We start from the raw sequence: 965991 nt of genomic DNA, 5'->3' as shown, positions 1-965991 counted from the left end.
AGGATCCCATGAGGATGCAGATTCAATCCCTGGCCTATGCCACAAGCTGCGGCATAGGTCCTAGGTGTGGCTCAAATTTGGTGTTGCCGTGGCTGTGATGTAGGCCTGCATCTGCAGCTCCGATCCAACCCCTAGCTCGGGAACTTCTGTATGGTGCAGGTGCAGCTCTAGAAAGATAAAAAGGAAAGACCCAACTCCGTCAGATGTAACAAGCACTTCAGAGGTTCTCGAATGGGTTGATAGAGGATTTGGAAATATCAAGAACTCTGTTCTCCTTCCAACCAACCTGTCATTCTCATCAGTTTTTTGTGATCAAAGATGCTTACTGTGATTCCAGCCGTCGTTGTCCAAGCAACGTCCAGTGAAATGAAATAGCCTTTTGTTCCTCATGTGTCTTTACTGAGTGTAGAACTTTTCCCAAAACTCATCAACAGAATTCTGCTCATGTCTCGAACCAGAACTGGGTCAGTTGCCTGTCTCTTAATCATTAGCAAAGGCAATGAGACCACTCTGACTGAGATATATAACCAAGTTACCTGCGTGAGCGTGGACACTGCATCAGAATTGAGACTGCCCGAATACAGAGGCAAATAAGTGCTTGTGAATAGGCCAAACAGAAACTGCAACAAGGTGAAATTAAACATTGAGAACTTAGTTGGTGAGGGGTACTGTAAGGAATTATGAGATGTTTCCTGCCCTCAGAGATTGGTCTAAGATTGTGGTTCCCAACATAGAGACTTAGCAGTCCCTACTTACTATAACATGGGAACAATTATATCTAAAACACCCACTATGCTAAAACAAAATTTATGTGTAACTTACCTATATACACAGTTTGAAAAATGATCAGTCCAATGCCTTTATTATAATAAAAAAGGAGAAATAAACCAATTTGTAATAGGCATTTTTTTTTTTTCTATTTTAGGGCCGCAGCTGAGGCATATGGAGGTTTCCAGGCTAGGGGTCGAATCAGAGCTGTAACTGCTGGCCTACACCCCAGCCACAGCAACATGGGATCAGAGCCACATCTGCAGCCTACCCCGCAGCTAACAGCATCGCTGGATCCTTAACCCAGTGAGAGAGGCCAGGGATCGAATCTGTGTCCTCCTGGTTACTAGCCAGATTCGTTTCCACTGAGCCACGATGAGAACTCGAAAATATGCATGTTAATATGAGAATGCCCAAATACTACTACACTAGAAAACAATGACTTAGTCAGGTGCTTTCTCTTATGTGTAGAAGAAGTAAAACTGTTCAGTAGCATACTGTTAACACTATTTGGTATTTTAAAATAGACACTGAATTCAGGATTCCTGAAGAGCTATATGTTAAAACTTTAAAAACTGTATACTGGTAACAGGTGTGTTTTATTGGTCACTCAAAGGAATTGAATGATGTTACTGTTGGAAATATCATTTTCCAAAATGGTGACCAATTCTTGCAGAAGTTTTGAATAAAAGAATATTACTTCTGTAATATCCCCAGTGAATATTAAAATTATACATACAAATAAGTAAAATAGAAGTTGTAGGCTCGGATGATAAAAGAAGGTGTTATAATTTTTTAATGTAATTGACATTGTGTAAGTTTAAGATGCGCAGTATGTTGATTTGATGCATTTATATATTGCAGTATTACCACCATAGGATTAGCTGACATCTATATCATGTCACATAACTATCCCTTCTTTTTTATGGTGCAAATGATTAAGATCTAGTCTCTTAGCCTAGAAATCACCTACAAGAAAAAAACTGCAAAAAACATGAACATGGAGGCTGAAGAATATGCTACTCAATAACCAGTGGGTCACTGAAAAAATCAAAGAGGAAATTTAAAAAAAGCTGGAGACAAATGAAAATGGAAACACAATGATCCAAAATCTATAGGGGAGTAAAAAAAAAACAAAACAAAAAACTGTAGGATACAGCAAAAGCAGTTCTCAGAAGAAAGCTTATGATGTGATAATAAGCCTACCTCAGGAAACAAGAAATCTCAAATGATCTAACCTTATACCTAGAGAAACTGAAAAAAAGAACAAATAAAACCCAAAGGTAGTAGAAGGAAAACAATAAAGATCAGAGCAGAAATAAATGAAATAGAGGCCAAAAAAAAATCCACAGAAAAATATCAATGAAACTAAAGCCTGTTTCTTTGAGAAGAAAAACAAAATTGATAAATCTTTAGCCAGGTTCATCAAGGAAAAAAAAAGAGGCAAAAAAATTTTAAAAATAAGAACTAACACCACAGAAGTACAGCGGATCATAAGAAATTGCTGTGGACTAAATAGCCTAGAAGAAATGCACAAATTCCTAAAAATGTAAAATCTCCCAAGACTGATTTGGAAGAAATAGAAAATATGAACAGACTTAATTAAATTGAATCAGCAATAAAAACACTCCCCCCCCCCACAAAAAAAGTCCAGGACCAGACAGCTTCAAGGGTGAATCCTGCCAAACATTTGAAGATTTAACACCTACCCTCAAATCATTCCCAAAAATTGAAGCAGAAGGAGTGTTTCTGAACTCATTCTACAAGGCCATCATTCTGATACCAAAACCAGAGACACCACACGCACACATACAAATCACAATCCAATATCACTGATGAACATAGATGTAAAAATTCTTTTTTAAAAAAATTTAATGGCCACACCCACAGCATATGGAAGCTCCTGGGCCAGGGACTGAATCCGATCCACAGCTGTAACCTATGCTGCAGCTGCAGCAACACCAGATCCTTTAACTCACTGCACTGGGCTGGGGATCTAACCCATGCCCCCTAAGCTACCCAAGCCACTGCAATTGGATTTTTAACCCACTGCACCACACAGAAACTCCATTTTTTTTTTTTAATTCTTGGGAGTTGCCGTTGTGGCTCAGGGGTAACAAATCCTACTAGTATCCATGAGGAAGCAGGTCCAATCCCTGGCTTCTTTGCTGTGAGCTTTGATGTAGGTTGCAGACAAGGCTTGGATCTGGCATTGCTATAGCTGTGATGTAGGCCAGCAGCTGCAGCTCCAATTTGACCCCTAGCCTGGGAACTTCCATATGCCATGGGTACAGCCCTAAAAAGATGGGAAAAAAAAATCTTGACAATATAAGCAAACTGATTCAACAATACATTAAAAGAATCATACACCATAATCAAGTGGGGTTTATCCTAGGGATGCAAGAATGTTTCAGTATCTGCACATCATTCACTGTGATACGACATGCTAACAGATTAAAAGCAGAAATTATGATCATCTCAATAGATGCAGAAAGAGCTCTTGACAAAATCCAACATCCATTTATGATTTTAAAAAAAAACCTCTTTACATAGTGGATATAAAGGGAACATACCTCAACATAATAAAGGCCTTATATGACAAAGCTGCACCCAACATCATACCCAGTAGTGCAAAGCTGAAAGAGTTTCCTCTAAGATCAGGAACAAGTCAAGGATGCCCACTCTCACCACATGTATTCAATGTAGTTTGGAAGTCCTAGGCACAACCATCAGACAAAGAGAAAAAAGGAATCCGTATTGGAAAGGAAGAAATGAAACTGTCACTGTTTGCAGCTGACATGATAACATATAGAAAAGCCTAGTAGGGGTACATCTTGATTCCTTAATTTGGCTATGTATTCTTATGATGATACCAATAGCATGAGCACAAAATTTAAAAGTATACAAATCAGACTTCATCAAAATTAAAAACCTGTGCTTCAAGGGACACTATCAAGAATGTGAAATGGCAGCTCATAGATAAGAGAAAATAATTGTGACTCATATATCTTATAAGGGACTTGTATCTACAATATATAAAGAACTCCTATATGTTACCAACAGAAAGATGAATAACCCAATTCAAAAATGGAGAATGTGGAGTCCCATCGTGGCTCAGTGGTTAACGAATCTGACTAGGAACCATGAGGTTGCAGGTTGGATCCCTGGCCTCACTCAGTGGGTTAAGGATCCAGCATTGCTGAGAGCTGTGGTGTAGGTCGCAGATGCAGCTTGGATCCTGTATTGCTGTGGCTCTGGTGTAGGCTGGCAGCTATAGCTCAGATTAGACCCCTAGCCTGGGAACCTCCATATGCTATAGGAGCGGCCCAGAAAAGGCAAAAAGACAAAAAAAAAAAAAAAGAATGTTTTGAATAGATATTTCTCCAAGGAAAATATATAAATGGCCAATAAGCACGTGCAAAAGTGCTCAATATCATTACTGATTTAGGGAAATGCAAATCAAAACCACAATGAAGTACTACTCCACATTGACTCGGATAGCTAGAACCAAAAAGATAATAAGTGCTGAAGAAGATGTTGGATTATAAAATGGAGCTACCATTTTGGAGAACAGTCTGGTGATTATTCAAATGGTTAAACAGAGAAAGTTAGCCTATGACCTAGCAATTCCACTCCAGGGTAAATTTCCAAGAGGAATGAAAGCATGTGGCCACACAAACACTTGTGCATTAATGTTTATAGCAACATTCTTTATAACAGCCAAAAGACGAGAACAACCAAAATGTGCATCAATGGATAGATCAACAAAATATATTCATACAAAGGATTATTATTCACCCATTAAAAGGAATAAAGTATTGACACATAGATGAACCTTAAAAGCATTATACTAAGTGAAAGAAGGAAGTTACAAAAGACACTTTATGATTCCATTTATATGAGTGGGTGATTAGGGATTAGGGACAATAGATAAATAATGCAGGGTATCCCTTTTTCAGTTTTTAAATTTTATTATTGAAGTATGGTTGATTTATTATGTTGTGATCATTTCTGCCATAAAACAAAGTGATTCCGTTTTTAGAGGGGATGGAAATGTTCTAAAAGGTACTGAGGAGATTGTGCACATATCTGTGAGTATACTGAGAAACTTTGAATTGTGTACTTTAAATGGGTGAATTGTATGGTATGTGCATTATGTTTCAATAAAACTATGAAAAAGTAAAAAAAAAAAAAGAAAGAAAGAAAATCCTAAAGATGACACCAAAAAAGTATTAGAATTAATAAATGAATTCAGAAAAGTTGCAGGATATAAAATTAACATAGAAATCTGTTATGTTCCTCTACACTAACAATGAACTACCAGAGAGATTAAGAGAACAGTCCCATTTACAGTTGCATCAAAAAGAATAAAGTATCTGAGAATAAACCTAACCAAAAAGGTAAAAGGCTTGTACTCAAAAAACTGTTAAGACCTTGATGAAATAAATTGAAGATGACACCAACAAATAGATATACTGTGTTCATGGATTGGAAAAATGAATATTTCTACAATGACCCTACTACCCAAGGCAACTACAGATTCAATTCAATCTCTGTCAAAATGCCAATAGTATTTTCACAAAACCGGAACAAATGATTGTAAAATTTGTAGGGAAGCCCCGAAAATGCTAAACAACCCAGACAATCTTGAGAAAGAACAAAGCTGGAGTTGTCATTGCTCCTTCGTTTCAAACTATGCTACAAACCACAGTAATCAGTGTGGTACTGGCACAGAAACAGGCACATACATCAATGGAACAGAATAGCCCAGAAGTGTGGACTTATTAATATGTGACAAAGGAGCCAAGAATATACAATGGCCAAAAGACAGCCTCTCCAATAAATGGTGTTGAGAAAACTGGACGGCTACATGCAAAAGAAACTGGGGAGTTCCTCTTGTGGCTCCGTGGGTTAAGAACCCAACTAGTATCCATGAGGACACAGCTTTGATCCCTGGCCCCGCCCATGGGTTAAAGATCCAGCATTGCTGTGAGCTGCAGTGTAGATTGCAAATGCGTCTCGGATCTGATGTTGCAATAGCCATGGCATAGGCCGGTAGCTGCAGCTCCAATTCAACCCCTAACCTGCGAACTCCCATATGCCACAGGTGTGGCCCTAAAAAGAAAAAAAAAAAAAAATCAAACTGGACTACTTTCTCACACCATATACAAAAGTAAACTCAAAATGGATTAAAGACTTAAATGTAAGACCTGAAACCATGAAACTCTTAGACTAAAGCATAGGCAGTATGCTCTTTGATATGTCTTAGCAATATTTGTGTGGATATGCCTGCTCAGCAAGGGAAACAAAAGCAAAAATAAGCAAACAGAACATCAAACTAAAAAACTTTTGCACAGCAAGGGAAACCATCAACAAAATGAAAAAGCAGCATACTGTTTGGGAGAAGATATTTGCAAATGATATATCCGATAAGGAGTTAATATCCAAAATATACAATGTATTCATACAACTCATTATTAAAAAACCCCAAATAGGGAGTTCCCGTCGTGGCGCAGTGGTTAACGAATCCGACTAGGAACCATGAGGTTTCGGGTTCGGTCCCTGCCCTTGCTCAGTGGGTTAACGATCAGGCGTTGCCATGAGCTGTGGTGTAGGTCACAGACATGGCTCAGATCCCACGTTGCTGTGGCTCTGGCGTAGGCCGGTGACTACAGCTCTGATTTGACCCCTAGCCTGGGAACCTCCATATGCTGCAGGAGTGGCCCTAGAAAAGGCAAAAAGACCAAAAAAATAAAAAAAATTAAAATAAAAAATAAAAAACCCCAAATAACTCAATTAAAAAATGGGCAGAATTTTCAGCAACACTGATGCAACCAGAGATTCTCCTACTAAGTGAAGTAAATCAGAGAAAGAAGAATATCATACAATATCACTTACATGTGGGATCTAAAATATGGCACAAATGAACCTGCATACAAAAACAGAAACAAGCTCTCAAAGAGAACAGACTCGTGGTTGCCAAGGGGAAGGGGGGAGAGAGGAGGATGGACTGGGGAGTTAGGGGTTAGTAGATACAAACTATTAGGTTTAGAATGGATAAGCAATGAGGTCCTACTATACAACACAGGGAACTAAATGCAGTCTAATTGGATAGACCATGACGGAAGATAACATAAGGAAGGGAATGTATGTATACTTATGACTGGATCACTTTGCTCTACAGCAGAAATTGGCACAGCATTGTAAATCGACTATACTTTTAATAAAGGGAAAAAAATAATTGACCATTTTAAAATTGTATAGAGAACCTGAGTAGATATTTTCCAAAAAAGACATACAGATGGCCAACAGACACATGAAAGGATGTTGACGATCACGGTTATTAGGGAAATGCAAATCAAAACCATAATGAGATGTCACCTCACACCTGTCAGAATGGCTATCCTCAAAAAGACAACAAGTAGCAAAAGTTGGCAAAGGTGTGGAGAACAGGGAGCCCTCATGCACTGTAGGTGTGATTGTAAATTGTTGCAGCCAGTGTGGAAAACAGTGTGGAGACCCTAAAAAAAATTAAAAATAGAACTGCCATGTGATCCAGCAGTTTCACTTCTGCATATCACCAGAAGAAAACAAAAACATTAGTTCAAAAAGATATATGCACCCCGATGTTTATTGGAGCATTATTTCCTATGGCCAAGATAGGGAAGCAACCTAAGTGTTTATCAGTAGACAAATGATAAAGAACATGTGTGTGTGTGTGTGTGTGTGTGTGTGCGTGCGTGTACATATGCAATAGAATATTACTCATTTGTCTATTGATAAATAGATAGGTTGCTTCCCTATCTTAGCCATAGGAAATAATTTGGAACAACATGATGGATCTAGAAGGTATTGTGCTAAGTGAAACAAGTCAGAGAAATACAAATACCACGTGTTCTCACTTACATGTGCAATCTAAGAAAAGAAAACAAAACAAAACCAGATGCATAGATTCAGAAAACAAAGGAGTGGTTGCCAGAAGGGAGGAGGTGGGGGAGTGAGTGAAAGGGATCAAGGGGATTAAAAAGTATACACCTCCAGTTGTTAATAAATGTCACATGACATAATATACAGCATAAAGAATATGGCCAGTAATGTTGTAATAACTTTTTGTTATGACATAATAACAAATGGTTCCTAGACTTATTGTAGCACTTGTTTCATAATGTAGGCAAAGGTCAAATCATTAGTATACCTGAAACTAACATTCTATGTCAACTATATTCCAAGTTTAAAAAAGAAAAGAAAAGATCTAGTTTGTCAGCAACTTTGGAGTACTATAGTATTTTTGTCTCTAATCACTATGCGGTACATTAGATCTCCAGGGCTGAATTTATATAGTTTCAAGTTTCTACTTTACAATTTAAAAAAAATTTTAGGGAGTTCCCCTCATGGCTCAGTGGTTAACAAATCCGACTAGGAACCATGAGGTTGTGGGTTTGATCCCTGGCCTTGCTCAGTGGGTGAAGGATCCCGCATTGCCGTGAGCTGTGGTGTAGGCCAGCGGCTACAGCTCTGATTCGACCCCTAGCCTGGGAACCTCCATATGCCGTGGGAAGTGGCCCTAGAAAAGGCAAAAAAGACCAAAAAAAAAAAAATTTTTTTTAAGGTAAGGTTTCTATGTATGGAGATACTGCAAAAATAGTACAGAGCGTTCCCATATACCCCATACCGAATTTCTCATATATTTCAAATCTTATATTAGTATAATACATCTCTCACCACTAATGAACCTATATTAATACATTATTATTAACAAAAGTCTTTGTTTCATTTCAGATTCCTTAGTTTTTACCTCCTTTCCTTTTTCTCTTACGAGATCCTTTTCAGGTCACTACACTGCATTTAGTCTTCATATCTCCTTAGGCTTCTCTAGAATGTGATAGTTTTTCAGACTTTCCTTACATTTGATTGCATTAATGGTTTTAAGGAGTACTCGTCAGGTACTTTGCACAATGTTTCTCAGTTGGGATTTTCAGAATTTTTCCTCATGGTGAAACTGGAGTAATGGGTTTTCAGGAGAAAGAGCACAAAGGTAAAGTACCCATCTCATCCCATCTTCTCAAGGGTCCATCCCATCAACACGACGACGTATCACCGATGCCCCTAAACCTTGTTCACCTGGCTGAGGTGGTGTGTGTCCACTGTAACATTATTCTCCACCCACCCCTTTCCATACTGCGTTCTCTGGGAGGAAGTCAGTATATGAAGCCCACACTTAAGTTGTGGGGAGTTATGCTCCACTCCTTGAGGGGAAAAGCAGGCTTTTTACTCATATGAATTCTCAGACTTTGCAGAGTTGTGGAGGCCTTTACAGGATGTCTCTCATCCCTGTCCCCTCCTCCACTAAATACTAGCAGTGAAACCAAACTGAAAATACCCTACAAGTTTCCAAAACAACCCCTAGAGGTCAGTACCGCCCTGTTGAGAACAATTGGTCTGAAATACCCAATTCTAGTATCTTTAAAGTGGAGAGTGAACTTAAAGCATTTACAAAGGAATCTGAGCTCAGAATCCATAGTTTTCTGTCTTCCTCTTTGTTTGCCTATTTTTTTGCCACGAATTCAGCAACAATTTATTTTAGCTGTTCACTTTTGAGAGTTCTTCAGAGTGTTCAACTTTCATTTTATATAAACTAAATTTATTGTTTCATGTAATATTTCACTAAATCATATATTTATAATTATGAATATAACTGGCGTGAACAGTGGCTGGCACAACTTATTTGATAAGCACACAACTGATCAGAGAAGCAGAAGTGCACAGGTGTTCACGAGAGTAGCCAACTACTTCTAGTTACTTGGCCTGCCAGCACATCAGTTCTTCCTTGAGGACGTGGTGAGTCAGGTTAATCTAATAATTAATGAAGTGGAAATTTGTTAAGAGAACTTTTACTGTAAATTCATTGATTTGAGTCCTCCTATCAATATTAGCAAAGATTCTAAAAGATTTTTTTAATGCCAGTACTTAGGACTGCTATAGTTGTAATGAAATAGGCACTTTCCTAGACTTTACCTAAGCTGTTGACACATCAATTTTGGTTTCAGGGGTCATTAAATATTTTTAAATGCTCAGATCCTTTAAACTGGTAATATTGTGATATTCTGGGAATTCTGTGTCCTAGACAATAGTCAGAGATTTCAGGATTTTTTTCATTTTTTAAAGTTTTATTGAAGTATAGTTGACTTACAATGTTGTGATAATTTCTGCTATACAACAGAGTGATTCAGTTATACATATACACGCATCCATTCTCTTTCATATTCTTTTCCCATGTAGATTATCACAGAATCTTGGGTAGAGTTTTTGTGCTACACAGCATATCTCCATTAGTCAATCATTCCATATACCTCAGTGTGCATATGCCAATACCAAACTCCAAGTCCCTCCCCTTCCTCTGTCCCCTTTGGTAACCATAAGCTTGTTTTCAACGTCTGTGAATCTGTTTCTGTTCAACAAATAAGTTCATTTGTATCCTTTTTTTGGATTCGACATATAAGCAATATATGATGTTTGTCTTTCACTGTCTAACTTCACTTAGTATGATAATCTCTAGGTCCATCCATGTTGCTACAGATGGCATTATGTCATTCTTTTTATGGCTGAGTAATATTCCATTGTATATATGTACCATGTCTTAATCCATTCCTCTGTTGATGGACATTTTGTTTGCCTCTTTGTCTTGGCCATTGTAAACAGTGCTGCAATGAACATTGGGGTGAATGTATCTTTTATTCTCCAGATAGATGCCCAGAAGTAGAATTTCTGGATCATATAGTAGTTCTATTTTCAGTTTTTTGAGGAACCTCCATACTGTTTTCCATAGCAGTTATACCAATTTATGTTATACCAACAGTGTAAGAGGATTTCCTTTTCTCTGCACCCTCTCCAGCATTTATTATTTGTAGACTTTTTGATGATGGCCATTCTGGCTGGTGTAAGGTAGTACCTCATAGTAGTTTTGATTTGCTTTTCTCTAATAATTAGTGACGTTGAGCATCTTTTCATGTGTTTTTTGGCCATCTGTATGTCTTTGGAGAAGTGTCTATTTAGATCTTCTGCCCATTTTTTGATTGGATTGGGTTTTTTGTTTTTGTTTTTGTTAATTTTTTTTTTTTGCTTTTTAGGCCACACCTGTGGCATATGGAGGTTCCCAGGCCAGGAGTCCAATCGGAGCTACAGCTGCTGGCCTATGCCACAGCCATAGCAACGCAGGATCCAAGCCGCATCTGCTTCCTACACTATAGCTCATGGCAACGCCAGATCCTTAACCCACTGAGCAAGGCCAGGGATCAAACCAGAAACCTCATGGTTCCTAGTTGGATTCGTTTCCACTGTGCCACGACAGGAACTCCTGGATTGTTTTTTGATATTGAGCTGCATGTTGCTTTTATATTTTGGAGATTAGTCCCTTATCAGTCACTTCATTTGCAAATATTATGCCTCCCAAGGCAATCTACAGATCCAACGCAATCCCTATCAAATTGTCAATGGCATTTTTCACAGAAATAAATTTTAAAATTATTTTAAAATTTTAAAATTTGATGGGAACACCAAAGACACTAAATAGCCAAAGCAATCCTGAGAAAGAAAAATATAGCAGGAGGAACCAGGCTCCCTGACTTCAGACTATACTACAAAGCTATGTCATCAAAACAGTATGGTACTTACACAAAAACAGACATATAGATCAATAGAACAGAATAGAAAGTGCAGGAATAAACCCATACACCTTTGGTCAACTAACTACGACAAAAGATGCAAGGATATACAGTGGAGAAAAGCTAATCTCTTCAGTAAGTTGTACTCAGAAAACTGGACAGCTACATGTAAAAGAATGAAATGAGAACATTGTCTAACACCATACACAAAAATAAACTCTAAATGTGTTAAGACCTAAGTATAAGACAGAAAACTATAAAACTCTTAGAGGAAAACAGGCCAAACACTCTCTGACACAAACCATAGCAATATCTTCTCAGAATCACCTAGAGTAATGAAAATAAAAACTAAAACAAACAAATGGGACCTAATTAAACTTCAGAGTTTTTGCACAGCCAAGAAAACCATAAACAAAACAAAAAGACAGCCCACAGAGATTTTAGTTTTAATATATATCCAATTTGTTGCTTCCATAATTAGTTGTAATAGCAAAAAATTAGGAACAAATGTCCAAAAGTGGGGAAATGGCTAACTATTATAGCACCTACATATGACAGAATATTATCTAACACCATTAAATTGTGTTTTCAAAGAACATTTAAAGATGTGGAGAAGTGCTCATGAGATATTAATAATATTAACACATGAGGCATTAAGTGAAAAAAGCAGTATGCAGACATGTGCATTGTGTTTTCAGTTTTGTTAAAAAAAAAAGAAATAAGTACACAAAGAAATAACTAGAAGGAAATATACCAAATTGTGGTTTTCCCTGGCTGCTGCTATTACTAATAATTTTATTTCTTTCCTTATATTTTTCTGTATTCCCCAAATACTCTAAAATGAGAAAGTATCATTTTTAATTATCTGAAAAATTGCTTAATTTGCTAACATTTACTTTTTTCACCTTTTGAGTAAAATGAAGTATTTTAAGCAACATGTTTTTGTCTACTATCTAAACTTCTACTCAGAATGATAACTTATATTAAAGATTAGACGATCCTTTTATATTAAGTTATTTAAAACTCTTTACATGGTTAAAAAGACTTAAAATTCTAAATGAGCAAGTTCATTTCAGTGATATTCAAAATTTTTAACGTTTAGGGATAATGTTTAATTGGTTTTTTGAAAGTTGAAACAGGTGATAACCCATGAAGGAAATTAGTTTTTATCCACACTGCCTGCTCTTAGTTGACTGATTCTGAATGAACTTTGTTGCTTATATTCGTTTTGTATTTTAAACTGCAGTCTAAAATTATACCAGAGTCTAAGGTACAGTTCAGGCACAAGCATCACCCTGTGTTTGTTTAAGCACTAGTCAACACGTACTGAAAACAACGTAGTATGTGTACTATTTTACCAGTATTTTGAACAGCCTCACTACTCCAGGGGTGGTCCCTGAACCAGCAGCTGTACAATCACTTGAGAGTTTGCTTAAAATTAAGACTCTCAGACTTCACTGCAGATCTGCAGACTCAGAGCCTTTAGCATTTCCATAGGATCCCTAGGTGATTTCTGTGCACAGTAGTGTTTGAGAAGCACTGTTGTTCAATAGTGTTTTTAACACTGTTGGTTTTTAAGCCATTAAAGCCATCAGAGAAGTATATCTACATAATATACATGATACAAAAGAATATGAATTATTTATCCCACTATTATAAAAATAATAAAATACTCACTATTTGTGGTAATGTATATAAGGAAAATGTATCTAATCTACAAACTCAGGGGTATAAGAAGAGCAATTTTTATTCTAATCGCACATAATTTAAAGCCTGAGTGGGGTGAGTAGAAACTGAATCTCAGTAGGTTCAGGATCTCTCCTGCTGCTTTTTCCTGAGGTGAAGTTCCTCTAATGTCTAGAAAGTTGAAGGAAGGTGAGCATCTGATATTCCATACGTGAGTCATTCTACTGGCATTAGCTAAAACATCGAATATCCTGTTTAGTCTTTTGTTGTCTACACAGCTTGCTGTTAGAGCATCATTCACTCTTGCCGTTGAGACTTCTTCAGGTCTGGCACCTCCCTTGCTACTTCCTTCTATTCCTACACTATGTCAGCCTACAGGGAAATCTCGGGACTAAGACTCTTCCTCCACAACATTTACCCAGGGAGCATTGAATCATTCTGCTTCTCTTGTCACTTGAGACCGTGGGAAACTAACTCTATGAGGTTTCGTCAGGTCCTATCTAGTAGACAGCTGTCACAGCCATTTCTTCTCAGGGATCTTGCTGACTTGCAGGGGTTCTACCTGGGAAGCCAAATCTAGGAATCTTCTCCTTCAGATCTCCAGCATTTCCACAGGGACTCACTAGGTCTCTGCTCTTCCTCCTGATTCCCCTCCTCACAGCTCAAAGCATGAAAATGTAGATTTTTGAAAGTGAAGCCTTTTTTTTTTTTTTTTTTGGTCTTTTCTAGAGCCATACCCAAGATATATGGGGGTTCCCAGGCTAGGGGTCCAATTGGAGCTGTAGCTGCTGGCCTACACTACAGCCACAGCAACGCTGGATCCTTAACACACTGATCGAGGCCAGGGATCAAACCTGAAACCTCAAGGTTCCTAGTTGAATTTGTTAACCATTGAGCCACGACGGAAACGCCCCGGTCAAAGGCTTTTCGCTTTTGTATCTTCACTAGGTTCATATTCTAACTGCCTGGATGGAGAAGGGCCATGGGCTTATATAAATGCAGCAGGGGGAGTTATATTGTAAAACGTCATGCCACATGAGTTATAGGATATAAGAATTTTTTTTTTTTTTTTTTTTTTTGGCTGTGCCCACAACATGTGGAAATTCCCAGGCCAAGGATTGAACTGGCACCACGGCATTGACAATGCCAGATCCTTAACCCACTGAGCCACCGGGGAACTCCTAGGATATAAGAATTTATATTAATTACAATCCTATTATGTGTTCTTATAGAACAAGCATGCTGGAAGTATGAGACAGGGATCCTGTACTGAGAATATTGTAATCTGTGGAAGCAAACTACACAAAACAACTAGAGCAATACTGGCAAAGAAGAATATCAACAAAAGTAAAATAGGTTTATAGGCAATACTAACTACCCTATTTGGGGCTATTAGTGGCGAGTTATAACATCTAAAAAACTAGTTTGAAGAGTCCACCCCTAAAATGGTGGTTCTCAAAATCTGGCATGCATTATAATTACAAGGAGGGTTCATCAAAATATAGGGATCTTGGCCCCACTTCCAGAGTTCTGACTCTGTAGGTCTGAGGTGGGTTCTAGAATTAGCTTCTCCAACAAGTTTCCAAGGGATGCTGATGCTGCTAGTCCACACTGAGAACCACTGCCCTGACTGTCAGCATTGTCCATGGCTTTGGAGATTTAGTTCTACACACTCACTCTAAAATCTATTCAGCAGCCCTTCCTGATATTCCTACTCTTTTCACTGCAGCCTCACACACCATAATCAATATGTGTCCCTTGGCTAGTCCAACCTCCTCTCCCAAAATGACATAAATGAAATCTCTATTCTTGATAGTCCTTTGTCTATGCATTTCTTTCAAGCTCAGAAATATATTTCTTGCTCTGTTTCCCGTCCTATGCTTGTTTGTTCCTCCCAGTGTGCCTCATGCAAACCCTGTTCCATTATAAACATATTCTTCAGCATTTTTAGCATTTTGTTTTCACTTGTTTTCTTTGTTAGGTAAGATTGCCAGAATCTGCTTCCAGAATCTACATGATATGATTGTTGTAAATGGGCTGGAGACCAGAGAGGAATTAGTGAGTGACTTTAGCAAGATTTCTGGGTATAAACTCAATGTACAAAAATCTATTGTATTTCAATAAAATAGTAGTCAACAATTAGAAAATGGAATTTTAAATGATTTTATTTAAAATAGCATCTAGAATATCAAATACCTAGGAATAAATCTAACAAGATATGTAAGATCTCCATAGACCCTAGAACCATAAAACTTAATGACAGAAATTAAATAAGACAGATTAATAGAGAAATGTCCCCCCCGCCTTTTTTTTTTTTTGTCTTTTTAGGGCCGCACCTGCAGCATATGGAGGTGCCCAGGCTAGGGGTCAAATCGGAGCTGCAGCTGCCAGCCTACACCACAGCCTCAGCAATGCAGGATCCAAGCCGCATCTGCAACCTATACCACAGCTCATGGCAACGCCAGATCCTTAACCCACTGGGTGGGGCCAGGGATGGAATTTGCGTCCTCATGGATGATAGTTAGATTCATTTCCGCTGAGCCATGATGGGAACTCCAAATATCCCATTTTTATGAAGTGGAAGAATCAATGGAAGAGATAAATTCTCCCTGAAGTGATCTTTAGACTTGATAAAGTCCCAAACTCAAATTCACAAAAGGGTTATTTATGGAAGTTGACAAACTGATTCTAAGATGTACATGGAAATGCAAAGAGCTGAAATAACAAAAAGTGATCAAGCAAAATTGGATAACTCTACCAAATGGGAAAGCTTATAGAATTCTATAGTAATTATAGTGCAGTGTTATTGGTATAAAAATAGACAAATAGATCAAAGGGAAAGAATAGAAAGTCCAGAAACAGGTGAGTTCCCATTGTGGCTCAGTGGGTTAAGAACCCGACATAGTGTCTGTGAGAAAGTGTGTTTGATCCCTGGCCTTACTGGGTGGGTTAAAGGATCTAGCATTGCTATGGCTGTAGCATAGGCCAGCAGCTGCAGCTCTTATTCAAACCCTAGCCTGGGAACTTCCATACGCCGAGGTGCAGCTCTCAAAAAAAAAAAAAAAAAAAAGTCCAGAAATAGATCCTCAATGTAATGGACACTTGATTTATGACAAAGGTAGCACTGCTGAGCAGTATGTAAAGGACAATATTGTAGGGAGGTTCCCAGGAAACAGACTCAGGAATGGAAATTCATGTACAGATGGTTTATTTGGAAATGCTTTCAGGAGCAAAGCCTGTAAGGGAGTGAAAAGAGCACAACTGGGCAGGAGGAAAGTTTTTTTTTTTTTTTTTGTCTTTTGTTGTTTTTGTTGCTATTTCTTGGGCCCCTCCCGCGGCATATGGAGGTTCCCAGGCTAGGGGTCCAATCGGAGCTTAGCCACCGGCCTACGCCAGAGCCACAGCAACGTGGGATCCGAGCCGCGTCTGCAACCTACACCACAGCTCATGGCAACGCCAGATCGTTAACCCACTGAGCAAGGGCAGGGACCGAACCCGCAACCTCATGGTTCCTAGTCGGATTCGTTAACCACTGCGCCACGACGGGAACTCCTTTTTTTTTTTTTTTTTTTTTGTCTTTTGTTGTTGTTGTTGCTATTTCTGGAAAGTTTTTAACTGTAATGCAGTAGTAAGAGGCCTCGGCCAATTCCATGAGAAGCTCTGCAACAGGATGGTGTTTTAGAGATTAGCAGATTGAGGCAAGTACAGCCCTTCACTAGCCAGTCATAGGGAGGGAAGCTAACCTTGGGTAAGGCATTTCCCTTCTGTCAGGGACGTTTCTTTTTTGTTGTTGTTGTTGTTGTTTCTTCTAGGGCCGCACCTGTGGCGTACGGAGGTTCCCAGGCTAGTGGTCTGATTGGAGCTATAGCCACCGGCCTACGCCAAAGCCACAACAAAGGGAGATCCAAGCCGTGTCTGTGACCTATACCACAGCTCATGGCAACGCCGGATCCCCAACCTACTGAGCTAGGCCAGGGGTAGAACCCACAACTCATAATTCCTAGTCAGATTCGTTGACCACTGGGTCATAACGGGTACTCCAGGGACATTTCTAAAGAGAGACAGTTGTGACCTGTCCAGCAGGTGGAGGAATGAATATCTTGGTCCAGAAACAGGGATTTGGGTAACAAGGGCACATAAAAGAACATGTTTTTATGTTTTATGTGAACATAAAAGCCTGCTTTACTCCAAAGAATTTAAGTTTACAAGAAAAAAAAAAATCCTCCACAGCGGCTGCTGCCCCCGCCTTCTTCCTCTTCTTCCTCTTCTCTCCCTTCCTCCTCCCTCTGCTTCTGAATTTTTACTCCTCTTTCTTTAAATTAAAAGAAAAGAAATTTTTCTTCTCTTTTCTTTTTCTTTTTTAGGCTGTACCCATGGCCTATGGAAAGTTCCCAGGCTAGGGGGCAAATCAGAACTGCAGCTGCAGGCCTACACCACAGCTACAGCAACACCAATTCTGAGCGGCATCTGCGACCTACGCCTACAGCCTGCAGCAATGTCATATCCTTTAACTCACTGAGGGAGGCCAGGGATAGAACCAGCATCTTCAGAGATACTAGTTGGGTTCTTAACCCACTGAGCCACAATGGGAACTTCTATTTTATTATTTTTAGCAAGTCAAATAGAGTATACAGAAAAAAAGTTAATAGTTTCCGTTTCTTTCCCCAATCACATCACCTTAAAAGAAAACTGGAGTTCCCGTCGTGGCGCAGTGGTTAACGAATCCGACTAGGAACCATGAGGTTGCGGGTTAGGTCCCTGCCCTTGCTCAGTGGGTTGACGATCGGGCGTTGCCATGAGCTGTGGTGTAGGTTGCAGACGCGGCTCGGATCCCGCGTTGCTGTGGCTCTGGCGTAGGCCGGTGGCTACAGCTCCGATTCAACCCCTAGCCTGGGAACCTCCATATGCCGCGGGAGCGGCCCAAGAAATAGCAACAACAACAAAAAAAGACAAAAGACAAAAAAAAAAAGAAAAAGAAAACATGTTAAAAATTGGTATGAATCTATCCTTCAACATCATTCTCTAAATTTATAGATTGGTACAGACATGTTGTGGTAGACTGAATAATGGCCCCTCAAACATCCAGGTCCTATTCTCTGAAGTCTATGAATGTTACGTTATTTGAGAAAAGAGTCCTTGTACCTATGATTAAGTTAGGGATCTTGGAGTTCCCTAGTGGCTCAATGGGTTAAGGATCCAGCATTATCACTGCTGTGGTGTGGATTTGATCCCTGGCCACGGAAATTGCTGCACACCTTCAGTGGCCAAAAAAAAGTTGGGGATCTCGAGGTGAGGAGATTATCTTGGATTATCTGGGTGTGCCCTAATTGTAGTCATAAGTGTCCTAAGAAGGAGACAGAGGGAGATTTGATGCAGAAGTGGAAAATTGATATAAGAATGACAGTAGAGGAGTTCCCGTGTGGCTCAGCAGAAGCAAACCAGATCCCTGGCCTTGCTCAGTGGGTTAATGATCCGGTATTGCTGCAAGGTGTGGTGGAGGTTGCAGACTTGGCTTGGATCTGCCATTGCTGTGGCTGCAGGGTAGGCTGGCAGCTGTAGCTCTCATTTGAGCCTGGAAACTTCCAAATGCCACACCTTCAGCCCTAAAAAATGCACACACAAAAAAAAAATGACAGTAGAGATTGGAGTGATGTGGCTATAACCCAAAAAATTCTGGCTGCCACCAGAAGCTGAAAAAGATAAGGAACATTATCATCTAGTAACTCTGAATAGAGTGTGGCCTTACCCATACATTGGTTTCAGCTCAGTTCAGTGACTGATTTTGGACTTCTGGCCTTCAAAAGTCTAGGAAAATAAACCTGTGTTATTTTAAGCCATTAACTTTCTGCTGCTGTAATTTGTTACAGCAGCAATAGAAAACTAATATATGTCAGATTTTTCCCCTTTTTAATTTTTCATGGATATTGTATCGTGCTACTTACAGTGATCTGCAACTAGGCCTTTTAATATCATTACATCTTTAACGGCCAGTATCTGTAGATCCCACTCTTTTATAATTTTTGTTTGTTTTTCTGCCCATTTATAGACATTTCATTTTTTAATTTTTTAAAATGATTTTAATTTTTTCCATTATAGTTGGTTTACAGTATTCTGTCAATTTTCTACTATACAGCAGTGACCCAGTCACACATACATATATATATATTCTTTTTCTCACATTATTGTCCATCATCATCACATGTGACTAGATATAGTTCTCAGTGATATACAGCAGGATCTCATTGCTTATCTACTCCAAATGCAATAGTTTTTGTTTGTTTTTTTTTGTCTTTTTGCCTTTTCTAGGGCCGCTCCCGCAGCATATGGAGGTTCCCAGGCTAGGGGTCAAATTGGAGATGTAGTTTGTATCTATTAACCCCAGAATCCCAGTCCATCCCACTCCCTCCCCTTCCCCCTTGGCAACCACAAGTCTGTGCTCCAAGTCCATGAGTTTCTTTTCTGTGGAAGAGTTTATTTGTGCCATATATTAGATTCCAGATAAAAGTGATATCATTCAGTATTTGTCTTTCTCTAACATACTTCACTTAGTGTGAGAGTCTCTAGTTCCATCCATGTTGCTGCAAATGGCATTATTTTGTTCTTTTTGATGGCTGAGTAGTATTCCATTGTGTATATATACACCACATTCTCTTAATCCATTCATCTAGGACATTTAGGACATTTAGGCTAACATTTAGATGGACATTTAGGTTGTTTCCATGCCTTGGCTATTGTGAATAGTGCCACAGTGAACATATGGGTGCATGTATCTTTTTCAATGAAAGTTTTGTCCAGATATATGCCCAAGAATGGAATTGCTGGGTCATGTGGTAGTTCTATATTTAGTTTTCTGAGGTACCTCCATACTGTTTTCCTTTTTTTTTTTTTTTTTGTCTTTTTGCTATTTCTTTGGGCTGCTCCCACGGCATATGGAGGTTCCCAGGCTAGGGGTCCAATCGGAGCCATAGCCGCCGGCCTACACCAGAGCCACAGCAACGCGGGATCCGAGCCATGTCTGTGACCTACACCACAGCTCATGGCAACGCCTGATCGTTAACCCACTGAGCAAGGGCAGGGACCGAACCCGCAACCTCATGGTTCCTAGTCGGATTCGTTAACCACTGCACCACGACGGGAACTCCATTTTTGTTTTTTTTTTTTTGCATACTGTTTTCCATAGTGGTTGTGGAGCCCATTCTTTTATTTATTTATTTATTTATTTATTTATTTATTTATTTATTTTGCTATTTTAGGGCCACACCCATGGCATATGGAGGTTTCCAGGCTGGGGTCAAATTGGAACTACAGCTGTTGGCCTACACCACAGCTCCCAGCAACACTGGATCCTTAACCCACTGAGTGAGGCCAGGGATTGAACCTGCATCCTCATGGATCCTAGTCAAGTTCATTAACCTCTGAGCCATGAAGGGAACTCCAAGATCCCATTCTTTTAAATAACCAAGTAATATTCCATAGTACAGATAGTGCATAATTCATTTAATCATGCCTCCATGAATGGATATTCTGGTTGTTTCCAATTTCCTACTATAAATAGTGCTGCAGTAAAGGTATGTGTGTGTGTTATATTAGGATTTTTTGAGGGGAGAGGACAGTCGCCTCTTATGAGGATCTATGAGTAAGTATTAAATTTTAATAGATGCCATCAGATTGCTTTCCAGAAAGGTTGTAACAATTTACACTCCCATCTGATTTTAATTTCCCTCAGCACAAGTTGAGAATCTTTTCCTATTTTTTGGCAATTTGTATGTCCTATTTTATGCAATGCTTGTTTAGTTCTTTGCTCATTCCTCCCACCCCCGCCTTTGGATTATTTGCCTTAACTCTTTCTGTCATAGGTTTTAGAAATATTTCTCCAGTCTTTCATTTAGTCTTGATTTTACTCCTTTTCATGATATTGGGACAGAATTATCCTAATATTTGGAGTTCCTAATAGTGGTAGCTCAGTGGTAACAAACCCAACTAGTATCGACGAGGACTTGGGTTCAATCCCTGGCCTCACTAAGTGGGTTAAAGATCCAGCATTACTGTGAGCTGTGATGTAGATCACAGACATGGCTTGGATCCTGAGTTGTTGTGGCTGTGGTGTAGGCTGGCAGCTACAGCTCCAATTCGACTCCTAGCCTGGGAACTTGCATTTGCCTCCGGTGTGGGTGTGGCCCTAAAAAGGCAAAAAAAAAAAAAAAAAAAAAAGGAAAAGAAAGTCAGTTCATCTAATTGTATTTTGGGACAGATATTTCTCCTTTCTCCCATTCTAAATCCATCACTGTCTTCCTGGTAGATTTCTTCGATGGCTTCATCTGCACAGATACTAAAAGAATAAACATAGTGTCAGTTTGTATGGGTGAGGTTATGCTTCAGTAACAAATGATCCCTCAAATCTCAGTGGCTTTACAACAAAAGTTTATTTCTCCTTCACATTACGTGTCCACCAATTGTCTCAGCTACAGCTGATGAGGCAGTCTTTATCTGGAATACTGTTGATCATCTTGGCAGAAGGACAGAGAGCATTAAAAGCTTCAGCTATAACTGGCACATATTAGTTTCACTCACATTTCACTCACCAAAATTAGTCACATGGCCATTCTTGAGTTCACTAGAGCAAGGAAATGAAATCCTTCAACAAGGCGAGCCACTGAATATCTATGAAGAGTTGTCAGTATATGTTAACGCACACTGATATGTGCAGGCAATGGCAAAATCAGAGGCGCACTTCATGGCTTAAAAGAAGTTAACCAAGACCGAAACAGCAACAACAAAAACAGAACAGACAACTCCTGGTGTCCGTGGAATAAATGGCTTCTCCAGAGCTGCCTTAACTGAGGCACACAAGGGGCCCTCAAGGCAGCCATTGGACTGAATAGTCTTCTCCCAGAGTTCACACAGAGGCAGGACTCCCCTAGGGCGCTGGCTTCCTAGTCTTCCTCTGGCACAGTACTGTCAGTGCACAGATGTGTCCCTGGGCCTCTATCATAATGCCCTACATTATCCTCTCAAGAAAGAACTTGAAGCCTCAGATAAGATCCCTTTCAGGATCAAGCCTCTCTAAAAGAGAGAGATAATCAAGGATGTTTGTGCAGAAAACTCAGCATTCTGTTCTTAGTCATCTTATCTTTCTCAAGCCAATAATTTTTCTAAAAGTTCATCCTGGTTCTTTAGGTCTTTGCCATTCACCACCCTACTGTGTATTTCTGGGGGTTTCACCTGTCTTGCAGCTTGATTGCTGTTTCCTTTACCATTACTGGGGTATCACTCCTGCTGCTCGCTGATATCTGATTCTCCTCTACTCTGGAGGATGCATGTCAAGACTCCCCTAAGGTTGGTTCTGTGACTAATGCTGGCATGAGTTGTGAGTAGAAGTGGTGTCTGTCACCTTTGGGCTAAAAAATTTAACTACTAGTGTGAGCCTTCCAGAGTTTTCTCTTTTCCTTCTGCAAAAAGTCGCATATGTTGGAATTATTTTTTGCTGTTGCATAGCCTATCCTATCTTGACTAAACTATAAGATACCTTTTTCAGGCATTTAAAATATACATGGGAAGTTCCTGTTGTGGCTCAGTGAAAACGAATCTGACTGGCATCCATGAAGACACAAGTTCGATCCCTGGCCTCACTTACTGGGTCAAGGATCTGGCATTGCCGTGAGCTGTGGTATAGGTCACAGACATGGCTCAGATCTGGTGTTGCTGTGGCTCTGGCATAGGCTGGTGGCTACAGCTCCGATTAGACCCCTAGCCTGGGAACCTCCATATGCCGTGGGTTTGGCCCTGAAAAAAAAAAGACAAAAAATAAAATGAAATAAATAAAATACGTGAAATAAAATAAAAAACATGATGGAGAATTCCCTGGTGGTCCAGTGGTTAGGATTTGGCACTTTCACCGCTATGGCCTAGGTTCAATCCTTGGTCTGGGAACTGAGATCCTACATCAAACCACTGAGTGCCATAACGAAAAATAAATAAAATAAAGTGCACATGACAAATTGGAGGCACTTATAATAATGTCTTCAGACATGTAATGGGCACAAAATGCTCTATAACTCTTAAGGAACAAAAGTAGTCCCAGCACTCTTGTCTCGAAATCAAACTTACTTTATTTTTTATTTTTGTCTTTTGTCCTTTTAGTGCTGCACCCGAGGCATATGGAGGTTCCCAGGCTAGAGGTCTAATTGGAGCTGTTGCTGCCGGCCTACACCACAGCCACACCAGATCCGAGCCACAACTGCAACCTACACCACAGCTCACGGAAACGCCGGATCCTTAAGCCACTGAGAGAGGCCAGGGATCGAACACACAACCTCATGGTTCCTAGTCAGATTCGTTTCTGCTGCGCCATGAGAGAAACTCCTCAAACTTAAATTTAAATTTGCTCAAGCACCCAGATGCCATTTAGGCAGGAAGTTCAGAATCATTCTATTCAGCTATTCCCACTTACTCTCCATTGGTTTTTCTCAGTGTAGTTTATATACCCTCTTTATCACAATCAGCCAGGGTACTAGTTAAAGACAGACTCCCACAGTACCCCTCAAAGCAGAACCTCTGGTAGGACTCAACATGCCCCCAAGTCATTTTTATGCACACCTCACACAAGATCTTTCTTAGTTTGAAACTACCTTGCTCTACCTTGTCTGATTCCCATATGACTTCTAGAGCCGCATTATCCAATAGAACTTTCTGCACTGAGAAAAACATATTATATATGTACTGTCCAGTACAGTAGCCACTAGCCACTAGTTATTGAGCTCTTGAGATGTGACTAGTGTCACTAGTATCACTGAAGAACTAAATTTTTATTATTTTTAATTTAATTTTTTAATTAAAAAAATTTTGTCCACACCCACAGCATGTGGAGGTTCCCAGGCCAGGGGTCGAACCTGCACAGCAACTGCAACCCTAAATTTTTAATTTAAATAGCCACACGTGGCTTAGGCTACCATATTGGATAGCACGGTTTTAAACTGATAGTCCTCAAGAACAAGAACTGTATTTTCAATCTCTGTATACCCTTTGTGCCTGACAGAGTAACCCAGGAAATAAAAACTGAAATAGGAAATAGGTCTGCACTACTTCTGTTTTTTGAGGTTCCTGGTATATTAAAAAAAAGAATGCCAAAACAGGATTACAAAATATTTCCTGAACAAATCTTTTAAATCCTTACATTTACAAAGCAGCTTTATTGTCCTATTCTCAAGATAAATACAGGATTAAAATATTATATCATGGATGCACTGATGTTTGAGGACAATAGCTAATGGTCATGGGGTACTAAGTTATCTTTCAACCTTTGATATAGCAAATATAAAAAATGAATTATAACAACGATGATTCCTGCTTCGGCTCTTTCCATGTACCTTCAGTTAAAGTGTATATGTGCAAATATATACACCAATGACACAAATAGATCAGTAATACATGAGGTGGAAAAGGATTTATAGCAAAAATTGTGATTTATATTTATTTATTTGCTTATACTGATTTTATTTTATTATTTTATGATTTTTATTTTTTCCATTTTAGTTGATTTACAGCAAAAAATGTGATTTAGATTAGATACAGGAAAGTTAATTCTTCATAGTGTGGCCAACAGGAAGAGTATACTGGCAGAGGCTGTGAGAAAAGCGTTTGATTGGAGAATCCGGGGGTTGAGGCTTCCCACTCATGCTTGCCACGCTTACTTTACCTGTCTGCCTCCCTCGGGAGAAAAACAGCACAGTTAACAGTGACTCTCTAGATGTGCGATAATACTGAAACTTCTTTGAAAATAATTCATTTTTCTGGTTGTTTGGTCGATGTAAAACCCTGAAGACCTTGTAAACAAAATATCCTTAGCAGCATGGAAGGGTCCACAAGTTTTTTCTCTTTGTTCTTGTTTCCATTTTTTTGCCTCCCCAAAGCATATGGAAGTTCCCCGGGCCAGGGATCAGATTAGATCACAGATGCAGCTGCAGCCTATGCCACAGCTGCGGCAATGCCATATCGTTTAATCTACTGTGCCAGGATGGGGATCAAACCTGCATCCTGGCACTGCCCAGACACAGCCAACCCCCTTGTGCCACAGCAGGAACTCCAGGTCCACAAGGCTTAACTCTCGCCTGAAGTGAGGGAAGGGACTATCCCTAAGGTAGTCAACATTAAGCATTATTATCACCCATTCCTTAGCTTTCCCATGATCAACCTGAGGTGGCTAGTGCAGTTACACACATAATGTAGAATATTAGAAGTAAATCTGAGCAAGAGAAAACCCATATGCAAATAGGTTAGGACAGGGAATATATTAGAACGCAGACACACAGGCCTCAGGTTCCTATGTAAGCACTAAAGCTGAGCTGAAAACTGACCCGGAACTTCATGACAGCCAAAGTGAAAAGAGAAACACATCTAGTTATACAATCTACTTGTCTGTAAGGAAGACACATCAGTTACTCAAGTTCAGCCAAGCATTTCATGACATTTGGCCCTGAAAGAAAATTCTCTCATGGGATTTTCCATAAGGGACGTAAAATGACCGAGGGCACAGTAGATCTAGAGGAAATGCACTAGTGGGCTCAATGGAGCTGTCTCTTCTTAAATCCCTTTATGGATGTAGAGGTCACAATAGTCAAAAGACAAGTCAGTAAAACACTCCTGGTAGGAGGTGAGATTTCTGTATGTATGAGCTCCGGACAGTGTGGGCAGGTATGCAGATTTCTGAGGGACCAGCTAATACCCTTGCTCACTAAAAGCAGATACATATTGTTCAGAGCTCAGTAATCAGATCAGCAGATGGTAGGTGGTTTTGTGAAGAGTGAGTCATCCTGTTGGGATTCTCACCTAAATAGGAACATTTCTCTCTGCATGGTGCTGGATAGAGGGAGCACCTGCAGGCAGTCCAAGATTTTCCTTAAAAAAACCAACTCTTCAAAATAAGAAGAATGAAGGGTTCGAGTTTGTAAAGTTCTATCTAATAGAGGGTATGCAAACTCACAGACAAGTCATTTTTTAAAAAAACAAAGTTCACATTACTTACCGATATTTAGAGGTCAATAGATTTCAAATCTGGCAATCCCAGATGCTCACACCACACTTGGTAAAAGTCTGCTGGCTGAGTGTAAAGCATTTGCCCAGGCTTTAGGCATTTGAATGTCCTGCTGGAGAATGATCATTTGGACTGAAAAAAATTTCAAAGTAGAAATTAAGTTGCTCACTCTGGCTGTAGAAAAATCTAAATAATGCCTCCCATGAAATGGATGGCTTTAGGAAAAAATTTTTAATGGTTTTTACTTTTTCTTTTTTTTTTTTTGTCTTTTTGCCATTTCTTTGGGCCGCTTCCGCGGCATGTGGAGGTTCCCAGGCTAGGGGTTGAATCGGAGCTGTAGCCACCGGCCTACACCAGAGCCACAGCAACGCAGGATCCGAGCCGCGTCTGCAACCTACACCACAGCTCACGGCAACGCCGGATCGTCAACCCACTGAGCAAGGGCAGGGACCGAACCCGCAACCTCATGGTTCCTAGTCGGATTCGTTAACCACTACGCCACGGCGGGAACTCCTACTTTTTCCATTATAGTTCGTTTGCAGTGTTCTGTCAGTTTCTACTGAATAGCATAGTGTCCAGTCATACACATATATACATTCTTTTTTTCACATTATCCTCTATCATGTTCAATCATAAGTGACTAGATACAGTTCCCTGTGGTATAGAGCAGGATCTCATTGCTTATGCATTCCAAATGAGATATAGGTTATAAATAAGGAGGGCCACAACTTGCTGGTTTTATGCTACTTGAGATACTTTCTGATCTGTCTGACCACCAATTCCATTGATCTGGACTTTTAGGGTCACAGAACTCCTGGTTTTATAGGAACTAGGATTCTATATTGAACTCATGAAACTTAACCTCAAACAGTTCTTGACCACAGGGTCAAAGAAAAACCATGCAAAACTGCAAATTTTCTTTTTAAAACATGCATGAGAAATCATGCAAAACTGCAACTTTTCTTTTTAAAACATGCATGAGAAATCATGCAAAACTGCAACTTTTCAAAAGTTTACTTTTTCTAATTATAGAATAAATGTACAATGCCAATAATTTAGAAAATAAAGAAGAATTTAGACTATTTTTTCCAGCTTTTTGAAAAATTTCAAACCAACAGAGTATAGATATGCAGGCCAAGGGTCCTTCCAGTTACTAATACCAAGCCATAAATTTCTCAAGAGCTTCCGGGTAGTCAGAATGAAAGGAGAAAACAGCCAGTTATGTAATTCGCATTGCCTATAAGGAGAGAACCTGTCAGTCACTCAGGAATAGCCAAGAGTTTCATGGCAGTTGGTTGAGAGAGAAAATTTCTCTTGTGTTCATTTAATAGGGAATACAAAGGGACATCACACACAACAACCCTGTCATAACTGCACTGGTGAGTTCGGTAAACTCTGTTGTCTAGTCTTTCACTATGAGCAGAGGGTGCATGGTACGAAGGAAGGCAGCAGCCTGGGGGTGGGTTAAGAGCATGGACTCCAGAACCCAACTACCTGGGTTTGAATCCTGGCTCCTCACTGTTGTGTGACCTTGAGTAAACTACTTAACCCTTAAATACCATAGTTACCTGAAGTATAAAGTATTGTGATTACTAACATCACTACCTCAAAGGGCTATTATGAGGCTTAAATGAGTTAATGCCCAGAATGTACCTAAAACAGTACCTGGCACAAAGCATCACCATTATTACAGTAAATTGCTAAAATAAAGGCGTGCACATGATGTAACAGTACAGAGGCAGGGCACTTAGACTACATAGGGGAGAGGATGCCTGATCTACAACTTAACTGCTGTTAGTATGACCTTGGCCCAGTTACTTAAACTTTGTATTCCCACCGGCTAAAACAGAGAGAATGTCAGTTACTGATACAATAAGCTGATGTTTGTGAAATCAAATGAGAAAATACATGAGGATTAGATGAGTAAATGGAACAGAGCATGGCAAGTTTAACAAATGTTTCCAGTTGGATCTGGTGGATAAGTAAATAAATTATTCTTGTATTCAGTTTTTAAATGTGTGCATCTTTTCTGATTTAACAAGTGTACTTGGTTTAGAAATAGTTTTGCATAAATATTCATTCAGATCACAAAGCTACTTAGAAGTGATGTTCAATGATGAGTGGCAAATGAGCACAACTCTCTTGTTTGCTTTTCCGAAATCACCATGGTTATATTCATCTTTTTTTTTTTTTTTTTGGCTACACCTGTGGCATGTGGAAGTTCCCAGGCTAGGGATCAGACCTGTGCCACAGCAATGATAGGAGCTACAGCAGTGACAAGGCTGGATCCTTAACCCACTGTGCCACCAGGGTATTCCCTGGTTGTGTCCATTTTTTGAGGCACATTGTGTCCACCTGAGAAAGTAGATAAACGTAATACCTTGATTTACATTTGGAAACAATGATTGCTCCCTCATCTGTATTATTTTATATATCCCTCATGTCACTTCTACAGAATTCTCTTATAGAATGGAGTATATTGTGTTATAGTCACAGTTCATTCAATTTATTCCTTTCTTTGTTTAAAAAAGAACAATGCCGGAGTTCCCATTGTGGCGCAGAGGAAACAAATCCGACTAGGAACCATGAGGTTGTGGGTTCGATCCCTAGCCTCGCTCAGTGGGTTAAGGATCCGGCATTGCCGTGAGCTGTGGTGCAGGTCGAAGATGCGGCTCGTATCTGGCGTTGCTGTCTGTGGCATAGGCCTGCAGCTATAGCTCTGATTCGACCCCTAGCCTGGGAATCTCCATATGCCATGGATGCGGCCCTAAAAAGACAAAAAGATCAAAAAAAAAAAAAAAACCAAAAAACAAAAAACGACAACAATGGAAATTACATACTTACATATTTAACTTCCTTCCTAAACTGAGTTTTTTGAGCGATTGTGTCATATCCATATCCATAGTGTCTGGACATAAGCTGGAACATAAAACACTGACTCTCACTGTTTGGTGAAATGAATAGGATTTGAAGTGTGCTGTTATAAGCAAATGAGTCTAGTATAAAGTTAAGGGGACTCTAGGAATTTATGTGAAAATCATAGACAGTCTGATCTTCTCCTTTGATAGACGAAAAACCCAAGCCTGGAATAGCCAAGTTGCCAAAGGTTACTTAGCTAGTTAACAGCTAGAACCAAGACTAAAATCCCAAACTCCCACCAACTAGTCCAGATGCCAATCCACTCTAGTGACCTGCTTTTCAGACCCCAGGAATTTGGTGTCTACCTCTACTCACTCACTACAACTGCTATTGATGGTCACCAGCCACATTTGTGTTGCTAAATCCAATCCTTTTCAGCCCTTGATATACTTGCCCTATTTGTGGTCTCTGGCTCAGATGGCTCCATCTCCCCTTTTCAGTTCTTTCCTCCCCTGCCTCCAGAGGCATTACACTCCCCTGGTTCTTTTCTCTCTCTAGCATTGTCCCTCAGACTGTGGGTTTCTGTGCATCTGCCACTGCCTTTTAAACGAAGTGCTTCCCGGGATCCTCTGTACTATTTCTTCTGTGTTCTTTGATTGACCTCATCCAGGCCTAGGACTTAAATGACCAATTGTAAGTTAATGTCCTCTAAATCTCTTTTAACTCAACGTCTCTCCTCATTCAAAGACCTGTGTTAATTCAGCTGCTTATAGGATATTTCCCTCTGGGTACAAAGGTTCCCTCCATCAAGCTACAGTTACATTGCAGTTGTCTTTGAGGGAGCCTAATAAATTGCGTTCTCTCTATCTCTTTTTTTTTCCTCTAGGTAAAAGAGAATGCAGCAAGAGACAAACTATCATCTTTATTATTGAATATATTCCTTTCCTATTGCTGTTGTTAAAAATTACCGCAAACTTAGTGGCTTAAAACAACATAAATTTATTATCTTACAGTTCTGGAGATAAGAGATCCTACAATCAAGGCGTTGGCAGGGCTTGAGGGGAGAATCTGTTTCCCTGCCTTTTCCAGCTTCTAGAGGCCACCAGCATTCCTTGGCTCCATCTGCAAAGCCAGCAGTGCAGATTCTTAAAATCTTTCTCTCTGACCTCTGCTTTCATCATTGAATCTCATTCTCTGACTCCCACTCTTCTGCCTCCAGCCCACCAGACAATCCAAGATAACCCATCTCAAGATCCCTAATTTAACACACCTGCAAAGTCCCTTTTGCCATGTAGGGTGACATTCACAGGTTCTGGAGATTAGGACATGAACCTCTTTCAGGGACCATAATTCTGTATACTATAACTAACAAAGTTGGTATTGGATATTACCTGTGGACGCAGAGCTCCCTAATGCTAAAGTCTAAAATCAAATAGGGGAGTTCCAGTCTTGGCGCAGAGGAAATGAATCCAGACTAGGAACCATGAGATTGTGGGTTTGATCCCTGACCTTGCTCAGTGGGTTAAGGATCTGGCATTGCCGTGAGCTGTGATGTAGGTCGCAGACATGGCTCGGATCTGGCGTTGCTGTGGTTCTGGCGTAGGCTGGCAGCTGTAGCTCTGATTTGACCCCTCCCTCCCCCAGACTGGGAACCTCCATATGCTATGGGTGCAGCCCTAGAAAGACAAAAAAAAAAAAAAAAAAAAAAATAGCTTTACTAACTTGTATTCCTGGACTAGGCACCCTCAATCCCACCCCTAGGCCCTGCTCCTGGTGAATCAGAGAACACAAATTTCCCTAATGGAAGCTTTCTTTTCTTCTTTTCTTTTTTCTTTCTTTTTTTTTTTTTTTTTGGCTACACCCACAGCATGTGATAGCTCCTGGGTCAGGGACTGAACCTGTGCCACAGCAGTGACTGGAGCCACAGCAGTGACAACACTGAATCCTTAACCTGCTGGGCCATGAGGGGACTCCAGAAGCTTTAAGAAGAAAAAATGGTATGGGCTACACATATCCATTTTCTCCTTTTAATTTCATCAGCCAGGAAATCACTGCTCCAGCGAGGAGTGAGCTGGAGGCAGGTGCAGTGAGAAGCCAGGATTATATTATGTACAAATGAATGTTACTTTGTATTGAAGGAAACATGATGAGTGAAGAATAAATGTTTCCCCAACATATCCATTTTTGAACTTATCATCATATCCCACAAATCTGATCATCCTCCTCGGACTGTCACTGTTATTATCTAGTACCTTAGATCAGAAACTTATAGACGTTCCCATCGTGGCACAGTGGTTAACGAATCCTCAGTGGTTAACGGAATCTGACTAGGAACCATGAGGTTTCGGGTTCAGTCCCTGGCCTTGCTCAGTGGGTTATGGATCCAGCATTGCCTTGAGCTGTGGTGTAGGTCGAAGATGTGGCACGGATCCCGCATTGCTGTGGCTCTGGCATAGGCCAGTGGCTACAGTTCCAATTAGACTCCTAGCCTGGGAACCTCCATATGCCGCGGAAGTGGCCCTAGAAAAGGCAAAAAGACAAAAAAAAAAAAAAAGAAAGAAACTTGTAGATAACTTAGACTCATTCTTCTTCACATCTTGTTAAATGTCCCCACCATTTACCCCGGCACCCATACTAGAAACTTGGCCTACTTGTCTTTCCCTCACTCAGTGCTGTCAACTCTACTACCTCAACAGTGCTCACCTCTATCCCTTCCTCTGCCTATTCCCACTGCCAATGCTTTGGTTAAGCCTCTGACCACTTCTTATGTGGAGTACAGCTATGACCTCGTAATGGTCTTCTGCCTCAAGCTTTGCTCTTTCTGTCCATTTTCACTTGCATACCTTTACTCACGAAACTTTGTCTGGAATTAAGCATGCTTTCCAGTTATTGTCTCCAAATCCCCACACCCCGGACCTCCAGTTTGCCCACGGATCAAGCAGAATTGACTGTCCAACAAGCAGGATCAGACTTGAACCTAGGTTTCCCTGACTCCAAAGTCCAGGCTCTTAACTGCTCTTGCCCGACTGTTTTCTCTTACAAAAAAGTTTTAAAGTCCAGTGAGCCTTATACTTTAAAAACACCTTTGCATACATTATTTTCTTTTAGCCGCACAATTCTCCAACGTAGGCAGAATGGGTAGTTATCCTCACTTATAAAATGCGGAAACAGTCTGGGGAATTAGGCCAGGTCCGTCACACGCTGCTGCTAGTGAACGAGTGTCATTCAGCGGTCTTCCACATTAGCCGTGCACTCAGCCCCTTCTGGTCCCAGTCTTTGGAGAGACTTCCTGAACGCTGCAGAACTGGCCGTGGTGTCCTCCCCACTCTGGACAAGGCCGCTGCTCTTTCCACGGGCGCCCCAGCGATTGCAACAGGGACCTTCCCACTTGCAGTGACGCAATCAGTTACGCCAAACAGTGACGTACACTGACATGACTTACCCTGAGCCAGGTGCCGGCAGGACGGCCACACCCTGGGGCCCCCTACTCTAGAGGGCAGCGGGTCTCGCGGGTGGGGTAAGCCGCAAAACCCGCGGGAGGTAACTCCGGGCCCTAAATCCCCGGATCCCGCGGGCCCGCCACCGATCGGTTGCTAAGTGACGCCAGCGCGCAGAGGCGCGTGCGCGGCCACGGCGGTGTGCGTGAGAGCGGACGCGCGCCGCGGCGGCGGCGGTGGCGAGGACGGCGGTGACGGCAGCGGCCGAGGGGGCGGTGGCTACGAGGGGGGTGCGAAGCGGGCGGAAGAGGTGTCTGTGCCCGCGGCGAGGTCGCAGAGGAACATCGTGGGGGTGAGTAGCGGCGGCCTCGCTGGGGAGGTGGGGCCTGGCCGCACCTGCTGCGCGGGCCCGGGGCGCGGGGACGCGCTCCCCTCCACGCCCCGCAGCCGCTTTCTCCGGGGGCGGGGAAGGAGCGGGGACAGAGCGGGGACGGGGGCTGACGAGGGTCAATTCTTGGGCGCGGGCGCTCTGGCAAGCGGCAGCCGGGGATCAGCGAAGCCTCTTTAGTCCTGAAAGGTGTCGTGGGGAGCAGGCGTCGGGGTGGGGCGGTGGTTCGGGGTGGCTCTGCCAAGCTTCGGACCGAGAAGTCGGAATCCCGAGAAGCCCGGGTTCCCGGAGTAGCCTCACCTGCTGCCCCTCGAGACCCGGCCGAGGCGGAACCGGGGACGCTGTGATTGGGGTTCGGAAAGTTTGGCATTGCTGGGGCCTTCAACGCCCCTGCCCTGGCTGGGCCCCGAGGAGGAGAGGGTTGTTATGGAGAGAGTTGTGAATCAGTGCCTGCGTGCGGCATCAGACACACCCACGACCTGGGGAAGGCGATCTGTCAGTGTAGAGGGGGCGGCCAACCTGTTGCCTGGTGTTTCCAACTTCATGGGTGTGTGCACGTGTTTAATGCACGCACAAAACTTTGGCGGCCCTGAGCATTTTTATCACATTGTTGCTGCAGATTTTGAAGCCAAGGGACAGATAGCCATCTATGGTTCTTCTTCCTATACTCAAATCACCTGTTTTATTTCCCTAAACTATGTTGCTCTTCTGTCATTATTAGGGCCAAGGAAGTGTGGAGGCGGTGGTTTTTGTTTTTCTTAAAAGTAGTGGAGGCTTGCTGTTTACTAGGCAGAAAATACAGATTCTGTTCGGCGTGTGGGCTAGAAAATGTAGATGGTCTTACAAGCTTGATTGGAAAGGTGCAGCTAATTATCAGTCCAGTGCTTTCTTCTTGGTGCGCTGGACTCCCTCGTGGGTAGATGTGTGATGGGTGTAGTGACCATGCTTGGGAGAATGGAGTATGGGAGGTAGAAAAGCAGTCAGCCTTTTCTGACTGTTGATGAAGGCAGTGCCTAGAACCGGCAGAAAGAGACTATACTGACATTTAATCATGATTTGTGCAGGAAATTAAAAAAAAAAACTTGTAACTTTCCATTTAGCTTTAAAATTCTGTGATTCAGTTGCATCACTGAGGATCTGTAAAGTATGTTGCTTGAGGTTCTTTCATCTTGGAACCAGTGACAACCTTGCTCCGTTACTTGGAATTCAGTATCTTGCGCGCTGAAATACAATACCTTTTAGGACAGAAATCATGTTTGTTTTCTTCAGGGCCATATCTCTAGTACCTACGAAAGTGCCTGCCACAGGATAGGCACGTAATAAATATTTATTATATATGACACCACGGATAAGTCATGGGTCAGTGTATAGCAAGCATTTAACTCAGTCCTTCAAGTAGTTAATACCTTTGTCCCCTCTGCCCGTTATTATGCTATATGTGGGAAGAGGATTGTGGGATTACAAATGACATAAAAGACCTGTTTTTTTTTTTTCCCCCTTTAAAAGCAAACAGTCTAGCTAGGAAAATAAAACATGTAATATAATTATGAAACCAAATGAGGTGTGTAAACAGGTGTTATGTGAAATGCTATACTTTTGAGTGCAGTAGAAGTTTAGAAGAGATAAGACTTGTGGGCTGAGTGAGTGAATTCTTTGGGAGAGGTAAGATTCGATCTTGTCTTTGTCTTTTTTTTTTTTTGCCTTTTCTAGGGCAGAGAACTAGACTTCTGTCTTCTTTGGGAAGCTGGGTGCCAGTGTTCCTGGATTTTCTTTTTTTTTTTTTTTTTTTTTTTTTTTTGGCTGTCCTGTGGCATATGGAGGTTCCCAGGCTAGGGGTCTAATCGGAGCTGTAGCCACCGGTCTATGCCAGAGCCACAGCAACTCGGGATCCAAGCTGAGTCTGCAACCTACACCACAGCTCATGGCAACGCCGGATCCTTAACCCACTGAGCAAGGCCAGGGACCGAACCCGCAACCTCATGGTTCCTAGTCGGATTTGTTAACGATTTGGAACTCCTGATCTTGTCTTTGAAAGAAGTGTGAAATTTCTCTTAGAGAAGAGATAGTCGTATGTTGAGAAAACTGTGAATTTGGTCATTGGGTGATATATTGAGGCACTTTACATGTCCTATGAGTGGAGCAGAAGTCTCTGATAGGGGAGATTTGGGAAGATAAGGTTTAGCGGGTGGGGAAGGGCAAGTATTAAGACTAAGGCAGGTTTATCACCATTCCACTGATAACAAGATAGAGCCTGCTTGAGAGGGGTGGGAGTTGTGTTACTCAAAGTAGAGTCTTAGACAAGACTAAGTGTTATCTTTACTTAAAATGAAAGGATATTGTAGTTAAACCAGAATCAGATTGAACCAAATACTGTAGTTGAACCAAATCAGAGGTACAATATACCTCTGATTTCAGTTACTAATTAGAATAAATGCCTCACTAATGTGTCTGTATCTTCTGTACTTAGTCAGCAGCGCATGTCCTCATTTCTAAAATCTACCTGATGTGCTTGGGCTGATCCATTGGAAATTTCCTGAAATGATGTACCCAAAGCAATTATCCAGCCACTCTCGGTGACACAGTTTTGCTTAGGATTATCTCCTTTAGTGGCCTATGAAGTTTGTAGTTACTGCTGACCTTGTAAAAATACAAATAATGTTAGCTGGAAAAGGGTCATTTGAAGAAAGGGTGCTCAAAAATATTGACAAAAAGATTTGAGAAAGTTAAAGATGCTGTTGCTAAATATTGAACCCTTAGTCTTCATCTTTTGTTAAGTGAGCATTCTTTTGACTGTTGCATAAACCTGAAGTTGTATTGCCAACCTTTGTAATGTTGCAACACCAAATGTTGCATTATTTAATAACTCAGCAAATATTTATTGGGTGCTGGCTAGGAAGACAAAGAATAAAATGCAGTATACCTGAGTTACCAGGAATTCATGAGAGGAGACAAACACTAATCATAATTTTTATGAGAAGAGTTCATCACTCTTTTTTTTTTTTTGTCTTTTTAGGGTCTGCAGCATATGGAAGTTCCCAGGCTGGGGGTTGAATTGGAGCTGTAGCCGCCAACCTACACCCCTACACTGCAGCTCACAGCAATGCTGGGTCCTTAACCCTCTGATTGGGGCCAAGGATCATACCTGCATCCTCATAGATACTAGACAGATTCAGTACTGCTGAGCCACAAGAGGAACTCCAGGTTCATCACTTTTAAACACAGCATTGTAAATCAGCCACACTTCAATTAAAAAAAAGTGTTACTGGAGTTGGCTCAGCGGGGTAAGAACCTGACTAGTATCCACTAGAACGCGAGTTTGATCACTGGCCTCTCTCACTGCAGCTCCTACTCGACCCCTAGGCTGGCAACTTCCATGTGCTGCAGGTGGGGCCCTAAAAGAAAAAAGTTACCACTTTTGGGATGAATAAAATACTGAAGGAGTAGTCACTTTGGCAGGGGGATGAATTATAGAGTTGGGGAAAACTTTAAATATAAGAGGGTGGAACTTAGCCCTGAAGTTGAACTCGTATTTTGCGATGTAGGAAAGGGAAAGCAGTCATTCCAGGCAGAGAGGAGAGCATAGACAAAGTTGCCAAATGTTGAAATTGAATGAGAGTTTTGGAAAACCTTGGATTGTTTTTTGTAGGCTTCTTGTATGGCAGAAGTGATGATGCTGGCAAGGGATAGTTGGAGCTAAATTATAAGTGGGCCCTCCATTCCAAAAAACCTAGACTCCCTCCTTCTAACTCTACCTCTGTGTTGGTGATGGAGAGCTTTGGAAGATAGAATAATCAAAACATTAACTGGCAGTTTCATATGCAGAATTGCATGACAAAGGAGAGGTTGGGAGACCAGGTAGGATGCAGGTGAGAGAGGCTGGGAGCCTGAAGAGAGACAGAGGGAATGGGTGGCTTGTACAGATATTTTAGATGTTAAAATTTCTAAATGTTTTGAACAGCTGGAGGTGAGACAGAGAAGTCAAAGGTGACATGTCTAGCTTGAGTAAGTGGTGTTTATGAGGACATTAAGTTAGAAAATACAGGAGAAGGAACAGACCAACAGTGGAGGGAAGAAATTATGGCATGTTGGAGCTTAGAGAGGTCCATTAGGTAACTAGAAATTCTATTCCAGAGTTTATGAGATAGTTTTGGGATAATTGTAACTGACAGTCCCCGGGGTTGTGGAAGTGGTACCATTCTAGGAGTTAGTACAGTAGTTAATACTGTGGACATTGGAGTTAGAAAAACCTGAAGTCAAATCTCTGTTATGCCGCTGTTGGTTGGGTTGGGTGACCTTGGGCAAGTTATTTAGCATCTCTAAACAAAGTTTCTTATGAAAAATTGGGTTAATAATACTTTAAAGAATGGTTATGGAGGAGTTCCCATCATGGCTCAGGGGTTAATGAATCCGACTAGGAACCATGAGGTTTCGGGTTCCATCCCTGGCCTTGTTCAGTGGGTTAAGGATCCGGCATTGCCGTGAGCTGTGGTGTAGGTTGCAGATGAGGCTCAGATCCCAAGTTGCTGTGACTGTGGCTGTGGCGTAGGCTGGTGGCTACAGCTCTGATTGGACCCCTAGCCTAGGAACCTCCATATGCTGCGGGTGCAGCCCTAAAAAGACAAAAAAAAAAAAAAAAGAAGAAGAATTGTCATGGAGATTAATATAATATGTGCATAATAGCACAGTGCAGTGCCAAGAGTAAAAACTGGAAAGGGCAAGGAGGGGGAACTTTTGGCAACAACAACTTAGGTCAAATTTAGATGGATTCTCAGACTTGAGCATGCATCAGAAATAACTGGAGGCTTTGGTAAAACACAGATTTCTAAGTCCCACCCCTGAAGTTTCTGATTTAGTAGGTCTGGGTGGGGCTCAAGAATTTGCATTTTGAACAAATTCTCAGGTGATGCAGTTGTATTTCCAGGACCATACTTTGAGAGCCACTGATTAGAGCGTTAACGAAAGAAGGGAAACCAGCATAGAGGCTAACAAAGAGATTGAGGTTAATGGAAAACCTGGAGAGAGTTTAGAGAAGGATAAGGAAATAACATCCTGCAGGCTCTCTAGATGTACCAGTCTGCTTTCCAATTCCATGGACCTCCTCTCATTCTTATTTCTGTCTTCTCCAGAATTTGGTGTGGTGCTCGGCACACAGCATTGTTTGAAGCTTTGAAGTTTATTACTGTCCTTGTGTGTGACTGCACAAACTCACACGCAGATTTCATTCATCCTCTTATTGTTTCTAACTTTACAGCTACACACACACAAACACAATAACTATAGAAAATTTCTTTTGAATAGCTGATGCAAAGCTTGGTGCTTTGACTTTGTGTTAAGACCCCCCCCCACAAATGTCAGAGAGTCCAGTTTATAAAATAATAGTAATAGGTGTTAAGATTACGCCTGTGTTTTGTATTAGGCACTTTGCAGGTTAATAGGGTAAGCAAATAATACACTTCCTGTACTTGGGACCATTATAATAGGATGGGCAAAATGGGCAAAACTTGAAGGAAAGAAACAGGATGAGATATAATCACAGAAATGTGGGTAGAGAAGAGCCAGAATATAAGGACGACTTTCTTGTATGCAGATATACTTTGGATCTTCTATGTTTCATACACTCATATAGCACAAGTGTTAGTTCTCATCTGTTATAGGAAGTTATAAGGGAGTTCAGCTGAATAAGGGACTCAAACTATCCTTGTGCAGAGATAAGAGATATATTGTAAAGAGATTTCAGGAGTTAAATTGTAGCTTAATAGACCAGTTAGCTATTCACCATGTTTCTCGGGCTCTTGTTCTCTCTTATTTTTTCTGCTAACATTCATTAAGTATTTACTATGTGCCCGAAACTGTGCAGAGTGCTGCACATAGAGAAATGAGTAGGCATCAAGGACTTGAAGTTAAAATCATTCAGTCTTATGAATGCAAGAAAAAAATATAGAGGTACACAACAATTTTTTAAAAACAGTCTAAGAATATATGATTTGGTAGAGGAAAAACATCTGCAATACTCATAGAATATGATAAGTCCTATATACATATTGATCACAGACTTGGTCCTGCAATACTTGTTCAACACCTGAGTGTTCAGTTTTGATTTCAACTCATAAGCTCTTACAATGTTTTAGAAATCATAACATATCATAAATCCACATTAATCTCCTGGGCTGCCTTTTGAATCTTTTTGTGACACAAAAAATATTCCATCACTCCGTGTCCTTGTTTTCTTGGTTTGGGAAGTAAAAGTACACATAAGCAAAAAGATCATTAACAACTAGCTATTGTTTATCAAGCGGCTGCATTATGCTAGGCCTTTTCTGTATGTCACTTAATCCTTATAATAACAACCCTGTAAATTGGATATTATCCTCATTTCACTCAAGGCAGCTAAATTTCAGAATGTGAAGAACAATGTGCCTGTGGTGGCCAGTGAGGTGGGACAGGCTTCAGTCCCAGCTTGGTCTCCAGAGCCAATGCTCTTCATGTCAGCTGGGGCAGATTTTGAAGCACTGTGGGAATTGCAAAGAGGTAAAACAGATGGAGAAATCTAATCTTGTTTCGGCTGATTTGGGGAAAGTTGTTAGAGAAGTTAGAATTTTGATAACTGCTTGAATGACTGGAAACAATTTCACAACAATGTTAGAGATGGAGGGAAAGGAGGTAGACAAAGATCACAATGCTGATTTTCCTGTGAAGATGTGCTATATCTGACTCAAAACTTTATTTATTTATTTATTTTTTTAGTGGAATGACAGAGTATTTTACATAAGCATTCATATTCTCTATGTATAGGTGCAGTCTTCTAGAGGAAGAATTGTACTTTTCCAAGCTAATGACATTTAAAGTAAATTCAGAACTGCTTTTTTTATCACTTAGTGAAAAACATCTTGCTGCTCACCCCAGATAATGCATACTTGAGATTCCCAACTAATCCTCTTTCTCTTTACACCACTTACTCCTTTCACTCACCCAAGTGCTTATTTTTTGATCTATTTACAAAGTAAATATTTGCATATTCTACTTCTGGCTTAATGTTCTTATACTGATTTGATTTAGCCCTTTTATTTATTTATTTATTTATTTTTTAATAGTATTTATTGAGGACAAGAATGGTAGTTGTTTTGTTTCTTTTTTGATTTTGTGTGTGTGTGTGTCTTTTTGCCATTTCTTGGGCCACTCCCGCGTCATATGGAGGTTCCCAGGCTAGGGGTTGAATCGGAGCTGTAGCCACCGGCCTACGCCAGAGCCACAGCAACGCAAGATCTGAGCCTTGTCTGCAACCTACACCACAGCTCACAGCAACGCCGCCAGATCGTTAACCCACTGAGCAAAGGCAGGGATTGAACCTGCAACCTCATGGTTCCTAGTCGGATTCGTTAACCACTGCACCACAATGGGAACTCCTATGCATTTATTCTTATATAATTCCACTTATACTTATTTAATGGTTTTCATAATTAATGTTAAGTAGAACCAAACATTTATATAAACGAATTTATCTTTCAAATTTGCAGAGGAAAGTACTTGCCTGAGCAGTGTCAGAAGGCACACACTGCACCTTCCATAGAACATGGACTTTGGGTTACATGATGATGAGTAACACTCGAGTCTGTTAACTTAGAGTCCTTTGGGTACTTTAGAAACTCTTCTTGAATAGGTCCTAAAGTATGTCCATTTAATTCCAAATCTCATTCTTTAGAAGGTGTCTGTATATAGGAGTTAATTGGTTTAGTCAGGAACCTTTTCAGAACACATCAGAAACATACTTTTTGGTTTTTTTTTAGAAACATATTTTTGGTTTATATTTTGGGACTTAATTTCTTTAGATGGTAACCAGATCATGGCTTCACCACTCCAACCCACAAAGGTATCAATTATCTGCTTACTTTTTACTTTTAACTTTTTATTTTAACCTCATTTAAATAGAAAAAATTCTCATATAACCTTTACATTGCCCCAAATGTTAACATTCCTGTATATCTTTTCAGAAATATTCTGTATATTTTGCATATTCTTATGTTTATTCTTTTTTTTGTTTGTTTTTTCCCTTTTAGGGCCGTACCCAAGGCATATGGAGGTTCCCAGGCTAGAGGTCCAATTGGAGCTACAGTTGCCGGCCTGCACCACAGCTCACAGCAATGCCAGATCCTTAACCCACTGAGCAAGGCCAGGGATGGAACCCGAAACCTCATGGTTCCTGTCGGGTTCGTTAACCACTGAGCCATTACGGGAACTCCGTGTTTATTCTTAAATATAAATGTCACCTACCATGTTACTGTATTGCATCTTCCTTTTTTTTTTTTTTTTTTTTCATTGTATCTTGGAGGCTATTTCATATCAGTACATGAAAAGGCTTCCTCATTCTCTTCAGCCAGCTGCGTAGTATTCCATTGTATGGATGTTGTCAGGAAAAATTGTGAAAGACTATGACATGGGCATAAAAGATTACTGACTTCTGTCTTGTGCACTCTTCCAGGTTATCTGTACTTTAAGGTACTTTCACTGTTGTTGAGCTAATTCATAACTCCGCATATTGTGGAAAACTGAGAATAATGCAGATGATTCTTGTCCATACAGACACAAATGAATTTTTTTGAGTGTAATGGAGTTGAATGTTATCCTGGGGATATTGAGCAATTTTGCATCTACTTGTAAAGCAATTTCAGCATTCCAGATAGTGTGTGTGTGTGCTTTGACTTCTCCTTTGATCCCTTTATATTATCTGACTGGCTGCTTCATTAATTAATCCATTAAAAAAATATTTGACATGTTTTATATTTGTTCAATTTACTTTTAAAAAAATAGCCTCTTAACAGACATAACAAGTTCCTTTTTGGTGGACATTCTGTTTATAACGCAGCTCATGCCAGTTTTAGCTTTTAATCTCTAGAAAAATCTGTGCTAGCCTGAAGAAGTACTTTGTGATAGCTTGCCAGGGAGATTAAGGGGTGAGAAAGCTTTGATAATTTTTCCATCAAACACTGTGACCTGGTCCCTGTCCTCAAGGAGGTTACAGCCTAGGAGAAGGAGAAATGTTATCAGATGAAGAGTAGCAAGGACGTTGGGTCATCTCCTACAGGTGAGCTAAGTGTAAGTTCCCCTAAGGGAACTGGCACTGGTTTGCTTTCCCCCCAGTATGTGCTTTTTCTCATAGGCCCCTCATCTGTGCTAGCTGAGGCAAAGAACTAGACTTCTGTCTTCTTTGGGAAGCTGGGTGCCTGGATTTTCTTTTTTTTTTTTTGGCTGTCCTGTGGCATATGGAGTTCCCAGACCAGGGGTCAAATCTGAGCCGCAGTTGTGACGTATACTGCAGCTGTGGCATGGCCGGGTCCTTAACCCACTGTACAGGCTAGGGGTGGAACTTGCATCCCAGTACTCCAGAGAGGCTGCTTGTCCCCTTGTGCCACAGCAGGAACTTCTAGTATTCCTGTTTTTAATACTGGCTGTGGAACTAGTCAAGACTTGGGCACTCAAAAGGAAACCCACAGCCCCACCATGGGTTATTGGTTCTCACAGATAGTGGCATTAGCAAGAGACTAAAGTCAAGATGGTATAAAAATCAAGTACTGTCAAAAATTTTCTTTAGAAGATCCTTTAGTGCCTACAAAGTACCACGTCATGATTTTTTAAGTTTATCCATGCCCCAACATAAGCTAATTTGGAGTATGAGGATTTAATTTTACTAGAAGTTTTATTTGACACCCCTAATTTGGCTGAGCAACACCTCATTTCATGAGTGCTACCATTACTAAGCATTTCCTGGCTTGCCTCAAAAGTTCCACAGTGAAGCTATCTTTGCAGTTATGTAATTGGTGCTTTAGTTAAGTTCTCGCAAATATTTATTTTGCTGTTGTGTAGTAGTAATAATAATCTTTGTGCATTTGCATTGTTTTCAGTGATTTCTTTGTTCTCTCTACATTCTGTCATACCACCTAAAGCTTAAGAAATGTACACTTTGTTAACTACTGAAGTATTTGTGTACCATTTATTTTAGTGGTTAGTAAACTCTTCTGATGTGTGGAAATCACCTATTGAGAGAGGTTTTTTTTGTTTTTTGTCTTTTTAGGACTGCATCTGTGGCATATGGAGGTTATCAGGCTAGGGGTCCAATCAGAGATGTAGCCACTGGCCTACACCACAGTCACAGCCACACAGGATCCAAGCCGCCTCTGTGACCTACACCACAGCTAATGGCAACACCAAATCCTTAACCCGCTGGGTGAGGCCAGGGATCGCACCCACATCCTCATGGATGCTAGTTGGGTTCATTAGCCACTGAGCCACGACGGGAATTTCCTAGTGAGAGTTTTTAAAGGAAGGGTTGATTGTTAATTCTCCTAAAGCAGGATAACTCTATTCCATCACCTCTTCTCCTTTCCGTTATCAGTGTTTCTATATAGCCTTCAGTTAATTCTTCACTGCCTCCATCTATTTGTCAGTGGTTGAGGAACTTCTGAAATCATTTTACCTTCTATTTCAGGCTGGATTATAGCAAAGAGCATATAGTCATGGAGTGAAGAGATGGAGAGCTCTCACTGTTTTTTTCTTTCTTTTTCTCTCTCTTTTTTTTTTTTTAGGGATGCACCAGCGGCATATGGAAGTTCTTAGGCTAGGGGTTGAATTGGAGCTACAGCTGCCAGCCTACACCACAACAACACAATATCCGAGTCGCATCTGCAGCTTACACCACAGCTCACAGCAACACAGGGTTCGTTGCTGCTGAGCCACGAGGGAACTTTGAGCTCTCACTATTTCTGACTCCTTCTAGGTACATAGCTGAATTCACCTGAGTTAACTTTGAATATGTTGTGACTCCTCTGTGGTGAGAATTGACCTAGTTCAGGTAGAGTCGGGGAGGAGACTCCCAGGCAGCTTCCTTTTATCTGTCTGTCTAATACTTCTGAGAAGACACCTAAATAAGCTCCGATGTTCAGAGAAGGCTTCCCTGGTAAAGGTGACACCTCATTAGGCCTAAAGATAAAGACTTTATGCAGGGAGGTGAAAGGAATATATATTTTGGGCAGAGAGATGGCTAAGTGTGTCACGGTAAGTGGTGACTAAGTTTGATATTGCTGAAGCACAAAGTGAGAGGCAGGGCATCCTGAGGGAGGAGACCGGAGGGGTAAGCAGGGGTCAAGTCATGGAGGGCAGTGTATGCTCCGTAGACGTGTATTCCAGCCCAGTGACCATAATCCAAGCGTTATGACTTTATTAATAATAGGATCACTAATAACTAGCCTTTGTTAAGCACTTACTGTATGCCGGGAACTGTATCAAGTGCTTTATAGTTATTATCCCATTTAATCCTCTGGGATGTTCACAGGTAAAAAATATGGAGAAGCTGGAGTTCCCGTCATGGTGTCCAATCCGACTAGGACCCATGAGGTTGCGGGTTCGATCCTGGCCTCCCTCAGTGGGTTAAGGATCCGGTGTTGCCGTGAGCTGTGGTGTAGGTCGCAGACTCGGCTCGGATCTCGTGTTGCTGTGGCTCTGGTGCAAGCTGGCAGCTACAGCTCCGATTCGACCCCTAGCCTGGGAACCTCCATATGCTGAGGGAGCGGCCCTAGAAAAGGCAAAAAGACAAAAAAAAAAAAAAAAAAAAAAGGAGATGCAGAGAAGTAACTTGTTCAAGGTCATGCCTAATGAGTGCAGACAGTAGATTCCGAAGTGAAGAGATCTGACTCTAGAGCCATTTTATTTTATTTTATTTTGCTTTGTAGGGCCATACCCACAGCATACGGAGGTTCCCAGGCTAGGAATCTAATTGGAGCTACAGCTGCTGGCCTGCGCCACAGCCACAGCAATGCAGGATCAGAGCTGCATCTGCAACTTACACCACAGCTCACGGCAACGCCAGATCCTTAAGCCACTGAGCAAGGCCAGGGATCAAACCTGTGTCCTCATGGATGCTAGTCGGGTTCATTTCTGCTGAGCCACAATGGGAACTCCCTCCAGAGCCAGTTAATTGAGAATTTTTTTAAAAGTGTTAAGCCAGAGGTAGCTCCCATCATGGCGCAGCGGAAACGAATCTTACTAGGAACCACGAGGTTGCAGGTTCGATCCCTGGCCTCACTCAGAGGGTTAAGAATCCGGTGTTGCCGTGAGCTGTGGTGTAGGTCACAGACACAACTCGGATCTGGCATTGCTGTGGCTGTGGTGTAGGCCGGTAGCAACAGCTCCGATTAGACCCCTAGCCTGGGAACCTCCATATGTCCCGGGTGCAGCCCTAGAAGGACAAAAGACAAAAGACGAAAGACAAAAAAAAAATAATAATAATAAGTTAAACAGGGAGTACTGTAGTTATATATTTTAGATTGATTATAAGCTGAGTGGAGATGGAATTGAGGGAGATAGAATGGAAGGCAGGGAGATAGTTGGGAAGCTGATTGAAGCCTGGGCTAGAATAGAAGTTATTAGGTAGATGCAGGAGGGATGCATTTGAGGAATGTTTAGGAGGTAAAATTAGGAGATTTACCCAATTGATTAGATATGGTGGATCGGGGAGGAGAAGGAGTCAAGGAAGTTTTACAGGTTTTTAGCATGGACTGCTGTGTGCTGATATCACTTATTAAGGTAAAGGACCGGGGAGGAGGATATACATTAAGAGATTCGTTCGCTGTTGATTTGAGGTGTCAGTAGGGACATGTAGTGGAATCATATTGCTGGTGTATGAAACTGAGATTCAGAGGAGTGGCCTGGGCTAGAGGGAGATATTTGGAAGTTAATAGGTCATGGTTGAAAGCAGGTATATAGGTAAATAAATTCACCAGGAAGTCATAGACCTGGGATACACAGCTCTTACGGGCACAGTAGTGAAAGAAGAGACACTTGGAGGTAAAGGAGAATGGGAGAGGAGGCGGTCACAGAGACTAAGGGAGTGGAGTTTCAAGAAGGGGGTGTTCAAGAGCGTCACAGGCTGCGGAGAGTTCCAGGAAGGTCGGGATAGAACAGTGCATCTTGGGTATTCCAGTTAAGAGATTACTGATGACCTTGGTAAGAGTGGTTTTCGTGGAGCGGTGGGCTGATAGCAAGGCTTCCGTGGATCCCCGAGTGAATTAGAGGTTAGAAAGAGGAGGCCAGAGGTTTAGATAATCTTATGAAAAGTTTGAATAAAAACTGGAAAAGGGATTAGAAAGTATGTGTGAAGCACAAGGTTGAAAAACTGGCCCTAAACTGCATACTGTCAACCTTGGGTAAGGTGATGTGGGCTCAGTCCAACAAATCGAAAGGCTTTGAAAACCTTTGGGGAGGGGTAGACTCAACTCTTGGGAGTTGGAGTCTGCTGCTTGTTAGCCTCCCGGTGAGTCCTTTTGTTCCTGAATGAACTGTATGGTTTGCTCTAATTTGTTGTCAATTCAGTATACATGTCAGCAAGTCATCACTAACGTGCATCATCCTAAATGATATTTGGGTTGAAAAATAAAGTGATGGGGGAAATTGGTGGGGGCAATTGTTGGAGGAAAGGCTGACTAGGAAAATGATAGTTACGGAGTGACCGTTAAGTGTCAGACATGCACAGCGTCCTTCACGTGTTTTATGTTATTTCATTGCATCCTCATAACCACCCTCCTAGGGGTATGGTTATCCCCATTTTCTTTCTTTCCTTCCTTCTTTTTTTTTTTTTTTTTTTTTTTGTCTTTTTGCCATTTCTTGGGCCGCTCTCGCGGCATATGGAGGTTCCCAGGCTAGGGGTCGAATCGGAGCTGTAGCCACCGGCCTACGCCAGAGCCACAGCAACGCGGGATCCGAGCTGCGTCTGCGACCTACACCACAGCTCACGGCAACGCCGGATCTTTAACCCACTGAGCAAGGGCAGGGATCGAACCCGCAACCTCATGGTTCCTAGTCGGATTCGTTAACCACTGCGCCACCACGGGAACTCCTCCTTCCTTCTTTTTAGGAGGGCATATGGAAGTTCCCAGGCTACGGGCTGAATTGGAGCTGCAGCTGCCGGACTACACCACAGCCACAGCAACACCAGATCTGAGCTACATCTGCAACCTGCACCAGAGCTTGTGGCAGCGCTGGATCCTCAACCCACTGAGTGGGGCCAGGGATGGAACCCACATCCTCGTGGATACTAGTCGGGTTCGTTACCACTGAGCCACAGCAGGAGCTCCAGTTTTCCCTGTTTCCTGAATGAGGAGATTGAGAATCCATAGTCTTTTCTCTCCTTATCATATTATCCTAGGTTCTGCCACTGATGGCTGTGAGCCTTGACAAGTTTTTCAGTTTCCTTATTTGTAAAAAACCATGGTTATGATGCTTAAGTCCTTTCCAGGTCTAGGGTTCCAGGAATCTGTAAATAGTTACTAGTAGTGTTGCTATTTGGGCACACACAAAAAAAGCTATTCAGGGAATTTCCCCCTCTTGGGGAATTAATAGCTTAATAGTAACACTGTCAGGTTGTCCAGACTAAATAATTTATTTTCCCATCACACAGTGAGTACCCATTATGTATGTGGCCTTAGAAGGCTACTGTAAAATAAATCAAGTAAATAGGCTTGGTGACATGTTCTCCATCAGTTGTTACTAGCCCTGGGCACATGGGCAAATAGCTACCTGCAAGACCGTGTGATGCTTTTCAAGTGTGGTATAGGTTAAGTGCTAAGTATTTTTATTAATTTAGGAAGTACTTTGGCATGTGGCCTTTAAAAATTACATTATTATGTTATCATAAATCTTGATTAAGGTAACAAAACGTATTTACTATGGCCAGCTTCACAGCTGGGGTGCAATATTTTATAGTGTGTATAATGAGCTGCTAGATGATGGTGATTCTCTGTTCACATCTAAAAAATGAATTGGGAAATTAATTAGAAGCTTTAAAAGTCTCTTTAATTGTGAAAATTAATTTCAAGGAGCACTACCATGTACGCACTGAGTATTTAAATAATTGAGGAGGAGGAGGGAAAAAGGTAATTATCAGGCTTTCAAACCTTAAGTCCATTTGGGAAAAAGATTGGAACAAAAATGTAGTGCTAATGTGATTTTCAAAGACAACCTTTACAGCATGATGCATAAAGAAACAAAATTAGCAAGTAATAATCTTTCTTTTTTAAATGATTTTATTTTTCCCATCACAGCTGGTTTACAGTGTTCTTTCAGTTTTCTACTGTACAGCAAGGTGACCTAGTCACATGTAATAAGCTTTTAAGATTAAATATTCTCTGAGTTTGGAGCCAGTGTGTTCTAGGTATGCTGATCCTGGCCAGCAGAGGTTATGGCTATGGACTTTGCCTTCCAAGTGTTTTCTGAAAATTTATAGGGGCAATGTTGCTTTCTAATTTGGTTGAGATGCAAATTATTTTATTAAAATTATTTTTTAAAGAAAGGAGTTCCTGTTGTGGCTCAGTGGGTTAAGAACCTGACATTATGTCTGTGAGGATGCGGGTTAGATCCCTAGCCTCTCAGGAAGTTAAGGGTCTTTGGCTTGGAAAATTCCACATGCCTCTGGTATGGCATCCCCCGCCCTCCCCCCCCCCAAAAAAAGAGGCCTGGGAAACCATTGGAAGTATTTAAGTGGGGGTGAGGGTCAGGGAGGGAGGGGTTCAGGGAGAGTTCATAATCAGATTTACACTTTGACATTCAGTCTGGCTGCTGGTAGAGGACAGTTTGGAGTGAAAACGGGGAAGGAAATGGGTGAGAATGGTCCAAGTGAGAGACAAGGGTGGTAACATAGAAGCTTGATTTGAGAGCTTGTTTAGGAAATAACATGAAAAGACTTGCAGGTGAATTAGGTATGGAAGGTAAGGTTGAAGCAGGGCATTCTGATTTCCATAATTGGGCTCCCTGAGCTGGGGAACATTGTAGGAGGGCAGGGTTTAGTGGCAGAGAGGGTGTAGAGAGTGTGAAGTGAGTTTGGAAGTACCTTTGTACTTGAGAGGAACCAAATAGAGACACAAAGTAGGCAGTGGGATATGGGGGTCTGGAATTCAGAACAGAGATCTGTTCATATCTATATGGCCCTTTTTGGTTAATTTTGATTTGAATATGCTAGAAACTGTATTAGATTCTGGGAGGGTAAAGATGGTAAGGCATTGATTATTTGTTGAGTGATTTCATGTTATTGCCCTATTGGAAGCTTACTTACCAACAAGACAAGTCAGTAACAGGGTCACAAGACATTGTTAATGGGGGCAGTGATGGCGGAAACAGAAGCTGATCCCAGGGTGTATGAGAGGGGCCCCTGACGTAGATGGGCAACATCAGGGAAGGCTCTTGCTGAAGGGTGTGATGTCTGTTCCGAGCCTTGAAAGAGGAGGCAGATTTAACTAGACATGGGGAATATAAGAGGTTCCAGCAGTAAAAACCTTGGTCATGTGAGAAAACAGTGGCATCTCAGAAGAACCAACGCATCTCTGGCTCTCCCTATCGGGGAAAAGGGCATCCAGGCTAAGGTTCTTGGAACTGTTACAGGAGTGGCCGTATTTCCACATCCTCTGACATACATAATTGGATGGAGTGAGAGTGTCCTGCAAATACCCCCATGCTGCCACTGAGTAGTGCGGCTGTCCGTGTGGGTGTGTCTCTGGAAGAGAAATGGAGAGTTCTCTCTGGACTGTCTGTACCCTCCCTCCATCCTTTTTTTTTTTTTTTTTTGGTCTTTTGTCCTTTTAGGGCCTCACCTGCGGCATATGGAGGTTCCCAGGCTAGGGGTCTAATGGACGCTGTAGCTGCCAGCCTACACCACAGCCACAGCAACGCTGGATCCTTAACCCACTGAGCGAGGCTAGGGATCGAACGTGAAACATCACGGTTCCTAGTTGGATTAGCTTCCTCTGTGCCAAGATGGGAACTCCACTCCATCTTTTTTCTACCAACTCATGTCTCTCTCCTTGTCTTCGTCAGGTACTCATAGTGAATAATGATAGTAGTATAGTAGTAGTAGCAGTGATGGTAGCGGTTAATATTTATTGGGCATTTATTATGTACCAGGCACCATAGTTTACTTTACCCCATTTGATTCTACCATCAGTCCTCTAAGGTAGCATTTTAGTATCACCACACTTTACAAAAGAGAAAAGGGTTAGGTAAGGTGTCTGTATGATCAGGCCACTCAAGATGGCTGTTTTCTTGCTCTGTCTCCATCCCTTGCTCTAGGAGGGCCTGCTTCACTTCACCCTACTCACAAGGCTGACCTTACCACATACTGGCCCCAGACCCCAGTTAGTGATTGTTCTTAAAACAAAGGGGCTGTGAGGGACGTGCCCCTCTCTTGGTTTCTCTGGTAACTAACGAGCCAATCTGAGGTAACTTCCCCTATAACTGGCAAGCTCCTCCTCCCCTCGGGAGGAAAACCTGCAGCCTCGTCTTGCCCGACACCCACCACGCCTGGTGGGGGTGTCTCTCCAGGGCCTTGCATCAGGCATGTAAGATCGCCGGTCCATAAGCCACTGATGTCTCTGTTGCTGACTCCACCTCTGTTCTTCTGTCTTAAAGCTGGGCAGGTGCAGGTCTTAAAGGCCTTCGGGATGCAGCGCAACAGTGTCAAGGGTTATGTAATTGTCTGTGGTGATACCAAGACTTAGTGTGACTTTGAACGCTCTTTGCTGCCTTTCCTAAGACAACCTATGAGCAGTGCTGTACAATAGAAATGTAATGTGAGCTACAAATGCAAGAAGCCATGTTTGCAATTCAGAATTTTTTATTAGCCGTGATAAAAGAAAAACAGGTAAGATTAACCTGGAAATATTTTTATTAAGCCCAATATATCTAAAATATCATTTGGAGTTCCCTGGTGGCCTAGCAGTTAGGAATCCCACATTGTCACTGCTGTGTCTTGGGTGCTAAAGGTGGCACGGGTCTGTTCCCCGGCCAGGGATATTCCGCATGCCATGGGTGTGGCCAAAAAGAAAAAAATTACTGTTTCCACATCTCAATGTGAAAAAATAAATGAGATATTTAGCAAGCCTTTGAAATACAAGGTTTTTTTACAGCACATGTCAATTTGGAGTAGTCATGTTTTAAGAGCTCAGTGGCCACATGTGATGCTTGGCTACCATTGTGGCCAGTGCAGCTCCAAAGGGGCAGGAGAGTGACTGAAGATTCTGACTGTTCTGCTTAGTGAGCCAGAGAGAGAAAAAAACCTGCTGAAAATCTGCAGATGAGGGAAATTGAAGAAGGCAGAGTGGGAATTCCTGGGTCTGATCCAGTGAGCAGGGGCGAGTGGAGAAGAGTTTTCTCTTTGGCCCTGAAGCTGAGGGAGGTGTTTTTTTCTTCCCACACTGAGACTCAGCATTTTGCCTTAATATTACCGATCATGGTTAGTTTCCATAGTGGGCCAGTCTTGAAGCGCTTCCAGGAATAAATAGGCATTTGTGGCTGGCCACCAGATACTGCAATGGTGTTTCTGTGGAAAAGACTGAAGAATGCTAAGGCTTATAAATTACTCGGTGTTGGAATGTCATCTTTTGTTAATTATGGAGGAGGTAAGATTGGAGAGAAAACTGTAGTGATCTAGTGATGGTTTGCTGTGAGATCAGTCACAGCTGTTAACAGCCCAAGGAAAGGATAATTAGCTTTTTAAGTTTCTGTGGGTGGGTAATGCTCATCACCTGCTACTTTCTTCACCCCGTAGTTAAACTCACAGTAAGCCTTCACCCAAATGTTTGTTGAGTTGCTTATTAGCTGAGAAAGCTACCTAGAACTGAGCTGTTTGAATCATTTCTTTCATGAACTTCTATTCTTTTTTTTAGGGCTGCAGGTGCAGCACATGGAAGTTCCCAGGCTAGGGGTTGAATTGGAGGTGTAGCTGCTGGCCTACACCACAGCCACATTTAACACAGGATCTGAGCCGCATATGCGACTCACACCACAGCTCAGGGCAGTGCCAGGTTTTTAACATACTGAGCAGGGTCAGCGATTGAACCTGCATCGTCATGGACACTAATCAGATTCGTTTCCACTGAGCCACAACAGGAACTCCTGAACTTCTATTCTTAAATGCTTTCTTCCCCTGGGTCCTTCCCCTTAGAAAAAGCAGCACAGGCTATCCTAACAAGTTAAAAACATAGGAGTGTAGAGATAATGAACAGCCATATCCTTCCTCTGTTCTGAAAATTAGATCTTTGCATTGTCGAAAAGCACATCAACAGGATGTGCGAATGGAGAAAAAGGATAGCAAGGTATCAAAGATTTTTACCAGAATGTTGACTCTTAGGATTGTACTGTTGTTAACATATGTTTACATTCCTGAAGTATCTGTAGAATTTACAGTTGGAAAAAATAGTAAATCACTAGAGACTTAGCAAGAGTACACCAAGAAAAGTGCTGCATAGTAAAGTGGCTTTATAAGTTGAAAAATATTTGAAGCATATGAGAAACATCATAGAAAGTATGATATAGAAGTATAACCTTGACTACTAAAGTGGAAATTAGGAAACCAAATACGTGTTGAATATTGGGAGGAGGGAGAACTTCCTAATGAAAATATCTGGTTGTAAATAGTTTAGAGACTTTTAAGATGAGCACATTTTATTTATTTATTTTTTTGTGGGGGTGGGGGTGTGCCTGTGGCATGTGGAAGTTCCCAGGCCAGGAAGTTCCCGGGCCAGGGATTGAACCCAGGCAACAGCAGTGGTAAGGACTGATCCTTAACCCACTGGACCACCAGGGAACTCCTGAGCACATGTGTTTTTATAATCAGTTGCTGAGAGTGACATGGAGTCCCACCTTTGTGTCCCCAGCCTATCCTTGGATCATTTTATTTCAATGTAATATTTATTTATTGAATGCTATCCTTTTGGGACACAAGAGAGATCTTGTTGCTCCTCTCCAGGAATTTGTGTTTTGGCTCATTTTTAGATAACTATTAAAAATCTTTTATGTACTAAAAAATCTATTCCCATCAATATTTGCTCATTTCTCAGATTTCTTTTCAGGAAAGTATAGCAAGTCCAAGATCATCTATATCAGTGTTTTCATCCTTTTATTTGGGGAAAAAAAAAAAAAGAGGCTTCTTTTGATAAATATTTCATTAAATATTTCATCACCTTTTAAACTTCTCAAAATTTTTTGAAATATCATTTATATAAAAGATAAATCCTTGTTTTAAAAGCAGAAACTTCAGAAGTACCTTGAGTTTAAACATAAACCTTCCCATTCACTCCTTTATGTCGTCCGCTCACTTCCACCTCCTCCTTGGGGTTACTGCTGTTAACAGTTAGTGTGTGGCCTTGCAGTCTTCTTTTCTAGGTATCTATTTACTTAATTCAGTAGATGTTTAAGTAACGTAAGTATATACACACATTTACATATATTTATATTTACATAATTGAACTGAGGCCTGCTCTCTTCACTTACTGTGTTTTGGAGCTCAGGTCAGAACATTCAGATCTATTCCATTCCTATTAATGCCTGGGTTACATGGATACATTGTAATTTATTTGCCACTTACCATATTGATGGTTTTTTTTTTTTTTTTTTTAGGGCCCTACCCACAGTATATGAAAGTTCCAAGGCTATGGGTGGAATTGGAGCCACAGCTCCTGGCCTACGCCACAGCCACAGCAACGCTGGATCCGAGCCATGTCTGTAACCTACACCACAGCTCAGAGCCATGCTGGATCTTTAACCCACTGAGCCAGGCCAGGGGATGAACCCGAAACCTCATGGTTACTAGTCAGATTCATTTCCACAGCACCACAACAGGAGCTCCTATTGATGGATATTTAGTTGCCCCCCCACCCCCGCCAACTTTTTGTTGTTACAGGCAATACTGAATCAATAGTTCTAGAAGCACAATAGCTGGGTTATAGGAAATGTGTATTTAAAAATTTGACAGATTATGGAGTTAACATTGTGGGAACAAACCCGCTAGCATCCATGAGGATGTGGGTTTGATTCCTGGCCTTGATCAGTGGGTTAAGGATCTGGCATTGTCATGAGGTGTGGTATAGGTCGTAGACACGACTTGGATCTGGTGTGGTGGTGGCTGTGGTGTAGGCTGGCAGCTGCAGCTCTGATTTGACCCCTAGCCTGGGAACTTCCATATGCCGTGTTTGGCCCTAATAAGACAAAAAATTTCCTACATAGATGATTTAGTTGTAGAGCTTTAGAACTTGAAGGGACCACAGGATGGTGGCCCCCTTCTTCCCCTTTTCTTTTTTTCTTTTTTTTTTTTTAAATAATGAATTTTATTGCATTCATAGCCTTCCACCCCTTTTCTAAGGTAGAAAGTGAATCTTAGGGACTTGGAAATGATTTGCCCGGATCTTTCCAACAGAACTATGTGTACTTCCCAGTCTCTGATCTGTTCCCTTGGAGGCGTCTTAGACACATTTTGTAGTGCAAGTTTCTACCATACTGTTTATCTGTTTCTGTCTCTGTTTTTACTCAAAGCAAACTTCCTTTCTAGTTTCGCATTTTCTGATAGTGCCCTGATAGAGACTCCTGCCTTTGCCATCTTGTCTGCATGGAACATCTTTCATTTAATAGTCTTAAAAAGTTCTCTTCTTCCATTATTTAAAACCCTCCTTATCCACAGAGTGTGTGGGTTACTTTAGATTTACCCATAGGTACAGCTCAGCACGGGAAGTATTGTATGAATCTTCCCTATCAGCAGCTCACCCCCTGCTGTTGGCCAAGTAAAACATAAGCTGCTGCGTCTGTAAACTTAGAGAAGGAAATAGACTGCAGGTATTTATCTATTTCATCAATTCTGCTACATTTGATCATTTTATGTTTGTCAATAATGTGATGGCATTTAAACAAAATGAATTTTAACAGGAAATAGTTTATTAGTCACAATTTATTTTTTCTTTTAGAATTAATGTTAAGAAGGTAGTCTGGGAGTTCCCATCCTGGTGCAGTGGTTAACGAATCCGACTAGGAACCATGAGGTTGCGGGTTCGATCCCTTGCTCAGTGGATTAATGATCCGGTGATGCCATGAGCTGTGGTGTAGGTTGCAGATGCGGCTCGGATCCTGCGTTGCTGTGGCTGTGGTGTAGACTGGTGGCTACGACTCTGATTCGACCCCTAGCCTGGGAACCTCTATATGCCGCTGGAGCGGCCCAAGAAATGGCAAAAAGACAATAAATAAATAAATAAATAAATAAATTACACTTAAAAAAAAAAAAAAAGAAGGTAGTCTGCCTGCAAAGTATAAATAGAATCTCCTCCTCTTGTGTCAATATATTTATTCTTAAGGCGTCTGGACTCTAGGCTTGTTTCTCTTATAAAGGCAGGGTCGTGGTATCTTTTCTCGATGGGCTATGAGAATTTGTCAGTGACATCTCAAGGTGGTGTTGTAGCTGAGCTGGTCACATATCACGATTGTGACTTCAGATGAAGAATCAGCTGATGAAACCCTAAGGAACAGAGATCAGCCTTGATGCATATTTTGATCGTGATAAAAGAGATAGAATTCAGTATTAGATGTGAATTAAATTTGGTTCATGGACGTTGTTCAGCACTTGAGGAGAGCAGTCTAATCATAAGCTCATCAATTATTCAGTAGCATCTCGGGGGTGTTAGTGCACAGAATACAGAAAACCCATCCACTACCCTTTAGAGTTTTTGTTCTAAAACAGAAGGAAAAAAAATACATTATTCTCTTTTTAAATGGATTTTATTCTCCCACAGTGTAAGTGAAGTTTATATGTGCACCAAAAGAATGTACATATAGGCAGGCCACATATTTTCTCATTAATGGGAGTTCATGGAGGACTTGAGGGTAAGATTAGTTTGGAATCTGAAAAGATGGCAGTTTTACAGGACAAGTCAATTTTCCCAATCTTAAGAGACATGAACTTAAATTTTTTGCCTAAGTTTTTTGTTCCTGAGATAAAAGTTATTTGCTTGATATGTGCTGTTCATCCCCTTATTACTAAGTACATAGGAAAGAGTTGGATTTAGTTCATAGGTTCTCAATTTGGACAGTAATTGCAAGACTATCTGAGGATAATCATCTCTGAGTCTTACTCTGCTTTTTTTTTTTGTCTTTTTGTCTTTCTAGGGCTGCTCCCTCAGCATATGGAGGTTCCCAGGCTAGGGGTCTAATCAGAGCTACAGCTGCCGGCCTACGCCAGAGCCGCAGGATCCGCGCCCATCTGCGACCTACACCACAGCTCAAGGCAACACTGGATCCTTAACCCGTTGATCAAGGCCGGGGATCCAACCTGCAACCTCATGGTTCCTTGTCGAATTCGTTAACCACTGAGCCACAACAGGAACTCTTGCCTTTTTTTTTTTTTTTTAAACTGCAGTAGAGAGTGGATGTCAAAGGAATGAAGTTAGTGCTCATAAAACCAAAGCGAGGAGTTCCCGTCGTGGCGCAGTGGTTAACGAATCCGACTAGGAACCATGAGGTTGCGGGTTCGGTCCCTGGCCTTGCTCAGTGGGTTAAGGATCCGGCGTTGCCGTGAGCTGTGGTGTAGGTTGCAGACGCAGCTCGGATCCTGTGTTGCTGTGGCTCTGGCGTAGGCCGGTGGCTATGGCTCCGATTCGACCCCTAGCCTGGGAAACCTCCGCATGCCGCAGGGGCGGCCCAAGAAATAGCAAAAAGACAAAAAAAAAAAAAAAAAAAACCAAAGCGAAAGGATTATGTAAGGGGAAAAAAAAGAATGAAAAGACGACTAGTATAATTTGTGAACAAACATTTCCTTTAGATTGTGTTGTAGAATGGCAGTGAATAAATGTATAAATCAAGATTTGGGGTGACTAATTTCTTAGAATTAACCTTTTTTTAAATTTCACAATTTCACAGAAAATAGCCAAGATAGTCGGGTTTAACAAACTGCATCAAAGTATGCACAGTAGAACATTTTTATAACATCTACCAATGAAAAGCCAATTTCCTTCACACAGACAATAATGCAAATGTTCACAGTAGCTTTGCTACAAAGAAATTAAATTGTTGCAATTGATGATTCCACTGCTTTAATGGGAGTTCATGCTATAATAACCTTTATTAATTAGGAAAATATCATATAATTTAAATCTGAGCAAGAATATTACAGGCCATAAGTTGCCACTGAAGAAATTAAAAAGAAATGGCTATCCTGTATTTTCAAATATTATTACAACTAATAACCTCTGCACTCATCATGACTTTTTCATTGTGTTTTGGCTCTTGGTGCCTATATTTTTCTGCTTCCAGCATACAGTTCATATAGTTTTTAAAATTTTTAAAAAGTTTTTATTACTCAATGAATTTATTACATTTATAGCTGTACAATGATCATCACAATCAAATTTTATAGCATTTCCATCCCAAACCCCAGGCACATCCCCCCACCCCCCAAATTGTTTCCTTTGGAAACCATAAGTTTTTCAAAGACTGTGAGTCAGTATCTGTTCTGCAAAGAAGTTCATTGTGTCCTTTTTTCAGATTCCACATGTCAGTGATAGCATTTGATGTTGGTGTCTCATTGTCTGACTGACTTCACTTAGCACGATAATTTCTAGGTCCATTCATGTTGCTAAAAATGCTGGTATTTTGGTCTTTTTGATGGCTGAGTAATATTCCATTGTGTATATGTACCACATCTTCTTGATCCATTCCTCTGTCAATGGACATTTAGGTTGTTTACATGTCTTGGCTATTGAAAAGAGTGCTGCAATGAACATCAGAGAACATGTGTCTTTGTGAGTCATGGTTTTCTCTGGATAGAGGCCCAGGAGTGGGACGGCTGGATCAAATGGTAGTTCTATTTTTAGTTTTCTGAGGAATCTCCATACTGTTTTCCACAGTGGTTGCAGCAATTTACAATCCCACCAAAAGTGTAATAGGGTTCCTTTTTCTCCACACCCCTTCCAGCACTTAAACTGTTTGTAGACTTTTTGATGATAGCCATTCTGGCTATCATAGTGGTTTTGATTTGCATTTCTCTAATGACGAGTGATTGTGAACCTCTTTTCATGTGTTTTTTGGCCATGTGTGTGTCTTCTTTGGAGAATTGTCTGTTTAGATCTTCTGCCCATTTTTTGATGGGGTGGTTTGTTTTTTTGGTATTGGGTGGTAGGAGGTGTTTATAAATTTTGGAGATGAATCCCTTGTTAGGCAATCTCATATATATATATATGAATGGCAAATGTTAAGCAATCTCATATATATGTATGGTTATCAGCCAAGTTGCCAAATATCTTTCATATATATCTTTCATCCATATCTTTCATATATCTTACAAAATCTGACTAGTAGCAGTAGAGTTGTCAAAATGGCCATTTTCTTCTTGTCTGCTTGTGTTGGCAATGTTACATTATCTTCAATCAGTGGTTTCCTTGTAAGAACTTTTTTAAATTCACCTGTCATTTTGTGAGCAATGATTTAATTTAAACTTTATGAGCTTTGGTAAGTTCAAGTAAGCAGGCCCAGGTAAACCTGATATTTCCCTTGAGCAAAGGAGGACACTACCTTCAGCCCAGCCTCTTTGTGGAATTCCCACTCTTCTCTCAAGACACGTATTTACCCTTATGAGACAAGCGACTATTTTTGACGTGCAGATCATGAAGGGGAGGCAGTGTCCAGCCACCTATTAAATACAACTGAAGCTAATTTTTTTCCTCATTTTTCTAGGTTAAAATGCATATCAATAGAAATGTTAAGATTTTCTTTCCAAATTCCTGTGGTTTGTGTTTCATTCCTCTTAGGATGTAAGTATCCCATTTTAGAGAGCAAGTAGCTAATTATTTGAATATTAACTCTTATTCTGTTGCAAGAGTATAGCATAATTTTTTAGTTGTTTTGGTGTGATACTTATGGAAGGTAACTATATGAGTTTCTATAAATCATAAAATCATGACCTGCTGGTTCTAGAATTGACATTCTTTATCATCTAGTTCTACCTTCCTCAGTGGACAGTTCTTCAAAAGTAGCAACTTTATCTTTTATTAATCTTTGTGTTTCTTAGTCACCTAGCACTGGTCTGGTGTCATAGAGAAAGTTCAATAAATCTCCTATTGAATGAATTATATACAGGTTCAGAAACTGGTTTGTCCTTTGGCAAAGAAATAGGGAATCAGTGTGGTAATTGGTAAAGGGAGTTACGCTCTCTGTAAAATAATCTTGTCAGATATTTTTATGATACAGTTCCTTAGCGTTCCAAGTGGAGACTATCTATAACATTATTTACAGACATAAAATCCTAGAATGACCAGAATTTGGAGCTGGGCTGGATGTTAGAAATCATTTAATCTTTTCCAGAGAAAGACAGTTCAGGAATCCTAAGACCAGAAAATGCCCGTGAACTCCAGTTTTGTTTTTCGTTGTAGCTACTTTACTGCCCAGTGATGCTGCTCTTCTGAGAGATTTAGAATTGGATTTGCAGAATATCAGAATCAAGGTTACACCTACCAGTGTGGTCAGTCTACACCTGTTTATTCTAACTTTTGAATGACAAGGATAGAGTATATATCAAAAGGAGTGAGGCGTCCTTCCCATGAGAAAGTGGAATGTGATTTTTTTGTGAGTGTTTAAGATGCAGACAGGACATCATTTATCTCCCCAAGCGATATTAATTTAAAGTTTAAGGAATACAACTTCAAATTACACACCACATGGGTACTAAGAGCAGAAAGAAATTGCCAAACCATATGCTGGTAAATGCCATCTCTTTCCTCAAGAGAAAGATCATTTATATTTTGCAATTAAAGAGCAGAAGGTCTTTCTCCCCATAAAGTTCGTTCAGTCAGGAAATAACGTGGAGTCGAGTGGGTTTCCCAGGGGAGATTTATGCAGTGTTCAAGGACTCGTTGGCATCTCCACCTGGTGGAACTTTGCCCTTTGTCTATTTCCTGATTAAACTCTGGAGAGTAAACTTTAATTCTAAAAAATATATTAAGCCCTTTTGAAAGAAAACTTTGTAAATAGTTCTTCTGGAAGTGAACTTTAGGAAATTTATATTTAGGTCAACTTGGTTTTTGCAAACTCTTTTAGAGGCAATTGTAGCACTCCAACATTGTGAACTACATATGGTGTTCTTTATTGATGGATGTTGTTTACTGTTTTGGTTAGAACAAATGGGTTTGGATTTCTTATTGCATAATAAACAGTCAGTAACCCTGAGAATTTTAGTACTGGGGTTTTAGTCATTTTTTTGATTTCTGGTGCATTTGACCAGGAGAGTTAACCAGTGTCTGTCTGTCTGTCTGTTTCTCTCACACGCACACACTACACGCACACACACAGTGTAGTTTCTATACCACCATCCTTGGTAAATAAATTTATATGAAGTCTCAGAACCCTCAAGAAATGTATGGAGTTCCCGTCGTGGCGGCGCAGTGGTTAACGAATCCGACTAGGAACCATGAGGTTGCGGGTTCGGTCCCTGCCCTTGCTCAGTGGGTTAATGATCCAGCATTGCCGTGAGCTGTGGTGTAGGTTGCAGACGCAGCTCGGATCCCGCGTTGCTGTGGCTCTGGCCTGGGCCGGTGGCTACGGCTCCGATTAGACCCCTAGCCTGGGAACCTCCATATGCTGTGGGAGCAGTCCAAGAAATGGCAAAAAGACAAAAAAAGAAAAGAAATAATTGTATATTGTATCCTGAATTGTACCATCTCCTCTCCTAGAGTGAGTGCCTGCTCCCTCTGCCTTCCTGCACTTCTCTTTCCTCTTACCTTGAAGGAACAGCTAGAGGTAATCTATTCTCTCAATAGATTATTATCCTGTGAACATCAGGAAGTTTAGACTCTGTGATTGTCAACAGGAGCAAATCTCAGAGCACTAAGTTTAGAAAATGTCAAACTGAAAATCTCTTGAGGTGAAGATCTTTAGTTGGGGTGTATCAGATAGAGTATCCTACAAGGCCATGCTACCCAGATATCTGATATTCATTACTTTTTGCCTGTCTTAGTGTAATGAACTCTTTGTCCTTGCTTTCAAGTTGTTAATTCATTTTTACCTGTGGAGATAGTATCTGTAGTCCCTCTGCTTACCAGTCTGTCCTAGTTACTAAGTCAGGTAACACTAGATGTGGTGAATTGAAACACTTGCTGTCTCATACACAAATGAATTTATTTTGTAATTTTAGAGACCAAAGTTTTTAAAATATTTGTATGTAGTTTTATTAGAAATAAAAATGCTTGGGAGTTCCCATTGTGGCCCAGCCGTAACAAACCCATAACAAAGCCAACTTTAACCATGAGAATGTGGGTTTGATCCCTGGCCTTGCTTAGTGGATCAAGGATCCAGTGCTCCCGAGAGCTGTGGTATAGGTCGCAGATGCGGCTTAGATCTAGCATTGCTGTGGCTGTGGTATAAGCCTGCAGCTGCAGCTCTGATTTGACCCCTAGCCTGGGAGCTTCCATATGCCACTCATGCACCCCACCAAAAAAAAAAAAAAAAGTAAAATAAAAATGCTTGTTATAAAAATCTTAAACATTATAGATATATGGGGTCCACTATGTAAAATTTTTCCCACAGCTGTAGTCCATTGGGTTAACCCTTGTTAATAATTTGGTATTTGCATTTTATATACCTAACAAAATAAGATTTTATTATAATATTGTTTTGCAGCTTGCCTTTTTGCATGTAAATACATATATTTAAGACTTTTTCAATGCCTATGAAAGTATTTAACTTTATACTTTTTTTTTTTTTTTTTTTTTTTTTTTTGTCTTTTGTCTTTTTTGTTGTTGTTGTTGTTGCTATTTCTTGGACCGCTCCCGCGGCATATGGAGGTTCCCAGGCTAGGGGTTGAATCAGAGCTGTAGCCACCGGCCTACACCAGAGCCACAGCAACTCGGGATCCGAGCCGCATCTGCAACCTACACCACAGCTCACGGCAACACCGGATCGTTAACCCACTGAGCAAGGGCAGGGACCGAACCCGCAACCTCATGGTTCCTAGTCGGATTCGTTAACCACTGCGCCACGACGGGAACTCCACTTTATACTTTTTTTTATTTGTTTCTCTTTTTAGGGCCGAACCTGCAGGATATGGAGGTTCCCAGGTTAGGGGTCACATCTGAGCTGTAGCTGCTGGCCCACACCACAGTCATAGCAACACCTAGATCCGAGCTGCATCGTAACCTACACCACAGCTCATGACAACGCCAGATCCTTAACCCTTTGAGTGAGACCAGGGGTCAAACCTGCGTCCTCATGGATACTATTCAGATTCGTTTCTGCTGAGCCACAATGGGAACTCCATAACTTTATTCTCTTTAAATCATTGTATAATAGTCCATCTTTAGGCTTACCATTGTTTATCCAATTTCTGTTAAATGGGCATTTACTTTTTAAAATTTTGTTACTGTAACAGAAAGTGCTGAAGTTGACACCCTTACCTATTTAATTTTGTACTCATATGTGACTATCCAGTTTAATTTTTTCAAAATGGCTAGCCAACATTTTTTTGTTGTTGTAATAATCCATATTTTCTCCCACTGAATTGAAATGCTACATTATATTTACTGAACTGAATTCCTGTGTATGGGTTTATTTCTGGATTAAAATGTTTCAATGATCTATCTCTCTAAAATGACATCGTTTAAATTGATCTAATTTATGATTTGCTTTCTCATCCAGTAAATTGGCCTCCTTACTCTTCTTTTTTAGAATATATATAAAATCACATATTTATTCTTTCAGTTGAACTTTTTTTTTTTTTTTGATCTTTTTAGGGTGGTGCCAGCGGCGTATGGAGGTTCCAAGGCTAGGGGTCAAATCAGAGCTGTAGCTACTGGCTTACACCACAACTCACGGCAACGTCAGATTCTTAACCCATGGAATGAGGCCAAGGATCGAACCCGTGTCCTCATGAATGCTAGTCAGGCTTGTTAACTGCTGAGCCACGACGGGAACTCCTGTCAGTTGAACTTCATCACCTCAGTTTACTTTAAAAACTCTGTTGTGATTCTGATCAGGATTACTTATAATTCCTGTGTTAATTAGAACTGTCTCTCAGCTTAAAAAACCTCTTATTAAATATAAAATTCTCATTTTTCATTCTTAGTTTTCTAATATATGTGCCTGTTTGTCAAATTAATTGTTCTTAACTGTGTGTCCCTACCAAGAATGTCTGGTTGAATTTTGCTTTCTGTTGTTAAAACATTGTCCTTGTTCACAATATAAAGTTGCAGATCATTTCCCTCCTATTTTTCAGCCAGCTGTTTTGGGCATGGAAGAATATGCACAGATGAACAGTGCAGAGGTTGGTTTGCCTACCTGCACAGTTAGAAATTCGAATGCAACTTATGGTCGGCCTCCCATGTCCCAGGTTCTTCCATATCTGAAGATCCACAGTTGTGGCTTGTGTAGGACTGTAGCATTTGCTGTTAGAAGAATTGCATATAAGTGGACCCGTGCAGTTCAAACCTTTGTTGTTCAGGGGTCAACTGTAATAATTTTATATGGTCCCCTTAGCAAACTATCCTTATTTTCTCATATATTTTCAGTTGATTCTCATGGATTTTTCCAGGGGACAATGAGAGTATGAGCAAATAGTGATTTTTTTCCCCCATTTGTTTCCTAATCCATTTACCTTTAACTTGATTTTCTTAATTGCATTATCTTTTGTTCCTGAAAAATGTTAATAGTGTTGAGTAGACATCCTTGACTTATTTCTGAACTTTCTAGGTATGTTTCTAGATTTTATTATTAACTGGATGCTTATATCTATTATAGTTAGGCTGTGAATGTGTGTATAAAGTTAAGGAAGTATTTTTTTATTATATAATAAACTTTAAAAATGAACTTAATGATTGCTTAAAAAGGAAGTTTAGCTTTCATTGAGTTATGTGATTTTCTTCTCCTTTAACCTTTTAATTTGATGACTAATATCAAATTAATATTTGATATTATTTTTCTTAATATTCATATGTCCTTCTTGGGATTGGCTTTGTCCTGAATCCTTCTGCTAATTGTGTCTTCCAATATTATACATATGATTTTTTTCATTTATACTGATTTTTGAGTGTGTGGATATTGTTGGATCTTCGCATCAGGGTTATATTGGCTTCATAAGAAGGGGCAGGAAACTTTACTTCTTTTTATGAGCACAGGAATAGTTTAAATAACATTGTAATTATCTGATCCTTGAAGTTTTGAAGAAACCCGATCATGAAACTGTTTGGGTCTGAGATATTGGGAGGTTGGGAGTTAGGAGTACACTGGGCAGGTAGGTAGGCTATTTCCTTAGCATCCCATTCTCCTATCCAAATCTAAGATTCAGTAGGTGTATCAGATAGGTTTTTAGACTCCTAGTTTTCAGCACTTTTGCTAACATTATTAGATATCTTGATGGCTTCTGGAGCTACACGGGAAACATAGCAGGACTGAACCATTGTCTTTAGAAAGGCCTGCTTGCCCGGTTGGCCCTTGTCTGGTGTCTGGGAACTTCCTACCATTAATTGATAAGAATGGTTTACTTAAAGTGTTATACAAATACTGTGGTTTCTGTTGAACACAGCTTTCCTTTGGGACCTTGAATTTGGATACACGCCACTCAGAGGCTACCTAAGTGAGCAGACCTCATTAAACACTCCTGGGCTAACAAACTTGCTGGTTGGCATCGTGCTGTTGCAATTTGCTGGGGGAATTTAGCATATACCATGTAACTCCACTGAGAGAGGAGCCTTGGAAACGTGTGTCTGGTTTCCCCGGACTTTGCCCCATGTGCTTTTTCAAAAGCTTTGCTGATTTTGCTTTGATTCTTTTGCTATAATAAATCAGTCAAGAGTCCAGTTTTTAGGGCTTTCAAAGGCAGGTGCTGCAGAGGGTGAAGGATTTGCTTTGGGAATGAGGGGAGTGTGCTGCAAGCCCTCAGGTGCTCCTAATGTAGGCGCCGGGAGCCTGTTTATTCACCTGCCTAACTCATCCTCTGTGTCCCTCCATGTCACATTTCTTGCTGTTGCACCGTCCATGGGGGTGGTTATGGAGTAGGAGGTAATTGGTGAAACTGGACCTTGAGGATCTTCCACTGCAGTGTCGGGGGATATAAAGACAGTTTTTTCACACACCTCGTTGATAATGGATCTGGATGTGGAAGTTTAAAGATTAGGAGTGGCTGAGCCTTTAATCCTGATACAAGTGGAGATTTCAGGAAGGTGTGGTGGCCTCGTGGAGAGAGCACATCTGGCTTAGTTCCCCTAGTTTCTGGTGCAGCAGAGGGGTATCTGGCTTACACCTCTGAGCTGTCAGCCACATCTTCACTTCAGGTACCTGCATGGTCGTGAGGGCTCTGGTCCTCTAGTTCCCCTGCTGGCTTACTTACACCTGGAAAAGTACTACTTGGAAATACAATAGAGATTTAAACATATAAACGTTTTTAGCTTTCAAAGAAAATAACTCCATGTTCTAACATGTAAAGCTGTTAGGTTTTAAGCCCTTGGATTGTCAGTTACATTTGTACAGAGGCATTGCATACAAAAGCCAGGAAGTACCCGTAGTGAGATTAAATGTAAGGATGTTCTAGTAAACACAGGCTACCTGATTATCAGGGCTACACGTTTGGACTGGAAATTACAGTCTTGATAAAAATATGAGGGTTATTTTTTTTGGGAGGGGTTAGGATGTACACTAGAAACTTCCATTAATAATGTCCAGTTATTTTTGTGACTTTTGAAGATTATATATATGTATATATATTTAGAGCCATACCCGTGGCATATGGAGGTTCCCAGGCTAGGGGTCAAATTGGAGCAACAGCTGCCCACCTATGCCACAGCCACAGTAACTCAGGATTTGAGCCCCATCTGCGACCTACACCACAGCTCACGGCAATGCCGGATCCTTAACCCACTGAGCGAGGCCAGGGATCGAACCTGCATCCTCATGGATGCCAGTCAGATTCACTTCCACTGAGCCATGATGGGAACTTGTGAAGATTATAGTTTTAATAAAACATTTAAGATGGTTTCATACTGAAAGCTCTGAAATTATTTGAAATTCCTTTTGTGATTTGGGTCTAGATCTATGCCCAAATGAGTTTTCTCCTGGGTCTAGTTAGTTACTAATGCATCTGTGCTGAAAGAGGAGCACTTCTGGTTGTTGATTTTCCTTTTCTGACATACTGAGAAATGAGAGACCTGTAGTTTGAATACAGTTTTCTAGATTTGTATGTGTGTGTGCGTGCGTGCGTGCATTTTTAGGGCTGCACCTGTGGCATGTGGAGGTTCCCAGGCTAGGGGTCTAATTGGAGCTGTAGCCGCTGGCCTACACCACAGCAACACAAGATCCGATTCATGTCTGCAGTCTATACCGCAACTACATCGCAACGTCTGATCCTTAACCCACTGAGCAAGGCCGGGGATCAAATCTGCCTTCTCATGGATACTAGTCAGATTCGTTTCTGCTCAACCACAATGGGAACTCCCAGTTTTCTAGACTGTGGTGGCTCCAAGTGCTGTTAGAAGACCACAACTTTCCTGGTGTGGTAAGGCAGTGAGGGTAGTGGAGTTGATAGAGGTAGGTTAATTGCTTCCCAGAATAAATGGGTTAATACAGACACCAATGATGATGAAATCGCTCTCTTCTGTGATTTAAGAATGTGCATTTTTATTTAGCTGTAAAGTTTAACGTGTGTGATTTTTGAAGTATACGCCCCTCCTCTCACTAACTCTCATCCCTTCTTTATGTAACAGATCAAAGAGTATCACCTGTTCTCCAAGATGAGTAACAGCCACCCTCTACGCCCCTTTACTGCAGTGGGAGAGATTGATCATGTGCACATTTTGTCTGAACATATTGGTGCCTTGTTGATCGGGGAAGAATATGGTGACGTCACGTTTGTTGTGGAAAAGAAACGTTTTCCTGCCCACAGGGTGATTTTAGCAGCGAGGTGCCAATATTTTCGGTAAGTGTGTATTCCATTTTGAAGATTCAAGTCACTTGTAGAAAACACTGGTATTTTCCACTCCATGAAAAAATATGTAACAAAACATAACAACAAATTCGAGTGTCATTCACTTCAACATGTCTAAGAATTTCACCTTCGTGGACTTTGCGTTATTCTTTGAAAATCACCTTTTCCTTTCAGGAGCCGTCTTAGCATCATAGGTTTAGAAGACTTCTCAGGCTAGACTGTACCCAGTCAACCGTTTTTCCTGGCCTCAGTGATATTTCTCAGGCAGAGTCTTTGTTGCCCTCACCCTCTCCTCACCGTTGATGGCTGATGGAACTTAAACTCATTTATTGGCAGATAGACCTTGTTGTATAGACGGACTTGACCTCTGGGTTTGCCAGTGCACAGGAATGCCTCTTAGTTTCAGATCCAAGACTGTGGATAATCCAGTAGATCTATCTTGAAGACATGCAGTTTGACAACACCAAAGTAAAGGAAACTTAAATATTTTCTGAGACTAAGTTTCATAGTTATATTAGAACTAAAACTAAATATGTGTCTAATTAATGTAAAAATCATACCCGTACTTATATGTAACTATTTTTTGTTACTTAGACCCCTAATTTCCGGGGTTATAAACATAAAACTGAGGTTGAATTAACTCTGCATTTTACCTAATATTAGTTAAAAGGAAATCATCCCTGAATTGTTGACTGATAATTTATCCTTGATAAATCCATAGAGTCCAGAATCTATAGCCGTAAAGTCATGGATTTGCCTGTGAAACTAGCTATCTAAAAATTGAGATGCTGAAAGCATGGAGAAAATTTCGGTTACCTTCTAATGAAAACCGTAATCTGATTTCTACAACTGCTAATTAACCGAGATAGCAAAACCAACACCTGGAGTCACACATGTTGTAGTAAAGTGTGTTTCTTAGAAATATTTACTATTTAGCTAGAACTCTTAGACTATTTTATAAACATTGTTAGAATGTTCCATCTTATACCTATAATGCCACTGTATATGCAGTCAGGAGCTTAGAAAAGAGAGGAGTTGAGAGTTCTAACTAACATGCTCCAAGGCAGCTGGCCTTGGTTTAGTCATTTGTGAGCAGCCTTTGTCCTCTCCACGCTTTAGTTTTTCTTTCCCTTTTCTCCCATTTAGTCCTTCCTATTACAGTTTCTTGTAAGACTCCACTCTTTATTAAGTTAGAACGTTTCAGCCTTATGTTTACTATTTGTTTCTATTATATATCTTCCCTCTTTCAAAAATAATTGGAGGCAACAGTATGTGGATATCTTTTAGGTGATTATATCCCTAAAAGAAACTCGATTGGAGTTCCCGTCGTGGCGCAGTGGTTAACGAATCCGACTAGGAACCATGAGGTTGCGGGTTCGGTCCCTGCCCTTGCTCAGTGGGTTAACGATCTGGCGTTGCCGTGAGCTGTGGTGTAGGTTGCAGACACGGCTCAGATCCCACGTTGCTGTGGCTCTGGTGTAGGCCAGTGGCTCCAGCTCCGATTCGACCCCTAGCCTAGGAACCTCCACATGCCGCGGGAGCGGCCCAAAGCAATAGCAAAAAGACAAAAAAAAAAAGAAACTCGATTACTTACAGAAATTTGAAGATCATAATGAATGAATGGAATAGTCTCCCCTCACTTTATTGACCTTGTTCTTCATGTCGCTCTGTGGGTATTGAACCCTTAGAATATCTGAGGGCTCGCTAGGCTAAGCTCAGTCATTATCAGCGCTATCTTAAATCAGTTCTCATTGCCGACAGTGTTCACATGCAAAAGAAAGTTAACTTTCAGCCGCCAGGAAAGGCCTTGTAAGTGTTGTCATAGAGCCTATCAATTCCCAGATGCGGGCAAGCTAACTGTACAGGAGAGAACCTTCCATAAGTTGGGGGTTCCTATTTCAGGTTCCCAGGGGTCCTCATCAAAACCACTTTTAAAGCACTGAGAATCCAGGTAAAGTATCAGGGATCACACTATTTTGGGAGTAGGTCTTGGCAAGATCTCCCCAGGAAGGTGTTCTTTAATCTAGAAACTTTAAGGTCGTGATTGGGTGCTCTCTGGATTAGTGGACACCTTCACATGTGTTTTTAGGCAGAGTATAACCCAGGAAAGAGGTATGCTTAGAATAGTCATGAGTCTTTTGCTGGGTAGTTCAAATGATTTCTGGGAGGCAGGCAAGAGTGTCCTGTCCTGGGGGAGGGTGGGAGGAAGTGTAGGCAAGCGCAGAGGGAAACTGTGAAGTGCTAGTCCTGCTCTGAGAATGATGGGAGCAGGAGGACTCTCTTTCTCCCCTTTTTCTCTTATGCTCACTTCTACATGTTTTCTTTCTCACTCATTGTTCTTCCTTTTCTGCAGTACTCCCTTGCTCTCCACTGGCCACCCTTTCTTTCCTGATGTATTGGAATCTTTGATTGGTTCATATTATTTCTCCTAAAGTAACAGAGGTAGAAATTCAAGTTTATTACCTGACTGGATTGTCTGGTTTTCATTATTTAGATGAGAAGATAAGCAGTAATGTGGGGATTTTTTTTTTTTTTTTAGTCTGAAAAATACTGGAAGACAAAATAAAGAAGTCAATTCATCCATAATCCCATCATCAATTTCATTTTAAGTCTATGAACTGACAAATGAAGATCCTTCCCTCCCAATCATTACTCCCATTCTCTAGAGACAACCACTATTAGCAGTTTAATAATGGATTTTCCCTGATTTTTCTCAATATAAATAGATACATCTGTATATTATTGGCATGCACATTTTCCCATGCAACACATATGGATCTGCAACCTCACTTACCAACTATATCCTGGACATCTTTCCGAGACAATGTATATTGATCTCCTTTGGTCTTTTGAATGGCTGCATAGGATGTGTACACATAGTTTTTCAACCTTGTTCCTATTGATGGACATTTAAGATTTTTCCCCTTGTTTTAGTATATCTTCTTACACATTTATTTTTTTGTTTTGTTTGTTTGTTTGTTTGTTTTGTCTTTTTGCCATTTCTTGGGCCACTCCCGCGGCATATGGAGGTTCCCAGGCTAGGGATCCAATCGGAGCCATAGCCACAGGCCTACGCCAGAGCCACAGCAACGCAGGATCCGAGCCGCGTCTGCAACCTACACCACAGCTCACGGCAATGCCGGATCGTTAACCCACTGAGCAAGGGCAGGGATCGAACCCGCAACCTCATGGTTCCTAGTCGGACTCGTTAACCACTGCGCCACGACGGGAACTCCTACACATTTATTTTTATCTTGCTATATTATGGAGTCGTAAAAGTAAGATTATTGAATCGAAGGGTATGTGCATTTTAGATTTCAACAGATGTTACTACTTAAATTACTTTCCAGAAAGGGGTACTCATTTATACTCTCAAAGCTGTGCATGAGAAATCCTGCTTTTCCATTGCTGAACATTAACAGGTTTTTAATTTCTGCCAATCTGACGGGGGAGAATGGCATCTGATTGTGTTTAATTGTTTTCATCTGATTCTGTCTTTTCCTCTAGAGCTTTGCTTTTTAAGCTACCTTCTTGACCTTTAGCAGGTTTATATTAATTTCACTGTTCCGCTCAAAAACAGCACTTCCGTCTTTCTATTTAATGACTATTATATATCTTGAGCTCTCAGGATATTTCATTAGTTCACTTGTCTATTGAATTCAACATTTTTAAAAAATTATTTCTTTTTCTTTAAGGAATTATTTTTAATGATTTCTATGCATTTCTTCACCTGAATCTTTGTGTCACTAAACATTTATCTTGTTTATAATGGTGATAACTGTTATTTCGTAATTTGGTAGCACTTCCCTTTGGGTTTTCCTCACGAGTTTCTCCTCTGATGTGCAGAGCATTGCTCTATGGTGGAATGCGGGAATCTCAGCCTGAAGCCGAAATTCCCCTCCAAGACACCACGGCAGAAGCCTTCACAATGCTCCTTAAATACATCTACACCGGGCGGGCGACGCTGACGGATGAGAAGGAGGAGGTGCTGCTGGACTTTCTGAGCCTGGCTCATAAATATGGATTTCCAGAGCTGGAGGATTCTACCTCTGAGTATCTCTGCACCATACTTAACATTCAGAATGTCTGTATGACGTTTGATGTTGCCAGTCTCTACTCACTTCCCAAGTTGACTTGCATGTGCTGCATGTTTATGGACAGAAATGCTCAGGAGGTGCTCTCAAGCGAAGGCTTCCTTTCCCTTTCTAAGGTGTGCCATTATCTACAAGTAATTTACCGACATGCGTTGTTTTATTCATGTCTGTATGGTAGAAATATAGCATTGGACTAAGAATAAAAATATAAAAACCAGGAGTTCCCGTTGTGGCTCAGTGGAAAACGAGTCTGACTAGCATCTATGAGGATGCAGGTTTGATCCCTGGCCTTGCTCAGTGGGTTAAGGATCTGGCATTGTCGTGAATCCTGGTGGAGGTCGCAGACTCGGCTTGGATCCTGCGCTGCTGTGGCTCTGGCATAGGCCAGCAGCCTCAGCTCCAATTTGACCCCTAGCCTGGGAACCTCAATATGCCGGGGATGCGGCCCTAAAAAGAAAAAAAAAAAGGTAACATAAAAACCATTAGCATGGAAGAGGTTTTCTATCTAGCCACTGCCTCTGGCTACTGAAATGCTAAATCATACTAGAGGGAGGCAGCTTGTTGCCGTTTTCTTTTATGGTTCTTCTGGTAAGTTCTGTGTGCAAAAGAGGCTTCTTGCTGGGTGGTTGCTCTCAGCGTGGTGACCATCAAATAGGCTCCTTTGTGGTATTGCATACTGTTTTTTTGGTTTTGTATTTTTCTGGCAGAGTACAACTAACAATTCCTTATGAAGAGGGGGAAAGTTCATAAAGGAGATCTGATGGGTCACTGGATGTCTTTTAAGTCACTGCCTTTTTTTCTGGCTCAAAATTCACTATTGCACAGTTTTTTATACCATATAATACCTGGAGTGAAACAATTTTTCTGAAATCTTTCTCTGAACCCTAGTGGTTGTCTTTCATTTTCCTTCTGTGTTCCTCCTAGGATCTGAATATTTTTGAATGAGAAAACCTATTTGAAAAGTTCCACATCTTGATTTGAGTGTAAATTATGATTTTTATTATCCTACTTAATTTTTAGAGGCAGAGGTCTTAGAGGGGTGTACAAGTGTTGCTCGAGGCCAATTTAGAAATTGAGAACCAAAAATATGGTAGTGCAATAATGCTGTGGAACGAAAGATTGTGACTATTAAATGCTAGATGTATCTTACTGACTTGTAAATTCTCCTGAAAAACCTGTATGGAATGACAGTCCTCATATTGCCATTTACGTTGTTAAATATGGGTGCAGATGTGTTGGTAAGACTAGATACCAGCTGCCTAAAGCTCTCCACACAGCCATAATGGGCAAGAGAGCATACGGCAAAAAGAATCAGGAAGATGGTCAGGAAGAGTTAATTGCTTAAATATAAGCTGTCCTTGCAGTTCTGTAAGGTTTTACTGATTGAGCATACACATGGTTGAGCTCTGTAATAATTGGAATTTTTTCTTTTTATCCCTTTTAGACAGCACTTTTAAGCATCGTATTAAGAGATTCATTTGCAGCTCCCGAGAAAGATATTTTCCTAGCTTTGCTAAACTGGTGTAAGCACAATTCAAAGGAGAACCATGCTGAAATCATGCAGGCTGTGCGCTTACCTCTGATGAGCCTTACGGAACTTCTGAACGTCGTGAGGCCTTCGGGACTGTTGTCTCCTGACGCCATTCTGGATGCTATTAAAGTCCGATCAGAGAGCCGGGATATGGACCTCAATTACAGAGGCATGCTCAGTAAGTATCTGTTCGTACCAGTCTCTCCAGGAAGCTTTGTGTCTTATGATGGTCTCAGCTGCAAAACTCAAGCATGGTCTATGTGAGTCCAGGAGCAAGGAGCTCTGCTTCCTGGGGAATGCCTTCCCCATCCTTCTGCTGATTCCTCCCGAGAGAGCTTAGCCTTTGTAGACCCCCAAAGAGGTATTTCTTGCCATTCCTGGACAAACTTCTCCAGCTGATCCCTAGAATTTCAGAAATCGGATAATTTCCTGAGAAGTTTCTTCTCACGTTAAGACCTTTCCTCCTTTCCTCCATCAAATCAGTACTGAGTACATGCTATATACTTATTATTTTAGGGACCATGAACAGAGAGATTCTGAACAGTAGTGATCATAGCTCACACTTAATGCAGCATTTCCAGTACTTACATGGTGTTTTTTCTTACTCATAAAAAAGGAACAGCAGGAGTTCCCGTCGTGGCGCAGTGGTTAACGAATCCGACTAGGAACCATGAGGTCGCGGGTTCGGTCCCTGCCCTTGCTCAGTGGGTTAATGATCCGGCGTTGCCGTGAGCTGTGGTGTAGGTTGCAGACGCGGCTCGGATCCCGCGTTGCTGTGGCTCTGGCGTAGGCCAGTGGCTGCAGCTCTGATTAGACCCCTAGCCTGGGAACCTCCATATGCCGCGGGAGCAGCCCAAGAAATAGCAACAACAGCAACAACAAAAGACAAAAAGACAAAAAAAAAAAAAAAAAAAAAAAAAAGGAACAGCAATGAACAGTTATAAAGTGCTTATATGTATCAGTAACAGTCCTACATGATCATTTAATTCTCACAACAACCATTTGAAACAACAATCCATTATTGGTTCCATTTTACAACTGAGGAAAGTGAAGCACGGAGAGGCTAAGTAACTTGTCCAAGGACACACAGAAAGATGTGGAGCCAAGAGTCAGACCTATGTAGTGAGGCTCCAGAGAGTGTATAATTAACTTGTGAACTATGCTGGGTAAATGTAAAATAGTGTCTCTGCCTTCGTTCTTTTTAATTTCACTGTGGAAATAAGACATACTCCCATGAAAACCTAAATACAACATTGTTTAAATCAGGTACGTGCTGTGAATTTGAGAATGTGGCTTAGAATGATTGAGGGAATGGAGCTTGAGGTGAGCCTTGATGGTTGATCTGAGTGACATCAGGGTGGCTTGCATTTCAGACACGGGGACTGGTGAGGTTAGTAAGCAGAGGTTAGATTATGTGAAGGACCATGAGCAGAAGACCTTGACTAGAGGATAATGTTGACTAATTAATAACAAAGAAAGCTTATAAAGGTCAGCTCAGGCAAAATCATGGAAGTCTTTGAAACTAGATCAGGATTTTGCTTATGTGTAGTGGAAGCTGATTTTCAGGAAGGGGAGAGGCATGAGTGTAGTGGTAGTTTTGAGATGCTGATCCATGGTGCTGTACTTTATGACTTGGAATAGGGAAAAACTGGATTTGGGGAGACCAGTGAGGAGAGTATTTAACCTGTGCATAATTGATGCAACCTCAAACTAGAGTGGTAACAGGGAAAATGGAAAATAAGCAATGTGAAGAGGAAATATTATGTTAAAAAATAGGTCTTGGTGATTGAAGGAATTTAAGTTTGAGGATTAAGTTTAGGAGGAAGTTATTTTATCAAATCTAAAAAACTAGAAATTCTGAAGCATCATTGTTTTATGTACGGCATGAGAAACAGTATTGCCAGTTAAATCATGGCACACCATCATGTCTATATCCCAATTTCAGAAATGTTAAAATTTGAAAAAATGTGTGTCATAGAATTAATGAAATACAGTAGTTCTTTGAAGAAGATACTGAACTTGTTTTTAGACTTAGTTCAAGGGTTTCTGGGATATCTAAATTCTAAGTTCTCCCTCATGGTAGTCATTTTCCTGGGCGATTTTTTTCCCTTGACCATGGATTCAGCCACTCTTTATTTTTTAATTTTTTTTTTTTTTTTTTTTTTGTCTTTTTGCCTTTTCTAGGGCTGTTCCTGTGGCATATGGAGGTTCCCAGGCTAAGGGTCCAGTTGGAGCTGTAGCCGCCAGCCTATGCCAGAGCCACCGCAGCTCGGGATCTGAGCCACGTCTGTGACCTACACCACAGCTCACGGCAACGCCGGATCCTTAACCCACTGAGCAAGGCCAGGGATCGAACCTGCAACCTCATGGTTCCTAGTCGGATTCGTTAACCACTGAGCCATGACCGGAACTCCAGACACTCTTTTTAAATGCTGTTAAATGTCCTTAGCCTCGGCTTGTCTCCCGACACATCAGATTTAGATTTCCTTTCATTGGGCGTAGAGGAAAAGGCATAGGTTTTGGAGTCAGATGGATTTGACTTCAAGTCCTGAATTAAATCACTTAACTAGTTGTATGAGCTGTTTTTTAAATTACATAAGGAATTTTACTTTTTTTTTTTCTTTTGGTCTTTTTAGGGCTGCACCCATGGCATGTGGAGGTTCCCAGGCTAGGGGTCGAATTGGAGCTACAGCTGTTGGCCCACCCCACTGCCACAGTAACATTGGATCCAGGCCACATCTGTAATCTGCACCACAGCTCATGACAGCACCAGACTGAGTGAGGCCAGGGATTGAACCTGTGTCCTCGTGGATAGTAGTCAGGTTCGTTACCACTAAGCCACAATGGGAACTCCTACATTTAGTTTTATATCTCTGCATATTGTTAGGAGAATTAATTTAAATAATGTATGCAGTTAGTACATGTAAGCTCAGTACTGTAGGAAACCATTATCACATTTATCACATTAAAAAAATTTTTTTTTCTTCTCTTTTGTCCACCCCTGAGGCATATGGACCTCCCAGGCCAGAAATCAGATCCAAGCTGCCACTGTGACCTGTGCCAGAGCTGTGGCAATGCCAAATCCTTAACTGACTGTGCTGGGCCGGGATTGAATTTCCATCCTGGCTCTCCAGAGATGCCACCGATCCCATTGCACCACAGTGGGAACTCCCCACATTTTGAAACATTTTTGTTTACTTGTTTTTGGTCCCCAAGAGCACACCGATCCTCAACATTTAGTACACATTGGAGTTCCCTTGTGGCCTAGTGGTTAAGGATTCAGTATTGCCACTATAGTGGCTCAGGTTTGATCCTTGGCCTGGGAACTTCCGCATGCTGCGGGCGTGGCCAAAACAAACAAACCCCACACCAAAATATTTTACACACTGAATAGCATGTGGCAGACACGTAGTGAATTCACACAAGGGGAATCGTCTGAAAGCAGTAGAAGCATATTACTGGTGTTTAGGAAGCAGAGCTTGGTGATAAAAAAAAATTGAAACCTGGGCTAAAGAGTAGAGAAAGAAGTGAAAGATGGAAGTCTGAGACTTGGAGAAGACCTATGGCCAGGGGGCTGAAGGTAGAAAAGAATGAATTATAGGTAGGAAGAAAACTGGGACAGGGTGACAGAAGCCAGCAGAAGAGAGAGTGTTTATCTGGAGAGGGTGGTCATGGTATCTGGTGATGTTGGGAGGGCAAGAACAATAAGAATTGGGAGCAAACTTGGGTATAAATTGAGGTGAGTTGTTTAGTATTCTGGACAGAAGCTTGACTGCATAGGGAATTAGGCCATGGTTTTGAAAAGATAATGAAGACTATGTGCTGATTATCTGATGTGTGAGTTGGAGTAAAGGTCGTAGAGAAATACTACATTAGCTGGAGGGGTCAGGTCTGGGAAGAGATTAGAGGTGCTGGAGAATGGGACTAGTTGAGAAGTCAGCCTTAGATAAAGGGTGGGAGAGGGGAAAAGTAACAGGAAGAGTAATAAATCTCAGGTTTCCTTTCTTATATAAGGCTCCCCCCCGCTTGCCACAGTTTTTGATTCAAGATGTTTGACTGAAGGTGATTCAGGCCTGGTTTTGTTAAAGGTATAGGCTTGGGGCATTGATAGAGGTGAGGGATGCTTCGAACATTTTCCATAGATACTTGTAGCCTGGAATTGATGAGCTGGTCAGTATGGGTGTCTGGCCTGGGTTACAAGAGCCCCGTGGAATTTCTGTGAAAGGGAGTAATGAGCCAGTTGAGGAGCACTCAGTTCCAGAGTGATACACTGCTTGTAAGTGTTAAACTCTTCTTTTGGAGTAATTCACTGGGAACTCACAGAGAAGACCACACACATGTTCTGGAGCCTTTTGTCTAACGTCTAAACCTGAGAAATAATTAAGTAGCAGACGGTTTTTCTGACTTTTTGATTATATGAATAGTAAAATTACTAATAGAAATACTAAGAAAGCATATCATTTTCCTCTCAGACCCTCAAAAATAGGTTATTTGCTAAGTAAATGTTATTCAAACAGTCACATTTTTTTTGGGGGGGGCTGCATGCATAGCCTATGGAAGCTCCTGGGCCAGGGTTTGAATCCAAGCCACAGCTTCGACCTATGCTACAGGTGCAGCAATGCCAGATCCTTTAACCCACTGCACTGGGCTGAGGATTGAACCTCTGCCTCCAGAGTGACCCAAGGCTCTGCAGTCAGATTCTTAACCCAGTGCACCCCAGCAGGAACTCCTTACATCATTTTTTTAAAAATCAAATTTCTTCATTGTTAGGGAACAAGGGGTCAAAAATCTCAGAACTGCTCCTGAGCTGATGATCTGAAAAGTTAGATCTGCTCATTTTGAAATTATTGATCAAATTTGTTTGTTCTTAGTTCTTCCCAGATTCTGAGTCTTTGGGGGCTTTTCATGACATGTAGAGATTACATTAGGGAGTAGGGATTAGTATTTAGAGGCACAAATACTAATTCTTTTTCTTTGAGTTCATTAATGTTGGTTACTGGAAGATTTAATTCTTAGAGCTGCATACCTTGAGGCTTTTTACTGAATTATAGCGATTTCCCGCCTTTAGAAAAGAGAATCCAAGGAATGTTCTTTGACTTATGTGGTTCTTTTGAGAATGTGCTTTAGACATAGGTTTGTAGATATATATTGATGAGCATTTGCCTATATGCCTGAGGAAAGGGAATTTTTTTTTTTTTTTGTCTTTTGTCTTTTGTCTTTTTGTTGTTGTTATTGTTGCTATCTCTTGGTTCTTGGGCCGCTCCCGCGGCATATGGAGGTTCCCAGGCTAGGGGTTGAATCGGAGCTGTAGCCACCGGCCTACGCCAGAGCCACAGCAACGCGGGATCCGAGCCGCGTCTGCAACCTACACCACAGCTCACGGCAACGCCGGATCATTAACCCACTGAGCAAGGGCAGGGACCGAACCCGCGACCTCATGGTTCCTAGTCGGATTCGTTAACCACTGCGCCATGACGGGAACTCCGGAAAGGGAATTTTTAATGAAAAATTTTTCCTTAGAATATTTGAACTGCTTACACCATTTCTTACTGTTTAGTTTTGTCCTAGCTGTGAAGATATTTCTGCCTTGAAAGTTAGTGCTTTTTCTGTTCAGACTGAGTTATACTTTGTATTGTGTATCTCAGGTTTTAGACTTTGGGAAAGACAACAGTAATTTCTTGTTTGTTCAGGTTTACAGCAGGTAGCACATCACAACTTCCATCCTCTAGGTTTCTTTATTGGCTAAAAGTCGATCTGTTTCTAGACCTGCTAGGTTAAATTATTGGTTAATGTATCAGTCTGTGTGTGTGTTTAAATCTGTGCTGTAGGCACATGGTACCATGTACCTATTGCCATAGTTTCCAAAAACTAGACAGAGAGGGCTTGCACTGTGGTATTATAATTGTTGCTTTTCTTGCCTAAACTCTTACTAGACTGAGCTTCTGAGTTTCTTAAGAACTGTCTTTTCCCGTGTTTCTCCAGCACTTAGCACAGTGCCTGAATCTCGACCTTTCAAAATAAAGGAGTGATTGAATGAACCTATCTCTTGCTTCTAAACTACAACTTAGAGTTTGTCTCACCTATCATGTAAAGATAGTAATAACAACAGTGAACCTTCAATATTTTTAAAACTCTGTGACTTCTGTTAGTATTCTGTCTTCCCAACTGTAGCATCTTCATCTGTAAACTAGGGGCTTCACGAGTCAGCTCTACAGAGGATTCCTCCATGGAGGTGTTTCATGTGTGATACACACTCTTGTCCCCATTCGACAGTGAGCTTCTAGAGGGCCGGGTCCAGCACAGTAAAGAGCACACCAGGGGCAGCTTAGGAATTTTTTTTTTCTTTAAATAAATAGGATGAAGATCCCTTTTAATTCTTAGATGTTTTCATTTTCTGATCTTTATAAGTAACTTGCCGAGAGTTAGAGGGACATCAGTGCATGAGCTGGAACCAAAGTACTGATCTGACCCGTGAGACCAGTGCTCATCAATCGTCTCCTGCCTGGAATATTTTCTGTTGCTGCTTTTTGGTGTGTTTGAGTACCAATGTTGGTAATGTGGAAGGGAGTTCTGCAGAGAGAGCAGAGAACAGGCTAAGTTAAGCTGGGACAGGAATGGTCAGGAGAGTCATGTGTAAGGCCTCACTTGTTGGCAGGGAGGGTTCATCCATTCTTTAGAGAAGTCAGTTTGGGCAATAGAATAAGATGATGTAGGGGTAAGATTGGGTAAAGAGGTTGCGGAAGGGGGCAGCAAACTCAGTGTGGATCCAAGTGATCCATCAGGGGTTAGCAGACATCTCAGCCTAGCTGTCAGAGGGAGTTCAATAAAGGATGTTAAGAACACAAAGCAGGAGTTCCCGTGTGGCTCAGCAGTAACAAACCTGACTAGTATCCATGAGGTCGTGGGTTCGATCCTTGCTCAGTGGGTTAAGAATCTGCTGTTGCCGTGAGTTGTGGTGTAGGTCACAGATGAGGTTCCGATCTTGCCTTGCTGTGGCTCTGGCGTAGGCTGGCAGCTATAGCTCCGATAAGACCCCTAGCCTGGGAACCTCCATATGCCGAGGGAGTGGCCCTAGAAAAGGCAAAAAGACCAAAAAAAAAAAAAAAATTACAAATGTAAGAAAAACTATTATTGTTGTGTCCTGTCTTGTTTAATGTCTACAACCCTATGTGTTTTGAGAGCTCTTTTATCTCTTGATAGATAAATATAGGTGGCAAGAATATTTATGATTTGAATTATTTTATGACCTGAACTTTTATATGATCATTTTTCTCTTTAAGTTCATCATTTAACTATAAATTTTGCAAAAAAAAAAAAAAAAAAAAAAGTTTTGTGGTTTTTTTTTTTTTGTCTTTTTAGGGCCATACCCACGGCATGTGAAAATTCCCAGGCTAGGGGTCGAATCAGAGCTGCAGCTGCTGGCCTACACCACAGCCGCACCAGATCCCAGCTGACGGCAACACTGGATGCTTAATCCACTGAACGAGGCCAGGGATCAAACCCACATCCTACTGGATACTAGTCCGGTTCATTACCACTGAGCCATGACAGAAACTCCTGGAGTTGTATTTTTATCCTGTAAGATACTCAGATTATAGTTACCATGAGAGAATTTCCACTTGTGTAAATGTTCACCATTTTGAAGTGAAAGATACTCTCAGGGAATCTATATAAAGAAGAGTTAGATACGTCCTCAAATCCTCTTGAAATAAACTTCAAAAGAAGACAGAATGGTGGAAGAAATTTCATTTCAATTTTAGACTTTTCACTACAGCCACTTGAAACTCTTGTGCCTAGTATGTGATTCCTTGCGTGATAAATTTTAGAGGTGAAGAAGCTTATGTTTAGAGAAAATCAAAAGCTAGCACAGTCTCCAGGTCTGAAAGCCTGGTCTCCCTTGGCTTGGTGTTGACTGGTGGTCTCAGAGCTGGAGGAGGTGGCACCAATGGTCGGCAGCAGCAGCTGTGGACTTTGGATTACCCACGTTCTGTACCCAGCAGTAAGGGAGCAAACGTTTGTAACGACACATCACTGATACCTGAAAACGCAAAGTGGAAGCTTTTGTTTGCTTGCTTTTTAAAGTGCCTTGTCTCTAGATCGAGGCATCAGGAAGGCAGGGCCTGTCTCTGTCTAGTCCATGGAGGCATCCCCAGTGCCTCGTATGCTACCTGGTCCTAATGAGCCCTCAGTAAAAGGGTTTTGACTGATTGATGGCTTATATGCTAAAGTACTATATAAGTAAATTATTTGTTGTGTAATGTTTATAATAGCCCTGTGGGCGGGTCGGGTAAAATACTGTTTTTAGATGAGAAAACAGGTTCAGAGAGACTAAGAGGCCTCACTTAGGGATAGAGAATGGTAGAGCCTAAGTTTCAAACTGAGATTTTTCTCTTTTAAGTCTCATTTTCTCCCCCTTTTTTTGCCACACCTATGACATTCGGAAGTTCCCAGGCCAGGGGTTGAACTCTTGCCACAGTAGCAACCTGAGGCACAGCAGTGACAATGCCAGATCCTTAACCATTAGGCCACCAGGGAACTCTCTGAGTGTCACTTTTTAAAACCTATTATCAGACTGTTTCTTTCCTTTGGGTCGTAGGTAACCTTAGAGGGAAGGGGCTGGTGAGAGGGGCAAAGTGTGGTCTTCCCATCAGAAACCCTTCATGAAGGAGGGAGCAGAGCAGGCCTTGGGCGCAGACTGCCTATGTTCTAACAGCGCCTCGGCTCCTTGCTGGCTGTGTGACCTTGGGCAACCAAGTCCATCTAACCTTGGTCTGCCCCACTTCCCTGTCTGTGAAATGGATGTAATAGTCGTCCTATACTCAGAGGTTTATTATAAAGAGTAAGTCAAAGGAATTCATAAAGTTTGTTAAATAAATGAAAAATAAATAGGAGGTATATGTCTGATTTCCGTGAGCTGGTGAACTTAGGAAGTTATAAGCCTGTGGCACTTAAGCTTCCAGTGGTTAAAAAGTTGATCATGAGTAAGTAGTAGGTTTTGATTTGGTTTGGTTTCAGAGTTGCCTTAATTTTTTGCAGGTTAACTAAACTGACCCCAACCCCATTTTTTCGCTGCATTTATTGTCACCATATGGAGCTACTCACTCTCTCTTCATTTGAAAAAAAAAAAGCATTTTCCAAGAAATCTGCCATGATGAATGACTTACTTTTCCCTAAGAGCCTAATTACACCTCACACTTTCTCTTTCCAAATCACACAGCCAAGATGTATATATTCTGTGAGAATTCAGCATTTATTTACAGTCTGTGAACTTGCTTAGCTATCTTGGTGTTATTTAAAAAAAAAATAATGGCAGTTATTTTCTTTAGAGCTTACTATGTGCTTTGAAAACATCATTTCATTTAATCCTTAAAATAAATAAACAGAAACGCCTGGGGGGGATTGAAGGTGCCCTATTGAGAAATGGAAGTTCAGAGAAGGTGACTTCCTCAAATTGATACATCTGGTGGCACCATTGTTTACATTCTGACTTTGAAGCTCAAGCTCTTAACATCCGCTTTATGCCACTTCTTGTCTCTCCATGGAGAGAGTGTCAGTTATAGAATGTTAGTACCCGGAGGACAGGTTCCAGATCTGAGAGGCAAAATTTGTATTTGAGGACTTCAGAGTCCCAGGCACAACTGACTCTTAGTACATCTAGTGTTGGAGAGGGGAGGGGTTTAATTATAACCATAATAGTATTTTGTTTTTCTTTTTCGGGTACACTCGCGGCATATGGAAGTTCCTGGGCCAGGAGTTGAATCCCAGCCAGAGCTATGACCTTCGCTGCTGCCGCAGCAACGCCAGAACCTTAACCCTCTGTGTAGGGCCAGGGATCGAACCAGTGCCTCCACAGACACAAGCTGGATCATTAACCAGCTATGTCACAGTGGGAGTTCCTGTAATGTTAATTTTGAGGTCAGACTGAATTTTTACTTTTAAAATTACTCAAGTGAAGTAAAAATATATCTTCCTTTAAACATATTTTTGTTTTTTAACCAGATTAATTGGTTCAGTACAACCACATATGATGAACAGCTCTGCTGTGTTGGAACCTTCCTATTTCTGTTTTATAAAGAGGTCTGATCCGTCTGCTTTGCTTTTATATTTTGTGCTCTGTTCAGATGGCAGGTGCAGGTCCTTTTACATGTTATTTTTGTCCAATAGATATTTAACTAAAGCTACTAATAGGATGAACTCAGCAGAGGTGATTTGTTTGTCCTCCATGCATGTTTTTTCTGGTATTTACAACTTTTTCTTAGTCCCAGGCACTTTGTGGCTGTGGTGGCATCATTAAATTTCAACTGTAGTGGTATCTTAATCCTCACAGACACTCTGTATCTCCTCTCTCCCGTTAAATTAAATGCGCACGGTGGAGTCAACTAGAATTTTATGTTTTTCCCAAAAATATGGAATATTTAATAAGTAACCATTAACCTTGCTTTTTCTATTTTTTAATTGTAGTACCAGAAGAAAACATTGCAACTATGAAGTATGGAGCCCAGGTGGTAAAAGGGGAGCTGAAGTCTGCCTTATTAGATGGTGACACTCAAAATTATGATCTGGATCATGGATTTTCTCGGCACCCAATTGATGATGACTGCCGTTCTGGCATCGAGATTAAGCTAGGTCAGCCGTCCATTATCAATCATATCCGCATCCTGCTGTGGGACCGAGATAGCCGGTGAGTCATTAGCATGACTTGGAGAAAAACAGACGCATTTGAGGTGGCTTCACTTTGTGCTCATCTGCTTTGGTTTTACAGATTTGATGGTTTATATCTTTGTCATTACTTTGCTATTTCCCTTGAAGGTTAGTGTTGGGGAAGAATTAGAGAGTTTATTCCTTAAAAAAATAACATTTTTGCTTATTTCTGCTTATAAAAGTAACAAATATGTGTTTATTGTGGGAAACACAGAAAATATAGAAAAGCACAAAGAAGAAAATATAGAAAAGCACAAAGAAGAAAATAAAAATTACTAGTAATCTCAGTTCCTGTTATCTTTGTATGTATCTAACCAGTATTTTTTGTTATGCAGACACACACACGCCCACCAGAAGCCTGTTAAACCACACAGTTTTTTATAAAAGTTAAATGTATAAAAAGTAACTTCACTTTTTAATTAATACATTGTGAACATTCTACTCTTTTAAAAATACTCCTGTAAAATGTTACTTGTAATGGTTATCTGGTATTCCACCACATGGGTTACCATTATTTACTTGATTCCTCACTTTTGGATGCTATCATAACTTTAAAACCATCTTTTATACTATAAATAAAGAAAACATTGTCTTTTAGTATAGATGAATATCATTATCAAAACAAAAGAAATACGTGAAAAAAAATTTGGTGGGCTTCAGCCTAGGAACCCACCAGTCTCACAGTGGCTTCAAGATCCTGCCTTCCTTTCTGGCCACTCTGATATTTTCACCCACCGTGGTTGCTGCTTTCAGCCGTGACGGTAGAAGAACCAGAGCAGTCGGGTGGCCAAGAACAATCTCCCTCACTGATGCTTATCATTAACCTAAACCGTACATACCCAGACTCTGGTGTACGGTCTCCTAAGCCCTCTTCATGCTTCTTTGAGTCCAGGCGTGAAGGGCTTAATAGTGGTGAGGAGACCCTGTCGATTTTGCTGGTTAGTTCATTTCTCTCGTTAGCACACTGCCATGACCCTGGCCTTTCAGGCCTTATGAGGGAAGCTTTATGAGTCAGCATTTCCCATGTGCGTGGGTGTTGGAGGTTATCTCTGTTTCTTTTTTATAAAGAATATATTTCTGGGAGTTCCTGCTCTGGTGCAGCGGGATTGGTGGTGCCTTTGCAGCACCAAGATGCAGGTTCAGTCCTCAGCCAGGTGCACTGGGTTAAAGGATGGCATTGCCATGGCTGTGGTGTAGGTCACAACGATCCCTGGCCCGGGAGCTCTGTATGCCGCCAACAAAGCAAAGGAAAAAAAAAGTCTATTTCCTGCTATGTATCTTGTCGGATGTAATATGATGTTTAGTTGGCAAAATGGAGCTAATTCACATATTATTTCCAATAGTCTCTGATTAATAATAGTAGGCACTGTTCTAAAAGCTTTACATATATTCACTCATTTAATTAAGAATGAAATTAGTATAAAAATAATAAAAGGAAAGATTAGTACATTTGAAACCGAAGGTAGTTATCATGTCCAGGATGTTAAACATTTATAGGCCACTTTGTTTTAGTATATGTGTTACATTCATGGGGGACTCCCCGTGTGCCAGTTGTTCTTCTTAACAGAAGTTGTTATCATTCTAAGCAAAGGTGAAAAATTCAGAATCTTAAGCCAAAAAGATTCTGACATGTGTTGTAAAATTATGTCCTGCATTGCTGATAACCCAGAGAGGTTCAATAAAAGGTTATAACCAGTTTGAGACTGAGCGATAAAATGAATGGGAGTGAGGGGACCAGCAGAAAATGAGGGGATGACACAAAATAAGCTGACCTTTTCTGGTCACAACTGTTGGTTGCAGGCTGACATTTATGGTCACCTAAATCTTCTGAGATTGTTCCTGTTGATATTACAGTACAAGTAATAACTGCATCTCAAATTTAAATTCGGCTTATGACAGGGGAATATAGATTTGTTCAGTATGGGACCAGCATGTAATGGTCCAGGGTAGCTGACCAGGGGAGGATGATAGGCTGTTTTCATTACTGCCGGATTATTAGCTGCCAAATGTTAAGTTGTACCCCAAAGAAACATGTATTATCTCTTCACCCATGTCGTTTATTTTTCTGCATGCCGCATCCATGTGTGGGATGGTGGGAGGCTGGGAGGGAGCTGGAGACAAGCTGGCCTCTGAGAGGAACCCTTCTGGGTTGGCTTAACTCCTGAGGGAGCAGGGCTGAGCACCCAGGCCAGTGAAGGTAGAGAGAGAAGGCTCACTTCTGTTTTCTATTCTCTGTCTGTCACGGCTTTATTACTCTGCTGATAGGGTACGTGCAAGGCATTCTGGTCCTGTTATGTCTTATATACCTTATGTGTGCCAAGCATCATGCTAGACCCTGGGTATATGCAGGTGAATATTACACCTTCCCTAGTCTTAAGCAGCGTGAGACCTAGTAAGGTAGACAGACACGCAAGGAGAGAATTTCAATACCCAGGGGGTGAAGGCTCTGTTGGGGGGAGCCATGCAGATTTCATCATCATCAGAATATGGTCGTTAGGCAGAAAAATGTAATTTGTGACTAGTGTATGTTTTATACCTTTTAATGTTTTATTAAAATATAGCTTTGTGGTGTTATTTTAATATGGTACTTTTTCTGTCTTTTTCTTTTTGATTCATAGGTCTTACTCATACTTCATTGAGGTGTCAATGGATGAACTCGATTGGATCAGAGTGATCGATCATTCGCAATATCTGTGTCGTTCTTGGCAAAAGTTATATTTTCCAGCCCGTGTCTGCAGGTTAGTTCTCATGGCTTATAAGTGATTTCGATGTTTGTTTGAAGAGATTTGGATGTTGAGAAACAGACCGCGCTTTTCTGTCTCATAGAAGAAAAGTTTTTCAGGATATCAGCTACCAAATACATCCCAACAGAAGAACTTAGGAAAAGTGTAAAAAATCAAGCATCTTAATATTTAGAGTGTACTGTGGAAATGTTTATCCAGAGTGTTTTGTGCTGTATTTATGTAGCATACTTGTAAATGACTAAGAAGGGACGTGGCACACGGAGAAGTGGAAATGCTATTTTTAAACTCCATGCTGTACCTTGAAAGCAAAGTTATTTTCAGGGGGTGCGCTCTTTCCCCAAAAGCCATGAAAGATGTTTCTTGAGGCTTCTCTGGCAGTCCTCAGGGCCAGGAGGAGATTTTTGGATGCCACAGTGCAGGCTCTGAATTTCTGTGTTCTTTTCTAGGTCAGTGGCTGTCAGTACAGTTTGACAGAGCAGGTGTTTCTAGTGGGGTAGAGTTTGGGGCAAGAGCAGCTGAGGTAGTGGCTCAGGCTCACAGCCTCCTTCAACCAGATCACCTTACCCTCATCGTTGTTGTGTATTTCAGGTCCGTGTAAGTTTGTTTTTAAAAAGGTATTGGAAAAAAAAAGTATTGATAAGCTCTTGTTCTAACATTTCATATTCTTTGGGTACAAGCCATCTCTTAAGCTTTCTTTCTGAAATTCTGCAAAATCAATACTAATAATGAATTTGGGAGTTGGGAGAGGTAGTTAAAGGGCCCTTGAAATTCTGTTGTGTTTTTTCTGTTGAGATTTTTCCCTCAGGAATTGACCTCAGATATTCTTTACCTTGCAGTCAAGAGACCAAAGGCAGAAGGTGGTTGGTTTGTTTACTTGGGTTTGGTGAGAAGAGGAGGGAAGGGATATGGTGGGTGTAAGCCTGGGTGCCTGTGGCGCCAGCCTCTCAGCCACCCGCCTCCACTCCCTTACTGTGACCTGACTGACACCCCAGGTGCCTGAGTTGGAGCAGATGGGGCGGCCCCACAGCACTTAGTCTCTTGGTCAGACGACCCCTTGTACTTATTAAACGCATGATCTGAACTCTTATTTCCACCACAGGAACTCCACAAAACCTTTCAGCCTCTGGTAAAGAATGTTGCCTACCTTTTTTTTTTTTTTATTATGGGGTTGACCAGATGTAACATTGCTACCCAGGGATCCTCTTGTGTGGAAATGAAGAAAATCAATTTCATTTCCCCAAAGAGGGACAAGAGTGTCTCAGGTCTGGCAGTTGCTCTTTTGTCAGAGGAGTTTTGAATGGATTAAAATGAGAGGGACAAGAAATTGAGTGAAGATTCTGTGTCTCAGAACTGCCTGGAGGCTACTTGGGAGAGTGACAGAGGGGCCCAGAGTGGAGGAGGAGATTGAGTCTGCATTGACTCACATTATTACAATTGTACGGGATTAAAAAATCAGTAGCAGTTACAAATATTGTGTCTCATGAGGACTGAAGGACTGGGTGTTTGTGTTTGAGACACTAGGAACCTGGCTCCCAGAACAATTCCTTGTGACAGTAAGACCAGCTATGACAGGGCTGTGTGTTTTTCCCCACCTGAGAACTCCTGTTCTGTGGAGGGAGACGTGTACCCTCAGTCATGAGCCCTGGCTTTTAGGAAATACACTTTTTCTTATGTATTAATGAGCATTATTTATACTCCCCATTCCTTATTTTGTCTCTTCTGTGTGGCTTTGCCTTTGTTGATATTGCTTTCATGTGTTGTAGAGTCTGGCCGTATTCATGATGCTGGTGTTTGTCTCGGTATAGCTAGCTCCCACCTCTGGTGGAGAAAAACCGAGCAAAGGTGTTGTTGGAGTTGGTGACAACAAGAAAACGAAGGAGTCTTGATAGCTATTTTAGTGAGAAAAAAATTTATTACTTATAGCCATTTTAACTGATTATATTACTGCATTCCTTCCTAAACTCTGCCTTTTGTAATAGGTCGGAATTTTGGTTGTATTCTCAAATGAGCTTAAGAGTAAGTCTCTATTGATTGTCTGAGAATGTCTTATGTTTGGTGTTTCTTATCTTCACCGTCATTTATTGGCTACCTAAACAATGTTCTCAATACACTTCTTCTAGGAACTTCACTGAGCACATATAAATGCTTTATTTCCTTAGCACGTAAGCGTTCAGTTTGCATTATGTTAGTTAATTTGCACATTTGTATGTCACTTTTGTTCTTGAGTGTCCTTTGCGTGTTTGTCTTGCCGCTCATACTAAAATTACAAGCTCTTAGAAGCAAGGGGTATGGATTCTAATATTTCAGTATTCTTGCAATGGTACTCAGGCTATGACCTTGTATGCAGTAGGTACTCTGTAAATGTTAGCAAGGTTTGGGGTCATGGTACTGATCAGGTAGTGGAGACAGATTGTTTCAGTGTGAATATGTGTATGGATTCATTGGTGCTTTTTTCCATGAATTTATTGAGATATGTATCTGTGCTGGAAAACTCTGGAGTAGTAAATGGTTCTGTACTATGTGCAAAGGTTCCTTTCTGTTTTTTCTTCAGGAAAACGGAATTTTGAGGTTAATCCTGAAGGATTACATCAAATATATTCATTACATCAAATATATTCACAGAGGAAGAGATACTCAGTAAATTGGGGGTGTGCGAGATTACCCAGCCCTCTCTGAGTCTAGGTTGCACCCCATGTAAATCAGTATCGTGTAGTAGGAAAACCATGGGCTATGGAGTTAGAGCTCTTCTCACATCCTGGCTTCATCTATTACTGGTGTTGTGACCTTAGAAAGGTGCCTCTCTGAGCGCTCATTTCCACACCGGGAAGAACAACACTCTTGCTGGGGTCTGCTGTGGAGGGTTGGATGACAGAGTGTATGTGCAAGCACTGAGCACAGAGCCAGGCCCAGAGTAGAGGCTTCAGTAGTCGTTGTTTTATTATCGTTTTTTACTTTCTGAGACTCTGAACTGGTGGTTGGCCTGCAGAGAAAGAGCCAAACCTGCCATCCGCTTTGGCTGTGGTGACTCTCACTATGAGGAAACTGTCCCTTGCCTCCGGAGGGTGGTCTTTGCAGCCCTTTTCCATATCCCCGGTCCACACAACCACCTTATTTCCATAGTTCTCTCTATCGTAGTAACCTGCCCATTTCTATGTTCCCAGCAGTTTTCATATATTTTGGTTTTGGTAAAGCATTTTTTATTGTGGTAAAATATATGTAATATGAAATTGGCCATTTATGTATCCTGAGGAATGTAATTTAAGTCAGCATTTTCTCTCGCTATGATGTTAGTGGTGATAAGGATGACGTCAGGCTTCAAAGCCATCGATGAGCACAACCACAGCAGCAAATGCAGGGGAATGCTCTGCTCTGCCTTTCCGGGTCCTTGTAAGGACCGCGTTGCTGGTTAAGGTAGTCAAAGGCTTAGACTGGTGACAACTGCCTGCCCTCCAACTGGGGATGGAGAAAAGTGACCCGTCGCCTTTGGTACAGTATTTTATATAATAGTGCTCAGAACAATTTTATGTCTTTTCAGCTTTGTCTTTTTCAGGAAAAGGCAGTTGCTGCTCTACCCACAAATTCCCCAACCTTCAAATAGGCAAGAAGACAGTCTAGTAAGCTCTATTCAAGTCCTTCCATAGCTCTCTTAGATGGTGGAGCCTAGGACTGAACAAAAAACACTAATAAGGATTAGAAATATTGAGTGCCCTGGGGGTGTTTAAATTTTTTTTCTGGTTGTTTCTCAACATGGTGCTGGTAATTTGGCAGCGGTATAGTGTTGCTGAAGCATGAGAAGACTTGAAAACACGAATGTGACTGGGTATAGAGGTAGCCTGTAAGTGGCTGGTAGCTGCAATTACAAACGTGATCTTGGTGTAAAACCTGGGACTTGGGGGGAGGCGGAGCGGGCCTGCAATTAGAGTCCTTAAGGACAAACCTGTTGGGAGGGAAGGAGGAAGTAGGCGGCAGGCTTGTTTACTGCAGGGCTGGTCAAAGAAATGAGAGGGGAGTCAGGAGGAGCACAGTTCACTGAAGACAAGGCCAGAAAGGGTGGTGAGAAGGGGGCAAACATGGCACAGGAGGGATGAACTCATTTAACACAAAACTGAGCTTCTTTATTCCTTTCCTCTTGTTGTTAATTATCAAAATGGAAATGTCTTATGCCTTTTTAATTATAAAATTACGATGTAGTACACATTTTAAATGTTGATAAAGCTTGCCCTCTGACAAGGCTATACCTAGTTTTACCAATAGCAGGTGGAAATGCCCCTTCTCCCAACCCTCACCAATGCAGGCGTCGTCAACATTTGCCAATGTGATTTATGATTTGTAAAAAGTTGTCTTATTTTAATTTGGATTTCCTTTATCGTCATTGATCTCTTTTGTCAGAGTATCTTATAATACTTGCCATTTGTTATCTCTCATTTATAAAAAGCCTGTTTTTGTCTTCTGCATCTTTTTATTCTTTATTATCTTTTGTTTTTGGCTTGTAATAACTTTATATTTGTATATACACCTTGATGTATATATGTGTGTGTGTGTATACACATATGTTTGTGTATATTCATACAGATGTATGTTTGTATATGCATGTGTATATATATACACATATATATGATTATCCTTTTGCCTATCATGTATTGTGCAATTTGTTATTAGTTTTTGGTGTTGTGTTGGTACTTTTTACCATGTAGAATTTTATGTTTAAAAACAACGCAGTCATATCTGTCTTTTTGATAGTTCCTGGTGGTCTGATGCCTTATTTAGAAAGGTGTTCCTCACTCCAATATTAAAGAGTGTTATATTTTTATAAATATTTTTACTACTTGTTATTTTTATCTAAATGTTTAATCTAGTCAGAATATTTTTCATGTATATTTTCAGACAAGGATAGTCAGTTGACTAAGACCATTTATTTAATAATCTTTCTTTACCATGCTGTTATGAACAGCCGTATCTATCCTATGCTGAGTTCTGACATATACTCTACTCTGTTCCTTGATTTCTTTGACTGTTTTGTCTTTGACTGTTAATGAAAGTGATTTAATTACGTGGTTTCCCTTCCCTCCTTTTTCTTCTTTTTGTAGAACAAGAGATTATAATGTGCCAAATGTGTCGTGGGAAAAGGTGTGGTAGAGCACGTGGTGGCCTGTCTTCTGGACTCAGTGGTCACAGTAGAGGCCATAACGATGAAAAACATCTCACTAGAATGGTTCTACTTCCACTTAGAACAGGAAATTTAGGCCTGCTTCACCAGCTAAGAAAATAGATTTTTCCTCACTTATTCATCTGTTTATTCAGCCATTACTCGCTCATTTCACAGATAAGCTCCTACTTTGTGCTATGTATTGTACTCAATACTGAGGCCACAACCCTGAAGAAGACTGCCAGGGTTTCTGTTCTCATAGAATTTGGGAGGAACAGATGTAAACAAACAATAAGATCATGTCAGATAATTATTATTTAAAAAAATTTTTTTTGGCCCAGTCACAGCATGAAGAAGTTCCTGGGCCAGGGATCAAACCCAAGCCACAGTGGTGACAGTGCTGAATCTTCTAACCGCAAGGTGACTCCCACATCAGGTAATTATAAATGTCGTGAAAGTGGTACTGTGGTAGCGACCAGGGTCCAGAGGAGAAGAGGGGTTGTTTAAAAATAGATGATCAGTGGAAGCCCGAAAGGGGACCCGGGTGTTTTAGGCTGAGATGAAGGGGATGGTGTTCTCTAGTCGTTGTTTTAGACATTTAGGCTTTTCTTTGGTGTGCATTGATTGTTAGCCAGGAGTAACTGGTCTGCCTTAGGAGGCTTGTTAGAGTGCTAAAGCTGTACTGTTGATTTTTTTTTTTTTTTTGGCATAAGGCCAAAATCTCTTTAATCTCTTTTATTGCTACCATACATTCCAGGTCCCCTCTCATCCCTGCCATCATTAAACACAGCAGCCTTTTTTTTTTTTTTTTTTTAACCCATTTTCCTTAGATTATAGTACTTAACAGTGCTATAGATCTACAAGACATAAAACAAATGAGGAAATAAACATTGCTATTTATGGAAGCCTTCTTTCCCTACCATGTTAACATTGTACAAAAGCACGTGTGTCTTCCATCTTTTCTCTTCTCCTCCTGACTCCATACCTGGGCATTGATGTATTTATTTACTTTTAAAGGCAGACACATTGGTCAGTGGTTCACTAGGATGCTGTATTATTATAGCTAGATTTATGCCAAGGATTTACCTCCTTTATGTGGTTGGTGTCTTCAGAATTCAAGGAATTCAGATGTGAAAGAAGAAGGAACAGTTTCACATTTAAAAATTAATCATTTTAGTTTGCATTTAGTTTGAATTGAACCTCCACCTACAACTTTGATATCATAATTGAATTAGCACAGAGCAGCCCGCAGACCGAACATTCTCTTCTGAGTGTGCAAAGCAAAATGTAGCCACAGGGTGTCGCTAAATTATAACAGTTCTACTTGGGGCCAAAGAGGTTGAAATTGCTTTTTTTTTCTTTTATAAATAAAACCATATTTAAATATAAATTGTTCTGAAGCCTGTGATTTGTGAAATAACATGTGAAACTATTTGTACTATTTAAGTCTTTCTACTCATGTGGAGCATTAATTATGCCTGAAGTCTGTAGAGGTACATTCAGATGCAAGCCAGCCCTTGACTCGTCATCTGCCAAATATAGCAGATATGTGGGCTTCTGTAGTACAGTTATTCAGTCTCATACAAATAGGTTCTTTTCTTATCTTTCTTTGGAATTTTGAAATAAATAGACTGACTCAAAGGGGATCAATCCATTAAATATTTATAAGGAATCAGAGAGCAGAAGAAAGGAAGAGTGAGGGAAAAAAGAGGGCTACAGGACCTCAGAAAGAGACAGGAAGGAAACAGTCTAACATTTATTGAATATCTGTTATGTGCCAGACACATATTGCTCCCTTATATGATTCTCATAGCTCTAGGAGAGAAATACCACTAACTACTTTAATTTTACAAATGGGGCAACTGAGCCTCAGAGAAGCTAAATGGGCCGGTCTGTCTGACTGCACAGACTGTGAGGTGAGGAAATAGCTCTGTTTAAGAGTAGGTGGGGCATGGAGCCCTGGAAAGGCTCTTGCTGCCTCTTTGGCAGGAGTAGTTTCCAGGAAGGCTGAACCAGGGCCAGTTCTGTCCATGCTGGCCACGGCCTCCTGGATGACAAGGATACTGAGGAGGAGGATGAATAGTTGGTGGTGTTTTTCCTTTTCAAATGCTCCAAAGGGAGTGTAGTAGTCCTTTATTTATGTTTTGTCAGTTTGTCAACATAGCTTTGAATTTACCTGCCCCTTAGTTCCCCATAAAATCATTTTCGAGTCTGTTGTAACAGAGTGAACCTGATGTTCTTAACTCCTGATTTGTTTTGCTCTAGCTGTGTTTAGAAACAAATTTCATATATTATGGAATTCCTCTTTACAAGCTTTTTTTTAAGTTGAGAACTTTATTATTTTCACCTAGAATCCTCTTATTAGGCCCCCCAGATTTTCCACTGTGTTTTATATTCATTCAGCAAGACCTTTGAGACATGGCTGTATGTGCTTAAGTTATTCAGTTGAATCTAGGCTTTCCGTTTTTGTTTTGTTTTATTTTGTTTAAAGGATAATAACATATTAAGCTTCTTTTGTGTGTAGTGGAGGAGTTGAACCATGAGAAAATAGAACAGGGTTGTCCTTTTCCTTTGCATTTTATTTGATAATTTTAGAATATAAATTAGTATCTTTTAATAAATGTGAGATGATGTTAATAACACTAATGACCTGTTATCGCTACCACAAACAGCTGTTGTCTGTTTTTCATTCTGGAACGGCAAGAACTATTTTGGTAATGATAATAGTTGCTTCCCCAAGCAGTCAGGTCCAGGATTAAGTTCAGATAGTACTTCCCGAGTTGATCATCAAACATCCTTTTTCTCCTGCTTTCCCTCTCCTTGATACTATTCTCTTACTTATAGGACTTACTCATTTAGACATTCATTCAACAAACAGGTATTTATTGAATACCTGCTATATTACAGGCAGTTAATTTAGGGGCCAGCATAAAAGGATGAACAAGGCACAGTTGGTGCTGTCAAGAATTTCCTGATATAGGAGTTCCTACTGTGATGCAATGGGACAGTGTCTTGGCAGCATCAGGGATGCAGGTTCGATCCCTGGCCCCACACAGTGTGTTAAAACATCTGGCATTGCTGCAGCTGTGGCTTAGGTTGCAGCTCCAGTTTGGATTCGATCCCTGGCCCAGGACTCCATATGCCACGGGGCAAGCAAAAACGAAAAAAAAAAAAAAATTCCTGATAAAAGAGTAGTGACAGCTTTTTAAAGATGGATAAAGTCAAATACGATCAGTACAGTAATAAAGACATACACAGGGTGTGCCTGAGCATGGTTTGGAAGATCCTTCTGAAGAGAGGATTTGGACAAAGGGACCGGGGAGTTGAGCAGGGAAAATAAAGGGGAAAGGATGCCCTGTGTTCTCTTGCCATGGGCAGAGTCTGCAGTGGACCTTACTAGATCTAAACTCTTCACCCAGAGCTCTCCATTGCTGGGTCCTTCTGCTTCTCTGGCTCCATCCTTGGTTCTTAATAAAAATGCCCTGTTTAGGCTCAGTCAAAATCATCTGTTTACCATCTCCCTGGCCATACCTTCCCACCTATATCTCTAAGCTCAGAGATTGTATGTGACTGATAATTCTCTCTTCACGTGACCCTGTATAACTCTTTCAGGTATCTGAGTATTGATTTTAGTTATTAAAAAAATTCTTTTGACAAGATGAGAAGATTCCCTGTGAAAAACCACAAATTAGGTTAATTTTCACAAATAATATTCAGAGAAGAGTAAAATTCCCCAGAAGTAGAGTGGAAAAAACAAATCCCTCTTTTGGAGCCAGGATTTGCGTCGGTGTGTCTTTTGCTTAGAAAAGTAATACATTTTTTAGGTATTTCATTGTTGAGTACATGGTATAGCAGTTTTTCTGTTTGAGATCTCCTTTTGGAATCTGTTTTGGCACTGCAGCTGTCCAGCATTTATTTATGGAACTAAGAAATCCTGAACCAGGAAGCCAGGTACTGAACTGTTGGGCACAGGACTGTGGGTCTGTCAAGTAGAAAGCAAGGAAAGAATAAACACAAAGCCATCTGAGACTCAAGGATCCTTAATAGGAGCCAGGAGCCTCCAGCAAGGGGAACAGAGGCAAAAGTGAGCTGTGGAACTGAGAGCAGGAACCCCATAATGAATGGAAAGGTGGGGGAGAGAGCTTCCAGGACCTCCATCCCAGCTTCTGCAGTGATTCAGGAATTAGGAGCAGTGGAGCAAAACTTCATTGTATTTGCTTTTTGGAAGGTCAAAAAGAGGGAAGGACTGTTAGATCTTACAGGTTAAAAAAACAAACTTTGACATAGATTTTTCTTTGTGAGTTACGTAGTCATTTTCCAATTCTGTTTACCTTGGAAGTGGTAATCTAAAGAGGATAATAATAATAATTTTAAAAAAAGGAGTTCCTGTCGTGGTGCGGTGGAAACGAATCCGACTAGGAACCATGAGGTTGTGGGTTCGATCCCTGGCCTTGCTCAGTGGGTAAAGCATCCTGTGTTGCTGTGGCTGTGGCGTAGGCCGGCAGCTGTAGGTCCGATTTGACCCCTAGGCTGGGAACTTCCATATGCTGTGGGTGCGGCCCTAAAAAGCAAAAAAGAGAAGATACTGGTTAAGTAGTTAATAATTCTTTCAGTGGAGAGTTAGACCTCTGTATATTCAAATTTTACCCCACACTGCCTAGCATTGATTGCCCTGACCTTTTGCAACATTTATAGCTTGAATCACCCAATTTAGCCGTTAACTACATAATATATCTTGTATACCTTCGTGATTATTTTGTGGTTGCAGGACCTCACTGTATATTCTTTTGATATACATCCCTTGTATGTTCCATTTGATGTCTTGTTGAATCTCTTCAGCTCTCCAACATCCCTGAATATAAGTGCTTGGATAATAATCACTTTTTTTTTTCCTGGAAAAATCCTTTTAATACTGCTGTTTTGTTTTGTTTTGTTCTCCCCCCAGTGTTATAAGGAGATACCAGGGAACAAGAGTGTTTTATTCTTTCCACAGAAAATGTGCTTATAGAGGACTGTATACAAGTCCCATGGTTAATAAAATCATCAGCGGTTTCTCAGTCATCAGTTCCCTAGATCAGGGTGCTTTCTGTGGATACAAGGTTAGCTCAGGGGACAGTGGACCAGAAGTGAAACCAGATTGCTTGTCGGCTGCCAGAATTTCTGGGCAGAGTGCCAGGCTTGGTTCACCTTTAAAAATTCATCTCCCTGTATGAAAATACAGGGCTCGATCCCTGCGAGGAACAGTGGTAGCATGAACACCAGGATTTCCTTTGGCCCAAAGTACTTTGATTGATGCGAGGAAAGGTGGAGGAACTGATTGGTGTGGACCTGCGGCTCTGACCTCATTTAAGAGCCGCAGTATTTTCTCTGGCAGCCTTACTTCATTATGTTTCAAATTATAATTTCGTAAGTTAATAATTGTTCTTCCAAATAATGCGGGTCATATATACACACGAATATGTTCTGCCTGATAGGAAGCTGTAGGTTTAATTTCTAATAGTCATAGAAATTCTATGCACATTATGAAGCTATTAGGATGTAACAGCTGTTTTAGTTCATTTCACTCTGCAAAAGAAATGTGATGCAGGCTAAAATGATCAGTAATTATATATTTTGAAAGCTAAACCTCCAGTTATAGAAAGAGCTAATTTACACATTAGATACTGATAAAGCTACAGTAAGCTATGAGTTTCAAAGTTAGTGTTATCTCCTCCCTAAGACTATGAAAGAGAGTCTGTACCAAAAGACATTTTTTTTCCTCTTCGAAATCGTCTTTTGCATTGCCTATTGTAATTTTGAAGTTGCAAATCAACAGTAATGAAGAACTGCTTGATATCTTTCTAAAGAAAAAAATGAGAGGACTGTTAGAGGGAGTAGGATTTAGGAGGATTTCATTTTATTTCTGTTGATCAGTGCCTACCATCTGCCTTCCATTTAATGTTGTAGAAGCATGCGTGCGTTTCCCAGTTCTGAACAGATGATGTGCATGGTTTGTTGAGATATATGTGTATTCTGGACGTATGTGTGTATATATACCTACAGTGCTTAAAATCACACTTGAAGTGTAAAACTGATAATCAGTCTCCATTTTGGGCTGATTTGCATTTTCAGCTCTTGTACACAAAACGAAAGTCTACAATGACACTGATTTTCTTTTCTGCTTTAGAATCGGCACTAACCAGCTGTCAACACACATTTTGATTAAACACTTTTCTTTATTGGGGAACTTTGGGGGCACATTCTTTGTATAAGCATATTGTTTTCTTTGATTTCAAGGGACATATTTTCAGTATGATTCATGGATGCATCACACCGGTAAGCTGTCATGCACAAAAATATATTTTTCTTTGTAAACTTCCTTTTTACCATTGATTTCTCTAGGGCAACAATATGGTTCAGAACAGAATATTCCAACTCAAGATATTTGCCTGAAATAAAGGTGGTAAATAAATGTATAAGCCTAGTTTAAGTAAATAGGAAAATTTAAGGTATTGATTCATAACCTGGACTTTTCCAAGAAATTTTTAAAGATGATTTAACAGTTCCTTTTATGTATTTAAAATTGGTTTGAACTGCAGAAATTTTGTTAATATTTTGACATATTATCATCTAGTCTTCTATGTGTAACCACACATACGCATGTTATTTATTAAAATGGTACGTAGTATATATTACTTTGAAAGCTTGTATATATGTATATTCATTGTGGCTGTTGTTCTCTGTCAATGTAGAAATACCTGCTTTATCCTTTTTTAAACAATAGCACAGAGTTCTAAAGGTACTGTCATTTACCTAGCTGGTCCCCTGTTGATGGACTTTTAGGATGTTTCTGGTTTTACTATTATAGAATAGTATAGTCTTTGTACACATATCTGATTGTCCCTTCACAAAAGCAGAGTCAAAAGACAGGATCATCTTAAAATGTGAAACATATTGGTAAATGCTGTACAAATCATTTTACCAGTGTATTCCCACGAGCAGTTTTTTAATTGAAGTATGGTTGATTTATGGTATCATATTAGTTTCAGGTGTACAGCACAGTGATTCAGTTATGCTTATATTTTTTCATATTTCTTTCCCTTATAGGTTATTATAAAATACTAAGTGTAATTTTCTGTGGCGAACAATAGGTCCTTATTTGTTGTATATTTTATGCATAGTAGTTATATGTTAATCCCAGTCTCCTAATTTATCCCTCCCCCAATTCTCTTGGTAACCATAAGTTTGTTTTCTGCCTGTGGGTCTGTTTCTGTTTTGTAAATAAGTTTATTTGTTTTTTTGGTTTTTTTTGTTTTTTAAGATTCCAAATGTTAGTGATATCATGTGATATTTGTCTTTCTCTGTCTGACCTACTTTACTTAGCATGATTATCTCTAGGTCCATCCATGTTGCTGCAAATGGCATTATTTCATTCTTTTTTATGGCTGAGTAACATTCCATTGTACATATGTACGGCATCTTCTTTATCCATTCCTCTTTTAATGGACATTTAGGTTGCTTCCATGTCTTGGCTATTGTAAATACTGCTGCTGTGTACATTGGGGTGCATGTATCTCTTTTTTTATTTTATTTTTTTGCCTTTTTAGGGTTGCACCTGCAGCATATGGAAGTTCCCTGGCTGGGGGTCAGATTGGAGCTGCAGCTGCCAGCCTGTGCCACAGCCACAGCAACACAGGATCTGAGCCACGTCTGTGACCCACACCAGAGCTCATGGCAATGCCGAATCCATAACTCACTGAGCGGAGCCAGGGATCAAACCCACATCCTCATGGATACTAGTCAGGTTCGTTACCACTGAGACACAACAGGAACTCTCTGCATGTATCTTTTTGAATTATAATTTTCCTTGGATATAAACCCAAGAGTGGGATTTCAGGATCATATGATAACTCTATTTTTAGTTTTCAAAGGGCCCTCCATACTCTTGTCCATAGTGGTTGTACCAATTTATATTCCCATCAACAGTGTAGGAGGGTTCCTTTTTTGTCTGCTCTCTCTCCAGTATTTGTTATTTGTAGACTTTTTTGATGATGGCCATTCTGACAGAGTTAGGTGATATCTCCTTGTAGTTCTGGCTTGCATTTCTATAATAATTAGTGATTTTTAGCATTTTTTTTCATGTACTTATTGGCCATCTGTATGTCTTCTTTGGAGAAATGTCTGTTTAGGTCTTCTGCCCTTTTTTGATTGGGTTGTTTTTGATGTTGATTTGTGTGAGCTGTTCGTATATTTTGGAAATTAATCCCTTGTCAGTCACATTTTTTACAAATATTTTCTCCCTTTCTGTAAGCTGACTTTTTGTTTATTATTTCCTTTTCTATATAAAAGCTCTTAAGTTTGATTGGGTCCTATTTGTTTATTTTTTTAATTTCCATTGCTCTAGGAGATGGATCTAAAAAGATATTGCTGGTATTTATATCAAAGAGAGTTTTGCCTATGTTTTCCTCTAGGAGTTCTCTTGTATCTTGTCTTACATTTAGATCTTTCATCCATTTTGGGTTTATTTTTGTGTGTGGTGTTAGACAGTATTCTAGTTTCATTCTTTGACATGTAGCTGTCCAGTTTTTCCAGCACCATTTATTGAAAAGGCTGTCTTTTCTTCATTGTATATTCTTGCCTTCCTTGTCCTCAATTAATTGACCATAGGTGTGTGGGTTTATTTCTGGGCTTTCTATCCTGTTCCATTGATCTATATGTCTGTTTTCGTGCAAGTACCATACTGTTTTGATGACTGTAGCTTTGTGATTCCTCCAGCTCCATTTTCCTTTCTCAAGATTGCTTTGGCTATTCAGGGTCTTTTGTGTTTCCATACAAATTTAATATGTTTTAAAATTCCAGTTCTGTGAAAAAGGCCATTGGTAATTCGACAGGGATTGCATTGAATCTCTACCAGCAACTCATGATGGTACCTATTTCCCCACATCCTTGTCACAGTGGGCATTATCATTGTTTTCTAATCTTTTGTCAAACTAATAAGTAAACTATGGCCTCTCATTTGTTTTATTGTGAAGATTTTTGATTATTTGTAAAGTTACGCAATGGTGCCTCTATCTGTAGGTAAGTACATATTTTTATGGAAAAAGATGAAATTTGAGTTGATCTGAAAGGATGGGTCGAGTTTTGATGAGGTAATTTTAGAGGGCTTTTCCTGTGAGGTCGTCTGAGAAAGTGGTTCTCAAGCAGGGGTGATTTCACCCCCCAGGGGACATTTGCCAATGTCTGGAGACATTTTTGGCAGTCTCAGTTAAGAGTGTTGCTGGCGTCTAGTGGGTAGAAGCTAAGGGTGCTGCTAAACATTCTATAATGTGCAGGGTAGCTTCCTGTGACAAAGAGGAAAATGTCAGGAGTGCCAAGGGTGAGAAATACTGATTTAGGAGATGGTTGTAGGAATTCCCTATGTGAAGGGGACTTGAATTAGATAGTCTTTGGTTAAACTGAAGAAAAGGAATAGCCGTGAAGGAATAGCAATCAAACTTGATCACTGAATATGGAGAGGGAAGAAAGAAATTGAGTCCATGAGAGCTTCAAAGCTCAGAATCCAGGTGCCTGGGAAGTGGGATGACATTGGTGGAGACAAGTTATGAGGGAGCCAGTTTGAGCTAGTTGCAGAATTGTTACTTAAGAGATAAATGGTGACACTCTGCTATTTCATCTGCTCTGCTTTTATGTAGCAAGATTTTTATTTTATACTTGGTGCCAGGATTGTTTTGGATTTTGAATTACAAAATCTCTAACTAGTACCAAACATTTGGTTGCAAATAATTTCCTCTTTCTGAAATGTTCTTCTTTCATCTCTACTGCTGAAATCTTGTGCCTTCATTTAAGGTTAAAGTGCCGTTTCCTCCAGGAAATCTTCCTTAATCTCTCCAAATGAAGTAAAAGTATTTTTTCTTTATTTATTCAGCAAATACTTATCAAGTGCCTGCTACGTGACAGACACTGTGCTAGGAACTAGAACTTCAGTGGAGAGCTTTAAACACACATCCTTATGGAGGTTAGAGCTTAGTAGGAGAGTCAGATACTAAGCAAGATAATTACTAGTAAAGGAAGAATCATAGACTATGGTAAGTGAAAAGAAGAATACACGCAGGTAAGCATTAGTACCAATGCTGAAGTATACAGTTTCAACTGGACGAGTCAGGGGAGGTCTTTTAGGGAGGTGAGGTTTAAGTGAAGACCTAAGTGATAATCAGGGATTAATTGGGCAAAGACAGTAGGGGAAGTATTTGGAGCAGAGACAAATGGGAAACCTTGAAGAGGGACCTAAGGTGGTCTGTGTAAGGAAATGCAAAGAAGTGAGTGTGGCTGGAGAGCAGTGGTGAGGTAGAAGGGGAGCTGGGTGATGACCAGGCTGTTTGCGATTGGAGGACCACGTTGAAGAGGTTGTAGTTTATCAAAAGCGCTGTCCCCGTGAGGGTGCTAAGCAGGGATGTGGCATGATATGACCTAAGCTTTTTAAGGACCTTGTTTTCTTTGTTGAGGTGGGTCAGAATAAAAGCATGGAGATCAGTAGGGAGGGCTTTGCTGTAGGCAAAGTTCTCTTTCGGGAGGTAACGAGGTTGCTTGTATAAGGACGGTGGCAGGGAAGTTAGAAATGGTTTGAGATGTGTGCTTTAGCTGGTGAGACTTACAGGGAGTGGTGTTCTATATATAGGGTTGGAGCTGAAAAGAAGGTCTGGGTTGGAAATAGAAACTTAAGAGTTGTTGACTTGGAGGATGGTATTTGAAGCCTGGGGATTGATTGGATTTAAAAGGGGTAGAGTGTCGTGAACCCTGGAAGAAGAAAAGAGGATGTAGAACTGAGCCTGAGGGGCTCTTGAATTTGATTAAGTCGAAGAGGAGAAGTCAGCAAAGTAAATGGGGAAGGAGTAGCCAGCAAGAGAAGGACAGGCAGCAAAGTGTGGTTTCAAGAAGGAGGAGACTGGTCAGTGATGCCAGATGTTACTGCAAGATCAAGTGATGAGGAATGAAAAGCATCCACTGGCCTCAGCCACATAAAGTGCACCGTTCCCCTTGGCAATAGCAGTTTCACTGACACCCTAGAGGTAGAAACCGGATTAGAGTTAAAGAAATAGATGGGTAATCTATAATAAAACTGGGTAAAATGCAGTTACCCACTGTAGCAGTCACCTTCTTGGTAAAATTCATTCAGAGGAAAAAATGTATGTAAGGATGTTTAGTGCAGCATTATTTTAAACTAAAAATACTCTAAAATAATCAAAAGGGGAATTAATTAAAATTAAAAACAATTAATTGTATCCATATGAATTGATCTAGAAGCATTTCCTTAAAAATTGTTAGATGAAAAACACATGATGCAGATAATGCTTCTTTTCTCAACAAACTACCTTCTGTATGTATATAAATGTTCATATGGATTTGTGTGAGTATAGAGAATGGTGTGGAAGGATACACATCAACCTTTAATATTGATATCCAGGAAAATGAAGATGGGTAAGGAAAGTAGAAAGATATGTTTTTATTTATTTTTTGTTATACTTGCTATAGCATCATTTTTTTTTTTTAATTAAAAAGGGGGTTGAACTTTTTTTTTCTTTTTTTTTTTTTTGGCCACTCCGAGGCATATGGCATTCCGAGGCCAGGGATTAGATCCGAGCCACAGTTCTGACCTATGCCTGTATCTTTAACTCACTCTGCCCAGCGGGGTATTGAACCTGTGTCCTGATGCTGCAGAGATGCTGCCGATCCTTTTGCACCACAGCAGGAACTCTTGGGTTGGGGAATGTTGAACTTTTTAAAGAAAGTCTCTAGGAGGTGAAGAAATAGAAAAAAAATGACCAACCTAAACTTTGCTGTGAAGGTCAATAAAAATAGAGGGTTAAAGCCAGAAGTGGATGTGACTTTAAGGATGAGAGGTACTCACGCATGTTTAAATGCTAAATAAAAGGATCCAGAAGAGAGAACTTGAAGAGGGAGGAAAAAAGATAGTCAATGAAAGAAGAGACATCTTGATTTTGTGTGACAGGAGAAAAGAAAGAGAAAACTAATCTGACTTCATACTGGGAGTGCCGGTGTGATGGCTTTTGTTTTCTTGAGGATGAAAGGAACAAAATCATCCACTGAGAGAGAGGGAGAAGTTGGAGGTTGGAGTAGAGTGGAGAAGGGTAGGAAATAAGTTTTTGCAGACAGTAGTAGAATGAACTTTGTAGGGAAACTCTTTATCATAGCAGGCCGGGATGACTGTCTGAGATTGGTCAGCGTGATCTGCCCTTGAACAGTACTCCGTCTACCTCACGGTGTGGTTTTCTCTGGTGCATTTCAGTTTCTTAGATTCAGAGAAGTAAGTGGTTGAGGGTGGGTGGGAGTTTGGCTAGTCCAGGGCATTAGAAGATGGGAGGGGCAGGAACGTGGAGAGTGTTTGCAAAGACCCAAAAGTCTAGAGATACTTGCTTCTGGAACAATAATAATAATTGCCTACATCTAGGTACTGTTTTTGACTTTCTATTTTTGTATTATGTTGACATCACTGCCTCAACCCCCACTGCCATTTTTAAATGCAAGTTAAAACAGCTCTTTTGACATGACTATTAACTATGAACAAGACAAGCTCTTTTCAGGCTTTCTTAGAGCTCTTGAAAACAGATCCTGGGGCTTATCTTTAAATATAAAACTTATATAAACTTATGTGTGTGCCCAGAATCTGGAAAGAAAGCAAACTAAGAAAAAGCAGTAGATTTAATTGAAACTGAGAATGTGGCCCAGATGGTGCTTATTGCCATTGCCCACATCAGACCTAGAAGGATGTTGCAGTGTTTGCAAACTTTTCAATTTCTTGGTCAATTGAGAGATTATTTTGAACATTGTCATTGAACAGTACTCATTATTTGACTGTTATCCCACTAGTTTTATCAGTTTGTTATTTATGTTGTCATCTTAGAGAAGACATGACCATGAGATATGACATCTTAGGAACAGATCCTAGGAATGTGTTTTATTGCTGTCATAACGTATTTTCAAATATACCTTGTAGAATCTGAGTCTGAAGAACTCTGACTCACATACTGATCTTTGGAGGTTTGAGATTTTTTTTTTTCAAATACAAATTGTAAATGTCTTATTTTTACAGTGATATTATCTGAGGACTGTTAGTAATAAGATGGATGCCTTCTGCCTACTAAGTGCTTTTATATAAATTATGTTCTTAAACAATTTAAAGAACAAAATTAACTTCTTAAAACAGCTCTTAGAGGTAGGTTTGATTATTGTTGGGACCTCACTTTTAGAAGCTTTGTTGATAATAGTGCCTTTATCAGGGGATTCTGACAAGTCCACAAAATGATATCCTAACCTTGTTTTTATAGACACTGCCTCATCAGAGACTTCTTGGAGGCTTATATACTGTCATGCCTCCAAATGCCTGGAAGAGGGAAGAAAGTTAATGTTTATTAGCCTACATATGGTTTATAGCACAGATAATACCCACAGTATTCCAGACACTTAAAGTGTTTCATTTGGTCTTACCTGGGAGCTAAGCATTATTGTCCAGCTATTGTATTTCACAAATGAAGAAAGTGAGACTAGGAGAACACAATGAACTTACAATTACACAGCTAGATCGCAACACCCAGGATTGAAGCCCAGGTCTGTTTGACTCTAAAGGGTTTTTTTGTTTTGTTTTGTTTTGTTTTTTTAGCACTTGGTGCTGTCTTTTCCACCTCTGCTTATCATCTTGTGGCATTATCTTTGTTTTTTGTGAGGCTTCAAATAGTTTTTTAAAAATTGTTTTATCCTGGACTTCAGGATTCTGAAGTAATAGCTTTTACTGCAGGGTGGTCAACACACACACACTTTTTAGGATAAAGATAATATCCACATGCTACATGTTTTTTAATCTTCTAAAAGCACTTAATACCCTCAGTAGATCTAGATTCTGGCAGCTGCCAGATATACATTTGGATGCTTAAATTAATAAGTCACTTTAATTTTGCTGCTATGCTTAGTGAGTGGTGCCAGATTAAAATCAATTCCAAAGAGTGAGATGCACACGAGGTATCATTTTATTTAGTCTGTTTATATTATAGGCTATGCAGACAGGCAATATTAAAATGTTAGGATGTGTTTCTGGAATGTGCTTCTAGTCCCCTGAGAAACTTTTCTAGTTCCCAAAGACAGAAGTATTTCTAGGATGACTGTGGCCCTTCATATATGGGTGACCTTGTTGTCTGAATATGTATTATTTCACACCGTATAGTTGTGTAGGGAAACAAAGTTACCATAATATAAGAAAGGTTCACTGATGAACTATCCACGTGTAAAATTAGTTTCTACTCAAACACCCATCCCTGATGAACATTATTTCTGTCCATCCTGTTAGTTATAATGTTTCATTGATTGTTGGAAAGATGTAAAATCATGTACTCAATTGGTAAGTCAAATGGCAGGTTTTGCAAAAATGCAGAAGATAAAAATGGAGTGAAACTAAGGAAAGTGATATTGAAGAACTGCTGCAGACTTGCATGCAGAGCCATTGGCAATAAAATTCTGGCAGTGTTAGGCCAGTGAACAACTGAAAAAGAGGAAATCCACCAGAATAATGACATGTTAGGCATCTCAGTAGAAGGATCCAAGACTTACAAATGAAGGGAAATTTGGTGATGTCCAGGTATTTTCGGAAGAATCTCTCTCACTGTAATTGTGCTAATTATATAAATATTGTATCTAATGTTTACTGTTGCTGCTGCTACTGCTACTTTGATTAGTACATAGTTGCATTTATTATTCAAATTTTGTTAAGTAGAAAATAAAATACACTTGTATTTGATCTCTCAGTTTTTAAACTTCATTAAAACCTTTTTTATCCACATTCACCATGGAATTTTGGTCCCTATTTTAAGTGAATTGACTTTAGAAGTTCTTTTCAGATAACTGTTGACCTTGAATAAAGGGAACCTCCTATAATAGTTATTGAGTTGTCTTTATGTATCTGTATGTTGTTCCTTTCCAGTTAGGCTGTTAATAAGCAGCAGCAGCAGAAACTGTCATAGTGAGTTAGATGGAGGGTTGACTCATCTGAGTAAAACTGTCTTTTACTCAGTAATGCAAGGAAACGGAACCTTGAGGAGCAACAGTTTATTCTAGAAGAATGGCTAACCAGTAGATCACACTTCTGTCTTGGAGAAAGGACTTCAGGTCACTCATTAAATTAAAAGGCATTACGTTAAGTAAAATTTTCCAGTTGGAGGTAGTTGAGGGAAATGCAGTAGTCTTGTTTTTGAAGTCCGTTTCTATTCAGTAACATTGCCCATACCTTCAATATTGCTCAGACTTCATCATGAATATATTTTGGAGGTTCCTAAACTTTTTGTAGCTTTACAAGACTGGATTTGGCCCACTGGTAGACTTGGCAGGCTCAGCTGCAACAGTGCAAGTGGATGCTAAGGTTCCTTGCTGGCTGCTTTTACTGTGCCTTTGGTTCTGGGTGTTCATTGTTTTTGGATATGATGTTCCTTTTTGCATTTTTTTTTAAAATCTTGGAGTCTGTGGAATATTCCCAAGGTAGTGTCAGTGTCAGAGAATTAAGTGTTTTCTGGGTTCTGAAATATATGTAAAAAGTGTGTATCAGTTAAAGTTATAATGCATAGTTGATTTTTTGGTAACTTCCAACAACATGCAGACTCTGTTCTTGGCAAAATCAGAAGTTTTTTTTTTTTTTTTTTTTTTTTTGAGGCCTGCAAAGTAATGTATACCTTAAAGCCATTCTCCAAATAGAACACATTCGTTATGGCTGCCATTTGCATTCATGCCTCCCTTGAACTTAGGCCAGAATATTTATCTGTGCAATTTAAGTAGCAACACGTTAGTTAAGGGGTTGATTTAAAGTAGGTGGCATTTCAATTTATTTTTCTTTTATTGGGAAAGTTCTCCCCTTTGAGAGGGGTTGAATTAGGCATTGTATAGTTTTAGATAAGTTCCTTGATCTAGGGACAAAACATTGCAGGATTTGTGGACTTGTCTATAGTACCTGCGTGAGAGACACGTCATGAATCTCTTAATAGTTGTGAGATTGCTTTTCACTGAAAAGTCTGACATGTGTGACTGGCTCCTTCTCCTCCTTTATATGGAAAATCATGTAGCTCATATATCATGCTAACCATAAATCTTAATTCATATTTGTCCAAGGATTCCACTCTCAGATTCACCTTCTTAGAGCTGAAAAGGTTCAATACCATATGGCTTCTTTTTATTAGTATGATTAAGAATGTATTTTCATCAAACTATACCATCTGTTATAAGAAGAAAACAGGTAGATGCATTGACATATTTTCTTCAGGTTTTTTTTTTTATTTTTAACCTCCATCCAATTAGCTTATAAGTATAAATCTCTTAGATTGTATTGTTTAGAAAATTAAAAAATGTATTGAAGCCCTTGATCCTTCTGGGCAGAATTTTATCATCTTTTTTGCCCCACATATACTTGCATTGTGTCACATACATAGTAAAATTTTACAAAATGTGTTAAAGTTATCTGTAACTACAATGTTTTATGTAATATGATAAAATTACAGAAATATCTGGTTGGAATTACATCGCAGAGTGAATAATTGATGGTTTCCCATTCCTGGTCCAGAGCCTGGCTCAGAGTTGGCATTCAGTGACTGTTTCTTGACTTAGCTCATTAATTAATTGATTGATTCTTGGGATAATTTAGTCTGATGACTAAATGAGATTTATGAACAGTCATGTAACTTTTACTATAATAATGTATTTTAATAATCCTGCAAGAGCAGGATTTGAAAAAGTTTTCTTTGTAGTAAGTTTACAATATTTCTAAGGGTATGAAACATTCTTTAAAACATAATTAATTTTTAAAAATTTACTATTTAAATTTCTGTTGAGGAATTCCCACTGTGGCACAGTGGAATCAATGGTGTCTTAAGAGTGCTGGGACACAGGTTCGATCCCCGGTCTGGCACAGTGGGTTAAGGATCTGGCGTTGCCACAGCTGTGGCTTAGGTTGCAACTGCAGTTCATATCTGATCCCTGGCCTGGCCACTCCATATGTCATGGGGTGGCCAAAAAACAACAAATCACAAAAAAACTTATATTGAGTTTTGCTTTTTAAAAATTATTCTTTCCACTGAAGCTCATAGGCAGTAATCTTCCTTCCTAGATCTCTGTATTTCTAAATGAGCTTTCAAGGGTCCAGTTTATATGTGTATAATCCAGGCGTCATTTGGAATCTTCCAGTTTATGCAGCCTAGATAAGAGTGCTCAAACCCCAACTCCACGGTCTTGGAAAGCCTAAAACTTCTCCTAGGCTGTTTGAGATATCCCAGTCCCAGGACTTAATTCTACCTAGCTCCTCTGCCTCTGATTTCTTTTCTTCTTATATGCTAATTCTGTGTTGTATCATGTTGTCCAGATATGAAATACAAGGCAGCTTCCTGTTCCTGCAGAAGAGTCCACTCCAACAGAAATCTTAGATACTAATGTAGACGTCATGAGGCTTCATGGGAGAGAGGAGGAAAGTTTAACATTACTCATCCTATTATGAATGTCTTTAAAAATCTGTATTTTTCATTTTGCTGGGCACTGGGTAGTCAGAGATGTGTGAAACATAGATAGGTCTCTGTCTTCATGGGACATATGGGTCAGCTGGGGGGACCAGGTCATCAAGCAGGCAAACATATTGATGTAAAATTCTAGCTGTGATAAGTCCTGGAGAACATTTAGTGGAGAGCTTTGACTTTTTTGGAGGATGGGGGTGGTTGGGTGAAGAATCTGACCAAAGAATGTGTGGGGGTGGAGGAATGAGAGGCAAGCTTTTAGAGTCTCTTCCCCACAGTGCTGTTGTCTGTAGTTTCCTCTTGGATATGCCTATCTGCAAGTGCCCAACCTTGTGGGCTGCCTTCTCCTTCAGGATTCCCCTTTAGAACTTTCAAGTTCTTCTCCGTCTGGTAGGCAGAGCATTTCTGCTGATAATCAGGTCCTATTCAAAACTTTTAATTAATATATATATATTAATATATATTATTAGTGTATATATATAATGTTTATATATATATATATATATATATTTTTTTTTTTTTATGGTCGCACCTGCGGCATATGGAAGTTCCCAGGCTAGGGGTTGAATTGGAGCTACAGCTGCCAGCCTACACCACAGCCACAGCAACAAGGAATACCAGATGCTTCTGCAACCTACACCACAGTGCATGGCAATGCTGGATCCTTAACCCACTGAGTGAGGCCAGCGATTGAACCCGAATCCTCATGGATACTAGTTGGGTTTGTTACTGTTGAGCCACAATAGGAACCAAAACTTAATTTTTTAAAACACTCCATGTTCTTGCCAAGATTTCACCCCTAGGTCAAGGGAACTATTCTAAAGTATATATTGGCAACATCATTCATTTTTTTTCATTCGTTCATTCAACAGATACTTACTGGACACTTGTTCTCTGCAAAACAAGAGAACTTCACCCACCTGATTGATGCCTGAGCATTGCCTTCCCTTTGACAATTTCCTGGACTAGTTTGAACAACCTGAGTATTGTAGGCATTAAGGATTCAGCCAAGTGCAGATTGCACAAAAATGCCTGTCTTAATGGAGATTATGTTCTAATAGGGAGAGACAGACAATAAACAAAATAAATAAGTAAAGCAGGGAAGAGGGACTAGGACATTTACAAGGTGGGATTTGCAACTTCAGACAGGTGAGGCCTCATTATAAAGGTGACATCTGAGTACCGACCTGAAGAAGATTACAGTATAAGCCTCTGTGTTCAAAGAGTTCCAGGCTGAGAAGTCACAACTGGCCCCGACAAGGTAACACACCTGGTGTGCTCTGGAGTTAGAGCAGAAGGGAGAGTTGTAAAAGGCCGTGCCTGATGGAGTTCCCATCGTGGCTTAGTGGGTAATGAATCCAACTAGGAACCATGAGGTTGCAGGTTCGATCCTGGCCTCGCTCAGTGGGTCAAGGATCCAGCGTTGCTGTGAGCTGTGGTGTAGGTCACAGATGTGTGTCACATCCCGCATTGCTATAGCCCTGGTGTAGACTGGCAGCTACAGCTCTGATTAGACCCCTAGCCTGGGAACCTCCATGTGCCACGGGTATGGCCCTAGAAAAAGTAAAAAAATAAAATAAAAAAATAAAAGGTGTGTCTGAGAGGAAATGGGTCCTGGTGGTGTGGGGCTTGGTGGAGTGAGGTGGGGAGCTGCTGGAGGGTGCTGGAGGGTGGTACACAGAGGATTCATGTGATCTGATTGAGCTAACTGCTGGGCTGAAGAAGGGCAAGGATAGTAAGAATTAGGAGGAAGGAAATGACATATGCACACTGCTGTATAAAATAGATTATAAGAGCTTACTGTATAGCACAAGAAAATCTACTGACTAGTTTGTAATAACTTACATGGGAAAAATAATGGATATATGTATAACCGATTCACTTTGCTATACACCTGAAGCTAATACAATAAGTCAACTATACTCCAATGATTTTTTTAAAAAGAATAATTTAGGCAAAAAGTGGTGGCAGTGGGATGGATAAGAGTAGAAATGGTGAAGATAGGCAAAAATGCTTGAGATTCTGATATATTTTGAAGGTAGAGAAATATATCAGATTTGCTATGTGATAAGAAAGGAATCAAGGATGACACCAAGGTTTTTGACCTGAACAGCTGAAAGGATGGATTTGCAGTGACTGAGAGAAAGAGGACTGTGAAGAGTAGGTGTGAAAAGTTGCTCAGTTTGAACATTAAACTTTTTCTTTTTTTTCTTTTTAGGGCCATACTTGCAGCACATGGAAGTTCCTAGGCTAAGGGTCAAATCCGAGCTGCATCTGCCAGCCTACACCACAGCCACAGCAACGCGGGATCCAAGCCACATCTGCAACCTACACCACAGCTCATGGCAACGCCAGGAATTGAACCATGTCCTCATGGTTACTAGTCAAATTTCTTGGCCCGCGGAGCCATAACAGGAACTCCAAGTTAGAACATTTTAGATGTGAGCTGCCTTTTAGAAGTCCAGGTGGATATGTTGAAGAGGTAGTTGAATATGGATCTAATGTCTAAGGGAGCAGTCTGGGTCAGATAAATACATTTACTAGCATAAGGTGCTCCTTAAATCTGTGAGACTGGATGAGAGTACGAGTGTTAAGAGGTTGACATTGGAAGAAGGATGAAACACCCAAGACCAAGAAGGAGCTGCTGGTGAAACAGGAGCCAAGTCAGAGGAGGGCAGTGTCCTAGACACCAAGCAACAGAGTGACCCTCTGTCTTGTGCTGCCCAGAGGTCACCTGGGACAAGGCCTAAGGACTGAAGGACTGAAGATCGTGGATGCCCTTGTCAAGGAGTTATAGATGGAGTGGGATGAAAACCTGGTTGGAGTAGGTTCTGAAGAGAAGAACTGGAGACAGGATGTGTAAGGAATGTTCTTGAGAAAGAATTAACTGGGGACGAAGTGGGGCGGTGGTTCCCAACTTTCTGGAGGCTTAGCTACACAGTCACTTCTGGTATCAGCTGTCTGGGAAAAGTTGCTTTTGTAGAAACCTACTTATTACCATTGAGATTTTTTTTTCCCCCTCTCCTGACAGCTGTCATTTTGGGTTGCTTCTCTGCTTTACTCTGACAATGCCTAAGTTAGGACCTACTAAAATCTTGCTTTTTGATCCTCAAAAAGAATGCAAAAATACTGAGCCAGCCTATGTGGGGACAGAGATATTGTCCTCCACAGTAGGTTAACAGGAGGGGGGGTCAGTTTGGAGACACGACGTTTCCTAAGACTTGTGGCAGTACCATGTGCACAGAGAAGGATGGCTCATGTTTATGGCGTGGCTTCCTCTGTGCCAGCACAGTCCGGGTGCTTTACGTCATTGTCCATTTAACTGTAATAGCTACTTGGGATGATGGAACTTCATAAAGAGAATCTTACAGGTAAATAACTAGGATTTGTGACAACCCTCTTAGCATTGTGTTGTATCTTACCAACTTTGATAGCTCATTGGAATATCCAGGGATGTTTTATGAATGACTGTGAAATACCAGGCACATTTATGGAACTAGGCATTAAAAGGCATCATATCGTAGGTTACTTTTAAAAAATATTATGAACTTCTGGTTAAGAAAATAACTTTTTTTTTTTTTTTTTCCTGAGAGGCTCGATTTTGGGAAAAAACAGCCCAATTCAATGCAAATCCTCCAAAAGATCTTAAATCCTTAGAATTTACAGGTCCCTTTTACCCATGGGTTCTGTCGTCCTTTTCTGCAATTATTGATTTTTTCTGGTGCCTTTTCTATAATGTCTGCTTGGCCATATCCTTTCCTTATAGATTTATTGCTCATCTTTTTACCCTGCTCTCTTTAGAGGAATACTATGTCAAACTTTTATCCCTTCCATCAGATTACAGCAATTTAAAGGTAGATTGTACTCCTGGCCTAAACATGTTGACAGTGACCCTTAACAGAATTTGAATTTTGGTGTGTTTTGCAGGTAAACATGTTAATATACTGTTTTCTTTTTAAACATAGGCCTCCTTCTTTACTCATTTACATATCTCTAGGGAAAGATACATGCCTGAATTGGGCAAAAAAGAAATTTTGCTTTGAAATTGCTCTTTTTAAAAAGATGTCATCTAGGAACGCACTATTTAAAATTTTTGAACTTTGTAGGCACATTTTCATTTTAAAGGAAGAAGGAAAATGGCTTTTAAAAAGATGTGTTGGCAAAACCTGAAAAGACAGCTCTAAAAAAAGGACTCTAGCCTGACAAGAGAAAAGGAAGAAATGATTACTGATGATTTCAATTTCCAGTAAATTACAAAGCATACGTAATAGGCTTCGAAGAGAGATGATTCCTATGGCATACTTCATGCTGCCTTCACAGATAAGTGTGTAAATGAAAGGGAAATGAATTGTTTCAGCCTGGCAAATCTATACCATTTTGGTGGAGTGAAAATGAGTGAAATTGAAATAATTCTGTCACTCCTTACTTAAAACATGTTTTTGATGTGTTTCTGGAATACAGTATACTTGTAGATTTGCTGCAAAGAAATGTAATAATCAGACTTAACTAATTATCAAAAATAAGGGTTAATAGTGTTTTATATAATGTACACTGTAAGGTTTGAAATTTTGGAAGATTGCTTTGTGGCTTGGTATGATTTTAAAAAAATTCCTTAGAACTTAGCAAATTTTTCACAATGCGAGAGAAACCTCATTCGAGTATTTACTCAACAAATATTTATTGAAAGCCAACAGTGTGCCAGGTAATATTATTAATAAAACAGAAAACGTCCCTGCCATCAAAGAGCTTGTACTCCAGAGGAGGAGACTGATAATAAGTAATCACATGGATAATTGTATCATTTTATTGTCACATCATAAGGGCAGTGAAGGAAAAGAAGCCTTTCCTGAGGAAATGATGTTTAATTTGAGACCTGAGGAATGACAAAGAGGTAACCAGGAATAGAGGAAAGGAAAAAGATTCAGAGAACTGAGAGAAGCAGAGAGCTGGGCAGTATAGATAGAGCAAGTGAGCAAAGGTATGAAAGTACAGTGGAGCCGGGCACAGGTCTCATAGGGCCTTGTAGGTCATGTTGTGGATTTTGAAGTTCATCTGGAGGGCAAGGAGACACTATTAAAGAATTTTTAGCAGGTTTGCATTTTCAGAAGATGACCCTGGACAAAGGACTTGAACAGATATCTTTCCAAAGAATGTGTACAAATGGCCAATAAAAGATGCTGAACATCCTTAGTCATTAGGGAAATGTGAATCAAAGCCACAGTGAGATAACACTTCATACCCAACAGAATGACTGTTATCAAAAACAAATGGATGAAAAGGAAAACAGCAATTGTTGATAAGAATGTGGAGACATTGGAACATTTGTGCATTCCTGGTGGGAATGTAAAATGGTGCAACTGCCATGGGAAACAATTTGGCAGTTCCTCGAAAAGTTAAATGTAATTAAACATATAAAAGCTTTTATTTAAAAATTTGTTTAAAATATGTATAGGAAGTTAAACATGTGAACAAAACATATAAACAGATAAACTATATGATCCAGCAGTTCTGTGCTAAGTATATACTCAAAGTAATTGAAAGCAAAGACTCAGACAGTGCACGGTACCAATGTTCACAACACCACTGTTCACGGGAGATAAAAGGTGGAGACACCCCAGGTGTTCGTCCGAAGATGAGTGGATAAACAAAATGTGGTCTGTACATACAACGGAATATTATTTAAGTCTTAAAAAATGGAATTCTGAACATATCACAATGTGGATGAACTTTAAATGCAGTTACGTTAAGTGAAATAAGCCAGACACCGAAGGAAAATACTGTAGTATTCCACTTACATGAAGTACCTAGAGTAGCAGATTCATAAAGACAAAAAGTAGAAGAGAGGTTACCAGGCTTCAGGGTGGTGGTGCGTGAGAAGTTATTGTCTAAGGGGTATAGCGTTTCTCTTTGGGACGATAAAAATGTTCTGGGAGTGGACAGTGGTGATGCTGGTACAATGTGGTGAATATACTTAACACCACTGAATTGTATACTTAAAAATGATCAAGGTGGTCAAAACAAAACGCAGTATATTAGCAAAAAGAGTGTATGTCTTAACTGAGTATATCAGTTAAGAATGCATTTTAGTGCAAATCACAGGAAACCCTACTAATCTTAACAAATAATTTGGGTGCTTATTTCTCTTACGTAGTAAATCCGGAGGTCGGCACTCTGGTATACACTTCAGTAGTGCCTTCTGGAGCCAGGCTATTTCTTCCTTTCCTTTTTGTTATCCTTAGGATGTTGACATTGTCCTCATGCTCTTCTCTGTGGGCCACCAAATGCCAGTTCCACTTCCAGGCCTTTGTCAGTGTTGCCAGCAGGAAGGAGGAGGAGGATGGGCAGAGAGGAGCAGCACCCATGTCACATGTATTGGGAAAGCTCATTGGATAGAACCTTTGTGTCACCCAACATTTCTCTTTTTTCTTTTTCTTTCTTTCTTTCTTTCTTTTTCTTTCTTTTTTTTTTAACCACATCTGATCACCAACAAATCCTTTTGGTCCTACCTTCAAAATATATCCAGAATTGGGACCACTTTCCACCTTACCTGCTGCATTTACCCTGATCCAAGCTACCTGAGATTATTGTAGTGGCCTGAGACCTCATCTATCTTGCTTCCATTCTTGAGCTCCTATGGTCTATTCTCAGCCCCCGGAGTGCTTTTTTTTTTTTTTTTTAAAAAGACATAATTCACATAACCTCAAATTCACCCTTTTTAAAAGTGTACAATTCAGTGACTTTTAGTCTATCTATACCACTCTCTACGCTTGGAGAAGTATTCCTTTTTAACCTAACTCCGGAATCTTAAACCTTAAAAACTCAAGCCAAAGTTCTTGAGTGACCCGCAAAGCCCAACGTGATCTGGGTTCCTCCACCTCTCAGACCTCATCTCCTACACCTCTCTCCCCTCGTCACTCTGCCTCACACACATTGGTCTTCTTGCTGTTCCACGCCAGGACCTGTGCACCTGCTGTTCCCTTCTACCCGGCATGTTTCCTTCCTCATCTCCTTCCAGGTTTTCCTCAGATGTGACCCTTTCAGTAGGCCCTTTCCTGACTGTTCTGCTTCCCATTGCAGCGCGTCTCTCTACACACACAGACATGCTCACACCCTCACTGACACACATTCCCCACACTCCTTATATCCCTTTCCCACTATTTTTTTCTTTAGTCTTCATCATCTTCTAATAGTATAATTTACTAACTTACCTTGTTTGTCTGTCTGTCCCCACTAGCTGATGAGTTCTTTGAGGGCAGAGTTTTTTTTTTGTTTGTTTGTTTTTTTTACTGTTTGGTTCCAGCACCTTGAATGCTTTTAGTATGCATTTGTTGAATGACTGAACTGTGTTATATGGCATCCCAAGCTGCAAAAGAGACTAGCTTCTGGATTAGTAGAAATGAGAAATGGGTGTTGACTGAGTCCATTTAAAGCTGCAAGAGCTATTAAAGTAGTATATTATTCTTTGACAGCTATTTACTGCTAATGCTAAGCAGTGAAATTATAATGGCAAATAAGACATTTTTGGTTCCTGCTGTAATGGAGCTTACATTCTAGAAGGGTAACATAGGTGTAATAAATAAATAAGCAAGATAATGTTAAAAAGCAGTGGTTCCTATGAAGAAAATAAGACAAGGTCATAGAAAGTGAACGTGGGTTATGGGGAGATATTGCTTTATATGCTGTGGTCAGAGAAGACCTTTTTAAAAGGTGACATTTGAGCTGAAAGCTGAATAACAAGAAGGAACCAGGAGGAACCAGCCTGGTGGGTAGCTGTGAGAAGAGCCTCCCAACCTTGGGAATAGGAAAGTGAAATATATAGAGGAAGCCTGGTGAGTGAGGGGAGAGACAGGAGATGAAATTGGTTAGATCATCCAAGGCCTTCTAGGTGATGGTAAGCATTTAGATTTTTATTTTAAGTCAGTTGGAAGTCATTAGAAAGTTTAACCAGGGAAGTGATATGATCTGATTCACATTTTAAATGAGAACTTGTCCTGGAACAGGTTCACATACTCATTTGCCTTCGGTGATCATGTAGTGTAAAAGTAGGTAGCAACCCATATAAACAATGATATTGAAACTATGTTGATAGACAGCAGTTTTCCTTTGGCTTAAGTGTTGGGAGACCAGGAAAAAAAAAAAAAAAAACAAAACACAAAAAACCCAGAAAGCAAAGGTGTAGCCTTTCCTGAACCCTACCTAGTGGAATTTTATACCCAGCGTTGCCAGATATTTTAATTTTCCAAGAGAAGCCAGGAATCCAAATTGTTTTGTTAAACTTTTCAATTTACAGATGTTAGCAACTAATCTAAATAGTTTATGAAAATACTGTGGGCCAAACAGACCAGCCTTGCAGGTAGGAAGGGGTCCTGTAAATGACACTGGTAATCTCTAGATTAGGGCGATGGTGGTGGAGATACCTCAAAGCAGAAGATTTCGAGATAGGTTTTGAAGGTGGTAGCTGAAGACATGATAACAGAGTGGATGTGGAAGATGCAGGAGGGGAGGGAGGCCTCATTCTTGGCTCTGGATTTCTGGCATGAACAGCTGGGTGAGTGGTGACCATTTACTGGGGAAGGGAAAGGCAGATTATGTGTAAAGCCATTTAGTATTGAGACTTTTTAGTTTGAGATGCCTGTGAGTTATCCAAATGGAAATTTCCAGAAAGAGTTGGATGTAAAGGACCAGCACATGAAAACATCTTGACTGGAGATAAACTGGGAGTTACTGCCAGACAGTTGAGTTGAAGCTATGGGAGTAGATGAGCTCGACTAGGGTGAAAAAGAGTGGAAAGAGGGCATGTGTCCAGCCTTAGAGTCATAACTATTCTCTTGTTAACCAATTTTGCTCTCCCTCTGTTCTCTTTCTCTTTCAGCGTATGGGTTATACATGTAGTTAAATTTGTATGTTTCTTACTCGAGAGAATAAATACTGCTTTTGTCTTTATAGTGTGACAGTGATCCTAGGAACCTTAGGAATTCTGACTTATAAGGAGTTACTCTTATATAACTAGAAGAAATGGCTGGTTTTATATTAAACTTACTAGAAACAGAAGAAGGAATCAAGGCTTTGACTAATTTTGAGTAGAGATTTTAGGGCAGGGATCAGTCCCAGAATGAAAATTTTATAGTTGGCCTTTATGTCTATGCCTCACTTAGAAAATTCTCCCCTGTTTGAATTCTCCCCACTTTCCTGTTCTTCCTCTAATATTTGAGCACCTATATATGCAAGGGATGTACAAGCTTATGTAATATAATAGTAAAAACAAATGAACAAAAGACCCATGAAACTTATTATCTATTTTTAATAATAATAATGTGTTCAAACATTCTTTTATTCTTACATCCATTTCGTGATTTTTTTTCATGCTTTTTATATGGGAGGGGAATAGTGTGGGAGGTTTGAAAAGAAAAATCAGAATAAATATGGAGTTCCATGTATGGCACAGTGGGTTAAGGATCGGTGTTGTCTCTCTAGCAGCTTGATTTGCTTCTGAGGTGTGGGTTTGATCCCTGCTTGGTGCAGTGGGTTAAGGATTGGGCATTGCCACAACTGCGGCATAGGTCAGAGTTGTGGCTTAGATTTGGTCCCTGGCCTGGGTACTTCCATGTGCTGTGGTGCGGCCAAAAAGAAAAAAAAATCAGAATAAATATGAATAATACACATTTCACTTTAGGAGTATTTCTCCTGAAACTACTAGAAACATTCATGAAGTTTCCATTTACCATTTCACCTTTGTCCAGCATTAAGGCTATTGTGTTTTCCTGACTTGCCATCCTTCCTATCAAGCTGTGAATGTATGTGAAAAAGAAGGACCTGTTCAGAACAGACCATGTGAGGGTGATGCTGTGTGTAGAGCATTGCCCCTCTAGCTTTTAGCATCATAGAACACAGTAGGAGATAGCTCACAGCTCCGCTTTGCTTTTATTAGTGGCTTTTATTTTTTAAAAATTTATACTTAAACCTTTACGTATCTTAACACTTGCTTCCAGTGAGCAGCGCCAGAGCTCTCTTGCCAGTTGGCCTAAGTCTTTGGTGTCCAGAGATAGGAATGTTTTCTTGAGATAGACTTTTTATTTTATAAATCTTTATAAACTTGGCCCTTTGGGTTGACCTTCAGGTATAAGACATACTGCTTTTGTTTAGAGCTTAAAAAAAGAACAAAAGCAAATCTGAACAGAGCCCGGCTTTTCTTTTTGTTAGAGTTTTGTATCTGCCTTTATACCATATGAATGCCTGGAGGCATCTTAAGATGGACATGGTTTTATAAATCTTAAATAAAAAATAAATGCTTTATAGGTTTGGGATTTGTAAGTGTATAACACGCTGTAAGTCAGTGAACCTGTTGTACTACAGTAAGGTTTATTGTGATGGAAACCAATTTATCAAAAATATGGCTCCTGGATTACTAGCCTAATCCATAAAATGGGCCCCACCGTGGAGAATGTCATATTAATTTACTATACCTACACTGCATGTATTCTCACTTAGTACTTACTAAATGCCCAAAATTTCTTAGTCATTGAACAAAATCAGAAGATGGGAGCTGACTCAAGCCCAAAGGTTTTTTGACACTCTGGCACAGAAGCAAGGTGGCGGAGGACAAGCCCTGCTTCTCTGGGTGCCTCCTGTCCTGGTGCCTGCACCTCTGCTGTGCTGTGGGCTCCTGAGGGAGTTCAGACCCATTTTAAAATTTGGAGCACATAGAGCAATGTGCACGGCCCCTGTGTTCTGTTCCTTACAGGTGTTCATAAAGAACCCTGACTCTTAACAGGAAGGAACTAATAACGTCAACATCCCTGCCCTTCAGTCTGTGAGAAACTTTCAAGACTGACAGTCCAGCCACCAAGGGGTTTCTAGAAATATTTCTATCCCTGAGCTTATGAATTCTAATGTAGCACAGAATTTTTCTTCAGTTGCATCTCTATAAGTCTAATTCCATACAGAGCCTAATACAGAATCGTGTTTTTAAATATCTTATTTTTAATACTTACAGTCAAGTCTCATTTATCTCTTATAATTGGTATGCTTTCCATTTCATATGCGGTAAATTTTTATACCCACATTGAACTGGTCCAGCCACCAGTTATGCTCCCATCATTTGGCTTGACCCCAAGGAATGTGCGTCATTTTTCATATTACCCTGAGAAAAAGAGAATCAAATAAATCTCTAAAAATTAATAGATATTTCAAAGCCAATTGGAAGTGATTTGCAGATTGTTTTTGATCATCTGTGCTTCTGACTCCAGTTAACATAAATAATCAAAAGGTGGCTGGGCACAATATAATTCTTGAATGGAACAGTGGTCATCTGGCTGCAAATGCTTTCAAGACCAGCTATCTGTCCTAAAGGAATTCAGGTACCAGAGTCTCGTATTCTTTGCTTCTGCCTGTCTTGGAAATTAGTGTTAACCCTGAGTTCATTTGGTTAGAGGAATAAGTACATTTAAATAAGGCTGATGTTGGCAATATTGAGTTGAATTTAGATACAAACAGTTAAAATTATGTTAGTTGTTGACATTAATAGTTGATATTAGTTAAATGTGCTACAAGTGATTAAAAGAATTGGTAAACAAAAGGCTGTGGACTTAGTAAATATAGATTAAAAAACTGATGTAGATAGTTTAGATATGAGAATTACTCCTGCTTGTGTATAAGAAATGTTAAAAGAATGCTGTGTAGATAACACCTATCACTACTTAAATGCACTTGGATTTCAGAGTTAAAATCACAGTGAATACTTTACCATTTCTCCCACTCCTCCCACTCCCATTTGCTTTTTATTTTTTACTGTTAGCATTGACAATACATGTGCTCCTCAGAAACCCCTTAATTTCCCCAAAGTAACTTGTAATTTTCTTGTCTTTTGGGTTTAATACTGTGGACTCAACTATTGCTTTTTTATCTTAAGAAACTAATGAATTCCTAGCCATCAAGTACGTAGTATGAATAGATTCCTACTGGGTGACTTTCTATGCCAAGTTGGTACCTCAGTACTAGGAATTTACAAGGAGTGGTTATGAAGTCTAATAGGCAGTGCTGATAGTTAATTTTATCCATATCTGTGTCAGTAAGGGTGCAGATTAAGCTACAGCATCAAAGAGATGTAATGACTTTGATAAAAATAGGTTATTTTTCTCCCACTTAACAGTCTAGGGCTAATAGGTGGGCTTTCTCTCAAGCTGGCACAGCGGCTCTGCCAGCCTTTAGATATGACTTCTGTGATTCCTCTTGTAGACTCCATGATAGCAGAGGAGCATATGCCCAATGTCTTAAGAGAAAAGCTTGCTAGCGTAGTTCATCACTTCACTCACATTCTGTTGCTGAGAACTTAGCTACCGGCCACACCTTACTGGCAAGGGAAGCTGGGAAGTGTAGGTTCAGATGGGTAGCCCTGTGCCAGCTGAGGTTGGCTGAAGAGGGGAGAACACATTGTGAAGGTCTGCCACTTCATCTTGTAGCTAGTGTTTTCTTTGTCCATAATGTAAAATTCAGTGTCAATTCAAAGTGAAGCCCTTTTCCCTAACTCTCCCCCATTTTCACCTCTCAAAAAGAATATAAAAATGAAAGAGAGATGCTTGCCCTTGTGTTAAAATGGAAGATTAACTTGATACATTAGATCTGCAAAATCAGCAGAAATTGATAGAATTGCTCTTTGCCCTACAGGAGTCTTAGCTAATCTGTGTGTATTTATATATCTTAAAAAAAAAAAAAAAAGTCAGAAGGCCTGTTGGCTACTTGTGGAAGGATAATAAAAGGAAATTCATTCAGATCAGTCCTGAGTGAGCATATCCAAGCACTTTATAGAGGAGCCTTTGTTTTCTAGTCCCAGGAATAGGGCTCTTGTAGTCTGATGTTGTTGTTCATTTGAATCCTAACTCTCCATTTTGGAGTAGCAACTCATTAAATACCTTCCTGATTTCCAGGTAATTCTCCATAAATAGAGAAGGTGAACCAGTGATGCAGTCTGTACATATTTCTGATTTCTATGAAAGTGATTTCTCATGATTTAAATAAAAGTAGTTGGAGGAGTTCCCGTCATGGCTCAGTGGTTAACGAATCCAACTAGGAACCATGAGGTTGCGGGTTCGATCCCTGGCCTTGCTCAGTGGGTTAAGGATCCGGCATTGCTGTGAGCTGTGGTGTAGGTCACAGACGTGGCTGGGTTCCCATGTTGCTGTGGCTGTGGCGTAGGCCGGTGGCTACAGCTCCGATTGGACCCCTAGCCTGGGAATCTCCATATGCTGTGGTGCGACCCTAAAAAGACAATAAATAAATAAATAAATAAATAAATAAAAGCAGTTGGAAGTCATAGTGACATATTCCCTCTTTCTCTAGGAAATTAGATTCTGATTATGATTTTGACTTTACCGAAGTGGTTTAATTACAAGGATGGAATGTTCTGATCATGTGTGACAAAATATTTTTTTTTATTATGAATTAGTAAATCATTCTAGTAGAGACTACTTCAGTCTTGGGTTAGTTTTACTAAGGGCGAGTCCATGTTTAAGGGCTTGATCAACTGGACACTCACAAGATAGCCAGCTTTAGCTGCACCTGTGGCACATGGACGTTCCCAGGTTAGGGGTCGAATTGGAGCTGCAGCTGCGGGCCTACACCACAGCCACAGCAATGCCAGGTCCAAGCCACGTCTGCAGTCTCTACGCTGCAGCTCTTGGCAACACCAGATCCTTAAGCCACTGAGGGAGGCCAGGGATGGAACCCGCATCCTCATGGATACTAGTTGGGTTCGTAACCTGCTGAGCCACAGTGGGAACTCCCAGCTTTAGCTTGTTTGATGCTTCTACCCTCCCCAGATGGAGGGATAGGACAGGAGGGAGGGAGGAGATGAATTATTCTGATCTCTGCTGACTCATGTCTTCATCATGAGTCTTGAAAATTTTAGCTAGAGGGCAGACACTACCTCTTCGTGGTATTTTATAATATTTATCAAGCAGGAGTGGCTTTAAGAAATAACTGAAAATTTTGCCTAAATACTGTCAAAATGAATATGAGCTATGCCAAACCTAAAACTAGTTTCTGTATGGGTTTTTCTGAATAAACGTCATGTTATTTAGTCAGTGTGTACATTTTTCAGAAGACTCATGATGTTGGACTTACTGAAATGTAGTTCTGCATAAAAATCATGTTCTGCAGGAGACAACTTAGATAGTTTTGTGGTCAAGGTAGCTCATCCATTTATTTAAACATTGATTTAAGTCTTGCTATGTGCTCACTATTGTAATAATTTCTCTACTTTCAGGCAAAACTACTTAATTTTTCCTAGGCATTTTTTATGCTTAGTGATCCTAAAGAGAAGAAATACCTCGGTCTATTTTATAACATTTTATAATCTATAATCATTACAATTTTTTCCTGATAGTCCATATTTATGGTTTTGTTCTATCATATTAGAAATGGAAACTCAGCCAATAATCAACTTTAAAAAAAATAAACCTTCTATACTTAGAAATGATTTGAAGTCACTTCCCAGATTTAAAAATCTTTGCTAGATACTCTTATTTCTGCCACATTAATATATTTTTATGTGATAAATCTATAAATTATTTCTTATTGATAGTGATTAATAGCTGGAGAAATCCAAGTAGTGAAAATTCATCTCTTTATTTTCTAAGTTATTAGTCTAGTTGGGGAGAAGAGACATAAGTATGTCTTGTCACCTCCTAATAATTGAATAGATACCTCAAAACAGCTTTCTGACAAATAAGCAGTGTAGTAAAAACTGTTGAAATCTTCCAGATAGGCAGCAGAACACAGGGCTTCGGGAATACAGACTTTGGAACCACACTGCCTGGATATGAATTGTGGGGCTGCCACTCACAAGCGATAAGCCTAGTCAATCGCTTAGTTTTCCTGTGCCCCAGTATCCCCATATGTTAAATACAGATAATAATGATACCTACTTTAAAAGCATTATTATAAGATTTAAATTAGTTAATGTACATATTAAAGTGCTCAGAACAGTGCCTGGTACATAGTAACCACGATGTAATAAAAATAATATTGATAGGAATGAAAAATGCTGTAAGTCAAAAATGCTGTTAGAAGATTGTGTGGTGGATTAAGCTGAGATTTGAAGGAGAAATGGCATTTGGATCATCTTACAGGAGTGGAGAGACTTGTCCAGGCAAAGCAAGGAGACTGTAAGATGTCTAGAGGCCACTGACGAGAATGGTTGTGAGTTCAGAGTTGTCTGAGACATGAGGATTTAAATGCTGAGCAGAACGGTGGGCTTAGGCCCCACTCTTGGAGACTTTCAACATTACTGTCAGGAGTTTGGATTTAATCTTTTATAGTTTGGGAGTTCCCGTCATGGCGCAGTGGTTAACGAATCCGACTAGGAACCATGAGGTTGCGGGTTCGATCCCTGCTGTTGCTCAGTGGGTTAACGATCTGGCGTTGCCGTGAGCTGTGGTGTAGGTTGCAGACTTGGCTCAGATCCCGCGTTGCTGTGGCTCTGGCATAGGCTGGCGGCTACAGCTCCGATTGGACCCCTATCCTGGGAACCTCCATATGCCGCAGCAGCGGCCCAAGAAATGGCAAAAAGACAAAAAAAAAAAAAAAAAAAAAAAAAGTAATCTTTTATAGGATAAATCCTAAGGTTCCAAGTGTTATTCTCATTTTGATATGAGATAGTTTGCTGGATTGGTGGAGAGATATGATGAGACTGGTAGCAGGTGACATTGTAGCCATGGCACAGACCTGAACTGTGCTGGGTATAGTAAAAATGATGAGAAAGATGTCTAAGAGGCATTGTCATGGAAAATTGAAAAGATTTGCCTGCCTTTATTTTTTGAGAAATGTTCTACTACCTAGTATGTATTCTCCCTTCATTCATTGTCTTGTAACTACAGAGAGAACATCAGAGTAGGAAGCAGTCTGTGGGTGAAATATCAGATTTTTTGGATATGCATAGATTGAAAGGCCAATTGGAAATGGCTGGCCAGCAGTTGAAAGTGAACGACAGTAACTCAGGAGAGAAGTCAAGGCTGAAGTTAGAGATAGGGAGTCATCTCCTTAGAGCTAATATTTAAGGTGTGGAAGTGTCCAGATCTTTGAGAGAGAAAGTAAGAGCAGGGCCTATTCCTTGAGGAACATCTGCTTTAAGGGAGTTTGATGAAGCAGCCAAAGAATTGGGAGAAGACCAAAATGGTGTCAACAGTTTACACTAAAGAAGAGAAGAGAGTTTGCAAACAGACTGCATAGTCAGCAGCATTGGAGGCTGCAAAACAAACAGATTGAGGCCTAAAACCTCTCATTGTATGTGGCAGTAAGAAGGCCATTAGCGACCTTGGTAAGTAAAGTCTCAGTAGACTGTAAGAAACCAGATTTGGGGACTTTGGTTTGAGAAGTTTGAATATGAAAGGAAAGAGAAATATATGGTGGCTCTACCAGGTACAAAGGAAGATTTTTTTTCAGGCAGAGAGAGAATTGGAGAAGGAGAGACTAAATATTTGGGGGAAGGCGGTAGAATGAGCTGTCAAGGAGCTAGAACAGATGGAAAAGAGCAGGTGGGGCCTGTGGGCTTAGCTTCGGGAAGTGGAGGCCTGGAACAGCCCTGGACACCTAGCAAATATTTGGAAACAGTATATAAAGGTGTGAGTTAAAGGAAGAAGACAGTCTAGGTGTGAAAACAGAGAGGTGGTGGAAATGAATGAGTGTGTACTGCCTGATGAGTAAAGTTCTGTTGTGAAGGTAGGAAGCAAGACCGTCAGACAAGGTGCTCGTGGGGGTGACGATGGCTAACATGTGCCTCTGAGGCCAGGCATCATTTTAAGTGTGTTACCTGTGTTATCTCATTTATTTCTCAAATAAACCTTTAACGTAGGTACTATTGCCCCATTTCTTAGATGGAGAAACTAAGATAAGAAAGATTAACTAATTTGCCCCAAAACATACATTTTGTAAGGGCATATTGGAGATTTGAACCAGAATAGTCTGACTTCATCATAGGTCATGATCTTAATTTTTGGCAACCACTTAGTTAATAGTAGTGAACTTTTTTTAAGAAAGTGACTTCTTTTTTTGGTTTTTCTAAAAGTAGTATATGCTTGTTAAAGAAAACTTAGAAAATCAAGTATATATTTGAACATTAATAATCCTAAACCCAGAGATAAGCAATGTTGACCATTTCGTGTATTTTCTTGAATTTTTCCTAAGATTATTTTTTCACAAAATTATATCATAATGTTTGTGTATGTATATACACACATATATACAGTTTTTATATATGCTTTTGTGGGAATTTCATTTAAAATTTTATCAAGTGTTATTTCATGTCATCTAATACACCATAAATCTCACTGTTTCTCTTTATCGATGATCAGGTCATTTCTGTATTTTGTTCTTATGCAGTGGCTATCTTTCTGTGTCTACAGTTCTTATTATCACCTTAGGCTAGTGTATTAGTCAGGACTCCTTGGTTTGTAAGTGATAGGAAACCACCTTGAACTACCTCAGGTGAACAGATAATTTTTTGGCTTAGGTTATTGATCAAACAACAGGGTTGCAGCTGGGCCTGAGCTGGAGCCAGGGACGCCTCAGACCCTGCAAAACCCCTCCACTCCTTGTTCCTGGTTCTTTCTGCATATTTGTTTTCTGAAATGGTTCCCCTTCATACCCTTGGAAGTCTGACCACATAAAGCTCATAGCAGTACCAGAGAGTGGGGCTTCAGCTCTGCCCCCTATTTGTTTTGAAGTTTTTCCAACAAAGGTATGTTACTATATTTATCACATATCTGTTCATCTGTCAGTCCTGCTATCCACCAATGCGTCTTTAAAAAATCCATTTCAAAGTGAATTGCAGACACTAGTACACGTCCTCCAAATACCTCAGCATACAGTCATCAACTTAGAGTTCACTCTTGGTTAACATTTTCCTTTTGATGTAAGATTTGCATCCAAAGAAATATTGACTCTTGTTAAATCCATACACTTGGGACCCTCAACCCTTTTGAGGCTCACTTTGTGATCTAAAGATTTAAAGAAATCCCTGGAATTGCTCTTACTGGCCCACTGTGGGTCTGGCACCCATCCCTCCCACAAAGTGAGGGAGGCAACATTTCCCACATGTAAGAGGATGCTAGGCAGATAGAACTGTAGGTATCTGACAGAGAGCGCTTCCTGGAAGTTGAATTACACTAATTGAATTTAGACAGCATGTCTTTATGCAGCACAAAAAGTACGTATATTGGTATTGCCTCCTTAATAAAGCTGCCTCTAATGTCCCACAGTAATGATTTCTTTGCTCTGTGTACTTATGTGTCATCGTTTTTCTTTGATGTATCGCATATTTTATAATGTCTTTAAAAAACAGATTGTAAACTTTTTAGGGCAAAGATTACTTTTTCCAAATCTAACCTTATGCCTTGTACAATGGCATGTGATGGTAGATACTCAAGTTCTTCTCCAACAAGATCCTTCACAGATCATGCGTCTGTGAAGGTGCCTTTAGCTGCAAGTAATAATAGGAAACCTTGACTCAAAGAGGTGTAAATAATAAGGAAATATACTTCCTTACATAAAAGTACAGAGATTGTTGGCTTCAGGGTTGGTTGATTTGTGGCTTAATGACATTGTCAAGAACCTAGGATTTCTCTGTCTTTAAGCTCTGCCATCATTTCCATGTCAGCTTTGTCCTTAGACTGTATCCTTTTGTGGTCAGAGATGGCTGTTACATGTCCAGGCATCACATTCAGATCCAATAATATCTCTTCCCTTCTGTCCCTCAAAAGAGCTAGGAAACCTTTCCCCAAAGCCCTCTAGCAGACCTCTATATGTTATTGGCTAGAACTAGTTGATATTAACAAACTCAAATCAGTCACTGGTAAAGATGATGGAACCATGGTGACTTCTGATCAAGATTTACCCTGGATAGGTCATCACCCTCCCCTTTCCACGTTGATATAATCAGGACTCTGTTAGAAAGAAGGAAGGTGGGAAGATAGGCTGGTTGGATAGGTGACAGGTAGCACTATTATACAACATTAATTAAAATGCCTCATCTTGTCCTTTGAAGTTGGTGGTGGTTGGGCACTTTGAAAAAATTCTGTATTTGACTCATGTTGTTATCTGAATGCTTTCTCAGTTGGTGCCATTTGATGCTATATTTTGGCCCTAATCTTTTAGGTTTTATGTGCTTAATTTTTTTCTACTTCTCCCTGGAACTTACCAGTCTTTGACTCTTAATGAATTTTGAAAACATGCATTTTAATTGTTTCATCTTAATTTTACCTGGAATTAATTCCTGTAAGCCTAATATCTAAGCCAGGTTCTCCAGCAAAGAGAAGTTGAGGCAAGAATTAAAGTGTTGGTGTTTTCTTTGAAATGTGCAGGTCCACGTCTCTAAGGGTAAGGGCATAAGGAAAGGAAGCAAGGAGTGATGCAGAGAAATTGATTCGATGTATTGTGGAGCTAGCTCTTGCTTCACAACAAGCCATGAAGAGACATAGCAGGTCTTTTAGCCAGCATGATCACTTGCCAGCAGGATTTCTCTGAAAGGGTTGCAGTAGGAATTGTACTTGGAATAGGCCTTGGAAAAGAGAAAGGAAAGGGGAAATTTATTTGCCTGATTTCCTCTCATCTCTTGTTCCTAATTGATGGAGGTTTATCTGCTGGGGAGCTAACTCCTCTGAACTACAAAGCGTCCTCCAGGTGCTCTGCAGCTACTCAGGATGCTAGATCCCTGCCCTGCAGTGGGATATTTCACCTAAATGCACAGTGACGTGGATAAGGCACCACGTGAGAGAGAAGGACACAGACAGATCCACATAGAGGCTGTTGCAGGTATCTGAGAAAGTACAGGTTTGTGTCCCATTACAGCTGAGAAGGTTGAGGTTGAACTTTTTTGCCATGACATTGCTTTGGTATTTCGTTACTTGGAAACATTAATTTCAGAAGATAAGCCAGAGACTGCTTTTGCTATTCAAGGCTATAAACTTTAAGATAGTTATCTTCTGAAATGTTTTCCTTTTTTCTGGTCTGGGCATCTCTTATGGGAATTGTTAGCAGTGCCAGAGCCCGCAAATCATCTTAGTTGTTGTGGTTCTAGGTCAACATTAACTTCTTCATAGTCATCCCGAAATATGACACAGCTGAGTGCAGTGGCTCTGGGCACCTTTAGATTGTCCAATCTCTCCAAGTTTATCAAGATTGCTGGGTTCTTTGGAACTCTATACACTTGGAAATCCTCTGAGTATTGGCTTTGAATTCTAAAAGTTCTCACAAAGCCGGCCTCTTTTTCCAAGAGAGCAATATTTACTTTTTATTCAGAGTGTAAATAGAAAATCCTGTTGAATTGGTGGCAGAAGAGGCATAGTCTGATGGAATGAGGCAAAGAGTGTCTTTTCTGGGTTGGTTTGGTCTCGGCATTCTTCATATGTTTCTTCTATTTTCTTGGGTTAAGATCTCTTTGTTTTTTTCCATTAGTGTACTTTACTCAGATCACTGCGATTGCTTAATTGCTTAATAGGTATTATAGAGTAATGGTAGCTGTTTTGGTGTGGGAGATTACAGAATGAACTTGTCAGAGATAAATGTTAATTGGATGCATCTGATAAGCCTGAGGAGCCTTCCTGTTTTTGTGTCGTCATAGGAACTGAGGCAGGCATTTGGATATTCCTGTCACCAGCTGAGCGCTCTTGACCCATTCTGAATTGCCTCCAGGGGGTGGCACTGGCACGAAACTGGCACTGTGTAGCTTTTTGGGCTGCATTGAAAGCATGAAAGTGTTTTGCCAGTCTTTGGTTTGTGCTGTCCAGATTTTTGAAAGTGTTCTAAAAGGATCTATGTTCTTTCATGAGACTTCACTGTTTTGACTTAACCTAGGGACATAAAGTCACATTAGGTCTATTGGTGTTAAAACACACAGTTCTATATATATCTAGTTAGTTGATGCTTTTCTTCCTATTTTTAAAAATTAATGGAGTGACAGAGTGCTATTTGCTTTATTTTATTTATTTTTTTAAAAGCCTCTTCCCGCTATCCTTTTTTAGTCCAATGAAGGCGATTGCCTTTCTCTTCCATTCACCTTGGGTACTTGTTCCTTGCTATGAGTTGTGAGGCTGCTTGTAAGGCTGATATAAGGTGGGATATTTTCTCCTTTCTGAGGCTCTACTTATGAGCTAGAATCATAAAAATTCAAGAATTGTGCCAAATGTTCTTTTGTTGATGACTGTGATTTAGTCTGTTATGTAACTGTAATGTATAATTTACACATCCTGAAGATCATCAGTCTCTGTACAGAGCGACTATATTTAACCCTCACTTCTTTGAAAAAAGAGAACATTACCAATTATCTTTGAAACTATATTTGTGAGACAATGCACATTGATCCACCCTCTGTCTCCGTTTTTAATTTTTGGTGTGTTAAGTAGTACTTTATGATTTATTCTGTGCTTCTCATGTATAAAGGCTCAGAGGAGAAAGAGAGAGTGTGGTGCTGGTGACTCTGTCTTGAGGCTTCCATTGCTTGTATCTCGAAACCAAGAACAACAGACATAACATCCCTGTCATCTCTCTTGACATGCAGGTTTGGAAAGAAGAAAAGGGTACATTTCTTTCCACGGTCATCATTTAGTTTTAGAAGGGGCGTAGAAAGAGAGGATATTGAACAGTTCTATACTTAGTGGTAAGAAAATAACACTTCCCTTTTCTATATCGTGTTGCCACTTGTGCCTGTGTCATTTGAAGAACTTTTGAGAAAGAACATGGTTAATGTTGGTTTTCTTTTATCTTAACCTTTGTAAGTTAAGTCCAGTTTTAAGCTCAAATTCCGTAACAGTGTCTTTTAAATAAATTCACTTATTTACCATCCAAGGTTTTGCCTCATTGCCCTGCCGCAGGCTCTGTTTCTATGAACTTGTCGACGTAAGAGGAAATGTTGACTGTGTTCACATAGGACTGTATTCCCTTAAGAAAGAAAGCCTTGAGTGAGAAAATGATGTTCTCATTAAATCAGCTCTTTAAGAAAGTAGGTGGGAGGAATTGCTATCGATCTAATGGATTTAATAGTTCATATACAAAGTCTGTGGAATAGAAGTAATATTCTGCAGCTGAGTAACTGTAGATTAATCTATCTTCAGACAGAATTCTGGAAGCATCTGTAAAACTGGAAAATTACTTTTTCTTTCCTTTTTTCAGGCACAACCGGACTAAATGTATTTCCCCAATACTTTAGAATTAAATTATATCCACATAAGTAGGTCTACTGAAAATTATATGAAAAATTGAAATAAATCGTAAAATATAAATGTTAGGTTCTCCTTGGCTCCGTTTACTCCGGTGCCAGTTTGTTGGGAAGGCGTGCTGCAGTGTTGAAGGGTAACCAGAGGTCGCTTGTAGAAATTCTTTCTTTCTTAGGCCGTTCTCTAATAGCTAGTGGTGGTCTATTTTTGTTCAGTTGGGTGAAGTCGCCCTTTTAAGGGGGTGGTGAAGTCGGACATTGAAGCTTCTCTTCAAGCTCTCGCTTTGACCCTTTTAAAACACGTTCCTTTTCTTTAACTCACTGAAAGCACATCACCAGGCCCTCCTTCTTTGTCAGAAAAGGCCAGCCATTCCCTTCCCCATTCCCGCCCTAACCTTTAATGAGCAGTTGGTTCTGTGAAGATACAGGGGTGCTCAGGACATCTGAGGGTTTTGATAGACATGAGTGACACTCTATGGATGGAAATGAGGCGGACCTTGTTCCTGTTTCATTCTCATGTAAACTACATATTCCATGTCTGCTTTACACCTATAAGATACTCCATTTAGGTAGCACATACCGTTTGAAGGTTTTCAAAGGAATAAAAAGTAAAATAATGACAGTAGCAGTAATATTAATAACTACAACTGTTTATTAGCAATGAAAAAATGCAGAAGCAATTGGGACTTTTGGTAAATTTACAACTAAAGGAAGAAACTCATAGTAAGAATAACAGCAGAACCATGCGTTTCCATAGAACATTGCCGCTTAGAAAGCACTCTTCATCTGAATTTAAGTGTGGCCTAAAATGATGGCAGCGGGTGGATTGGTTGGTCTCCCATGGTTTCTTTAGCTTTAAGATCTCTGGATCTAAATCTTCACACCAGCAATTTTAATTGGCATTGTTGCTGCACTGTATTATCAGACTGCTTGAATAGTCAGAGAGTCTGCGATTAGTGGCAGCTGTTCTTCACATTTAATCTTTTCCCTCTTCTGCTTCTTTCATCACTGTCACTTTCCAGTTTGAAGACTAGAGCATATGTAGCCATCTTTATTTACTTTTGTTCTGTGCTAGCATTTGCCTTCTACTAAATGAGGTTGTCCTTTATGAGACAGCTGGCAATTTGTTTCTACAGTCAAGGCTCATATACTGCATTTCAGAAGCTGGGATATGTTAGTAAGGCTTTCAAAAATAAAAATATCATCTGAATAAGCACTGCACTGGTGATGTGAGTTACACACAACACTCGTCTCCCCCCCCCAGAAAGCCAACACCTGAATGCCTAGCTGATGGCATTAGTATTCTCTTGTCTCCCCCATCTCTCTTGATAGTGTTACAATCAGTAGTAGACTGTGAGAATAGCTATAAATTGATACATATGTGTGTATGTCTTCATGTTAATTTTTCTCCAAAGCAGAATCATTCCTTAGGGTCGTTTTTATGAGCAGTAGTCCTAATTTGATTATAACATCAGTCCAAGAAGCATTTTTCCTCTTCCATTTACATCAGGGCTGTGGAAAGCCTCATTGAGCTTTCAAACCAAGATGGTAACATTTCTTAAAAGATGCTTTTAGGGAGTTCCTGTTGTGGCGCAGCGGACCTGACTAGTAACCGTGGGGATGCAGATTCTATCCCTGGCCTCACTCAGTGGGTTAAGGATCTGGCATTGCCATGAGCTGTGGCATATGTTGCAGATGTGGCTTGAATCCTGCGTTGCTGTGGCTGTGATGTAGGCTGGCAGCTTCAGCTCCAATTCAACCCCTAGCTTGGGAACTTCCATATGCCATGGTGCGTCCTTAGAGCAAAAAATAAAAAATAAAAAACTAAAACATGCTTTTATTAATTCAGCCTGTTTAGAAAAATTCTGTAAGCTAGAGAAACTCTGGTGTTCCCTGGGCTGTAAGGGACTCTGTAGTTAGACAGTGAGGTTAGGGGTGGAGTCCTGTGAATTCCTCACAGTTCATACCTAAAGTGTGCAGTCCAACCCAGTCAAGAACCACTGCACTTACTAAGATAGATTTTTGACTGGATCCTTGTTATGTTTTTGTTAATTTGGGGGCTTTTAGACTATACACACTTTAAAATCTTGTTATTTTTACATTATATGTGTCATAATGTTAAACTTCAGTGTTAGGTACTTGGAAATACTTAAAGTCTGAACTAGAAAATTCAATCAACATAGTAGTTAGACATATTTATATAAAGAATAATTTATGATAGGATGGGTTCATTTTTAAAATCCACCATTTCAGAATTAAAAATTTATGTTTTTTTAAATTGCTCAATGAATTTTACTACATTTATAGTTGTACAGCCAATCATCACAACCAAATTTTATAGCATTTCCATCCCAAACCCTCAGTGCATCCCCCTACTCCCAACCCGTCTCATTTGGATATCATAAGTTTTTCAAAGTCTGTGAGTCAGTATCTGTTTTGCAAGCAAGTTCATTGTGTCCTTTTTTTAGATTCCACATGTAAGTGATAGCATTTGATGTTGGTGTCTTATTGTCTGGCTGACTTCAGTTAGCATGATAAACAATTCGCTTCTTAAAGGTAATGAAGATACTGCCACATTTATTAAACTATTGATTATTACCGCTAAAGGGATTATGTTTGTTTTGTTTTTCTGTGTGTGTGTGAAAGGGTCAGGCAAGATAGCTCACCTTTCAGCAACACCTCTACTTTGTTACAGAATCTGGTAAAGATTTTGCAGCAAATATTATACAAAGTTGCTAAAGAAGAGTTCAGGAGTTCCCATCATGACACAGCAGAAAGGAATCCGACTAGAAACCATGAGGTTGCAGGTTTGATCCCTGGCTTTACTCAGTGGGTTAAGGATCCAGCTGTGGTGTAGGTCGCACATGTGGCTTGGATCTAGCATTGCTGTGGCTCTGGTGTAGGCCAGCAGCTGTAGCTCTGATTAGACCCCTAGCCTGGGAACCTCCATATGCCGAGAGTGCACCCCTAAAAAGACAAAAAGACAAAAAAAAAAAAAGAGGAAGAAGAGTTCAGTTCAGTAAGCAATCTCCTGCCTTTTGCGTGGCTCTGGAGAGACAGTAGTGAAGGATCCTGCACCTCTGTTCTTAAACAGCTCACAGTGTGCTGGCAGAGTGGGTTTTACGAGGTTCATCTCATCTGATAGCACCTGAGAGTCACCATATGGTGTCTGGTGTGCACACGCTCCACGGGCCCTCCACAATTAAAGGGTGCTGTGAACCATATCGTCCCTTTCCTTCTGGAAAATTTAGTGGTAGTTTTTCATTGCCCTGCGGATCAAGCACAGACGCTCCATTCTGAACTTTGAAAAGGACCTCAGACTGTTTGCTTTACTTTCCTCTACCTGCTCACATCTAGGTGACATCTTTCCCAGAATTGCACCATAGGCCCTTCCTGTCATCCGTCCAGGTAAATCTTTACTCTTCCACGTGAAAGTTTCCCAGATACGAAAAAGTGAATGGTTTCGCTTCACGCCTTGAATTGTGCCTCATGAATAAGTAGTTAATCATTGTAATTTAAGTGGGTTTCAGATACACCAAGTGATTTACAAAATACTATGGAAGAGGACGACTGGGGAAGAAATGCTCATTTCTGAGGAATTCAGAGAATATTTTCCAAAGAAAGCAGCATGTATCTAGGTCTTCAGGGGTGAGTAGGAGTTTTCCAGGTGGGGAAGGTTATTTGGGGCTGAGGGAGGGATATAACTAAGAAGTTAGGGCGTCATCAAGGAACATGGCTTGACTGTGCAGTATGCTCGTTTGGTTGTGCTCGTGCTTAGCGACAACGCCACCCATAGGACTGGTATGACAGGCTCTGAGATGCAGAGGCCAAGCCCATGTGGTTCTTTTAGAATGCTGGGTGCTAGGACATACCAGCTGGTTTAGGCATTTGGTAAGTATTTTTTTGATGACACAGGCTAAGAGTAGCTGGCTCTTTGATCAGGGGAGGAAAATGTGAGTAATCCTTTAAGAACCATATTCATCCATCATTCATCAGGCATTCATTCAACAATTATATACCGAAGCTGCTGCACTCAGAGCATCAAGGGAGATATAAAGATGTTTCTGCCCTGATTGTGCAATACCTCTCCTCCAAATTCAGGGTTTTATTAGATTTTTCTTTTGAGAAGTGTTAATTCCATGCCATTTTATTATGTTTTATGCATGCCTGCTACTAACGCACTGTGTAGTTATTGCTTTCTCTGAAAGGTTTAGGATCATTTTAACCCACTCCACTGCTTTATTTCAGTTCTCACTCTGCATTTTGAGGAGAGTGCAGGTGCTCAAATGGCTAGCATTTTTCTATGCATTGTGCCTCTCTAGCCGGTATTTATAAGGTCAAGAAGGCGGAGCATGCAGTGTTATAGATGTGAAACCGGATTTGTACTGAACCTTTTAGGCCCAACATATCCGAGCTGTCATTCCTTACTTATAGTTGATGCAAAGAGAATGTAGTTTAACTGTAGCGAAGAAAAACGGAATAACTCTGAAAGCAGAATAGAAGCTTTGTTCTTAAAGATTGCACTCCTGGTAATATATCCTTTACTCGTGTGTGGAAGGTTCTTAGGAATTATTTTAAATTCATCCTTCCTTCTCTCCACTGCCCTGTTCCCTTCTTTGTTGCATCACACATTTGAGCAGCATCTGTGTGTCAGCAACGTGCTGAGTATTGGGTTCCAACAGCAAACATTGTGCTCCTTGTCCTCAGGGAGAGTTATTAACAGTCATTCTTCTCAACCTTAAGGTTTACACGCTGTGCATGTAAACCTTAAAAAAGTACAGGTGCCGAGGCCCCTGCCCTGGAGATTCTGATCAGTGGTTCTGAGGTGAGTAGGTAGTAGGTGACAGGCAGTAGGCAAGTACAATTCTCGGAAGTGGGGCTATAGGATAGTTAGTCCTGGGGAATGTCATCTAGTCCAGTTGGTGACAGGCAGTAGGCAAGTACAATTCTCGGAAGTGGGGCTATAGGATAGTTAGTCCTGGGGAGTGTCATCTAGTCCAGTTGGAAGATCAGGATTGGTGGAGGAGTGAAGGTGTGGGTGCATGGTGGAAGGTGAAAGCCTGTCTTAAGTTTTTGGAATAACATGTATGGACTGTAAGAAGAGAAAGCATGGGAAATGGGTAGTTTGTTGTTGTCAGAGCATGGGCAAGGAGGCAAGGAGGAGCAAAAAGTGAGACTGGAGAGGCAAGAGGGTCCAAATCACTCAGGGCTTTGTCAGCAGTTTAAAAAATCTGCATTTTATCCTGATGAGTTTTATTTATTTATTTATTTGTCTGTCTGTAGGGGCACGCCCGCAGCATATGGAGGTTCCCAGGCTAGGGATCGAATTGGAGCTGTAGCTGCCGCCTACACCACAGCCACATCACTGTCAGATCTGAGCTGCGTCTGCAACCTATACCATAGCTCACGGCAATGCTGGATCCTTAACCCACTGAGTGAGGCCAGGGATCGAACCTGTGTCCTCATGGATATTAGTCGAGTTCATTAACTGTTGAGCCAAGATGAGAACTCCTTTATCCTGATGAGTTTTAAGTTGTAGAGTGATATAAGATTGTATTTTCATACCATCATTCCTGCTGCTCTATAGAAAATGGCTTTGAGGGAGATAAGAATAGAATTTGAAGACTTTTACAGAAGTGTGGGCAAGGAGTGCTGTGGCTTAAATCAAGAGAGTGTCAGTGGAGATTCAGAGAATTGGAAAATTTAAAGAAATACTCAGTTGTTAGAACATACTGACCTTGGTTAAAGTGGATGTGTTGGGGGAGTGGGATGAGAGATGTCAGTGTGTCAGATGCTTATGTTCTTGGCTTAGGGTCACGGGATGACCATTCATTAAGTTGGAAATACAGGAGAAGGGGTGGATATGGCAGGGAAAGCTGATGAGTTTAGTTTAAACTTGGTGAGTTTGAGGTGCCAATTGACCACCCAAGTAGAGGTATCAACTGGGCATTTAGGCATAAATGGTCTGAAGCACAAGAAGAGGGAGAGAGAAGTTGAAACCCTGTGAGTGCACGAGATGGTCCAGTGTGTGTAGGGAGGGGAGAAGGTCTGGGTTAGAACCCTTAGGGATCCAGCATTTTAGGAACAGAAGAGAAAAGAGGGAGCCTTAGAAGAACATTGAAAAGGAGTAGTGAAGGCAAAAGAACTTTTTAAGAAGGAAGGAGTGGTCAACAGGGTTAAGTGTCATAAGAAGTTAGTAATATTTTTATGTGCTTTAACAAGAATGTTCTGTCAGAAGGAAGAGCAGTTTCACGGCCTGGAGAGAAGAGGGTGCAGAGTGTGAGGTAAAAGGATCCTGAGTAATAACAAATCATGTTGTACCCCTTAAACTAATACAGTGTTATATGTTACTTGTATCTCAGTAAAAGTGGAAAAAAATAATCACAAGTTGACACATGTTTCAAGAAGTTTGAGCCAACAGGTAGGATGGATGGGTGGTAACTGGAGGAGGAGTGGTTGGAGGACAATTGTTGAGATAGGAAAAATATAATTATTCTGTTGTTTCCCTCCTAGAGTGATCATTCATTAAAGGCCCTCTGTGAGCCAAGCTCTGTGCTCTGTGCTGAGAATAGATCTTAATTCTAGTGGAATAACTACTTAATAATTGAATAACAAACAAATAAAAATAATGAGAAGCAGTATGAAGGAAATAAGCAGGAAGCTGTGGCTGAGGAGAACAGTGAGACCTACTTAAGATAGTGTGGTCAATAAAGGCCTCTTTGAAGGAGGTACTTGTTTGTTTGTTTATATGGTTTCAAGTCTCTCTCTCTCTCTTTTTTTTTTTTTTTTGCTTTATGGCTGCACCTGCAGCATATGAAAGTTCCCAAGCTAGGGGTGGAATCAGAGCTGCAGCTGCCAGCCTACACCACACATTGCAGCAATGCCTGGATCCTTAACCCACTGAGGGAGGCCAGGGATTGAATCCGCATCCTCATGAATACTAGTCATATTCTTAACCTGCTGAGCTACAACCCAAACTCCTGAGATCTTTTTTTTTTTTTTAAGTTGAAGTATAGTTAATTAACAGTGTTATGTTGGTTTCAAATGTACAGCAAAGCAATTCAGTTACACATACATATATATGTCCTTTTCAGATTCTTTTCCATTATAGGTTATTATAAGATATTGAGTATAGTACATTGTGCTGTACAGTAGGTCCTTGCTGTTTTATCTATTTTATATATAGTAATGTGTATATGTTAATCCTAAATTCCTTATTTATCTTCCCTGTTATCCCTTTTGGGAACTGTAAATTTGTTTTCTGTGTCTATGGGTCTATTTTTATTTTGTAAATAAGTTCATTTGTATCATCTTTTTAAGATTCCACGTATGAGTGATATCATATGATAGTTGTCTTTCTCTTTCTGACTTCACTTAGTATGATAATCTCTAGGTCCATCCATGTTGCTGCAAAATGGCATTATTTCATTCTTTTTTATGGCTAATATTCAGGTTCCTTAAAAAAAAAAACTAGAAATCAAGTTACCATATGATCCTGCTATTCTTCTCCTGGGCATATATCCAGAGAAAAATCTAATTTGAAAAGATACATGCACCCCAGTGTTCATAGCAGCACTGTTTACAACAACCAAGAGGTGAAAGCATCCTCAATGTCTATCGACAAATGGATGAATGGATAAAGAAAATGTGGTACATATATGTGAAGGAGGTGTCATTTTAAATTGAGATCTGAAGGATGAGAAAGAGACGGAGTAAATAGCCTGGGAAAGAGTATCTCATTCAGAGAGGGCATTAAGTGCATAGGTCTGGGGAAGGAAGCAACTTGGTGTATCCCAGAAACCAGCAGGAACAGAAGGTTTTTGTGGTTACAGTGAGGTGAGCCAAGAGAGTATTGTGAGGTGGGTTCAGGTATGCATGGTACTAGTTTGGGTTTTATTCAAGAACAGAGGGAAGCCATTGGAAGATTTTATGTGGAATGACACAATCTGATTTTAAATTTAAAAAATGTCACAATGACTGTTTTGTGGACAGTGGGTTACAAAATGGAGAACAGAAGCAAGGAAGTAGGTTAGAGGTGACTTGGATTAGGATGGAGGTGGAGGGAAGAGGATGGCTAGTGAAATATATTGTGAAGAAGAATGAACATGATCTGACTGATGAGTGTCCAGAAGGTCAAGGCACAGGGAAGAGGGAACCTTTCAGTATCTGGTTAGTGTCAGCATAAATGCTAGCACCATTTACTGAGGGGGGACAAACAGGGCCCCAGATTTCCAGTGTAGAATGAAAAGCTCCCATTTTATACATGTTAAAATTCATTTGCATAAGAGAGATTTTAACTCCACATTGAATGTAGATATGCGGAGGTTAGAGGAAAGGATTGGTCTGTAGATAAGACATTTAAAATTAGTTGGTGTATAGATGTATTTCAAGCTATGAGGATGGACAAAATCGCCAAAGAAGAGAGTGTAGAGCCAAATTCTGAGCAATGCTAGTATTTTGAAGTCAGAAAGAGACAGATCTTACAAAGAATATTGGGAAAGCAGCTAATGAAGTAGGCAACTTGGGAGAAGATGGTATCATGGAAGCCCAGAAGGGTGTTTCAGGAATGAAGGGAAGAAGCAACTCTGTTGAATGGTTTCTAATAAGGTCAGAAAAATGGCTATGGATTTGGCATCATCTAGATTAAAGGTTATCATTGTAAAAGCATGTTCAGTGTTGTGGGGTCAGAAGAAGAGTGAAAGCAGGTGATGAAGTAGAGCTATCACCATTTGCACTAGAGCTATTAGAATCCATCAAATTCATTCTTTCAAGGACTGTATGATGGTCCATGGTTTGGTTCTATCATAATACATCCAACCTTTCACTATTGATGAGAATTTGCTTTGTTTTCATTTTTGCCTTTGAAAATAAGACTATAATGAACATTCCACACTCTCCCACCCCCACTGTGTGTGTGTGTGTATGTGTGTGTGTGTACCATCTTTAAACTGGTATATTTGTGCAGGAGAGATTCTAGGAATGGGCTTACTGGGTTGAAGAATATAGATGTTTTATGTAATTTTAGCTGTTATTGATAATTACTTTCCCCAAAGACTGGAACAATTCACATTTTCACCAGCAGTTTTTGAGATATTGATGATGCAGGGAAATAGGGTCTGACTGAAGATGCAAAGTCCTTAAATGGGTAAGAGGAAATGGGGTCTAAAGTACAAGTGAAAGTACTGGGCTTTGATAAGGAAAGGGACACTTTCTCTATAGAAATGGGAGGAAGAAGAAAATTTTAGATGCCCATAATTTTATAGTTTGGGTAGTAATAACATGAGAACATTCTAGAGTCTCAGTGAAATAGGTTATGAAATCATCAGTTGAAAAGAAGGAACTTGTAAAGCTCAAAGTATGAAATCAATCCTAGAAAGTAAAAAAGTGTATATAGTAGGATTGCTGAGTCATCTTGAATTAAAACATAGTTGGAGTCCGTGGTTTTCTCTAGCTTTATGCTGTTACTTGGGTTTGTACTCAGGTTAAAGTGGATACCTTATCTAAGTGGTTACTAGGACTGGTGGTTCCTAGGACTGGAGTTTACTAAGCAAGTGTAATGGAGGGGAGGGGGACCAGGGAGATAAGAATACTTTGCAAGGGAATGATTATAGATAGACCATAAAATCTAAGCTGAACAAAGAGGGACAAAAAGGGTTGGCAGACTGTGGCAGAATCAGTAGGTTAGAAGGTTCAATGAGCATGAAAAATTTTTAGCAACAGAAATAGTAAAATCCATGAATGGGAAGGATGGGGAGAGGTGTTGGAATGTGGGATGTGTGAATTTAGAACTTTGTCACGGGTAAGGGTTTCTGTTGCCCAAGTCATGGAGTTGAGTTGCCCATGGATTTGAGTCACTGAAATAGAGTGGAAGAAGGGTCCTTGAGAGAGGTTGTCAGGACCTGGGAGGCCAAGGCATTGTGTGCATGGCATACATTCTTGTTGACATAGGATGACAGGAGTGTGAGTGGAAGGGAAGTAAGCCAGGAGTACAGGTTTTCAGGAGGGCGGAATGAGGGCAAGTTAGTAGATAATGGTGACAACGAGGGGATAGGGGCCTGAACTTTCCAAGAACACAGAGATTCAGACAAAATGGGAAGAAGCCTGTTGGGAGTAGTAGTGGGAATAAGCATGGTTGCCTCCCCTACCTCCTGGCCCTGCTATTTATAGGGCATCGAGAGAAAAAAAAAATCACTTCTTGAGAGGGCTGCCGGGGGGAAAAAGGTTTATGTGGTGGTGATAAGGGAATCAGGAGCGAGGGAGAGGTTGGGAAGGGCAAGGTTGGCTAGCAGAGGCTCCTGACAAGGAAAAATAGATAGGCTGTCGAGTCTTGGTGGAGGGATTACCCTTGGCCTCCTCTTGAAGGGAAGGAGGATGGGCAGCAGGCCTGGCTGCAGTTGGGTGGCCAGAGGTTGGTGTTTCTCGCTCTGCTCTGCAGGAGGCAGCAAGAAGAGCTGCTCAGGAGGTGTGAGAGGAGTGGAGGAGGTTTGAAGTGGCAGCTGTGGAGAATGGAAGTGACATGTAGAAGGATCCTCGGGAGATGGTGAGGACAGTGGAGACTGGAGATTATGAGTTAGGCATAAACTTCTCCCTTCCCACCCTTCCAATTACACATGTAGTATCTACTTTCCCCTAGTGCCACCAAACTGAATTAATTACTTTCTAGTCTATGTTTCCACAGTATTAAACACCTACTTTTATATCTCTTTATCCCATGGTGTTACAGTGATTTACCTGGTTTTCCCTTTTGGCTGTGAGTTCTTAGACAGTAGGTTCCATCTCAGCTTTCTCCTCTTCAAGATCACCTGAAATAATGACTAGGACATAACAGGTGCTCAGTTAATGTTCACTGCAGTGAATCAATTACGCAAGTATACTTATTTTCTAAAAGTTCTTTTCCTTCATTGATGTGCCATGATAAATTCTAAGCAACTCACTGGTTTCTGTGGGCACAGAATGTAATTAAGGGTAAGCTATCCTGTTTCCATCTCATATAAGAGCACAACTTGTGCAGAAGGTTAAAATATCCCACTTGTCTCTAGAGGTTTGGCATGAATTTATTTGCCTTTGAAATTTCTGTCAGCAGAACCTTTGTTTGCCTTGTTATCAACCTTACCATTTGGCCATTAAGGACATTCTTTGCAATTATGGTGAATGGCCATATTCTTTTGAGTGAATGGTTCTGTGCTAGGTGATTTGCAAGCTGTGGGAGGCTTGACATGGAGACAGCTTCTCTTACAAAAAGAAGTCAATAAGGAAAATTGAAAAGTCACATCGCTTTCAGAATGTTGGCAATATTGTACTGACATGAAGACTGTACAACCGTGGAAAAATATTAATTTGCCCATTAACGTGCTCATATTGTTTGTGGGTAGGAAAATGAAGGTACATTAACTATTGTTCATGTTCTGTGTCAGTAGCCACAACCTAAGGAGGCTTCCTTAGGTTCCAAGATAGAATTATAGAATCTCATGTTAAAAGACCCTGTAGACAGCACCTGTCACCCAGGACGTTTGAGTCTGTTCTTCAACATCCTCACCAGGTGGGTGTCAAGCATCTGCTTGCGTACGTCTAGGGCTCTGCACTTCTGAGAACAGGAGCCCTTTATACTCTTAGAAATTATTAAGGACTCAAAGAGCTTTTGCTTATGCAGAGTATATCTATCAATGTTTACTTATTTAAAAATGTTATAATAGGAGTTCCCGTCATGGCTCAGTGGTTAACAAATCTGACTTAAGTACCATGAGGTTGCGGGTTCGATCCCTGGCCTCACTCAGTGGGTTAAGGATCCAGCATTGCCATGAGCTGTGTAGGTTGCAGATGCGGCTCGGATCCCGAGTTGCTGTGGTGTAGGCCGGCGGCTACAGCTCCGATTAGACCCCTAGCCTGGGAACCTCCATATGCCGCAGGAACAGCCCAAGAAATGGCAAAAAGACAAAATAAATAAATAAATAAAAATTTAAAAAAAAAAGGAAAACAAACTTTGACTTCATTGACCTCCTGAAGGGTGTCAGGGGCCCCTAGGAGTCCCTGGACCCTACTCTGAGAACTCTGCTGTCTTGTCCCCAAGAGATGGGGTGAATCATTGAAGTAAACTGTTAGTGACTGGAAAGAAAGAAAGAAAGAAAAAAAAAGATGCAAAAGGGGTTAAGAAACATGTCAACAAAAATTGAGTGCCTGCCATGTGCATGAATGTAAAACACTGAAAATAAAATACTAACACTTAGATCAGTTGTTCCTTATATTCTTCAGTATGAAGAAGCTTTTTTTTTTTTTTTTTTTTTTGGCTTTTGCGGCATATGGAAGTTCCCAGGCTAGGGGTCGAATCAGAGCTGCAGGTGCCAGCCACAGCCCCAGCAACACCAGATCTGAGCTGCACCTGAAACCTACACCATGCTCGTGGCAAAGCCAGATTTTTAACCCGCTGAGAGAGGCCAGGGATTGGATCTGTATCCTCATGGACATTGGCTTGGGTTCTTAACCCACTGAGCCGCAACAGCAACTGCCAGTACGAAGATGCTCTTTGATTTCAGAAAATATTTCAGGATTGTAAATTAGCTGTTTTACTTATAGCATCCATTCGTTGAGAAAAATGACAAAGACACTATGGATTTAGTTCTCCTTTCATCATCATCATACCAGTTCCTCTGGGCATTAGAAAACAAATACTGCATCTGTGTTTTTATACCCTGTATACTTGATGTGTAGGTCCATGGGGATTAGCAAAACCCTTGTGGGCAACTCTCACTTGGCCTGTATAGCTGCCCCTCCACATATGATCCATGGGCTGAGGACCATGGTTCTCTGTGTGATCATTTTTCCCCCCTCGGAAGCCATTCCTCCGTTCCTGTCACCAGTTGTAAAGGTGTGGAGTGATAGAGTTGTTCTGAAGCCATTGCGACTTTTGATGCCTTCAATTAAGATTGCTGGGTGTCATAAAGAAAAGCCAAAGACAAATAGATGCGTGTGCTTCTGGGGCTTTCTGTTCTCTTCATCTGCACTTCTCTTGCCAAGAGCAATAGATGTCCAGCTGCAGACGGAGCCGGTCTCCCTGCCCTGTGAGATGGTGCTGGAAGCTAATGGAAGAGAATTGTGTTGAGAGAGTTAATACTGAGTTAGAGAAAAGTGGGAATGTGGCAGTAGTGCAAGGGGAGGAGTGAGAAATTAAATGGTATCTTTTTAGAAGTCTGCCTTACTGCAGTCTACATTGCTCCTTGGGGATTATTCTACTGAGTACAAGAAAATCAGCAAGCACTTCCTGAAAAACCCAGATGAAATTACTGCCATAAATTTTTATTTTTTTTTTCATGGTATAAAACCCTTAATTTAGACGGGGAGGGTTTATTACCAGTGTTTTCTTGGCATGGCTAAGTTTCATTAATTTCAGATGACAAGCTCACCCCCCCCCACCCCCAATATGTAGAAAGTACAATTTGTTATTGGTTTGCCTCTGGCTCTGGAGACCTCATTAAGGGCCCGAGAAAGGGATTCTTTCTCTTTTTCTTTGACACCTTTCTGTTTTCTACAGGATTCAGGCCATTTGCTGTGTCACATGGAAAGTATGTTTGGTGTGTGTGTAAGGAGGTTAGCAGATAAAACTGGCAGTGTTTATACCTTTTAAATATTTATTTGAAATTACTATTGCAAGTTAAGAAATTGTTTCCACAGTGTTCAACTAAGATAGGGACCTCAGCTCAAGATGAGGTTTCTGAAAAGAATGTGGGCACATTTAGACAGGAAAACTGATTTAGTTGTTCTGACAGTTCATATGTAACATACCTGGTTGTTTGAAAGCAAGAACAAGATGTCAACAGAACATTGTATTTACTCACACACATAAGACATAGTGTGCTGCACCTCCAAGTTCTTGTTCCTATCAGAATCCTGTGAGCATATCTTGCAAACAAGGGAAATAATCTATGGTGTTTTGTTTTGTTTTTCTCTGCATGGTAATATGGAATCTATTGTAGTGTGAATAAAAGGAGTCGCAGGAGATTCATTACTGTCTGTGAAGTGTACTGTCTGTGTCTTTCAGCATGTGATTCTTTATTTTACTTACAAAGCAGATATAAAAATTAGCATTGAGGTGATAGAGAATATATATTGCATAAATAAGCAATTCAAACAAAAGTTTCACCATTATAACAAATAAATACCCTGCTTCAGAAGTTGGAGATTAGCATTCCGTTACACTAAATGCTTGACAATTAATTAGCTATTGTCTATAAAGTTCCCAAGATGACAAGTTACTTAAATACTGTTATTAGGAGTAGCTGGATTAGTAATAATACTGTTCAAGTGCCATTGGCAACAATGAGGAGATTTTAAAAATAAAGATAAATGCGTGTGAGCCTAGTCAGAGTGATTTGTGTACTGAATGCAGAGCAGGCCGTGCCTGCTCGGTGTTTCCTGGGACTGCAGTGTGCAGGGTGCAGGACTTGGCACCACGTTGGGAGGAGGATGAGACAGAACTGCTTATTAATTTGTTAATGTTTTTTCTTTGCTTTTTGTGTATTGCTTAACCCCTTGTCAAAATAGTGTTCATTTAGCAAAATTAAAGGGAAAATAAGAAAGCTGACAGAAAATAGGCTTGGCAGAAGGCCAAGTGTAAAAGATGAACCTCTAGCCATTGCTGACAGGCATTGTTTAGATTCCAAATGTGCTAGATCATTCATTAGTATGTGTGTGTATTTTTAAAATATGGTATATAATTGGTATGGAGAAAAATGTGTGGGGACTTCACTTGATTGTACAGATTTTTGTTCTGCGGAATTTATATCCTTAGGGGCCCATCCATTTTGGATGTAATTTTGTAAGAAGATCAACACAGAACCGAGAACTGGCCCTGTGCAGTGATGGGAGGAAGTCACCCGAGGAGGTGATGCGTAGGCACCTTTATTAAGGAGAGTGAAACGTACAAGAAGAATGGGGTAGGGCTTCTTGATATTTAGAGTCAAAGATTTAGAGAATCGGATGATGTGCAGAAACAGTGGTACTGCTTCCCGGGTCCCTTTACATTGCCCGGCCTCTGCTGCCGTCGGGTTTGGGCTCTGTAACTAGTTCAAGCCAATGGCCTGTGCGCAGAAGGGAGGTATGGCCCCTCCCAGCCAGCGCATCCACTCCAGCCCTTTGTGGATTAATTCCTGCTCTGAATTTTTTTGTGTGTCTTTTTTTTTTTTTTTTTAGGGCTGTGCCTGCATCATATGGAAGTTTCCAGGCTAGGGGTGAAATCGGAGCTACAGCTGCCGGCCTACGCCACAGCTCATGGCAACACCAGATCCTTAACTCACTGGGCAAAGGCAGGGATCGAACCCGCATCCTCACGGGTCCTTGTCGGGTTCGTTAACCGCTGAGCCACGAAGGGAACTCCGATGAATTTTTTTTTTTTTAAGGTGCTAGATAATAGGACAAAATAGAGCCATACATATTTTGAAATATATATGCACCTCTAAATAATGGCAGAAATTCAGCTTGTGTTCCGCAGACCTGTTTAGCATAATCTGCTATTTAGAAGTATGTGGGGCATTCTCTTCTCCATGGACATGAGATGTGGATGACAGACTCGTTCTGGGGCTGTGACTGGTCCTTAAACCTCAGATGAGTCCCAGAAAAACCCCATTGTGGGAAAAACTGGGTTAGGGTGAGTTTGGTTTTAGATATTATAGCCTTAAATTGATAGAAACGACCAGCTTTCTTACCTCTCATACTTTGTTGGGAACCACTCCAGTGCTGACCTTACTGAAGATTTTTGTTACTATGAAGGTGACTTTATAGTCAGTGTTTCTGTAAAGCCAACAAAATTTCAAAAAAGCAGTGTTAAGACCGAGAACACCTCAGCCTTAAATCCATTTGTTTTCAGCGTACCTGACGCGTATTATTCTCGTTGACTGCCTCTTTCTATAAACCTGGCCGTTGCCACCTTGCTTGATTGCCTGCAGTTTGATTCTAATGAAGCTCATTTAATTAAGACTTGAAAAAATACCTTCTTTGCTGCTTGGGACTTGAGAATAGCTGGGTCTGAAGCCTTTGCCTGCAGTGATGGTTGTTCAACTCGTTGGTTGCAGTTTTATAGTAACAGGTTTGGAAATCCTCTAGCACATGATGATTTTCGTGTGAGAGAGGTCTGGTTGTAAGAAGTAGTTACTGTATTGATAATAGTTCTTTCCTGCTGAGTACTGTATTCTTTTCTTGCCCCTGCTCTCTCCCGCTTCCTTTTCTCTCTCTCTTCTTTCCACGTAATGATCTGGGAAACTCTCAAAGGAACCCCATGCCGCTGCCATGTGTGGGGTCCAGGAATCCTGATCATTTTGAAGAGCTACCCGGTTCTAACACTATCCTTAGGAAATATCTTACTGAATGTAGCATCTTTTGTGGTGAGTGAAATGTTAAAAGAGGGAATGCAATTTGAAAAAAATAAATAAAAACTTTAGGGACCTACATTAGAGAATATAGATCACAAATCAATATAAAGTTCAGATAATACTTTATCCAGAAATCATATGTGACAGCAACGGGATGTGGGAAAAGTTCCCTCCATGTGTCCATTTTGAGAAATACAGTGTTTTTATTTGGTACAGTTGCATATTCATTTCTAACAGACTGCATCTTAAAAGGATTGGACTTTTATAGATTCTATGAATATTCAGAGAGTCACCAAAACCAATTCTGTCCTTTACCTTAAGCATCTAGACCCATCTGTCATTTGCTTGCTAGTCCTAGCTCTGTATTGTGAGATTTCCCTTTTGATAATAAGATATTCCCCATGTGGATGGGAGGGACATACTGGTACCTTTGCTGCCATGGTTCAAAGTTTCTACCCTCAGAGTGGATCTTGGAGAGAGAGGGAGGGTGTGTGCATGTGTGTGTGTGTGTGTGTGTGTGTGTGTGTGTGTGTATGTTGCCAGGCCCTGCCCACTTTGGGATCTGGCATCAACTGTCTTAAGCTTTTAGGGCATTGTTTAGGACACTGATGCAGAAGGGGGAGGTATAATGGCTGTTGCCACTAGTAAGTCATCAGGGTACTTGGCAAGCTGGCAAAATCTGGAAGCCTTACCCATTTGCATTTTAATTGGTGTGACCATTAGCCTAAAGCCTGAATTTTAAAAGTTGTCCCTTGAGCCCTTTCTCCCTTTTACCCTCTCATTTTCCTGAAGCTGATTTGCATCTTTAAAAAAAAATGTTTCTCAACATTGTAAAACTCATGTCCTTTTTTGGTAAACTCAGAAATGATACACCTCTGTTAATATTATTTAAAATATCCATTAAATATTGTAAGAATTGTAACAAAAGAATCAAGGCAATGGCAGTCTTAGAAGATTGCCTTTTTTTTTTTTTTTTTACTTTAGTCACATGGGATCAGTGTGAAAGTGTGGTCTGTTTGCTAGCCACAAGCGTTTTTCCCATTCTTGCTAGTGACAGAGCACAGCATAGGTCACTTTCACATCAAGCCTGTTCAACTGCTTTGTTTTCATGGTCACAAAGGGCAAGAGCGCCTGCTTTGCAAATGTAGTCTATTTTATTTTGACAATGCTTTGCAAATATAGTCTATATAATTCTGACAATGCATGTTCAGACTACATGTGTGCCCATCTTCCCCAGGAAAGATTTGGTATCACTCCCATACCATTTCCCACCACCTCACTGCTTTAAGTACTTAACTATGAAGAGAGAAAGACATGACAGTAATTAAGATGGGCTAAGTAAGCCATTCTTATTCATGAGCACAGCCTCGTCTCTCAGCCACCATCCCCATCCCTGTGGGGCTCTGATATTGCCCCTCCTCTCTGCTGTCCCAGCCACCTCCAGATCTGCCTGCAAGGTCACACTGGGTTTTGTGGACTCATCCATATGACTCCCTATCTCCTGATCTGGTTCCAGTCCTCCTAGACCTAGGGAGAAGACGGGAGAATAGGTCTTCCGCGTTCTTGCAGGGGTAGGAATGGCGTTCTTGAGGATCTCTAGAGGCAGGCACTGGGCTGAGGATTCTGCTTGCCTAGTTATACTGAATCCTCAGAAGGTTCCCACGAGGTGGGAACAATTATCTCTATTTTGTAGATGAACAAACGAAGGCACAGAGATGTTGTTTGCACCACGGTCTGTGGTGGTGGAGTCAAAATCCAAAGTCATATCTCTTTACATTGAGCTGCTTTTGTTGTTTCCAATGAAATGCACGATCCTTTCAAAAACATGTTCAAACTTTTCTCATCTTTGGGTAGGCAAAAGAAAAAAAAATTAATGAGACGATCATTATTATTTTGAAAATAACTACCTTATTCTGCCTAGCAACTATTTGCTGTAGGGTCTGGGGCAGTACTTTCATACCATGCAGTTGCCACCATAGAAAAACCAAGAGTATTATAATAATTTAATTCTTGTTTTAGGTTATTATAAATAGAATTATAATCTCTTTTCATATAAGAAATACGTATATTTTTAAGAATGGAAGCACTATAGATTGGCCTAAGGGAGCTTTTTAAATAACCTGTAAGGGTAAATTTCTTTTCCAATTTCTTCAGAATAATATTTGGAGCCCTTAAATTTGGATCTATTCTAATAAGAGTTATAATGATGAAAAAGGTATGTAAATACAATGAACCTTCTATAGTTACTTAAAAACAGAGATGTTCACATATATACACAAATGAGTAAAAGGCATCTCTGTAATTTTGAACTTTCCTTATGTACTTATTGTCTTGTATAACAAGCAAAAGAGATGTTTACAATCTCACACTCTAGATAGAGCTTAAATTTTAACATGTAAAAATTAATACCATCTCCCATTATTCTAGGTTTATAGAAAACAGTGTACTCATCATTGAAACTGTGTATGTCAGTGTAAGGATTTGCTTTGATTTTTTTTTTTTTTTTTTTTTTTTTAATCTCCAGAACACTTCTCAGGAACAAATTAGATTTAAATTTGAAGAAAAAAAAAAAAGCTTTGAATTTGGTGAAGGAAATCTGTCAATGGAAAGATGGTCAGGTGTTGAAAATATGTGCTGTGATTAAACAATTGTCTTAAAACAACAATGACTAAGGTGTATTATCACCATTCAAAATGGAACAAAATTGGCTACTGAACTTTGGCCTTTAGAAATTGTATCTTGAGCCTCTGACCACTGGAGGGCGCTATGTTACTGCAAACCACTCACTAAAGTCAGAAGTCGTCAAATCTCTTCATTTGTTCTTACTAAAAAGATAAAGGATTTATATTCTTGTAATGCCAAATCAGTTCATACTTCACATTCAGCCTTTAGCTGTAGAAACTTGTTTGAATGACAGTAATGGCTTCATTTCAAGTTATTTAAATGTTTAATGCTGTGTAATTTACTCAAATGTGTATAATCCTTTATTTAACTTGATGAAAATGATGTACTGTTAACATTGTTTTTAGCATTAATTAATGTGACTAATTGAAGTTTGAAACACTAAAACCAATTTCCCTGTTGTGTTGCGTCATCAGACTGTAGAGAAGTTTCCCTCTGGCCTGGTCTGATCTCTCTTCTGTCCCCCCTCAGCCCTGCTTGGTGCCCCCCTACATGTTTTACCCTCCCTGCTATTTCTGTAGCTAATTTGATTTCAGTATACCCACTGCTACGGTTGGTAGCAAAACTGATGAACTGTAGCTCGTTTCTCCTCTGAAAACTTTGCAATGCATTATGCTAGGAGCTTCCTAGCATTACTTTATTGTTCCAGAAATGAATGTAGTGATGATTAACATCACTAAATCACTATAAGCACTTAAGCAGAGGGAGAAAAATGGAAGTAGGTGTTGACGTCCCTAGTCCTGGCAGTTGGTGAAAACTCATTTTCAGCAGGAAATGGTGGAACCTCAGTATTCTTACCTGAAGACCCCATCAGCACAGCTTTCGTTGCCACTGACTCTCAGTAATAATGAAAAACAAAACCAAAGCCCCTGCTGTTTTCAAAGCTTTAGTCTGGTCTTGGAAATCAGAGGAGTATAAGTCAAAACCAGGTAACACCTTTCTGGCAGCTTGCTTGTACTGCTGTGATGTGTTACAGTAAAACGGCCCATTACAGTTCTCTGTTTGTAGGCATAAATAATTCTTTCTTGTTAAACATTGCTCTTCCAGGGTGCCAGAGGAAGGAGCAATTTTACCCACTGTAATTGTGATACATGTCATGTATTCAAAGTAATTGTTAGGTCACTGCATACTTTGTTGTTATTCTAAACGCTACAGAAGTTTTCTCTATAACCTGGACAGTTTTCAAAGGGTTAAAAGTACAGGAGTATCTCATTCTTTTTAGGTTAAATCTTTGATGTGTATTGTCTTGGGGAAAAAATGTTGTCTTGGTTTTAAAAAACACCTATAAACAGAATTGCTCAACTCCTCCTATTTATGTAATCATGTAATCCTTTATAATAGTGGCACTATTTTATTTTGTATATGAAATCTTAAATTGAAAGCTTAAATTTAATTCCATAATCAAAATGCACATTGGCTCTGGTTTGTTTACTAACCATTTTAACAAGAATTCGTATGGTATTTCTTGACACTGTAATTTTCCTTATAATTTTAAACATTATGTATTTTATAAATATACATATATGTAAATATGTGTTTTAAACATTATGTGCATATTTGCTTATATATACGCACATAATTGTTATCTCAGTTGAGTAAAGCAAAATAATTGAAACGAAAACTATAAATATATGCTATATAGATATAGCAGTTTTAGGATGTGAGCTTATGAAATTAATGACTAATAGATCTGAGTTTTTAAATTATTATCTTAGTTGTGTCATTCTTGTCTTAAATCCATAAATGACAAGACTGCCCAGGGTTTTTTAGGGGGTTTTTTTTGGTCTTTTGTCCTTTTAGGGCCGCTCTTGCGGCATATGGAGGTTCCCAGGCTAGGGGTCTAATCGGAGCTGTAGCCGCCGGCCTACGCTAGAGCCACAGCAACTCGGGATCCGAGCCGCGTCTGCGACCTACACCACAGCTCATGGCAACGCTGGATCCTTAACCTACTGAGCAAGGGCAGGGATCAAACCCACAACCTCATGGTTCCTAGTTGGATTTGTTAACCACTGAGCCATGACGGGAACTCTAAGAATGCCCAGTTTTTTAGAAAGAACCCTTCCTTCCAGATGGTTCCTAGAAAATCATTTAGGGAGTAGATGTAAATATCAGCCCCATTTTACAGTGAAGGAAGCGGCACTGTCAGAACGTGAAGATTACTTTCCCAAGATCACGTACTAGCAGGTGGAAAGCTGGGTGCAGCCCAGGTTCTTGCCCTCCACGGAAGGCTGCTGTGAGGGAGAGACCAGGAGAGGCCTACACTGGATGGCTGGCCCTCGTTTCCCGTGTGTCGGAGACTCGCTCAGGCTGTGCGTGTGTGCCACTTTTCTCATCTTTAAAATGGGACCTAGTTAGTCTTTTTCCAGTTTTGTTCAAGACAGAGTAAACACTAATGGAGCTGCAATTTATTGGGAATTTTGAGCTTGGGGGTAAAAAGCTATTTACAGTGTAGTCTTCACCTTCCGTGTTTTTAGAAGGGGGAAGAGGCTCTTTTCCTTTACGTGAAAGACAACAGACAAGCTTGAAGAGGAAAGTCAACAGACGGATGAGGCATCCTCCATCATTGAAATACAGGGAAATATCTCTTTAATTAGTCTTAATAAATCTCGTTGGGCTCGTGGAGGACTGAGGATTTGTCTCTTCCCTCATTGCCTCCTAGCTTTTCAGTTTCTTCTTTTCTCACTTGAGAATGAGATTCTTTTCTTTTAATGTAGTTGTTGGTATATGATAATAGATAGGCTGATTTCTTTAAGAGATGCAGTGTTATCAGTGTTTGACTGCTAAGATTAAATTAAACCATAAATTAGGACATAACATTTCCTAAAGACATTTTATGTTTTAATCAGTGCTAAGATGAAAAAGATAAATAACTACTAAACCAGCAATAAATTGAAGAAAATGAACCAGTGTTATTACTTAGTATTATGCAAGAAAAAAGTAATTATTTGCTAAGTACATGTAAATAAATACTAGTTAGTTGGTTACCAATTAAAGGTAAGGACTTTAGCTCGTTCATGTGATTTCTTGTGTCTCATGTGACCTGGACGCAGGACTTGTTGGTGGCACCCGCAGCACTGCTACTGTTATTTAACCGACCCTCTGCCTTTCCTGTCAGCAGCATGATTCTTCAGGGCAGGTTTTGTTTTTCACAGTGCTGCATTTGCAGGTACTTCACAGGGACGGGAGACAACACTTTCATCTCCACTACAACCCTGCCGGCCTGTTCTTGAAACCATTTTTTCTTGTGCCTACACTCGAGTTCCACTGTCTCTTGTCCTTGCTCGTCTCTGTGGCCCAATCCATGCCTGTCCTGGAAGAGCTCCCTCTGGACGAGCCTTTAAAGCCTTCTCTCCTTCACCTCTTTCGTATCTGAGGCCCTTTTTGGGTTTTGTCTTTGGGCTTTTATGCCCATATGTAGCATTCTCGGTCCCCAGCTAACTCAGCAGGAACCCCAGTGAGGTGTTGCCTCCTCTGGGTACGATCTGCCCACTAGTGTTGAGCCACTTTTTAGCTTTGGTTCCCTCTGCCTTTGACCCTGCAGATCACGCTGACTTCTTGAAAGAATTCCTATAAGCAACACAACATGCAGAAAGAACCACAGGCCTCCCGTGTCAGATGTTCCCTTTCACATCTTTCACCTTTGACTCTCTTTATCCGCAGGTCTCCCTGGGGTGTGGATCTAACCACCCTCAGGGCCGAAGGCGGAGTTCCCTCTTTACACGTGTCAAGTAAGCATGAGCCCTAGAACCCGCAGCATCTTTGGAGGTTGTAGTGTCCACGCATCTCACCCCGTAGGTGAGGTGTATGCGCTCAGAGAGCCTGGGATCTGTCTCAGACACACAGCAAGTGGGCAGTACCCTCAGGTCTGGCACCCTGGTCTCCTCTTAGTCCATCCCGCAGCGTGTCTACTCCACATTCCTCCCGTGCGGCCCCCCTGGGGCAGAGCCCTGCAGGCTGTGCACAGTTGGGACTTTTTAGGCTAATAGATCATTAGGCAGCTCCAGTGGATCATCCCCTGTATGGCCCCACAGTGACTCTGGGCTGTTACTGATCTTTATCACAACAACAAAAGCAGAGGATTTGACTAGATAGAAATGCAGTTTCTGAAATTAAAAACAAGATTAAAAAGATAAAATTAAAAGGCAAGTGGCAGAGTGGAAAAATACAAAATTTATATTAGAAGAAACGGTTGGAATCTCTGCTGTTTGATTCTTCAAAGAATCAAACGAACACCCAGAAGAGAAGTGGGAAGGGAACACGTGACAGTGGGGATAGAGGACTCACAAGAGAAGGCAAGTGAATAAATGGCTGTGGTCAAAAAAGGCCAACCTTATCATGAAGCAAAAAGAAGCCATTTTGTGCTTATCAAAGGGGAAAATATTTTGAATTATGCTCACGGTCATGTTGAAGAGGGTGAGCTAAAATATTCTGTCATACATGTTGGTTCCAGAAATATTAATTAGTTACAGCAATAAGGATACATACATACAGTGGAATGGTTCAATAGTTAAAACTGTTTTAGGAGAACTTTATATGACACAGAAATGCTCACAAGTTGACTTATAACAAGTTAAGTGGGGAAAAAAAAGGTTCTAAAATAAACAGTATTCTAATTTTTAAGTGACATATGTGTATATGCATTTTTTAAAAAGCTGTAAGGAAATACACCAAATGTTAAAAGTATTTAACACTGAATGGAGGGATTACGAATGATTATTCCCGTTAAATTTTATGCTTTTTCTGTAATTAATGAATACCATTTTTAAAATTTAAAAAAAATTAAGCATTTTTGTAAAAGAGATTGGGACCTCACCTTCAGATCACAAGTTCTTTACAGATCTCCTAGTTCTCTTCTGACCTTTTGAAAAGCCATCTCCCACTCCTGGCTTTGCAAAACGCGTCTCTGTAGTGAAGGCCACGTGGCACAGAGAGAATCTACACGACCTAGTAACCAGGATGCGCCTCTGTGCTGTGTGCACATCTTGGCCTGGAGCAGCCCCTGTCCTGCCCCCTCCCTCAGGGATTCCTCATTTACAGAGAAAAGGTGTGGGTTCCTAGTATGTCCAAGGCCCTGGGTGCAGCTCTAAAATTGGATCATTCTGATTTCTCCCCCAAACTCAACACTCTCCTTTCCTTTTTATGCCCCCTAACATCGTCTCACTGGTCCTAGGTTGAGTCCAGACCCATTTTATTATCTGACTCTGGGGAGTTCTGTTGTCCTTGGTCAAACAAACAAGCCTTCCAAAGATACTTTCTAAAACCTTCAGGGAGTTGCTTTTTCTTAGCAGGTATTTTATTCCCTTTATAGCTGTTTCATACTTTGGTTCTTTAGACCAGGGGCCAGCAAAATTTTTTAATAAAAGACTAGATAGTAAGTATTTTATTTTATGGCTTACAGACTATAAGGAGGCCGTAATCTGCTGTCCTCTGTTCATAACTTTAGAGGAGCAGGAAATTATTTTGTCATATGTGAAAATACTTGCAAACTTTTCTTTTCTCATATTTCTAAGACAGTTTGTCAAGACTATAAATAATCTTTCGGGATGATAGAAGAGAGTTTGTATAATGGGTAACCAGAGCACATTATTTTGTCCAGTTCATCAGATGTCTTTGTGACCAGAAGCTCTAGGATGGAATCTGCTTATAGGACTGTTTTTTTTTTTTATTAAAAATTTTTTAAAATTATAGTTGATTTATAATGTTTTGTCGATGTCTGCTGTATAGCAAAGTGACCCAGTTTATATATATATATAATATATATATTCTTTTTCTCACATGATCCTCCATCATGTTCCATCGCAAGTGATTAGATATAGTTCCCAGTGCTATACAAAAGGATCTCATTGCTTATCCACTCCAAATGTAATAGTTTGCCTTTACTAACCCAAATCTCCCAGTCTGTCCATCCCACTCCTTCTTACTTTCCCTTGGCAACCACAAGTTTGTTTTCCATGGCCATGAGTTTGTTTCTTCTCTGTAGATAGGTTCATTTGCGGCATATATTAGATTCTAGATATAAGTGATATTATAATGGTATTTGTTTTTCTCTTTCTGACTTGACTTAGTACGAGAGTCTCTAGTTCTATCCATGTTGCTGCAAATGGCATTATTTCATTCTTTTTTATGGCTGAGTAGTATTCCATTGTGTATGTGCACCACATCTTTTTTTTTTTTAATTTATTTATTGTTATTTCCTCCAACACTTTTTTCCCCCCACTGTACAACATGGGGACCCAGTTACACATATATGTATATGTAATTTTTTCTCCCATTGTCGTGCTGCATTGTAAGTATCTATACATAGTTCTCAGTGCTACACAGCAAGATCTCATTGTTAATCCATTCCAAGAGCAATAGTTTGCATCCATTAACCCCAAGCTCCCAATCCCTTCCACTCCCTCTCCCTCCCCCTCCCCCGGGCAACCACAAGCCTATTCTCCAAGTCCCTGATTTTCTTTTCTGGGGAAAGGCTCATTTGTGCTGTATATTAGATACCAGTTATGAGTGATATCATATGGTATTTGTCTTTCTGTGTCTGACTTATTTCACTCAGTATGAAAATCTCTAGTTCCATCCATGTTACTGCAAATGGCATTATTTTGTTCCTTTTTATGGCTGAGTAGTAGTCCATTGTGTATGTATATATACCACCTCTTCTTAATGTATTCATCTGTTGATGGACATTTGGGTTGTTTCCATGTCCTGGCTATTGTGAATAGTGCTGCAATGAACATGCGGGTGCATGTGTCTCTTTTAAGTAGAGTTTTGTCTGGATATATGCCCAAGAGTGGGATTGTGGGGTCATATGGAAGTTCTATGTATAGATTTCTAAGGTATCTCCAAACTGTTCTCCATAGTGGCTGTACCAGTTGACATTCCCACCAACAGTGCAGGAGGGTTCCCTTTTCTCCACAACCCCTCTAGCACTTGTTATTTGGGGACTTATTAATGATGGTCATTCTTACTGGTGTGAAGTGGTACCTCATGGTAATTTTGATTTGCATTTCTCTAATAATCCATGATATGGAGCATTTTTTTCATGTGCTTGTTGGCCATCTGTATATCTTCCTTGGAGGAATGTCTGTTCAGGTCTTTTGCCCATGTTTCAATTGGGTTGTTGGCTTTTTTGCTATTGAGTTGTATAAATTGTATATTCTAGAGATTAAGCCCTTGTCAGTTGCATCATTTGAAACTATTTTCTCCCATTCTGTAAGTTGTCTTTTTATTTTCTTTTTGGTTTCTTTTGCTGTGCAAAAGCTTGTCAGTTTTATTAGGACCCATTGGTTTATTTTTGCTTTTATTTCTGTTACTTTGGGAGACTGACCTGAGAAAATATTCATAAGGTTGATGTCAGAGAATGTTTTGCCTATGCTCTTTTCCAGAAGTTTGATGGTGTCTTGTCTTATATTTAAGTCTTTAAGCCATTTTGAGTTTATTTTTGTGCATGGTGTGAGGGTATGTTCTAGTTTCATTGATTTGCATGCAGCTGTCCAAGTTTCCCAGCAATGCCTGCTGAAAAGACTGTCTTTTCCCCATTTTATGTTCTTGCCTCCTTTGTCAAAGATTAATTGACCATAGGTGTCAGGGTTTATTTCTGTGTTCTCTATTCTGTTCCATTGTGTATATGTACCACATCTTAATCCATTCATCTGTCAGTAGACATTTAGGTTGTTTCCATGTCTTGGCTATTGTGAACAGTGCTGCAATGAACATATGTGTGCATGTGTCTTTTTCAAGGAAAGTCTTGTCTGGATATATGCCCAAGCGTGGGATTTCTGGGTCATATGGTAGTTCTATATTTAGTTTTCTGAGGTACCTCCATACTGTTTTCCATAGTGGTTGTACCAATTTGCATTCCCATCAACAGTGTAGGAGGGTTCCCTTTTCTCCACACCCTCTTCAGCATTTGTTTTTTATAGACTTACTAATGATGGCCATTCTGACCAGTGTGAAGTGATGCCTTATTGTAGTTTTGATTTGCATTTCTCTAATAATTAGTGATGTTGAGCATTTTTTTTTTTTTCATTTGCCTGTTAGCCATCTGTATATCTTCTTTGGAGAAATGTCTATTCAGGTCTTCTGCCCATTTTTCAATTGTGTTGTTTGTTTTTATGCTGTTGAGTTGGAGTTGTTCCCATATTTTGGAGATTAAGCCTTCGTCAGTTGCACTATTTTCTTGTAGGTTTTCTTTTTCTTTTTTATTTTTTTTTACGGTTTCCTTTGCTGTGCAAATCTTGCAAGTTTGATTAGGTCCCATAGCTTTATTTTGTTTTTATTTCTGTTGCCTTGGGAGACTGACCTAAGAAAACATTTGTACAGTTGATGTCAGGGAATGTTTTGCCTAAGTTCTCTTCTAGGAGTTTGATGGTGTCTTGTCTTACATTTAAGTGTTTAAGCCATTTTGAGTTTATTTTTGTGCAGCATGTAAGGGTACATTCTAGTTTTGTTTTCTTGTTTGTTTATTTGTTTATTTGTTTTTAGGGCCACACTTGGGGCATATGGAGGTTCCCAGGCTAGAGGTCGAATTAGAACTGTAGCGTTTTGTTCCTCAGAATTGGTTTGGCAATTCCGAGTCTTTTATGGTTCCATGTGAATTTTTGGATTGTTTGTTCTAGTTCTGTGAAAAATGTCATGGGTAATATGGTAGGGATTATATTGACTCTGTAGATGGCTTTGGGTAGTATGGCCATTTTAATGATATTAATTCTTCCAATCCAGGAGCATGGAATATCTTTCGCTTTCTTTGAATCCTCTTTAATTTCCTTGATTAATGTTTTATAGTTCTCAGTATATAAATTTTTCACCTCCTTGGTCAGGTTTATTCCTAGGCATTTAATTTTTTAGATTGTGATTTTAAAAGGTATTTTTATATTCCTTTTCTAATATTTCATTGTTTATATACAGAAATGCAGCCCATTTCTGAATGTTAATTTTGTATCCTGCTACTTTGCTGAATTCGTTGATCAGTTGGAGTAGTTTTTGTGTGGAGTCTTTAGGGTTTTCTATATATAGTATCATGTTATCTCCATAGAGTGACAATTTTACCGCTATCTTCCAATATGGATAAATAGGACTGTTTTAAGCTGTGCTTTATAGTATGTTCTTTATATTATTCCTGAAAATATCTTAAAATTCTAGATTAAAAAAAAAACAAAAAACTGACCCTCATGCATTTAGCAGGGCTAGATCCAGTGTTTTACATGCTCCTTTCCAAACAGTCGTCAAGAGCGCACATTTTACAGTCAAACAGATCTGGGTGTGGTCTCAACCTGGTCATTTATTAACTGTGTTGGTTAGCGCTGCTGAGTCTCAGTCTTCTCATTGCTAAAATAAGGACAGCAGTGTGTATCTCCTCATAGCGCTGCTGCAAGTGTCAGAGGAGGTCAGACTTGTAACATGGTCTTGATGCAACTCCTGGCCTGTAGGAGGCACTCAACTGATACAGGATTATTATTATCCCTTTTTGTTTTAAAACAATATTCAGTGTTGTTCTTCTCAGGAACTAATGATAATATTAAATAAGTCTCAGGAAGTATTTCTATAACTATGTCACATCTCTTTTAAAATTTAAACTCATTCCACTGAGCCTTTATTTTTATTTAATCCTCATCAGACATTAAAAAAAAAAAAAAACTAGTAGTGACCCCCCTAAAGAATGAAAATAAAATATTTCCTCATTATTTCTGGTTCCATTAACCTTTTGCCATAAGTCTGACTTCCTGGTGCACTAGTTATTTTTATGTTTCAACTTTACCCTCCTGTTCCTTTCTGTAGTTGAAGAGCAAAGAGCTGGACACAGTATCCTAGACAAGGGTTTTGTCATCACTTCATTCTTCCATTCAGTAAAATTTTACAGAGTACCTGCTACGTATGAAACGCTGTGCCTGGAGCTGGATGTACAGCATGAACAAGACCAAGTCCCTGCCCTTGTTGAGTTTAGGTTCTAGCAGGAGAGGTAGACAAATGTGATGTGAAGAAATAAATATGACACCTGCTGGTAGTGTTTGAAGAAGCAAAGGGGTGATGAGCTAGCAGGTGACTGACTGGGAAGAGACAGTTGAGCAGGAAGATCAGGGAAGGCCCCTGTGAGCAAGTCAGTTGAGCCTAGACTTCGGTTGTCAGAAGTTGGCCATGCAGAGAGCTAAGAGAAGAGTCTCTAGGCCGACGAACAGCATGGGAAAGGCTGTGAAGTGGGAGCTAGCTTGTGCTTGGGAACAGAAAAAAGGCAACATAGATCTGACGTCTGGTGGTGTATGGTCTGCAGGGTGTTGGGAGAAGGTATGGCTAGAAATGAGGGCAGAGAGGTAGGCAGGAGCCAGAACTATGGGGCTCGGTGGTATGGATTCTAAGAGTGATGGCAAGCCATTGGATGGTTTAAGTTAGGGAATAAAATTACTGGGTTGAAGGACCACTCTAGCTGCTGTGAGAATGGGCTGTGGGGGGACAGGGAGGAGGCCATCAAGGAAAAACAAACTGAGAGAATTGGAAAGGAGCTGCCCTTGGGGCAGGAAGCAAACCAGGAGAGGGTGTTCCTGGAAGCCTAAAGAGGTCTCTCAATATGGGCAGAAGGGAGATGAGAGTGGGCAGTAGATGCCCCATAAGATGGATGAGAACAGAAAAGTGACTAATGGATCTGGCAAGGTGGAGCTTATTGGTGACCTTGCTAAGAGCCAGTTCAGTGGAGTGGTGGGCGGAGAGGATGGGTGGCGAGGTAATAGGGATAGTAATGAACACAAGGTGAAAGGAGAATCGCTGCAAAGGGAAGCAGAGAAATGGCAGAGAGGCTAGAGGAGACAAAGGTGGAGGGAGGGTGATACTAAGGTTTTCTCGTATGCACGTTGGAATGGCTCCACGGGAAGGGAGAGCCAGAGGGGGAATCTCTGCAGGACCATGTCCCTGATGTGAGAGAGGGGCTGGAGCCTGGGGCTCACCTGGAAGGTTGGCTCTCGGTCGAGACGAGGTTACTTCTTCCCTTGCAGAAGAAGGAAGGACAGAGTATGTAGAGTGTCTGCGATGAAGAAGGAATTATTACCTTCATGTTCACAATCCTTGCATTTCACTGGATCTCTGTGGTGTATTTTGCCCTCTAGTTCGTTCCGTGCTGTTGTGCTGGTTTATTTCTGCAATATATGTTTTTCTCCCTCTCCAGGCCATGTATCTCACATACAGATCTGTTTACATGTCTGTCTCTCCCACTAAACTGGCATCTTTTCAACAAGAGTGGTTATCTTTGTATCTCCAGACACAGCTCAGTGTTTGGCAAGAACTTAGTTGAAGGAATGACAGCTACATCAGTACAAAGGACTCATGTAACAGCTCCACAAACATGCGGGAGAAAGGAAAATAATTCAAGAGCATGAATAAAATTAGATGTTTGCATTACTTAGAAGAATTAACATGGTTTCTTTTTTTTTTTTTTTAAGTTGAATGGTTACTGATTACCATAGCTGAGGAATAGCTAAGGGTGAAAAAAAGGACCACGTCACGATCGCTTGGAAGAAGGTGGGATTTTAACAGCCCCTTTGAGGAGGGATGAGTTCGTGTCTGGCATGCTGCGGTGGAAGCACAGTTCCAGGTGCTGGAGAGAGAGAGAGACCTAGACGTGTATGAGAAAAGCAAATCCCAGTACGGGCCAGCTTGCTTGTGGGCATCTCAGCAGCAGGGGAAGTTGTGTGTGTGGAACAACAGTAAACATGCGAGGAGTTCCCATCATGGTTCAGTGGTCAACAACCCTGACTAGTATTCATGAGGACATGGGTTTGATCCCTGGCCTCACTCAGTGGGTTAAGGATCCAGCACTGCCATGAGTTGTGATGTATGTCACAGACGTGGCTTGGATCCTGTGTTGCTGTGGCTATGGTGTAGGCCAGCAGCTGCAGCTCCAATTCGACCCCTAGCCTGGGAATTTACATATGCTATGGGTGTGGTTCTAAAAAGCAAAAAAAAAAATGAAAAGAAAGAAAGTTTCAGTTTAGCATATGTAGTAGCTCTTTCCCAAATGCTTTCTACTTGGATTGGGGAAAAGAAACAACAAAACAAAGTAGTTAACTTTCCCCTTCAGCATTATACAGCACATCCTAAATGAAACATGACTCTGAGTTACAAGCTGCCCCTGGCAAAGAGGCTGGTTGTAAGAGCATAATCTCAATGTGTGCCCTGAAATTAATGTTCCGTGGGTGCTCCAGATTTGTGTGACGCACTGTAAGTTATATCCAGCCCAACTGTTCTTCTAACCGCCTGCATTAAGTATCATGAAATGAGTTGCCCTGAAAGGAACCATCTGAATAAAGCAGCTTTTATGCCAGTATAACTCCTTGCTGCACCATTTCAGGTCACCACTGTTGGTACTGGGAGCTTCTCTCCCACTTTTCACTCTCTTGTCTTTAATGGACGGGCAGCCTCCACATTAGGCTCACCCTCTCTCAGATCCGTGGTGCTGCTATTCCCGTTGTCGGGGAAGGCGGCAGGAACTGGCCTCTCCATCATGTCTCTCCTCTTCCCAGGATGTCAACAGGAGAAAGGTCACAGTCAGTGCTGCCCACCCACAGAGTTCATTTTCTTCAGGTTCCTTAAATGCTGCCTTTATCTTTCCCTTGGATTTTTTTTTTTTTTTTTTTTTACTTTTCAAAATGCTTGCCGTTGTGCGGCCTCATTTTATTTTGCATTAAGCTGACAACCTAACATCTCACCAAGGATCAGCTGGGAGTACAGTTCTGCCCTCACCGTGCTGGGCCATCTTGCCAAGTTCTGTCTTTGTTACTCAGCTTTCATTCAGAAAGGAATTAATTTGAATTATATGATGCTGTGCTTGTCTTCTTAAAGAAAGCTAGATTCCTGCACACCTTGGGAAAGTATTTATCTGTGCATATACTTGAATCTTTCAGATTATGTGCCTCTTCTCTCTTCTTTCCTTTTCACATCATCATGGGGTCCCTTCATGTTAGAATTTCATCTTCCTATTTTGCCTTTGCCTGCTCAGTGGGATTGTACTCAGGGGGCCCTTGGCGTCTGTCTTCATTTCTTTTTACCTGAGAAAATCTGATAAAAGTGGAAAGGCATTTTTGAGTCTGAACATAAGTCTACTGCCGTAAGAGAATTTTTATGCTGCAGGAGATGCTCAGGAGTCAGTTTACTTCGCTGAGAGGATTTTGAACACGCTTGACTTCAGAAATGAGCATTCTTGTTCCGGGGTGTGTCGACTGACCAGTAATGGCAACAGCAGCAGCCTGGTCACACAGATGGGTTCAGAAAAGGAATGCTTCCTTTTACAGCAGCGATTCAAGTCTCAACTTGGCTATTGAAATGTTGGAAAACCTTGAAGAAATGGTTTTTTTTTTTTTTTTGGTCTCAAGATTTTAATAGCTTTGTCATTGGACTGTCAGCTTAATTGCTGACTCAGATTTGTCACGTAACCAATTTATGTTTTTGTTTGTTTGGTTGGTTTTTTTGTTTTTTTTGTTTTTTTTTTTTTTTTTGGTCTTTTTGCCTTTTCTAGGGCCAATCCCATGGCACATGGAGGTTCCCAGGCTAGGGGTCTAAGTGGAGCTGTAGCCTCCGGCCTACGCCAGAGCCACAGCAACTCAGGATCTGAGCCACGTCTGCAACCTACACCACAGCTCATGGCAATGCCAGATCCTTAACCCACTGAGCAAGGCCAGGGATCGAACCCACAACCTCATGGTTCCTAGTTGGATTCATTAACCACTGAGTCATGACGGGAACTTTGAATTTATGTTGTTGCTAACATGTGGGACAATGTTTGTTTTAAGCTTTCTCCTTTCTGTCTTCCCATTTTTTCCGTTACACTGTTAATTATCAGATAAACTTAAATAAGAAGGTCAATGCTAGGTTAATGAGAGTTTGGGTAACCCTGCGTTTGTGAGAAGCTGGGGATGGGGCGGGGGCTGACTGGTTGGGTGTCTGAACTACGATCACACTGTTATGTTCCCCATTGGACCCCTGTCGGCTTCTACTTACTTTTCATCGCATGGTTGCAAACTATCTTTTGCTAGAACAAAGCCCAGGAAAACCTCTATTCTTATAGTTTTGGTCATGTTCTTGTAGTTTCCATCTGATAGCAACATAGTTTAGAGAGAACTTTTGAGCTTTTTGAGAGCCCCTGAGACTTATTTTGTTGTTGCCTGCAGCCAAGATAATTGAAGCGTTGTCAGTCTATTTCAGGGGCTCATCCTCAGGTAGAATGGGATACTATTTGGGATGTTCAGATAGGCCAAAGGGAACACAACTTGTAGCTCTCCCTGGAGCCATAATTCTGGCTCTATATATGATGAAAATGAAATGAAGTTTTAGCCCAAAAGACACACCAAGGCAGCTTAGTCATTACACAGTAGTAGCCTGTTCTGTCATTTCCAAAGTCTCCTCTGATTTTTAGTCTGTTGACTGCTCATTCCCTCCTTCAAGGACATCAGGATCCCTTAGCCTTTCCCTGCAGTTGCTGAAATAGATTCCCATGGAGTTCAAAGGTGAGTGGAGTACGTCAGCGCCAACCCAGAAGCTAAGCCGCCATTCTTCTCTCCTTTAGTCGTCTGCTTTGCCCACCTGTCCACAGTTCCTCTCAGTGAAGAGACTAGAAGGTGGTCCTCTAAGCAGAGAATGGGAAATACAGAGTCAGATTCAGGGATGCAGCAAGGAGAGAAAGTGGTTATAAATGAATGATGAGATCTGGCGCCATCCTCACTGCCAGCTATGTAATTCTCTAAAAGGGGGGGGGGAGGAGAGACAGGATAGAGATAGGCAAATCATACTAATAGACTATTTATCAAGCATCCACATGCCTGGAGATGCCCAAAAGACCCGTAAATGGAGGTGTCAGATGATATATGTGAGTAAATTAATATGATGTTCAAATCAATAAGGTAAATATTTTAAAGATGGTCAGGCTCATGAAAGCATAGTACTCACAAGTATATAACCTTCCTCTGCACACGCACAGGCAGAGACTGGTAGCAAACTTGGAACTTAGGACCCCTACCTGGTAGAAGGCATTTGAGGACGCAGAAGGTAGAAGATACAGCATACTGGAGTTCCCGTCGTGGCGCAGTGGTTAACGAATCTGACGGAGCCATGAGGTTGCAGGTTCGGTCCCTGCCCTTGCTCAGTGGGTTAATGATCTGGCGTTGCTGTGAGCTGTCGTGTAGGTTGCAGACGCGGCTCGGATCCTTCGTTGCTGTGGCTCTGGCGTAGGCCGGTGGCTACAGCTCCGATTGGACCCCTGGCCTGGGAATCTCCACATGCCGCAGGAGCGGCCCAAGAAATAGCAAAAAAAAAAAAAAAAAGAAGATACAGCATACTGACCACATGGTTCTTCCGGTTAGGCCCTTGGACATCCTTTCATTTCATTTAATCACACACAGCTTTCTGGTGCAGCCAGGGGTGTTCTCATTTTTACAGATGAAGAAACTGAGCTCAGAGAGGCCATACTGTCAAAAAACAAAACAAAACAAAACAAAAAGGTGGGGCATACTTCGTACATGGCACCTTGGTGAAATTTGTTTCTTTGACCATAATCAGCATACCTTTACATAATATGAAAACTGTTCTCATGAAAAAGACTCCTTTGCAACAATAATAAATGTTATTTGAGAATGGAAAGAAAATAGATGAGTCAGTCAAAACAGGTCTCCCTGACTCCAGTGTGGATTCTCTTTCCACCAAACCATATTATTGCCTTGCCAGAAAATTACTGACATCTTTACTCCTTGTATTTGTAGCATTTTGCTGGGTTTGACTCAAGTTAGTGATCCTTAAATGACTCAGGATAAGAGGACCTCTTGTCGAGGCTTTACAAAAAGCAAATATCCTCAGTTAGAATTGCTTTCATCCTCAGTTTCTTAACTATAATCAGCATTGATTCTTTCTTATTCCCTGAAAGCATTAAGTTATGATAACATTAGGGTGACAGAAAATAAAATTGCATATATAGAAACTGCTAGTAGATCAGTAAAATGTGAGAATTGGCAACAGTTAAAGTAGGTCTTATCTGAAAAGTATGGACATAAATACGAAGCACAGGCTTTAAAGGCATTTCAGATAAAGATAACTTTGTTTGCTAATAAAGCTTTTTTAGGTGTAGAGGAAAATACAGTCTTGCTTCTGATCATCTTACTATAAGCATGATTCTGCCCTGGCATGTCTAGTCAATTTTATTCAGACCTTCCATATAGCACATAGTAGGTACTAGGTGAAGGTTATGATGTGGACCGAATGTTTGTGTCCTCCTAAAATTCATATGCTGAAGCCATACACCCCCAGGTGATAGTATTTTGGAGTTTCCTGGTGGCCTAGTGGGTGAAGGATCCAGCAACACCGTTATGGCTCTGATCACTGCTCTGGTTTGGGTTCTAATCCCTGGCCCTGGTCTGGGAATTTCTGCATGTGGTGGGGCATGGCCAAAAAACAAAAACGAAAACCCCACCAATGTGATGGTATTTAGAAGTGGGACCTTTGGAGGTAATTAGGTTTAGATGAGGTCATGAGGGTGGAATTGGTGTTCTTAAAAAGAAAGAGATATCAGCATCCCCTACTCCTTGCCCTGCAACTTGAGGGCCAGTGAGAAGATGGCCATCTGCAAGCCAGGAAGAGGGCTCTCCAAGAACCAAATTGATAAGCACCTCGCTCTTGGACTTCCCAGCTTGAGAACTGTGAGAAATAAATATTTTGTTTAAGCCACCCCATCTAGGGTATGTTGTTATTATGGCAGCAGAGCTAAGACAGGCTTGTCGAAATCAGTCAATCTCAGTCTCTATAAAGTATTGCCACCTTTTGATGACTTCATTTTGCTTCTGATCCTTTTACCTCTGAATCTGTGTACTCCCCTCCAATTTGCCTGTCATCTCCAGTGATTGGAGAAAGCAAGCACAGATTAAGATTTCTCCTTTCCTTCCTTCAACTTCTGCCTCAGTGGAGTTCATGCCGTTTCAGGAAAGACATCTGCCTTTGTCACATATCCCCGGTCCTCAGCCCTGATTAATCATCTTCAACCCCTCCCTCCCACCATCCCAGGTGTCACCTCACCTAAGCCTGTATGTCATTGGGAGGACCCTTCATAGGGGTGGTGCTGCACCCCCAATCCTGTACATATTTAAAAAATCAGTTAACAAAAGTTTCTATTTAAAAGCTCCAAGGAAAGATTAGGTAGAGTAATAACATTTTCGTCTGATTATTTGCCATATTGGCATTGAAGCAGAGAAATCTGTTAGAAAAACTGTTTGCTCTTTTCCCGTGTGTCCATGTTGAATAATATGGAGCTGGATATGTTGTCTCTATTCTGAAGCTGTCATGTGCTGTAATAACTGGTTTGACACTTATTATCTTTTTTTAATACAAAGAGGAAATTGTCAGAGTTCACAACAGTAAAATAGACCCTTTGTTATTTGTATTATTTTCATTTGAAAGTATTTTTTACTCTCTTTGCCGTGATAAAACTGAAATTTATGTGGTAAAAGACGATGGCATGACATGAAATGCCAGAATTTGGACAGTATCAGAGCAGAGCAGGAGTCAAATGAATCATTAATTGGTATTTTTTAGAACCAATGTTTATAAGCAAAGCTGTCAACTTAAATCACAGCCTAACCTCATAGGATCTTAGTGCTTTATCAGAGTAATTATTCATCAGTGACTTTAATATTTCTTCCTGGAGTGCTTAAAAGCATCCGTGCCATGCTGGTTCATAAGCACATATCACACACCCTGGCTTCACTCAAGCCTATGTTCATTCATTGTGGGAGGAAAGATGGGCACTGAATTATGCTTTTAATTTTATATCCCTGGGAGGAATTTGTGATCAGATTATTCTGGCCTTTGAGCCATGCTGCCTTGAAAGCAATTCTGAAGTGCCTGATAGTTAAGCTTAACAACTTACTTTCAATGAACCTTTGATATTCTACAGCTGTAGTAAACAGAGTGAAAAACATAATGCAGATGCCAGATTAATTTTCTCAGCCTGTCAAATGGACATTCAGGAAATCAAATGGACATTTCCAAACTTGTTTGCCAGTTTACATTCTTTTTTTTTTTTTTTTTTGGCTTTTTTAGGGCCACACTCACGGCATATAGAAGTTCCCAGGCTATGGACTTGCTCAGTGGGTTAAGGATCCGGTGTTGCCGTGAGCTGTGGTGTAGGTCGCAGATGTGACTTGAATCTGGCATTGCTGTGGCTGTGGTGTATGCCGCGGGTGCAGCCCTCAAAAGACAAAAAAAAAAAAAAAAAAAAGTTCTCAGGCTAGGGGTCGAATTGAAGCTGTAGCTGCTGCCGGCTTATATCACAGCCACAGCAACACCAGATTCAAGCCGCATCTGCAACCTACACCACAGCTCACGGCAACACCGGATCCTGAACCCACTGAGCGAGGCCAGGGACTGAACCCGAATCCTCATGGATACTAGTTGGGTTCTTTACCGCTGAGCCACAATGGGCACTCCCAGTTTACATTCTTTGAAGAATTAGAAGGGTTCCTGATGGTCTGGGGAAGTGACCACTGAATGTGAGCTATTGCATTTCCAGGCCTGGCTCTGCCACTGCCTCTGCCTCTCCCAGGGACCTGCAGAGAATCTCTCTGTACTTGCAGAATTCACCTTTCTCTTTTCCAGTGGTTGAGCTAGACCCTATCTCATGTCTCTTCCTTTCCCTAATCGTCTATGATTCAAAGGGGGGAAGTATGGGAGCAGCTTTTGGCCAAGATGCAGTAGGGACCCAGGAGATCATGGCCATGTTAGCCTCCTGAGAGCCAGGTGATGGCCCCTGTATAGAATAACTTCATTCTGAGCAGTCAGCACATATTAAATGCCTCTGGAGAAGGTACTGTGCAAGGGACAGGGTGAAGAAATGAAAACATAGTCAATTTCAGAGTTCCCTAGTGGTTCAGTGAGTTAAGGATCCAGCGTTGTCACTGCTGTGGCTTGGTTTACAGCTCTGATGCAGGTTCAATCCCTAGCCCAGGAACTTCCACATGCATGAGTGCAGGAAAAAAAAGAAAAAGCACCACAGGTAGTCAATTTGACAGACAAGTGAGAGCTCAAGGCACAGGAAAAAAAAACTGATGAGTCAAGGCAGCATATGTTACGTCAGATGAGCTCTTTGTTTGGGCATTGTTGAGATCAGGAACCGAGAGCCTAGGGGAGGCCCTCTCAGGCTCAGCTGCAGAGCAGGAGGGTGTGCCCTGGGCAGGCAGTGGAGGAGCAGGCCCTCGAGAAAGAGAATTGCAGGCATGGGAGCAAGGACTAGGGGGACATAGGGAGCTAGGCTGGAGTTTCTTCCTTTTAGGTGTAGCCATTACTAGGAGATGTTTCTGAGAATAAACGTGTTTTTATTGTAGAAAGTTTGGAAACTAGAGAAACATATTAAGCAAGTAAAAATCACCCATAACCTCACAATCCATACATGACTACTTTGATCTGTTTCTTTTTGTCATGTGTATGTGTGAGTATTCTTTTAAAAAATGATCTTCAGATCATATATATTTTCATTTAATGTTTTATTGCTTTCCCCCACATTTTAAATATTCCTTGAAAACATTTTTCAGGGCTACATGTTATTTCATTATATGGTGTTCCATAATTTGACTTTTCCTATATTGAAGCACAAATAGATTGTTTTTGTTTTGATATTGTAAATAGTGCTGTGATGAAATTCTTATACATAAAGTTTGCTTAGTCTTATATATAAATTACCTGATTATTTGAGATTTAAAAAATTGTGTTTCAGGAGTTCCCGTCGTGGCGCAGTGGTTTAACGAATCCGACTAGGAACCATGAGGTTGCGGGTTCGGTCCCTGCCCTTGCTCAGTGGGTTAACGATCCGGCATTGCCGTGAGCTGTGGTGTAGGTTGCAGACGCGGCTCGGATCCCAAGTTGCTGTGGCTCTGGCGTAGGCCGGTGGCTACAGCTCCGATTCGACCCCTAGCCTGGGAACCTCCATATGCCGTGGGAGCGGCCCAAGAAATAGCAACAACAACAACAAAAAGACAAAAAAAAAAAAAAATTGTATTTCAGCTTTCTTATAGAATTTTATGTGACACTTGAGTTTGAACTTTAAATCATAGACATTAGATGGGATCTAAATTTATTTTATGATGGTGTTGACTAAAAATTTGACTCTAGAAAATCAGTGTAATTGTACCTCAGAAATAGACTGGAGGATACCTCTACCCTGGGACAGGAAGGAGTATCATGAAAGAAGACCTGTTAAGAAGTGATGCTGAGACGTATTTATTGATTCATTCATCCATGTAAACCAGGAGCTGTGCCCGACCCTGGGAATGAGGATGGCTTGGATTAGCTCAGGTCACTGTTAGCTCTCTGGAACTACTGCCGTGGTCTGAACTAGTTTCCCTATTTATACTCTCGTTCCACTTTATTTCCACCCAGCAACTACAGGGTTCTTTGCAAGACTATACATCAGATCATGCTCATAGACTTCCCATTACACCCAGGATAAAATCCAGTGTCTTAATATAGCAGCTGTACTGCCCATGTATTACCTCCGGCCTTCCTGGCCTTTTTTTTGCATTTTCTCCAATGTGCTGAGTGTCCCCACACGTGGCGTTTCCCTCAGTGCTCTTCCCCGTCTCCCCCGGCCACCTCAGACTTACCCTTCAGTCTTGGCTCAGGATTCACTGGCTGAGAGGATCCTTTCTGATGACCAACACCCCCTATCTTAACTAGACTCACATAGAACCCAGGTCTGTTTTTTAGAGCACTTGTCACAATTTGTAATGAAACCTTTATTTGTGTTATTTAATGTAGGACTTCTCCACTAGACTGTAAGCCCCATAAGGCCAGGAACCATGACTGTCTTGCTCACTTCCCCGCAGTACCTGTCACTGTCCTTGTCATGTGGTAAAGGTGAAAGAATAAATGGAAAGTAATACAGACATAGTCCCAGGCTTCTTAGAGTTTATGGTCTTACTGAGCTTTCCTATTAACTCTAGGGTAAGAGAAGAGGAGGAATCAGAAATGATGAATGAGGGCTTTAATTGAGATGGTCGGTAGGATAAAGATGTCATTGACAGAAATGGTTAGGCTAAGTCACATTTGGAGAGAAATGATGAGTCCAGTTTTAGCCTTCTGGAATTTAAGGATGAAAGTGGGATAAGTGGGATAATTCACTGGAAAAAATCTAGCATGCCAACACCAATCTCTTATCTTCATAAAATAAAGCCTTAGTCCAAACCTATTGTTTATTTTTTATTTTGGGATATTAGTCATGAATCAGAGAACTCTTTAACGAAAAATTGAGGCCCTGGAGCCTTTTTTAAAAATTTAGAATATTTTCTTTACCTTCTAAATTGCAGATGAAGGAATAGAGTAAATACCTTCTAAATTGCAGATGAAGAAATAAAGCCATCATTTTCGTCCTCACTGAAGACATGACATTCTGCTGTCCCACATTTCTGAAGCCCTAACACTTTCCAGTTCTGTTTGGAAGAGAAAAAAAAGAGTTTGGAAATTTACTCCTTGTTCCCTTACCCTAACCACTACCATCAATTCCCACTTCAATTATTTTGGGGAAAAAAATCTGAATTACAAATTTGGGTAGCTTCTAGAGTGTTTTTGTTTTTATTATTATTTTATTTAATTAATTAATTTATTTATTTTTGCTTTTTTAGGGCTGCACCCACGGCATATGGAGGTTCCAAGGCTAGGAGTCAAATTGGAGCTGTAGCTGCTGGCCTATACCACAACCACAGCAATGCAGGATCTGAGCCACGTCTGTGACCTACACCACAGCTCACAGCAATGCTGGATCCTTAAACCACTGAGCGAGGCCAGGGATGGAACCTGCATCCTCATGGATGCTGGTCAGATTCGTTAACCACTGAACCACGTCGGGAACTCCCTCTAGAGTGTTTTTTGGTATTCACTGGGATGCAGTTCTGGTCTCAGGCTCATAGTGTTGTTAGATTTTGAATATGGTGTTTAAAGTCTTGGTATTTTGCAGAATTGCAAGATAAATTTAAGTTTGGGAGCTTCTTTTCCCCAAAAAATAATAGAAATATTCTTTGCTCTGTGAAACGTGAGTAATGCAAGAATAGACTTGATTATGACTTGAGCAGGATTATAGATCTTAGCCAAACCTAGACATAATCTCATTTGGTCACGTTATAGACCTAACATATTTTTAGAAAATGAGTGAAAATATGAACCAAGCCCCATTTCATGTAGATAGATGCCTTTGGCCTTGTATCTATGGAAGTTGTAAAATTTATCCCTGGGCTGGATGGATATTTTTTGTTTCCAAGATTGAGACTTACCCTTGAGAATATTAGTCAGGTATAAGGTCGAGGTCATATGTAATTTTTTTAAAGTTATTTAAAAGGCCACCACATTGTCTTTTACTGCGGGGCCACCTTTCTGTGGCAGTGCCCAGCTTCTTTTCAGTAACTGACTCAGCCTGACATAGTTGTGCTTGCTGCTTAACGCTCTGTAAAATGTTATTTAAATATTTCTGACTTATTGTTTCATGCTGGGTTTTATGGAACATAAATTTCTATTTAGGCCACTAATTTACAGTAGAAGTTTGTTACTAATATCACTGCAGGCTCCATCCATCTAAAAATATTGCTCATAACCTACGCTAAAAATATGTTATATGTTTGCACTGTATGTAAACAGCATTGTGTTTTATTAGTGTGCAGTGCTTTGTCTGTGGAAATGTTGGTATTGCAGCATATATTTAGAAGGGATAGGAACTCAAGTATGGCAGAAAGACTACAAAGAAGTGAAATCCCCACAGGGTGGAATTTATGGAATTTTCAGAGCACTTTGCAGAAAATCTACATACACTACCTACGTTTTCTACAAAGACAAAGTGGAATCTTGCAGAATGCTCTTGGAAGCTCTGTTATTTCATGTGTTGTCCATATTTCTAAGTGGTTTATAGAGGATTGAAACTGTAGATATATTCAGCTCAAGAGAGGCAATCATTATTGCTTTAATGGCATTTTTTTTTTTTTGAAACCTTCAAAAAATATGTCTGAAGTTGGATCTTCTTTCTAGTAGTGGGGAAATGTAATTCCACAGAATGATGTTTCATTTTCTTTCACTAAGTGTCCTTCATGTGAAGGAGATGATTTGGGGATGAGAGGGAAGAGTTTCTTTGGATCATTTTGATGCACCTTTAGTTACTACAAGTCATGCAGACTGGTTACCTGAATATATTCAGTTCTGAGTTCTAATCATTCCTGCCCCTCACTAGTAAAACTGAGGATAGAAAGTACATTCGTTAGGATTAAACCCTAGTTGCATGAGTTACTCTTGCTGCTGACATCCTGATAGGCCCGACTCTCTGGATGCGGCAGTTCGGGCACTGACTTGGTTCATCCTCCTAACCTCTGACGGGAGCAGAGCCACTGTCATCACCTGGCAAACCCAGAGTTGGTGCTTTTTGACCAGTTGAAAAGATGATTGTGTCTCAAAACCAGACTGATATGTCAGTTAAGTCACCCAAGCTGAGTTTGCATGTTGAGATTTGATAGCCAGGTTCATAAATGGAAAATTTTACAGCTTGTTTAAAATACATGTTCAGAAGGCTAAGGCCATTGGTTTTGCCTCTAAAATAGTGATGCTGGGTAGTTAAGCATCTTGTACTTATGTGGTTCCCCAGAGTGCCGAAAGCCATCGTCTGTGATGAAGATTTTTTTTTTTTTTTTTTTTTTTAACAAACAACTCTCAAAGAGTTTTAATGTAGCACATGAATCTTGGAAAACTGCTTTCTTTTTCTAATTTACTACTTTGCTCAATGCATGTTAAAGAAGAAGCAGTGAATCATATAATTAAATGTGATTTTTAAGGTCTCGGAGGTGGCACTTTCTAATTGATACTCACTGGAATTTTGCTTGGCCTGTTGGACTGAGGCAGAGGTCTTGCAAAGCTCGTCTCTTCTGAAGGCAGACTGAGTATATGATGGGTACTTTATGGCAGCAGCTGCTCATCATGCCTTCAAATGGCTCCTGCTATCCTCACTTGGCTCTATGGAGACACAGGCTCCACGAGCTCTTCTCTTGTTAGCTGTGTTTTATTTAGAAAACTAAAAATATTCACATTAAAACAATAAAGCATTTTCAAAAGCTGACTACTAGGTTATTTAATAATGGGATAGGGAGTTCCCTTCGTGGCTCAGTGGAAACGAATCTGACTAGCATCCATGAGGATGCAGGTTGGATACCTGGCCTTGCTCAGTGGGTTAAGGATCTGGGGTTGCCGTGAGCTGTGGTGTAGGTCACAGATGTGGCTCGGATCTGGTGTGGCTGCGTCTGTGGCATGGGCTAGCAGCTACAGCTCCAATTTGACCCCTAGCCTCGGAACCTCCATATGCCACGGGTGCAGCCTTAAAAAGAAGGTTAGATTCTGAATAATAAAGGTTTTCCAGAAAAGGCATTTTTTCCTGGGTTCACAATAAAGTGAGCACTACCTAAGCAGCATTTACAGCCACAGGCAAGGCAATGTCTGCAACTCCATGAGGTATAATCCACCCCATCTTCAACCTATGCTTTCACTTTCAAGACCAAGACATTCTTTGAGTACATGGAGAGTCTGTGGCCAGGACCATGGCTGGCCTCCCACCTAAGCCTGGGCCTGTGCTGGGCAGGATGATAAATGTGAAAATTGGACTGCATTTCATGGCCAGGTTTTTCACTTTGTCATTTTCTTTCTTCTTCTGGTTATTTCTTCTGTTCTTATAGAAAAGAAAACAAAGCCCATTCAACAAAGGCAAAGCACACAATCCACAGAGGCCTTAAAGATTACTGGCAGCAAAACATATTTATGTCTTTAATAAGGAATTGTAATTTATCTCTCACTAGATGAATTTTCCCTCTCTGTTTGTTCTCTCTGGAAATCAGGTATTGGGTGAAGCAGCTTGGTTTACAGGATATCATATTAATGTATTTTGATTTCTGAGGAAATATTTTGTAGTGTTTCCTGCTAGTAATAAAATTTTGAGATAACTCTCAAGTCAGGTGTATGTGGACAGTTTTGAGTTAAAGTTAATCTGTATGACTTCCACGTGTCTGAAGGCTAAAAGAGTACATCACGTGTAAGGAATGCAGGTGGGCGTGAGTGTGTTGAAAGGGCAGAGATGTGCCTATGGAGTACAGCTGATACAGTTGAAGGTGAAAATTGAGTTAACATTTGGTGAATCCAGATTAAAATTACTCAGATGAAATGGTCATGTTGTCTGAGTGACAGTCTTCTAAACAAAGTCTTTCTTAAAAGATGAGGAGGTTGCAGTGCCACAAATCAGGATATTTTAAGAGTGGGCTTTGTGGTACCTCCTGATCCTCAGGATACCTGGTCAAGCAGGTCAGAGACTTTATTTGCAGATGCAAGATCAAGAAATACTGCCGAGGAGGAGTTCCCGTCGTGGCGCAGTGGTTAACGAGTCCGACTAGGAACCATGAGGTCGTGGGTTCGGTCCCTGCGCTTGCTCAGTGGGTTAACGATCCGGTGTTGCCGTGAGCCGTGGTGTAGGTTGCAGAAGCGGCTCGGATCCCGCGTTGCTGTGGCTCTGGCGAAGGCCGGTGGCTACAGCTCCGATTCAACCCCTAGCCTGGGAACCTCCATATGCCGCAGGAGCAGCCCAAGAAATAGCAACAACAACAACAACATCAAAAAAGACAAAAGACAAAAAAAAAAAAAAAAAAAAAAAAAGAAAGAAAAAGAAATACTGCTGAAAGTGAGTGGAATATGGTGAGCTGGGCCATCCATTCTTTTTGCCTCATTCAGAAAATCTGTTTCCTGGCCACTCATCCAACATTTCTGAATAAGCCTTTTTTTGGATTTTTAAAAACCTGCAAATAAGAACAGCAGGACAGAAAAAAAATGATATTTTTATTTCCTTATTAAGGGACAGATTGATTTTTTTTTTCCTTTGGTAATATTCTGAGTCCGAAATTCATCCTAGTGCTTTCCACTACATAGTAAGACATAGTTCAGTATTTTGGATGGTTATTATGGAAGTAAAGCTAGGAGGAGTTTTGCTTATTGAAAGATAGTCGATATCTTTGAGGAGGAGTATAGAAGCTATATATCTACCTATAAATGTTCTTTTATTAAAGTTTTACATAAGAAGCTTGTGCTGTTCATTGGCCATTCTCCAAATGTTTGAATATCTTCTGGGGCTTCCAGTGATAGATTGCATATAGTCAAGGGTTCAATATCTTTGAGTTGAATTTTAAAATACTATCCTAGGGAACCTCAGAGTTACAGAGGAGAATGAAGATGATCTCTTTCTTCAAGGGCCTTACAGTTTGATAGGTGCAAAGTAACTCTAATAAAAGCGGCATGTGTTAAGTGAGATAACAGAAATACAAAATGCTGTTGGAGTGGAGAGGAAGGAAACCAATATTTGGAGGGATAATCAGAACAGGCTTCCTAAAAAATATTTATGCTAGGTCTTTCTGTCTGAAAAATCCTGAGCATCTTTCAAGGCCTACTATAAATTATTTTTAGGAAGCGTTCCCGGATTATCCCTGCAACACACTCATCATTCCCTTAACCATGTCCTTTCCCACCCCCATGAAATGCTCCAAATGGAAGAGGACGGAGAGTAAATATATAGGAGTCAAAGGCAATCAAGTTGTTAAGCTTGGGAAATTTAGGAAGATGGTGGAGCCAGAATAGAGAAGTCTAGAGGAGGGAGAAGAAAGCTTTTTGATGAGCTGATGAATCTCTTGGGCATTTTGAAGATGAAGCGCAAGATAGCAAAATAGCTTTGTCCAACAGGCAGGTGAAAATGTGAAGTGGTATGTCACAGGGTGAATGAGGCTTCGAGGTGACCCTGTACAAGCAGAGGCTGTGGATGTGGATGGAAGAGATTGCCTGTTGAGTTCTTGTAACTCTAATTTCCTGTTACCTAAGTTAAACTTTCCCTAACATTCTTGATTAATATCTAAGTTGCTGTTGTGGACTGATATTCTGTTGGTAGGATAGAGATAATTTCTACAATTTCTACCTCAGATTTATAACAGAGGAATTTGTTTTACAGAGATGCTAAGAGGTGAAGTAACATAAATTTGCAAACAGATAGTTTTATGTTTGTTGTTGTGAAAGCCATAATCATTCTCTTCCCTAGATCTAAAGGGAGAAACTTTGAGGTATAAGAAGGTCCTGGTAGTTTCTGGAAACCAAAGCTAAAAGGGACAAAAGCAGAATAAGATCCTTGTTTTCCAAAGCTTTTGCTATGGTTTTGGGAAACTATCAATAAATTTTTCTGACTCTGTAATCTTTTTTTTTTTTTTCTTAAATTCAAGACCTCACATAGGGAAAGTTGTCATTTACATTTAGGTTTAATCAAATTTCTTATTAGCACATTCTTTTTTTAAAATTTAAATGATTTTTATTTTTTTTCCGTTATGGCTGGTTTACAGTGTTCTGTCAATTTTCTACTGTACACCAAAGTGAACCAGTCACACATACATATATACATTCTTTTTCTTACATTATCATGCTTCATCATAAGTGACTAGATATAGTTCCCAGTGCTATACAGCAGGATCTCATTGCTTAACCTTTCCAAAGGCAATAGTTTGCATCTATTAACCCCAAATTCCCAGTCTATCCCACTCCCTCCCCCTCCTCCTCCCCCTTGGGAACCACAAGTCTGTTCTCCAAGTCCATGAGTTTCTTTTCTGTGGAAAGGTTTATTTGTGCCGTATATTAGATTCCACATATAAGTAATATCATATGGTATTTGTCTTTCTCTTTCTGACTTACTTCACTGAGTATGAGAGTCTTTAGTTCCATCCATGTTGCTGCAAATGGTACTATTTTGTTCCTTTTTATGGCTGAGTAGTAGTCCATTGTGTGTGTGTGTGTGTACCACCTCTTCTTAATCCATTCATCTGCTGATGGACATTTAGGTTGTTTCCATGTCTTGGCTATTGTGAAGAGTGCTGCAATGAACACACGGGTGCATGTGCCTTTTTCAAGGAAAGTTTTGCCTCGAAATATACCCGAGAGTGGGATTGCTGGGTCATGTGGTAGTTCTATTTAGTTTTCTGAGGTACCTGCATACTATTTGCCATAGTGGCTGTACCACTCGTTAGCACATTCTAATATAAGTGTTTCCTGATTTGTTGACTGAAATTTACTGGATTCTGTATGGGTATTTGGTTATGTATAGGTTTTTTACTATTGTTATCAAATTTTGGTGTTTTTATTTATCAATAATACAGCTCATGTGTGTGTTAGGAGTGTTCCAGATTTCAGGGATTTTTCTAGTTTCTTTAAAATGACAAAAGATGAATACACACCAAAAACTACAAAACAATACTGAGAGAAATTAAAGGCCTAAATAAATGTAGAAATATACTGTATTTACAGGTCAGGAGATTCAGTATTGTTAGGATGTCAGTTTTCAGGTAGGTTCAACACAATCCCAATTAAAATCCCAGCAGGCACTTTTGAAGAAATTCTGAAATTGATATGGAAATGTAAAGAAGCTAGGCTCTAATCAAAACAGCTTTGAAAAAGAACAAAATTGGCGACCTGCCCGATTTTAAGACTTATTGTAAATCAAGACAGTATGGTATTGGTATAAAAGTTAGCAGATTAAATCTGTCAGAAGTGAAAGTCTAGAAGTAGACCCATGCAATTATAGACAGCTTATTTTGAACAGAGGTGCAAAAGGAGTTCAATGGAGAAGGGAAAATCTTTTCAACAAATGATCCTGGAACAAGTGCATATGCAAAGAAAAAGAAAAAGCTTGCCAAACTTCACTTCATACCTTGTGTGATAGATAAAAATTAACTTAAAGGATCATTGATCTAAATGTAAAAACTAAAAATAGAAAACTTCCAGAAGAAAACAAACATAACCTTTGTGACCTTGGCTCAGGCAAAGGTTTTTCAGACATAGTACCAAAAGCATGACTCATTTAAAAAATTTTTTAATGAATTCGACTTTGTCAAATATAAAAACTTTGGCTCCTCTGAAGACACTGTTAATGAAAAGATGAGCTACAAACTGGGGAAAATATTTGCAAATCATGTATCTGATAAAGAATTTGGCTTCAGAGTATATAAAGAATGCCTAAGTGTGTGTGTGTGTGTGTGTGTGTGTGTGTGTGTGTATAAAATATAAAACTGAATCACTTTTCTGCACAGCAGAAATTAATGCAATATTTTAAATCAACTATAACTTAATAAAATTTTTAAAAATTAAAAAAGAGTGCCTATATCTCAATAATTAAAGTAAAAGATATCAAGAGCAAAAGGGCAAAAGATTTCAATAGATAATTCACCAAACAGGATATGAATGGCAAATAAACCCATCAAAGTACAGCAATATTAAACCTATTTTAAAAGAAATACTGAAAGAGCTTCTCTAAATAAAAAAGAAGTAAGAAATAGGATGGAGGAAATCACATTTGGCAAGCAATTACTTAAATAAGCCAGTAAACAGATCTAAAGGGGGGAAAAACCTACTGTAAAAGTGACGATAAACACACCAAAAAAAGGCAGAAAAAGGACAGACCTGAAGATGTTAAAAAAAGGACTTCAAAATCACAGAATGTGGGAAAGGAAGGTCAGAAAATCTAGACGCTGTTTCTTAATAATGTGTTTGAGCCTATGTGACTATCAGGCTAAAGCAAGCAGATATAGGAAGGGGTTGACATACTTAAAAAACAGGGCAATCACAGATCAAAACCAAACATTACATTCACAAAAACTGAAAAGAAAAATAGAGAAGCATAAACTAAACGGAAATCATCCAACTAAGAAAAGAAAGAAACAAAGGAGAAACATAGAACCAACTGGAAAACAAGGTTTAAAATGGCAATAAATACATTTTTATCAATAGTTACCTTAAATGTCGATGGACTGAATGCTGCAATCAAAAGAGACAGAGTGGCAGGTTAGATTAAAAAGCAGGAGCCTACAATATGCTGTCTACAGGAGACTTACCTTAGGGTAAAGGACACATATAGATTGAAAGTGAGAGGATGGGAAAAGATATTTCATGCCAATGGACAAGATAGGAAATCAGGAGTTGCAACACTCACATCAGACAAAGTAGACTTTAAAATGAAGGCCCTAAAGAAAGACAGAAGGACCTATTTAATGAAAAAAGGATCCATTCAAGAAGAGGATGTTACAGGAATTCCCGTCATGGCTCAGTGGTTAATGAATCTGACTAGGAACCATGAGGTTGTGGGTTCAGTCCCTGGCCTTGCTCAGTGGGTTGAAGATCTGGCGTTGCCGTGAGCTGGGGTGTATCTTGCAAGATGAGGCTTGGATCCCACCTTGCTGTGTCTCTGGCGTAGGCCAGCTGCTATAGCTCCAACAAGACCCCTAGCCTGGGAACCTCCATATGCCACGGATGCAGCCCTAAAAAGGACAAAAGACCAAAAAAAAAAAAAAAAAAAAAAAAAGGATGTTACAATCATCAATACATATGCCCCTAATATAGGAGCACTCAGACATAAAAGGAGAAATTGATGGGAAGACAATAATAGTAGGAGACTTTAACACCCCACTCACGTCAATGGACAGATCCTCTAGACAGAAAATCAGTGAGACCACAGAGATTCTAAGTGACACAGTAGAAAAGTTAGACTTCTTGACATCTTCAGGACATTACATCTAAAAAAATCAGAACATACCTTCTTTTCAGGTCCACGTGGAACATTCTCAAGGATTGACCACATCCTGGGGCACAAAACTAACCTCAGCAAGTTTAAGAATATAGAAATTATTTCAGCTATCTTTTCTGACCACAGTGGCATGAAACTAGACATCAACCACAGGAAAAGAAATTAGAAAAAACTGACTACACGGAGGCTAAACAACATGCTACTAAAAACCAATGGGTCAATGAGGAAATCAAGAAGGAAATTAAAAAATACCTTAAGACAAATGATAATGAAGACACAACCATCCAAAATCTATTGGAAGCCACAAAAGCAATGTTTAGAGGGAAATTTAGAGCCATACAGGCCTGCCTTAAAAAAGAAGAAAAATCTCACATTGACAATTTAACCCACCACCTAAATGAATTAGAAAAAGAACAACAAACAAAGTCTTAAGTCAGCAGCAGGAAGGAAATCATAAAGATCATAGAGGAAATCAATAAAATAGAGGTTCAAAAAACAATAGAAAAAAGTCAATAAAACCAAGAGCTGGTTCTTTGAAAAGGTAAACAAAACCAACAAACCTCTGGCCAGACTCACCAAGAAGAGGAGAGAAAAAACCCAAATAAAATAAGAAATGAAAATGGAGAAATCACAACAGATACTGCAGAAATACAAAAAAAAAAACCATAAGAGAATATTATGAACAATTGTATGCCAACAAATTTGACAACCTAGAAGAAATGGACAACTTTCTAGAGATTTACAACCTGCCAAAACTGAATCAAGAAGAAATAGATCAGCTGAACAGACTGATCACTAGGAACGAAATTGAATATATAATAAAAACACTCTCTACAAACAAAAGTCCAGGGCCAGATGGCTTCACAGGCCAATTCTCCCAAACATACAAAGAGGAACTCTATACCCATTCTCCTTAAACTTTTCCAAAAGGTTGAAGAAGAAGGAATACTCCCAAAGACATTCTATGAAGACACCGTCACCCTAATACCAAAATCAAAGATACTACCACAAAAAGAAAATTATAGGCCAATATGTTTTTTGAATATAGACGCAAAAATTCTCAACAAAATTTTAGCTAACTGAATCCAACAACATATAAAAAAGATCATACACCAAGTGGGATTCATCCCAGGTTCACAAGGATGGTTCAACATATGCAAATCAATCAACATTAACAAACAAAAAGTCAAAAACCATGTGATCATCTCAGTAGATGCAGAAAAAGCATTTGTCAAAGTCCAATATCCAGTCACGATGAAAACTCTTACCGAAGTGGATATAGAGGGAACATATCTTACCATAATAAAAGCCATTTATGGCAAACCCACAGCAAATAAAATACTCAGTGGAGAAAAGCTGAAAGCCGTCCTGCTAAACGCTGGAACAAGACAAGAATGTCCACTATTAATACTTTTATTCAACATAGTATTGGAAGTCCCAGTCACAGCAATCAGACAAACAAAAGAAATAAAAGGTATCCAAAATGGAAGAGAAGAGCTAAAATTGTTGCTATATGCAGATGACCTGATACTATGTATAGAAAACCCAGAGGACTGCACAGAGAAACTACTTGAACTGATCAACAGATTCAGCAAAGTAGCAGGATACAAGATTAACATTTAAAAATCGGTCACATTTCTGTATACTAACAATGAAATATTAGAAAAGGAATATAAAAATACAATGCCTTTACAAATAGCACCCCCCAAAATTAAATACCTGGGAATACACCTGACCAAGGAGTGAAAGGAGAGGGAATGCTCCCAAACACATTCTGTGGAGCCACCATTACCCTAATGCCAAAGAGACCTGAGAACTACAGTCTCAGTAATCAAGGAAATTAAAGAGGATTCAAAGAAATGAAGAGATATTCCATGCTCCTGGGTTGGAAAAATTAGTATCATAAAAATGGCCATTCTACCTAAGGCAATCTGCAGATTCAATGCAATCCCTATCAAATTACCCATGACATTTTCCACAGAGCTAGAACAAACAGTCCAGAAATTTATATAAAACCATATTGCCAACTCAATCCTGAGGAACTAAAACCAAGCAGGACACATAACTCTCCCAGACTTCAGGCAATATTACAGAGCCACTGTAATCAAGACAGTGTGGTACTGGTACGAAAACAGACATATAGACCAATGGTACAGAATAGAAAACCCAGAAATAAACACAGACATCTACAGTCAATTAATCTTTGACATAGGAGGCATGAATATAAAATGGGAAAAAGTCTTTTCAGCAAGTGTTGTTGGGAAAACTGCACAGCCGCATGTAAATCAATGAAACTGGAACACACATTCACACCATGCATAGAAATAAACTCAAAATGCCTTAAAGACTTAAACGTAAGACAAGACATCATCATACTCCTAGAACATAGGCAAAACATTCTCTGACATCAACCTTCAAATATTTTCTTAGGTCAGTCCCCCAAGGCAACAGAAATAAAAGCAAAAATAAATCCATGGGACCTGATCAAACTGACAAGCTTTTGCACAGCAAAGGAAACCTTAGGAGGAAAAAAAAAGGCAACAACCTAATCTCTAAAATATACAAACAACTCATACAACTCAACAGCAAGGGAACCAACAACCCAATTGAAAATGGGCAAAAGACCCGAATAGACATTTCTCCAAAGAAGACATACAGATGGCCGACAAGCACATGAAAAAAAATGCTCCGCATCACTGGTTATTAGAGAAATGCAAATCAAAACTCCTATGAGATACCACCTCACACCGGTCAGAATGGCCATCATTAATAAGCCCACAAATAACAAATGCTGGAGGGGGTGTGGAGAAAAGGGAGCCCTCCTACACTGTTGATGGGAATGCAAATTGGTACAACCACTATGGAAAACAGTATGGAGGTACATTAGAAAACTAAATATAGAACTACCATATGATCCAGTGATTCCACTCTTGGGCATATTTCCAGACAAAACTTGCCTTGAAAAAGGCACATGTACCTGTGTGTTCATTGCAGCTCTATTCACAATAGCCAAGACATGGAAACAACCTAAATGTCCATCAGCAGATGAATGGATTAAGAAGAGGTGGGGAGTTCCCGTCGTGGCACAGTGGTTAACGCATCCGACTAGGAACCATGAGGTTGCGGGTTCAGTCCCTGCCCTTGCTCAGTGGGTTAACGATCCAGCGTTGCCGTGAGCTGTGGTGTAGGTTGCAGACGCGGCTCGGATCCCGCGTTGCTGTGGCTCTGGTGTAGGCCGGTGGCTGCAGCTCCGATTGGACCCCTAGCCTGGGAACCTCCATATGCCGCGGGAGCAGCCCAAGAAATAGCAATAACAACAACAAAAAAAAAAAGAAGAAGAGGTGGTACACACACACACACACACACACACACATATACACACACACACAATGGACTACTACTCAGCAATAAAGAGGAACAAAATAGTGCCATTTGTAGCAACATGGATGGAACTAGAGACTCTCATACTCAGTGAAGTAAGTCAGAAAGAGAAAGACAAATACCATATGATATTACTTATATGTGGAATCTAATATACGGCACAAATAAACCTTTCCACAGAAAAGAAACTCATGGACTTGGAGAACAGACTTGTGGCTCCCAAGGGGGAGGGGGAGGGGTAGGGAGTGGGATAGACTGGGAATTTGGGGTTAATAGATGCAAACTATTGCCTTTGGAAAGGTTAAGCAATGAGATCCTGCTGTATAGCACTGGGAACTATATCTAGTCATTTATGATGGAGCATGATGGAGGATAAGGTGAGAAAAAGAATATATGTATGTGTGACTGGTTCACTTTGGTGTACAGTAGAAAATTGACAAAACACTATAAACCAACTATAATCAAAAAATAAAAATCATATAAAAGTTAAAAAAATTGCTTACTACCATTAGTCACTAGAGAAGTGCAAATTAAAATGAAAATTAGATTTAAAAGACTGATTATAAAAAGTGTTGGTGAAGATGTGGAGGAACTGTACCACTCACACTCTCCCGTTCTGCTGGTCGGAGTGTAAGTCGGTATAACCATAATGGAAAACATCTTAGCAATTTCTAAGTTGGCAACTTTTAAAAATGTTAAACGTGCACCAGCCGTATTATTCAGACCTCCACAACTAGATATTTATCCAAGAAAAATGAAAGCATATAGCCATACTAAGACTTACAGACAGATACTCAGAGCAGGTTTCTTTGTAATATCAAAAACTGGAAACAACCCTAATATTCATCAAAGATAAATGAAGAAATAGATTTTGTCGCATCCATGCAATAGAATACTATTCAACAATAAAAATGAATGAACTATTAATACATGCAACAATGTGGATAAAACTAAAAATAATTATGTTGAGTGTGTTAAACCGAAGTACAGTAAATTTTTGAAGAATTATTTGAACAAATTCCACTTGAGCAGTGACAAACCAGAAGTGGTTAGGAGTGCTCTGCCAACAGGAGCTATGGGAACATTTTTATGGAGAAGACATGGAAGCAAAGCAAGGAAATTGTTTGATTGGCTACAGTTGAAGCGGCCATGTTTTTGGGGAAAGCCTAGTAGAATCTTTTTTAATTTTTGTTTTTCTTAACTTTGAGATAGGTCACAGATTTGGCTGGAATCCCAAGTTGTTGCTGTGGTGCAGGCCGGCAGCTGTAGCTCCAATTTGACCTGTAGCCTGGGAATTTCCATCTGCCACAAGTGTGGCCCCTAAAAAGCAAAAAAAAAAAAAAAAAAAAAGGAAGAAAGAAAAGAAAAGAAAATTCAAAATAATCTGTAGTGTCAAAAAGCACTACAATTTGGGAACAGAGGTGGGGGAGGGGAGAAATAGAAGGGAAGGATTACAAAGGGGCCCAGCTTTGGGGGACAATATCTTGATTATAGTGATGCCTTCCTATGTCAAATTATCAAATTTTACTCTTTGAATATATACAGTTTGTTTCTGTTAAACCTCAACAAAGCTGTTAAAAACAAAACTATTTTCCTTTAAAAAGGGAATGGGGTTGTGAAGCTCAGAGTTTTTACCACCCTGGAAACAACTAGGTATGTGGCTCTAAAACTTACTGGGTTATTTCCCTCCCTCTAGAAGGTGAACAGAATGAGAGTGAAAGTCCTATTCAGGATTAGGGAGGTGATTTCCTAAAGCACCAAATTTAATTACTTTTATAGTTAGGTGACAACAATGAAAGATGTCATTAATTATTAAGTTATCCAGCTTTAAACAAAAAAGCCTTGACTATGAAATAATTAGTAACAAATTCCAAGGTTTGGCTGAGTGTCTATATGGTATGTGAAGAAACATTTCTTCTTGTGTGTTATAAATTTACTAGCTATTAGTTTAAAGTGCCCCATTGTTCTTATATTACAGTAGTAAATTTTTTTTTCTTTTCTCTTGGAAGGAGAAATAAATACACAACTGCAGTGTGCATAATGATGTTCAGACTAATGTTACCAACCAAAAAACAAATAGCAATGTGTTGTCAGCTCCCTGGGTAGAAATGACATAACGAGCAGGCTGGTTTTATCCTTTCTCGGATCCAGCTGTTTGATGATTGCTGTGATATTGCTGAGTTGGAAAGGAAGAAAGCACAAAACTTAAATACATGGGAAATTCATGTAGAAGTTAGAGCATTTCCATTTTCTTACTATATAAAATTTAATTTAGATTACAGACCCTTGGAAGTTGAGTGTTTTAATGAGAAGTCTCTTAACTATGTGTTAAAAGGTAAGCAAATAGATTATCGCTGCGAAGTAATTGTATTAGCACTGACTCTATTTAGTAGACTATTTTGTAGAACTTTTAGTTGATAACTATACTGTAAGCTAGCTTGAGATGATCCCCTAAAAATGATGAAACAAATGAGACCTCACAAAGTTGTAACTCTGTCTGTGGCATGCTGCAAGCTGCAATACAAAAACTAACTCAGGAGGAAATAAAATGACCCTTAAAAATCAAAGACTACATGCTAATCTCTACTTTTAAAGAATTAGTCTTTGCAAATCACTGTATTTTCAAATTAAATATACTTTTGGAGTGTATGAAGTGGGTTCTTTGACCAAAATTAGTCTCTGAACTTTCCTCCTCCATATTATATTATAAAAATGGTTTTCAACTGTGAAAGTGTGTTAGTAAGGACAGGCTAAGCCATGTTGTAACAAGAACAATATAAAATTCTCAGTAACTCTGCATAACAAATAATCTAGTTTTTGTTGATGTTACACATCTACCCTCAGTCAGATAATGTTTCACATAGTCTATTAGGGACTGAGACTGATGGGAGATCTGCTGTCATGTGACCTCCTGGGTCATTGCAGAAGGGGAGGGGAGAGTTGGAGAGTCACACCCTTTTCCACATAGGCTTTTTCATCATAAAAGTCACATGTTCTGACCCTTACAGCATGTTGGTCAGAATCAGAAATACGGCTTCACTTTGTCCTACGGTAGCTGGAGAATTGAGGGGGAAGCTGTGAATATTCAGTCATAAGTAATGTCTTTGCTACAGAGGATGGCCAGGTTTTTATATAACTTTAGCTCCACTTTGCCTGGCACCTTTGAAATAATACCTTTAATAGAAGGTTTAATGTTAATTAAAGTATTCAACTGGTAAAGATGCTTATAAGATGGCCTTTTTATATCACAGATTTTTTATGTATTCTTGTTAATAAGGAAGGAGGGAGAAGAGCATCAATACATTCTTCAGTTCACCATTATTCATATAAATATTAAACGGCCAGTTTCCAGTTTCTGAATAATCAAAATGATCTTGCTGCTGACCACAGAGTGAGATTGGTGAGTGTGTGTGCGTATGCATAGAAATATGTGACTACAATGAAAACTCAGAACGTACTTTGAAAATAGCTAGTGTGATTTCAGGCATCTTTGGTTTGGAGTTTCTGCTGTTAGAGCTCTCTCAATCCCAGTGTTTGCTGAATTACAATGTTGCTTTTCCCTCTAATGAAGCTAAACCATTGAGGAGGAGAATCTTGTATCATGTTAGAATTATCTTGAGCTTTTATTGAGACTATTTTTTCAAGCCTTTTGAGGGGACAAATCAAATATGGAAGGAATCTAGGGTGGCAGTGGCAGGGACTGCTACAGTCTGTTTGCACTCTTAATGCCAGGGGAGTTCCCGTGGTGGCGCAGTGGTTAACGAATCCAACTAGGAACCATGAGGTTGCGGGTTTGGTCCCTGCCCTTGCTCAGTGGGTTAACGATCCGGCGTTGCTGTGAGCTGTGGTGTAGGTTGCAGACGCGGCTCGGATCCCGCGTTGCTGTGGCTCTGGTGTAGGCTGGTGGCTACAGCTCCGATTCGACCCCTAGCCTGGGAACCTCCATATGCCGCAGGAGCGGCCCAAAGAAATAGCAAAAACAAAAACAAAAAAACAACAACAACAAAAAAGAATGCCAGGGAAATTATGTACATTCAGACCATACAAGGATATTTAGTCTCAATTTAGCCCAGTCATCTGACCTATTAATTTATTAACTCTAATAAAGGGGAAAGAATTTTTATTTTGCATATAGGAAATTAAAGAGAAGTCTCACAAAAGTTCTAGTTTAAAAAGCCAACTTCTTTTACTTGAATATTTTAATATGCTCTTTTGAAGAGCCCCCTTTTGCTTGAGATACTAGTTGTCCATCGCAGACATGGCAAAATCTGACAACTGAAGCTTGCACTCTGGGATTACAGTCTCCTTAGAGATGCTCATCTTTACTCCTCCAGGACACGGACATCCTGCTGTCATCTTTCTTCGCATATCATGAAAGTTCCTTAAGCACGTATTAAGCACTTTAAGTATCAGGCAGCAAGATTTGTTAAATATAGTTATGAAGAAAGACATGATATGTGCACTTAAAGAACTTACAGGTCAGTTAGGGGAGAGAGACATGTAAACTGATATTTACTGTCGCCTTGAAATGTTTAAGGGCTTTACCCAGAGTGCCCTTCTTTTCTCTACCTATACTCTTCTGTCTCATACATGTATATATTTCTAACTCTCAAATTTATCTCTCTGGTCCAGGCCTCTCTCTTGTGCTCCAACTATTGACCTGAAATCTTAGACATCTCAGACTTAACAGGTCCCAAAGAGAACTCTTTATTTTCAGTCCTTCAATCCATTCTTCTCTATCCAAGTAAATGGCACTATTATCCATTTATCATTTTATCTTGGTCCTCAGCCTGGGAGTCATCTTTGATTCTTCTACTTTTCTTTTTTCTTTTTGCTCTTTTTAGGGCTGCATCCCATGGCATGTGGAGGTTCCCAGGCTAGGGGTCAAGTTGGAGCTGCAGCGGCTGTTCTATGCCACAGCAACGCCAGATCTGACCTGTGTCTGTAACTTACACCAAAGCTCACAGCAGTGCTGGATCCTTAACCCACTGAGCGAGGCCGAGGATTGAACCCGTGTCCTCAGGGATCCTAGTTGAGTTTGTTACTGCTGAGCCATGATGGGAACTCCTCACTTTTCTTATTCTTCACATTTCAGCCCATTGGAGAGTCCTGTTGGTTTTAACTCTAACATATATCTTGAATCCATCTACAGCAGTCATTCTCTACTTTCACCACTCCAGTTGATGCCAGCATCATTTCTTGTCTAGACTCTAGTGACCTCTAATTGATCCCCTTGTTAACCCTCCAGTTATTCTTCATGTGGTAGCCATACAAATCTTAAAGTTTAGGAAGACAGAATTGCCTTCTTTGCTTAAAACCTTCCAGTGGTATCTGACCTTTACGCTTCTCTGAGATCTGTAAGACTACATGGTTTGGTCCCTGCCTCTACTTCTTCATCTCATGCCTCATTCTGCTTAGCCATGGTGGCATATCTTTTTTTCCTTGAACTTGTCAAGCTCTTCCTCACCAAAGGTCGTTTGCCTTGCTTTTCTCTCTGTTCTTCTCTTTGACTTCTTAACATTTGGATCTCAGCTCAAATGTCACCTTCTCAGAGAGCCTTTCCTGATAACCCTATCTTTATCATTTCACTTTATTTCCTTCAAAGTGATTATTATAATACCATGTTAAATAATTAGTGAAAGGCTATGACAGACTTAGCCAGGGGAATGATAAATAAAGTGGCTGATATTTGAGAAGACATGTAAAAAATACTACATGCAGGGGGAAGAAAAAATCTGCAAGTCAAATACAAGTCTGGACTTGTATCCAGAATATATATAGAACTCTCAAAACTCAACAATAAGAAAAAATATTCACTCAAAAAGAAAAGCAAAAGATTTAAATAAACACTTAAAGAAGATATCCTGATGACAAATAAGCACATGAAAAGATGCTCAAAATCATTAATCATTAATAAAATGCAAATTAATAGTGGCATATGTACACTACTGTATATGGAGTGGTCAATGGGGACCTGCTTATAGCACAGGGCACTCTACTCAGTATTCTGTGATAGCCTATATGGGAAAAGAATCTGAAAAAGCATGGAAATGTGTATATGTACAACTAAATCACTTTGTTGTTCAGCAGAAATTAGTACAATATTGTAAATCGACTATACTTCAATAAAATTTTAAAAAACGAAAAAAGAAAAAAACCCACAATAAGACATCACTATACACCTATTAAAATGACTTTTAAAAAACAACCAGAAAAACTGATAATACAAAGTCTTGGAAAGGATGAGGAGTGTCTGAAATTGTCATTCATTGCTGGTAGGAATGCAAAATGGTATGGCCATTTTGGAAGCAACTCAGGTAGTTCTTTATAAATATGACCTACATATGACCCAGCGATTCCATACAAAAACCTGAATAAGAATTTTTTAAGTTGAGTACCCATTATGGCTCAGCAGGTTAAGGACCTAAATTTGTCTCTGTGAGGATGTGCGTTTGATCCCTGGCCTCTCGCAGTGAATTAAGGATCCAGCATTGCTGTGAGCTGTGGTATAAACTGAAGATGCAGCTTGGATCTGGTATTGCTGTGGCGTAGGCCTCAGCTGTAGCTCCAATTGGACCCATAGGCTGGGAATTTCCATATGCTGCAGGAGTGGCCATAAAAAAAAAAAATTTATACCAATATTATTAACCATTTAGAAAACTGGGTAAAACCCAAAGTTTCATTTAATTAGTGAATGAATAATCAAATCGTGGTATATCCACATCATGGATTACCATTCGGTAGTAAAAAGGAAGGAGTTACTGATAGACGTAACAGTATAGATAAATCTCATATGTATTATGCTGAGAAGCAAGATTCAAAAGGCTACAGTCTGTATGATTCCATTCATATGTCATTATGTTGAAAGCAAAACTATAGCAATGAAAAATAGACCAGTGTAGCCAGTGTCAGAGACTGGGGCAGGTTTCACTGCGAGAGAAAGCCCAGGGGCTGTTTTGGGGATGACAGCGCTGTTCTATGGTTGTTGTGATGGCAGTTTTTTAAACTCATAGAACTGTATACCAGAAAGAGTGAATTTAACTGTCTATTAATTTAAAAATAAACTTAACAGGAAGATCATAGACCTTACTCCAAGTACTGGGTAAACCTTGATTTTGGTTTTTTGTTTCATCATGCTGATTCTTGTACTCTCAAAACAACAAAATTCAGGTGGTCGGGGGTTAGGCCGAGGAAGGTCAAGGGCTCATGGCCTCCGGCGGGGCAGTACTTGAGATTACCCTTGCCCTTTTCCCCTCGGGCCGCAGTGGGGGTGAGCACCTTGAACACTGTATCCCGAGCGCCGGCTGGGTGGGCCTGGTTATGAGAGGGTTCAACCCGGGTCCACCCGATGCTGCGAGTGAGATGGGAGCCCATATCTGCCCTCGGTGCTGGAGTAGCCCGAGGCTAGGTCTACTCCCAAGCCTGGCAGTCATTCTCCGGGAACGTGTGTTGTGGAGCTCGGGTCATGGCGCTTACACTCTAGTGGGAGGTGGCCATTAATTGCATGCACAGGGTCGCTGGAGCTGTGCCCTCACCCAGACCAGGATGGCTTAACCTAAGGAAGGAAGTGTCAGAGGCCCTTTGTAAGAGTAAACTTCTGGGGCAGTGCCCCTAATTTGATCGTAAAGTAATTAGTAACTGACGATTTGGTGCAAAGTTTCAAGCACTGTATGTACCATGGGGACTATATCTGTGACCAAATTAGAATCTCTGAACCAAACCAGGTGGACTGCCAAGTGCTCTGTCCTACAGGTAGGAGCTCGGTGTCATGTGTGCAGAATTTTGAAAATCTTTTGTCTCATAATGGAGTTAAGGCACATGTAGGAAGCTTTCATACCGTGTATGATAATTTAGAAATTCCATACCTTGGTTATGTGGTGTGCTTTTGGCTCTTTGAAGGCACTTATTTTGTCTAGTTCATGCTGTTATCTACTTGAACACAGATCAGTTAGGGCCTTAGTAGGAAAAAAAAAAAAAAAAACCAACAAAATTCAGTTTGTATCTTCTTTTCAGAAAAGAGGTATCTGATTACAGGAAGTGTTGGTTTCCCTTAGGCAGCCCATGTGTCTATTCTTCTTGCTTTTTATTAGCTTTGGTTACATGAATGAAGTTTTAATTTTCTTATCACGAACTTGAATTATTATTACCAGGATTTAATTTTATAGTAAAGGTGCTTTTTAAAACTACTTGTGGAAAATTTTTTAAACTTATGTTTTCCTGGAGTTCCTGTCGTGGCTCAGCAGTTAACAAACCGACTAGCATCCATGAGAACACAGGTTCGATCTCTGGTCTCACTCAGTAGGTTAAGGATCTGGCATTGCCATGAGCTGTGGTGTAGGCTGCAGGCTCGGCTTGGATCATGCGTTGCTGTGGCTGTGGCGCAGGCCGGCGGCTATGGTTCCCATTCAGCCCTTCCCCTGGGAACCGCCATATGCCACAGCTGCGGCCCTAAAGAGACAAAAAGGCAAAAACAAACAAACAAAAAAAACCCTTACATTTTCCTAAGAGTAGGATGATTTTCAGTGCTTTATGACCCAGCATTCCATATATGAACTTTAAACTCTTATCCTCAAAAGTAATTAGACTAAGAAGGAGCATAATACAGTGTTTTACCCAATTTTTGATACTCTGTACTCATCTCTGTATTAAAACAACTGTGTCCGCTGGAGGACATGAACATTGAGTTAACATTTATCAGACAGTGTTTTGTACACTAACTTCATTATATTTTGTCACAATCCATTGTGTAAATGTTAGGTTAATTACTTGAAACCCAGACCTACTTGCTTCAAAAATTTCCATTTTGAAGTACATCAGAGTCATTATTCACTGCACCTTTTGATCTCCTTTGAAAACTTGCTAGCATTTAGTTTCCTATTATGTCTGTCAACAAAAGGAACCCACTTTTTGTCCTGCTGAAGCGTGACCTGGTGTGTATAGCTCTGTTTCATGAGTCTACAGATACAGGGTTGAATTTGGAATGCATCCTCAACCTTGCTGCACCGTTTGATACTTATCCCATTTTCTGATGTCTTCTCTTTCCAAAAAGCAACTTGATTTATTTATGGAACCGTTATTGCAGTCATCGCATTTTAATTTCCTCTATCATCTTCTCTCTCCATTTGGGATGATATGCAATGTGCAGGGATACATTTGATGTTCCAGTGGGTATCATAAGGGAATGTTGAAGAGCTAAGTAGCGAAGCTTCCTCATACAGAATCCATTCAGTCAGCCTGTCCTCAATCACAGGGTGGCACCGTAGCTACATCCTCATCCACGTCATAGCATTTCTTTTAACACTCGTCTTTAAAAACTATAAAACCAAATATTTAAGAGCACTCTGGATGTTTACTTTGCTGAGCCTTACTAGTGGTTTTGTTGTTTTATGGGATGCTGTAGAGGAATCCATTGTTAATCACGTCCTAACCCTATAAAATATGTAACAAGCTGCTGAACAGAATGATGACAGCAGACAGAGAACAGAGTTTCATTTGAATTCATGCAAATGTAGAGGTTTCCCAGAAAGCCAATTTTAAAGCATGAGCCACATTTTGAAAATAAAACAAAGAATAACGCCTTGGAGTAGAAATCTGTAATGAAACCCATAATAGCTGAAAGAGTACAATAAATTCTGAGGGGAGAGCTTTCCATTTTCTTTTCCTTTTCAAATTCTAATACCAAACTCTATTAGTAGTCAGTATAAAATAATGAGACATGAAGCCCTGCTGGTGTAAAACTATTACTAATCTGTTACTTTGCATAAATTTTCACTCAAACGATTGTCTGTGGTCTCCTTATGAAGGACCTGTTATATGCTTTCCAGCTAAACAGATGAGACCTATTAGCCATCTCCTTTGAATGCATGGTGTTGGAATTTGCAGGCTTTGCACTTTTCACAAGTTGGGAAAAGAAAGAGATTATAAGCAAGAAACACAAGGGCATTTACTCCAATAAGAGATCAATGTTCTTATATGAATATGTGAATTGAAGTCCTTTTCATTAATTTTAGTGCCACATTAGGGAAAAGTAGAAAGACACTTAAAAAAAATTTTTTTAATTGAAGTATAGTTGGTTTACAGTGTTGTGCCAATTTCTGTTGTACAGCAAAGTAACCCAGTCGTACATGTGTATATACTTTTTCTCATAACATCTTCCATCATGTTCTGTCCCAAGAGACTGCATATAGTTTTCCATGCTATAGAGCAGGACCTCATTGCTTATCCATTTTAAATGTTCATAGTTTGCATCTACTAACCCCAAACTCGTAGTCCATCCCACTCCATCCCTCAGATGCTTTTACTCATATTTGAAAAATCTGTGTATTCTAAATTGGTCACCTTCCTGTATCAAGGTCATATCGTTGTTTAGCTTTTAATAATTACAACAAACTTACCATTGCCTCTTCCACAAACTCTGATCTTACCCTTGTGTTTCCTGTTTCAGTTTGTTGTTTCTTGGTCACATGAACCCATAATTTAAGTCAGCTTTGATTCTTTTCCTCTTCATGTATTTAAGCAGTTGCCAAGTTGTGAAATTTCAGTCATCTGTCATAATTTCTCTCATATCTGCCTCTTTTTCCCATTCCCATTGCCACCATCCTAGTGCAGGCCATTATGGACTCATGCCTGAATTATTGCTTTTTTTTTTTTTGCCTTTTGTCTTTTTAGGGCTACACCTGTGGCATATGGAGGTTCCCAGGCTAGGGGTCTAGTCAGAGGTACAGCTGCCAATCTACACCAGAGCCACAGCAACTTAAGATCCGAGCCACGTCTGCGACCTACACCACAGCTCACGGCAACGCATGATCCTTAACCCACTGAGTGAGGCCAGGGATCAAACCCGCAACCTCATAGTTCCTAGTCGGATTCGTTTCTGCTGTGCCATGACGGGAACTCCCCAAATTATTGTTTTTAATTGATTTCCCAGCCTCTAGTTACTTCCCTTCTAATTCATCCTGCATGTTGCCACAAGATTTATCTTACCCGAACATGGCTTTTCTTATACTTACCAATTTGAAAGTTTGGAAGTGTTTGTAAAAATAATTGAAGTCATTAATGTTATTAAGAAATGGCATAGTTTAGTGGTATATTGGCTTTGGAATCAAACAGACATGGGTTGGAATCTCAGATTAATCCCTGAGTAGTGGTATGACCTTAGAGAGTTACTTGACTTTTTTGGGTCTCGAGATCTTCAACTAATAACAGCAGAAATAACATCAGATTATTGTAAGGAGTAACCACTATATGCGAAAAGTCCAGCTCAATTAGTGATAGTTATTACTAATAGTAGTGTTATTGTTACCTTTAGGACAAAATTGAGAAGGAGAACAGAGATTAGAAGATGGGACTAGGAGTGATGCCACCAGTTAGAAAGCATAAAGGGAAAAGAGGCCTTCTTCATTGGCAGATGCTTCTGAAAGAATGGAGATTTTTAAAAATGCATATTTCTGATAATATTTACATTTTTTATATAAAGTTCTCCTCTCCTTAAATAGTCGACAGAATGTAATTCTTCAGATACATGAAGTAAGACTTTGACAAATCCAAGACCAAAGGCCATTAGTTTAGTGATTGAGAGCATAATGCTGACTTCCCAGACCGTGGTTTCATACAGAGCAGTCAGGGGCAGATGTGGGTGAAAAAGAGAGACAGATGTAAGAGAGACTATCAAAGGTGAGTCAGGAGAACTTTGCAGCCAATGTCGGGAGTAAGTTGTGGTAGAAGAGTGTAGACAGTGGTAGGCCTTTTATCCAGTAAGTTTAGGGTAGAAAGGATGAAAGAGGGCACCAGCTGTAGCATCCCTGGCAGCAGGGATAACTGGGCCTTCCCACCACAGGCCAGTGACATAAAGCATTCGGAAGACAGAAAGGAGCCAGTGTCATGGATAAGTGTGGAAGCCAGGACCTCCGTGAGTTGGAAAGACTAATGACACTGTTTTTGCATGACATTTGGGCTGCACTTGGGCACTCTTGTTGTCTTTCTGTGTGCTTGCCATCCTTGTCTCATCAAATGGAGCATGCAGCTTCTGCCCCTCTTCTGCAACTCTTGATCATTGTAACCACTGATCTCACATTGATCGACTGAGACTGAGAAATCTCACATTTTCAAACATTTTTGAGATAAGCATTTAGCAAGTGGAAGTTATAAGAAACAGTGGCAAGCACTAGATGACACAACTTTTTAAAAAAATCCCTTATTACCTAAAACCCAGAAAGAAAATAGTTATTCATCAGTTTGTTTCAAGGTTTATCAGACCTTCCAGTCTATTTAACCACAATGAGTAGAAATGTGCATCTGCATTCACGAAGCTTACCCATAAGTAAGCACGATATAGCCACAATACAAGACATCCATTCTTTCAACAAATATTTGTTAAATTTATAACACAGTGTTTGCCAACTTCTGTGCTAGGTAATGAGGATAAAGCAGGGAATGAGACCTAGACCTTTCCCTCAAAGTATTTACAGGCTGTAGGTATGTATTAGCTCCATTGTGTAAAAAGTTTTGTTGGTATGACACAAAGCAGCAGCAGTTTAGAGTAATCAGGGACCACACCTGTGGTTGGAAAACCAGGAAAGAAATCATTTATCGTTTGTTTAAACTGGATCTTGAACGGGTGGGTAAGCAGGCTTTCAATAGATAAAAAGAAGGGGTTAGTGAAACTTGAATGAGGCATTCATTTGAAAAATGTTCAAAGCAGGGAAACTATTTGCAGAGCCCAAGTGATATTAGAGGGTAGGTGACAGATGAACCTTTATAGGTTAGTTCTTAGTCTTGAGTGTACATCAGTATCTCCTGGAAAGCTTGTTAAAATGCAGATTCCCAGGCACTTCCCCCTTCTGAGTCATGAAGCCCAGAGAGTGGTCCAGGAACTTGCTTTGCTTCCTAAATTTCTGTTATTTTCTGTTTAATAAGCACATCAGGTGGTTCTAATTCTGTGTGTCCTTGAAGTACACTTAGAGAAACACTGACCTGGTCCCAAACATTCATTCAGCCCTTAAACTGCTTTCTAAGCATCTCTGCTAAGTGGTTGTCTACCCTTTGCATGAACTGGGACTCTTCAGAGGCTGCCTCTTGTGCTTTTGAATGGTCATGCTAAGAAAGGTTTTCCTTTTAGTGAACTGAAATTTCTTTCTCTGTTCAAGCTGTTGATTTTAGCTTTCCCCTCCTGAGGCCGCAGAAAGCAGTCATATGCCTTTTCCCAAGTGAGAGCCCTTCAAGTATTAGAAGACCTCTCTTCTGCAGGCTGAGCACATCCAGGTCCTCCCTGGTTTTGGTCCTTTTCTCTGTCCTGGACGCTTGCCTCTGAATGCATTCCAGTTTTTCTGTGACCTTTGTAAAGTGTAGCACCCAGGACTAAACGTTATTACTGCGTGGTCTCTGAGTTGCGAGTGAATAGTACCCAGATGGGCCATGTGGTTTTATCAATTATTTCCTCATATGGTCCTCATAAATATTGTAATGGAAACATGGGGACAAAGGGTTGATTGGAATAACCTTTATTAAGAGCTTATCTACCACCGAGAAAAGCAAGGGACTGGAACTGGCTTTTGTGCTTGGTAGTTGTCAGCTACTAAATTTGGGGATGTAATAGAATGAGGGAGAATACCATTCATGTCCCTTTTATTCCCCTGTGCTTAATTTTGCTCTCCATCTTGGCTTATAAAAATAGGCATCTCTTACCTCCTTCCCTCTTATGTCTTTCTCCCTTTCCCTTCTCTTTTTTTTTTTCCTTTTCTTACGTGTTAAGAATTTTGCATGTGTCAGGTTGGAGAGTTCATCGGAGCTGTCATCTCCTTCCAGACTTTCAGGTAGGGCAAAAGGTGGTACAGCCCTGGAGATTCTGGGTGGGAGAGGAGGGCTTTAGCTGAGGGACAGAGCAAAGTCAGCCATTTCCCTCCCTGGTCTCCTTCCTGTGTGGCCCTTGACACCCTCTGATTGCTACAGAATGTTCTTAGGCTTGGGCTCTGAGCTGCAGCTGAACAAACTGAATTTAAACCGTAAATTACCTTTTGGAGAGTTATGTAAATGTAGGTCTCTAGGTCTGTTTTAAAGCTATTGAACCAGGACCAAAGAATATTCATGTATCTTCCTGCAGGCTTCATTCTCCTATGGCTGCAATTTTAACTTGGTTTTTTGCATCCCACCAACTTCTTTAAATTTATCCCCAGAAGAGCTTAAGCTTTTCAAAATAGGGTGAATTGTTTCAAAATAGGGTGTTTTTCTAATATGGTAAGTTATATCATATAGCCTCCTCCTAATAAAAAGGCCGATGGGTAGGGCAAAGGAGAGGGAGAGATAGTGTTGTTTTCTTTATCCTGAGGAAGGCCGATAATAATTTTTCCTGTGTTGTAATCTTAATTATTCAGAATAGATGTCTGGTAATTAGCTCTTTTGTGTCAAAGTTCAGTGTGACTGGACAAGACCTGAACTCTAATGACCTTGAATTTTTCCACTTTCTTGCCCTTTAGCAACATAGTAAATGTGTTGATGACCATCAGCACTCTTGTTTCCTCTCCTGCTCATATTTTTCTTCTAGAATAAGAGTGCCAGTGGGCCTTACAGGAATCCCATCACAGTTTCCAAATATTACTAGCATTTTAGATTCTTTTTGATTTTGCTGAATTATTTGCAACATCTTAGGTTTGTTGCTTGTTATACCAGGTAATTGAAAAGTCCCTTGCATCTCTTCCTATTTTTCTGATCCCAAAATTGACAGCTGAATTGTAACCAATTGCTATATACACTGACCCAAATTCCTTATCTCTAATTGATGGGTCAAACATACTTCCATTAACAAAGCAGCAGGATTTTTCTGAGTCTTCATTCTGCTGCAGCATTTTGTCTCAGTACTAGTCAACTTTTACACAGCCTGATATATTTTCATTTACTTAAAAAAGAAAAAAAAAAAACTGCAGTTAAGTACTCTTGGCAAAAATCCAAGCAATGACAGTTCTTTTGATGAGTTGTAAAATTGCCATTAATAAAGAAGAAAAATATGAATTACACAGGGAAGAATTATTGTTGATTTTTTTTTTAAACCAAGAATTTTTAAAGGGTCATTCAAGCTTTCTCATTAGCCAGGTGCACAGGAATTTTGCCATTCCTGGCTTAATTTACCTAGATTTGTGTGTAGGATTTGACCTGAGTCTTTTCAGTATGTGTTGGAGAGAAAGCTTCCACCCTGCCTAGCTCTTTAATATAGTCTAGTGACATTTGCTTTGGCATCAAATAGACCTGAGTTCAGATCCAACTGTGTGGCTTTGAGTAAGCTGCTTCTCTAAGCTCAATTTCCTTATCTATAAAATTTGGCTAATATTAGACCCTACCTCATAGAGCCCAGGATTAATTGAAATCATAAAAGTAAAGATGTACTTAGCACCTGACATAGATCTACCACCAATACATGCAGATATGGAGGTGGCGAGAATTGTCCATGAACAGAGTCCACTCCACTGCCTGCTGGGGAGAGAGAGGCACTAAACTAATCCTGTAAGAGCAGTTGTTGAATGTTACCTGAGCAACACAGGCGAAGTACAGGGTGCATTTAAAGAGGCTTCTTTTCTGTGGTCAGTCTCTGGTGATGAGTCACACTGACTGGAATGTGCCATGCCTTCTGTGGGGCAGATGGTACCCAGTGACCTGAGCCATGTGGGTGGAGTCCTCACTGCCCAGGTGTCTTGCTTTTTGTTTTGCTCTAATGTTTAACCCTGGATTCAGTGAGAACTTTCCTGACAGCACCAGCAAGACCTCTATCAGGTGGGAGAGGAATTGCGTTAGTGACCTTTAATACACTCTTTCAGCTACTACCTAGACTATGTGCTTCTAGAACAGAGTTTTCCAATTTTCTCTTCAACAATGCTTGGCATAATGTTCCACATATGTACATATGTATACACATGCATATATATGTACACATATATGCTCTCAATAAATTTTATTAGCCAAGAGATAAGTCCATAGCCTTTTCTCCTCTTGAGATATCCATCTTGCCAGATTATTTAGTAGCCATGTCAATCAAACATCTTCTGAAATTGTAAATTCTATAATTCATTTTAAGATATGATGATATTATTTATTTCAGTATGTATTCAGACAGTTTTCTTTCTGTTCAAATGTCATATTTAAAGAAAAAACTGTGATGATAAGATAACTCAAAAAGAAGATTTTTTTAAAGAATATCTATTTTAAGAAAGCTTTTTTTTTTTTTTTTTTTTTTTTTTTTTTTGTCTTTTTGCTATTTTTTGGGGCCGCTCCCGTGGCATATGGAGGTTCCCAGGCTAGGGGTTGAATCGGAGCTGTAGCCACCGGCCTACGCCAGAGCCACAGCAACGCGGGATCCGAGCCGCGTCTGCAACCTACACCACAGCTCACAGCAATGCCGGATCGTTAACCCACTGAGCAAGGCCAGGGACCGAACCCGCAACCTCATGGTTCCTAGTCGGATTCATTAACCACTGCGCCACGATGGGAACTCCAAGAAAGCTTTTTTTAGTAGATACAGAGAATCTCCAATATTCTTTGAGTGTGTATACTTCAGTGTAATTAAACAATAACCCTAGGAAAAAATGGCTAACAGGAGGCCCTTGCTGGATCACACTGACTCCCTATCAGGCTAACATATCTTACATTAAGTTCATACCTACTGCTTGGTCAGTATCCTTCCTGGAAAACTTTGATTTCCTCCACCCTTTTATTAGACTCTTCAGCTTGACTGCTGGCCACATATGGGGATAATCAAAAGAAAAAGACTTAGGACCAAAGAATCCTATCTAAGTTTTTTTACCTATGGACCATTTAAGAAAGTAATACCCTGCAGGTGGTATTATTGTATCGGTCAGAATAGGAAGGGTTATACTGTAGTAACAAACAACTCCAAAATCTTAGTGGTTTATTTTTCACACATCCAGCAAACTAAATGAGAGTTGGCAGGGGGCTTTGCTCACTGTAGTCATTCAGACCCAGGCCGGCAGAGACTCCCTTTCAGTATATACTTTTCATGACCACAGAGGCAGGGGAGAGTTCCTGAGGGTCTCACTCAAGCAGTTAGGTCTTCCAGTCCAGACATGGCTCATATCACTTCCACTCACAACTCACATGGCCCCACAAGCCACAGAGCAGTGGGAAATTCAGTCTTGCATATGCACAGGAGGGGAGCAGAACTGAATATACACATCAGTGAGTAGAAATAATGGCTATAGAAGGGTCAAAATGGCAGAGGTATAAGATAGCGTGCTCACCTGCACCCACAAACACATAAAAAAAAAAAACGCATCTACATATAGAACCATTCGTACAGAACATCTACTGAACATTGGCAGCAGAAGAACTTAAACCTCCAAAAAGGTCAAGAAACCCTCCACATAACTGGGCAGAACAAAAGAAAAAAAGAAGAGAGAGAGAAAAGGAATCAAGATGGGACTAGCATTCCTGAGAGGGAGCCATGAAAGAGAAAAAGAACCCATACTCTGGGAAGCCACCTAACCAATGGGGAAATCAGCTGAGATGGAGGGACTGCAAAGTTGCTGAGAAAAGCACAGCAGCTGGACTAAGGAGGGCAAAGCAGAGTGAGAGCCACACAAATCATCTGCACCACTGCCCTAGACACCACAGCCTGAGCTGCTTAGGCAGGAGCTGGGCCCTGAGACTCAGGCTCCGGAGGTCAGTTTCAGGGAGAGGACTAGGGTTGGCTGTGTGGAGACAGCCTGAGGGGCTAGGGAGCAGTGTGCCACCAGCTGGGGAGCAGAATGCCACAGCCAAGGGAACCCGGGAAGAGGTCTGGGCCCATAGGAGAAGCAAGGTGCCCTTTCTGGGGATGGCAAGAGGAGGAGGAGTGGACCACCATGGGAATATCCCTGCCCATGTGTGGATTCTCAGAGGGCGGGTCACCTCTGGCACAGGCTGTGGGTGGCAAGAGGCTACTTGCTTGGACTATGGGAGACTGGGTGCTTCTTGCACAGGCTATAGGTGGCCAGGCACCTCTTGTGTGGGCTAAGGGCAGTGGGGGGCTAAGCACCCCTAATAAACATGAGGATGTTAAAGAAGGACTTCAAAATCACAGAATGTGGGAAAGGAAGGTCAGAAAATCTAGACGCTGTTTCTTAATAATGTGTTTGAGCCTATGTGACTATCAGGCTAAAGCAAGCAGATATAGGAAGGGGTTGACATACTTAAAAAACAGGGCAATCACAGATCAAAACCAAACATTACATTCACAAAAACTGAAAAGAAAAATAGAGAAGCATAAACTAAACGGAAATCATCCAACTAAGAAAAGAAAGAAACAAAGGAGAAACATAGAACCAACTGGAAAACAAGGTTTAAAATGGCAATAAATACATTTTTATCAATAGTTACCTTAAATGTCGATGGACTGAATGCTGCAATCAAAAGAGACAGAGTGGCAGGTTAGATTAAAAAGCAGGAGCCTACAATATGCTGTCTACAGGAGACTTACCTTAGGGTAAAGGACACATATAGATTGAAAGTGAGAGGATGGGAAAAGATATTTCATGCCAATGGACAAGATAGGAAATCAGGAGTTGCAACACTCACATCAGACAAAGTAGACTTTAAAATGAAGGCCCTAAAGAAAGACAGAAGGACCTATTTAATGAAAAAAGGATCCATTCAAGAAGAGGATGTTACAGGAATTCCCGTCATGGCTCAGTGGTTAATGAATCTGACTAGGAACCATGAGGTTGTGGGTTCAGTCCCTGGCCTTGCTCAGTGGGTTGAAGATCTGGCGTTGCCGTGAGCTGGGGTGTATCTTGCAAGATGAGGCTTGGACCCCACCTTGCTGTGTCTCTGGCGTAGGCCAGCTGCTGTAGCTCCAATAAGACCCCTAGCCTGGGAACCTCCGTATGCCACGAATGCGGCCCTAAAAAAGACAAAAGACCAAAAAAAAAAAAAAAAAAAAGGATGTTACAATCATCAATACATATGCCCCTAATATAGGAGCACCCAGACATAAAAGGAGAAATTGATGGGAAGACAATAATAGTAGGAGACTTTAACACCCCACTCACATCAATGGACAGATCCTCTAGACAGAAAATCAGTGAGACCACAGAGATCCTAAATGACACAGTAGAAAAGTTAGACTTCTTGACATCTTCAGGACATTACATCCAAAAAAATCAGAACATACCTTCTTTTCAGGTCCACGTGGAACATTCTCAAGGATTGACCACATCCTGGGGCACAAAACTAACCTCAGCAAGTTTAAGAATATAGAAATTATTTCAGCTATCTTCTCTGACCACAGTGGCATGAAACTAGACATCAACCACAGGAAAAGAAATTAGAAAAAACTGACTACACGGAGACTAAACAACATGCTACTAAAAACCAATGGGTCAATGAGGAAATCAAGAAGAAAATTAAAAAATACCTTAAGACAAATGATAATGAAGACACAACCATCCAAAATCTATTGGAAGCCACAAAAGCAATGTTTAGAGGGAAATTTAGAGCCATACAGGCCTTCCTTAAAAAAGAAGAAAAATCTCACATTGACAACTTAACCCACTATCTGAATGAATTAGAATTGCCAAATCAATCCTGAGGAACAAAAATCAAGCAGGAGGCATAACTCTCCCAGACTTCAGGCAATGTTACAAAGCTATAGTGATCAAGATGGTGTGGTACTGGTACCAAAACAGACACAATGGAACAGAATAGAGTATCCAGAAATAAACCCAGACACCTATGGTCCATTAATCTTTGACAAGGGAGGCAAGAATATGAAATGGGAAAAAGACAGTTTTCAGCAAGTGTTGCTGGGAAAACTGGTCAGCCGCATATAAATCAATGAAGCTGAAACACACCCTCAAACCATGCACAAAAATAAACTCAAAATGGCTTGAAGACTTAAATGTAAGACAAGATACCATCAGACTCCTAGAAGAGAACATAGGCAAAACATTCTGACATCAACCTTACAAATATTTTCTTAGGTCACTCTCCCAAGGCAACAGAAATAAAAGCAAAAATAAATCCATGGGACCTGATCAAACTGACAAGCTTTTGTGCAGCAAAGGAAACCATTAAAAAAAAAAAAAAAAAGGACCACCTACAGAATGGGAGAAAATAGTTTCAAATGATGCAACTGACAAGGGCTTAATCTCTAAAATATACAAACAACTCATACAACTCAACAGCAAGAAAACTAACAACCCAATTGAAAATTGGGCAAAAAACCTGAATAGACATTTCTCCAAAGAAGACATACAGATGGCCGACAAGCACATGAAAAAAAATGCTGAACATCACTGGTTATTAGAGAAATGCAAATCAAAACTCCTATGAGATACCACCATTAATAAGTCCACAAATAACAAATGCTGGAGGGGGTGTGGAGAAAAGGGAGCCCTCCTATGCTGTTGGTGAGAATGTAAATTGGTACAACCACTATGGAAAACAGTATGGAGGTACATTAGAAAACTAAATATAGAACTACCATATGATCCAGTGATTCCACTCTTGGGCATATTTCCAGACAAAACTTGCCTTGAAAAAGGCACATTACCTGTGTGTTCATTGCAGCTCTATTCACAATAGCCAAGACATGGAAACAACCCAAATGTCCATCAACACATGAATGGATTAAGAAGAGGTATATGTGTACACACACACACACATACACACACACACACACACACACACACACAATGGACTACTACTCAGCCATAAAAAGGAACAAAATAGTACCATTTACAGCAACATGGCTGGAACTAGAGACTCTTATACTCAGTGAAGTAAGTCAGAAAGAGAAAGACAAATACCATATGATATTACTTATATGTGGAATCTAATATACGGCACAAATAAACCTTTCCACAGAAAAGAAACTCATGGACATGGAGAACAGACTCGTGGTTGCCAAGGGGAGGGAGAGAGAGTGGGATGGGGTTAATAGATGCAAACTATTGCCTTTGGAATGGACAAGCAACTAGATCCTGCATATATAGCACTAGGAACTATATCTAGTCACTTGGGGTAGAGCATGATGGAGTATAACGTGAGAAAAAGAGTGTATATATATGTGTGTGACTGGGTCACTCTGCAGTACAGTACAAAATTGGCAGAACACTGTAAACCAAGTATAGTAGAAAAAATAATCATCATTTAAAAAAGAAATAATGACCACAAACATGAATCAATGACTGAATCTTCTTTTAGTTAGTGAATTTAGGTTTTGACTGTGTTGGGGTTGAGAGGTTAGCCTTTAGCACTGTATTTGACAGGCCAGACTGTTGCCATAAAACCATTTTAACATTTAAATAGTGACATACACGTAATATAAAATCTAGTTGTAATAACAGTAGTTATCACTGCCATAGCACTTATTCTGTATCAGGCCATTTTAAGCGTTTTACATATTTTAGTTCATTTAATCCTCAGAACAACCCTATGATAAAGGTACTTTTTTTTTGCACCTTTTTTTAAATTTTTTTATTACTCAATGAATTTATTACATTTATAGTTGTACAATAATCATCACAATCCATTTTTATAGGATTTCCATCCCACAACCCCAGCTCATCCCCCCCCTTCCCCTGAAGTGTCTCTTTTGGAAACCATAAGTTTTTCAAAGTCTGTGAGTCAGTATCTGTTCTGCAAAGAAGTTCAATCTGTCCTTTTTTCAGATTCCACATGTCAATGAAGCATTTGATGTTGGTGTCTCATTGTATGGCTGACTTCACTTAGCATGATAATTTCTAGGCCCATCCATGTTGCTAAAAATGCCGTTATTTCGTTCCTTTTAATGGCTGAGTAATATTCCATTGTGTCTATGTACCACATCTTCTTGATCCACTCCTCTGTCGACAAACATTGAGGTTGTTTCCATGTCTTGGCTATTGCAAATAGTGCTGCAGTGAACATTGGGGTACATGAGTCTTTGCGAGTCATGGTTTTCTCTGGATAGATGCCCAGGAGTGGGACTGCTGTGTCAAATGGTAGTTCTATTTTTAGTTTTCTGAGGAATCTCCATACTGTTTTCCGCAGTGGTTGCAAAAGGTACTGTTTTAATCCCCTTTTATAGATGTTTAATATGAAGCACAGAGAATTTAAGTAAGAAGCCCAAAGTTACATGACTAGTAAGTAACTAAGCCGAAATTTTAACTTGGGTAATCTGGCTCCCAGAGTCAAAGCTTTTAACCAGCAGGCATTTTGTAAAATTTTCACAGCAGACTGTTTTTCTCAGAAAATCCATTCACTTTGCCGTAGTGGAGACTCCCAAGGTTAAAAGAAGAGAATCAGGCAGGTGCTGGGGCTGAACTAGGTGGCCAAGAAATTTCCTTCTAGCCATAGGTTCTGTTTTGATTCTGGAATGAATTCAAAAAGTATTTATTGAGCATGTTGGGTAGTGCTCTAGGTTCTGGGGATTTACAGCAGTGAGCGACACAGGCAGACACAGTCCCAATTCTCATGGAGTTTTTGTTCTTGAAGCGTAGACAGCCACTGAAGGAAAGCCCAGGAAGTCCAATGGACGTGGATAGCCAGGGAATTGAAGGTCTCCTGAGAGGGTTATTTAGAGAAGGCGCCTTGTCTTTGGGACTGAGGCCTACAGGAGAGGGGAAGGCCACCAGCACTGAGGAGCAGGCAGCCAAGGGAGGGCCCTGGGGGAGTCTGTTGTGCGCCCTCATAGACCAGAGCAGGAGCGGCTGTGGATGCAGGCCTGCTAACAAGCCACTACGCAGGGAACTGACAGGACCACATTTGTATGTTTAAACTCACTCTTGGCAAAGATAAGGACTGGATCAGATGGAAACAGTGGGGGATTGGGGAGGCCAATAAGGAGACAGTAACAGTAATTTTCATGAGATGCTAGTTAGGGGACTAGGGTGGTGGCAGCAGAGGTGAGAGGTGTAAGTAGATCTGAGAGATTTAGAAGGAAACATGCATGGAAAGGCCGAGCTGAGGGAGAGGGGACAGTGGCAGAGTGTGCATGGGGGAATGGATGTGAAGACATGTGCCAGAAACTGAACTGAGCAGCTGGGCGGAGGTGCTTCTCCAGGTACTGAGCAGGGAAGACAGGTTCCCACCCCTTTGGATGCAGGACCAACCTAGACTAATGTAAAGTGTTTTACATATTTGCTTTTCTGTTCATAGAGGACATCTGTCGTAATTATCAGTGTTTCAGTCTCTGTTGATATTCCTCACAAAGGCCCCAGTCTCTCTCTGATTAAGTCAGTGTAGAAGTGTTGTCCAGTTTTGTTTGAGAAATTGTTTTTGTAGCCCTTGTGTCACAAGGTCCTATCACCACAATCCGTTTGCCCACTAAGTAAATATTTGCTTGACATACAAAGCAGAAATCAGATGATTCTGTGTAGCTTGAGGTCCTTAAAATTTTTTTTTAAGAAAGCCTTGCTTCTTCTCTATTCCATATCACAAGTGAGACTGGTTCTCCCTCAACTTTCCTTCATGGGAGAGAGGCATCTGTTGCTGAACAGAGCAGACAACACAAAAATTCTGATGGCACCATGATAGCATGGGTATCTTTGTCCTCTCTAGGTATTCGGTACTTTTGTTTATTTTATACAGACAGCAAGACTCTGTTATTATATGAATTCAAGTCTATAACAGGCTAAATCTTGTCCCCACTGAAAATTAGTTGACTCTATCAAAAAAGCCTGTTTGTTCTCCAATACCAGCATTAAGAAAGTGCCATGATTATAATATGTATTTCTATACATTCTAGTACTGAGAAGCCATTCTTTCTTGCTGTGGTTTTGCCTGGGTCCTTAAAATAGGAACTTTTGCCCTCTCTGAGGAATTTTGTATAAGAAAGAGTGCCTAAGAGAGTGACTCTGGAACCTGGCTGTCTGGGTGGTCTCCTAGCTGTATGGCTTTGGGCCGTGTAACTGTATGACGTTAACTTTTTGTTGGCGCCGTTTGTAAAATTGGGCTGTTGATAACATCTCCCTCATGGGCCGTTGTCAGGAGTAAGGAGCCACTACACGGAAAGCACCCAGAATAGTATCTCGCATATAGTAAAAGCTCAGTAAGTGTTAGCTGTTGTTTCCATCCCTGTGTCCCCTAGGATGGAGGTAATAGGTTTGCCTCTCTGTAACTCTCTACAGTGTCCAAGATAGGGTTCTTTGTTCAGGAACCTCTTGCAAGCTCCTTTTCCCCTTAAAAAAAATTGTGAGAATTGGTAAGAAAATGGCAAGGCTCTGGGTACGTCCAAAGGAACCACTGGCATCCAAGAGAAATGGCCATCAACCTCTAACCTGACCCCTCTAGAGCTGTGGACATGGCCACACACTTTGGGCCTGGGGTCGGGTCACCCAGCATTCCAGGCCCCACCGGAGGTTTCTCTTTTACCTTTGCGTTAGCTCTGAGTTCTTTAGAATAGTGGTTTTTACCCTCAAGGCTATAATTCTCTTTATTGCCTTCATAAGCAGCCACTCAGCTTCTCCATTTCTCCACTGGGTGTTTCTGGAAGTCGTATGACAAAAAGGACTATAGTTTTCTATAGGAAAAATGTGAGTGCAAATTACTTTGCTAACTTAGACCAGGATCAAAAAAATTCTAGATTTGGCCAAAGCTAACTTGGCAAAGCAAGGCACATCAAGCAAAACATCTTTAGGCCCCTTAAAATTGCTGAAAGTCAGAGAATTTTAAGGATGTAGGAGGATTTATGGTCTAGTCTAACCCACTCATTTTACAGTTAATAAAGAAGCCCAGAGATGCTTCTTTTGCAGAATTTATACAGCTAGGTAAAGGAAGAACTGGGACTAGAACCCACATTTCCTGGCTTCCTAATCAGTGTTCTGTTATATCACATTATCCTTTAAAAGTTTTATAAAATGTGCATAAATGTTTGGTATGTGTGGTATGGAAGACCCTATGCACCATGAAGTAGACATTCAACACATTAAAAATGGGTCTGTTATGCCTTCTACATTTGCCATAACGTAGAAGTAATGTTAGCTCTAATTCACAATAAATACTTCATTAACACAAATGTTGCTTGTCTTTTTATAATTTGGAAGGGACTTGATGGGAGGAATTTAGATAACTTGTCCAGGAAAGTTGGACACTTTAGAAAATTCTCCAGAGGTTGTCCTAACCTATCTTAAACCTCTTCCTTCTCTCACACCACAGCCTCAACCTGCCCTTGTCAAGGTCACCGGCGATTTCCCCAATGCTGTGTCCGGCGGTCTGTCCTGAGTCCTTGTCTTCACGTGCCAGCAGCCTTTGATTCAGTTGCTCTTACCCTGCTCACTTCATTTACTTGACTCCAAGGTGCCGCTCTCGCTGGTTTTCCTCCTACCTCACTGGCCGTTCCTGCTTTGTGGGCGTGTGTCGCCGCCTCCTCCCATCTCCCTGCCCTCTAAAATTGAAGTGCCCTGGGCTCTGTCCCTGACCCTCTTTCTTTGCTGTTTATACTCACGCTCACACTCCCGGTGATTTCATTCAGGCTCGAGGGCTTTAAACCATTTCTAAGTTGAAGACGCCCAAATTTATATATCCAGCCCAGCCAGACTTCTCCCTTGAACTCCAGACTCATAAATTCACCTGCTTCCTTGACACCTTTACCTGAATGTCTAATAGACATCTGAAATGCACATAAATAGGGTCCCATCCCTGAGCTAGCTGCGAAAACCCTCCTCCTCCTGCAGCCTTCCGCATGTGGTAGACAGCAACCCCATCCTTTGGCTCAGGCCAGAAACGTGGGCCTCCTGTAGTCTGCCAGTGAGTTGAGTGTCCTCAGCTTGAGTGTGTCAGTTTTACCTTCAGAGTATTTCCAGGACGGATCTTTTCTCACAATTTCAGCAACCCCCACCCCTATTTAAGCCCCACCCACACTCATAACAGCCTACCTGGCCGCACTTGAACCTTGTCTTCACTACTCTTTTCCTTGTCGTCTCCACTGACCTCTTCACTGACCTTGAACACACGAGGCGCGCTCTTGCATCAGGGCCTTTGAATTTGTTCTTCCCTCTCTTGGAAGCTTTTCCTCCAGGTATCTGCATGGCTCATTTCTTCACCCTCTTTAGGTCCTCACTCACATGCCATTGTCTCAGACCTTCGTTGACGACGCTGTTTTGAAAATTGCTAAATGCCTATGTCCTTCACTGTTTTATTTTTCTCCATGACATTCATTACCACATACCATCTATATTTTACTAATTTATTTTGTCTTATTTATTTTTTTATTTTTTTAGGGCCACACCCGCAACATGTGGAAGTTCCCAGGCTAGGGGTTGAATTGGAGCTGCAGCCACAGCCACCTACACCAGAGCCACAGCTACACGGGATCCAAGCCGCGTTTGCGACCTTCACCACAAGGTGTACACCACAGCTCACAGCAACGCCGGATCCTTAACCCACTGAGCGAGGCCAGGGATCGAACCTGCAACCTTATGGATCCTAGTCGGGTTCATTAACTGCTGAGCCATGAAGGGAACGCCCATCTTTTTTTATTTTGATATATCTTTCGCACCAAAATGAAGCTCCTCAAAATCTAGAACTATACATGACACCTAGTATGTGCTCAGTAAAGATACTTGAAAAATTGAAAGAATAAACTCCTACTCTTCCTTTGTAGTTTTTAGAGGAAAGTGTCTGTTCATCTGATTGAAGCCTGAATGACCAAATGGTTTGTTTCCTAAAACTTATTATATTTGACAATGTTATCTTATTGGTAGTATGTGGGTGATGTTTTGAGTAGTGCTTCTCACTTGTTTTCCCTCTAAATTTGGGCCCCATCCATCACTCCCATAGCTCTGCTAGAATTGGAGTTATCTACTTGCCGTCTTAGCTCTGAAAGGCTGTTAGCTGCTGGCCTGTACCTTGAGTGGTGATCATCATCTCCCCACTTCAGCTGTTTCTCTGCTACCCAAGCTTATATTGAGGGTCCAAAGTATGTTTTTTTTTATGTACTAAATTGCCATAGAGCGATAAGAGAGTAGTAGCTTTCTTAAAGCCATGTCTTTCTATAAATGTTTCAGAACATCAGAGTCTGTGCTGTCATGTAGGTGAAAATGCCCTTCCTTCTCTGTCCCCAGAGATCACTGAGCTTTAGAGCTGGTGTGCTTTGTTTAGATTAGAATTCCAGCTCTAACACTCATCCAGCTGAGTGACCTTGAAAAGATTTCCTCAAATCTGAGACTGGGTCTGACAGGTCACCCTTCAACACAAGTTATCTCCCTTTGCCTTTCCTACTTACTTTCCCTTTTTTCTTCCCATCCCCACCCAGAGAAGAGACTCAATTCCTGGATTTTTCAAACCTTAAATATAGAGATCCCTATTTGAGCATTGAACCATGCTTTAAATTTGTGTTCTAGGTTAATCTTGTATATTTCAGTATGATCTTTTCCCTCTAATTGTTATTAATGAAAGTGTCTTCTCTGTGTGAACTCTACTGAACAAAAGCCTAGAATCTTCACTTTACAAGCATTGCAAAGTAAGACAGATATGTCCTGGGTATAAGATTAAAGATGACTGCATCAGAAAACATGTGGAAAGGGTATTACAGCGTTCACAGTCCTTCTCAAGATGTCATTCTTTTTCAAAGAAATAACAATAAACCCAGACAAACACAGATATTATTCTTACACTTCTTTTCAGTGAGTAGAAGTAAAAATTAATAATAATGGGAAAAGAACATGAATCCAAATAAGGTACTTGCATCTTCCTATATTTATTCTTCCTCAAGCTGTTGTGAGCTGACAAATATTGCAGTTGGTAAACCTCAGAGCTTGAAACCTGGGGCAAGATAACTATCTAGGACCCCCTTCTGTCTTATAAGGAGTTAGCAGATGCTGTCACCCTCCCATGGCTACCCTAGGGCAGTGGGACACATCCAAAGGGACTTTGTCATCAATGTCCCTCTTCTTGCTTTTTGTGTTGCCAGGACCTTTCAGTCTCAAAACATACACAGCTTGTCATAGTTGGCTGTGCATATTCCCTCTCCTTAAACCTTGGATTGATTGTAGTTTGTATGAATTAATCCATTAGGATGGTGTATATATATTATCATCGGCTCAGCCCTTTTTGATACCATGTTTGATTCTGCATCTTTAGGAGGAGGGAAGCAACTGGCTTGCTTTATAGGTATCACAAGAAGTCAGGGGAAAAGCTGGATGTTTGAGGAGGATGCACACATCCGTATTCCTATGACTACAACTATCGTTGTTGTAGACTTGTAATTTATAGCACTTCCTGTTTACAGATACTGCGAGAGGCTCACTCTGTGACTTGAATAATGCCAACAGCTGACTCACACAGAAAGAGATTCTGGTTCTTGCTGAGGGAAAAGTGCAGGGCTAGGGAGCAAGGCAACCAAATCTGTCTTGCTCCCTTTTTTAAAATGACAAACTCCACGAATGAAAATGTTGATGTTAACATATATACAAATTATAATTTAGATGACCATTGCTTCATTAGTTTTGTTTACAGAAGATTCTGTAGCCTTTCCTTGCTGTGTTGGTCAATAAAATACAGGCAAGGTGGTGGGGGGTGAGTGGGAGATTGGGTTTAAGATGAAAAATTGGAATTTCTTTATGGATGTTCCTCACTCTACTGCTTTTGTTAGCTATGGCAGGAATCTTTTAACTCTTAGCTTCATTTTTTACCCTTAATAAAATGGTGCCTTTTATTTACCTACCTATCCGTACTAAGAAGAGATTCTGTATAACTTTCAGGTTTAAGATATCTGAAAGATTTATGACATGAAATGATTTTGCTCCATATCGTTAACTTTATATTCAGAATGTTAATATTGACAGTTCCCTTAGATTTGTGCTTATAACAGAATACTCATGCTTCAATGTGTTATTAGAAAGACAGAGATCTTTGGGGTACTTCTGTTCTAAAGGTCAGTTGTTTTTGTTTGTTAGTGTGTTCTATATTTTTTCTTTCTCTAATATCAAATGTAATAGTCTTCTGTGTCATATCTTATGAAAGGCTTAGAGGAAAACTGTGTACATATCTCCTTAGCTGTGAGAAAACAAGTCAAACCTGTATTAAACATTGTAGGTATTATATTCCTAGAACCTAAGGGACTCCGAATGAAAGCATATTTCTTACTCTCTAAAAGTTTCTATGTGGAGACATATAGATATTGCCCCTATATCTTTATCTATATCTTGTTGTCTATATATGTGTCTACACACACACACACACACACACACACACACACACACACGTACAGGAAACAACGAAACCAAAATTCGGTGTGCAGTCACAGACTTTCTAAATGCAGACTGCTGCTGGAGAGAGAGCATAAGAGAAAGTCCTTTGAATTTGGATGCACTCATTCAACAAGTACTAATGAAGTGCCAAGTACTCACTCTTGGGTCATTGAGGCTACACAGCAGTGAACCCAACAGATATGGTCCCTATTGTGGTGGAGCATGTATTTTATGGTGGAGGAAGGAAAGACAGTAAACAAACAAGTAAATGAATACAGCAGTTTCCAATATGAATGCTATAAGAAAATAAAACATGGTAGAGGGATGGGAAACTTTAAGTTGGGTAGTCAGAGAAGATAAAATCTGAGCTGAAGCTTGAATGACAGGAAGGAATCAGTAAATAAAAATCTCAGGGGGAGGCATTTTGGGCAGAAGGAGTGAGTTCTCTTGAAAAGCGACAAGGTTGGGATGAGTTTGGTGTGTTCAGGGACCAGAAGGGAAGCCAAGTGGCGGGGAGGGTGGTAGTAGGTGAAGCTGGAGATGTGGCCAAGTGCCTGTCCACGTAGGACCCTGTGGGCTCTGTCAGGAAGTTTGAGGTGTATTCAAAGTGAGATGAATGTTTAAAAAAAAAAAAAAAAAAGTTTTTCTCTCTTTGTAGTGGAGATAGAGCCAGATAAGAGTGGAAGCAGGAGTTCCCGTCGTGGCGCAGTGGTTAACGAATCCAACTAGGAACCATGAGGTTGCGGGTTCGGTCCCTGCCCTTGCTCAGTGGGTTAACGATCCGGCGTTGCCGTGAGCTGTGGTGTAGGTTGCAGACGTGGCTCGGATTCTGCGTTGCTGTGGCTCTGGCGTAGGCCGGTGGCTACAGCTCCGATTCGACCCCTAGCCTGGGAACCTCCATATGCCGCTGGAGCGGCCCAAGAAATAGCAACAACAACAAAAAAGACAAAAGACAAAAAAGAAAAAAAAAAAAAAAAAAAAAAAAGAGTGGAAGCAGAGAGAGTGTGGCCTGGAGGAGAAGTGATGGCAGCTGGGCCTTGGATGCTAGTCAGGCAAATAGAACGCTATAATTATCTGACTCAGGATATATGCAGAATTTGTTAATGGAGCAGTTACAGGGGTCGGGGGGGGAGAAGTTTTTGGTTTGAGCAAGTGAATGCATGATGGTGGGGAGAAACAGGTTTGAGCGATGGAAATTGAGTTTTGTTTTAGCCAAGTTAATTTTGACATACATGGTTCTGACGCATACTATCTCGACAAACCTTGACTGCAGTTTCATTGTCCTCATCTGTAAAATGGGGATGGTAATCATATCTATGCCATGTGGTTGATGTAAAAATTTAATTAATACCCCTGAAGCACTTAATACATATTAATTTGTCAGTAAATGTTAGCTATTTCTGTTGCCACTGTTGTTAATATTACTATCAATAATAACAGTGATAATACATATCCAAGTGAGATGTTGACGAGGCAGTAGGATATAACAGTCTGGAGCAGAATAGGAGTAAGGGCTGGAGATAAACTTTGATAGTTATCAGCATATTGGTGGATGTTTAAAACCATGGGACTAGACGAGACTACCTGTGGGGCGAGAAGAGGAGATAGAAAAGAGAGCTTGCAAGAACTCAGGAATGGGCCCTCCAGTATTTAGAGGTCAAGAAGAAGCAAAGTCCTTAAGGAGCTGAGAAGGACTTGTTGAAACAGGAGAGAAACCTGAAGAGTATAGCATCATGGAAGCAAAGTATAGAAAACATTAAGGGACAAAAAATTGACCATACCAAACGATGCTGAAAGTAAAGTAAGAGTAAAAAGCAGGACACATCTGATCATTGGCTCTGGCAAGAGGTAAATTGATGGTAACCTTGAGCCATTTCAGCAGAGAGGTGAGAATGAAATCCCTGTTGGAGTGGCTGGAAAGGATGGGGAGGGAAGAAATGGGGCAGTAAGCAGAGAGAAATAGGGATTGGAAGATGTCTTGGGAAGGTTATTTTAATATGAGAGTATTGAAACACATTTGTATGCTAATTGGAATGATTCAGTAGAGAGGGAGAATTTTATGATATAAGAGAGAAAGGGAATAATTATAAGAACAAAGTCCTTGAGTAGTCAAAAAAAGGGTATGATCCAACAGAGATGCTGAAAGGGAGCAGAAATGCGGCCTCCATTATAGCTGGAGCCAGGGCAGTATGGACATAGCCAGAAGTAAGCCGACAGGCAGACAGGGGATGGAGTGATGGTGATTTTGTTTAGTTGCATACCTTTTAAGTTGGAGTATAAGGTGAAGTCCTTAGAGAATAAGAGAAATGGGGGAGGATTTGAAGTATTCACAGTGAGTTGAGGATCTAGACAAATGCTATAGGCAACCAAAATTGATTTTAAAAAACTTCAAAGCTACATTCTGAACCGTAAGGAAAAAATAAGGAAGGGATAGTTCTCACGTAGCAAAGATGGTCTGATATTATTTGCTACCAATGATGAAACAGAATTATTAAACTTCCATTTTCTTCAATAAGGAAAGGAGAAAACAAACATGGTTGAGAAGAATTGAAGCCCAGGGTGGGTAAGAGAGTCAAAGGAAAAGCAAAGATGTATGTGCTGCTCTAAATTAGTTCTAATCTCAGGCTCTTGCTAAATAACATCCCTGGGGACTCATGAACTTTCAGATCTGATTTTGGAATTTTCATTTCCCATGATTTCTAGCTAGAAGGCTAATGCTTCAGGTGATTTTTCTTTTCCTAAAAGGGGAAATTCTGTATACAAATAGCAGTAGGCCTGATTTTTATCCCTAGCAAAATTCTAGAACTAGTGAGTAACCTAATGGTTTATGAGCATTTAGGGGGAAAGTCTATAGTTCCAATAATCAATTTGAGTTGTACAAAAATAAGTCACTCACAAATAAATGGATTTTCTTTTAGAGTTTTATCGGAAAATCAGGGCAGTGCCATAGAAACAGCAAGTCTTGAGTTCATCGAAATTTTTTGTGGAGTTTCCCGTGATATTTTAAACTTCTTCTTTTTTAATTTACTTTTTTAATTTACTTTTTTGGCCACACCCATGGCATGTAGAAGTTCCCTAGCCAGGGATCAAGCCTATACCAGAGCAGCACCCTAAGCCACTGCAGTGACAACTTGGGATCCTTAACCTGGTACATCCCGAGAGAACGCACTCGTGACATTTTCTTTAGGTGAGACAAAGTAAACTGACAGCACTAATGGCCTGAACCTAGCCAGAACCCAGACTGGAACTTGAACCCACATGCTGGTACTCGACCCAGCCTAAACCCCAATTGGGACTTGAACCCATGGTTTTAAATTAGAATCAGTCACCCAGTGTCTGGATTCACTGAAGTTCAGGTTCTTCATGCCTCTGCCAGAAGGAATTCAGTAATAGGCAAGAAATAGATTTATTAAGATAGGATGCTTGCTTGTGAGAGATGCAAGCGGGCACCGAAGCTCTGCCCCGCGGATCCGGTGGACTACAGTTTTATTGTCCAAGGGGAATGGGGATCGGAAAAGCCCACCTCTTCCTTTCTGGGACAGTAGCTCCTTCTTAGTATCCAGTAAGGCCTGTATTCCAATCAGCTGAAGGGTGGTCCTCAAACTCCCTGCCCTTGGTCTGAATCTGAACACAGGCCTCACCCCACCCCCACCCAATGACCTGAGGCAGTTCCCGCACCTCCACCAGTCAAGCCAGCCTTCCTTGTTCTGATGGCTTTTTTGAGCAATTGATTAACTTACAGTGATCTCCCAACATCCCCTAGGTTTCCCTATGATCCTTTATTGGGACTTCTACAATCACCTGTACTGCCTCCATCCTTATCAAAAGGAAGAGCTAACATTTAAGTCCATGTATGTCCAAGGTATTTAATAAGATAGTGTGGTTACAGTCAGAGTGCTGGTTCCTGAATCAGTGACCGCCACTTCACTTGGCCTCTCGTGAAAAGTATATCACAAGATTCTCATCTAGGCCCTGATGGGCTAAGGATCTTCAGAAACCTAGATGAGAACAAAGTGGGCATGTGGAGAGAACTAATGCAGTGGATGACAGGGTCAAACGAGTAAATCATCTCAGTGACTGGATAAGCTGTGTTATTTAAGTCCTTTAGTAACCATTCATTAGTTTATTCATCTTTGGGTAATTATTGAGAGCTTTGTGTCAAATACTCTTCTTGGTATTGGGAATACCTGGGAAAACAAAAAGAGAAAGGAGTCAAGGTCTGGCCTTCAAGGGCCTTAAGTTCGTGCTATAACAATGCATTAATAGAGCAGTTTTTAACATGAGGAGTGTACAGAGGTCCTTGGGGTCTAAGGAGGGGAGAGATCACTTCAGCCAGGGTGCTGTTCCCTGTGGTGCCACTTTTTCTTCCAGGGGCCTAAAGCCTGCAGAAGAGCCATCACTGTAAGTTCCTCTGCCCCCTTTTAAAAAGTCCTCTACAAAGCAGCTCTTGATGTTTAAATATCAGGAGTATATCTCATCAATCTTTGCAGCCCCACCTTTTCTGCCCACCCTCACCCCTACCACCCTCAACAAAGCACCGTTCCCAGAACCTCTAACCTTGAGAGTTGCTGTTCTTTGTTCCTCAAACCTTTGAAGGGACCTGGTTACCTCTTTTTATGCAAATATAGAAAAGTACCTTCACTTATGCAAATATTGAACATTAGCACTTCCTAGTGCCCAGGAGCAATGTTCCCTCAAACGGTTACATCGTTCTGGAGTAACAAACTATGAAGGTTAAATGAACAAGAACAGTTTAATCTTGTAATCAAATAAAACTTACTCTAGTTAACGCAAACCACATAGTAATAACAATAATAATAATATACCTTATCATTACTGTGTTGCATTGTAATTAGTCAAGTAGAGAATGGTTGGCCTAAGAGAATGCAATTAACATTTCTTTTTTGTGCAAAAGTAGATCTTTGTGTATTTTCTCTTCTTTTTGTTAGTTCTCTATTATCTATAATTATCTTTCAGTTGACAGCTTTTCTGGAGACCAGTGTAATAGAATCCTTTTGGGGCACTCATAAACACACACACAAATACTTGGGCACACAGGTTAGAGAAACAAAGCTCGGGACTTACTTGCAACTGTCTAGGATTCCCGCTGCTCCCTTCTGGGGAGATGTCTTTGCGCGGGTAATCCATGCCTAGACGGCTGTTCTTGCTTCCCTAGTGTGCACTTGTCTCAGCTCTCACTGTGCATTGAAACCCGTAGGGAGCTTTTACAATATCCTCATGCCTAGACCCCGCCCCACTAGGAATCTCACTAAATTGCCTCTGTGGCCTGCTATCAGTATTTAAAAAGAAAAGAAAACGACTCTTCAGGTGTTTTTAATATGCACCTATGGCTGACCACTAACCGTACATAAAGGTACAGTGTCCCAGGAGGGGCAGTGTGAGCATTCTGGTGCTGCTGTAGAGAGGTCATGCCAGCCTGGGTTGTAGGTGCTGAGCATAGAGAGACTGCACCTGGCATTCTGGGAACACTGGGAATTGAAGCTTCTGGTCAGATAAATGTCCTTTAAGTAAGAGAGTGATGAGGATTGGATGGTTCTGTATCCAGTCCAGTCACTGGACATTGTACCGTGTCAGAGTTATTCATTATTCCCTGCTACACCCAGGAGTGGGCTTGTACCAGCTCTAGACAGCCTCTCCTCTTCTGGAGGTCCTTTGTGACCCTCCTTTTTATAAAGGCACCACAAATTCTTTCAGTTTAGCTTCTGGAGTGGGTTTGCCATTAAATCCAATGTGAATTCCTTCTCTCATACCCTCATCTTGCACATGCCTTTCACACAGAATCTCAGAGCTTGAAGGACTATAAGTCATCCTTCTCATTTTTTAGCTGAAGCAATGAAACCTGTAGAGACTTAATGCACTGCCTAATGTCACACTAATGTCTAAGTGTTAGAATGAAAATGAAAGCCCACTTCTCTTGGCTGCAAGTTCATTGCTTTTTCTATACATCATACTGTCTTCTAGTATATTCTTCTGAATATTTTCAGTAGAAAATATCTCTATATTTGGAAGATAGATTAACTTTCGGAAACTTTTGTAACTCATTCTGATTCAAGCACAGTAGGGTGGGAAATCTGCCTAATACTTGTGGTCCTTAATTGACAGAAAATTTACAGTGAACTGGAGCTTTGTCACTGAGCCAATTGTAGGGCAATATTACATTTTTTCCTGTATTGCAGAGAATTTCTCAACTGCTTCAGAATTTCTTGCTTATAAACTGAATGGACAGTATGACCTTGTGGGATGAATTTTGAATGGACTATACCATCTGCTTGCTGATGCCTGAAGTTCTTTTAAAGGAGAGAAAGATTTTCATTCCACAATTAGAAGTAAAAGGCTTAAAATGCAAATGCCTTTGAGACATAACCCATTGAAATTCATTTAGTCATTCACAAGTCAATCAGTGAGTATAAAAATAATACTAATGGTCCTCACTTATTTAGTTCCTCTTAGGTACCTAGCTCCTAGTTGCTTTGCATACTCATCTCTAGTAATTTATACAAAAAGTTGAACGTCAATATTATTTCTGTTTTACCCATAAGGAAACAAAGCTTCTGAAAGATCAAGTAACTTGTCCAAGGTCATACAGCCAGTAAATGAAAGTGCTGAACATGGCATGGATCCTGTCATGAACAATTTAAAAATATAATCATTTATTCATCTTGAATGTATAGTCCAGCAGATCTGGATTTTATTTATTTGTTTATTTTGTCTTTTTAGGGCGACACCTGCGGCATATGGAGGTTCCCATACTAGGGGTCCAATCAGAGCTATAGCTGCTGGCCTGCTCCACAGCCATGGCAATGTGGGATCCGTGCTGCATCTGTGACCTACACCACACAGTTCATGGCAATGCCGGATCCTTAACCCACGGAGCGAGGCCAGGGATCAAACCTGTGTCCTGATGGATGCTAGTCGGGTTCATTAACCACTGAGCCAGACGACAGGAACTACCTGGATTAAATTTTTAGGATTCCAAAAACATTCTTTTAACTCACTTTATTATCTGATTTATTAATTTTTTATTATATAACTTCACTACAGAATCCCAATGCTAACTTTATCCATTGACCTCACAGATTTCAAGTTTTGTTAACTGTGTTGGCTTTAAGTGCCAAAATAAACAGGAATTTATTGATATTGACCTATTTGGCATTAGTGTGTCCTTTGATCATCTTTAGATAATTTGTGAAGGAGTTAATGGATTTCGATAAAATCGCATAAACCTCTAAAGGATATCAGGGTACACCTATACCTAGAAAACCCTGTGTATCATAATTAGATGGACAAGTCATGACATCTCAGAAAGGTTTTCAAATGGGGGTGGTCTCAGGGATCACCTTGAGTGAATTTTGGGTTTTGTAGAAGACTTCGTCTTGGATATTAAATCCCCATTCACTAAGGGAGAGGGCCACATTTTTATTTCGTTGAGGACATTGGTTCTTATCCTTAAGAGCAACAACATTCCCTTTTTATAAGAAACATTATGTAATGGCCCTTACCATCCTGAAATAAAATTCGTGGAAAATATAACCTACCCACAAAAATAAATTTTAAAAAAATCAATATAATATAACCCTCTAAAGGATATCACTGTTTTTCTCCCCCCAGTGGAATTTAATAGGCTGATTCTAAAGTTTATAAAGAAGTATAAAGGGTCAAAATTAACCAGGTCACCTATGAAGAAGAACAAAGTGAAAACACTTGCTTTTACTAGCTGTCAGGACTGCCAGGAAGAGGCACCTGAGGAGTTTCTGGGTGCTGGGTAGGAGTTATTTTACAACTGTTTGCTGAGTTGTACCTTTATACTTTATCCATTTTTCTGTATGTTGGTTATATCATAATGAAAAGGAGGTTTGAATAAATCAATATTATGCTCTAGCTGTGGCATAAAGAAGAAATGAAAGGAAAAGATTAGACTGGAAGACAAAAGTGCTCCCACCAATTTCTAGAATGCCTCCTAGAGGGATTCCAACCCCCGTTGAAAACCTCCGATTTAGAAAATTAACTTGATGGGGAGCTTTTACAGCTGCATTTGATGGCACTGGTTTTTTGTTTAGCAGTTGAGCGGTTTCTTAATTAGTTATCCTAAGCCCTTCAGACTGCCTTCTGAACCCATTACCTCCGATCCATAATGGAAACTGAGAGCAACTGATTATTTTCAGAGGCAAACGTATTTTAGGTCAAGCTTTCTGTATTTTAATATTTATACTCCACATTCCTTTTTTGTTTCTTTTGCTTTATGGACATAACTCTGTACTTTCCATAATGAACTTAATTATTTATTCCTTTGATAATTTAACTTTGGTCAGAACCTGTAACATCTAGCTAATGCCTTAATGTTCAGTGCATCTCAAAACTCAGCAGAGTCTACCTCTCATCCGTTAATCTGATCATGGATGGAGATGTTAGATATAGCATTGTTATAATTGGCCGTATTACTGTGTACCACCTAAATCTTTTGCTCTGTGTACCTTTATCCCAAGGCCAGCACACAGAAGCAGGCATCTTTGAGATGAGCAGTCCCATCTATAATGCAGCCTAGGACATGTATATGTACAAAGGCAAGTGTTAAAAGATTAGAATTAAATTTAAAACCAAAACATATGTTCAAGACCAAATGGATAAAATACTATTCCCATCTAAATAATTTTGCCTTCTAAAACTGTGTTTTCTAAAACATTTTTATTATTAAATATACCTTAAGATACAATAAAAAGAAATAAGAATCTTAAAACTTTCGTTCAGACTTAATCACTGTGTTTTACCTTATTTGGCAGTTACAAGATCTTTCTAAAATTTTGTGCTTTTCTTTTGCTTATGCAGCATTTATGGAAACTTTTTCCTGTCGCCGTCACAGGTATCAGTTTTAATCATTGCATGGTACTCCCGTTTTTTGATAAAACCTTACTGTTGACCTCTTGGTGATCTTGGATTTAACAAGCCAGAAGCATTCGCAAGAGTCCATGATCAGGAATTTTACCGAGGCACAAGTTTGGGTCACTGCTCCCTGTTGCTCCACGGGTATCAAATGAGCTTCCTAACTAGGGGGTGAGCAAAGTCCCCTGCCCAGCGTCGTGTTTGAGTGCCGCCTACTGGTTCCTGAGTGCAAGGTCACTCTTAAAGAAACATAACCCTGGCAGAGTCCTAGATGTTGTCACCATAGTAATAGTGTAGAATTGTGTTCATCTTAGTGACAAAATTGGCTGCATTAGTCTTAAAACAGTTGTAGTCTTATAGAATAATTAAAAGCTTAAAAAGATTAAAAAAAATTTCGATCTTATTTGATAGGGAAAATGGGTGTTGTCAGTGACTTCAGAATGCGTAGACTTATGGGTACCTTGACTCTTTCAGGTCTAGTATAATTTATTTATGTTCCCTTGCTGGGCATTTAGTTTGTAGAGAAGGAAGACTGCTTTGAGTATCATAAAAAGTGTTAAAATGTTTTCTCTTAATATTTCTAAGTCAGTTATTTTATTTTTATTTTATTTTATTGATTTTTTGTCTTTTTAGGGCTGCAGCCGTGGCATATGGAGGTTCCCAGGCTAGGGGTCTGATTGGAGCTACAGCTGCCTGCCTGCACCAGAGCCACAGCAACGCCAGATCCGAGTTGTGTCTGCGACCTACACCACAGCTCACGGCAACCCCAGATCCTTAACCCACCGAGCGAGGCCAGGGATCAAACTTGCAACCTTATGGTTCCTTGTCGGATTCTTTGACCACTGAGCCACGACAGGGAACTCTGAAGCCAGTTATTTTAGAATCTTCCAAAATGAGCATTTTTCTCTTCTTTCTGAACTAAATCATACTCTTTATTATTTTAATCGCCATGAATTTGACATGTCAGCCCAAGTAAAAGGGATTAATCAGAGGGTCTCATAAATATGAAACATTTCTGAATTATAAGCACTTTTTTTCATAACAGCTTTATTGAGATATAATTCACATACCATACAGTTTATTCATTTAAAGTATATAATTCAGTGTTTTACATATATTCAGAGTTGTACAACCATCACTATTAATTCTAGAATGTTTTCATTGCCCCCCAAGAACTCTATGCCCTTTGCTATCATCCTCCCTGTTTTCCCCACCCCCTGCCCTGTGTCAGGCAACCAACCACCAATCTTTCAGTCTCTATAAGTGTGCCTGTTCTAAATATTTCATATACATGGAATCATAAAATACGTGATATTTTGTGACTGACTTCTTTCACTTAGCATATTTTCAAGGCACCCCAATGTTGTAGCATGACACACATATGGTAGCTCTTTCCTTTTTATGGTCAAATAATATTCCATCACATAGATATGCCACCTTTTGTTTATACATTCATCATTTGAAAGTAGGGTCCTTCAAGAACTTGAAATTCCCTACCCGGAAACTTTCTTGGTAATAAGTATGGATATAGGAAGATTTGTCCATAATCATCCTCCAAAAAGGATAATCAGTGAAAGGAAAGGGTGTCCTGACCCTTTTCTAAAGCTCTTCTTGGAGCAGAGCGTGCAGGCAAAAATTAAAACAATTCAGAATCAACCCGAAACAGAATCCCCCCTTGGGTCATCAGGATGGTGGGAGGGGGAGAAGAGAACATGGGGCTTTGTCATGTAGGAACTCAACCAGGTATAGTCACCATAGATCTTAAGTAATAGGATCACCACCTAAAAATATTATGACTTACATGAATGACAAAAAAATCAGTATTTTTAAATAAAGCACAGATACATATACAGTGCATAGAGAAATGAATAGTTGTGTTATTAAAATTTCATTGGGGGGTGGAATTAGGGAAATGTCTAAAACTCCTTAGAGGGGACAATAATGGAAAACATGTTAAGAAATACTGCCATAAGGAGTTCCCTGGTGGCTCAGTGGGTTAAGAGTCCAGCATTTTCACTACTGTGGCTTGGGTCACTGCTATGGTGTGGGTTCTATCCTTGGCTTGGGAACTTCTGCATTCCGTGGGTGTAGCCAAAAGAAAAAGAAAGAAAAAAAAAAAAAGAAATACTGACATAAGAAGAAAAATCATTATTCTAGAGGAACCTGGGAAATTTCAGGCTCCATTTGGGGATTTTCCTAAGGAGCTCCAATAGCAGCTAGGAAACTCACTGCCTCATTCACTCACAGTCACACACATGCACTCTCTTCCTCCCCACCTTCTTTACCTCCTGTCTTTTTAGGGTTGAGAGTAATAGAGATGGAGAAGAGAAAAGGACCAGAAAATACGTGGTTAGATAAGTCCAGACTGTCTGATTTGTAAATGGACAGCCTTATATACAATTAGGCCAATTTCTGCATCTGGGCCTTAACACATTTACATGATAGTTGTGCAACCCTAAACATATTTCTCCCTATACTTAGAGTCAGAAAAAGTGATTTTGTGTAATTTATTTCCCTTGGAAGGCTCATCTCATACCAACACTTTTGTTTCATCAAGATCCTTTATATTTTTCCCTTAAATTTTCAATGCAGTTAAATCTGACTCTTTATGGGCCATAAGCAAAGACATAAATGATAATAGGAAAAAACATTCTTCAATTATAGCAGACAAGAGTTCTAGGGTACATTGTTCAGCTGCTTTCTTTTCCCATGGTAGAAAGCTGATAAATGACTTAAAAGGTTTTCCATTTTTTTTCATCTTCCCCTTTGGGGAAAAAAGTAAGTTGTGATGATCAGTTACCCAAAACAAATGTTATTCATATTGTGGGAAAATGAAAAAGTCAACTAAAACTAATATTCGTATACTTATTTGTTTATTCAACCAAACGTCTGAATACCCGTTATTTGTCAACACTTTTATTAGGTTCTGGGGCACAGAGGTGAATAAGACAAAGTCTCACCCTCAAAGAGGTTACATTCTAGGCAGAGGAAATAGATTTAAAAAGTCATTGCTTATGTCTTAGTGGGATATGTGGGACGATAGAGAGTCCTGGGCTGTGTGAGACACAGGCGGGGGGCGGAGGTGGGGGAGCGGCTAACGCAAACTCTACCTGGTGGGAGCTGCCCTTGCAGGCAGAGTAGATGAGGTGCAGCACCTCATGAGTGGTGCATTCAGAGCTACAGGGGATGAGAGAACATAGCTCCTCAGTCTTGGGCAGACCAGTTATTTGATACTCTTTCTAGAAATAAATTTAATAGTACTCTAGAGCTGCCGAGGGCTATAGAAAATAAGGACTTTGCTCTCTGGTGACTGTGCTAGATTGCTGAGCCTCCCCAGCCACCCAGCCATGCTCTGTAGTTAAAGGTATAGACTTCTTTTTTTGGAAACCAGCTCAGTACCTATGCATGCCATCCCAGAATTTTACCTCTCCCCAGCCTTCCCACACCTCAGTGTTTTCTTCCAACTTTATACAGTTCTCGGTACTTTGGAATTCTGTTCAGTGTAGTTTTCCTCCATCTCTTTACATTTCTAGCAATGTTTAGTGCCCAGCAGTGTTATTAGAACACTGTATATGCTCCATATAGCCAATCTCTGTTCTAATAGGGCTTTATAGTTCTGTTAGGGGTGTTTCAACTTGTTTCTGAAGTCGTTGAGGAGTCATTTGAAGAAATATAATCAGGGGAGGGATGCTTTATTTTTTATTTCTGAGGATTCCTCTGGTTGAGTAGCAAATATCAATGGATAGGAATGAAGTTGGATGAAGGTACCAAACTAGAAACAGAAGAACCAGTGGGAAATTGTGACCATAGTCTAGATAAAGTAGGATGAGGTTGTGGGGATGGGGATGAAAAAGATGACAGTTATTTAGGTGATAAATGTAGTGATAATTTAGGGAGTAATTGACTAGAAATGAAGGGTAATTCTCCAGCTCCTGCCTTGGTTGCTGGATTAGTTTCCTGTTGCTGCTATAACAAGTTACCACAAATTTAGGGGCTTAAAAACATCACAGATTGATTGTCTTACAGTTCCAGAAATCAGAAGTCTGAAATGAATCTCACTGAACTAAGATCAAGTCATCAGCAGTGGTGTGTTCCCGCCTGGACCCTCTAGGGAAGAAACTTTTTTGGGGGGTGGGGGTTCTTTTTCCTGATTCTAAAGGCTACTTACATTCTTTGACTCATGGTCCCCTTCAGTTTCAATGCTAGCAAGGCTGGTTGATTCTTTCTCAGTCTGACTCCAGATCTCTGCTTTGCTCTTTCACATTTAAAGACGTTGTCCTACCCTGATAATCTAGAGTAATCTCACCACCTCAAGGTCAGTTGATTAGCAGCCTTAATTCTGCTTTTTCAGGAACCTAGTCTGTTGACAGGTTCTGGGGATTAGGGAAGTGGATGGATGTCTTTCGGAGGGGGCAATGCTCTGCCTGCCATAGTGTCTGCGCAGACAGCAGTGCCATTGCTATGTTAAAATAGGAAAACTGGAGTTCCTGTCATGGTGCGGTGGAAACAAATCTGACTAGTATCCATGAGGACGCAGTTTCGATTCCTGGCCTCGCTCAGTGGGTTAAGGATCACGGTGTTGCTATGAGTTGTGATGTAGGTTGCAGATGTGGCTCAGATCTGGCGTTGTTGTGGCTGGGGCCTAGGCTGGTGGCTATAGCTCCGATTCAGCCCCTAGCCTAGGAACTTCCATATGCCACAGGTGCAGCCCTAAAAAGACAAAAAAAAAAAAAAAAAAAAAAAGGAAAATGTTTGGGGTGGGAGCATTGAGTTGTTAATTTCTGTCTTAAGTATTTGGGGTTTAGAGTGCCTGTGAAACCTTCCAGGGGAAGTGTTCAGTAGGCAGTTGGAAGTGTGGGTGTGGGTCTGAAGCTTCTTAGTGTAAGGTTAGTAGCTGAAGTAATGATTACAAATCCTAGGTTGCCTAGGATGGGTGTATAGAGTAAAAACAAGAGGAGGCCAGGTGGAACTCTTGGAGAACACCTGTGTTTAGGGAACAAAATAAAGGAAAAGGATCATACATCAAAGAGTAAGATACTGACAACAAGCAAAGGAAGAGGCAGGAAGAATAAAAAGAAAGAATGGTGTCACAGAAGAATGCACAGCAGTCAGCTGGACTAAAAAATATCTGAACAGATCCAGTAGCCTGGTGGGGGCGGCAGGCCAGGGGCGGCAGGCCAGTGGCAGCACACTGAGGAATAAATGGGGAGAGGAAAAGTAGAGATTGATGTGAAAGAAAGGAAAGAGAAAGGGCAGTAGCCAGAGGGAGGATATAAGCTTGAGAAAAGGTTTCATAAAAAAAAAAACAATGGTTGGGAAAAATGATGAACTCGAATTAGCAGGGCCTTGTGACTTGCATCCTCTATTATTCAAAGAATTAGTAAAATTTATTGGTAGAGCCACTATTAGCTATTATTTTTGAGATGCCATGGAGCACAAAAGATAGCTGTAAAAAAAAACCTAGAGAGTAGCTTCTGGATGACCCCAGTAATTACAGATGTCTTCCTATTCCAGATAGTGGGGAAGGTATTACAACATATCATCAAACAATCCACTTAAAATGAACACCTAGACAAATACCAGGCACTGAATAGCAATGACTATGTTTCTGCAAATGACAAATTTTGACAGTTGTTGAGTCTCCTTCAGTGATAGGCCACGAATAAAAAGAGGAGTTAATAAATGTAATACCTAAACTTTGATGAAATTTGGAGGTATTCTGTACTGTATGAATGTTAAGTATGCTTATAGCTGGCCTCGTAGCTACCACAGTATTTGTCACTTTGTTAAGTTTATCTGTGAGCCAGGCATTGTGCAGAACACGACAGATACCTGGTTGTTCTATCTTCACAGCCACCCCATCAAGTAAATACTATATTATTATTCCCATTTTATAGATGGGGAGCTTCTTGAAATTCACACAGTGGGACAGAAAGACTGAATCAGGCATCAAGGAGTGGCTTCTACTCTGAACTCTGTTTAATTAAACAAAAGAAAAAAAAAAGTAGCTCTGTGACTGTGGGCAAGTTCCAGCATAGGATGGTGCACTGCTCTTTTTCTATGCTTCTTCTTTTTTTTTTTTCCAAAGAATGAAGCTTCTAGAATGCTTATAAAGGAAAATGACACATAAAACTAACATGTCACACTATCCACTAGTCACATCATATTCTCAGAAAATTATGTTCCTTTTTGATCTCTGTATTTTGACAAGTGATGAGTAATTGCTGGTCTGGAGAACAACCCAGAAGATTAATTCTTTAAAAAATAAGCCCTCTGAAAAATCTAAAATAAAGCTTGCAGACTGGAGGTCTGAACAGTGGCATTTTTGCGTGGCCTGTACATTGTAAAGGCATCGTAATTGAATTTTTGCTCTTAAAAATTGGGGAATTTCCCATAAAAATCCCTATCACCAGCTGCTCTTGACAAACAGGAAGGAAGCCCTGTCCATACCTGATCCACGTTTACCCTTGGCTACAGTGAGTATAAGTGTGTGGTTGTCCGTATGCCCTCTCCTCCACCCAGGCCACCACGTGGTTGGGTAGGAGTCTAACATCGAGAAAGGAAGCTTTTTAAAAGAGGGCTATTGTCCTCCAGCTGTTTAAGAGTTTGGTGGAGTTCCCATCGTGGCTCAGTGGTTGATGAATCTGACTAGCATCCATGAGGACACAGGTTCGATCCCTGGCCTTGCTCAGTGGGTTGGGAATCTGGCATTGCTGTGGCTGTGGTGTAGGCCAGCAGCTGCAGCTCCACTTCAGCCCCTAGCCTGGGAACCTCCATAAGCCACGAATGCGGCCCTAAAAAGCAAAAAAAAAATAAATAAGAGTTTGGTAGCAATAAATGATTTCCCAAGGGCTAGGTGGTTGGTAGCAGGGCCATGCATTGAGCAACCCCAATGGGAGCTACTTTGTGTAGCCCATGGGAAATATACAGCCATGTGCAGTGGCTGGACTGGGAATTTCTAAGGCAATTGACAAAATTTCCAACTGTGAAATTTTTTATGTAACCCAAATGACTGCTTGTCCTGTAATACCTGTCACATGGTAGCAAGATCTCATCCTCTCCATCAATTGTCTCCTCAAAGCAGTGTTTACCTGCAACACATGCGTGGCGTGTTTCCCCAGAACCTTGCCAAGAGCATGCTTTTCAAACTTTTGGAAATCTGGTGGATGAGAGATCTTTATTTTTCTTATTGGGCCACTGGAGAAATTGAACATATCTTCAGGTTCTGGGGAGGCTTGGCAGGTTTTCGTTTTGCAAACTCTGCTCACCTCTCCCAGTTTTTTACATGAGTTTTAGTTCTTTTTTATTTTAGGAGTTCTTTAGATGTTAGGAATATTAACGTCTGTTATAATAGGAGTTGAGGATTTTTTTTTTATTAATTTGTTATTTGTACTTTTGCTTATGGAGTTTTGTTGCCTTTTTTTTTTTCTATGTAGAATTTTATTTTTTATATAGTCAAGTATCCCAGTCTTTTTCCCTTATGCTTCTGGATTTTAGTTACTTAGGAAACATTTCTCCACACCCAAAATGTAGAGGAATTTCCTGCTCTTTTTTCCTGCTGGTTCTTCCTATTTATTTATTTTTAAGATACGGTTACTAGTCGGATTCATATCTGCTGTGCCACAATAGGAACTCTGTTTTTTCCTGTTTCTTATTTTTTTCTCATTTTTTTGAATTTAAATTTGGTTCATTAGGATTTGCACTTGTGTAAGGTGTAGAATGTTAATCCAGTGCCACTTATTAAAAGTGAGGCTTGGAGTTCCTGTCATGCCTCAGTGGTAATGAACCCAACTAGTATACATGACCATTTGAGTTTGATCCCTGGCCTCTCTCAGTGGGTTAAGGATCCAGTGTTGCCTGGAGCTATGGTGTAGGTCGCAGACATGGCTTGGATACTGCATTGCTGTGGCTGTGGTGTAGGCTGGCAGCTGTAGCTCTGATTTGACCCCTAGCCTGGGAACCTCCATGTGCTGCAGGTGCGGCCCTTTAAAAAAAAGAAAGAAAAAAAAAGTGAGTCTTTTTCCAACTCTTGCTCTGAGATTAACTCCATTGTATAATATGCATATATTTTCATACGTAATTTTGTTCTGTATTTTAGATTTTCTACTTTATTCTATCGAGCTTTTTCTTCAGGTGCTCATATCACATTGTTTTGTTTATAGAGCCTTTATAATATAGTTGAATACCTGCTTTTCTATTTCAAGATTTTCCTGATTCTCCTTGCTCAACTGCCCTTCCAAATTAGTCTAATGATCAGCTTGTCTAATTCATAGCAGTAGAGGGGGAGGGGTGTGAGGAGTTGAGGGTAGGATAGATGGTATTTTTGTTGGGATGTTGTTAAGAATTAGAGAGTAGCAATATCCTACGATCTGAGTCTTCCTGTCTAAGAATATAGTGCATCTTAACATTTGTTCAAATCTAATTCTATGCTATGTTCTTTCTTGCACATGCTGCTCCTTGGTTTGGGCCAGGTTGAATTTGAATAGCTTACCTGGCCAACAGAATGTGAGCAGGAGGTCTGGAGAGGGGGAGGTTGGGCTGGAGGAATACGCTAGGAACCATTTTCATTAGTCATATATGACTTCATCATTTGAAATGACCTTTTCATTGTCAAATAGTATTGGATCTTTAAGTTCCTCAGTGAAAATATTTAATTCATAGTAGATAAATGACCAGGTAACATTTTAATATTTTCTTTTCAGTGAAAGAGATGTTTGAGGGCTGCTTTAAAATCCCATGTAGCACAATTTTTTGGTTTCATGGAATAAAATAGTTACATTTTTGAGACTGTTTCATTGACTAAATTTTCATTTTTAACTCTAAGATAAAAAGATAGATGTTTTGGACTTTATCAACTATACAAAAATATTGAAATAAAAATCTTTGGTGTTTTTAATTCATCAGTTTCATAGAGCAAAGAAAATGACAGTGTTTGTTAGTAAAAACTCATTAATGTGCTCTAGCCCAGAAAATGTAATAGTTTGGCTTAAAAACTTGATAATTATGGAATTGGACTCACTATAAGGAGATGACTAGATTAGTTAGTTGGAGTTATGTCTTGCTTTTAGTTTTATACTCAGGAAATCACAGACACATACAGTCACCCCTAATGTCACATGTTCTACAGGTGGCTTTTTTGTTTTTTGTTTTTTGTTTTCTGTCTTTTTAGGGCTGCACTTGTGGCATATGGAGTTTCCAGGCTCAGGGTTGAATCAGAGCTGCAGCCATTGGCCTATACCACAGCCCACAGCAATGCCAGATCCTTAACCCACTGAGCAAGGCCAGAGATTCAACCCGAATCCTCATGGACACTAGTCGGGTTCATTAACCACTGAGCCATGATGGGAACTCCTAGTGGTAGCATTTTAAAGAAATTCTTAATCAGAAAAGTAAACAGAAGTTATGAGTACCTCGTTTTCTGTATTTTAGAAAATATTTTTACAGATTTTTTATAAAAGACTTGCTGACTATCTTATTCTCTTCTTTTTCAAAACTAGTTGACAAATAGTAAACCTTTGTAGACAATCTGAGGAAAGTGATGCCATAGTGTTGCCCATTAAGCTTGCTTAAGGAATTCGGTAATTCACTTTACATTATAGGCCACCAGATTTTTCTCTTTTGTCTGGTTGTCTAGATATCTTTTTTTTTTTTTTTTTTTCTAGCACCAGTACCCTGCAGGAGTACCAAAAGCAATAGAATCTGATATCATTTTCCTTCTTGATACTTGCCTTGGGCTCTGTGTGTGCTGAGAATGAAACAGGGGTAGGGGGTGATAGAAATGCTCCTACCTTTAGCTTTAGTTTCACAGAGAGAGGGCTAAAGACAAAAGTAATTTGGAAGTCCTGTTGTCAGCAAGACTTAGGAAATAAATAAACCCGTTGCCTCTTCTTTGCATATGTCTCTTTTCTCTGTGGAGTCTCTGTAGAATTTTTCTTTGGTTATGTGTTAGATGGTTTTTCAGGAATTTTTCTTGTTAAGTCAGTAGGCAAACATAATGATCCTCATGACTGTATCTCTTGACGCAGGACAAAAGTGTGACTGCAGTTAACTTAGAAGTATTTCAACCCAGGCAGAAGAAAAACAAACAAAGCTTTCTTTTGATCATACGTCTGATCAGAGGAGGCCCATTCAGGTCTTTGTATGAAGGGATTCTTGAATGGACCTGGATGTATAGGCAAGCGGACATGGAATTTGTTAGTCTCCTAATTGAATCCAGTTTTGATAAACATTTGCATAGTATTTTAAAGGTTTCCTATAGATTATCTTTGTACCATGAACATAGGAAAATGTGTGTGTTTGCAAAAATCCTGGGAAAATAAAATATCATTTTGCTTTTTTTGTGAAAACAATCCTTTTACTGATTTATTCCTGCATATTTCTTCACATTTAGCCACCTAACCTGTTTCCCCCTTTGTTTAAATTAGAACTGAAGGGGAGCTATCTTGAGGCACAGCCAGTGAAGGATCTGGTATTGTCACTGAAGCAGCTTAGGTCACTGCCGTGGTGCAGGTTCAATCCCTAGCCCAGGAGCTTCCACATGCCACAAGTGCCCCCCCCAAAAAAAGAACTGAAGTTGAACATATTGAGAAAAAGACTTTAAATTCATGGGCAGAACTCTTCAGAACCCCGTGCAGACGACTCCAGGGAATGCTGCAGATTGCACACAGAAAGAACTGTGGCTTGTCTGCTCCTTGTCCTGATTCACTTATGGCGAGGCTTGTGCATAGGAATGAGAAAGGGTAAACACACCTAATAATTGATCTTGAACATAACATTTCAGAGTCAGAATTCAAAATTGATCCCCTACCAAAAGAGCTTCCTCTCTTATTGCTCAGATCTTTCAATTTGGGCTCTTTCTGAAAGCTATTGGACTGGAAACAAATGTTAGAATTTACGGAAAACAACTCATTGCTTAATCTCCGGCAATTTCGTTTTATTATGTGATCAACAGATGTGTTGCAAGTTGGATTCAAATGAAAATAAAAGTTGAGACAGTTAAAGTATGGCCACTAAATCATTCTCCAGACCTGTAGGAAAGTAAAATGAAAATCTGTTTGAGAAATTCTTAGATGTAATATAGATTTTTATTCTATTCTTTCTTCGTTGATTCTCATCTCTGCCCCCTTGGTTATTTTTACATGTTTATTTATAAAAGCAGTTAGGTAGCAGGAACAAAGAATTTGGACTTTGAAGACTTCATTTCTGGCTCTGGCTCTCCTGGCTCTGCTGCTTACCAGTTGTATGAATCCTTCTCAGATTGGTCACTGAGCTTCCTTGAGCAAGGTGATAGAAGTACCTGTCCTGTCTCCCTCACCAGGCCCACTTTTCAGATGATATAATACATTTGGAAACATTAGTGTCCCCCAGTGTCATTTCTTTTAATGAGGTCACACATCTAGCACTAGCCCTTTAATCGTCTCTTTTTTTTTCTTTTTTCTTTTTTCCCCTTTGGCCACTCCTTGGCATATGGAGTTCACCAGGGATCTGAGCCGCAGTTGAGACTGATGCTGCAGCAATGCCTGCTCCCTAACCCATTGTGCCAGGCCAGGGGTCAAACCTACATCTTGGTGCTGCAGAGACACTGCCGATCCCCTTGTGCCACAGCAGGAACTCCATGCCCTTTAATCTTCTGACACTGTTTCTGAGGGTAAGGGTATCATAAAACTATTTTCCCAATCCTTCTGCTACCACTGAACACTCTAGAATTGGGAGTGCCAAGTCCTTACTGTACGAAAATTTAATTCCCTAATCTAAGAGGACTTGGCAAGGGCCAATTCTGACAAGAAATTTAATGCAATGGTAATGTATGTATATTCCCATACAGTGTGATGTGGGACTTGCTTATACTTGCTGATAGTCAGTAGAATTGGGAGATTTTTAAGAAATCAATTCTGAGTGTAGATCAAAATTTCCAAAGTACTTACAACTTGGCAAAAGATTTTGCCTTTGGCCTGTGTTGATGGTCCTTATGGTTACTCTTTTCTGGAACTCTCAAATGGTAGAGCTGTGTTGGAGCCAAGGATGTATAAGAAGCTGCTAGACGCCGCCCCTCCCCACGTTGCAAAGAATTTCCTTCCCTGTCTTCTCTTGCCCTTAACCTAAGAACCTATGAATGTCTGTTGCATCTAAGCTCAGATTCTAGGTTAAGAGGCCCACAGTTAGTCCACCTGAAGGGTAGCTTACTAATACCCTCTCTACTGGACCCTTTGGCATTCTCACCACTATTATTGAGCTCTGAAACCTACACTTCATCCCTCTCCCCAACATCCTTTCCCCCCCAAAAGACTTTAAAAAATTTAATTTGTAACATGTTGGACATGTGGAATTACTAATTTAGAATTAGTCTAAACACTGAATTGTTTAGCAGCTTTAAAATCACCAAAATATCTGTAATTAAAATGGAAACTCAAGTAGGCTTTATGGCTACTTGTCCTGACTGCACTGACTTCTGTTTAAATGAAGATATTCAGCTTTGGAAATTAAATAGACAAATTTTGATACAATAATTTGAATTTGCAGTCACAGAATGATAGATCATTTGCACTGGGAATGCAACACTAGCTGTATTTTCTTTCTTTTTTTAACAACAGAACCAATAAAATAATTAATATGTGGTTTGGCAGTTTATTTCTCATTATAGCTTCAATATTGGATCAGAGACTAAGCTTCTTACTCTGAATCTGATTTTTCAGGCTTCCAACTTCCTGTAAGTTTTTATGTGCTGATGCAAGGTTGCTGTTTTTAGGTCATGGCGATTTGGCTCTTCTAGAAGCTATTCTTTTTCTCAGTGACTGACAGGAATCATTATTCTCCATGGCAAGAAACCAGAAGTTGGCAGGAGCCCTGCAACGACTGTCCAGTTGGATTTATTTTTTTAACTGTTGTGCCAATTTACAAATTATCTTCAGTTATAGGGCATCTGTTTTCTTAAAAAGGTTCGGAGTGGGTGATACACACGTAGTGACAGCCCTGCCCAGGTCAGTCGTGAGGGGACAGGCCCTTCTTCAGACAGAGATTTTCCATTTAGCACCCTGGACAGAAGCCAGAGATCACGGTACCTTCCTAGGACTGCACACACCAAAGCCACAACCGTTAGGCAATTTCGTATCTGTTCCTGAAACTCTCACATTGTGCACATTGTGAGTTTGATTCCTTCTGATTGTTTGGAGGTATGACTCTGACAAGGATCACTTGGTAACGATTGACAATAAGCACTAAAAGCCTCAGTGGTTATAGCAGTGTTTCCTGAGCCGCTTCCCAGTATGAATTTCAAAACACTGAAAAGAAAAGGGTCAGAGCTTTAATCTGAAGAGATTGCTGAATTTGCCTCTTTTCTGGGAAAACTAATTGAGGTAGAAAGCATCTCAGGTGAGGGCCACTCTGGAGCTGAGCTCTACCTTTTCACCTGGAGTTAAACAGCCCCACCTTTATCCCCTGCTTTGCTGGCCAGGGCCAATTTGATACTAGCAAGCCCAGAATGAAACACATCTATTTATTTTCCCTTATTGGCTAGTAACAACTAGAAATGCTTTTGCTTGTTTGAGCTTTGCCCTCTCCAGAATCTTGGTATTTGTTTTGAATTTGGTTTTTGGCAGAATAAGATCCCGTGCATGCCAGGCAGCCTCAGGGATGTGTGTTTAGTAGTGTGGGGTTTTGTTTCTTTTTTTATTGACTTGCTTTGGGCTAACGCTTTCAGTTTTTAAATATCTGACTCTTCTTCCATTGTCCTAGCTGTGCTGTAAGTAATGAATTCATCCTTTATTTTGGAACTGTGCTGGATAAAATGCAAATTTGTCTTATCCTATTCCTTTATCTAGTGAGTTTACCCAACTGGGCCGACTGCTGTTCTGAAATATTAAAGACTCACAAAAATTGTTCTATTGTAAATGAAGAGTACTTTTTCTTTAAGTTGGCTGAGGGGAGGAAATGTGTGAGTGCTGTGAAGGAATAGGTTAAGATTAGCTACTTTTTTTTTTTGCCACTCTGATACCATGTGAAAGTTCTAGGGCCAGGGAAACCTGTGCCACAGAAGTGGCAATGCCAGATCCTTAACCACAAAAGACCACCAGAGAACTCCTAGCTACCTTTTTAAAAAATTATTTTTCTTTGAGACGTGACTCACGTCATTAAATTCATCGTTTCCAGAAGGTTGCATAACCATCACCACTAACACAACATCTCCATCACTCCCAAAACAAATCCCCCACCACGAACAGTCTCTTACTCCCTCCATACAACTCCTGGCAACCACTAATCTACTTTATATCTCTGTGTATTTTTCTCTTCTGGACATTTCACATAAGTGGAATCATATGGCCCTATATGGCCTTTTGTGTGACTTCTTTTACTTAATACCTTCAAGTACCTATGTATTGTAGCCTGTCATTCCTTTTGTATGGCTCAATAATGTTCTATGGTGTGGATATACAATAGTTTGTTTATCCATTCATCAATCTCTGAATATTTGGATCTTTTGACTACTATAAGTAATGCTGCTATAAGCACTTATGTACAATTTTTTTGTGTGGACATATGTTTTCAATTCTTTTGAGCATATACCCAGGAATGGAACTGCACAGTCATAGGCAAACTCTGTGTTTAACTTTTTGAGGAACTTCCAGACTTTTTCACAGCTGCACTGTTTTGCGTTTCTACCATCAGTGTGTGTGTGTGATGGTTCTGATTTCTCAACCTCCTAACTAATGCTTATTAGCAGACTTTTTGATTATAGACATCCTCGTAGGTATGAAATGGTGTCATACTGTAGTTAGAGTTGCATTTACCTGATTGCTGATGATGGTGAACATCTTTTCAGTGCTTACTGGGGATCTGTCTACCTTCTTTGGAGAAATTTTATACAGATCCTTTGTCTACATCTTAATTGAGTTATTCTTTATTTGTCCATTGTTTGAATTATTCGTTTTTTTATTACTGAGTTTTAGGATTTCTTTATATAGTCTAGATTCTAGACCCGTATCTGATGTATGATTTGGCAATATTTTCTTCCATTCTATAGATTGCCCCTTTACTTTCTTGATAATGTTCTTTGAAACAGAAAAGTTCTTTTTATTTTTCTGAGATCCAGTTTATCTATTTTTTCCTTGGTTGCTTGTGCTTTAGGTTTTATATCTAAGAAACTATTGCCTAATTCCAAGTCACGAAGATACCCAGCTGTTTTCTTCTAAGAATTTTACAGTTATAGCTCTTATGTTTAGGCCTTTGATCCATTTTGAGTTCATTTTTATATATGGCATGAGGTAGCAGTCTACATTTATTCTTCTGGTAATGTAAGCGTTGGACTCTTAGAGTGTCATATAGGAGAAAGACTACCTGCCTTAGTAGAGCAGTGGAGGAAGAGGGCAGATTGAGAAGCTAAGTGTGAAACGAAGAAGCGCTTCAGGCCTGTGTATGAACGTGAGGTTAACACGTGTGATAAGAAAAGGAAGGAGGTGGGCACTGATTGCTCACAAGGTGACCAGGGTGTGTTTGTTTAAGGACCTGGTCTGAGAGGAAGTGGCTAGTGGAGAGAAAGGGGCTAAAGATACCAGGGAGAAGGAATATCTGATAGGAAAGGGGAGGAAGGCATTGGGGAAGGGAGCAGGATAGGTGGGGTCAGGAACACTTAAGTGGAGAGGTGTTCATTAGAAAGGAAGAGCGATAGGAACAGGGAACCACAGTGAAGAGAAGGTGAGTTGGAAGACCCCAGGTCTGACGGCCTCCATTTCCTTCATGAAGTAGGGGATAGGGTTACCTCTGAGCGTGAATCAGCCAAGGGTTGGGTAGAGGAGAAAAGGTTTAGAATGGTCCCCATAAGGGAGCGAAGCCTGTGGGAAAAAGGAATTGCTGAACAACTCTAATGGCCTTGGTGTAACTAAGAGGTATGGTAATATGTTTTCACTGGTACGGCATTAATTCACATGTGTATTACAACTTTATAATTTATACAGGGTTTTTACATATGCCGGCCTATTCTGTCCTCCTGTGACCCTGTGAAACAGATGGATGCCTAGATGCATTGATTAGCACACCTTCATTTGTCTTTTCTTTTCTCCTTTTTCTTACAGAGAATGTAGTCAATCACTGTACAAGTATTTATTACCTACTCTGTGCCAGGCACTATAGACTCAATAGCAAATGACATATACACAGTGCTGCCCTCACCAAAATTAAAGTCTAGTTGGGGAAGCAGGTAAGTAAAAAGCAATTAGAGTACAATGTGTATTAAAAGGAGGGAAATAGAGAGTTTTATGAGACCACATAGGAAGGGTATTGTATCAGCTAGAATTCAGTTGCATGTAACAGAAAACCCGAGATAACAATGGCTTAAGCACATAAGAGTGATATCTTCATGTAAAAGAAGGTTGAATGTATTCGACATTCTAGGACTTATATGGTGATGCCATGAAAATGTGAAAATCAGGTTCCTTTTTTCTGTTCTGCCGTCATGAGTACTAGCTTCTGTTCTCACAGTTGCCTCCTTATCCAAGATGGCTGCTTGGGCATGACAGAATTCCAGAGGGCAGGAAGGAAAAAGGGAAGAAGTGCAAAAGAATGCATTTCTTAGCTGAGTCAGCAAGTTTCCCCCTCCCCTGCACCTGTGGCATGTGGAAGTTCCTGGGCCAGAGATGGAGATGGATTCCAGGCCATAGGTGTGACCTATGCCACACCTGTGGCAATGCCAGATCCTTAGCTGACTGCACTGGTCTGGGGATCAAATGCAAGGCACCACAGATGCAATGTGGGATCCTTAACCCACTGCACCACAGTGGGAACTCTGAGGCAGCAACTTTAAGAAGCCTTCCTGGTTGTTTTGCACAACCTTCCTTTTTACACCTCTTTGGCCAGAACATAGTCAAGTGGTTACTCCTAGTCAGCTGCACGAGAGTTTGGGGATGGTAGGGTTTTTCCTAGGCAGGCAGCTATGTGCTCAGCTTAAAAAATAAAATCAAGGTTGTTTTACTAAGAGGAGGAAAATAGGCTTTGGGGTAGGCAACTCAGTCTCTGCTATAGATAATCAAACCCATCCAGGGTGGTTAGTGAGTGTATATAGGGAGTTAAAATTATTTACTAGCTCACCAGTAACCTCATCTTACTGACAGGTAAACTGACACTCAGGAAGGTTAAGTAGATTCACACTCATGAGTTGGTGGCACAGCAAAACTAATTCTTCATACTCCCCAGTTCAGCATTCTTTCTGTTGCAGTATTGCCTTTCATTTGTAGCCCAGCTAATAGGCAATTTTAAGATTTAGAGCTTTACTTCCAGATATTCTAAATATTCTAAATCGGGGTAGTATTATATAAAGTCTAGAAAGATTAAGAAGTCAGTGGGATTTAGATGTGGTCCACTGAAAAGCTTTTTATAATGGGTTTAATTTAGTTTTTGTTCAGAAACTCATTTGGCTTTGAGACATGGCCATTTCTCAGTGTTTTACAAAGTGTTTGCAGATTTTTCCCACCATAGGTCCTATTATTATAGCATAAGGAACACTGGTGAATATTTGTGGATACCATTTATTTTATTTTATTTTTCATCACTATCGCATTTATTTTTTTCATCTTTTTTAAAAATTATAGTTGATTTACAGTGTTGTGCCAATTTCTGCTGTACAGTAAAGTGACCCAGTCATACATATATATACATTTTTTTCTTATATTATCTTCCATTGTGGTCCATCTCAAGAGATTAGATGTAATTCCCTGTGCTCTACAGTAGGACCTCATTGCTCATCCATTTTGAATGTAATAGTTTGCATCCACTAACCCCAAACTCCCAACCAATCCCATTCCCTCTCCCCTCCCCGCTGGCAGCCACAAATCTGTTCTCTGTGTCTCTGAGTCTTTTTCTGTTTTGTAGATAGGTTCATTTGTGTCATATTTTAGATTCTTACATATAAGTGATATCATATGGTATTTGTCTTTTTCTTTCTGACTTCTCTTAGCATGAGAATCTGTAGTTGCATCCATGTTGCTGCAAATGGCATTATTTCATTCTTTTTTATGACTGACTAGTATATATGTATATTGTATATATGTACCTCATCTTTTTTTATTAAGGATTTTTTTTTCCATTATGGTTGGTTTACAGGGTTCTGTCAATTTCTACTGTGTAGCAAAGTGACCCAGTCACACACATATATATATATGTTCTTTTTCTCACATTATTCTCCATCATGCTCCATCGTAAGTGACTAGATGTAGTTCCCTGTGCTATACAGCAGGATCTCATTGTTTGTCCACTCCAAGTGCAATACTTTGCATCTACTAACCCCAGATTCCCAGTCCATCCCACTCCCTCCCCCTCCCGAGTTCCACATCTTCTTAATCCATTTATCCAACCTTAATCCAACCTTAATTGACATTGAGGTTGTTCCCGTGTCTGGGCTCTTGTGCATAGTGCTGCAATGAACATAGGAATGCATTATATTCCTTTTGAATGATAGTTCTGGACAGCATTTATCTTAAAAACAAGGCTTTTCATCATAAAAACCAATATTTTTCCATCTTAGTGTTGTGAAATGTATTTCCTCTCAGAAAACCACAATGGAATGAAGGCAGTGTGATGATGAAGGCTCTGAACTGAGTTGCAGGGAGTGTGACTCTGGGCAAGTCACTTCTCCTAGATGTAAAATAAATAATTTTTAAAAGGTGGGTATAAGAATAAATTAGGGAAAAATGATAATTTTTTAGACTTGTACAGTTGAAATAAACAGATTGTGTTGAACTCTCTTTTAGCCATTAGCTTAATTTCCTTCTTCATTGTTATAATTAACTTGTTTCAGGATTTCCTTCTTTTCCTGACCTATTTGCCTATGAGGGAAGGGTAAGTGGGCAGTGTAGTCATTAAGAGCTGAAGAGCATGCGGATGGAGGCTGGTGAAAGGGCCTGGGTGAGGCCTTTGCTGGGTAATCAGCCCATGACTTTCAGTCTTCTTTTTAGGTTGTGTTGTTCGTGACAGCCCTCAGGGGGGTGCTCCCTTTTTTCTGGTATCTTGTCTGAATATATGATATGCTACTGCAAAGTGAACGTTGGTTCTTTGATATGGCCTCATATTCCTAATATTCAGGCTTACTATGCATATTATTCCCTAAGAGTGAGTAAATGAGAGGGGAAGATGGAGAAGAAGAGAGAGAAGAGAGACTTGTAAAACTGGCAAAACAATTTTATACTTTTCTCATCAAACCTTTAACCATAGACTGTTTAAATCTTAAAGCCTTGAAAAATCATCCAGTCCATTCGTTTTCACATTGTGCTGCATGGAACCCAGTGATATGTCAGGGTCAAGGGAATGAGGGCTCCTTTCAGTTAAGGACATATACCTTGAAGAATACTATAGAAATCGAAGGTTACTTAAAACTCTTCAGGACTCCTCTTTGCCTATGCAGTGAAGTCCAAGGGCCTTAGCATAAATGCAAAGCTCTTCATGATCTACCTACTCTCTGCCCACACAGTTGCTTCTGTCCCATTCCTCATACTCTATATTCCAATAGTACCAGACTCTGATGATTCCCTGACCTTGTCAGGCCATTTCACAACTTCCTACATTTGCACTTGATATTTCTTCTACATGGGATCCACTTTCTCTCCTGTCCTGCGTTCTTCCCTGCTCTCATCTCTGCTACCCCACATTTAGATAGTCACCCAGCCCTATTGCATCACTCACTGTCCTTTGCTCCTGCTCTTTTTCTGGTGTAACATCAATCGCAAGCTAGAACAATGTTCTTTTTTTTTTAAGCATTTTATTTATTTATTTATTTTTTCTTTTTGCTATTTCTTTGGGCCGCTCCCGCGGCATATGGAGGTTCCCAGGCTAGGGGTCCAGTCGGAGCTGTAGCCACCGGCCTACGCCAGAGGAACAGCAACTCGGGATCCGAGCCGCGTCTGCAACCTACACCACAGCTCACGGCAACGCTGGATCGTTAACCCACTGAGCAAGGGCAGGGACCGAACCCGCAACCTCATGGTTCCTAGTCGGATTCGTTAACCACTGCACCACGACAGGAACTCCAGAACAATGTTCTTAATACATTTGTTTCTTTGCGTTTTCTGCTTTTCTCACTCTGTGTACTCTTCCCCTGGCAGTCTCATGGGCTCCCGTGGCATCCATCAATAAAAGACCTTCATCTTCTGCTTAGACCTTTCTCATACGTTTCCAGCAGGCACACTGGCCTCTGCATAGCTTTCTCAGAGTGATGTGTGGCACCTCATGTCTCAACACAGTACCTCAAGCTGATGAACCCTGCATTCTAACACGGTCTTCTTTCTCTGTCCCCATATCAAGGAAAGACTACCCAGCCCACCCTTCCCGAAAGCTGGGCATCATCTTTCATTCTTCTCTCTTCCACACCCAGTCATTTCAGTTATGGCAACTCTTTCTCATGAAATTTCTTTCCAAATCTATCCTCTTTTCTACATCTCCATTGCGATTACTAGTTGCCCTTTTTGTGCCTAAATTACTTACAGTATTATTCTGGGTCCTCCGGAACAGTGCTGTCAATAGAAATATATGTTATGTAAAATTTTCTAGTAGCTACATTAAAAAGGGTTAAAAAAAAGTAAAATTAATTTTAATACTGTATTGTACTTAAACCATTTAAAATATACAAACATCTTATGCAACTCAACAGCAAAAAAACCAACAACCCAATTGAAAAATGGGCAAAAGACCTGAATAGACATTTCTCCAAAGAAAATATACAGATGGGGAGTTCCCGTCGTGGCGCAGTGGTTAACGAATCCGACTAGGAACCATGAGGTTGCGGGTTCGGTCCCTGCCCTTGCTCAGTGGGTTAATGATCCGGTGTTGCCGTGAGCTGTGGTGTAGGTTGCAGATGCGGCTCGGATCCCGTGTTGCTGTGGCTCTGGTGTAGGCCAAAGGATACAGCTCCGATTTGACCCCTAGCCTGGGAACCTCCATATGCCACGGGAGCGGCCCAAAGAAATAGCAAAAAGACAAAAAATAAATAAATAAATAAATAATTTTTTTAAAAAACCCTGTTATTTAGAAAATATACAGATGGCCAACAAACAAATGAAAAAATGCTCAACATCATTAGAGAAATGCAAATTTAAACTACTATGAGGTACCACCTCATACCTGTCAGAATGGCCATCATTAATAAATCCACAAATAACAAATGCTGGAGAGGGTGTGGAGAAAAGGGAACCCTCCTGCACTCTTGGTGGGAATGTAAATTGGTACAACCACTGTGGAAAACAGTATGGAGGTACCTCAGAAAACTAAATATAGGAGTTCCCGTCATGGCGCAGTGGTTAACGAATCCGACTAGGAACCATGAGGTTGCAGGTTCGGTCCCTGCCCTTGCTCAGTGGGTTAACGATCCAGCGTTGCCGTGAGCTGTGGTGTAGGTTGCAGACGCGGCTCGGATCCTGCGTTGCTGTTCCTCTGGCGTAGGCCGGTGGCTACAGCTCCGATTCAACCCCTAGCCTGGGAACCTCCATATGCCGCGGGAGCGGCCGAAGAAATAGCAACAACAACAACAACAACAACAAAAGACAAAAAGACAAAAGACAAAAGACAAAAAAAAAAAGAAAACTAAATATAGAACTGTCACATGACCCAGCAATCCCTCTTTTGCGCCTATATCCAGACAAAACTTTCCTTGAAAAAGATACGTGCACCCGTATTTTCATTGCAGCACTATTCACAATAGCCAAGACATGGAAACAATATAAATGTCCATCAATAAGAAGATGTGGTACACACACACACACACACACAATGGAATACTACTCAGCCATAAAGAGAACAAAATAATGCCATTTGCAACAACATGGATGGAACTAGAGACTCTCATACTAAGTGAAGTAGGTCGGAAAGAGAAAGACAAATACCATATGATATCCCATATATCTGAAATCTAACATACGACACAAATAAACCTTTCCACAGAAAAGAAACTCATGGATTTGGAGAACAGACTTGTGGTTGCCAGTGGGGAGGGGGAGGGAGTAGGATGCACTGGGAATTTGGGGTTAATAGATGCAAACTATTACATTTGGAGTGGATGGGCAGTGAGGTCCTGCTGTATACCACTGGGAACTGTATTCAGTCACTTGTGATGGAGAATAATATGAGAAAAAGAATGTATGTATATATGTATGAGTGGATCACTTTGCTGTACAGTAGAAATTGATAGAACACTGTAAATGAACTATAAGGGGAAAAATAAAAATCATAGAAAAGATCAAAAGCTTGTCCAAAAACAAATAAATTAATTCAACATATAATCAATATTTGAAACTATTTATTATATTTTTAACCCTCTTTGAGGTTGGACATTCAAAAAGCTATACACAGTTAATACAACCTGATAAGTTTGGAAGTTAAGTTTATATTGTATATGTATCTATGGAGTTCCTGTAATAGCTCAGTGGTCAACGAATCTGACTAGGAACCATGGGGTTGAGGGTTCAATCCCTGGCCTCGCTCAGTGGCTTAAGGATCCGGTGTTGCCATGAGCTGTGGTATAGGTTGCAGATGCAGCTCGGATCTGATATTGGTGTGTCTCTGGCGTAGGCCGGCAGCTACAGCTCTGATTGGATCCCTAGCTTGGGAACCTCCATGTGCCGTGGGTGTGGCCCTAGAAAAGATTTAAAAAAAAAAAAATAGTATATGTATCTATGACATGAAAATCTATGCCGTAAACATATACATCTCCTCCAAAACTTTCCTACTTATTCTCTTTATTTATTATTGTTGTTGTTACTGATATGGTAATGATAATGGTAAGAACACCTAACATAAGATCTACTCTTTCTAGCAAATATTTAAGTATAGCAAATACAGTATTATTAACTATAGGCACTGTGCTATATATATATATATAGTAAATCTCTAGGTTTTATTTGTCTTATAAACCGAAACTTTGTACCCTTGACTATTACTGTCCCATTTCCCCTCCTCCAGCCCCTGGCAACTACTGTTTTACTCTGTATGAGTCGGACTGTTTAGATTCTCCTATAATTTATATGAGGTAGTATTGGTCCTTCTTAGCATAATGTCCTCCAAGTTCATCCATGTTATCACAAATGGCAGGATTCTCTTATATTTTAAGGTGGAGACTAAGATTTCATTGTTTATATATACCACATTTTCCAATTTAAAAATTATTAATTTTTTAAATACTAAGACTTCAAAAATCGGAATTTTATACTTGCATCACATCTCAATTTGGCTTAGCCGCATGTCTCCCAACTTTGGCTAGTGGCTACTGTATTCACCATCATAGCTATAAAATACAGAATCTGAAGCAAGGATTCAAGTGCTGACATTGTCTTTGGTAGGTTCCAGCCTGGAGTGATGAAGGTAAAGGTCAGATAAGGAGAAATGATGCAAGGCATTACCATGCTGGCCCCACCTCACAGCCACTGCAGAGACGCACAGAAGGTCCTTCAGCAGACACAGTTCCCTCCCTCTTCTCTTTCCAATTGATCATGGGACTCCATGGGAAGCCGACTTCTCTGCACTTCCTCTAACCCTTTGACAACTGTTCAGAAAGCAGTGTGACATTTTATCCAAATCCACAAGTGGAAGGGTGACTCAGCATGGCTTAATGAGAAAGTTCGAGCTTGAGAGAATCTTTGAATCAACACCAAGTTTGTATCAATAACTGACTGAGCTTTTTGATATTGGTTTTCTCTCTCTCCAGTCCATTTTCCATACTGTAGCCAAATGTTCTTGCTAAACGCAAACCTACCTCTATCATTTTCCTATTTCAAAACTCCAGTGACTCCCCATTGTTTTCAGGATAAAGTTCAACACCCATTTTGTTTAAAGTTGTACTCGATGTGGCCCCAACTACCTTTCTAGCCTCTGGCCTCAACTACCTCCCTCCCATCTTGAAAACTGTGTGTTCCTTACCTGTTGGGTAACAAACTATCTCAAACATTGTGACTTAACAATAAACATGTATTATCTCACAGTTGTTATAGGTTAGAAATTTGAAAGTAGCTTAACTGGATAGTTCCAACTTGAGGTCTCCTACAGGATTTTAGTCAAGATGTCAGCAGGGCTGTAGTCATTTGAAGGCTTGACTAGGCTTAGGTAATTCACTTCTAAAGTGGCCACTTGCATGGCCAGCAGGTTGACACTGGCTATTAGCAGAGGCCTTCATTTCTCTCCTTATTGGCTTCTCTAGAGAACTGCCGGTGGCTGTCTTCCTGCCGAGAAAGTGGTCCAAGAGAGAGCAAAGTATAAGCCGTAATGTTTTCTTTCTCTTTAGCCTAGCCTCAAAAGTCACATATCCTCATTTCCATGCTACCCTATTGGTATGGGAAGGAACCACACAAGGATGTGAATAGCAGAAGACAACCACTGGGGCCATGTTGGAGGCTGGCTCCACACATCTATAGAATTTCCTTTAGCATGCCCTGACTTGCCCTGACTTACTGCTGGGCATTCTCACATATTATTCTCTCTTACTCGAAAGAGTTTTCTGTTTCTCTTCTCCTTGTTTGCCTTTCTAAATCTGATGCTACTTACTGTGAGAAGCATTCTCTTTGCCCGTATAATCCCTACCCTACCATCACCACCACTACCACCACCACCACCAAGGACACCCTTCTTCCATCCCATCAGAGTACCCTGTCCTGCTGCTACAGCGCCTATACGTTTTTTCGGAGTTGCCTGTTAACTGGCTTATCTCCCCCCTTAGAGTCTGAGTTCGCGAAGACGGAGACCATGTCTTTCTGTTCATTGCCACATCTCCAGTGCTCAGCACAACACTTGGCAACACATTGTAGGTTCACAGTAAATAGTCATTGGTTAGAAAGTTAAAGGAAGGGATGGGTGAATGATGGAGGGATGACCCAACAGACATCTGTCTCTTCTATTGGACTCTGAACTCTTGGAGAAACAGTGCCCTGGTCTTTTCATTTCAATATCCCAGGGCATAACTTAGTGCTGAGGAGATAATAGGCCCTTAGTAAATGTCCCTTTCTCCTTCCTTCTCTTTTCCGCTATTCCTTTTAATGGAATAAAAATTTTGAGAGGATCATTATTTCTCCGGGTCTGTTATTAGTGGTAAATCTGATCATTTATAAAATATTTACCTTTTGATTATTTCTTTATTTCAAGTATTGCTGATATTCCCCTATAAGACAGCATTGTAATAAGATTTCAGATTGCTATTCGTGTTTAATAACTATAGTGGTGTTATTCAAGCTGAATGGATACCTTGAACATGGAAGGTGTTCTGGAAATGGTGAATAAATTCAGTAAATTTATACGTGCTTTTAACTAACTATGGTAAGCTTCAGATTGTACAAGAAGTGAATCGTCTTTCTTCAATCTTGATGCTGTTAACACGAGGAAGTACTTACTGACCTGTAAGTTGAGGTAAATTGTTTCTGTTTCTGGATTTGAAATTTAGAAGAAAATTGACATTGACCATATTTAAAGCCAGTTCTCTTCAGCTACCCTGCTAGCTGTGTAGAAAGGCAGCAAGTGAGAGGAGGGCTTGTCGACAATGCTGACCCTGCTTCCTCCCCTAAGAATGTATAGAACTGGGGTCAGTTGCCAAGAACCACGGGGATGAAATGAATAAATACATGGTTACATGCGTGTTCCTTCCACTCTTTTCGTTTACTTTAAAAATTGTCTTATTTTACATATTTTTTACTTTTATAATTTACAAGTTAATTCTGTATTATTTTGCTTTTTCATTTTCAAATTTTCTGCTAGAGGTTCATTAAAAGGAAATGGGGAAATGGACTTTATAATTGAACAAAACTACATTCACTTCTTAACTGGCTATGTATGTATCATTGGACAAGTTACTTTATATTGCTGAATCCTTTTTTTTTTTTTTTTTTTTTTTTTTGCTTTTTAGGGCCGCACCGCAGCATATGGAAGTTCCCAGGCTAGGGGTTCAGTGGAACTACAGCTGCCGGCCACAGCCACAGCAAGGCAGGATCCAAGCTGCATCTGTGACCTACACCAAAGCTCATGGCAACACCAGATCCCCAACCCACTGAGCAAGGCCAGGGATTGAACCCTCATCCTCATGGATACTAGTCAGATTTGTTTCCTCTGAGCCACGACAGGAACTCCTTGAATCTTACTTTTTTAGTGTGTGAGAGGGGGAGGGAAATGACCCTTCATTATAATTGGCATCAGGCTTATGTGGATAGGATAGCTTATATGAAGTGCCTGGTGTGGTCTTTGACATTGCTCAGTCGAGGCTGGGTAATACCACCCTTCGCCAGGCTGCTTTGTGTGGATTTAAACAGTGCTTAGCAGTATGTCATTTGATCAGAGTTGCATTGTCCCAGAAATAAGAGACTCAGTGATTATGGAAGAGAGCTTAGTTCTTAGAGCATCTGACAAAACTTCTCGTCTGCCTTCTTCCTTAATTTCCTTCCCAACCAACCAAAGTGGTACAATATGAATGCCCTGTGCTTTTCCTGGGTATGTTTTCTTTTCTCTCATTTTTTTGCATTTACTTTCCCTCTTTGACCTTTTTTTTTTTCCCTTTCTCCTTCCCTTTGGTGATGATCGATGTTTTTAGATCCCTGCTTACTCCCACTTGCTGTTGTAAATAAGACTAGTTCCCCCCACCCCAACCCCACCGCCTTTGCCATGTCATAGATTCTAACTCTGGGAGAAGGACCCTCCCCCTGGGAAGCCCGCAGCTACACAAGGTTTTACTTGGTGTCTTGCCAGGCAGTGGTTGTTTGGATGATGTATCCTCCTTTTTCTCCATATGATCTGCAGAAAGATCTCTATGGCAAGAATGTGATGGGCCCCACAAACAAACTGTCTGGGGTGTCCAGATCTTGAGTTGAGTGGCCTGTTAAAACAGGTCTCTGTCAAAAGTGATGAATAGTTTTTGTGGATTTTGAGCAAGTTGCCAATCGATCAGCTACTATTTAATGAGAGAGAGGCACTGTAAGAGGAGCAGAAGCCCAGCTGTTTGTTCGGGAGCCACCTGCCTTTTCTCTTTACTTCATTTTCTTGCTAATGAAGGAACCAATTGGTTTAGAGCGATCAATGCTGACCTATTAGGATCAGACATTGTTTTGGCATTGCCAAGGCAATTAAATTCAGCAGGGTGAGGATTAGAGAGAGAAAGGCTGTAAAAAAAAAAAAGAGAGAGAGAAACAAGAGACTTTTTATTCAGAAACAACCACTGTGGTGTTAGAGGTAGGAAAAGGATTAGCTTTAAAAGAATTAATCATTAGAGCATTTTCTTTCTTGGTAAAATAATCAGAAGATTTATTTACATTAGTTCTTAGATTTAGGGAGATAGAAGAGCCGCTTCACTGGTCTGATTTCAGGTACAAACCTTTATTATTACCTTCTTTCCTACTGAAAGCTCTAACTCATCCAAAAAGCCTTCCTTCTCTAAGAGACTGTCTAATATAGTGGGTATCGTGACCTATATGTGCTAGATTTTCCAAAGCAGCTCCGATTTTTAATTATCTGGCCCCTCACCATTCCATTTAGATGATATGATTCAGAACTTGTTAATCAGTCTAGCACTGAAGACTTGGTGGAAAGCATAGTATATATAAAACCCTTGAGAGTAGGTGCATGAGCTCATCATCTTGGCACACACACTCCTAATTCTTTTAGCCATGCCTGCTGCCTTCCACTTACATCCTCAGTACATATTTGAGTAAACTGACAAACTGACCGACTCACTGAATAAGAAGTGAGGTCTTTAAAAATGGATAGAATTTGAAAACTTGGTGTTCCAGGGTTAGGGAAACAGCAGGAACAAGCATAGGAAAGCAGGAGTGAGTAAAGTCAGGGAGACCATAGGTCCTTTATAGAGTAGGAGGCATCTCCCAAAGCAAGAATCCCCAGACTTTTGGATTTCACAAACCTGTGCAATTTCCACGAGTAATTTTCCCAAGTAAAAATGTTGACTGTCACTGTTGTCCCATAATGACAAAAAATAGAGTGGGCATAATTTTGGCCAAAAAAGGCAATTCTCTAAGTTGTTTATATATTACTGTATTTTAAAAATTTTATGTAGTTCTTTCTGTTTTGTACCAAGGAAAGCTGTTTACTCAGACACAGGCAGTGGCCTCTAATTCTTGCTCCTGGTAAAGTGCTCTCTCAGAGTTGTCTATGAAGGTTGCACATCAAAAGATGATGAACATCATTAGTTATCAAGGCAATACAGATCAAAACTATAGTGAGATACCACTTCACAGCCAGTAGGATGGCTAGGATCAAAAAGTCTGATAACAGCAAGTGTTGGCAAGACTGTAGAGAAATAACCCTCATAAACTGCTGGTGCCAGTGTAAAAATGATACTGCCACTTTGGAAAATAGTCTCACAGTTCCTAAAAACCTTAAATATGGAGTTACCATTATACCCAGCAAATTTCACTTTTAGGTATATACCCAAAAGAAATGAAAACATATGTCCACATGAAAACCTGAACATGAGTGTTCATAGCAGCATTATTCACAGTAGTCAAAAGGTGGAAAAACCCCAAATGTCCATCAGCTGATGAATGGATAAACATAGTGTGGTATAATTATACAATGGAATATTATTCAGACATTAAAAAGAATGAGGTCTGACATATGCTACAACATGGATAAATCTTGAAGACATTATGCTTGATGAAAGAAGCCAGTCACAAAAGATCATATGTTATGTGATTCCATTTTTATGATATGTCCAGAATAGGAAAACCTGTAGAGACAGAAAGTAGATTAGTGGTTGCTTAGGGCTGAAGAGATGGAAAGTTAGGGAGGCTGGTAGCTAAAAGATACAGGCTTGCTTTCTGAGATGATGAGAATGCTCTAAAATTGATTGTGGTGATGGTTATACACCTATGTGAATATACCATAAACCATTGAATTGTATACTTTAAATAGATGAGTCGTATGTGAGTTACATCTTACTGAAGTTGTTTTCAAAAAGATTTCCAGGAGTTCCCGATGTGGCGCCAGTGGAAACAAATCCAGCTAGGAACCATGAGGTTGTGGGTTTGATCCCTGGCCTTACTCAGTGGGTTAAGGAACAGGCATTGCTGTGAGCTGTGGTGTAGGCCGGCAGCTATAGCTCCGATTTGACCCCTAGCCTGAGAACTGCCATATGCCATGGGTGTGGCCCTAAAAAGCAAAAAAAAAAAAAAAAATTTTTCAAATGGGCATCCCTGATATAAATATATTTATTTGTTTCTAAATTATATACATGCATTCCTATGCTACTATGTACCTTATAACACATACAAAAACATAGACATTTTTAAAGTGTTACAATGAAGATATTGGTCACATAAGTTCCAGTTATATTCTTTTGTAACCCATGAGTCACAATCTTACAAGCCCCTGGAGTGCGTACACCCCACTTTGGAAATCACTCTTCTTAACCACATGGTAGAGATTAACATGTGTGAGATGATCCTGTGTAGGAAGGTTAGGTTTCTCAAGTCCAAGGAGCCTGAAATGATTGGATTATGCAAGTATCTGGAAGTCTCTGCCTCTCAGGGAGAATGAAAGCCTCCTGTGCTCTTTTATCCCAGTACCTCAAATATGTGATGGCACCAGCAGAAAGGTGTTTCCAATCAATTCATTGTACCATCAGAAAGAAGGTTGAGTGGCATATGATGACAATCAGTGATGGCCCTCTAAACTCAGATTTCATAAACACCACTAAAATATATTCAGTATGTATGTGGGACCCTACAGAGAGAGAAAGGAAAAAATCCTACTGCCAACTGAATGACATAAAGCTGTATTTTTATTAAGAGCTTTGACTGACATTATAAATCATAAATCACTAACATGAAGCTTGAAGCATCAGAAGGCAGAGAGAAAATATAACCTGTAAAATGTACCATTCTAGTATAGTTTAATATTCATAGTGGCCCGGATTTTAAAGCTTTCATATACTAAATTAAGGCATCTTATTTTTATTCACTTTTTTTTAGGTTGAGTTAGTCTTTTTGACCTTTTGTGCCACGTTTTTATATACCAGCTGAAAGTAATCAATTTGAGTATTTCTGTATTTGAGTGATTGGTTCTTGAAAAAGGTGATGAATAATTACTGTGTATTTTTCATAAAATGTTTGTATACTATAAAGCACAGGCAGTTGTGAATGAATGTGAACACCGAACAGCATCCAACATGGGGCTTTAAGTGTAGTGCAGGTATTTAATACATGTTTATTGGTGATGATATTAATGTTGAAGGTTTGAAGGAGAGTATTTTGAAATTTTCTGGCTCTGTTTGAAAGGTATAAAGAACATGATATTGCATTTGCTTGTTTTTTGGTGCAGTAATGTATCATTAACAATTTATTGTGGTGTATCAAGCCATGAAGCAGACCACGTCTTGAGCATATTTCTCTGGCAGACAAAGGTGCAGATTTTATGTATTGAGCTAAAGGAAATGAAACTTGCCCAGCAAGGGTAAGCAGAAAGAAATTTGGCTGTAGATATAATATATGTCTTTAAAATGTGGTGAAAATAAGTTAAAAAGATTCTTTATTAAATCCTCACCTCTATTAATTAATCTCTATACTATAAATTATCACAGATTTCCTGCCAGTTAAAGACAGTGAAAAGATAAAATGGAGAGTTTGGTACATTACATAGTTCTAAAAATAAATTATTATTGTACTATTGTCATTTTTCCCCCTTTGTTTAAATTTTTTTTTTTTTTTTTTGCTGGCCTCTTATGCAGTGCAGATTCCCTTCTTGAGAAAGTATATGACAATGCATCATAAAATTTATGTAACCCCTTTAAAAATGTAGCTTTTATGATGACATTTTAATATTTCAGAAGTCATAAAGGTTTAATTTTAAGATGCAATTTAAATGATTCTCAGGTTTTTGGTATTAGTATTTATTAGAAACAGTCATTTCAAGGATAAAGATTAGAAACAGAATAGGTGTTTTTATACATATACAAAAAACTACTGGCCAAAGGATTGATGGGGACTGCTGTTTTCAACACACTTCATTTGAAAAGACCTGTATCCAGTCTCTAAACAGGCTAAATTCAGTTGGTATATTCCTTTTCAGTCAATATGAGCTCTAGTAATACAGTGAGGAGATAGGAAAAAGCTAATACACCATGTGCAGAAAATACACAAATAGCTCCCTGTTCCAAAGCATCTTTGTTCCCTTTTCCTCAGTGAAAAACGTAAAGCTATAAAACAAATCATTATAAAAGTCTAAGAAGACTGTAATCCTTACAGCTACTGTAGATACTAAGTTATGCCATCTTCCTTTTTTCTTTTCTTAAAAAGCAAAACAAAACAGCCCCCAGTGTCAGAGAGCTGATGCTGCTATCATTGTGCAAGTCAAACAGGAGAGGGGTCCTAGTTACCAACAGTACGATCTAGCTCCAGCCAATTAAGCTGTGAACCTCAAAGCTGTTCTCTTAAAGCAGACTTGTTGTCAGGGCATTTATACTGGAAGCATTTTCTTGGCACAAAGTGCACATCTGAACATTTAAATCCAAGTATGCTAACAGATGTCTCTTGAGCAAGAGCATCATAAAACCAGATTTCACTTGAGTGAAGAAAATACTTTTCCCATCATTTTATGTTTTTCACTTGGAGGTCGCATTTCATTTTAGATGATGGCCCTGTGGACTCTGATTAGAAAGGATCTCTGAGAAGGTAGAATTGGTACATCCTATCAGTGTGAGGTTGAGCACATGCATTTCAAATCAAAGTGATGCTACCTAGTTCTGAGGGCATGGAATACTAATGAAACGAACCATTATTTTTCTCTTTTGGTTTTCAGGCCTCTTTGCCACAAATGTCTGACACTCTGTGAATTCACTCCTCTCCTTTATGATTCTACATGAATGTACTTGCCATCTGGGCAAGTCCTTTTCCCAGGAAGTTAGTGGAGTAGCTTAACTAGTTGGATTTCTCTTCTGGGAACAGGTGGGACAAAGCGAATGCTCTACTTTTAGGAGATGTCTCCCAAATCCATGTGTTATGTCTTGTAGCCATTACTCATAATCTGTCACACTGACCAGATACCCACTGCTGAATAATGCATGTTAAATTCATGATCCCTTTATATGGCTTTTGTCTTAAAATTCTAGTTTCAGGGAGTTCACTTTGTGGCGCAGCAGAAATAAATCCAACTAAGAATCATGAGGTTGTGGGTTCCATCTCTGGCCTTGCTCAGTGGGTTAAGGATCAGGTGTTGCCGTGAGCTGTGGTGTAGATCACAGATGCGGCTCAGATCTTACATTGATGTGGCTCTGGCGAAGGCCAACAGCTATAGCTCCAATTAGACCCCTAGCCTGGGAACCTCCATATGCTGTGGGTGTGGCCCTAAAAAGCAAAAAAAAAAAAAAAAAAAAATTAATTAAAAAAATAAAATTCAGGAGTTTCCGTCGTGGTGCAGTGGAAACAAATCCAACTAGGGACCATGGGGTTGCAGGTTCAATCCCTGGCCTCACTCAGAGGGTTAGGGATCTGGCGTTGCCATGGGCTGTGGTGTAGGTCACACATGCGGCTCGGATCTGGTGTTGCTGTGGATGTGGCGTAGGCTGGTCGCTGCAGCTCCGATTAGACCCCTAGCCTGGGAAGCTCCATGTACCCTGGGTGCAGCCCTTAAAAAAAAAAAAAAGCAAAATAAAAAAATAATAAATAAATAAAAATTTAAAAATTCTAGTTTCACTAAATTCTCTCCTTACTGCAAACAAATATGTAGATATTTTCATGCAGAAACATAATAGTAGTTGAAATGTGATTTGATTATTTAACTTGAAGTTCCTAGCAAAGTGAATGTTCAAGAGTGAATACTTAAATGCCTCATTGTTCATTCTGTCTTCAAGTATTTTTTCTCATTACGCAATATAGAATGTCACTTTAGAGGCACATCAGATACATAGTTTGACAAAATCATCACCAACATAGAGTGGACTTTTGGCAAATAAGAATAAATCTGAAAATGTATACCTAATATAAATACCATTATAATTTTATTACATGTTTGGTTGTTAGGGTTTTAAAATTTGACTTAATTATGTAGGAACCAGAATTCTCAGCAGTATCACCTCTGAACACTGTACTGCATGATAATAAACACTTTCAGCTGAAGTCCGAGGAAGAGCAAGATGTTTTGGAGCAATTCATTTTTCTCTAATTCTGTATTCTTCCTTCTTTGATATTTATTCCATTTAAGTGGAAGATAATTTATCATGAACGTCATTATGTTTTTTCTGGAGTCTTTCCTCTTACAAAACTTTGAAGTGGTAAAGTTGACATCTACCTTAAATTTATCTTTACATGACATGAAAATTTCTCAAATAGAATTGTTTCTTGAAACTCATATTCTATGTGGAACAAAAATAACTAAGTAGAGGGTTTTGCTTAAGGTTATGAATAATAGTTTACCATATAATATTATAAAGATTACAGTTAGATATTATTTAAATCCAATAGTTGGCCTGGTATTTTAAAAATTTTTATAGATATATCTTGATTCAAAACTTATAATGTTCTTCCTAAAGATATCTAGCAAATCTGCTATTTCTTCAACTTTTATGGATATATATTGATTCAAAAATTTATAATGTTATTCCTAAAGATATCTAGCAAATCTGCTATTTCTTAAATTTTTTTAATTTTTATACAATTCTTTTTTTTTTTTTTTTTTGTCTTTTTGCTATTTTTTTGGGCCACTTCCATGGCATATGGAGGTTCCCAGGCTAGGGGTCTAATCGGAGCTGTAGCCGCTGGCCTATGCCAGAGCCACAGCAACACGGGATCCGAGCCGCGTCTGCAACCTACACCACAGCTCACGGCAACGCCGGATCGTTAACCCACTGAGCAGGGGCAGAGATCGAACCCGCAACCTCATGGTTCCTAGTCGGATTCATTAACCGCTGCGCCACGACGGGAACTCCCTTATTTTTATACAATTCTTAAAACTTACTTTCCAATTAGTTATTACAGAATATTAGCAATATTCCCCATGTTGTACAATATATCCTTGAGCCTATCTTACTTCCAATAGTTTGTACCTCCTACTCCTTTACTTCTATATCCACCCCACCACCCCTCTGGTAACCACTAGTCTGCTCTCTGAATCTGTGAGTCAGTTTCTGTTATGTTATATTCACTAGTATTGTATGTTTTAGATTCTGTCTATAAGCAATATCACACAATATTAATCTTCCTCTGTCTGGTTTATTTCATTCAGCATAATGCCCTCCAAGTCCATCTGTGTTGCTTTATATGGCAAAATTCTGTCCTTTTTAATGACCAAGTAGTATTCCATTGTGTGTATGTACCGCATCTTTATCCATTCATCTGTTGGTGGACACAGGTTGTTTCCATGTCTTGGCTATTGTAAATAATGATGTTATGAACATTGGGTACATGTATCTCTTCAAATTAGTGTATTTGTTTTTTTAGATATATACCCCTGAGTGGAATTGCTGGGTCATATGGTAGGTTTTTTTTGGGTTTGTTTTTTTTTTGTATTTTTAGCCTGCACCCTCAGGCTAGGGGTCGAATCTGAGCTGTAGCCACTAGCCTTTGCCCCAGCCACAGCAACACCATATCTGAGCCATGTCACAGCAACACTAGATCCTTAACCCACTGAGTGAGGCCAGGGATTGAACCTGCATCCTTATGGCTCCTAGTCAGATTTGTTTCTGCTGAGCCACGACGGGAACTCCTATTTTTAGTTTTTTGATAAAGCCCCATACTGTTTTCCACAATGGGCACAACAGTCTACATTCCAACCACAAGTGTGCAAGGGGTCCCTTTTTTCTACAGCATCACCAAGATTTGTTATTTGTGGCCTTTTTTTTTTTTTTTTTTTTTTTTTTGCTTTGCTTTTTAGGGCTGCACCTGAAGCATATGAAAGTTCCCATGCTAGTAGCCGAATTGGAGCTGCAGCTGCCGGCCACAGCCACAGCAATGTGGCATCAGAGCCGCATCTGCCACCTACCCCACAGCTCCTGGCAATGCTAGATCCTTAACCCACTGAGCGAGGCCAGGACTCAAACTTGCATCCACATGGACAGTAGTTGGGTTCGTTTCTGCTGAGCCACAATTTGAACTCCTGTTATTTGTAGACTTTTTGATGACACACATTCTTTTTTTTTTTTTAATATATATTTTTTTTTATTTTCCCACTGTACAGCAAGGGGGTCAGGTTATCCTTACATGTATACATTACAATTACATTTTTCCCCCACCCTTTCTTCTGTTGCAACATGAGTATCTAGACATAGTTCTCAATGCTATTCAGCAGGATCTCCTTGTAAATCTATTCTAGGTTGTGTCTGATAAGCCCAAGCTCCCAATCCCTCCCACTCCCTCCCCCTCCCATCAGGCAGCCACAAGTCTCTTCTCCAAGTCCATGATTTTCTTTTCTGAGGAGATGTTCATTTGTGCTGGATATTAGATTCCAGTTATAAGTGGTATAATATGGTATTTGTCTTTGTCTTTCTGGCTCATTTCACTCAGTATGAGATTCTCTAGTTCCATCCATCTTGCTGCAAATGGCATTATGTCATTCTTTTTTATGGCTGAGTAGTATTCCATTGTGTATATATACCACCTCTTCCGAATCCAATCATCTGTCGATGGACATTTGGGTTGTTTCCATGTCCTGGCTATTGTGAATAGTGCTGCAATGAACATGCGGGTGCATGATGACACACATTCTGATAGATGTGAGGTAATATGTCATTGTGGTTTTGAGTTGGATTTCCCTGATGATTAGTGATGTTGAGCTTTTTTCATTGTGCTTGTTGGCCATCTGCATTTCCTCTTTGGAAAAATGTCTATTCACTTCTTCTGCCCATTTTTTAAATCGGGTTGTTTGTGTTTTTGATGTTTAGGTATGTGAGCTGTTTGTATATGTTGGATATTAATCTGTTACTAGTTATATCATTTGCAAATATTTTCTCCCATTCAGGAGGTTGTCTTTTTGTTTGTTGGTGATTTTCTTTGCTGTGCAAAAGCTTTTAATTAGGTCCCATTTGTGTGTTTTGCTTTTATTTCCTTTACTTTAGGAGAGAGATCCAAAAAATACTATTTCTTAGTATTTGCAGTATTAACCCTTCCCATTTATTTGACCATACTGGTCTTTAAAAATTAAATTTGTATATAAAGTCAATAATTTTCATACAATAATGATTATACTATAGCATTTTACTCTTGCAATTAAAAACACAAATTTTAAACATCAGCTGATTATTATGATTTCAACATCAAAAGTACAGAAGGAGCTTTTCATAGCAAGTTGTATCTAGTATACTCACCTCTATTTGAGAATGAATAATCAGATATTAAGTCCAAATGGCTTACCTTGTTCACATTTCTTTAATGCTTTTTATTAATTTTTCCACATTTTAAAAATTAAAGTAAGTACAGTTGATTTATAATGTTTCTTCAATTTCTGTTGTACAGCAAAGTGACCTAATCACACACACTTCACTGTAGAGTAGGGCTCCATTGCCTATCCATTCAAAATATAACAGTTTACGTCCAAAAACCCTGAACTGCCTGTCCATCCCACTCCCTACCCCTACCTCCCAGGAACCACAAGTCTGCTCTCCTTGGCCATAATCTGTTTCTGTTATGTAGATAGGAGCATCTGTGCCATATTTTAGATTCCACAAATAAGTAATATCTTATGGTATTTGTCTTTTTCTTTCTGGCTTACTTCACTTAATATGACAGTCTCTAGTTATATCCATGTCGCTGCAAATGGCATTAGTTTATCTTTGTTATGGCTGAGTAGCATTCCATTGTATGTATGTAACATTTGTCTTTTGATAGACATTTAGGTTGTTTCCATGTCTTGGCTATTATGAATAGCACTGCGATGAACATCAGGGTGCATGTATCTTTTTCAATGAAAGTTTTGTCCACATATATGCCCAGAAGTGAGATTTCTGGGACCGTATGGTAGTTCCATATTTAATTTTCTTAGATACCTCCATACTGTTCTCCTGGAAATATTGAGTTGATGATACAGTTTTTCTTACTTAACGTTAATGAAATGAATTATATTGTAATAGTTTCTAATGTTAGACATACCTGGCATTCCTGGAATTATTCCAAACCTAATTTGGTCATGATGAAATTCCTTTTCATATATCACTAGATTTGCCAAATTTTGTTTAAGTTTGTATTTATGAGTCAGGTAAATGAGAATTTTCTTGTATTTTCCTTGTCTGATTTTGGTTTCAAATTTTATCAGCCTTATAAAATGTATTATGGAGTATTACCTATTTTTCTTTTCCCTGAAAGAACTGCTGTAATATTTAAATTGTCTCATTTTTGAATATCTGGTAGAACTCACCTGTAAAACCTTCAGGGCCTTGTGGGAAATCTATTAGCTATTAATTAAAGATATTAAATTTTATAGGGCCATTCTGTTTTCTGTTTCTTGTGGAGTCAGTTTTAGTGGTTCACATTTTCTAGAAATTGTTCATTTCAAGTAGGTTTTCAAATTTATTGACTTGAAGTTATTCTTAATTTTTTTATCTCTTTAAATTCTTTAGCATCTGTAATTATGTTCTCATTTTCATGCCTGATATTGTTTGTTTTTCCCCTTTTCTCTGTTATCCTTGATCCAGCTCACTAAATTTTGTCAATTATTACTTTGTCAAAAATCCAGCATTGGTTTTTTTGATTCTCTGAAGTTTGTCCTTGTTTTCCATTTCAGCATTTTCTGCTCTTATTATTTATTTTTTCTAATGCCCAGTACTATTTATTTTTCTGGCAACAATTTTAGTAATTGTTTAATAATAGAACAAATTGAATATCTAATTTAGTAATTTTCAGTCTTTCTCATTTTCTGATTAAAAACATTTTAAACCATAGATTTCTCTATAGCAAAGTCCACATTAGCTGTGTAGCCCACAAGTTTTAATGTGTTAAAAAGTTCAAGCTTCTTCTTGGATAGTTTCTATTAATATCTATTGTTCCTTTGAATGGATCATACTTTCTTATTTCTTTGTATGCCTTGTAATTTTTTCCCTGAAAATCAGACATTCTGAATATTATAATAATGCAGCAAGTCTGAGAATCACATTCTTCCCTCTTCTCAGTATTTGTTGTTTCTACTTTTTATGGATTGGTTATTTGCTCATTAGTGACTTTTAAAAACGATTCTTTTATTTTGTCTTTTTAGGGCCGCACCCATGGCATATGGAGGTTCCCAGGCTAGGGGTCCAATCAGAGCTGTAGCCACTGGCCTACTCCAGAGCCACAGCGATGCAGGATCTGAGCCCCATCTGCAACCTACACCACAGCAATGCCAGACCCTCGGTCAGTTAATCCCCTGTTTTCAGTGAGATACCTGTGTGGTCAACTTCTAGTCCAAAGATTAGTTTATCCTCTCTGAAAGATAAACCACCGAGTTTTCTGCTGCATCAGGAGATGGACTTACTCACTGGAATGAGTGGTAAGGGGTCTAGATACTTAACTGCTTAATATTTAATAGCTTTCTCCCCACCCTGACCTATTCTTCACCCCTAGTTCCTGAGGTATCAAGAGCTGCTAGTTTCTGAGACGTCAGGATTCTGCAGCCTAATAACATAGATTGATCCTTATCTTTCACCACTATTAACCAGGAATCAGCTAAGAACTGGCCTGATAATTCACTTCCCAGGCTCCAAAATTTTATTATCTTTTCTACTTTTCTTCCTGTCCTTGGGCTCTTACTTTTAAAAAATAATTTTATTGAAGTTTTAAGAGATTTAGATGGGATTGAGCTTTTGGTCAGTGCTTACTTTTCCCAGAGCTGTTATTTCACTATCTTCCATTGCTGCTGTTGAAGAGTCAGTCATCAGTCTCATGGTCTGAAGAACCTGTGCATGTAGTGTCTTTTTTTCCTCTGGCTGCTTCCCAGATCTTTGGTGTTCTTCAGTTTCACTGCAGTGTATTTAGGTATGGATTTATCTTTGTTCTGCTTGGGGTTCTTTGGGGTTTATCTGAAGAGTAGTGTCTTTCAGTCCTGTGAAAAATGCTTATCTAGTACTTTGTTGAATATCATCTCTCATTCTTTTTATTTGCTCTTTCTAAAATCTTGATTAGATAGTTGTGTTAGGCTTCCTTTCTCTGATCTTCATATTTTTCAAACTTTTGTATTTTCCTCTTCTTTATGTGTCTATCCAGCATTCTGTGTAATTTCTTTAGCTCTGTCTTCTTTTTTACTAATTCTCTTCAACTGTCTTTGATCTTCTGGTTACTTATTCATTAGTTTTTTTGTGTTTGTTTTTACAGATTACATTTAAAAAATTCTCTAAGTACTGTGTAGTTTTTCTTTTTTTTTTTTTGTCTTTTTGTTGTTGTTGTTGTTGTTATTGTTGCTATTTCTTGGGTAGTTTTTCTTAAATATGCTTTGTCAATTTTGATAGTCTTGTGCTTCCTTGTAATACCTTCAGTCTCTTCTTTCTTTAAATACATTAACTGTATGGAGTTCCTGCTGTGGTGCAATGGCTTAAGAATTTGACTCTTGCAGCTCAGGTCACTGCTAAGGCGCAGATTCAATTCCTGGCCTGGTGCAGTGGGTTAAAGGATCTGGCATTGCCGTAACTGCAGTGTAGGTGCAGCTGTGGCCTGGAGTCAACCCCTGGCCAAGGAACTTCCATGTGCTGCAGGTGCAGCCATAAAATGAAAACACACACACACACATACACACACACATATACACCACATATAGTAGGCATATACATTCATATTTTCTATCTGATAATTCTAGTATCTATAGAATAAGCTTAGTCTGATTAGGCTGTTGTTTATGCAGACTCTGACCCACTGGGGTGTTTTTCCTTACACTGGGGTATTTAGTGATTCTTTTTATTATGGGCTTATATTTCTTGGAATTTTTTTGTGGGAATTATTTGCAAACTGCATGTGAGTATGTTCCTACATAGAGGACTTGGTTAGTTTCTCTCTGTCAGTAAAGGACAATCTACCAACCAAAGATCATCTAAAACTTTATTTTTAATTTTTAATTTTTTAGGCTCCCCTTATGTTATGGATTCTGGCCTAAAACCCAAATGAGAATGAACTTGTGTTTAGGAATTTGTTTTTCTTTCTTTTTCTTTTCTTATATATATATGCATTAAAGAAGGGAGGAAAATGTCTTTCTTTTTTTCTGTTCTACTAAGAATCAAGTTCCAATTAAACAAAGCTACCTCCTTTCACAAACAGGTTTCTTTTTTCTTTTTTCATTTCTTTCTTTCTTTCTTTCTTTCTTTCTCTTTATTAACCTTTTAAAGTGTCACTCTTTGTGGGCTTGGGTGTGTTTTCTTTTCTCATGCATACATGTAACCTGTTAAAATCCAAATTGCTGTCAGGGATCAGCAAATAACCTCAGGGTAAGGTGATCCTATATCTTGGTATGCCTGGAAAAGTATGAGTTTGTTACAACTTAATTATTTATACTCAAAGAAATGTCCTGGTTTGGGCAATAAATTACATGGTCACCCTACCACAAGGCAAGCATCAGCTCTACACCTTGCTCATCCCTGGAAATGGTTCTTTTTAAAAGAGTCTTGCCTCCAGTGGTTTTCTGTACTTTACTGCCAGCTTAACCATACTTGTAAAAGAATTAAAAAATGTTTTATTCATTATATTTAGGTATTTGTCATGAGGAAGAGTTTCGCCAACAGATAGTCAGCTATGTTGCTGGAAAGGGAAGTCATGCCTACACCTTTTAAAAGATCTCTAGGGAAGAACATCATATAGAAGTTCCCAGGCAAGGAGTCAAATTGGAGCTGTAGCCACCAGCCTATGGCATAGCCACAGCAACGCCAGATCTGAGCCATGTCTGTGACCCACTCCACTGCTCAGAGCAACACCAGATCCTCAACCCACTGAGCGAGGCCAGGGATTGAACCCGAATCCTCATGGTTACTAATAGAGTTTGTTATCCCTATGCCACCATGGAAACTCCTATATATTTCTTTTAAAAACTTACTGTATTGCTTCCTTATACCACCCTGTTGATTATATAACATTTCATAGATTAGAAAACCTAGTTAGTAATTCTATTAAAATAAAAAATGTGCTGCATGGAAAATCAGTGTTTTAGATAAACATGATTATGGGGGACAAAAGAGAGGAACATCTTAACAAGCTTCTTGGGTACTGTAGCTGGAAGTTCTCAGAAGAGCCTAGAAGTATTCAAGTGAGTTAGAGATAGTTCTGTGTAAATCTAATAAAAGTATGTGTATATGTACATACGCATGTTCTTAATTTTTATGAATCCAGGAGTGAGATACATAATAATCTGAGAAACAAAAAACCCAAAGTAGAAGTTAAATCTTGTTCCTCATTTGTAGATAATAGATTGCTTTGGCCTCAGCTGCAACAGTGGTGTATTATCACTGGTTTCTGATATTCCTAAAGGGTGCCATAATAAATAATGTCTGTCCCTTCATCCCTAAATAGAGAAGGTTATTTCATTCTGTTATGAGTAATTGTTTCCAGTGGAAATACTAGTACTAGCCCCAGAGTAGCTTCCTTGCTGTGTCTGATATGGTTTCTTCCGAAAAGAATGTGTTAGGCAGCAGTATATAGTGTCATACTAAAATGAATCTTCTACAAAGAAAAAAGAAATCATTATGTAAAGTGTTTACTTTTCATTTATTTACATATCAAAAGACTTATAGCAAGTTGAACCAAAAATGTATGTGCTTGCTATACAGAATAAGATGGTTATAAAAGAAATGCAGTAGATTCAAGTAACTGAACCTGATGAACTATTAGAGACCTCATATATCAGCTCAAGAAATTCATTTAGGAAAGCCTAACTTTGCTCAAGAAACTTGTCTCTCCCTTGGAGAGCAGCCTTTAGTATGAGGCAGGGTGGGAGAGTGGGTATCAATGAGTAGAATAATACACTTAAAGGAATTGATGACACACTGTATTTTCAGATGGCAGTCACTGTAATTCTAATTATCCAGTCCATTCAAGGTACTGGATAGCTTTTTATGATTATAACCACTCCAAGAAGGACAAATACAAGGTAATAAGCATATAGAGCTATTGAGCACCCAGTGCATAGATTAGGTAAAATAAATGATATCAGAATACATCAGCTTGTCTCCAATTTTCTTTGTACACAATTGCAATAAAATTTGATGTGCATTGCAGGGTGTAAGGTTTCTTAGTAGTTAATGATTTACATAATGATTTCCCTTTTATCAGAGAGTTAACACAGCTCTTGTTTCTGGATTTAGAATGATTTTGTTACAGCCTTCATTCTATTTAACTTAAATTTCTATCTGCATACATTCCTTTATCATTTGAGATGAGTGTATTTTATACATTAACTTCCATACGTGGCGTTTATATTATATAGATTGTGGGAAGGTTCTGGTATTGAGGATAAATTTTCCTTCCCTTAATTTCATTCCTAATTCTCGATTCCTTGTTTCCTACCGTATTAACAAATATTACCCTCTTCCCCCAAATTCTTCCTCCTTGGAATACCCTTCAACATTATTTGTAGAGAGCAGGTCCTTGTTGAATCAGCCCCTAGCAAACTGTATGTGCTTAATATTAACTCTTGTAATCTTTCTGCTTGAATCTTTTCCCTCTGGGCTTTTCTTTACATGTATTACTTTCTGTAAAGTTTCTTCATTGTATAACATCTTACTTTTGGTTTTTTTTTTTTTTTTAAGAACTGTTCCTTTGTGGATTCTCTTGCTTATTAAGCAGCAGGGGATAAATTAGAGTTTGGTTTTTGTCTCCAAATCTTGGTTATGCTTTCTGGTTGCATTGAACAAGACATATAAGATTGCAGACTTGGCTGTAATTTCCTGTCATAGTTATTCCTACACAGTTTTTTGTTGTTGTTGTTGGCTCAAGGTTAATTGCTTTGGGAAAATTTTAGCTAGGTCTAAATTTACATTTTTAGTTTAGCAATAATATGATATTCAAAACTTACTACTTCTGTTTTAAAACAATTAGAATTGCTCAGAGAGTGTGTGTATCTGTGTGTCTGTGTCCATCCTTAACAACTCAAGCATGGCTGAATTTTTCAGCGTGCCCTTTCCCACAGACCTTGTCTTCCTTGAAGAAGTCTGTTCAATAATTCAAATGGTTAAATTCCTCTGAGTAAGAAAAGGTCTGATATTGTTGCCAGAGTTCAAATCTGGTAACACTTCATGTTACGGTCGGTAGTGCTAGACAACAGTCTGGAAGACGCTGTTCCCAAGCTCAGCTCTCTGACTTCCCATCCTCTGTAGTTATTGGATGCAGTGATTAGCGTGTGTACTAACTGAACTTGCCTAGAAGATGGTAAGCACTTTCTTACACTACAACATCTTAACGCCAGTAAATATTTGATGCTAATAAAAAGCAGGAAGCAAGCAATACAGTTGTCCAAATAAGCTTTCCACAGTTATTGCTAAACACAATTTGAACCAAACTTATGTTTCATTATTATTATTATGTCAGTGCTTTGCGTTCTGAGAGAGAACTGGTGTGGACAACTCAACAGCGTTTCTTTCATTGACTCTCCTAATACTTATCTAGTCCTGGCACATCTTGCCTCCTGACTTATCCTTCAATCCTGGTGTTATCAAGGGACTTAGGATTCCATAGATAGAAGGAGTATTGAGAAGTGATTCAGTCCATAGTCCTCTTAAAGGCAAGAACATATAAAAGACAGCTGTAAGCCTCTTTTTCCCCCCTCAAATCTCCAGAGTGATGGCTATCACATCTCAGCTGCTCCTGGAGACTGCCTTGTGGTTTTGGACATTGTGTTACAAAGATCACTAAAATGTCGCTGCTAACTCTGAATCCATTTCCTTGTCACCGTAGTCAGGGGAAAAAGCCAATGACACTTTTCTGAGACACAGTAGGTGTATCCATAGGTCTATCAGTGCTTTCAGGGCCACATAAAAGGTATTGATTTCATGCTAATTTCTATGCAGGGTTAGTTCTCTCTGTAGGAGTGTGTGTGTGCACACTCCCGTGGGCATGCACGTGTATGTTGAAGGGGGTGGTATTGTGTGCATGCAATGTAACCTTTTTTTCAAATAACTTGTTTTAAGTTGAAACATTTCATTAATTAGTTTCATTCTGGTGATTATGCTAAAAATGAGAAGTCTCAGGGAGACATCTTTTAATAGGCTACAGTAAGTTTAAATAATTTATTAGATTTTCATATAATGTATTTATAATAATATATACATTTCTAAGTAGCAATAAATCTGCTCTGAAGTTTATAGAATGTAACTTTTCTGTGCTATCTCCTTTTACCCTTATGTAGTTTGTGTTGATTTTTTTTTTTTTTTTTTTTTTTTAGGGCCACATCTGTGGCATATGGAGGTTCCCAGGCTAGGGGTCAAATTGGAACTACAGCTGCCAGCCTACACCACAGCCAAAGCAATGTCAGATCTGAGGTGCATTTGCTACCTATGTTGCAACTTGTGGCAATGCCAGATTCTTAACCCACTGAGTGAAGCCAGGGGTCAAACCCACATCCTCATGGATATATCAAGTTCTTAACCTGCTAAGGCAAGTGAGAAATCCTGTGTTGATATTATAAAAGCTTATTTTTTAGAAAGATGCTAAGCATTGAAGCATAGAAGAAGCAAATGCCACTTACTGTAATATCTGTGTATTTCTTTTACTGTTTTGATTTTTAATTTTTACTTTTAGACTTGAATGTTAAACCAATATTAACAAGTTTGTATGTACTGCCCAACACTAAATATAGTCAAATGCCTTCTTAAAGTGCCTATTTTATGGTCTCATTTAAAACGAAACAATAGGGAGTTCCCATCATGGCTCAGTGTTTAATGAATCTGACTAGGAACCATGAGGTTGCGGGTTTGATCCCTGGCCTTGCTCAGTGGGTTGAGGATCTGGTGTTGCCGTGAGCTGTGGTGTAGGTTGCAGACGCGGCTCAGATCCCACGTTGCTATGATTGTGGTGTAGGCCAGCGGCTACAGCTCTGATTAGACCCCTAGCCTGGGAACCTCCATATGCCGCTGGTACAGCCCTGGAAAAAGACAAAAAGAGAGAGAAAGAAAGAAACAAACGATAGAAGTTGCCATTGTGGCACAGTGGAAACAAATCTGACTAGGAACCTTAAGGTTACAGATTGGATCCCTGGCCTCGCTCAGTGGGTTAGGGATCCAGTGTTGCTGTGAGCTGTGGTGTAGGTCGAAGATGTGGCTTGTATCTGATGTTGCTGTGACTGTGGTGTAGGCCAGCAGCTACAGCTCCGTTTCAGCCCCTAGCCTAGAAACCTCCATATGCTGCAGGTGCTGCCCTAAAAAGCCAAAAAAAAAAAAAAAAGAAAAAGAAAAAGAAACAATAGATTTCCCTGGTGGCTCAGTGGGTTAAGGATCTGACATTGTCACTGCTGTGGCTTGAGTCACTGCTGTGGTGTGGGTTTGATCTCTAGCCTGGGAACTTCTGCATGCTGTGGCTAAAAAAAAAAAGAAAAGCAATCACAGGTTTCCTTCAACACAAGCTGGCTATTTAAGTAATAATGTGGGAAATACAAAGGTGACCTAATCATGATCTCTCTATTCGGTGAACCTAAAAACCTGTTAATGTCCAAAGCTTAATTAGGAATTTTTCTGGTTTCTAGATTATTTTCAGTGGTGTCCAGCGAATTGCTGGAAGCAGCAGAATGAACATTTTACTCTTGCTCTCTTGTGGCTGCGTAGCTTCCTGAGGAGAGTAGCCCGTGATGTGACCAAGACCATGGTCCTTGTTAAATGACGGTCTCTAAGTTGGTGCTGGTCACCACACAGAGAGCCAGCAGCCCTTCAGCTCTGAAGGGTGATTGCAGGACCCAATTCTACCCCTCCCCAGCAGATAAAGAAACTCACACACATGCCCAAGCATGCCAGGCACACAGAGAAACCCAGGGCAGGTGGTGGAGAATAACATGGGGAAAAAAACAGGCAGAGAAGAAAGTCCAGCTTAGAGTTTTCATGGAGTCTGACAGACCTTTGTTGTACTTGTTTTATGGCGAGAGTAGGCTACTTTTGGCTAGAGAGCAAGGAATTTGAATATATCACAGATAGAAAGTGGTAGAAATCATGTCAGGTTTAGGAAAATTGTTGGAAGGATACTGGAAAGAGGCTCCTGTGGCCTAAGTGGAGGATGCAGAGGAAAGAGCCAGAGATTCTGAACAGGGCTTTCTAATACCACGGGGGTGGACCATGGTCTCAATGCTGAGAGTGCCAAGAATGTATCCTCTTACAAAAAAAAAAAAAAAAAGAGAGAGAGAGAGAGAAAGAAAATAAACACAGAAAATGATAAAGTTTGTTTTTCTTAACAATGTGGATGAAAGTGGTTTTATCCTATTTCATACTTTAAAGTGTGTATGTGTTGTTTTGTTTGTTTTTTTTCTTGAAGGCTCTGTAGATTGATGGAGCAGGCTTTTCTTCTGATGCTGTGGCCTGTTTGATTTTTAGAAAATGGGTTATGTCAATACACACCAACCTATTAAAACCCAGCTCTCCACTGCAGAAATAGCCCGAGGAAGTGACAAATTAGTGTCCCTCATCATATTGTGATTAGGCTTAGTGTCTTTTAATAATGAGTGTGACTCCATGTGGGAAGAGAATAAACTGGCAGTTTATACAAAGATAAAACTTCCCAGGGATTTTGGTGATATTTAAATTATAATCACTTTAGATTTGGGGTTATGAGTAAGCTGAAGATACGGCTAAAGATTCTGTCACTCAAGGCCCAGAGATGCTTGTCTCATTGTTGACACATGTGACTGACGGCCCAGGAGATGCTGAATTGTGTGCATCTCGCTTTCCTCTGGATCCTCGGGGGAGGGCATCTAATTGAACCTACTTTTTTCACATTGAGGTTTGTGATTTGTTGTTGTTAGTCTGTGTGGAAAATGGCCTTCTGTGTTATTTGGATCGTTCAAAACTATATACAAATCTCCTCTTTCATAAAAATTAGGAATAGACATCAAGGCCATAAAAGGTACAATAATTTTTATAAATTTTATTAATTTTCCCAATTGTAATCACAGGTTAGATACTAATATAACAGTTTGGAGACACGCAAGAAGATCAGCCCCCAGCATACTTACTGGATTCACTGTGGGAATATGCCTTATTTTGTGAGCTAACCTTGTTTACATTATTTTCAATGTGCTAGTGTACAGATTACAGAAAGATTGGGAAGCTGAGAGATTTATTATTTACAGAAGGTGGACAGTAGAGTCTATTGCTTTAGGAAAACACACAGCTCAGAGCCGCAGCCTGTACGACATTAATGAATCATGGCTAAGGCAGTGACCTTGAGAAGTCATCCATCTCATTTGCCCTGTGCTTCTGCACAGGTCTGCATCTCGCAAACATCCCTGGGCAGAACGAGCCTGTCTGCCATGTGCTGGACAAGACCCCGAGAAGGAGGGTCTCTGGTCTCCCCTGGTCCTCCTGGCCAGTGATCACCCAGTAACCCCCAGTGGCCTTAGCATCTGTCACAATCACACTGGGCTGAATTTATTCATTGTTTCCTGATCACTGGAACATTTTCAGAGTTAAAATTTTTCTGTCCTTCGAAGAGAAAGCCAAAGTTAAACTCTAGCAAAATAAAAGGTCTCATCTGTGTGCAATACGCAGAATGGCAAATTGTCCCAGGCGGGCTGGATCGCCTTTCAGTAAACTAATACTGCTGAGATCCATTAGAGTAGTGGGGGGCTGCCAAGTACTCACATCCTAGACTCATCAACTTGGATTTTGCTGACCACTCAGTCAGTCAGCAAGAGCAGTGCGATAAGTCCTGGATGATAAACATGGTTCTTTCGCAGAGACAAAATGGATCACAGCAGAGAAGAAGAAATGTTTCAGATGAGAAAAATAAATGCCAAGAGCATGGTCCTTTTACATTAGAGCAAGTCCTTTCAGATCCACATTTGAAATGAGAGTCTCATTTTCCATATGGAAACTTGAGCATGGGGACATTTAAAAAATGTCCCACAGCAGGCCCTTAGCCTCAGACACCTGCAAGTCTGCAGAACATCTCAAGGGAAACCCTTGACTCTGTGGGCATGTTAAGGGCAAATTTCAGTACTTGTTTAATAGAGTAGAGACATTTGTTGCAATGAAATGCAGATCTGCTGTTAGTGTGAATTTATTGTGCTGCTATAGCATCTTTATTATTTCCTATAAAATACAATCTGATTTAAAAATAACTGGTCCTATGACACTTACAAGGTTGAATCTGATGGGATGTCCATTGCAGATGAATAGCCCTGTAATAATTTATGTCTTTTGTCACTTGTGTGTGGATTCTCTTAGACCTACAGTAATTAGCAGTAAGTTCTGGAGTAAACTGGTGAGTGAAAGTACCAGAAAGTCATGTAGGTTAGTGAGTTCTATTGATTCTTTAAAATAATTTTATAGTAATAACTATGGGAAAGAAGCCAGTGTTTTTCCAAGCCTGATTAATAGCTGATGTAATTCATAAGCCTTAAAGCCCAAAGCAAAGATTCATTTGTTTTCAGTTCTATTTTATGTGTTTGGGAGCATTGAAGCTTGGATAGTTTATTTAAATGAGGTACATTTATGACTTTTAATATGATCGCCCTCCCATTTACACAGAAGGTAATAGATTCTATGCAAAGAGGCAGGGTGAGTGAGTAGTACTGGCTGTGAAACAAAAGAAGGCAACCTGGGTTCCACACTGGGTGTCACTTCCCTACTGTCACTGACATAATCAAGCCCCTTAGACTACAAGGGAGAGAAATTAACTCAGACTGGCTGAAACCAGCTGAGAACTTAACAATCAGGATATGCAGTAGCTGATGGAACCAAGGAAAGAAATGTGGTCAGGTCTCGTTAGGGATCAAAATAGGGACTGGAAAGGGGTCATAAGCTAGTGTCATTTTTGTTGTCCTTCCAAGGATGTTCAGTCCCCTGTCTCACCACCGCTTCTGTCTATAGACAAACTTTCTCTTCTTCAGTGAGAATATGTTGCCAACCATGGTTGCCATCATTTCAGCTTTACATGACTTCCCAATTCAAGAAATACCAGCCAATGAGCTGTAACACTGATTCTAATTCCAAATTCCTCCAAAGAGACTCTGATTGGCTCAGCTTCACAGGTAGCTAAAGAGGACAGGGTGGTTCACCACCAAAAGGGCACTAGGGTAGGAGTTCCTGTTGTGGCTCAGTGGTTAACGAATCCAACTAGGAACCATGAGGTTGCGGATTCGATCCCTGCCCTTGCTCAGTGGGTTAAGGATCCGGCGTTGCTGTGAGCTGTGGTGTAGGTTGCAGACATGGTTCGGATCCCACGTTGCTGTGGCAACTACAGCTCCAATGAGACCCCTAGCTTGGGAACCTCCATATGCCTCTGGAGCGGCCCAAGAAATGGCAAAAAGACAAAAAAAAAAAAAAAAAAAAAAAAAAAGACAAGGGCACTAGGGTGAAAGCTCCAGTTTTGCCTAAGATATTTCTTGTTATCCCCTTTCTCTTCCCTTCCTCTCTTCTTCTGTGAGTATTACAATACTCACATTTTTAGAGCAATTACTTCTAAAGGTGCAGAAGGAAAGGAAAAATGCTGAAGATGTTCCAGGCAGAGGAAAGGGCAGGAATGAGAAAGTGCACAGTGTGCCAAGTGAAATGCATCCAGTTGGTCCTAGTTGGGCATCATGTTGGGGGTGGGTTGGGTTGGGAATGGCTTGGAAATGAAGTTTGGGGGGCAGGTAATTTGGAGACTCTGATAGGAATCTGGGACTTAATCTTGAAGGCCATGTGTGTATTTGTTTGTCTTTAACCCCTGAGAGAGTTATCATTGAAGGATTCTAAGCAGAAGCTGACGGATTTTGCATTCGAAGAAGCTTACTTGGGCAGTAGTTTGAAGAACGGATTGGATGGAAAAGGGCAAGAATAGAGACTGAGACATCATTGGAGTGTCTCAGGTGGGAGATAAGGGCCTGAACTAGGCCAGAATGGTGAAAAGGAGGGACACATTTGAGAAATATTAAGAAGGTACAGTGGGCAAGACTTGTTGATTGAATGACTGTGAAAGGAGGAGAAAGGAATCAAAGATAGTCCCATTTTCTACCTGGGAAACTGGGAAGATAGGATGGGGCATGAACTGAGTTGGAACCCAGAAGTACATTTGAATAGAAGTTGATGAATTAACAATTGGATGATTAGTTTGAAGTATTTGTGGAGCATCTAAATAGGTATTTCTAGCAGCCCAAGCATCTGAATCTGAAACCTCCAGATCAGTGCTCAATGGATAGATTGGGATTCAAGAACATGCAGATGGTAACTAGAAGGATGAGAATATATGCAGTCACCCAGGAGAGCATGCAGAGAAGGGGTACTTAGGCTAGGGCTTCTTAATAGGTTGCAGAGATCCTAACCAATGCTCTGTGTGTAAAATGTCCATATGTATTGTGGGTGGGGATGAGGAAAGGACCCATAGCTTCCATCAGATTCCCAAAGGGGTCCATGCATCAAAAAATGGTTAAGGAGTTTTGGTGTAGAGCATGCATCTTGGAAGGGGACTGTATTTTTCTCCAAAGGGGCAAAAACTGGTTCTTAGCAGGGGCAAAAAAATCTTACTCTTTTTACATGTGAAGTGCAGATATACATATAATACATAAACACATAGCATGTCTGTGCTCTTAAAATTCACTGGGGCAATAAGAAAGAGACTGTCTTAAAGGGCTCCTTTGGAGGTGAAAGTGGATGAAGGGGTGGAAAACAGTGATGTGAACGGAGAGGAGCAATGGGTTCTCATCTTTCTTACTCTGAAAGCGTCTGTAGTCTTTATTGCTGACAGCACACCTTTCCCTCCTTTCTATTATCACATCACCATTACCACCCCCACGCACATATCCAGTATGTAGCTTCTGAACAGTTATGTTATAGTGAGCGAAGTTTACAGGGAATGAAGGAAGGACACTGCTTTTTTCAAAAAGGGGTCTCTTTTGCCATTTCTGGTGCAGCACTCCTTCAAAATGATGTTCGTAGTAACTGTTGTGATACCTAGTGTTAGGAGCACATTTTAAAGCCAATCTTTTATATTAAGAGATCTGTCTGCTTACCCTATCTGCCGACCGAGAAAGAATGCACCATTTGTGGTCTGGGGTTGCTAGAAGCTTCCAAGAATTATTCTCCCTTGGGCCCATTCTCTGCCTCTCCTCCTATGGCTCATAATTTCCTCCACTGACTGTCTTTTGAGCCCTCACTGTATGCATGACACCAGATCTAAATGTTGAGTAGCTTTGCAGAATTCAGAGAGGACCTAGCACTCTCTCTGAGGAGCTTGTCTTTCCCCCCAAAATATAAAAGCCTTCATTTCAGAGGCCAAGGCACTGCTGTGAGGTAATATCAGAAATCATGTTCTGAGACCTTTTTTAAGAAAACTTGTCACTACAAATTATCGAGAGGCCGCTACTTTACTGTGTAATGTATTATCACATTTCTAATTAATTCTTTTGTGAGTTGCATATGAAGAAAGATGGTCAAGTTAACCAGATTTCACTAATCTTTCCATTCTTTTATTTTTATGTAAATTATTGGCCACCCTTGGGGCCAGCGCTGAGAGCAGCAAGTTTGGGAAGGCAAAAGCAAGATCAGCAGGTTTCTGGCCACTGTGCTTCACGTCAGAAATCACTTAACTGCATTAACTCTTGTTCTAAAGTGTTCACATTTTTAAACATGTGGGTGAAGGTTTTCATAGGGTAAGTGTCTGCTTTGTGCACCTCAAGAAAAACAACTGGGTGCTATGAACCTGTGTTCATCCTGAAGCCTCATGACTGGAAGAGAAGCTTCATCAGGCCTCCAGTCTGGTCGTTGACAGGGAGCCTTGTGTGCTTACCTAACCAAGGACCAAATGCAGCAAAGGCGCGGGAGCATTAGGAAAGGGATACGAGAAGAAACAGAGCATTTATCACTAGATGGAGGGATCATTCCTCTTTCCGTTGCCAGTGAATGGTTATAAAGCTGAAATTCTTTTCTTTTCCGTATTCTTTCAAAATGACCCATAAGATAGATCACCATTACATTTATCATTCTTTTCTACTTTTTGTCATGGAATCAATCACAATTTGTGCTTAAAACTATTCAGGAAACAACTTCTAAAATACTTGATTTTAAACCCATCTTTAGGTTTAAATTCATAAACCAGAAATTCTGTTTTGTTAAGGGAAGGCCAGGGTTCTGTCTCCCATATACTCTGTCGTTCTGCCGTGTGGTGAAATGTACAGCGTACACGTGCTTCTCATGGAGTGCTTTGGGGACTGCTTTCCTTTTCAGACCCTCTTTTTGTGGCAGCTGACTGGCACCTGCAGTGCCGGGGAAATGGAGTGGTTCCTTGGTGACTCCCAGTAGCTGTCAGAATGAATCTGTAGACAGGAAAAGATTTTCCCTGAAAAGAAGCTGGAGGAAACTGCCAAGCAATGTGTGCACATCATTCCAAGGATAAACTTACTGCCATGATGGAGGCAAGGAAGGGGGACACTTATTTTGCATATTTAAATTGTCAGCCTCTTTGCTTGACAAGTGAAAATCAGATTCTTTGGGTTTTTAAAAAATGCAGTACTTGTAAGTTTTTTACATTTTGGTAAATCAAGCCTATCCACTTATGAAGCAGATCCTACTCTTTTAATTCTGAGAACTGAAGCTGGCATTTTTCTCACTCTTAAACACTAGAGAACTGAAAGCAAAGGTGAGAACTGAAGTTCAACCTAACCTCTTCCTTTGAGAGATAGCCAGTTAACGTGGACATAGAAATCTCTGTTTTCTGTTGTTTCCTCTGTACCTTTTTCCTGGAAACCAGCAATTTTTTAGTTTGTGCTTTTTTTTTTTTTTTTTTTTTTTTTGGTCTTTTTAGGGCCATACCCACGGGATATGGAGGTTCTCAGGCTAAGGGTCCAATCGGAGCTGTAGCCGCTGGCCTACACCACAGCCACAGCAATGCAGGATCCAAGCCAAGTCTTTGACGTACACCACAGCTCACGGCAACGCTGGAGCCCTACCTAACCCACTGAGCGAGGCCAGGGATCAAACCCGTGTCCTCATGAATGCTAGTTAGGTTCATTAACCGCTGAGCCACGACGGAAACTCCTTTCCTTCCATTTTTTTAAAGCAGAAATTTTTTTAAAATTATCTACAAATTATTCATTAAGGAACCCACAAAAATGTTACTTATGAGTTGACTTGGCCTTCAGGGTCAGGGCCATCAGTTGTAGCAGTCTGCTGGTATGGGTGGCATGATTACAAGTGTGTCAGGTATTTACTTCCTGTTTTAGTTCACTTCTAATAGCTAAGCATCTTAGCCCACCAGGTCAATGGCCTGCAACTCATAGACCAATACAAGTTAAGTTAAAACAAAAGTAGAGGGGGAGACCCTATGGTTCAATAGCCATGTGCTGGCCAAGCAGCTGTAATGTACTGCAGTGTAGCCCTCATGTCCAGCCTGGCTCAAGACATAGTTGTTCCTTCCCAGCTCATGAGCTTGAGCAAGTTAGTTAAACACGATGATTGTGTCTTGGTTTACTCATCTCTAAAATGGGGATAATGATAGTGCTTAATTTGTATGTCGTGAGGATTTAATGGGTTAAATGCTTCGTATAGTGCCCGGCATAGACTTAATACTCAATAAATGTTAACTGCTTGCCTTTTTTTCCTTGCCATCATTATTACAATGTCAGTATTATGAGCCATTCCACATTAGCCTTGATGTTAGAAGTGTTTCACTTTAGCACAATCCTGAAAACACCTTTGGCGGCTGGGTTGCTCAGTCTACCTCGGCTTCTGTTGTCATAGGATTTCATTTTCCTAGGTTTTGATTCATTGACATAAAACTGATACCTTATGAATGATTTTGAGGAATCTCTGAGAGAGCAGAGAGAATCCATCACTTCTCAAGATCCACAGGCCCGTGTCTTATCCATTAATCTATTTGGTTTAGTTTTTCTCCAGTCTGTGGTATATAAATATTTTCATTTTTATCTTGTTAGGAGAGCTGAACAAAGTAAGGTTAAAGGATTTTTCTAGGTTACCTGGGTTTGGTAGCAGAACTAGGCACAAAACCATTTTGACTGCTATTCGTGGATGTGATTTATTACATAAAATCCTTCCATAGCTAAGGTAACATATGTGCCATGTTACATTAGCTGCCAAGGTCAACCAAGGAATATTACAAAGTTGCTTTTTTTTTATCTTGTGGATTGAATCATGGATTTTAATTGTGGATTTTATCTTGTAGATTGATGTTAAATCTAAATATTTTATCATAAATATTTAAAGCAAATAACCAATTTCCACTCAATCATAAAGCTCAACTCTTATTAGTCTGAAAGCATTTGCATGGAAAATTACACATCACTTTAATGTATTTTCTGTCTGCTTTTGTGTCCATATAAAAATAACAAACCACAGATGCATGATGACATCATCATCACTGAACCAAAGAAGGAAGAATAGGAAGTAATTTTGTGAGCTGAAGCTGTAAACTCTTCCCTGTCAGGTTGTCAGTACATTTCTTAATATTTTTAGGAGGGAGTTCCTATGTATAGAGTCAGCTGCAAGATCAAGGACAGTTGACACTCATTCCTGCAAAATGAGTCCAAAATTTAAACACAGTGTCCTCTAAATAAATGTCCCTTGGCCCCTATGGATGTGATTTTTTTTTAAAAAAAATGCTACATTAGGTACTTGAGTTCATCCCACTCAGCTCCATTGCATTCTCTCTAATGTTGGACCCAGTTTTAAATGATTGAGTGATGAGCTTTCCATCTTTTACCTGCCCAGTGTCGCCCCAGAGTGCCCAGGAGCCACAAGGCCTTATTACCCGTACCCTGTGACAGCCATGCTGTAGCAGAACTCACAAGGTTTTAATTGCTGCCTAATAGGCTATAGCAACCTGAACATTTTATTAAGAGGGCATTTAAAATTAGCATTATTATTCCAGAAGATGCTTTCACACTGCAGTAAAAATCATGCTGAGAGAATGTCTGATGTGCAACCTAATTTTGCCGTTTTCTTAATTTCCTCCCATTACTCTTAGTAATATACCTCTGAAGCCACTTTATATTCTTCTCTTGGTACTTCTCTGATTACATAAATAATTTTATCTTCTCTCTTTCTGTTTTTCCCAGTTACATTTGCCCAGAGTATTCATGGTAAGTGTAATCATAACAATGGAATTGGGGATTATTACAGTTAGAGTAACTTTTTAAAAAATAGATGCTGATGAATCCCATAGAAGCAGGCAGTATACACCTTCTCATAGCAATAAGCAGGATAGTTTTGATTTTTTTAATTTTACCTTCATCTTCTTCTCTTAAATCATTCAGTTCTGTCATTTCCGGGCGACTCTCCTACTGCTGACACTCCCATGAGTGAAAGCCAGATTTCAATATCATCTTCCTAGAGAGGCATTTTTATCTCTCCTCTGTGATGATATTTGAGCAACTCTGCCATTATACCATGGTTATTTAATTCTATTATATTTATAAGCAATTCTCCAACCTGCTGACGGTTGTCACTTAGAAACCTTCCTAGTATTTTTCCTTTATTTTGCTATACTCATCAAATCCTGCCGTCTCATTCCTGCAGCTATGCCCTGTCCCACCAGCATTTGGCTACCTTATAAAAAGAAGTTTTTTAAAAAGAAATACTGTTTAATTGAGATTTATGTATACCAAAACATACGTGTCTAGTTTCATACTCAGTATAACACCCTTGGAAAATTCTTTGTCCTTTGCTCTTTGGGAATAATTTACACTCTTCTAAGAAGTAATTTCACATAAATATTATTTGCTTTGATGAACTTTAGCAGTCTTTTAAAATTCTTATATTCTTAAATGCATGATTACCTTTGGTTTATCCATATTGATTCATTTATTTAGCAATCATTTGGGGATATTCATGCATTCTCCTGGACACTGTACTGGGTGCTTTGAAAAGGAAAATGAGCAAGAAGAAGGTCTCTGTGTTCAGAAAGGTCAGAGTCCAGAAGGGGAGGCTGAAAAGTGAACACTGAGCCATCACACAGTGTGAGACATGGTGTAAGAGAACTTATGTGAGCACTGATGAAGGAGAAATTGCAATTATTGCTCCTTAGGATAAATTGGTACCCACGGGAGACTGCATGAAGCATGTGACATTTGAGCTGGGCTTTACAGGAGACGTTAGGATGTAAGAGGAGAGAGGTAGGCCCAGGAACAGAAACCACATTAGGAGGGCCTAGACACCTGAAGTACATTGAGGAATGACCCTGGAGTCAGATATAGGGCATATGATAAAAGTAGCTAGGTGATGGAGCCAGTGCATAGGAAGTACACGGAAGAAGTGGAACAGCAGCCAGTAATCAAGACCAGCATTAACCCAAAAATCATTAATCTTTGCTTTTGAAATATGTGTTTTTATTCATGTATGACTAGAGGTGTTTACTATGATTTAGACGAACAGCTCCCACCCTTAGCTATGTATGTTAGCATCTCTGTCTCATTCCAGTTAAATTAGAATCTTTGAAGGTGGCATCCATATGCTTTTTAAGCTCCCCAGGCAATTCTGTTGGGCAGCCAGGGTTAGAACCATCAAATCAGACCCCCTCAGCATTTGAACAGGTACCAAGAAGACCCTGGCTCTTTAAAGCCAATGAAGGGGTGCCCTTAAATCAGAAGCCACTCCACCCATAGGCTGGCAGGAATCAGCAACTCTGCTACCTCTCTACTCACAGCTCTTTACCTGGTGGCCTGTCTTAAACTTGCTCAGGTAACTTCTACATACTAATGAATAAAACTGATCCCTCTCTTGACTCTACAGTCTCCCTCTGGCCATCACCCGTTCGTTCTCTTCATAGCCAGGCCCTGTGCTTCCACTTTTATTTCTGCTCCACCTGAGTACACTCTAGATTCAGTTCCACTGCCCCGTCCACAGTCTTCCCAGCCTTCCAGGGTGTTGCATTCCTAGACTTTGCACATGCTACTCTTCTCCCTGGATTTTCCTTCCTTTCCTTTTTCCCTGGCATCACCTACTCATATTTCAGTGGTCAGTGATCTCATCTGGGAGGCCTCCTTTAACCTTCACAGTCTAGATCAGGTGCCATTCTTTTGTGCTCCTATGCTATGTTGTGTAGTATTTGTATAATGACATTTATGGATATATATTGTAATTACCTATGTGCATGAAAACAATGGGCCTTTTAGGAATTGACTTATTCATATTTGTTTCCATATCTACTGTCTAACAGTACTAAAAGTCCTCAGTTTAAAAAAATTGCAAAATTAATGAAGTCATTTAACATTTTTGAGTACGTACTAGTACACTAAAACCAATACACTAGCTACCAATTCCTGAGCACTTGGTATGTGCCTGGTCAAGTACTGACTGACCACTTGACACATGTACCATTTAACCCTCCAAACTTAGGTACTGTTATTTTACCTCTCTCTTAGCTTTGCGAAGTTAAGTTTCAAAACTGAATTCTTCTTCAGAGTTACCTTTCTGGCTCAGTGGTTAACCAACCTGACTAGGATCTTTGAGGATGTGGGTTTAATCCCTGCCTGACCTCCCTAAGTGGTTTAAGGTTCCAGCGTTGCCATGAGCTGTGGTATAGGTCACAAATGTGGCTCGGATCCCACATTGCTGTGGCTGTGGTGTAAGCCAGTGGCTGTAGCTCCAATTTGACCCCTAGCCTGGGAACTTCCATATGCCTCGGGTGTGGCCATAAAAAGCCAAAACAAACAAACAAGACCAAAAAACCCCACAAACAATTGAATTGTTCTTTCTGGTGTCTTTCTTAAATTGGTATTTCACACTTAATCTGAACTGAGAGACTTCTTTTTTTTTTAATATAATGATTTTTATTTTTTCTATTATAGCTGGTTTACAGTGTTATGTCAATTTTCTACTGTACTTTTTAATATAGGCTGTAAATTTTCTAAAGTGTAATATATAATCATCCAATGATATATTAATTTTGTAAATCGGTAGTATTACTGGTTGTCTCTGGTATTGAAGGACTTTTTTTTAAAAAAAATGGGCTCTTATGTGGCTTAACTAGTAATTTTTCTCTTATTTTCTAACATTTATGCTTTTGCTAGCCCTTCAATGAAAATAGGGGACCAACAGTTCGTTCTGTTTGGGAGTGAAGAGAGACCAAGTGGTTAAGATCAGTAGAGAGTGCCACAGCCTCCTCTCCCCACCCAGCAACCTCTGCAGCCAATGGTTTGAACGCCCTCCCTAGGAAAACTGCTCATAAACAGAAAAATCGGCCAGTTTGACTGTCGCCGCCTCCTTTGCTTTCTCCTCCTCCCTGCTAATGAGCAGTGAAATGGCCTAATGACTGGGACCAGAGGGAAGGGAGAGCAGAGAGGAAAGCCTGAGTAATCTGCACACTGAATTAGCAGCCTCTGTGCAATTGAGTTTTCTTCGGCTTCCTTCTTTTTGGAGTTCCACATTTTACAGTTACTGAGGGATGCGCTGTGTCTCTAGGCACTGAGATGAGCCGTGTTTTCAGTCTCTGCCGTGATCATTTTGATCCACCTGTGTGGGCTAGAAGGTTTGTGCTTCCGACAGGGACTCCAGAAAGGAAGCTGGGAGAATTCTGCATGACACAGATCCCTTTTCCACTGCGAGTCAAACAGAGAATGGCCTTTTCATGCCCTTGTCTGTTTGACTGCACGTGCTAGAGGCTGAAGAGCATTTGTGTGGCAGGAGCAGCCTTGGAAGATAAGGAAGGTGCTGAGCAGAATAGGAATGCAGCCCCCTTCATGTGAGCCCCGGAAGGGGAAATCGCTGTTGGTGGCCGAGGGTGAACATCTGTCCTGGTTCGCCTGAGACTGAGCGGCCTCCTGGGCTATGAGACTTTTGCAGTCCTGGGCAGACATGGATGGTTGGTCACCCTGGGTGCTGAACTTAACTTTTCTTAGCTTAACAAAAAGTTCATAGTCGATTGGAAATTATTTCCTTTGTCTTTATCTTTTTTTATTTTATTTTTTTTTTAGTCACACCCAGGGCATGCAGAAGTTCCCGGGCCAGGGATTGAACCTGAGCCACAGCAGTGACATCTCCAGATCCTTACTCTGCTGAGACACCAGGGAACTCCCCTATTGCCTTTAAATCCTGACTCACTGAATGAAAACAAACCAAACACTTGAGAATTTTCTCAGACTCCCTGGCATAAGCAGTAAAATGGAATAGACCCTTGTTGAAAACTTTCTTCCTATTCCACTTGCAGTTGTCTGATTTAGAACCCTTGGCTGCCCTCCTCCCCAAGCCTATGAGGTATTTCTTTGTTCTTCCTTCTCCTCTCCTTTTGCTGCTGCAATAACTCCAAGGATTAAAGAGGATGTACAGTATGTACTTTCTCTTACTTTGGTACTTGCTTCCCATGGCTCTGCTTAGATGCAGCTGGCTGGGCTGGGGCATCAGGAAGCCTCCAGGCGACCCACAGCTGAATCTATCAGGTCCCCTGCAGCTGCTGTTATCTGAACCAACTGGGTCGTGCGACAGCAGCAGAGGAAGGGTGCAGCACGAATGTGCAGGAAGAACACCAGACAAGCCTGTCTCTGCTCCAGAGAGTCTAAATCATGTGGAGCATGGTGATTGTTCTGGAGAGAGTGGGAAGGGGAGGAGATGATGTTTTTCCACAGTTATTAAGATAAACAGAGCAGCCGATGCCGTCTGTGCAGCTGTTTCAGTTGCGGATGAGCTGAATTATTTTATTTTTACTCAGTGGGAATTAACACCCCCCCCCCTTTTAGAGGGAGGGAGACTATGGCTAACAAAATCACAAAGATTTGAATCTTTCTACAGAAAGGTGATAATTTATGGGACTGTCTGGACATATCCCTGTTGGGACATTTAATTAGTGAAAAAATGGCCCAGAAGATAAAATAGCTAAATAATCTGAACAACCATTTGAAGATGTGATAGAAGGAATGGGACAAGAGGGGAATGGAGGAGCAACAATAACGTGAAATTATTATTTCAAGACAAAGAATAAAGAGTTGTAGCCCTCAGGCTGAAGACAGGAGAGAAGATGAGAAATAGTGGTTATCATCTCATGTATTATTGTCCTAAGTACAAGGCAGACTTAGAGGTTTTACCCTTGTGGCCATAGCAGCTCGCAAGACCCCAGGTCTCCGACTCAGTAAGTCCAGCAAAGGTCCTTGATTGAACCTTTGTCCTTATAGAAATAATCACAAGCGTGGATATATTTTTGTGAAAAATAGTTAAGGTTTCAGGTAATGACGGCAGAATGAACACACGCTGATTCTCATATCCTCTAGAACAAGATCCTACTAAAATGACAGTAAAGAAATTCTTTTAAAAGATATTGGTCAACAAGGGTGAAGAAAATGGGAAGGATAAGCTAAAAACATGGAAGAGGAAGCTATAAAGCAGATGAACCGTTGGTGAATGATTTAACAGCCTCAAGAAAACTGAATCCTAAGCCACTGAATCCTCAAAGGCTTAGGAATGAGGGGTACCAGGCACCTTGGAAGCTATAATGAATGAGGTAGGTAGGAAGGGGCTAAAATGAGAAGGGTTAGTTAACTGTGTGCTTATGAGACAGTTAAGAGCTCTAGCTTCTCTCCCCTGGTTCACAGAACTTTGACTTCTCTTCCATTCTGATGGAAAACTGGAAATTTATTATTTTCCCCTCCAGTTTTATTAAGATATAATTGACATATAATACTGTAAGCTAAGCATGATGATATATAATATGGTGATTTTGATACACATATATTGTGAAATGATGACCACAATAGGTTTATTTAATATTTCCATCCCCTCACATAAGTACCTTTTTTTTTTAATGGTGACACATTGAAGTTCTACTCTCTGAGCAACTTTCAAGTATATAATACAGTTTTGTTAACTGTAGTCTCCATGCTGTATATTAGATCCCCAGAACTTATAACTGGGCATTTGTACCCATTGACCAACATCTTCCCATTTCTCTCACTTCCCAGCCCCTGGAAACCACCATTCTACTCTGTTTTATGAGTTAGGCTTTTTTAGACTCCACATACAGATGCAGCCATACAGTATTTGTCTTTCTCTGTCTGACTTTGGAAGTGATTCTTTGATGAAGATAAAACAGAGGTGAAACAGAAGGTCTTTAAACCAGGAAACTGTACAGGTGAGAAAAGTCTTACTATAGGGAGATTAGGTGGTTCAATGCTTAGACTCCACCTCTCTGTAATACCTCCACTGCCCTGATTCACCACTTTGGAAACTCTGGTTGTCAAGCCCATATCTTCCACTCAGAAGATTAGAAACATCTTTCTGGGTAGTCTGATCAGTCCAAGAGAGAAAAGCTAAAGAATCTGAAAGTGATGTTTTCCTGACAGTTGACCCATTCAGGCAACTATATCCTCAGAATTTCTTTTTGTATGTCTAGGTTCCTTTCTGACAACCTTCTTGACAATCAGACACTGGAGAAAACTAATATGAAACATAAAGACCAAAACAAACAGGGAAAAAACTATATAGAAAGATGAAGACATTAAAAAAATGTTATCTTCAGAGAGAATAGAGTGAATATGGCAATCTTAGGGCAAGAAGATGATGCCATAAAAAAAGGAGTGTTTAGAAAATAAGAAATACAGTTGGAAACTTAAAATATTAAAGCAGAAATGAAAAACTCAGTAGAGGGCACAGATAATTAGGTTGAGGAATTCTCAAAGTAGAACAAAATGATGAAAAGATGGCAAATAGAGGAAATACAGAAGTGCAGGTAAAGATAAGAAGGTCCAATATCTGAAACTAAGAGCTTCGTTAAGAGAGATTAGAAAAATCCAGGAGTTCTCTTGTGGCACAGTGATTTAAGAATCCAGCTTTGTCACTGAAGTGGCTTGGGTCACTACTGTGATACGGGTTTGATCCCATGCCATGGGCATGACCAAAAAAAGAAAAGAAAAAGGAAAAATCCAGGGGAAGAAGTCAATAACAGTAATTCGAGAAAATTTACCAAAGCTGAAATATGTGGATTTCCAGGCTGCAAAGGTCTTCTGAGTGCTCAACACAGTGGAAGAAAATAGACACATAGCAGGGCATCATGGAAATTTCATAATACTAGGGATGCAGAAAAAATCTACATGCTTCCAGAGCAGGATGTGAGTTTTTTGTTTGTTTTTTAAAAAGGGAGAAAAAGAGGAATCAGGTCAGGAGTCATAATGATGTCTTGATAATAAAACCAGAAGCTTGGCAGGCAGCAGAAAGTTCTGAAGGAAAACTACCTCCAACTTAAAGTTCTATACCCAACCAAACTGTCAATGAAATACAAAGGCAAAGGTATGTTCAGATAAGCAAAGCCTTAATATTTTTACCTCCCAGATACCATTTCTCAGGAAGCTGTTGGAGATGCTCTTCACCAAAATAAGAGAATAAATCAAGAAAGAAGACAGCATGATACAAGACAGGGGCAATTTAGCACAGGAGAGAGAGAAGGAATCCTTAGAATAATGGTGAAGGCAGATCCCAAGATGATAGCTTGCCGATGTAGAGGGCGACCAGACCTGATTGACACCAGCCAGAAGGCCTGGGAAGACTTTTTTAAGAATAGGGAATTGCTGGAGATACCTGCTGTGTCAGAATGTTTGAGAGGAACTTTGTTCAAGTAAAGGAGAGTTGAGCGAGAAGAGGGGAATTAGTGTTGAGTGCCTAAAAAACTAAGAGAAAAATCAAGGCTATTTTCACTTCTTAGTAGGGAAGAAAAACTGCAGGAAAGGAAAGTACTCCATATATTGTGAATTTTGTTTACATAATCATAAGCTAAACACTGAGTATTGAATCAACCACAGTTACAATACAGGGATGGGAAAAGCTGTGTATGGAGGAAAGAGCTAAAAACTTGTCTTCTATAGTAGTAGATTGGTGGATAAGGCCTAAAACTGGAAAATCAAGAAATAGGATTAAACATATGATAATTATAGATGTAAGATAAATCCTAAAATAATCCACTAAAGAGGTAAAAACAATTGCCTCTGGGGAGAGGAGGAAATGGAGCATGGGTGGTGGGGGTGGGGGGGTATTTTTCATAATCTTAAAGGTTATTTGACTTTTTGAATTATGTACATGTAAAAATTTAAAATCTGAAAGAAAAAGAGATAGTTAAACCAGTTTTGTTTTGTTTTATTTTAATGAGTCCAAACACCACAGCAGTAGCAGTGACCTCTAGTGATGTAATAGAATCTTGTTTATTAAAAAATAAATCCTCTCCTACAAAGTATACATTTTACTTTATGTGCATTTCTCTCCCAAGTGTTTCTTTCCTTGAATTTCTGAAACAAGGGTAAGAATTGACATTTTCTTTCTGATCACTGGCTTAGCACTAAATGCTGTACCAGTAAAGTCTAGGTCTTGAATGGTTGAATTCTCAAGAAGCTTTGGGGAAGGAAAAAAAAAAATCCTTGCCAAACTATGCCACCTCCCAACTTGCTTGCTAATCCAGTAGAAGTACATTTGGGACAGGCTTCCAAACGTCCACAGTGCATAGGACTCCTAACACAAAAGGCGCGAATATGGGAAATGTCTTTTTAAATGATTGGGCAGACTGCTGGGTTTGAAACTGTCCCACGTCTGCTCAGCCCCTGCTGTAAATGGCAGGCTCTGTAGGTCAACAACTGGCACCACTCAGAGCATCTTGCTATTTTCTTTTCTCTTCTGCTTGTGTTAAAGGTCTAACACATTGACAGACTTAAGCAGCAAAATCTCTTACACCAGTAGTGCTGAGATTAGTAATCCTTCTTGCTACTTGGAAACTGAAGTGTACAGGCTTCTACAGTAAAATCAGTTGTGCACTTCTGGCTTTAACAACCCCTGAAATAGAACCCTGTACATATCCTCACTGGAACCCTGTGCATATCCCTACTTATTCGCACTGGAACACTGTGCATATCCTCACCGGAGCACTGTGCATATCCGCACCGGAGCACTGTGCATATCCCTACATATTTGCACCGGAACACTGTGCATATCCACACCGAGCACTGTGCATATCTGCACCAGAACACTGTGTATATCCGCACCGGAACACTGTGCATATCCACACCGAGCACTGTGCATATCTGCACCAGAACACTGTGTATATCCGCACCGGAACACTGTGCATTTCTACACCACAACACTGTGCATATCCGCACCAGTGTTGGCACCCAGGACACAGATAGCCCTCGCTTTATTTTCATCAATTGCATTTTCTGGGCTGATGAAGTGAGTGTTCTTCTCAAGTCTCCTGTAATATTATTTTTGTTTACTTTGACTACTCTGCCTATGGTTGGTTGCTTTGTACATAGTTGTACTGATGCTTGAATTATGTGCTGAGTAAATCTCTGGATCTTTTTTTTTTATCTTCTGATCCATTCTCTAGGTTAAAGGTCCAGACTATCCCAAAGGACAAAGGAGGGTCCCTGAAATTGTCTGTGAGCATTGACACAGTTTGGGGATAGTATGTGGAAAACATAAGGCTTTTCTGGATTGAGCTTGTTTTCCCCAAATACGTTTTAGTTAGTTCTCCCTCTGAGGAGCCTGGAACACAGATTTCTTTACATAGCTTGTAAAGAGTACAGAGGCTTTGAGTGACGTGTTCTGTCTTTTGAGCTTTGAAATCTCCAGCCTGATCATATGAATGTGTAGGGTATGAGAGATAATGCATGCAAGGGCTAGTGCACGGGATGTGTTGAGAAGCTGGTAGCTTTTATTTTAATTCCAGTGCTAGTTTCCGAGGAGTCTGGAGTGAAGATATGTGGTTTCTTTACTCCCCATGCTCTCTTTATTACTCTCTTGACTGGCACTCCCCGTTTTCACTGCTGTTATTCTGACCATCTTAGGCAATTCCTGTCTTATTTCTCAGTGTGTCAAATGTTTACATTCTTAGAAGGATTCTTAGATTTTTCTTCAGGGAGAAGGAAATTCTTTCTCCTTCTGTTTGCTTCTCTTCCTTCTCTATTTAATCTTCTACTCTAAAAGGAAAAAAAGGACAGACTCCGCCAGCCCTTAAAATTTTAAGTTACAATAAGTGGCATATCCCCACCGTCGTCTTAGGTTAGAAAAAAGGAGACGCTTCCCTTATCCACCATGATCCTAAAGCAGGCTTGCCACAGGTCATAGCCACCAAATGAGATCTTACAGATTCATAAGGAAACTAACAAATTTAATTTTCTTCTACGTTTTCTCTAGTGCACAATTCCATTAGACTCATTTGTCTATATCCGTGGAAATGCACAGCCTGTTGGATAAACTGAAAAAAATAATACAGCCATTTTAAAGATAAAACTGGTGAAATTCTCTCTCCCGCTCCCAGCATCTTGGGCTAGCGGGAAAGTTAATGAAAAAATGCAAATGTTGAACTTTTGGTAATTTCATTCTATTTCTTAAAATATACTTTGTGGTGATTTCAAATGTTTTATTGAGTAATAAAATTGGTTAACAGTATTCCCACATGGGGATTTGTTCACATTAGCTCGTAACAGAGACAGAAGAAGGATTGGTTTGTTCCTATTCATGCTCTTTCTCTCCCGCTCCCCGCCTCCCCGGGCTCCTCCCTTTACCCGGCTTCTCTCTTTCTCCTTCCCTCCCTCTCTCCCTTATACATTTTTCATTTTATATCTTCCACTTGCTATTTTGTCTTTCTGTAATCCCTTAAAAATTACAATCTGAAAAGAGAAAAACCAAACCATGAAGTAAATCAGACATTTCTTCCCACATAATTCAAATCAGTTCTTCTTTCCAGATCCTAAGAAACCTACTTAATTAGATTTTGGCCACTATCTTGCGAAACGTCTATAATGGGTGTACTGTATCTACATTGCAGGCTCATCTACAGTATATCTGTATTCCAAGGCAAAGCTAATCATGCCTTCCCATTTGACCCTTCTTTTATTCCTTCAGGGAGAGGTTTTATTTATTTATTTTTTAGTTTATTTTTTAAATTAAAGTGTAGTTGATCTGCAGTGTTGTGCCAGTTTCTGCTGAACAGCAGAGTGACTCAGTTTTATATATTTTTTTTCTTTATTATATTCCTTTCATTGTGGTCTATCCCAGGAGATTGGATATAGATCCTTGCTATAAAGTAGGACATTGTTTAAGGGAGAGGTTTCATAACTGTTTATCCTTCCAGTTTAGCAAGTTTGTCTCTCAAGTTCTATGCAAAATAGATCACCAACCAGTGGCTAATTATTTAGTTTCTTAATTTGTTGTAGATCTCCTGACTTGGAATGTAACTTCCGCAGGGAAGAGACTTTATCTACAGTGTTCAATCCCATATCCTAGCACCCAGCTGCAGTAGCTGGCACGTGGTAAATACTCGGTTGATATTTGTTGGGTAAGTCAGTGGTCATCTGTGTGTATGTGTGGTGGAGAGGGGATCATTTCTCTTTTAGCTGTGTTTTGTTTTCTTTAGGTCTTTGAAGCAAAAGTGGTTCAGAGGGAGGACTTTGAAAGTCCATGTTGCTCAATTTGGTGTTTTAAGGTTAGGCTACCTTGTGTGAATAGGTCAGCAGCTCCTATGTCTTTCTCCTCACCACTACTCACCACTCTTACCAACATGGAGCCTAAGACGGAGAGAAATTAAGGAACTTGCCCCAGTTTTATACCTAATACATTGTGAAGCTCTGACTAGAACCTAGGTCATTCTTTTGACTCAGTTCTGTTCAAAAATCATACTGTTTGCTGGGTTTTAGTCTTGGCTTCTAAATTCCTAGACTTTCTCTGTAACCTTCTCCCAATGAAGGTTTATGTCCTGTCTTTCTGGTCCATTCCTCACAGGGCTCAGCACAATTTCTCATCCCTAGTAAGTGTTTATTAAATCTGGATTATTAGCAGATTTACCCAGTATACCTACAAGGGCTATTGCCTGGTAAATGTGCAAACAGAAAATATAAATGAAGTAAGTAGAGTCACTTGTTATATCATTTTCATATGACATACAAATAAATATCATAATTAAGTTCTTTTGTGATACTAATTTCAAATATGATTTCATAGCTTGAAGGTAAATTATTAAGGCAGGTTTAGGTTCTATATATTTGGAGGGTGGGGAAAAAGCCTACTCTTCAAAATGTACTTTTCCCCCAAATAAAAAACAACACTCAAATATTTATGTCTAATATTGGAATGACTTTCTATTTTGAGTAGCACTGGGTAATGATGTGTTAGTAATTATTTACCGCTCTTATCCCTTCTGTGTACTTGGTTCTATATAGCATCAATTTTCTCTGAAAAACAAGATGACGACTTGTTTTGCTTGCCCTTCAGGTTGAAGAGTGGAGTTGCTGGAACGTGATCGCTCCCTCTGCCGGGCTAATGCTCAGGCAGCATCAGGGCTGTTCCCTGAGACAGTAGCCTCTGCTTAGGCTCACCCTGGGTACAGAGTGTTTAACCTTTCAGTAATTCTTCCTCTCCCCAGTAAGCAAATGATGCCAGGGCCCTTGGCTGAAGTCAGTAGAAGAGAATCTATAGCTCCACCGATCAGCCAGAGGGAAGGGTTTCTAAGAGTAACAAATCTGTTCTGTTGCAACATGCTTTTTCTAGAAGCTCTTTGTCATTCTGGCAGTAAACTGTTTTCCACTTGCTGCCTTAGCAACAAGACCCGAAGTCACTTTCCCCTCCAGTCCGTGGTTTGATTATAAGAGCACTAACACTGTACCCAGAACCAGAAGGAAATAGCATACTGGGGGAACTCGCAGACATTGCCTGCTTCTTGGGTTAAAGAATTGTATATCTACATTCTTCTTATCTCCTTGAAAGCAAGGGTCAAATAGGAAATCGTGGAAATGGTGAATCCCAAATCCACATGGTTCTAAGACCCTAGTAAATGCTGTAGCTCAAGTTCTTGTCAGTCGACCTCCCCTGACCACAGCAAAGAACAGCTTTTCTCTGCAGAGTTCCCCAGGGGCGCCTTTTGGAAGAGCCAAAGTGTTAAGGGTCCCTTCTTGTGCTGTTAAGGGTCCCTGGTCTTAGGTTAACTCTGGTTTTCTCAGGAGTCTTTTTTAACTCGAGAATATTAAGTCCAATTTGAGAATAAAACTTTGTTTACCAAAAAATAAAATTCCGATGGATTCTGTCTTTACGTAATCCCCTGAGAACTCATTTAAATATTTTTTTTTTTTTTGCTGAATTCAATTTTATCTTGTAGTGGAACCTGCTCAGTATAGAAGTTAGGTGATCCCATTACTAGAGGCAAAGGTTAAGGATTAACTGTAACCACAAGCAGGCTAAAGACTAAAGAATACCAAGCCTAGAGAATTCCAAGGGGTTTAAAATGGGGATGTGCAAGCTGCTATTTTTTTGTATTTTCCTCATTCTGTTAAAGATGCATTGTATATGACTGAGAAATGAGATCTGCTAGCGTCCTGACAAGAAAGATGGAAGGGTAGGTTAAGAATAGGAATTTGTAGTACCTTCCCAGAACAGGCAGGGAATACAATGAACTCCCCAAGGCAAACATTTTCTAGGTCACAGTATTAGGATGTCTCCCTGTTAGGAAGTGCTGTTTTTCTTAATAAATTAGATCTCCAAACTTCAAGAGTTTGCACAAAAAAGAAACTCTTCTGTGGGCCAGGGTAGCTGGACCAAATATGGACAAAAGATTCTTCCCTTGTCTCCTTATGCAGAGCTGAGTCAGGTCAAGAACATTTAAATAGACTTCCCTAAAGACTAGGGGCCCAAAGCAGGAAGTAACATAGAGCCAGGTAATCTGCACTGGGAATGTGGCCTCTTTATGTGGCCCATGATGCCTGTCCTTGCAGGGTCCTGAGAGGACAGGCCAGCCCCTGCCTGTGCGCTTGAAGTCCGTCCTGCCACCTGCCCCTGTTCTCCCACAGTTAGAGAAACTCCCAGACAATCAGCAGTCTTGAAGCCCCAAAGAAATTCTGCCTCCAAAGACCTACTCTTTGAATCTCTAGTTAATGATACTCTACTCTGCCAAGCATTGCATTAGACACTTTAAATAATTACCTCGATTAAACAACAGGAATTCCCATCATGGCGCAGTGGTTAACTAATCCAACCAGGAACCATGAGGTTGTGGGTTCGATCCCTGGCCTCACTCAGTGGATTAAGGATCCGGCATTGCAGTGAGCTGTGGTGTAGGTCGCAGATGCGGCTCAGATCCTGAGTTGCTGTGGCTGTGGTGTAGGCCAGAGGTTACGGCTCCGATTAGACCCCTAGCCCGGGAACCTCCATATGCCGCGGGTGCGGCCCTAGAAAAGACAGAAAGACCAAAAATATATGTGTGTGTGTGTGTGTGTGTGTGTATCATATAAGGTTTGTGTTATTGACCTCATAGAGATGGAAACCACGGTTCAAAAAGGTTCAAAATACCTTTTTGTACAGTGGCACAGCGAATTAAGTGATGGGGCTGGGCTCCAAACCTGCTTCTGTTAGACTCTGAAGCAAGTCCTGCAGAACTCCATAGTGCCTTTCAGTTTCAGAGTGCTATCCTTGGAGCGTTTAGGTTTCATTTTATTGAAGAAGACAGAATCTGTTTCCACCCACAATATGACAGCTCTAGAAACTTCTGCAGTGAATCATCCTGTTCTGAGCTGTGTCCAGGACCCCGTCTCTGTCGGCGACTAGAAGACAGCTGACATAGGCAGGGGAGGCGAATATTGGAAACAGAGTGTTAGACCAGAGCTCACGTGGACAGCATTCAGCCTCATCAGAAATGGCCAATCTGTTGCTTATCTGCCTTCCTCAGCACTGTTTAAGTTTTAATTATCTTCCAACTGTCTGAGCTGCTGTTGAGGACCGCAGAGAGAACAAAGGATAGCTGTCATATTTTTCAGCAGTGTTCCTCTCTACACACGGATGAAGTCACTAGCTGCCACTGCCCTTATTATCAGGTTAAATCAGAGTCTGAGTGTGCACTGGAGAGACGATGTTGAAGGAGAAAAAAATTAATCTCAAGTTTTACCTCTCATTCAAAATCTTTTGTGACGGAGAAAACGTGGTATCTACTTCTCCTGTTTGGGTGTTAGGCCCCAGAAGCAGGTTTGGATTGCTTTTAAAAAATAAAAAAGTAAAGAGGGAGGGGACTCTGCCATCTCCATCCCTTGGATTGTCAGTAGCTTACTGGGCAGGGGTAACTTCTCTTCCACCTCTGGGATGCCCCCCCCCCCGCCGCCCCCACTGTGAGCCCCATGAAGGAAATCTGCTTGTGATCAAGGATGGCACCTGGGCTGCCCCCTCCTCCCTCCAGACATTGCTCGTGGAGCAGGGCCTCCTTCGCCTGAGCTGGACAGGGTCCCTGAGGTCTTAATGGAGAGCTCCAGGCTGCCCTGCTGGTCGCTGAAGTGGGGGGATTAGGTAAAGCCTGTTTGCTGTTTCTGGTGGAGATCTCCAATAAAGGACAGAGTCCTATGCTAAGCAGTTGCTTGCTGGAGAAAAGGAGCATGGCTTCTTTCTCGTGACTTTGTTAATGTGGATTTGAGTAAGGACTTTATGTCATTTTTGTAAATTAGGCTATAATTTTATGGAGACTTAGAAAGTATTGTAGAACTGGAATAATTAAACTTGTTATGAGCATTACATATAACAGGCTAATCAAGAAGTGTGATGTACAGTGGTGAATTGCTAATTTGACCTCAGGATTATGCAGCAGAGATAACATTATCTTCATTTATATAGAACTTTTTATCTGGAGGCATCTCTCAGTGCTTTTGCAATCATATATATTATCTTGTTAGTTATCACAAACACTATCATTAAGACTGTAAAATGTATTCCAGTATAATTTTTTATTTTCAGTTTCCTATAATTGGGAGGCGAGGGAAAGGAAGGTTCTATATTTTCTTCCATTCTTGATATTTGCACTAGGGTAAAATTTGGGAAACGACTATTGCCTAAACTTGGAGAGCCTGGTTCCATATGATGTTTTAAAAAGAAAGGGAGGGAGGGAACATTACCGCATCCCCTCAGGTCAGCCCGGACCGTTAACCTTAAGAACTGCCAATGGGGAAAGGCGCGTTCGTCACCTCCCCGCTCCTCTGCCTTGCATAGTGTTAGAAGAGCAATCTCTCCTTTGAGAGACTTGACCTAGGGAACAGGAAGATGATCTGATCAAATTCCACCAAACCACATTCCCCCCGTTCCCTCCAAGGTTGCAGACGGCGCAGTCAGCCTGTCACGACCATGTGCGGTTGAAAATGCTATGCTGGTTGAGTTCCTGTGGGTTTGAGGAAATGGACAAAATTAGATTCAGGCCAAGGTGCCAGGCTTAACACACCCCTTCCGTTCCAGAAAGCCCAGAGAGATTGTTACTGCCAGCAGTAAAGAATAACACAATCTGTTCTACCCAGACCATTTAGAACTTATTTTAAATAAACCCCATACCTACTGAAACCCAGTAAAATTGACCCCTTCTCTCTCCTCGAGGGCTTGAGAAAGCAGGTTAGGGCTGCCCTCCTGCTTACCAGGGGGCTCTGGCGAGCTTGCAGTTACCCTGACTCTCTACCCAGGAAGAGCGCCGTCTGCTTGCAGTGGGTGCGGGCGCGCCGAGCAGCCAGGCCAGGGGAGTGCGTTCACATCGGTCATGAAGATGAGCCATCAGCTTCTGTCAAGGAGCAGATGGCTAAATGAGGTGCACAGGGAATGCAGCGAGATTCAGGCTTGAAGAAACAGGAGGGAAAATAGCCCATGACACAAAACCCCCCAACATAGCCTCTTTAATGGGAATTTTTTTAAATTGGCATTTACATTATACAGTTAACTTGGAGTGATGAGAAATGTAAGGGAATTACCAAATTAGTGAACAGCGATTAACTCAGAAGGAAAACTATATCATCTAAGTCGAAGGTTGTTTTACTCAGTGGAGGGCAGCTCTTACTAAAACCTTGCCCAGTCTGTCATCTCCTAATTGAAATCTGTTTCTTTAATATGCTTCATCCTTCAGAGCACATAGTTCATAATTTGGGAGAGCATTATCAGTTGATCTGGTGATTTCTTTCCCCAGTTCTTCTTTTGAATTCTAGTAAGACTGTGTGTGTGGCACATTACGTTCCTCAGGAATTGTGTGACACTCAGAAGAGTAAGTGTGTCTGTTCATTAACCTGTGAACTGGCAGGTCCCTCTGGAGAGTGAAAGGAGCAAGGCGCTCCAAGGTTAATGCTTGTTTGTCGGAGGCGAAGCCGCTAGGGATTCGCAGAGGGTGAGCAGGCCAAGACGCTGGAGACCTCCCCGTGACACTCTGCCCTGTGTGCAGATGCCAGGTCCTCGTGGCCAGGAGGGAAGCTGCAGAACAGGCAGGGTCCCTTCTGCAGATAGCTTCCTCTGCAGGAGAAGGTTCCCAGCAGTCAAGGGGCAGGGGCTGGCGTAAGTATACAGGGTTGACTTCCTAACAGGGCTTTAGGAGCAATATTAAAACACAAGAAACTGAGTGGTTTTTCAGTAGTTTCTGTGGATTTTTCCTTTAAACAAGAAAGCAACATTGATTTCATGCATTTGTCTCCAATGGATGAAAGCTTTCATTGAGTTGGAAAGTGTTTGTTTTTGTGTGTGTCTGCGCACCTGTGCACAGGCACTGCTGACCACAAGGCAAGGTTTGTTATTCTCCAGTGTAAGTATCTCACGGACATCAAATTGTACTGACATTCAGGTTTGATTTTCTGGGTAAACCAAATCTAGGATCTACTTAATTCTCGGGAAAGTGGCATCTCTATAATGTTGCTGCAGTTCCTCCAGGCTCTGTTGGAGCTACTAGCCCTGAGGAGGAGGTACAGGGTCTGAAGCCAGTTCAGGTCTTCTTGAACCCATGCTCTGGGACATTGTGCCTTTACCCAGGGTATCTTACTCTGTTATCTTTGGGTTGGTGATGATGGGAGCTCATTTTCTTCAACAAATTCTCTTTTCTTTTTACCCCCAGGTATATTCGAATAGTTGGGACTCACAACACAGTGAACAAGATTTTCCACATTGTGGCTTTTGAATGTATGTTTACAAACAAAACCTTCACTCTGGAGAAAGGGCTGATAGGTAAGTGTCAAAATTACATTTTTGTTTATACCCTTAGAATATCTTCAAATATTTTTTTATTCCATTAACTCATCTTAATCTACCTCTTAATCAGCTTTGACTAAGAGCTCTGGTTGACTTGAATGCCTTATGGCTGAGTGATGTAGGGGAGGGCTTATATTTTCAGAAGTTGTCAAAACAATAATTCCAGTCAACTGAACGTAAAAGAATATAAATACTGTTCTAGTAGTTAAGATTTGAAAATGTTTTAGTGTTTCATTCAGATTTGCTACGTAGAGAATGCTGATGTCAGTCGGGCAGAGGCTTTTCTGTATTCAGTGGTAGGTAAGATCAGGGAGGAAGTCAGTATAATATTGATCCAGTGCTCACACTTTACAAGGCTGCGCAGGTCTTTCGGCCTTTGATTTGATATGAATGAGGTGCTCGGCTCTGAGACTGTCTCCTTTTCATGGACGCAGCAGTCCATGTTGGCCCTGTTGAGCCAAACTCACCTCCAGAAAATGCCTGCACGTAATTTAAATAAGACCAGAGTCACTAAATGGTCGTTGTGAAAATTAAGCTATCTTGTGGGAAATATGGCTTGGCTGATCTTTCGAAAGGGTATTTTTAGTTTCGTTTAGTGGTTCGGCTCTTTCCTGTTAGGTTTTATTCTTCCTTCTGTCTTAGGTGATAATAGTCTGGCTCTGTGTGTGTCCACCCCAGGTCTTCACTTTCTGGACATCCTGTGTGACTTTTCCCAGGCAGACTGGTTATTCCTCTTTCACCTGTGCCCATAGTTTTTTGCCCATTGTTTTTTACCCATTTCCTGCAAAGATCGTAGTTGAACCAGATCCTTGAATCTGTGCCTTCACTGCAGCTTTCTCGAAAAAGGGACTCTGTATGTTCAAGCAGGGGGATGAGATGCCCGTACCTTGGTGAACCTAAGGTAGAATTCTTTACCTGTACAAAGGGACCCGTTTCTCCTCTCCTTCACAAATGCTACCCATGCTGGGACATAGAACATACTGACAGTGTCCTAAAGGCATGGTGAAAACTACAGTGGGAAAGAGGAGTGTAAATGCAAATGTGTACTAATTCCTTGAATGATCAAAAATCTACATTTTCCTAACACCTTCTGTTTCCTAAATGTAATCCTTTAGTTAAAGACGTTGGGGAGAGTCATATTAATAAAGTAGCAGGAGTAGAAATTATCCCAATGTAGAGAGAACTTTGAGAGATCAGCTAAAATAAATAACTTGGTTTTAATTTTGCTATGGACGTGGTTTTTCGTATTCAATAAAAGTGTTGATAATCCTTATGACTTTTAAGCCATTTGAAAGTGAGCAGTGCTGAAGCATTGCCTGATGTTATCAAGGCTTTTACTTCTGGGGCGGGGGGCACAGAATGGTGGTGATGGAGGGTTGTGGGGCGGGCGCTCCTCTTCACCTGCTGCCCATGTTGTCTCATAGACCAGGCCTCACTGTGTAATGGGATTGTGTAGTTGGGGGCATCCTTACTGAGACGGCTCTTGGAAACCAAAGCCCCTTCCTGGTCACAGGCTGTAAAGCACCTGGCTGCCCATTTCAGCCCAGTGCACTGCATGTCGAACTTGCTGCATAGAAGGCACCTCCCCCTTCTTATTGGAGGAAGAACAGATTTGTGGACACGGTAATTATCAAAGAAACAGGTCTATCTGGCATGAAAGGCCATTACAGGAATGAAACTCAGGATCAATTGCAGTGAGGGATGCTGTTGTTGGTCTGTATGTTTTGTCCAAACTGAGGTAGTCAGCGTTACCAGAAGCCGTAATTGTCTCCGACGTGTCAGGGGAGGAAAGAAGATTGCAGAGATGTAGGACGTGTTTCTAGAGTCTGGTCAAACACTCGACTCTAAGCCCTCTCCTGTGACGCTCACAAGTTTGACTGCAAAGAGCACCGCTATCATCCGCCTGTCATCGTCCCTCCGCGAGGCAGGAGCAGCGGTGCAGGTGGGCGGCTTGTGCGTGTACTTGTCGGCAGGCAGCCTGCAGTGGGGTCCCCTCTGGCCCCCCTTTGACGGTCTTCTCAGCTCAGAGTTGCCCCCGTGCTGGGCAGACAGGGAGGTGGTGTGAGTCCTGAGGGGGCACGGGGGGGATTTCATTATCCTCTGCCTGACATGGCAGCTCGGCTGAGTTTGACATAGTAATGGCCAGCGCTCCCTGTTGACAATCTCAGGTGCATTTTCGCTGCACACAGGCCTCAGCAGCCACTCCACAGGGACCTCCCAAAAGGAGTGGTTGTCTGGTGGGGCGCAGCGCGTGTCAGGATCACCCGGAGTTAGTTTAAAGTTGTAGCTGCCCTATTGCTTCCTCTTTCCTATGAAATATGTACTCCTCCCTTGAGAACCACTGGTATAAACTCCAGTTTTCATGAGGGGAAAAAAAGTAAAAGTCAAATAATGTCATCATGAATAACTCGTAGGGTATCAAGCTCTACTCTTATGTTTTGAGATTCAGAACTTCTTTCTTTCACTGTTCCTGGTCTTTGTTTCATAGTTCACGCTGCTCTGATGAGAGTAGTACTCTCCTAATAGACCTTAAAATTATTTAAAAATATCCGTGTTGGTTTTTAAAATCAGATTTTAATGTTATGACTTAATCGTATAATGATGCCAGGAAAAAAGTAAATAAAAGTAACTGCACTAGCTTTTTAAGATTTTAGTCTTCATTTTCCACCAAAGAGTTTCTTTCACATTTCTGTTGCCAGCATGTCATTCTCCTGCTGCTTCACTTGTACAGACGCATGCGGAGGCTTTGACCCTATGGGTTCAGACATCCATGGGAATAGCCCCACCTCAACCACACTGGCCAGATCTGGGCCTCAGACACAACCCGTAGCACTTCTGCCCCCACATCTACTGCTGCCACCACAGCCCATTCTCATCTGGTGGCTGCTTCTGGACGGTGCTGGGATGCATGCTTGCCTCGGAGACTCAGCCTGCGATGACTGTCTCCTCCGCAGGAGGCATTTGTAGGAAACTCTGTCTTAGCACTGACATGCGGAAGGAATGTTAGAATAGATACGACTGCTCTTTCAACATTAAACATCCCAAAGAATGTATTTGCTTTGCCTTGTCACTCCACTTTGTGATACCTACGTGGCATTTGCCAAATCCCTCCACTTTTTTGTAATAATTGCCAAAACCTCCTTTTCATTTACTCTTGTGTTTAAATTCACTTCTTTGAATACCTTCATCATTCAGTAACTAGAAAGAGAAAACTTTCCTGAACATTCATTTGGTAATACTGAGATGCAGTTTGCCCAGGAAAAGAAGAATAAATGCTGGATTCTTTCTTCTCATTTTCCTCTCTTCAAATTAAAGTGGTGGTTACGTAGCATCCTCCAAAGGTCACCAATGATGTTTGCTGGGGGTGGGGTGGGGAGGAAAGAGGGTACATATGTATCATTTCAGATTTGGGGATTAAATTAATTGGACATCTTTTAATCACTTACAATTATTTTTATTGGTATTCAAATTGTCCCCATCTTTAGCTTCTTTCTATTGGCTCCTGAGTCTTTCTGACATGCTCTCAGGAGCCCTCAGTAGCTCTGGTGTGACACAATGTAACAGGTTCATCTGGTACATCTCCTGCCCATGATCTGGAATCAGCCATTTCTACAGGAAGCCCTGGTTCCCTTCACTGGAAAGTGACATTTAGAAACCTCAGCCTAAGCACTACCTATTGGGTTGGTCGTTGTTCCCAGGCCTTTTCAGGGGACAGAAGCAGGAAATACATGCACATATATTTATTTATTTTATGTCGTGTATTTAACAGGTAAAATATGTCATGAGTGCCTGCTTTTATCTTTAATATGCTTTTTTCCCATACTGGAAATCTTGATTACTAGTGATAGAGCACAATAATTCATTGCCTTTGTCTTCAGGACATACCAAATAGTCTCAGAATTATATTACTAGTACTACCTTGAATCACATGATTACTGAAAATAGTGTAAGATTTTGCAATTATGTTCTGACCCCTTAGGTATATTCTGCTAGAGATGTACAGTAAAATTATTGTGTTTTAAAGTCACTTATAGTAATCTTCTAGGTGGTTATGCTGTCATTTCAGTGTAAAGATGGATTCGTTTGTTCCACTTTGCTTTCAATATTTAGTGATTGCCTTTAAAATTTTTTTGTTTTATAACTGTAAAATATCTACATAGTTCCAAAAAATCAAATCTACAAAGAGGTTATATTTGGAGAAATCAAGTTTCTGTTCCTCTCTCCTCTAGTCCTGTAGATAATCTCTTTTTCCCCTTTAGTTTTTTAGTTTCCCCTTTAAAAAATGGAAAAGAAGTAAATATATATGTGATTTATATTTTGTATTCTTCCCAGTATTCTTAAATAATTGTTAGCATATTATATGCTGTATGTGCTTTCTTTCTTTACCTTGTTTTTTGTTTTTTTTGGGTTTTTTTGTACTGAACACTTATCCTAGAGCTAGGTATATAGAAAGATATTATTTATTCCTTTTTAATAATTGCATGGTACTCATTAATGTAGATGTTCTGTAGTTTATTCAGCCAGTCCTCTGTTGATGAACCATCAGTCTTCTGCTACTACAAATTGCGTGATTGCCTTTGGGATAGATTCCTAGAAGACAGATTACTTGGTCAAAGGGTAAATGTATAATTTTGTTAGATATTGCCAAGTTCACCTCCACAGGGATTATACCATTTTAAAATTCTCATTGGCGATGTGTGATAACGACTGTTTCCCCATCAGCCTTGCGAATGGAGCATACTGCCAAACTTCTTGATTTTTGACCATTCGATAGATGAGAAATGGTATCCTGGTACAATTTTAACTGCATTTCTCTTATGAGGGAAAGTGAGCATCTTTTCATATTCTTCAGGGCTATTTGTACTTGTTTTTTCCTTTTTCAATAGCTCCTCTCTTCTTACAAATCTTATAGATGAATAGAGACCATGCTTCTAGTAAGACTTGGAGGAGCTGTAAGTTCTTAACACTGATCTGAGAGTGTGGTATTCAGCATTACATGAGTCTGGTTTCCCTCTTAAGTTCTCCTCATTCTTCTGGAGAAAATAGGCTCTCATAAGTCCCTTTCCATCTTTATCCTTGGCTCTACCTCTGCTTAAGAGATAGTAACTAGAGCATAGAGCTATAGGCTCAAATTTCAAGGTTCTTCAACCCTTTAGAGAGTAAGAAAAAGCTTCCATTACCAGCTTTAGTCCATTAAGTATTAACTCTGTGTCTACCAGCCTGGATCAAGGAAGACTGGTGCTTTGCTATTTTATCTCCTTGTTGTTAATTGACGTAGGGCAACGGAAATAAGCCACACCAGCATAGGAACTCTGTGTTGCTGAGGCTCTGGGAATACTCACTGCTGCCATCGGCAGGATCTGTGCTGTCTGAACAGGACACTGGAGCCCATATTCACCTGCTCTGGGCTGCCTGCAGTACCATCAGAAGGAGATTGACAGACATGTTTTCTTCCTTCCTCCCGTCTTCCATTCTCTCACCACTTTCTTCAGTTGATAGAACTTCACCAAAAACCCGGCTGGGGGGATACACACACACACACACACACACACACACACACACACACACACCTGGCAAGCTTGGGAAATGTAGTGTGTGGAGCTTTACACACTGAGATGTGGTAAGATATGGTGTAACAAAGGGGAGTGAGAGGAGCTGGAAGCGGAAAGACAGTGCAGAGACAGAAGTGTAAAGGGGCTCCAGCCATCAGGAAATCACCATCTGACTCGAAGTAACCCAATAAGCGCATCGGCAAGGCGTGGAAGAAGGTGGAGTGGAGAACACCAGACAAGGCACTGCACAGTGTGGAGGAAGGTTAAATCTTTAGTTGGGCTGTGAAGAAACCCAGCATGTTTTCTTGCCTAAAAAGAGAAGATTTCATGAAGAGTGGTATTTTGTGCTGGGTCTTGAAGAATTTGGTAAACAACACAGAACATTACGAATGTGCTAATTTACATAGCAACCAAAATGGCTGATACTCAGTCCCAGCTGGAGGCAGGAAATAGAAATCGGTGGTCTGTAGCTGCTCCTGTCATCTAAAAGTATTTTTGCAGCAGTGTGTTTATAATTCTGTAAAATCCTGGGAAAGTAAACAGAGTTGGAAATCTCTGCCATGAAGGGCTTTTGGCATCCACCGAACTAGGGATATGGCTTCTATGCTTTGCTGCTGTGTTTAAAAAGCATGTCCTCTGGAGCCAAAACAGGGAGCTGGGAGGAGAGTTTTCTAAAATGGCACTGTTGAGTCTGGACTAGTCTAGACCAAGAGGCTTTGCTTTTCCCAACCCATCTCTCTAACCAGATATTAAGGCTGGTTCTAATTGTCAGTGAAGCTTAACTTCTTTATCTACTGTAAATTACTGGGCATTAAGCAGACATTTATTAAGAAGCTGCCAAGTGTATCTAGGCACTGGGATAGGAAGAGACACAGGTGCAGTTTCTGCCTTGGAGGTTTGTGTGAGCTAATGAAGGAAAAAGACACTTAAACAGAAGGTGACAGCACAGTCAAATAAGTCATCTCCTGGGAGGATTCATCAGATGCTGTAGGAACACTGGGGCAGGAGCACCTAACCTGAGTTGGGGGGCACGTCAGGGAAGACCTCCCCATGGAGGTGATGAGGTCCTTAAGTCTTCCTAAGGGAGGAGACGGAGCGTCGCGGGAGGATCACATAAAGTGGTCCGTGTGTGCAAAGGCTTGTTAATCTCTGACCCCCTCGGAGCCAGTGCCCCTTCTGGTGGGCCACCTTGCATCTGGTGGGGGTGGGCGTTGGAGTAAGAGTTTAGAGTTATGTGGAGTCTCTCGCCCTTTCCCTGGAGAAGATTGAACATTATTTTCTCACAAGATCTTAAAGTTTTAGAAAAACGGAAATAAAATAAATACCCTGCAAGAAGGCATAAAGAATGTAATGCAGTTTGTTTGCCTCCCACCTTGGGGAGCCCATGTTCTCAAGCAAGAATGGGCCAGAGTCCTCACAGTGGGGAGAGCGTGGGGGATGATTGTGGAGTGACTTCCTCACAGTCACTTAGGATTCTCAGTTTAGTCTGTGCTCCTTTGTGTACATTTAAGTTTCACTATCTTTTTATGTCTGTTCTTTTGTTGTTTTGTTTGAGAATAAAGACTGCCTGGAAAAGTTTTTATTGCTCTTATTTTATACAATTTACTTGTACATTTTGCAGAAATGAAATTTTTGAATCCTATATTCCCTTGTTACAGCAGGGATATAATAGGGTGTGTGGGAGTTCCTGTCGTGGCTCAGTGGTTAACAAATCCGACTAGGAACCATGAGGTTGCGGGTTCGATCCCTGGCCTTGCTCAGTGGGTTAAGGATCCAGCGTTGCTGTGAGCTGTGGTGTAGGTTGCAGATGCGGCTCAGATCGTGCATTGCTGTGGCCCTGGTGTAGGCTGGCAGCTGTAGGTCCTATTCGACCTCTAGCTTGGGAATTTCTATGTGCTGTAGGTAAGGCCCTAAAAAAAAAAAAAAGTAATACACATTCACATACATCTTTTTTTAACTAACTGTTTTTTGGAGATCTTTCCTTACCAATATGTAAAGAGCTTTCCCATTCTTTTTTTTTTTTTTTTTTTTTTTTTTTACATTTGTGCACTATTCTATTGACTGGAGGTGCTGTTATTTAATTTCTTTAACCAGTCCCCTTTGATAGACATGTAGATGTTTCCAGTCTTTTACTATGAATAACAATTCTGAAATGACCCATTTTATAAATAGTGAGATTTAATCAGAGATAGTCCCAGTAAAGCCTAAAACAAACAAGCAAAATACCCATTATTACCCCCAGGGCAAGCTGTGTAATTTTCAGTGCACTGTGCAGAATGAAAATGTGGAACCCCTTGTTCCAAGGGTAGGGAAAAAAGTGCCCTTAAAAATGTTTTGAAAAGAAAACAGTCTTTCAATCTGGTCATGGTGTTTTTATTCTTTTTTTTTTTTTCTTCCTTTTCCCTGTCTTTTTAGGGCCACACCTGTGGCATATGGAAATTTTGCAGGCTAGGGGTCGAATCAGAGCTGTAGCTGCTGGCCTACATCACAGCCACAGCAATGTGGGATCTGAGCCGTGTCTGTGACCCACACCACAGCTCAAGGCAACATGGATCCTTAACCCACTGAGTGAGGCCAGAAATCCAACCCGCATCCTCATGGATACTAGTCAGGTTCATTACCTCTGACCCACAACAAGAACTTCCTACTTGTTCTTTAATGTCATTCTAAGTAAAGAAAAATGAAACTTTTAAATTATTAGCATGAATTTTATCATCATCTTTATATTATACAGTGGTGGTTTTAACTGCAAATATAAGGGCCTTTATCTTATGAGCAGAATTACCAAAGTTACACAGTTCACATTTGGTAGTTCATACATGTGTGTGTATTTATTTCACACCAGAACAGTGGAAATCCTGCATGGAACTAAACCGTTTTTATTTCATGTCTTAATTCACACACCTTCTACCAAAACTCTCTACCTGTGACTTACATGGTAAGCTTCCTTAGTAAGGAGATACTGGAGGGAAAGGGGCTATGAGCTGCCTGTCTTTCAGCATGTCATTGTTTTCATCTTAAGCATTTGGCTAATACAGGGACGTAGCAGAGTGGACAAGGGTACGATAGAGTTCCTTGGTTGTTGGTGCCGCTTAGGACATTGTCACCTTTTTCCTACATTGGAGGCAGGTTCTGGCTGGAAGGGAAAGGGGCCTCTCAGGGCTGTCGGCAGCCCTGCCTGCTTAGGCGCAGTCATGGCACGTCGACTTCAGCTTTACTTTGAGTCTCACTCAACTCTGCGTGTGGCGGGTCCCCTGGAATGCTGTGATTCTGGGGCGTGGTGAAGACTCTACACAGATAGGCGCAGCAGGAAACTGTGGACACTTGTTTGGTGTGTATTTGCACTCCTCAGAGGCTTGCTCCATTGTCCCGCCAGACTTGATTTTAAAAAAAACATAAGTTCGGCAGTTGCCGCTGTGGCACAATAGGTTAAAGATCCAGGCTTGTTGCTGCAGCAGCTCGGGTCTCTGCTGTGGCAAGAGTTTAGTCCCTGGAACCTGGGAACTTCCATGTGCTGCGGTTGTGGCCATAAAAAAGTAAGTAAGTAAATAAATAACCTAAGTTTAAAGGTAAGACTACTAAGAACTTAAGGATAGGCACAGCAGAGCATTAGACTGAGTGTGGGTCCCTTCGGAGTGCAGGACCTGTCTGAAAGCAGAGGTTGCACACCCATGAAGCTGGTTCTCATTACACCTTCAGTTTAACATTGCTCTGAAATTCAAGAGGTTGTGGTGGGGGGAGGAAAAAGGGGAAGAGGTGAAGAACAAAAAATATGTACGGTAAGTCTTGGGGGAAGGGGACCAAATGTCATTATTTGCAGATGTGATATAAGATACACAAGGAAATGAACAGAAAAATTATTAGACTCTAAGGAATGTAGCCAGATACAATAGGGTTTTTTTTTAAACATTTATTTTTTTAATTGAAGTATAGTTGATTTACAATGTGGTGCCCGTTACTGCTGTACAGGAAAGCTACCCAGTCATACATGTTACTGTCTCATCCTCCACCATGGTCTACCCCAAGAGACTGGATGCAGTTCCCTGGGCTGTACAGTAGGAACATTGCTTATCCATTCTAAATGCAATAGCTTGCATCTACTAACCCCACATTCCCAGTCCATCCCACTCCCTCCCTTCTCCCTCTTGGCAACCACAAGTCTATTCTCCATGCCTGTGAGTCTGTTTCTATTTCATAGATAGGTTCATTTGTGCCATATTTTAGATTCCACATATAAGTGCTATCATATGGTATTTGTCCTTCTCTTTTGTAGTTCACTTAGTATGAGAATCTCTAGTTGCATCCATGTTGCTGCAAATGGCGTTATTTCATTCTTTTTTATGACCGAGTAGTATTCCATTGTGTATATGTACCACATCTTTTTAATCCATTCATCTGTTGATGAATATTTAGGTTGCTTCCATATCTTGGCTATTGTGAATAGTGCTGCTATGAACATAGGGGTTCATGAATCTTTTTGAGTGAAAGTTTTGTCTGGATATATGCTTAGGAGTGGAATTGCTGGGTCATATGATAGTTCCATATTTAGTTTTCTGAGGTAGCTCCATACTGTTTTCCATAGTGATTGTGCCAATTTATTCTCCCCCACTACAGTGTAGAAGGGTGTTCCCTTTTCTCCACACCCTCTCCAGCGATTATTTGTAGACTTATTTATGATGGCTGTTCTGACCAGTGTGAGGTGGTACCTCACTGTAGTTTTTATTTGCATTTCTCTGATAATTAGTAGCCAGATATAATACTATATACAAAAATCAAATTTTCTCAAATACTCTCAATAACCAGTTAGTATATTGGGGAAATTCCATTCATAATAGCAATAAAAACCATGTAATACCTGGTAACAATTCATAAGCCATACTTTTCCTTAATATCTAGTCCATCCCTAGCCATATCACCCAGGATCACTCATCTCTAAACCATCTATGCCATTAGAGCTGGGATAAGGGTCAAGAACAAAGGTGGGAGGCAAAAGGATGATGTGAGCTCATAAATAGTATAGATATGAGGTGAGCACGCAGAGGAGATCTGCTAGAAATTTTTAACTGCCCCTCACCCCAACCCTGCAAACACAAAATACCTACCTAGTAATAAAGCCCATAATTCTACAGGTTCTAATATAAAGAAACTGTAAATCTTTAAAAACACTGAATAATGGAAAGATATATTCCCGGATGGGAAAATTCAGTATAGACATTGGTTCTTCCCCATCTTAATTTAAGATGCAGGACTACTCAGAATCCCAACTGTGCTTTAAAAAGGAAAAAAAGAACTTAAGTTTTTTTAAAAAAATTTTTCAAGAGAATAAATAGAAATCCCTTTCCTATAAAAAAAGGAGAAGAAGAAAATGAGAAATCTAGTACCACCAGGTATTAAAATTAGTACTACATACTAAAGTAGTAGGGCATTAATGCAAGAATAAATTGGTAGATTGGATTAAGGAATTATGCAAACTCTGAATTTGATCACAGTATATATAAGGATATAGCGCAAAGTAAAGATGACATTTCACATCAGTTGAGAATGGAAAGGTAATACAGTAAATGGTGCTGAGACAGTTGACAATTGAAAACACATGAGATTTTCCTCATACCGTAAACAAAAATAGTTTAAAGTTAAGAGGTAGATTTTACATTACTCCAAAAGAACTATAGAGAATTATTAATAAATGTTTATCTGATCTCAAGGTGAGGAACTACTTCTTTAGCATAAATCCAAAGGCAGAAACCATAAACAGAATTCAAATATGTTTGACAAACTGGGAAAAAATAGTTGCAACATATATGACAATGAGTAATTGTCTTTAATATAAATGAAGTACTTTCCAAATAGGTAACCAAAGAAAATATGAACCCAATAAGAAATGTGTACAAACAGCAGTTTATGTAAAAAGAAAGAAAAACACAGTAGTCAATAAAATTAGAAGAGTTTGACTTCACTAATAAGGAAATGCAAATCAAAATAAGATCCTTTTGGCCTGTTTTATTGGCAGATATGTTTAATTTAAAAAATTTTATGTACATAAGGAATTACCGCTGTGGCTCAGTGGTTAACAAGCCCAACTAGTATCTATAAGGTTGCAGGTTTGATCCCTGGCCTCACTTAGTGGGTTGAGGATCCGGCATTGCCATGAGCTGTGGTGTAGGTCGCAGACATGGCTCAGATCCCAAGTGGCTGTGGCTGTGGTGCAGGTCAGCAGCTACAGCTCTGATTCGACCCCTAGCCTGGGAACCTCCATGTGCCACAGGTGTGGCCCTAAAAAGGTAAAAAAAAAAAAAAAAAACTGTTGGCAAAGATGTTTTCAATGAAAATACACAGTGTGGGTGAGACTGTCATGTCATGAAATGAGCAGTGTCATATATTGCTGAGATACGGTATATGGTATAAATTTTCTAAAAGACAATTATGTACTAGCTGTCTTAAAAATACCCTTTGATCTACTACCTTTTTGGTTTTGGCCACACCTACAGCATATGGAAGTTCTCAGGCCAGGGATCAAATCAGAGCCACAGAGATCTTAACCTGCTGTGCCACAGTGGGAACTCCTTGATCTGCTACTTTTACCTTTTGTAATTTATCCCATGGAAATCTTCAGGAAGAGCATGTCTTTTACATGAATGTTAAGCACAGTGTCATTTATGATAAGCAAAAGTGTCCGACCATAGGGGCATAATGAAATAAATTCTGGCGTATTAACATATCAAAATTCCTGTGTAGCCATTTGTAACATAGGGAAATGCCCACACATAATGTAAAATAAAAGTAGGGATACCATCTTTATAGCCAGATCGATGCCAGTATTTTAAAATTAAAGGTAATACACACATTTTAAGATATATATGCCTTAATTTGCCAGGGCTGCCATTAAAAAAAATACCATATCCTGGGTAGCTTAAACAACAGAAATTTATTTTCTCGCAATTCTGAAAGTTGGATGTCTAAGATCAAAGCATCAGCAGGTTTGATTTCTCCTGAGACCTCTCTCCATGGCTTGTAGACAGTGTCTTCTCACTCTGTCCTCACGTGGCTTTTTTTCATGTATTCCCATCCCTGGGGTCTCCTCTTCTTGCCAGGACACCTGCCACACTGGATGAGGGCCCCATCCTTAGGAACTCTTTTAATCTTAATTGCCTCTTTATTTTATTTATTTATTTATTTTGCTTTTCTCCTTTTATTTTTCTATTCTCCTTTTATTTTGCTTTTTAGGGCCACACCCATGGCATATGGAGGTTCCCAGGCCAGGGGTCAAATCAGAGCTATAGCCGGTGGCCTACGCCAGAGGCATAGCAATGCAGGATCCAAGCCATGTCTGCTAGCTACACCACAGCTTATGGCAATGCCGGATCCTTAACCCACTGAGCAAGGCCAGGGATCAAACCCACAGCCGCATGGTTACCAACCAGATTCATTTCCGCTAAGCTACAGTGGGAATTCCTTAATTGCCTCTTTAAAGGCCTGCCTCCAAATACAGTCACACTCTAAAGTTCTGGGGTTACCACCTCAAAATATGAATTTGGGAGAGACACAGTTCAGTTGACACAACAATGCATTACCCAAGAACGTAAGTCCATAGCAGTGCGTTAAAAAAGAACATAGGGAACAATATCAAAATGTTAACAGAGGAGTTCCTGTTGTGGCTCAGTAAGTTGAAGACCCTACATAGTCTTCGTGAGGATGTGGGTTTGATTCCTGGCCTCACTCAGTGGAGTAAGGATCTGGTGTTGCTGGAAGCTGCAGCATAGGTTGCAGTGCAGCTCGGATCTGGTGTTGCTGTGGCATAGGCCAGCAGCTGCAGCTCAAATTTGACCCTTAGCCTAGGAACTTTCTTATGCCGCAGGTGCAGCCCTAAAAAGAAAAAAACGCCGACAGAGGTTTTCTGGATGGTGGGATTCCAAGTAATTTTAATGTTTTTAGTTGTATCATTCTGTGTTACATATTTTCATGTGAATGTGTTACTTTTCTAATCAGAAGAAAATTAATGCTTCTTTTTCTTTTTTTTTTTTTTTTTTTCCTTTTTATGGCCTCACCCATGGTATATGGAAGTTCCCAGGCTAGGGGTTGAATAGGAGCTGCAGCTGCTGGCCTACATCACAAGCATAGCAGTGCAAGATCTGAGCTGAGTCTGTGACATACCCCACAGCTCATGGCAATTCTGGATCCTTAACCTGCTGAGTAAGGCCTGGGATCGAACCCACATCCTCATGGATCCTAGTCAGGTTCTGTTACTGCTGAGGCACAAAGGAACTCCCAGTGATTCTTTTTCAAATAAAGCTATTTCCACATTGTCTGTCTTAAGTTAGAGACAAGGCAGAGTGGGCAGAGCTGGCATCTGTGCCCTCAACATCACTCTTACTCCCAAATACAGCCCACTAGGAGTTCCTATTGTGGCTCAGCAGTAATGAACCCCAACTAGTATCCATGAAGATGTGGGTTCGATCCCTGCCTCGCTCAGTGGGTTAAGGATCCTGTGTTGCTGTGGCTGTGGTGTAGGCTGGCAGCTGCAGGTCCAGTTTGTCCCCTAGCCTGGTTACTTCCATATGCCACAAGTGCGGCCCTAAAAAGCAAAAAACAAGCAAACAAACAAATATAGCCCACTAAATTAAGAAAAGTCCCATTTCTGGGTTAGATAGGGAATTTAGTGATTCACCTGAGGATTTTATTGAGTAAACCAAGAGTCCTTGAGAATCTAGATAAAAGATGCCAAGCAATAAAGAGTGTATATAGGAGTTCCTGTTGTGGCTCAGCGGTAATGAACCTGACTAGTATCCTTGAGGATGAGGGTTGGACTCCTGCCTCCGCTCAGTGGGTTAAGGATCTGGTGTTGCCGTAAGATGTGGTGTAGGTCACAGACCCAAATCAGATCTGACTTGGCTATGGCTGTGGTGTAGGCCGACAGCTGCAGCTCCAATTCAACACCTAGCCTGGGAACTTCTATATGCCACAGGTATAGCCCTGAAAAGAAAAAAATAAATAAGTAAATAAAACCCCTTTAAAGGAAAAAAAAAGTGTATATATGGTATGATTCCACTTACAAACAATTCCAGATCTCAAAAACTAATACATAGTGACAGAAAGCAGATTCACATTTGCCTGGGGCTGGGGGGGAATTACAGTGCTCACGAAGAAACTTCTGAGGGTGATGGAAAGGTTTGTTAACTTGATTTCGATAATAGTTTTGTGGGTGTATACGTATGTCTAACTCATCAAATTGTACATTTCAAATATGTGCAGTTTATTGCATGTCAGTTATATCCCAAGAAAGATGTTTAAAAATGGGAAGAAGAAACTGGAAGGAAAGATTTCAGTAGCCTTTTTGATGTTACTTATTTATTAAAATAGTGATGAGAGGGCTGTGGTTTCCTGAGGCAAAGGAAATCTTCGGAATCTGGAGCTATTGGAGCAGACTGCTCTGCTGCATGAAATGTTTTGGGAGGGGCTTCTAAACCCGATTGCCTTTTCTGCCTCATAACATTGCGACAGGACCTGGGCGTGTCGCTGATGTGAACAAAGTGAAGTGATGTGTGATGTCAGGTGCCTGGTATAGGTGAGCCAGTCGGAGACACAACGATCTTTTTGAATTTATTGGCTCGTTAATATTGTGAAGATGGGTATGTTTCTTTTATAGCTGCATTCGATACTTATCTTTTTAAAGACAGGAATCGGCACAGTGCTACGAGAGAAATGTACTTAAAAATCACAACATTACCTGTGGTAAAATTATCATAAAAACTGTCTGGTACTCAAGCAGGGGATTGCTTCAATTCTGCCCTCATAATGACAGGAAATGGTCGTTGGTAAAGTTGTTTTCCATGAAGCTGTGATGAAATCAACTAAAACGGTAATAAAATAGAATGTAAAAGTGAGGGGCTCAAGTGAGATATAAAAGTGCAGAAGGTGTGAGAATGTTCAAATTAGGATCTTCAGGAAATGATTCTGTAAAATATTAAATATGAATTGATTGAGTTCTCGGTTCAGAACTGTCAGCTGTGCAGCGTTTCTCGTGGCTGTGGGAGGTGGACTTCCCTCCCTCCATGCCCACCCCCTGCCCTGTCGTCCCATTTTCCCCACCCCCAGTCTCCCCTGCCCCGCTCCTCACTGGGTAGCTACCATTTTGCTAATGGCCAGAGAAGCTGGATAACCGAGAAATGGTCTTTGGTGGTAGATGATAGTTGAGGAAAGGGCTTGGAGCCCCATTTCCTTCTTTCTTGCTTAAGACCAAGGAAATTTTCACCCCAGGAGCATTATCATACTTTTTTCAAAGTCATCTTTTGATGAATTAATGTTCAATAGATGCCTGTTATAGAAAATTGGAAGCACAGCTTAGTAAAACCTCAGCAAGCTGTGGAAGTACACTAAAATGCCTATCATCAGGGGTATTTTTATATTATAGACATAACTTTATATTGATACTATATTCCAAATGTCAGATCTGTTCCCTTCTTGCCACCACTGCTGCTAGCACCCTGGAGCAGACCAGCCTGTCTCTCTTGCGCTGTTGTCTGTCACGCCTGCCTACTCAGCCCCGTCCCTGCATCCTCTCTGGTCCTTCCCCTTGTTCAACACACCCCTGTCGGAGCACTCCTTTGCTCGGAATCATTGAGAACCTTACCACCACTCTTAGGATAAAGTTCAGAGTCTTCACCATGGCCCTCAAGGCTGAGCACAATCTGATGCCTGTGGACCTGCTCTGTCCTGTCCAAGTCTCCATCCAGCTTTCTGCCTCCAGGCCACAAGCCTTCCATTCCTCGAAGTCAGGTGCTTTCGCTGACCATGGGGCCTTGAACTTGCTACTCCCTCGGGAATGCTTCTCACCCTCACCTCATCACACCCCACCCCCTTTATCTCCATAACTGCCCATAGACATGTAAGGTAGTTATTGATAAATATGTATTTATTGCCTTTTTAACCCTTGTTTTCCAGTTGATTCTATATTGCTCCTTTGTTCCTTTCTTTTTTTGGTTGGATGATTTCATTTTATGCTTGTGTCTTCTTTTTAGTTTTTGTGGATGTATTGTTTGGTTTTGATTTGTGGTTGCCCTGTTTTTCAAGTACATTAACCCCTTCCTGTATCTGCTTGCTTTAGCCTGAGAGTCATATAGGCTCTCCTTCACATCTCAGCTTAAGTGTTATTTCTTAAGAAAAGTTTTGCCTGACCCTCTACCCCCAGTTCAGGTTAAAGTTTCTTTGTATGATGCTAATGGCTCTGGGGGTTTTTCTTCAAAGTACTTAGTTTCATTTGCAGTGAAACATTTGTTCACATGATTTGATAATAGAAGAGACTGTGTCTGTTCTGTTCCCTGCTATATTCCCAGCATGTGAAACCCCAATAGTCAATAAACGTTTGCTGGATAGGTGGATGGGCAGGTGGACGGATGGAAGGAATGATGTGTTGCCTTCTGAGGACCAGAAGATCGATGCAGATTCTGGTTCCCACTCTGTTGCCGATTTGTTGTGTAATAAATAAGACACAATCCCAATCCCTCTGAGCCTTCAGTTTCTCAGCAATAAAATGAAAAAACTAACTTAACGATCTGTTCTTTTGTTTTAAAACTAGTAACCTTTAGGTGTAGATAACTGTGTTCATCATGTACCTTAGGTCATGACACGTCATCCTCAGTGATCCAAGCAAGGCCTTCTCTTTTATTTGTACTTCCTCATCTCTGTTGAACCTCATCCCTCCTCTTAGGACTGTCTCTGATATGTTTGCTTATGTCCTTAATGTGTACATATATTTGGAAAATCTGTAATGGTGGGGGCAGGAGAGTATATGGGTTTTAATCGTCAAAAGTGTACGAATGCTATAAATCTTACACTTTTTCATGCTTTTCTCACCTAACATTGTTTTTATGACCTATAAATCATTGTTTCTTAAGGTTAGTATTTCATCATCATAATTATAAATATATTGCTAATGAATGTATATAGTTACTATTTGCCAGACACTGTTCTAAGCTCTTTACATAAAATCATGTAACCTTCACACCAGTCTTGTAAAGAAGGTACTGTTATTGACGAACCCATTTCATTCACTCCCGTGGTGACGGAGACCTAGGTTGCCTTCAGCTTCTTGTTCTCAAAACCAGTGCTGTAACCAGTTTCCTTGTGTCAATCTCCTTTGTATCTCTGTGAGACCTGTATTCAAATGTATGATCCCTGGATTTCCTGTTGTGACTTAGTGGATTAAGAACCTGGCTAGCATCCATGAGGAGGCAAGTTTGATCCCTGGCCTCGCTTAGTGGGTTAAGGATCCGGCGTTGCCAAGAGCTATGGTGTAGGTTATAGACGTGGCCCAGATCCAGCATTGATGTGTCTGCATTTCTCTAATTCTTAGTGGTTTATTCAGTCCCTGCTACTGCTACCACCCCAGGGCAAGCCACCACCATCTCTCATCACTGCTTCCCTAGTGCATCTACTCGTGGGTCTCCCTGTATCCTCTCTAGTCCTTTTCTTGTTCTCTACCCTCCAGCCAGAGTCATCTTAACTGGAACCCTGCTTTGCTCACAGTCACTCTTTAATGCACTGAAATGATAGACGACCCATGCTTGCATTCCTAGGATAACTGTTACTTGGACATGATGTATTTTCTAAATAATTAGTGAATTTGTTGGCTAATATTTACTTTCACATTTTTACACCTGTTTTCCTGAAAAAAAAAAAAAAAGGGCCTATAAGTTTCTTTTCTTGTCTCTAAGTCATTTTATAACCAAAGTTATATTGAAATGAGAGGCTTTCCCTCCTTTTCTCTTTTCTGGATCAATCCGTAATAAGATATAAATTATCTATTCCTTGAACTAAGTTGAAAGTTCCTCAACTTTCTTTTCTAACTGTAAACTTGGTGACTTGATAATTAAGCTACCATAGCTGTGAGAGTCTTACTAGTGTTTCATTGATTGTGTAGATTAGTCGAGCAAATTCACAGATACCCAAGACCTCAGTGATATCAGAGGGGTTAACCTACCATGGGCACAAAACAGTATGTTTTCCATCATGTGGCCATGGAAACAGGATGAAATGGGAGTTCCACAGCCACCTGGTATCTGTTTTTATTCATTTGTTTTCTTAAATTTTACCCACAAAAACTTTGATGTATAAGTTGTATCTGATGTATTACAAAGAAGCCCCCCTCAACTCACCCCAACCCCAGCTGGCTTCCTGGACTCTCCTTCATCATAGCACACTGCTTTATTTTACTGCTTCTCTCCTGCTGCACTCCTCTCATTACTGTCTGTCTGATTTTTTTTTTTTTTTTTTTTTTGCTTTTGCTTTTTAGAGCTACACTCGCAACATATGGAGTTCCCAGGCTAGGGGTCGAATCAGGGCTATAGCTGCAGGATCCTTAACCCACTGCACAAGGCTAGGAATCGAACCTGCAACCTCATGGTTCCTAGTCAGATTTGTTTCCCCTGTGCCATGATGTGAACTCCACGTCTGTCTGATTGTTATGGCTCTACGGGAGAATTGGGTTCTTTAAGCCTGAAGACAAAGAGATTGATGAAAGGGTTGGTTTTGGCAAGATTGGAATAGTGGGCTGCTGAGGGAGAGGGTTTCATCTCTGCTAACTTGGCAGGTGACAGGAAAGAAATTCTCATGCTGTGCGTAGTTTCGTGATGGAGAGATTCTGCAGTAGACGCAGGGTGTGGGTGTCAACACGCAGTGGCTTAAAGAACTTGGGGCCATGCACACTCAGTCTTGTCAGTTTAAACCGCTTCCATAAGCTTTGCATCACGATTCTCCGAATCTCACTCTCAGAGCTAGAATGAAACCAGAACACGTGACACTGCTATTCAGACGGCTCCCATTCGTCTTAGTACATATTACTTTGAACCATAGTACTGATTTTCGTATCATTTTATTTTCATTTCTCATTTGGCTGAGGACACAGTGCATGCAGAGGAGCTTATTCGTCAGTGACTACCCGGCACACACAGTCCATGTGATGGCAGTTAAGCTGAGATCCGGCGACTAACAAACAAGCTGTAAAATCTGAAAGGCAGGATTTCTTAGGGTAGATCAGTTATAATAATTTTACATCTCAGTATTTCACAAACCTGACGTTTTGTATAATAAACAATTAACTGCCTGCTTTTGACATTTGAAAGTTAATGTGAAGGGAGTTATAAAACAGACACTGTAAACATCACCTCCCAAAGTGAGGTGGTAAATGGCTATCGGCCTCCGGGAGGCTAAGACCTAATTATTCCTCACAGTGCACTCTGTCCCTTTTTACTACCCGTTTGGGTTTCATTGTCTTTGATAAACAAGATAATTGATATAAATGAATGTGATCCTGTAAAATGGCTCCCCAATTGCAGGTTTTCATGCCAGAGGTGTAATTTTCCTGATGGCGCATCACTGCTAATCTTTAAATGGGTAGGTCGGTGATCTGCCTTTAATGAGACATTAGGTGAATCTCTGCTTACCAGAGCTGATAAAAACATTGGGTGTATCCAGGGCACAGGAAGAAATGACTAGTGGTCACGTTCACGAGCCAGAGCTGGGGGTTTAGAGTTGGGAATGCAAGAGAACGCTCTGGGGCATGGAAAGGAGATGCAGTCCTCCTCAGGAAGAGGGCAAGGGCAGGGTCTGCTGAAAAGGGAGGTCTGGCCGCACGTGGCTTTCCCCTCATTCTCCGGCCCCAGCTCTAAGTGGTCACTTAGAATGGTGATTTTGCCGATCTGGCTGACCCCTGGGCTGAAGATAGCAGTCACAGAAGCCCTAAAGTGCTTTCTCCTCTTATTTGCCAGAAGAGGACTGGGACTTTACAGAACTACCATGTTTGTCCCTTAAATTAATGCTCAGCTGTCTCCGTCCCCTCTTGGAAGGCTCTTTAGGAAATGTCAAGGGCCAAGCAAGCAGAAGAGGGGCTGGGGGAAGGCTGGAACAAGATCACTGGCAACCTGTGGGAAGAATGAATGAAAGAGAAAGGGGGCAAACACTTAGCAGAGAGGGTAAAATGGTATAGCCTAAAAGAATGACTTCTTTCAGGGCGATGATGTGCAACTTAGCACTCCAGAGTCTTGGTGTTTTAAAAGAGTAATCATAATTACTTACTTGTCTGGGGCATCTAATATTTGGCTTTAAAAACTAATTTAAGCTCACGGCAAGGAAAACCAGGGCGAGATGAGATTTCTTCCCGGCAGTTTTCGTTGGCAGTGTTATCACACAGCCTTTCAAAGATCCAGCACACTAAGGGTAGTCTGCTGTCCAGTTGAATGTCATCTCTTCACCGAACGGGTGGGCCTCCTCCCTCCCCTCTCTCTCTCTTGAAAGGTTAGCCTTTCTTCCGAATAGTGCAGGTTTTTCCAGCAACATCTGTCAACTTGGCAACGAGCACACCCTAAGGAAATTACAAACATTTGAAGACCATCTAAATACAGTGGGGAACCTGTCCTCTCCTCCTTCTCTCCTCTCCCCCTCTGCCTTCCCTCAAGAAGCGTAGGGCACCCACATGGCATTTATCACTGTCCATATCACTGATAAACCATAAGCCTATTTGTGTCTTTGATTTTTAAAAATGTGTTTTGATTTGTCCACTCAATTCAATAGCTCATGGAACCTCAAGGCAGTGACTCTCCTGGAAGGCAGGTTGTGGGCAGACCCCTTTGTTTAATGAAGAGAGACCCCTACCTACCCTACTGTTAGCACAGAGAGCCTTCTTTGGTCTAATGACTCTCTCCATGATCTTCATCTGATTCAGTAGGTCAGAACTTGCTGCCCCAGCAAATATCGACCAGGAGGAACTGCTTTCTTGGTTATTCTGAAACTGCCAGCCGTGGATTACACTAGCAGGTGCTAATAGGTTTTTGCTGGTCGGTAGAATTGTTATTGGCTCTTCCTTCCCCTGCGCCCTGTCCTTTTACATTTAGAGAGTGGCTCAGGAGAATGAAAGTCTCTCCTCTTGTGTAATTCCTGGATTTCTGAAATGCTAGTCCCACCTGCCCATTGCATGTGGGGAAAAGCCTGGCTCTTCATGGCCAGGGAAGCACCAAACCTGCATCTTGGACTTCTCTGAAAGTCTCAAGACTCTTTTGTAAGCGTGACAATTTATTCTTTCAACGTTCCTAAGAAGGTAGAAGAAGGGACTCTTTTCTTTACGGGTAAAGAAACTGGGTCATAGGACAGTTAAACAGCCTCCTTGAGGTTGCCTGGGGACATGGTTCACAGAACTGACACGAGCTTTTCAGGTGCCTGCTTGCCGGCCGTGGCCTTGTCCGGTGGGTGCTCAAGCCAAAGGCAGGCAGGGGATAGCAAAGATTTTCCATCTCAAAGTTAAAGTATGTAGACATGATGCAAAGAGAACTAGCACTTGGCAATAAGATAACTTTCCTAACTGACAGGTCCCCAAATTTTCATAATAAAGTTCCATTTAAAAACACACTCATTTTTCATTTCCCAAAGCACTAAGTATAAGCCATGAAAGAATACTTAATTGAAAATAGTTGCAGAGGGAGTACCCATTGTGGCACAGTGTCCATAAGGATACAGGTTCAATCCTTGGCCTCACTCAGTGGGTTAAGGATCTGGCATTGCCGCAAGCTGTGGCATAAGTTGCAGCTGTGGCTCTGATCTGGCATTGCTGTGGCTGCAGCCAGCAGCTGCAGCTCCAGTTCAACACGTAGCTTGGAGACTTCTGTATGCTGCAAGTGCAGACCCTCCCAACCCAAAAAGGAAAAGAGAATAGTAGCAGAAGCCTTTTTTTTTTTTTTTTTGTCTGTGCCCATGACATTCAAAAGTTTCGGAGTTCCCGTCGTGGCGCAGTGGTTAACGAATCCGACTAGGAACCATGAGGTTGCGGGTTCGGTCCCTGCCCTTGCTCAGTGGGTTAACGATCCGGCGTTGCCATGAGCTGTGGTGTAGGTTGCAGACGCGGCTCGGATCCCAAGTTGCTGTGGCTCTGGCGAAGGCCGGTGGCTACAGCTCCGATTCAACCCCTAGCCTGGGAACCTCCATATGCCACTTGAGCGGCCCAAGAAATAGCAACAACAACAACAACAACAACAACAACAACAAAAAAAGTTTCTAGGCCAGGTTTGAACCCATGCTACAGCAGTAACCTGAGCCACAGCAGTGACAACACTGAGTCCTTAACCTCTAGGCCACCAAGGAACTCCCAGAAGACTCTTTTTAAATTGCCTTTTATTGTATTTTAGACAAGACTTTTTCAAATCGTGCACTTTAATTCTACTGGAAAACACATCTGTTCCTTGAATCTAGATTAACTTGGGCCTCCAGAGAGCAGGGTAAATTGTATATGTTGCTGAGTTTGTTTTGTTTTGTTTTTTTCTGATAACAGCTTTACATACGACAATGAGTGAAGTTGTTCCAGGTCACTTGCAAGACTTCGTCAGTCTTTGAAACTAGTAGACAGATTTCCTCAGGGACCCCAAGTTCACCTGCTGGGAAGTAAAACCTCAGTCTCACCTAGGGAATTGCTCAGCCTCCCCAGCCCTGGGCTGGCCCCTCAGGCTAAAACTGGGAGAGCCCAGGGAGGCAGTTTTCCCCTCAGGCGTCCTGTGGGCTTTGATTCCAGAGCCTCAATTCTGAGGGCTCAATATCCAGAAGTGCAGACTCACTTTTAACCATTTGTTTCTTCTAAATTCCAATCTTGCTCCCCTGAGATTCTCAGAGACTCCTTCCTTTTCACACAGCTCAATCCAGGATGGTTTGTGGGAACTAAAACAAGTGAGACTTTGCCGTCTTCTCTTACCTTTCTGTCTCTACCTGCAAAACGTGTGGCAGGAAGTTTCTGCCAGAGCAGAACTGGAGAAGCATAACTGGCCACAGATGTGACTGGGACATTTTTTGTAAAATGTGAAGAACTCCACTTAATTAATGTTTGAATGCCTTACCGCTGGTAACTGTTGTTAGTAAAACCTCAATACTTAGGAGTTCCTGCTGTGGCTCAGTACGTTAAGAATCTGACCTCAGTGGCTCCGGTCGCTACAGAGGCAGGTGTGGGTTCCTTGCCCAACCCAGTGCAATGGGTTAAAGGATCTGGTGTTGCCAGATGCAGCATAGGTCACAGCTTCAGTTGGAACGCAATCTCTTTGGTGGGTATGGCATTTAAAAAAAAAAAAAAAAAAAGACAAACCTCAAATTTTGTAGTTGTTGATACATTGTAAAGGGCCATAATTCAAGATCTTAAGACTAAAGAGTTATCCATTATCTCAGAATCATTCTGACTTCAAATTAAAGTTTGAACCAAATGTCTCCTCCAGCTTAAAATTTAAAGAAAGAAGAAAAAGAGAAAAGCTACTGTGTTGTTAAAGGGAAGTTTTAAAAAAACACACAAAAATTTCCTTGCAGACTGCAGGTTATTTTGTGGACCTTTGAAAAACCTTTTGCACACCTTCGTTCTGTTTTTAACATGAAGGAGAAATATTCCCCCAAGCCATGGTGACATCTCTGATATTGAGTCATAGAATTGTTGTGGCCTGACAAGACCTTTCAACCAATAGTGCAGAACAAAAATAAATGTTGATTTCAACATCTTTTAGGACATAACGAAAAATAAATCCATGTAAAACTCTTATGATACTACTCATAGAAAAAGATACTCTTTCTTTACATTGGAACTTAAAAAAAAATTTTTTTTGAGAAAGAGTGTTCAAAATATGCAAGACCAATTTCAATGACTCTGTATGTTAGGTATTTTTTCCCATATCAGCTTGAATAACATGTCCTGATGTAGGGGGCAGATGTAGCGTTGCTTTTTCTGATAGATTATGTCCAGAGAAAAGAAAAAATCATCCCAATGAGATATTGCCTGTTAGTTCAAACACAGAGTTGGATGTTTGAGCTCTCTTTTTTCTTACATCTGGAAATTCCTTTGTCCTGAATTGAAAAGCCTCGCCTACAGAGTGACTCTGTTTGATACACTGCAGTGGTCACCGCTGCTAAACATCTGATGCTTGATTCTTTAAGGTCTGTTTGAATTGAAGATTTTCACAGCTAGAATCTCTGGCATGAATGCTGGAGTTTGAAAACTGCACCTAAGAGAGCAAACCTCTTAAGCAGTTGGTTCTGGAACACGGTTTCCCTCTGAGGGAAAGAGAGAGTATAAGAGGGGACTCACTGGTCCTGCTGAACTCAGGACACCTGAGATCCACCCACCTCACCTTGGCCCCGGGGGTAACCACCGCTGATTCCTCACCTTTGTCTTCTAGAAAACTGTCATTGTCTCTGAAATACTTGGGGCTGTAGCTTTATAAAATCACAACGTTTGCATGTTTAGGGAGGAGGGAGAGCCATATTTGAAGTTTGGAAGAGTGGTACCTCTTCCTATCACTGGCTAAATTGAGCCCAGCATGATTGTCAGAGTCCTTGTAATCTCAAGATGTGGTGTGATTTGAGCAGCCTCGGAGATGTCAGAGTTGGAGCCATAACAGGAGTGATGAGAACACTGGGATTATGCTACTGAGACAGACAAAAATGAAAATGAAGGGAGGAGAGGCTCAGAGGCATAAGACTCCAGCATGGAGAAGGCATTGTCTGTTCTCTGTCCTGGGCTTCCCTGCAGATATGGAGAGCTGATCATCACCGAATCCCCTGGAGTTGTGTTAGGAAGCAGCCTTTCCACAGAGCTGGGACCCCGGAGATAATGTGGGGAAGGAAAAGTTTGAAAGGTTTTTCTTTATGTTGTGATGTGACATAGGGTTGAAAAGTGATTGTTTTTTAACCTGATACATAAGACTAGGACTTAATGTAATTTAGTGCCAATGTTGCAGAATACATTTTTGTAGCTTTTTGATAGTTTCCAAGGAAGATGGGCTTGTGTGCTCTAATTAGCTATTGTTCTTTTACAGCTGTTCAGACATAACAGCTGTGAGTATTTTTTCCTTTAGAGTAAGGTGACAGGAGGTTAGATTGCAGTTAGGTTGGAAGCTTGCCTGGTCGGCCACGAGGTCCTTGCAGGCCTGGGGACAGGCCTTGAGGAAGAGTCCCCCTTCTAAAAAAGCATGCGCCTGCGGGGGAATCTCTAGGTGTGACCATAAACCAGTAATCCTAGTTGTCTTTTTGAAGGAAATCTTTGGTATCTCTGAAAATCTTGGCAACAGAGAAGACTCTAGTCTGAGGTTATTAAGCACTTGATGGCTGCGTGAGGCACTGTGCTGCTAGGAAACAATTTGTGACGAGAACAGCCAGGGAAAATGTTGAGTGAAGCCCAACACAAGCACTGTTTTTTTTTTTTTTGAAGATGACAATCCTCTGTAAGTACTAAGTGCTATTTCATTTTTAAAAATCTACTTCAAGTGGGTTTTTCCCCCTACCTCTCAAAGGTGATCTCTGGAGACAGTTAAATAACATGTCAGTCTTATCTTTAAATATAGCCAGTACAGGTGGCCCTCAGGTCATGTTCTAGTGAAGTACTACTGCCTTTTAAAAAATTTATTCCTCCTGAATTAAATTTACGGGCAGGCTGTTGGCCACTCCTGGTGCTGCGTAAGAACAGAGGACAGTGAAACTGTTTTCAGATCACTTTTTTGCCAGTTCCCCACAGTCGGAGTCAATATTCACACACTTGCAGAACGTATACACTTTGTTAACATGCACGTTTTGCATTCAGAAGCAGCAAATTTAATTTGTCTGAACAGAATTGCTATGTGCGCGGAGGGGGAAAAGTAATTTCGACCTAGGCACTTCCCTTTTGCCTTTGCTCCTAGCACAGGCTATTGTAATAGGTGTGTAGCCCAAGGACAGCAAAGGAAAACTAGAGACAGACGCGAGATGCTAGATTTTGGCAGTACAATTTTGTAAACAAAGTGACACAAATTGGGGCAGAAATTCCAGTGGGACAAAGAAGGAAACTGGAAGACTGGAAGTACAGCACAAAGCTGAGTCCCATCCAGATGGTGTTTTTAATAAATTTATCAAACGCATATGAAAGATGGTAATGAACATTCAGATGGGGAGTGGCCTGGCCCCTACGGGAAGAACAACAGCATGGCACCTTCTGTGCATTGCAGTCAGTCAGAATCACTCTCTAATTTTCCCCAGGAAAAAAGACCCCAGAACTTATTCGAGCCATTGAGTAATTATTAGGCAGTCCAGCTAAGCAGGCCGAGGTCTGTGTTTCTAGGGAGAAGAATTAATAACAATATTTCCTGCTGAAGTGGAGAAAGTGGACTATATTAGAAAACCCAGTGGTGACATACAGGACAGACGTCTTCTGCGAGAACTCCTGTAGTGTGAGTAAAATAAATGGCAATACTATCAGGCATAAGAGAGCTTTGATAGTCTTTAAAAGCCACATCGTTATATGCATTTCTCCTCTTCCTCATGTTCTCCCCCAAATGGTTTCCCTATCAGAAAAAAAAATTTCCAGGAGTTCCCTTTCATGGCTCAGCAGTGAACAAACCTGACCAGGATCCTTGAGGATGTGGGTTCAATCCCTGGCCTTGCTCAGTGGGTTAAGGATCCGGCCTTGCCGCGAGCTGTGGTGTAGGTTGCAGATGTGGCTTGGATCCTGCCTTGCTCTGGCTGTGACGCAGGCCGGCAGCTGTAGCTCCAATTCGACCCCTAACCTGAGATCTTCCACATGCCACAGCTGCAGCCCTAAAAAGAGAGAGAGAGAAAAAAAAAAATTTCAGTCTTCCATGAGTGACCAGACTTTCTGTATGTGGGATAAGCTTTTAGGAGAAGAGAAGTTGAGAGGGCTAAGGGTGTCTGAGAGATCCAGACTTTGAAAAACAATGAACAGTGCAGTGCTTATAAAGCAGGCTCTTCTGAAGTGGGCAGATTTGTTTTCTTTTTAATGTTAAGGTCAAGACCCAGAAATTGATCATACTTTACTTTTCTAAGAAAACTTTCCATGAGAAAGAAATTTTTTCTGCTTTATTCAGTAACTTTTGGATTTTCTAGCTTTTGGTAAGGAGCTATGTTAAGCAGGGTTAAGTGCCACAACCTACATAGGCATGCTTCTCCAGCTCTGATTCATTCATTCAGCAAATATTTATTTAATACCTACTCTATGCTAGGTACTCCTTCTAGTCAGTTGGAAATACAGCAGTGGAAAAAAGAAACAAAAGTTTCTGCCCTTGTGAAACTCACATTCTAAATCTCTGATTGTCAGGTTGGATCAGACTGAAATACTGATTTGGATGTTAAAAATTGGTACAGGGCTGGAACAATTGTCTTCTTGGTTATTTACAGAAAGTCATTATCCACAGTATCTATGCCTAGATCCCTGTTCTTCTCTTCTTTCCACCTGTTGGCATCATTTGGTCATTATGTTGTTTTTTGTTTATTTGTTTTTTGTTTTTAAGGCCACACCCTCGGCATATGGAGGTTCCTAGGCTAGGGGTCCAATTGGAGCTGTAGTTGCCGCCCTACACCAGAGCCACAGCAATGCGGGATTCATGCTATGTCTGTGATCTACACCACAGCTCACAGTAAAGCTGGATTCTTAACCCACTGAGCAAGGCCCAAGGATCCAACCCACATCCTCATGGATACTAGTTGGGTTCATTAACCTCTGAGCCATGACAGGAACTCTGGTCATTATATTGTTAATATGACTCATTATTTAAAAAACAGGAGAGAGAATTAAGAAAGATGGCACTGTGTATGTATATGTCCATGTTTATCTATGTTGGGCACACTCTGTAGATCCAGACTTTGAAAAACATTAATGAACAGTTATGTCAAGATCAAAATAGAGACTACGGAATACTATTCTCCAGCTCATAGATAAAGGATTTTTTGTTAAGAAGACAAAGTTTTGTTGTTGTTGTCCTTTACAGCTGCACCTGCATATGGAAGTTGCTGGGCCAGGGTTCGAATAGGAGCTGCAGCTGCAGGCCTTTGCCACAGCCACAGCAACACCAGATCCAAGCTGCATCTGTGACCTGTGCTGCAGCTTGCAGCAACACCGGATCTTTAACCCACTGAGCGAGACGAGGGATCCAACTGCATCTTCATGGGTACTAGTTGGGTTCTTAACCTTTGGACCCATGATTGGAACTCCAAGAAGGCAAAGTTCCTTAAATGTAGCATGTTAGACTACCTTAAGATTCCAGAGGGTGATGTTACTAGGACAGTTTTGCTTAGAGAAAATGTTGGAGACTGAAAGAAGCTTCTTTAGTAAACCCATTTATAAATTTGTCTGTAGAAAAGGTATTCTGAGTGCTTGTCCCAACCTCATTTCCCAAAGAGCTGGAAACCATACCAGTAATTATTTTGTGGTTGTCAGTGATGCCACTGCACTAATTGACCACTGGTTAAAATCAGATTATCTAGGGATAAAATCATGAAGCAATAAGGTAGCTTAGGAGAAAATTGACGAACTCAGGGAGAAGCAACAAGGACAACCATTAAGACCACAGAGGATATCAGCATTCTAAAGGATCCTAAAAGGCTTATCCTTCCCAGCCCCCTGGAATTACTTGCCATCTTTTTAGTTTTCATATAAACAATTTTAAAATGTGTGGGATTCCAGTATTCTGGAGTTCCCGTCGTGGCACAGTGGAAACAAATCTGACTAAGAACCATGGGGTTTCGGGTTTGATCCCTGGCCTTGCTCAGTGGGTTAAGGATCTGGCGTTGCCATGAGCTGTGGTGTAGGTCACAGACGAGGCTTGGATCTGGCATTGCTGTGGCTGTGGCGTAAACTGGTGGCTACAGCTCCGATTAGATCCCTAGCCTGGGCCTCCATATGCTGCAGGTGCGGTCCTAAAAGGACAAAAGACAAAAAAATAATAATAAAAAATCCAGTATTCCATTTGTGTAAAAGAACATAAAGGACATATATGTAAAGTTTGGATGCTCACATGCTTCCCATCCAGCTTGAGAAATAGAACCCTATCAAGCCTTTACAGCCTTCTGTGTGTCCCTCCCTCAGTCACACCCTTATTCTCTTCCTGTCCAGAGGTCACTATCCATCTGAATTTGTATTTACTACTCCCTGTTACCACATAGATGAGATTCACTAAGAATCTGTCATTAAACAATGGAAGTGGAATTAGTAGCCCTTGTTTTTTTCCTAACTTGCTCTTACTAACCAACTTTCTGAGATTGATCCTTGTTGATACTCATAGCTCCAGTTCATTTATTTTCAGTAGTTTTTGATCGGTAGTGAAATTTTAAAACTTGGTGGACAGGTTAAACAGCAGATGTAACACACCTGAAGGGAGGTAGTGAACACAAATAGTAGTTTTAAAGAGGTTTATGGTGTCATGTCTTCTGTTTAAGTCTTTGAACCATTTTGAGTTTATTTTTGTGCATGGTATGAGGGTGTGTTCTAGTTTCATTGAACTGCCCAGTTTTCCCAGCACCACTTGCTGAAGAGACTTTTTCCCATTTTATATTCTTGCCTCCTTTGCTGAAGATTAATTGACCATAAATGTCTGGGTTTATTTCTGGGCTCTCTATTCTGTTGCATTGATCCATATATCTGTTTTTGTACCAGTACCACAATGTTTTGATTACTATAGCTTTGTAATATTGTCTGATGTCTGGGAGAGTTACACCTCCTGCTTCCTTTTTATCCCTTGGGATTGTTTTGGCAATTCCAGATTTTTCATGATTCCATATACATTTCTGGATTATTCTAGTTCTGTGAAGAATATCATGGGTAATTTGATATTTGTCACATTAAATCTATAGATTGCTTTGGGTAGTTTGGCCATTTTAACAATATTAATTCTTCTAATCCAGGAGCATGGACTATCTTTCCATTTCTTTGACTCCTCCTTAATTTCCTTGATTAATGTTTTATAGTTCTCAGCATAGAAGTCTTTTACAAGTCCTTAATCAGGTTTATTCCAAGGTATTTAATTTTGGGGGGTGCGATTTTATTTTATTTTATTTTATTTTATTTTGTCTTTTTGCCATTTCTTGGGCCGCTCCTGTGGCATATGGAGCTTCCCAGGCTAGGGGTTGAATCAGAGCTGTAGCCACCAGCCTACACCAGAGCCACAGCAACATGGGATCCAAGCTGCATCTGCAACCTACACCACAGCTCACGGCAATGCCGGATCCATAACCCACTGAGCAAGGCCAGGGATTGAACCCACAACCTCATGGTTCATAGTCGGATTCATTAACCACTGCTCCATGACGGGAACTCCCAGGGGGTGTGATTTTAAAAGGCATTGTATTTTTATATTCCTTTTCTAATATTTTATTGTTAGTATATAGCAATACAACTGATTCCTGAATGTTAATCTTGTATCCTGCTTTGATAAATTTGTTTATCAGAACAAATAGTTTTTCTGTAGAATCCTTAGGGTTCTCTATATATAGTATCATGTCATCTGCATATAGTGACGATTTTACCTCTTCTCGTCCAATTTGGATACTTTTTATTTCTTTTGTTTGTCTAATTGCTGTGTTTAGGACTTCCAATACTATGTTGAATAAAATTGGTGAGAGAAGATATCCTTGTCCAGATTTTAGCAGGAAGACTTTTTCAGCTTTTCTCCTTTGAATATTATATTGGCTGTGGGTTTGTCATAAATGCCTTTTATTATGTTAAGATATGTTCTCTCTATACCCACTTTGGTAAGAGTTATTATCATGAATGGGTATTTTGTCAAGTGGTTTTTGCATCTATTGAGATGATCATGTGGTTTTTGACTTTTTTGTTAATGCGGTATATTTATTAATTTGCATATGTTAAGCCACTTGTGAACTTGGTCATGGTGTATGATCTTTTTTATGTGTTGTTTGATTCAGTTGGCTGAACTTTTGTTGAGAATTTTTGTGTTTATATTCATCAAAGATATTGGCCTATGATTTTCTTTTTTTGGTAGTGTCTGGTTTTGGTTCTCTGACATAAATCATACAAATGTTTTATTAAATCAGTTTCCCAAGGCAATAGAAATAAAAAAAAATAAACAAACAAAAACTAATCCAACTTACAAGCTTTTTCACAGCAAAGGAAACCATTAAAAAAACCGAAATACAACCTGTGAAATTTAAGAAAATAGATGCAAATGATGCAACTGACAAGGGCTTAATCTCTAAAACATACAAACAACTCATATAACTCAACTACAAAAAGAAAAAAAAACACAATTGAAAAATGGGCAGAAAATCTTAATAGACATTTCTCCAAAGAAGACATACAGATGGCCAATCGGCACATGAAGACATGCTCAACATTGCTAATTATTAGAGAAGTGAAGTGCAAATCAAAACTAGAATTATGTACCACCTCACCCTGGTCAAAATGGCCATCGTTAATAAGTCTACACATGGAATTCCCACCGAGGTACGGTGGGTTAAGAATCCAGTTGCAGCAGATCAGGTAGCTGTGGAGGTGTGGGTTCAGTCCCTGGCTCTAGTGCAATTAAAGGATCCAGAATTGCTGCAGCTGCAGCTCAGGTTGGATTCAGTCCTTGGCCCGAGAACCTCCATATGTCAAAGTTGCAGCCATTAAAAAAAAGTCTACAAATAACAAATGCTGGAAAAGGTGTGGAGAGAAGGAAATCCTCCTTGACTGTTGGTGGTAATGTAAATTGGTACAACCACTATGGAAAACAGTATGGCATTTCCTTAGAAAACTAAAAATAGAACTACCATATCATCCAGCAGTCTCATGCCTCGGTATATATCCAGACAAAACTATAATTCAAAAAGATACATGCACCCGTATGTTCACAGCAGTACTATTTACAGTAGGCGAGACATGGAAACAACCTGAGTGTACATTTACAGATGAATTGATTTAGAAGATCTGGTATGTATATACAGTGGAATATCACTTAGCCATAAAAAACAAATGAAATTATACCATTTGCGACAACATGCATGCAACTAGAGATTATCATACTAAATGAAGTAAGTCGGAAAGAGAAAGACAAACACCATATGATCACTTACATGTGGAATCTAAAATGTGGCACAAACGAACCTATCTACAAAGCAGAAACAGACTCATGGACATGGAGAACAGACTTTTGACTGCCAAGGGGGAAAGGGAAAGAGTGGCATGGACTGGGAGTTTGGGGTTAGTATATGTAAACTGTTACATTTAGAATGGATAAGCAATGAGGTCCTACTCTATGTAGCACAGGGAACTATATCCAATCTCCTGATAGACCATAATGGAAAATAATATTTAAAAGAATGTATGTATGACTTCACTGTATAATAGAAATTGGCACAATATTGCAAATCAGCTATAATTTTTAAAAATATAGTAATTTTAAGAAATTACCCATAATGCTTCACAAAGTGGTAAAGAGGGAAAAAAAATGAAAGGAAGGTTAATAAATATAGAGAATAGAATTAAAAGTTCCAACAGAGGTCTGATGGGAATTCTAGAAGAAAAAAACAGAAAATGAGGGACAATCAATACTCACAGAAATAAGGGTTAAAATGTTCCAGACTTGATAAAAGCTGTAAATGCTTATATTCAGTCCTGAGCAGAACATATTTAATCTATGTCTAGGTAGAGCATAGTAAACTTGCAAAATCCCAAAACAAAAAATAAAACTTTAAAATTAACTGTAGAGGAAAAATTTGCTAACAGAGGGATAGCAGACTATAACAGGTATAACAGTAGAAGCCAGAAGACTATGGAATAATATCTTCAAAGTGCTGAAGAAAAACAGCTTTTCACTTAGAGTTCTATTTTTTAGGAGTGGTGGCACAATACACTTTCAAACAAAGACTTGCTGATTACTAATGGACGTGTCTTAGAAGGAAGTTGAACCAAGAAGAAAGGAGGTTATAAAAAAAAGTAAAGGTTGGAGTTCCCGACTGGCTCAGTGGTTAACAAATCTGACTAGGAACCATGAGGTTGTGGGTTCAATCCCTGGCCTTACTCAGTGGGTTAAGGATCTGGCGTCCGTGAGCTGTGGTGTAGGTCGCAGATGCGGCTCGGATCCTGAGTTGCTGTGGCTGTGGCATAGACCAGCAGCTACAGCTGTGATTCAACCCCTAGCCTGGGAACCTCCATATGCCACGGGAGCGGCCCTAGAAAAGGCAAAAAGACCAAAAAAAAAAAAAAAAAAAAAAAAAGTAATGGTGAATAAATTGTGAATGTGGATAAGTTTTGACTATATGAAATAATAATAATAATGACTGATTTAGAGAGTATAGATCAAGGTAGAACTAAAATGTTAGGTAAGAATAACAAGCTGAGGGTGGGTGATTTGTATGAAAAAGTATTAAGATCTTTTATACTGCCAAGGAGAGGCGAATAGGTGATATTTAATTTTAGGCATGGCTAAGTCTGGTATACATGTCTAAAATTTTGCAAAGAATAGAAATAGAATATATCATTTCCGAACTAAATCAATAGAGATAGCTGCTGGGGAAAATAAAGGAAATTCAGTCCAGTAGAAAACAGGAACAGAGTAGAAGGAGAGGTGGAAGAACAAACAAAAAAAAACCTGGTGACTAGAAAGTAAAAGTGAGTTAACATACATCAGTAATAACACTTAGTACAAGTGATGTAAATCCACCAGTTAAAACACAAAGGACACTGAATTTTCCAAAAATCTAGTTAAATGTTATTTACAAGAGACTTGAAAAATAGAACAGTCATTTTAAGGAAATAGTAGCCAAAATAAAGGTGCTGTTTTTATTCGACATCAGACAATGTAGATTTTAGGGCAAAGGCATTATTAGGGGTAAAGAATGATACTACATAATGACAAAAGGTTAAAATCCACCAGTAAGATGTAATTCTAAAGTGCTATACATGAAATGACATGGTCTCAAAACATATAAAGCAAAAATTTATGGAATTATAAGGAGAAATTGTCAGATCTACAATCATAGAAATTTAATTAGACCTCTCCCACTAATTAGCACATAAGTGATTTGATTTCAACACAGTAAGTTTTATAGTAGATATATGTATAACTAGACATTTCCCAAATTAGAGAGTACACATTATCTTCAGACACTTGTAAAAAAAAATTTTTTTTTTTTTTTTTAGGGCCTCACCCGTGGCATATGGAAGTTCCCAGGCTAGGGATTGAATCAGAGCTGCAGCTGCAGGCCTACACCACAGCCACAGCAACTTGGGATCCAAGCTGCATCTGTGACCTACACCACAGCTCACAGCAACGCTGGATCCTTGAGCCACTGAGCAAGGCCAGGGATCGAACCCATGTCCTCATGGATACTTGTTGGGTTTGTTACCACTGAACCACAATGGGAACTGCCACACTTTTTTATTTACATTATAATGTAATTAAAAATCAGTAACAAAAGAATAACTTGAAAAGTTAAAAACATACCTAAGAATAATTTATGGATCAAAGAAAAATCACAGTGGAAATTAGAGAATATTTAGATGGAGTCAACTTTTAAAACACTTAATATCAGACAGACCCAAATGGAGGGACATTCTACGTAATACTTGACCAATAGTCTTCAAAACACTGTATGTCAAAATTTAAAGATAAAGAGAGATATGAGGTAAAATATTAGCTTTAAACACATTTATTAGAAAAGAAGAAAAAATGAGTTAAGCATTTGCTTCAAATATTTAGAAAAAATAGACTAAACCCAAAGGGATAGAAGGAAGAAATAATGAGAAGAGCATAATTTAGTGAAGTAGGAAATAGAGTCAGCAAAGTCAAAAATTGGTTTCTTGAAAACATTAATAAAGTCAATAAACATGTATAGGACTGACCAAAAAAGAAAGAAAAGTACAGATGAAAATATTTGGAATGATTTAAAAAAAAAAAGCATAAAAATTTTTATGCCAGTACATGAAAGGTTAAACAAAAAAATTCCTCAAAAGGCCAAAAATATCTAGGTAATTTTGAAAAAAGAGGGGAAAGGAGAGGGAGGAGAGGTATTCACTTTATCAGAGTTTGAGATACTGTAAAATTATAGTAATTAAAACAGCATGGAGAGGCAACGCAGAGGGCACTTCCATTGAGGTCGCAACTGTGAGTAACGGTGGGCAATGTGAAAAATACAATATTAAATTAAAAAAAAAAAAAACAGCACGGTATAGGCACAAGGCTGGGCAAATCAGGGAAACAGCACAGATCTTAAAAACAAATGCAGATACACCTGAAAACTTTATATGTGATTAAAGTAACATGAACTAGTGGGGGAAAGGATGGACTCTTTATTAAATGATGCTGGGGAAATTGGCTAACTATAGGAATAAAAGATGAAACTAGATCTGTATTTCATAGCATACCAAAAATAAGTCCTAAGTAGATTAAAGACTCAAATGTGAAAAGCAAAATTTGAGAACTTTTAGAAGAAAATGTATGGGAAGGTATCTTTATAAATTTGGGTTAGGAAAGAGTTTATAAGAAAAGGAAAGCACAAATCATAAAGGAAAAGATTAAATATTTCAACTCAGTACATTAACCAAGAAAGGACTGGCATCCTGCCAAGGAGATAACTCGTAGCCTTGAGTGTAATCCCACTTCTTTGTGTGTGTGTGTGTTGTGTGTGTGTGTGAATACATGCATATATATTTTATATATTCCTTGAAGAAACTCTTACCTGGGTATACAAGAAGACACCTTTGTTTGTAATCACAAAGAAAACAGTGGTAACAATCTAAATGTCCCTTTGGTATATTTACACATTGAAATATTTCATATATTTTACACAAATGAACGAGATTTATCTGCCTTGAATGTTTCTTCCTCCTTGTTTAATGTTTATGGCAGACGTTAATATTGCTGATCAGATATTTCCTTTCTTCCCCTTGGTACACAGCGAGGTTGCCCTCTCCCATCCCCTTTAAAGTTGAGTAAGGCCATGTGACTTGCCTTAGACAACAGAATGTGAGCAAGGTGACTTGTGTTGCTTTGGGGGAAGTTTTAAGAGCTGATACCCAGTTCACTCTCTTCTCACTGCTGCTGTGGTTGGAAAAGCACATACCAATACAAAGCCTCTGTCACTAGGTTCCCTGAATGATGTGATGCTTAGAGCCACGTTGCATCATTGAATGGATAGAGTGGATGAGAAATAAATGTATGCTCTTCAAGCATCTGGGAATGGATGCTGTCTCCTACTGCAGCCCAAGATAGCTACAGTGTGATCTTATGTCTCAGCTCAGTTTTCTGTGCAAATTGAGTTCTCTCTTCCAAATCGCAGAATACTTGCCCTTTTCTGTGTGAGAGAGGTACCTTGAATTAGCCTCTAAATATAAACCTTTATCTCTTCTCCTTTCAGAGCCATGGGAGGTGTTTCTCTAAGCCCCTTCTCTGCCAGGAAACTGTCCTTACGGGTTATTTCACCAGTGTTTTTGCTTGATACTTAGGAGTTGAGCTTCATAATTAAGGGATTCCTGGCCAGAAACTCTGTCCTCTTTGCCTTCCTCTGTCTGTCCTTTCCTGTCTTCCTTATCTGTGGGAGGCTGTCCTCCTCTGCAGAGAGCAAAGCAAGCAGTGACAGTACATGAGATGAGGGCCCAAGCACAGGCACGCCCAGGTTTGGAAAGTAAATGCATTGCTTAGAAGGTACATGGAAGACTATTTGTTCCACATTATTATAAAGTTGGAAATGTTTTTGCACAATGGCAGTTCTGCTCACCCTCTCTCTTCCCATATCATGTAATATTATACTGAGAAGGACAGTATAACTCTAAGAAAAGTTGTCTTTTTTTCAATCTATTTTAAAAGTATGTAAAGTAAGCTGCAAATCTTGAATGTAAGAAGCAATGGTTAATTGTAGATTTGAGTTAAATAACTTAAATGTCTGAAGAAAACCCTAGCACCAGTAAACGCACAAACAAAGTCCATGGAACTTAAATGGCCCTCACCTTTTATCATTCTCTTCTTAGTGTTCAGAGAATCTCCATCATTTCTGGACAGCTATCATTTTGAGGAAACAGTAGCCTTTTATAAATGAACAGGTTGATGTGGACTTGAAGTATATAGAGAGATTCAGAATCAAAACAGAGCTGGTGTTTCAAAATCCAGCACTTCCTGAACAAGGAAATGAGTATATGTGTTAAAATGCTCAGAATGGTAAACAAACAAAAAAGGAAATGCATCATGGCTGAGGGCAGCTGTATATTCTGAAAAGGGATTAGTACCATGTCCTAGTTAGTTTTCCTTCTTTCTGCATTGTAAAATACTGAATCTATATATATGTTTCTTTAAATAGATTTACTATGTTTATTAAGTGTAATATGTACAATGTAAAGAATACTGATAAAACAAGTGTCTGCGTACCTGTCGCCTAGCTTGATACTAAAACAAGATCAGTAGTTTGAAAGGCCCTCCCAAGATTTCATCCCCCTCTTTCCCAGACAAATGATCCTGAATTTTGTGTAATAATTCCCTGGATTTCCTAATTAGCTTTACATTTATATATGCATCCCTAAACAAAATATAGTTTTAGTTTTGCCTTTTTAACAAACTTTGTATAAATGAATGCAGATACTGTTTTCCTGTGCCTTGCTTTTTTCACTTAGCGTTGTTTTTTGATTTCATCCATTTGTATACAGTTATAGTTCATTAATCTTAGTTACTGTGTGGTTTCCTGATGTAGTAATATTTTGCAATGTATTTATCCACTCCTTATTTTATGGGGTATCATGTTTCTTTATAATAAAATTCTTTAGGGTTAATTGCTACACGTGGTTTGGTTTGTTTCAACCTTTTTTAAAAGCTATTTGGTGTGGAAAATGTGTTCATATCTTGAGATAATCAAGATGCTCTGATTGCTGTTTTATCATTGGTAGTAATTAACTTTGTTCATAGCACACTGTTATGATATATGCGAGCGACTTCTTTATCTTATGCTGAATCTTGTGTTGGATTCACAGTTCCCATGGAGAATGTTGCGACAATTGCTGATTGTGCCAGTGTGATTGAAGGGGTCAGTCGGAGCCGAAATGCCTTGCTGAACGGGGACACCAAGAACTACGACTGGGATTCTGGCTACACATGTCATCAGCTAGGAAGTGGTGCAATTGTGGTTCAGCTGGCACAGCCATACATGATCGGATCAATACGGTAAGAAGATCCCTTTTCATTTGCCACTTTTAAAGGGGAAAACACGTGCACATTGTGCTTTGGAACGTTGATGATGCCAGTAACTTCAGTGAAGATACCCTTCTTTTTTTTTTGCTGTAAATATTGAGAGCAAGGGATGGAAAGGAAGAGGCAAAGATACGTAAGTTGCTTGGTCGGATTTTCTGGTGGGAGATGAACCTAAATTAGACTTGTGGAGGGAGAGGACGAGGCTTCTCCATGGACATGGCTTACCTCCCGCACAAGCTCGGTTTGTGCTGGTTAGGTACTTAGAGGATAATGTCAGAAGAGGTTACAGAGAATTGAAAATCATTTTCAGGGAGTTCCCGTCATGGCGCAGTGGTTAACGAATCCGATTAGGAACCATGAGGTTGCAGGTTCGATCCCTGCCCTTGCTCAGCGGGTTAACGATACTGGCGTTGCCGTGAGCTGTGGTGTAGGTCGCAGACACAGCTTGGATCCCACATTGCTGTGGCTCTGGCGTAGGCCGGTGGCTACAGCTCCGATTAGACCCCTAGCCTGGGAACCTCCATATGCCGCAGGAGCGGCCCAAGAAATGGCAAAAAGACAAAAAAAAAAAAAAAGAAGAAGAAGAAAATCGTTTTCACTTTTAATAAATGACCAAACAGATCTGAATATGAGACCCGATTCTAAAAGATCTTTTTAATAATCTTCATGTCCGGTTTTTTGGTGGTTTTCATTTTGATTTGTTTTTGCTTTAACTCAGTGTTGCTTGATTTGTAGGCTCATATAATTTTAAAATGTAAGTCTGGTATCCCCAGAGGATATACTTTAGGTCAAGAGAGCCATCTGGGTCTTGAATAGGCTGCCCTCCCTCCTTTTAAAGTTCTAAGAAGGTCTCTGAAAAACTAACGTTGTATGTGTATGTGTGTTTGTATCAGACTTTTTAACAGAAGATATTTTACGTCATCTCTCAGCCTGCTCGAGGTAGAGGCGTTGGTGAGACGTGACTGCCTTCCCCCGATCCTGTTCCACCACACCTGCTTTATGGTTTCCTGTTCTCATTTTAAAGTTAGTATGTGTAAAGAAAGAAATAGCACAAAAAATAAGGTGGTAGGATTGTAATGGGCACGGGTTTATTGATGTTTAGGCTAATGACCACAGAGGTTAATGCCACTTGTCGGCTCCCCGGGCGCCCTGACAAGCGATGGCTGGATGTCTTGGAGAACTCAGACTGTGGATTTCTTCATTTACATTGTCAGTCTCTTTTCATAAAGGCCACATACAGGCCGAGTACCACGGGCAACAAATCACAGCTAAAGAAGCCTTGAATTCCTACTGCGGGCCAGACAACTCACTTTGTGCTCTGGAAGCGGGAGGGGACAAGCCACCATCAGTCTGGACAAGCCACCAGTGCAAATAAACTTCCATCAGATAGCAAACACCCCCCTCCTTCCCTTTTCTCAGCCTCACACATTAGCTAAACTAATACCAAGCCATCTATTTAATAAGTCACTGTAGACTCTTTGTCATAAATGGGGTGAAACCTATCTGAATATTTCCCATTACAATCTTTTCCTCTTTACCTTGAAAATCTGGAAAACAGTGTCCTTCTCTTGTCTTATAGTCTCCACAGTTTCTTGAAGATTACCAATCGTGTCTCTGAGATTACATCTGCAATTGCTTTCAGCAGGCTTGGTGTGTAACTCATCTGAACAGGAGGCTTGAAATCATTTAAATTGACTAGATACTCGTTTTCTTTCACTTCACCTATTTGGGGCTTCAGTTTTCTCTTTATTATGTTTGTTCTGCCATTTCTAATTTGAAGACCAGTCTTCATGCCAATGAAGATGGAAGCAAACTGGCAGGTTAGCAGCTCTGCCCACTCTCTTTTAATGTTCCCTGTATTCTGTCTGCTTACCTGGCACTCCACCCGCCCCCCAACAATGTTTCATGTGCATCTCAAACCAATATGTCAGAAATGGAATTCCATGATCCTCCCCTTTCCCAGCTCAAGTTGCCTCACACTGTGGCTTCCTCGTGTCATTCAGTGGTACTGCCTTTCCATGGAGCCAAAACATGAGAATCTTCCCAAATGCCTTCCTTTCCCTCACCTCCCCAGCTGGTCAGCTGTCAATACCAGCGCCCACACATCACACAGATTCTTCCTCTCCTCCCATCCCTACTGCCCTCATCGTAGTCACAGCTTTGTAGTTTCTCTTCTCTGCCTGACTCTTCCTTCTCTACCTGCAACCATCTCCCACAGTTTTCCCACAAATCCAATGTGATCATGCCCCTTCCTAAGAGGATTCATGGCTACCATTTACCTTCCAGAGAAAGTTCAGACAGAGGCCTTAAGAACCTCTGAGTTGCTTCTGTCTCTAAGCCTTCGCTCCTGCCTCTCCCTGACCCCTCCTCACACTGTCTCAGCCTCTCCAGCTACTTACAGCTGTGCTCGTGCATCACCTCCTCCCCCCAGCCCCGTGCCTTCAGCTCTTTGAATGTGCTGTTCTCATTGCATGTGTCTCTCACTACCTTCTCAGCACCCCTTTCTACCTGGCTCTTATAGCCCCTTCAAGACTTCACTCCTTGGGGAATGCTTCCATAGTCTTCCGTCACCTCCTAGGCTGGTTTAGACCTCCGTGTTCAGTGATTCCAAATGTTCTGTATGTAATTCCTGCCAGAGCATCTGTCATGCTTGTATCCTAATTGTTTACTTGCTGCCTCCCCTCGGCCTTACCTGACACATAAAGCCTGTGGCAACTCAGAATAAGTGTCCCTTGACAGACTGAATGTGCAGATGAGGTAGTCTATCAAGCTAGAAAGGGTAATCATAGCAGGTGTAGTAAGATCTAGAATTTTAGATCCAGCAGGGACTTCATGAGGTCGTTGCCAAGGTGACATCCCAGAGAGAGACAAACAGGCTTTTTATGTGCCAAGGCTACCTTGGCCTCTAGCTCTACTCAAAGAATCAGAGATGTTGTATCTGACTCCAGAAAAAGGTGCCACTGGAGCTTAAGAGAGACAAGAGAGAACAGTGCCCATTTGGTTTTCTTCAAATGTGGAATGAAAATGGTTCTCCCAAACAATTTCTCTCTTCCTGACTCAGAGGGGCACGATGAGCATGAATACAACCAAAGGCAGAATTGTGTGCTTGACACAGTGTGAAGCCTCCAGCTTCCTTACCCTCAGCTATTGCTTTTGCAGTGGGAAAATCCATGCAATTGAAGCCCCCTGTAACTGGCTGAGCACTCAAAGAGACACGTCTCTACAAAACTAACATTATGTTGTCAGGAACTGCATTTGCCTCTTCTGTGACATTATCAAGAAGAAAGGGAGAAGGATTTCATAGCCGCCAATGCCCGTGGATGATGTTGGGTATCTTGGCAGAGCATGGTTAGCAGCAGCTGATGTGGCCAGATAGATGTTTATTGATAGGAAGCTAGATCAGTGGCACCTCTTCATGGGGATGGGTAATTGACAGATGGCAAGTCGATTAGTCAGTGGCATTTGACCCACGGCTTCTATTGCTTGTGGTGGCTGACTTGCTTTCCTAGTCACCGTGTGCGAAGAAGCCCAGTGATTCTGAATCAACACCTAGAAGGAGAGCATTGCAGAGCTGAGTGACTGACATCTTCTCAACCTCAGCAGGAGTAGAGCCGGCGGTCCTGGAACCACTTCCTGAAGGGCCCAATCACACGGTGCGCTGACTTCTAAAATTCAGGTTTCTTTGGAGATGGTGAACACAGAGGTGAAGTTCTCAAATGTGAGTTGTCTTGTCCACATCATTCTTTATTCCTAAGAGAGGCCAGAAGTATTTTGTGGATAAGATTTCTTTTGTCTGTTTTCATCCACATAAACAATTTCTTCCTTTCCTGAGTGTTTGCCCTGTAGCTGGGAGAGCAGGCAGGGCTGCTTTCTTGACAGGCAGTGCCCACCACTCACCACGGTCAGCGGGAGCCTAATCCTGCTAGTGTGTCTGGTACCAGTACGTACTCTTGTGGATCCTAGATAGGTTGACCTTGAAATTTGAACTATCTCCCCTTCCCCTGTTTTCTTTCATTCACTCAACAGACATTTATTGAGCCTTTGACTGTGTGCCTTGCACTGTTCTGAGCACTGGGAATACAGCACTGAAGGCAGAAAACAGACATCAGTGCTCTCCTAGAACTGACATTCTTGGTGGGGGGCGGGGGGCAGGACGGATAAGCAGTGAACAACACCGTGTGTCAAATGGCAGACATTTCAGAGGTTGAGCCGTCAGGAAGGAGGCCTGGGGGCTGGAGACAGCGCAGTTTTAGATGGGGTGGTTGAACCTGAAGGGTGGGAAGAGCAAGCCGTTTGGGAACCTGGGGACCCAGCCTCCCAGGCAGGGTGCTGGGCCCTGGGGCGGGCACTTGTTGCTGGAGCAGCGCGGAGGCCAGTGAAGCAGGAGTGGAGTGAGGGAGGGGAGAGCAAGAGGCAGGGCCGAGGAGGGAACTTGCAGAGGTGGCAGCCCTGAGACTTGCCGTTTCTGTCTTCCGTCACCAGCTCCCACGGCCACGCCACCCACCACCACAAAGCCATCCCCAGTGTCTCATTAGCACCGGCAGAGGGGAGTTTTCTTTGCTGAGGAAAAGGAGGGCAGAGCAGGGAGGCCGTGGTGCCTTTAGAAGCCACCTTCTTTGTTCCTGACCTGCCTTCCTCCAGCTGGCTCCCAGAAAAGAAACAGCAGGAGGCGTCCCAGCCTTTGCAGTTTACTGGGAACTTTCTCCCCATCTTCAGTGTTTCTTACTCTTTCCCGAGAGCCAGAGCAGGCGGTCTAACGGGGAAACAGAGGAGTCTGTCTTTGTTGTTGCTAGGTTTACAGGCACAGCTAAAGTTACTCATTTTATTCGGGAGAAAAAGAGAGAAATTGCCTGGAATGTGCCTTAAAAGTGGTTAACTGAGTAGTAATTATATCATTTTCATGCCATTTAAAAAGCATTAAAATTTAAATAACAGGAAATCTTCAGAGGCCTGACCACATAAAAAGACCAGGGTAGAGTCATAATGACTAACCAAATCTACCTAATGTCTTAGTTTATAGTCCCTCTGTCGCCTTAGTTTAAGACTTATTATCTTTTTCCTTGCTAATCATGATATCCTTTTAAGTGTTTTCAGGTTAGTATGAGAAATTACATATGCTGTGCATTAAGCATGCCTATCGCCCCATCTTTTTCAGCTAATAAATGACAGCACTTTGTTGAAGCCCTAATTATAAGAAAGTCAATTAAATTAACAATTCTTACATTAGCTTGAAAATGATGGTTTTGTAATTGATATGTGCAATACTGTAAGTAAAATACCCATAATGCTTTAACTAACCTAATTGTGAGTAAGTAGACTGTTGGAAGATGAAACAGCACAGGGAGATGCAGCTAAATAAACCCATGGTCTCCCTGGGTGTTATGAGGATTAAGGAGTTAATGACACAAAAATATTTTGAGTTCCTCAGTTGGAAAATGTTATATGAATATAATATGCTAGGACAAAATGGATGGAGCCCAAAATATGTTCTTGGAGGGCATCATAATCTCTTTAGTTTGTAGGGATGAGGTGGTTTTTTTTTTTTTTTTTTTACAGTAGGGGAAAAAAAAAACCTCAATAAGTCCACCAGTTATAAAAGTTAATTTGGCCCAGGTTTTTTTTTTGTGTGTGTGTGTGTGGTCTTTTTAGGGTCACACTCATGGCATATGGAGGTTTCCAGGCTAGTGATTATATCGGAGCTATAGCTGCTGGCCTACACCACAGCCATAGCAACGCCAGATCCGAGCTGCATCTGCGACCTATACCACAGCTCACAGCAACACCAGATCCTTAACCCACTGAGTGAGGCCAAGGATCAAACCTGCATCCTCATGGATGCTAGTCACATTCGTTTCCACTGAGCCTCAGCAGGAACTCCTGGCCCAGATTTTTTGAACCACCAATCAGTTTATGTCTTACAGTTATTAAGCTTAGACGAAACAAAGCAATAGCAAGTTGATCCTTTTTAAAAAAAAAAAAACAGACATTGGAGTTCTGGTCATGGCTCAGTGATTAACACACCAACTAGTATCCATGAGGACAAGAGTTCGATCTCTGGCCTTGTTCAATGGGTTAAAGATCTGGCATTGCCATGAGCTGTGGTGTAGGTTGCAGGCATGGCTTGGATCCCACATTGCTGTGGCTGTGGCATAGGCCGGCAGCTACAACTCTGACTGGACCCCTAGCCTGGGAGCCTCCATATGCCGCGGGTGTGGCCCTAAAAAGACAGAAGACAAAATAATAAATGAATACATACATGCATGCATACATACATGCATACATATGTAATTAGATATGACACGGTGGTCCTTATTCATCCCAGTGTATTTTTCCTTCTCTGAGCTGTTAAGCCCATGCCCAGCTCAGCTGCCCTTTCACTGTTCTATGGCAGCAACCATTCTAGATTATTTATTCAGTTTGTAAAATACTGAGACCCCCTTTTAACGGCTGTTTTTCCTTCTTCCCACCATTGACCACCCTGCCAACCTATAGCTCACCCACTTCCCTGCCAAAGGGCAGATGCAGAAAAAGGAGAGGAATCACAAACCATTCAATTTTGTGTCCTGTTTAATAGCCCCAAAGGTAGGCTCAGTCCTTAGGGTGGGGAGAGGAATTGAAGCTAATGACCCGAATGGTGTTTTGTAATTACTGGAGTATTTTCTGCCCTCAAGTTCTCACAGGATCACAGATCATCTGGACCTGAAGATAGTGAGTATAGTACTGAGACGGACTTGGGTCTTTGCAGCGACTTCCAAGGGCCTAGTACAGTACTCTGTGCTGTGAGTACTCAATAAACACTCATTGACTGAGCTGACAACGTAGTGCGTTAGTGCAACTAAAGGGAGTTCTATCTATCACCTAAATTGGACATCATATTTGCTCAGTGTGTCTGATCTCCGTGTCTGTGAGGAAACTGCTAAAGATCTGGCGTCTCCGGCAGATGACTAAGACGAAGCCCTGGTGTTGGGCGTCGACGTGAGCGCAGGTCCAGACACTCGCCTTGCGCTTCCTCCTGCTTCTCCTGTACCCTGTCTGAGTGCTGCACGGGCAGGTGGGCATGTATCTATGTTAGGGCAGCCTCCTTTGCACCTAGAGAGCTGAAAATTTCCTTTTTATCATCCAAAGAATACAACAAACATCGAAAATATGACTCCTCTGGCTTAGATTAAGATTACCTATAATTCTAGTCAAAACTGGAAAGATATCTTATAAAATTTGCTTCGTATCTGTCATACTGAGCATCGTCTGTCACAGCCCCGAACCAAGGAATTTTTCCTTGTCTCACTGATCCATGATTTATTTACCAAGCGTTGTTTCTCCCACAGCCTATCTACATCACGCTAAAGTCTTCTCTTTTCACCCCCAAACCTCAAAACTCTGGTTCCCAGAAAAATTGTTGGATAAAAAATTATATGTTTGGCTCCCAGTAGATGCTAGAGTCTGAACTGTGTGAACACTAAGGGGACTGGAAATACTTGAGCCTAGAAACAGCAGAGTTTGAGAGAATGATAAATATGGCCCATCCAGTCTCATTCTCAAGGTATTTCAAGACCAGAAAGTATTGCTGTGAACTAAGTTGCTTGCTAAAAATATAGAAGTGGGGAGTTTGCTGGTGGCCTAGTGGATTAAGGATCTGGCATTGTCACTTCTGTGGCATGGGTTCAGTCTCTGGACCAGGAACTTCTGCATGCCTTGTGTGGCCGAAAAAAAAAAAAAAAAAAAAAACTACCAAAAAACAGGAGAGGGCCTAGAATTCAGTTGTTCTTTTGAAAAACAGGAAAGGGTAAATACTGTCCCCCCTCCCCGAAAAGTATGTGTTTGATTTACCTCACACCTCAACTGTTTCTCTCTCTTGAGCAATTAGAGAACTTAACAACTAGTCATGGTAAAATACAGTGGAATACGTGAAGAGAAAAATCCTTTCAGTTTTCACAGATTAAGCCATCAAGAAGACATTTCTACAGAGGGTATCAGTCCCATTTGACCCAACATTTCATGCATGAATGTATGTTTATCCAAAATTATTATTTGAGACCCCTCTAAGCAAATTTGCCAGTAGTTCTTAAATTATTTTAAAAAGTGGGGTAAGTCATCTTGGAAGGTCAAATGAATGAGAAGCATCAACCTACTCACTTTGGCACATGTTTTACTTACACAGTGCTTCCCCCCCCCCCGCCGCCCCCCCCAGGGTTGGCCACACAGGGTCACAGAATTGTGACCGTTTTCATGAAGGCTAACAGAAGCGTTGGACCTTCAGCAGACTGACCGAAATTTCTACAAATTTAATACATCAAATTGCTTGGATCTATCTATCTTTTGAGTATTAAGTAAATGAAGCTATTCTGAAATCTGCTAAAGGGTCACAGTCATTTAAGAAATTACTCCTTGAATTAATCAAAAACGGAAATCTATCTTTGAAAACTTTCTGTCCTCAGGTATTAAGTCAGAGTTCTTTTTCCCCAGAAGCCCAAATTTGTCACCTTGTTAAGATGCTCTTGGTGCATGTTGGTAGCTCCTGGTGTCACTGTACATCTCCCCCCACCCCCACTGCCCCCGTTAAGCTTAGCCTTTGTACCCTGGCACCCACAGAGGCACTTGACCAAAACATTCCTGTGTCTCTAGTCAGGCACAGACAGAAACACTGAGACCGAGAAAAGCTCTTCCACCTCCTCTTCTTGCCCCGTGCACTTCTACCCATCTCCATTCTGCCTCCTTCTCTTAGGAACAGTGATGGTGGTGACAGACTGGTCAGTACCCCTCAAGGACTCCTTTCAGCAACTTTGCTGGACACTCATGGCCTTAGCTCCCGCTGCAGAGTCTTTTTTTTTTCCCCCTGCTGTGTTGCCTCTTTCAATAGTGTATCAGATTGAGCATAAAGAGTATTGGTTACATAGTTAAATGCAGAGTGTGCTTTTCCTTGTGCCCAGGTTTTCTTCCTGTGTGCCCTTAGGGTCTAATGGTAAGGGTCCTCTTTCTTCCTTTTACCTAATGTCTGAAACCGTGTCCCTCAATGGTTAGGACATTGCCAGCCTTTCCACCTTATCCTTTTACTGTAACCGAACACCAGTCAAGGCTGTTTAGATTTTCCATAGGATTTAATGGCCTTTTTAGTTGCCATTTCTTTTAGTACCTCTGGAGTTTGAGCTGCTTCACTGTCTCCATTTAAGATTTGAAGAGACTACAGTATAACTTAAGTTCCTTCTCTTTCTCTCCACCATGAGCAGCTGGATACAACAACTACTGCTAAAGATTCCAGTTTGTTTTACAGTCCTACAGAGCCTCTTAAGAGTACCTTCTGGTTCAACCCACCCTAATTTCCTAAGGATGTAAATTGCAGAAACTTTCATTAACTGTTGTGGCTAAGGTTTGACAACATATATTTTTATTACTCACCCTCCTTTGCTCCAAAGGGAGCTTGCATTTGGCTGCAAATAACAGAAAAAAAACCTGATTAAGAAAGACTGTTAAAAATTTGTTTTGGAGTTTCTGTTGTAGCTCAGCAGTAACAACCCCAACTAGTATCCATGAGGACGCTGGTTGGATCCCTGGGCTTGCTCAGAGGGTTAAGGATCCTGCGTTGCCGTGACCTGTGATGTATGTAGGTTGTAGACATGGCTCAGATCCCGTGTTGCTGTGGCTGTGGTGTAGGCCGGTAGCTGCAGCTCCATTTCAACCCCCAGTCTGGGAACCTCCATATACTGTGGCCCTAAAAACACCCCCCCCCAAATTTTTTAAAATTACTTTGGTTTCTTCTTGCTTTTGTTTGTTTGTTTTAGTCTCACATAACAAAAAGTCTGTGGGTAGATGGCTACTAGTATGAGTTCTACAATTCAGTGAACTTTTTGGTTTTCCTGGTCTTTTCCGCATCTGTTTTTGTCTCGGCGAAACAACACACCTGCTACAGCTTTAACTACCACGTCTCCATTTACGCAGGAAGGAGGGGAAGGGAAAAGAGCCCTGCCAGCCACTTCTGTCCCTTTATATGAGGTAAAGCCAAAGCTTTGTTTGAAGCCCCACCTAGCTGCCTTCCTCGTGGTCCTTAGGAGCTCTGTACCACGTGGCGGCCCCAGCACGGCTGGCAAAGATGTCGAGGGGCACGGTGAGGAGCTGGCACATCCAGTCAGCAGCCCTGCCACCGACCCCTTCCTCTGGCTTGATATTTCGCATCTACTCTGGGATTTTTATAAATCTCCATATTTCATGTGTTTCATTTATTTAAAAAAGAAAACAACTTTAAAACAGCTTCACTGAGATATAATACGTATACTGAACAATTTACCCATTTAAAGTGTATAATTCAGTAGGGGCTTTTTTCCATTTGTTTTTTTTTAAATGCCCACAGCTTCTGGGTGTATCTCAAACAATAAATATAATAATTGTATTTTTATTATTCTCAACTTCAAAAATGTTCTGTAAAAGCCTATGTCTGCTTACTGTGTCTGTTTTAAAACGAGAAGCCTTACTGATTATATATGTTGGGTTTCTTATTCATAAAATTTACTTCTTGAAAAAAAGCTAAATTTCTGTTGCAGACTCTTACGTAGCATTTAGTTTGCTGTGACTGGTCTCATGCTTTCCCAGCACAGTGATAGTGGATGTACCTGATAAAATTTGGGAGGCACGCAAGATCCCAAGGGCCCTGTGATTAATCAAAAGGAGTATAAATTGTATTTGGTGTAGTTTCACTCTAATTAAGTATTTCCGAATTTTTGTTAAAGTCGGGTGTCTATGTGGAACCTATTAACCAGACATATTTGATTTAACCAAAATACCTGTTTGCCTAACCAGGTTATAGGGACTTGACTTTTCTTCTGTGCATATAAAACTTTAATATCAGAAACTTTGCGGAGTTCCCGTCGTGGCGCGGTGGTTAACGAATCCGACTAGGAACCATGAGGTTGTGGGTTCGGTCCCTGCCCTTGCTCAGTGGGTTAACGATCCGGCGTTGCCGTGAGCTGTGGTATAGGTTGCAGACGCGGCTCGGATCCCGCGTGGCTGTGGCTCTGGCATAGGCCGGTGGCTGCAGCTCTGATTCAACCCCTAGCCTGGGAACCTCCATATGCCGCGGGAGCGGCCCAAGAAATAGCAACAACAACAACAACAACAAAAAAGACAAAAGACAAAAAAAAAAAAAAAAAAAAAGGAAACTTTGCTACATATCCATGTGGTAATGATGGATTGTAATGGTGGATTAGCCGAGTCAGAAGTCTTGCTAGAAATAACATTTTCAGTGTTTAAGACCTGGAGTTAAAACACTCATGCCCATCGGCCCTAGAATAACAAGACCTCTGACTTTCCAAGGGGATCTCGGGCAATAACTCTCCTACCACCCCTAGTCTTTTCCTCCTAAGTTCTTGGAATGTGGTGTTTTTAGGATTACAGTGAATGTTACTGGTTTGGGGAACTTTTGAAACAAGAGGTAACAGTAAGTGGGAGGATGATGGTAACAAAACCACAATTCTAGATCTTGGGAGAAAAAATGAAAATACCCTCTGCTTTTCCTCCCATTTATTTGTGGCTTCCCCTATCCCCATGTCACTCCTCCCCAACACAGTGCTCGTGGTCACAGCATGTAGTTCCTTTCCAGGGGAGATGCTGGTCACATGGTGACTTTGCAGGGGTGAGAGTGAGCCACAGGTCAGTGGAATCGCTTCTGTGCCTCTTGTCTTCCACTGGGCCCTACGAGACATGGGCAGGACCAGCTCTGCTAGAAAGAGGCCCTGTCTTCCCTCTATGTTCCTACCTCTCCCCACCTCTCTCTTCTTTCTTGTGTTCTCACAACAAGCAGACCCAGTCTTTCCTCTCCTTGGGCATTTTACTCCCTCTTCTATCTTTGAAAGTAGCCAGGGTAAGGTTGCTGCTCAGGGCCCGGCAGCAGGGGACTGTGAGCTCTCCTGTACCTACTCTGTTGTGGTGGTACTAGAATGTGAATTGGGTTGATCCTTCCTTAAGCTGTGGTGAGAAGAACCAAGAGTAAGTTTTGGGTGTGGAAGAAGGGACAGAACCAGCCTCTGGCTTGCTTTGATTGAAGCTGTTCAGGTAAACCAACTGTTTTTTTTTCACCATCAACAGTTTATTCTACCTAAAAACAGCATTTTGTGCTTGCAGTTAAATAGAGTGGAATGAGTGCTCTTGTACATTCCTCACTGAGGGATTAGGTCGGGCTGCCGGCGTCTCCCCACCCCTGAGCAGGCAGGACCCCTATTCCCTGTGGCTGTCTTTGATGTTGGCATCCATGCACTCTCTCAGTGCCTGAGGTGCAAGCTCTGCCTTCCCAGGACCCCAGCCTGGGCAGGGTGACCTTGGAAAGACACTGTGCACATTGGAGCATCAGCCAAACCGGCCCCACCCATGGTCACCTCCACGTCTTACGCCTTTTGCATTAGTGTTTTGGGCCCAAAACTCTACTGGCAGTAAAGTGTCCCTTTGCTTCCCACTTGCTGAAACTTTCCTTGATATGTCCTTATCTCAGGAACCTTGTGGGAAGTTGTAGTCTAAAATAATAGATCTTGTTCCTAAGCTCTTGTCAATTTTTTCTTGATATCTAACCTTCTGTATACTTTTTCCCTGAGATTTAAAATAATAATAAAGCATCTGTAATCAAATAATGTCTCTATTAGGAAGTTCATAATAGTCCTATTTGAAATAGATAAAGCATTATTTATAGAGAATTATAAATAATGTCTTGTTGATAATACCATTCTTGGAAGAATAGATAAATTGCTTTGTCATGATTGAGGTCATTATAGTGAGATTTTAGCTGTATATTTTAGACTCAGAGAAAAAGTAGAGAATTCATGGAGATTATTTGGAATGATTTGGGAGGAACATGCCAATAGAGTCATCCATTCAAAATTGGTTTCATTAAGGATTCCAAATGAGTAGTTTTGTTAAAACACTAAGCACTATAAGGTTTTTATAGTTCTGTGGTTGTAAACTTCCCTGGTCAGTTATCTTCGAAGATGCTTTTTATAATCACAGAAGACAGCCCTGGAGAGATAATGAGGGCATAGCATCTTACAAATCTGTTTTATCCCGGTGACCAATAAAAAACCCTGCCTGCATAATTGGTATGGTTTAGTCTAAGGTGTCATCTTCCTCTGTAACGGATACATTAGGATTTTACTGCTGTCATATTAACTCTCTTATCAAGGACTATGTAACTTGTGTGTGTGTGTTGTTTATTGACTTTAAACATCTCTCTAACTTCTTCACCTTACCCTACTGTTCCCGCGCTGTTTAGTAGAGCTCTGGAGGGTGGTGATCAGTGACTGTTCCGTTTGCACATATCTTCCATTTGAGAATGTAACTCCTAGGCACTTCATCAGTTCAGGAAATAGGGTTTGGGAATGGAAGGTTTCCGTTTTTATTTGGACTTTTTCTCCCCTCCCTCCCTCCATCCTTCCTTCCCTCTCATTTCTTTTCTTGTTCTTTTACTCTTAGCAGAAATACCAGAAATTTGGAGTGAAAGCCAAGCCAAGAATTGTCAGTACAGTTGTCACAGTAACAGCGATGGGATTAGGACTATAGCAGAATCTAAAAAGTCCATGTGGAATTTGCTGCATAAAAATCTATTGAAACATTTTTGACAGAAGAAAGGGATTTTAGACATGTCTGGGCCTAAGTTCAGCCTTAAACTATACCTTTATTTTTTACCTTGGTGCCATTACTCTTTACTGCTGAATAAGAAGAGCTTTAGTTTTCTGTCTTTTCCTGGCATTGGCCAACTGTTTCCATAAAGGGACAGATAGCCGTGTTAGACCTTGTATGCTATAATGTCTGTCACAACTGCTCAGCTCTGGCAGGAGGGAAAGGCTGTATTCCAGTAAAATTCTATTTGCAAAAAGAGGCAACCACAGGCCAAAGTTTACCAATGTTCTGTCTAATCAGCTCCTTTCCTTACTAACAGCTCTGGTCCATATAGGTGAAAGTGAACAATTAGGGAAGTCATTTGTTTTCCATAGTTTTAAAAAAAAAATGAATAATAATAATTGTAAGCCTGTCATTAAAAGATATGAATGTTAGGAGTTACCCCTGTGGCACAACAGATCATCTTTAGAGCACTAGGACACAGGTTCGATCCCCAGTCCAGCACAGTGGCTTAAGGATCCGGCATTGCCACAGTTGTGGCATAGGTCACAACTGTGGCTTGGATCTGATCTCTGGCCTGGTAATTCCATATGCCACGGGGCAGCCAAAAATAGGAAAAAAAAAAAAAAAAGATATGAACATTATTATCAGCTTAATTTGGAGTCAGGATACATGTCATGACCCAGTGGTTTTTCCTCTTATGTTTCACACGGGGTAAGCCTTGAGGCTGCCCAATAGGATGTGTGGCACATGAGGCTTTGGCCCCAAATCTGACCTTAGTAGAGCAGTTCTGCTTATAATTGTTATGGATATTGAGGTTCTTCTAAGATGTTGTTTGGAAAAGGAGTTTTGCTACTAAAGAATATTTTTGAAAATATTGGTTGGCATTTTTTTTGCATTTAGTAAACACCTTTTTATGATGGATTCTTTATAAGAAGTTCCAAAGGATTTGCCATGTGTTACTTTGTAATTAAAAGAGAAAAAGACTTAAAAAGGAACCGCAGATCATCCAAATTAGAATCTATCTCCCTTTCCTCCCTGATCCTCACACTCCATTTAACAGGTTATAAATCTGAGAGGGTAACGTTGTAAGATAGAGGCAGAATTGGGACTCTGGTCCTGTCTGGCGCCACTGCTACTAGTTATACCATATTGTCCTTGTGTCCATCCGAGGCTGAAGGAGTTAGTGGAGCCCCTTGTGGTCCAAATAGGCTAAGGAGATAACTTGATCCAGAATGTCATTGAAGCTACACCATTTTCTTCTTTCTTGCTCGTATTCATTCTTCCACTGACCTGCCAGGAGCCCCCAAGCTCCTGAATGACCCAAGCTACTAGGGCACAAACTGTGCTTACACAGAGCTGCAGCACAGCTCCAGCACCAGCTCCTTGGAAGTTATCCCGGGGAAGTCTCCCAGCCCCCTGACACTTTAAACCTTGATTGTCTGAAGAGTGTGAGTTTTGACAGCTTCATGTATGACTCAGACAGGCTGCCTCAGCCAAGTCCCCTTCTGCCCCTCAATACGGATCTCACTGTTGACTCGTGGGGATTCCGTGCCAGAGTGGGAGGATCCCAAGAAGTCCCTGCTCTCCCCACCTTGGGCATGATTCCTTCCCTGGTTTGTGACATTCTTAATCTTCTCTGCCTATACCTTTCTGAATGTGAGTCAGGAGAGTGATATAGAGGTGTGTGGGTGTGTATGCACACATGCACGCTGCATTGGGTGCCTGCATGGTACCAGAACTGTCTTCTCAGGATGCCTGTGTAGGTCCTTTCAGCCAAACAAGAAGAAAGTAAAAAGGGGTCCACAGATAAGGCCATGGGACGCCGGCGAGATGAATGTTTGTTCTTCTTGATGAGGCAGCATAAGCCAGATGAACAAAAGAAACAAAGCAAAAGTTTAATTCACAGAGTACAGGCTTCTTGTGAAGCCTCATGCTGTGCTTGAGTCAGAGTGGCAGGGTCTAGCTGCAGCAGGGCCTCAGACAGAGAGAAGTGATTTACTCATCGCTGCCTCCTTCACTCAGATTTCCTCTTTTCAGCCATCCAGTGTCCATCACCAGAAAGCCCAGTTTCTGTACAGGCATTTACCCTGGTAGCTTGCCCGGAATACATTTTCAAGGATTAGTGTACATGGCATGGAGAAGGGCCCCTGAGCCCAGCACACTCTGGTGAATATTCATGTCGGCACCTGGGAGGGTTATTTCTAAAAAGGCAGCTCGTGCAGAATACATTCTGAAGAGGGAGTATTTTTTTCTCTTGTCTGAGGATCCTTCAACCAAACAAACATGGTAGGGAGGGAAGGCGTTCTGCAATCCTGGTGAGTATTGATGAGACAGAAACTGTACCCTCACATCTTCCGCAGCAGTGGGAGAACCACGGCCCCTCCCCATTCAGAGCTTTTGCCTGGCCTCCCACCCTGGGTGGGGGGTGGGGTGGGGGAGCATAGGTGATTCCCCCACCCCCCAAATGGCAACTGCCTGTTTAGCCTTTGGTCCTATTTCCCACACCAGTTTGATTTCATTATGGCTGTTTAGCAGTTAGAAAAGTTAGAGTTATTAATGTTCAGTTGAAAACGTTTGAATTAAAACTTATGATCGCAGCTTTGAAGACCTGGATCAAGAAAACTGTGCTGAGTGGCCAGTGATCAAAAGAATCCCATTGAAAAACATAATTAGCCATTTTTCCCTCTAGCCGTTACAAAAAAAGTTACATAAAATCTCACTTTTTTTCCCTGCTTTTTTCCGTTCTTCAAAAGATTTATCACACAGTTACATATTAAGTTGATTAATTATCTTTTGTTTATGAGTACTTATCATAGTTAGGATTCTCACTTTTACAAATTTGTGAAGATGTTATCATTGTTTTTCTCATTAATGCTGTCTTTATTTTAATGGTAAGTCATGTACCACATGGAGGATTATGATTTCTCAAATACCTCAGACTTCAAACAGAATAACCTACTTACTCTGTTTAAATTGCATAGCACTTGCAACTTATTTATTTATTTATTTTAATTTTTATTTTTCTGTTTTAGAGAGCAGTTGTTTTCACGTGAAAGCCTTTACAGAATCTCATGATGCAAGTTCTTACAGAGGGGACTTACAGGGAGAGAATTTAAAGGCCAGGTCAGTGTGAGGGAGAGCGCAGGCAAGCATTTCACTGTACTGAGACCTAACGGAGTAAACAGGAGACTTGGCAACAGGCGGCACCTCAGAGAGGGCTCAAAGGAGGAGGGAGCCAGCCTGGTGGTCCTGCTCAAGGAGCACGAGGGTCTGGATTGGGTGGCGAGTGTTTTAAAATCATTTTCGTCAAGAGCCGAGGACTTTGTAGATTGAAGCTGGAGCGAAGGTTGGAACCCAGATCTGATTTGGGTGAAAAGGTCAGAATGATAAGAAAGAGAGAGAGCTGTGGGAAGGCAATACCAGCAGTGTTCAGAGAGACCAGAGAGGAGATTTGGTGGGAACAAAAATGAAGAGATTACATGACTGAATAGGAAGAGTTTTGCCTTGTAGTTCATCCCTGCTGGAATGTTCTCTCCCTGTAATAATATTCGGAGTCCGAGCCTTCCCACCTTGTTTCGCCCTTCCTTTCTCTGCCTTTATCACCAGGTTGAGAGAATACAAAGGTCTGCCTGTAGCTAAATTGTGAGTTCTCCCACAGACACAGATGCCTGTGAAAACCCGACCCAAGGGACTGAAAAGGAGCCGTGGAGCTTATTAAATTTCTCTTTGGCTCCGCTTCTTCGATTCTTCGGGCTTTGCCGGCTGTGTGCCTGTGGGCACGTATTAGCATGTGGTTCCTCTGGCCACAGGAGCAGGAGCGCAGGATATGAGGCAGCAGTCAGAGTTGATAAGGCATCGACATTCTAAGTGAGACTCTCCAAGATGGCGTGGGGTGGAGGAGTGGCTGGGGCTGCTTTTGAATTGAAATATAACCATCTGTGGAGCCTTAAAAGATGCTGTCCTGGGAGCTCATCATGTGAGAAGGGTGATTTATTTGAGGTTTCCTCTCCATTCCTTCATCCTCTCCTGTCTGGTCCCATGTCTTCTTCATTTCAGCTCAGTAGCACTTGTGATCTGTAGGGCACTGTGCTAGGGACAACGAGAAACAAATGCCGAGACCATCAGCCCTGCCTGTCCTGCACTCTAGAGGCAAGGTCAGGGCAGGCCCTCCTGACTGACTTGGTCCTGAAAGCTGATGATGTGGGGTGGGATTGTGTGGTATTCCACAGGGAACCTGCAGCCATGTGACTTGGAACCACCCCACCCCCACCCACCCCCCACCACTGCGCCGCGCTGGGCCACTTGATCCACAGGAGACAGAAATGGGAGTAAATGTCATGGTCTGTGCACGCGGGTTGGAAAGAAGAATTTTCTGGCATGGTGAAGTGAAGAGAAAGAAAAGTTTTTCGAGATGAGAAACACGATTAAGATGGCAGAATAGAAGAACTGGAGCTCAGCTTCTCTCCTAAAAACAACAAAATTCACAACTAAAGCCTGGGCAATCTTTACCCAAATAGACTGGAAACCTTAAAAAATATATCCTACTCCAGAAGACAAAGAAGAGGCCACATCAAGAGGTAGGAGGGGCGATTACGTGATATAAACAACTCCATACCTCCTGAGTGGGAAGCCCCACAGACTGGAAACTAACTGGTTCACAGAGACTCACCTACGGGAGTGAGAGTTTTGAGCCCCACATCAAACTCCCACACGTGGGGATCTGGCACTGGGAGAAAGAGCCCCTGGGCATCTGGTGTTGAAGGCCAGTGGGGCTTGTGCACAGGAGCTCCACGGGACTGGGGGAAATGGAGACGCCATTCTTAAAAGGCGCACACAGACTTTCACGTGCACTGGGTCCCAAGGAAAAACAAAGTCTCCATAGGAATCTGGGTCAAACCTAACTGCAGTTCTTGGAGGACCTCCTGGGAAAACAGGGGTGAATGTGGCTTGTTGTTGGAAGCAAAGCTCTCGGGAATATTCAGCAGCTGCCTTTCTCTGGAGGTGGCCATTTTGGGAAAATCTGGCCCCACCTATCAGTCAGTGCTGAGAAGCCCCAGGGCAAACAACAATCCAGGTGGGATCACAGCCCTGCCCCTCAGTAAACAGGCTACCTAAAGACCCCTAAGGCTGCCTCTAATCCCATCCAGAGACAAAGCCCCACCCACCAGAGGGATTAGAATCAGCTCCACCTACCAGTGGGCAGGCATCAGCCCCTCCCATCAGGAAGCCTACAGCAAGCCCCCATTCCAACTTCAGCCACAAGGGGGGGCAGACACCAGAAGTAAGAAAGGCTACAACTCTATTTTCTGTAAAAAGGTCACCACACCAAAAACCTATAAAAATGAAAAGACAGAGAACTCTAACTCAGATGAGGGAGAAAGAAAAAACTCCAGAAAATCAGCTAAGCGATGAGATTCTCACCTCCAGGAAAAAGACTTTAGACTGTTGATGCTGAAAATGATGCAAGACCTTGGAAATAAACTGGAGGCAAAGACTGATAACTTACAGGAAACACTGAGCAAACAGGTACAAGATATAAAATTTAAACAAGAAGAGATGCAAAATACAATAACTGAAATAAAAAATTCACTAGAAGCAGCTAACAGCAGAATACAGGAGGCAGAAGAACGAATAAGCGAGGTGGAGGACAGATTAGTGGAAATTACGGATGCAGAACAGAAAAGAGAAAAAAGATTGAAAACAAATGAAGAGAGTCTCAGAGATCTCTGGGACAACGTGAAACACACCAACATCCGTATTATAAGGGTGCCAGAAGAGAGAGAGAAGGAGACAGAAAAAATATTCCAAGAGATAATAGCCGAAAACTTCCCTAACATGGGGAAGGAATCACTCACTCAAATCCAGGAAGCACAACGAGTACCATATAAAATAAACCCAAGGAAGAACACCCCGAGACACATACTAATCAAACTGACCAAAATTAAAGAGAAAATCTTGAAAGCAGCTAGGGAAAAGAAACAAATAATACAAGGGAACCCCGATAAGGCTATCGGCAGATTTTTCAGCAGAAACTCTGCAGGCCAAAAGGAAGTGGTGGCATGATATACTTAACGTGATGAAAGGAAAAAACCTCCAACCGAGATTACTTTACCCAGCAAGGCTCTCATTCAGATTTGAAGGAGAAATCAAAACCTTCACAGATAAGCAAAAGCTAAGAGAATTCAGCAACACTAAACCAGCCTTACAACAAATACTAAAGGAACTTCTCTAGGCAGAAAAGAAAAGACAGCAACCCGGAAACAAAAATTCCACAAATTCCAGTAAAGGTATATATACAATAAAGATACTAAATCATCCATGCACAGTTATACCACCAAAATCAGACATCATGAGAAGAGATGGGTACAAATGCTGGACACTGGAGATGAACCTGCAATTAAGAGAACAACTTAAAACAATCTTATATACATATAGACTCTTATATCAAAACTTCAGAATAACTGCAAACCAAAAATCTACAATTGATGCACAAAGAGATGAGAAAAGCTGCTGGTGCAGCAGGATGACTTCCTGACGATCAGGGAGAGCTGACCCCTGCAACTAGTGTCTGTTTTTATAGCCCAGGGAGAGGAGGGGTCTCAGGTTACAGCTGCTGACCTGCTGATTGGTTGGGGAAAGAGGGAATCTTACGATGCACTTGCTGATTGGTTGGGGGTGTCTAAGGGTGGGCATGTGGCAGGAAGGAGTAGGCCAGGTTGCTCAAGGTCGGGGAAGGGGCATTACAACGAGGTGGGTGGGGCAATGATAAGGGTCTGGTCATTCTCATCTTGGCCAGAAGCTTTGAGTGCAGTCTCCTTGAAGGCCCCTTGAAGCCCAACAGTAAAGATGCAAGAAGGAAACTTCCTAACACTCAGCTGGTAGGTTAGTGACCTCTGAGCTCCCTAACATGCCTGTCCCTTCTCCTCACCCTCCTAATAATCTCCTAGGAAAGTTCACCCAAATGCATACTGCTTTCAGCTGTTAAGAGAAGGACTGATTCTGGCCTTTTAAAATCACCACAGCCCCTAATAGCAAAAGAAGCTGAAATAGATCTGGACTTGCTCCTAGGATGCTAAGCCCTGTGGGTGGGGCAGCACCTCTCTGTTTTGGCCTCTAACTGGTGCTTTTCCCATCCTGCTATGGGCCGAGTTGGTCAGTCTCACCGATTGTGCGCACACGTCATGATGAGGAAGCTGCCGAGATGAAGGGGGATGGCCTTGCTGTGGAGAGGGGAACTGATGGTGCCAAATTTAAACGTAGGGGAAGATCTGTAAAGGCCACATACCTGCTTGGCATGTCACTGCTGCAAAGGCCTGTAACATAATGAGACTTCACCTTTTAAAATATAACAAGACCATTTGAAATGGTTCCCAGTATTTTTGATGCCAACATCTCGCTTAAGGAAGGGGCTCTAGTGAAAAGAGTCACCTTGGAAAATAGTACTGGTTTTCTTCTCAAGGGTTGTTTGGCCTGGACAAAATTTTCTCATATATCCACATTGAAAGCATAAAATGAAAAAATTTTTGTCAAATTTGATGCGTAGGATGAAATCTAGATCATAAGCCTAGGCCAAAACTTATTTCTTAATAAAGGGTTTGCCACATGATTGAATAATCTGCAGAAGTTTGCTTGGACAGTATTTAGCCTGTATAAAAAATTAAGCAGGTAACTTAGAAAAATAGATTTGCATTGAAAGCAGGAAATGTGTTGATTATAAATTGTTTTTTTCCCCCAAATGTGATAATATATGCAAAAACATTTTGAAACCAGTGAGATCTGTGTGAATGTGAGGTGGGATTATGATTAGCTCTTCACCATTCTTTCTATGCTCAGTATTTACTGAGAATTGCCGCTGCAGCCATGCTACTTGGCAGTATGCTGTTACCTTTTAAGTCCTCACCTAAAATTGAAATTAAAAACTCAATCCCTCCAAGGAGGGAAATGATGGTCTCAATTAGCTGTCAAAAGTTGGTAGTTTTTGGAGTTCCCATTGTGGTGCAGCAGAAACGAATCCGACTAGTAACCATGAGGTTTCGGGTTCGATCCCTGGCCTCCCTCAGTGGATTAAGGATCCAGCACTGCAGTGAGCTGTGGTGTAGGTCGCAGACGTGGCTTGGATCTGGTGTTGCTGTGGCGTAGGCCGGCAGCTGTAGCTGTGATTTGACCCCTAGCCTGGGAACCTCCATGTGCTGCAGGTAGGGCCCTAGAAAGACAAAAGACAAAAAAAAAGAAAGTTGGTAGTTTTGGACCGTCTCAAAGTTGTGTCCCACCCGTATCCTGCAGGTAGATTCTCAATTGGCATGTCCCTCTCAGATAACTTACCTGGATTACACTGCATAGAATACAAGATCCGGTGGGAGGGAAGGCCGCTCCTCTTACCGCCTCTTCCTCAATGAACTCGCCTACGTGGCGGAGCCCGAGTGTCCGCATCTCCTCACTTCCCTTCATTCTGGGCCTTCAGTGACCAAACGCAGAAGCTGCATGTGCCAGACAACTGAGAACTCGTGCTCACCCCTTCCCTCGCCAACTGCAAAGGATTATTAGTTAGTGTCATCGTGTCCTCCTCTCTCTGAGACCTCACCCTCTAAGAGCCTTGGGAGCTTAAACACTCCGCACACAGACTCTCTGGTGTCCTCTGACCTAACGTACTTCCCAAGTTCTCCTTCCATCTGGCAAGAAGTCTGGGTTGTCTTTGTCCTGCTGGTAAAAGAAGGCTGGTGTTCCCTTTGCCCTGAGAGGGTGGCCCATGTAAAGGCAGGGCCCCCGTGGTGGCTGCCCATCCGGAATCCTTGGACCTGGGACCCACAGGCAGCCACCTGGTCCCCTTCCCACGCCTTTGTGAAAACATCTCTTGGTTCCAGTCTCCCACTGAGAATCTTGTCTGGGGCTTGCATTCCTCCAGCAGCTCCTCTTAGCTTGACCTTGCTCCCACCTGAGGAGGACCCTGCATAATCGAACCCTGGGACAGCTGACAATAGGATCCCTCTTATCTTTGGGAAAATCCTTTTCTTACCAGTAAAGTTGTTCTGCAGCTGCACCGATTCCTTCCGGCAGCTGTTAGAGGCTCCCGCCTGCCTCTCGTAGTAGAGATTCCAGTGGAGCCTCTAATGTGATGTCTGTCTTTCCGCTCCTCATTCAGAAGAACTAGAACTGGTCTCTGAATGTGGTGAAAGCATGGAAATTTCCCCTTGCGACAGCGCTCCATAACTTCCTCCTTCACCTTCGCCACTGTCACATCTGCTCTTTGGCTTCCTGACCTCCAGCCCCTCTCTATTCTGAAAGGTGGTCAGCGCCCTCTGACCCACTTAACTCCTCAGCAGCCTGAAGGGTAACTTTTCTGACATAAGTGTCTTCCCTTTTCTCCATCGACCCTACCTTCTTGCCTCCTGCTCCCTCAGTGCCACTGCCGAAGAGAGTTATAAACCACTCTGATTGTTCCATCTTTGCATGGCCCCTCCCTGCAGCTCAGTGGGCCCTGTGGAGCCTATTCCAAAGCCTGTTCTGCCTTCTACCCCACACTGCAGTCCTCCCACTCCTAGCTTGGACAAAGGATAAAAGATCTTCTTTCATATTCGAATGAAAAGTTTGCTGTCCAGGAGTTCCCATGTGGCTCAGTGGGTTAAGGATCTGGTGCTGTCACTGCTGTGGCTCAGGTAGCTGCTATGGCACGACTTTGGTTCCTGACCCGGGAACTTCCAAGTGCCTTGGACTCAGCAAAAAAAAAAAAAAAAAGATTGCTGTCCAAGGTGAGGCTCCTCACCATTCCTGTTCTTCACATCATTGTCCATCTGGTCCCATAGCCATCCTGCCATCGTCGTCACCCTCATCAACAGAACATCTGCTCTTTTCTGCCTCATGCACTCTGCGAGGAGCTTATCTTAGGCCCTTTTGTCTCAAGCTGCAGAAACCAGGTTAAGACGGCTTAAGCCATTAATGGCAAGTTTATTAAGCAACTTGGGAGATTGCTCTTGGAGCACCAGGGCAGGAACTCTGGTGGCCCCCACAGGGGCTCACATCAGATGTTGGAATCCTGCTGGGAGCTCAGATCACCTGTCTCCTTTTCTTCTCACTATAGATGACTTTCTTTGTTGTTTCTTTGAGCCTCCTGATGAAAGCGAGCCACTCCAGAATGTGTTGCATTTTTATCATTTTAATTGAATAGAGCCAATTATGCTAGAATTTTACATAATTCTAATTTCTTGACATGAAATCTGATTGGCCCAGCAAAGGTCACATGTCTTCCTAAAAGCAGCTGAGTCTACAATCAGAGCTCAGGAACCCTCTATATTTACCTCAAGGCTGGGCCAGAGACAGTTCTCAAAGAGAGGAATGACTATGTAATGGACAGATTATGTCCCCAAACCCCATCCAAATCCTCTACTGCATAGACTGTTGCAGAGAATTATAAAATGTTAGAAATAAGAGCCCTTAGAAACTATTGAATCTATTTAACTTCACAAGGGATGAAACTGAAGTACAAGTTAAGTGACTTACTTTATGTCACTTAGTCAGTGCTCAGTAAATAGTTGTTGAATTGTTGAGTGGAAAACAATTATTCCTTAAAGAAAATTTCTGAAGATCTTTACAAAGAATTGTCTATACAAATTTTTGAGGTCATTAAGTGAGAGATTAGAAATGGGTTTGATGATAAATTATGGTTATATGACTAATATCTTGGCAGTTGATCTTCCCCCAGTTGTCTGTTTTCACTCAAATGGGAAGACTCAGTAAGAGCAGTGGTCTTGACCTCCCTGCCTTCCGTGGAGTCTCTCATGAACAATGGACAGTTAGAAAAAGACAAAACGGACACTTGCTGCTGATATAAAAGACACCAATTCGGTGAAGAAGCTGTTGATCTCAACTGTTAAACCTCAGCTATTGTTCACAATCTGGCACAGAATTAATCCCTTAAGAAAGGGATGAAAAAAATGCCATTCAGCACAACATAGTTTGTCATTGCATGCATAATGCAGACTTTCCAATTAGAATGCTATAATTTGGAAACTTTCTTCACAGACTGATGAGAGAGCAATTATTTTAAAGAAAGGAAAACTCAGTCCACTGGGTTTGCCTCAAGTCACTTCTGACTCAAGCCGCAAAGACAAGAGTTTTGAAAACATATTCGCTATTGAATTTTGTATCAAAACACCAGCAAGGAGAGCAATTAGTTGCTGTAAACTGAACCCCAGTAATCAATGGTATGCAGCCAGCCAGAGCATTTATGGAAGATGTAAGCAAAATCACATCTGGTAATCAATTAAAAAAAGCCCAGCACTTCACTGCTTTTCAGGGAAACTCCACAATGAGAATAAGGTAGATGGGGGAGACATCACCAGGCATTTCATGCAGTGCTCATTAGGTAGAGGGGTTTGTGGCCACAGCTAAACGTAGACTTGATAGATCTTGGTCAGCAGCTTCCTTTCCTTAGCTCTTTTTGAAAGTGGCTTCTGATGTGCAGTGGAGGTGTGTAGAGGTCAGAGGTATGTTTAAGGAGCTCCTCTCAATTAAAGTCAGGGGGAGTGTGTCTGTCCTGGGCCAGCTCGCTGGGCAAACCTTTTCTGGCAGATTACAAGTCAGAAATATCGCTGTGTTGTTGCAGCTGCAGAGATAGAGGAAGACGTTGCTGGCAGGGAAAGAGGTGAAGGGAGTTGGTGGGCTTTACAGTTGTGCCTTATTAGAGCAAAATTTCTCTCCATGGGGGAAAAAGAGATTGAGGCTGTTTTTCCTTTAGTGTCCTTAAGCTGTTTTTGCTTTTTTGAGTTCAGTCAGCAGAGGGGTTTTCATTCCTGGCTAAGCCTCCATTCCAAGTAAATATGCATTCTAGCACATGAATTAGAATCCCTCTTATACAGAGAACAAACCCAGTGGTTACCAGTGGGGGAGAGAGACGGGGGTTGGGGGGAGTATAGGGATAAGGGATTTAAAAAATGAGTTACTGTGTGGGATTATATGCAATTACGTGTGTGAAACTCTTGAAAATTTCAAAGCACTATAGAATTTAAAGAATCTTTCATCCAGTTAAAGAATGCATATGTATGTATGACTGGGTCACTTTGCTGTATAGTAGAAATTGACACAACATTGTAAGTCAGCTACACTTTAATTAAAAAAAAAAAAAAAACCCTTTTTTAAAAAAGTATCCTTCCCTCTTAAAAAAAAATTCTAAGTAGAGGTGAGTCTGAGCCCTAGCATGACAACCCAAGATCCATCACTGTCCCTTTTCCACTCAGGAGTCACAATGACCCCACATTTCCAGCCCCCAGAGACTCTTAATAGAGGAATAGAGAGGAGATGTCTCAACCAGTATGTGCACTTGGCTGCTGTTCAGAAAAAAGAATTTAGGCCAGGAAAAATTATTGAGGTAAAGATCAATAGAGTAGACTAATAAAAATTAATATCTTCAGCATGCAAACTGTGATAGGCAGTGGATTAATATCCTCTAAATACAGAGGGCATCTTGTAAGTCATTAACAAAAGGATAAATATAAGTAGAAAATGAGTAAAATGTTCAAGTTCAGTGATATATAAAAAGCTGCACGTTAATGTAATAAGATCTAATTCAGCTATGAAATTGGCAGTATTTTTAAAGATAATACACGATATTGGTGATGATACACAGAAACAGGCATTTTTATATGTTGCTGGTAGTATGAGTATAAATTGGTAGAGATGTTTGTTGGGGACAAGGGGACAGTTGTGCAGCTGTTTTGTAATACCTGTCATCAAGGCCTCATAAGTCCTGCTCCAGGAATTGCACTTATGGAAACTTTGAAAGGCAATAACCATAGATGTCGCTTAAGAATGTTCATCACACCGTTGTCATGACAGTGTGTTATTATCAACTACCTAAGTATTCAACAGTAAGAGACTAATGAAATAAATTATGGGGTATCCATACAGTGAAGTTCTGTGAAACCAGTACATACGATGAAGAATATTTGATGATTGAAAAAAAAAGATATTTAGAACAGGTCATTAAGCAAAGCAAGTTATAAACAGTTTGCAGCATATGTATGTGTTTATAGAATTAGTAGAATTACAGGTGATCTTTGTTTTACCTTGAAAGAAACTAGAGAACCTTATAGAAGAAGTTACTATAAGACACAATTTGCACAATTTTAAAAATTCTTTTAATCTGCTGTTATTTCAAGAACCTCTACTAGAGCATTTATGAAATTTACTCATAACTGGCCTTCCTTTTATTTTCTCCATATCGCATATCCTTGGGGCAGTTCTTTTCCATGAAATAGTTCAAGATCTGGTTAAATTCTATCCCAAAAGGGTCTTGATTATTTTCATTTGGATACACTAATAAAAACACTAACTCATGATTATCCAGGAGGATGTGGATTACGATAAACTTGGCTTTCTAAATAATCTAAAATTCCATTGGGGAAACTGCCTCAAAATCACGTCCCCAAAAGCCTGTTACCAGGCTTTTAAATAAAGAGAATGGTTAATTATTTTAAAGTGGGGTTTGTTTTGTTTTGTTTTGTTTTTTTTTCATGGTTTTAATCTACTCTGGTGTTTATGAATGCTTTCAGCCCAGAACATATATGGAACATATGCTATAAGCAGAATCCACATGTTTGGAGTAGAATTTTTTTTGTTTTTGTTTTGGAAAAAAGAGCAATGATTTTTCTAAAAGGCTTATATTTATTCTGAGAGCCAGACAACCATAGAGGCAAAAATTACTTTTTTAAAAGTTACTCAACATAGGAGTTCCCGCTGTGGCGCAGTGGGATCAGTGGCGTCTTGGGAGCCCTGGGACACAGGTTTGATACCAGCCTGGCACAGTGAGTTAAGGGTTCAGTGTTGCCGCAGCTTCAGCTTAGGGTGCAACTGTGGCTCGGATCTGAGCCCTGGCCAGGGAACTCTATATGCCTTGGGTGGCCAAAAAAGAGAAAAATAAAAGTTACTCAACATAAGTATAAATTAACATAGGCATATTGCATAAAAGAGCTGAGGGATTAGGATGATATTTGAGGAAATGACTAACAAGGGAAATGATGCACTTTCTTTTCAAGCACACGGGTATAGTCTAAAAGAATTATTGGACACTAAAGCAATAGGGTGGACTCCTTCCTGTCTGATTGATTCAGAGTATTTTGAGAGATTAAATACTCAAGTGGGTTTGAGAGAATCCATAGTATATACAGTAGAATACATCTGTTTATGCTTTTCCAGAGCCTTTTAGTTTTTTCTACTTAAAAGATGAATTTGGTCATATTAGCTAGGGTGGATTTCATCATTGATAGCTCACAAAATTGCAAGTGACAACAAGGAACAAAGGGTAAGAGGAAAGGGGAACACAGTGGCATTTCTAATCCTCACTAATAGCTTTCTAGGTGGTACTAAACCGAGCTTGGGCAAAGGATTTTCATTTATTATCATTGCAGGGTTAAGGAGAAATTACACAAAGTACTTTTGTAGAGTGGTAAGAGTTTATAAGTTATAAATTACAGGGAGGCGCTTTGGTAAGGACACCAGGTTGGAACCCAGTATCTGTCATCACTGAGTTTAGATACATACTTAACATCTTTAAACTTCACTTTCACCATGTGTAATTTGATGAGAATAATCATGCTTGCTGAGAAGCAACAGTAACATTACAGAAGTAACATTAAAGAAGTGTTGACCATTATGATAATAATAATAATAGTTGTTGTTATTGTTACAAATAATCTATTTGTTGAGCAAACATTCGCTGAATGTAGACTCTGTGTGGGACGCTATGCTAAGTCCTGGATGTGGAAAAACCAATAAGACACAGACGTGGTCCTCAGGGGGCTCATTATCTGCTGTAACTGATGGAGGAAGCAAATGTGCCTGGCCAACTGAAAACAATAAGATAGCTATCTTCAAAAAGATAGCTATCTTGTATGGGAAGGACATTTAGACTGAAATTATGGAAAACAATGATCCCTCACCACCATAGCACTGTCAGAAGTAAAATGTTGGACGGTAGTCTGATCCCATATTATAATATTTAAGTTCTTTTTTAATTCTATTTTTAAAATTGAGGGAGTTCCCGTCGTGACGCAGTGGTTAACGAATCCGACTAGGAACCATGAGGTTGCGGGTTCGGTCCCTGCCCTTGCTCAGTGGGTTAATGATCTGGCGTTGCCGCTAGCTGTGGTGTAGGTTGCAGACTTGGCTTGGGTCCCGAGTTGCTGTGGCTGTGGCGTAGGCTGGCAGCTACAGCTCCGATTAGACCCCTAGCCTGGGAACCTCCATATGCCGTGGGAGCGGCCCAAGAAATGGCAAAAAGACAAAAAATAATTAAAAATAAAAAATAAAAATAAATACATAAAATTGAGGAATAACATACACACAGTGCATAAAACTTTTAAGTATGTAGTTTGATGGATGTTTACATGTGTATACACCCACATCACTACTACTAGATCAAAATTAGCCCATTTCAGCATCTTAGAAGTTTCTCTCACCCTTTTCTAGTCATTACCTCCCCTAGAGGTAACTGCTATTCTGACGCCTAGTGCCATAGATAAATTTAGTCTGAGTTTCATGTAAATGGAATCACAAAGTCAATGCTTTGGTTCTCATCTGGGCTAAAAAGGGGGGTAAGAAGAATAGGACCAAGATAATCAATTTTTAGGTAATAAAGTTTTTCCTGATGAATATATCTCCCAATCAGATAATCTTACCAAAGCTATACAGAAAGTCTGGTAAGATTGAGAAGGAACTTGAAATATGATGAAGGTCATTGGGGCCTGCTAGTTATTACCATTTAGCACAGGTTTCCCCCAAATGGTGATCTCAAGGATGTGACCTTTGGTCAGCCCAGCCAACTTGAGATGAGAGCTGGAAGAATCAGGAAGGAGAATTTGGGGACATCTCCTCCCTGACAAGCCAGTTCAAAGATCTTTGCCACTTGGAGGACAGAGTCTGCCTGGGGTTGGGTAATGTGTGAAATAAATTCCTAAAGAAACAAGCCTGTCACTGCAGACTGACTACACCTTCTCCCATCACACTTTTTTTTTTTTTTTTTTTGTCTTTTTGCCATTTCTAGGGCCACTCTCGTGGCATATGGAGGTTCCCAGGCTAGGGGTCCAATCGGTGCTGTAGCCACCAGTCTACGCCAGAGCCACAGCAACTCAGGATCTGAGCTGTGTCTGCAACCTACACCACAGCTCACGGCAATGCCGGATCGTCAACCCACTGAGCAAGGGCAGGAACCAAACCCGCAACCTCATGGTTCCTGGTCGGATTCGTCAACCACTGAGCCATGATGGGAACTCCCTCCCATCACACTCTTGCTGGGGACTCACTTCCTTTCTTTGGTGATGCAAAGGAGACAGGTAGGAGGGACAGAATAGATATCGAGCCTAAGAAAACAGCAAGTAGAACTTACACAGCATTCTTTTCCCCCCCTCTGTTCAGGTTGTTGCTGTGGGACTGTGATGATCGGAGCTATAGCTACTACGTTGAGGTTTCCACCAACCAGCAGCAGTGGACCATGGTAGCCGACAGGACAAAAGTCTCCTGCAAGTAAGTTACATCCTTTTGGGAATTTATGCCAATTTATTTTTATTTTTTATTTTTTTGTCTTTTTTGGGGCTGCACCTGCGGCATATGGAGGTTCCCAGGCTAGGGGTCTAATCGGAGCCACAGCTGTTGGCCTACGTCACAGCCACAGCAACGCCAGATCCAAGCCGAGTCTGAGACCTACACCACAGCTCACAGCAACGCTGGATCCTTAACCCACTGAGCGAGGCCAGGGATTGAACCTACAACCTTATGGTTCCTAGTTGGATTCATTTCGGCTGCTCCGTGATGGGAACTCTGAATTTATGCCACTTTAAATGACAGCCCTTCCACTGGATTCAGAAGGTTCCAAAAAAGATTCATGGAATCACCAAATTATATTCTTGTTTGGAGGTTAAAACATTCTGATGATCCTTTCCTTCAGTTGTGACTATTAATTACTTGGATGAGAATTTATATGACCTAAGAAGCTTTCCTCAGGTTGTGGTTTGAACTTGACTTTTTAAAATGGCATGCATCTAAACGGGGAAAAGAAAGATACTTTCCATATGCAGTCCTTTCCCAGGTCCTCCCCAACATCCCACACTAACCCCTTCAGGACTTTTTTCTTCATGAGAGATTTTTGCTGATGCAGTACACACTTTAACAGTATTCTGGGACTCTCACCTACTCTCCACCCCCATATCATTCTCAGGGTTACCTTTAAATATTTATCTCATCTTCAAATTAGTTACACTGTTACCTAAACTAAGGAAAGCTTGTAGTTTAGGTCTCATGGGAAACAGACATTTCAGGGATGTGGCATTGGGGCTTGAGCTTACCAGGTTGTGGGGGAAGCCAGGAGGGAGGATTCTGTGAGTTCTGAGCAGCTTAGAATCATGATAAGGAATGTAACTACCACTCAGATTGAAATTAGTACATTTCTAGCATTCTAGAAGGTTCTTCATACCATTTCCCCATCATTACCTGAAAAGAGCTCAGTGCCTTTTTGTGTAGAGCCAGATTCTCTGGGAGGTAAGATAGAGCAAATAGCTAAATTTTTTTTTTTTTTAGGGCTGCACCTGGGGCATATGGAGGTTCCCAGGCTAGGGGTCAGATCGGAGCTGTAGCTGCTGGGCTACACCACAGCCACAGCAATACAGGTTCCAGGCCGTGTCTGCGACCTACACCACAGCTCACGGCAATGCTGGATCCTTAACCACTAAGCAACGCCAGGGATCAAACCTGCCACCTCATGGATGCTTGTCAGATTTGTTAACCACTGAGCCACGATGGGAATGCCTGAGGTTTTTTGTTGTTGTTGTTGTTGTTGTTTTAATGAGATAGGATTCATATACCATAAAATTCACCCTTTTATTTTTTATTTTCTTTGTCTCTTTAGGGCCGCACCTGTGGCATATGGAGGTTCCCAGGCTAAGGATCTAATTGGAGCTGTAGCTGCTGGCTTACACCACAGCCATGGCAACACCAGATCCCTAACCACTGAGCAAGGCCAGGGATCGAACCTGCATCCTCATGGATACCAGTCAGGTTCATTAACTGCTGAGCCATGGTGGAACTCCAAAATTCACTTTTTTTTTTTTTCTTTTCTTTTTAGGACTGCACTCACGGCATATGGAGTTTCCAAGGCTAGGGATCTAATCAGAACTGTTGCCACCAGCCTATGCCGCAGCCACAGCAATGCCAGATCCGAGCCGCGTCTGCAACCACATCGTAGCTCATGGCAATGCCAGATCCTTAACCCACTGAGCGAGGCCAGGGATTGAACCCACAACCTCATGGTTCCTAGTCGGATTCGTTTCTGCTGCGCCACAATAGGAACTCGCAAAAATTCACTTTTTTAAATTGTACAGTTCAGTAGTTTTTAGTATGTTCACAGAATTGTGCCACCATCACAGCAATCTAATGTTCCAAAACACTTTCATCAGCCCAGAAAGAAACCCCCTTTCCATTAGCAGTCTTCCCATTTCCCTCCAGCTCCCACAGCCCCAGGACCTAGTAGTCTACTTTCTGTGGCTATGGATTTGCATATTCTGGGCATTTCTTATAAATGGAATCTTATAGTATGTGTGTTGTTTGTTTGTTTCCAGGCTTCTTTCACTTAGTATAATGTTTTCAAGGTTCATCCCTGTTACAGCCTATATCAATACCTCATTACTTTTTATGACTGAATAATATTCCATCATATGGGAACATATATAGCAGATTTTGTTTGTCCACTTATCAGTTAATGAAAATTTGAATTGTTTCTACTTTTTGGTTATTAAGAATATTGCTGCTGTAACATTCCTGTACAAGTTTTTATGTGAACATATGTTTTCAGTTCTCTTGGGGACCTATCTAGGAGTAGAATTGTTGAATCTTCTAGTATCTCTGAGTTTAAGTTTTTGAGGAACTGCAACACCTTTCCACAGCAGTTGCACTGTTTGGCATTCATACCAGCAGTGTATGAGGGTTTCAATTTCTCCACATTCTTGCCAGTACTTGTTATTACCTGTCTTTTCGTTCACAGCCATCTTAGTAAGAGTGAAGTGGCATCTCGTTGTGGTTTTGATTTGCATTTTCCTGATGACTAATGATGTTGAACATCTTTTCAGGGCTTCATAAAGGCATTAATGATGGTTGTTTGATGCAGTGTCTGACATCTTCACCATTATTATAGTAATTATGTAGCATGTTTATATTGGTTCGGGTAATACTTGCTACTACAGCAAGGAGTAGCTTCGTTGTGTCAGTAGTTTTAAACAACAGTGTATTTCTCAGTCATGTAGAAGAAGAAATGACTCTTCTCCACCGGTGACTGAGGGACCCAGGTGTCTTCCTTCTTGAGGTCCTGCCATCATCTAGAGCCTCATCAGCATCATCTGCGTCTAGCTGGCAGATGGGAGGAGAGCAGAGAGAAGGTATACCTGGATCTGAACAGCCTTAGCCTGGGTGTAGTGAACATCACTTCTTCTTGCCTTCCACTGGGGAAAACTGGTCTGCTGCCACACGGATGTAATAGGACCAGGAAATGCAGTCAGCTCCTGGCCGGGCAGCCGCTTCTCAATGGAGCTCGAATCTTGTAGCCATCGATACCATAGCAAGAGAAAACTAGCAGTTACTAACTGGTATTCTTTTACTTGCATGTATTTTATCTCATTTTGTCCTAAGTACAAAACACCTGGTGGGTAATTGTTGTCATTTTATAAAAGGAAAGATGAAGGGCTCTTTCCACTGTACCTTCTTGGCTCCTAGAACCCAAAGCATTGCTAAACCAAGCTAAATGATGAAAACTGGGGAACAAGGTGATTCACTTACTTCCAGCTCACAGAAAGAACCCTTTTCATACACTGGAAGGCGTTCAGGGCCCATGAACAACCACTCGTTTATCTTTCCAGAGTTGCTGCTTATTGGGTGTATAGCTCACAGACTAGATCCTCTGCTTCCTCACCTTTGACACATGTCACTGGTTACCTGTCTCTTCTGTCATCTTATGTGTTATGTTATAAATTGGATTCCTCATCCCTTTTATGTCCCCCTGTTGAATGTGTTATACAATTGGGTTTTCAACAAAAACTGGTTGACTAACTACTGACCAAGTAAATATCATAATGATTTTCTATTTATTTAAATTATTTTTTTCTTGATTCACAAACCTATTCACCCATTAGCTCCCCTTTCAGAAGCTTTGCATTAATTAAGTCATCAATGTCTTTTTCCCCCCTCTTTTTTCTTTTCTGTTCCCATTAGTTGTTGTGATTCAGGAACTTAAATGTTTTAATCTTTTATGTTAGTGCTTGAATGCCATAGCAGTAAGTGTTTTACAAGTTAATAAATAATATACTAGAAGAATAGGAGTAGTGGCAAGAAGGCTAGTTGCTGTTAACCCTGAAGGAATGAGTGGAACCAGCAGTTACGATTTTATGTTTGTAGGCATAGCCTGAATCTATTATTCCTCCCATTTTTGAGTTAGATCTTAAGATATAATACAAGATATGCAGGTGATTAAAAAAAAGAAAACCTTTCCTTTTTGGCTAAGGTAGTCTAGAATAGTCCTCAAGGCATGATCCTGTTAGCTTCAGGAATCGTAGCCTATTTTTTATTAAAATTAAGTATATGAATCATGTTACACATGAAATTCTATAGGATCTTTAAAGATCATCGCCCTGCCTCTTGATGGCATTCTACTTGGTCAAGAAATGAGAGCACAGATTGTACTGTCCTCTGAAAAGACCCAGCGAAGGAGACTCTCCACTGTCTCCTGTCAGTGCTGCTCCCAGGCTGGATAGTTTCCTTTACTGGAATCTTAAGTCCTTTCTGCTAGAGTTGGAGCTTTCCTTTTCTATTGGCTGATTTGGGTGTTTTCCGTCTTACTGAGGTGGGACTGATAAATGACCTTGTGTACGTTTAGGGTGTACAACACAATAGTTTGGTGTATGCATGTATTGCGAGATGATCACTATGGTAGGTTTACCACCCATCATCTCACCAATAATTTTATTTCTTGTGATGAGAACTTTTAATATCTCCTCTCTTAGTAACTTTGAAATATACATTTGTTAACCATAGTCAGTATGCTGTACATGACATCCCCAGAACTCACCTTTTTTTTTTTTTTTTTTTTTTTTTGGTCTTTTTGCCATTTCTTAGGCTGCTCCGGCAGCATATGGAGGTTCCCAGGCTAGGGGTCTAATCGGAGCCACAGCTGCCGGCCTACGTCACAGCCACAGAAACGCGGGATCCGAGCCGCGTCTACAACCTACACCACAGCTCATGGCAACACCGGATCCTTAACCCACTGAGCAGGGGCAGGGATCGAACCTGCAACCTCATAGTTCCTATTCAGATTTGTTAACCACTGAGCCATGACGGGAACTCCAGAACTTACTTGTCTTATAACTGGAAACTTGTACCTTTCAGCTGCCTTCTCCCATTTCCCCCTCCCACCAGTCCCCGGCAGCCATCAGTATGTTCTGTTTATATGAGTTTTTTTCTTTTCTTTTTTCACATTTTACATATAAGTGAGATCATTTCTCTGTCTCAGTTATTTCACTTAGCATAATGCCCTCAGGGTTTATCCGTGTTGTCAGAAATGTATTGACTGATTTTATGGAATTACTTTTTACTCCTCTTTTTTTCACATAATCTATTCCTGCATGCTTTAGCTTTATTGTTAACAATTTTATTGAGGTATATAGTTGATTTACAGTGTTGTATTAATTTCTGCTGTATAGCCAAGTGATTCAATTATACATACATATATTCTTTTTTATATTCTTTTCCACTATGGTTTATCACAGGATATTGAATGTAGTTCCCTGTGCTGTATAGTAGGACATTGTTGTTTATCTGTCCTTATATATAATAGTTTGTATCTGCTAATCCCAAACTCCCAAGCCTTTCCTCCCCCATCCCCCCTCCCCCTTGACAACCACAAGTGTGCTCTCTGTGTCTGTGAGTCTGTTTCTATTTTGCAGGTACATTCGTTTGTGTTATATTTTAGATTCTACATATGTGATATCATATGGTATTTGTCTTTCTCTTTCTGATTTACCTCACTTAGCATAATAACCTCTAGGTCCATCATGTTGTTCCAAGTGGCATTATTTCATTCTTTTTATGCCTATATTATATTTGGTATGTATTTATATGCATATTTGGTACATATATGTAATATACACACATATACACGCACCTACATACATACACATCTTCTTTATTCCTGTCAGTGGACATTTAGGTTGCGTCTATGTTTTAGCTGTTGTGAATAGTGCTGCTATGAGTATACATGTGTATGAAGTTGCATATGTATCTTTTCAAATTATAGTTTTGTCCAGATAAATGCCCAGGAGTGGGATTGCTGGATCATATGACAACTCTATATTTAGTTTCTTGAGGAATCTCCATACACAGTGGATGCACCAGCCTCCACTCCTACCAACAGTGTAGGAGGTTCCCTTTCTCCACCCTCCGTCCAGTATTTGTTATTTGTAGACTTTTTAATGATGGCCATTCTGACCAGTACGAGATGGTACTTCACTGTAGTTTTGTTTCGCGTTTCTGTGAAAATTAGTGCCCTTTAGCCTTATTTCGCAAGACTTCACTTTCAGTCACTGATTCCTTTTCTTTGTCTTCTAAACTATTGAACCCTAAATCTGTGTCATTACAGTAAAATACTAACTCAGGGTTTTTTTTATTATAAATGTAAAATATGCGCATGGCAAGTTATTTTAAACAGTACAGAAAGATACAAGTGAAAAGTAAATTTTTACCCTCCCATCTTCTGTTTCATTCCTCAGAAGTTAATAGCTTTTTACTGTTTTGTTTTTTTTTTTTAGTTTTTGTAACTTCTCAATTATAAATAATACTTTTATATCTCTGTTTATTAAATTGTCAGCTTTACTTCTTGCTATAAAAAAAATGAAGAATTTAGCTCATTTAACCACTCTTCATTTTTTGTTATATTTTTCTTTTTAGCGCTACCATTACGTGACATTTTAAAATAAACAATATACTTAAACCTCTGGGTTTTGATTCATCAATCGTGGACAGTGTTTCTTGACTCCCTACTATGTCAGTAAAGAAGTCACCACCCTTCCACTTCCCCCGTCTTTCCCCATCTGTTAGCCCTCCCACCGTATTGACATTGTGAAGATTTATGGTGTATTTTCTGTCTTTTGACTTACAGTGAAATCGTCCATGTGTTGGCTGTAAACTGATCCTGAAAGGGGAAAACCACTAAGAATTCACCATAATATTATGATTATCTAAACATTGTTTACTACAAATCCAGTGACTCACTGAATCTGTAGTGAAGGAAATGCTTTTCTGTGTCACTAAATGTGTGTTCCTCTTGTGTCAGGAATTGTTCTGTGTTCAGATCACAGACTCGATTTTCTTACAAATGCTCAGAATTATTCCACAAATGATAAATAATTAGCTACATATTAGCCAGCTCTTTGTTTTTCTGGAGTTCTTAATTCCCTCTTTTTCTATTACAGAAGCTTCTGAAGCATACTTTTTATTCACTGGTTAATTTTTTCCTTTTTTTTTTAATTGAAGTGTAGTTGATATTAAATATTACTGAAGTTATAGATGTCCCATGTAGTGGTTCACAAATTTAAAGGTTATACTCCATTTATAGTTATTATAAAATTTTATGTTCCTTGAGTTGTACAATAGATACTTGTAGCCTATTTTATATATAATAGTTTTTAGCTCTTAATCCTCTACCACTATATTGCCTCTCTCGCTGTCCCCTCCTCACTGGTAGCTGCTAGTTTGTTCTCTATATGTGGGTCTGTTTCTTTTCTGTTATATTCACTAGTTTCTTGTATTTTTTTATATTCCACATAAGTGATATGATTATACAGTATTTGTTTTTCTTTGTCTGACTTTTTTCACTTGGCATAATATCCTCCAAGTCCATCCATGTTATTGCAAATGGCAAGATTTCATCCTCTTTTATGGCTGGGTAGTATTCCATTTTGTGTGTGTGTGTGTGTAGATATATACCACATCTTCTTTATTCATTCATCTTTTGATGGACACTTAGGTTGCTTCCATATCTTGGCAATTGTAAATAATGCTGCCATGGACATTGGGACTGTGTGTATTTTTCTGAATTAGTGTTGGTTTTTTTTTTTTTTTCCTCAAATATATACTCAGGAGTAGAATTGCTGGGTCATATGATAGTTCTGTTTTTAGTTTTTTGAGAAACTTCCATACCGTTTTCCACAATGGCTGCAGCAACTTATACTCCCATCATTGGTTAATTTTTTTTTTTTTTTTTTTGTCTTTTTGCTATTTCTTGGGCCGCTCCCGCGGCATATGGAGGTTCCCAGGCTAGGGGTCGAATCGGAGCTGTAGCTGCCAGCCTCTGCCAGAGCCACAGCAACTCAGGATCCGAGCCGCGTCTGCAACCTACACCACAGCTCACGGCAACGCCGGATCGTTAACCCACTGAACAAGGCCAGGGATCGAACCCGCAACCTCATGGTTCCTAGTCGGATTCGTTAACCACTGCGCCACGACAGGAACTCCATTGGTTAATTTTTTAACAGACTGCCTCTGATGCCTGCTGTACAGCTGAGATCCTAATATTTATTTTTCTTTTCTGTCTGGGTTGGTTCCACTGTCTCTTGGATTTGTTTCTCTTTTAGTAAAATGTGGGTAAAGGGGTAGCAAAACTCTTTCTTTTGCAGAAGATATTGACCTTGGGCCCAGTCACCTTTCTAGATCTGTTCCCTGGAAAGCCCGATCGAAGTGGAATGTCAGCTGTGTTATTAGGCAACATTGCTTACAATAATAAGCAAAGTTTTGGCAAATTGCATCTGGCCTGGGATGACTTTAAATATCTGGTTGGTACAGCTTTGGGTTTCCTGAGTATGCTGACTTGTGACTAGACATGTCCCTCGTGAAAGTTCTGGGATCTATGTTTTTGAAGCTATTACAGGAATTATTAGTTTTAATTTGAAATATGAGGCTTCTAGGCCAGAGTGGCCCCACACCTGCCCAGTGTCTTGTACACTCACTGGAGCTGTCACCTACATGCCAGCAGGAGTGGCTCCTGTACAGTCGGATGAAGAAATGTCTGTGTGACCCTGGTGGCACACTGTGTTCCTGTTGTCAGGAGTGAATTTTGAGGTCAAATATGACCGGATTGGGTCTTAGTTAAGAAGATCCCTCAAGAGCATTACACAGAGTAAATCTGTAGGTAATATTTTCAGAAAGAATGTGTGGGAAGCAAATTTTCAGAATACTTGCATGCCTGAATCATGGTTTGACTGGGTATAGAGTTCAGTTCCTTCAGAATTTTGAAAGCTTGGATTTATTGCCATCGAGCATCTAATGTTACTGATGAGAAATCTGATATAAGCTGATTCTTATTCTTTGTAGTAATTTATTTTTCCCTGTAGGATCTTCTCTTCATCCTTGGAGGTCTTAAATTTCACAATGATATGGCTGGATGTGGGTCATTTTTCTTCCATCCTGCTCAGTTTGCTTCTATATGGAAATCTGCCCAATTCCCCTCAGATTTATGAATAATATTTCATCCACCTACCATTTTCTAGAAATTCAACAAAATCATGATTTGCTAATGGCCTTCCTTCCACTTTGCAACGCTTTTATGAATGTATTCCCTTTGTGTTTCTTTGATGTCATCTCATTGGTTTCCAGGTTCAGAGCAGGGCAAATGTGCCTTAAAGTTGGCCGTCTTGAACTTGAATTCCCAAAAGCTCTTCTGCATGGGCTGTGGATACTCCCCAGTGACCCTAAATCCTTTTCCTTTCCTTCCTTGTGCCTGGCTGCACTTCTCCTGTGTTATGCAGCTGTCCTGTTTCTTGCCAGCATGGTCCCTTTGACTAATAATTCTGTCTGCCAAAGTGGTCATGATCTCGGCCATCATCTGTCCAAGACTGTGCCCTTGGCAAACATTTTGGCAAATATAAAAGATTAGCTGTAAAAAATTGAATAATACTGAAAATATTCTTTTTCTACTGGAAAATTTTGTGGTCCTAATCTGGAGTTACCTATTATTTCTAGATTTTAGCCTGATTTTCTCACAAACTGTCTGTCTTCCTGCCAGATACACTAACCAGATTCCCTTTTGAAAAAGTTTTCTTCTCCACCCTAAGTATTCATTAAAACTGATGTTGTAAAGATTTTTTTTGGTGGGAATGTAAATTGGTGCAACCACTGTGGAAAACAGTGTGGAGATTCCTCAGAAAACTAAAAATAGAACTACCATTCGATCCAGCAGTCCCACTCCTGGGTATCTATCCAGAGATAAAGCATGACTGTAAAAGACGCATGTACTCCAATGTTCGTTGCAGCAGTATATACAATAGCCAAGACATGGAAACAACCTAAGTGTCCATTGGACAGAGGAGTGGATAAAGAAGATGTGGCACATATATACAGCCATTAAAAGAAAAGAAATAATGGCATTTGCAGCAACATGGATAATCTAAAAATTATGCTAAGTCAGACAATGAGACACCAACATCAAATGCTATCACTTACATGTGGAATCTAAAAAAAGGACAATGAATTTCCTTTCGGTACAGATACTGACTCACAGACTTTGAAAAACTTAAGGTTTCCAAATGAGACATGTTGGGAGGTGGGGGATGCACTGAGGGTTTGGGTTGGAAATGCTATAAAATTTGGTTTTGATGATCATTGTACAGCTATAAATGTAATAAAATTCATTGAGTAATAAAAATGGGGATGTTAGAAAAATTTTTTTGTAACTAAGAAAATACTTATATAACAAGATACTTAAATCAGGGTACAAAATCATAGAAAATTATCACACATAGGAAAAAATAGCATGGAAGAGGAAAATTATGGAAGAAGAAAGCCAGAGGAACTATGCCAAAATATTATTAATGGTTGATTTTGTATATTGGGATGAGGGGAATTATTTCTAGCTTCTTACATTTTTGACCAATATACATGTACTTCTTTTAAAATCAAGAAGAAAACTTTGTTTGAAAAAAAATTTTTTCCCCTAGCTGCAGCCATAAATGTTTTGTAGAGATTTGTCCTTGCCATTAGTTGAGTAGCATATGCTGGCAGAGTGGCGTGGTTTATTCACTGTCAGCAATAAATTAAAGAAATTAAATAAGTGCTGTACATAGCAGTATCCTAGTAGCTTTTCAGAACCTTGAAGCGATTTATCCTAAGCACAAGTGCGTCCTGGAAAGGACACCCGAGCCCCAGTTTCTGTAGGCGGCTCCCCTTGGGCCTCTCAGAGCCCAGATCGTCGACAGCACGTCTTCCTCCATTGCCACCTGAATTTCCCCGCTCAGAGGGCCCTGGCCCACGTGAGACCTTGGAGCACCACCTCAGACCAGGCAATTTCTACAGCAGCCTAACTTTTTTAGAAGGTTTCTTCCCTGGGCCTTCCCTGAGAAGCACGTTGACAGTGTTGGTGTCACCTGGAAAAGCCTGTGTGGGGACAGCCCGTCCTCTCCCATTTCTCAGCATGGTGACATTCCTGTCTGAGAAGCAGCGTGTGTGCCCTCCTTGCTGAGCACATTGTCACTGAGTCCTGGAGGGGCAGCGTTCTTTTCCGAGGTCTGTTTCTGTAGCCGGTGCTATTTAGTCACTAGGAATCAGAACGAGGAGCCCTGCTTCTTTCTCGAAGTGCTGTAGTGGTTGAGGACAACGGGATAAATTAAAAGTGGAGAGTTACAGCCTCAGTAAACTCTGCCAAAGTGTAGTACGATTGAAAAATGGGACATTTAAACCTAGACTATTTATTTACCTTGCCTGCATCTTCTTTGCCATTGTTAGTGATGAAGCCAAGAAAGCCTCCTTTCCATCAGCTTTGTTTCTTAGCCTGACACTTCACAAAAGGAAAATCTTGGGTTGGTTCCAGGAGGTCGCGGCTAACCGTGTGACCTGGGGGTTGTGTGCGCAGGCTTGGGGTCACTAATGTGATGCGATAAAAAGAAAGTGGGTTTTAATGGGGAAAGTGTCTTCAGCATGGAGACTGCTGGTGAAAAGAAGTTCATATTTAGTGTCTAGTTTTCGTTTCCAGGTTGGGATTGCAGCTCCAGCTGTCACCTGGGTCCTGTATTGCAATGTTACCATTTCTCGTGAGTCTGCTGTGGTGACAGACAGATCCCTTCCCTGTATGGTTGGAAGAGTGTGCTTACTGTTCCTTCTTGAAGTCTGAGCCAATTAATGGACTCGGGTTGTGTAATTGTCACTTTTAAAATGTTCGTCGGAGATTTTATTTTTCTGTTTTCATACTTAATTCCATTTTTCAACACAGCCTTTGACAGTAATGAAAAAAACTAGTCATGTTCTTTCCTGGTTTTTTTTAAAGGGCAAAACATTAGTGTTAATTTTGTCAAGAGTTTTAGAACTTGAATGATAGAGAAACATGTACCTGCAAGAAGAATGGCAAAAAAAAAAAAAAAAAAAAAAAAAAAGAATTCCTGTCATGGCACAGCAGAAACAAATCCAACTAGGAACCATGAGGTTGCAGGCTCGATCCCTGGCCTCGCATAGTAGGTCAAGGATCTGGCATTGCCATGAACTGTGGTGTAGGTCACAGATGCGGCTCGGATCCTGCGTTGCTGTGGCTGTGGTGCAGGCCAGCACCTATAGCTCTGATTCGACCCCTAGCCTGGGAACTTCCATATGCTGCAGATGTGGCCCTAAAAAGCAAAGAAAAAAATAAAACAAGACACAGAGGACGCGTCTCATACCGGGCACACCCCTGTGTTGATGATGAGCTCTCAGAGCCTGCCCCGGGGAACGTATCTGCCTGTTAGAGCAGACTTGGAGACACTTGTTAATCAAACTGTTGTTTGTGAAGTTAGGGAGTGAGTATTTTGGAATAAAAACCATCAAAGGGAAGCCAGCTATTCATCCCTGCACCCCTAGAGAAGGGATTTACCAATACAGCAGAAAGGTTTATAGAAGAATTCACCCCTATGTTGGAAGCCTCATGGAAAGTAGATTTTGATGCTGAGCGTGTGACCTGAGTTGTACACTTAGAGCTCTCTGCAGATTCCGTGGACCACCAGCGGAGAGTCCTCTCCACCCAGGTGAAAGCTCTGGAAGGAAATGAAGTCCCCTCGGACAGCAAATGATTAGGACAGAGAAGCTGAGAGCTCTTTTCCTGCTTCCTTGCTTAACCCACAAGGCACAAACTTTTCCATGCCTATTATTAAAGGAAAAAAAAAGGAGTTCTGTCATGGCTCAGCAGTAACGAACCCAACTAGTATCCATGAGGACACAGGTTCAATCCCTGGCCTCGCTCAGTGGGTTAAGGATCTGGCATTGCTGTGGCAGTGGTGTAAGCCATTAGCTGCAGCTCCGATTCAACCCCTAGCTTGGGAACTTCCATATGCCACAGGTGTGGCCCTAAAACAAACAAACAAAAACTTAAAAAAAGGAAGCATACCTCAGTAAAAATTCCTCAGCAAGCTGTGTGAGCACACTTAGAATATACATGGTCACAAGGATTTTTCTTTTATTACGGAAATAGCTTTCATGTTAATATTGGATTCCAGGTGACAGAAATCAACGAAGACCACCTGATCAGGCTACCATCCTGTCTCCTCTCTGCTCGGCCAACCTCCCCGCAACACTGTCTCAGTAACCCCCTCAGGTTTACCTCACTTGCTGTAGCCAGAGTGGCACTGTGCCCACTTAGAACCCGTAACTGGCTTCCCATTGCTCTCTGGATAAAGACCATAGATCTTCACACGGCCTAGAGCTGCCTGCACCACCCGGCCCCTCCTGCCTCTCCAGACTTCCTCTGCATCATCTCCCTTTGCTCTCCGTGTTCACATCAGCCTGCCTTCCCCTCCCATCCTGTCTCGCATCGCGATGTGTCCTCCCTGAGAGCCTCTGCACCTGCCACTCTGTCTGGAGCTGAACCTCTGCCCTTTGTCTGGTTAACCCCTATTGTCCTTTTGTTCTCGGCTCAAGCCCACTTCCTCAGGGAAGTCTGCCCTGACTGCACCTCTCCGCGTTGCTTTGTTACTCCTCTCATAGAACGCAGCTTCTTTCCTTCACAGCTGATTCTGCAGTTTGTGTACAACACTTTGCTTAGCGGTTCTCAAATACCTGTTGTTCTTCCTTGCGAGAATGGGAGCTCCATCAGGGCAGGAATTTGGTCCGTGTTGCTCACGCTTAGCCATGGTAGCCTAGCAAGGACCTAGCAGCTGTAACGCTGTCTGAGTGAATGAGCAGATGAGGCCAGCCACTGTCCCCAGTCTGCACACTGTTGGTTTCTTTTGTAGAACTACTGGAGCTGTGGTCATCACAGAGCTCGATCAGGACGTCTGTCCATCCCAGCTCAGATGCTGTCACGTGGAACAAGGAGGATTTTACGAGAGAATAGAAGTCGCTCGTGCCCTGCTAATGTAGTCCTCATAGGCTGGGAGTGCGTCTTCCAAACTTCTCCTCATTATCCATTATTGATCTGTCATCCTTGATTCATTTATACCCTTATTCCACAGATGCAGTCATTGCCAGAAGTTTAGCTTTCTCTGGTCTCCACAACTATTCTTGCCCCTTAAGTTAATGATCTGGATCCCCCAGTAACAGTTTATCACTTGAGACTGGTTACTGGCTGGAAGTCCATTACCTTTATTTTTAAACACTCTTAGAGAGAGTAAAGTTTTTCTTTATGGAGGGTCTGAGTGCTTTAAAAACTGTTTGCCAGCTGTGCCCCTTTCACTTTGGAAGTTGATTTGATTTAAAATCCCAAGTTTGTCAGGTTAATGTGTTTCAATTGTTTCTCTGGATTTTCAGAGTAAAAGGTTTAAAAAAAAATAAAAACCTGGCCGTCATCTCTGAGAGGATCTCTAAACCACTTGCCAAGCCCTCCCCTGTGCCTCCCCAGCAGGTTAGTCTCCCCCAGATCAGACCTGGAGCCCTGGAACTCTCTCTCCACCTGAGGTCTGAGGATGGGTTGCAGAGGGTCCACAGGGGTCTCAGGAGGCACCCCTTGCCATGGTCAAGCCTGGGCTAAGCCCTTCCCTGAGATAGGCATTGCCAGTACAACCATGGGCCTCTAGTCAGAGACACATAACCCTAAGCAGATAAGCAAACTGAGCGCCTAGAGACGCCAGATAACGTCGTCATAGAAATCCATGCATAAAAATGAATGGTCAAATCCTGAGTGCTGAGAAGCTGGTGTTTTCATCCAAGGTTAAAAACGGGGTGGGCCGGGGGTGGATAGTGTTCCTTCCTGTGAGTTCAGGTGTCCAGCATTCATTTTCAGAGCTAAGAGGGCACTCTTCCTTGACTATCTGATTTATTCTCTTGGCTTCAGAGTTCATTTTCCAGTCATATTTTCTACTAAATGTTGGCCCCTTCTCGAATGGCTTCTCAAACGCTTTGTCTAAAAGCAGGCTCATGGTCATCTTTCCCTATAAAGCAGCTCCTCTCTTTTGACGTCCCTGCTCGTGGTGGTAGCAGTACAGCTTCGCTTGGGCGTCTCTTACCCCTTCGACTCTTTCTTCTTCCTCGCCTCCATCAGCCGTGTCCTTTCTTTTATACCATTTCTTCCTTTATTTCTGTTCCAATTGCCACCACCTTAGTTCAGACCTCCGTGTCGCTCCACAGAGTATTAATAGTGGCCTCGAGTGGACTTCACGCCCTGTGTACTCCATTTGCATCTACTGCCGTTCTGGTGTCTGGGACCCTGTTGCTGGCTTTATGCAGTTGTCGGTGGTTGCTGAGAGAAGCCTCAGGTCATTACCTGGGTCAGCTTCTCCCTCTACATGACCAGCTTTTCCCAAACATCTTGTTTTCAAACATTCTGCCCACCATTAGCCCTCATGTCCACATTTCGAACAGATAATTACCATACTTCTCCGGCTCCCTCCAAACTTTCTACTTTTTATCTCTTTAATTCTCTCCTTACAGGTAGCCTACTTTACTCTCAGCCTGGTCCAATTACTATTGCCAAATGAGTCCATGCTTAGATCAGCTAATTATCTTTATCTCCACTGGCTGATCTTCAAGTCTCTATCCGTCCTCTGTCCCCGTCAAGACCTGGCCAGAAGCGCTGAGTTCTTCCTTGATCTTTTCCTCCCCAGCACACTAACGACTCCATTAGGCGAATGTCCACTGTAATTTCTTTATGTGTATGTCAATAACCTTCACTGTTTTCTTGGTCTCTTTCAGAGAAGGGAGGAAATAAGGGACTAGGCTGGGAGGAAATTTGCTTTTAAAAATCTAGCCATTTTTCAAGGTTCAACAGCACTTACCCCTCCGCCCACCCCCCGAAAGTACAGGGCCCAATTTTCCCAGAGTAGCCTCTAGTGAATAATCCTTAATCACATGCATAGGCTGACCAACTTTTGAGTCAGTCATGTTTATTGAGTGGCCCTGGTAGGTAGAGGCTACATTGTGAAGCAAGATGCTGAGGAAACAGAAAGATAGTTCCCTGAAGGAACTTAGAGCTTCTGAACATTTGGAAACCATCACAACACACATGCACGGTGTAAAATACAAAAATGGATCCTATAGTCATAAAATACTGTAACTCAAAGTACCTTGGAAATCATAGTCTAAGCCTCTCAGTTTAGCACATAAGAGTCTGAGACACAAGCACAGGGGCCTTTCCCAAGTCTCTTCTAATGAAGGATCCAGATTAGAATCCAGATCTCCTGATTCTGAGGCCCCCTTTCCCAGGATTTTGCATGGCCTAGAAGATCATAGTAAAACACAGTCATACAAGGTCTGTAAGAATATAGACGTGATCAGAATATGGCATAGGATTAGGGAAGTTTTTTCTGAAAAAAAAAAAAATCGAAACTGGCCACTTACTACTGGCCCACATCGTGGCTGGAAAAACCCATGATTTCCTAACCAAAGGGACCTCTGAGTTCAGATTTAAAAATCTTATGAACGGAGTTCCCGTCGTGGCTCAGTGGTTAACGAATCCGACTAGGAACCATGAGGTTGCCGGTTCGGTCCCTGCCCTTGCTCAGTGGGTTAACGATCCGGTGTTGCCGTGAGCTGTGGTGTAGGTCGCAGACGCAGCTCGGATCCCGCATTGCTGTGGCTCTGGCGTAGACCAGTGGCTACAGCTCCGATTCAACCCCTAGCCTGGGAATCTCATATGCCACAGAAACGGCCCTAGAAATGGCAAAAAGACTAAAATAAAATAAATAAATAAAAATAAAAATCTTATGAACATACAAGTCAGAAATAGACTCAGTTCCCAGAAGGTATGATGAAGACTGTAGATTACAAAGAAATCCACTTATGTTTTCATATAATTTCCTACCTTGGCTATCACTGCTGCTTCCTTCCCACAGTATTAATTTGACCAGCCTAATAGCTGTGTCATAATTCATACTTTAAAAATTGGCTTAAAGGTATAGTCTCTGCACCAGATTACCTAGGGCTTCATTATTCAGGTTTAGAGTGATTAGCCTCTGTTTTTCTTCCCTTTTTCTTCTTATTTCCTACTTTAAAAAAAAATTATTACACTGTTCATTAGGCCATTTATTAGACTATTTTCTTCTACCAAAAGAGACTTGGGTGTGTGTTTTTCCTGTTTTAAGCCCAGATCCATAAAGCATATTTTCCCCACAGTTGACATTTTCTTTTCATGATCCCTTGAAATGAAACGTAAGTGAATTTCACCGTGGTGGTTGTAAATTATGTACTGAGTACCAGTAATAAACATTTCTTACAAAGTTTTAAAGTGTAGTTTCAGAGTGGTGATCATCTGGAATTGCACACATTTACCAGATGTTTTGGAGGGAGTTAGTGCTTTCTGCTCATACACTTTTCACCTCTTTATCCAAATGTGTACAACAGTACAGAAGTGACTTACTAAACCTAAACCGAGCAAAAGAGTGTCTGTGCTCCTAGTACTGCGCCTGAGCAGTCTTGACCAGGAAGGGGGGTGGGGGCACCGCCTTGTTGGTCCTTCTGCCTCCAGGCAGAGTTGCACATTCAGCCTGTCCCAGAACGCTCACAGTTCTCCTCTAGTGAAAAAGCCCGCATGATATCCCCTGCTTCCTCATCTCCGCTTCTCAAACCCGTTAGTGCAGGTTTCTTGTGTGGGGGTCATGCTAGGGCAAAGGAGGGCAGATGTGCTGGCACTGCTGCTCTCAGATGAAAGCAAACTTGTTTATGTTGTTCTTGTTTCCTTCCGAGTTCTCTGGGGAGTTCCCAAATTCTCCGTAGGATTTGGCAGTGGATATATGGACTTAATAGAAATTCAGGCTGCTGAAGCTTTGAAATGTATAGTCTTTTCTCTAGGGTGTGCTGAGGGTGGGGGAAGGAGGGGCCCAGGGAAGCTTGTTTATTTGCTACATGCTTCTGAATCTTCTCGATTCATTTTTCCTAATTAAACTAAAAACCCACACCTATACTCCTTTAATGTTGACATCACAGGTTTAAACTAACGAGAGGGTATGATTCCAAAGTTCATGTTTTCAGGGCACCATTGAGCCCCTTCCTCACAGCCCCTGTCCATTTGTAGGTGCATAAGAGAGCGTCACGGAAGACCCCAAATGCACAGATACGTGGCTCTGCTGCCTGTGAGGGCAGGGCCTCAGTAACATGAAGGGGGAGTCAAGTTTTTAGTAAGACATGGTGTGTACTGTGATCTACAGCTACAAATGTGTTCGTTTTGCAATTTCTAGTCTGATTTTCAAATTTGTACCTTCACATGGCATTAATAGCATATTCTTACATTAATATTAATTAACATTATAAATTCCTAAGGAGATGAGAAGGGAGCACAGGGCACAGTGTTTGAAGCCGTTCGTATTTGTGGATGGAGCACCTGATATTCTTAAGCACTAGTTCCTCTTTTTGTTGCTTCCTTTTAACCAAGATTATCTTTCAACTCACGTTGAATCATTGCCCTGCTAAAACCCCCAATTTGTGGGGCGTAGGCCCTTGTTAGTTAAAAAGTGTGTTGTTGATCCATCCATAACTTAGACATATTTTTGCCACTGCTTTAGATTAGGCACTGTGCTGGGTGCGACCCCCTCCCACAGGCTCATTACTTAAGTGTCCCAGTCGGCTCAGGACCAGCAGTAACTGGGGGGGGCCTCGATCCAGATGTGCGGGGAGGCATTTGTGGTTTCTGACATACTTAGCTAGACCAGATCTTCTCGGAGTAAATCGCTGGGGATGACATTTGTGGGAGCGAGCAGTGTGCTAAATCTGGAAACGCATACTGCCTAGATAGGGTGTGGGCCCAGCCTTGGTGGATAAAGAAGGATCTCTCCTTCTCCCTTCAGCCTGCTGGAGGGAAGTTCAAGTGTGCCTTTGAACAGAGGAGGCCAGATTGCAGCCTGCACACTCCACCAGTCCACTTCTGTGTTACCTTTGTACTGGAAACAATAACCTCAGCCCCAGGGAGGCCTGCAGATCCAGTCTGTCTTGTTGCACGCCTGTGCCAGTGCTCCGGCCGCCCTCTCTGATGATAAGTGTGATGTTCAGTTTGTAATGAGCACTTGCAGTTTCTGTAAACTGTGTAACACCATATAATAAGCAGTAATTTTCCACTTATCCTTGATAACAGGAGGTTTCTGTCTGGCTTTTAGTGATAGCCAAAATGTGAGTGTTTTTTTCCCCCCCCTCACCAGTATGATGAATTTCCAGAGGCATCTTTTTTCCTCAAGATAGATTGACAGGTTGTTTTCCAAGTGTGTCCAAAATGTGTAATGGCTAATCTTGCCTTTAAAAAGTCAAAGTCAAATAAAATGGTTCTGAAGTAGCCATTTATAATAAAATGACTATATACACTCTTAAGCTCATTTTAGCTGTCTCCTGGCTGTGCTTTTTCCTCAAGGGATTAGTAGCTTGAAGCTTAGCCCAATAGCTCGGATGATAAAACTGCCAAGTCTCAAGTTATTGTTTTAAATTTCCTATAAGAGATTATATCTTAAGTATAAAGTGAACTCACCCTAGATAACTTTGGTGCCCTTCCTGGAGAGAGGAAGAAGGCCATTATGCTGTGCACTGCTCTCCCCGGAGTCACACGCTATCAAGGTTGCTTGGAGTTTTTGCTCTGATTTAAAAACAAACCAACCAACCACTGGGAAATTCTTTCAGAAAAGAAACGGACGTAGCTTTACATTGTAACCCCCTTACCTTCATTTAAAGTCATCTCTTGACTTTCCCCTGATGCTCAGAGTACCATACAGTTCAGTGTTTTTCTGTACTAAATTAAGATTGCTTTTTCATCAGACTCTCTTCTCCCTTCCTGGGATATGGCCTGCATTATCTATTTACTCATTTACTTCTGTAGGCCTCCTGGTAACCACTTACCCCTCTCAGATGGCTTGAGCAAGACCAGCAATGTTGATTTTATGCTCTCAGAGAAGTCTTATGAATCATGTTGATGGGAGTCTTGCTACTTCCATGATCACTGGGCACTGCCATTTATCTGTCACAGAGCTGGCCTTCCTGCAGATTTCTTGCCAGGCACTTCAGTGTGCCTGACTTGCTAAAACTAGGATTTCGGTGAATGCTGGCAACTAAGATTCAGAAGTTGTTTGAGCTAACCTCACCTTTAAAAGCTGATTGTGCCTTTTTGGCACAAAAGGTCGGATTTGTTCATCCCAGTGATAGATTGACCCTGTCTCTGTGCAGAGCTCTATGTGAGGTTATGAAGAGAAGAGAGGATGGACCACTCGCCTATCGTCGGCAACAAAGTACACATCAGAAAAGACCCTATGAGCTGACTTTTTCACCTGTCACCTCCAAAGCTAACTGAGGTTGAATAATCGTTTGCTTCCTATGTCTGTTTAAAAGTTCATTTATTAATGCACAGTTTAAAAAGAATGTTTATTAGAAGAGAACATCAAGCAGTTTGCACTTTTACAAAGTTAGGCTGCTGGAGAGGAAGGTGTGGGAGACGTGTGCATGGGCAGGGACTGGGCTTCCCAGGACCCCCGCATTTCCCGTGTTGCTCAGAAAAATTGCTTCTCTCCATTCGGTACATCTGTATTCTCAGAGCTCTTTGTTTCCCAGATCAGAAGCCAGATACATCATCTCAGTGGCTCTGGCGTTTGGGGAGCTGCTGTTTTGTGTTCTCCCTCCCGCGGGGCCTTCCCCTGAAAGGCTGCCCTGAGTGTGGAACTGAATGGACCCCGCAGGAAGTGCACCGACCCAGGTGGACGCAGACTTTTAATCAAACACCAATAGAACAAGCCATTTTCCACTGAAACCTCTGGAGTCCTGGTATCACCAATGCCCACGTTTTCTACTTGTTTACTGGGATTTGGTATCGAGCTCAGAAGGTTGTCTGTGGGTTTTACTTGGATGTGATTAAATTAGAATTTATAGTCTTGTGATCCTTCTCCTTAGGAATTTTACATGGAGACCCCCCGACACACACCCTGCCACAGGTAAAGAAAGCATGGTGTGTAGGGAGTCGGGCACCATCAGAAAGAGGGTCTTTCCTTCAAAGCAGAGCTGGTTTGCCCTGCATTTGATTCGAATGTTACTGTTTAGCTTCTGTTAGGATGTCTGGCTTTCAGATTTGGGGGTAACTTCGCACATTGTTTGAAATGATGTCTTAGACCACTGTTCTTTTTTATGATTTGTTAATTTTAGTACAATGAAAAGTAAGGAGGGAAAAGCTATGGAAAACTCAGGATTGTATCTTCAAAGTGAAAACCTAACATTTGTACCAGTGTTGCCAATTCCTGATCTCCAGGCTGTTTGGAAAGGGGGTCGAGGAGAAAAAAGCACATCACAGAGAGGGATGGGGAAGGGGATGGGGAAACAAAAGAAAAGCTGTTGTCAGGGGTTCCCGCTGTGGCACAGCAGGTTAGATCTGGCATCGCCATAGGTGGGGTATGGGTCACAGCTTCAGCTCAGATTTGACCCCTGGCCCGGGAACTCCCACATGCCTTGAGTGTGGGAAAAACAAAACAAAACTTGGTCATAGCTATTATTTCTTAAATGAGACACATCTTTCCTTTAAGAACACTTAACTTGGGTCCAGCAAAATGAGGATCCTGGACATAAAGCCATCCAGAGTCTCGCGTTCGAGGCTCTGAAGTCTCATCTGTGCAGCACAGTTATGCCAGGTGCTGAAGTCTGCCCTTTTTCCCTCAGGCCAGGGGTCTTTCAGTGTCATTTTGCCCAAGGGGTCTGTGGGCAGCACTGTATTTCAGTATGAGCGGTTTCCTTGTGTGGTTTGTTGTATGCATTGGAAAGCATTCTGAGGAGGGGTTCACAGGCTTCACCAGACTGCCAGGGAGATGGAGAGCACAACAAAGGGAAGGTCTGGGTGGCAAATGAATACTTACACACGAAAACCTTCAGATAAAGCAGACATTTCAAAAAAGAAGAAGCAGCAGCAGCATGGATTTATAGACATCGTTATTATCCTGTTTTTTCCTTACCTGATATCTCCTTAATCTCCCACGACCTTGTCTGTCTGGGGCCATTTGCCACTAAGATGAGCATGTCAAGCTCATCTTTGTCACTAACCTCTCCATCTTAAACCTTGAAATGTGGTGGCCTCAGTTGTTCTCCTTCAGCCAGTGGTGCTGGGAGCCAAGCAAAGTTGTTTGCCGTGGAACCCGAGCCCCCCTCCAGAGGCTCGGATTGCAGAAGCACTTCTCTCTTTGGAGCTGCTTTTGCACAAGAGTCCCGAAGGTTTGTTCTGCAAGATCAGGGCTGGGGACATGTGGCCGCCCCGGCTTCACCTCAGCCTTCGCTCTGACCCTGCCTGCCTGCCTGCCTTCTTTTAGGACTCCCTCTCTTCCCACGGGATAATGTGGTATCTACCTGCTGGAAGCTGGTATAGACCTATATCACTCAACCCAGTTGACCCTTAAACAACGTGGGGGTTAATTCCCGTAGAACTTACTGTTAACCCTCTGTACCCGCAGTTCCTGTGTGTCTGTGGATACACCCACCACTGGACTATGTGGTGCTGTAGTAGTTACTGTTGAAAACTATCCACGCATAAGTGGACCCTTGCAGTTCAAACCCACATTGTTCGTAGGTCAGCTTTACCGACTGTGGGGTTGGTGCTATGCCGGACAGCAGTCCACCTGACCACAAAGCTCAGGACCACAGGAGAGTGGGCTGATGCTTGCATTGTGACTGCCCTTCCTGCAAGGAAAGCTGACCCTGGAGGAGGAAATAGCATGGGTATGGATGTGAAAATCTGACTTGGAATTGTTTGTTTTAAATATAAAATGATTTCAAGCTCAGCCTTCATATTAATCATTATGTTCTTGAAATATTTACCAGTATCTTGTCACTAGAAAGAAAAGTGTGCAGTATGGTAACGTCACCTACACATGGATGAAGTAAAAGAAGCAAAATTAAAATCCCCAAAATTAAAATTGGGAGGCCTGGTTCTCAGCCTTGGTTCTGTCACTGCCTTGGTTCCGTCACTCTCCCTGTACCTGTTTCCACAGCTGTAAAACACCATCCCTAAAACAAGGCTCTATGCTGGACTCTAGAGCTGTTCTTATTAAAACAGGACTGTTTATTATTAGAGTTTCAATAAAAATGTGAAACAGTTATGTAAAACATAAAGTAAAATGGATTTTATGTTTTATACAATTTCTAAAGCTGCTTCTAATGTGTCCCATGGTTCTAAAGTTCTACTGGATAGTGTATTGGTTGGACAGATATGCAGACACCGCCATACATGTGTGCTGTACATAGGAAACATAAAACATAAGTATGTGAGCTTTTAACTCTTATATTCAAGGTAGAACCAACCCCCACAGCTGCTTCTCTGCCTCTCCTTAGACCCAGACACTAGGGTTAATGGGCCCAGAAGGCTACCAGGAACCCCATCTCTAGGGAAAGCTTGCATCCTCACCTCGTCTTGGTTGGGAAGTAGAAAATAATAACAACAACAACGTAGTGAAATGTATTAAACACTCTTGAGCTTCCTGGAGATGGAGGCTCTAATGTGCATAGTTAAATTTTATTTGAAAGGAATATAGTTATGTAGAAAAATAAATAGAGGTGCTAAAGCACAGGTCAGATTAGTTGGTATTGAAAGAAGGGTCAGAAATTTGCCTTTTATGCCTAAAATCACTGAGAACATACCTCTGACTGGAAGCCTTTTCCTAATGAACCCATTAACATCCATTAGATGTTGGGTGTGCATTAAAAAATGTCTTAATATTTGTATTTTTAGCATAGATACAGTAGTATCAGTTAAAATAATCAGCCCTTGCCTGTAATCTAAAAGTCTTATCTCTTTACTCTTACTTTTTTAGAAGCAGATGTTTTAAAACTGATTTGAAAATCAAATTTGCCCTTCAGTGATTTCATTTGGAAGAAACATAAGAAGTAAACATTGTAAAGAAGGCTTTTCAGTACATTATGCATGCAAATGTGCCAGCCAGATTCAGGTTCGCAAGTGAAGGTGGATGACTGTTCTGGTTGAGAAAGGTTGAGTTGTTTAAATGACTGCAAAGGTCATGGACCCTCCGATTGTGCTCTTTTGTCATTTAGAAGCAAGGCTCTTGCTTGTGTTTAACTCTACCTGCCTAAAGGTGAGAATTGAAAGGCTCGGGCAGGCAAAGTGAGGCCCCATTAACTGTGCAGTGGCTGTTTAAAGAGCCTGAGGTGTGCTCTTATCCAGCCCGTGCCCTCTGCCCAGCGCTGTGCTGGATGCAGTAGAATGGGGTGGGAGGGGGGGGGATCGGTCTTCCTGGATACCCCACTGGAGAATCTGGAGGCTGTGGTCATAGAAATTAAGTATGTGCTGCAAAGACGATCTCTGATACATTTATATATCAGGTTTGCCTGATATACCCCTCAGGGGTCAGGATCTGTGTCTTTGAATCACAAAACTCATTGCAGAGCCTGATGTGTGGTGGGAGCTTAGAAGTGATGCATATACAAATGAATGAATGAACTTATGAATGAATGAGTAGTTATATTTGGGGGCAACTTGTTATTTTTTTGATGGAATTATCACATTGTTCAAACTTTAGCGAATTAGGTAAAGGGTATCACTACGATAGAGCAGAAAAAGAGACTTAGGCTAATCCAAACCAATTCTTGCTCTCTGTCCTGAAGCTCAAAAACTTGAGCCCTCCTGCAGGTCTGGAGAGAATGAGGTCTCCCATTCTCTCCAGACCACCCTACCTAAAATTGGAAATAAGAATCCAGTTGGGGAGTTCCCTCTGTGGAACAACGGGATCAACGGTGTCTCTGCAGGTTTGATGCACAGTGGGTTAGAGGATCCAGAGGCATTGCCACAGCTGTGGCATAGTTCTCAACCGCAACTTGGATCTGACCCCTGGCCCAGCAACTCCATATGCATGGGGCAGCTAAAAAAGAAAAAATAAAAACCAAGAACACAGTTGGCCCAATTTCCCAGTGGGTGAATGCAGGAAGAGAATAGTTTCCAGGGTGAGCAGAGCACCCTCTGGGGAGACCTTGCTGGAGCTGGCGGGGCTCAGCCTGAGCTTTGGGAGGAAGGCTGACCCATCTTTGTGTGATGAGACTCACTTTAAAAGGCCTCATTAATCGAACTGCAGCTAGAATGTCCAATGATAGTCAGGAAGCTTCTGGGAAGAGCTTGATACTACACTGTATCTTTATTGTATCTCTTATTTTTGTTAAGAATCTTTCCGTGTCTTGGGGAATGTGGTGAAAACTTTGGGGGGCTGTCGCAGTTTCCTCCCTCCTCTCCTGCTGGGAGGGTTCAGATTGGGTGAGAGGTCTGTTTAGTTGCAGTCCCCCTGCTACTTGGTCCTCTGGCACAGTCCCCAGCCTGAGCAATAGGACTGCGGTTGCCTCGTGTTTTGAACTGCTGCTGATGGCTCCCAGGATTTTTCTGAATACATCTAGCTGAAGCTATTTATGTATCGCTAATCATTGGGAATTATAAAAGGGCCTTTTTTCAACAAATAATGTGAGTACCCACTGCATGTGCCACTCATTTCCACTCATTGTCCTGTTTCCAGGATCAGATTGAGAGTTCACTGAACTCTTTCTTGCATCCTAGAAAGTAGATGTTCTATATCATAGGCCTCCCTGGGAAGCCCTTAGGAGACAAGACTTAGCAGCCTATTAACAAACAAGACAGACGTCACAAAAATAGTAAGAGAGATTCTGTGGCTTTCCTAAGAGCTTAGTCATTCAGTGGATAAAAAAGTTGTGTGTATACGTAATGGAGTATTATTCAGCCATGAGAAAGGAAGGTACTCTGCCAGTTGTGACAAAGTGGATGGATGTTGAGCACATTTTGCTAAGTGAGATAAATCAGACAGAGGAAGACAAGTCCTGTGTGATTCACCCATACATGGAATCTAAGAAACTCAAGCCTGCTAAAAAAAAAAAAAAAAAAATGCAGATAGGTAAATGGTGCTTACCAGGGGATGGGGAGGAGAGAGGGATAAGACTGATGGTGTTTAATAAGCATATAAACTTGTAACAGGTAGTAAATAAGCCATAGAGTCTAATGCACAGTGTAATGGATATGGACAATAATGCCATACGATAATTATGTAATGTAATGTTGCCATAAAGGCAATCATATTAAGTATATGATGTATCAAAGTAACATGCCGTATGCCTTAAACTTACACAATGTTGCATGTCATATTTATTCAATTAAAAATATATTGTTAAAAAAAAACCAACTTAGTCATTCAGGAAAAAAAGCAGCCATGGGAGAAGTTGGGGGTGCACCTGCTGGGTGTGTGGAAGGCTGATGTTGGGCAGGAGAGACCTGCCAGCCCCACCAGTGTGTCTGTATCTCAGAGCTGGGGTGTCGGGAGAGATGGTGAAAGGAAGTACCTCTTGGCTTTCCCTTTAGGACTGAGGCACTCCCGAGACAGGAGTCGGGAGAGCTAGCACTGGTGCCCTCCACCTTACTCCTGTCCAGGAAGCGAGCCACGCCACCAAGAGGCAGTGGCAGCCTGCGAGGCTGTTTTTCCAGAAGCAGGGTGGGGGCCCCTCCACGCTGGCATCCCGCGCTGTCCCTCGCTGTCTGCTAACAAGAGGCCCTGAGTGGGCCGTCTCACAGGCCGCTCAGTCAGCTCGTCCTAGCCTCCTCCTTCCCCCCCAATCCCACCCAAGCTAATGTCTTTTTCTATACTCACTCCGTTTATTATCCCACCTAGAAACATCTGCTCGCACTCCACACCATCCTCTCAGAATTCAGGTCGATTCTGTCCGTTCTGTCCTCTCACGACTCTCAAGCGGTCTCTCTTCAGCCGCTTCCCTCCTCCTTCAGTCTCTTCCCTTCTGCCTTTAGAGTTCCCACTGTAAAACAGAGCCGTCAGACCCTGCACACACACACAATCCAAATGCCTCAGCCTGGCGTGCAGGATCTTAGCGTCTGACCCCGAGCTTTATACCCGCCTCCTCTCTCCTTGCTCTGTCCACCCCTCTGCTTTCACTGCTGGGGCTACGTCTTGTTTATGGGATGCGGTCTGTGCTTCCTTGTCTTTGTGAAATTTCCATTTGCTAATGCCACTACCTAGAATGCCAGTCTTTGTTGTCCCTCCCCACCCCCTGCCCCTTCTCTGACTGGTGAATTCTAGGACATTCTTGATGCCAGCTCAGTGTCACCTCTCTGTGGATCTTATCCTGACCTCTCCAGGCTACACTTGGCGAAGCTAGAATCCCAACACAGGCTAGATATGGGAAAGCCCTTCTTTTCTTCCTTGATCGGCCCTAAAATTGAACTCTCAGACTTGGCAGGGGAGGGGAGGATTACAGCCCTGGTTCAATGGCAGAACCTCACTTAAAGGATTCGAGAGAAACCACTGTAATTGCACACCTCTTTTTGGTGGTGAGGGAAGAACTGAATCTGGTCTGTTCACTGCTACAGTCCTGCAGTTGGTCAAAGCTGGGTCTGTGTTACTGTGCATGAATGATACAAGGAGATCATCTGTTTCCTCATCTAGAACTTAAAAATCACCCTGGAACTAGAGAGACTAATGAGCAATATAATCATTAAAAAGAAATTGTGGAACCCAGAAACTCCACTTCTAGGCATCTACCCAAGAGAAGTGAAAACATATGTCCACACAAGAAACTTGAACATGAGTGCTCATAACAGCATTAGCCATAATAGCCCCCAATTGGAAACAGTTTAAGTGTCTATCAGCTGATGAATAGACAAAATATGGTATATCCGTGGAATATTATTTGGCAATAAAAAGGAATGAAGTCCTGATCCCTGCTACAACATGGATGAACTTTGAAAACATTTTGCTGTGTGATAAGTCAGTCTCCAAAGACCATATATTGTGTGATCCATGTATAGGCAATGTCCAGAATTGGCAGATGAAACAGAAAGTGGGTTATTGGTTTCCAGGAGTTGGGAATGTTGGAGGAATGAGGAATGACTCTTAAAGCTTGTAAAGGGTTTCTTTTCAGAGTGATAAAAATGTCCTAAAATTGATTGTTGGTGATGGTTGCACAGTTCTTTGAATATATGAAAAACCATTGAATTGTGACATCTTCTCTGCCTATTCCTTGAGCTTCCTTTCAGAAGGGAGAAGAAAGGGGTGGGTAACAGATTCTTCCTTCCCTTCCCACCTCTTCCTTATCTCTCCAGGCTCTCTCCCCACAGATCCATGGCTGGACCAGGAATTACAGCTTTAACACGGTTTTAATTTACATTCACACCCAGAGAGTTCATTCTGGGGCTTTGGGGTGTGAGAAGGGCAAAGCACAGACCAGAGGGCCTGGCTGTCATAGTAAAAAGAGTGATCCTATCTTCCTCACGTGTGACTGAGCCGCAGCAGCCACCAGGAGCCAGCGCAGGCTTCAGTGACTCTTGATGGGCCATCAAGCCGCTTTTGTAGCCAGCTTTATGTGTTGACCACCAGGTCAACAGTATGAGTTCCTGCTGTAAATTGAGTCTTACGCTGGCACTGTAATGGGATTAGGCCAATAAGATTCAGATTTTGAAATCGCAACGATCCTTGCCCTGAAGTTATACTGTAATATAATGTAAGTACATATAAATGCAGGTGTTAGCGACATTTGCATGAACTTGACCTGACTGAGCAACAGCCCTCATAAATGGCTCTTTTGAAAATGAAAACAATCTAACCCTGTAACCACAAAGCTACATGAGATGTTAATTCTATACCGACCTTGTAGAGGTCTCTCATCGTACGTGGTTTTTAAGTAGCATGTCTCTGTTATCCCACATGATGCATTTTTGCTATCAATTATTGTCTGACCTAACTCAGTGCTAGTAATTCAATTTGATTATTTGATGGCATCATAAAATATTAATTACAAAGTTGATGATAGCAGTGGTGAAAAAATGGAACCAAGGACCATTTGTATTAATGCAAGTGAAGTCATAGCAAATATATTTGATTTCTCCCAGTTCCACAATTCTCGCTGTTATTCATTCATTCAAGAAATAAACAATTGAGCACCTACTAAATGGTAGGCACTGAACAAAGCAGACAAGATCCCCACTTTCATCAAACTTACATCCTAGTGGGGGGAAACAGGCAGTAACAGGTAAATAAGTTTTAACTATTGATAAATGCTATGAAGAAAATGATGCAGGGTAGTAGCTGGAGATTGAGGAGGCTGTGGTACACAAGAAGCAGCTGCTTGAGATCAGAAAGACCTCTCTGCAAAAGTGACATTTGAGCTGTGATGTAGAAACCAGCCTTACAAAAGCCTGGGGAAAGAGAATTTCAGGAGGAGTTAAGGCCTTGAAGAAGGAATGAGCTTGGTGTCTATGCAGAACAGAAAGAAGGCTAGTGCTGCTGCAGCTTGGAGAGGGGGCTGGAGAGGAGTACCAGACGAGATGGAGAGCCTGCAGATCTCAGACTGTGGATGGCCTTTAGGTCTCGGTAGGAGTATGACTTTTAGCCTAAGAGCACTGGGGAGTTATTGGAGGGTTTTAAACAAGGGAGTGGTATGAACTCATTTCTGCTTTCTAAAAATCAGTCCAGTTGCTTCGTGGAGAAGGGATTGGAAGGAGATAAATACATAACCAGGAGACCCGTAAGGAGGCTGTTGCTATAACCCAGATGAGAGAATACAGGGTCTTGGACTAGGGTGGTGACACTGGAGGTGGTGAGACGTGGTTGGCTGTGGAAAACATACTGCTGATGGCCTGGGCTGGGGACCAGTTTGGGGATGGGAGAGGAGAGAAGGGTCTGAATCTGTACCCTCTGGCTCTGTCCTTGGTCCTGAACATTTAACGTGTCACTCTTCTTATCAGTGCCCTGAAAGAAGACAGAAGGCATGCTTCCTGGGTTTCTAGATGAGACGAAGCCTCCAGGAATGACTAATGTGATAGATGACAAACACGAGAGTCAGGACGATCTCTCCAGCCTCCAGTGTGGGATCCGACCAACAGGATGGGACTTAATGGGGATAAATGTGATGCCCTCCACTTAGGTTTGGAAAATCAATTGTGCAAGTACAGTGTGAGGGCAGTCAAGCCTGAGAGAAGTTCCTGTGGAAAAGGGCTGTGGTTTTAATTGACCACAAACTCAGTATGAGGTCATAGTTAGGATGAGGCTGCTACAGACCCCGCGCAGGCAGCCCTGCCACACACCGACCGCATGGTGTCCATGCACCCACGCGACCTTCCTGGTGCGCTCCGTGGTGGTCAGGACAGACGTGTTCATGTTACAGAGGTACATTGAAGGTGAGCAGGCGATGAGAGTTCAGGAAGCTGTTTCATGGGGCATCAACCGAAGGAATGAGGGATAAAAACAGACCAAGACCAAAGGAGTTGTGAGGTCATGACAGCTGTCAACATGTGCAGGCTTATTTTGTGGAAAAGAGGCCCTACTTCTGTTAACCCCAGAGGTTGGCGCTTAAGGTGGTTTTTTGTTTTGGTTTGGTTTGGTTTTTTGGCCACACCCATGTCATGTGAAAGTTTCCAGGTCAGAGATTGCACTCATAACCACAGCAGCAACCCAAGCCACAGCAGTGATAACACCAGGTCCTTAACTTGCGAAGCCACCAGTGAACTCCATAAATTTTTTTTTTTTTTTTGCTTTTCAGGGTTACTCCCGTGGCACATGGAAGTTCCCAGGCTAGGGGTCACATCAGAACTGTAGCTGCTGGCCTACACCACAGCCATGGCAATGCAAGATCTGAGCTGCGTCTGACACCTACACCACAGATCATGGCACTGCCTGATCCTTAACCCACTGAGAGAGGCCAGGGATCGAACCTTCAACCTCATGGTTCCTAGATGGATTTGTTTCCACTGCACCATGATGGGAACTCCCTAAATTTTTTTATTCATACCTTAAACACACATTTAATGAGCATCTACTCTGAGCCAGTTACTATTGAAAAAAAAAGTCCCTGAACATGTGATGCTCCATATGGTCCAGAGAGAGGGCTGTATAAACAAGTGCAATAAAGTGTTCCTGACGCCACCTTAGGAGTGCGGGGAGTGACCACTCTACCCGAGGAAGGTGAAGAAGGGTCTCTGGGTAGAAATGCCACTTAAGCTGAATCTTGACAGCTGAGTGGGTGCTGCGTGGGGCGCCGTCCAGGGGTGAAAGGACATTTGGAGGCACTTTCAGCAGAAGGAAGCACGTGTGCAGAGGCATGAGGTGTGAAGCAGCTGGATGCACTTGGGTAACGAGCGTGGTTTGGCATGGTTGGAGAGCAGATAGGAGGTCTAGAGACTACCCTTCCCGGGTTCGAGGGTGAGGAGGATTTGTCTGACCTTGTGCCCTGGGCTGCCCGCAAGGTATCGTGTGCCAGCAGGAAGCAAGCTGGAGGGGAGGGGTGGGGGACACACAGGGAGCAGACTGGAAATCCCTGGATGTCGTGTCAGGGAGTTTACCTTCTTCTTTGGGCAGCAGAGAGGAGTGATAAAGTGTGTTTTATTCAGGTAGATTGTTCTTGTAACCATCAGCAGAGTGACTGGGTATTGAGAGAGACTGCAGACAGGAAAGCCAGGCACAGCAGTCAGAGGTGAGAGGTAATGAGAGTCTGAATGGGGCCGTGGCAGTGGGGACGTGAAGTCTCCCGGGGAAGAAGCTGACGTCGGGGGGCTTTTAGGGAGGGCAGGGAAAACTCTGTAACTCTGTGCCCTGCTGCCTAGAGACAGGCAGTGGACCAGAGTTGGGGTTCAGCAGGCTACACCGCCGAGGCCAGAGAGTGAGACCCAAGGCCTTCTGGGGAAGGGACCACACATCCTTCCAGCAGTGCCAACGGCAACAGCACCTACTGTTCTCAAGTCAGTCCACTCATCGGACCCCAGGTGCCCAAGTTCTCCCCGTGGAAGGGCTGCTGCTAGCCCCGTGCCGTCTGCTCGTGTACATGCTCATTCCAGCTGCGTCTGCAGGAGGAGCTGCGAGTGCACACTTTCCATTGTCATGGAGCTGTGACCTGCAGATGTGTCTGTGGCCCCTCCTACAGTTCTCCTGACCCTGTTCCTCAGCCCACTAAGAGCCTGCGCTGTGGCCAGCAGGCCGTGCTGCCTCGGCCACCTTGTGCTGTTGGATCAATTCCCTCCCCCCCCCCCACCCTTCAGAGCAGAGGGGACAAGGACAGTGACGGACGTGGGGTGGTTGGGGGCTCTGTAGCATTCAACCAGGCTTTGCTGTGCAGCTCCTTATTCTCTAGCAGTTTTTGAAAGGCCCATTGTTTAGGCCTTCAAGAATCTTTGGGCTTGGGCTAGAAATCTGAGGAATTTGAAGCCAGGAGGTAGAAGAATACAACAGTGAAGCACATGATAAATATGTGCTCTTAGACAACATCAAGTGGCAGCACTAATGACTACGGCCAGGACTTCAAAGCCCAAAGCCCAGAAGGGGTCTTGTCTGGAGAGCAATCAGAATCCCGATCGCTCTGAACACTTGAAGAAAGCAAAGGAAACATGTGACCGTCTCTCCGGATGCGGTTGTGCATCTCCCTGCAGTACAGCATTTGGTCTCCCTGGGAAGTAGCTTTGCCCCGGGGGAGCCTCGGGGCACACGGTGGATGAGAAAGCTACTCCAGGACCCACTTGTTAAGTGGTAATACTCACACTGCCCAACCTCGGCTTGTGTCAGCTGTGTAATCCCGGGTCAAACTGTGGTTAGAAAGTCGATTGCTTGCAAAGCTACCCTGCCGTCTTGAGGTCTTTGTTTTATTCAGGGCTGCTCTGTCAGCGGCAGGCTTGCCTTTGATGGGCCACAGCAGTATTTTTCATGTCTAACTAGTGTTTTAATGTTTGTGAGAGACTGTGGTTAATTGGATCCCCATGGTACCACAAATGACTTTAGAAGCCTCTTATGTCTGGGGAGGTAATTCTGGGCCGGCGTGCATGTGGTTGTGTGCCCACGTGCGTGTGTGTGTGTGTGTGTGTGTGTGTGTGTGTGTGCCCGAGTGCTCTCACACCTGAGCAAGCACCTTGAGATTTCAAGCGTTCTTTGACCTAGATCTCAGGTTTGCAAGTTTCTGATACTTGTTTTCCCAAAGTCAAAAATTACGGCCTCTCCCCTAGATTCTTAACCTTTCTCCTCTCACACTTTTTTGTTGTGTGTGTTGTTCTGGGGACAGTTGGGGCTGCCCCGCCAGGGAGCAGACCCGTTATGCACCTCCACCATCTTGCTGGCTGCTCTGTGCTGGTGTCCTGGCCTGGTCACTGCCCTTCCTTTCCAGGTTTGTAGCAGCAGCAGCACGGCCCCCACTCTCACCTCCTTGGTGCTCTGCCCAGTTGCTTTGAAAGCTTCCCGGGACCTGCCTATTACTTTTCCCAACATGGGCAGCCCCAGGCAGTTCCTTAGGCACAGAGGGCCATTCTCTGGATGGTGCAGTCCCACCCCCTAAGGAGAGGTTGGCATCTTATCAGTTCTCCACATTCTCATCCCCTCTCAGAAACCTGAGGTGACTTCTTTCTTATAACCTGAACAAGTCCAACATTCCTTTGGACAGATCAGAGGGGCTGGTTAGAGCAGGTGTTTTTACAAGGGAGCAGGCAGGGCACAGGAATTGCTCAGTACCCTGGGCCAGAACAGGCTGTTGTGCCTTAGGGTGTGGGACGCTTGGGAGACGGAGAAGCCAATCCACCTCATTGGCCTCCTGTTCTGTCCCAGCCAATGGACTCTACTCCCCGCCTGGCTGCTGGCATCTGTTCTGTCATAGCTGTCTCAGGTGAATTGGTATAAAGGAGATAAGCTGTAAGTGGTAAAATCCTATACAAAGATATCATTAGGTCTCTTCAACTAGATCATAAGCCCCTTGAAACCAAGGGGACCCCTGGGGCATCTTTGCATCCTCACAGGTAGCCCCTAATCTTCTGTTCTTTGCCTGGTTGGTTAAATGACCATTTCCAGCCAAGCTGGAGTTGGCTTCCTCTGTGATTGTCTCATAGCACTGTGTTCTCTTCCTTCGTAACATCTGTCACAATTTAAAATTTTATGTTATTCGTGATTTGCTTATTTATGTATGTCTTTCCCAGTAGGCTTTAAATTCCATGAAAGGCGGGTCCCTGGCCGTTTTGTTCATATCTGCTTTCCTAGCATCCAAACGATACCTGGCCCATTTGAGTATTTTTTTTTGAGTTCCTGAAGGAATGGCTCCCCAGGAGAACATCAGCCAGTTAAGGGCCGGAGAATGCCTCTGTCTTCGTAGGTCTTACCAAGCGATAAAGTCCTTGGCCTTCGCGTTCCGGTTCTGCCAGGCTGGCTTCCTAATGTCCCTGCGCATTCTGTCTCTTTCTGTTACCTCTGAGTGTGGCTGATGGTGACGTGATTCAGATGAATCTCAGGGACTGTAAGGCAGGAGATGGAAGCGACCTTAGCTGATTTGTTCTTTCTCCTTTGCCCATGGGAGGAGAAGGGCTGGATGCCTTTAGAGCTCCAGATGCAGAGAGGTGGATAAGTGGACTTCTGACCGAGCACAGAGGGACAAATGCAGAGGCTGTCCTCAGGGGGACACCCAGAGCATGACAGAGCATGTCGTGTCTCCTGTCCAGGGTGACGATGGGTGCCCATCTCCCAAGGGAGCTCATTAAGACGGTCACCACACAGCAGCAAGAATTCCACCAGAAGTTAGTTACCTTAAACCAGATGTGACTTTCTGACCCACAAGTATGGATTTACCCTAATTAGATTGTGGAATTGCAGCATCACATTTCATTATTACCTTGAAATTACAATTTCATTCTGAATGACCAAGACCTTGTGAGCAGTGTAAGCACCACCTGACATCTGCTCTGAAACCAGCCCCATGTTAAGCTACAAGTGTGTGCCGGGCAGTATTTGCATAACTCTGATTAAATATATAAATCATGGAAATCAGAAATGAAAAAAGAAATCAGCTCTGTACTTGAACCAGCTGCATACATACTGGTCTTTGGCTCAAAGAATGGATCCTTCTCTCTCCTGGACATCTTTGCCTTAACACAAGTTTTCCTGTTACATTTTTACCTTTCACACTTAGCATTCCCTTGTCCGGGTTCAGACCTTCCAGTAGACGGAGCTTCTCCATCTCTGCTGTTTACACACTGTGTGTCCTTTGGCTGGCAAGCTCTAAAAGCCTTTGTTTCATCCAACACTGATTTTGCCTCAAGGATCCTCTTTCCCCAAGCAGTGGCACTGGATTTTGACAATCCTTTTTTGTCTCCTCGTTATGAGATGGCCCTTATCCAGAACTCTGCTCACAGCCACGTCCAAGATTAGGGCTACCTGGCCAGGGGCTTGCCAGCAGAGTCAGGCGGACAGATAAATCCCAGAAGAGCAATGACAACATAGGGATGGAGGTTGTGTAGTCACGAGACTCAAATGCATCTGAATACCGCATGATCCTCAGCTCAGAATTGTGAAGCAGTCCCATAGGAAGAAGTAAAACCAAGACACAGATTTCCAGAGCAAGAAGAGAAATTGGGAACGTTTGGAGATGTTGGGGCTGAGTGTAACAGATTTTAAAAATGGAAAGGAGGGAGGGAAGGAGGAAAAACAAAGGAAATAAAAGAAACTGTTTAGCCAAAAAGGTAAAAGGAAGCAGGAGCCGTGTGACAGGGTGAGGGCAGACCTGTGGTTGGGTGAGGAATTGGGTTGGAAGAAAGAGGACTGAGTGTCTAAACTCAGAATGCCTGTGCAGGAAGACCTTCCCGTGTTTAGAAGGGTCACTATTTAGCACTCTAGTTGGTGGGTTCAACTATTAGAATGCTTTAAAATTATTTGTTGGGGAGTTCCTGTTGTGGCTCAGCAGGTTAAGAAACTGACTAGTATCCATGAATTTGATCCCTGGCCTCACTCATAGGTTAAGGATCCAGTGTTGCCATGAGCTGTGGCATAGGTGGCAGATGCAGCTCAAATCCGGCATTGCTGTGGCTGTGGTGCAAGCTGGCAGCTATAGCTCTGATTCAGTCCTTAGCCTGGGAACTTCCATATGCCATTGGTGCAGCCCTAAAAAGGCCAAAATTAAAAAAAATAATTTGTTGTGATAATCTACAAATCTTTCCCCAACTCAGGATTAGAACCTCATTTCTTTTGGGCTTGCCCGTAGATTTTTTTTTTTTTTTTAACCATAAAGAAAGCAGTGGAAGGAAACCTAGAATGGGGTGCCAGAAGGAGCACAAGTGGCCACACACCTGCTTACATGTGTGTAACATGTCCAGCTATGAATGTGTGTTTCACGTGTCAGTCTGCTTTACATTTGCTAGGTGTGGCTTTTCCTATGTGAGACAGAGATGAACGTCCTTCATCTGGAACCTTTCCAATCTCATTTTGTCCCCATTAAAACCAAGGTTCTTTTCGGAGTTCCTGTTGTGGTGCAGCGGAAACGAATCCAACTAGGAACCTACTAGGAGTCCGACTAGGAATCCAACTAGGAACCATGAGGTTGCGGATTGGATTCCTGGCCTCGCTCAGCGGGTTGGGGATCTGGCGTTGCCATGAGCCATGGTGTAGGTCAGATGCAGCTTGGATCCTGTGTTGCTGTGGTTGTGGCGTAGGCTGGCAGCTGCAGCTCAGATTGGACCCCTAGCCTGGGAACCTTGAGCAGCCCTAAAAAAGAAAAAAAAAAACAAAAAACAAAACCCTGTGTTCTTTTGTTAAGTAAATAAACTGAATGAATTATTAATGCTAATTTAGGTCTTTCTCTCCTCATCAGTGTGATTTGTATGCATTTCTATTGATACTTTTAAGTGTTGTATTTGAGTGGCTTCGAGCCCTGTTTTTTAAGACAAATCTTACAGTTGTGTCAGATGTATCTGTTTCACAGTCATGCCCAGGCCAGTCCCTTGCCTTCTCTGGACTTTCTCCTGAGCAGTCATCGCTGCTGCTCCTCCCTGCACTGCGGGGACCTCTGGAAGGTAAATGCTGTCACAGCTTTGACAGCACTGCCTACTCTTCAGAGGAGGCCGACCCTGCTCTTATTAGGTCAATAATTTTGTTCTCTCTCTCAACGCACCCCAGCTAGTGCTGGTGGCGCCCACTGTCTCGCTGGGTTTCTACTGGCAAGATGACTTCAGTGCAGTGGCTTTGGGGGCTGTGCTCGGGGTTCACCGTGACATTCTGTAGGCAGGACTCTCGGGTGCTTCTGGCTGGCGTGTCTCTGTGCATGGGGGGTGGGGGTGGGCTTGGACGTCTGGACGGAAGGGAAGACGGTGCCAGTGGCGCCCTAGGGAAGGCTTGGGACGGGGCGGCTGGGCGATTACAGGAAGGCAGGTGCTGATTTACCTATTTGCCAGTTTATTTTCTTTGGGGAGGCGGTGTTTCAATTTACTGCATTCCTTGGAGATTTGACATATCAATTAGATGTTATCGACAGTAATAGAGGGGCAGTTGCTGTAAATGTGAAGTTTTTACTGGTAGGCCATGAAATGACACCCCAAGGGACTGTAACCGCGGGCGTGATGAATATCGTGTTACCTGCACGCAGGCAGAGGGACTGATTAATAGGGGAGGGTGATTCCGTCTCCCGCAGTAAAATGTTATTTATTCATTTGCTGTCAATCAAACCTTCTGTTCTAATTGGCTGAAAGGTTAAATCATCAAGATCTGCTCATAAACCAAGTTAAGGTAGGAAGAAAAGCAGCATTAAATCGTAATCAGTAGCTTGTTTATTTACTGCATTATTGTGTCCGCATGACCTTGGAGAGCCTTTCCCTCTCCTCTGGTTACAGTCGCAGCCCTGAGCTGGGGATCACGCTTGGGTGGGGGTCATGGGCGAGGAGGAGATGTTTGCTTCCCCCGGTGGTCCACCGGGAACATGATGAAGGCAGCAGCGGTGCTGCATGCAGTGTCACCCAGGCAGGATTAGACCCCTGCTACCCTCCCTTGCATCTTTAATGTATGGCTCTCGTGTTACACGACACTTGTAAAAGGAAGAATTATTTGTCGAAAAGACAAATATATTTCCACACTAACAGTTTTATAAAGATGTCAGTGAATAAGTATAGGCACCATTAAATCACATTTTAAAGGCAGGCTTCTCATTGTGATAAATCTGCATTATCAAGTCTCATTTCTGAAATGAATCATACATTATAAAACTTTATGAGAGTTGAGTAAAGGATCCCTTGTTGGCCAGTACAAGTGTGTCTTGTCAAACCACGCAGAAGGGGAGCTTTAGATGCTGGTGAAAACGCTGACAGGGTTCCACCCCTTTCTCAGGAGCCGTATTTCAGGTACAAGCTACTCTTGGGTGGTAAGGAGCTTTTCTCACTGCCAAAGTAGCTTATTCAAAGAAAGCCAGGAGCACACTCCCATTCAGAGGATCTTTCTCCTCTGCTGGGCACTGAGCACAGCTTGCTCCTCAGCGGGGCTGGCAGAGGTCAGTCTCCCAGAAGCACAGCGCCAAGGAAGGTGGGGCCTCCCTGCTGGGGCGCCCACCCTCCAGGATCCTCGCCCGCCACCAGCACGCTCTGGGCGTCCCGCCTCCGCCGCCCCCAGCCCAGGGAGGCAGACACCAAACCTTAGAAACTGACTGCGGTTCCCTCACCCAGATGCCCACCAAAGGCACAGCCACGGTTGTTTATTTCAGTATTTCAAGCACGGAGAGCCGTGATACCTCTGGAGTCTGACATATCGTGTTATCATATTAAATACCATTGATGTGCCGTATTAAAAATAAATTAGCCACGAGGGTCTAACAGCTTTTTGGAGAGAGTCTCTGAAACGACATGGGTAGCTGAATGCCTTCCTCGCTTTTGGAATCATTTGTGTGTGTGTATGTATTTTAGGTTATCATGTTTGTAGAAAAGTATAACAAATGTATGTTGGTGACTCGCATGGCAGAAACAGCCAACAGCATCTGCTTTTGCATCTTGTGTGACTGCTGAGTTAATTTCACCGTTGGAATACTCACCCAGCTCAAGCCCACCTGGCCTTCTTTATTCTTAGTGAGGAACCAGACTCTGTGGTTGTATTGTTCCACGGTCAGCTTGCTGGTGAGAGGCATGCCAGGCACCTACATGGCCTGACAAAACTGGGCATTTGAAGTCAGAGAATTAGTCAGAAAGATGAATGTTGCGAAGCTCGACTTAGGCAGCTGATTTAGTAAGGAGACAATAGTCAGCCGAAGGAAGAGAGTCATAAAGTGCTGGCCTCGTCCTCCTCCTGCAGGAAGACCGAACAGCACTTGGGTGTGTTTAGCTTTTCACTAGACCTACGCAAGGAGCTCGTCAGTCATCAGCAGCTGTCAGTATTGCCAAACCCGGGCACACTTGGGGCACTCACAAAAACCGTGAGAGAAAGGAGTCTGTCCAGAAAGCCACTCTGAGCAAGTAGATTGTTGTTCCCTGATCAGATAAAATGCCACGTAGAACTAGAAATTACACTTCACATATATAGAAATCAAATGTCATATATACCTAACACTAAGTATTTGTGTCTGACAAATATACACTCTATTGATCATTAGGATTTGAGTATAAAAAATTAAGTTAAGGTGGTCAGCGAGTGTTGGCTTTATAAAGTTGCCCAGGCATAGCTTCACTATGGCTGTCCTTTTTGTGAGCTTCTGTCCTTGCGAACGCACGCAACCTGGGTTAGAACCCAGGCAGTTGGTAGACATTCCAGACCAGGTATGTTGGGCCCCAGACATGGGCCCAACCTACTTTGACACAGCAGAATATTTGGGATGGTCTCTGTCATAGGAGGGGGTGAAAGTCAGGATAAGCAGTCCGGGGGCAAGTCAGCAGATCCAGGGGGTTGTTCTAGACAAAAGGCAAGTAGCACAGCTTAAGGAGTGTCCCAGGCAAGTGGCAGCAGGGACCCAGCCTTGGAAAGCGGGGTTCAGAAAGAGATGGTGGTCGGCAGGCATGGGGTGGAGAGGTCAGGGCAGGACCTTAGGACTTCAGCAGGTGAAAAGGATTGGGTGGAGCAGGGTTAGGGCCAAATTCAGCCCTCAGCCTGTTTTCATACAGCCTCTAAGATAAGAATAGTTTTTACATTTTAAAGGGGTTGTTAAAAATAGAGAAGAATATGTGACAAGGAGCTGTGTGGTCTGAAATAGTTACTGTCTGGCCCTTTACAGTAAGTCTGCTGACCCTGGGGTTGGCAGGGGGTTGGTAGACTTGAGTATAGAATAAAATTCTGGAACCAGGCATATGACATGCTTTTTGAATGACCAGGAATGAAATAAGAGCCAAATTCTAGGGCCTGGGAACATGAGAGCAGGATCCAAAGCAGGGCTCAGCTATTGGTGAGTGACTTTTGGTGTCCCCCTACCTAGAGTGAGATTAGACCAGGGTCCAGGTAGAGTCCACAGGTAAGGGCGGTCAGGGGCTGCTGCAGCAGGCAGGAAATGGGTCATGGACCCAGGGAGCGTGGCAGTAGAGGGTACCGGGCATGTCCGGTGACAGTGCACAGAGTGCTCTTCTAGCCTCTGCCTCATGGAACTTTCCTGCAGGATAGGTGTTTCCGGGTATGACCAGAAAGGCTCAGAGATCAAGTGATTCACCCAAGGCCGTAGAGCTAGTGGGTGGCAGAACCGAGCCCAAACCCGGATATCGTGGCTCTTGTCTGGCAGAGCCCCTGCCTCACCACAGCGCCTCTCCCACAAAGTAATTCTTGGCCAGCTGACCTCTCACCCAACCAGAGTGTCTATGGAGTACTTTGGAAAGCTTGGTTTGGAACCTTCCTGCCCACAGTATCATCTCTTCCAGTCTCTCATCCTCACTGCCACTAAAATTATCTTCCCATGTCTTTTGATCCCCTTGTTCTAAAAACCTCCCAAGATTTTTCCCATTTGCTGCCTCCTACCTAGTGGAACATAAGCTGGGCCTCTTTGTTACAGAATAGAACAGTGTGTCTCAAAATGTGGTACACAGGCTGCAAACCACCTGAGAACGAGTTAGAAATGCAAATTCTCAGGCCTAACCCCAGACCTACTGGATCAGAAACTCTGAGAGTGGGGGCAGTTGATGCTACACAGGCTCCAGGAATTGCTGCTGAGCTCAAGCTGGAAATCCTGATATGATAGCACATCAGAATCAGTGTGGACACGCCTCTCATGGACTAGAACTTCGCCTTTGCTCTCTCTGGAAGGCAATTGCTCTGTTCTTCACTGACTGTGGAGGTGTTAGAGGCAGCTACAGCACAGGTCGTTGTGTGCGGGGTCTGCTCTGAGGACCAGTGAAAATTTACCTGCCAGGGCAGATTCTTCACATGCTGTCACCAGCTGCTAAGCACTCCTGTGCTGGGGGAAATAATCGAGTTAAGGAACATGGCACATAAACCCACACGTGCACCCAGACTTGGGGGTCCCAACATCTAGATCTTCAGAGGGAACCTGTGTTTCTCAAATCCTGCATTTCTGTGGAATGCTCACCCGTGCAGCTAAGCAGACTCACTTGCTCTGAGAAGGGGTCCTGGGCAGGGGCTCTCAGAAGCATTCTAAAGAGCCTGTACCAGTCTTCTGGGTCCCAGATCCACTTCCTAACAGCACATTTTGACTTAAATTTGGGAATCATGATCGTTCCAACAAAGGTTATAAAACTGAAGGTAAGAAAATCGTAAAAACAAAGATGGATCTCCCAAAGGTACAGCCATCACCCATCACCTGTGCTCAGCAGGTGGTACAGTGTCACAGTTGCCTTCTCCGTTTAGTGTGGTTGCTCTCATGATGTTTTGTCACATCCAGGAGAAATGGTTCCAAAAGGGCATTTGTCGTCTTCAGTTGTAGAACAGAGCAGTGGTCCCTCACAAGAAGCAAAGGGTAAACATGCAGATATCCCCCCTGAAGCCTTAAAATTGAGCCTGAGGGTCTTCTCCTTAGGGGAGTATCTAGGAAAGGGTTGGGACAGTTATTAGTGGCGGTGGCATCAAGGCTTTTTTTGGTCGTTGTTGATCTCTAGTTTAAAGGCTTCTTAGTACAGAGTTTCAGATCTAGAGTTCTGCTGACTTGATGGGGGGAAAAAAAACCAGCTGAATAACAGAACAGCTGAAATTTCATCCATTTCTCCATCACAGCCCACAGCCCTTCAGGACCACCCAGCAGGACCCCAGTGTGATCCTGACGGGAGCAGAGCCATAACAAAGTGGGGAGATGAGTAAATCATCTAGCAACTTTAGGAAAATCTACTTTGTGCTTTCACACACTTGGTTGAACTTTTCAAAAATATTGACTAAACAACTTGCCAGCTGTGATTACCAACAGCTCTATTTGACAGCCCTTGACAGGAAGCCAATGGGCACATGCAGCGTCATCCAGCACTAACAGGGCCTTCCTCGGCAGCTGTTGGGGAGGGAGTGCGCTCCTGGCCTGGCGAGGGATTGCTGGCCCCGGGTGCTGTTCGCTCGAGCGTCGGTAAACCGTTTGCCTAGACCCGAAGGCTGCCTGCACGTCTCCATCACTCAGAGGGTTGTTTGTGTGCCGATCTCTAGGAACACAAATGATATTCTTTCTAAGCTGCTCCAAAATACAAGCGATAGAAAAATATCATGGAAAAGGTGACTTGCCAGACAGTAAGCCCTCCTGACCAAGAGCTTATTCATAAAATGATGACAAATTTATTACACACATTCACTGCTGGCTTTCTGAGATTAATAGCTGATCTATCTGATTTTAAAGCCTGACAGTGGAATCAGAAAGAGTTACTGGTTAGTATTTTCACCCATCCCCTTCACCCAGCAGCCTTCCTCCCCAAGAAATAATACAGAAAAATAAGCGGATTTAGCCTCAGCAACAGTCTCACGGTATTTTATGACAGGAGATTTCCGTGTGCCAAGGATAACTTTTAACCTTGTTGAATGCAATTTGACTTCTTGGCATCTGCCTTCAACTCTGCAAAATCCTCAGGGCAGGGTCTAGCGCAATGAATAACTGTGGGTAGATGGAAACACAACCTGAAAGGGAGCCGTATTTTTGTATGTCTCATGGCTGCTTGTTTACCATGAGTAGTAAAGAAGTCATCGTTTGATGTCTTAGCCTTGGGGGCAGGAACAGAATTCAAAACAGGTGTTAAGGACTACACTGCATCAAATCATAAACATGCAAGCATGCACATAGACACACACAGAGACAGGAGTGGGAAACCCTGAGGTTGCCGGCCTGAGGGGAGTCAGGGTTCGGCACAAAGAGCCGCCTCCCCCGTGCAGCCTCTTTTTCCCTAGTTTTGTTCCTGGGGCGAATTGACATGATCTGATGATAACCCCCGGCCTGCCAGACATCCACCCTCTCTCCTTTCTCAGTTAAATCCTCCTACCTGGCTTGGCATCTGATTGTTGTCATAAATTATCTAAGTTATTCAGCTTATGTACTTAACAGCTGCTCTCGTCCTCTCCTGCCCTGTCTCCCTGTCCACCAGGCTTTGAGTGGCACCAGCATGGTGCTGCCTGGTGGCCTGGCTGAAGGCACTGAGATGGGCAGAGCAAGGTCACAGGGCAAGTTGATTCTTGGGTGCATCCAGGCCCGCGTACAGCCAGAATCCGGGGGAGGGGTCAGCAAAGGACTCGGACCCAGCCCTGGAAAAGCCAGGCACCCGCAAGGGAACACGCCCACCTCTGAGTCTTAAGAGAGCTCCAGGCCAACAAAGGCTGGACCTGCAAAGTCACCAAGTCAAAGGTGGTGGTGATTTTTTAATCAAGAAAGTGTTAGAAAAGAGGAAGAGATGATTTTTTTCTAAGTCAACTTTTTTCCCTTCAGAAAATGTCCATGAAGAAAGGTTGTTACACGCATGTACTGCCTTGCGCCTGCTGGCGGGTCGTTCACTGTCTTGCTCTAATTGTGTTGGATGTGGCAGCTTATGCAAATCCCAGAAAGGGCCTTTACAGGGCCTGCCACGAACACTAGTCACCTTTTCATTACAGAATTCACATTCAGAGATCTCAGTGTGTGAAATGGCTCTGGGCTAATCCTGGGCGGCTCCGTGCTAAGAGCAATAGTTTTCATCATAAAGAAACATTTTTTTTTTTGTACTCTGGGGATTTTTTTTAAAGGGCTCCCCAGTGCCCCCAATTTCTTATCTGTGCAGTTGCAAATATCAGGCCTTTAATGGCTGGAAAGGAAGAGTCTATTTTTAAGTTTTTACTGAATATCTCCCCAGTGTTAGGTGCCGAACGAATTTGGCTTGTCATCAGATCTGGAATACCCACAGGGGCTTAGTGGAATTTTTAGGCATGAAATTGGTCAGGTTTGATTCGGAGAATGTCTGGCGGTCTTTCTCGAGGACCACTGACTTGCTTAGCTGTGTATATTGTAGTAGGTTTCTGAGGTCAGGGCTGTGTTTTTTTCTGCACAGGCTTTTGGCATGAATTTTCATAAAAGCAGCCTTTTTTTTTTTTTTTTTCCCTTTATTAAACCTGAATTCATGGGGCATTTAGTCCTCATTGTGTTTGAAATCCTTTTGGTATTTAGAACACTAGGAAATGAAACTGCCAAATTCTTAACATTTGAAAACTGGCTCCAGCCCTATGCCTAATCCTCACATTTCCAGCGGAGTCTGGAAGGGGTGGAGCCGCTGAGGGGAGTGGAGGTGGCCTTGGATAGTCACATTGAGCCCAGGAGGAGAATGCTCTCCTTACAGGTGAAAGGAGCCTCTGACGTCATTAAACCAGCCCTCCGGTCAGCACCATGCTCCATGCTCGCAGTGGTCAGGGAATCTCTGGGGGACAGCGAGCCGGACCGCCCTCCCCCGAAGCCCCCAGAGCTGCCACGGCAGGGAGTGTGGCCTGGCTGCCGGCTTCTCGGTCCCCTCAGGAGACCAGACCCAGGCGGTGACTGCATTTTAGGCAAATTTCAGCGAAATGGCCAAGCGCCTGAGCCGGGCACTGAGAGCTCAAAAGTAAGAATGTCCCTGATGAACAACACGGAGCAGATCAAGGTGTGTGAAGCCTTGCTGGGCCTCCCGCCCCCTTCTCCAGGCCCCTCACCCCCGCCACAGGCCTGGCCCAGCAGCCCCATCTGTCCGGGATGGGACCTGGGCACAGCCCTGCTCTTCAGCTCCCCACCTCCAAGGAGGGCCATGCCAAGGGCAGGATCCACAGCCTCTCCTGGTCACCATGCGGCCTGACTTCTCGTTTGTCCTGCAGGCCCAGAGTTACCCATCGCCAGGATGGGCAGGTTTCTGGCTTCCCATTTGTACACCAGGCACCAGAACAGGCAGTGGGGCTCAACCCGGTGATGGCAAAACGTTGCTGCAGACACTGCTGGGCCCTGAAGTCTGGTCTGAGTGTTTATTTCCAGGCCAGCTGGGAGTTGGGCCTCCCACAAGTGACAGCCAGAGGCCCCTTGTTAACTCACAGACACACCCCTGTCCAGCCGCTTCCTGCCAGTCCCTCTCAGTTCAGGGACAGTTTGGGTGGTATTTATTCTTCGGGGGGGGGGAAGGATTTTTGTTTGTGATGTGGATCTAGAACCGTATGAGTAATGAATAACTGATCTTCAACGAATGGATAATCCTTCAATATCAGACAAAGTGGGGGCAAAGTGAATTTTTCATACAAAATTCTTATTATTGGAGCCTTTTGGAACTCCAAGGAAATGGACAGAACCTGGAGAAATTGTGGAACCTCCCAATCTCCGTCCCAGGTCTTGAGAATTGGTTTGTTGAAATTCTTTCAGACTCTCTAGATGTCTACATTTTGAGCAAGATTATCTTGGCTAGTAGCTATTTCTGAACCCATTTCTTATTCTCTTATTTGTTCAAAAAAATCTTCTTGGCGGTGTGAACTCTGCAGCATAAAATCTTTGTACCTAAAAAGCTCAGCTATATCGGTCAGCTTCATCAGAAAAACCACTGAACAAAGCCTGCTGAAAAATATCTCTTGCCCTGAGGGGGGCGGGGAGGGGAGCTATTAGGCCGGGGACTTGGTTGGCATGTGACCCAGCAGGTGTTTGGGAGGGTCTGTAGGGACTCCTGACACCACAGCAGTTTGCTTAGGATCCACTTTCCGTGAGAAGGGCCCCAGCCTTCTCTCTGGTACTGACAGTCTCCTGGAGGAGGCAGATAATAGGTGAGGATAAAGGTCATTAATTATAAGATCCAAGTGTGACAGAAACCCTATGAGGAAGAACCCTTCTCTTCCAAAGACGTAGGAGACATTTAGAAGTTTCAACAGAGTTTAAGTTTGCGAAAGAAGCCATTAAACCTTGTAAGAAAGAAAGGCCAGACCAAGAAGGCTTCATAGACACTAATTTGATGGACGAGACCTCCCCTGTTTCTCCGCCGGATGCAGATGTGTGTGTGCACGCTTACACACTCTAACTCCCACGGCCAGTGTGTACAAACATGAATGCAGAGGCAGGGAGAAACATGAATTTTCTTTTCTTTTTTTTTTTTTCCTCTTTTCCTGCATGATACTCTAAACCGTTGCCTTTCTAGCACAGCTGCTTGCAAGAGAGAGAGAAAAAGCCCTTGGCCCCAGAGTCTGTTTATGTGTTTGAGCCGAGAAAGTGATTTTTGTTGCAAGGAGCTCTAAGTGAGACAGACAGAGTCAGAGAATAAGAGAGAGGGAGATAATTATCTAAATTATGTTCGTGCTATTATCGAAGACGAATATAGTTAAAATGTAATTAAATATGACGGGCTAGCAGGATGCAAGCCAAGCTTTGGAATGCTAATCATCAATTACTGCATCCCCTTAGGGGAATCAAGAGGAGCTGTATGGCAGAGAGTGGGGGGGTCGGGGCTGGGGACTGAGTGAGGTGTGGAGTGTGGAGACAGCCCCATACGCTCTTTCAGACACTCCACAGAGGTCCCAGGACACACAGCTTTCCTCGGCTGCCACGGGGTCAGCAGCTTTCAGCTCCACTCGCAGGAGGAGCTGGTGGGAGGGTGCTGACTCTCTCTTTGAGAGGCAACTCCTCTCAAAGAGAAAATTATGCCCGAGCAGAGAAGGTAAAATGCAAGACCAGCTCAGGTTAGAGCAGTAAATGCAAGTACCTTCCCAGGGGAGGCTGAAATTCCCTTTGGCCAGAAAGCAGAAAATGCCTCTGGCCCCCTCTACCCGTTTTCCCCCCCACCCCACCCCGCCCAGGTCCAGAAACCCCCACCGGCAGGAAGAAGCCAGGGGAAGGCTGATCCCGACTATAATTAGGACAGAAGATGGCACATGTCCTCTGAGCAAGCTGCTCCCCACCAGCCACCCAGCCCGAAAAGGGGCTTCAGCTTGGCCGAACCCTGACATCACCTGAGGAGTTCAGAAGAGATTCACACGGGCCCACCCCAGGGAGTTTGGGTGTTAATTGGTCTGGGGTGTGGCCTGGGGGGTGGAAGGTTTATAAGCTCCATAGGTTACTCCAGTGTGCAGGCAGGCCTGAGAGCCTACTGTCCTAACTAGAACCCGACTTCTATTGAACAGGACCTGGGGAGAGCACGCGTCAGCCACTGAGCCTCTATCATCAGCTGCAGCGTCTTTCCATGAGCCCCAGTTATTCCTGCCTCTAGGCCAAGAAGAGAAAGTAATAGATTTTTTTTTTTAAACTGAGAGATAATTTGTATACCGGCTCTGTTGCTAGATCCCCAAAGAATTTTGAGGTAGCTGGGCTTCCTATACAAGAGTTAGAAATTTAATTCACTCCATTTCAACATTGTCTGAGCTCTCTGTAAGGCTGAAATGGAAACCTGGCCACCTCCCTGGGCCAGGTGGGTGACGTGAGTGAGCAAAGCAGTGGCCAGGGCAAGCTCCCAGGAGTGATGGAGACACCCCGGGCTGGAGGGGCTGAGTCCGCTACAGTGACCTTGGTGCCAGCCAGCATGGTCTTCAGACCACCAAGGATGCCAGGTCATCTGGTTTTCAGGAGAAACCAGAAGTTGGTATATTTAAGTGAAATCTTCCAGTTTTTAAGTGGCAGCTAACTTTGAAAATATTCAGTAGACCAGTAGGGTATGTCTTTGAGCTTCTACTGTGTGACCCTGGATCTCAGTAAACATTTGGCTCATCAGCATGTGACTAAATGATCGCTAATCCCAGCGGCCCCTGACAGCTGTTTACCAGCCACCTCGGGGCGCAGTCAGGTTAGACAAACTTGGCACCATTTTTCCTGAGCCTGGCACATAGAGGGCCCTCAATCAATAGCTTGAGTGGAGGGACAGTGAATGGCGCGAGCCCAGAGTCACCTGTAAGTCCGGGCAGGGAGACGGCTATAAAATCCAGCCAAGCATCCTGCTGCACACGAGAATTTTCTCCCAGGTGCCAGATTCGTTGTTGAAGCCTGCACCAAGGCTTCAGGGTAGCCTGTGTCTGAGATCTGACCAAGTGAGGTGATCACAGGATGTGCCAGGCTGGGAGCCAGCAGGGAGGACCTGCCAGGCCATTTCAAGGCTGTTCCAACGCAAGAGTTCTCACCTGGCCATGTCCTGAAAGACACGCCCAGGCCGTGGCGCATCTTTAGATTGAAGAGATGAGTCTGGTCCCTGGCAGCAGCGAGGCAGATGTAAGAACAGCGAGCTCAGGCCAGCAGGCAGCATGGGGAGAGCCTGGAGGCGCACCCAAGGGCTCGCGCACCCCCGTATGGCACGCGGCTGCCAGGGCACCTCAGCGCATCGCTCAGTTAACAGGGGACAGCCTTTCATATGCCTCCCTTTTCAAGAATCTTTTCTGAAGCTTCCCGTCTGCCTTCCAGCCCTGCTCCCAGAGGTTGTAAATAAAACGCTCCCCACATACCCTTTCCCTTCCTCGTCACCACAGGCCTCTCTCCCTTTCTTGCTTTTTTTTTTTTTTAACTTTTCAATTTTTAAATTTTTATTGAAGATGCACATGTCCCTAGTTTTAAAAGTGAAGTCAAAGCACAAAGCTTATAACAAAAAAGCGACAGCCCCCTGCTTCATCCTTCCCTGCCCCACATCTTACTCTCCGGAGGCAACTGCTTTTCCTTTTTTTTCTCTTTAAAATTAAAAAATATATATATTTTGAAAAAAATAAATGTTCAAAGAAAGTGTATTATATGATAAACCATACTGGGAGAGAATATTTTTAAAATGAATGTGTGTGTGTGTGTGTATATATATATATATATATATATATATGTATGTATGTATGTATGTATGTAGAACTGAATCAGTTTGCTGTACAGCAGAAATTAGTACAACATTGTAAATCAACTCTACTTCAATTAAAAAATATATATTTAATGTGGTTTAAAAATTAAAAACTACGGAAAGTGAAACGGCTATTTCCCATCCACCTCTTCCTCCAGAGATAATAATTTATGCATAAACCTATTAAAATGTGTGTATTTCCCCATTTTTTCATAGAAATTTTTCTGCACCTTGGAGGACTCTAGAATTTCTCCCTCCCTGTCTCTCCAGCTGCATAGTCTCCCAGGGTAGGGACAGAGCTGTACCGTAATTTACTTTACCCGTCCCTGGTGATGTGCATTCGGGTTGTTTCTGTTCTCTTGCTGTTCAGATGGCGCTGCAGTGCAGCCCCCTCCTGCCGGCAGTGCTGGCAGCACGTCTAAGCTGAAGCACCCTGGAGGGACTGCATGCTAACTCTAGGGGTGTGTACCTGACAGTGTTGCTGCTTGGGGATCTGTCAGATTACACTTCCTCCAGCCCCTGTGAACGTGCCCGTGACCCCCCACTTGTCCAACATAACATGGAGTCAGGCTGTTAGATTTTTTTTTTTTTTTTTTGGCTTTTTAGGGCCGCATCCATGGCCTATGAAAGTTCCCAGGCCAGGGGTCAAATCAGAGCTGCAGCTGCCAGCCTACACCACAGCCACAGCAATGCAGGATCCGAGTTGCATCTGCCACCTACACCCCAGCTCACGGCAGTGTCAGATCCTAACCCACGGAGCGAGGCCAGGGATAGAACCCACCTCCTCAAGGACCCTAATCGGGTTTGTTACCACTGAGCCATGACGGGAACTCCCAGGCAGTTAGATTTTGAGGCACGTATACATCTTCTCTTACAGACCTTTCTTTTGGTCTGTACCTTCCTGTTTCTAAACTACGTGCTCATTCGGCACTTAGAATTTATTAATTCTGTTACCGAAATGATCTATTGTCCTCCTTCTTTGAAAGGTGAGGATTTAGCTTCCCCCTCACAGATACACCTGTGTTCCGCCTCTGCCCATCCGCCCTCTCTAGTCAGACCACAGAGTTTCTTTGTATTGGTTATCTCATTGGCATTAGTGTGAACTCACTCAGAACTAAGCCGTGTCATGTGCTGTGGTCACTTCTTTTTCTGTCATTTGTGTTTCCTAGAGTTAAGTTACTTAGTTGTCTATATATCTGTCATTAATTGTCTGTGTACTTATCACTAAATCTTCCGCCTACTTTTGTCAGAGCCACACAAGTTCCCTTAACCTGAGGTAATAATGGTCACATCTGGTAAGTCAAAAATCAGTTTGTTTTTTTACCCCTTGAGACACCCCTGCCTTGAAGGCGCCCTGCAAGGCCCCCACCCCTTCCCTGGCTGCTCTCTAGACCTGTCGCAGCCCTCACTCTGCCAGGAGACTTCCTTCCTAGAAGCCCCCTCTCTTCCATGTCACCCCCTCTGTTTTATGGGTCCCATAACTCTCTCTGCCTTAGTTTAATCCTTTGTTTTGGTGGAGCACATTTTCTGGTAGTTTATTGTGAATACACTGAAGGTAAAATTTTTGAGATTTATGCCTAAATGAAAGTTGTTTGTTCTCTGCTAACACTTGGCTAGGAATAGTCCTCTGGCTGGGAACTCACTTTCCCCTCAGCCTTTAGAAGGAAAGTTTCCACTGTCCTCTAACTCCCAGTGTTGCTTTGGGAAAATCTCGTGTGGTTCTGGTTCCCACAGTGTGAACTGGAGACGGGCACTTGCCGTCTGCCTCTGCGCAGACTGAATCGTGAGCTGCTGCAGCTGCTGACCCTCGACACCCCCTGAGCAGAGCTCGGTGGGCATCAGGGGCAAGGCTCTCTGTGCTCTGGGGAAACTGGCAGAACAGGTCTTCAGATAGCTAGATATTTTCAGGGGAAGATTTCATGAGTCCAATTCTTGCACCTTCCTCATATCTAGAAAAGCACTGAAACCCTTCATGGCGATGTCTGCTCCTTGTGGCTAGCAGTAGTCTTCATGAGACCGGCAGCAGCCTTCTGCAACATGTGTGTCTGGTTGCATGCGCCTCCCGCTTCACCAAAATCAGATATACTGACCTTCCCTCAGACCCATCGAAACCCCACCCGGGCTGTAGTCCTCCTTGTTGCCCCGGATAAAACTCACGCACAACCTAAAAGTTGAGAGTTATTTTTTTAAGTCAACGACGACTTTGTGTTGACCTGCTTTTTTTCCCCTCCAGAAGCATTTAGATCTTCTAAAGTTTCCCAATAATATACTTTGTTTTCTCATTTATTGTAGTGGCCACTCAGTGGCCTCTAACTTAGAAACTTATATCCTTGATACCTGGGAAAATTTCATGTGTTATCTTGACATTGTATAGCTCATATCTTTCCCATTCTTTTTTTTCCTGGAACATTTACTAATTGGATAGTGGACCTCTCGGTTTGATCATCTCATTCTCTATTTTCTGTCTATGTCATTCTGTTTGACCTTCTAGGAAATTTCCCCAACTTAAGCTGCTAGCTGTTGTGTTGAATGACTTATTTCAATTCATGGTTTTATTTACAGGAGCATTTTCTTGCTCTCCAAATATTTCTTTTTCACATTATTCTTATTTCAAGGGTGTGATAATGTTTTCTTTTATCTTTCTGATGGTAACAAGAGCTTTTTCCCAAAGTTTTATTCTGCTTCCTGAATTACATCTTTATCCTCTGAGTCATTTTCCTCTTCTGTTTGTTTTTGGTCTCTGTCTATCATGTTGGCATCTTTGGTGGTCCTTGCCTGGCTGTTTACCTTTAAGTGTTCAGCACTGAGAAAGCTGGTGAAAAGCTTTTTGTATGTGGGCAGGTTTGTGGCCCTCACTCAAGGTTATCAGACAGGGATTCTATGTCTCATGGGGAGACCCCTGCGCACTCATTCAGATCCAGGGCACCAGCCGCCTTCTGTCCCTGCTCATGGAAATGCTCTTCAGATCTGCGTGGCCACTTCTTCCACTGCGTGGGCCTTCGCCCGGTTGTTGCTTTACCAGAGGACTTCCTGCAGTGTGTCATCTAAAGCATCACGCCCCTCTCAGGCCTCTGCACCACTGTTTTTCTCCATAGCCCTTCCTTAACTCCCATATAACTTATTTGTCTCTCTCTCCCGCTGGAGTGTAAGCTTCTTGGGGGCTTTCTTCATGAAGCACTTGATAAGATTTACGGAAGGGAGAATGGAGGGACAGAGGAGGAAGGCAGGTCAGCCTTTCCTCTTGGGCTGGTCAGAGTCTCCAGTGAAATCCAGTCCCCTGCCTGGGAGTTAAGCCTGGATCACAGTGGCCTGAAAGCTGAGGGGCAGAAGGAGACCAGAAGTCTCGCCGTCTGGGATATTCCCTCCCATGGACTCCTGGCTCTGAGCTCCTGCAGGGTCCCCCCTCTGCTGTACCCGCTCTGGTCTCTGGGGTCCAGACGCCCTCTGTTCAAGGGCTCCAGAGGGCAATCCCTGTCTCTCATGGGTGTAAAAGGGCTCAGCCCACTGCACGAGGGAAGGAGAGGATGGTTGGGTGTCCACCTGCCCCTCTGATTTGCCTTCAGCCGGCCCCCCACCTGTCCCCACCTTCAGAAGTGGCTAGTGACTCAAGGACACAATTCACCTGCGGTGTGAATTGCTTGCCTCTTGGGGGTTTTCCTTCTGAGGTCTTGGCAAAGAGAGATGGTGACCTGTCCTCATGCTTTCTTTGTGCTTGTTTTGTGCTCATGTGTGTGTGAGAGAGAGAGATAGCACATTTCTTTGATATGAAGCATACATTAAATTTCCTTACTGCCCTTTCAGTGGAGGGAGCAAAGATTAACCCATGTGTTCAGCTTGCCGTGTTTAACTGCCAGCCTGGCCCTGGCCCAATACTCCTGGCCATCTCCCCGAGGTTCATCAGGCCTGCTGTGTAAAGATTTTGACATTTGCTTTCTCTTTATAGCAGAGGCAGCAAAGTCGCATCGTTTTCCAGAGCTGAAAAGACCAGACAGCCTTGGCTTAGGCCCTGCAGGATCCCCAGGGGAGGCAGGATGAGGCTGAGGATAGAAAGCTGTCTCGGCCCAGCCCACCCGGCCTGTGTGGTGCTCTCGTCACCCCAAGCCACCCTCACAATCCTGCACTCACAGAAGGCACCCCCCGCCCCGCAGGCAGCTCCCCTCTCCTCCCTGCAGCTCCCTCCTTTTCCCTGGCTTTCATATTCGCAGATTAGTTAGTTCCACCTCTGGCTATCCTTTCTCACATCCACAGACACCAGTTTAATCCCTTCTCTTTCTTTCTTTTTATTTATTTCAAGAACTGCTTAAAATGCAGAAAAGAATAAAAAGTATTACAACATTCACTCACATACTCATCCCCGGAATTGGCTCTAGTTAATATTTTCCCGGTACACTTCAGGTCTTTTTTATTTTAATCAAAGAAATAAAACACTTCAGTTGGTGTTGAAGTATCTCCTTTGTTCCCCATCAGCAAACCCCATTCCTCACGCTCTCCTCAGAGACAACCACTGTCAGGAATCCACTCCATCTCCTTCCAGAATATTTGAAACATATTTTACAAGCATGTGTGTTTCCACGAGCACGGCGAGTACAGGGCGGGTGTGGGTGTGCACGGGGCCTCTGTGGACGGTCGGCACGCCTGGAGCCTCCTCCCTTGTGTGTGAAGATAAAGGTATACGTAGCCGACACGGTGCTTTTACCGCGTGCAAGCACTTTGTTTTCTCATCGCGTCCTCACAGCCCTAAACGGCGGGTGCTGGCCTATTTTCACCCCCGACCGCAGGGGCCTGTTGTTCGCTTGAGGTCAGCTTGTGTGGGATCTCTGGCCCAGAGTCGTGACACCAACGTAAAAGCGGGGTGTGAGCTGTTGGAAATACGCGGGGACCCAGCCTCTCGGTTACTGGAAAGTTTCTACTGTGCCTTTTGGTGGAAAGAGCAGAACATAACAGTCATGACATCTGGCTCCTGCTGTTGACGCTACACCGTGGCTCTGGGATGCTGACAGATTACTTCTCTCTCTGCCTCGGCGTCCTCACCTCTGAAATGGGATTCCAGCCACTGGCCCCCCGCCTGGCAGGTGGTGTCGGGGACAGATGAGGTGGGTGGTGATGGCGAAGCACTTGGTGAACCGCACAGGTCTGCGAGTGGGAGAGGCTTTTAGGAGGACGTTCTCAGCCCACATTTTCACTCCTTGTGAACAGACCTCCCACCATCTTGAAGCTGCAGCCAGGATTTATCTGCGTTACAGCATTTAGCCCTCCTTCCTCAAGCAGCAGCTTTAGAGAAAGGCTGCTTTAAATCACTTGTTTTTCTGGCTTGTTTAATTACTACTATGGCAACAACAACATTTTTTCCTTTGCTTTTTTAAACTTCCTATACCTCGTATTTCAGCTTCATTATTGGTTAAACTGAGTTTTATGGGTGGGCCTGGGAACCCAATCAAAATATATAGCTTTCTTTCTCTGGAGAAATTGCTTCCAGGCTTCCCATAGCCAGTGAGCAGGGACCTTGTGGACCACCACCGGTGTGTGAGTTTGGGACCCCAGTCCTGTTTTCAGTGTTCTCTGATTAGCCCTCGGAAGGATAGCTGCTCTCCCCAGAGCTGGCACAAGCTTCTCAGGGGCAGGCACTGCTTCTTGCACGGATCCCCTGTAACACCCTGCAGGCACCTTGCTCTAAAGGGTGTATTCAACAAATACTGGTTTGATTCCTTCGAAGCCCAGCCCCCCCTCCCCCCCCGCCGTCTGCCCCAAGAAAGAGGTGCTGATGGGAGAGTGGTAGGTGCCCCTGGCATGGTCATTAAATCATACCACCAACACCAGTGACTCAGAGGGGGCCCAGGGAAGCCGTGCGTTTGTCCAGGTTGACGTGGCTGACTGGTAACTACAGCAGTAATAACAACGTCAACCATTTTCCTTAGAACCCAGAATATGCCAGTGCTGTTCTAGGTGTTTTCCATTTGTTAATGTATTTAGTCTTCACAGGCAAAAAATTTAGATAGTTATTTTAATTATCCTCATTTTACAGAGAGGAGGCTAGAGCCGAGAAAGGCAGAGCAACTTGCCTAAGATCACAGAGCTGGTAAAAATTCATACCCAGGAGCCTGGCTCCAGAGCCTAGGCTGTCAGCCACTGTGCCATCCTACCGCTAGTTCACGAAAGGCCACATTAAAACCTGCCATCTTGACTGTCACCCAGTGAGCCTCTCAACTGGAAATATTTTACATAATAATACAGTTCTGGCATTTTCACTTGCTTCATGTCACGTGATCTGTATCAACGCTTTGGGCAGCAAGCAAGATGGATACGTCTTTCCAGCACTTGTGTATACGGTGTACCAAATTCAAGCAGTGCAGAAAGTGCAAAAGGAAAGATAATGTCTCTTGAAATTCTTCCACCCAAAGCGAAAATCTTGGTCAATGTCTGGGCAAATACTCTTGTAGACATCTCTCTTGGAACACCTATGCGATTAGATATTTACAATTCAGTGTCATTGGGACCACATTCCAGACGCGTTTCTGCAACCGAGGAATTGGTATTGTTTCTGTCAGCAGTGAACAAATGAGGAAACCGCAGTTCAGAAAGGGGAGTGATTTGTCCGCTGGAGGGAGAGCCGGCAGGTGCCAAAGCGGGGACTTCAACCCATGTGGGTTTTTCTCTGTTCCAGGTAGATGCTCAGAGCAAAGACCCCAGGCTTTTTTTGACACCCATTGTTCCTGGTGGGACACTTCCCCCTCTGTGAAGGGGGGGTGCCAGGCCCCGTTGCTCTGTGAATGCTGCCTACTGAAGAGGGGATCAGAGCACGGGACGAGGATCGAGCACGGGGCAAGTGGGGTGTTTACATAGCTCTCAGTAAGCTCAGTGCACACGGCAGTCAAGCTTTTGTGTAGACCTGGTGATGGTGGCAGTGTCCTGGCTGCGAGACGTGTCCCCTGAGGTGGCTGCCTCAAGGTTGCACCGTGATTACAGTGTGGCTCTGACGTGTCGGTGACTGTCCCAGTGCCACCTTGCACTTTCCCCATGAGCAGCACTGCAAGTTGTTTTGAAGCAGTTCAGGGGAACTGGAATCTGATACCTGCGGGCGAGAAATGCTCATTACCTCATCTTGACTGGCTCCCCTTCCTGCTCGTACTTTGGTCTTAGGGTTGGTATCCAGTTTGCTGAAAATGAAATCATCTATTCAACTCTCAGGCTGTGTTAGTGAAAATGAACTCTAATGTGATTATATATTAATGCAGCGTAATGGAGGATTGGTATTAAATTGAGGCCTTCTGATCTTATTACTTCACAGATGCTCCCTCCTGCTCAGGCTGGCTGCCCTGCCAGCCCTGTGTCCCCAGGCAGAAGTGGGGGCAGTGGTACCAAAGCCTGGGCCAGCTGGGGCAGGGGGCAGTGGGCAGGTTGAGGGCCGTGGTGAGAAAAGGGAGACGGGGGTTCGGGTCCGGCTCTGCCCAGGATGACTCCCCGCCAGCCCTCACTTCCTTCGGGGCCTCGGCCCCCACTCCTCACAGAGGAGGGAGGAGGGATGGTCACGGAGGGCCCGATCCCGGCCCGGCGGCCCTCTCCGAGCACAAGCCTGCGAGCTACAGGAGTCATGTTTTACCTTTACGTCCAGAAACACTTGACCCTTTTTAAAATGAGCACAGGACTAGAAAGCCAAGAGGAAAGAATCTTCACTGTCTCCTCCACTCCCACCCGCCTCTCTTCCCCCGCCTTTCAGTGAGACTGGCTCGAACCTCATAGTTGTCCCTGGCTGGGGTCACCTGCCCTGGTTGTGTTTCCCGCTCCCGGGGCAGGGGACGGGGTGGTCTGGGAAGCAGGGAGGACCAGCGTGTGTGCTGTCACTCTCTCGGGAACAGGGATGGGACGCGGATGCCCCACACAGCGTGGACCCTAGCCTCCCCTGACCTGCGAGGGAAGGATGCATCTGAGCTCCGTCCTGCTGCTTAGCTCCAGATGACCCCCGGGCCTGTGGGAACCCAGGGCTTCTTCTTAGTTCCGCCCTGGCCCGCAAGCTGCCTCCCACTCAGCAGACGCGCCGAAGGAACAGAACAGCCCCCCCACTGAGAAAATGGGCCGGGAGTGCAGGCCCTGGGGATGGCCACATGGTCACCTTCATATATGAATAATGGCCTTTTTACAAAGAGGGTGATTTTTCTTACGCCGTTTCCAGAAAACTGCTTCGAAGGCACCGATCTTGCACACAGGATGGTAACGACTTTTTAATGACCTTGAGGGGCCTGGTGTCCAGGCAGCAGTGAATCAGTCTCGGTGGGAGGCTCAGAGTGAGAGCGAAGATGGAACACCTGAAAGCAAAGCGGGGAAAAACAAACAGCAAATACACATATTTTCCTCAGTAACATCTCTCAGTAATTAGACAATTACAGGAAACAGCTTCCCAGCAGCTGGCATTTCTACCGTATGAGTGGAGGAGGGGCAGCAACAACTGTGAACCCCTCACATTTATCACCAAAGCTACTGGAGCTTACAGGGTGGGTGCTGAGCTCCCCGTGTGCTCTGATGAGCTGGGAGCCGTAAACTGGGAGCAGGCCGCTCTTCTCAGGGCGGTTCGGGGCCTGCTCGGCTGGCTTTAAATAGGCTGGCCCAGCCCCTGCTGATCCATGAGGAATGGCTTTTAAGATATTGGGGCTGCCTTTGAGCCCCCTCGGAGACTGGCTGGTCCGGGAAGTAACTTCTCAGGGGTGCGTTTGGAAGCGGGAAGGGGAGGGTGGGGGGGACCTGTGCGAAGCCGCCTCTTCTTCTCCAGGTGCCACCACTGGCACTGGTGGGGCTGCAGGATTCACAGGGGAGCGCCAGGGCTCATGCCGTGGCCTCTAACCATGGTGCTGGGCTCCGCAGCCCCCCCTTTGCCCACTGCTCCCAGCCCAGCACCCCCTCCTCCCAGAAGCCTCCAGTGAGGTCACTGTGCCCACTCCCGGCAAGACAGGCCCCATCGTGGGCAGGTCCCGCCAGCCTTGACCGCTCCCGTCTGGCCGCACGCTCATCACACGTGCACGTGGTCTGCACTGCGCGCTTGTGAACAGCGAGCTTTATAAGACTCCCAAGGCACCTTCCTGGATGAGTCCACAGGTTCCTGAGTGGGACGCTGTGCGCTCCTGCCTCGTCTCCACACAGAAGGTGGGCTCCACCCCGACCCACACACAGCCCCGCACCCTTGCAGGGTTCAGGGCACCGTCTCACCAGGCACTGGTTGTACTTCTCCCCACAGGTCCTGGCAATCGGTGACTTTTGAAAGACAGCCTGCCTCCTTCATCCGAATCGTTGGAACACACAACACAGCAAATGAGGTAAGGGTCCCCTTTCGCGACAGACACTGGCGATGTTTCCCGATGTGTAGTAAATGCCGCGTCCCGAGTTAAGTGGAACTGCTTGTTCTCCCCGCCAATGGCCTGTTGTTCAGACAGCCTGGTACAGGAGGAAGTCCTGCTCCTACACCATGGGGATGTCATTATCATTTCTGGATGTTTCCTCACCATCGAATGGCAGCCAGCCCCCGGGGTTCTGCTTCCTCCCATCAGCCACTCTGCAGAGACCCTCGGCGATCAGGCCCCGTTCTCAGAGCCCTCTGCCCTCCCAGACACCAGCCGTCTCAGAGGTCCCTGGGCCCTCCACATGGGGCGCGAGGAACCCCAGCCTCGGGGGGCTGCCGAGGCACTCAGGTGCCGGCTTCCTCTGTCTGCCGGGTCCCGTGCGGCCTGCGCATGAGTGTTTATGGGCGAGCCTCTTCCTCTGGCCTGTGCCTCCCCTGGGGCCGGGCCTGGATCTCGGGGCTGGCAGCCATCCCAGTGGGCCGCCTCTTTGTACATGTTCCTTCCACCTTGGGTTTCCTGAGGGAGGGGTGGCTGGATTATCCTCCCCCATCGTGGGCACCAAGGGCAGCAGGCTGGTGAGTTCCTGGGCCTCCGACATGCTGTTTTCTCTGGAGCGGAATCGCTCAGGGCAATGCACTGGGCTTCTCCAGATCAGAGAGGGGGACAGCGAGTAGAGAACCAGGACACTGGAGCATGAGGAAGGGCGCCTGTCGTAACCGCCTCAGGACAGGGAGTGTAAAGCAGACTGAGCCAGGTCTGCCATACCCTTGACACTGTGGATCCCCTCTGGGCTCACAGGGGTCCATTCACACCAGTTAAGGTGAGAAGAGTGTTTCCATTTTGAGTTTAGGGTCATCAATCCGTAAGTTCATTCCTTAGCTTTTCTGCTCCTCAGGTGCGCACTGAGTAAGCCCCTGTGGTGAGGGACTGGTGTCTGGCAGGTGGCTGTGCTACTGGCCTCGGTGCTCATCTTCTCTTGCTCTTACACAGTCAGATGTGCACAGTCCTGAAGGACTGACCGCTGGTTAAAGACCACAGTTATAAGCAACAGTAAGGGTGAAACTCAAGAGGTAAATGAAAGGCATTAAAAACAGTAACATTCTGCAACCTCACTTGAACATGAACGTTCTCAGATCTGTACAGGACCAGCTTCCTGGGCTTATGACCAGGGCTGCTGTATGAGGCTCCACACCCAGAAGGTCCAGCACCCTCTTACAATTCTTAGTCATTTTCTTCTATAAGGGACACCCCATGGGACAGTGGAGCACCCACCAGGGGCTTGGAACCTCAGCTCACCTGCAGGCCAGCCTCTGCCCCTTCTTACCTTCCCAGGATGGCTTCTGGGCCACACACCCCCTGACAACTGGTGCCTGGACCTGTCCAGCCTCCCCTCCTCAGCCTGCCCCATGACCACTGCCACCCGCCGCTCCCGCTGGGGGCCTGACACAGCTGGGTTGGGGTACTGTGTGAGATCTGTGTGCAAGTCACAGGTTAGGGCCCTGGGGGCCCATGAGGGTCTGCCCTGACCTAAGGAGCCCCGCCCACCCCCATGCCCAAGGAAGTGTGGCATCCAGCAACAAATGAAAACCCTGGGACAGATCAGGAGAGATACTGAAGGAAAAAAACCTTTTTCCTGTTTTGTGAACAAAAAGCTCTACATTTGCATTTTGCACAGAGCCCACACATTCCACAGCTGGCCCTGGATTCCTGCATTCTGTGCACCACATCAGAATTCTCCAGAGCACATCAAGGTGCTTCTGGTACTTCAAAAAACATTCTCAAAAGTGAAAATATTGTGATAATTTATATTCATTTTGCTTTTTAAGTTATTTGGAATAAAAATGATACACGCCCACAATGTGCATCTTGCAGAGAAAAGCTTATAAACAGAAACCTGAAACTTTTTCTTATTTCTTCATTTCAAAACAAACCTGAAAATCATGAAAGTAAAACAATTGATATTTTTTAAAGCACAAAATTAAATAATTCTAAACATCAGGTCATCAAAGCACTTTTTTTTCCCCTTTTTTGGTGATATAACAAAATAAGTTTGAATCTGCATTTTAATATGTATCTGAGCGCCAAACCAGAAATCATAGTTTTAAAGTTTTGCTAAGAAATCTCAATTTTTTGAGTTCCCGTCGTGGCACAGTGGTTAATGAATCAGACTGGGAACCATGAGGTTTCAGGTTCGATCCCTGGCCTTGCTCAGTGGGTTAAGGATCTGGCGTTGCGGTGGACTGTGGTGTAGGTTGCAGACACAGCTCAGATCCTGCATTGCTGTGGCTCTGGCGTAGGCCAGTGGCTACAGCTCTGATTGGGCCCCTAGCCTGGGAGCCTCCATATGCCTTGGGAGCAGCCCTAGAAAAAGCAAAAAGACAAAAAAAAAAAAAAAAAAAAATCACAATTTTTCTTACCACTTAAACTTTATGTATTACTTACTGAATTGGAAAACAATTTGAACTTATCTTTACATAATAATATAGCTAACATTAAACATTCTTATTTGAAGTCACTTGTTTCTTGTATAATACTTTTTTTTTTTTTTTTTTATCTTTTTAGGGCTGTACCTGAGGCATATGGAGGTTCCTGGACTGGGGTCGAACTGGAGCTGTAGCCACTGGCCCATGCCACAGCAATGCAGAATCCGAGCCACATCTGTGACCTACACCACAGGTGATGTCAGTGCCGGCTCCTTAACCCAATGAGCGAGGCCAGGGATCCAACCTGCATCCTCATGGATACTAGTCAGATTGGTTTCCATTGGGCCATGACAGGAACTCCCTATAATACATTCTTTAAAAAATGAATTTTTTTTTTTTTTTGATTCCTAAATGGGACTCTGCAGTTACAACATAAGGCCTTCTTAAGCCAGAGAAGGCCAAGAAACACTGGAGTGAGTCTGATCAGGGTCTTCTTCCACCTCTCAGCCCTAAGCCCATCACCTCAGTGACCAGATGAAGAATGACTTTCCAGTAAAGAACTCTAAAGTTGGAATGCAAGATCTTGCCCTGATAAGTTTACAAAGATATCTGTGAGGAGCCCCAACCACTTTGGATGAGCCAGTTGGAGTGGGTTGATTAGTAGGTCACTAATTAACTGGTGATCTGTCACATTTGGCTGATGAGCAAGTTGTTCAGCTGCCTTACTGAGTCAGTTATTGATCAGGAAGAAATGCCTCAATGTAGGTGTTGCCCACCTGGGAACATCTCAAATCATAAAATGAACAATGACCAGGATCATAAGGCAAGATCCAGACAGTTTCTGTCATTCTCAGAGCAAACAGGAAGGTACAAGAGAGCTGAGGTTCACTGAGCATCAGGAATGTTACAGACCTTCAAAGAGAAGGTGCTTTACTGTAGCGTATTGGGTTTGGGGCATCATACCCCCTTTCCCACCGCCACCCTGGTCTTAGCAGCAGGGATGTGGGGCACAGGTCAGAGGTGTGAGGGAAGGAGGGCGCCTGGGGTTCGTTGGGAGCAGGACTCCTGGGGGCGGCAGCCCTGGAGGAGCGAACCACAATGGCCCACACAGCTGGGGGTCCGTGGCAGTCCTGATCCTGAGTCCCATGGGAGCCGGAGCCAGGCGGTGAGGAAAAGGGGCCGCGGCGGAGGAGGGTGTGGAGGGGAGGCAGGGGTTCTCGGTCTGTCCCTGCTTGTTTGCCAGGTGACGTCAATGTCCAGGACCTGATTCCCCTTAGATACCCAATGTTAGCACCACAAAGACTGTGCGTGAATTCTGAGAAGCTTGGATGGAATTGGTTTTCAGCGCAGAAGGGAAAGCTGGGCTGTGTCCCATCTGCAGGGGGCAGTCCGCGCAGGCGTGGTGGGCAGAGCGCAGCCAGGGCTCCTGGGGGTCGAGGGTGGTCAGAGAGATGCTGGGGCTGTTCTGTCTGAAGGTGGAAAGGAGCCTCCTCAAACATGAGGCCGGAGCCCAGCAGCCAGTGGAGCAGCAGAGGCTCCGGAGTGAAGATGGGGGTTTCGACGTGGCACGTCTGTGCGCTGTCGCCTCGCCAGAGCCGGGCTGCCTCCTTGCCGGGACAGGGGCCGGATTGCAGGTGTGGCAGCGCGTGGGCTGTGGCGTTCAGGTTTCTGGATCCCCTGTCCAGGCCACTTCTGAGTTCCTGCGGCATCTCCTCCCTCCTCTGGGACCTGCGTGTCTGCCGCTGGCACCTCTCTCTTCTTCCTTTGTGAGCACCGAGGCAGCAGACTCTCCCCTGTGCCTTAGCTCGAGAGGCCTCTTTGGCTGTCTCCTCTGTCACTTCGTGGTGGTCTTGGTAGCTAATGTAGCAGCTGTGTGGCCATCCCAGCCCTCCTGCCACAATTGCTGATGGACACTGAGCGGCTCAGGAGGCAGCCGTTGCCGCTTCCTAGGGCTCGCCTGTCTGAGCGAGGTTAGAAACAAGCCCACAGATGTCACGGTGACCTGAAGCTGACCCCACCGCTGCCCTGCTGGTTCTGATGCCGGCCTCTCACAGGCCCTTCACCTCACTGATTGTCACAGCAAAGCAATTGAGGCACGCTGCTTTGTCCTTAAGGAGATTGGGCTGGGGCCAGATGAGGCCCATCTGTGGACCTGTGACAGTCGGTGAGTCTGTTAAAAGAAATAGAGGTTATGCTAGTTTCTTCTTACGGTTTTTATGAAAACCTGGGTTGGAGAACAAGTTCTGGAGTGATTTTTTTCAGGAGACAGAGACCTCAGGGGCACAGGCAGTCCCAGGGGTTAAAAAAGGATTTGTAGGAAAAACTAACTTTCTGCAAAATAGAAAGTCTGGGTTCCTGCTCACAAGAACCCACAGGGAAGCCTGTGCAGAGTCAGTAACAGAAAGTGAGCATGGGATCGACCGTCTGTGGGCCTTTTTACATATTGAATCTACGTAGTAGAGGAGAGAGGCCGTGTCAGATTTGTCTTTGTTTGTGTTTATCATTACAAATTACAATAGCAGCTTTATTTACTGAGCACTTACTATATGCCAGGCCTTACTCTAAGCCCTTTCTATTCATTACACTGTTTAATCCTCACATGTGAAGGAGGCTCTGCTCTCACCTTTTAACAAAGAGGAAACTCACCATCAAGGGTTTGCAAAGTTGCGGAGCATGGGCCCTTTCCCTCCCGGGGCACGGGGTGTAGAAGCTGCTGCTGTGGGCCCTGCGGAGGACAGCTGGTACTTGCAGGTCTGTCTCACACCTGTGCGTGTACCCAGGGCTAGAACAGGAGAAGCCCAGGCGGGCCCCTCCCCTGGAGGGTCGCAGTCTCACTCCGGATGGAAATCAACCCACTCAAGAGCGGCCGGGGGTGGAGACCAAGTGCGGTGGAGTGAGAGGGGCGGTGCTGGCTGGCGGGTGGGCCCTGAGCAGCGGTTTTCTCATCTATAACGCAGGTCCAGCCATCCCGGCCAGGGTCGGGCAGACAGGAATGAGGCTGTGCTGGGGAGGGGGGTACAGATGCCCCCGGGGAGCTCCGTGCTCGCAGTGGGGGCACGGGAAGCAGCCCATGGGCTGCTGAGGAGGCTCTGCATGGCCGGCCCCAACAGGATGCCAAGTCTCTAAGTGGCTGCTTGAGTCACCCTCCAGGACCACTCAGCACAGAGCCTGGAGTGAGGCAGAATTTATTTACAGGCTCTGTCAGGCCGGTGAGTGGCTGTGGGCTCCCAGTGCCATCTCCGTTCCCATAGCAACATGTGGCTCTGATGAAGAAGAAAAAAACAGAAGGAAGGAGTTTTTTAAAACAGCCCGTTTCTGGCCTGCTGATGACTGTCTCCCAGGCCCCGCCCCTCAGGTCCGCTCAGGCCTCGGACCCCGAGGACCCCCCACGGGACCCTGCAGAGGATGGGCCGAAGCCCAGAGCGCCTCACAGCAGCCGCGTGCTGGCTCCCTAGGCCACCAGCACTCCCGCTGGTCAGCACGAGCATTGAAGCAAACATCCCAGTGGCAGAGACTCAGAGAGACATAGAGCAGATGGTCAGACGGGCCTCTGCTTCAGCGAGACCCGGTCCCAGCCCTCAGGCTCCCCCACTCTGCCCGAGAGCGAGAGGCCGCATCCCCAGTTGCTTGTGGTGGTGATGGAGGAGGGATGAACACGAGTGAAATCCGCTCAGGGATAGAAACAACCCAAACTAAGCCCGGCTTCAGACAGCGCCTGGAAGCCCTGCATGATGTTTGCAGGGCAGGGGTGCGTTTACAGCGGCAGGACGGGGTGTGGACCAGAGAGAAGGTCCACACGGGAGCAGCAGGGCTGAGGCACCGGCAGGAAGGCCAGCCTGGTACCTGCGTGTTGGCATAATAGTCCAGGCAGAGGCTTCGCCCATGTCCCCTGCTACCTGCAGCTCTGTGTCATGGGGTCCTCATGTCTCAGCACCCAGCCCAGCATCCAGCACACAGTAGCCCTCCCTTAATCAGACCCGGGCCAGCGCTTTAGTGCAGGGTTCTGAAGGAAACCAGCTCTCAGGAACACTTGTGACAGCCTGGATCTCTGAGGGATGAGGGGGGACTGGCCAGGGCAGCAAGGCTGTAACCCCCATGACCTTGGAGAACAGTGGGGCTGTGATGGCTTGAGAAAGCCTGGAAGCATTTAGATGCAAGAAGATACAGGATGGGGGATGGTTAAAAGTGAGCCATCCAAACAGACACATGGATTTAAGGACTACACATGCAGGTAATGATGAAGGCCGGGTGCCTCAGGAGAATTAGGCTGGGAGGAAAGGGATGCAGAGGGTCCAGAAGTGAACTCTTGAGGGGCCTTGCCAAACGTGGCCCAGGTGGCAGCCTCCACCGCGCCCCGCCCCCGCCCCCCAGCAAGTCACTTCACCTCCCTGGCTCTCAGGACACTTGTCTTTAAAATGAGAGTGAACTCGGAGTTCCCTTCGTGGCGCAGTGGTTAACGAATCCGACTAGGAACCATGAGGTCGTGGGTTCGGTCCCTGCCCTTGCTCAGTGGGTTAACGATCCGGCGTTGCCGTGAGCTGTGGTGTAGGTTGCAGACGCGGCTCGGATCCCGCGTTGCTGTGGCTCTGGTGTAGGCCAGTGGCTACAGCTCCGATTCGACCCCTAGCCTGGGAACCTCCATATGCCGCGGGAGCGGCCCAAGAAATAACTAAAAAGACAAAATAAAATAAAATAAAATAAAAATAAAATAAAATAAAATAAAATGAGAGTGAACTCGATCTTAAAGGCTCATTCCCAGTGAGACAGAAAAAAAGCAGAAAAACATTTAACTTACAGCACAATTATAAAAGAAGATCTTTTACGGGCATCCTTATACTTAAGTATCGATTGGGAAAGATTTTGTTGGAAGAAGAGAGGAAAAGCGACATGACAGTGAGCACGTCATTCCTCCAAACACACCACCAGCTTCTGCCTGTTGTGCAGCAGCAGCCACTCTGCATCAGACACCTGGCCGGAGCACGTGAAGCCTGGGACTCGCCGGGCGGGGAGAGGGACGGGACACCAGCTGGTGAGAGTGTCCAGCCACGTCCCATGGCTGGGCCAGAGGTGACGAGTCAGGCCTGAGATCCCTGCAGCTGGACCTGGGGACAAAGCAGACACACACCTTCCAGTGAAGCACAGAGCTGCCTGGGCGTTGGCTGGAGAGTGGGACCCTGGAAAGGCCACATCTGCCAGGCTCTACCTGGAAACTAGGACATTTCTGCTTTTTTCGTTTTGAGTTTTTTAACAATAAAAAGATACCTCTACCACCCCAGCACCAAGTTAATTGAGAGAGTGACTCACTCCCCCCAGAACCCTGGGGTGTGCATCCATGAAAAAACAGCAGTCAGGGGCTCCAAAGCTGCCTGGAGTGATATGTTTGGAAAGGCTTTTTTCCAGAAGCTTCCAATCAGTGGTCTTCCCAGCGCCTTGGCCTATGTGAAGTTGGCAGAGTGACATTGGAAAGTTTAAAAAAAAAATTGCAGTAGATAAACAGTGTCACCAAGAGACCTGCTCTCGTACCTGGCAGGAATACTTGTACAGAACTGTTGGGGTACCCTGTCAATGCTGAGAAACTGTTCACAGACTGGAAGTGTCTCCCTTTGAAATGGGATCCTTAAAACCATGTTTTGAGCTGTTCAGATGTATGTATGTGGACCTTTGGTTTTAAAGAGCAATGTTTTGTTGGAGACACTTGGTCTTCAGTTTTAAAGGAACAGAAATAAGACTCTCTACAGTCTAAGGGACTTGGGACTCTGTTCCTGAAAGGAGTGTTAGGAAGATGTTCACTGTCACATCGCCAGGCCAGCTAATGTGGAGCTGCACCTGCGTGAAGCCGCCATGCTGGCCACGGCTTCAGGGTGGCATGGGATTCAGAAGCCGCATCTCAGTGTCTGACTTAAGGGCTGATATCATTGAGAGGTAGGTTTCTGTTTGACCAAGATACGTCACCTCGTAAATATAAGTTGAAAGCTCGGCTCAGAAACCCTCTTTATGTGGGTTGGTGTGAGAAAGCAGCCTGTGAAAATCGCTCAGGAGAAAGCAGGAGGCGAGGTAGAGCCGTTGATCAACATTTATTAAATTTTCCTGGTTTCGGCCGTAGTTCATGGTGGACCCCTAAGCCAACTCAGCAGAAAATTAGCAGAGGCTTCTCAGCCTATAACAGCCTCGAAGATGCTGAACAGACAGTGGTGGGAGAGTCTCTCGAATGGACTAAGGCTGCTGGCAGCAGCCAGCCGCCGAGGCGTCAGTCTGGTCGCCGTGAAGGGGCCAGCACATCTGTGGACATCCTTCCCAGGGTCCACCCCGGACCACCTCACACATGTGAGAATTACGGCTCCCAGAGAGGAAAGGCTCAGTGACAACAAACAGCAGCTACGAACAAGGACACGCGGGTGGTGACTAAGGCCGCGTCATGCATACACACGACTACATCCCAAATCAGCCGGCACCTCTCGGGGAACAGATCTGGAGGCGCCACCGAAGCCGGTTCAGCGAAGGTGCCCCTTTGTGAGCGCAGCAATCAAGCAGGCTAACGGGATGCATGATTGCCCAAGGGGGGAGGGAAAGTGATGCGCCCGGGGCAGGGCCTTGCATAAATCAATGGTGCACCTCTGGCCGGTGTGCCTCCTTCTCTTCCAGTCTCGGGAAGGTTTGGAGGAAAGAAATGGAATCACACAAGCTTCAGAGCCAAGAGAAACTCGGGCCCTGGCTGTGCGCGCCAGACCCGTAACACCTTTCCACGTGGCACGGCATGGCAGGGGCGACTCCTCCGGTGTCTGTGAGGGAGAGAGGCAGAGGTGTCCCAGCCTCTTCCCCGTCACCGCCGCAGGGTCAGCCCCGACCACTTGGCCACCAGAGGAGGAGCCAGTTCCCCGCAGCCTCACTTTCCGCCCGTCAGGACCTCCCAAAGGCCCCTCTCAGGCTGCCCATTTGCAGTGGGTGCACGTGGAAGGGGCCTGGGATGGTGATGGGGGTGGGGGGTGCAGGCACCACAGCTCATGGCAACGCTGAATCCTTAACCTACTGAGCAAGGCCAGGGATCAAACCCACATCCTCATGGATACTAGTTGGGTTTCTTAACCCAGTGAGCCACAATAGGAACTCCCACCCCAGAGTCTTTATGGTTGGTTTGTTCTCGCATAAGGCCCTGAGCGGGAGAAAGGATGGCCGGGCCTTGGTCCTTGACTCAGGTTCCCACGGTCCCATGCTCAGGACAGAGGCGGGAGCGGGGGCTGGGCCTTGGGGCTGGAGGTGCCCTGGAACCTCACAGGCTGGCCTAGGAGTTAGGGGAGCCAAGCAAGGCTCACAAATGCACAAGGAGAGAAACACCCAAGAAGCGGGGAGCCTGGGAAAGGTGGTTCGGAGGAGGACGGTGCAGGTCAGCTGAGGGCTCGGCGGCAGCCCCGGCCTGAGCAGTAGCTGCAGCGACGCGGACAGGGAGCAGGACCCACAGATGACAGAGGAGAGCAGGACAGGGCGAGGACGAGCTCGCGTCCGAAGCCGCAGGTGCAGTGAAATGCAGTAGGTTCGGGGTGGATGGGGACATGGGCCTTGGGACGAGGGTGACCCTGGGTCAGACTGAGCAAGGGAAGGGTGTTTGTTCGCCTCCAGGAAGCCCGAGGGAAAGGGCCCATTGCGTGTGGGTCGGGTGCGTTCTGGGGGTCGCCCCGGCTGCCTGCCCACAGCTCCACAGCCCCCTGCCCTGCTCGGAAAGCGGGTGCTCACAGAGTGAAAGACCCCCAGAAGATGGGCTCGTCTAGACACCGGAAGGACTCGGGGCTGGTGCAGGAGAGGAGATTCACAGCTGCTCCTGAGAAGAGGCTTCTCAGATGGGACCCCGCCCAGCTCGGGCTGAAGCCCAGGGCCCAGACCGTCTTTAAACCTTGACAGGCAGGCCCTGCAGACGGCCCGAAGGGGGAGGTTTGATACCAAAAGCAGGGCGAAAGCAAAGGAGAGACGGGGCTGACGCAGGGCAGCTGCCGCCAGGAGGCCCCGGAAGCCGCGAGGGCCTGAGCCTGAAGAGAGGAATCAGTTCCCTCTGAGGGAGGACAGCCCTGCCCGTGTGGAGAGGAGCCCACAAGACGCGTGGTCGCTTAGTCTTTATATTAGAGTTTGAAATGTGAAATTTGAAACAGTGGTAGATAAATGAACTGGAGTGGGAATATGGAAAAAATAGTGATGCAGGAAGGTAAGCACAGAATTTATTCTTTAAGCATAATTTCACAGTTGATGTTACACTTGTCTTCTCCTCTGTGAACCTGATTCCACAGAAGATGGGTGCATGTGTGTGCATGTTCGGTGCGTGTGTGCCGTGTGCACGGTGTGAGGCGTGCATGGTGCGTGTGCTCTGGGTGGAGGCCGTGGAGCTCCCAGAAGGACGCAGGGGCAGCCCCTGGCCCCCAGCCCCCTGCAGCCTCCTGCCTGGGCCTCCCGCAGAGAAGTGTCCAGCTCTGCCTGCGTCCTCCCCACTCCCAGGCCAGTGGCGCCTCATCCTCTGCGACGGGCCCTGAGCCAGGACTCGGGAGCCTGGGGAGATCCAAGTTCACCGGCTCCTCTGCAGGCAGCAGGCCCCTCGGAAGAAAAGGCTGGGCCCAACCCAAGGGGACCTGAGGGTTGAGTTCTCCTGGGAGCACTGGGTGACCAGAGCTGGGGGCCCGGCCCTGGCCTTTCACACTGTCCGCACAGGCCTCAGGCACCCAGTCCTGCCCAGGCGCAGCACTGCACACCGGTTACATGCTTGCGCTGGAGCCTCAGTCCGTCATCTCACCTGTTGACCGGGTGCCTCGGCTGCCTTAGGAGAAGCCCGGAGCCCCGGGGAGGAAGCCCTGGGGTACGGCAGCACCGGTAGCAGAGCCTGGGCCCTACCAGGTGGTTGTTCAAGACGCTGTGGTTCTGGCGGCTTGTCCTCTGCCTCCTGGTCCCCAGCCTCAGTCCCTGTCATGTGTCTGGCCAGGCACACCAGTTTGTGCCACCAGGCCCCTCAGGAGTTGGCTCTCAGCCCCAGTCCCATCCTAGTTGAGGCCTCTGTCTGCTCCCTGCTGCCGCCCTCGCTCATCTTGGCCTCGGCCTCTCTGGGATCCACCGCTGCCTGAGCTCCAGCTCCTGCGCCAGCTCATCTCAGCCCGAAGCCGGGGCCCCTCCCTTGTCCTTCACCGCCACCAGGTAACCGAGGCCAGCATGTTTTTCTCTTTAAACACCCGCGGACCATCCTCCTCTCTCGGCCTCCACCCCCGGCGGAAAACGACACTGTTGACCCCTGGCTGATGACTCCCCCCTCAGCGTCCACCCTCCCCAGGCCCCCTGCCCCTCACTGCCGGCGAAGCTGCCCAAACACCAGAGCCGCACATCAGCCGCAGCCGTGCTCCGGAGGTGGGACCTCTGTTGTGGGGTCTGAAGGACAGGCCCGACCCTGTGGGACGCACCCAGTCCTTACTCCCGGGCCAAGCAGGTCGTGGAGGGTCTGCTCCAGGCCCTCGCCAGCCCCGCCACCTGCTCTGCCCTCCTCCCACGGTTCGGCGCTCAGGTTTTCTCAGACACCGCTGGGCTCTTTCCTCCCCGAGGTCTTCACCGGCGTTGTTCCCCTTGCTTGGAACGCCTTTAACCCTGCAGTGTCCTTGCCTTCTCTCCAAGTCCTGCCTACTAATTCGGGGAGGAGGGGGGCCTTAAGATTTTTTTTTTTTTTTTTGTCTTTTTGTCTTTGCTAGGGCTGCTTCTGCGGCATATGGAGGTTCCCAGGCCAGGGGTCCAATTGGAGCTGTAGCTGCTGGCCTACACCACAGTCAGAGCAACGCAGGATCCGAGCTGCGTCTGTGACCCACACCTCACAGCAACACCGGATCCTTAACCCACTGAGCAAGGCCAGGGATGGAACCCACAACCTCATGGTTCCTAGTCGGATTCGTTAACCACTGAGCCACAACAGGAACTCTATGATTTTAAGGTTGAGAAGTAAATCATTTCTTTATAAGGTGAAATACAATTATCTTTGTTAATATGAGATAAAAATAAAACATTTCAGAAGGTGGAAGATTAGAGCTCATTGTTAGGAATACATATTTGATGACATGATTTGCTGAATAGATTTTAACCAACTTATTGAATACAGCACCCCAAATCTGAGAGTAATCGTGGAAAACTTTGATTCATGGGTTTTAACCAGTGTATCTTGAAAATGTTTTCATAATTCTGGAAAAGTTCCAGTTAGATTTAAGAGAATTACATGAGTCACGTGTACATTTCAGCTCTGAATTCAGAGCTTCTCAGGCCAAGCTTGACCCTCGCGGGGCCGGGAGGCACCGGGGCCCATGACTCAGGAGCTGCATCCCCACCCAGGGCTTCGTGTCACTCGAGGGGGGCCTGTGTGCCCAGCGTGTACCCTGTGCGCTCCTTCTGGGAGGTGGGGATGGGTGTGTGAATAGCCACGTTCTCCGGCAGTTTTAGAAAATATGGAATTTGAGGATCTGGGGATCGATTCCCTTACAGCTGCCAGTGTGCTCCCTGGAAGGAGATCTGTGTGCGCCAGACTGAAGGCCAGCACCGCAGGGGAGGTGACTGTTCTCACAGGGCTCAGGATGGGCACCGGTGAGCTGGGGCCCCAGAAGGACTTGCTTGCCAGACAGTGGAGAGGGATTTCCATGTGCACGCTGGGCGGCGGCACAGGTGGGCACCCCTAACTCCCTCCTCTGTGCTCCAGCAGCCCGAACCCCCAGGACCCCTCCCCAGCCGTGCCGTGTCCTTAGGGCCAGGGCCCAGCACGCCCTGCTTGCCGAGCTCTGTGGTGCTGAGCTCCGTGGTGCTTCCAGAGTGACTCACTGTCCTGAGTTCGGAAGGCCGACTCCTCTGTAAGGGTGTTTGTTCCTGGCTGGCCCAGGTCCCCCCAGCCTGCTGCCCAGAAGATTTTTATGCACAGGACCGGCTCTCTGGACCCTTGGAGATAAGCCTGGGTCCTCCCTGGGGTAACGGTCCGCTAGCTGTTTTTAGATAACTTTATTGAGGAATAACTCACACGTGGTACAAATCACCCATTTAAAGCCTCCAATTCGGCGGGGGGGGGGGGGGGGGGGCGGCGGTGGTTAGTGTTTCAGAGTCATGCAGCCATCACCACCGTCAGCCCCTGCTGACTTTTAACCCAACTGCCAAATGTAAGAATTGCTTAATTAATAAATCAAAAAAGAAAAGTTCCTGGGCCAAATGGAGAAATCCGGGTGGGGACGCTTCACAGGAACCCACGTTGTACCGCCTGTAACTCAGACATCAGGCCACTCACTTTTGTCCTGATCAAGACGAGTTCACAACCTTCTAGCTTCTAACCTTTTGTGCCGGGGGCAGGAAACGGGGAGAACCTGCTCTAAGTCCCTTGGGGCGACCCCCAGAGCTGAGGGGACAGTGACCCGACTGTGGCAGCTCCAGGGTCAGCACAGCCACCCCTCACTGGTTCCTTCGTTTCTCTCACCAGGTTTTCCACTGTGTCCACTTTGAGTGTCCCGAGCAGCAGAGCAGCCAGAAGGAGGAGAACAGCGAGGAGCTGGGGACCGGGGACACCAGTCCGGCCAGTCATCAGCTCGACCCCCACGCCCTGCAGGCCCCCAGTGGCAATGCTCTGCCCGCCAGCCCAGGCGCCCCCTCGCGCTCCCCGAACCGGCAGCACCGATAAAGGAGGCGCACACGCGGAGTGCCTCGGGTGGGCGCAGGTGGCACAGGAACCCCCCCACCCTGAGCAGGGGTCTTTGTGGAATGTCCTCCCCTCCCCGCCCGCCCCTGTGAGGAGCAGACCTGGCTGCACACAGGGACACAGGACAGCTTTCCTCCCGAGGACACAAAGGGGCTGCTTTGTTCTCAGTTTGTTCGCATCAGACTGGTCTCCGGGGAAGAGAGTGGGTCTTCAGTCCTCACCGAGTCCACCGTTAGCACCGTCCCGCCCTCGGCTCACCCTGCACGGGGCGCAGGGGAAGCTGCAGCGGGAATAAGCAGTGGCGAGGGAACCCGGGGACGCGGAGAACACGCTAGGCCTCTATCACCTGGAGGCGCCTTAGGAAATGGGTTTCCGTGGAGTGTTTACATTTCTGGAACACATCGCCCTGGCAACGAAATGATTTTTTATTTCTTTTAGTTATTCTCCATTTGCTGAATCATAGGTGTTCCAGATCTCTTTGAAAGGCTCAAACAGCAAATCACTTGTTTTAATCCCTTTTGACGCTGTAATTTTCCTTCCTTAGTTCTGAGCGATTGTGCGTGGGGTAGAGCCGAGGGACATCGTGCACGGCTCCTAAATGAGGCCCAGATGCAGCTCATCACGGCACCTGGTCTGACAAGGAAAATCCTTTGAGGAAGTTCAACAAAATACACAATGAGCAAATCAATCTGTGGACACTGGAGTTAATAATCACTCGAATTGCTAAGTTATTAACCTGTCATTCCTGAAATGCATCCAGCCTTTAAGCTTGGGAGGCTGACAAGGAAATAGCGATTATGCCACCTGCTAATGTCATGTTCAGAAGTAAGTGTAGATAAATGTTTACTAACTTCCGGTTGGGCTGAACCTGTCCTTGAACTGCCGCAGGTGAGCAGAGCCCCTCGGAGGCAGCGGTCCTGCCCTTCCAGCAGGGTCGTCACTGATCGGTGGTTGCTGTTTTTCCCCCAGACCGTACTAGTCAGCCTGGGATTGGGGGGAAAAAAAAATGGCTCTAAGCAGCTTCCCTCTTAATCCTCATTGAAACGATCGCATCTGACAGTTGCAGCTTGTCTGGCTCTGTGTCTTAGTAATTTCCATTCTAGGGCTAACGCCCTGTGTAAGGTGATCAGGTTGTGTCCGCTTTTGCTCATGCCCAGAGTTCTTGGTGGCTGCTGGCCAGCGCAGGCAGGTCCTTTGCACACTGGGCTTGGAGGACCTGCCGTCTGAAGGACCCATTGGTCCCAGGTGTGCAAAGAGCCGATGGTCAGCTGATCCTCCTGGTGGGACATGGCTGTGAGTGATCAGTATTGGAGGAGGCAGATAGCATCAGACTGCAGAGTTAGCGGGGAGGGCGGCTTCCAGCGCCCTCAGCTCTGACCTCTGTCTCTGTCCCCTTGTGCGGGGTGAGCAGGACCCTGAGGAGGCCAGCTCTTCATAAGACAAGGGCGGCTCCTGTGACAAATGCGGTGCCATCCACTCTCGGCGGGGGGCTGGCTGCACTCTGTGGCTCCGTCAGCGTCCAGCTCCCAGTCGCCCATTAGAACCAAGAATTCCTGTCCACTCAGCACCGCCTTCAGCTGTGCCCTCACTGCCACTGGGGGAACAGGAGAGGTAAGGATACCGTCTAGGCAAGGGCCGCTTTTCAAACTTTGAAGTCCCGGCTTGGAGGCGGCACTGCTGACATGGGGCAGTAGGGGTGGGGGCTGGTGTGCTGGTGGAAGGTCTGGAAGAGGGGACCCAACCTCCCCGCTCCGGACCCTCCCGATCCACTGCCGCGGCAGCACCGTTCTCCTCCCAGGCACGGGGTGCTGGGCCGTGCCTCCCCGGCCAGTGGCTTGTCCCCTCACCTCCTCCCCCACAAATTCTTTCATCTTTGCTCCTTCCAGGTCTCTGCCCTGAGGTCTGTCTTGAGAGAATGTAGCTGGTCCCCCCAACCACTGCCCCAGCATCTCAGATGTCACTTCTCTCAGATAAAGGGAAGGAAGGGGAAGACGAGGCAGTGCTGATGACAGCAGGGGATGGAGGCAGGCTCTCTGACGCAGTGTGGCTGCATCCCTGCCTGCAGCTGCAGCGTCGCCCTGCACCCAGCCTGGGCTCCTGAAGGTCTGGAGGCCTTGCTGGCCGAAGCCCCCTCTGGACCCCAGCAGATGCTGATGAAGCTCAGCAAACCCGCTGCTCTGGTCAGCCTCCCACTTCCAGGCAAGGGCTCTGCCTTCCTTGGTGAGCTTCTGGTCTGGGGAGCAAGAGGGCTCTTTCTGTACACCTGGCCCAGGGGCCTAGAGATGCCAGCTGAGGGTGACACACCAGACACACCCAGGGGGAGGTCCATGTCACCAAGGAACAAGGGATGAGTGGCAGCCAAGGAAAAGTCTCCAGGTGGCTGGCCTTCTCCAGAGCCCTGGCTGGTCCTGCAGACGACTCCCCACCCCACCCCTGCCCAGGAGCCAGCTGGGCTGAAACCTGGAGAGACCAATAGAGCCAAAAGGCAGTGTGGATGGTGAGGCTGGCCGCACACAGCTCCCAGGACCCCGCACCCCAAAGGGTGGAGGCTGATTCTGCTGGGAGTGTGGGGAGCTAGGAAGGAGGCTTGGCCGAGCTCAGAGGGAGGCAGATGAGGCCTGTGGCCGGCCCCCCATGGTCAGGGGAAGTAGACAGAGGACTGCTTGTGGCTTCTGGCCCTTTATTGCAAAGCACCTTTGTAATCTCTACCCAGGTCAAGAGGAGAACACTGCAGAATCTCCTGCCCTTAATTTTAGATTAGATTTTGCAGGAGAGTAAAAAGCAAACTTCTCCCAGGCTTTTGGGGGAAGCCTCCAAAGTCACTTTCTGGCAGCTTCTTGGAGGGCTGGTTGGGATGCATGGAATGCGCTGGGCAGGCGGGCCCCCCGCCGCAAGGCAGACTTAGAGGCAGGGTTTGCTGCCCTGCACTTTGAACTTGAAACAGACAGAACAGTGTGACACCGCACACGCACCCACCGCATACACGCTTGCTTTCCCATAGCCTCAGCGTTTTTCCCGTTTTCCTTCAGATTTTAGTTAGAACCATGAGCCCAAATGGACGTGGGACTCTTCTCAATTGCTCTTTAAATCGCTTTTTTTTTTTTTTTTTTTGGTCTTTTTGCCATTTCTTGGGCCGCTCCCGCGGCATATGGAGTTTCCCAGGCTAGGGGTCCAATTGGAGCTGTAGCTGCCAGCCTACGCCAGAGCCACAGCAACGCAGGATCCGAGCCATGTCTGCGACCTACACCACAGCTCACGGCAACGCCGGATCCTTAACGCCCTGAGCAAGGCCAGGGATTGAACCCACAACCTCGTGGTTCCTAGTCGGATTCGTTAACCACTGCACAACGGGAACTCCCACTTTTTTAATCTTAGTAAAGAAGTGTTGATTTCTGACCAATTGTTTTATTCCTAGAAGAATTGGGAAAATTATTTTCAGTAAGAGTGGGATGTGTGTGTTAGACTGATTCCTTCCCGCTCCCCTAAAGTAGCCTCTGAATTGCACAAAAAGTTGCTCAGCAGTTGTGCTGTCGCCCTGGTTGTCAAAGTGCTGCGCAGGCAGTGCCAACCCAGTCAACTTCACCTTTCTTTAATTTAAAAGATAACAAAATGGTAATCACTTAGCCTTTCTAGAGCCACAGAGTTAAAAAGGAAGGTCTAATCTGTGATAAAAAGCAGAGCATCCTGTGTTTTGAGGCCATTTGGTAATAAAGGGTGCGTTCCCCATCTCGCAGCTTCAATTAAGAGCCTCCCTTTGGACAGAGAAAGTTGTCAAAACAGGAAAAGAAAATTAAATGTCTCCTTCTAAGAGTTTTTCCTCATTAGTGATCTCCCCCGACCCCGTGCTATCATTTCACTCCTGCCTTCCATGTGGGTGGCCGACTCCTCTGGGTGCTGCTGAGGTGGTCAGGGCGGCAGCTGGGCAGCCAATGACCGTGGCCGCAATGGTCTAGGCTACACTCCATTTATTTTTGTGGCTGCGGCCATCGATTCTCCATGTTTGTCCTGACAGCAGCTCCAGCAGGAGTTCAGTGCTCATTAGTGGCCCTAGGAATTTAAAATTGCAGTTCGTGGTTCTGTGCTACCCTGGTTTTTATTATTCTAATATTAAATTAGAAGTCGTCCTGGGGCCTGGTGTTTGCTCAGAGGTTTCTGGAGGAGGGGGAGGGAGGTGCAGGACGCACCGTTTCTCTTCCTGGAAGCTGACCTGACCTGGTCCTACCTGGTTACTGAGCAGGGTTCTGAAGCCCTGGCATTTTGCAGAAAATGAATGGAAATGGTGGGGAGAGTGGTTGGTGGATAAACCAGCTTCCGATACACCCCAGCCTTGCCCCGGTGCAGGGTGGAGAGAGAGGAGAGAGACGTGATTCTATGGGTTTTCCATCAGACTGGCTGCAAGAGCTGACCTACCTCCGCAGGTGAGGCCATTGCCCAGGGACTGCAGTTCCCCCACCAGACACCCCCGTCCCTTCAGGTAGGACTTCCTGCTGGACCGTTGCAGGGTGCGAGCCCCCCGACACGTTTGACACGTTAGAAAATCACTGTCCTCTTTTAAAAAGTTAAAGTAATGCTCACGGACTAACCTGGCAGAGGGGCAAGGGTGCCTCCCTTTCTTCTGGCTGTCACTCCTGACCTGGACCCAGTCACCAGCCGCCTCTGTGCCTGACCATCCGGATGGGCCTTGGCCCGACGTCCCTCCTTCCCAACACCCTGTCCTCTCCCAGCCAGAAGGCAGACTCTGAAAGGGGCCCCTGACCCCACCGAGTCAGTCAGGAACTCAGATACTCCCCCAGAGGCCTCATGCCCTAAAGACGCACAGTCACCCTCCTTTGATTTATGATAAATGTCTCGAGCATTTACCATTTGCAACCTGAGTATTTATAGTCCTGAGTCCAGAGCAGGAAGAGGTGGCTGCCCCCATCATTGTCTCCTCTTGTCTGTCACTGCAGCTGGGACAGCTGAAGAACGCCTTTCAGAGCCAGCAGGCAGACGTGAGAGGCCTTTGGGGTGGGATCTGGGCCCTGGGCCCTGGATTTCCGTGGATGTCCTGATGACACTATTGCAGCCTGGCTGTCGCCAGGTGGCCCCCTCAAGCCATGTGAGCCCCCTGCCCTGGTGGGGGGGTTCTGGCTCAGGATGGGGAGGGCACCTGAGCAGCGATGGGATAGACAGGACTGACCCATGAGGTCGCCGTGCCCCTTGTGGGGGACAGGGGGACCCCCACCTCCCTCCAGGCTCCTGGTTTACTCCCAGCTTCTAGTTCTCTCTCTTGAGACTTGCTCCAGGCAATGGGTCCCCTTCAGTAGCCCCAGACCCAGAGCAGCTTGTGGGTAAGGATGGCAGGGAGCATGGAACCGCTGACCAGCCCAACAGCTCAGGCCTCAGGAAACCAGGACGGAGCCCAGCTCCCCGGGCCCGCTCCCTCAGAGCGCCACTCCAGAAGGGACCCGAGAGGCAGAGCCTGCTCTGAGGAACAGCCAAGAATCTCCTGTCTGGCTCTCCCAGCACCAAGGTCTGAGGCCACCACTGCCCCTGTGCCTGCAAGAGTCAGAGGGTGAGGGTGAGGGCTCAGCTCCGGGGGGAGGGTGGGGAGGGCAGGGCGCCTCGGGGTGCCGGGGGCTTGGCACGCCCTTCGCGCCGCTCGCCAATGCTGCCTCACCTGATTCACCCAAGAAGGCGGGCCGCCTCTGTGGGTTTCTGGGTCTGCAAAGGTTGGTGAGGGCCTTGCGCCCTGGATGGGAGGGTGGGGCCGTGCTGGGCGGGGGGTGGGAACTGCTCTCCTGAGTCATCTGTAAAGGGGGACTTTGTCCGAAACTCTACAGAAGCTTCGCTGCTGTTTGGAAATACATGTTAATTCATGGATAGGATGCAGCTTCATTGTGCACAGCTGCCTAGGTGAGTAACTACACAAACGGTGTGTTCACAACAGCTGTGCGACTGCGCTGTGGCGTCCCCTAGAAACAGCGCAAAGGCCCCTGTGCGCCCCCGCCCCCCGCGTACCAGACAAGGCCCACACGAGCCTCCATCTCGTTCAAGCTCTGGTCAGAGAGACCTTGTTACCATTTGTCTGGTTATCCAGGTGGCACTCAGGAGAACCGGCGAAACAGAGAAATCCAAACTTTCATAGGATTGGTTTAATTTTTTTCAGCAGGAGAAAAAAGAATAAAGTTACAAGATTCTTTTAATATTTTCACAATGTTAAAACTAAAACTGAGCTCTAGGCTATGTGTGTAAGTAAATCTAGAACACAAAAGGGTTAAATAAGATTTTCTCTTTTAAAGATACAAGAATTTAAGCTTTCCTTACATTTAACAAACTTCACAGAACAGATACTGCAGGGGAACAAACCCTCCCCCCACCCCCCCCAGCTCTACCGTCAGGAAGTGGACGGGCCGCCAGCCCTGGGTGCGGCCGGGCTCCCCAGAGAGCCTGCTTCCCGAGGCTGCCTGGGCGCAGCAGCGGCAGGGCCTGAGGAGGGGCAGCCGGAAGGGCGCCTGGTGGCCTCTTCGTGATGGGAGCTTGGGGCGGGGGGTGAGGCGGGCCACCTCACTGAGGATGGCCAGGTACTGGCCAGAGGGCCGTGGCTTGACAACAGTGGTAAACACGGGCAGACCTGGCCCCTCTGCCCTTGGCTGCCCTAGAGCAAGACACTGGTCTGGGTCCTGAAGCAAGAATTAAGGCTGGAGATTCTGCAGCGGATTCCACTCTGGTGGGGGTGGGAGGGAGAGGAGGTTGGGAAAAGCATAGGTTCCTAGTTTAGTATCTTCAGACCAAAAATGTGTAGTTGTAGGTATCAACTTATTTTGCAGGCAGAGTTGAAGGAACATTTGTTGTGGTATAAAGGGGAAGGTTGCTGGGTTAAACTATTCCAGTAGCCTGTGTGTAGCCTCTGCAGGAGCCGCTGACCCTTGCTGGCCCGGGTCAGATGGGGCTCAGACCAGGCGACGATTTCCTAACCCGGGCAAACAGGCCCGCCTCCGCCCACCCCACCTGCCAGAGCTACTGTGCTGCTCAACTCCTCTCGGCCCCAGAAGAGGCGACGCCGAGTGACACCCCCTGCCCCGACCCCAGCCACCTGAGCAAAAGTCCTTCTCGAGCTGGGCCACGGCCACAAACCGCTGTCCAGACAGATCAACCTCCGTCCCTGTGACGTACGCTGCCTCCCTCACCAAACCGGCACGAGGGCAGACACAGAGAGTTGTGCCGGGACTACGGGCCGCGCAGACATAGGTGGTGAGGCCAAGGCGTCACCCTCCCAGCCCTGCAGCGGGTGAGCAGGCTGCTGCTGGAAGGTTCCCCAGCACCTCTGTTGATTCCTGTCGGCTATGAAGCATCTTTTAACAAAACTCCCATTACAGAAATCCAGCTGCAGAGGCCGGTCTGTAGGCCACAGTCGCTGTGCTGCGATTAGCCTTATTTGATCAACTGCCAGATCCCTGCACTCGGCAAATGGCAAACCGGGTTCAGGGGGCAGCCCCGGTTGCTCCTTAGGACCAGGGGTCCTGTGCAGAAAAGGTGGGTGTCATTCGTGGGCTAGTCTTGAGTGGAGCTAATTTTCAAAGTGAGGTTACTGTTTCTCTTCTTGTGTGATGAGAGAGCTTTGTGTAGCAAGTCAGGTAAAAAATTTTCTTAAGAACCTGCCCCCACCCCCATTTCCTGCTCAGTGGGAGAGTGAGGCCACCGCCCAGCCCAGCCCAGTCTCGGGGCCAATCTCAGCAGCCTCCTGTGGCCACCAGGTATCCTGGCTACTGGGACTAAGGACAGTGAAGAGGTGAAGGCCGAACACTAACCAGAGTTTCCGGCGAAGCCACGTGCGTCGTGGGGACTTGAACACCAGCTTCTCCTCCTCTATTGACTCAGAGTCTCCATCGGGAACACTTTCCGCTTAAGGCTTTTTATAAGTTTGACTCCAGCAGTGACAGGTATGTGTTGTTTTAAATCCACTAGCCATGCTCAAAAAAAAATATTCTTCATGTTTTAATTTTATACAATGGCTAGCAGGCACCTTAGTAACCAGCCAGAAATCAATTTCAACCACCATCAACCCCTAAACTACAGTACCAGGATGGCTGGCTACGGAAAGGAAACGGACTGGCTGTAGTCTGACGCGTGCCCAGTACAAGGTGTCTGGCTGACTTTGTCCTAAATAAGGCTAACATTAGTGAACTAAGAACAGCGTCACGTGGCGGCTGAGCCGGCCTTCAGGAGCACCCCTCCCCGATGCGCTGGCAAGAGCGCCCCACTTTCCGGTCCAGTTTCACCATTTTCATGATGGCTTCCTCTCGGCCGCGGCCCATGTGGTCAAACGTACAGTCGTGCTGCTCGGGGAGGCGATGTAACATACAGAACACGTAACCTGCAGCAGCGGGAGAAAGAGAGGACAGATCGTTAGGGTGGCCTCCACGTGCCCAGAGCCCGGCTCTCCCTGGGGACCAGACAGCTGGGTGGAGGGTGGTCACGGCAGGGGCTCCAGCTGCTGGACTCTATTACAGAGTCACCCCTTTAACAGGAGAGCCAGCACCTTCATTCACGTTAAGTCCAATGACGTCCTCAGAACATGCAAGGGCCACGACTGCCTCTTCATTCAGTGCTGCTCCCACCTGGGCCGTGAAGGCGACCGTGGCAGCGCCTCCCTGGGAAACGAGTGGGCTCCAAGGCCCTTCCCTGCCGGCCCCGACGCAGGAGGGAGAGCACAGAGCTGCCGACCCTGGCAAGCCCCAGTACCCACCACAGCCCACCCGCCTACTAGGAGGCAGAGAGGGAGCAGCAATGACTGGGCATAAATCCCATTCTACCTCCTGTGTCCCCGGGGCTTGGGGGAATGGTGGGTGTGATCAGATGGAAGCCCACATACGAACAGGACTCTCAAAGGCAAGCGGATCACTGCAAGTGATCCTGCTAGAAAAGGTGTAACACAGGAAGAGAGGAAAGAGCAGAAATGCTGAACTCCAATCAGCATCTCAGAGGAACCTGATGCTTCCAACTCCGCCTGGTGGCCAGGAAGCCTGCCCGCCTCTCCTGGGCGTGGAGGTGGCCGCAGGGCTGGCCTCTGTGGAGCAGAGAAGTCCAAGGGGACACTGGGGCTGCAGACTAAAGGGTGGAGGAGAGGCGGGCAGAGCCGGGAGACTGTAGAGATGAAGCCCTTCTAGGTGGAAACGAGGAGGCCCTCAGGCGTCGTCCCCTCTCCCCTTCTGGTCCACTCCTAGGAAGGCTGTGGGTGTGGGGGGGAGATGTCCCATGTTCCCTGGGTCTGTCTGGCTCTTTCTTTCAGGGAAGAGGGCAGGAGATCTGGGCTGGCTCCTCACCATCACCTCATCCCGTCACACCTCCAGGTCCTGGGGGCCTGGATCAGGTCCTCAGGACCCACCTGTAATGAATGAGATCCTTTCCTGAACCCCCCTCCCCATGAACTGCGCCCCACAGCAGCCCCGCTAAGCTGGTGTGGGGCTTAATCCTCCAAGCCAAACAGCATCTCTTCTAAGATACTCCTCTATGCCCAGACCCCAAGCAGCCAGACTGAGTGGGCAGCTGCCCCTGCAAGCTCTGCTTGGTCATCTCCCCATCCTCGGTTCTGTTCAAAGAGGAACAGAGGCAGTGATCTGAGAACAGCGACAGAAAGTGAAGCAAAGAGTGGCCATGATGGACAATTTCAAAAGCCTTAACTTTTAAGATCAACTTTACCCAGAGAACATTTCTCAGCTGACACTCAGCCCTGCTGATGCCTGAGCTCAAGCGGAGCAGGATACGTGCACACGGCCCAGGGGCCTGAGCAACCAGGCCGAGCCTGGACCATCCATTGCTTGAAAAAACACATTATTAACTGCTTCCCAGGGAGAGCAGGGCAATATGTTTGACTCTAAATTGGGATTGGCTTTAAGAAAAGGAACAGAGATGAAATTTTTGTCTCCTGAGAAGCTGAGCTCCCACTTGGCCCAAAAGCAAAGTTAAGATTAATGAGCTCGTGTGTTATATTTACTGATAAGTTCATTACTTGAAGATATTGGATACTAGTTGTATTTCTCCTAAAGGATTTCACAGCAGAAGGGGGGATGGCCTCAATATGCATCCTGCATCTAACCAGCACAATCATCTCTCTGGAGCAAAGCCCACCTGGTTGGGGAGAATCTGCTGCCAGGTCGGGGGCGGGGGGCTGTGGTGGGGGCACCAGCTGTGTGGCAGCAGGAAGTGTGTGGAGACATTTCTGCCACCAAGTCCTGACATATTTCTACAGCTTCAGCATCTACAATAAGGGGTGGGAGGACCCCTGCTACCCTTCCCTTCCTTCAAGATACCAGGATGATGCAGAAGAGGGTCTCAGAGGTGTTCCGCTGCTTCTGATAAATGGTGCTGGCTGAATAAAAGTAGCAGGAAATGGATTAGCCCTGAAATTGACTCAGCCCTGGTTCAGCCCAACACCTCATTAGTCAAAGGCAGATGCGTGGAGGGGAGAGGCTTCGGTCTCGCCCTCGCCACGCCCCTCACAATCGGCTTTAGTGTGCCCTCGCCAGCACCAGAGCATGGCCACCCTGGGTGGACTACAGAGCCCTAGGCGCTGTCTGGAAAAGGACACTAGGCCTGACAGCCAAAGGAACTTCTGGACAGCCTCTCTACCCAGCCAAGTGTTCTCCATTCAGCCCAAAACACCTTATTTCTCTATTAAAATCCTGTGTACCTCTGTCAGACACATCTTGACACTTGGCTTTGATTTTTGAAAGGTGAAAACCACTTAATTGCAGGTAAATTTGGGGAGCAGTGCTGGTAAAAATGAGAATAAATGACACTGTAATTCACTGGGGAAAAGTCTGGGGGAAATTCTGGAAGGCTAACTTCCCAAGTTGCTGCACTGAGGTTATTAGACGGCATAAATTCAGCTCAATTCCCTCTCCTGTCAGGACCACTCACTAGGAGGAAGTTACATGCTGGAACTTGTCCCAGATGCTGAGTAGGTATCATCTACTGACAGCAGCCAATTGGCTAAATGCATTTGGGTGTCAGTGGTGGGGTGGGCTGTTCTGAATACATGAGAGGGAGGTGTGACTGGTGGGTGGGGAGAACGGTTACCCTGTTTTCTTGGTACCCACCACTCACATGTCACACACGTTAAACTACTCTGGATTCTGGAGACCAAGTGAGGCATGTGGAGAGAGGTGAGTCCAAGCCTCTGGGAAAAAGACTATTCTCATTTCAGTGATGGACACAGTTTTAAAGCAGCAGGGGATGTAGAGCTTCCGCCTTGGCTAGGCCAGCATGCACACTTCCTCACACCGTTCATTAGAAACCAAGTGGGGGAGTTCCCATCGTGGCGCAGTGGTTAACGAACCCGACTAGGAACCATGAGGTTGCGGGTTCGGTCCCTGCCCTTGCTCAGTGGGTTAACGATCCGGCGTTGCCGTGAGCTGTGGTGTAGGTTGCAGACGCGGCTTGGATCCCACGCTGCTGTGGCTCTGGCGTGGGCCGGTGGCTACAGCTCCGATTCGACCCCTAGCCTGGGAACCTCCATATGCCGTGAGAGCGGCCCAAGAAAATGGCAAAAAGACAAAAAAAAAAAAAAAAAGAAACCAAGTGGGGCCTTTCCAGAGAGGGCCAGCCGAGGCTGTGTCCAGAAGGCAAGAAACACTGAGGACACTGAGCTGGTCCGCTGAGCTGTGACATCAGCTTGGAGTTACCACCCAGGTATCATGCAATTCTTTTTTCCAGATTTTAAGGTTATATATCATTACTAAACCCACTCATTCACATGTACAATGCATATCTACGCCCTCCTTTGGCCCCGTAGTTCAGCATCATGTCATTTTAAAAACAATTTCAATATGCTTTTGCTTATGACAGCCATACACATAGTGCTTCAGAGGGATGAGTAGTAGAATACAATTACAAGGTTGCCAACCCCCTAAAAGAGAACAAAACACCCAAGGCAAACTTTTTGAAGAAAGACTAGCCTATAAATATCAAACATGGTATAACCTCAGCTCCTCCCTGCAGGGCACACAACTGCTGCCCGGACTCCGGGAAGCCCCATCACTGGTCTTCCACGAAATACTGGCCTAGGAGGAAGCAGCAGAGCTCTGTTATAAGGCTGTGGAGTTGTTTTCAGTAAATGTGCACAAACCACTCAACGACTTGTGTGGGTATTGCTTTCCTGGATGGCACTGAAGAGCAATTCAGGATGAGCCTTGGTTAAAAAGGAAGGACACAAGAGACAGCAGCCCAGGCACCACCCCATCACCCACCTTCCAGGCCCCTCCACCAGCCGCCGCCTGGCCCCTGACAGGCCACCCTGGGTGTGGGGAGAGGAGAGGAGGACCCAGCCCCGACCCTGCCCCGCCAGCTACAATGAAAGGTCTCGCCGCTACGCCCCGGGCAGGACAAAGAGGACACCTGCCCAGACAACCACAGTGGCAGAACCCACGTGCAGTTCTTCCCAGGGCCCTGTGGCCACAGACACAAGAAATGGAGCAGAGCAGGGCCTCCCTATCTCTATCAGAGACACAAGATTATGGCAAAAGGTACAATTCAAGACCTATCTAGACCACCCTCTGTCCTGGAAGGATCCCACATGAATGAGAAATGCCAACGCACATTCAGCTTGCTCTCGCCCAGAGAGAGGCCGGGGTTCTTGCCAGAGGACAGGCAGCTTGATGGCATCCTCTCACATGCAAAAACGAGCACACTGGACACAGGCCACCTGACGTAGAGCTGGAGCCCATGGCCCCAACGAGCCGTGTGTCACACAGACCTGAGGACACACAACATCCGATGGCTCTAAAAAACATTCTTAGCAGAATAATGGATCTGAGTCTCATTTTTCCAAGACCCATAAAGGTCTGGTGTGTGGCTTTCTAAAAACACCCATCTGGTGGGACTCAAACTCCAGCTTTTAAAGCTAACATCTCAAAGTCCTCCCTTCATTCAGACACCATCGCCTGCAGCTAAACCTCACCTCTGCTTACACAGAGAGGGTGTGGGTGTTTTGAGACTACACACCAGGACTGAGAACAGTCTGTCAAGTGCCACCGCTAAGCAAAGATGACATAACGCCCAAGACCTGGCTATAAGTGAGATGGAAATTGTAACAACATCCAAAACTCCACAACAATCACTGCCCAGAGGAACCCCCAGGGCCTCTATCTCTCCGCAGGGCTGGGAGGCAGGGCCCTGAGGGCAGCTGAGCCCAATTCCCAATTTCCAGCCTCTCCTGCCAGTTCCCTTCCCTCCACAGCTACCCCAACCACAGGCCACAGGGGCGGGGAGGTAGCTGAATAGAAGGGGTGCTGAAGCCCTGGGCCTCCAGGCCATGGAATTTCCTACAAAGAAAATGATGCCAAAATTCACAGTCTTGCTGATCCCCTCACTTGGCGGGGGGGTCTCCCAAAGCAGCCATTTTAGTGAAGCCTCAGCTCCAGCTGCTAGGGGGCCTTTACACCCCACTCACAAAAAATGTCTTACGCCTTCTTGCCATTTGAATTTCAAATTGTCAAAGGTTCAATCAGAACCGAGAAATACTGACAAGCCTTGGGGACCAAAGACACTGTGAAATGATCTTGAGGTGCTGTGTGGTCTGCACAGACTCGCCTGTCCTCCACCTGCCACCAGCAGCGGGGCCCAGGCAGGAGATTCAGAGACTGTGCCCTGACATTTCTATTCAAAAGCAAACCCAGCCTACCCAGGCCTCCCAAAGCTTCCTGAGAAACCCCAGGTAACAAACTCTCCAAATCTCAACTCATCAAGAGGCACCACTTGCTACAGAGTCTATTTCAAACATAAACAACAAATACACCCGACCCATGTGTCTGAAATGACCAGGCAAGCTCGTCAGAAATAAAGAATCACATTTTTCCAGCAACATAAAGGTTTCTTAAAGCTCAGGACAGCTAACGGACCTCATAGCTCATTTGTAAGTACACGTTGGGAACAGCAGGTGGCTACAGGAAAGCTTGTTGGAAGGCATTAGCCATTTATACTCCCACCAGCAGCAATCCCTAGATTACACCACATCCGCTGACCCAGTGCCCAAGGCAGAATTTGTAGCACAGAAATGCATTAGAGGATCTTAATGCATTTTATTTCATCAGGCCCGTGGTGCAGGCAAAGCAGCTGCAGGTGTTTCGGGAATGGAATGCGGCTGCTTTACATTCTCCTCCATGCCTGGCTTTGCAGGGGGAAGCACCACACTCCAAGAAACAGAACCGGGTCCTGGCTCACTGGGTTGGCTGACAGTGCTGGGCTGGGCCAGGGGAGAGAATGGGTGGATGGACAGGGAGCTGGAGCCAAAGCCGCAGTGAACCACCAAGCGGGTATCAGCCTGTTTTCCAAAGGCAAGGAGACCCTGCCATTTAGAAGGGCCCAAGGTACTCAATAATTTAATAAAAACAACTAAACCATGCCAGACAGATCTACAGTGGAAGCAATCATTCGTTTTCCCCAAAATCAAAATATCAGTTAGATACAAGCTAAATGCTAGAACAAAAAGCAATGTGACAGGAAGTAAAGACAGACAAGCCTTCCCGTGCAGAGAGCTCCTGAGGCAGCCGTGTGCCCGCGGTGAGGAGCCACGTCACAGCCCAGCCTCATGAAGTCCAGGCAGCGTGTGTGTGTGTGTCAGCACACAGGACAGGACTGAGGGTCACTCACATCTCCTCAGCCCCCTGCCTGCAAAAACTCTGACCTCTCTCCTCCGTGGGGGTGTCTGCCCTGTTCCAGGAACATCTCCTCCTTTCACCGGCCCCTTCATCCTCGTCTCCACCAAGAAGAACCTATTTTTGCCATGGGGTGGGGATGGGGGCGGGGTCCCCGCATCAGGAAGGAAACTCCATCTCCACCAACCTGCAAGAACCCTCCCGTCAGCAAGCTCTGTAACCCCTTGGTGCACAAGGAGAAGGGGGCTGGCTGCAGGCTCACGTTACGCTAGCCTGGTTTATCTAGAGACGAACGTGTATTTAAAAACTAGAGAAAACGGCTCAAGGCAATTTCTGCCATAGGAATAATGACTTGCTTTTTCAAACAGCATTTCATTTCAGTAGCTGAAAGCAGGCAGTATTAGCTTCTTGGTACCTGGATTTAGGATTCCAAAACCCTAGGAGGGACCTGCACTCCTGGCCTCCTCTCTGCACCATGGTGGGGGAGGGGGAGAGATGGGGGACAGCGGAACGGTAGGGTACTCCCAGGAAACTTCTGGGTTTTGGGTGACCTTATCCTCCTCTCAGTAGGATTTATGGCCTTCTCTTTCAACATTTCCTTGTCCTTTAAAAGATTATCTTCTCAAAAAGAGAGGTCTCCTAGAAAACCAACTCCAAAGCTGCAATAGAGGCAAAAGGAGGGGGGGGTGCTGAACCCATCCTACCCAAGAACTGCCATGGGGGCAACTCAGCTGGCAGGCTGCTGACACACAGCCCAGCCTGGCAGAGAACTGGCCTGTTTTGTCACCCCCTGAACACTAAACCGGCAAAAATCAGTTCACTCAAGTCTTAGAATGTCCAATGGTAATGCTGGCGGGGGACAACGTGTCTCTCTCCAGAACAACACCTGAAAAGGAAAGGAATACTTGGAGCTCCCATTCTGGCTCAGTGGGTACCCAACCAGTATCCAGGAGGATGTGAGTTTGATCCCTGGCCTCGCTCAATGGGTTAAGAATCTGGTACTGCCATGAACTGTGGTACAGGTCGAAGATGAGGTGTTGCTGTGGCTGTGACAAAGGCCGGCAGTTCCAACTCTGATTTGACCCCTAGCCTGGGAACTTCCATATGCCTCAGGTGTGGCCCTAAAAAGAAAAGGGGGGGGGGAATGCTTAATACTTGCCCTATTTTTCTCTGCTGGCTTTTCAATCCACATGCTGGGGTCGCGGGGGGAAGACAAAGATGACAGACCGGAGTTGGGAGAAACCTCTGGCTTAGTCCCATCCCTGCTGCCATGGCACATCCCTCAAGGGAACCTCAAGTTCTCTTTCTGGATAATCCAGTGAGGAGCTTATGCTTTGGAGCCCAAGGCTTGGATTCATGTTCCAGCTGTACTGCTTTGACAAGATATGTGGCTGCTGGAAGCTGTTTAGCCTTTCAGATTTTGGGGTGTGTCCCCTGTAAGGAGGGGTGTTACGGGCATTCAAGGCTGGAGCAGCTGAAACCTCGACCCAAGGAAGGCTGGCTGTTACCAGGATACTGTTAACTCCCTGCTCACCTTACACAGTACAACTAACTCACCTGGCTTCACAGCTAGAAGCCCCTGCCTCCCCCGTACCCACATGGCCTTCTTTCTGCTCCTCCCTTTTTACCACTCCGTCCAGACACTGGTTACCATCTTCTCTGAGAAACTGCTACTGACAAAGATAAAGGTATGTGGAAATCTTCCTCTGAACAAATGATGTACTCGTTCCGTCTGCCCCTCTCCACAAACCGCTGCGCAGACTACAGATGCACAGTGACAAGCTCTATAGAGATTTCTGTTGAAGATATGCAAATTTTAGAGAAACTTGATTTAAATATATGAAGACTACACAGGGCAGCCTGGAAAGTATTCAGTGGTTAGGGACCCCATGAAAGGGACATAGAAACTTCCCAAGGACAGCAGAGAACACCTTCTTTGCTCCTGTGGGGGGCTCCTTCACAGGTATGGTTGAGGATTCTGCAAGCCTCTCTCATAAGCAGAGCAGAGCATGTGCATTTCCAAGTTTGGTCACGTACTGACCGCGTGCTGAAAAGCCCGCGTCTGTTCCCAGAGACTGTCGGGCTGGGAGTCGGCATAAAAGGATGAGCGAGAAAGGAATGGATGGAAACCCTCTCTGCAAACCCTCTGTTTTCACCTGAACTGGGCCAGCATCATGTGCACTTGTTTTATGTGCTTCTTTAAAGAACAAAAAGTCTCTCTACATGCTTTTTGTTTTCACCGCGATAACTCAAAAAGGTCATTTTGAGGACCTCAAGAATATAAGCATACTTGTCTCTATTTTCACAAATTTGAACTTTAAGGTCACGGGTCCCACGGCATCTGCTGCCCATGTTGTGTGTCTCAGGGGAGGAGGGTGGGATGGGGGTGCAGGTGGAGGGAAGGCCAGAGAAGCAAGCTTCCTGATGCTCAGTGTCCATAGCTAGTAAAGCACACCTCCCCTGCAGGGAAAGAGGCTTATTCAGTGGCAGAGGAATGTTTTAGCTGCAGACAGGAGTTCAAATTTGAAGTCAGACTATAAACTATACATAGTTAAAACCCTCCATTGAACAGGCAGCCCACTTCAAAATTCCAGAGACTTCCTATCTGGATGAGCAAGAGGAGCTGACCCCAGAACCAATCCCACTTAACTTGGGAAGTGGGTGGTAAAGAGGCTCAGATATGAGGATTTCACCAGACAGTCCCTCCAGTCTGTGTATTTAAAAGCCCCACAAATGGAATCTAAACATTTCAGAATCCCACGGAGCCCTTTTCAGTTCTCAGTGACAAACCTGGAAGGGCCAATTGCCCATGGGCTCTGAGACATACGGCTTGCCTTGTGCTCCTTCTCTTTCTCTGGCAGCTCCTCACCTCCCGCCCTTTAACTATGAGGATTACGCAGTGCTGACCCTCTTTCTGTCCCAAATGCATTCACTCAAGGTTTAAAGTTCTAACCAGATACACTAACTCGTCTGAAATCTCTCTCTACCCCAGACCTCCCTCTGGAGCTTCATGCCACAGTATCCAATCATCTACCTGGCACAGGCCCTCAAACTTGAGATGTCCAGAACGGAACACCTGCTACTTCCCTGCAGAGCTTCCCCTTAAGGGTCCCCCATCTAGGAGAGCGGGGCCACCATGCAGCCAGTGGCTTGTGGCACAACCCTGGAGTCACCACAGGTATCGTCCTCTTTCTTCATATTCAACTACCAAGTCCTGTGGATCCTGTTTCCAAAAATCAAATCCTTCCTCTTCTTTCCATCCACACAGCCACCACCTAGTCAAAGCCACCAGTATCTCGTGCCAAGGCTACTACTACTACAACAGCCTCCTCTCGGTGGTGGTCCACATGGAATCCATCCTCACGGCAGCCAGAGTGACTCCACACACTGTCGCCTGTGATAACCACACTCTTTCACAATGAGTTGACTCAATTCTTGCTTAAGGCCTCAGTTGCAACAGCTCTTCCTCAGGACCATCGTCCTGCACCCCTTGGACTAGGCCAAGGACCCCAGCACATGCTTTCATGGCACCCTGGACTTTTCCTTCATTCACCAGTCACAATTACAATTATAGGGTCATTTGTGTAGTTTTTTTCATTTAACTTTTTTTCCTGACAAGATTTCATGAAAGCAAAGACATTGCTTCTGTAACTTATCACACACTCCCTATGGTCAGAAAAGTGCACAGTTCAGAGTAGTTACAAACAGACTGTTTTTCACAAATTTGAAAAGATACATGCTCCCCAATGTTCACAGCAACACTATTTACACAGCTAAGACATGCAAACAGCCCAAGTGTCCATCAACCAGTAACGGGTTTAAGAAGATGTGGTGTGTACATATATATAAGTGTACACATACAAATATGACACAGCCATAAAAAGGAAGAAATATGGCCATTTGCAGCAACATGGGTGCACCTACGGAGTATCATACTAAATTAAGTCAGAGAAAGATACATACTTTAGGATATCACTAATATGTGGAATCTTAAAAAAACAATACAAACGAATCTACATACACAGCAGAAACAGACTCACAGACACAGAAAACAAATTCATGGTTCCCCAAGGGGAAAGGTGGGAGGAGGGACAGATCAGGAGTATGGGATTAACACACACACACCACTAGGATTTACTGTGTAGCACTGGGAAGTACAGTCAACACCTTATAATAACCTGTAATGGAAAAGAATACGTATATAGTTGAGTAACTCTGCTGTATACCTGAAACTAATACAATACTTTAAATCAACTATACTTCAATTAAAAAGAGACTGTTCTCTGAACCTTAAAGGATCAGTGAAACTTGTCAGAGCTCAAGTGGCCAAATCCAACTCCTCACTCTAACTCCTTTCTTTCCCAAAGAGCTTCACTCCTGTCTTCTGCGTTAGCACGCTCCTGATTTTCCTCCCACCTCGCTGGTTGCTGCTCCTTAGAATCCTTCGCTGGCTTCCCTTCTAATAAAAGCCACCACGGGGAGCTCCCTGGTGGTCTAACTGTCAGGACTTGGTGCTTTCACTGGAGCAGCCTGGGTCCAATCCCTGGTCTGGGAACTGAGATTTCCACATCAAGCCACTGCACACGGTGGCCAAAAAAATTAAAAAGCAAAAAGTAAAACCCACCGTAGAACTCGGCTCTCCTGCACGTTCCCCTTTATGTTCCCTCCTTGAAGTAATCTCATCTAGACCCAAGCCTTCAAGCATAATCTAAATGTTGAAGCCTCTGGAATTCATATTTCCATCTACAAGTTCTTCCTTCCAACTCCAAACTTCTATCCCGACTGCCTACTTGACAAACACCTCCAAGCAGATTGGCTAACAGGAATCTCAACTGCAACATGTTCAAAACAGAACTCTTAATCCTCCTGACACCTATGCCAGCTCATCTCCTAATCTTCCCATTTCAGTAAATGATCCCAGATCCACACAGCTGCTCAAGTCAGACCCAGGACTCACTCCCGATTCCTCTCTCCCTTACTCCTCTCACTAGCCCTACGGGTAGTCTTGTTGGATATACTTTAAGAAGATGTCCTGAGTCTCCCTGGCGCCCCTCTCATGCAGAAGTGCTGTAGCAGGAACGAAGGCAGTCTGCTGACTGAGCAGAAGGAAGCGGCAGGGCTGGGACACAGAGAGGCCCGGCCTCCAATACCACTAGGGTGGCCAGAGGCCAGGAGTCACCCTGCTTCTGCTCCTTACTGCTCTCCAAGCCCTCTTCTCCCTCACAGCACATAGAGGGATTTTCTTTCTCTCTCTCTTTTTTTAAGGATAATTGACCTGAGATGTATTTTTTCATATTTGTTGGTTAAGTCCTCTTTTAACAGGTAACACATGAATATAATAGAAATTCATTCTGTATAAAGTAATATTCAGCAAAAACTAAGTTCCCCACCGTATTCTTTCAGTTATACACCCCCGCCCAGGCAATGCAACCTCCACCAGCAGTCCTCACCTATTCCTGAGAGTCTGTGCATATACACTTACGTCTGTCTCCCAGCAGGCTAATTTTAAAAATGCAAAACTCCTTTTCTTAAAGCCCTCCAGTGCCTTCCCACTATGTTTAGAGTAAAACTCTAACTCCTTGCAAAGGCCTCGACGCTCTCCCTCCCCATCCTCCTTACACACTAGGCCCTGACGGTACTGGCTGCCTTTCGGGCCTCAGATAAGCCAAGTCTGCTCCTGCCCCCGGGGCCTTGTTCTCTCAGCCTCAGACACGTCCTTCCTGCATCTCCACATGGCTGGCTCCCCCAGACTTTATGTCTCAGCCCAGCTTCCACCTCCCACCCCTGTGTTTTCTGACAGTCTATCACATCATGGCAGGTACTCCTATCACAAAGTATCTTGTTTATCTGTTCCCTCATTTTCTGCATCTCGCCCCCAAAGAATGAAAAGCACCATGAGGTCAGGGACTTTGTTAGTTTTAGTCCCTGCTGTTCCTCTGGAACTCAATGAAGATTAGTAAGTGGAATGAATAAATAATCTGAATCAACATTTTACTCAAAGAAAATTATTTCTACAATAAAAGACTGTTTAACACTGTATCTGTGCCCCTGGCCCCCACTCCTGGAGAATTTACCTCCAAACACCTAGGAGGACAGGTGCTGCGAGTGCACTGGAAAACTATCATTGTCTGGCTTTGGATATGTTTCTTTTCTTTTCATTTTGCAGTAGCAGGTTTATTTTCCTAATTATGCTTTTCTACTGTCATTATTAATATGAGCCTGTATTTGGTGAACTCACTCTGAGAGGCAACCCAGAAATGTCTAAGATGGCATTAGATGCTCTCCTGGAATTAAAACTTTGCTGCAACTCGTGATCACAAATGAGCTGAGTACAGATAATGAAGAACTGAACATAATCACACAGGTTCCCACTGACATTAATTTCCTATTCTACCCTAGTATTTTGTTCAATTACTCCAGATTCCAAGGAAAATTAATCCTGGGGTAGTAGCTCAGTTCAAGGGAAGAACAATTTAATTGATCCAAGAGAATTAAACACAAAGCTGGCCCTTTAATGTGTAAGCGTGGAACCTGCCCCATCCTGGGTGAATCTGTAACACCATGGCACACATCTCAAGAGAGTACATGTCATCCTATGTATTAATCACAAGGACGCACAAACTGCACAGCATGCTGACTCACAGCTTCCATTTCTCCCTGGAGGGCACTGCTGCGTGGTGATGGGAAGAAGCTCTTTGAGGGGCAGCTGAGCGGCCCCTAGACCAAGCCTCCTTGGCCGAGAAGAAATGCCTTCAATGATTGCAGCCACTGCCTACTGCCTCCCACCCTATGGCCTAAGGACAACCCATCTCTCTGCATCACAAGTGTATCTTGGCTGAATCTTAAGCCTCTGATCCCTGCATGGAACACCTCCTCAGCTCCCCACAGCCCCAGAGCACTCTTCTGGAGGACTCACTGGAATAAGTGGAGCAGGCCTGGCGGGCTGATGCAGAAGAGGTCCCTGCAGGTCAGTGTCACCTGTCTCCCAGGCACCCACCAATCACTGCACATTTCACACACACAGCAGTTGGTAAGGCACCCAAAGCAAAGACAGGCACTTTCTGCCATTCCTTCCTTCCATCTATGTTTTAGGCACTTTTCCCACAGAGATTATTATCACAGAATATTGAGTAGGGTCCCCTGTGGCCAATCATTCCATATACCACAGTGTGCATATGCCAATCCCACACCCCCAGCCCGTCCCTCCCCCAACCTGTTGTTCCCTTTGGTAACCCTAAGTTTGTCTTCAAAGTCTATGAGTCTGTTTCTGTTCTGCAAATAAGTTCATCTGATCTTTTTAAGATTCCACATATAAGTGATATTATATGTTTGTCTTTCACTAATTTCACTTAGTATAATAATCTCTAGGTCTATCCATTATTTCATTCCTTTTTATGGCTAAATTCCATTGTATATATGTACCCTATCTTCTCTCTCCCCATTTCTGTTTCTAGTCTTTCTCTACTTTGTTTCCTCCTTCTTTCTCTCCAACACCTTTTCTTCCTTTTTCTTTTGTTCCTCACTAACTATGGTTGCCTTATTAACTCCTGATCTGACAGCAGAGTGTCTTCCTGCCTGCAGGCGGGAAGACAGGGCATGTCTGGTAATGCTGAGGATCCACACCCAGAAGCCTCTGCGCTGAAGCCCTCATTTGCCTCCCGAGCCTGCAGGAGATGCCTTCCCGTCCTGCTGAGACCTAACCCCCAAAAGGGGTGGAATAATGTCTGTACAAACAAGGAAACATGGAAAGATGAGCAATTTCCTAGAGAAGCCAGCTGATCCAATTACTTTAGGCTCTTCTCCAATAAATTACAGGGCAGACTCATCTGCCCTTTTCAGTGTGTGGCCTCTGAGCTCTGCTCCAGTATCTCACGGTCAGTCCTGACTACCCCCATCTGCAGTGAGATAGCTCCTTGCCCACCAGCTGGGAGAGCACCAGCTCTTAGGACTTACTCCCTGCCTTGCCAGGGAGTCTCTGGGCCTCATGCCCTTTGTGGGTCTGTCCCAGGGACCCAGCTCCCTGGTAGCATGACTTTGAGTCTCAGAAGCTGGACAGTTCCAGTGACCCCAGACACTGCGTGAGAGCCAACAACCCGAAAACACTGTGCCTGGGCTCTTGCCAATGGGCAGCCTTCTCTGCATCTGGCTTCTGAAAGACAAAGACAGCAGCACCCCTCCAAATGCAAGTTCTCTTTTTGTAATACTGGCTACAAAATCAACCAACACTGCAGAGCTTGTGTTGCTATTTCTCATCATCTTATTCAGGCTCACTGTTGGCAACAAAGTAGCCAAACTTGAAGTGGCAAGGCTTTTCCTGGAGCCTCCATCTCCAGGGGCCAACAGCTGAGCAGTAAGGACTATCATGTGATCTTATCAGAACATCGGTCTGCTTAGGTAAAAGGACTTTCTAGAAACAGAAACGAACTTCATTGATACTGATCTCTTAGGAAGAAAGGTGCTATAGAAATCTCATCTAATAAATAAAGGATTCAAGGTCCAGTGTTGGGCTGTCAGTCCAGAAAGGGAAAGAAGCTATCAGGCTCAAGGAGTCAAAAGTATTTATCGGTCATTTGTGCACTGTTTACAGAGCTCTGTTCTAGGGGCTGGGTGGAGGAGAGGGAAAGAAAGAAGTCACCAGTTCCTGCCTTTAAAGATAGCTGAAGACACACAGAGAGGAAAACAGCTGAAGGACACAAGAAGCAAAGCAAGAAATCAACTGCAAATAAAATCAATACAATCCAGCTCTGTGTAATAAACCCGGGGCACTGAGGAGAGGTCAACAGCATAAGGTATCTTGGAGGAGGTAAGTTTTCAAGGAAAATGAGGACATGAACCAGCACTCAGGAGAAAACAGAATGAACACGTCAATAAGAATTAAGTGCCACTGTCTCTCATTCCCCAGGCGCAGTGGGGGACAAAAAGGTGGCAATGCCATGGACCCTGTCCTCGAGAAACACTGCGTCTAGACAGAGTGACAAGAAGCCCATAGAACAGTGCGCTGGGATGACTCATTAATGCCGTCTGAAGTGGTTCCCACAGAGCAGGCTGCATAAATTTTTACCATTCAGTGTTCATCGAAAAGCACTGAGATAGGGACATGCTTAAGGAATGGCTAAAATCCAGATGGCTGAAAACAGAGACAACTCATGCTGTACTCATACCCTCACTGTTTAGGGCACCCCAATGGCCAGTTTGGGGACACAAAAAGTGGGGGGATTCTGGGAACTCAACAGACCAGAGGTTCAAGCGTCAGGTGCTCCCTTAATATTTCTGAGTAGCTTAACTTCAAAGCTTGAGTTTTCACCTCTGTGAAAAAGGAGTACTATTTCTCCAACAATGCTTTTATAAGGGTCAAATGATATAGCACAGTTATATCATTACGTACAGGCATCCAGTACATAGCAGGTGCTCAGTAAAGTTCTTCTGTCACTTAGAAGATCACACAACTGCCATGGTACAGGGCTCCCCCAGGCAACACTGCACGCAGGTACTGTGGCAGGGCTGCGCCATAAAGAGCACAGCACGGTCCTGTCCTCCCGTGCCTGTGGTCGGAGAGGAAGGCAAACACGCAGACACCTTCAGCACGTTCTGAGAACTACAGCAACAGAGGCCAACCACGGACTCCAAGGAAGAGAAGACTTCGGAGCAGTCCCAGAAGACCCACAAGGTTTCATGAAGAAAAAAAAAAGATACCAAGATCTTCTGAGGGCCTCTGATGAGGAAAGTGTGGCGACAAACACTGAGCCCCGTCTGGCATTCCTGTGAACCCTGCCCTTGGTGTCCCCACACTATTATTCTTTAGTTCCTGTGAAAAGACTTGCCACGGGAGAAACTGGGGAGCTGGAGAGCCAAAGCCACCGCGTTCAAATATCTGAACAGAAGGCTTGCAGAAGAGGAAGACAATTTGTGACAGGTCTCTCCAGGAGGAATGAGGACATGTTACATACGGAGGCTGGTTTTAGCTCACTGGAGGAAGCACTTAGTCAGTCTAAGCTGCCTGGCAACAAGACAGGCCACACTCCCTGCAGGCTGGAGATGTACGTGGTGGTTGGATTTCCTGCCAGGGCTTCTGCAGCGGTAGTTCAGGGGGTTGGACTGGCACCAGGTGGATAACTTGTAAGTCACTTACATGTTTGGATTCTGTGTCAGAGAGTGATGGGTTTGTTACGCAGGAGTGAGAGACTGCTGTGGATATACAATAGGTCTGTGACCTGGGAGTCTCTGTGACCTCCAAAGAACTCATCTTATTCTTCTGCAAGCTGAATCACAGATTTTATTTATGCAAAAAAGATCATCCCTAAAGTTGAGTATTTAATTAAACCATAAGCACATCAAATAATTTTAGTTAGACCAAAGATAGAAAAGTTCATGTGTATGTAAGATAGAATAGTTCATGTGTATGTAAGATAGTTCACGTATACGTAAGATAGAATATAGTTCATGTGTATGTAAGATAGAATAGTGTATATCTTGCCTGATTTTTCCCCCTCGACCAATAAAAATTCAAGGTAGATAAAAGAACATAAAAGCAAATGGTGCTAAGTTTTTCTATCCAAACCTTCTTCCTTCAGCCAATTATTCCACTGGGAAACCCTCGGCTCATGTATACCAGCGTCAAGGATTCACGTGGAGATTGGCCCAGACGTTTTCCCATTACCTGCATGGGCCTGCCTTCAAGCACTACCGCAAGAGGACTTTCCCCTGAAGATAACCAGCAGGCTCACCACAACGGCCATTCTTTCACTTCCAACTTTTTTCTTGTGTGTTGTTAGTCAACACTGACAGGGTACCTACTGTAGGCCACAGGCTGTGGGAAGCTCTAGAGCAACACACGGTCCTGGTATCTGAGGATTTTAGAATCTGACAGGAGAGAGGAGACCAGTGAGGAAGGCATGTGTTCAACACTCAGAAGATGTAAATCTCCAAGTGAAAGAGAATGGAGTTGCCTAGATGTGATATAAAACCTCTACGACGTGAATGACCTCACTGGAAATTTCTAGTACTTCTATTTTGCCTGAAATTACCTGTGCATTTCCTATGAAAAAAATGAGCTGTTAAGTGTATAGGCAGTATATCAAACCGGGGTAAGTTAGAACTGCCTTAGCACCTACATTTTTACTTTCTAAAGAAGAAGTATCCCCATCTACCCAGGGACTCTGAAGTGCTGCCCACAGTTTTTAAGATGCACTACTCATGAAGGAGTCACCTAAGAATCTAGAAAGACAGAGAGTTACAAACCAAAACTACTATGAGGTACCACCTCACACCAGTCAAAATGGCCATCATTAATAAGTCCACAGATAAACGCTGGAGAGGGTGTGGAGAAAAGGGAACCCTCCTACACTGTTGGTGGGAATGTAAGTTGGTACAACCACTATGGAAAACAGTATGGAGGTACCTCAGAAAACCGTACACGGAACTACCATATGACCCAGTAATCCCACCCTTGGGCATATATCCAGACAAAACTTTCCTTGAAAAAGACACATGCACCCATATGTTCATTGCAGCACTATTCACAATAGCTAAGACATGGAAACAACCTAAACATCCATCGACAGATGAATAGATTAAGAAGATGTGGTTCATATACACAAATGGAATACTATTCAGCCATCAAAAAGAACAAAATAATGCCATTTGCAGCAACATGGATGGAACTAGAGACTCTCATACTAAGTGAACTAAGTCAGAAAGAGAAAGCCAAATACATGATATCACTTATATCAGAATCTAATATAGAGCACAAATGAACCTTTCCACAGAAAAGAAAATCATGGACTTGGAGAACAGACTTGTGGTTGCTGTGGAGGAGGGGGAGTGAGTGGGATGGATTGAGAATTTGGGGTTAATAGATGCAAACCATTGCCTTTGGAATGGAAAAGCAATGAGAACCTGCTGTATAGCACTGGGAACTATATCTAGTCACTTATGATGGAGCATGATAATGTAAGAAATAAGAATGTATACATGTATGTGTGACTCAGTCACCTTGCTGTTCAGCAGAAAATTGACAGAACACTATAAACCGGCTATAATGGAAAAAATTAAAAATTATAAAAAATAAAAAAATAGAGAATGTCTAATAGCAGATATCTGTGTACAATGCAATAAACACAAATTAGGTGGGTTTTTTGCTTTTTTGCTTTTTAGGGTTGTACCCACAGCATATGGAGGTTCCCAGGCTAGGGGATGAATTGGAGCTGTAGCTGCTGGCCTATACCACAACCACAGCAATACCAGATCCAAGCTGCATCTGTGACTTACACCACAGCTCACGGCAACACTGGATCCTTAACCCACTGAGCAAGACCAGGGATCGCACCTGCCACCTTATGGCTCCTAGCCAAATTCATTTCCGCTGCACCACAATGGGAACTCCAGTTGTGTTTTTTTTTAGGGCCACACCCACAGCATATGGAGGTTCCCAGGCTAGGGGCTGAATAGCAGCTGTAGCTGCCAGCCTAGGCCATGGCCGTAGCAACTCCAGATCTGAGCCATGTCTGTGACCTACACCACAGCTCACGGCAATGCCGGCTCCTTAACCCACTGAGTGAGGCCAGGGATCAAACCTGTGTCCTCATGGGTACTAGTCAGATTTGTTTCCACTGAGCCACAAAAGGAACTCCACAAATAAGTTTTAACCATACACATTAAAGGCCCCAGAAAGGACATTTCTTTAGCAATATTTTTGGGAACAATTTATCAATTTTGAAAGAAAAAAATTTTAACCCTATTTTGACTAAATACTATTTCATTTTTACCATAACTTTTCTAATTTGGTGACATTTTGCTGCACAGGGTACATATAAGAGTCCCAAGTCCTAAACAAGGTTCTGGAAGCTGAACTAAGAGGAGGTTAAGAGAGTCAGGTGTATTAACTTGCAGGAAAGACCAAGAAATCGTCTGGGTACTTCAGAAGAGATGAGCTGGATGACAGATGTCCATGGAAGGAGGGGCAAGAACACATGATGAGAAGCTGTAGTCGGTGGGGGCTAAGAGCTAGGCTGGAGGGAGGAGGGGAGGGAGGGAGAGGTGGGCATTGCTCTCAGCAGTCATGTTGGTCAGAAACTCTTCTTTAGCAGTCCTTGAGCTTCATATCAAAGCCAGGTATGAGATGAGCTTCACATCAAACACAGGTATGAGATGAGGCAACTGGCAATCTTTTTGGTCCTGGTTTTCTCATTTAAAAGGGGGGGGGGGTTGGACTAAATACTTGCTGAAGCTCCTAAGTTTGGTGGTATCACAATTTTTTTGGTGATTTTGTATTAGGTAAAAGCATTTAATTCAAACAGAGCATCTCAAAGCATGTCTCAGTGTGGTAGACTTTCATCACCTCAAATGAAAATAACCCAGAGCAGCATCTTGGGTGTCTGATACAACAGTGATCTGAGGGAGAAAGGAGGGCTCTCAGGTCACAGGCTTTCCCCCCTACAGCCAGACTGACACACTACATATGGACAAAGGGAGTAAATAGGTTTTAACTATAAGCATGGGAAGGCAAAACTCTTTAAAACACAGCTTTGTTGACCTTTTTTAGGCCACATGTAGCTCCCCATGAGCTACATCATCCATTTGGGGAGAATGTATTTAGACATTTCTTATGTTTTCCTACAATATATCCCAGAAGTAATAACTGCTAAAACTTGTCAGGGTTGGGGACAGCTATGAAAATGGACAGTGAAATCATACTCAGAGGTAAAAGACTGAATGCTTTCTACTGAACATCAAGGAAAAGGCAAGGAGGTCCATTTTAACACTTCCATTCAACATTATGCTAGAGGTCCCAGCCAATGCAATACTATAAGAAAAAGAAATAACAGGCATACAGGTTGGAGGGGAGTAAAACTGCCCATATTAGCAGATGACATGATCATCGATTTAGAAAATCCTAAGGAGTCTAGAATAATTGAATTTAGTAAGACTGCAGGCTAAAAGGCCATACACAAAAACTGACTGCATTTCAACAAGAAAACAAATAACCCGACTGAAAAACATGCAGAAGACCTAGACATTTTTCCAAAGAAGACATATGGATGGTCAGTAGGCACCATGAAAAGACGCTCAATATCACTAATTATTGGAGAATTGCAAATCAAAACTACAATGAGGTACCACCTTACATAGGTCAGAGTGATCACAATTCGGTCGACAAATAAATACTAGAGATGATGTAGAGCAAAGGAAACCCTCCTACTCTGCTGGGTGGAATGTAAATTGGTACAACCACTATGGAAAACAGTATAGAGGTTCCTCAGAAACCCCATTCCTGGGCATATATCTAAACAATATTATAAACCAAAAAGATACATGCATCTGTATGTTCATCACAGCACTATTCACAATAGCCAAGAAAAGGAAACAACCTAAATGTCCACTGACAGATGAAGGGATTAAAAAGATGTGGTATGTATATACAATGGAATACTACTCAGCCATTAAAAAGAATGAAATAATGCCATTTGCAGAATATGGATGGACCTAAAGATTATCATACTAAGTGAAGTAAATCAGAAAAAGACAAATACCATATGATATCATTTTTATGTCAAATCCAAAATATGGCACAAATGAACCTAACAACAAAACAGAAACAGACTCAGAGACATAGAGAACAGACTACGGTTGCCAAGGAGGTAGGGTGAGGGAGAGGGGTCAACTGGAAGTTTGGGGTTGATAGATGCAAACTATTACATTTAGAATGGATAAGCAATGAGATCCTGCTGTATAGCACAGGGAACTCTATCCAGTCTCTTAGAACAGACCAAGATGAAAAATAATATACAAAAAACCAACATATTTATATGTCTAAGTCATTTTGGCACAAATACATATCAACTATACTGTATGTATGTATATGTATATGTCTTTTTAGGGCTGCACCTGCAGCGTATGGAATTTCGCAGGTTAGGGAGTCGAATTGGAGCTGCAGCTGTCAGTCTATGCCATAGCCACAGCAACACCAGATTGAGCCACATTTTCAACCTATGCCACAGCTCACAGCAACACCAGATCCTTAACTCACTGACAAAGGAAAGGGATCGAACTTGCATCCTCATAGATACTAGCTGGGTTCTTAACCCATGAGCCATAATGGGAGCTCCCAACTATAATTAAAAAAAAAAAAAAACTGACTGCATTTTGAAACAGCAAATAAAATAAAATTTATATTTTATAGTATATAAATTACATTGTATATAAATTATATGAAATATTTTATATTTAAAATTTAAAATACTCAGAATTGCCTTAGCACCTACATTTTTACTTACTAAAGAATTTTCATGAAACCTTGTGGGTTATCCACCTGGTGCCAGTCCAACCCCCTGAGAGCCCTCCTTTCTCCCTCAGATCACTGTTGTATTAGACACTGTTGTAACAACAGCATCATAATATTAAAATACTTAGGAATAAACTTAACAAAGATGTATACTGAAAAATATAAAATGCTGCTATGAAATTAAAGACAAACAAGTGATAAGACATATCATATTAATGGGCTAGAAACATTATTAAAGGCAACAATTCTGTAAATCTTTTAAAAATGGGCAAAATATTTGAAGTCTAAACAGACCCTCCAGAAAAGAAGATATATGAGTGGCCAAAAGGTATATGAAAAAGATGCTTAACATCATTGGTCATTAGAGAAATCTAAATTAACATACCATGGTGAGACAGCATCACACAACCACCAGAATAACTGAAGTTCAAAAGAATGACAGTGTTAACTGCTGGCAAATTATGGAGAAACTGAAACCCTAATATACTGCTGATGGGATTTTCTTAAAACGTTAATGACCATTCAACCTGGCAATTCCACCTCTATGTACTTACCCAAGAAATTGAAGCACATGTCCACACGAGACTTCTGCATGAATATTTACAGCAGCTCTACTCATAATATCCCCAAATTGGCAACAACCTAAATGTATGTCAACTGGTAAATGGATAAACTAATGTGGTATCATTCATATAATGAAATACTACTCAACATTAAAGAGGAATGAACTACTGATATGTAACAACATGGATGAATCTCAAAAACAACATGCTACATGGATACACAAGACTATATGTGTGTATATATATATAGCCATAGATATACCTAAATAGACTCCAATGATGTTAAATTTCCAGAAAAGGCAAAATTATACCAACAGAAGTAGATCAGTGGTTGCCTGGGGCTGTGGTAGGAGAGTGTAGGGACTGACAAAAAACTGGGTACAAAGGAACTTTCTGGGATGATGGAAGTATTCTGAACTCTGAATAGGTGATGGCTACACACCTTAAAGTTACTAAAACCCACTGAACTATGAAATAGGTGAATTTTATGGTATATAAATTATATATTAAAAAACCTGTAAAACACACACATACACACCCCTTGCTGAGCAAAGAATTACCTGAAATTATTTACTGGTAGAATTAAAACCAAAAAAATCATTTCCTTTTGCAATAAGCCATTCCCCCCCACCCCATAAAGAAGTATTCTAAACAGGGCAACCTATCCAGTATTTTGATGAAATTATTATTGTGCTGTTATTTCTAAGACTCCACTATAAAAGCAATTGCAAATTTATTATCCAGATGGAAAATACTTTACCTCATGGTTCACCTGTCAGTAGGGTATAAGTGGGGAAGTGACACAGGCTTCGGCAAATGTGCTCTGCACATTTTGTCTTTTAAAAGCTTGTCTTTGATGCTCCTTTACTGGGGAGGGGAGCTCCTCATGTTTCCAGTATCTCTCTACAGCCTTGTCAGAGGACATATGGTAGGCTGGATCTCTGGGACATGGCAACCTAATGGGCTAAATATATGGAGCTAGCGTTCAGTAAAGGTTTGATTTGTTTTGCTCTAACACCTCAACTTGCAATTTAGAGCAGCAGCAGAGGGACTAATCCTTTTGGTTTTAGACCAGAACTCTTATACATTAAAGATTAAATGGGGAACAAAGATATCATCTTCTTGTTTAGGTAAAAGTATAGTGAGAGTGAAAGGAAGAGAGTAGCAGTGGGAGAAAATTTTCTCAGAATTTGCCTCACGATTTCCAATTACTCTTAGCTCTCACACATAAAATAACCCATCAAAGGGTTTTGGTCTGGTTTGGTTTTGCTTTGTGGAGGGTGGGCAGGCATCTCCTTCTCCTGAGCCCTAAGGTAACATAGACCACACTGCTAAGAGGTGCTGGAGAAACCTAGGCCTTGCATTGCCAGACTTAGCACAAAATCAGGAGCTCCTATATGGCTGGAATCTTGGCCACCACACCACACATGGCACAGCGTGAATGTGTCACTCAAGAGCAATAATGGTAACACCTCATCAGCCAAACCAATCTGTTCATGATAAAGGACCTCAAGTGTTTCCTTGGACAGCAGGGTTTTCTGAGGGATCCAGCCTAGAACTCTGCACCCAGAATAAAGCCTTTTATAAGAACATACTGTTTCCCTTTCTTTGAGACATAGGACAGAATGCCAAATGTCTCTGAAAGGTTTAAATCAGACTTGGAAGAAAGTTAAAAGAAAGGCCTAGACACAGGCTTATCTGTGTGATTTCTGATGCTGGTGAACCAGCTGGTGTTTACATGTCACCTACATGCTTTGTAGTCAGCCCGGCTCCTCGCCCCATGGTGACCTCAGGATATCACCATCTGTTTGCTGTGCAGTCCCCTGTAGTGACACATGCAGTTCTTCTCACTTAGTAAATCAGTTCACCTTCTCCCTCGATGACTACTCTAAAAAGATTCAACAGCCTCCTGTTATGCTTTCTTGTACGTTTAATTTTTTTTAAAAAGTCAAATTAGGTGTTGCAAAACCACTGATAAGTTTTCATTATAGATGAATGTCCAAACCCTACAGTCTGGAACTCCTTCCCTCCTTTTCTAGCAGTTTGTCCTCAATTCAACCCCAAGGCTCCAACAGGCTGCACAGAGGTCACCACCTTCAGGACACCAGCTTGGTCCAAGCACGCCCCTTTCTGCATATCTAAGCTCCACCCAGCCCCCTGTGCCCCTACTGTGGAAGTATGTCCAGAGTCTCCAGCTGGAATTAATTTCTCTCTCCACATATTCCTATAACATATAGCTTGTACCTTGATTCAAACTCTTATGGGTAGGCTGCCCTGAATGCCGTTTATCTTATGCATGGGCCTTCCTTCCTCTCAGAACCAGTAAATCCCTACTTTGAATGCACATTTAAATCACCTTAGGGATCCTTGGGAAAGTAGCTGATTCTAGGACTGGGCAAAGGTAAGTATAAGATGTCTCCAGAACACATCTTGTTATGCCAGAGTAAGAAAATGCTTTTTTTAAATGGGAGCCATGTCACAAAAACAGATTTCAGCTTGAAGAAACTTCCCGTTGCCAAATTTGGGGCAATTTCAGCACCAAAGTAATTAAGTATAGTGATGGATTATAGCTCTGAAAAATGTAAGAGCCCATGAGCCCATACCAATAATGGGTAAATAAATGGGAGAGGAGAATGCTAGTGCAAATGGTAAGAAGGACTAGAGTGAGAAAATCATCATTTTGCAACCATCATAGTAAACATGGGTTTAGGCAAGAATCATCAATGGATGCTAAATCTAGGAGACGTGTTTTTTTGATGATGAGCAGGACCTTTATATAAAGTGTCTCCCACAGACTGCTTACTAGTTGCAAGAATAAAAACAGAGTTAACTATTTTGAGAAACTGGATAATGCCTTGACTTGGTGAGTGGGTCAAAATTAACATCAGCAATGAGGTGGGTGGACATCCGTGCCTCCTGACGCAGGGCCCTCAGACCATACCCGACTGCTGATGTGAAATCTGAATCTGAGCATGAAGAAACACCAGACAAACCCCAAATGAGGAGTGCTCTATTAAAAAAGGGGGTGGGGAGGGTAAATGGAGGGGTGTGGAGGAATGCAGTCTTCAAAAATGTCAGTATCGTTAAAAACAAAGAAAGGCTATGAGGGTGGGAGGAATGGACTGGGGGTGTGGGAATGGCATATGCACACTGAGGTATATAGAACAACTGCCCGAAGGGTACCTCTACCCAGTATCCTGTGATAATCTATGTGGGAAAAGAGTCTGAGAGAGAAAGGATATGTGTATATGCATGACTGGGTCACTTTGCTATACAGCAATTACCACAACCTTGTAAATTAACTATACTTCAATAAAACTTAAAAAAAAAAAAAGCCATGAAAATATTCCAGGTTAAAAGTCTGAAGAAACATGATAACTAAATGCAATACTTGACTGTGGACCGGATTGTGCACTGGAAGGAAACTGCTTTTATAAAGAACAGCACTGGGAGTTCCTGTAGTGGCTCAGCAGAAGCAAACCCGACTAGTATCCACAAGGATGCAGGTTTGATCCCTAGCCCTTGTCAGTATATTAAGGATCCAGCGTTGCCATGTGGTCTAGGTCGCAGACAAAGCTCAGATCTGGTGTGACTGTGGCGTAGGCTGGCAGCTATAGCTCCAATTCGACCTGTAGCCTGGGAACCTCCATGTGCTGCAGGTGAGGCCCTAAAAAGCAAAAAAAAAAAAAAAAAAAAAAAAGAGAGAGAGAGAGAGAGAGAACATCATTGGATCAACTAGCAAAACTGACATGTGGACAAAAGTTTTGATGAAAGTATTTATCAGTATCAATTTACTGAAGCTGTGGTTATAAAATTGGAAACACTCCCTGAAGTATATACAGGCTCACTCTGTTTGCAACTTACTCTCAAATTGTCCATAAAAAAGAAAGAAAAAAAAAAAAAACCTGTAATTTTCAAATAAAAAGTTAAAAACAATACCTCGAAATCTCTTCTGATTTGTTTAGAATGAGGCCCATTCTAATTTTTTAGAGGCTTCTTGGGATTGAGAAGTGCCTAGAGCAGCAGTTCTCAAAGCACAGTCCTCACACCAGCAGCATCAACATCACCTGAGAACCTGTTAAACATCCATGGGCACAGTGAGTCAGAAGCTCAGGGGGTGGGCCCAGCAGTCTGTGTTTTAGCAGCCTTCCATGTGACTGATGCCCATTCAAGTCTGAAATCCCTGACCTAAACTATGAGCTTCTACATTCTGTAATCTAGCTTCTATATTCCCCACAAAACCTAGTGAAATGCTTTATGCAAAGTCATATCTCAGTAACTGCTTGCTGAATTTAGCTTGATAGTGAATGATAAGGCAGAAATGACCACTAAGGCAACTGGTGATAAACTAATGGTCCTAGGTAAAGCATTGCTCTGCATTTCTAAAGTGAATATAAAATTTATTTTGAAAGCAATAAAGGAAGTCAGATTACTCAAGAGGTTAGTAAAAGCACTGCTGTCCCCAAAGGGAGCATATCAGCTTACAGTGTAAGTCACTGTCAATTGAAAATATGCGGTAACTTATGCAAGCTCTTAGACTAGTATTTAAAAATTAATTCTGTGGTTCTGGGAAGCACTGCACAGCAATTAAAAAGCCATGCGGTGTGCATCATGTAGGATCTACTTGGAAAACATAGCACTCAGGTGGCTGTGATGTGGCCCAGATATGATGAGGATGGCCAGATTTCAGAAGAACACCCTCTAGGTGGCATCTGGAGAGATGAGAATCCTGTAATGACAACGAGCTGATCAATTTGCCTACTGAGTAGAAAATGAAACAAATAAATCCATTTTTATGCCATTGTTTTCCATCTTGAGAAGCTAAACTGCTGAAGATACTCTAGAATGCAGGATATCATCCCAGCCTCGCCACATGCCTTTTCTAATTGGCACCCAGAAAGATTTCACAGGAAAAGGGTGTTACTTTGGTATTGTTGATTTAAAGGTTATCTAGTCACAGCGAGGCAGAGGAGATTCATCTTCAAAATTCACCTCTTTATTGAAAGCCCATGGAGTGTCTTGGCAATTAACAATTCCTATCACCTCTAGCTGTTCCCTATGTGAGAAGGCTCAGAACTCGCCTTACAAATTGCTCTTTTGAAGATCAAAGGGGAGCTGAATGTGTCTGTGTGCTCTCGATGAGACTGTGATTTAATGGAATTTTTAGAGAAGGCTTGCTGGCAGTGTTTGGATGACAGCCCCGGGCGGAGGATTCAGGGGAGCTTGGCCACTCTTCCCTTTGGAGCGTCTTCCCTGTCTTTAATTGGCACCTCATTAGAAATTAATGAAAATGACATCCTCTGTTCTTCCTGCTCTAGGCATCGAATGCTACAAAAAGGCCCATCACAATTCATAACACATTCAATTTATATAGCAGTGGCTCTTAAGCATTATTTATGAGATGTGAATTTCTTGTCAGCAGTTAATAACCTGTACAGAGTGGAAGGGGAATGGAAAAAAGATTGTGAATACATATATAAAAAAAGATTTTCTGCAGTGAAGAAGTATTCTGCTTGAGTTCAAACTACCTTCCTGAGTCTTCACTTTCAGTAGTAAATTACTGTGTTTCCCCTCCTCAAAAACCTTTCAGGGCAGTTAAATGTCTCTCTAGCACTCCATGCAACCTCAAGGAAATAACTACACAACTCACCTTTTCCTAGAGAGATCCAAGCAGACAGGGAGGAGGAACACAAGAGCTATTTGTTAAAGACAGTCCCAGAGGTGTGCATTCCTATTGCTGTCCTTCATCTTTTAAAATGTGGCAGTTGACTCAGTCATTTTTCTGAGCACATAAGCATGAAGCTCTCAGTGGGCCAAACTCAACTCCCAGCTCTCTCTTGGAAGCTGAGCTGGAGGGACTGCAGAAAGATAAGGCCTTTCTTCTCCAGCAGAAAAACCAAACCTTTTTAAAAGGAGACTCTTGGAATTGGGCACAAACCAAGGGACTACACGTTAGATCATTTAAAAAGAATGCTTGTCTATGGCCAACCCTTAGAAACCCAGCCTCGTGCCCGAGTGGTGAAGAGCATAGCAGAGCAATCTGCACTCAGTAGTACAGTCAAGCTGGCTGTACTGGAGGAGCACATGAAGTCATCTAACATGGGTTTCTAGATATTTTCAGTTTAGTGCTTAAGACCTTAGGAAATCAGGGAGTTCCTGCCATGGCTCAGTGGTTAATGAATCCGACTAAGAACCATGAGGTTGCGGGTTCAATCCCTGGCTTGCTCAGGGGGTTAAGGATCTGGCATTGCCATGAGCTGTGGTGTGGGTTGCAGACACGGCTCGGATCCCGCATTGCTGTGGCTCTGGTGTAGGCTGGCGGCTACAGCTCCGATTAGACCCATAGCCTGGGAACCTCCATATCTGCAGCCCTAGAAAAGGCAAAAAGACCAAAAAAAAAAAAAAAAAGACCTTAGGAAATTAGGTGGTTGGCATCAAAGCCAAAGGGTAAAATGGGAGACTTGGTTACAACTCCTCTGGATGTCTCAGTGCTAACTGAATTCTCACTGCTTGTCTGACAAAGAGAGGAGCTATTAGCTACTGCCAGAGGCAAGACAGCACATTTGATGGGCCCACTGCTTGATCCACCAGGGCAAATCCTGTGTAATACCCAGGATTCAGTTACTTTAAAGAAGGAAACAAGAATGTAAGGTACAGGAAAATCCCATGATTCTAATTTAGGAACCACCAAGGCCTGTGTTTAACCACCACTAAGCAACAGGTCAGAGAGGCTTTAAAATACTAGTAACAACTAGACTGCAGAAACCCCCAATGGTTCATGTGAAAACCAAATCAAGAATTTGCAGGCCACAAAAGATCTGGTGACCCAATATGGGCAAAGTTGGTTAGCCATGAGACCCTAGAGTTTCCTTGGCTAACCACAGTATTCCTTCATGATCTCATTAAGAATTTTAACTACCTTGCAGGGCTGATCAAGGTGCAGCCTAAGACTAAGGTTCAGGGCTCACCTGGGCCATGCCATGTTGTAGGAACACAGCCAGAATTTGAAAATACTGCTGACAGCCTCTGCCCCCATGTCTTATCCTACCTCTCATCTCACATTTTCATACAAGCATTTAACAGGATAAATAAATGCCAAACTGAAAAATACAAACTTCCCTGGTGACACCTGGGCTCCAAGTCGGCCTCCATTTCTGCAGCTGAGTATGTGTTTCTGATCTTGCTGAGTACCACACACCAGAGTGTGTAACAAACAACTTCTAGTCATGACCGGAAAGGAGTTTCCATGAGAAGCTGGTACTCCTTCCCTCCTTCTCATTTCCAACAGGGCAGATAACTGAGGGGCAGGAGGAGTGAGGGCTGTCTCTTCAGAAGATAAGGCTCTGCGTAACCGTAACTGCTGAGTGCGGAGAGAACCATCGGGCCTGATGAGCAGCATCAGTGTGGAGAACATCTACGGTTATCCCAGTGGCGAAAGTCAGCGTCTAAGCTCCCACCTAAGGACTCTCACAGGTGGGGGCCAGTCTGCCTGAGGACAGCTCTGTCCTGCACAACAATTTTATTCTACTATGCCCTCAAGTCAGGAAATAAAAACAGGGGCACGAAATCTCTATGTCAGCCTAAACAACGTACCCACACAATTTTGCTTCTCTGGGACATGATGTATGTGGTCAAAAGGAAAGGAAGGATTGGTCTAAGTTTTGTTCCATTGTAGGTGGGTATAAAGTTTTTTAAAAACACATTAGTTTGCGGCAATTCTAAGAGTTGGTATTATGCTGGATGATACAGAAAGAAAGGTTACTTTAAAGCTATTTCAAGGAGTTAACTGACGATGAATTACGGTTCAAAGAAAATAATTTTCTAATCAAACTTTAATTTAAAAGGGATATGGGGGAGAAATCTTCCATTTATTATACGTAGTAAGAAGCTCATTCAAAATTAATTTAATATCTGAATTTTATGGTACATATCCCAGAATTTCACTGGTTTGGCTAATTTCTAAATAAGTCACCAATGAGAAGGAACCACAGTAATATGCAGTGGGGAGTTGAGAGCAGTAAGCAGTGACAATGCAACTCTAAGGAAATATGTGTTGGAGTTCCCGTTGCAGCTCAGTGGTTAACGAATCCGACTAGGAACCATGAGGTTGCGGGTTTGATCCCTGGCCTTGCTCAGTGGGTTAAGGATCCGGCATTGCCATGAGCTGTGGTGTAGGTTGCAGAAGCAGCTCGGATCCCGAGTTGCTGTGGCTCTGGCGTAGGCCGGTGGCTACAGCTCCAATTCGACCCCTAGCCTGGGAACCTCCATGTACCATGGGATCGGCCCTAGAAATGGCAAAAAGACCAAAAAAAAAAAAGAAATATGTGTCAAGAGGAGTTGGGGATGTTTTGCCTTTTTTCTACATCTGAGAGGAAATACAGGGTGTTCAGAAATAAGAATCCTCCACTACTGACTTTCCAAGCTCCAAACCTACAGCAATGCAGGGAGGTACTCAGGAGATGGAGGAGGACTTCAGCCTCTTAGGAACACGTTCCAGAGCTACACCTAGGGGCCAAGGACAGTCTCCACCACGCCATGGGGGAGATGCTTACCACAGCGGCAGGATCCCAACTCCTGCTGCACCAGCTCCAGTTTGGTTTGGCACTGGAAGCACCGACGGCGGCTTTTCTGTTTGGATCGGCTGGTTTCCTCGGGGCGTTCAGTACTCTCCAGTAGTCGTGGCCGTTTCACTGGCGAGGCCTCATTCTCAGACTGTGAATCTGAGCAAAACAACACATTTGGGGGTCATGGTTAGTGCCTGGCCCGGCAAGCACAGTTGATTAATGCACTGCCAAGCATTCTCCTGACCAGCCTAGAGCCCTTTTCCAGGAACTGGACCTGTGTGAGCAAGACCCAGTTCTGACTGGCCTGGATTATGCTGGACAAATTGTGACAAACATATACCTTCAGAGTTGACTTCTAACAAGCCAGGCCTGAGCTTAGGAGAGAAGGCAGAGGTGGCTCAATAGACATCACTTCTTTGTTGTTGTTTTTATTTTTATTTATTTTTTTTTTTGCTTTTCAGGGCCATACCCACGGCACAATGGAGGTTCCCAGGCTAGGGGTCCAATCGGAGCTACAGCTGCTGGCCTACACCACAGCAACGCATGATCCGAGCTGCATCTGCAACCTACAACCGCAGCTCACAGCAACGCCTGATCCTTAATCCACTGAGCAAGGCCAGGGATCGAACCTGCAACCTCATGGTTCCTAGTCGGATTTGTTTCCAATGCACCACAACAGGAACTCCTCTTTGTTGTTTTAAAAAAGTCACCTTGGGAGTTCCCTTGGGGCTCAGCAGGTTATGAATCCGACTAGTAACCATGAGCATGTGGGTCTGATCACTGGCTTCACTCAGTGGGTTCAGGATCTGGCATTGCTGTGGCTGTGGCATAGGCCTGTGGCCATAGCTCTGATTCAATCCCTAGCCTGGGAATCTCCGTATGCCACGGATGTGGCCCTAAAAAGACATCCACATACACATACATACATAAAAACAGTCATCTCTATGAGGAGACCGCTCTAGCTGGAAAGGGGATCCTCTCTTTGCACCCCTTCTCTAGGCCTAGTTGTTTTCTGCTTGTATTAGTTATTTATCTCCTCTTGGATCTTTGTCCTCAAGTAGACTATACTTCACCAGAGAAGGGACTATGTCTACTATTTCTTTTTCTCACCATGCTTAGCACAATTCCATACCCAAACTCGGTGTTTCATGGAGGGGGTGTCCCTAATCTTCTTTAGTAAAAACACATTTCTATTCCTAAGCACAACTAAATACATAAGAATCAGGTTCCAATACTGAAATCTATTCCACTTTTATTCAGAGTGAAGAAGTACCCTCGCTTGTTCACAGCCAGCTGTCCCATGGCCTCACTTGTGGGGTGGCACCGAGGCAGCACTTGGCACCACAACCCTAGGGCTGGTGCCAAGTTGGAAGGTGTTGTGTTGTGACAACTGTGTCTTAATAACCTCAAAAAAGACAAATGCAATAAAGTTCATGTCATAGGCAGGCTGTAAATTACTCTTGCCTTCCAAAAAAAAAAAAAAGGTACAGCATCCAGGGGGCTCTGTACTCCCAGAATTGCTACCACTGCATACTGATGGTGCACCTCTTGCCAAGGTTGTGCTAAAATAAACCACCTCTGGAAGGGTGCCTCCTAAACAGACCCGGATTCCACCCCTTCTCACCCCTCCAACCACCACCACATTGGTCCAGGCATCACCATCTCACCCAGCCCAGTGAAGTACTCTTCCTGGTCTCCCCGCCCTTCCCTTATCCCTACAGTCTATTCTTCACACAGCAGCCAAGCACACCTGTCAAAAATCAAGTTAAAATCATTTCACTCTCCTGGTCAAAATCCTCTAGTGGCTCTTCTTCTCAGAGGAAAAGTGCAGATACTTCCCCGACCCTTGGAAAGGGCCTGCATGATGAGGGGCCCTCTTCTTAGCTGTTCTCCCCCTCTGCTCCATCCACATTAGCCTCCTGTCTCCTGCCCGAGGGCCTTTGCACCTTCTGTTCCCTTTGTCTGAGATACCCTTTACCCCAATCCACAAGGGATCTCACCTCTTTTAAGTATTTTAAGCCGCCTTTTCAATGAAGTCCTCCCTGAAAACCTGGTCTAAACCTCTCTTGCCCCTTCTGTAGCCCTTCCCCTCCTCCTTTTCCTTCCCTTTGTTCCTCCACAGCACTGATCTTCTGACTTTGTCCCCTGGACAATACGAACTCCTGGAAGGCAGAACGTTTCATCTGCTTTGCTCACTAATGTGCCCTCCGCCTAAACTCAGCTTCTCCTAGGCAGTCACGATCTTCTGGCCAACGTGGCTCTAGTGAGAAGCAGCAGGCGCTGGCTGTATTTCAATGAAGGCTGTGGGTACGCCTTTCCCCAGGCTCCCTCTGTGTGAAGATGCTACACGTCACCTGAGCACTCACTGGCCTCGATTGTGATGGCGTCTGCTCAGAGCCCTCCAGCCTACTGCATTGTGCCCTGAATTCAGAAGGCACACACCATTCTTGGCAATTGTAAACTTCATTTTTCATTTCATTTAGTCCTTCCAGTCCTACATGACGTTTTCCCCCAATACAAACCAACTAAACAAGGCCTTTGATGAAAACAATTGAAAGTAAGTTCAGCCTATTTCCCAGCTCTGCTGAGCAAAGCTGTCCAAATCTAGTCAGTGTGATGACTGAGGCAGCCAGACAAGCTGGGACCCCTCCCCTTCCCCTACAAGAACAACAAGCAACAATCTAAATGTAAATCATTACAAAGCAGCCAGCCAAAAGGAATTCACCTGGTATGAGCCACATTGCTGGGGGGGGGGGGGGGTCCTTTATTTTTAAACAAACTAACAATGGCACCATTTGTATTAATAACCCTACTTAGACCTTTTTTCCCTTTGGGTAACAAGAAAATTCTAGAGTAAAAGCTGTAACAACAACAACAAAAATTGTGTTTGTTCTGAGACAGGGTCCTAAATCTGGAGCATCCAAATAAGAAATTACCCCCAACTCCAGGGCAGTGAGGTGGGGAGAGAAGAGAGACTAGGGTCCATACAAGAAGGGGAAGTAGTTGAAGCCTTTGCATTATTAACCTGTTAAAATCCAGGGGGCCTTGATATGATGCCTGCACACCTGTAACAGAAAGATGAAGACTTGGACCCTCTTTCATTTGCCCTGTTAACTGACAGAACCTAATATATGTCTGGAAGTGCAATGTTCACATTCAAAGCTGTTTCCCTGGTGAGACTGTCCCAAACTGTCAAAGGTGCTGTCTACCTACACAGCACCCACTTCCATTTCTAAAGCAAGCCTTTGCTATCAGAAGACAATTTACTTTCGGAATGGCAGTGCTATCCATGGCTATTTTCAATTAAGAGAGAAAGTGATGTGAATTTTTTTGTTGTTGGTTTTTTTTTTTTTTTTTGGATTTTTAGGGCCGCACCTGCGGCATATGGAGGTTCCCAAGGCTGGGGTCAAATTGGAGCTGTAGGTGCTGGCCTACACCACAGCCACCGCAATGCTGGATCCTTAACCCACTAAGCAAGGCCAAGGATCCAACCCACAACCTCATGGATACTAGTTAGGTTCGTAACCCACTGAACCACAATAGGAACTCCTGAATACAGCAGATTTTAATATACGATTCTTAAGATTGAGAAACAGAATTGATTATAATATAATCATAATCACCACTGGTCATCACCAAACAACCCAGCATGATGTAACCCCCAAAATGAGAAGGCTGTCTGGGCTCTTCTAATTCCCCACCTTGTTTCACCAATGAGCACCCAGTAACAACAAAACTAAGGAATAAGTCTGCATGGTCTCATGCTGAAATCTTCCTCTATCCACTCTACATTATATATAAAGACAACCAAGTTATTTGTTCTGGAGGCCAGGCAGCACTGGATGTTCCTGAAGCAGCGGGTCCTAAGGGAGGTTTCTGATGCTGCCAACAGCTTCTGGCTGCGCTGAATCAGCCATCCTAAAGGACCAGCACCTGGCCCTAGTCAGTCCTCAGAGAGTCAATGTCTCAGCATCTGTATAAGCCCAAGACCAAAGGCATCCATGGATAGAAAGTCTGAGCCATGAGAAGCAGTCCTCAACACATCTAAACCAAGACAGACGAAATCTTTACCAGAATGTGCTATTTTTCAAAATCAAGGAACTGTTCCTAAATATTAAGAGATTCATAACTTTAGCACTCTGGAATAAGCCCATGTATCCTTCACTCAGTCAATTGTTTTTTTTGGTTTTGTTTTGTTTTGTTTTTTCTTTCTTGGCCACCTCACAGCATATGGAGTTCCCAGGTCAGGGATCATACCCAAGCCACAGTTGTTACCTACACTGCCGCTGTGGCAACGTCAGATCCTTAACCCATTGTGCCAACCCGGCAATCGAACCTGTGACCTGGTGCTGCAGAGACACCGCTGAGCCAACTGCACCACAGTGGGAACTCTTCAATGCTCTATTAAATGCAAAGGAATCTCTGTGCCCTCTAATGCTCCCAACCACAAGGAGGGAGGGGAAATAACCCCCTAAACTATTTACCACCCTTCACACGCTGCCATCCAGGAAGGTGACTGTGTTATATATAACTTCTCAGCGAAGCAAACCATTCTTTGGCATTTCCTCACAAGTCAACTTAGTGTTTTAATTAGAAGCTAATGAAATAAATAGCGGTCTACAGGATTATCATCATGTCTGCATAAGAAATTTACATCTCCTCTGCTAATTACTTAATGAAACCTGTGCCATGGGGAGAGCTGCCTAAATAAGAGAAACAGATGTCCAGGACAGGGATTCTAATTACATAATAATGAAATAAATAATTCAACTATTCAATTATAAATTTAATGCCAATTTTAAAGGACTACCAGAAAGAAAAGGTCCAAATATGGCCAACACTAAAGGAATTCGCATCTATTGTCCATATTTGAATAAATTAAACTTTGACTATATACCTTTTGCTCACAAACATTATTCTTATTACCCTGAAACATTTTCAATTTCCTAAACAATGAAAAACACATACCAGTCTACTTGCATAATCTGAATCTGAGCAGTAAGGGTTAAATGTAGAGAGAAAGGTGAACAGAAATAACTCTCATCTGCAGCTTTAACTGTCAGAAGAAACATGTCCTTGCAAGGAGCATGCTCATTAGCAGTAGGAGGAGATGTAGCAGCAAGCTAGAAACTGCTCCCACCCCAGGAGTTAGGAGTGACTTCTAATTAAAGTCCTCTATAAAGGGCCAACAAAGCACATTTTTCCCCAGTATGCTTTTTCTTGAGAACATAATCTAGTCTGTACCCACACAAGTGCTGCCCACATGCCCATGCCAGGCTCACAGTTCTTGATACTCACCAGACCCCCTCTTCCTCTGCCTACATTTAATAGAATGAGGAAGACACTACATCAGATCTCCTAGCCAGAGGAAAGTCTGATCAAGAATCATAATGTGATAAATGAGAAAGGAAAATCTTAAGAAAAAGCATTTTATCTATCAGTTTCCTAGAATTAACCATTTCTTAATTTACGACAAAGAAACAAGTACAGTGATTCTTAAAATATATAATTCTCTGAAGAGAGAAAGTCGTCTAATTGTACTTTCCTAGTCAATAGCAGAAAAGTAATGGTAAGACTTTCAATTTAGGAACACAGTTTAAGTGCAAAACTTGACTGCAGACAACAAACAAACCTACTTCTTTTAAAATTCTGTTTCGTCTCTGACAGAAATTCACATTTGTTCCTTACTGTCACTGTTCTTGTCTTTATTACTCATGTTCTCTGCTGAAATTTTCCAAATAAATTGTGTCAGGCCTGTCAGAGTTGTATCCCAATTTTTCTTAATCTCCCATCACTGTGCAGCTGGCAGCCCGCACGCAACAGGGACTGCTAACCACAACCGTGTCCTTGTGACATCTCAGTCAGGCTCCTGACCCTCTGTACAAGCCACCACTCAGATTCGGAATAGGAGAGTGGGAGAAGCAAAGTGACAACAAAGAGACGGAAGCCTTCTTCTATTCGCTCCACCCCCACCTTCCCTCACTTCCAAGAAAGAAAGATGAATCTGTTTAATCTCAGGCTCTATGACAGCTTTTGAGGTACTCAATCAGTTTTTTTAGAACCTATCACAGCCTCTTGACAGATTGACATTTATGATCCCAACAGCCTGTGCAAACATCAGTAAGAGCAATAATTAATGAACCCTCACACATCACTGCTATCTTTCCTTCGACCATTTAAAAGAAGCTTAAGCCGCTCAAACCTCAGGTCCGTGAAATACCACATTCTCACTGGAAAAACTGATAAAAAAAAAAACAAACAAAAACACTTTAAAAAAATCTGTTTTATATGTATTTCTGTTTCTCCTCCTGCTTGCTTTCAGTGTATTAGATTCATCCTCCCCTGGCGTCTTACCCTGTATGCCATAAGAGACTTCATAAGAGAAAACTCCCTCATTATCCATTAAAATTTTGTTTCTACTTATTCTACTGGAATCCACCCACTTCTTTCTTATCTTCCTAATGGTCCTAGAACTATTTTGGAATAGCACGCCTGTTAAAAAGCTATTACACAGAGAAAGAAGTTCAAGTCTTTGGAAAAAAAATTTGTGGAGAATGCCTTTTCATTTGATACATAATACAAAGATGAATCTAGCTTGAAATGCTCCCAGCATGCCATGTCTTATCATAACCCTTTTAAGGGTCAGGCACTCTCAAACTGCCAGGTCACACTACTGTTCAGCATTAACCCCTCTCCTCTCCATCCATCTCCACGCCCGTCTCTCCAGACTACTTTCTCTGGCTCGCTCCTCTGCTACCAAAGCTGTCTTGAGGATGGCCTCGTCTATCACAGCCTCAGGCTGAAGGCAGACCTCTGACGCTTCCTCCCTGCTGGGAACACAGCATCAGGAGACCTGGAGTGATCAATCAGCAGAACCAATTAACTTGGGAGCACATCTCAACTTTTGGAGTCTCTGTCCTCCTTGGTCTGCTTAAAAGACAGAAGGCACCAGAAATCTTGGGGGTAACTGCACCATCTAACTGTCTGGTTTCGATCTTCAAAACAGCAATGCAGAGGCTACTTGTGTAGGAATTTTTCTTGACTGGAAGATAGCTTAAAGAGCAGAGAACACATGAAGTCACAAGTCATGATAATCTGCACCCTTCATGAAATAAGTACCTATTATGTTCCAAAGGCATATTTGAAAGACTGGGATCAGATTCTCACTTCCTCATGGCTCATCTTCCCCTCTGACCGCTGCTAGACAAGATGCTGGAAGCTAATTTTGGTGGCACACTCTGACACCAGAGAAAAGCAATGATAAATTCATCAAAGGATCATGCAGGAGAAGCTAATGGGCTGTGGGGAGAACAGCTCATTAAATAAAATAATCTTAAATGAAATCATGGCATCAGAGTCCAACAGGTCTAAAGGGTTAAGGTCTAAGATCTAAAGTGAGGGTTTTCCCTCAACTGTTCTTCCTGTCTAATCTGTCTGCCTTATATTACTTTTTCTTTCCTATTGTGCTGTCTAGGCTTTCTAGTAAGATGCTAAAACAGGAGAATTGAGAGAGGACATTTTTGCCTTGTTCTAACCTCAGAAGTATTTAGCCTTCACCCAATTTTTTATTTTGAAAATTTTCAACAATATAGAAAAGTTGAAAGAATAATACAATATCTGTGTACACTCCATTCAGATTCAACAACTGTTAACGAACCATCTATCACTTTGCTTTACCTCTCCCCTCCAAATTTATACATCCCAACACTGAACCATCTGAAAATAAGTTGCAAAATCAAAATACTTCATGTATATACATTTAATAAGAGTATTACTTTACATGACCAAAATATCATACTCAAGAAAATTAAGAATAACATTTTAATCCCATCTAACATTTAGTCCATATAGAAATTATCTTCAGTTTTCAAAGGCATGTCCCATCAAGCTGCATGTGTTATATTTTAATCTAGAACAGTATGCCTCTCAAATTGTTCATTTATTCAAATGACATGGGCTTTTTGGACAGTCTTGGTTAGTTTTCCTGTGGGACATACCACCATCCTGGATTGATTGGTTGATTCTTTTTTTTTTGGTCTTTTTGTCATTTCTTGGGCCGCTCCCGCGGCATATGGAGGTTCCCAGGCTAGGGGTCTAATCGGAGCTGTAGCTGCCAGTCTATGCCAGAGCCACAGCAACATGGGATCCGAGCCGCGTCTGCAACCTACACCACAGCTCATGGCAACGCCGGATCGTTAACCCACTGAGCAAGGCCAGGGATCGAACCCGCAACCTCATGGTTCCTAGTCGGATTCGTTAACCACTGCACCACGACGGGAACTCCTGATTGGTTGATTCTTTCTCTTTCCTTTTTTTTTTGGGGGGGGGGTTCTTTTTAGAGCCACACCTGCAGCATATGTAAGTTCCTGGGCTAGGGGTGGAATTGGAGGTGCAGGTGCCAGCCTATGCCACAGCCATACCAGATCCCACTTCTTTGACCTACACTACAGCTCAAAGAACACTGGATCCTTTAACCCACTGAGTAAAGCCAGGGATCAAACCCACATCCTCATGGATACCGGTCAGGTTCTTAACCCAGTGAACCACAATGGAAACTCCCTCTTTCTATCTATTCCTATTGGCATCATTTATTTGTTTGTAAGAAAGGAGTTTTTTTACTGTATACCTCCTGTTTCATATTTAAGACCAGAAATTAAAACTTCCTGCAAGCCCCTGACAAACCCACATGGTTGGAGAATTGGCACAAGGAAGGGCAGGTGAAGCAGGGTAAGCACTGTGTAACTAGCCCAGATCCCACTGCATCTTGGCAGTGAGGGAAGAGATGTTCTTCCTCTAACTTCCTCCACTGCACACCTGTAATACAAGACGTCAGGATACAGTCCATCTGTGCCTTGGCAAGGAATGGATGCTGAGGCGAACATTAGGAGATAACATAGCTATTGTTAGCTATTAGTAATTAGCTATTAGCTATGATTCAGAACATGACTTCTAAAAATCTGATGGCACTGCCTGTGACTGAAGTTGGTCCCAGAAAGCCACAAATCATTCTCCAATTATCTCCTTTCCAATAGCTTCCTGGCCCTTTTCTGATTGCCTTTCCCCTCCGGACAGGTTTACACTGCCGCTAGTTGTTCCTACAAGACATCTCTCCATTGCTGAATCACTCAACTCTTTAAACCTAAAGAAAATCTTCACCAGAATAAAAAACATAAAGCAAAAGCCCAGAAAGCTTCACTTGCAAAAAAATCACAATCTTATTGAGTAAAATAATATTCTCGGTTTATCTGATTTAATTTATTTAAAGCCTCTAGATTAATGACTACTCTGTTCAGAGCCAAAACAATGGTCAATATTTTATTAATTAGTTCTCAGGCACCTACTGTGTGCCAGGCTTTGAACTGACAAATCAGACCTGCATATAGTAGTAATCTCTGCTCAAGAAGTCATGGTCCAGAAGGAAAATCGTAAACAAATTAACTTATAGCACACTAAATGGCCTATTAATATATGAACAGAATGCTACGAACATAAAATGTGGAAATGATAAATTCTGTTGAGGGTGTGAGTAGGAAGTAGAAGAAGGAGAGGTCAAAAAGGTACCTCTTGAACTAAGAACTATATTGTATATAAGGAGACAGGTGGTTCTTAGCCCACATTTGTCATCCTCACGTTCACTGCTGTTAGCTATGCTTTTCGGAACACCATGTATACAAAAGTTGTTGCTCATCTTACCCTCTACCTTTCCTCTTCACCCAAATAGTATCAATTAGTACATTTTTTCATGGTCTGGGGAGCAAATGCATTGGAGAATACCTGTTGGATGGGTTTTCAAGGAAATAAAGCTGCTGTTTATCTTTTCCTTCTTTGACTCTAACTGGTTCCATTTTTTTTCCCTTGGGGCTCACAAACATCTCACTAAAATGCCAATGGCCAAATTAATTTTCTATCATGTTCATTAACCTTAATATTGGTCTATCTGATCAGACACATACCTGGCTTTAAAACTGCAAATCTTTATCAGGAATCTTTCAAGCTCATTTTCTCATTTTAATAAAATAATTTTTTACTGATTTTTTTTCCATTATAGCTGGTTTACAGTGTTCTGTCAATTTTCTACTATATAGCCAAGGTGACCCACTCACACATACACATTCTTTTTTCTTACATTATCATGCTCCATCATAAATGACTAGGTATAGTTCCCAGTGCTATACAGCAGGATCCCATTGCTTATCCATTCCAAAGGCAATAGTTTGCATCTATCATTATTAAATAATTTATTCTGAGATAATTGTAGGTTCAAATGTAACTACGGGCAATAATTTAAAAAACCCCATCCTTCACTCAGTTTCCCCAATGGTAACATCTTGCAAAACCCTAGCACAATGTCACACCCAGGATTCGAATGTTGATACAGTTAAGCTACAGAACATTTCCTCACCACAAGGCTCCCTCATGCTGACTCTTACAGCTATGCCTACTTCCCCCTCTCCTCTCTGCTCCTTGGCAAACCCTATCCTCAATTTCTAAAATTCTGTCATTTCAAGAATGTCATTTACATGGTCATACATGAACATATAGATAGAATCACATGGTATATAACCTTTTGTTCAAGCTCATTTTTAAGATCACTCATCACAAAAGGGATTCCTTAAGTTACGTTTCAGGAATAACTGCAACAATAATCACTAACACAAAGCACTTATTCTGTGCTGGGACTCTTTAAATGCTTTTACATACATTAACTCATTTAGCTTTTATAACGATGATATGAATGAGGTAGATACTATTTTTACCTGCATTTTAAGATGAAGAACTGAGGCATGGGTTAAGTGAGCTGCTGAAGATCAAACAACTAGTAAGCAGAAAGTTGGAATGCGAACCCAGATCCTTGCTCTTAACCACTATGCTGCCCTGTCTCCAACTGTCCTACTTCAAGACTCTATTTCTGCTCTTCCATGAGGGTACCTTATCATGAAGGTGAATTTTTGCTACTTCTGCTTCTACTACTTCCTATGTCTACAAAGACCCTGCTGCCTCTGGGATTTGGGGGGTGGGGGGAGATACTGGGGCTACATATGGGAATGAAAAGAAGCACCTCTCTCTGGTCCACTTAGAATCTTCTTATCCAAACATGACAGTGCACTTCCTCTAGGATCCATCTCAGCTGAATAACCCTACTTGTCCTCTGCTCTTGGAATATGATTTATAAGATTTACTCCTCATCCCATTTTCTTCGTATTTCTGCTAACTCTCCAAGTATCTCTGAATTGCAGTCATAGTATTTTATTTATATGAAATAAACTCATTTTTTTCCTTTCATCTTTATTTAAAAAAAAAACTGTCCACAGTTTATTATTTGTAGCATGATGCAAAAAATAATTTCTCTCCAATAGCAAAGGAAGAGCCAATTATTTTTATTTGAAATTTTATTTCATTCAATGGTCAGAAAAGGTAAAACATACCTTCTCCCCTTTATATGTGTCCCACAGGCAGAAGTCAAAGCTTCCTCTTCTCAACTACCCTGATAGCTTCCTTTGGCTCATATATCAAGTCTGGTTAAAAAGGCACAAATGAGGGTGAGTAGCCCAACCCATAAACCACTCCTGGGTTCATCTGAAAAAAGGTGCGTTGGCTACATGCCTGTAGTAGATTGTTTGTTAAATGCCATTCCTTCTGTACTATTTACTTAAAAGATTATCACTAGGAGCTAGATTCTGGAGGGTTGGGTGGTCAGCTGAACCCTTCAGACTGGCAATACAATGATCATCCTCTATAGCTGGTACTGGCCTGGTACCACCTCCTTGTGTTAGCTTCTCCATTAGCAAGACTTGTCCTGCCTGCCCAACTAAACCATATTACTTTCCCCATAGATTTTTCAGTTACTCACTATAACTGACAAATTACCCTCAAGAGATGATCTTTCCTTTTTTATAACCTGCTTGGGTATTTTAGAGTTCAACAACATTACAATGCATTGATTTTTTTTAAAATATTACGTTTATAGCATCTGTAGAGTACAGGATAAGGTAGCACCATTAAGATGAGACAAATAGAGAGAGAGCAAGATTAAGAAACCCAAGAGAAATATGTACTCCTCAAAGGCCACAAGCCTTTCTGTTCTATGACCATAAGGGTTCTAAAAGTCTTAAAGTGCTAAGACTTGTCTTGAACACCACTTTTTCCAGTATTTCCAGAAAACTAAGATTAGCCAGTTTATTTTCAATTATCCAAAGAAAGGGAAATTTGAGAGACTCTATTAAGTCACTATATATTCAGATTTATAACTTATGACTGTGTCTATGGCAGGCAATACTATTTTCATTTAGTTTCTTTTAACATTCATTTAGAAGTTACATTGCCTAAAAATATGGAATTAGTCTTCTGCTTACTCTATAGTTACATGAAACCTAGATTTTTCATATTATACCTTATAAAATCATTCAACTGTTTTTTGGGTTTTATTTTTTTGTCTTTTTGCCATTTCTTGGGCCACTCCTGCGGCATATGGAGGTTCCCAGACTAAGGGTTGAATCAGAGCTGTAGCCATGGGCCTACGCCAGAGCCACAGCAACGCGGGATTCGAACCGCGTCTGCAACCTATACCACAGCTCATGTCAACGCCGGATCCTTAAGCACTGAGCAAGGCCAGGGATCGAACCCACAACCTCATGGTTCCTAGTTGGATTCATTAACCACTGAGCCATGACAGGAACTCCTCATTCAACTGTTTTGAACACCTATGTAGTGCATGTGACTAGAGCCACTTCTTCCTACTAGTGACTTTCATTTGCAAAAGCCAGGAGGAAAGGGACATGCCAGAAGTATTTAAATAATACTGTACCCCCATATCTTGGTTTCCAAAGCATGAATGATTTGCCCAAGGGTTAATCTGATTTGGTTTTTGATTTTGCAGGAAAACTGAAAATAGGTGCCTTTTATGGAAAAACACGTGAGTAGGAGGGTAGAGAGAGGAAGAGGACATGGGTAAAGACGGCTTTTTTTTTTTTTTTTTTTTTTTTTTTTTTTTTTTTTGTCTTTTTGTCTTTGTTGCTGTTGTTGCTATTTCTTGGGCCGCTTCCGCGGCATATGGAGGTTCCCAGGCTAGGGGTTGAATCGGAGCTGTAGCCACCGGCCTACGCCAGAGCCACAGCAACGCGGGATCCGAGCCGCGTCTGCAACCTACACCACAGCTCACGGCAACGCCGGATCGTTAACCCACTGAGCAAGGCCAGGGACCGAACCCGCAACCTCATGGTTCCTAGTCGGATTCGTTAACCACTGCGCCACGACGGGAACTCCAAAGACGGCTTTTTATTAAAAACATACATTCACACAAAACGTCTAACATTCCCACGCAAGTCATCTCACCTCTATGAAGCTCACAACTGTTTGGTCTGCTTGACTTACAATGTAAGCCTCTAGGAACAGGAGCAGAATCAGCTATATTTAGTACTCCACTGGCACCCCACAACAAAACAACAACAACAATAAGGAACATCTCTATAACAGAAGACAAATTCCTAAGGATGGTAATCTTGCAATGAGAGACTGTCATCCTTTGGGCTGTGCTCCAGGTTTAATGTACAGGCGGGGGGGGATGTCTGAAAGTTTCTGTTTTGCTATTTAAAAAAAAAAAATCACCTTGAATGCATAACTAAGCAGATGCTAAAATTAAATAGCTGATTTGTTTTAAACTATTTCTGTTTCTAATTTAGCATCAACTTAATTCAGTTCCTCTCTCTACCTATCACTTAGTTTCTTCCACCCAAGATTCTGTCTTTCGACTCATTACTCCCAGCGTAAATCCTTAAGCTTATAAATAAATATGTCTGTGCCTCATTTTAACACTTTCCAATGTGAGGCTAAGTGAACCTAAAGTTAGAATTTAACCTGAGGAAAAGAATGCCAAGAGAAAGCCTTGTCCTGGTCCCTCCTACCGCCCCTGAATGAGTACGTTAGGCGTCCACTGCTCAGGGTTGTAGCAGTGTTGATACAGGTGCTACCACGTGTGTAGAAGGTTGAAGAAAGCTGCTTCAGGAAAATGGTTTATGAAGGAAAAAGAAGTAACCCCATTTGTAAAATGACCTGCTGAAAACCAGAGGCAAGAAATTCTGCCCAAAATTATCACCAACGTTATCTTTAGTCCATATCTGAAACATGAGAGGAATAAGCATCTAACGTTTTAACCTCAATTCAAAACACCATAGCTCAACACACTTCACTTAAAGAATTATTATTTATCACATTATGTCCACACTATAAGCCATACTAAAAAATCTACTCTAAATTTTATCAATGATTAACTTCCCAATTTTAAAAATTGTATGTAAGATAATACCTTGATTTTAAGAATAACACACTGAAGGTTTTAGTATAACAAAGATAATTACTGAAATAGGGATATGGATAGAACACACACACATACACACACACACACACACACACACACACACGCTCTAAGGGCAAGAGCAGAGAGAACAGAGAAAACCAATGTGGTAATAAGCATTTAGAGAAATTAGGTGAGGAAGTACTTAAGAATTCTATGGAATCTTCATGTAAAGTTTCTATAAATCCGAAAGTGTGTTAAAAAAGCAACAACAACCGTATCCTAGAGTGGCCATACTTGGAAATGACTGACTAGAGTGCCTGTTGAATTCCTTCCCAGAAATGTTAGTTCTGATGGGCGAGTACATGGCAGACAGTTGTAATATGTAATCACCAGTAAGGTCAAAGCTCCTGCTTCTCCAGGTGTGCAGTTAAGCCAACACTTTAATTATCAGTAGTACTTTACTTAATGTAGTTAAGTACACCTTAATGATCAGTAGTACTTAATGTAGTTAAGTACATTTTAATGATCAGTCACAAACTTCTACATGTCACCCTCTTAGTTTACACTTCCTCCAGTTCCAATAAGGACCCATTTTTAATTGCATCACTTACTGCAATGGCTATTCCAGGAAGGATGATAACCCAGACCTTAAGATGTGATTTTTTATTTATTTTTATTTTTTGTCTTTTTGCCTTTTCTAGGGCGGCTCCCACGGCATATGGAGGTTCCCAGGCTAGGGGTCTAATCGGAGCTGTAGCCACCGGCCTACACCAGAGCCACAGCAACGTGAGATCTGAGCCTCGTCTGCGAGCTACCCCACAGCTCACGGCAACGGTGGATCCCTAACCCACTGAGCAAGGGCAGGGATCGAACTCGCAACCTCAGGGTTCCTAATCGGATTCATTAACCACTGAGCCACAACGGGAACTCCCTTAAGATGTGATTTAAATCCTAGAAATGGATTTATCAACAGGATGCCAAAGAAAAAGTAAGTCTGAATTCTTGTCAGTTACAAGAAATATCAGTTAAGGTCAAGCTGGAAAACAGACTGTGCCTCAGCTAATACCTCCCATTTAAATCAGTACTACACAAGTTCCCTCCTTCAGCCCAGCTTTCTTTTAAAAGTTACCCTGTATATATTTGAACATATAATTCAAGCTATAATGTAATAACATCTTTGGAAAAGAGTTATTCAACTTTCTCTAGAAACAAATAAGTGGTGCGCAATATATTTTTCAAGTAAATCTTGGCTATGTTCAAAGTAAAAATCTAAAGATTGTCTCCTGTATTGTTTCTCCACCCCTTTCTAAATTAACAGAAAATTAACAATTCGAGTTAAATGCCCTCTTTTCTTGCTTATATATGTATACATTCTTAATAAGTTTTGAAAGGGTAGATGGATGTGGGAAATGCACAGTATGTAACTAATTCCCCCGTCCAATGAGCTAATAGAGATGTGGTTTATTTAAAATTCTGAGTTGTGGTTCTGATATTTGGGAATGGCTCTGAAACTCTGTGGGTAGATACTGGTAATGAAACAGAGAATTCAGAACGGAGGGGAGCATAAGGCCAAACAAGCTTTTATAGCAGTGTGCGTGTATGTGCTAAAAATAATTATACATATGTGGTGGGAGGCTGGTTAACTGAGCCCACAGAGAGTCACTTGGCTGTTCAGATAACTAGTCACAATATAAAGTCCCCCATGACAAGAATGCTTCCAAGGTTGAGCTGTCTGATTTTTTTATCATAAAGAAGTAAATTTATTGGCTAAAGTTCCCTCATGTTGTTGATTTGGATGCAACAGCCAGTCTTTTAACTGCAAGAAAACTATCAACCCTCCGTGTCTCCTAAATTGTGTGTGATCTGCCCCAGAAAGGAGGAGTTCTCAATTATAAGTATAAAAGCTTAGAGACGAGCTCAGAAAATAAGAGTATTTTTGGGGGTGGGGAAGGCAAGCCTGAGAAATTTCTGTAAGAATTACTTTCTCCCAATACATAAAATCTTACTTTTAAAATAAGGCCTATAGGGGAGTTCCCGTTGTGGCGCAGTCATTAACGAATCCGACTAGGAACCATGAGGTTGCAGGTTCAATCCCTGCCGTTGCTCAGTGGGTTAACGATCCGGCGTTGCTGTGAGCTGTGGTGTAGGTCACAGACGCGGCTCGGATCCTGCATTGCTGTGGCTCTGGCGTAGGCTGGCAGCTACAGTTCTGATTAGACCCCTAGCCTGGGAACCTCCATATGCCTCGGGAGCGGCCCTAGAAATGGCAAAAAGACAAAAAAAAAAAGAAAAAGAAAAAGAAAACACAAACACACACACACACAAAATAAATAAAAAAGTAAAAATAATAAAATAAGGCCTATAAACTGAAAAGGTTTGATCTTCCTGTTTTGATGCCAAATTTTCTTAAGAAAGGGTTTTCTGGGCTTCTTGTCACTCACAGCCCTCATTGGTTCAAACAGGGCTGCTAAATGCCCTCACCTGGTCCCTTGACTGCCCTTCTTCCCATGTCTGCACTCTTCCACCAGAACTGCTTGGCCTGAGGTCCTCATTACCAGTTTCTGATTCCACTCCTCTTTCCAACCTGATACGTGAGTTACTTGAGTTTTCTCACTTTCCTCCACACTCCCGCAAATTTCCCTTTACCCTCCTCAGGTACCTTCTGCACACATCTCCATTTCCTTTGAGCATTTATCAGGCACTATGTTAGGTACTTTAAATGGATAATCTTATCTCCCTCAAAACAATCTGATGGCTGCATCTGTTATTCAAGAGAAGAGAAAATCAAGGCTCACTGATAGGTCCAACAACTACTCTTCCAGTTACATGGTTGTAAAAGAGGGCCCTGGAATGTAAACCCAGGGAGTCTGCCTCTAGAGCCCACATTCTCAATCACCAACACCTGTACCCCTCTTCCCCTGAGAACTGGGGCTTTAACCTGGGTTTACTCCTATCCCCTAGATTTTCAAAAAACAACAACATTCTATTGAGGCTACCTTTCCTTTTTGTGTTCCACAATTAAATGAGGAAGAACAATCCTGACTCTGTCCCAGATAACTTCCATCAAGAAAAATAAACACATTCTCCTCTGACTCCTCCACCCAGGCTCAACTAAAATAAAAGCACAAAAATAGTAAGAAGAATGAACCCACCATAATAAATATAACCAAATGTGTTTAACATAATCAGCAAGAGACTTTAAACATATTTCTAGGTGTTGAGAGCAATGGGAATGGGTTAAGGCTGAAGCGTGGTGAGTGCAGAGGCAGTAACCACCACATACCAAGACAGTCGGTCTTAGGAGAAGCAGAATGAACAGCAGAGCAGAAAGCAGAGCATCCACTGAAAAGTGTATTTGTAAAACCACTGTACTGGTTTTGGCAGCAGGCTACAATTACCTGGCAAAAAATTCCGGATAGCTCCTGTCTAGAAAGAATGAGTGACCCACCCAGCAAAGCTGTTTCTCTGGTTCCTCCTCACAGTCACCTCCTCCTCCTGTCCTCCTGACAGCCTGGTGGCAGGCTCTCCACTTCCCCAAAACAAATTCTGCCAGTTAACACCTCTTCCCCACTCCATTTCACAGAGAGCTCCCAGTAAAAATTCCCATTCAAGAAAGGTGCATGGTAGGTACCCTTCCCACCCATCCAGGCTTTTTTTTTCTTAAAAGTCAACAGAAAATCAAGCTTCACCAGGCAAAGGAGGAGGAGAACCTGAAGCGGGAAGGAAAAGACTAAGACTTCCTAGAAAAATTGGCCTCAAAGTAATCACAGAGAACTCAGCAAAGAGAAGAGAACAAGTCTAACCACTAACTAATATACTCGAAAGACATTCCTAAATAATAGTAATAGTCACAAACAAGAATAGGATACTATGAAAAAGAAACCTTCAGAGAAAAAGAACAACAATCTTCACAGTCGAAAGAAGAGGTGGAAAATAAACTCAACAGAAGCACCTGAACACAAAGGAGTTGGAGACTATAAGAAAGGGGTTAAGAGAAAAGATCACCAATCTAGCAGGTCCAACATTTGTACTATGAGTCCCCAAAGAGAAGGAACATTATTGGATTGGGGAACAGCAAAGACCATCTGCAGTTCCATGAAGGAGTCAGTCTTCAGATCTTAGGGCCCAACAAGTAGTCAGCATCTTGAATGAGGGAAAAAGAGACGACCACGGGATACTTTACTTTTGAACACCAAGGATAAAAACCTGATCCCAAGAGTTTTAGAGGTGGAAAAAATCCTAGATATACACTGATAAAAATGAAAATCGGTGCCATCTGACTTCTCAGTAGTAACACAGAATGCTACAAGGGAGCAATAATTTTCATCCTAGTCAAACTTTCCATGAAGCCAGAGGCAGAAAAGACATTTTCAGATACGTAAGAACCCCAACACTCTTTCTCTAAGGAATTTACTTGGGAGTTGTAGTCCCAAACATAACGGAATAGAAGAGAGAACAGTAAAGGGAATTTCTGGGGTGACATAATAAACTTAAAGAACATATAGTTTAGACTGGAGGAGAAAGAAGGGTGGGCTCCAGGAGGAAGGTCTTAAGTGAAAGGCATAACTCAAGTTAGAAAAAAAGTGTAAGTGCCAAGGGAAAAAACTCAATTAAAAATTACAATCTACATATAAAGCATCTGCAACCTAAACCACAGCTCAGGGCAACACCAGATCCTTAACCCACTGAGCGAGGCCAGGGATTGAACCTGCATTCTCATGGATACTAGTCAGGCTCATTACCACTGAGCCACAACAGGAACTTTGGAATGTAGCATGATTTTTGAGCAACTGATGGAATATAACAACAGCAAAAAAACCCCGACTGGCTTTGATGTAGGAACATTCTCCTTAAAGGCCCAGGCATGTGACTGCAGATCCATAGAAAAAGAAATCTATTCTTAGCATATAACTTGGCCTCCTGACAGGGAACAACATTTACAGTCACAATAATGTGAATAGCATTTATTGGCTTTCAATTTTTAGAAACAACCTATGGACATAACATTGAAGATTTGCTTGTAGTCACAGGCCAAAAGTAAACAGTTAATAACTCTGACAATATAAAAAGTACAAATGTAGCTGACAGTAGGTATGACAAGGAATTATCTCTAATCAGAGCATAGGTACTTATAGTTTAAGAAATGGTTCTGAAAATCGATGGATCAAGAAAAAAAAAAGACTGAACGTAAGTAACATAAATACAAAATGTTGGGATGAAGAACAGTTTGAGTTAAATCTTCATATTTCCTACTAACTGACATCTCAAAAAGTAGGGATATAAAAGCATTTTTCTTCTTTCTTCCACAATTAATAAAGGTAACCTAAAGAATGAAAGTACTAAGATAGAGACTGTCAAGAGACAAATGCTGGTCAGGTTTGTGGGGTGGGGCTGTCTCTAGACTGTTTTTCTCTTACAAACTACTTTGGTTATGATGTGTTGCCTGGTGTTACCTTTGTAAAAATGAAAATATAATTAAAAAACAAGAAAGGAGTACTGCTTGTTCTCTCCTTGCTCTTTTCTTCTGGGTTAAATTGCAGGAGCCAGAGAATGTCTCACTTTGGCCCACAATAAATATAAACTATTTAATGACAGTTTGGATTAGCTGCTACTTGGAAATCCTTTTTTCTCCCTCTTCAGTCTACAGTAGTTCTCTCAGTTTTCTACCGCTACTGATAGCTGTTTATCTATTTATTCAGAAAATGACAGGCCTTCGAGGATGAACTCCATAGTTCATCTTGTCTCACCTGTCTATATATATTAAGAGAGAAAATCTATTTATCTATATCTGTATCTCTTGGCTTAAACTCTAGGAGAGAAGTAATGCTTCTGGGCTTCTGCCTCTAAAGAATCTTGCTTGTGTATCTCTTCTCTCCTCCTCTAACATTTTCCATTTCTTTCTTTTCCTGTGTACTTTTCCTTTGTTATCTCAACAAGGGCACAGTATTTCTCCATTCTAGTCACCTCCACACCAAGAAATGCCTGACCCTGTTTCTCCCTCCAGTCACCACTATTTATTGGTGTGTGTGTGTGGGGGGGGGGGGTTTGGTTGGTTGTTTTGCTTTTTGCTTTTGCTTTTTAGGGCTGCACCCTTGGCATATGGAAGTTCCCAAACTAGGGGTCAAATCGGAGCTGCAGCTGATGGCCTACACCACAGCCACAGCAACACAGGATCCGAGCTATGTCTGCAACCGGCATTACAGCTCATGGCAATGCCAGATCCCTGATCCACTGAGCGAGGCCAGGGATTGAATCCATGTCCTCATGGATACTAGTCGGATTCCTTTCTACTGCAGCACAATGTGAACTCCCTATTTATTGGTTTTCAATGGCTAACTCCGAACGACTTGTCTGCTGCCTTTATTTCCTTGTTGTCAAATGCCTCTTTAAGGCCCTCTCATCAGGCTTTGGTTTCCACCACATTACACTAACTTCTGCAACAGCTGTCCTTAGTCCGCACATTTCCTGGCCCCTTTTTTTCAGTGCATCTTTCATATGTTGAATGAAGTTTTCACCCTTCTTCAGCTTCCTTAACTCACCAGCTCCTCTTCTCTTTCCCAGCCCCCTAAGTACAAACCCTTCTTCTGTATTCATTCCCTTAGCCACCTTCCATCACTGCTTCTAGATAGATGATTTCCAGACTAGGTCTGCATTTATAACTTTCTACAGGACTATCTATAACAACCTAAATTTTTGCTTATCAAAAGCTGAAAATAGTTTCAACAAGTTTTCCTCCCACTCTCTCCTAGCCATCAGTCACATCTTTCTTCCTTCTGGTCCCCAAGTTTATAGCTTTGCAATGCTTTCTTCAGTCTACTCTCATCAGCCATCAAATCCTGTTATTATTATTTTAAAACATTTTTTCCTCAGAGTTATCCTTCTTCTTCCATTCCATTGGCCATTACCCACAGAACACGCTGAATGAATCGGTTCTCTGGTATGTCAAATATTAAATTATACGCAAAAGGGAAAAAAAAACCTATCCATATAACCCAGTGGCAAGACATTTTACACATTGAAGGCCTTCCCTATCACATTAATTCTTGGTTTATCTGGTTTGTAATATTGAGATTATCATACATCAGGCTTCCTTAAAATAAATTAAGGCATCACATAATGCCATAGAAAAATTACAATGTCTCTAACAGTGGGAAGACTCCTGATAGGTAAGTTTTGAAGGTTCTTCATAAAGAGGTGTATTTATTTAAAGGCACAAGTTAACTACCAGAATGCTCATAAACTCCTGGATCAAACTGGTAAACCCTTTCAAAGCATTCCTCTGAGGCTCTGCTAAGATTTCCCCTATCTCAAAGGTCTAATGACTATGATTTAGTGAAGTTAAGTGATCAAAGTTGAAAAGAGCTGTATCTCAATTTTCCTAAGGATCAGGTGCTTATCTGCTACTCAAAAGCATTGCCAAGTCATATTTGCAGTTTGCTGTTCACAAGAAAACACAATCCTCACTGCTAGACTTTCCCTTCACATTCCAGTACCCCTTTATCACACGTGCTGACTCTAAGGCACTGAATTCTAAGCATTTCATCAGTAAGATAATTCTTTCAAAGAAAAAAAAAATCATTAGTATCATATTTGCTCTTAATGACTAGCATAATTTATCCTCCCTGTTTTAAAAACAAACATTAGTTACATTTCTTGCTCTCTAAAGCTGGAATTAGTTATATTTATGTTTCTGTACTTATTCTGTCTCTTTATGGTATAAGCTCCCAGGGGCAAGATGTATGCTTATCACCTCTTTGGCATGTTCCTACAGAAAATACTACAGGACCCTGTCACAGCGGTCTTTTCATGAAGTACTAGACTGGTCTTCAGCTCGTCCTATATTCCATGTAAGCAACCACTTCTGAAGGTGTGATCTATAACCATGACAGCAGGCAATACAATAAGATCACAGCTTTAATCGGCCATGATTATGAAATATTTCCAAAACTTTTCACAAGGTGGGGGTGCCTTAGAAGCAGAAACAGGTATGAGAAATAAATGCCAGCCCACCTGCTGGCAGGGAGGCAATGGGCCTGCCTCTCCAGATAAATGAGCAAGCAGGAAAACGGATAATACAACTTGTCTTGGAAGCAAGCAGCACGATGAGGCAGTAAAAACCCATCAGCATACATCATCCTATCACGGCCCAGTGTCATTCCCAGCCTCTATTAGCCCTCGCTGCATCAGCGCAAGTCCCAGACACTTTATCCTGTTTATAATTGCTGATGAGCAGTAATAAGGGCTCCATGCCTCAGCTCCGTCCGTTCCACTTCGGCACCCACCTATTAGGTAATAACTTTTATTTACAGCCTTGCTTGATGCGCTGTTCTATTAGTACAGCCAGGAACTGAGTAGGGCAAAAAAAAGTCTCCTTAATGGGCAGTATCATTGCGAGGCTCAGATGATTTATAACGCAGCTTTGTGGTTGTTCTGTCGCGCTCCTGGTAAGACTGCTCCAGGAAAGCTACACTTCTAACGTGTTGCCCTCTAACAGGCACACACATGCTATGGAGCAGAACCTGAAAGGCACAACCCCCTCCAAACCTGAAACTTTCAAAGGAAGAGAGGGGTATTAAATTCCCTTGGTATCTTTTTTAAATAGTGTTGGCTCAGGAATTTTGCCTCAGTGGAGCAATAGAACAGCTAATTAATGGAAGTTCAGGGCTTTTCTCCTTGGTAAGAGTGCAAGCTGTGATAAAAATAAATGACCATAAAGGCAAAAAAGCCAGTTGTAACTGCATTCAAGGACCTGAGCAAACTGAATTTGCACAAAGCATATGGACTACAAGCAGCTCAACGCACACACATACACAAAATAGTAATAAGCCTCATAACCCTTCCTTTTCCTCTTTACACTAGAGTGTATTTTTATCCTTCAAATGCAAAAATTCCTCTTGATAAGACTGGAACCCTGGCTTGATATTCACTCACATCAACCTTTTCTCAGAGGAAGAATCACTACTTCTCAGGAGTAAAACCCAAACAAGGCCTCTGAAACAAACCTCAGACTTCAAGTTTCAGCAAATTAACACACACATGTCTAGGTGGGCTGTACTACAAGCACGGCAACTGGTGGCCATGGGGCCTAACTCTCATTTGGGGGTACAAATAAAAACCAGTAAGCTCTCCTTAGGCTTTTCTGAAATCCATACAATGTGTGAGATGCTTTTAAACTCACCTGCTATTGTTTACATACTAAGGATCAAATCATCTCATTATGAGCCTTACTACCTCATTCTATTCTTTAAGAAACAACAAATCAAGCAGATGAAAGTTTTTAAGGGGGGGGGGGGACAAGAAAAAGGGTTAAGCAGATTACCTCCCTTCCCAATTAATCGCTCAATGACCAGAACCCACCGTCAGTTAACAATCACAGTGGCATACCACAATAACCTGTGGCTTTTTTTCCTATGATAAAACATATCAAAGATGATACCTTTTAGATTAGAGAAATTTTTGCAATCTTGCCAAATATTTGGTATTCATTTTGTCCCTCATCTCAGAAGTCAAATGATCTCCTTCAAGACATAGGATGATGAGTGCACAAGGTAAAACATTTTTTTAATACTTTTTTCCTTGCCATGACAGATTTACTGTTTTGATCTTTCTTCAATGGTTACATTAAATGCTAATAAAAAATGAAAGGTTTATATCTTTCCTAATATTCCCCTGGATGAGAACTTGCGTATTACATAAGTAGGTCAATTTTCTAATTTTCTATCTCAAATGCTGATATTGCAGACCTGAGGGAAAAGCTATACCTGAAGGACCAAAAAAAGAAAAAGAACTGAATTACACAGTTTAACTCACACCCAAAGCCACCTTTCTTTAAAGCTTCATGGAGTCCTTCCTAGAAGAGTTAACCTACCATGTGTGATAGTGACCAATGCAGTCTGCAGTCACTGACTCAACTTTCTGGGATTAAATGCACTGGTTGATCTGTTTCCATGAATACTGACTCTAGCAGGAGATAAAACACACAACCATAGGTTATGTCTAAGATTTAAAGGGCCACCTGTGATTTAACACCACTACCCTTTAGCTTCTGGATCAACTTAAAAGATCTTATATAAACCTCTTGGTAACATAACAACAAGGAAATATTTCCCTTTAACTGGCATCTGAACACTGATGTGGAAAGTGTTTAGCACATCAGTCTTCTCTTAACTCCCAGGTGAAAAGGGAGTTTCTACTCTTGTAAGAACAGACAATAACATCACAAGCAAGTTGCTGGAGAGAAGTGAGTCATGAAAAGGTTTGGGGACGGGGGAGAAAACAATGAACACCACCAGGTTCTCTAGTTCACGTCATTATTCATCACGCCGAGACAGGTGACCCAAAAAGATAAACATGTGCTTTCCAAAGGAATTGAGAGAGAAGAGGAGGGAAGAGGGGAAGGGAGGGAAGGAGAGGGGAGGGAGGGGAGAGGAGGGGAGGTGGGGCAAGGGACACACAGTTAAAATGAATTAGCACGCTTCTTAAGGAGTGGAAAGTTGATACTTCCTGTAAAAACCTGCCTTGATGTTTAATGGGACAGTTTCTGGTCCCATCTGCTTTCATCTCAGACAATACTACAGCTCCCTTATGGCCCCACAAATGGTTATTTTACTTGCTATTCTACAAATTATAATCACATTTTTAACATACACACAGCTTAAAACCATCATTTTTAAAGTCTATCAGAGAGAGTATCATTTACTCAACATACTTGCTGGAAGAAGAGCAAAAGCGAATACAGATACAGTGGCACCCAAGTCTGCTGACAGTATTTCCAAGTCTGTAAACTTGTCTATAACTTTTTTCTTATTTGAACGTCAGAGATAAAAGGACAATAAAATGAAAAAACAAAAAAGCCATATAAGAATGTCGAAATAGGGAAGGAACAAAGTGATTTTTTTCATATGCTAAAAAGTCGACCTTAATAAACTGAACTTAGGGCCTAGGGCTAAAGGTTGGTTAATGCCCACCTTGGGAGTGTCGGGGTTCTTGGACTGCTCACCATTAAAGACTCTGCTGGAAGGAGACTCTTTCTCTAAGGAACTTTAAGACATGGCATGGTTCTATCTGTCTGTTACAGCTTAAACTTAAAGGTTCACCAATAGCAAGCTCTAACAAAGAAATAAAAAATACTTCTTTTGCTGTAACTCTCTGCAAATTAAATCTTATTTTTAAAAGGGTTATATAACGTCTTTAAATAAGAAATCCTAAGAAAAGGCAACAAACCTCCCTCCTTTCCCACAAGGCACTTTAAACATGAAAATATGACTGCATGAAGACGTTCACCTAGGTATCCAAATACATTCCCAAAAAAGCTGTCTAAAGGAGATAACTACAGCTAAAGGAGATAACTTACAAGTTCTGGCTTAAGGTATAACTTGATACTTAGAAAAGATGAAGGACAAAAGGGAATCTTCCCGTAGTTGATTGCCAAGAAAAGCAAGGTCTTTCCTTCACAGTATACTTGTTCTTGGCAGGAATGTTGTGAGAATTAACAAGGGAACATGTGCAAAACATTCTGAGCTCTTTGAAGAAAGGTAAGCTCTCTCTAGCAATCTGAAGGTGTGATATACCTTCACTCTCACATTCTCACCAAAAGCAACCTGGGACTTTTCAACTCTTTGCTGACTTGTAGATATCCCAGAGCTCTAAAAGCCACACACACACACTCACTTCATTTTTCTCCCTTAAAGACCAAAACGATCATGGTGCTGCTGTTTTTCTCCATCTGAAAACTACACAGAGTTTAATTGCTAATAGTGCTTTGTGATTAGAAGGCAGCATCTAAAGAAAAGCCTTTCCCATCTAACTCAGAAACACAAACTGAACTTTCAGTTGCCACTACTGCTACTTTTCACGATCTCCTCCTCAGACTCACAGTTATCACAGAACAATTTCTTAGAGTCCCCTCTCTCATTTTGATGGTTACAGACCAAATACTCTGCACTGTTGTCCACCTGTCCAAATTATAATACCCTCTGATCAAACAGTAGTCACCTGAGACACAAACAGAAACAACACTTACTAACCACTCAGGCTACATCCAGGCCTTGACGACTTAAACCACATAATAATGGGTCTAATGCTAATCTTCAGATCTAATTTTTTTTTTTTTTTTTTTTTTTTTGGTCTTTTTGCCATTTCTTGGGCCGCTCCCGCGGCATATGGAGGTTCCCAGGCTAGGGGTCGAATTGGAGCTATAGCCACCGGCCTGCACCAGAGCCACAGCAACGCAGGATCCGAGCCGTGTCTGCAACCTACACCACAGCTCACAGCAACACCGGATCGTTAACGAACTGAGCAGGGCCAGGGATCGAACCCGCAACCTCATGGTTCCTAGTTGGATTTGTTAACCACTGCACCACAACAGGAACTCCAGATCTAATTTTCAAAGTACTAAAAAGAATACTGCATACTAAAGAGGTCACAAATCTTTTTTTTTTTTTTTTTGCCTTTTGACAGCTGCACCTGTGGCCTATGGAAGTTCCTGGGTTGGGGTCTAATTGGAACTGCAGCTGTGGCCTAGGCAGCAGCCACAGCAACTATGGATGCAAGCCATACCTGCGACCTATACTGCAGCCTATAGTAACACCAGATCCTCAACCCACTGAGCGAGGCCAGGGATCGAACCCACATCCTCACAGAGACAATGTCGGGTTCTTAACCTGCTGAGCCAACAACAGAAACTCCCAAGTCACTGACCTTTTTCAACTGTACATTCCCATCTAAGATATTTGGTCATGTACCTTTAATATGTATACATCTGTATGTGTACTTGCTGGTTGTAAACTATACATAATGGGCTAATACATAATTATGAAAGGAATCCGCAAAGAGAAATTTTAAAAGGCTGAGACAAAGAGCGTTTATGATTTTTCTCTCCATACCTCACAGACTGTACATTGTATGCCCTTCTTGAGACTGCTGGCTCAAAGAAGCACTTTATTCTAGCCTAAGTGTCCTTTTCCTAACACATATCACTATTAAGCTAGAGGCTGCGTTAGGTCCAACTTGTATAATAGACTGGCTGGCAGGGGATCAGTAAGATCTAACTCGGAGGGCTTTACTCTATGGCTCGTAAGAAATGATACTACTGCAAGGTAATTATTTACGGATCACCTATGCCTGAAGCCCTGTGCTCTGGGAGATCTCTGGGAGAGCTACTTTTACTGTGTCCCTTGTGGTAGAAGCACCAGAGCATGTGTTACAGGCATGAGTCCTATTCTTGAAGAATCTAGACATCAAGAATACAGGATCAGGAATTCCCGTTGTGGCACAGCAGAAATGAATCCAACTAGGAACCATGAGGTTGCGGGTTCAATTCCTGGCCTCACTCAGTGGGGTTAAGGATCCAGCCATGCGATGAGCTGCAGTGTAGGTTGCAGACGCAGCTCAGATCTGGCATTGCTGTGGCTATGGCATGGGCTGGCAGGTACAGCCCCAACTAGACCTCTAGCCTGGCAACTTTCATATTTCACAGGTGCAGCCCTAAAAAGACAAAACAAAACAAAACAAAAAGAATACAGGATCACTCCAGGGATGTAACACTAATGAGTGTAGATGATTCACAAGAAAAATGCTCAGAATCCTGAGAATGGGCAACCTGATGGTTCCAGGACAGACAGAAAGATGGAGACAAAGACAGCCTACGGTTCTTAAAGTAAATCATTCAATTTACCTCTGAAAATCTGGAAGTTCTGTCCTCTAGAATCAGGGCCATTATTTAAGGCTAAGATGGCAAGATAGCTTAAGGAGCCTGAGGGGGCACAGACTGGCTACTTGAGAAGTACAGCAAGCTGAACTTGATGGCCTTTACTGTCCACAGTGAGAAATCTCAACTTTCCTTTAGGCTTTTTGGGAGATGACCTGCACATTGCATTAACTTCCTTCCAAGCCAGAAATTCTCAATCTTCTTCTAGTTAAGAGGGATATATTTACCCAGAAGAAGGCCTGAAAATGTGCAACTGAGAGCTCAATGCCTCAGTTATAATTTCACTCATGGAGACCTAAAAATATTACCTTCAGTGCCTACTGTAATATTGCCATGCAACAAAGAATGTGATCAGCATAAAATCAGTTAATGACACTCGGTATGGCAATGCATTCTGGTACTTCTAATCTATTCCTTTTTGCCTAAAATAACTACTGATGCGTCATCAACACTTTTAATGATTGGCCGCTGTACAGACATAATCTTTAATGACAGGACTACAGCATAATAGCAGCTAGCATTACTGCAGATTATGTGAGCTTTATGTGTATCATTTCTTTTCTCACATCAACCTATGAGATTTATCACCTCATTTTACAGATTAAGAACAAATTTTGAGATGTTAACTTCCCATATTTTGTAAGTGGGAAGGATAGGATCTGAAACAAGATCTGTTTCTAGAATCCTATTTTAAAATCCTATTCTAAAAATCTTATTTTAAAACAGGCTGGAGTAGGTAGGGAGATGGCTCTCCAAATCTGTTTCTCTTTCTCCACATTTTATTCAGCGATATGCTTTGTACTGTCTGATTAGGAGTATAAATAATTATGGTAAAATGTGATAAGCAGTAACATGATGTAGTGGAAAAACAAGGGAGGCTTTAGAATCTGAGGGATGTGTGTTCAAGTCCTAACTCTATTACTTACTAGCAATATTACCCCTAGGAAATATATTTAACCTTCTGAGTAGTTTGCTTTGTTATCTGTAAAAGAAGAATAACCACCTTGCAGAATTGTGCTTAAGATTAAATGTGCATTATGTAAAAAGTACAATGAATGGTGCCTGGTCATGCAGTAAGCATGCATTAAGTGCTATTATTCTTTTTAGAAACAAAGAATGCATGGGGGCAGAAAGGGTGAAACAGATCTGCCAAGATGAAGGACACAAGTACACGATACCCAACTAGCTTCAGTGTCTAAGCTGAGTGCGCGAGGCCCTTTCCTAGATCTCTCAGGATGGCCACTGTGTTCAAGGCTCACCCCTTGACTGCTACCTGAACATGTCGTAATGCTAATGTAAACCCCTTCCTGAGGGCCAAGACTGGAAGGAAAAAGAAAAGACCAAAGTACACTGTATGAGTGAGGCAAAGGACCTGAAATCAAAGGGCTCTGAGTGTTTTCCGACATCAGACTGGAACAGGTGGGAAGATGGCTCTCGGACTTCCCACTGGCTAAGCAGGACAGTCTGTCTCACTCCAGGCACAGCTCCCTTCTATCTCAATCAGGAACTACCCAGGGGAGCTTGGGTACTGGGCACAGGAGGGCCGAGGGCATACCAGGACTATCTCACACATTCCAGCCTCAAACCCAGTCATTTGGAACAGAAAAATAAAATTATGGTCCTCAGAGTTCAATACCTGGCTGTTACTCTGAAGCTGCACAGGGACAGGCCTGTTTGAGGTTAATATCAAAACTACGACCATTTAAAGGGGCTGAGGTTGGAGTTTCCGTCGTGGCGCAGTGGTTAACGAATCTGACTAGGAACCATGAGGTTGAGGGTTCGGTCCCTGCCCTTGCTCAGTGGGTTAACAATCCAATGTTGCCGTGAGCTGTGGTGTAGGTTGGCAGTCGTGGCTCGGATCCCAAGTTGCTGTGGCTCTGGCGTAGGCTGGTGGCTACAGCTCTGATTCGACCCCTAGCCTGGGAACCTCCATATGCCGCGGGAGCAGCCCAAAGAAATAGCGAAAAGACAAAAAAAATAAAAAAATAAAAAAAATAAAAGAAAAGAAATAAAGGGGCTGAGGTTTCCGCGTAAGTATGTACACAGAGACCATCTGTGCTATTTCTGCTCGGGAGTTAAAGGGACTTTTTTAGTTATGAAAAAAACTTTGACTGTGACCTTTAGCAAAACAATGTAATTATTTTGACTCTTTCAAATATCATTAAGACACTTTAAAATAGCAGGCAGCACTAGTTTAAAAGGCAAATACTGTTGAAATAAGTTACAGGGTAAGAGAGTAATGGGCATTATGAGGGCTCTTTAGAGAGCTACAAGATTCATGACTTCATGCTTAATAAAAATGTCACAAATGCACAAAGATTTGGGGGGGGGGACCTCCACATATCCAAAAAGAATTACTTCAGTATAGCCCCATAGCCTTAAGAGAAAAGAAAGAAAATAATTTTCTAAAACTGTTAGGATACTAACTGGTTAACATGATTATCTATACCACAATTTCTTTTGCCCTCCAGCCACCATTAATTAAATAATGTTTTCTAGCAGGTCTAAGACTTAGACAAATTAGCCACATGCTAGAAACTGGGCAATGATTTGCATCTTCTGTGTGGTTCAGGTCTTAATATTCTTCAGACTTTGGAAGTAGGTAAATTTTGATGTCCACCTTTTGCTTCCTGCTGCCAGCTTTAACTCAGTCAATCTGACCTTCAAAAGCACCACTGTGACCTCTGCTCACACTCTACTCCCAATACTAAGCACATAATCCATCACTTCACAAATGATGGAAGAAATTAGAGAGTACCCTGGCAAGGACACCACATTAAAACCAGTCGCTAATGCCTGTGAATAATTCAGGTAAGAATGAATCCAGATAAGAATGATGTACGTACCTGTACCACAGGATCTTTTGGTTGGTGTGATTAACGAGACATGAGCTGTATCTGTGCATGGCCCACCTAGAAACAGAAAGGCAAGCACATCAGTTAGGACATGGCCTCCGCATACCCACTGCTGCTGTCCTAAAGAGAAACCTAAAAAGGCAGCAATCAACCCACAAACATGCATAAGAAGAGGTAGTGGGAAAGATGGAGTTGCTGGTGGTAGTGGCAGGTTAATTCCTAGTTCAGCAATTCAGTCTCTAGATCCATACACTTTCAACACATTAACATGCTTTTCATAAAAAATAATAGAGTCTCACACACTGTTAAGACGTTAAAGGATAAAACTTTAACTAGAAATTTGATCCAGATTAGCATAAATTATCCGTAAGTTTTGGGAGATGACCTTTTCCACAGAGCAATAAACAAGAGTCTCCCTCTTAGATATAGCTCAGTAGTCACCCTATCTTTGAACTTACTGCAAAACTGGCCTTATTTAAGGGGGAGTGGGGTAGTTCCCTAAAGAACAAACTACTTGTCAAAAAAAATAAGGGTCAGTTTAATATTTAAAGACAGCATTGATGGGAGTTCTCATTGTGGCACAGTGGAAACAAATCCAACTAGGAACCATGAGGTTTTGGGTTCGATCCCCGGCCTCACTGAGTTAAGGATCCAGCATTGCCGTGAGCTGTGGGGTAGCTCACAGATGAGGCTCAGATCAGGTGTTGCTATGGCTGTGGTGTAGGCCGGCAGCTACAGCTCCGATTAGACCCCTGGCCTGGGAACCTCCATATGCCGAGGGTGCAGCCCTCAAAAGCAAAAAAAAAAAAAAAAAAAAAAAAAGACAGCATTTCTGACCAAGGAAGAATATCCAGTATAATTATAAAAAGAAGATATGAAGAGGGCCTTAATGGAATCTTTGTGGGCCCAGGGATCTGATAGGTAGGTATAACTTCAGGGCAGGCAAGAGATGTAGTCAGTCAAAGGATGAAGGCTTGAAAAGCAATAATTTCATTCTGCAGAATCGGGACAAATTCTTGAGTTGATACTGATATACACTGCAACAGTCCCCATCAACTATGCTCTACCTTCTGAAATAGCAAGTTACTATATAAACATGAATACCGGTGATTCTTGACGTGCTCTGGAAGTGATGATCTTTAAGGAATAGGACACAGGCAAATGTTAGACATCTATTTTGAAAAGGCTCCCCAGGTGACTATAACTGGCAAAGGGTAACATGATTACTTAGCATAGCTGTGTATCACCTATGACAAGACTTCCATCGAAAAGGAAGGAGAGGATATCCCGTTGTGGCACAATGGGATTGGAAGCGTCCTGTGAGCACTGGGACATGGGTTCGACCCCCAGCCCAGCACAGGGTTAAGGATCTTGTGTTGCGGCAACTGCAGCTTAGTTCGCTGCAGCTCAGATCTGATCCCTGGCTCGGGAGCTCCATATGCCACAGGGTGGACAAAAAAAAGAAAAGGAAGGAAAAATGAAAGAGCTCAGAGATCTTTTCCTAGAGTGCATGCCACCAAGATCCATGGGTTTAGGAACCTAGAGAGCCCGCCTGAGAAATTCATTGTTAGTCTACTCTTTCCTATACTAAGGCCATAATAGCAGCAGATCTTGATAGTTGACTTGATAAGAAGAAATACAGGAGAAACAGGAAAAGGGAGGAAAACCAAGTACATTGTGTGGTCAATGTCAAAGGGCCTTAGCAAATATCTACTACGTGCCACCACAGGTTAGGCCCTTGGCTCAAGTAGCTTATCATCTTGTTAGAAAGACAAATTTTGTGTGTTTAAACAAAGAACAATACATGATGGCAATAAAGAGCTAGATGCAAAATGATCAAGTGCAAAGAATATGGAACAGGTAATAAACACTTAAATGTAATCAGGAGAAACGATACTTATCACTGGCCAGCATCACCTGGAAATAATTCTCAAGAATTTGAAAATGAGGCAAGAATAAATAAAAAGAAAGACCAAAAGAGCAAGGCATTTCAATTCAAAAATTTTCTACAAGTGTCACATTCACCAGAGAAAGCTTAACATACTAAAATTCCAGAGGTCCAAATGCACATGCAAATAAGCAACATGGAGGAAAAAAATCAAGAACTAATACAGACCCTACAACCTCAAAACCCTCCAGGCATTACCTACTGTAGCTCTATAAAATGCTATAGCTTCTGCTTCCAGGGGGAGAGGTTTTTTTTTTTGGTTTTCGTTATTGTTCAATGAAACATTTTTATTTGGGAAACATAAGTAGTTAAATCCTGCAACTACTCTCTACTTACTGAGTAATCCTGGGTAAGTGACAGTTTCACAAAATTGGAGATAGTAGAATTGCCCATAAGCTACAGTGTTAATGAATTCAATTGTACAAAAAGAATTCATAAATAATGAAGATCAGGAGTTCCCATCATAGCTCAGTGGTTAATGAACCCAGCTGGTATCAATGAGGACGCAGGTTCGATCCCTGGCCTCACTCAGTGGGTTAAAGATCTGGTGTTGCTGTGATCCTGTGCTGCTGTGGCTGTGGCATAGGCCAGTGGCTACAGCTCCAATTAGACCTCTGGCCTGGGAACCTCCATATGCAGTGAGTGCTGCCCTAAATAAACAAAAGACCAAAAAAAAAAACCAACCAATCAAAAAAAAAAAAGTTCTACACTATGTACCTTCACTTTTTCTCCCTCCAGGTTTTATACATCCAAGAGTCAAGACCCACTTTGTCACCTACTCTTGGGTCATGACTGTATGGACAAAGGGCACTTAACAGTGTTCATTAAGTGACCAGAACAAGCCACTTGACTGAATCAGAAAAGTAATGTACATTTTTTGAAACCCTTTTTATTGAGGTTTAACATACAGAGAATGGAATACTAGAAAGAAGTGCAAAATCTTAAGTATATACCCTGAAGTTTTTAACATATACACACTTGTGTAACAACCATCAGATAAAAATACTAGAACATTGCTGGAATCCAGAAAGTTCAAGAGAACATTTAAAAAAATACAGATTCCCAGATCCCACCTCTGAAAATTCTGATACAGTAGGTTGGGGTAGGCAAAGAAAGAGATTAGTATACATTCTTAAATTAGCTGAGCATGCTGTAAATATTAACCCTCCAGTTAGTTCCAATCCCTGATAATACTTTTAACTCCCAGCTCTATATATGGCCAAGATCACTGAGTTCACACAACATCATAAGCCACACAAAACAGGAGAGTCAATAACAGCTTAGCTACCAGAATACTCCTTTAAAAGGACATAGAAATAATTCATCCGGTAAAATTATAATAGAAGAGAGAAATTGGTTAAATCAAAAACCCTGAAGAAATTTGGCTGGGACTCATGAATTAACACTCTCATGTTTACAAATGCAATCTTTACCTCATCTGTAGGTTGAAAGTTTATCCTTCTGAAAATTCCTAGTGAATGAATTTCTGTAGGTTTTGGCAAATACGCAAATAACTTTAAGGCTACCTAGCATATCTCAACATGCATCACCATGAAAGTACTCTCCAGAGAGCTTGTTAAACTAACAACCCAATCCAATGTATTCACTACATTACAGTAAAATACAAATAGAACCATAGTTGAGCCAAAACAAATTGACAGCAGGAGTAACTGGCAGTGATAATATATCCCAGCCTTGATAATTGGACAATATTATAAACAGAGAGCTTGGAATTAAGTTTGGTCTGGCAGACTATAACCTATGAAACTCTTTAAAATCCAGAACAGATGTGCATGAGCACTGCACATATATTCTACACTAATTGTGCTGTCATATAAAATTCCTACACTCTCAAATAAAAGCAGTAGCCACAGGAGATTACAATATCTACCCTTACACAATTAATTGCAAATCAACTCTGTTAAAATGAATGCAAGAAATTAAAGGCCACTCAAGGGGAACCTTTTCAGATTTTTGTCCACAACAATAAAAATGCAATACAAGTCTCACGTGGGTATAGCAAACAAAGTAATTTTGAGAGCTGATGGTAAGGTTCAAAGTCAGGGCATCTGTTCCATCAAGGAATGGAGTTGGCTAATGCCTGAGAAAGGGGCTGGCATATGTAAACTCTCCTATTTTTGGCCTCTCTTCTTCTTCTTTCCAAGCAGCAGGGTGGACAGAGAAAGATAAAGAAGCTTCTTTATGCCTGTGTTCAGGTTCTACCAGTGAATATAGTGATGGCTGTGTGTGTATGTGTGTGTATATGAATGAGAGATCAAGGTTGGGAAAATATATGCATTTCTAAGCATTGAATGATTGATACCATTACCCATTATCCTATATTAGCAGCAACTGTGAGTTTGGAACAATAAGTTTGAGGTTGTTAAATATTAAAAATAAAATCCTAAGTAAGGTTCCTTACTTAATATGTCAACTCTCCGGGAATTCTGAACCAGATGATTTCAAGATTAGCCAACCTGAACTTTCACCCAATCACTATGAGTGCCTTTTGCTTTCTTTTGCTAAAGTAAACCTGAATATGTGAATTTTTTCAAGGTTCTTCATTATCTGAAGATTTTTGATAACTATCATTTCTTTCATTGGATATGACATTCAGGACTTTTTCTTAAGTTTCAACAATTCAGAGTCTGAAATCTGCAAGTAAATAATGTCTGAGGTAGCTTGTGGTTTGTGACTAAGTCTGAATGCTCTATCTTGTCTTCTAGGGATGTTTCTATTCTTATATTAAAGGTGTCATACATAATGCAGCACTATGGATCACATTTGCAATTCCACATGAGAGCCATGAAATGAAATTCTTCAGTTGTATTCTCAACAACTAGAAATCTTTATAGCTTCTGCCATAGGGTAGTGGATTTTTTTAGGAGAATCAGTACTGATTTTAGCCCTGTAAAGTTGAAGACAGAGGTCAAATCTGCATACTAACTTCACTGTAACCTGCAAAACCAGAAGGACTGAATAAAATCCTATCAACTGTCAACATTCACATTTCAAGCCAAAGTGGCAGAAACCTTAAATTCTCTTTTTCAGCCTTCTATAGAGTTATTGAGCATGTCAAAAAACACTGAGCTAGCAATGCAGTAGTCAATCCAACTGACTGGTTGAAGACTACGACTCTGGAGAAAGAAGAGAACACAGGTGTGGAGGGCAGCTGCATTTATGCTGGCAATCATCTTAGGCACTCAAAAACTAAGCCTGAATAAACACAGAAAAATAGCATTTCTCCTTAACCTTGAAAATAGAGACCAACATTCTACTCAGAAAAGTTTTGTTAAAAGAGCTATGATGAGTGGTTATTTTTGGCTCCTGGTTCCACTAGCCCTCATTGGCTGCAATTACACCAAGTGCTAAGCCACATCAATTAGGAAAAATGGACTGTCAAGGAGTCAGTCAGCTAAAAATTGCCAGAAGCTTAATAATCAAACAAATATTCTACTACCAGCTCTTTCATGGTAACTGTAAAACATTAATACACAAAAATAGCCATTCTTTTTGTAGATTTATAACACTTCAATATTCTTGCTTAATTAACATGACATTTACATAACAGTACCTAATTAATTTCCAACTAAAGGCACTGTGGGCTAATTAGAAATGCATCATCCTTTTTTAACCAGCTTGTCAATTCCACTCTATCATAATGTGTACATTGTTTATCTTTGCAACATCTCACTTTTCCAGGCTTGCTGTTCAAAAGGTGACTTTGGATCAGAGATTTAAGAGCTACAATTTTCCCTCCACTCTAGAGAGTCATAATACCTTAGAAAGTGCTTTCTGCTGAGGCATCTTTAAAAAAAATCTATGCAGGAGTTCCCGTTGTGGCGCAGTGGTTAACGAATCCGACTAGGAACCATGAGGTTGCGGGCTCGATCCCTGCTCAGTGGGTTAAGGACCTAGCGTTGCCGTGAGCTGTGGTGTAGGTCACAGATGTGGCCTGGATCCCACGTTGCTGTGGCTGTGGCGTAGGTCAGCAGGTACAGCTTTGATTAGACCCCTAGCCTGGGAACCTCCATATGCCACGGGAGCGGCCCTAGAAAAAAGCAAAAAGACAAAAAAAAGAAAAAAAAAATCTATGCAATGGAGATAGTGAAATGAAATAAACTACACTGTTTTCTGGTGTGGCCAAATCAAGAATGCAAAACTATCTTTTAAAAATATTCAAAGAATCTACATTTCTTTAGCAGTAGAACATTTCTTCTTTAAAAACCTTCAACACACACCAGGAGAATAAAATAGTAAATGGTAATAAATGAGTATTAGGGACAGACCAGAATGCACCAGAAACAAGCCATCTCTTCAGAAAAGAAAACCCTATCCTCCAACTTTACCCTAAACCTGCAATTCATGAACTCTTTTAATCAGAAAGGACACATCTAATCTGTCTGCATAATTGAGTTTGAAAAGCACCATCGATTAAAAACAAGGATACATAAAGTTATAATGAAAGGGGATCTAAGTTTACAGAAAATCTTCAGCCCAGATACCAGCCTTCCCATTTCTCCAAATGAAACTTCCAAATTAAACCATTTATGAAGCTTGCTGCAGAATCTAAGTGTTAATCTCTCTGAAGTTCGAATCCTAACTCATTGCCTGATCTCCTAAACCATTTAGATCTAAATAAGGTATTCATGAGGATTTCCAAAGTGAGTAAGAAGCTGCTTCTGGTACCTCTCTGTTTTGTTCATTAAGGGCCTCTCAACAAAATTTCGTAAGTATTCCATCCCTTCTCCTCTAAATAATTATAGCTGGGCAGCTCTGCAGATATTAGTGTGTATATGTGTGTGCTTATTAGCCTATTTGCTCAACAGAAATAAAATTTAAAATTCTCCCACACCACCTTCCCCAGGGAACAAAATATAAGCAAAATGATACCAGGACTGCTTTCCATGTGCCCAGCACTGACTCTCTTCTACTGGACAGCCCTACTGGGGCCAAGGGATGCATTTTGGAAGAAACACTCTCTCCTGACCCAGCAACAACTTTAATGGCATGAGCTTTAGGGTTAGTGGCAAAGTCTTACTCATCTTGGTACTCTAGCACACTAGGTGTTCAAAATATAATGACAACAATCCAGACCAGAATCAATTATTGAACATACATGGCTGTTCAGAAGGCAAATGAAAGTATTAATAGACAGTATGATTTTCACGACATGTTACATGTTAATCTAGCACAGCAGTTCTCAAAACATTTTGGTCTTCAGAACTTTTTTACACTTAAAAATTATTAAGGACATGAAAGAGCTTTTGTTTATGTGGGTTGTATCTATTGATATACCTTACCTGAAATTAAAACTGGAAAAAAAATTAATCTTCATTTAAAAAATCACGAAAATAATTACAAGTCAACATAAAAATACAGTTTTATGAAAAATAACTATAACTTTAAAAAAAAGGTTTTTTTTGGTCTTTTGTCTTTTTAGGACCACGACTGCGGCACATGGAGGTTCGCAGGCCAGGGGTCTAATCAGAGCTACAGCTGCCAGCCTACACTACAGCCACAGCAATGCAGAATCCAAGCCGTGTCTGTGACCTACACCACAGCTCACAGCAACACCAGATCCTTAACCCACCGAGTGAGGCCAGGGATTGAACCCTCAACCTCACGGTTCCCAGTCAGATTTGTTTCCACTGTGCCACGACTGGAACTCCAACTATAACTTTTTTTAAAAAAAATGAACAGCAGCCTGGCTTAATGGAAGAAACCTGGATTTTCATATCTATATCCAATCTGTTAGAACATATTGCTTATATGAAGCATATGAAGAAAAAAAACACCCTCACACAGGCATATAATTAGAAAAGGAAGGACCTTGTGGAACCTCCTGAATGGGTCCTAGGGACCTCTAGGGGTTCTTAGGCTACACTTTGAGAACCACGGGTATAGCACAAAACAGGTTATAATTTCCAATCTCTCTGGACTTTATTCACATGCCAACTAATTTATTCCAGTTTTGCAGAGATCAATCAATGCACTAGTATAAATAGTAGTAAAAGGTTTGCCCATTCTCAACAAAACTGAGAGTGGAATAAACTCTACAGTTATCATTTCAACCCAGGACATTTTATTTATGCTACTTAGGTAGGAAGAGTAAAAACATGTTTCCTGGAACTCAAAGGATTCTGAGCGAGCAGTTAAATTTGTTTGATTTCAGTTTTTCAGATGCAACCTCTCACTAGAACCCTTATAACCAAAACAGAGCTGTATATTAATATGCTGGCAAACACCACCAATATTCCAAAAGCAAATAACCCTGAAATTCTAAGATGCTACCATCTTGAGGTTCAAATCTGGAAAGAATCCTTTTTTGAGAGGTCCAAATATCACCTGGCGAATGAAGTCAGTTCTATTTTCAGTCACTTTTGTTTCTCTCTGTGACAAAGCATATTTAATATGGATATGAAATCAGGAGCTGTCACTTCTCCAATTTAGACTTCAGTTCTGACTATTTGCAGGCTTAACTCAAATTTCTATATTTGCATTTCACCATCAACACAAGCATGAATCTCATAACAACATTAATGAAGAAACGACTCAGCATTAGAAGAGCTTTTATTTTCTGACATAGTTTAGCTACCAAGAGTGTTTGCTTAAATCTTGTTTTGTGTCAGTAACTGAAAGACTGCAGTGCCTTCCTCAGAAAGGGAAGTGACTTGTGCATGTTCTTAAGAGGCTCCAGAGAAAAATAGAAAAACGGGCTTATTTAGGCCAAATTTTGAACATAGGTGCCCTTCGTCCCTGACCCTTTGCTGAGCCTCTCCTATAAGGAGCTGTATCACAGTTGGCAACATGCTCAAAGTGGCAATGATTGAAAGGAAACTTAGTTAAACCTCCTTGTTTTACAGAAGCGAACACTAGCAGATCTTACTAATAGGATCTTTCTTGGCAAATAATAGTTGAAAATGCCACAATTTGAATTAAGAAGAAAAATTGACATTTTGGAATTTTAAAAATTCCTCACCAACATGACATCCTCTTGTTTATTAAATCTAAACACATATTTGATAGATCAAAAAGTGAAATGGTTTATAAGGCAACAGAATATATTAACACAAAGTGCAGTGATAGGTAGTCATTTTTTGGCAAGGGTAGCTCTGACTTTGCAGAGAAGTTCACAAACACCATTAAAATACATTAGCATTAAGCTTAAAATAACAACTTCTAACACACCCAAATAGACAGATGCCCCTATTATGATTTTTTTCAGCCAAACACTTCTGTCATAATAAAGCTTAGATTTAGTTTAAAATCAGTACAGTGTCACTTATTACCTGCATCTATACAAAATAAAAACAGTATGACAACTGCAAAAGGCTAAAAGCTATGTAAAGTGTGGTTGTTCACTGTGACCTTTATTTTCATAGCGAAGTATAAAGCATTTCATTTAATAAGAACATAAAAAAATCTGCATTTGCAAAGAGGGGGCAGTGATGCTGCTGCTTCCGAACCTAGGAGGAATATCAATAATCATATAATCTCATAAGTGCCTGAGGAAATCTTTATAGGAAACTAACATTTCAGATTTGCAGACTTCTTTAGGGATCTTCGAAAATAGGTGTTTAAAGTTTGGTAGTCTTCTCTGTTGCAAAAGAGAATCCTGAAGGGGGATATTCGGGTGATAAAAGTATACCCACGAGCAAAAACTGATATTTCACTACAGGCAGGTGGCTATTTGCACAGTTAAAACAACAACGAAAGTTTCTCATTATTCTAAAAGCTCTGATAAAAGAGATGAATTGTCATCACAAGACAACCAAATTTCTTTTTCTTGTCTTTTCTAGGGTCACACCCATGGCCAGCCTACTCCAGAGCCACAGCAACGCTAGATCCAAGCCGCATCGGTGACCTACACCACAGCTCCCGGCAACAACGGATCCTTAACCCACTGAGCAAGGAGGGATCGAACCCACAACCTCATGGTTCCTAGTCAGATTCGTTAACCACTGAGCCACAATGGGAACTCCGACAACGAAATTTCAAAACCTGTTAGGGAAACTGAATGGCACAGGAAAAATAATGAAAGAATATTAAGCACCTGCTCAAAATGAGGTTCAGGCAATGAGAAGCCTCTCATTAATGTATCAAAACACATTAATAGGGTCTCAACAGTAAAAAACAAAAACAAAAAAACACAAAAACATTAGTAAACTTTTCTAGACATTTAAATCAGTAAGCATTTACTGTGTATGGTCTTGCTAGGTGCTTTGGGACAGAGCAAAGTAGAATAAAATGAAAATACTGCTAATTTGGGGGTTAACTTCCAATCACTACAGAGGGGATGACATTCTCAAGTCAGAGTAGTGACCAAGACAATATGCGATTAGGTTCAGGGAGGAAGCAAGCGTGGATGAAAGGGTTCTGAGGAGGGCTTCCAAGAGCATGAATAAACATGGTGATGTGAGTTGCCATGGTTTCTTCTGGGGACAATAAGGATCTGGTTTAGTTCAGAGCTGGGCATTCGTGCTAGGAAATACAGGCAGATTAAATACAAGGAGGTCCAGATTACATGGGGGAAGGAGGTCTTCTACAAAATTAAGAATCTGGATGATCAAATAGGTCGTGAGGGGTAAATGAGATGATTTCCATTTTTGTTTAACATTATACCAATGAGAGACAAGTTTCTTCATCTGACAAGTTTAACGGACTAGGACAAAATCAGAAGAACAGTCTAAAGATTATGATTGTAATCCTATGAAAGCACAATGGTGGCAGTAACAATTTCCCCTAGAGCTTTAATATTTTTCCACTGAGCTAACATTAGAAGACCATAAACAAAGACAAATTAGGAAATATAAACAACATCAGAGCAGTTAAGAATAAAATTTAGTTTGTGTACTTGGTAGAAAAATACTGTAAAAAGCACCTTCAATAGAAGAAATTTTTACAATAAAAGCATTATATTTAACTTTATTCCAATAAATTTAGAAATACAAATGAAACATGCTTTTATAATAATACAAAATGCCAAAATTCACTTTAAACGAGGCAGAAAATATAAACAGTTCAATATCAAATACCAGACCAATCAGTTTTGTACGTTCTTCACACTTTCAAAGAATATATACATAATGGCAGAACAAAAAGTTGTGTTGGGGCACAAGGCAAGATGAAAATCTTTCTGTGAAATTAATAGAAAGCTGATATCTACGCTAGACAGGAATATCATGCCACCACTATAAATACACACATACATACAGTTAATTCACTTATTTAAAAGGTACAAATTTTAAAATCAAATCATACTGAAAGAATAAAGTTTATTCAAGGAATGCAAAGACAGTTTAACATTGGAAGTCTATTAAATTAAGAGAGTACACATTAAAGGAGAAATCTATATGATCATTTCAATAGAAGCTGAAAACATTTTATAAAATTCAACATTCCTCTGATTAAAAATAACTTAGGGAGTTCCCACTGTGTCACTGCAGGTTAAGGATCCAGCATTGCCTCAGCTGTGGCGTAGGTCACAGCTATAGCTCTGATTCAATCCCTGGCCCAGGAACTTCCATATGCTGAGGGTGTGGCAAAAAAAAAAAAAAAGCAAACTATAAATAAAGTCTCTTAGTAAATAATATTGATAATAAACCTATAGAAAATACTATATTTATGTGTAAAATACTAATATATTTCACATGTATTAGAAATGAGAAGTTGGGAGTTCCCGTCGTGGCTCAGGGGTTAACGGATCCGACTAGGAACCATGAGGTTGCAGGTCTGATCCCTGGCCTTCCTCAGTGGGTTAAGGATCCGGTGTTGCCATGAGCTGTGGTGTAGGTTGAAGATGCGGCTCTGATCCCGCATTGCTGTGGCTCTGGCGTAGGCAGGCAGCTACAGCTCCAATTTGACCCCTAGCCTATGAACCTCCATATGCCGAAGGAGCAGCCCTAGAAATGGCAAAAAGACAAAAAAAAAAAAAAAGAAAAGAAATGAGAAGTAGGATCAGAGTTAGTAATGGAAAATATAAAGCTATATATTCAATGTAATCCCAATCTACAATCACGCTGTAATTTTTAATAGAATTCGATGAGATTTACCAAGAAAAGAAAATACTAAAAAAACAGCCAACAAAATTTAGAAAAAGGTAATCTAAGGGGGAACTAGCTCTATCAGATATCAATACACAGCACAAAGTTACCTTCCAGTCTCAGGAATATATAATTAGACCAATGGAACAAAATAAGAGTCTAAAAACAGATTTATGTTTATATAATAATAATAATGGAATTTTAAACCAGGTTTGAGATAACTGGTTACCCATCTGGAAAGATAATAAAAGTAAACCCCTATACCTCATTTCACATTCGAAATAAATTCCAGATGGAGTCAAAAGCTGAATATAAACTATAAAACTTATAGAAAAATATTTTTATAACCCTGTGAGGGAGAAAGCACTCTGAAATACAAATCTAGAAGTCAAAAGACCAAGTCTTTTGAATTTTATAGTTTGTAAATGTTCTAATGGAATGTAAGTAAGGCACCCAAATCAAAATTAAAAGTGACAAACCAGGAGAAAGTATCTGCAAGATATGTAACAAAGATTTATTATCCAGAATATGAAAGGAGCTCCTACAAATCAGTAAGAAAAAGATGCTAATAAAAAAACAAATAAGCAAAGAATACAAATAGGGAAATCACTGGAGACATAAATAGCTAATAAACATATGTAACTGTGCTCACTATCTCACTATCTTGAGATGTCAGGAAAATGCATGTTAGAAGGAGCTTTTATTTTGCCTGGTGCTCCCCCCACTCCAACAAAAAGAACATCTAACACTGGTAAAAGTATGGGGGGAAAAAAAGATCACTCAAATAAAGAGATACAGAAGAGTACAGTAGTAATGTCATTTTGGAAATTAATTTGGCAGTGTACATCAAAATTTTAAATATATTCTGACTTGTTAGTTCCTCTTCCACGTATTTATCATAAAAAAACCATGTATGTACCATTATTTATATATAAAAATGTTTAATTATGTGTTTACAGTAGTGAAATATCAGAAATAGCTTCAAAAGAAAAGAGAAAATAATAATAATACACAGCAGTTTAAAAAGAATTAGGCTGACCTCTATGTGCTGACCTAGAAAGATCTCTATATTGTTAAATAAAAAAGCAAGTTACACAACAGTAGGTACAGTGTGCTCTCATTTGTATATTTATGTAAACATGTACATAACTGTATAGATAAAGAATATATATAATACAAAATGAATAAATAGTGGTTATCTTAGCAAAGAGCTGGAATTTGGTGGGGTAGAGACATTAAATGAGTATTTTCACCTCTTATTCTATATAAACCTGTATGTCTTTGCTTTACTTGTATACTTAAAAGAGAATTAAAACTTAAGAAGAAAAAAAGCCAGCAAAGAATAATATAAAAAAATCATGGTTTTTGCTTTTAATTTTAACTCTATTTTGACCAAAAAAAGAAAAAAAAAAAAGATCGGAAGACACCTTAAGTGCCTGAACAAGTGCTTAAACATTGTGGAATAGAAATAATTTCCATAAGAAAACACTGCTAAACTGCTCAAGCTCTTTTCCATTTTGATAAGGATGCATTTAATGATCCTATTCATTGATTCCTGGTGAATCAATACAATATAGCATACAACTATACATTATCATACTGTACTGCAAAGTATCAATCTTTTTAGAACACAGCCCTAATAAAACAGCATGCTTTACAGAACCAGCTTCAAGATAAATAAATGCACTGGAAAAAAAAAAAACCCTTTAAATTAAAATCAAAAGAGACATTTAAAGTTTCGGCATTCTTCATTACGGAAAGAATCTTCCACTTTGAGACTATTATACATCAGAAAAGCTCCATCTGTTGTATAATTATCTCTGATAAACGGCCTGATGCTCCAAGCTTCATTAGAGAAAAAGGAAGAGAAAGACACATACAGAGAGAACTGTAAATAAATCTCCTCACCATATTTCACTTAAAACCAGCCCAGCAGGAAGTCATAAAATATTTTTTAATTGGTAATATTTTCTAAATGTTCTACTAGAATAAGTCAGCCTGTTTTGCCCAATATTTGGTCTTCAAGTAGGCACAGTCTGAAAAGGGAAAACTAGTTTCATTTAGAGATAGAGATTATTATGAATTTAATTGGTAAAAACAAAGTTCAGCCACTTGGTGGCAGTGATATTAATTTTTCAAGGGACAGATCTGTCAGACAGGGATGAAGCAGCAATGGGCAGCCAATGAAGCCCAATGCATGTTCAAAGACCCAAGGACATTTAAGCGAGGAAATGTGTTAAAACACACCACCATTTTACTTTTTAAATGCCTGAGGAAGTTAGGATATCCCCAGGAACCAGTTTCCAAGGAAACAATGGAAATCTCTTTGTTCAACCAAATTAATTTAACCAAATTGCTCTCAAATTTCTATTTTGGGAATCACTGTCATATTAAAGGAAAATCCAGCCAGCACTTGGCAATGAAGCTTTTTATTCACTGAAAGTCTTCACTAACATTCCAGTTAGTAATGTTCTCAGTTTTTCTGTATATTTTATTTTGGCTACAACAAAAGCATCTCTTAGGTAGATGTAGTGAAGAACAGGAAAAAAAATTGAGCATTACAGATAAAATATTGCCTAGAACTGAGTTGTAGCTCTGTCAGGTGATTCAAAGCAGGTCACCATGCAAACCCATTCATCATCTGCAAAATAAGGCGGCGCCTATCTGCCCCACCTGTGTTGCACATTGTCAGGATGAGCCCAGAAAAACAATGTTTGTCAAAGTGTTTTGTAAAATTGAGCTTGACAAACTTTCTCTGAAAAGGACCACTGGGTCTCTGTAGCAACTGCCCAATTCTGCTGTTATCATGCAGAAGCAGTCACAGGCAACACATAAATGAATGAGAATGGCTGTGTTCAATAGAAATTGACTTATGAACACTGGAATTTGAATTTCAAATAATTTTCACATGTTGTAAAATTACTGTTCTTCTGATTTTCTTCATTTAAAATCATTCTTAGCTCATGGGCCATACAAAAACAGGTGATGGACCAATTTGGCCCATGGGTTATGTTTTGCCAATTTCTCTTGTACTGTTTTATATAAGTTTTGGTTGCTGTTTAATTCTGTGTATGTGCCTCTACTGAGCACAGAAGAGTGTTCTGTATGAGGTGGGCCCTCTCTGACTGCTATATTAAAATGTCACAATATTTGCAAACAAGCTCACTTCTTGCATTACTCTTTCCTAGTAGTGGGCATTGGATCCTTTCCTCTCCTGCCTAGAAAGCAGCAGACCAGCCAACTCTCCACCAACACCTTAACTTCATTCCAATATGTAGTGGGACTGGCTAAAAATCCAAAAACAAAAACAAAAACAAAAAACAACAACAACAACAAAAAAAAAAACCACAAAAAACACAAAACCTAAGTAGGCCTGCACATCCTAAGGCTCCCAAACAAGTCATATGAAGGAATGCCCAGGCCCTTAAGATCACAATAAGAAATCTGATTTATAGAAGACATAGAGAAAAGAGAATTTTTAAAAAATTATTTTAATGTCCAATCTGATTAAGACTCTGAATAAAGGTGATCAGTCATCTGCCCATCTGAAAATCACAACAAAACAACAAACAAGGTCTGGTATTCTATCCACAACCTGACACTGTGCTTTCTTTCTTCAAAAGTTGGCTCAAGAAACAAAGTATAAATCACACCTCACCCCCTTATGAAAAACCTGGAAATTGGGAGAATAAACAGGTAGCAGCAAAAGCATTAAGAAATGTGTATTATTTTGTTCTTTTTAAGTGTTCGCACAACACTCTTTCCTCTGACTTTATTTGCATGCAACATCCTTTACACTATAAATCACTGCAGAGACGGCAGCTATAGATTGATACTGGAAAGCCAGACTGCTCTGTGATCTGCAAGATAGAGTCATCCTGTGCCCCCATTTCCACCTCTGTGAAACAGATATGGTAACAGTACCCACTTACAGGGTATTATGAAGTTTGTGAAGCAGGTTAATACAGCTAAGCATGTAGAACAGTGCTACTTAATAAGTACTCTGATGATAGCTATGACCATATTTATAGCATTTACATGTTATGACAAGTCCATTGGTCACTATTAGAATGTTGTTTACTCTTGAAAGCGGTTCTTACAGTTAAAGTTCCACAGATTCTTTTGCAGATACACATAAGATGGGATAAGAAGAGACACGTGTATGTTCAAAGAAATACCACTTGAAGCTTTTAAGTATCTGCTTTATTTGACCTTCAGTCAAGGTATTTTAAGAAATTCTTTCAGATAAAATTTTGTCCTATTTTCTGCTTTACATACTCTCGTTAATAGTTCTTACTCTAATTGCAGTTTTTCAAAATAGCATTAATGCACCCAGACTCTCTCCACCCTTCTGTTCTTATGCGAATTTAACAGCAAAAAGTAGAAAGCAGGTGTAAGCGACATTCATTCTCTTGATTATTAGGAAAAGAGTAAAACCTTCCACAAGCCCCAAAGAAGACACAGTACTGCTGGTTCCACCCAATAATGGATCCACAACTACTGTCTAGTTTACACATTATGTAACACTTGAATTTGGAATCCCAAACCCATTTCCCAGCAATTTCCACACCCTACTTCTCTATAACTCTCTAAGGGAAGCTAAGAAGGAGCAACAGATGAAATTCTGGTCTCTTAAAGATGCTGTAGGATTAATATAAGCAATCCCTTGCTGGCTCTTCCTCTACCTTTCTTCTCTTAGGTCATGGTGGAAGAAATCTGCAAGGTGTCAACGGACCAGCCTAACTAATCTCACATGGGTCTTCAATTGATACTTGGCAATCACTTTATCTCCTGTTGATTTACAATACACCTAACTTATTGGCTTTAATGCCCCACCCACAGACCAGGCACACATCTCACTCTAGCACAGTTTTCAATCTAGCTGAGGTAGCAAAACCCACCTAAGAAAGCCTTTGCAAATGACATGCTTATTGACCACCGTTCTTCCTAGTGCCTCCCTTTCACCTTAAAATTCTTATGCACCTACCTATTTTGAAGAACAAGCCAAAATCTCAAGGAGAGACACATGTATTGAAAACGATAGAGACCCAATTTTATTCAATTCTGTATCCAGCATTTAACCTAGTGCTATTGAGCTAAGACTGCTAAGTGAATATACAAACCACTGAAATAGTTTATTAAATAGTTTATTTCAGTAATAAATCATATGAGCACCAAATCCAAATATCTCGTCAGTTTGGTTTTCTGCAGCACTTTCAGAGTGTTGAGGCAATACGCTATAGTGGTTGAAAGCACAGGCTCTGGAGCCAAACTGGTGGGCTGGAACATGAGCTACACTGAAGCAGGTGGGCTGAACCCTGGGCAGAAGTTACGGAACCATTCCATGCTTCAACTTCCTCATCTATAAAAATGGGGCTAATAAAAGCACCCACCTTCTGGGGTATTGTGAAAATTAAACGTTAGTACATGTAATGAGCTTAGAAGAGTGCTTAGAATATAGCCAAACACTTCATATATGAGTGAACATTTTCATTATTAATAAAGTCCATAATGTAAGTTGAAATTTGTTCCTTGACTTTTGTGATCTTGCCCACTAACATTCTTGCCTCTTTTCTGTCCTCTTCAGTTGCCTCCTCTGTTTTGGTTTTTCTCAAGGTTCCAAGCTCACTGCTTTTCTTTGTTCCTACCCTTGACAATCTCATTTAACCCCTAAGGGCTTTGCCCATCATCTGCACAAGGATGAAGACAACCCTGACTTCTCTCTCCTGAGCTCCAACTCAAAGTGCCCAGGTTGAACACTTATGTCATCACTACAGATAGCTCAGATTAGATCACATTTTAGAATGGTTTACAATAATGAGTTCCATAAGAATCAGGAAGTGAGATTAGCTTCTAAGAGTTTCACCTCAAGAGTTAAACACATAATGGTTGAAGGTAGTGATGTCACCAGAAAGAATGGATCTGAAACTAGTAGAAGGACACATGCTTAATCAGACTGAAAGTATTTATTTACATACCAAAAGAAAAAACTCGGCAGTCTACAGCAGCCTGGAATGGCAAGTTATGGAAACACAGAAGTGTTGTGTTCCAGGGGCTCCAGAGCTAGGACAGATCAAAGCCCAGGCCAGGAGGAGAAAAGGGTTATGAAGATGGAATTTTGTCATGAAGCAAGACCTCCCCGCTTTATGTACTTAAAGTGCACCTGACAATCAGCCTAACTCAATAATTTGAGTCTCCACATACCTTAATAACAGAGAAAGAAAGTGCTAACCTTGCCAACATGAATTTTTTCTATTCTCTGTGGCAGTTATATTTCACACTGGGAATTAAATGATTAAAAGCATGGATTCTGAAGCCAGATGCCTGAATTTGAGTCCTGGTTCTGATATCTATTAGTTTGCTACCAGAGGCAAATTACCTGATCTCCTTGTGCCTGATAATGACAGTATTTACACCTCAATGAGTTGTCATGAGGAATAAAAGAGAAACATAAAGACAATGTCTTGCACATAAAGTAACTCAATAAAAGGCAGCTGTTATCTCAGTCTCTGTCCTATTTGGGCTGCTCAAGCTGTTTTCCTGTGGCCTGATCCTGTATGTGCAGATCCTTCAGATGCAATTCCATAAGATGAGATCCTAACCAGCTCCAGCCTTTCCCTTAGACTAGGAGTTTGTAACCACAGAGAGCTTTAGAAAAATTTTATTCAAAATTGAGTATAAATGGATGGTAGGTTATTTTTCTAACAGGGCCATAGCTTTCATCAATTCCTAAATAAGTGCATAAGCCCAGATAGTTTTTTTTAAAACAAAGCAAAACCTATTGCCTCAACATTATCATTACTACTCTCGTTTTCCTCCTCTTCATTTCTACACCTTCCCCTAGATCTCTATACAATAGGTTACAGTATTTTAAAAATTCTCTCACTTCGATGTTATTCCAGCATAATTTTTTTGCAACACTGTTGTCAACACCACTTTTTCCAGTAAACCAACACCCTTCCTTCAGCAGTCAATGTCTTTAATACATAAGAAGGACCATTAAAATGGGTGCACATAACCATGTATCAGGGTTTCTAAACCTTGGTGTAATGGACATATCAGGCTGGGTAATTCCCTGTTGTAGAGGGCTGTCTGATACAGTGCAGGATGTTCACAGCATTGAAGGGAGCAAGAGAGGCAAAATCACACCTGGTTGAAAACCAATGATATTTAATTTCATCTCCTAAATAGTAAATTCTTTGAGAATATGGACTATGGCCTTTTTTTACTTTACAGGGACTGTTTTACTTTTATATTCTCATTTTATCTAGTACAGTGGTTTAGGTTTAGATAAATATCTGTTCTCTACTAATCTTTTCCAAAGTTAGTAGATAGAACATTCTAGCCTATCACATTCTAAGGGTTTCTAGATATTCATTAAATTTGAAACACCAAATTTCAACCTGTTAAGTAAAGCTTCTAAAAGGTTAAAACTGCTATGTCGTAACAACACTATAATTTTCAACCAACTCTGTCAGTTATAGTTGTATCCTAAAGGAAATGGTTATAGCATTATAAAGATTAAGTGAACAGTGGACTTCCATATCATATATATGATCATAATATCCTACCTACCACTGAGGACTCACAGAAAAGTAACAGAGACCATTTCCTCCTCCCTTCAAATACTCAATGTTCTATGAAGTGTTTACAGTGTTATCTTGGTTAACTGCCTAGAAACATTCAAGGCTCAGTTAGTGGCAGAAGTAAGGCTTCAATCCAAGGTGCTTAAATCAGGGTAAGTTCCCCAGACCAGTGGTTCTCAATTCTTGCCACACATTAGAATTTTCTGAAGAATTAAAAAGAACAGATCATTGATCTGATCCCTCCAGATCAATTAAATTAGACTCAGGGAACGATAGTGAAGATTAAAAAATTTTTTTTTAAATCCCCAGTGGATTCTAATTTACAGCCAGAGCTGGGAACAACTGCCCTAGACTGGTTCAAAACCTCATGTGCCTTGACAGTTAACATAAAAGGCTATCTTTTAAGAAACTCAAGCTCGGTGGAAGACTAAAACATTCTCTATCTTGCTTACTTGGGGCTAGATGTCCACACTTAATGCTGAATTAAAAGAGCTGCTATCCTTTTTCTGGAATGAGCCATTACCTCATGAGGAACTCATGATTCTCAGGCTGCTTTCTCTACCAGTTCACAGGATCTGGGTACTTACACTCCTCTTTACTTGGTGAAGTTACATTCAGTTCTGTCGGAAGCGGTTGCTGGCTGGAACTAAGAGTTGGTGTGGTTATCGAGGTATTGTTGTTGTCACTGGTGGTCTCTTCAGAAAACAAATCTGATTGGCTGTTACTTGTACTTGGAGTGGAATCATCGTCTGGTTGTTTCTTTTGAAAATCTGAAGAGAAGAAGTGAGAAAACCAGCTTAAGAGTTCATAATCACCTTGGGTATTAGAAAACAATGAAAGTTAATATAAAAATTACAACAAGTGGAAGTAAAATATTGGTCAAAAACATATGCTTGGCGGAGGGTAACTGAGTTAAAGATTTCAGATGAATGGGAGACATGCTGATTTTAATGTAAGACTTTTTGTTGTTGTTGTTGTTGTTGTTGTTGCTATTTCTTGGGCCGCTCCCGCGGCATATGGAGGTTCCCAGGCTAGGGGTTGAATCGGAGCTGTAGCCACCGGCCTACGCCAGAGCCACAGCAACGCGGGATCCGAGCCGCGTCTGCAACCTACACCACAGCTCACGGCAACGCCGGATCGTTAACCCACTGAGCAAGGGCAGGGATCGAACCCGCAACCTCATGGTTCCTAGTCGGATTCGTTAACCACTGCGCCACGACGGGAACTCCTAATGTAAGACTTTGCAAAGCCAAATGCACGTTAAAATTTGGGGGGGGGGGGTAATCAGAGGTAAAAGGAATAAAGAAAAGTTGTGCAAACCAATACAGGTAAGAAGGAAAAAAAAACAGAAGAGAAAAAAGGGAAAATAGAAAAACACAGTAAGATGGCAGAAATAAGAATAAATACATCAATAGTAGTAATAAGTAAAGAGACTAAACTTAGCAGGTAAAAAGAAAATTAATGCTCAACATCACTAATTATTAGAGTAATGCAAATCAAAACTACAATGAGGTACCACCTCGCACTGGTCAGAATGGCCATTATTAATAACTCTACAAATTCTGGAGAAAAGAGAACTCTCCCCACACTGTTGTTGGGAATGTAAATTGGTACAGTATTGGCACACTATGAAGGTTCCTCAGAAAACTAAATATAGAGCTACCATATGATCCTGCAGTCCCACTCCTGGGCATAAATCCAGACAAAACTACAATTCAAAAAGATACATGCACCATATGTTCACAACAGCACTGTTCACAATAGCCAAGACATGAAAATAACCTAAATGTCCATCAACAGATGAATGGATTAAGAGGTTGTTGTACATATATATACAGTGGAATACTACTCAGCCATAAAAAGAATGAATTAATGTCATTTGCAGCAATATGGATGCAACTAGAGATTCTCATACTAAGTAAGGAAGAAAGAAAAAGACAAATACCATATAATATCACTTTATATGTGGAATCTAAAATATAGCACAAATGAACCTATCTACAAAAGAGAAACAGATTCACAGACATGGAGAACAGACCTGTGGTTGCCAAAGAGGAGTGGGGAGAGAGTGGTATGGACTGGGAGTTTCAGGTTAGTAGACACAAACTATTACACTTAGACTGGATGGGCAATGGGGTCCTACTGTATAAAACAGGGAATTGTGTCCAGTCTCTTCAGAGAGTACATGATGGGGGATGACTTGAGAAAAATACTGTGTGTGTGTGTGTGTGTGTGTGTGTGTGTGTATGTGTGTGTGTGTGTATGACTGGGTTACTTTGTACAGCAGAAACTGACAGAACACTGTACATCGACTATAATAAAAAAAAATTATTTAAAGAAGGAACAGAAAACTAAAAAAGAAAATTGAGACCGAATAAACAAAGTCTTATTTTTTATGCAGTTTCCAAGAGACATATTAAAAACATACACATGAGAGGAAAATTTTAAAGTATATAAACAAAATACCAGCAATACAAATGATTAAAAAAGCCAGTAATAGCTACAGAACTGCTGAGAGACACAGACTTTAGAGTAAAAAGCATTATTAGAGATATAAAGGATCATTATATAATAGTAAAAAAAAAAAAATTACCAGAAACATAAAACAATTCTAAATCTGTATACACCCAATAACAAAGCCTCAAAATATGTCAAGCAAAAAAAATGTATCTATGGGAAAATGACAATTAGATAATGAATTATTTTCAAACACACGTGCAATATTTACAAAAATGGCCTGAAACCTGGATAAACTATGACCACACATTAGGCTATAACGCAAAAGTCTCAACAGATACCAAAGAATTAGTAAGATACAGATTATTAACTGACCATAGAGCAATTAAATTAAAAATTGGTAACAGGAGTTCCCTTCGTGGCACAGTGGTTAACGAATCTGACTGGGAACCATGAGGTTGCGGGTTCGGTCCCTGCCCTTGCTCAGTGGATTAACAATCCGGTATTGCCATGAGCTGTGGTGTAGGTTGCAGACGCGGCTTGGATCCAGCGTTGCTGTGGCTCTGGCACAGGCCAGGAGCTGCAGAACCGATTCGACCCCTAGCCTGAAAACCTCCATATGCCGCAGGAGCGGCCCAATAAATAGCAAAAAGACAAAAAAAAAAAAAAAAAAAACATGGTAACAAAAATTCTATATATTTGGAAAATTTTGAAATACACTTTAAACTCATGGGTCAAATTAGAAATCAGAAAATAGGTATATTTAAAAGATAATGTAATTACTATTTATCAATATCAAGTAAAGCTAAAGATGCACATTAATTACCTATATCCCAGTCATTTCATTACTAGGTATATGCCTGAGAGAAACTCAACACACAAGTGTAAGGATGTTAATTATACATTGTTTGTAATAGTAAAAAGTCAAAAGCAACCTAAAGATTCACAAATTATAATACATTCAAATAATGGACAAATGTACATAGTGAAAACAACTACTGCCCTACACATCAACACGAATAAATCTCAAAATCATACTGTAGAACTTAAAGATCACTAAAATAGTAAGAGTGTCCTACATAAACCTTAAAAACAGGCAAAATTCAACTAATGTATTATTTAGGAATACATACGTCTAAACAATACAGGAGTGTGGTTACCACTAAGATTAAGGGAGGGCAATATGAAGTGAGAGCTACGCACAAATATTCAAAATTATAGGAAATGTCCGTTAACAGACAAGAGATTAAAATTATCATTCATTCATATAATGGAATGCTTTGTGGCAGTTAATGAATGAATGAAGCTATAAGAGAATAATCTCAAAAACCATGTTGAAAGAAAAAAAATCAAGCTACAGAAAATATATACAGTCTAACAATATTTATATAAAAATTTAAATATGCAACAACACATTTTTATGGCTACATAGTTATAATATAAAAATGTATGTGGAAATAATACAACAAATTCAGGATAGTAGTTATCTAGGCATGGGAGGAAGGAACAGGATCTTCAATTCTATCTCTAATTTTTTAAATTTCTTAAAGCTTGTGGTAGGTATATGACTGTTTATTATGTATAGTCTCTGTATGTTAATTTTAAATTTGATAATTTTTGGCCACACCCATAGCATGCATAAATTCTGGGCCAAGGATGGAACTTATGCCACAGCAGCAACCCAAGCGGCTGCAATGACAATGCCAGATAGATAACCATTGGTTGTCACAAGAGAACTCCTATGCTTCATTTTTTAAAATCTAAAGCTAGTCTACAAATCCCATATTGCCTTATCCTTTGAACCAGAGAGAAGCTATTGCTGCTATTTCTGAATCACTATTCTGACCTATTCTGAACATAAGAATAGTACTTGGAGTTCCCATTGTGGCTAAGCAGAAACAAATCCGACCAGCAACCATGAGATTGTAGGTTCAATCACTGGCACTGCCGTGAGCCCTGAGCTGTGGTATAGGTCACAGACACAGCTCGGATCCCACGTTGCTGAGGATGTGGTGTAGGCCAGCAGCTATAGTTCGGATTTGACCCCCAGCCTGGGAATCTCCGTATGCCGAGGGTGCGGCCCTAAAAAGCAAAAAAAAAAAAAAAAGAATAGCTAGCACTTACGTTGCATTCACCGTGTGCCAGGCACTGAACTAAAGGTTTCATGTATTTAACCCACTTACTTAAATCCTCTGAACAACCCTAACATGGGAGATATAATTACCACCACTTTATTGGTGAAGAAACTGAGGCTCAGAAAATTTATTTATTTTGTCTTTTTCTCCTTTTAGGGCCACAACCATGGTATGCGGAGGTTCCCAGGCTAGGGGTCTAACTGGAGATGTAGCTGCCAGCCTACTCCAGAGCCGCAGCAACACCACATCCGAGATGCATCTGCGACCTACACCACAGCTCAAGGTAACACTGGATCCTTAACCCACTGAGCAAGGCCAGGGATCAAACCCGCAACCTCATGGTTCCTAGTCAGATTCGTTTCTGCTGCGCCACAACGGGAACTCCAGAAAATTTAGGTAATTAGTTCCAGGTTAACAGCTAGTAAGTATAATGAGCAGGATTAAGATTTAAATACAGGTCCATCCAACATGAAAATCTATCATCTTCAATCGCAACTACAGGATATAGAATGGTGAGCACTAGACACTGGCCCTAGGAAAAGACCTCAATGCCAAGCTCCCACCCATTTACAACATCAATTGTGAATGCAATGGATTTAGCCAATCACTAACCTGCTCTTCCCACCAGTGATCTAAAGCCTCTACAGCTTCTGTGTATTTATTTCTCCTAGTCACTTTCTTATTCTCCAGTGTTTTGACATTTATAATGACTTATTATCTCAATGTTATTTGTATAGCACCTTCAGAGAAAAAGGTACTATGTAAGTGGAATAAAAAGACTGCAACGATGATGCTTCTTTTTTATATCATGTCATCTCATTAGCTCTCCTATGTCAATAATCACTGTGTCTCTCCTATAATCACCTCTCTACCATTTAACTGGAAATGTTCTTTGGCCCTAAAAGAACTGAAAGTGAGTCATCATTGTACCATTTAACACAAGCGCCAATGCCTCCAGACAGACACATACACACAGACTCATTTACTCAGGCACAATAACCCTTTGAGGTTATATGATGTTTGTGTCTAAAGACAATCACTGGGTCCCAACTATACAATCTCCAGCACATATTTGCCATGTTTCTTGATGTCTTCCTTTATAAATCTGCGGTTGACACATTCACTGGATATATTTTTCTCCAGGTCAATCCTCTTATTATAAAGGGTACCTCAAAAGACTGGGAGCACTGGAAAAGCATACCACCCTGCTCTCCTGACAAGCTCACTCACCTGGGCAGACTTACTAGTAATCTAGTCATTACTCCAAACTCCCCTTTATACACACACACACACAAGCACACACACATCAATAGTTTGTCTCTCAGGTGTACTATATACATTTGGCAAAATGCTTATTTTAAACTCCCATCTCACTTCCAGATTATGACCATTAACTACGTCTATTTGAATAATTTCTTCAAGGCAGAGAATACACACAAGTGATTTGGAAAGGATTTCATTAAACTTTCTTTAAAATTATTTTTTTAAACACTCTTTAGAAGCCTACTTTTTGCTCTTAGAAATATAACATGAATATTTTTTTCTTTGCCACTTACAGATCTGTGTGATCACTGACGGGTACATAAATTTACAATATAGAAATTAAACTAATTCATTTTTGTTATAAATTTCCAGTATAACTTCCACCACTATAAGGAAAATTTCATTAAATTTCCTTAGGTTATATTGCTAGACATAGATCAACTAAGAAAAAGAGGATGCACATTTTCAAAACATTTGGCATAACTGTCCAGTTCTCCTGGCACAACACCTTGTGATTTCTCAGAGCCCAGGACTTACTATGGTGTGGAAGAATCATCTGTTCACTTGTCAGTCTCCCACATTATACAGTCCTGGGACAAAAACAGTGCTCCATAAATGTTAACTGAATGAGTAAGTGGCCAAATGTTTTTCTGTAGAACGACCATCACTGGATTAATTTTTTTTTAATTTTTTGGGATGGTTTTATTTTTATTTTATAATGATTTTTATCTTTTCCATTATAGCTGATTTACAGTGTTCTGTCAATTTTCTATTGTACAGCAAGGTAACTCAGTCACACATACATGTATACGTTCTTTTTCCCCCACATTATCATGCTCCATCGTAAGTGACTAGATATAGTCCCCAGCGCTATACAGCAGGATCTCATTGCTTATCCATTCCAAAGGCAATGGTTTGCATCTATTTACCCCAAATTCCCAATCCATCCCACTCACTCCTCCTCCTCCACAGCAACCACAAGTCTGTTCTCCATGTCCATGACTTTCTTTCCTGTGGAAAGGTTCGTTTGCACCTTATATTAGATTTCGGATATAAATGATATCATACGGTATTTGTCTTTCTCCTTCTGACTTACTTCACTTAGTAGGAGAATCTCTAGTTCCATCCATGTTGCTGCATATGGCATCATTTTGTTCTTTTTGATGGCTGAGTAGTATTCCATTGTATATATATATACCACATCTTCTTAATCTATTCATCTGTCAATGGACATTTAGGTTGTTTCCATGTTTTGGCTATTGTGCATAGTGCTGCAATGAACATATGGGTGCATGTCTCTTTTTCAAGGCAAGTTTTATCTGGATATATGCCCAAGCATGGGGTTGCTGGGTCATATGATAGTTCCATATTTAGTTTTCTGAGGTACGTCCATACTGTTTTCCATAGTGGTTGTACCAATTTACATTCCCACCAACAGTGCTGGAGGGTTCCCTTTTCTCCAGATCCTCTCCAGCATTTGTTATCTGTGAGCTTATTAATGATGGCCATTCTGACTGGTGTGAGGTGGTACCTCATAGTAGTTTTGATTTAAATTTCTCTAATAATCATATGACTGGATTACATTTTAAATTATTTTATTGGGAATTCCCACGAAGTAATCATGGCACAGTAGGTTGTGGACCTGACTAGTATCCATGGGGATTAAGGCTCAATCCCTGGCCTCACTCAGTGGGTCAGTGATCCAGCTTTGTCATGAGCTGTGGTGTAGGTTGCATACACGGCTTGGATCCTGCCTTGCTGTGGCTGTGACCAGCAGCTATAGTTCCAATTCGACCCCTAGCCTGGGAACTTCCATATGCTGCACTTGCAGCCCTAAGAAGGCAATTAATTAATTAATTACTTTATCAATTGTTATTTTAAACCTTTCACAAACTATTTTAGGGGCCTCTGGGGGCACTCCTAGTATCATCTGGTTTATTAGCGTTTCTAAAAGTGCTCAATACCTATGAATTTCTATTTTCATAATCAATGAGGAGAGAAGAGAAATTCAACTTCCATTTAACTTATTCATTAAATCTATTCGGCCAGTAATAAGGCTTCTATATCATTATTACAGACACTAAAGCTGGGTATAAAGAAAATTAAACAGGAGGAGAAAGAGGAACATACATTGCCATGTATGTGCAAGGCACTCTGCCAGAGACCTCACATTCATTTTTTTCATTTAATCCTCAAAATAAAGTGGGTGGTGGATGTCATCTTCACACTTCAGCAGAGAACAGGGGGGTGGGGGAGGTGCGCTGGCAAGTTTGGGTGACCTGCCCTCTCCTAACAAATGCTGGAGCCCAGCTGTGAGACTGAAGTTTGTGGGATTCCAGTATCCTACATCCCACTATAGCACACATCCCTGAGCAACCACAGCCCAGCTTGCAGGGGTGACTTTTCCGGGTCCCACATTTCCATTCCCAGGCTCCAAACGCCATCTGACTCTGTATCACAGATTACAACTCCATGTTCCCACTGGAAGCTTTAATTTGGTATTTCACACCATAAAATGCTTTATGTTTCAAGCAGCCAATTAAAGTGGAAATGTTAAAAATAAAAATTCAATTCTGATATCCCAAAAGTTTGGTTCATGCAAGTCATTGTTTAAAGGCCTCCTTGAATAGAACATGGTCCTTTTTCCTCTCTTCATCATCCTTTCACCCAATTTATCTCCACAATAGGCTATAGATTCCATTCATAAGCACATTTCTAGTTTTTAAAAACTGCACATTTCTACCCCAACCACAAACCTTAGATATCCTATTTTAAAAAGCTAGGGAGTTTCCTGTTGGCTCAGCAAATTAAGGATTCAGCAAGTTCAATCCCTGGCCTGGGAACTTTCACATGCTGTGAGCATAGCCAAAAAAAGAAATAAAAAAGAAAAAGCCATAAAGTCTTTAGCAGTAGCCAACCAATTCATAAGCCAGAGTTTTAACCTTCTGATTAAAACCTTAACAGAATTCTAGTAGTTGAATATTAACCAGGTTAATAGCCTTAGCAAAAACCAACTGGTTTAGTCAAGAATTACCAAGAACCAAAGGACGAACTGATTAATATTAAAACCTTAAAATGCACTGTCCTTGGATCCTAGCTTATGGAGAAAACTGTGACCTACTCATTGTGGCTGTGTTCATTTAAATTTTCTTTCATGAGTAATCTCTACTAGCTTCTTGAAAACACAAACAAAAAAACCCTTTACCCTGCCAGATTCCTCCTCTTTAAAATTCAGATTGTCTTCTTTGATCTCTGAATAAACAGACTGATCAGAACCATTTTGATACTGCTTGATTACCTTCATACAAGTTTTGAAAATATACATATATATGTATGTATGTATGTATGTATTTTTGTTTTTTGTGTTTTTAGGGCCGCACCTGTGGCATATGGAGGTTTTCCCAGGCTAAGGGTTTAATCGGAGCTGTAACTGCCGGCCATCGCCAGAGCCACAGCAACACCAGATCCAAGCCACATCTGCAACCTACACCACAGCTCACGGAAATGCCAGATCCTGAACCCACCGAGCGAGGCCAGAGATCGAACCCGCAACCTCATGATTCCTAGTCAGATCCTTTTCCTCTGCGCCACGATGGGAGCTCCCATAAGTATTTATATACACATATGTACACATTGGTATGTAAACATACATACATGAACACCATATATGTATTTCCTATTGATGATAAATGACTCCTGCCTTGTGTTCCCTAAGCCCTCAAGTCTCAGAAATTAAAACAGACCTTTGTCTTCTGTCCTTTTCCCCATCTCAGGGGATGGCACCAACATTATCCTAGAGGCTGGAGTCAGGTACCTGGGAATCCTCTCAGAGTCCATGTTCTCCCTCCCTTATTTTACATCTTAAGAAATACCCCGTCTGGTCATTTCCCACTCCTGAATGTCTCTGGCATCCACCCACTGCTCAGTTACCATCCTTATCCAAGTTGCCATCATCATCCTCCAACAGCAACCTAATTGATTTCTTTGTATCCTATCCTCCCTTGTGCAATCAGAGTGATGCTGTAAAAAACAAATTCTGACAAAGCTGTTTTCCTCCCTAAACCTTTGAATGGCCTTCCATTGCCTTAATAATCAGATTCAAAATCCTAAACATGGCTTATAATTTAGAAATCTCTTCAAGAACTGGCTTTTGGAGATCTCCTCAGTCTCCTCTCAAGCCACTGCTCCTGCTCCCCTGCTTCAGCCATTCTGGGGTGCTTTTAGGTTTTCTGAACACTCCATCCTTTTTCTCAACTTGGAGTATCTTGATAATCCTAGGTATGTGGGAGACTCTATCTTGCTATTCACCTTGGTAACTCCTATTCATTTTGAACCTTAACATAAGCACTCTTTCCTCAGGGAGGCCCTTAACATTATCCATAAAAGGTACTTAGTAAATATTTCTTGGATGAATGAATGAATGTCTTATTCACTGTTTACACCAGACTCTAGCAAAATGCCTGCCACATAATACACAATATAGATTTCTTGGATTTAACTTATTTAATAGTGGTGAACACACCGAGTTGAAAAATAGTGTTCACTCAAATATTAACAGACCTCAAATTGCTATCAAATTTCTTTCTAGGAAACAAGAAAGCTTCTACATACAGTTGAATATTAAGCACCCCATCAACAAACAAATATTTGAATTCTATAAACTATCCCTGCATATATAAATTTTTTCTTCCTTACTATTCACCACAGGGAACTGGTTCTGAAACAACTCAAAAGGTCTCTCAAGTCCTGTCTGCTTAGGTTCAGACTACCAAGCTGCAAGTTTTTAATTCAGAATACTAGAAATAATACTAGATTGGCTCCCAAAAGCATGTCTTCTTGTAAAAGAAGTCAACAGAGAATATATGAAGTTGACAAAGCTTACAAGCAAAACTCTTACCAGTAATTAAGCTATTTTATAATGTGGTTTATCACTGAAATTATACAGTCTGTAGATTCTTCACACCTATGGCGCCTACTGCAAAGAAGTGTGAAGTAGCAAAAAAAAAAGTTATTTGGAAGAAGGCTTATTTCTTATACAGCATTTATTGTGCAGACTATAGAGTTTTCCCAGCAATAGTGTGTTCATATTCATTTACAGGGCATAAATTAACATGTTAACATTACAGCAAATATCTAACAATCTATTAGTACTACAATAACAGTGCATAAGAGCCACATTTATCTCATTTTTGTCTAACGGCAAAATGTGTCAACTTTTTAAAAAATTAAAAATACAGGGAGAAGTTTTCTGATTACTGTGACATTAATCTACTTTCAACAAAATGAGTATTTGCTAATGTGTGTGCATATACATATATCTCACACATGTAGCTCAACCATCCAAATAAACAACAGAGCTAGGCACACTGTGGAAATGTCAGGCAAAGCTGACTAAATAAAATAGGCAAATTAGAACCAAAAAACAGAACAGAAACAAAAACAAAAAAACACCTCGGACCTATCTGTTTACAGCTGATCCATTTAAAGACCTCCCCTCAAACCATTAGTCCTCACTGTCATTCATGAATCACTCCAATGACACGGATGTGGCACAAACTTAACTGCTGAAGAGGCTGGAGCCTAGAAGAATTTTTTTCATTTCAGACCTAAAGTTTCAAACACCCCATAAAGACTTCAATGACAACAGAAAATTAGAAAAGCTCTGGGAATATATTAGAAAAAGAAAATTCACCTTTAGATCCTTAATTGTTTTTTATAATTGTATCCAGTCTTCATGCTGCCAGCCCTTCCATTTACCATCTAGAACTGACAGGAGAAAAGACAAAACAAAACAAAACCCCCTCTCATCTGCCCACCTTTTTTGGGAAAGTGGAAGGGAGCAGTGTTTGTGTCCCTGCCCACTGATGCCCCTGCAACTTGGTTCTCTTTGTCTTTGCCCCCCCCCCCCCCATGTCTGAGGGGAGCTCTTGCCTTTAATGATAGTTCTCAATCCACTCAGTTCTCTGTCTCATCATCTCACAGCAGGGTCACTACCCCCAATCTTTAGTCTTCCTACTGTTAAGCTTCACTGCTAAGCTGAGCATTTCACATGTTTTAGGAAATTCAGCTCAGGGTGGTGGTATTAACTTTTGAGACACACTTTCCCTTAAGACGGAACTTGCAAAGGTTCAACACAAATAATTATTTTTCAAACAATGCAGAGAAAAAAATTTTAAAGGATGAAGTGATAAAGGTTTCCTAACATTTTATTACACCTATTAAAGCATATCAGGAGATGTTCAGTGAAGATCATTATTTTCACAAGATTCAAAGAGCAGGGCTAAGTGACTAATTTTTATCCAATGAACTCGAGAGAGCAAAAGAATATCTGATGTTTGTATGATTCACAACCCGCAAAAGGCATGTGTCTAATAGTAGAAAGAGTATGTGTTCTTTCTGAAGAACACTATGGACAGTATGAAAAGGCTGTGGCATAAAATAAGGGAAAACCTGCTGTTCACACAATGGCTATCAAGTAAAGACCTAAGAGAATTTTCCGCTCATAATAAAAGCTCAAAATTTTTTTAAAAAAATTTAATTTTTAAAAAACTTGAAAAAAAATTTTAATGATTTTGTGCACGAATCTTGGACTGCTGTTGGAACTTAAATGGTCCCTTAGTCTTTTCACCTCAAACTCCTTTCAATGCAAATGAATTTGTCAGTGATTTTCAAAGGTCATTTTGTTCTGATTACTGTATTTGTTCTATTTGAATTAAACCTATGGAATCCAATCTAACACATACTTATTCATTTTATGATACTCAGAAAAGCCAAAATGAAATGTTTAGACATTAGGGAGAATAAAAATCATTTTCTCCTCAAAAAGAAAGAAAGAAAGAGAAAAGCTCTTGCAGTTAACTACAGATCCTCTATCACAGTGTGATGTTTAGTAATGCAGAATCAGACTGAGTTCACATCCTGCCTCAAACTCTTGATTGTTGTGTGACCTTGGGCAAGTTATGTAACTTCACTTGCTTCAGTATTCTCCCTCTCTAAAATGGGAATAATAATCACAACTATTTCATAAGGTTATTGTGTGGGTGATGTTAGGTAATTACATGTTAAAAGTTTTAAAACAATGACAGGCTAGTAAGTTTCAAATTAACTATGATCTTTTTATTATCCTTTTGCCTCCTTGCACACAATTTAAAATTTTGCCAATTTGAGACTGTGACAATGAAAAATAATTCCTCTGAAGCCAATGAATGATCAGGTGGGAATTATATCTAACTCAACTTCAATAACAATGTATACTAAGTAAGACAATCTGGTGTTACATACCCAAAAGTTTTCAGGGACCAGGTAGATATTATAAATTATCAAAGTCAGCTGGCTTAAAATAGTAGAGAGTGATGACTACTGTGGCTGACATAAGTATATGCCTCATGAAAAGGGATGTGATTCCAAACTTAAAAACAAAAAGAAAAACCTCCAATCATAACATTATCTGTGCCTTGCAAGGCAACAGTTTATAAGATGCCTGATTTAAAAAGAGATAAAGTATTTATTAAATAAAAGTTCTGTACATTGCATTATTAATCCCCCATGTTGATTTAAAAAAAAAAAGTGTTCATAAGATACATCAGTGCCTAGATATAAAGAGCAAACAGGACCATATAGAGATATAATTCAAAGAAAATCAGACAGACCTATGTTTGAATATGGGTTAAGCTAATCAGAGGCTGTGCGACATCAGGAGAGTTACCTTATTTAGAGCTGCTTCCTCATCTGCAAAAATGTTAAAGATCTAACCTCTAGGATCGTTGTGAGAATGGGAGATTACAATACATTTTTGAATGAATAACAAATGAGTGTCAAAAAAACTCATGTAGAATAGAGATTCCCAACCTAGGGTTCTTATATCAGCTCAGGCTAATGTATGCTGCAATTACACATTATCCTAAAAGCTAGAGGCTTTACAACAATAGTTTGTTGTTTTTGTTCACATGTGTTTTCATTCCAGGAATACAGAATGAACGAGTGGCATACCATTGGTCTTGCGGCAGAGGGAATAGAGATATGTGGAACTATATTATGGCTGTTAAAGTTTCTGTTCAGTAGTGGGACATAAAATTTTTGTTCACATTCTATTTGTTAAAAGATGTTTCATGGTCAAGTCTGATGATGGGGACTTGTATACTCCTCCCCCTAGGGGGGCAGCAAATACCTGGAAACAAGAAACTAACCTAGGGTTCATAACTTGTGAGCACAGAAAGTCCGCATATAATTCTGGGTTAATCTTGTATGCAATACTGTATATCATACAGGCCTATTTTTCTCTTCAGAAAAACAGAACACAGATACCAAATTCTGAAAGGTATCAAAGGGCCTAAAAGAAGGCAAAGTGAGTTTGAAAGAAGTCAGGTCACAACATATAGCCATTACTAGTGATTTTTAACACTAGCTCAAAAGACCTAACTCTGATTTTCCAAGTTGCTGGACAGTGTGGGTTGGGGAAATATTCTGAGTTTTCTACCAGGCTCCATTAAATTCTATTATTGCCTTATGAAATTCTGAATACATGAATTGCAGTAAAACTATACTAGGCTGAAACTGGTTTACTGAAAATAGTCTTATCTGAGAAAACCGTAATTTCCATGCAACTGAAAACCTGTTAACTCAAAATATAATTTGTTTCAAATTAATGAGGCCATGCTATATGTTTATTTGTCTTTTAATGTCTTTTATTTGGCTTTTCCCTGATTCTCAAATGGACAAAAGGCTACTAAGTCAATGTACTGAAATATTTATATCTCCCTATCGAATGGGAAAAAATAAGAGAAAATTCTTCTTAGGAACCAACTGCCCTTATACTAACGAAACAATACAATCTGATTTTATCTAAATTTAACAGGACAGGTGAAATTTGATATAATTAACTCATTATTAAAATACTTTTCCACTTGGGAATATGCTCACAAGTGTGGGCAAATGTGTTTTGAATAGGATGAGGAAGAAGTTATCTGTTTAAAAATCATCTTTCAAATATTTAATGGCATGTGATATAGGCTAATTCTTCATTAGCCTATATCACATGCCATTAAACTACCATTTTATGGAAAGTAGTAATAATTTCATAAAAATAAACATTGTAATCTCATTTTTATGTGGGGATTTCATTAACATTTTAAAATAGGAGTTCCCGTCGTGGCACAGTGGTTAACAAATCCGACTAGGAACCATGAGGTTGTGGGTTCGATCCCTGGCCTTGCTCAGTGGGTTAACGATCCGGCGTTGCCGTGAGCTGTGGTGTAGATTACAGACGCGGCTCGGATCCCGCGTTGCTGTCGCTCTGGCATAGGCCGGTGGCTACAGCTCCGATTCAACCCCTAGCCTGGGAACCTCCATATGCCGAGGGAGCAGCCCAAGAAATAGCAACAACAACAACAACAACAACAACAACAAAAAAGACAAAAAGACAAAAATAAAAAAAAATAAAAAATAAAATAAAATAATATATACTTATACCTGTATCTATACTGAAGTGAAGGCTACTAATAAAGCTGAAAGGGAGGAAAAGTACTAGAAAATGTTTATCAAATTAGGAATAAAATTCTATGTGAATTAAACTAGAATTTCTGTATAAGAAGATCAAAGTTATGTTTTGTCTTGGGTATTTTTTCTTCCATTTTCCCTTTCGGGGCAAAAAACACATCCAGAAGAACTATCAGCTAAACAGAACTGAACAGGTTTTAAGGCAAGACATGCCAAATCTAAGTGACAGATCTAAAACGTGAGGAGCTGAAAAGTAATGGATAAACAAAAATGAACAGAGTATGTTTATGTTAGGTGTAACACTGCCAAAGCAGTACAACAATTTCCCTTGCAGTTTATACTTTACTGTCTTAGCACAAATCATACAAACTTGAAAAAGATTTGCCCTAAAATGAAAGAACAATCACTTTTGCATCTTTACATACATGTTATCGAGTAAAAACATCTCCCCAATACAACCAGCCCCAAAGCTCTCATTTCACGAAACTGATTTACCATTTCACTTGACTCTCTGTGTGAGTAACACTGTAGTGCAAACTCAAGGGAAAAGGCTACTAGCATGTCAAGGAAGGCTGTACCACATTCCCAATTTCTCTTTTAATAATGTGTTTATCAATTTGATCTATGTTAAATTCCATTCACCTATTTTTCCTAAAAACTAAAACTGAGAGCGACAAGGAAAATTACATTCTCTTCAGCCAGGTTCTTGCTGAGGCATTAGAGATGCTGGCATGCCCAGTCAAGAGTGAACCGTGGCGCAAGTAAGCAAGAGCTCAAATTCTTCTGCAAGATGACTCAAGGATGAGGTTTTGTTTCAATTTTATTCATTTCAGATAGGGAAAACATTATAGTCATAACCTTATTTGCATAGCTAACAATGTTTCCCCACAAATCTTTTAAAAAGTAAGAGCAGTGATTAGCCTTACTGTCAACCAAATTAAAATCCAGCAATACTTCTTCAAAAAAATCTTTTCATTAACCATTTAGTCATGGCCAGAAATGAAGGGATGGAGGGAAAGAAGGAAGGAGGGGAAGGAGGGGAGAGAGAGGAGGAAAGTGGATGCAGAGGGTTAAAGGGAGAAAAATAGCAAAATTGACTTTTACTAGCAGTACTTATAATTGGAGAGACCAAACTTTTATCAGACTGGTTTTTGTTAAATTGGCTACAAGTATCTATATAAGAAAAAAATGGTTCTTTCTGACTACTCCAGTGACAGATCTTGTCACAAAATCTGTATTCTCCACCTTGTCATTTTAAAATAATTTCAAAGAACATTCTCATGTAATTTTGGAACTAAAAAGTTTAGAAATAATGTAGCATAAGGTTTTTGATCCAGAAACAATCTCAGAGTTCAGCGCTAGCGAACCCGTGGCTCAGCGCTAGCGAACCCGACTAGTATCTATGAGGGTGCAGGTTCGATTCCTGGCCTCACTCAGTGGGTTAAGGATCTGGTGTTGCCCTGAGCTGTGGTGTAGGTCGCAGACGTGGCTTGGATCCTGCATTACTGTGGCTATGGGTGTAGGCAGGCAGCTACAGCTCCAATTCAAACCCTAGCCTGGGAACTTCCATAGGCCATGCATACACCTCTGAAAAGACAAAATAAATAAATAAATAAATAAACTCAATTTCAAAGGTACCACCAGTATTTTAAAGACACAGAATAGAAAATATCAGAATGCACTTCAGATAGTAAGACTAAACTTTGTTTCATAAAACTTTATAGACTTGTTATACATATGTATTAATAAGCATTGATTCACAATGTAAAATGTATTTCTTGTAGGATGTGATAGTAAAAAAGGCTGTAATACCAATGATCAAATACATCTTCACTCTACAAATGAGGAAAGTGAGGCACAGACGAGGAAGGAAATCCACTTGTTCTGGGCATTTTAATCACTGAAGTAGAAGCTCAAATGAGAAATACAAAAATATATGATTCTAGAAAAGAAGTGCACCCCACTATGAACACTAGCCATAACTTTCCCAAGTAGGTTTGTGTTACTTAATATAAATTACATACTGTTAATCATCTATTCTTTAAAATATCTCCCCAAAGTCTGGTACAGTCATTCAGACAGTTGTGAAGTATGAGTCCTGAATAGCACTGAAAGAATGCTAACCTCTCACTGACCTCTGTCTACTTTTTTTGCTACCTTTCTTGTTTCTTGTAGCTGAAAGCCAGTAATGACAAAAATATCCTTATGCTCCTTACAAACCAGCTCAAGAAATATACATCAAAAATTTAAATGAGCATACTTTCCTGCCCCTGGAATCGGCCACAAGGGTGACTGATTTAGTCCAAATTTGAAATGTGCATATATATTTTAATTGTTATTTCTGCAATACAATTTTTTTCTACCGTACAGCATGGTGACCCAGTTACACATACATGTACACATTCTATTTTCTCACATTATCATGTTCCATCATAAGTGACTAGACATAGTTGCCAGTGGTACACAGTAGGATCTCATTGCCAAGCAGGAGGCATAACTCTCCCAGACTTCAGGCACTATTACAAAGCCACAGTCATCAAGACAGTGTGGTAATGGTACCAAAATAGACAGACCAATGGAACAGAACAGAGAACCCAGAAATAAACCCAGACACCTGTGGTCAATTACTCTTTGACAGAGGAGGCAACAACATAAAATGGGAAAAAGACAGTCTTTTCAGCAAGCACTGCTGGGAAACCTGGACAGCTGCATGCACATCAATGAAACTAGAACACATCCTCACAACCTTGCACAAAAATAAACTCAAAATGGCTTAAAGACTTAAATGTAAGATAAGACACCATCAAACTCCTGGAAGAGAACATAGGCAAAACATTCTCTGACATCAACCTTATTAGGAGTATTTTCTCAGGTCAGTCTCCCAAAGCAATAGAAATAAAAGCAAAAATAAACCAATTGGACCTAATCAAACCGACAAGCTTTTGCACAGCAGAGCAAATCAAAAAGAAAACAAAAAGACAACTTAACAGAATGGGAGAAAATAGTGTCAAATCATGCAACTGACAAGGGCTCAATCTCTAGAATATACAGGCAACTTATACAACTCAACAGCAAAAAAACCAACAACCCAATTGAAACATGGGCAAAAGACCTGAATAGACATTTTTCCAACGAAGATGGACAGATAGCCAACAAGCACATGAAAAAATGCTCCATATCACTGATTATTACAGAAAGGCAAATCAAAACTACTATGAGGTACCACCTCACACCAGTCAGAATGGCCATCATTATAATAAGTCCACAAATAACATGTGCTGGGGGTGGGGTGGAGAAAAGGGAAACTTCTGCACTGTTGGTGGGAATGTAAGCTGGTATAACCACTGTGGAGATGAGCATGGAGATACCTTTGAAATCTATACATAGAACTACCATAAGATCCATCAATCCCACTCTTGGGTATATATCCAGACAAAATTTTCCTTGAAAAAGACACATGCACCCGCATGTTCACTGCAGCTCTATTCACAATAGCCATGTGACATGGAAACAACCCAGATGAATGGATTAAGAAGATGTGGGAGTTCCTGTCATGGCACAGTGATTAACGAATCCGACTAGGAACCATGAGGTTGTGGGTTCGGTCCCTGGCCTTGCTCAGTGGGCTAAGGATCCGGCGTTGCCATGAGCTGTGGTGTAGGTTGCACACTCAGCTCAGATCCCGAGTTGCTGTGGCTCTGGCATAGGTCAGTGGCTACAGCTCCGCTTAGACCCCTAGCCTGGGAACCTCCATATGCCACAGTAAGCGGCCCTAGAAAAGGCAAAAAGAAAAAAAAAAAAAAAAGATGTGGTATATATACATAATGCAATACTAAACAGTCATAAAAAAGAATAAAATAATGCCATTTGCAGCAACATGGATGGAACTAGAGACTCATGCTAAGTGAAGTCAGTCAGAAAGACAAATATCATATGATATCACTTATATCTGGAATCTAATATAAAGCACAAATGAACCTTTCCACAGAAAAGAAATTCATGGACTTGGAGAACAGACTCGTGGTTGCCAAGGGGGAGAAGGAGGGAGTGGGGTGGACTGGGAGCTTGGGGTTAATAGATGCAAACTATTGAAATGTGCATATTTTTTAATCCAGCAATTTCACTTTAAGAAAAATTTTTTGTGGAAAACAAGTACAAAAGATGTATATATTAAAAAATAATAGTGACATAAAAAAAGGACATAGAAATAAGCTTGAAAGGATTCACAGTGGCCAAATCCAGTACATTTTGAACATTAAAAACAAAAAAAGAAGTAATAAGAGTTCTGCTGTGGCATAGAAGGTTAAGGATCTGAGCATTGTCAGTGCAGTGGTTTGGGTTGCTGCTGTGGTGTGGGTTCAATCTCTGACCCAGAAATTTCTACATGCTGCAGATGCAACCAAAAAAAAAAAAAAAAAAAAGAATGAATTATAATGAACTGAATAAAAACAGAAATTCATGGGTTCATATCGATATAATTTTAAAATGAGAGAGAAGGAAAAGCTCTTTGTTACAGCAGAAGGCAAACTAATAAATACAGAAGAAATGTTGTTAACAAAAATCAATGGATGCTAAAACTAGTGTATAAAATTTTGATAAAGAACAGGGTATTTATATAGTCTCAAAGCATCTCCCCACAAATTCCTTACTAATTAGAAAGGAAAAATACTAATTTTATGGAGAGACCTGGGGATTTCACCTTAATCACACGTCTACTGATATGATGCAATGAGGACACACCATTTTAGTAATATTCCTCTCAAAATGCCTAACTTGAATCTAATCATGAGGAAATATCAGACAAACACAAATTGAGGAACATCTACAAAATAACTGACCTGGACTCCTCACTAATGTCAAGGTCAAGAAAAACAAATAAAAAACAGGCCAAGGGATAAATCCAGACTAAAGGAGACTAAGGAGACATGACAACTAAATGCAATGAATTAAACTCTGATGGGGGTAGAGGGGGCCCGGGGAGGAGGTTAGCATAAAAAAGGTATTACTGAGACAAACAGTGCAATCTGAATATAGTCTATGGCTTAGATAATAAAATGGTATCAGTATTATATTTCTTGATTTTGATTACCTTAGTGTAATTATATATGAGATTATCTTTGTTCCTAAGGAACTACACAGTAAAATATTAAGGATTAAAAAAGGCACAGGAGTTTCCAGTATGGCACAATGGAAACGAACCCCATTAGGAACCATAAGATTGTAGGTTCAATCCCTGGTCTCATTCAGTGGGTTAAAGATCTGGCATTGCTGTGAGTCACAGTCATGGCTCAGATCCTGCGTTGCTGTGGCTGTGGCATAGGGCAGCAGCTGTAGCTCCATTAGATCCCTAACCTGAGAACCTCCATATGCCTCAAGTGCAGCCCTTAAAAAAAAAAAAAAGGGCACAATGTCTCCAATTTATGTTCAAACAATTCAGGAAAAGATGTGTGTGTGTGTGGGGGGGAAGTTCCTGTTTTGGCTCAGCAGAAACTAATGTGATTAGCATTCATGAGGACGCAGGTTCCATCCCTGGCCTCACTTGGTGGGCTAAGGATCCAGCATTGCCGTGAGCTGTGGTGTAGGTCACAGATGCGACTCAGATCTGGTGTGGCTATGGCTGTGATGTAGACCAGCGGCTACAGCTCCAATTCAACCCCTAGCCTGGGAACCTCCATTTGCCTGCCACAGGTGCTGCCCTTAAAAAAAAAAAAAAAAAAAAAGATGGGGTGTGTGACACCATACATACATACATAGAATGATAAAAAGGGTAAACAAGGGTTGAATCTACATAAAGGACATATGGAAGTTCTATGTATTTTTTTTTTTTTGCAGCTTTTTTAAAGTTTGAAATTGTATCAAAATTTTTAAAAGATTTTAAAAGGTATGTACATGGAAGAACCCAAGCATTCACTGGTGAATAAATGGATAAAGAAAACACAGGATATGCATATAATGGGATATTAGCTTTAAAAAGGAAGGGGATTCTATCACATGCTACAACATGGATGAACTCTGAGGAAATTATGTTAAATGAAATAAGCCAGTCACAAAACCAATGTATGGATTCCACTTATATGAGGTATATGGAGTAGTCGAATTCACAGACAAGAAATGACTTGGTGGTAATGAACCCAACTAACATCCATGAGGACAGAGGTTCCATCCCCGGCCTTGCTCAGTAGGTTAAGGATCCAGTGTTGCTGTGAGCTGTGGTGGAGGTTGCAGACATGGCTCGGATCCTGTGCTGCTATGGCTGTGGTTTAGGCCCGTGGCTACAGCTCCTACCCGACCCCTAACCCAGGGAACTTCCATGTGCCACAGGTGTGGCCCTAAAAAAAAAAAAAAAACATGAAGTAGAATGGAGGAGAAGGGAATTGAGAGTTGTTGCTTAATGAGTGTTTATCAATAGAGTTTCAGTTTTGCCAGATGAAAATTCTGGAGATTGGTTATATGACAATGTGAATGTACTTAACATACTGAACTACATACATTTTTTTCTTTTTTTTTTTTTTTTTTTTTTTTTGTCTTTTTGCCATTTCTTGGGCCACTCCCGCAGCATATGGAGGTTCCCAGGCTAGGGGGTCTAATCAGTGCCATAGCCACCAGCCTACGCCAGAGCCACAGCAACGCGGGATCCGAGCAACCTACACCACAGCTCACGGCAACGCTGGGTCCTTAACCCACTGAGCAAGGCCAGGGACCGAACCCACAACCTCATGGTTCCTAGTCGGATTAGTTAACCACTGCGCCACGACGGGAACTCCTGAACTATATACATTTAAACGGCCAAGATGGGAGTTCCCACCGTGGCACAGGAGAAACAAATCCAACTAGGAACCATGACACTGCGGGTTCAATCCCTGGCCTCGCTCAGTAGGTTAAGGATCTGACGTTGCTGTGGTGTAGGCTGGCAGCTGTAGCTCCAATTCAACCCCTAGTCCTGGAACCTCCATGTGCAGTGGGTGCAGCCCTAAAAAGCGAAAAAATTAAAATAAAAAAAAAAATGGTCAAGATGGTTAAGTTTTATGGTATGTGAATTTTACCACAATTAAAAAAACTAAAATTTTAGTTTTTTAGTACATAATGAATTTCTTTTAAAAAGATATATACAAAATAGTCAAGCTTTTGCAAAAATAGTTACAACCTTTTCTGTTAACAGTGTTAATAACCAAAATGTCCTTTAAGAGGAGATGTACATAAACAGTGGGAAAGAAGTGGAAAATGTAGACTTAGAAATACTATGTTTAATATACTCTTTGTGAATAAAAATTAAATTGTTCAGGGTTTTTTGTTGTTGTTGTTGTTCTTTTATCCATTTCTCTCCCAAATATCTAACAGAGATACACCATAAGATTAGAAGTAGTAATACCCAGGTGGTAGAATTAGGAAGGGAAATATTTTCTACACGTATGTCATAAGCGGCTTTTTAAAAACATTTTGTTTAATATTAAAAACAAAACATAGAGAACATGAAAATAACTGCATTCTCACTACTAGATTTAACAACCCAAAAAAAAAAAATTTTTTTTTTTTGGCTGTGTCCACAGCATGCAGAACTCCCAGGGCCTGGGATCAAACCCAAGCCACAGCAGTGACCCAAGCCACAGCAGACAACACCAGATCCTTAATCTGCTGAGCCACCAGGGAGCTCCCAGATTTAACCAGTTTTAGTGTCTGTTATATTTGCATCATGTCTGCCTGCTATCAATACACTCAGACCAGCTCATGAACCCATGAGGCCCTGCTTGGTTGGGCTGTAGTACAGTCCTGAAAGCCCCCTTTCCCCATATGTGGAGACCCATGAAGGAGCAAAGCGTGGCCCCCACTCTGTTTTTTACTCTCTACCCTCTCCATTCTTCAGTACTTGTATTAATTGGCTCCTTGTCTTCCACACAACCCCTTCATAGACAATGAGCGTTAGGATCATGTGAAGGAAAAGTTTTAAGTTGCAAGATTAAGGATGCGCAGTTTGGGAAATTAATCTTTGCTTCGCCAAGTTTTGCAATAAACACTCAGTGATATGCTGGATGTGCTATCAGTTATTTACACACTTGATGAACAGGCAGTCACTTGGCTGGTCTCCAGAAGAGCAGGAGGGGACAACCACCCCTCAAGAGAATGACACAAGATGAGCTTTTGAAAGGGCCCCCAAAGAGCCTTGTCCTAATTATGGGGTACTGGCAGTGACTGGGTACCCAATGGGAAGTGCTACTGTGCCCCTGCTCTGGACAGGGGTAAGCTGCTTCCCTTATCTACACTAAAGCATGGATACATTTTACCTAGCAGCTGATGCCTTTCAATTAATTATACCACATCAGCTAACTGCATGGGCAACCCGGATTGTGAGAAACATTAAGAGTCATCACCTAAGCCTTACCTCTAAAATAGTGATGTGTTGGTGGTTACAATGCTTGTACAATGCTTGTTAATAAACAAGCACCATCACGCTTCTCTGAGAACCAAAAATCTGAACTGTGACATACTTTAAATTCTTCCTGGAGACAAGTGAATACAGGGTCAGCTTGAAAGAAAATGTAAGTTATATTTATTTAAGGATGAAAATGTTTGACACAATTTATGCATGAAATCAGGACTCAGAGGAAAAAAAGATTTTCGAGTCTTATTTATAATGTATTCCTGCATTATGGATACGCCTATCTTCTTTAATTAGTTGGAGTACCCCAACCATGCCTATCCTGATGCGGAGGTAACATTTCATGATTTGAGAAATCTGAGATGAGTATATGGCATATATATGGCAGTAGATGTTTACTGACATTCTAGAAGGTGAATTCCAATTAATTAAACTCCTATTCTGCTTGAAGCCCAGATGGCTAGCTGTGTCAAACATTCAGGAAGACCACAATAGGAGAGCCACACCAAGGGTTGGCTACCACTCAGACAATACTGAAAACACTTTCTACTAATTTCCGATACTTTAGGTTGCATGTGCTTACCCATTACGCTTTACAACCTTTAAGAGGTTCTAAGCTGGAAATGGCTATGGGGTTCCTATTGTGTTCCCTGACACAATAACTCAGTAGCAAGGTTAGCAGGATATCATATGACTATGGTTAATTCTGCTCCTTAGGCAAAATCTACATTATGTTTTACAGAAGCTCTGAAGTAACTTGGTTGGTGTCTTATAAAACAGAATTAAATGGACAAGTGTCATCTGTTCAAGTGAGAAAGCTACACATTACATAGAAAATGAAGTGATAAGTTTTTTGATATCTCGTCAGTTTAGTTTTTAAAACATATTCAGATAGTTTATATTACATATTAAAGTTTGGTTATCAACTTGGCTTCTTAAGTCTATTTCATTTGGTTCACTTCCATCTGTCGATGCTCTTTGATACATCATTGTAAACATACCTTCCTTTAAACATATTTATAATTATATAATTTTTAAACATATTAATTTGAAATCTGTCTTAAACATCTGAAACCCACTGAAAGGCACTTTCCTTCGCTTATTTTTTTGCCTGCTTATGGTCACACTTCCCATTTTCATTGCATATCTTACAACTTTTGTTGAAGACTGGACATCTTAGATAATATATTGTACCAACTCCGGTTACTTATTCTCCCTGTGTCGGGCAGGGGTTGTTCTTGTCGTTTGGCTCACTGGTTGTTTGTTTAGTGATTGGTCATACTATATATCTCTGAAGTCTATTTACCCTGCAATGTGCAGTTCAGACTTTTCAAAGTCCCTGCTCAGGCATTTCCCTTGTTTTAATCTTTTAGCCTAGATTCCCACAGGTCACCCCTGGGTCCACATAAAACAGTTACTGGTCAAAGGTTGTGCTTAAGCCTCCTTAACTAGTCAGGTTTTCACCCTTTGAATGTGTGTGCGGCTTGGAGACTGCTTTCATTTTTCAAGGAATTTATGATTTTGTCCTGCATTCAGCGAGGGACCAGTAGCTCGGAGGCACGCTCTCTGGGAATACTGAGAGGGTGCAGCCCTGGGCGTGCACAGTCTTCCACACCACCAGGGATAAACGTGCAGTGTGGCTTTCTAGGAATTTTCCGAGAGTCAGAATAATTTACTGTTTAGTCAGTGTTTGTTCTTAGGTTTCTCAAGCCCTTTGAGCCGGTAAGACTTCCTTCCACATTTTGCTGATGAATGTGTGTGGCTTGAAGAACGCTTTCAAGTCCACCCTACAGTCTCTACTCAAAGTGCTCCTGAGTGAGAACAGCCTAATGCATGTACACAGCCTTCCACATCCTCAGAAATGGCTGTGATCCCCAGCAGGGCTCTCTGTGTGGCAGTCCTTTTCCTTGGTTCTGATAAATTTCTGGCTGGTTTACCTTTTTGCTCCTCGTATCAAAGAGCCACCTTCCCTCTCTTGCACTAGTTTTGAACAATGCCCTTAGACATGACTTCTCTAGGCTTTGTTCCAAATAAAGCCAGGGTCTGCAGGTCCCCACCCCCAACAACAAAGAACCCTTACCAACACAGAGGTGCTGCGGAGGAGGACAGCAATTCACTTCTCCTAGAGTGACCCCCTCCTTCCTCTTGGCTTGCCCTTCCTGGTATAGTCCACCTCTACCCTTTGAGCAAGCTGGGACAAGGGCAATCAGGGTTTCAGTATCTTTGGCTTGTTATGTCTGGGGCTGAGGTCATTGAGTAGAAGCTGGGTCAGGGAAGCACCCCTATCCTCTCACCTAACCCTGTCCAGAACACTCCTGCAATGCAGGGCTGGAGGCAGATAAGGGATGTTGGCTGCCTGTCCCTCTTGGGGTGAAACTGTATTCCTAGACTTGAAGTGGGGGGGAGAAAGAGCTCTGTATTCTTGGTCACATCTGCTTGGAGAGACCTTAACACAGAGTTACCAGAAGTAGTGAATGGGTATAGGTGGTGTCTCAAATGCTCTTGCTGTTCTTATCAAGATTTAGCAGATACTGTAGAATAAGTGTTTTCTCCCATTTGCTACATACTCTTAAGATGATTTCTAGATTTTTTTTTTTAATTTTTAAAATTATTTTCACTAAACGGTTGTTTCATTAGGGAGAGGGCCCACCAACTTTCTTACGCAGCCATCCCATTCCAAAAATTCCCACTCTAGAAAATTAAAACATGTATACAAGATGACAGAATTTGCACCTTTCCTAGATTACCGGTATGTGTTTGCTCAGTTCTTGAATGACTCAACACTGTTTATACGACAGTCTATATTTTAGAAAAAGAAAACGCAAAAATCTTTAAGAACTACATTAATGAGAAATTCCTATATACTAATCAAGCAACATGAGTTTACTATTTTGTCTGTGACGAAATATAAATATTACTGAACACCCAGAATGTGACTACATTAGAAAATGCACCACCCTCTCCCTTTTCAAGGATTATTTTTAACAGTTTCAAAGATAAAATACACCATTGTTTAAATGCTGGACATATATGCGTAGCCATGTATCATTTTGGTTGCTTAGAAACTATAAGGCATGGCCTGAATAAGCAAAATTACAGCAGCAGAAAGATGGAACCCTTTGTTTAAAAAAGGTTCTAAGAAAAAAATGTCTCAGCTATAATTACATATTTTGAATATGAAACTGCAAAGTAAACAAACATAATGGAAGGTTTAGGATGTCACATGTGAAGACGTCTTCTCAAGCAAAAGCACTTTAATTCCTTTTGCTCTTGAGTTACATACTTCAACTTAGCTGTAGTTCACCAAGCAAAAAGAATAACTTTAATGAATGTACAAAATTTCCATAACCCCATGCATCAAAGTGTCAAAAAACCACCAAGAAAGAAAAGCTGACCTATATTTATGAACCCCAAAGGTCAGTGTGAAATCAACTTTACACGAGGCTCAGGAGGTGTAAAAATTTAATTTCACTCAATTCTGACTATTTAAGAGCATAGGCAAGCCAGCAACAGCCCCGTACATTTAACAGGAAATTTCAAACCTGATTATATTTAAAACGACAAAAGAAGATCTGCAAAGAATGTAGTACCTCTAATCACAAATAGAAAATATTTACTCAAGTTGGTTCTACTTTATATTAATTACGAAACATCCACCACAACTTAAACAGCTGGTTATAGCTAAGCAAAAAGTAATCTGTAATAATTAAATGATCTTAAATTCTAATTGCTGATATTCACCCTGGATCATTATTCTCTCTGAAGATATATGTGTCTTTAAGTATTCGACTTCCTCTGAAATAAAGCAAAATTTAAAAAATAAAGCAGTGAAAGAACAAGTGGCTAAAGCAAGAATTTCTCAAGCAAGAAAACAATGTTCTGTTCTATTCCTTTGTAGAAGGAGAGGAGAACAATGATTTTTAAAGTTGTCGATAGTTACAGTTCCATAGAGGATAGGAAAATTAACTTAGAAACCATTAAGAAATACCATATAAAATTCAAAATTTGTTATACACAGTCTCTCTCACAGGTTTTCATAGTTCGTTTGTGAGCTACCAATCTTGGGAGATTTACGCAATTTGGAAATGGTGTTCATTTTCCTGGCTGTACAGAGATCAAATAGAAGGAAAGGATTTACCACACAAAAGGGCAGTGGCCTCCCTGTATGTTCTAAAGATCAGCAAAGGGACCCGCATGCTTCCTTGAGTTTAATAATAGTGCCAACTTCACACAACCTGATTTCCACTTAACATTTCTTGATCATTTCTTAAAACATGACGAACAGTCTGAAAAATTCATGAGAAAATAGACTATTTTCTATTCTCCTATATTCAACCGAATTCTAGGGTTAGAGTAGTTTTATTTAGGGTCCAATCTGACTTTCTATTGAGTTAATACACATAAGGCCTAGAGAATAATACCTGTATAGAAAATCCAATAAATGGGAACTGCTCTCCTCCATCCTTATCCTGCAGACAACCTCCCCAACACGGAAGTCACCAAGGGCTTTCACCTCATTTCTAATGACATTTGTCTTCATTCTGCTTCAGCAACCATTCCCAAGGCAATAATAACCTGACCCTCAGGACCCCAAACTATCCATTTCAGAAAATTTTAAACTCACCATCACATACTCTGACCACAATCTACTTTACTCCCACTGTCTGTACTTCTCTCCTTTATTCCTACTATTCTTGCTTCTCTTCCCCAGTTCCTCTAAAGTGATCGGTTTAATGTCAGTCTCACGTCCTTATCTAACCCAGCCCAAATTCCTATGGTCCATTATTTGGACTACTGTGACCAATTCCTAACTTCCTTGCAATCTCTGCCTTCTGTTCCATGGGCCCCAATAAACAAACCCTGAATCTGAATCAGTCCCAAAGTCTGCTTCTAATCTAGGCTGCCAAACTTTGTTAGAAACAGTTACACAACTGGGCAGGCTTAGGGCCACTTCAAACCAACCAGCCTCTCTTCAGCTCTCCCTGTGGGCTGGCTCCTGATCTTCAGCACATAAACATGGTAAAATATGGTCCCATGATACACGCTGAAAAACAAACAAAAAGGCTCACTTTTGAGCCTCAACTCCAAAGCTATCACTATCTCTTATTCAAGATTCTCAAGACAGAAAATCTAGATGACTTCAGGTTTAATAAGGACTTGAAGGTGTAATACCAAAAGCAAAGCCCATGAAGAAAAGATTGATAAACTGAACTTATTAAAACTAATCTCTGCTCTGCTAAAGACACTGTCAACAGGATGAGAAGCCAAGCCATAGACCAGAAGAAAATATTTTCAAGGACATCTCTGATAAAGGACTGTTATCCAAAATATACAAACAACTCTTAAAACTCAACAGTAAGAACACAGGCAACCCAATTATAAAATGGACCTAGGCTTTGACAGACACCTTACCAAAGATGTACAGATGGCAAAAAATTATATGAAAAGACATTCCACATCATATGTCATCAGAGAAATGCGAATTAAAACAAAATACTATATACACTAATCAGAATGGCTAAAATCCAAAACACTGACAACACCAAATGCTGGTGAAGGTGTGGAGCAACAGGAACTCTCATTCATTGCTAGTGAGAAGGCAAAATGGTACAACCACCTTGGAAGACAACTGTTTCGTGACGTCTTACAAAACTAAACATATTCTTACCATGTGATCCAGCAATCAAGCTCCTTGGTATTTACCCAAGGGGCTAGAAAACTTAAGCCCACAAATAACCCTGAACATGGGTATTTATAGAAGTTTTATCCATAAGTGCCAAAACATGAAAGCAACCAAGATGTCCTTCAATGGGTGAATGTATAAATCAACTGTGATATATCCAGACAACGGAATACTATTCAGGGCTAATGAAAAATGAATTATCAAGCCACAAAAAGACATGGAGAAAGTTGAAACGCATATTACTAAGTGAAAGACGCCAATGTAAAACAGCTATGTAATGTATGACTCCAACTATACAACATTCTGAAAAAGGCAAAACTATGTAGACAGAAAAAAAAAAAAAAAAAAGATCAATGGTTGCCAGGGGTTACAGGGAGGGAGGGAGGAATAGCTAGAGCATGGAGAATTTCTGCAGCAGAAGAACCACTCTGCATGTCACTACAACCGTGGATGTGAGTCATGATACATTTGTTCAAACCCAGAGAATATATAACACCAAGAGTGAATCCTATGGACTTCAGGTGATAAATGATCTGGTCGGGATGCTGATGATGGGGAGACTGTGCATGTGTGAGGGCAGGGAGTACATGAGAAATCTCTGTAACTTTGCCTTGATTTTGCTGTGGACTTAAAACTGCTCTAAAAAATGAAGTCAAGATATATATTCTTATTTGATTTAGGCCTAAGAAGAGATGTACATAGTAATAATATCAGATGACAAGAAAGCCTACATAACAAAGATTAATAACTCTAAAAGAACCACCACCACATGTTCACTGAGTAACTGACTACTGAGAGTCACATACTGTAACTAGGAACCAAACCCACCATAAGGAAGTAGGGGCTTACAGAAATGAAGAGACTGGGACTCACAGAGATTAAGTCATATGTCTTAAGTCATACAGGTAATAAAGGGCAGAAGAAAAAAAAAAAAAAAAAGAACACACCCTAGAAAACAAATATGGATTGAAAGAAATAATATTGGGGAGTGGTTTCCTTGAAGCATTCATATGGTCCCCAGAGAGATGAAATTCCTCAATGTAAGGAACTCGGGTAACATTGGTGAAAAGAGATTTGTAGATCTTTTATCAGTCAGTGCCATGCCTAAGCTATGAGATTTGACTTTCAATCTAGCAAAAAATATGAAGTTCTACTACTACAGTTATTTTCCATGAAGAACCAAGATCAGAAACTGTAATCTGCTTTGTTAATTTAGTCTTTACACTATGATAGTTTGAAGATTAAATACATAACTGTATTTAATCTTCAAGCTCAATACATAATTGAACTTAATTCTTTTTTTTCTTTCTTTTGTCTTTTTTAGGGCCACACCCATGGCACATGGAGGTTTCCAGAGAAGGGGTCGAATCAGAGCTGTAGCTGCCCACCTACACCACAGCCACAGCAACACAGGATCCGAGCCACGTCTGCAACCTACACCACAGCTCACAGCAATGCCAGATCCTTAACCCAATGAGCAAGGCCATAATGAAGCAAATCTTATTGCAGTTAAGTAAGTCACACAAAATTTTTTGTTTCCAAATTCATATAAAAGTTATATTTACAACACACTGTAGTCTATTAAGTGTGTAATATAGCATTATGTCTAAAAATGTACATACTTTAATTTTAAAATACTTTATTGCTAAAAAAATGCTAACCATCATCTGACAATACAGGTTGTCACAAACCTTCAATCTGTAAAAAATACAGTATCTGAAGCCCAAGCGGCAAAAGCGCAATAAAACAAGGTACGCCTGTACCTGGAGTCCCTATTTGGGTAGAAGACCCATTATCATCTTTCAACAGATGATCTTTTTAAAAATTTTTGATTGATTTAATTTAATGTCAACTTTGGAAACCAAAAGTTCCAAACCATTATGATCTTTTTATATGTTCCCTACTCCTTGAAGTGGAAATTCAAAAATTTTTTTCCTAATAAAATAACTAGAGAAGGATGGCACATCCCATTATAATGTATTGAGTGGCTTTTGAGCTAAGCAGATTTATCAAGGGTCTGTTACACTAATCAATGGATTTTCTCCTTTCTTATTCTGAATTACTGTGTTTTAACATCTTCATTTCTTATATGGGGTAGGGTGGAGTTGGGGAAGGTAAAAAGCTTCACATAGAAAGGGGAGGTACTAGTATCTTTCACTAAATAAAAACACTGATGCATGCAATTTGGCACATCTGAGTTCACAAAAAAGCCGAAATTAAATGTAAAATACAATTGATAAATTTAAATCTATTTTTAAAAGCTGAGGAATCAACTGCTTCAGTAAAAATGCCAATTTTAGATTAACACTTTTTCAGATCCGGAAGGGGATGGAAAATTGATGTACATACTAGAAAATACTCTTTCATTAGAAGTTATACTTTTTAATTCTTAGAATTTTAAGTCACTTGCAAAATAAAATTTATTTTAAAACAATATGTATCTAGAAGAAGGGTATTTAAACAAAAGATTTAACTCCGCTTGCTTAAATAACTAAAGCTAGTAATTTTATTGTTTTGTCAAGTGCCCTTAGATGAACGTCTTGAGAGCTATTATAGCGATATCCTATGCTGGACCGGACTGAGTGATGATTGAGTCATCCCTAAAAGACTTCTCAGGAGAACTTCTAAGGAGAAAATGAAAATCTACCTTCTCAACTATAAGAAAAATACAAGATGAAAGGACTTTCAACTCAAGGCACATTTGCTAACTGTGCATAGTACATTGCCACAGAAAACTAACTGTGGATTGGCATGTAAATTTTGGTATAAATAGAGAAATGTGAGTAAATGGAAGGGTAAATAATCCTTCTAGACAGAGCTGAATTACCGCTTTAAACTACTGACTGTCACACACAGGCAGTTCTAATTACCAGGTAAAAGCGGCCTGCATACCATTCCTGTGAGCCCCCTACAATCAACAAGCTTAGTCTCACAATTAGGTAAAGAGGGAACATTGCAAAAAATACAAGTTCCATTAACTGGATCAAATGAGCAGCTGGTGTAAGGACATCAACTCTAGCTAGGAAAACTTTTCAACTTGATTTACACTCAGAAAGGCAAATTTTCCATCTTAAAATAAATGAAGATTAGTAAAGACATTTCAAACTAAGATATCAGGAACCTAGCTCTTGGATATGGGTTTACTTGCAGCCATTGTGGCTTAAGTGTTTACATTTTTTCAGCTATCAGGTTCTACGTCTTTTCAATAAGCTTCTCATTAGCTTTATAAAAAAAAATATACCTCCTTTTGCTAAGTGACTGTAACAGTCTTTGTATCAGCATTTTGAGCAGACAATCAAGGCTGACGTCTCATGAAGAGCTGCAACATGGGCTCTGCATAGTAAATTTGCAATCACAAAACCTGGTCTGATCTTACTTTCTAGTTCCTAGATCTGAATAGATAATAATAAATCAATTTAGAACATATCTTTCAAAGAAACCAAAGCTAATCATAAGCAAAAGAATTTGCTAGAGTCTAACTACATCTGACCCTTGACCAACACTGGGGGCTTGGGGTATCCACCCTGCACTGAGTGGAAAATCTGCAGGTAACTTACAGCTGACCCTCCATATCCTTCATCCCTCACTATTCAAGGATAGTGCACAAATAGAATATTTACTACTTTTAAAAATCTATGTTTAAGTGGATCCACGAAGTCAAATACATGTGGTTGGAGGGTCAGCTATTAAATAAGATATGGATCCCTGTACTTCCCGTCATGGCACAGCGGACACGAATTCTAGGAACCATGAGGTTGCGGGTTCGATCCCTGGCCTCGTTCAATGATTGGTTAAGGATCTGGTGTTGCTGTGAGCTGTGGTGTAGGTCAAAGATGTGCAGCTCAGATCTGGCATTGCTGTGGCTGTGGCATAGGCCAGCGACCACAGTTCCAATTGGACCCCTAGCCTGGGAACCTCCATATGCCATGGATGTGGCCCTAAAAAGACAAAAGACCAAAAAAATAAATAAACAAAATAAGACAGGGATCCCACAACGCAGGTATACATGCAATGAACAAAGTCCAAGGACTCCTTTGGGCTTTGCTTGGTCACCATTCTCCTCCAGAGTTGTTAGATAATCACCTTTCAGTTGCCCTTAATTCTAACGTTCAAAATAGAGGTAGATATTTATCACCTCTTGAAAATAATCCAAACTTCTGCCTTCCCCAGAAGTTCCTCAGTATATTTTACAGAAATAAGCTCAGACTTTTGTTCCCTTTTAGATAATGAGATCCATGCCTCCGTGTAACCTGCTCTTTCACTTATGGCCCTTCCTATCACACCTCCATGACCACTGAGCCCAAGTGACACTCCTGATACAAGAACTTAACTGTCTCAAAGACTTCACAAAGATGTTCCACACAAGGTTATTTTTCTATTGGTGAAAACTGCAAACAGACGATACATTCAATGAAAAAAATGATTAAAATTTAGCATGTTCATATAGCCTAGATTAGTATACCATCAACAATATTTTCAAAGATTATTACCTTCACTATAAAATGGAATTTCTTTTATTATATTGATTATACTGCAATAAGACCTGTATCAGAATTATTAGCATTATTATATTAACATGGATAAACACACCAAAAACACAGGATTAAAAACTAAGTAGGATTCCAATTATGTAAAATATAAATCAATAAGAAAGGAGATACATTAAAATGTCCAGATAGGAACTTTATTGGGCAACTAAGTGTTAGCTCAAATAACTAACAAGCTTTTGAGGTAGTTATATTCATCTTCATTTACAGCTGGAGAATGGAGGCACATGTAGGTTAGTAAACTTGCTCAGGGTCACAGAACTACAAAGTGGCAGAGTCTGGATATAATAATCTACTGGACTCCAAAGTCTGAGTACTGTCCTCTATGCATCAAAGAAAGATTCCAGAACCAAGACAGATTTGCAACTAGATCTAAAACCAAGGCCAGGACTGAATAACATAGGGGTAGTTTGTGCTTTTCGGAGGGCAAAATATGAAAAAGTAGGGCTGGGCGTAGTAGGATAAACAGAAGTTCCTCTGAAGAGTAGGTGAATAATAGCTGAGGAAAAGACGAACCTGAAACTGTATTAAGTACTGGGGCAGCTAGTCAGGAAGTGAATGAAAGTTGTAGGGGGAAAAAAAAAAAGCATAGGATTAAAGAGTAACTATGCCTCATCTTAAAGAAAAAGACAGGGCACAGAAAATGATGCAAATAAAACAGGTGATACAGCACCAAGAATGAAGAAGAAAAACAAAAAGTTAGGTAGCTCATAGAAAGACCTGAGTTCTATCATGAGTACATGAACCTTCAGTTGCATCTTTATCACATCCTTATTCAAATTACTGTTTTTTACCCTATCTCAGATACTATTAAGAGCCTGAGCACCTTTTACTCCATTTATTGCCCTTCTTCTTTTGTTTCTGTTGTCCGTTTTGGTTCTACATCTGTTTCAAACTCCAGAACACACTGGAATTATTAATTTTCAAAGTCAATATTCACTGGAATGATAATTTTATTTTATGTCCTGTTGTTCATTTCTTCTATGAGCTTTTCTGTCTGGCATTTTTCCCCTCCCTCCCTTCTCTCTCATACTTTTAAAGCAAATGGGTAACTAACAGATTCACCTAGTTTCTGTTTTCATGAAAATGTCTTCTCATCTTTATTTCTGAAGGATATTTTCACTGTGTTTGAACTTGTTGTTGTTGCTTTTTACGGCCGCACCTGCAGCATATGCAAGTTCCTAGGCTAGGGGTCAAATCGGAGCTACAGCTGTTGGCCTACACCAGGGCCATAGCCAGGCTGGATCCAAGCAGCGTGTGCAACCTATACCGCAGCTCATGGCAACACCAGATCCTTAACCCACTGAGCGAGGTCAGGGATCGAACCTGCCAAGCCACAATGGGAACTCCCTCTGAACTACAATTTGACAATTATTTTCTTTCTGCCATTTTAAAGATGTTATCCTACTGACTTCTGGGTTTCATTGTTTCTGCTGGTCTTAGTGTTCTTCTTTTAGTGAAAAGTCCTTTACCCTGAATAATTTAAGTTTCAGCATTTTTACTATGATTGTACCCAATTCTCTGTGCTGCCAGAGAGTCTAGTTTTACTATGATTAGCACTAGTGTGGATTTCTCTGTATTTTATGTTTTGATGAGAAAGCTAAAGAGAAATTGCTCAAACTGAATCACACTGAGAAAAGCACAGAAAATAAAGACCAAAACGTCAAGGGCAGTTGAACAGCCTTACATATGTGTAACTGTGATACTAGGAGAATAAGAGAAAGTGAAGCAAAAATAATATTGATGAAATTACAGCTCATCCCAGTCTGAGCTCAGAAAACATGGAGCAACATCACACACATACACCCCATCTTCTAGTCAAAGTGTTGGAAACCTAAGATAAAGATTAAAATCTTGAAGGTAACGAAAGGAAGAAAAAACATGTTTAAGAGTATGATAAGAATTAACAGCAGATCTTCATATCTGAAACTATGAAAGCCAGAAGACAATGGAGCAACATGTTTACAAGTGCTGAAAAGAGTCAACCCATAATTCTATACCCGGGTGAAATATATTTGAAAAATTAATGATGACTAGCTCCCCCCACACACATGAACAGAATTTAATGCCTGCAGACAAGAAATATCAAATAAAGTTCTTTAGGCAGAAGGAATTTGACATCAGAAACTTAGGTCTTCACAGAGAAACGAAGAGCACTAAATACAGAAAATTTTAAGGTAAACATAAATAATGTTTGCCTCATCATATTTGCTCCAAAGAGAGATGAGTTTACCCTCCTACTGGAAGTGCATAAAGATTCCTGTTGATCTATATTCTAAACACATCATACTTTCCTTGTACTTTCCTGATGATTAAGAGTTGTAAGTATTTTTCATACATTTATTGACCAGTTGGATATTCCCTTTTGTAAAGTGCCCAATCTTGCCTATTTACCTACCTGTGATGAGAGTCAAGGTCAAACTCACTGAAAACACATCTAATCAGAGGTAATTAAAACAATTCCTTACAAGCAAAAAATAGAGCTTCATTTAGAGTAGGCTATTCTGCCTCATGCTTTCTTTATAAGGCAAGTAATTTAGTTACACTCTGTGATGGAATTCTGCATGGAATGTATAAAATCTATCCATGATAAACCAGAAGCTAGGCCAAGATCTCACAGCATCACTTCAGGGCAAGGTGGAAAGCTGCAACCAGGAATTTATTCTCTGGCACTTTAATTTTGACCTTATTTTGCCACCATACTGTTAAGGAGAGGTCAGTAAGTGGCTTCTTTACTACCATAGCACTTCAGGTCAGACATGTAATGGTCATCACCTTCCAAACCCAATCAAGCGGATCTGCATTTGTCTGAGGAAATTAACTGGGAAAAAAAGGACATTTTGCCTAGACAATAAATACAAGCATAGGATATGGACCATTGTACATTCAGACAGTAGTTTATTAAGGCTAACCAGAGATGAAAGGGTTTTGTTTTTTTTTTTTTTTTAAAGATAAAGGAACATTTTTTAAAATTTTAACACAATACATAAAAACAGGTGTAATGTTTACCTAAAACTCTCAATTTATCACAGACATTTAGGTCCCACAAACCCTATTCAAAATTTATAATGAAGGCTAGAGACCTATATTTCCTAATTCACATATATTGTTACCTTGTTTTAAAAAAAATAGGAGTTCCCATCGTGACTAAGTGGTTAACGAATCCGACTAGGAACCATGAGGTTGCAGGTTCGATCCCTGGCCCTGCTCAGTGGGTTATGGATCAGGCATTGCCGTGAGCTGTGCTGTAGGTCGCAGACATGGTTCAGATCCCACATTGCTATGGCTGTGGTGCAGGCCAGCGGCTACAGCTCCAATTAGACCCCTAGCCTGGGAACCTCCATATGCCGCATATGTGGTCCTAGAAAGAGACAAAAAAAATTTTTAAAAAAAGTGCCCACGTAACTGTGTGCTCTTAAGTCTAAATTCCAGTAGGAGACAAAAAGTACAGAACAGAGAGAAGGAAAGGAAAAGGTTCAGCCTGCTCGTGGACTTGATGGTATTTCTAAGATGCTGGCTAAAGGGAGGTTTACACAGCCCTATGAAATAGGGACCTGAAGACAATTTCCGAACACTGCCACTGCGTTAGCAAATGTGCTCTCCTAAATGGACTGACAATTTGAGGAGATCAATGTCCTGCAGAATGCTGGTTACCATCTTTAAGCCTTTGAAAAAGCAGTGTCTTCCCAGCCCCTGCAACGACAGACCTGTGTGAATTAACAGAGAAAATAAAAGTAAGGCTCTGCAGAAGGGGCAGCTCAGATGAGATCAACAGTGGCTCCCACCTTAGTCTGTGGCTGAGGGCTCTATGAGATGCTTTGCTGAGTCAGTCTTCTATTCACCCTACCATACCTCCCACTCTCCTAAGATATCCAGATTGGTTTCAAAGCCTCTGCTGAGAACATCAGCCTTTTGTACAAATTTTAATATTTTATGCCCACCAAGGCAGCCAGCCGTGAAGAACAGTTTTTCTTCAAAATTTTGCTTTGATTTCTTGCTACTCTCTCTGAGCTACTGAAAGCTAGATAAGTTACACACCCACTGCTGGGTTTTTCAAGCCTTGGTACATTCATTAATATTTTATAGATTTAATTCCAAGGCAGCTAAACAATATATTCTATTAAAAATGCTCTATTAAAAAAGAGGTACCTTTAGAAGGACAAGTTGCTGCCTAAAATATACTTACAAAAGGAAAAGTTAACCTTGGGAAAAAAGACATCTCCATAAGTGATTCAAAACTCCTTGGTTCTTTTGAGAAGGACCTTAAAGATTCCATGAAAATTCAGCATGGGGTTTCTGAAGAATGACTGAATGAGAATGGAGTACTTGTAAATAATGAAGCATTTTAAAAAGCTTGCGGGATTTATACTGAGGAGAAATATTTTAAGAGCAAGAAGCAGAAGGGCATGGAAGAAAATCACTATGATCTACTCTACTTATATGATCTACTCTACTTACTATCCCTTATCTTAAGGGACTAGCAGATGTTGATATCCATCTATGTTTCCATCATCTATTTACCCACCATTTTGTTTATGTTCATTATTCGTTATCCATCACTAGAATCCATGTCCCTAGAGCCCTGTAGGCTACTTAAGGTCTCTCCTCCTGGCCTGGGGACTGGGGGAAATATTTCTGAAATGGGACAAGAGTTCATTTAGTTTCAAAAGAAAAAAGTCAGTAAATCCACTCCTTATTTTATAAACATTAATCAACTCAATAACTTGGATCTTATATTTCATCTGTAAGAGAAAAAACTAGCTAATGTATAGGCAGCAACTAAAACTCAATTTGCTTCCCAAAGAGTGCAGCATTCACACTTTGAGACTGATGTCTACGTTTTATATCATACACACATAAACAATATAAAGAGCTAAAATACCTAGCACACACGTGGATGGGAGATGTCCACTGTCACATTTTTAAAGTATCTTAAACTCAACTAAAGAGAGATCCTAAAAGAATGTAAAAACTAAATGTTTGCATAACGTGATGCAGAACTTCAAAGCTGAGTAAGCGTACTCTGCATCCTTACATTGTTTCCAAGCATTCCTAATGTCTTCTGTGGGTAAACAAAGACCCTGATCACACTGCTAACACAATGTACAAAAGACACTGTTCCAGAACTTGAAAATGGAGAAGTAGAGGTCATAAAGAAAAATTATAATGATGTACCAAGCATAACATGACCCAGTATAAATTGAATATATATTGAGTGTTTAGGGGACAGAGAGATTAAGGAGTTTCTTCTAAGAACTGGATTTTGAAGTGCATCTGAAAAAGGATTCGTCAATAACTTATAATTTAAAATTTTGTAATAGCTTTATTGGGATGTAATTCACATACTACACAGTTCACCCATTTAAAGTACGTAATTCAACCATTTGAAATACATTCACAGAGTTGTGTAGCCACCACCAAGAGAAATCCTGTACACATTAACAGGTGACCTCCGCCCATTTCTCTCCAATCTCCCCTCCCAGTCTGACAAAACCACCGATCTACTTTCTGTTTCTATAGATGTGACTATTCTAAACATTTCATATAAATGGAATCGTAAGATATGGTCTATTGTGACTGACTGCTTTCATGTAGTGTAATGTTTTTAAAGTTTATCCATGTTGCAGCATGTTAAAATACTTCATTTCTTTTTATGGCTAAATAATATAACCTACATAGGTGAGACTGGCCAAAGCCAAAAGTTGAGTAAGCAAGTTATCTGTCAGACTCATCTTCTCTTTAAAGGCTTATGATTTATAATCATAAATACCACTAATTCAGCAGTATTAAATATTTCACAAGAACAAAATAGACAAAAAAAGAATGATGAGTTCTCCAGAATGATGCAATGATATTTTCAGGTGTACTTTTAAAAATAATCTGACTGCAATATTAATTCATTTCAAAAAATAAGTAAAATCATTCAGAGAAATTTTCTTCCTCATTTGATGGGCATGCCATTTTTCTTCCTTGACTTGGGTATCCTGCCAAATAAAAAAGGAAGGAAAATAAATTATCACTTCTAATTAAGAAGTGAAAGCATTGTAAGTACCTAAGAAAAATGTACTGGTGTCACCAAAGGAAGACCTTTACCTCTCCTAAGTGAAGTCCATCTCTAAAAGTTTGTCACTTGCGAATTCTGGGTGGGGAAAAAAATTTTTTTAAATGCTGCCATATTTCCAGCAATTTAATTAATACTCTTAGAGTATAGGGGAGTTCCCGTCGTGGTGCAGTGGTTAACGATCCGACTAGGAACCATGAGGTTGCGGGTTCGGTCCCTGCCCTTGCTCAGTGGGTTAACGATCCGGCGTTGCCGTGAGCTGTGGTGTAGGTTGCAGACGCGGCTCGGATCCCGCGTTGCTGTGGCTCTGGCGTAGGCCGGTGGCTACAGCTTCGATTGAACCCCTAGCCTGGGAACCTCCATATGCCGCGGGAGCGGCCCAAGAAATAGCAACAACAACAACAACAAAAGACAAAAAAAAAAAAAAAAAAAAAAATACTCTTAGAGTATAAAACTTATGTCTAAAGCAAGTTAATGTAACAAACGGACCTAATATTAAAATGTTCTAAACTCAACACTGAAATTTGGGAAGAGATGCTTATGTGACATGTGAACATGTACTAAATACATTAAAAGATTCAACCAAAGAAGAAATCATGAATAATATGTATGCTTTTTATTGATGTGAAATTCACATAAAATGAACCATTTTTAAATGAGCAATTCAGTGGCACTTAGAACATTTATAACGTTGTGTGACCACCACCTCTCTTCAGTTCCAAGCCATCCTCAATACCCATAAGGAAATGTTGTCATGTTAAGCGGTTGCTCTCCATTTCCTTCTCCCTGCTGCCCCTAGCATCCACCAATCTGAATCCTGTCTCTATGGATCAACCTATTCTGTGTATTTCATACAAACGGAATCATACAATATGATTGGTTTCATGTCTGGTTTCTTTCACTTACAGTAAATATTTCTGAGGTTCCCCCGCATTCCCACATGCATCTGTACTACACTCCTTTCTGTGGCTGGCTGATGTTCCTCTGTATGGATATACCACAGTTTGTTTATCCATTCATTCAATGATAGGCATTGGGCAGTTTCTACCTTTTTGCTGATGTGAATAGTGCTGTTATAAACATGAACATACATGTACTTGTTTGTGTGCCTATTTTCAATTCTATATCTAGTAGAACTGCTGTGTTGAATAATGTATCTTTGAAAAAAGGAATACTGAATACAAATGGTGAATTTCTATAGTTGTCTAACATCATAACAAAAATGTTTTTTCCTATAATGGAGTAGTAGTTTTAATACTAAAAGAAAATATTAGAGAACAAACTGAATAAGCTCTTAGAAATATCACTTAAGTGGAGTTCCCATCATGGCTCAGTGGTTAATGAATCTGACTAGGAACCATGAGGTTGCAGGTTGGATCCCTGACCTTGCTCAGTGGGTTAACGATCTGGCGTTGCCGTGAGCTGTGGTGTAGGTTGCAGACGCGGCTCGGATCCCAAGTTGCTGTGGCTCTGGCGTAGGCCAGTGGCTACAGCTCCGATTAGACCCCTAGCCTAGGAACCTCCATATGCTGTGGGAGCGGCTCAAGAAAAGGCAAAAAGACACACACCAAAAAAAACAAAAAAACAAAAAAAAACACTTAAGTTACTTGAAAGCTTCTCAAACCAATTTTTATCTTGAACCATTCTTGATTTTTCCAGAAAGTAATGACATTTTTCTCGTGGGTATATGGAACTGCTCTTGTATTTGGCTATTTCCCTCTTGCCAAAATGAAATATTTCCTCCTTGCCTTTGCCCAAAAGTCAGATTATAAACAGCTTGAAATTGAAAGCACATTCTAGATTTTTCTTTAGGAAAACTAGCTTTCCTTTAAAATGTAAAAACTTTCATATTGTTATTAAAAGTATCAAAATAATTTTTAGCAATAATACCTCAGTCAGACCAACTAACATTCAATGAAAAGGGGAATGTCTACTTTAAAATACATTTTATACACATGCATAGCTCCTTCTCCAGAAAGGTTTTCCAAGTAAAGGTCAGAAAAATCAAACCTTTCTCATTTCAAAGTGCCTGGCTAGCTCACCTATGAAAGCTCCTACATTTATAGATTTGTTGAAAGGTTTTTTTACCAACTACTTTTTCCCCTAGTAAATTATAAATAGAGAAATTAAAAAAGGATACCACATTCTAGTTGAAAATTTGATTTTACTTATTTGCAAAGGATATCCAGGTTCTTTGCCTTTACAATGAACCACTAACAACCCCCTTCCCCAACATATATTCTTGGATCCTAAGTTTACAAAGGAAAAAAGAGCAAAAACAAAAAAATGGATGTTAGCCTAACTATATTAGAATCCTGATCTCCTGAATTCCAGTCTAAAGCTATTTGTACCAGGCTGTATTGTGCTCTATGAGATCAAAAGAATGGTAATCCTCAAGTCAAATACTCTGAATTAGTACAAATTATACATTTCACCTACCTGATCTTAGATAAATCCTGACTGAATGGCAGAGGAAAAGAAAAAGCACGTTGGCTAAAGGGTTTTCAGCTCACACAAATTCAAGTCTGAATCTCAGCCTTAATTCTTAGGTGATAGATGACCTAATCAAGACACATTAGAATTCTCTAGGCCTTCTTCTTCATGGAGGGGGTTGAGGAGGGGAAGATATTATTATAAGGGTGAATTCAGAGAACTTTATAAAGTTAGTATTGTGCCTGGAATACAGCAAACTCTTAATAAGTGGTAACTGTTATTAAAAGAGCTACAAAACAAAGAGCTGACTTATTTCTGTTGTGTGTGGAGATTAGGGAGAAATAACTGCATATACAAATAGCAACTCCAAGAAGATGCAGAAATAGTACCAAACAATGTGGCATTGCAATGCCGCCAAAATCATGATTAGGTTTCCTTTTGGTGAAATAAAAGGTATGTTCTTTCTTTTTTAAAACCTTTTTGCCTACTATGAAACAAAGGGGAAAACACAGCACATGCTGATTTTAGAAAAACAGAGCTTCTCAAACTTTAACATGCATTTAAATAACTTGGAGATCTTGTTAAAATGCAGATTCTGATTTGTATTTGGTAGATTGGGGGCAGGGTCTGAGATTCTGCATTTCTAACAAGCTTCAAGGTGATAAGGATGCTGCTGGTCTGGAGAGCATACTTTGAATAGCAGGGGTTTACAAGAGACCACATTCAAACAACAATAAAAACCTAATTTTGGTCCTGAAACCAGATACCTGATTTCCAAATTTCAGAATCAGAATGGTGTTGATACCATCCCAAGTCTGCTATGATACACAGATCTACGTTTAGGTATTGATGACTTCTAAAATATTCGCCTAGACAAGTTTTTCTCTTCTAGGGCACATACTGCTTCAAAATGGTGCTGGTGCAACTCTCCCTGCCTCACACTGAAGGTCTTGTGGCAAACATACAACAGCAGCACTTGTGGCTGAATGGGGAAGCAGCAAAGGTCTTGGGCAGCCCTTCCAACTCAGGGATTCTAAGGTTTTAACAGCAGCCCAACCAATTTCACCTTTCACTAATTTTTCACCCCTTCATCTTTAGACATCTGCCCCAAGAGGAGAGATCATAGAGCCACAACTTATCCAGGGAAAAGACAATAAGAAAACTATACCAACAGGAAGAGAGAAGTGAGAAGTTTTAATGTTACATAAAGAAGGTAGTTTTTTTTCTAACTCCCTCCTCCTTCCTGGTTCCACCCTACCTTCTCTAGTCAATGAAAAGTTGTAGTCCTTGGGGGTATAGCTGAAATTGAAAGCTTCCTTGGTAAAACCAAGAGAGAAAGGGAATCACTAATTTATATAAAGAAGATAAGCACTGAGCTATGAAAAGCATGGTCTGTCCTTCCTCCCTGCTACCTCCCTCACCTCCACCTTTTTAAAAAGGGCACAGTAGCAGACTTAATGCTCACTGGCTTTCAAAGAAAAATCATTAATCTTTTCCACATTACTTATCACTGCAGCTAGGATAATGTTTGCTCTAATCTAACAGATTTTCATTTCAAAACCAATTGTAAAGCTCAGCAGGGTGCTATATACAACTTTAATGAGAGCTTCTTACCCAAGACTCCTCCAATATGTGCTTGATCAGAATTGTTGAATTTTACTGGTAGAGGTTGTTGAATGAAGCAAGAGAAAGGTTAACCAAGACAGAGTTTAAAAACTGAAACTCATTTCCTTCTATATCTTTTCTATTCATATAAGTATAAACACTGATAAACTGGACCCAACTGATGACAGCATTTATGTTTACCCTTCTTCTGTAATACCTAAACCAGCTCTATGTAACTCCGTTATGCTTTGAATTGCATCTTGTGGCTCTCTACAATTAATGCAGAGCAAGAGAGCAGCTCTGTAAACCTGCTGACAGCTGTTTAATGGGAGAGGTGGAAAGTAGTGGACGTATCCTGGCAGTGTGCTTAATGGATACACAAACACCACAGTCATCAGCCTGAAGTGATTTTGGCAGAAAATTAACTTAGAGATACAAAACTCATTTGGTGAGAAGACCCAGAGCAATGTGGACAACATCGGACTGTGCAATGGGGAAAGGGGAAAAATAAGAAGATGTGTTTTTAAATCCTCTTTAAAAATAATTTTCTTTAAAAATTTTTTTCCACATGCCACCGTGTAGCTGTCTTGCTTTAACATATACACCTGTAGCTGCCTCCTCCTTGGAAAGCAAATACTACTATTTAAACTTAAAATGATGCAATGGACAGAGTATGTCAGAGTATGTTAATACCAAAGAGTCACTAAAGCACACAGTATTTTATCAGATAACCTGGAAGATGCTTTTATCAGCAACTGAATTCTACCTTTTTAAAAAATTTTTAATGATTTTTTCCCATTATAGGTGACTTACAGTGTTCCCTCAATTTTCTACTGTACAGCAAGTTGACCCAGTCACACATACATATATACATTCTTTTTTTTCTCACATTATCATGCTCCATCATAAGTGACTAGATATAGTTCCCAGTGCTATACAGCAGGCTCTCACTGCTTATCCATTCTAAAGGCAATAGTTTACATCTATTAACCCCAAGTTCCCGGTCCATCCCACTCCCTCCCCCATCCCCCTTGGTAACCACAAGTCTGTTCTCCATGTCCATGAGTTTCTTTTCTGTGGGAAGGTTCATTTGTGCTGTATACTAGATTCCAGATATAAGTGATATCACAAAGTATTTGTCTTTCTCTTTCTGACTTACTTCACTCAGAAACAGTGGTATGTTTATGTATGTATATATACCACCTCTTCTTAATCCATTCATCTGTCAATGGACATTTAGGTTATTTCCATGTTTTGGCTATTGTGCACAGAGCTGCAATGAACATACCGGTGCATGTGTCTTTTTAAAGGAAAGTTTTATCTGGATATATGCCCAAGAGTGGGATTGCTGGGTCATATGGTAGTTCTACATTGAGTTTTCTGAGGTACCTCCATAGTGGTTGTACCAGTTACATTCCCACCAATAATGCAAGAGGGTTCCCTTTTCTCCACACTCCCTCCAGCATTTGTTATTTGTGGACTTATTAATGATGGCCATTCTTTTTTTTTTTTTAATTTTTTTTTTTTGGTCTTTTTGCCATTTCTTGGGCCGCTCCTGCGGCATATGGAGGTTCCCAGGCTAGGGGTCGAATCGGAGCTGTAGCCACCGGCCTATGCCAGAGCCACAGCAATGCGGGATCCGAGCCGCGTCTGCAACCTACACCACAGCTAACGGCAAAGCTGGATCCTTAACCCACTGAGCAAGGGCAGGGATTGAACCCGCAACCTCATGGTTCGGATTCGTTAACCACTGCGCCACGACGGGAACTCCAATGATGGCCATTCTGACTGGTGTGAAGTGGTACCTCATGGTAGTTTTGATTTGCATTTTCTAATAATCAGTGATGTTGAGCATTTTTTCATGCACTTGTTAGCCATCTGTATATCTTTTTTGAGAAATGTCTATTCAGGTCTTTTGCCCCTTATTCCATTGGGTTGTTGGCTTTTTTGCTATTGAGTTGTATAAATTGTTTGTATATTTTAGATATTAAGCCCTTGTCAGCTGCATCATTTGAAATTATTTTCTCCCATTCTGTAGCTGCCTTTTTTTTTTTTAATGGTTTCCTTTGCTGTGTGAATTCTACCTTTTTAATTTTTACCATCACTGTGACATTCAGGTCAGAGGAAGGAAGAAAACTAGTATGTGTTGAATTACAAATTGTGATGCCCCAATCTAAGAATATAACTAATATATACATTATCTTCCAATTTCCATAACTACTCCACGGGTAGGTACAATTATTCTTTATATATGAGGAAAGAGAGACTTAGATTCACTAATCTGCCCACCTCACAGAGCAGTGAAGTTCTGAAGCTATGATTTGACTATTAGTCTGGCTGGGTATGCCATACAGGGAATCCTACAAGTTAATAGTAATGGCTATTATCATGAGCAAACCAAAAACAGTGTTTTGAATTAATGAAATTAATGTTTGAGATGTCTTCTGTGGACAAAAATAAGCCTATTTAAACATAAAAAGCAAAACCAAAAAAGTAGTAAAATAAAATGAATTTTTCTTTTTAATTTGGAAAGCCTTTCAGTCTGACACAAAATCCTGAAGCCGTGAAAGTAAAAACTGATAAAGCTGACTACATAAAAATAAAACTTTCTACATTTCAACACATGCCATAAATGGTCAAAATGACAAATGTTTGGGGAAAATAATTACAGCACATAGTACAGAAAAAGGACTCATTTCCTTAATAAAGAAAGGGTTCACACAAATAAAAAGGAAAAAGATCGAAAACCTAACAGAAAATGGACAAAGGACATAAACACACTATTTACAGAAGAGAAATCTGAAGCATTCTTTATGCATACAAAAAAAGTTCATCCTCAGAATATATGAATTAAAACAAAATTAAAACACTTTAAAACAATCTTTTAGATTGACAAAGATAAAAAAGTTTATTCTCTACTGCCAAAAGAGTGGACCAAATGATACCCTCAAACACTGCTAGTGCGAGTTATAAACTGTTGCAACTTCTCTGGAGAGCAATTTGGCAATATCAAAATTAAAAATGCACATAGCCCTTGATCAATCAATTCCACTTCTACTAGTTCACCTTACAGATATAACCTTGCTTGTACAAGTGCCTAATGTACACAGATAATAATCAACACTGTTGTAGCAAAAAGGTGGGGAACTCTAAATATCCAACAACGGAGAACTGGTTAAATACATTATAGCATAATGCAAAAATATGCAGGCATAAAATAAAATGAGTCAACTTTAACTCTATTTGTACTGATATGAAATGACCTCCAGAACACAGTGAATGGAAAGAAGATGGTACAAGAGATACTATACAAATAAGAAAACCAAAATGAGTATATATAAAGAGGGGCAGACTGTGGATTGGAGTACTTTTAAACTTTAAAGGTTTTTTTGCAGAATTTGTGCGTACCTTCTGTTTAAAAATAAAGTGATGTTATATTTTTAAAATGCTCTGAAAGATAGTAAAAAAAAAAAACCATTATGAGACAGCTTAATTGTAACAATTTATGATATGCTACAATATATAATACTTTATTTCTAGCTTTATGGAGACAGAATTGACATATAACATTGTATAAATTCAAAGTGTACAATGTATAGGTTTGACACATTTATAAACTGAAAATGATTACTACTATAGCATTAGCTAATACCTCTCTCTTGTCAAAAATTACCATCTCTTGTGGGGGAGAGGAATTTTTAAGATCTCTCTTAACATTCAAGTATTATACAGTATTATTAGCTATTATCATCATGTTGTCCATTAGATCCCCACAAGTTGTTAATCTTGTATCTGGAAGTTTGTACCCTTTGACCAATATCTTCCCATGTCCCTCACTCTACAGCCCCTAGTAACCACTACTCTAACTCTCCATTTCTCTGGGTTTAATATTTTTAGATTATGCATTTAAGTTGTACACTGCTTGTCTTCCTCTGTCTTATATCACTTAGCAAGATAATATTTCAATGTTCTTTGTATTTATTTCAAAATGCAAAAAACTAAAACATTTCCTCCATTTAGTCAATGAGAAGACATTAAAAGAATATGTAATTTCAGTGGATCCCTTTTATCATAAAGATTATACAGATGACAAGACTAAGACCACCTTATAGAATGTTTCACTATGTTATAATTTTTTAGGAGACAGGTTACAAGTGACATTACTTAACCCATCTTATTTTGAAAGTCACATAAAAACATGCTAAATCCATAGTCTACTGGGATAACTGGATCTTCAGCTGTGACAGTCCATCAACAACTATAAGAGGGAGCTGACCCTAAAGAGTCTCTGAAAGTTACAGAAGTGGGAAAAGGGATAAATAATTATAATTTCCAGGAAACCAGGAATAGCACAATTTTGAGAATAAAAGGATAGAGACTTGGGGAGATGGGACAAAACGCAAAACCAGAGATCCATGAGTATTGACATGAATGTTATCTTCTGTTGTTTAAGAAAATACCCTCAGTTAACACCTACTCCCATTATGGAAACAGCACAAATGAGGAAAAACAAAAACAAAACAAACAAACCAAAAAACCCAATCAAACAAAAAACAAAACAGACACATATCTTCGGCTAGGAAAGTTAAAGATGAAGGAAGTTCCTTAGAACATAGAAATATATACTAGAAACATATAGTTCTTTTTTTTTCTAATGAAAGAAAGGGTATCCCTCTTTAGTGAGACACAAACACCCTATCTTCCCCCCTCAGTATCAAATACAGAAATTCTAAAATGTGTATCTACTGTGAGAGCATCATTTACTTTGCAGTTTAGTATTCACAAAATGAAAAGACAGGCTCTGCTAAAGTGCCTTCAGAAAAAATATGAACAGTGGTTTAGTGGAACTAAGCAGATAAAGCTTTCAGACTTCATTTTAAAAACACTGAGCTACCTCAGGAATGCATGGCTCACTGGGCACACTAATAACTAGCTTCAAATACCAGCTGAAGTCATTGTGGAATGCAAAGGCAGCGCTTCTAAGTGAATGCCAAACGGCCCCTGCCCACCTCTCCCACAGTGGTTCTTCCTCCTGTTCTTTATCCCAAAGCTTCCTGCCTCCCTCTGAATCTTTTATTACCCTTTGGTTTGTTTCGAGAAGTGATCACTCAACCCATTAGGGAAGTTGGATGGAAAAGTTAATCCACTGCCACCTTATGGCTGGACTCAACCATCCCCTTGGCTTTGGGCACCTGGCACACACCCACGGCTCTAAAATGCCCATAATCATTTCACTATGGGGTTATGTGAAACAAAAGCATCTCAGATATCTCAGCACTCCCACTGACCTCTTGATTTGATGAGTTTGACCAGAAGGCATGCAATGCCAGGTTAAGGAAATTCAAGACATTTAAAAAAAAAAAAAAAAAGTTGTTCTCTCTTCTGCATACAGTAAAGAAAGACTGACCCTCTGACCAGATGTCTAAGCCTGGTTTATGAATACAATATTTCTAAAAGTCCCTAAAGCCAGTTTTCAAAAGACAGTTAAAAATATATTAATCTTGGAGTTCCCATGGTGGCTCAGTGGTTAACGAATCCGACTAGGAACCATGAGGTTGTGGGTTCGATTCCTGGCCCTGCTCAGTGGGTTAAGGATCCAGTGTTGCCGTGAGCTGTGATGTAGGTCACAGATGTGGCGCGGATCCCGTGTTGCTGTGGCTCTGGCATAGGCTCCAAGTGGACCCCTAGCCTGGGTGTGTGTGTAGCCCTAAAAAAGACAAAAAGACCAAATATATATATCTTATACTAAAAAACAAAGGGAAAAAAAAATCACCAAAAATGTCATCTTCAAGCAAAGGATTTTTTCCCAGAAATATCATTTCATCTGCTATACTTGTGTTAATATATCCATACCTGTTTTTATTCATACCTTTCACTAGACAAATCCATTAAGAATGGAGATTTCAGTTGCTGAAAAATTACAAGTAATTGACCTAGTTTTAAGGAGCTTTTTTCTTTTATTAAGGAGATTTTTCTTTTAAAAAGCAAGGTTACACAAGGGGAAAGCACAGTAACAAAGTTAACTTCAATGATCTTTCATGATTAAGCTCCTAGGTAGAATTCAGTACAGAACTATAACTAATATGATCTCTAGGTTTTCACATGGATTTTGTATTTTAGAAACTTTTAATTACACTACACAGAAAACAAGCATTACTGTTTATGTAACACTTTGTCCTCATATCATCATGAATCTCTACTGAAGAATGGCTCCTTGATACTAGGATGATTTAATCTAGGTGGTTAAAGGCTAAGTGCAGCAGTCAAATACTGAGTGCTTAATATGTGCCACAATTTCTTTTCTTTTTCAAAATCTCAAAACTCACCCTAGGAGGTGAAGTTTGACTGCTACTTCATATAAGAGAATACTAAAGTTGCTCAAAGTCAGACAGCTGAGTGGATAAACTGGGATTCTCTCCCAGATATATCTGACTCCAAAACCTAAATTCTGAAGCACTGCCTTTAAATCCCAGGGTAATATGTAAGAAGTGGTCTGCTGCTCTACAATACTACTGATCACTCAATCTGTGGCACCTTGTAAACACACTACTCTAAATGTATCTAATCGTGCTTTTTAAATATACAGAAAGTTATAGAGAATAACATGAACTGCTTTCTACTTTGTCTAATCAAACATTTTACTATATTTACTTCACAGGCTTTAAAAAGAAAGAAAACATTGCAGGTCAAGTCAAAGGTCTGTGTACACTCCTTCCCCATTCTCATCCTCTTCTTTCTTTCCCATAGGTTAACCACGATCCCAAATTTGGTTCAGGACTTGCCTTCCAAGGGCATGTTTTTAAACTTTATATAATGGAATCATATATGTTCATCATTTAGAAACTTGCTTTTCTATTCAGCCATGGTTTTGAAATCTATTTCATGCTGACAGCTGCATATTGTTCCAGTGTATGAACAAACCACAATTAATCTATTCATCTGATTTTGGACAGTTAGCTTGTTCCTAATTTTTCTGCTAATACAAACACTTCTTGTACCTGTCTCTTTTGCACAAGCATTATAGCACTTCCAGGGTACAGACTCAGAAGTACAATTGCCAGGCCAAAGGGAATGCTGCCTTTATCAAATATTGTCAAATTGCTCATGAAGGGATATTCAATTCATACTCCTACCAATTAGCAGGACTTACACATCCTTGCCAACACTGGGTATTGCCAGATATTTAAATGTTGCCAATATAAGTATGTAATTATCTCATTTTTATTTCAATTTGTATTTCCCCGATTAGTAATGAGATTGAATGTGTCTACATAATTAACAGCCACATTTTTAAAAAAAGAAACAATAGCACAGTTAACTAAGCATCAAGGGTATAGATGTAACATGAAATAGATATAATATAAATGCAGATACTTAATAATGAATTCTAGATAATACGAGAAACAGTGCAATATATACTCCCTTTCCCTCGAGACTTTAAAGTATGATTTTTCATCTATCACTTTGTAAAAAGAAGGCTAAATTAAATAATCAAAGATATTTTCCAACTAAAAATGCAATTTAAAATATACTCAAACCCTTCTCTAAGAAAATCAAATAGTTCCACATATGAATGAAATGGATGGATGGATGGATGGATGGGTGAATCAACAACGCAGCAACTAGAAAATTGCTTTGTGTTTAGAAAACCTCAATAATTATTTTCTGAATTTGTAGAATTGTACTTCCATCACCCTTAGGCGCCCATAGAGGAAACAGTATTTTGTGCCTCTGAAGCAGAAAAAAGAGACAAAGAGAACTGGGTTGATGCTTAACTAGATGCCATCTCCTCTGTATCCTGGGGGAGAGGTGGGATGGGGAGCTTATCCCTTTAGAAATTAGAGCCCCAAGAGGAAGAGAATTTTGGATAAATGACATGAGTAAAATGAAATAACTCAAGCCAAGCTGCACCCTCCCCACCTAAGCTTTCAAAAATTAAAAACAAATGTCTCTGTGTGTTTTACCAATTAGAGATCTAAGTTAACACTTTTTCTTGTTACAAAACTTTTAAAAAGTTTTATAAAATTTTACAGAAAATATATAAGACTAATACAAGGAACTCCCACATATTCTTTCTTTACAAGATTCACCAATTGTTTACATTTTTTCAGATTTGCCTTATCATTCATTTTCTCCCTCTGAATATGTTTTGGAACCATCTGAGAGTAAACTGGAAAAATATGCAAAGTACAGACAACAAAATACTTCTTTTATCAGCAAATATCTGGACATTAAGCCTGTTCATTATTTATAGGTCTTAGGCCATTAGAACACTTTTGCACCTGACTCAGAAAAGGTACTTTCCTCTAAAAAGCAGTTTTAAATGGCATGAGTTTAACTTTAGCAGCTATGCATCACACAGTGGTTCATAAATTTTGCTTTCCATGTGGGGGTCTTCATAAACCACTGATGCCTGCTCCCAGCCCAAATACTTTTATTTAATTAGTATACGGTGTGACCAAGTTACTGGGCTTTTTTAAAGTCTCCAGAGTTTTTAAATGTGCAAAGTTTTGAAACTGGTTTTAGGGATTACATACCTACACACTATTTGTCCTTTTTTTTTTTTTTTTTTTTTTTTTTAAAGGCCATGCCAATGGCACATGAAGTTCCCAGGCTAGAGGTCAAATTGGAACTGTAGGTAGCTGTAGGGCTATGCTACAGCCAAGGCAATGTGAGATGCCAGCCATGTCTGCAACCTACACCACAGCCGGATCCTTAACCCACTAAGTAAGGCCAGGGATCAAACCCACTTCCCCTAGTAAGTCAGGTTCATTACCTCTAAGCCAAAACGGGAACTCTACCTACACATCATTTGAAATACTGGTTCTAGGAAAATAATTATAGTTCCAAGCAACTGATGAAAATAAACAAGGAAAATACAATCCAATTTCAAACTGAGACAGGAAGAAGTTCTCAACATACAATTTTAGGTGAATACTTATAATTGTGTATTTTCTAAATGTTGTTTGGGGGCTATGGAATATTAAAAAGCACAGCAAAGCTAGAAAATTAGCAACATGCATAACGCATAATAACTATAGCAAAAGGCAATAAGTACTATACTAAAAATATTTTAAGACTAATAGGAACACAGAACATATTTACTGTGAAACTTCACAGGCACAGTGAGTGGTCCAGAAGGAAAGTGATGTCTGAGATGGTTATGAAAGTGATGGTTTGAGATGAAGAGGACTTTACGAGGCAAGACTGAAGAAGTCAAAAAACATTCTCGGAAGCAGCATGAGCAAGAACTCTGTAGCACAGAAAGGTTGGCTAACAACCAGTATTCCATTAAAACCTCAAATGAAACTAAGAATCTTGTTCACAGGAATCAATGCAACTCAAATCTGTATTTTAAGGATTGTGGATGATATTATTTAACAGTGCCTAGCACACAAAAGTGACCAATAAGGAGCTTTCTTGCACCTGAGTCTCCCTTTGTATTTCTCTGGCTTAAAACACAGAAAGTTAACTGAATAAAATTCAAAAGATACAGAAAGTATAATTATGAAAATAAAACCACCAATAATCATACTACCCAGAGATAACCAATGTTGACATTTCAAGTAACTCCTTACTAAAAAGTTTTTCATCAATCCAGATGTTTTACTCTGCAGAACAGAAAGGAATTCTACAGAGACAAGTCCCTCAGCCGGGTCCTTTCTAAAGCACACTAGAAAAGGATCAGTTAAATTGCAGTATGGCCACGGCAGCCACTAGAGGGTGGCCAAGTCTGATGTATCCCTCACCCTCCCCTACTTTCCCAAAGGCCCTTAATTGACATTCAAGTTAAGATTCCTGGACCCTATCACCTCATTACATAAAGATTAAAAAGTGGTTTCAAACAGAAAGGAGAGGCTCCCTCAGGGCAATGAAATGTTAACAGGATATCAAATTTGGCTGCTCAGATATTTTACCCAATAGTTCCCCTACTTCTTGGCAACAAGATACAATTTCTCCAATATGGAGGAGAATATCTACATTACAGAGCAGGCAGCAGCAGTCCACCACTGCCTCCACCTCACCACCATTTAAAAGATAATGAAGCGGAGTTCCCACCATGGTGCAATGGAAACAAATCTGACTAGGAACCATGAGGTTGCGGGTTCAATCCCTGGCCTTGCTCAGTGGGTTAAGGATTGGCATTGCTGTGAGCTGTGGTGTTGGTCAAAGATGCGGCTTGGATCCTGTGCTGCTGTCGTAGGCCAGTGGCTACAGCTCTGATTAGACCCCTAGCCTGGGAACCTCCATGTGCCACAGACGCAGCCCTAGAAAAGGCAAAAAGACAAAAAATAAAATATAAAAAATAAATATTAATATATATATACTTAATATATATGAATATATACTGAATACACACACACACATATATATATACACATATATACTCTGAAGCTTAGCAGGCTGAAAATCTCAATTCTTGTACAGAATATGCCTCAACATGCTATATATATCCCAACTATCAAATGTCAAAACCTGAGTATATCCTTCTCTTTTCTATATTTTCGTATTACCAATTCACCAAAAAAAGAATGACTTATGAAATACAATTATGTATCTGTTAGTTAACTGAGAAAAGGGTAAGGGTTAAAAATCACTTTGAAGATTTATATAAGGTTTTATTTCCCCAGAATCCTAACTGATAAGGTATAATCACAAAGAATTACAGTATTTGATCATATTTTAAGTATCTAAAAGATTTCTAGACAGTTAGAAAACCAATTAAAATATAAAATAACTGTGCTTCTAATTGTGGAGAATCAAATTATATTCTGAGAATATAAAGATTACAAAGCAAAATGGTAATAAAATCTAAAAAAAAAAAAAAGACACAGCAACACAAAATTACTTCCCATTTGGTGCTTTTAACATAGTGTCACAAAGTACATATCCACATCCATTAAAAAACAAACTTTAAGGAAACACAAATTAAAACCATAATATTTATTACCACACACTCACCGGAATGGCTAAAATTTGAAAAGAATGACAATACCAAGTGTTGCCAAAGATGCGGAACAGCTGGAACTGTCTTATGATACTAATGGGAATATAGAATATACAGTGGTATAGCCACTTTGGAAGACTGTTTAGCAATTTCTTATATAGTGAAGCATACACTTGCTATACTCTATCAAACATACAACTCTTGCGTATTTACGCAAAATATATATACGAATATGTCGATATAAAAACCTATATTCAAATGCTCATAGCGGCTTAACACAAAATAGTCCAAAACTGAAAGCAACACACGTGTCAACTCAACAAATTGTGGTAAACCCGTACAACGAAAAGGAACAAACTACTGGAACATGCAACAACATAAAGGAGTCCCAACGATATTATGCTAAGTGAAAGAAGCCAGACATGAAGGACTAAATACTGTATACTTATAGTGATATGAATTTTTAGAAAAAGCAAAATGGTAATGACAGCAGATCAGTGGCTGCAGGAACCAGAGATGAAGGAGTAGGATGACTAACTAACCAAGAGGTATGAGGAAACTTCTGGGGTGACAGAAATGCAGTATGTATCATGATCATGCTGTTGATTACACGACTATATACATATGCCCAAACTTACCAAATTACACTCTTAAATGTCATTGACTTTTATTTTAAATAAATTTTATCTCAAAAAAAGCCAATTTAAAATTTCATTAAAAATAGGAGTTCCCACTGTTGGTGCAATGGACTAAGAATCCAATTGCAGCAGCTTGAGTCACTGCAGAGGAGCAGGTTGGATTAAAGGATCTGGGATTGCTGCAGCTGTGGTGAAGGTTGCAGCTGCAGCTCAGATTCAAACTCTGGCCCAGAAATGTCCATATGGTAGGTCCATTAAATAAAACAAACACAAAAACGAAATAAACTGATTCTAACAATAACAGGTAAAGACAGAAAATTAATCAGAAGAATAAAAATAAATGCTCAAGGAGTTCCCATCAGGACTCAGTGGTTAACGAATCTGACTAGGAACCATGAGGTCGTGGATTCGATCCCTGGCCTTGCTCAATGAGTTAAGGATCCAGCATTGCCATGAGCTGTGGTGTAGGTCACAGACATGGCTCGGATCCTATGTTGCTGTGGCTCTGGCGTCGGCTGGCAGCTACAGCTCCAACTTGACCCCTACCCTGGGAACCTGCGTATGCCACGGGAGAGGCCCTAGGAAAAGCAAAAAGATAATAAATAAATTTTAAAAATAAATAAATAAATAAATGCTAAAATTAAGATATACATAGAAATAATTTTTCTCCCTTGGATCTTTAACAGTCCATAACAAATGTCTACAAGTCCCTACATGTAAAGATCTACAAATGTAAAACATGCAGTGTACAGGTGGTAATTACTTTACTAGTCACAACATGGAGGAGCATTCAGTCACTGCTGCTCACCACGCTAATTCTGGAAGATGTCCTTTTATCACTGCTCTCACATTGTCATAGCTACTAGCTAGCCATGGAACCCTTAGTAACAAGCCCAGCTTTCCCCCAAACTGTGTCTTAATCCTAAATAAAATACAAAAGAGGTGATCCATTCATTCCACCTCCAGGGCCTGTCCTAATTACAGGGCAGAGCAGCTCAGCATCGGAAGCACCAAAATGATTATCTCTGATATCCTTATCACAGTGTCTAAAACCTCTACCACTAGAGTCACTCTTTTGAGTTATTAACGGTATTCGAGAGCCAGCAACTATTATACAAAATATGTGGTTAAGGATGATCAAATCAATATACTTTATGAGTACAGAATTTCTTTTGGAGATGAAAATATTCTAAAATTATATTGTGGTGATGGCGGCACAACTCTTGTGAATATACTAAAAACTACTGAATTGTAAACTTTAAATGCATGAATTTTATGGAATGTGAATTATATCTCAATAAAGCAGTTTTTTAAAAAATCAACACAGTTTATCATGTTAGTTTAGAACTCTGGAACACTGAAACCAGAAAAACTTTAATGCAGCATAAAAGGAATGGGTTGATGACTGGGAAAAAGACAGGTGTCAGAGGGAGCCTCAGCATCACTGGGAAAAGAATATGGAGGGGCAGAAAGGAGAGCATGAGCACTGGCTCAGGGCTGGGATTGTGAGCCTCAGAAAGGATGGCTAAAGGCACTCCAGGGCTGGTCCTAAACATCTATCATCCTTCAAATAAATTTTTTGCTTTTCTACAAACTATTACTAACCATAATGTTGGGGGTTTTTTCCTCCCCTTTCCAAATTCATGATCATCAAGTTTTTTTTTCCAATCATCTACTAACGTATTTTGGCTAATTTACCTATTCATTTATAAGACTGTCCTACACTATACAAAATTAGATGAATAACCACAGATTATTGATACCTTAAATAACACATTTCCTACTTTCCTATTTTTATGGAAGAGGAAAATAATACACAGAAAAAGTGACTTGCTGAAGTTATCAAGCTAATTCTAATGCAATGTTGATTTCATCTACCAGCATGTATCACCTATCTTAGAAATTCACAAAGGGGAGTTCCCGTCGTGGCGCAGTGGTTAACGAATCCGACTAGGAACCATGAGGTTGCGGGTTCGGTCCCTGCCCTTGCTCAGTGGGTTAACGATCCGGCGTTGCCGTGAGCTGTGGTGTAGGTTGCAGACGCGGCTCGGATCCCGCGTTGCTGTGGCTCTGGCGTAGGCTGGGGGCTACAGCTCCGATTGGACCCCTAGCCTGGGAACCTCCACATGCCGCGGGAGCGGCCCAAGAAATAGCAACAACAACAACAACAAAAAAAAGACAAAAAGAAATTCACAAAGGGTGTAATTATTTCTTAAAATCATGTATGCATGTATAAAATTCCTGAAAATGTTTTTCTAACCTACCACATATGAACTATAAAACAGTCAAATATGATCATAGATACACCCAATATACCAATGCTGTCACTCTCACTCAATTCAACTGATGAAAGAAGCCTCCACTATCAAGTTGCAGATTTAACCATCGAGGAGCAATAAATTCTAAGTTCATATTCTTTTCAGGGTTCTGAGGCAATCACAAACTATTAGATATGTAAAGCATAGCCCTATGGGAATATCTATCTTCAAATGTGACCTTGCATTTAAGCATTCTCCAGCTATATTTAATATTCTGCATACAAAGTATTTAGAGAAACGTTTAGCTAAATTAATAAACTAAAACAGGAAAGTTAGAGCTTTTCACAATCTGTCATTACTACATTCCCATTGAAGCTTTAACAAAGGCATGAAAAGACTAACAGCTGCAGATGAAAGTAAAAGGCATACCACTGAACCTGAATTAATCTAATCAAAATGATGCCATCATATATGAACCTTCAAAATCCCATACTGAGGCTTTAGACTCCAAGGCAGACCATATTCTTCTGATGAGTTATCTGACAGAAATGAAATAAACATTGTTTCCCCCACAATACCCTCCCCCTAAATAGTCTGATTTCATCAGGACCAAAACAAGTAAGATATAAACTTTAAATTTCAGAGAGGATAGTAACTGTAACCTATTGTTATTCTGGTGACTAAATACAGTTTGTAACTTAAAAGGTAGTGGTCACTACCAATCATAGCATCTGCCCCCTTAAAATGTGTCCATATCTAAGCAAAGCGAAGTCTCTATGTTAGTATGTGGATACAGTTGGAAAGAGGAGACAATCTGGCCCAGAAATATCTCAGGGAACCCCCTTCAAAAGAGGCTAAACCAAACTCATTTCCAAAACAAAACCTGGATGGTGGCTACATTTTATAGATTATGGCAGGGCCCTATTAAGAGTTCAGAATATAGCTTTGGCTCTTGCAGGCTAACAGATGTATGAGAGAGATTTGAAAGATGGCTTCATCTCTCCTTATATAACCATTTTTGGGTATTTACACTGAATACTGCAGGGTGGGAGATCAGAACACTGACTCTTTTATAATCTGACAACCAGCAGTGTTCTGGAAGTTACCTGCTGCTGAGGAAGGAAAGAGAAGAAATCTACCACTGTAAATGCAGGATATTAGCAGAAGTAAGGTCAAAAGTATTTAGCCTGTCAAGATGCCATCAAACTTTTATTCTCTCCCTTTCCACACAAAAGTACCTGGCATCACAACCACACACTTGAAGGAATTTTTTCTTTGAACTTTATTTAATAAAATATTAATTTGGAGTTCCCGTCGTGGCGCAGTGGAAACGAATCCGACTAGGAACCATGAGGTTACGGGTTCAATCCCTGGCCTTGCTCAGTGGGTTAAGGATCCGGCGTTGCTGTGAACTGTGGTGTAGGTTGCAGATGCATCTCAGATCTGGTGTGGCTGTGGCTGTGGTGTAGGCTGGCGGCTACAGCTCAGATTAGACCCCTAGCCTGGGAACCTCCATATGCTGCAGGGGCAGCCCTAAAAAGACGAAAGACCAAAAAATAATAAACAAACAAACAAATAAATAAAATATTAATTTGATTAGTAATATATTTATAGGGCTCAAAATTCCAAAGACACGAAAAGGTATAAAATGATTCCCTTCTGCTCAAAGACTCCAATCATTCATTTCCTCCACAGAAGGCAATTCAGGCACTTCCTATTTACTGACAACAGAGACACAAGGGGACCAATTCTACTACAGGAGTAAGAGAGCCAACCTGTGATCAACACGTCTGCAGATAAGCATCCTCAAGGGAATTCATATACAAGCACAAAGGAATGATTATATATATTTAAATATTGGTTACTAGAAATTCCATTGTGATTCTCACAGCTGAAATCATACTCAGCAGGGCTAAACCTATTCCCTTCAAGAGAACAGTAGTGAATGAGCAATGGTCTTTGTGTAAATACTAGACAAAGTCCTCAAGAAGTTTAGTACCACCTTCAAGAAACTTAAGTTTAAGCTACTGAACAGCTAAACTGTCTATGGAATAGAGGGGAGGGAGGAAGGGCGAGGAGGGAAGGAGGGAGGGAGGGAGAGGAAGGAAGGAAGGAAAAAGAGAGGAAGGGAGGAACAAGGGGCGAGGCAGGATCTCCCAGTGGGCTACACCAGTCCAAACACAGAGGAGTCCTCAGGTTCAACATGTTCACTGTAAACAGCCCTGAAACTTGTGGGGCTGGAGGGGGAGGAGTAAAGTTGTAAACTTTTAAAATAGTTTCCAACTTTTTTTTTCATTTTTATTTAAAAATACTATTGTTTGTTAACAGTGTAGCCCAAAAATATGTGACATAAAAGTCTTCATGCTTAAAAAAAATGTGCCTGTACCTATGATTATACCTAGGTTTTCTAAATATAAAACTAGCCTGAAAATATAAACCTTAAACACAACTTGCAATTTCTTTAAAAATACCAATTTTTATCTAGTTGATAAGCTAATTATAAGTCATGTTATCATTTATGTCAGTCTCAAGGCCTCCCTATAATACATTGTTGGGCTAGTCCTAGTTGCTATTTTAAGTAATTTATTTATAATCCTAGATTTGGAACAACTGTTAATGAGATGTAGCAAAGGCCATATGAAACTTACCTAACTGAAACTCTGGCTTTTAGAAAGATCCCCTAAATCAGTATCTAACTCTGTTAGGCATGTGAAACACTTGGCGCGTGCAGGGGCGGGGGCGGGGTGGTGGTGGTGGTGGATCTTGTTAAAATGCAGATTCTGATTCAGCAGGTTTGCAGTGGGGCCTGAGATTCTGCATTTCCAGTAGTTCTCAAATGATGCTACTAATATAGATTGTCCCTGGATTATATTTTGAGTATCAAGTCCCTAAATCATTCTTTAAGATTTCAAGGTATATATTCCAATATTTCATGAGAACTATATATGTGAATATTCAGTATGGCAATGTACACCATCCACTACTGAAGTTGGTTTGGGTTGCTTTCCCAATTGTGTTAAAATTTTCTCTAAGCCTTTCTAGGTTAATTTTTTGAACCTAAATTTCATTTAAAAACACTATTCTGCAGGAGTCCTGCAGTGGTGCAGTGGTTTAAGGATCTGACTGCAGCAGCTCAGGTGGCTGAGGAGATATAGGTTTGATTCCCAGCCCAATGCAGTGGGTTAAGGATCCCACACTGCACAGCTGTGGTGTAGGTCAGAGCTGTGACTCAGATTCGATCCCTGGCCCAGGAACTTCCATTTGCCACAGGTGGGGCCATTTAAAAAAACAAAACAAAAACCCACTTCAGACTACCTAAAGAAGGCCAAATTTATATTTAATTTGGAATTGAGAGCCTCTTAATTATGCAAATTTCACATGTTCTGTATAAAAAAGAAACAATCAGAAGTTAGTGTGAAATAAAATTAGTGTGAAATTTCTCACCATCCCACATGCTATTATATTAAATGTAGAGACACAACAGCTGGTCAATTTAACTTACATCTTTTGTTATTAAACATTACCTCAGGTCCATTAAACTCACTTTCTCCTCCAACTCTTCCCACACACAAAACTATATATAAATTGTACATCTTCAAATTGGGAAGATGATGCTTTTCTCTAAGGTGTGCTGCATGTTGAACTATCACTACAGGAAACTGAAGCAAAAGAAACCTATATTACATACCTTCAAGGTGAGCCTCACAGCTACAGGACGCAGGGGAGAGTTACTGCCTCTGCCTTCATCTGAGTTCATTTAGCACACAAACCAAGTGAAGAGTCTTCTGGTTCAATGATCTGTGATTACCTAATTAATAACTTCTTAAAGGGATTTCAAAGAACCAGAATATAGGCTTAATAAATCTGCCAAACATCTACACAGGTGCTCGTGTCCCCTGAATTGTACACTCACTTTAGTACAGACTGATAACATCCAAGCAGTCTACTTTGCCTCACATATAGCAAAGAACTATAAACCACAGTAATATTCTGAATCCTATTCTGTTTTAGAAACCTGATAAAATTAAGATTTTTCAGCTGTAATATTCTCCTCTTGGCAAATCACACATTATTAACTATGCAGAATGTAATAATTATAATAATTAAAAAGATTTTTTAAGAATCCATTATAAGAAAAGTGATTATTTGATTTAATGTGTTCAGATTCTCATGTAACACTATAAATGGAAAGCTATTTGTCATAACTGGCAAAGGAAGTGAAACTATTCTGCTTGTATGGTGTCTTGAGAAAGGTAGCTTCCGTCAACACTATTTTCTACTTCTAACAATAAATAATTCCACCACATATTCTGAAAATACACATAATCATAACTTACTTAGAATGAAGTAAAAACGCTCAGAGTTCTTGCTGAATTCTATACATAACCATAAAGTGGCCCTGGCCTTAAGAACTTCTTCCATCAGAGAGCAGAATACCAAAAAGGACCAGATTTAATCAAACTGGTACTTGCCTGTTACAATCTAGAATCTGTAGTACCTCCTTGTCCATGGTTCCACTTTCCACTTTCAGTTGCCTGTGGTCAACCTCAGTCCAAAAATACATCGAAAATTCCAAAAATGAACAATTTATAAGTTTTAAATTGCATACTGTTCTCAGTAGCATGATGAAATCTCATGCTGTCCCATCCCATTCTGCCCAGGACGTGACTCATCCCTTTGTCCAGCATACCCACATTACATACACTACTAGTCCCTTAAGTTTAGGGGAAAAAATAGTTTATATAGGATTCAATACTATCTGTAGTTTCAAGAATCTGCTAGGGGTCTTGAAATACATTTGCCAAAGATAAGGAGAGACTACTGTGCACTTTTGACTTCAATGACTTTGTTATAATCTTTCCACAAGTCTATCTTAAATATTTTTGTCTAAAAAGGAAATAAGGGTACAAAAAGTTTTTGCTCCTTCCTTTCCTTTCCTTCTCTCTTCCTTCCTTTTCTTCCTCTCCCTCCCTCTCCTTCCCTCTCTCCCTCTCTCTTAAGTGAAAGACCATGAGAAGTACATAACTAAACCTGAATCTCAAGGGAAAAAAGAGAATCACTACGGTGTGTAGAAAAGAGTCAGTGCGTAGAAAAAGAGAAGAGTAACCGGATTGCTCAGGAGATTATCACAGTCCTTACTGGTTATGTGAGACAGACTCTGGTTTCACCAATTCTGAAAAGTGTGCACAAACTAATTACTAGTTTCATAAGTAATTTTAAATTATTGAAAATTTTCCCTTCCCAATCAGAAGATGGACTTATGACAGTACCATGGCCATGAAATTTTTAAATACTATATTCAAAATGTTTTAACATACATGATATAATTTTTTCACAAGAATTCTATATTACAGATGGAATAGGTAATGTTATCATTCTACAAATAAGTAAACTCTGAGTGGTTAAATGACTTGCCCCAAAGTCCAAAACTGAGAGAAAGACTGAGGCTTCTCACACTTGTTTAAAAGGGCCTTATACTGCGTAATTCTGATCTAGAAAAGTTGGGTGCTATTAAAAGTACGTTTTTGGCAATCAATGTTAGTTCTTATTGGCAATGTAATAATACATACCTATACTCATTTTATATATTGGCACTAAAAAGAAATTAAGGTTTGACTGCAAGGAATTATCCTTAGAAACCATCTGTCAATGTCTGCATCTTTTGGTAAAGATATTAAACCTTATCTTTGAGGCTTTGGTATTTTTTCAAAAAATACATAGACAGATCTGTCCAGTGAGAGCAGATTTATAGAATATGCCCATAACAGAGCCCAAAATAAAACTATCCTGTGTGGAGCTGCTGGGATTTGAAATGGCACTAAAGAAATTTATCAAAAATTCCCCGCAAATGTGCTGAGCAGACTCTCATTTTCAGTCTTGCTCATATAAAAACTTCAAAGCCACTGCTCTTTCAGAAGCTAATTATCTCCTTGAAGACTGTCCACTTCTTGTTACAGGTTGAGTATTTCACCATCCACATATACTCCCATTAATTTGTGATGCCAAGAAAATCACCAACTTTCAGTTAGAAAGGATCATAATGATTTTCTTTTTCAAGACCTGTATCTTATAGACTTCAGCAAAGCCCTCACTGATTACTGACTAATTCCACCCAAAAGGGAATCACTCTGTTTTCCACTTTACCACATGATGCTGATCTTTGTACATGTAGACATTTCCTGAAAGGGATAAAAATTTTAACTTCGAATGGTTAAACGTTGAGAATATTTCTGGATCTCATTTTTCCACACCATTCCTATTCTACAATAACATCAAGTGTTGGGTTAAAAAGTCAAGTTTGAAGGTTATGAATTTGTAAGTTACATACTCAAATACTGAAAATTTAGAAACTACAAAAGCAAAAGTGCAAACGAAAAATTTGCTGCATTTAGTATTAGTCACTTCCACCTGAATGAAAGTGACTAATTCTACCTATTCTTGTCAAAAAATAGGTAAGTTTTTGCATTTACAATACTACATTGCCTTTATCAGAATACTGCTGTCCTTAAAGTGGAAGGAATCAAGGAAGGGAGGGAGGGGGAAAGGAAGGTAGGAAGGGAGAGGGAAGGGAAAGAAATGCCACAGAAAAAGAACACCCATCACATCTCCAAGGTAGGCAATACAGCAATACTAAGAGCTAATGTCTTAGAAATCAGATTCCTCCTTTGCCAAGATTCCACCAAATATCTACTATCAGAAACCAACCTCATAATAACACAAAAGATTTCTAAAATCACAAGATCCCAAACTGAATGCATCCAAGTTTTAGGATTTTAATTTAAAGCCCCTACCATACCTTCTCCTCATCTTCTACACCCAATTCCATGTTACCAAATTTTAAAAATACCATACTCCAAAAATTCCTCCAAGAGACCAGCCTAGAAAGCTGGCCCCAGGAAGCTGGATATCGAGCCTTGGTCATCTTTAGGTCTGATAGGAAATGTAACAAAATTAAATAAGAAAGCTGACAGGAAGAAAAAATGAGTTGCCACTCAATATTAGAGCCCTAAAGAAAAAATAGAGAAAAAGAAAAAAGAAATCAGAACACAGAAGATGACGGCTACGTACAAAGATAAAGCAGTGATTGAAGAGTGCCCCAAAGGTGAAGGGAAAGAGATACAAGTTCATTTACTTGAATTTCATTAATTCCCATTTATAAGCAAATACAGTGTAAAAGACACGTTTTAATAATTCTAAATTAAGTTAAAATTCGGCAATGTAATTCAGAACTAGACTATGCTTCCTAAGGGCATCATCTTTAACTATAGTCTAGACTTTGACAAGTGTTTACTATTGAACCAAGCCTGATTTATGGATACATCAACTTATGTAACACAGAGATACATAGTATATTTTGCTACTTTTTTAAAATCACATCTGAGTATTCTATAATTTGGACTCTATTAAATTGGACAAAACTCCTTATTTAAAATGTTCATGCTGGATTGTATTTTCAGTGCTTAAAAACATATATCCATCTGGTACTACAATAAATTATCTCAATTTTTGTCTGCTAATTAGAGACCAAAGATTTGGGTCATAAAAGAGGAAAGGGATCCTTTTTGGTAAACAACTACTATTTACCTGCTAGGCACTGGATCAGATATCCAGCATCTTAAAGGATATTAAAATCTAGTTAATCTGGCAAGTATAACTATTTCCTTTCGACCACTGAGCAATTTGATCTTGGTATCTGTCCTATTTTTGCTTTAATACATCAGTGATTCCAACAAAGAGAAATATCAGAAGCCCAACAGAATTTTAGCCACTTTAAGTCAAATCTAAATCGAATAATCAAAGCTGACAGATCTTGAGCCCTAAAAGTTCAGTGAGTTTGGGAACTAGTCTTATCTACATTTCAAATAATGAGGAAACTAAAACATAAATCAAGCATAATGGTAGCACATGACTTAAACTCTGCATTCACTTACTAGATCAATATTTAGACTAAAAGAAAAAGGTTGAGCAGAACTCAGTCCAAGTCACTTCTTTTGTGTGCAACTAATTTTTATTCCCAGGGACAAAGAAGCTACGTACACTTTTATTCCCCTCTCTATGAGCTTGTTGGGAGCTAGGGGAAAGTACAAATAAATGTTTATGTCCTGAAAAAAGTTTTGCAAAACTGGATAAATCAGACATCTAGCTATACCAATTACGTCATACAAATTTAGGGTATTTATCTGTGACCATGAGATGAATTAATGGCTAAAAAAGAACAAGTGCTAATATCAAGCCTGTAATTTTATGTCGTAAAAAAGTAATGCTACAGTCTCTAAAATCTGGAGTTCTGAACATTTGGCCACAAGCCCACTGAAAGATAAGATTCTAAAATAGTTTGTGGTGCTCTGTGGAAAGATCCCAGGAACACAAAATAAACTGAGCAGGAAAAAACACCAGGGTGGAAATCATTTATAACACAGCATAGAAATGTCTCACAAGATGCATTTGTATCAGCCCTTTAGTTTTCCAGCCTAATTATAGTTTTCGGGGTGCTGTGAACCTTCCAAAAGGTCAGACATGAGTAGAAATGGGCTTGTGAAGAGGGGTAAGCCAGTTTCAGAAATATCTGAACAAACATTATTTCCAGCGAATTATGGTTATTATTCAACATGGAAGTTGGCACTATCCACTCCAGGTCAAGTTTAACCAAATAAAGATAAATCAGAATGCTTCCCACACAAGGAGTTCCCACTGTGGCTCAGCAGGTTACAAACCCGACTAGTGTCCATGAGGATGTGGGTTCAATCCCTGGCCCCACTTAGTGGGTTAAGAATCCAGCATTGCCATGAACTGTGGGTGTGGGTAGCAGACACAGCTTGGATCTGACATTGCTGTGGCTGTGGTGTAGGCCAGCAGCTTCAGCTCTGATTCAACCACTAGCCTAGGAACTTCCATATGCTCAGGCACAGCCCTTTTTTTAAAAAAAAAAAAAGCTTCCCACACAAAGGCTCAGAGTTTATTTTGAAGATTAAAAAAATTCTCCCTTGCAAATGGCTATGTAGGCATCCCTGCATTTCTAAATTTTTCAATATGTTCTCCTTAGATAAAACGAGTTCATAATTAATTAATAGAAGCTGACTGGTTCCTTGCAAGTGATAAACATGAAAATCAAGATAGCTCTCATACTGGAACCTCTAGGTTTATCCCAGGAAACTTTTTGATTTCTTATCTGAATTTGCTTTCATTAAAAAAATTTTTTCTAATTTCATCAGGTGATAAATGTAAGCAATTCTAGCTGTGTATGACCCAGAAATATTTTTTCTTAATAACAATTTTTTAGAACAGCTGGATACACTGGATCCTAATGTCTTAACAGTCATATCATTTGTAAATATTTTCTCCCATTCAGTAGGTTGTCTTTTTTGTTTTGTGAATGGTTATCTTTGCTGCACAAAAGCTTTAAAGTTTAATTAGGTCTCACTTGTTTATTTTTGTTTCCTTTGTCTTAGAAGAGATTCAAGAAAATATTGCTATGATTCATGCCAGAGGATTCTGCCTGTTTTCTTCTAGGAGTTTTATGACTTCCAGCATTACATATAGGCCTTAAATCCATTTTTAATTTATTTTTGTATACGGTGTGAGAAAATGTTCTAATTTCATTTTTTTATATGTAGCTGTCCAGTTTTCCCAGCACCGCTTAGTAAAGAGACTGCCTTTTCTCCATTATATTCTTGCCCCTTTGTCACACATTGACCACAAATATGTGGGTTTATATCTGGGCTCTCTATTCTGTTTCACTGACCTGTAAGTCTGCTTTTGTGCAAGTACCAAAATGTTCTAATTACTGCAGCTTTGTAGTGTAGTCTGAAGTTTAGGGAGCATGATTCCTCCAGCTCTGTTCTTCTTTCTCCAGATTCTTCTGGCTATTCAAAGTCTTTTGTGTTTCCATACAAATTTGTTAACTATTTGTTCTAGTCCTGTGAAAAATGCCACTGGTATTTTAATAAAGATTGTATTGAATCTATAGATTACCTTGATTAGCATGGTAATTTTAACAATACTAATTCTTCCAATCCATAAACACAGTGTACCTTTCCATTTTTGTCTCCAATTTTTTCATCAGTGCCTTATGATCTTCCAAGCACAAATCTTTTACACTTTCTTAGTAACTGTTTCTTTTTTTCCTTTTCACATCCACACCTGTGGCACATGGAAATTCCCAGGCTACTAGGGGTTGAATCAGAGCTGGAACTGCAGGCCTACACCACAGCCAGGGCAACACCAGATCCTTAACCCACTGAGCGAGGCCAGGGCTCAAACCCGCATCCTCATGGACACTATGTTAGGTTCTTAACCACAACAAGAACTCCTTTTTTTCTTTTTTTTAAGTATGACTGTAAATCAACTGTTTCCTTAATTTCTCTTTCTGATAGTTATTAGTATAAAGAAATTCAACAGATTCCTATAAATTAATTTTGTATCCTGAAACTTAACAGAATTCATTGATGAGCTCTAATAACTTTGGGGTGGCATCTTCAACATTTTCTATGTGTAGTACTAGACTGATACACTATTAACTTCATTGAATATGAAGTCTATACATCATATTTCCTTAGTTTTCACTGATTCCTTTTCTGTTCCGGAATCCCATCCAGGATATCACGTTATATTTAGTCATTATGTCTCTTCAGGGCCTGCTTAACTCTGACAGCTTCTCAGACTTTCCTTTTTTTTTTATGACCTTTATAGTTAGGAAGAGTATGAGTCAGGTATTTCATACAATGTACACTGATTTGGGTTTGTCTGGTGTTTTGTGGAGTTAGACTGGATTTATGAGTTTGGGAGACGAAGACCATATAGGTAGAGTACCCTTCTCATCACATCATATCAAAGGTATATGCCATCAATATGAATGAATTAGCACTTGATGTTAATCTTGATCACCTGGTTGAGGTGATATTTGTCAGGTTTCTCTATTTCCCCCACTCCTTTCCATTCTGCGCTCCTCTTTGGGGAAAAATCATTGCTCACAACCCATACTTAAGGGGTGGAGACTCAGGCTCCTCCTTGAGGGAAGAGTATCTACCTAAATAATTCAGAATCCTTTTGCACAGCAAATTCTGCATAGTCTCTTTTATTTATTTATTTATTTATTTATTTTTTTGGTCTTTTGTCTTTTTGTCTGTTGTTGTTGTTGCTCTTTCTTGGGCCGCTCCCGCGGCATATGGAGGTTCCCAGGCTAGGGGTTGAATCGGAGCTGTAGCCACCGGCCTACGCCAGAGGCACAGCAACGCGGGATCCGAGCCGCGTCTGCAACCTACACCACAGCTCACGGCAACGCCGGATCGTTAACCCGCTGAGCAAGGGCAGGGACCGAACCCGCAACCTCATGGTTCCTAGTCGGATTCGTTAACCACTGCGCCACGACGGGAACTCCTCTTTTATTTATTTAATCAACCACTAATTATAACAGTATGGACTCATGAATATTTTATACTTTGGGTTATAACTTATTACTACTTTATTTTGTTGCTCAAATTGTTTCTTCTTTGGCTACTGGGAGCTCTTTCGGTTGGCTACTATGTTCCTACGACATGATCCCATCATTGTGGGGGTGGGTTTTTGTTTCCCCAAGCACTTCCTATACTTTCTAGCAATATGAACCATGCTCATTTTGTACATTTTCCACCCCAGTCTTAGAACTGGCTGTTTCTCTTTTGGTTGGAAAATGATGTTAAAAATCAAGACCCGGGAGTTCCTGTCGTGGCTCAGTAGAAATGAATCTGACTAGTATCCATGAGGATGAAGGTTCAATTCCTGGCCCTGCTCAGTGGGTTAAGGATCTGGGGTTGCTGTGAGCTGTGGTGTAGGTCACAGATGCGGCGTGCATCTGGCATTGCTGTGGCTGTGGCGTAGGCCAGTGGCTACAGCTCCAATAGAACCCCTAGCGTGGGAACCTCCATGTGCCAAGTGGTTCGGCCCTAAAAAGACCAAACAAACACCAAGATCTGAGTGCTAGGTATGCTCATTGCTAATGGGATGTCATTACTTCTAGGCCCTCTCAACTGAGTAAGGATATATATGTATATAAACTAACCTGTGTGTACATATATTTATAATTATTTCTACATACAAGCATTTTCACCAATAATAAGCTAAACATGAGTTTTACTAATGTCTCAGACTCTATTACTATGCAGAATATCTCTTTTTATCACTGAATAATATTCCTTTGAATGGACATACCAGAGTTTGTTTATTCCTTCATCTATTGAAGGATATCTTGGATGCCTCCAGGTTTTAAAGCTCATAATAAAGTACTAAAAACATTTATTTTTGCAGGGTTTTAAGTTTTCAAAGAAGATTACAATACAGCAGTTAACATCACCTCTTCTTCCTAAACCACCTTCTAATTCTATTAGCCATCTACTGAAGCCATCAAAAATTTTTCCCAGCAACTTTGTGTATCTGCCCAAGCAGCCTCAAGTTATCCAGTACAATTTTCACTGCATATCAGCTAGTCACTTTTTTCAAAACTCACCTATGAATTTAACTCAATTGAATAAGCACTTTAAAAAGGTCTATTATGTGCCAAGCAATGTACTAGGATTCAAAAGATAAATGCAACAGCAATGCTGGCCCTCAGCGAGGGAGAATAAAACACTTCACCTGAAGCAAGAAGCATCACAGGAGCACTTCACAGAGCACCCAAGTTTGCCCCAGAGCTACCTCTCCCTGCAGTGGCTGTCTTAACCCCAAGTAGAAGCTAGCCTGGGGCTCCCTAGGGATATGAACTGCCTGTGTATTTTTATGGGAGCCTCTACTCTTCTGCCACCACGCACATGAGCTGTCCCAGATGTCTTGCTAATGAGAATAAAACTCTCATCATCACAGTCAATCAACATTCCTGAGCCTTATTCCTCCAATACAATGACATTCTTTCCTCTACCCTTATTTTCCTTACAAGGTTTGGAATCACATACCAGTTATATTCCTGAAAATGTAAAAACTAAAATACCATGCCAGAGAATGATTAAACTGAAATGTTACAAGCACATCTAATTTTAAATATTGCCTATATCTCTGGAATTCTTACTTTTCCCAACAGAAATAAGAAAACAGTATAAAAAAACCATTAAAAAATCAATCTATTTTTTATATGCAAAATGACTTTACAAGGAAAATAATGCATTTTATTCTGCAAATTTACTTCTCCCTAATTAACATAATAAAGGTACTGCTAGGCACAAACTAACATATAAGGTTCAATAGAATATTTGACCCACTTCTGGGAATTTACCCTATAAAAATAATTCAACAAAATACTAATTCTATGCAGAAAGATGTTCATTATTACATTATGTATAATAATAAAAAACTGAAAACAACCAAAACAGTCCCAAAGCAGGGAGAGAGATGAGCAAACATGAAGAAATTAGGTCAATAGCATAATACATACCAATTCAGAGTAATTTTAAAAACAAGTATGTGAAATGTCCGATACAATGATTCAGAAATAGTAGAATATAAAATCACAAATACACTTACACATTGCAAAATATGTGTATTTATAAGAAACTCAATTTAGGTAATGAAATTAATCCCATTTTTCCTTAAAATTTTCTCTCACAATAAAAGTTTGAAGGAAAAAAGTCACTTTTATTGAGACTGAATTTTGCAGGTTCTTCCAAATCATATTAAACAGAAAAAAAAAAAAAAAAAGGATCTAGCTGGAAGGGGTGCAGGGGATAACTGAGCTCAAGAAATAAAAGGCGCTAAAATATCTAACTTGCCTGGTTTGAATCCCAGCTCTTCCAGCTAAGCTCTGTAACTGCAGGACAGTTACTAATCTCTAAGAGTCCCCCATAAAATTTACTCTTAAAGTTTTGTAACTAAAAAAGAACTGTATTACATTATCATTATACTTATATACATTTATAAATTTAAGTATATGATAAAGTTCATTAGTCCCTTCATATATACATATATATATATGTTGATCAGATAACAGTGTTGAAGAGAAATACTCTGAAAACCATCAATATAATCTTAAAGCAGTACATATTTTGTGTTGATTATCTGTCGTGTATTGGCAAGACTACAATTTCTGAAAATCTGCTCAAATTATTTTCTACAAAAGTCCAATGGTTTAAAATATCCTTAAATTAGAATAATTTGATAGTATCCCATAAAAAATACCTACTGATTTAATATTTCAAACACATATCTACTCATTTTACTTGTGAGCTTTGTTTGTTTTATTTTTTATCTCATTAAATAGCTTTTTTTTTTAAATGAGGACATTTTATTTAATTTATTTATTTATTTATTTATTTATTTTTGGTCTTTTTGCTATTTCTTGGGCCGCTCCCGCGACATATGGAGGTTCCCAGGCTAGGGGTTGAATCGGAGCTGTAGCCACCGGCCTACGCCAGAGGCACAGCAACGCGGGATCCGAGCCGCGTCTGCAACCTACACCACAGCTCACGGCAACGCCGGATCGTTAACCCACCGAGCAAGGGCAGGGACCGAACCCGCAACCTCATGGTTCCTAGTCGGATACACCACTGCGCCACGACGGGAACTCCCTGAGGAGTTCAGTGGTTAACGAATCCGACTAGGAACCATGAGGCTGCGGGTTCGGTCCCTGCCCTTGCTCGGTGGGTTAACGATCCGGCGTTGCCGTTGCCGTGAGCTGTGGTGTAGGTTGCAGACGCGGCTCGGATCCCGCGTTGCTGTGCCTCTGGCGTAGGCCGGTGGCTACAGCTCCGATTCAACCCCTAGCCTGGGAACCTCCATATGTCGAGGGAGCGGCCCAAGAAATAGCAACAACAACAACAAAAGACAAAAAGACAAAAGACAAAAAAAAAATAAATATAAAAAATAAAATTTCAAAGGGAGGGCTCTGCATCACTCATCTCAGTATTTCCCCCAGCACCATACATAGCATATAGAGTCAACATTCAATAAATATCAATTGAATTCTTTAAAGATTTTTTATTCCCACTGCAAAATTAAATTATGCAACATCTGGCTAAGGAACAAATTATCACTGCACATTCCTGATGCTGTTTTCCAAAAGGGAATTCCTTTTTCATTAACAGAAACCCAGAAACAATGTGCACAAGAAACGGAGAGATTGGGGCATCCTAAAACTCAACTGCATTCCTACATACTTTGGGCTGCTAAAGGCAAATATGGTTGAAAATTAAATGCTTCCAGACAGTAAGTTCTCCTAAAACCCTTCCCCCGACAACTGAGAAAAAAAATGACACCCAAGATAGAAGTCTACCTCACCTTAAGAAACGTGAGAGAAATAAATTTCAACTAAGTAAATCTCCTAAAAAGGAGGGAGAAAATCTGGTTAAAAGGATCTGCCAGGAGTCAACAGCTGCCTTTCTGCCCTTGACGTGGCACAGTGCATCAAAAGAACACATACCCTCACCCAGGTGTCTCCAGCACGGTGTCACCTTCCCGTTTCTACTCTTGCCTTTCACTCTCATTCAGTAAAGGAGCTGTCCAACTGCCACACCACCACCAACAGCCTGCTTGATCAGCTAGAGACAATATTCTAGAACACCATCATCAAAATCACCACTCCTCCCTGAAACAGGAAACTAGGAGCTGGCCACTACTGTATGCTAGTCTGCTTGGAGAACCTACCTAAGATCTAGCGACTAAGGCTGAATGTTAACAAAGCACAAAACCGCACCAATGAAAATCTGGTTTTATATGCTTGGTAAATCTTCACTGTTTCAAATTACTCTAGTGAGCCATGAGATGTAACAAACTGCTTAATCCGGCCTGATTTGTAAGTAAGCAGCTGTGCTTTATTGATGGAAATTGGAAAGTAAGAGTTACAAATCATATATTTAACATTGTAATGGCATCTACATTGTATCTGATAAATACAGACACCCTTAAGAAGTAAAGAAGTGCCCTATACCTTGCCAAGCACACAATGTCAAAACAGTGAAAAATGTTAAAAGACTCCAGCTCATAATTAGTCATTCTACTGCTACGGAGGTGATGGCAGGCAATTTCTGTGGGAAAAGTAATGTCTGAGCTTGGAATAAGCAGTCTCTCTCTATCAAAGAGTGGACACTTAAGAACTGCTTCAGCCAGCTCATAAATATTCCTGTTCACTCTAAGCCAGACACCAGGTGGTCTACCTAATCTAAATGGTTCCTAGTAGAAGGAAATGCAAGAAAAATAAAGTCAAAGAAAGAATAAGTGTTTTCTCATTTCCCAAGTCCACTATGGGAAGTAAGCCACCTATTAACATTTTAGAATTTTTCCCTCCAGTGACTTTAACCTCTTTGCTCCATGTCTGGGACGATAATACCATCTATAATCATCATATAACTAACATTTTTTTTCCTAACAGAAGCCAACATATTTACCATCAACTTGTTCTTCGAACCACAAACACACAATTCTAGTAAGTAAATGTAAAAATGCAAAAAGTTAGAAATCAAATTCTCTCATTGGTTCCATGGCACACCCTGTTTAAGCGGCAGTTCAATAACGATTTATCTTTACTGGTAACATCCATTCTTTAAAGGAGGATTTCTGTATCTCTGCCAAAAAAAGAAATTATTACAAGCTGCCCCCAAAGAGTTCAGAATTATATGAAGAAGAAGGAGGAGGAGAAAGAAAGAATGAGAAGAAAAAAAGGAAGAGAGGAAAGGAAGGAAGGGAGTGAGAGAGGAGGGAAGGCAGGAAGGAAAGAAGGAAGGAAGACATTACTATATAGTGCTCTGTAATGTAAATATTTTAAATCTATCATTATTATGTGACCATTTCAATTTGGTTAGGTTGAAGACAAGCTATTAAACTATTTCAGAAAACACTTTAAAAATTTCTAAATTCGGAGTTCCCCGTCGTGGCGCAGTGGTTAACGAATCCGACTAGGAACCATGAGGCTGCGGGTTCGGTCCCTGCCCTTGCTCAGTGGATTAACGATCCAGCGTTGCCGTGAGCTGTGGTGTAGGTTGCAGACGCAGCTCGGATCCCGCGTTGCTGTGGCTCTGGCGTAGGCTGGTGGCTATGGCACTGATTAGACCCCTAGCCTGGGAACCTCCATATGCCGCGGGAGCGGCCCAAGAAATAGCAAATAGACAAAAAAAAAAAAAAAAAATTTCTAAATTCCCAAATTTTTAAAACCGATAGATTTGTACCAACACTTTATTGTTATTGGTAATAATAAGTAGCCCATATTACCAGTAATTTGAATAAAGAAATTCTCTTTAAAAATAAAATCATTTGTTAAAGGTTAACAAAACTGAGCAATGGCTCTATTTCTAGCTCTACGATTTCATTAGGCTTAGGATCACATAACAAAATAAAAAAAAAATGTTTTAAGCTAATAAATACATATCCAGATTTTTTTTTCTAGGTTAATAAAACACTTCTTGACCATACAAAATTTAATCCAAAAGTGAGCTTGGATCCCATAGATTACTTAGTCACTACAGGTCAAAAAATATAGGTATATAATGAAGCAATCAAACAGTCATCAACTTGAGGAAGTATTAAACTTGGCTATAGGTACAAGAGTAGCACAACCTGACTCTGTGGAACACCTGGTATGATGAGTAAAGAACATGTCATCTATAAAGCAATTCTTGCAAATAATGTTAAAGCTGAATTTAATCATGAGGGAATCAATATGATAAATCTTGAATGCTAAAGAGTGTATGAAACTTAGAATTTGACCCAGCCTTGTCTTCTTTTAAAAAAAGGGGGGGGGGGGAACGACCAGAAAACCACTGCGGACTAAAACAAAGAGACAATCAAATGCTGGAATCTTGATTGGATCTGGGATTAAAAACAAAATTTTTAAACTACCCCTCCTTTTTTTTTTTTTTTTGTCTTTTTTCTTTTTAGGGCTGCACTTGCCCTAGGCTAGGGGTCTAATCTGAGCTACAGCTGCCGGCCTCCACCACAGCCACAGCAACGCCAAATCAACAGCCGTGTTTGCGACCTACACCACAGTCCATGGCAATGCCAGACCCTTAACCCACTGAGCAAGGCCCGGGATTGAACCCGCAACCTCATGGTTCCTAGTTGGATTCGTTTTCGCTGTTTCGATGGGAACTCCTTAAACTGCTTTAGAGAAAAATTAGGAGAACAATGTAAATCAACTATAATAGAAAAAATAAAAACCTAAAAAGAATTAGGGAACAACTTGGGAAATCTGAATAGAGACTACTGTGTATTAAATACTCTGAAATTGTTGATGTTTTTCTTAGGTATAATGGTATTGTGGGAGTTCCTATCATGGCTCAATGGTTAACGAACCCGACTAGTATCCATGAGGAGACAAGTTCGATCCCTGGCCTCGCTCAGTGGGTTAAGGATCCAGTGTTGCCGTTAGCTGTGGTATAGGTCGCAGATGTGGCTCGGATCCTGTGTTGCTGTGGCTGTGGTGTACGCCGGCAGCTACAGCTGCAATTTGACCCTAGCCTGGGAACTTCCATATGCTGCAGGCGCGGCCCTAAAAAGAAAAAAAAGAAAAAAAAATTAATGGTATTTGGTACTTATTGGTACCATTAATGGTAATGGTATTGTGCTATCTTATTCTTAGGAAGTGCATGCTAAAGAATTTGGGGGTAAGGTGTCAGGATGCTACAACGTGCATGCAGCAAGGTAGCAAAGAAATAGAGGAGAAGGGAGCAAAAGCAAATGTCACAAATACTAATGTGAGCATTAACATATATCTTTTCTATCAAAGGAAGTCTTGGTTACTCCATTTTGTTCCTGCTTCGTCTAAGATACCCTCCTCCACCTCCACCCTCTTCTCTCTTCTCCCAGTAATAATTTGTTTCAGATTAGCCAACCAAGAAGAATGTGCACCCTGACCTGACCAATGGGAAGGGGACAGATGTACCACCTGCATTAGGGATAAATAGGAAGGTCTTCCTTCTTTTGTGCACACTTTTTGAGCACTTGCACCCTTCTGCAGAAGAGCCTTGTCGAGATGCCCCCGTGGTTCATGTGTCTCACTTTCTGACAATGACAATTCAAGCTAGAGTCACTTTTCCCCAACACTAATATTCAGTTGGTCGAAGTGAAGAATATACAGATACTCAATGTTCCAGTCTTAACCTTCTGTAGGCTTGTATGTTTTTTAAACTATAAAGTTGGGAGGGGGAAGAATGAGTGTAGGGGCTTCAGTGTTTTCATCTACTTGCAGTACTGAGCTTTGCTCATATACCCAAAGAACACCCAAATCCTCATAACTTTTCTCTCAGCAGCAAAAGATGATAAATTAAATGCTGATGTATGATAGGCAGCACAGACATAAAAGTCTTTCTTTTTGAAGCACAGGAAATGCTGCCTTAAAAAAAAACAAATTCAGAAGAGAGTTTTCAAGGGTGAGTGGATTTTAAAAAGCCTAGTCTAAGAAACAACACAGCTCCCAAACTTTATTACATAAGTTAAAAGAAAAGCCCCAATCAATTTAGAGAAAGCCAGGAAGTAAGAATAGTAAGATATTTTCAAAAAATGTAAATCATATTGCCCATTTATAAATTTAAAGGATTTATCAAACATGATTTATCACCATGGGCAAGAAAATCTTAACATTTAATTTGTTTATCTTTCAATGAGTCAAGTGTGAAAAGAATGCTGAACGAATATAAAAAGTTTAATAACCAGAAATCTTTCTTCTAGTAGGATTTCATTATGTTGCTTACAATATGTAAAAGTTAGATGATTAAGAACAGTCTTTGAAAAATATGAAACTCCAAAAGAGGACCTGTAAAGAATAAGAAAACTGTGTTATGCACATAATGGGAGTTCAAATATTTACTTAATAGAAATACTTGCAAAAGACAAAAGTATGCATATGCCTTTAAAATGTGCTACTGTGTCCAGCAAAACAGGGGCATGTAAAAAAATTTCACTAAGACTGCAACACTGCAATTATCAGATATATATGTATACCCTAGCAAAATCCTTGCCAAAAAAAACTGGCACAGTGGCTGTTTGAAGTAGTATATATTTACTCTATCAAAAACTAATCACAAGTCCTAAAGGGATCCTCCTTCACAAGAAAGAGCCTCCACAGACACACAGGGAAGAGAAATGCCTCTCCTATGAGTCAAGAGACCGAGTACTAGAAACCAAAGAGAAGACATGATTTTAAGAATCAGGGCTATTCCTTATACCCCTGGAGATTTCCAGAGCTACTCTTCAAGTCAGACATACTCAAGCCTGCAGAACTTGCAAGAGACCTTTCAGACTGGGTTCTAACTTGGCCAGATATCCCTGATGGCAACTGACTCCCAGGAATACAAACTCTTTACTGGTTCATCTCTCAAGAGACTTAAAAAGCCTACATCCAGCTCAAGGACACCTGCCACGCCCAGTCAGTCTTCCACATCAAGTGAAACAACAAGCTTCTCTTCCAAGTCTATAATTAATCAGACCAAGAATCAGCACCTGAAGTACAGCTAGACATAATGGAAGAGAGGGTGAAGAGGAATGCTGGTTAGACTGGCACTGTCTAAAACGGTTGTCACTGGCCACAAATGGCTTTAGGTACTTGGAATCTGTCCAGTCTGAATTGAGATGTGTTAAAAGTACAAAATAGATGCCAAATTTCAAAGACTTACTATGAAGAAATGTATGTAAAATACCTCATCAGTAACTTCCTATTGATTATATTTTGAAATATTTCATATATGCTGAATTAAAGTTAATTCCACCTTTTTCATTTTGTTTATATGGCTACTATAAATTTTTAAATTACATTCTGCTCATATTATCTTCTTATGGGACAGCAGTAACTCTATGACCAAAAAGAAAGCTCAAAAAAAGCAGCAGCAACTTTATTAAGGGCATTCACTGTGTTTCAGATATGTGCTAACTACTTCAAAAACAGTAGTCCTCAAAGCAGCTTCTTAAATGCATACCTGTTTCAAGAAAAGGGAAATTTGGCTTGTGGGGGAGGGAGAAGAGACATGAAACAAAATAAAACCCTGAAGCAAAACACAGAGCTAGTTAAGTACCAGAGCAGGGATGTGAACTCAAACCTTCTCATTTCAGACCTTAAGTCCAGAATCCCTACTCCAAAATGTAGTATCATCTAAGAACTTGTTAGAAATAGTAATTCTCAGGCCATATACCAAACCTAGAGAATCAAACTCTGGAGGTAAGGTTTAGCAGTCAGTATTTTAACAAGCCCTCCAGCTGATGTTGATTTAGCCCCAAAGTTTTCTGAACTATACAGATAAACAGTCAATCAAATCCTTCCAAAGGAAGATAACTATGAGAAATCTGAGAAAAGGCTAGTCTCTGTTACTATATCCTTTGTTGACACTTCTAGAGTCCTGCTCCATCTATGAACATGGAGGTTCTGCAGTTGCATCCTGACTTTCCAAAGCATACCTTAAACAAGACCATCGTCTAGGACATCATTTTATTTCATTTAACATCCAAACGAAGTAAAGATTTAAATGCAAATGAAATTACAAAATTACTAGCAAAAAATACATAGTTTTTAAAATGATATTAGGGTGAAGGCCTAAGTATGATCCAAACCCTGACACTATAAAAGACTAATTCAGCAATTTTTTAAAAAGTCAAAATTGTATAAAAACACCATCAGAAGGTTTTTGAAATAAAAACTGGGGCAGGGTGATTTTTTGCAACAAATACCACAAAGGGCTAATTTCTTAGTTTATAAAAAGGATTCCTACAAATCAAAAGAAAAAGAACCACCCAAGAGATGGTGAAATTTGAAATCTCCAAATTAACTAATTAAAATAGATGGGTCACAATAAAGAAAATGCAAATGCTCAATTTCACTCATAACTGGAGAAATGAAAATTAAAATAATTTTTTTTCACGTTTCTGACTGGCAAAGATCAAAAGGGTTTAAAATCATGTCTAAAGGTAAGCTTTGAATATTCTTGCCCTAGCCCGCTCTCCACCTTCTGCAATTCAGTTTGTGGTCATTTCATTCAGGAATTGCTTAGGCCAAAAAATATTAATATCATACTTTATTGATCTGTCTGTTTCTCTCTCCCTTTCCCTTCTCCCCCAAAATCTAATCTGCCCATGATCCTGCCAATTCCACCTTCAAAAAAAAAAAAAAAAGTTTCCAAATTCAACTACTGTTCATCATCCTTACTATCATTACTCTGATGGAAGCCACTGTGAACTCTCCCTGGATTACTACAGTAACTTCCTAACTGCCCTTGCTCTGGTCCTCCAGTCATTTCTTCGTTCTTTTTTTTTTTTTTTTTTGGTCTTTTTTAGCTATTTCTTGGGCTGCTTCCGCGGCATATGGAGGTTCCCAGGCTAGGGGTCGAATCGGAGCTGTAGCCACTGGCCTACGCCAGAGCCACAGCAATGCGGGATCCGAGCTGCATCTGCAACCTACACCACAGCTCATAGCAATGCCGGATCGTTAACCCACTGAGCAAGGGCAGGGACCAAACCCGCCACCTCATGGTTCCCAGTCGGATTCGTCAACCACTGCACCACGACAGGAACTCCCCTCCAGTCATTTCTTAACACAGAAGACTCTACCTGCTAAAATGCACAGCAGATGATAGCACCACTCCGCTCAAGACCCTTCAGTGGATTTTCATCTCATTCAGTAAATACTAATCTTTACCATGACACACCAGCCCTTACATGACCTGAGAGCCCCTTACCCCTTGACTTCATCTCCTACTACTCACTGTTTGCTCTCTCTGCTGCAGTCACTGGCTCCCTTGTTGTTCTGAAACATCAAGAATACTTCTGCCTCTGGATCTCTGCCGTTATGTTCTCTCTGCCTGGGTTGCTCATCTCCTAGGTATCTACATGGCTAGCTACTTCACATCCTTCAGATTTTTATTTAAAAGGTCTTCTCTGGTCACTGTATCTAAAATTTTACTCTCCAAACCCTGACACTTCATATCCTGCTTTAAAGGCATCCTTTCACTGACTCATAGCAACCAAAGATGCTAATGAAGTTTGGCTATCTCAATCTCCTTAAGTAGGGAAGTTGGTGTGAAATTTCTTTTGGAAGAATTTTCTTAATCTGTTAAGAAGTTTTAGTTTGAATGGGGTCTTATCTCATTTATCTTATCTGCTGCGAATCCACTGAATTTGAGAATCTCAGTCTTTAACACCGGAAATTCTCTTTCATTATTACTTTGACCCCCTCCCATTTTTCCCTGCTTTCTCATTTTGGGACTCTTGTTAGACAGATTTTCTGAGGGATTTTTTTTTTTTTTTTTGCTTTCTGGGGCTGCACCTGAAACATATGGAAGTTCCCAGGCTGGGGGTCCAATCAGAGCTACAGCTGCCAGCCTACACCACAGCCACAGCAACGCAGGATCTGAGCCACATCCTTGACATACAATGCAGCTCATGGCAGTACCAGATCTTTAACCCACTGAACACGAGGCCAGGGATTAAACCCACATCTTCATGGGTACTAGTCAGGCTCATTACCACTAAGCCACAATGGGAATGCCCAAAAATAATTTTTAATGTAGACTCTTATACTCAGTCAAATAAATAGCATTCACACCAAAGAGCAAAATACTAACATGGCTCTCAAATTTACCACATGGATATAAGGATACCAGAGCACGCTCTCCAACAACAAAAAAGTGATCCTCATCGGTAGGAAGAAGAGAAAAGGTTGTAAGTAAAAAAAGAAAAAAGTTAAACGTATGGTTATGTATAAACAGATCACTACTTTTGTTGCTTTTAACCAAGCAAACAGCTAACTCCAAAGAAACATGATTATCAAACTTAGGTGCCCTTATCCAGTAGGACAGCATCTCAAACTTCACATGTCCAAAACTCAATTCTTCATTTTCCCAACAAAACTGCTTCTCTGGCAGCCTTCTTCATTTTAGTAAAAGGCAATTCCATCTTTCTAGCTGCTTAAGCCAAAATTTTGTAATCATCTTTAACTGTATCAAAAAAATCCTGTCAAATCTATCTTCAAAGTATATCCAAACTACTAACAATTCTGTTCAACTCCACAGCCCTGGTCCACACCGTCATGACCACAAACTTGAATTACTGTAATATTCCATACTCTTTTACTTTACATAATAGTGTATCCTCCTTTGCCCCCACATAGCAGCCCAAGTAAACCTTTTAAAACTAAGTATAATCATATCACTCCTCTGACATGATCAAACAAACCCGACTCTACACTGACTTCCCATCTTAACCAGAGTAAAAAGCATACAAGAGCCTCAATGACTCAAGCTTATTATCTCACGCTCCAGCTTTTACTAGTATTTAACTCTGCACCAACCAACAGTGGCATCTTTGCTATTCCTGGAACACATCTTGAACACTCTCCCAACCGGCCCCAGGACCTTAACACTTGCTGTCACCTCTGCCTGGATACTTTTCCCTTAGTTAACCACATGGCTAGGTCTTTACCTACTGACCTTCCCTACAAAAACTAGGAAGCTCATATATGTATACACCCTTTTCCCTAGGGCCTCCATCCCCTTAACTATTCTTTTTCCCAGAGCACTCATCATCATCTGACATACTACATATTTTTATATTGATCTCTCCTCCTACAAGAATTTAGGGTCCCTGATGGTACAGGATTTAGCAGCTTCATTTTCTGCTATGTTCCCAGTGCTAGTGTAGTGTCCAATATGCGTTAGGTGTTCAGTTAAATATTTGTGGAACAAATAAAAACTGGACACTTAAAAAGTATGCAGCCTTCTTACTGCTCTATTTCTAGAGCCTAAGAGTCCCTGACATAGAGCATACACAGTAAATGCTGGAGAGAGGGAGGGGAGAAAAGGGAAGAGCTAATAGTCTACATTAAGGCCACATCTTTAAATGAGCATGAAGAACAAGAGGAGTTGTTAGAAGAAATATGAAAACAAATGTCAAATATTTATTTTATCTCAGGATAGGGGCTGGCTTCAAAAGAGACATGGAGCTAATAAGAAAAACATTTAGAAAATATTTTAATTTTGCAAAACAAAATAAAGAAATCCAATAAGCTTATCATTAGAAACTGAATTGAGAGAAAGTGAACAGCTTGAATATGGGGGGGGGGGGAAATAATGAGGAATGTCAGGAATGGAGAGACAAAATGAGAAAATAAACAAATTTCAGAGCAGTGACATTTCCGGAAGAGGGGTGAGGGGGACAGGAAAGAGTTTGCAACAGATGAAGCAAGAAAGCACTGCAAGGACAAATTCTGGCAGGAATAGCAAGTATAAAGGTCAAACTGGAGCTACATATTGAGACCACGTATTTACACAGCTTACTGGGAAAGCAGCATTAAAGTTCAGACCCAGTGATACAGAAAGAATCCTATGTGCTTCTGTGGTTATCAGGAAAAAGCATTAATCACACAGTCCAATGGGGTAATAACGCAGCTGTGTGAGGGCAAAGATAACATTACTATGGGAACTTTGCTTCATTTTTTTCAACTTTTTTTTTACAAAATTACTATTTTACTTCTAATGTACCATTTAAAACTTTTACCAAAAAAAAATTAACTTACACAGTATTTTCTCTCAACTCCAACAACATTAACAACCAGTTTTCAAAACATGTTCTATGGGGACAAAAATATGCAAATAATTAGAACAGTTCTAGATTTGCCTGAGAAACTCAGAATTTCTTCCCAGGAAATACTAATGAATCTATCAGAAACCACTATTTTTAAGATGTTTCATTTTGAAAGTCCAATAGTAGTAATACTCCCTTTTAAAGAAAGAGCAGCTGAGACCAAGCAAATCATGATCTGGGTCATTAGATCCACACCCGTTTCCAGTGAGAAGAGTCACAATGTCACCAATCTGGCTCTTCTCTCCTCTCCTCTTAATCCCAATTGGACTACATGCAGGCAAATGGCCTCAGAAGTCTTGCACCAGACAGGAGTGTCCACAAAGGGGTTAAGATTTATATCCAATACAATTGCGGCTGGGCCAAGGTAGTTACAGGTTGCAAAAATCCTGCAGGTAACTCTGAATTACTGTTTGACAGCAGTCAATTACTGCACTGAGAATGCTTAAGATTTTTTTAGGTATAGGTTAGGTATATAGCCCCAATACCACACACAAATACAACTACCTTCATTTTTTTTTTTCCTCAGAAGGATGCACTTCAGAATATTTTAAATTTCTATGAAGTGAATTCTGTTTTTTCTACTAACTTTCCCACTTGCTTGTAAATTTTAAGGCAATAAAGTTTCCAATTAAAGGAATGCTAAATGTTGTTACTGGGGGGACTTCTACAGCCAATTCAAAACTCTGAACCATTCTTTCAAATCCTAAAAACTAATTCCTCTGAACCTCACCACCTGTAAACCTCTGACTCCTTATATGACAATTGAATTTTCCTCATGCTCAGACATTTGCTGGCTATTCACCTCAAGTCTCCTCCTTTGTTCTGAGTATTTGCAGTATCTCCTAGAACTGGAGTTAAATTTCAAACTTTGCCAGCAGGTACTATAATCTTACTCAAAGTAAAACCCTACTCCAATCTAAATTCTTGAATTTTTATCAAGGCCCTTGGGTCTCTGAGATCAATCACTGACCTACATTCAGGAGCAAGTTTTAAAACTGATAAATCACAGCCTATCTGAGTAAGATCACATGCTAATTAATCATCTTTGTATTCCCCATGCCTGGAACATTTAATAAGCTTTCTGAAAATTTTTTCCTTGACATAGCTATGGCTTAGGCTTCTTTACAACATGTTGAGTATGAAACAAAGTCTGCCTTTAAAAATATAGTAAAAGGGAGTTCCCATTGTGGCGCAGTGGTTAATGAATCCAACTAGGAACCATGAGGTTGAAGGTTTGATCCCTGCCCTTGCTCAGTGGGTTAACGATCCGGCGTTGCCATGAGCTGTGGTGTAGGTCGCAGACAGGGCTCGGATTCTGCGTTGCTGTGGCTCTGGCTTAGGTCGGCGGCCGCAGCTCCAATTCGACCCCTAGCCTGGGAACCTCCATATACTGCTGGAGTGGCCCAAGAAATGGTAAAAAGACCAAAAAAAAAAAAAAAAAAAAAGGAATTCATTACATTTAATATATATATATATGTTTATAGTAAAGGAACAAATAATGAAAAAAAAATCCTCCTTTCTGGTTAAGTGTGAATGGTTAAATATTACAGCACTCCTTTTTCAGAGATTCACCTCTTGCTCTAATGATTAAACTTTTCTGGATGGAAAGATTAAATTATTTGCCAAAATGCTATTTGAAAAAAAAAAAAGCTAGATCAGAGCAAAGCTGGACAGAGGATTCAGGGGGGTTTACTAATTTAAAAACACTTATTTGTAGCCACCAAACTAAGAATAAAAAACCTAACACTGGGGGCTAGTCACTATTTGCCATTTAAGGAAATTGGTGGAGTTACTTCTTCACTCCCCAAAGAAAACATTTACGTGCAGGTGGTACTGGCAGCAGCTTCCTAAGCCTAACTTTTGGTGCCAATTATAATGACATTCAATCATTGCTACCATCCCCAAGTCTGCTTAAATCCTCTCCTAGAAGTAGCTGATTAATCTCATCAAAGTCCAGTCACTTAAGGGCACAGGTTACAAACTCAAATACCTGGGCAGGTAATTTAAGTGAGTAAAAGTGAGGTTCAGAACAATAGGCAGTATGATTCTGCGGCAACCTCAAGAAAGTCTCCCAGTCTAAAGGGGCAACATTTAATCAACTCCAGCAAAGGAAGCACTGAGAAATTAAAAGAGGAAACAAAAATACTACATTTTGTATAGAGAAAACATTCAAAATTTACATGAAAACTCCTTACGTTTTAAAATACTACAGGCCAGATAAAACACATCTGCAGACATCTCTACTTTGTGTTTCCTGTTAAAAAATACAAATGTGCCTCAGAGAGCTGGTTATCATTTTCAGTCTAAGGATATCATATCAGCACAAAGCATAGCACAGTAGATATTCAATAAAAACTTGTTAGATGGGTGGCTAGATCTGAAATTAAAAGGTAGTTCAAGTGTTAAAAGAAACCAGAAGAATAAAAGGCAAATTTCACATGAGTATCACAATTTCACACTTTAATTTTCAAAGTTAAAAAAAAAAAATCAGTAAAGTTTAGGTTGATGTTTTTCTCTTGTCTGTTTACCGCTTCTTCTAAATTCTCTTTACCTGTTCCCCTTTTTCCCTCCACAATTGTTTATGCTTAACTCTGTTGGTGGCGCTAACAGTTTAAGTGGTAACATCAACCTAAACTTTACTGTACTGATGTTTTTTTTTTTTTAACCTTGAAAAAAAAGTGTTAGACTAAGATGTTAAAAAACGTGGCAAATATAAGATTTTCTCTGGGCCAGGACTGTTATATTCCTGTATCCCCCAACTATCACTTTCCTATTCCTCACCCCATCTACATTTGTAATACATAACTATTTGTTAAACTGTCATTACAAAGAAATTTTTATTTTACAAAATAGAAGGAATATTTTGCAGAAGGAGTATCCCATTCCTCTACTGTCAATAAATACTCATTGCTTACCAAGATAGAAGAAACTAAGGGAAATAGAGTATTAGAAGTCTTACACAACTGAACAATTAGAAATGATACATTCACAAATGATACATTCCTTTCAAATTTTTTTTCCAACAAGTTCCACATTCAACTTGAGACTATGTTAAAAAGAAAAGTACAATTGCTGCATCAGCCCTGTAAACATGTAACAGTTACAGCAATGTCCTCTCTGAAAATTAAAAGACTAAGTTCTAGGCATTTCACATTCTCAAAAGTGAAACATGCCAACAGCATCTATAGCTGGCTCACTCACTGTCTTTAGGCTTAGCTAAACCTTGCCCTAACATCTGAAAAAGCAGTTCATTCACTCCTACAGACTAAAGTAGTGCTGAACACCTGGATTCTAGGATGGGGAAGTCCATCATGCTTCAAAAAGGAAGTTTTGAACAAATCATCATCCTTTCCTAAGTACTGGTTAATGCCAAGTCACCATTAGCACTCTATCAAGAATAACACTGCTGTGTTGAAATTATGTAATCAAATACAATTTAAAAGTTGCCAGGAGGTGATATCTCTACACCTTATCATCAACTAAAGAAGAAACTACAGGCAGTGACTGGTGTTCAAATTCTTAATTTGCTTTCTAACACCAACTGGGGGAATGCAGAAGCTAAGCTTGCATGAGTCTGATCAATCATTCCAACCCATGGTTCTGCCACTCATAATCCATTTCCACTTCTCAAATGTATAATTGGAGGCCTGGAAAGCTTTACCTTAAAAGCTCTTAACCCTCAGTTCATCAGACTCAATTTAGATTATGGTTTCTTTTTCAGCAGTTCTGTGAGGATTGATATTTATTGACCTTTACTCTTAGAGTCATTGAAAGGAATACTATATTCCATCTCACAATTACCATAATGGTCCATGAGAGCCATTTATAAATCTAAGACATATATTACAGGAGCTTAAAGATCTTATTTTTCCTATATCTTGAAACATATGGCCATTTCATCATCCCAGCAATTATTTCACCATTACTCATCATTACTCCTCAATTATAACCAACTATGTTTTTGAAAAAACTGTATTTGTATTAAGAAAAGAAAAATGATGGAATTACCTAGATTGAAGGATGATACAACAGAGAAATAAATCATATCCTTCAGTTTCTCACTGCATTTTATGATGTATTTGCATCATCTTTCAAGAAGAAATAGAAGATGGGAGACACCATCTTTGCAGAATGCTTTTAGCTTCCAAAGAATACAGTTAAGAATTCAGAGTTTTGTATTTTCTGCCCATGATGGCAAAGAGGAGAAAACAAACAGAGGAAGATGATTAAATATATACTAGACGAATCAGATGAATGCAAAGAGACAGAAAGGAGCATTCTAGGCTCTAAGAATATATTTTTAGAGATAAAAAGAATATGTCATTTATCAGGAAGGACACTCACATAATACTCCGCAAAAAAAAAAAAAAAGAATACTCCATTCTGCTAAAATTACATATATAGATAGTATTTTCACCCTTTATGATTTTTGCATGCCTAAATTTACTTGATACTAAGAAGTTTCCTACATTTAAATTCTAATTAAAATTCCTAAGTTTTTCACTATCCTTTTATTCTTACTTCTTTCTGTACAGTATTCATAAAAATGACTTACAATATTAAAAATATGAATACCCACTGTACCCAGCTGATAAATGGTGATTATTTTTCCAACTTATCAGAGATTCAACATCAATTTTCCTTGCCCTAACATCAATGCTCACCTCCTTTAAGGTTGCTGCAATGCTTACATCATTTACAAATACAAAAATATAGGAGTTCCCACTGTGGCTTAGCAGGTTAAGAACCCAACATAAGTGTCCATGAGGATACAGGTTCACCCCTGGCCTCACTTACTAGGTTAAGGATCCAGTGTTACCACTAGCTGCAGCTCAGATTCCACATTGCTATGGCTATGGCGTAGGTCAGCAGCTGCAGTTCCTATTCAACCCCTAGCCTGGGAACATCCATGTGCTGCAGGTGCAGCTATAAAAATACAATTGGCTAAATTTTTACTCATGATGGTTATACAAAAAAAATTTTTTTAATTATTTGTTATCTTTTTAAAAAGTAAATATTTTACAAAAAGGAGTATTTTATAAAACAAATATTATATTTCAGCTTGCTTCTTTCACTAAAAAGTACAAATAAGTATTTTAAAGTAAATTTCAACTTACTCCTTGGTCTAAATTATTACTATAGGATTCCAGACTAGTATTCCAAATTATCTACCTAACTATGACAAGAAATCACCAAAATACCCTGAGATCTCATTACTGAGGTCACAGGTAAGAGAGATCTGCTCCCATATGGGCAAAAACGATAACTTTTAAAAATTCCACAGAAAAGCATCAGTCTTAATTTTAAAACTACAACAGTTCTCTTTATTCCGAGTCCAGATGCTTCATAAGCGTTAACCTCATCATGTGATTTATAAGTGCCTTTAAATTCTTATAAATAGATGAAATATGATATTCCTATGAAAATAAGATAACAGCATTCACTCTAAGCCAATCCGAATCCTTCTACCTACACATCTAATACTACCAGCATTTCTATCAACCTTTAGGCTGGAAACACTCATTAATTGTGGTCTCCCCAGGCTCAGGCCTATAATTTTCTTATTTCTCTCCTTGGAAAATCTTATGTACTTTAAATTTGCCTCCTTTCCTTGCTATATTATCCTTGTGCCCTTAGAAGCATATTCCAATTGTGCTTTTCGTGTACATGAACAAGTAGAAAGCAGAGAAATAAACTCATAATTTTTCCAGGAGGATTCTACTTTACCAAGCAAGGTCCTGCTTACCCTACAATTAATTTTAATATTGTACCACGAAAGATTATTTTCCTTTATGTTTTAATCTAGGGACAAGAACAAATCCAGTAATAGAACGTCAACATTAATTTGAGGGGAGATGAAAAACGACTTAATAACACTGCAGCAGGATTAATATTGTACAATAGATCATGGAGCCATAAAACTCTTGACAAATTCATTTCTGTATCACTGTATATTCTTGCTAATAGGGCAGGGCATATGTGAAAGGCTGTTAATACCTTACTGCACAAATGCCGATCAAATTGTACTACAAAAGGATGTATTTTGCAGAAGATGGGAGAAAACAGAACGTCCTTACCCATCTGGAGCTTGCATTTAAATGCAACATGGAAACAAATAAGGGCAGAGTGATTTCAAGCAGGAAGCTAGTGCTTGCCTGAAATCAAGTGGTACAATTCAGAAAATGAGTTGATGGTTACCAGGAAATTTCCTTCCACTTCAAGATGCTCCAGCCAAGGAATTAAGAGTGGAAAAGAGATCAGCAATGATGCAAGACAGATTTTACCCCAACAACTATCAAAACCAGGTGCCAAGCCAAGAGACCAGATAGGAGAATCCCAGTGTGACACAAGACATGTTTGCAGGTCCTTAAACAAAACACAAAAAAGAAGCTATCAGATCTTTACACTGAAAATATTTTCTGCTTCCAGCTGGGAGGGACTAACAGGAACTGGATTTATCCTCCTGCCTGAAACAATCAAAACCAACCTCTCTCCCTAAATACATGAGGTAACAGTTTTCAAAACTTTGGACATCTGGCAAAAAAGGACAGTTGATTCCTGAGATATAGGAAACAAAGGAGACAATCCCAGCTTACTGCCCTGAAGAGAGTTTCCAGGCCACAGAAGGATGAAGTGAAGTGAGAGCCCACAGTAGCACTGCCTTCAGGCACATGTAACTTGTGCAGCTGCAGCTCACAAGGGACCTGTGTGTGCTGGGTATAATGCTCTTCTGGTGCTATTTTGAAATTGTAAATAATTTTTGGACAAAAGGTCCACATTTTCATTTTACACGGGGCCCTGCAAACTGTACAGCAGATGCTACCCAGAAGATACCCTGAGCTGAGGAAATAAAATGAGTCTGGGGAGACTGATGCAGCCAGGGTTCAGAGGACAGAATAAGGGTACAGACTATCACATGCATATTAAAAAAAAAACAAAACAAAAAACAAAAAACAAACAAACAAACAAAAAAACCTACCATCTAAGGCCAAGAAATGATCATTCAAAGGATTAGGAGGAATAGTTACCTGCCATGCATACAAGGAAGGGAACAGTGTCTGTTCCCAAAGGTCAAGCAGAGAAAGTTCATAATTCAGGGGCAATGGATGGGTAAAAGCACTCAAGATCTTGCCTCAGAAATGAAGAAAAATTAACCCTAGAGGGAGCACTACTCTGGGTCCAACTTAAAAGTGAGGAAAAAAAAAAAAAAAAAGAGTACAACTCCAAGAGATCAAATTGCTTCAAAGTAACTTAACTGCATCCCAGAACAAAGCTCAAGAAGATTGTGTGGACAAAAATCTCCAGTACCCAACATGGTAAATCTCACAGTATCTAGCATCTAAACAGAAATTATCAGGTACACAATATAGGAAAACATAGCCCATAATAAGAATAATGAACCATTCATAACTGCTGTGGTCTGAATGTTTGTCTCCGAATGTTTGTCTCCCACCTCAAATTCCTGTGCTGAAATCCTAATCCCCAAAGGCGACAGTGTTAGTAGGAAGGGCCTTTGGGAGGTGACTAGGTCACAAGGTTAGATCCCTCATGAATGATACAGTGCTCTTGTAAAAGAGCTCTCACAGGGCTACCGAGCCCCGCCCACCATGTGAGGATACAAGGTGAAGTCCGTGATCTGGAAGACAGTCCTCACTCAACCATACTGGCACCCTGATCCTGGACTTCCAGCCTCCATAACTCTAAGAAAGAAATTTCTGTTGTTTATAAAGCTACCCAGTCTGTGGTATTTTGTTATAGTAGCCTGAAAGGACTAAGCCAGCAACCAACCCCAGAACACAGATGTGAGAATTAGCAGATAAGGACATTAAAATAACATTATTAGCAGAATCTGTAGACTGCTACTAAAGCAGTACTTAAGAGAAATTTATAGCATTAAATATCTTTATTAGAAAAGATTTTAAATCAATAAAGTGAGCTTCTACTTTAAGAAACTGGAAAATGAAGAACAAATTAAACACAGTACAGGAAAGAAATAATAAAGATCTAACTGAAAATTAAAAAAAAAAAAAAGAAACAAAAGAGAAAAAGAAATGAAGCCAAAAGCTAGTTCTCTGAGACAATCAATAACTTGATAAACCTCTAGCCAGACTCAATAAGAAAAAAAGAGAAGACACAATTACCAATATCAGAAATAAGAGCTGTCATCACTATAGTTTTACAGATATTAAAAACAATCACATGTTACGAACTTTGTATCATAAATATGACAAACTGCATGAAAGAGACAAAATTACTGAAAGACAAGCTACTAAGACCCACTCAAAAATAAAGAGATAATCTAAATAGCACTCTATCTTTACTAAAAGTAACTATTTGTAGTTCAAAACCCTCCCACAAAGAAAACTCCTGGCATAGATGGCTTCAGTGATGAATTCAACCATTTAAGAAGAAATGATGCCAATTCTTAAAAAACTCTTACAGACAGACAACTGAAGTGGAAGGGATACGTCCCAACTCATTCTGATAAGGTCAGAAGGGATTCTGATCACAAAACCAGACAAATCCCGTATGAGATAGGAAAACTACAGACACATAAGATACAGATACAAAAATTCTAAATAAAACATTATCAAATTGAACCCACATTACTCATTAAAAGGATAATGCATCATCAAGTGGGGCTTATTTCAAAAATGAAGGGCTATTTTAACATTTGAAAACCAATTAGTATAACTAATTCACTAGATTAACAAACTAAAAGAGAAAAGCCACATAATCATCTCCACAGACAAAGTGTTTTACAAAAATCCAACATTCATTCTTGATAAAAAAAGTGAGCAAACTAAGAATAAAAGGGAACTTCATCAACTGAATCAAGAACATCTATTAAAAACACTAAATGGTGAAAGACCACTTTTCCTCTTAGATCAGATATCTGCTCTCACCACCTTCATTCAACACTGTACTTCTGGATCCAGCCAGTACAGTCAAGCAAGAAAAAAGAAATGAAAGGCATCCAAACTGGAGAGAAAGAAGGAAACTCCCCTCATTCATTGAAAACAGGATTATTTATGTATAAAACCCAAGGAAGACAATAAAGCTGCTAGAACTAATATGTTAATAAGTACTTTACTTAAGTAATAGGATATAAAATCAATATACAAATGATCGGAAACAAAAAAACTTTATATAACATTTATAATAACAAAAATATTAAATACTTTACGATAAATCTGGCAAAAGATGCAAAAAACCTATAAGATACTGCCAAGAGAATTAAAGAACTAAAATGGAAACAGATTTTCTGGATTTTGGATCAAAGGACTTAAGATTGTTAAAACGGGGTGTTCTTGTTGCAGCTCAGTGGGTTACAAACCTGACTAGTAACCATGAGGATGCGGGTTCAATCCCTGGCTTTGCTCAGTGGATTAAGAATCCGGTGTGGCCATGAGCTGTGGTGCAGGACAAAGACATGGCTTAGATCTGACAAGGCTGTGGCTATAGTGTAGGCCTGCAGCTATAGCTCCCATTTGACTCCTAGCCTAGGAACTTCCATATGCCAAAGCTGTGGCCCTAAAAAGCAAAAAAACAACAACAACCACCAAAAAAACGGTTAAAATGAGTCAATTCTCCCTGAGTTATCCATAGATTCATAGCAATCCCAATAACAAAAGGATGGCTTCTTTGTAGAAAAGAACAACCTGATTCTAAATGTCATATTGAAACAAAAAGAACCTAGAATAGCCAAGATAATTCTGGGGAAAAAAAAGCTGAAGTGTTAACACCGCCTGATTTCAAAAATTATTAAAAGGTTCAGTAAATCAAGAGTACAGTATTGGGGTATAAAGACAGACAATTCAATGCAACAGAATGTAGAGTCCAGAGGGGGGAAAAAATCCATATATAAATGGACAAGTGATATTTGATTAAGGCCTAAAGGAAACACACTGGAGAAAAACACCTTTTTCAACTATTACTGCTGACAACAAAAAATAAAGTTGGATCTATACCTCATACTTCATATAAAAATTAACACAAAATAAATCATAAATCCAAATGTAATAGAGCCTAAAACCATGAAACTCCTTGAATATAGAAAAAATTCTTCAAAAGTATAATCTATAATAGAATAAATAAATAAACTGAACTTCATCAAAACTAAAACATCTGCTCTTCAAAATTCACCATTAAGAAGTTGCCTTGTGGCACATTGGGTTAAGATCTCTGCACAGCTTTGCACCTTCAGTGGCTCAGATCTCTGTTGTGGTCCAGGTTCAAACCCTGGCCCAGGAACTTCCATATGCCATGGGCACAGCCCAAAAGAGAGGGAAAAGAAAAAAGTCACTAATAAAATAAAAAGATAAGCCACAAGCAGGAAAAATCTTTACAAAGCATCTATCTGAAAAGGACCTGTATCTAAAATTTACAAAGATTTCTCAAAACTCAGTAACAATAAAATGAACAATCTAACCTAAAAACTGAAATTCAAAAAATTTCCTCCAAATTGTCACTGCCAAAAAGTTTTGACAGATCTCCAAAGATGATACAGGGATGGCAAATAAGCCCATGAAAAAGATGCTAAATGTCATTAGAGAAATGCAAATGATAATCACAATGAGATACCAGTACACACGAGTGGTCAAAATTAAAAAAGACTGACCACAGCAATTGCTAGGAAGGATACGGAGGAACCAGAACTTCCATACCCTGCTGATGGGAGTATTACATGGTACAGGCACTTTGGAAAAGTCTGGCAGTTTCTTAACAAGTAAAACAAACACCTATCATGTGCTCCAGCCATCGCATTTCTAGGAATTTGCCCAAAAAGAATATAAGTAGTATATGTCCATATAAAGACTTGCATATGAATGTTTACAGCACCTTTTTTTGTTGTTGTTGGGTTGGTTTGGGTTTATTTTTGTTTTCCTTTTTGCTTTTTAGGGCTGCACTTGCAACACATGGAAGTTCCCAGGCTAGATGTCGAATCAGAGCTACAGCTGCCAGCCTACACCGCAACCACAGCAACTTGGGATCCAAGCTGGTCTGCCTCCACAGCTCATGGCAATGCCAGATTGCGGACCCACCACAGCTCATGGCAATGCCAGATCCCTGACCCACAGAGCAAGGCCAGAGATTGAACCTGCATCCTCATGGGTACTAGTCAGATTCATTTTCACTGTGCCACAATGGGACAACAGGAACTCCTTGCTTTGCTCTTTAGGGATGCACCTTTGGCATATGGAAGTTCCTAGGCTAGGGGTTGAATCAGAGCCATGTCTTCAAACCTACACCACAGCTCACAGCAATGCTGGATCCTTAACCCACTGAGCAAGGCCATGGATCAAACCCACGTCCTCATGGATATTAGTTGGGTTCATTACTATTGAGCCATGACAGGAACTTCTACAGCACCTTTATTTGTAATTGCCAATACCTGGAAACAACTGAAATGTCCACAACATATAAAGGGATAAATAGCTTGTGATAAATCTACACAATAGAATACCACTTAGAAAATGAAAGAAATGAACTACTGATACAGCCAATAGTACAGATGAATTTCAAAATAATTATGCTGAAAGAAGGCAGACACACACAATACACACCCCCAAAGAGAATATATATCATATGATTCTAGTTATATAAAAATCTACAAAGTGCTAATTAAGCTATAGTGACAGAAAGCAGATGAGTCTGAGTGGGAAGGAGAGGTTCTAATGGGAGAGAGAAAGCTTTTGCAGATTGATGACTGTGTTCATTATCGCAATTGTGATGGTTTCATAGGTATATACATTATGTCAAATATATCTCAATAAATATATCAAAATTTTAAAAATTTTTAAATGTACAATAAACATATTTCTAATACAAGCCACATTAATTCAGACCACTATCTTGCCTCTGTTAACACTTTCTCCTTTCTTCTGCATTCACATCACTACCAGTAAAAGCACTTCTCAAACTAGAATAATGGCCTTCAAATTTTCCCTTAGATTTCTACATTACAGCTAAAGAATGTTTTTATATTTAATGAAATGTTTTAGTGAGTCTTTCCACAAAGCTGATCTTCCTTAGCCTGTTTATCCCCGCAATGGATTAATCTGGGTTATACAGAAAGTAAGGCTGCTTTGAGTGAGAACCACTTTCATTCAGAGAATGAACCTGAGTGAAACAGTTATTTCTCACCATTATTTATATTAACAACTTCACAAAAACAGACTTCTACTCTAGTACAAGCAAGGATACTGAGGAGCTTAAAATGAAGTATGTAGATGAAAATGTGAGGAGATAGCTCATCAGTTCATGGCTAACTGGCCAGTTTCCTGAAGTCAGTGATGCCTCACTTCATCCAATATGTGATCAAAATTATTTTGGGGGTAGTTCCCATTGTAGCTCAGCAGAAATAAATCTGACTAGTAACCATGAGGATGCAGGTTTGATCCCTGGCCTTACTCAGTGGGTTAAGGATCTGGTGTTGCCATGAGCTATGGTGTAAGCCAGCAGTACAGCTCAGATCTGACCCCTAGCCTGGGAATCTCCATATGCCATGAGTGTAGCCCTAAAAAGACAAAATAAATATATATATGTAAATATATATATATTTACATATATATATTTATATATACTGAATTTTACTTTGCCACTGGTTAATATAGTTTCACTTCCAAATAACCTTCAATTAATGAACTGAATAACTTAAGGTTAATGACATTAGAGGTGCTATTTAGGGGAAACTGTGAAGATGACCTTGAAAAGCAAGAATTCTTTGTGATGTGAAAATTTACTCCCACATTTACCTACATATTAAATTTTGTAAAGCAAAGAATACTTGTAGGCAGAAAATTTTTCAAAGAAAATAAGTAATGATGGTAAAGGAGACAGGTATGGAAAGTAGCCAAAAGAATTATTTGTTATAAAACACTTTCAAGTCAAGCAGTTTTGAGTAAAGCAAAAATCAATTACTTTCCTACAGTTAGTAGGCAATAAACTCTCAAGTCACTAAAAGTGTCTTTCTGAGAGACAGAGAACTAACCAAACCTATTACACAATATACTGACTACTGTATTGCTCCTTAAGAATATGGTAAATGCGGGAGTTCCTGTTGTGGCTCAGCAGTAATGAACCCGACTAGTGACCATGAGGGGGACATGGGTTCAATCCCTGGCCTCACTCAGTGGGTTAAGGATCTGGTGTTGCTGTGAGCTGTGGTGCAGGTCACAGATGCGATGCGGCTCAGATCCCATGTGGCTGTGGTGTAGGCCAGCAGCTGCAGCTCCAACTGACCCCTAGCCTGGAAACTTCCATATGCCACAGGTGTATCAGTAAAAAGAAAAAAAAAGCTACCAATAATAAATGCTGGAGAGGGTGTGGAGAAAAGGGGATCTTCCTATGCTGTTGGTGGGAATGCAAACTGGCACAGCCACTGTGGAAAATAGTATGCAAGTTCCTTTAAAAAACTAAAAATAAGTTACCATATGATCCCACTCCTGGGCATGTATCTGGAGAAAACTCTAATTTGAGGAGTTCCCACTGTGGCACAGAGGGTTAAGGATCAGGCACTGTCTCTGCAGTGGCCTGGGTTGCTGCTGAGGCATGGGTTCCATCCCTGGCCCAGCGCAATGGGTTAAGGATCCAGAGTTGCCACAGGTGTGGTGTAGGTCACAGCTGCAGCTCAGATTGGATCCCTGGCCTGGGAACCTCCATATGCCACAGATGTGCCCCCCGCCCTGAAAAAAAAAAGAAAAAAGGAAACTCCAATTAAAAAAGATAAATCCTAATGTTCATTGCAGCACTATTTACAATAGCGCTTCCAAGACATGGAAGCAACCTAAATGTCATCGACAGAGGAATGGATAAAGGTGTAGTACATACATATACAATGGAATACTACTCGGTCATGAAAAAGAATGAAATAATGCCATTTGTAGCAACATGGATGGAATAGAGATTATCATACTCAGAAAGTCAGAAAGACAAAGACAAATATTATATGATATCATTTATATGTGAAATCTAAAATATGACACAAATGAATTTATTTACAAAACAGAAACAGACTCAGAGACACAGAATACAAATTTATAGTTACAAAGGAAGGGGGTATAAATTAGGAATTTGGGATTAGCAGATACAAACTATGTATGGAATTTGGGATTAGCAGATACAAACTATGTATAAGACAGATGAACAAGGTCCTACTGCTTAACACAGGGAACTATATTCAATATCCTGGATTAAACCATAATGGAAAGGAACAAATACAGTTTTATGAATCAATGCTTTTTAAAGTCCAAGTACTGAGGCCACCCATGGAATGAAATTAGCTCTAGACATTATCAACCTAGTACGCAGCACAGATCTTTTTTTTTTATTTTTGTCTTTTTAGGGCTGCACCCACAGCATATGAAAGTTCCCAGGCTAGGAGTCAAATTGGAGCTGTAGCTGCTGGCCTATACCACAGCCACAGCAACACCAGATTTGAGCCACATCTGTGACCTACACCACAGCTCACAGCAGTGCCAGATCCTTAATCCACTGGGTAAGGTCAGGGATTGACCCCACATCATCATGGATACCAGCTGGGTTAGTTAACCACTGAGCCACAACAGGAACTCCTCGTTTTTTAATCCTATAAAATTCCCTTTACCTTAGATGTATTTAACTACAATGCAAAGTACCATCAATAATCTATGGCACACAAGTTGTTCTAACCATCTGGAACATTTGAAGGCTGATAAAGAAAATCAAGACAGCTTTACCAAATCAGCAACTCAGAAATTGAGGCAAAGCAGTCAAACAATTAAAAGCCGTGGATATAGTGATAGAAGATCTAATGACTTTGACAAATGAATTCAGAGGAGTGAAGTGCCAACAAATTCACTAAGTGCAAAGGTTTTTCAAAATAAACTATCACCTTATTAATGGATATAAATGTTGGTAAATTGCATGAATAATTCAGGTTCATTTTCATTTAAGTGGAATCTTCATTGAAGCCATACATTACTGACTTTACAGCACCCGTCTTCCAGCTGACTGCTAACAAAACCACTCTAATCCCAGTTTGCAGCCAACAGTGGAGATGAATATTGTCTATCACTCATCTAACTCTTTCACTTAAAGAAACAGTTTCCCTTCTGTCAAAATAAAATCTTTTTCCAATGTCACATGTAATTTAATGAGGCCAAAAACCTTACAGAGGAAAAAGCATCATGTATAGCACCTTGTCCCAACTATCAATCCACTAATAACATAAAAAATCCCATTCAAATAACAACTACTGTGACACTAAGAGCTATTCTTTGATGTTTCAAACCATACTTTGGTAAGTCTTGACTCTTTATGGATCTTCAAAATGAACATGCTCACATTCCATATAACTGCTAGGGTCCAAAAAAGGCTAGGCAGCCACATTTGTTATTCTAACAACATATTTAATGTGCATCAGACACCTAGGGATGTATTTTCATTAACGGAAGAATCATCGATTATTTCTGAAGCCTTGCAGAGGCAAGCATAGACTCTGAATGCCTTACAAAACAAAAAGTCTGGTTTGATGAATTGATGCTCCAAGAGTGAGGTTTATGTGCTGAACCTAGCTTTATGTGGATCCTCTGTGTGCGGTACTGAGTAAGACGTAACAGCAGGGGCCTACCAACCCTAGTAAATTGCTTGGAGAGAGATTATACAACCTAAAGGAAGGAAGCAAGAGAAAAACTCAATGCACCCAACTAATTGCGGCCTTCCATTTTTTCCTTCCCTCCTATGCACCCAAAAAATATTTGGGGAAACCACCATTTAATAAGAACAAAAAATATCACCCTGAGGAATTTGATACAAATGAAATAAGAAACCTTCATTTCTGCTATTAAGCCAGAAAGAAAATAATGCAAATATGAAAAGCTAACATTGTCGATTCTTAAGGAAACCCTAGAAATAAGTGAGTCTGATGACTAGAATGTACCAAGAAGACTTTCAGTCATTCTAGAGCTTAGCAACATGAGGAACTATGCCCCTAAACTTCATCCAGCCATCAGCAACAAATTCATCATGTTACTTAGAAGGCAGTCAAATCAGCAAGTATCAAAAGCAAAAATTTCATCTCAATTAGACAGACACTTAGCTAACCCTGGACTCATTCCCTCACTCAGACACACAGAACAGCATCTCTTGCATTTACAAAAGGTACTTTGGTGTGTACAAACCAGGGCTGAGTTAATTACAGCAATTAAGGGCTGGGGCACTAGATGGCTTAGAAAAAAGTCACATAATCTAAGGCCTAGATTACAGGTTCAACAGTAACAAGAACTGCCAAAGTACTCTGCTCTGTGTAAAGCACTGGAGAGTGAGAGAAGCAGAGCCTAAGAGGGCTACTTAAAGGAAAGCTAAAAGAGTTCCTGATGCAGGCTGGATGGCATCATTCAGATCTCTGAGGACAAGTGCTTTTATCAAAACACAAACCACATCACTAATCCAAATTTTCAATGTATATCATCAGAGAAAGACTGGGAAGGAATAAATTAAGAGTCCTGGAGTTCTCGTCGTGGCACAGTGGTTAACGAATCTAACTAGGAACCATGAGGTTGCAGGTTTGGTCCCTGCCCTTGCTCAGTGGGTTAACGATCCGGCGTTGCTGTGAGCTGTGGTGTAGGTCACAGACGCGGCTCAGATCCTGCGTTGCTGTGGCTCTGGCGTAGGCTGGGGGCTACAGCTCTGATTCAACCCCTAGCCTGGGAACCTCCATATGCCACGGGAGCGGCCCAAAGAAATAGCAAAAAGACAAAAAAAAAAAAAGAGTCCTATATGAAGTCATATTTAAGTCTTTTTTAAGTACTAGGAGCTCCCCATTCCACCTACCCTGATATGTGAGTCAAGACCTTGAACCTTCTGGGTCCTGGTCCTCAGTGAGGGGGCCCTAGGATAATTCATGCCATAGAACCAAGTTCTGTCAGTACTCAGTCATTGGAATATGCTCTTTTGGCCTTTCAGTACAGATGAAACTGGATGGAACCTTAACATGTACAATTTTCTACGACTTAATTTCTACCTAATTCTAAACTTTCAAAAACTGCAAGAATAGTATAAGGATATATCTTTTACCCGGATCCAACCAAGTGCTCACATTTTCTTGGCATGGAAAATACGATATGGTGACCTACGTTTTTTCTTTCTGGAAATGACTTTACATTCTAATGAGTCCTCTAATTTCTCTCACTTTAAAGACGCTAAATGATTTCAATACCATAAGGGGATCTGACTGTCTTCTAAACACTGAGCAAGAATTTATTACCAAGGGTTCCCATGAGAGAAACAGTTTCCCTCAATATTAAGGGAGTAAGTAAGTCCCAAATTACTGAATTCAGGTAGGAGAGGGATGGCAAAAAAAAAAAAGTATGAACTGGAGCAAAATCCAGTAACTACTAGACCAATTTTCCCCAATACCTAAAGGTTTTCTGAGTAACTCACTACTGTATATTTGATGCACCAATACACCTTTCTCTTGTTTAAAAAAAAGGGGGGTGGGGGGATGACTTCTAATACCAATACTCCACAGTTTAACTGACCTGAGTTACATCTTTAAGAATTTCAGGGGTAAGATTTCACGGTATCTCCAAATTACTTAATTCACTCTGGGGTATTTCAAAAACAGAATAAATTTTCTTATCAGTTTGGACTGATGAGAAAAAACAAGGAAGTATGTGACACTGGGAATGAACGTACTCTAGGGCAGTGTGCCATCCAGCTCATTCACTGTCCTAGTCCTTGCTGTTAAAAGAGACTTAAAATCTCCCTTTCAGTAAATGCCAGCCATCCTTCCTGCTTATTTTCCCCATAGAACAGCACAGACCAAATATAACTGTCAGCCCACCCCATCCCACCTCATATTAAAGCTCAGCTCCACGCCTCCTACTGATCCTCCAACAGTCTGTTTGCTCCTTACACCCTTCCCAAGAGTTTCTGCATCTAGTTTGCCCCAACCTAAGTCTCCATCCCGTCTGGCTTGCTGAATGCATAATATCCTGCCAATGGTGAGGCCTATCCCAATTAGTCCCTACAGAGAAGATTCTTTTTCCATCCATTCTAAGCCCTCTTCCCACCCAAGAAGCTACCACATTCTACACCCTCTGCATAACAGTAAGACTTGTTCTTCTTTTTAATCTCTAATGAGACTTCTAGAGATAGTCCATTAAGCCCCAATTTCTTGCCAAAGAAACAATTCTAGTTGTGATAATTTGCAGAATACAAATTACTGACCCAGGCTGATCCCAGGAAGTTTTATTTTTCAGCTCTACTGTTCCCAACTTAAATATTTTAGTTGGTGCTCTCCTACCAGCAGGACAATCATTTTTAAGAACCCTTAATGTTGCAGTTTATATACAGTAGTGAAAACATCAAAATAAGAGAACTGAGATGGCAGGATACAGTCATGAAAATTCACTTGGAAGCCCAAGTTGGGAGCACGGTATCACACACTGGGAGAGGGAAAGTGGGGAGACGTCTGAAATGGCAAGTCTCAGCCTAAGAGAGAAAAGCAGAGCATCCCTGCAGGGGATGAGGTAACATTCAGGGATACATACAGGGGCATTATAAATACTTATCTATTACAACACTTAATAACTATTCAGGACAGTGGAAGCCAGGGTTCTCATTGTAAGAGAATGACATTACAAAACAAGAAAGAAAGCAAACTAAAATGAATTCTGTGGTGTTAGACTGGAATTGGAGTTAACAGGAATTCATGTCCTTATTGAAAGTTATTACGAAGATAAGTATACTTTCAAAATACTTAATAAAGATATGAACAGGAGTTCCCATGTGGCACAGCAGAAATGAATCCGACTAGGAACCATGAGGTTGTGGGTTCGATCCCTGGCCTTGCTCCGTGGGTTAAGGATCCCGAGTTGCCTTGAGCTGTGGTGTTGGTCACAGATGTAGCTCAGATCTGGCATTGCTGTGGCTGTGGCGGAGGCCAGCAGCTATAGCTCTGATTCAACCCCTAGCCTAGGAACCTCCATATGCCACAGGTGTGGCCCAAAAAAGGAAAGAAAAAAAGGTATAAATAAATATAGAGGTTAAATGTGTGTATAATAACTGAAAGGAATTCTACCTCAATAATAATAAGCACACTAATCACCCAGATCTTGGCTTCTGAATACTGTTTTCCACTTAAAAGAACAAGAGTTCCTTAGAGAAATGAGTGATTCTGGGGCTAGGCTAGGGCAAGTATAAGATGAGCCTAGAAAATCATCTTGCACCAGGAAGCAAGCAAAAGCTGAAGAATATTTTGTCAAGGGATATTCACAAAGACGTAGAAATCAGCCTGAAGAGGCTCTCACTGGTCAAACCTGGGACAACTGGGCATCAAAATACATAGTGGTAGTAACAGATTATAACCCACTGAATAAAACATAAGCCGCTACAGACACAAATTTAATGATTAAAAAAACAGTGTCATGGAGATGAAATACTTACCTACTTAAAAGGACTTTCCCACATAAAATGTATTAATTACAATATAACAAGAAGAGTAACTTTACAGTAATGAAGCCTAGTGGACAACATCTCAATAAGGCAGTAAAAGTAGTCATCACTACAATGCGTCAAACTGAAATTGTATGACATGACAGGGTACAATGAGAAAAACATCACTTATGTGATATTCCTCCAAAGGTATGGCTTGCATCATGAAGAAATAACAGATTAAAATCAAATCAAGAGACATTCTATAAAATAACTGCCATGTAATCTCCAAAGGTGCCAAAATCACAAAGTCAAGAAAAGACTGAGAAATTACTCCCAAAAGAAATAAAAAGACATTATGGGGATATATAATATAAAAGACATCATTGAGATAATCTGCAAACTCGAATGTTGTCTAAGGATTAGATAACAGTAATGTATCAATGTTAATTTCCTAAATTTGATCATTGTACTTTAGTTAGGTATGAAAATATTTTCTTAGAAAATAAACATTAAAACACTAGGAAGTAATGAAACATCAGGTCAGCAATTTCAAATGGTTCTAAAAGTTATCTGTGATTTTTTTTAAGGTGAAAAAGGAGGGGAAAAAAAAAACTATCTAGGAATCTGGCAAACCTAGCTTCAAAATCAGGTTCAGCTACTTTTGAACTACAAGACTTGGAGTTCCCACTGTGGCACAGAGGAAATGAATCCAACTAGGAACCATGACGTTGCAGGTTTGATCCCTGGCCTTGCCTAATGGGTTAAGGATCCCCACTGTGGGTGAACTGTGGTGTGGGTTACAAACGCAGCTCAGATCCGATGTTGCTGTGGCTGTGGTGTAGGCCAGCAGCTGTAGCTCCGATTGGTCCCCTAGCCTGGGAACCGCCATATGCTGCGGTTCGGCCGTAAAAAGCAAAAATAAATAAATAAGCAAACAAAAAACTACAAGACTTTAGAGAGGCTGCTTAATCTCTCTAAACCTTGTCTGCTCATTTAATAATGGGGATCAAGCTTATGGTCTGTGTGAGAATTAAGTGAGATATGTTTTAAAAACACCTTTATTTTTAGCACAATGCCTTGGCATACAGTATGTGCTCACGGAGAGATAAAATTTGCTAACACTTGGTTTCCATAAAATATTTGGAAGAGAATACCCAATCCTGGCTGCATCTAGCATTTTGCAGACGTTTGGTTGTCAGCTACTGCTGCTACTTGGAAGATAAGCTGGTTGCAATTGAGAGATGCATGGTCTCTCAAGCCATTGTAGAGAAGGAAAACACAAATGCCAAGCTCCTCTGTCTATGGTTCCCCACTTGTCCACAAGCATGCAGTCTGGTTTGAGGTTATGCTTTAGGGAATCCTTAAATCCTTTTTCTTACCACACTGCCACTGACTGCTTCACTTTAGCCCAAGAAGTAGCATTACTCAGCATCCTGCTCTTATTCAGTTAGCAAAACTGATTTGTCCAAGACAATGCATGTTTATCTGGACTGCAACAAGGAGAGTTTTCTTATTTCTAAACTGACAAGCAATTAGGGGAGAACTGCACAGCTTGAAGAAAAAACAAAAACAAAACTCCATTATCTGGCAAGGGGGTAAAATAACAATCATAAAAGGTATTCCAAAGGCCTCAGATGTCCCTCACACTCTGTCCAGGTCAAGAAATGGATTTGAATTGCTAACCACTAAATAAGAATCGTTCTATATTTTGTTCCCCAACTACGTTATACATGTTTTCTTCCTTCTATAATATTCTCCATAACACTACAGTGCTACTCAAAGTATGACCAGACCAACACCACTCTGAAAAGCACTAATGATCTATAATAAGATAAGGAGAGATACTAATGGTAAGAATTAAGAATTTTGTATTAACTTGACAGAATAACTTTGTCTATTGACTATAATAAAAAATAGAACTTATAATCTATGCCTTTATTGCTGGTTTTTTTTAATTCTTGCAATTCATTTTATTGTATTTTTCAAAAATATTGGAATGTGACAGGTTGGGAGAAAAAAGAACTGGTCTTCCATCAAAAACAGTTTGAAAGGCAATACATTAAGGTTTTCATATCGTAAGTTCATATATAATAAGCTAACATTTACAGAACATTTACTATACACCAGGTTCTGTTTATGTTATACACAATACCTTCTTAAATCCTGACAGCAAGCTAAGTCTTATCTCTAGTCTCATTTTCCAAATGAGAGTAGAGTACAATTTGCCCAGAAAACAAAGTAAAAAAGATGTCTGCAGGATACAAGATTAACATTTAGAAACCGGTTGCATTTCTGTACACTGGCAATGAAATATTAGAAAAACAATATCAAAAAAAAAAACTTTTAAAATTGGACCCCTCGAAATTAAACACCTAGGAATAAATCTGACCAAGGAGGTTAAAGACTTATATGCTGAGAACTATTAAAACATTAATCAAGGAAATTAAAGATGATTCAAAGAAATGGAAAACTATCCCATGCTCCTGGACTGAAAGAATTAATAGTTAAAAAGGTCATACTACCCAAAGCAATCTATAGATTCAATGCAATCCCTATCAAATTATCCATAACAGTTTTCAAAAACTAGAACAAACAATCCAAAAATTTACATGGAACCACGAAAGACTCAGAATTGCCAAAGCAATCCTGAGGAACAAAAATCAAGCAGGAGGCATAACTCTCCCAGACTTCAGGCAATATTACAAAACTACAGTAAACAAGACAGTGTGGTACTGGTACCACCACAGACACACACATTAATGGAACAGAATAAAGAACCGAGAAATAAACCCAGACACCTACAGTCAATTAATCTTCAACAAAGGAGGCAAGAATATAAAATGGTTTTCCCATTTTATATTCTTTTTCAGACAGTCTTTTCAACAAGCGGTGCTGAGAAAACTGGACAGCCACATGTAAATCACTCTCATACCATGCACAAAAATAAACTCAAAAAGGCTTAAAGACTTAAATGTAAGACAAGACACCATCAAACTCCTAGAAGAGAACATAGGCAAAACATTCTATGCAAATGTTTTCTTGTGGTCAGTCTCCCAAGGCAACAGAAAAGCAAAAATAAACCAATGGGGCCTAATCAAACTGACAAGCTTTTGCACAACAAAGAAACCACAGAAAACAGAAAGACAACTTACAGAATGGGAGAAAATAGTTTCAAATAACTCAACTGACAAAGGCTTAATCTCTAAAATATACAAACAATTTATACAACTCAACAGCAAAAAAACTAACAGCCCAATTGAAAAATGGACAAAAGACATGAACAGACATTTCTCTAAAGATACACAGATGACCAAGAACCACATGAAAAAATGCTCAACATCACAGATTAGAGAAATGCAAATCAAAACTACAATGAAGTACCACCTCACACCTGTCAGAATGACCATCATTAACAAGTCAACAAATAGCAAGTGCTAGAGAGAGTGTGGAAAATAGGGTATCCTCCTACACTGTCGCAAGGAATGTAAACTGGTACAACCACTATGGAAAACAGTATGGAGGTACCTTAGAAAACTAAATATAGAACTACCATATGATCCAGGAATCCCACTCTTGGGCCTAAATCCAGACAAAATTTTCATTGAAAGAGATACATGCACCTGTACGTTCACTGCAGCACTATTCACAATAGTCAAGACATGGAAACCCAAATGTCCATCAACAGATGAATGGATTAAGAAGATGTGGTTCATATTCACAATGGAATACTACTCGGCCATAAAAAAGAGTGAAATAATGCCATTTTCAGCAACATGGATGGAACTAGAGACTCTCATACTAAGTGAACTAAGTCAGAAAGAGAAAGCCAAATACTATATGATATCACTTATATCAGAATTTAATACATAGCACAAATGAACCGTTTCACAAAAAAGAAACTCATGGACTTGGAGGACAGACTTGTGGTTGCCAAGAGGGAGGGGTAGGGAGTAGAATGGACTGGCAGTCTGGGGTTAATAGATGCAAATAATCCATTTGGAGTGGAGAAGAAGTGAGATCCTGCTATATATATATATCTCACAGGGAACTATATCTAGTCATTTGTGATGGAACATAATAGATAATGTGAGAAAAAATATGCACACACACACATATATATATATGGTTTGCTTTGCTGTACAGTACAGTACAAACTGACAGAACACTGTAAACCAACGATAATGGAAAAAATAAAATCATAAAAAAAAAGACTCAGCCAAAAAAAAAAAACCATGACAGTTTTCACAGAATCAGAACAAATTATCCAAAATTTATATGGAACCACAAAAGAGTCAGAATTGCCAAAGCAATACTGAGGGGGAAAAAAAAGCAAAGCAGGAGGTATAACTCTCCCAGACTGTGGACAATATTACAAAACTACAGTAATCAAGACAGTGTGGTACTGGTACAAAAACACATACAGATCAACGGAACAGAATAGAGAGCCCAGAAATAAACCCATGGTCAATTAATCTTAAACAAAGGAGGCAAGAATATAAAATAGGAAAAAGTCCTTCAACAAATGGTGCTGGGAAAACTGGCTGCATGTAAATCAATGAGACTAGAACACGCCATGCACACACACACAAAAGAACCCTCAAAATGGCTTAAAGACTTCATCATAAGACAACACACCATAAAATTCCTAGAAGAGAACATATAGGCAAAACATTCTCTGACATCAACCATGCAAATGTTTTCTTAGGTCAGTCTCCCAAGGTCATAGACCTAAAAACAAAATAAGCAAATGGGATCCAATCAAACTTACAAGCTTTTGCACAGTAAAGGAAACCATTAAAAGAATGAAAAGGGGAGTTCCCGTCATGGTGCAGTGGTTAACGAATCCGACTAGGAACCATGAGGTTGCGGGTTCGGTCCCTGCCCTTGCTCAGTGGGTTAACGATCCGGCGTTGCCGTGAGCTGTGGTGTAGGTTACAGACGCAGCTCGGATCCCAAGTTGCTGTGGCTCTGGAGTAGGCTGGTGGCTACAGCTCCAATTCGACCCCTAGCCTGGGAACCTCCATATGCCATGGGAGCGGCCCAAGAAATAGCAAAAAGACAAAAAAAAAAAAAAAAAAAAAATGAAAAGGCAACCTGTGGACTAGGAGAAAACAATGCAACAGGGCTTAATCTCCAAAATATAAAAACAACTCATACAGCTGAACAACAAAAAAACAACCAACCCAACAGAAAAATGAGGATAAGACCTAACTACGTATTTCTCCAAAGAGGACACACAGATGGCCAGCAGGCACATGAAAAAACATTCAACATCATTAACTACTAGAGAAATGCAAATCAATACTACAATGAGGTACTATCTCACACTGGTCAGAATGGCCATCATTAATAAGTTTACAATAACAAGTGCTGGAAAGTGTGAAGAAAAGGGAACCCTCCTACACTGTTGGTTGGTAGGAATGTAAACTGGTAACAACCACTATGGAGAACAGTATGGAGATTCCTCAGAAAACTGAATATAGAACTATAATATGATCAAGCAATCCCACTCTGGGGCATATATCTGGACAAAAAGATACATCCACTGGTATGTTCATAGCAGCACTATTCAAAACAGCTAAGACATGTAAACAACCTAAATATCCATTGACAGAAGAATGGATTAAGAAGATGTGGTACATATACACAATGGAATACTACTTGGCCATAAAAAAGAATGAAATAATGCCATTTGCAGCAACATGGATGCAACTAGAGATTCTCATATTAAGTGAAGTAAGCCAGAAAAAGAAAAATATTTTATCACTTATACATGGAATCTAAAATGTGGCACAAATTAACCTATCTACAGAACAGAAATAGACTCACAGACATAGAGAACAGAGTTACAGTTGCTGAGTAGGAGGGAGTGGACTGGAACTGGGAATTTGGGGTTAGTAGGTGCAAACTATTACGTTTAGAATGGATAAGCAATGAGGTTTTATTGTACAACTCAGGGAACTATAGCCAATCTCTTGTGATAGAACTTGATGTAAAATAATATGTGATACACATATATATATGTATGACTGGGTCCAATCTCTTGTGATAGAACATAAAAGACTGTGTGAGTGTATGAGTGGGGGAGGGGAGAGACTGGGTTGCTTTGCTGTACAGCAGAAAAATGACACAACATTGTAAATCAACTATACTTCAATTTTTTAAAACAAAATTTTAAAAGAAAGGAAGCAAAAAAAAAAAAAAAAAAAAAAAAAAGACGTCTAATTTCTGAACTGAAGCCCTTAACTACTAAGCCAAGGAGTCCTGAAAACAATACAAAGTAGGAAGAAATGAAAATCAACTTAATTCAGAAATGATGGGAGAAAATTTTCTCAATGCATGATGGACCACGGGCGTTCAAGGGTATTTTGGCCTATACTCTATTATGTCCAAGAGAGAATACGCCTTTTAACCTGCCCTGAGTGAGAGAGCAGGAGGTCACAAGAACACATATATCTTGTGTGCCAATATCAGAACCCAGGTTACTCTCAGAAACTAAAGTTATGCTGGCTGGCCATCTCTCTGAGAGGCTGTGCAGTCACTGATATCACACATGTTTCTGCTTTGTTCTCTCTGCCCAGGGCTTCCTCTACTTCAACCACAGACGTACACTTGCCCGTCCCTAGTTTAAATTCCCCGCTGCCTCTCTTAGAAGGTCACATTTCTCCCAGAATCACACAGGACAGAGGTTAAAAGTTGACGTCCTCATGAATCAGGCACCTCTCCTGGTCCAGTAGCTTGGCATGGTGGTAAGAGACACAAAACCAGGGTGAACCCACCTGCAATAGCTAGGGGTCAGAGTAGGTCTCTAAAGTCCATATTTCTTTTACTATATTATACTACATGATCTTTGAGAAAGTGATAATAGTTCATAAGGCTGAGGAAAGATTTGTGCTCAAGTGTTTGTTGCATTTGTAGGACTTGGGAGAGGAAGATCAGGAAAAAACTAGGGGTGGAGGGAAGAAAAAGAAGAATGGAACAGAAGGAAAAACAAAATTCAACAGAAAAAATAAGATCTGAAAAGGATTTTTACCCTATAAAACACTAGCCCAAGCCAAAAACAGTCAACAATTTTTCCAGAAAAGCATCATTAGTAAGTTAACAGACCTCACAGCCGAGATTCTGAGAAAAGTACAGAAAAACATAGTTAAATATTCATCTTATGCACCTTACATTATGGACTAATCCTGTTGCAGTGTTGTAGTATGGTAGTGTGGTATCCAATAGAGAGATCTTGGATAGAAAGATTTAACATCGGAGTTTCCGTGGTTAACGAATCTGACTAGGAACCCTGAGGTTGCAGTTGGATCCCTGGCCTTGCTCAGTGGGTTAAGGATCTGGCATTGCTGTGAGCTGTGGTGTAGGTTACAGGCACGGCTCGGATCCCGCATTGTTGTGGCTCTGATGTAGGCTGGTGGCTACAGCTCTGATTCGACCCCTAGGCCTGGGAATCTCCATATGCCGCAGGAGCGGCCTAAGAAATGGCAAAAAAAAAAAAGACTGAACACCTAGATCAACAAAACAATCTTAAGTTCTAAGTTCAGAGCAAAAGAGCAAAAAGTCAAAGAAAAGAGAGGACTTGAAAGGGAAGGCTTCTGTATTCAGAAGCAGACTATAAAGCTTCACAGGAAAAGCTTTTGGTACTGGTGAAGCAGGAGGGAAACCTAAAAACTAGAATCCAGCCATGACTTTAATTTTTTTAAGGGGGGGATATTCTTGAGATAAATGAGTGTCATTTAACATGGAGATCAGTAGAAGTTTTTATAAAAGTAGTTGCCTTAGCTCAAATGAATCAACAAATAAGTGAATATGGCAGTCTTTTCTAAACTTCTAAATAAAGGGAAGATATGCACATGGGAAGGTAGCTACAAAGTTCTGAGGTGGTTGTTTGAATAACAGCAGTATGCATACAAGCTAGGAGGATACAATTCATGGAGAGTGAGCAGTTCCACAAAAGAGAGGAAGGTGCCAGGTTGGGGCAAACATCACCAATGACAGTCCTTATCACCCTCTGTCCAGAGAGTACAAGGTGTATGTGAATGTGTGCTGGCAACGAAGATCTGAAATATTTGTCACACGCCACACCTGGCATTCAAGGATTTAATACGTGGGGTTTCAAGGTTCACTACATGTAAGAAATTATCTTGCTAAGTATGAATTTAAATTGTGTTGCAGGACAGCTGCATAGGCATGAGTTACTTGGCTGATCAGTGAGCCTAAGCAGGCCAGCTCAGTAAGGTTTTACAATTTTTATGTCACACAGGATCTCAAATAATTCTCAGAACAATACTGAGAGGTATGGTATTACCACCCACATTTATAGCTAAGAAAACGATATGCTACATTGGTATCTTGAAGATTTTAGAACACATCTCCCACAATTTTCAAGGGTGTACTGTTACTTCAATGTTTATGCCTAATCTCCCCAATTAAAAGTGAAGGTCTTTGAGCACAGGGGCTATATCTACAATTCTACAATGCCTAATGCAAAGCAATAAACAAAGCAGATATTCAAGAAAACTATCTTCTGAACAGATACAATTTATTTCCATATAGCACTTCTTTTCAAGTTTCAGAGGCTCAGATTATAAGTGTACTCCTCAGAAAGAAATAGTTTCAATTTAAATTGGAAGCCTGAAGAATTTGCCTCTCTTTGGTCTCAATTTAATTCTGGATCTGAAAGATAAAAGTTATCCCAATTTAATAGAAAGATTTTCAAGGTACAGATATAACCAGAGAGCAGTTCCAGAAAATGCTGATTTATATAAAGCAAGGATCAGAAGGATAAGGTCTTTTAATAAAGTCCTATCGTGTTCACATCAGATTCTTATATGTCCAACTATTTATATTTATATATTTGACAATTTACATGTCATTACCATTTCCATCTATAATGTGCATCTGTATTAATCAAACTGATAACCTTTAGTGAAACTATACAGATGAGAAACACCACCACAGTCAGTAGAAAAATACATGGTTAATTGCTTAAAACTGTAATCATTTTTAAGTTAAAAAAAAAAAATCTGGTTTTAACATTGCACACATAATACTAATAGACCACAATTCAGATATGAAGCCATTTATGACTCCAATGCTGACATTTGTGTTGTGTTTTGTTTGCTTTTTTTTTGGGCACCACCCGCAGCATATGGAGGTTCCCAGGCTAGGAGTCAAATCCAGGCCATAGCTGCCGGCCTACGCCACAGCCGCAGCAACACAGGATCAGAGCCACGTCTGCAACCTACACCACAGCTCACAGCAACGCCAGATCCTTACCCCACTGAGCAAGGCCTGAGATCGAACCCGCAACCTCCTGGTTCCTAGTCAGATTTGTTTCCACTGCACCATGATGGGAACTCCTGACATCTGTATCTTGCTGCTGTTAGGCTAAATGCATTTGCAGAAACCATCACTACTGTGGAGAAACTGCACTGATAACACTGAAACAACACATGCTGTTACCGCACATTAACGTCAGAGCTAGACTGAAGCCTGAATTTATGGACCACTATGGTGCATCATGGTGGTTAAAACTGCAACACAAAACAAAGCTCTGTATTTAAGAGAATTCTGAAAGTAAAATGGGCTGCTAAGAACACCATACCTCACTACTTATTATTGCAGCTCTACTCATCATGGATTTAGCTCTAATTTACTTCTTCACCAAGTAATACCTTCACTGACACCTACGAATGGGAACCGAACCTGAAGATGACTGGTACTAAAACCTATGGCAGGTTTCAGCTCCTTTAACCCTTTAACTATTTTTGTACATTAAACTAAGACTCAGACTTCACTTTGCAGATACCATGAATGAAGACCAATCATCTTAAGGCTCTGGAAATACATAAAGCAAACTTAGGGGAGGAATTTACCATAATTCATACCTACTTCTACAGAAATTTACCTTTGTGTAATATAAGCAATGTAAACATAAGGTTTACCCATGCCCATCTGGAGGTCCTGAAAAGCCAAGTAAGACTTCGCTCCTGTCCCTTTTTCAGCCACACCAGCAGCATATGGAAGTTGCCAGGCCAGGGATCGAATCTGAACCATAATTGCAATCTATACCATAGCTGCATCAACGCCAGATCCTTAACCCACTGTGCCAGGTCAGGGATCCAACCAGTCCTCCACAAAGACAAGCCAGATTGATAACCCACTATGCCACCGGGGGAACTCCCAGACAAGGCTTCTTAAAAGCATTAAGTGTGAAAGAAGAGCTGATATACACTCAGCCCAAACTTTACTGTTAGAACAATGTCAATGTTTTTCTAAATAAAAACCAAACCAAGTGCTCACTAACTTGGATCAGATATTTAGCTTCCAAGATTAAACTGAGGATAGAAATATATATATATATATATATATATATATCACATTTCCTTGACAACTAAACCATAATCCTTAGGTAAAAAGCAGCTGGAAACTCTGTTTTCGCTATATTTAGCTTCTTTTCCCAGCTTTATTAAGATATAATTGACAAAAATTATACATATTTAAGGTGTGCAACGAGATGATTTGATATATACAACGTGCACTGTAAAATGATCACCTCACACAGTTACTGTTCTTGATGTAGAGAGAACATTTAAAATCTACTCACTTGGCAAATTTCAGGTATATAATTCAGCACTAAACTATAGACACCAGAATTTATTCACTTAAAACTGAAAGTCTGTGTCCTTTGACCAATACCTTCTATTTCACCCACTCCCCTAGCCTCTAGCAACCAACTGTCTACTCTGCTTCTGTGAGTTTTACTTTTTCAGACTCTACATAGAACTGAGATCGTATTTGTTTCTCTGCCAGACTTGCATAATGTCCTCCAAGTTCATCCAATTTGTCACAAAAAAGAAGTTTCCTTGGGTTTCACACCTGAGTAATATTTCTCCGTCCTCCTCTTTCCACACACCCCCCCCCATGATATTTTCTTTATCTGTTCAACCACTAACACACACTTAGGTTGTTTCCATACTGTGAATAATGCTACAATGAAAATAGGAGTGCAGATATCTGAGATACTGATTTATTTCCTGGGGATATAAACCCAAAAGTGGAATTGCTGGATCATACGGTAGTTCTATTTTTAATTTTTTGAGGAATTTTACTATGTTCCACAATGACTATACAATTTACATTTTCACCGGAGTAGGAGAGATCCCTTTTCTCCACACCCTCAACAACACCTGTCATCTCTTGTCCTTTTGATAACAGCCATCCTAGTAAGTATGACATACTATCTCGTGGTTTTGATTTGCACTGACCTGATGATTACTAATATTAAGCTCTTTTTCATTTGGCTGTTGGCCATTTGCATGCCTCCCTTGGAAAAAATGTCTATTTAGGTCCTTTGCCCATTTTTCAATCAAGTTATTTGGGGGGTTCTGCTAGTGAATTATATGAATTTCTTATATATTCTGGATATTAGACCCTTATCAGACATATGGATTGCAAATATTTTCTTTCAACACTGCCTTTTCATTCTGTTGATGGTTTCATTTGCTTTGTACAACTTTTATTTTAATATAGTCCGATATATTTTTGGTTTTGTTACCTGTGCTTTTGCTATCACAGCAAAAACAAAACAAACAAACAAAAAAAAACAACAAAACACTGCCAAGACCTATGTCAAAGATCTTTTTTAAGTTTTCCTCTAGGAATTTTATAGTATCAGTTCTTACAACTAAATCTTTAATCTGTTTTGAGTTCATTTTTGTGTATGTGACAGCATATGGCTGTCCAGTTTTCTCAACACTATTTATTAAAGAAACTATCCTTTCCCCATTGTATATTCTCGGTGCCCTTGTCAAAGATTATTGACTGTATAAACAGATGTCCTCCTGTCTAGGCACTCTATTCTGTTCCACTGGCCAGTGTGTCTGTTTTTATGCTAGTGCCATAGTCCTTTGATTATGATAGCTTTGTAACATAGTTCGAAATCAGGAACAACCAGCTTTGTTGTTCCTTTTCAAGATTCATTTGGTTATCTGAGGTTTCTTGTGGTTCCATACGAATTTTAGGATTTTCTTCCTCTAAAAAATGCCACTGTGATTTTAATAGGAATTGCACTGCATCAATCTGTAGGCTGCTTTGGGTAGTGAGAATATTTTAACAATATTTTTCAAACTAATGAGAACAGGGTATTTTTCCATTTATTTGTGTCTTCAATTTCTTTCATCAATGTCTTAGAGTTTTCAGTTTGTTTATTTTCAATCTATGCAAAATTATTCCACACCAGCTCTAGATGTTAGAGCCAAATTTTCTCCTTAAATAAGAAACAAAATCTTTATCATTTTAGCATTGTTCATTAACATATTCTATTACACTGTGTCTAGTAAGATGCCACTTATTATATGAGTATAGGTTCACAGTATACTAGGTATCTTAAAAATTCGTTTCTTAAAAACCCCTGCCCAGCAGGTTATTAGCATCAAAAGCAAAAGGGCAAGCTGAGTTTCAGAGATATTTAAGTCATTTGTCCAAAGTCACACACTGAACAAAAAGGAGAGTTGAAACTCAATGGAAAAAAATGTGATACCAAGTCTAAAGCACCTGACCAAGGACATAAGACAAAGTGAAATGTTTCTACTAAAATTGGCAAGTGATGGGAAAACAATTCATGTTCTTCCAGAAACAAATATTTGCTTTTCCTGAAAGAGGGCACACTTGGTTAATGCATGACAGAAAGACTATTAAGACTGAGTCATCCCAAACACAGTAAACAATTTTGGCCCCTCCAGAGCTGAAAGGTAGCAAAAAACAAGTGACAAGGAAAGGAATTCAGGAAAGCCAGAGGCCATCATTTCAGTTTTCTGAAATGAGTACATTTTCTTTCACAGTATCCCTAAAAACTCAAGAGATGTTTGGGCTGCCACACAATTATTTTAAGGGCCTCCAAAAGGGGAATTCCACAATCATCAGTCCACGCTCACCAATCCTCACAATCATGAAGGTCTGTCCACATCCACAATTATGAGCTCCCACCTCGCCACTCTTTCCTTCTTTAATATGGCTTCCATAGCTACCATTCCTAATGAGACGACTCTGAAGCAGAATTCTTGACTTGAATGCAGGTGTTCCAGTGAAATTTATAAACCCACAAAAAGATGTGTACAAAACCATGAGCACATGCACATTTTCCTCAGAGACAAATCTACAGCTTTCAGCAGGTTTTCCAAGGCCCGTGACCTCAAAAGGATAAACATTGTTCTCTAAGGTCACAAATCACAATATTATTCATTAATTCTAATAGTGAATAGGAAGGGTGGGGCATTTTGTTGCACATAATATAGTGACTATTTAAACTGTGCATGTAATACTGTGAAAAATACTTTTAAAAGAGACTTTACGTATGTCATCTCATTTAATTCCAAGGAAAGTATAATGACCTTCATTTGACAAATGAGTTACCTGATATTCTAGGTTAAGTAGCTTTCCCCAAACCAAAGCCACTACATTTTCATTTTGCTCATTATATATACATTTGCCATGGAATCATTTTACACAGAAAATTAAAGGAGGGAAAAGAAGATGAGTTGTTTTCATTTGTCCTTTTAACTTATTTCTGTAAATACTTTTCATTTTTATCCACCTCTTCTGAAGACTGTTATGGCTGCATAAAATAGGAAGAAATATTCACAATTAGTCTCCTGTTAATAATGTTTTTTTAAAAAGAAACTGGAATAAAGATTTGTTTTGGGCAAATGTGGAGAGCAAAATTATTCTCAAAATCCAAGATTAAACATTTTTATCATTATTTTTAACTGTGGGTAGAATACATGTAACATCAAATTTACTATCACAACCATTTTAAGTGACAATTCAGTGGCATTTTGTAAATTCACACTATTGTGCAACCATCACCACCATCTATCTCCAGAACTTCCCATCCTTCCTTTCCTCTAGCCCCTGGCAACCACCACTCTACTCTCTGGCTCTATAAATCAGACCACTCCTTGGTACCTCATGTAAGTGGAATCACAGTTATTTGTCCTTTTGTAACTAGCTTATTTCACTTGGCACAATGTCTTCAAGGTTCCTCTATGTTACAGCAAAACTTTTAAAAACTAGTTTCCAAAGCAATAAAAAACAATTTCTTTGATAATGCTCTGAGAAATTAAAGCATCGGTGAATTTAACAGATACTAATTAAGAAAAATTAATGTTTCCCTCACCCTCAACCATGATCAGGGTACAAGAGAATAAAGAGAAGTCACAATTTTAAACTACTGAGAAAGGGTTTGTTGGTACTTTATAATGTACATGAAGGAAGGGGGAAACCCAGTTCTGTTCTTGAAAAATCCAAACCATTACCTTCCCTCTAAGGTTAGTGCACTTTTATGCTGTGCAGCAAAAGTCTATAAGAAAGGGCTTCTATAAATTCAGACTGTGTCTTTATTTTTTATTTTAAGGGTGAGGCCACACAAAAACAAAAGTGCTAACAATGGTAGGTGTTCACAAAATACTGAGTCATGGTAAATAGCTTATAAATCAGAAGTAAAAGAGCTTCCATTCAGTCACACAGAGCACAAGCAGAAAATACATGAAACCTGACCTTTACAATATACTTTGAAAAGGTTCCCTTGGATGCAGCTTAAAAAAAAAAAAAAGGGGTTGCTGTGTGCCCTTCCATTGCCTTCCATTCTCTCACTTGGACTCTCTACCCTGAATAACCTGCATTTAGTTCCATCTAAAACTCACAGAGGTCCCAGACAGCCTTTCAGTGGAGCCACTAAACAAACAAAGGACACCAGCCCTGTGAGGTATCAAAACACTACTCTGGTATCACGGTGCGCTGGTCCTCTGAATTCCAGTTATGATGCAACTAGAGTCACCCACAGAATTTTAACAAGAACTGACAACCAGTAGTGCCTCAAGTGTCCAGGTTTCTGACAAGCACTTAAGATTGACCTGTGCTTTTCACAGGCTCAAAATATTAACACCAGGAGTTCCCGTTGTGGTGCAGTGGTTAACGAATCCAACTAGGAACCACGAGGTTGCGAGTTCGGTCCCTGCCCTTGCTCAGTGGGTTGGCGATCCGGCGTTGCCGTGAGCTGTGGTGTAGGTTGCAGACACGGCTCAGATCCCTCGTTGCTGTGGCTCTGGCGTAGGCCAGTGGCTACAGCTCCGATTCGACTCCTAGCCTGGAAACCTCCATATGCCGCGGGAGCGGCCCAAGAAATAGCAAAAAAAAAAAAAAAAAAAAAAAAAATTAACACCAAAAAAAGGAAAGGTTTGCTTAAAACAAAGTCAGTTCTTTTATATGACAACTTTTATACACATTTTTTAAAAAGTGTTTTAGGCAAGACATTCATTTTTGTCTTATAAACTTTATACCATTTGGCATATCCAAAAATAAGTGATTACCACTAATATAAGACTATGTAAATGATGTTCCAACACAAAATTTCCCACTGTACAAAATCATCTGCTTTTGTTGCTATTTTTCTAAATACTACGTAGTTTCCCCCTCTCAAAAGGAAGAGTATTAAATAAGTATCCAGTACTGCCATTATCTAAATTCTTTTTCTCTCTCCCCCCCTTTTTTTTTGTCTTTTGTCTTTTTAGGGCCTCACCCGAGGCATACGGAGGTTCCCAGGCTAGGGGTCTAATTGGAGCTGTAGCTGCTGACCTATACGAGAGCCACAGCAAGGTGGGATCTGAGCCACATCTGCGACCTACACCACAGCTCACAGCAACACCGGATTTTTAACCCACTGAGCGACTGAACCTGCATCCTCATGGTTCCTAGTTGGATTCGTTTCCGCTGCACTAAGACGGGATCTCCCCATTACCTAAATTCTTAATCTGCTACAAAAGCTACAGGCAACATCACAAATATGTATATGTGTGTGTGTGCACATGTGCTACGAAACAATCAGCAAATGAATTAACCTAGTAAAAAGAAAAACACATATAATCCTTAGAAAAACAAAAGTCGTCTTGCCACTTTGTTACAGATTTCTTTCTGGTCTCCAAGATTATTAATTTAGCATAGTTACAAATGGAAGGAGAAAAGAAACTGAGGTTGAAAGATACACATAAAAGATGAAAAAACAAGCCACTTTTTGTCCCCACCACCTCAATTTGCTTTGAAATTCATTAATTCAATAGACATCTGGAATAAGCAGCAGTGTTTTAGATAGGAAAGACTCTAAGATTTCTCCCAATCAAACATTCCATGATCACTATTTCCCAATACCACATGATTAGTGGTGATTCAACACCTGGAGACATCCTAAAAACTGTGTTACAAAAACAGTTAAGACATAAATTGAGTAACTGAACAGACACAGAAGAAAGGAATAACCTAGCTTTCAGTTGCCAACAGAAGTCTAGGACATGTGTTAGAAGTTCTTTTACAAGAGACTTTTCCTGACATTAATCTGTCCTTCAAGCATGGAGATTAATAGCTACTGGATCTTAAACCATATGAGCCATTGTCACTTTAGCCAAAGCTAGCAAATTCAATGATTTCTGAAGATGTTGATTATTTTCAAAGTTATTCATCTTGGCCTGTTAGTTCAGCCACAGGTTAGAACAGTACAGGAGAAGGCAGCAGCAGATTTAAGCCTTAATTATCTTTACTCAGAAAATGGTTCAAACTTAAAATACTATCAGTCCACATGTTAATCTTCAAAAATGGGAGTGTTGATGCCTTAATAATACTGTTATAATGACTATATCTTAAAACTGTCAGTGGGGCTTTCAAGACTTTAGGACAGTGTAGGTTTAGTTTAATTTAGTCTAATTAAACTGGCTTCAACAGGGTATACCTATATACTTTTTAACTGAATTATTCCATGGAAATGCATTCCTCTTGTTCTTTCTTGCTTACACAGGTTGATAAATGTTAAAATGTCATCTAAACCTAGTACTAAGTCTTTTTCTTTTTTATGGCCACACCGGTAGCATACTGAAGTTCTCAGGCTAGGGGTCGAATAGGGGCTGCAGCTGCCGGCCTAAACCATAGATAGCCACCACAATGTGGGATCGAGCCGCATCTTCGACCTACACCACAAGTCACAGCAACGCTGGATCCTTAACCCACTGAGCAAGGCCAGGGATCAAAAATATAGTTGATTTGTTATAGCTAAAAGCCTTGATCATGAAGAAAAAAAGTGGACTTGAAATGACAAACTTTATTTATTTAGTCCATGAGGAAATTTACAAAAGTGTTTTTTTGTATAGTTTTTTATATTTCTGCATCCTCATGGACACTATGTTGGGTTCTTAACCTGCTGAGCCATGGCAGGAACTCCCACCACCCAGTCTTTACATGTATAACTTTCCCCTTATCGTCTATATTTCAAAGCTTTTGATAGTCCTATTTTTTCCTGCAAATCAAGTCCTATGGAAAACAGGAAAAAAAAAAGCAACTTCATGCTTTCCTTATGCCAATGTTGAATTCTACAGTTTAATTTGATATATAAGCTAAAAACAGAATTTATTATTTTTAGGGTAGATACAATAATTGAATCAACTTATGAGGGGGTCTCAATTTATGAGGGGTCTCTCTATGGGATGGATTTGTAAACTGTCAGCCTACAAACATCTACTCAAAAACATCTGTGTTTTAAGTATTTGATGAAAGTGCTGCTAAAATTCCAAATAGTCTCAAGTCACCAATAGCTCAAAATTCTGTTACCATCTAACACTAAAATGACATCTACACACAATTACAAAATCTTACATTTTCCTCATAATCTTCAAGTATCTTTGGAGCAAGGCCTCTATTACACTGAAAACTTGGTTTGATATATTAGAGGCTAACAGAGGTATGGTTTTATACACCCTCACCTTCCTAAACATGAATAATTCAAAATTTGGAAACTGCAGCAGAATTTAGGCTAGAGAAACTTAAAGAATTTTGCTAACAAGTCTTGATCATGAAGAAAAAAAGTGGATTTGAAATGACAAACTTTTAAATTTATTTAGTTCATGAGGAAATTTATAAAACTATATTTTATGGAGGCATATTTACCCTTTTTTCCCCTCAAAAGTGCTGATCTTTAGTAATGGCTCTTCTTTGTGAGTCAGAGTTAGAACCATCTCTCTTACTCCCAAATGAGTGTCAGTCCCACTCAGAGGTGCCATGTTTTATTTAAAACATACTCTTTCTCAGTAACCACTTTGTTCTAATTGGCAAGGCAAAGCCAGGTCCCCAAAGCACAAAGCTCGTTATATTCAGTTTGGATTACAAAAACACACAATGAAACAAACTGCATCGAAATGTACAAATTAACAGTGCAGGAGTATGGGACAGGAGGGTAGAATTAGATTGTAATATGGAACAAAATCCACAGGGAGGCTGGGGAACAAATCACTAGTGTCTCTATAAACTATACGAGGTTTCCAAATGAGCAAATACACAAGGCAGCCGATAGGCTTTTCCATAACTCAACCAAATTGCTTAAATATGGATACAACAAAACAAGACTTTTTCCCAACACCTATTATGCACACATGTATGAGAGAATGGGAATACCAAGAAAGCTTAACAAATGAAACATGCAGGCTGCGCTGTCCAAATATGAAACTCATCTTTGCCTTCACAATGACAATGTGCAAAATAGCCTTGCAATTAAATCACACCTCCAAACATTTTTTTTTTTTAATCTGAGAAGCAAAAACACAGGAGACTAAATTAGAAATAGTACTTCACTACACAGTGCAGAGAGCAAGGTTAATGAGCTAAAAGTTATATGAACAAGAACAAGAAAGATATAAAGAAATAAAGATCTCACCACCAAATTAGAAAATGCGTTAGACAAAAACACTCCCCCCACCACACATGTGCCCCTTTTCCCAAATTAGCCACTTTGTGAAGCTTCCAGCACTGTTTTTGATTCTCCCTTGAGATCTAAAGACAAACTGCAACTGAACTAAACGAAAGGAGAATAAGAAAAGGGTATAACCATAATCTACACTTAAGTTCAATACAATGCAATTCATCTCTGGCAACAGTGAATAGGGGTAGAAGACTGGGACTGGTGTCTAAACATCTAAAATCAAATTTCAGCTCCCTGCTTTAAAATTTATTTATTTAATCCACACAAACTTCAGTTTCTGGGTTTTTTTGAGGGTTTTTTTTTTGGCAGGGGGGACATGCCACTAGCATGTGAAGGCCCCAGCCAGGGACTGAACCCAAACCATAGCAGCAACCCAAGCCAGTGCAACAAGAGTACCAGATCCTTAACCCACTGCACCAGGGAATTCCACACTGCAGTTTATCTGTAACATGGAGATCCAAAATCATCAAAACTGTGAGGATCAAAAAGGATAATGTTGTGCAAAACGGCTTTATAACATAAAGGAGCTGCAGACATCTTAGTTATTACTGTTGTAATTACTTCATTTCAGGATTCTATTGCCTTTTTAAAAGCATCTGTTATATAGATGTAATTGCCCATGCCCTTCCTCCATCTTATTTCACGAACAGTAATTCTTGCTCCATTTCTAGTATCCTTTTTTTGGCATTCCCTTTTTAAGATTTATATATGTTGTTATATTTCTCCAAACCATAAGTCTTAGGTTAAGGTTTTTTTTTTTTTTTCCTTGTCTATATCCAATACTTAGTCTAAAAGTAAATTAAGAAATTTAAACCTTTGGTAAATAGTTAAGATTGTTAACAGTTCTATTTTATACAGTAAGAATCAGCTAAATAGTGGGGCTTTTAAATGATGTAAAATTTTGTATTGTTAAAGATCAAAATTTCGTTATACATTAATGGCCTGAAAATAATGCCCTACCATTTTTTCCCACCATCCCTTCTATGGACTCAGGATTAAGTATAAGGGTATTATAACCAAGAAAACTATCAACAAGCAACCTGATCATAACCCTGTAATTCAAACACAACGGAGACAGCCAGTACTGTAGTATGGTGGAGTCAAGACCAGTGAAACACAAAAAAAAGTTTCATTGTGCTTTCCTGAGTCTACCTGATAGTTATCCATTTTCCTGCCAAACCTAAAAGAAAGCCCATAAGACTAAGTGCTCATCTGATTTAGTTTATATTAGTCTTCTGAGAACATGAAACATCAGCATTTAACTCATGTCACCTTTCGTGTCATAGAGGGCTGCCTTTATTATGTGGAAAGGGGCCAAACCACATCTAACCCGAGCAGGTCTCAAAACTAGGGGTCTCCAAGCCTCTTTCACGGAGGTGCACCATCAGCATAAAATTTGAACACACACCTCTTACACATCTATTTGTTTTAAAAATAGTTATATACTCCTGCAGCAGATTACCACCACCAACCCCCAAAAAAGTCCACCCGGAATCTATAATCTTATTTGGAGAAAGAATCTTGGCAAATATATTTAAGGATTTTGAGATAAGATCATCCTACCTAAGGGTAGGGCCCTAATTTCAATGACACTTGGCCTTAGAAAAGACAGAGACACACAAGGGAGAAAGATATGAAAATTAAGGAGAGACTGCAGTCATGTGTCCACAAGAAACGACAAGCAGCAACCAGAAGCTAGGAGAAGCATGGAACGGATTCTCTCCAGAGCCTCTGGAAGGCACCAAGCCTGCTCACGGGCATCATCATGTCTTGATTACAGACTTCTGACCTCCAGAACTCTGAGTGAATAAACTTTTACTGTTTTAAGCCACCAAATTTGTGACAATTTGTTATCGCAACTCTAGCAAACTAATACCAATAAGATTATACACATTATAAAAATTAATAATCTTTAAAGAATGATAAAAATATATATAATATATAAGGAGAAATTCTAATATTTTCTCTTTACTGTCTCAACAGACAATCCTGCGCACCCGCGCAAAGACCACAGCTTTAGACCAATATGTGGACAGAAGCAAAGCCAAATGACAGAACCAAACTATCTTAAAAGACTCAATGACTATTAACTTTCTTCCATTTTATCTCAAAGAATGACACATGGTCGCAATTTTTCTACTTAGCCTAAAAGAATCTGCCTTTCTGCTACTTACAGCACACAACATTTTGTTTCCCATTAGAAATGCAATGATTATTTCTGACATAATTTCCCTAACAACATCATCTTCAGCACAATGCTTCATTTATCTTGACTAGCATAATAATTAACCACACAATTTAGGAATGTTTATTAGTAAGACAGCAAACTGCTATAGACTAAGATCAGAAAGGGCTGCCAGAGTTCAGCTTTGCTAATCAGTTAAAGACCTGCTGCCCCAACTTGCTTTCATTTGACAGCAAGGAAGCTACACCACAAAGAAGAGGGTTTCTAATCCAGAAACAGTCTTAATATATTCAAGCGAGTGTTTAAAAAATACTTAAAAAAAAAAAAAAAAAGAGGGAGAGAGAGAGCATGAGGTTATCACAACTGTGGTATAAAAACAGTAGCTGAAAACTATGTATATAAAATCTGCCCATCAACAGGGGACTAGATAAACTGGAAGAGCACAGTATGATTAGGGTGACCAATAATTTACCAACCACACTGGGACACTAAAGAATACAAAGGGATGTTATTGATTTTACTGGTACAAAAAGCATAAACTAAGACTGTTCTGGTAAACTAGGACTTTCATTATAATAGTGTAACAGTTTAAATTAACTAGAGCAACATGTGTCAACATGATTGATTTCTAAAAGCATTATTTAAAAAAATACAAGTTGTAGGAGTTCCTGTGGTGGCGCAGTGGTTTACGAATCCGACTAGGAACCATGAGGTTGCAGGTTCAATCCGTGGCCTTGCTCAGTGGGTTAAGGATCCGGCATTGCTGTGAGCTGTGGTGTAGGTCGCAGATGCGGCTCGGATCTGGCGTTGCTGTGGCTCTGGTGTACGTCGGCAGCTACAGCTCCGATTGGACCCCTAGCCTGGGAATGTAGTTTAACATCTCACTTATACATATTAAAAACAGAATTATATATTGTTTATATAAATACCCATTCATAATAAAAAGTATAAAAATAAGAAAGATGATGATCATCTCTGAGAATGAAAGAGGATGACTGGGGTAAAAGAAAACAGATTTTACAGGGCGAAGCGGGAGGGGGGAGGGAAGGACAAATACTAATAAATATTAGTATTTGTTACTTCTGGGTTGGCTTCTGAATGTTTATTATAGTACTTTCTATAATACTCTATATATCAGACACCCACACTAGACATATATACCCACCAATGGATACAAAAAGTTTCAGAGAACCTGATAAGCTGAACTATCTCTTTTTAACAAACACATGCCAATGTGTGTGTTAAGTAGACTTGAGTAATCATTCTTGGGCTTTCCAGAAATCAAAGAATATAGAACAGTAATCAAGTTAACAGAATTACAAAGGCAGAAATACCCTATTCAAACACTTCACTTTAAGAGCAGCAGCTGCCTTACTTCCAGGAAAAGGTGATTTGAAAAGTTAGGGTAGGACAAGCATACAGATTCCACTATACTGCTCAAACCTCACTGTGCCATAAAACAACTCATTAGAGTGATTATTTTGTTTTAAACTATTTTACTGATGGGTACAGGGTTCCCACAATTTTTATAAGGAAACATGCTTACAAGAAGTGCTTTAAATTTTTTAGGTTCACTCTGTTCCTTTTACTGTAAGATGCTCAAAATTCAGCTGTATCCTAAATTCTTCCCTTTCGATGCTGACTAGAATGAAGCAGCTTCTATTCTAAACTTCTAACAGGAAACAGAAGCAGAAAAGAAATTAGACTGCAACTCCAAAGCAGTAAGAGTTCCAGGTTCATAAGGAAACATTTTAGTTAACTTGCTATGAAATGGGAATGTTATCTTGTTCTAGAAATTACCATGAAACTCAAATCACCTTGAGGAAAAACGTTTGCTTTTAACTATCATTCCACCTCAGGCCCACCACTGCTCTATCACTTACCTCTGATGTCAATATTGAGATTCTCCATGTTACAAGCTACAGCCAACTTTATTTTGCTTATTGAACAAAGAAACTAAACACTTCTGGAGCCCATCAAACATACAATTTTATCATTTTTTTTAATTTTATAATTTTTATATTTACATTAATAATAAAAACAAAATCAAAGATAATTAAAATCTCCCCAAATACTTCTACTCTGAGACTACTAAACTTGTTTTTCATGTACCTTCATTCAGCTTTATCCCATGCAACTATATACATACAAATTATGTGTAGTCTAACTAAAACCAATATATAACATGTACTGCTTTGCAGTCTCTCAGTCAGCATTTAATTAATGCCTATATGCTACTTATTAAAGGGAAAAGAATGCCAAACAAGCTAATGGCACTAAGCACATACATTCTGAAATTCTATTATTCAATAACCATTTTGGATTTACACAGATTAGCCGGCTGAACAAGCCTGGTAATGTTGAGACTGGATACAAAGTATGCAGCAATGAAGAAAATGAAATCTTGCTTTAATACTGGCTATTTCAATCCCTGACAGCCTCTCCAAAATCCATTTTAAATTTAAAGCAACTATATGTCAATATCAAGAAAGAATGAATGTGAAAATGAAATTACTAAACAGATTTAATTAATGTTCTCCCAACTGACAAAGGCTAGTAAAAGAAATATATTAATTTATAACAATATTTTCTCAATGTTAAATACCAGAACCTAGCACCTAAGGTTACTCATTTGAATGGGTACATAAAAACACATTCCTATAAAACCAAGTACACAGCTCTAGAGTCATACGTTTCCTACATAACATGTATCATTTTCTTTATTTTACTGCAATATTTTTCACCACTAACAAGGCCTAAGGCAGCTAACCATCAAAAATAAGCTTGCTTAGCTATCTTTCCATTTATTATGAAAAGTCACATTTAAAGTAACTTTCAGGAGTTCCCACTGTTGTACAATCGGATTGGCAGTATGTCTGGAGCTGGATAGATCCCGGCCCCACACAGTGGGTTAAGGATCCTGCGTTGCCATAGCTGCAGCATAGGTTGCAACTGAGGTTCAGATCTGATCCCTGGCCCTGAACTCCATATGCCATGGGGCAGCCAAAAGTGGGGGAGGGAAGAGTTTTCAGAAAATTAAATAACTTCACCATTAGCTTATAATTTAAGAAATGCTTTATCCACTTTAATCTTCAACTGAGACTCCTACACTTTAGTTTCAGTTGTATCCTTTTCCATAAATCAACATAAGTAATACATTAAAAGCATTCCTCTTTAAAGGAACTATTTTGTAATAGGTAAAAGAAGCAAGCTTCTTGCACTGTGAATAATCATCTCTCCCTTATTTTTCCAATTTATGTGAATCATGGAATAGCATGTTTCTTAAAAGTTAGGCTAAAATGGAACAATATGTTCAAATCATGTCTATGGTTTAAAAGAAACTGCTTACTTTGATTTCTCAATGAAGTACTATTTTCTGCCTATAAATATTAGACATAATAGTGTTCATTTTTACAGAAATTACTGAAAATTATTAAAAATCACATACAGTCTAAAACTCCACAAGAAGTTACTGGTTCTTTTCACACTGAGCACTTGTTAAAGTGTGTCTTCCTTTTTTAAATTTTTTTTTGTCTTTTTAGGGCCACACTCTCAGCATATGGAGGTTCCCAGGGTAGGGGTCTAATCAGAGCTATAGCTGCCAGCCTAGACCAAAGCCACAGCAACACAGGATCCAAGCCGCATATGCAATCTACACCATAGCTCACGGCAACGGTGGATCCTTAACCCACTGCTAGAGGCCAGGGATCGAACCTGTGTCCTCATGGATACTAGTCAGGTTTGTTAACCGCTGAGCCATGATGGGAACTCCAAGTTTGTCTTCAGCTAAGTAACTGTCACCAGTGCTACTACGCAGACTCTCCCATCCCTTGGGACATATCTTCAGGCTCACTCCCTTATAAAGCACAAACTAGTCTACGGATTAAAGCTGCCTCCTAGTTACCACACTCCTCTGTCCCCCGCAGGAAGCATTTCTCAGGGTGGTAGGAAAAATGATACACTGCTAGAAGAGTTACTTCAGTCAGTTCTTTAAAATTTCTGGGAGTTCCCGTCGTGGCGCAGTGGTTAACGAACCTGACTAGGAACCATGAGGTTGCGGGTTCGGTCCCTGCCCTTGCTCAGTGGGTTAACGATCCGGCGTTGCTGTGAGCTGTGGTGTAGGTTGCAGACGCGGCTCGGATCCCAAGTTGCTGTGGCTCTGGCGTAGGCCAGTGGCTACAGCTCCGATTAGACCCCTAGCCTGGGAACCTCCATACGCCGCGGGAGCGGCCCAAAGAAATAGCAAAAAGACAAAAAATAAATAAATAAATTGCTGCCTTCTCCTTTAAAAAAAAATAAATTAAGTAAATAAATAAATAAAATAATAATAATAAAATTTGACTTCCCACTTGTGATCATCCCATTTGGTGTTTCTGTCATGCATACTTTTTTTTATTTAGAAAATCCATTCTGTGAAAAAGACTGCTTTAAATGATAGCTGGGCTTCAACACGGTATACTACAGGGAGTTATTGTGAATTTAGTACTAAATGTCCCTAAATATCAGAGCAGTTGGTAACTTTAACTCAAAATACATAAATTGGGTTTGTACTCAAACAGAAAATAATACCAGGGGCATTTCTACTTTCCAAAGAGGCAGGAGAATCCTTCAGATGCTATGCTTAACTTTTCATATATCTTTAACACCGACAGGAGTAGGTATCTGGGTTTAGTTTGTGCTTTCACACACACAACAAAAATCACATAATCTAAATTAGTCAAGAGCTCAGAATGAACAAAGAACCTAAGAAATAAGCTGGTTAACACCATGCCTAAAGACAGAAAGGAAATATGCCCTGTTATGCAAAGAAAATGACATCTCAAGTAACTTAACGACTTTCCAAAGAATTTCTGCAATTTGATGGTTTTAAAATTTTTAAACCATATCACATAGTAGCATGTACTTCACAACCCATTAACATATCATTTTCATTTATATACGTAACTCAAAGGTTTCACAAACAATACTTACCCTTAATATTTGTGATACACTCATTATTTTCTATTGTACTCAATTTGTTTCAACTTTTTTATTATCATTATTATTATTATTAAGGCCGCACCCGCAGCACATGGAAGTTCCCAGGCTAGGGGTCTAATTGGAGCTGCAGCTGCAGGTCTACACCACAGCCACAGCAACGCAGGATCTGAGCCACATCTGTGACTTACACCACAGATCCTGGCACTGTCAGAACCTTAGCCCACTGATCCAGGCCAGGACTGAACCCTCGATCTCATGGATACCAGTCAGGTTTCGTTACTGCTAAGTCACAATGGGAACTCCCTGTACTCAATTTTTAAATACTAATTATGATCCACTGAATTGATTTCTCTATCTGCTAGTCAATCATAACACACATAGTTTGAAAAACTGCATTAAAAATAGTGTTTCAACCAATAAGTGTTTTTATCACCATCACACAAGTATCATGTCATGAAATTTGTTGCTTTCTATTATAGCTATTTACTGATTCTTTTAGTAAAGTTATACAAAAAATATATATATAATGTTTAATGAAAAAATAGTATGACAGATAGAATATTATAATGGGAATAGCAAAGTCAAAACTAAACCAAAAAAAGATCCTCAGATAGCTTTAAAAATTGGCAAGACCTGTGGAAAGATCAATTACTTACATTCAATGGTGATAAAATGCCATCCTTTTCAATGGTTTAGACATTTCTTCCATAGCTTTAAATAAGCTGCAAATCTTATAAGCAAGTCCTTACTTCAGTAATAATATTTTTAAAATTAACACTCTTGACTGAGAAGGATAATATATCAACTCAAAGACTGAATAAACTTTACCCAAAATTACAGCTGTTTCTGGCTTCTGCTCACAGAACAGTCTTAGTCTAAAAAAGAGACACCAAAATTTCCAAACTAATGTACAGATTTGATTTGAGGAAGGAAAATACAGAACATGTTGAAAGGGGAACTGATGGGGAAGGGAGAAGAATAGCAAAAGAACGGGGGGGGGGGGGGAAATGTAGTATGGTAAAATTAACTGTTTTTTCCTTTTTTGGCCACATCTATAGCATATGGAAGCTCCCAGGCCAGCAATCAAATCCGAGCCACATCTGTGACCTACACCACAACTGGAGCAATGCTGGATCCTTAACCCACTGTGCTGGGCGGGGGATGGAACTGGCAACGCTGCAGCAACAAGCTGGGTCATTAACCCACTGCACCACAGCAGGAACTCCTGTAAAATTAACTTTTGCCCTTTTTTTTCCCTTCTTTTTTTTTTTTTTAGGGCCGCACCCACGGCATATGGAGGTTCCCAGGATCTAATCGGAGCTACACCTGCCAGCCTGCACCACTGCAGCACAGGAATCTGAGCCACATCTGCAACCTACACCACAGCTCACGGCAACACCAGATCCTTAACCCACTGAGCAAGGCCAGGGATCAAACCCACAACCTCATGGTTACTAGTCGGATTCATTTCACAATGGGAACTCCATTGCCTTTTTTTTTTTTTAAGACTAAATAATAACCTCAGATAAAGAGAATCTAGTAGAACATTTTAAATCCATTGTACTTCAAATCACAGTACCAGAGTCAACACTTATTGGTGCTTCCCTAGAATACTTCCTGTTAAGTGTCCTAGTGATCCTGGCATAGAAAATCTTGGATGATAAGATCTTCAAGTCAAAGGAAGTTTAAGGCTAAAATATTACACATGGGGGTCGGGGAAACGACACACACTTCTAATGGTCTTAAATGATTTCAGCCAGGCCAAACTAGGGTACAAGATGAGAGCTGTCAAGAACACTACCCTCCCTTAAAGAGAAGGATTCTGATTGAGCTGCAAGCCTGTAGGAATAACAAATCCAGCCAAGTCAGACACTCTTCTGCTTTACAGCAAACGGCTACCACAGACATTTCTAAAAATTCAGAGAAACACTATTATTTGGCATATAATTTACCAGCAGCTAAGATTTCAATGGTTTTTAAGTAACTCTCACTTTCCATATACTCATCTCCTTTCCCTTCTTAGTCGCTTCCTCTGACTTTGACTGAAGTGACAGAAGTACTTGAGGGTGTGTACTCACCATTAAGTAGACTATTTTATCAGAGAAACAATTATCAAAGTTAACTTTAAACTAGCACCCAAGGTTTCTAAGCCAGCACCTTATTATCTCAACAGGACTTTAAACATGTCTTTACTCATTTCACTCAATTTTACGTAAACAAGTTATAACAAACTCATTTTGCCACCACATAATCTTAAAAAGGAATCCTACAAAATCTCTTTAACTAACCTAATGGTATACAATAGCTATTTTCAAGTAACTTTTCCACCTTTTTAAGTACACTATACATTTGATACACTTTAAAAGACTATTTAAGCTCACTGTGGCTTTGGCCAAAGTAATCTTCATGCTGTCTTGCATATCTCCTGCCTCTGCTCCAATAATACATTTCTATACTGCATCTCTGAAACAGGAGAGAAGGGGGCGGGGCACAGCCTTTAAAAGCATGACATAGCCATTGAGGATACAATAAAAACTGGTTAGAACCAACTAGATCCAAGATGGCAGAAGATTCAACTTCCAATGGACCTTGAGCCTCATTATACAACTCACTGTAATACATTAGCAGCCAAGTGACAAGCCCACAGGTGCCATGACAGTTCCCTAGCTGATCATAAAATGCCAACAAATGGGTGGTGGCCCAATTCCTAGAAATCCCCCAGTTCTTCCCCCAAATAGTTGGAATAATCCTCCTACTCCTACTTTGCCTATGATATTACCCAGACCATAAAAACTAACCACCCCATATCTCAGGACACATTCCTGCCTTTTGAGGCAGAAGTACATTCTATTTATGGACTATGCACTTTCCAACTGACTCTTGCCTTCTGAGACCACCTACACTCTAATTCTCTCAATAAATCTACTTCTTACCCATCACTTTGCCCCTCTAAATTCCTTCTGTGCTGAGGCATAAAGAACCTGAACTTAAGTAAGTTCTGAGACCAGGTGTGTGATTTTTAATTCAAAATCAGTGGGTTCAAGTCCCAATATGAGTTGTACAGTTTCACCTTCATACAGAAATAAAATCCACAAATCTATCTTTAGAGTTCAATGATCTTTTTGCTTTTAAATTTCAAAAAACACCAAATGCTGCTTCATCAAGCAGGATGTTTACTAGCTACTGCTTTCAACGAATGTTGGGGAAATCAGGAGTGTGGGGGTAAAGGTAAAGAGGAAATGAGGGAGTGTTTCTTTACATACTTTGAAATAGCCTCTTAGCATTTTTAAAAGAAAAAATGGCAAAGCTGTGTAAAGAGTAAATTGACACAGACCACCAGAGATACAATAAATAATGGTAACTATAGAAAATAAAACTACAAGTCCAAAGAAACACAAAGATCATGGTTGAACTGTCTTCATCAACAGTTTTTTAAACTTTATGTTTACTTAGGGACATGAGACAGTTCTTTGAGTACTGATGTTGTAGGAGAAAATGTCCCAATAAAAATGTAGAAAGGAGAGACCCCAGCCATGATAACTAAGCAAAGTCTAGCCAACTGTCCCAACCACCCCTCCCCCACACATCTGCTTCTGTAAATTTGTTTCCGCATCTACTACCTTGCCTGACGTCACTCCGGTCCAACTAGCCAAGCATGGACCCGGAAGACGTAGCCCATAAAAGCCTTGTGAAACCCTTCTTCCAGGCTCAGACTCTTAAGATCGATCTTCTCTGAGCCTGCCGGCGTAATAAACCTGAGTTCTCCAACTCTCCTAGTGCTCGCTTGGTTTCTCGCCGGGTAAAAGAGCTGATCCACTACAGCCACAGAGCTGCCAGAGCTGGTACACTACAGCCACGGGGCTATCGCCAGAGCTGATACGCTGCAGCGCATCTGCCGTAACAATGTGAACCACCTGACCTAAAGATGCCTAGCTTCTCCCAGAACCACACTTTAGTGAATTTTAAGAGGGAACTAGCTCCATATGGAGACAGACCTAAAATCTAATACACATTTTCTCTCGATGCTACTTCATCTTTACTATAAACTATTATCAGTGAGGAAGCATTTCTTCAGATCTATAATTGCATACATGCAGAGTAATTAGGAAAAACAGAATATATTCACTTAACATGGCAAAGATACTCTTAAAAGCTGAGTTAAAAACTAAACTTAGAGTTATTTTTTCCTTTAAAAAACCCAAAGTATTTCACAAATTCCGAATTTTAACAGATACAAACTGCCACTCCGTCCCTCCTAACTGCATCCCACCTACCCTCTAGTTTAGGCATAAATGTAAAGGTCTAAAACTTACACTACAATTAGTTCCTTGTCCAAATACCACAATGACTAGAAGACGAAAACTGTCATAGATTCTCTCTTTGACCAAATTCTAGCCAGGCTCCTCTAAGCCCTCCTTTCAACTACGCCTCGACCCTGTCCTATAAAAACTACAGACTCTAAAGACAAATGATTTTGTACATGCATGTCCCCCTACATTAAGAGATTTAAACAACCACTAACAGTTTTTAACAGCTCAATGACCCTAGCCCTTCTTAAAGTGCCAGTTTTAGAAAGCTCAAAGCTTCCAAAAGAATTTAAGGTTCGTTCTAGTCAACACCTGACTACAGGCCCCTGGCCACCCAAACTGAGAGCATTTACAATTTAAAACTCTGAATCCTTCTTTTATCCCTTTGAGATGTGTATGTTATCTCCTACAACTCAGTCACTCAGGAGTGTCTTTCTCAAGGACAAGAAAGCCATTCCTTTAAAAGGCAGTCATCAGGAAGGGCAGAGCCTCAATCTCTTAGTTTCAGTAGGAGGATAAAATCCTAACTTCAACAACTGTCAACTAACAAACAGAGAAGGCCTAATCATCATTTACAGTAACCAAACCTTTGTAATCTTTCTACTCCTCTGATTACCTGAGCCAAGCTAGCAGCCCCTCCCCTACTCCCGCATTCTCCCTTTCAAATGCCCAAGCCCCTCTGCACAAGTCCCCTCTCCGGCACTGCAGCTTGAGACAGAGTAGGACCCTTATGGAGGCCTCCTTGGGCACAAAAGCCTTTCCTGGTCCTCGTTTCTTATTTGCAGGAAAAAGGCTTCAGCCTCCTAGACCTTCCTGAAAATCAATCAGCAGATGCAAACCGCTGCTCATCAGGGAAGTAAGGTGATGCAGAAACCAACTGTGAACAATCAAGAAACTTTAGTGCAGCTATTAAAACAGGATCCTGGGTCCTCGAGCCTCAAGGAATATACATAACAATATCTTTGAGTCCTTCTGCGGTGGGGGGCGTGGGCGCTCCCTACCCAGGTGGAAAAAGGCAACTTTGGGCTGAGCAAAAGATTCCTGTTACCTCACCACCCAACCACCAATAAGGAAGAAAGTCATACCTTAAATTTTGCCTACAAAAACTTCCTGAAAACCATCAAGGAGTTTGGGGGGTTTTGGAGCACAAGCCGCCCTTCCTCCTTGGTTGACCCTTCAATAAAACCTTTCTTGGCTCCAAACTCTGACACTTTAGTTTGTTTGGCCTCACTGTGCATTGGGGCACATGAACTTGCTTTGAGTTCGGAAACAAGAATATTACGGATTAAAATCTGTCCTTGTGTCCAAAAGATTGAAGTAATAAAAAGTAATAAACACATCACAATTAGTAAAGACTTATTTTATGTAAGATTAGATGTGAAGGTCTTTAAAAACAAAACAAAACAAAACACAACCCTGAAAGTTTCCATTTCCTGAAGGAGCCATAATTCAAAGCATTAACCAATCAGCATTGAGGGGGTGGAAAGGGCCCTTGGCAACATCGAGCCTAAACCCTTTGTGTTACAAATGATGAATCTAATGCCCAAAGAGATTAAGTGACTTACCAGAGGTGATTTCAATGAGGGATTGGATTAATAAGGGCTAATTCATATTATTTTCTTCCTGACTCCAACATGAAAATATTCTTTCTCTTGTATTCTCATGGGTAAAAGCAACATTCACCATTAATCAGTTAAATCATGATCAGAGATGCACATATATTATCCTACTACAACATGAATTCCACTATATGCCAATTCCACTATACACCAACAACTGTAAACTGAGGAAAGTTTGTTTGGTACAAGCACACGTGAGATTTCATTTCACTCATTTCAAGAGCAAATATATGAAGTACCTTGGTGAGGAGAAACTGCTTTCACACACAAGCAAAGAAAATAAAACCCCATGCATAAACCCAAAGGAAGGTAATAGACAATCTTAAAAACAACCAAAAGAAGAAAATTAAAAATAAATTAAAAATCCTTTTCTGCACTTACCAGCAAAGCATTTGGAACAGAGGTTCATAGTCTTGCTGGACCTGGGGCAAAAAAAGAAAAAGAAAGAAAAGAAAGAAGAGCTAAAAATTCAGTTGTCACTCTAATCAAAACAAAGATGTCTGAAATATAGGTGAAAAATGTCCTGGCCAGGCAACTGAACTAATAAATTAATGTTATGTCTGTATTCAGCCAATCCTCCCCCACAACAAAACAAAAACAACGAAAAAATAGCAATGCTTGTTTACTTGTATGTTTGTTATCTGTGAGTTAGCAATGCTTTATTTTTTGTGACTTGCAACTTATGCAGGACCAAGTTTAGAAATACTATACTATGCCTGGAAGATAACAGAGGAGTCAATTTATTCCACATGATTACCTCATCCCCTGTGTTTACACTGGAACATACACCACAAAATCATGACTTAAAAGGAGAGAAAAGTCTCTCTGAAAGGGGGTAAAATTTGCTCCTCATTTACACACTCAATTACCTCTACAACAATACCTAACTTTTGGTCTTCTTTCCCCTCACTCTAGTTCAATTTCAGATTCTGGCCACATTATGGCCATGTCGTTTAAAATCCTTTCTTCATATGTTCCCATTCAAATTATTTCTCATGTCCTTTCATCTGTTAATAACAGCTACAATTCACTGAGTACTGACTTGGATGGGCACTTTACATTATCTTATTAATCTTCCCAACATCTCTGAGATTGGGTATTACCATATTTCTTTGTTTCTAAAATGCACTTTTAAAAAAACACTTTAATATTTCTATAGCCAATAAGCATCATACAATTGGCTACCAGTGATGAATAATATAAGGAGGAAATGTTTCCACCACCTCCTCCAAGGTATTATTAAATTGAAGGGTCTTAGAAATCAAGGACATACAGTTTCATCCCCATTTAACAGGTGAGCAGCTTGCCCATGGTCACATAACTGGGGAACGAACTGCAGAGGAAGTGTCTGACCTAGGGTCTGAGCTAACTCCAAAGGCCATCCTAACTGCAAAAACCTCCTAGAATACTCTTTCTTCAGTAAGCAGACCTATCTACAGCCTCATTCCTCAACAACTCCCCTCCCATTATCTGAGCCTTTGCCTAGAGCCCTTCCTACACATGAATTAGGCAACTATCTACTTCCCTCTGTAGCAAATTTTACAATTAATTGAAGACTCCCTCAGAAAGTATTCCCTGATGATTATGACTATTCTTCACTGTACTGTCAGTAATTGTTACAGTAATTGTTACAGGATGATAAAATGAGGAGGGGGGAGTGAGAGGAGGTGGGAGGTAGGAAGGGGTCACTACAGATGCTATCTTCATAGGCAGATCTTTCCTTAGGACTCTGCTTAATATAAAGACATCAAAGGGAGTAAGGAAATTTAAGTATCAATAGAATGAATTAACAAAGAGATGTATTAACAGTGGCACCTAACATTTTTCAGACACCTACTATGTGGCAAGTGTAATAGCAGATGCCTCTGACCTTACTTTACCAAAGAGGAAAACAGAGGCTACACAAGAGGGTACTTTACTTGCTAAGGTTATGGAAATATTAAGCAGATGAACCTGGTCTAATTCCAAAATCTGTGCTCTTTCACCATGTCAAACTAGGGTCTCTGCCTCAATACAGAAGCTGAGGGGACCACACTGGTGGTTAGGGAGAACAGTCCTACAGCTAACGATTTAATCTACGGGGTTCTAGTCAGCTCCAGGAGAAAATAAAGCTGGAGGAAGCACAAGCCTGGCCCTCCTCTACAAATACACACACACACACACACACACACACACACACACACACACACGGGGAAGTAACCCAAGGCTGCCAGCCATTTCAGTTCCAACTCAAGGAAGTACTGGGGATGAAGGAATTCCTTGGCTGCTAGAACCCCACCCCCTGCCAAGGGAATAAGGTCTCTTCCTGAAATGGTTGCTCTCTCTCATTCTCGCTCTGCCACAAAGAGCCAGAGGTAACCTGTTTATGCTCTCCTGCTATCCCGATAATGGAAAGCCTGTAAAGAAGAACTGAGGGCAGCTCAGCACCAAGTGTACCAGTTTTAACATCTGTGTTTCATAAGGCTGGTAAGAAAAACGGCAAAATAGCATTGTTTTTCCTGCATGGTCTTATTTCTCTTCAGACAGCTGATGTTTTTAAAATACCCACTGTACCTATGTAGTACCTAAATGACATCCATTCTACTTTCTGAGTAGAAACTTAGTTATCAATCAGATTAAGAAAGAAATAATACAGCTACTGATATTATTAATCAAAACAGAGATGTCTGAAATCTGGGGGGGGGGGGACAAACTTTGGCTATAAAATAATAGCTACTAGTAATGGCAACTTGGATCACAAAGTCAACAACACTGAACTTGAAAAAAATGGCAGAGGCTTCTGGGAACGTTGCTCCTTTCTCAAGTTCAACATGTAAAACTTCAAGCTAACCACAGGCATAACACTCCTGACTGCCCAATAAAGCACAGTGTGAACAAACTACACAGTCCTGGAATAGACTAACTAGAGTTCTCTATGTGGTAGCAAGCATGTAAGGTAGATATCATTCTCAACTGCTCCAAAGAAACTACTCTTATTGAAATCTCCAGGAATAAGCAATGAGATCCTGCTGTATAGCACTGGGAACTACTATCCAGTCACTTGTGATGGAGGATAGTAGTGAGAAAAAAGAATGTATATATGTATGTGTGACTGGATCACTCTGCTGTATAGTAGAAAATTGACAGAACACTGTAAACCAACTATAATGGAAAAAATAAAAATCATTTTTAAAAAAAAGAATAGAAAAAGAAATCTCCAGGAGTTCCTGTTGTGGCTCAGCAGAAATGAATCCAACTAGTATCCACGAGGATGCAGGTTCGATTCCTGGCCTCGCTCACTGGGTTATGGATCCAGTGTTGCTGTGGTGTAGGCAGGCAGCTCCAGCTCTGTTCGACCCCTAGCCTGGGAACTTCCACATGCTGCACCTGCGGCCCAAGAAAAGAAAGGGAGGGAGGGAGAAAGGAAGGGAGAAATCTCCAATGGCTACCATGTCTCTAAAACCAACGTTTAGTAGGTTGAATAATGGCCACCCAAAGATATCAAATCCTAATCCCTGGAAGCTGGGATCCCTGGAATTTATCTTACTTAGAAAAAAGGGTTAGGGTTAGGGTTAGGGTTTTGCAGATGAATTACGCTCAAGATTTCGAGCTTACTCTATAATGACGAGGTGAGCTCGTTAATACAGGGTTAGGGCTTTGCAGATGAATTACGCTAAAGATTTCGAGCTTACTCTGTATTAACGAGGTGAGTTCTAAATGGCATTACAAGTATTTTTGTGAGAGTCAAAGGGAGTTTGGAAAGGCGAGGGGAAGGCAATGTGAAGATGTAGGAAGATATTGGCGGAATGTAGTCCATTACATACTAATACTACAATTTATATAGTTACTTTCTTACTGTTCAATGTTTAATCTTTGCTGCAGATTTTTTTCTATCATAAATACTGCTATAATGAGCATTTTTTGGACATAAATCTTTGGTCATAAATCTCTAGCTGAATATCCTTCTTTAAAACTGACTCTGAGAGAGTCCCCATTGTGGCTCAGTGATAACGAACTCAACCAGTATCCTTAAGGATGCAGGTTTGATCCCTGGCCTTGCTCAGCAGGTTTAGGATCTATTGTTGCCATGAGCTAAGGTGGATACCACGTTGCTGTGGCTGTGGGGTAGGCCGGCAGCTGCAGCTCCAATTCAACCCCTAGCCTAGAAACTTTCATATGCTGCAGGTGTGGCCCTAAAAAAACCCAAAAAAACAAAACAAAACAAAAAAAACTGACTCCAAGAAGGAGAACTACTAAAATAAAAAGGTATGATTTTGCTAAGTACTGCCAAATTATTTCCCAGGTAAGTTCTGCCAATTTACACTCTCATTAAAAGCATCTGAAAGTACTTTTTTAAATACACTCTCACCAACATTAAGTACTATTAATTGTCTCAAGAAACTGATAGAACATTCTTAATTTCTGAGAATGCTAGAAACAGTTTTCATATTTTATCATTCATTAAACACTACTACCTCTTGCCACCCAGGAAAACACACACATATCAGGTCCCTCCCCAAAATATAGTAATACAAATAGGGAAACAAACCAATTACGTCACCATGTCAGTGAGGAAGAAAATGAGGCACAAGAAAGATAAAAAAGAGTCAAAAGGAAAAAAATAACGGTACCAATACATAAATATGCCAACCTATTCCAGCCTAATGTCCCTTAGTTTCTCTAGGTTAGGCGTGGATTACAAAATGTTTAAAAATCTTGACTACCAAGGGAATTCTTAATGAAGAGACTCAATCTGTAAAAATCAACTTGTCACATTTCCTAATGCAATCTTTTTTAATTGCCCAGAAGAAGGAGAGGAAGATGAGGAGAGATGGGCAGGGCTATGTATGTATGTGCAAAGAATGAGAAGGAAAAACAAACCACAATGCCTCCTCCACTCTAAAAATCATTCCTGTCACCTTAGAAGTAAGATTAGATGATTAAAGACTAGTAACAATATGTGTGCCACCTCATACACTTAAAACCGGAAAGTCTAACTTCCTACAACAGCTAGGAAACAGCAAACAACTCTACTAAATCATCACTCTTGCTCACTCCAGGCAAACAAGAGGGCCAGTTCAAAAAGGTGAAATCCTAGCTAGCAATGACAAAGGAGGCTTTCAACAGTGCATCCAGTCTGTCTGAACTGTTACACATCACTTTAAATCATTCAGACAATGTCTGCAAAGTTTTCTTTTTAAGAGAATATTGTAAAGGAAAAGATAAAATCGTTAATAAGGCAGATTAGTTTCTAGAATGTAGCAATAAGAATTATGCTACTTTAAAAGCTAATTTCTTTCTTTTTTTTGCCTTTTCCAGGGCCGCTCCCGTGGCATATGGAGGTTCCTAGGCAAGAGATCGGATCGAAGCTGTAGCCGCCGGCCTACGCCACAGCCACAGCAACACCAGATCTGAGCCATGTCTGCGACCTACACAACAGCTCACGGCAAAGCCGGATCCTTAACCCACTGGGCAAGTGCAGGGATCGAACCCACAACCTCACAGTTCCTAGTCAGATTCGTTAACCACTGCGCCACGATGGGAACTCCTAAAAGCTAATTTCAATGTAATAATTTAGATTTCAGGTAGAGAACTGTAATGAACAGACTCTTAACATTTTATACCCAAATTCAAGGACAGTTAGGACACAGCATATGTCTCTGGTTTTATGTGTTTTAAGTCCCTGCGCTAAAAAGATACACAGATGTAAAACAAGTTCATATTTTCATCTGTGGCCCTGTACACATTACTGAAAGTTCAGACTAGCACTATCTAACAAGTAAAACAAGATTAGGCATGACGACCAATAAAGTAGTAAAAAGAGTAAAACTTAAAATATGTGGAGTTCCTGCCTCGGCACAGTGGGATAGGTGGCATCTTGGGATGTGGGTTTGTTCCCCGGCCAGCACAGTGGGTTAAGGATCCAGCACTGCCGCAGCTGCAGCTTAAAGTCACAACAGTGGCACCAATCTCTGGCCCAGAAACTCCATATGCCATAGAGCAGCCAAAAATGACACCCCTCCCCAAAAAAAAGCAAAGCCCTTATAGAAAAGCAGGAGGAAAAAAAAAACAAAAAACAATGAATTGAATAAAAATGCCTAATACTTTTTCCACGTAAGGCAAACTTAATGACACTATCGATTCTAGCATGCATTGTATATAGTAACTGCAGCTGTCTTGCCATGTATGCCCAAACATAAAGAAAGGTTTTCTTCCCTAAAATTACCCTTCAAGAAGCAAGAACTGGTTTATAATTCAGTCCTTACTTTTGAGATAGAGACCAGTGATTTTATACTACATATCAACAAGAGAGAAAGAAAAAGAGAGACCCCAAAACCTAGAGGTGAAAACTCCAGGCCTGCAGTCATGCCCAAAGGAATGTCATTTGGGATTCCGAAGAGGAAGACTGTTAATGGAATCAAACTCCCAAAGACATCCATCCAGTCAGAGTCTGTGAAAGGGGCGAGAGAGTGAAGTTCTCATCTCTGGGCATAAACACTGAAGTCTGGAAAAACATCAGACAACACCAGTGCTGGATGCTTTGCCAAAGTTACTAAACCAAACAAGTTTTGAAAGGGAGTAAAATATAGTTTTCAACACAGATTAAATACTATTTCTGGAGTATGATCTCATGATTACAGAAGTGGTAGTAGCTGCCACTGAAAAAAGCCTTTGAAGATCATGTAGAAAGTAATGCAATAGAAGTTTTAGAAAGTTAGGAAGATCATAAATAACATCAAAATGATGGCAACTCTAATGGTATATGAATGAATTCTTGTGACTTCAGATGACATTCTCAGAAAGCAACATTTACAGGTGTTTAAAGTGCTCTGTCTCAACTTGTAAGGAAATGAATAACTGAAAAAGTATGGTCAGTGACCTTAAATATGGTTTTAATAAATAAATATTAAAGACATTCATAGCTATGAAGATGTGGAGCATTCAAATAAATGTCTCATAAAATGAGTGTGGAACAGTATTTTAAATGTACATTAGGAGTGTGTTCAAATGCATATAATTTGATAGTATAACCTACCATCCTAAATATGCATGTACAGTTATTACTAGGGTAAACTGAAAAGAGAATATACGAAATCTATTTTTTTTTTACAACTGCATGTAAATCTAAATTATCTCAAAATGAAAAAGTTAAAGATTTTTTAAAATAGATATGTAATTAATACTTTAATTAACTATTTAAATTTTTAATTAGTTAATCTATAACCCTAAGAGTTTCTATATTCATGTTAACCAAAACACATCTTTTTCTTATTGAAAAGTTGGCGGAATGCTTTGTATGTGGGTCTCTTTGTTTGAAAATACATATAATATTTTGGAAAATTCAAATGCTATATTAGAGTAAAACTAATGCTCAGCAGAATTCACTTTTGTAAGAGAGAAAATGGGGGGAGGGGAGATCCTAAGTCCCACTACCTAAATAAACAGAAACAGACTCACAAGACACAGAGAACAGACCTGTAGCTGCCAAGAGGGAGAGAGGGAGTGGGGTCAACTGGGAGTTTGGGGGTAGTCAATGGAAACTATTACATTTAGAATAGATAAGGAATGAAGTCCTACTGTAAAGAACAGGGAACTATATACTACCTCTTGGGATAGACCATGATGGAAGATTATGTAAGAAAAGGAATGTATGTATCTGGATGACTGGATCTTTTTGCTGTATAGCAGAAATTGGTACAACATTGTAAATCAACTATAATCTATTAAAAAATTTATAAAAAATAAACTTCTCACCTGAGTTATTCCTATCCATGTTATTAAAGTTTTTTAGACTTGTACATCAAAGGAATGTACTTTCCGGAGTGATACAAATGTTCTATATCTTAATCTGGGTGGTGATTACATAAGTGGATACATGTGCTGAAATTCATATATATTATACACATAAGATTATACACCCAAGATGTGCATTTTACTACATATATAGTTCAATAAAGCACTACTGGTACAAAAAATAATTCTTAAAATTCTCTACTACATTAAGTACTACTGGTTCATCACAAACGGAATTCTTTGTGTTGCTATGAAAACAACACACAGAAGAATTCCCAACCATGTGGTACAGGAATAACTATCTGAGAATTAAACTGAGAACAGAAAATTTAAGAGCGCTAACAATGAGGTATTCCCTGTTCTTATTCTTCTCCTGGCTAGCCATGCCGCTGCTGCAAATAGGGTTAGGAGACACTACATTTATGGGGGTCAGAGTGTTTTCACCTAAATGGTGGTCAAAATAATTAAATGGTTATGGAACTTCTGTAATGAGTTAATAACTATACTAAAGAACCACTTCTTCTAAGGAATAATACTGAGGCTTGCATTTTCCATCATTTTTTCAACCATCATTACATAAAAACTATTTTAGAATTACATATGTACATATTATATATGTCTTATATATTACATAGGACAGCTACCCAAGTGGCAAATATTTCTGCTTCACACTGGTGAAGTGTACATTTATCTGCTCTTACGATAATTTAAGCTTGCAAAAGAGGCATTCAGTATTGATTTTATGGAAAATCTGATCAAATACAGGATAATTTTAATAAAAGATGAAAACTAAACCTAACACATTATTATTATATCTTTATCAGAAAATGAGAAATAAACCTGGGAGATGAGGGAGTTACAAGGGTCCAAGTTACAAAGTTGAAGAGGTTAGCATGGGTAGGCTATAAGGCTAAGAAAGAAAAGCACAAGGTGCTTCTAGCAGCTGGAAAACATCCAAGTGAAAAGACATCTACAAGAGGCAACATTTCAGTTCATGTCAATCAGCTAAGAGGCAAGTACCTACAGCTTATCTACTAAACAAGGAGGAGAAAGTAACAGCCAGCAACACACAGTCACAAGAAAAATGTGAAAGTAATATCCAGCAACATACAATCATAAGAAAAATTTAAATGTGCAATTATGTCACTGGCATCAAAAAATGTCTTTAGAACTTCAAAGCAATATCCATTTGTTCAAATTCCAAACATTTCATATATTCCATCAGTCTACCAGGATATTCTTGTGGAGGCTGGGTGAAAGGATTGGGATACAACTTCCTTGAACCTAGATGAGAAATGGATGAAAGGCAATAGCGAAAAAGAAACTCTCTCATTCCCAGTCCAATGCTCACTGAAAAGGAAGTAAAATTTAAAGTTTAAAATTTTCATTTTCTGTTTTAGTCATTCACCGCAAAATACAAAATTACCTAAAGTCTGCAAAAGAAAATTCTCCATGTAATCAACCTGAGCAGTTATAACCCCCAGCAGAAAAAGACAAGAGCTAGAAAGAAGCTCAATAGTACATCTTTTCTGTCTCTGCCTCCATAAAACTCAATCTAAAGTATCCCTGTTCTATAACCACAAGAGATTCCACTGCTTCATTTTGTGTCATATTCCATTGCCTCCCAAATGTCAACATCATTAATATCTAACATCTTACTTTATAGCCTTCCTACTACTGTAAACGCCTTAATATAATCTTGTCATAAGACTGAAAACACAGGGTGCCACAGGGGTTAAGTGCTAAGAGCCGTGACCTGGAAGGGAAAGAGCCTGGCCTGAATGTGTGACCTGAGGTTTAGGATTTTCCCAACCATTAAAATAAAATGGGTTCTTTATATCAGTGACTTCTGACATACTGTGACTCTATGATCATGCAATAATATAATCATATAATCTATTAAGAGAACTACTAAACTCTCCATTATTTTTATGCTTAATATCCACTAAAACCTTCTGATAGGGATGATTTCCTAATTTTTCAGTTTTCTCACTCTGGAACATTTTCCTGAGATCTTCATTTAATGTGAAGGTATGGTCCTGTGATTTAAGTGTCATTCCAATTATATGACTTGTTATCAGTGGTTTTAAATGCAAAGGCATCACTGGCTCTTATTTATTAACTGGTTTTCTTACCACCTTAGGATTGTTTGTATTACCACTGATACAAATTCAATCCCACCACCATACTGAATTTCCACAGCTGTTTATCTACCTTCTTTAAGAAAATTATCTTGCTTTGAAACTATTAAACGCCATATCGTGTATATTCACTAACTTGTCTAAAATATCAGATATTCTGAATTTCAATTCAGTTGTCTACTGAACCACCTATTCCATCCACCTTAATGCCCTTCACAAACGTAATGAATATATTCTGCGTGTCACATCTAAGACTGTGCTGGAAATATTAGAAGCTCAGGATCCATCTGAAAGAATTCAACTTAGAGTACATGACTCCCCTCCCAAGACCTATGCTAAGGTATGGCTGAATTGTTCTAAGAAGAACTTGGTAATCATGGGTGAGTCTATCTTCTCGGCCATACAATTTGCCACCTCTCACAAATATATGCTACCTAAACCATCGTAAGAAAACCAAGATGGAAAGCTGTAATCTAGCAGGAAACAAACCCACAACATATAACCTGCAGCATGCCCTAAGAGGGTGAGTCGCTAGGAGCAGTATCTTCTCCAAAGAATATAGCGGTTTTCTTGTCAAGACTCCACTAAACTGGCTCTATTAACCTATGCTCCTAAGACTCTCCCAAAACAGACTAATAGGCCAAATACTCTTTCAGTCAGCAGAGCTATTTTCCAATATAGCTCAATCATCTGAGCTGAATGTTTATAAAGAACCAGTTTATTTTTTTGTCTATGCCTTATATTTTTGCCTATTTTGCTTGTGGCTGTGATCACATGGTTTGGTTACTATCTAAACCAGTAAGTACAAGAAAACATTATTTTTACGATATTTATGTTGAATACTTTGAAGCGATTAAAAGACACAGTGCTATTAAAAAAAAAAAAAGAATGCTGAATGCTGCCAGATTAAGCATAAGCAAGACAACTTCAAGACTGAGGAACAAATCACAGAAATCTGAGGAGTGTCCTCAGATTGCTTTACAAATATCTTTAGAATCTCATCCCATTAATGAGATCAAAACTGGATGTTAATTAACAAACATTTATCTAGGCATTCATGTGCCATGTGCTAGCAAGGCTAAATGAGTTCACCATTTTATTACACAGTCTATGTTTCACAATTGCTAGCTCATTGCTTTTATCCTCTGCATTCTTCACATAGGAAAAATGAGGCACAGAGAAGTTTAAGTAATTTGCCTAAATTCAAATTCTAGTATGAGGCCGAGTAAGGGTTCCCACCAAGAAGGTCATTTCCAGAGGCCATAAGCTAAGCTATCACAAACGACAGATTGTGTGATTTACACAAGAAAAAAGTGTATGGCTCTCAAATCAGTTCACTGATATGCAAAGAAAAAGTCTCAAGCCTACCACCAAAAAATAAAACACACACACACGTATTTAAAATTAAACTGTTATTTTTCAGGATTCCATACTTTAAACACATTTTTCTTTTCATTTACCTATCAATCTCATTAGAATAAGAGATTTCTGGTATACATTTCCCATGGTGTGGGGCAAGTCAGTCACAAACCAGAATGACAGAATAAATAACATTAATTACCGATATTACCAACATATCATATTCTCTTTTCCCAGAAAAAGAAAGAAAAATATTAACAGGCTTATATGTATCATTCTGAGATTCTACCTATGATTAATCAGTACCTTAATACAAGCAGTTTTAGGAACACATAGAGGACAAAATAAAGCAATTCTACCAAAATCTTAAAAAAAAATTGCAGGACTTCCCATCGTGGCACAGTGGAAATGAATCCGACTAGTAACCATGAGGTTGCAGGTTCGATCCCTGGCCTCATTCAAGGGGTTAAGGATCCAGCGTTGCTGTGAGCTGTGGTATAGGATGGCAGCTACAGCTCTGATTAGACCCCTAGCCTGGGAATCTCCATATGCCACGGGTGCAGCCCTAAAAAGACAAAAGACAAATAAAATAAAATAAAAATTACAGAGAAAAAGAAACTCTTGCTGAAATCTTAATACTCATAAATAATTACATCTGGTTTGGGGAGGGTGAATTGGTGACATATAAGTTTATTTACTTTAGAGAAAGTGCTCTATCTTACTAGATTTCATTAATTTCTCTACTGTCTTACAGAGTACTAAGTTTCTATCAAATACCAAAAGCTAACTCTAAAACATAAAGTTCATCTCCATACCTTACATACTAAAAATATACGTACAATAAATTCTTCTTTGAAACTATAAGTATAAACAATTAATAAGCCAGGTAGACATCTGAAATATATTTATCTGAGCATAGAAATCTAGAGAAGACAATGCAAACAAAATACCTTCTGAACTATTTAGCCAAAGAAGTTAATTTTTTAAAGCATTCTATGCATGCAATACCCTCCCACTGATGGAGTATTTATTTCAAGCTATAGATGCTGAAACCATTAGGTAAAAAAGGTTACTGAAGAACAAGATATCATAGAGTCTCAAAGTTTCACCCTAAAAATCAGTAAATACAAAAGGTCTTATCTTTAGAATCTGACAGTCAGTACCTTAACTAAGTGACCATATTTACAAATTTGTTCAAGTAAGGAGACAACCTGACATTATGTTCATCCCAATACATTGTAAACTTATGCTTTAAACTGAAATATCTAAGGTGTCTTTAATTCCAATCTTTACCTCATTTTTACTTAATCACTACTGTATAAAAAAGTACACAACCTCACCTACTAGATAACCTTGCCAAAAACATTTAACTTAAAACAAATCATGAGAAAGCAATGAGACAAATCTAAAAGGTGGAACAGCTGGCCTACATTCTTCTAAACCTCACTGACATGAAAAACAGAAGAACTATTCTATATTAAAAGAGACTAAGAGGAGTTCCTGTTGTGGCGCAGTGGAAACAAATCCAACTAGTAAACATGAGGTTGCAGGTTCAATCCCTGGCCTTTTTAGTGGGTTAAGGATCCAGCAGTGCTGTGGCTGTGGCGTAGGTCGGCAGCTGTAGCTCCAATTTTGACCCCTAGCTTGGGAACCTCCATATGCTGTGGGTGCAGCCTTAAAAAGCAAAAAAAAAAAAAAAAAAGAAAGAAAAAAGAGAGACTAAGGTTAAGTAACCAAATATAATCTATAAAATCACTTTTGGGGAGTTCCCGTCATGGCACAGCAGAAACAAATCTGACTAGGAACCATGAAGTTGCAGGTTCGATCCCTGGCCTCACTCAGTGGGTTAAGGATCTGGCGTTGCCATGAGCTGTTGTGCTATAGGTGAAGACGCAGCTCAGATCTGGCGTTGCTGTGGCTGTGGTGTAGGCAGGCAGCTCTAAGTCCAACTCAACCCCCACCCTGGGAACCTCCATATGCCGTGGGTGCAGCCCTAAAAAAGAACCAAAAAAAAAATCACTTTTGGATCCTGGGTTAGAAAAAAAAGGGGTAAAAAAAGCTCTAGAAGATATTTTTAGAACAACTGGAGAAATTTTAATATGAATATAAATAGCTGATATGAAATTCTTGCTACTTTTTTTTGAGTTTGATGATACTATGGTTATATATAAGAAAATGTGTCCTCATTCTTTTAAGAGTCATGCTGAAACATTTTAGAAGCAAACGGCCATGAAACGTGCAAATGGTTCTGAAAAGGTATATTTAGAGAAAGAGGTAAAGCATGGGTAGCAAAGGTTAATAATCAGTGATTCCAGTGAAAAGTACATGTACCTTCAGTGTACTACTTATCTCAACCTTTCTATGGGGTTGAAATTTTTCAAAATAAAAAGCTGAAGGAGGATGTCTACATGAAGACTTACACAAGAACATTCATTATATAAAAGCCAGAAACTAGAAACAAGTCGGATGCCCATTAAATGACAAATGGATAAATAAAATGGGATATTACCCATAGAATGGACTACTAATCAGTAACAAGAAGGAGCATGCTACAAATACATGCTACAACCTGGATGAACCTTAAAAATATTAATCTCAATGAAAAAAGCTAGCTTTCTACATATTAAGATGCCATTTATGTGAAATATCAAGAAAAGACAAATCAATAGAAATAGAAAACAGATCAGTTGTTGCCTGGATGTGAGCAGAAAAATTTACCCCCAAGAGTCATAAAGAAACTTTTCAGTGTAATGAAAATGTTCTAAAACTACTGTGGTAATGGTGGTAGAACACTGTATCTTTATTAAAAATCAGGAAACTGTACAATTACAGTGAATGAATTTTATAGTAAGTAAATTATACCTCAATAAGACTGTAAGAAAGAAGTTGGAAAAGAAACATTCCATAACCTAGAAAAACAATCAAAGTAAAACAATGACAATTTGGAAAGGAATAAATCTGGTTATCTGTTAGTATAGGTTGGAGGCAGGGAGTAAGAGATTAGGCTAAGCTATGTAAGTAAAGGAAATTACATTTCTATTTTAAAAACAGATGAAATAAAACATTCAATAAAAATGCTACTTAAAAAGAACTATAACCCCTTATTGCTATATTTCCAAATAAGGTCCCCACCTAAATTATAATACATAAATTTTATAATCCAAAGACTCTGCCTTCAACAAAAAAGACAAATGATCAAATCAAAAAATGGGCAAAGAACCCAGACAGACATTTCTCCAAAGATACACAAATGGTCAACAATCACATCGGGAAGGTGTCTAATGTCTTTAGTTTCCAGCAAAACAAAAACCAAAACCATAATGCCAATAAATTTGACATCCTAGAATGGATAAATTCCTAGAAACAAACCTACCAAGATTAAATCACGAAGAAAGAGAAAATCTGAACAAACCAATGACTAATAATGAAACTGAATCAGTAATCAAAAACCTCACAACAAACAAAAGTCTAGGACTAGATGACTTTACTGGTGAATTCTACCAAACATTCAAATAAGAATTAATACCAGTCCTTCTCAAACTCATCTCAAAAAAAGGAGAGGAAGCACTTCCAAATTCATTCTACAAAGCCAGCATTCTCCTAATACCAAAACCAGACAAGGATGCCACAATAAAATAAAATTACAGGCCAATTCCTTGATGAACATAAATGCAAATATCCTCAACAAAATATAAGCAAACCAAATCCAGCAATATATTAAAAGGATCAGGAGTTCCGTTGTGGCGCAGTGGTTAACGAATCCGACTAGGAACCATGAGGTTGCGGGTTCAGTCCCTGCCCTTGCTCAGTGGGTTAAGGATCTGGCGTTGCCGTGAGCTGTGGTGTAGGTTGCAGACGCGGCCCGGATCCTGCGTTGCTGTGGCTCTGGCGTAGGCTGGTGGCTACAGCTCCGATTCAACCCCTAGCCTGGGAACCTCCATATGCCGCGGGAGCAGCCCAAGAAATAGCAACAACAACAACAACAAGAACAAAAGACAAAAAGACAAAAGACAAAAAAAAAAAAAAAAAAAAAAGGATCATATACCGTGATCAACTAGGATTTATTCTAGGATGCAAGGATGGTTCAACATCAGCCAATCAATGCGACGTACCACATTAATGAAACAAAGGATAAAAATCATATGATCACCATAGCAGATGCAGAAAAAGCACGACACAATTCAACATCCATTTACAATAAAAATTCTCAACAAAGTGGGCAAAGTGGATATAAAGAGAATATACTTCAATATAATAAAAGCCACATATGACAAGTCCACAAGTAATATCATACACACAGTAAAAAGATAAAAGTATACAAAAATCTGCTGCATTTCTATGCACTAAGAAGAAACTATCAGAAAGGGAAATTAAGATAACAATTCTAAGATAACAATTCCAGGAGTTCCCGTCGTGGCGCAGTGGTTAACGAATCTGACTAGGAACCATGAGGTTGCGGGTTCGGTCCCTGCCCTTACTCACTGGGTTAACGATCCGGCGTTGCCGTGAGCTGTGCTGTAGGTTGCAGACGCGGCTCGGATCCCGCGTTGCTGTGGCTCTGGCGTAGGCCGGTGGCTACAGCTCTGATTCAACCCCTAGCCTGGGAACCTCCATATGCCGCAGGAGCGGCCCAAGAAATAGCAACAACAACGACAACAAAAAAAAGACAAAAGACAAAAAAAAAAAAAAAGATAACAATTCCATTTATTATTTCATCAAAAAGAATAAAATACCTAGGAATAAATTTAATCAGGAGGTAAAAGACCTGTAACACTGAAAACTATAAGATACTGATGAGAGAAACTAAAAAAGACATAAATAAATGGAAAGATATTCTGTGTTCATAGATTGAAAGAATAACTGTTAAAACATGCATACTGCCTAGTCTACAGAATCAATGTAATTCTGGTCAAAACACCAATAGCATTCTTCAGAGAAAAGGAACAATTATTAAAATTTGTGTGGAATCACAGACTCTGAATATCCAAAGCAACCTTGAGAAAGAAGAATAAAGCTGAAGGCATCCAGCTCCCTGGTTTCAAACTACACTACGAAGCTATAGAGATCAAAGCACTATGGTACTGGCATAAAAAGAGATACAGAGATCAATGAACAGAATACAGAGCCAAGAAACAAACCCACATATATATGGTCAATTAACTTATACAAAGAAGTCAAGAATATACAATGGGGAAAGGACAGTCTCTTCATTAAATGGTCCTGGGATCAGCCACACACAAAAGAACGAAACTGCACCCTTATCCTACATTATACCCAAAAACCAATTCAAAATGGATTGAAGGCTTATACATAAAACCAAAACCATAAAATCGCTGCCAGGGGGCGGGGGGGGGGGGGGAGAGAACAGGTGGTAAAGCTCCTTGACACAGGTCTTGATGATGATTTCTTGGAATCTGACCCCAAAAGCAACAAAAGCAAAAATAAACAAAGGGGACTACATCAAACTAAAAAGTTTCTGCACAGCAAAGGAAACCATCAACAAAATGAAAAGCCAACCTACTAAGTGGGAAAAAAATATGTGCAAATGATATGACCAGTAAGTGGTTAATATCCAAAATATATAAATAGCACATATCTTAATATCACAAAAAAAACACCTTATTTTAAAACAGGTAAGGGAGCTCCTACCATGGCACAGCAGGTTAGGAACCCAACTGCAGTGGCTCAGGTCACTGCAGAGATGCGGGTATCATCCCCAGCTTGGTGCCGTGGGTTAAAAGATCCAGTGTTGCCAGGCTGGATTCAATCCCTGGCCCAGGAACCTCCCATATGCCACAGGTGTGGCCATAAAAATAAAATTTAAAAAAACAAAAACGGGAATTCCTGTTGCAGCTCAGCAGGTTAAAAACCCAACATACGGAGTCCCCATTGTGGCTCAGCAGGTTAAGAACCAACTGGTATCCATGAGGATGTAGGTTTAATCCCTGGCCTTGCTCAGTGGGTTAGGGATCCAGTGTTACCTCGAGCTCGAGCTATGGTATAGGCCACAAATGCAGTTCAGATCTGGTGTTGCTGTGGCTGTGGTGTAGGCTGGGAGCTACAGTTCTGATTCTACCCCTAGTCCGGGAACTTCATATGTTGCAGTTGTGGCCATAAAAAGAAAAAAAAAAAAAAAAAAAAAAGGCAAAAGATCTGAATAGACATTTATCCAATGAGACATACAGATGGCCAAGAGGTAGATGAAAAAAATGTTCCACATCGCTAATCATCAGGGAAATGTAAAACCGCAATGAGGAGTTCCTGTTGTGGCGCAGCGGAAACGAATCCAACTAGGAACCATGAGGTTGCGGGTTGGGATCCCTGGCCTCACTCAGTGGGTTATGGATCTACGTCACTCACAGACCCAGCTCAGATCTGGCGTTGCTGTGGCTGTGAGTGATGTAGGCCAGAAGCTACAGCTCCGATTGTCTGACCCCTAGCCTGGGAACCTCCATATGCCACGGGAGTGGCCCTAAAAAGCAAAACAAAAACAAAAACAAAAACAAAAACCAAAAAACACAATGAGATACTACCTTACTGCTGTTAAAATGCCTATTATCACAGAGACAATAACAATGCTGGCAAGGATCTGAAGTAACTGGAACCCTTGTATAGTCATTAAGAAGAGTACAGTGATTCATAAAATTTTTTAAAAAATGATCTGCTATATGATCCTGAAATTTCACTTCTGGGTATTTATTTAAAGAAAACAAAAATGCTAACTCAATCAGATATATGCACCCCCATGTTCACTGCATTATTTGCAATAGCCACGATATGGAAACAACCTAAGTGTCCAGCAATGACATAAAAAAGAAGTTTTACATATATATATATACATGTGCAGCACAACAGAATATATTATTCAGCCATTAAAAAAGAACAAAATTGTGCCACCTTCAACAACATGATAGACCTTGAGCGCATGCTAAATAAGTCAGTCAGAGAGAGATAAATATCCCATGATCTCACTTAGATGTGGAATCCAAAAAATCAAAAGCAAAAAAAAACCAAGCTCATAAGACACGAAGAACAACAGATTGATGGTTTCCAGAGGTGAGTGACTGGAGGTTGGAGAAATGAGTGAAAGGGGCAAAAGGTACAAACTTCCAGTTGTAGAATAAGTAGTCATGAGGATGTAAAGAATAGCATGGCAACTATAGTTAATAATACTAAATTACATACTTGAAACTTGCCAAGTGAGATCTTAAAAGTTATCATCAAAAAAAAATTTTTTTGTAACTATGTAAGATAACAGTTGTTAGCTAGACTTTATGTGGTGATCACTTTGCAATGGATACAAACCGCAAATCGCAAATCATTATGGTGTACATCTGAAACAAAGTCTAACAACAAGAATAACAAAGCCTAACAACAAAACATAATGGGATATACTTCACACCTAATAGGATGGCTATAATTTTTTAAAGTTTTGGCCAGGAAATGGAGAAGTTTGAACCCTCACTCTCATGCATTGCTAGTGGGCCTGTAAGGTGGTACAGCCACCATGGAAAACAGTTTCTCAATTAAGATAAACACAGAATTAGCATATGAACCAGAAATTCTATTCATAGGCATTTATCAAAAAGAACTGCAAACAAAAACTTGTTCAAACAAAAACCTGCACATGAATAGTACTGCCCATGGCAGCACTATTCACAATCACCAAAAGGTTCAGAACTCAAATGTCCATCAACTGATGAATGAATAAACAAATTATGGTAAAAAACTATTCAATGGGTTATTATTCAGCCATAAAAGAAATGAAGTACAGATACGTGCTGGAACACAAATGAACCTTAAAAACACACAAAGTGAAAGAAGCCAAACACAAATGGCCACAAACTGAATGATGTCACTAATACGTAATCATATAAAACAGGCAAATCCAGAAAAACAGAAAGCAGATTGGTGCTTGCCAAGGGCTGAGAACAGGGGGAAATAGGAAGTGACTGCTTAATGTGTACAGGTTTCCTTTTGGAGTAAGAAAATGTTCTGGAACTAGAGAGTAATGATGGTTGCACAACACCATGAATGTACTAAATGCCATTAAATGGTACTTTAAAATAGTTAAAAAAAAGATGTTTCTGTTATGTGTATTTCACAATTTTTTTTAAAATTCTGCTTATGGGTATACAGTATATTTGACTTGAATTTAACTGCCACAATTTTCTACTTATTTTGGCTTTTAAGTATACCACAGATCACATAATAGCTATGCCATAAACTCTAACATTTGTTGAGCACTTACTACATGCAAGAACATACTAGTAATTTTGTATTTTAATCTTAAAAATATCCGTAAGGTAAGAGTTATTAATCCCATTTTATGTATAAGAAGGGTTAGAGAAATGAGGTAATGAATATGAGACACATCTGGGATTAAAACCCCACCCTTTTTTTTGAAGTACAGTTAATTTACAATGTCATGTTAGTTTCTGGTGTACAGCAAAGTGATTCTGTACACACATTTATACATACTATACATACTCTTAATCCCCAATTGCTAATCCTCCCTTCCCCTTTGGTGACTATAAATTTGTCTTCTATGTCTGTGAATCTGTTTCTATTTTGTAAATGCGTCACTTGTATCATATTTTAGATTCCACATATAAGTGATATCATGTGGTGTTTGTCTTCTTTCAGACTTCATTTAGTAAGATAATCTCTAAATTTGTCAGTGTTGCTGCAAATGGCAGTATTTCATTCTTTATGACTGAGTAATATTCTATAGTGTGTGTGCACGTGCACACTATGTATATGTGTATATACACACACACCCCACATCTTCGTTATCCGTTCATCTGTCAATGGACAGTTAGGTTGCTTCTATATCTTGGCTAATGTAAACAGTGCTGCTATGAACATTGGAGTACATGTATCTTTCCAATTTAGAGTTTTCTCTGGATATATGCCTAGGAGAAGAATCATATGCTAACTCTATTCTTAATTTTTTAAGGAACCTCCATAATGTCTTCCATAGTGACTACACCAATTTACATCCCCACGACAGGGTAGGAAGGTTCCCTTTTCTCCACACCCTCTCCATCATTTATTATTTGTAGACTTTCTAACGATGGCCATTCTGACCAGTCAAACCCTAACATTTTTAAGATTAATTCAAATATAAAAGGATGAAAATAAACTGAATGATTTCTAAGGCACCTTTTAGTAATGCAAATCTATGAATATGCCACAGGAAAAAAAGAAAACCATATCCTTCCCCAAACTGTCCTGACAGTAGCTTTCTAGCAAAATATACTGACAGAAAGTCAACACTAAACATAAATGACCTTCGGTATGACATAAACTAGCACTGCTTTCCCTTCCACCGTATACGACCAAGCATGAATTACTATGCTGGTTATTGTTTACAGAGAACCCAAAAGGTCCAGGGTAACTGTCACTGCTCATTTTGAAGTGGTACGGGGAGACTAGCTATTTCTAAGCACCCAAGGAAATATAATTTCTTTACAATTTATATAACCAGTCCCCACCCCAAACCTAGTTAATCAAAATCTCCTAACTAATGCCTAAGAATCTTTATATTTTCTTAAAAAGCCCAGGTGGGCAGCCAAGTTTAGGAATTGCAACAGACAAGTAAGGGGAAAAAATTTTTTTTTTATCAAACAGAACATATAAGGCTGGTCCAATTAGTACTGATTTTTAGAGTACAGGAATACCAGACTTATTTATATAACCTGGTTATGATGTCCAATCTCTTTACTACACACATTTCAGAGCATATGGTTCTACCCAAAATATTCTTGAATCTTCCCATTTATCAGGATAGTCAACATACCAAATTGTACCTATAATGCCTTTAAAATCTTTTATGGATTAATTCTAAACGCATGTATATGTATTATGTATAGTATGCATGTACTGACACATAAACACACACACATAACCTTAAAACATTTAGCAAGATGCCTGACAATCTAGCTTCAAGCAGTTTTCAAATAAACTACTACTCTCAAACATGGCCACTAATGTGAATTCTGCCTACTCTCAACTCCCTCCTATCTTACAAAAAAAACCAACAGATATTTAATGACACCCATATTATGTGCCAGGCACTGTGCTAGGTGCTGTGAACACAGCCAAGAATAAGATAAATTCTCTCAACACTTACTATTAGCAGGGACATCAGTCATTAAGCAGGCTGCTACGGAAGTACCCACTCCTTTCCGTCATTTTCCTTATTTTACTTTTAGATGTGAACATTATGCTTCATCCTTCCCTAGGGCATTATAGGATTCTCACTTTGTCATATCAATCCCTTTAAATTCCAATTTCCATTTTACATGGGGGAAATGTACACCCAAGCATCCTCTGTTACTATTTCAAAGCAATTGGAAAAATCCCAGAATCCACATTTCCATTGGGCTGAGACTTTCCAATATGCCTAATAATGATACTTTATGACCTAGAAGTTCCAATGAATTGGTAGTAAGAAAACATTGATCTGCTTCAGTGGCACTGTAATTGGAATGGTGATTAAATGCATCATGTTAAATTTACCCTGGGCCTTTTCCAGTGTGGCAAATACAAAATGAGCTATCAGCATCAGCAGAGCCTAAACCACTCTTTCCTTCAAAAATGATACCTCTCCTGCATGTCAAAGGTGCTATGTTTGAGCATCTCCACTAATAATGAGGAGGCATAACATGACAAGCTGTATACACCCATATAGGCTTCCACAGGATGTACACTGTCCAACATGGTTTATTGTATTTAGCAACTTGGGATAACCTTACGTATGTCAGAGCAGTGCATTCGCACCACTATAGTTAATGGTCTGTCAGCATTTCCATTATAAAGCAATTTTCAAAGGTTTATTGCTCTGCTGAAGAATTTGCTCTGAGCTGAAATTTGGCATTCCAGAAAAGCAAAAACCATAGCCTGTAGTTGTTTATTCCCTTCCAAGTAGGCCAAGTAGTTTGGGGGTGGGTGTGTGTGGGGGTTTGTGTGTGTGTATGTGTGTGTGCGCGCGCTCACGTGCATTTTAAATTAATCTGGCCCTTTACTTCAGAATTTCCTCATACTGCCCTTTGGGAATACCCAAAGAACAAAAACCTCACCCCTCACAAAAGGACTATTGCTTGGTAACAGGATCTAGCTATAGAGCACAAATTCCAACTTATTTATGGAAAACAAGTTTTTAAAAGCAACTTTTTTAATTCTGATAAACAATTACAAGTTTGTAAACTTTAAAGATTCTACCGAGTTAAATTATTCATGCTATTAGAGTACACCATCATTTACAGTGAAATCAATGAATAATTTTTAAATCCTCATCAAATGTTAAGCCTCTTTTTATACTTCTCATTCAAGAACCATGGCTACTAATGTGAATTTTGCCTACTCTCAACTCCCTCCTACCTTACAAGTTAAAAGGAATAAATTCTGTTAAGCAGGAGTTAAGTAGCAAGAAATGTTATACAGTAGACAGAAGAAGCCTGAAGGTAATTTAGAAAATTCAGAAAATGATGATCAGTGCCTGAATGACAAGACAAAGTTCAGAGATAACAATTGTGGTTATCTAGAAGATTGGTATATTAGTAATAAACTAACAATTTTATCCAATCTCTGGAAACTGTTCTATTAGTCTGAAAGTCTGCCATAATATTTCATGCTTCAACCAAAGAAGAAATCAATTATTCTGGCATTTTGGTTTCTTTTTATTGTATCTAACTTGAAAGGCTAAATATTTACACTTTAAATTACAGGGTTTTTCAACTATACAGCTAATTACAATTCTGACACAACTCTACCCACTGAATAAATTAGTTATAAAAAACTTGGTTCTCTAAGCTTAAAAATTCTCCTTATGTACAAATAAAGACTCTCTAAAACTGGAGATTAGTGATCAAAGCAACCTTTTAAAAAAGAACACTTTTTAAAGTAATAATGACATCTGAAGCAACATGGATGGACCTAGAGATGACCATGCTAAGTGAAGTTAGTGAAAGACAAACATCCTTTGATATCACTTAAATGAGAATCTTTAAAAAAGGATACAAATGAATTTACCTGCAGAACAGAAACAGACTCACAGATTTGAAAAGAAACTTACTGGTTATCAACGGGGACAGGCGGTGGGGAGGGATGGACTTGGAGTTTGTGACTGGCATATGCACAACAAAGGTATATGGAATGACTGGCCAATGGGGACATGCTCTATAGCACGGGGAACTCTACTCATTATTCTGCGATAACCTACATGGGAAAAGAATCTGAAAAAGAATGGATGTGCGTATATGTATAAGTGAATCACTTTTTTGTACAGCAGAAATTATCACAACATTGTAAAACAACTACACTTCAATAAAACTTTAAAAAATGAAAAATTAAAATTAAAAAACCCTCCACACCTAGAATGTACAGAAAAGGGTGGCAGGACTAAGCATTGGAGGACTCCAGTATTTAGAACACTCAAAGAAGAAGCCATCAAAGAGAAGCATATGCATATATATATGCACCTAAACACATTGAAAAAATATTTGAAAGATACAGTAAAAAGTCTAAGGATAGATAGGCAAAGGGGCATATTTCACTTATGGTTGTGTTAACTTCTATAGAGCTTGAAACATTTTCTGAAACACATTAATATTTTACTTGAATACTGTGTTTTAAATAAATGCTCAATAGATGATAAGATCAATACAAAATGGTTGTTAACATATATGTGTGTTGCTTATTCTATCACTTGAAGTATGTAATTTCTAAAAACTTGGATGGAGTTCCCGTCTTGGCGTAGTGGTTAATGAATCCGACTAGGAACCATGAGGTTGCGGGTTCGGTCCCTGCCCTTGCTCAGTGGGTTAAGGATCTGGCGTTGCCGTGAGCTGTGGTATAGGTTGCAGATGCGGCTCAGATCCCGCGTTGCTGTGGCTCTGGTGTAGGCCGGTGGCTACAGCTCCGATTAGACCCCTAGCCTGGGAACCTCCACATGCTGCGGGAGCGGCCCAAGAAATAGCAAAAAGACAAAAAAAAAATAAAAAATAAAAACTTGGATTCAATAGTTACAGATAAAATTCAAAAAAATGTGCAAGAAAGCTGAATGTTTAGGTTTTTTAATGTAAAAAGAAATGAATTTCAAATATTCTCTACAATTCTAGTCCCCAGCACTTGGCGTTCAGACTGTGGAGAAGAAAAAGGAGATGAGACAAAGATTTTACATTACAGTTTTCCATTATCAGCTAAGGTCGAGTAGTTATCCACACTCCATTCCCAAAATTAAAAATCAGGAAAAATTAAACAAGATGTTAAGTAAGTTTGAAGAGGTTTATAAATTTAGCTGAATAAGGACTTCCCGTTTTGGTGCAGAGGAAACAAATCTGACTAGGAACCATGAGGTTTTGGATTCAATCCCCGGCCTCGCTCAGTGGGTTAAGGATCTGGCATTGCCGTGAGCTGTGGTATGAGTCACAGATGTGGCTCGGATCGGCACTGCTGTGGCTGTGATGTAGGCCGACAGGTGTAGCTCCAATTAGACACCTAGCCTGGGAACCTCCATATGCCGCAGGTGCAGCCCTAAAAAACAAACAAACAAAAAAAAATAAATTAAACAAAAAAATAAAATAAACTTAGCTGAATAAAAATCTTGATATTTAAAAAATAGAGTACAATGATTCATCCTGAGTTACTACTGATACAGGTTAATATATTTGCCAATTTTCCAACTTTATATTACTCTGAAAAAGAAATCTAGCTATAATCTCAGAAATTATTAATATTAAAACCTCCTATGAGAAGCATCACAGGTGTACTTTAGTGCAAAGAGGGGGAAATTCCAAATAGCTTAGGGAATAGTAAGGTATAAAGCTTCAATAAAAAGTTGTATTACATCACACTCCTGATGTAATCTTTCCGCCATGCTATGTTAGCAATAGCTAAAAAATAACTATTAAGAAACTACCATGGGAGTTCCCGTTGTGGCTCAGTGGTTAACGAATCCAACTAGGAACCATGAGGTTGCGGGTTCGATCCCTGGCCTCGCTCAGTGGGTTAAGGATCCAGCGTTGCCATGAGCTGTGGTATAGTTCACAGATGTGGCTCGGATCAGCATTGCTGTGACTGTGGCATAAGCCAGCAGCTACAGCTCCAATTAGACCCCTAGCCTGGAAACCTCCATATGCTGCGGGAGCGGCCCTAGAAAAGGCAAAAAGACCAAAAAAAAAAAAAAAAAAAAAAAAAAAACTACCATTAAAAACCACCTATGAAACTACTTCCAGACAAAGTACCAAGACAAAATAATGTTTGTAAAATGTTAAGTAAATGGGATCCAGTTCATGATTACAGCTACTGGAAATATGAACATGAATGCACCAGACAAGGACTAGAAGGATCTGGTAAACATTAAAAGACAAAATTTTGTGATAATTTTAATTGATATTATATTCTTTGTATAACATATTCAGATTCCAAATTAATTCTACCTTTACCTTCAGCAAATTAACAAGTATAAAAGCCAAAGTCTAAAAAAGATTTACCAAGGACAAAACAGCAAAATATCAAGATTAACACTCAACAGCACCAGTGCTTCAGGTTAACTGGTTTGACATACAGAATCAAAAGATCTAAGTAAGGGAGTTCCCGTCGTGGCGCAGTGGTTAACGAATCCGACTAGGAACCATGAGGTTGCGGGTTCGGTCCCTGCCCTTGCTCACTGGGTTAATGGTCCGGCGTTGCCGTGAGCTGTGGTGTAGGTTGCAGACGTGGCTCGGATCCCGCGTTGCTGTGGCTCTGGCGTAGGCCGGTGGCTACAGCTCCGATTCGACCCCTAGCCTGGGAACCTCCATATGCCGCCGGAGCGGCCCAAGAAATAGCAACAACAACAACAAAAAGACAAAAGACAAAAAAAAAAGACAAAAAAAAAAAAAAAAGATCTAAGTAAGAAATTAAGTTACTTTTGTATTTTGCAATTTCGTTAAAAGCCCCAGCTAGGAGAATCTCTCTGTAGTTAATCCAAGGACGTGTGAATCCTTTGGCTTTTATAAAAGAAACCCAAGTCAGCCTGCAACTGCAGTTCAGTTTCAGTAATGGAGAGAAAGCCACCCAGCAAATGGCGTTGGTCATCACATCTCCACTCAGTCTTGCTGTTTTTTTCAGAGGATTGAAGTTTCCCTAAAATACTTAACTGAAACGCGCTAGAAGTTAGTTATTGATGGTTTCATTTTCATGTTAGAAAGACAAACAGCCTTGTTAACGATTGAAGTAACAGCAAAGTGCTTTGTTATTGTTGTTGACAGCTTTGCATCTCCTATCCATTTTGCCTCTGAAAACTCCGTTACTTTCTCAGAAACTCCTTCTCCCTAATATGCTATTAGTATGAAAATACAATTAAAGAACCACTTATTATCATTTTTAACTAAGGTGGCCCTGCCACAACAGAAGGACAAGAACAGACTGAGCTAAGTGGGGGAGCTCCCTTCTCCCTCACCTCTAACATCACAGTCGCCTCTTTCAATAAAATTTATTCTTATGATTGTATCCTATAACAGAAATTTCAAAAGGCACTAACAAACAATATTAGAATAAAGGCACTCTAATCTCTGTCTGCCAGAACACCCAGTTCCTTCTATTAGAAACAACCACTATTACCAGTTTCCTGTAGATCTTTCCCTAAAGCACACCCTGTTTTAAAATATACCCCCTATGCTCCAAACCTCAGGACTCCCTAGTCTTCCTGAATGCCTTTTTTCTCTCTAGCACTGATGACCAATGGGTCTATCATTTTATATTCATTATTTTCATGTTTAATAATTGTATTCCCCCCCCCCCCCCGCCGCAGCCCAGTACCCATGGCATATGGAAGTTCCTGGACCAGGGATCAAATACAAGCCACAGCTGCAACAACACTTGATCCTTAACCCACTGTTTGGAACAGAGATCAAACCTGCACCACGGCAAAGACAAGAGCAGATCCTCAACCCACTGCACCACAGCTGGAACTCCTAATTACTATATTCTTTTATTTTATTATTAATTACTTTATTCTCATTGGAGTAGGAGTCTCACCCCCACTCCAGTTGAGAATAAAAGTTCCAAGAAGAACTCTGTTTACTGTTATATTCCCAGAGCACAGAACACTGCATGGAACAAATCTGCTAAATGAATTAATAATCTTATTACATACACTATAACAAGCGGGATACCTGTTTCTCTTTATCACTCTCCCCAAAAGAGGGACAAAGAAAAAGTCTACTCTGCTTAGAGAACTACATCAACTTAAGAGTAACTAAAATAGCAAAACATTTAATGTCACCTATTATTTGAGATTATAATTTTACACTGACTTTCCTTTTTTTTCCCCTAACAGCTGCATCTATGGCACGTGGAAGTTCCTGGGCCAGAAACTGAACCCAAGCTGAAGCTGCAACATGCTGTGGCAAGCTGGATCCTTTAACCCACTGTGCCAGGCCAGGGATCAAACCCTCGCCTCTGCAACAATCTGAGCCACTGCAGTAGGATTTTTAACTCACTGTGCCACAGCGGCAACTCCTACAATGACTTTCTACATGAGAGGATTTCTACTTAAACACCACTTGTAAGATTACTTTACCCTGAGATGTTCTTGAACATAGATGTCTCCCAGAAGTCTATCTAAGGCAGTAAAATTTTAAAAGGTAATTTGCATCTCAGGAGCACCAAAAAGGTATTTCACTATGCAGCTTTTTCAGAACAAAGTGTAAATACATTATAAATAAAATTAAGAACAAGTATGGGAAGAAATATTCACACATCTGCAGAAAGACGTGTATTACAAGGTTTTCTGCAGCACTGTCTCAAATAGTTAAATAACTAATAGTAAAGCAAGATTGAAAAAAATTTAATGTCTATCAAGAGACTAATTCAACTATACTGCATCTACTGAGTATTACATAAAGCTCTTCAAAAGAATTATATAACTATATATGAAACAATTTCAAGATATATCACAAAAAGATGAATGTATGTACTGTACATACATGTACATACATATACATTATGTACAATACAGTGCATATTTAAATGTATAACTGTTTAGCACAGTACAATGGAAGGACACACCCCTTACCAAGAAAAAAATCTGCTAAGACGTTGCTACAAGGTAAAGAAACTGTTTAACTGGAGTAAAAAGATTAACTGTGCCCTGTAAATCATTTGGAACCGTATGAATTTTCAGTAGGTGAATATTATTTTTTTCAGAATAGAGGGGTAAATTACAGAATAAAACTGTGAATAAGCTTTACTTGAAATATGCAAAGATAATGGGCATCTCCATGTCTGTAAGGCATAAGGGTAAAAAATTAGATCAATCTCATTTGAGTGGTGCCTATTTCTTTTCTTTTTTTTTTTTTTTTTTTTTTGTCTTTTTAGGGCCGTACCCGTGGCATATGGAGCTTCCCAGGCTAGGGGTCAAATCAGAGCTGCAGCTGCCAGCCTAAACCACAGCCACAGCAACACAGGATCCAAGCCACGTGTGCGACATACATCACATCTCTCAGCAACACCGGATCCTTGACCCATTCACAGCGAGGCCACGGATCAAACCCACCACCTCATGGTTCCTAATTGGATTAATTTCTGCTGTGCCATGACGGGAACTCCAAGTGGCTCTTATTTCAAGTGTTAATTTATATATACAACTTAAGTCCAAATATACATCTAAACTGGACAGATGAACAATACTTTCAGATTATGAAGGAAAACATGCATCCTCAGAAAAATCACAATCTTAATCAAAATAGCTAATTTAAAAGAATGATAATAACACGCTAGCACCACCCTTACTAGTGAATTATTGTACACTTTTCCTGAGTCAGGAAAAAGGCAATGATGTACACTAACACCACATCTACTCAACATTATACTAAAGATCTTACCTAGTGAAATTAAGCAAGAAAAGCAAAATCATAACCACAAGGAATAGAAATAAAGAAGTAACCCTGTCTTTATTCACATCTGGGATGACTGGATACATAAAAATGTGCAAAGAAATCCACAAATATTAAAATTAGCAAATGATTTTGGCAAGATCTCTGACTATTAAGGTCAACATACAAAAATGTTATTTCTACATTTGAAGCAACAAGTAAATAGTGAAGTTTAAATCAGTATTATTTATCAGCATTAAAAAAATCAAATGCCAAAAATAAACCTAGCTGCACAGGGTCACTTCACTGACAATTTTAAAACACTACTGAGAGAAATTAAATTATATTCTTTGAATATTTAGCTGAGTATTTAATCAGTGTGTACAAGAGAGGGAAAGAAATAAACCACCAGAAAGTACTGGCGGGAACAACGGCCATAGCTCACAGGCTAGTGGAACACATGGCCTGGGATAGTACCTGTTCCCATCAGTCCTAATGGAAGATGGAAAAGCGTAATTCATAGGGCACTAGTGGAATAAATAGCATAGGCCAGTAGTGGAATAAAGCCAGTAGTGGATCAGTTAAACACTGATCTGGTACAGCCTAAAAAAGCTTAAAAGACATGACATAATCAAACTCTTTCCAAGAAACTAAACTGCATTCTAAAACAAGACTCAAGAAACACTTACAAAAATCCAAAAAAAGCTGTCACTCAAGTAAGGTAAAATTCGCAATGTCTGGTATATGATCAAAAATTACAGAAGTTCTCTGATGGCTTAGCAGGTTAAGGATTCAGCATTGTCACTACTATAACACGTGTTTGATCCGGGCTCAGGAACTACCACATGCCTGCAGGCAGGTCAAAAAAAAAAGTTATAACAAGCATACAAAAAAACAAAAAAATATTATCCACAGTGACAAGAACAATTAGATCAATCAAAACCAACCCAGAACTGATACAGACAAAATCAACAACTAAGAACATTGTAACAATGATTGCCTTTGGAATGGATAAGTAATGAGATCCTGCTATATAGCGTTGGGAACTGTATCTAGTCACTTATGATGGAGCACATGGAGGATAATTTGAGAAAAAGAATGTATACATGTATTTGTGACTGGGTCACTTTGCTGTACAGCAGAAAACTGACAGAACACTATAAACTAACTATAATGGAAAAGATAAAAATCATTCTAAAAAAAGAAAATAAGAAACACTGTGGGGGGAACATTATAACAATTATCGTAATAGTATTCTCTATGTTCAAAAAGTTAAGTAAAGATTTGGGAGATATTTAAAAAAAAAAAAAAAGAGCACCCATCATGGCTCAGTGAGTTAAGGACCCAACATAGTCTCTCTGAGGATGCAGGTTCGATCCATGGCCCCACTCAGTGCATTAAGGATTTGGCGTTGCAGTAAACTCCAGCATAGTCATATGCTGTATATAGGTCATATGTAAGCTCCAGCGTGGATCTGGTCAGGTGTTGCTGTGGCACAGGTCTGCAGTTGCAGCTCTCATTTCACCCCTAGCCTGGGAACGTCTATATGAAGAAAGGGAGAGAAAAGGAAGAGAGAGAAAGGGAAAAGAAAAAAAGAATGGATGGAAGGAGAAGAAAAGAAAAGAAAGGAAGAAAGAGAGAAAGAAAAAGAACCAAACTGAACTCCTACAGATGTAAACACTGGCTTAAGATGAAAAATACACTGGATAGAATTAACAGGATAGATATTTCATAAGAAAAGATAAATGATAAGCTCCCACTGTGGCGCAGTGGTAACAAATCCAACTAGTATCCATGAGGATGTGGGTTCCATCCCTGGACTCGCTCAGTGAGCTAAGGATCTGGCATCACTATGAACTGTGATGTAGGTTGCAGACATGGCTCGGATCCTGAGTTGCTAAGGCTGTGGCATAGGCCAGTAGCTACAGCTCTGATTGGACCCCTGGTCTGGGAACTTCCACATGCTGCAGGTGTGGCCCCAAAAAGGAAAAAAAAAAAAAAAAAGAGAGAGAGAGAGAGAAGAGGAAAGGAAAGGAAACATAAATTAATTTCTAGCAATAATGTTCACAATGAAAGAGAGGGGGAAAAAATGAAGGAGTAAGGCATGAGTGAGAAAACTTCAAAAGAGTTAATATATGTGTAACCAGAGTTTATGAAACAGACTACTTGAAAAAACATCAGAAATACCTTAAAATTTTGTTAAAAATGATAAGCCCATTGTTCTAAAAGGCTTGAGCCTGAGCTCAAAAAGTACAAAGAAAACTACATCAAGGTATGTCATAATAAAATTGCTTAAAACTAGTAACAAAATCTTTTTTTCACTTCTTAAATAATATTTAAGTTACTTCCCAAATAATTTTTAAAAGTTACTTTCCAGTACAAACTATTGGTTATATTCCCCATATGATACAATACACCCTTGAACCTATCTACACCTACTAATTTGGACCTCCCACTCCTCCCCTCACCAGTAACCAATAGTTGGTTCTGAGTCTACTTCTTTTTTGTTACATTCATTAGTTTGTCATATTTTTAAGATTCCATATATTAAGCATTATCATACAGTATTTGTCTTTCTCTGATTTATTTCACTTAGCATAAGGCCGTCCACGTCCATTCACGTTGCTGCAAATGGCAAAATTTAGTTCATTTTTATGGCTGAGTAGTATTCCTGTGTGTGTGTCTATGTATATACATATACCTTCTTTAGCCATTCACCTGTTGATGGATACTTAGGAGGCTTCCATATCTTGGCTAAATAATGCTGCTATGAACAATGGGGTGCATATAACTTTTCAAATTTATGTTTTCTTTTCAGACATATACTTAGTAGTGGAATTGCTGAGTCAAATGGTAGTTGTTTTTAGATTTTTGAGAAACCTCCAAACTATTTTCCATAATGCAAGTACCAATCCCGTCCCACCAAAAGTGTACAAAGGCTCCCTTCTCTCCACATCCTCACCAGCATTTGTTATTTGTGGTCTTTTTGATGACAGCCATTCTGACAGGTGTGAGGTGCTATCTCACTGTGGTTCAGATTTGCATTTCCCTGATGATTAGCAATGTTGAACTTATTTTCATGTGCCTGTGGCCCCTGGCATTCCCTCTTTGGAAAAATGTCTATTCAGTTCTTCAGCCCATTTCCTTTTTTTTTTTTTGCTTTTTGCTTTTTGGGACAGCACTCGTGGCATATGGAGGTTCCGAGACTAGAGGTCCAGAGCCACAGCTGCTGGCCTACACCACAGCCACAGTAATGCTAGTTCTGAGCCACATCTGCGACCTAGACCACACTTCACAGTAATGCCAGATCCTTAACCCAGTGAGTGAGGCCAGGGATCGAACCCGCAACCTCATGGTTCCTAGTCAGATTCATTTCTGCTGCGCCACAATGGGAACTCCTCTTTGGCACATTTCTTAAGTTGTTTTTCTGATGTTGAGTTGTAAGAGCTTTTTATATATGTTGGATAGTAATTCTTTGTCAGTTACATCATTTGCAAATATTTTGTTCCCATTCTAAGGTCTTTTAATTTTGTCGATAGTTTCCTATGCTGTGCAAAAGCTTTTAAGCTTATTTTGTAATAAAGACAAAATCTTAAAGCACCCAAAAAATAAGTATATGGGGAGGAAGATAATGGTATCAGCAAATTTTTCTTTGGAAACAATGCAAAGAGACAGTGGAGCATTATCTTTAGAGCAATGAATAAAAAACTGCCAACCTAGAATTATATAACCAGGGAAAATATATCTTGAAAATGAAGGTTAAGTAAGACTACAAAAGCTAAATAAGTTCCATACCAGCAGACTTTCACAGCAAGAAATGTTAAAGTAAGTATTTCAAGGAGGAGGAAGATGAAACCAAATGGAAATAAAAGATCTCAACAAAAAAATAAAGAGCATGAAAACAGCGACTATGTAAGTAAATACTTTTTTCTAAGTATTCTCTTAAGTAAAAGGACATGATAAGGATAACACAAAGTCCAACAGATAGAAAAAAGGAAGATCCTTACACTATACATGAAAGTGTATATTATTTTAAGGCAGACTATCCTAAGACAAAGCAACCACTAAAAAAACAATAAAAAGTTATATCTAGATGCCTCTCAGGCGGTTTTCCTCTATTAGTTTGCTGAATGTTTTTATCATGAAAGGGTATTGGATTTTATCAATGTTTTTTCTAAGTTCTATTGAGATGATCAATTTTTTATTCTATTGATATTGATTGGTTTTAGGTAAGTAAATGTTTCCTGAGATAATCCCACTTGGTCATAGTATATAATACTTTTTACATGTTACTAGTATTTAGCTAAGGATTTTTCACATACATATGCATAAGAGACACTGGTGTGTAGTTTTCTTGTGATAATCTTTGTCTGGTTTTGTATCTGGATAATGCTGACCTCATAAAGAAACGAGGTGGGAAGTGCACTCCTTTGTTAAGGGTTTGTGAAGAATTGGTATCAATTCTTTAATTTTTCTTTAGATAAATGTTTATCAATTTTGTTGATCTTTTCAAACAACTAGCTTTTGGTTTCACTAATTTCCTTTTTTTCTTCCTATCATCTCACTAAATTCTACTCCAAGTTTTATCATTTCCTTCTGTTTCCTTTGCCTTATTTTTCTACTATCTTAAGGGGGAAGACTAGAGTACTGATTTGATATCTTTTACTCTCTGAGTATAGGCATTTACAGCTATAAATTTCCCTCTAAGCATCACTTGAGCTGCATACATTTTGATATGTTGTATCTTCAATTTCATTCATCTTGAAGTATTTTCTGATTTACCCTTTGATCTCTTCTTCAATCCACTGGTAATACTTAGGAGTAAGTTGTTTAATTTCCACATATTGGTGAGCTTCCCAAACTTCTTCCTGCTACTAATTTCTGAAGTCATTCCATAGGCAGGAGCACATAATTTATACTATTTCTATCCTTTTAAACTTATTGAGGTTTATTTTACCACCTAGCATATGGTCTAACCTGGAGAACTGTCTATGTGCACTTGAGAAAAACATATATTCTGCTGCTAGTGAAGTATTCCATAGATGTCCATCAGCTCCAGTTGGTTTATAGTGTTGCTCAAGTCTTCATTTCCTTATCTTCTGTATTCTTCTAGTTGTTCTACACACTATTGAAAATGAGGTTCTGAATACTTGGCCACAAGAAGGAAGCAAGCATTAATACATGCTACTACACAGATGAACTTTATAAACAGCACACTAAGTGAAAGAACCCAGTCACAAAGACTACATTTTATTAGATTCTGCTTCTATGGAATATCTACAAGAGGAAAATCTATAGAGAGAGAAAGCGGATTAGTGGTTGTTGAGGGCTGGCGAGAAAGAGGGAAGGTTGTGTTGGCAGGGAAGTAATAGCTAAACCGTATTTTGTTTAATTTGTAGTGATGAAAATGTGTGCTTGGTTGCCATAACCCCCTATTTTCCAGATTCTGACAGTTAGCTCTACCAGCTTCTGCTTGTTTTTCAATGTTTCTGTGGAGGGGTCATATGTTTGGAGCTGACTGCTCTGCCATATGGCTGAAGTTACTCCTGGCTTTACTTTTAAGATACCAAGGTGGAAGGAACTATCAATAGAGTTTAAACTGTTTCGAAATAAAAACTGAACTCTGAATAACTTCTGCTATTCTATATGTTGATGCTCAAATTCTCATATTATCAAAAACTCCAGAATACTAGGACTGTGCTTACCTTAAAAATGAAGTAAACTTATTAAATAATGGTTGCTTTGTGAATTAGTAAAAATTAAATTAATATGACAATTTTAGTTTAACAATACTTTTCGTGCTTTGGGTACCTTTTTACTATCTGATTAAACTAACTGTTGATGATAATAATGCATGTCGACTACATCTGTGAAATCTTTTAGAGTATTCATAATCTAATTCATTTCACAAAACAACCCAATGGAAGAGAATAATAGAGTAGGTATTTACAGAAAAGGCAACTATCCCTCAAAAAGGGAAATGCCTTCTTCACACAGTACCAGTCAACAAGGAGTAAGAAGGAGACCCAGGGGCTCCTGGCTGTTAAGACTCACAGTCTTCCATTCAGCCTATTCTCCTCTATAGAGACCCAAAAGTCCAAATGTCAACAATCAGGGATCACTCATCTAAATATCTCAAATTTAGTAACAGTTAAATACTGCAGCAGGGAGTTCCCATCGTGGCGTAGGGGAAATGAATCAAACTAGGAACCATGAAGTTGCAGGTTCAATCCCTGGTCTTGCTCAGTAGGTTCAGGATCCGACGCTGCCAAGAGCTGTGGTGCAAGTTGCAGATGCAGCTTGGATCCTGCGTTGCTGTGGCTCTGGCATAGGCCAGTGGCTTCAGCTCTGACTAGATCCCTAGCCTGGGAACCTCCATATGCTGCTGGTGCAGCTCTAAAAGGACAAAAAGACCCAAAAAAAATTTTTTTAATTAAAAAAAAAATACTGTAGGGACTCAAATTGAGGTGCTGTTTATTTTTAAACCAAAAGGCAAAAACACATATTCATTAAAAAACTGTTAACTGAGAAAGGATTTGTAAATCACATGTGTAAAGTTTTCAAATTATTAATTCCAGACTGATTCCATCAAAGCAATGCTTGCATATGTTGTTAGCTGGGATATGACTACAGAAGGAACCAAAGTGATTCTGGCTATTATGAGCAGCAACACACAGCAGCTGCATATATTTTTTAAATTCCTGTTTTCATCCTATCTAAAAGAACTGAGTGCTAAATGCAAGCAGTAACATAACAAACTACAAGGCCTAGTTGTTCAAAACAAGTATCATGAGAAGTATCCTAAAGATGATGGATGGAGCATGTCTTAACATGCCAAATCATTTCATTTTTTTTTTTAACAAAGCTGCAAAAAGTAATCAGAAAATAAATAAATCACTTTAAAATATATACTGTGTAGCTTCCATAAATATGTTTGAAAATAGCAAAAGTAATTATAAAATAAAGGCTATTATCAACAAACAAGAATACATTTTCTATTTTTGCAAAATCTTGCTGGTTACTTAATCACATTCAAATCAAATAAACTCTAGCTAGTAGGCAAGTGTGTTATAATAACAATTTCCAATGACAAATTCTAGACTGACCAACAGGGGCCTAGAGTCCAATATCAAGGACAATGGGTCTCAAAGGCATTTATTATTTTGTTTTGTTTTTGTTTTTTAGGGCCACACCTGCGGCATATGTAAGTTCCCAGAATACGGGTCGAATCAGAGCTACAGCTGCTGGCCTACACCACAGCCACAGCAATGCCAGATCCGAGCCGCATCTGCAACCTACACCACAGCCACAGCAACATAGGATCCTTAACCTACTGAGCGAACCCGCAACCTCATGGTTCCTAGTCAAATTCATTTCCACTGTGTAATGACAGGAACTCCAGAATTTATTATTTTCTGCTCACTTTCCTAGGACTCTCTTAACTATAATGAAAGAAATTAAGTTCAATGCCTCTCAAACTCACCTCTCTTCTCAGTGTGACAGATACTAGTGGTAACGTACCCAGTCACCATTCTTCCTTCCTCATAACACACAAAATCCCCATTTTTCTTATGGCAACCCTAGGCACAGCAAAAGGGTAGAAATCAAAATTGATCTAAGCCAATATGGCACCCATTGCTCCTCTCTGCCAACAACTGATGTAGGTGTGGCTCTGGGACTCAGTTCTACCAAACGAGATGTAAAGGGAAGTTTCTGAAGGTAGCAGGAGTTACTGAGAAGTTTCATTCCCTAATTTTGCAGAAAAAAGAGCAACTGGAGACGTTCCTTTTTTCTCCTCCTCTTTCATTCTTTCTTCAAATGTCCTCATATGAAGGGGGATACCTGCAACTGCTGTAGCCATTTTATAACCATAATGGGAAGGACAACCAAACTGCAGAACTGCTGAACTCACCCCAGAACCACTGACTACAGACCTCCTATTAAGTGAAATAATAGATTGTCTGTGCAGTTTAAGCCCATGCTACCCAAAGGGTGGTCCCAAAGGGTGGGTATGTTATTAGCCTACCATGAAACAAATACAGAAGTTGAGAGCAAGCATTCTAAAACATTTTAGCAATTTTATATTCTCATATTTTTGTTTTACAAGATATAATTCCACAATAAATTGAGATTTAAAAACAAAAAAACAGGTCCTTCTCCACACAGTGGAAAAGCATTTTGTTTAAGCCACTTTAGAGAGTATTAAATCACTTGCAGTCAAAAACATCCAGGGACTCAGCAACATCCAAGTAAAAGCAATCCATACAAGTCTTATAGCCTCACTCATTTCAAGAGTGACCTTTCTGCAAATAAAACATTACCAAGTGAAATTAAACAAAAATAGAAACGAATGTAACCTGGAGAATAGCACTTTGTGGTCTAACCATAAATTTCTAAGGATCCCAGAGCACTGTGGAAAATGGAAGTCATGTAAAAAAATTCAATGCCTAGACAATCCAAATGACATGAAAAAATTAATCTCTAAAAGAATAAGGCATAAATGATTGAATTATCCATTACTACTGATGCTATAATTATGCAACTACATTTCAGATGTTAATTCTCTTTAGAATTAATATTATCTGACTTCATTAAACTAGTTCAGAGCTCAGCTGAGCTGATCGATTACAATAGCAGAGACCGAGCCATGTAACATTCAAATTTGCCAATCTACCTTTAAAGAAAGTTAAACAGTGCACGATGGAAAACTATTTTTCACTCACCTATTATATTTTTTTTAATCATAAGCTGCAAAACTTTGAATAATACTCTGAGACAGAAAAGCTGAAACACATATAAAAAATTTATAGCTGCAGACTTAACAAAATTGCCCAGCAGGAAGAGGTAACATAATTGAGAAAAGCCTTAATTTAGGATTCCACCCTACAGTTTGTTTTTGTTTAGTAAACTAGGAAAACACTTAAGAAGTAGAGTCTGTGAATGCCTTCTTAGGACAGCCAAAAATGATAGGTGAGAACATACAAGTAGAAATCTCAATACAATAAAATGCCCAAGAGCACATGAGAGAGCAAGACTTCACAAATGTTTCTGCCAAGGTCATTTGTTTTCAAAAGCCTATATATTAATTTCTCAAAAAATAAAAACTATTCTGTAATCTATAGCTAAAAGAACTTGTCCTGAAATTATAGATTCATCAACAAACATCTTAACATCCTAATTAGATTAACTCTCATTAATTAAAAGCTTAACTACTAAACAAGGCAACCACATTTTTGGCAAAAAATACATATAATTGTATACTTACGTAAGCTGCATCTACCACCAAATATAGTTTTGTAATCTACACAGAAACTAAAATACAATTTTATGTTAAAATTGCCTTGGACTTGAAATATCAACAAGATACCCTCCCCAAGAGGAGGAAAAAAAGTTTACTGTACATGAAAGGCAATACATATCTTTTACCAAGAAAGTTAGACTAAAGATCTCACATTTGTAAAGTCTCTCCATACGAAACATTTTATAGCGAAGTAAAGGGCACTGAGAGCATAAACATATACAACTGGGAGCACTATCTGAAGACTCTATAAACAGAGAGAAAACTATAAAAATGCTATCAAAAGTCAGCTTTATACACATCATAATTGTGTATAATACCAGCAAGCATAAGTTTATTTTCAGATATTTTTTAAAGCACATAGAATAGCATGTGTAGTTTTATTCAAGGCTTTTCATATTATTAAGTTGAGAGGAAGCCTATGCCACAGACAAGATTCTTCCATCAGAGAGTACAATTTAAGGTGAGGTTTTTCTTTTCATCACAACTTCATTCCCAACACCAGAAGTTATGACTTTCTTTGTAACATACTTTAAGGTAACTTGTTTAAAAGATAGATGTTTCTTTAATAATCCTAATATAAAGCAAATGCTTTAGATGGTACAAAGTACTAATGACTTTTAAAGATGAAACTTACAGTGATTATGTATTTAATACAAATTCTTAACACATGGCAAGAACAATAAACGCATTTCTTTTAAACTGAGAAGTAGCGCTGATGTACTTTTATAAGAGAATAACTTCCATTACTCTGCAATTTCACTGCTTTCAAATCCAAGAACAAAATTTATACCTAAAACGAAACTTTAAAGAAAAATAAAAGGTGTTTGTTCATATCACCACACTTTGTACTTCACTAAAACTTCTTTATGCTTTATAATTTTCATTTATTTAATAAATTACCAGAAAAGAGAAGGAAGCACGAAGTACAACCAATAGCTTGATTATAACATCCATACATGTAATTTTTACTGGCAACATATACATGGATAGTCATATGAACATATACTAAGACATCTTCTTAAGTTTTTAAGGTAATGACTTTAACCAAGCAAAAGTTTGTTGAAGAAGTCAATGAGGAATGAGGAATGAAGAATGAAGGGTCCTATCCATGCTATGACCATGCAAGGTCTCCTCTAATTCGGAAATAATTAGTACTGCCCAATCTCTAGTGCTTTAGGATTCAGCCTATCAAGCCAATTAGGCTTGTACTTTAATAAATCAAGTCTAAATTTCTAATCGTCCACACAAAGACATGAGGCCCAGAAATGCATAAGTGACTTGGCTAATGTCATATCGCTCAATTAAAGTCTAGTATTGTTTTCTTTGAAATTTAGCTTGGCTGTAGTACTCAAAGGCTAAACTTCAGCATATTCTTTGAACTTAAAATATTTTTTCAGAGTTCCCACTGTAGCACAAGTTGGTTAAGAATCCAACTGCAGGAGTTCCCGTCGTGGCGCAGTGGTTAACGAATCTGACTAGGAACCATGAGGTTGAGGGTTCGGTCCCTGCCCTTGCTCAGTGGGTTGACGATCCGGTGTTGCCGTGAGCTGTGGTATAGGTTGCAGACGCGGCTCAGATCCCGCGTTGCTGTGGCTCTGGTGTTGGCCAGTGGCTACAGCTCCGATCCAACCCCTAGCCTGGGAACCTCCATATGCTGCGGGAGCGGCCCAAAGAAATAGCAAAAAGACAAAAAGACAAAAAAAAAAAGAATCCAACTGCAGCAGTTCAGGGCACTGCAGAGGCATAGGTTTGATCCCTGGCCCCGTGTAGTGGGTTAAGGATCTGGCATTGCCACAGCTGTGGTATAGGTCACAGATGCAGCTCAGATTCAATCTCTGGCCCGGGAACTTCCATATGCCACAGGTACAGCCATTTTAAAAAAAAAAAAAATTTTTTTTTTTGTTTTCAACATCTCAGACAATTTGGTATTGTTCAGCACTAGAAAGAAGTGATTTATCAAGCTAGGAAAAGACATGGAGGAACCTTAGATGCACACAACTAAGTGAAAGAAGACAATCTGAAAAGGCTCCAAACTCTAGGATTCCAACTATACATTTTACAAAACTCAAAACTATGGGGACAAGAAAAGGATCAGTGGTTGCCAAGGGCTGAAATGGGAGGGTGAGATGAATAGGTTGAGCACATAGGATTTTTTGGGCAATGAAAATACTCTTATGATATGATGTTGTTACATTACTCCAAACACACAGAAATTACCACATCAAGGGTAAACACTAACATAAATTACGAACTGTGAGTGATTATGAAGTGTCAATGTAGCTTCATCAGTTGCAAAAAAATGTATTGAGTTGGGTGATACTGATGATGGGGGAGGCTATGCATATGGGGGGGCGGAAGTATATGGGAAATCTCTGTACCTTTTTCTCAATTTTTCCATGAATCTAAAACTACTCTTAAAAAAATGAAATTAGGCATTCCCGTCATGGCTCAGTGGTAATGAACCTGTCTAGCGTCCACAAGGACATGGTTTCGATCCCTGGCCTTGCTCAGTGGGTTAAGGATTAAGCGCTGCCTTGAGCTGTGGTGTAGGTCAGAGGCGCAGCTGGAATCTGGTGTTGCTGTGGGTGTGGTGTAGGCCAGCAAATGCAGCTTTGTTCAACCCCTAGCCTGGGAACTTCTAAAAAGCAAAAACAGAAAGAAAGAAATTAAAAACATTTGCTCAGTTGTTTCTGTCCAGACCTTTTTTTTCCTGCTGCTTCTTTTTTTTTTTTTAAATAAACAAATCATATGCCCAATTAAGGGCTGTAACCTACTTTTAGGAAGTAATCTCAAAAAGTATTCTGGACACTGAGGCTCAAAAAGAACATTAGAATTTTTCTTCAAAACTGTCTTCAGATCTATACTTATAAAGGGTAAAAAGGAATTAACATATATCAAGGCCAAATACAAATCACAACTCTTTACTTACCCCTCACACCAATCCTACAAGGTGGATATGCTCTTGGGTTTTAGAGATAAGAAAGCCAAGGTCAGGCAAATCCTGGGGTGGCAAAGTCTCCGTACACACCCCTGGCTCCTTTCATTGTTCTACTGTCCACTCAGTAGAAACTTTAAGTACTCTTCAAGAGGACAATCCTCTACCGTTTTCTTCCCATCTTGTCTTGAAAAAGTTTACTAATCATTTCCCCCATCCAAAGTTCAAAGAAATGACTGGCCACCATAAGGAGCATTCAGAGAAATGCTCTTCAGTGCCTGAAGACAGGCTTAATATTTAGTGTAGTAGATAAATGGCATAAATGAGAAACTTTCAGGCCTACAGCCTGAGGCCACACTGGTACTATGTCCTATCACTTTCACAAAGGACATGCAAGCTTAGTGGACAAAATTCTCACTTTTGTGAATCAAGACAAACTTCACTTTCAACTACTTATAAAGCCCTGATTGGTCCCAAACAATATCAAAACAATATCACTCACTTTTATGTGGTCAAGTTCAAAACCATTATCTATCATAAGAGCCACAAATATTCCAGAACTCTAGACATCTTTTCATCCACACAAGTTCTTAGGGCCCTAGAGCTCTGGGTCAACCAAGATGGGTGACTTTTACCTTTAGAAACTCTAGATAAAGGTTCCCAGGACTGAAAAATCTCCAGAATATATCATGAACTACTTGGGGAAAGAGAAAGTCGACAATAAAAGGGACATACTATTTAGGAATGGGGTAGATTTCTAAATGTTTGCAAATAAAACTCATTTGCAATCTGAGTATTTTCTATACTATCAGAAGTGAAAAAGAGGGAGAGGAAAGGAAATGGAGGGAAGAAGGGATAGAGAAATTAGGAAGAGAAGAAAAATCCAATGTTAATTCTCTTCAGAGTGACAAATAATGCTGCTGATTTACAATCAGATAAAATTATCCTAGGATGCACTCACCCTCCAGATGTGCCTTGTCCACTACTTATACTATCTGTGACTCATAGTGCTGGTTTGTTAACTAGACCTATGTTTTAAACACTGACCATATACCTAATAGTGTTAGTGAAACATTAAGCAACCCCTGGAATGTCTCGGGCAGAAAAGTAAATGTTTATAGGAAACACACAAAAAAATTCCAAAGTCCCCAATGAACAAATATGGAGACACAGAGGATCTAATAAGAAATGCCAGAATAACTGGCCAATTATTCCCTGTTCTTCATCTTTATATGTAGCCTAGCCCAGGAAATGGACTAACTAGCCCCTGCCCTCACTCTACCATCAAAAAAGAGGGTAAAGATGTAAACTCTCCAAGCTAAACAAATGGGGGCAGTGTGAGGCTGAGGGAGGGGTGTGTACAGATCAGTGAGGTTGGTGTCCCTGGATCATACAGGAATTATACTCATCTCTACTATCCTTGTTCAGAAGAGAAGTGTAGCAGCCAGTCTTGAACCCTAGCCCTGGAAAAAGTACCTCCCAGTGTAATCCTTTCAAACATCAGAGGAACCCTAGGCCTCAGAGTCCTAATCTTAACAAGTATCCCATCCCAGTGCAAAGGGAGAAGGAAGAGATTAAGAGGGCTACAGCATACATCTGATTTTATCACAGCCATGCTTTAGAAAAGGCAGAAAATTCAACATTGGGCACATTCTGCTGCAACCAGTGAAATTAAATCAGCTATTAGGACGTGAAAAAAACAAAACTGTACTGACACACGCCACTTGCTAAGCTCTGCATCCCAATGGCCTCAAGTCTTCATGTAATTATACAGGGACTTTTTTGAATTTATTTAACTATCTATATTAGCATTGAGAGGAATAAAATTTTTAAAAACTACATTTGTTGAAATTCTAAATACAAAGTCTTCAACTCTACCCCTGCCTCAACCCCCATCCCTGCAGTCCTTGCTTTCTCGACACAGAATCTTTGCTTTCAAAACCCAAAAAGCCAAAATCAAAAATCTCTATGAAGATCCCGAAGACTTAAAATTCTTGTTTTCACCCTTTAGTGGTCTACTGCTATGTTTAAAACCCTATATCACAGGTGCTTTTTGGCCAAGGAAATCTGAAAACAGCGAAGCTCCTACAGCCCAGCTTCTTTCTAATTAGTGAAAAGAGAACCTTTCGGGGAATTAAAGATTCAGCCTTGCCCCAGTGCTAAACAGCATCCCTCCAGCAGCAAACCTACCTCTTGCTGGCCTAAGCAGAAAGACAGAAGAGGGGATCAAATCTAAATCTCTAGCATCACTTTATAGGACATTAATAATGGCCCTGACAGTCCAGCCAGCCACCACCCAGCTCTGTAATTTAGCCATAATAATCCCAGCCCTCCCTTGTAGGCAAAAAAAAAATTTTTTTGAAGCACAGTTAATTTACAATGTTTCAAGTAAACAGCAAAGTGACTCAGCTACATATAAGTATTCTTTTTCACATTCTTTTCCATTATATAGGTTATTATAAGATATTGACTACAGTTTCCTGCGAAGGGATATCTTTTGTGAAGCACTAGGGCACAACAGTAGGAGATCTAATAAGGAATTTTCAGAATACTTATGATGAAAAAGTAATTTATGATTTAGAACTATACAGTTTTCATTAATATGTTCCATTATTAAAAATGTCCTTTATGAAAAGATGTTTGTTTAGGTTAAAACATACCCATAAAACTAAATTCTGAATAAATTATTTTAGGCAATATTTTCTCAAAACCTACAATATAGACATTTTAATTCCTTTAAAAATTTTAGTTCAGAGGAGTTATCTCATTCTGGAGGATTTTTCTAGCTTGATACTCAGTTCCTAGTGGCTCATTCTAGTCAATTCTGGAAAATCTCCAGTGACAGATTCTCACTGAACCCCCTCAGCAAGTTATTCCATTGTCTGACTGACCTCACTGTCAGGTAAAATTTTAGTAGCAGATTAGAACATTTTTTTCCACCTCCAGAACAAAGTTGTTTTTAGATCAAAAGGAACTGCTGCAGCATCCCTGCTGACACAATAGGATAAAGCAAAGAAGAAAAGCATTGGTTAATACCATTCAGCTCCTGGAGAGTTTATTTCTAAAGATTGAACATAGTTTTGAAATACAAAGCTTAAAGTAACATAGACAGTTGGAGTGTGTGGTTTTGCTGCTACATTTTTAAAGTTAAATCCTTTAATGGCTATTTTGTCCATTCACCTTTCTTTTAATACCAAGAAAGGAAAAAAGGAAAACATTTCATGTGAGTAAATGCCTTAATGACCTAACTCGTCTGGAAAAAAAATGACCCATATCTCACCATAACCTCTAAAAGCTTGTGGGGGTTTTTTTAAAGCCAAATATACAAAACATCACATGCAACCATTTTGCTTTTAATTCTTAGAATACAGCCAGGCTAATGGTTGTAACCATCCATGCACAGCCTGCCTTAAAAAGTTCCAAATCAACATGTTTGTCTGAGGGATCCTAAAATTAGTTCAAAACTAGTTCAAAAGGATTAAATATCAAATATATCTTGGTCTAAGTGTTCAGTTTTTCAAACCCAAACTCAGATTCTAAAAGATCTGTAACATACAAGATAATTATCTTCTACCAATAATGAATTTACTATTATCCATATTCAGACAAAAAGCATGTTTATTCATCCACTTCATTCAGTTATTTGAATACTCTTTTAAAATACTCATTAAATAAATACAGGGAAAAAAGTTTCAGATCCATACATTTAATTACCTTTGACTATGCAGTTAATTCATTTAGTTGGTTTCTGATACATGGATATACCTATATATTTGTTTTTTGTTTTGGTTTTTTTTTTTTTTTTTGTCTTTTCTAGGGCCACACCCACAGCATATGGAGGTTCCCAGGCTAGGGGTCTAATCGGAGCTGTAACCGCCGGCCTATGCCGCCAAAGCCATAGCAACTCTGGATCCGAGACTCGTTTGCAACCTACACCACAGCTCACGGCAACGCCGGATCCTCAACCCATTGAGCAAGGCCAGGGAATGAACCCACAACCTCATGGTTCCTAGTCGGATTCGTTAACCACTGAACCACGACAGGAACTCCCCTATATATTTGTTAATAACAGAGAGAAAAAACTATATTGCATATCCAAAAGAAATAATTACCTCTAATATGCAAATCCATGAAGGTATCAAATAAAGACAGTTCCAGTCAAACTTTCCCACTTTCTAAAATCAATTCACCCTCCCATTCACCCCAAAAAAAACCACTTCTGCATTTGGAATGAAAATTAGAGGTTCTTGCTGGACCAAAGATCTATGAAGCATCCGCCAACAAAGACAATTTTGAGCAAAGTGGTCCCAACCTGCTCTCCCTTTATCATCCTATCCCACTCCACACTAATTCCTCCAAGGTACAGTTTGTTAAGAATATAAAGCTGGCAATTACAAAAGTCACAGGAGTTGAATGAAGAACAGTAAGTTTACATTGTGGCTCAGCAGTAATGAGCCCTACTAGTATCCATGAGGATACAGGGTTCAATCCCTGGCCTCGCTCAGGGGGTTAAGGATCCAGCATTGGTGTGAGCTGTGGTGTAGGTTGCAGACTCAGCTCGGATCTGGCATGCTGTCGCTGTGGTATAGGCTGGCAGTTACAGCTCCGATTCAATCCCTGGGCTGGGAACTTCCATATGCCGTGGTTACAGCCCTAAAAAGTCCAAAAAAAAAAAAAAAAAAAAAAAAAAGAATAGGAAGTTTACTTAGGCTGATAGTCAACCACACATAGGATGGTTTCCCTCTGAAGCTCCTGACCTCAAATGTGACCAGTAAGGATATCTGCTCTAATCACAGCGTTAAATCAATCCTGCCAAACGCTGTCTCTAAGATTAATTCAAAGGGCTGAGAAGGGGTAATCTGGAGCAGGTTAACTGTCCTGAAGCAAAAATGAGACACTCCTAGCTATCTAAGAACTGTATAAGGAACATGGGATTGAGTACTACCCATGAAGTGAATGAAGCAAATTCCCCTTTTCCCTTCTCATTCCATCCCTGTGATTATGAAGTGTCTCTCCCCTGCCACTCTGAGAAATCTGACCAACCAGATCAGTACAAATTCTTTTGAGAAACTAAACTAATTCTCTCTAACCTAACAGCTTGAACTTGCTTCCTTTATCTTATTTCTCCCAGTTTCAAAAAAATATCTATACAGCCAGGAACCAAGAAATAATCAATTCCCATGGTAATCTTGGGGCTCATATTAAATAATAAATGAGAAAGCTCCACTAAGGAATTTCTCCCTCCACAATCATGGGGAAAATACCAATGTGACATTGTTCCCAAATGAAAAGTGGTATGATTTTGTCCATCTTCAGGATAAACTATAAAAATCACAACTTTATTTATTCCCATTGGAAAATTGACGATATATAATTAAGAATATATCTATACCACTGATTAACTATACAAAACCCTCCACCCTTCCTTTCACATGCATAAAGTGCTTGCATAAATATACAAACATTAAAACCCACAATCCATGTGTCACTCAAGGAAATGATTGCTGCAGGCTCAGTATTAATTAATACACTTCCAGGCTTTCCACAATGAAGCAAGAACACCTTCAAAGCAAAGGAACATAATAAATATGAATTAAAGTAATTAATTATCTAAAGTAATTTCAACAAGCCAGTTTTATTTTTTTTATTTATTTTTTTTTTAAGTTCTCCTCTCCATTTTTTTTTTTTTTTTTTTTTTTTTGCCTTTTCTAGGGCCGCACCCACGGTATGTGGAGGTTTCCAGGCTAAGGGTCGAATCAGAGCTGTAGCCGCCGGCCTACCCCAGAGCCACAGCAACATGGGATCCCAGACACATCTGCAACCTACACCACAGCTCACTGGCAACATGGGATCCTTAACCCACTGAGTGAGGCCAAGGATGGAACCCACAACCTCATGGTTCCTAGTCGGATTCGTTAACCACTGCACCACGACGGGAACTCCCCATGTGTATGTATTTTAATCTCAGAAACAAAGCAAAAAGATCTGCAATGACCATCCCATTCCAAGCCAAAAGAAAGTGAGCTCTGTACAATATCTTTGCATCAATACACGCATGAGAGGCTCAATGTTCTATTATTACACTTCGAAGTGCCCTTTACCTATATTTCAAACAGCATCCGACACACACTGTAACTAACTTTACTATTCTCTACAGACCTTTAGGGATTAATATGAAAGACTGACCAGAGATACAATTAACTATATTAGCACCTCGTCAAAAGAACCACACACCACTATCACTTCGACTGCACAAACAAAATATAAGAACTGCTGCAATAAAAACACATTCCAAAAATACAGACTTTCATATACAATAGGGATATAGTTCTTCCTTTTCTGTATTTTCTTCTATAGCTTATCAGCACAGTCAAGAAATGTCTTTTTTTTTTTTTTTTTTTTTGTCTTTTGTCTTTTGTCGTTGTTGTTGCTATTTCTTGGGCCACTCCCGTGGCATATGGAGGTTCCCAGGCTAGGGGTTGAATCAGAGCTGTAGCCACCAGCCTACGCCAGAGCCACAGCAACGCGGGATCCGAGCCGCGTCTGCAACCTACACCACAGCTCACGGCAACGCTGGATCGTTAACCCACTGAACAAGGGCAGGGATGGAACCCGCAACCTCATGGTTCCTAGTCGGATTCGTTAACCACTGCGCCACGACGGGAACTCCAAGAAATGTCTATTTTAAAACCTTTCTGGACCTACACATTTTGCTGTAATGCTGTCAGAGACGCCTTCTCTTACCACTAAGACAAGCAAGAAGTTCCTTTGCCTATTCAGGAGTTACTAGTAACTCTACTTAATAGCTTATACAAAAAGAAATATAAAGAATGGTATATATCTATTGACATTGAAGGCAAAAACAAATCAGTACCCACAATATTCCAAAAGTCATCACAGTAATGAAAATAAAATTTGGGTAACTGGTAACCTGAACTGATCTCATTTCTGCGGTGCCTTGCCCATCATTACATTAACCCAATTTAAAACAACCAATTTCCTTTATCTCTTGCCTCACCTTTTCCTATTAGGTTACACATACTTAAACCAGCAATTTTCCAAATATTCAGGAAGTAAAAAAATTTCCCTTTCAAGTGACACCTTACAAAGAACATAAATATAAACCTAAAAATAAAGTGTTGTGAGGGAAATCTAAGTTCAAATGTAGTCTTTACATTTAATAAAGTCAACTACTGAAAAAAAATACGGCTAATCTGATTAACATACACTAAAATCAGGGGTTATAGATAAGAATCAGATACAGACGTTAAATACAAACAAGAATATACAGATGGTGATGAAGAAAATTCTGATTCACTTATATAAGTTGCAAGTGGTAACAGATTGATTTTTTTATTTTAAACAAGTCACCTCAGAGCCTCAGGAAGCCCTTTAAACAGACACAGCAAAAAGGAGTTCCCATGTGGCTCAGGGGGTTAAGTATCCCGTGTTGTCACTGCAAGGGCTCAGATCATTGCTGTGGCACGAGTTCAGTCCCTGGCCCGGGAACTTCCACATGCCGCAGTTGTGGCCCAAAAGAGAGAGCAAAAAAAAATGCTTTTGAGGTCTGCACAAAAACGACAACACAATAGCAATAATGCATTAGTGATAACTGATATATTAAAATCAAGTTTATTTTTAAAATAAAATTCTCATCAAATGTTTATGAAAGCCTTTAAAAAGCACCTCCACACAACGCTAAGTAACTATTTAAATCACTGCTTTAAGCCACCTTCTATGTTACAATTCTATCCCACCTCCCAGGAACATCTCCAAAGGGAGGGAGGGGGAGGGGAGATCTATTACTCTTTCTAAAATTAAAATTACAAAAATGGTTATCTGAACCTGAACTTTAAATATGTCTAAGAAGATATATTTCTATACTCCAGTAAGTCAATATTAGACTTGCTATATTAGATTTGACAGCAATAAACTGCTGACCCTCATATCCAAAGATGAAACTGATGATTGTTCCTCTAGTGAACCTGAGGGGTCCACAAGATTAGTCATCTCACCCAAAGATGCACCTAGACAAGCCTTTCGGGCTGATAAATCCTGGGATCATCTCTGCCCCAATCAGATAAACCAAGAGGCAACAAGTAGAACCACCTGGCCAAGTCCAGCCCACCACTTTTCTTTAGTGACCCAAAGCTAAGAATGATGCCATGGATTGAACTGTATCACCCTCCCTTTAAATAAATAAATAAATAAATAATTTTTTAAAAATACATACACACACATATATATTTAAGTCCTAACCCCCAATATCTCAGAAAGTGACCTTACTTAGATACAGGGTCTTCACAGAGGTAATCAAGTTAAAATGAGGCCATGAGGGCAGGCCTAGTCCAGTATGACTGGGAAATTATACACACAGAGAGCAGACAAATACAGAAGGAAGAGGCTATGAAGCTGCACAAGAAGATGGCCATTTACAAGCCAAGGAGAGAGGTTAGAACAGAGCCTTTCCTTACATCCCTAAAAACACCTCTAAACATCTAAAGTACTAATGTGCCAATACCTTGACTTCTGACTTCTAGCCTCCAGAACCCTGAGGCAATAAATTTCTGTTTAAGCCAACCAATTTGTTAAAGCAGCCCTGATGGACCAATACAAATGGTTTTTACATTTTTATGCAGCTGGAAAAAAAAAAAATCAAAGAATGTTATTCTGCAACATGTGACAATTATATGATTTCACACTGCAGTGTTGACAGTTATTGGAATACAGTTACGCTTCTTATGTATTGTCTATGACTGCTTTTGCACTGCAATGACTAAGTTGAGTAACTGCAAAAGAGACTATATGACCTAAAATACTAACTGCCTGTCCCTTTTTAGAAAAGTTTCCCAGTCTGAGATAACTTGTATCACAAAGCATCACACCTTGCAGTGTAGATGTATCTTCAGAAGGTCAATCTGTTACCATTTATTTTCCACCTTTCTCTCAGTTGCTCTTCAATTTCCTGCTTCTCTTCCCAAAATTAGTTACGTCATACCCATTTTCCAAAACTACTGTGTATAGATTGAGTGATAAATGTATGTCTCTATAAAATATGATAAACATAAAATTATAAAATTCCACCCACATAAAACATAAGTACATTGTAACAAACAATTGGGGGGGGGGGCTTTGAAGGCCACACCCTCAGAACATGGGAGTTCCCAGGCTAGGGGTCGAATCCAAGCTACAGGTGCCAGCTTATGCCACAACCACAGCAACGTGGGATCTGAGCCGCGTCTGTGATCTATGCCACAGCTCACAGGATCGCCAGATCCCCAACCAACTGAGCGAGGCAGGGATCGAACCCGTATCCTCATGGATACTAGTCAGATTTGTTTCCACTGCGCCACCACGCTAACTCCCTTAACAAACAATTTAAGGGCAACAACTTGCATACTCCTAGACCATGAAATTCTAAGTCCACCAAGGTTAGCAGAATTTATGTAATGATAAAACTAGATAAAATACTTCATATGACTGTCAATAACATGACATGTCCAAGAAGCATAACCACATAAACGATTCCACTAAAATTCAATAAGCCTTAGCAAGCAAGCAAACAACTGTTATCTAGTAATTAAGGCTGTGTTTCCCTTTTAGATAAGATAACCAAACTACCATTTATCCATCAAATACCAGGGGCTAGCATATAGATAAATTGTGTTTGTAGTGGGGAGTTCCCATCATGGCACAGTGGTTAACAAATCTCACTAGGAACCATGAGGTTGCAGGTTCAATCCCTGGCCTTGCTCAGTGGGTTAAGGATCCAGCGTTGCCATGAGCTGTGGTGTACAGGTTGCAGATGCGGCTTGGATCCTGTGTTGCTGTGGCTCTGGCATAGGCCGGTGGCTATACAGCTCCAATTAGGTTCCCTAGCGTGGGAACCTCCATATGCTGCAGGAGTGGCCCAAGAAAAGGCAAAAAGACGAGAAAAAAAAAAAAAAAAAAATGCACATCCTCATGGATAGGAAGGAGTTGGGTTCGTTACCACTAAGCCACAACAGGAACTCCAGGATCTACTGTTTTGGCCAATTCTTTGACAGTATCTACCATAGCTGAATAAAAAGGTTCATATACTCTAGGACCCAAAAATTCAATCATCTGTTCCCACCCAACAGAACTGCAAACACATGTATACCAAAAGACATGTAAAAGAATGTTCAAGCAGCACTTTTTTGTAATAGGCGCAAAATGTAAATAATCCAAATGCCCATTAATAGCTGAAAGGATAAATGAATCACCATAAAGTCAGACAATAAAATAGCTTTTTCTTTTTTTGGGGGGGGGGAGGCACACCTGCAGCATGTGTTAGTTCCCAGGCTAGGGGTTGAATCAGAGCTGCAGCTGCTGGCCTACACCACAGCCACAGCAACACTAGATCCAAGCCATGTCTGTGACCTACATCACAGCTCACAGCAATGCCAGATTCTTAACCCACTGAGCAAGGCCAGGGATCGAACCCACATCCTCACAGACACTAATCAGGTTCTTAACCCACTGAGCCATGACAGGAACTCCAGAAATACTTTTCATCAATGTGAATGAACAAGCTACTACACATAACATGGAATACTCTCACAAACATTAAAACAGACCCCAGACAAAAAACAAAACATATGAATAAAATCATTTATAAAAAGTTCAGTATCAGGCAAAATTAATCTAAAGCACTAGAAGATAGAAAGGAGTACTGATTGGGAAGGGATGTGAAAGGGGCTTCTAAGGTGATGGTAATGTTCTATTTTTGCTCCCTAAGTTATGTCCGATTTGTAAGGCACACTGAGCTACAGAGTTACAACTGGTGCACTGTTTGTGTATATATCATACTTCAAGAAAATGGTTAACCAAAAAATTTTAAGTTCCACTTCCAGAAGCTGTTTCCAAAGATTACTGGAACTTAATATGCTCCTATTGGATGAAGTGTTCCAAAGAAAACTATAGACTTAGAACAAAATATAAAATGTAACCACCTGAAGGCAATGGAGAGCAATCAAAAACAGTGAGACACTTTAGGAAAGTCACTGGAAAAAAGGAATAGCATTTAAGAAGTTTTCTTTTCCTTCCTTCTGCCTTCCTTTTTTTTTTTTTTTTTTTTTTTTTTGGATTTTTGCCTGAATAAGCCCAGTTAAGCATTGTCAGATAATACAATTTGGATAGAAACTACATTCTTCCTGGAATGAAGAGCCAGAGACAAAGTTCAGAGTGATCCATGATGTGGATCACTTGGAGTCCAAGCCCATCCTACTTTAAGAAAATCAGTCAATATTCTTTGGAGGTACAAAATGGATTCAGGATCTCTACAATGAATTGTTTGTAATGTCCAGAATTCTAGTAACTTGAATTCCAAATTACTAGAATTCAAAGGAAAAGAGAAACATGATCCACAGAAGAGAAAAGGCAATCAATAGAGACCAACACCAAGATAACTTGGATGTTATAATTAGTAGAGAAGAATTTTTTAAACTGTCTTCACCGAGGTTTCTTTAATGTTAACATCCTCCATAACCCTCCTACACAACTATAGCAACCAATAAGTTGATATAAATGATTTTTTAAAAATATTCATTTACAGGAGTTCCCGTTGTGCCGCAGTGAGTGTTTAACGAATCCGACTAGGAACCATGAGGTTGTGAGTTCAATCCTTGGACTTGCTCAGTGGGTTAAGGATCCGGTGTTGCCATGAGCTGTGGTATAGGTTGCAGACGCGGCTCAGATCCCGCGTTGCTGTGGCTCTGGCGTAGGCTGGTGACTACAGCTCTGATTCGACCCCTAACCTGGGAACCTCCATTCGACCTCCTAACCTGGGAACGGCCCTAGAAAAGTCAAAAAGACCAAAAAAAAAAAAAAAAAATTCATTTACAAAACATATGCGTATCTGTCAATCAACCCAACTAATACCCTTTTTGGGGGCTAGCATCTCCAAGATTTCACACTGCATTTAGTTGTTATGTATTGTTAGTCTCCTTCAACCTGAGATAATTCCCCAGTCTTCCTTTATAGACAAGAATCTTGGAGTTGCCGTCGTGGCGCAGTGGTTAACAAATCCGACTAGGAACCATGAGGTTGCGGGTTCAATCCCTGGCCTTGCTCAGTGGGTTAACGATCCGGCGTTGCCGTGAGCTGTGGTGTAGGTTGCAGACGCGGCTCGGATCCCGCGTTGCTGTGGCTCTGGCGTTGGCTGGTGGCTACAGCTCCAATTAGACCCCTAGCCTGGGAACCTCCATATGCCATGGGAGTGGCCCAAGAAATGGCAAAAAGACCAAAAAAAAAAAAGAATCTTAAAAGTGGCTACTATGACTATGCTCAAGGATTAAGAGGAGGAAGAAAAAAAAGAAAAACAAAAACAAAAAAGAATTAAAGAGAAAGACATACTCACAACAAATAGAAAATCTCAGTAGAGAAACAGAAACTACAAAAAAAGAACCAAATGTAAAACCTAGATTGAAAATTACCTAAAATGAAAACATTCATTAGATTCAGATTAAAGGTGGCAAAAGAGTCAGGACACTAGAGAAAAGATCAATAGCAATTATCCAGTCTGAACAACAGAGAGGAAAAAAACAAGTGAACAGGCATATGTGTAATATGTATAACTGGAGTTCTATAATCTCACTTCGGATTTGAAGTGAGAAAGAATGGAGCAGAGAAATAGTTGAAAAAAATAATGGCTGAAAATTTTCCAAATGGAGTATAAGAAATTTATGGATTCTGAGAGCTCAGTGAACCACAAGCAGGAAAAATACAAAGGAAGTATCTAAGCACATTATGGTCAAATTGCTGACAATCAAAAATAAAAGAGAAAATTAGTAAAACAGCCAAGGAAAAAAAGACAAATCGCATATAAGAAAACAATAATATGAATTACTGCTGACTTATAAAAAACGATGGAGGCCAAAAGACAGCAGAAGGACATTTTAAATGTTAAAAGGAAAAAAATGTGACAACTGAATTCTATATTCAGCAAAAATATCCTTCAAGAATGAAAACAAAATATTTTGGGAAAAACAAAAGCTAAGAGAATTCATCACCAGCAAATTTAGAAGAAATTTGCTAAAGGACATTCACTTAACAGAAGGAAAATGATGCAAGATGGAATCACCAATCTTCAGAAAGAAATGAAAAACACAGGAAATGTTAAGTATGTGGGTATATACAAAAGATTATTCTCTTTTTAATTTCCTTAGTCAGAAGTGAATTTTTAAGATATTAAATTGCACATTACTAATAATCAATGGGTCAAAGAATTTACAAAGGAAATTTAAAATACTTTGAGAACAATAAAAATGAAAACTAAACATACCAAAGCTTCTAGGACACAGCCAGACCAGTTCTCACAGGGAAACTGATAGCTTTGAATGACATTTTTAAAAATGAAAAAAAATCTCAAATCTGTAATCTAATTCTTTACCTTAAGATGCTAAAAAAAGGGCAGCAAACAAAATTAAATCTAAGCAAAGCAAGCAAAAAGAAAGAAAAATAAAGATTAGAGCAAAAACCAATGAAGCAGAAAAAAGAAAAATCAATGAAATCAATAAGCAATTCCTTGAAAACATTTTTTAAATACCTTTAGCTGAACTGACCAGTAAGAGAGAAAATCAAACTACCAAAATTGAAAACGAAAAAGGGACATCATTATCCACCTTTCAGAAATAAAACAGGTAACAAAGGAATAATACTAATTAAGAAAAACTCGGAGTTCCCATCATGGTGCAGTGGAAATGAATCTAACAAGGAACCATAAGGTTGTGGGTTTGATCCCTGGCCTCGCTCAGTGGGTTAAGGATCCAGAGCGTTGCCATGAGCTGTGGTGTAGGTCACAAATGTGGCTCAGATCTGGCATTGCTATGGCTCTGGCACAGGCTGGCAGCTGTAGCTTTGATTAGACCCCTAGCCTGGGAACTTTCATATGCTGTGGGTGTGGCCCTAGAAAGCAAAAAAGAAAATAAAAACTCTACATCAACAAATTAGGTAATTTAGATGAAATGAACAAATTCCTAGAAGCAAGCAAACTACCAAAACCAACTCAGGAAGTAGAAAATCTGAATAGATCTGTAAGAAAAAGATCAAATTCTTTCCCACAAAGAGAAGCCAGGCCCAGATGGCCTCAATGGTGAAATCCTGCCAAACATTTAAAGACAAATTAGTATCAATTCTTCTCAAACTTTCCCCCAAAAATGGAAAAGGAACACATCCCAACTTAAGCATTACCCTGAGCCAAAACCAAAGACATCACAACAAAAGAAAACTATAGCCCAGTATCCCTATGACTACAGATATAAAAATCTTCAACAAAATACTAGCTAATGAAATCCACCAAAAAAGCATTACAGACTCTGACAAAGTGAGATTTATCCAAGGACAAGGTTTAATACTTAAAACCAAATCATATGATATACCATATCAATAGACTAAAGGACAAAAAAAACCACATGATCAACTCAATAAACAAAGAAAAAAAGCATCTGACAAAAGCCAATATTTTCTGATAAAAAACACTCAACAAAGAGCAAGCACAATTAAGAAGAAAAGAACTTCCTAAATCTGGCAAAGGCTATTTATGAAAAACCCACAGCTAACATCACAGTCAATGTTGAAGTATTGAATACTTTCCTCCTCAGATCAGGAACTGTGGTAGAATAAATAATGGTTCCCAAGATATCCATACCCTAATCCCCAGAACCTATGAACATAGGTTACTCTACATAGCAATAAAAAATTCACAAATATGATTAAATTAAGGATCTTGCGGTGAGAGGTTATCCAAATAAGCCAAATGTAATCACAAGGGTAATAGCAGAGAGTGGGCAGGAGGACTAAAAGACACAGAGGCAATATAAAGGCAGAAACAGAAGTTGGAGTGATGCAATTTGAAGATTCAGGAGGAGGAGGCCAAAGGTTAAATAGTGCAGACAGCCTCCAGAAAAGCTGGAAAAGGCAACCAAATGGATTTTTTCTGTACTCCAGAAGGAACCAGTCTTGCCAGTCCCCTGATATTAACCCCATAGAACGTCTAACCTCCAGAACTGCAGAACAAATCTGTTGCTTGAAGTCACTAAATTTGTGGCAATTTGTTACAGCAGCAACAGAACTAATACAGAATCAAAACAAAAATATCCACTCTCATTCCATCAATTTTACATTGTACTAGAGGGTCTAAACAAGGCAATTAGGCAAGAAGAAGAAATAGAAGATATCCAGACTGGAAAACAAGTAAAGCTATCTCTATATTTGAGAATGACATGATCTTATATGGTGAATCCTAAGAGATCCACTAAAATACTAATAAAATTAATAAGCTCAGCAAGGTTGCAAGACAAAATCATCATATACAATAATTGTATTTCTTTACACTAGCAATGAACAATCTGAAACTTAAATTATAATTCTATTCACAACAGTATCAAAATAAATAACATTCGGGTATAAATTTAACGAAGGAAGTTAAAATTTATTTGCCGAAACTATAAAAAACATCACTGAAAGAAATTAAAGAATTAACTAAAAGGAGAGACATCCATGTTCATGAATCAGAAGACTTTAATATTTGGCAATACTCAATTTGGCAATACTCTCTAAATTGATTCAGAGAGTCAATGCAAATCTTATCAAAATCTGGTTAATTTTTTGAAAAAATTAACAAGCTGATCCTAAAAGTTGTATAGAAATTCTAAGACTCAGAATAGCCAAAATTATCTTGAAAAAAAAACAAAATTGGAGAGTTCCCGTTGTGGCTCAGTGGTAACAAACCCAACATGAGGATATGTGTTCAATGCCTGGCCTCAGTCAGGGGGTTAAGGATCCGGCGTTGCCGTGAGCTATGGTGTTAGGTTGAAGACATGGCTCAGATATGGCTGTGGCACAGGCGGCCAGGCAGCTGCAGCTCTAATTTGACCCCTAGCCTGGGAACTTCCATATGCCACAGGTGTGGCCTCCTAAAAAGACAGGAACAAAAAACAAAAACCAAGAACCAAATGCATGCTGTCCGCAAGAGACAGACTTTAAATACAAAGAACCAGAAAAGTTGAAAGCAAAAGGATGCAAAAGTACATACCAGGTAAGGAATAAGCAGCATAAGAAGGCTGAAGAGGCTACATTCCTATCCAAGGAAGTAAACTTTATCACCAGAGAGAATGAGGGACATTTCATAAAGATTAAAAAGGTCAATTCATCAGGAAAAAATGACAATAATAAACATACACAAGCCTAATATTTAAGCTTCAAATATATACAGCAAAAAATTCCAGAATTTTATTAACACAAATACAAATAAATTCAAAAAAATTCCAGAATTTTATTAACACAAATACAAATAAATGTTGGAGATTTTAACATTCTTCTCTCAGCAACTGATAAAACTAGATTTACAAACATTTACAAAAACACTACCTGTAACCTTGAACTAAATGATATTTATAGAACACCATACTCAACAAGTTATACTTTTAAATGCCAATATTTGAAAAGACAAAAGGTATAAAATGTCCTAAGAGTCAGCCTCCAAGAAACCAGAAATAAAAGCAAAAAAAAAAAAAAAAAAAAAAAAAACAAAAAACCAAAGTAACAAACCCAAAGTAAAGAAAATGAAGGACCAAAAACCAGTGTCAGAGAAAAACAAATAAATAAAGGAAAAAGTTGAGTTTTTTCAAAAAGATTAACAAAATTGATAAATACCTATTTACTAGTATCAGAAATGAAACAGTCACTATCATTATGGACTCTACATATATTAAGGTTATAAAAAATTGAATGAACTTCATGCCAATCAATTTGATAATTGAGATGAAATGGACAAGTTCCATGAGAAATACAACTTGTAAAAATGGACATAATGCAGATGAAAATATGCTAATAGCCCTGACTTCATTTAAGAAATTGAATTCCTTATCAAACGACTTCTCACTCACAAAGAAACCACAGGTCCAAATAGTTTCACTGGCTAATTCTCTCAACCATTTAAGGAGTAACTAATGCCAATGAATACAAAACTCTTCCAAAAAAACAGAAGAAACATTTACCAACTCACTCTGAGGCCAACAAAACCTGACAATACTACAAATAGTCTTCATGAGCATAAGAATCCTTACCAATATACTAACAAATGGAATCTATCCATATATAAAAAAATATGACCCATCATAACCAAGTGAGGTTTATCTCAGGAATCTAAGGCTCTTTTAACATTAAACAAATAACTCATCATCATCCAAACTACTCAGTGCAGAAGAGATCTTTATTACAAAATAAGGAGCCCTCTCATTTTCTCAAAACTCTTTGGTGGCTCTCCATACCTTTTTTTTTTTTTTGTCTTTTGTCCTTTTAGGGCCACACCCACAGCATATGGAGGTTCTCAGGCTAGGGGTCTAATTGGAGTTACAGCTGCCAACCTACACCAGAGCCACAGCAAAAACCAGATCCACCGGATCCTCAACCCACTGAGGGAGACCAGGGATCGAACCCACAACCTCATGGTTCCTAGTCAGATTCATTTCTGCTGCACCATGACGGGAACTCCTCCATACCCACGTTTAAGATAGAAACTTTAACACAGCAGGGAAGGCTTATAAGCCTGCCCCTGCACAGCAGCCACAACTCTGGCTACCAACCTCCAATATGTATTACATACTCCTGCTACAATAGCCATGTCCTCTGCCTGAGATGTGTCACTCCCCTCCCTCCACTCACCAAATTCCAAATCTCCACCTCAGCTGAGTTCTTCTGGAAGCCTTTCTGACTTTTGTCGGGTTGATTTCATTACCCCTCTCTACATTTCCATGCATCTTTTGCAACCCTCAATTTTAACAAGTAATATCATTACTTTTCATTCAACTATCACAGCAGAGGCCAAATATTTTTACCATATTAACAAGAATAAAGAAGGAAGTCATATGACCATTTTAAAAGATACAGAAAAATCATTTGACAAAAGTCAATATGTATTTGTGAAGAACAAAAAAACTCAGAAAATAAAGAATATTTTTAATCTAATAAAGGCATCTATGACAAATCTACAACCAACATTATATATAACTTCCAAGATGCACTAACCTCAATAGCAATATTTAACATTTATATATGCCTATTTATCTCTCAATGGCACATGCAACAAACTTGTTTTTAAAAAGAAGAAAAAAAAAAAGTAGGGAGCTATTATTCTCCCAACTGGCATTAATAGCAACTCTGGGTCAGAAATGTTAAATCATAAACCCAAGTAAGAAAGCCAGTACTAGAATCCAGTCTTTGTCCAAAAATACTTTCAACTCTAAAATGCCATCTCATCTTTAGGCTCATGCCACAAGGAACAACTGGTCTCTTCCACAAACAAACTTTGGTATCCCTGTCAAAGACTGAGTGCTGGTCCCTGGTGTGGCATTTCTTAGTTTTCTAGCTATCTCACTCGTTTAGGTGATCATAGCCAAGCAGTATGATATTCAAAGAGCCACTGTATTTCATTAGTTGATCAAATAAAATAAGTAACACTAATGTGAAATGAAAAAAACTTTAAGCCCACATTAAGATCAATCTCAAACCTCCTTTCCTCAAATGACTGTGCCGCAGAGAGAAAAGGGCACAACCAATGGTCTATAATATCTCCCTTTATAGGTCTAAAATGCAACAGATAAACAGGTAATTCAAGTCCTTATCTGAATTTGTATCTCTAATCTGTTACGTGTCTATGCCTTACTGGAGCAGCTGTCAGCTGCAAGCTTAGGCCCAAAGCTCCTTAATAGAGAAACCAGAGTAACATGGCTACTTCTGAGTTTATTGCTGATTCATACGAATTTTTCATGCAGGAAAATATGAATGCTGTCTTAGTATCTTTCCCTCTGTGATAGCCTCTTAGCCAGCAAGTTCCACAATGAGAACGGATTTACTTCTTTACTGCACAACATCCACTTCACTTCAAAGCCCAGAGGGAAATCCGAGTCTCTTCAAATAATGTTAACAAACTACAAGACCATCTTTGGAGTTCCTGTCGTGGCTCAGTGGAAATGAATCTGACTAGTATCTACGAGGACACAGGTTCCATCCCTGGCCTCGCTCAGTGGGTTAAGGATCTGGCACTGCCGTGAGCTGTGGTGTAGGTCGCAGAGGCAGCTCAGACCTGGCGTTGCTGTGGCGTAGGCCAGCAGCTATAGCTCTGAATGGATGCCTAGCTTGGGAACCTCCATATGCCACAGGTGCAGCCCTAAAAGGCAGGAAAAAAAAAAGACATCAACAAAGCTAAGTTCCCTTGTGGTGTAGCAGGTTAAGGACCCAGCATTGCCACAGCTGTGGCACAGGTTGCAACTGTGGCACAGGTTCAATCCCTAACCAGGGAAATTTCCACATGCTGTGGGTATGGCCAAAAAAAAAAAAAAAAAAAAAAGATAAGAAAAGAAATCAACAAAATAGTTTTATCAAGATTACTCTACAAATAAGTATTTATGGATAATTTTTTTTGGTCTTTTTTTTTCTAGGGCCACACTCTTGGAATATGAACACTCTCAGGCTAGGGGTCAAATCGGAACTGTAGAATAATAGGGTTTTTTTAATCCTTTTTTTTTTTTTTCTTTGGCCATGCCCACAACATGTGGAAGTTCCTGGGCCAGGGACTGAACTCGCGGCGCACCACAGCAACAACCCAAGTCACCACAGTGACAATGCCAGATCCTTAACCCACTGCACCACAAGGGAACTCCAGATAAGCCAATATTTTAACTTCAAACTTTTCTTTAATTCCAATAAGAAATCAGAAATGTTTGGAATTCCCTCAAGTACCATACCATGTAACAACACTAAGCAAACTATAACCAAACACTCCTAACTTCACAATATCACCCTGGAGTCTAATTTCAGAAACTCATTTAAAAATGTTCTTAGAATGATAATCCCAACCAATCACTTTCTAACAATTTTTTTTGTAAACCTCACCTATAGCTAAGTAACTCCAATCCATCATCTCACCATCAGCCTGGGGTTAACACTGCTGCTACAACAAGGATAAAGTTAGGGGTTGCCAAAAGAGACACTGGGATACAGTAAAGCAACCAGAGAGTCAGGAAGACTGAAGTTTTGATGAAAGCCCTACTCCCAGTTTCATAGTATGAGCAAAGAAGAAATTTTGCACCCATTATTCCACCCCTAATCTGCTAAACCACATTATCTGTGACCCACTCCTATTCAACACTGCTCTCCATTCCCAGTGGCAACTCTTGCCTCATCAGCAGTTTTAAACTCTGAATTAAATTCTGAGGTCAATTTACTCTTCCTCAAACTGCTCAACCCACATCCCAAGCCATATAGTTCCATTTCACATAAAATTTGTTCAAAGATATAGCATTATGGATACACAATTCATGTGAAATAGTTTCTAAATTTTCATCAAAAAGGGAAATCTTCAGTTTAAAAAAAAGCTAAGACAATGTTTATGTGCAATTACAGATGTTGTTTTACTTGAGTTTAAAAAGCATAATTTGGGAGTTCCCGTAGTAGCTCAGTGGTTAAAGAATCCGACTAGGAACCATGAGGTTTCGGGTTTGATCCCTGGCCTTGTTCAGTGGGTTAAGGATCTGGCGTTGCCGTGAGCTGTGGTGTATGTAGGTCACAGATGTGGCTCAGAACCCGCGTTGCTGTGGCTCTGGCGTAGGCCAGCAACTCTAGCTCCAATTAGACACCTAGCCTGGGAACCTCCATATGCCGCAGGAGGGGCCCTAGAAAAGGCAAAAAGACAAAAATAAATAAATTAAATTAAAAAATAAAAAGCATAATTTCAATAGAAGAAAAAACTATATATATGTGAAAATGCTGACAAGTTTTATATGTGTGTGTTTAATTTTTTTGAATAGATTTTCATTAAAAAAAGGCTATTCAATCCTTGTGCATTGTTGGTGCTAATGTAAACTGGTGTATCCACTATGTAAACAATATGGAAGTTCCTCAAAAAATTAAAAATTGAGGAGTTCCCATTGTGGCACAGCAGAAACAAATCTGACTGGGAACCATGAGGTATGGGTTCAATCCCTGGACTTGCTCAGTGGGTTAAGGATCCGGTGTTGCTGTGAGCTGTGGTGTAGGTCGCAGATGAGGCTCAGATCCTGCGTTGCTCTGGCTGTGGTACAGGCTGGCAGCAACAGCTCCAATTAGACCCCTAGCCTGGGAACCTCCATATGCCAAGGGTTCAGCCCTAAAAGGACAAAAGACAAAAAAAAAAAAAAAAAGAATTAAAAATTGAACTACCACATGAAACAGCAATTCCACTTCTGGGTAGTTAGATGAAGAAACAAAATCACTATCTCACAAAGATACCTGCACCCCCACATTCACTGCAGCATTATTTACACCAACCAGGACATGGAAACAACCTAAGTGTCTATAAATGGATAGTAACAGTAAATGTGTTTATATATACAATGGGGTATATTCAATCATGAAAAAGAAGGCAATCCTGATATCTGAGTAAATACAGATGGACCTTGAGGGCATGATGCTAAGTGAAATAAGTCAGACAGAGAAAGACAAATACTATATGCTGTCACTTATAGGTGGAAACTTAAAAAAACAAAAACCTCATAAATACAAAGAACAGACTGGTGGTTGCCAGAGGCGGGGGGTGGGGAATAGGTGTAATGGATGGTAACAGTGGTTAAAAGGTATAAAATAACTAAGACCTGGGGATGTAATGTACAGCATGGTGACACAGTTAACAATACCATATTGTATATTTGAAAGTTGCTAAGAGAGTAGACTTAAAAGTTCTCATCACAAAGAAGAGAGTGTGGAGTTCCCGTCGTGGCACAGCGGAAATGAATCCAACTAGGAACCATGAGGTTTGGGGTTTGATCCCTGGCCTCTCTCAGTGGGTGAAGGATCCAGTGTTGCTGTGGCTATCTATGGTGTAGGCCAGCAGCTGCAGCTGCGATTTGACCCCTAGCCTGGGAACCTCCACATGCCGAAGGTGCAGGCACCCCCCCCAAAAAAAAAATAAATAAAAATAAAAAATAAAAACAATAGGGAAGCAAGCATTTAAAAAAAAAATGTAACTATGTTTGGTGATGGAGGTAAATTTATTGTAATGACTGTTTCAAACATATCATTATGTTGTATAACTAAAATAAATAAAATATTTGTTATATGACAATTATATCTCAGTTTCTTTTAAAGGCTATTTATTCAACACAGACATAATATACTTGATAATCTGCTATGTCCTTTCCTCCTAATCATTCTTCATTGTGTCCTACAGAAGATGAATCTTGCAAGGAAATCTATAAGCCTTCCCATGTAGAATTATGGTAACTACTTAAGAGTTCTCATATTTAATTAAGAAACCATTATTTTGCTTGTCTTAGATCCCCAGACAAGCGTGCAATTATGGAGAAGGTTATCTGGCAAAAACATAAAGGGAAATTGCCTATATATGTGAATGTGAAAAAGAAATCATGCAGATAGATTCAGGCCTCAAAGCTAAAGCCCTTTAGCTTTAATTTTTTATTTAAATTCAAAAACAGAACTTTTTAAGTTGTCACTAATCTTAAAATTGATCAAGTTATGTCTTATCAACCACACACACCTAGTAAATATTTTCCCTTAAATGATCTGCTGGGAAAGAATAAATGTCTCTAACTTAGCCCCCAGTATAGAGAATGTCCTGTACTTATGCAGCCTGGTGTATGCCATTGATCTAATCCATCCACCCATTACAGACAAAAACAATTTAATCAGACAGGAGTCAGCAAATGGTCCAAATGCCAGTTGTCCTGGACTTTTTTGGTTTGTCTCCCAGAATAGATGGATGCCTAGACCTAGTTAGGCAATTATTATAATCAAATACATAAGCACCCATTGAAAATATGTTTGAGAAATTATTTTGGTTAAACTAGATGAAAAAGCTTTGAAAACTAAAACTTTTCAGTAACACGAAACAGGTCATTGTTAAAAAGACAATGAAAGTATGGCTTAAAGAATAAAATTAAGCTCACATAAAATTTTCTTAGAGCATAACCTTCTCGAGTGCATTTTTTAAAAAAAGAACACTGAGGTCAGATGCAGACTGACAGCAAACAGTGCTATGTATCAGTTATCCCATTTCTACCAGTGCCCTGGTGGGGACAGGGTGCGCAGAGCAGAACATACACGTATTTTCCCTACTACCAATAGGTCAATAAAATTTTAGCGAGCACTAAAAACAACCAAGTTTTAGAATAAAGCTCCAGTTAGCCATATTTACATTAATTCCCAATAAGTGCATTTTGGAATATGAAAATCACACATCACAATACCTATGCTCCATGGTCCTATCCAACTTCAGTTACAGCCAGAGAAGCATAGGCTTCATCTGCACTCAGATATATGCAAGATAAATCCTAGAACTTTCATGACTGGCAGATGGAAATGCTAACAATATTTTAACCCCTATAAGCCTTTCTTACTTTTATCTGTGAAAGAGAGTCACACCACACCAGAGGATTAATTTAAGAATTAAATCGACTAAGTGTGTAAAGCTCCAGGACAGTGCTTTTCACTGTACCCTAAATAAATTACACTAATATCCTACTCATGCCTTTTACCATGCTGTTCCCTGGAATGCCTGTCCGTCACATCCTCCACTTCTGCCTACCTGAACTACATCCATTCCTCAGAGTCTTGTAAGCACTCTGATGCCTGCCTTTATCTTTAACACCACAATGGGCTTCATCATCTTTAACATTCAAATGTGTTTAATATCCCATAGCATTCATCACACTATTTAATGACACACTGGCATTTAATATTTTCATTGGCAGAGAGTTTAGATCTTAGGAGTGATACAGTAGCCCTAAGCCTTCATGGAGTATCACCTCATCCTTCTGTGTTCACCTCAACACCTATCAGGGCTTTACAGAAACTAAGCGACATTCAATAAATAAATGCCGTAAGAATGAATGACCAAATAAAGGCACACAAACCACAAGTTATTTTTGGTTGAAAAAAGTAGCTTAAAGGAGTTCCCGTTGTGGCACAGCGGAAACGAATCCGACTAGGAACCATGAGATTGTGGGATCAATCCCTGGCCTCAATGGGTTAAGGATCTGGCGTAGCTATAGCTGTGGTGTAGGCCAATGGCGGCTTTTTAGAACACAGGAGAGTAAACTTATAACACATGCTATAACTAAATCTAAGTTTACCTTTTTTTAAAAAATGCTAAATGAATATCCTCTGAGCACTAAATACCACTGTAAACAAGTCACAAAAAAGGAAAGACATAATGCATCAATTCCTTACTCGAATGACACCTCCTATAACATCAGCCACTTCTACAAAGAATATAAAATTTGACAGATACTCTCAGCTCAGAATTAGTATTCTTTTCCTTAATTCATTGTATTTCTAAAGAGTCAGCCAGCAGGGGGAGTGCAAGATCATTAACACTGTAGTCAAGTAATACAGCTAACAAATTTTTGAAATTTGGGAAATTTTTTAAAGTTAATCTTCATGGCGCAGTGGAAACGAATCAGACTAGGAACCATGAGGTTTCGGTTTCAATCCCTGGTCTCGCTCCGTGGGTCAAGGATCTGGCGTTGCCGTGAGCTGTGGTGTAAGTCACAGACACGGCTCATATCCTGCATTGCTGTGGCTATGGAGTAGGCCAGTGGCTACAGCTCAGATTGGACTCCTAGCCTGGGAACCTCCATATGCCTCGGGTGAGGCCCTAAAAAGCAAAAAAAAAAAAAAAAAAAAAAAAAAAATTCAAATGACTATGGAGAAAAGTTGCTACTTTCTAAAATATTACCCAAACTAACTGAAGTACAAGGCCAGTCTCATAATCCCAGGAGCCCACTCATCAATTTAGTCTTCATGTATTATTCACCCCAAAGCCTTACCTGCTGGTCTCCAGGCTGCTGCTATCATGACCCTCCCCAAAAAGCAAACCTCATTTTCAGTCTGTGACCATAAGGTTCATCAGAAAATAGTTATTAGGGCCCTGGAAATTATGTGTATCTGAGACACAGTTTAAGGAGCAGCACAGTCTCTGCTGATAACTGCAGACAGGCATAGTTATGAATGCTAACTATGGGGGGAGGACCAACACTAGGAAATACTGAAAGTTCAAATTGCCAAACACAGATTACTCAGATAAAATCTGCACTAAGCAAAAAGCGAGTCATGACTGTCTTCATGAAAAAGGTCTGAAACAAATAGAAACTAAATATAATACCCAAATTTTCTCTTTTCTGCTTAAAAAGTTCTCCCATACACATTACCATACTTGATTCCTAAAACTACCTTTCTGAAATGCAGGAAATATGCTTATTTTACAGTTAAGAGAATTAAGGTGTGAAGAGGTGGTCTTATTCAAGATAACAAAGCTAACAAGTGGTGGGGACAAGATGTTAACTTAGGCTTTCTGGTTCCAAGGGCAATGCGCTCTGCATCACAACATGATGTCTCCTTAAGTAAAGGCTAGAACATGTGTATTGGAAATTTGGTTAACGTGCTCCCACAGACACACAAATTACTGTTCAATAACAGATACATGATCAATTATGTCAACACAGTGGACAACCTAGAAGAAATGGATAAATTCCTAAAACATACAACCTATCAAAACTAAGAAATTAAGTTGAGAAACTGAGGTAGAAAAAAACCTAAACATGGAGCTACCATTGCGGATCAGTGGTTAATGAACCCAACTAGTAATCATGAGGTTGCAGGTTCGATCTCTGGCCTCGCTCAGCGGGTTAAGGATACGGCATTGCCGTGAACTGTGATGCAGGTCACAGACACAGCTTGGATCTTGCGTTGCTGTGGCTGTGGTGTAGGCCGGCAGCTACAGCTCTGATTTGACCCCTACCCTGGGAACCTCCATATGCCAAGGGGGCATCCCTAAAAAAAAAAAAAAAAAAGACAACAAAACAAAACAAAAAAACCTGAACAAACCAATTATTAGTAAAGAGACTTATTCAAGAATCAAAATCTTCCCAACGAACCAAAGTCCAGGCATAGATGGCTTCACTTGTAAATTCCATCAAGCATTTAAAGAAGAATTAATACCAATCCTTCTCAGACTCCAAAAAAATTGAAGAGGGAACATTTCCAAACTCATTTTATGAGGCCAGCATCATCTGACACCAAAACCAGGTGAGGAAACTACAAAAAAACTAACAATCAATATCCCTAATGAACATATATACAAAAATCCTCCAAAAAAAAAATTAGCAAACTGAATTCAACAATATTATTAAAAGGGGAGTTCCTGTTGTGGCGCAGTGGTTAACGAATCTGACTAGGGACCATGAGGTTGCGGGTTTGGTCCCTGCCCTTGCTCAGTGGGTTAACGATCCGGCGTTGCCGTGAGCTGTGGTATAGGTTGCAGACGCGGCTCGGATCCCGCGTTGCTGTGGCTCTGGCGTAGGCCGGAGCTGCAGCTCCGATTAGACCCCTAGCCTGGGAACCTCCATATGCCGTGGGAGCAGCCCAAGAAATAGCAATAAAGACAAAAAAAAACAAAACATTATTATTAAAAGGATCATACCTCATGATCAAGTGGGATTTTTTTAAGGGATTCAAGGATGGTTCAAAATCTGCTAAATAATGTGATACAAAACAATTAAAAAATGGATAAAAATCATATGATAATCTCAATAGATGCAGAAAATCAACTCAAAATGGATTAAAAACTTGAACGTAGGACCTGAAACCATAAAACTCCTAAAAGAAAACACAAGGGGTAAGCTCTTTGACGTCAGTTTCAGCAACATCATTTTGGATTTGACACCAAAAGCAAAGACAACAAAAGCAAAAATAAGTGGGACTACACCAAACTAAAAAACATCTGAACTGCAAAAGAAATAAACCATCCAAAAAAATGAACAGACAACTTACAAATGGGAGAAAATATTTGCAAATCATATATCTAATAAAGGGTTACTATCCAAACTATATAAAGAACTCATAACTCAACAGCAAAAAAAAAAAAAAAAAAAAAAAACAATCCAATTAAAAAATGAGCAGAATTAAAAAGACCTTTTTCCAAAGAAGACACATAAATGCCCAAAAGGTACATAAAAAGGTGCTCAACATCACTAATTACTAGGGAAATGCAATCAATGCACCATCACTTCACATTTATTAGAACAGTTACGAGCAAAAAGCAGTAAGTGTCGGTAAGGATGTGCACGAAAGGGAATGCCTGTGCACTCTGGTTTGTTGGGAAGACTTTGATTACTGAATCAGTCTCTTTACTAGTAATTGGTTTGTTCAGGTTTCTCAATTTCTCAGTTTTGATAGGCTGTATGTTTCTGAATTTATCCATTTCTTCTAGGGTGTCCAGGGTGTTGACATAATTGATCATGTATCTGTTACTGAACAATAATTTGTGTGTCTGTGGGAGCAGTTCAACCAAATTTCCAATACACTGTTCCAGCCTTGTATACTACTGGTGCAGCCACAACAGAAAACAGTAGTATAGAGGTTCCTCAAAAAACTAACAATTGAACTATTCTAAGACCCAGCAGTACCAATTCTGGGTATATATCCAAAGGAAGTGAATACAGGATATCAAAGAGATATTTTCACCTCCATGCTCACTGTAGTATTGTTCACAACAGCCAAGACAGGGAAACAACCTAAGTGTCCAACAGATGAATGGAAAAAGACGATGTGGTATATATACATAATGGGATATTAGTCAGCCCTGAGAAAGAAGGGAATCCTGCGGTTTGCAAAAGCATGGATAAACCTTGAGGGCATTATGCAAGACAGAGAAGATGAATACTGTGTGGCACCACTTATTTGCAGAATCTGGGGACAGAAAAGTCAATATCAGAAACAGAATAGAGGAATTCCCATTGTGGCTCAGTGGTTAACGAGCCCGACTAGTATCCATGGAGACATGGGTTTTGATCCCTGCTCTTGCTCAGTGGGTTAAGGATCCAGTGTTGCTGTGAATTGTGGTGTAGGTCAAAGATGAAGCTCAGATACAGCACTGCTGTGGTTGTGATGTAGGACAGCAGCTACAGCTCCAACTCGACCCCTACCCTGGGAACTTCCATGTGCCATGGGTGTGTCCCTAAATAGACAGAAGACAAAAAAAAAAAAGAAAGAAAGAAAAAGAAAAAAGAGTAGAAAGATGGTTGCCAAGGGCTTGAGGGTGAGGGAAACTGGGAGAGGTTGGTAAAAAGGTACATAAAAACAATCATAATCCTAACAGAAGATATATGAATAAAAGTCAATGTGAAGTGCCCAGTGCTGGCTCTGGTAGACAATTATTCTTTCCAGTTCTTCCAGTCAAAAGAAATGACAGTGCAATTACTGGCAAATTCAAAAATGACGTTTGCAGCAGAACACAATAAACACAAAAGAGCTGATTAAGCATTAACAGCTCCTCAGAGAGTAAACCTGTTGGTCTTCAAAGCACTATAGGAGTTCCCTGGTAGCTCAGTGGGTTAAAGATCCAGCATTGTCACTGCTATAGCACAAGTTCGATCCCTGGCCCAGGAACTTCTACATGCCTTGGGTGTAGCCAAAAAAAAAAAAAAAAAAAGCACTATGTAAAAGACAGCTCTTAAGCCTTTTATACCTTCTCTTTACCTAGTTTAACAAAGAGATTTCAGTGTTAGAAAAGTTGGACAGCAATATGTGTCATTCAAGTTCAAATCAACAAATATATAACAGAATGTGTTTTATAATCAATGGCCTACTTTTCAGTCGTCTTGATGAGAACAAAGACCTTTCTTTTGTATTTGCGAATTAAAATTTTTTAAGAAAAAACTAATCTCCACTGCCAGAAGCCATTGTCCTGAGACTAAAATCTGTAGGACAGGAGTTCCCCTCGTGGCTCAACGGAAACAAATCCGACTAGGAACCATGAGGTTTCCGGTTCAACCCCTGGCCTCACTCAGTGGATTAAGGATCCAGCGTTGCCGTGAGCTGTGGTGTAGGTCACAGACACAGCCCAGATCCTGCGTTGCTGTGGCTGTGGTGTAGGCCAGCAGCTGTAGCTCCTATTAGATCCCTAGCCTGGGAACCTCCATATGCTGCGGATGCAGCCCTAAAAAGCAAAAAATAAGTAAGTAAAAATAAAAAATAAAATCTGTAGGATGGATTTCAAAGATTCTTTATTATAATACCCCCCAATCTACTCAAATGCTAGCCTGTTTGGTTTTAAACCTTATCCAAACCTTTCTGCATTTCAAATCTCTCTCTTCCCAGCATTCTAGTAAGAAGTCTCGAAGGCCCTCTACATCTTCTGCAAACCATCTAAAATTTAACACACTCCCCCCACCACCACCCAGAAAAGTACACCAAGAGGTTCTTCTGGCATAAAGTTGCCTGTACATCAGTAAAGATGACCCTGCTTTCTGGTTGTATCAAACTGAACCAGGGACTGGTACACCAGCCTAAGGCAGCCATGGATTGACTGGATGCCCAAGGTCAAACTAGGCCTAACAAGGGTGACTGCACCTGGAATAATGACAAATATATTCACACCCTCATAAAATTAGGGCACAGAGAAGACAATCACTAGAGATCAGGCAGTGCTTAAAGTGATTCTAAGATGCCCATAAGGACTACTCTACCTTCTAGATTGGGAAGGATTAGGACCCTGAGTGAACACAGTTATTAAGAAGCAAATAATATCCTGTGCTACTGCACACTCCTAAAAAAAGTCTAATACAACTCACATACTTCTCCAGACACACTCCAGACATGGTCCTGGTCGGTGGAGAGTCAAGCCTTCACACACATCACGGTGCTCCTCTGGTGGCAGAGGCTGAGGTGACACCCAATTATCTACAATTCTCTCTCATCACAATAAGCCATAATAGTAAGCCTGAGCTGCCTGACAATTCATCTCCTTCAGGAAGACCTCCCCGACTGATCGAAATGACATTAAATCACTCCTTTATTCTGTAAACCCTCCATAGAGTTTGTTCTATAAATCCCACATCATTTCAATGAATTTTTGAGATTTATTCAAACCTCCACTACCACATAAACATTATAATAACAAACATTATAATAAACAAATAATGTTAAACATTATTTGAAATTTGCTGGAGTTCCCATCGTGGCGCAGTGGTTAATGAATCCGACTAGGAACCATGAGGTTGCGGGTTCGGTCCCTGGCCTTGCTCACTGGGTTAACGATCCGGCGTTGCCCTGAGATGTGGTGTAGGTTGCAGACGCGGCTCGGATCCCACGTTGCTGTGGCTCTGGCGTAGGCCGGTGGCTACAGCTCTGATTCAACCCCTAGCCTGGGAACTTCCATATGCCGCGGGAGCGGCCCAAAGAAATAGCAAAAAGACAAAAAAAAAAAAAAAAAAAAAAAAAAGAAATTTGCTGGGCCTCAATATTTCTTTAAATAGAGACCTTTATGCCCATATAGTCTGACTGTTGTATTTATTCACAATTGTTTCCACAGAACCATGTTCTTCAGATCTAGAAAGCATTTGTAGGAGTTCCTGCTATGGTGCAGTGGATTAAGAACCTAACTGAAGCAGCCCAGGTCACTGCAGAGAAGCAAGTTCAATCTCCAGCCCAGCACTGTGAATTAAGGACCCAGTGTTGCCACAGCTGTGGCACAGGTCACAGCAATGGCTCAGATTCGATCTACGGCCTAGGGAATTTCCATATGCCACAGGGGAAGCCAGAAAAAAAAAAATTTTTTTAAAGCATGTGTCCCCAATATAAATAAGGCAAGTAAACAGAAGTCCATATCTTGTCTACTCTTGTATATGTTTCCACAAAACCCAACAGTGTTTTATCCTGAACAAATGAACAATTTTGTTAATACTTATCCTAACTGACAAATTTATTTCAAAGGACATATGAAAGTCAGATATTTTTATTATTCCATTATTCTGGATTTTTGAATATAGTCACACAAAAATGTAAAAGAACAGCTTTAACTATGCATCGCCTTTTAGGTACAATATTTAACCATGTTAATCAGCATTATAAAACATATACTTCTAAAATTATTGCATATAAACAAATGAGAACTACATGTCATCATTTATAAAGTACCAAAGTATTAGGCAGCAACATAATGCATCATATCAGAACAAAATCAGCATGTGCCCTAAGGACTTTAGAACTTAACAGATGACCTAAGATCAGTACAAACAGTATGTATGTGGGGATGGCGGGTGCTCCTCACCAAAAGGACAGGGAGATAAGGGAAAGTGAAATTCAGTAGGTGGTGTTTGCTTCACTGAATAGGTGGAGTTTTGAGTGTGATCTGAAGAAGTCCGAAAAAGCTGAAAATGTTGAATAGTGAAAGAAGCAGGTATCCGGCATAGCTAGAAAAGGAATATTAAGTTGTTTAGAAAGGAGAGTTTAATGGATCCAAGAAAAATGCTTCTACTGAAGCCATGCAAATAGGCTGACAGAAAATAAGGAGAGAAAAGAAGTGAAACCAATACCAATGTTTATAGAGGAAGGGCTAAGTCCAAAAGAGGGAGATGGAAAAGACAAGTGGGTAGGGATCATCCTTGTATACAGTGCAGTATTATGCATGATTACGACCGCCATTATTTTACGAGGTTTCTATCCAGAAAGAAAAAAATTCTTCCAACTTATTCCTCAGAATGAGGCAACAATAATTACAAAGTACATTAATTATGTATATTCACAGTACATAAAGTTTTACATATACTCTTCCAATTCAATACAGAACCCAGATTTTATATTCATTTTCACTGCCACCCAAAAGAAAAGAAAAAAAAAAGTTAACGCTTTTCATTTGGCTAACAAAATTAGTCAGGGTACTTGTTCTTTCTTCTCTTCAAATTCTAACCTTTGAAGCAGGTAAGAAAAAATTCCTAACATCAAAACTAAATCCCTTTCCTCTTTTATTAGGTTGAAATCACTATATCAAAGAATCAGCATGACTAAAAAAAATTTTTTTTTAATCAACAGTTAAATTATGGACATAAACTTCAAATGTCACAGAATCCAAAGTACTTCCCTCAATGCAATCTTCCAGAAAGCTGTATTTCAGATGGTTGTTGATATTAGAGAGGATCACCCAGAAACTAGAAGAGGTAATTAATAAGCATTCATATCACAATCCAGCAAGAGCCAAAATGTCTCACTAAAGCACTATTTTATTTCTCCTGTGAACCTCAAACGTCTAACGGCCTGCCTTCTAAACTGTTTTTATTACTAATTTATTGGCTTTAGCTTTTTCAAACCAAACATACAGAATGCAGAAGCTTCTGATCAGCACAACCAACCATAATTAAGTGATACAATTTTGGTCAGCCGAGTCCCCACAAAAGAAAAAAGTAAATAGGAAAAAAACTGTTTAAAAATCTAAGCATGACATTTTAGCCTATGTAGTCTCATTAATACAGTAATTAAGAGGGAGTTCTGGAATCAAACACACCTGTCACAAGCCTGATTGCCTGATACTGGGCAAGCAACTTAGGTCTGAGTCTGTTTCCTCATGTGTCAAAGAATTACTAACCTACCTGATAGAGTTAGTTGTAAAGGGTGAAAGGAGATAATACGTGAAATATTCTTTGAACACTGCTCGCAAACAGAAAATATTCAATAAATATTTTAATCATTATTCATATTTCTTTGGTCTCAAAATGCATTAGATTAACCTAGGGACCTTCACTACCATCTCTAAGAACCTGCATTTTACCTGAATTTATGTCTCCCTAAAGATGGCACATTCAGGAAAATGTTCTGCCTGCTGTCTTCTGTTTGGTGGATTTATAGTGGATTAGGCCACTGTAAGTGGCAAAGAATGATAAAAGCCTTATTTTCATGTGTTTGAGTTTTTTGTCCTGAACATACTTTATTTTTGTAATCAGAAAATACAGGAGTTCCCGTCGTGGCGCAGTGGTTAACGAATCCGACTAGGAACCATGAGGTTGCGGGTTCGATCCCTGCCCTTGCTCAGTGGGTTAAGGATCCGGCGCTGCCATGAGCTGTGGTGTAGGTTGCAGACGCGGCTCGGATCCCGCGTTACTGTGGCTCTGGTGTAGGCCAGTGGCTACAGCTCCGACTAGACCCCTAGCCTGGGAACCTCCATATGCCGCGGGAGCGGCCCAAGAAATAGCAACAACAACAACAACAAAAAGACCAAAAAAAAAAAAAAAAAAAAAAAAAATACAATAGATGTTATATGATTAGTTTTTCCCCTCAATTTTGGCAGTCAGGAATTCCATTGCAATCTAGTTATTTATCCAAGTGCCTAATAAAATAGTTTAGATTCTTAAAGGTTTTAGGATTTTCTCACTACTTCTTACATCTATTACACATTGCTCAGGAGCAAAGGCTTGGAAACAAAACACATTTACTAAACCATATTATATAAATAAATTTTATATACTAGAAGTTCTCTCCTAGAGTACAATCTATTTGTAATTCAATTATTTGGAACCCAGAACTCATTTTCCCTTAAAAACAATGTTGTAAGTATGGTTAAAGTCCCCAGAGTATACCAGAAAAATTATTTAGCCACATTATTACTGAATTCTAGTAATAGGAGTTATTGACCTAAGTTTCAAACTCCAGGGTCAAGCCACACAAGAAACAGAAAGCAAGAAAGAAACAGAAGTTTAAAAAGTCCAGCTTCTTTCTGAAGGTCAGGAATAGCCCTTGGCAAATTTTTAAACAGGCCACTTTTCCAGTTATCTTTTAACTGCCCTCCAGTTTGTGCCCTCCTGCTCTCATGTTGCACCTTGTGCCCACCTATTTCAGAACTCCATCCGAGCCTCGTCATGATGCAATCTTACCCAGTCCTCTTTTCCCATCTATCCTACCAACGTAAGTGATCACAGGTATAAATATACAGTGATAGGAATGAGCTAACTCACATCAAAACCCTTAATTCTAAGCTGGAGCATTTCTGGTAATGGAAAATGAAGCAAAATACTCAGGCCACATCAAAACAGACGTTATTGATCTACAAGGATACCAGTCACAATCAGGTCCTCATAACTTCTCTTACTCTTCCTTCTAAATTCACCAGGTTTCAAAAAGTACCGAAACTCTCAAAGACAACTACAGTGAAGAAAAGATTAAAAAGCAAAGAATGGACACCATCCGAGAAACTTAAAAAGTTTAGAGGAGTTCCCATCGTGGCGCAGTGGTTAAGGAATCCGACTAGGGCCCATGAGGTTGCGGGTTCAGTCCCTGCCCTTGCTTGGTGGGTTAAAGATCCGGCGTTGCCGTGAGCTGCGGTGTAGGTTACAGACTCGGCTCGGATCCCGAGTTACTGTGGCTCTGGGGTAGGCCGGCGGCTACAGCTCCAATTCGACCCCCAGCCTGGGAACCTCCATATGCCATGGGAGAGGCCCAAGAAATAGCAAAAAGACAAAAAAAAATAAAATAAAATAAAAAATAAATTAAAAAATAAATAAATAAAAAGTTTAGAAAATAAAATACACATAGGAACATGTAAAATTAAAGAATTATGATTTAGGAGTTCCCGTCGTGGCTCAGCAGAAACGAATCTGACTAGTATCCACGAGGATACGGGTCCAATGCCTGGCATCGCTCAGTGGGTTAAGGATCTAGCTTTGCTGTGAGCTGTGGTGTAGGTTGCTTGGATCTGGCATTGTTGTGCCTGTGGTATAGGCCAGGGGCTATAGCTCCAATTCGACTCCTAGCCTGGGAACCTCCATGTGCCGTGGGTGCAGCCCTAAACAGACAAAAACAACAACAAAAAAATGATTAAGATTTAGTTTAAATTAATATCAAATGCTAAGGGAACACAAAAATTATCTCTTAAGAGACATTATAAATATAGTTGATCCTTGAATAATGTGGGGTCAGGGGCGCTGACCCTCCATGTAGTCGAAAATCTGCATATAACTTACAGTCAGAATCCATATCTGCAGATTCAACCAACCGGAGTTCATGCATTTACTAATGAAAAAAAAAATCTGCAAATAAGTGGATCAGAGGGATTCAAACTCACGTAGTTCAAGGGTCAACTGCATATGAATAGGAAGCAAAAAGAGATTCCATGAAGAGAGAAAATGAGAAAACAAGGAGTTTAGAAAAAGCAAGGTTGGTGCAAGAGTTGATAAGGATACCACACTAGGTTAACAAAGGAAAAGAGCATGGTTTCAATGGGACAGAGTAGAAAAAAGACTTCAAGCAATTGGTACAGTATGGAATTGAACAGACCAAAAGTTGGGCCACTTCCAGGTAATACTTTATTTTGGAGAATGTCCTATATATATTGTAGGATGTTCAACAGTATCCTTGGCATCTACCCACTTGATGTCACTAGCATTTCTCTCCACTAAGTGATAACAACCAAAAAAAAAAATCTCCAGAGTGTCACATGTCCTCTCGGGGACAAATTCAACCTCCCCACCATCTGTGGAGAACCGCCTACCTTACTAAGCCCTTTTATGAGGTAAGGAAACAATCCCAGGGAAGTCACGTAACTTGCTAAGGTCACAGAGCCTAGTTTTGGTTTCATCAGTACTAGAATATAAGCCAAGCCAAGAAGTATATTAAATTGGGCTTTGTGAGAAGTTCCCTTACAGAGTAGCAAGTTAAGGATCTGGCCCCATCACTGCAGCAGCCTCAATAGCTGCTATGGGGCAGGTCCAATCCCTCGCCCAGGAAACTTCCGTATGTCGAGGGCATGACCAAAAAAATGGGCTTTGTGATCTTCCTTTAGATAGGCTTCTTTAGAAGCTATCAAAATTATTTTTGATGCCTAAGTTGAACATTTTACATGTAACATACTCTACATATGCTATAATATTTTCTCTTATTTCTGTACTGCTGCATAAAAAAAACCAATCTTTAACCAAAAAGTCCAAAACAAAGCAAAAAATGTATTACCCTATGAAAGGAACCCAAGGAGGCAATGTGCAACTACACCAAAACATTAACCAGTCAGATCCCTGAGTATGTGAGTATTTTAAGCAGCAAATTTTTCCTAACAGCTGAAAATCTATCCTTGTAAATATCAAGGTTTTCGTTGTTGTTCTTTTTGCTTTTTAGGGCCGCACATGTAGCATATGGAAGTTTCCAGGTTAGGTGTCAAATCGAAGCTACAGCTGCCAGCCTACGCCACAGTCACACCAACTAGGGATCCAAGGTGTGTCTGCGACCTACAACACTGCTCACGGCAATGCCAGATCCCTGACCCACTGAGCGAGGCTACGAATCAAACCTTCATCCTCATGGCTACTAGTCAGATTCATTTCCACCACTCCACAACAGGAACTCCAATATCAAGTATTTTTATTTTTCCAGTTTTAACTCTCTTGGAGAGATATCTTTACTTTTATGTACTGCTCTGCCCTCTTAAATAAGAGTATCAAAGAAAAATTTAACTCCATTATAAGATTTGGGGTCATAATGAAACCCATTCATAGTTATACATAACACTTTTGAGATTTTCAGAGAATATTATAAGAACAACAATTAGTTTTATGTGGCTCAAGGAATGTGTATGTGGAAAAAACTGGGCAATCAGGTAAAACGGTATAGCCTAGGGCCAGACTAAGAAGTTTGAACTCTATCTCAAAAGAGTAAGGGTTCATTCTGCTCTTTTGGTGGGTAAATGACATTAACAGGTTTGTTTTCCAAAGACCACAAAATGAATAGGAGGAGGAGAGAAAGACCAGAACCCAGTAAGAAGCTCCATTTAGATGTTAGTGGCCAAGTAGGGGCTGCCTGAACTAGGGTGACATTGATGGCAAGGAGGAAGAGAAAAACAGAAGATAAAGCTGGAAAACCCATGTGGTGAATGATGGGTGGAAAACAGAGAGGGGTAGAAAGGGTCAAAGATGGTACTGGCTTCTGCCTAGGTAGATATAACTAAGACTGGGAAAACAGTGAAAGATTTCCAAGAAAAAAAAAAAAAAAAAAAAAAGACTTAGGTTTTGAGGCCTAACCTCAAGAACTCAATTAACCTAGACTTTACCAAATTTCATCCTCAGTGAAATGGGGAAAAATAACAGCCATCCAATTTATTTGTGAAGACTAAATAACACCATAAAAGCGTTTTGGGAAGAACCAGTCTAGTATAAGGAATGACCATTTGTCTTTTTCTTTCTCTTTTTTTTTTTTTGTCTTCTTAGGGTCGCACCCATGGCACACAGGAGTTCCCAGGCTAGGGGTTGAATCAGAGCTATAGGTGCTGGACTATACCTCAGCCACAGCAATGCCAGATCATAGCCATTCATCTTCAACCTACACCACAGCTCACAACAATTCTGGATCTTTAACCCACTGAGCGAGGCCAGGAATCAAACCCTTGTCCTCATGAAAACGAGTCCGGTTCATTACCACTGAGCCACAACAGGAACTCCCCTCTTCTTTTTAATTCCTGGCAAAACTACCACCAAGTACAATCTTCACTGGGTACTTCGTTTTCCTATCACAAATCTTTCCAATCATCACCCTAAAATAATTCACATTAAAGCCACCAATGGCTTTTTCCTGGACATTTCTGTTCTACTGTACTAGTTGTTTTATTTCACCACTATGTTCCACCTCTGCCTTGACTTTACAGCATCCATTTCAGGAAAAATACAGTAAGGATATTAATTCTCAAAGTTTATTTTCCTTCCATTAACACATGTTTCTTCTACTCTATCTTATTCTACTTCCTACTATCCCAGTCCTACTTCAAATCTGCATTACATACTTCAATAGCCTCAGAGCCTCCAACTTTTTCTTAAAAAAAAAATCCTCCTCTCTGTGAAGGTCTGACTAGACTAAAGGAAGAATCATTGAAGTAAATACATTTTCCTCTTTGTGTTAAACCTCAAGAGAGAAAAGGGTTATAGAAAGTTAGAACATTATACTCTTTCCCTCCCAAAAAAAACTCCAAAGCTGACTCAGACTTTGTAAAGAAAATTAGGAGTTTATTGAGTTCCCACTGTGATGCATCTCCGGAGCTCTGGGACACAGGTTTGATCCCTGGCCCAGCACGGTGCATTAAGGATCCACCGTTGCCACAACTGCAGCTCAGGTCACAACTATGGCTCAGATCTGATCCCTGGCCTGGGAACACCATGTGCCACAAGGCAGACAAAAAAGGGAAAGAAAGAAAGAAAAGAGAAAGAGAAAGAAAGAAAGCAGGCAAGCAAGCAAGCAAAAAAGCAAACCAGGGAGTTTTACAAAAAATAAGGAAGGATGGGTAGGAAAAAAGGAGGAGAAATCAAATCACAGAAAAATAGATGACTACAACAAAAGGCCCGCCACAGTTGGTTATGTGTTTTACTGGGCATGTTTCATGGCCTATGTATACTTTCGTGCTCTTCAAGAATAACTGCCCCTCCCCCCAAAAAATCCCATTTAGATGAAAGAAGGATATCAGACACCCATGATGGCAAAAGGGAATTAGGAAACATTTATGTGTTGCCAGAAGTGAATCAATTAGGTAATCCCTTTAAGGAACTAAATCGTGGTCCCCAGAGAAGCAGCACCAGCAACCCCACCTCACTAGGGAACTTGCTAGAAATGCAAATTACTTGGCCCCATTATAAGAATGGGGCCCAGCAATCTGCGTTTCAACAAGTCTTTCAAGTGACTGTGATGTTCCCTAAAGTTTGCCGATTATTAAGATCCTCAGAGCCTCCAGGTTTACAGGGCATACCATGGAGCTTGCTCTTAATGTGAGATTTCCTCATATCCCTACAATAGTGCCTCACTCAATAAATGTTTTTTGAATGAAGGAGTGAATGGCCTTAAACTTCCTTCCTCCTTACCAAACTAGTGTTAATGGAATTGTTGTTTCTTGTAACCAAAGAAATCTTACAATGTGTCCCCAAAGCAGGGGCAAGGTACACACAAGACAGCCAAAGGTATTTGGAACTGGTCCATTAGGGCTTAGAGAGCGTGAGGATGCAGTTCTGAGAAGAAAGAGCTAAGAAACATACCCTTCCAAAAGAAAAAGTGAAGGAATTTCAGGGGGCAAAATTGAGAATTTAATTAACAGACTCAAGGAAATTGTAGTTCTAAAGGAACTGTGATTTGACCTTGTACAAAAGGCTCTCAGGCCAAAGTAGAAAACTGCCATGATTTTTCAAGACCTAGAAAAGTTCATAAAATAAATAAAACTGTGACTTTTGCTTCAATGAGAAGTGACAAAAGTCAATGTATCTTAATGATTTACCTGATCTGTATGTAATTTATACCTTAAGATCCACTACACCAATGGAAATAATTTATACCTTTCAACTCTGCTGTACCAGAAAGATCACAGACATAACCATCAGAAATAAGAGCACCCAGACTAAATTCTGAGAGCGCTCAGAAGCAGCATTCTACCTTTCCCCCAATCCCTTGTTGATACTCCAAATACTAGTAGCAGAAATTAACTGCCAAAAAGGCAAAAGAACATACAAAAACAAAAACTTGTAGGGGCCCAGGAGCAAGGGGGCTACCTCTACTGTCAAAACCCTTAACTTCAATTCTCTTTAGATCATAAGATTCTTTTTTCTCAACTACTGTATGAATAATAATACAAGCCCTTCAGATGTCTCCTAATGAGACCATCTTCCAATGGTCTCATAAATCATATCTCAATTTCTAACCATGGCCTTTTTTTGGAGGGAGGGGGGCAATCATTCCACCTATTTCCCACCAAACCCCAACTCAGGCCCTCCACAGCATTAAGTACCTCTATCATCCATTACACGCCTCACCCTCTCACAGGCTACATGGGAGCAGGACCTGTTCTCACATCCCCAGTGCTGAGAACTATGCCAAGCACAAAAACAAACAGTAGAATATGTATTGATTGATTTCCACTCCCACTCCTAATTCCAGTTTTTATAAAAACCTCTTTAAATAATTTCAGTCTAGGAATTTCCATTGTGGCCCAGTGGTTAACAAACCTGACTAGCATCCATGAGGACGAGGGTTCGATCCCTGGCCTCGCTCAGTGGGTTAAGGATCCAGCGTTGCTGTGAGCTGTGGTATAGGTCTCAGACTCGGCTTGGATCTTGAGTTGCTATGGCTGAGGTGTAGGCTGGTGGCTACAGCTCCGATTGCACCCTAACCTGGGAATCCTCATATGTTGCAAGTGCAGCCCTAGAAAGACCAAAAAAAAAAAAAAGACAAAAAAAAATTTTCACTCTATCCTTCTTCAGAAAAGCTCACCTCTTCCAAAAACCATCTCTTAACTGGCTCCAAGGAGCTTCAACTGAAAGAAAACCATCTTGTGTCTGTTATTACTTCTGTACAACTATCTCTGGTTATATGTATCAGTAATCCATGTTTTTCTTCTCTTCCGCTTTCAATATGATACTCAAGGGCTAGGAGCAAGCCCCTAACAAAGTAGTAAACCTACTGGGGCTGTGCCCAGCTTGACTGCAGGTGTTCTTTCTCATGATCCATTGCTCAACTTGTGGATGAGACACAACATAGCCACTTTACAGCCGCACGGAGGAGCAAAGGAAGGGATATGGCAAAGAAAGAGACAACCAGGAGTTCCCGTTGTGGCGCAGTGGTTAACGAATCTGACTAGGAACCATGAGGTTGCAGGTTCGATCCCTGGCCTTGCTCAGTGGGTTAACGATCCGGTTGCCGTGAGCTGTGGTGTAGGTCGCAGACGCAGCTCAGATCCTGCGTTGCTGTGGCTCTGGCGTAGGCTGGCAGCTACAGCTCCGATTCGACCCCTAGCCTGGGAACCTCCATATGCCGCGGGAGCGGCCCAAAGAAATGGCAAAAAGACAAAAAAAAAAAAAAAAAGAAAGAGACAACCAGACCAGACTACGGGAAAGGAAGGGAGAGGGTGGCAGAACCCAAAAAGTTTTTTTCTTTCCTTGGGACCATCATAACCCCTCCCACAAGAAACTTCAGTAAGTCCATCAGCTATCCTTCAAGGACAAGTTCCTGCTACTGTCACAACTCCAGTTCATCTTAAATCTGATGAAGTTTTAAACAAGCATAAATTACTAAATGAGACAAACTGGGGAGTTCCCTGGTTGTCTAGTGGTTAGGACTTGGCGCTTTCAGCACTAGGCCCAGGTTTAATCCTGGTCTGGGAACTGAGATCCCACATCAAGCCGCAGCACCTACCAGCCAAAAGTGGGGAGCAGGGGAGACACACAATCATCTGGGGAAGATAGGTATTTACAAATTACTTACCACTCCCCTTCCCCCAAAGAAGGGGAAGAAGAAGGCAGACCGGAAAAAAAAGAAGAACCATCACAAAGCAACTCTAAAAGGACAGCTCTGCCTCTGGGATATGGAGAACCTGTACTCCCTCATCTCCACTGCAACTTTGGCCATTTACCATTTGCTGCTACTGCTGAAGGGCAGTAGGAATGTAGAATCTGAGTTAATTCCTTCAGTTTACAAGGCAATTTATTTTAATTACCTGAATAATAAAACACTACCGGCTTTAAGACTTCTGTCAAATCTTGGAGTTGATTCTTTTTTTATTTAAAGATCTACTTCTAGGGAGTTCCCGTTGTCGTCCTGGTGCAGGGGAAACAAATCCAACTAGGAAGCACAATCCCTGGCCTCACTCAGTGAGCTGAAGATCGATCCATCGTTGCCGTGAACGGTGGTGTAGGTGGCAGACGCAGCTGGAATCTGACATTGCTGTGGCTGTGGTGTAGGCCACTGGCTACAGCTCCAATTAGACCCCTAGCCTGGGAACCTCCATATGCTGTGTGGCCCTAAAAAGACAAAAAAAAAAAAAAGATCTACTTCTATAGGAAAAGAAGATGTTGAAGAACCTCACTGTCAAAACTAGGTCAAAGTTATAAAGTTCCGGGAGTTCCCGTCGTGGCGCAGTGGTTAACGAATCCGACTAGGAACCATGAGGTCGCGGGTTCGGTCCCTGCCCTTGCTCAGTGGGTTAACGATCCGGCGTTGCCGTGAGCTGTGGTGTAGGTTGCAGATGCGGCTCGGACCCCGCGTTGCTGTGGCTCTGGCGTAGGCCGGTGGCTACAGCTCCAATTCAACCCCTAGCCTGGGAACCTCCATATGCCGCGGAAGTGGCCCAAGAAATTACAACAACAAAAGACAAAAAAAAAAAAAAAAAAGTTATAAAGTTCCACACAAAATAGAAGTTTAAAGAAAGAAGTCAACAGCTTTCTCAACAGTTTTTATCCCCATCTATAACTGTCTTTGGATTCATACAATACAAAACGACCAGCATTAAGGCAGCAAACACATGCCTCCTCTGTTTTTTCCAAATAAGTCTTCATTGATAAACTCACTTTCTAAGCTCTTTCTCCAGTTTAAAAGTTCCATGGCTAGTTTAAGTTATGGCAACTCAAGCAGTTCTATTTCTGCACTTCCTAATTAAAAACTTATCAGAGAACTGATTTTTAACCAAAGTCAGAAACAGAGAGTTAGCAGAGAGTAATTCATGATTAGACTATAGAAACAAAGAGAACATTCCACAGAGGCAAACTACCCAGTTTCCCCATTCAGTGCTGCAACTCCAGGAATCTAATGATCCTTCACTTATTCAAAAATGAACATGATAGTAAAATTCCCTAATGTTGACAGTAGGTGATTTTTAACTTCACTGCTGTCTGACAGGCACCTACAGGCTTTACCTGGCCTCAATCTGTCCAGTTTGGAACGCCAATTAGTAGCTCCTCAAAAGCAAATCTCAACGTAAGCCATTAAAAAAAGTGCTTTTCAAAGTGTCAAAAACAATGGATCAGTCAAACTCAGCACATTAGAACTAAATAAAACCTGGGTGCCCAACAGAGGCTGCAACTGTCAAAGCCAAGTGACAAAGAACATCATTCTCAAGCAAAGAAAGGATCAAACTCTCAAAACAGTTGTGATACCGCCCCTCCCCCTTAAATACAAAGAATACTGCAGCAATCAAACAAGTGTCTTCATTAGTAAACTTAGCCTTTCTCTCGACTGAGGTTCCACAGTAAAGAATTAAGCACTAATATCCTAAGGCACAGGTTGGCAAACCTTCTCTGTAAATATTTTAGGCTTTTCAGACCACCTGGTCTCCGTCACAACTACTCAATTCTGCTACTGGAGCTTGATAGAAGCTGCCAACAGTTAAGCAAATGAATGAGAGTGACTGTTCCAATGAAACTATGTGGACACTGAAATTTGAATTTCATATAATTTTCACATAAATATTATTCTACTTTACAATGATTTAAAAACATAAAAACATTCTTATAAAAAAATTTCTTAGTTCTTTGGCTAGATTTGGCTCTACAGGTTTGCTGATCTATTCCCTAAAGCATCCTTTGTATCTAATAGATAAACTTCTCTCTTACGCATTTACAATGATGCTAATTACATACTATACTACACAGAATTGAGAAAACAGTCATTCGAATCAGTTTCTGTATCTACAGCACTCTGTCCAGTATGAAGCTAACTTACAAATTTTATTAGCACTTGTTAACTTGGGCAAATAACTTTATACAAGTTACACATTACCTTTCTTTTTTTCTTTTTTTCTTTTTAGGGCTGCCTCTGTGGCATATGGAAGTTCCCAGGCTAGGGGTCAAAATGGAGCTGCAGCTGTCAGTCTATACCACAGCCATAGCAACGCCAGACCTGAGCCCCGTCTGCAACCTACACCATAGATCAGGGCAACGCCAGATCCTTAACCCACTGAGTGAGGCCAGGCATCAAATCTGCATCCTCATGGATACTAGTAGGGTTTGTGAACTGATGAGCCAAAATGAGAACTTCCACAAGTTACTTTTCTTAAAGTCTCAATATATAAAAATACAAAAAGGAACTTTCTCATCCAGTACAATGTCAATGGACAATATAAATCACACTGCTGCAAGTTAAATCTCTGGTTAATATACACAAATAATAAACTCTTTTAGTAAAGCCCAGAATTAAATTCATCTTTCCATCCATTTTGTATCTTCAGATATTGTTTATTCTTAAAGTAGAACCTACCTGAATAAAAATCACAAGTATAAATTATAAGACCGCCTGAGACACTTACTATCTAGATTTGCCTTCCAGCTCCACTTCTTTCCAGACGAGTGAGCTTGAACAAGTTCCAGGCACTCTTTACTCATCTGTTAAGAAGAGGAAATACTTGCAACCCTCTAAGAAGAGTCAAAAGTATCCAATAAAATTTAGGCAAAAGAGTTTGTATACTATATAGTGCTACAGAAATATCAGTTGCCATTATGATCTGATGCTCAATGGCTTTCTTCATATTATAATTTTCCACTTTTTTATAACACTCCAGTGTTAGCTTTTGCTAAGCCTCAGGTTAGTGGAATACTGTGTACCTAGGAATACATTTCATTCAACACATTAAACTTAAGCAAAGCATAAAGTGAGGCTCTGTAGGGCAATAAAGTTGATGAGATGGTCTCAGAACTCAAAATAGTTTATAATGAACTCTGACACGTAGACATAAGTCAGTGCTCTAAAAGAAACAAATGAAAATCAACATCAATACTGTGGGTTGAGAAAAAGTCTCACAGGTATATAGTAAGAGCCTGGGTATGTGATGGGAGAGACACACTGTAACAGAGGGAACTGCAAGAGCATAGGTAGACAGGGAAGAGAACACTCCACACACCTTAGAATGCATGGCAGTTCAAGTTCTAAACAAATCCCAGAAGGAAAAAAAAATTGTTTTTCTTTTCAGAGCCACACCTGCATCCCAGGCTAGGGGTCTAATCGGAGCTACAGCTGCCAGCCTACACCACAACCACAGCAATTCAGAATGCAAGCCACGTCTGCGACCTATCCAATAGCTCACGGCAACACCAGATCCTTAACCCACTGAGTGAGGCCAGGGATCAAACCTGCAACTTCACGGTTCCTAGTTGGATTTATTTCTGCCACACCATGACGGGAACTACAGGAAATTTTCATTTTTAAAATCTAACCCAGAAAAGAAATATCTTACCATTAAATCTCTGAAGAGTAAGCACCCTGAATGACAAGCAAGGGGAGGCTCATCTTAAGCTAAAGTCAAGAATTATGAACCATACTGGCTTCAACCCACTTCATCATTATTTCCCAAAGCACTTCACAAACATTATCTAAGAGGGTATGTTTAGAGGGGACTGAGTTACAGGGAAAGCTATCTGGCTTAGCAACTCTCTGAAGAAGTGGGGACTGGCACACCTGGCTCTCTTAATGATACACAATATATCAATCTGCTTCAAAAACCGTTTTCTTATATTCTCCAAGTTATCACAGTTCTCAGTAAGAAAGAGCAATACAGCAAGTTAGTTCTTAAAAGAATAATCTAAGTAGGCTTCCTTGAGGGGAGTTGGGACTAGGAAATCTTACATTCTTCCTCTAGAGTTTATTTACTTTTAACCTTTCCATAAACAAACTATTCGTGTTTCTACACTTTTACTAACAATAACCAAATAAATTTACCTTGGAGCTGGGCCTGAGCATGGTAAATTTTAACCCAGAAGAAAACTTCTTAAAAAAATGAATGGTAAGAAAGGTCTTCTGGGGAGTTCCCATTGTGGCGCAGCGGAAACAAATCCAACTAGGAACCTTGAGGTTGCGGGTTCGACCCTTGGCCTTGCTCGGTGGGTTAAGGATCCGGCACTGCTGTGAGCTGTGGTGTAGGTCGTAGACACCGCTCGGATCTGGTATTGCTGTGGCTGTGGTGTGGGCAGCTACAGTTCCAATTTGACCCCTAGCCTGGGAACCTCCATATGCCATGGATACGGCCCTAAAAAGACAAAAAAAAAAAAAAAGTCTGTAACTGCCAAGACTGCCACGGCATCAGTCACACCACCAGTGAAGATTAAAAAGGACCCCCAACTCTCCGCTATACCTCTGACCGAGATGAATTCCAATCCCCAATCCTACCCACGTGAATCTGGGCAGGCACTGTAACTGTTTTGACCATTACAATATGGCAGGAGTGATGCTATGCCAGTTGCCAGATGAGTCTCTCAACTCTAGGAAATAATAAATTGCTTTTTAAGATCCTAAGTTTTGATGTGGTTTACTAAAAAGCACCAGGCAGGTAACTGCAGCAGTTACCATCACAGCTCCAGCTTTCAGGGCTTTCACCACACCACAACCAAATTACTGTTTCACGTATAAAAGAAAGAAAACCTCAGAGGAGTTACAACTTATTGGATAGGTTTCTAATAGAATGTGCTATCAACTCTTAGAGCACGCAAAAGATGACCAAAGTGTCCTAACATGCAAAATTACCTACTGTCAGTCATGTTTCATAGAAAAGGTTATAAAAATCAAACTGAGTATACCACCCAAGAGAAGCAACTTATTTTTTATACCAAAGAAAACCCTCTGGTCTGGAAGGTCAGATACCAAAAAGTAGTCATCTTCCAAAAGCGGTATGTACAAAGGAGGTAGTTTCATTTTATGCTATATACAAAATTCTGAATTGCTTGAAATAAGCATGTAACATTTTTTGGGGGGGGTGAAAGTTCCCAGGCTAGGGGGTCAAATCAGAGCTATAGCTGCTGGCCTATGCCACAGCCACAACAACATGGGATCCAAGCCTTGTCTCACAGCAAGCCAGATCCTTAAGCCACTGAGTGGGGCCAGGGATCAAACCCACATCTTCATGGATACTAGTCAGGTTCATTACCACTGAGCCATAACAGGAACTCCATTTTTTTTTTCCTTTTTTTTTTTTTTTAAAGATATTTCCTTTGGAGTTCCCATCATGGCACAGTGGAAAAGAATCCGACTAGGAACCATGAGGTTTCGGGTTCAACCCCTGGCCTCGTTCAATGGGTTAAGGATCCGGCATTGCCAGGAACTGTGGTGTAGGTTGCAGACTCAGCTCGGATCTCACGTTGCTGTGGCTGTGGTGTAGGCCTGCAGCTGTAGCTTCAATTAGACCCCTTGCCTGGGAATCTCCATATGCCAAGGGTGTGGCCCTAAAAAAAAACAAGCAAAAAAAAAAAAAGATACTTCCTTTGGGAAAAAACAAACCACTACAAACCTAGCAACTTCTTTACATGCTTGTCTGGTACACTAAGATGATGGCAAATACCATTCTTATTAGCTATGCTTTCACAGAATGAAAGATGGTGTCAGCACCCAAAGGATACCTATTTTTTTTAATCATGAATAGAGCCTATGCTCTAATGTCTCTTTCTCATCCCATTAGCCATATGCTCCTGCATAGCAAGTACTCCCAGTTAGCACAGTGCCCGGCAAGGGAGGTGGACTTTGCAACTGGAAACTGCTTTGACTTCTTTCTTTCAAACTTTGAAAGGTACTAGGTAGAAGGAGAACAGTCTCAGAACTTCTGCTCATGGCTCATCAATTCTGTACCAGGCCTCCTTGCAAACCTTTTCCCAATAGGAGTGAGGCTTCTGCCACACTCCCAATCCCAAGAAAATTAGCAAGATGGCTGGATGCATACGAAAAAGACTGGCAAGGAACAGAAAAGAAAAAAAAGAATTCCTCTCATGAATATCTAAGTTTTCATAAACTATCTACACCTCTAGCCTATTCAACAGATAAGGGAAAGATGAAATTCAGAACATTCTGTTCTGCTTCTGGTTACTAATGTCAAGTAAAGAACCAACGTGGAAAGGAAATCACCATAAGAAAGGCTACAAGGTTTTGAAATTATCACAGGGTTTTGTCAGGTTGTTCTCTGACACATCACTAAGTTTTGAGGACTCACTGTTACCTATAAGCACTTCCAGGGGCCCTTCCCAACCTGTTTATCAGCAGCCTCCCTAAAAGGACAGAATCAAAAGCTCAACAAGTTCCAACCACCAATATTTCTTCCAAAACATCATTTATTAGAATCCTATGGTCTCAAATACAAGTTATTCCACCTACTAAACCTAATACTCCAATTTATTTTCAATCCCTCATGGGAAAATAGAGAATACACAATATGGAGATACAATATGGAGTTCCCGTCATGGAGCAGTGGAAACAAATCCAACTAGGAACCATGAGGTTTCAGGTTCGATCCCTGGCCTCACTCAGTGGGTTAAGGATCCAGTGTTACCGTGAGCTGTGGTGTAGGTCGCAGACGTGGCTCAGATCTGGTGTTGCTGTGGCTCTGGCGTAGGCCGGCAGCAACAGCTGCGATTGGACCCTAGCCTGGGAACCTCCGTATGCCGCAGGTGCAGCCCTAAAAAGACAAAAGGGAAAAAAAAATACACACACACACACACACACTATGAACTGATAAGTAAAAGTTCTATAAAAACTAAACATAGAAAAAAATAGAAGTAGTTTAGCAAATTTAGGTATTTAAAAAATTAATCAAAAATAACAAAAGGATCACTCATGCTAAACACAGTAATAATACAGAGTAACTTAAAGAGGAGGAGATGGAGGAGGGAATCATGTGGAGTTATTTTTAAAGCAGTATAATATATGCAAAGTTGGAGTTCCCGTGGTGGCTCAGCAGAAACGAATCTGTCTAGTAACTCACTCTGAGTTAAGGATCTGGAGTTGCCATGAGCTTGCTGTAGGTCACAAACACAGCTTGGATCTGGTGTTGCTGTGGCTGTGGCATAAGCCAGTGGCTATGCTCCGGTTCAACCCCTAGCCTGGGAATTTCCATATGCCATGGGTGTGGCCCTAAAAAGACAAAAAAAAAAAAAAAAAGCAAAGTTAAGAAATGATCTTTTATACTCAGCATTAGACAGACATCTACAAACTTGTAGGATACATTCCTTTCTTGTTTTAAAGGGTGTTCTATTCAATGTTCTTTGATAATCTACACGGAAAAAAAAGAAGAGATATATGTTTATGTATGTATAATCATTTTGCTGTAAACCTGAACCTAATACAATATTGTAAATCAACTATACCTCAATAAAATTTAAAAATAAATAAATATACTCTAAAAAACAAAGAAAGAAACTACAAGAATCCACACTGATGGCAGGAAAACGATCAACTGGAAATGTTAAAGGAACCTGGGATGTCTGATCTGGGAAAGAAAAAAAGAGATCTCACACTCCAAAGATTGTTGGATATATTACAAGTTTTTTAATGAGGAAAATGCTGAGTAACTGCAAAAACAGACTCAAATGTCAAGTCATTAGCAAACATGGTCTCTGAACAGGAACACAGTGGACCACAAGTTCCCAAAACTCTCACATTAGCTCTTAGTATTGCCTTTAGCTGCAGGGAGACAGGCAAGATTTTACAAAATTGGATCACAGGTGCAAACAGGCACACTTTTGTTTAAAAAGCAAATCACCTAAATAGTCAGTACACATAGGGCTGAGGGCATTAAGATTTAAAAAAAAAATCATTCCCCAGTAGAAATCAATACATAATGGATGAGATGGCTTGCAATCAGGGTGCTCAAAGGGCTAGGGCATCTCACAAACCATATCTAAAATCAAATCAAGGCAACTAGGAAAAAACAAGGCTGTAATATAAAGTTATCTAGAGAAGACTACACTCAATTCTAGCCCATTTCCTGATGTTAGGTAAGAATGACAGCTGGAAAGTGACTTTTATAGTATTATTGTTATAATTAAAAAGCAGGAGTTCCCACTGTGGGAGGGTGGGTTAAGAACCCAACTGCAGCAACATGGGTTGCTGTGGAGGCCTGAGTTTGATCCCCAACCCAGCACAGTGGGTTTAAGGATCCAGTGTTACTGCAGCTGCAGGGTAGGTAGCAGCTGCGGCTCAGGTTCAATTCCTGGCTTGGGAACTTCAATATGCCATGGGTAGTGCCAATAAATAAATAAATAAATATTAAAAGAAAATAGCAAATTAGGGTGTCTATAAAGAGAAGAATAGACAAACAAAATGGTGGTACAGTCACACAATGGAAACTACTTTAAAATACGTAATAATAAAAAGGAACAAACTACCAAGATACATTACAGAGTCAAGGAAGCCTTACACAGAGTGCAAAATATGATTCCATTTACATGACTTCCAAATCAGGCAAAACTAATCTACAGTCAGAAAAGAATTATTCCTGGGAAAAGAAGAGGAGCAGCAGAATGACTAGAAAGAAACATTCGAGGACTTTCCACAGTGAAAGGACCTTATAATACAGTATAGTGTGAGGTTTACCTTGATATAGGTTTGGGTTACACAGGTAAATACCTTTGTCAAAACTCACCAAACTAAGTATACTTAAGATTTTTGTGTTTTTTACTTTACACTGTACTTCAAAATTTTTTACAACCTTATACTTCGGAGTTCCTACTGTGGCTCAACTGTGCAGTACCAAGACACAGGTTCAATCCGTGGCCTGGGACAGAGGCTCCATCTCTGGTCTCACTCAGTGGGTTAAGGATCCACCATTGCCGTGAGCTGTGGTGTAGGTCGCAGACACAGCTCAGATCTGGCATTGCTGTGGCTATGGCACAGGCTGGCAGCTATAGCTCCGATTCGACCCCTAGCCTGGGAACTTCCCCCCATATGCCATGGATGCGGCCTTAAAAAAAAAAAAAAAAAAAAAAAAAAAAAAAGACATTAAACCATAGTTAATAATATGCATGCAAAAGTATTTGGGAGTAAATGTCCTAATATCTGCCATTTATTTGTAAACTAAAAAAATGAGATGGATTGAGAAGTAGAAAGCAAATAAGGCAAAATATTACACAATCTGAGTGATAGGTAATGGGTGTACAATTTGTGCACAACTCTAGTATTTTTATAAAATCTTTTCATGATAAAATGTTAGAAAAAAAGAAAACTGTTTACTAGAGAAGTAGTTCCTTTCCGTTAAGCTATTGCTCAAAAACCTAGGGCTCATCTTAAGCCTCTTCTTTAGCTTTTGGCTTTCTTCATTACCCTCTTTCATTACTGGAGAAAATATTTACTCAAGATCATCCAATTACCTCTGTGCTGATTCTTCTATCATCCAACAACCTTTCAACCACTTACTGTTTGTCAAGTATCTTTTTTTTTTTTTTTTGCTTTTTAGGGCCACACTCGCAGCATATGGAGGTTCCCATGCTAGGGGTCTAATCAGAGCTACAGCTGCTGGCCTACACCACAGCCACAGCAACTCCAGATCCGAGCCGCATCTGCAACCTACACCACAGCTCAAGGCAACACCAGATCCTTAACCCACTGAGTGAGGCCAGGGATCAAACCTGAGTCCTCATGGATACTAGTCAGATTCAATTCTGCTGAGCCACTAAGGGAATTCCTCTCAAGTAGCTTGTTTTCACAAAAGTGATACTCTACTGAGGCAAACATATAAAAGCATTACAGTCACAGATGAAGAATTACCTAAAAAGTATTTTAACGGACTGGTTCCACGCTTTATTAATGTAATTAATCTTCCTCATCTCTCTCGTTTTTCTTCTTTGAAAAAAACTGTTAAATTTTATTTTTTAATGATTTATTTTTTCCATTGTAACTGATTTACAGTGTTCCATCAATTTTCTACTGTACAGCAAAGTGACCCAGTCACACATACATACATTCTTTTTCTCACATTATCCTCCATCATGCTCCATCATAAGTGACTAGATATAGTTCCCAGTGCTACACAGCAGGATCTCATTGCTATCTCTGCTTTTTCTAATCAACTGGTCTCATGAGTTTGGTTAGCATAATTATCTCCCACAGGAGTTCCTGTCATGGTGCTGCGGAAATGAATCCGACTAGGAACCATGAGGTTGTAGGTTCGATCCCTGGCCTCAATCAGTGGGTTAAGGATCAAGCATTGCTGTGAGCTGTGGTGTAGGTTGAAGAAGACGCGGCTCAGATCTGATGTGGCTGCGGCTCTGGCGTAGGCCAGCAACAACAGCTCCGATTGGACCCTAGCCTGGGAACCTCCACATGCCACTGGGTGTGGCCCTTAAAGAACAAAGGACTAAAAAAAAAAAAAACTATCTCCCACAAAGTCTTAGCAACCCTTCAGTATAAAACTATAAAACTTTCTAGTTTTGGAAGCAAGGAACAGACCACAGACAGCAATATCTCAACAAGTAATACCAACCCTGTGAAGACAGCCATGCCTGAAGCTGCCAGTTGGTTTTCCCATCTGTAAAGTTCAGTTAATATCTATCCTGCCAAAAACAGGCTTCTGAGGATAAATGAGATTACATGAAAACATTTTAGAAATAAAGTTCTACACAAGTGTTATATATTATCATGATTCCATGATGTTACTAACAATTTCTCAAAACCACCTTGTTGCTGGACAAATAAAGAAGGAATTATTAAAGCAGATTATTACCATAAAGGTTTAAGGTCACCTAAGAGAACTTTTCAGTACAAACATCTGACTCTCAGTAATTAGTGTTGACTCATGGACATCTGTGAGTCAAGAAGACTACCTCCAATTTACAGCAGGACTTTTGTCTCACCCAGATTCAAGTACACAAAGTAATAGGAGAGGCAGACACTGTAAAGTAAAATGGCTTAGTGGCATTCTTGTGGTAGTGTTACTAATACCTTGTGCAAATCCAAGATTCATAAAACTACTAAGCGATTAAAAAGGCCCTAATTCAAGTAGTTATTAACAAATAAATTACCTTGTCCATTTCAGATCATGAAGATCAGCAGCAACACCTAAAGGTTTATATCAAGGCCTTACAGTGGTTTTGAAAATAAATTTCTCCTCAATCCCTAGAGCTACTCAACAGATTCAGCACAACTTAAGATTATCCACTCAGGGAGTTCCCGTCATGGTGCAACAGAAACAAACCTGACCAGGAACCATGAGGTTGCAGTTTGAATCCCTGGCTTCGCTCAGTGGGTTGAGCATCCAGCATTGCCATGAGCTGTACTGTAGGTTGCAGACGCAGCTCAGATCCCAACTGTAGGTTGCTGTGGCTGTAACGTAGGCTGGCAGCTGCAGCTGCAGCTCCAATTAGACCCCTAGCCTGAGAACCTCCATATGCTGCAGATGCTGCCCTCAAACAACAGGGCAAACAACAATCCAGGTGGGATCACAGCCCCACCCCTCAGTAAACAGGCTACCTAAAGACCCCTCAGGCACACAGCTGCCTCTAATCCCATCCAGAGACAAAGCCCCACCACCAGAGGGATTAGAATCAGCTCCACCTACCAGTGGGCAGGCATCAGCCCTTCCCATTAGGAAGCCTACAGCAAGCCCCCATACCAACTTCAGCCACAAGGCAGGCAGACACCAGAAGTAAGAGAGGCTACAACTCTATTTTCTGTAAAAAGGTCACCACACCAAAAACCTATAAAAATGAAAAGACAAAGAACTATAACTCAGATGAGGGAGAAAGGAAAAACTCCAGAAAATCAGCCAAGTGATGAGATTCTCAGCCTCCAGGAAAAAGACTTTAGACTGTTGATGCTGAAGATGATGCAAGACATTGGAAATAAACTGGAGGCAAAGACTGATAACTTACAGGAAACACTGAGCAAAGAGGTACAAGATATAAAATTTAAACAAGAAGAGATGCAAAATACAATAACTGAAATAAAAAATTCAGCTAAAAGCAGAATACAGGAGGCAGAAGAATGAATAAGCGAGGTGGAGGACAGATTAGTGGAAATTACGGATGCAGAACAGAAAAGAGAAAAAAGACTGAAAACAAATGAAGAGAGTCTCAGAGATCTCTGGGACAACGTGAAACGCACCAACATCCGTATTATAAGGGTGCCAGAAGAAGAGAGAGAGAAGGAGACAGAAAAAATATTCCAAGAGATAATAGCCGAAAACTTCCCTAACATGGGGAAGGAATCACTCACTCAAATCCAGGAAGCACGAGTACCATATAAAATAAACCCAAGGAGGAACACCCCAAAACACATACTAATCAAACTGACCAAAATTAAAGACAAAGAGAAAATCTTGAAAGCAGCTAGGGAAAAGAAACAAATAATATACAAGGGAACCCCGATAAGGCTATCGGCAGAAACTCTGCAGGCCAGAAGGGAATGGCATAATATACTTAAACTGATGAAAGGAAAAAACCTCCAACCGAGATTACTTTACCCAGCAAGGCTCTCATTCAGATTTGAAGGAGAAATCAAAAGCTTTACAGATAAGCAAAAGCTGAGAGAATTCAGCAACACTAAACCAGCCATACAACAAATACTAAAGGAACTTCTCTAGGCAGAAAAGACAAGACAGCAACAGGAAACAAAAATACCACAAATGACAAGGCTCACCAGTAAAAGTATATATACAGTAAAGATATGAAACCATTGATGCACAATTATACCACCAAAATCAGAAATCATGAGAAGAGGTGGGTACAAATGCAGGACACTGGAGATGAACTTGCAATTAAGAAAACAACAACTTAAAACAATCTCATATACATATAGATTCTTATATCAAAACTTCAGAATAACTGCAAACCAAAAATCTACAATTGATACACAAATAATGAAAAATCAACTCAAATACAACCCTAAAGATAGTCATCAAACCAGAAGAGGAGAGAACAAGAGAAGGAAAGAAAAAAGAGCAACAAGAACAAATCCAAAGCAATTAATAAAATGGCAATAAGAACATACATATCAATGATTACCTTAAATGCAAATGGACTAAACGCCCCAACCAAAGTACATAGACTGGCTGAATGGATACAAAAACAAGACCCATATATATGCTGTCTTCAGAGACCCACTTCACTTCTAGGGACACATACAAATTGAAAGTGAGAAGATGGAAGAAAATATTTCATGCAAATGGGAATCGAAAGAAAGCTGGAGTAGCAATACTCATATCAGACAAAATAGACTTTAAAATGAAGAATAGGAGTTCCCATCATGGCGCAGTGGTTAACAAATCCGACTAGGAACCATGAGGTTGTGGGTTCGGTCCCTGCCCTTGCTCAGTGGGTTAACAATCCGGCGTTGCCGTGAGATGTGGTGTAGGTCGAAGATGCAGCTCGGATCCTGCATTGCTGTGGCTCTGGCGTAGGCCAGTGGCTACAGCTCCGACTGGACCCCTAGCCTGGGAACCTCCATATGCCACGGGAGCAGCCCAAAGAAATAGCAAAAAGACCAAAAAAATAAAGAAAATAAAATGAAGAATATTTTAAGGGACAAAGAAGGTCATTACATAATGACCAAAGGATCAATCCAAGAAGAAGATATAATAATTGTAAATATCTACAGACCCAACATAGGTTCACCACAAATGCTAACAACCTTAAAAGGAGAAAGTGACAATAACACAATAATAGTGGGGGACTTTAACATCCCACTTACAGCAATGGGCAGATCAACCAGACAGAAAATCAATAAGGAAACACAGGCCCTGAATGATGCATTAAACCAGATGGACTTAATAGGTAGTTATAGGACATTCCAACCAAAAGCAACAGAATACCCATTCTTCTCAAGTGCACATGGAACATTCTCCAAGATTGATCACATCCTGGGCTACAAATCCAACCTCAGTAACTTTAAGAAAATTGAAATCATATCAAGCATCTTTTCCAACCACAACACTATACAACTGGAAATCAACAAGAAAAAATCTGCAAAAAAACACAAACACATGGAGACTAAACACCATGCTACTAAACAAGGAATGGATCACTGAAAAAAATCAAAGAGGAAATTACAAAATACCTAGAAGCAAATGACAACGAAGATATGACACTCCAAAACCTATAGGATGCATGGAGTTCCCATCGTGGCGCAGTGGTTAACGAATCCGACTAGGAACCATGAGGTCGCGGGTTCGGTCCCTGCCCTTGCTCAGTGGGTTAACGATCTGGCGTTGCCGTGAGCTGTGGTGTAGGTTGCAGACGCGGCTCGGATCCTGCGTTGCTGTGGCTCTGGCGTAGGACAGTGGCTGCAGCTCCGATTCAACCCCTAGCCTGGGAACCTCCATATGCCGTGGGAGCGGCCCAAAGAAATAGCAAAAAGACAAAAAAAAAAAAAACCTATAGGATGCAGCAAAAGCCGTTCAAGGAGGAACGTTTATAGCAATACAAGCCCACCTCAGGAAACAAGAAAAAGCTCAAATAAACAAGCTAATCTTCTATCTAAAGCAGCTTGAGAGAGAAGAACAGACAAGACCTAAAGTTAGTAGAAGGAAAGAAATCATAAAGATTAGAGCAGAAATCAATGAAATAGAAACAAAGAAAACCATAGAAAAGATCAATGAAAGGAAAAGTTGGTTCTTTGAAAAGATCAGCAAAATTGATAAACCCTTAGCCAGACCTACCAAGAAAAAAAGAGAGTACTCAAATCAATAAAATTAGAAATGAAAAAGTAACAAGAGACATCACAAATACAAAGGTTCATAAGAGATTACTATATGCAACTATATGCCAATAAAACAGAAAACCCAGAAGAAATGGACACATTCTTAGAAAAGTACAATCTTCCAAGACTAAACCAAGATGAAATAGAAAAGATGAATGGACCAATCACAAGAGCTGAAATTGAAACTGTGATTAAAAAACTTCCAACAGGAGTTCCCGTCATGGCGCAGTGGTTAACGAATCTGACTAGGAACCATGAGGTTGCGGGTTCGGTCCCTGGCCTTGCTCACTGGGTTAACGATCCGGCGTTGCCGTGAGATGTGGTGTAGGTTGCAGACGCGGCTCGGAACCCGCATTGCTGTTGCTCTGGCATAGGCCGGTGGCTACAGCTCCGATTGGACCCCTAGCCTGGGAACCTCCATATGCCGTGGGAGCAGCCCAAGAAATAGCAAAAAAAGAAACACACACACACACAAAATAAATAAATAAAGTTAAACATTTAAAAAAAAAAAAAAAACTTCCAACAAACAAAAGTCCAGTACCAGATGGCGTCACAGGAGAATTCTATCAAACATTTGAGAAGAGCTAACACCTATCCTTCTGAAACTATTTCAAAAAATTGCAGAGGAAGAGATCCTCCCAAACTCATTCTACGAGGCCACCATCACCCTGATACCAAAACCAGACAAAGATACCACAAAAAAAGAAAACTATAGGCTTATTTCACTAATGAACACAGATGCAAAAATTCTCAACAAAATACTAGCAAACCACATCCAACAATACATTAAAAGGACTGTACATCATGATCAAGTGGGATTGATCCCAGGGATGCAAGGGTTCCTCAATATCCGCAAATCCATCAGTGTGATACACCACATCAACAAACTGAAGAATAAAAACCATATGATTCTCTCAAGAGAGGTAGAAAAAGCCTTTGACAAAATCCAACACCCATTTCTGATAAAAACCCTTCAGAAAGTGGGCATAGAGGCAACCTACCTCAACATAACAAAGGCCATATATGACAAACCCACAGCAAACATCATTCTCAATGGTGAAAAACTGAAAGAATTCCTGCTGAGATCAGGAAGAAGACAAGGATGTCTGCTCTCACCACTACTCTTTGACATAGTTTTTGGAAGTCCTAGCCACAGCAATCAGAGAAGTAAAAGAAGTAAAAGGAATCCAAATTGGAAAGGAAGAAGTAAAACTATCTCTATTTGCAGACGACATGATACTATACCTAGAGAATCCTAAAGACTCTACCAGAAAACTGTTCGAGCTCATCCATGAATTTGGCAAAGTCACAGGATACAAACTCAATACACAGAAATTGACGGCATTTCTATACACTAACAATGAAAGAGCAGAAAGAGAAATTAGGGAAGCAATCCCGTTTACCATCACATCCAAAAGAATAAAATACCTAGGAGTAAACCTACCTAAAGAGACAAAAAGACCTGTACTCCAAAAACTGTAAGACACTGATGAAAGAAATCAAAGATGACACAAATAGATGGAAAAACATACCATGCTCTTGGTTTAGAAGAGTTAATATTATCAACATGACTATACTACCTAAGGCAATATACAGATTCAACACAATCCCTATCAAATTACCAAGGACATTTTTCACAGAACTCGAATAAAATATTTTAAAGTTTGTTTGGAAGCACAGAAGACCCAGAATAGCCAAAGACATCCTGAAAAAGAAAAATGGAGCTGGAGGAATCAGGCCCCTGGACTTCAGACCATACTACAAAGCAACAGTCGTCAAAACTGCATGGTACTGGCACAAAGACAGAAATATAGATCAGTGGGAACAGGATAGAAAGCCCAGAATTAAATCCACGCACCTACAGCCAACTCATCTATGACAAAGGAGGCAAGAATATACAATGGAGAAAGGACAGCTTGTTCAATAAGTGGTGCTGGGAAAACTGAACAGCCACATGGACAAGAATGAAATTAGAACACTCCCTAACACCATACACAAAAATAAACTCCAAATGGATTAAAGACCTAGATAAAAGACCAGATACTATAAAACTCTTAGAAGACAACATAAGCCAAACACTCTCCGACATAAACATAACGACAGCAACATCTTCTCAGACCCACCGCTTAAGAATACTGACAATAAAAATAAAAATAAACAAATGGGATCTAATCAAACTTAAAAGTTTCTGCACAGCAAAGGAAACCCTAAACAACACAAAAAGACAACCCACAGAATGGGAGAAAATCTTTGCAAATGAATCAACAGACAAAGGATTCATCTCCAAAATATATAAACACCTTCTGCAGCTCCATACCAAAAAAACAAACAGCCCCATCCAAAAATGGGCAGAAGAGCTAAACAGACAGCTCTCCAAACACATACAGATGGCCAAAAAACACATGGAAAGATGTTCAACATCACTCATTATTAGAGAAATGCAAATCAAAACCACTCTGAGGTACCACCTTACACCAGCCAGAATGGCCATCATCCAAAAGTCTACAAACAATAAGTGCTGGAAAGGCTGTGGAGAAAAAGGAACCCTATTACGCTATTGGTGGGATTGTAAATTGGTGCAACCACTGTGGGAAACAATATGGAGAGTCCTCAGAAAACTAAAAATAGAACTACCATTTGACCCAACAATCCCACTCCTGGGCATCGATCCAGAGAAAACCGTGACTCGCAAAGACACATGTACTCCGATGTTCATTGCAGCACTCTTTGCAATAGCCAAGACATGGAAACAACCTAAATATCCATCGACAAAGGAGTGGATCAAGAAGATGTGGTACATAGACACAATGGAATACTGCTCAGCCATTAAAAGGAACGAAATACCAGCATTTTTAGCAACATGAATGGACCGAGAAGTTATCATACTAAGTGAAGTCAGCCATACAATGAGATACCAACATCAAATGCTTTCACTGACATGTGGAATATGAAAAAAGGACAGACTGAACTTCTTTGCAAAACAGATGCTGACTCACAGACATTGAAAAACTTATGGTCTCTGGAGGAGACAGTTTGGGGGGGTGGGGGGATGTGCTTGGGTTATGGGATGGAAATCTGTGAAACTGGATTATTATGATCATTATACAACTACAGATGTGATTAAATGCATTTGAGTAATTAAAAAAAAATTATGAAAACCCTATTTGGCCAGTTTTTCAAAGGGTCAACAAAGCTCTTCTGTGTCCCACAAGCAATTCAACTGTATAGAAAAAATAAAAAATAAAGCTGAAAACTTTTAAACACTTGATCTTCAACATACAGTGGCCCACCTAAAATAACGATTTAATTAACTGTGGACACAGTTATTTTTCACATCAGAATCTGAATATAAAATACCATTTAAAGCTGCTTTTCTGATTCAACAGGGCTCCCATAAAACACATATTTAAAAGTCAATCCCAGACAAAGTCCTTGTAACATCTGGGACGGAAAGTCTAAATTCCAAATGTTTAAATGGAAGAAAGGACAGCATTCCATACATGAATAGAATGACAAATATTAAATTCAGTCCAGCTACTTGCTGCTGCCTGTATATTATGAAAACATATTTAACCTTCTATATAAAGGAATCACCACTGTTTCCAAGTAGTTTAGAGTGGAAACATAGCATGGTGAAAGGAACACAGTGCTAACGAGAGTCAGGCCACTGATTTGCTATGCAAAATCTTGGAAAACTAAGTGTCAGTTTCATTGTCTGTAAAACAGAAAACTACTATTTCACCAACCACACAATTCCTATGAGGATTAGGGGAATAACACATATAAAGTGATAGTTATCCATTAAATAATAGCAATTACTACTGCCTCCAGTATAAATATTTGAGTATATTTGGGAGTTCCCGTCGTGGCGCAGTGGTTAACGAATCCAACTAAGAACCATGAGGTTGAGTGTTCGATCCCTGCCCTTGCTCAGTGGGTTAACGATCCGGCGTTGCCGTGAGCTGTAGTGTAGATTGCAGACGCGGCTCGGATCCTGCGTTACTGTGGCTCTGGTGTAGGCTGGCAGCTACAGCTCCGATTCGACCCCTAGCCTGGGAATCTCCATATGCCGCGGGAGCAGCCCAAGAAATAGCAAAAAAAGACAAAAATAAATAAATAAATAAATATTTGAGTATATTTGAGCCATACCTTTAAAAAAAAAGACTGAAACAAAAATAAATTAGAAAATACTCCTAAATGAGAATATGCAAAGGGAGTTCCCGACGTGGCGCAGCAGAAACAAATCCAACTAGGAACAATGAGATTGTGGGTTTGATCCCTGGCCTCACTCAGTAGGTTAAGGATCTGGTGTTGTCATGAGCTGTGCTATAGGAGGGCAACTGCAGCTCCAGTTAGACCCCTAGCATGGCAAAATCCATATGCCGTGGTGTGGCCCTAAAAAACAAAAAGACAAAAAAAAAAAAAAAAAAAAAAAAAAAGAGGGAATATACCAAAACTTATGGAATGTAGTTAAAGCAGTGCTTAGAGGAAATTCATACCTGTGTACATCTATATTAAAAAAGAAGAATGGGAGTTCCCGTCGTGGCGCAGTGGTTAACGAATCCGACTAGGAACCATGAGGTTGCGGGTTCGGTCCCTGCCCTTGCTCACTGGGTTAACGATCTGGCGTTGCCGTGAGATGTGGTATAGGTTGCAGACTCGGCTCGGATCCCGCGTTGCTGTGGCTCTGGCGTAGGCTGGGGGCTACAGCTCTGATTCGACCCCTAGCCTGGGAACCTCCATATGCCGCAGGAGTGGTCCAAAGAAATAGCAAAAAAAAAGACAAAAAAAAAAAAAAAAAAAAGAATGAGCTCAAATCAAACTGATCTTCCATCTTGAAACATGAGAAGAATAAACTAACTCTAAAGAAAGCTGAAGGAAGGAAATGATAAAAATGAGCAGAAAGTAATGCTATTAAAAAAAAAAAACAAAACACAGAGCTCCCGTCAAGGCGCAGTGGTTAACGAATCCAACTAGGAACCATGAGGCTACAGGTTCGATCCCTGGCCTCGCTCAGTGGGTTAAGGATCCAGCCTTGCCGTGAGCTGTGGTGTAGGTTGCAGATTTGGCTCGGATCCCACATTGCTGTGGCTCTGGCAAAGGCGGGTGGCTACAGCTCCGACTGGACCCCTAGCCTGGGAATCTCCATATGCCACGGGAGCGTCCCTAGAAAAGGCAAAAAGACAAAAAAAAAAAAGAAAAAAAAATAGAGAAAATACATGAAATCAGGGTTGGTTCTTTGCAAAGATCAACAAAATTGATAAACTTTTAGCTGGACTGAACAAGAAAAAACAGAGATGACCCAAACTAATATTAAACTCAGGAGTGAAAGAGAGGACATCACTACCAATGTTACAAATAATTTTTAAAATATAAGGGAAAATCATGAACAACTGTACATCAACAATTAGATGATTTTGAGGAAATGACAAATTCCTAGAAAAACATGAAATATTAAAACTCACAAGAAAAATTAGAAAATCTGAATAGACTTACAAGTAAGGAGGTCAAATTGATAGTTTTAAAACTTTCCACAAAGAAAAGCCCAGGTACAGATGGTTTCACTGATGAATTTCACCAAATATTTATGAAGAATGAACACCAATTATTCACAAACTCTTCCCAAAAATTTTAAAAGGAGGGAACATGTCCCAATTCAACCTATGCACCCAGTACTACCCTGATATCAAAACCAGAAAAAGATTTCACAACAAAAAAAAACTAGGAGTTCCTATCATGGCTTGGCAGAAACGAATATGACTAGCATCCATGAGGACGCAAGTTCCACCCCTAGCTTTGTTCAGTGGGTTAAGGATCCAGCACTGCCACAAGGTATGGTATAGGTCTCAGACATGGCTCAGATCCCTTGTTGCTGTGGGAACCCAACTGGGAACCTCCAAATACCATGGAGACAAAAATCTCATATAGACACAGAAATTCTCAACAAAATACTAGCAAGCCAAATCCAAATAAAACAAATAAAAAGGATTATACACCAAGACCAAGTAGGACTAATCCCAGGAACCCAAGTCTGGTTTAGCATCAGAAAATTAACCAAACCAACACATCATGTAATAAAAGATTAAAGGACAAAAAAGAAAAAAAAAAAGTGACAGTCTCAACAGACACAGAAAAGGCATCTGACCAAACCCATTACCCCTTCATGAAAATAATAAATTCAACAAACTAAGGATACAAAAGAACTTTAATTTGATAAAAGGCATTTAGAAAAAAGCTAAAATCATCACCGCAGCTAACCTCATTACTTAACAGTACTGAAGCTCCCCCAGCCCCGCCCCAAGATCTAGAACAAGGCAAGGATGTCTGCTTTCATCACTTCTATTCAACCTTGTATTGGAAGTTCTAGGCAGGGCAATTAAGCAAGAAAAAGAAATAAAAGGCATCCAGATTTTTTTTGGGGGGGGGGAGTAAAACTATCCCTATTTGCAGGTGACATGACCTTGCATACAGAAACATCCTAAAAAAAAATTACTGGAGCTAATGAATGAGTTCCAGGATACAAGATCAATACACGAAAATCAACTGTATTTCCAATACCTTTCAAAGTTGCACTCCAAAAAATCAAATACCTGGGAATATATCTGACCAAGGAGGTAAAGGACTTATATGCCGAGAACTATAAAACATTAATCAAAGAAATTAAAGAAAATATAAAGAAATGGAAAGATATTCTATGCTCCTGGGTTGGAAAAATTAATATTGCAAAAATGGCTATACTACCCAGAGCAATCTACAGATTCAATGCAATCCCTATCAAATTACCCATGACATTTTTCACAGAACTAGAACAAACAATCCAAAAATTTATATGGAACCACAGAAGACCCAGATTGACAAAGCAATTCTGAAGCACAAAAACCAAGCAGGAGGTGTAACTCCCCCAGACTTCAGGCACTATTACAAAGCCACAGTCATCAAGACAGTGTGGTAATGGTAAAAAAATAGACAGACGGACCAATGGAACAGAACAGAGAACCCAGAAATAAACCCAGACACCTGTGGTCAATTACTCTTTGACAGAGGAGGCAAGAACATAAAATGGGAAAAAGACAGTCTTTTCAGCAAGCACTGCTGGGAAACCTGGACAGCTGCATGCACATCAATGAAACTAGAACACATCCTCACAACCTTGCACAAAAATAAACTCAAAATGGCTTAAAGACTTAAATGTAAGATAAGACACCATCAAACTCCTGGAAGAGAACATAGGCAAAACATTCTCTGACATCAACCTTATTAGGAGTATTTTCTCAGGTCAGTCTCCCAAAGCAATAGAAATAAAAGCAGGAGTTCCCGTCGTGGCGCAGTGGTTAACGAATCCGACTAGGAACCATGAGGTTGCGGGTTCGGTCCCTGCCCTTGCTCACTGGGTTAACGATCCGGCGTTGCTGTGAGATGTGGTGTAGGTTGCAGATGCAGCTCGGATCCTGCGTTGCTGTGGCTCTGGCGTAGGCCGGTGGCTACAGCTCCGATTTGACCCCTAGCCTGGGAACCTCCATATGCGGCAGGAGTGGCCCAAGAAATTGCAAAAAGACAAAAAAAAAAGAAAAGAAAAGAAAAGAAAAGAAAGAAAGAAAAGCAAAAATAAACCAATTGGACCTAATCAAACCGACAAGCTTTTGCACAGCAGAGCAAATCAAAAAGAAAACAAAAAGACAACTTAACAGAATGGGAGAAAATAGTGTCAAATCATGCAACTGACAAGGGCTCAATCTCCAGAATATACAGGCAACTTATACAACTCAACAGCAAAAAAACCAACAACCCAATTGAAACATGGGCAAAAGACCTGAATAGACATTTTTCCAACGAAGATGGACAGATAGCCAACAAGCACATGAAAAAATGCTCCATATCACTGATTATTACAGAAAGGCAAATCAAAACTACTATGAGGTACCACCTCACACCAGTCAGAATGGCCATCATTATTAATAAGTCCACAAATAACATGTGCTGGAGGGGGTGTGGAGAAAAGGGAACCTTCTGCACTGTTGGTGGGAATGTAAGCTGGTATAACCACTGTGAAGATGAGCATGGAGATACCTTTGAAATCTATACATAGAACTACCACATGATCCAGCAATCCCACTCCTGGGTATATATCCCGATAAAATTTTCCTTGAAAAAGACACATGCACCTGCATGTTCACTGCAGCTCTATTCACAATAGCCAAGACATGGAAACAACCCAAATGTCCATCAACAGATGATTGGATTAGGAAGATGTGGTATATATACACAATGGAATACTACTCAGCCGTAAAAAAGAATGAAATAATGCCATTTGCAGCAACATGGATAGAACTAGGGACTCTCATACTAAGTGAAGTAAGTCAGAAAGAGAAAGACAAATACCATATGATATCACTTATATCTGGAATCAAATATAAGGCACAAATGAACCTTTCCACAGAAAAGAAAATCATGGACTTGCAGAATAGATTTGTGATTACCAAGGGGGAGGGGGAGGGAGTAGGGTGGTTGGGGAGCTTGGGGTTAATAGATACAAACTATTGCCTTTGGAATGTATTAGCAATGAGATCCTGCTGGGTAGCACTGGGAACTATGTCTAGTCACTTATGATGGAGCATGACAATGTGTGAAAACAGAATGTGTACATGTATGTATAACTAGGTCACCATGCTGTACAGTAGGAAAAAAAAATGTATTGGGGAAATAACTATTAAAAAAATAATAATAATAAAAAGCAAATCACATCTTAAAAAAGAATGGAACAAGACATTTAATAATAAACTCTTAAAAGTGAAAAAAAATCAACTGCATTTATATATGACTACATAATTTTACAATGAAATTAAGAAAACAATTCCACCTATAAGAGTTATCAAAGCAAATGAAATCGGTATAAATTTAACAAAGAACTGCAAGATTTGCACAAACTATAAAACACTGTTGAAAGAAATTAAAGACAGATAAATGAAAAGGTATCCCAACATTCATGAACAGGGAGACTAAGTATTGTTAGCACTTCAACTTTAAGAACTTTCAAAGTGTAAACTTTCTTCTACCAAACCAAACTTTACACACCACTGACAGATGGCATTAGTGGTTGCTCCTTTTTTTTTTTTTTTTTTTTTTTTTTTTTTTTTGTCTTTTTAGGGCAGTATCCACAGCATATGGAGTTTCTCAGGCTAGGGGTTGAATCAGAGCTACAGCTGCTGGCCTAAACCACAGCCACAGCAATGCCAGATCCGAGCCGCATCTGAGACCTATACCACAGCTCAGGCAACGCTGGATCCTTAATTCACTGAGCAAGGCCAGGGACCCTTCAAACCTGCATCCTCATGGATACTAGTAAGATTCACTTCTGCTGAGCCACAACAGGAATTCCAGTGGTTGCTTCTTTAATTTCACACTGGACTTACAAATAAATGGAGTCACAAACAACTTTTCCAAAGCTAACCAGTATGTAGGCAAAACTTCTACAACCACCATAATGTGACTGGCCATTTTTCACTCAGCTGCATTTTCTTTTCCACCCACCTACTCAATCTCCCATCCAATCTGCCTCTGCTCTCATACTCAGGCTTTCCTCTTCAGTCCCCACTGCCCTAGTGCTATGGAGTGAAATGTCTGTCCCCTGAGAATTCACATCTTGAATCCTAATGCCCAATATGATGGTGTTTGGAGGCAGGGCCGTTGGGAAGCAATTAGATCATGAGGGCTCTGCTTAGATCATGGGATTAGTACCCTTATAAAAGAGGCTGGAGAGAGGCTCCTTATCCCTTCTACCATGTTAGGCTACAATGAGAAGACAGCGTCAATGAGGATGCTGGCTCTCACTAGACACAACCAGAGCCATGATCTTGGACTTCTAGCTTCTAGAATTGCAAGAAATAAATTTTTGTTGTTTATAAGCCAGCTAGCCTATGGTTTTTTTTTGCTGTCACAGCTCGAACGGACTAAAATATAAAACACCCAGGTTTCAGCCTACAATCATTCTCAACTGTACTAGAGCATTGACTCAGGGTTGCTTTATCTAGGGTTCACAGACTCTATAGTCCACAGAGAGAAGTGCATTGAGACCTCACTAGTTTCCTTTGAAATCATCAGTTTTTTATTTCATGCATTATTCTGAGAAGGGGTCCACCAGACTGCCAAAGGGATCCATGGCCCAAAAAGGTTTACATGCTCTAAGTGAACTCTGCTTCCATGCTTATACCCTCCAATTCTCCTCCACAATGCTGCCAGAAAAAAAATTTTTTGAAATATAAATATCATCTGTCATCCATACTTAAAATCCTTAAATGGTACAAACTGCTCAGAACAAAATCTAAATTCAACAGCCCTGCAATCAAGTAGGTTCATTACTGGCCCCTGCTCATCCTCCCAGCTTCATCTTCCCTCATGCCATAAACTCAGCTAACATCCTGCACTGACTCTGCAATTCTCTGAATTCAGCACACTTTCTTACTCCTCTCGGCCTTTTCATAAGCTGCTTCCCCTGCCTGGAAAGCCCTTCCTCACCATCCCCACGTGGTTAACTCCCACTCATCTTTTACACCCAGCTTAAGTACCATCTCCTCAGAGAAGCCCTCCTGGCCATCCTCCACTTCCAGTCTCGGTGAGACGCCCTGTCAGTACTTTCACAGTACTCTGATGATCTCCCATAGCACCTTCCTCATGGTGTTTTGTCTGTTTACCGTCTGCCGCCCCTCCCACACTGAGAGTTTTCTTAGGGCAGAAGCTAGAACAAGATATATCATGCCTTGTAGAACTCAAGACACACAACAGATTGCTTAACAAAGCTTACTGAACAAGGGATAGGCTCTGGAAAACAGCCAAACCAGCCAAAGTCCAGTCAGAAACCTCATTAACTGACAAGATAGCAGTGGTCTGGAGATTACTATAAATGCAAACTGCCCAGGTGAGGCAAGAGAATGTGGCATCCATTAATCTGTCACTAAAGTGCCTTCATTCAAGGCTGGGAAGTCAGTCCTTAATAAATGTAATTACCCTGGTTAGGCACTGTGCCAAGGGCCTTGACAGGCATCAGAGCTCACTAAACCTCAGAGCCACTCTAGGATATACTTTTTTTAAAGAAAAAGAGGCAGAGAGGTAAACTGCCCAAAAGCAAGCAGAAATTTATAAAGTCAAATTCTCAATCCAGGTCTCTGATTCCAAAGTCCATGCCTGGCCACTGAGCTCAGCTGGTTTTCTGGAGAAAAGAGATCAGCATGCCCTTCATCATTGGAGGCATTTTGGAAGAGCCTAGGTTGGATGAGAGGGGGCCCTTCATCAACCTATCAGCAAATAAGAAAGGTCTTATTCCCCGACCAGCACTACTATTAAATTCTTTTAAATTTAATGTGACCTCCCCCATACGTATTAATCGAAAAACCTTGGAGTTCCCCGGTGGCCTAGTGGTTAAGGATTCAGTGTTGTCACTGCTGTGGCTTGGGTTTGATCCCTGGTCCAGAAACTTCACATGCCACTGGTGCAGCAAAAAAAAAAAAAAAAAGATGAAGGAGAAAAAAAATCTTTTAAAAGAGAAGTGCTTGTGAGAGTTTTTCTTCCCGCCCCCACCCCACCCCCCAAACAACAAGTAAAGCGGAAAATGGGCAACATTTTGTTGAACATTCCACACCAGGCTTGAAGGTTGAAAATGGAGAATACATCCCAAGGAATGGAGTTGCTTTTGGCAATACCAATAACAGAAAGAAGAAAGTCTCCATGGCCTCCTGCAGAGACACTATGAAGCACTATCCTTTACCTGGCTCAGGATGTGCCTTTGGGCTTAGCAGGAGGAATGAGCCCAAGAGCCTCTAATAGATGGAAAACCAATTCTGCTGAAAGTGCTACTGCTTCCACTTTAGTTTGGAATGTGCACCTCAGCTCTCTCCCAATGATCTTTAACACTTCCCTGTAAGACCCCAGGCAACTCACACCCTACGCTTGAAGAAAAGACAGAATGTTTTCTTTAATCTCACCCACACCACCTGTTCACATCAATTTCTCAAGCCCTTACAGATGTGGCCACCTCGTGTATTTTGACTCTAGTCACAAAGCACCCTCATTCTTAATTACTACCATCTCACATTTCCCCTCGTCCACCCTGCATCCCAGTCTCCTCTTTGACCACTTTGTGTTCTTACTCTTCCAACTGACCTCCAAATCTGATATCTGATACAGATGTGTCCAGTGACTTCTCTGCATCCCAAATTTAAACACTAAACCAACACAGTCCATTCTTCGTACCTCTAGTTCCAACCAAAAATACATACAATGTAAAACTATTCAGATAAACCTAGGGGGCTTTCAACTACAGGATCATACAAATCTAGTCACCAGACAGTTTAAAACCAAAGAGAAAAAAATGCAGCCTTTAGGTGCACATACATCCACAGAAAAAGTTTTACTGTGGCTATCATTGTCTAAATTAATACATACTAATACTGAGATTATAAACCCCCGAAGAGACTCTTAGTATACACACCACGTAACACTCCACACTTTTACTCAAGACTGTATCTGTACCACTTAAGTTACAACTGTTCCTTGATTAGATCCTGAGTCACACACAGTGAAGAAAAAGATTGGTTTTACAAATAAAACACACAGTTTAATCACATCTTGGAATTGCTACCGTACTTTGGGGGGGGGGGGGTTGAAATGGACAACAGGTAAGCTAATTAACAGTGGTCTATACACAAAAAGAGGGGATATAGGCTTCAGAGAGTAAATGACTATATCCTCCTAATAAACAAAAGAAAAAAAAGTTCCTTATAAGCAAGTATTTCTGTGGATCAACATGACCAAAAACAAAAAAAAAATCCTTTTAAAGGTGAGTAGCACAGCTTTGTGTTACATTAAAAGGGAAAGGCAAACTAAGAAAAACTGTACAGTCATACACTGTGAAGATTTTGTATATACATGAGAAGTTTCATATGCAAACAAAAACACTTGAAAAACATGGTTTTCTGGATTTCAGTGGCATCTGAAGAAAATGAAGAATACCACCCACGCTTCCCTGGGACAGAAATCAAGAAATCATATATCTAGAAACAACGTACACTTAAATATACCACATTTTCTCCCACTTTCAGTTTATTATTTCTTACTGGTTATACACTCCTGGCCAGGGGGCCCCTGGTGACCTACAGGTTAAGGGTGCGGCACTACCACTGCTATGGCACAGGATTGATCCCTGGCCCGGGAACTTTTACATGCTGCAGACATAGCCAAAAAACAAAAAACAAACAAAACACTCCTGACTAGAAAAATGACTGTATTATTCAACCTATTGTGTGTTTCATTCATTATGCTAAAAAACATTCCTTCAAGGTAGAACTTTGCCAGCGTATCTATCCATATAAGACACCCTAGAAAGGGCTGAAATTGAAAAACCAGTGACCTGAAATAGGCAAAGACTGTGAAAGTATGTAGATATTATGATCAGCGAAGCCCCCCACCCAATCTATATTCTCCAAATTCCTGCCCCACTCTTCCCGTTTGGGGCCATAAGCTGGAGGAACACCCTCACACCACACCATGTTCAGAAATGCTACCTACCAATGCAACCACGTAAGGAAACCAAATACTGGCCAAGAACTTGACTGCAGGAAGAGTATTTGTGATACTTTTGAATGGTTAGAACACTTCTCCTTCCAGGAAGTGTGGCTGAGAGTGTGATGATTTATACAAATGCACTTCAACTTACCAGTATGTAAGAGTCCAAGAGGTGGATAAGACATCAACAACTGTCACCTCATATCACTCCACTTTATCAGCAAGAAATGAGAAATGGCATGCCCCAAAAGGTCCCAAGAACAACATCCCCAGCCTCACTTTTTACCAGGATACGGAGGCAGCAATGAGGTTAAACAGAGCCTATCCACAAAGGAGACACAAAATGCTGTAGGGTGTCTGCCCCACCCCCCACTAGAGTGGTCACAGCTGCAATCCGTGATCTTTCCCAGAATATTCCTCTACCCTAACAAAACTGCACCTGCTTATGATACATGACATTTGGTGCAGCTGAATGAACAGATGCAGTTAGCTAGTACTACATCTTCTTCCTACTGCATTCTTTTTTCCTCTGGTCAACAGCTGCAGCCGTAACTTCAGATGTCCAGCACTGTCTGCAGCTCTGTCCCCTGGCCTCAAGGATAACATGGAACTTTCAATTCATCTTGTGCCATTCCCTCAGCCTAGTGCATCACAGATCAGTTTGGTCTTGCCCACTGTTGCTGGATATTCCAACACACTCCATCTTCCTCTGTATACAGGGACTTGAATTTAACAAGTCCAATGCATTTACCCCAATGATGTATCAAAAGCTGCCATATGAGATTTACATTTGTGAAACAAATATTACTCCTCTACAAAAAATAATCCAAGATGAATACCTTCAAAAATTCACCTCACTATAGAGAAAAGGAGGAAAAAAAAAAGATTCTTTATTAGTTCAACATCTCTGAGGTTGTCAGCTTAATAGAGCTAAAAAATGGGCAAAGATAACTGACCTAAAACCTAATATGAAAAAAAAAGTTCAAATTATAGACTAACTTGTACTGAAATTTTTTTTTTTTTTTTTTTTTTGTCTTTTGTCTTTTTGTTGTTGTTGCTATTTCTTGGGCCACTCCCGCGGCATATGGAGGTTCCCAGGCTAGGGGTTGAATTGGAGCTGTAGCCACCGGCCTACGCCAGAGCCACAGCAACGCGGGATCCGAGCCGCGTCTGCAACCTACACCACAGCTCACGGCAACGCCGGATCATTAACCCACTGAGCAAGGGCAGGGACCGAACCTGCAACCTCATGGTTCCTAGTCGGATTCGTTAACTACTGCGCCACGACGGGAATTCCTGTACTGAAATTTTAATTCCCAAAACTGATCAAAGGGGCATGTCCCAGTAATCTGAATTAGCAATAGCACTGCTTCCCCTTTTGGACTAGAATATACTGGAGCAGGGAAAGAAAAAAAAAAACAGAGCTGAAAATTAGACAAGTCCCACATTTTCATAATATGAGAAAAGACAGATTTAGAGAAGTCAGAAAAAAATAGGCTTGAATGTCAATTATATCCCAATAAAACTTAAAAAAAAAAAAAAAAACAGGGAAGAAAAGAAAGCTTGAAAATCCTGGCTGCCTATCTGGTCAACATTCTAGAAGAACCCTGTCCAACAGAACTTTCTGGAAGAATGAAGTATTCTATATCTGTGTTTCCCAAAGGAGTAGGCACTAGCTACCGAGATAGAGAGTATTTAAAACACAGCCAGTGTGGAAGTTCCCACTGTGGCACAGCAAGTTATGGAACTGGTATTGCCACTGCTGTGCTAGGATCGCTGCTGTGGCACAGGTTCGATCCCTGGCCCAGGAACTTTCACATGCTACGGGCTCAGCCAAGAAAAAAAAAATCCAAATTACATTATCTCTCACCCTCTTACTACTCTGACTTCAGTAAATAATATTTAATATGCTGGGTTTTTAAGAAACTTAGTCATTTCAGGTTCCCATGTGATGCAGCAGGTTAAAGATCAGCATTGACACCACTATGGCACAGATCCCAACTGCAGCGTGGGTTCTGGCCTGAGAACTTCCGCATGCCACAGGTGCAGCCAAAAAAATAATGAAAAACAGGAGTTCCCGTTGTGGCTCAGCAGGTTAAGAACCGGACTAGTATCCATGAGGATTCGGGTTGGATGCCTGACCTTGCTCAGTGGGTTAAGGACACAGTGTTGCTGCAAGCTGCAGCGCAGGTCTCATATGCAGCTCAGATCCTGCACTGCTGTGGCGCAGACCAGCAGTTGCAGCTCCAATTCAACCACTAGCCTGGGAACTTCCATATGCCCCAGGCACGGCCATAAAAGAAAAACAAGAAAAGAAAGAATTCTTAGCCTTCTGATTTTTCCAGCCCAAAAAAGGTTAATGTATAAAAACTAATGTTAATTTTAATATCATTGAGGACTATGTCTTATTTTATTATTATTATATATATATATTTTTTTTAGGGCTGCACCCACAGCATATGGAGGTTCCCATGCTAGGGATCCAATTGGAGGTGGAGCCACTGGCCTATGCCACAGCCACAGCCACAGCCACAGCAATGGGGGATCTGAGCTGCCTCTGCAACCTACACCACAGCTCAGGGCAACGCTGGATCCTCAACCCACGGTGCGAGGCCAGAGGTCAAACCCGCGTCCTCATGGATGCTAGTCAGGTTCATTAACCTGATCTTTTTAGTCAAAAGTCTTCAGTAAACTTAAAAGTACTGGGTTCTCATTTTTGGGGAGGAAGGGATGGTAGTGGTGAATGGGAAAGAAAAGGGTAAATTCAGAGAAGACGATCATATCAAAAGAGCCATTATGTCCTGCATGTTAACTCCTAAAAAGCTACTGCTTCAAACCAATGTAAGCAATGACTATGTTCTCTTAAAAAAATAATTTCCCTGTGTTCCATCGCACCAAAGGGCAAATTTTATGTTTTCTGGATGCCCCAAATGTTATCAGGAAAATGGGGCAAATAGAGAAACATAATGACAGTGAATACTTCATTTAAAGCATTTTGCATCTTTTTTTTTTTTTGGTCTTTTTAGGGCAGCACCTGCAGCATATGGAGATTCCCAGGCTAGGGGTCTAATCAGAGCTATAGCTGCAGGCCTAGGCCACAGCAATGCCAGATCTGAGCCGCATCTGCAACCTACACCACAGCTCATGGCAATGCCAGATCCTTAACCCATTGAGCGAGGCCAGAGATCAAACCTGCGTCCTCATGGATAATTGTCAGATTCATTTCTGCTGAGCCACGATGGGAACTCCTAAAACATGTTGTATCTTCACATGCACACAAAATTAAAGATGCAAAGTAAAACTGTACAACTCCTGGAATTTACCCAAAGGAATTAAAAACTTATGTCCACACGAACCTGTACATGGATGTTTACAGTGGCTTTATTTATAACTGCCAAAACTTGGAAGCAACCAAGATGAATGGATAAACTGTGTTAGCTCAAGACAATGGAATATTAAAAAAATGAGCTACCAAGCCACAAAAAGATATGGAGGATCCTTAAATGCGTATTATTAAGTGAAAGAAGCCAACGTGAAAAGGCTACAGTGTGATTCCACCTATATGACATACTGGAAAGGGCAAAACTATGGAAAGAGTGAAAAGATGAGTGGTTGACAGCGGTTAGGAGGGAGGAAGCAACGAACAGGTAGAACACACAGGATTTTTACGGCGGTGAAACTACTCTATACAACAATGTAATAGATACAAGGAACCCAAGGAATATACAACACCAAGAGTGAACCCCAGTGGACTGTGGGTGATAACGGCGTGTCGATGTAGGTTCATTATAGTTACAGATGCACCACTATGGTGGGGATGCTGAAAACAAGCGAGGCTGTGCATAGGTAGGGGCAAGGGGTATACAGGAAATCCCTGTATCTTACTCTCGATTTTGCTCTGAAACTAAAACTGCTCTAAAAATATAGAATCTTAAAAAAAAAAAAAAAAAAAAGTGGACATGAAGAATAGACTTGTGGTTGCCAAGGGGGTGGAAGAGGGGAGTGGAATGGACTGGGAGCTTGGGGTTAGTAGGCGCAAACTATTGCATCTGGAGTGGATAAGCAATGAGATCCTGCTGTATAGCACAGGAAACTATATCTAATCATCTGTGGTAGAATACTGTAAAGAATGTATATAAATGTACAACTGGATCACTTGCTATACAGCAGAAATTGACAGAACACCGTAAATCAATTATAATAAAAATTTTTTTAAAAAAAGTAAAGCTTCACAAATGAGCTGTTTTGTGTTTAAGAGAATGTTTAAGGGGGTTTTATAATCAAACAGATAATTAGTGACATCACTGGAATGAACATTCTACTGATTAACCAGTGATTCATGTTGTGTTCACATGAATTTGAAAGGCCAGGTTAAGCTGGTTGAAATATGGCAAGATGATCCAATTCGGAGATGAAGATTGAAAAAATGAAAAATGAGTGTGAGGCCACACACTGCCAGGAACCGGCACACTTGCCAGATAACTCACAAAGTGACAGAAACAGAGTTCCACATTGATTCGCAAAGCCTGTGATCAGAGAAAATAAGAAAAATAAATAACTTCTATTTAGCCTAGTCAGTATCTTGTTCAATCAACTTTCTACTAGTAACCATTTCATGGAGAAGAATTTACTTTTTGAGACTACTCTTGATCTCTGTCCTAACACCATCTTTATTTAAAATTCATCATTATCTAGCAGATCTAGTTAGTAAAATGCTTTAACAGAATAGATCACAAAATTAAATACAATGAAATCTATTTCCCTAAAGAAAATGTACCTGCGCAGTATTTATTTTGACATGATTCATTAGAAAATAAATTATGGGAGTTCCTGTCGTGGCGCAGTGGAAACAAATCCAACTAGGAATCATGAGGTTGCAGGTTCAATCCCTGGCCTCGCTCAGTGGCTTAAGGACCCAGCATTGCCATGAGCTGTGGTGTAGGTCATAGATGCAGCTCGGATCTGGTGTTGCTGTGGCTCTGCAATAGGCCGGCAGCTGCAGTTCCAATGAGACCCCTAGCCTGGGAACCTCCATATGCTTCGGGTACGAGCCCTAAAAGGACAAAAAGACAAAAAAAAAAAAAAAGAAAGAAAAGAAAGAAAGAAAAAAAAGAAAACAAATCATGAACCTTTTTTATCAAAACAATGAATAGTTTACCTAATAAATCTCATATCTAAACTATCCCATTATTCCTTATATACCAGACTGAACATTTATGTTTACTATACTTTCAACTAACTTATGAAAAAATAGCACTTCTCAAAGTTTCCATTAAATTACAATGCAATAAGATTGTCTCCAACTGTAAAAGCAGAATAACTGTAAATATCTGTACTTAATAAGTAGAATTAAAAAGAAAAGTCCACCTTTCCTCATCCTAATTAATTACCCTTTCGACTATCCTACAGTGTACTCAGTATATTCTTACTGTCTTCCTAACTTTTTTGGTAATATTCTAGAGGTCTGCTCTTTCTAATTTTTTTTTTTTTTTTATGTATTTATTTAGTCTTTTTGCTGTTTCTTTGGGCTGCTCCCGCGGCATATGGAGGTTCCCAGGCTAGGGGTCAAATCGGAGCTGTAGCCACTGGCCTACGCCAGAGCCACAGCAACGCGGGATCCGAGCTGCGTCTGCAACCTACACCACAGCTCACGGCAACGCCAGATCGTTAACCCACTGAGCAAGGGCAGGGACCGAACCCGCAACCTCATGGTTCCTAGTCGGATTCGTTAACCACTGCGCCACGACAGGAACTCCTGCTCTTTCTAATTTAAAGCTTTTAGATAATTTTGAAAATATCCATGAGGAATCTATATCCTTCAGTGTACTTTAAACGTCTAAACAATTTAAAACATAGCTTCAACTAATACCACTCGTATCTATACAATTTAAAAGCACTTTTACATATATAAGCATTTCAACTAAAGAAAATGCACTAATTGACTTTCAGATTTCAGATTTGGTGATTATAAACTAACATGTTTTTTGCATGATTACTGAATGCCTAAAATAAGCCAAGAAAATGCTCATGCTCATATTGCACTAAAAGTTTTAAGTCCATGTCTTGGAGAAAAAAACTGTTTATGATTAACCCTAAAAAACATTTATGTAGTAAAGAAACATCTTCCAACTTATAAAGAGGTAAATCTTCAACAATTTCCAAAGAGGCAAAGTTTCCCAGTGGTCTTGTTATAAAAAAGTAAAGATACCTACACATAATTTCACAATATAAAGCCAAAGAAGAGAAAACTAGAAACTGTGTGTGTTCTGAGCATGACCATATTTGCATTGCATGATCCTCTTGGCATTCTCCTTTCTAACTTCATTCCCATAAGACCAACCTCAAAGCTCTCCTCTTTTAACCAACCCCCACTGACCGGAGTGGACAGTGCTGGGCAGCAAATCCTACAGCCTAAGTCACTGGAGAGAAAAGCAATCCCAAAGGAACTGCTCTGCTAGTGCCAGAACATTCTGCTGAGAGGCTCCTCCGCAAAGGGCTGGGTGTGGGCCCTGGCTAGCTGACTTTTAAGACCTGTGGCTTCTCCAGAGTGCAATGCTGACTAAAGTTTTCAGAGAACACCTTCATGTTCATGAAGGGAAAAGGCAAGATACTTCCTGAACAGCTCTGACAGCTACTTCTCTCCATTCTCTGGCCACAACAGAGGTAGAGCACTGCTCCTAGCCATTCTGTACCTCTGGACTTGGCAACAATTCCACAAACACACAGACACACACAATTATACCCACATACCCAGGCCATCCTCAAAATCATCCAGTAATCTTTCACTTTAAAAAAATCACCTCACAACTCAAAAGTTTTTCGACAGCTCCCCAGTGCACTCAGGATAAAAATCCAAAGCCTTAAGCATCACTTGCTCTCACCACCTCGGCCTCATTTCTATCTGACTCCTCAATCCACTCCAATGAACTTTCAGCTCCTCAAATGTGTCGTGCTCTTAACATCCAGGCCTTCACCCATGCTATTCCCTCCGTCTGAAAGAAACCCTTCTCCCCATCTATTTCCACTCGCTCCTAGTCTTCCTACAGGACTAGGCTGGTGGTTACCTTCCTCTACCTTCTTCTTCCTCTTCTTCTGCCTCCACCTCAGCTGGACTAGGTGCCCCTTCCATCACACCCTACACCAAGCCTAACACACTTGTAATTTTACTCCTCCGTGCCCCCTGCACCCAGAGGATGTTGCCAGTGCCTCAGAGGCACCCAAATATTTGCCAACTACATTCTAAGTTTAAACACACATCAATGTAACCCATGCAATAAGGGAACCAGGTTCAGAGTCAGTCATGATATAACGCAAACTAGGTGGCAATTTTGTGTGCGAACTATACATGTGCCTTCGAACACCCTTAGGAAAGGCTAAAAAGAAAATCTTTCACTATAAAAATATTAACTTTGTTTTCACTATTCCTGTTAGGCAAACTGCAGTTCATAAAAAGTGCCAAACTGAAATTATCAAAAAAAGCAGCCCTGGTTGCTTACAGGTTAAGTATGGCATGAGTATAACCATTTCTCTCTGCTACTAACAAACTCTCCTTGCATTACGCAGAACTCTGCTGGCTAAAGGTAAGAAACTATTCTATTCCCTCAATTTCTAAGTTGTGATATATCTTTTAGTAAGGGTTCCACTCATAATAACAGTCCCAAGGACATAAACATGTTGCCAGGAAATGGCTCTCTGATACATCCTGGGCATTAGCTGCCACTGGCAGCTACTTTCCTTGAGCCACATGTCTTCTTTATGAGTTACAATCCAAGGCTTGTGACACCAGATTTTTCCAGGACAGCAGACTGATGTCATAAACGTGATGGTATTAAACATTCTAAAGAGCTCACCAGCTCCATCCACCCTGAAATCCTTGTATTCGAAGGGAAGTTTCCCCATCTGTAAGTAAAGCCTTGGTTTCCCCATCTATTATAAATAAAGAGATAATGATTCCTATTTAAGATTCCTGTGGTAATTAAGACTGTGAAACCACTTAGCAGACAACACAATTACTATTTTCAAATCAAAAAGTAGACTATAAAACCTAAGATACTTTCACATCTTCAGAACTTTTGGTAATGCCATAACTTATTTTTAACTAATGTCCTTTCACTGAGAAATTTTTAAGAAAGTAAAGGCAGAAGGATGAGAAGGTCAGAACTGATTTTTTGGTCATAATTTTTGGGTAGGATAAACTGCACAAAAATCTATATCAAGACCCACTTTCTAATCTTGCTCTGCACTCCCAAAAATCATAGCTTTAATTTCTACCTCAAGAGTTCCCAGGATGTGAGAAACAGCAGAGATAAAATACTTCAATACATCTTCCCAAGATGTCCTCACCAGAAATAATCAGTTCCTTACTGCCTCTAAGCACTTCCAAATACAAGGTTATCTTTGGAAAGTAAAAACAAAACAGAGGACTAAACCTCACAAGTCGGCCTTCAAAGTCTCCTGTTTCCTTACAACAGATCTAGAGTCAAAAGGTATGATGCAAGCACCTGTTAGGTAAGACGGGTGGCAATCCATAAAAACTCTCCAAATGTTACAAGGAGAATTTAAACTCTAACTACAGGTGGGAAAGTTGATTTCCCATCTCATATATTTTCACTCTTAACACAGGATGGCCAAGTAATAACACAGGCTGGCCAAGGCGGATACTTTTATCATGAATTAAAAAAAAAAAAAAGTGAGGAAAGAAGGAAAATTTGACCCAATTGAGCTAATTGGCTCTCACGTTCTTAAGCCAGCTGACTTGAGTTTTTTTGACAAGGAAATATTACAGATCTTCTGAAACGTGCTTTAAATAAAGGTGAGACCTCGACAGTCTTATAACTTTACCCTAGCCTGGGTTCTGGGCCTGACTTGTAAAAATGGGTGACGTGTGAACAGCTTCCTAAAAGCAAATGGGGCACTGGGATATAATTTAGGAAGTGATGATGCAAGTCTCTGGGGGACAGGGAGCAGGGGAGGTGAAAAAGTCAGAGGAAATACCCTCCTACTGCCTGGGCACCAACTCCTACCAAAGAGGGGAGGAAGGGCTGGCCTTCACAAGCCAAGAGAAGGGGGCACCTCAGCTCCACCCGGAGGTGCCAACACCGCCCCCTCATCGCTGCCCGCAGCCCTGCCCCCCTTACCAGGCCCGGGCGGCCCCTTTCGGCCCAAGTCTCCGGCAGGCAGTCCCGAGGGTGGCAGCACACCTCGGGCAGGGCCTCCTCTGCCCACCCCCAGCTCCCCACGCCGCACCCTCCCTCAGGACGCGGCCCCTGCCCCCTCCCCGAAGGCCCGGCCTGGGCCCAGTCCCCAGGGTTCCGGCCTCCCAGGGCCCCGAGGCCTGACCAGGCAGCCCCGGCGCCAGCGCCTGGGCCCCCGCCCCCACCCCCACCCAGCCTGGGCACTTACCCCCAGAAGCCGCAGGGACAGCGAGGCGGCAGGCTGGGCGCTTTGCTGCGCTCGCTCCCGGCGTCTCCCATGGTGCTCGGCGGCGGCGGCGGCGGCGTCGGAGCTCGGCGACGGTGGCAGCGGCTGGGCCTGGGCCCCGCTAGAAGGAGGCGGCGGCGGCGGCGGCGTCGGGGGGCTCGGGGCGGGGGGAGGGGGAGGGAGCGGGCGCGCGGGCGGGCGCGAGTCCGGGGCTCCGAGCCGGGATTCCAGGCCGGTCAGCTGGAGGCGGGCCGCACCACTCGACCTACGGAGACGGGGGGGCTGGGGGAGGCGCGGAGAGCAGAGGGAGGGGAGCTGAGGAGGTGGGGCGTGCGGGTGAACCGAGGACCGCGGGAGAGGAGGGAAGACCCGGCGCCCTCGGTAGCTCCCACCGCCGCTTCCAGCCAGAGCGATGTCCCGTGCGGCGGCGCTGGCAAGGATCTGAGGCCCCCGCCGGCTCTGGCGTAGCAGCGGCCGCTGTGAAACCCCGGGCCGCGCTCGCTCCGTAACACCCTCCCCTCCCCCGGAGGCTGCGCTGACCGGACAATGGCCGCTCCGCCCCCTCCCCTCCTCACGCACCCCTCCCAAGGAGTCACAATGGTCTCGCCCGGGGGGGCCGCCGCCAAAGCCCAGCAGCTGATCAGCTGGGATCCGGGCGTGCCACTTTGTTCAGCGCCTCAAAGGAAGAGAACTGGGCCGTGGGCAAAGCCGAGACCGTTGAGCTAACACTCGGCGACGGGTTTTTGAGGCTTTCTTATGTTGGAACTTTTAGAATATGAGGCAAACTTACCTTCCCCCCGTGTGAAAAAGGGGAGCAGGCTTCTGAGTACTCTTGGGCACGTTGCTTTCCCCCAAACGCGAATGGTACGCCCCAAGCGAGAGGGGGAGGAGCAGATTAGTTGTTTAGGGTAAGTTGGGCCAGTCCCAGAGCGGCGCCCGAGCGCTGCGCATGCGCCCGGAGACACCCGTAACCCAGTATGGGGAGGGGCCTGGAGGAGCGCTTCCAAACCCGGAAGTGAGTCTCGGTCGGCCGGGGGTTGCCTGGGTCTTCGGCTGCCTGAGAGGCCCACTAACTCTTCGCTCTTGGACCTGGGAGATACTGGGGAACATTTCTCCACCAACTGCTAACCCCTGGAAATCTCTCTTCCCAGTCCTGCCACACCCAACTCACCCAGGGAACTGGTCACCCTTTGGCAGTAATGAACTTCTGGGAAATATAACCCTCCTTCTTTGCAGCAGCAATGGCAAGGGGTGGGAGGGTGGTTGTCTTAGTCAGGTTCTGTGCCTCTAACCCCATCGGCGTCCCCAACCTCAGAGACACAAGTCCACTCCCTGTGCCTAGACTAGAAGAACCTCTGTTCTTCCTGGAGTGGACGTTTTGATTTTTAGAGAGGAGCTATGGCCGAGTCAGTGATGGCAATTAAGTGATCAAAAAGTTTGAGCCACTAAGAAAATGAGTCCTTTAGCGTTCCTTGTCTTTGATCCGGAACTTATACTGACCTCCAACCAATTATGAACAGAGGCAGTTGTTGATGACTAAATTCAAGGAGGAGGAAACTTCCACCAGACTTCCTGGAAAGGTGATCCACAGCTGAGGCCCTTATGGCTCTTAGAAATAGCTGCGGTGTTCCCCCGACCTGGCAGGAGTAAGAGAGCCTTACATGAACTTTATTATCAAATGTTATTTCTTTTTATACCATTCTGTTTGTGCATGTTCTGTGGATTTATTAAATGTTGTTGCTTCTTTTGGCCTCTGAGGAGCAAGGAACACATTTAGTTAGCATCCTCCTAAAGAGGCTGTTGATGATGAAGACAGCAATTGCAGAGATCAAACCACTTAAAACCAAAGCACCCCCAAATGTGAATGCTGATTTATTTTGAGCAATATTTAGTTTCAGCTTTGTGGATTTTCCTAAGCCTTCAATAAATGTTTCTGTCAAAAACCTATAGAATGAATGAACTCATACAATACACCTAGCTCTCATTGGACTCATATTTCCTTAAATCTTCTCTTAAGCTGACATAAAATTGCCACATTCATGCAAGGTTTGCAGTCTTTGAGTTTAACAAAGATTAAGTAGCACTCTCTCTACTGGCATCTTGGTGACTCTTTTGTCTGTGGAAAAAGAAACCCTAAAACCGAAAGGAAAATTTTGTGTCAAACATGATTGTCATCTTTCAAACAGCTTGCATTCCTGTCTGTTTGCCAGTTATTCCAATTAGCAAGCATTTATTGAGTACCCAGTATTTATAAGACATTGCCTAAGGTTCTGTCCCTTGTATTGTCCTCTGCCCCTTCCTCTGGTTCCCAGCACCCTTCTACTGCCCATTCATTGCTTGTCTCCTCTTCAATGCCTTCCACACACTGACAAGGCAGAATTGGTCCCTCATTCCTCTGCCCACATAGTCTCCATTATAGGACCAGGAAATTTACATGTCTTGTCTCTTCTCACAAAACCTACCTCCAAAAGGACTATCTCTTAGAAATAGCTGTTAATGTACCCACAACCCAAGGGGGGTACCAGAGCCTTAAAGGGTATTACCTAGATTAATTTTATTACCAAATGTTACTATTTTATTTCTATATACACCATTCTGTTTGTGCCTGCTCTGTGGATTCGTGGATTCCCAGAGTGGGATTGAAACATACTCGATCCATGTTTGTCAAACAGAAGAGCTAATCGGATAAAAGTCACACTTAGTACAAAAACCAACTGAAACTTTTGGGGAGGGTGTCTGCACCTGTGGCATGTGGAAGTTCCCGGTCCAGGGATCCATCCTGCCCCACAGCAGCAACTGGAGCCACTGCAGTGACAACACCAGAGCCTTAACCCACTGTGCCACAAGAGAACTCCAAAAAATTTTTACCTTTTTCTTTATGGCCTCACTTGCAGCATATGGAAGTTTCTAGGCTAGGGGTCAAGTCAGAGCTGCAGCAACAGACCTATACCACAGCCATGAGATACGACCCAAATTTGTGACCTACACCACAGCTTTCAACAACCCTGGATCTTTAACCCATTGAGCAAGGCCAGGGATCAAACCCACATCCTCATGGATACTAGTCAGTTTCTTAATTCTGCTAAGCCACAATGGGAATGCCTCAAAAAAATTTTTTTGGAATTCTACCCTGGCTCAGTGAGTTAAGACTCCAACTGCAGTGGCTCAAGTCACTGTGGAGGCACAGGTTTGATCCCTGGTCCAGCACAGTGGGTTAAAGGATCAGGCATTGCTGCAGCTGAGGCTCATACTCAGTCCCTGGCCCAGGAACTTCTGTATGCCACAAGTGCACCCATTAAAAAAATATTTTTTTTTTTCTGAAGGAAAAAACTTATAGAATTCCAGGGCACACAAAGCACCAAGATCTCATGAAGAACTGGGACAAGGATCTAAAATACCAGCAGGAAGCCAAGTAGCTGTTCCTTCACTATCTCTTTTGCTCCCTGGTCAAGTATTCTTCCATCTCTGCCTCTCTCCACAGAGATGATTCACTCTTTGCAGACCTCCTGTCACTGCTTCTCTGGGTACACAGAGAACATGGCTGTCCAGGCTAACTTAAAGAACCAGCAGAGGGGAGTGTCCACTGTGGCTCAGTGGGATTGGCAGCATCTCTGGAGCACTGGGATGAAAGTTCAATGCCCAGCCCCGCACAGTGTGTTGATTCAGCACTGCCATAGTGGCAGCTTACGTCGCAGCTGTGGCTCGGATCTGATCCCCGGCCCAGGAACTCCATATGCCATGGGACAGCCAAAAAACAGAAAGAAAAGAAGGAAAAAAAAAAAGAGAACCAGCAGAGAAGAGTTCCCACTGTAGTTCAGTGGGTTAAGAATCTGATGGCAGCAGCTTGGTTCTCTGGGGAGGTGCCTCTTTGATCCACGGTCCAGCATAGCGGAAAGGATCTCCAGCATTGCTGCAGGTTACAGGTGCAATTTCAATTCGGTACCTGGCCTGGGAACTTTCCTATGCCCCAGGTGCAGCCATTGAAAAAAAAAAAAAAAAGAATCAGCAGGAGTTCCCATCGTGGCTCAGTGGTTAGTGAACCCAACTAGCATCCAGGAGGATTCGGGTTCCATCCCTGGCCTCACTCAATGGGTTGAAGATCTGGCAATGCTGTGAGCTGTGGTGTAGGTCGAAGATGCAGCTCAGATCCCACATTGCTGTGGCTGTGGTGTAGGCCAGTGGCTACAGTTCCGATCGAACCTCTAGCCCAGGAACCGCCATATGCCACAGGTTCGGCCTTAAAAGACAAAAAGACAACCCCCCCCCAAAAAAAAGAATCAGCAAAGATTAATTAGTATCTATGAATCCCAATTCCCAGGATAAAGAACCTTATTGGTCCAGCTTATGTCAAGTTGTCTATTTCTTTAGCCTCCACAGCCTTCTTTAGCCAGTGGAGCAGTGTGTAGTCAAAGCGCTCGGCTTTGCAAGGCAAACATGGCTGCCAGAACCCCATCCTTGTGGCCTACAGTTCTCAAGATCAATTATGTTCTTGGCAAAGATTCCAAAAGGTGTCTACCACAGACCAAAACAGGGGTAAATTGCAGCCTGAAATTCAAAAGCATAAAGAACAATGGACATGATTGAGAATTTTCCTGAAAGCTGCTACTTAAACTATTTCAGACCGAAACTAATTTGTTTTTATTTTAAATGATTTGTATTTTTCCATGACAGACCAAAATTTAAATGGCACTCCCTCAAAGAAGCCTTCCCTGACACTCGGCCCCATTATGTTGCCCCACGTTTATTTTCTACGGCACTCTTTTTCCTTTGCAGCACCTATCACAGTTTAAAATTAAATGTCTCTGTGTGTCTCCTCTCCAAAGATCATGTCTGTTTACTGCTAAATACATAATGCCCAAGGCACATTTGGTAGGGATTCAATAAATATTTGTTGGATGAATGCAAAGGCACAATAATTTGTTAATCAACATGAGGCCCATATATGAATTGGCATCCTAATCAGACAATCCTGGGGGAAAGTCTCCCTCACCACCTACCTTCCCAAGAGACACAGCAACTCACTGTGAGCCTTTTCATCATACTGCAGTTGTAAGAAATGAGACCAAGTGTTCTTCTGCTTCCTCTAATTATGTTCCTAACTGGCTAACTCTTCGATCACTCTTTTTTTTTTTTTTCCTTTTTTGCTTTTTAGGGTCCCACCTGCAGCATATGGAGGTTCCCAGGCTAGGGGTCGAATCAGAGCTAACAGCTGCTGAAACACCACAGCCACAGCAACACCAGATCCGAGTTGTATCTGTGACCTACACCATAGCTCACGGCAACGCCAGATCCTTAACCCACTGAGCGAGGCCAGGGATCAAACCTGCATCCTCATGCATACTAGTCAGATTCATTTCTGCTGAGCCAGGACAAGAACTCTTTTTCACTCACTCTTAGTTCCCAAGGTTTCTATCCAAAAAGCCCTTGAACCAGTTCCTATTACATGCCCACTCAGTTGGCCGAAAGCTCAGAGAGGACATAAAATTTCAGGGCATCATCAAATTAGGGGACCAAAGTGTGGGGGTAATTGGCAGAAGGGCTTTTGTCCTAATTGTCTTGACTATTTTCTGCTGTGGATTATGCTACTGTACCTGTGAATGAACATGTGATGTTACTCTCGGGGGTAGTTTGCGATCACCGTTGGCCCAAAAGGAGCCATCTACGTGTTCAGTAGGGTTTAGGAAAGGATAATATTAATGCTTCAGCAGCCAGAGCTCATGAAGTAGCAAATGAGGTTGTATGTGAAAGAGCCAGGTGTGGTTCAAGGGCAGGGGCTGCTTTCTTGGTAATAATGAGACCAAAGACCTTAGCCCAGGAAGTCACAACAAAATAGGAGGCACAGAGACCTGAGACAAAGCAGATGGTCATTCCGCTCTGGTCTTAATCCTTACCCTACAACTCTCTCTAACTCCCAGTTCAAACCTTTCCATCATAAGTCCTGATATTAGCCCCAATGTCCCATCCAAACTCTAGCTGTCACACTCATGGCATATGGAGGTTCCCAGGCTAGGGGTCGAATGGGAACCACAGCTGCCAGCCTGCACCACAGCCACAGTAACACCGGATACTTAACCCACTGATGGAGGCCAGGGATCGAACCCACATCCTCACAGATTCTAGGTGGGTTTTTAACCCACTGAGCCACAATGGCTCAATCCTAATCCTAATCCTAATCCTAATATTATCTGTAAAATGTAATCCTAGATATAAAGGCTAATCCCAAGCCTAATTCTAAGAGCTTAACAAGGCTCTTTGCCTTGCCACTATCTTGTTTTCCCTCACTCTTCTTTCTTCTATCCCTTGACCTTGACCCACTCCTGGGAACAGAGGACCCTGTAATACCCTGGACCCCTGGAGAGGATGGGACCCAGTTTCAATGAACCTAAAAAAGAAAAGAGCCTTGAGCTTTCAGGAAAGAGAAAGTGGGGGCATTTCTCACCTGCACAGATGCAGAGACCCGCCACAGTCACAACATGGCCTATGGCCTAACTCAGGAGCTGCTCAGCCTATGAAAGTCCAGAAAAAAATGCAGTCCAAGTGCAGACCTAGGAACCTGTAGTACAGTTGGCCAAGAGCAAGAGACCTGACACCCTTCTGCAAAATGGTCAGATTAGATTAGATAAGTGGCTGGCAAACCATGTTCTCAGAGCAAGATTTCTGGTTTCTACTCTCCTCCCTCTCTTGGGTTTGACTTTCCAAAAGAAAAATAAAATCTCTCTCTTTTTTTTAAAAGTCACTGAGCCAGACCGTCTCTAAGGGTCCTTCTGGCTCTTGAGTTTTCTGATGTGCAGTTGATTCTTTTAGTCACTTACGGTCCAGTTGGCATGGATAAACTCTCAGAGCCAAGGGAAGAGAAGAGCAATCAAGCATACTGTCTCCAGCCCTTCTCAGGAAACTAAAAATAAATTAAATAAAATGAAGAGTGCGATGGGGAGGAGAGGGGAGGAGTGGAGAAAATGTTGCCATTTCACGTCCTGTGTTCTCTTGTTCATGAAGCAATTGCTGATTTCCCTGCTGCTCACACCCGTCTTGGTGTGAAATTTGATTTTACTGACTTTTACATTTCTTTTCAAGAATGGAAATATTGTTTTTCCCAGAAATACTTGACCTTTGCGGGGAAAAAAATTCAAATAATGAGAAAGTAAAAGTTCTCCCTTATACCACCCCTCCACCCTTTGTTAACAGTTTGGTACATAGCTCTCCAGGCTTTTCATTTATATGTGGTTATATAAATGCAGTCATTCAACACATAGTATACTCCAGCTGATTATTCTTAACTTAGAAATATATCTTTCTTTCTGATTTTTTTTTTTTTTTTTTTTTTTTGTCTGTTTGGGGCCTCATCAGAGGTGCATGGAACTTCCCAGGCTAGGGTTGAATTGAAGCTGGAGCTGCAGGCCTACGCCACAGCCACAGCAATGCTAGACCTGAGCCACGCCTGCGACCTACACCACAGGTCACGGCAACACCAGATCCTTAACCCACTGAGTGAGGTCAGGGATCGAACCTGCATCCTCATGGATATTAGTCAGATTCTTAACCCACTGAGCCACAATCGAAACTTCCTTAGAAATATGTCTTGAACATCTTTCATATCTATGCAAATAACTTCGCAGTATTGTCTTGTAGCTAAATGTATTAGGGTTCTCTAGAGACATATATGATACATATTATATATTACATATAATCTGTATGTATCCTATCTCCTATTGGTTAGCATATATATGAAACCATATATATATATAAATGATAGGCATGGAGTAGGCACAGATAGTTATAGAAGTCCCAATAAAGGATCATAGGTAGAGAGGGAAAACTAGGGGACTTTGGGAGATCACTGTAAGTTAATAAATTGCTCAAAAAAGCCATCAGAACAAGGAAGCCTTGCTTCACTAGTGGAGGTATGAGAACTGCCTCAGGTTGTTGGGTGGTGGGTGGGATGAGGCCTGCGTTCAGATTCAGACCAAGGCCGGGAGTTTGAGGACCACCCTTCTGCTGATTTGAATACACACCTTATCGGATACCAGGGAGGAGCTACTGTCCCAGAAAGGAAGAGGCGGGCCTTTCCAACCCCCATGCCCCTTGGATGATAAAACTGTAGCCCACCAGATCCTCTGGGCAGAGCCTCCTGTGCTTGCATCTCTCACAAGTATCCTATCCCTTTTTTTTTTTTGGTCTTTCTGTCTTCTCAGGGCCACACTTGTGGCATATAGAGGTTCCCAGGCTAGGGATCCAATTAGAGCTGTAGCTGCTGGCCTACACCAGGGCCACAGCAATGCGGGATCCAGGCAGCATCTGTGACCTACACCACAGCTCACGGCAACACCGGATCCTTAACCCACTGAGTGAGGCCAGGGATCGAACCTGTATCCTCATGGATGCCAGTCAGTTTGTTAACTGCTGAGCTCCACAAGTGTCCTATCCTAATAAATCTATTTCTTGCCTATCACTTTGTCTCTTGCTGAGTTCCTTCTGCACGGAGGCATGAAGAACCTGAACCTCAGTAAGTCCAGACACAGGGTGATTCTAATTTAAAACTGTGGGTCCAAGTCCCAATCTGGGTTTAGGCTGGGTTTGAGTCCTGGCACTTGGGTTCAAGTCCCAGTTCTTGTTCTGGCTGGGTTCAGGCCATTAGCGCTGTCAGTTGCATATATACAAACATGCATACAGATGAGACTTTATTGATATATATAAAGTTTAACCATGTATATTAATTATATGTATTCATTTATCTATATTAACCATATCTGCAAAAAGAGACTTGTTATAAGGAATTGGCTCATGCAATCACAGAGGCTGAGAAGTCCTAGGATTTGCAGTCCAAAGACTTGAAAACTAGGTCAGGCAATGGTATAAGTTCTAATCTGAGCCTGAAGATGGAAAACTTATGTCTTCATTCAAACACCCTCAGGCAGAGAGCACATTCTCTTCCTGCTCAACTTTCTGATCTACTCAGGTCTGCTGGAGAGGACAATCTGCCTTAATCTACCAATTCAAGTCTCATCTGGAGACACCATTACAGACTACCCAGAATGTTTAACCAAATATCTGGGCACTGCAGGGCCCCGTCAAGTTGACACAGAAAATTAACCATCACACTAAAATCACAAGCTCCAAAGTCAAGATTCCTGTGTTCAAATATGTGTCCTACCACCTACTAGCTCTGAGACTTCAGGGAAGTTACTTGGCCTGAATGTGCTTCAGTTTCCTCATCTGTTACCAGAGGCATCTATGATGTGCTATGTTTTCATCTGCTTAGTTTCTCTTTGGTGGTCCCAATTTCCTGTTCCCAGGCCTTCTCAGAGATGCATATTCTAACTGAAACCGAGTGGGGCCCTGTGGGTCTCCTGGGCACACAAGCTTTTCTGTGTCCCCCTTTTCTTGTTTGGGGAATAGGCTTCAGCCTCCTTGACATTCCTTGATTTCCAAAAAGTAGGTTCAGACAGTTGCTAGTCAGGGAAGGGAGGGGATGCAGAGACCAGGGAGGAGCAGTCAAGAGAATAGTGAAGCCTCGGGGCAGGGTCCTGGTTCCTCCTCAAGGAATATACATCACAATACCTTTGAGTTCTATCACAGAACTGAAACCCCCACAAAAGAAAGATGTTGCTGAAACACTTTTCATTCCAAAAGAAGGATCCTCAGAATCCTGGGACCACCTAAACACCAGCTTTGAAAAACAATGCACTGTGATGATCATTGTACAACTATAAATGTAATAAATTCATTGAGTAATAAAAAGTAAATAAATAAATAATTAATTAAAACAACACAAGATCTCATCTACCCTGATTCTTATCAATGGCCCTATTTTTCACTCCCAAACTATAAAACCACCTCCCTACCTCTCCCGAAGTGGGCACAGTCTTTAAGGCAGTAACTTGCTGTGGCCCCCTTTACCTGGCAAAGCAATAAAAGTACCTTTTTCTCCTTTACCCAAAACTCTGTCTCATGTTTCTATTGGGCACCGTGAACAGAGGCCAAATCCTGGCAACACAATATACACATCTAACCTCTGGCCGTAGGAATTCAGATTGGCTCAAGGAGAGCCAGGGCCACCCCTAGTCTGACTTGCTAGCTTTGCCTTCTGATAGCAAGTGTCCTCAGGCCCATGTAAGCCCAGAGCTACTACCCCTCAGGTGGAATCAGGCTGCCTGGGGATCAAGCCAACACAGAGGAAAGAAGAAAGATGGAGAGAGAAAAAACTAAACCATCAAGACATTGTTTGTGTCCTTGAATCCAACTAAGTCTGAAGCCAGAACAACCCTCTGGAGACTTTTCATTTACACGGACAAGTAACTTCCTTTCCCCCCCAAACTAATTTGAATCAGGTTTCAATATGTTTCAGTGAGAAAATCCTGACTATATATTACAGTATCTACCTATGTCATAGGTTTTCTGTGAAAATTAAATTATACAATCCATGAGGAAATCTTAGCATCAAGTGTAGCCCATGGCACAAGCTCCATAAACTTTCACTACTATTGTTTCTTTCTTTCTTTCTTTCTTTCTTTCTTTCCTTTTTAAGGGCCGCACCTGAGGCATATGGAGGTTCCCAGGCTAGAGATCAAATCTGGGCTGCAGCCGCTGGCCACAGCAATGCCAGACCCGAGCCATGTCTGCGACCTACACCACAGCTCAGGGCAACACCAGATCTTTAACCCACTGTGCGAGGCCAGGGATTGAACCTGCATCCTCATGAATATTAGTCAGATTCATTTTCACTGAACCACGACAGGAACTCCAATTCATTTATCTTATCATTCATTCATTCATTCATTCATCAGACACTGAGCACCTACAATGTATTAGGCACTGTTTGGGGCATTGAGGATACAGCAGTGAATGAGACACATAAGCTTCCCTACTTACTGGTACTTACACTCTAAAGATAGAGGCAGGCAATTTAAAAGTTTTTTTTTTTAATGTCTTGAAGGACAGCTAAGTCCAGCTTTCCACTTTTTTTTTTGGCTACACCTGCTGCAGCATGCAGAAGTTCCTGGGCCAGGGATTGAACCCACACCACAACAGCAACCCAAGCCATCGCAGTGACAACACCAGATCTTTAACTTGCTGTACCACCAGTGATTTCTGCAAGGAATCTTCCCCCCTTTTATAATGAATCTCCCCCAATTTGTCCTATTAATGTCTTGGATAAATTGTTTAGAAAAAAGAATTGCAATCGCATTTAACATTTGTTATATATGGCTAAATTTCCCTCCATAAAGGTTGTACCAGTTCACACTCCCTCCAACAGTGAATGAAGAGTTCCCGTTGTGGCTCAGTGGGTTAAGAACCCACTGGTATCCATGAGGATTCAAGTTTGAACCCTGGCCTTGTTCAGTGGGTCTAGAGTTGCTGCAAGCTGCAGCTTGGATCCAGTGTTGCCATGGCTGTGGCGGAGGCAGCAGCTGCAGCTCCAAATCAACACCTAGCCCAGGAACTTCCATATGCCACAGGTGGGGCCTTAAAAAGATGAAAGAAAGAAAAAAAAAAACGGTGAATGAGAAGGCATATTTCCCCGCACCTCAGTAGCACTGGGACATATCACTACTCTTTTTCATTGTTGCCAAGGTCAAAGGTAAAAAATGGTACCCAACGGATTGTTTAAATTTTCACTTTTTGGTCATTAATGAGAATCAGATTATTTATATACCATATCATATTTTTATATGATATGATATAAAAATATTTGAATTTGGATTTATTTTTGTGTGCATTATCTGTTTATAGCCTTTGCCAATTTTTCTGCAAGAGTTCTTTTCTTATTTAAAGATATTTATGTTAGAGTTTCCATTGCGGCTCAGCAGTTAATTAATCCAGCTAGTATCCATGAGGACACTGGTTCGATCCCTGGCCTTGCTCAATGAGTTAAGGATCCGGCATTGCTGTGGCTGTGGTAGGCTGGCAGCTTCACCTCAGGTTCGACCCCTACCCTGGGAACCTCCATATGCCACGGGTGCAGCCCTAAAAGACAACAACAACAACAAAAAAAGACAAAAAAAAGATATTTATGTGGATATTAAGAATACTAACCTTTCATCATACGCACTACAAATGATTTTACTGTCATTTGTGTCTTTAGCTAGACTTTTAATTTTCTCTCTTTTTTTTTTGCCACATGGAAAAGAATGAAATTAGAACACTCCCTAACACCATACACAAAAATAAACTCCAAATGGATTAAAGACCTAGATATAAGACCAGACACTATCAAACTCCTAGAGGAAAACATAGGCCAAACACTCTCTGATATAAACAACAGCAACATCTTCTCAGATCCACCTATCAGAGTATTGACAATAAAAAGTAAAATAAACAAATGGGATCTAATCAAACTTAAAAGTTTCTGCACAGCAAAGGAAACCCTAAACAACACAAAAAGACAACCCACAGAATGGGAGAAAATCTCCGCAAATGAATCGACTGACAAGGGATTCATCTCCAAAATTTATAAACAACTTCTGCAGCTCCATACCAAAAAAACAAACAGCCCCATCCAAAAATGGGCAGAAGATCTAAACAGACAATTCTCCAAAGACATACAGATGGCCAAAAAACACATGGAAAGATGTTCAACATCACTCATCGTTAGAGAAATGCAAACCAAAACCACTCTGAGGTACCACCTTACACCAGCCAGAATGGCCATCATCCAAAAGTCTACAAACAATAAGAGCTGGAGAGGGTGTGAAGAAAAAGGAACCCTAGTACACTGTTGGTGGGATTGTAAATTGGTGCAACCACTGTGGAAAACATTATGGAGATTCCTCAGAAAACTAAACATAGAACTACCATTTGATCCAGCAATCCCACTCCTGGGCATCGATCCAGAGAAAACCACGACTCGCAAAGACACATGTACTCCAGTGTTCATTGCAGCACTATTTGCAACAGCCAAGACATGGAAACAACCTAAATATCCATCGACAAAGGAGTGGATCAAGAAGATGTGGTACATATATACAATGGAATATTACTCAGCCATCAAAAGGAACCAAATACCAGCATTTTTAGCAACATGGATGGACCTAGAAACTATCATGCTAAGTGAAGTCAGCCATACAATGAGACACCAACATCAAACGCTTTCACTGACATGTGGAATCTGAAAAAAGGACAGACGGAACTTCTTTGCAAAACAGATGCTGACTCACAGACATTGAAAAACTTATGGTCTCTGGAGGAGACAGTTTGGGGGGTGGGGGGATGTGCTTGGGCTGTGGGATGGAAATCCTGTGAAATCAGATTGTTATGATCATTATACAACTACAGATGTGATAAATTCATTTGAGTAATAAAAAAATGAAAAAAAATTTTCTTCTTTGTGCCCTTTCATATACATATATATGTATATGTATGTGTATATATATATATATATATTTTTTTTTTTTTGGCTTTTTAGGGCCACATCTGTGACATATGAAGTTCCCAGGCTAGGGGTCAAATCAGAGCTGTAGCCATCAGCCTACACCACAGCCACAGCAACATGGGATTCAAGCCAGTCTGTGACCTACATCACAGCTCATGACAAAGCTGGATCCTCAACCTACTGAGCAAGGCCAGGGATCAAACCTGTGGCTTCATGGATACTGGTCAGGTTCGTTACTGCTGAGCCACAACAGGAGCTCCCAGACTTTTAATTTTCAAGAGTCTAATATTCAGGGGGGACGTTCCATGTGGTGCCGCAGCTTAAGGATCTAGCATTGCTGCAGCTGCGGTGCAGGTTACATCTGTGGCTCAGGTTGGATCTCTTGCCTGGGAACTTCCATGTGCTGCAGGTGCAGCCCAAAAATAAATAAATAAAATAAAATTCAGGGAAATAATGTGAATTAACTTTGACTAATGTTTGTTTGAATTGCCAGTCTGGGCACTTTTTTCGTAAGGCCTCTAGTTGCGGCTTATAGGTACAAAAGGGCAGAATTAAAGGAGAAAAGACAGGACAATGCAGATGAGGGGCAAGCACTGAGGGGAATGCCATCCCCTCAGGCTCCCAACCCCATCTCCTCTCCTGCAGGCTCAGCTCTGCCCCCCTGGGTCAGCCTGGCCTGGTGGGCTTGGTCCCAGCCCTGAGCTCCCGAAGGTGGATCATCCAGGACCTGTTTGAGCCTTCCTGACTTCCTGTCTAGAGGTGGAAAAACAGCCAGAAGCAGCAGCTCTACAGCTCTGTCACCCCCAAGGAATGGCCCAGCGTTCCCCATCAAGACCCTTGCTCAAGTCTGCAGTCATAGTCATGGGGCCTGGCTGGGCTCCAAGAACTGACCCAGTGGGAAAAACCAAAGGTATCTGAGGAAGGGGGAGGCGTTAGGGGGAAAGGTTTGAATTCACTGTTAGACTGAAGCCAGAGTCAGAGGAACTGGCCTGGGAGTCAGGAGTAGGCTTCTTTTTAATCTTTTTTATGGCTGCACCTGCACCATATGGAAGTTCCCAGGTGAAGGGTCGAATTGGAGTTGCAGGTCTACGCCACCATCATAGCAACACCAGATCTGAGCCACATCTTCAACCTACGCTGCATCTTGCAGCAATGCCAGATCCTTAACCCACTGAATGAGGACAGGAATCAAACCCGCATCCTCACGGACACTGTTTTCTTAAACCTGCTGAGCCACAATGGGAACCCCCGGAGTAGGTATTTAGAAGGCTGAGCAGAATTGGTGTCTCAGGGAAATGGTTATGATTGGAGAAGAGACTTAGAGGTTCAGGAAGGCGTTGAAAGGCTAAGGATGTTATCTTCCATCGGATGCCTCCCCACCCTCCCCCTGCAAAAGCAGACTCTGAAACAAGGGCTGGGAGGTGCAGAGAACACTTCTGGGTGGTGAAGTGGCCAATCAAGCCAGCTATCACTGGGCATGGCTAGAGCTCAGTGACCAGTCCTGTGAGGACTGCGTGGAAGCATAACTTAACATTATCCCACCTGGAGGGTGGGGAGCCTGAGTATTTATACACCCGCTGCTGTTTGTGGTTGACGTCTGCTCTTCAGCCTGCCTTGTGCTGGCAGAGCACCTGTGCCTGGTTTCAGAGAAAGCCCTCAGGCGAAGAGGTGTAGAGACTGGCCACTGGAAGTTAGTGGGTGACTACCTGAAGTGGTAGGTCCTGGGGGGATTGGAGGCAGCACCTCCAGCCTCTGCCATAGGTGGGAACTATGTGTGTAGGTAGATTTGGGGCGTGTAGTATTTGGTAATCTTCCTAAGGCTGTGCTTAATTAAGTAAGGCTAGTTGCCTTCTGATCAGCAGTTAGGGAGCAGAGATCAGGTTATAACTGGATGAGAGAATTAGGGTTCTGTTCAGGGCACTCAGAGAGGCTGTTCACCCTGTCTGAGCTACACAGCTAGTAGGTAATAAGAGCCGTGGCCTGGTCTGTGTTACTCCAAAGCCCATGAAGAGGACAGAGTGCAGGGAGTTCCTGTGTGGTTCACTGGATTAAGTAACGGGCACTATCCCTACAGTGGTTCGTGTCACTGCTGTGGCTTGGGTTAGATCCCTGGCCCCTGAATTTCCGCATGCTGCTGCAGATGCGGCCAAAAAAAAAAGAGGAGGACAGGGTCAGGGTGGCCTAGTGAGGGGAGGGAGGTATCCACCAAACCCTTGCCGCCTGAGCTTCTTCCTGGCAGCCCGGGAACAGGGCTGGAAGGAGGCTGTGCAGCTGCCATCTGTTCTTTTGGCTCCACTGCCTGGCAACTGCCCGCCCATGTCTGCTCTCTGCTCTGGAGGAGGAGGAGGACACATTCCTCCTCGGCCCAGTGGGCAGGATGAGGAGCTATGCCCTCGCCAGGGCTGCACCACATGATGGATTCAGTGATTATGACTTTCTGACGTGGGGGCTGCTCAGTCATGTAGCAGACCCAGTCCCATCTGGTGTATCTTTCTTTCAAGAGCTGCTGGGAGGAAAAATGTGCAAACTGCTCATGTTGGGAGGAGTGTGTGTATGTATATACACAGGTACAGGTGTGTACACAGATGTGAACCTTTTGTGTGTGCATGTGCGCACACGTGTACCCAGGTGTGGATGTGAATCTTGGAAGTTCAAAACCATTGTGGTTCTATTTCCTTCTCAGAGATCATTTAGCAAATAAGCCATTGATAAATAATACAGCTTACATTTTTTGAGTAATTTCCACATGCTTTACATATATTGGTTATTGTAGTAAGTATAAGCCTTACAGTAACTATGCAAGAGAAATTTTACCTTCTTCAGCCTGCAGATGAGGAAACTGAAGTTCTTAAGGCTAAATTTGCTGCCCAAGGACTTAATTTTTAAGTGGTAGAGCCAGGGTTTGAGACCATGTCTCTAATTCCACATCTTCTCAGAATGAGGATGAACACGTTACTGTTACACACGACGATGTGAACGATTCATATAAAGCTGATGTTGAGCAAAAGAAGTCAGGCACAAAGTACCTGCTATATGATTCCATTTATAGAAAGCTCAAAACCAGACATAACTAATCTATTGTATCCAGGGTTAGTGCAGCCAGACTGAAAGAGAGCATCAACTCTTTAAAGACACAGCTGACAGATGAGACAGCTAAGGAAGAACTTTCTGACCTATCCTCTACCTCAAATGCCAACTACCCCAAGAAGTTTCATTTCCCAATGTCCCACCGAGAATTCTGCACTTTCTCTTTCATGCTCGTGCAGCATGCTGCACACACTGCAAGGCCTACGAGACATTCCACCTGGAGAAGGGAAAGCTTTGCCTCAGTTATTCTTCTGAAAGAAAAACAGCAGTTTACTTCACCTTCATTTAAGAGAAGTCCAGAAAAACTCATGCTTTAAAAGGTACCATCAAGGAGTTCCCACTGTGGCTCAGTGGGTTAAGAACACAACATAGTGTCTGTGAGGATATGGGTTCCATCTCTGGACACACTCAGTGGGTTAAGGATCCAATGTTGCCACAAGCTGTGGCATAGGTCGCAGTTGTGGCTCAGATCTGGCGTTGCTGTAGTTGTGGCTGTGGCTGTGGCAGCAGCTGCAACTTGGATTCACCTCCTAGCCTGGGAACTTCCATATGCTGCAGGTGTGGCCATAAAAAGGAAAAAAAAAAAAAGTACCATCAAAAAAAGAAGGAAAGAGAGAAAGAAAGAGAGGAAGAAAGTGAGGGAAGAAGAAAGAAAGGGAGGAGGGAGGGAAGGAAAGACGGAAGAGGGGAGGGATGAAGGAAGGGAGAAAGAAAGGAAGAAAGAAAGAAAAGACAAGCCACAGACTGGGAGGAAATGTTTGCAAAGCATATATTTGATAAAGAACTGGAATTTAGAATACATAAAAAAATTCTTTTAACTCCATAATAAAAAGACAACCCATCCAATTTAAAAGTGGACAAAGGATTTGACTAGACATTCCACCAGAGGAGCTATATGCATAGCTAGTAAGCACATGAATATATATGCAACATCATTAGTTGTTAGGGGAATGCAAATCAAAACCATAATGAGATGCTTCTCACCGCCACTAGAACGACCATAAGCAAAAAGACAGACATCAACAGGTCCTGGGGAGAATGTGGGGAAACTGGAAGCCTGCTGGATTGCTGGTAGGAATGTGAAATGGGTCAGCCACTTTGGAAAATTGTTTGGCAGTTTCTTAATAGGTTAAACATAGGTTTGCTATACAACTCTAGATATCCACCCACCAAGAGAAATGAAAATATTTGTCCACACAAAGACTTGCAGACAAATATTCATAGCAACATGATTTATCATAGCCCTGATGTAAAAACAACCCAAATGTTCATTAACTGGTTAAGGGTACGTCCATCCATCAGAATGGGATTCAGCAATGAAGGGAAAGAAGCACTGGTACATGCTACCATATGAATGAATGTCAAAAACGTTAGGCTCAGTGGAAGATGCAAAAGTCCACGTATTTATGACTCTGCTAACATGAAATGCCCGGAAGGAAGAGGCAAATCCAGGGAGGCAGAAGGTAGAAGGGTGGTTTCCAGAGGCTGGGCGGGAATGAGAGACATTGGGCACAAAGATTGTGGTGAGGGCTGCCCAAGGTTGTAACCTGATTAAGTTACTCTTGTTGTTGCCTAATGTTTGTTTGCATTTATTTGTTTGTTTGTTTGTTTATTTTAGGGTCACACCTGAGGCATATGGACGTTCCCAGCCTAGGGGTCAAATCAGAGCTGCAACTGCCAGCCTACACCACAGCTACAGTAACACCAGATTCAAGCTGTGTCTGTGACCTACACCACAGATCACAGCAATGCCAGATCCCCCACTAACTGAGTGAAGCCAACCTCATGGATACCAGTCAGGTTTGTTATGGCTGAGCCGCAATGGGAACTCCTCATTTGCCTTTATTGAGGTGAAATATACATATAAAAAAGGGCACAAGGTCCCACTGTGGCAGAGCAGGTTAATGATCCAGCATTGCAGCAGCTGCAGCTCAGATTCCATCCCTGGCCTGGGAACTTCCATATACAGCCAAAAAAAAAAAAAAAAAAAAAAAGTGCACAAACCTTAAATATACGGTTTGTTTTACCCTCCCCCACACACATACCCCTGCATAAACACCATCCAGATCACAGTAATGAACATCTCTGACACCCCAGAAGGCCCTTTCTCACCTGTCCCCCACAAAAGTAACCACCATTCTGACTTTTGTCACCATAGAGGAGTGTTGCCTGCTCTTGGAACAATCCTGACCCAGAGCAGGCACTCAGTGGCTTTCACCTTCCTTTTCTCCTCTCACAGGGCTCTTTGCTGGCCCTGGGCTCCTTGGCCACTGTCTTCTTATTGCAACACTTTGCCCCACACTGGACACCACTCACTGGACACCGATCATCCCCTGAAGTGCCACTTACTCGCCATGACAGTGTTAATTTTTACTGAAGATCTGGACTCAATTGGGGGTAATTACAACATAGGGTACAAAACAACTTACATTTCCCTGGTAAGTGTCATAAACCCTAGAACTGCGCTGGCCACTGTCATTGGATGGGTTGGTCCCTCTCAGGTCCCTTTTCCACCATGTGATCATCTGTACCCCTCATCCCCAGGAAGGATCCCCAAATCCTACCTGAGACAGGAAAGTAACACACCTGGGGGTGATGGCACTCCAGGCCCCATTAACCCCACATCTAGCAGCCACATCTAGTTCCTCCTCTGCGTCCCTAAGGCAGGAGGAGAGACGGGTTTTTAATAAAAGGCTTTGCATTCAGCCAGTTGGCACTATCTGCTCCAGACTTTCTGGCTTTTCTTTTGCCCCCTTTCCAGGCCTCCTGTCCCCTACTTGTTATGCAAAGCAATTCAGTTCCCTTGAGCTTAGGGCTTCCATCCCAGGCTGGGCCCACAGCCCCTCCTCTTTCCTGCCAAAATCACCTATCAAAATTCTTCAAGGTGTTTGCCTAAATGAAAGAACCACCTACCAAGGAGGTAGAAGAGACTGCACTAGGTTTTTTAAAAATAGCACTTTTCTTTTTCCTGCTTTTGTCATTTTTTGGCCTCACCCTGCCTGTGAAAGTTCCCTGGCCAGGGATCAAACAAACCTGAGCCACAGTAGTGACAACACCAGATCCTTAACCCACTAAGCCAGCAGGGAACTCGTAGTCTCATTTTATTTATTTATTTGTTTATTTATTTTTGTCTTTTTGCCATTTCTTGGGCCGCTCCTGAGGCATATGGAGGTTCCCAGGCTAGGGGTTGAATCGGAGCTGTAGCCACCGGCCTACGCCAGAGCCACAGCAATGCGGGATCCGAGCCGTGTCTGCAACCTACACCACAGCTCACTGGCAACGCCGGATCGTTAACCCACTGAGCAAGGGCAGGGACCAAACCCGCAACCTCATGGTTCCTAGTCGGATTCGTTAACCACTGCGCCACGACAGGAACTCCCAAAAAATTCTTAATGGGTAAAACTGGAAGTTGAGTCCTGACTCCAACATCCACAAAATTGGCTTTTTCATCTCTGATGCCCAGAATTCAGTCAAGCATTAGCGCTCAATCACCGTATGCTGTAGTTGAATTGAATTGAAGCATGGATTTGCGGAAGGAAGGCATCCTAAGCCTGTGAGGAAAACGGGAGAGGAGCAAGGGCAAGTTGTTTAAGGAGCTTGTTGGGGGCAGTGAAGGGAGAGGGGGCTGGGCGCCCATCCTCTGGCTTCTAGAAGCAAGTGGGCCATTTCTTCCGCCTCCTGTCCAGCCTTCCAGGGAGACTGGTGCTCTGGGCAGAAATTGCTGCCATCATTCATCAAGGCTTGGTAGCCTGAGGAAGCTCAGGGCCTATCCTGTAGGATACTTTCAATCAACTTTGGTTCAATTTATTCCCTCTAAATGACTCTGAAATGTAAATAAAATTAAATTAATGCTACTGTATTTGTCCCTGGTTAGGGCTATAATGGGCTACAGTAATTCTTGTCCCTGAGATCAGCAGCAGAGACAGAAGCTCAGGCAATAGTAGCTTGGCCAGCTTCATGTCCCCCTCACTGCCCCACCCCCCCACCCCCCGCCCTCCCTGCTCTGCAAGGACAGGCAACACTGTCCAGATCCATCCCTTTGGGAAAGCAGGGGGAGTTCTCATCACTTCCACCCTTTTCTCCACCACCTCAGACCAGGCCAACCCGGACCACTTGACTGCTCTCTATAGCCTCCCGGATTCCCACAGCCCTCCATCACCCTTTCAAAGTTTTGGATATTTATTTATTTATTTGTCTTTTGGGGGCAGCACCTGCAGCATATGGAAGTTCCCAGGCTAGGGGTCAAATCGGAGCTACAGCTGCCAGCCTATACCACAGCCACAGCAATGACAGATCCTTAACCCACTGAGCGAGGCCAGGGATCGAACCTGCACCACACAGAGACTATGTCAGGTTCTTAACCCACTGAGCCACAACGGGAACTCCACACTTTTGGATCTTTAGAACAGAGAAGAATGACTTTTTGACTTTTTCTTTGCCCGTGAGGCCAAGAGCCACAAATGGCCCCCTCACCGGGGCCTGGTCCCTGGTCTACTCACCCTCTACAGAGTGAGCTCTGTCACCCTAGGCTGGTCTTGCTCAGTGTCAGCACTCTGGACATTCTGGGCCTGATCATTCTTAGTTGTGGGGGGCTGTCCTGTATCTACCCATCAGGTGCCAGTAGCATCCACTCTCCCAGTTGTGACAACCCCAATTGTCTTTAGGAATTGCTTGCCAAGGGTCCCCCATGAGGCACAATCCCCTCTAGTTGGGAGCCCCTGACCTAGAGGAGGGAAGTGGGGGGTGGGAGGCAGGAGGCAGTGTGAGCAGAGGTAGAATACAGAATCCTGGGTATTTTTCACTCTCCACCATGCTCACCTATCCTGCCTCCCAGCACCGTTTCTCTTTCTTTTTCTTCTTCTTCAGCTTTTTTTTCAGCTGAACCCATGGCATATGGAAGCTCCCAGGCCAGGAACTTAATCCAAGATGCAGCTACAACCTATGCCACAGCTGTGGCAATGCCGGATCCTTAACCCATAGCGCCAGACATGGGATCAAACATCCACCTCCACAGAGACAACACCAGATCCCTAACCTGCTGTGCCACAGTGAGAATTCCCCAGTACAGTTTCTGAAAAGATATCAATATTGTTCTAACGAAGTAGTAAATGACCATCCAGTCTTTGGATTAAACACCAGGAACCCTGACCTCTTCCATCCAGAAACCTCTCTCTCACCCCCTCCCACTCCAGTGCCCCAGTTTACCCGGCCCAGCCTGGTGGACTACCCATCAAGAAACCAAGAAGGGGTTTCCTTTAGGATTTCTCCACTGGTAGAGGTGCCCAAGTGAAGGCGTTCTCCGTAGAATGGGAGTCCTCAGGGAGGAAGTTATTTCTCGCCCAGAGGAGAGTCCCCAAAGAAGAATCTTCCAAATAGGAGGCGCTTTTCCAAAAGAAATGGCTCCCCAACACTGTTTGCAGACTGGCTGTTGGGATCCCTCAATTTCTTCCTAGTACTTCATTGACAGAGGAGACGGGGGCGGGCAGGGCAGGCTGGGGGCTGGCAGGAAGCGCTCCTAGAAGTGCCCCCTCATGCCTGGTAAGGGAAGCTGGGAAGGAAGAGGAGCTTTATCCTCCAGGGTTCAGGGGTCCTGAAAGTAAATGCAATGACAGTGAATTTTTCCTTGTGAGATGGGGATGGGCAGGTCGCCTCCACACGGGGGGCCCTGCCGCCTCAGTTCAGCCATTCAATGTACAGAACCAAACGGTGCAAAAACCATCCTGGATTTTAACTCTATAAATCTCTTTGAGTTCCTATTGTGGCTCAGAGGTTACAAACCTGACTAGTATCCATGAGGATGTGGGTTCAATCCCAGGCCCTGTTCAGTGGGTTAAGGATTTGTCAACTTGCTGTGAACTGCAGTGTAGGTTGAAGACACGGCTCAGATCCTGTGTTGCCGTGGCTGTGGTGTAGGCTGGCAGCTGTAGCTCTGATTTGACCCCGAGTCTGGGACTTGTATATGCTGAGGGTGTGGCCCTAAAAAGCAAACAAACAAAAAACCCCCCAAAAAAACAACAAAAAAAACAACCAAAAAAGATTTTTCTTTTTTTTTCGTCTGTCTAGGGCTGCACCCGTGGCATATGGAGGTTCCCAGTCTAGGGGTCTAATCGAAGCTGTAGCCGCCGGCCTGCACCACAGCCACAGCAACGCCGGATCCTTAACCCACTGAGCGAGGCCAGGGATGGACCCCTCAACCTCATGGTTCCTAGTCGGGTTGGTTTCCGTTGCGCCACGATGGGAACTCCCCAAAAAAACTCTTAAAGCTTTCATGTGGTCCTGAAGATGCTTCCTGGAGCATCCAGCTTGCACAGAGGAAATCAAAGGAGATGAATTAGAATCACAGGACAAAGCCTGAGCCTGGATATCCGGGAACCCGCAAGTCTCCCCCCTCCTACTGGATTCATTACCACAAAGAGGATTCAAATCCCACCTTCTATGCTTGGATTTCATCATAATCTGATTTCTGTGTACGTGTTTGCTACGTTTCTACTTTTTGCCAAGGTCTACTCTTGTCCGAATTTCTGATCATTGAGGGTGAGTAAAAAGTGTCGTCCAAAAGTGCATCCATTATTTGGAAAATGTCCACCAATCAGCTTCATGCTTGTAGAATGTTTATTTGACCCATGGGCTCCCTAACTTACCAAAATGGGTGGATCTGGACCCATTAGCACTTAGACTAATTTGAAATTTTTCTCTGCTAATTCACCCATGCTAGGAGACCTTAATGCAGATGATAAAGAATCTACCAATGGAGTTCCCACCGTGTTGCAGTGGTTAATGAATCCGACTAGACACCATGAGGTGGCGAGTTCATTCCCTGGCCTCACTCAGTGGGTTAAGGATCCGGCGTTGCCGTGAGCTGTGGTGTAGGTTGCAGACGCCGCCCCTATCCCGCGTTGCTGTGGCTCTTGCGTAGGCTGGTCACTAGAGCTCCAATTAGACCCCTAGCGTGGGACCCTCCATATGCTGTGGGAGTGGCTCAATAAAAGGCAAAAAGACAAAATAAATAAATAAATAAATAAATAAATAAATAAATAAATAAAGTGGGAAGGGAGGTTCCCTTGTGGTACAGTGGGTTAAGAATCTGGCATTGCTGCAGCTGGGGCACAGGTTTCATCCCTGGCCCAAGAACTTCGACATGCCACAATCAAATAAAATAAACAAACAAATAAAGTGCAGCGGGGAGTTCCCATTGAGGCTCAGTGGGTTGAGAATCTAACCAATATCCATGAGGATGTGGGTTCGATCCCTGGCCTTGCTTAGTGGGTTAAGGATCCAGTGTTGCTGTGAGCTGTGGTCTAGGTTGCAGACATGGCTCAGAGCCAATGTTGCTGTGGCTGTGGTATAGATATACTGGCAGCTACAGCTCCACCTAACCTGGGAACTTCCACATGCTGCAGGTGCAGCCCTAAAAAAAATTAAAATAAATAAAATAAAGTGCAGTGGGAAGGAGAAGTGGCCCTGCCCTCAGTGACGCTCCAGCTCCTCTCTGGAATGAATCCCTCTTAGTAGCAGACTCACAGCTGGCTCCCAGGGCCTCGGTCTGCTGCCTGCCTTGTCCCTCCTGCTGCCTCGCTCCCTGGCCTGTCCCCACCTCTCAGCCCTGGATGGGGCCTTATCCTAAGGGCCAGGGCCTGGGCTGTGTCTCCCTATCCCATTCTGGGAGGCGTCCAGAAACAGAGCTGGACTATGAGGAATCCAGATCCAGATCATTTTCCAGACCCTTCCTGGAAAGCGGAGGTCAATTCCATGCCTCTTTCACACCAACGCCCATTCAGGACTAACGGGATCTAGGAAGATTCTCTTTGCCCACCAGGCTCAGCCCTCCGACCCCGTCTCCCCCAGCCCGCAGCAGCCTCCTCCAGGATGGGGCATTAGCACGTTACTGATGGCACAGAGCTTGGTCACGTGCCAGGTTCCCTTTTTGACTTTGATGGATGATGAGTGACTGGAGTGGGAAGTGTATGCGTGCGTACTAAGCAGAGGAGGGAGGGTGGCAGACAGACAGAAGGATGGCAGGAGCGGGAGGCAGGAGGAGGGGCCCAGATACAAACGGCGCCTGAGGAAGAAGGACAGAAGGAGATGAGCTGGGAGAGGAGAGGGGCTCTAACAGGAGTTCCTGTCGTGGCTCCGAGGAAATGAATCTGACGAGTATCTGTGAGGATGTGGGTTCAATCCCTGCCTCAGAGGTTTAAGGATTCGGCATGGCCACAAACTGTGGCATAGATCACAGACTCGGCTCAGATCTGGCATTGCTGTGGCTGTGGCAGGCTGGCAGCTGTAGCTCCAATTCAGCCCCTAGCCTGGGAACCTCCATATGCTTTGGATGTGGCCCTAAAAAAAAAAAGAAAAAGAAAAAGGGGGCTTTAACAGAAGCCAGAGTTGGTCCAGAGGAGACAGGGAACTGAGTTTATTGCCTACCTGGGCCGCAGTTTTCTCATCCATGAAACAGAGACAATGGTATCTATCTTATAGTAATTGTGACGATCAAATGAATCAATATACCTCCATGCTCAGAACAGTGTCTGGCTGTTTCACTGAATATAAACATTAGCTCTTATTTTCATCATTACTATTTTTTTTTTTTTTTCTTTTTTGGCTGCCCCGCAGCATATGGAGTTCCTGGGCCGGGGATCAGATTGGAGCCACAGCTGCTGCAACACTGGATTCTGAACCCACGTGCTGGGCCAAGGATTGAACCTGTGTCCTAGTACTCCAGAGATGCCACTGGTCCCCTTACGCCACAGCAGGAACTCATCATTATCGCTATTTTAATTTAAATTTTTATTTTTACTTTTTGTCTTTTTGCCTTTTCTAGGGCCGCTCCCACGCATATGGAGGTTCCCAGGCTAAGGGTCTAATCGGAGCTGTAGCTGCCAGCCTACACCAGAGCCACAGCAATGTGGGATCTGAGCTGCGTCTGCGACCTATACCACAGCCCATGGCAACGCCGGCCTTAACTCATTGAGCAAGGCCAGGGATCGAACCCACAACCTCATGGTTCCTAGTCGGATTCATTAACCACTAAGCCCCGATGGGAACTCCTATCGCTATTTTTATTATCACCATCATTTCTTGTTTCCAGCCTTGGGGCACAGGACATGTGGGGAGAAAGACAAGCCTCCTTTGGCTCCAGTTTCCCACCCCTCTCACTGCCCATGTTCTTCTCTTTCTCTCTCTTTTCTTTTTTTGGCTGGGCCCATGGCATGTGGAAGCTCCCAGACCAGGGATTGAACCCTCACCGCAGCAGCAACCCTCACCACGGCAGTAAAAATGCCTGATCCTCAACCAACCATGCCACAAGGAAACTCCCCGTGTCCTTCTTGCCGAGTGCACCCTCTGCCAGCACTTCTCAGCACCACTATCTCTGGTGACCACTTTATTTCCTGAAAATTCCCACAGCCCTCTCTTCTCACTATTTCCTCACTAAAGTGGACAAGCATTTCTACTTATCTGAACTGTGTGTCTTTAAAAAACGGGACACCATGGTTGTATGAAGTAGGAGATAAGGTTGAACAGATGGGTTAGATTCAGTGCTGCGAATGCTGGGCTAGGGTTTGGGTTCTGCTCTGAAAAAAATCTAGAGCCATGGAGGATGTTAGAGAAAGATGATTATGTGGTCCAGGCTGAGCATCCATAGGATTGACTTTTTTTTTCCCCTGTGTTTTTAGGGCCACAACCGTGGCATATGGAAGTTCCCAGGCTAAGGGTCGAATTAGAGTTGCAGCTGCCAGCCTACACCACAGCCACAGCAATGCCAGGTCTGAGCTGCCTCTTCAATCTACACCACAGTTCATGGCAACACTGGATCCTCAACCCACTGAGCAAGGCCAGGAATCGAACATGCAACCTCATGGTTCCTAGTAGGATTCGTTTCTGCTGCACCATGACGGGAACTCCAAGGATTGATTTTTTTTTTTTTTTTTTTGTCTTTTTGTCTTTTTAGGGCTGCACCCACGGCATATGGAGGTTCCCAGGCTAGGGGTCAAATCAGAGCTGTTCTATGGCCTACGCCGGAGCCATAGAAATGCCAGATCCAAGTCGCATCTGTAACCTACACCACAGTTCACGGCAATGCCGGATCCTTAACCCACTGATCGAGGCCAGGGATTGAACCCGAAACCTCATGGTTCCTAGTCAGATTCGTCTCCACTGTGCCACAACAGGAACCCCAGGATTGACTTTTAAGGACTATTAAGTATGGGGTAGGGTATTAAGCTTCTCTCAGTCACTTACATGTTTGTAATAATGAGTTGCAAATACTTTCAAGGAGCAGGTCTGATAGCATGAGAGGAGAGAAAGCATGAAGGTTTGCGACAACTGGGCCTGAGGACAGCTGGCCCCAATGTAAGCACTGATGTAGACCCCAAGCAGTCAGGGCAGGCATTTTATCCCAGGCACTTTGTATGACTGAGCCTGGGCTGAGAGCCAAACAGAGAATGTTATACACCTAAGTTATGCTGTGTGTGCATGTGTGCACATGTCCATGTGGGCTGGGAACGAGGCTCAGACACACACTTTGGGACACACAGTAGAGTCTCCTTAGTGCTGTAGGGGTGAGGGGGTAGAGCATCTGACACCACACTGCCTGGATTCAAATCTGGGCTTCTGAGTGTGCAGCCTTGACTAAAAGCACCTCAGTGTCATCGTCTGTAAGATGGGTGTGATGACAGCACCGACCAGATGGGGGTGTTTTGAAGAATAAATGAGTAAAGACACTTCAAAGGCTTAGAACACCAGTCAGCAATGGAATAAGTCCTCAGAGTGGCTTGGTTCCTACCACTACCATTGTTATTGCACAATTAGTATTATACCACCTATTATTAGTATAATTGTACCATTACTATTCGTTGGGAATAATAATGAGAATGAGGACACCCTGAGCTCTCTGAGATTCCTCGTTCTTATCTCCTACATCCTGTGGGACTGTCCCCTCCTCCTGCCTTTCACAGCGATGGTGTCTAGGGGCCAACTTAGTTTACTAGGTCCTTTCACTGGACCATAGGATTGGATCCGGGAGGTTATCTGCCCTAAGCTTCGATATTCAGAGGCTCTGCCTGGGCCTTGAAACCCGGGAGAGGAGGAGAGCTGCAGGGAGCCTGAGTCAGGACTGACTTGAGGCTTGTCCTCTAATCTAAGCTCATTTGGGGCAGGGACCTCATTATGTTGGGGCCCAGTTTTGATGGCCGTGTGGATTCCACAGACATTCCTGTCTTTGTAATAATAAATTTCCCCTTTCTTCCTTCAATTAGTTTCTGCTACTTGCAACCAGAATGCTAACAAACAGTCTTATATACAGGTATAATCTTTTCTTTTTTTTTTTTGCTGTTTTAGGGCCCAAACTGCAGTATACAGAGGTTCCCAGGCTAGCAGTCAAATCAGAGCTCCAGCTGCCAGCCTACACCACACCAATACCAGATCTGAGCTGAGTCTGTGACCTACACCACAACGCACAGCAATGCTGGATCCTCAACCCACTGAGCAAGACCAGGAATCAAACCTGCCTCCTAATGAATATTAGTTGGATTCATTTCCACTGTGCCACAATGGGAACTCCTACAGGTATAATCTTATTCTCTGTGTGTATACATATGTGTGTGTACATATATCTGTGTGTGTTTATATATCTACTCCCACTCCAACACACGCGCGCGTGTGCACACTCCCCCCCCACAATCCGAATTGTAGTTGCCTGTCATTAATCAAGGTCACACGGGTACTCTGGCCCCTGAGGCCAAAAGACAGATGCTTCTGGCAGGCAAGGGCTTCATCTCTTGCAGCTGCTTCCTCCCACTCAGGCTCCAGTCCTAATGGTTTCCTCAAGTTCCATAAACACGGCTCACGCAGCCATGCCTCTGTGCCTTTGCGTGTTTAACATCTTCCACCGAGATGCCTTCCTCTGCGCTAATTCTTCCGCCAGCTTTGAAATTCAGCTCCAGCATCACCTCTTCCAGAAAGCCTCCCCAGGCCCTACCGCTTCTACCCAGTCAGCGCTGCTCTTCCTCCTCCATTGGGCACTTTTCCTCGGTGCCTTGGTGACAGTTCCACCAGCTGAGCCATGGCCACACTGTGTCTGTTTACTCACCTGTCTTCCCATGAACTGGTAGTGACTCTAGCTTTTATTTCTGAATCTCCAGTGCCCAGTGTAGTGTCAGATGCACAGGGGATGCTCCGTCCTGCACTGAATGAGCATAGACATTACGGAGGAAGGTGTGAACAGATGTTTTAGTATGAATATATTCTTTGGCAGTGCTTCCAGCATGTGCAAATTCCTGGGCTAAGGATAGAACCTGAGCCATGGCAGTGACCTGAGCCACAGCAGGGACAACACTGGATCCTGAACCCACTAGGCCACCAAGGAACTCCTGGTATTTTTGCTATTATACTATTTATACTACATATACTATTTCTAGTATTAGTGTGTTTAATAAATTAGTATTTACTATGCTATACTAGGCCCTTTTTGTATGTTACCCCCTTTGATCCTCCCCAGAGCAGCCTTCAAGGTAGACATTGTTATCTCCATTTTACAGATCAGGAAGCTGAGGCTTAGAAGGTATATTAGTTAGGAATAAGCTATATTGCAAGTAACAAAGACCCAAAGAAAGAAGTTTGTTTCTTGCATATGTGAAAGTCATAGGTGAGATGACTGGGCTGGTATGGCAGCTCTTCTGTACCCAGTCCTCAGGGCTTGCTGCTTCACCACTCCTAGTGTGGCCCTTGTTATGATAGCCCAAGATGGTGGCTGGAGCTCCAGCCCTCACATCTTTGTTCCCAGTTAGAAGAGGGATGAAGGGAAAATGAAGAAGAGGTTAAAGGATGCCTGATTTTAAGGAAAATTCCTCAAAGCTGTCACATGACATTTATGTTTATTTCCCATTGGCCAGAACTTAGTCACATGGCCACCCAGGGACATATAAGGGAGGCTAGGAAATGTCTTCTGGGTGGCCATGTGCTGAACTAAAACTTGGAGGTTCTATTACTACAAAAGAAGAGAGGCAACACTCGCAGTCTTTGCAACAGAAACATAAAGCAATTTACCCAATGCCACACAGAGAAGTTGCCAGAGCTGAAACTCAAGCCCATCTCTGTGAAACACCAGACCCAGGATTCCTTTTGGTAAATCATGCTACTTCTTACAATCAGAAGGACTGGTATTTTCAAAATTTTAAGGAGAGTGTAAAGAATGTTAGGGATTGGAGATAAAGAGAATTCTGAGATCAATCTACACACATATGTGCATTAAAGACAATTTCTGAGTCAGCCCCATAGGGATGGATGACCCCTCATGAGAGGCTGGGAAATAGCAATGATGCTAGTGGCTGGAACATCCTCTCCGAGAACTGGGGTCACTTCCTGAGTGGTAGCATCAAGGGGGTAGAATCTCAGCCCAAACCTATTCAGCACCCCAGGGAGGATCAGGGAGGGGGCAAGGTTGCCTGGTGACAGTCTGCACCACTCCAGGTGGCCTAAGGCTGGGCTATGAAGAGGGATCACCAACCACCAGGAGAAAACTGCTGGATATTGCTCACAGAAGGAAGCTTCGGTCACTTCTCTGTTAAAGACTTTTGAGGCTTAAAGCCCTTGGAAATGGGACATGGGTCTGTCCTCATTGAGGTGAGGCACCCCAGTGCCAGTGGGGATGAGCAGGAGGGGGCAAGGGAGGCTTTAGCTTCAGCCAATGGAGGCAAAGCCATTCCCTGCCTGGAGCTGGCTGCCATGGGGAGGCGGGGAGCTCACAGGACAGCTGTCCATTGGAGAGGTTGGGTTCAGGCACACTCACATCCTCCTTCAAGCTTTCTTCCACCAAAAGTACAAGCAGTGCTATTCCAGCTATGTAACTTTGGGCAATTTACCACATGGCTGAACCTCAGTATCCTCATCCTAGGTAATGGAGAAAAATACTATTTCGAATTCAGAATAGAGGTTACCCTTGGGATTTTTTTGGGGGGTGGGGTGAGGAGAGGCACACCCATGGCATGTAGAAGTTCCCTGGCCAGGGTTCAAACCTTGTACTACAGGTATAACTAGAGCCACAGCAGGGACAATGCCAGATCCTTAACCTGCTGAGCCACGAGGGAGCTCCACCATGGGGGTCATTGACTGTGTGGGAAGAGGGAACCTTCTGGACACTGGAAATCCTTTATCTGAGCAGCGGTTACACAGGAGCACATATAGTAAAGCTCGATTGAGCTGTACGTGCACTCAAGGTTAGGGCGCTTCACTGCATGTAAGTTACAGTTCCTACAAAAACAAAGAATCAGAAAGCTGCCCTCATGCGCAAGTCCAGCCTGAAGGGCGGTTGTGAGGATTTCACCGAGAGAATGAGAGCAAAGCATCTCACACAGTTGCCCACTACTGTCACGTTCTCTTATTCCCTATTTGTACCCCTGATGGATTTAGATGACATTATCTCAAAGAAAGCAGTTTCCCTAAGTCTTTCTGGGCAGCAAAGCTGGGAGTGTGATTAACTACTTTCATCAACTGGGAAAACTTCCTTGGCTTCTCTAACTTGAGGCATAAACACAAAGGACAAGTGAGACATCCAGGTTTCAGGCAGGAGAAGTGTCATCACGCCCATTTGGGGATTAGCTGAGGCACAGAGGGAGAAAGAGGCTTGCCCTTGAGGGCAAGCACGCAGGAGGTCCAGGAAGGTCTAGCACCCAGGCCCCCTGACTCCCAGTCCAGTGCTCTTCCCAGCCCAGGAAAGGCCCAGATGGCCTGAACGCCAGGCCTGGCTCTCCCCCGCCCCCCTGTGGCCAGCCTGGGAACACTCACGTTGCTAGGCTGCCAGGACTGGCTGTGCACAGATGGGAGAGGCCGAGGCTGGCCCTCCTCTCTGGAACCCTCTGCACTCCTGACAACTCAGCCGTGAGTCATCCCCGAGGATCAGTGAGTGGGAGAGCCAACCCCACCTCCCTGAGGTGAAGGCAGGAATCCCAGACCGGCTTCCCCGCCTTGCTGTGCATTCTGCAAACTTGCTTTCCCGGCCCCTGGGTTTACAGAGGATCAGAATGGTAGTGTTATCTTCCAGGTGCCCTGGCTGACCTCTTGACCTGGCCAGCTCCATGCAGAGCCCCCAGAGCCCCCATATTCCATGTGGCCCCATGACAGTCCCATTCATGGCTCATGTGGCTTAGGCACCTGCTCCTAGTGCCTCTTTCTCTTCTTGCCCTCCCTCTCCCTCTGCTCCTCGACATGTGCTCTCTGCTCCCTGATGTGTGCTCTCTGACCCAGCCTCATTCAGCCAAGAAACCCTTCCTGGCTGAGGTGAGAGCCCCAGGGTCCCCCATCTACCCTGCGGTCCTGCCCTGCCAGTTTCTCCATCCCGCTAAGTCCCAGTTGGAGGCCAGGTTAAACCAAGGCTTCAAAGCAATTTGAGTGTGAAGGACTGGGCTTATTCATTCCCTCCTCCATTCGGTCATCCAACAAGCATTTATTAAGGGCTAATTGTATGCCATGTATTATGCTGGATACAGAGAAGGCAGAGACACAGAGCATGGACACAGTCCCAAATTTGGCCCCCCAAAAATGGTCCTTTTTCACTCTGTCCCCTTCGCTTTAAGAGCTCTGGTTTAAATTTTTTTTCCTGGTTACTAGCTGTGTGACCTTGAGCAGAAAAGAAACAAGAAAAAGAATCATTATTGTAGATGCCAAGTACCACGCTAGGTGATTTACATCTGTTATTTAATTCTTCTGACAACCCTATGAGGTAAACATTACTATCCGCATTTTTCTAGGTGAGGAAATGGAGGCTCAGAGAATTTAAATAAATTTGTCTAAGACCACACAGTGAGTAGCTGGCAGAGCCGGGATTTGAATCCAGGTTGCTCAGTCGCTCCAAATCTCTGCTTCTTCATCTGTGAAATCATATGTGTTATAAAATCCATGCTAGAAACACCCAAGCAGGTTTTAGAACCTGTTCTGCTTTACTCTTTCCCTGGGTTCTGGGTATAAGAATTTGGCCAGGGCCTCATCTAGTGCCACCAAGACCCAAGGCTATAGTTAGAGGCTTCTGGGATCTGTCCAGGGGGCCTGAGGCTGCCTCTTCTCCCCCAGACTCATCCACACTGAGAAGTTTCAGCAATCTTATCCCTGCTGGCACAACTCAGTGGGAGGAAGTGGAAAGTGGTATGTTGTTGTTTATTTTAAAAGTCAAGTATGTGTCTCAAAATAACGTTAATGGATTCATCAGAAGACGATACAAGAGTGTTCAGAGCAGCTTCATTCATCAGAGCCAACAACTGGAAACAACGCAAATAGTCACCAACAAGAAGTTAAATAAATATATACATGGTGCTGGGCTATGTCATATGTATTTACCCTCAATGTAATACTGCTAATAGTATACAGTGAAGCCAGCTGGCAAGGAAAAAGAATTCCCATCACCCCTTGCAACACCATGGATGACTCTCACAGATGTAATGTTGAGTGAAAGAAGCCAGGCACCAAAAACATCCCATGCTGTGTGATTCACTCCATTAACATGATGTTTGAGAAGAGGCAAAATTAATTTATGCCAATAGGAATTGTAAGAGTGGCTACCTTCGGGGGAGGGGGTGTTGACTGGGTGGAGGCCTGCACCTTTTGAGGTGCTGGAAATGTGGACATGTTCTATATCTTGATCAAAGTGGTGGTTACCTGAGTGCAGCCATATGTAAAAATTAACTGAGCCGGACCCTTAAGATTCATGTACTTTACTGCAAATATAACTCAACTTAGAAAATGATGTTGAATGGATTAAGAAGATGTGGTACATATACACAATGGAATACTACTCAGCCATAAAAAATAACAAAATAATGCCATTTGCAGCAACATGGATGGAACTAGAGACTCTCATACTAAGTCAGAAAGACAAATACCATATGATATCACTTATATCTAGAATCTAATATATGGCACAAATGAACCTTTCCACAGAAAAAAAATGGACTTGGAGAACAGACTTGTGGTTGCCAAGGAGGAGGGGGAAGGACTGGGAGTCTGGGGTTAATAGATGCAAACTATTGCATTTTGAGTGGATAAGCAATGAGATCCTGCTGTATGGCACTGGGAACTAACTATATCCAGTCACTTATGATGGAGCGTGACGGAGGATAATGTGAGAAAAAGAATGTATATATGTGGGGTGACTGGGTCACTTTGCTGTACGGTAGAAGTTGACAGAACACTGTAAACCAACTATAACTGAAAAAATAAAAACCATTAAGAAAAAAAGAAAATGATGTTAACATCTCTCAGGGTATTAACCAAGCCCTGGCACTTCTCCAGATTCTCTCAGTGCCTCCTCCTGGATCCACCCAAAGCGAATAAATGACAGCTTTGCCTAAGGGAGGGTGGGAAGCGGGGGGGGGGGGTCTGGGCAGGTGGGGAGGGTCAGGAGCTTGCTCAGGGGAGAGGGCAGATGGGCATCCACTCTTCTCAGGCTCCTGCCTGTCCTCCTAGGAACATTCCTTAACCACCCCCTAAATCACCTCTAGGGGGGGCTTGCCTTTGGTTTGTGGAGTCGTTCCCTGGGATTCTCTCCTGACACACCAAGCAAACTAAACAAACAGCCCCAACAATCCGCAAATCCAAATAAAGATCTTCTTTTACGAAGAGACAGTGTTTAAAGCCTTTGCAGGTGCTTTACCTCATTTAAACCTCTGGAGTTTATTGGATTTTACTGCTGCAGAAAGCAGTCTGAGAATTGAGGCTGTTGTTGTTGAAGACCGCCCGGCGGGTTCGTGGGGAGCTGGGAGTAGCCCAGTTTCTTCTCTCCTGGCTGAGGGCTTCCTCAGCCGGAGAAAGATGCTGGAGTTGGGGGGGCGGTCCTTGCTCCTGAGGGGGCGTGTCTTTTGGGGAGGGCGGAGCTTCTCCAGTAACCGGCAAGAAAGCTGCAGCCCTCAACGTGGGGCCTGCCCACGGAGAGGAGGATGCGGGGCGACTGGGCTGATTAGGGGTGTGTCTGGGGCACTTGGAAAGCTGAGACGTTCCCTCCACCCCCGCCCAAAGGAGAAGTGAGGTGAAGCTCTCCTGCTCTTCTGTGGCCGTGACTGCCCCGTCCTCCTTGCCCTCCCCAAGCCTCTGCCTGCTACCCTGGGTGGTGCTGAACACTGTGCAGTAGGCGGTATGGTTTTTGCTTTAAGAGGCTTTCCCGTGTTTATTGGCTGGTTGGGAGGACTGAGGGAGGAAGCTAAGGCAGGAGAGACGGGGGGAGGCAGCTCTGACAGGAAGGAAGGGGGGTTTGGGCTGCTCACACTCTGATGGGATCCTCCAGAATCAGGCTCATGGATCCAAGTTCAAGGGAAAGAACACTTGCAGTTCTACTGCCTGGGAAAGAGATGAGAAGATACCACACCTGCCCTCCAGCCAGCCCTGAGGGACTGAGGATGGATGACAGAAATAGCTAAGCCCTTTCCTTCTGGGAAGTTCTCTCTGCTGTCTAACTCCCATCCCTCCTATTAGAGTTTATGCCAGGCCTTTTCTTCTGTTCTCAGTGGAAACAGAGAGCCCAGAGAAGGTCCGTAGCGCAGGGAGGCAGAGAGACACCCACTCTGAGCCCAGCTCCTTGCCTCTCCCCTGAGCTCTTGGGCTCCCAGGAAATTCCTCACAGACCCACCTCACTTAAGGAAGATCCACATGCTTGCTCTCTGCACCAGCCTCTCTAGGTCCTTCTTTGGTTCCCAAGTGTCTCCTGGCAGGCCCAGGGTCTGGACAACCCAGGAAGAGTGGGTGGCAGTGGCAAGTAACTCCAACCAAACCATATATTCTGTACTTTGGGGCTTCTGGGCTACCCAATGAGTTATCAAATATTTCTCATGAGTTTTAATTATGATTTTGTTTATTTATTTATTTATTGAATAGATCCCAGATACAAACGTCGAGAACTCCCTCTGCTCCTAACCCCAACTCGCACCATTGGGATCTTCTCAGATACAGTCAGTTTCATCAGTTCCTTTGAGTTTCTTTCTGGAGGGATTATGTATAGACCCAACAATACAGGTGCATTCTGTTTTCCTTTGTTTTCCACAGATACACACTCTAGTCAGCTTTTCACAGGGTGTCTTGGGGGGTGGTTCCATGTGAGTACATATCAAGCTTTCCTGGTTTTTATGCAGCTGTATCGTATCCCCTTGTATGGATGTTAGCATAGATACAAAGCACCTACTAACTGGGCAGTGGGGTTATAACAGTGAATGAGCCAAAGCCCCCACTTCATGGGGTTTACAGTCAAGGGGAGACAAAGATAAGGTCACAAGAAGCACATTTGCTGTCTAATAAGCTTAATAATATAGGAGAAGTATGTTTTAAAATAGAAAATCAGGGAGTTCCCATTGTAGCTCAGCGGTAACAAATCTGACTAGGATCCATCTGGAGGCAGGTTGGATCCCTGGCCTCGCTCGCTGGGTTGAGGATGAGCTGTGGTAGACGTGGCTGTGGCATAGGCTGGCAGCTACGGCTCTGATTCTGCCCATAGCCTGGGAACTTCCATGTGCCAAGACTGCGGCCCTAAAAAATAAATACATAAATAATAAAATAAATAAAATAGACAGCTCGGGAGTGCCAGGAAAGGCCTCTGAAGGAAGTGCTGTCTTTGGTAAGACAGACTGGGCATTCGCCAGAGGTGGGTGTGAGGGTGGATGGTAGAGATTTGAAGCTCAGGGGACAGCATTTGAAAGGGGCAGACGTTAAGACATTCTGGGCACTTGGCAATTCAGTGTGGGGGTGAGAGGGGGAACAGGGCTGGGGGGAGGGAAGGGGCCCCGCGCTGGCACTGTCAGCCACCGCAGGGGAGGGCCAGACTCCAGGCTTGATGGGTACAGTGGGGAGCCTCGGAGGGGACTCAGGCGTGACTGACGGGATCGGGGTTGTAGTTTTGGAAAGATCCTGGCGGCAGCTGTGCTGTGCAGAGGGAAGATGGATGGAAGGTGAGACCGCAGGAGCAGCGGGGAGGCCAGCCAGGCGCTCCATCCACCAGGCCCCTGGCCTCGCCAGCTCAGGGCTCAGCAGGGTATTCAGGGCCTTTTCTGGACAATTCCTCACCCTCAAAATGCAGGAGGCGGATGGGGAGGGATTAGAGGAGACCCCAGCCCCTCCTAGGACTTCACCTCCAGTTGAGGAAGCTGAGTTACGGATTCTCCCCCTAAACCCCCACCCCCACCCCTTCTCCCAACACCTTTTACTACCTGGATGCTTTTATGCAGACTGTGTGCCCTCTCTGTCACCACCCCTTTTCAAGTTATGTCCATGCTTGGTGCCTCATCATCACTCAATCAGCTCCTTTTTTTTTTTTTTTTTTTTTTTTTTTTGGTCTTTTTGCTATTTCTTTGGGCCGCTCCTGCGGCATATGGAGGTTTGGAGGTTCCCAGGTTAGGGGTCGAATCAGAGCTGTAGCCCCTGGCCTACGCCAGAGCCACAGCAACGCAGGATCCAAGCCGCATCTGCAACCTACACCACAGCTCACGGCAACGCCGGATCGTTAACCCACTGAGCAAGGTCAGGGACCAAACCTGCAACCCCATGGTTCCTAGTCGGATTCGTTAACCACTGTGCCACGACGGGAACTCCTAAATCAGCTCCTTCTTAAGTGGGTGAAGGGGATCAACCATATGGGGATGGATGGTAACTAGGCAGGCGGGGGTGACCATTCTGTAGTGTATACAGATGTCAGATTCTAATGCTGCACGTCTGAAACTTAAATCATTAAAAAAATTTTAGCTCCTGGGAGTTCCCGTCGTGGCGCAGTGGTTAACGAATCCGACTAGGAACCATGAGGTTGCAGGTTCGGTCCCTGCCCTTGCTCAGTGGGTTAACGATCTGGCGTTGCCGTGAGCTGTGGTGTAGGTTGCAGACGCGGCTCGGATCCCGCGTTGCTGTGGCTCTGGCGTAGGCCGGTGGCTACAGCTCCGATTGGACCCCTAGCCTGGGAACCTCCATATGCCGCGGGAGCGGCCCAAGAAATAGCAATAACAACAAAAAGACAAAAAAAAAAATTTTTAGCTCCTTCTCCACCTCCCTCCTCCCAACTTGCAGGCAGATTCTCATTCTCCAGGGAGCCGTTCACTCTCTCCTGGTCGATTTTTCCAGCTATTTCTTGGGGTCCTGGTTCTACCTGGATTTCCCAAAGATCCCCTACTTGGTACCTCCCCCCCAGACAGGAATGGGTGCTGCTCCCAGGAGACAGAAATTGGTTTCCAAGTCTGAGGGTGCCTCATCCTCTCCCCTCTGGACTCCCTAGCTTCTCTTGGACCCATTTGGCCCCTGCTCAGAACCCCCAGAACACCCCCGCCCCCATACTGGCTATTCCTCGCTCTGCTTCCATCTGCTCTCTGCCCTTCTCCACTTTGCTTTGCGCCTGGAAGGCCAACCTCCACAACTGCATGTCTTGGCCATTTTGGCTCTCTGGATTCTAGTTGGGAGGCACCAGTGATAGATCTGAGAGCAGCAGGAGGGAAAGGCCAGGGTATTTAGCTCACCCCCTCCCCGAGGCTGCCTTTCCCCACCAAGGCCATGAGTTGCGGTTCCTATGGAGTGAGCTGCCAGCCCTCTCCCTTTCCTCCTTCACGCCTGGGATGGTAACTAGCCCTGGGTGCTTCATCATCTCTCATTAGTTTCCTTAAAGCTGCCTGTACCTCTGTAAATAGTCCATTTATATGCCTTCAATGAAACCATGTTCCCTGCCAGGACTGATAGATACGATCCTCAAATCCCCCATCACTCTCCCTCTACCCTCACGCTGGGGTGAGGGAGTCAAGTCTCTCCTGGGGTGCTGGTGATTCTTCTCTTCAATCTTGGACAAGTTGCTTAAGTTCTCAGTTTGCTGGTGGGTAAACGGGCAGATGGTCGGCCTGCACTCCGAGGGTCCACCCACTGGGCTGGTGGGTCTAACACGGTACATGGCAGGGTGGAGAACCTTGGCAAATGTTAGGTGCTTTTCCCTTGGGGAAGTGGCTTCCTCTCCGCATCTTTCTCCACCTGACCCGAAGGAGAACATCCCCTCTGAGGGGCAGGCCTGTGCACCAGAGAGAGGGGGGAGTTAGGGACTGGGGGAATGCTTCTGATGAAAAATCCTGTCCCCCTAGAGTTCCTGCTATGGCGCAATGGGATCAGCAGTGTCTTGGGAGCACTGGGATGCTGGTTCGATTCCTGGCTCGGCACAGTGTGTTAGGGATCTGGCGTTGCTGCAGCTTCTGCTTAAATCACAACTGCAGCTCGGATCTGATCCCTGGCCTGGGAACTGCGTCTGCTGAGGGCCAGCCAAAAAAGAAAAAAAAAAAAATTCCTATCCCCAAACTGTATGCATGATTCCAATAACCTAGGGAGTGTTGCTCAATGCTTCATTTGCCTTTTAGTCTTTTTTTTTTTTTTTAGGGCCACATTCATGGCACATGGAAGTTTCCAGAGCTAGGGGTCAAATCAGAGCCATAGCTCCTGGCCTACACCATGGCCATAGCAACGCCAGATCCAAGCCACATTCTGTAGCAACACTGGATCCTTAACCCACTGAGTGAGGCCTGGGATTGAACCTGCATCCTCATGGATACTCGTTGGGTTTTAACCCATTGAGCCACAGCGGGAACTCCTCATTTGCCTTTTAAATAGAAAGTGGGGTGGAAAGTGTGTGTGTGAGGGATCTGCTCATTATAGGGGGACCAGAAGATGCTGCTCCCCTCCTCAAGCCCACACTGTCGGCCATTATTAGCACAGGCTGGCCAGGCGCTGCTCTTACTCCATTAGCCTTCAGGAATAAAAAGAACGATTTCTTAAGTCAAGAATAATTATTTCAACCAGCTTTCCTCCTCAGCTCGCTGCTACACTGGCTGGGCCATGTGTGCTGGCTGACAAATTAATTTCTATTATTTATATTGGGCTAGAGAGGAGCCACACGCCTGGGGAATAAGGGGGAGTGGGGGGGGCGCTAGGAGAAGAGGTGGGAGATGGAGAGACAGGGAGAGGGAAGTGGGGTAAGAGTCCAGGGAGAGGGCCAGAGGAGGGGCAGGAAACACAGAAACAGAAGGAAAGACAGTCAGGTGGCTGGTTGGAAAGAAGCAGAGGATGAAGGAACAGAGGGAGGGCAGGCTTGGGGGGCTCCAGGCCTGGGAGGGCTTGTCACTGGCTCTGCTCCCTGCTCCCGTGGGGGCAGCTGGGTCTGGGCATGCAAGCCAGCAGGAGTCTGCCCCTCCAGGAAATCTGCCAGCCAGCCAGCCTCCCTGTCCTCCCCATCTGGGACATGCACTGGCATATCATCTAGCACTCAGGGCGAATGCTCTTCAAGATCCATCAAAATGCACAGAAATGTCTCGTCTCTCCCAGCCTCCCAGGCTCCTGCCAGTGCCACACCTTCTCCCTGGGTGATTAAGACGGTCCCCCTGAACTTATTCCTCCAGGAGTCAGAACCACAGGAAGCTCGAAGGAAATGTACCCCTGCTCCCCTCTTGCCTTCCCCTCTCTCCTCCCTGCTCCTTCTTCTTCCTTCCCCCCTCCCTCCCTTCCCCTCCCCCTTCCCCTCCTGGGTGGGGGGGGGCACTGGTCTGGAAGGCTCCTCCCAAGGGGGAGGCACTGGGCGGGGTCACAGAATGCAGACACCCCTCTCTCTATGTACAGACTTAGGACCTGTCCCTTCCATTTAAGGGCACATGGGTCCGGGTCTGCCTCCCCATCCCCACTTTCTGCCAGGATGCAAAGCCAGCGTTTATTTGGCTACTCCAAACATGGTCTGGCACATTTTTCAGTGATATATATTACACATTGATTTCCCTTATTTATTCGTTTTCTTTCTTTTTATGGAGGAATATCTTGAGAATGCAGCTCGATGCATTTTTTTTTTTTTTTTTTTTTTTTTTTTTGTCTTTTTGCTATTTCTTTGGGCTGCTCCCGCGGCATATGGAGGTTCCCAGGCTAGGGGTTGAATCAGAGCTGTAGCCACCGGCCTACGCCAGAGCCACAGCAACGCGGGATCCGAGCCGCGTCTGCAACCTACACCACAGCTCACAGCAACGCTGGATCATTAACCCACTGAGCAACGGCAGGGATCAAACCCGCAACCTCATGGTTCCTAGTCGGATTCGTTAACCACTGTGCCACAACGGGAACTCCCTCGATGCATTTTTACACATGTATACTCAGACCCTTAGAACCGCCAACTGCTTAGATCAAGATGGAGAACATTTCCAGCCTCCTGGAAGCCCCCTTCCACAATCCCATTCCACTCTCTACCACTTCAAGGTCACTGTTATTCTGGCCTCGATCACCACTGATTAGTTTTGCTTGTTAGCGAAACTTATATAAATAGAATCATGCAGTAGGTACCCTTTTGTATCTGGCTTCTTTTGCTCCACATTAAGTCCATGGGGTTTGTACATGTTATCATTTGTAGCAGTCTAACTCATTATTTTTCGTCGCTATGGAGTACTCCACTGTATGAATATATACCACAGTTTACTCAACCGTTCTCCTCTTGATAGATATCTGGGTGGTTTTCAGTGTGGGCTGTAATGAATAAAACAGGTACATTCTTGTACCTGTTATGCTCTGCATATTAAGAGAAGTGTAACCTTGGGAACATTCTTATTTGTAAGAAATGTATATATACACACACACACACATACATATATATATGTATATATATTATATATATATGTATATATATTTAATCTACAATTCCTGGCTCATATTGCCTCAAACCTTTGGAATTTCCTGAGTGATAAGAGCAATAAGAACACCTCTTATCATAATATTTGATATTTTGTACTCAGTTCCTAAAATCATGTCAGAGCCATAAATGTAAAATGGGTTTCTTTTTTTTTCTCTCTTTTTATGGTTGCACCTGCAGCATATGGAAGTTCCCCAGGCTAGGGGTTGAATTGGAGCTGCTGCAGCTAAGGCCTATGCCACAGCCTTGGCAACACCAGATCTGAGCCACATCTGTAACCTATGCTGCAACTTGAGATCCTTCACCCACTGAGTGAGGCCAGGGGATCAAATCCGTATCCTCACGGAGACAACGTTGGGTCCGAAACCCACTGAGCCAAAGTGGGAACTCCTGGGTTTCTTATTCATAACAAGCCCCTTCCCATTATACCTGAGTTTGTGTTAATGAGCTGACTTATGGAAAGCAGTTATGGAGGGGAGCTGGTTGCCAGAGGAGCCAACCACGTGGTTAGAGGGCTGGACCTTCAAGTCCCCACCCCATGAACTCTGTGGAGGGGTGGGGATGGAGGTTGAATCAATTGCCAATGGCCAATAATTTGATCCACTGCCCTTTGTGAGGAATCCTCCATAAAACACTGAAAAAGGATAGGGTTCAGAGAGCCTCCAGGTCGGGTAACAGAAAGATTCCGTGTGCCACTACCTCCGTGCTAAGTCCCAAACTCCATGAGGACACAAGTTCCTTTGTTGGGGACCTTGCTCTTCGTCTGGCTGTCAATTTGTATCCTTCATTATCCTTTGTAATAAATCAGTAGTCTAGTGGGTAAATGAGTTTCCTGAGTTCTGTGAGCTGCTCCAGCAAATGAATTGAACCTCCCATCTGTAGCCTGCTGGTCAGAAGCAGTTAACAACCTAGGCTTGCAATTGGCATCTGAGGCAGGGGGCAGTCCTTGGGATCTGATGCTCTGTCTGTGTAGATGGTGTCAGAATTGAGTGGAATTGTAGGACACCCAGTTGGTGTCCTAGAGAACTACCTGGGGGTATGTGGGAAACCCCCTCCCCAACACTGTCCCACCCACACATTGGAATTGTGGGTGTGGAATCTTTGAACAAGCCCCCATTTCCTCATCTCTAAAATGAGAAGGAGGAAGGATGTTAACTCTCCCGTTAGGGACCATGAGGACCAAATGTGTTAACACATGCAAAGTGTCCAATGCAGTGCCTGGCACACAGTAGGTGCTTAATAAATGCCATTTCCTCTATCTTGTAACCTGTTGGGAAGGAGGCTGCAGTATATGATTTCCAGCCTGGTACCTTGAGGTCAGAAATCAATCTCCATAGCAACCACCACTGCAACAAATAATGACAGCACGAATGACTGCTGAGCACTCACATGCAAGAAGCCATGCTGTAGACTCTCACTGTCATTTCTACCATCCTCCCTGACTGCTCCCTGAGACCCAATTCTTTATGGCCTTTCAGGCTTCCTAAAGCATCAGGTATGATTCCCGTTTTACAAATGGAAAAACTGAGTCTCAGCATAACTGAAAAGATCTGCTCCAAATCATTCTTCCATTTGGCCTGAGAGTCAAGACATGTCTCCTTCACTTTGTGTGCCTTCTCGAACCCAGCAGGGGCTCTGGCTCAGGACGGGTGTTCCTATTTGTGTAGATTGAAAATGAAATCCTGCACAGCAAAGGAAACCATAAAAAAAAAAACAACCAAAAAGACAACTTACAGAATGGGAGAAAATAGTTGCAAATGATGCAACCCACAAGAGCTTCATCTCCAAAATATACAAACAACTCATACAAACTCAACAGCAAAAAGACAAACAACCCAGTTGAAAAATGGGCAGAAGACCTGAATAGACATTTCTCCAAAGACATGGCCAGATGGCCAACAGGCACATGAAAAAATGCTCAACATCACTAATTGTTAGAGAAATACAAATTAAAACTACAATGAGGTACCACCTCACACCAGTCAGAATGGCTACCACTAATAAGCCTACAAATAACAAATGCTGGAGAGGGTGTGAAGAAAAGGGGATCCTTCTACACTGTTGGTGGGAGTGTAAATTGGTACAACCACTGTGGAGAACAGTATGGAGGTACCTCAGAAAACTAAATATAGAACAATAATATGATCCATCAGTCCCATTCCTGGGCCTCTATCCATACAAAACTTCCTTGAAAAAGATACAGGCACCCTTATGCTCATTGCAGCACTGTTCACAATAGCCAAGACATGGAAACAACCTAAATGTCCATCGACAGATGAATGGATTAAGAAGATGTGGTATGTATACACAATGGAATACTACTCAGCCATAAAAATAATAAAACAATGGATGGAACTAGAGACTCTCATACTAAGTGAAGTCAGAAAGACAAATACCATATGATATCACTTGTATCTGGAATCTAATATATGGCACAAATGAACCTTTCTACAGAAAAGAAACAAACTCATGGGCATGGAGAACAGACTTGTGGTTATTAAGGGGGAGGGGGAGGGAGTGGGATGGACTGGGAATTTGGGGTTGGTAGATGCAAACTATTGCATTTGGAGTGGACTGGCAATGAGATCCTGCTGTGTAACACAGGGAACTGTATCCAGTCACTTGTGATGGAACATGATGGAGGATAATATGAGAAAAAGAATGTATGTGTATGTGTAACTGGGTCACTTTACTGTACAGCAGAAATTGACAGAACATTGTAAATCAACTATAAAATTTAAAAAATAATTTTTTTTAAAAAAAAAGAAAGAAAATGAAATCCTTCCTGTGCCCAAATCTTCCTCCTGTGCAAGCTTTCTCAGGGAATAATGATGGCCATTCTCTCCACATGATTTCCCCCCTAGACAGCCTTCTTTTTTTCTTCTTTCTAGGGCTGCACCCCAGGCTAGGGATCGAATCAGAGCTGTAGCCTCTGGCCTACATCACAGCCACAGTGTTGCTGGATCTAAGCTGTATCTTCATACGAGACCACAGCTCATGGCAACGCCAGAGTCTTAACCCACTGATTGAAGCCAGGGATGGAACCCACGTCCTCATGCATACTAGTTGGGTTTGTTACCGTTGAGCCACGATGGGAACTCCCCAGCCTCCTTTGCCTTAAACTGATATGCAATAAGCAATGGGGAGCTTTACATACAGTGTTATGTTGTTGTTTTTTTTAATAGCAAACGAGACACATGGAAGTTCCTGGGCTAAGGGCTGAATTGGAGCTGCAGCTGTCGGCCTTACCACAGCCACAGCAACACTGGATCTGAACTGCATCTGCGACCTAGGCTACAGCTTGTGGCAACGCCGGATCCTTAACCCACTGAGCGAGGCCAGGGATTGAACCTGCATCCTCACTGATCCTAGGTAGTGTTCTTAACCTACTGAGCCACAACGGGAACTCCCTACAGCCAGTTTTGAAATTGAACTGGTTCACCTCATTTGCTCTTGCCCAGCATATGGGAGAACCCAGTGTCCTGGGCTGATAGGAGACTCCCAGGGGTTGTCACATTTGGCTTCTAGCCCGGGGATTTGTCCTGACCAGGTCATGGGCCTGCCCGCTCTCCGGGGTTCTTAGAGAAGGGGCCGCCTTTCCTAATGAAGCAAACAGAGGAGGCCTGAGGCTGGGATGCAGTGCTGGGAGGCTGAACGCTTGCCTCCAGTCAGGCTTGCACGGCCAGGCTGGCCTCGGGCAAGCTTCATGTCCTCTCTGGACCTTGCTTACCTTGTCTAGGACAGGTCAGGTTGCACACACATCATTTCCAGCTGCAACGTGGACTTCGGAGAGCGGCAGGGGCAGTTTCACTCCTTTTCAGAGACTTTGGTGAGTGGGGAGGGTGGGGAGTGGTGGAGGCTGCAGTCCACAGGGGCCTTGGGCCTGAGAGGCTCCTTGAAGCTTTCCTCCCCTCCTGCGCCAGGGAGGGGCTGCTAATTGCGAAGTGAAGGGCCGCTAATGAGCCGGCTGAGGACCTCAGAGACAGTTCTAATGGTGCTAAAGGGCTTTCCTGAGTTTCCTTAAAAGCCCTGGTGGCAGCAAAGCCTCCATTAGCGGGAGGATTAATCACCAAGCAGGTCTCGGCCACCCCCTTCCAAGGTGCCCCCAGCTGCTCCCAGCTGCCCCTGTAGTACCCTTGGGGTGTAGAGACGCCCCACCCACATGCTGCTCTGTCTGACCTCAGATGAGAGAGCAGGGCAGGAAGATGGGGCTGGCCTTGGGGGATGAGGGCACAAAGGAGGACAGGGGGTTGGGCACAAAGGAGACCCGAGAAACAGGGCAGGGGCCTCCTGAGAGCGATTGCAGAGGTTTTGACAGACCCCTGGTGAATGCAAATGATATGCAAAATATGCAAACCAATAGTGATTAGTTGTGGGTCAACAGCTTGGGTCATTTGAGTAATAAGTTGACAGCTCTGTGTTCTGAACCTCTGATTGGGCCCCCAGGGAGGGTCTGGTGGGGTGGCCTCCTGGAGCCCAGACCAGGACCTCTGACCCCTCAGCTCAACGGCCCTCCTGGGCACCCCCCCCCCCAGGCCACCCCCTGGGCAGTGAGGAGTTCAGGCATCCAGAGGCTCAGAGAAACCCCCGTTTACCTTGCAAACTGCCCACCCTCTCGAGTCCGGGGCATCTTCTCCGCTCCCCTTTCAGGGCAGGTGAATGTCCCTTCTTCCCCCGCCCATTCCCCTCTGCCCCTCAAGCTCCTCTCTGCGCCTAGTCTCCGGAGACCCCCCCTCCCACTGCCCTCTCCACCTGTTAGTTATTCCCGGAGAACTTTCCCTTAGTGGATGGAAAATTACCAGCTTCAGTGCCCTTGTGCTTCAGTCTCTTAATTTGCGCCTGGTTCTCATTTGATGGGTTCAGAGGCCCTGGCCAGCGCTGGGCGGGGGCAGGGGGGAGAAGGACCTGCCCCATCATCTCACCTCATTGAGAAAACCTGAAGCTGCCAGTCAGGCCTGCCCCTGAGAGGGTACCCCGTCCACCCCCCTGCCTCCCACCAGGCCACGCTGAACACGTAGAGAGGCCTTTCCACGCTGGCAGGACCCAGGAGGGTGGCCTGGCTTTGGGAACACCTGGGCCTGCCCCCAGCTCTTGTTTGAGGGAAAATTGTTCCTGGAGTCTTGGCCACAGCGCAGGGAGGGAAGAGAATCAATATTTGCCAAGTCCCTGCTGTGCAGTGTCCGTGGATGATAAAATGAAGTGCCTGTGGCAGGGAGACAGGGTATCTCAGAAAGAAGCCACCTTCTAAAAATCCCTTCCTCTAGGTGCCCTTCGTGCTGGCGAGGGGAGGCTGCAGGCCTGGCGGGCCTGGTCAGGAGCCCTTCTGGGTCTGGGTCCTTCTCTGGGCAGGTGGGCCTGAAGCAAGGTGGTGAGGGAGGGAGGCCAGAGGGAGAAACAGGAGACAGCTGGACCAACCTTCACCCCAGGGGAGGGGGCTGCAAAGGCCTGAGACCAGTGACCCTAGACCCCACTATCTGACCTCTGTAGCGGCGGATGTGGGGAGAAGGGGGAGCCTGGCAGTTCTGGGCGGAGGACCGCAGGGGGTGGGTCCCCCAACAGGCCCATGCTGGCTCCCCCTCTGGGCTCCTCTACTGGCTCCTCTGAGGGCTGACTCTGCAAGGAGAACTGAGGTTAACATTGTCCTACATGGTGACACCGGAGCCAGACATGTTGCTGTGGGGGGGTGACAGTGGTGGTGTCTGTCCCTCATCTGTTCCTCGTCACTCCCACTTCCTTTCCTAGGAGAGAGGCTGGGTGGTGAGGAGGAGGGACCTGGGAGATCCGGGGCTCTGAGCCATGGTGACCCAATTGGAGTTCCCAATTCTGCAAAATGCCGATTACCTGGCCTGCCTCTTGGGGTTGTGGAAAGAATCAGAAGAGAATATTGACTCGCTCTGGGGTCTTTAAAAAGCTATTCAGGCTAAGACCTCGGGTACACAGCCTCCCATGCGGACTGCCGTGCAGGCTCGCACAGACGTGGCAGTTAGAATCAGCTTGTTAAGCCTGCCCTCCTTCCACCCTCTGGATTCTGGACTCTGAGAGCTCTGTTGCTCACAGGTCCCTCCCCTGTGGGCCCCTCCCTCCCCACCCCCACTTCTGGGATGGGGACCCCCATTTCCCTGTCTTTTGCTCTGCTCCCAGTCCATCCTCCCCCAGCAATGTCCTTTGTGACATTGCTAGGAGGCTGAGAATCAGAACCGCCACCTCCCAGGGGCCTCTCCAGAGTGTGAGTGGCATCAGCTTTCCAGCATCCCCCCTGCAGTGGCATAGACACCGCTGGCTGCCCCTGACCTTCAGGCAGTTATAGGATCCTCTTTCAGTTCTCCTATCTGCACCCCCCCCCCCCAACACACCTCCCTGCTTGCTGCCAGGCTTGAAGGCTGGCTTTCTCTACAGCCCCGAGGGGGGATCAGGTGTGTAGCCGCTAGGGCCTGGCTCCTCCCTGGAGCCCAGGGGGAGTTGAAAAACTTCTCTTCCCTCCGTTAACTCTGCAACCTGAGTCCCCTGTCTCTCAAACTGGAGCAGAGAAATGCACAGCTGGGAAAGAGCTTGCAGAACTTGGCTGGATTCCAGGCAGCCCGGGGCCCAGGTGGCTTGGCTGGGCTGGGCCTGAGGCTGGGAGGGGTGGGCAAAAAGGGCCTGAATTAGGATCCCTCACCCAGCTCAGGCATAAAATGTAAATGGTGCCTAAAAATTCAGTAATTAAGAGAAACATTATTTTCATGCAATATCTCTAAAAAATTAAGGGGTTCCCGCTGTGGTGCAACGGGATTGGTGGCCTCTTGGGATCTCTGAGACGCAGGTTCGATACCCGGCTCAGCACAGTGGGTTAAGGATCTGGTGTTGCAGTAGCTGAGGTGTGGGTCGCAATTTCTGCTCAGATCCAATCCCTGGCCTGGGAACTCCATATGCCATGGGGCAGCCAAAAATGAAAAAAGATCAAAATTAATGTAAAACAGAATCCGTTATTGTGCTAAGCAGAATAAATCCCCCCATCCCCCAAAGAAGTCTGTGTCCTAATCTCCAGAATCTATAACTATGTTAAGTTATGGTAAAGGGGAATCAGGGTTACAAATAGAATTAAGATTATTAACCAGATGACCTTAAAATAGGGAAATTATCCTTGTGGGTCCAGGTGGGACCCACAAGGGCCCTTAAAAAAGGAAGACAGAGGCAGAAGATCCAGAATGAGGGAAGGAAATATAATGATGGAAACAGAGTCAGAGGGATGTGATGAGATGTGATGAAAGTTCGGCTGGCTTTGAAGATGGAATGGGGCTATGAGCCAAGGAATGAGAGCAGCCTCTAGAACCTGGAAAAGGCAAGAAAACAGATAGCTCAGTGAGATTAGTGTCAGACTCTATCCTATAGAAATATAAAATAATAAAATTGTGTTGTTTTAAATCACTGTTTTGTGGCATTTTGATCATCAGCAATAGGAAACTAATACAATCAGCCAAACAGCAACATTTTAAATAAAAGCAGGATCTGGAGACTCTAGGCTCCTAGCAGGGGATATATAGATATATATGTTGATATGTTGCATGTCTGAACATGTCTTTATTCTACTCTTCCCTTGGTTGATAATTTTGCTGGGTAAGCAAATCTACAATTCTATCTTTTTTGGGGGGGCAGTATCTGTAGCATGTGGAAGTTCCCAGGCTAGGAGTCTAATTGAAGCCACGTCTGTGACCTACACCGCAGCTCACAGCAATGCCAGATCCTTAACCCACTGAGAAAGCCCTGGGGTTAAACCCACATCCTTATGGATATTAGTTGGGTTTGTTTCAGCTGAGCTGTAGCAGGAACTTTTTTTTTTTTTTTTTTTTTTTTTTTGTCTTTTTGCCTTTTCTAGGGCCACTCCTGCGGCATATGGAGGTTCCCAGGCTAGGGGTCCAATCGGAGCTGTAGCCGCCGGCCTACACCAGAGCCACAGCAACGCAGGATCTGAGCCGTGTCTGCAACCTATACCACAGCTCACGGCAATGACGGATCCTTAACCCGCAAAGCGAGGCCAGGGATCAAACCTGCAACCTCATGGTTCCTAGTCAGATTCGTTAACCACTGCGCCACGACCGGAACTCCAGCAAGAGCTTCTTTGTATGCAGTTCTAGATAGGAAACCATGCCTCAGAATTTAGAATGAGTCGGTTCATTGTCTTCTACCTTCTACTTGTATGGTTGAAAAATCTGATTGATGTCCTGATTGATTCCCTTTTCTTTGCAAGTGACCTTTTTTTTTTTTTTTCCTCTCTGGAAGCTTTTAGCATTTCTTTTTTGTTAATAGTGTTTTGAAATTTCACAATGATGTAGTTTTTTAGGGGTCCTTTTCTATTCATTGCTCTGGATAATCTCAAGCATGTCTTTTAGTACTGGGAAATTTTCTTGTGTTATATTTTTGCTTCTTTTTTCCCCTCTATACTCTCTGTTTTTCTTTTTCTGATACTCCTTTTAGCCATATGTTAGATCTTCTCAATTGCTCTTTGAATTTTCTTAATTTTTCCTTCCCATTTTCTTAGTATTTTTTTTTTTTTTAACAGTTGAACCCAGATAGGTCCATGCGAATATACCTATGGATAGTCCATGCGAAGATGGAAGCAGAGATTGGAGTGATGCAGCCAATAAGCCAAGGAACATCTGGAGCCTTGAAAGCTCGAATAGGCAAGAAGGATTCTCCCCTAGAGCTTTGGGAGGGAGCCAGGTCCTGCTGACACCTTGATCTCAGACCTCAGGCCTCCAGAGCTGTGAGGGAAGACGTGTATTGTTTTAAGCCACCCCTGTTTTGTGGTAACTCCTTGATTCATCCTCTCCTGGGAATAAGCCACCAGTCTTTTGCTGGGGTGGGGGCGAGGTGGGGACACCTAACCAAGGTCTAAGAAGAGACCCAAAGTTCTAATTGCTCCTTCTGGAGACTGCGTAACCAATCTTCCAGGTTTTGGCCTCACCCCTCACTCCCACCTCCAGTTGTACTTGATGTCTTCAGTGCTCACGCCTCCCGGAGGCTCCATGATGTAGATTGTCTGGCTTCTTGTTGGCGTACCCCTTCAACTTGTGGGCCTAAAATGCTGCTTTTTTCAGTAAAAATCCACTATCACTACCCAGCTACATACCAGCTTCCAAAACCCACAAAAAGAAAGAGGATGAAGAATTGGTAGCAGATAAGCAAAATAAGTCAAAGAGAAAGACAGGTACTGAATGACATCACTTACATGCAGAATCTAAAAAATAATGTAAACAACTGTACAGGCAAAACAGAAACAGGAATTCCCTGCTGGCTCAGCAGGTTAAGGGTAAGGTGTTGTCACGGCTGTGGCTTGGACGGCAGCTGTGGCACAGGTTTGATCCCTGGCCTTGGAACTTCTGCATGCTGTGGGTGCAGCCAAAAAAAGAAAAAAGAAAAGCAGAAACAGACTTACAGATGTATAAAACAAACTAGTGGTTACCAAAGGGAAGAGGGAAGTGGAGAGGGACAAATTAGGGGTATAGGATTAAAAGATACAGATTACTCCGTATAAAATAGATGAGCATCGAGGATATGTTGTACAGCACAGGGAATTACTGCCATTACCTTGTAATAACTTTTAATGGAGTATAATCTGTAAAAATACGGGATGACGATGCTCTACACCTGAAACTAATATACTACTGCAAATTAACTCTACTTCAATTTTTAAGAAAGCTTCAAGAGAAGGAAAGCTGGGAGCTTTGCTGTTTTCTTTTTTATCTGTAGCATTACAAGTTATCTTGATTGGCACTGAATTGTATTTTGCAGACATATCTGTTCCTCCTCATTGGAACTGCCTGAGCCTCACTGGCCTGGAACACTGTCTGTTGGAAGAAATCTTGATACTAAGAGACAAAGGTTTAGGGGTCCTGTTTTTAGAATTGGAGCTTCCCATTTGGGACAGGTGAACACCACGCTTTGGGTTCCTCAGCAATCCCCATACTCCTCTGCCTTCAATAATAGAAAGTTACAAGAAAACTTTCTTTTCAGTTACAAGAAAGACAAAAGGCTTTAAGAAGGATTCTGGAGGGTTGTGGCTCAGCAGGTTATGGATCCGGTGTTGTCACTGTGGTGGCTTGAGTTCGATCCTGGCCCAGGAAGTTCCACATGCTGTGGATGCAGCCAAAAAAAAAAAAATAATAATAAATAAATAAAATAAGATGCTGGGAGGAGCTAGAGATGCATAGGTGGTCAAGGGCAAGGTCATGGCTGTGGCTGGGCTTTGAAGGGGATGCTGATCAGGTGCTGTGTCGGGTGAAGCAGAGAGGCAGAACTGGCTGGCATTGGCCAGGGAGAGCCACTAAGCATTGTTGAAACATTCATTCAACTCCTCTCCTTTTCCTCCTCCCTAAAGCCCCAGGGGTCCCAGCAGAACGTCCTATTGTGTGATCAGTGGGGGTTGTTGGGTGGATGATTATAAAGGCTGCATCCCAACTAGCTGTCCTCCCAGGGGGCTGGTGCCCAGGGAAATAGGGTCCAGTATTTCAGGCCATAACTGTGCTTGCCAGACTGGCCAGGAGCAGCCACCTCCTCACTACCAACTAGGACTGTGGTCCCAGGCAAGGGGACCCTGGGCTGTCAGAACTGGGGCTGCTCACCAATCCCCCACCCCGTTCTGGTTCTAGGCAAGGGGAGCAGAGGGGGAACCAGAATCTGACAGCCCCCAGGCCCTGCCACTCTTCATCCTCTCTCCCCTGCCCTCCCCTCTGCCCTTCCCTCTGCCATCCCCCAGGAAGCAATAGACACAATCAGCAACTTTTATTTTTTTTTAAATAAAAAGGCACTTTAGGGCTTTTATGGAGGAGGCTGAGGCCCATTAAGATACAAATTAAATCTTTGTGGGAAGAGCCAGAGTACAGATTCCCTGTGTGAGGAAGGCCCCTCACTGGCTCTGCTGCCCCCAGCCCCAGGCTTCCACCTCCCCCTCTCCCCCCCCAGGATTAAAGTGCATCTTAGTGGTTGAAGGAAAATTAATCAGTCTTGGTGTTAAGTAGGTTATAGGGCAGGGCTAGATCGGTGTCGGAGGAGAGAGAAGCAGGTGAGGGAGTCCAGGAGGGGAGGAGTGGAGGACCGGGAGGGGGACACTCCTCCAGACACTGCATGTTGTGTGTCTGTGTATGTTTTATTTTCATTTTAGTTTAGTTTTTTTAAGAGCTGCACCTGAGGCATATGGAAGTTCCAGGCTAGGGGTCAAATTAGAGCTGCAGCTGCCAGCCTACACCACAGCCACAGCAACTCGTGCTCCTTAACCCACTGAACGAGACCAGGGATCGAGCCCCCATCCTCATGGATACTAGTTGTGTTCTTAACCTGCTGAACCACAACAGGAACTCCTCTGTGCGTGTGTGTGTGTGTGTGTGTGTGTGTGTGTGTGTGTGTGGTTTTGACTGTGCCTGTGGCATGCGGAAGTTCCCAGGCTAGGGATTGAACCCAAGGCACAGCAGCCATCCCAGCCTTGGCAGTGACAACACCAGGTCCTTCACCCCTGAGCCACAGAGGATCTCCTGCAAATTGTCTTATTTAACCCTCTCACCAAGCATAGGAGGGAACTGCTCTTGTTATCTCCCATTTTACAGAGAGGGAACACTGCAGTTCCAAGAAGTAATGTGACCAAGGTTACAGCTGGGACTGGAATCTCCTAGAAGACTGGGGAGAAGGGAGAGAGAGGTAGGTACATACATGTGTTCCCTGCCCTCCACCCTGCAAGCCCTCTGCCTACCCCAGAGCGTTCTCTGCAGTCAGTGCAGGAGCCAGGACATCCTTCAGTGGCACTGTCCCGTGACCTGTCACTCTGGAGTGTCCCGCAGACAGGTGTGCTTTATTTGGGCTGGGCCGCCAGAGTATGGTAGGTGCCCGTATGGGTGTGGGGCAGGGGGAGGGACTGTTTGCCAGTCTACTGAATTCACCCATTGGGAGCCTGTTGGGGTGTTGGGGTTGTACATGTTTGTGTCTTTTTTTTTTTTTTTTTTTTTTGCTTTTGAGGGCCCCACCCGCAGCATATGGAGGTTCCCAGGCTAGGAGTCCAATCGGAGCTAGAGTTGCTGGCCTACACCACAGTCACAGCAACACGGGATCCAAGCCACATCTGTGACAACTTACAACACTGGATCCTCGACCCACTGGGCGAGACCAGGGATCGAACCCAGTCCTCACAAATACTAGTCGGATTCATTTCCGCTGAGCCATGACAGGATCTCCCGAGTTTGTTGTCTTGATTTGGACAAAGAGGGAGAGCTGGGGACTGAGAAAGCCTAGGGGCAGGCAGGCCCGCGGGGAGGGAGCTGGAAGCCAGGTGGGGAGGGCGATGGGGGAGGGGCGGGCGCCGGGCTCCCAGGGCCTCCTCGCCCCTCGGGTGGGCGGGGGCTGAGCTGTCACTCAGTCACTCGGCAAATGTTTATTCAGCACCTGCCGTGCAGCTGGTGGGGGGCTAAGTGCTTCCGTTAGGGAGCAATAAGAATGAGAATAATGCTGTATTTCATCTTTCTAAGAAGCACATTTTCCCCACGATTTTAACATTTCTGAAATCAGGATGCGTCTTACAAGCAGTGAATGTTCCAGTTATTGTCAGCCGTGTTTTCTTTTTCTTAGAAGTACATAAAGCCATGGTGTATCCAAACCTCGACAGCTCAGATTTGATGAAACTTGCCTTCCTATCTGCCAGGCACTCTTCCAACTGCTTTCCGCGTATTTACACCTTAGTTCTTTCCAACCACCCCAGCTGGGAATCACCTCTGTTCCCACTTTAGAGCTGGGGAAACTGAGGCCCAGAGAGGTAAATTCTCATGTCCCCCTCGAGGAGCAGACAGCCCTCAGCCCCCTCTCTGGCATGTGGTGGCAGGGAAGCGGCTGCCCTTCCTGTCAGCTCTGGGCAGGCTTTGAGGAAGGGGTGGATGGGACGGAGTGAGGTGGTGGGGGAGGGGGGAGGGGGAGGGGTGGGGAGGGGGAGGGGTGGGGGTGAGGAACCACAGACTAACGCAGAGCTGGGAGTAGAGTGCCTCCTCTTTCCTCACCACCCCCCAGCCTATGTGAACATTTCTTGGAGTTTGTATCTCTTTTTCCTGGTCTGCCTCAGGCTGGAAAGGCACCTGCTGAGGGGAAGCTCTCCAGTAGGGAGGAGGAAAGGGAGAGAACTTACCAGAAATTCTGCCCCCTCCTCTTACCCTCCACACTCCAAAGCAGGTAAAAGCCACATAGGGGTGTTCCCTGTGGTCTAGGGCTTAAGATCTGGTGTTGTCACCAAGTGGCTCTGGTCACTGCTGTGGTTCGGGTTTGATCCCTGGCCTGGAAGTTCTGTGTGGTGCAGGTACAGCCAAAAAAAAAAAAAAAAAAAAAAAAAAGGCGTGTTGGGAGACAGAGGGCCTAGGATGTCATCACCCACCCACCCCCGCAAAACCTAGACCCTAGACAAATTTCCATGTCTCTTTCTTGAGGCCTCCGTTTCCCTATCTGAACAGTGGGATAATTTCTCCATGAGAGACTCTGAAGGCAGGGGGTAAGAAGTGCTCATTCCCAGGCCTTAAGAAAGGCCCCTGGGTCCTCTCTCTCCAGACTATGCACCCCCACCTGGGTTCAGGCCTGCCCCTTCCCAGGCTGCCTCTGCCAAGTGCAGGGGAATGAAGACCTCACCTGCCAAGAGGAACCGGGAGGGGCACCACGGGCCCTGCCAGCAGCCCGAGCTGTCAGGCTGGCTGCCTTCTCTCGCCGGTACTGGCAGTAATTAATTAATCAATCCATCCTGAGGCCCAAGGCCACTGTCGGCAGCATCTCCCAGACACAGCAGAGTGGGCAGTAACTCTGACTGGGGGAGGGCCTGGGAGGCCTTGCCAACCTCAGCCACGTGGACCTAGTGTTCTGTGGTCTTCAGGAGAAGGCGGGCCTCTTCCCAAGCCTGGAGTGTCTCATCCTTTTTCACTCATTCAACACACAGTATTAAGCTGCTCTTGCTGCAGCTGCTACTGCTGCAGCTGCTACTGCTGCTGCTGCTGTGTGTCTTGGGTCAGATTTCCTGAATGCAGAGCCTGAGACAGGGATTCAGACACATGTAGTTCATTAGGGGGTGCCTGTCAGGAGGGAGTCTGCTTGAGCTGCTATTACAGTGTATCTCCAGGAAACTCTAGTCAAGCCAGCTGAGCTACCAGCCACAGACCAGGGTCCACAGACCCATAAGCATCCTTCTGGTCTGGCCACAATGGACTCAGTCCCATAAGCCCTGGGATGGTGACTGCATTTCTCATTGTGTCCCCCACACCCTGTGTTATAGATATGAGCATCTCCGTTTTACAGCTGAGCAGTCCTGTGGGTTTTGAAGACCGTGAACTTCCTCATTCCCACCCCCACCCAGGCTTCTCTTTCGCTGCTTAAACATGGCTGGTGTTTTCTTTTTCTTTTTCGGTAGGCTGCAGATGTGGCACATGGAGGTTCCCAGGCTAGGGGTCGAATCAGAGCTATAGCTGCCGGCCTACACCACAACCACAGCACCGCAGGATCCGAGCTGCATCTTCGACCTAGACCACAGCTCATGGCAACGCCGGATCCTTAACCCACTGAGCAAGGCCAGGGATTGAACCTGCATCCTCATGGCTACTAATCAGATTCTTAGCCCTCCGAGCCATGACGGGAACTCCCAGCCAGTATTTTCTATGGTTCTTCAAAGACGGGTCTCTGGCTCCCCTCTGAACTGGTAGTAGTTTGTCTACATCCCTTTAAAAGGATCCGGGATTTCCTGTGGCAGCACAGCAGAAACGAATCTGACTCCACAGATTCTCTTACATGGCCTGGGGGCCAGAGCGCCACAACCAGGCACGGCCCGCTCCTTCATTCAGGCGGTCATTTGGCAACCCTTTCTGAGCACTTTGTCTGAACCAGGCCCTGAGGTAGGCCCTGGGGGTCCTGAGAGAAAACGAGAGGGTCCCCACCCTGGGGGAGCTCCCTCCCTCCACTCACAGAGCTGCAGCTCTAAACCTAGGACTCCCATCCCATCCTTTCCCCGGGAACTTAGCTTTTAGCCCCAGTCGCAGGTCCTCCCACAGATCCTTGACTCAATTTCACCTTGTTAGGTTTGCTCCACTTGACCATTCTGCCAAAATCATTACGGATCTTGCTTCTGTCATGCTCTGTCCTCCTCTCTCTGCCTTCTGGGTTCGTGTCATCCGTGACTGTGATAAGCCTGCCTGTTATGTCTTCATTGCAGTCCCTGATAACTGCGCTGGACTGCCAAGGACAAGGACAGAGCCTGGAGGCAGTAGAAGTTTCCCTCCAGGTGGACACAGATCCCTTAATTAGCACTCTTTGGGGACAGTGGTTTTATCCACCTAGCTACATGGTCACCCAGCCGTATGCATCCATCTTCTTCACAAGGACATCACAGGAGGCCAGTGGAGTCCAGACACACCACATCCTACAGTTTCCTTTCTGCCAGTCTGGCAACCCTGTCAAGAAAAGAAGGGTGGATTCCGTTCTCCATTCACTGATGCCACACTTTTTCTTTTTAACTTTTTACTGAAGCATATATTCAGAAAAGGCCCCAAATCATAAGCGTATAGTTTGACCATTTTTCACGAGTGACACAATGTAATCAGCACCCGGATGAATGATACAGGAATGGAATGATACAGGCCACCTGAAAACCCTTATTTCTTTTTCTTTCTTTCTTTTTTTTTATTAAAGCATAGTTGATTTACAATGTTGTGCCAGTTTCTGCTGAAATGCAGGGTGACTCAGTCATCATAGCCTATCCCAGGGTTTTGGATGTAGTTCCCTGTGCTGTACAGCAGGGCCTCATCACCCATCCATTCTAAATATAATAGTTTGCATCTACCAACCCCAAACTCCCACTCTCTCCCGCTTCCCCCTTGGCGACTACAAGTCTGTTCTGTCTGTCTGTGAGTCTGTTTCTGTTTTGTAGATGGGTTCATTTGTGCATATATGTATGTGTGTATATATATATATATATATATATATATATATTTTTTTTTTTTTTTTTTTTTTTTTTTTGCACATGGAGCTCCTGGGCCAGGAATCAGATCTGAGCCACAGGGTCGACCCAAGCTGCAGCTGCTGCAACACTGGATCGCCAACCCACTGTACCGGGCTGGGGATCAAACCTGCATCCCAGCACTCTCAAGATGTTGCCCATCCCATTGGGCCACAGCAGGAACTCCTGTGCCATATTTTAGAATCCACATATAGGTGACAGGGTACTTGTCCTTCTCTTTCTAACTTACTTCACTTAGTATGAGAATCTCTAGTTGCATCCATGTTGTTGCAAATGGCATCATTTTGTTCTTTTGTATTGAAGCACCCAGATTTCTATTTCCAGTTACTTCCCCCTGCCCAGAGTAACCATCTTGTGACTGCTAACACCGTAGATTAGCGTCTCCCATTTTTGTACTTTGTATAAATGGAATCATACAGGATATATTCATTTCTATCTGATTTCTTTTGCCCAGCACTCTCTGTGAGTTTCATCTATATTATTCTCGTGGATATGTAATACTCCATTATACAAATATAGCACAATGGATATATCTGTCCTACTGTTGATGATTAGAGTTGCCTCCAGCTGGGGCTGTAATGAGTCGCATGGCTATAAACACTCTGTTTTTTAATAATTTGGTGCACGTGTGTACTCATAGTTTGAGTCTATCCCCAGGGGTGGAATTTCTGGGTCAGGATGCATGCGTTTTGTAGATGATGCTAAACACTTCTGGTAGGTAGTGGTCCTGCTTTCTGCTCACACCACAAACATATGAACATCCTCACTGACATTTGGTTTTGTTGATCTTTCAGATTTTACCCCTTCTGTGGGTGTGACATGGTATCTCACTGAATTTGCATTTCCCTGATGACTAATGGTATGGAGCATTTGTCATGTGCCTGGTGGCCATTTCGATGGCCTCTTGTATGAAGTGTCTGTTTAAATCTTTTGTTCGTTTTTCTATTGGGTTGTCTGACTCTTTCTTATTGATCTGCTGTAGTTTCTTTTTTATATTCTAGATGTGCACTGACTCTGCTCTTAACCCTCGCCAATTATTTTTTCAAATGAGTGTATTTGATCCCGGGAGGGAGTGAGTGTCCCGTTAGTGAGAAGCCACGTCATGGAGGGGCTGGCGATTCCTGTTGTCATCATTTGTAATCAAGTCCCCCTTTTGCTTTTCAAGAGCATTGTGGGTATTTGGGAAGCGACCACATGTTGAAGGGAACAAAGGAAAAGGAGCAAGCCTTAGGGGACTGTGGGGTTCCTTGTCAGAGACCTTGAGCTCAGGCGCTGGTCCGGCCACTTCTGAATGTGTGACATTGGAGAAGTCACAGCCTTTCTACGCATCCTTTTTTTTTTTTTTTTTTTTTAAGGGCCACACCTGCAGCTTATGGAAGTTCCCAGGCTAGGGACTGAATTGGAGCTGCAGCCGCCAGCTTGCACCTCAGCCACAGCAATGCCAGGTCTGAGCCACATCTGTGACCTGTGTTGCAGCTTGCAGCAACACCGGATCCTTAACCCACTGAGTGAGGCCAGGGATCAAATTCGCATCCTCATGGATACTAGTTGGATTCATTACTGCTGAGCCACAATGGGAACTCCCTAAGCATCTTCTAGTCCCTCCTAGGGAAATAAAGATAATAATACCCACCTCACAGGTTTTCTGAAGTTACATAAGAAAACAGCTTCTCAAATGTAATATTCCATGCAAATGTCATGTATGTCTTAGAGTTAGAAGGACCTCATGAGTCTGGCTTAATGCAGTAACTGCTCAATAAATATGCATTGTTGAGTGCCTGTTGTATATGAGGTTGGCAGTCTAGTAGGGAAGAGGCTCTGATGGCAGATTACCTGGGTTCAATGCCCACTTCTCCACTGGCTAGCAATGTGTCATTTGTCAAGTTGATTAGCATCTTTGTGCTTCAGTTTTCTTATCTGCAAAATAGGGATAGGAGAGTACCAGCCACACTGCACCTGTGCGTGTATTGAATGAGATCATTTATGTAAAGACCTATACCAGGCTCTCAGAAGGCACGGAAATGTTGACATCACATTTGTAATTGGGACCTTTCACTATCCCATATTCTCACTCCAATAAAGCAAAGTGTGTGTGATCATCTCCATTTTGTGGGAGAGAAGAGGTTAAGTGAATTGCCAAAGTCACAGTTGACAGGTAAGTGCCAGAGGTGGGATTGGAACTCAGGCCTCCGTGGTTATGTTGCAGCCCAGTGCATCTAACTAGGTTATCATTTAACTCATATCTGTTTACCCTATTTCCAAGGACATTGGGAAAGCCTTGTCAGATGCCTCCCTGCACAGGAGAGTCCTGAGCCCTGGATGCCCTAAGGGTGTATTGGGTGCGTCCAGCCTGGTGGGCAGAGAGCGGTCAAGGAGATGAGGTTGGTGAGTCCAGGAGCCGATCTGCAGAGCCACAGGGCTGGGAGCTCTGCATTGGGGGGGCTCTCCTGAGCTCCAGGCTGGGCAGCCCAGGATGGCTTTGGAGCTTTCTGTAATGAGCCTGCCACGTGGCTGGACAGAGACTTATGACTTTTGGTGGCTGGGCAGCTTCCTCCCGCTTGTCCTCTCTGGTTATTTATCACATTCGTCCCCCTGGAGAGGCAGAGCCATCGCTTACCCTGTCCAGAACAGGGAACACAATAAAACCAGTCCTACACCACAGAAGCCTGTCCCCTTCGCTGAGGGTGGAGGGGGGGGCAGAGGGCTTCCCCTGGTTGTGGGGGGAAGGGCAAGGCACCAGCAGGGATGCCAGCCTGAGTCCTGCTTCCCAGGAGGTCTCCAGTGCATCGCCAGGACTGCAGTGTGGGGCATCCCTCACGCTGTCACAGCTGAGGTGACACTAACAGGGTCTCTGACAGCATCCCAACGCCCACTCCCACCACCTGGGGCACTTCCACCACAGTAAGAGTAGCACCATCACCAGTGACGTCCTTGTCATGTGGCAGCAGCCAATATCCCCACCATCACATTATCACCTGGTCACCGACAGGAAGGTAACTACCAGCCTGGCTTCACTACCCACTTTAGCTTGACTCAGAAGAACAAGGGAGTCAGAAATTTCAGGGAGTTCCCTGGTGACCTAGTGATTAAGGATCTGACATTGTCACTGCTGTGGCTCAGGTCACTGCTGTGGCTTGGGAACTTACTCATGCCAGAGGTGCAGCCAAAAAAAAAAAAAAGAATTTAAAGTTCGAAAAGAAGAAGTAAAATTCTCTCTTAACAGATGACAGGATATTATATGTAAAAATATCTACGATTTCACCAAAAATATTAGGAAAAATTAAATTCAGCTACGTTGAAGGACACAAAATCAACTTAAAAATCAGTTTCAGAGTTCCCATTGTGGCTCAGTGGCTTACAAACCCAACTCGTATCCATGAGTATGCGGTTTGATCCCTGGCCTTGCTCAGTGGGCTAAGGATCCGGCGTTGCCATGAACTGTGGTGTAGGTCACAGAGGCATCTCAGATCTGGTGTTGCTGTGGCTGTGGTGCAGGCTGGTGGCTGCAGCTCGAATTCAATCCCTAGCCTGGGCAAAGAAAAAAAAAATCAGTTGCATTTCTATACACTAACATGACAATTCAAAGAAAAAATTGAGAAACAATCCCATTTAAAATGGAATCAGAGAGAAAAGAAAGAAAGAAAGAAAGAAAGAAAGAAAGAAGGAAAGAAAGAAAGAAAGAAAGAAAGAAAGAAAGGGAAAAGAAAAGAAAGTTAACTTCATAGCTGCTTCTATTTCCACTCCTGACTCCTGCCCCTTAAGGGACCTTGATGGCTCCTAGAAGAGGCAGTATTCTTCTTGTATGGCTTCCCTTGTTCTGTGGAGACAGAGTGGGGTTGGGAGAGGAGTTTGGATCTAAACAGACTTGACCTTGGACTCATCTGTGCCACTGACCAGATGAGACGGGCAGAGCCAGTCACCAGCCTCCCCAGGCCTAGCAGCCTTTTCCATAAAGAGGGGATGGTAAAATTCATCTCACTGGCTTACTGTAGGGATAACGGACTATGTGTCTGGCATATAGTAGGTGCTCAATACATGGCACGTGAAATGATGATCATGACGACATTATTCCTGGGTGAAACTGCTCTCCCAGACACCCAGCTCCCAAAATGACAGCCTCTGCACATCTGCCCAGAGAACCTCGGGGACCTCCCCATTCTGGTCACCTAACCCAGGACAGTGGCTTCTTTCTCCATCGTTTGCTGCCTGACCCAGTTTCTGTGAAAACCCAAGTTTCTCACTGAGCAGAGCCGGCAGAGTCACACTCCAGGTGTCATCGTCCTATTAGAACAACATCAGTGTAAACATTAGTTATTCACAAACCCAATTAAATTTTGATTGTTCTGACCCAAGTGAGATTGGGGTTACTCTCAATCCACATTTATTTTTTGGCACCAGCCTCCTAAACTGTGGGGAGGAGAAAACAATTGCCCTCCTCCTCCGCTGTACCCAGGCAGGAATCTTCTCCCGGGTTCCCTCGTTCCTTCTCCTCCCCTGCTCTGGAGCGCAACCATACCCGGGCACGCCAGCATTCAACAGAGAGCAGGAGGCCCTGGACCAGGGGGAGAGGGAAGCCCGAGAACCTTTGATATCTCAGTTTGAGTTAAAGGAACGCCTCCATCAGGGAAGGGGGCAGGAGACAACACGTGGTGAAGGGCAGTTAGGGTGTCTTGCCCATCCAAGAAGATTGAGAAAGGAACTGCCTGGATTTGGGATCGGGATACCTCACGTCCACATTCTAGGCTATGCCCTTACTAACATGTTCCATTCTGGGTGAGGGGACCATGCTCACCACATTTGGAAATTCCTGGGCCAGGGATCGAACCCGAGCCACAGCAGTGACAGTGCTGAGACCTTAACCCCAGGCCACCAGGGAACTCCTAACCTGTTCCATTTCAGCTCTGGATCTTCCCCCCAAACCTGCTTCTCCTGATGTCTTCCTGTCTCGGTAAATCCTTCCCATTGCTCAAAGCCTTGGAGAGGTCCACACTTCCTTTCCCTCGTCATTCCAATCAATTAGCTAATCCTGTTGGCTCTACTTCAAATGACATCTGGAGGGTGGCTGTTTCTCAGCACTCCCATTCCGCCCACCCTGGTCTCAGCCACCACTGCCTCTCACCTTAATAGTCATTATTATGGTCTCTTGACCGTGCTAGTCCCCTAAGTGGTTTCCCCTTACGTTGTAGTCTATTCTTAACACAACCACCAGAGCGACCCTTTGAAATATGGGTCCCTCAAGTCATTTCACTGCTCCAAATACTGCAATGGGTCCCCATTTTGCTCAGAGAAGAAGCTGAAGTCCTTAAAATGCCTACAAGACCCCGGCTGACCTGGCCTCCTGCCTTCTCTCCAACTTGCCTTTCTCGCTTCGCTCCCCAACCCCCTGCAGTCACTCTGCTCCAGCCACAAAGATGCCAAGCACAGTCCTGTCTCTGACTTTTGCATTTGCTGTTCTTGGGCCTGGGAAACTTTGTTCCCAGACAGCCACAGGGAACTCTCCTTCAGACCCCTGCTCCAATGTCACCTTATCAATGATGCCCTCTCTACCTGTCAGATCCCAGCGGAAAACAGATGGCACACTCAGATGTAGATCCTTTAAGGAGAGTTTGCCAAGAGGTGGGCAGGGTGTTTGGAAACCACAAAGGATAGTGCCGGATCCTAGGCTTTTACAGTGAGGCGTTGTGACCACCCCAAGGACAGACCACAGGGTGGACGGGTCAGGTGGGAGGCACACAGCCGTTGTAAAATCTAAGATGCAAAAAGGAGAGTGGAGATGTTCCCACTATGGTGCAACAGGATCCACAGTGTCTGCAGTGACAGGGACATGGGTTTGATCCCTAGTCCAGAGCAGTGGGTTAGGGATCCGGTGTTGCTGCAGCTGGGACATAGGTGGCAACTCTGGCTCAGATTCAGTCTCTGGCCTGGGAACCTCCATATGTTGAGGGGTGGCCAAAAAAGAAAAAAAAAAAAAAGGACTGAGTGGAAAGGGCAAGCTGATAGGGGATGAGGTCCTTGGTGGAGGGATGCAGCCAGCCTGGGTACTCCCCTGGCTCCCCTCTGATCCGTGGGGCTCCCCATTGGCCAGACTTAACAGCAGCCAGAGAGCAGGGGCCCCAGGTGATGCAGCCCATGCAGGTCAGCCTCCCTGGGTACAGAGCTGGGTGGAGGGGCGTGGGGAGTGGGTCTGGAGAGGCAAAGGGACGATGCTCAGGTCATCACTCATGACTGTGCTATTTAAATATCAATCCCAGGACTCTGTACCTCTTCCCCACTTTTATTTTTTTCTTTTTGGCTGTACCCACGGTATATGGAAGTACTCAGGCCAGGGATCAAACCCCCACCACAGCAGTGACAGCACCAGATCCTTAGCCCCTGAGCCACCAGGGAGCTCTGCCCTGCTTATTTTTCTACATCTCATGCATCACCTTCTAAAATACCACATAATTTTTTGTTTATCTTCACTCATCAGATTGTAAGCTCCATGAGGGCAGAGACTCTGTTTTTGGTCACCGATGTATCCCCAATGCCTTGGACAGTGTTGGCATATTGTAAATGCCCAGTAAATATATGATGAAGGAATGAATGAGGGAATAAAAGAGGGAAGCAGGGGTGAAGGGCCAGGGTGAGATCTAATGGGGCCTGAGCTCTCTGAATTTCACCCTGAGAATTGCCATCCGTAATGGAGCAAGAAACTTGTTGTTCAAGTAATTGGTAGTAACTGATGGTAATTTCAAGTAATTAAACACTAATTAATTCAATGAGTCAGTAATATATTTATTTATGGTGTCTGTGTTTGTTCCCTTACAAATATTGGTATTACTTTTGTCGGGCAATTAAAATCCATTGGGAAAGTCACTGAGGTCCCCGGAGGGTACAGAAAGAGTGGTGGGACCAAAGTTGGGTGAAGGCTGAGGTTGGAGCACAGGTGATGCGGGGTGGGCCAGCGCAGGCATTGGGAAGGGGCTTTGTGTGTGTTTGACTGATGTGGTTTCAGGGTCGGGGATTAAGAAACTCACTAAATCCTTTCCAACTTCTTGACGTCCTCTTTTACTCCCCTGTCCATCTCAGAAGTATTCTTTTGGTGTTCCCACCATGGCATAAGGGGATCAATGGTGTCTCTGCAGAGGCAGGACTTGGGTTCAATCCCCAGGCTGGTGTAGTAGGTTAAGGATCCAGCATTGCCGCAGCTGTGACGTACGTTGCAATTGCTGCTGGGTTTTGATCCCTGGCCTAGGAATGCCATATGCTGCGGTGAGGCCACCCCCAGAAAAAAAAGAAAAAAGAAGAAGAAAAGTATTCGTTTTAGACTGGGATGTATGAGGTCCATGGGGGTCACTGGGTATAGGAGTTTCTTTTCCCACCCCCATCCTGACTTCTTTTTTTTTTCTTTTTTTTGGCTGCTTCATGGCATATGGAGCTCCCAGGTCAGGGATCAGATCCAAGCCGCAGTTGCCACCAAAGCCACAGCTTCGGCAGGACCGGATCCTAAACCCACTGTTAAGGCAGGGATTGAACCTGCGTCCCAGTGCTCCTAAGATGCCACTAATCTCATTGTGCCACAGCGGAAACTCCTTGACTGCTTTTCTAAGAGAACCGCAGGGTCCTGAGCTCTGGGACTTCTGCCCTGAGCCTTGATCTCCTAGGCACGGGCCCAGCTAATTCTGGGCCAGTAGAAGGTGGAGAAGGAGAAGAAAGGGGATGCGCCAGCCCGCAGACCCTGAAGGACCCAGAGAGGAGTTGCATCAGGATAGGGGAGGCTGGGGGAGAGACTAACCTTGTAAAAGGCAAGTCCGAGGCCCTGGGGAGAGTCTCGATGACTTTGGGTCAGGCAGGTGTAATCCTGCTCCCAGGGCTGGACTGGCATGGAGGGACACAGTGATGCCACCCAGAGGAGACATTGCCTTCATCTGTCTAGATTCCCAGCCTATATTCTCTCCACACCCTCAAGCCAGGGGTGTCAAGCCTTTGGCCAAAATGTAAACGCCCCCTCCCCCATCACACTTGGATTTTATTTAATTTTATTTATTTATCTATTTACTTATTTATTTATTTTGTCTTTTCTAGGCCTGCTCCCACGGCGTATGGAGTTCCCAGGCTAGGGGTTGAATCGGAGCTGTAGCCACCGGCCTACACCACAGCCACAGCAACGTGGGATCCGAGCCGGATCTTCGACCTATACCACAGCTCACGGCAACGGATCCTTAACCCACTGAGAGAGGCCAGGGATCAAACCCGCAGCCTCATGGTTTCTAGTCGGATTCCTTAACCACTGCGCCATGATGGGAACGCCACACTTGGATTTTAGATCCTCGGTGGCCAGTTGGTAAATTAGGAAGAAAATACCACATGGACATAGGGCAAGAAGTTGGTGCAGGGCTGGGTGTCTCAGAGGCTATGGTAGGTAAGAGAGACCCTCTCTTGGGTGTTCCTGTTGTGGCTCAGTGGAAACAAACCCGACTAGTATCCATGAGGATGTGGGTTTGGTCCCTGGCCCCACTCAGTAGAGTGGGAATCCAGCATTGCCGTGAGCTGTGGTGTAGGTGGCAGATGTGGCTCAGATCCTGAGTTACAGTGGCTGTGGTGCAGGCTGGCAGCTGCAGCTCCGATTCAGCCGCTAGCCTGGGAACCTCCATATGTCACAGGTACAGCCCTAAAAAGCTAAAAAAAAAAAGAAAAGAAAAAAAGAGAGAGAGCTCTCCTCTGTCTTCATGAGCCTTCCACAGTGATTGTCCCCCTTCTGTCCCCCTTCCCTGGGCTTCAAAAGTGACAACAGGAAGGCCTGAAGGCACAGGCCCCTGCAGTCAGGAGACATGGTGTTAGATTCTGGCTTATTCTACCACTTCCTCACCCTGTGATATATTGGGCACGTTACTTCCATGAGCCTCTATTCTCATCTGAGAGACGGGGATGAGAACAGTACCTGTCTGTGGAGTTGTTATAATGTTTAAATGCACTTAAGGCACATAAAGAACTTAGCCCACGTACCCTGGCAGGCAGGAAGTACTAATCGGCCTTAGCTCTTAGAATAATGAATGTAGGTGTCCAGCCACCTCTGACTCACTGTCCACATTCCAATTTGTCCTCATCTTTAACCGCAAACCACCTCAGAGCCCCAATGGTCCTGACAGCCTTAAGAATCCTCCTTTCAAGGGCTCGGACGAAAGGGTGCCGTCCTTCCGGAGTAGGAGTGGGCATCTTCCTGGTAGCAGATCTTTACTTCTGGCCCCCAAATGTCATTAAAGGATGATCTTCCTCTGCCTCTGCATCTCCCCTGCAGCCCAGCGCCTGGAACGGCCCCAGCTGCCAAGGGACCTCCAGCCTCCGCTTTCTCACTGTCTCTGTGACTCACTGCCCCCTTCCTCTGCCCCCAAGCCATGTTCCATCTCGTCGTCTCTCGTGGTCTCTGTCTCTCTATCTCTGACCCTGACCCTGCCTCTCTGGTCTGTCTCTCATTTCCCCTCCTGGCTCCTCCTTTGTTCTCCCTTAATTAGCCGTATTTTGGAACCAAAGTGTTTCTATTATGTATTATTTATTGAATGGCTGTACGTTGCCTGTTCTTAATTTGAAAGGCAGATCAATAAAATGCTTTATATTCCTTGCTTAAAACAAAACAGAGCTAAGTTAAGTTGTTCTCTGTTCACGTGGCTCTCTCTTGCTTATTTCTTTTTTCATAGGCAGAAAAGGCTCCTCATCCCCATTCTCTTAATTGACAAGAACACTTAATTCACTCACTGGCTCATTCATTCAGTTAATTATTCACTAAACAGCTATTGAGCTGCTGTTGTGCATACAGCGCTGTGTGGGACTTGAAGGACGTCAAGATAATACAAAGCCATGTTCCTGCCCTCAAGAGGCTCCGATCTAGCTGGGGGAACCTGTTCGGGCACTGATATGTGCCAGAGAATATTAGAGATACTGTGTCAATGCCTGATAGTGTTGGATGTGGCACAGGACGGGGGAAGTCTTCCTTGGTGGAGAACAAGGCAGATGGAGGATTCAAAGATGATTTTTTTTTCTTTTTACAGTCACCTTTGTAGCATATGGAAGTTCCCAGGCCAGGGGCTGAATTCGAGCTGCAGCTGGGGTCTACACCACAGCCATACTGGATCTGAGCCGAATCTGCAACCTACACCACAGCTTGCTGCAACGCCGGTCTTTAACCCACTGAGCGAGGCTAGGGATCAAACCCGTATCCTCACAGAGACACCAGGTCCTTAACCCACTGAGCCACAGCAGGAACTTCATGAGTAGCTCTTTTGACTTGAGCTCACCCAGAAACAGACCCTAAGGTAAGGAAAAGAGTGCATGGAGTTAATTTAGGAGGAACCCAGAATGTACTCACAGGAGAGTAGGGAAGAGAGACCTGGACGGAAGGGAGCTGAGGCAGGGTTTATCACAGAGCTGGTCACCACTACGGGGAACCCGGCTCACTCCCTCTGCAAGCTGTGAAGGGCGCATCTCAGTTGTCTCACTGGGGTGCTGAGGGAGCTGGGGGCTTTGCACTCCTGTCGATTCCCACCCACCATGGGTGAGGGCCACCCTGGGAGGCATTCATTCCTCAGCACACCTGGCCCCCTGCACAGGTGGCAAAGTGGGCTCTGGTGGCCAGAGAACGCCTTCAAGCAGAGAATGCAGGTTCTGGCCCTTGGCAGTCAGGCTCACGTGGGCCACCAACGAGGTAAGGACAGAGGGATGCTGTGGGATCCTGACAACCTCTGCTGTGTGGTAGGTGTTGGGGGAGGCAAAGGACATACCAGAGACGGGACATTGTGCCCCAGGGCAGAGGGTGTGGTGGTCCCAGGAGCCCATACTGAGTTTGGGGTGGGAAGGTTAAGGAAGTCGGGCTTTGAGGAAGTCCCCAGGGCCTTGGCTTCCTTGTTTTGGATATACCTTCCCTACCCATTGGGGATGATTTGCACAGAACTCCCTCCCCCACCTAGAACCCCAAGGAGCAGGGCCCAGTTCAGCCCTTTCCTGGAATCTCCACCACACCTCCTGCCAGCCTCTGAGGCCCTGGGTATGCGGGGCTATTTATGATGGCCTGTCGATATCTGTCTTGGCGGAGGAGCGTGGAGGGGGACTGATGGAGCCCGGGGTCCTATCCATCAGTCACTTGGCTGCAATCTCTAAAGAGATTTTAATTGTGAGTTCAGATTTACTCCAGTCATCAGTAGTGCCCGCCCGCCTCTTCGCTGGCGGAGAGCGGGGCCCGCGGCCTGCTGGGGTTTGCCAAATGGACGTCTTGTAGCAACGCTGAGGAAATATGTGCTGCGGTGAAACAATGAGCCTGGTGGAAAGCAATCGCCCTAAATCGCCCCCTGACAGCCCAGCTCGGCCAGGGGCTCCCTGCACGGTACTCACAGCTTTCTTTCCAGAGCTGCGCCCCTGCTACCTGCCCTGGGAACAAAGCTGATGGCCTCCAGCCTGACTCAGAGGGAAACCAAGGCAGGGGGTACCACTCCCCTTCTTCTGGCCGCGTGGAAGAGACGACGGTAGGAGATCAAGGCGGTGGAGGTGGGAAGGAGAGGCAGCCCGCCGGGTAGGAAGACTTGCTCCAGGCCCACCCTGAGCAAAATGTGCAATTTCAGTTCCCTTTGCAGCTGAGGACACAGAGGCTAAGGCAAGTGGGAGGTCAGCCCAGGATCATGCAGCAAATTATGATGGAAGGGGCTAGAAGTCTCAGGCTTTGTTTTTTATTTGTGTGTGTGTGTGTGTGTTTTCTCCCTTTTTAGAGCTGTACCTGCAGCATCTGGAAATTCCCAGGCTAGGGGTCAAATCAGAACTGCAGCCTCTGGCCACAGCCATAGCCACAGGAACGCAGGGTTTGAGCCACATCTGCAAACCTACACTGCAGCTCACAGCAACGCCAGATCCTTAACACCAGGGAGGCCATTGATTGAACCTGCATCCTCATGGATAATAGCTGGATTCTTAACACACTGAGACACAATAGGACCGCCTCAGGCTTTGGTTTTCTGGGTTTCTGCATAAAGTTTTGTCTTTGGACTCCTCAGGATGCCTTTCTGAACTCCCTTTCCTATGTCTCAAGGCTTCTTCAGTCCCTCTTCAGGGGACCAGGGCCTCTTCACTCTCAGGATTTTCTCTGGGAAAATGACCTGCTTCTAAGGGCTGGTGCCTCTGAGTGAGGTTAAGTGGCCCCTGTCTGAGATGCAGTCATCTCTCCACCTGTGCTGTGAAACTACTTGCATGCTGATAAAAGGGTAGGCCCTGGGCAGGGGGGAGGAGGGGAGGAGAGGGAGGAGGAAAAGAAGAGATATGTCCTCAGCTGTGAAGCCCTCCAAATCAGGCCTCCTATTCTGCCTTCATGGCTTAGGACTTAGGAGCAGGTCTGACCCCAGTATACTTTCTCATTGACCCAAGCCTATTTTTGCAGAATTGACCCAACAGAAGCAAAACAACCACTAGCTCGAAAGAATCTTGTACTTGGTATCTATTGCCATGTCGCTGGTGATGGCAAAAAAACCTGGAAATCTGAATGTCCATGAATAGGAGAATGGTTGGATGTATTATGGTCCAATTTTAGAATATCATGCAACTGTTAAAAAGGAGGTTGATCTGATTGTTGACTTAAAAAGTTGCACATGAGAAATCAAGTTTCAGACTAATATGTGTATTTGGGTCCCATTAAAAATCTGTATATGTTTATATTTTGGAGGGGAGATAGGGAAAAGATTAGATTATATTAGATTCAGTTTTGAATGACAGAAAAAAAGGCCACAAAACAAGAGTGTGTTAAGCTGGATAGTTTTCTTCTCTCTCACTTAAAGTTCTGGAGGTAAATGGTTCAGGGCTTGTATGGTGGTTCTATTCCATGAAGTCATTTTGGTTCTTTCTATCCACTATGACTAACTTCCTTTCCCAGGTTTACCTCTTGGCCCAAGACGGCTGCTTTAGCTTCAGCCATCACCTCAACATCCTAACCAACAGGAAGGAGGAAGGCACCAAGAGTAGCATGTCCTCTTCCCTTAAAAGGTCATTTCCTCAAAGTCTCATATATTGATTTTGGTTACATCCCATTTGCCAGAGCCTACTCCCATAGTCACATCTAGTTCAAGGGAGCCTGGGAAATGTGGTCTTCGTCCCAGGGAGCCATGTTCTCAGCTAAAATTCTCTTTGCAAAAAGAATACAGGAACGGGGACAACTGATTTCCTCTGCCCAGGGGAGGAAAACAAACTTTTGATTAATTTAGGGAGAGGGTTTGGGAAGGGGCATGGGGAGTAGTCAAATATCAATTTTTATTTTTTACATCCTGCACTTATTACTTGACCTATTTGAATGGTTTTAAAATGTATTACTTTGTGGAGTTCCCTTATGACTCACTGGGTAAAGGAATCTGGCACTGCCACTGCTGCGGCTCTGGTTATATCTGTGGCATGGGTTTGATTCCTAACCTGAGAACTTCTGTATATCATGGGTGCAGTTAAAATAAGGCATTACTTTGTTACTTTTGTAACAACAACAACAACAAAATCCCAGTAACATATTCCTTAAAAACTTCTAAAGACTCTTATCTATTCTAGCATAAATGCTAAATCTCTGGAGTTCCTGTTGTGGCTCAGTGCGTTATGAACCTGACACAGTGTCCATAATGATGCAGGTTCAATGTCTGGCCTTGGTCAGTGGGTTAAGGATCCAATGTGGCTGTAAACTGTGGCCTAGGTCATAGATGTAGCTACGATCCATGATTGCTGTGGCTGTGAACTGGGCCACAGCTGCAGCTCCAATTCAACCCCTAGCCCAGGAATTTTCATATGCTGCAGGTGCAGCCATAAAAAGACAAAAAAATCCTACATCTCTTAGCACAGCATTTGCAGCTCCCTCACATCTGCCAGGGCCACACTTGGCAGCTCCCTTCCTCCCCCGTGCACCTTGCTGCAGCCACATTGAACCTCTTACATTTCCCTAAGGACTCCCCACCTCTGTGATTTTGTATATTCTGCTTCCTCGTCCTGATGCCCTTCCTGCTCCTCATTTCATCTTTACAGCTGCCACTCAAATATCACTTCCCAGAAGTCTTCCCTCCTCACCCTGGGTGGTCACCCCTCTCCCCACCCTGTTACTGCCTCCAGTCCTCTTTGAGAGCATGCACTGTGCAGTCTGCTGGTTTATCTTTTCTTCTTTTTTTTTTTTTTTTTTTTTTTGTCTTTTGAAGGCCGCATCCACGGCACATGGAGGTTCCCAGGCCAAGGGTCCAATCGGAGCTATAGCTGCTGGCCTGCACTATAGCCACAGCAACGCGGGATCTGAGCTGCATCTGCGACCTACACCACAGCTCACAGCAACACCGGATCCTTGACCCACTGAGCGAGGCCAGGGATCGAACCTGTGTCCTCATGGATGCTAGTCAGATTCATTTCCGCTGAGCCACCGTGGGAACTCCTAGGTTTATCTCTTCTGCATCCACTTTCCCCTTTAAACCAGGAGCTCTCAAGGGCAGGGTCTGTCATTCATTTATTCATGTCCTCTGGCTCTCATGACAGCACCTGTTACATAGCAGGTGTTCAGTGACAGTGTCTGATGCTCTCTACAAGCATCATCTCATTTCATCTTCCCGTCACCCTGTCAGGTCACTACCATCCTTCCACATTTCAAAGGACTGGGTGGCAATGCTGCATAGCGGTTATGGACCAGGAGCCTTAAGTAATAACACTTAAGCAAATTACTTTCTCAAGCCTCAGGTTCCCCATCTATAAACTGGAGTTCATGATACCAGTTGGCATATAGCAAGCATTTAGCCATTGGAAGTGATCACACACAAATGGTCAGATACCTGGGGCTGCAGTCTTCCTCTCTTGCTCCATCTCGTTAGCCTCCCTCCAGTCAGGTCGAAGCTGGCTGCCCTCATCCATTGTCCAGCCCTGCAGCCAGGTCCAGAACAGCTTGGGTCAGCCCCAGCCTAATCTCCCACCAGCCCTGATATGGAAGCTGGCAGAACAAGGGGAGATGGAAGAGGACAGACGTGTGGTGTCCCTTAAGTGACCTCCCCTTCCTGCAGCTCTTCCCAGAGGACAGCAGTCTGGGCAGAGTCTTTGTTGCTGGCACTGGTTCCCTCATAGCCCCAGCACCCTGGGTCACCCTCCTGGGGCAGCTGCAGTTCTCTAGGACCCTGAAGAGACCATGTGGTCGAGACCCTTACCCCATGACCGCCAGCGCCAGCCAATGGCCACCTTGGCAGCTGACCCCCACAGCCTCTGGCCAGGCAGCCCTCACCCCCATCCTTGGGCACCCATTCCCTGGTCTGCCCCCACTGCCCCCCAGGAAGAGAAATCATGCTGAAGTCTGGGGAAGGGACACATGGAGGCTTCCCATCCAGAGAAGCAAGGTTCCAGTCTGAGCCTGAGAGCCCTGTGCATCCAGCCTGCAGATAACCCTCACTGAACCACACACACACACACACACACACACACACACACACCAGCAGCGGCCTCCCTGGGGACCCTACAGCTCCTCCCCAGAGGCCTGTGTGATCACTGGGCATCAAGCCTCTCACCCTGACTCCATAATGAGAAGCCTTGGGGAGAGAATGGCTGTCCCGCCCTGCCCTCTGGCCCCTGCGTCCAGAAACAGCATCTCTTGCAGTGCCACCTTCTGTACTGAGCCAGGTGGCTGCAACCTGCTGAGCCAGGTCCCAACTTTGGTCTCTCCCCACAGAGACACACACCCAAACCTAATCATGAGTAGAAGGACATGGGAGGCAGGAGGTCAGGGAGGAGCACAGAGGATGCTGGAAGGAGGCTCCATGCTTCTCTGAGGTGCATCGTGGGGGCTGCTGCTGAGTGTGGGGGGAGGGCAGGATGGGCTTCATTCTCCTTTCTGGGTGTGAGGGGAGCCACTAGGCAGAGGCAGGTGACCCTTGACCAGGCTGACCAGGCAACTTCGGGGTTCTGTGTCCCGAAGCCAGGCTGTCATGCCTCACCCTCTTTTCCCCCTTGTTTCACTGATTTTTTTTTTAGGGCTGCACCAAAGCACATGGAGGTTCCTAGGCTAGGGGTTCAATTGGAGCTGCAATTGCCAGTCTACGCCACAGCCACAGCAACACCAGATCTGAGCCACGTCTGTGACCTACAGCACAGCTCAAGGCAACTCGGGATCTAACCCACTGAGCGAGGCCAGGGATCAAATCCACATTCTCATGGACATCAGTCGGGTTTGTTGCTGTTGAGCCACGATGGGAACTCCTGTTTCCCTGATTCTAAGACTGTACCAGCAACATGTGGAAGGTCCCCAGCCAGGGATCAAACCCTTGCCACAGTAGTGACCCAAGTTGCTGCAATAACAACATCATATTCTTAACCAGCTGCACCAGAAGAGAACTCCTGAGATGTGTCTTAATGGCCAAGTCCTGACTATCCTCAGGTCTTCTCCCTAGGAGTGGGTGGGGGTGGGGTAGGTGTAGAAACCTCAGCTTTCTTTACCAGAAAGGGTCTCCTGAAGGCCAGAATCTGTGTCCTTCAGCAGATGGGGACCTGGCAGAAGCTGGCAGGGCAACACCTCCTGTCTGGCTAGGCACTAATTCCTGGAGGTTGGGCCCTGCCTCCCCTATCAGACTGGGAGCCCGGCTCCAGCCTCAAGCACTTTCAGCGGGGGTGGGGTGGTTGGGTCAGAGGCTGGAGGAAGGGACCACGTGGCTCTGCCCTCTGCCCCCGCCCCAAATTGCCTCCTTCACCTTTCCCAGGCTGTGTTTACCTTGGCCTCCTTCTCCTGCCCTGTTCTCCCAGCTGATCTGATTGCTGTAATTAGTTAATCAGTAACTGGCATAATTTCCCCCTGATTAATGCAGGAATAATCACCCGCCAGGGCTGCCAGCAATTTGCTTATCAGAGTCACTTTGAAACAGCTTTGAAAATGAACGATTGGCACCTTCGACGGGGTTAAAATTAGAGCCAGAGGAGGCAGCCCTCTGCATTGGGCTTCTGGGATGTTGGGAGGGGCCGGAGGGGACCGGACGGGGTAGGGGGCCCCGGGGGCCCCCACCCGCTCGCCTGTGTCTGCGCCTGCGACGGCCTGGATGGGGCTGTATAGCAGACGCGGGGCCCCGCTGGTCTTCCGGCCTCCCTGAACTGAGAAGTCACCACGGCTTCCCCAGGTCACGTAAGCACTGGGCTCAGGAGCGCCCCTGGCAGCCCACAGCCTCAGGAGCTAGTGGGACTGCGGTTCCCACGGCGTCCGGCCCCACAAATGTTTGCTGAGTGGATGAAGGAGAAATGCTGTTCCTGCCCCCGTGTGCCCGCCAGACTGGGCTCCCAGAGACACCGGGAGACGGGGCACACATACAAGCTCTTATCATTTACAGCCACGCGGTCATTTCAAGGGTGATGGCGGTGCTGCTGCGGGGCCCTCCGGGATGCAGCTGGTAGGGGAAGACCTGGATGGAGATGGGGTGGGGGTGCGGGGGGCAGGGGGTAGGGGCACAGGGCTGGGTAATAGGGCAGGAGGAGGGGCCTGCTCTAAGTAATAATAATAGCAGCGGCAGCTAAGCGCAACCCTCCCGCCCTTTTCTGGAAAACAGGAATTAATACTCGGTTCTTTACATAATTATATCACTTAATCCTTATGAGATAATAATAAATACTTAACACATTTAATGAGCATGTACTACATGCCATTTCTGCTTTTATTTTTAAAATTTTATTTTTAATTATGGCAATTTCCAAACAAACATAAAGAGAGAACTGTAATAATGAACTCTGATGTAATGCAATATCCGGGTTCTACAACTTATCAGTATTTGCCTAGTTTTGTTTCATCTCTTCCACCCTCTCTTTTTGTACCTGTTGGAGTATCTTAAAACCTATCCTAGACATTGTATCATTTCACCTGCAAAACGAGATAATAAGAGCATCATTCACGCAGGGCTGTTAAAGGATTTAAGGAGACCATGCATTCTCAGGTCATAGGACACACATGCACTCAATAGATATTGGTTATTATTCTTATAGAGGGGAAGGTGTTCAAATCTTTCTAAACCTGTAGGGTCTAGAGGAGTGCAAAAGACAGAGCCAAGCTGTGAGAGCCTCCAGGTGCTGATGCAGGGGTCTCTAGGACGGGTCTTGGGGGTGGGGGGTGGAGGAGGCTAGTGTGATTGTTATTAATTTCTGGTGTGTTTGAGTCACTTCTGGAGCTGCAACTAGGAACCGAGGGAATGATCACGGGCAATACGTGGCCTCACAGCTGAGCCAAGGCCCCTGTATGGTCGGCTTGGCTCATCAGGCATTTGCCCTTCTCTCCAGCTCTCCTTTAGCGGCTTGAAGAGCTGAGGGAAAGGGCCAGGCGGTAATCGGGGGTCTGGAGGACTGGTTCTCTCAGAACTGGCATCACAGCATCAAGTCGGGGCCATCTGGGTGGTCCCTGGAGTCCCTCTATGTGCCAGGGGTGGGGTGGGGGGCGCTGTTGTTGGATTTGCTCCCAGGCACACCACTGGGGGATGAGGGGTATGGAAAAGAGAGGGTGGAAACCGCAGCCCCTGTTGCTAGGAGCCCACGGGCTTGTTGGAGCACAGAGAGTTAAGCAGTGATGTATAAGGAGACCCACTCTCTCACATGGGGGCGGGGGAGGGGGTTTGTGATTGTCCACATCAGTTCCCAGGCCTGGCCTGCTGGGCCCTGACCCCGAGTGGTGGGTGTCCATGTGTGAGTGCACACATCAGGCTCACACTCCTGACTTATAAATGCACTCTGTCCTGTGGGCATATTGTCAAGGCACACCTGTTACAGAAGCTTTTGGCAGGGTGAGAAACAATAAGTTAATTTAGAAACATTTCTCTGGAAAATTAGGTGAGACTATATGACAAACTGTATTAAAAAAATAATTCAGGAGTCTTCTGGTGCCTTAGCAGGTTAAGGATCTGGTGTTGTCACTGCTGTGGTGCAGGTTCAATCCCTGGCCCGGAACTGCCACAGGCAGTGGGTGCGGCCAAAATCTTTTTTTAGTCTTTTTGTCTTTTTAGGGCCACACTTGCAGCATATGGAGGTTCCCAGGCTAGGGGTCCAATCGGAGCTGTAGCCACTGGCCTATACCACAGCCACAGCCACGAGGGATCCGAGCCGCATCTATGACCTACACCACAGCTGACAGCAATGCCAGATCCTCAACCCATTGAGCGAGGCCAGGGATTGAACCCATGTCCTCATGGATGCTAGTCAGGTTTACTAACTGCTGAGCCACGACAGGAACTCCCCCCAATTTTTTTAACTCCACAAGGTTGGTTTGCATTTTATTTAAATTTTAAACATGGGTTTTGTGTTTAAAGAACCAAGCTGTTTTCCATGTTAGGGCAGATGCCATTGACCTGTTTGCAAAAAGTGCAGGAAATAAGCTTGGATTCAGTCATTGGAGATTAGACATGGAGGAGGGGATTAGGCACCGGAGGGGGTATCTGTATTTCTCAAGGTGAGTCTGCTCCCCTCCCCCTTCCCCCTCCCTCAATGTCACCGTGGGCAGGTCCCCACTGTCCCTGGGCAGTGTTTGCCTCCTCCCTTGGCACAACATTTGACCCTCGGTATCCATGTACTTCCTTTTTGAAACTCACGCTCTCTCTGTTTCCCTGACACTGAACTCACTCACTTCTCCTCCTACCTCTTCTGTGGCTCCTCCTTCTCCTCCACACGCTCCTCCTTCTGTCCTCCCCTGAAATGCAAGCAGCCCCTCGGCAGAGGTCAATTCTGGCACCCCCTGCCCTATAATCTCTCTCTCCTTTTTTTTTTTTTTGTCTTTTTGTCTTTTTAGGGGTGCACTCTCAGCACATGGAGGGTCCCAGGCTAGGGGTCTAATCAGAGCTACAGCTGCCGACCTACGCCACAGCCACAGCAAGGCCAGATCCGAGTCACGTCGGTGACCTACACCACAGCTCACAGCAAAGCCGGATCCTTAATCAAGGCCAGGGATCAAATCTGCATCCTCATGGATGTTAGTCGGGTTCGGGTTCGTTAACCTCTGAGCCATGACAGGAACGCCTTTTTTTTTTTTTTTTTTTTTTGTCTTTTTGCCTTTTCCAGGGCCACTCCCACGGCACATGGAGGTTCCCAGGCTAGAGGTCCAATCGGAACTGTACCTGCCGGCCTATACCAGAGCCACAGCAATGTGGGATCGGAGCCACATCTGCGACCTGCACCACAGCTCACAGCAACGCTGGCTCTTTAACTCACTGAGCAAGGCTAGGGATCGAGCCCACAACCTCATGGTTCCTAGTTGGATTTGTTAACCACTGCGCCACGACGGGAACTCTGGAATGCCTCTTTTTTAAAAATTATTATTTCTCCCCCTTTTTATGGCCACACCTGCAGCATATGGATGTTCCTGGGCTAGGGATTGAATAAGAGCTGCAGCTGCTGGCCTACGCCACAACCACAGCCACATGGAATCCTTAACCCACTAGGTGAGGTCTGCCCCATAATCTCTTCAACCGTCGTCATCACCAGCTTTACTGCCCCCAAGCAGACTCCCCAGTACATCCCTATCGCTTGTCCAGAGCTTTATCCAAGGACGCCCGGCTGGCAGTTCCCCTTGTGCATCAAACACTTCCATTAGGCTCTCGTACTGGAACCTCAAATTCAATTTGTCTGCATCAATTTGTCAGGATCTTCTTCTGCAAATGTGATCATCTTCTGCAAATCCTAAACCTTCAACTGGCACCACAGCCCCTTCTGTCCCTTTATCCAGAAACCTGGGCGCCAGATCCAGTCCCCACCATGACCTACGTGGATCCAGGGGTTTCCACCCTGAGTGTCTCTTCCTTCCATCCCTCCTCACCATCTGCACTGACTGCATCCCTGGCTGGAGCCTCAGCCTCTCACACGGACTCCTTGCCTCTCAGCCTGCTCTATCTCCCATCTACCCCCAAACCCAAACCGGGGTATAAAGTTCAGACCACTCAGGAAGGCGCATGTGAGCTCCCCATGCCTGGTCCCAACCAGCTCCTTCCTCCTCATCTCCCTGTACTCACTTCCCTCTCCCTGAACCCTCTATGCAAGTGTCACCCTGGGTGTGGCAGCTTTTTCGGGAGACACCAGGCACTTGCATGTATTTGTTCCCCACCCATTCCTGAATTCTACCCATTTGATTCCTATTCAGCTGCAAATCACAGGGACCTCCTCAAATAATAGTGACTTAAAATAGATTTTTTTTCTTTTTCACATAGAAGTCCCAATGGAACTCTGCTCCATAAAGTCCTCCAGGACCCAGACTCATTCCAGTTTATGAATTTGTCATCTCTAGGATGTGGTTCCCATTCTCACGATCCAAGGCAACAGCTAGAGCTCCAGCCATCACCTCTGTGTTCTAAACAACAAAGAGCACAGAGGGTCTGAGTGCCTGCCTTTAAGGAAGGCTGGCAGAGCCACCACACCGCATTTCCACTTACCTCCCATTGGCAAGTTGCAAGGGAGGATGGGAAATTTAGTCTTTATTTTGAATCACGTACCTGGCTAAAAATCCGGTCTGGGGTCTTACTGCCTTAGAAGAAAGAGAGAGATGATGTCATCGGTTGGAGATCCATTTAAATGCCTCTCCCTTCAAGGGCCTCCTCAGAGCCCCAGGTGGAATGAACCACTTCTTCCTGGGCCTTTCCTACAATACTTACTGGAGATTCTCTCTGCTGTCTCTTCCAGCCTGTGCTGAAGGTAGTCTTCCTTCCCAGATGGGGAGCCCCCTGGCAGCAGGGGCTGTGCCTTCTGTAAGCTTGAGCCTCCTTATGGCCAGATGCAAGTGGGGCAGAGAAGATGCTCAGTGAGTGTGTGTCGACCAAATTGAGCCCTTGAGCATCTCAGGTCCTTCCTCCCTGGGAACCAGTGGCATCACTTTGGAGGTGCCTGGTCATCGCGGGGGCAGCAGTCTGCAGCTGGTGCACATGTGTGGCTGTTTGTTTACCTTTATATAGCAGAGCTTTGTCGAGGCCTACCTTACATGCCATGAGTATGACATATACCATACCATCTAGAATTGAGATTGATAACTTTGAGTCATGCACACACCCATGTAACCACCACCCAGAGTAAGAGAGAATGTCTCCTTTGATTCAGAAGACACCAATGTGGAGAAAAAGGAACCCTATTACACTGTTGGTGGGATTGTAAATTGGTGCAACCACTGGAAAACAGTATGGAGATTCCTCAGAAAACTAAAAACAGAACTACCATTTGATCCAGCAATCCCACTCCTGGGCATCTATCCAGAGAAAACCATGACGCAAAAAGACACATGTACTCCGATGTTCATTGCAGCACTATTTGCAATAGCCAAGACATGGAAACAACCTAAATGTCCATTGACAGAGTGGATCAAGAAGATGTGGTACACAGACACAATGGAATATTACTTGTCCACCAAAAGGAATGAAATAACAGCATTTTTAGCAACATGGATGGACCTAGAAATTATCATGCTAAGCGAAGTCAGACAACGAGACACCAACATCAAATGCTTTTACTGACATGTGGAATCTGAAAGGACGGAATGAACTTCTTTGCAGAATATATACTGACTCACAGACTTTGAAAAACTTATGGTTTCCAAAGGAGATAGTGTGGGGGGTGGGGGCATGCACTGGGGGTGTGGGATGGAAATACCTTAAAACTGGATTGTGATGATCATTGTACAACTATAAATGTAATAAATTCATTGAGTAATAAGAAAAAGACACCCTTGTGCCTCTCCCTAGGAAGAGCCCCTGCCGAGGTAACCATTGCTTGTGTTTCGTGTGTGGCTGTGGTTTTATCACTGCTTGTGTTAACTTCAGCAACAACGAGTTGCTTGATGACTGTGAAGAAAGCAGGAGCCTAATCTAGTCCTGTTCCCTTACCAGTGAGGAAACTGAGGCCCAGAGAGGGATATTGATCTGCCCAAGACTTCTCCTCTGTTACCAGCCGGCCTCCTGACTCTCAGCCTGATTTTCTTCTGAACTACAGCTGTCTCCCTCATCACACCCAGATCAAAACACTTGATGTCTGTCCCTTTCTCTACAGGCTCTGCTCTGGATTTTCCATTGCTCTAGAAAGTGAACTGAGCAATGTATTTTCATTCAAACCTGAGCATAGAGAGTTCCTGCTGTGGCGCAGTGGGTTAAGAATCCGTCTGCAATGGCTTGGGTGGCTGCCGAGGCCCGGGTTCGATCCCAGGCCCGGCACAGTGGGTTGAAGGATCAGGCATTACTGTGGCTCGGATTCAATCCCTGGCCCAGAAAGTTCCGTATGCCAAGGTACGGACATAAAAATTAAAAAAACAAAATGCTGTGAGTTTCATATGTGGTCCTATAAGAACGTCAGCCCCACCAAGGCAGGGATGTTATCTGCTTTGTTTCTCACTGATGCCCAGCACTTAAACCAGTGTCTGGCATGTTACAGCTGTCACCTCAGTGATCCCACTCTGGAATCACAGTCTGTTGGAGATGATGTTCTGAGCACAAAGTGCACCAAGTGCCGGACATTTCAGGGTTTGGCTGGGGAGTTATTTGAGATTCGCCCTCCCAAATTCGGAGAGTTATGCTCCCCAATCTCATCCTAAACACCCACCCCATTGCCCCGGCTGGACCTGCTATATCACGGAGTCTCTCCCCTCTCTTTTACTGCCCCCCAAAACATCTGGTGGAACCTCGTGCAGGGGTTTAGGAGAACAGCATATAAGACCCTTCCTCCCTCTTGGCCTCAGCCTGGCATCACCCTCAGCTGTTTTTCTGAGGATGTTGGTTTTAAGCTCCAAGCCTGCATTCTCGCATGCTTCCTAAACATCTCCTCCTGAGTGGTGGTTGTGGGTTGAATTGTGTTCCCTTAAAAGACATACTGAGGACACCTGCGAATGTGAGCTTATTTGCAAGGCAATCAATACTGGGTCCTAAATCCAATGGCTGATGTCTTTATAAGAGGGAAATTTGGATGCAGACACTGAGAGAATGCCACACAGGAAAACTAGAAGCTATGCCTGGCCACCTGCTTTGATGGTAGATGAGTCAGCACTTTGTAAGGGCAAAGGATGCTGAAGACTTCTCACGGAACATCTGGGAGCCAACTGGGATTGGCTGGTAGTCTTCCAAAGGAGTAGACCAGAGATTGGAAATGAAGAGAGACTGACGGCAGATGAAATGACAGCTGGAGAGTGCCACACCCATGTCAGGGAACAATGACAGGGGAGAAAGCCCAGCGGTGAGTTAGGAGCAGTTTATCTTCCAAGAACCCACAAAATTTCCCATGAGGGAAACAGGGGACCAGCCAGGAGGAGGCTTCAAACTGGCGTGAAAGTGCCTGTGTCGGAAAGTCGCAAAGCAGGCTCTACCAAACAAGTTTTGGAGTTGCTATTTTGGTTCAGCGGATCTTAACCTACTGACACAGTGTCTGTGAGGATGTGGGTTCGATCCCTGGCCTCGCTCAGTGGGTTAAGGATCCAGCGTTGCCCCAAGCTGCAGCGTAGGTGGCAGATGCAGCTTGGATCCAGCATTGCTGTGGCTGTGGTGTAGGCTGGCAGCTCCATCTCCGATTTGACCCCTTGCCTGGGAAGTTCCATATGCCACAGGTGTGGCTGTAAATAAATAAATAAATACAAGCTTTATTGTGGAAAATATAGAACCTATCTGCGAGTAGAGAGAACACTGTAATAGATTCCTACGTGGCATTGCTCAGTTTCAATCATTACCAGCACATGGGCAGTCTAGTTCCATTTGCACTTCTACCACTTTCTTTTCCTCTTAATGACTGGACGTTTTAATTATCAAGTGAAAGATTTTTTGTTACACAAGCAGATGAGAACTTTTTAAGCGTCATTTTGGTACTGTGTGGTTTCCACTCTCTGTGCTGTAATTATTGCAAGGTCATGATCTCTGTCCTTCTGACCTCACGCAAGATGCTGGCCATGGAGGTCATCTGGGAACAATCATACACCAGGTAGATGGGCAATGACAACAATGACAATGAGGATTGCCAGGATCAGAAAGTAAGTGGACAATGGCCTGTATGTCATTGGTGACATGTAGCTGGCATAGAGTGGCATGTGGTGGTATGTGGGTGGAGGGCAGTAACATGAAGGTGTGCGTGGTACTTGGGTGGGAAATTGGTTGGCACGCAGGTGGGGGCCAGGGCGAGAGATGTGCGGGTGTTAGCTGGTTCACTCGGGGCTCAGGGTTTGTAATGATTTATCTGATGTGCCCTCTCCTGTGCCTCCCCTCCCAGTGGCTGACTGCATCTCATGCATACCAAGGTTCTTATCACATCAAGAATTCATAATCATCCCAAAATATTCAATGGGGATATGAAATATTTACACACGAGGCACCAGATGATGAAATGAAATGAGCCCATCCCCAGACCCCGGCAGAAACCTCTTTTCTGCAGTGATAGCAATGGGGCTGGGAAGTAGGGGTGTCTCCACTTCCCCATCTCTCCTCCCAGAGCTCTGGGGCCCTCAGGGCCCACATATTATGTGTCCCTGTTTGGTCGGGGGAGAAGAGGGTCTCCAGAAACCTCCATGCTGTGTCCGTGGGCATCTCTCCTTCTTTCTGCCCAGGAGGGCAGGGCTTGTCCTCTGTCTCAGGAACCCTAAATCTTGGGAATGGAAGCATTGACAGAATTGTCATTCTCTCCACCTGATGCACAGGAATCCTTTGTCTGCTTGCTTAACTCCACCAACAGGGAGCTTATTACCCTTATTTAATAGCTGGTGAGTTGTGGTTAGAAAGCTAGTTATGGTAGTGAAGTGCCTGCCAATTTGACTCACTGACCCCCTTCAGCTCCCTCTGAGGGTCACCTTGTTCATCCCTCTGCTGGTCTGGGTCCTTAGTGTCTTGAGGTCCCCAACTCTGCCAGCCACCCCTGACTGGGGATGCCCTGGAGCACAGATGGGCCCCCTGAGCAGCCGTAATGGCCTTGTCTGTTTAATTAGCATGCAATTAGCCTAATGCATTTTTTAACATCACACCAGAGCTGCTCGTGCTCGTCAATCACCTGCATCTGGGAACAGATAGCCAACCTGTAGAACCGGGAGGAAGAAGGTCTTCTCAGTGACTTTATGGGTGCACAGCACCTCCAGGGGGTTCCAGAGCAGTCTGAAGGGCTGTGCCATGGTGAAAGGCTCAAAGACCTTCCCTCCAGCTTCCAAGAGGATGCTCAGGCCTCCGTTTCCCCAATTGCAGCTCTGCCCCCTACCTGGGCCAACAGAATTGGCCATGGCTTTCCGCTAGTATTTTATTATTTTTATTTATTTATTTATTTATTTATTTTTGGCTTTTTGGGCCACACCCACAGCATATGGAAGTTCCCAGGCTAGGGAGCCAAATAACAACATCAGATCTGACCTACACCACAGCCCACAGCAACACCAGATCCTTAACCCACTGGTCGAGGCCAGGGATTGAACCCTCAACCTCATGGATACTAATCGGATTCTTACCGCTGAGCCACAACAGGAACTCCCCTGTTAGGGATGTTGATTCCTCGAGTGCACTGTCTCCCCCATCAGGCTAGAAGTCCTTTGATGAAGTACCCTGTCTCCTTTCTTCTCTCCTGTCTTCTCCTCACTCCACCTGGAATTCCCAGCCAAGAACTTGGATCCAGAACAGAAAGAGCCCTGGACTGGAAGTCACTGAATGCATGTGTTATATTGCCCCAGGCATGTCTTCTGGCACAAGCTGTCTTCTGGTAGAATCTGTTTCCACCACAGTGGAGTGGAGAGGACAGACGCTTGCAAGCTAGATCAGTGCAATTGATTTCAGCTCTGCCATAGTCTAGCTGCGTGTCTTAACCTCTCTGAGCCTCCATGTCCTCAAATGCAACGGAATTGTAATAATATCTACCTTATAGGGTTGGTGGGAGAATTAAATGAGTTAATACAATGCCAGCACTTACAGAAACTTAAGACACAATGCCTCTTTCCCTCTCTCCCTCCCTCCCCCTTTCTCTTCCTTCTCAGAATGTCTTGAATTCACACCACTCTGTCGACTTTGCTGGTGTGGAGATGAGACAGTGGATCCCCGGGAAACAAAAGACCCCTTATTGTCAGTGCTGGATAGAACCCTGGGTGGGGAGAGCTGGGGTTTGTGCTGGGCGGGGAGGGTAGCCTTGAGTGGATGGGGCAGGGCATCCCTGATTGACACATCTTCCATGAGGATAAACTAGAATGTGACACTGTTACTGTCAGACCCTGAGCATCAGAACACGGAGGAGCCTAAATATTTCATGGTCAAATTCATCAATAATGGAGACCGAGACTAAATTACATAACTGTCACCTTTCTGTTAAATAATATTTTCTGCAGGGGGCAGGGAAGGGACCACGGAGGCCCTTATTGCAAGTCATGAATGATTTATGCCAGCAAAAAAAGGGATCAGGAAGAGAGGAAGGGAGAGGGATTTTCCAGGATCGCCTAACTCATTATCCATCGGGGGATGGCTGGAGGGAACCTGAAAGGTGTGAGGGTCTTGGGGGAGGGGGCACTGGGCGTACCTACGGGAAGACTGTGGGGGCGGAGACACAATCTCCAGAGCCAGAAGGGGTGAGTAGCCTGCTAACCTGAGACTCACTGTTAGGTTGTTTCTTTTCTAGGGAGACCGACATAAAGAAGCTCGGAGACAACCAGAAATCAGCAGCTTTGTCTTCCCATCGAATAGAGGTACTCTGAGCACAAGGGCTTGTCTCTCCCATCAGACTGAGGGCGTCCTCCTCCCTCAGAATCCGAGCCCTTGGAGTTCCCCTGTGGCTCAGCAGGTTAAGGATCCTGTGTTGTCACTGCAGCATCTTGGGTGACTGCTGCGGCTCGGGTTCAGTCCCTGGCCTGGGAACTTCTTCAGGATGTGGGTGTAGCCAAAAAAACAAAAAAAATTGGAGTTCCCATGTGGCTCCATGGGTTAAGGATCAGGCATTGTCACCATAGCAGCTTAGTCTCTGCTATGGCCTGGGTTCGATCCCTGGCCCAGGAACTTGTAGGAATGCTGTGAGTGCAGCCAAAAAGAAAAAAACAGGAGCCGTTGTAGACAGGAGCTGTGTCCCCCCAGGAAGCTGGGGGCTCCCAAGATCAGGGCCTATGCCTTCCTCAGCAGAGAGCTCCTTGAGGACAAGGGCGCTCCTCCTCCATCCCACTCGGGAGCCCTTCAAGGCAGGGCCGTGACGCTTCAACAGACCCAGGCTCCCCAGTGGCCTGGACATGATCTGATGTCTCCCCTGATGTCAGAGTAGGGGTTCCGGAGGGCAGGCATTCTGTACCCCCAATCAGAGTGGGTCCCTCCCGGCAGGAACGGTGTCTCCCCCTTCAGACTGGGGTCTTCCTGAGGTCCTGGCCTGTGCTGTCTCCGTCAGACTCAGGAGCTGCGGGGACAGAGGCTGTGTCTCCACTCCAACGGGATGCTCCCTGAGGGAGGTGTCTGAGCCTTTCCCCTCACCTCCCTTCTGTGCTCAGTGGAGGGAATGGTGGAGGCCTGGCAGCCATGTCCTGGGGCCTTGGCAGCAGTGGGTGGGCTCCCCCTCCCCATGAGGAAGCCCCAGTGGGCCTGTGTGCAGACCCACCCTGCCCCGCCAGCCCTCCGTGGGAAGGGTGAGGGCTGGGAGCGCCGTGCCCGCTAAGTGTATAATTACACACTACTTGGGGTAATTTTCCTCTTCCTCAAGAAGCGCACGTTGGCCCTGATTTTCCTATCTGCAGATTGTAAGCTCGTAATTAGCAGCAAATTACCCACACAAGTGACAAATTTTTGTGCTTTCAAGTAAACAGACAAAATACCCACGGTTCATAAATTGCCTCTCGGTGCAGCAGGCACCTGGCTCCCAGCGATGCCCAGCCTGCCCACACGTGGTGGCAAAGGCGGTGGAGAGCTGGTGTCAAGGCCGAGACTGTAGTCAGAGGGTTAAGTGTTGACTGGCTTGCCTTCGGGATCAATCTTTCCTGCTCACTGGCCAGCACCACCGGGTCAGAATCCTAGGGCTGGGTCAGCTTCAGGTGTCTGACAGGGATGCAGAGCACTAGGGTGGCAGCCTCAGCTGCTAGGATAAGAAATAGGTCCCCAAATCCTCATCTGTCACCCGGGAGCTCATGGTAATTGGTTGTGTGGTTCTTTTTTGCTTTTTTGTTTGTTTGTTTTGCTTTTTAGGGTTGCACACTTGGCATATGGAGGTTCCCAGGCTAGAGGTCAAATCGGAGCTGCAGCCACTGGCCTAGGCCACAGCCACAGTAACATGGGATCCGAGCTGTGTCTGCAACCTACACCACAGCTCACGGCAACGCCGGATTCTTAACCCCTGGAGCAAGGCCAGGGACCCTAGTTGGATTCGTTAACCACTGGGCCATGACGGGAACTCCTGAAATTACTCTTAACGGAAGTATTCACACTATGGAAACTGGCAAATACTACAAATCAGGGACCTTCTCGTCTTCTCCCCCCTCCCCACTTTCCTCCCTCCTCCTCCCTTCCCTCCTCCCTTCTTTTTTTTTTTTTTTTTTTTTTCTTGGTCTTTTTTTAGGGCCACATTTGTGGCATATTGAAGTTCTCAGACTAAGGGTCGAATCAGAGATGTAGCTGCTGGCCTTATACCACAGCCACTGCAATTCGGGATCTGAGCTGAGCCTGCAACCTACACCACGTTGTGGCTCAGTGATAATGAACCCAACTAGTATCCATGAGGATGCCTGTTCGATCCCTGGCCATGCTCAGTGGGTTAAGGATCCAGCATTGGTGTGAGCTGTGGTGTAGGTCACAGAGGCAGCTTGGATCTGGCGTTGCTGTGGCTGTGGTGTAGGCCGGCAGCTGTAGCTCAGATTAGACCCCTAGCCTGGGAACTTCCATATGCATCGGGTGTGGCCCTAAAAAGCAAAAACAAAAACAAACAAACAAAAAAACAAAGTCTTGGGCTACTTCAGCACATATCCATAGATAGAACTGCTGTCCTTCGTCTGGGACAGACGCTCTGTTTGTTAGGGGGCTTTGTACCCGCTTCCACATTTCCTGGGTTTCAGGAAGTCTGGAGGAGAGGTGCCCAGGTTTCCACACCCCAACAGGAGTGGCCTTATTTGCCCAGAGCCACCCTGATCTCCCAGGGATCCCAGACACACCCCTCCCCCGCCCCCTATAAACAAGTACGGGGGAGGCTGGTCCACACCAGCTGACAGAGCAAGAGTCCCCTCCCTTCCCTGTTGACATTTGGAAAGGACAAAATTAGGAGGAAGGTAAATGTTACTCTCCTCTTCTCCTGGGGACCAGGGAAGAGAGAGGCTGACCCACGGTTCTGATGGCTCCAAGTCTGTGCGGATCTGGAGTGCTGGGCATGAGGTCACTGAGGGCTGAGGGGGGGTGGCTGCTGGTGAGCCTGGCAACCTGCAAATACTGGGCCCATCCAGTTTTCCCAGTCAAGGGTGCAGATCTGCAATCCTTCGAGATTCCTGACAGCCACCAACTAGATGGGTTTGGGAATGGGAAATTGGAATCCTGAGAATTCTTGGAAATTCCTGAAATCATTCTGTATTTTGTACTTTCCATAACACTATATTTGTGTGTTTTTTTAAAAAAATGAGTACCCCTGGAGTTTCCGCTGTGGTGCAGCAGGTTAAGATCTGGCATTGTCTCTTTGGAGGTGCGAGTTCAACTTCTGGCCCAGCGCAGTGGGTTTAGGATCCTGTGTTGCCCCAGCTGTGAATAGGTCATGGCTGTGGCTTGGATTCAATCTCTGCCCCCAGGAATTTCCTCATGCTGTGGGTGTGGCCAAAAAAAAAAAAAAAAAAAAGAGTGCCCATCAATAATAAAGAGCAGAAAATTTTTCCTTTCCAATAGGATTATGCTAAAACTTTCAGAGGTCTTTTGTTTAAAAAAAAGGAAAAGATTGTGAAATGCATGATCCGTTATCACAGGCATGCCTCATTTTATTGTGCTTTGCTTTACTGTGCTTCGCAGATATTGTATTTTTACAAATTGAAGGAAGTTTTGTGGCAACCCTGTGTCGACCAAGTCTATCAGTCCTGTTTTTCCAATAGCATTTGCTAGCTTTGTTTCTCTTTGTCACATTTTTGGTAACTCTCACAATAGTTCAAGCTTTTTTGTCATTATTATATATATTTTTTTCTTTTTACAGCTGCACCTGCAGCATATGGAAGTCCTCAGGTCGAACTGGAGCTGCAGCTGCTGCCTTAGGCACAGCCATAGCAATGCCAGATCTGAGCTGCTTCTGCCACCTATGCCACAGTTTGTGGCAACGAGGGATCCTTAACCCACTGATTGAGTCCAGGGATTGAACCCACATCCTCACAGACATTATGTTGGGTTCTTAACCTACTGAGCCACAATGGGAACTGCTATCATTATTATGCTGGTTATGGGGATCCGTGATCAGTGATCTTTGATGTTACTGTTATAACTTGCTGATGGCTCAGATGATGGTCAGCATTTTTTAGCAATAAAGTATTTTAAAGTTAAGGTATATACATTTTTTTAGACATAATGCTATTGCACATTTAATAGACTACAAAATGTTATAAATATGGCTTTCACATGCATTGGGAAACAAAAAATTCATGTGACTTTTGCTTTATTACGATATTTACTTTATTGCCATGGTCTGGAACCAAACCTTTAATATCTCTGAAGCACACTATACTGTGAATCAATATATTTTGACACAACTACATATTTCAATAATACGGAAATCTGATACCTTCCTGATATGGGTATTTGAAAGATAAAACATTAAAATAAAGGAATTAAAAATAAATAAATAAAGGAACATTAACACAAAATTTAATGTCAAAAGTCATTAAAATGGAAAGATGTGAATATTTAATATTAAAAATTTTATTCTCGGAGTTCCGATCATGGCTCAGTGGTTAACGAATCCGACTAGGAACCATGAGGTGGCAGGTTTGATCTCCGGCCTTGCTCAGTGGGTTAAGGATCTGGTGTTGTCATGAGCTGTGGTGTCGGTCGCACACACGGCTCGGATTCCACATTGCTGTGGCTGTGGCATAGGCTCGTGGCTGCATCTCCAATTGGACTCCTAGCCTGGGAACTTCCTTATACCACGGGTGTGGCCCTAAAAAGACAAAAAGACCAAAAAAAAAATTATTCTTAAAATGAAAAAGTTAAAACCCATGAAGCATTAATTGACCTGAGAGTTTTGATCTTGGTTTTGCAAAAACATTCCAGACATAGGAAAAAAAAAAAACCCAAAACTGTCGTGTTGACATTGTTTGAATTGTCAGGAAAATGTCCAAAAGTGCCCTCAGTTTGAGTGTTGGGACACACGTTGCTTCATATAAGCTCATTTTTTCAGCAATCTCTCCCTGATTTTCTTTTGCCACTGAAATTGATACTGCCTTTACTCTTTCAGATTTTAGATCAGTCTCTGATTTTTTGTCTGAGAATTCCACACATTCCTATTTTCTTCTCTTTGCATTTCTTCCATGGTGAAAGTTCAAGCGCTGGAAAAAGCCAGTGATCATGACTGGGGGTACCTGAAGAATGTGACATTCATATCCCAAAGTTAACAGGATGACACGTACCAAATTGCCAGTTTAAGGGCTTATTTTGCTTTCAGAGCTTATTTCTTGGAATATCACTCAGGATTTGTGTAAAGTATGCTATGCATATAAACTGATTAATATTTATTCTGTTTGTGAGAATGACTCACCTTTGGCAACATTCAGGGCTACCAGCATACACTGATATAATAGCAACAGTACAAGCAGGATTGACTGATTAGATGGTAAAATTCCCCCAGTGAGCTCCTGTCCCAGTTCCCAGAGACCCCGACTTTAACCTTCAACTCCAAGAATTGGGTTTTCAGCTTTTGCTTTCAATTTGACACCATTCCTTCAAACCAGTAGGATCTCTATGTTGATTATGAAGCTTTAATGCATGTGGGGGAATGTTAATATTTTTCCCATTTTTCAGTTTTTCTTGACTTGAGAAAGAAAATTTCTAGAAATGAAGGAATGACATGGCTGTGTTGTAATGTCTACAGCATGGCTTGAGGGACCCAAGCTTTTATCCAAGGAACATGAATTCTATTTTTTTTTTTTGGTCATTTTAGGGCTGCACATGTGGCATATGGAAGTTCCTAGGCTAGGGGTTGAATTGCAGCTGTAGCTGCCAGCCTGCAGCACAGCCATAGTAACGCCAGATCCAAGCCGTGTCTGCAACCTACACCACAGCTCATGGCAACGCTGGATCCTTAATCACTGAGTGAGGCCAGGGATCAAACCCACATCCTCATGGATAAAAGCTGCGTTCGTTACCCCTGAGTCACAGCGGGAACGCATGAAGAGCATGAACTCTTTGTGGCACATGGAGGTTCAAAGGCTAGGAGTCTAGTCCGAGTTACAGCTGCCGGCCTACATCACAGCTACAGCAACACCAGATCTGAGCTGCCTCTGCAACCTATACCACAGCTCTCGGCAATGCCGGATCCTTAACCCACTGAGCCAGGCCAGGGATCAAACCCAAAACCTCATGGTTCCTAGTTGGATTTGTTTCTACTGTGCCACAACGGGAACTCTGAACATGAACAGTTGACATGTCTGCCCTTGGGTGGGACTCCGCTGCCCAGAGGTTCATTGTAGATGGCGCTGGACTGGTTCATTTCAGTAAAAAGAACACCCAACCTCACGGGCTCCCCAGTTCTCCTCCTCCTCTGCTGAGCTTTTACAAGGCAATGTTCCCCAGGACGTGTTTTTAGCCCTTTTCTTGTTTTCATGCTCTTTTGGGGCACCCCATCTATGATGCTGCTTTCAATGAAACTGATGAAACTGCAATTCACATCTCCAACCCAGATCTCTTGCACTCTTTTACCTAAAGACCCCTTTGTAAGTTTTTGGTTTGCTAGCTGCATGGCTTCAGACTTCGCTATCTTAGAAGTCTGAATATCCACCATAAGAATACTTCTAGCAGGGGGCAAAATAGTTCCAGTGACTGGAAGGTGAGTTGCCAGGCCCTTTAGGTTTCTCATGCTTAAGGGGGATAGTGTTGACTGGGGTGACTGACCTTAACAACCAGCAGGAGACAATGGGGCAGGGAGGTATATGCAGCATCTCCTAGTTATTCTAGGTCGAGTGGTAAAAGTTAACAGAAAACCACAGCAAGTCCACACAGACAGCATCATCAAAGGCTCAGCCTTCTCCAGACAGAAGATTAAGGCTGTCCCACCGCATAAAGAACCCTGATCAACTGAGGCTCTTATGAAGGGCAAATGGGATATGGGATGAAATGACAAATACTGGGCTTGTGATTAGACACAGAAACACAGAACTATAGTATCTACTTATATTGTAAACTTTGCTTTGTGATGAATACATTAATCTATTTTAATAAAAATTCCATTTTTTCTTCCCCATTCCCATTCCTTATTATTGTTACAGGATGTTTTTGATGATTATATTTGCAATTTGTTGCATGGATTATAGAATATCAACATGGGATCATGATGGATTTAGAAGAAGGATGAATATCCCAATTATGCCGGTGTTATTACTGTGTGAATTTGGGTTGGAACCCCTTTGAGCAAAAAGGTAAGTTTTCATTAGTGAGGAATGATTACATTATGTTAGGTGGAAGCAGGTTTTGGTGGTGGTGGTGGTGGGTAAGTTTAAGAATGGAAGAAGTGTAGAGTTCCTGCTGCGGCACAGTGGATGAAGAATTCTTCTGCAGCAGCTCGGATCGCTGTGAAGTCCCGGGGTCGATCCTGGCCTGACACAGTGGATTAAGGGATCCGGCATTGCCACAGCTGAGGTGTGGTTCACGATCCGGCATTGCCACAGCTGAGGTGTGGTTCACAGCTGCAGCTTGGATTCAATCCCTGGCCTGGGAACTTCCATATGCTGTGCATATGGCTATTTAAAAAAAAAAAAAGGAAAAAGAGTGGAAGAAGTGTGTATGTTGATCTTAAGCAGCCAAGAGGTGGATTAGATTGGACATTTGTTGTCCTTCTCGGGTGCCTAAAACTTCTTCCTGGAGTTCCTGTCGTGGCGCAGTGGTTAACGAATCCGACTAGGAACCATGAGGTTGCGGGTTCGGTCCCTGCCCTTGCTCAGTGGGTTAACGATCTGGCGTTGCCGTGAGCTGTGGTGTAGGTTGCAGACGCGGCTCAGATCCCGTGTTGCTGTGGCTCTGGTGTAGGCCGGTGGCTACAGCTCCAATTCGACCCCTAGCCTGGGAATCTCCACATCCCGAGGCAGTGGCCCAAGAAATAGCAAAAAAAAAAAAAAAAAAAAACTTCTTCCTTTATTTGGGCCTTCCATAGCTTATGTATCTGCCTTTCCCCTAAGTAGAAGCCAGAACTCATTTTCCCAGGATGCCTTGCACCAGGTATGTAACTTATTAGCTAATGTTTATTGAGTGCTTGGGTTGCACCAGACACTGTGCTAAGCATTTTTCCTTCTATGTCTCAATTCTGACAACCACTTTATGTGCTAGGTACTTTCATTAGCCTCATAGTGAAGACAAAGAAACTGAGACTCAGAGAAGTTAAGTAACTTGTCCAAGATCACACAGCTAATAAATGGTGGAGCTGAAATTAATCAGTAAGTGGTGGACCTGGACTGCAGTGACTGTGCTAATTTATTATGTTTGTTCGTTTTTTGCCTTTAGGGCCGCACCTGCGGCATATGGAAGTTCCCAGGCTAGGGGTCGAATCAGAGCTATAGCTGCTGGCCACAGCTACAGCAGCTCGGGATCCAAGCTGCTTTTGCGACCTACCCCACAGCTCACAGCAACACTGGATCCCCGACCAAATGAGTGAGGCCAGGGATTGAACTCGCATCCTTTTGGATACTAGCCAGATTCGTTTCTGCTTCTCCACAACGGGAGCTCCCAACTGTGCTAATTTTAACCATCAGCCTCCAGGTGACATCTGTGTTTGATGGGAGAACACACGGATAATGTCATTATTATCTCAATGTAGCAAAGATATCACACTAGGAGCATGACAGAGGAGAACTTAGTGAGATCCAGGGAGACTTCTGGGAGGAGATGTTGCCTGAGCTGAGTCGTGAGGTAGGTGGGGGAACTGGTTAGACAAAGGAAGCTGGGCAGGACACTCCAGACTGTGGAAACTGCATGTGCAAAGGGCCAGAGGAATGAACTGGCATGACTGAACTAGCCATACTGCAGTGTGGGTGGGGAGAGTGGGGGGAGGAAGGCCCGGCCCAGATCCGGCAGAGCACTAAGTGTGCTAAGCTGAAGAGTCTGCACTTGATCCTGGAATCTGTGGTGAGCCACAGAGGGATTTTCAGTGGATTTGCAATTCGGAAATCTCTGGCAGAGCGGGAGGATGGTTTGCAGGGTGTGTAGGCCGGATGCAGGCAGCTACCAGGAGCCCTTTGCATAATTCAGGTGAGAAATGAGCAGGGTCACACTGCAGAAGCAGCGGCGATGGGGTGATGGGAAGAGGAAGTGGATGCAGGGGATGGAAATGAGAGATGTGGAGGAGGTGGACTGCAGGACTTGAATGTGGATTTAGAGCGGGAAGGAGGAGCTCAGGATTTGGTCCCAGGTGTCTGCATGGGTGATGAGAAAACGGTGAGCCATTCACTGAGAGAAGAAACGCAGGAGGAAGAATGAGGTTGTAAGTGTTACGCAGAGAGGTGGGCAGCCTTAGGAAGCCTGGGGGAAGAAGATGCAGCTAATAACAGCTAATGATTACTAAGCACATCCAGCACACTGGGCCCTGTGCTGAGAGCCCACCTCACAGGGTCTCTGGGAGATTACATGAGTTCATGGTTCAGAATAGTGCCTCTCACCGTGGAAGCACTCTGGAAGAAACTGCTATTATTATTACTATTACTAGCTTTGTTTTATAGGCGGGGAAACTGGGGCTTAAGGAGGTGAGGCAGCTCGTCCAAGGTCACACAGACAAGCAGCTGCAGCTTGACTCCAGGGCAGTGTCCTTGACCTTACACCACGCTGTCTGCAGGCTGCAGAGGGTAGGTGATGATCAGAGCTGGGGGGTGGATGAGCTCACACGGGGGGATCATGAAAGGAATAAAGTTGGGGGCCCAGAGCCGTGGCCCAGGGAACTCTGACAATCAGTCCCCAAGGACTGGGGACTGGTGCCCACACTTTAATCACATATTGCTCCCCCCTAGAGGGTTCCCAGCACATTCCTGCGTCCCATCCAAGAACCTCTACTTCAGTCATTCTAGAAGAGTCAAGGTCTTGGGCTGACCTTGAGAGACCCCAGAGCTGACAGTGAATTCCTTCAGCACAGGAACGATGCTGAGTGTCCTCCCCTGAAAGGCGACGGGGAATGTGGTGCCTCTGAAAGGGTCGTGGCAAAGGTTGAGATGATGGTGTACAGGTGCTTCTTTAGCTTAGTCATCATTGTTATTATTGGCCATTATTGTTACTGTCATGGGTGCTCATGTTTGAATCTCCAGGGTTTAGCACAGCGTCTAGGACTTAAACACCTGCGATCAGCACACCTTGGTTCTCGTCCCACTTTCCCCTTGGATGAGTCACTCAGAGCCTCGGTCTCCTCACCTGCAGACTGGAGACACTAACTCCTACCTCCCAGGGTTCCTAGGATTAAATGAAAGAACAGGAATCTGATTTTGAGGACTGCGTGGCGTGTTCTACAAAGCCAGTGCACGCTCAGGCTCTGCGTGGCTTCCCCGAAGGCAGCTGCATTGGCAGCCGACCAGGGACAGTGAAAGGGAGGCTGCCTTGAACTGGTGGGAAGCTCAGCATCTTGTCAGACAAGCGGGACGAGGCTGGGATCACTGGGAGGACGAGGGCCAGGCGTGGGCCGCCACAGGCTCGCCAGGTCCAGGCGGGATTGTTAAGGCGAGTGGACTTTGGCCTCCCCCACGCCTGGCTGGTTTGGTGCTCAGTGGTGCTGCATCCTGTACGCTCGCCTCTGCACACCCGTGTGTATGTGTCCGAGGGAGGCTCAGCTGTCTCCCAGAGTGAGGAGGTGGCAAATATTACAGCTGGGAGAAGCCTCCTCTTAGGTGCCGTGGAGAGAGTTGGAGTACTTGAAGCATTTGGATTTGCTTGGGTGTCCTGCTGTCTGTAAGCCCTGCACGTGTGTGTATGTCTGTCTGAGCTGCTAAACAGTACCAACGAGCCCTACTCAAAATAATGTTGGGGCCAGTGGGAACGGTGAGGCCAGCCAGATGGTTACATGCCACGGCGACCCCTGGTGACAACAATGGCGGTGGTGTTGAGGGTGGGTTGATGGTGGCCTCTTGGCTGCCCCTGTCATGCACAGTAGACATCTTCCCCATAGGTCAGGCTCTTCCTTAAGAAAGGATGGAGGCGGTTGGGGGGGGGGCAGCCTCACGTCTCGGTACCCAGTGTTCAACCAGCAGCCTCTCCCTGACAATCCAGCTCTTGCAATATCAATTTTTTTCTTTCAGAAAGCAGTTCATTTTTGCTGTGCTTGGGAGGTAATAGGTGGGGAAACCTCCCTGCTATGGCATTTTTCTTTAAGTGGCGTGAAGACGCTCTGCCTGACCCTCCCTCACACCTGGACTAGAAACTGTTCCCACCATTCAGAACACCCTCCTTTCAAGGTGACATCTCACCTCTCCCTAAAGGCTCAGCTCAAAAGCACCTCCTTCATCATGCCTTCTTATGCCGAGCATGATAGAATTAAATTCTCTGTTCTTGGTGCTCCTAGGTTGCAAAGACAACTGTGTAGGAGTCCAGCCTGGCTCTGTGGCCAACAAATCTGGGGGCGCCAAAGTGACACTGTATATTGGGCCAATGCCCTTCTCTGGTTTGGATGGTGAGTTTTGGGGGTTCAGCTTTGCGTGACCCAGGATACTGAGGCCTGGTTCAGTGGCCTGTTAGTGAATGTTTAACAACCCCAGCTCTCTGGGGGAAAGGCCCTGATTTGTACCTTTCTATGATATAAATACTGCTGCCTTGGAGTTCTCGTCATGGCTCAGTGGTTAACAAACCCAACTAATATCCACGAGAACACGGGTTTGATCCCTGGCCTTGCTTAGTGGGTTAAGGATCTGGTGTTGTCGTGAGCTGTGGTATAGGCCGAAGATGCAGCTCAGATCCCGCGTTGCTGTGGCTGTGGCTGTGGTGTAGGCCGGCAGCTGCAGCTCTGATTCGACCCCTAGTCTGGGAACCTCCATATGCCGAGGATGCAGCCCTAAAAAGACAAAAAAAAAAAAAAAAATACTCCCACCATAACCAATTAAAGCTACCGATGCGAAGCCACTGAAGAAGAAGCTGAGATGTGAACAGTCAGCTCTGAGCTTGTCTGAGCTGCTTTCTGCACACAATTGCTGCCTTATGTCTACGCTCCAGAAATACTGACATCAGTTAGTGCCTGGCACACAGTAGGCCCTCGATACATGTTTGAATGAATGAATGAGTACAGAAATAATTGATTGAATGGCTGAGAGCTGGATGAGTGGGTGGAAGTCAATCTAGTAGCAAGGGCGGTGGTGACTCCGGGCTTTGGCAGTGGGGGAGGGGGCAGAGAGGCTGTTCTTTGCTGGTCAGGGGCGTGGGCAGCCGGCACTGGACAGATCCAAGGATCTCAGTCCCCCATCCAGAGGGACTTCCTGCCTCCCCAGGCTTCCCCCAGTTCTGAAGCTGCTTTTCTTCCTCTCATAAATAACTCGCAATGCCGCCGAATGCGGTTTACTCGTTGGGGCTTTTGTTTCTTTAATCATGACAAAAGCTGCACAATGAGTTATTGGAAAAACCCAGCCCTGCTCCAGGCCAGAGAGGCTGGGTGAGCACAGAGCAGGAGGGGCAGAGCCCAGCAGCCTGGGTGGGGCAGGAGACTAAGTGATGCCCTGAAGAGAGCTCGCCAGCTTGAGAGGGAATTTAAAAAGGCTTAGTGTGTCCAGGGCTTTCCAGTCCACATAGACCTTCTGAAGGAATCCTCTCTGCAAGCCACGGGAAGGTGTCATTGACATCCTGCTGCTCCCAGGAGGTTCCACCCCAGGGCCTTTGTACGTGCTGTTCCCTCTGCCTAGAATGCACTTGCCACCAGATATCCATCTCCCTGCCTCCCTCCCTTCACTCAGGTCCTTGATCAAACTGAAAGTCACCTCCTCAGAGGGGCCTTCCTTGACTACCCTGTCTAAAGTGACACCTCCCCTTGTTCTCCACTCCTATGTCCTACTTTCATTTTTTCATTCTCTTTTTTATGGCCATGCCTGCTGCATGGGGAAGTTCCCAGGCTAGAGATCGAATCGGAGCTGCAGGCACAGCCACAGCAACACTGGATCTGAGCTGCATCTGTGCTTGGATGCAGTTTATTGCAACTCAAGAGCCTTAACCCATTGAGTGAGGCCAGGGATTGAACTGCATCCTCACGGACACTATGTTGGGTTTTTATCCCGCTGAACCACAACAGGAACTCCTAATTTTGTTTTTATAGCACTGATCATACTCTGATGTCTTGGGATGGATTTCCCGGAAGCAGACCCCAAGACAAGGATTCAAGGGCACGTAGTAGTCAGTGACTCCAGGAAACACCCATGGGCAAAAGGGGAAGTGATACAGGAGAGGGGGAAGGCAGCCAATCAAGTGTGCATTATTTATCCAGTTACCACAGTGGGGGACTGGAGGCCAACCCTGCCGGGCAATCTGGAGCCTAGTGTGGGACACACATCCTGCCTGAGGGGTGAGGGAGCCAGGGTGTTCATGCACCAGACCTGTAAGTCATTGGCTGAGGGTTGCTCCCAGGGAGCTGGGGGTTCCTGGCTCTTCTGGCTACTACGTGGGCAGGCAAAGAAGGCCTTGGGCAAAAGTATCTGGATGCCAGCAATTAGCAGTCAGCCCCAGGGGCAGTGAAGCTAGTAAGAGAGGATGTAGGCTGAACACCCGCAGGATCTTCTAGACCTGCTATGACATAACAACGTTATGTTTGTCTCACCCACTAACATGGAAGGGAGGGCCTTTGTCGTGTTCACTGGTACAACCCTTGTGCCTGGAACAGTGTCTGGTAAACGTGACGTAGCTGTCGAATGAATGGATGCCCATTTGACAGATAAAGGTGGCGAGGCTCAGAGCCGTGAAGGACTGTGCCCAGATTAGACTCATCCACGATGGCAGTATTTACTGAGCACCTACTTGGTCCAGCACTTTAGTGTCTCTAACTCCAATGCCTGCGTTTCCAAGGTCAAGCCCTCTCCCAGCCTGAGTCCCGGATGGCGGGGGCGGGGACTTCCGGGACTCTCTTCCTTACTCCCAGTACATAAATGCTCCTTTGACCTGGCAAGGAGAGATCTGAGAAGCCCTCACATGAGGTTCATGCTTGAGTTGTGCAGCCAGGATCTACACTGAAATGTGATTATGTGTTTTCCCATTTCTCTTGGAATAATGACTGACATTTCCCCTTCTTATATCCCAAGAAAGGCACCAAGGTCAGTGTCTGAGTCCGGGCTTTCTGGCCTCCAGGAGCTCTGGGTTTTGTTATCAACACAGCAGGGATGCCCCGCCCAGTTAGGTTTGGGGACGGAGGTCTCTGGAGGGGGAGCGAAGAGAGAATGGACTAGATAAGGGATGAGAAAAAACACGACTGACCAGCAGGGAGAAGGGCCTCGTCAGGCCAGGAAGGGACAGAGATTTGGGTGCTTGAGTGGGGGGCCTTGTGTCCCCCTGGCCTGCAGTGCCGGATGGGGATATTTGTGGAGGCTGAATGATAAGTGCTAAGGCCCTGAGGGTCTCCAGGGCCCACTTATGGTCACTGAGAGCGCTGCTGTGGAGACCTCTCAGAGCCTGTCCAGAGCAACCCGCCAACTGGGGCCTGGCCCAGGGTTCAGGAGCCAAGGCAACAGGAGTCAATCACCATGGCAACCACAGGCCTGAGGCCTCTTTCCTGGGTCCCAGATTCTTCTATGACCCTGGAGACTCCCCCCGAAACATAACTAAGGCTGATTTCTCAGCATGCTGGCAATTGGAGGCTTGGGATCAGAGTTTACTTGACTTGAAAAAATAAAACAGTATGACATTTATTGCATGTGGATGCTGCTGAGTAAATTCAAATCCACTCTAGTGCAGAGGGACCTGAGGGCCTCTGGATGAAGGGGACTGAGCTGAGAGACACAACACCAACCTCCTGTCTGCTGGTGGATCTGGCCAGGCAAAACCCACCCCCAGTTCAGGACTCCTGACTGTTCAGAGGGCCCAGGAGACCATGGGAAAACATTAGAGGAAATTAATTTTAAAAATGTATTTGAAAACCACATTTGTTTATGATTATAAAAATAATATATACTGCTTACAAAAAATGGAGGAAAATAGGCATTCCTGCTGTGGCACAGGAGGTTAAGAATCTGGTGTTCCCGGAGTTCCCGTTGTAGCGCAATGGTTAACGAACCCGACCAGGAACCATGAGATTGCAGGTTCCATCCCTGGCCTCGCTCGGTGGGTTAAGGATCTGGTGTTGCCGTGAGCTGTGGTGTAGCTTGCAGATGCGGCTCGGATCCTGCGTTGCTGTGGCTCTGGCGTAGGCCGGTGGCTACAGCTCCGATTAGACCCCTAGCCTGGGAACCTCCATATGCCATGGGTGCGGCCCTAGAAAATACAAAAAAAAAAAAAAGAATCTGGTGTTGCCACAGCTGTGGCATACGTCACAGCTGTGGCTCAGATTCAATCCTTAGCCTGGAAACTTCCAAATGCTATGGATATGCCCCCCCCAAGGGGGGGTGCAAAAATAGAAACATAAAGACAGAAATGCAAATCACCCATAATAATCATTAAAAGGGTATTTGTCCTTCTGGTCTTTATTCTATATACAGCTTTTACTTAATTGAGATCATATGAATATGATTTACATAATTTATATTTGGTCTATAGGGGACAAAGTTCCCTGAGCTCTGCATGGTAAACAAATGAACACACTGTCACGCAAACACACACACTTACATGTTAATTTGCACAGGCAATGGAGAATAGAGCAGGGGGCAGAACATTGGATAGTAATATGTCCCCACCCTGGTAAATAGCATCCTGACCCTGAAAAGTTTGCTTCACCTTCTCTGTGCCTCAGTTTCTTATTCTGTAAAATGGGGTTAATGAAACCTCATTTACAAGCCTTCCAGCATTTTGGAGAGGGTCAAATGTGGAAGTCCTTTATCAACTGTATTATATCATTAGGCCATGATAAATAGAACCAGGAGCCCTAGTTTGGGCATTTTTTTTTTGCTGTGTGGCTTTGAAGCAATGCCTTAGGTTCTGTAGCCTTTAGCTACCTACTTAGTTAAATGAAGGCCTAGACTAGGATTCGTAATAATAAAACTAGAACTCTTTAGGGTGCTTACCATGTGTTAGGCAAGGTATGGAGCACTTCATATGTTTTTAATCCCAACAGCCTTACGAGGTTGGTACTATTCTTATTGCCATTTTTCAGATGTGGAAACTGAGACACAAGAGAGGTTAGATAACTTGCCCATGGTTGCTCAGCTACTAAGCCGTGGAACTGGAGCAGAGTTAAAGATTCTTGAGCACTGCTGTCAACAAAACTCCTATGATGACCGAAGTGCTCTCTATCTGCACCGTCCAGAACGGTAGTCCCTGGCTATGCGTGACTGCTGAGCACTCGAGGCGTGGCTAATGTGACTGAGAAACTGAACTTTATTTTATGTTATATTTTATTTTATTTTTTGACATTTTATGACTGCACCCAAGGCATGCGGAGGTTCCCAGGTCAGGGGTCAAATCAGAGCTGTAGCCAGCGGCCTATGCTGCAGCCATAGCAACACCAGATCCCAGCGGCATCTGCAACCTACACCACAGTTCATGGCAATGCTGGGTCCTTAACCCACCGAGTGAGGCCAGGGATGGAACTGCATCTTCATGGATGCTAGTCAGATTCATTACCACTGAGCCACGACAGGAACTCCAAGAAATTGAATTTTAAATTTCACTTTATTTAAACTTAAATATTAGTAGCCAGTGGCTATGTTTTTGACCAGCACAGTTCTAGAACGTCAGCTTTTGGTCCCCTTTCTCTGTGACAAGCAGCACCAAGCAGTGGTGAAGCATATAGGCTCTATAGTTTCTGGAGTCAGATTCTCTGATTGTAAAATCAGCTCTGCCACTTACTAGCTGTGTGACCTTGGGAGAGCGAATGAACCGCTCTGTTCCTTAATGCCCCACCGATGAAAACACTGAAACAGATGAAAAACGTGAAAACACCACCTGCTTCCTAGGTAGTGGTGAGGGCAATTGGCCTTTCGGCTGGGCATTTTATGGTTATGTGATTGTCTACTTACCTTCGGATAAGCCCTGGGTTAGGAGATGGAAACTGTGAGAGATGGGGGCTAGACTGTCCTCAAAGGGCTGAGTGGGAGGGTCCCTCAGTGTCCCCTTTCCACACTCTGGGCCAGTTGTGGCTCCTGAGCACCCCCAGAAAGGTGGGCGTAGGGGTTCTCGGAGGAGAGCTGGGAGAACCAGATCTAGAGACGAGTTAATCAAAAAGGCAGAGAGTCCTCAGGGTTGAGGTGCGTCTCGGATGGGGCATGGGACGGGGCTTGGGACCCCTCCCATCCCCGAGGGCCTGGGGATGGGTGGGCGTGGCTAAACCCGGCGTGCTGGGGGCCAGAGGGGCCGGGGTAGGCGGGGGAGAGACGGGTCGGGTCGCGGGGGAGGTACAGAGTAGGATGACGTCATGTTGTCCTGGGGTGGGGTCAGAGCAGAGGGAGCTGAAGCTTGGCCGCCACACCGCACACCCGGGGTGGGAAGTGGGCGCCATTCCTGTCGTATACTGTGGGAATGGCGCCCCCTGGAGTTTATGCCGCGCAGCGTCCTGTCTGTGCATGCCTGTGATTATCCCACTCCACATTTCCTGGCCCTCCCCGCTCCCCCTCTTCCAGTTTACAGGGATCAAAAAGAAGTGATCACTAAAGGGAAAGAATTTGCTGGGGAACTTACATTGAAAAGGATCTGGAAGAATCACGGGCCCTGTCCTCCGGCCTGGCCCGGGGAGGGGGGGGCTCTCCACTCGCATAGCCTCAGCTTCACTCCCCTCCTCCCCTCCCTCTTTCTCCTCACATCCCTGCCTGTCTTTTCAAGCTTGAGAACATTTGATCCCGCTTCCGAAGAGCTGTCCTGGAGAAGGTGAGAGAGACCAGCTCAGCGAAACTTGATGCCTTTCCCTGGCGTCCTGGTGGCAGATGCCAGAGGACAGAGCCACCCTCAGCCTGGTGAGCCCCCAAGCTCACCTGACTCACACCTCCCCTCCTCGAAAGCATCCCAGATTGCGGCAGCAGCGGAGGGTCACGTCCCCTGCCATTTGTGGACAGGATGACGTTCCCAGGATGTTTTGCCCCTCGCTTGCCTACTTCCCCTAGAATTTCCTTCCGGGTGGCCTGGGTACGACTCAAACATTCTTCCTGTACATTCATTATTTCTGCCTGTCCCCAGTCTGCACAATGTCTGGGTAATTTGGGCCTCCCTTATCCTGATAATTCGGTCCTTGCCCAGAGTCAGCCAGGGGAACCAACTCGGTTCATTTTAAGGAGCTGACAGGGCGCAGCTACCACATACTCAGTCCTGCACTGGGGGCTGGGAGTGAGCCGAAAACTGCCCTTGAGCTCACAGCACAGGTGGAAACAGCACACCTCATAGATGCCACTCACAGGCTGGGGTAGGAGGCGACATTCACGAGACTTGAGGAACAGGTGGTGCCTCCAGAGAGGAACTGACCTCCAGCTACTCTGCCGCCCCCTTAGCCAGGTGTGTCACCCCAGGGAGGCCAATGGAGTGAGGCTGGGATGGGGCTTCTGACCAGGTGGGGCCTGGCCCCAGAGAGAGTGTGTTCTCCTCCTAGTGCGTATTGACCGCAGGCCAGCTTCACAGACTCACATTCAAACTGGGCCCAGGCCCAGAGAGAGAGCTGCACTGGGAGAAATAGCCAAATGCTGCCCTTGGGCTTGGCTAAAACTTGGAAGGGTGCAAGACAACCAGGCTGAGGGGATGAAACAAACTTGCTGGAAGAGCCAAGAAGTCAGAGTGACCACCCCCTGATGTCCTTGTTCCTGGTCCCATTGGCATTTACCCTGGCCATGGATACTTTACTGCAGTTAAAAGTGTCTGTTCCTGTGTCTATATCCTGGCTCCTTTTTCTTCTTTTCAGAGCTGCAGCTGCCAGCCCACACCACAGCCACAGCAACAGGGGATCCAAGCCTCTTCTGCAGCCTACACCACAGTTCACTCTAACACTGGCTCCATAAGCCACTGAGGGAAGCCAGGGATGGATCCCACATCCTCATGTATACTGGTCAGAGTCCTTACCACTGAGCCACAACCGGAACTCTCTGGCTCCTTTTGCACACCATGATCTATGAACTTGTAGTAGCAGTCTCCCAACTCCAGGTGGGGAGCCTGAGGGCAGGACTGTGTCTCCCCTCAGATGGGGGCGGGGGGTGGGGGGGTGGCTCCCCGAGGGTGAGGGCTGCACTGTGTCTCCTCACAGGTGGGGGCTCCCTGAGGGCAGGGCTGTGTCTCTCCTTAGCCTGGGGCTCTCTGAGGAGAGGTCTCTGTCTCCCCTTTAGACCAGGGGCTCCCTGAGCATCTTTACTTGTTGGGTGTCTCCAGCAGGATGCTCAGTATTTTGTAGGCACAATGCCTGGCTTAATAAATATTAAAAAAAAATTTTTTTAATTAAAAAAAAATTTTTAGGAGTTTCCGTCGTGGCTCAGTGGTTAACGAACCTGACCAGGAACCATGAGGTTGGGGGTTCGATCCCTGGCCTCGCTCATTGGGTTAAGGATCCGGCATTGCCGTGAGCTGTGGTGTAGGTCACAGACGCAGCTCAGATCCTGCATTGCTGTGGCTGTGGCATAGGCCGGCAGCTACAGCTCTGATTCGACCCCTAGCCTTGGAACTTCCATGTGCCACAGGCGCAGCCCTAAAAAGACAAGTAAAAAAAAATTTTTTTTTTAGGGTCGTGCCCTGGCTAGGGGTTGAATCAGAGCCATAACTTCCAGCCTATGCCACAGCCACAGCAGTGCCAGATCTGAGCTATACCTGTGACTTAAAACACCGCAGCTTGTGGCAACTCCGGATCCTTGACCCAGTGAGCAAGGCCAGTGATGGAACACACATCCTTATGGATACTAGTTGGGTTCTTAACCCGCTGAGCCACTACTGGAACTCCAATAAATATCCATAAAATTAGCAAATAAATAGTCAAGAGACCCTGTCTTCTCCAGGCCATTTACACCCTCCCCAGACCCCTCAGTGGGGAAGCAGAGCTGGGTAAATCAGTGCTCCTTACACCTCTTCAGAATGGAAAGACCATATGTTTTCAAGCAGGTGTTAAAACCAAATTACTTTTGATTCACTGAACTGTCAGCTCAAAAAAGGTAAACAAAACCTCCCCTGTTCTAACATTGGTGTGGACAAAGGCTGCTCAGGACAGCCCAGGTGACCCTCACTTGGGAAACGGTAGCATCCAGGTCTCTGACACAGCTCACAAGGCTTTGGGGTCTGGGCACATCTGCTCATTGTGGAAACTAGAATCTCGACCGCAGAGAGGGAAGACCTCACAGCAAGGCAGGGCCGGTGGTGACACAGTGGCCAGAAAGGGGGGAGGGACTCCTGTCTCTTTTGTGTCCCTCAATCCTTTTGTTCTAGGACTGGTGTGTTCTGTAATTGTTAAGCCAGTCAGTGGCTGTCTCTTTGCCTCCCTTTTCACATCCGTAAAACAGGACAGGGCCACGTGTCGTAACTTATCTCACATTTTTTTTTTTTTTTTTTTGTCTTTTGTCTTTTTTGTTGATGTTGTTGTTGTTGCTATTTCTTGGGCCGCTCCCGCGGCATATGGAGGTTCCCAGGCTAGGGGTTGAATCGGAGCTGTAGCCACTGGCCTACGCCAGAGCCACAGCAACTTGGGATCCGAGCCGCGTCTGCAACCTACACCACAGCTCACGGCAACGCCAGATCGTTAACCCACTGAGCAAAGGCAGGGACCGAACCCGCAACCTCATGGTTCCTAGTCGGATTCGTTAACCACTGCGCCACGACGGGAACTCCCTTATCTCACATTTTAAGGACGGAACAGGATAGTGGATGTGGAATTCCTTGGAAAATTCAAGTGTGAGTGCACCCTTGGAGAGGGTTGCAAAATAATTGATAAGAGAATCCAAATAAATTGGCTTTTCAAAAGTGATTGTGGTTTCTGGTCTCACAATCTAGCCCCATAATTTTCATTGGTCAGCTTATATGACAACCATTTATATGACCCACTAAGTGCCAGGCCCTATGCCATGCGCAGGGGATGCTGTGGCACCCCCTTCAATCAACTCCTTACATAGGGCCAAAGTAGGCTCACTAAAAGAAAGTCAGATCCTGTCCCTCCTTTGTTCATAACCCTGCCAGAGCTCCCTGGCTAAAACTCAACATCCTGCAATGAACGCATAACCCAAATGACCTGCTCCCTTAACCCCTCTGATCTCAGCTCCTACTACGCCCTCCTCACCTACTCAGCCGCAGCCACAGGGCCTTTGTGCTTGCTCCCCCGTCTCCCTTCGATGCTCTTCCCCCAGATATTGGGTTTGATCCCTCTCCTCTTTAAGGTTATGACTCAAATGGCAATGAGATCTTCTCTGGACACCCTCTCTAACATTTCCGCCCTCAGATTTCCTACTCCTCCTCTGAGTTTTAATATTTTCCTTACTATCCAAATACTATGTGTAGACTGTATTGGCTGTCTCTTCACTAGAATGTTACCTCCACAAGAGCAAGGGTTCCCGTCTGTTTCGTTCACGTTGAATCTGCAGTGCCTAGGGTAGTGCCTGGCACATGGCAGGAGCTCATTAAATATTTCTTAATGAATAAATGGTGAACATATGGACAGAGTCCCTGCTCTGAATTCTGCATTCTACGAGCAGAGAGCCTGCCAGGGGTATGGGATGAGGGGGGGAGTGGAAGGGGGCTACAGGCCCTGGTAAGCGACAGAAGTCTCTACAGCCCCTCCTTTCCAAGGGTGTCATTGTGGGATGGCAATATTACTAGTCTCCAGCAGCACGATTTATAACGGGAGTTAACTGCTTACTAATTAGCAGCTGGAACCATTAATTGGCTATTTGTTAGAGCCGGAATTAATAAACTGGTCTTTTAGTGGGGTCATAAGTCTCCCTGTTCCTCACCCCTCCCAGCCAGCCTTCCCTACCTGACCAGGAGGTGTCCTGCTCCTAGACTGAATCGATTCCTCCTGCTGCATGATTTCACACACAATTCCCCTTGCCGGGCGCGGACGCCATCCTCGCGAAGACTCTTCCTCTCTCTCCCTCTTTCCTCTTCCAGGCTCCGACTTGCTGGAGGCCAGTGAATGGAGGAAGAGGCAGAAGGTGATGGGGGAGATTTCTGGTAACACATGCTCACAACCAAAGCCCGAAGCTGCGCTGCTTGGCCAGGGTCTGGGGCTCCTGGTTCTCTGGCCTCTTATACACCCCTAGTTAGTAGCTAGCTACTTAGTCCTCCTGGAGCCCACAGGCTGGGCTTTCTCTAGGGAAAAATAATGAGGTCTTTCTTAGAATATCATGGGTGGAACCCAAGAGGTGGCAGTTAGGGGCTGACCACTGAGTCTCTAGGCAGTCCAGCCTCAGTCTGACCCTGTGCCCAGTGGCCCATTTCATGGAAGCCTCAGGTCCTGTGGCTTAGTTCTCGTGCCCTGCCCCCCAAGAGCCCAGTTTGGGGACCAGAGAATTGTTCTCTATGCCAGAAGAGACTAGGAACACCTCTTATGAAAACATTTACTAAATGCCTAGGCCCTTACAGCTCTTCTGTATGCAACAGTGGGAAAGAGCAAGTCCTTAGAGCCCACTTCGGCCACTTGGAAGCTGCATGAAACACTAAATCTTTCTGTTATTCTATGAGAATAACAGTCCATCACCCATAGTTGTTATGAGAATGAAATAGTTAATACATGTGAAGGGCTTAGAACAGCCTGGCATGTGGTGTCAGCTATTACTATTATTACTCGCTTCTCTCGATCAGCCTGTGAAATAGGGATTATATTCACTTTACAGCTGGAGACACTGAAGCCTAGAGAGGTTAGGACTGGAGCTCAGGGCTCAGGGCTCCCAAGCCTAGCGCTCTTTTCCTTCTCCTTTGTCAGACCCAGAGCTCTCTCAGAGACAGCAGGCAGGGCACACCTAGGGGAGGGAGGAGATGACAATTTACAGGCGCAGGCAAACAGGCTGTCAAGGTATTTACACTGCATACAATTAGCTGCAGAGTATTCACAAGTGGATTAGCTGCAGCAAATGTTCAACCCCATCTTGGCTAGAATTTGGTCCTCTGCTCCTCCCTCCCCTCTATTACTCCCTCATCAGGAGTCTTCTCTCTCCTCCAGGCTAGAGTAGGTGTTCAGAGACTGCAGCTGAGTCAGTTGGGTTCCTTGTCTACTAGTGATGCACCCCCAAAGCAAAAGAGGAGCAATTAACTTCTATTTGGTGTTGGACAAGCTAACTGAAAAACAGACATGGATACGTGCTCATTCAACTCAACATGAGCAAAGCCGAGGAGAGTGGAAATTGCTGTGATCACTCCCCGAGAGCTTCCTGGAGGAGGTGATGGTTTTCAAATAATGGGCAGAAGATAACAATAAAAGAAGCTGCTCATCATCACACCCTCGATTGCTGTCATTTCCTTCTCAGACTAGGAAGGGGAGGCTCTGTATCTCTGCAGGGCAGAAGGTGGATTTGTCTCTTTGGGGGGCGGGTAGTGGGGCGTAGACAGTGTTGCAGGCTTATGTACAGAGAAACGAGACACCAAGGCTTTTTACCAGGAAGCACATTGAAGGTATCCTAGGTCCGTGGTATGATGGGGATCATTCGATCATTTTAACAAATCTTTGGCTGGCATCTGCTGGGTGCCCAGCACTAAATTGTGTTTGGTTCCCTTTGGACCCACAGGAAAGGAAGGAGAGAATAAAAAGGAGGGAATGGAGGAGGTACAATCAAGTAGAAGTTGGCTGGAGAACAAGATTCTTCAAATGATCTCGGACTTCCTGAGACAGAAAGGAAGGTGAGGAGGTGTCACCTGGAGACACGTCCCCCCCACGCCCCCACCCCTGCCTGGAATTCCTCCTGACACCTCACACTCCTGCTGCCCCACCCGAGAAGTTGGGGGCACGTGCTCCTGTGAGGGGCAGCCCCTGGAAGGACAGGAGAAGAGGGACCCAGCAGGAAATGGGCCTAGGAAAGGGATGGCTTATTTTTATTATTTGAATTTTTGTTTTGATTTACAAACTGAAACGTTGTCTTTTTGGTGTCCATTCTTTTGAGTTTTGACAGATGCGTAGAGTCGTGGACCACCATCACACCCAGGAGATTAAACAGTTCCGGGGGTGGGGGGAGGGTTGGTAATCTCCCGGCTTGTTAGCTGCTGCGGTTTTCCGCGCTCCCAGGGGCCGCCCTAATACAATCCTGGCGCACACGCCGAGATAAATAACGGCGACAGGTGGAGCAGGTGAGATTAGCCAGACCGGGGTAGGGGGAAGCGATCGGAGGTGCGGGGGAGGCCGCCCGCTCTGCTTCCTAGCCTTTGCCTCTCCCCGCCGGCGTTCGGGAACAGCGCTCTTCCCACCCCTGCTCCCAGAGGGCCGGGTGGAGGTAGCGGAGTCCGGGAGCGCGAGACCTCGCGGCTGGAGCCGGCCCCTGGCTTGGCTGCTGAAAGAGAGGGCGCCTCTGGGGCGCTTGGGCGCGCTTGAGGTCCTGAGGGGAGGCAGGATGGGGAGAGGGACGAGCTGGGGAGAATGGGGTGGTGGCCTGGGGAGCTCTGGCTACGGGGTCCTGCCGACAAACCTGTTGGCAACCTGTGGGCAGAGGCACGGGCAGGAGGAGCTCTGATCTCGCCCTCTCAGCCCCCGGCTACTCCAGCTGCTCCGGCGAGGGCCCCCACGCCTGACGCGGGGAGAGGCCTCGGCTGTCTGGAAAGGGGCGGGGCTCGGCCGGGGGCGGAGGGACTCCCGGGCGGAGCAGACAGCCCTGCAGACCCACAGCAGGCGACCAGCTCGCGCGCCTGCAGGACCCCGAGCACTGCTGGCGCCCCGGCCTTTCCCTTCGACCCTCGCTTCAGTTCCCCTCCCCCACCCCCCGCGGCAAAGTGCGAAACATTTACAAAGTGTGCAGTGCCCCGCAGGCTAGGCTAGAGTCCCCGGAGCGAACGTCCGCGTCTGCCTAGCTAGCGTACTGGGATCAGTGCACCCGGTCCGGGTGAGCAAGGGCGGGCGAAGAGCGAGTGTGTGAGCGCGCTGCAGAGCCCGCGCCAAAACCCTTGTCCCTTCGCCACTGTCCTCTGGATGGATGGATCCATTTCTGCTTTCTGACATTTTCCTGCTGGGGGTGGGGTGGGGGCGGAGAGAGAGAAGGGGGGAGGAGAGGGAGAGAATGAGAGAGAGAGAGAGAGAGAGAGAGAGAGAGAGAGAGAGAGAGAGAGAGAGAAAGAGAAAGGCAGTCTGCTTCCCCCAGCCCTGTTTTGTTTTCTCTAATTGGTCCTGGGGGAGGCGAGGAAATTGGACAGAGGCTGGGCCGGGCGAGCTGGGCTGCCTTTAATTGGCTCCTTTTTTTAACTGGAGGGGAATCAAACAGGAGAGCGAGCGACAAAGGGTGGGAGAGCGAGAGACCGAACGAGGAGACGCGAGGAGGAGGGAGGAGAGAGGGAGGCGTGTGGGGCGGGGTGGGGGGAGAGCGCGGAATGAAAAGCTCGGAGGAGGGTGAAAGCAGCACAGCGGAGCCCAAGTTGCCGAGCGAGCGGAGTGCTCCCGCGGCCCGGAGCCTAGCGGCCGCCGCGCCCGGGAGCCCGACCCGGCCCCGCCTGCTCTGGGCCCCCGCTGGCGGAGGCCGCCGGGCGGGGGCGGGGACGATCAACTTGGGGCGCGGCGCAGCCCGGTTTTCCCGAGAGCGCCGAGCCCGGGAGAGCCTCGGGCCGCGTCCAGACGGCGGGAGCGGAGCGCGACGAGCGGAGGAGGCGAGCGGCTCCCGCGCCGCAGCCCCGGCCTCGGCGAGAGCGCGAATATTTTTCAAACGACTCAAACTTTCCTTCTTTCCCCGCGTTCTGGGGTCTCTCTTGAATGGAATTGCTCTCCTGAGTCCCGCGGGGCGCCAGGGCGCGATCGCTCCCCGAGGTTCCTCGGTGGCTGGGCTAACTTCGCGGACTCGGGACCCGTGGCTCTAGCCCCTCGGCGGAGCCCAGCCCTTCTCCCGTGCTCAGGAGGGCCAAAGCCGGGGCTTTTTGCCTCCGAGAGGACGCCCAACCCAGCCCCCTTGGGTCAGGCCGTTGAGCCCCCAGCACCAGCCGCAGGACTGGAGACAGCGGATTAACCCGAGAGGAGCCCGGGCCTCCCCGCCCCCGCTCCGCTGAGGGTCGTCCCCTGGGCGGGGAAACGACAAGTTTGTCAGTCGTCGGTGGCCTGTTGGATCCAAGAGCCTCCGCCTCTGCAGAGGGGTCCCTGGCGCCCAGAACACCGAGCAGACACTCCTGGAACCCGGGGAGGCTCGGCAGCCGGGCTCCGTGGGCTGGGGCGCTGGCTGCTGCGCCGGGCGCGCGGAGGCACCCGGGGCCGGGCCAGCGCCCCCTGCGTCCCCACGCGGGCAGCGGCCCCGCCAGAGGAGAAACCCGGCTCGCCGCCACCGCCGCCTCCTTAGTCTCCCGGTCTCCATCGCTGGGGCCGCCTACTCCGTCGCCTCTCCGGGAACGGGAGACGCAAGGGGCATCGCGGGGCCCCGGCGGATGCGCCCCCCGGCGCCTCTCGGGCTGCGCCGCCTCGCGGGGATGAAGCACCGGCCGTGAAGATGGAGGTGACCTGCCTTCTACTTCTGGCGCTAATCCCCTTTCACTGCCGGGCACAAGGAGTCTACGGTAAGAGCCCGCGTGCCGCTCCAGGCCGGCTTAGCACCGCGCGGAAACTTTGCAAGAGGCGCAAAGCGCGCGCCGCCGGGGTTTGGTGGGTACCCCGGCTCAGACCCTGGAGTGGATGCCGGGGTCTCCGCCCTTTTCCAGAGCTCGAGGAGATGGAGCTAGCTGCTCCAGAGCACCGAGACGGGTCGTATGGTCTGGCGTGAAGCCGGGGATGCCAGGGGAGGTGGTACCCACTTTCCAAACGCTGCCAATGGCAGGAATGACTCGGAACCCTTGAGTGCACCCAGCTGGCTCGGGAGACCCTGACGGACCGCACACCGGCGGCTGGGGAAGGGACTTGCACTAAAACCTCATCCTCCCCTGGCTCGGCCTCTGGTGTGGAAGCCGAGCGAGGCACGATCCAGAGTTGCGCGCGGCTTGCAGGCGAGCTGGCTGCCAGCACCGCGACCGAGCGGCGGGCTCGCCTTCCCCGCTTCCTCTGGGCTTCGCTTCTTTCACTCGGTTCCAGACAGCCCGAGCGGATGCAGGCATTCCCTAGATTGGGCTCCTAAGACCCCAGAATCCCTTTTCGGACCACTCCTGAGCCAGTTAGTTAGGTCTTTCTGTTGCCGGTTAGTGGCCACAAAACCCCAGCCCCACCTTCATTCTTGCTGCGCGCACGCAGGCATTCAGCCACGGTCCCCAGGAAAAGCAAACACTGCACGCACCCATCCAGCTACGTGTCCGAACTCTGCCTCCTACCACGCAGCTTTGCTCCCGCGTCCCCACACCTCGCTCTCAGGCGCCAAGAGGACTCCGGTTACCCCTTCTCCCTTCTCTCTCGTGGCTTTTGCCGAGGAAAGATCCTGCAAGTCGGCATCATCCCCTCAGGATCATGTGGCCTCAACCCTCTCAGGGACCCTCCCTCTGAATTCTGGCAGCCAGCAATGCCCTGACCCACAGCGCAAAGTCTTGGGGCTTAGTGGCCCTTACTTTACTTTCTCCTCACTGCAGCATGGTCTGTGTAGGTCACTTTTTTGGTGATGAGTGGCTCAAGTGGGGGAAGAATCTCTTTCCCTCTTTCTCTAGGTCGAGGGCCTAATCACTTGCCTTTAGATCAGGAGAGGGTTTGACCTATTGTGTTGGGGGGCAAAGGCACAGGCACTGCCTGCTCAGCTGCCAGCCTCAAGTGCAGATGCTAAATGCTTCTTTCTCGGCGTGCTTGTTCTGTTTCTTTGAGCTTGGAAAGAGGGAGGGGGTACCATGGAGGGTGTCTGGGAAGTGACCTCCTCCTGGTCCTACTCAGCTTGCTGGCTGGGGCTTAATTCCCTGGGGAGGCTGGCCCAGGCTTCTGGCCAAACTCTGCTTCTTAATTAGTTTGTGTGTTTCTTCCTGCCTGGTCCTTTACATAGACCAGAAAGGGCTGAAAGGAGGAAGAAAGCAGCAGGGACTGAGAGAGGCCAGGTTGTGGCATGGAGGCCAATGAGCCGGTCCCAGAGGCCTCGGCCTCCCCAGGGTGGGGGAAGATGTCTGAGCGCCCTGGGAGGGTTCTCTTTCTCCTTTCTCCTCAAGGTTTCCCAGCAGCTTCACTGCCTCCTTAAGAGGTGGCCTAAGGAGGGACCCTTTGCCTTCTTACCACACCCTGGGGCTCTGGAGAGTGATGGGAGCCTTCTCTGTTTGCTGCCGTCTTCCAGCCCGCTCCTCCCTCCGAGTGCCCTTGGGCAGATCTGGCAGGCCCATCTCCTGTCCAGCTCTCTCCTCCAGCGTCTTCAACCTTCTCCAGGGCAGCTTGGGACCCATCTTGAAGAAGCTCCTCTGAGCCTGGCCTGGAAACCCCAGCAAAGAGGGCAGGAGGTGGGACAGTGGTCTCTGTGGACCCTGAATTAGAGTGCTTTGGGGCCAGGATTGAGCCCCTGGCTTCTGTGTCCCTCTTTCTCTGTGTTTTCTCCACGGCCTCATGTGCCTGGGACCCAGCTGCTCTCACTCAGGACAAATCAAGGTGGGCTGGGTGCTCCCAGGCCAACCTGGGCTGCTTAGGTGACATTCTTCCCACTTGCCCTTTGAGAGCATGGAGCCTCAGGAGAATTGCTTGGTGAAAAGTCTTAATCGAGGTGGATGGAGAGAGTGGAACATTAAGGACGAGGAGGAGGATGGCCAGAAGCTGCTGAGTTCTTTGTGATCCTAGAAGCTTTGGCCAGGAATTGCAGAGAGGAGAACCCCTGTATCCTTGGGTCTGGGTTAAGAAATAGTATGGAGAGCCAGATCTTTTGCTCCCTACCCCCCAAAGCAGATGAAGCAGCTTGGGAGAGTAGAGTGTAGGGGTGAGGGGTGGTCACTCATGTCTGTCACTGTGTGTCAGCAGCCAGCATGGTGCCTGGCACACAGCGGAAGCTGGGCAAATATTTGTTGCGTGAATACAGGGCCACTGCTGGGGGGAAGTTGAAGTGCTTCTTGAAATTCTTTCTCCCCTAGAAGTCTGTCTAGGATGGTTTTCAGCAGGGTAGCCAGGTCTCTTTGAGAGCCTCTGCTTAGGGAGAGTCATGGTGCCCTAGGCTGGCAGCTGTAGGGGACCTCAGCTGCCTTGGTGGTGAGGAAGGAGGCAGAATGTTATAATCAAGGCACAGAAGAGAAAAAGTGTGTCCGGGGAAGGGGACCCCAGCATCTTCCCATCCTGTGTGGCTGAGGGAGGGGCAGATGAACATGAAAGCTGAATTGAGGAGAGGGAGGAAGATCAGGCCTGGGCTGTGGGTCTCTGCTGAGGTTGGTAGGAGGCAGGTGCCTGGAGCCTTATGCCCGGCTTCCCTGCGTGTCCTCTTGTCGTCTCTGAGGTCCGTTGTTGACAATAGAGCTAGGGAGGTACTCTCAGTCTGGTCAGGTGGCTTTGCTCTTCTTTGGGACACAGATGCTACAGCAGCTGAGTACTGGACCAGATGGTCCATTTGGAACCGGTCCCCTCTTCGCTCCCGCCTCCCAATCTCCTTACCCGGTTTGTTGTGCTCCGGGGTGGATCCTGTAATCTGCTTTCTGGCAAATCAGGGGTTAGGGAGTGGGTGGGCTGGCCCCAGAAGCCTAGTTCTTTGACAAAGGCAGTAGCCAGGTGATGGAGGAGGAGTATCCTGTGTGTGAATTGCATCAGAGAGCACCCGCTACTCCATCCTGGCTTCCTCGCCTCCTCCCATAGCTGCTGGACTTCCAGCCAGGGGTAGATCAGCGGGACTCCTCTCCCTTACAAAAACACAATAAACCCCTGGATTATTTAATATGCAGGAGTGGGAATTGACATTATCCTTAAGACAGGTTGTTTGCAACTTACTGGTGGAAGTCAAAATATTTCACCAAAGGTGTCATCAGAAACTACTATCCTATGCTAATTTTTGTGGGAACATGAAGACAGATGTTGAATAATTTGACAAGAGCAACATAGCTTACAGAATTATCACCAAGTCAGGTTTTTTTTTTTTTCTTCCCCTCCTCTGAGGGGTGCGGAGAGGGAATTTCAGGAAGTGTGTCTCCCAATGCCATTTTCTGGGTGCTGATCTAGGTATGGGCCCTCAGGGTTTTTCACTACAGTTTCCATCCCATGCCTTGAAACTGGCTGTCCCCTGGAAAAGGAAGTCATGCCATCAGAAAGCTCTGGTCCCCCAGGGCAAACAGAGGCTTGGGGTTTTCTAAATGCCCTCAAGAAGGTCCATGCCTCTCTCTCTTCGCTGCCCGAGGGAGAGAGAGGGCCTCATGTCCACAAACCCAGGCTGTTTTGTTTCCTTTTTCTCTGCACTCCCACCCCTCCAAGTTGAAGTTGACCCCTGAGCCAGTCTGAGGTCTCCCCAGGCTGGATGTCAAGATCCATATGATGGTCAGGATCCTATCCTGCAGGCTGGAAATCTGTGCTTCCTGCTTACGAGGGGACTCTGCGGGGTGTGGGTGGGGTGCTCGGGAGAATTTTACTAGCCAGGAAAGCACCTTTGAGGGGCAGGCTGGGGACATGCCAAGGGGCCTAATTGTAATTGGCCAGGCCTGGTTGTGAGCTGCTGGGGCCAGGGTGGCAAAGCCTCATCTAGAGCCTGGTGTTAGCTCTGCTTTGCTGGAACATGGAGGGATGGGCGGGGGGGCTCCATAGGGAGAATGGAGGGAGCTAATCACAGCCGCCAAGGCCCGGCAAATGAATGATGCAGGAAATCAATACCTGGGGGCGGGAGTGGAAATCCGGGCAGTGGTAGCAGCCACGGCTTCTCCGGCTGCCCAGGAGGCCCAGGCGGGCCTGGGAGGAGTGAGACAGAGGCGGGAGTGTGAGGACCTCCTCTCCCCCACCGCCCCCCTCCCCTTCATCTGCCTTGCTCTCGCTGGCTCTTACCTTTCATCGCCTTGTGGGTGGGCTCAGGCAGGTTGGGCCAGGAGATGCCCCACCTGGCAAAAACAGCAGACCTGGGAAGTAGAGCCTTGGGATTCTCAGTCCTGGAAGAGCCCTCCCCATCTGACCTGCCTCTGGACACCTGAGCCTGACCAGGCCCCAGGTGCTGGGCTGTGCCTGGGGCCCCTGCCCTGTGCAGCTGGCACTGCCACTCCAGATGTGGCCAGCAGGGGGAGGGCTTGGCCACCACATTGCTTCTTGCCTTTCCTGGGCTCCCTTGGCCTCAAGCCTCTCAGTAGGATGAGAGTTATTCTAACTTCTTAGCCTTAGGGCCTTCTGAAGCTCCAGGTCTCCCTTCAGCTCCTGTGTCCCCACCCCAAGGGTCCCCAGTGGTTTTGACCTGTGGCCAAAGCCCCTCTTCCTGCACCCCAGGCTGGAGGAGAGCTCTTTGGTGGGGCCCAGGAGGGTTGGCCCCTGGCCCGGTGGCACTGAGTGCAGAGCAGGGGCTGGTGCCTTGGCAGAGCTGTGAACCTGGTGTGGCTCCTCATCTGCATCTTCCTCCCCACAGTCAGAAGGCCTTGTTTTGCAGGCACCCATCTGCGGGTGGCTGGCACTAGGTATTATGGGGCCCCTATTGCATGTAAATGCTGGTATGGAAGGCAAGAGTGATGCTTAATTCAAAGGAATGAATCTTTTTTCCATAAGCAATGAAATCTCCCTTTTCCACAAGTCTATGAGCAACACGTGTTCTTTGCAAAAACAATCAGAGAAAACATATATGTATAAGGAAGAAGGTAAAACTCACTTGACATCTCACTGTGCGTTCAGTGTTGAGTCTTCAGGCATCTTTTTGTGCAAAGAGGAACGAACTTTTTAGGGAGGCTCGTGGGTTAAGTCAACAGCATCTTACAGGTGTGTAAATGCCATGTGCCTTGCCAGGCATTTTCATGCCTCTACCTCTTGCGATTCTGTCACATTCTGAGAGGTCAGAACGTCAGGTCCTATTGTCCCTATTTAACAGATAATGAAACCAAGTTTCTCAGAGTTAAGCGACTTGCTCAGGGTTACACAGCTGGTGAGAAGTGGCTGGGAGCCTCGATCCCAGTGGATCTTTGGATGGGGGGGTAGGAAAACAATATGGTGTCCCTCTCCCGATTCATTGAGTGTTTACTGAGTAGCTCCACTGAGCAAGGCCCTGTTCTGAGCATTGACAGGGCTCCTGAGATAAATAAGACGGAGGCTGTGCCCTCAAGGAGAAGGAGAGGGAGGGAATCGGATACAAGATGGTGGTTCCGAAGATCTTGATAAATGCCATGTGACAAGGGCAGATAAAGGACTGTGGGAATTCAGAGGTGGGGAAGTGACTCCCAAGGCCTTGGGAGGGGGGATTGAATCAGCCTTGACAAGTGCAAGTAAGGACTGAGAAGAGCATCCCAGGTGGGGGGCTCGTTCTGGTAAAGGCACGGAGGATATAGAACTCAGGTATGTAGGGGGAGTGATGAGTCATTCATTGGGGCTTGAGCGTGAGTTCAAAGGGAATGGGGGCCGTTAGAGTTGGAACAGTAAAGAAATAATAATAAACATTGCTGATCTTTACCGGCCAGACTGATATCATGTCTTTTTAATCCTTCCCACAATCCCTTAAGAGCGAGTCACTGGGCAGCCCATTTTATGGGTGAGTAAACTGAGGGCTCAGAAGGACACAGTTACTTGAACAAGTGGCAGAGCTGGGCTTGAACCCAGATTTGCTGACTATAAAGCCCATGCTTGGAGGTGGGTAGGCTGGAATCTTGGGTTGGAGATGATGTTGAGAGGGTCCCAAGCACGGAGATGGGATGATGTGAGCCCAGGTAGTTCATATTAGGCCCAGGGCAGCCATGCAGCTTTGTATTTGAGGAGGTTGTGGTCAGGAGGAGGGAGACTGGTCGGGAGATTCCACTGGAGAAGCTGTAGTGAGAGCTTGAGTGGAGGCGGTTGGGGAGGGGGGCGGCTGTGGGAACAGAGAGGAGGGAGTGGGTACCAGCACTGCAGCCAATCGACAAACATATGAATGAAGGCTCTGTATGGGGCACTTGAGATATTTGGTGAGAATGACATGCTCTTTTGCAAACTGAGGAGAGGCAGGCAGCAAACAAGTCAGTGAATAAGTATATAATGCATTCTATGGTGATGAGTTCTATTTAAAAAAAAAAAGGGCAAATCGGCTAAGGGGACAAAGTGTGGGAGACTGTGATTCAAATTCATGTATATATAGTTGGGGGTAGGGGTGGTCCTTGAGTTGGTGCCCCCAGAGCAGAGACCTGAAGATTCCCAAGGGAGGAAGGAGGAAGCCCTGTGGATATTGGCAGAAAGTGTGCTCCTGGCAGGAGAATAGCCAGTGCAAAGGCCCTGGGGTAGGAACAAGCCGGGACTCTTTCGTAACAATGAGGACTCCAGTGTGGCTGGAGCAGAGTGAGCCATGGGAACCAGAGTAGGAGGCTGGATTTGAGAGTTAATGGGGGCAGATTGTTGTCTGCCTTGAAGGCTATGTAAGGACTCTGGATTTTATTCTGAGAGGTGGGGGCCCTGGAAGGGTTTTGAACAGGGGAGGGACATGAACTGACACCTTTTTAATAGAATCCCTCTGGCTGCCATGTAGAGAATAGACTGTGGGAGGTTGGATCTGGGGGCGGGGGTGGGGAGGATCCAGGCAGACACTGTTACAAAAGGCAAGAAGTGAGACTGTGCAATCACTAGGTCCCTGTTTCAGAGCTCAGGGGAGGGATAGAAACTGACAATGGCTCTGAAGTTTGGTGTTGGGAGGCTTGGCACACAAAGGCCATGAGGGGAAGCAAAGGTCTTGGGAAGTCCGGCAGGTCTGGGCAGGGGAGTGAAGTAGTTAAATGCCTAGCCTTCCCGGTAAGAAACCGGGTCTGAACTCTAGCTCTGCCCTGCACCTGCTGTGAGAGCCTGAGGCGTTAACTACTTGCCTGGGAGGCCCTGAGCCCTGTGCCTGGCCCTCAGCAAAGCCTCGAAGCATAGTTTTATTCAAATGATAATGTGGCGTTCCAGTTGTGGTTCAGAGGTACCGAAGCCAACTAGTATCCATGAGGATGCAGGTTCGATCCCTGGCCTCCATCAGTGGGTTAGGTATCCGGCCTTGCCATGAGCTGTGGTGTAGGTCACAGACTCAGTGTGGTGTAGCGTTGCCGTGGCTGTGGTTGCCGTGGCTGTGGTGTAGACCAGCAGCTGCAGCTCCAATTTGACTCCTAGCCTGGAAACATCCATATGCTGAGGGTGCGGCCCTACAAAGAAGAAAAATAAAGGCAATGCCCGTGCGGTTTTGAATTTGGTGTGGTGGGATGTCCGGGAGAGATGCTGACGGAGCATATGTACATGAAGGGTGCTCGGGAGAGAGACTGGTCTTAGAGATAGATTTGCACATCGGGATTTATGTGCCCAGAACGATGTGGGTTGAGGCCACGAGGTGGAATAGAATGTCCAGGGAAGAGAAAGGAGAGCGAGAGAGGAGACCGGGCTGAGACCAGTGCCCTGGGGGTAGCAGGAGAAAGAGGAGACAGGGCAGGTGTCTGCATGGAGGTAGTGGGACACCCTAGAGAGGACAGGGACCAGAGAACCAGGGGAGGGACGGAGTCCATGGGACAAAGGGCCATCTGAGGTGGGGGAGGAGGTGGAGGAAGGGCCATGTGGGGCCTGGGGGCCTGTGGGGAGGCAGCTGCGGCACAGAGCGGGGCTCCTCCAGACCCAGTGGGGTCCTCGAGGGATTTTGGGAAAACACTGATTCAGCGGGTCTGGGGCTGAGCAGAGCTTCAGCGTTTCTAACAGACTCCTGGGCGATGCCGATGCTGCTGGCCCATGGATGGCGCTTCGAACAGCAAGGGCAGACAGGAAAGAGGCTAGGCCTCGAATGGGAAGCCTAGGGCTTCGGGGCCTGCGGGCCACTGGCTGCCTCTGAGGGACGCTGACCCAGGAGCCTCACCTCTCTGAGCCTCAGTTTCCTTGCTGGGAAGGCTGCTTCAGGCACACCCACCTCTCAGGTGACAGAGGAGCCAGGGCGATAGCTCTTTGTCCCTCTAAGGCAGACTATGGGGACTCTGTTTCACTGAGGGGTGGCAGGCAAATGGCTGGGAACCCGGCTAGCTGTGGGAAGCTGGGGCTGCAGGGGCGGGTGACCTCTGGGGTGGGGGTGATGTGGGGGGCAGGAGGGTGCTGTTTGGCCAGCTTTGGAGAGTCTGCCCCGGGCTCTCGGTTCTTTTCCCGTGAGATATGATTATCTGGAGGGTTGGAAGCCATGCAGAGAAGTGGTTCTCACCCCGGGCTGCATGTCAGAACCACCTGGAGAGATTTCTCGACAGCAGCTGCCTGGCTCCGCCCCCCAACCTCCTGAACCAGATGCTCTGCAGGTGGCACCGAGGCAACTGTGGTCGGAAGAGCTCTCCAGTTGATTCTCAGGCACAACTGATGTAGACACTGCATCTGAACGCATTAAGCCCAGACAGAAGCCTTTCCCCAGGGTCTTTCTGAGGCCACTTCTGGGTTTTCCAGGTCACTGCCCAAGCTTTGTTTCAACCGTGCTCATCTGGACCCTGGGGTCTTGAAAAACACTGCTTATTATTTTTTTTTCAGTTATGAGTAAGGGGACTTCTTAGTGTAGTAGTTCTAACTGGGAAGGGTTACAAGTTTGAGAGAGTGGCCTCTCTCACTCTGCTTCTAGCCAGAGAATTTCTAGTCCTGAACCTAGAGAGGCCAAAAGAAACTGCTCCAGAAATGTTGTTTTCATTGATTTTCAATACATAAATTCTGTTACCTTTTTGAAATGTGGTCCTTTTGTTTACTCTCTTCTCTTTTTTTGGTTTGGAGAAAAATGAAAATTTCAAAGCTGGACCACATGGTAGCAATTCAGTGTTAACCAAGCCAATACGTAGTGAGTAGCTGCTGATGGTCTGGAAGGGTGGTGGGTGAAGTGGCTGCAGAGGTGAAGGACACCTGCCCCCCAGGGGCTCGCAGTGGAGTGGCGGAATGTAGTTTTTTTCCAGCATCCTCATTTTCTAGATGAAGAAGCTGAGGCTCAGCTTGAATGACTTGGTTAAGGTCCTGCCATGAGCAGGTGGTGGAGTTCGGACTTGAACTCAAGCCCACCCAATGCCATATCTGGTGTCTACCTACTGCCCAGGTTGGGAGTTCCCGAGGGCAGTGTCTGTTTTGTTGTTGTTGTTGTTGTTGTTGTTCTCCAGACTGTGCTGTGGAGGATGGGTTGCTGATGGAAGCAGCATGAGGCCCCTCAGTCCTGTATCAGTTAGGAATCACATTCTATTGCCAGAACCCAAGACCTGACTATAGCATCTCAAACAAATACAAGTGACTTTTTTAAGTCTAGATGTAGGTAATCCAGGGCTGCTATGGTGACTTCTTGGTCATTAGAGATCCAGACCTCTCTCATCTTGTTCTGATCTCCTTACATTGGTGCTTCTCAAATCTTTCGGCATGTTAGAATTACCTGGGAGTGTTTAAAAATCTCAATGCTGAGACTCTACTTCAAACCACTGCATGCCATGGCCAAAAAAATCTCAGTGCCTAGGTAATACCTCATACCAACTCAATCAGAATGTCTGGGAGTGAGAACCAGACATCAACATTAAAAAAAAAAAAAAATCCCAGAGTACCCATCATGGCACAGTGGTTAACGAATCTGACTAGGAACCACGAGGTTGCAGGTTCGATCCATGGCCTTACTCAGTGGGTTAAGGATCTGGCATTGCCATGAGCTATGGTGCAGGTCGCAGACGCAGCTCAGAACCTGCGTTGCTATGGCTCTGGCATAGGCCAGCAGCAACAGCTCCAATTAGACCCCTGGCCTGGGAACCTTCATATGCTGCAGGAGCGGCCCTAGAAAAGACAAAAAAAAAAAAAAAAAGAAAAGAAAAAGAAAAAGAAAAAAATCCCCAGGTGATTAAGAAATCCCCAGGTGCAGCAAAACTCAGGAACCCTTCCTTAAGGCATTTTGCCTCAAAATCACCAAAGGGCTGCAGGGGCTCAGCCATCATGGCACATTCCAGGCAGAAAGAAGGGAGGAACATTGAAAGGCTGAGTCATTTACCAGTTGAGTCAGCTTTTCCAGAAGCTCCTTCCCAGTGTGTCTGTGTACATCATATTGGCCATCCTTAGATGTAGATTGGCTGAGAAATAATAGCCTTTTCTATGGACACATTCTCACCCAAGAGAATATCAGGGTTCATTTAGAAAGAAGGGGAGGATGGATGTTGGGTCGGTAGCGAGCGGTCTTTCCCGCAAATCCCCACCTCAGGATCAGCTGGTGTTTCTTGAAATGAGAGGATTTAGAGGGATGTCAGCAGTTGCTCTTCTCCCAAGCTCTCCCTACCCTGCCAGCCTTGCTCAGGTGAGGGGAGGCTGTGGCTGCTCTGAGGATGCCAGGGGAGAACCTCAGAGAAGACTGAGGCCCAGAGCAGGGGAGAGGGTCCAGCTTCCCACCTGCTGGGTCCCCTGTTGCCTCTTCCCCACCCCAGCACGCTGTCCATTCCCACTGCCATGAGCTTGTTCATTTCCACTGGTTGGTACCTCTCTCCACTAACAGGTAGCTCCTCTCAGTTCCAGCCTCAGGAGAGCTCTGTGGATGCTCCTGATTTGGGGGAACAGAAACTGAGGTACTCTGCTAGGAGCCACGGGCCAGAGAGTGATTGACCTCATCTTTCTGCCTCGCAGCAGGCCCACACCCATGTGAGCCCAGGCAACCCCACCGCTGTTTGCTCAGTGTCTGGTCCTTCGTTGGGAAGTTCTTCTCATTGTCTGACCTTATTTCAAGTTGCTATAACATTACCTCTTACCAGGAAGATTTAGGAGCTGAGGTCTCTGAGTTGAACTTGAATGCCTCCTTGACCCTGAGACTTTCCTTAGGTGATTCTTAGGAAACTCTTCGTGAAGGCACTTTCCCCGTCTCTGAGAGGGACACTGGGAGGCTACAAGTGGGGAGGGAGCTGGAGTCTGGTGGCCTCATCTCTCTGGGTTTAGTTTCGGTGTTCCAGCAAAATCAGGGGACCCTTGAGGAGGCAGTTTATCTCCAGCAAAATACACAAGCCCACAAGGCAAGCTGAAGGTCTGTGCTGTCAGACTTGGCTTTACTCTCCTCTCTGGAATAAAGCCACATGCTAGACACAGAGAAGGCCAGGAGAATAGAGGTTGAGGCTGTGGCAAGAAGTAAGCTTAGTTGCTGGCCATTGGCCTTAAGTGGCCCAGAGGCAGATCTTTGAGATTCTGGGCAGGAAGAGACTGAGACCAGAGAAAGTAAGTGGCTTGTCAAGGTCACACAGCAATTAGGTGCCAAGGCTGAAGTTAAGAGTCATGTTAAGGGACATTCCAGATGGAGCCTTCTCATTCTCCTCTATGACCCGGTAGGCTCAGGAGAAGCCAGGCTCTGTCTGCATGGCATTTATAAGCTCATTTCATGCCCACATCTCTATAATGCTCCCCTCCTCCCCGTGAACTCTATTTCTTATTCCCATTGCGTTGGGACTGCAGGATCTGAGGTTCACTCTGGATCCAGGACTCGTGGTTAGATGTCAGAATCCTTCCGTGCAATGTCAGGGAGGCCCTGGGAGGCCTCCCTGTGGGTGGAGGAGGCAGCCAGCTTGGCAGTACGAAGGAGAGCTTGCGACCAGTCTCCTCCAGGTCCTACATCTCTGTCACATGGATTAAGTTCCAGCTTAAAGTTATTATTCAGGTGAGCTGACAGAAACATGGGCACGGTTTCCAGAAGTTGGCTCTGGGACTATCTACCATCCCTCAAGGCATTTTCCTGGGGTTGGTTGATCAGATGAATTGGATCTTGAGGTGCTGGGATTCAGGCAAGGAGGTTGCCAAGGAAGTGAAGGTGGAGGTAAGGGATCATGGTAAGATATTCGAGCCTGTGTGTGTGTGTGTGTGTGTGTGTGTGTGTAAGGTTGTTAGACAATATGAGGCCCCTGGGCTGTGGCCAAGTAAGATTTTTAATGATGGACACCTTGATGATCAAAATTGGCTTGGACTCACAATCTTGGCTTGAGTTTCCCAGAAGCAGATCCTGAGATAAGGAGCCAAGGGTGGGCAGTTTATTTGGAACGTGAATCCAGGAAGCTCTGGGAGGGGAATAGGGTGAAGAGACAGGGAAGCAAAAGAACCAATAGAAGGTTCCTTTTTAAGCCAGTCACCACCATGTTCCCTGGGGACCTCTGCGACATTGTAAAGCACACTTCAGAGTTACCCCGCCATGGGGATGTGGGGGTTGGGGCATGTATACACTATGTCTCATCTGTCACTGGTTGAGGGCTGCCCCAGGGGGTGTTAATTTCCTGGTACTCAGCCCTCCGCACACACAGGCAGCACACACAGGAGCACACACAGGCAGCGCGAGCTCTAGGGGCCAGAGCCAGCTTCAGGCAGAGAGAGGAAGGTGCTGGCAGGTATGCCCTGAAGTGGTTGGGGGGTAGGGAGGGAGTAGGGGGCACCGCCAGCCTGTACTACCTCCTGCCTGAGCCATCGGTCTTGCTTTTTCAGATTCAGCCTGCTCTGCTGGACTCTTTGTTCTTAGGTCTTGTCTTCTGAAATGCGTGTATGAATCAGCCCTGATTCCAGGCTGAAAACTCTCCCCTGCAGCCACCAGCCCTGTGAGCTGCTCATTTGCCTCCTTGGATTCTGGGACTGGAGCCCCAGCACATCCATTTCCCCAAGATCCTCTCCTGAGAGGATCCAGGGAGGCCTCACAGCTGGGAAGGGCAGGGTTGGGGGTCACTGAGGACAACTCCGAGTCTCCAGGTCCTTTGGACATTGCATGAGAGGCACGAACGTTAGCTCCCTACCTGCTGAATTCAAAACTAAGAAAGAGATGGGGACAAGCTCTGAGAGCAGATCGCCCCTTCTCTCTGCAGGCAGGATTCTCTGCGGGTAACGAGGTCTGTTGCATTCTGTCCCTTCCTTCTCCTGTGGGCCATGGCCAGGCCAGCCTGCCTCCCTGAAGATCCCTGTGCCTTCTGGGTCAGGATCAGAACAGCACCTCCCTCCTGTTGTGAATTTCTGTCTTTTCACTACCAACTGGGACCTGAGATTAATTAATTAAGTAAATATTTACTGAGCACCTCCTATGCTCCCGACACTGTTCTAGTTCCTAAGGAGTCAGCCTAGAGCAAGACAAAGAGATGGTCTAGAATCACAGGCTTGTGGAATCAGAGCCTGGAGGGATCTTAGGGCAAAACAAATCATTTGACAGAAGAGAAATCTGAGGTAGAAAGAGGCCACACAGCAAAGAAGGAGCCCAGCTTGGAATCCTGGAAGGTCAGAGGTAACAGGCCTGGGGGTCCCCTGGCCCCTGGCTGCTCAGTTTTAAGAGGCAGAAACCAGTGGTCAGATGGGAGTTCCCTTGAGGCACAGTGGGTTGAGGATCCAGCATCGTCACTGCAGTGGCTTAGGTCGCTGCTGTGACATGGGTTTGGTCCCTGGCCTGGGAACTTCCATATGCTGTGGGCACAACCAAGGACCACACCAACCTCTACCTGCCAGTGAACACACCTTCTCTCTCACATCTATCTTCCAAGTCAGATCTGGGCTTTAGGTTACTGAAGGGAGTGTGTGTGTGTGTGTGTTTATGCACGTGTGCATACATGTGGCTTCACGTGCCAAGGCCAGCAGGCAGGAGACATGAGAGGCTTTCTCTAGATCAAACCACCCCACCTTCTGGGGCATTCAAGAGGCTGCAGCGAGTTCTCCCCGTCCCTCCTGCTTCTCCCCGGCTCCCCTGCAGCCATGGCCCCAGGCATTGCCCACTGGTACAGCGGGAGGGCTCCACACCAAGGGATGCCCTTATGTGCCTGAAGCAGCTTGACACCGACACCGGCCTGGCTCACTCCCTCGCTTTCACAGGAGCTGAGGGAGCAGGGGGCTGTGAGGCTGCCCAGGCTGAGTGTGGGCTGCTTCCCCCCTGGCCAGTCTCCTCCCCCTCATTTCCTTGGAGCTGAGGCTAGTGAAGGCTGTAGCTCCTCCAGGCCCCCCTGCAGGATTATAGAACCAGGCTGAGGGGTGAAAGGAGTGATTGGTGGGGAGCCCTGGCTGCTGGTGGAGATCATTGTGTGTGTGTGTGTGTGTGTGTGTGTGTGTGTGTGTGTGTGCGCGCACGCGCACACACAGAACCAGTGACATGAGATAAACTGCTCTCACCAGGTTCCTCAACAGGAGCTGAATACATTGCCCAAGCCCTCCCTGCCCTGGGCACACACGCTTCATCAGTACTTTTCGTGCACTCATAGATACACGTGGGCGTGTGTGTGCTGAAGGTGTGGGTGCGTGTGACAATGCACACAGACCGTGTGTTTACGTGCAGGGAGTCATGTGTGTATGTGGTGGGGGACTGCAGACCTCCTTGGGGACTTCTCGGGTCCACCTTTATCCCACTGCTCCTCCGGGAAGCCCCTGGTCGTCCTTGCCTTGTTTCCCAGCTGGGGGCAGGAACGGGCATCCAGCACTTAGGACCATCACCCGAGCGCTTCTGTCCAGCCTGGGTTATAGCTGCCCCCGCCCCCTCTAGGAGACCTGAAGTGGGGGCAGGGACAGGCCGAGGCTGGCCTGAAGCTCCTGGCTAATTTTCCCGGCCTCCATCGATCCAGCAGCTTCTCCTGAGTCTATTAGCAGTCGGCGAGTGAAAATATCCCCCATCGCAAGCCCTGACCTGAGACAGGGAGGAATCCATAGCAATTTGTTCAAACAGAGGAAAGCGTTTCCCTCTGATTTGTATTCCAATTTATTCCAGGCAGGAAAGGGGTCAGGGTGGGGGGATGAGCCCTGGCACGGCCAGAGCTGGGCCCAGGCCACCCCCTCTGCCCCCCATGCCAGTCCGGGTGGCAGCTGGTGCTCCCCATGGTTCCTGGGGTGGGGGTGAGGAAGGGAGGGTGGGCCCCAGCCGGGGGACGGGAAGAGAGACCCGCCAGCCTTCCCAGCAGGCCCCGCTTGGCTGGAGAGCTCAGTTGTGGGTTTGGTTTTTACAAAATACAAAGCCGCCCGCTTGGAGCCTCTCTTCCCAGGCACTGGGGTCTGTGCCAGGCGTGCGCTCACCCGCTGTGCCCGTGCCAGGGTGGGGGCTGGGCTGGGCGCACGGACACAGTGGCCCCAGCTGGGCTGAGTGGCTGGGATGCTTCTTCTCCCGAAGTCCTGCCCAGCCAGCCTCGGAGGAACAGAGCTGCTCAGGCTCGGAGGGGCACTGGCACCTTGGAAAGGCCCCTTGCAGGGCAGAGGGGCCCTCAGAGGGATCCCTGAGCACATCTGCGGTGTTCATGCCTCACTCCAGGTCTGAGCAAATTGGAGTTCACGCTTGTCCTAACCAGGAAGTCTCTCGAGCACCTATGATAACAAGGGCCCTGGCTGACATGTATTAAGTACCAGCCACTTGCTGGGCACTGTGCTAACGCCGCCAAGCCCCCAGCTTTTGCAGGGCCCAGGCTTCTTCCTGCACCTCACTTTCCCGCATCTTCTGCATGCTTCCGTCACCTCCTGCACCCACCTCTGCTCAGTGTTTCTCAGTTTCTCCTGGGAGTCCCTTCTCTCTTCCCACTTGAGGGTGGCCCTAGTGATCGAGGGGCTCAGGATGGGTGCCTCTGCAGCCCCCCTTTTCCAGAGGGACTTCACAAACAGGCTAGCTGCCTTTCTTCTGGGTCACTCCTCTCTGCCCCACCTCGCCTTCCCCGCCCCGCCATGGGCCCCAGCCTCTGCAGAAGTGGCTCCATGGCAACCAGAGAGGAGGATTCTGGGAAGGGTCAGCCAAGTGGTCCTGCAGCTCCCCCACCCCAGGCCCCTGCCCTCCACCATTTCCATTCCCTCCTGCCTCAGCGCCCCCAGGGAGCAGAGTAACTGGAGAAGTTCTTCACACTGAGGTGTCAATGACTAGCAGCTCTGAGGTCAGCTGTCGCACATGACTGCCAGGCTCCATGACACCGCCAAGGTCTAATTTCAGAAGCAAGCAACTAAATATATCAGAGTCCATGAATAGTCATCTTTCTCACTCAGGCGGGAGTGTAGGGAGGCAGCGTGGCCTGAAGGCTCGGATCAGAGGCTTCTGAAATAGATCAGGGTTCGAGTCCTGCCTCAGCTGCTCTTTGGTTGTGTAATCTGGGCAGGTTGTACTCTGTGCCTGAGTTTCCCCAGGCACAAGATGGTGATAATAATAGCACCTTCCTTGGAGTTCCCATGGTGGCTCAGCGGTAACGAACCTGACTAGTATCCATGAGGATGCTGATTCCATCAACACCAGATCCTTAGTGAGGTGCAGGAAGAAGCCTGGGCCCTGCAAAAGCGGGGGGCTTGGTGGCGTTAGCACACTGCCTAGCGAGTAGCTGGTACTTAATACATGTCAGCCAGGGCCCTTGTTATCATAGGTGCTCAAGAGAGACTTCCTGCTTAGGACAAGCGTGAGCTCCAACTTGCTCAGGAGGTTAAGGATCTAGCGTTGCTGTGAGCTGTGATATAGGTCGCAGATGAGGCTCAGATCCCGCATTGCTGTGGCTGTGGTGTAGGCCGGCAGCTGCAGCTCCAATTTGACCCCTAGCCTGGTAACTTCCATATGCTACAGGTATGGCCCTAAAAAGAAAAAAAAAAACCAGCGCCTTCCTCAGGGGGCTGTGGCAAGGCACCACTCAGTGGGTTAAGGATCTGATGTTGCCCTGAGCGTCAGTGTACATTGCAAACGGCTTGGTTCTGGTATTGCTGTAGCTGTGGTGTAGGCTGGCAGCTGAAGTTATGGTTTGACTCCTGGCCTGGGAACTTTCATATGCCTAGGGTGCAGCCCTAAAAAAAAAGTTCCCTTTGAGCTATTTTACCAGTTGGGAGATAGGTGTGTTTTGCACCCAGCCCTTTACTGCTCCTCCCGTCGCTGCCCGTTCCAGAACTCACCTTCCTCCTAAGAGGCAACTCCCCCTCCTCTGTCCTCAGCCCCTAGGAGCCTCCTAATGGCAATGATTTTTCTGTCCCTTGCTGTGATTGAACTCTGGGCCAATTGGCCTCCCCCATCTACAGGTCCTTCACTTTTTCTCCCCTAGCCTACTGGGTTTCAAGTCATTTACAGGTTGTGCAGAGGCTCAGCATTATAATCAGATCCTACGGTGCATGCCACTTATGTGGTTTCTAAAATTTTAGCCAAAAAAGGTGAGAAATCCTTCAATGATGGAGAAAAAAAAATAATGAGAATACTTAAGGTGGGGGGGGCAGGTATTACATTTCCATTTCCTGGTTTATAAATATACCGGATGGTAAAGAAAATATGTTCTCCAACTTTATGCCTCCAGAATTGACTCTTGAAAAAAAAAAGGATTGTTCATCCCTTTCAGGAATTTAACGTGCTTTCCCTCCCAGGGGTGTTCTCCTTTCAGAAGGGACACAGAAGGAGAGTGAACAGGAGTTCCTGTCGTGGTGCAGTGGTTAACCAATCTGACTAGGAACCATGAAGTTGCGGGTTCGATCCCTGGCCTTGCTCGGTGGGTTAAGGATCCGGCGGTGCCGTGAGCTGTGGTGTAGGTCACACATGCGGCTTGGATCCCGCATTGCTATGGCTCTGGCGTAGACCGGTGGCTACAGCTCCTATTAGACCCCTAGCCTGGGAACCTCCATATGCCGCGGGAGCGGCCCAAGAAATAGCAACAACAAAAAGACAAAAAAAAAAAAAAAAGAGCTGAAGGAAGCAACAACGGTGTGAGCTCTGGACGTCTGGGGAAGAGCAGTCCAGCAGAGGGAGCTGCAAGTGCAAAGGTCCTGAGGTGGAAGTAGGCTTGGCCTGCTTGAAGGGCCACAGGAAAGCAGCACGGCTACAGCCCAACCGGAGGTGGGGATGGCAGCAGATGCAAGGCATGGCAGGCGGTTGAGAAAAGCTATGCCTTTGACTTGAAGTGGGATGGGAGCCACAGTAGGATTTTGAGCGGAGGAGGATTGAGAGCTGACTTATTGTTGTAGGGATCCCTCTGGCTGCTTGTGGAGAACACACTGTACCAAACAAGGGAGGAAGCAGGGTAGACCTCCGAATGGAGGCTGTGGTAAAGATCCAGGCCGGAGACGGTGGTGGTGGCTAGGACCAGGTTGGTGTTGCAGGAGTCAGATTAGGAATCAGTTCCGAAGGTCGAGCTGGTAGATTGGGCATGGGGTGTGGAGGAGAGAGGTCGGAGGTGAATCCCCGGTTTCTGGCTAATGGTGTGTTTTCACTGATGGCGGGTGAGGAATGGCTCTCAGGCACTGGGGACGTTGAGGGGCAGTACGTGCCACCCTCCCGAGGTCAGGGGTCGTCGAGAGAGGCAGAACGCTAATGCCCCTTGCATCTCTGCTCCCAGGTTTGTTTGGGTTTTCTTTTGGCTTTACCTGAGGCATGTGGAAGTTCCCAGGCCAGGGATCAAACCTGCACCATAACAGTAACCCGGCCGTAGCAGGGACAACACCTGATCCTTAACCCTCTTGGCTGCCAGGGAACTTTTGCTCCCTGGTTTTTAACCCTTCAGAGTTCATTCTCCTCCCACCTTCTGAGCTGGGGTGAAGGTCCAGCCTGGAAGAACTGGACGAGGGCTGCTTTAAGAGCTTTCAAGCAGGAGTTCCCGTTGTGGCACAGTGGTTAATGAATCTGACTAGGAACCATGAGGTTCTGGGTTCAATCCCTGGCCTTGCTCAGTGGGTTAAGGATCTGGTGTTACCGTGAGCTGTGGTGTATGTTTCAGACGTGGCTCGGATCCCACGTTGCTGTGGCTCTGGCATGGGCTGGCCGCTACAGCTCTGATTAGACCCCTAGGCTGGGAACCTCCATATGCCACGGGAGCGGCCCTAGAAAAGGCAAAAAAGACCAAAAAAAAAAAAAAAAAAAAAAAAGAGGTTTCAAGCAGTCAAAGAGTTCCCGCTATGGTGCATCAGAATCAGCAGCATCTCCAGAGCACTCAGACACAGGTTCAGTCCCCGGCCTAGCACTGTGGGTTAAGGATCCAGCATTGCCGCAGCTGGTGGGCATAGGCTACAACTGCAGCTCAGATCTCATCCCTAGCCTGCGAACTCCATATGCTGTGGCGCCACCAAAAAAGGGGAAAAAAAGAGAGAGATTTCAAGCAGTCAGATTATGACACCTATAATTCCACCTCATGGCTGGGCGGAAGGATGCCCAGGATCCCAGAGTGGCCTGGGCTGAGGGACCAGATGTTGCCTCACCAGACTGGTGACAGTTGGCTCTGCAGGAACACCATCCTCCCTCCCCTGCCCTTCTGTCCTGGGGTCTGAGGCCCCACCTGCTCTCAAGCCACAAGATTGATTTTGCTTTCAGGGTTGTTATTGTTATTATTATCCACTTAAACAACCTCATAGGAAAAAAAAAGGAACCCAGTGACCATCAAACATTCACCATTCATTCTAAATTCCCAGCCCATACTTGTCAATATATTTTTACATAGTGGTAAACAGTGGTCCGTTCTGCTTTCTCGGCCGACTTTATCTCCTACACACGTCTCCAGGTATTGACTGAGCCCTCAGACTTGTCAGTTTAATGGCCGTAGGGCACCCCCTGCATCGACGCACTGGAGTTTGGTCACCATTTCTTCAGTGCTGGGCTTTTGGGCCGATGCCAATTTCTTTTTCTTCTAAATAGCTCTGCCGTGAATATCCTTATGTGAATTACTTTTTCCTTTTAAATTATTTCCTTGGGGCCTATTCCCCAAAGTGAGATTGCCTCATAGGTCATAGGATAGGAACAGTTTTATGGTTCTCATTTTGCACTGCCAGGCTGTGCTACAAAAAGTTTGAGCTCGACTTGTGCCCAGCCCAGCCACAATGGATTTTATCATTTTAATTTATTTTCACTGGTTTAATAGGTGCATTATGGCCTGCTTCTTAACTTCCAGTTTTCACTTCCTGAAGCCATGTTGGGGTCTTTCCACACCTAATAACTAGACCTCATCTATCCAGACCTTTGCAGTTTACATGGCGCTTTCTGATATGTCATCTCACTTAATAAGATGAGCCTAATATTATTGGCCTCTGTTTTAAATGGTGAAATGGGGGTTTAGTTAAGAGCCGGAGCAGAGCCTCTGGTCAGTTCTTGCAGGTTGGGTTGGAAAGAACTCCCACCCAGCTGCCACCATCCTACTCTTCTCTGAGTGCCTGGGGTCCCCAGAGGGACACGTCAGCCCTGACCCAGTGCCTCAGCCCCCCTTGTCCCTTTTGGCTCCTGCAGCCAGGTCTGTACCAAGTCACAGACTGTGCCCTGTGCGTCAGGCTTGGGTGTCAGCTCCTGGGAGTGGGAGGAAGTCACTGGGCTTTTGGGTCAGGGGGGACTTGGGGGTTCTTTGCTTTAGCAAAGCCACTGCTCCCTCTATTTCCTGGCCCAGGGAAGGCCCAGGCTCTGCATTCTGGGTCAGGGGCCCAGCCCTGGCACTGTGTCTCAGGTCCCACCCAGGATGCACCCCACTGTTGGTGTTGGTCACGGGCACACTGGAGCCCTGGTGACTAAGCCTCAAGCTCCAATGAACAGGGTCACTCAGGAGCCAGTCAGGCTCCACACTGGAAGCTGCAACTCTCAGACTAGGGGGACCTTCTCACGGTGGACACACCCTGAGATATGAGTTTGGTTTTATTCTCTTCCCTTCTAACTATCCTTCTAGAGCTTCTACTGGGCAGCATGTGCTGTGCTTGGTGGTTTCCATTCTTTTTGTATTTAACATGCCCAGTAGGGAACATTCTTATGCCCATCTTACTGGTGGGAAACTGAGGCTGTAGATTGAGGTAAATGATTTGCCCCACATTTTCGCAACAGCCTGAATGAGAACCCCTGCTCCTCCCGTGGGCTCACACACACTTAATAGGTGTGCTTTGTCAGGCGGAAGCTTGGTCATGTCTGGAATTTGGCCCACTGCCAGGCCCAGGGCCAAGTGAGGTCTTCAGGACTGACAGAGCTTGGTGGGTGGGTAGCAGGACCCAGACAGAATATTTTTACATGAGAAACCCCACGTCCATGGGCCCCACATCCCTGGGCCAGGCAGGCTCAGATCCCAGGTTCCAGAAACTGTTCTCTGCCCCGATAGATCGTAGCCTCTGTCTCCTGCCATGGTCCAGGATGTTCTCCTAGGGAGACCTTTCCTGCTAGTCACGGCCTCTTTCAGTCCACACGGAGGTTCTGCTCTCTCAGGTTTACGGTTCTTGGCATCCCCCCAAAGTAGACCTCTTCATTCAGGTGTATGCTTTCTTCTTACAGGTTGAAACAGGTTCCCAAAGGAAACCAGGTTCCCAGGTTCCTGGTCTATATGGTCCAATGAAAAGGGGACTGAGACGTCTTGAGCACTTATTAGATACTAGTCATCAGGCCACGTACCCGATGCGCATTATCTCATTGAATCCCCACAACCCAGAAGTTATTTCCACAAGAGCTGAGATGTCCCCATTTTGCAGATGAGAGACTGAGGCTTCGAGAAGTTAAGTAATTTGTCCAAGGTCACACAGTCATTGAAGGAGAGACAGAGCCCTCTCTCCTGCCCCTCATAGCACTCCCTCTGGGCAACCCCTCAGACTGGCGTTTACAGCCTTGGCTCAGGAGTGCCCAGCTTGGGGCATGGGCTTTTCTGCTCTTTCTTCCCTGAGGGTCCCGCCTGCACTGGTTAGAGCTGCCCCAGGTCACGTCATGTGTTGAGAGTTTTGATCCCTGTGTTCTGGGGCCCACCGAGGAGAAAGTCCCTTTATAGTTTCCCTGGGGACCTCAGAGTCCCCATTTAGAGGGCTCTCCCAGTAGCCTGTCTTGACCTCCCAGAGTTCATCAATCATGTGCAGATTAGACTTCCACTGATACGCAACGACAGTACTATGAGCATAACTGGGCACTCTCAACACCTGTGTGCCTTCTGGTGGGGCCCGGATGTAGATGCAGTGATGCCAACCCAAATATTCCCAGAGACAGGGGCACAGATGGACTGGCCACCACTTTCATCAGAGGAGTGCCAGGTTCTGCCAGCAGCATCAGGCTCAGCAAACAGTATCAGCTCCTGAACATGGACCCAGGCTTTACCCACAGTAACAGACTTCGAGCAGTCCCAGGCCTGCCCCTGACTACGGGAGCAGAGCTTGTTTTCATGCTCATTGTGGTGATGGGCTGGCAGCCTGTGCCCTGGCCTTTCAACTGCGGCTGCTCTCCGCAGTCAGTAACAGGACTCTTGGACCCGGAGGTCAGAGATACATATACTCGGGTTGGGGAAAGATTTTTGCAGCCAAAGGGGTGGTTGGCTGAATGTGGACTTGGTTTTGATGAGCAAAAAAGGCTAATGCTGAGAGCAGACTTTCACACAGTGTGCAGCGGGCGGCAGAGGAGGGTTCTTTAGGGCTGCGCCTGATCTGGCTCTGCGTCCCAGAGCAGAGGGCCGGACGGTTCACACAATAGGTGCGCAGGAAGCGTCACAGAAGGGATCCCTGGATCACTGGCACGTTAACCGGTGATGGTGTGTGTGCTCTTTGAAGGGCGGGGAGGCCAGGGAGCAAGAGGGAAGATGCAGGGGGAACCATCCTGGACTGAGGTCAAGGTCTAATGCCCCTGAGAAGGTGACCGGAGGCAGACACGGCAGGATGTGCTGGTCCTTCCCCCCAGAACCCCCCGCCCTCCCCACCCCACACCCCCGCCCTCCGCCCCGCCAGGTGACTGGCATTACAGTGGGGCCAGGGGAGATGGCACAGGGTTGGGGACGCTGTTTCAAACCGGTTCCCCAGCATGGAGTTGGAGTCTCCCCGCCCCATTCCAGCGCTCCTGAGAAGCCACCTACTCCCCTGCCCCCTCCCTCCTGCCCCTGGCCAGCGACCTGAACAGAGAACTGGCTTCAGCCAGCTCTGCTCTCTATGGGAGAGCAGTGGTGGGGGCGGGGGGGCAGAGTGAGCCTCCACCGTGGAGAGCACAGAGCACAGGGTTAATTTTCCCCAGAGGCCCATGTTCTATGGCCGATGGTCTGTAAGAGAGGCGGTAGCACCACCCCTGGCAGACGGAGGCTCAGGCGGAGCCAGCCACGCACCTGCCCCCAGAGCCTCCTTTCAGACCCCGGCCGCCATTCTCTGAGCAGCTAATTAAAAGAGAAAAGGCTGTTAATATTTCAGCACTGTTAACTCTGCTAAATTATTAAGTGTCCATTTGCATTACATACAAAAAAGGATCGATAAACATGTGGGTACCAAGAGCTGTAAGAATGGGGGAGGGATGATTTCTAAGGATGTTGCACGGGACAGACCCAACCAGCCACTCAGAGACTGTATCCTGCACCCTGAGCCCCGTGTCCTCAGCTCTGTCCCAGGTACTTGGAAACCGGAAATGCATGGGGACTTTGCACAAAAGTCAGGGGGTCAGGACTCCAAACCGACAAGGCGTCATTGGGCAAGTTACTTAAACTTGCTGAGTCTCAGCTTCCTCATCTGATGAATGGGAACAGAAATAGGTTTGTTATGAGTAATAAATAATAGATAAAACAATACTCAATACAATGCTGGCACAGAGTAAATTTTTATTATTATATTGTGTTAAAATTATGTTATCGTTATATTATGGTGATAAGGGGGAGACCCGAGATACAACTCCAGCTCACAGTAATCCCTCATTGCCTCCTTTCTGCCTCTCAGAAGGTCTTTATAGGCATCATTCCTTTTTTTTTTTTTTTTTCTTTTTGGCCACCCCATGGCTTGGGGTTCCTGGGCCAGGGATCAGATCCAAGCTGCTGTTGCGACCTATGCAGAAGCTGTGGCAATGCTGGATCCTTAACCCACTGTGCTGGACCAGGGATTGATCCTGTGTCCCAGTGCTGCAGAGACCCCGCCAGTCCCATTTCACAACAGCAGAAACTCCTACAGGCATTATTCTTATCCCTGCTCTTCTAAAACTACACCCTTCCCTAGTGTGGAGCCTGGGGACCATAGCTCTTTATACCCCCAGCACCAAGCTCAGCACCTCACACTCACAAGGATTTGTTGAATGGCTATCTGATGGAAGCCAGGACCAGAACACAGATTCTGTTTTCATACTGCCCAGCCCAGAGCACTTAGCGATGCTTTCAGGAAGTGGTTGGGGTTGTGGCACTTGCCCTGCTGTCTGGTAACTGGGAAGATAGAACTGACTTTAGGAGAGAAACTCGGAGTTCCTGTTGTGGCGCAGTGGAAACGATTCTGACTAGGAACCATGAGATGGCAGGTTCGATCCCTGACCTCGTTCAGTGGGTTAAGGATCTGGCATTGCTGTGAGCTGTAGTGCAGGTTGCAGACGCGGCTCAGATCCTGCATTGCTGTGGCTGTGGTGTAGGCTGGCTGCTGTAGCTCTGCTTCGATCCCTAGCCTGGGAACCTCCATATGCTGTGGGTACGGCCCTGAAAAGCAAAAAAAAAAAAAAAAAAAAAAAGAGAGAGAGAGACTCTGCCGCTCCTCCTTCTTCTTTTCTCTCCTTGCCCACCCCTCATCCTGCTCTGTTTGGAAATTTCCTCAGCCTGCAGACACACTTCCTCAGAAAGAATCAGGAGCCAGAAGCAGGATACCAGCTCCCGCTTGGCCATGATTAACCTTTTAAAATGGGAGGGGAGGAAAGTTGCTGGGGCTTTTAATCCAGGCTTTCCATTCCCTTGCCCTCTGCCTGCCTTTTTCGGCCCCAGGTCCTACTGCCGCATCCTTGTACCCTTAGCCAGCCCCTCCCCCAGCCACCCCCCACTGGCAGGTGGGGAGAAAATCCTCAGACGGGGATGGGGATCCTTGAGGAAATTCCCCTTTGAGGTTCCTGTGAGAATTCGCTTCAGAAACCGGGGGTGGGGGGGGAGGCAAGTTGGAATTTGCCTGAACATGAGTCCTTGAGAGTTTGTGGCTTCCTCACTGGGCCTCCTGGGTGCTGGCTGTCCCCACCCCCACCTACAATTTTAGGGATACACACTTTTCAAGGAAAAAAGGAGTGAGCTGATAGACTAGAAGCATTCTGCCAGGGACTGGCCACCTCCGCAGAGCCGTCCTCCTTAGCATGCTGCCCCGTGGGCGACATCACTCATGCCGCTTGGCTCTTGTCAGCCAAGGGGTTGGATGGGGCCTGGTTACTCAACTCCACAGCCCTCGTACTCTGTGAAGAAAGGGCTTTATGGCAAATGTATTTGGAAAGCACTAGAATAAACCAAGTTACATGGGTGTGTTTATGGCAGAACTTTTCAGGACCTTTATTTTTTAATGTTTTTTTTTGTTGTTGTTGTTCATTTTAGGTCCGCATTTGCGGCATATGGAAGTTCCCAGGCTAGGGGTCGAGTCAGAGCTACAGCTGCCAGCCTACACCACAGCCACTACCAGGCCAGATCCTAGCCATCTGTGACCTACACCAAAGCTCATGGCATCACCGGATCCTTAACCCACTGAATGAGGCCAGGGATCAAACCCACATCCTCATGGATACTAGTCAGGTTCTTAACCTGCTGAGCCATAATGGGAACTCCATCAGAGCCTTTAATTGTACAGACTTGTGTGCTGAGACTCTGAGAAGGAGAGAAGATTTAGCATCCTTTTAGTGGTAGACTGTCTGTGAGCACTTCGTGGCACAGGTTGGGAGACGTGTTTTCCTTTTCCATCTGTTGATAGAGCTCTGGAGAGTGAAATTGCAAAGGTCTCAGGGACCAGAAGCGGGGAAACATGCTGGGTTCCCAAATCCTGTCCCATTTTCTATCCATCATGTGGGGTCAAGCAGAGATGGACAAATCCAGCCGTGCCTCTGAAATTCCCGGGGAGCTTTTGTTACAAAGACGACCTGAGGAGTCAGGGCTGGGAGGTGCTGCATGGGCCTGGGAATCTGCATTTAAACAGGCTCCTCTGGAGACACAAGTCCTTGGAGGACAGTGAGCTGAGTTCCAGACCAGTGGGCAGAGGCCTGGGTTTCAGCCCCTGCTCTGCCGCTGTCCTGTGTCCGTAAGTGACTTAGACAGGGTGTGTCCTTCTCCAGGCCCTGGTTTCCTTCTCTGCCAAAGGAGGCTAACTCGGACATCCCCTTTCTGCCTCCCAGAACTGAGGCAAGGGGCTGGGAAGTATACAGTGGACCCCAGGATGGTCAGGCCTCACCATCTCTGGCTGATAAGGCAGCATCCTTTCATGTGAAGGCCTTGCGGCCCCTGGGAAGGTGGGTTTTGGGAGATGCGCGGGACCACATATAGAATAATAACACTGGCTTAGGTGGCCTGCCGTGTACCAGACAGCCTTCAACACTTTACTTGAGTTTACTTATTTATTCCTCTTCACAACCCCATCCTACAAATGACAACACTATGGCTTAAATAACTTGCTGAAAGTCACAAAGGAACTTTCTAAAAGTCAAGTGTGAGATACTTGAGCTCAGAAGGGGCTCCATCCTTTCCCTCTGGTTTTCCTATTCCCCTGAAGCCCTGCACAGCCCTCAGTGTGAATTTTGTACAAGTTCATGAAACATCCCTAACGGTTTCCCGTCTACTTTGAGTGTCTCCCCCCGGGGGTGTCACGAGGGCCACAGAGGGTGATCTCCTGTCACCCTCTTCCTCCTATTTAATCATTTCAGGAACTTGTCATTTACTTTCACACCACATACTGTTTGGCTGGCTGTTTGACATGTATGGCACTCAACCCTCATACTGCATTGGCCCTGGCAGAAGGCATTATTGTTCCTATTTTACCAATGAAGACGCTGAGGCTCAGAGAGGTTAAGTCACTTGCCCAGTGTCACTCAGCTAGTGGGGAGCAGAGCCAGAAATTAGGCGCAGATTATCTGTTCTTTCCATCTGTCTCCAGCAGAGCCCTCCTCTGCCCACTGTTCCTTTTGTCACATCCCCCTGCTTTAGGGTCGTCTTAGCACTTACCATGCTCTGCAACCATCCCTCTCCCCAGCAGTGCTCTTTCAGAGCTGGTCCTTGTTTGCTTTAGTGACAGCCTCCCTAGCATCCAGCACAGCGGCTGGCCTGAAGCATTTGTTTGATAGACTGAATGAAGGGATTATGGGTGCCTCTTGACTCAGGCCCTGGTCTGGTTGCCTTTGGAATCAGAAGATGCTGTCGCTGGCAGTGCCTTCCTGGGGTGTGTGGAGCAAGAAGCTGAGGTTCCATGGGACAGAAGCCCCTCGGGGGCCTGTGACTCCATGGGCTCTCTGTGGGCTTAGGGTCAGAGAAATGCAGTTGTAGCCATTCCAGGGATGAGCAGAGTGAGGGACGCTGATGCACGTTAATGTACCTCGGTGGGTGACAGGCAAATTGGAGTGCCGAGGCCGTGGGGGCCTGGGTGCTTTGCATCTAGCCTGTACTTGCTCCGGAAGGCAAATCTCCACTGGGAAGAAGTCAGCCATTCTTCGGAAGCAGCTTCGGAAGGACTCAGCGTGAAGGGAGCGGGTCATTGTTATGTTCAGTGTTAACAGGGGAACCTGGATAACCTCCACGAACAATGGCCTCAAAGCGTCGTGGATGCTCTTTTTTTATCTAATTGAAGTATAACAATTTTAAGTAAAATTGTTAAGCAAATAACATGATGCATTTTGACACATTCCACCGGCTCTATAACCACCGCTCAGATTAAGACGTGGGAACATTTCCATCCCGCTAGATGGGATCCCACCTCCTCCCTGGAAACTTGTGCTCTTTCCAGTAAGTAATCCTTCACTTCCACCCACGGATAACCACTCTTTTGAGCTTTGTTACTATCAGATGGGTTTTTCAATCAGTTCTGAATTTCAGATATATGAAATTATACACTATTTCCTCTTGTATGTCTGAGTCCATTCAGTCAAATTGTGCTTCGAGATTCAACAGTGTGGAAGTTCCCATTGTGGCTCAGGGGGTTAAGAACCTGACATAGTGTCCATGAGGATGCAGGTTCAATCCCTGGCCTCACTCAGTGGGTTGAGGATCTGGCATTGCCTTGAGTTGCGATGGAGCTCACAGATATGGCTCGGATCTGGTGTTCCCGTGGCTGTGGTGTAGACCTGCAGCTGCAGCTCCGTCCAACCCCTAGCCCAGGGACTTCCGTATGCCACAGGTACGGCTGTAAAAAGAAGAAAAAAAAAGATTCAACAGTGTGGTTTTGTCTATCAGTAGTTCCTTTTCCCCTTGTTGTGTGATATTCCATTGTATGATTATATCAGAATTTAATTACCCTTGCTGCTCTTGATGGACATGTGGGTTTTTTCTTGGTTTTAGATGTGATGAGTAAAAGCTACTACAGATACTCTTGGGCCCATTGTTTGGTTATCATAAGCACTAACTCTAGTGCTTGGGCACCTACCTAGGAGTGGAATTCCTGCATCATACATACAATTGTTTAACCTAAGTAGGTGCTGTCAAAAATCTCTTTCAGGGAGTTTCTGTCGTGGCGCAGTGGTTAACAAATCTGACTAGGAACCATGAGGTTGCGGGTTTGATCCCTGGCCTCCCTCAGTGGGTTAAGGATCCGGCGTTGCCGTGAGCTGTGGTGTAGGTTTCAGACGTGGCTCGGATCCCGCGTGCTGTGGCTCTGGTGTAGGCCAACAGCTACAGCTCCAATTCGACCCCTAGCCTGGGAACCTCCATATGCTATGGGAGCAGCCCAAGAAATGGCAAAAAGACAAAATCTCTTTCAGAGTGGTTCTACCATTTTAGAGTTGGATTGTCTTAATAGTTAATGTTATTAAAGGGAGTTGGATAATCTTAATGATGTCATCATCCATGATGTCAGTTCAGCGTCTCTAATGAGGAAGCACACCTGTCAGGTGGCCAGAGGCCTGGCATATGCTGGCCGGGCCCTGTCTTTTCTGGTTTGTGCTGGCCAGGCCCTGAGAAAGTCCAGCTCTCCAGCTCTCTTTCAGTATTCCTTATCAGTCACCAGAACGCCTGTCATTACAACACTGTCTGGCTACTGGCAAGCCACAGTGTCCAAGATTACAGCTTATCTTCCAGTAGAACCTGTTAAATCAATGTCTTCCTTGTTGAGAGGCACCCCAGGCCTCTTGCAGACATGCATGCAACCTCCCGCTCTTATCAGCAGCTGGCATGCGCATCATGCATTGGCAGGTTTCCTGATGAGATTTCCCGGGGACCTTGGCCATGGATGGCTATCTCTTCCAATACATTTTCATTGCAGGGATTGACAGGTTCAGACCCATTCCCCAGATTCTAGGGTGCATCTGATACAAGGACTATCAGTAGTTCATTTTTCCCTTGTTGTAAGATTATAGGATTCATAGGAAGTCTGAGTTGAAAAAGCCCTTAGCAGTTATCCAATCTACTCCCCTTATACAGGTAGGGACACTGAGGCCCATGAGGTCTGACTTGCCCAAGGTCACACGGATTGTCTCCTGATAACTAGCCTAGGTTCATTTGCAGCCAGACTGGACACTAGACTTTGGGTTGGCGGCACCTGCCACCCTTCGTGGAACTTGCTGCTGTTTGCAGAGTCTCATGGTTAAACATGGCCTACATCACTCCCAGAGGCTGCCTCACAAGCTGCTTGACCTGCAGCCAGGCTGCCTCTGTGGACCCACCCCTGTAATTAGTCCATGACTGTCCCATCGGCGCTGGTTGGAGAGACTCTCCTGAGGTGCTACTTCTGGCAACAGTGGAACACAACAGAATTCTACTAAGCACGTCTCATTTGTCCTGTGTTATCATCGCATCCACCCTTATGTGTACTCAGGCTTGGTAGCATCCTCTCCATCTTAGAGATGAGAAAATGAAGAGCCAAAGATATAGTGGTTTACCCTAGGCCATATAGAATATAAGACTGCCCTGTCACCCTGCAGGAAGCCCCCTATTCATTGAGGCATAGTTCTTCCAGGTTCTTCCCCTGTTCACTGAGGCTGTATCTTCCAACGAGCCTTCTGTGATTCTTCCTCCAAAAGATAGTTACGAGTCTCTCCTCTGACCTCTATATCTTTCTTAAGATGCTTAGCAATTTCACTATGGGATATTCCTATCAATTCATTCATCCATTGAACATTCACTGGGTACTCGCTATATTCAGGGTCTTATGTTGGGGATACCAAGGTGAAGTTCATGGTCAGGTAGGTAGAAGGACAAGACTAGACTCCTGAATTTGGTAGACACACATGCTGATGATTCATTGTGGTTCTGGGGTGGGGATGATGGATATAGAAGAAGAGAAGATGTAGGTCAGTCATGGAGTGCTTCCTGGAGGAAGTCACACATTTTATGCACAGGTTTTATCTCACTGCTGGATTAGCTCTTCCCCTTCTACTCCCTTCACCCTCAACTGTGAGCAGACAGATTTGAACTTGGGGGCCTTGCCCTCCTTCCCAGAGCCCACATACTTGTGGGCTGGAGGCTGGTTCGCCTTTAGGACAATGAGGCTAGACACTGAAGGAGGGCTCTGAATTGTTTTGGTTCAATCGTTTTCCCTTTGGGTCCCCTGCCCACCTCCTCACTCTGGTCCCCCAGCCCTGGGCACTGTGAAAGAGGCCCGGGAGGAGCCAAAGTTTGGCAAGAGCTTCCAGGCCCTCGCTGAGAACTTCCGGCCTTTGGAGAGGAGGTTGGCATAGGTCCAGGGAGCAACGAGGGGAACGTAACCTGCCTTTGGGTGAGGGGAGTGTGCGTTCTTTGGGGCTGCGGGATATCGCAGGTTCTCTAAAAGCACAGCCTGGGATGATTTATGAGGGTGAGCTCAGGCAAGTGATTTGCTGAGACAGTGCTCTCAGGACAGACTGTAAGTGGACAAGGAAATAGCCAGGTGAAAATGTCTTAGATCCTGTCCCTTCCCCAGGGTGGCGGTGGGGAGCTCTGGAGCATAAACAGCATCACAGTCACTCCTCCTTGAGGCAAGGGGATTGGGCTTTTGCACTGTGTCCATCAGTCACTGGGGATGGGGGAGTGGTACCAGGGAAGGGGTAACCTCCTAGGTATGGAGCTGGCCCAGCCATCCCTGAGGTAGGTGAGCTCTGTGCACCTAGCAGCTGCCAGAGCAGCTGGGAACAGAGACTGCCGGCACGGGAGCAGGCTGGAGCACCAGAAGCCTCTGCGACGGGGGCTGCGACTGGTGCTCACTGAGGGATAAGCAGGCTGTACAGAGTACAAAGCCCCTCACCATCCTCGGCTCTTCCAAGAGCACTGGTCTCTTGCCAGGCTGGTCGGGTGGGGAGGAATTGATCCTTTCCCGAGTCCCTGGCCCTTCTGGGTCTGGCCTGGGGCCCTGGGCTCAATGGGATCAGACCTCTGATGGGCCTGGGAGCTCTGGGCTGACCCCTCCCCCTGACCCACTCAGGAGGGAGCCCTAGACCCCTCTGGCCTTGGTGCCTCTTCTCTAAACCTCCCCCTCTCCCGCCAGCTCCAGCCCAGGCTCAAATCGTACACGCAGGCCAGGCGTGTGTGGTGAAAGAGGACAACATCAGCGAGCGCGTCTACACCATCCGGGAGGGGGACACCCTGGTGCTGCAGTGCCTGGTCACCGGGCACCCTCGGCCCCAGGTAAGCCCCCACCCTGGCCTGATGGCCCCTCCCACCCTCACCTCGTCATTCCCCACCATCCCCTCTTCTGGGATCGGAAGAGGCAGCGAGAGCCAGGGTGTGGAGGTGAACGGGGTCAAGTCAGCAGAAGACAGGAGCCTGGGGCTGGGGGGGGCTGGAAAATAACTCTGCAGGGCTTGAGGCTGTGGGCGTATCCACCTGAAAGCACTGACAGATGAGGGGAAAGACTAAATGTCGCTTGTTCACCTCCACTCTGTCCCTGTATCAGCCGAGCAGACGTCCCCTCAGATATGCCTTCAGCCGTGTGCCCAGCACTGTGCTAGGTCCTTTCTCCAGTGTTTTCTCTTGCTGTGAGGGAGGCATTAGGGCCTCCATTTGAAGTGGAGGAAATCGAGGCTCAGTGAGGTTAGCAAAACTCTTGTGAGGGCAGTAGCAGAATTTTGAATCCAGAACCCGTGTTCTCAGTAGCTTTGCAGTGTATCCATCTTTGGGTTGGGGACCCCAGGAGTTACTAACCACAGTCTCTGCCTCAGGAGGCTTCTAGTAGGCAAGCCTCATACTTTTAGGGGCTCAAAACTATTAGAAAGTAACAGAAGAGGGGTATCTGGAAAAGCCAGGTGCATTTTGTCCCAGACTAAGTGGGAGGTTCAGGCAAGTGGCTGGTTATCACTGAGAGCTGACGGGAAGAGGCAGGAGGATGGGCTGGAAGGATGGGGGGAACTTGCTTGAGCTGCTGTGACCTTTAAAAGCAGCAGAAAGGGTTTTGATTGGATCCTAGGAAGCACAGTGATAGAAAAATCCTTTGGGGAAGATATCTTTGGCAACAGGGACAGTTTTAGTAGGTTTGGCCTTGAGACAAGCAGATGGACAAGGAAACCCCTAAAGACTTTCAATCTGAAACTATCATCATCACCCGCTCCTTCTTAAAGTTGTGTTTAGAAGGGAAAACAATGCCTCCAGTCTTCAGGCTGGTGTTTGTATAGGTGTAAATTTAGGGATGGTCCTCCTATAGTCAGGGAGGCAGCCGAGTCCCCTCTCCCTAAGGCTGCCCTGGCCCCTTGTGTGTCCGCCAGTGCATTGCATATAAGAGTCCTTTGTGGCTGTGGCTGTGTGGATATGCACCCATTTTCTATTTCTATTTGTAGTTTCATTGTTCTTCCTGCTGCCTAGGCTCAAACCCTTGGGCTCTTAATTGACTTGGCACCACATATTCCCCACATCTAGCCAGCCTCTGAGGCCTTTCTTTTTATGTCTCTTACCTGCATCTCCTTCTATCCTTCAGTCCTGTCCTTGGACCACTGCAGCAGCCTCTAACTGGCCTCCCATTCTCCTATGTCGCCCCCTCCAATTCATTCCTGCACCCTGCTCCCAGAATCCTCCTCCTCAGACCTGCTACATCATGTCACTCCCCTGCTCAGAAACCTATGAAGGCTCCACATTACCTGAGAGACCCAAGTGAAGCCTCCTGGGGGTGGAACTGAAGACCTCCCTCTGTCCAGCCTTTCCAATCTGATCTCCCACTGCCATTCTCCTCACATCCTATCTTCAGTTGAACCTCTCCAAATACACCCTAGTCCTTCTTGCTTTAGCCACTGCTGTTTACCTCTCCTGAAATGCCTTCTAGTGCCTTCTTTGCTCATTTCATTACAATAAGTATCTATTGAGCAACTGCTATGTGCCAAGCGCTGTGATGAGTCCTGAGGATATAGCTGCAGTTCCTGCTGTAATGGAGTCTAGGGTGGAGCAAGTATCATGTCATAGCCCACTTTGTGGGCAGATGAGGGAATGAGTGGGCATGGAATTCCCTACTTCAAATTAATGGCAAGAAAGAAGAAATCTCTGAGGCCAAGATGAAGGAGGAATCTATAGTAATGGCAGTGAGCAGAAGCTGAAGACATGGCCTGTGGAGGGACTTAACTGCATACTCACCTCTGGGTAGTAATACCACTCACCTAGTAGTATTAATACATACTGGGGGGGGGGGTATGACGCCCATCTATGGCTGGAACTGGAACTGGATTTTCTACCTAAATCTGGAAGAGTGACACCTATGAACAGAGACCAGAAGATCTCTGTCCCACAACCCCGAGTCATAGCAGGAAGCAGACTTTCTGCTTCAGGGTGTGGGTGCAAACAGAGTCACCTATGAGAGAATAACCCTAGTCCAGTCTGTGTCTTGCACTGTCCAAGTGGTGAGGAAGCCTGAAGCTCAGAAACTAATATAAAAACTGGTTGGAACCTATGACTCCATATATCTTGGGCATAGGCAACCATAAAGCTACACCAGGAGTTCCTATCATGGCGCAGTGGTTAACGAATCCGACTAGGAACCATGAGGTTGCGGGTTCGGTCCCTGCCCTTGCTCAGTGGGTTAACGATCCGGCGTTGCCATGAGCTGTGGTGTAGGTTGCAGACGTGGCTCGGATCCCGCGTTGCTGTGGCTCTGGCGTAGGCCAGTGGCTACAGCTCCGATTCGACCCCTAGCCTGGGAACCTCCATATGCCGCGGGAGCGGCCTAAAGAAATAGCAAAAAGACAAAAAAACAAAAAACAAAACAAAACAAAACCAAAAAAAAGCTACACCACAGACAGGCCTGTCATGGCCCAAGTGAGGCTTTTGTGGAAGATGATTCCTACTGAGTACAAGCCCGTGGAGTGAAACTTTATTTATTCATTTCTTTCTTTATCTTTTTTTTGTATGACCCGGCAGCACATGGAATTCCCTGACCAGGGATCAGATCTGAGCCTTAGTTGCAACCTAAGCTACAACTGCAGCAATGTTGGATCCTTAACCCACTATGTGGGGCTGGGGATCAAACCTGTGTCCCAGTAGTCCCAAGATTCCACTGATCCCACTGCACCACAGTGGGAACTCCTGGAGTGGAATTTTAAAACATATCTAAAAATACAGTGTCAGGAGAACCAGTCCATAGACCCAAACAATTAAACACTTGACATCTGAGGTAACAGGTAATAGATCAATCTGAAAAGATCTTTAAAATAAATATATTTAAAATGTTTAAAGAGAGAATAGGAGTAGAATCCACAGGATAGGAGATTATAAAATCTAATCAGTTAATATACGAAAAAAGCAAATAGAAATCCTAGAAATAAAAATAATATAGACTTTAGAAAAGTTTGACCTCAATACCATAGAAATAGCTAAGGAGAAAATTGGTGAATTGGATAATAGATCTGAGGAAATCAGCTACAGTGTACTCTGGAGAAGACAAAAGGATGGAAAATGTGAAAAGGAAATTGGGAAACATGTAGGATAGAAAGAGAAGCTACAACATAAAATAAGGCATTCTAGAAGGCGTAGAGAAAACTGAGAGGAGGCAAGATTTAAAGAGATAAAGGCTGAGAATTTTGTAGCACTAAAGAATGATACAAACCCTCAGATGGATAAAATGAACCAAGTCCTAAGCAGTTTGTAAACAAATCCTATCATAGTGAAACTGTAAAATGTCAAATATGAAAAGAAAAAATGTTTTCATGGTCTTGTTCTTTCTCCAAAGCACCCCCAACTTACATCTGAATTGCCTGAAACTGCATGTAGATTTTCCCACATTTTATAACCCCTGGGCCCATGAGGCTTGAGTTGGGGGTGGTGAGGGGATAAGGGTAATACTAAGGCCTGCAGTGGCCTCTCCCTGCAGGAGAAGATTGCCCTTTCACCCAGTTCTCTCAGCTTTGCAGTTTTTATGACCTGTGGCCTGACATATTCACCAGGATCAGGGGCCTTGCCCTATCTCGGTAATGGGCAGTCCTCCCCAATTTTCAAAATGGAAGCTTCCCTACTTTATTCCTCAGTTCTTAAGAGTTAATAATCTGGAACTAATCAGTTTTTCTGAAACCTCTAGTACTTTGAGTAGTAGCTCAAGTTTCTTATTTGATCCTTGATATCTTCCCATATTTGAAGGTATTGTTAATAATAACAGAAATGTGTTGAGTGACTAATATGTATCGGGTACCACACTTGGGTGTTTTGCATACCTTCTTCCTAAGCTTCACAATGACTCTGAAAAGTGGGTTTTATGCTATATTATTGTTTTATTTATTTATTTATTTATTTATTTTTAGAGCCGCATGTGTGGCATATGGAAGTTCTCAGGCTAAGGGTCAAACTGGAGCTGCAGCTGTTGGCCTACAACACAGCCACAGCAACACAGGATCCAAGAAGATGCCTCTGCAACCTACACTACAGCTCATGGCTATGTAATTGTAGTTATCTATGGCTGCATAACAATTGCTCCAAAATTTAGGGGCTTAAAACACCAAACACTTATTGTCTCACAGTTCCTGTAGGACAGGAATCCTGGAGCAGCTTAAGGGCTGCTCTGGCTCGGGGTCTCTCAGGAGGCTGCAGAAATTGGAGGACTCTCTGGAGCCCAAGGGTCCACTTCTGAGCTAACTTCCATGGCTGTTGGCTTGAGGCTTCTTTTCTGCCCTGGCGGGTCTCTCCACAGGGCTGTTCATGACATGACAGCTGGCTTTCTCCAGAGCAAGTGATCCAGGAGAGTGAGCTAGATGGAAATCAAAGTCTTTTAGAACCTGATCTTGGAAGTGACACATTATCACTCTTTCCAAATTCTATTGGTCACCCACACCATCCCTGCTACAAAATGAGAGGGAGCTACAGAAAGGTGTGAATACCAGGAGGCAGGGACCATGGGGGGGCAGTGGTGGAGGAGGCTGGCTGCTACACAGACCTCTTTCACAGATGAGAAATCTGAAGCTAGATGCGTAACCTACCCAAGGCCATTAAGCTAATAAGTGGAATAACACCAACAACAAAATTAATCAAGTTCTTAGTCTCCCAGACACTAATTATATGGTCTCTTAATCTTCCCAGTAAGCCTAGGAAATGAGTAATATTCCCATTTCACAGATGAGGAAAGGCAGGCAGGAGAGGTTGGGTCACTTGCCCACAAACCCACGCTAACAGCTGCACATACTATCTTTTTAAAAAGCCTCCTCCATCTGATCCCAGTTTCCCCAGGCTTCTCTCTGAGAGGTCCCACCTCCAGTGTGCATTCCCAGGAGGCTGTTTGCCTTCGTTCCCGAGGCCTGTGTATGCCCCACATGTGCTCGTGGCAAAGGATGGGGTGGGCGCAGAGCCCCCTCCCTCACTGCCTGGTCTGACTCTGCCCGGCCCGGGCTGGCCCAGGTGCGTTGGACCAAGACTGCGGGCAGTGCATCGGACAAGTTCCAGGAGACGTCGGTGTTCAACGAGACGCTGCGCATTGAGCGCATCGCGCGCACGCAGGGCGGCCGCTACTACTGCAAGGCTGAGAACGGCGTGGGTGTGCCCGCCATCAAGTCCATCCGGGTGGACGTGCAGTGTGAGTCGCCGGACCCCTTCTTCACCCCCGGGCCAGGGGCCTGCTCCTAGGGGCTCAGGCTGGGAAGGAGGCGTGGGGAGGAGGGTGGAGAAGTGGCACCTCAGTGGAAAACAACTGTAGAGACTTTTTCTCTTCCGGGTCAGAGAAAGGCCTCTCTGTGGTTCAACCCCATACCACTCACACAGTCCCATCTGTAATCCCATATGGACCTTGCAGCATCCCTGTAAAGTGGTCAGGGGAGGCAGGACAGGGTGGCGTGTACCCATTCCACAGATGCAGAAACTGAGACTAAAGGCTTCTGATGTGCTCACTGCATAGATCTCTTGACTATGGTCCAGTGCTCTTTCTTTAGCTCCTCATGTCTCTGCTTTTGTCTCAGGGCAGCTCTGAGACTTCCCTCCCCCAATATCTGCAGGACCAGGTACTCCTCAGTCCTTGCTGCTGGGTGAATGGGAAGCCCCCCAGCCCCTGCCTACCCTCTATGGATATCCCCTTGACCTCTGAGAGGCTACATCTCTGTTTGCCACCCATCTCTGTGCCCATCCAGGCTGACCTAAGTACCCAGAAGCTGTAGGGCCAGGCCCAACAGCCTCCATCTGAGTCCAGTTTCCCCAGGCTCCTCACTGAGAGGTCCCACCTCCAGTGCCCATGCCCAAGAGGCTGTTTGCCTTAGTTCCCGAGGCCACCACTGCCACTTAATATCAACAGTGAACTTACCCATTAAATTCCCCTCCCCTGCCTGCTAATTGGGACCCGATAAAGTGGTGAGCTGTTGAACCACAGGACCTCTCTTCTGTCCCCCATCAGCCAACCAAGGGCCTGCCCAACCTGGAGCTGAGGGTCGTTTCTCAAGTTATTGTGGCTGGAAGGGGCTGGCAGGCATGACCTGGGCCTCACCACCGCCCTGCCTCTACCCATGGCCTTGGCTGTGACTACTGTCCTTGTGAGCTGCAGGAGGACAGACTGATCGGAAGTTAGAATGTGGAATGTTGGTACCTTTGATTTACAACCCTGGCTGCACATTAGAATCTCTAGGGGATCTTTTAAAAACATATATTAATGTCTGAATCTTACTTCCAGAGATTCTGATTTAATCGATTGGAAGTAGAGCCCTGACATCAGAATTTTTTTCTTAAACTTTTTTTTTAAATTGAGAATTAAACTACACCCAATAGAGTACACTACTTCCATGTACATTTCAATGAATACTTACATATATATGTACATGTGTAAACACCATCCAGGTGATGAGGGTTCCCCAGAAAGGGCCCTAGAAATTTCCTTCATGCGCCCTCTCAATCAATAATCTCCTTAGAGGCGGTCACTCTTCTGACTTGTGCTCGATCAGTGAGCTCTGCCAGGCATCCGATTAAAAGAAAATCTCTGTGAATCTGTGGTGCAAACAGGAGTGAGAACCACCAATCTAGTCCAGTCAACCGGTGAGGAAGTGGGTCCAGAGAGAGAAGGGACTTGGGCAGGTCACTCTACAAATTTAACAGCTAACCTGGGATTTGAACTAGGGTTTCCTGATTTCCAATGTGCAGCTGCTTCCTCCATCCCAAGATAGGAGGGTGACGCTAGACACCCCCTCCCATGCAGGTCCCTGGGGAGGGATAGTTGAGAAGCCAACAGGTCCAGTCCCCTGCTTCTGACAGGACGCTCAAAGTTGCAGGACTGGGAGAGCAGCAGGCTCTCTAGAAGCATCCCATGAGGGTGGCTTAACTTTCCCTGAGGGCTGTCAGGGGCCCAAGCCCACCACCTTGGGTCCCCCAGCTCTGACTCCACTGGGGCGGTGCCCTCGCAGACCTGGACGAGCCCGTGCTGACGGTGCACCAGACCGTGAGCGATGTTCGAGGCAACTTCTACCAGGAGAAGACGGTGTTCCTGCGCTGCACTGTCAACTCCAACCCACCTGCCCGCTTCATCTGGAAGCGGGGCTCCGACACCCTGTCTCACAGCCAGGACAACGGGGTGGACATCTACGAGCCCCTCTACACCCAGGTCAGGACGGGCGGCAGTCTCCTCGCGGCTCACCCGGTGGGGGGGGGGGGGGGAGGGCGGGGGCTGCTTGACGCTGACGACTTCTTCTGACGGCAGAAGCGTGCATTCTGATTGGCAGACCCAGTGGGGCCCGGAGGTCAGGGAGCGACTCGGAGGGCGGGAGAGTCCTCAAAGCTACGCGTCCTCTGACAACATTGCTGATTAGGAAAGGCACCCCCTAGGGGCAGGCAGGCCTGGTCTTGGGAACCCACGGGCAGGCCCAACAAGAATTGGAGTAGAGAGATGACCCACTTCCTTCGGGTCTCCTACAGCCCCAGGAGATGGCAATGGAGCCATCTTACCAGGAGGGCCTTCAGAGGCGGCTTTCCTCGGTGACTGTCAGAACTCCGCCTGTGGCCGTGGCCGGTGGGGCCAGCCCTCTGTTTTTGTGGATTGGAAGACAGAGCAGGATTCCCTCAATCTTCCATTTCCCAGAATGGGGAAACTGAGGCCTGGTCCTGGCCCTGGCCTGGGGGGGTTGGTAAAAGGGCACCCTCGGACTCATGGCAGCCCAGGTGTGGGGAGTGTGGCACCCACCCCAGGCTGTCTCCCTGGGGATCAATGGCGTGGAGGTTGGGAAAGATAGGAACTAGAGTGGGAATTTGCTTTAGCCTCGGGTGCTTGTTGAATGTGTGTGAGACCCCTGGAGACCGAAGCCGGCCCCTCACCCCACTGGTCCACTGCTGCCCAGGGGGAGACCAAGGTCCTGAAGCTGAAGAACCTGCGGCCCCAGGACTATGCCAGCTACACCTGCCAGGTGTCTGTACGCAACGTGTGCGGCATCCCGGACAAGGCTGTCACCTTCCGGCTCACCAACACCACGGGTACAGGCACTCCCCTCACCCCCATCCTCTTGCCCACCTAGGCTGAGCCCCCAACCAGGAGATGGTGCCCAGCCCACACAGGACTCTGGGGACATCACCATGAGTGCCTGCCTTCCTTCCTCCTGCCCTCCTCTCTTCTTCCTCGAAGGCCTTTCCTGGCCCCACAGTTTCCCTCCCACTTCTCTTCCAAATCCTGCTTCACGGTCCCCTAAGACCCCTTCTTGTCCTCCTAGCACCACCAGCCCTGAAGCTGTCTGTGAATGAAACTCTGGTGGTGAACCCCGGGGAGAATGTGACCGTACAGTGTCTGCTGACAGGCGGTGACCCCCTGCCCCAGCTGCAGTGGTCTCATGGACCAGGCCCGCTGCCTCTGGGTGCCCTGGCCCAGGGTGGCACCCTCAGCATCCCTTCAGTGCAGGCCCGCGACTCTGGCTACTACAATTGCACAGCCACCAACAATGTGGGCAACCCGGCCAAGAAGACTGTCAACCTCCTGGTGCGATGTACGTGGCTCCGGAAGGGCGGGAGGGGACTCGGGAAGCAGACAGGGTTCCTGTCCCTCAGAAACTGACATGGGAAAGGGGCCTGTCTGCTTTTCCTCCGTAGGGAAGATAGGGCAGAGGAGGATGATTCCAGGCACTTTGATTTCCCTGCAATTCAGGTATCTGCCAGCAGATGGAAGGACTAAAATTTGTATCAAGTTTTATTTACAGTTTAGCAATTTACATTTTCAAATATAACCTCACCAAACCAAGAAGTAGGAAGGGTTGGTGTTGATTATCTACATTTTTTTTTTTAAGATTGGGAAACTGAGGCTACAAAAAGCTAATTGCAAACATTCCATTCTCTAAGAGAAATTTTCAGTCTTTTCCCCTGTACTGTGGTTTCTATGTGATTAATAGAATTAAAGTGAAAATGACACACATTTCCACATGCCTCGTATGTAAATATTTATTAGCAAAGCATTTTAGTGAGAATGAAGATAATTACTAAATGTAAAAATGATTAAAACTTGGAGCACAATCTAAAGAAGCTCAAATGCTTTCCTTACTACACTTCAGCCTCAGTAATTATCATTAGCTGCTTGATAAGATCTTGATTTTGCTACTCTGCTTTAAGGAGAAAACTCTAAATTAGTCTGCTTGTGCAGCTTTAGGTTGTTGTTTTTAAATTTTTTTTTTAAGTGTTTGTGAAGATCCAGGCTTGTTTCCAGCACTTTAGCACTTGAAAGTAAAGTATAGCTTCTGTTAAATTCAACTGAGAATCTTCTGATGAAATAAATACTCTTCTTTGTTCATTTCTCACTGACCAGCCTTCTCCCTAACTCTCCTCACAAAAAGAAGCTAGCTCTCTATGACTTTTTACTTAATTCTGATTAAATAGCGAGAAAGATAATAGTCAAACTGTGGTTATCTAATGACTGCTTTTTCCTTTGATGGTACTTTTTCCATGAGAAGATTGTTTTTCTCCTCCCGATTTCATTTGGCCTTTAAAACTTGGATTGGTAAGATTGTGATTTGCATCAAATACTTGTGGTCACCCTTCAGGGTGATACACAGCCTGCTTTGCTCAGACCAGTTCTGATTTATGGCTGTTGTACCAGAGTCTTGTCTAATGAGCACCTAATGTTCTAATGCTTGGCATACATCAAACAATATTCAGATTTTTTTAAAGAGGCCAAATCATTTTCTTTCTCAACTTTGTATTTTTATGTAATTGCATGTAAAATGATTGTTTGTCTTTTTTATTTTTTAAATAACACAGACTTGTTGCCAAGAGCTAAACAGCAAGAAAGGGAAGTTAAAAATGTCCCCTCAGTCCCACTCTCTAGACAGAACCACTGTCACATTCTGGTGCTTCCTTCCAAAATTTGTGTTTTTTATATTCTGGGCTTAACACAACAATAAAAAAATAAAGCAGCATCATAGTTAAGAGTACAGGCTCTGAGTGTGAATTCAAAGTTGGCTATTTACTTCTTTGGGCAAGTGAATTAAACTCTCTGAGTCTCGGTCCCCGCTGTAAAACAGAAACACTAAAGTGCCTCCATCAAAGATTGTGGGATGAGCTAAATGAGGAAACCCACATAAAGGGCTTAGAACAGGGCCTCTCAGAGTGTGTGTTCTGTCGACAGTGGCTATATCGATTACTCAACCCACTCTCCTACAGAGAGCTTTTTTTGAACTTTTTGAAACACATTGAGCAAGCACAACAATTTCTAGGCAGAGAAAAGTGTAGCTTTCTCCTGGGAATTGAGGGGTGGGATATAGTCCTTGCCACTTGGAGGAGAGAAGCTGTGTCTGAATGGGGGGTGGGATATAGAAGCTTGGCTTTGAGTTAGCCTCAGCCACCCTTCCGTCCCCATCCACCCACAGCCATGAAGAACGCCACGTTCCAGATCACTCCAGATGTGATCAAAGAGAGCGAGAACATACAGCTGGGCCAGGACCTGAAGCTGTCATGCCATGTGGATGCAGTGCCCCAGGAGAAGGTGACCTACCAATGGTTCAAGAATGGCAAGCCAGCACGCATGTCCAAGAGGCTGCTGGTGACCCGCAATGACCCCGAGTTGCCCGCCGTCACCAGCAGCCTGGAGCTCATTGACCTACACTTCAGCGACTACGGCACCTACCTTTGTGTGGCTTCCTTCCCGGGGGCACCTGTGCCTGACCTGAGCGTCGAGGTCAACATCTCCTCTGAGACAGGTGAGCAACTGGAGGGTGGCAACAGGGAGGTGTGAGGGGCCTGGAGAGGCCCACCAGGGGAGGTGGGGGCAGCAGCTTGGGAAAGGGAGGCCGCAGTGAGGAGGATACCGGTTGTTCATTGCATTTACCAAACACCTGTTATATGCCAGGCACTGTGCTCAGCTCTGGAGTAAAGTGGTGGGCAAAATAAGCTCTGCTCTCCTTGAACTTGGTGGCAAATATTTTTCAGATCATCCCACAAATAACTGCAAACTGTGATGCATGAGAGTCAGGAAAGAGTTTCCTAAGATAGCAGGTTTGAGCTGAGATCTGAGGGAGGGGCAGGATTTTAATAGGCAAAGAAGGGCAAGGGAGGGTGGAAGAGAAAGGCAGGCCAAGGAATTAGCATGTGCAAAGACACTGGGGCAGGAAAGTACACAGACCATTTTGAGCACTGAAAGGAGAGTGTGGCTGGGAGAATGCAGTGAGCTGAGAATGGAGAGGTTGGCGGGGGGCCAGATTTTGCAGAGGATTGAGGTCTTTCTTCCATTAATAATAAATAATGATGTAGTAATGACCAATGTTTACTGAGTGTTTACTATGTGTTCTGATGATTTTATATTTATCTCATTCGCCTTCATGACTTACCTTATGGGATAGATGGTTCATCTTCAGTTTTTAGAGATGAGGAAACTTAGGCTCAGAAGTTGAAGACTCTTACCTAAGGTAACACTTCAATAAGTGGTGGAGCTGGGATTGGAAGCCAGGCAGTCTGACTTTAGAGCCTGCTCTCAGCTTCCCCTGAAGGGTTTACCCTTTGAAAAAGATAAGCATTGGGAAGGAATGATTTTGGAAAGGGTTTCTAGAATTTCATCTCCAGCCCCTAGGACCTTGTACTGGGTTGCTGGCTGACTTTTGGCTAAACCTCTTCACCTGTCTGGGCCTCAGTCTCTCCTCTGTGAGGCCTTGAACCAGGTAGCCTTGGAGGCCCTTCCTATCCTGACGTCTAAAAGGAGGAGGTCGGGTGAAGCTGGAAGCATCAGGAAAGGCTTCCAGTAGGAGACGGCCCTGAGCTGGCTTTGGGAGCGGACTAGGCCTCCACAGATTCCTCAAATCCATTTTGCAAATCTCTGTGTCATGTCCTGGATGAGGAGCTGGGGACCCAGCCATGAACACCACAGCCCCATCCTCGGAGCTCACTGTCTGGCCAGGGAGATAGACCTGCTCTTAAGTGTCAGGTAAGGTGCAGGAAAAGGAAGGACAAATCTCAGATATGACTCAAAAGCTAAAGGTGGGGTCTGCAGAGCATCGTGGAGACACGAGAGGTGTACCAGACCACCTGGGGGCGTCAGGAGGGACTTCTCAGAGGAGCCACGTTCCATGTGAGCATCTGCCGGCTGGGGGGACAAGCCCAGGAGAAGAAGGGCAAGGTGTATGAGACTTGCTGTGTCCAGGAAGTATGTTCATTACAAGTGGATCCCACGGCTTGTACACAGGATGGGGGAGGGAAGATGAGACTGGGAATTGGCAGAGGCCAGAGCATGAGGGCCGTGGAGTTTGAGCTTTCACCTGAGGGCAGTCGGCCTCAGAATGGGGAGACAGACCTTTAGCCTGTGGAGGCACAGAAGGGCTGGGAGCCAGGATGTTTTAGAAACAGGGAAATCGATGGGGTACAGGGCCATTTCTTTCTTCTGCTCATAAGCCTAATGCCTGGGGTGTGAAAGCTTTTAAAGTACCTGTGGAAATGGTTCGGACTTGGAAAAATAAATTAATTGGCTCCCAAATACAAAGAGAAAGCTGAAGAATTAAAGCCAATAAATGTATAAATGTTTACAGAGTATAAATTACCCTAACCAGGAGTTCCTATTGTGGCACAGTGGAAACAAATCCAACTAGTATCCATGAGGATGCGGGTTCGATTTCTGGCCTCGCTCAGTGGGTCGGGGATCCTGTGTTGCTGTGGCTGTGGAGGCTGGCAGCTGTAGCTCTGATTCAACCCCTAGCCTGGGAACCTCCTGGTGCCGTGGGTGTGGCCCTAAAAAGAAAAAAAAAATTATGCTAACTAGATAACTGGACCTCAGCTTGCCTTGTAGACTTACTTACAATCTGATTTAATATAGACATTTTAATTTGTTTGGTGTATATGGGATGAGACCCATAGAAGTCTTTAAAAGACCCCCATTTGGACGATGTGTTGGGTTGGACTACGTTTGGCTGTGGATAACAGAAAAACCCTAAATAACAGTGGCTTTGAATGAGATAGATGTGTATTTATTCTTCATGTAAAAGTCCAGGCTGGAATAGTGACTCTGCTCCACCAAGTCCTTAGAGCTCCAGGCTCCCAATTCTGTTATCCTTAGCATGTGCCACCTGGTCCACCATGGCACTGCCAGCTGCAGCCATCAATCTGCATTCCAGCCTGCAGGAAGGTGGAAAAGAAGAGAGGTACCGCCTCTCCCTTTAAAGACCCATACCCCTTTGGCCAGAATATAGTCACATGGCCACAGCTAGCCATAAAGCAGTCTGGAAATACAGTCTTTATTCTGGCTGTGTGCCCTGCTAAAGCCCAGATATTCTGTCACCTGGGAAGAAAGGTCAAGGATGTTGAGGGAAAGGCTATCAAGGTGTGATAATACTCCAGAAAGAGGAGTTCCCGTCGTGGCTCAGTGGTTAACAAATCCAACTAGGAACCACGAGGTTGCAGGTTTGATCCCTGGCATTGCTCAGTGGGTTGAGGATCCTGCGTTGCTATGAGCTGTGGTGTGGGTCGCAGACGTGGCTCGGATCCCAAGTTGCTGTGGCTCTGGTGTAGGCCATTGGCTATAGCTCCGATTTGACCCCTAGCCTGGGAACCTCCACATGACCCGGGAGTGGCCCTAGAAAATGGAAAAAAGACAAAAACAAAAAAACAAAACAAAAAAAAACACTCCAGAAAGAGAAGATGTAGGCTTTAACTAGAGTAGGGCCAGTGGGCAGGAGAGGGAGGACTAGGGGAGAAGATATTTAGAACTATTTAAAAAGTGGAACCCCCCACAAATAAAGATGGGAGTCCCCCAAACTTAGTAATGTTGGGATAAGGGGATAGAAAATTTGCCCTGGAGGACTTCACTCTTTCTGAGTTGGGAGACCTCGAGGTGTAGACTCAGGAAGGGTTGAGGATTTGGGGAGGGGAGTTTTGCTTTGGAGACACTTGGGGATCTGTGGACCCTCTGAGAAGAGGAAGGGAGGCTCCTGGGGGGAGGAGGGAGGGATCAGAAGCCCCAGAGCAGAGGCGGGTCGTGGAGAGGGGTGGGTAGCTCTAACCTGGCTCCTACCTCTCCCCTGCCCCGTAGTGCCACCCACCATCAGCGTGCCCAAGGGCAGAGCGGTGGTGACCGTGCGCGAGGGCTCGCCGGCCGAGCTGCAGTGCGAGGTTCGAGGCAAGCCGCGGCCGCCGGTGCTGTGGTCCCGCGTGGACAAGGAGGCTGCATTGTTGCCCTCCGGGCTGCCCCTGGAGGAGACCTCGGACGGGAAGCTGCGGCTGGAGCGCGTGAGCCGAGACATGAGTGGGACCTACCGCTGCCAGACAGCTCGCTATAATGGTTTCAACGTGCGCCCCCGCGAGGCCCAGGTGCAGCTGAACGTGCAGTGTGAGTCCCACCGCCCCAGCCGACCACCCCCCGAGCTGTCCCTCCGGGTTCCAGTCTGGCCTGCCGCCTCTTCCGCCCTTCACCCACCCTGTCCAACCAAACCCCTCTGCTTACTGCTGATTCCCCTAAACCCTCCTTGACCCCCGCGCTCTAAGACGTGGAGGTCCATGACCCTTGCTGCCCCGTCTTCGTTCCCAAGGACCCAGTGAGCAAAGAAATAACTGATTTTGACAAATGGAAATGGGAGTTGGAAGGTGGAAGGACCCTCAAGGGAACGATCTGATAGCATAATGACGGGAGTTAATTCACCACGCGCCAAGCACTAGTCTAAGAGCGTGTTAACGCAGCAACTCATCTAGCCCTCCACAGCCCTGTGGGTAGATTCTGTTACTACTCGGTTTTTTGCAAATAGGGAGACCGAGTCACACAGATGTTAAGTAACTTGCTTAAGATCACAGCTAGTTGGAGGTAGAGCTGGGATTTGAACCTAAGCCATGTAGCTTTGAGGTTTCTTGCTCTAAATCCCGACATTATGCTGCTTTTCATTATCTGGATGCTGAGGGGACCATTTTGAGGCCAGGGCAGGAGGTTATGGCAGGGAAGGAGTAGGTATCTGCAGATCGGAGAGGTATGAGCATGGCTATTGTGTGAGTATGTTGGCAATGTGTATCCGCCCAGAGACCCTTCCGGGCTGGGGGGAGGAAGGGCGGCGTGGGAGTAAGGGCCAGTGCATCGGTTTCCCATGGGGCCGCTCCTCAAACACCACTCGATGGGGAGAGGCCCCGCTGACCGCCACCCCCGCCCCCTAGTCCCGCCAGAGGTGGAGCCCGGTTCCCAGGATGTGCGCCAGGCGCTGGGCCGGCCAGTGCTCCTGCGCTGCTCGCTGCTTCGAGGCAGCCCTCAGCGCATCGCCTCGGCTGTATGGCGCTTCAAAGGGCAGCTGTTGCCTCCGCCGCCTGCCATTCCCATCGCCGCCGAGGCCCCCGACCACTCCGAGCTGCGCCTCGACGCGGTCACCCGCGACAGCAGTGGCAGCTACGAGTGCAGCGTCTCCAACGACGTGGGCTCTGCTGTCTGCCTGTTCCAGGTCTCGGGTGAGCGTCGCGTCGGTCCTGACCCATCTAGCCCCGCCCACCCGGGGCCAGGCTCCGCCCCAACTCCTGCCCTGACCCTTTCCGGCCCACCTGCGCCAAGGTTAGGCCCCTGCCTTTCCAGAACCCGCCCATGCCAGTTCTGAACCCCGCCCATGCCTCTGGGATCTAACCAGGACCTCCTCTTACAGCCCTGCCCCCACCCCCCGCCCACTCTAGGTCTAGGTTTTCGCTTTTCAAGGCCCACCTAGATCTGGCCTAAGCTTCGCCTGTTTTAGCTCAGCCTAATTCCCGGCCTCTGACAGCCCCGCCCGGGTCAAGCCTTCCCAAGGCCTAGGCTTTACCCGCTCTAGCCCTAGGAGCGCCACACTTACGCCCCGCCTACAGGGGGCATAGGCTCCACCCCTTCCAGCCGTATCCAATCCCAGCTCTCTGTTTCCACCTGCTCCAGACTCGGGCTTTCCCTTCAGCTGGGTCCACATCAGGTTCGACCCGCCACCTCGAGCTCTAGCTCAGCCGTCACATTCAAGCATCTCCTCTTTCATCCTTGGCCTTTGAGGCTGCAGATAGGGAATCTTCTCTTTTCCCTGCAGGCCAGTTTGAGGGGCCTGAGCTGTAGTTTAGAGGAGGGAAGGCCCCCTCAACAGCTTCTTTGGATCAGCGTGGGTGACATCGGTCAAGCCAGCACACATTTCCTGAGTTGTTGCACTAGAGGTTCAGGCCTCTCCGTGCCCAGAAATCCCTTTCAACCCCATCTCTTCAAGTCATTTCAATGGGCTCTTTAGGGCTGGAGACGGGTGTGGGTGGGTCAGAAGGGAGTGGAGGTCGTGGTGAGGGCGAAGGGGGACGGAAGGGGGCTGATGGGGTTACCAACGTACCCCCCTCTCTTCCTCCCTTGGGGAGAGCCGGTTCCCTGTCAGCTAGTGGCAGCACTCTAGAGGGGAGCTCCAGGTGTGCCTGTCCCCCATTTCACCACACCCCAGCGGCCCCAGCTGATTGGGTGCCTCTTTAGCTCTTGTTTGGATCTCCTCACTCAACAGTGCGGGGCTGGGACCACAGGCCCCTGGCCACTTCCCCAGCCCCTCTGCACCCCACCCAGCCCTGCCAGCCAGAGGCCCCTGTGACATTTCCCACCTCCTTCCCCTCTCCCCTGTTCTCCCACACTTTCCCTGTCTCCCCACTTCTGGCCCCCCTCTCTCTCCTCTTCTTTCTGCCTCAATATCCTTGACTCTTCTTGGTCTCCTCGCCCCAATGCTCCTTCCCTGCGTCTTTTCTAATATCCCTTCTCCGTGTCCTCCCAAATTTCTCTTTTCTGTCTTTTCCTTGGCCTTTCTGCTCATTCTCACCAAACCACCTCTGGAATTCCCAATCTCCCTTTCCTGCACCTCCCACCTTCCCTCCTGTCCCACCCTCATTCCCCCAATCTCCTCCTCTCCCACCATCTCCTCTCCTCACGATATTCCTTCTTTTTGTCTCCCCCACCCTCCCGCTGTTCCACCCATCCCCTTCTGTCTCCCTGTCCCTTGCCTCCTCTCTCTGTGTCTCTCCCCATCCCCCACGCTTCACGGCCCCATGCCCCCCTCCCCGCCCTCTCAGCCAAAGCCTACAGCCCGGAGTTTTACTTCGACACCCCCAACCCCACCCGCAGCCACAAGCTGTCTAAGAATTACTCGTACGTGCTGCAGTGGACCCAGAGGGAGCCCGATGCTGTTGATCCTGTGCTCAACTACAGACTCAGTGTCCGCCAGGTGGGCCAAGGGGGACAGGGGCCCAGGTGCAGGCTGGTCCTGGGAATGCTCATCAAGCCAGGGGAAGGGGTTGGAGATGCATTGACCCTCCTGTGGATTCCTCTTCAGAGCCAGAGAGAAAGTGTTCTGGACAGAGCAGCAGGAGCTGGGAGGCTCTAGGGACCTGTTCCTTCTGGACCCATGCTCCAGGCACGGCCCTGAGAACTGGGCAAGGGTCTGCTGGGTTCATGTAGGGGAAGCGGGGCAGAGCCAATTTTCCTCACGAAACACAGGATCTGTTCTTATATCAGCAGCTTAAAGCATGAGCTTAAGTCTCATGCACAGGGTCTCTCGAGTGCAAGGCCAGAGCCACTGTGCTGGTCTCATGTCCAGTCTAATTCCATGTGGTTCTGCCCAGCCCAAGGGGTTGTTGGGTGGAGGGTAAGAATGTGACTCTGGGGCAGACTGCCTGAGCTGAAATTCAGTTCTGTATCATCTTGGGCAAACTACATCTCTTTGGCCTCAGTTTCCTCATCTGTAAAATGGAGGTAATTACAATATTCCCCCTGTTAGGATCCTTATTTTAAAGATTAAATGAATCAATAAATGCAAAGCAGTTATGACAGTGCCTGGCACACATTCGTGTTTCAGGATATGTTGCTGTCACTTATTAAGACAGTCCTCGGCGGTAGGCATGGAGCAGGGAGATTGCACTTTCTTATAGATGAGGAAACTGAGGGCCTGGTGCCTTGTCCTTTGCTGTTTCTGCTCTCCATTGCTGCCCCCCAGCGTCACACGAGGGCCCAGCTGGTGCTTGGGTGGAGGGTGTGGCCTGCTGGGCATCTGGGAACTCCCTGTTTCTACAGTTGAATCAGCACAACGCCATGGTGAAGGCCATCCCGGTGCGGCGTGTGGAGAAGGGGCAGCTGCTGGAGTACATCCTGACTGACCTCCGTGTGCCCCACAGCTACGAGGTCCGCCTCACGCCCTACACCACTTTTGGGGCCGGAGATATGGCTTCCCGTATCATCCACTACACGGAGCGTAGGTGGTGGTGGCGGTGGTGTTGGGGAGGGTGGGCCCATCTCATACCCAGGGGACCCCTCCCCACTCCCCGCATAGTTCCTGAGCTTGGGGTTCCCCAACATGCAGTGTCCTGCTCTATCACTGCACGCCAGACACCTCTGGCCCCCAGTCCACCTGTCCCCTGGTCCTAAGCCCAGGCACCCTCGGTACCTTGATTCTGACTTGGTTTTCCTGCTTTTGCCTTTTCAGCCATCAACTCTCCCAACCTGTCAGGTGAGACACCCCTGCCCACTTCCCTTTCCTTTTAAGGACACACTGGTCCCCCTGGTGGGAGGAACAGACCCAGAGATACTCAGAGAGAAAAGAGTGTGGAGGCTGGCAATTTGCAGGAGAAGCAGAAATGAGCAGGGCTGGTCTTGGAGACTTTTGCATCTGGGATTTCTTCTGGGGCCCATAGGCTTGAAGAGAAGGTAGAGGTGGGGGACACTTCTCACCCAGGGCCTTTTGTCCGCACTCGGCACCATTCACTGTCCCTAGAAGAAGAATGGAAAGACCAGGCTAATCCACATTCTCTGTTCCCTGGAACAGGGGTCCATAATCTGGGATCCGTGGACCACCCCCAAAGGATCGAGGGTGGGGAGTCCATGAAACTGGAACCTGGAAGGGCACACAATTACTTCTTTATCCCCCTAACTTCTAGCAGAAATTTACCATTTCTTTCAATGATGAACGTAGGCAACAAACCGCATGTCCTTCAAAGATGAGTGTAGGCCCGAGGCGTAATCACTACTTGTGACTTTGTCATCAGTGGAAATCCGATGTTGTCCCATCACCTAAAGTTGTGCTGCTGTCTCTAAATATCATTTCCATTCATTAGTACTTCAAAACTACAATAGTTAGACTTAACCCTGGATCTTGTGATTTAATTAGATAATAAAGGAGCCCATTATATCACAAATTTGTTTTTTAAATATTTTGACATCTGTGTTGTTTCACTATAATTGATTTCCTTTGTAATCCTCTTTTCATCTTATGCATGTAAATAATTTTTCTGAAATGGGGTCCTTAATTTCACTAGACACCAGAAGGGTTTGTGGCACAAAAAAGGTTAAGCAGTTCTATTCCGGGAACAAGTTTCCCAGGGGTCCCATTGCCTAGTTTCTGAAGCCCTGGAATCCTGGGCCCACTGCCTGTATGCTTGGGAGCTGGTTGAGGGGTGGCCAGGAGGCAATGTTGGACTAGGGGTCCCGAGGAGGCTGACCCTCTTTGTCTCCCTCCCTTTCCACCCTGCCCTGAATGCAGACAACACCTGCCACTTTGAGGATGAGAAGATCTGTGGCTACACCCAGGACCTGACAGACAACTTTGACTGGACCCGGCAGAACGCCCTCACCCAGAACCCCAAACGCTCCCCCAACACGGGTCCCCCCACTGACATAAGTGGCACCCCTGAGGGTGAGGACATAGCTCGCCTCTAGGAATAAAGAACAGCTTCAGGGAGGGGTCTAGTTGTGGGGAGCCCCAATTTGTGGGGGAGACACAGCCCCACCCTGAGGGAACCCCAATCTGAGGAGGAGACACAGCCCTGTCCTAAGAGAGCTCCATCTGAGGGGAGAGCGACTGCTCTGTCCTGATAGAGGATTAGGAAAAAGAAAAACTGTAGCAGAGCTAAGAATCCATGAATGCTGGCCCCGGCTCCTGTGCTCTGCTGTGAGCAGGGATGACAGGGTGGGATACTATGAGCCATGTGGGATTCAGACAGCTGATACTGAGGCAGAAAAGGAAGTAGGTGGAAAGAGGCCTGGGAGGGGTGAGGAGGAGGTTGTTGGCACCTCTTCACCTTCGTTGCAGGCTACTACATGTTCATTGAGACATCAAGGCCTCGGGAGTTGGGGGACCGTGCGAGGTTGGTGAGTCCCCTGTACAACGCCAGTGCCAAGTTCTACTGCGTCTCCTTCTTTTACCACATGTACGGGAAACACATTGGTGAGTTGAGGGACCAGGTAATCTGCCCAAGCGTGTGCTGGGTCTGGGCGGGGAGGGGCCCATAGGACACGGGCACTGGCCCCCATAAGGCCTGGGCTTCCCAGCTTGGCTGAATCGCAGATCCTTGAAGGGAGCGTGAGCAGAATCTGGTCAAGGGGGCAGTCCAGAGCCAGCTTGACTGAGGTTCTGAGATGATGAAGTCTTCCTGAGCCTGCAAAGAAAATGGCTCCAACAGGATGAGGTGGAAGTCGTTGTGGGGTTGGAGAAATAAGCTAAGAGGTTGCATGTATGGTGCCTGCCAGGTGACGTCCTAGGAGCTCTGCATCTGGGGTCTCATCAGCCCTTGCAATCACCACGTGAGGGAGGCATTACCTTATAGACCAGAGAGGTTAAGCATTTGCTCAAGACCTCACAGCAACCCAAGTCTGTCTGATTCTCTCAAGCCCTAAACACAGGGTTGGAAGGGCGCTGCTTTGTGAGAGTGAAAGGAAGTACAACTTCCTAAGCATGACCTTGAACCTGAGGAGTACCTTCTGGGGAGAGAGGGCACTGGCAGGAGTGTCACATTAGTCTGTGAACTCATCAGTTCAGCCATTGCTTCCAGAACTCCTGCTCTGTGCCCGGCATCAGGTGTGGCAATGAACAGGATGGACAAATGCCTCATCCTCCTGGCACCGACCATCAAGTAGGAGAGACAGACATTAAATAACGAATTGCACCAGGAAGGGTTTAGTGGCCCCTGTGATGTGTGTCTGCAGCAGAAGGACAGGGCCCAAGACAGCTGGCGACAGGGAGACTTGACCAACTTTGCGGACCAGGTTATGAAAGACTCTACTGAGGAAGTGACATTTTTAATTTTATTATTTCTTTGTTTGTTAGTTTGTTTACATATTTATGGGAAAGGCAATGTATTTTGCCTTTTTTTTTTTCTTTTCTTTTCTAGGGCCGCACCCTTGGCATATGGAGATTCCCAGGCTAGGGGTCTAATTGAAGCTGTGGCCACCGGCCTATGCCAGAGCCACAGCAACGCGGGATCCGAGCCTCATCTGCAACCTACACCACAGTTCATGGCAACGCCAGATCCTTAACCCACTGAGCAAGGCCAGGAATTGAACCCGCAACCTCATGGTTCCTAGTCGGATTCGTTAACCACTGAGCCACGACGGGAACACCATGCAACGTATTTTGCATTTACCTTGAGATAACCTCTAACCCCAACACTCTGGGAAAGCCCTTGTTCAGTCCTGATGACCGTCACAGAAGGTTCTTCATCGGGCACTCGAAAGTTGAGAATAGATAGGAATTGATGGAGACTTTCCCTCAGGAGTCAAATAGGAGAGAAGATGTGAATTCCAGTAACGGCCACATAGCAGAACAGGGAGTGGTCTGGGAGCGGGGAACTGTAGCTTAAGGACTCAGAGTTCACAGGAAGCATGGAGGGGCCCCACCTCAAGCCTGGGAAGACTTCCTGGAGGAGGTGACTTTTCAGAGAGGCCTTGAAGCATGAGAAGCATTTGACCGAGGGAACATAGTCGGGGAGAGCATCTCAAGCAATCAAAGTGGCCCAGGGCCCCCAGAATCTGGGAAGCTGGAGTACATCTAGGCTGCAGCATGTAGCTCGGTGTGTCTTCGGAGGTGACAAGGAAGATAGGGGAGAAGGTCATGAGCAGGCACCCTTAAGGCCCTGGCTGGCCCTGCAACAGGCTGTCAGGAAGCAGGGAGACCTTAGAGATGGAGGGGTGATCAGGGAAGGGGCAGAAATATAATTTTTGTTGGAGCAGTGGAAAGTTGGGGGTATCCCCATTAGGGTCCATGGAGCAGGGCGGTGGAGGCGAAGGTAAAGGTTCGGGGATTGATGCCAAAAGTGGGGGGATAGGAACAGGGGTAAGAGCTCCAGGAAGGGGAAGAGAGGGAGGGCTCCTCGGGGCTGGGGGCAAGCTCAAAAGGCAATGGAGCTTGGGCCCTGCCTAAGCCAGTGTGGCGACTCCCTGCCCACTGGGTGCCAGTTGCAGTCTGCTCCGGGCCCCATCTGCTGGGAAGGGTCCCCCACATGCCTTGAGTCTTTGGTGTGCTCCTCCCCTGGGCCTGGGTCTGCTGCTGGGGGGGCTGGGTGTTTCTTGCTGCCCTGGTCCCTTCTCTCCCCCCCCCCCCCTCCCTGGCAGCTCTGGGCACCAGCTGTCCCCAGACCTTGTGATTCACTGGCTCTCCCTGGTCCAGGCCAACTCCTTTTATCTCAGGCAGGTAACATTTGGTTGCTCTCCCCAAGCAGGGATCTGTCTATCTGGTGTCACAGATGGTGTGGCTTTGTCTGGGGCAGCTCCATGGAAATACCAGCCACCAGGTGCCATCTAAGATTGATTCCCCTTCCCTCCGAGCCAGGTCTTTCCTGTCACAGGGGGCTCGAGGTGGGCTGGAAGAACAGGCGAGGAGGCATGAGATTGCCTGGGTGCCCTTAGTTGCGGCTTGTTCCCCTCCTTCTCTTCCATTGCCCCTCAGGACCTCTGCAATTCTAGGCCCCTGGGTCTGTGGGCAAAGGGTCTCAGCATCTCTAGGCTAATACCTTCAAAATTTCACATTTTACCACAGCTATATAGTATATACACTAATACCTTTTTTTTCTTTTTAGGGCCACAGGTGCAGCATATGGAGGTTCCCAGCCCAGGGGTCAAATCGGACCTGCAGCTGCCAGCCTACACCACAGCTCAGGGCAATCCTTAACCCACCGAGCAGGGCCAGGGATTGAACCTGCATCCTCATGTATACTAGTCAAGTTCATTTCCACTGAGGCACAATGGGAAGGTCCCATATACTAATATCTTTCTTTCTTTTTTTTGCTTTTTTCTTTCTTTTTTTTTTTTTTCTTTTCAGGGCCACACCCCTGGCATATGGAGATTCCCAGACTAGGAGTCAAATTGGAGCTATAGCCACTTGCCTACACCACAGCCACAGCAACGTGGGATCTGAGCCTCGTCTGCAACCGACACCACAGCTCACAGCAACGCCAGATGCCTAACCCACTGAGAGAGGCCAGGGATCAAACCCACAACCTCATGGATGCTCGTTGGGTTCCCTAACCACTGAGCCACGAGAGGAACTCCCTAGTATCTTTTTTTTTTTTTGTCTTTTGTCCTTTTCTAGGGCCACACCCATGGCATATGGAGGTTCCGAAGCTAGGGGTCTAATCGGATCCATAGCTGCCGGCCTATGCCAGAACCACAGCAATGCCAGATCCTGAGCTGTGTCTGTAACCTACAGTTCACGGATTCTTAACCCACTGAGCGAGGCCAGGGATCAAACCTGGAATCTCGTGGTGCCTAGTTGGATTTGATTCTGCTGCATCACACACAATGGGAACTCCCCTAGTATCTTTTAAAAAATCAACTTTCTCTTTTTTTCTTAGCTTTGTCTTAAGCATCAGTATTATAGAAATCATGGGTGTGCATACCTTTATTCTTAAAACATAAGTATTGGAGTTCCTGTTGTGGCTCAGTGAGTTAAGAACCTTACTAGTATCCATGAAGATACAGGTTTGATCCCTGGCTTCGGTCAGTGGGTTAAGGATCCTGCATTGCTGTGGCTGTGGTGTAGGCCAGCAGCTGCAGCTCTGATTTGACCCCTGGCCCAGAAGCTTCCATATGCTGCAGGTGTAGCCCTAAAAAAAAATAAATAACCTGACATAGTGTCTGTGAGGAATCAGGTTTGATCCCTGGCCTCACTCTGTAGGTCAAGGATCCAGTGTTGCTGCATGCTGCATCATAGTTTGCAGATGCATCTTGGGAATTTCCAAATGCAGCAGGTGTGGTTGTTAAAAAAATAAAGTATTAACTTTTTACTGAGATATAATTTACATTATATTAGTTTCATATGTTCAACATAATGATTCGACCTTTGTATATGTGGCAAAATGATCACCATAATAAATCTAGCTGGAGTTCCGGTCATGGTGCAGCAGAAATGAACCAACTAGGAACCATGCCGGTATAGGCCAACAGCTGCAGCTCCAGTTGGACCACTAGCCTGGGAATCTCCATATGCTGTGGGTGTGGCCCTAAAAAGCAAAACAAAACAAAACAAAACAGCAAAAAACTAGCTAGCATCCATCACCAGAATGGATGTTTATGAGAATTTTTTGGTTTATTCTCTTAGCAGCTTTCAACTATGCAGCGTGGTATTACTAACTATGGTCACCGTGCTGCACATGACATCCATCCTCAGGACTTATTTATTTTATAACTGGATGTTTGTACCTTTTGCCTCCCATCACTCATTTTGCCCATCTGCCACCCTCCAAATACTAAAATTGTAACGTCCCTTCCTGTGCCTCCAAAAGCCATCCCTCATCACCAAGTGTGTGCATTGCATGCTTTGGGAGTCCCATTATGTGTCCAGACATGGGCCCCACTGCTGTGTGTGTGTGTGTGTGTGTGTGTGTGTGTGTGTGTGTGTTGGGGTAGGGAGATTAGCTGATTAAGAAGGAAGGGAAGAGATAAAAGAAAATTTGCAAATTGTTCTGATGAATAGAAGTCCTGCTGCTGTCCCCTCTCTTTCCCATGCTGTGGTCCTCTCAGGCATAACAGGACACTGAACCCGTCTGCGATGGGGAGAAGGCCCCGTCCACCGGGGACAGCGCTGCGGGCAGCAGTAGGGAGTCAGGCCTGGTGAAGGGGGAACGGTGAGGGCGCCCTCTCACTGCCCCCTCTCCTTGCGCCCACCACAGGTTCCCTCAACCTCCTGGTGCGGTCCCGGAACAAAGGGGCCCTGGACACGCATGCTTGGTCCCTCAGTGGCAATAAGGGCAACGTGTGGCAGCAGGCGCACGTGCCCATTAACCCCAGCGGGCCCTTCCAGGTGAGTCTACCAAGTCCAGTGCCCCTCCCAGCTCTGCCAGCGCTGGGCCTGATGCTTGCTCCTGGGAGCTGAGGAGGAGAGCGTGCAGGGGTGGAGGGCCCTCCGGGCAGACAGGGGCTGGGAGATAGGGGCCTCCAGTGCAGAACCTCCCTCATCCCTGCTCCTTCCTCTCTGACCCCACCCCAGATTATTTTTGAGGGGGTTCGAGGCTCGGGCTACCTGGGGGACATCGCCATTGATGACGTCACACTGAAGAAGGGGGAGTGTCCCAGGAAGCAGATGGATCCCAATAAAGGTGCAGGATGGGAAGAGAGTTGGGGGCACTGAGTCGGGGAGGAGCTGGGTGGGTGGGCACCTGTGTCAGGGGAGGTGCTGGTGTCCGAATGGGGTTTCAGAGTGGCTGGGTGCCGGTGGGGTCCTATGTCGGTGACTGTGGGGACAGATGCCGGTGTGCTTGGTACCCACACCCTGGCTCAGGCTCTGGGCCACATGGAGCACAGTGAGGGGGACAATAAGTTGTTCACAGTGGCAGCGTCTGTGTCTGGATAGGTCTGTGTGTGTGTGGTGGGTGGGGGTCAAGGTATGAACGTGAACCCTTCCCCTCCCCCACTGGGGGCCGGATGATTCTCATAGGAGCAGCTTGCGGTGCCCGCGTGCTCACGTACCAGGCCAGGTTCAAGCCACTGTGTGTGCACCGTCCCCTTTGTTCCTCGTGACAGCCCTCTGGGGTGGCCTTTACTATTAGACTCATCTTACAAATGAGGAAGCTGAGGCACTGAAGTCGAGCCAATTGTTCTGTGTCTGAGTGACCCGTGGGGCCGGGATTGGGGCCGAGCAGGTGGAATAAACCGGTGTGTCTGTGGCCACCAAGGGTGGTGGCCATCTCCAGGCCCCCCAGGGAGAGGGGGCAGGGGAATGACCCTCCCACGTCTGCCTGCCTGCACCTCCCTGGCCCCGCCCAGCTGACAGGAGCTCCTGCCCGACTCCCTTCTCTCTCCCGACACAGTGGTGGTGATGCCGGGCAGTGGAGCCCCCTGCCAGCCCCGCCCGCAACTCTGGGGGTCCATGGCCATCTTCCTCTTGGTGTGGCAAAGATGATGAGAGCTTCCTGGCTCCCCGCCCCGCCCCCGGCACACCAAAGTGTCCGCATCGTACCAAAGACTGACCCCCCGCCAGCCGGGGTGCCAAGGGGCAGGGTTGCCTGCCAGGGAGGGGGCCTGAATTGGCTGCGAGGACGTGCAGATCACAAGGACAGAGGCCCCGCACCGAGGCCCCAGAGACGGTCGTTCGACACATGCGCACACACACACACCCACACTCACACACAGAGATATATTAAAGCACAAGTTTCTATCCGACCTGCCAGCACCTTCTTTACTGCAGAGACAGGGGACTCGCCTGAATGGCATCTGCCACCCCAGGGACCTCGGCGCCATGTAGGCCTTGTCCTGGCTGCACCGGTGGTGTGTTTCTGACCCTCCTCTGTCCCTGACTCAAGCCTGAGCTCAGCCCAGCGGCTTTACCAGGAAGAGCCAGAAGGGGAGCAGACACGGGAGCCCTGCCCTTGGCTGGACTCTGGGACTCCCTGGGATGGGGGAGGCCAGGGTCAGAGGGCGCCTGACTCTGTGAACTCTGTGGCTGTCCCCCGCAGGGGACAAGGGAGATGAGGCACCAGCTGCACACAACTCTGTGCCCAGAGTGAAGCCAGAAGCTGGAGGGCCCAGCTTCACTCAGATCCCCTGAACCATCCCTGGGATGTCATATTCCCCCTCACTGTGCCCCCTTCAAAGGGACCCGGTGCAGGGTCTTGCGCCTGGGCAGTGTGAAGACTGACCTCGTCCCCCCCTGCCCATCCCACTGCGCCCCACCCTACAAGCTGCTGGATTCCTGAGAGCACAGTCCCCACCCTGGCTGGCCCAACCTCAGTCCCCAGCTGCATCTCTGAGGAGCCAAGGGGCCAAGGGGGCAGCCAGGCCATTTTCTGGGGTGAGGCTTGACTTGGAGAGGAGCAGAGAAGTCCTGCTTTTGTGATTTCCTGCCCCCCTGTTGGTCTTTGACTTTAGGAGTAGAGCAGAGCCTCGCCGTGACAGGGCGCTCTGCGTGGGGCTTCGGGGGCTGCCCTGTCCTCCACCACAAAGTGCTAACTAGTTGGCTCTTCCCGCCCCCGCCCAGGCTCATGGAACGAGGATGGGTGTGTAGAGCTGAGGGTGGCGTGGGGGGCAGTGGCTGGTCACCATGCTCCCTGGGAGCTGAGCCATGTGGCCCAAGCAGGGAGAGAAAGGGCTCTGTGCCCTTAGGTCCTGGATTGGGAGCCCATGACAGGACCTAGACCTCCTCCTCGCCATCACCCCTGAGCTCCTTCCCCGCCGTCCACAGGGGAGAGGGGGCCCAGCCCCTTCCAGGATGAGTCGTCACATGTGTGTGCAGGTGGCCATGTGTCTGTGCGTGTGTGTATGTGTGAGCATATGTGTGGCCCAACTATTGCCTGTGTACATCTCTGGCAGGAGTGTGTGCCAATATGCCTCTGCGTGTGCAGTTATACATACGTGGGGCACTCTGTGAGTGCCTGTGGTCAGCGTGTGTGCCCGTCCTCCCAAGTGACATGAATGACTGTGCAGTGCCAGCAAGTTTACCACTTCAGCCCGGTTCTCTAGTCTCAAGCCACCCTCCACCACCTGAATTTCACCCTTATGGGTGAGCTTACAGAGGACCCTGTGGAAAGGCCAGCACCTTTGGTGGGAGTGTCACAAGGCTCCTCCTGGAGCATCTGATGGGGACAGCTGCAGAGAAGAGCCAGCACTGCAATGCCGGGAGGCCGGCAGGAAACCAAAGCAAACGCTGCCCATCTCGGCTCTGCCAGGCCTGTGTTATCATCATCACCAACAGCTGGTGGGTGACCAGGCCAGGGCTGGAGGGGGCCGCTTGATACCCGACCAGTGCCGCTGCTGTCCCAGCCCAGCCAAGGCCTCTGTCTGAAATGAGCGGCTCCAGGTTCCCAGTATGTGCTTCCATCTGCAGGTCCTGTTCCTTAACTGCCCCATCTGTGCAGCGTCTGTTTGCCCCAACTAGACTGTGAGCTCCTCCTCTGAGCCTTCCAGCCCTCTCCCTCACCCCTTCCCAACCTCGCACCCGGCGCCAGTGGGCCTGTTAGGGAAATCACTCAGCGGGCCTCACCCAGCAGAATGGATGATGTGGGTCCGTGGTTCCCAGCCAGGCTGCAGAGTAGAACTACTAGAGAGTCTTTTCAAGAGCACCAAGGCTTGGGGCCCTCCCTAGGAGTTCCAGTTTAATTGCGCTGGAGCGCAGCCTGGCGTCAGAGGTGTTTAAAGCTCTGGAGAGCAGGAACCACCAGCCTATCGCCTGCCAGGTTTGTCCTCCGTGCCCTCGCTGGGGCGGGCGCTGGGGATCCGGGGGCTCCGAGTGCCCCGTGCCTACTGCCCTGAGATGGCCTCGGAGTACATCTGTCCCCTGCTTTGGCTGCTCCGTGATGGGGACCCTGTCTCCCTTGTTCACCTCCACATCTGCAGAGCTGGATACAGAAAAGGGACTTGGATGTCAGCTGAACCGAGCCGAGCACTCTCGGCCCCTGAGCTCCTGGTCTGTTTGGAGAGAGGTGACATGGTCACAGAGAGTGCCGGGCAGGGGAACAACAGGGAACATTGCCAGAGAGAGGTTGAGGTGAACCGACTTGAGGGTGGCTTGACCTGGGCTGACGAGGTGTCTGAGTGAGCCACTGAGGTCCTTGTCCTCACTTGTGTCTGTGCGTGCCGGCAGGCCTGCAGGGGTGTGGGTGTCATTGTGTGCTGACAGCAGTGTGTGGTGTGAGCGTCGAGGGGTGTGCTATCCTCTGTGAGTGGGTGTGTGTGTGTGTGGAGGGGGGTGGAGGCCTGCAAGGAATGAGTTTTTGGGTGCCCGTGGGTGATTTGTGAGACAGTATCTGTGTGTCTGTGTGTGCCTGGGAGTCAGTGTCACCTGTGCCGTGTGTGTCTTTGTGTTGGTAGGTGGCCCATGAGGACCCCCAGCCCAAGGGAGACCATACTGGCTGGATCCAGTGCTTCTCCCCAAGGGCAGTCTCGCCCTCTGGGTTAGGGTGGCTGAGGCATTTTGTGGCCTTAAAACAGGGAGCCCAGGGTTAGCCCTCAGGTCCTCCACTCCTGTCGCCTCCAGGTTGGTGTCTGGGGGACAAAGAGATGCCTAGGGCCAGGTTCTGTGTAGATAGATGAGGAGGCTCAGCTTGGCTGTCCTGCCCCCGGGACCACAGGCAGCCCCTTCCGCCTCTGCCCTCTGGACTGGGGGGTGCTGACTGCTCGTTCTCATTCACTCCCCTTTCCCATGCTCCGCGAAAGCCCTGACTCAGGCTGCCGGTGCTTGGATTGGCCTCAGAGGTCAGAACGTCTCATGGTGCCAATGAGAGTGAAGCAGAGGGGCGAGGGGGGTGGGGCCGACTGGCCAGGTCAGTCACGTAGCCAGTGAAGGTAGGGCCAGCCCTGGCAGCCAGCTACCACAGCCCTGGCCCCTGGCCCTGGGGTCTCCTGACAGGAAGCAAGGAGGAGCTTGGTCAAACCGCACCGTCCTCGGTCCTGGTATGGATGTTACAGATGTTGCTGCACCTGTCCCCCCCCCCAAAGGTACTGTCTCCCTGCCTCCACTTCTGGCCTGACATCCCAGGCACAGCCCCTCCTGCCCCAGGTCACAGAGCTGAAGGCTGCCACCCTTCACCCACACTGGCTGTAGCTGCTGCCCCTCCCCCAGGTGCCCCAGGAAAGGGGCTCTGGGTCCCCTCCTCTCTGTCCTCACTGGCACCTGGCCTGGGAATGAGGTCGGGGTGTCGTGGTATCCTCATCCTGTTGACCTCCCGCTAAGGGCCAGGGGAGCAGGGGCTAATCCTTGTGTTTTCCTCTCTCTGGACAGCGCAAGGGGGTTGCGGGGGGGGAAGGGGGCAGGAATGAGGTGGGTGAGTGTGCCCTGGAGGGGCACTGGTTCTTCCCGGTTCCAAAGGGAGTATAGCAGTCCCCCCCCCCCCCGTTGAGTCTGTGCATTTGAGAGGCTGTCGTGTGTGTACATATGAGAGTGTGTGTGTGAAAGAGAGGGTGTATGTGTGTGTGAGAGGGAGAGTTGTGTGAGGGTGTGTGTATGTGTGAGGGTGTGTGTTGGGGCAGAAGGACCACTCTTTCCTGGGGACCCCTTAACCCTTAGAGCTGGCAGGGACCTCGGAGACCATCTAATCCAGCGCCCCCACTGCACAGGTGAGAAAGCTGAGGTCCTGAGAGCTAGCACTTGCCCACCACTGCCCCCTCTCCTCATGTTACCTGCATACATCTCCCAGGGCCCCACTGGGAATGCCCTCCCTCCTGGTGCCCCTCCCCACCAGCCACTTACATAATCAGCATCTCAGCCCAACTCTGCTGGCCCCTCTGCCCCGTGTCCCCAAGCATCCTTCCTGCCCCAGGGTAGCCAGTTCACCAAGGCCTTTATCCCCATCCCAGGACAAGGGGCAGGGGAAGGAGGGGACCGGTCCAGCCCTGAGGCCTCAAAGACTTGGGAGAAAGCCAACCCCTCCGTGCCCAGACCCACCCCACCACCAAGGTAAAAGCACAACAGGAGACCCTCACTAATGGGTGAAACGGATTGGGGTTGTTTTGGTCACACGACCCCATCCTCACCCCTTTGCCTTGCTCTCTGTCTCCACTCTGTTCCCCTCTCATCCCCACACCCCCTAGATGTAACCTCTAGTTGCGGACGCGGTTGTTTCAATCAATAAAGCTGCAGTGTTCTAGAGCTCCGGGTCAGGCTGCGTGTGTCGGCGGTGGGTGGGCAGGTGGGCAGGCAGGCCAGGCCTGGAGTGGGTGTGGGTGAGAATCTGGGGGGTCCCCGAGGCCCCTGGAGGGAGCCCCTTTTTCCCTTTGGACTTGATATCATGGATCCTGCTCTGTGGCCTGGACAGGGAGGACCTGCAGCCTGGGCTCCGACCCAGCGCACCCAGGTGCCCTTGTTCATTTGTTTCTCGACAAATACCAGCTGAATACCGTCTCCGTGGAAACTCCTATTCAGTGGGGGAGACGGACTCTAAGGTCACGATTACCCTGGAAAATGTATTCTTATGAACACAGTTAGCGCTGGGAAGGAAACTGGCTGTAGAAAAGGTAAGACGAGGAGTTCCCGTCGTGGCGAAGCGGAAACGAATCCGACTAGGAACCATGAGGTTGTGGGTTCGATCCCTGGCCTCACTCAGTGGGTTAAGTATCCGGCGTTGCCATGAGCTGTAGTGTAGGTCACAGTTGCTGTAACTATGGTGTGGGCTGGCAGCTGCACCTCTGATTAGACCCCCTAGCCTGAAACCTTCATATGCTGCGGGTGCAGCTCTAAAAAAAAAAAAAAAGTATGATTGGGATTAGCATTTGGGGGCTGAGGGAGCCTTCCAAGCAGAGAAAAGAGTATGCACGGCCGGAGTTCCCGTCGTGGCGCAGTGGTTAACGAATCCGACTAGGAACCATGAGGTTGCGGGTTCGGTCCCTGCCCTTGCTCAGTGGGTTAACGATCCAGCGTTGCCGTGAGCTGCAGTGTAGGTTGCAGACGCAGCTCGGATCCCGCGTTGCTGTGGCTCTGGCGTAGGCTGGTGGCTACAGCTCCGATTCAACCCCTAGCCTGGGAACCTCCATATGCCGCGGGAGCGGCCCAAGAAATAGCAACAACAACAAAAAGACAAAAGACAAAAAAAAAAAAAAGAGTATGCACGGCCTAAGAAGGGTGAAAAAACTTAGGTTTGAGAGGTCCCTGGTGGCTCAGCGGGTCAAGGATCTGGCATTTTCATTGCTGTAGCTGGGTTGCCACTGTGGTGCAGATTCAGTCCCTGGCCTGGGAACTTCCTCATGCCATGGTCATGGCCCAAAACAACAGCAGTAAAAAACAAAACAAACAAAAACTTAGAAGTCTCAAGAAGAAGAAGGAAGACAAAGGAGGAATAAAGTTGATTTGATGCCTGTGCCAGCTCTGCCGTTTCCCCCTGGCACCCAGCCTCACCATCCCTCCTATTCACTCCTACTCCACTCCCCTAATCTCCGTGTTCCTGTCCTGGCCTGTAAACCCCACTCTGAGCCCTGCTTGGGGCTGCCCCTCTTATTCACCACCAGTTAGCTGCCCAGTCGCCCCCAAATCATTTTGTGCCAACCTTTCCCCTTTTCCAGACCTCTCAGAATCCTAGAATTTCAAAGCTGGGATGTCCCGAAAGTCACTTATTGCAATCATCTACTCCTGTGCTTCCTTGGGAGAAGTAGGCTTGCCAAGATCATGGGGACAGGCAGTGATGGGGAAAATTCACTCTCTCATCAAGGCTTATGAAGTGACCCCAAATCAAGGGCACGTGTGTCATGATATGAACTACAGGAGGGCAGGCAAATGACGGGAGGAGGGTTCTTTGTGTTACTCGGGAGTAATAGGTAGGTAGAGCATAGAGTTTCCTTTCAATGCTTCAGACAGGGGAACTGAGGCTCCGAAAGGTGATGAGACTGGAGGCTCCACACCCCACTTTTATCAGTTCACACCTTGGGTAACTTCTTGCTGCCACACTTCGATTTCTCTTCTAGTGCTTGGAACCCACCGCTGCTTTAGGTTGGCCCATTGGGTACAAGGAAGAGAGACTCACTCAAGCTCACACAAGCTCACAAGCACTATTTGAGACTCTACGTAGGGAAGGGGGAAGAGACCAGAAAGCCAAATGGGGATGGATTTCTTGAACCAGATGGTCTTCTGGATTCATGGTAGTTTTAGGGGTTTATGGCTCTGCGCCTCCTCATCTGGCAGAGTAAAGACGGTGGCCAAGCCTTTGTTATCCTACCAATAGAGAGAGGGACTCTAATTCCCTACCCGTGGAATCTGGATTGGTCCTAGTGACTTGTCTGGCCAACAGAATGTGACCTTCTGAGTTGAAGACACCTTGCAGCTTTAGCTCAGTTCTCTTGGAATGTTCTCTCTAGGAACCCTGAACCTCCATGTAGGATGTTCAACTCCCCTGAGACTGACATGCTGGAGAGGCCATGTGAGGGGCTCCCTTTGCCCATCCCACTGAGCCCAGACTTCCAGGCATCCCCCATAAAGCACCAGACATAAGAGTGAAGCTGCCTTGGACTCTCTAGACCAGCCCATCCATAAGCTGAACACCTCTGCAGATCCCGCAGGACACAGAAATTTTGCTCAGCCCAGCTTGTCCAAATTCCTAACCCATGAAGTCATGGGGTATAATAAAATAATTGTTGTTTTAAGTCCCTGAGGTTAGGGGTAGTTTATTACAACAGCAATCGATAACCACTCTGGCATGATTCAGCCACTTCCCGGCATTTGCTTCGTGCCCACACAGTTCTGTCCTGACTCATAGTGTCTGCTCCTTCATGACTTCCACTTCCCAGGCTAGTTTTAAGTCTCCCTCACCACCTTCCAGAGACAACTCCCAGCATTCACTGACTTAGCTTCTTTAAAGGAAGAGCCCATTGGACGGGCCCACTATTTTGTGCCCTGTCATACGTACATCCCTGGGAAACTTGTGGATTGGTTGCCCCTTGGGTTAAGGGCCACCCCTGATCCAGTCAGCTGGGTTGGAAGAAGAGGTCATGAATAGAAAACATGGCAGCCTGGAGGCCAACCCTTCTAGAGAGACTAGGGGTGGACCCACCTCAGAGGGGCAGGGGGCTGACAGGCTCTGTACAGCTACTTCCTTAGTTCTTCCCTCTTTCACTCCTTTAATGATGATCTATTCCCAGGGGCACCGTCGTGCAGTGTGTGCACTGTGAAGGTGACCCCAACTAAGGGCAGGTCTCAATGCAAATTACACAGGTAGGTCAGGTAACTTCCAGGAACAGAGTCTTGTGTTAGGCGCGTATCGTGACTTAGAGATTTTCGTGTTGACAGATGAGGAACGGTGCCGTGGGTACCCAAGCTCATACAAGGGGAAGAACTTGCAGATGAAACTAGATTTTTGACTTTGGGGAGGGTGTGCTCCTGTCAGTCAGGTCCTCTCCTCCTCCTCCCCGCTTTGGGATTCTTCTGCTTTCCTCACCAGCCCATCCCCGGAGCTGGGAGAAGCAGGACCCTTCCCGTGGGGCCCTCTACATCAGATGGAAACTGTTCCTGGTCCTGATTTCCTATTTCTAGCTGCCTGACCTTTTTGCATATGTCCTTTGTGGAAAGCGACTAGAACACCTTTCTGGAAAGAGGTTGGGTATAAATAAAGCCAAGAAAAAAGTCGAAACTCTTCTCCTTGAATTCAGCCCGACTCCAGGTGGAGGCCTCCCCCAATACTGCTGCTGCTTTTTTTTTTTTTTTTTTTTTTTTTTTTTTTGCTTTTTAGGGCTGCACCTGCAGCTCCACACTGCTTCTTGCACTCCCTGCTCCCCAATTCATCTTTCCTGGGCATGCAGCCCCCTCAGCAGCCAGCCTGTCTCCCTGCTCCCAGGTCAACATGGCAGGCACCCCTCACCTCCCCCTGCAACAATGCAAATCCTACCCTCACTCCATCACCCTGTCTCTCTAGGAGTTTTCGTCTTTAAAAATGTTTTGTTTTGTTTGCTTTTTAGGGCCGCACCTGTGGCATATGGAAGTTCCCAGGCTAGGGGTTGAATTAGAGCTACTGCTGCCGGCCTACACCACAGCCACAGCAATGCCAGCTTGGAGCTGCCTCTGCAATCTACACCGAAGCTCACAGCAACACAGGGTCCTTGACCCCCTGAGTGGGAGCAGGGATCGAACCTTTGTCCTCATACTAGTCAGGTTCATTTCCACTGAACCGCAACAGAAACTCCTTTACAAATGTTTCGAGTTCCCCATTTCTCTCAGGCCTCTTGAGGCCAGTCAAAGCTCAGCCAAATGGACCCAGCACTCTGCAAGGCCTCATTCCATCAACACGTGCTGCCCTAAGAAGAGCCTCGCTGGGAGTCCCCACTGCATCGCAAGGGGATCGGCAGCATCTCTGGAGCACCTGGCCACAGGTTTGATCCCCAGCCTGGCACAGTGGGTTAAAAGATCTGGCGTTGCCTCAGCTGCAGTGTTGGTCACAGCTGTGGCTTAGATCTGATCCCTGGCCCGGGAACTCCAAAAGGGAAAATAAATTTTAAAAAGTTGTGTTTAAAAAAAAAGAAGACAAAAAGACCAAAATAAATAAATAAATAAATAAAAAAAAAAAAAAAAGAAGAAGCAGGAGAACCCGTCATGGCTCAGTGGTTAACAAATCTGACTAGGAACCATGAGGTTGCGGGTTCGGTCCCTGCCCTTGCTCAGTGGGTTAACAATCCGGCGTTGCCATGAACTGTGGTGTAGGTCGCAGACGCGGCTCGGATCTGGCGTGGCTGTGGCTCTGATGTAGGCCAGTGGCTACAGCTCCTATTTGACCCCGAGCCTGGGAACCTCCATATGCCGCGAGAGCGGCCCTAGAAATGGCCAAAAAAAAAAAAAAAGCCAAAAAAAAAGAAGAAGAAGAAGAGCCCCACTCTCAGTGCCCCCCTCCCCGCAGGACACCCAACTTTGAGGGGGTGAGAAGTAGAGTAAAACATGAGTCAGAGCGGCTGAGAGTGCCAAACATCCACACAGTGGGAGTCGCTGCTGCCATTTAGAGGTGTCTATAATATATTGCTGAGAGAGAAAGACAGATTAGAAAAGAGCATGCCTATTACTCTGGCATTTTTTAATATAAAAATATCTGTGCGTATTTGTGCATGTGTGTGCATTTCTTTTTAAGTCCAGAAGAATATTCACTGGGTTATCTGTCCTTATCTCAGTGGTGGAATTTCAGATGCTTCTGACTCCCATCTTTAGACTTTCTTTCTGTATTGTCTGAATACTTTTACATGAACACGTATTATTTTTAATAACCAGGGGAGGAAAATCTATTTTCTCGAGAAAAGAAAAGCCAGAAGTCATCAAGGACTATAGATTAGAAATAAAGGTCACTTTCTGTTCTTAGCATTATTTTTATAGCTATATATCACAGAGATTGGGAAAGGACTTTGAACTTAGGCCTTGAAATCTTTTCCTGCTGATTTATTCAAATAAAAACACTCAGACGAGCGGGAAGAAAGGGAGAAGAATTGGATTGCGTTAATGGGGGATGAGGAGGTGGGGGTGTTAAGCCACGTCTTGACTAAGAAAAATCCCACGGAGAAAGAAGATGCTACTTCCAGAAACAAACAAGCCCCGTGCCTGTGAGTGTGTGTGTGGGTGCTGGCCCGGGGTGAGCGCACGTGCGTGCCCTCTTTTGGACGTTGGCATTGGCAGCCCTGTGCAGTGCTGGCCTCTCCCTTCCCCTCAGGAAGGAAGGGCCATTTACTGAGGCCTCCCTCCAGCTAAGGTGAGCCCGAGGGCAAAGACGCCCATGGGGAGAGGAGTGGGAGCGTTGGTCTGTGTGGCCTGGGCAGGGCCCGGAGGGGACAGACAAGAACTTCCCAGACCCCTTCCCCACCCAGAAGGCAGAAGACCCCTCAGAAAGTCTCAGACCCTTGACTGGAAGCATCCGGGCCTCTGCTGATCTCTGCCTCCAGACTAGGCTCAGCCAAGGGGCCCTGGCTCCACGGGAGAGACGGAGAGAGAGGGGCTGAGGAAAGGCAGAGTGAGAGCTGGGATGGAAAGAGCACTGTGATGAGGGACAGGCCTCCAGGTGGACCCCAATTCTGACTTACCACCTCAAATAAGCCAGCCCCATATGGGCCTCTGTTTCCCTGTAGTTTGGAGGAGGGGTGGGGAGGTTTGAACTTGAAGGGTCTTCCAGCGCTGGGATGGAATGAGATGAGGGGGTTGGGTGCTCTTGAACCACGCAGAGAAAGAGGGCTCCCCCAAATTAAGGCAACTCCAGCGACATAGCCCTGTTCTCTCTGTGGCACTAGCATCTGTCTCTGTCACCCTCCCCAACACCGGGGAGCCCCATTTCCCAGGCCCACCCCCAATCCCTGAATCAAGCCCCACTCCTGCCAAGATGCAGGCAGGAGTCCTGTGGGGTGCTCATGGGTGTGGGCGGAGCGGATGCAACGGCTGCACAGGGCGAGGTGGGTGGCAGGGCTCCAGGCTCAGTGCCCAGGTGTGGGCAGCCTGCGGAGCAGCGGTGGCAAGAGATGAGCAAGCCCTGCAGGGATCTGTCCTGAAGCAGAGGGGTCTTATCAGGTGGGAGTGGGGGTGAGCAGGGGGCTCGCTACAGGGCTGAGCCAAGGACAGAGGAGGGAAGAGGGACGGTCCTCAGGGAGGTGGCTACCGGGTGGCAGGTGGCTGCAGGTGGACCTGAGGGGTTGGGGATGACAGTTACTAGGATGAGGGGAGGAAGTCCTCCCTCCATGGCTCCCTAGAGGCATCAGACAAGACTTCTTCAGCCAGGCCTTTCTACCCCGGAGGTGGGAGCAGCCGAGTAAATCCAGGGATTTCCAAGGAGGTCAGTGGCCAGCCCTGGACATCCTCTGCTGGAGCGAAGGTGGATGTGGCTGGGTTGTAGGGCTGGCCCTGGGTCTCAGAGACGTGCATTCACATCTTTACCCGGTTCCAGAAATGGGGACACAATGGGGTGTAAGGAAGGTGGAAATCCCCCACTTCCCCTTCCCCTAAGATGGGAATTTGAGGTCCTTTTCTTTGGCTGAAATGTGAGAAGCCAAAAAGATTCTGGATGGGTCAGTCCCCATTCGCCCCAACTCCTGCAGGATGTTCCTGCTGTGGGGACCTTGGCAGGAGGCATTCTGTAACTTCTGACCTGTGGCGCAGAGAGGCTGGGGTAGGGGGACGGGAGTCCTGGTCTCCGTCCCTCCATCCAGATCCCCTGTCTCTGAGGGAAGGGAGTGGGCCTGGCTCTGAGGAAATGGACCCCCGCCTCCTCCATGGACCTTAACGGTCCCCTGCCCCTGACACGTCTGTGATGTCAGGGCCTGCCTGGCACAGGGCCACACCTTTAGAGGCCTCCACGCATCTCTCCTCTTGCCTTTCCCTCGCCTCCCTGTCACCATGGGAACAGCCTCCAGGGCTGGCAGGGCTGCCTCCAGACTCGAGCAGGACCCTCTTGGCTGCTGAGAATTGAGTTGGTTTGGAGATGTGGCCGAGGGTTTCAGCACTGAAGAGAACCTCTGGTCACTCCCTCCAGTGGCTGGCCAGTCTTCCCTGCAATGTTGCCTCCACCCTTGCTCCAGATGTGCCAGTGACCAGGAGCTCAGCTCTTTACAGGCAGGTCACTCTCCCTTGGCCAGCGGTTGTCCCCTAACCCCCTCTGCATCCTGTGTGAGGGTGGAGGGAAGGCTGTGGCAGAATGGGGGTGAAGGCTCTGCCTCCACTCAGCATTCCAGAATGGCCTGGGGAAGCCTGAGCACTCTCCCTTGAGTCACTCCACAGAGGTCATGGCTCTGCCCTGAGAAATGGTGTGATGCCCAATGCGAGGGGTAGACACTGAGGTCCCAGCATCTAGGTTTTGGTCCTGGACTTTCTTTTGTTCCTGTTTCTGGGCCTCAATCTTCTTCCCTATAAAATGAACGCATTTAGGAGTTCCCTTCATGGCTCAGCGGTTAATGAACCCTACTAGGATCCAGGAGGATGCGGGTTCAATCCCTGGCCTCACTCGTGGGTTAAGGATTAGGCGTTGCCGGGAGCTGAGGTGTAGGTCGCAGACATGGCTCGGATCCTGCATTGCTGTGGCTGTGATGTAGGCTGGCAGCTGTAGCTCTGATTAGACCCCCTTGCCTGGGAACTTCCATATGCCTCGGGTGTGGCTCTAAAAAGCAAAAAAAATAAAAAATAAAAAAGTAAAAATAAATAAAATGAAGGTGTTTGGATTGAATGGTTTCCTTAGGGTCCTAAAGCTCTGACGTCACTCTTTGTGTTTTCTTTGCTATTAAGGTAAAGGACTGGGCATGAGGACCCATTGCTAATAACCAAAATCGTTGTTTGTATCCCCCAGCTAGCAGAAGATGGGTGCCTGCAGCACACATTTAATCTGAGGACCACTCTCTGAATCTGGGACCCATAGGCTTTGTCCAGGTTCTTAGGCTTGACTGAGCCCTGTTCCCTTTTCCAGGAATTACATCATCTTCAGGCCAGGGTGGATTTGTATCTCTCCTCTGTTGTCATGTGGGTCACCCCCACCCAGCTTCCAGGTTTCCTGTCCACCCTGGATCCATCTAGTTGGTTCTAAGCCTCCCTTCCTCACCGCTCGCTCTAACTCCAGAATCTCTGACCTCCTTCTTGCCTCTAAACCCAGGAGAATCTCTATCCCTTTTCCTCCACTGTCTGCTTTTCCTTCTTGGATTCTGACCTTGGGAGAACAGCGTTGCATTTTCTATGATATAGTGTTCATTTATTTATTCACTCTTTTATGCATTCATTCACCCATGTAGTCACTGTAGCAGACATTCTTAGTTATCGATGCCACAGACTCTGCTTTCTTGCCCACCTCCAATCATAGAGCTTGCAAAACCGAGGCACTCATTTCTCAGCCTCCCTTGCAACGAGAGCTGGCCTGTGTGACCCAGTTATGACCAATAAGATATAAGACAAAGTCTCCTGGGAGTTTTGAGCAAGGTTTTCCTCCTTGTTGAAAGAAGGAAACTCAGGAGAATAATCCTATCTCATCGCTCTGGCACTCTCCCTGCTTCCTGCCCAAGGGCATGATTGTGTGAGAGGCTGTGATGCCTGGAACTGTTGTAGCCATCTTGTGATCATGAGGTACCAAGCACAAGACTAAAAACCAACACTCTGAAAATGGTGGAGTAGAAAAGTGGAATGAACCTGGGTCCTTAGTGATTGTTGTGTTGTTGAAACCTCCCCAAAATTACCCCCTCCACACTGCTTGCTAGATAAACAAATGTCATAATCATTAAAGCTTAAGAAATAAGATATTATCATTTTTTATTTTTGTTCTTTTTGCTGTCACTGTAACAGCAACTATTTAGACATTCATTCCATCGGCCATTTATTTTCTCATGAATTCGCTCAGTATTCATCTTCTTACTGAATTGGTTAGGATAGCGGTTCAGATACTCTAACAGAGACTCCACATGACAGTGGCTAAGTTAAGTAGGAATTTATTTCTCTCTCACATAAAAGCCTGAGTGTAAGCAGTCAATGGCTGGGATGACAGTTCTGGGATGTCAGGGACCCAGGATCTTTCTAGCTTGTTGCTTCACCACCCCCTGGGTGTTCTCTTGTTCACATGCTCTAAGATGTCCCCACCACATCATGTCTCAGCTCAAAGGAAGGGAGAGAGCGTAGAAGGCCTGGTTCTCTCTTTTGAAGATGTGATCTGAAAGTTAACATACCCCATACTTCGTTCACATCTCATTGGCCAGAACTAGTACAAAGTTCTGGCCACTCCTAGGAGTTCCCTTGTGGTGCAGCAGGATAGGGATCCAGCATTGTCATTGCATCGGCTTGGGTCTCTGCTGCGGTACAGGTTCCATCCCTGGCCTGGGAATTTCCATGTGCCATGGGTGTAGCCAAAAAAAAAGTTCTGGCCACTCCTAGCTACAAAGGAATCTGGGAAACACACACTTTATTCTAGGTTGCTTTATGTCCAGCAATAAGTTACAATTTCTGTTTTACTGTAAATGCAAATGAGAACAGATATGCAGGGGGAGGGGTGGCAATTTGGCAGTCTTATGGATTTTCTCACTCATTCAATCATTCACTCATTCATTCATCAAACAAATGTAAATACATCCTTTGTCAAAGCACTGTGCTATGTGCCAAAGTCCCAGATTTCAGGAGCTCATGATCTAGGGGATAAATAAGGCAGGTCTAGCCATTCACATCCAGCAAACTTTTGTGAGCAACTGCTCTGCCCAGACACGCATCCAAACTGAAAAGCAGGAGTTCCTGCTGTGGCTCTCTGGGTTAAGAACCCAACTAGTATCCACGAGGATGAGGGTTCAATCCCTGGCCTCGCTCAGTGGGTTAAGGATCTGGCATTATTGTGGCTGTGGTGTAGGCCGGCAGCTGCAGTCCGATTGGACCCCTAGCCTGGGAACCTCCATATGCCGCAAGTGTGGCCCTTAAAAAAGAAGAACAAAAATCTGAAAAGCAAAGAGCACCGATGACATTACATTTGGGGGCCATGTGCTAATCCATCTGCCCTCATCTGTACCGAGCCCAGGGATACGGAATGAAGGAAGGGCCCAAAAGTGACAATGGCAAGTCAGAGCATGTCTCTCAGAACAAATCTTCACTCAGAAAAATCCTTCTTGGGTTCTAATGAGAATCCTGCCTGCTGAAATGTACACTCTCCCTTTGTTCTTGGGTGTAACGAGCATCAGCACTGGCATCTCCCCTGGGCCCTTCTGAGGCCTCTGAAGACAGGCTGTCAGTCTCCCGTCCTCCAAAGAGTGAGGTGACTCACTTCCTCTGGGAAGCAGAGCATCTGTGTTCACGGTCCTCTCTCCGGGCTTGGCACTCCTGGGTGTCACAGGAGTTTGGGAAGTGGATGAAGACTCAGGAGTGTGTGCTAGATTGTATTTTCCAAAACTGACCTCAACAGTGTTTCCTTTAGGACCTGACCAGTCCTCATCAAAAGGGGATCTAATGGGAGTTCCTCTCCGGCTCAGCGGTAACAAACCCAACTAGTATCCATGAGGATGCCGGTTCGATCCCTGGCCTTGATCAGTGGGTTAAGGATCCAGCGTTGCCATGAGCTGCAGTGTAGGTTGCAGATGTGACTCATATCTGGTGTGGCTGTGGCTGTGGCATAGGCCGGCAGCTACAGCTCCGATTAGACCCCTAGCCGGGGAACTTCCATATGCCGCGGGTGTGGCCTTAAAAAGACACACACATACACACACAGAGTGGATCTATTTTCTCTCCTCTTGAAATTGGCCAATAGAGTGCGATACAGCTCTGCCTGGGTCAGTCTGCTTCTCAATACTCTCCCCAGAATCCCATCTCCATGCTGGGAGAATGCACAGGCCGCAGGGAAAGCCCACCTGTCGGTGTTCGGGATGGCAGCCCAGATGAGGTCTCCGATGAGACCCAACATCAGCGCCCGGTCACCTGAGTGAGTGACTTTCAGGCCATTTCACCCGCTTCCTTCAAGCCACCTCAGCTTGAGGTGCTGGGTAGAGTAGGGATGATCTGGTCCCACGAACCCTGTTCAAATTGAAGATTCGTGAGCAAAAGAAATACTGTCATTGCTTTAAGGAATTAAGTTGTGGACTGGTTTGTTATGCAGCAATGGGTAACCAGATTTTAAAGGGCCACAAATTCTTTGCAGCTCCTTCCATCAAGAGGTGGACATTACTTCTCTAGCCCTTGGATCTGGACTGGCTTTGCCCACGGAATACAGAGGTCACGTGCAGTGACGAAGCCTAGGCCTCAAGGGCCTTGAAACTTCTTTGCTCACTTTCTTGCTGCCCGAATCTGCCACAAAGGAGCTGAGCTATCCTGTTAGATGCTAGAGACACGAGGCCCAGCCGACAGCCAGCATCAACCTCCAGACAGGTGCGAGCGAATTCATCTGGAAAAAGCCTACCCCAGTCAAGCCACTGACAGTAGCCAATGAGGGGTCCCTGGCAAGAACGCAGCCCAAATGGCCAACCCCAGAATTGAGAGTAAATAAGACTGTTCTTTTTCCTTTTTTCCTATTTAGGGCTGCACCTGTGGCATATGGAGTTTCCCAGTCTGCGGGTCCAATCAGAGCTGCAGCTGCCGACCTACACCACAGGCACAGCAACACCAGATCTGGGCTGCATGTTTGACCTACACTGCAGCTTGTGGCAACACTGGATCCTTAACTCACTTAGCGAGGCCAGAGACAGAACCCATATCCCCATGGATACCAGTCAGGTTCTTAGCCCACTGAGCCACAGTGGGAACTCCCAGATGTTTCTTGTTTCTTTTTCTTTTTTTTTTTTTTTTTTGCTTTTTAGGTCCGCACCTGTGGCATATGGAGGTTCCCAGGCTAGGGGTCGAATTGAAGCTACAGCTGCCGGCCTACACCACAGCCACAGCAACACCAGATCTGAGAGGCATCTGTAACTTACACCACAGCTCACGGCAATGCCAGATCCTTAACCCACTGAGCGGGGCCAGGGATCGAACCCACAACCTCATGGTTCCTAGTTGGATTCGTTTCTGCTGTGCCACAACAGGAAGTCCCACCCAGATATTTCTTGATTTAAGTCATTGAGTTTGTTACATAGCAGTAGGTAACTGATAATATTGGCTTCCTAGTTCTGAATCAACATATGAGCTGAGAGTATTTTGGATGTCCAGTCCTGTACCAGGTGTGGGCACAGGTCTAGAGGATGAGAGGAGGTCCAGGAGCTGATTGCCTAGTTGAATGGTGGGAAAATGAAGTCTCA

At 42.7% G+C, this 965991-nt stretch overlaps 4 protein-coding genes and 8 long non-coding RNA genes across 31 annotated transcripts; 3 read left to right on the top strand and 9 right to left on the bottom strand.

The window, feature by feature from the left end:
- Nucleotides 1-24571: 24571 nt before the first annotated feature.
- Nucleotides 24572-39091, bottom strand: LOC110261680 (uncharacterized). Of its 2 annotated transcripts, XM_084968027.1 has the most exons (6): nucleotides 37402-39091; nucleotides 31848-34106; nucleotides 30016-30126; nucleotides 28990-29064; nucleotides 26137-26277; nucleotides 24572-24822 (listed from the first exon to the last, which is right to left on the bottom strand). In XM_084968027.1, exon 2 carries the CDS (start codon nucleotides 33197-33199, stop codon nucleotides 32558-32560), a length of 642 nt encoding a protein of 213 aa, XP_084824153.1. In that variant the 5' UTR covers nucleotides 33200-34106; nucleotides 37402-39091; the 3' UTR covers nucleotides 24572-24822; nucleotides 26137-26277; nucleotides 28990-29064; nucleotides 30016-30126; nucleotides 31848-32557. The 2 variants fall into 2 exon arrangements, 1 of the variants encoding a protein (XP_084824153.1); XR_014810087.1 differs by lacking the exon at nucleotides 37402-39091 and having other exon boundaries at nucleotides 31982-32116.
- BTBD9 (BTB domain containing 9) lies at nucleotides 32649-439170 on the top strand. 7 transcript variants are annotated; one of them, XR_014809001.1, is made up of 11 exons: nucleotides 32649-32793; nucleotides 66357-66568; nucleotides 70424-70787; nucleotides 72116-72380; nucleotides 82664-82883; nucleotides 85522-85641; nucleotides 294390-294499; nucleotides 332801-332990; nucleotides 363015-363122; nucleotides 421163-423547; nucleotides 433446-436050. XR_014809001.1 is itself a non-coding variant. In NM_001243303.1 (11 exon segments), coding segments are annotated over 10 exon segments (1839 nt in total). In that variant the 5' UTR covers nucleotides 32724-32793; nucleotides 66357-66383; the 3' UTR covers nucleotides 435345-436217.
- LOC146401535 (uncharacterized) lies at nucleotides 55749-65370 on the bottom strand. Its single transcript, XR_014810109.1, has 3 exons — nucleotides 61656-65370; nucleotides 56282-60016; nucleotides 55749-55797 (listed from the first exon to the last, which is right to left on the bottom strand). It is a non-coding gene; the product is annotated as an uncharacterized LOC146401535 (long non-coding RNA).
- Nucleotides 194242-201847, bottom strand: LOC146401534 (uncharacterized). The gene is made up of 2 exons (XR_014810108.1): nucleotides 200035-201847; nucleotides 194242-199741 (listed from the first exon to the last, which is right to left on the bottom strand). It is a non-coding gene; the product is annotated as an uncharacterized LOC146401534 (long non-coding RNA).
- Nucleotides 416209-421635, bottom strand: LOC146401533 (uncharacterized). The gene is made up of 2 exons (XR_014810110.1): nucleotides 421135-421635; nucleotides 416209-420239 (listed from the first exon to the last, which is right to left on the bottom strand). It is a non-coding gene; the product is annotated as an uncharacterized LOC146401533 (long non-coding RNA).
- Nucleotides 439171-439625: 455 nt separating the features above from the next.
- On the top strand, nucleotides 439626-441644 carry LOC146401532 (uncharacterized). The gene is made up of 5 exons (XR_014810103.1): nucleotides 439626-439780; nucleotides 440312-440460; nucleotides 440736-440916; nucleotides 441185-441257; nucleotides 441442-441644. It is a non-coding gene; the product is annotated as an uncharacterized LOC146401532 (long non-coding RNA).
- ZFAND3 (zinc finger AN1-type containing 3) lies at nucleotides 441482-780783 on the bottom strand. 6 transcript variants are annotated; one of them, XM_084968025.1, is made up of 8 exons: nucleotides 780701-780783; nucleotides 779893-780192; nucleotides 744803-744878; nucleotides 659941-659981; nucleotides 525429-525611; nucleotides 505253-505318; nucleotides 474394-474561; nucleotides 441482-443718 (listed from the first exon to the last, which is right to left on the bottom strand). In XM_084968025.1, exons 4-8 carry the CDS (start codon nucleotides 659966-659968, stop codon nucleotides 443564-443566), a joined length of 600 nt encoding a protein of 199 aa, XP_084824151.1. In that variant the 5' UTR covers nucleotides 659969-659981; nucleotides 744803-744878; nucleotides 779893-780192; nucleotides 780701-780783; the 3' UTR covers nucleotides 441482-443563. The 6 variants fall into 6 exon arrangements, 5 of the variants coding, with proteins under 5 accessions (XP_084824151.1, XP_020955513.1, XP_020955514.1 ...); XM_021099854.2 differs by lacking the exon at nucleotides 744803-744878; XM_021099855.2 differs by lacking the exon at nucleotides 744803-744878 and having other exon boundaries at nucleotides 779893-780175.
- LOC146401531 (uncharacterized) lies at nucleotides 484412-492188 on the bottom strand. 2 transcript variants are annotated; one of them, XR_014810101.1, is made up of 3 exons: nucleotides 491695-492188; nucleotides 487675-489431; nucleotides 484412-487363 (listed from the first exon to the last, which is right to left on the bottom strand). It is a non-coding gene; the product is annotated as an uncharacterized LOC146401531 (long non-coding RNA). The 2 variants fall into 2 exon arrangements; XR_014810100.1 differs by lacking the exon at nucleotides 491695-492188 and having other exon boundaries at nucleotides 487675-490797.
- Nucleotides 639217-647942, bottom strand: LOC146401530 (uncharacterized). The gene is made up of 2 exons (XR_014810105.1): nucleotides 643450-647942; nucleotides 639217-642658 (listed from the first exon to the last, which is right to left on the bottom strand). It is a non-coding gene; the product is annotated as an uncharacterized LOC146401530 (long non-coding RNA).
- Nucleotides 681038-685041, bottom strand: LOC146401529 (uncharacterized). Its single transcript, XR_014810107.1, has 2 exons — nucleotides 684336-685041; nucleotides 681038-683768 (listed from the first exon to the last, which is right to left on the bottom strand). It is a non-coding gene; the product is annotated as an uncharacterized LOC146401529 (long non-coding RNA).
- Nucleotides 780784-888236: 107453 nt separating the features above from the next.
- MDGA1 (MAM domain containing glycosylphosphatidylinositol anchor 1) lies at nucleotides 888237-953476 on the top strand. 7 transcript variants are annotated; one of them, XM_084968000.1, is made up of 18 exons: nucleotides 889792-890387; nucleotides 890596-890753; nucleotides 922363-922502; nucleotides 927672-927846; nucleotides 929651-929847; nucleotides 930578-930710; nucleotides 930944-931213; nucleotides 933083-933412; nucleotides 936724-937020; nucleotides 937830-938114; nucleotides 939708-939859; nucleotides 940705-940882; nucleotides 941114-941137; nucleotides 942167-942319; nucleotides 942716-942850; nucleotides 947568-947698; nucleotides 947885-947993; nucleotides 948705-953476. In XM_084968000.1, exons 2-18 carry the CDS (start codon nucleotides 890687-890689, stop codon nucleotides 948794-948796), a joined length of 2868 nt encoding a protein of 955 aa, XP_084824126.1. In that variant the 5' UTR covers nucleotides 889792-890387; nucleotides 890596-890686; the 3' UTR covers nucleotides 948797-953476. The 7 variants fall into 7 exon arrangements, 5 of the variants coding, with proteins under 5 accessions (XP_084824130.1, XP_084824126.1, XP_001924602.1 ...); XM_001924567.5 differs by having other exon boundaries at nucleotides 890369-890753; XR_014810078.1 differs by lacking the exon at nucleotides 889792-890387 and having other exon boundaries at nucleotides 890491-890753; nucleotides 939760-939859.
- LOC110261513 (uncharacterized) lies at nucleotides 926553-929200 on the bottom strand. Its single transcript, XR_002345700.2, has 2 exons — nucleotides 929060-929200; nucleotides 926553-927027 (listed from the first exon to the last, which is right to left on the bottom strand). It is a non-coding gene; the product is annotated as an uncharacterized LOC110261513 (long non-coding RNA).
- Nucleotides 953477-965991: the final 12515 nt, after the last annotated feature.

The sequence above is a fragment of the Sus scrofa genome, chromosome 7 (genome assembly GCF_054392235.1).
Source record: "Sus scrofa isolate SSC_HxYL_T2T_F1_AM1 chromosome 7, Sscrofa_HxYL_maternal_Yorkshire_Landrace_v2.0, whole genome shotgun sequence".
In the NCBI taxonomy this organism is placed as follows: domain Eukaryota; kingdom Metazoa; phylum Chordata; class Mammalia; order Artiodactyla; family Suidae; genus Sus; species Sus scrofa.
This window is presented reverse-complemented; position numbering and strand designations above follow the sequence as displayed.

What these genes read in the sequence shown, in the direction of transcription:
- MDGA1 (XM_084968000.1), top strand. Translation starts at nt 890,687, where the DNA reads ATGGAGGTGACCTGCCTTCTACTTCTGGCGCTAATCCCCTTTCACTGC. An exon ending in ACGAGCCCCTCTACACCCAG is followed by an intron (nt 929,848 to 930,577) that starts GTCAGGACGGGC and finishes ACTGCTGCCCAG; the next exon opens with GGGGAGACCAAGGTCCTGAA. An exon ending in CATGTACGGGAAACACATTG is followed by an intron (nt 942,851 to 947,567) that starts GTGAGTTGAGGG and finishes CGCCCACCACAG; the next exon opens with GTTCCCTCAACCTCCTGGTG.
- LOC110261680 (XM_084968027.1), bottom strand. Translation starts at nt 33,199, where the DNA reads ATGCCAAACTTTCCGAACCCCAATCACAGCGTCCCCGGTTCCGCCTCG.
- ZFAND3 (XM_021099854.2), bottom strand. Translation starts at nt 779,963, where the DNA reads ATGGGAGACGCCGGGAGCGAGCGCAGCAAAGCGCCCAGCCTGCCGCCT. An exon ending in CTGTTCCAAATGCTTTGCTG is followed by an intron (nt 525,612 to 659,940) that starts GTAAGTGCAGAA and finishes TCTTCTCTTCAG; the next exon opens with ATTTTCAAAAGAAACAACCA. An exon ending in GTTGGGATCCTGCCGCTGTG is followed by an intron (nt 443,719 to 474,393) that starts GTAAGCATCTCC and finishes CCGCTGCTGCAG; the next exon opens with GTTACGTGTTCTGTATGTTA.
- BTBD9 (XM_084966368.1), top strand. Translation starts at nt 66,384, where the DNA reads ATGAGTAACAGCCACCCTCTACGCCCCTTTACTGCAGTGGGAGAGATT. An exon ending in CTGTGGGACCGAGATAGCCG is followed by an intron (nt 82,884 to 85,521) that starts GTGAGTCATTAG and finishes TTTGATTCATAG; the next exon opens with GTCTTACTCATACTTCATTG. An exon ending in CACACAACACAGCAAATGAG is followed by an intron (nt 421,242 to 435,146) that starts GTAAGGGTCCCC and finishes TTCTCTCACCAG; the next exon opens with GTTTTCCACTGTGTCCACTT.